We start from the raw sequence: 1,153,433 nt of genomic DNA, 5'->3' as shown, positions 1-1,153,433 counted from the left end.
TGCAACGTCTGCGAGATGGGTTGCGGAATCGGGAATGTGTGAGGACACAGTGGAAAGTGTGAAAGCCATTCAGGAAGAAGCAACTGAAGAGGAAAAGATTGCATGGAAAGAGAAGACAGGTAAGTTGGACTCGAGTGGATGTTGGATTGACTTGTCGGAGCATCAGCGTTGGATGTTGCCTGATGCGTATGTGCTTGCAGTGGTAACAATGGCGCACGGAGCAGCGCACATTAGTTCTAAAGGGATTTGTAAGATGTTGGCCCCAGTCTGGAAAAATGATGGAATCAGTAAGTGTGCAGAGAGAGTGGTGAGAAACTGTATGATATGCCTGATGCATAACCCTGGTAAGGGAACCCCCACACCCGCTGGACATTTCGCTCCTCCTTCTTGCCCCTTTGAAGTGATTCAGTTGGATTTTATCCACATGGACCGATGTAATAATCTTAAATATGTCCTAGTGGTAGTCTGTGCTTTTTCGAGATGGATTGAAGCATATCCACTGAAGGATAACACTGCCCTGTCCACTGCTAAAATCCTCCTAATGGAATATTTCCCCATATATGGTATGCCGCGGATTGTATGGTCAGATAACGGAAGTGAGTTCGTAGGGAAAGTTATGCAGAGTGTGTGTGCCGGCTTGAAGATCAAGCAAAAATTTCACAGTGCAAACCATCCTCAGTCAGCAGGTTTAGTTGAAGGATACAATGGTACCCTTAAACTAAAACTCACTAAGATCCAAGCTTCCACGGGTTTGTCCTGGCCAGATGCACTACCGCTGGCCTTGTTATCCACTAGAGCGACTGTTCACTCTCGAGTAGGGCTTAGCCCATATGAGATTGTGTTCGGTCGCCCTGCAAATGTCTGGGGGGTACCGAGACCTCGAGAGTTCAAGCAGTTAGAGTATCCAATGTTAATTGATTACCTTTTTGACTTGACTGCTAAATTGAGTCTCATTCACCAACAGGTTTTCGATGCATTGCCAAAGCCTCCGGAAAGTCCAGGTCACCAGCTGAAACCCAGTGACTACATCGTCATCAGAAACTTCGGACGGACTAGGAATCTCCAACCGAAGTTTGTGGGCCCCTTCCAAGTACTGTTGGCGACGAGGACTGCTGTACGTGTGGCTGGCCGGAAGAATTGGGTTCACGCTACTCATACTAAGCGTGTACCCCTTCCACTCCCTTATGACAACTGGGTTAGACAAGGAATTGGTGCTTCTGATACAGAACCTGTTCCTAGATATGTTCCTTTCAGTGATGCAGAACTAACTACTGATTCACCGAACTCTGGGTTTCCCCTTGAAGCTGCTTCTTTGATCACTGACCAGAACACTGCATCGAACGAACATTTGTCATCTGCGAATTCGAACATTGTTGCCCCTGATGGAAACAGACTATTCCCGGATCAAACGACGCCAGGAAAATTGAGATACAACCTGCGTTCTCATACTAAGGACAAATAAAGCAGGAAACTGCCTTTTTTTCATATTTGATCCATTACGTTGCCTCCAGCCAGGAAGTTTGCTGAATATTTTGTATTTCCATGTGTATTTCTGTTGTTTCTATTACCTTGCCGTCTGGGTCGCCGTAGGGTCGTGGCTTTGTGCCTAGTTGAATCTGCGGGGGCCAGACACAAGGTCGGTCTTTCTGTTAGTTCTGGGAACTCCCAGGGCTGATAGAGGCATTTTCAACTACGTACATATCATCAGTGGTCGCGAGCGGTTGTAGAAGATGGAGCTTCCTGGGCTGCACCGAGAGAATGTAATTTATGTTCGCAGAAATAGATTATACAAAATTCTACATAACAAATGTTTTCTGATGCAATGTGCAATTACGTTTTTGATTATTTTAATAACATTGGTGGGTGGAATTGTCTTTGGTATCCATTTAATCTTTGCACCTATCACGACTACAGTACCTCCCCATGTTCTCGTTTCTCCTACTGTTGCTTCTTTTCATTCCTTTCACCCGTTTCCTGAACATGAGCAAGCTCGACGCTCAGAATTCATAAATAACACTTTTGTACAGCTCTTGCATCAACACCAACTGGTAGTTAACACAACGGACTGCTGGGTGTGCGGTTTAATACCACACACTATGGATAAAGGCATTCCCTACCTGGTCTTGCCTTTTAGCTATAATGGATCATGTTGGGCCTTCCAGACTGTATTTGTCTATGCCCTCGAAACCTATCCCCCGTGTCCTCCACGTTCCACCAAGTATAACTCCGCTAATAAAGCCTTGCTAAAGGGAATAACTGACATGATTAAAGACGTCAATAACTCCCCATTCGTCCCTAAAGATGAACTACGAGTTTATTTGAGTTGGAATACAACGGAGTATAGCATTAGTTTGGGTGAAAATAAACGTAAGAGCTCCACTCCAGTTTGGGTCGTACCTCACCGAGGTCAATTTTGCTTGCAAGGTAATGGGAGAAATCCAAGAGCTCGGCTAGGGAAGAGTGATTGTGTTGAAACTTACGTGTATCCATCGAACTCTTCCCCTGCCTTCCTCACTGCTAAGGGTACCTACTTTATCTGTTGAGACAGAGCATATACATGGTTGCCTGCTGACTTTTCAGGTTCATGCTATATTGCTCGACTGTTGCCTCCGACATACACAGCTGCCTCAAATTATCACAAAACCAGAGTAGTAAGAGGTGTTTTCAGCAAGGAAGACACCGCTGGTCAGGAAGCCGGAGACTTCTTCAAAGGTTTCCTTCCGTTCTGGGGGCCTATGGCCAATAGTAGAAATCTACGTCAGCTAACACGGGTAGTTGAATCTACTATTACAGAAACTGCTGGTGCCCTTAGTAACTTAACAGCTGAGCTCCAGGCGGATCGTCTCATGACATTACAGAATCGTATGGTTCTTGATGTAATACTTGCAGATCGAGGTGGGGTATGCAGAATGATCCAATCGAGTTGCTGTGTTTATATCCCTAATAATGCTCCGACAGTGTACGAAGCGATCTCTAAGCTACACAAGATCTCCAACTCTATCCATGTAGACAAGGGAAATTGGTCGTTAATGGAATGGCTCGGGACTCTATTATCAGCGTGGGGATGGAAGGTTCTGATGGTCATTGGTATTGTCTTAGTGTTCCTATTCTCGTGCTGTCTTGTTATCCAGTGTGGCCCTGCCTTGTGTAGCCTCTGTGCTGCAACTTGTTTAAGGAAACCGCCTGTGTTGGGAGACAAGGTGCGAGAAAGAATAATGCTACAACAAAATATCACTGACCTGATGAACATAGAGATAGACTCTGACATAGAGTGAGTAATTGCCTATGTTAGGGCAAAAGGAGGGTCTGAGGTTCCGTGACGATTCGAACCCGTGTTTTCGACATCGTCGTAAACCTATAATTTCGGTACCAATGAACCGTAAATGATCCATATAGTATATCCTGGTGTTTTCGCTATGCTACGAGCAAGAGCACTCCTGTTATGAGCACATTTCCGGTACACCGATGGCATCCATTTTACATTATGGCATCCATCTTGTATTCTTGCCCTCACATAGTCAATGAACAAACAGTGACCTTTGATCAATTCATTTCACTCAAAGGACACGTAGGTTTTAGTCGGCGATTCACCTTGTTGATGACACGTACACCTTAAGTCAGAAACGCTGTGGCCGCATGACTCGGCAGAAGCTGCATCCTCTGCCTGAGGTCAGTCCTGCTATACTGGTTCTTGTGTTCGTTGGCCTGATCATGATTAGGCGGCCGAAGTCGGTAGCCTTGCCCATTTACGACCCACAAACATCTCTTATCCTGTTTTTCTATCATCTACACCTGGCTCTGCTCCTTTCCTTCTGGGCCTTTATTAGGGGGAGGTAACGAAATTTACGATGAGGCGGTCCGGCTCCTGAATGAGAAGATGACTTGGGATTATGATCGAACAGTGGGAACCCCTCATTCGTAATGTTTAAACATCAGAAATTTGTTGACGATTCCTGTTTGACGCCAAATATTTATTGTTTAGGATACAAAGTTTAAGAAATGCATTAGCATGTGAAGAATGTTGCCTACAGCTAAAAATCATGTATTTAAGGAGCAACCCACTTAGTGCAAATCGAACAGGCTCCTAGAATCTGCCCGTGTGTGGTTTCTGTGACTTCTGTATCCCTGCAGTAATAAACCTTTGGTCTTTGACGCCACCATCGAGAAGCCCGTGTTTCTGTTTATTTGTGCACCGAGATAGGTAGAACTCAGGGGTCTTCGGGTGTTGTCCCTGACACCTCTGGACCTTAATAAAGTCCAGAACTCCACCAGGAAGGTTCCTGACTTTAGGACAGGTCCTCACACAGCCACACAGTACCTCCGTAAGCAAGCAGCTGCACGTGACCGTGCAGTGCAGCCACCGATATTCACCCTTTCACAGGGAACAAAGCCACCTCAAATAAATGAGCAGGCAGGCAACAACAGGAGAGACTCTTCTTCATCAATCGGACCACAAGCCCTGCTCTCCACGTCTCTCGCAGCAGAGGTCGCCTCGCTGTGGGGTGTTCAACAGCCAGCACACAATCAAATAGCAGGGGAAGGGTGCCTCCGCAAGGCGCTTCCCCTGCAGTAAGTGTAGTCACAGACTACCTTGGGGCTGGGTGGAACACCAGGGCTTTGCTGGAAAATGTGTCAGAGCTCATAGCACTCTCCACACACCGGCTCTAGGGACAAGTAGATCAGTGGCAGCTCTCACAGCAGGCTGCTCTTTTGGCCTCTCCTGAAACAGCAGAACACTTCACATCTGGGGATTAGCTCCCAGGCTTCTACATGAACCGGTATGGTGGACCAACCACCTGGAGAACAACTGGGGCCACAAGAGAAGAGAATGAGCAGCAGGCTAGCACATAAGAGTCCTTGTAGCCAGTGGCAGTCCTTCTGACAGCACAAGAAAGGTACAAGTCAGCACAACAAGCGAGTATGTCCAATGGCGGTTCCTCCTGGCAGCTTAACAGTTCCTTCTGGCAATTTGCAGTATGTAGAACTAGCAGCGCCTGGTTCTAAGTCCACGCAGTGTCTAACATCATGGGGTCAGAGCCACTATACTTATATTCCAAATGTCTTTCATCTGGAGGCAACTTCAAACAACTTCAGAAGTGCAAAACACCCCCATTCAGTCCCCAGCCCTGGTTCCAGGCACACTACAGGGGAACGGAGACAACATTGTCAAAGGCAAGCACACCGTAATTCAGGTGCGGGTGGCAACTCCTCCTACCACCCTAGCACAGGAAGACTCATCAGGATATTCGGGGCACACCTCAGTTCCCTCTGTCACTCTCTAGAGTGAATGCACAAAACAGGCCCATGTCAGTCTAAACCAGACATTGACTGGAGTCAGACTCATTGGTGGCTGGCCTGGATCGGGGGTGGCGGGGTGGGGTGGGGGAAGGAGTAAATAAAAAGAAAATTTCACTTACTTCCACTCCGCATCTCTCCTCCTCGCCCCTTCGCTCCATCCGAAACAGGAAGCAACCAGGCTCCCCTTAGTTAATCACAACTCTGCAATGCAGCGTTGTGACTGGTCTGAGAACCGCGGTTTGGTGCTCAGATGGGGACCCAGAGCCTGGGCCTATTCTCCACCCAGGCTGTAATGCAAACAAACATTCATGCACACTTACAGAGTTTCAACCACACCTCCCCCTGCTCCTCTGTCAGCCGGACCTGCCTGCAATGCTGCCGCAGCATCAACAAATGAAATGATAATTACATTGAGTTATTATCATTTTATTTCTCCTTTATTTTGACTGCTAAAAAGGAGTGGGGTGACTCTACTCCGCCTTATGAGGGGGCACCACTGGTCAGGCTGCAAAGCACAAAGATTCCTAAGCACACAGAAATGCCCACTTCAAAAAAGTGGATTTTTAAAAATAGTAATTAAAAATTTGCTTTCACCAATTAGCAGGATTATCACCAGTATTCCAAACATACCAAACATGGCTACACTACTCTTCTAGATTAGAAATGACTGCTGGAAAACATATCAGGGAATCCCCGATGCAAACCTATGAGAGGAGCAGCCTCACAGCAGTGAGACACCAAATAGGCTGTTTGTCACTACCAGGACATGCCATACACAGAGGCACATGTCCTACCTTTTATCTAAACAGCATCCGGCCCATTGGGCCACCTAGGGCCTTACTTAGGAGTGGCCAATATTTGGTAAAAGGGGAGTTTCAAACTTGGCAAGCACCTTAAATGCCAGGTCACTGTGGCAGTAAACTGTGCACATAGGCTCTGCAGTGGCAAAGGCCTGAGACGGGTTTGCAAGGCTACTTTTGAGGGTGGCGCAAGCAGCGCTGCAGGCCCACTAGTAGTACCACTGTAGAAGGGACTTACAGGTGAATTACATTTGCCAAACAGATGTATACCAATCTTACCAACTTTACAGGAGTGAGCATATGCACTTTAGCACTGATCAGCAGTGGTAAAGAGCCCAGAAACAAAAAACCAAACAAAACAGATCAGAATAAAATAGAGGAGGAAGGCAAAAGGTTTGGGGATAACCCTGCAAAAAGGGCAAGATCCAACACCTGCGATGAAAAATGCACAACAAAGAAAGGCTTCGCGCCTACAATGTTACAGCAGCTTTTTAGCACTAGCAGCATACAAAGAAGATACTCAGGAAGGACTCCTACAGGGAGGTGACACCTCAGTGCAGACTTACAATTTGGAAAAGAATCCCACAGAAGATATTGATTTACTTGCATTAATTCAACCAACCCAGACATGTTGGGGGAAAAACTCGTATTTGCTATCTGTTATAGGTTTTTCATGCCTGCCTTCCCCTGTAAAACACCCTTAACAACCTTGAAAGATTTCAACTTCCTAAAAGTGCTGTTTGTAGAATTACACTGTCATAAAACTGCATGAGTGCTCAATGTTATCACCAAAACATGTGACAACACTGCACTAGTGCTCAATGGTATTGCCAAGATATGTTACATGAGCACTGCCATCAATTGTCTATGAGTCTGTTGGCGCTAACTGGCTGAGATTGAAGGGCAACAATGCGTCAAGCGTGCTTGCGTTACGTCGAAAGACACTCCAACTGCAGACTGCTTGGTGCCACCCAGAGAATAAAACGTCACCCACCTGACGCACCCAGGCCTAGTTTTTCTCATTTTAAAAATCAGTTTAGTGAAGCCAGTGTTCTTAGAAGGAGGCCATGAGGCAAGAGTAAATATTACCGTGGGATTACATCTCGTTTAGAAACGTGATGCTCTCTTTGCACTGTACAGTCCAGACGAAACCAAGAGATGACCTGGGCGATCTGGAGCCGCAGGCACACAGCACACACATCTCAGTCAGGTGTGGCACTGTGGTCAGAGTGGAGGGGGCAGCAAATGCAAACTAAATAACCAGAGGAGGTTTCTTACTCCCGGCGGAGAGCACGTAGGTGCTCGAGGCCATAGTGTAGGGTACTGATGAAAGGGAAAGCCTCTCCTGGCCTCCTTTCTTTCAAATGCATTTGATATGATGCAGCATCAGTCTTGCACATGCTGGCCATGTTAAGTAAAGGGAAAACCATCTTCATCTAATAAGACTGCCATACAAGCCACCAGTCATCACGTTTCAAACTGGAAGACATTTAGGCATGCACACACACACACACCCTCATACGTGAATATGAAGACAGCAAGTACTTTCAGTGGAAGTACACTAATATTGCCCGATTAATTGTGGTACTCCTGAGTCCCAAATTGTGGGTGGAGCGCTGTCAAGCCAGCCCATAAAAAGCACCAAGTATTACAGCCCCAAAGAGGACAGAGGTTGAGGAAGAGTGCAAGATGTCTATTGGGTGCAAATGGGAAACTCCAGTCATGATCTGGTAGGTGAATCAGACCAGGATCTAAGTATCTCAAGCCCCATATATTTCAAATCCTGATGCACCACAAGTGCCCCGGACCTTCACACATTACTCCGCCACCAAAAGATAAAAATATGCGGTGTTATGGAAAAACAATAAAGAAGAGGGTGAGGACAACCAGCTTACCAATGGGTTCAGACGTAAAAACAGTCAGAGATGTGGTATCGGGAAACATCCTTTACAATGCAACTTTTACCACGCAGTGCTATTACAACGCAGGTTTTACAACAAAAACCATTACAACGCCTTGCGCTGGGGGGCGCTCTAGGATAGGGAATAGATTTAATTTACTATCCAACACCTTCCCTAGTGTCCACGGGGACTGGAGTTGGAATAGTAAATTAAACTATTCACTATCCAGCACCCTAAAGTGCTATGCGTTGTAATGGTATGCGTAGTAAAACCTGCATTGTAACAGCATGCGTGGTAAAAGTATTCGTTGTAACGTCATACAACCGTGGTATCATACCAGGAAGGCACCTGAACTTCAGTCTGAACCAAGGATGATGTCAACACCAACAAGCATAGCTACATTGGTCCAGTGACCACATTCCCCAAGCCTTAGCTAGCGGTCGAAGCTCCAATGGGGAACCCAACTACCCAGGAGAAGAATCAGAGACCCCTGCCACTATGTCCACACCCATCACTGCACCTCCATCCAGCACCTGTTAGTGACTCACTGCACGACACATGCATCATGTCCCTCAGAGTAGCACAACTGGGAGCACGAAACAGGAAGCACTGGGATGGAGGCATTTTAAGCTGACACTGCTCCAGCACCTGCTTCCCCGTTGTCTCCTTTGGGTTGCTAAGAAGGATTTTTAAAATTTCAATTATAGAAAAACAAACTTGTTTCCCCCAAACAAAAGGCATACATTTGTCAATAATGTGCATGTTTTGTCCTGAAATTAAAGTTTTTACTTTTTGCTAATTATATATTTTGTGACCAAGCGTCAGTTTGTATTTTTCATCAAATATTCACATGTACTACTGACACACTTGAAGAGATTTTGCCTCACATGCCCTTATGTCACCATCTCATGCTAAGGATGCCCACAATATGGAAAGAATTACCGCTATTAAATCAGTACCCCCATTATTCAAGATACAGGATTTTTTTTTTTGTAGTTGCCCACAATGTTACTAAAATATCTGTTGTGTTGCCCGGCTTAATATTACCATGTTGGACATTTTCATGCCATATATTTCCTCATTTAGAAAGAAACAAGACTTACCCTCATCATGCTAGGGCCAGAATTATATTAATGGATCCCCACTATCAGATCATCATTTTGCATTGCTCACCAATTTACTTTTTTGCAAAAGTACAAGAAAGATGTTTACTTTGATTTGCTATACACTGTTAATAGGATGAGTTAAAATATTTCATATTTGCAGATTCAGCTAATATCCAAACTTTAGAAGTGCTTCTCAATGATCAAATAAGCTGGCATCTTATTGTCCCAGGGAAATATAGGACACAGAAGGGGAATCTTTTTAAAGAGGCAGCTGACCAGTTTAGATGGACTTTGGTAAGGCTCTTCCTCTAAAACTAGTGAATGAGCCTGTCTCCCATGGCTGTCTTTGCCTTACCACCCCAGAAGATGTCTCTGGCAGTCTGGGAGCTTCAGGAATGGTCAAGATAAAGGTATCCAGTGTCATTAGTACTTAAAAAGTTATTTCAACCTACAGAGAACAAATATAAGATGGCAAGTATAACTGGTTAATATGTAAACTCCGAATTCCCCATTTGTCATTCTCTACACTTTCTTCCAGAAAAGTCAAAGCTTCAGAGGGACCTCATTCAGAATATATCTCTCCAAGTGGAGCACTGTTTGGTTGCCACTCCAGTTTGTGCTTTACTGAAAGATTTTGAGGCCCTAAAAAGTGACTAAATCTGAACATAGAGAGGAACTGGGAGGGAGATGGCAAGGTGGCCCCAGTGAGGGGAGGACCATTAATTTCATGTCTGACATGTTCAGTACATTTGGGGACAATATCAAAGGCTTTCATGGAAACTTGAATGTGGCAGATCTGGACTTGTTGAGCCATGCTCTGCCTTGCCCTGTCTGGTTGCCTAGAAGCTTACAAAAAGAGAATGTGAGGGTAGCAGTGGGCAAAGGCAGGCAAGTCACCTAATAGCACAATCTCACTGGCTACAGATTTCAAGTTGTTCCTGTGAGAAAGTGCCCTCTTTCTGCATGGTTGCCCCCATGTTCTGCTGAATTGCCGATGTACGTTGACTGAGTGGGCCCGGGCTCCTGCTACTCAGGTACCCAGGGCCTATGTTCTTTCCCAAAAACTGCATTGAAGCCTAAACCCAATTGGCATCTCTGGCCACAGGTCATTCCCTTGTAAATGGTACCACAGGTACCCAGGGCACCGTGACCAGAGAAGGCCTCTAAGGGCTGCGCATGATTATTATTGTGCCACCCTTAGAGGTCCTGAACCACTACCCTCACACTCTGCCTTTGCAGACTGCGTGTTTTGGTGCAGAACAAAGTGAATGCTCGATATGGCCCACATCTCTGTGTGCCATGCCTACAACCCGCTGCCCTGCCATAGGTCAGTCACCCCTCTAGCTGGGTGCACTATACCAGAGGCGAGGGTACAGGTGTATGAGCCCTGTACCTCTACAGTGTCTAAGTCCATTCTTAGACATTGTAAGTGCAGTGTTGCCATTAAGAGTATATGGTGCTCGGTGTTTGTCATTGCAAACTCCACAGCACCATAATGGCTACACTGAAAACTGAGAAGTTTTGTATCAAACTTCTCAGCACATTAAACCCACACTGATGCTAGTGTGGGATTGAATGAAAAAGGCACACAGAGGGCATCTTAGAGAGGACCCCTGAATACTAACTTACCACTAGATAATGGATTATGTGGCAAATGCAGTGGATTCATAATTATGCAGAAAATGTCATGGTCTCAGATTCAAATAACTCCAGTGACCCTGCTCATATTAAATGACAGATGTAATGCAATCAGAACAAAGACGATTACCCAGTCAGAGTTATTTCTTGAAATTAAATAACTCTTTAATACACACCTTCACATTATATAGCAGTAAAAATTGTACAAAATGTTGTTGGTCTGGTGCTTCTAGGAGTACAAAATATAGCGGCTGTAATGCTGGAATTCATCTCAGCCACTAGTAGTTACCCTGGTCCCACTACAGCCCATTGATTTTTTTCCCCCACCATACCACCACAGAAAGGATCCATCCATGTGTTAAACCGGTCTTCGACCTTCTCCAGTAGGATCAGTCCAGGCTGAACTGACACATCTGGCCCCTCTGAACAGGGACACAAGCAACCCAGATCAGTTTCACCCTATTTGGGTCTTGTCAGTATGGTGCAACTTGGATCCAGTGGTACAGTGAGGGCGGAATCCATATCTGGGTGTACCTGTCGCACAAAGGGTGTCAAATTTAGGAAAACAAAACACTGATGTATGGAATGCTAGAATTAATCTCAGCACCTGGTAAGTACATTGAGCACTCGTATATTTACCACCACGCCACCTAAGACAGGAACTAGCCATAGGATATCAGTTTTGGCCATTCTCCAATAGGAACAGTCCAACCTAAACTGCTAATCCCACTCCCCTCTGGACAGGAAAACAAGCAACCACAGACTGGTATCATCTTGGTTGGGGCTCGTTATTGCACTAAGGAATATAAAAAAAAATTGTTAAAAGGTTGACTTAATGTTGGATACTGGTAATTATTCTGGAGTGCATTTCAGTCCATCGTTCATTTTCACAACATGCCATCACAGACAGGAACCAGCCATCTGCAAATCGATCTTTAGCCTGCCCCATGGTAGTGGCTGCCGCAAAAGAAAAGTGGGGGGAGAAGGGAAATAATAATAATAATGTAAAAAATGTATCTGTCGCCAGCGGACGCCTCTGAGATTCTCTGCTCCCGGCAGTCACTGCAAAAACACAGGCTCCCCGTCCAATCAAGACGCTGCTCTAATACTAAACCTAGCATGACAGCAGCACCAGTATTGGTCTTAGGCGCCTGGGCTGCTACTCAGACAGTGCATGGGAGTCTGTGCTGTTTCTCCAACCTGGTTGTGCAACACAGCTAGGTTGGAGAAATAGAAGTGAGTATGTCGGTTTGGCCAGACTGAGACGGCCGGTCACACTGACATGCGCACTTTACAGTGCCCATGAACACTCCTCCCCCTGATGGCCGGGACCCACTCTACACTGGCATCGGCTCAGTCAGTCAAGAAAAATAAAATGATATTATTGTTTTATTATTATTTTATTTTTCTGTGCCTGACTTTGACCAGTGGGGCCCGCTCCTCCACCGAACTGACAATGCAGGTCCCCTCTGAAAGGGAACTATGAGCTACGACAGACTGGTTTTGCCCTATTTGGGACTCATCAGTAGAGAGCAGCTTAGCTCCAGAGAGCAGAGGTCCCACATCTAGGCATACCTGTCACACTTGGGGTGTCACACGAGAAATACTAATTAGTGATGAGTCAAAAACATGAAATAATCTCAGTCACTGGTATTTTCTCCGGCCTGTATATTGATCCATCATTTTTTTGTCCACTATGCCACCTCAGACAGGAACCAGCCACGTGAAGATCCGTCTTGACCCTGCTCTAATAGGAACAGTCTAGCCCCAACTGCCAGGCCAGGTCCTCTGTGAACCACCACTCCTGAGGCGGAAGCCGGGAGTTTTACTGCTTAGCTATTTTCTTAAAAATTTACACTTGAGAGTCACGCTATTTGTGTTGTGTTTTTAAACTCACCAGCTTCTCTGTTGCTCAGATAGGGCAGAGACCCTGACGCTGACATACTGCGCTGCGGATTTTATTGCAGCCGCGGCCCTCCTGTAAATCCCAACAGCTGCCGCCATCACCGGCGTGCACAGAGGCCACGCCCCCTTCGAGGCCACGCCCCCTTCTCTACTATAACTGGCGCTGAGTGCGAGCGTCCAGTTAGAACCACCACTTCTGAGGCGAAAGCCGGGAGTTTTACTGCTTAGCTATTTTCTTAAAAATTTACACTTGAGAGTCACGCTATTAGTGTTGTGTTTTTAAACACACCAGCTTCTCTGTTGCTCAGATAGGGCAGAGACCCTGACGCTGACATACCGCGCTGCGGATTTTATCGCAGCCGCGGCCCTCCTGTAAATCCCAACAGCTGCCGCCATCACCGGCGTGCACAGAGGCCACGCCCCCCTTCTCTACTATAACTGGCGCTGAGTGCGAGCGTCCAGTTAGAACCACCACTCCTGAGGCGGAAGCCGGGAGTTTTACTGCTTAGCTATTTTCTTAAAAATGTACACTTGAGAGTCACGCTATTTGTGTTGTGTTTTTAAACTCACCAGCTTCTCTGTTGCTCAGATAGGGCAGAGACCCTGACGCTGACATACCGCGCTGCGGATTTTATCGCAGCCGCGGCCCTCCTGTAAATCCCAACAGCTGCCGCCATCACCGGCGTGCACAGAGGCCACGCCCCCCTTCTCTACTATAACTGGCGCTGAGTGCGAGCGTCCAGTTAGAACCACCACTCCTGAGGCGGAAGCCGGGAGTTTTACTGCTTAGCTATTTTCTTAAAAATGTACACTTGAGAGTCACGCTATTTGTGTTGTGTTTTTAAACTCACCAGCTTCTCTGTTGCTCAGATAGGGCAGAGACCCTGACGCTGACATACCGCGCTGCGGATTTTATCGCAGCCGCGGCCCTCCTGTAAATCCCAACAGCTGCCGCCATCACCGGCGTGAAAAGAGGCCACGCCCCCTCGAGGCCACGCCCCCCTTCTCTACTATAACTGGCGCTGAGTGCGAGCGTCCAGTTAGAACCACCACTCCTGAGGCGAAAGCCGGGAGTTTTACTGTTTAGCTATTTTCTTAAAAATTTACACTTGAGAGTCACGCTATTTGTGTTGTGTTTTTAAACTCACCAGCTTCTCTGTTGCTCAGATAGGGCAGAGACCCTGACGCTGACATACCGCGCTGCGGATTTTATCGCAGCCGCAGCCCTCCCGTAAATCCCAACAGCTGCCGCCATCACCGGCATGCACAGAGGCCACGCTCCCTCGAGGCCACGCCCCCCTTCTCTACTATAACTGGCGCTGAGTGCGAGCGTCCAGTTAGAACCACCACTCCTGAGGCGGAAGCCGGGAGTTTTACTGCTTAGCTATTTTCTTAAAAATTTACACTTGAGAGTCACGCTATTTGTGTTGTGTTTTTAAACTCACCAGCTTCTCTGTTGCTCAGATAGGGCAGAGACCCTGACGCTGACATACCGCGCTGCGGATTTTATCGCAGCCGCGGCCCTCCTGTAAATCCCAACAGCTGCCGCCATCACCGGCGTGCACAGAGGCCACGCCCCCCTTCTCTACTATAACTGGCGCTGAGTGCGAGCAAACAGTTAGAACCACCACTCCTGAGGCGGAAGCCGAGAGTTTTACTGCTTAGCTATTTTCTTAAAAATGTACACTTGAGAGCCACGCTATTTGTGTTGTGTTTTTAAACTCACCAGCTTCTCTGTTGCTCAGATAGGGCAGAGACCCTGACGCTGGCAGCCGCGGCCCTCCTGTAAATCCCAACAGCTGCCTCCATCACCGGCGTGCACAGAGGCCACGCCCCCTCGAGGCCACGCCCCCTTTACCTCCCCATCTCCCATAAATTATGTGTATGTGGAGGAAGCGCAGCGGACGAGCGCAGCGGGCACGACGATTGCGCGCCGAAGGCGCGCTTAAGGCAAGCTTGTCTGCGCTCGTCCGCGCCGAGACCAGGCCTAGGGCTTCCCCCCCTTACATCTCAAGCCGCAAAGCCCAGGCATTACAGTGCCGAAACCCTCCTTGGACTAAGGCCCCATCGAAAGGAGTGCAGCCAGCATCTGCTTCACGCAGAAAAAATCCCACAAACGTGCCCTACCTGCAAATCTACCCTTAAACCCAAGCCGGCCCCAGACCAGTCTCACGAATACCGCATGTTTATGCTAAACTGTAGATCCCTACCTAAACATAGGGAGGTATTTGCACTACTAATGGAAGAACGTATGCCAGACATTGTCTTCCTGACGGAAACTTGGCTTGCCACAGATTCGGACCCTGCCCTGGTCACAGCCCTTCCGCCAGGCTTCCAAATTACTCGTCAGGACCGTCCTGAGGGTAGAGGAGGAGGCTTAGCAATTATCTATAAAGATCAGTTTCTCTGCCGAATTGTCCCGGAAACTATCCCTGATTGCGAGAGCTTAGCCTTTAGTCTCGAACTCTCCCCTAACAACTGCTTCTCAGGTACTTTGATTTACCGCCCCCCAGGTCCCCCCAAGCAATTCCACAACCATCTTGCTTCGATTGTGGCTGAAGGAGTTAGTATCTCCTCTAACTTCACCCTGCTAGGTGATCTTAACTTTCACTTTGACTCTGTAGCAGATCACACGGCAACCACACTTACAGACGACTTAGCAGCTCTGCAACTAATTCAATTTGTCAATTCTCCTACCCACGTTAAGGGTCATTTGCTGGACCCAGTATTCAGCAACTGTGTAGATCTGGCAACTAGTCTACCAATCCCCCTCCAGTGGACTGACCATCTATTAGTTCCCTTTACCTGGACCACATCTAGGCCCTTAACCATCAGTCCCATAGTAAGAATAGCCAGACCCTGGTCTCGCCTACCAGTCGAAAAATGGACCACCAAACTGGCTGCAGCCTACCGCTCTACAATGAGGACCCCTGCCTAGCAAACCAGACATACAAAGAATGGATCACTCAATCACTCGATCACTCCCTCCCAAAAAGAAAAACCACAGTGAAAAGTTCTCACAAATCTGCTCCCTGGTATTCAGAGGCCCTTAGGGAAAAGAAACGCCAGTGTAGGAAAGCCGAAAGAAAATAAAACTCAATACCGAAATTTAATCAAAGAGTATAAAGAAGAAATCAAAGTCACCCAAGCAGCACACTTCTCTAAAAAAATCATTTCAGCCAAATCAAAACCCAGAGAAATTTTCCAGATAGTGAAAAAATCTTACAAAGCTGCCACCTAGCCTGCTTGAGACCAAATCCACAGAACACTGTAACAAGATGGCAGATTTCTTCCACCAAAAAATCAATAAAATCTATGAATCCTTCCCCCCCCTGGCCACCGCCCTCCCAGCCCGGACCAACACAACTCTGACACACCCTTCATCTCAGCCTCTTCCCACACTGGACCACTTTCCCCCTCTCAATCTTGCGTCCCTGGAATCTGTGGCTCGGAAAGTCAAATCTGGTTCCCCTGATGACCCAGCCCCGCCAGACATTGTTATGTCAGCATCCCAGGTCACTCTGCCCATCATAATGGACCTCCTGAACTCTTCTATCACCGCCGGCACGGTCCCGCCTGAATGGAAACGGGCCATGGTCCGAGCCCTGCTAAAGAAACCCAGCTTGGACCCCACAGACTTTAGCAACTACCGGCCAATCTCTCTACTCCCCTGGCTGAGTAAAATCTTAGAGAGATACATTAACGGCCAACTGGTCGCTTACCTAGAAAACAACCAACTGTTGGACCCCACTCAGACAGGCTTCAGACCCAAGCATGGAACTGAAACCGCACTTCTCATGGTCACCGAGGAATCCAGAAACATCTTGGACCAAGGAGGATCAGTGGCAGTGATCCTCCTTGACCTCAGTGCGGCCTTTGACACGGTCAGCCATGACATCTTGCTGAATCGTCTGACTAATATTGGCATCAAACACAAAGCATGGCTATGGTTCAAGTCCTTCTTGAAGGACAGATCCTTTGGGGTTTTCGACGGCGAGTCAACGTCCTCTAGCAGACCACTAAGATGCGGGGTCCCACAAGGCTCCTCATTAAGCCCTGCGCTCTTCAACATTTATATGAGGCCACTGGCTGAGGTTGTCTGTCCGTTTGGAGTTAAGATCATTTCCTACGCTGACAACACCCAGCTGGTGGTCTCGTTGGCGCAGGAAGCCAATATGCCAATGGTAGGAGGGCTCAGAAAATGTCTAGAGGAGGTAAAGAGCTGGATGTCCTCCTCATCACTCAAAATGAACGGGGACAAGACAGAGCTGATGCTTCTAGGCCCTGCTGATCCTAGTTCCTTCAATGCTCTATGGCCACCCTGTCTGGGCAACCCCCCGGCACCCAAGGATAACATCAAGAGCCTCGGGGTGTGGCTGGACAGATCCCTATCATTTGGCATTCAAGCTACCAAACTCTCGGCTACCTGCTTTGGCCTTCTTAGGATGCTAAAGAAAGTTCTTCATCTTTTACCTATGGAAGCTAAGCAGGTAGCCATCCAGGGTTTGATCCAGTCCCGCCTGGATTTCAACAACGTCCTCTACCTTGCGGCTCCAGATTATACACTGCGGAGACTTCAAACAGTGCAGAACTGTGCAGCACGCACACTACTTCAGCTCCCTCGTCGACAATCTGTGAGAGCTGGCTTGATCAGCCTACACTGGCTCCCAAAACGCCAAAGAATCCACTTCAAAGCCATGTGTATCGCCCACCAGGCTTTTTGGGACACAGGTCCTCTGATCACCCGTAACCTAGTCTCCCACTACCATCCAAGCAGAATTCTTCGCTCAAACCAAGCCTTCATGGCCACAGCACCCAGAATAAAAAAGGCCAGATCAGGCGGTAGGACCTTCACCCATAATGCTTCCAGGACGTGGAACGCCTTACCCCTTCATCTGAGAGCCAACCCCAATCTCTCCTCATTCCGGAAACAGCTCAAAACATTCCTCTTCAACTCCCCACAGTAACTCTCTGCCAGTACTCCTGCTTCCGCAAATCTCCACTGCTGGTTCCTAGGGCTTGGACGCCCCCGGGCAGCAATCGCGCTCTACAAATCCACATACAATACAATACTACAATACAGTTCACAAGCTACCCCAGGCCAATTTCACACTGTTTGAGGTTTGTCAGTAGGGTGTAACTTGGCTCTAGTCATACTTAGGGAGTCACACAGGAATATAAAAAAGTAATGGGTGCAATGCTTTGATTTATTTTAGTTACCAGTAATTACTCTTGGCTGCATTTCAGTCTATCATTCGTATGCCTACTGTGCCACCTCAGGCATGAAACAGCCATATGCAAATCAGGCTTGACCTGCTCCTGTAGGAACAGACCAGCCCGATAGGTGAGGAACACAGCAACCCAGACCAACTTTGCCCTATTTGGGTCTTGTCAGTAGAGTGCACTTGTCTCCAGTGGCACAGTGAGCACCAGACTCACATCTGGGCATAATCATCAAAATTAGGGCATCACACGGAGGAATACAAGAACTTCATGGGAGAAATGCTTTAATTAATCTCAGCGACTAGTAATTACGCCCGTCATATTTTGTTTACTTCACTGCTCTGTGATTTTCGAGCACACCTTGGCTCTTGGGGGTGAGGAGGAGACCTGGGTCAATGAAAAGTTGCATCTCGATCCCCAGGGCTTTAAGTGGCCCGGGTCTTGCCGGTGCTCAGCACCATCATTTCTGAAAAGCAGGTGCTGAGACAAGTCCCTACTGGGGTCTATATTTTTGACCTCATCCTCAGGATGAAAAAAATAAATCTTACCACTGCATTTGATGTAACCTCAAAGAGACTCCTTATAGTTCTTTCAGTGTCTCATCATTTCAAAACTGAAACATTTTCAACATTCTATACAACGAAGTCATAGTTGTTGCTTATTTATCTTATGCAACTAACAACCATTGACAAAGCCAATCTTTCTAGCTTTTTGTAGGTGTAATGTTACTTGCTGTATGATATATCTGCATTTATTGACAGAGGTAGCAAAATACCAGTCAGGTGGCACACTGAGCTACGCATAGATTTTCAGCTTAGGTGCTTTTAAGCCACGCCCTTAATTACATTAGTCACGCTCCTTTGAGTGACCCCCCAGTTTTTTCATCCCACTTAAAGCCCTGTCGGGCCCCATTAATAGTAATGATTTGATTTGATTTGATTTGAGGATTTATAAAGCGCAACGAATGCCCATGGGCGTCTTGGCGCTGAGTGAAGTACGGGACCGAACTGCTAAACAATTGGTATATTAGCCAAAGGTGAAGAGCCATGTCTTTATCTCCTTCCGGAAGGAGAGCAGCGATGGACTCTTTTTTATTTTGTTTGGGAGCAGATTCCATGCCTTAGCTGCATACAGCAGGAAGCTTCTCCCCCCCACCTGACCTGTCTGAATCTTGGGACCTGGATCAGATTTAGATTGCTCGATCTCAATGACCTAGATGGCTGATAACTTTTCAGGTGTGTTTTTAGGAACTGCGAGCATATCCCATGGAGGGCTTTGTAGGCCAGGCACAAGGATTTGAATTTTATTCTATTTTTGATAGGGAGCCAATGCAGAGATCTCAATCTGGCATGGGATCAGAGGTTCACAGCCCCCAGAGCATCTTTAATGCATGAAGGACAGCTAGACCTGTCTCTACCCCCAAGTCAAGTGGCTGGTGACTGGCCAGGTGAACAAAGGGACATGCAGGCAGGCCTTGAAGTACTTCCATGAGCTCAGCATTTCAGCACAAAACCAGCCAGGTACTGGATCAGTGTCCACGAGAACATAAGGGCACATAGGGGAGCATTCTAGTCTTCGATGACCTCAGCATCTCAGCAAGAAGGCCAGCCAGGCGCTGGATCAGTATATGGCCCAGCTGGAGACCGTAAAGTGGGGTTCGGGGGCATACTCCAAGAACCGTGTTCATTGTGTTTGTGTACTAGTACAACATAGTGGGTAGGAGACAGCAGATGAAGATGAGGTGCTTTCTTACAATTATGTGTGAGTCCAAGTATTGAATTAGTAGAGGGTGCTGCAGATCTGGCTTAAAATGCATTTTGCAGTGCTGCATGTGAGTCTCAGTACTGGAATAACAGGAGGTACTGCAGTTCAGGTTTACCGTACACTGTATGTGTGTGAATGTATGTGTGTGTGTGGTGTTCCATTGCCAGATAGTGGGCCGGGAGGGATATACCATTCATATGTAAGGTACTTTGGCAGAGTGGCATGTAGGTCTCAGCATTGAATAGAAGGGAAGGTCAGGGTTGGACTGGGACAGAATGTAGGCCAGGCATCAAAATAAAGTGGATCCAATTTGTGAATTAGATAGCTAAGTAAGTGGAGAATATTTGTAAAATGAGGCACTTTTGTACTTGTAAACACATGCTGCATAAGTGTTTTGGAAGGTATGAAAGATTGCATGAATTTTTGATTGCTGAAGACAATGTTTGTGTATCAAAAAAATCAACACCTAGAAATGACCCAGCAGACCATACAACAGGCTACAGGCTACAACCAGGTGCCTGTGCCTGTGCGTTGGTTCACATGGTAGTTTGTGTGGTTATGTGTGGTTAGGGGAGGTTGAAGGCCATGAAGAGGTGCATGGGAAGAAGTATGTGTGCATCCACTTTTAAAAATAATCCACTGCCATTATTCAGGAGCCTACTTTCAAGAGGAACATGGTGGAAATGTTAATGTAGGAAACAAATCAGTTTGATTAGAAAATTCCTAGATTAGGTATTCCCACAACTATATTTGAAATTTCTGTTGGCATTCAAGCAGAGAGGCGCATGCCTGAAAGAGCAACCAGGAACCTCCATGCCAACCACCCATCTTAAACAAAAAGGCGATTATGTTTCAGAAAAATTTCTATTTCAAACAAATCTCCTCAGCACTCTCTCTTGTTAATTGTGCTGATTGAGCCGCCATTTAGAGTCTGGCTGACCCTGGTGTCTAATGCCTATCTGACATCTCAAGTGCCCTCCAGTAACTACTGCTTTCTCCATTGAACCAGTATCTTCAGAGCAGCGCTTGAAATGGAATATAAATGTGCTGGTACTCCCCATTCGAGAGCACCTGTTAGCAACTGAGAAGTACAAGTACTCTCATTATAAGAATTGCATCTCTGCTGAGAAGCGCAGGTACTCTCTACCTGCCCATATAAGGCACAGCTTCACTGTCATTTTAAATGTAGATGTCTCTGATTACATCAGAAATTGTATTTTGTAGATACTTTTTCTTCCTTGTAATTTTGTTTACACCTTAACCTGAAGTACACACATGTAAAACGCGTTGACACCCTTTTGGGTTAAACAGTGCTATATGAAAAACTATAACTAAATGATTACTGCAAGGGCAGCCTGGCCAAGGCAACTGCTACAGATAATACAAATCCTTTACTTGAAGTCAACCCTACATTACTACAACAAATTAAACCTAAACAATCACAGAAGCGGCTAGAAAGCGGCTGAGAGAGATCGTTCAAAACTATTGTCAAGGTGCATTTCCACTTAGAAACAATACCTTTCTGTTGCTTTTTACTGGGGGAGTACAGTTCACATAGTTATGTGTGTTAAACTGGGTTAGTGCTGCAACAGATCTTTCACGTTGAAGTCTGAGCACTGCTACATGCCAGCACGCCAAGGGCATCCATTAAGGGGGCCAAGGGTCTGTTCAACGACCCCAAGCTTCCCGCCAAAAAATTAATGATTTCTTCCTTTGTTCAGAGTCTTTAAGGGGATATGGTAATGCCAGTGATCAAACAAAAAAATAATTGTAAGTAATAACAAACAGGGTAAACACTGGATTAGTCATGGTTCATGTTGAAGCAAGTGCACATGTGCTGTGCAGCAAAGGGCACAACAGTTATAGCACAATGTGTGTGAAAGCACCACAAACAGAAATTTCCAGAAACAAAGGGGATATTTTCAAGCCCCATTCATCACCGGAGAGTCACTTTTTTGACGCTCCGGTGGCGGATTGTCATTTCCTATATTTGCAGGGTGGCGCTAAGCTACTTACCATATTAACCTTGTAAATATGCCCCTTTCCGCAGCAGTCCTCTGCCGCAAAGGGGCGTGCAATGGGTCCATTGCTTTTTGACACTGCCCCAGATTAACAAGGCTGAGGCAGCGCCAAAAACAGCACCATTATAATGCCATTGATTATCAGGCATTAGAATGGCGATACAAGGAGAAATCTCCTCGTTTTTTGCTCTTTGAGTCGGATAGCACAGGCCTCCCCAGCATGGGGGGCTGAGCTGCAGAGGACCCCATCAGCACTGTAATAAGGCCTGAGAGCTCCAGATTAAGTGCAGAGGGGCACCGTGTACCTAGCACGGGGACCCCCTCAACTTTTGTTACGCCACTGAAAGCAACAGGGCGTCCGATGTCGAAACAGTATCCTGCACCCAGCCGCCCTAGTGCAGCTGAGGGTGCACCTTTGGTGCTAATTTGTTTCCCCATTTGCCCTGAGCTAAAGGCCAGGAGCTTTGCTCCCATAGCCAAGTGGCCTGCTAGTCAGCAGCCACCAACCGGAGGCCCCCAGTCCCCCATTGGATAACATTGAACCTCAGCAATCTGCACCCGGCCGCCCTAGTGCCGCTGAGGGTGTAACAAGAGTGCATCCTCGACCCTGGGGGACCCTTAAGTCTACCCCAGAACCTCAACTCCCTCTACCAAATACTTACTGCAAAACCGATAACACTATTTTCCTCCATAGGATAACAGTGGACTGTTTTTCTGTGAAAAGTTTGTGTGTGGAGTTTGAGAAACTAAAGAAATTCTTTAAAATTGCATATTCTAACAAAAACGATTTTACTTACCTGTTTTCAGGAAATTTCCCAGGGTAGTATCTAGGTATACTACTCTGTGTAAGCCTAGTAATCTCAAAAGTTACTTACCTGGCTATTTTACTAAAAAGCCCATTCAAGTCTATGTACTGCATTTACTAAGTATTGCATTTCTCTGCATCCAAACTGTAAATCAAATCAAAGTGCATATATGATTATCATTCAAACTGTATTTCAATGGCGTTACTACTGTAAAGTACTTATTGCTTACCTGTGCCAAGATTGCTTGGTTCTAGAAAATAAAATAACTAAAATAATATTTTTATACAAAAACAATTGGTGTAAAGTTTAGACTTTGAATGTGTGAATTCATTTGCTGACTGAGCGTGTAAAACAAATGCTTAACACTGTCCTCTGATACTGCCTTACTGCTCGACCACACTACCACAAATAGAGAGTAAGGTTCTATCTAACTTTACCTCTGCCTACCTTTGGGGTTCCACTGGACTCTGTGCACACTATACCTCACGTTGGTATAGTATATATAGAGCCAGCTTCCGACAGGTCCTAATCAGAACTTTAGGCACCAAAACTCAGGTTATCAGAAATCTCCAGGGGCCATATTACAGAATATGGTGTGCTCTATTTATTTGCGCAGGGCTCACATTTCAAAAGTTGCACCCTGCACCAACAAGGAGAGTGCACCGTATTATATTGAATACACTGCCTCCAGGGCAGCAGCAAAGTTGTGCTTTCAAGGGAAATACGGAGTGGATTCAAAGCAGCCGCTACATGTTTCACTGTGCTGGAGGCAATAAACCTGCACTTTAAAGGGGGATCAGTGATCCCCTTGCAGGCGGGTGCAGAGAATGACTGCACCTCCCTGCAAGGGGATGTCTCAGGGTCCCTAGGACCCCTTTTCCCCGCCTCCATAGGACTTATATCAGGGGGTGCACTAAGGTGGCGCAAGGTCAGTGTGCCTCCGATCAGCTTCTTTGCCTCTGCGTCCACATCTATAATATGGTGCAGGTACAGATGCGAAGTGATTCCCTCATTTGCATGGGGCCATGACCCCAAGTAAATGAGGGAACACCCTCTGGTGATAGCGCTGGCATTAAATGTGCAGAAGTGCTATCTATATTACAGAAAGGGTCACACAAGCGTTTGCGGAACTTTCTGTAATACCAAAGTGCCCGGGGGAATGCAAAGTGGGAGCACTGTTGTGCCCCCGGGGCACATTCTGTAATGCAGTCCCAAAACTGATAGTTATTAAACTAAACTTCACTGAAATTGTTATGATGATCTTTTCCCCTGGATGGATAGCACAACCTAAACCAGCGAGTTATCTCAGGCTTCCTAATGGAATACCAGATCGGAATGAACTCCAACATTAAATATAGTGAAATAGGCACAAGTCATTTTTACAACACACTTGGGGCCCTATTTCAGATGGGGCGCACTTTCTGTGTTTGTGCCACAGCACCCCATAAAACAGGTGCGCTGGGCGCAAACAATGAAAGGGAGCGTTATTACATTCAATGTGCCATCCCACTCAACCACGAAGTTATGCTGCCCTGGGGACAGTGCATTCAAGTGAAAAATGAAGCAGTTTGAGGCAACCTGCCTGTACTTTTAAGAGGGAAGAGAGATCGACTTGCAGGCGGGTGCAGTGAGTGACTGCACCGGCCTGCAAGGAGCTGCCTGTGGGCTTGATAGAATTCTCTTTCCACCCTCCAGAGGGCTGCCATCAGGGGGTGCACTGTCAGTGCACAACCTGACTGCTTCTTTGCCTATGCACTTGCTTCTATAAAACAGCACAATATATGCACCAGCACTATCTGTATTACAGAAAGGGCTGCACAAGTGTCTGCTGCCCTTTCTCTAATACCAAATGCCCCTGCAGTGTGCAAAGTGGGCACACATTTCCGATGTGCCCCCGGGGGCACTTTCCATATACAGCCCCTGGAGCGGCATGTATAGTGGGTCACGCCAGCTACTTGATGATCGTAAACATAGGCTTACCTAATACACTATCTCTTATGTGAATTGTGATAGGCTGCCTTTGCCTCAATGCTGGTCTTCCAAGGACTCTTTTACAGGTATCTAAGTATCAATGGCAGGGTTTCAGGTTCGACCTTCGAGGCTTGCTGCAGTCTGATTTTGTATTTTTTTTACTTCTGCAGCACTAAATCACCTGAACACCACAAGCCACTATAATATTTAAGATCTGTCTGTGTCGTTATATATCTTGGTGGTGCGTTTGAAGGAAAGGAAAGGCAACTGAGATGAACTTCTCTACAACTTTGCCAATGGATCGCCATAGAGTGCTTAAAAATGTCCAAAATTCAAAGAAACAAGCCAAGATTATTGGCTTCTAAAGAGTAACTTGTCAAATATGCATAACTCATTTAGCACCTTGGGAAATAAATGGTAAACATTACAGTTGAGTTTGTTTTTTGAAGGCACAAATGTATTGGATAAAATCTCAAATAATAACAGGCCCAGCCAATGTGATCTAGAATATTTTAAACCCCAGCACCACAACGCCATCCCCATGTTCACATTTTTATGGGGAATTTCCTTCGGAATGGCACTCTAAAAATGGATGAATTGGGTCACATATATCTTGCCTGCTACCCAGATATTCAGGTTTAATTTGTATTTAAGTTATACGAAAGATTTTAACGTTATCACAAAAACAGGTGCAGGATACCAAGTCAATTTATTTCCATTCCATTGTTTGGCTGTAACCTGCAAGCATTTCTTTTATGTGAGTTTAATATTGAAAAAATCTCAATGATTGTGGTTTTGATTAATATTTTGAGAAAAGAAAACGGAGTACTTATTAAAACTGTGTCTAGTCATGCCATGTTAAACTGAGAAAAGACTTCGGACCTCCCACATGTGTGGAAAGTGTGACACTAGTATTGTTTCCCTTTTTAAGCACAGTTCAATAAACATACCTTTACCAGCAATGTTATTATGTTTTTGTGTTTTCCTATAATTAGTTGCATTTGTAATGGTTTCAATAAACTATGCAAAAAACATAAAAATGAATCTCATACTCACATTTGCACAGTCATAATCTGGTGCAAGTGTCCCCAGACGTACGTTTTCTTGTGTCGGTTGATTGACCGGGAGTTTTTCATTGATGGTTATGGTTCTTTGTTTTACCTTTTTCAGCTTTTTGTTCTCATGAGTGGAAAACTGAAGGATGCCAAAAGTAACATTTTGTTGAGTGTTCGTTCTGACATGATAAACATCAACATTTCTACCTATGGTTTTTTGCCTGCATTTTAGGAAATAAGTGCCCGATGTACGACCGTTTGCGCATGCAAAAACAGCATGGGCCATGTACAAAATCTATTTAGCGAGTAGCAATTTATTTGCAACTCGCTAAATAGGTTTTGCGACTTGCTATTAAGAAGAGGCATTCCCTTCCTAATAGCGAGCGAAAGCCCATGTATGAATGTTTTGCGTCCGCAATTGCGGGCGCAAAACACCCGCAAATTACTACCCTCTTTAAGAGAGTGTTAATGCACTCGCAAAAGGGAAGGTGTCCCCACGGGAGCCCTTCCCCTTTGCAAATGCAGGGGAAAATATTTTTTGAGGGCAGGGAGTGGTCCCAGGGATCACAACCTGCCCTTAATAAATGACACAAAAACGTTTTTTTTTTGTTTTTTAAAATGCAGCCCGTTTTCCTTTAAGGAAAACGGGCTGCATTAAAAAACCTGCTTATTTAAAAGCAGTCCCAGACATGGTGGTCTGCTGAGTGCAGCAGGCCACCATACCTGGGAGGGCCTGCCATTCCCAATGGGGTCGCAAATTGCGAGAGGCTCATTAATATTCAATTTGTGACCCCATTGGGAATCGCAAACAGTGTGATGCACACTGTGGTACAGCCAAAATAGCCCCCAGAAGTGTGTCAGGTTCACTTTCCCGTGTGGCGCGCTTGTAGCCTCCCTCCACACAATCAGCACAAGCTGCGGTGCACCGGGGGGGAAAAAGCGGCGATTTTAAAGGTGCGTAAGTTACAGTGATTAATTCCCCAACACACTGTCTCACATGTGAATTAGGTATTTAAAAACATCCACTGCATAGATCGTAGTCATCCACACAGTGCCCCTAACTCGAAATTTAAAAAGCTGTTGCTCTGCTGAATAGTAAGTCATTCATTCAAAGTACATCCACAGAGCAGTTGGTTTGTGTACCTCTGCGTGTAGCCAATTCTCACATCGCTGTTCTTTAGAAGCCTCCATATAGAGTGCTCGGTCCGGTCCTAGCCCGAAAGACTAAACCGTCACCTCGCCCAAAGATGGCCTCCAAAGATGTGCCCCCGGAATTGTGTCAGGTTCACTTTCCCGTGTGGCGGGCTTGTAACCTCCCTCCACACAATCAGCACAAGCTGCGGTGGACCGGGGAGAAAAAGCGGCGATTTTAAAGGTGCGTAAGTTACAGTGATTAATTCCCCAACGCACTGTCTCACATGTGAATTAGGTATTTAAAAACATCCACTGCATAGATCGTAGTCATCCACACAGTGCCCCTAACTAGAAATTTAAAAAGCTGTTGCTCTGCTGAATAGTCAGTCATTCATTCAAAGTACATACACAGAGCAGTTGGTTCGTGTACCTCTGCGTGTAGCCAATTCTCGCAGCGCAGTTGTTTAGAAGCCTCTATATAGAGTGCTCCGTCCGATCCTAGCCCGAAAGACTAGACCGTCACCTCGCCCAAAGATGGCCTCCAAAGATGTGCCCCCAGAAGTGTGTCAGGTTCACTTTCCCGTGTGCCGCGCTTGTAGCCTCCCTCCACACAATCAGCACAAGCTGCGTTGGACCGGGGAGAAAAAGCAGCGATTTTAAAGGTGCGTACGTTACAGTGATTAATTCCCCAACACACTGTCTCACATGTGAATTAGGTATTTAAAAACATCCACTGCATAGATTGTAGTCATCCACACAGTGCCCCTAACTAGAAATTTAAAAAGCTGTTTCTCTGCTGAATAGTCAGTCATTCATTCAAAGTAACTCCGGTAATGCCTCTTGAATCATCGGAGGGAGCACAAATTGGGAGCACCAAAATGGCGGCCGCTGAGGTCTCAGCTGTGCACTCTTTCCGGCCTCGCTAGCTCGAACGTTTGGAGACAAACTGTGGCCAATTCACAATGGTAATCTAAGACAAAAGTCTAACTTTATGACTTTTGGTATTGACAGAGATCATTTACGACTCGCATTTTTACATCCGCAGTCGGGCCGGAATCTGCGCACAGGGGTCGTACTCTCTGGCTTGAGCCGTATTCTCCAGCTCGGGCCGTACTCTCCGGCTCAAGGCGCACTCTCCACCTAGAGCTGGATGAAGTGTAATCAATGGACCAGAATACAATTTTAATAAAAGGAAACATTAGGAACGTGTGATAAATGGTAGAAGAGGTCATGAAAAACTTTTCTGGGATATGATGTAGTGTCTGGCCACAACCTTTTCCCTGCCCAAACAGTTTTTCATGCCCTCCTGTACCATTTATCACACCTTCCTAATGTTCCCTTTTGTAAAAGTTGCATTCTGGCCCATTGATTACAATTTATCTGGCTCGAGCTGGAGAGTACTTCCTGAGCCGGAACGTAAGGCCCAGCAGGAGAGTACGGCCCACACCGGTGAGTAAGGCCAAGGTGCGGAGATTCCTGCACGACTACGGACGTAAAGATACAATTCATAAATGATATGTGTAGACTGCTCCGTAGCCACTGAGGGTGTTTGACCAGAGCCTGGCCGCTCAGCAAACTAAAGACTTGCAGGGGGAGCATCCAGGGAGCAGCATATCAAGCCCTAAGCACTCGGATGCCCTCTCCCTTGCTAATGGCTTCCCTATTGGCTCCCACGGGTGAATGAAGATTACAGGCCCTAACGCCATGCAGGCCCAGCTCCATGAGGCACAGCCAGCATGCAACAAAGAATTCGATACCTGTCTGACTCTGGGGTGGCCGGCACTGCCAGCAGACTGTGCCCTCAGGAAAACTGGTGAGCCCAGGCCTACCCTGCTGAGCCCGCATGCACTGAAGGTGGCCTGGGCCCCTTATGGCTATTTGGACTTAAACTTGCTACCCATTTCCCCGGCAGACACTTCCAGGCTAGTGGGCCCAAGGTGTTTTCCTTGGCAGAGACCTATCCTGATTTGTCCCCTGAAGGCAAACAGGGGCTACCTGTCATAATAAGGCTCAGGGTTGGCAAACAGCTTTACTTATCACAGTGCTCCTTCTCTCCAGCAGCTTCCATCGCCCCACGCAGGGGCAGGGCATTCACCCTGGTGATCAACTAGATCTATTACAAGGTGCAACCTGCCCATAACTCTGCTGCACACTGACATCTTCAAAAGGCAAACGGGACCAATAGGTCAGGGAAATGCTCACCTGCACCACCCCTGTCCCGGCAAAAGACTCAGGACCAAGTTCTCAACCTGCTACTCATTCTGAATCAGAGAGACCACTGAATGCAGATCAAGCCCCAATGACTTGGAATTTCCTGGCCTCTCTCATTGGCTCCCTGAAGACAGACCTCCAAGCTCTCAAAAATGACCTCTCACTCAACATGCGGAAATGTGTTGAGGCCTGTCCTCACTCGAAGAACGTTTTTCTACACTGGTGGACAACGAGACCTTGAAGGGAGAAGCGGTAGAGATAGTACAACAAGAAAAATTAGACCTGCATGAACAACATGACGATTTCAGGGCCTAAAGGATCTTGAGAACGGGTTCCTTCATAACAATATTTGTCTCAGGGTCATCTTGTCAGGGGAGGAAGGCTCCGATATAAGAGAATACACCCAGACACTTTTTCGCGCCATTCTAGAGTGGGAAGACAGCGCTGAGCTGCGCCTCGACAGGGTCCAGTGGGTCAGCCGGACTGGGAGCTTAGGGGCACATGCATCAATGTAGCCTTTTGCGATTCCTTGATTGCGATTATTAAGGAATCGCAATTAAGGAATTGCAAAAGCTTATGCATGTAGGAATCGCTATAAAATTAGTCGATTCCCAAACATTCCAAATTGCGAGTCTCAATTAAGGAATGAATAGGAAATTGCATGCGCAATTTGCGAGTACCCAATAGGTACTCGAAAATTGCGCATGCAATTTCAAGTCTGCAAGGGTGTCAAAAGGATACCCTGTTGAACCCCTGAAATCAATCTGTGCAGAAATGTTGTGTACACACATGCCCTAAGGGTAAGTGTGTGTGTAAACTTCAAAGTACCATCAAGTACAAATTGATGGTAATTTGCGACCCCTATTAGCGAAATCGCTATTTGCGATTCCATCATGCATTGCATTTAAGGAATTGCAATTTGCGAATCCTTAAAAGCAATTGCAATTTAAGAAATTGTAATAAAATGCGATTTCTTAAATTGCCAGAGCCTTACACTGCGATACATCGCAGAAGCACTTTTTGCAGGCGCAAACGGACGATTTTTGCAAATCGTACCGTTTGCACTCGCAAAAAAGGTTGATGCATGTGCCTGTTAGTCTCAAAGTCATCAGACATCCTAAGTTGTGTCCACATCTCTCAGATAAAGGAAGAATTCTGAGAGCATTCAGAATGAAACAACCCATCAGTTTCAGCAGTCACACCATAAGCCTCGTCCAGGATGATAAATAAAGAAGAGGGTGAGAGCACCAAGCTTATCGATGCTATCAGAGGTAAAAACTATCAGAGATGGGGTATCATACCAGGAAGGCACCTGAACTTCAGTCTGTATAAAGGATGATGCGAACACCAACAAGCATAGATACATCGGTCCAGTGACCTCATTCCCCAAACCTTAGCTAGCGGTCAAAGCTCTAATGGAGATCCCAACTACCCAGGAGAAAAATCAGAGACCCCTGCCACTATGTCCTCACCCATCAAAGCAACTCCATCCAGCACCTGTTGATGACTTACTGCACAACACATTCCCTCAGAGTAGCACAACTGGGAGCACTAAACAGGAAGCACTGGGGTAGATCCATTTTAAGCTGACACCGCTCCAGCACCTGCCTCCCCGTTGTCTCCTCTGGGTGACTAAGAAGGATTTTTTAAATTTCAATTATAGAAAACAAACGAATTTCCCCCAAACAAAAGGCATATATTTGTCATTAATGTGCATATTTTTGTCTTGAAAAAGAAGTTCTTACTTTCTACTAATTATATATTTCGTGACCAAGTGTCAGTTTGTATTTTTCATCAAATATTTACATGTACTACTGACACACTTGAAGAGATTTTGCCTCACATGCCCTTATGTCACCATCTCATGCTACGGATGCCCACAATATGGAAAGAATTACTGTTACTAAATCAGTAACCCAATTATACAAGATACGGGAATTTTTATTTTATAGTTGCCCACAATATTACCAACATTACTGTTGTGTTGCCCGGTATAATATTACCATGTGGGACATTTTCATGCCATATATTTCCTCATTTAGAAAGAAACAAGACTTACCCTTGTCATACTAGGGCCAGAATTATATTAATGGTGGCATCAATGATTAATGGATCCCCACAATCAGATCATCATTTTGCATTGTTCACCAATTTACTTTTTTGCAAAAGTACAAGAAAGATGTTTACTTTGGTTTGCTTTACACATTTAATAGGATGAGTTAGACTGTCTCATATTTGCAGATTCAGCTAATATCCAAACTTTAGAAGTGCTTCTCAATTAGTGAAGTAGTGTGGCTCACTGGTTAGAGGCGGCAGACCCGAGAGCAGAGGACGGCCCGGGACCAGGGTTCTATTCCCGACGCGGCAGGTTTCTGGACCAGGGTCAGCGGACTCGATAATTCTCTCGCCTCGGTGCCCACTTTGATCAGCGATCACACTCGGCAACTCTGGGCATTAGCTTGCCTCATCTTCACTAACGGCCCCACCAGACCGCCGGGGATGCCTGGTCTCACCTTGGAGATACCCACTAAGGGACCATCTCTCAGGGAAGCCAGGAAGGGTTTCGCAGCGGTCGAAGCGCGGAGATACTCCTCCGGGAGTCGATCCTAGCGCTATATAAACCTGCAATTAATTAATTAATTAATTATCAAATAAGCTGGCATCTTATTGTCCCAGGGAAATATAGGACACAGAAGGGAATCTTTTTAAAGAGCCAGCTGACCAGTTAAAATTGAACTTTGGTAAGTCTCTTCCTCCACAATAAGTGAGTGGGCCTTTCTCCCACTGCTGTCTGTGCCCTAGCACCCTACAAGATGTCTCTGGCAGACTGGAAGCTTCAAGAATGGCCAAGAAAAAGGTATTCATTGTCATTAGTACTTAAAACGTTATTTCAACCTACAGAGGACAAATATAAGATGGCAAGTATACCTGGTAAATATGTAAACTCAGAATTCCTGATTTGCGATTCTCTACACTTTCTTCCCGAAAAGTCAAAGCTTCAGAGGGACCTCATTCAGAATATATCTCTCCCAGTGGAGCACTGTTTGGTTGCCACTCCAGTTTGTGCTCTACTTGAAGATTTTGAGGCCCTAAAAAGTGACTAAATCTGAATATACAGAGGAACAGGAGATGGCAAGGTAGCCCCAGTGAGGAGAGGGCTATGAATTTCATGTCTGACATGTTCAGTACGTTTGGTGACAAAATCAAAGGCTTTTGTGGATTCTTGAATGTGACAGATCTGGCATTGTTGAACCATGCTCTGCCTTGTCCTGCCTGGTTGCCTTGGGGCTTAAAATAGAGAATGTGAGGGTAGCAGCGGGCAAAGGCAGGCAAGACACCTAATAGCACAATCTGACTGGCTACAGATTTCAAGTTGTTCCTGTGAGAAAGTACCCTCTTTCTGATTGGCTCCCCCCACTTTTTGCTGAATTACTGATGTACTTTGACTGAGTGTGCCCGGGTCTCCTGCTAATCAGGTACCCAGGGCCTATGTTCTTTCCCTAGAACTGCTTTGAAGCCTAAACCCAGGTGGCATCTCTGGCCACAGGTCAGTATGTGGTAAATGGTACCACCGGTACCCAGGGCACTGTGACCAGAGAAGGCCTCCAAGGGCTGCAGCACTTATTGTGCCACCCTTAGCGGTCCTGTACCACTACCCTCACACACTGCATTTGCAGGCTGCGTGTTTTGGTGCAGAACAAAGTGAAGACTCGACATGGCCCACATATCTGTGTGCCATGCCTACAACCCACTGCCTTGCTATAGGTCAGTCATCCCTCTAGGTTGGTGCACTATACCAGTGGTGAGGGTACAGGTGCATGGTCCCTGTACCACTACAGTGTCTAAGCCCATTCTTAGACATTGTAAGTGCAGTGCTGCTGTTAAGAGTATATGGTGCTAGGAGCTTGTCATTACAAACTCCACAGCACCATAATGGCTACACTGAAACCTGAGAAGTTTGGTATCAAACTTCTCAGCACATTAAACCCACAATTATGCTAGTGTGGGATTTAATGAAAAATGCACACAGATGGCATCTTAAAGATGCCCCCTGAAAACTAACCTACCATTAGTGTCCAAGCTGAGTGGCTGCTTTTAGCTGCCACCACAAGACATGTTTCTGGTCCCTTGGGTCGAGAAACTGCTGCTCTCTGGGGCCTGAAACAATGCACATCCTGGGACGAGGTGGCAAGCCTCCTCCCCCAGGATAGGCAGGGTTCACGAAGGGGAAGCTTTAAAGGCCTTTTTGAGCTTCCTCAGGCCACTTGCTGCTTTCAGCAACTGATCCCCACTGGTTCTGACCCACACCTTGGGCGGGAAAACTGCTAGGAAAAAACAAGTGAGGAAGATATGTTTGCCCACCTCTGCCAACTCCACCCCTCAGTTGGGGGAGGCAAGATGAAGCACAACTCTAAGTCTGCTCCATCTTGAAGATGAGGGGGACTCAGCCAACCAGGGAGGGGCTCATGCCCCCCTCCCACTGGAGGGTGGCATAATAGGGGGTGTACCCACCCCTGGAAAGGGATCCATTCGTCCCTGCCTTTTACCTACCTGTAACGCCCCTAAATCTAGTTTTTTGGGGCACCCCTGAACCTTGCTTCCTCAGACAAGAACTTGCAACGAGAACAGAAGAAGAAGGACTGAACACCCGTGCCGAAGCTAACAAGAGGAAGACACCCACTGAATTGGCCCCAGCCCTACCGGCCTGTCTCCACCTCGAACCTGCTCCTGCAAACTTTTGGTGTGTCGTGCAGCCAGCAACCACGAAAACCCCGGAGTACCTGCCTGCCTTCAAGCACAAAGACTGTCTCCAGTGAACACCGGATTTGTTTACATGCAACCTCTGGCACCCCCCAACCCCAGACACCGCAAATCTGCCCCACTCTGCACCCGCAGTCCACGGCTCGAGCTCGAGTGGGCAACCACCATGAGGAGGTAACCCCGGCGATCCTGACCCGAGATCCATCAACCCCTGACCTGCCTCAAGCCTTCAGCCGATGCCTGCGGTCTAAATCCAGAAGGCCCCCCTAACCGCGTCAAGGAGCTGTAAGAAGATCCGATCCCAAAAGAAACCCCTGCACCCAACGCCCCACTGCCTTGTGTGCCCAAACCAATGGTGCCTAACCAACCCCTAACTTACCAACTTACCACTCCAAGTGGTGGTCGCACCCAGAAGACCTTCATCTCCCTGCCTGCAGTGCTTTTGAAAACCGGAGGCAGGGGCATAAGACAGGCCCCGTAACCCCCGCAGTGCGGGAGGGTCGAAGAGCGGCAGGGGGCCATCTCAACACAGTATTCAGGACTGCAGGCTACAACCAGCCAGAAAACTGTCCTGAAGGCTAGTCTGATCCAGTGCAGCTCTGGTTCGAGCCAAACCCTAAGGGAGGAGGCATGTGTGTGGGTGCCTGTGCCTGTGTGTTGGTTCACATGGTAGTTTGTGTGGTTGTGTGGGGTTAGGGGAGGTGGAAGGTCATGAAGAGGTGCATGGGAAGAAGTATGTGGGCATCCACTTTTAAAAATAATCCGCTGCCATTATTCAGGAGCCTACTTTCAAGAGGAACATGGTGGAAATGTTAATCTAGGAAACAAATCAGTTTGATTAGAAAATTCCCAGATTAGGTATTCCCCCAACTATATTTGAAATTTCTGTTGGCATTCAAGCAGAGAGGCGCATGCCTGAACGAGCAACCAGGAACCTCCACGCCAACCACCCATCTTAAACAAAAAGGCGATTATGTTTCAGAAAAATTTCTATTTCAAACAAATCTCCTCAGCACTCTCTCTTGTTAATTGTGCTGATTGAGCCGCCATTTAGAGTCTGGCTGACCCTGGTGTCTAATGCCTATCTGACATCTCAAGTGCCCTCCAGTAAATACTGCTTTCTCCATTGAACCAGTATCTTCAGAGCAGCGCTTGAAATGGAATATAAATGTGCTGGTACTCCCCATTCGAGAGCACCTGTTAGCAACTGAGAAGTACAAGTACTCTCATTATAAGAATTGCATCTCTGCTGAGAAGTGCAGGTACTCTCTACCTGCCCTTTTAAATGTAGATAGCTCTGATTACATCAGAAATTGTATTTTGTAGATACGTTTTCTTCCTTGTAATTTTGTTTACACCTTAACCTGAAGTACACACATGTAAAACGCGTTGACACCCTTTGGGGTTAAACAGTGCTATATGAAAAACTATAACTAAATGATTACTGCAAGGGCAGCCTGGCCAAGACAACTGCTACAGATAATACAAATCCTTTACTTGAAGTCAACCCTACATTACTACAGCAAATTAAACCTAAAAAAATCACAGAAGCGGCTAGAAAGCGGCTGAGATAGATTGTTCAAAACTATTGTCAAGGCGCATTTCCACTTAGAAACAATACCTTTCTGTTGCTTTTTACTGGGGGAGTACAGTTCACAAAGTTATGTGTGTTAAACTGGGTTAGTGTTGCAACAGATCTTTCACGTTGCAGTCTAAGCACTGCTGCATGCCAGCACGCCAAGGGCGTCCATTGAGGTGGCCAAGGGCCTGTTCAACGACCCCTGGGTTCCCTCCAAAAAATTCAAGATTTCCTCCTCTGTTCAGAGTCTATAAGTGGAGATGGTGATGCCAGTGATCAAACAAAAAAATTAAATTTGTAAGTAATACCAAAGAGGGTAAACACTGGATTAGTCATGGTTCATGTCGAAGCAAGTGCACATGTGCTGAGCAGCAAAGGGTACAACAGTTATAGAACAATGTGTCTGAAAGCACAACAAACACTATGTTCCAGAAACAAAGGGGCATATTTACAAGCCGCATTTGTCACCTGAGACTCACTTTATGATGCTCAGGTGGCTTATCGCCATTTCCTATATTTGCAAGGTGGCGCTAAGCCACTCACAGTGTAAACCTTGTAAATATGCCCCCTTTCTGCTGCAGTCCTCTGCGGCAAAGGGGCGTGCAATGGGTTCATTGCTTTTTGTCACTGCCCCAGATTAACACGGCTGAGGCAGTACAAAAGACAGCACTATTCTAACGCCATGGATTATCAGGCATTAGAATGGCGATACAAGGAGAAATCACCTCGTTTTTTGCTCTTTGAGTGGGGTAACACAGGCCCCTGCAGTGTGGGTGGGCTGAGCTGCAGAGGGCCCCATCAGCACTGTAATAAGGCCTGAGAGCTATAGATTGAGTGCAGATGGGTCCCATGTACCTTGCTGGGGGGCCCTCTAAACTTTCGTTATGCCACTGACCGAAGGTTCTCTATTTAAAACAACAGGGCATCCGACGTCAAAACAGCACCCTGCACCCGGCCGCCCTAGTGCCGCTGAGGGTGCACCTTCAGTGCTAATTTGTTTCCCCATTTACCCTGAGCTAAAAGCCAGGAGCTTTGCTTCCATAGGCAAGTGGCCTGCTAGTCATCAGCCACCAACCGGAGGCCCCCAGTCCCCTATTGGATAACATTGGGCCTCAGCATTCTGCACCCGGCCGACCTAGTTACACCGAGGGTGTAACAAGAGTGCACCCTCGACCCTTGGGGACCCCTGAGTCTACCCCCAGAACCTCGACTCCCACTCCCAAATACTTACCTCAAAACCGATAACACTATTTTCCTCCATAGGATAACATTGACTGTTTTTTCTGTGAAAAGATTGTGTTTGGTGTTTGAGAACCTAAAGAAATTCTTTAACATTGCATAATCTAACAAAAACGATTTTACTTACCTGTTTTCAGGAAATTTCCCAGAGTAGTATCTAGGTATACTGGTATACTCCTCTGTGTAAGCCTAGTAATGTCAAAAGTTACTTACCTGGCTATTTTACTAAAACGCCTATTCAAGTCTATGTACTGCATTTACTAAGTATTGCATTTCTCTGCATCCAAACTGTAAATCAAATCAAAGTGCATATACAATTATTATTCAAACTGTATTTCAATTGCGTTACTACTGTAAAGTACTTATTGCTTACCTGTGCCAGGATTGCTTGGTTCTAGAAAATAAAATAACTAAAATAATATTTTTATACAAAAACAATTGGTTTGAAGTTTAGTCTTTGAGTGTGTGAATTCATTTGCTGACTGAGCGTGTAAAACAAATGCTTAACACTGTCCTCTGATACTGTCTTACTGCTCGACCATACTACCACAAATAGAGAGTAAGGTTCTATCTAACTTTACCTCTGCCTACCTTTGGGGTTCCACTGGACTCTGTGCACACTATACTTCACTTTGGTATAGTATATACAGAGCCAGCTTCCTAGAGCCAGCTTCCTACAGTTCCCAATCAGAACTTTAGGCGCCCAAACTCAGATTATCAGAAATCTCCGGGGGTCATATTACAGAACGTGGTGTGCTCTATTTGTTCGCACAGGGCTCACCTTTCAAAAGTGGCCCCTTGCACCAACAAGGAGAGTGCACCATATTATATTGAATGCACTGCCTCCAGGGCAGCTGCAAAGTTGAGTTTTCAAGGGAAATACAGAGTGGTTTTAAAGCAGAAGCTACATGTTTCACTGTGCTGGAGGCAATAAACCTGCACTTTAAAGGGGGATCAGAGATCCCCTTGCAGGCGGCAGGTGCAGAGAGGGACTGCACCCACCTGTAAGGGATGACTCAGGGTCCCTAGGGTCCCTTTTCCCCGCCTCCGTAGGGCTCATATCAGGGGATGCACTAAGGTGGCGCAGGGTCAGTGTGCCTCTGCGTCCACATCTATAATATGGTGCAGGCACAGAGGCGAAGTGATTCCCTCATTTGCATGGGGCCACGGGGCAAGTAAATGAGGGAACACCCTCTGGTGATAGCGCTGGCATTATCTGTGCAGAAGTGCTATATATATTACAGAAAGGGTCACACAAGCGTCTGCGGACCTTTCTGTAATACCAAGTGCCCCCGCAGCGTGCAAAGTGGGCACACATTTCCATTGTGCCCCCGGGGCACATTCCATAATACAGCCCCTGGAGTGGCATGTATAGTGGGTCATGTCAGCTATTTGATGATCGTAAAGATAAGCTTATCTAATACACTATCTCTTATGTGAATTGTGTTATGCTGCCTTTGCCTCAATGCTGGTCTTCTAAAGACTCTTTACAGGTATCTAAGTATCAATGGCAGGGTTTCAGGTTCGACCTTCGAGGCTTGCTGCAGTATGATTTCATTTATTTTACTTCTGTAGCACTAAATCACCTGAACGCCACAAGCCACTATAACATTTAAGATATGTCTGTGGTGCTTTTGAAGGAAAGGAAAGTCAACAGAGATGAACTTCTCTACAAGTTTGCCAATGGATCGGTGCATTCTAAAGAGTAACTTGTCAAATATGCATAACTCATTTAGCACCTTGAGAAATAAATGGTAAACATTACAGTTGAGTTTGTTTTTGAAAGCACAAATGTATTGGGTAAAATCACAAATTACAACATGCACAGCCAAGGTAATCTAGAATATGTTAAACCCCAGCACCACAAAGCCCTCCCTTTGTTCACATTTTAGTGGGGAATTTCCTTCGGAATGACACTCTAAAAATGGATGAATTGGGTCACACATATCTTGCTTAGTACCCAGAAATTAAGGTTTAATTTTTACTCAAGTTCTACAAGAGATTTTAACATTATCACACAAACAGGTGCAGGATGCCAAGTCAATTTATTTCCATTGCATAGTTTGGCTGTAACCAGAAAAAATTTCTTTTACATGAATTTATTATTGAAAAAATCTCAATGATTGTGATTTTGATTAATAATTTGAAAAAACAAAACGTAGGACTTATTAAAACTGTGTCTAGTCATGCAATATTAAACTGAGAAAACACAATTCAGACCACCCTCAGGTGTGGTAAGTGTGACACTAGTATTGTTTCCCTTTTTAAGCTAAGTTCAAACATACCTTTACCAGCAATTTTATTATGTTTTTGTGTTTTCCCATAATTGGTTGGATTTGTAATGCTTTCAATAAACTATGCAAAAAACATAAAAATGGATCTCATACTCACATTTGCACCGTCACATCCTGCAGGATTCCCCAGGCGTATTTTTTCCTGTATTGTTATTTTCTTCCCAGCCATCGGTTGATTAATCGGGAGGTATTCTTTGATAGTTATGATTATCTGCTTCACATTTTTCAGCTTTTGCTTCTCATGAGTAGATGACTGAAGGATGCAAAAAGTAAAATTTTGTTGATTGTTCGTTCTGACATGATAAACATTTCTACCTATGCTTTTTGCCTGCATGTTAGGTAAATAAGGGCCAGATGTACGACCGTTTTTGCATGCGCAAACAGGTTGGCGAACCCGTTTACGCATGCAAAAACAGCATGGGCCATGTACAATGCCTATTTAGCGAGTCGCAATTTATTTGCAACTCGCTGAATAGGTTTTGCGACTCGCTATACGGAAGAGGCATTCCCATCCTAATAGCGAGCGCAAGCCCATGTATGAATGTTTTGCGGCCGCAATTGCGGCCGCAAAACACTCACAAATTACCACCCTCTTTAAGAGGGTGGTAATGCACTTGCAAAAGGGATGGTGTCCCCAGAGGAGCCATTCCCCTTTGCAAATGCAGGGGAAAATATTTTTTAAGGGCAGGCAGTGGTCCCAGGGACCACTACCTGCCCTTAAAAAATTCAACAAAAACCTTTACATTTTTTTTTTTAATGCATCGCGTTTTCCTTTAAGGAAAACAGGCAGCATTAAAAAATAACTGCTTTATTTAACAGCGGTCCCAGACATGGTGGTCTGCTGAGCCTAGCAGGCTACCATACCTGGGAGGGCCTGCCATTCCCAATGGGGTCGCAAATTGTGAGAGGCTCATTAATATTCATGAACCGCTCAATTTGCAATCCCATTGGGAATCGCAAACAGTGTGATGCACACTGTGGTACATCCAAAATAGCGCCTCACAAATTGTCGCAAAATATTCGCAATTTGTGAGGCCCTAATTTGCGCGTCGTACATCTGGACCTAAGTCTCTAATATCATCTAGACAGATATGAGGATTGTGCCTAAAATATCTGTGCCAAAGCATAGGGAATTCTTTTTTTTTTTTTACATTTTTGGAAGACCTTTATTTATAACGGTTGTACAAAGAGCCCAACAAAAAGCCCGAAGGCTTGGCAATACAGTACATAGCAATGCGTCAGTGCACAGAGGATTAGTTACAGGTTTACTGAGGTCAAATTTTAAATTTTGTTCGTAAGGATAAGTGGCAGCAGGACAGTTTAAATCAGAGCATTGATTCCAGCATCAAAGGATCAGGAGAAATAAGCACACGTTTCGTTTGTCACATCATGACTATCCTCATAGAAGGAAGCATCTGAATAAACAGTAGTACACACCGCTTAAACTTCAATAGACAAAGGGTCAGTCCACTATTTAGCTCATAGGAAGAAAGAAGAAAGAATAGAAGGCCCATAGAACAAAAAGAAATAAACAAAAGCCCCTCCAATCCCCCACCCTGCACCCCTGCAGCTGGCTACGGCCTACCCCCCCTAGCAGTGTGCCTGTCGCCCCAAAAAAAGGAGTCCCGAAGTATAGAAGAGAAGAAAAAGGTCCTAATCTATAACTACAATGGAAGTAGTAGGAAGCGGAGGGGAGCCCCCACCAGTCCCTCGGCATCTCCCTCCCGCAGTTTCAATAACAGCACAGGGTGTAAAGTCCAGAAACAAAAACCATTACTAGCAAACAAGTTTCAAAGCACAAATTCGGCATACTGCACAATCAAGGAAATCCGCACATCGCACATCCATCCCGGTCAGCAACAAAGAAACCATCAGTCTGTAGTAGGCAGCGTTCATCCCTGTCCCGTCCTATCTTGTCTGCCACTGCACACCAAAGTGTCCCAAGCGGGCATGACCAGCAACCCAAAAGCGTCGATGTGATTCAACTGGACCTCGGCCATATCTTTTTCACGCCGATCCAGGACCAAAAGCACATCTTCCGCGTGGCATACAGCGGAGCTGGGCCAGGGAGGAAAGTCTCAATGTCCAACAACAGCTGGGGCGGCCCCCGGGGAAAGGGGAGCATAACTTGGGGCGAGCACTCCAGACGCGATTCCAATCCAAAGACCGCACGTCGTCCTGGGCATGCAATATCCTTAGCAAGGGACGTCACGGGGCTATGGGTCTCAAACCCATCGGTGTCGCATAGGGCCGCCATTTTGTTATAGACGGGCATAGGATGAGGCATGCCACTGTGTACCTGCTGCCCAGCTATTCTCGATCGCCCCAGTGCAGACACGATCTCATCCACCTTGCTGGTCAGGATTCGGTCAGAGTGCTCCATGGTGCTTCGAAGGGCAACAATAGCTGACATAAGACCGCCATAGTACCGGTCACTTCCGTGCCCCCCCTCTATCATGCCTCCCTGCTCCATACGTCCACGAGCCCTTTGTAGCTCAGTCTCCTCGCGGCTGCTGTCCGTCATGCACGTTGTGTTCACTGGCAGGGACACACTGATTCGGGCCAGGTTACACACAGAGGGGCATCAGAATCCCGTGTACCGCGTTAGTGGCCGACAATATCAATATGGTGCGGTAAGCAGCCATCAATGAATAAGCAGCCCTGCTTGATGTAAAAATAAGCAGAAATTCGGGAGCCGATCGCGGGACAATGCGCAAGCAGTTTCTCTACAGCAAACAATCAATACTCCAGCGATCGTGCAATTCGCCTCAAGCAAATCTTCAGGCACGCCTTGGATTTGTACCCTTAGTCCAGTATGATGTGTGATTCGAAAACGGCCGTTTCTCGCCAGAGATGATCCGACCGGCCCTTCGCAGCCACGGTCACCCGTTGTTGTTCACTTTGCGGCCGGCCTGGATATCTACTCGAGGCCCCGGTCACAGGACTGCTGCGGGCCGCAAACTGTAGCTGGACGTTTCGCCCACTTGCGAGTAGGCGTGAGCCTCAGGGTTTCTCCGTGGGTCGTCGGAAGGTTTCATTTTCTCAACATGCCGTTTCAGTGCAGGATCGCAGGCAGGATATGTGCGTAGGGGGAGATGATCTTCGGAGCCGAGGGACTAGGTGACCGTCCCGGTCGCCATCTTGGCTCCTCCCCCCAGCATAGGGAATTCTTTACAAATTCTGTCTACCTCTTCAAAGATCAATACACATCTTCCTTGATATATTTAGAAGATCACTGAAGCACCCTCTGCAGTTCCAAGAGTGATTGTGCCCGCATAACCCAAAGTTTTGTTTTCCTTTTAAAAGTAATCGTCAGTTTGCAGAACAATCTTCAGTAATCTGGAAGCAACTTCCTGGTCATATTGGCCTGGTGATATTTAAACTACCAAACCAGGGCCACTATTTCTAGTGACATCTTTGGATCATCAGTGTCTGGAGACCCCATTAGGTGTAAGCGCATTGTAAGTCAATCAGTCTCATGTCTCTAATATCATCTAGACAGATGTGAGGATTGTGGCATAAATATCTGTTCCAAAGCATAAAGAATGATTTACAACTCTGTTGCACCTCATCAAAGTTCAATGCACATCTTTCTTGACACCGTGGGTCTGAAATCAGGACAAATGGCTGTGAGGTTGGTAATGTGTTTAGAGTGTGGTAGATTCATCTCAGAAATGTGATGACTGCTACTCTGGAGTGTTGGATGTTCAGATCATGGTATACACATCTCTGATGAGATGTAAGTACCATGCTTAAAGAGACATCAGTTGAAGATGTAGCGATATATCCCAAGAGCCAGTCAGATATGTCATAAAAAATGCAACATTCTACAATGCTTATGGATAGGGATTGTTAGTGCTGAAGGGCTGGGTAAAGATAACTGTATTTCCTCTTCACTGTCTGCTCCCATTCATTCAAATTCACAGGCATAGAAGGAACTCTTGTCATGTTGTTCTAAATATTATCAAAGCACTTTCTGTCTCTTCAGAGACGTATATAAGACTTATTTGCAATGTGATAGTAGCTAATGCTGTGGCATAGAACAAAATAAGAAAGGTCTGTTAAAAAAAATATATCTCTCCCGTCTAATTGTGATATAACGTTTGTGCTCAGGTGTCATCAATTTTGAACTATGGTCAGCTTTGTCACCCATTTTAAGTGGTACATTTGTGTCTGTCTCTCTCAGAGTATTTAACATTTGAAACAAAAGAAATAACGCCATAAGGGCTAGTATAACTGTAATATAACTTTTGTGCTGAGGATTTCATCATACTTAAAGTATGATCAGCTTCAGGACCCATTTTAGTGGTTCATTTGCATCTTTCTCTTTCAGAGGCTGCAACATTTAAAACATTATAAATAAAGCCATATTCATATCTCATATTCCAATTTAACATGGGCCAATTTGTACAATGGATACATGATGAGGAAATAAGGCACTAAATAGGCTAGGCGATCTATTTACAACTAATACTTTATGGATGTAAAAATGTATCTACTCGAAAGATCTGCCAGTTTTGGTGACCTTCAAACAGATTTCAAATTTGAGAATCATTTTGAAATCAAACATTAGAAATTGAGAATTATACATTCAGCCACTCACCATTACAGATAAAATGTATTTGTAACGAATGTTCAAGAGGTTATAAAACCAAGTCATGTTTTTGTGTAAATAACATGATACCAATATCTCACCAAATGAGATGGCTGCTCTTGGGCCACATTGATCACAGTAATGTTTAAAAAAGGTATTTTGAAGTGGGTGGCCATGATGGTGGTGGAGTAGGATGTGGATCCCTATCACTCCGCTGTTCATCTCGCTGCATCAGTGCCAATAGGGGCCCCTGGCCGGCATCACCCAGCAATCCAGCCAGCCGATTCCGCTATTGTGACATCCTGATGACCTGGAGGGTGAATTTGCTTCCTAGCGCCGGTAATGCCTCTTTAATCATCAGAGCGAGCAGAAACCAGGAGCACCAAAATGGCGGCCGCTGAGGTCTCTGCTGTGTACTTCACTCTCTCTGGCCTTCCTTCCTTAAAACTTTGGCTGATTCACAATGGTAATCTGAGACAAAAGTCTAACTTTATAACTTTTGGTATTCACAGAGATCATTTACGAGTCGAATCTTTACATCTGCAGTCGGGCCAGAATCTGCACACATGGGTCGTACTCTCTGGCTCAGAGCGTATTCCCCGGCTTGGGCTGTACTCTCCGGCTTAGGTAGCACTCTCCGGCTCAGGCCGCACTCTCCACCTACAGCTGGCTTAAGTGTAATCAATGGGCCAGAATGCAATGTTTTGAAAAGGAAACATTAGGAACGTGTGATAAATGGTAGAGGAGGTCATGAAAAACTGTTTGAGCAGGGAAAAGGGTGTGTCCACACACTACATCATCTCCCAGAAAAGTTTGCTCCTTTGCATTATGGTACAATTTGCACTCCCCTCAGTGTTGACTGTAGTGTTAACATTACAGTCAACACTAAGGGCACACCCCTTAGTGCTGACTGTAGTGTTGACACTACAGACAACACTTAGGGGAATGCAAATTGTGCCCTGCATGTACCATGATGCAAAGGAGAAAAATGTTCTGGGATATAATGTAGTGTCTGGCCACACCATCTTCCCTGCCCAAACTGATTTTCATGAACTCTTCTACCATTTATCACACGTTCTTAATGTTTCCATTTGTAAAAATTAAATTCTGACCCATTGATTACACTTCATCCGGCTCGAGCCGGAGAGTACAGCCTGAGCCAGAGAGTAAGGCCCGAGTATGAGAGTACGGCCCAAGCCGCAGAGTATAGCCCAGGTGTGGAGAGTACGGTTCGGGTACGGAGATTCCGGCTCGACTGTGGACGTAAAGATACGAATCATAAATGATATCTGTGAACTACTCCGGAGCCACTGGGGGTATTTGACCAGGGCCTGGGCCGCTCGGCAAACTAAAGACTTGCAGGGGTAGCAGCCGCGGAGCGGCATATCATGCCCTCAGCACTCGGAGGCCCCTTCCCTCGCTAACGGCTGCCCTATTGGCTCCCACGGGTGAATGAAGCTTACAGGCCCTAACGCAATGCAGGCCCAGCTCCAGGAGGCTCGTGCCAGCATGGAACAAAGAGTTTGATACCTACCTGACCCTGTGGTGGATGATGCTACCAGCAGACTGCACCTCCAGAGAAACTGATGAACCCTCATTGGTTTGTAAAGCAAAACTCCTTCTCTGCGCTTGACATCCACTTACCGGGTCTACTTCAGGACTGTGACTGTACCCTACTGCGCCCGAACCCACTAAAGGTGGCCCGGCCCCCTTTGACTGGGTGTGGGTGTTTGATTGATTCAGATGCTCCGTCCATCACCACCCCCTTTTGTACCGCTTTTGGCCACCATAAGTGTGGCAGGGTATGCTCAGACGTGAGTCCCTTGCTCACTTTGCCACTGGATTCAAGCAAGCCGGGCTGAAGACGGCTGGAATGCCAGAAAACGGTCCTCGGAAGCTTGTTTACGGTCCAGGGAAGACATGGCTTGGCAGTTCAGGCTAGACTGTTCCCATGAGGCACAGGGTCAGACAGATTTGCATATAGCCATGTCTGAAACTGGGGTGGCAGAGTGGGCTAAAGAACGGTGATGGATTAAACCCAGATCTTTTGACTGGGTGTGAGTGTTTGATTGATTCAGATGCTCCGTCCATCACCACCCCCTTTTGTACCGCACTTGGACTTTCCTGGTCTCTCTCATTGGCTCCCTGAAGACAGACCTCCAAGCCCTCAAAAATTACGTCTCACACGACATGCAGGAAATGTGTCAAGACCTGCCCTCACTCGAAGAATGTTTTCCTACACTACACTATACTACTCTACACTGGAGGATAACAAGACTTTGAAGGGAGAAGAGGTAGAGATAGTACAACAAGAAATAATAGACGTGCATGAACAACATGACGATTTCAGGGCCTAGAGGATCTTTAGAACAGGTTCCTTCATAACAACATTTGTCTCAGGGGCCTCTTGTCGTGGGAGGAGGGCTCCGATATAAGAGAATACACCCGGGCACTCTTTCGCTCCATTCTACAGTGGGAAGACAGCACTGAACTGCGCCTCGACTGGGTCCAGTGGGTCAGCCGGCATAAGAGCTCACCCTCAAAGTCATCAGACATTCTACCTTATGTTCAAATCTTTAGATAAAGGATGACGTTCTGAAAGCCACCAGAATGAAACAACCCATCAGTTTCAGAGGTCACACCACAAGCCTAGTCCAGGATGTCTCCCTCCGTACCCCTCCATCGCTGTATGGAGTTTAAGGCTGTGACTGATTTCTTATGCTCTAAAAAAGGTGTCCTATGGATGTGGGTACTCCTTCATACTATTCTCCCACTGGGAGGGTCAGCTCCATCAGCTGCGATCATTGAAAGAGGTCCGGTGGATCCTGGGCCACCCAGTTGACAGCATGGCCCCCGCTACTATGGATTTGCCCCATGTCTCGCACACGTGACCATCAGCATGGCAGAAGATAGGGCAGCTCAGGCGGCTCCCACTCCCTGGCCCTGAGGAGCAGGCGCAAGAGTGTCGGGATTGCCTAGATAAACTAGCCACCGGCAAGGGGAGCAAATCCACCTGGTAATGCCCCTCACTCATTACTCTTTGCCTGCTATGATATCTATCTGGCATTTTTACATCATTGAAGGCGGCCTTGGGTGGTGTGGAGGCATCCACTATCTCAGAGACCCATTCCTAGTTTTTCCACTCCCGGCATAGTCGACTATGTGGAAAGCCATTATTAATAGAGTTTTTTTATTTGTTGTTTTAATTATTATTTTATTTTTCTATAACTGTTTCTGGGGTCATGATTCCTTCACCCTTCATGGCTGGACTAAGAGACTTTGGGGTTGGGTCTTGAGCCAGAACATCCCCCTGGGCACCCACTCTGCATGCTTTTACCACCTCTCCTGCTGGCAGCCTAATCATATCACTCCCCTGATATATGTCTTGGAACTTAAAATCATGAGCCTGACTTTCGGAAGCTTAGTAACCCTGTTAAACAGATAACAATTCTCTCCCTTCTTGAGCACTCTGGCAGTGATATATTCCTTCTCTAAAAAAAGCAATTACTGCCCAAAGACGTACATTGCATGCAATCCAGCTGGCTCCCAGGCCAGCCCTGGTCTTACAACTCCTCAAAGTGAGGAGGGGTAGCTATTTTATTTTCCACAAGGTTTAGGGGAGACATAGTCTATAAAGTGACTGAGAATAAGGGACACGTCCTGGCATACTGACTTCGAGTTGGCACCTTCCATTTTACCCTTGCAAACATATATGCACTCAATGACCTGCAAGAATCCATTCTCATTAACGCCCTCTTTCCCATACTTCAGATCCCTATACTGGTTGAAGGAGACTTTAATCTGGTCCTGGATAATAACTTCGACATTCTGGCCAACATTCCGACCAAACAGGGACTTTCTCACCGCTTGGTATCCATTGGTTAACGGACTGTGTCCTAGGTGATATCTGGCACACGAAACACCCTAATACGAGGGACTAAACTCATTATTCAACAGTGCATTATTTATTTATTTATTTTAAAGGTTTTATATAGCGCTGGCTAGACCTGGAGGTATCAGAGCGCTTTACATGAGCATCAGATCATAGTTACAGGTTACATCGTTACAAAGGTTACACAGTTATAAGAACATGGCAACATAGTCACTTGTAAGGTCGAGATAAAACAATAAGCACAAATGCGTAAGGGGAAAAGCAGGCAAGGGGAAAGATTCAGGGGAGGGGGTAGGAGCTGGGGAAGTAGTCAAGCAATGAAGGCACGAAAGAGAAGGGGAGGGTGAAGGACACAGCATGGAAAGAGGAGGGGAAGGTCGATGGGGACACAAACCAGTAGACGAGTCAAAGCAACGTCCAAAGTCCAGTAAGATGTGATCCCAGTGGAAGTGGTATCACTTCTCTATCTCTGTTGCGGGAGGCTCCCTTTATGCAGTGGACTCCCTCAGAGGGGTCTCTGAGACTCCAAGGTCTACATACTGGATCCTTCCCCAAAAAGGGGAGAGGGAGTGCTTTGGCAAGGGGTGCCATACCATACCTCAGCTGTGAGTGGCTCCCTTGTCGCAGTGGACTCTCTCAGCGGATTTGCTGAGACTCCAGAGTATAAATATTGGATCTTTCCCCAACAAGGGTAGAAGACATAAGCATAAAACGTACACCCTTATTGATTACCTCCTAGCGACCTCAGCCCTCTGGACATTGGTGACACCTTCATAGCTCCCTGATCGCTCTTTGAAACAAGCACCTTTGACTCTCAATGTACGTATTTATTATCACACAGGCAAACTCCTCGTGCTGGAGCCTTAGGGAATCCCTGCTTCAGTTAACCTCAATCATTACAGCCATACACAAGATTATCCTAGACTATCTACAGACCAATGATACAGACCAGGTCACACTAGCTTCTCTCTGGAAAGCATTGAAATTAGTAGTCCGAGGGGAATTCAATGCCATATCCTCTTCTGAAAATCAAACCCAGATAGAGAAACAGCAGATCTCCTTAAGTTGAAAGTTCTAGAGCTTGAGGCAATACACAAATGTATTGTGGCCCCAACGGTCTGTAGAGAGGTGGAACTAATGTGTTCGCTCCTGAAAGGATTAGATTTAGACACCGCAGAGTATGCCATATTTCGTCTGAAATGTTAGCACTATCTTGGCAGCATTCACTGCGGATGACTGTTAGCACTTTGCCTGCGGGCCAAGACTCATTCTGTGTCCATCTAACTCATCTGGCCCACCAGACTACATAGGTGTATTCAGAACAACAGATTGCAGATGCATTCCACAAGTTTAATAAAACTCTCTATACACAAACAGCAGGAGCTCCCGCTGATCCCTTGAATTACCTCACAGTCTATCAATCAAACCCTCTCCCGTCTCAGACAGATGACTCCCTGGACAAGCCTATACTCATTGAAGAGATAGTCTTGGTCATAGCTCTCCTCAGCTCAGGAAGTCCCTGGAGCCAGATGGCTTCCCCTCAAAATGTAACAAATATTTTTGCCAAGAATTAGCCCGAGGTCTCACTCGATTCTTTAGCTCCTTTGCCTCTACAAACTTCCTTACAAATTCCTTGCTAGAAGCCTCAATTCCGGTTATTCCCAAACCGGGCAAAGATCCGGTGCTTTACGGGTTGAAGCCAAATTATTTACAAGCAAACTAGCCAACCGCTTCAATCCTCTCATGTCAGGATAGATCTCCCCAGAGCAGGCTGGCTTTATACCAGCGCTCCAATGCGGAGACAACATTAGACAGATCTATCACCTGCTTGACAAAGTGTCGAGAACACCAAAGGAAGCCCTTCTCCTCCCAATCAAGGGAGAGAAAGCATTCAATATGGTCCAATTGGCCCCACCTCTTCAGGACTCTGACTCTGGAGCTATTTGGCTTTGGATATAAGTTCTTTAGATAGATTGAAAGCCTCTCCAGCTCCCCTAGGGCAGCGGTGCATGTCAATGGACTCTTATCGCAGCCTTTTCCTGTCCGCCGTGTAACGCAACAGGGCTGCCCCTCTCCCTACTCCTCTTTGCCCTGTATATGGAGCGCCTCACCCAACATATATGAGCACACCCAGATATCACTGGTATCCAGTTTGGGGGAGAACAGCACCTCTTAAGCCTTTATGCTGACAACATGATCTTGGCAATCTCAAATCCACACATATCTCTCTCAGCCTTGGTCATGGAACTTCAGACTTTTGGAACCCTCTCTGGCTTCAAATTTAACAGGCAAAAATCAAAAAATTTGAATCCTTCTGTCTCACATCCAACTGAAAATTTCTTATGTGCGCATTTTCCATTTGACTGGGCCTCTGACTCTATCCCCTACCTTGGGATCAAACTAGCGAATGGTATTCCCAAAACCATTTTATTCAATTACAACATGTTAGCCAAACAAATCCAGTCAAATATACACAACTGGTAACGCCTCTGACTCTCTTGGCTATAAAGCCATTAAAATGACCACATTAGCACGCATTCTTTACCATTTCCAAGCGCTACTGCTGACCCCGCCAAACATGCTCTTCGTTCAATGCAAGTTAATATCAATAGGTTTGTTTGGGGGTGGAACCTCGCCTTCACAAGCATCTTATACATCGTCCAACACACGGGGTGGCCTCGCAATGCCCTCCTTACTGTGGCATTATCAGGCCTCACAGCTTCGCATCTTAGTAGAATGGAGCAGGCCACTCGACAAAAAGCATTAGTGCTTCATTGGTCAGTCAGTGGTGGAATACTATTTCTGGAAAGAACCTTGGCTACCTTGAAGGCATAGGGTTTGGGACTCTACTCTTCTCCAGTCATACGTTCTATCTTCTGAGTATGGGATGCAGTGGTGTCCAAAGCAGGGTTAACATCCTCTCCTTTCCCAATGACACCTATCCTCAATAATCCATATTTCACTGCGGACCTTCAACCCGATCAGTTCTGACATTGACACGACGGCAGCTGTAAGTGTATTGGCTGCATGTTTGACCCTCAAGGGAAAATTCCCTTTGACCAATTAAAAAAAGATAATGGCCTGGAAGAAGCGGACCGTATCCAATATCTTCAGGGGCAACATTGTGTGATGCAGCCTTCCGTATGCCTCCATGCAGAGAGACCATTGACTCCTTTTGAGAAATGGTTAGTACTTATGAAAAATGACAGGCGACTCATCACTGAGTTTTATGTCATCCTTAGTCAAGGGTAGACTACCACTCGCTCTGCAGGACAGAGGAGGTGAAAAGAGGAAATTGGTGGAACACTATCTGATACCGAATGGACTAACATTTTTCATAGTGTCCGCCACACTGCGCACAACATGTCCAGTACAGAAACAGCATACAAAATTGTGTCCTACTGGCATTTGACCCCAGCACAAATAGGCTCCTGGAACTCTGAGTGCTCTAAGAAATGCTGGAGGGGCTGTAGGAGGAGGGGTTCTCTGCTCAACCTTCCTTGGCACTACCCCAGAATTACTCGCTTTTGGAACCAGGTACTAGATGACATTTAGGGTGCGTTTGAGACCTCTATCCCTAGGTTTCCAGCATACTCGATCCTTGGGCTACTCAATCCACTGACGTTTCCACTCCACTCGCATTGAGGGAAGCATATGGCATTAACTTTAGGTATGGCACATCAGGCGATCCTTGCTCTATGGGGAACTGACAGGAGCCCTCAATATACAACTTGGTTACACAAACTCTGATTCATCCTGGGCATGGTGGAAAAGTTGTCATTAACAGTGGACCAGAGACCAGATGACTATGCTATAGAGTGGGCTCCCTTCATACGCCTTTTGTCTACTGAATTCAATGAACTGACATGCCCAACCTACCTGAAATGACTTCTGCTGCTGCCTACTTCTGACCACCGTTGACTACTACCTCGACCTAAACTCCCAGAGATGCCAACCCAAACCCCTGTTGACTTTCGACACAACATAATCCCACCACTGACAACTAAACTACACTTTATGAAGGCATAGGGTGGTAGGGGGTTTGGTCTTGAGGTTTATCATGTTTTTTATGGTTATTGCTTCAGTAGTGCTGCCGGCCCCAGGGTTGTAGGCAAGACACCGTGGATATATTTCTATCTCGCCTTTGCATGCTGTCGCCCCCCTGAGATTTAGGCGCTTTGCTGTGTTACAACTTTAATGCGGCATCAACAAAAATAATTGATACATAAAAAAGGCCTTTTAAATGCTCACATGTGCAGTTCTGCAGAAACCGCAAGAAATGGGACCTGTACAAAGCAGTTATGGTAGCTATGTTATAGGTCAATTAGACATTAAACCTAAAGAAGTAATGTTTCTGACGGATACTTCTCACTGCAGATTCCTCACTTTGTGAATCTCTCCGGTAGCCAGACTGGATCTGCAAAACATTTCTGCAATAGTTCCTGCATGGTATGTTATGTTATGTTATGTTATGGGTTCTTTTATAGCGCATGACTCACCCAGGGGCATCCAAGGGCTTTACCAGTGGAAATCCCGCACACATAGACAGAAAAGGGGTTACAACATGGCCAAGTTAAAATAAAAATGTTTTGAATTGTTTCCTGAAAAGCATATAAGTGCTAGATTGTCGCAGAGCCATCGGAAGAGAGTTCCAGTATTTGGGGGCAATGTATGAAAAGGCTCTGCCGCCTGTACGGGTTAGCCGAATACGCGGAATCTTCAGGAGGGCTAGATCATTAGATCTTAGGTTACGTTCATGTGTTTGTTTAGAAAGTTTATGATAAAGATATAACTGTCTGAGCAGAGGAAGGGAAGGGGATCCAGACGGTGCATTCAGAACCATTCTGGCGGCGGTGTTCTGTATAACCTGTAGTTTTGCGAGTGTGGTGGTGCCTATTTCCGCCAACAAGGCATTGCCATAGTCCAACCTGCTCACTACCATGGTCTGTACAACAGTTCGGCGATGTTCTAGTGGAAGATAGGGAATAATTCTCCGTAATAGGCGTAGGTTATAGTAGCATGTCCCTGCTATGTTTTTAACATTATCTTTCATATTGAGCAAGGCATCCAACTGGATTCCCAGGCTTTTCACTGAGTGGGACCGCGTAGGCGCTTCTCCCAATTGGGGGGGGCACCATTCCGGCGTCCAGAAATGGACGTTGAGGTTCTGTAATTCTCGAGACTGACTCCATTTTATATTGTGCCACCATTTTGTGTTGCCCTCACGTAGGCCTGTGAAGGTAGCCTGGCGAACAAAGTAGCTTGGCCTTCTTAGTTCATGTATACATTAACTAAGGTTTCTTTTTGAATCTGAAATGAACTGTAAGAAACTGACCTCTTCACCTGAAACTGACCTCGCAAAGCCAATTTCCCTGATCGATCTTTGTCTGAGATTGCCAATCAATGTTCAGGAAATTGTTAACTTTTAGTTTCCTTGCACATGCCTTATCTTAATCATCATCTGTTACTGTTTCTTTTTATGTTTCTTCATTACATGGGTTATGCTTTCAATTATAGGTTTGTCCGGCTTTTGGAGGTTGAATTTGGGACATTCTTAATGATTAACTTTTGGGTTGGGATACTGTACATGTAATCATGCCATGCCCTGCGGTGCCATCTAAATCAGATTAACCTTTGTGAACTATGTAATTAAAATGTTTTGCCGATATCCTGCTAAAACCCCAAAAGCTACTCACCTGCTGACACCCTCCAGATTTTCCATTTGTTTAGGAATGTAATTGGTACAACTCCCTTACATGCCTGGGGCAGGATATAAAGTATATAAGACGTGAAGTAAGACCATTCTAGCAGACTGCCTCATTCAGTTGCTAAGGCTTCTGTGTGACGTAGTCTCACTCATTTGAGTTTAATAAAAATGTTTTTTTATATTTTCAGCTTCTGTGTCAAATTCTTTATTATTGGTTTCAATGGATTAAGTATCAGTGAGACCCCTGAGAAGGAGTTCAGATTTCTTCAACGTCCTTCCCTAAGAGCATAATCTCTCTTTTCCCGGGGTTGAGTTGTAGACACTGCTCTTTCATCCAATTTGCAATCGCTAGCATACCACCCGAGAAACAGAGTTTCTCGTCCATGATGTTTTTCCCTATGGGAAATAGTAGCTGCGTGTCATCGGCATACAAGACTATTTCGAAGCCGAAGGATTGAACAATCTTCGCCAAGGGGGCTACATACATATTAAAAAGGATAGGGCTCAGACAGCAGCCCTGAGGTACCCCCTTGTCCAGCAGGAATTTATGTTTTTGAGACAAATGATCCAAGTGAGGTAGTCTGCCAGCCATCTGTCCATTAAAAAATTTGTCAGTCACTGGAAGGCTTTACCCCCGATGTCACATTCAGTCAGTCTCTCCGCTAGCCGTTGATGGGATATCGTATCGAACGCTGCGGAGAGATCTAAGAGGATCAAGATCGAAGATCCCCCGGCATTGAGGGTGCACCTCAGTGAGTCAGTAACAACCAGAATTGCTGTTTCTGTACTGAAACCAGTACGAAATCCTGATTGGGAGGGATCCAGTATGTCACTGGATTCCAAGTATTGACTGAGCTGGGTGTTTTTTGTGGATTCTAATAGTTTCCCTAGTAGAGGTAGCAGGGATTTTGGCCTATAGTTGTTCAACTCCTGAGGGTCTGTGGATGGTTTTTTCAGAATGGGACGGACAGAGGCCTCTTTCCAGGCAGTTGGAATAAGGCCGTTAGAAATAGAGGTATTAAAGATGCTGGTAGATGGTGCCATTAATCTCTGTTGCAAATTCTTTCACTCCAGATGCATTGACACAGACTCGAAAATAGGGGCCACCCCTACTGTACTGATGTCAGATTGTCATTATTGCACCCTTCCACTCAGATCCAGCAGTTTTCTACATTTCTTGTCATAGCTTTAAACAATTTTTCAAGAGCATGCAAGGAGTGTCTCCCCCCTAAGATGACATATTTAAATTATGCTGTACCTCATAGAAGCAGGAATTCTGAGGCCAATTATAGGCATCAGGATCATGAACACCTACCTTAAGTAGGAACATTTAAAGATCCTGAAGTTGACTTTGTTATTTTTTTACCTTGTAGTCATAGGTTTGAATGATGTCCTTATACTTGCAGAATGTGTACTTCCACCTGGTGATTCTACAGTCTTGTGGGGAGTACTTCTGCTTTGTGGTGGAGTCAGTACAGAACCAATTAACAGTCCCGCACTTCAACTTTATCTTTGCCCTCCAGTGTTCACAAAGGCCACATTGGTTGTTGTGACCCATGTTCACAATTTGGGAATATAAGAATTCTCATACCTCAACAGCTGGCTGCTGAATGCAAGCTCACCTCAGCTATTTTTAGACCATGTTAAGCAATGATATTGTTGCAGTCCTTCCTGAGAATCTCCATCAGAAAGCTAAATTCCCATGTTAGACCCTTCCAGATTATTATTTTTATAGGGGCATTTTTGGACAAAGTAGAGTGAAATACATATACATCATTGTAATAAGGCCGGGACAATCAGACTTTTGAGCCCAATGTTTTGTAGCAGCTTTGATAGATCTGAGACTTCTGGGGCTCCTTGCTACATACATTCTGCTGATTCCAAATGTCTGTTAAAATATACAGATGCTCCAGTTATAAGATGTATCATTAAAGGGCACAACAATAGAGTGCCTTTTGAACAACATCTGAAATTTTTAACAAAGTGACTCAGGGCCTACAGACGATTATCTTAGAAGATAATCTGTTGTGCAAAAGGCCATTCCTCCTGCTATATCTGGAGCTCACATTTGTGACAAATGCATCATTGCTGGGCTACTGAGGTCACGTTGACAAGGTAGAAATCACAGAACTTGGTTTGCGGTGAAGCAGTTCAATCATATCAGGCTTCTGGAGCTGTCGGCCACTCAACTAGCACTAAATGCCACTCTGCCCTCAATTGGACAATGTGATCCAGGCACTGATGGATAACACAATTGCCGTCTGGCACTGTAACAAGGAATGTGGTGTGGGGTCTGGTGCTCTGACAGTAGTGACTATTCAAGAGATTTCTCTAACAGTCAATCATCAGGTAAGATTCCTCAACATCTGGGCAGACATGCTCAGCAACCATCATCTTGCCAATCATGAATGGCAGCTAGACTCGGAGGTGGTTGGAAATATCTTCTCACAGTGGGCACCACATTATTAGATCTTTGTATTACTTCTGACAATTTCTACTGTCCCATCTTTGGCATTCTGGATTTTCTTCCATGAAGTACCCTCAGAGACATGTTTTGCCTCTGGTGGGACTCCAGGCTATTCTACACTATCCCACCTTTGCCATTCATACTGAGCTCATTCTGATTGCACTTCATATTTAAGTGGGGTATTTCCAAATGAGTAGCACTCTAAAAAAAGTTGATTTGGGTCACCTACATCCTGCTTCTGCCCACATATACAGGTTTTGTTTTTACTTAGGCTCTATCTGAGATTTGAGAGCTTTTAAACAAACAGGTGAAATGATGCCAAGTCGATTTGCTTCCATCCCATCGTTTGGCTGCAAATCAGCAAACATATATTTTTTCGTAAGTGTAGCTTGAATATTTTGATTCATTTGATTTTTCTCATACTCTTGGATTAATTTTGCACACCCAAGAGATTATGAGTAAAAAATGCCTTGTGGGTACTGTATGTGTCCCAACTGTATGTGGTGCATGCCCTGCAGTAGTGACTATGTGACCGATAGAAACTGAACGGAAGTTACATCAATAGATATCTCACTTGACTTTTCTGCACAAGAGCATACATTAACTATAATTATCAGGCAGAACCATTTACGTGGGAGGGCTGTATCTCCAAGCTTTTGAAGGCTGGTGCGGCCACTCAAGAACCATCTGCCTACCGTCCTCTCACAATGCTAAATATGGATATGAAGGTTCTTTTTAAGGTTTTGGTGCTTAGGCTGCACCTGGTGGTTTCTCATATAGTCCATGAGGTTCAGTGCAGTTTTATCCTGGGATGTTTTGCCATGAACATGAGACGGCTGATGCATGTCCTACATGAGGTGGAGGGCAGAGGAAGTGGTGGTTGTATTTATTGATATTGCCTAGGCATTCATTACCATGGATTAGAATCATCTCATGAGAGTGTTGGAGGAAATGGGCTTTGGTGTGCAATTTCAGTCATGGATGCGACTGATGTATACTGCACTAATGTCCAGGGTAAAGGTAGGTCACTTCTCCTCTGACTCATGGGTGGTGGGTAGGGGCAAGTGTCAGGGCTGTCCCCTGTCACCTTTCATTATTGCCGTAGTGCTAGAGCCTCGGGCGATCCAAATTTGGCAGATGGTGTCAGACTTGGGGATCCAAGTAGGGGACGATAATAATTTGGTGTCTAATTATGCAGATGACACTCTCTTCAATCTTACAGACCCTCTGGAATTCCTACCCCTTCTCTTACACTATTTAGATGCTAACGGGTATTAAAATCAACCATAGCAAATCGCTCTTGTTCCTGCTGGGTGCGCTGGTTGCATGGGAACCAGAGTCCCTTCCCACCCTGTCCCTAAGATGGGAGACTGACTGGTTCTGTTACATCACAGGTCTTCAAACTGTGGGGCGCGACCCCCAGGGGGGCCCTGGAGTGATGCCAAGGGAGTCGCGCCTTCACAGTCACACTTTTGAAGAGGCCCAAAGACTTCAGCCCCCCTCCTCCCTCGTGTGTCTCTCAGCCCGGCTGCTGCAGCAGTGAAACTCGAGCTGCTGGCGGCTCGGCTGGGCAGTGCCTGGAGTCATCTCCTGCGGGCTGAGTTTTTCACAGGTCTTTAAAGACCATTTGCATATTTACATGTCTTTGTAAACTTGTTACAGAGGCTTAGTTTTTTCCTGGTTTCAGTACCCCCTGGAGCCCCACTCTGCCTGTTCCTTACATTTGAATTTTTTGCAATTACTGTTGTACTGTGAGAATGCATTTAATGAAAAGGAATATAAAGTAGGATTGCCAAAATAAAAATGCCTGCCTGTTTTGTTTAAAGAGCCTGGAAAGACCTCCCCTTGACACTAAATAGACTTTTAAACACAAAAGTATGTATGCATTCCTTATGTGACTTTTCTGTCTTTTTTCTCTTCATCAGTCATGGATCATTGAGGCAGCCCTAGAACACAATTAAAAGTGCTTTCTATTTATATTTGCTGTTCGAAGTATGCACAGATAAATGCTGAAAATACAGCTTTAGGTGACTGCTTATTTTTGTACCAACTGTGCCATCAAAATAATCTGGTGGCAACCCTAACCATAGGACTGTAAGTTTGTTGCAGGATAAGCACATTATTTATTTCCTCCACCCTCGATCCCCGATTAATGCCGCAATAGTTTAACTTAGATCTTAAACCCTACACCGCCGTCAATAACATGATGAGTTACTTCAAGTGTCTGGAATGCTCCCTGAATTTAGTCATCTCGCTCCTCATTCTCGCCCTTCACTTTCATGCTCACCCTGCACTCACACTGATCACCATGCACTCACACCATTCATCCACTCACCCTGCACTCACAGTGATCACTCTGCACTCACAATGCACTTGCGCTGTTCACCCTATACCTTTCCCTGCAGTCACATGAGTACACTACTCATCCTGCACTCATGTGACACTTCACTCACCTGTTCCCCTCACTGCTCAATATGCAACTTACTCAAACAAGCCCATCAGTAATCATACATTCATTCGTCCCATTCTGAACTTGCATTCGCACCCAAATTCATAAATTCATAGGCAAATTGTTTAATTACATTTTTTAATATGGTCTGTTTTAAATGCTCATTTTAAAACCTATAGATCCATTTTCTGATAGCAGAAAGTTACAGTTTATTTTAAATGTACTGAAAAGTATTATTTTTTATTGTATGTATGCTTTTTAAGATATTGTTATATGTCGAAATAAAGCCTTTTTGACTTGACTTGACTTGATAAATTCATACGCCACCTCACTCACCCTGCACACTTCTCTTACCCTACTCTCGCACTGTTGCATCGCTCACCGTGCACTCACATGGGCACTCTTGGCACCTACACAGTGTGCAGAGAGTTAATCTGCCTGCTACAAAGAACGTGTACTATGCAGATCACAGAACTGAGTGCGAGTAAACTATGAGTAGCGCTATAACAAAGTTAAATGTTTGTCAGAAAGGTGCTATAGAGAGATGAGGTGCATTGTTGGTGAGTGGCAGTGAAGGAATTCATGGAGAGGAGGAAACAGGGGTGGGGCACCAAAAAAGACTGTTGCACCATGTGCAACCAGTGTTGGGACCAGCCCTGGCTGGGAGTGTTAGTCCTCTCCGAATTTCTGGACTAGTGACTCCCCTGCTTCTGGCTATATTATTATTTACATTTGTAGTGCGCTACTGTTACCAAAAGATATCCTGGGGCTAATAGCTATCTGCTGCCTGTAGGCAAATGAGAAACACACAGAAGGAGAACCAGACAAATGGGGTAACCTACAGAGCATAGAGAAAGGTTTTTATATCTTCCTAAAGGATAATAGATTCTTGGTGCAGCAAAGCAAAGGAGGGTGTAAGTTCCATAACTGCGCGGCCTGCACCAAAACAGCGAGACAGACAACTCATGCCTTCTTGAATTAGGGAACAATAAGCAGAGTGGCACAGGCCGACAGGAGCATACGGGTTTGACCCGTATGCTTGGTGAGGAAAAATGAGAGGATGAGAGAGGACAGCAAGGGAGTGAGAGAATTCCATTGAGGAGGTCAGGGATGAGGAGAAATGTGAATTGCCGCAGAGAAGTGTGGACACACAAGAAGTGAATGTGAGCCAAAGGTGAGGGCTTCTGCAGGACCGGACTGGGAATCAAAACGGGCCCTGGCAAAGAGCTCGGCCGGCCCCCCCTGGGAGCGGCCGAGCTGTTTACCAGGGCAGGTTTCGGCCGATTTTGCAACAGGAGCCGATTTTGCAGCTATGTTGCTAAAACGGCCCTGAAACAAAAATGGCCCCCACCATAGCGGCCCACCGGGGAAATGCCCGGTGCCCGCTACGGCCAGTCTGGCCCTGGGCTTCTGCTAGAACAAAGGGGAGATTTGAAAGTTGAATAGGGGGACTGGAGAGGTGTAAGTTACAAATAGACAAAAATTTGAATGCAGAGACGAGGTGAATGAGAAGTGCTGAGGGGCACGGAAGGTGACGGGACCAGAGAAGCCATGAGATAAATGCGAGAGACGGTTAGAAATGAGGGCAGTGAAAAGAGAGAATTGCAAAAGGTGAAGTGAGAGGTTGAATGGGGAGAGTCAGAAGTTGTAAAAAGGGGTGAAAGAAAATGGCCTGCAAAGTGAGAGAGGGATCCGGGGTTAGGAGAGGAGAGAGGGATGGAAGGGAGGGGGTGAGAGGAAAGCTGCATGGGTAAACTGCTCAACTCTGCACAAAACCGCCAGGTTTTTAAGGGACCCCGGCTTCTCCTGACCAGGGCCAGGTGAGCTAATGTGGCAGCACATATTCCTGCGGAGTGGAAGGCCCTTCTCAAAGGTTGACTAAAAATCTTTCAGATGTTAATTGCTGTATTTTGGCTATGAACGGGTACTGATGGGGTGAAACCTTTCCTCAGTGTTACTGTGTGTAAAAAATGTCAAAATAATGAAGCAATGCTATCCCAAAATACACAGCATCACATAACATCACTTACATTTTCTTCCCACACTATTTAGTCAAGCCTGTCGTGTAATTTGGTCCTCACCTGCCTCATAATTCTAGTAGCCCTGCCTACAGGTTAAGAAATTTTGTCAGGAGTGGGTCCCAACGCCTCAAAATGTTGACAGGGGGGTCTCGGCATCCAAAAGTTTGAAGACCTCTGTGTTACATGGAGAACATCGTGGTGCACACCTCCCAACAACAAGGGTGTTATAATATTGATAGGATCACCAAGGGTTTGAGGTCATCGGTCCAATTTTGGAATACCCTCCCTTTGTCCCTAATGGTTCAAATGGTGGTGGCCAAGTTGGTTTGTTTACTGCGGTTCCTGTATACTTCTCAATACTTGTTTAATACCATTCTCCAGGCGACCTTTCAGGGATTGCATTCTCTTCTTACTACATGGATATGGGCCGGTTGCAAAAGCAGGTTAGGACGTGACTTTATTTGTTTTTGTCCACATTGAAGGGTGGGTTGGTGGTCCCCAACCTGGTGTTATGTTACCTGGCCTACCGGTTACAGCATGCTGCCCATTGGTTGTCGGATGGTGAAAACTGGGAGAAATGTCTATTAGTGGGTGAGACACATGCTCTTACTGTGCCGCAATTATTGTCATTGGGGTGCAATGCATTTCTGGTATCGTACCTAATTAGGCATATGATGTCCCTTTAAGAGTGGGCTGTCAAGGTAGTGCTTGGTTGGGCCCCTTTTGTGCAGGAGTTTGATTTTTGGATTTAGCAGCATTTGGTACATTTACTCAATCGGTGAAGGCCACCTATTTGATGGAGGGGTGCTTGTGAGACTCTTAGTGACCTGTATCCATATGAGGAATTTATAATTTTTGAGGTGGCACAAGAGGCCTCTGAATTGGGCAATGGGCAATTCTTAATGCACTCCAACAAAGCTGCCATAATTCGGCAAATATGGCCCACGTTCCCTGCTGCTCCATTCACCTCAGTACTATTTCCAGGGTTATTGGAAATAGGGGGGGAGCGTCATCTGGTTTTGCACTTAATTAGAGCCATGATAGGTGACATATCCTAAGCCCTGTTATCTGTGAGATATCAGTGGGGACTGAGCAGCGAGACCTCCGAAGGCCACCAGGCAGCAGGCCTGCACATTGCATGTAGCATTGTTGCCAGTGATGGGGCTAAGGAGAAGCGACAAGAGGTCTGAGAGCAGGTAAGGGTGGCAACTACAAAGGGGTGAGGAAAATATGGGAGTCGGCCTGATTCTGGGATGGAGCAGCTTGCGAAGAGGAGGTGGGGCCAGCACTACAGAGTCATGGAGCGCCTCGGGGGGAAAGGGAAATGCTGGCCCTGAGCTAGATGACGATATCCAGGCTTTGCTGGAAAGGGCACCTATACTCGTGGCCAAGCCAGGAAAGGAATGTATCAGCGAGCACATTATGGAACATTTGGAGGATAGGCCTCCAAAACAGAACAAAGCACAAGCAGGCCCAGGAGGGTAAATCACACAAGGCCTTCTGAGGCCCCAAGACCCAGCGGGAAGGGGCTTGCAGCCGGAACGGCAGCCCCCTCCAGAATGGTTGGGATTGGGGCTGCAAAGAGGGCTCAGATGTAAGGAGCAACAATTGGCCAGAAAGGGGCCAGGACCAAAACAGCAAGGACTGTGCAGTCTGGACACAGAGGGAGTGTGGCACCATCAGCCAGAACAACGGGCAAGGAGGACGTCACTTGGAGGACCCCAGCGGGGACAGCAGTGATGACCCACAGGAGGCGCCTGTAGCCAACACAGCAGCACCCAAAGAGTCAGAGGGTGCAGCAGACTACAACTCGGCAGAATGGACTGGTGAGCAACATGTGGAAAGTGAAGAGATGAGGTTGCAAGCAAGAGCGAGCAAACAGCCACATGGTCTTGGGTGGGGGTAATCAGGGGGCTTTGGCAATTATGGCACTCAAGTGGGCGTCACAGACTCCACCGCTCAGGGTCAGTGGGGGCCCACCCACCCTTTGAATGTAGCCAAATAGGTACATGTGCAATAAGCGGCTATCAAGTGGAGGCATTGGGACAATCACCCTTCCAGCAACAAGTACAACCCCGTCACCATTTATGCCACGGTGGGTATGGTCAGGGCCAAGTACCCAATTTAACCCAGGCTATCCCCCAATGAGTTGGCCGGACATGAACCCCCGGCAGAGCAGGGGGTCTAGGGGAGGGGAAACAGTCCAACGACATCTAGTAACGGGACTCCAGCTACAGGCAGCAAAGGGAGCAAAAGAGCCGACCAAGCATCCTAATGGAACCCAGGAGCTGCTGGGGAAACTGATCCGACCGAGGCCGGGCCAGAAGGTCTGGTAGTGGCAAGCCTGCTAGTGGGCACATTCATCCATCCCCAGGGGACCCTCTCACCACAGCCCGGGTTACAGGGCGAGCCAACCTTATCCCCCTCACAGTGAAAGAATGGAATTGACACAAACAATATATTTGCATTTTTTTCTCCATTAGAGGTGAGCAAAGCAGGATTGGATGTGACCACAAATGACAAAAAGGAGGAGGATAGGAAGTATAGGTGCAGGCCCAGGTTGGAAAGATCCACAGAGTTGGCTGTGGACATATAGAACCATTGCATATGTATTTATAGAAAGGTTCCCACAGAGTGCAATGGCGCTGTTTCTGCATGAACAAAAGGCACACGAGGCCCAGCAGGAGTACCATGAAAAAGTCTGGCATTGCTAATTCAAGGGCTTTCGGGAAAAGATCCCTATTTGGACAATCATAGAATGGGACAACCAGGACATTGAAGGATTTACAACAATTATGGTAGTAGCCAGGGAAGGGGTGAAGCCACAAGATCATAATTTTTGTCCCTCATGCAGGGCATTAAAGCAGAAGGGCACCCAGGGGTCAAGCCTGGAAATGGCTGCACCACGTCATGCTGGAAATATGACAAAGATTAGTGTAAATGGGGACACGTTTGCAGATTTAAGCATATCTGTGGCAATATGCAATATGCCTGTGCCTCTGACACTAAAAAACACCAAAAATCTGATTACCTTTCGCAAGGCCTCAGGAAAGGCACCAGGACCAGACGGCGTCCCAGTGGACATTTTAAAGTCAAACATTGCCTTATGGGCACCACTCTTAACCAATGTTTTAACCCCTTCCATGCTCATGACGAGCTCAGCTCGTCATGAGGCACAGTTGAGCTGTGCTGATGACGAGCTGAGCTTGTCATGAATACATGAGAATTCCGATTTCCAGCACAGGGGAAAAATAAATTAATAAGTTGCAATCGCTATAGGTTTATCCACATATGATCAGATGCAATTGTTATTCCCATATTTAAAAAGGGAGATAGAGATGATCCAAGCTGCTACCGCCCAATTTTCTTATTGGACGCCCCAATGAAAGTTGCTGGGAGAGTTATTATAGATAAATTACAAATTTGGGCAGAAGACACTTGCATCTTATCAAATTTTCAATACAGGTTTCGAGCTGGTTGGCGCACAATAGAGCAGGGACTGAACTAAGCATTAATTATAGGTAAATATTCATTAGCCAAGGAGGCCAACCTTTTCTTGACATTTGTTGATTTAAGTGCAGCCTTCGATTGCGTAAAGCATGACAAATTATGGAGTATCCTCACAGACATGAATGTGGACCCTCCCTTACTGTCCTTTATTAAGGAGTTGTAGAGGGAGGCTCTCAAAACCTTGCTGTTTAACAACTAGCTCAGTATTGTCACTTACTTGTGCCACACACTCCATTGTCTGGTGTTTTCCTTACCATGGTCCACCCTCTGGAAGTCAGCGCCTAGACACCCATGGGTAGTATTTGGCTTTAAAAATCCTAATTTAATATCATTTCAACTGCAGTGGCAATCACCCAGCAGTCAACTGCAAATAGGCAAGGGGAGCAGGGGACAACAAGGACAGCAGCAACAGGAAGTAGAAAAGGGTGAACAGATTTGTCTATTGGGAGGGTGGAGCAGGCATCCGCAGGAGCCTTGCCCACCCCTATTAAAGTCAGGCGTTTTGTTTAGTTACTCAACAGTTACCCAAAAATCAGAGACAGGCAACTGTTGGTGGACAGTTTCAGAAAAGGTTTCCTCATACCTTAGCGCGGGCCCCAAGGCCACCGCCTGAGTTAGAATCCGAAATCAGTGTCGGACAATCAAGACGTGGCCTGGCAGCAGGTGGCGAAAGAACTCTAGCTTGAGAGAGGAGCAGGTTGTTACGCAGATCCCCCGCTGGAGAATTTCATAGTGTCCCCACTGAGTGTACTGCCAAAGATGGACGAGGTAAAATACCACCTAATTCATCATTTGTCAAACCCACCAAGTGAATCCATAACTGATTGGTGGAAGAAGGACAGCTGCTCAGTATCTTATGCCTCCCTGGATGAGGCAGTTGATTTGATTAAGTGGGTAGGAAAAGGGGCTTTGCTAACCAAGACAGACATTTAATTTGCTTTTCGCCTACTGCTAGTGCAGCAACACAGCTATCATATACTTGGTTTCCAACTGGACAAGACCTATTATTATGACAAATGCTTAACCATGGGGTGTGCTAATTCTCATGCTTATTTTGAGTTCTTCAGCTGTTTCCTGGAATGGGAGGTGAGGACACGTTACCCTGCGGGCCACATACACTACCTAGACTACTTCTTGTTTATTGGCCAACCAGAGATCAGGGAATGCACAGACCTGCCTCGCCATTTTGAGGAACTGGCGAAGAAGCTCTGGTACCCCTTGGCTGGGGAAAAGGGAGAGGGCCCTGTCACCTGGCTATATTTCCTGGGTATTGAATTAGACACTGTAGAAGGGATATACAGGCTCCATAGCGATAATGTAGCTAAGCTGCAAAAAATAATAAGGCAGCTGCTCACTAAAAGGAAGGCAATGGTGTGCGAGATACACCAGCTGCTATGCAAGATTAACTTAGTAAACAGAGTGATCCCGGCGAGACGACCTTTCATCAGGCGGCTAGCCTGGTTGACCAAAGGTATTACAATAGGTTGCGCCTCACAAAAGGGGTAAAAGAGGACCTAGAAAAGTGGGCAACATTTCTGGCCAGCTTCAATGGGACACTCATGTGGAGGGAATCCTAGGATGCTTGTTTCCAGTCCAAGAAGGACCTGGCTTGGAAGTTCGGGCTGGACTGTTCCATTGGGTGCAGGGTCAAGACTGATTTGCATATGGCTGGGTCCAAACTGGAATGGAATGGTGAGCAAAAAAACAATAGATTTAGGCCTAGATCTCAGTACTGGGGGAATTTTGGACATTGTTCTGCATTCTGTCCATCAATTGTTCTTTTTGGATGTATCACCCCGAGTGGGACGGGTATGCCCAGACGTGGGTCCATGCTCTCCATGCCACTGGAGTCAAGCTATCTTGGCTGATGAGGGCTGAAAGCCTGAAACCAGTCCTAGGCTGCTTGTTTCCAGTCCAGGGAGGACCTGGCTTGGCAGTTTGGGCTGTACAGTTCCCATTGGGTGCAGGGTCAAGACTGATTTGCATATGGCTGGGTCCAAACTGGAATGGCATGGTGAGCAAAAGATCTATGGATTTAGGCCCAGATCTCTGTACTGGGGGGAATGTAGGACATTGTTCTGCATTCTGTCCATCAATTGTTCTTTTTGCTGGGTGACATCAGGGCAGCTGGAGCTCTTCACTGATGTCACCAGCTTTGGGGCAATCCTAGGTGACCCCTACATGGTAGCCCGACACCTGGCACGCCACAGGAATCACCAGGAACATTGCACTCTTGGCGTTCTTTCCAATCATAGTGGCTTTTTCAGATGAGAGGACAAACTACCAGACAGACATAACCACACTATGGTCTGACAACCATGCAGCGGTAAAGGCAATAATTCTAGGAACAGCTCGGTGCTCATCAGTAGTGCAAAAAATGTGACAGGTAGTCGGCTGTCAATTGAGGGTCAACATAGCAGTAGGGCCAGACACATCCCAGGTGATGTGAATTCGGTGGCTGACGCGATCTCTTGTTTTCAGTGGGAAAGATTCAGAGAACTGGCACTGCACGAAGAGCAGAACATGATGCTGGTACCCGCGCAACTCAGGAACACCGTGGACCCAACCTAGCAATGCTGGTGGACAAAAGGCAGCGAAGAGATACCTTCAGTGCTGGGAAGTCTTCCAAAGTGTAACTAACACAGTGGGCCAGGGCAGTTTCACCTCCAAAGAGGTGGCAGGTTTCATACATTGAGCGTTCTAGGGCATGAGAAGCAAGTCATGGGCGCAGGCTCACCTCAGGGTGGGTTCTCACTATGCCAAATTGGCTACAGGGAAGGACCCAGCTGGTTCATTCTACTGCAGGACAGCGATGAAGGGTTGGGGGATGTTGCAGCCTAGGCACAGGAACTGGAGGCGACCCATTGCCTTCACAGTATATTTTTTTGTTTGTTTGTTTTGCATGGATTATTTGCAATATTGTCTGCTTTGTATTACTAGGCGATAACTAGGAATACGCTGTTCGCGCTTAGGGAATATACATCAATTTGCAAATGAACAAATATTGACAACTCTGTGCTTCAAGAAGTTGTATGAGGCCATAATATAACGTGATGAGATTAGATATTGACTGAGGATGATGTTTTAAAATATTGGATTCAATTAGATGGTATATTATTTTGTATACACTCTTAAACTGAGCGTTATTTTTTTAAAATATATATTGAGGACCTATTTAATATAATAAAGAGAGACATTTTTACATCAAACATTATTCAATGTATAGATAGCAGACTGGTTGATAAATTTATGTGATTTTCCTTATAAAAAGACTAATATATAGATGTGTGGACACAAGTGAGTTTCACAAGAGGGATCCATTATTGTTTTCATGAATATTGAACCATGACCCTTGTGTTAGAAGAATACCTCTCATATAATTGTGGAATTTCACAAAATCTGTACATATGTTCCAATATGCTTAATATGTTCGGAGGTAAAGCGAATTCTTTGGAAATGTACACATAGACATAGTATTAAATGGGTAGCATTTCCACAGGAGTTAAAGATAAGTGTGACCCTTTACTGTAAGAAGAGTATTAAAGAAAGCACACCCTACAAGTGATACTCTCAGACCAATAGATCCAAAGACAGAAACCATTTGAAATATATCCCAATAAGAGGCAGTTTTTGTTCCTTGGTTACTTGTTCCACTCATTGTAGTTGGGACTGTCAGTTGTTTTCTAAGATACTGTGCTTTAAATTCTGTGGAACAGAGAAAGATCAAACTACTGTTTTCATAATTTTCTGGCTTCACATTTCCAAAATTGTCTTTACCCTGTAACTGGAATTTATTTGAATGAATTACACCTAATATAAACTCATTCTTCAAATGTCCATACAAAATGAACTTGCATTCCCACAAATTATTGTGTATTGTATCTTGCTGTCAAGATTACCGATTTCAAGTAAATCGGCTGCCACTGTATTTCATCACTCTAGGAAAGATAAATATTTTGAAAGATGTGCTGATTTTACCAATATTAAGAATTTAACATGAGACTCCAGTACACAGGAATAAGTTTGTTTCTCTTTAAATACATCTTGTAAAAGCATACTTAGAGAAAAATAACATGTTTTTAGTAAAACAAAGAAAGATTTATAATAGACACCATCATAAATCTTCTAATAAAGTTAGAAGACATCTTGAAACTTTGGAAGCACAACCAAGACTTCTACGTGAACATATACAATTGGGCAAACGCATTGCTATAAGTGGCTTACAAAGGTGGGGCCATACTAGCTTACGGAAGACTTTTTATCTAGGCAATTTATGAACTAAACTGATGTGGTTGTGGCATGATTTAGGTTTAGTGAAACCCAATGCTAAATAGTAATCTACCACGAGCCAAAAGGTATCAAGGTAATATACAAGAATTTCGATTTCAAAGGCCCTGATTGCAAGTGGGCAGAAACATTATAAAGCAAGTGCAAACTCCTTTTTACACAGGGATTAGGATTGTGACCTCCTCTGAATTTACAACACCCATTAATTAGATGGTATGTGTATGTGTCAGACCCTGTGCTTCATGCGCTGTAACTTGGGGTGAATTATGCCCTTCAGAGTGCATTTGATATTTAGTATTGAATCTGCTTTTATTGTGGAGCAACAGCAGTGATACAATCGCTAAGTGCCTACAACCCTGTGCGCCGGCGTGGTGCGCAATAGATATAACAAAATACTACGTCATGCGTGTCTTTTAAAAAAAAAGAAAGAAGAATTATGAATAAAGGAACCATACCATGACCTGCTTCTTCGATTCTTGAGAATTTATCTCCTTATATATTTCTTATACTGTTAAATGGAGTGCTGGACCACTACTTTTTGAATTAGGGATGGGAACTATGACTCGAGTCAAGGATAAGTATGCGCACAAGCTGGATAGAGAGAGACTAATCCCTGGGACAGAGGACCACTATGGTCCGTAGGCTCTGACATATGCTCCATATTAAAACAGTAAACAGAAGAATGACAAAACCCAAGGAAACCCCGCAAAAATCCTGAACCCCCCTCCACCCCTTCCCCTGGGTGAGCGTTGATATAAGGAGATGCACGTGCGACAGCCCCTGAGTTATAGTGCTGAAGGAGGTCCCCTGCACAGCAAGAAGGGACAGCAACGGGCAGGACAATGTCTTATGTGGTGAGTGCAGCAGTGTCGGGCACCAACCTCAAAAGGCGGAGATTTTGTGGGCATGTCAACTCACGAAATTCCACAGAGAGGATAGTTAGGAAAGGCGCCCAAACTTTAGGATAGCCCTTGTCCTTCCCGACCGCTACCATGGAGAGCCTTTCCATCGCTAACAAATTCCACAGTTGATGGAGCCAATGTGGGTAGTCATGGACTTTATCGGTTTTCCACTGTGCTTAGAGCACTCTGTGCGCAGCATTCAATACTAATGCCATCTCCAGTCCCCTAAGCGAGCGCAAGGGGAAAGTAAGCGCATTGGGAAGGCCTAGGAGAGTATACGTGGGAAGGTGGGGGAAGGAAGTGTTGAAAGCTGAGTCAATGTCATCCAAGATGCTTTCCCAGTATCGGGTAAGTTTGGGGCAATGCCAAAGTAGGTGAACCAGTGACCCGGGACTCCCACCCCCACGCCAGCAGACACCCATGCATTGAGACTGCCACTTAGCAAGCTGTTCAGGGGTATAGTAACTGTAAGTAGCAATCTTATAAGCTGTCTCTGTGTGACTAGAGGAGTATGTTGTGTGGTGTGCACGGTAAAAAACCTCCTCCCATTCCTTGTCCGACAATGAGCGCCCCAGCTCCACCTCCGAACACTTCTAGCCAGCCGTGCGCGCCCTCGGGGTGCGGTGTTAAGGAAGGAGTAGAGATCAGAGATAAGGCTCTTATCATCTATCTTAGTTAGTAACCACTTCTCAAAATCTCGGGAGTGTAAGTAAATGTCCGAGACTGGTGGATTGAAATCCCTCTGCAGTTCCTTGAAGGGAATGAGATCCTTAATGTTGTGTAAGTGGCCTATGCGCTTATAACCTTCCGTTACCCAATGTGTCGCCGCTTTACTGCTCATCCCTGGTGGAAAAGCAGGGTTTGAAAATAGCGGATTTAGGGAAGAGGGAAAGTGGTCAAGTCTGTTCCCCTTGTGACCCTGTCCCACACTAGCATCGTGGATCGTGTGACCGGAGAGGAATAAAGCCCCCAGGTGCGAGCTGACCTCGGCAGCCAGGCGCCACACCAGATATGGTGACCAGCCACGGTTTGGTCCATGAAGCCCCAGTATTTCTCTGTCAAGGGACGGTTCCATTCGATGATATAGTGGATGAGGGATGCAAAGTAGTATCGGGTAATTTTGGGGAGAGCTAAGCCTCCATGTTTCTTTGCCCTGTAGAGTTGGGAGCGTGACAGTCGCGGAGAAATCGGGCTCCAAACAAAGCTCTCACTCGCCTTCTGTATTTGACAGCGGGGGTACCAATGGCAGAGTCTGGAATAGGAAGAGCGAGGGTGTAAGAACATTCATTTTGATTGCGGCTAACCTGCCGAACCACGTCAGGGGCAAGCAAAGCCAATGTTGAAGGTCCGCGTGGATGTGGGAGAGCAGGTTTGAGTAATTCACCTCCGCCGTTTTCAACAAACTCTTGTAGAGAGTCAGGCCTAGGCAGGGAAGACCTTCAGCCACCCACTCAAAAGGAAAACGAGTCCGGAGGGCCGCTGCCCTGTGATGGCTGGCAGTGACGTTGAGGACCTGGGACTTTTGCGTGTTCATTTTAAAGCCTGAGAAACGACTGAACGTCTGCAGATCCTGCATGATAGCTGGCAGGGTGGTTAGGGGATGAGCAATCGAAAAAAATAATGTCATCTGCATACAGGCTGATGAGATGGTGATCCTGACCGAAAGGAATACCCTGCGCAAGAGCGTTGTCCCGGAGGCGCTGGGCCAGAGGCTCCATATATAACGCAAAGAGAAAGCGGAGAGGGGGTACCCCTGCCTCATCCCCGCCCTACCTCAAAGTACTCTGAAAGCGTACCATTGACCCGCACTGCGGCTTGCGGGACATTGTAAATACTCATTATCCAACTTCCGAATCTAGGCCCCAGTCCGAAACGTTCCAGAGCGGCAAAGAGATACGGCCAATGCCCGGTATAGAAGGCCTTTTCCGCGTCGATCGCCAGCAAAAGGGCCTCCTCTTTAGATCGTTGGACCTTATCGATCAGGTGACAAAGGCGCTTAGTATTGTCTCCGCATTGCCGCCCCGGAATAAAGCCGGACTGGTCCGGATCGACCAAGCCAGGAATATGGGGGTTTAGTCGGTGTGCTAAGATACTAGAGAACAGCTTGGCATCGACATTCAATAATGAAATCGGCAGGTAAGAGCTGCATGATTCCGGGTCTTTGCCCGGCTTGTGAAAGAGTTTCCGCGGCTGGACAGAGTCCGCATATTGTTTTTCTTTACACTTTTGAGACATCTGATGTAACCTTGCTGTTGACCGCGCCGGAGCGCTACAAACACTCACGTCTGCCGTTTTTCTTCCATAAGCGCTGGAGCGCTAAAGTATTTAGTACCTTGGACATAATCGCGCTGGAGCGCTACCTCTAATTTTTTTTTTGCTGCTTCGTTTTCATCGCGCATTTGCGCCACAAGGTATTTGGAAATATCCTTGGTATTACTGACTCGAGCTTCAACACATTAGGAGCTATAGGGGGATCAGAAGGACAGGCCGCCCCCCACTCAATACACTCTAAATCAACTAAAGGACTGTCCCTCAGTGGATACACCAAAAACTACAATTCCAACATTAGAGGGGTATCATAACTTTATCAAAAACTCCCTCAAAGATATTCTAGTCGCCATGTTGTGGTGTATATTAATTAAAATACAATCAAATAGCCTACCATCACAGACCCACCCATAGACAAGAAAAAAGTATGGCTGGAAGTTATCCTGGTAAGTGAATCTTGGCTTACTCTTCAAAGAATAAATGCACTCAGTTAAACGCATCGTGATATAGCCTTATGAAAGGTAGCATATCCTAATAGGTATTCTTGCTTCTTTTCTTCTCCAGTTGGGGATTCTGAAGAAACGCTGTCATGATTGAAATTTCATTTTCCCTGCTGGAGTGATTCTCCTTCTCCCTATCTCCCTAAGGTAAGTGGTCTTGAGAGAACGGTATTCAAAGGTTACTCTCAGTACTTGCTTCGGAGAGGGAGGAGGACTTATTCTTCGCTCCCGTGGAATCCTGCCCTAACAGATTGGTGGTTATTCTGTACGGGGGACAGTGTGATAAAGTTCTCCCCCTCTTGAGTTTTACCCCCTGCATATTGGCATACTACACTTGCCCGCTGGACATTTGGAAATGAGGATTTTAGTGCATAAGTATGAATGTCTCAGTGTTGAGCCCAATTGATATGGGCCTAACTTTTATTATTTTACATTTATTGAGCTCAATAAATACCAAATTCTCGGGGTTCTGGATTTTATAGGGTGCAAACACTATCTCACCCTTCACCAGGCATTTGTAAGCTGTGCCTTCATGTTAATACAAGGGACAGCCAGAGAGTACCATCACAATATTCAGGGCTGAGCATCATGAAGTCACACAAAGAGGCACTGATCACTATCATGTATGTGTGATCAAGTCCTAAGTACACAATATCATTCTATTAATATTTTGCTAGTAGACATACAGCAAAATGCTGTTTATACAAACAAATACTATACAAACCTGGTTCTCCATCATGTTGAACTCCTGGTCAACACTGCTACCTGGTTCCCAGTAAGGATATTTGGGTTTCCGAGTTGCATTTTCAAGAGAAGCCAATACCTGCACAATGAAAAATAGGTAAGCTGATGATTTTCAGACATGTCTTACTATACTGAGGTGCTAACACTGGCCTATTTATATCATTCATATATTAGGAAACATACAAACAAACTACAAAAAATCATGCTTTTAGAGAGTTTTCTCTTGAGATAAGGTAGGTGTTGTCAAAGTTTTGTATGATAGCAGCAGCTTCAACAAGGGTAAAGAGATATATCACTTAATTTCATTGCAGAGGAAAGCATATATACCAAGGTTCAGATATCCCCATAAGAAAACAAGGATTTAACAATGATATTCTGCTTTATGCAGACCTAGGGGAGGTGATGATTTTCTCAATATTTTACATGCACAGTGTGTGGTGTGTTCTTTGCATTCTGCAAATGTGGGTGCTTTGCATCCAATGCAGATTATACGCCAACATTGTCTTGAGCGTTAGTCATTACCAACATATCTTAATCAATGTATCTTACAAAAGATGAGGAGCACAAGGAAGGAGAGGAGATAGACAAGGGGGAGAGTTCTTGTTGCATTGGTGAATATCGACCTCAGGTAAAGATCTGACCATCTCCTGAAAGTCTTTCTCAGAAACTGTATGAGACTGGGATCTTGGGCCATTATTTCTTTCTCCATGAAGATATCTCTCCCCAGAGGAAGACGGAGAAGTATATTATTTCCTCTGCAAGGGCTTCCCCGTGCTTGTCACACAAAAGGAATCAAACAGTTTGAAGGATAGCAGGAGGAATAAGCACATATGTTACCTGGATTCTAGAACCTGGAAAGACCACAAAGATGCCAGGGCACAATAAAGAAACTTAACAAAATACATAATTGTACTTCAAGAGAAAACTTATTTATATCCATAATCCAAAAAATCTCATTCCATCAAATACAAATGTTTTCTTTTTTATATATGTGTAATTATTGGAAGATATAAAAATAAAACCTGTCAGGCAAAGCCTTTGATGCCTACAATATGCCCCCTTCCTTTTTTTCAAAGTTTAAATAGAGATCACTTCCTTTATCTCTGTAATGTTCCAAAACTAAAGGCCAAAAAGAGGAAAGGAGAGAATGGAAAAAATCTCTCCTCCAGTAATGTAAATAATCAAGGGTGGGATCCCGTGAGTTTTATTTAGAAGCACAGATGCCCTGACCAACACGATCTGCAATACCCACTTTAAGGAAAATGTAATCTACCACTGCCCCCCTGCATCACACAAAATCGCTAAAGCAGGTACAGTAACACCTGCTTTCATCATCATTTTACTTTATTCGGTTATTTGTACAAAACACCATCAAAGTATAGAAAAGATAAAAACACAAATATATACAATTAAAATAGTATTAAACTATTTGGAACACAAGTACAGATGACATCCCTAAACAGGATAAAACAGCGTATAAAAATCATTCTAGAAAGTCAAGCTAAAGAAGAGAGTGCTATACAGTCTTCCTATCATTTAAAATACTGCACCATGTATACCAACTTGATTTTTAAGATACATGTTCAACATAGGTAGAAAAAGAATTAAAGATGACTTTTGTTACTATAATAAAAACTTTTTACGGATCAGCCAGAAGGATAATAGAAAACGACTAAGGGCAAAAACTATTGGCCCTGATGTATCAGATTTTAAGAATGCATCTGATGCTGCTAGCTTCCAGATTGAGACATAGTGGTCTAATCCTTTTCCGGCGCAACTGTCTATACTTTGTACAAAAAACAAAATGTGTTCCTCAGATTCGTGAGCTTCTCTGCAAGCAGGACAAAAATCTAAAAGAAGGCCAGTCGCCTCTTTCCCCGGAAATTTCAGTAGCAGGTTACCATATCTAAATCTAATATACAAGCTGTTGGCAAGAGGGGGTGAAATCAAATCAAGGAAGGGTTCAAACAGAAAACTTGATTTAACATTTAAAAAGTTAGATGTTAACTGTACACTTCTTTGGTTATTGGTATATAGCCCCCCTACTACACTCCAGTACGTAGATTTGAGGGTCAGAATATCGTGTTTGATGGCCTTCTCTGGGAGCTCCCACAAGACCGTCAGGTTCAGTAGTTTACACCATTTGGTAATATGTCTGAACCACGGTAGTTGTTTTGCCCCATTTAGTGCTAGGACCTCCCGTAAGGAATTACGGTACTCAATTAGTTGCGGGGTGATCCAAAGGCGCAGCCAGTAGGTTAATGGTCTCAGAGAGGTTAAATCACCTGCTTTCAATATTTACGGGTCCACTACACCATAAGTGAGGGAAACAAGCAAAACAAAAAAAAAGATTTAAATCCTGCTTGGGCCTCTTTGCACTGCAGGAGGAAAACGGAAACACGAATATCCAAAATACAGATCCCCTGCAGGACCCTTGAACCTTGGAAACAACAATAAAAAAGAAAATCAAAACTTAACAACTTTGTGGGCCTCATCTTCCAGCCCTGCAACACAGTGAAGGGCCTCTGTACCCTCTTAGCCATCCACAAAAGGGAAAAGAAACACATACTGTGCCACAGCAGTTCCCCGCACTAGCTCTAAGGATGACAAAGGGAACAGAAACAGAGCAGGAAGAAGTTTCACGAGGGATGGGATTTTGGGAGGCACTAATGGGTTTATTAGTGAAAATGAAAGGCAAGTTAGGCAAAGGGTCGTTTGATTAAGTAAATGGGTACATTTATAGTGCTTGCTATATCAGACCACCCTGTCTCTCTTCGACTTTTCTACATTGAATCAGGGTAACCTGCGGGGCAGAACAACTGAGAGTGTAGCCCCTTACAAGTATTAGTGCAAGGTATACTCAATTACTGTTACATATGTTGTCAACATGATAACTTACAAAGATGTTCAAGAATAATCCTTACTTTTTCTGTAGGACTCCATAAAGTTACTAGCTTTTACATTATGGTATTGTGTTTGTATTGAAGAAGACAGGTTAGTGGCCAACTGCAGAGCTTGGATCAGATGCTGATGGGGAATAGGTTTAAGATTCTAACAAGAATGGATGACAGCGATTGACAAAGGAATCATTGATTATGATTGTGGGATGTAGGGACTTTGTATGTCCACCCCATAGTCTTCCAAAGATAATAGCTGTCTCTGATGAGTTAGTCGGTGAAGGAATCTCAGCGACTAATCAAAGTATCCAAAAACCATTTTCCCCGTATTATAGGATTGGTTGTGATCAACTAACCTGACTGCTATGTTGTTGATAGTCCCATCTTGCATTTTAATGGCCTGTATTATATGGTTGATAGTTTTGCAAGACATGGTAGGTTTTATTCCAACACAGCCACTTTGGGCTCATTGGTTCATGGTTCACTTTTTAATTGTGAACTTCTGGGGGAAATTATGTTTAGCCTAGTGAGTGCCTCGTTGTGCAGTTCCAGGAGTGTTGCCACAGGTGCAGAGTCTCACTCTTTTGGTTTCTACGAGTCCTATTTGCCAGACTTAGGTCTCCTTGTCATCTTTGATGCAGATTGGTTCAGAACTAAGTTTCTGGTGTCAGAGGTGGCCCTTAAGTCCTAGATTCTGTTCCTGAGGTGACCACATGTGGGTGCGTAGGTCACGTTTTCTACCACTTTTAAAATTAGCAGACTCAACTATACAGGTAAGTCCTCCCTAGAAGTGTGAATGGTCTTCTGGGGGTGTACCCCTCCTGAGGACCTAATTGTCCCACCTGCCTGGGTGCAAAAGTGCGTGGGAGAAGGGGAAGGGCTTTTTATTCCTTTGGGAGGTAGCCTGGTTGCATTTCAAAGGCAGTACAGTCTTTGAAGCTCACCCCTTGATGTGCCACTTCACTAGCCTGTCGGGGAGGGAGTCGTGACCTCCTTCCTGTCCGGGCCATTATTCATGACTCCTAGGAGGATTGGTAGGAGGTCACAATCCTGTCTTGGCTGTCAGCCAGAACACAGGAAACCATGTGGGCAACCTCCTAGGTAGCCACACGGGTGCATGGCACATCATCATTGACACAATATTTGTGTCAGGGGTGTACAGGATTCCAAAACAACATATTTAGGTGGTAAAATAATGGAGCTGCCAACCTTGGGCTTGCCCGGATGCCAGCCCATGTTATCCTGTGGACCATCCAGCACGTATAGTGTCCTTTAATGGGAAAGGCTTATATGTGGGGGCGTATAAGCTTACACTTACATGTCCATACCTTTAATATAATGTACCCTGCCTCTTGGGCTTTAGAAGACCTTCCTTAGGTATGACTGGAATATATGAAATATATTGCATTAACTTTGCCACACATGGGCAGGGAAAAGTTGTGTTTGGGCAGTTTATACTGCTCCTGGAGTATGCAATGGCAGGACTGTTGTTAGTAGTTTACTTGGATTACTCAGGGTGACACAAACAGTGTTTCAGGCCCTGGTGACCCCTTTAGCCCCTATGACCTGGGTACTACTGGTACCATTTACTAGGACTTATAGGGCAGTTGAAGTCCTTTGCCAATTGGGGCTACCAATTAACACATAGCAGTTTTAGGGAGAAAGCACTGGATCTCTGGCATGGGCTGCAGGCTCCAGTGCACTTTCAGAGTCATAACGATCAGCATTGGAGTAAAACGTAGGGAGGTGACCATACGAAGAAGGCACTCCCTCCAAGAAGCAAGTTGTACACTACAGAAGTAGCACAGGCCTCTGAGCAACAGACTTCCCCTTAAAAATTTAATTCGATATTTTCTCTTACAGAGGGATGCTGATTAGTCTTCCTGAAACTGTCATTTGATGGATGGCAGTGGGGGAGGGCAAGTTTGTATTTCCTGTTGTTTGTGTGAGAAGGATCTTTTTGGAGAAAAGCATCCTTTTGTCTCACTGTCAGGTGTAGCTGTTCATAGATAGGTGCAGACTACTCACACCCTTTGTGCCTAGGTTGTGGGTGCTCCAGCCTGCAGCTGTCCCTACTGTGAAGAGCATCACTCAAGACAAAGGCTAAGTTTCAGAGACATTCTGAGAAAGACACATGAAAGGAGAACTAACCCAAAACACTTCTACAAGTTTAGACTGGAAACCACTTCCCCTGTCTGCCATCCCTGTGGGAGCTTCTGACCCACTTGTTGTTCTAGTTCTAAGTTATCTCGGAACAAGAAGGGGGTGCTCCAAAGAGTACCCAGTGAACTACAGTGCAACCAGAGATGGTATCTGAGTGACAGTTAGCATCTCAGAGATAAGGGAAAAGCATACGGAATCATGACTGAGCAGATGGAGCCAACCCTGCTGGAAGAGCTGACTGTTGGTGTGGACCGAAGTATATGAGCATTGTGTTGTGGTCCATCCATCAAAGACTTGAAAACCTATGTGGCTGGAGTTCTGTTGCCTGGGAACTAGTCCCTGAACTCCTTAGAGGAAATGTATCACCTTCCAAGCTCGCTCAAGCGGTCTCACCTGCTGTCCGCGTTGTTGCAGCTGTGAAACCTGCCAAATGTGCCCACTCATTCTGCTCCACTGATTTCAGGGTGGTGCAACTGTGCCGCCATCTCCCCAAGCAGTGCCTGCTGAATCAGAAGAGGAAGCCTGTGGTCCCTACCCCACGGTACTCCACCAACCAGCCTAGGAAGGTAGCCTGACACTGATCAAAGATGTACCAAACCAAATACGCCACTTCGAATTAAGATGTTTGAGAAACACAGTTATGAAGCATTCGCTAGTTGCTATAGTGTGAGAGCCCTACACGTTCAACCAGACACAACTGCCATGCCCTAAAGCACCTCAAAGCTGTTATGTCACCACATGACCCCCATGCAAGTAGAAGAGTATTGCAAGATTGGTTCATCCTGGAAGAGGCCCATCATCAGAAGCCAATCACTCCTTCCATTGTCTTCAGGATCCTACCAATTGGCTGTGCCTGCTCAGTCTGAGCTGGTCTGCTGCAAGATCCGACTGCAGCCCAGCACAACTCAGTGATCCAAACAGGAAGCAGAGGCCAACAGCAGCCCTCCACAGCCAGGAGAAGTGGGTGAGAAACTATTTGATTGTCCCAGGTCAAGAAAGAGACTATATGCTAATAGAGGGGGAGAGCTGCACTTGCATTAATACCTCTGCCACTCTGCTGTAGTCTACCAGTGAAGGGGAGGAGGATAGAGTGCATAGAGGAGGCACCCTTGAGATATATTGGATTCATACTTTTACAACAGGCATGCGGAACATTGTGTAGCTATATGCATTTTTTTTGTTTTACTATATATTAAAGTACTTTTATTTTCAAAAGCAGAATCACAGCACCGGAAAATCAAGTTTCAGTGCTCCTGGGTGCACTGGTGAATTCTGAGCCTGTTATACACCCCATGCCAACCTCCCTGAGCAGCCTGTGTTTGGTTGTGAATGCTACCAGTGTCAAGTGCTGACAGGGTTGGCCCAGTTTTGCAGAGCCGTAGCTAGCTGAAGAGACTTCAAATACATCGGTCTTTCTTCATCTACTGACAATAAAAATACCTACTCACACAGCAATTCTTGAGGGGGTTTCCAAAACTGATTTTTTGTCCAATATAAACACAGCAGGAGTGTTAGACCTTTCAGCCTCAGGGTGTTCTACCCCCAAACGTTTGCCTTATTTCCTCCATTTTTGCTGATCTCATTTTTGCTGGCCTTAGGACTCTGTGCACTTTACCATTGCTAACATTGCTAACGTGCATGTGCACCTTCCTTAAAACATGGCTTATACACAATTGACATATTTAATTTACTTGTATGTCCCTACTAAAGTGGCACCACATGTACCCAGGGCCTGTAAATTAAATGCTACTAGTGGGACTGCAGCACTGATTGTGCCACCCACTTAGGTAGTCCTTTAACCTTTTAAGTGTGGCTGTCAGATAATGGCCAATGTCCACAATACCTCCCCAGTGCAGGTGTCGACCATTGGGTTGGCTATACACCAGAGGAGTCCTTTCTGTTTTTTTTCATCTGTCTACTCAAGGTGAATTTCCTAAGCAGCATGATTGTTTTTTTTTTTTTACAATGACGATAGGCGTGAGGGGCGCGCTGAGGCCATTGCAGTAAAAGGGAAAGTAAAACGAGCCAGCGAACTCCTTTTACTTTCACTGAATCAGTACTTGATGAGCTATCTCAGACCCCGAGCACTGATTGTAATTGCAGGGAAATCGTTGGAAAGGGGAGAATCTCTTTTTTCCAATGGTACCTCTGCCCTATGGATCACTGCTTGGGGATCGCCACAGGAGAGAAATCCCTAAGCAAAGATTCACCCACTAGGCACCAGGGATAGGGTGAGAGGCCCCTTGGGCAAGGGGTTGTGCTCCCCTTTTGCCAAATATTTTATTTCAGTCTTTCAGCACTCTGGATGGCAAATTGGAGCAATTACCCCCGATCTGCACCCGGGAGTCAGAAAGCCCCCTTAGTCACACGGTAATTTAAGTATAAAGAAATAAAGGAGTGGGAGCTGCCCAGCATGGGCATGGATATGCCCCTACCCCAAATAAATGGGGATCTGGCTTTCTGGTCTCACTGAGGGTAATTACCCCTGATTTGCCTCCTTGGGGTGCAGAAAGCCCATTAGGTGCCAGGTAATAAAAACAAATAGAGAGGTGATGAGATGGATGAAGGGACCATTGCCCACATTGGCGGAATGGAAATTAGATATGGTCTACTGTTTCACACAAACAGAAGCCTATAATGAACTCATGCCCATAAAATGCACACCTAAGGATATAGAGGGCCCTTATCGAGCATACTTAATAGAATTGGCGGCTAATGATGACACCGTCGCTGACACTCGCACAGGTGTGGGTTAAACCAACACTAGATAAACTACTGTGTGCCAAGGATCTTCCACTTTCAAGTATGTTCCTAAAGGTTTTTTCTTTTTTTGATAACAACAATGATGTTTTGAAATTTGAGAATATGTTATGCATCAAGTATGATATGATTTTGCACTGCTAAGGGACTGTTGTAATAATACTAGCAGTATAGAACTATATGGATGAGAAGTTGTGAATTATCTACACATGACACAATAACAACGTGATGTATGTGTATGGAATGTCCTCCAATTGGGTTTGTTGTAAGTGTTTATATATATGAAAAACTAAAAATAAAGTTGAAAAAAACACAATAAAATAGAGGTGGGGGCTGCCAACCATGAACATCACCCTGCCCCCACCCCAACAAATACATGGGGTAACAGACTTTCTACCCCTTTTGGGGTGCAGACTCCTGATCTGCCCCCCGCCCCCCCACCCCGGCGAAGGCTAAAAGCCCACTAGGTACCATGGTTATTTAATTATATATAAATAAAGGAGTGTGGGATTAAGCATGGGTGAATTTTGCGGATCTCGCGTTCGCGAATTTTGCGGATTTGCGGATTCGCAATCCGCAAAATCCGCGAATTCCCGCGAATTTGCGGATTTTTTTTTTTTTTGTGTTCGCCCGTGTTTCTGCCAGTTCGCGAGGGTTTTTACAATTTCGCAATTTGCGAACTTACCTGTCGGGTCGCAAGTTTTGCGAACTTGTTGTTTCTACATGTCCAGCCTGTTTGGGACACTCTTCTTCATCACTGCCACTCTCTGTCACCACTGTCACTCTCTGACTACTCATGCCACCCTCTGGCCCACCCATGCCACCCTCTGTTTCATCACCACACCCTCTGGTTGTCCAGTGTACATTATTTTCGGCAAAGCAAAGCACACCTTCCCTGCCTCAAGTGACCTGAATTAATTTGGGGCTGATTAATGTGTCACAGAATATTTTTTTAGCTGGCACCTGCTTCCTTAGTGCGCCCTGATTAGTGATCTTTTGCACTTGCTAAGTGCTTTCATTGTTGCAAAATTAGTTACAACACCTGCCCTGCCCCAACTGACAATAATGAATTAGGGGCTAATTAATGTGTCACTGAAAGAATTTAAAGTTCCAGCCTGGCACCTGCTTGTCTGCTCCTTTAGCTGTAAATCAGGACCTTTGTGGCATACAGTTAAGGTCAGAGCAGGGTCACACAATAGTTGCAAGCAGGCAACCGAATTCTGGAGGGCCCCCTCAGGAAGCACTACAAAGAATCGTTACAAATCATGAGGTTGACCTTTTGCACCTGCTCATTGCTTTTGCTTTTGCTGAAATCGTTTTTCGTTTTTTTCGCGCTATTCGCGGGGCGCGGCATCGTGCGAAACCGACCGCGGAAGCCGCCAATTCGTGCGAATGAGCATTTTATTTTTTTGCGGCTTGTTGTTTCGCGAGTTTTTTTGCAGTATTCGCGAGCCGCTTGCAGCGCAACACGCGAATTTACCCCAAGGTCGAGTACGGGCGCGGCCATTTTGTTTGCGTGACGTATTTCCGTTTCCGCCCGCTATGTATAATCTCGCGCAGTAAGCGCATTGCGAGTAGAGGGTCGCACGAGATCGCGCGGGAAATCTAGAGGTTCGCACGAGATCGCGAGGAAAATCTCGCGCGAACTTACTTTTGCGCTCGTGAACGGGCGCCGGCCATCTTGTTTTTCATTCATTTCCTGTGTCTGGGCATGGTGTTTAATCCTCTTGGTATCTTTGCCATCCTTTGCTTGTTTTCAGTTTTTTTTTTACGATTTTGCTTCTTATCTATCCCTCTCTTTTCCTAGCTGTATATTTTTGTCTTTTCTGCTATTTTTCTTTACTTTTAAACTACTTTTTTAAACTCTTTTCTTTTCTTCTTCCCTATCCTATTCTTTCTTAATTTTCTACTTCTTCCTACCTTACCTGCCCAGACCATGGTCAAGCCAGGCGCCGTGAAGCTGCCCAGGCACTTGAGGGCCGCAGCGGCGGCGGGGAGTAGTGCTGGACCCAGTGGCAGGACAGCATGCGGGAGATTGAGGGGGGAGCAGGTGACGCGACGGGAGATCTTCAGCCCGGAGGAAGTGGGCGCGCTGGTCTACTTCGTCCAGCGCCGCCTGCCCAGGACCATCGCGGGAGGCGGCAGGATCGCGGCCGGCGGGTACAACATGCGGGAGCGCCGGAAGCGGTGGGAGAAGGTGTGCTGGGCCATATCCCACCTCTACGGGGTCCAGCGCACCTACAGCCAGGTCACCCATCGCTGGACGGACCTCCTGGACCGCGAGCGCGACCTGCTGGACCAGCTCGGCTTGGAGATCCCCGGGCTTGGTGAGTAGTAGTAGCCATTTAATCACTCACTACTATGATGTTTTCTCCTGCTCTGTGTTGTTGTATTGCAAATATTTGTTTTTTACATGGAGCAAGCCAATAATGCCGCTGATGACGATTACATTGTAGTTAAATTATATTTCAAAATCTTCTGTGCATTTCAGGTGCACTGCTCTCCTTCTCAGTGGCGTTGCTACTATGCTTATTTGTTTTCTATTTCGTGGTCTCATTGGCCTGAGTAACTATTATGTATGAGTGTACTTTACAGAACTGCGTAATGCTAGACACTAGGGGGCAGATTACATTTACAAGCCCCTTGCGCCACGTTTACGTTGCCTTGCGTGACGCAACAGCGGCGTAAACGTGCCGCATCCCTGCGAGTCATTTACAGCATGACGCATCTAGGGAGATGCGTCATGTTATAAAGCCATGGGCCTGCACCACAATGGGTGCGTTCCTAGTACGCAGGGTGGGCGCCGCGGTCCAGCGGCTGTGCGCCTCGCAAAATTGCCTGCGTGAAATGTACAAGATTTAACGCAGGCACTTCTGCGACGCTGCTACGTCAATTCAATTCCTTATGTCTGCTCGAAGCAGGCGAAAGGACTGACACAGCATGTTAAGTATTGGGTGGCCCTGAGCATTACTGGAGTTGCATTGCGTTGGCGACGTGACTCCAGCGATGCGCCGCTCTTACGTGACGAGATGCCTCACGCAAGTGCCTACCCTTGCGCCAGGGCGCGTCGCATTGTAAATGAGGCACATCTGCCGTGTCGCAAGGGTAGTTTTGCGTGACGCATTTGATCTGGCGCATCTCTGGAGATGCGCCAGAACGCGTAAGTAAGTATGCCCCTAAGGGGCAGAATTGCAATTACCGTCGCATCCCTGCAAAGTAGCAGGGATGCGCCATTAATTGTGCGGCCCGCTACCACCACCAAACATGGTGCGCCGTATTTGCAATGCGGCGCACCATGGGCCCAAAACGTCACCGAAGCTTTACTGCTGGAGTTGCGTCGCAACGATGGCGCAGCTCCATCAATGCTCTGGGGTACCCTATCTCCCCAATGCTGGGTCAAGCCGTACGTCTGCTTCAAGCAGGTGCAGGGTTTGTGTGACGCATCATTGTCCTAAAGGTGACTGATTGATATTTTGTAGATTTCCCTCAGCCACTATTAGGATGTGTTCCAGCGCAGGAATGCCCTCCCTTGCGCCGGAACGCCCCCTGATGGCGCAGGGCTTTATAACGGGATGCATCTCCCAAATGCGTCACGTTGTTATAATATTATACGCCGCACCATGGCGCCCTTTTTTGTTTAGCTGCTGCGTCACAAAAGTCACGCAAGAACGGCGCAAAAGAGCCGCAAGGGCTTAAATCTGCCCCTTCCTTTGTAACCCTGACAATAAGAAAAATAGTGGCGGTGGATTGATAGTTTGACTATTTAAATGACTGGTAATGTAGCAGGCAACTGTTAGTGTTGTCACTGATCTGACTGAAATCACAATGGAGTTTGTCTGTCACTTTGCGTCTTGCCTGCGGACTGCTGCCTGCCAGTCCTAGGTGAACGTTTCAGTACTTTGTTTAGTGAGTTACGTGACTTTCGAAGTCACAGGTCCGCAAATAAATGAAAAGTAACCATAATCAATATAATTTCGCAGAAATATTTTGTTATTGTTCTTTTGAAATGTTTGATTTGGTTGACATTGACAAGCAACAATCATCCATGTTTTCTGTTCTTTCTTTCATGTTGTACGTCAGCTCCCCCCAGGGGCGAGAGGAGGACACAGGAGCAGCAGGCGGCGGATGCTGTTCATCAACAGGGCCAGGATCGGGCAGGCGAGGGCTCCTCTGCTGGCCCCAGTAAGTTTTCATTTTAGACTAGTACCTATTTTTCCTAGCGTTCCTCATTTGACTTTTTTCAAAATTGTCTTTGCTCTTCTTGTAGACTGTATCTAAATTCTTATCCTGCCTCTACTATGACTCCCTGTGGTATTACTAGATTATTCTTATTAGTCTGTCTGTGTAGCTAACTAAGATTGCACGGTTGGCGAAACTCCCATGATTCTAGTCAGCAATAGCTCTATCAACTTAGTGCAGTCCTCTGGGATTGTCCATAATGTCTTTGGAAGTGTTCTATCTGGACTCATGCTTGCAAAAATTGCAAAACCTTTCGCTCAGTCACTCTAGTCTGGACCAAAAAACACAGATTGTATTTAAGTTTAAAAGCTTTATTAAAAGTAAACACATTTATTAAAATGAAGTCATAATAAAACTAAACGTTTAACTGATAATGGAAAAGTGGTTAGTGCTGACGATTAATTGAAGACATTTCTTGTGGTCGAGCCGAGCTCTCACCTGGTTTCAACTTGATCTTGTTGTTAGAAGTCCATCTTCTGTCTGTGTGGAGAAAAATGGTGCGTGTTAAAAAAACAGCCTTCATCACTTGTGCCAAAAAGTGCAGCTAGACAACCTTCCCTGGAAAAAGGGACATTTTTTTTAACTTTAACGTAGACAGTCACAAATTACATTGTTTTCACATGTCTTCATTCCTAGACCAAATACTAGTGACTAGTGAGTGCTTTATTCTAACATTCTTAAATGTACTTTGTAGGTGGAACATCTGGTGGCGGGGCCAGTGTGGAGGTGGTGGTGCTCGACACGGAGGCGGAGGGCGATTCTTCAGGGGAGGAGGCGGCGGCGGCAGCTGTGAGAGTTGAGACGGTGGTGGTGGCGGCCAGAGGTAAGCTCTTATATATTCCTTACTTATTGAGATTGAAGACTAGCTGGGAAGGCAAGAATATGAGATGCATGGCTGGGTGAATGATGAAGCAATGATGGGTGGAAGGACAACAGCCTGGGTGGGTGACACAGAAACTGTATGTGTCCATATACCTGGATCATGCTACTATCTGACTCTTAGATAGCATATGTGTATCTAGAGCAGGGGTACTCCTAGTACGGCCCGCGGGCCGGTGGTGGCCCGGCAAGCCTTCGTTGGCGGTGCGCAGACCTTGCAGACAATCACTGCTCCCCCGGCCCCCACAGATCAGAGGCTTTTTTGTATTTCACCTGTTAGCGCCCCTGCATCTCCACTCTGACAATCACTGCTCCCCCGGCCCCCACAGAGCAGAGTGGAGATGCAAGGCCACAAAGAGGTGAAATAGAACAAAGCCTCTGCTCTGTGGGGCCGGGCAAGCAGTGATTGTCAGGGTGGAGAAGCAGGGGCGCTAAAACAAACAAAGCCTCAATAATATGTTAATGGTGTTTTAAAGACCTGTTAAGTACTTTGGTGTTGTTGTCTGTGTGTGCGCGTTGAGGAAGCGGTCTCAACCCGGGCTGAAGGCTGACACAGATAGACACACACACAGTGAGATGACAGAGGGGGAGGGAGAGGGAGGGCAGGAGGGAGAGAGAGATGGAGGGAGGGCAGGAGGGAGAGCAGGAGGGAGAGAGATGTATGTAAATGCTGGGTCTGGTGGCTCAGTGGATGAGGGCATCTGCTGCAGGGACCTGTGTGCAACCTCATGGTCACAAGTTATCGTTTTGCTTTAGCCCAGCCCCCTCTGACTCCGCCCCCACCAGTGCGGCCCTCGGCCCCAAACTACACTGTAAATGTAGCCCCTGAGAGAAAGTTTGTGAGTACCCATGATCTAGAGAGAGTAGACGGTCAGTGGATGAACTAAGTGTAACTTTGAAGAGCATGTAACACTGCACCCGCACGTCCGTTCCAGTGTAGGAAAGGCAAGGAAAAGAACTTTTAATTTTGTCCAAATACTACCATAAATAGTAGCAGTAGTTTGTATTGCAAGCACTGCATAGATCCGGTTATTATGGTGGCCACTCCCTACCTCTCTTAATAAGTTTAGTAGTACTCAGTCATTCATGTGTGGATGTATCACTGGTCACTCAATAAAAAGCAAAGCACCTAAAGTCATCCCATATATAAGCAAAAACATCCCATGTGAAGTGATAGATAATCAGATTATTTATCTTCTTCAATTTTCCATTTCTAGTACTCATTTCCACTGTAGGGTGAAAGTTAAATTAATTAAGCAGTAGCCCTTGAGTTGTAACAGAGTATTCTCAGTGCCACCCGTAATAGAAAAGTAAGAGATTCACCACCTGCATGTACTGGACGGGTACAGTAACGCAACGGCAACGCAAGTCTAGGTCACTCCTCATGGCGTGCGTCTCTTTTTCTCGGGTGCAAGTTTACCGCGCTGGCATTATGCCGGCTTGCAGAAAATAACGTACCAATTTTCCAAAACAAGAGATAAGAAGAAGAATAAGACTGGTGTACTTTCATAGTCGACTCCAATGGAAGTCCACAGTGCTCGTAGAATTTGTTCCTTAAACTCCCACTAATGTTAGAGCAAGGATGAAGAAGTGTGAGGTTAGATAGATGCTGGCCTCAATAGTTATGTAATGCGCTTGCAAGTTGCTAGTTGTACTGCAACACAAATTTCTGCTGAATGATTGAGTTAATCTAAAAGAGCATTGGTTACAGACTATGTCTTTCTTTCTTCATATAGGTTCTCCTTCCAAACGGACAAGGAGGAAGGAGCTGGCTAGAGCGGCCCGGCAACGGAGGATCGAGGCCACTGTTGCGGAATATCGGCGGCTGGTGGCCCTGGAGGACGTGGAAAGTGTGCAGTCGACAACTACAACAACGTCGTCTGCATCGGCCTCCGTGGCCCCACGGGCTGCCACCCAGCACAGTGGTCCACCCAGACTGAGCCGGGCTGCCAAAGGCAAACGCCACCACCGAGCAGCAAGGCCAACAGCTGCCTCTCACAGGCATTGCACCTGCAAGGCAGTGAAGGCACGCCTGCGCCGCACCCCCCTGATGGTGTCCCGCCTTCAGCAGGAGCTCGCCTTGCTCCGCGAGGAGCATGATGCCCTGGCCCAAAAAGTTAACAGCATCCACCCATAGTGTCCCTTGCCCCTTTTTTAGAGACTTTTGGGGGGTGGGAATTGGGAGTTGGGTTTTTGGGGACTTTTGAAGGACAATCGTTGGGGTTAGGGAGGGTCTTGCGGGAGATTATTTTGTTAGGGATATAAATATACTTTTTCAAACTTTATCTGAGCATACCTGTTTTTTACTGCTTGCCTGGTGGGTGGGGGTTTAACGTTGACTGTTTTCCTGAAAGTTTAGTTCCATTTTCTTCCTTTAAGTGTAAATGCCCAAATGTTTTCAACACTAAGTGCCTCTCACAGACTCAGTGAAGTGAATCCAAGAGTCCTAGGACTTTAGTAGTACTACCTTCAGTCTCTCGTCTCTCGTACTAATACTCCATTATACCCCCAAACCACCAAACGCTTATCTTACCTGTAATTTGTGTTTGAAAGTAGGGCTAGACCCAGGGCTGGCTCCATGGGAAACACCGAATAACGTTGGCAATCTTGGTCGGATAAAATTTCCTCATAGCGGTGGTACTATTGTTGTGACACAGTGGCAGTTGCATGCCTATGAAAAAAAAGAAAATGAAATCTGGTTTGTCCTCCTGAGCAATTCAACGGTACAACTGAGAATATAGCATGTGACAGAAGTACAGTAGAGCAGTGCCACATTGTAGCCTAACAAATGGTAAAGTATAACTACTAATTCGGTTGAAGTTCTTTCACATTAGCAATGGTTCTTTGTCAAGCAGAGTAAGAATATATCATCGACAACTGTGGAAAGAAAGAATGCGACAGTACAGGGCCTGTGTGGAATTATTGATAACGATATTCAACATAAGGTCTCTGTAGCCAGATACCCGAGAGCCTTGCTGGTCACTATAAATCCATTCACAACAACACTCAATGGGGTTGGTCTGGAAGGTGTCAGGTTTACTCCCCGTGATCCAGTCGATGCAAATATGGTTCCACCTCCAAATGTCACCAACACCCAGAAGTGTAAACACAGGGTGTTCGAGGCATTAGGCGGGGGAGAAAAATAACAAACTAAAATAAAAAATGTGGGATGGGTAAAGGTAGGGTCAGCAGGGAAAGGATACCTGTAACAGAAGACAAGACAGGCATCAGTGAAGTGCTGTCCTAACATACAAGGGTACTCTCATATAGTCTCACTAAATAGTCTGCAAGTCTCCCGCCTACTCATGGGAAATGTAGTTTCATAGTACGGTAGGCGCTTAGGGGCTGCGTAACCTGACAGAAGGTATAGTAGATAGAAAAGGAGAAATTGCTTTTTTTCTAGGTGTCCCCTCACTCACCAGGGTTGCCCCTTGGTGACATGCTTCATCATTGGGGCCATCCCAGTCCTCTACGGCCTGGGGCGTGCTGCGACTTGCGAATTACGTAGGAGCACTTACAAATGACTATGTGTGGTGCAGATGTGATAGTGGAGTGGACTAAGTGATGTGTTAAGGGATCAATGTAGAAGCAGAGAGAGAGCCAAGAAATGCAGTCACAGTCAGAGAAAAAGGCAAGGGATACTGTATCTATGTGGTTGTAGTGGTCCTGTTGTAAGTGGTAAGTAAGTTGCCCGCAGAAAAAAAATCCTCCTATTAGCGGCACTCCTCCATTGCAGCCGACGCTTCGTCCATCGATGTTGGTCACCAGAAGACACCCTGTCCACTGCCTGCCTGATGCTGAATTGTGGCTCGCTACTGTGAAGCCTGACTCCATCCTTTTTTCCCCATTGCAGAGACTGAAACCCGGCCTGTAATTATTCAACGAAAAACAGGAAGTGATATAATATTACAACACCACTGATAAATAAATATAAGGTATGTAGGCTGTGGAGTGCAAAAAGTCACAATTTGTTTTTCAACAGTACAATGTTTTTGAAAGTGCGTACTCTGAGTCACCTTTTGAAGGATAAATAAGTATGGGCAAATTAATGTAGCGGATCTTGCCCCTCAAGCTAGGTGTACTGTAAACTGTGTTTTAGAACAAAATTAGATCTTCCTAGCAGTGCTCCCACCCAGACCCTTACTAAAGCCAGTCGCAAAAATGTAGAAGACCCCCAATCAAATCTCAAAAAACGAGGCCTAGCAGAAAACTGGTGACAAAACTTACTTTGAAAGTAAAAGTAGGCCGAAGTACCCTAATTACCCATTACCCACCGTGGATTGCATTCAAACCACTTGCAAGCAACCAAGCAAAAGTAGCCATAGCCAGCATCGCTCCAAGACTCGAAATCCCCCCCACTCAAACACATGCAATAGAAATACTGCTAACCCTAACGAACCCTAAGTTAAGAATAGTGGCAAAGGCTTTCTTTAACTATGCCAAATCCCCCCTTTCCCACCATGGATTTTCTTCAAATGACTTGCAACCAAAATTACACATTCTCACGAGTGCTCTAAGACCCCAGAACTCAGTTTGAAAAATCTAGAACACCCCGAAACACATGCAATCCTGCTGCTAGGGCTAACCCTAACGAACCCTAAGTTACAAAAAGTGCCAAAACTAAAGGCTTTTCCGCGCGGATTTTGTCCCAACCACTTCTACCCGGTATTAGACCTTCCCAGGAATGCCCCAAGACCCGGCAACCCACCCGCCAAGAAGCGTAACACCCCCAAACAGGCCAAAAGCAAAATCTCATACTTGCAATATTTCTGGGCCTTCGGTCCAAACGCGCTGCGTAGCTAGGCCATAAGTCGGGGTTGGCACGACGGATTTCCTGAAAAGCAAATGCAATCAAGATTAGAGTGTCCCAGCAGTGCTCCCAGACCACGAAACTCACCCACAAACACCAGGAAGCCCCCCAAACAGGCCCCCGAAAACGCTACATAGAGCAAAATGTCAGAAATAGCCCAAAAAAAAATCGGCCTGGATTTTGTCCCAACCACTTCTACCCGGTATTAGACCTTCCCAGGAATGCCCCAAGACCCGGCAACCCACCCGCCAAGAAGCATAACACCCCCAAACAGGCCAAAAGCAAAATCTCATACTTGCAATATTTCTGGGCCTTCGGTCCAAACGCGCTGCGTAGCTAGGCCATAAGTCGGGGTTGGCACGACGGATTTCCTGAAAAGCAAATGCAATCAAGATTAGAGTGTCCCAGCAGTGCTCCCAGACCACGAAACTCACCCGCAAACAGACGGAACCCCCCCTAAGAGCACCTCAAAGGCAAGCAAGTCATCAAAAACACAAAAAAAATTCCGCCTGGGATTTGGTCCAAAACACTTTTATCCGGTATTAGAGCTTCCCAGCAATGGCCCCAGAGCCGTCAACCCAGGAGAAAACGAGTAGAAGACCCCCAAACAGCCAAAGAGCAAAAGTACAAAAATGGGGACTTAGTCAATTTTTCACAAATTTCCCAAATCACTCCGCGCGCGCTCTGCAGCTAGGCCCTAAGTCCCCTCTGCCACCATGGATTTGCTTCAAACCTCTTGCAAAGTAAAGTATATATAGCCAGCAGTGCTCCCAGACCACGAAACTCACCCACAAACACCAGGAAGCCCCCCAAACAGGCCCCCGAAAACGCTACATAGAGCAAAATGTCAGAAATAGCCAAAAATAAATCGGCCTGGATTTTGTCCCAACCACTTCTACCCGGTATTAGACCTTCCCAGGAATGCCCCAAGACCCGGCAACCCACCCGCCAAGAAGCGTAACACCCCCAAACAGGCCAAAAGCAAAATCTCATACTTGCAATATTTCTGGGCCTTCGGTCCAAACGCGCTGCGTAGCTAGGCCATAAGTCGGGGTTGGCACGACGGATTTCCTGAAAAGCAAATGCAATCAAGATTAGAGTGTCCCAGCAGTGCTCCCAGACCACGAAACTCACCCACAAACACCAGGAAGCCCCCCAAACAGGCCCCCGAAAACGCTACATAGAGCAAAATGTCAGAAATAGCCCAAAAAAAAATCGGCCTGGATTTTGTCCCAACCACTTCTACCCGGTATTAGACCTTCCCAGGAATGCCCCAAGACCCGGCAACCCACCCGCCAAGAAGCATAACACCCCCAAACAGGCCAAAAGCAAAATCTCATACTTGCAATATTTCTGGGCCTTCGGTCCAAACGCGCTGCGTAGCTAGGCCATAAGTCGGGGTTGGCACGACGGATTTCCTGAAAAGCAAATGCAATCAAGATTAGAGTGTCCCAGCAGTGCTCCCAGACCACGAAACTCACCCGCAAACAGACGGAACTCCCCCTAAGAGCACCTCAAAGGCAAGCAAGTCATCAAAAACACAAAAAAAATTCCGCCTGGGATTTGGTCCAAAACACTTTTATCCGGTATTAGAGCTTCCCAGCAATGGCCCCAGAGCCGTCAACCCAGGAGAAAACGAGTAGAAGACCCCCAAACAGCCAAAGAGCAAAAGTACAAAAATGGGGACAGTCAATTTTTCACAAATTTCCCAAATCACTCCGCGCGCGCTCTGCAGCTAGGCCCTAAGTCCCCTCTGCCACCATGGATTTGCTTCAAACCTCTTGCAAAGTAAAGTATATATAGCCAGCAGTGCTCCCAGACCACGAAACTCACCCACAAACACCAGGAAGCCCCCCAAACAGGCCCCCGAAAACGCTACATAGAGCAAAATGTCAGAAATAGCCAAAAAAAAAAATCGGCCTGAATTTTGTCCCAACCACTTCTACCCGGTATTAGACCTTCCCAGGAATGCCCCAAGACCCGGCAACCCACCCGCCAAGAAGCGTAACACCCCCAAACAGGCCAAAAGCAAAATCTCATACTTGCAATATTTCTGGGCCTTCGGTCCAAACGCGCTGCGTAGCTAGGCCATAAGTCGGGGTTGGCACGACGGATTTCCTGAAAAGCAAATGCAATCAAGATTAGAGTGTCCCAGCAGTGCTCCCAGACCACGAAACTCACCCACAAACACCAGGAAGCCCCCCAAACAGGCCCCCGAAAACGCTACATAGAGCAAAATGTCAGAAATAGCCCAAAAAAAAATCGGCCTGGATTTTGTCCCAACCACTTCTACCCGGTATTAGACCTTCCCAGGAATGCCCCAAGACCCGGCAACCCACCCACCAAGAAGCATAACACCCCCAAACAGGCCAAAAGCAAAATCTCATACTTGCAATATTTCTGGGCCTTCGGTCCAAACGCGCTGCGTAGCTAGGCCATAAGTCGGGGTTGGCACGACGGATTTCCTGAAAAGCAAATGCAATCAAGATTAGAGTGTCCCAGCAGTGCTCCCAGACCACGAAACTCACCCACAAACACCAGGAAGCCTCCCAAACAGGCCCCCGAAAACGCTACATAGAGCAAAATGTCAGAAATAGCCCCAAAAAAAAATCGGCCTGGATTTTGTCCCAACCACTTCTACCCGGTATTAGACCTTCCCAGGAATGCCCCAAGACCCGTCAACCCACCCGCCAAGAAGCATAACACCCCCAAACAGGCCAAAAGCAAAATCTCATACTTGCAATATTTCTGGGCCTTCGGTCCAAACGCGCTGCGTAGCTAGGCCATAAGTCGGGGTTGGCACGACGGATTTCCTGAAAAGCAAATGCAATCAAGATTAGAGTGTCCCAGCAATGCTCTCAGACCACGAAACTCACCCACAAACAGACGGAACCCCCCCTAAGAGCACCTCAAAGGCAAGCAAGTCATCAAAAACACAAAAAAATTTCCGCCTCGGATTTGGTCCAAACCACTTTTAGTGCTTCCCAGCAATGGCCCCAGACCCGTCAACTCACCTGCAAAGAGGTAGAACAACACCCCCACAAGTGCTGAGTCTTTCTTCATTGGGCGTAAACCAGCCCTCTGCTTTGATGGAAATAGGAGTCTGGAGGAGGAGGATAGAGGAGCATGTTCTTCTGAACTTGTGAACCTGAGGAATGCAGACTGCGGCACCTTCAAATAAATTAGCAAACAAGTGAAGACAGTTCTGCTGATGGGCTTGTTTTTGTGATTATCTGATTAAAGTTTGAATTATATTAACTGTGCACAACAAAGAAAGACAGACACACAGGAATAAAAGTGAATAAGGATGAAAAAGAAAGTTATTGATTCGTTGTCTCATTTTCAGGGCTCGAAGTCGGTATCACGGTCCAGGAATAAGAATAAGGCTTCGTCATCATACTCTGCGAATTCAGCCAGGGTGAGGTCAGTGCCACCTGACAGAGTAGAAATTCCCTCATCTATGTTGCTGGCCACCTCCTCTTCATCCGGCACGCTCTCTCGTACTCTTATATCTGGTGGTATGAGGTGCTGATTCATCTTGATCATTGTTAACCTCTCCACATTTTTGGGCGAGAGGCGGCTCCGTTTGGGAGTTACAATCCCACCAGCCGCACTGAAAACCCGTTCAGAAGACACACTTGCGAGTGGGCAAGACAAGTAGTTTAAAGCCAGGTTGGTGAGCTGTGGCCACAATTCTTTTTTCCCATGCCAATACGCCAATGGGTCAGAATTAACATAGACCTCTGTGGAGTCATTCAGATAGTCCTTCACCATCGACTCAAGGTCCTCCTCCAAGGTTCCTCCACTTTGCGTAGCTCTTGCTGTGCCTCTGACCTTTTGAGAACCAAACCCACGCAGAGCTAGCCAATCCTCTTCAGCCTCCAATGTTTCTGTTGTCTTTCGTGCAGATGATCCGGTTGCCGGTGTCTTTAACGGCTGAGAGGTCACTTGTGCCACAGCCACAGGTGCAGAAGTGGATTGTTTTGACTGGGGATGGCCTGCTGATGTACTGCCATTTCCTTCAATTTCCAGCCGTTCTGTTTCAAACTTCTTGGCTGACAAGGCTAGCCAACGTTTGTACTTTGTAACATCTTCATCACCAAAAGGAAAGAATGCTCTGCCTGCCAGCGCCTTTTTGTAGCGTGGATCCAGAATAGTAGCACAAATGTAATGCTGTTCTGAGTGGATCTTTTTAAGACGTTCATCACCTTGTAGGAGCTCTAATAATTGCTCAGCCAGAAGCAAAGAGTCTTTCTTTTTGTCATCTTTTCCAAACACAGAACACACCTCCTTCAGTTGGTCCTCCAGCATGTACAACAATGGGATAGCTTTTCCCAAATTAGAGTCCTCCTTGCTGACTGCACGCGTGAAGACCTCAAAAGGACGAAGCATGCGTGTTAGGCTTTCAACTATGTTCCATTGCGGCCCACCCATCCTCAGCTCCTCTATACCCTCTTTCAAGAAATATTGATCGAGTTGCGTATACTGCTCATACAGACGCTCAAGCATGTAGAAGGTTGAGTTCCAACGTGTTACCACCTCCTGGATGAGTGCTTTCACTGGCATTTGACATTGATATAGCATGCTCCTCAGCTGCTTCCGGGCCTTAAAAGAATGCCTGAAATGCTTGCAAATTTTTCGGCAGTTCTCCAATACACTGTACGCTGCACTGCGTTTATTACCCAAGAATTTTTGGACAACCAGGTTTATACAGTGCGCCAAACACGGCACTCTGAAATAGTAACCGTCCCTCATGGCCTTAACTATATTGGAGCCATTGTCCGTGGAAACATAACCAACCTTGCGTTTTAGTGGGGACAGACAGTTAAGGACCTTTGTGTTAAAGACATCCAAAATGTTTTCTGCTGTGTGACGTTTCTCCAAACCAAACATGGCTAGTGTTGCATGTTTCCGAGCACCTTTAAAAACAATGTTAGTGTCAACACCTGAGTTTAGCTTTGCTTTAGCCCCTGAAAAAGAGACCCAGTGTGCAGTGATGCACATGTAATCAGCGCCTGCGCCACTGGTCCACATGTCTGTTGTCAGATGTATAGTGTGAACAGCACTCTTCTGCAAAGCTGCCCCAATCACCTTCAGAACATCTTCATGTAGTGCTGGAACCGCAACTCGGGCAAAATAGAACCGGCTAGGAACCTTCCATTTAGGGCAGAGCGCTGTCACTAATTCTAGAAAACCAACCCCTTCTACAAAAGAAAAAGGGAGAAGGTCCAGAGCTAGCATTTTAGCCAGCTTAGTGTTATACAGACGGGTCATTGGGTGGTTGCATTCATATTGCGCTTCTGTAAACAACATCTTTTTAATGTTGCCCTGGACCAATGATTTACGGGATGATGATGATCTCTTCGACCCAGTTACGCTCGCTGATGAACTTTTCCGCATTGATGTCTCACTCTCTCCCACACTCTTAGTGTGGCTCCCATGGGGTGTGCTGCTGACATGGGAACTGGGTGTAAGTGAAGTGTTTGAATCGTCTTCTTCTACCTCCTCGTCATCAGCAGATGACAAATCAACGTTTTCATTACGTGCAATTCCGGCTTTCTTGACCGCCTCTAGGTGCGGAAACCATTGGACAGCGTGCCTTCTCTCAAGATGAACTCTCTGGCCTCCGGTACCATAGTTAGAACCAAGCTTACCACGACTAAATCGAAGCTTACAAAGGCTACAAATGGCTACGTTTTCCTTTTTTGGGCAAACACTAAAGAAGTCCCAAACTGGAGACTTGAAATGTCTTCGGGGGCCGGAGGAGGCGGCGATACTGGTGGTGGTGGTCCTGCTGCTAATGACAGATGAAGTGGAGGATGTGGATTGCCGAACTTCAGTACGTTTTGCACTTTCACCACCACGAATTGAGGTCGAGGACGAGGTGGGTACCTTCTTGCGAAGAAATATGGAAGCGGTAGGTTTTGGTGTACTACTTAACTCCAAATCTAATGATTCCATTTCCATTGCCTCCTCGCCGACATCATCATCACGCTCAGCAGCTTCTCGGGATAGGGTCAAAATGTCTCTTTGCTGCATGCCCGGTGGGGCTGCAGTGACCTTTGTGATGACTGGCTCGTCGTCATCGTGAGAGGCTTCATCACCAGCAGTATCTGTCACTTCTTGTTGAGCCTCATCACACTCCATAGGTTTGAGTTTTTGGACGACCTTCCTTTTACGCTTAGGTACCGGTGTCAGATCATGGTGTGCCTCACTGTCAGACCGCAGTTGTGGTTCCCAAGACAGATCACTTACATCAGAACGAGGTGGGCTTGAAGAAGATGTAGACACCCCCCTTGTTCTTTTCCTTGCTAGGGATGTGGAAGACAATGAATGATCATCAGGAGGAGTGGCTTCCAATGATACCTCAGCTTCATTGTCGATTTCCAAATGTGCCCCTACTTCGGGAGGAACAACTATTGTGGGCACTTGTGAACCTCCATGCACCTTTGCTTGCGCATCTCCTTTTGCTGCCTCTCCTTCCACATGTACTTGGGCGTGTACTTGCACATGGTGTTGTTGTTGCGGCTGTGGTTGTTCAACACTTGTCAGATGAGTTACAACAACCTGTGTTGATTCAGGGACATTGCTGCTACTTTCTTGCGATGAGCCAACATCACTGGTCGATGGTGATTGGAGAAGTACACTGACTGCCTCTGAAGCACTCAAGGGCTTTGACTTAAGTTGGCGTGGTGGTGGAGGCACTGAACCCAATGGAGCAGGGGTGCTGCTCTCAGCTTGGTCCCCAGCAGATCCTGCTGCTGCAGGCGTACTTTTTTTTTTGCTCCCAAAAAAAGTGGCGGGTGGCACACCAGCCTCCTTGGTAACTTGCTTCTTCTGCTCCTTACTAGCAACTTTCTTGCTAGAGGAGCTACGGAGAACTTTCTTTGGGGGCGGGGCCATCTTCTTCAGAGCAGGTCAGACAGCAGGCCGCAGTTGCACGAATTGTAGAGTTGTCTGAGGCCAGACGTGACGTCGCGTGACGTTATGCTGCACACACACACCGCTGCAGGACTTCTTCCTGGCACTGGTGGTTCTCTTGAGTCTTGTGCACCTAAAAAAAATGGAAGACAGAGGAACATCAGTTCAGTTATAGAGCACAAAAAAATCGAAAAATACTGCAAAATCAGCACAATCCCAATCCATCCATGCCCTCCATAATGTTTAAATTCAAGACAACCCACAGAAAGACTAGGCCCATGCAAGACTCACTACCCCTGGGCATAAATAAAGGTTGAAAAGTAGGCAAAATGGTTGGAGGCCTAACAACAAAGCCTGCATTCAAAATGGCCACTTGCCTGCCAGCACATGGCCAGTGCCTGTAGCTGCACTCAAAATGGCCACCAGCCACATGGCATGTCCCTCCCCATGAACACACCCAAAAATCGAAAAACACTGCAAAATCAGCACAATCCCATTCAATCCATGGCCTCCATGATGTTTAAATTCAAGACAACCCACAGAAATACTAGGCCCATGCAAGACTCACTACCCCTGGGCATAAATAAAGGTTGAATAGTAGGCAAAATGGTTGGAGGCCTAACAACAAAGCCTGCATTCAAAATGGCCACTTGCCTGCCAGCACATGGCCAGTGCCTGTAGCTGCACTCAAAATGGCCACCAGCCACATGGCATGTCCCTCCCCATGAACACCCCCAAAAATCGAAAAACACTGCAAAATCAGCACAATCCCATTCCATCCATGGCCTCCATGATGTTTAAATTCAAGACAGCCCACAGAAAGACTAGGCCCATGCTAGACTCAAATACCCCTGGTGAAAAGGCCACAAGTACAGGCCCAAAAATCGAAAAACACTGCAAAATCAGCACAATCCCATTCCATCCATGGCCTCCATGATGTTTAAATTCAAGACAGCCCACAGAAAGACTAGGCCCATGCTAGACTCAAATACCCCTGGTGAAAAGGCCACAAGTACAGGCCCAAAAATCGAAAAACACTGCAAAATCAGCACAATCCCATTCAATCCATGGCCTCCATGATGTTTAAATTCAAGACAACCCACAGAAATACTAGGCCCATGCAAGACTCACTACCCCTGGGCATAAATAAAGGTTGAAAAGTAGGCAAAATGGTTGGAGGCCTAACAACAAAGCCTGCATTCAAAATGGCCACTTGCCTGCCAGCACATGGCCAGTGCCTGTAGCTGCACTCAAAATGGCCACCAGCCACATGGCATGTCCCTCCCCATGAACACACCCAAAAATCGAAAAACACTGCAAAATCAGCACAATCCCATTCAATCCATGGCCTCCATGATGTTTAAATTCAAGACAACCCACAGAAAGACTAGGCCCATGCAAGACTCACTACCCCTGGGCATAAATAAAGGTTGAAAAGTAGGCAAAATGGTTGGAGGCCTAACAACAAAGCCTGCATTCAAAATGGCCACTTGCCTGCCAGCACATGGCCAGTGCCTGTAGCTGCACTCAAAATGGCCACCAGCCACATGGCATGTCCCTCCCCATGAACACCCCCAAAAATCGAAAAACACTGCAAAATCAGCACAATCCCATTCCATCCATGGCCTCCATGATGTTTAAATTCAAGACAGCCCACAGAAAGACTAGGCCCATGCTAGACTCAAATACCCCTGGTGAAAAGGCCACAAGTACAGGCCCAAAAATCGAAAAACACTCCAAATAAGCACAATCCCATTCAATCCATGGCCTCCATGATGTTTAAATTCAAGACAACCCACAGAAATACTAGGCCCATGCAAGACTCACTACCCCTGGGCATAAATAAAGGTTGAAAAGTAGGCAAAATGGTTGGAGGCCTAACAACAAAGCCTGCATTCAAAATGGCCACTTGCCTGCCAGCACATGGCCAGTGCCTGTAGCTGCACTCAAAATGGCCACCAGCCACATGGCATGTCCCTCCCCATGAACACACCCAAAAATCGAAAAACACTGCAAAATCAGCACAATCCCATTCAATCCATGGCCTCCATGATGTTTAAATTCAAGACAACCCACAGAAATACTAGGCCCATGCAAGTCTCACTACCCCTGGGCATAAATAAAGGTTGAAAAGTAGGCAAAATGGTTGGAGGCCTAACAACAAAGCCTGCATTCAAAATGGCCACTTGCCTGCCAGCACATGGCCAGTGCCTGTAGCTGCACTCAAAATGGCCACCAGCCACATGGCATGTCCCTCCCCATGAACACACCCAAAAATCGAAAAACACTGCAAAATCAGCACAATCCCATTCAATCCATGGCCTCCATGATGTTTAAATTCAAGACAACCCACAGAAAGACTAGGCCCATGCAAGACTCACTACCCCTGGGCATAAATAAAGGTTGAAAAGTAGGCAAAATGGTTGGAGGCCTAACAACAAAGCCTGCATTCAAAATGGCCTCTTGCCTGCCAGCACATGGCCAGTGCCTGTAGCTGCACTCAAAATGGCCACCAGCCACATGGCATGTCCCTCCCCATGAACACCCCCAAAAATCGAAAAACACTGCAAAATCAGCACAATCCCATTCCATCCATGGCCTCCATGATGTTTAAATTCAAGACAGCCCACAGAAAGACTAGGCCCATGCTAGACTCAAATACCCCTGGTGAAAAGGCCACAAGTACAGGCCCAAAAATCGAAAAACACTGCAAAATCAGCACAATCCCATTCCATCCATGGCCTCCATGATGTTTAAATTCAAGACAGCCCACAGAAAGACTAGGCCCATGCTAGACTCAAATACCCCTGGTGAAAAGGCCACAAGTACAGGCCCAAAAATCGAAAAACACTGCAAAATCAGCACAATCCCATTCAATCCATGGCCTCCATGATGTTTAAATTCAAGACAACCCACAGATATACTAGGCCCATGCAAGACTCACTACCCCTGGGCATAAATAAAGGTTGAAAAGTAGGCAAAATGGTTGGAGGCCTAACAACAAAGCCTGCATTCAAAATGGCCACTTGCCTGCCAGCACATGGCCAGTGCCTGTAGCTGCACTCAAAATGGCCACCAGCCACATGGCATGTCCCTCCCCATGAACACACCCAAAAATCGAAAAACACTGCAAAATCAGCACAATCCCATTCAATCCATGGCCTCCATGATGTTTAAATTCAAGACAACCCACCGAAATACTAGGCCCATGCAAGACTCACTACCCCTGGGCATAAATAAAGGTTGAAAAGTAGGCAAAATGGTTGGAGGCCTAACAACAAAGCCTGCATTCAAAATGGCCACTTGCCTGCCAGCACATGGCCAGTGCCTGTAGCTGCACTCAAAATGGCCACCAGCCACATGGCATGTCCCTCCCCATGAACACCCCCAAAAATCGAAAAACACTGCAAAATCAGCACAATCCCATTCCATCCATGGCCTCCATGATGTTTAAATTCAAGACAGCCCACAGAAAGACTAGGCCCATGCTAGACTCAAATACCCCTGGTGAAAAGGCCACAAGTACAGGCCCAAAAATCGAAAAACACTGCAAAATCAGCACAATCCCATTCCATCCATGGCCTCCATGATGTTTAAATTCAAGACAGCCCACAGAAAGACTAGGCCCATGCACCACTCACTACCCCTGGTCAAGGCCCCAACAACAGGTCAAAAATCGAAAAACACAAAATTTTACAAAAAAAAATAATCGAAAAACACAGAAAAATCAGCACAATCCCAATTCATCTATGGCCTCCATGATGTTTAAGTTCAAGACAACCCACAGAAAGAATCAGTCCACCCACCACTGAGTACCCCTGGGCAAAAGGCCCCAAAACAGCCCAAAAATCGAAAATCCCAAAATTTTAGTTGCAGCAACTGTAATGCCCCAAACAAACTTACTTGTAAAATTTCTAATCCAACAGTGATCCAAAGAAAGTCAAAAAGGCCTCAAATCCAAAGATCCAGCAGCATCCACAAAAAGTAATCCTTCCAGGTCCACATCCAAATGAAAAGTGACCAGGAGATGGACAAAGCACTGGGAGGAGCCTGCTGAACAGGAACAGGAAGTTGAAGACTATGGGGCACTTCCTTCCTCCCACCCCCCTGCCCCCCTCCCCAAAATGGACTCCTCGCTAAAAAAGTGCAGGCAAATGTCAAACTAAGGAGTTATTCACATAAAAATCATCATTTCTAGAAGGTTTATGCTGCTTGCTGGTGGATTTCTTGTGCAGAATTGCAAATTTATATTTTCGCTCGCCGCATCTCAAATCTCGCAATTGCGAAGTACCGCGAGACGTGATCTCGCCGTACTCGCGTTGACAAACTATCGCTGGCAAGCCGCGATGACGTAATCGCGCTCGCCAATTCCCGCGGGATCACACAGCAAGATCCAAAATGGCGCAGCACTCGCAAACTATCGAAAAAAACAACTCGGCAAACGATGATAAACGCCGCGCGCCGCAAAAATTGTATCACCAACGCCGCGCGCCGCCAAAAAAATCCGCTGCGTGCGAATTTGCGGATTTTGCGGGAAATCCGCAAATCTCGCGGATTGCGGATTTCCCGAAAATCCGCAAAATCCGCGAGCGGAACGGATTTTCCGCCCACGTTTGTGTGGGATGCCCAGATGGTCATGCCCCCACTCCAAAAGAATGGGGAAACTGATTTTCTGCCCATGGGGTAATTACCCCTGATGCCCAGTGGAAGCCATGGAATGTATTTATTTTTTTAATACTGGGGCGGGAGCTGCCCAGCATGGGCCTGGCTATGCCCCCTCCCAGAGTAAATAGAGCAACAGTGTTTGCCCCTGAATTGCAGATGGGGGTAATTACATCTGTTCTGCAGAAAGCCCACTAGACTCCTGGGCAAGTTTTTTTTAAATAAAATATTGGAGTGGGGACCTCCCCCCACGGACATTGCTATGCTCAAACCCCAATTAAAGGAGGCAATAGTCTTTCTGCCTGCCAGGGAAAAATTGGGGTAATTACCCCCGGTTTGCATCTCCCATGGTGGCAGAACCTCACAGTGTGGCAGCAATATATATTTTTATTGAAACAATGGGGTAAGTCTTGCCCATCCTAACATCAGGCCCCAATGTCACCCCTAAAACCTCAACAGTCTTTCTGTTCCCCTGTGGACTAAAGCATCCCATCCCAATGTTAAGCAAGAGGACATTTGCTTCTTTTGGGTGTTGTTTTACAAATGGGCCAGGAAAGTGTAGCTAACTCCCAATATCATCCCACTTACAATGGTGAAAGCCTGCACTTTTTGGGCTTGGGTAGGCTGCCACCTAGAAAAACCTACCAGACCCAGACAGGGCATCTGGAGTACTCCAGGATGATATGCTGCACAAGCATCCTGTACCATTTTCCTATCCACAATGCCCTGCATATCTCAAACATTGACTAAAAAATAAATATTACTCACATTTCGATGAGGAAAACTTCTGGAATAAGTGGGGAATAACACATTTCCTACCACAAAGCATTCCCCCAAGTCTCCCAATAAAAATGATATCTCTTTTCTCTGGGTGGACCAAGAGACCTTGACACAAAAGGCTCTACAGTGCTACGTGGAAATATCAACAGTAGGGTTAGCTGTGAGATTTGGAGCAGTGCTTGTCTGCATCCTTTGGACTCATACCAACTACAGAGCAACTACAGACATTTCTGAAAATTAGACAGCTTGGGGATTCCAGGGTGGTATGTCTTGCATGAATCCCAGGAGGTTCTCTTACCCAAAATGCCCTGTAAACTTCAAATTTTGCTTGAAATCAATCATTTTCCTTACATTTCTGTGATGGAAACTATAGGAAACTGCAGGAATCCCGAAAATTCTTACCACCCCGCACTTCTGCACTTCTACCATTAAATAAGCTACCCCACTGGGGGGGTTGGGCCTAGTGCCCATGACAGGATGGAATCAAACCAAGGTCAATAGGAGTCCCCATGCAAGGGTTCCCTTTGACTTTGGTTTGATCGGCTGCTGTCGCGGGCACTAGGCTCACCCACCTAAGTGGCGCAGCGTATTTATCGGCACAAGTGGGATAATGCTGGGTGGTAGGAATTTTGTGGATTCCTGTCGATTTTGGAGGTTTCCATCAAAGAAATATGAGGAAAATGCATCCTGTCAGGCAAAGTGTGAGGTCTGCATGGCATTGTGGGTACAAAAAGCTCATGGGATCCACAAAAGGCACATCACCCTGGACTCCTCTAGTTGTCTAGTTTTCAAAATGGGCAGGTTTGCTGGGTTTCCTTAGGTGCCGTCTGAGTTAGGGCCCAAAATCCACAGCTACCCACTTTGAAATGAACAGGTCAGTTTTGAGTGGAAAAATGTGATGCATCAATGTTGCGCTTTGGGGCGTTTCCTCTTGCAGGCACTAGGCCTACCCACACAAGTCAGGTACCATTTTTATCAGAAGATTTAGGGGAATGCTAGGCGGAAGGAAGTGTATACCTCCCCACAGATCCAAGAACTTTCCATCATAGAAACGTGAGAACTGTTTGTTTTTTTCGTCAAAATTTGAGATTTGCAAAGGATTCTGGGCGAAACCAGATGTTGAGAGCTATGAAAGACACCACATCCTGGATTTTCCTATGTGTCTAGTTTTAAAAAATGTACAGGTTTGCTAGGTTTCCTTAGGTGCCGGCTGATCTAGGGCCCACCATCCACAGCTGCCCACTTTACAAATAAATGGGTCACTTTTAAATGGAAAAATATGACATGTCCAAGTTGGGTTTTGGGCCGTTTCCTGTCACAGGCACTAGGCCTACCTGAACAAATGAGGGACCATTTTAATCCGAAAACATGTGGGAGCATAGAATAGTAGGATATTTTTGATTACCAATTGGATTTTGCTGCATTTGTGCCTTCCAAATGTAAGCCAATGTGTAAATATATATACCCACAAATTCAGAGATGTACATACAACCACTGCTTTTAAACCCCCTATCTTGTGCCAAATTCAGAAATACATAGGTTACCTTGATACCTATTGTTCACTCTACATATTTCACCATATGAATTGGTCTATACTCAGTAGATAATGAAAAACCATTTTACGGTGCAGCTCAGTTGTTGGCTCTGGGTATCTTGATTCTTGGAAAACCTCCAAACCCTATATATCCTCACAACAAAAAAGGTTGAGTGAACGTAAAGGTAAATTGCTTTTGTAAATCTACCATCATGACAAAAAGTTACAGATTTTTTCCACCTCCTTTAAATATTTATTTATTTCAACAGTTCGTTTCTTGAGGGATCTACATATATGACCGATTGCTGAATTTGGAATTTTGCCTACATTTCATTTACACTGGTTTCAACCACAAACTGAAAGTAGATTTATAGCACTAACAATAGGCAAAATATGCTACCTCTGAAAAATTCTATAACTGTGGTAAATAAATGAGGTTTTTAAATTTAGTTCTGCATTCTCCTTAAAGCTGGGAAGATGGTGACTTTAGCACAAGAAACCGTTAGTTAATGCCAGTTTTATTAAAAAAACAGACACTTTTATCCAGAGCACTTTTTTCCTATTTTAAAAAAAAACCTCAAAATGTAGTTATATTTTGCTTATTTTCTCTGTGCTCTCCGGGCAAATCGACAAACGCTGGATACCATTAGTGTCCACAGAATGTTCGAAAAATAGCCCACAAATTTGGTGTGGATTTCTTGTGTGGAAAAAAAATGATGGAGGCATGAGCAGGAACTACCCCAAATAGCCAAAAAAGGACTCAGTACAGGGGGAGAAGGGAAGTCTCAGCAGTTAAGGGGTTAAATATGTCTCAGGCCTGCCAATACAGTGTGTGTGCAGCTTAAATTACCATTTCAACCTGGCCAAATAAACCTTTTTCCAGGCTCCAACCTCGCTTTTTAATGCATATTAGTCACCCCTGGGGTAGGACCTAAACAGCCCAGACAGCAGGGTGGGGTGTATTTAAAAAGTAGAACATGAAATTTTGAGTTTTATATGTGTTGTAGAGAAAACCCCTTAAATTAGTTTTTCACTACTCCAAAGACCACCTCTCCGATAGACTAACCTTGGAGTTACCTTATTACATTTAATAAGCCTTAATTTCCAAATGAGAGCAGGTGAACACTTCATGTTTGGTGTCTTTTCGAATTATAGAGAAAATACTAACTTTTGATGAGGTCGGATTTTAAATTATAATTTTGAAAATTCACCTTTTAGAAATTTCTATACAAAACAGTGATGCATTGAATGCTTGAAATAATCTCAGCCACTGGCAATTACTAGGGGTCACATTCCGATCCATTTTTATTTTGCACACCATGCCACCTCGGTTTGGACCCAGCTACATGCAAATCAGTCTTGACCCTACTCCAATAGGAATAGTCCAAACCAGGTCCTTACTGAAAGTTAATCTATCAATCAAGGGTTAGTAAAGTGCAACCCCTCATCCATTGCGGTCCAAAGGCCTTAGGGGGAGGTGGGGTGCACATCCATCTAAGTGCTGGGGTCATTTAAAAAGCGGGGTTTGAGGTCCTTCCTGAACTGGGGTAGAGTGGGAGATAGTATGAGGTGGAGGGGCAGGTTGTTCCAAGACTTGACAGCAAGGAAGGAGAAGGACTTTCTTCCGGTTCTGGTCTTGCGGATCCGTGGGACGGTGGCCAGTGTGAGCTGGGCTGAGTGGAGGTGTCTTTTGGGTGCATGGAAGGAGAGGCAGCTGTTCAGGTATGCTGGTCCGGCGTTGTAGAGGGTCTTGTAAGCATGGGGGAGGAGTTTGAAGGTTATTCTTCTGTCTGCCAGGAGCCAGTGGAGTTCGTTGAGGTGTTGAGTGATGTGGCTGTGCCGGGGAAGATCAAGGGCCAGTATGGCTGCGGCGTTCTGGACATTCTGGAGTCTGCAGAGGTTTTTCTGGGTAACGCCAGTGTAGAGTGAGTTGCCGTAGTCAAGTTTGCTGCTGATGAGCATGTGAGTGACGGTCTTTCTGGATTTGGAGGGGATCCTTCTGAGGGTCTTTCGCAGCAGGTGGAGGGTATTGAAACAGGCAGAGGGTACTGAGTTGATCTTGTGGTCCATAGTAAGTTATGTGTCTAGTATGACGTTTTATGAGTGGTCCGTCAGTGTGGGGGGAGTTCAAAGCGCAGAGGGCCACCAGGTATCGTTCCATGCAGAGGGGGTGGATCCCAGGATGAGGACTTCTGCCTTGTATGAGTTGAACTTAAGGCAGCTGTTCTTCATCCAGATGATGATGGGTTTCATCTGTTCTTGGAAGTTTTGCCTGGTAACATTGGGTGCATTGATGAGGTAGAGGATCAGGCGTGTGTCGTCAGCGCAGGAGACAGTGTTGAGTCTGTCTTTCCTGACAATGCTTGTGACGGGGGCCATGTAGACTTTGAAGAAGGTGGAACTGAGAGAGGAGCCCTGGGGCACTCCGGAGCTGGTCTCTGTCGGTTTGCGAGAGGTATGGCGAAAGTCTGATTGATTGTGTTCTACCTGTGAGGAAGTATTGGATCCAGTAGAGGGCCTTGTCGCAGATGCTGGCTTTGTGGAGTCTAGTGGTTAAGGTGCGGTAGGAGATGGTGTTGAATGCTGCAGAGAGGTCCAGGAGGATGAGGGTCGCGGTTTCTCCCTGGTCAAGGAGGGAGCAGATGTCGTCGGTGGCAGCAAGGAGGTCAGTCTCAGTGCTGTGATTGCTTTGGAAACTGGAGCAGTAGATGTCCAGGATGTTGTTTGTTTCTATGAACTCAGTAGCTGGTTGTTGACAGATTTTTCAATTACTTTGGCTGTGAAGTGGAGCATGAAGATGGGCCTGAAGTTCTTAATGTATGTTGGGTCCAGGGGTTTCTTCAGGTGTGGGTTGATTTTGGCGTGTTTCCAGTCATTGGGGGAGTAGGCGGTCTTGAGGGAGCAATTGATGGTTCAGCATAGCTCAAGTGTGATGGTGGGGATGGCACTGTGGAAGATCCTGTGCAGGTAGGGGTCCAATGGTGCTCCGGAGTGGATGCTTTTCATGGTCTTTAGGGTGTTGTCTGAGGTGAGTGAGGTCCAACTGAGTTGGGTCTGTTGCGGGTGTTGGTTAAGGAAGTTGCAGGTGTGGTGGGGCAGTCCTGGTTGTTGAAGTTGCCATAGATGGGCTTGATTTTGTGGTGGAAGAAGGTGCAGAGTCTGTTGCAGAGGTCTTGGGAGGGTGGGACGTCTGGTGTTTCGATGTTGGGTTTGGCAAATTCTTTGGTGAAGGTGAAGAGGTCTTTGCTGTTGTGTGCGTTATTCTTTCTTGGAGGGCCTTGTTCCTTGTGTTTATGATGAGGTGGTGGTGTGCAGTGGTGGCTGCTTTGAAGGCGGTGTGGGCGTACAAGGTTTTGTGGTTCCTCCATGTCTTTTCGAGTTGTCTGCAGGAGCGTCTGGATCCTTGGAGGGCAGGCGTGAACCAGCTTGTTTGCTTGATGTGTTTGACGGTGGCTTTTTTGAGGGGGGCCGCAGTTTGTGATCCATTGGTGAAGGTTGCATGCTGCGTTGTTGATGTTGGAGGTTAATGGTGGTGAGGTGCTGTTGAGGGCGATGGTAAGCTAGTCCTGGGTGACCTTGTTCCATCTTCTGCAGGAGAAATAGTGGGTGTGCTTGGGTGCAGTTGGTTTATTGAAGGAGAAGTGGAAACACTGGTGGTCCGTCCGGAGAAGTTCCATGGTGTGGCTGTAGGAGATGCTGTTTCCTCTGGTGAAGACGAGGTTGAGTGTGTGCTCTGCTGTGTGCATTGCAAACAAAACAGGTGATGGACAGAATGTGAATCAATGTCACACATTCACCCCAGTCCAAAGATCTGGGCCCAAATCCATCGTTTTTTTGCACTCCACACCACCCTGGGTTAGACAATGACGATCTGCAAATCAGCTCTGACCCTGTGCCCCATGGGAACAGTCCAGTCCGAACTACAAAAGGGTCAGAGCTGATTTGCATATCGCCATTGTCTAACCCAGGGTGGTGTGGAGTGCAAAAAAACGATGGATTTGGGCCCAGATCTTTTGACTGGGGTGAATGTGTGACATTGATCCACATTCGGTCCATCACCTGTTTTGTTTGCAATTGCAGCCATAAGTGCGCTGGGGATGCCCAGACGTGGGTCCCAGGCACTCCACACCACTGGAGTCAAGCTAGCCGGGCTGATGAGAGGTGTTACCTCGAAACCGGTCCAGTCCTCGGATGCTTGATTCCGTTCTGGGAAGGACATGGCTTTTGTAGTTCGGACTGGACTGTTCCCATGGGGCACAGGGTCAGAGCTGATTTGCATATCGCCATTGTCTAACCCATTGTCTAACCCAGGGTGGTGTGGAGTGCAAAAAAACGATGGATTTGGGCCCAGATCTTTTGACTGGGGTGAATGTGTGACATTGATCCACATTCGGTCCATCACCTGTTTTGTTTGCAATTGCCGCCATAAGTGCGCTGGGGATGCCCAGACGTGGGTCCCAGGCACTCCACACCACTGGAGTCAAGCTAGCCGGGCTGATGAGAGGTGTTACCTCGAAACCGGTCCAGTCCTCGGATGCTTGATTCCGTTCTGGGAAGGACATGGCTTTTGTAGTTCGGACTGGACTGTTCCCATGGGGCACAGGGTCAGAGCTGATTTGCATATCGCCATTGTCTAACCCAGGGTGGTGTGGAGTGCAAAAAAATAATGGATTTGGGCCCAGATCTTTTGACTGGGGTGAATGTGTGACATTGATCCACATTCGGTCCATCACCTGTTTTGTTTGCAATTGCCGCCATAAGTGCGCTGGGGATGCCCAGACGTGGGTCCCAGGCACTCCACAAAATTGGAGTCAAGCTAGCCGGGCTGATGAGAGGTGTTACCTCGAAACCGGTCCGGTCCTCGGATGCTTGATTCCGTTCTGGGAAGGACATGGCTTTTGTAGATCGGACTGGACTATTCCCATGGGGCACAGGGTCAGAGCTGATTTGCATATCGCCATTGTCTAACCCAGGGTGGTGTGGAGTGCAAAAAAACAATGGATTTGGGCCCAGATCTTTTGACTGGGGTGAAAGTGTGACATTGATCCACATTCGGTCCATCACCTGTTTTGTTTGCAATTGCGGCCATAAGTGCGCTGGGGATGCCCAGACGTGGGTCCCAGGCACTCCACACCACTGGAGTCAAGCTAGCCGGGCTGATGAGAGGTGTTACCTCGAAACCGGTCCGGTCCTCGGATGCTTGATTCCGTTCTGGGAAGGACATGGCTTTTGTAGTTCGGACTGGACTGTTCCCATGGGGCACAGGGTCAGAGCTGATTTGCATATCGCCATTGTCTAACCCAGGGTGGTGTGGAGTGCAAAAAAACGATGGATTTGGGCCCAGATCTTTTGACTGGGGTGAATGTGTGACATTGATCCACATTCGGTCCATCACCTGTTTTGTTTGCAATTGCCGCCATAAGTGCGCTGGGGATGCCCAGACGTGGGTCCCAGGCACTCCACACCACTGGAGTCAAGCTAGCCGGGCTGATGAGAGGTGTTACCTCGAAACCGGTCCAGTCCTCGGATGCTTGATTCCGTTCTGGGAAGGACATGGCTTTTGTAGTTCGGACTGGACTGTTCCCATGGGGCACAGGGTCAGAGCTGATTTGCATATCGCCATTGTCTAACCCAGGGTGGTGTGGAGTGCAAAAAAACGATGGATTTGGGCCCAGATCTTTTGACTGGGGTGAATGTGTGACATTGATCCACATTCGGTCCATCACCTGTTTTGTTTGCAATTGCCGCCATAAGTGCGCTGGGGATGCCCAGACGTGGGTCCCAGGCACTCCACACCATTGGAGTCAAGCTAGCCGGGCTGATGAGAGGTGTTACCTCGAAACCGGTCCGGTCCTCGGATGCTTGATTCCGTTCTGGGAAGGACATGGCTTTTGTAGTTCGGACTGGACTGTTCCCATGGGGCACAGGGTCAGAGCTGATTTGCATATCGCCATTGTCTAACCCAGGGTGGTGTGGAGTGCAAAAAAACGATGGATTTGGGCCCAGATCTTTTGACTGGGGTGAATGTGTGACATTGATCCACATTCGGTCCATCACCTGTTTTGTTTGCAATTGCCGCCATAAGTGCGCTGGGGATGCCCAGACGTGGGTCCCAGGCACTCCACACCACTGGAGTCAAGCTAGCCGGGCTGATGAGAGGTGTTACCTCGAAACCGGTCCGGTCCTCGGATGCTTGATTCCGTTCTGGGAAGGACATGGCTTTTGTAGTTCGGACTGGACTGTTCCCATGGGGCACAGGGTCAGAGCTGATTTGCATATCGCCATTGTCTAACCCAGGGTGGTGTGGAGTGCAAAAAAACGATGGATTTGGGCCCAGATCTTTTGACTGGGGTGAATGTGTGACATTGATCCACATTCGGTCCATCACCTGTTTTGTTTGCAATTGCTGCCATAAGTGCGCTGGGGATGCCCAGACGTGGGTCCCAGGCACTCCACACCACTGGAGTCAAGCTAGCCGGGCTGATGAGAGGTGTTACCTCGAAACCGGTCCGGTCCTCGGATGCTTGATTCCGTTCTGGGAAGGACATGGCTTTTGTAGTTCGGACTGGACTGTTCCCATGGGGCACAGGGTCAGAGCTGATTTGCATATCGCCATTGTCTAACCCAGGGTGGTGTGGAGTGCAAAAAAACAATGGATTTGAGCCCAGATCTTTTGACTGGGGTGAATGTGTGACATTGATCCACATTCGGCCCATCACCTGTTTTGTTTGCAATTGCCGCCATAAGTGCGCTGGGGATGCCCAGACGTGGGTCCCAGGCACTCCACACCACTGGAGTCAAGCTAGCCGGGCTGATGAGAGGTGTTACCTCGAAACCGGTCCGGTCCTCGGATGCTTGATTCCGTTCTGGGAAGGACATGGCTTTTGTAGTTCGGACTGGACTGTTCCCATGGGGCACAGGGTCAGAGCTGATTTGCATATCGCCATTGTCTAACTCAGGGTGGTGTGGAGTGCAAAAAAACGATGGATTTGGGCCCAGATCTTTTGACTGGGGTGAATTTGTGACATTGATCCACATTCGGTCTATCACCTGTTTTGTTTGCAATTGCCGCCATAAGTGCGCTGGGGATGCCCAGACGTGGGTCCCAGGCACTCCACACCACTGGAGTCAAGCTAGCCGGGCTGATGAGAGGTGTTACCTCGAAACCGGTCCGGTCCTCGGATGCTTGATTCCGTTCTGGGAAGGACATGGCTTTTGTAGTTCGGACTGGACTGTTCCCATGGGGCACAGGGTCAGAGCTGATTTGCATATCGCCATTGTCTAACACAGGGTGGTGTGGAGTGCAAAGAAATGATGGATTTGGGCCCAGATCTTTTGACTGGGGTGAATGTGTGACATTGATCCACATTCGGTCCATCACCTGTTTTGTTTGCAATTGCCGCCATAAGTGCGCTGGGGATGCCCAGACGTGGGTCCCAGGCACTCCACACCACTGGAGTCAAGCTAGCCGGGCTGATGAGAGGTGTTACCTCGAAACCGGTCCGGTCCTCGGATGCTTGATTCCGTTCTGGGAAGGACATGGCTTTTGTAGTTCGGACTGGACTGTTCCCATGGGGCACAGGGTCAGAGCTGATTTGCATATCGCCATTGTCTAACCCAGGGTGGTGTGGAGTGCAAAAAAACGATGGATTTGGGCCCAGATCTTTTGACTGGGGTGAATGTGTGACATTGATCCACATTCGGTCCATCACCTGTTTTGTTTGCAATTGCCGCCATAAGTGTGCATTGCGGCAGAAAATAGTTGTTTCAGTCCTACGTTGGCAACGTTCTTTAGGAGGGAGGAGGTGTTTGGATGGCTGTGGTTGTCCAGGTGGAAGTTGAGGTCTCCAAATAGGATGTAGTCTGTGGATGTGAGGGCCTGGGGTGTGATGAGGTTGATGATGGTGTTGGTGGCCCAGGTGGTCTGTAGATGAGGGTGCCACAGAGGGTGGCTTTTGGGTTGGTTTGGATCTGGAAGTGGAGGTGCTCCATGTGGGTTGTGAGGTAGTCTGGGTGGTTGGTCAGGTAGAGGGTGCTTTTGTGGACAACGGCAATGCCTCCTCCTGGCTGGTTGGGGAGGTCCTTGTGGATGATCTTGTAGCCATCATGGATAGCGATGGTGATGTCTGGTGCTGAGATGGCGTTCATCCAGGTTTCCGTAAGGAAGGTGATGTCGGGTGAGGTGGCGTTGAAGAAGTCCCAGACCTCTGTGGCATGTTTGTTTGGGGTTCGTAGGTTGAGGAGGATGCAGTTTAGAGGTTTGGGTGTAGTGAGGGTAGGTTGGTTGGGTAATAGAGTTGGGGTACGGTGGTGGATGAAGGTGCAGCTGCAGTAAAGGCAGGAGAGAGGGCCATGGGTGATTCCTGCATCAAAAGCTGGCAGTTGTTGTGTCTGGGTTTGAGATTGTGGAGGCTGCTTGAGTCGTAGAGGAGGCAGTTCAGGAAGCCAGGCTTCCTGGAGCTAGGCGCGGTCGCGTGCGGACAGGCACAGATGGGCATGCCTTTGGCATGCCTGTAGCGGGCCACACAGCGGCCACCATTAAATAGGGGGTGGGGGAGGGCAAGTCAACTGGGAAGTGGGAAGCAGGGAGTTGGAATGGTGCAAAAAAGGGGGGAGGAACAGCAGAGGCCGCAGCAGCAGGAAAAGGCCAAAGGAGCATCTGGGGAAAAGAAAAGGGGCACAGAAAAAGGAAACAGGAAAAACAGGCAAAAAGAGAAAAAAGGCACAGGGATTGAGAAAAGGCAAAAGGAAAACAAGCATTGGCATAGCCAATAGGTCTCACATTTGGGACCTTATAAGTGTTTAGACATGCAACAGTTAGTGTTGTTACACCAAGGATATTCTGCTGCATAACTAAATACTTATAGGTCCAAAAAGCGAGACCTATTGGCTATGCCAATGCTTGTTTGTTTTTTGTTGCTGTTTTGTTTAAGTTGCCAGATCCTCAATAGCTGGACATGGTTTTTGTTAACAGTTCTTTGCATCAAATGAACTTGTTTTCATTGCTCTGAATGTTGGTTCCATTCTGGTTGTAGGAAGCAGTCATTCCTGGGGGTGTGGGGGCTGCCTATCTGTGCGCGTGTGCCAAACTTTGCAAATGAGAAAACGCCTGGTGCAGGCGCAATTTACAAGTGTGGATGAGTGAGCCCCAGGCAGCATGACTCACTCACACAGGAGTTCATGAACTGTACCTCCATACTCACTCAGCATGGTTTAAGGAAACTCAACCCACTCCCTCCCAGGCATCAAACACATATTTACCAAGAAACTGTGAGAAGAGCCTGCTTGCTGCAGTGATGGCTGGTGGTGTGTGTGCCTGGTGAAAGCTGCACTGACAGTTGGTGGTGTGTGTGCCTGGTGAAAGTGTGCGCTGACAGCTGGTGGCGTGTGTGCCTGATGGAAGTGTGCACTGATGGCTGGTGATGTGTGTGTCTAGTGAAAGCGTGCACTGACGGCTGGTAGTGTGTATGCCAGGTGAAAGCGTGCACTGACGGCTGGTGGTGTGTGTTTGCCTGGTGAAAGCGTGCACTGACGGCTGATGGTGTGTGTGCCTAGTGGAAGCGTGCACTGAAGGCTTGTGGTGTGTGTGCCTGGTGGAAGCGTACACTGAAGGCTGATTGTGTGTGTGCCTGGTGGAAGCGTGCACTGACGGCTGGTGGTGGCTGACGCCCTTGTTAATTCCCATAGAAGCCCATGTTAACATCAGAGCATGGGCTTCTATGGGAATTAACAGGGAGTATTATCAAGCCCATTATCGCCGTTTTATCAGCAGTTTCCTGCTGATAAAACTGCAATAATTTTAACACCGGTCCTTGATAATATTCCCCTATATTTTATGTAGATAGCTTAGTGGATTATTTCTTTTGTCACAGAGCTCCTTTTGTTACGTTCAGTTCATAAGTTGTGATCTTTATATAGCACAGTTACCTATGAACTGTTTTCAAAGAGTTGCACACATAATGCCCTTTAAAAGCCCCCCGACATTTGAGAACCGTTCCTAAGATACCTGCGCTCACGAGCTACAACACCCCCTTAGGAAACGAATGCAGTTAAAATAACCCTAAATTTAGACAGCAGATTCTAGGGACACAGTTAATATAGAACAGTCACTAGATAGCACAGCCTGGATCTATGCCCTGTAGGAATATTGCCGCTGCCTAAGCTCTCTGTGTAATTCACCCTACATACTTGGATGTTTCCTGTGACATTTAGTACTGCCTTGCCATGCAATTATTAATTGATATCAGAGATGCTCTCTGTAATACAGTTGATGTAAAAGTTATATTGCCTTCCTATCTCCTCCATCCCCCCTCCTCCTCCCGTTTTCTGCTCTTTCACTGTGCTGTACTAATTGAAATGTATGATGTCACGCTCTAAATGACAATAAATAAAATATTTAAAAAAAAGTGTTGCACACAAAATGCATGGTATTGGTTAGAAGGTTATTTGATTCCCAGTCATTTATTATTCTAGTGTTAAGCATAAAGGGTTGGTTTGGCTGCAAATACAGTCTTAATAGGGGACCCAAACCCAACCACTATGATACATTTTAATTCCTAAGTTTGTCCTTCTCCAGATGAAGCACTCTTAAAATATACTGCACATTATGATGGATGAAATATGATTCCTACACCTTGTAAGCCTCACTGTGTTGTGTCATATCCACCCTATGGAGTAATTTACACACATACGATTCATTGTCTCTGCACAGTGGTGTGTGATGTAAAGGCCTCAGACACCCCACACTAGTATGAGTAGTGCTATAGAACAAATGAAATACATGTGAGAGAAGGGACATGGATAGATATGGGGCATTGCTGGAGGGAAGTAGTGAGGGAATCCTTGAAGAAAGAGGTCAAGAAGAAGCGCCAATAAAAACTGTCGCACCAGGCACCACCAGTGTAAAGTCAGCCCACTATTTTTCTATTTCAAACGCAATACCCAATTTCTAGCCATTTGTTTTTTCATGGTCTGTTGCCCATTGTATATGTTTAGTACACGATGGACAGCCATTGCCAATGCCAATTGCCCAGGCTTCTGAATCAAAGTGCCTTTTCTACCACTGATGGGTTTAGACACTCAATAAGTCATCATACAGGCACGCTGTCACTCATCTTTGCACTCATGCATCCATACATCAATCCACTGAATTATTCTTGCATTCACCTTATAACACAACCACAATAAAAACATATAAATTCAGCAGCATATGCAGTATGACTTATAAAAACACATGCCATGTAAACACAGAGGACAATTGATTTAAAAAACAAAACTAAACATGTCACAGGGTGTCCGTATTGCAAAAGTATTGTAAATAGTCGATCATTGTTTTAAGGTTCAAGCCTGGCCGCCAATATAGAACCAATGTGCTGGCTGTCTTGTGAAAGAATGATACATTATAGACAATGACATCCCATAATGGTCCTGGTTTAGAGACAGCGACCATGTGGAATGCAGTGCACTGCCAATGAAATGGGAGGCAAGCAAGCAACCTGTTATGACTGCCTGGAGAACTGTAGTATCCTCCTAAGAAACATTAACATAAAATGAGGAGAAGCAAACATTTACAACGCATGTCTTTACAAGGCAGTTTTTACATTGCAACATCCATTACAACGCATGATTTTAAAACGCATGCCATCACAATGCATTTTTAGAAACTACATTTACAACGGATTCCATTACAAAGCATACCATTAAAACGCACACCATTAAAATGCATAATACTTTTAGGGCACCAGTAGGGTAAGTGTTGGATATTATAGGGGTAAAAATTACTATTCTCACTCCAGTGAGTGCAACAGTAGGTTAAGTGTTGGATAGTGTAGGGGTAAAAATTACTATGCCCACTCCAGTGAATGCAACAGTAGGGTAAGTGTTGGATAGTGTATGGGTACAAATTACTATTCCCCATTACTTACCTTATAATGCCTTGTAATGGCATGTGTTGTAGTGACATGCGTTGTAATGGCATGCGTTACAGTGACATGAGTTGTATTAGCTGCATTGTAATGGCATGCAATGTAAAAGCAGTTGCGTTGTAATGAATGCGTTGTAAATGTAGTGCGTTGTAATGGTTGTTTCCCATTTACACGGCTCACATAATGAGTTCTACATGTTTGCAAGGGATTATGACAACGTAATCTCAAAAATATAAACCTGTGTATAGAGCCAACATAGAGAGGAGCCTTCCATAGTTAAAAAATAAGAAAGTGAAAGATTGAGGGGATTATAGAAAGGTAAAGCAGGCCCTAATTGGGATTCGGAATGGAACAGATAGTCACAGGCTTAGGGGTAAACAAAAGAAGACAAAAGAAGACAAGGAAATTGTCATGCGAGAAGGAGGCAAAGGGAGTGGAAATAGGAAATAGGCCACAGTTACTTACTTTAGGATACGTGCGAAGGATACACAAGTTTAAACACTACAAATAATGACGATTGAAAATGGTTTGTCAACAAAAATTTGTAGGGTTCAGAACAGATTTTTAATGGAAGAACTTTGGGGATTTCAGATATTCGCGATGTAGGCCTACCCTACATCTTTAAAAGAGACCTATGTGATTTAAAAAATATATTTACAGGTAAGTACATTTGCAGAAAATCCCCTGCATAGAAAATTGTTACAGAAAAATCACAGCACATGGAAACCACTACAGATAAAATAACAAAAAATATGTTGCTACAGAGATTCCGATTCCTGTGTTGATGCTGTGAATGTGAAAATATAGAGACGTAGCCACCAGCTACAGCTTCTACTTGAGATGAGGTCAACATTGGCACCGATATAGCGTTTAACATACATTGGCCCCCCCTACAGCGTTTAACACACATGTGCCGACCACTGTCATAAATGAGTTGGCGTTCAATAATTGTAAGAAACATCTGAAAAAGTTCAATATGATGAATAGTGAAAAATACTTGCAAGGAATGCATTTTGGTCTTGCAAATGCATTGGCAGTTTAACGCATTCCAGGAATAGATGTGTTACAAGATGAGTATAAAAGAAATTGATTCACTAATTGTGCACTTTGGGAAATTTAAATTCAGTTGGATGGGAGAGAAAGGAAAGTATCATCAGTGGAAAGTAAAGTATGTAGCGCTTCATATTTCTAAGAAGGAGTCACAACAAAGTAGAACTTGGTAAAAGCTAAGAGAGGTTGTGGATAGTTAAGTCTGACAATGTGGACCCAGGTGGAGGTTGCCGGTTGGAAAAAAGAGAGAATAATTAAGTTGCAGGGTAAATATGAGAAGCTGCAGAATGAGTGTTATATTGAACCACACCACACAGGTTACGATTCACGAAGGCTTCTTTTTTAACACCTTGGCTGCTAAGCAGATCCCCCTTCAGTGCTGAAATTTACAGAATCCCCTTTTACATGACGAGCTCAGCTCGTCATGAGCACAGGAGAGGTGTACCTCATGCATCGAAGGGGTTAAAGGAGCAGCCAGGTACATCAACAACTGCCTCAACCATCTCCACTCCCAGACTGCCCAAACTTCCTCCCAGCTATCTCCCCCTACATTACTTAATACATCATCACATTCCACTCCTCACTAAGATTCTAGGTGTATACATAGACATACCAATGAGCTAATATGAAATATGTTAAAACTGGAAAGTCAAGTGAGGAATGTGGTGAAAAACTGAAGGAATATGGAAGTGGTGGCGGTCGGAGAGGAACTGATGCTGACATGGAAGACTCATGGGCATGCGGCTGGGGTGTCAGCGCTGGGCGAGATAGGTAAAAATGAGGCTCTTCCAAGAACAAACAGGTGCCCATGGAGTAAATCACTCAGAGATTAATTTGAGACAGTGTTGCGGGTAGCAGGACATCCACACTCATTTTGTGTTTTGGCACTCGTTTTGACCCATACCAAGAGAAACAAAGTCAGAAAAAGTAGAAAGAAGGAGGAAGAGAAATCTAGGAAAGCAGTAACAGATGGAGAAAGCAGGGTTGAAAAAGTAATAGCATGAATGAAACAAAGAAAATGAAAATGTAGGGGTGGAAGAAAATAACCAGGAAGTGCAAGGGTGGAAGATGGAGGCAAGAGGTGGAGTCGAGAATAAACAGCCTTGAAGTTCAGCAGTCTCAGCAGAATCCTCAGAAAAGCTGTGTTTATTTTATTTTTACAAATTAAGCACAGGATTCGCAGAGCAGTGTGAGTAGAGCACTTGCTGTATTACATATAGTGTTTCCATGGTGGTGAGAAATAGTGGCATAGCTGTGTATGTGTTTGGACTTTTGTGTTGTGCACGAGTCGGTGTAATGTTCTAGGTTACATCTCCGAGTGATATGTGTGTTTGTAGTGGGACAGGGATATACGAGGTGTCTTGTGGGGTGGATTGTGCAATCTAGTGAGCGAGAATACAGTAAGCAAGAATACACGCTGGAGCAAAGAGAGTTAAATCTGGGAGACAAATAGGAGACAAACTCGTGCAAAGACGTGCACATTTTGCTTCCAAAAATAATTGTAGAACAACTTCATCCTTTGCCTTTGGTCAACCTCAGGGCCCTGTTAGGTGAGCATTTTGCCTCTTTTCAGTAAAGTGAATCTAAATCTATCACTCCTCAGAATTCCAACTTCCTGCTGAGTGAATAATCGGACAGGTGACAAGACTGAGGAGTGAAGTATGACACAAATTGTTATATCATTAATAAATTGGCAGTTATAATAAACATGTATTCTCTGATATCTGATAAAATGGCAATGCTACTAAAAAAAGGTAACTGTGAGACAGTGGTTGATTGGGGCTTCAAATGTGAATTGAAAAATAAAGTGTTTGTAGAGGGTTAGCAACAGGGTTGACAGTGACCTGAAACCTAAATGGTTGTATAGCCGTCATGCTTTTATAATATGTTTAAGGGGTTCTCCTACCTTCCGTCTCTTGCTCTCACGGTTCCAGTGGTATACCAGATGTGCAAAATGTAGCCCGACCACCATGAAATAGAAGCAGCCTTCCTGGAAACCCATGAAGACTTTAACAGTCCCTCAGTGTTTGTTAAACACTGGCTATAACAAAATGTATGATCCACAGTTTGTGAAACACCGAGTATTGCAATAGGCAGACTCAGCTGGCGCCTCTCTAGCTCCAAGCCAAGAAATGACCAGAGATGCCACATTCTAGAGCTCAGAAACGTGATGTCATAATGGCTCTGACTGACTCTGTGATGACGGCACAGTGGCATTGGCCACGTGGGCTGCCATGGTAACCAGGTGTAAGCATCATAGCAACAGCACTCCGAGATCCCTGTGCTCATAAACAAACTTAGTTAACGGTTCATGAGAAAGACTCTGTTTTTTTGCTTTCTATCTAATTGTTTTTCTCAGCAGCTTCGTGTAAGCCCAACATTGTGAGGGTCAGTGGTGTTTGTTTGTGGCTGCTCTCCAGGATGATTATGAAAGTTTTGTGTGTGTGCGTGTGTGAAGAGGGGCACAGGATGAGCTGAAAAAAAAAATAAGGAACATATTAATAACCTCTACCCCTTCGGCTCCGATTCCCCGACTTCGGCTCTCTAGGACAGTTACTTTCTGCAGAGTTTTTTTAAATGGGAGTAGGATCCCCAGCTATTCTGTGCAGTGTCTGAAGATTAGGAAAATCTGACGGATTAATGAAAGCACACAAATCACTCATATTTCCTGAGGAAAGTTTGCTGGGAGAGTGAGTGAACTACAAAACGTCTTTTACGGATCTTTACATTTTATTTGCGGGATCTTTACATTTTATTTGCTATTCCCAAAACACAGAACACTAAGGGCCGTATTTATGAAGGTCTGAGTCACTTTTGCGCAGCAGTTGCGTCACTTATAGTGACGCAGCGGCAGTGTAAATAATGCGTCATGTTGCACCATATTTACGAAGTTACGCATCTCGGCAGATGCGTCACTTTGTAAACCACTGCGCTACATTATATCTACGTCAGGTATAATGTATGTAGGGTGGGCGTTCCCCCGCAAGAAAGGGTCGCAGGAGTGGTGTGGTGAAATCTATGGGATTTTGCTGTGCACTTCTAGGATGCCAAAGTGTCAAAACCTTACGCCTACCTCATAGCAGGTGTAATGGTGACACAGGCCTTTTATAAATGGGGCTTGCACCATGTGAAAAGAACATTGCTGGAGTTGCGTCACGCTTCCAATACAACTCCAGCAATGCGCCACTTTTGCGCCGACAGATACATCAGTAATACTAACGTATCTGTCATTCTTTGCGACATGATGCGTCATACAGTAAATATGACGCATCATTTGTGTCGGAAGAAGTGCGCACAGAAAAGTATTGCATTGCTGCTTTCACGCAGCGATGTGACACTTTTCATAAATGAGGACCTAACGCTAGAGAAACCCGACCATCTTTATCTGGCCTATATGATTCAAAGCAGAGCGGGTGAACATTCTGAGAGTTAATGCAACCAGAATACATGTTTTTGACCAAACTTAAAGTAGGAGTTTCAGGTCAGATACTATGATAGAACCCATGCTTCATCTGCTCAGAATATTACATTGCAGTATCGATAGGGCGTACAGAGGTAAACTGGAAGCTGAATCCTCGCCTCACTGAACTGAATATTCAGGGGCATAGTTTCCACTGGTTCAGCAGGTGTGGTGGCACCAAGCCACAGACGCCAGACGGGTCCTCTGAGTCCTGAAAAGTGCTGTATTTTATAACTCAAACAGCAAAATGGGTGCCTATTTACTTCTTTGCAAAAGAGCACAATGCACTAGCTACGCTACTATGAATACCCCCTATGATAAATGTGGTCTTCTGTAAGTCACCAGTTTGAATGTGGTGAGGCAGAATTATTCTTCTGAGGTCAGTAAATTGAGTATCATAAATTGGGTAACAACCATATCCCTCATTTACAGTTCTAAGAAGTGTGGAATGAAGTGCTGTATAAAAATATATTTAACAATTTACATGACAAGGTTTGTTGGTTGTTTCATATTAAAGAATCACTGTATACCCAATAGAAATTAGATTGGTTACAGGCATTCATGTAACAATAAATAATCGCGGTAAGGCAATGAAAGTTATTTATGAACAAGTAGCATACTACTCCATCCATGGAAATGCATTAGATAGCAGAGTATGTAATTTACATGAGTGTCATTTCAATGTTCTGTGTGTGAGCCAGGGCAGTTCTCTTATCCCGTCTCACACTGTGACTTGGCATAACATTGAAGTGAAAAGGGGGTGAAGTACAGGATTCTTAGGCATCAGAAGCTAGCTCTTGGGTGGATAGATACACTGTGTGTGTGCGTGTGTTTATAATAATATTTACTTGCACAGGCATAGATGCACTACATAAATATACAGCCACTTATATTTGGTATAATCATTACTGTTTTTTTAATATCTGCAGGAAACTAGGATTTTGTTGCAGTTACCCCCCTACTTTTTATCTAATTTTAGGCTACTAGATGCTGATTGTTGACTCTGACAGTTCGCTAAGGCCTGCTAACCAGACCTCAGTGCCAGTGCTCCTTCCCCAAAACAATGTGTTGTCTAATTGCGCTACAATTGGTTAAGGACTTTAGCACTCCTGTAAGTCCCTAGTAAAGTTACCCCAAGTACCTAGGACATGAGTGCTAAAGAGGGTCCCAAAGGGCTGCAGCATATCTTATGCCACCCTAAGGGGCCCACACACAAACTTCCATTGCAAGCTGTGTGACATGGTGCAAACCATGAGTGAAAACATGACATGACACACTCCTGTGCGCCATGCCAAAGTCATTGCATCTAATATATGTAAATCACTCATACAGCAGGCTATTGAGCCCTAAGGCAGCGTGCATTATATTTTATGTGAGGACATATCTGCATGAGCAGATATGCCCCTGTGAAGTCTAGTTCTAATACTAGACTTTACAAGTGAGCTGGGAAGCCATCTTACGGTATCTACTGGGCACTGGTCAAAACAAGTTCCCCATCTACATAATGGCTTCACTGAATGTGATGATGTTTGGTATCAAACGACTCATATTAATAAACCTACACTGATTCCAGTGATGGATTCATTAACACATGCACCCAGAGGGTACCTTAGAGGTACCCCCTGAAACCTACCAGCCATCTAGTATGCTGGCTGACTGGTCCAGTCCAGCCTGCCGTTATAGACGAGTTTCTGACCCCCAAATGTAAGAGTCCATGCTCTCAGGAGGCCAGGAACAATGCCTTCTCTGGAGGGAGGTGTTTTACACCTCCTCTAAGAGAGGTAGTAAATTAGCATTGCAAGGCAGGGTACTTCAGAGAGTTCATGGTCCCGAGCAAGATTCACCAGACTATGTAAACTGGATAAATTCAACCTTCATTACATTAGTCCCCTTAGGACCTCCAATACCTATATGAAAAAACCATCTGCGCCGTAGTTTGCGAAGGTGCTTCGAAAGGAAAAACAAAACTGTAGAAGACAGGAAAGAAAATGGCGGTCGCACAACTGCGCACTTGAGCAGAATGTATATAAACTGTCTATGACCAATTGTAAACAGTTATGATTAGAGAAAAAAACACCTATTATACACAGCAAATCGAGTCCGCAAAATATTCCTCCAAGGAGCTGTTGCAGGTTGTTCTAAACTAACTACACTTTCAGACAGCAAAATAGTTAGCAGTGTCCAAGCCTTCTGTTATTCACTTGTCTAATGTTTTTGGGAGAAAGTGGATAAAATCTATCTGACGACTGATGCAAACAAAAATCCAGCTGCCATTGGAATGATAAGTATTCAGGATGACCTAGAACAGGCGACATTTACATAATTTTCCCCAGTCACCTCAGACCAAGGTGTCAAGCAGATTCATTCCACTAAATTAGGTTTTCCATCAGACCCTTGCCCCCCCCCCCCTTCCCCGTGGTATAGCTGATTCCTGAACTGGGAGCTTCCAACCTTACTAACATCTTTAATTCATCGTTTTTGGTGGGACATTTTCCCTCCCATTGGAAGAAAGTGTCTATTATTCCCCTTCTAAAGAAACCTAATATTGGCTCAGTGGATTCAAACAACTATTGCCTCATTTCTCATTGCCACCTTTTGCAAAAATTCCCTAGAAAGTTATGAACGAACAGCTTTTGCAATTTATCCAACAGAATCATCTTCTGGACCAAACAACACAGTTTGGTTTCAGACCTGGGCATAGCACGATACTGGCTTGATCAAGGCAGAGGAGGAGATAATGGCAGCACTAAACTAGGATAAACTGCAGTCCTTATTCTCCTTGACCTGTTGGCGGCCTTTGATATAGTCTACCACAAGATTCTGATCAAGCTGTTATGAGAGATTGGGATCAAAGGAAATGCACTCACACTGCTGAACTCTTTCTTAGAAGGTAGAAAGCAAGTTGTGGCCCTGGCTCCGTTTGTCTCCAAACCTTTTTCCCTGCCATGCGGGGTCCCACAGGGATCCTCGCTCAGTCCTACGTTGTTTAATGTCTATGTAACAGTGCTGGCGTCATTGATTAAATCCTTCATCTTTACCCTTACCTCCTATGCCAATGAAACACAAATAGTGATGTCATCATTTAACAACGAAAACACCATTGGCATTATATATCGCGATTGCACGCGTGCAATCAGTGAATGGAAGCGCAAACACTGTCTAAAGCTAAACTCAGGAAAGGTTTGTCAATCACACCTCAGTCTGGGCCCCAGCCTGGTGGCCAGAGGAATTGGGACCATGTCCAAATCCTGTGAAAAAGGCAAAGAACTTGGGAGGGGTCTTTGATGATGAACTGAATTTTGAAAATCAGGTCAATACAGTGGTCTAATCCTCATTTCACACCTTAAGGATGATCAAAACAATACTTTCTTTTCTTCCAAAATCTTTTATTAAAGCTTTATTCTTGTCAACCTCAACAATTGTAATAGCCTATATTTAAATATACAAGAACAGTATTCGAATAAACTACAGATTTTACAAAATGCAGCAGCCCGGCAATACATAAGCTACACTGGCTGCCAGTCAGGAATCACATTAAATTTAAGTTTAAGGTTCTCTGTAAGCCTATAAGGCATTGCATGACATCGGCGTATAGTTTCTGAGGCAGGTGTTTGCTTGGTACGAACCTACTAGAAATCTCAGATCCTCTGGGTCCAAGAAAACAGTGGTTCCCAGATTTAAGAGGATGAATTGGGGAGGAAGAAACTTTATTACGGGTGCAGCCAAGATCTGGAATTTTCTTCCACTGCACATTAGGGACTTATCCTCTCTGCTCTCCTCCAGAAAAGAATTGAAAACATGGCTTTTAAATAATGAAGGGTCATTTCTTAGGTTGTTTTCGAGCAAAGCTGGCACCATGAAATCTCCGGGTATACGAGCGCTTTACAAATCGCTTTAACATAACATATCAAGATACAGAAATACATATAATGCATAAATATATATACATGGCTATATACATAAATTCATTTTTAAATATAGACAGAGATGTACATACATACACACTTACATACACATGCTCATTTACATATACCAATCAATCATATCATATTACCTTATTCGGTCATTTGTACAAAACACCATCAAAGTATACAAAAGATAAAAACACAAATATATGTACAATTAAAATAGTATTAAACAGTTTGGAGCACAAGTACAGATGGCATCCCAAAACAGGATAAAACAACGTATAAAAATTCATTCTAAATAGTCAAGCTAAAAAATAGAGTGCTATACACTCTTCCGATCTTTTAGAATACTGGACCATATATACCAATTTGATTTTTAAGATACATGTACAATGTAGGGTGAAAAATAATTAAAAATGACTTTGTTACTATAATAAAAACTTTTTACGGATCAGCCAGAAGGAAAATAGAAAACAACTAAGAGCAAAAACTATTGGCCCCGATGTATCAGATTTTAAGATCCTGACTGCAATCTGGTGCTGCCTATCTCCCAGATTGAGACATAGTGGTCTAATCCATTTCCTGCGCAACTGCCTATACTTTGTACAAAAAAACAAGATGTGTTTTTCAGATTTGTGAGTTTCACGGCAAGCAGGCCAAAGATCTAAAACCAGGCCAGTCGCCTCTTTCCCCAGAAATTTCAGTAGCAGGTTACCATACCTAAATCTAATATACAAGCTCTTGGCAAGAGGGGGTGGAATCAAATCAAGGAAGGGTTCAAACAGAAAACTTGATTTAACATTTAAAAAGTTAGATGTTAACTATCCACTTCTTTGGTTATTGGTATACAGCCCCCTTACTACACTCCAGCACATAGCCTTGAGGGTCATAATGTTGCTTTTGATGGACATTTCTGGGTGCTCCCACAAGACCATCAGGTTCAGTAGTTTACGCCATTTGGCAATATGTCTGAACCGCCGTAGTTGTTTTGCCCCATTTAGTGCTAGGGCCTCCCGTGAGGAATTACGGTAGTCAAATAGTTGTGGGGTGGTCCAAAGGCGCAGCCAATAAGTTAGGGGTCTCAGAGTGGCTAAATCGCCTATTCTTTTTATCCCAAGATCACAAAAGAGTGGGGTGAGTGGTGTTGTGATAGGTAGCGAAATCAGAGCCCTTGCAAAATTGTTCTCGCAAATTGTTAGGTTATTTTCCGAGTTAAATCCCCATATCTCTGCTCCGTATAAGGCACCACTTTGGGTTTTTGTACGATAAATTTCAAGGGCTGGTGCAAGAGGTTGGGTATATGATTGTTTTAGAAATTTTAGTACTGATTTAGATCTTTGACATAGTATCAGGGAACTCTTCCTCAGCTGATATTCCCAGCTAGTTGTCTCATTTAAACCTATGCCCAAGTAATCAAAACTTTTTACCTGCTCCAATGGTTCTTGTAAAATCTTAACCTCTCTTAAACCTCCCCGTACTCCTCCGAACACCATAAATTTAGTTTTAGTGGTGTTCAATTCCAATTTCCTCTTGTTGCAAATGCTCCAAAATGTATCCAGTAGTGCCTGTAGACCCAGGGGAGTTGTAGATATTAATAAAGAATCATCTGCAAAGAGCAGGATGGGGACTTTTGCATCGTTCATCGAATGGGCATCAATATGACAACCCATGAAACAACTAACCATGTCATTGATAAACAGGGAAAACAGTGTGGGGGCGAGAACACACCCTTGATGCACCCCCATTGGATCAGAATCCTCTCTGTCAATTCCCCGTTTTTCCCCCACCTGATCTGGGCATAATTGTCCTTATGCAATCTGGCAATTATGGATACCAGATTTTCCGGAGGCCCCTGTTCAAGCATGGTCTTCCACAATAGATTACGCAAAACCAAATCAAAAGCGTCTCGCAGGTCCACAAATGCTACGTAGAGCCGCTGTTTCCTGAGTAGCACATATTTCCACGCCAACAGGGAAAACCTGAAGGCTTGGTTGCACATGCTAATTTTAGCACGGCAGCCCGCTTGGGCAGGGGACAACACTTATTGGCATCCATCCACTCTTGGAGTTTATCTAAAACATGCCTGGCAAAAATCTTCTGAAGATTATCAATTAGACTGATGGGTCTATAATTGGCGGGGATAGCAGGATCTCCCTTTTTAGGGCTCGCCCCTTTCCTATTCCGCAGGAATAGGAAAAGAGCCCTTATGCAGCCAAAACATACTTAAGGCCAAGGGCTCTCCAGAGGATTTTGGGAAGTGCACGCCTCGTGCACGAGCTTTCCTGAGCCTTCTGCCTATCAGCCTGCCAGTTCTCCGACCCTAATTATTCACTTCACTCACTCTGGCTCTTCAAAGGCTCTGCCCCCTGCCCCCCCGCCTGCACTTCACGGCCGCTTGCCTTCTGTCCCTTAATCTCCCCGTGAGTCCCCCCTCACCTCTCCCACTCCACTGCTTCAGGCCCCCACCATTTGCTCAGGACATTGCTTGTTTCCATTGCTTGTGCACCACTTTGCTGTCACCTCACGAACGGGAAGAGTTCTGAACGTAAAGTGCAATGTGATCCATTGATGGATGACAGTACACACCAGTCTTCAGCTCCAAGTTGTGTCTCGTGATGAACATGTGCTTCGCAAATGCACAGCTTATGTTTTTACAAGTTTGTACGGGACAGATTTGCCCCCGAGCTTTTTTGCAGGAATTGTTGCTGGCACCGAAGTTTTGCTAATTGGGGAAGATGTGCAATTTCACAACACTCCCTTTGTGTTTAAATTGCATTTAAATAGCAATTACACCTGACGAGGCGGCGTCAAGGCGCTTTACGGGAAGTAGCTCGGGACCCGGGAGTAGGTTAGTTTTGCATGCTCACTCCATTCATTCACATCAGTTTCTTTGTGGTACATTTTTGCGACATTATCACTTCACACCACTTTACTGCCCATAAAGCTGCTGTTTGGCACATTGCAGGACTTGCCTTACGTCAGTGGTGGACTGTCACGCTAATAATCCCGTATTTGCTGTGTTCTGGTGTTTTATTCTCAATACAAGATCTCCTTTCATTAACTAACGTCGGAACGACTGGTGCAAGAGGAAGGGAAAAACCTTGAAATGAAACAGTTTTCTGGTTGTGCCTGGAGTAAATAATTATCTCCCACGTTGCAGGACTTTGCAAGAAAGAAGAAACCCCACCCACAGCTGTTATTTGATGTGCTGGGAAGTTTATTGTCTGTTGTAGAGGATCACACGTAGCGCCCAGACCGCCAGATAGCAGGCAGACAGCTGCACCGCTGGGGATTACAAACCACCACCGGAGCAGCGAGCAGCCTTGAAGGACCCTCTGCTTTTTGTTTATCCTTAACCACGCCCACTCAAATCTCGGGCAAAAAATACAGCTTCTTAGCAAAATATGCTGATAATGAATGATACAGAGGTTTACTGTGAGGAACAGAGGATGCATTAACATCATTAAACACGTTTAAAGAATGCTGTTTAACAAATACAAAATTGAAAAAACCTACTGATTATGCACAGTCCACTTTCACTTGTGTCAGCCCCGTCCACAAGCCTGCACTCCCCCTAAACACCACCACAGCTGCTGAATGTAGGAGGTGAAAGAAAAAAACAGACTGATCCCCCCTTGCTTGCCACACACAATTAGGTTGTCCAACCACTTGTCATAAATGTCACTTTGTATGATATGCGTGTATGTATCTACATCTATGTATAGATTTATATATGCAAACATATGTACAAAGTTAGTTGTAAATATGTTGAGCCAATATACTTGTACTTTATAGGTGCCCCCACCAATTTTCTGAGGCCCAATGTTTGCCTCCTCCCACCACCCCCTAAAATTCTCTTTGCATTGTGCCACGCTCTTCCCTCTCCCGAGGGCTCTTTTTTTCTTGTTTAAAAAAAGTGACCTTGTGTGATGCAACTAGTGTTCCTTTAAAGCACTGCAATACCTTCCGATAGAGTTCGCGTTAAATAAAAGTGCGGAAAAAACACCCAAGAAAAATCGAACGCTTTAAAGCAAGTAAGGAACACCTCCATGGGTGAGTCACCCAGCTGGTCTCACAAGGCCTCCATAGGCAGAGCGGATGTTTCTTGCCATCCCCAGACCCCAGCTCTGCTGATTATCCAGCAGCTACCAGGCCTTAAGTGACACCTTGTCCCCCAGAAAACCCTCAGCCCCCTCTCCAATCTCACACCTCACCAAAGAGCCTTTGATCGGCATTGAACTGGCCATGGGGGCGCTACCTCTGGTCATAAAAGACCCAAAGCTTTGAAGTATAGCGCTGCAAACCGCAGCCTGGAACAGGTACTGTCTCCACACAGACAGCGCCTCTCGGACCATAGAGCGCTACAGCTAGCACGTTTCACTCCTGTGACGTCACTAACTTATTTCACCCGACGCACAGGCAGAGTGAGCTGGACTGGGGCAGCTTTATGGAGCGCGAGCTGGACCGGAAGAACACCCGTTACATTCACATTCATTTTATGTTATTATTATTTTTATAGGCAAGGAGAAATAAAGTGATCTGCCCACAATCACAGGATGTTGAGCTGACGCCAGTTCCAAAGTGAACAGCTCTGGCCATAGCACCATATCCTCTCCCACGTTACACTAAGCCCCAACTCCCCTTCAGTATTGGCCTACACATTGTGGACAGGTTCTGAGATTGTCCCATTCCCAGTTACGCCCCAATGTGGGCTGTAGGTAACTGTGCACACAAGACATCCAGTAGTTCCCAGAGTGAGAAGAGCAGGCCAGGAAGGCAGCCCCCTTCCCCTACATTATTCCAGCAATATGGAAGGGAACCAGGTTCCCTCCTCACCCCCCAGCCCCCTCCCCAACATCCCATAAACACTCCAAACAATACCACTCAGTGCCACATAATTACACGCAATACAATTACACTCTACTGAATACAACATACACTCCAAACAATACCACTCAGTGCCACATAATTATATGCGTTACAAAGAGGGGGGTTAAACCCATGCAGTCACGGGGACCTGCGCACTATGTGATACATATAAAAGGGGGTCCCTGTAGGAAAGAAATGTGTATTGTATGTTACATACACTGCAATTATTCAAAAATCAATAAAGCAGAAATTATGTAAGCGAATATCAGATTGGCATATATTATTTAATGACCAATGCTTTGTGATTATCAAGTGCAATACAAAAATCATGTAGATTAAAGGCCCCAAAGGGGGGTAGGCAGGGGAGGGGTAGTGCTCGAGGAAGTGTAGAAGGGTTATGACACAGTATAAAGAGGTAACAATACAAATTGACAACGGTTATCTAAAGATAATCAGAATACAAACGTCCCAAATCAGGACTACAAATTAAAGAACACATGTAAACATTGCAATTCAACGGTCACATCTAATTATTAGAGAATTAAGGGGTGTGCCGGAAGGACAAATTAAAGAGAGAACAGTCGACGTTTCGACCCCTATCTATAGGCCAATTGGAGTCCTTTTACGGGGTCTTCATCAGGACGTCAAATAGGGGAAGGAAGGTGGGGCCATTCTGTATAAAAGAATACAAACACGTATTTAACTACAATTCATAGTGAGGATGAAGATCATCATCCTATCTACAGGTTAGACACAGATAAAATAAATTAAATCTGATTTACCATGGTTGGAGACCCAGAAGGGTTCAATACATGAACAGAGGAACCACACTTGACGTCGTGGTCAATCTGATGGGGTGGACAATTAAACTAAATAGGAGAAACAACAATCCGTGAGAATTGGAGAGATCTTACTTTTTGGTATTCTGCAGTTAACTCAAAAGAGAATGACAACAGTTAACCTAAAAGTGCACCTTATCAACGGTCCTATAGTCCGATACAACATGAAAATTAAAAAAATTTTAACTAAGGAAGACTATATCTGATCTGGGCTACATGGAGAATATTATGATTTAAAATAGTACCTATAGGTCGCTGTGATAAAGACCATCAGATGGTGATGAATATACAATCGGCTTCTATACTTGATATACCTGGTTAATCAAAAAGAGTGGATAATAGTTACCAATTGCGTAGGTAATTAAAATAAATGACCATCAGGTTTAACAGGTAGCAGGTAAGTAAGTACTCACAATTTGCGGTGCGTAATTTCACCGTCATAAATGGGCAGACACTGTACGAAGTGTGGTTCCAAATTAGCAATCAAATCCGGATAGGGTGTTATATTTCAACCTGGTGAACAAGGGATGTTTTAAAGGCCAGGCGTGAATTTATACATTATAATCGATCTCAACTGGAAAAAAAGTCTTACTTGCAAAGATAATTATGCTCGCAAGTTCAAAGCGGCAGTTATGAATACGGCGCCTGTCCGTGAAATCTGGAAAGCCATGTGCAGCGTGGGCACCCTCGAATCGGTTTAGACAAGGCGGTCCGGTTTTTAGTCTCGAAAAAATGAGACTAGTTTACTATTAGAGCGGGACTCGTGAGTTAATAAACTAATGAATTGGAGTCCCAGTCAACTTAAAAAGTACTTACAAACTACGGCACCGGGGCTGCCAGCGACTTGAATCTCGAGCGTGAACTCCGCAGTATGAGCTCCGCGGAGTTTGGGGCGGAGCTAAGCTCCGTATGGGCAAAAATAGAAGAGTTACTTCCAGGAGCCTCTAGGCTTCATCGAATCCGGTACAGGTTGTGGGCAGCTAAGATTTAGGAAACGGCAGAAAAAGGTCTCTTGAAAGCCACTATAATGTGTCAATTGCGACTATAATTGAACAATGACAGCAAAACACGCAAAATAGTGCAGCTCTCGTACAAGAGGCTGAAAACTATTTTCCTCCCACATTGCTGCAACAATTGTTGATTAAGTGATGTACTGACAAAGTTCCATGCGATTCTTATCACAAAAGGTCGTAAATGGAAAAAGCATGTTCTTAATTGATGACATAATTCATAAATACAGTTTGAAGAAAAGTTGAAGGTAAACTATTTGAACGTTATGCAACCTTGACCTAATCAACATATTAGAATCAGTCAACATTAAAACATTATGTTTAGCGAGAGCTCGTGAGATTCTGCAACATGAGAGTGTAACAAGTCTGGCTTGAAGCATTCATCAAAGTTTTGTCCAATGATTTCTGCTAGCCGAGTGCTGCCAATTGAGCTAAGCTACTATCTTGCTCGTTCAAACGATTCTTAATGGAGTCCAGAAGGGACATCCATTTGGACTCTCGTGTGTTTAGTACTGTGGGGAGGTTGCCCCCTCTTCTGCCCAAGGATACTTTCTCAATGACAAACCAACGTAGGTCTGTTACAGTGTGTCCCGCTACCCCCCAGTGTTCAACAAGGGGCGCCCCTGCCACTTTACACCTCAATCTGCTGGAGTGTGAGGAAATTCGAGCTTTGATTTTCTGCTGAGTTTGCCCTACGTATAATTGATTGCATGGGCACCGAATGATGTAAATTACTCCGGTGGAGTTACAATTCGTATAATGTTTTAAATTGTAAGTCCTGCCACCATGGGCAAATGATTTAGTCTGGATAGTAGTGTCGCACGCCGTGCAGGCACCACACCTGTAGTGCCCAATTATAGGGGGTAAGTTCCAAAGAGTTGTCAGGGTAGGTTGGTTTGCTGACTCTAAATAGGAGTGGACCACCATGTCCCTGATGTTTTTGGCTCTCTTGAATGAGTGTAGGGGTAATTCCGTTTGGGCGATCAAATCTGCAACCAAGGGCCAGTTTTGATTGATGATTTTTTTTAAATCATTACTGCGTGTGGAGAAGGTTGTGACGCAGATTATTCGATCAGCCGATGTTCGAGGCATTGTCTCTGGATTAAGAAGGGAGTCTCGTGGGTTGTACCAGGCTCGTTTCCTGGCTCGTCTCACCATCCGTGATGGATATCCTCGTGAGATTAGACGTTCGCTCAGGACTTCGGACTCTCTCAGATAGTTTTCTCTTGTGGAACAGTTCCTCCTGATTCGGAAGAATTGCCCGACCGGCAGATTGTCCTTAAGGCCTCTCGGGTGGTGACTCTGATATTGCAATAATGAATTGCGTTCCGTAGGCTTCCTGAACAGCGTTGTGTGTAAAAGTTCTTCTTCCTCATAGATAGAGATATCTAGAAACGGTATGGTGTTGCTACTGGATTCCATCGTAAACTGGATGTTAGGATTACGGGAGTTAAGCCAAACATGGAATTCTTTAAGTTGGTCTAGATTGCCTTCCCAGATGCAGAGGACGTCGTCGATATATCTGACCCATAATGACAGATTAGCCTTGAAGGGATTTGTTGTTGGAAAAATATGCTCCTGTTCAAAATAATCCATATATATTATAGCCAGATTGGGGGCAAAAGTAGCCCCCATCGCTACTCCCTTGGTCTGCAAGTAGAACCCTTCCTGGAAAATGAAGAAATTGTGCATCATAGCCAACTCCAGTAACTCAATTATGAAGTCCGTGGGGACCTGAGCAGGTGCAGTTCTTTTGTCCAAGGCCTGTTTCATTATTTCCAAAGCGTGTTGTTGGGGAATACTGGTATAAAGCGATACTATATCGCATGTGACTAGCAAGGCCTGTGCTGGATTGAATGGTCTTTCGTCAATCAGGTTGATGACCTGAGTTGTATCTCGTAGATAGGCTCTGGTAGTAAGGGCAATGGGCTTGAGGAAGAAATCCACGTATTGGCAGAGAGGCTCTAGCAGTGATCCACAACCGGACACTATGGGGCATCCAGGGGTGGTATTAAGGTTCTTGTGCACCTTTGGCAAGGTATAGATGGTAGCCAGTCTTGGAAATTTTTGATTTAGAAAATCAAATTCCTGTTTACTCAAAAAACCTGCATCTAGGCCTTTTTGTGTAACTCTCAAAATAGTATTGGCCAGATCACGTGAGGGATCGCTGGGTAAAAGCCGATAGCTAATCCCATCTGATAGTTGTCTCAGAATTTCTGCCTTGTAGTCTGAGAGGTCCTGCACAACAATTGCACCGCCTTTATCCGCGGGTTTAATAACTATGTTTTTGTTGTTACGTAGGGTTGTCAAAGCCGTCCTCTCCGTTTTGCCTAAGTTGAGCTTTGTGAATTTCGGTTGTTGGAGTGAACGATCTATCGAAGAGGTCACTACATCCTCAAAGGCAAGGATCCGATGGTTCATGGCATATGTGGGCGGAAAAAAGGTAGAAGGTACTCTAAGTCCAGTGACTGAGCCTTGCTGTCTAGATATTTGGTTGCGGAAGTAGTATCGCAGTCTGATCTTTCTGAAAAAGCTATAAAGTTCTGTCTTCAGAAGGAACTTGTTGACTGAAGCGGTTGGAACATATGAGAGTCCTCGGCCGAGGACCTTGAGCTCTTCCTCGTGTAAATCGTATGTGGAGATGTTGATCACCGGGCTGGTGGTAGATCCACAGTTACTTGGTGTGATGGATTTGGGTAGAATTTGTCCATTTACCATCTGTATGTGTTCCTGCGGGTAGAGATCTCCCCGTGTACTTCCGGGCGGAAAGTCACCTGCTTCTGTTGCTTGCCTCGACCGCCGTCCCATCCTGTCTGATTCTGATGTTGGCCTCTGGGCTGGCCCCTGGCCCAGTTGTTGCCGCGTCCCCGTGGGGGGCGCCATTGGCCCCAGCCTCCGTCTAAAAAACGAGGTTGGAATTGTGGTGGATACTGTTGATAGCCTTGGTCTTGCGGAGGATAAGGAGGGTAGGGGTATGAGTATGAGGTGCTGGGTCCTGCTTCAGCTTCACTTCCAGAGCTATAAGAGGAGTCGGAAAAGGTTGTAAAATTCCGTCTTCCTCTGTAGCCCCCTCGTCCACGATTAGTGAAGCGTCCCTGATTGTCTTGTTTATAATAATCCGGTTGTAAGTACGGATAGACCAATTTCTTATCAAACAGACGGAGGTCTCTTGCTAATTTTTCCAGTTTTTTTGTTTGGGCTGTGGTATCAAACTCTTTGATTGTGACTTCCAGATTCTCTACCGCCTCCTTGGCTTTGGTCAGGGTGTTGTCTCCCAAAATCTCAGCCTTCAGGTCAGCAATTTCTTTGCTTATGGAAACTACTTGTTCAGCAGCTGTCTCTACTCCCAGCACCATCCAGTGCCGGGAGCAGTTATTGGCCACGTAGCTGAACCCCTCTTTAAACTTGGGTACATCTACGAATATTACTGGCTCGATTTTGATTTGCAAACCCACTGGGATTATATTCTCTTGCAAATATCTAGGTAAAAGATGCCCATGTAGCCGGGTTCGAATGAGTTTCTTTTCGAGTCTTTCCAAACGTGAGATCTTGTCATTTAAGGTAATATCAATTGTAGGAACTGATGTGGAAAGAAAAGTGGTTGAAAGATCTTTTGTCAACTGATTGATGTACTCCTCTGTATAGGAAAGTAATTCAGATTCCACCATGGTATAAATTATTTAAATAAAGAGGGGAACCTCGCAGGTCAGCACCTGCTCAGAAGGCGTTACAAAGAGGGGGGTTACACCCATGCAGTCACGGGGACCTGGGCACTATGTAATACATATAAAAGGGGGTCCCCGTAGGAAAGAAATGTGTATTGTATGTTACATACACTGCAATTATTCAAAAATCAATAAAGCAGAAATTATGTAAGCGAATATCAGATTGGCATATATTATTTAATGACCAATGCTTTGTGGTTATCAAGTGCAATACAAAAATCATGTAGATTAAAGGCCCCAAAGGGGGGGAAGGAAGGGGAGGGGTAGTGCTTGAGGAAGTGTAGAAGGGTTATGACACAGTATAAAGAGGTAACAATACAAATTGACAACGGTTATCTAAAGATAATCAGAATACAAATGTCCCAAATCAGGACTACAAATTAAAGAACACATGTAAACATTGCAATTCAACAGTCACATCTAATTATTAGAGAATTAAGGGGTGTGCCGGAAGGACAAATTAAAGAGAGAACAGTCGACGTTTCGACCCCTATCTATAGGCCAATTGGAGTCCTTTTACGGGGTCTTCATCAGGACGTCAAATAGGGGAAGGAAGGTGGGGCCATTCTGTATAAAAGAATACAAACACGTATTTAACTACAATTCATAGTGAGGATGAAGATCATCATCCTATCTACAGGTTAGACACAGATAAAATAAATTAAATCTGATTTACCATGGTTGGAGACCCAGAAGGGTTCAATACATGAACAGAGGAACCACGCTTGACGTCGTGGTCAATCTGATGGGGTGGACGATTAAACTAAATAGGAGAAACAACAATCCGTGAGAATTGGAGAGATCTTACTTTTTGGTATTCTGCAGTTAACTCAAAAGAGAATGACAACAGTTAACCTAAAAGTGCACCTTATCAACGGTCCTATAGTCCGATACAACATGAAAATTAAAAAAAAATTAACTAAGAAAGACTATATCTGATCTGGGCTACATGGAGAATATTATGATTTAAAATAGTACCTATAGGTCGCTGTGATAAAGACCATCAGATGGTGATGAATATACAATCGGCTTCTATACTTGATATACCTGGTTAATCAAAAAGAGTGGATAATAGTTACCAATTGCGTAGGTAATTAAAATAAATGACCATCAGGTTTAACAGGTAGCAGGTAAGTAAGTACTCACAATTTGCGGTGCGTAATTTCACCGTCATAAATGGGCAGACACTGTACGAAGTGTGGTTCCAAATTAGCAATCAAATCCGGATAGGGTGTTATATTTCAACCTGGTGAACAAGGGATGTTTTAAAGGCCAGGCGTGAATTTATACATTATAATCGATCTCAACTGGAAAAAAAGTCTTACTTGCAAAGATAATTATGCTCGCAAGTTCAAAGCGGCAGTTATGAATACGGCGCCTGTCCGTGAAATCTGGAAAGCCATGTGCAGCGTGGGCACCCTCGAATCGGTTTAGACAAGGCGGTCCGGTTTTTAGTCTACGAAAAAATGAGACTAGTTTACTATTAGAGCGGGACTCGTGAGTTAATAAACTAATGAATTGGAGTCCCAGTCAACTTAAAAAGTACTTACAAACTACGGCACCGGGGCTGCCAGCGACTTGAATCTCGAGCGCGAACTCCGCAGTATGAGCTCCGCGGAGTTTGGGGCGGAGCTAAGCTCCGTATGGGCAAAAATAGAAGAGTTACTTCCAGGAGCCTCTAGGCTTCATCGAATCCGGTACAGGTTGTGAGCAGCTAAGATTTGAGAAATTCACAGTATGTTTAGTATTATGTAATTTTCATTTTTCGAATATCTGTTTAAATGGTCCTTTATCTATTTTTTCTAGTACCTCTGAGGAAGAACTAAAAAGTTCGAAATGCATTGGGTTTTTAACACTGGTTGTTCGACAGGATGTAGAAAGCACATGTCTGTGGAAAAGCTTCGGCAGCATTAGACATTTGAATATGCAAAATGAATACATCCAAGTTTCACCTGGCTGCCTCTGGAGTGATTTACTTTTTAAATACATGAAGTATGAAAATGACGAAAAGCTTATGGATAAAAATGGATTAACAGGATGAAATATGATTAATGGACTCTTCTAGCGAGGAACGTCTCCTCATTGATGCAGTGCAACAGACAGGGACGCAACCCGCGAACCCCACTCTAACCACTTGAAGATGACTGTGCTGGGACAAACACAGCTCTGTTCTGCACGCAAACACCAATTTCAAAAAAAGTTGAATACGAACAAAAAAGAAAGGGAAGTTGTGCGCACGCTATTCTCCTTGTAGTTTAGCAAACAAATCAAGTTACACATATATATACATATGATCCGTGATACCCTTTCTACACACAGTGTTGTTATTCCAGACAAAGCTCCTCTGGAAGGTCCATAGGTGGTATCCTCAACTAATACCTCTTAGCTGAGTTCCAGGAAAATTTGTATTTACAAGCAACAAATGAAAGACCCCAAAAAGGAGTAACTATCCAATGTTCGATAGCTACACAAGATACCCTGCAGTTGGCCGAAAATACCAACCGGGACAAATCCAAGAAACGATCCCAAAAGCAAGAGTACAAACAAAGCAAAGTCTCCACAATATGGTTCTACAGCAAGAGGTGTGTAAGAGACAAGCCGCCGCTGAGTTCGAACCTCTCAGCGTCGCAGCAACCAAAACTCTTACCGCACCCGATTACCAGCACTCCTTGAACAAGAACAGCTTCAGGTCCGGAATCACCGACACCGCTCCCCGGCCGCCATTCGCCCTTTGAACAGTCTCGCGGGAGCGCGATGCGCCGCGAAGGATGCCGGGAGCGGTAGTTCTTTCCTGGAGGATGCCGGGAATTGTAGTTCGCGGTGCTTCCACGATCGTAACAGTACATCCCTCTCTCAACCGCGGGGACCAGGGCCCGGCTTCAAAGGACATCTCTTGTGGAATGCGGACATCAACCTCGGGGCATGTACACCCAGAGCAGGTTCCCATGAGTTCTCTTCAGGCCCGTACGCCTTCCAGGACACCAGATACCACAACTTACTCCTCCTGAATCGGGAGTCCAGGATACGTCGAACCACATACTCCTCCTCGCCCTGAACCAATACAGGTGGAGGACGACACTGGCCCTTCGACAAGGATGGTTTCAGCAAAGAAACGTGAAACACCAGATGTATGCGGAGATGAGAAGGGAGTTTAAGTTTCACTGCCACCGGATTTATCCGTTTCAGCACCCTATAAAGTCCAATGTATCTAGGGTTGAACACACTGTGCTTCCGGAAATGCAAAATCCTGGTAGACAACCACACCTCATCACCTGCACAGTATAGAGGACCTTGCCTCCGGTGTTTGTCCGCCGCAACCTTATATTTGCTTTTCACATTTCGTAGATGCTCCTGAACCTTGACCATCGTCTCCTTAATATGTGCCACTCTATGAACCACCCCCGGAAGCAAGGAGTCAGTTTTTGGATGCACGAAGGGAAGGAAACGAGGATGTCTGCCGTACAAACAGTAGAATGGGGAGGTTTTGGTGGAACCATGTGAGGCATTATTGTAAGCCACCTCCGCCAACCATAAGTAGTCCACCCAATTCTCCTTGTCATTGTCCACATAGCATCTTAGATACTTGTAGCAAATAAAGTTCTTGAATCCAGTAAGTAAATGTAGGTTTGATTTATTGTAGATTAATCCAAGTTAGGTGAACAATTAAATGATTAATAGATGTAATAATAAAAACCCCACCAGGAGCAGTTCTTCTCTCGCTCAGCCTGTCTGCCATCAACTGCCTCTACTCAGAGCAGTCAGGTACCAAACATTCTAGTGTGTCATCAAACATTCTTCTAGATGCAGTGGCTACAGTGCTTAATTTGAGCCGGAGCTTTCCGGTGCTTAGCACCGGCACTTATTTATTAGCACCGGGTCTTGACCTGCGTGTGACTGCATAACGTGTGTCACACAATAAAATGTGTTCACATTCTCACTTTGTGGCTGAGACTTCGTGAAGAGCTGTGCCAGAAATAAATCCATTCCCTGTAGTCAGTGCTGCCGTAGGCAGGTCACTTAATGGGCAGGATTTGGTCATTTGGGGCTGCGTGGGGCAGCGTGTGTAACCTTTTTAAATTGTCACCGCCGCCCGCCTTATGATGTGTTCACACGCATAACGCACAGAAAGTTTAGCGATTTTATTTGAAGCTGCGTGTCTGAGTAAATTAAGCAACAGTTGATTTTCTTGAGCGTGGTGGTTTGCATGGAGGTTACTGTTACAGGATACTAGATTAGAGCTGAGATAGTTTCGTGCTTGTTAGATTCCTCTTCACAACTCTGAAGCAGTGACTTGTATTTTGTTTCTTTGCCCTCTGATTAACACCTTGTGCGCTGAAAGATCGCCTACTTCCCTCAATCCCATCCTTGGTTTTGGCACCACCGTGCATAGGCGCTCGAGTTTAGAGAATGGCAGGCACTTGCCACTTCAGTGAACGTAGCCAGACTGTGGAGTGCTGCAGAATTTTAACTCACATTAATACAACACAGTCCCCAGTGCTATATAAAAAACACACGTTTTTTTCTGGAACAAAACAGCATTCGTTTTGCAGATTATATAAAAAATATGAACTCATGAGTAATAATCTAACTTTGCTTTTGAAGCACGGACATGCTGTTTTGTTAACATTGTGCTTTGAGTAAAAAGGTGGCAGGCTTAAATTCGCCGGATGCAGAAATATTTCAGGCCTCTTGACCTCGCCTTGGGGTCAATGTCAAACTGGTTAGTTTCAACTGTAGCTGGGGCTGTTGAATAATACTGGCGGCTTGCAGTGAGACCAGTGTCCTAGCGCAGTGGTGAGTGTCATGGCAGGGTCCAGATGGATGTCAGCCTATGTGCATAGAACTGCCTTGGAATTCACCTAAAATGGGCTGAGGTGGAGAGAGGAAACTGAAAGCCTCCAGGTTCGCATTCCCAGGTGAATGCGTGTGCAGCCAGCTCTTAAGTGCAAACTCCACAGGGAATCACTGTCACAGTGAGGCCACAGTTTAACTACTGGCCTGAGGCAAAGTAATGGGGTCCCTCTGCCGAATGTGGCGAGGGGCCACCGAGATTCGAGTCCCTCAGTGAGATTCGTCGGATTGGAACAGAACATAATTCGGCCCGGGCACTCACAAAAAAAACGTCCCACATTTCAGGATCATCCGTTTCATTAACCCTTTGCATGCTGATGACGGACCGCTCCGTCATCAGCTGCGGGTGCGCTGTGCTGATGACGGAGCGGTTCCGTCATGGCCCAGCCGCCGCGCCTGCGCGGCGCTGATTTCGCGCCTGCGCGGGCGTTCTAAAGAGCGGGGCGGGTCATGACGGAACCGCTCCGTCACCAGCATAGCTCAACCGCGGCTGGTGACGGAGCGGTTCTGTCACCAGCATGCGGCCGCCGCGCGGCCGCCCCGCCCCTTTAGCGCTGCGGCGGAATAGCCGCCGCAGCGAAGGGGTTAATCACACCAGAGAGTTAGTCTGATTAGAATCTGGCAGGCAATTTTTTTGTTATTGGTTTTATATAGCATGAACTCTGCCCATTGGCACTGGGGCAGTGTGCATAAGCACCAGTAACATTACACAAGATCCACTTTACTTTTTTTTAGGTGAGACAATCTTATTTTAAGGGAGATTACATGATTTGCCTAGAATCACAGGAAGTTGAACTGACGCCGGGACTTGCACATCGTTCTGTCAGCAGCTCTGACTATGAGCGACTTCCAATTTGTTTTCCCCACGGGAAAGGTGGTCTCACAGCGAGGCTTCTGCAAGAGCTCCCTATTCCCACCCCCATCTCTCCCAAACAAGGCCCAAAAGAGGTGACAACACCCGGCTTAAAACAAGAGCCTCATGCCGAAGGTGTTCACTGACGGGGAACTCAGTTGTGCTGCAAGAATGTGCACCATGCAGCAGATCACATCAATGTGCATAGCTCTGAGATTTACTACTTTTGTCACAAAAGATCCTTTTGTTTCTGTACAGTTCACTTGTTACAATAATTATCTAGCTCAGTGAGCTATGAACTGCCATCAAAGAGCTGCATGCAAACAACATGATACAGGTTACAAAGTTATGTTTTTTCAGTCTTTCATTATCGTAATGCTGCTAAAAAGGGTTTGTTTGGGCAAAAGTGAATTCTTATTAGTAAATGTAACCCTAACCACTGTGTTACGTTTTGAATCCCAAGTTTGTGCTTCTCCAGCCCAAGCACTCTTAAAAAATGTTTATACCGGGTAGTGCCCTTGGTCTTATGTTACATTTTCTATACACTGTCTTACACATATATTATTCATTGTCTTTATGTGTGTTTGATGTAAAGTGCTCTCACACCATAATCTGGTATGAGAAGCGCTACAAAACAAATGAAATACATGAGAAAGGGGCTATGGAGAGATGAGGGGCGGGGGACTTCCTATCAAAATATGACTTGAGGAAGGCTCCTATGCTGAAATTCAGATCACATATTACATCTGGCTTTCAGCAGTGCCAGTTGAGGATGTGGGTGGAGCCAATAGAGTGAGTGGGTGGAGCCGGGAAAGTGGGTGTTGGCCTCCGACAAACATTTGAGCACCTGGACTTCATATTTTACAAATTAAGCACTGAGTGGCTAAGCAATGGGGAAATCCAAGAAAGGGAAATGCAGAGCATAAGCAAGATGTAACAATACTGCTTACGGGTTTGGTTCAACCGCTCAGTCTGTTCGTCCGTTTGCGGTTGGAAACTGGTGGAAAGGGCGGACTCTCTATGCAACGAAGAACACCATGTCTTCCAGAACTGAGCAGTGAACTGCGAACCTCTGTCGGAGACAATGACACTCTGCAATCCATGCAACCTCAACACATTGACCATCAGCAGCATTGCCAACTGACCCGCCGAAGGTACCTGTTTACAAGCCACAAAATGCCCCATCTTGGACAGGAAATCGACCACCACCATAATGGCCGTATGACCTCTGTCAGCTGGAAGGCCGACGATGAAGTCTACCGATATCTGATCCCAAGGAATCGTTGGAGTAGGGAGAGGTTACAGCAACCCCTGCGTACGGCCGTGGTCCGATTTCATTCTAGCACATTGAGCACAGGCGGACACCCAGCGCCCCACATCAAGTCTCACCGAGGGCCACCAGAACTGTCTCAATACTCGCTCCAGTGTCTTGGCCACACCAAGATGTCCTGCACTGGGTGATTCATGGCACCAGATGTATACCTGCCTTCTCAGAGCCCGTGTAGGCACCAGCAACCGGTTACGGAACATCGGCAGGCCCCCGTGCATTCTCCATTCCTGATGACAACCAAACTAAGTCTTCCAGACAAAGGAGTTCACTCCCTGCCGAACATCCCTCAAGAAAGTATCTGGCTGTAACACACACACCACTTTCTCTGGAGCCACGATGCTTACCTGAGCCATATCCTCAGTTGGACTGCATATTGACTGGCGAGTGAGAGCGTCCACCTTCCTATTTTCCGCACCCGGGCGGAAGGTTATGATGAAATTGAATCCGGAGAAAAACATCATCCATCGGAGCTGTCTAGGAGACAGATGACGCGCAGCAGACATAAACTGCAAGTTCCGATGGTCGAAATAAACAGTAACCACATGACAGGCACCCATCAGAAAGTGACGCCATTCCAGAAAGGAGTCACGGATGGCCAGCAACTCCTTTTCAGCTATGTGATAGTTTAATTCCACTGGATTCAATTTACGAGACATATACGCCACCGGGTGTAACTGACCCGTATCAGAATTGCGTTGAGACAGGACCGCCCCTATTGCCACCTCTGAGGCGTCCGCCTCCACAATATAAGGCTTGCCTGGGTCAGGATGCGATAACACAGGTGGCTCTTACAAATGCTTCTTTGAGGGACGAAAAAGCGGATTGCGCCTCTTCCGTCCACACAAACCTCTTTCCCTTCTTCAGCAGATGAGTGATAGGCACCACCAACCGGGAGAATTGATTGATGAAACGCCTATAGAAATTGGCGAAGCCCATGAAGCATTGTACTTCCCGCACACTAGTTGGAACAGGCCAGTTCCGTACCGCTGCCACCTTCCTTTCCGCCATTTCTTGACCCTCCGAACTCAGCATTACACCCAAAAATTCCACCACATGAACATGGAAATCGCACTTCCTGATTTTGCAGTATCGATGATTCTCCTGCAAGATAGCAAGCACGCTGGTGACATGTTGGTAATGCAAGTCCTCCGATTCCGAATACACCAGTATGTCGTCTATATAGACGATCACATATCGGTCCAGGATGTCACGGAACACGTCATTCAAAAAGTACTGGAAGGCCGCAGGGGCGTTACAGAGCCCGAAAGGCATTACACTGTACTCAAAAAGTCTGTATCTGGTTTTGAATGTCGTCTTCCATTCATCCCCGCTACGCATGCGGACCAGATGATACGCCCCCTTTAGATCAAGTTTCGTGAAGATCGTAGCCTTTTTCACTTGTTCCAATAACACACTGATCAAGGGCAAAGGGTACCTGTTCTTGATAGTAATGGCGTTTAATGCGCGAAAGTCCACACATGCGCGCAGCTCTCCATTGGCTTTAGGAATGAAAAAGAGAGGCGATGCGGCTGGGGATTTGGATGGGCGTATAAAACCCAAGGCTAACAACTTGTCCAGATATTCCCTAAGATGCAAGTTTTCAGGTTCTGTGAGAGCATATATCCGTCCGCACGGAATAGATGCACCTGAACCCGATCGATTTGGCAGTCGTACTGTCTATGCGGCGGTAACCTCTCCGCTTGTTCCTCATTAAATACCTGGCCAAACGACTGATACGCAGCAGGGAGTTGTACACATTTTTCAGCTGCGGTAGCGATACAGGATCTCCCTAACAAACTCTGAGCAGGTCTCATAGCTCCCTGAAAACAATGAAGCAAACAATACTCAGAATTCATATGCACCTTTCTCGAGTCCCAGTCTATCTTGGGGTTATGTTTCTCCAACCAGGGCAGTCCAAATATGATGCCATATTGAGGAGCCCTGATCACACCAAAGGTAAGCATCTCTGCATGCATGTCCTCCAACCTCACCTCGATCGCTTTGGTTTCATAACTAATAGGACCCATGCTCAGCTTCCTTCCATCCACAGCATACACCTCTTCCGGCATCTCTCTAGGAGCCAGAACTATTCCCAGGCGTTTAGCCTCTTGATAATCTATAAACATGCCCATTGCCCCAGAATCCACCATAGCTGAGGTTTCAATCTCTTTCCCCGCCAACATTAGTACAATGGACATGTATAAATGATTTGTCACATACTGGTCTTTGTTACTCAGTGAAGGGACGTATTGAGGACTCCAAGAAACCCCTTCCTGTTTCCTAGAGTCTACTAGTTTTCCGATGCCTTTTCTGCATCAGCAGCGGCAACTCGGTTTTCCCTGAATCGGTTCGTTTTAGGCTTCACAGGGCATTCCCTTACATAGTGGCCCTTCTTACCACAATATAAGCAAAGGCCCTGTTTACGCCTTGATTCCCATTCGGCTGGTGTCAAGGCTGTTACGAGATCCTTTTTTCCTTGCCTTAATTCTAATAGCTCTCTGTCGGCAGTATAGGAATCGGCCCTCCTGTCGAACACCCTCAAGAATTCCGTTTTTAAAGCTTCCCAATCATGCAACAAAGGATCGTTGCGATTTACTAATGGGACCGCCCACTGTGCAGCATTGCCTGCCAGATAAGAAATCAGGAAAGCCACCTTCGCCTGATTGGTGGGAAACGATCTAGGCTTACAGGAATAGTGCAACGCTATCTGGGTGAGGAACACCTGCACCTTATCCGAATCCCCACAAAACCTTTCGGGTGAAGCCAATGGTACTGATACTGGCATCTCTACCACAACCGATTGAGGTGGAGGTGTACCCCCTACATCAAAGGGATTGCGTTGGACCACATCAACACGTGCCCTCAAATCCGCTGTTTCTAACCGAGAGGCAGCTACCTCTAACTGTAATGCGCCCAGAGCCTCTATCACATCCTCTAAAGTGGTAATACCAGCACAACCCGACCGGGAGGACAAGAATTCGCGGGTCGGTGATTCTGTTGCGAATAGTCCTCAGGATCGGTTTGTTGAAAGGTACCCCCACCTCTAAACCTAGCCAACACCTGGATAGCCTTTATGGCACAGAGTGTTGACAGGATTAAGTGAGGGGAAAATAATAAATATCAAGGAAGGAAAGGATGGGGACAGCAGGGAGGGAGATCTGTAAGACATAAACAGAACACAGGCATAAGACTGAATCCCTATACTGTAAATGATTCAATTCTATAATTGTTGCTATGAGGGTTCATACCTGTAAAAGAAAAGATAAAGCCTTGAGGATGTGTAGAAGCAACGCAGGGTTGGATATGAGGTAACTATAAGGAGATAGAACATACAGGAACATAAATAGTCTAGAAGAACATGTACACAGTGTCTGATACAACCCAACTATTTCTGCTCTATGCACCTACCTAAATATGACTCCACTAAACATCACAGGGGTAGATTGTGACCCACACCTCCTTATCCCCTGTTAATACAAAAGTCAACAAATCAAGTTACACATATATATACATATGATCCGTGATACCCTTTCTACACAGTGTTGTTATTCCAGACAAAGCTCCTCTGGAAGGTCCATAGGTGGTATCCTCAACTAATACCTCTTAGCTGAGTTCCAGGAAAATTCGTATTTACAAGCAACAAATGAAACACGCCAAAAAGGAGTAACTATCCAATGTTCGATAGCTACACAAGATACCCCGCCGTTGGCCGAAAATACCAACCGGGACAAATCCAAGAAACGATCCCAAAAGCAAGAGTACAAACAAAGCAAAGTCTCCACAATATGGTTCTACAGCAAGAGGTGTGTAAGAGACAAGCCGCCGCTGAGTTCGAACCTCTCAGCGTCGCAGCAACCAAAACTCTTACCGCACCCGATTACCAGCACTCCTTGAACAAGAACAGCTTCAGGTCCGGAATCACCGACACCGCTCCCCGGCCGCCATTCGCCCTTTGAACAGTCTCGCGGGAGCGCGATGCGCCGCGAAGGATGCCGGGAGCGGTAGTTCTTTCCCGGAGGATGCCGGGAATTGTAGTTCGCGGTGCTTCCGCGAACGTAACAACAAAACAACACAAGAGCCAGTACTGTAACATCTATTAAACTTCAGTTTCCTACACGCACGATTCGTGTAACTCTGAGAACAATACAGAGGATTAGACGCCGTCTTGACCGAAGGCTTTTGATTGATTCACGGAAATCCTGGCAGTGTTGTGACCAACAACAGCCCCGCAGTGGAACTCGACTAAAACAAATTCCACAAATAACCAGTGTACATCTTCCCTGGCAAGCATTTGACCAACGTCCGGTTTTTCATTCGCAGTTTGCGCTCTCATCCAAGCTATGAGGTCCGGATGAGAACCCCCCGAATTTGTCAGGGGTTCGAAACGCGTAGACCATTTTACAACACCATAAGATCTTGAATTCAAAATAGTGCTTTTGTGAATTCCTAAAAAATAGGTTATTTAATCCAAGGTTTATCTCTATGGTGTTCCTCTTCCTTCTAAAAATTATTTTGTGAAATTTTAAACTGTATATATTATCCTGAGTATGTAAGATGTGTATGAGAGAGTGAGTTTTGAATGTAAAGGTTGATCAACTATGTATGATTGTTTGTTCTTCCAGTAAATGTTTTTTTCATCATTGTCTGTTTTATGAAAATGTCATTGTTATGAATATTGTACCCTGTATTGTTTGTGCTTTCTAAATTGTGTTGAATCTTTGGTGAACTTTAACCAACGAACTCTTTCAAACAACTTTCTGAAAAATGAAAGTGATTGAATCTGTGAACTGTGTCACCATCTCGCACTTAGTTTAATTCTTTGCACGTAGGAAACTGAATTTTAATAGAGGTTACAGTACTGGCTCTTGTGTTGTTTTGTAGTGCTAATGAGGCTTCGCCTTACCGTGGGAAGCCCACACCCAGTGTTGTTTTTTCACATATTTATATGCTACATAATTACAATGCAACATACACTCCAAACAATACCACTCAGTGCCACATAATCACACGCCACACAATTACACTCTACTGAATACAACATACACTCCTCATAATACCAATCAGTGCCACATAATTATATGCTACAAAATTACACGCTACATAATTACACTGCACTCAATGCAACATACACTTCAAACACCACTCAGTGCCACATATTTATATGCTACATATTTATACTGCGCTCAACGGAACATACACTCAAAATACCACTCAGTACCACATAATTACACCCCACATAATTACACTGTACTCAATGCAACATACACTCCAAATATCACTCAGTGCCACATAATTACACACCACATAATTACACTGCGCTCAATGCAACATACTCTCCAAATACAACTGAGTGCCACATAATTACACGCCGCATAATTACACTGTGCTCAATGCAACATACACTCCTATCTATCTATCTATCTATCTATCTATCTATCTATCTATCTATCTATCTATCTATCTATCTATCTATCTATCTATCTATCTCCCTCTATCTACCTATCGCCCTCACTCTATCGCCCTCACTCTATCGCCCTCACTCTATCTCCCTCACTCTATCGCCTTCACTCTATCGCCCTCACTCTATCGCCATCACTCTATCGCCCTCACTCTATCGCCCTCCCTCACTCTATCGCCCTCACTCTATTGCCCTACCTCACTCTATCGCCCTCCCTCACTCTATCGCCCTCCTTCACTCTATCGCCCTCCCTCACTCTATCTATCGCCCTCCCTCACTCTATCGCCCTCACTCTATCGCTCACCCTCACTCTATCTTTCTATAGCCCTCACTCTATCGCTCACCCTCACTCTATCTATCTATAGCCCTCACTATATCTATCTATAGCCCTCACTCTATCTATCTATAGCCCTCACTCTATCTATCGACCTCTATCGCCCTCCCTCTGTCTATCTATAGCCCTCACTCTATCTATCAACCTCTATCGCCCTCCCTCTATCTATCTATAGCCCTCACTCTATCTATCTATAGCCCTCACTCTATCTACCTATAGCCCTCACTCTATCTATCGACCTTTATCGCCCTCACTCTATCTATAGCCCTCACTCTATCGCTCACCCTCACTCTATCTATCTATAGCCCTCACTATATCTATCTATAGCCCTCACTCTATCTATCTATAGCCTCACTCTATCTATCTATAGCCCTCACTCTATCTATCGACCTCTATCGCCCTCCCTCTGTCTATCTATAGCCCTCACTCTATCTATCGACCTCTATCGCCCTCACTCTATCTATCTATAGCCCTCACTCTATCTATCTATCTATAGCCCTCACTCTATCTATCCATAGCCCTCACTCTATCGACCTCTATCGCCCTCACTCTATCTATCGACCTCTATCGCTCTCACTCTATCTATCGACCTCTATCGCCCTCACTCTATCTATTGACCTCTATCGTCCTCACTCTATCTATCGACCTCTATCGCCCTCACTCAATCTATCGACCTCTATCGCCCTCACTCTATCTATCAACCTCTATTGCCCTCACTCTATCTATCTATCGACCTCTATCGCCCTCACTCTACCTATCGACCTCTAGCGCCCTCACTCTATCTATCTGTCGACCTCTATCGCCCTCACTCTATCTATCGACCTCTATCGCCCTCTGTTACATCCTGCACTGTATATCTTTCCTTCTATTACTTCCCCTTTAATGGCATGAGCCTTTCTTCATGGTGTTCTGGTTCTCAGAACTTTCCTAGTGATGCATTCTGCATCTTAATGTCAGTTGTACTTGGACTTGAAGCTGTCTACATGATGCTGTGCTGCTGAATAAATCTACTTAAAACTTTAATCTGTTCCCTGGATTATTACAAATTTTGGCGACGAGGACTCCAGCCATCTACAGCACAGGAGCGGAGTGAACCCTATTTTATCTCTTCTGGAACTATTTTAAGACTTTTATGCTGCTTTTTCCCTCCTTCCGTTGAAGAAAAGTGGAATTTTGGATCTGTGCTCTTTTGGATTTATTTCTCTATTTTCCTCACTTCCTGAGAGCATTTCCCCGTGTTTTTACTGCAATTTTCTTTGTTTTTGGACTTGTGCATCTTTCAAGTCTTCCACTGGCTCAGCGCGTTAGGCTTGTTGCCTGGATACCATTACGCGGAGCTGTGGAATTCCCTCTCAGATGCAAGCATTCTGACTTGTTGCCTAGATACGTAGACGCCGAGCTCAACAAACGGAGCGTCAACAAGTCAACGCTGCCCAGCAACCGAGCTTTGTTTTGAACACGTCATCTCCTGGCAACACGTGTCTATTTCTACGCGTCATCTCATGCAACGCGTTTCTTCACAATACACGCAGCGTGAGTAGCGTCTCACGTAACGCTGCGTGCAACGTGCTGCCATTTTGTTTCTTCTGGGATTTCGTCTCCTAGCAATGCTTGCGCTAGTTCCGACCTTCCGATTTAAAACAAATGAACTACACTTTGCTGGCAATCACTGCTGCATCTTCCGACCTTCCAATTTAAAACAAATAAACTACACTTTGCTGTTTTACCGATTGTGAACGAAGGGACATACTTCTGGCTGACAATTACTGCTGTGTGGTATTTACGTGAAAAAAAAGAATTTTTGCTTATGCCTCCAAATTTTGAGTTAAGCACCAATTGATTAAGGATAAACAACACTTTATTGGTTTACCCTGACAATGATTTATGTCTTTGAGTCGTTACTTAGTTAACAACAATTATCTTCATTCTACAACAACAGACATGGGATCGCCATCAACCTCATATCTAGCCATATACGATTCAAAAAACAATTTGTGCATATATACAGTGCAAGAAAACAATGATAAACATTTAAAGAAAAAACATTCACACTCTGTACATGGACAAAATCAGTCATGAACATAGTAAGAAAAATGGACAATTCACAGAAGAAAATCACAATCGTAGGGAGAGCGAGAGGAAACAGTTTTTTTCTCAAAATTCAACTCTCAACTCGTGGAACAAATTCAATTTGTGTTATTCAGGAAGGAAAACCCATTTTGTGCATCAGTGACATGGACCCTTAATGTCAGAGAAAGTGCTGACGCGTTTCGAATCCTGTTGCATTATTTACAGGATTCTCATCAGGGCGCTGTGATTGTAGTCCATGGGAACTGTTTGTAAAAAGAAAAGGGGATTTTGTTTAATGAATGTGGTCCTCTAGCCAATTGTGATGCTAAACAATACACGCATCAAGGTGCGGCATACCTTTTGTTTTATTGCCACAAATGGCTCCTGTTTGAGTGAAGGATCGTCTATGCCATACGGGTTTGGGCTGCAACAGAGCGAGAATTGAATAAATATTGCATTGTGATCGGTAGGTGCTTACTGAAAACGGGATGCATAGATTTAAAAGTTACCTTCAGTTTAAGCAACCCTTCGGCTGGTGTGCCGGTGTCGGAAATTAAATCTCAATGCTGGCGTGTTTGTCTCTCTGAAAGAAGAGGGATTTAGAAAAGAGTTGGAATTGGTCGCACTAACTCAGCCATACACAGGGGCGGTGGCGCCTCACCGGGGAACTTACTTATGAACGGTTCTGCACGGGCGGGAAGGTCCTCGCCGGTATTGGAAACTGTCTGGTGTCAGATCTGCGGGGCAAGGAGGAGAACGGATATCACTACTCTCGTTTTTTTAAAAAGCGATACATTACAGAAACGAGTTGCGGTGTAAAAGGGTCTTGGTCTTACCATAAATTAGCGCGGAGGACTCCGCTTGTGAATCCTACTTCGAACCGGCACACTCTGTTTGTGGTTGTCCGGAGCAATGCCGGTTTCCTCAAACAAGAAACATGTGATGAACTCTCGTCCAATCAGAGACAAGGTGGTTTCTAGTGCCTTGTGGGAAATGAAGTCAAGGTTCGGATTTATGCCCGATTCATTTCACTGAGAGTGTTTAGGCCCTTATTTACACTGTCAAATTTTAAAATCAGATATGCCTCCTTGCGTAGTAACATAGTTTCAACATCTGGATAGCGTTTGGGATCTATCCAGACCAATGCTGTCCATTTAAAATCATTTTCAGTATGATTATTGTTCAAAAAGTGTTCCACCATTGGTGCGGACATAACTTTTCTCTTTATGCGAGAACGGTGTTGAGTTATTCTGGCATTAATGGGTTGATTTGTTTTCCCAATGTAAACTCTGTTGCATGGACAAACCACTGCATAGACGATATTTCGGGTTTTACAGTTCGTAAAAGCCTCGTGTTTCCACTTGATGCCATGATTAATGAAAGTGTCACCTTCTAATGTTGTGGAACATGACACACAGTTACCACATTTGTGGTGCCCACATAAAGGTTTCAAATTCCACTGAGCTATTAGGTCACTTTTGGGTGGAGGGATGTAACTATCTGCTTTAATGAGTTGTTGTCCAATGCTCGTGTTTTTCCGCATTGCAAAGATGGGTTTTGATAGAAGGTACTCAAGAGATTCCAGTAGATGCCAATTCTTTCGAATGATATTTTTGAACTGGTTTGTGTGTTGACCAAATGTTGTCACACACACCAATTTGTCCAATTCCTTCTTTTGTTTTACCTGCAGAAGTGTATCTCTCGGAGTAAACTTGGCCCTGTTTTTGGAATGTTTGAGCAGTTTTTTGGGGTACCCTCTTTCAGCCATCTCACTGCAAAATCTTGTTGCTTGTGAGTCAAAGTCTTTCAGATCGGTGCAATTGCGTCTGATTCTTAATAGTTGACCGTAAGGTAAATTATCCTTTAAGCTTTGTGGATGTGAGCTGGTGTAATACAGGATTGTATTCTGTCTGTTTTCTTCTTATGCAAAGAGGTTGTCAACTTAGACTCGCTGGTGCCTACTGTGACGTCAAGGAAAGTCATTTCTTTGGGACTGGAGTTCAACGTGAATTTGATATCAGGGTGCCTAGAGTTGAGCCATACATGGAATTGATCCAGTTCCATCTGGCTCCCCTGCCACAGGAGCCAGACGTCATCAATATATCTCAGCCATTGAATGATGTGGTCTGAGAAGGGGTTGCCGCTATAAATTAATCTCTCCTCATATTGTGCCATGTACAGCACCGCCAGCTCCGGCGCATAAGGACAGCCCATGGCTGTCCCCTTGATTTGTATGAAAAAATCAGTCTCGAACTTGAAATAATTGCTCCGCAGAGTAATTTCAGCCAATGCTAGAATGAATGAAGAAGGCACCCGATGGGCTCTTTCTCGTTGTTCTAGATAAAGCTCAATAACCTCAAGTGCCTCGTCCTGCGGTATTTGGGTGTAGAGCGAAGCGACATCCAATGTCACCATCAATTCAGTCAATTCATTGAATGTACGCCCCTCAATTCGGGTGATAAAATCTGTGGTGTCCCTAAGTTGCGATTTCACTTGTGTTATACATGGTTTTAAGAAGAAATCAATGTATTTTGATATGGGTTCTAGCACAGAATCGCATCCGGACACTATGGGTCTCCCTGGTGGTGCCTTATCATTTTTATGAATCTTTGGTAAGAAGTAGAGGATTGGCGTTCTTGGTGACTTTTGGTTTGGGAGTGACACAATAAGCGTCTTCTACAGATTTCTGTCAGCATTAAGTCTTTGCAAGGGTCTTCACTCTTGCGTAGCATGGCAGACAAAGATACGCTGTCCTTCACGGAAAGCCATATCCAAAATCTCATTGAGTCCTCGCCATTCTCTTCTATTACCCTTAGCACCTCAGCCAAACAACAAAATGAGGCAGATAAATTGACTAGGCTTCAGAAGAAGCACATCAGAACCGAGCTTCACGGTTACTTTCTACTTAAACATTTAAAAGCAGGGACTATTCCTTGGGGCCTTCAGGTTAAGAACATTCCTGTCATCTTCACAGAGGATGCAGACTACAAGAAAGGCTTCAGCCAAATCAACACCAAATGCAGTAGAGATCTAATGGTACATACCATAGAGACAGCTCAACGCATTTGTAGCCAGGAAGAGAAGGACATTGAAGATCTAATCAAAACCATCAATGACAGTCAGACTACTAGTGAAGCAAAGGCCCTCCTTGATAAAATCGAAAAGGAAATCGCATCATTCAAAGATTACACTTTGAATATCAAATCAGCTCAATTCGACAAAGACTCTAAAACATTCCGACTGGAACAGGTATATCCTTTTCTTAAAGAAGACTTTTACACTTCGGGGGAGTCGAGAGGGGCCTTAAAAACATTTCAAGGTAGATCTAGAAATAGATTTATAACATTTTCTGACACCACTTCATCCGACTCTTCCTCTGAGTCCAGACAGTCCAATTCCAAAACACGAGGCGCAGGAGGAGGATCGACTCCTTTTTTATCCAGGGGCGGCCAAACACGGACTCGCTTCAAGCAACCATGGCAAATGCGCACTCGCAACAAAAATTACAACAATTAAATTTGTCTACCATAGTAAATCTTTCTGACAAAGAATTATCTAAAGATGAGGAAATGCTTCTAAACCTGGGCCTCAAATTTGTCCCCACCAAGAGAACCGATTTCACAAAACTGAAATTGGAGGCACTTGACTTCTGCCGCAAAGTTAGGCTTAAAACTTACTTCGCTGGCGCTGAATTGACGTCGACACAGGAAATCACTGGACTTAGGGTCAAATCTAGGTTCACTCCTACAATAAACATTCCGAAACAAATCATTGCTTTTGAACAAGCGGTTCTGTCTTCACTCACTAAACTTGAGAAGAAAAGTAGCTTTGTCAAAAACAACATCAGTAAAGGAATTCAAAAAGCAATTGGTGATCTTAAATCTGACACGTCGATTGTTATAAAGCAGGCAGATAAAGGCGGGGCGGTGGTTCTATGGCCCCGTCCCATGTACCTTACTGAAGGTCAACTACATGTGAATAATCGGGAGTGGTACAGACCGTCAAAAGAAGATCCCGTCCTTGCCATTCAGGATAAAATAGCTAAAATCACGCAGACAGGCTTGGATGAAGGCTACTTAGGGTCCAAAGAGTTCGAATTCTTGAACAAAAAGTCACCGAGAACGCCAATCCTCTACTTCTTACCAAAGATTCATAAAAATGATAAGGCACCACCAGGGAGACCCATAGTGTCCGGATGCGATTCTGTGCTAGAACCCATATCAAAATACATTGATTTCTTCTTAAAACCATGTATAACACAAGTGAAATCGCACCTTAGGGACACCACAGATTTTATCACCCGAATTGAGGGGCGTACATTCAATGAATTGACTGAATTGATGGTGACATTGGATGTCGCTTCGCTCTACACCCAAATACCGCAGGACGAGGCACTTGAGGTTATTGAGCTTTATCTAGAACAACGAGAAAGACCCCATCGGGTGCCTTCTTCATTCATTCTAGCATTGGCTGAAATTACTCTGCGGAGCAATTATTTCAAGTTCGAGACTGATTTTTTCATACAAATCAAGGGGACAGCCATGGGCTGTCCTTATGCGCCGGAGCTGGCGGTGCTGTACATGGCACAATATGAGGAGAGATTAATTTATAGCGGCAACCCCTTCTCAGACCACATCATTCAATGGCTGAGATATATTGATGACGTCTGGCTCCTGTGGCAGGGGAGCCAGATGGAACTGGATCAATTCCATGTATGGCTCAACTCTAGGCACCCTGATATCAAATTCACGTTGAACTCCAGTCCCAAAGAAATGACTTTCCTTGACGTCACAGTAGGCACCAGCGAGTCTAAGTTGACAACCTCTTTGCATAAGAAGAAAACAGACAGGAATACAATCCTGCATTACACCAGCTCACATCCACAAAGCTTAAAGGATAATTTACCTTACGGTCAACTATTAAGAATCAGACGCAATTGCACTGATCTGAAAGACTTTGACTCACACGCAACAAGATTTTGCAGTGAGATGGCTGAAAGAGGGTACCCCAAAAAACTGCTCAAACATTCCAAAAACAGGGCCAAGTTTACTCCGAGAGATACACTTCTGCAGGTAAAACAAAAGAAGGAATTGGACAAATTGGTGTGTGTGACAACATTTGGTCAACACACAAACCAATTCAAAAATATCATTCGAAAGAATTGGCATCTACTGGAATCTCTTGAGTACCCTCTTTCAAAACCCATCTTTGCAATGCGGAAAAACACGAGCATTGGACAACAACTCATTAAAGCAGATAGTTACATCCCTCCACCCAAAAGTGACCTAATAGCTCAGTGGAATTTGAAACCTTTATGTGGGCACCACAAATGTGGTAACTGTGTGTCATGTTCCACAACATTAGAAGGTGACACTTTCATTAATCATGGCATCAAGTGGAAACACGAGGCTTTTACGAACTGTAAAACCCGAAATATCGTCTATGCAGTGGTTTGTCCATGCAACAGAGTTTACATTGGGAAAACAAATCAACCCATTAATGCCAGAATAACTCAACACCGTTCTCGCATAAAGAGAAAAGTTATGTCCGCACCAATGGTGGAACACTTTTTGAACAATAATCATACTGAAAATGATTTTAAATGGACAGCATTGGTCTGGATAGATCCCAAACGCTATCCAGATGTTGAAACTATGTTACTACGCAAGGAGGCATATCTGATTTTAAAATTTGACAGTGTAAATAAGGGCCTAAACACTCTCAGTGAAATGAATCGGGCATAAATCCGAACCTTGACTTCATTTCCCACAAGGCACTAGAAACCACCTTGTCTCTGATTGGACGAGAGTTCATCACATGTTTCTTGTTTGAGGAAACCGGCGTTGCTCCGGACAACCACAAACAGAGTGTGCCGGTTCGAAGTAGGATTCACAAGCGGAGTCCTCCGCGCTAATTTATGGTAAGACCAAGACCCTTTTACACCGCAACTCGTTTCTGTAATGTATCGCTTTTTAAAAAAACGAGAGTAGTGATATCCGTTCTCCTCCTTGCCCCGCAGATCTGACACCAGACAGTTTCCAATACCGGCGAGGACCTTCCCGCCCGTGCAGAACCGTTCATAAGTAAGTTCCCCGGTGAGGCGCCACCGCCCCTGTGTATGGCTGAGTTAGTGCGACCAATTCCAACTCTTTTCTAAATCCCTCTTCTTTCAGAGAGACAAACACGCCAGCATTGAGATTTAATTTCCGACACCGGCACACCAGCCGAAGGGTTGCTTAAACTGAAGGTAACTTTTAAATCTATGCATCCCGTTTTCAGTAAGCACCTACCGATCACAATGCAATATTTATTCAATTCTCGCTCTGTTGCAGCCCAAACCCGTATGGCATAGACGATCCTTCACTCAAACAGGAGCCATTTGTGGCAATAAAACAAAAGGTATGCCACACCTTGATGCGTGTATTGTTTAGCATCACAATTGGCTAGAGGACCACATTCATTAAACAAAATCCCCTTTTCTTTTTACAAACAGTTCCCATGGACTACAATCACAGCGCCCTGATGAGAATCCTGTGAATAATGCAACAGGATTCAAAACGCGTCGGCACTTTCTCTGACATTAAGGGTCCATGTCACTGATGCACAAAATGGGTTTTCCTTCCTGAATAACACAAATTGAATTTGTTCCACGAGTTGAGAGTTGAATTTTGAGAAAAAAACTGTTTCCTCTCGCTCTCCCTACGATTGTGATTTTATTCTGTGAATTGTCCATTTTTCTTACTATGTTAATGACTGATTTTGTCCATGTACAGAGTGTGAATGTTTTTTCTTTAAATGTTTATCATTGTTTTCTTGCACTGTATATATGCACAAATTGTTTTTTGAATCGTATATGGCTAGATATGAGGTTGATGGCGATCCCATGTCTGTTGTTGTAGAATGAAGATAATTGTTGTTAACTAAGTAACGACTCAAAGACATAAATCATTGTCAGGGTAAACCAATAAAGTGTTGTTTATCCTTAATCAATTGGTGCTTAACTCAAAATTTGGAGGCATAGGCAAAAATTCTTTTTTTTCACGTCAGTGTGGCCCTGCCTACCCTCTCTCCCATTGGGCCCAGCCACCCCTGTTTGTTGAGTATGTGTGGTATTTACAGCGTTTCCTTCAACAACAATTTATTTTGTTTATTTTGGTACTTTGTTATTATCATTTGCAAGATCTCAACGTCTATTAACTCTGTATTTCCTTACGCTTTCCTTTTGTTTTACAGTGTGTTTTCCATTATATAGTACAATGTTTTCATGATACCATTCTACATATATATTTCAGTACATTCCATAATTTTAATTGTTACTATTACATACTTTTACTGTCATTGAGTTAATTAATATGCAATTTGATCCTCCTGCAAAATTTCTACAAGTTAAGGGTGATCCTCCCTTGCCTTGGGCAAGATGGAAAGAAGAGTTTTTCAATTATATGAAGGCTATTGATGGAGAACGAATGGGTGCAGAGAGAAAAAAAAGTATTTTGTTACATTGTTTGGGCTCAGAAGGGCAAGAAATTTTTAGAACTTTGCCTCTTATTGTGCTACCTTCTGGAAGTGGTGATAATCTTAATGTTTACTCTGAAGCACTTGCTAGGCTAGAAAAAAGATTTAAACCTACTGCTAATATTGCCCTTAATCGTTTCAAATTTTATACTAGGGCACAGAAACAGGATGAATCGTTTGATGATTTTCTCACTGCCTTGAGAGCGTTAACTTTACGCTGTAATTTTGGTACAATGGCCGATGAAATGATACGTGACCAAATTATTGTTCAGGTCAAAAACAAAAAAGTCCAAGATAAATTATGGTGTTTAGGTGACCCTACTCTGGAGGAGAGTATCGCTATTGCTAAGTCTACAGAGATGTCTGAAAAATGGATGAATATTGTAGAGAAACAAAGTACTAATACTAGTAAAAGTAGTGTTGAGGAAGAAGTATGCCTTGTTAAGCCCAAAAATGAAGGAAGAAATTTTACTGCTACACAATTGAGTACAAAGAATGTGTCAAATAGTAATTTCAGGAAACCTGATTTTAACAGCAATTCAGTTTCTTGTTTCAGATGTGGAAACAGATCACATATTGCTTCTTTCCAAGGTTGTCCTGCTCTTAATAGAACCTGTAATATAAGTGGCAAAATGGGACACTTTGGGAATGTATGTAGAGAAAAACGTTTCAATACTCAAGGGCGAGCGGGGCATCCACGTCCCATTTCCAATTTTCCTACTCCTGCAAAAGTTTCTTCTGTTAATGATGCTGAAACCTCTACACAAGAACTCAATAGAGGCTATGTTGTCTCTATCATTCAAACTGGTACTGTTGTTTCAATTAGTAAGAAATCACCTAAGTGTATGTTTAACATTTGGGGAATTGAGGTCGAATTGATGGTGGATTCTGGACCCCTATGGACCATTATTACAAAGCAATATTTTGATGAGAAGTTACAGAATGTATGTGATTTGTCTAAGTTACAACCATCTGATATTCTAGCAGAAAGTTTTAATGGAGGCAATATTTCCATTGAAGGATTTTTGTGTGTTCCTCTAACTTTCAGGGGTAGATTAGCTCACATAAAACTATACATTGCTATCAAGGGTGTAAATGTTCTAGTGTGGCAAGATCAGTGGGAACTTGGCATCAAGTTGAATCCACGAGCCAAGGATCCTATTGAACTTTGTAGTGACCAAGAGATGGTTAACACCATTAGTGATGGGGGAGAGGAAGTCACTTCATTGTGGAGCAGTAAATTTGACAAAGTATTTTGTGATCAACTGGGAAAGTTGAAAGGGTTTGCACACAAAATAGTGCTAAAAGATGGAGCTATTCCGGTTAAGCAGAAATTAAGAGGTGTACCTCTCAATGTCAGGTCTGAGTTAAAAGATATGCTGGATGACTTATTAAAAGATGACATCATCGAACCCATAGAGTCTTCAGAATGGGTTTCGCCCATAGTTCTTGTACGTAAACCGGATCAAAAGTTGAGAGTCTGTATTGATTTGAGGGCTTCTAATTCGAATATTGTCATAGATTGCCATCTGCTCCCAAATATTAATGAACTTGTTTCTTTATTCGATGGTGCGCAGATCTTTTCTACTTTAGATCTTAGGTCAGCGTACCACCAAATAGAGTTGACGGAAGAATCTAAGAAATTCACTGCCTTTATTACTCCCATGGGTCTCTTCCAATACAGGAGAATGCCATTTGGATTGGCTTCAGCTGCTTCTGTATTCCAGCGCGTAATGTTTCAGATATTCAGGGATCTTGATTCTTTCGTTAAGTGTTTTCAAGATGACATTCTGATTTTTTCTAAAAATGTTGTTGAACATTCTGTACATCTTGATGAGGTATGTTCCAGATTGCAAAGCCATGGTCTTACCCTTAAAGCACATAAATGCAATCTTTTTAAGAAGTCAGTAGAGTATTTGGGGCATACCCTTTCAGGGGAGGGTTTGATTCCAAAGAAATCTAATGTTGAGGCAATTCTCAATGCCTCGGCTCCTAATAATAAGGAACAGCTTTTGTCTTTTTCGGGAATGTGCGAGTACTACAGCAAATTTGTTGCTAACTTTGCCACTAAAATGGAGCCTTTAAGGAAGCTGTTGAGGCAGAAGAATGAGTTTGTTTGGACCACAGAGCAAGAAAAGGCTTTTACTGAGATAAAAAAGATATTGTAAATTCACCAACTTTAGGACCTTTTAGGATGGGCAAAGAGTGTATTATCACTACGGATGCGAGTTTATATGGTTTGGGGTGTGTGTTGTCTCAGACAGATGGTGTGTCAGAGTGGAATGTTGCTTTCTCATCTAGGACCTTGAGTGAAACAGAACGCAGGTATGCAGTTATCGAGCGAGAGCTATTGTCATGTGTGTGGGCAATTGAACACTATAGGATCTACATTTGGGGAAGCAAGTTCATATTAAGAACTGATCACAAGCCCCTTGTTCATATTCTATCAGTGGGAGGAGGATGGAACTCGACAGCGAGAATTGCACGGTTAACATCAAGACTACAGGAATATAGTTTCACAGTAGAATATATACCAGGAAAGAAAAATGTCACAGCTGATTGTCTATCACGCCTTCCATGTCTTAGTGTAGTTGATGGTATCTCTGGGTGTAAGGATGTTGATTTTGTTTCTGGATTGCAGGATTTTGTTGGTACTCAGTATCAAGATATTACTGAACAATTTTGGCTCAAGTGTCAGGAGAAGGATGATAGGCTGAATACTTTAAGGAAATATTTGTTGGAAGGTTGGCCCAACAAAGCCAATGTCAGAGAGGATATTGTGCCATTTTTTAATGTTGCTGATGAGTTGTTTTGTGAAGGGAACTTAGTTTTTAAAGGAGACAAGTGTGTCCCACCTGTTGGAGTTCAGGACCTGATACTCAAGTTAGCACACAAGACCCATCCGGGCATTTCTGCTATGAAGCGGCTTATTAGATTGAACTTTTGGTGGCCGGGTTTGGACAGGTTCGTGGATCCTGTGGTTAGAGAATGCAGTGAGTGTTGTGACAAAGATAAAATGTTGAAAGTCTTTGTTCCTCCTCTTAAATCAGTAGTGTGGCCTGAATTTCCGTGGGTAAAAATTGCCTTTGACATTTCTGGTCCGTTCAACATTTTACCTGAGTCTTCTCGTTTTGCTCTGGTGATTATTGATTACCATTCCAAATGGCCAGAGGTAAAGTTTGTATCCAAGGTTACTTCTGAGGTCATTATTATGTTTTTTCAGGAAGTGTTTTCTAGAGAGGGTTGTCCTTCTGTTTTGGTGTCAGACAACGGAGTTCAACTGGTCTCGTCAGAGATGCAGTCATTTTTACAGTCCTGTAATATCAAACATGTCAGAACTTCTCTCTATGAACCGCACGAGAATGGTCAGGTTGAGCGATTCAATCGTGTGTTAAAAAACTTTGTTGTTGATTCCATCAAGGAAAAGGGTAACTGGTTGAATGCTCTCAGAGAGAAACTTTGGAACTACCGCATAACTCCCCACACCACTACTGAAGTTAGTCCATTCAAATTACTTAAGGGAAGAGATCCAGCATCTGTCATCTGTCCTTGGTGGTTCAAGGAGAAGTGTAAGGGTTTTGGTGAAGATACTGTGGATGTTAAGAGTCTTGCGGACAGAGTTTCTTGTAAACAAAAGAAATCGGCTGAATGGTATAACAAGAGGTGGAAAGTAAGAGAGCATGGTTTGGCTGTTGGTGATTGGGTCAAGATTATGAAACCTTCTTTTGTTAGCAAGGGCATGAGCAAGTATGGCAGACCTATTCAGATCAAAAATGTTTTTAATAACTCTGTTATCACGCAAGATGGAAAGGTCTGGAATGTAAGCAAAGTTGCAAAGTGCCCTGTCCAATATGATGTGAATACTCATGATGTGAATACTCATCTTGGTTCTCATAATTGTTACAATTCCGCACCAGGTCTGTGTTCTAGGCTTCCTCCTGACACTATTGCCTCTAGGATCAAGGAGGATTCCCGCATTCGTAAGAAACCCATGTCTTTGCGGGACTATGTATAATATATTGCTTTTGTTGTCTTATGATTTTGTACATATGTTTTATTTCTTGTTTTCTTTTAGGGGGGAGATGTGTTACATCCTGCACTGTATATCTTTCCTTCTATTACTTCCCCTTTAATGGCATGAGCCTTTCTTCATGGTGTTCTGGTTCTCAGAACTTTCCTAGTGATGCATTCTGCATCTTAATGTCAGTTGTACTTGGACTTGAAGCTGTCTACATGATGCTGTGCTGCTGAATAAATCTACTTAAAACTTTAATCTGTTCCCTGGATTATTACACCCTCACTCTATGTATTGACCTCTATCGCCCTCACTCTATCTATCGACCTCTATCGCCCTCACTCTATCTATCTATAGCCCTCACTCTATCTATTGACCTCTATCGCCCTCACTCTATGTCTACTGTACTCACTCTATCGCCCTCACTCTATGTCTATTGTACTCACTCTATCGCCCTCCCTCTATCTATCTATAGCCCTCACTTTATCTATCGACCTCTATCGCCCTTCCTCTATCTATCTATAGCCCTCACTTTATCTATCGACCTCTATCGCCCTCCTCTATCTATCTATAGCCCTCACTCAATCTATCTATAGCCCTCACTCTATCTATCTATAGCCCTCACTCTATCTATCGACCTCTATCGCCCTCACTCTATCTATCTATAGCCCTCACTCTATCTATCGACCTCTATCGCCCTCACTCTATCTATCTATAGCCCTCACTCTATCTATCGACCTCTATCGCCCTCCCTCTATCTATCTATAGCCCTCACTCTATCTATCGACCTCTATCGCCCTCCCTCTATCTATCTATAGCTCTCACTCTATCTATCTACAGCCCTCACTCTATCTATCTATAGCCCTCACTCTATCTATCTATTTATCTCTATCGCCCTCACTCTATCTATCTCTATCGCCCTCACTCTATCTATCTATCTCTATCGCCCTCACTCTATCTATCGACCTCTATCGACCTCACTCTATCTATCGACCTCTATCGCCCTCACTCTATCTATCAACCTCTATCGACCTCACTCTATCTATCTATCTTTCTATCTATCTCCCTCACTCTATCTGTCTATCTATCATCCTCACTCTATCTGTCTATCTATTGCACTCAGTCTATCTGTCTATCTATTGCACTCAGTCTATCTATCGCCATCATTCTATCTATCTATCGATCACCCTCATTCTATCTGTCTATCTATTACCCTCACTCTATCTATCTATCTATCGCCCTCACTCTATCTAACACCCTCCCTCTATCTATCTATCACCCTCCCTCTATCTATCGCCCTCAGTCTATCTGTCTATCTATCACCCTCACTCTCTCTATCTATCTATCTATCACCCTCACTCTATCTATCTATCTATCTATCTATCACCCTCACTCTATCTATCTATTTATCGCCCTCACTCTATCTATTGCCCTCACTCTATCTATCTATCTCTATCGCCCTCACTCTATCTATCGACCTCTATCGCCCTCACTCTATCGACCTCTACTGCCTTCACTCTATCTATCGACCTCTATCTACCTGAAAACACCGCTGACAGATTCAGAAACTGCATCCTCGAAGTAGGCCGCTGGATGGCACAAAGCTGCCTTAAACTAAACTCCTCGAAGACAGAGGTTTTGCTCTTTGGTGCCAGAGACAACTTCTGGTCCCCGAGATGGTGGCCAGACGAAATGGGACCTCTCCCCGTGCCGGTTGACAAAGTGAAAAATCTCGGTATACTGGTGGATACCACCCTGACCTTCAAATCCCAGGTGAACGCTCTCTCTTCCTCTCTCCATTTCACACTCAAAACCATCAGAAAAATCCTTCCGTATCTGGAGAAGAAACAAAGGAAAACGATTGTCACTGGTCTAGTGCTCTCACGCCTAGACTATTGCAACAGCCTGATGCTAAACGCCCAGCAGAGCGTACTCAATAAACTCCAACTTCTGCAAAATGCAGCCGCCCGCCTAATCACTGACACGCCCAAATTTGCCTCGGTATCTCAGGATCTGGTGACGTTACATTGGCTACCTATCCGTAAGAGAATTACTTTCAAGGCACTATGCATGGTCTTCAAAGCCCTTCATGATACGGGCCCTAGGCACTCAAAATCACTTTTCTGCTGGCATAAACCAGCAAGAACCCTGAGGTCAGGACAACTGGCCTGGTCACGGTCCCCAGAACCAAAAGAGCTCGCTGGGGAGGCAGGAGCTTTTCTCTTGGGGCGGCAGAGGCCTGGAACAAACTCCTACTTGCGCTCAGACAAACTCAGGGTCTGATGGCCTTCAGAAGAGGACTCAAAACATGGCTCTTCACTCAGTAAGCACGCTCCATCACACCAATCAATCAATTAGTGACACTTATAGAGCGCGCTACATACCCGTAGGGTCTCAAGGCGCTGGGGGAGGGGGGGTGCCGCTACTGCTCGAACAGCCAGGTCTTCAGCTTCTTCCTGAAGGAGAGGTGGTCTTGGGTCAGGCGCAGGTCGGCCGGGAGGGAGTTCCAGGTCTTGGCGGCCAGGTAGGAGAAGGACCTTCCTCCTGTAGTCGCTCTTCGGATGCGGGGGACGGCGGCGAGGGCGTGGTTGGCTGATCGGAGGTGGCGTTTGGGAGCGTAGAAGTTGATCCGGCTGTTGAGGTAGCTCGGGCCTTGGTCGTGTAGGGCTTTGTGTGCGTGGGTGAGGAGGCGGAAGGTGATTCTTTTGTTGACGGGGAGCCAGTGAAGGTCTCTCAGATGTCCGGAGATGTGGCTGGTTCGTGGGATGTCGAGGATGAGTCTGGCTGAGGCGTTCTGGATCCGCTGGAGTCTCTTCTGGAGCTTGGCGGTGGTACCGGCGTAGAGGGCGTTGCCGTAGTCCAGTCGGCTGGTGACGAGGGCCTGGGTGACGGTCTTCCTGGTCTCGGTGGGGATCCACCAGAAGATCTTCCGTAGCATGCGTAGGATGTTGAAGCATGCCGAGGAGACGTTGTTGACTTGCCTGGTCATGGAGAGGGAGGAGTCCAGGATGAAGCCCAGGTTGCGTGCATGGTCTGTCGGTTTGGGTGCGGTGCCCAGGGCGGGAGGCCACCAGGAGTCGTCCCAGGCGGAGGGTGAAGAGCCCAGGATGAGGACCTCCGTCTTGTCAGAGTTCAGTTTCAGGCGGCTGGTCGTCATCCACTCGGCTACCTCTTTCATCCCTTCGTGTAGGTTGGCTCTGGCGGTGGCGGGGTCGTTGGTCAGGGAGAGGATCAGCTGGGTGTCGTCGGCGTAGGAGATTATGCTGAGGTTGTGTTGGCGTGCGATGGCCGCGAGGGGGCTCATGTAGACGTTGAAGAGGGTGGGGCTCAGAGAGGATCCTTGAGGGACGCCGCAGATGACTTCGGAGGCCTCTGACTTGTACGGTGGTAGGCGGACTCTCTGAGTTCTTCCGTCGAGGAAAGAGATGATCCATTCCAGCGCCTTGTCCTGGATTCCGACGTTGCTGAGGCGCTGTACTAGGGTGCGGTGGCAGACAGTGTTGAATGCCGCGGAGAGGTCTAGGAGGATGAGGGCCGCTGTTTCTCCGTTGTCCATCAGGGCTCGGATGTCATCGGTGGCGGCGATGAGGGCGGTCTCGGTGCTGTGATTGGCTCGGAAGCCGGACTGTGAGGGGTCGAGGGATCCATTCGTCTCGAGGAAGGCGGCCATCTGCTTGTTGACACCAGTCTATCCTTCCAGCGCCAGGACACCTCCGGGTAACAGAGCGCTCTACAAATGTGCCAATTAAATAAATAAATAAATATCGCCCTCACTCTATGTCTATTGTACTCACTCTATCGCCATCACTCTATCTATCTATCTTTCTATCTATCTCCCTCACTCTATCTGTCTATCTATCGTCCTCACTCTATCTGTCTATCTATTGCACTCAGTCTATCTGTCTATCTCTTGCACTCAGTCTATCTATCCCCTTCATTCTATCTATCTATCGATCATCCTCACTCTATCTGTCTATCTATCACCCTCACTCTCTCTATCTATCGCCCTCACTCTATCTATCACCCTCTATCTATCTATCACCCTCCCTCTATCTATCTATCACCCTCCCTCTATCTATCTATCACCCTCCCTCTATCTATCGCCCTCACTCTATCTATCTATCACACTCTATCTATCTAGCGCTTCACCAGAGCATCACTCAGCACCACCACAGCATCACTCAGGGGCACCACAACATCACTATGCGCTACCACAGCATCACTGAATGCAACAGCATCACCCGTCGCCACCACAACATCACTCAGCGCCACCACAGCATCAATCTGTGCAACCATTCAACAACAACTGGTTCAAATATGTTCTCTCAATGTTTCAAGCTTTATTACAAATGTCACAAAAAGATGTTAATATTTCACTTCTGTTCTTGGATTTTCGTCACAATAAAATACACTGAACATAATCTTCACAAAAGTTATTTACAAAAGTTTAAGCTATTACCATTATAAATTACAATAACTTCTACTTAAGTATTAATTATTAAACAAAAATTAAAAGCCATTGTTATTTGTAATATCAATACATCTAAGTCACGTAAATACAACAACACATTGCATTACAAATCCTATAGGTGTCACATTTGCAAAAGTTATAACTATTGGCATTGTAAATGACAAAGCTATTAATTTCGCTATTTTCAAAACCAACACCTAAATAAAAAATGTGTCATTTACAATACCAATACCTCAAACTTTCCTAATGAGAGACCTATTGCATTGCAAATGCTTGTTAAAGATTGTTATTACCTCTGCTCCCTTCCATGTTTCTGGAATATCCCCATCAGCCAATATACTGTTAGACAGAAGATATATGTATGGTCCCCATATCATCGGTTCTGATTTATACAGATCCCCCGGTATCAGGTCGGGTCCTGGGGCTTTGCCTGCTTTTAATTTTCTGATTGCAGACATGGTATCCTCTAAACTAAAAACTAGTGAAGGGTTATTTACGGTCTCGTCAATAACAGTGTTGTCTACGATTAGGGCATCCTGATCAGTGACTGAGTCCGTAATGGACACATCGACGGAATATAGGTGTGAGAAATGTTCCACCCAAACTTTCTGTTGTATGTGTTGATTATTGGAAATTGGGTTTTCCGCATTGCCCTTAGACACAATAAACCAAAACATGTGGCCATCTCTGGCTTGGGCAGCTAAAACCAGATCATTCCAGTTTGTATCAGCATGTTCGCGCTTTGCTTTGCCAAGTGCTAATCTGTAATTATTACGAGCTGAAATTATATCCATTCTAGAACACTCTGTAACTGCTTTTAGTAGTGCCTTTTTGGCCTCCTTACAATCATTGTTAAACTAATTATGGTCCCTTACACTGGCACGTCTTCCAATGTGACTCTGTTTTAAAAAAAACTGATTCTAGGGCCTTAAAAAGTTCTTTGTGTACTAAAGTAACATACGGAGCACCAATTAGATCAAAGCTATTGCTGTGGCCACACAAGTTAACTAAAGAGGCCACTAGGAACTCGTATATCCTAGAATAAAGGCCCTGGTCGGCTTGGATTTTTGGCCAAGTACCTCTTCTACAATTATTAGTTGGGGTTGGCTTAGTCGATTTCAAAATATGGCGATGAACATCCCTATCCAGAGCCTTGCCCTTTATTGTTAAAATCAAAAAGTTATGGTCACTGTCAGCCCTTGATTCAATAATCATGTCCTCCATTAGTGGCCAGATTCTAACATCAATAAAAATATAATCTATTGTGCTTGCATAGACACCCCTTTTAAAGGTAGTCTTCCGTCTTATGTCAGATGGGGTCCTTCCATTGCAAGCACTCAGGTTCCTACCAGCAGTTAGGGAAGCAATCTGTAATGCAACATTTGAGTAGTGTTTGCAATGTTTACCAGCTACCACATCACTCGTCCTCCTCTTCAAGAGAAGCCCTTAATAGAGCGGATGGCTCAAACACAGCGTTAAAATCCTCAGCAACTACAATTTTGGAATTCCCTTGAAAACCCTCTACTAGATCATCTAGTAAGGAGACTACTGTGGATTCGCTATTAGGAGGTTCTGTCCTAGCATAGACATTTAGCACAATCAGGACTAAGCCAGACGGAAATGTAAGCTGATTATCCATAATGTGAAGTGAATTTATTGAAAGTTGCTTTTGTCTTCAGGCTAAAGTATTTTTAACCAAAATTAACAGGCCGCCGCTGGTCCTACCTAACATGTTCGGCGGTAGGGCGTCCACACAGTATGAGGTGTAGCCATTGAAATGCACCTTGTCAACTGCCAAGGTTGCTTGGAAAACATAAATATCAGCATTTCCTAGGCCGATGGACCATTCGGGGTCAAGGAGCTTTGAGTGTATCCCTGCTAAGTTCCACGATAATAAGGTTAGACTATTATTTGTCATATTTTTACCAACAGGGACACCCTTAACAACATCAGCTGCACCACCGGCGGTGTGTACAATTCCGTCCTTGGTAAGTTTCTAGCTCCCTGTCCAGTATAGGAGTTACCATCTAGTGACTCATAAGGTACAACACTGTTAATACTCGGAGAGACTGTAGGTGACACTGCAGAGTGTAGATCGGTGATCTGTACAAACTCCAAGTGTGGGCTACCAATTATAGATTTTGCATTTGAGGCCCCTGTAACTCCCCAGAGCCAATGAACCTCAAATAATCCACACTGAGATTTTGATTGCCTACGGGCAATTTACCATTTACCATGGCCAAATTGTCCAATCTACCACTATCTGATGGGATTAGAGGAATCAGTCAATCGTTCTCATCTAAAGGGTTGAAAATATCAAACTGATTATTGACTGGGATTCTATATCTAACTTGCCTCTGCCCACCCATTAAAGACTCCCCAAAACGTGCCCTTGTCGCACAATGATGCTTATAGAAATATCCAAGGGGCAAGACACTAATCCCTGAATGTGCCAATGACCAATTACCTGCCCTTTCTAAAATTGCATGGGCTAGGTCAGGTGAACTAAAGGAGACTACAACACAGACGCCTTCTAAAGACTTGGAGTTCCCCACCCACCCAACCAACCCGTCTCATGTTTTAAAGTGAGAAAAAGGAGGAAACCTGTCCTCCTGTTTAGCTCAAATAAGGGTTTATTTTTCAAATTAAACCAGTGTTCCAAGGTTCCCGGGGACAGTTTAGGAACGTTGGCTAATATTATCGTATACGGAGTAGCTTCAGGGGCAGATCAAGTACATCATATGCTATGTGTTCTCTTCCTGTTTTTTTAAGTGTACCTAAGTTCCTTTGGGACTGTATTTCTTCAGTACGGGCATGTTTGAGTGTATTAGGGTGAGTTATGTTTGGGATTTTTTGGTGCTGTTCTTGTGTGCTTGGGCTCTTAGTTAAATCTGTCACCCTAGATTGTGGTGCCCCTGTGCTAATGGTTTCTTTGCATTTAGGAGTGGTCGCTGGGATAGCTGTACCCAGGCCTGACCCAACAGTAGTCGAGTCACTTATGGGGCTACTGGTGGGCCCAGTGTGCTGAGCAGGCTTAGGGCAGATAAATCTATCCAGAACTGCAAAGAATGAGTGTACTTAGGATGTGACTGTTTCTGTGTGTCTAAGGAAATGACACTAGTTAATTTGTCGATTTCCTTTTCCAATTTAGACAGCTTCTGTATCAGAGGTTTCAATAAGGCTGATATAACATCGCCCAATTTAGCCCAAAACCCTTCACTGTCAATAGGTAACAGCGAGGGTAAGAGTGATGGAGAAGAGGGAGTGTTAGCCGCGGTCTAACTAGCTGTATCCTCCAACTCATCAACAACTTCTCTTGCTGCACCTCTGCGCCCTCTTTTAGATAGTGGTTATGGTTGTTTGCTAGGACCTGGCCCTTTCCGTTTTTTGGACAGAGATAGACTGCTGCCTCCTTGTATTGATTTAGTTATTTGGCTTCTGGTATGTACTTTAGATCTAACAACCATTTCACTTGTAAATGGGACAACACTCTGTGCAGGGACCTGAAGGGCCGGAATATGGGTTGATGGGGGTGATGGGGGCTTGGCAGCGGGTCCAGGATTGAGGTGGACACCCATGATTGTGCAGCCAGAAATATCAGGTTGTAAATGTGGTGGTTGCGGTTGGGGTTGTTGTGGCTCAAGAGAGAGTCTGCGCTCTGTGAGGGCGATCTCGTGGATGAGGACTGATTCAGCCCTCTGAAGAAAAGCATTGAGTGTGCCTACCACCCCTTGGCCTACTAGTGGTTTCTTCTTAGTTAATTCTTTTTGGGCCATAGTAATATAGGTGATATTACTTTTTCTAATTTTACACACAAAATAATTCTAAGATCGTCCAGTACCTTATATGGCAAGTCTCAATCAGAGTGTTTGTTTCCACTGCAAGGACCAATGTCACGTAATGGATGGATCCTGCCCAGTGCATGAACCAAAAGGTGTGGCCCACACCTGACAGGCTCAGACGGGCCCGCCCTTGGTCCAGGCTTCGTGGAGAGGCAGTGCTTTATGCGCAGTGACCACACCTCCCCCTCACTTGTGGCAGCTGCAGAGTTACTGGTGCACCCTGAGGGCTGTGGTCCTCTCCTAGGGTGATGTGGCATAAGGCAACTTGGGCGGCAGCACGACAGTGTCCTGTACTGCGGACCACCAATAGGGCAACAGGTATGCAAAAAGGATCTCCCAGCAGTAAAATCAGCAAGGGCACAGTCAAGAAGGGACTCCAATCAATCAATAATATCTTTGTTTCGGCATAAAAGACCATTAAAGAGCAATATAAATGCATAAATGCAGATTGTATAAAAGCAAATAAAATACAAGCTTATAATAAAGAGGAAAGAGATCCAACTAGATATATTACAGTAAAACCAGGATAAACTATGTAAAAACGTTTAGTACAAAGCAGCATTAGAGGGACACCTTTTTTTGTCTTAACCTCCACATAAAAATCAGATGCATTTAGACTGCAAAGACAATGGGCTGACTTGTGTGACTTCTGAGTATTCAAAGGGTGATGTTGTAGTTCCTCAGACCCAAATTTTGACAAATTGGCAAAATCCACTTTTTCCTTGGACCGCGATAGGCTGGCCAAAAATAGAATTACATGTTCAACCACTTCAATCTCTCCGTGGCAGAAAGGGCATGATTTGTCAGACTCTGTCTTCCCCGACCTCTATGCAGTGGCAAAAGCGTTTTGGGAGGATTCCCTGATGGAACTTAAAGTACAGGGTTCTGGCATGGAGGGTTTTTACCTCATCCAAAAATGGTTCAAAGCAGTAGACAATTTTGAACTTCAAGAAAGAGGCAGTGAGGGAGCCCACGCTAGAGGTACTTGCAGTGTTTTGTTCCACATATTGCCAATAGGCTCTTTTCAGTGACTGCTTGGAGACCAGTGCAACATCAGTTGGTATTGACCAGAAATTGCCAAAACCAATCTATCTTAACCAATCCCTGACCACCATAAGCCAGGAAATCTTTCTGGACCCCAACTGCCCCATTACTTCTTCCAAGGCTCCTCAGAGAAGTCTTCATCAATACATTAAAGATTTCAGCCCCGCTCCATCATTAACTCCCTTTAATCCATGATCTAGTTGTAAAGGGATAAGGAGTGTGCTTGCTGGGAGTTTGTTCCAGCATCTCAAAAAACAATTTTCCGCTTTTTCAAGGGACCTAGCGTAACAAAAACCCCATGATTCAGAGCCATACAGAAATAAGCTATGGCACATGTATGGTACACATGACTTCCCTCTTAGTTCATTAATATAGCATTGTCATAAGGGATGGTGGGAGTCCATGACTGTTTCATGTTTAAAATATATCACTCCAAAAAAGCCTCTCAATGCAGTGATATGATTTGACGGGCTGATGAAATGTTTCTTCTTGTGAGAAATAAAAGTAGGTCATTTTAAAAGATACCATTTCTGTATTACTTTTGTGTAATTATCTACAACATTTTCAAATCTGTGCAAGGAAGGGGTCATACGCCTAAGCTTGGCTCAAGTCTCAACTTTCCCTGGCCATTGGCTGTGGAAAATATAGCCACCACAGGGGTAGGTACTTTTTGCAAATGGAATGAATTTAAAGTGATGTGTTACGATTCGCCCTTTAAAGAGGAAAGTATATTTTTTATTTAGTGTCACAGTAAAGTAGTTTGGTCATATTCAGACATAAACTAACCTCACAAAATCATTGTCCTGTAAACATTAGTAGAAGGCAAGACAATCTATTTTCTTTAAAAAAATATAGGGTTGTGGGCTAATGAGAAACAGAAGTACGATGACTGATGGTTCAAACAGTGTTTATTGATTAGTAATACACAGGGGATTTGAATTGCCAGTTACTGTTTATAATAGAACTCTCCCTTGTAGAAGGTTCACTATTTGTACAGTCAGTGATTAGTCCAGCTTGTCTTTTGTGTTGTCGTTCCGCTCAATATCACCGGGAGCGAAGTGGAAGAATCCGTGCAGCATTCAAAAAAGAAAGAAAAAAAAAAGACCTTTGTTTAGGAAAATAGTTCGAACAGACCCAATGAGAGTTGGGAAGGGTAGTGAGGGAGTAAAGCACACCACCGTCCATCACCCGTGTACAATAGAAGGGCACTAGGCAGTTTTGTGCTGTTTTATGAGCCTCCCTCCACCCGTCTCCCCGACTTCCCGCCCAGGGGGCCTCTGTTAAACACACTCCCGAGACGGCAATGTACCTGCCAAAGCCACGCTCCTCTGGGAGCGTGGCTCGCTTCTTCGCAGTGCCGGGTCAGGTCCGGCGCCTTCTTGAGTGGTCCTGGTTCCCTCTTTCGGGTCGCGTCCTCAGCTCTGCTCTCGACGTGCGTTGAGGTTTCAATGTCTGTAGCGTGAAGGCTGGCTGGCGGCTCTGGTTTCCTTTCCTGCCGGTTGGCTTGCACAGCCTCTTCCTCCTCTGGCCTTGTTTTCAATCTGGAGGCTTGAACGTCAGGGCCAATAGGGTGTAGAGTTCCGGGAAGTGGGGCAGAGTCAGGATCCTGCAGATTCAGATCTTTAAAGGCCCAGAGGACCTCGGAGGGTGTTTCAGACTGCAAAGAAAGGAGGGGTGAGATATAGCGCAGAAAATCATCACCTTCTTCCTCCCTCATAGCATTGGTAGCTGGCACCTCGTGACACATCCCCACCCCAGAATGTTCCTGCTCGGGGAACATAGGCACACGTGAAAGAAAGTCAGCGATACCGTTTCAAGCCCACTCCGATGGCGCACCTCAAACGAGAACGGTTGTAGGGAGAGAAACCAACGGAGGACCCGAGGATTGTGTCCTTTATTGCGACTCTTTCTTGGTGGAGGGAAAGGGGATATTGATTATTGCCTTGATTTTCTCACTCTGTGGCTCGATAACTCCATTTCCCAGGAGGTATCCAAGATATTTAACTCTTTGGTAGCCAACATAGGATTTTTTTGCATTAATATGGAGGCCCGCATTGTTGAAGGGCCAGGAAAACCTTGCGACAGTCTTGTAGGTGTTACTCACAATTGGGGCTATATATAACTATGTCGTCAAGGTAGGCCGCTGAATACTCCTGATGTTTTGAGAGGACTTTATTTATGAGCCTCTGAAAGGTAGCAGGTGCCCCATGGAGACCGAAGGGGAGGACTGTAAACTCATAGTGACCGGTGGGGGTTGAAAATTATGTCTTCTCCCGGTCTTCTTTCTTTAGGGGCACCTGCCAATACCCCTTTGTGAGGTCCAAGGTGGTGATATATTCTGCATCTCCAAGCCTTTGGATAAGTTTGTGCACTCTCTGTAAAGGATAGGCGTCAAACTTAGATATAGCATTGACAGCTCTGAAATCTATGCAAAAGCGCACAGAGCCGTCAGATTTTGGCACGAGCACTATGGGAGATGACCACTCACTTTGGGAGGGTTGTATCACTCCAATTTTTAACATATTGTCTACCTCTATATCATGGGTACTCACAAACTTTCTCTCGGGGGCCAAATTTAAAGTGTGTTTTGTGTCCGAGGGCCACACCGGTGGGGTGGGGGTGGTCAGTGGGGAAGGGGGCGGGCTAGAGCAAAAAAAACCTGCGACCATGAGGTTGATCACAGGTCCCTGCAGCGGACGCCTTCGTTCACTGAGCCACCAGACCCGGAATACACACATCTCTCTCTCACCCCTCTCTCTCCCTCTCTCTCTCTCTCTCTCTCTCTCTTTCTCCCTCTCCCTCCCCCTCTCTCCCTCTCTCTCTCTGTCTCCTTCTGTCTCACTCACTCTGAATCTCTCACTCCCTCTCTCCATCTCTCCCTCTGTCTCATTCACTCTGACTGCCTCACTCCCTCTGTCTCACTCACCCTGATTGTCTCACTTTCTCTCTCTCTCTCCCTCTCTCTCTGTTTCCCTCTCCCTCTCTCTCTCCCTCTCCCTCACTCTATTTTCCTCTCCCTCACTCTATTTCCCTCTCCCTAACTTGTATTTCCCTCTCTCTCCTTCCCTCTCCCTCCTTCCCTCTCCCTCCTTCCCTCTGTCTCTCTCTTTCTCCTTCCCTCTCCCTCATTCCCTCTGCCTCCCTCTCTCTCCTTCCCTCCCCCTCACTCTGAGCTCTTCCTCTCTCTGAGGTCTCCCTCTCTCCCCTTCCCTCTCCCTCCCTCTGGGGTCTCCCCCCCTCTGTCTCCCTCACTCTGAGGTCTCCCTCTCTGTCCTTCCCTCTCCCTCACTCTGAGGTCCCCCTGTCTCTCGTTCCCTCCCCCTCACTCTGAGGTCTCCCTCTCTCTGAGGTCTCCATCTCTCTGAGATCTCCCTCTCTCTCTCCCTCGCTCTGTCTCCCTCCCTTCCTCTCCCTCCCTCCCTCGCTCTCCCTCCCTCGCTCTCCCTCCCTCCCTCGCTCTCCCTCCCTCGCTCTCCCTCCCTCCCTCGCTCTCCCTCCCTCTCTCTCGCTCTCCCTCCCTCTCTCTCGCTCTCTCTCCCTCTCTCTTGCTCTCCCTTGCTTGCTCTCCCTCCCTCCCTCGCTCTCCCTCCCTCGCTCTCCCTCCTTCGCTCTCCCTCCTTTGCTCTCCCTCCCTCACTCTCCCTTTCTCTTTCTTGCTCTCCCTCGCTTGATCCCCCTCCCTCGCTCTCCCTCCCTCGCTCTCCATCCCTCGCTCTCCATCCCTCGCTCTCCATCCCTCGCTCTCCATCCCTCGCTCCCTCTCTCTCTCGCTCTCCCTTGCTTGCTCTCCCTCCCTCCCTTGCTCTCCTCCCTTGCTCTCCCTCCCTCGCTCTCCCTCCCTCGCTCCCTCTCTCTCGCCCTCCCTCGCTTGCTCTCCCTCCCTCCCTCTCTCTCGCTCTCCCTCGCTTGCTCTCCCTCCCTCCCTCGCTCCCTCTCTTGCTCTCCCTCACTTGCTCTCCCTCCCTCCCTCGCTCTCCTTCCCTTGCTCTCCCTCACTCTCCCTCGCGCTCCCTCCATCGCGCTTCCTCTCCCTCCCTCGCTCTCCTCGCTCCCTCTCTTGCTCTCCCTCCCTGCCTCTCCCTCGCGCTCCATCTCGCTCCCTCCCACGCTCTCCCTCTCCCTCGCACCCTCACTTTCCCTCCCTTGCTCTCCCTCGCTCCCCCTCCCTCGCTAACCCTCGCTCCCTTGCTTGCTCTCCCTCCCTCGCTCTCCCTCCCTCGCTCTCCCTCCCTCCCTTGCTCCCTCGCTTGCTCTCCCTCCCTCCCTCGCGCTCCCTCGCTCTCCCTCCCTTCCTCGCTCTCGCTCTCCCTCTCTCTCGCTCTCCCTGCCTCGCGCTCCCTCTCCATCCCTCGCTTGCTCTCCCTCGCTCTCCTTCCCTCCCTTGCTTGCTCTCCCTCCCTCGCTCTCCCTCCCTCCCTCACTCTCCCTCACTCTCCCTCGCTTGCTCTCCCTCCATCTCCCTCGCTTACTCTCCCTCCCTCACTCTCCCTCCCTCAATCTCTCTCCCTCGCTCACCTTCGCTTGCTCTCCCTCCCTCCCTCACGCTCCCTCCCTCCCTCACTCTCCCTCCCTCTCCCTCGCTTGCCCTCCCTCCCTCGCTCTCCTTCCTCACCCTGCCTGTGTGTGCTCGGGCTGTGACAGCTTGCAGGCGCGCACACACTGCCGCACCCAAGCTCTTCTCAGGTCTTTAAAAGACCATTCATATGTTAATGAGGCTTTGTTCACCTCTCAGAGCCCCTGCAGCCCCACTCTGATTATGGCTGGAATCACCAGGCCCCCACAGAGCAGCAGAGTCTGAGTCACGCTCTGGCTGCAGACATCTTTAAAAAAATAAAAAATGTAACTCGGGTACAATGTCTGCAAGGTCCGCGGGCCGCCAGGGAAGGCTTGCCGGGCCGCCACCGGCCCGCGGGCCGTACTATGAGTACCCCTGCTCTATAATAATAGCAGGCTGTCTGGCCGCTGGTATGCGATAGGGTCTTTGCTTGATGGTTTTACCGGGTGGAGTGGATATGGCATGTTCGATGAGACTGGTTATTCTGGAGTAGTCGGAAAAGAGGGAGGAAAACGGCAGAAGTATCCCATGTAAGGCATTCTTCTGAGGGTCTGTTAATGAGTCATTTATATCCAACTGTCCTAGGGTAGTTTCCTGCTTTTTTGGGGTGTGTGTGTGTTATGTACGTTTTGGGATATTGAACAGAGGCATTTCTTTAAAAGATTAATATGATGCATTTGGTATTTCTTAGGTGTTAACTGTACAAGATAGGTAGTGAGTCCTATTTTTTTTATAATGTGAAAAGGTCCCTTCCACTCTGAGTGGACCTTCGTTATATTAGAGGGTAGCAGAACCAGAACCCAGTCATCTACATTTAGTTGTCTCCACTTCTTCCCCTTATCATAGAAGAACTGTTGTTTTGTTTGAGCCTTTTCAAGGTTGGCGTCAGCAAACTCCCTTAGCTTATTGTATTGCATTGTATTGTAATTGGATTTATATAGCGCTTACTACCCCTGAAGAGGCGTCGAATCGTTTTTTCGGCGAGTAGCACACTACTCCGGTACTCATAGAGGATTAGTGTTGAATTAGTATAGTGAAACATGCAAGTACATTTTAAGTGGTGGATAGGTTAGTCAGTTATTTGGATTTGGAATGATAGCAGAAGTATAGAGGAGGACAAAGGTTTGTATTTATATAGCGCTTGTTGACGCACGCTATTCAGAAAGCCTATAAAGGAATAGTGGTGAATTAATATGGTGAAATATGAAGTAATTTCAGTGGTGGATATTAGTCAGTTACTTGGAGTGAGAAGGATAGCAGAGGGATAAAAGGGGAAGAAAGATTTGCATTCATATAGCACTTGTTACCCCTGATGGGTGTTGAAGCGCTTTTCTGGCGAGTAGCACGTCACTTCAGAACCCATAAAGGATTAGTGTTGAAAATTAGTTTAGTACGAATATGAAGTAATTTAAGTAGTGGATATGTTATTCAGTTATTTGGATAGTATATTAGTATTGTTGAATATGGACTTTGAGAAGTGAACATGTTAGTCTGTTAATTTTGATTGAAAAGGATAGTGGAGGGATAAAAGAGTGAAAGATTTTTTTTTAGGTCTTAGCAATAGGAGGAGGCTTTTGAAAATTATATAAGACAATAATATAAAATTATTATAGGAAGCAGCTTATTCCATACGGTCATTTAACCCCCTGGGGTTATATGAGTCCAATTTCTTCATCCAGTACATCTCGCGTTGCAGTAATTTCTTCCTGCTGTCAACCTCCAAGACCATGAATCTAAGTTGACTGACGTTGTGGTTATTGGCGGCGAAGTGTGCGGCTACCGGTGCCTTCACTGTTTTGTTCCCGATAGTGCTTTTGTGCTCTGTCAAGCGAGTCTTGATTTTTCTTTCTGTTTTTCCGATGTATGGGAGTCCACAGGGGCATTTCAACAGATAAATGAGATTTTTAGTTTTGCAGGTGGCGTTGGTGTGTAGTTTGTTTAACCTGCCTGGGGTTTAAATGACCGTATGGAATACAGCTGCTTCCTATAATATTTTTTTATTAATGTCTTATATAATTTTTCACTATGGTTTGTTTACATTCACAGATGGTCTAGATCTGTGTTATCCTCATGCCATATACATACCCGTTCACAGTTAATTCTCATGTACACACCTCAAAAGCACTTCCAGTTGGTTACACCTTTGCTTTGAGCTTTATTTAGTACTTTTCTCACTGTTTTTTTCCACTGTTGTTGTCCAAATATACCTTTCCCAAGATGGCCGCCACCAGTATCACATCCCATATTGTTTCTATTGAACCCTGATCTGCTTTGGTTACTTCTAACAGGCGTTCATTTGCACAAGTTTATTAATTTCTTCTCACTGTACGCATGTAACACATCGTTTTTTATTTTATACTCGTATAAACGCACCGCGTTTCATTTCGGCAATCTTTCATAAGTATACATATATCCCCTAGTCCGTTGTTGATGAAATTCACTGATCGGAAATTCACGCATGGGCAGCACCTTGTTTAACATCACAATACCATCGCGGGGGAGTTTCTCAACTTCTATCCCGCATTGAAAGCTGGACGCTGTTCATCGGTAAGACTATGCTTACGAACCAGTATGTGACAGTTTAGTTTTATGTTAGTCACTTCCCACGACATTCTTTGGAACAACGACAGCATGATTAACACAGATTACGGCATGGCACATACGCACTTACCCTCTGCAAATGTTTACTTTCGTAGTTGTCTTGTTGAAATCCATGTGTCTACTTCCTTATCACCTTACACATATTCGTTTTACTTTATTCATAGATGTAATGCATTTCCCCTGATGAAATGCTGCGGCACGAAATGCATTGGGATTGAACGCACACAGACCAAAAAATTTAGATATTATCACGCATTCACCAGAATTACATGGATTACGTTTGCGAACATCCTGAAACTGTGATGTAACAGTGAACTGACTGAATTGGATAAAAATTAAAAGACATGAACTGTTGGAACACTCTGATTGATTTATTTGGATTATAGCATTTACACAATTGACTACATCCTTTGAAGACATCTTGTCTCACAAAGGAGTGCTGGTTGGCACCCTGATATGGTTAGCAGTGTCATTGTTTGATCTTTGAATCCAACTCCCCGAGGTCAGAGGAAGCAACCCACCAGCACCCAAACGTTTAAGTATTTTCCACATTACAGAGTTGGAGATACAGAACAACGAGCATAGAAACAGAGTGCCACACACACACATTGGACTTTGACATCTCCATGAACACATATTATGGGTACTTGTTCTTCGGCAACAGAAAGAGTAGAGGAGGGTATCAGGGATTTCCGGATAACGGATTGTCGGCACCCTGAGTCAAGTAGGACTCTTACGAATTTTCCATGTAGTTGGACACTCACGTAAAAACAGGGGCCTGTCTCTTCCGTATACAGAAAGAGCTGTAGGCGAGCCCACAGGTAAGGGAATGCACAGCTAAAGGACAGAATGTCTCACACCACAGTAAACACAAGTTAACTCAAAAAGTAGAAATAAATGCTCTAGGCACTAAAAGTTCATTTGAGATTATCAGTTTTTAGTCACTATTGCACATAACCAATATGTCATTGACAAAAATTACAAAACATTTCTATTAAATGAAAACATCATAGTCTCCTGATGATTCTTCTCATGACACTCAAAACATATCAGCAAAAAACATATAATTCATTGTAAATGTCATTCTCTTTAAAAATCCCAATGCATTTCGGGTTAATTGAAAAAACCCTTCGTCAGGGGAACAGTTGCTTGTATGAGTCGATCTTCAAAAGAAGAGGTGTATCCACAGTAATCTAGAACACAACAATCTGCAGTAAGTGTACTTTTAAAATATGTAGGATTTGCACCCGCGAATGTGTAATATAGAGAGGATGTGGTAGCGCATAGCTGGGGGTATATGGAGAAAAAAACCTGAATATCCCAAGAAGTAAAACGGGGACAGAGTGGATAACAGAAGATTAAACTTGCCTGGGTACTTGGGAAAACATCGTCTATGGAAGAAACAAAATCCCAACTCGAGGGTGAATCATGAAGATAATCTGAAAAATGTAAACTGCCCTAGTAAGAAGCCTGCTGTTTAAGAAGCAATCCGATCGAGTCAAATGAGGAAAAATAAAGAGCTTACCAAAAGGTTTATAATAGCTCTCGTCCGTCAGTGCTCGGGGCGAGCGCTATGCTCAGTCAACGGTGCACTGCGGTCTCCTCGTCCGTCGGTACTCGGGCGAGGAGTGTTGTTAAAATCTAAAATCAAAGCGCGAAAGTTAGAAAACTTTGCGCGTGAGGGTTGCCAGCTACGTAATGAACATCAATACGGTAAAAACCTACCCGTAGTGTAAGGAGATGTAGAAGTTGGTGCATGCCGATGTCTTCCCTGAACGCGAACGCGGAAGTCTGTATGCTATCCCAGAGTGCTCGGTGCACTTAAAGGGAAAGAGACCTTTTAATGTGCGAATAATGACGTGCTTACTAATCCAACTTGGCAAAACAATGCAGTGTCTATTCTCCGCTACATTAATGACATTCTTGTTATATGGAATGGTCAAAGACAGCTACTTGAAGATTCAATCAAAATCCTGAATTCACATAACCCGAGGATTCAATTCACTCATAACATCCAGAGAGACAAGATAAACTTTTTGGATATACAAATTTGCAAGACTACTAAAGGCCTAACGACATCAGTGTACACCAAACCGACAGATGTGAACAGTGCATTACATTTCACAAGTAGTCACCCATTTTCACTCAGAAAACACCTTCCCATCTCCCAATTCATGCATATCAAAAGGATCACTTCGGACGCACAACTATGTAAAACCAACATCCAAGATCAAAAACGTAAATACCTAGCAAGAGGATACCCATTGAGGATACTCAACCAAGCTGAAGAACAAGTTGACCAAAAACCTAGGAAGGACTTATTACAAGCCTCCGCAAAAACATCATCACGCAAAGAAGTATTCGTACTAAAAAATTCCACACAGGCTCCTCTAATAAAAACAATAATCAAAAAACGCTGGGAGATCATTGAGAACGAACCTGATTTTCAAAACATATTTTTGGAACCACCATTATTCGCACACCAAAGATCTAAAAATCTACGGGAAATGTTAAAACCTCAGGAAGAAAAACCCAAAGGAGGTTTTAAGGGAATGATGAAATGTCACAATTGTGGCCAATGCGGCAATGCAATTCAAGGAGATATCTTTACACATCCAAAAACGGGCAAAAAATTAAAACTCAACCACATGTCCAACTGTAACACGGAACAAGTAATATATGCAATAAAATGCCCTTGTGGCCTCGTGCACGTAGGCAGAACCAGCAGAAAAATTAAGACACGCATTATAGAGCACAAAAGCCGTATTAGAAACAAGAATACCACCTCTCCATTGGCAGTACATTGGGACACGGCGGGTCACACTATACCTCAACTACGTTACACCATTCTTGAATGTGTTAAAAAGACCCCTGGTGTAGATATTAACACAGCATTAGCCCGCAGAGAGACTCACTGGATAAAAACCCTATGCACTTTGGCCCCGAATGGGCTTAACGATCATTACGAAATGCTATGTTTTTTGTAATAAACACTGGATGTAACTTTGATATTTTCTATCAACTGTACAGGATTTGCACCCTGTCTTGAGCTTTTAGTGCACACAATTTTTAGGACATGCTTTCTTTCTTCTTCCCTATCCATGTATTCTTCTTTCACTTTATTGGTTTTTCACCACGTTAATTATCACATTCTGTCCCTACACTTTTTATTTTCCAGATGCACTCTTATTATCTACAGCCTTCTCCCTATCAGACGACTCTCCCGCCATTCTCCACATTGCATTGCAGTTTACATCGTGTTCCTCATCGTTTTAACCCTCGGGTCATTTTTCCCATCCCCACGTCATTATTCGCACATTAAAAGGTCTCTTTCCCTTTAAGTGCAACGAGCACTCTGGGAGAGCATACAGACTTTCGCGTTCACGTTCAGGGAACACATCGGCGTGCACCAACTTCTACATCTCCTTACACTACGAGTAGGTTTTTACCGTATTGATGTTCATTATGTAGCTGGCAACCCTCACGCGCAAAGTTTTCTAACTTTCGCGCTTTGATTTTAGATTTTAACAACACTCCTCGCCCGAGTACCGACGGACGAGGAGACCGCAGTGCACCATTGACTGAGCATAGCGCTCGCCCCGAGCACCGACGGATGAGACCTATTATAAACCTTTTGGTAAGCTCTTTATTTTTCCTCATGTGACTCGATCGGATTGCTTCTTAAACAGCAGGCTTCTTACTAGGGCAGTTTACATTTTTCAGATCATCTTCATGATTCACCCTCGAGTTGGGATTTTGTTTCTTCCATAGACGATGTTTTCCAAAGTACCCAGGCAAGTTTAATCTTCTGTTATCCACTCTGTCCCCGTTTTACTTCTTGGGATATTCAGGTCTTTTCTCCATATACCCCCAGCTATGCGCTACCACATCCTCTCTATCTTACACATTCTCGGGTGCAAATCCTACATATTTTAGCAGTACACTTACTGCAGTTTGTTGTGTTCTAGATTACTGTGGATACACCTCTTCTTTTGAAGATCGACTCATACAAGCAACTGTTCCCCTGACGAAGGGTTTTTTCAATTAACCCGAAATGCATTGGGATTTTTAAAGAGAATGACATTTACAATGAATTATATGTTTTTTGCTGATATGTTTTGAGTGTCTTGAGAAGAATCATCAGGAGACTATGATGTTTTCATTTAATAGAAATGTTTTGTAATTTTTGTCAATGACATATTGGTTATGTGCAATAGTGACTAAAAATTGATAATCTCAAATGAACTTTTAGTGCCTAGAGCATTTATTTCTACTTTTTGAGTTAACTTGTGTTTAACTTGGTGTGAGACATTCTGTCCTTTAGCTGTGCATTCCCTTACCTGTGGGCTCGCCTACAGCTCTTTTTGTAGTCATAACAAGGAAACTAGGGTCGTTTTCCTATACAGGGAGTGGCACGCAATTTCTTTACAAACCCTTAATATATACTATATTTTCTCAGGAACCAATTCAAATAACTTCCCCTCTAGGAAGGTGTGCACCTGCACAACCCACTAGAATCTTCCGTATACAGGACAGTGCATGGAATACAGCTCACATCCATTAGTTCTTCAGTTGGCTTTTTGAGGGTACAAAACCGAGCAATAAGGCCCCACTCCCCACAATCATAACATTGTGGTCCCTTGGATATTGCTGTTTCGGGCCGAGAGCGGGGTCGAGGTGCTTCAGGGACAGATTTCTGGGGTCTTGTTTCGGTCTTCTGGGGGGACGTACTCGAACGCTGTTTATGATTGTCCATTAGGGGTCGGGACTGAGCCTGTGCAAAAGTTGTAGCCATGTCTACAGCTTGGCTGGCCGTCAAGTGGAAATGCTATTTGAACCAGCACTGTGTGGGGTATGGAAGCGACTCTAGAAATTGCTCCAAATATATTGATTCCATGATTTCTTCTTTGGAGCGCTACTGTGGTTTGAGCCACTTATCCACAGCGGTTTTTAGTTAAAAGTATAGTGTTTTGGGTTAATCCCCAGACGCCCCTTTTTCTTTCCTAAACCAGACCTGATATGCTTCAGGATCAATACCAAGATGGTCCAAGATTATCTCTTTCACCTCGGCGTATGGGGAGTTCCCTGTAGGGTTGGCCACCTGGTAGGCGGCTTGGGCCTCACCAGTCAACAAAGGAGCCAGAAAGGAAGGCCACTTGGCGGGGGGCCATCCACAAGCATGTGCCGCGCGTTGGAAGTTAGTAAGGAAGACGTCAGGGTCCTCTCCTGGGAGGTATTTCTGTAGAGCGATATGGGGACTGTTTATCTGCCCTCCAGTGCGATTTTGCATCTGGTCAACTGCGACCTTCTGTATGCACTCAACTTGGTGAGACGCAGTTTCTTTGAACATTTCGCGGTCGGCCTGGGGGCAATGTCATCTGCTTCCCGATGGCCCATTCCAACTTCTGCTGTCCTGATATCAGTTGCTGTAAAAGGTTTTCCATACTGTCTATGGAACTATAGTGCCCGCATTCTCCACCATGTGTGGGCTAATGAGAAGCAGGAGTACGATGACTGATGGTTCAATTGGTGTGTATTGATTAGTACTACACAGGGGACTTGAATAGCCAGTCACTGTTTATAATAGAAGTCTCCCTTGTAGACGGTTCACTATTTGTACGGTCTCTTAAAGAACAAGATACTGGTTCCCACTTCCGTCAGTGATTAGTACAGCTTGTCTTTTGTGTTGTCGTCCTGCTCAATATCACCGGGATCGTAACGGAGGAATCCGTGCAGCATTCAAAAAAGAAAGAAAATAAAAATACCTTTGTTTAGGAAAATAGCTTGAACGGACCTAATGAGAGCTGGGCAGGGTAGTGAGGGAGTAAAGCACATCACCGTCCATCACCCGTGTATCATAGAAGGGCACTAGAGAGTTTTTTGCTGTTTTATGAGCCTCCCTCCACCCGTCTCCCCGACTTCCCGCCCGGGGGACCTCTGTTAAACACACTACAGAGACGGGCACGTACCTACTGTAGCCACGCTCCTCCGGGAGCGTGGCTCACTTCTTCTCAGTACCGGGTCAGGTCCGGCGTCTTCTTGAGCGGTCCTGGTTCCCTCTCTTGGGTTGCGTCCTCAGCTCTGCTCTCAACGTGCGTTGAGGTTTCAACGTCTGTAGCGTGAAGGCTGGCTGGCGGCTATGGGTTAATTTCCTGCTGGTCGGCTTGCGCGGCGCCGTCCTCCTCTGACCTCGTTTTCAATCTGGAGACTTGAACATCAGGGCCAATAGGGTATAGAGTTCCGGGAAGGGGGGCGGTGAGCCAGGATCCTGCAGAATCAGAACTTTAAAGGCCCAGAGGACCTCAGAGGGTGTTTCAGACTGCAAAGAAAGGAGGGGTGAAATATAGCGCAGAAAATCATCACCTTCTTCCTCCCTCATAGCATTGGTAGCTGGCACCTCGTGACAAGGATAAATGAAGGTAGAGAAACTTTATTTAATCCTGTTATAAAACAAAACTATTTTGCCCAAGACGTTTAAGTGAAGGCTCAAATTGGACTCGAATTCTCATTGCCGCATTTGACAGATGATTTGTTTTAACTGTGTGCTAGCTGTTCCTAAGTATACAATGTTTTATAGATAAATCTGCTTCTCTGTGCAACAGTAGACAATTTTATATTTGGCCACAGGCCAAGCGTAAATCAGAAAGGATTACACGTGTAGGCTGCACTTAAGGTCAAGGTATTTCAAACTAACTGTCCTAAGACTTGTTATTACCTGAACTAAACATCTCACATCCCTATTTGGTTCCACACAAAGTGCACCCAGAAGGATCATTGTTTGTAGGCTTACTGTAACTTTGTCTTACTCCTGGTGCTTGCTGTGCTGCTCTGCTGACAAGCGCTTACGGCAGGGAGCATGTGCTAGTCGAGTGAAATCATTCAAGGACACTGCTAACTGCTAGCATCAGTCATCCCTCTGTGGCAGTAGTCAATGCTGATACTCTGCCGATGGCTTCACGCTAGGCAGAAGCTGCAGAGACTTTTCTCTTGACTGGACCTGGGGCTCAGGAAAGTGCGTAGATTGCAAGCTGCCTGCAGTGCTGGTTTACGGTGGCTGCAGAGGAGTCTTTTAATGAGGGCTAAGGTCAGTCCTCCCTCCTATTTTCACCAGGCGCAAACCACTGTCTGCCAGGGTGGCCCCAGGAGGACTAAATCATCTTCCAACGCCTAATCTATGCAGCACCATGTCCCACATGGCTAAAAGGTGGCACTTAACACTAGAAGCTTCTGGCACCCAGAATAACAAATTTAAGCTGCCGTCAGCATAGTCTACACACGCTTTGTGGTCATGATAGGCAGGTACGCCTTGCCAGAAATAAGAGGAAAGGCTCCGCCCCTCTGAATCACATGTGGGCCCTGCCGGGTGATGTTCACTCAGGATTGCAACTTGTTTTGTTATTGCCGTGATGCACACTGTGTCAGGCCACGTGGTACCTCTGAAGCGGCAACAGGGCAGAGAGTCTCAGCATGAATGAGTCACATACTGCTCAAGCCAGGCTGACGTCACCCACTTTGCTAAAACGAATAAGAGGCCAAAAAGGCCTAAAAATAAATATAATGACAATGATGGAGTACAAAAGCGGGCATCAGGATACAAGCTATTAGTAGGTTGTTGACGAGCTGCCGGTAGCACGCGATCGACCAGTTGGAGACCAATGGTCTAGATTGGGCAGAGCCACACTGGTTCTGGTGGATACCAATAGAGCCAGAACACAATTCAGATTGCTGAGATGGCTCTGATGGATGGCTGTAAGGGGGTTATAATTCATTGAGCAGGGGTAGATCTGCTGTATGTGTGCAGGGTTCCAACGCACTGTGTGGCCCTGGCTGTTTCTGATCCTGTCAATAGAGTTTGGATGCACCAGGCGGGTGAAGCTACTTCTGATTGGCTGTTAATGGTGTTAAAATGGACAATATGGTCAGGTTAGTGCTTCTCATTGCCCACATGGTGGTAATTTGTGATATTTAGCTATCAATATGGACTTCATTGCTTATTTCTACTGGTGAGAAAGTGTAACTCATTTTGTCACACAGTAGAATGTCGCTCATAAGTATACTAAAACCATGGAAATCTCATGCATAAGCAAACTCAAAACTTGGCCGCTATGCTATAAAATGTGCTTTTTAGGATAGCGTGCAGTCACGAATGATCAGATCAATGAGATCATCTTCTGAGAAGCGGCAGTGATTGCCTGCCTGCCCTCTGTTACTGAGAACTGCACTCACCCAGTCTGGCTCCGGTTAGTGCCCTTCCATTCTTGGTGCTATACAGCAATTTTAACATCTTTTTAGAGTTTCTCGTTGGCCAAATGGGTGTAATTTCTGATATTTATACGTTTTCCTCCTTTCCATTGTTGGATTTTGCTCCCAAGAAAGTGTCACTTATAGTCGTTGAACAGTCACTCATAATTACACTGATTGTATTAAAATGTCACACATAACAATCTGATACATTGGCGGCTAGGTTTCTCATTGTTTATATTGCACTAAAAAATATAAATCCATCAAATGTTCTTAAACCAGTGCGCTGGAAGGAATCCGATTTTCTTTAAAATCTCCAGTCTTTGTACACACATCCAAATTCCATGCTGCTAGAAAAGTTGTCGAAGCGATGATTCACCGAGACTATAAGGACCTGAGGCAGAAAAACAGAAATACCCATATGCGTGTGAATAAACGAAACAGCCCTAATCTTGGAAATACAGCAGCGCCCCGGCAGGTCGAGGACAATTTTGTTCTCCTGTATCATGTATGCCAAACTGTGCCCTGTTAAAAATGGGTAGGTTCTCCTACATACGCATGAAGACCAGTGGGAAGAGAATGAAGGTGCTGTTAGTATAAAGAAATCCATCGAGTTCAGCCGACGGTGCAGCAGGTGGCAACATCCGACCAAAAAGTGACTCCCAAAGCCCCATTTACAGTCACGCCTTTAGACCCAAATGCTTAAGTGGGTGTCATGTAGGGAACCTGATTAAAAGATGACAGGCTTCATAAAATATGATGTACGTCCCTATTTTATTTTATCCATGTAGCACTTAAGTCTACCGAAGAGGGTGGCTGCGTATCCAAAGTAAAGCTCGGTGACTCACACGTGCAAAGAGCCTGGCTTCAGGTGTCTGTCTAGGGCTCATTCTTGGGCAGAGAAGCCCCGAAAGGCTCACCTCACTCTGACAGCCATTGACGCAACAGACTCTTCCTCTTCTCGGCCGCCTGCGAGGCGGTGCGGATAAACAATAGAAAAGGGCGGTTCCAGCCAATCGGGCGGACGCATCCGGATCTACGAGAATCCACAGTGGCCTATCGGGTGAGGTCTTCTATTGTGCACCGTTCAGGCCAGCCGGAGTAGGCGAGGTCATGGGCGGGCCCGGCGGCGGCAGTCCGTGTGAACCACTGTGCGGGGAGTGGCAGGGGGCGGGCGGACGGCGGGAGACGGGGCAGCGCACCTGAGAGCGGACCCGGGCAGTCAGTGGGCACTGGAGACCCTTGGCAGAGGCGGCGGCAGCAGCAACATCCTGCTACCTTCTCTCCCCACTTGGTAGGGGCGAGGATCCCGATGTAAAGCTCGTGTCTGGGATTTCCGACAGCAGGGGGTATCCGCCTGTCAATGGCTCCCCGAGGCAAGAGGCGGTGAGGAGGAGGCTCACTGCTCGGTAGCCGGAGCCATGGACTGCAGCCGGCTGCGGAGCCTCATCAACCGATACGTGAGTACTCGCCGCCGCCCTAAGTAAAGTTCGGGGGTCTGGGTGATGGGAGGCCCGGGTCCGGCTGCAAGTGCCAGCGCAGTGTCCAGAAAAGGGATCAGGCTCTAATACTGGGCACTTCATGTGAGCGGTCTGAGAAATGGTAGTCCCCACCTACTTGTAGACTCTGCATAGTAAAACGTGTTTTTCTACCAGGTGTCCACTTTTCTTCTCTTTTAGCATGCCCATTCTTACTTTTAAGAATGCCCATCTAGGCTCTTTAATGGACTGGCAAAGTCAAGTCGGTCGATCTAAAGTTTCTGAAGAGGTTAGTCCAGATGCCTCATTCCCATCACACTTTAGTGACCCCTGCCCTGAGGCACGCATCCCTTGCCCGCTGCCATTAGCCACGCACCACTTGCTCTTCGCCACACTGTGCCTGCTTGAACTTCTCTGTGCCCACCTTCTACGATATTGATTTACTTGACATCTCACGCTTTCTGGGCAATATAATGTCTCTGTCCCTATTCATAAAATATGAAATATATTTTGCAAGGTGACAAAGTACCTTGTGGATTGACTTATTATTTGTGTCGCGGTGTGGGCGATAACTTCAATGATTCTCATCTAAGTCTACCAGTTCATTGCCCTGCACTACAGAAACGAAACGAGTTTTTGCTTTCGCCGCTGCAGATTGGCCTACTTGTTGCTCATGAAGTTCCAACATGCGCTTTGACCGAGTTAGTAAAGAACGTCTGTACTGAAGGGTGTATTAGCTCCAATTACTCAGCTTTACGGCTCGGCTCGTTAAAGTTCAGAACAAAATACCCTCCAGGCTACGAAGTGCTGTATTTTTTCAGGTCCCCGTCCAATAACGATATATTGAGGTGACTGAAGACAGACGTTCCAGCAACACAATTTTTGCAGATTATTTTGCTGCATGAATTCTGTTCCACTATTTCCAGTACCAAAATCTAAAATGTAATTGAAGCTGAATGAGATTTTGATTAGTCATTACACACAATCTTTCTTATAGTGTAAGTTCTGCAGTTAGTCTGTGAATTGACAATGCTGCCTTTCGAGATGGGAACGTTACTGTCTCTCTGTTTTTCCTGCATGAACCATAAATCGATTTGTACCCTCGCCGTCTGAAATGTAGTTAAAGCCTAGTGACACTTTGATTTGCTTCTATCACCTTTTGTAATTACAATTTGCTTTGACTAATGATGCCTTTCTGGGATGTGTGTCCCTTTTTTGCCCTTATTAACTATATAGTTATTTCATTTTCATTCACTGATAATATGTAGTTTCTCCAGTTAGGGCACTTTATTTGAGAGACTAAATCATTTTGCAGATTTTAATTTTGAATATCCCCGAGTTTTTCAATTTTTTCATGTTGATTTTTGTGTAGCTCAGTTAACAACCTTTGTAGTTTTATGCTGAAGATTTTGCATCCTGCGCTTTTCATACCTCTTGTGAGGCCTGAAGCGATTTGACATGGTAGTGGTATGTGATGGAATCTTCAGCCACACAGGATGGCAGTCTATTTAGCCTCCACTTAGATTAAGGCAGTCACTCGTGCTGTGAAGTCTCATGACTTGCTCTGACGATTCTTCAGAGGATTATCACCGGGACAAATCCTCACATGACTTGCCACAGGAATTTTTCCCTAATGTTTCCAGATATTTTAAGCATGTTCTAAAAAGCTTACAGCGTTTTTGTAATGGGGTTTTATCTCATTCATTTCTTTGTGCAAACATGTGACTGTGGGGGCCATGCTTTAAGAAAGGAGAAAACTGTATTCCAATTTTTATTTAGCAAAATCACAAATATAACCACATATGTATGCCATCCATTCATCATTGAGGATGTCATTCAGCAAATGCCAACATCATTGAGTCTAACGTTGTAATCAGTCATTAACTAGCATCATGGATATTGTGGCTTTGAAAAGTGAAAACACGGATGCAGACTAGGTACTTCTTTTTCTTTGTAATTTCTTCCTGTCCACTGCCCCAATTAATATGTTGGAGTCCCGCAAACTAATATGGGGCTGTCCTTCGAAATGTAATGATGTTTTACCGAGATATACCATTGCTGGATGTTTTCCCGCTCTGCTGAGAAATGCTGTCACTGGCCCATTAAACAAATTGCTGTCTTGTTGAGAAGTGTGCTTAAATTCTGAGTACCTGCATATTGTATTCCCGCTCAGAAGTAGAAGTGGGGCTAGAATTTCAGAGGTTTTTGGTGGGGGATTTCCCCTTAATAGCATATCAACCCTTTCTCACACCTTTAAAATTGATGCTTTTCTCCCCCATGCTTGCAAAATTGTAAAGGGCCACGCTTAACTCATTCCCCCCCCCGAACCATAGGACAATACCTACTGCCAATATTGAAGCCTATCTCTGATGAAATGTGGTCCAACATATGGTCTATAGCTGCTAAGGCGTCAATAAGTACCCAACATTAAGAAAACACTGACAAATTATTACTAGATGGCATTTTACTCCATCCAGACTAAAGATGCTGTTTCGTGGCTCTGACCTGTGTTGCACGTAATTCCATATGTGGTAGTTCTGCGTTTACATTCAGACTGATTGGAAAGCAACACATAATTTAAATCCTTTAAAAAAACATTAATTCTTATTTGAAATACATTCTAGCTCACATCATGTCTATCAGAAGGGTAGATCTTCCACTCATCCACACTCTATTGTTATTGGGCGACCATAGGGCAGTTAGTCTATTCACTCACTACTCTAAGAGGTAAACTAATTACACATCCGGTGCTATTCTCTACCTAGAAACTACAGTTCACTGCATCATTGTCCATACTTAGAACAAAAGTGTGGAACATTGATGCAGGAGAGAAGCCATATCAGCCATGGTAAATAACAAAATGCATAAATAATAAAAATTTACTTGGATACACTTTAAGACACCTATGTAGAGAGACCATATAGGTGTCTGTGGTCCCTTCTTCGCGCCAGATGTTTTACACCTGTATAGACTATATTATATGTTATGTTCCTGTGAAAGTACTAATGATTCTCATGAACTGCAGCTGTCTGGACTCACAAGCATACACACTGCATCGAATGATCTCACAAACTGCTGTTGGTGAGTTAAAAATAATATTGTTTAGACTTTTATGCCGTTTCACCCTCACGTCTTGATGTTCTCCAGCTTTGTGATCGATTTTGTTCCCCTTGGACTCCCTTTTTAAAAACTTACATGCAACCAAATAGATAAAACAAGAACTTGAGACTTGTGAGAACAAGTTGGAGTGAAAGCGCCACAACCGACATGGCAGCATCACTTTCAGAAGGTGTATTTCTGACCCGAAATGGATTAAGGAAAAGAAAAGGGCACCAAGACGGAGCACTTAAAGATACATCTGCATCTCTGAATGTGCTTCACACTGCAATGGAGGGTCTGATTCGACTTGGAGTCTCCTTTAGCAAATCACAGGTATAGGACAAACCAATAACTTCTAGCACATGATACGTTCAAGTGTCCTCCTGCTACTGCAGATGAATCTCTGGGTTATACATAAAGAGCATTAGTTGTTTCACATCTAGACTATTGTTTAATAGTCTGTCATGGTGCCACGAAGAAGATTTCTGTACCTCCATGTGATATACAATCAACCCCCTGAACTTTGTTAAACTTTATGAACTTCAGATCATATCTCACTGGCTCTGAAAGAACTTTGCTGCCTGCCAATGGAACAAAGAATTAAATTAAAGTTGCTTCTCATCTTCTGTACCCCCTTGGGAAAGAAAGCTTTTAAATAACCCAGAAATTACTATGTGCCTCTTCCTCACCCAAACAGTCCCTGCCAAAATAACGGGTCAAGCAACGCTAAACTGTAAACTAAAGTATATATCGAAGGACCCTGGTTACTTGAACTAATTGCCCAGATTAGCGCAGTTGAAAATAAGAATGCAAAACAACATAGTCAAGGAGACTTTTCATTCACAAATACAGTCTTCTGCAGCCTACTTCTGAAGACAAGATCACGTCTCGCTTCTGACGTCAGTGCTTTGCTGGGGTTGCTGGTGCTTGACTATAGAAATTTGGTACTAGTGACCATGCCTTGACTACTGCCTAGTGACAATGATCATGAGACTGACTCCCTCTGATTGTAACACTGTGAAGAGATCTAGTAGAGACAAGTTTAGCACACTGCAAAATAAATGAATAAGTACATAAGGCCACTTTTATGTCTTCTGCTGTGTATTAAGTGGGATTTGTACTGTGTAGCCATGACTGGCAAAAACATGTAGCCACAGAGGGCTGACCAAACAGCACTTTTGCAAGCATATTAGAGTGCAAGTGTCCCTTTTTAGATTGAGCCTGGGCAGCGCATGCGCTGCCCTGCGAGGCATACTGTATTCAGGTAGGGACTTGAAGCTCCTCCCACTCTCCGCCCATATTTTTCATTGGCTTGTGTCATTGTCCACTGTTAACTGTGGCTGTTCATTGGTCAATTGTCTTAGTAGTCCCTCCTTAGTACCGCCTTGTCTTATTTTGTAACCTCCCATGGCGACATTCCATGTTACGTGTGTTGTTACTCGGTAAGCTTTAATTGCAGCCTCCGTGCACTATTTTCTCAAATAGATGCAGGCAGGACACGCGCTCTCCTAACGCTTTTAATTTTTTTTTTTATAGCACAGGCGCGGAACGCATTTGCAAGGGAATAGGTCTGCATTTGCGAGAGTTTAAGCTATTTGGCAGTGTAAATGGCAATGCCTTTTATTTATCTGTTTTAAAATCAATTCATTAAAAAAAGGCATTGTCATTTACAATGCCAATAGCTCAAACTTCTGTTAATGCGAGACATATTGCACTGCAAATGCTTGTTTTGAAATGATGGCGTCACTTACAGGCAGGTGCGTTTTTACACATTGTGAATGGATGCAAGACACACTGCACCAGTAAGGGGCCTACCCTGTAAACAATATCTCTATTGCAGAGGCTTTTTAGAATGGTCTTGTTATTACGTGGTAGTTTTTAATAACCACTGTCAAAGTTGTCCAGTATATTGGTTCTCGTTTCTCATTTCATTGGTTTCACTGCTCTTCCTTTCACTGCGGATACAAAATTGAGTTGGTCTACTGGGTTTCAACCCTGGTGCCTTGTAGTTGCTAACATTTTACTGCAGCAAACATTTTAATAAAAAACTGTTCTTGTATTTCTTGCATCAAACGTTTTATGCTAAAAGACGTAGCTTTCCATTTTCATTTTGGAACTTATAGGCAGGCACTGAATTGGGTTGTTATTTTAAATGACCCATGCCATCAGACCAAGTTTACTTGCGTATAAGGAATGTTAGTGATTATGAAGTATTATGTTGCCAGCTGCAAGCAACATTGCTATCATAGGCATGTTTAACACTCATATGTATAAGATATGTATTACATTGTCAATGAAACATGGGCATTAATAAGGGATATGTTGTGCTCTGAAAAGGAATCTTTTCCCCGGGAGTGTGGAAAACTCCCGGTTTTAATCAAAATAAGTGGATATTTCGCCCCTCTGTATTAAGTCAATGGCAGGTCTCTGTACTGGTGAATATTTATATATTTAAAAAGTTTTTATATAGCGCTGGCTAGACCCGGAGGTATCAGAGGGCTTTACATGAGCATCGGATCATAGTTACAGGTTACATCGTTACAAAGGTTACACAGTTCTTAGAGCATGGCAACATAGTTACTTGTAGGGTCGAGATAAACAATAAGCACAAATATGCAAGGGGAAAAGAAGGCAAGGTGAGAGATTCAGGCGAGGGGGTTGGAGTAGGGGAAGTATACAGATAATGAAGGTGGAAAGAGGAGGGGAGGGTGAGAGACACAGCATGGGGAGAGGAGGGGAAAGGTGACGGGGACACAAACCGGTAGACGAGTCAAGGCAACGTCCAAAGTCCAGTAAACTGTGATCCCAGGGGAAGTGGTATCCCTTCCCTATCTCTATTGCGAGAGGTTCCCTTTACGCAGTGGACTCTCTCAGAGGGGTCTCTGAGACTCCAAGGCCTACATACTGGATTTTTCCCCAAAAAGGGCAGAGGGAGTGCTTTGGCAAAGGGTGCCATACCATACCTCAAGTGTGAGTGGCTCCCTTGGCGCAGTGGACTTACTCAGCGGGTTCGCTGAGACTCCAGAGTATAAATATTGGATCTTTCCACAACAAGTGGAGAAGGAGTGCTTAGGCAAAGAGCACAAAGGACAGGGGTAGGCAAAGTAGCAGGCAAGGGAAGAGATTCACGGGAGCGAGGATAGGAGCTAGGGAAGAGACAATAAGGAGAGATGAAAAGAAGTCTGCATAAAGACCGACTGGGTAGGTGACGACCAAGGCGGGAATCCACGGCCCATCTCCCCTATAGCTAAACTAAGTAGCTCCATCAGGCATCAGACAAAATAGTTCAGTCTCAAAACATTGAGAGAGGAGGGAGGGAGAGACATAAATAGAGGGAGGATGCAGTAGAAGACGACAGGAGAGATGAAAGGAAATGCAACAATGTGGTTCAATATACTAGAAGAAGATCAACAAGTAAACATTAAATTAAACAATCAGCAAAACAATTAGGGGAGGAGAGAAAAGGGAGAGAAAGTAGTGGGGCGTAGGGGAGGAGGGAAAGTGAGGATAAGGGAAGAGAAAACCGTAGAGAGGAAAGGAAGTCTGTCTAAAGACCAACTGGGTAGGTGACGACCAAGGAGGGAATTAACGGCCCATCTCCCCTATAGCTAAACCAGGTAGCTCCATCGGGCATCAGACAAAATGGTTCGGTCTCAATACATTGAGAGAGGAGGGAAGGACAGACATAAATAGAGGGAGGATGGGGGAGGAGACGACAGGAGAGACGAAAGGAAGTGCAACAATGTGGTTCAACAATATACTATAAAAAGAACAACAAGTAAACATTCAATAAAACAGTCAGCAATACATTAGGAGAGGAGAGAGAAAGTAGTGGGGTAGGGGAGGAGAGGAGAGAGAGTGAGGATAAGGAAAGAGACAACCGTAGAGACAAAAGGAAGTCTGTCTAAAGACCGACTGGGTAGGTGACGACCAAGGAGGGAATCCATGGCCCATCTCCCCTATAGCTAAACCAGGTAGCTCCATCGGGCATCAGACAAAATAGATCAGTCTCAAGTAGCGAGGGAAGAGGTTCACAGTAAAACAGGGTGGGGACAAAGGGCAAGGGCATGTGAGGGCAGAGGACAGAAGCTGGAAAGAGTAGGAGCGGAGAGGGGGAGGGTTGGGGGAAGGGGGAGGTGGAAGGTGGAAGGTAAGGTCAGGAGAGACGCGGGTGCTTTAGCCCTAAGTCCGGCTGGGTAGGTGATAGTCAAAGGAGGGAGCCCAAAGTCAAACTCCCCCATAGCTGTGATATCTCTTCTTTTCCTCTGTCGCACCTTTTCAATAAACTCTCCAATAAGAATACTCTTCATCCAATTATTAAAGTTCCGGAGGTAGAAAATGCGACTTTGGCTGCGTTGTTCAAGTCCATACTAGAAGACACACAATAGAAGTGTTGCAGGCTTAAACAGGAGTGCCAGTATTATTTTGGTATATGTATTGCACTTCTACTGAGGGGACCTCTGCAGTCTTCTGAAAGTTGCACAGTCTTAGTGAGAAGTGACAGTACTCTGGTCCGAAAATAAAAATCTGCCAGTACTGGTAGAATAACTGTTCATGCCCATGAATGAACCTGTTAACCAAACTTAGGTAGTCACCGCTGGTAGGTTGATCAGGATGATTTGAACACAAATGGAGAAGTGACAAGCGTTTAAAAATCTAGCGCCAGTTCTAGTTTCTTGAATGTGAGTTCTTTGAACAAGAAGCCGCTACTGGACAAGCTGAACGGATATCAAGTAACGAACAAGTGTGTGTGGACAGCAAATCAGTTTTGTTTCCAGCTACGACGTAGTAGCAAATCAACCTGCTTACAGTTTGTTTTTGGTTGTCCGTGATGTCAATGTTGACAGAAATATCGCCAAGAAATGAGTCATGTTTCTATGGATCTGTGCTGCTAGTGTGTAGCGAGGTGTGTCTCCCAGTGAATATTTCTCTCCCACGCTTCAGGCACGTTTCTTGGATATTTACACATGTAGATGCAGATTTGATAGGCGGTTAATTTCCTAAAAGTGATCCTACCAGAATTTCACCCCCAGCCCCGAAGCAACTTGCTTTTATTAGAAACCTGTTCCCCTGCAGTCTCCACATGTTGTTGAGATGCATATAACGCAGCCGTAATTCAACCTTCCGTTGACAATCTTCTCTGCCCGGGCTCTGTATCGAGCTTTTAATGTACATGTGAATGGGTTCTTGCCCGTACATGTACAGTGTGCAGGAATGATGCATGGCAGTGCTAATGGCATACGGAATGAATCCTTAAGTGGGTCAGCAGAAATAGCTCTCCTTTTCCTTCTTGTAGGCATGCTTGGTGATGCACAGTAGCAGGGTGTTTGCATGCACCTGTTCGGTGGCGTCCCCATTTTCAGCTGCATACTGGCCTTACGTGGGATGATAGAAATTCTGGCAACTCAAGTGTCTTCATTCCCCTACTTATAGAAAGTTGAATTTTTAAATGATTTAATTCAAATGTGCCGTACCTTTCTCTAAAGTAGAGATGCTCAACATAGGTCTCGGAAGGTCAGATTCATGCTAGATTTTCAGTAAACCACTAACACTGTAAAAGTTTAATATATATTTGCTGTATAAACATTTATTTTACATGGATTTCTCAAACTTATGGTTTGGGTCCTTTGCTCCTCAACCTCTGTGGATATAGCAGAATAAAGGTAATGAATGCTCAGTAGTGTCAGCGAGGGAGGGCTTGGTTACATCTAATTCAAGATTTCATCCCAAAATATTTTTAGTGGTTTATGAGGTAATCCATTTTGAAATGTGACGTGGCATTAAGTTTCGGTTATGCTCTTGCTCAGTCCAGTTGGGTTTAGATAACAGGAGATTTGGACTCTCGTTTTGATGTTGTGTATTTGTATTCAGCAGAACCAGATGTATTACAATTTAAAAATGACTTTATAGTTTTCATAAATGTATTGGGGTGTTTTATAAATGTACATGCCTTAATGTCCCACATCCATCCTTATGGACACCAAGGATATATAAAAAGGGGTGGTGGCACCCATCCGTAGCGCTGCCTTACTTGAAGTCTATTGACAAGATCATACCATCCTAGTTCTTACAGTATTTATGTATTTTATTTGTAACGTTTAATATAGCGCGAACTTGATCCCGAAGGATATCAGAGCGCTTCCAAAATAAAATATGTGCCACAGTGAGTGAGTAGTGTAAGCCCACACCTGAAACCATGTTTTTGAGGTGTAGCCTTTTTCATGGCTTCTAGAACAAAAAACTCTTTGGTAGACCGGTAGAAAAATGAGTGGCCATTCCTTGAGCTGTCTGGAATCACTGCTTTGAGCAATATATCCCTGCAGGTTGCACCATTTCCATTAATTTGAAAGTAGGCAAATTGATTTTTTTGGAAAATTGCTATATTTACTACTCAAACAATAGCATGTCTTATCATTCCAGGACTTCTCACACTTTGTAAAGTAAGTAAATCTGTACATGCAATTCTTAATTTAAAAGAGATACAGAGTATGTTCCTCATTGGCAGCAGACTTTAGTAATTTCAGGTAGGCATGTATTTCTTGAAATGACCATTTTGTGAATATCCCGGTTCCCTCCTCTGTGTTGATAACACACACCCTGATCAGATTCACCAAAATGCTTGCTTTTCAGAAATATTTTGTGTTGGCTGGTATGCAAAGTTTGGGGATGGTTGGACGACAAATTCATATTTGATTCTCCACAGTGTGAATCAGTGCAGAGTAGATAAGGTGTCAGAGAACTCTTGGCATTTGTCACAATGATATCAGCCTCCGAGTTTGATTTTCAGTTCCATAGTGTTTCATGCTTCTGAATGTTTATATGGGTCCCTAAAAACGATGGGCAAAGGCCACTGGGATTTACAAGCACTAATGCCTTTAATTTCCAATACAGCTAGCAAAATAAGCATGTGCTAATTTTAATTTTTTAAGATGGTGCAGAAATGTAAAAATAAATAGTGCTTGCTACCATACTTTGACAGGTTTCTGGATTCCTTCTGAAATTAGGTCTAGTAAGCCTTTTTATGGTCACCTCTTAATTAGGTGGCACAGCTCTTTTTTATGTGGACAAATGACTGTAGAGCTGTTTCTTTGTCGTAGAATCATTTCTCAATTCTGTCTGGTCCTGGGTGATGTCTTGGAAGAACTGGTAGCTTTCAACTTTTGAGTGAAGGGTTGGGAATATATACCACTTTGCTCCTTCATGTTGAATTTAGGACCCTATATCAAAATTGTGGCCATTGCGGTAAAATGGCAATGAAATTAACACTTATATGCCACTACCTTGACCTTCATTTTGAACGATATTTGCTTTGCAGCACATTGGCTGTTCTACACATCACCGAATCGCCGTTATCCTCCTCAGCTATGCTCTACACGCCCTAAACTACAGTAACTGTTAGTTCAGGGTGCTTATCATTACCCATCCTCTTAGGAGAATTTGGAGAGAGCCGCATAGGCAGGAATAAGGGACTTGTTGAAGCTGTGGCAAGATTTTGGAATGTGTTTAAAAAGCTACACACTGGATTTTGATGCTTCTGTCATGTATTTCTCTGCAGTTGGCAGTTTCAGGCTGATATATATATTGTACACAACATCCCTTGCACACAAAGGTAGGTCATCGATAAAAGGAACCCAAGGACCGTTGAACAGTACACAGCCACTGAGACTTTGACCAGAATTTGACCCAGCCTTGTCTTTGCTGTCTAGCATCCTAATCAAATGGGCCTCCAGCGGCACAGCCAGAAACCTCAAGCCCTAAATTAGTAGACTTCAGCTCTAGGATTGCTGGGACTTCTGAACCTTGATATCTTTCTAGAGGTGTAGGAGAATTCTGTAAGCACTTTGTGAAATATAAATACAGCGCTGTGATCTAGCATGAGTCACAGAGTGAATATGTGTTAATCTTGACTGTATGCTGTATGTTTTTTTGTTTTGAGTGGTTATGAGAACATTCCATTCCGAGTTTCATAACATGAGTTGTGCGTGTGCCATGAATTATCTAAGCAATGATCTGGCTGTGCATGACTGGGGGCGAGGCTGGTTTGTGAGCTGGTACCATGGAGAAATTCAGATAATTTGATTGTAGACGGTCAACTTCTTGCAACTGACTGCCCACAATGTTGACAATTTAGGAACTATAAAAAAATAGAGCCTGCTAGAGGAATCTTTTCGGTCCGTAAGACAACCTCCCAAATCCGTAAAGCTCAATTCATATAGTGTGAGGTTCTGTGTATGGCACTTGAGGGGAATTTTTAAAAGTCACCGACTACCTGGTCCAAGGAGTGTCTTCTTCGGGATGCTCTAACCTTCACTCACCTAGGTGAGCATGAAACTTTCTATGAAAGACATATGTGGCATTGGTGATATAGTGTTGGATTCTGGATAAGAATGTGAAGTATTTTTGAGTGCTTTTTGTATAATGTTATGTCATTCATGGAGGAGGCTGGTGAAGTTTGTCTCGTTCTCTCTCTTTTTTGGTGGTTGTTTGTGTTTCTTGGTTATGACGGAACATTTCCCTATTTCCTTACAAGGCTGCTGACTCATAGTCTCATTCAAAAAATAAATGGTCCTACTGATTTCTTGGCTTTAACTTTAAAGACTTCCTCTTCACTACAATTCTGACTTATGGGAAGTAATTCTTCTTTGGTATGACTTGGATGGCTACTTTTTCCACACAATATTGAGTTTTTTGCGGTGTCTTTTCTATAAAGTCTGGTGTGTAGTTTATTGTCTTTGATATAAATGATGAGGCCCAGAAATTGGCTTGATTTCTTGAACTATGTGATGTGAGTTTAATGTTATAGTTGTTGGTATTCAATCTCTCGATCTACTCCTTGAGTTTGTCCATTTCTATTTTTTTTAAGTTTCAAAAAACTTTGTTTTAAGCAAGTACTGTTGTATACCGTATGGTGCCTACCACCCTGTTCGGACCGGCAGCATATTTTACGACGGGTATAGCAGTATTACCAATGTATAAGTACACAGCAAGCCGCCTACAACCACTTCAGGCCAGCTGTGTCAAGTTAAACATTGCACCAGAGTTTGCTCATTTCTACTTGCCATATAAGTATGTTATCATTGATGTACCTTACCCAGAATATTTATGGGGAATGTATTGTAAGGAATTCCCCCTTCAGAGCTACTGTCTTTCTTCATGCCCTCTAAAGATGCAGACATTTGGGCAAGCATATTTGGTTTCTATAGCAGTGACTTTTTGTAGTATGCATATTTCTCCGGGTAAGGTGAAAGGGTATTGTAAATATTTAGATCCAGAATGTCTAGCATCAGCATATGACTTGCTTTGTAATGTGTACTTCTGGTCGGTAGTGTTTGCCTAATGGCCTGGATCTTATCTTCATTTCTTATTGAAATTTAAACACTAATGACGTCTCTAGTCTCCAGGATGAAATCAGGTTGTGTATTTGTGGCAGTAAGTATATAATGTTGATCTCCTACCTTGAGTGATTAATAAAGACAGATTTTATTTTTCTTCTACAGTGAGGAGTTCCTGGTCATATTACATGCCCAGTTGTATAAAGTTGTAGTTGTATAATGTGTGGTATCATGTCCATCTTTTTGTTGCATGGCTCATATTAAAATTACCTTTCTGCCTTCTTAATGTATACATTGGCATGGTGGATAACTATGTACCCTTTTTTAACAGATTTTTGTTGTTGTCAGATTAGCGTTCTGCTGTGAGTTTTTTTTTTAATGCCTTTCAGTCTTGATTGGTGATATTTTTGTTGAAGTATTGTTTTCTCTTTTCGGCTTTCTGAAAGGCTTCACGTAGATCTTCAGTGACCGCTGTGTGAAATATCTATTGAATTTTCTCTAGGCAATAAGTAAATGTAGATGTTGGTCAGCAATGACAATTTACCAGCTGTAGATGTCAATATCAAATTCCTGGGCTGGGTTCTATAAGTTCTTCTGCTCTGCAGTATTATCTATATTTGAAAGATTATCCAACAAATGTATGTCTCCTAGGTACCAGATGGACACATTGGTTGTCTTCTTTCCTAAAGACATTTTGATTTGTCTTTGAAGAAAGTGTGTAGTTTCAGCCTGCGAGTTTTGATGAGTATTATGCTCAATAGATTAACAGGGTTTTGTTTTGACTGAGTCGTATTTTCTGAAGTCCTGTCAATATTTTCTGGTATATTCTCTTAGTTTCTTGGTTTTCTTTTGTTTCAGTATTATGTGTTCTTGTGTCTTGTCTAGGTTTCAGAATGTTGCCACTCCATATCTTCCGATTTATTGTAAACAATATAACCGAATCTAGATATTGTGCCTCTTTTGTTTCACTTCTTATTGATTCCATGTCTGACGAAGATGATAAATTGAGTTTTGCATTTTCTGATGGCGTTTTGTTTACTTTATCATATTTCTTAGCAAATGTGTAGACTCATCTATACTCTTCTATAGGTGTAAATCTGAATAAGGCTATTTTCTGTTAATTTAAAGTATTCACAGGTGTCCCATATGGTAAATATGTTCACAATATATAAAACAATAAATACTTGAATAAATTCAAAGAGCTCATCTGTAGTGTACTTTGACCACTCTTATTTTATGGCCTATACAAAAGTTGGCATTTACTGTGTAAAAGGCAGGTTATTTAGTTTTCAAGTTTTATAAGGTAGAACGTTGTTGCTTTTATTTAGGACATCCCTACAACAAACTAAACAATAACTTGCAGTACAATTTCAAATACATTGGAGCTTGTTCTACCTTTATAAAGTTCATGACCCTTTCTAAAACATTTACATTTAAAGAGCGCACATTGAATTAATAAAATGCTTTATTTTATTTACATTGTTATTGTTAAAATATTTCAAGAGCTTGCTGATGAAGGTGGCCACTGTGCAATCTCGTTATTATTCCTATTTCCCAGTAAGAAGTACACGTACATGTTCAGGCCTAAAAGAAGTTATGGCGCTATAGAAAAAGTAAAACATCTGAAGTTGATGCACTGATACAATTAGATGAGTTCAGTCTTCAAGGTTTTGTGGGTACTAAGGTATTCACTTAACAAATGAACCTGGTCAAAGACTCCCAAGGGTAGGCAAACCTTCATGAACACCTTTTTTCCGCAAGAGCAATGTCAGCCTTTTACATTGATAAGTCTCATAATGTATTGTTGGACAGAGAAGCCAAAAGTAAATATTTGACGTGAAACCTATGGAAGTACAGCAGTGCTTTCTTTTTCTAGATTTTCCGTCCTTGTGCTCTTGTCAAAGGAAACAGAATATTATCTTGTGTTAGAAATCCCTTTTCGATATTCTAGAAAAAATTAATTGAGTGCAAAAACCATAAGGTATGAAGAGAATGTATTTTATTGACACAATGAGGATCTGATAAAGGTAATTGTTGTCCTCTGTAGAGGTAAAGTGAATAGTCTAGGTATGGTTGACAGCTGAAGTTGTTCCACCATTTTTGATTACCTTGAAATAGTGTATTGTTAAGAAATGTGTTCATGGAATACAGGCCTATTGGCCACAAAGTGTCACGCATTTTGGGCAAAGAGATCGAGTTCCTTTAGAAAGTGTATCAGATTTGGATTTTGATTAGTCTGTGTCTATTAGTTCTTAAACAGTATTCACTCTTTATTTTTAACTTTTTTTTAATTTTTTAATTTTTATTTTTAATTTTTATTTTTTATTTCTGTAATTTCTACTTAAATACGTCCATCCCTGCTGTAAGGACTCTTAGTGCGCGCTTCAACTACAGTGTGAAAATTGAGTCCTTTATCTCATTTTTCACCACCACGACTTCCAAGTACCAGGTTCTAAACATCTGTACTGTTTTCCCTCCCCTCTCACTACAGTCAAAGCCCACTCCATTAAGTTGCTGGTCGTGAATAACGTTAATTACTGAAATGGCCTCCCACTTTACCCTTTTGCCCCTTGGAGACTATATAATTGGCTCTGCTACATAAACCCTTTCTAATCTTAACAGACTCGCTCTCACCTCTTCTTAACAAGCCCAAGTTGGATGAATGTCGGTAAAAAAATGGACCTGTGCACGTTCTAACTTTGGTCTATAAAGTTATTTTGGAACTTCCCTGCACTCTCATGCACACCTCCAACCATAATCACCTTACAGTTCCTAAATTGTATTGTACCTCATTCCGATTTTGATCATTCAGTCTGCTTTTCTCCTACATTGGATTCAGTTATTAGTGAATCAGGCCAGTTCTTCGGTCCCTGCTTTCAAGACTGCTTTGAAAGTCCATCTCTTCCATGCTGAGAATCGAAACTGCTCACAAGCCACACCATCACGACCATCAAATCACCCACCCTCCTTACTTTGACCGTCATCTCACCCCACTCACTTTCATGTAAATGTACAGTATGCAACATCGTTTGTGCAAGTAATATTTGTGTTCTTTTATACACAACCCGCTATATATCACCAGATTCTCAAAGTATTTTAACTTAGTCTACAACGTTGTCCAAGATCCTGTAATCATAGAATATAGGGTGTTTCTGTTCAAAGCTCTTTTTTAAATAAAATAAAGCCTTAAATGGCTAACCATGATTATTTATATTCTTTTTGTCTTTTATTTTTTTTAGGTGGAATAACCTAAATGAATCTCTTCTTTGTCTTAAATATATCTGGTCTAGTATTACATTAACCCTCATGTATTTCTATCCATAGAACATTTGTGTGCTGTACTTTTATAGTAAATGTAAAGCAACCAACAATCCCTCATAGACTTGTATAATGAGCAGGAGTCAAATGCAAATACTTTTTCTGAATACTGTTGGACCCTGTCCACTTCCATGGGTGTTCATATCATCTTACATCAACCACTGACTGAACTTCTACCTGTCAGCAAGACACTTGTGTGACGCCTCTCTCGCCCTTGCACAGACTCCCGCATTTATCCCAGCGGCAACAGGGGCTGCTCCTTCTCCCACTTTGCTGTCAAGCCATGGAACTACCTGCCCATCCACCCCCAAACAGCACACTCCCTGGCAGACTTCAGAAAGAAGCTCAAGCCCTAGCTTTTTGACAGACACACAGCACCCTCAGTGCCCAGATACCCCTGGGGGGAGACAGTGCTGCGCTCTACAAATGCTGATTTGGATTGATTGATTGATTGATATTGTCCAATAAAATCTGGGTGTACGCCCACATTTCACATTTCCACACTTTTTTTGTGTGCAAGTTTTGTCTTTGAAGAAAATGATTGTTGCCACAAGCCTTACAAAGAGTCACTCCAATCAAAAATAGCAGTGTAGATATTGTGGTGGTGAATAAGTGGTGCTGGTATGGGGAACTTAGTTACTTGCCAATGCTTCAGTACTTTCTAGGTAAAGGGTGGCGAGTGAGGAGGACTGCTGCTGTTAAAATTGCTACTGCAGCTCAGTTGATGTGGTGCCAACGCATGCGGCGCAACCATATATATGACCGGGCAACAACGAGCAGTTGTGCATTGTTTTTTTATTGATGAACATATAAGCCTGATTCAGGCTGTTGGACATGTTACCATTAAAATAGAGATATAGGGGCCTCTCGTAGGGGTGGGGGAATCATATTGCCCCCCGCACGAACCATGTTGATTTTCATGATGGGCAAGAAGATTTAATGTTTATTTTGTCCGACGGACAAGTAGACATTAAATCACATAAATAATATTGGAGCTGTGGGCACCATGAGGCTCACAATCAGTCCAAAATGGGTAATAGAAAGTCAGAGAACCTTTGGAGGCCTCTAATCCAAGTGAGCACCTGAATGCGCTCCCCCCACCCCCGCAATACCATCAAATTACCAGGCACAGGAATTAGCTATGCCCCACCCCCCCTCCTCCCCTTAAAACATGGATTAAGCACTGTCAGCAGCTCAGCATCAAAACCAGTGAGTTAACATTGGCATTTGTCTGCACCTCTCTACCCGCAACCACCGAGGAATGGAGTAGGTGGCTATCACAAGGAATGGCGTAAGTGTCTGCCGCGTCGGAGGGCCACCCGTGCAATGGGCCAAGGGGCCTGATGTACCAGCTGCTGCAGGGGCCGTCCTGCCGCCGTCACTTCTACTAATCTGTGTTTTGTAGAGAGCACCAAGAAAGAGGCGTGCATGAGAAGTGCCAGGGTACAGACCTGGCTGAGGGCTGTCGCAGGGAAGCGGTAAGAATCGGAGGCCAGTGGGGAGGCCTAGGATCGTGACGATGTTCATTCTGAGTCTGCATACTCCTAAGGCATAGGGGTTGACTAGTGTGAGCCTGCGTGGGTGTGTTACATGGGTCTGTGACTATCCCGTAGGCGTATGTGTGCCACCCTTCAGCGTGGGACACTTTGTGTGTCACTTATTTGTTTGTGAACTGTGACTCCAAATGTCCGGTATTTATAGAGCGCGCTATAGACCCATATTAAGCGCTCATTGTTTTCAGGAGACACTGGGGACCTTAGGTCAACTTGTCTCGTCAGGATCACAAATCATCTATAAGGAAATCCACGATTAAACTTTTTTTTTTATGGAAGCGGGGCTCTAGGCAATATTGATTTAAGACTATTGTTAAACTTAGCCTGGTGGTGGACTTGGTGGCACTGCGCAGAAAAAATAGAATGCCTGTGCATTTCCCTTGGTCATGAAATACAGGGAAGCTCAATGACCCAGGAAAGCTGCACATGGAGGAGCAGGAAAACATTGCTTCAAAGCAACGCACTTCCAGCATTCACTTGTAAGACGCTGTGGAGGGGGTTGGGGCAGGAGGGGGGTTTTCATTCCCTGTATTTTCTTGTCTGGTCAGCCGCTTATTTCACTCTGTGTGGCCCTGTGCGCAGAGATCTGCCCCCATCTACAGCGCTGAATGGCCATAAAGGATTTACGACAAGCTCCATGGTGTGCTGCAGCACAAAAGCCAGTTTTCACATGGGCTACACTTCCCAGCTTTCTCTCTGGCACGGAGGCTGTAGTAGCCGGGCCATGCACTGCAGTTTCACTTAAATTGCCTGCCTCCGATAAACTAGTGCATCAGAGAAACTGGCAGGTATCTGGAATGCAGGTGCAGAGGCAGGGCTACTGTATTTATTTCGTGCTGCAGCCGAGTATTGGCCCATCAACCCCAATGCTTCCGCGCCAATTAAAACAAATATGCAGCTGATGCGCACATGGTCAAGGATCTTTTTGCCAGTTCCTAAGGCCTTTGTCTTCCTCTCAACTGAAAAGAAAAATGCTGTGCTCTGACCCTGGATGCCTTCGACCAGGGCCGGCTCTAGGCTCATGGTGGCCCTGGGCAGGGAGCGTAGGTAGGGGGCCCGGATGAGGGGGTCCAGGCGGGGCGGAGCGCGCAGGCCAGTAAAGAGGGGAGGGGGTCAGGGAGTTTAGAAATGGAACAGAGCCAGAGGCCGCCAAATCCCTGCCAGGGGCCACCACGCAAATATGTATCCATCCTCAGAGGATTACTATATTGAGGATATATATTGGCGTGGTGGCCCCTGGGGTTTGGTGGCCCTGTGCAGGTGCACATATTGCACATGCCTAGAGCCGGCCCTGCTTCGACATTAAAATGTAGTAGCTGATTAAGAGCTGTGCTTGTGGTGAGACGGAAAGAGTCATTCTATGGTGTGAGGGAGAACACCAGATACCAGTAAGATGGCACAGCTTGTGAGTGCACCTGCTGCATAAATCTTGTGCTATGCATCTCTTAAGTGTAGGTCGAAGTACCTGCACACTCCATCACTTATCCTTCAAGATGCAGAACATAGCACCTACAGGAATGGCAATACGGGGTGCATGAGCAAGAAAAACAGCTCAGTGAGTTCACATACTTACTGCCACCATAACTGTAATTGCTTAGTTCACCCGTACTTATGGTGCGAGATGAGTTCTGGTTGCAGTAGCACTCAGGCTAAAGGCTCACTATCAGAGTGCGCCTGGCAGCGATTAAGATCTAACTGGTTCCATAATTACTACAGATCTATATTTTAGAAACCTACCCCTACACAGCTCCTAGCTAAACGTGTGAAGAAACAGTAGCATATATTTTTGTCTCATTGTATTTACATTTTAACTGAAATGAAGGGTGGGGGCGACTACTGGAGGGTCTCTGTGCCTGCAACCATCAGAGTAGGTGCTGTGTACATTTCTATATGTTATTGTTATAAATAGGGGTATTTACTTTATTTGCAGTCAGTGCAAGGTGTGCTTTACTATTGTATTTGTCTGAAGTGGTGGGAAGGTTCATGTTGAGAGGAGTTGTAGATTTTCCTTAATTGCTAAGGTATTGAATGCACTATACATGGAGGGAGCTTGTGTATTTGAAGATGTTTACACCTTATGTGACTAGAGCTAGGAAGCAGGGAGAGATGTGCTTGTGACATGTTGGCATTTGTGCAGTGTGTTGGTTCCGTGCCCTGCTTATGGTTTTGGTGTACTTCCTGCTTCCTTCCTCCAACAGCCTTTTCTGGTCCTCAAGGGAAATGCTAGACATGAGGCTGCAGAATAGGTTAGTTGATGGTCACAGAGCACAATGACTCGGAGAGAACATGAAAATGAGTAGTGGCACTTTTGGACGTTTGTTCAGCTGAATAGCTAATATTGGATTTAGACATCCTGGTAGCTGAAGCGTAAATAAACGTAATTCTCAAGATAGCCCCTGACTATCCATCAGGCCAAGAAAGTGTTTCCAACTCTACTGTGATTGAGCCTAGGTGTCCTTGCTAGGTGTGACATTGAATGCTGAGTCCTTCCAATTGCTCACTACCCCTCCAATTTAATAATCCTGATACCTTCACACCCAGATTGACAGTTTCTTCAACTTGGTTCTCCTTCCCTTTGCTGTGAGAATGGAATTAAGTTTGATTTGCAGCTGTGTGTGTGCTACATGTACTACATATCTTTTAGTCTGAGTGAGAAATGTCCACATTTCTCGAAGAGTTGCATCTCTTCATGTCAGTGAACCTTATGCTGCTGCTGCTGCCATTACTGCACTTGTACTGAAACTGCCAGTTTTGTATATGATGATTGTTACACCAGCCAAGGAGCGTAAAAGGGGGAAATTGATTTAACTTCCCCATTAAACATATAGAAACCCAGACAAGAATTGTGGATACTATCTTAGTGAACCACAGTACCTCTGCTAGGTGATTTTGCTGCCACAGGAAGAGTTGATAAGCTCGGACAAGAAGTGCAGTTATTCCCATCCACACATGTTTATCAGAACATCTTGTGAGTATTTTTGAAGCTGGAGAGCTACGAGTTGGCCCTACGAAGGAGAACACCCTTCTGTCCAACAGGTTCATATTCCGACTCAGTCTGTCCCGCAGACAGAGTAAGAAATGTAGTCAATTACCAGTCTGTGACAGGCAGACTGTCTGATAAGTGGGTGCAGAGCACAATGACACATCTTCACACATGCTGTCCAACTAGCCAGTTCATTGTATGTTATATGTTGCACTGATTGCAGTGCAGGCGCTCTCTGTGCAGGCCTATCTTAGGTATTTGTAGAGTAGGTAGGACAAGCAGAATTTACAGGGAGCAAGTAGATTTCTGTAACAATTTTGTCCCTTGGCCAAGTAGAATTTTTAAAGATTTCCACACCCCTGCTCTCGGGAATTTAGGAATGCATTATTTTATTTCTCCCCTGGTCCCCTTTTCTACCCAATTTTCCTGTCTCGCCTGAGCGTTTGTGAATTCAGCAGCAAAGCCAAAACGTGCATCACCTTTGACCTTTGAAGATGTTTAAAGTTAAAAATGTCAGCTGTAGGAGAGAAGGGTAGTTAGTGTGCGTGTCCAAGGAATTTATAATACATTACTAAACATTAAATGAAGTTTGTGTATTAAGAAGTAGCTAACTCCTAAATTCTAGTTGCTACGATATGTTGAGTAAAAGCTGATGACAAATATATTGTTATCCTTCTATTAAGTATTTTCAATTACCTTCCCTGCCGTGATGATTTTGCTATTGTGAAGCGACTGCTTGTTTCTTTCCTAACAGGCTTGTAACTTCACATTGGCTCCCTCTGCTCATCACTTTGTTTATCTTGTCTCGTGTCTGCGGGTATTCGTGGGCCACACACTCTTGTGACATCTCGTCTTCTGTCTTTAATTAGATCGTCCTCGTGCGCAGAGTTAATTGCTTTAGCTGACTGCTGGGCCTTGTTTACATGCCCTTGCCTCTTTCAGTGCGACGCAATATTGAATCTGAGATCTGCAGGTGAAAAATGCTAGGAATGCGGGAGAGTAGATGTGGTGAAGTTGGAATGGCTAGAAGTCTGATCCTTCTTGGCAGGCAGTGTGAGAACAGAACAAAATGAACACCTGCGTCTTGCCGACAACATGGAGTCTCTTCTTTCTTCGCAGGATTTTTAAAATTGTATTTTTAGTCTGGCGTTAGCTAACACCTTTTCGGATTAATAAAGTTATGCATATAATATGCTAATGAGGCAAGACATTTTGATTTTAGCACAATTTAAATTTATAAAGCGCTCCTTGCAAGTAGTCTGTTTACGTCCACCAGACAGGGTCGTTGCGGGTGGGTGCAAGTCCCTCTATGAATTCAAGAAAGCTGTGTGTCTACGGATTAGGAGACCAAAAACGTGCACTCCAGCAAACATTTTCAATTGATTTGATGGCGGCTATGTGTTTGAACCTTGCATTCTTCCTCAGTGCCTGGGTAAGTCCGTAAGGTTGAATCGCGTAGCTGGCATTAAATCTATTGACAACTATCCCCGAAGTTCCAGTTTTCTGTGTCCTCTTCCGTAGACACACTGCTTTCTTATGTGTGTATGTTTTTTTTTACTTGCCTATCAAGGAGTTGAAGCTGCTCTCTTTATCCATTTAGACCACTCAGGCATTGCCTTTTCACATGGAGCACATTCACGCTCAAAGTAGTTTCTAACTGTGCAGGGATTACTTTGGCAAAGTGTGCTTTATGAGACCCAAAAAAGTAGTTTTTCCTTTTTTTAATGTTTTTCTTAACATTGGCAAAGGCACAGCAGCTCCCACAGCAATGTTTTATAAAAACCAAGGCAAAACAAAACGAGCATTGACTAAGCCAAATAATTGGCAACCAAGGCCAGACCGATTGGCTCTGGCAATGCTGGTTTAATACTTTATTGAATGTCTTGTTACATATAGAGTGATATAAAAGTGCTCAATCTAAACATACGTACATCAGCCTAATAACATTTACCAGTCTACAACATGAACCACATCCACAGATTTGAATAAAGTTCTGACCAACAGAGATACTGACTACATTGCAGGATATAAAAATAAACTGATTAAATGTACAACAGAAGGTTGATCTTTAAAAGAGAGGCTACTTTGAAGACTGACACAACCAGATCCCCCAAAGTCCAACACTCTGGAATACTGAATGGCAAATGAAATAACAAGAGAGCAAATGTAGCCTTATAGGAAGTGCTTAATTTGTGCAGACGTCCCATGTGATGGGCACTTTCAATTATATTTTGAAACCCCCATCTTATTTTTCATCATCAGACTTTGACTCAGGATGGAGCCTGGGAATCCTAGATGAGACCACATAAAACCGAGGCAGAACAATTGTCTGACTGTCTGCGATCAGACCGCAGAAACCAGAGCAGACCTCTGACTCTGTGGGCTCCACTTTTCATTCCATAGCCCCAGGTGGGACTCTGGCCACAATTGTGTTCCCAGACATTATTCCCAGCTAATTCCTCCTCTTGCCCGACTTTTTCTTCATAGTCCAACGTACCGCTCCTTCCAAGCAGATGACCAGATCTTCCTCGCATTGCCAGAGTCCATGATTTCAACTTTCTCTCCCTATAAGTAAGAGTCCTGATGACAGGGAAGAAAGACTATTGTTTTATTGATGCACTGCTCCTAAAACTATCTTTTTTTTTACTTTGGGTGGGCTCTTGCACAGTGGGGAGGTAAAATCGTTGTTACTGCTGCATCCGATTTTATTTTTATTGGAACATTTTCGGCAGCCATTTTTGTTCACTACGCGCACTAGTCCTCCGCTGGCCTTCCATAAATGAATTACGCAGTGCGGTAGCGCGGCTGAATAGGTGCCTCATGGGGGAAGACTGTTGCTTTATTGATGCACTGTTCCTAAAACTCTCTTATTTTACTTTTGCTGCCGAATTTTTAACTTGGGTGGCCTCTTGCATAGTGGGAATTCCGTGTTACTGCTGCATATGATTTAATTGGGTCATTTTTAGCCGCCATTTTCATTCACTATGCGCACTAGTCCTCCGGCTGGCCGTCTATAAATGAAGGATGCTGTGTTTAAGGGCTGGTGGTGTGCCAAAGGCAAGCCCATCTCTGCCCAGCCGCATCCAGCTGGGACTAGGGACTATGCCTTTTCTTTCCCTAACAAGGTCTGTTATACTAGCAATCGACTGCTAGCTATTTAAGACCCTTTAGCTAACTCTTGTTTTCATTCCATTGATGCTAATCTGTCTTCACTAAGTTGTGTGCTGTGGCTTTTCTCTTGTAAGAGATTGGTGCATGTTTTTGGTTAATTGTTACTCCTTAGCTTCACACAATATATATATCTTTCCTCTTTTAATTGATTCTACTCTAGATGTACTTTTTCTTACTGAGACATGGCTACCTGATCGCTCCGCTCCTGATGTGGTAAAGCTCTTCCTCCTGGTTATTATATTGCAAGGTTAGATTGGTCAGGGAAAGGAGGGGAGGGTGATAGCTATCCTATACAGAGGTACCTTAAATGGTACATTCTCTCCAATTAAGGCTGCAAATTGCGAAAGTTTCTTTTTCACTTTGACCCTCACGCCAACTTTGACCTTTTCTGGCATCTTAGTGTATAGGCAGCCGGGCTCATAGATTACATTTTTGCAGACTCTTCCTGAAATGGCTGCTGATTTAGCTGTAAATGGAGCAAATTTTACTGTACTTGGGGATTTTAATTTACGTACTGAAGTGTCTAATGATGCTGCGTCTAGGAAGCTGTTATTTGACTTAGCAACTCTGCAACTAAAGCATCTAGTAAAAGGGCCTTCCAATGAAAAAGGCCACACACTAGACTTAGGGCCCGATTAGGAAAGGCTTGGGATGGGATTCGGTTTTGCAGAATCAGATTTGGATTACTTGTTTCCTACCGAATCGTACAGATTTACAACGACCGATTACAATGTCCACAAACCGTTCGGGCATTCTGGATCGGTTCCGAAAGGCATTGGGAAAGTCCCCGTTTTTTAAAGCCGAATGGTACAGCTCTATGGACAGGTTTCCAGACAAGTGATTATGATGACCGATTCGGACAGCCGTTCCGATTTGGTTTGCCCAGGACCAAATGGCTTTTGGAACCGGTCTTTGGGGGCCTGTTGTGTACGCATGTAGCTCATTAGGGTACCCAAGGAAGCCCTCTCCCTAACCATGCACAATGTGGCAGGCACCATGGGGTGCCCGCCACAGGGTGCAAGGCTTTCCTCAACCACCTCTCTTGTCAATGGAAGCCTGTGTTCGCGTTCGCAACACAGGCTCCACTTGAAGTAAATGCGAGTCCGACCGAGCGATGTTGGGAAGCATCGTAATCAGTCGTCGGGACTCAGAAGACCCAATTTGTTTGGAAACCATTCTGGAACAGATTCGTTTGGGAGGCTTTCCTAACAACATCGTAATCGGCCCCTTAGTGTTTAGTAACACTGACCTCCTCGAGGTGCAGGCTCCTGTTCCCTTAACCTGGTTGGAGCACTTTCTGCTCCCACTCATTCTAAAAGTTCCCTTATCTCCCTCAGTTATGCCTTCGAGCACTCGTTTGGAACCTTGTTGGTCTAAGTTAGATGTTGGGTACTGGTCTTTTAGACCTTAAAACCTGACCTAACTGATAGTCACTTCGTCCACTCATTGTTTCAATGAATGGATCATCACTTCTTTGGACTAGGTCCTTCCTGCTAAAAAGTTTAAGGACTCCCAATGGTAAAAAAAAGCCCTTGGCTCAATTTGAACCTTTTGGCTCTGAAAAAAGAATGCAAACAATTCGAAAGATGTGGGCGAAAGGTCTGCGATGAGGCAGGTAAACTGAAGTACTGGAATTTCCATTAGGCATTACCACACCAAAATAAAAACTGATCAATCCGCCTACTTCTCTACGAAAATCGAGCATTCTGCTAATTCTCCTAAAGAGATCTTTCGGATCTTGAAGGATATCACTGATCCTAATTATGTAGGTTCTGCCCTTAGAAGCTTCAGCTGAGCACAGCAATAATTCAGAGTTATTTTTCCAGAGAAAGATCTTAGACATCTACTCTTCTTTCCCTGCAGACCCCATCACTGAGCAGCCTTTAGATAGGGAGCCTCCCTCTGCTCAATTGAAAGGGGCAATACTCTTTTTCTTGCTCTTACGGTAAGCTCACTCTCTGATCTTTTAGCAATAGTAAAATCCGGCTCCCCCTGGATCTTGCCCCTATTCACATCTTACGCCAGGGGTTTGATATAATTTCCCCCATCTTGGTTGATTTGTTGAACCTCTCCCTCTTCAGTGGGGAAGTCCCCTCACAATGGAAACATGCGAACGTGAAGCCGCTTGTAAAGAAAAATAACTATATAAAACAGGACTTGATCCTATTTGACTTAGTAGTTACAGGCCGATCGATCTTCCTTCTACTGGGTCCGGCAAAGCTCTTGGAAAAGCATGTCAATAAACATCTTTCTGTCTTTCTTGGGTCAAATGAAAACCTCCACCCCACACAAATGGGGTTAAGACCACAGAACAGCTTTGCAGAACCGCTTGCAGTTCTGGTGGGTGAAATCTGTAGACTCTGTATTGCTCTTTATGATGGTGATGATGGTGATTCGTCGCTGGTAAAAACATTTTGTTAAAAGGCTTAGACGTCTATGTAAAAAAACAAAAAAAACTCAGATAAACAAACACTGCCCTATTGCTCTCGAATTGTTTTATCTATAATGTCCTCTCTCTCTGTATCCCCCACCCCCTTTGAATAACACACCGATAGACTGCTACAGAAAATCCACAACATTGTTCTAAGAGTCCTTTGTGCTTTATAAGTACATGTTAGTTCCATCCTTGAATACTTAGGGGCAGATTTACAATAACTGGCGCATCCCCAGGGATGCGGCAGTTATTGTGCGCCGCAGCTCCGCCACCCATGGTGCGCCGCATTTACAATGCGGCGCACCATGGGGCAAAAACGGCACAGATGCATGACGCATCTGTGCCGTAAAGGTGACGCATTGCTGGAGTTGCGTCGCAAGCGTGACGCAGCTCCAGCAAGGCTCGTGGGTGCCCTATCTGTCCAATGCTGCGTCAAGCCTTACGCCTGCTTCAAGCAGGAGCAGGGTTTTGACGCAGCATTGGCCTAAAAGTGACTGAGTGAAATCTTGTAGATTTCACTCAGCCACTTTTGCGAGGCGCACCTGCCCCGGAACGCCCACCCTGCGCCGGAACGCCCACATGTGGCGCAGGGCTTTACAATGTGACGCATCTGCCTAGATGCGTCGCGTTGTAAATAGGTCGCAGGGATGCGCCACGTTTACGCCGCCGTTGCGTGACGCAAGTCCAACATAAATCGGCCCCTCCCTATTTTCACCCCAGAATGCACGTCAGAAGTTATGTAGGTTTGTACTGTGTCCTCTACAACAAATCCAGAGTGGGTGTGGTTCCATTTTAGATAAATGGCTCCTCTGTCGCTCCTTTCATGTACTGCTCAATACTTTCTGGAACTATTCATTCTTTTTGTATCCTACTTTCTGGCACGCAGATTGGCTAGCATGAATAAAGGGAGTTGCCGTTGCATGTTAGCTTCTGTATAGAAAATGTACCAATTGCTATTTATTTTGTCAGTGGAAAGGTATATGTAGGTTCCGTGGAAATCCTTTAAAAAAGATTGCAGTTGATAAAGCGAAAAAATATTTTTACAGTAGTTTGGCAGGGCGCAGCTGTGCTTTGTTTGCCTTAATTATTGTGTTCCTTTCTTTTTATATCTAGTTTGTTTGCCTGAATTTTTATTGTGAGCAACAACAAAAACACAGAGATGGGCTTTGGGGAGCTTTCTTCTAGCCGTGTAATTCATATTTTGGGCCGACTCCCATGAGTACTTCCTCTTAACCTTCCTGTAGCCTTTTCAATGGTGCATATGGAGTACAAGTCCGCCCATGTAATGCTTCCATTGCAGTGCATGAACTTTGAAGAGTCCTTTCACCGCAGTCGAACACTATTTATATCATTTAGGCTCGCAGCAAGACATGGCATTAGGTTCACTCGCCAATCATGTACCCCTCTCTCCTAATAGCCCCACCTGGCCGGTGTCTTTGTGAGAGGTTTGCTGAATTTGGACGTCACGATGGCTCTCCTTCCAGAGCATCATGTTAAAGCCGATGACTTGGGTGCAGGGCCGCAGTGATGGAGGCTGGGAGCAGCAGACCACTTCTATCCGGTGCGATTCGAGAAAGCACTGGTCCTCTCCATCATGGCTGCCATGTGTAAACACACTGGGGTAACAGCTGACCCATTCTCAATTCCTGCCCTTCCAGCTGGGCTTGGGAAGTCAGTGTCCGTACCAGGAGGCCACCGCTATGTCTGCAGTGTGTTAATTAATGTTTGCATGCCTTGTATTACACTTTCAGTATATTGCATGCAGAAAGTAGTAGAATAATGAGATCGCCTTATCTGCGGTTTGTATTCAGGTACATGTAGTTTTGTATGTGTAAATCACTGGAAGGCAAACCCCCAAGAAGAGACAACAGTTCTTTGTTGTAGGTACATTTTCTCCTTTATCCACAAATTCTTTATTTCTTTTCCAAAGTCCTCAGTTATTTGTTGTGGGCACATTTTCTCCTTTATCCCCAAATTCTTGATTTATTTTCCCTGGAAAATAAATAAAGATTTTGGGAATAAAGGAGAAAATGTACCTTCAACAAATAAATGTGGACTTTTATTTAGTGCACCTTCCAGTGATTTACTCAAAATATTTTTATCATAAGTGTCGAAAAACCACTAACGTTTTGGTTGCAGTACACCACGCTTTGAAATTGTAGGGAATCGTGAGGAGGTGCGGACCCTGGGCTCCGCTGTTGCAAGTGTTAAGTATACAATACATGTAGTTTTGTGTCTATCACTTGAGAGCAAGCTAAAGCCACGACTGTTGGCTTGGTCAAAGTTCATTTTTTCAGTGTTGAGCCGTTCTCTCTGTCCCAGTTCATTGAATAATTTACATGATGATTGTTATTGGACAGATTGGCATGGCAGGATATACTTCACCCTATACGTCTCTTGAAGTCGCTATAGTTTGACCATTGTAACTATCTCATATGAACTGAGTTGCTTGTTTGCACTTGTATGCATTTTGGTGTTAGTATTTCATTACTCGCAATGATGGTCCATAGTTGCAAAGCCCGGGAGTCTAGAGTTCGTCACAGTTGTGCAAGCTTCCCCATGTTATCCTCTTTCGTGTGCCAGTCACAATTCCAGAGAGTATAGAATACATCAGGCTCGTTCTCATTAAACTATTGGTCTGTCTGCTGACATCACCAGATGTTCTGCATTCTTTAATCGTTACTTTTTTCCATTGAGGTTGGGTTACTTTCCAGTGGGAGGCACTGTTTCTACCGTGCCATCTGACACTCTTCATCAATTAATGTTTTGTGTAATATAATTTCCAGTAAAACCATTTTTGCTCTTTATATTACATTTAATATTTGTGGTTATCCCTTTTCCGTGCTCCACTTATATTTTTATTGCATCATCCCTTAAGCATAGAAAGTGTATTCGTAATCAGCGTCCCTCAAACAAATAATCTCCAAATTAACAGAGTTGTCCCAAAAAAAAGAACAATATCTAGGCACAATTAATAAACAAAAAAAATATATTAATATATATATATCTTTTAATTAAAGCCATGAAATTCCTTATATATTTATATAAATTCATCTTTATTGCAACCGAATTGCATAATTCACACATTGAATCAAATTTACTTCACAGTTTGAAAGATACAGCTTTATACAAAAAACTGTTAAAAACAGCTAACCAAGCAGACCCCTCCTTCATTGTCTAAATTCATTAAACAAACTTGGTAGAGGAAGTTCGAATGAAAGTGGAACATTCTTTTTTTTTCATTGTCTTTTCCACTTTAATGTATAGTTCATTGGACTCTTCTCTTAAAGCCATATCCCTCGTCTTGCACCATCGACTAGGCAATCGTCCATTGCCTGCCATAGTGCCTCTGAGTATACCCAGCTTGCCATACGCCTGCCCTTCTCTGTGCTGTACATCAGCAAACTAACCAGACCTCCCCTTACAAATCATAAACTCTTCTTCTGAGTACCCATTCCTGCAATAGCTAACCCTTTCAAGCCTGTCTACTCATCCCAGGCTCATGAATCACAAATTATCTGTGTAACCCCTCCTTGCAAGTTTGCAATATCTAACCTCCTCTACCCTATGCACTTAACCTATTTCGCCACTTACGTGAACTCAACGTAATCATCATACCTACCTCATACTAACTTAATGCGCAACTAGACACTGGAGGAAACTATTCAGTCCCCTCAGTGCACAAGACTAACCCGATAACATACAAAGTAATAGAATAACTAAAAACCACTGGGTTAAACCAGTAACTTTGGGTTACGGAGTGGCGTGCTACCAGCCATAAAGCACTTCAGCAACTTGTCATGGATAGTAAGTGCTCTATCATTGTTGTTACAATACAATAGAGTGTGCATCCAGAAACCTGTCCTTTGCTGTTTCTGAGGCTTCTGGAGAGAGCACCATCCAGGCCTCTTACCAGACGTAGACGGCCAATAGCATTCCTGCTATGAGGAGATCTCATCTTTACACACACCATGCCTATAACTGTTGGTTTCATGAGCAGTTAGAAGTATCGACGTACAGTAAGTTAGACTAGGCCATTGATAATTAGCCTCTGAGTTGCAGAACTTGCACCATGCAAGTGTGATGACTGCCTGAGTAACAGCAGAGTTTTCATTTACTTCATTGCCTCCTTCAAGGGTTGATTGTATTCCGATGCAAAGGCGAGTTTTCCTTTTTAGGATTTCTATATACATCATGCCATTTGTTAGGAAATCTTTCATGTGTAGGAAGGGATGTTTGTCATGTAATTGCAGTTTTTTGTGCTTCAGCAGTTTGCCATTACCCAGGCAGAACCACTGCACTGGCATTAATTTATTAGTGGGCAGCATTTTGCTACGGCCAAATATGTAATTTGCTTAGCCTAGTAAGAAAGTGGTTTAATAATAGGAAACTGCCTGCCTGTCCCTCTATCTTCCTTACGTCTTCGTATTACTAAAACAAAATCCATGAGAGCCGAGTAATTGATACAATGGTACCGGAGTCACGATCAAAAAGTAAATGATTTGCAGTCCCTGTTAGTACAAAGAGCCTAGTTTTGCAATGAATAAGTAACACAAGTGCAAAAAAAACTCACTCAGCAGTCTGCGTCTGACTTAAACGAGCAACAAGATTGGTCCGACAAGCCTCCTCGCCATCAAATTTGTATTGAAATCGTTAATCCAATAAATTATAAGATGTCCCTCATTTTAAAGTAGTTTAGGGAACCACAGTGTGGTATCTTCATGTCTTTGCCATGCATTCTTTCCTTAGTTATGTCCTCTGCTGCTCAGCCAGAGTGACTGTGATGTAATTAGAATGCTGATGTGTGCCTAGTTGAGTGAATGCGGGTTGGAGTGCGTGGGCTAAGCAGCAAGAATGCTGCTCGCAGTGGGGCTTTCCTGATACCTTCCTGCTTCCTTACTACCATCTTTACCTGCAACCTGAGACTCCTACCTTGTGAATAAATGTTATCCTGTTTCACTTATGCTACTGGCTACCCTGCATCTTCCTTTACCACACTCGGCTTCCGTATAAATCCAGGTGATGAGCGAAGTGTAATACACTTGCTTTCATCCTCTACGATTCAGTTACGAGCCCGCTCCACAGTCTATCACATGGCACCAGCAACTGGCTTCTGGGCAGAAAACCAGTTTCATTAAAACTGAGGGGTGTACTGGGTTACCGTACTTATAGTTGAGCAGGTGGGTTCGCATACACATAGCTGAGCAGAAATGCCATGGTTTGGAGCAAACTGAGGGCCTCTAACTATACTTTCGCTAGGGCCACATCAGGTTGTTATCAGTATGCCAGTTAATAGTCAGATGGTTTAGAATGTGTATTTTCCTCATGGCTGAGCATTAAGCAGCAACTATTAAGTTGTTGGGGAGCTCCAGCAAAGGTAGGAACATTAAAAAATCTAATTTTGGTTTATACAAAAGCAGTTCAGAGAATCGAAAGGCGTCTATGTTAGGGAAATGAATTTTATTAAAAAGGTGAGCAATTTGATCATACAACAAGATGCCGCCATTTTATCCCTTGATGCCACAATGGCATTCGACTCGATCGAATGGCCCTATCTCTTCGAGGTCCTGCTTCGATTTGGCTTCAGGCCCAATTTCATTAGCTGGGTACGCCCCCTATACACAGACCTACAGGGTCAAGTCCGGGTCAACAACCACCCGTCTCGGCAGTTTCGCCTCCACAGGGGAACCCGACAGGGATGCCCCTTGTCTCCGTTATTGTTCGCCCTCACCCTCGAACCCCTGGCCCACTGGGTCCGCACGGACGTCTCCATTAGAGGCCTCCAATGGAATGACAAGATAACTGACAAAATTCCCCTCTATGCCGACGACATCCTGGTTTATGTAGCTTCCCCCCGGTCCTCTATTAATAGTCTATTCCATGTCCTTACTAACTTTGGGAAATACTCGGGCTACTCGATCAATTGGACTAAATCAACATTGTACATGCTATATGGCACCCCGCCCAACTATCCCGGGGGTTTTCCATCACAGTGGCTTCAGATGGATTTAAATACCTTGGTATTTATGTCACGTCGCCAAGGTGTTTCATGATCGCAACCTATTGGGTCCCTTGCGCAGACTACACCGTGACGTTGCCCACTGGCGGTCCCTCCCACTTTCCCTCCCCGGCAAGGCGGCCTTGTTTAAAATGCTGGCGCTCCCGCGTTTCTTGTACGCTCTGCAAAACTGTCCTTTTATGGTCCCGGACTCCTATTTTAGCACTGTGGAGAATGAAATCCGTCTTCTGTTGTTGGATGGTGGGGCAGCCCGAATCTCCCTTCACAAACTCTTCAAAGGCTGGTACGACAGAGGCATTGCCTTACCCAATCTCCGCCTCTACTATTGGGCGTCGCAATTGGTGGCTGTCAATCAATGGATTCATGGTTCGCCCCTAGATCCGGGCTTCCTCCTTGACAGATGTCAGACTGGACGAGAGGGCTACCTGGGGGCCCTCTACAGCAAACCCGCCTGGAATAGGTATGTCGGACCTATGGCGCACACGGTAGCACTATGGCATAGGGCCAACAAGAGTATGGGATGGTCAGACAAACTCACTGAGGCAACACGCTTATGGTCGTCGCAACGCCTGGGTTCCCTCTGCTTCCTTCAGGGATTCGACAGATGGGACACGATAGGGATTTCGACGGTTGGAGACCTTGTTCACAGGGGTAAACTGCTGACATTTGCAGATCTTCAGGCCAAATACTCCCTTGCATTGACAGAATCTTTCGCTATCTACAAATCAAACACGCCATCCTCGCCGCCATCCCAGACCTCACATCCATACCTGAGACTTCCCCCTTAGAGGATAGACTGCTATCAGAACCTCTCCCGGCGATAGCCATTTCCTACACTTACCGCAAACTTTGTAACAATCTCCCCGATCCCTTCCAGTCCTTGCGGAACAAATGGGAGGGAGACCTGGGTCCCCTAGATGATGAGGATTGGAGGGCGGCCCTAATGTCCCCTAGAGAATCGGCTATCTGCCATAGGTTCAGATTAATCCAACTGAAGGTTTTACATAGAGCCTACATGTCCGCTCGTACACTGGCCAAAATTGGTAGACGCCCTGACGCATTGTGTCTGCGGGGCTGCGGCTTACCTGGCACCTTCTATCAAATCTTATGGGAGTGCCCAGAGGTGCAACACTTTTGGGGTGGAACGATCCGTAAAATGAGCCGTTCCCTGGGTAAGCCACTCCTACCGTCGCCAAAAGAATGTGTTCTTAATATATGGGGGGGCCACAGACCTGAATGAACTGGAACTGCAGTGGGCAGCGTTGGGTTTTCTACTAGCTAAACGCTCCATTGCGATGAGGTGGGGCTCCCATGAAAAGCTGGTGGTGGTGGGATGGATGGCTGAGATGGACCGTTGCATGATGGCTGAAAAGACGGTGTACAAAATAAGAGGCTGCCCCAAGAAATGGGACAAGAAGTGGGGACATTGTAACAAGTATCGAGGTGAACTCTGCGAATCTCTGACAATTGAGCTAGCCATGGTCCGAGCTAGTCCCTTAGGACGCATTGTATGCTAATTTATTTTTCTGCTTGATTTGTACCTTGACTCAAATGTATCGTTTTGATTGTGACTGATTCCCTGACTCTGTTTTTCTCTTAAAAAAAACCTTATGTTAAAAAAAAAAGGCGAGCAATTTGTGAGGAGATACAAGGGCCCAGTCAAGAGATTTAAGGAATGGAGACTCAAAACTCTAAAAACTTTAAAAGAAAGTGCTATTGTGTACTTATGGAATGATTAACTTTCATCATGAAAACATTGGAACATTTTACAGCCGGGGTCTCCAACCTTTTCTACAATAAGGAATATGTTCAGTTAGAAATCATCCAGAGCTACTTACTAGTTTTGTAATAGTGATCAGATCAGATTACATTGGTGGCCACCATATGCAAGAGTATAAGCAGCTCCCACATCAGTTCATCAGGCATGGCTGCCAGAAGTAATGTAAAAAAAAGAAGGCGTTGTCAAATGTGGAATGTCTCTACGAAGATAATACGTAACAGCCACAGCTGCAGTGCCCCTTGTACCATGGTAAAAATATTAGTACTAAGTCGCCACAAATCTCCATGAGTTATCATTCAAATATCAGCTTTAATTATATTTCGGCAATTCAAAATTTTCTCTAAACATCAACGTCTGAGTTCTGAAAAGACACATATTTCCGTCTTTGATACACATTTTTCATTATTGCTATGCAAATATTGGTTTAACCAAGGAAAAGCATCTAATTTAGTCATGTTGGCTGCACATAGGAGACACAAGTGTCAACATTGTATTTACATATGGCTGGGTTCAAGCTCAGGTGGCACAGTGGGCATATGAACAATGGGTTGGAGTGCTTTCCCCAGCGATTACCAGCGCTTAGACTTATCCCAAATGGTCCTCCCATCACCTTTTGTGAGTTTGATGAAACGCCTTAAGTGGCATGGTTATGTCCAGACGTGGTCACTTGCTCAATGTGATACTGGAACACAGCGCACCAGACTGGCTAGGCCCAAATCTGTCTTGAGTTGCTTGTGTTCTTGTTCAGGCACAAACTGGTTGGGCAGGTCGGGCTATACTGTTCCTATTGCAACTTGCCGCCATAAGTCAGCGGGACGCCCGCTCTGTGCAACTTGCCGCCACTCTGCCACGCCATCCACCAGGGGCCAGTACTTGCAGCCTCAGAACCCACTGCGTTACCTCCCGAGTGCGCACCGACATCTTCGAACCCGGAGCCGCACGTATTTAAAGGTCAGCCGGCTCCCGCAGCGCGGGACATGCGCGGGCAGCACCCGGGCGAAGCCCGGGCCAAGGGCTGACCCATCTGTACCAGTCAGAGGCCGAAGGAGGCCGGGCAGGACCACTCCATTTTCAACTTCGATCCTGGATGACATATAGATAAACATCGTGCCCAAGAAAAGGTACTGTTTGGTTGGCTGGGGTTTATTCAATAACCTGACCTAACCAATTGACTTTAACTGACTCTGCCAATTTTATTGATCAGTTTATTTTTGGTGTTAGGGGTGGAATAAGTCATGGCAAAATCCAGAGTAGGGCAGGGGGTGGTAGGCACTTTGGATGCCTTCCTAATAAGAGCAGAATCAGCACTTCTACATGAAATAGAGCTAACAGAACGTAGATTGTCCTTGTCTACGGATCCCTCTGCTTTACCGGTACTGACACTTAATAGCCCTGGCATTCTAGGGTTACCTGCAGGCCAGGACGACTACCAATCTCATTCTCAAGGTAGTGGGTTGCTTTTTCAAAACATAATATTAGAGAATGTCACGCCACAAATACCTAAAGAAGTCAGGCCAAAAATGTTAACTAGAGGCAAGTTATTAAAAAATAAGGGGGGGCGGGAGTAAGGCCCCACAGTAAGAAAAAAAAGGGGCAGGTAGTAACTAAACATCCCAAATCGACCGATGTACTACCTAGGTCAGAGAATGATCAGCGTGAGCACGTAGGCAATGATCATAATTTGGAATCTAATAGGTCTATATCGCAAATAGATGTGACCCCCACAATAATTGCACCATCAGTAGAAGGGGGGGCTTTTTTGGGATACATTACAGGCGGTATTAGCACACCTAAATCCTATTCTCCTAAAACTGACTGATATTGGGAACAGGCTACACTCACTTGAGGAGAAAATCAATGTACCCCCTTCACTAGCTCACATGCATAAGTTAACAGAAAATGCGGTTGGGGCTGTTGGGGAGGAAGGACGGATCATGACTCACCTAGTTGAAGGACAGTTACAGGATGGCTTAGAACAAAGGAAGGCCCACCCACATGATAGCCATCTAGCATTACAGATTCAGGATCCCATGCAAAGAGATGGACAGCCCATAAAAAATACATTTTCTGATATGAAAAGGGTAAACCCGGAGCACTCTAAATCAGTCAATTTCTTAAGTCAAGGCCTTAATACAGGTCAGCAGAATGATAATTCAATCATAAGTGATACTGATATTAATCTACACCTCCCTCCACAAGTTGCACCTTACATCATCATCCTAGCTAATGTCCCAGTATCACCCATAGGCGAAAGGGAACATTGGTCCTCATTGAGGAATAGGGCATTACAATTTCTAAACACAAAAACAGGATTGGCTAATAAACTATTATTAGCCGACTTTAAGATGGCCCGTAGGATTAGGTTGGTGGGGGCAATGACCAAAAATCTAGCAGGAGACTGTGTTGTGCTGACCTTTAGATCCCCAGGCTTAGTCAAATCAATACTTGACATGACGACAAATCAAAATCAAACTGGATATATGTATTGCTTTGCCCACTTGAGTAATCTGAATTTACGCACACCACTTACTCACACAGAAACTCCAACACTCCTCTGGAGGTAAAATGAGCTTTATTAATATCGTAGGCAAAGGCAATAAGCCACTGAAGCTAGTAAATTCGTAGGCACTGAGTGAAAGGCAATAAACATTGAATACACCACACTATCTATATATTAATATGAAACTGGGAATACAGGTATATAAACAGTTAATGTACAAAGCACCTCACCAGATGCGTCTGCACTGGAGACTTCAACATCCCTGGCCAACCACCGAAAACACCAAGTCGGGAACCATGTAGAGACTGGGGCACAGGAAGTAATCTCTCCGGGCACCAAAGCTGTCCCACAAGTGCGTCCCCTCTAAGATTGAGTTCCCAAGCTCCACCCCACAGACACCGCTTTTTATAGTTTAAATCAACATGTTCGAGAAGCCTCTAGCAGGCGCTCTTGCCTGTCTATCCACAGGTGCTGGCCCCATCTCTGCATCAGATCTACCCATACAGACCTGGGCAGATTCTGTTTGGGTGTGCTGAGGCAAAAGACATTCCATTCCCTATCTCCGGCCTTGGAGAGGTTTGTACAGCGCATCCTCCCTCTGTCCTAGAGATAGGCATAGAATGCACGAAAACAAGCTGAAGGTACAACATAACCTCACAGGATGCCTCGCACCAGCTTGTACTGGTTTTACATGAAAATCATGTTACTACAGGGCAAGGCAGCACAAAACGGAAGTGCGATGCAACAAAATGGAAGATCAGAGCATTGCATGGAATCAAGGTCAACATGTAATTTAGCATGTGTAAAATGGCAAATGCAGTACAGTATAATCATATTATCTTGGTACTTCTGTTGGGCTTTTTTTATCCTCCACCCAAATCATTAAATCATAATATGGAAGAAGCAAGATATATTTCGATCTACCAGCGCTCTAAGCACTTCGAGACACAACCCTGGGTCAATAGAAACCGATTTGCCCCATTGAGTGATATGGCTGAAATAGATTGACTGCCAACCAATGGGGGTAGGTCGGAGGAAAATATTTTTGAACCTCATAAACCTGGTGTGGGTGCTGTGGTATTTAATGCTAATTTTGGGCAACATTCTTCGAAGTCGATACAAGGGTTTGGTAAACACCCTTTATCCAAGCCACATATGAGTGAGAGTCTGGGAGGACTACGCATAATTACTGCCCTGTTTGTGCAGACTCCGAGTGGCCCTAATGGACAAGCCATGCAAGCACCTTATTCCCAACGAAATTGTCACAAGCTACGCTTACTTTCCTGGAATGTAGCAGGGATTATTTCAAACTAACAGATGAGATCTGGGTCCGGTACATTAAAACATTCAATATTATCGGTACCCAGGAAACATGGAGTAGAACGGACGTTAACATAGATAGATATTTGCCGCTAAATGTCTTAGCAGAACCATCACTGTCAGGGAGGGTAAGGGGGGATTGGTAACTTTGATTTCAGTGGGGTATGAGGCTCTGGTAATCCAAAAGTTAATTGACACCCTGGTACCAACTGATCATGTATTTCAATTTGTTAGATGTAAGTGTACTATTAATCAATTGGTACTATAAAAAAATTTACGAGCGTAGCACGGGGGTCATAAATAATCTACAAGATGAAATTGATAAAATAGCACAAAGATTCTCCCCTTTATGTATTATCTGGGTTGGAGACTTCAACTGTACTTTATGTCAGCAAAGTAGTAACAAAGCGCGTGGGTTGACTGATCTTGATAATTCCCTGCTTGCCCATTTTAAACATACTCCACAGGGGGACACATTAAACTCAATTATTCTTTTCAACGACCTATCCCCGGCGAACAATCTAGTGGACAGTTCGGTGGCATAGTTTCCGACATTTCAGGGCGGGGGCAGAACCAGCACGATTGATTTTATGTGGATTACCAGGAGGTATTCTGATCTCTTGGAAAATTTTCTGGTTGAACCGAACCCTGCCAGTGACCACAATCCTCTAAAAAGCAAGGCTTCGAAAGGGCTGGCTGTGGACTGCCCTATAAAATGTAATTGTAACCAAGGGGTAAGGTTGAAATGGAATACTTGTCATAATGTCAAATTTGAGGAGAAAATAATTAAGTCCAATTTAACTGACTTGATGGCCTATTTAACCTACTTAGCTCCACCGGAATCCATCATAGGGAGTTTTGAAATCATATGTGAAGATGTGGCAAAAAATCTGTTTAAATCCATTAAAAAAATGAATTGCCTCGAATAAAAATGGTTTGATTTGGAGTGCTCAGTGGCAAATAGAGCTTTAAAAACAGCATTAAGTACAGTACCAAGGGACAGGTCCTTGATTAAGGACGCTAGACAGTCTTATAAAAAATACAATAGAGCGTAGAAAAGAAGTGAGACGCCAGGCCTGGGAAGACTTAAAAAAGGCAGGGATGCTAAGAGATTCTAGGTCCTTCTGCGAGGTGATAAATCATCCTCTTTTCACGGATGTAAGCAGGAACATGGAACAAATATAACGGGTTTAGCTTGGGAGTCTAATTTTCGAAGATTTTTAACCCAAACGATATCAGTCCACAGGTCAGGGAGTCAAATATATTTTTGAATCCTGAATCAGCCCGGCAATTAAGTGTATCCTAAACTTTAGATAAAGTGGAGGAGGCCCTTAAAAAGGTTATTGCCTCTAAAGTCCCAGGCCCAGACGGGGTACCTTTGGACCTCTTTAAAAGAAATCCGGCACTCTGGGGCCCTGTACTATTAAATATTTTTAGAGCTGTAATAACGGGCCAGACCCCACAATCTTGGAAGAAAGCTGTGGTAGTGCCGATATTTAGAAAGGGAAATAGAAACGATCCGACCTGTTACAGGCCGATTTCCCTTATAGATAACACATGTAAGGTGATGGGGAGGGTAATTCTGCAACGCCTGGAGTCATGGGCTAACAATGCTGGGCTAATACCAATGTGGGTTTAGGAATGGAATGGGAACCGTCGAGCAGTGCCTCAACTTGTCGATGATCATGGGCAAGTACATGAAGTACAGGGGGCGTCGATCCACCTGGCCTTCATGGACTTGTCCAGTGCCTTTGACACGGTGTGCAAGAGCAAGTTGTGGGCCTTGATGGATGATCTGGGCTTTGAGGAACCACTTGTCACTCCTCTGTAGACTACATGCCTCCACCTTTGTAGTTATCTGTTATGGCTAAGGGGTAGAGAAGACCAAGCACATCGCTTTGACAGAGGGGGTCCGGCAAGGCTGCATTCTAGCCCCGTTTTTATTTTTGGTTTATACAAAGGGGTTGGAGCAGTTTCTGTTAAACAAACACTTGAACTTCCCAAAAATAGCAGGTGCCCACGTACCTTTATTGTCGTATGCTGACGACACGGTCTTGATGGCCTTGACTGCCAATAGCCTTCAAGGATGTTTGGATGCTTTTACTGAATATATGACGTCACTAGACCTGAAGGTGAATTATAAGAAATTCTTTGTCATGGTATGTGGGTCAAAATTAGCAAAAACACGAAAATACACCGTGAATGGCACAGTTATTGAGAAGGTAATTTATTTTTGCTATTTGGGGAATGTTTTTAACTCTAAACTAAACTGGGATCAACCTTTAGTATCCCGGGTGCAACAAACTGAGGGGTTGTTTCGATTACGGTGCAGGAGTGTGGCGATATCAAAAGAGTACCCAGATTCAAATAATTGAGAACACATTTTTGAAGAGACTCTTATTTATACCGTCCAGCTCCCCTACATCATTTTGCCACTTGGAGGTGGGCATGGATTATATTACCGACAGACTACACATGGCACCCCTGCTATTAGGGGGGAAAATTTGGTCCTTAGAGGAACTTAATTTCTCACGACTTATTTTAAAAGATTGCATGAATTTAGATAATGCAATGGCGGTCCTCTGGTTATGCTACGTTAAACAAACTTTTTATAAGATAGGATTAGAAGATTTTTATGATAAGCCTGAGGGTATACCGCCATACATGAAAATGTCCATAAAAGAAGTTTTTCGATCTGAGCTGAGTATATCCTCTAGGCCTACAGATAGGTTGGACCCCCCCTTTTTTAAAACCGCAATAATTTTATTTGTCTTTTAGCTTGCAGGGCAATGCAAGTTTTTTAATGACAAGATTTCGCTTGGGCACACTGCACTTGTAGCTTTCCCAAAACAGGTGGAGAGGTGTGAGAGGCTACCCCTCTGTCCTTGTAATAACACAGCCCAACAAAATACTATGCACCTTATGCTATTTTGCACATTATATAAAGACCCCAGGGCGCGCTTTCTCAAACCAATTTTATACTAAAACTGTTTCCGCTCATATAAAGAGGGTTTCAATTATTTACACTTTTTATTTGTCTTTTAGCTTGCAGGGCAATGCAAGTTTTTTAATGACAAGATTTCGCTTGGGCACACTGCACTTGTGGCTTTTCCAAAACAGGTGGGGAGGTGTGAGAGGCTACCCCTCTGTCCTTGTAATAACACAGCCCAACAAAATACTATGCACCTTATGCTATTTTGCACATTATATAAAGACCTCAGGGCGCGCTTTCTCAAACCAATTTTAAACTAAAACTGTTTCCGCTCATATAAAGAGGGTTTCAATTATTTACACTCCTTAGCAAATGCTTCCATTTGCAGCTCTGTGCTTAGTTTGATAAAAATTGTTTTTATAATAAGGAAACGTATGCAATGTAAAAGTACGCAATTAGGTGTTTGTCTCTGAAGAAATTTGTTATGCTCTTTTGTAAATATTGTCTTATTTTTTGATTGTTTGTTTTCCTTGTGAACTTTTATGATTCATCTGGAATCGAATAAAGGTTTTGACTGACTGGGGATCAAGAAAACTTTGCATGAGGCTGGGTACAAACTGAGGTGGCATAGTGGGTAAAAGAACAACACGTTGGAATGTTCTTCAAGCATTCCTCCAAACTCCTTTTGTGTTTTTGAACCATAATTCCTCCCTGGAGGGCCTTCCCCAATATATTTCTGCTTTTCCTTGATGCACCACTTGAAGGCTACTCTTAGTTTAGCTGCCACTTTTATTGTTTCAACTCCAGCCTACTCTGCATATCACTGTGTGAGATGTGTGGCTTGCAGTTTTGCCATATACATTTAGCACAGTAATTTGCAGATGCAGTAGCTCTTGTTTAGGGATTGCCTCAGGGAGAGCCTTGAAAAAAATGCTGAAATGTCTGTGAGATGTTCATTTTCAGGGCCACTTTTCTGCCGAACAAAGAGATACATAGGGGCCCGCATTGTGCAGATCATTTCTAATTTCTTTATAAAGCTTGCATAAATGTCCTTATGGTTATCATGCAGAGTTAGAGTTACATGAACGTCAGATTATTTCATACTGGCTTTTGCCTACTTAAAGGAGGACACAGTCACTGCTGATTGGTTGGTGAACCCGGATACACATTATTTCCAACTTATTAAAGTAAACTTGGAAGCCGGCGGACACCTCTTTAAACCATTGTAGGATTTGAATTGCTGTGTAAATGGAGGCTTTAGGGCTCATCAGTGTGAAAAGACTACAATCTACAAATAGGTGTTTTGTATGTGTTTAGGCCATCAAAATCTGATCAGTTGGGCTAGAAGCTCGACTGAGAGGGCAAATAGTAATGGAGACAATGTACACCCCTGATATGTGCCACAATAGTTGTGAAAACTTTCTTTTTATTCTCCAAGCATGCCATGTACCCTGGCCAGATACAAATATACTTCTGCATGCATGGGACCATTCTGATCTTCCCCAATACTCACTGCGAAAATGGCCACTTCACATGGTTGATTGCCTTTGTCGCTGAGTCTGTGAGGATTAGTATTGGAATGGATTGCTTGTGAGCTTTTTTGACACACTGAATTTTATTGAATGGCTGTTTTTAATGAAACCCGATGGGTCAGGGTCAACAAAGTAAAGGACGCATCCCTGCAGCCTCAGTAGCGGTCGGCAGTAGGTGTTTCTGTACTCTGTAGGGCGGTGACGTGGGCAGGAGGAGGGGCAGGGTGGGGGAAATAATGTATGGATTACGGAGTTTTACAGGTAAGTAAACATTTCAATAAATAAAACGAATTTCGTTGCGCACACTGCATCACCAAATGTGATGCAGTGTGCGCAACGAAATTCGTTTTATTTATTGAAATGTTTACTTACCTGTAAAACTCCGTAATCCATACATTAATTCCCCCCCCCCCCACCCTGCCCCTCCTCCTGCCCACGTCACTGCCCTACAGAAACACCTACTGCCGACCGCTACTGTCCACCCTGCTGGTCAGTACTTTCATATATATATCTTAAAGTCAACATTAAGCAGTGATATGAGCCTGTAAGACAAGCACTGCTCCTTTTGGGGTCCTTGCTCCGTTACAAATATACCTGCTACCCCCATTGAGCCAGTAGCTCTACCTGACTCTCGAAATGACTTCTAGAGAGAGTACAAGTGGGGGGTCAGCAATCTTCAGAATATTTTATAGAAGACGTGTAAAACCATTAGGGCATGACTCTTTGTTGGATGGAAGGTTTTTAATGATTGATTCTACGTTGTCTACCGAGAACTCACACTCCAGGTCATCTCACATCTGCGGGATGATTGGCAGCTGTACAGACTTCATAAAGTCGGAAATCATGCAGATGTTGGCTACTGTACCGGTCCCTGTAGAATACTTGGAATGCATCCTTTTTTGCTTTTTCTTTTTTAGATAGGTAGTCATTCTACAGGTGTGCATTTGCTTTTCAAGTGGACTTCCTGGAGTGGTGCAGTCTAGCACCCAGTAACCTATCATCTATATTGACTTTTTAATAACATTTTTGTTTTAAACACAAATGCTCTTTATCCATATACCATATTTCTTTAGCTCTTTGCTCCTCTTCTTATTTATTTTGAGTAAGGGATCAATTGGGGCTCTGGTGTACTCTTAACAATGTCACCTTGCCGTGAAGCATTGCCCCACAGATGTCCCAAACAACATTAGGTAGGGTTGTTTCTGGTTGCTTAAGTGCTAAGTATTCCATAATTTGATCTGTTATCTCCTATTCATGTAATTTGTCTTTCGGGATCGTTTGATCAAAGCCCCAGGCAATTTTGGGATCTGTGCAGTTCCTCCTCCGTTAACTGCATTGTGGGCACTGAAATGGCCAAAAGGCCTATCTCAGTTTTAATGGTTTGCGGTAGTCCTGAGCTTGCATTCCTAACCAAATCGATCTTTGTCTATGATCCGTGACCATGTGAGGAACTGCTTTTCCCAAGTGTGTTTCTCACACCAGATGTTTGCCAGTCCCAGCTCTGAGATGCATGACATGGGGGACAGAGACATTTCACTCCTTAGTATCTGTTTAGAGTATGTTTGTCAACCTCAGGATTATTGTCTAGATTGAAATTGAATTCCCCATCTCACATCACTTCTCCATGTTTTGTCACCAATGTCTAGAATTTGAACCAAATAGTGTTCGGTGCATCGGACCCCGCCATGGTAATGTCCAGTGTGATTTTTGGCTAGGATAAAAATATTTCTCCTTCTTTTGTATCAATGACTGCATCTGACCCTTGCCTGGGTCGCAGTCTGTAGAAGGCTAACATGATGCAGCGTACCTTCCTACATCTGGAGGTAGCATAGAATTGTGTGGTGTAGGTTCTCTGTGACATCAACCATGTACAGGATATGGCGTAGCTGCTAGAGTGGTTGACCTCGAAGCTGGGGAACCGGGTTCAAGTCTCAGCAGGGTCGCTCAACATCCTGTGATTCTGGGCAAATCACCCCCCGTGCCTAACAAAAATTGAATGTATTCTTCTGTAACTCTGATACCTTCGGGTCAAATTCATGCTATGTAAAACTCCGGAGAAAAAATGAAAAACAAAAATAATATCTTTCATAAAAAGGTGTGATTCTTGAATAAATGCTATATACGATTGGTGCCTCAAGATCACTATCCATACCCTGTGTCTTTTAATCAGTAAATTTAGACCCGCACATTTCTAACCATTAGGTAATCTCAAATCAATGTTGATTTCTTGCCCTTAGGTCCTGGATAGCCCCTGTTTCCCTGTAGTAGGTGGGTGTGTATTGCCTCTGATGTGTTCGTTGTAACCCTTACCTCTCCAACGATAGCAGCAACTTGAAACCAAAAAACAACCATTTTGAGAATATATAAACAAATGCGCCAGAGAAAACTCCGCAGGTGGCAGCTCTCCCTTCCATCAGCAATTTTACAAATTCTAAGTCAAATTACAGCAAATAAGGTCTTACTATCAACCGCTTTGCACCAGAAGGCAGAACAACTAGGGTGGCGCCCCTCCTACTGAAATGCCAATTGGTAGATGCTTCACCCCTGCCTCCTCTCTTGGGGTTACGGGGCTATCTTCTCCCGTCTTCAGTTTCCTCTCTGCTGACCTGTGTAGTCTCTTTGCCTCAGTGTCGGGTAGTTTTCTAATAATAGACTTGTGACGTATTCCTTGCCTTTCTCTGCTGATCTAATTATGTAGGGCTTGTCATTAATAGTGCCGATTATTGAAAATAGGAAAGCCCACCTGTACCCAATGTGCTTGTTTCTGAGCTCAGCCATTATTTTGGACAAATCCTTCCTCATGCCCAGGGCAGCCTGAGAGATATCTTGGACTAGATGCTTTGTGCATTCTTGTAAGTCTGTGGCTGCGTGCCAGCGCCCTGCCCTGAGGATTTCCTCTGTAGTCTCAAGTGAGCTCAATTTTGCTATTAGGTCCCTTGGTCATTTCCCGTTTACAAAGTAAAGTGACCCCCTCCATGTGCCCGCACAGTGCCAGTTTTCTGGTTGCCAGCCTTGCCAACTACCTGCTTGAAGAGTATTTTGCCAAGTGCTATCGCACTCATTCCATAAATGAATTGGTGGGCATTACATATGCAAATGTTGCTTCTGCCGGACCTATGCTCTTGAGCTTCACATTTTCTTTTCATTTCCTACATTTCCTCTGTTAACACCCAAAAAGTTGTCTGGGTCTTTGGATTGTTATGTTGGGATTGAGTTTTTGCTACTAATTCTACCCTGTCCCCCCCCCCAGAAAGGTCACTCCTGTATAAACCAGCCAGAGAGGTTTGCACTTTGGTTCTGACTACTTGCAGTTTTTTTGTTAGCGTGGTGATCAATTTGTCTTACATGTCTCAGATGCAGGACTGCAGGTCTTATTACGTTTGCGATGGTGGGTGTGTGTTCAGGAATGCGATGTAAGGGGTCATTTTTTTTCAGGTTGGCCACCTCGTAGTCTGGAACTCTGACTGGGGAAGTGAATTCGTTGTGAGACTTTTGATAGACCTTGCTCCTGGTGAGCCAGCATGATTTGAGATCATGCTGGGATGTTGGTGGGTCTTTACTCTTCATGTATCACTGTAGCTTGGAATGAGTTGCTTAAGCGCAGGACTCATTGCCAACTTCAGCATGCCCGACAGAGGTTTGGGTATCTCCTTTCTCCAAATAGCTCAACTCCTATTCTTTCTCTGCTGGCGTACTTACTTGGCAAATGACTATAGATGTTTGCACTAAATTCTCTGTGCGTATTAGTAGGACGGGCCTCTTGCCTTCTCTGCAGGGGATAGCGCATCCAAGGACTCCCAGCACTCTCAAGACTCCCCATCCCCCCTTCCCCCACCACCCTGCCGGAAATGCTTGAACGGACATGTTCAAATAATCCCCGTAGTGCTTTACTAATATACTGTTGCCCCTTTTATGTAGCTAAGTGGGACTGTCAGTCGTCCTCTTAACCTTTTAGTCTGTGGTCAGACCTTCTGCTAGGCACTCCATTTTCCAGTTTGTGTAGCATGCCCCAGCCTCCCTCCACATTTGTTTCAAGCTCTGTACTAACTCTGGTACAGTAATCTTTATTGATTGGTTAAAAAAAAACCATTTACAATTTGTGACATGACAAGAAAAAATTAATAAAAATGAATGTAATAAAAATAATTTAAAACAGTTAATTTAAAATAGCTTGGGATTCAGGGGGCCATTAAGATCTAATAATGTTCTGGTACAGTACTTAAATCTGGATTACTTGTAGACTGATTCGGATATTGTGTGTGTTAACACCACCGGCTGCTATAATGGGGAGACTTTGGGTTGGAGAGTGGCTTCAAGAGATTTTATCGCTTTATGGACAAATTTTGAAAGCCCAATGTTTAGCTTGACGTTGTCAGGGTCGAGAGCGGCCATTATTGCCTGGCGACAAGATCGAACTTCCAACTGGATACATTGGCCACGCAACAGTAACCGTCTGGCTGTAAGCAGTGCAGGGCATGCACAGACGATATGTTCAATTGATTCTGAATGGTAGCCGCACAATCTGCATTTCGTGCAACTACTCGGCCGCCGCCATTCCGGAAGGTTCTTCAGAAAGGGCCATTCTCCCATCCTCAGGGCTAAAAACTTGCGTTTCCAATAAAGTGCGTATGTGCTCGACAAGTAGGGCGGCAGAACACCCACTTTAAGATTGGCAATTACAGCCCAGGCATGTCTCCTCTTTGAAAGGATCGCTCTGTCAGAGTGGAAGGACCACGATCTAACGGATTTTTTGATGGCAGACTTTAGCACGGGAACAGATGGATTTATGGCCCAGAGATCTTTTGCGCCTAATAACTGTAGGCTGTAGTCCAGGAGTTGCCGATGCTTATGGCTGGTCTGTTTATGCTGTATTTCCTGCCAGAGTCGGGCCTCCAAGGAACCCTCCTCGGCACGGCGCAGTCTATGGCACAGTTTGATGAATGCACCTGCCTCCACTCCATGCTGATCTTGGAGACCCAATTCTAGTCTCACTTGGGCTGGCGAGGCAGATTTTGGCAACCCAAAGGCTCTTTTGAAGATTTTTGTTATTAACTTGTTTATTAGTGTACTGGTTGCGCCTTTGGTGATTTCGTGGCCATACGTTAGGGAGTTGATTACTTTGGTTTTCATTACTTTCAGCATGGGTATTAAGCTGGGACCTAGTAGCTGTTTTGCCAGCTTTGCAGCAACCACCTCTAACGACAGAGCTTTGATTTTTAATGCTTCTTTGTGCTTGATAAAGGAGCCTCTTCTATCAAGATAGATGCCCAGGTATTTGTAGCTGTGGGTTGAATCTAACTTTGTTTTGCTGAAATACCACCTTTCTGTTGACCTTTTTTGCTTCCCAAAAGAGATGGTTTTGGTTTTTAATAAGTTGAGCTCTAGATGGTTTCTTGTCGTATAGGGTAGCAGTTCATCCAACAATCTCTGGAGACCCACTTTTGTGTGGCTTAGGAGCACCAGATCGTCGGCATAAAGCAAGTTAGTGATGCGAGTCCCGTCAAGTTGAGGAGGGTGGCAGTTTACACTGTCGAGAACTGGAGAGAGATCAGATATAAACAAGTTGAAGAGAAGTGGGGCCAATACGCACCCTTGTTTGACGCTGGTTTCAGTTTGGATCTTCCTGGAGACATGGCAGCCTTCGCCTAGCTTAATTCTTATCCACGTTTCCGTGTGGAGTTGAATTATTGCCTGAAGAAGGGGCTGCGGAATGCCCCACGATTTTAGTTTCTGCCAGAACAGGCCCCTATGCACACGATCAAAGGCTGCTTTGAAGTCTACAAAGCAGCAGTGCAGCGGGATATGTTGGCAGGTCGCTTTATCCAACAAGACGGTTAGCATTAGCAGATTGGTTGTGGTACCGGTTTTAGCCACAAAGCCCGTCTGGTTGAAAGGAAGCAGTGCAGTTGATTTGGTCCAAGCCTGTAGCTCCTCCAGTAGAATATTTGCGTAGTACTTAGACTCCACATCAAGAAGCGCTACCATTCGGTAATTTTTTGGCTCATTTCTCTTCCCGCCTTTGTAGATTGGATGGATAACTGCGCCTCGCCAGGATTCTGGGACCGTGTTGTTTAAACTGCAGTGGAGAAATAAAGGGGTCAAGTATTCTGACCATAGGCTGATGTCGGATTTAAACATAGCTTGAGGGAGGCCGTTTGGTCCTGGGGCTCCATCGGCTCTGGCTTTCCTTATGCAGCTAGAGATCTTATTTTTTAAGGGAACCAGCGACACCGTGGGCTCCAGTGAAGTATCACACTGTTTCGCTAGTTCCTTGTGTGTCAGATCTTCAGATGGAATAGCTGCGGGGCAAGCCCTCCTCAAATTCTCCAGTCCCGGGAGAGATCTCGTGGAGTTGGCCGGGCCGGCAGAGTCGGTGCAAGCATTGTTTATGTTAGTGACTCTAAAGTGCAGAGATAAAAACTTGCACCAAACTGCTTCGCTGATGTTTGCGCTACCATATCCACTTGCACTTTCTTTACTCCTATTTACAAGAGACCAGAATTGCTTTGGGTTAGGATTTTTACTTTCATGGATAAGCTTCATCCAGAATTGATCCGATGCCACTCGTTTTTCCTTTTGTGTGGCGATTCTGAAGATGGCTTGAGCTTGCTTATAGTTGTTGAAATAGGTTTTGTTGCTGGGGAACTTTCTTGATTGACGGAGTGCTCGATTCCTCTCAGTTCTTAATTTCCTTGTGGCTTTTGAGATGTAGAATTGTGAAATTTGGTTTCTTTGGCCCCTCTTTATTGGGAGTTCCTGGAGAAGGAGGTTTGTAAGAGAGGTCCAACCACTGACCACATGGGTATTTAGAGCTGAAGAATTTTGTAGTAGGGCTCTACTTTTTTCCGTCAGGGATAGAGCCGAGGATTGTGACCACTTTATCCGCTTTAAATCCTCTGTATGACTCCCTGAATGGGGGTGGGGCAGTTCTTGATGATATGGGTTACTAATAGAGAGTGTTATTATTTGTGCCCGGTGGTCGCTCTCTCCTTGTGGAGCAATTTGGTAGTTCTTGATCCTGGGCAGTATTTCTCTGCTCCCTAGGGTAAAATCCAAAAAAGAAAGGGATCTGCCGTCTGACCGGGTCCATGCGGGAAGGATGTCAGATGAGAAGCGCCCATTCAGTATGGTAAATCCTAGGCTGTTAAACTGCATTACCACGTATTCACCTAATTTTGATGATTTATTTCCAACAGGAATTGTCGGCGGTGCAAAATGTGGGGGAGTACTGGGAAAGGCTGATCCTGGGTCATCGGCAAGGTTGCAATAAAGATTAGTGTTGAAATCACCTGATATTATGACTGGTATACTGCCATACTTGCCAATTAGATCACAGATGGAGTTGATCAGGGTGTCCATTTTGAATTTTTTCTTATTGGTGCAAGGGGATATATAAACATTGAGAATGAGCAGCTTGGGGTCCGTGAGTGAACTAACTCTGAAATGTCAAGATTCGAGCAGAGAAGCGCCCGTGCACCAGCCCTCTTTAATTATTGCCTTTGCATCCATTGACCTAGCTCCTTCCATGTCTCTGCAGGTGAGCAAGCACCCTTCCCAGCATCCGCTTGGCACGTAGCACCTCACCGTGGCCTTAACGTCCACACATGGCCCCTGCTTCTTAGTCATCCCTCCACTCTTCCAGTAATTATGATGGCTATGCCTGGTTCCTCTCCTCATGGGGCGGTCAACTCAATCGATGTTACTCTGTGGCTGTAAAGGTCTTGGGGCACCTCCCATCGGGCTCCGGTACATGTGTGCTCAACAATCGGGTACTGATACTTCATATTACACATTGTTGGGGGATTAGTAAAAGAGCTCTCCACTAGAGCGACCACATTATTCCAGCTCCGGCCATGCACCCAAGGCATTTTGTTTGTTTCAAAAATGGAATTACTTGAGGACGTTTTTGATAAACTGGAGTGGTGTGGCTCACTGGTTAGAGGCGGCAGACCCGAGAGCAGAGGACGGCCCGGGACCAGGGTTCAATTCCCGACGCGGCAGGGTCGTGGACCAGGGTCAGCGGACTCGATAATTCTCGCCTCGGTGCCTACTCTAACCAGGGATCACACTGGGCAACTCTGGGCATTAGCTTGCCTCATCTCCACAACGGCCCCCCACATACGCCGGGGATGCCTGGTTTCACCTTGGAGATACCCAATAGGGACCATCTCACATGGAAAGCCAGGACGGGTTCCCCAGCGGTCTACTGCGCAGAGATACTCCTTCGGGAATCGATTCTAGCGCATTCCAAACCCACAATTAATTAATTAATAAACTCACCAGTCATTCTGAAATGTTCCTCCTTCCAAGGCTTGAAGTAGCCATCTTGGATTCCAGGAGGAATAGTATTGGAGTATTTGGAGATTTGAATATCGGTTTTCATAGTTTGACAATCGTGTGCTGCCCCAAACCTATAGTGGAATTAGGTTTCAAACTCCCTAATATAGCCTTTGTTTCGCATTCAGTAAAATAATAAATATTGTATTCGCTTGAAACACTGCATTTCTGCCTTGTGTGCAAGATAGGGAATTCAGAGGTAATTTGCATATCTTTCCCGTGATTGTGGTTTTACTCTAAACAAAAACATTTTTTTTCTGTATTTGCATACAGATTAACATCTCGGCATATGGAATTGAAGCGATAATGGAGAAATATGGCTTATAGCTTCTAGTTTACTCATTTTCAAAGAAATATCGTCTTTACTTTAAAAACGTATGCCTCTAAAATTCTCAAAAAAATGCTGCCTGGCAGCCCCCTTGGAAACTCAAGGTCCACGAGTCTGCACGGCAAGCCACTTTCCCGAAATAGATTTTCTAAGTGTAAATTATGGCACCATTTAGACCTTGTCTCTTTTATGGCAACCAACCTTCTCCAAAGTTTGCCTTGTTCCACCTTTCGTCGTGCTGTATCTGTGCTCACCGAAATAGTCTGTTCTTTACAATGTGATTCATTGTAGCAACAAGCTTTCACGCTGTGCCTATATAATTTTATCACCCCACTAGCAGAATTGACATGGAAAGAATTAATTTAGATACAAAACGTTGCTAAGAGTACCTTTCTGTGAGGGAATCATGCTCTGATTAAAAAAGACAGTCTATGTTCTACTTTAATTAAAATACAAGTTTAAGGAGCCCAGACTTGGATTACTTGCACTAGTTCTGCAAGAATGTCATATTTATAATGTTATAGCCTTTTTAACATCCTTCATAAAAATTATTTGTCCCTCTGTGTTTAATTAAAAGCAAGCAAGCATTGACAAGTCGGGTAGATTTGGCTTGCACGATGAGTTCAGACTATTGTTAATGCATCCTGTAGTGGAACACGTTACACAAACGGTTGCTTCCTGCATGCACCCATCGAACAAAGAATTTAATGTGTTTTTATTCAGTGTACTTTTGAGGTGTAAAATGCCCCCCTTTCCTCATAAACCAAGTGCTCTATAGGAGGCGGAATGATAAACCCAAATGCCAGGGCGTTAGGCTAAGTTATAATACTCCTATGGGGTGAAAACACAACCCATTGTGTGTATATGCACACTAATTGCTAACAATAGGTATTTCAGTCAGCTACGTTGTGCTAGCCTGTGCTAAAAATAGAGACTTTAAAATAAACTCAACTTTTTTCATTTCTGACAAGTACCAACCACACAACCCGAGCCATTTATAATTTGTGGGTTCGATATTTGTTGTTTTCAGATCTCAAACTTGTCTTGCATATTTAAGTCTCTATAGTCCCACATTAGCATTGACTGAAGAATGGAGGTAGCTGTGGTGAGATTGGGGCAAAGATGACCTAGAAAAAGAAAGAACTGCTTCTCATATTGAAACTGCACTTCTCTTCAACTTATCTCATTTTCCAACTTGACCTGATAACCAAAATGATACATGACAATTTGCCATTTTCGAAATGCTGGTATTATAACTTTTTTTAGATGTATATCTCTTTTTTTTTAACCACCAAATTTTGTTTTTGATGTCTTTCCTGCTTCTCCATCCTTCAGTTTACAATGTTAATGAGGAACTATAGCATGGGTATGACCTCCTTGCAAACATACTTAACACAGAATCTTGTGAGTCTGGATCAACTAATTTTATACATTTCTTAACATGTCATGTTTTAGCTTCATATCTGGCTCCAGTCCAAATCCTGCACTCACTCTTAGATTCACTGTACCCTTGGTCAACAGCTGACTGCACCTAAGCTTGCAGTTTTGTATTCCTGTAGCAAGGATATCTAAAGAACTTCTGAAAAGGCTGCCACAGAGATGTGGCTGAAGGATATGTGAATTGTCTGGATGATTTTTCCACAGAGAGAGAACGCTGCTGCCTTTCTGATGATTAGCTGATTGGAATGGCAATCGTATTCTTTATTGTTCTTCCATCGTGTTAGCTGTAGCCCACATTCTTTACTTGTTATCTTTTTTTCTCCGTGTCCGTGGTTCAGCCTCCAGTGTGAAAATTATCGGGAGTTAAGTGAATACACCCACCAGGACCACAGGGTAAATCAGTAGCTATCAAATGGCATTTATTGAAAATTGCCCTAATGTGATGTTGCACCTGCCACATTCCCCACATGCCTCCATCTAATTACACAGGAACCAGATCTTCACTTCCAAGGCCTATCAGAATTTGTCATCATAGCTATCTAGTCCGACGCAGGTTATACGGAAAACCTTTGTTTTCCTCCATCTAATCAAATCACCTCTTTATTCCATATTATTCCAAGTTTTTTTTTATTGGAGCTTCTCCTCAAGGGAGTCTGTGAAGAATGACCTTGAACTAGAGCCACTGCCTGTCTGCTGCAAGGAGCTCATCATTTGCATTGCACTTGTTGCTCAAGACCACCCCCTTTATTTTTAGGTGACTAGCCACTAAAATCTAGAGGCAAGTGAGAACGATTTACCTTCTGCTACTCGTATCACTCCCTCCATGTCAGCTGATGTTTGCTTTGTGAAAGACGGTGCAATATCCTATGACTAAAATAGTTGCTAATTCACTATAGCATTGTAAAATGTGGTACTTTAAAGGCTGTTTCAATCTGTGAGTGCACAATTGCACATCTTACCCCTGTACATCAGCTGCGGTTGATGTATTGTAAAAGTGGTGGATCGTAGAGTACTTAAATTCCAGCAAACAATAATGGGAGGTCTAAGAGCTGGATGCAAAACTTCACTTACTTTAGGGCAATAAAAGACACCCCCTGCATTCCCTTTGTCAAACTAATCTGACTTTTCCTCCGTTTCGTCTGATTACTGCCTTTTTTTCGCTCTGCTCTTGGGCACAGTGTAATGATAACAAATAATTACCAGCATAAATCTCTGTTCCACAGCCAGTTTTTTGGGGACATTTTACTTGCCCCCTGTTCCTTGCATGTGCCAGCAATTCTTATACCAGTCCTCGGATCGTTGCTGCAGCAGCGATACCATTGAAGTATAGCCGTGGGCAAGGGGAGGCAGCTGCTGCGCAGACTTCTGCAAAAAGCTCTGCCTTCACGTTTACCCCCTTCATAGCGTGGGCATGTAGACAGACTGTAGCCAGTTAACCTAACTAATGTAGATGCTGCTCTCATGTTGTTTGTAATAGTCAATCGCATGAAAGCAGCGGCCGGATTGTTTCAGGCAGGCAAACCCAGCGCTCATTAGGAGACTGAGGGCTTGTGTCTGCATTTCCCTCAGCTTCTTGACACTGCTCTGGTTTAAAAGGCCTCCAGTGCGCATGTCTGATCGGGCACCACAAGAGAGCCTTCCAATCCGACATGCACACTTTGAATGTTAGGGCATTATTCATCCCTGCTGTCAATCAGCAGCCATGGACCTGCCCCGCCCTTCAAGATACTAGAGCAAGGTAGCAAGGCATTTTATTTTGTTAAAAGTGAATAATAAGTATAACTTCATTGTATGTGGTAGATCGATGGAGGTGGGATACGCTATTTTGCCTCAAAGGCGGAACTGCCCCTGTCGTACATCATTTTTGTCATTGCATCACAAACAATTCCTGGTCTTGTTTGGGTGCCTTTTTAGTGTACATGGACTTTGTATATAGCAATATCAACCATGTACCATGTGATTTGGTTACTTGTATTTCGTATTAGAGTGTTCCACATTGTAAGTGACTAGCATAAATTGTCATTTTAGATTCTACTCGTTTATCTTAAGGCATTTTTGCTTAACAAGATTCCATTTTAATTGAATATTGATAAGAAATAACTGATACAAGTGGGAAATAACCTTTGCGGTATCATAGGCTTCTGGCGCATGGAAATGGAATGGGGTTTTAAGCAAGGCTGGTCCCCGCCGAGTCGTCCAAATATCATTTCAGGACATGTCACGTTTATTAATTTCACCTTTTGTCTGGCAGAGGCAAGAAAAACCTATGTGAAAGGCATTAACTTCTGATCAGCAGTTTTAGCTGGGCATTAATTCAGCACAGTGTTACAGTGAGGGAAACATTTTGTTGTGTTTATTTCTGAAGGGCATCAAGCAGATTTAAAGCTGCAGAGTTAAATAGCAACAGGTATACATCATGATTAAACTTTTGGAGCTGTTCGCCTTTTGACCAAATAGCGAGGTGTTACAGTTGAAGGTTCCAAATGCACCATGCTGCTGTGTAGGGTGTTGTGAATGTGAGAGTATTGAATCTAGATGGTAAGGTTTTTAACCCACCGAATACATTTTATTTCATGTAAACTAAACCAATCACCGTATTTTATTTACTTTTTCTAACACATCCAATGTGATGATTATGTTACATCTTGTTGACTTAAAACAACCAGTATTTTTAGGTGTTTATTGTTGGACATTATTTAACAGAGATTGAAAGTAAGCAGGCATAAATACATAATCTAATAATCCAGCCCGGTTGGGGCAATGAAGGTCTTTGTCTTGGTTTATCAGTTATGGAGTACAAGAGGATGGAAGACGAAGTGTAGGCCCACAAAGAAAGATTCCAAGTTGAGTATCTAAATTGAGCGTCCATTCTACTGTTTGTCACATGGTTATATATATATTTTGTTTAACTTTAGAATCCTTACTCTGTTTTTGTTGAAATAGTTGTGGACAGTGCAGTGCTTAATTGGTGCACATGCTTGTTGGTAGCGAACACACCCTTTTATTTATTTTGGGGGAACAGGACTTATTTGACCCAGAGAGAGAAAAGCAGAAGTAGGACAAATTGAAGATAGGTATAAGAAAACAGTGTCAAAGAGAAATCCGGGCTGAAAAAGAGCCTGTAAGAGAGAGGTAAAGATACAGGGAAGTGTAGGGTTGGGAAACAAAGAGGCGTGAGGTAGAATGAAGATTAGGCAACCTTTGTATTCCGCAACCTCTCCCAACATTTCGACACGATTTTAGCAGGCTCGTAACCCCCCCTCCCCCCTGATTTTATTTATTTATTTTATTCCAACTTTAGTCCTGGGCAGCTTTTGTTAACTGTTAGTCTGGCTTCTGCCTAAAGTAAAAAATGAAAATGAAAGTGAAAGCATAATGGTCGCCACTTTAATGGAATCCAGGATTTTCTTAAAGAAGGAACATTTTCATTGGCTCTTTAGTGTAGCACTTACTTCACTGCTCCATTCTCTTCCCTATGGTCTCTTGCAGTAACATTGTCCCCATCACCAGACACGGAGCTGCAGCTGAAGGAAAGACAACGCTTTCCCCACTCAGTGTTTTTTGTGTTGGTTCAGGTTGCTGGTGAAAGTTGAGGTGCTCCTCCCCCCCTGAAGCAGTTTGGAATGTCATCAAGGCGCTGGAAGCGTTAAAGTTGTGTTGCAACGCACATGTGGTTCAGTGATCTTTAATGAACAAAGCCACTTCTAAACTGAAAACCTCCGACGGGGCGAGGTAGGACAGTCCTTGAAATCCCGCAGTATTAATTCCTGAAATATTTCTCATATTGTGCTTTCACTATTCCTTTGCATACGTCATCCATGCCACTTACTACCCTAACAGTCCTCAAGGCAAATATGTTACGAAAGAAAGGTGTGTGAAGTTGCAATAATTATTAAGCTGTAGTGCATTTCAATTTGTCTTGAGACACAAAGTGATTATTTATACGCAATTTTTAATCTGTCACCTACATTTTACGTACTGTGACTTTCTAGTGCCACGATGGGCCTCTGCCACTAGTTGCCATTACTCCAGGTTATACCGTATTTCGGTCGGCCTGATAGTGAAGGGACGTTTTCTGTTCCAGTTCAGTCAGAGCTTCAAGGCAGAGTGACACTGGGCGACCCTTTCCTATGGAGCTGCAGTCACCATGGCAACAACTGCAGGTAGCGCGAGGCTCCATTTCCTCCGGCGCGCGCGTCTTTGTGTGTGGTGTGGCTGCATTTAATCCGAGCGCGAGCTCCTTGGAGGCCGCCGCGCCGTCCTGCTCTCTAGAGGGGATCCGAGTTCAACCAATCTCAAACACGACTGCACTGTTCAATATTTCAAAGCAAACACCACAGCGAAAAATTCGACACCCCACCTTTCCTTTCTTCCACGCCACAGATGTATTTTTCTTTTGTTTTAGCTTTCGTAATCGCTTTTAGAAAGTAATTTTCGCACCGTGCGCATCAAAAAACAGGTTTCCTCATTTTTGAAGCATTAGCACCCACGAACGTCATCGGCAGAGTTTCCGCTCTACTACTCTGATTGTGTTTTGGACCATGTTGTAACATACCGAGTCTTTTGCAGTCAACCTGAAGCCGCCACAAACACTTCCTTGAAAGTTTCAGAGTGCAAGTATTTACTTTTAGATGCAGACTTTTATTTCACACTTTGAGCCATTTGCTCTGCTAGAGGTTGTTTACGCTTATTTTTTTAATAAGTTCGTTTCTTTAGTGTCCCTATGTTTTGCACTGTGTGTATGTAGTCTCCGCCTACATGAGGATTCTTGCCAAACCGAAACAAGGCTGATTTTTATCCTGCCGGCACCGGTTAATCCCATGCTAAATTCAAAAGAGGATTTCAACCAACCTATTTAAAGAGCGGCTTACTGATAATTGACTGGGACATAACTGGGATGTGAGCGGGAAAAATCTTCTAAAAAGCTGACCTCCAGTGGCGGTGCCTTAAACGTACCTGGATATAGCATAATTCGTCAGATAAATACCGAGGCCGCATACTTTGGTAGGGGCTTGTTAAAATAGGGATCACTTTCAGCTAAGGCCCATTTTTAACATGGCTACAGGCACGTGTGTGCAGTGAGATGCTGGGACATTTGTTAAGGATTTTGGGGGGCCCGGGTCAAACATATTTTTTTGGGCCTCGTTCAGAACAGCTTTGAAATTTATGATACAATTTCAGCTTTCATGTTCTCTTTGGTCAGGTCACTGACAGTGCACTGGCACACTTGTTCAGATACCAAATGTGTTTACATCTAATAAACAGGGATAGAGACGTGTTTTCAATATTGTAACACAGCAGCAGCACAATAATAATACTGCACATAATCTCTCGGACATCCTCCCTTTTCTCATATGTGAGGTCCTGTTTTGATCCAAAAGAAACTTTTTTTTAAGGATATTGCATTAACCATAATGGCAACATTCCTCTGAAAAATGTCTGTATAGACCCTCACACCACTCACATTAACGATAAATGGAGGAAAACGCTATTTAAAACAATACTGTTTAACTAGTATTCAAGGTCATAAGGGCAAGACTCTGCAGAGCCCACTTTGCCCATGCCTTAAAACGTCTCTGGTGAGATGTTCCATTACCACACCCATTAAGCCCTCTCTGCTCAGACTGTACTGTCTAAAGCCTATTCGCAGTATTGTATGTGGCATCTACGTCTGAGCAGTGAGAATCTGGAATTGTATGCGTCCTTGAAAGGGAGACAATGCCGTCTGACAAAAATCGACGACACGTCTATCTGTCATTTGTAAGTGGCACTCACACCTCTGCTCTTGAGTTGGAGTAAGCTCAGAGGCCATCGTATAAAGGTTTGCCATATTCCAGGTGCATTAGCACAGTGGCTGCAAATATGTGATTTAATAACTGCTTTGACCAGTATTGAAAAATCAAGTAGGATTATTATCATAGTTAGGATTTGCGATCACACATTGTAAAAACAAAGAGTAAGTCCAAGGCATATTCGCAATACCACCAACCAGTCATCTACAGTGTGGCAGAAAGGGGCGCATTGTGGGTCTGCAGTGCCGTATTGTAGCATTTGTATAGTAAGTACTCACTCAGTGTGGAGTATAGAAGGCGCGCAGTGGTGTTGGTCCCGTATAGATTTTTGACTGACCTCCCCGGATGTCCTGTCCTGGCTCTCCGATGTGAGGCACATGGCTCGCACCATCTCTGACCACCCGCCTGTCCAGATCCGTCTTCGCCCTCCCCATTTCCAGAGGCGGGCTTTTATGTGGCGCCTTTCCCCTACAGCTCTCCGAGACACCGTCTTCTGTGCGTACATCCAGACCGCGATCACCACCTATCTGAAAGAGACACGTTAGTGATAGATTCCTTACCTTAGAATATCCCCAGGCGTCAGACTGGATCCGGAATTTTTTTGTGTAGTAGTACCCTTGCGCGTCGGTAGGCGTCATTTGCGACTCCGCGTCCGTCGTGGGCGCCGCGATGACGTCATTAGAGTACTTAGACGCCGCCTCCGTGTGCTGACGTCAGTTCTTCTTTTTTCCGCGCCAGCAGCGCAGATCCTGAAAAAGTGGTACCGTAGTCACTTTTTGACTAACTTTTTTGAGATCTTTTTGATCATTTCTCGAGTCTTCGACTCCGAAGGGTGCCGATAGGGATGCCAGGTTTTAAGCCTTATGGGGACTGCAGCCGACTGAAGTCGGTCACCGACCCTCACTGTCGGTGCCTCCACCTGCTCCGACTGTCGGGCCTTAACCTCGAAGGCTAGGCGGGAGCGGTCCCGCAAGCGGCTCGAGCTCCGGCAGTCGGCCCGCGCCGTGAGAGGTCCCGGTCCGGACGGAGGTCGAGGGACTGGTCGCGGGGGCGGAGCCATCATAGCTCCGGGAATCAACATCACTCCTCCGGGTCGAAGTCGTCGTCAGGTAAGCACAAGAAGTTGAAGAGACGTCATCGCTCTTCTGACTCCCCCCGACGCTCGCACGATGCGGCCGGGGGTTCGGGTGACACCGCCCACGCGGCTCCGTCGGAGTCGCGGGCGTTGCGACCTGCCCCATACTCTCCGGTCCCTGGGCAGCAGGCGACGCCGGAGAAGATCGAGCGTTTCCTCATGGCCATGAGGTCCCTCCTCCGACGTGTTCCGCGGCGCCTTCGGGCCCAGCGGACCCGTCTGGGGGCCCTAGCGGGTTGGGTGCTTCGGCTCGACGCCGCCAGCGCCTTCGGGCCCGGCGCCGCAGGGCCCTACTGGATCCGCTTCTGGATCTGGATCGCTGCCGGTCGACCTGACGACCTCACCGGCACCGGTTCCACAGGTGTCACCTCCAGAACTGTCCTTGGGCGGCGCCGTCCCCAATACCTCCCTCGACCCGGTTCCGGGGGTCAGAGCGGCGCCGCTGGGCGCCGCTCTCGACGCCGCTGGGCGCCGCTCTCGACGCCGCTTGGGGAGTTTTACTTCAATGAACCGGCCCCGCCCTTTGACACCCTGATTTTCAGGAGATGGGTAAAGAGGAGCATTGGGTGGGGTTTGAGGACCCTCTGACACGTGAGTGTCAGTCCCAGGAGGACTGGACAGGTGGACTTGGGGATGCAAGTGGTCTGGACCGCCGGACACTGGTTTTGTCTCCCCTCCCACCCCTGCCGTGGCTACAGAGGAGGGGGCAACCTTCAGTGTGGTGTTGACGTGGGCAGCCAAGGCCTTGGGCCTTGAGCTCCCCGTCGCAGCCGTGAGGACTAACCTCCTCACTGAGGTCCTTAAACCGCAGTGAAGCTCAACAGAGCCTCTGCTGCCGTTTAATGAGGCCTTGACAGACGTTCTTTTGGGCACTTGGTCCAGGCCCGCTACAGGCCAGCCTGTAGATAGGAACGTGGCCAGACGCCACCGCCCGCCCCGGGCGACCCTTGTTTCCTGTCCACCCACCCCACCCCGAGAGCCTGGTCATCCAGGCCTCTAATTCCCAGACCGCATTCCCGTCGGCTCCGCCTGATCGGGAATCCAAGAGGTATGAGAATTATGGAAAGAAAATATTCTCCTCCCTTAGTTTGGGACTGCGGTCTTCCAACACTGCATGCCTCTTGGGCCGTTACACCCACTCCCTGTGGGACACGGTCGCGGACGTGCTGCCACAATGCCCGGCGGAGGTCAAAGCTAAACTCGCCCATGCCCTTGCGGAGGGTCGAGATGCGTCACGTTTCTCCATCTGGTGTGGGCTAGATACCACTGACTCACTGGGCAGAGCGATGGCAACGACGTGGCGATTCGTCGCCACGCCTGGTTGAGGTCCGCCAACTTTTCAACGGATGTCCAGAATACTCTCATGGACATGCCGTTTGATGGCCGTCGCCTCTTTGGCGACAAGGCAGACCATGCGCTTGAGCGCTTTAATGACTCCAGGGCTGCGGCCAAGTTTTGGGCCTCTTGGCCCTGCACCAGAAAACGGGTGCCTTTCGCTCCTTTCGTGCCAAGGAAGGGGCGCCCCCACACTTGCTGCCAGCTACGCACCGCAGACTAACATACGACGCGGTGGCGGCCTTGGAAATCGCCGTGGAGGCGGTCGGGGACAACGGCGAGGTCAGTCCACACCTTCCCCCGCAGCATCCGCCTCAAAACCCTCCTAGTCTGTGCTTTCAGGCCCATGTGACGCCAGTGGGGAGGCTGGGTTCGCCATCACCACTCCCACTGGCGCACTGTCACATTGGACAGGTGGGTGCTGCAAATCGTCCGAAGGGGCTACTCCCTCCCCTTCGAGACGACCCCTCCAGCCATGCCACCGCAGTACCACCGCGTGTCGGGGATCACTTGGCACTTCTCCGAGAGGAAGTTGCGGCCCTCTTGGCCAAGGGGGCCATCAAGCGTGTTTCTGGGCCAGAAGTAGGGTGTGGTTGCTACTCTCACTACTTTCTGGTACCCAAGAAGGGCAAAGGGGGCCTACGCCCTATCTTGGACCTACGGAACGTCAACGGCTTCCTCCGGAAGGAGAAGTTTAATGCTGACACTGGCTCAGGTCTTAGCTGCCCTGGACCCAGGAGACTGGATGGCAGCTTTGGACTTGAAGGGCGCTTATTTCCACATCCCCGTCCTGCCGGCCCACCGGCGCTACCTGCAGTTCACGGTAGGCCACGAGCACTTTCAGTTTACCGTGCTCCCCTTCGGCCTTACCAGCGCCCCACGGGTGTTCACGAAAGTGATGGCGGTGGCCGCGGCTCATCTGAGCAGGTTAGGGGTTTCAGTCTTCCCTTACCTTGACGACTGGTTGTTGAAGGCGGGCTCGCCCCAGACAGTCGTCAGCCACCTCCAGACGACGGCAGACCTCTTGCACCAGCTGGGGTTCTCCATCAATGTGCCGAAGTCACACCTGTGCCCCTCTCAGAAGCTCCTTTTCATCGGAGCGGTTCTCAACTCGGCGCAGTTTCGGATTTACCCCCCGAGCAGCGGGTTCGGGATATTCAAGCTCTGATTTCGATCTTTCAGCTTTTATCCAGAGTCTCGGTCAGGTTGACGCTGCGGCTTCTGGGGCTGATGGCTTCCTGCATCCTTCTGGTGCATCACGCCTGTTGGCGGATGCAGGCTCTACAGTGGGACCTGAAGCTTCAGTGGGCCCAGCATCAGGGCAACCTGTCCGACCATGTCCTGATCTCAGAGGGCACTGCGAGCCAGCTGCAGTGGTGGCTCACGGACCGCAATTGGGTCGGCGGCAGATCCCTCTCCCTTCCCCAACCGGAGCACGTAGTTGTGACAGACGCGTCCCTCCAGGGCTGGGGAGGCCACATGGGAGAGGCGGGGATCAGAGGCCTCTGGTCTCCGGCGGAATCCCGGCTCCATATCAACCTTTTGGAGCTGCGGGCGATTCGTCTTACACTGAAGGCATTCCTCCCCTCTGTCCGAGGGTGTGTAGTGCAGGTGTTCACGGACAAGACCACCGCCATGTGGTACTGCAACAAACAGGGCGGGGTGGGGTCGTGGACCCTATGCTAGGAGGCTCTGCGCCTCTGGCAATGGCTGGAACATCAGGGCGTGACCCTGGTGGTTCAACACCTGGCAGGTTCTCTGAACGCCAAGGCAGACGAACTCAGCCGTCGGTGCATGATGGATCACGAATGGCGTCTGAACTCGGGCGTGGCGCAAGGCATTTTTCAGCAGTGGGGAGAGCCTTGGTTAGATCTATTCGCCACAGAAAAGAACGCGCAATGTCATCAGTTCTGCGCGTTGGAATTTCCAAAGCGGCACTCGCTCGGAGACGCTTTTCGTCGCGAGTGGAGTTGCAGTCTGTTGTACGCCTATCCGCCTATACCACTACTGCCCAGAGTGTTGTAGAAGATCAAACGCGACCGGGCCCAAGTCATCCTTGTGGCTCCTTACTGGGCACGAAGGTACTGGTATCCCGAGCTACTCAGTATGTCAGTCGATTTCCCGGTTCGTCTGCCTCTTCAGGAGGACCTTCTGTTGCAGCAACAGGGGACAGTCCTCCACCCGAACCTGTCCAGTCTCCACCTCCATGCTTGGAGATTGAGCGGCGACAGTTGAGACCATTTGAATTGCCTCCTGAAGTCTGTAATATCATTCTGTCAGCCAGGCTTCCCTCCACAAAGTCGGTATACGCCTGCAGGTGGAACAGATTTGTGGCATGGTGCACAGCAAAGGCTGTGGATCCTCTCTCTGTCCCTCTTTCTGAGGTTCTTCTCTTCCTTCTTTCTCTTGCCCAGCAGGGCTCTGCTCTGGGCACTATCAAGGGCTACCTTTCTGCCCTTTCAGCCTTCCTTAGGCTGCCTGATCAACCATCTTAGTTCAAGTCCCCTATTGTAAATCGTTTTCTGAAAGGCATCACACACACGTTTCCACCTGTTCCCTTCGTGATGCCTCAGTGGGACTTGAACTTGGTTCTTACTTTTCTGATGTGCGCTCCCTTTGAGCCACTTCACAACTGTCCTATCCGCCTTCTTACTCTGAAGACTGCTTTCCTGGTTGCCATCACCTCTGCCAGGAGAGTGAGTGAGCTCCTGGCTCTATCCTCTAAACCTCCTTTCCTTTCTGTCCATCCAGACATGGTTGTGTTGTGGACAAAACCCTCTTTCCTGCCCAAGGTAGTCACAGCCTTCCACATCGGGCAGTCCATCACCTTACCCACCTTCTTTCCACCTCCGCATCCCTCGAAAGAGGAAGAGAGGCTCCATCGTCTGGACCCAAAACGTGCGCTCTCATACTATCTGGTGAAAGAACAACAGGAGTAAAACCCATAAACCACGTCTCATACTATCTGGATCGCACAAGTCAGTTTCGGGTGGATGACCAACTCTTTGTTGGTTACATGGGCGCTAAGAAAGGACGGGCAGTGCACAAACGGACCATCTCTCGGTGGATTGTCTTGTGCATCCAAGCGTGCTACTCTTTGGCTAAAAAGGAACCTCCTGTTGGGCTGAGGGCACATTCCACTCTGGCCACGGCGACTACTACTGCCCTGGGCCGAGGACTCCCCTTGCAGGACATTTGTCAGGCAGCTACGTGGGCCCCGCTGCACACATTCGCAAGACACTACTGCCTGGACAGCCAAGCCTGGGGGATGGCTTCTTTGGCCGTTCCGTCCTCCAGGACTTTCTGGTGTGATTATTGGTTCGCAGACCCACCACCGGGGTTGGTATTCCTGGGGTATCTATTCTAAGGTAAGGAATCTATCACTAACGTGTCTCTTTCAGATGCACAAGTTACTACTTGTGTAACGATATATCTGTAAGAGACATTAGTTAGTGATAGATTCCTTACCGACCCACCCATCCTCCCCGTTCTGCGAACCGATATCTAGGGTTAAGGTCATCCCCGTTCAGGGCCCTAGTTTCAATGGCACCGGTGTTGGTTTTTGAAATGGCTCTGCTTTTTTGGCATGGAAAAGCTGTGTCTTAAGAACTGTCGTCAGCATGCGGAGGCGGCGTCTAAGTACTCCGACGAGGTCATCACAGCACCCACGACGCCGATGACTGACGCGGAGCCGCAGACGATGCCTACCGACGCGCAAGGGTACTGCTACGCAAAATTTTTCCGGATCCAGTCTGACGCCTGGGGATATTCTAAGGTAAGGAATCTATCACTAACTAATGTCTCTTACAGATATATCGTTACACAAGTAGTTACTTGTGCATTTCGATCTTAATGTGGGTTCGGTGAGGTCCGCTTCCACCTTATGGGAAGGGTTCAAGGCCGTCATCCGTGGTGAGTGTATATTTAAGCAAGCAGGCATCTTTCGCTCTATTCGTTCCACTTTGGAGAAGCTCGAGGGGGAAATCAGGGACTTGCAGACCGCCCAGGCTGCAAACCCCAGTCCAGAGACACTGGCAAAACTGCGCCAGAAACACACCGAATTCTCCGACGAGGCTGGTCGTTATTTGTCATTACTGGGCAGGGAGGGCCGAGCGCGTTGTTTTGGTGAGGGGGACCGCCCTGGGCGCACCCTCGCCAACCTTCTTCGCCCATCGCGCGCTGTTTCCTTGGTTTCCGATTAACTTGAAAAGAAGAGACACATAGAAAACACCCCGGGAAGAGAGCAACAAGCTTGGCCGGCTTTCGGTAACAAACGCGAGCGAGTAAAACGAAGAGGCGTTTTGTGTGACAGCTAAGTGCTGTAAAAGGGAGATATTTTTCACCCAAGCACCGGCAGTGCACTAACTAATTCCATTAACTGGATATATTCCGAGCTCAGTGAAAAAGAGAGCTCCTGATACAACTTGAAAATGACTTCCAACCCCAGATGACTCTATAACCCGATGGATTTCGAATAGCCCTAGTCCTGAAGAGGCCAGAATTGATTGGCTGAAACGCGTCGACTGTAAAGAGACAGCAGATATATAAAAACACTTTTGATTAATTTAAATAATTTGTTGAGGGACTGAAAAAACATTGGGTTTAAATAATTTTTACCTATTTGTTTTCCTCACATTAGTCTGTTTGATCTCGATAGGAATGTCCGGTTTATTTTTTCATTGTGACATCCTAGTTTGGAAATGAAGGGCTTCTATTGTATATATGTAAAAACTACTTGTATATACAAATGTGTTTGAATTGAAAACAAGAAATATTTAAAAATCTCTTTATTTGATAAAATAAAAAATCATTCAGTAATATTCTAAGGCGTGGTTGTGGTTCATGACGAGACATGAGATTGTAAAAGGTAAAAATAGATAAAGTGTGGCCATAGTAATATAAATACTAAATAGGGAATACTTTTGCTTTATTCCTTATTTCAATTCAGAATATATACCGAGAACCAAGGTACCAATTTCATATTAATTTAGTCTTCTTTACCCAGGTACCGTTTGGTTTAATGGGTTTCCCCTGTTATTCATAGAGTTTCCTATGTCACGTCATTAAGTGATGGCGGTTCGGACAGGACTACATCCCCGGATGTCATCAAGTCCAGTTTTCCTGACTTTTACTCGCAACTCTACTCCACTGGCACACCCCTGCCATGAGTGGACTTTGACCTATATTTCGACTCCATCGCCTTGGTATGACTTTAAAGACCACCATCGCAAATTTCTTGATGAACCATTCTTCAGAGAAGAAATATTGGCAGCCATCAATAGTCTACCCGGAGACAAGGCCCCTGGTTTAGATGGTCTGCCAGCCTCTTTCTTTAAGACTTTTGCCGGTCTTCTGGAGGCGCATCTCGCTGCAATGTATAGCAACTCGTTTGACTCCGGCTCCTTTCCGCCATCCCTGCGCGAGGCGCTGTTAATCCTCCTTCTTAAACCCGATAAACCTTCTGACCGTCGCAATTCCTACCGTCCCCTGTCTCTTATTTACATCAATAACAACATTTTTGCTAAGTTGATTGCTTCCCATCTTCTCTTACTTATGCCTACCACCGCTCTTCCCGATCAATCGGGTTTCATCCCTGGGAGGGCGACCTCCCACAATCTCCGTACGATTTTATCGGTATTGCATCAAATTAACCCTGACCTACCGGCCGTGGCTGCCTTGCTTGACGCCACCAAGGCGTTTGACACGTTGGAGTAGCCCTTTTTATTCTACATCTTGCCACGCATGGGCTTTAGCGACCACTTCCTGCGCAACGTCAGACTCCTGTATACCAACCCCACAGCGCGTCTCCGCATTAACTGACACATTTCGGACCCTATTGCCATAGCTCATGGCACGGGTCCGGGGTGCCCACTATCGCCCATGCTTTTTGCTATAGCGATGGAGCCCCTGGCAGCCAGGCTGCGGCTGCACCATACTCACAGGGGCCTTGGTTTTTCGTCTCGTGGCTTACTTGTCTCAATGTATGCACATTATGCTCTGTCTGTCACCCCCAAGAGAACTTTAGCCCCCTTGTCCGTGAAATCATTTGGTTTGGTGGGCTGTCGGGCATCCAGATAAACTGGAGCAAGTCTGTCCTTTTCCCCCTGACTGACGCCACGGTGCCCTTTCCCCTTGACTTTCCATTTGTATGGGCCTCTGGTCCAACGCGCTATTTGGGCATTTGGCTCAGCAGAGATCTGTATGAATTGTGGAGATCGAACTTTGGATGCGTGGTGGACTGGCTGGAATCCAAGATCCCATTGTGGAGTAGGCTCCCGCTGTCTTTGGCGGGTCGCATCGCCATCGCCAAAATGGTGGTTCTCCCAAAATTCCTCTATTTGTTTTTAAACATTCCCATCCCCTTACCACGCACTTTTCCCGCAAATTACGCTCTCTAATTATTTCATTAGTCTGGGCAGGTAAACAACCAAGAGTAGCTTACGATATTCTTACTCTCCCCATGTCTGCTGAGGGAATGGGCGTGCCTGACTTTAAGCTGTATGCACTATGCGCTCAGGCTAGTTTCCTAAATTTCTGGATCCACCCTTCTCCCTTCCAGCCTCACGTTGCCGTTGAGAGGGATTTGGCTGCTCCCTGGCCACTGCTCTGTTTGCGCCTGCAGTGCGCCCTCGAACTGAGGTCGACGTGGTCGCAACGCTCAGATGGGCGTGGTCTGGCCTGCGCCGGCTGTCTTGAAATCCCCTTGCTCTCTGCAAAATCCGTGCCCATAACAAACCACCCGGATTTTCCCTCCCTCCAGGCCTCCAGTATGTCCAGGAGTGCAGCTAGCTTGGGTCTTGCGACGGTGGCGGACCTCTTTCCGGAGAACACCTTTTTTACACTTCCTGATGCATCGGGGCCACGGGACACGCTCCTGTTTTAGCATTTTCGTGCCACGTGTCGGGAGTTACACTCAACCTTTCCTCAACCTCCAGCCAATGTGCCCGCTCTGGATCTCATTTATACCTCCCCGTCCCCACAAAAATAAGTTACTAAACTTTATGCTCTTACTCTGGTGTCCCATCACCTCTGATCGTGCTCGGGAGACATGAGTAACTGATCTTGGAGCCGAGATCTCGCCAGCTGACTGGCTTTATTGTTGTAATCAAATGAGGAAACTGTCACAAAATTACCGGCTTCGCTTGATCCATTTTAAGTACCTGCATAGGTTCTACCATACCCCGGTGCAACTCCATAGGCTCAGGCTCATTCCTGGAGACGGCTGCTTGCGCTGTGCTGCTCCTGCTGCGGACTTCACACATCTGGCTTGGCTTTGCCCGAAGGTCTCTGAGTTCTGGAGGGCAGTTTTTCTGCTATTTCTGACATCACTGGCGCTACAGTGCAGCCCGATCCTCGTCTGTGCCTCCTAGGGTTTGTTAAATTCTGCCCTGACGCCTCTCGCCGCTTGATTGCAATGCTGCTGGTCCTTGCTAGGCGTAGGGTGACCATGTGCTGGGGTCGCAAGCCCGCTCCCAAGGTTGAAAGTTAGCTCGAAGATACCTCCCCGGTGCCAGACTCTCCTGTCGGAGTTCTGGGATTTAATGCCTGCTAGGTCCCGTCCTGTTGATATTTGGGGCCCTCTGATTGCCTACCTCCTTTCCCGCTCTCATTCTAGTGGCGCTGCCTCTCCCGCGCTCCCCCCTGGCCCTGAGTCGGCGGTGGCCGCCAGTGTTGGCCAGTGACTGCATCACCCCCCCTGTAGTGGACGCCTCCGCCCCTTCTCTCTGGCCCTTCTATAGCCAATAACGCTTGATCTGTGTTTTTCCCAGTGGGAGGGATCTTGTTGTGTTAGAGCTGTGATAGTCTTTTCATGTTTATCCACTGTGTTGACAATTGACACCAATGTATCATGGAGCGCATGTTCTTCTTTTTTTGTGTATTGCACTGTGCTCTTGCAAGCTGTACTGTGTCTGCCTTGTGTCTGACTTGATCTTTCTCAAAAAAGGTTTTTGAAAAAAAAAGTGTGGAGTATAGAAGCTCTTTTCCACATGAATTGCAAGTTACACTTTGTGAAGAGTGTGTTTGGAAGGATATTGTTTTTGGTATTGAGACTATGTGGGAAGTGTTTTGTGTCACGCGTGATATCCTGTACAGTTCAGTGATCATGGTATGGGGCGCAGCGCCTGACGGTGTGATGGGTAATGCTATGGGAGAAATGAGATACGTACATTATAGTTGTAATAAGGACAAAATCATATAGGCAGCTAAACAGCACCAGCCTAGACATGGGGTCAGCGGAATGCTAAATGAGTATACGCTAAAAAAAGGGGATATTCAGAGAAGGCCCAGTAATGCTTATGGCAATACATGTCTAGCAGAGATGTTGTCAAATGAATAGAAGGATGCCAAATGAATAGAAGGATGCCAAAAGGGCAAGTATAAGAATTGGTGACATGAGCATTAACCATGCACAAGGCAGGAATTCTGCCTTCTGGTGATAGAATGAACGCCATGGATGAGTAAGTAAGGGACCTTTTGCTGGATTGGACTTCGTGCTACTGGGACCTTTGCTCTTGGACTCCTGGTTCCGGGCTGCTGACCTGCTTCTACACTGCTCGCCGGACCCGCTTCGCGGGTCCGGCTTCGCAGGGGAAGCCGCCGGGGAATCTGTGGAGCTGCTGTGTTGACAGAGGAGTGTTGGGGCATCTGCTCAGGGCTGCGAGCGTTCTGCAGGGACTACATCTCCCAGGAGTCCCTGCCTGGCCAATTTAGATCACCTGGCCCGCTCTCCCTGTTAGCCCCGCCCCTTGTGCACAGATCGTGTAAAAGCGACTCCCTGTCTCTCACCTGAGGGACCTTTTGCTGGATTGGACTTCGTGCTACTGGGACCTTTGCTCTTGGACTCCTGGTTCCGGGCTGCTGACCTGCTTCTACACCACTGCTCGCCGGACCCGCTTTGCGGGTCCCGCTTCGCAGGGGAAGCCGCCGGGGAATCTGTGGAGCTGCTGTGTTGACAGAGGAGTTTTGGGGCATCTGCTAAGGGCTGCGAGCGTTCTGCAGGGACTACATCTCCCAGGAGTCCCTGCCTGGCCAATTTAGATCACCTGGCATGCTGTCCCTGTTAGCCCCGCCCCCTGTGCGTCACACTTAACCTATAATAGTGGTGTCTACTTCCGCTGCGCTGGAGCGTCCCGGGAGAAGCCCGGGACAAGGGCGGAACCGTCTGTGGCCATCCGTGGTCGGGCGAGGTAGGGTTGGGCCATTCCCCCTGGTTAATTTTGTATACATTATTGTTGGTGTTAGTATAATTTTGCTATTGTTATAGTATTAATTAAAACTGCAATGCCTCTACGCTCCGGCAAGGAACGTACAGTACAATTGCAGACTGCTAAGGGGGTGGTCTCCGGTCCATTAGACGCATTCATTACTCGAGCTACTGGGATCTTAGAAAAAGAGATAACTATGGCCAAGAAAAGGCTCTCTATTGACCTAGTTAGTGGGAAGCGTTCCTCTCTGGGTAGGTTGGCAATAATACCCAGCCCCGTTGCACAAGCCCCGAGTAGCAGTCTACATTTGGTTACTGCAGAGGTGGTTGTGCACCGCGAGGGGGAAGGGGAGGGCATCCCACCTTCCGTGGGGGAAACTGATTCGTATCTGGATGATACCCAAGATAGCAGGGGAAATGAAATGAAAATGAAAGTGTGCTCTTGGCCAGCAATTCTGAGTCGGACTCACCAGGTGACGAGGACCCGTTGAGAATTGCACCTCGCAAAAGGAAAAGGCGCTTGGGCCACCAGGGGGGGGGGAGCTTACAAGATACCAAAGACTTTTGATCTGGCCCACACTAGTGCCCCAACCCCCAAGGCCCTTCCTACCCTTTGTTTTGCCCTGATACCAATAGATCCATTACGCCCCCCCCCCCCATATCCTCTTTGGTTCCTCTGACCCATGCCCAACCTGTTTTAGTAGCGATGAAAGCTTATTGGTAAAAATGGAGGCCATGATTAAAACTCTTTTACTTCCTGTACTTGAGAGAACAAGGCTGATGACCTCTAAATTGGATGTACTTGAGTCCATTGTAAATACTAATACTGGTTTACTACATAAGTTTACTAGCCCCAAAAATGTCGTGGGGAATCCTTGTTCCTCTACGATCAACACAAAGGGCCAGAAAATTGCATTAACTGGTAAAACCGTAACCTCCATGACCACTGGTTTAGCATTAAATTATCCTGACCCTAAAACAAATAAAGACTTAGTGGCGGGGGGATCCTCTAGGGTTAAGGATTGTACTCCGGTTGTAGGCTCTTTTGTTACAGGTGCCAAAGAAAGCCACCTCCAAATCCAAATCTAATCCCCAACGAACACTGGCGTTACGGCCGCAAGACCGTGCAAAGGGTGCTCATAGTACATCGTCTCAGTCTACCCCAGGGCAGGCAGCTAAAGGGAGCATGAACTCTACCACCCCCTTAGGGAAACCTAACAAGCGGGCTCACCCTCGCACAGACCTACCCCCTGAAGCAACCCGGTACACAATAGTTTTAACTGGTGTAGCACAACTTAGGGAGGGTGCCAACGAATCTTATGGGGACCTTTGTAACAAAGTGGTATTCTGGTTAAACAAAAATCGCCCCCTTCCCCCATCATCCTCGACTGAAATTCTGTTTGTGAGGAGAGTTGAATGGGTGGGTCACGGCAGTAAGGAGTTAGAGGGGGATTGTATTATTATATCTTTTAAAGATCCCTGGGTGGTAGATTTCTTACGTAGGGAAGCAAGGTTTGCAAGATTGGGGGATGTGCAGACCTTAGGTCTTGGCTATTTTTATCCAAGACGATCTGTGAGTTTTCCCCGATACATCTACCCTCAAGATTGCCAGTCAGGAGGCACCAAGTTGATAGAACACCCTACCTCCCACAGTACCCATTATTGTTTAACCGCTTTGAGCCCCTCTCTGGCCTGGAGGCCATTGATTGACTCTACCCGGTTACAGGGAATGAAAAGGTTATGAGGAATCGGGTGAGCGAGGCAGACGGAGCTGGTTTGGAGATGCCTCGGGGGGTTGTTGGGAAAGAGAGAATGGAGGTGCTGGATTCAGGGGAGAGTTCTGAAATACCCACAGGGGGTGTGATAGAAGGTGCTGGTGGGGTGGGGTTTGAGCAGGGGGACACTAGCAAGGTGGTAATGGCTCGAGATGCGACTAGGGTGGAGAGTCATCAAGTGAGCTTAGCTGCACCCATGGCAGTGGACCGGAGTGGGCCACGTACCATAACAACAATACATGAAACACTCAAATTAGCCTCTTGGAATGTGGCAGGGATTAAGGGGCGGATGGATTCTGAGGATTGGTTAGAATACATTGATACATTTGATGTGTTATTATTTCAAGAAACCTGGGCACCGGATCCAATTCATAGGGCCGGGTTTTTACATTTTTACAGACCAGCTATAAGGGGCAGCAAGGGCCGGGCATCAGGAGGGCTAGTGACATGGGTTAAGCAGGCAATAGGATATCATCCAACTGAAATACTTGCGGATCACCCAGACCTCTTGGGTATTAAATTAAGCAAGGACGGCTACCAGGATCTCATAGTCATTAATATCTATGCACGAGGCCAACCGGGTGGCCGCTGCCCTAGCATTGTAGACTTTGTGGACACATATCTTGAAGGGATAGGGAGAGACAAGATACTTGTTCTAGCTGGGGATCTCAACTGTACCTTTGAGCCCCTTTATGCTGTAGGGGATAATTGGGGGTTAGCAGAGGATGTGGTTTGGAAGATCCCAGAACTGTCGGTTGATAAAATCACAAAAGGGACTGAGGCAGCTCTACATTGGATTGGCTTGTGCCTGAATTGGGGGCTAAGAGCTACAAATGGCCGTACTGCCTCAGATCAGGGAGGCAATTCCACCTTTGATAATGGGCTAAGGAAAAGCCGTATAGATTATATCTTATTGAAGATGGAATATTGGCAACTTCTGATAGATATGGAGGTAGTACCCCGCCCTGAAAGCGATCATAATCCACTGTCACTTAGCCTGAGACTTCCGGGTGCAATGGGAAGGATTCCACCAGTTGTTCACTCGACAGGGGACACTATCCTGACCAACGATAGAAGAAGGCTTAAATGGACAAGGATTGTGGGGGATGAGACTATTCTGGATAGCATTACGAATGTGGTTTCCAAGACTGCTAACGACATTTCGACCCTTGTCACCACTAGTGGTGATATTGATAATATTTGTGAGCTTCATGAACAATGCTTCGCCCAGCTTAAGGTCCTTCTAACGCTGCCGCCAACCAAAGGCACCCCAAAGGTGCATGCCTCCCGGCAGAAATGGTATAACAAGCACTGCAGGGAGGCCCACAGCAGATTAGTGAAAGCAGTCAAGTCCAGGATTTTGAGTGACAAGAGTGGGAAGATAATTATTGGTCTGACCTTCTGGACGCCTGCACTTCCAATAACCAGATTAAGTTCTGGGAAATTGTAAAGTGGGGCAGAAACGCCGACTCCGAAACACCTACTAACCATGTATCCGCAGAAGCCTGGGTGGAGTTCTACTCCGGTCAATTCAAGGATTTGAATTTAGAATCCACTACAGGCTTACCCAGGTTACAAACTATGTTTGTCCATACAGAAGAGCTGACTTTTACAGAACAGGAGACCGAGATTGCACGTGGCCTGACGCAGGGGGGGAAAGCACCGGGGATGGATCTCATCCCAGCTGATCTATATAAAAACAATCCCCAACTTTGGGTTCCCTACATAACCAGGATCGCAAATTCTATTGCTAAGGGGACCAGGATCCCCGTGTCATGGAAGGGGGCTGAGATTCTCCCAATTTTTAAAAAAGGTGATCGCTCGAACCCAGGGAATTACCGTCCAATTAGCCTTATAGACTCATTCCAAAAGGTCATAGCAAGGATGGTCCTTGCAAGAGTTCAGGGCTGGATGGAGCTAGAGGGTATTTTGTCCCCAATGCAGGCCGGCTTCAGATCTGGTACAAGTACCATCGATCAGGTTTTCAGATTTTGTCTGATCTACTGGAAGGTGGTGCTGCTGGGCGGTGGAACTATCTATATATCGATCTGAAGTCGGCCTTCGACTTGGTGCCAAGGGCCAAACTTTGGTCCGTTCTTAGAGATCTGGGATTGCCAATAGAATTATTAGATTTGATTGTCAGATTACACGAGGGCAATTTTGCAAGGGTTAGGTGGGGAGGCCAAGGACAGGTGACGGACTGCTTCCCCGTAACACAGGGCGTACGTCAGGGGTGCGTATTGGCGCCCACGCTCTTTCTATTGTTCATCGATCAAGTGGTTACGTTTTTTGCTAGTACCCCCACTGATGCACACACTCTGGTGGGGACCAGGTTTCCTATGCTCATCTTCGCTGATGACACATTACTCCTCTCTAAGACCCGTAGCGGTTTACAGTCAGCACTGGACCGCTTTGAGGAGTTCTGTCGCATCAATGATCTTAAGATTAATGTGAGCAAAACGAAATTTATGGTGCTCACTAAGAGTCATCCCCTAAGGAGTGCAGTGACTATGAATGGAGAGAGTTTGGAACAAGTCGATGTTATGACCTATTTGGGAGTAACCTTGGACTATCGTCTCCGTTGGAAAGCGCAGGTGGACACATTACATTTAAAATTTGCGCGTCTCACGGGTTGTCTCCTACAAGAGCAAAAAAGGTCCCTTACTAAACGAGTTAAACCTGCAATTCGGATCTATACCACCAAGGTTAACGCTGCAATTTTGTATGGGGCAGATCTTTGGGGACATATGGACCTCTCTACCCTGGTGAAAACGCAGTGCAAGTTAATGTGAAAACTTGTAGGTCTACCCCAATCCTCTCCATCTAAACCACTTTGTCTGGATATGGGTTGTAACCCAATAAACAAAATGGCAAGGTCAGACTGGTGGCTTTTTGGAGACGTATTTGGACCTCTCCTGACCTTAGCCTTTTTGCTAATGAGCTTGCAGAAGTAAGATCAATTTGAGGGTCCGGTGGTATTCCATGGCTGCGTGCAGTAAAATCGATCCTGGTTGAAATGGGCCTTGAACAGTTGTGGGTTTCCCCGGGATCTAATATTTTTCCATCAAAACAGGAGTACAAGGCACTTTATTGGGCCTCTGTTCGTCAAGCTTTGGTCACTGCTTCTGGCTCCGCTAGTTTAACAGGAAAGTTCCTGACTCACAAGTTGGATCCCTTCCTAGAGAACTATTGGGACATTATCACTAGGCCACTTGACAAGAAACTTTACCACCAGTTTCGTGTGGGATCCTTGCCCTTGAATTCGTTCACTAAAAACTGGTCTAATGGAGTGAGTGAATATTGCCCTTGGTGCCCGGGACACAAGGAGAGTGTGGGTCATCTTCTATTTGCCTGTTCGATTTATCAAGCGCCTCGAAGTAAATGGATAAAACCCCTTTGCCAGCAACTTAAATACAAAGGGTGTGCTGAGGCTATTTGGGCACTTAGAACTAACACCTCTGATGTGATTGTTGTGAGCGTAGCCAAATTCTTGGGGTGGGCATGGGTGATCAGAACGAGAAGTAAGCAGAAATGATTAAGATTCTGTCTCTTCTTTTAATTCCAACGTTTTTAATTCTAACCTTTTAATTTTTAGGTCAGATTTGTCTTTGTATTGTCAGGCTGTAATTTTAAAATAATGTTATATTCTATATGTATGAATTTAATGAAATTCGAATTTGTATACAGTAATTTAAACTATAATTGTGTTTGCTGTAATACCAACTCTTTATAATAATCTGTATGTCCAAAACTTCACGTTTAAAAAAAAAAATGTCTTTTATGATTTTATTATCGAAATAAAGACTTTAAAACCTGAACTTGGAGTAAGTAAGTGGAAGTGCAATTCAGGCAGTCAACTTGAGTAGAAACTACACATATATTTGAAAGGTTCCGAATCCACCAATTCCAGCTAGGCCGTAGGAAGGCAATATTTTGACCAGGGGTTCATGTATCAAGCCCCTCTCTAGCTCCTGAAGGCTCATCAAATCAGAAACCCTATTTCAAAGTCTTTAAATCACTCCCTGCGTAAGCCTTGTAATTCTCAGCTTTTCTTTATTGGTAACAAAAAGAAAAAGATTGAGAACTTGCAAGACATGAGCACTCTTGTAACACATGTTGTTCAACATGGATATGACTTGCCTACGTGGCTAATGATGAATTTGATTTGTTTACTTGGGATACATTGGATGAGCATTTGGGTTTGACGGTTGACCACATTATTGCAATAATACTGAAGCCGAATGAGTAGCAGGTCCTGCACACATACACATATAAAATAGAGTGTGAATATACTTCAGCCCCAGACAGATTTCAAGTTCTACTTAATCCTTCGGTCCACAATCTCTTCCTGGAAAAAGCAAGAAGCTTAGAAACATGCAGACAACACTGATCATGTTTAACCAGAAATGAAGAACAATGTCATTATACCTATGAAGGCCCTAGATTGATCAGTAAGGAGAAGGGCTTGTAGATCTGCTCCCCTATCTCAGTGATACTGAATGGGAAATCGGTGAAATTGCAGATTAATTATCAAGAAGTATTTTGTTAGTCTTAAGTAGGAAAGATTAAACAGTAAATTAAAGTGGAAAACTGTCAACAAAAGGGAGTTAAAAGCAATAAAAAGTTTTAAAAAATGCTGGAGGTTTAAAGATGGTGTTTATATATAAATTGGCAAACATTTCTTTAAACTGTCCCACCACGAAAATAGATAAAACAGAAATCATGACACACAAAAGCATTGGTTGGCCGACCAACACTGGCACTGAAATGGAATACTTTTAAGCAGATGCTGACATGTAGGCAATCAAAATGCTATTAAACACATTGAAGCGAGTCAATGGCTGAATTGGACTGAAGCAAAATGTGAAAGATAGCTGAAAGACAGCCAAACAGACAGTTGAAAAACGACCGACTGAATCATGAGAGTGAGAAAGAGAGATAAAGAGAGAGAGAAAACGAAAAAAAAGAACCGCAGCTCTAATATTTTTCAAGTATATTACTTTGATCAGTGCAACAACGCTGCCCAACGCATCTCGGAGCTCTCCTCTCCTTCATCATGGTTCAGTTCACATTCAGCTTCCTCCAACTTTTAACACCATGTGTCATTCCTAGTGCTTAGCAGATATAGAAAACAGACTATCAGAGGTTCCACCACAAAATCGGCTTTCGGTTTTACATCATTATAACATCCAGTGATCGCCATGACGCGTAAGCAGGCAAAAATACTTCATATAACTTACTTACGTAAAACATTTCAAAAGAAAAAAGATTTATATTGATTGTAGTTTCCACATTTTTTAAACAATATTACATATCCTTACATTTTAACTAGAAAGATATTACTTTTAAGAAAACATCAGTGCCTTTGGATGTTTTCACATTCTAATTCCAATTGAATAATACTGTTACCATGAATGCATTTAATTTTATATATCTCTATATTCTCTGTACATATGGGTATTAGGATGTTATCTCAATACTAATTCTGGATGCTGTTACTCTAAGTGCATTCTTAGTATTCTCTGTACAATTTTTCCCACGTGGGCATATTAGACTTTTTAATTAGAATATACTAAACAATTAAACTTAACTACCACAAATGATAAACTTTACTCTAAAACAAAATCCTGCTCGCGTCATCCGGCGGAAAGAATCAATTGCGCCCCCCCACCCCCTGCTAGGTATAATTAGCTATCTTGCATCCAGTCCTCTTCTTGTAGTTTCCGATACATCTGCAATAAACATTGTGACAAAACCAGTAAAAAAAAACACAACTTTTTCGTAATTAAAATTTAAACATCCTCTATTTATTGTACCAGAGAGGTCTCTTACTTAGAAACATCATTCTAATACACCTATTTCTGTATTTCATTATTTTAACCCAAATTCACTGCTAATTCTTCCTCAAGATTAAGCCCTGAGGGATGTAAGGTATTATATCTGATAATCAATTTGGATTCCAATCGTCTTAGCTCTTGTACTCTGTTGCCTCCTCTCTCTCTTATCGGAATCCTATCCAATACACAGAATGATAACAGATTTGTATTCTGATTGTGTTATGATTTAAAGTGTCATGCGATTGGATACTGTTTGTCCTCTTTGTTTATCACCCTCAGTCATTCTAGCACTCTTTTCATCGCTTTATGGATAGTACTTCCAATGTAGTATTTGTTACATGGACAGCTTAATTCATAAACCACATGATCCTGAATTACCGTGATAAACAGGGCATCTAACCTGCTGTGTGGGGGCTGTATATTTCTTCCCTGGAGCTGTGGATCGCAGTGGATAGGCCATGAGGGTCCGAAGCCCAGGCAAAGTGTGTCCAATGCAATGCTTGGTCAGGCCACACACCCTTTGTGATTTTTTTTTTTTTACACTTCCTGTACTATTGTAACATGTGGTCCCACACTGTCTTTCATGCCTATATATCCTCATCATTCTCCTCAAATACCAGGAACAGTTGGCTGTGGTTTTCATTAACAATATTCTAAAACGTTCTCAAGAATGGGTACATTCATCTAAAGGCGGACACCACTATGCCAGTGCCTCTATTATGCAACAGATAATCACAATTGTGTCACCAATTCCCATAATATTTCAAGGATGGACTCCATTATATATGAATAGTCAGAACAGTGTCCAGAATGGCCACCATAGTTTTAGTATGAGCCTCTCTTGTACCAGCTAAATCCAGATTGTTGTCACTGATGACCATTATTACACTAGGGAAAACCATAAAGTTGTCACGAATGTACCCAATAAGTGTGGGGGCTCCTATTTAATAGGAAATGCAAATAATACAAGAACACCTACATTATGTATGCTATTGGCCACTGCATTATCGGAGGTAGCTCTAGCGCTTTTAGGAGCCCTCTATATATGTTGAACATGGGCCTCTATTATAACAAGGATAGCATAAAGGGAGTTAGGAAAGTCTACGACTTGATATCTATCTATCTATCTATCTATCTATCTATCTATCTATCATATATATCATATTGTAGACTTTTCTTACCACCTTCTTGCTATATATATATATATATATATATATGTCCAAAGCTTCCTTTCACAGTTAGAAAAAGATGAGGGGACCCAGCAGGGCTTCACTGGATTCTTCTATGGTGTACGGCATGACGCGTTTCGGCGGTAGCCTCATCAGATGCCTCCGTTGTTGTACTCCCAAGGTTGTCTTTTCTTGTTTTATTCGTTATGCCCCTACTCTGAAGTAGTGAGGGGCTCACCTGTACCGCATCTCGTACCTGAGCGCTCCTCCCAGTTCATGGTTAAGGACTGCATGCTCCAGCATATGTATATATATGTATCAATCCTTAGGAATGCTCACAGTATGCCAAGGCAGGGCCCCTTGAGTGCTTAGCATAGTCCTATTATTATTAAGAATGCCCAGTGTGTCAGTAATGCCCAGTATCGTTCTAGGAATAAGCAGAATCCCTTCAAGAATAAAAACAATTTGCTATTGGCAGTACTTATTTTGACAGGGATACCAAAGTTGTCATAATGTCTAAATACGTCAAGGATTGGCCTCTAATATACCAGAGCCAGCATGAATCCGACCAGGAATAGAATACCCACTGCTGTTGTAGATCTCTCTTTCATGCTCTCCTGACACCGGGCACAAGGATTGATTGTGCAAGCGGCTCCTCCAATTTACTTGATTTAAAATTCATAGCTCTGCATAGACTGCCTGTCTAGCCTTCTAAATCTTCTTTTATACTATTGGATTTGACGACACTAAAGCTTTCTGATGATATTTATACTTTTTTGTTCGCGTCAAAACATGTCAGCGGTAAATGTTGGAGGCATGATGTGTGCTGCAGAAATAGGTACACCCAGAAGTCCCTTCTGGATTTGCAAGTGGGGTGATGTGCACAACAGCTTTCTCAGTGGTGTAAGGCTGTGTTTTACTATGACACAAAGTCACATTCCTTTACAGTACAATTTAAGATGTGTTCCTTTCTGCAGGTTTATAGACACAGACCGCATGCTACGCAAAAGATCTCCCTGCTGTATTCCTAAAACACTGCATGAAAAAAATAACCTTGATTTAACCCCTTGCATGCTTGTGACGTCCGGGAGCCGTCACGCGTCACGGTGGGCATGTGCGGAGGACGGCCCCTGGCCGCCCGAATCCTGCTTCTGGCCGTCCGAATCCTGCTCAGTAATAAAAACTCCTGCACAGCGCGAAAATTTGCCGCACACGCAAGGGGTTAAACTTTAAATTGTTTTCCTTCCATATTTATTTTGAATGCCCCTCTCCCCTCCTTCCCTTCTATTTTCTGCGTGTCTCCTGTATGTATGTGTATATATATATATATATATATATATATATATATATATTTATAGACTACTAAATTGCATGCATAGCCAAATCTCTCTTTCTTTGAAACCATATTCCTGCAACCTAACAATATCTAATCATTCTATCAAGCTTCTCACATAATCACCTCTAATGATCATATTCAAGTCATTACTGTACAGCAAAGAAGCGGCTAGGGTGGTCGACCTCGAAGCTGGGAAACCGGTTTCGAGTCTCGCAGGAAGGCTCAGCATCCTGTGATTCTTGGCAAAATCACTTAATCTCCCCATGCCTAACAAACAAAAAATGAATGTGTTTGTCTGTAAATCACCTGGTGCTCATGTAAAGCGCTCTGATACCTTTGGGTTTAGTTCACGTTATATAAAACTCCCCAAACAAACCATTAATCAAAATATTCAATGCATTTACTCTGGGTTTTTTTAAGAGCACAAGATTAATTCCAATAATCAGTGGATTGAATACAAACGTTGGGCTCCTGAGTAGTGTGCTATTTGCTGTAAAGCGCTTCAATGCCTCGCCAAGGCTACTAAGCGCTATACAAATGCAATTCCAATACAGTTCAATACTGTTCATATGCCTAGTACCTCAAGAACGTATATGCTTTCCAGAGCGAGATCTGCTCCCTCAACTCATATGAATTTACAATTTTTTTTTTGCCAAAATGAACCAGGATGGGTTGGTTATTCAGTTGCACGTAAGCGCCTTCCCACATAAGCACACAATGGCTGAAACCCTTTGATACATTAGGCTTGTTACTCTTTGATACATCAGGCTCGTTGTTCGAGCCCCAACCTTGCTAATTGACGACACGGTGTGGCTGAATTGCTTTCTCGTCCTTATCCGACACTACGGTCTACCAAAAAAAGAAGCACTTGGAAGCAGGCTTAGCCACCCGTATTGTCCAGTATATAAATGCCTGTAAAACGCTGGGACTGTGTTGTTGTTGCCTTCACATTTCCCAGCCCACGAGAGTAATATTTCTTCAGAGGTATGTTGACTTTAAGTGCTGCCTAGGGAGGCACAGAATTTGAGGGTACTGGGAACGGCTGTCATCATTTTCTGTTTTTTTTGTAATGTGTTTATTTTCCAACTCTATTGAACATTTAGCCTGAACCTCTGTCTTGTAGTAACAGTGCAGGAGCCACCGAATGATTAATTAATGGGCCTGTGGCAGACTCGTTGTCTCGGCAGAAGTAAAGGGAGGAAAATTGGCTTTTATTTCAATTATGTAGGAAATAATGTACACAACAGCATTGTTTGGCTTCGCTGTTCTGTTTATGACCGGAGGATGACAAGACTAATGCCACCAGCGTAGTTTAAAGTGCATTTTCTGCTGTCTGATGCGTAAAATGATCTATATACAAATGTAGATTTTTTTTCAAACAAGCACAGTAACCAGAATCTTAATGACTGTGTGCGATGATGGGAAGAGCGAATGGGCATGTACTGCGGGCCCAGCGAAACAGTCACTTACCTGCCACCCACAGACGAAATTTCTGTTACTTCTGCGTAATCATGTTTAATTTTGCATTACGCTTGTAGCGCAAAAGTTCCTAAATTCTTTATTATACTATGTCGTGTAATTTATACTGTGTTGCCGGAAACAAATTTAGGACCTGATAAGAATGCCAACAATCAGAAATGTTGGCAGTGCTTGTTTTTTTTGTTTTGTTTGTTTTTTGCCACTTCTTTGGCAAGGATGCATTTTGTGTTATAATACAGCGTCAAACGGCTGTTTTGCCTTTCACGTAATTATGCTTAATTTCACGTAATTTTCACAAATGTTGGGCATACCTTTGGTAATGCAAATTTAGCACACAATGCTAATCGGAGGTGGAGATTTTTCTGTGGATTGAACAAATTCCTGCAAATTTCTTATTTGTCTAACAGATATCGACATTCTGCAAATTTTCTGCAAGTTTAAAAATGTTGCAAATTACCTGCAGAATATAATTTCCAGGCAGAGAAAATGCTTGTTGAAATGTCAGGAAAGCAGAACGAATTGGGTTGAGGCACATTCACAGTGGAAGGAGGTTTTGCCATAAAGTAGCAACACAGTAGCACTGACAGAGTCTTAATAGCGTCTTGATAGCGGTTGCAGGCTGTGTTGAGCAGCGAGCACCCTTAGTGGTGTAACAAAGTTGCAATGGGCCCTATTTCAAGCAAGTAGAAAAAAATACCAACTCTAAGGTTGGGTAGCATAATTAGGATGCAGTGGGCCCATATTAACCCTCAGCCCCACTGACACCGAAAAGGTTACTCTAAAGATTGCTGCGCCGTTGGGCACATAGATAATAAGTATTTGGAAGATAGCCATCCAACCCATCTCATTGAGTTGCGTATTGACTTCTGTCCCTAGTATCTGAATGCAGCAAAGGTTTGTGCGTTGAGTATACAACCATGCAAAGGAGGGATATTTGGAAAACGGTATGTGATGGTGCAGATACCCTAGAATCAGACCCCAGAAAGGCACCAGCGCGATGTCTGTGAAGGGAGATCAGGCCTTGACATCAGGAGTCGCACATTCTAGCTAAGGATAGATGTTACGAGGGGAAAATCACCGCCATTCTTCAACAAACGTATTTTTATAACATTCAATAATATTGAAAATAAACTTACTGAGTGCAGTTTGACAAGCCCTTTTAACTTATTTTTAGTATTGGTCTAAAAAAATATGGCTACGATTTTGCATCATCTGGTAAGCAGAATTTATTGTTTTCACCCTCTGAATTGGTAATTATTTTCTGCCATTTTCCACATATTGTTCCGCTGATGTAGACTGCAGCTAGTCATAAGAGCGCAGCTGCATGCAATCAGGTTGCGGCCTCCCCTGTTTTCCCCTACTCTTTGGGAAGTGCTTCAGAGCTGATGAGCTTAAATGACTTAGCTGTGTTATCAACAAATTCATTGTTTTGTTGTCCTTTAATGCTATGTGGCAAAAGTGACCTTAGATCCCCGCAAAGCGTATGTGCTATGGGTGCCCGAAAGGTGTCAGACAGGGACGGTGTTATGGAATGAGTTTCTAGGCTACTGCCTATGGAGCCACCAGTATGCTCACCAGATTACTTTTAAAACCTATTTTATGCAGACTCATTGTCAATCAAGAGTGGGTGACGTGGCATTGTGTTGGTTTCCAAACAGTCCTATCAATGGCCAGTAACAGGAACAAACATCACTTGTTTTTGATTTCAGATTCCTGGAATCTCCTCTTCCGAGCAGTCAAATCTTGCAGTCTTTGTGGGTGCTATGTGAAGCCCACCAGCAGTGCTTAATTTGAGCCAGTGGTTTCTTGTGTTCAGTACCTGCTATTGTTTTCAAAGGTTATCTTCTCTAGTTGGTTGAGGTCCAGAACTCAAAATGAAATGAAAGATGTTACTCACTGGATGAATCACTTGGTATATTACGGCAGTGTTTTACTACCTGAAAGCGACGGGGAGGACCACTTTCCATGGTTGCATTAGGCGTATGTCACCCATGCTATGCCACAGGATTGTCTGATATAGAGCATTTCCTCTAAAGTGTGGGATAGCTCAGAGAGTTACGGTTTTGCTGCTACAATTTGTATGTAGACTGTGTGTCAAAGGCTGGAGTTCTAGCACATCTGAATCACGTTTCATTTTTCCTAAAATGTAGACAATAAAAAGTATGGCCTCCAGTTACATTATCATCTGAGGCTGCGTACATAATGCAAGAATAACTGGTGCACTGCAAGTATACATTGACCAGCACAGAAACAACCCAGGCATTCAGAAGTGGCAGGCTTCTGAAGCAATGTGGGCTCCAGCAACTATTCTTTTACAAATTAAGCATTGGCCACAAGTAACTAGTGGCACTGCTTCAGTGTCTGGAACATTACAGGGTGGGGTTCTACCCTCCCATAAGAAGAAAGGGGACTGGATAATATGGCTGGCAGAGGTGTCAACTCTGACAAGCCTTGTTTGATGTGGTTTGGGTACCATGCAAATTATAAGGCCCATTATAAGCAGATCAGTAATTCTCTCTGCCGCTCCTAGCACTTAGCCCTCAGCCGATATACAAGAATCAGCAGTTTGTTTCTGCATCAATGTCTTGTGTGATATTTCTACTCGGCACGGTACCCGCTTTAACTTTCAACAGGCACAGTATTAGGATAAAAACTCCGGACCTGCGGTGGTCAAATGGGAGCCATAGTCTCGATGGAGCCAATAACTGCGATTGTATCTGGGAGGAGGGTAAGATGTTACTCTTTGCCACAGTGCAGGAGGAGTGCGATCTAGCTGATAATCCAAGACTTAGATTCTTACAGGCCGGGCATGCCTTAGCTAGATACATGGATCTTCTGCAGAATGTAGAAGAGGGATCCCCACTAAAATGTAGGTATTAGCGGCCTGCTACTTAGACAGGCTATTTCACAAATACATAAGACACTTCTGCCTCGTGGGATGGCCCGACATGGGATTATTGAATGATGAGGCCTGAGTTGGAGCCTGCAGACAGCACAGGGAAGTGGTCATTAGGGCATGGCTTTGCTTCGTGTAAATGAAGAACTTACACCAAGCATATTACACTAGGACAAGACAGCAGCAGATGGGAACGATAAAGGAGGCCATGTTTCTCAGGGGCTGTGGTCGAGTCTGGACACTTATGCACACGTTATGGGAATGCCCACAACTACAACCCTTCTGGATTAGTGTGCGCCGGCCGGTGGTGGAGTTCATGGGGGAGGCCATTAATCTCACCTCACTAGTGGCGGTTCTGGGAGACCAAATATTAACAAAATACACACTTGTGTCGCCCTGGTTTTGGCCAGGAGGGACATATTATACCCCTGGGCTCCCAAACTCAACTGAGGGTTACGCAATGGGCGAGAAATATGGACTGGTGCTGCCATGCGGAAGAGACGATTTAAAAAGCACAAGGTTCCCAAGGAAATTTCACAAAAATAAGGGACCCTTGGAAGAATCACAGGGATACCAATGTTGGAGCAACCGGCAAGGGAATACAGTCCGGCGATGATGGCTGCTGCCTGGCAATTCCTGGACTCAATATCTGCAAATAAAACTATGCTTTCATGTTGTTGGGTTGGGTGTTCAGAATTGATGAGCATATATGGTTATGTTACTTTCTGTAATAAGAAAATAATGGGATAAAAAAACACTAAAACGTTTTATAAAAACAATAACTGCCATTGGTGGCCCATTCGGTTTAATAAAGTGCCCACAATGAGGCACTTTATAATGAAACTATTTATAAAAGGTGAGAATATTCATACTGCAATTATTTCTCGGAGTTTGCAGTTCAGTTTTGGAGAACTAGTATTGGTACAGAAAGCAAATGTAGCTCTCATGGGGGATCTATGATTTGCAAATACATGTGGGGTTAAGGGATCTGCTGCAAAGAGCTTTGCATGCCCAATAAACTTCCGGGAATAATAATGGTAAGATAACTCTGGTGGTTTCTGCACTTGCTTGAGAGTTCTGTGTTTTGTCTGGTCACGGTTTGAATTCATAAAGTAGCTTAGGGTTTTACTCTGTCTCCTGCAGAACACATTGTGTAATATGCAGGTGACAGCTTTTTAGTTTCTGCAGATAGGTAACTGAGTTACTGCTTTAGACACCGAGAGCCATTTGTTTTTCGCAGATTATGATTTGCAATCCTTCTGGTGTAGCACGATGAGCTATAAACCAGCATGAAGAGCTGCATGGATTTAAAACTGTATTTTTTTCACTCAATCTATTGTTATAAGGCTGCTAAAAGGGTTTCTTAGGGTGATAATAAAGTGTTATTAGTATGGGCACCACAACCCCCATGCACTGTGTAACTTTTAAAATCCTGACTTTGTGCACTCTTAACCCTTTCCATGCTCATGATGGCTACACGCCGTCATGAGTCACGGGCGGCGTGTGCTCATGACGGCGTGCAGCCATCATCAACTGCCGCTCCTCCCACGTGGCACTAATTCCCCGCCTGTGCGGGCGAATTAGTGAGTGGGCGGGCTCATGACGGCTCCACGCCGTCATGAGCACACGTCGCCCCTGACTCATGACGGCGTGGAGCCGTCATGAGTAAGGGAGCGCCACGTCCACCCTCTAGCCCCGCCCGCGCCGCAGCGAAAAGGTTACCATATAATCTCTACCAGTAAAGATGATGTGCGAGACCTTTACCTTGGAACCCTCATTGACTTATGTAACATCCTGTGCATTGATTTACACACTTGTTTGATTGTCAATGTATAATGTGTGTGATGTAAATTCCCTACATTGGGATGAGAAGCGTTCTAAATTAGTTAAATAAAAAATGGTAAGTGTTCTCTAAATTGTTATTCATGTAAACATTTATACAGACCCATACATGTGCCATTATTACAGTGCATGTATATCTCTTATATTCAGTGTCTGAACACAGTTAAAAGCATGCTTCCAAACTTAATTCCTCTTAAGTACTTGTGAAGTTCTAACAAGCTGCTTGCCTTTGTATTCCCCTCCATTTCATTGGCATCTAGGTGTTAGCCTACAGATTGCTCCCAGCCAGGAGCATACACAAACAATAGAAGGGTTGATGGCCCCCTAAAATGGTTCTTTGTTTTGGGCCCATCTGAACTCTACCGTAACAAAGCCCCCTTGCCACTCCGAACAGAAACTAGACAATGTGCTGAATTGTTTCCTGTGTTGGCAAATCACCAATACAAATTCAGTATATTTCAGTGGGGGCCAGAAGGATCACCGATCCGGCTCAGTAATAGCTCAATCAATCCATGTTTATTGTTATAAATTAATAAAAACCATCACAATATTACCATGTACATTAATTTCATAAAACATATAGCTGCCGGGTCTGGGATCTGGCTGGTTTCCTATTCATTCCAGCACTGTTCAGAGGCTATGCTCTTTAAGTGATATCTTGGTGCATATACATCATTTTTAAACGATACCGAACTCTACACATATCACACGATTTACTTACTTTCAACTTGACGGCACCAGGCCCTTGTCCCAACGCAGTTTGGGTGAGGAAAGCCATTTTTGTGCAATACACGCCAAGCACTTGCTTCAGTTTTATTTTCACTTGATGTAAATGTTGGTCCTTAGATGAAGGTGGCATGGTGAGGGAAATGGAGTCTGGACTACTCCACACTAGTGCAAGCACCCACACGGCACCCAGCATTCTGCTACTACAGGGTGGTGGACAATAGGATAGTTAGAGCCCATGAACTAACACTCCTTGGCCTTTATGGCGAAAATGCTAACAAGAAACTGACTAGTTGTTCCTCTGCTGGTCATTTAGTGATGTGGACATCTGTTCAGCATGAAATGAATTTGGGCTCAACCTATTTATTCCTCACGGAGCGCTGCAGAAGCTTCAGGATACGTATTTTTCGGTTTCATCTAGTGCTCCAAGGCGCTACAATGGACGGGGTGTGATTTTAGACTTTAGGATTTCTCAAGTAACACCATGTGCTTCGATGTTGTTAATAAGGACAAACTGGCGTTAGTGTGAAATGGCTGTTAATGCAGTGGCGTTGCTTGCTACAAGGGATCTACAGCTCGCCAGAATAGGTGACACTTGTTCCACTGCCGCTTAAGATTGTATTTGAGTGGTGAAACACTCTGTAGATTTAACCAAACTTGTTTTGCCCTCTTACTTACTACTGATTACCTTTTGGTATGCCCCCTTTTCTTCTCTTTTTTTGGCTGTAAAATTTGTTCACGGTTGAGGAGTAGTGCAGAGTGGACCGCCTTAACCAGATTTCCAGATTCTGGTTGCCATTTGGAAGTGGAGTGCTTTGTTAACAAGTTAGATTTGAATTCTGCGCTTTATGCTATGATATGAAACTCTGGTTGAGTTTATTTGGTGGCTGTGCTGTAGCTTGCAGGTAATTTGGGAAAAGGATATGGTGTTACAGCCAGATTGACCGACTTTGGAACTGGGGGACCAAACTCAAGGCCTGGAGTCAGCTCAGTGTCCTGTGATTTTAAGGAAACCACTTAAACTCCATGGGCCTCATTTATGAGGCCGTGCGCAACTTTTACGCTGCCGGTGCGTCACTTTTTGTGACGCACCAGCAGCGTAAAAAATGTGCCTTGTTGCACCATATTTACAAAGTGAATTATCTAGGTAGATGTGTCACTTTGTAAACCCCTGCGCTACAATATACCTACGCCAGGTATAATGTATGCAGGGGGGGGCGTTCTGACGCAAGACAGGGTCATAGAATGACACAGTGAAATCTATAAGCCACTTCTAGGACACAAATGCGTCAATTTCCTACGCCTGCCTCACAGCAGGCGTAAGACTGACGCAGGTCCTTTCACATGGGGCTTGCCCCATGTGAAAGGACACATTGCTGGAGTTGCATCACTTTTATGACACATTCCAGCAATGCTTCACTTTTGCGCCATACAGATACGTCAGAAATATTGGCGTATCTGTAACTCCTTGCGCCATGATGCGTCATACTGTAAATATGACGCATCATTGGTCTCGCAAGGAGGGCGCAGTGAAAAGTGATGCATCGCTGTTTTCACGCAGCGATGCGTCACTTTTCATAAATGAGGCCCCATGTGCCTCACAAAAATGAACCTGGCCTTGTGTAATGTAAGGTGCTTATGTAAAGAACTCCAGTGCCCTTGGGCTGAGTTCGGACTATATAAAACTGCAAAAATAAAATGAAGTAAGTCGCATTGCTTCCCTGCAATTGCCATTGTTCTGAGGAGCGAATGTTGCGGATAGGGTGGTTCTTGTTTGTACTAGCCTGCACTCCATAGCCTTGGGTGTTTTGCGTAGCAGGGCTCTCTTGAGACAGTGTTCACACGTGGGAGTAGTCTGATTAAGCACAGGTTGGATGATCTAAGGGACTTTGTTCAGTCATAACAATACATGTTTTGAGCCTAGGAGTTGAAACCTGCTCGGTCGTCAACATGCAGCCTTTGAAGATGGGCAGACTTTTACCTTGCACCTTCGCCTATTGAGCAAACCTTGAAAACTGCTTTTTTGGGGATTGAAAAACGCCAGATTTTTGTCAAATTGGCTCTGTGCTGCTTCATGCTCGTGTGATGTCTGTCCGGCCGAGTTAACTTCCTCATTCTGTACCCAGAGGATACCTATTCCCTGCTTCAGCTGCTGGTTACTGTGCGTGCCGACTGTAAGAATTGTATTCGCCCGATTTTTCCTGGCTCATGACTTGAAGCAAAGCCTAGAGTCCAAGGCGGGAGGATGTAAATCTGGCAGGAGAATCTATTGCCTCTCTTCTCCACCCTGGAGGGTTCACATCTGATGGTAATGGCTTGCAGATGGTCTAACATCCTCTCCTGGTCTCTCTCGTTCTTCACTCGCAATAACCCCAGGTGGCAGATCGGTGACCGTGCATGGAGAGGCAGTCATGCAGTGGTCTCTTCCTTTCGCCTTCAGCCCCCAAAAAGAAGTGTCCTTTCAGTCCCCGAAATGTTCCCTCCCCCCTGTTTAAACCATCTCATGGGAATCATTGGGTTCACCCAGATTCATAGTTGCTTCACTCTGCGACTTCAGCCTCCGATTTTAAGTGAGGGCTATAAAATGACGCATAAACTACGCATCTTTTCCTGCCCTTATTATGGATTCCTTTTCTCTGTAGCTCCTGGGTGTCATAGAAGCTTCCCAGTGTTCCCATATTCACCAAAAAGCAACAAAAAAGCAGTGTTAATCCTAAACAAAAGTCTGGGAAGTCATATTTGTGTTGGGAAAAAATACAGAATTTGGATTTATTTATGTGATTCAAGTAATTCGAATAGCTGGCAAGCTATTGTATGAAAGGCTGCACCTCTGTTGATATGACTTACTTTACCTGTATAGCGGTTAATTTGTAGTTGTTTGCCCAAGTCCAGCTCCAACTGAGTGATATGCGCTTATTTGTGGCGTGAGTGCCCCTGATCAGGGTTATAAAGGAACATTGATTACACTTGATTCCTAACGTTTCATTGATATGTGCTTGCAGCGCCTGTTTCATAATACATTCAGTCAGGCTCGCCTAAATAAGTGATCTCTTTTTGTAATGGGAGAACTATTTTTTTTTTACCTACGAATCCTTGCTCGAACTTTAAGTATTCAATAAAGTGATGGATGAAATGCTTGAATTATTCTCATCCACTGGTATGCCAGATGTGGGTCCCATGCACCCTTTGGCACTGGAACCAAGCTCTATACCCGACTGACAAGCCCTAATATATACGTGTGAAACCAATCCTGGGTGGCTTGTGTTTCGGTTTGGGGAGTACCTGGCCTGGCAATTTGGACTGGACTATCTCTGTTGAAGCAAGGTCAAGACTGATCTACATATGGCTGGGTCCAAACTGAGGTGAGCAAAATAATGATGGATTGAGATGCGGCCCGAGTAGTTACCAGTGGCTGAGATTATAAATCAAGCATTCCGTCCATCACTTTTTTGTATACTGCGGTACTGTAACTAACGCAGCATATTTGACTACCTCCCCCCTACCCCCAGGGTAGGCAACAGATTTAGATCAGTGCGTGACCAGGGCAGGCCTTGAGTGGCAGATTTTACATTTCATTTCCATAGTTGTGTCTTGTTGAGCACAGTCTGGATGGTTTTGTCACTTGAGAACAACATAAGGAGGCGTTCAGAAATAATCCTCCTACACCATTGAGGTATGAGTCTGTTAGGGTTTGACTTTTGCTTCCCCGAACCTGAGCTAGATGTATATAGTTAGTTATCCCTGGTCTGGCTAAGTACATCTTGTGTGTAAATTAGCTTCGAGGTGGAGTTAGCTAACCTGCTTGATCCATTGGAGCACACCAGAGGATCCAAAATATTGAGCAAGCGTATGGAGCCCTGAATTTTTATTTTGCTTGTTTGTGACAAGAATTGAGTACAATGATGTTCAGTTTTAAGGGGAATATTTGCCAGGCTGCCATTTTCCTTCCGTGACTTGAAATAAAATGATTTCAGAACCTACTCCCCAGTTAAACAAGTAGCAAGTTGTAGTATTTTAGGTTGCGTTTATGAAGTCACAGTAACTTGCAACCAATTATACGTGGGTAGGTAAGCACTACACATGGACAGTGTAATTATGTGACATCTACTAATGTAGTTAGGTTGCATTGATTGAGGGGGGCTGTTTCTCATTGGTTATGGGGAAGATCTTGTTCCTATAAGTTTGCTCTACCGTGCTGTGCTTAAGAGTTAGAAGCATGCTAATGGCATTGTCCATAAGTATTTTCGTGTCTGAACGGATGTGTTCATCAGCACTGACCGTTTGGGAAGGGAAACGAGCTTTGTTTTTCTATGTTTAGCACAACAGTCTGCCTCTGGACTCTTGATAATGTATTGAAAGATATGTTTTATGCATGTTAAGACATTTTGGCATCTGTGAGACCTTTGAGGGACTCATGATGCCTACGCCTTTGGCAATGATTGTGTGTTGTGGACACAAGCATGTACATCGTAGGTATTGGGAATATATGCAGTGTGTTGCAGAGGTATTCTTTTATAATATTAATCATAAATTTCTACAATAGTGCTGGCCGCCTGTGCATTTGTTTGGTCACTGACAATTGCATAGGTTCTGGGCATTGTATGAAGGCCAAACATTTTGTACTGATGACTGGTTTTGCATATTGTTGCAGGTGTAACAACATTAAAACAATCCTGTTTATTTTTAATATAAAATAGTTATTTTGAGGTTCATATTTTAGGAAGTGAGTGGAAACATGTGCACAGCTGTTATAAGGGGGTCTCTAACTGTGTCCAGGGCAGCAAGTCCTGGTAACTCGCAGATAGGATTGCGAGATATAAATGAATTTGTATTTTCCTGAAGAAGATAGTTTTGAGCCCGTGATCAGTAAAAAAAAGAAATATGAAAGGGCCCAGATTATTTGGAGCCCCTTTGCCTCTTCTTGGTTCTATCTCATGCGTCTTTCGTCCACCAACCTACACTTCCGGTCTCTTTATCGCACTCTTGCAGATTATTTTTCATCTGTGCTTTCTCACTTTCCCACTGTTTTCCTACCTTTATTTTCTTCCTTCTTTTATCTCATTTTACCTTTTACTTTTGCGTTTTGGGTAAAGTCGAAAAATTAACAAGTCCCGCCCTCCAAAATGAGCTTGTCCTTACAGGAAGACAGAGGAGGGAGGAAGTTGGTTTTACATCCTAATGTACTTTTTTGGATTCACTGCTTTTCTGAAGCAATTACTGCATGCACTCCCAGCAGTGAGTTGTAGGGGGATAATTTACAATAAATGCAACTTGATCATTGTGCTACAAAGGGAATTTTTGCAATGGGGTAGAATTTCAGCCTGACTGCAAGGACGTGCCCATATTCCTGCACTCATATTGCTATATGGAGGTGATAATGTATTTACCCACTTAAAGAAAAAATTGAGACTCGGGTCCCCTAGAGTTTTAATACTACAACTGCTTGTAGTTACTAGGGTCATTCGGGGCAGAAAATAGGCCGTGGTCCAAAATAAAAGTGCCCCCATTAACGAATCCGATAGCTGAAAAAGTGGCTCACATTTGCAAATCAGGACAGGTTTAAAAATGTATGTAAAACCCGTACTGGTGTTTTGCAAGGTGTGGGAGATTGCAAGCTTTTGATCTTTCAGCACACAATATTTGTGATAATATCAGGGAAATCAAAAAAAACGTTATAATGTGTTATTTAACTCACTGGGACTTTGTTGTTGTATTTACATTAGAATTCATGTTAATTTAATGGTCTATTTTTAAAAAGAAATAAACTGAATGTATATTGAATGTTTGTACTTTTATGGTGATGTTTAATCATCGAATAAAGAATCCAATGACTCAATACTGTTAGTTCATCAAACCAGTTTCCAGTCATATGGCCACAAGCCAACTTCTGTGAACGAAGATTTCAATCTAGAGGCATTATCACATATTTAAGGTCATCTCGCAACTTCATCACAATACAAGATACTATGGGAAGGGAATGTTAAATGCCAAAAGCTCTATAAAGACTTCTCAAAAACCACTTAGCTAGTATAGGAGTTTAACGTGTGCTTTGGAGGAATTTGGAGAAGTTTCGAGCTCAGAAGTGTGATTCATGTAGCGTCGATTCAGCCTTTGAATCTGCCAACATGAATAAAAAAAACACCACTGATTGAGTGATGTGTAGGTGCGAGTGTTCATTGCTGTTGGTAGCATCAGTTGTTTTCTGGCTTTTTTCTTGCTCAGTGTATCTGGAATTATTGAGTTTGTCCTGTCTAAGTGGCCCCGACCCCAGGAGCTGCCTATACACCAACTGTAGTGTTCCCCTAAAGACCCATGCTGCTGGGATAGTTTGTAGCTGGTTCAGAGTGATGAGGCAAGGTCTGTAGACTGCTACCAGGTGTTCCCTCTGACATCCTTCCACTACTAAGGACTTGTTAATACCCTCTCAATCAGTGTGTGAGTTCCTGCGACTTGGGTGCGTGACTGCCTCGAATTCTGTGCCTGCAAGCTGCTTTTTACCCAAGGATGGGGTAAACACTGAGGCTCTGCCCAAAACCCTGCTGCTCTTCTCTGCCTGGAATTAAACCTCTATGATTGCACGTGACTCAGTCATCTCACCAGGATCAGAGAATGAATCATGGCACCCGTCCACAAAAGATTCATCCTTGTGAAATAGTATATTGTACTTGTTGTTATTCCCCTAGTGCATTTGAGCAGCCCCAAAAAGCTGTTTGCCACTTCCTGATGAGCGCATTCGCCTGTTCAAACAACTGCATTCTTATGTGTCTTGCGAAATTGTGGACTCACCCTCACTCCCTCAAGCCGTGTGACTTGAGCATGGTCTATCATATGTCTCTGGACTGGGTGGAGTAAGAGTGTCTTTGAGCTGCACTTAATCCCTGAGCTTGCTCGAATGTGCAGTTCTGCAGCAGTCAGTCGGTCCTTAAACGCCTGTGTAGTTTGACCGCAAGAAGCCCTTTTCATATGGCTTGAATCAACATTTATGCTATGCTTTGGAGATCGGTGCTGACCCTCTTCATCCTCAAGAGAGGAGTCGTACACCCTGTGCTAATGTTGCCAAGTGGGGCTGGAGATACTCCCTCCCTTGCTCTGTGTACTCTTACATTGGAAGTTTTTATGTGTGACCAACCGTTTGTAAGGTGGAGCTTTATAACGTTATGTGGGCACCCTTAGTCGGACAGTTGAATCTTCCAGTATCCCATCAATTCCAAGTACTTGAAATTATTGACACATTTTAAGACATCTGTCCAATAAGCTATGGTACCATGGCAGTAATCTAAAATTTCAACTGCATCAAATAACACAGAGAGTCCACCTCCCCCTGTTTCGCTCCAAGGCCACCGAAGTCATCTGCGGCGTCCCGCAAGGATCATCACTCAGCCCCACCCTCTTCAACGTCTACATGAGACCTCTCGCAGCCATCGCACGCCAACACAACCTCAACATCATCTCCTACGTCGACGACACCCATCTGATCCTCTCCCTCACCAGAGACCCCGACATCGCCAGAATCAGCCTCCACGAAGGGATGAAAGACGTCGCCGAGTGGATGAAGAACAGCCGCTTGAAACTGAACTCAGACAAGACGGAAGTCCTCATCCTTGGGCCATCACCCACCGCCTGGGACGACTCCTGGTGGCCCCCAGCCCTGGGCACCGCCCCCAAGCCGACGGACCATGCACGCAACCTGGGCTTCATCCTGGACTCCTCCCTTTCGATGACCAGACAAGTCAACGCCGTCTCCTCCTCATGCTTTCATACCCTCCGCATACTCCGCAAGATCTTCTGATGGATCCCGATCGAAACCAGGAAGACGGTCACCCAGGCCCTCGTCACCAGCCTGCTAGACTACGGAAACACCCTCTACGCCGGAACCACTGCCAAGCTGCAGAAAAGACTACAACTCATCCAGAACGCCTCTGCCCGACTCATCCTAGACATCCCTCGATGCAGCCACATCTCCGGCCACCTGAGGAGCCTGCACTGGCTCCCCGTCAACAAGAGGATCACGTTCAGGCTCCTCACCCATGCACACAAGTCTCTCCACAACCTGGGCCCCAAGTACCTCAACGACCGCCTGTCCTTCCACACGCCCACCCGCCAGCTACGATCCGCTAGCCTCGCCCTCACCGCCGTACCACGCATCCGAAGAGCCACCGCCGGAGGCAGATCCTTCTCCTACCTGGCGGCCAAGACATGGAACTCCCTCCCCATCCACCTTCGGCTGACCCAGGACCACCTCGCCTTCAGGAGAAAACTCAAGACCTGGCTGTTCGAGCAGTAGCGCCCCCCCACCCCCCTCCCCCAAGCGCCTTGAGACCCTTCCGGGTGAGTAGCGCGCTATACAAGTGTTATGATTGATTGATTGATTGATAAGAACCATGATAGCTAGAATTTTAGTTCAGCTTTAACTCAACTTTAACATTGGTTTCACTTGGTTCAGATTTAGATTTATTTTCAAAAGCCTTGCCATACAAAGTTAAGGCTAAGAGGATTTTAACACGATAGGTCCGCATGCATGCCCTTTGACTTTTACATATGTTACGTATTCTGTCTAGAGAGTACCCTTGCACCTCCTCCTAGACTTCAACGTTATTATATTTCAGCACACGAGAAGCTGGCGCTAACCGTGGTGCTTAAATCATATACACTCAGCAGTGGGTATCTGTGACAAGTGTACCACCATGCCAACCAACAGAACAGTACCCATAGCGGTCTGCTAAGCTCAGAACCTTGTGCTTAAGCATATTTTGCTCAACATTTTTGAAAAGTTAAGGTAGGGTCTTAAACTTACCAACATTCTTCATAATGTTGGTTAGAGTTATTTCTTTTCAATAAATAACCAGGCCCGCTTATAAGTATTTATTGTTAATAAAGTTTGTGTCGTACTGCAATTGACGATCTGCCTTATCCTTCACATCAACCTCTATGAGCGATGCTTGACAATGCAACAGAGCCACCACGAAAGTTTGGAGTACTGATCTTCTGGGTGAGCTCAAAGCACCCTACAGAGTGGTGGTCAGTAGGCAACAGCTGTAGTGTTAACTTTTGATACGTAAGGTGAATTTATATAGTGCTGCTTGTCACCCGTGAGCATTTCCAGGCGTTGAATTGTTAGGCCGTCCTATTTCTAGGTCGACCTTGCAAGTTTTAGGATCTGACTAATTGTGATACGTATTTTCATGTTTTCATTCCCTGAGACTTTCGTGAGCTAACACTCTAAAAAAATATCTTTTTAAAATAAAAATAAAAAGGCTTTGCGATAGACTTGCCACTCAGTGCTCCCTCTGATGCCACAATCCTTTTTTCGTTAACTACAGAGCGCTGATGCTGTTTGAGACATGCACTAGACGAAGAAGATGTATGCATTTTTAAAAAAAAATACCTTTTTTGAGAATGACCTTGAAAGTTGAACTGCATGTTCAGAAGTCCTAAAACAAGTCCTATTTGGGCATCAGAGATCTCCTTAGTGGGAGTACTAGGGCTGCGAGCTAACTGCGATCACTCATTCAAAATTGCTGCATTATCGTGATTGTGAATATTGTTTTTAGGCATTTTAAAATTTCTGTGCTTGACTTTTCTTGGGGGTTTTTAATTCTACTATTTTAAAGGGGAATTTAGACCAGGCACACTAACACCCCTCCTCACGCTACAAACCTCTTTTCTCTGCCTCGCCTAGCCGCTTTGTTTTCGCGGTAGGCGGCGGCCGCCGCCATCTTTGGTGTGGGCTGGGGCTGCGCTCTAGTCGCGCCGGCCTCCCGCCCTCCCAGACTACTTAGCTGGGTGTTTTCTGACGCTTGCTGCCTTTCAGAGCTCTCCCTAGTGGGAGTACTAGGGCTGCGAGCTAACTGCGATCACTCATTCAAAATTGCTGCATTATCGTGATTGTGAATATTGTTTTTAGGCATTTTAAAATTTCTGTGCTTGACTTTTCTTGGGGGTTTTTAATTCTACTATTTTAAAGGGGAATTTAGACCAGGCACACTAACACCCCTCCTCACGCTACAAACTTCTTTTCTCTGCCTCGCCTAGCCGCTTTGTTTTCGCGGTAGGCGGCGGCCGCCGCCATCTTTGGTGTGGGCTGGGGCTGCGCTTTAGTCGCGCCGGCCTCCCACCCTCCTCACGCCCTATAAAATCAGTACCATGTCCAGACGGCGCAGCGGGCTGGCACAGCGGGCGCGCGCCGAAGCCACGCCAAAGCCAAGCCCGTCTGCGCCCGTCCGCGACCAGACTCGGCAAAGGGCCACCCCCCCTGGTCCTCGACTGTGTTACTCATCCCAGCAACTAAAACTGTTGAACTCAGGTAATTTACATCAAGGCTGCAATATGGTACCTCTTACCACTGCAGTGGGCGTCACCCCCCCCCCCTTGCCCTGGGTGTAGCTACCAACTTCCACAACCTCATCTGTCAGCTCATTTAGCCCTTAATCACACCCTGTCTCACGATTTGGGCAACACCTCTTTCCTTGGCTGTCGAGCAGCGCTTATTAATACGCGCTCTCTTCCATGCCACAGCCTCCAGATCAGCGAGTTCCTCCTCGCCCATGACCTGGATTTACTTTTTGCCACTGAAACCTGGGAAGACGCCGGATCAGGACCGGATTTTTGCACTGCAACCCCAGAAGGCTATAGTGTAGCTAGACATGATAGACTCATAGGAAGAGGTGGCGGACTCGCCATTATTTATAAGAATAAATATCGTACCACCTTCGAGCCCATAAACTCCGTCAACTGTGAAGCAGCAATCTTTGCTATCAACATTAATCAGAAACAAGCCCTTAAAGGAATTTTGTTATATCGACCTCCCGGCCCCCGAAGCCCCTTTCTCTCTACTCTTTCGGACTTCGACGACCATATTATAAGTTCTGCTAAATATATGATACTGGGAGATTTTAACTTCCATTTGGAAGAGCAGGATAATTATGAAACCAGTCAACTTATTGCCGATCTCTCAACTTTGGGACTTCATCAATTGGTCAAGGAAATCACACACCAGGCGGGGACATACACTAGATGGTCTGTTCACCAATAATCCCGATATTTTGGTATTGGATACTCTTCCCATCACGTGGTCAGATCATAGGGCTATTATCTTTGGGATACATATCCAGATTACAAACCCCCCCAACCCCCCCTCCCCCAACCCCCAGGCCACGAACCAGGACTGGGACTCGTGCCTGGAAGAATGCGGATATCCCTCAGATGCTAGATCTCTTGGCTTCTTCCTGCCCCAAGGGAGGAGGCAATCCTGCTTTATTAGCTTCCGACTTCCAAGATTGGATTCGGAATGCCGCTGATCAAGTGGCCCCGGAGAAGTTCATGAGACCTAATAGAACGTCTCAGTCGGTGGCCTGGTATACTGAAGATCTCAGACTCCATCGGCAACACTGCAGGAACCTGGAAAGGCGTTGGAGGAAAGTTTACTGCCCCATAGCCAAGCAAACCTATAAAGATGCCCTTATAATATATAAAAAGGCGATCATCGCTCGAAAAACTGTCTTTTTCTCGGCCCAAATAGAGAATGCCAAAAACTCTGCTAGAGAGCTGTTCTCTGTTGTCACCACTTTGTCCACTCCCTCCACGGGCCCCGGGGTTGAACCCTCACAGACTTTTTGTAATGATCTATCCACCTTTTTTACTACCAAGGTGGCAGACATATACTCATCTTTCGAAGGGGACACAAGGACTAGACTTAGAGTTTACATTGAGGAAGAAGTAACTTCTGATCATGATCATGATCGCCTTCTCTGTTTTGCTCCCATCACGCAAGACCATATTAGCAGACTCATTTCCACCATTAAGTCTGGTTCCCCCTTGGACCCTTGTCCTCCATCTGTGATGGCAAATCTTACAGAAGTGATCTCACGGCCACTCATGGAAATCTGCAATACTGCATTTCAGACCGGTCAATATCCTAGGTCATGGAAGAAGGCTGTGATTAAACCTCTTTTGAAAAAACCCTCCTTGGATCCTACAGCTGTGGCCAGCTATAGACCCATTGCGTGTCTCCCCTTTCCTGCCAAAATATGCTAATCTCTGATGAATAAGCAACTCTCAGAGTTCGTCGATACTCACCAACTTCTCGACGAAACGCAGTTTGGTTTCAGGAAAGGGCATGGAACGGAGACCGCCTTAATAAAGGCCTCAGACGAGATCAGAGCTATTATGGATCAGGGAGGTGCGGCCGTCCTGATCCTTCTGGACTTGTCTGCAGCCTTTGACACGGTCGACCATGCTATTTTGGTCGACCGTGTCACAGCCCTGGGGATAAACGGTATGGCCAGGGATCTTATCTCATCTTTCCTGGAAAACCGCACCCAGACAGTGAGGCTGGGTGATTTCTACTCCCCTATCTCTGCACTCCCTTGTGGAGTCCCACAGGGCTCCTCGCTAAGTCCCACGTTATTTAACATCTACGTAGCGGACTTAGCGAGGGTAATAAAGGCCCATGGGGTACGGCTTAAATCTTACGCAGATGATACCCAGCTGGTTCTGGCAATCCATAGAGACGGCCCAGTGGTGGCAGCCAACTTCCAAAAAGCCATGCTCGTGGTCAGTACTTGGATGGCCTCTAACTGTCTGAGGCTTAACTCGGACAAGACCGAGATCATGACCTTCGGCAGGCTTTCCCCGGAATGGTCTACTATCTGGCCCGGAATGGTCTACAATCTGGTGGCCTGCCCAGCTGGGCCCTCCTCCTGTCCCGGTAGAAAAGGCCAGAAACCTGGGAGTTATTTTTGACAGTAAACTATCATTTGGCCTTCACGTCAACAAGGTTGTGTCATCAGCATTCTTTATCTTTAAAAAAATCAAGAAGTTACTGCCTTACCTCCCTATTTCAGCTGGGAAGACTTTGGTCTCCACTTTAGTATTCTCAAAAATAGACTACGGGAACGCCCTCTTCTTAAACACTCAGAAGCGCGTCTTAACGAAGCTACAGTCTATTCAGAATGCGGCTGCAAGGATTCTTCTTGATATCCCCCGCCGCCAGCCTACTACTCCCGCCATTCGTCACCTTCACTGGCTGAGAGTAGAGAGCCAAATTAAATTTAAGTGCCCTCTGTATTGCCTATAAGGCAGTGCATGGCGTCGGACCCAGGTTTCTCACAGAAGCCTTTCAGCTGTATACCCCCAAGAGGCAACTTAGATCTGCTAATACCTGTCTCCTTTCAGTACCGCGCACGAGAACTGCCACCTGGGGAGATAGGCGCTTTCTGGTGGCTACTCCGAAACTTTGGAATCTGTTGCCACTGGCGATTAAAACTGCCCCATACCTGATGAGTTTCCGCAGGTTTCAGTTTCCGTGGTTGTTTAACCAGTAAATTGATGTCTGACAACCAGTAAATTGATGCCTGATCTCTATTAGCTCTTCATGCGCCGAGACACCCCAGGGTATTCGTATGCGCAATAAAAATCTCGAAAATAAATAAATAAATAAATCATTTTATTGCTGTAGATGATGAGAACCTTGATTGTTATCTTTTCTTTCATCCTTTGAAACTTCGTACAAAGTGTTTACACTGAGCTGCATGCATCAACTGGTAGGGGAATGGGGAAAAAGATTTTTATCACTCCATTGTTTTCTGCCAGATTGAGTCTTCTCAAGAGAGAGAGAGAGACGAGAGAGAGAGAGAGACGAGAGAGAGAATTCTATTACAAATGAGATTTTGACTGGGATTAATGCACAAAAACAGCAAAGAATAATGTGTTATTTGCACATATGAGTCAATGAAATATTGGTAATTGGATTTACAACACTTGCTATCTCTCTCATTTGTATATCGTGCGAGTAAACAAAACTGGGTAGATCAACTGAGAAGGCAGACTTAGTGCCCCCACAGTGGACGCTAATGCACCGGGCACTACATACTCTGTGCCAGACTATGGGTTGTTCTAGCCCTCCCGTATGCACCTTCGGTGCAATAGATGTTGCTTGCTGATGAGTGGAAACTTTATTGCTAGAATGCCTCGTCCTCCATTCCATTGATATGAAACTATAAGGCAAGTCTTTTACATGTTTGAAGCTCAGACCCTTCTTGCCTTGCCAGTGCCAAATCTGAGAGTGATTTCTTGAAGCTGTTTTTAATGATCTTAGTATTCTTCCTCATGTTTCACCTTTTGCTCATAAAAAAAGATCTCCCAGCCTATGTGAACTGGTGCTTTTATCAGATTTTTTTTGCCGGTAGATTAGTTGCTGGATATTTCCATGTATAAAACACATATATCTAGTTCCCTCAGCAGTAACTGTAGTTCGTACATTCTGCAGTTAGACAGTTTTGTGGCTGCTCCGTTTTAAGTAGTGCTTCCGCATATGCATATTTGATGGGAAACACCGAGTTTCCTATAACATTTAACAGATTAATTATATTATTATCAGCCTTCGTAACAACGGAAGAGTGGTAGCCTTAATTAAAAATTGTAATATTCCTCACGTTAACCCATATTGTTTTGGGAAGTGGTATTCCGTTATACGATTGCTTCAGCAGATCTAAATTTACTGAAGCCTCAGTTTGCATTTAACTTTGCCAGCAGAATTAAATTAAGGTGAAATAAATGACATCCTCTAGCGTACTTCTTGCCCCTTGTGAACAGATTTTAAATATTTTCTTATTCACAGTCGTGGATTGCTGGTTTGAGCCAAGTAAGTCTGTGTCTTTCTCATCCGTACTCTTGCGATTACCTTACTTCTTGACCTTGGGAAAGTATTTTACCTCTTTGTGATTCATTTCGTCTACTAAGAGCTGGAAAACGAAGTAGTTTCATTAATGACAGATGACTGTGCAATGGGGCAGGACCTACACTGATGGCTTGCTGTCCGGTGTAGTTGCCGTATGTACAAGTCTTAGGCTTTTTTTAAAAACTTTTATTACAACAGAAAGCATGCTGTTCCCAACACCTAACGGTAACATTATTTTATTGAAAAGAATAGTAGGAAGGTTGCGCTTTTAAGGTCTGGCTAGAAGGAGCATTTCAGCAATCGGACCAGTTGTGCTCGTGTCCGGGAGTGCCAATTCAAACCATATTTTAAGATGTGCACTGTCTAAGTAAATGCCACCCTGGATATCCTGAAACTCTGGCATGGATCCTCTCCACTTAACTCCCTCTCCCGATCTTAAGTTGGATACCCTTGATGATAAATCTATAATGAAAAGACTCCTGGTAAAGGTATGGCAGAAACAACAGGAAGTTCCAATAGTCAACATTTGACAAAACAGCAAGTGTACGGATACAGCACTCCTTCTGGTCCAACTCTGACCACTCAACCACTTGTTGCAACTAAACTACTTATTATGAAAAATAGTAATCTGTTAGCTAGGTTTGACGACACGCATCCGGAAGATGGTGCTGGAAATGAGTTACTGGCAAAGCAGGACTATTAAACTGTTAAAGTTAAAAAAAAAACCAAAAAATTCTAGCATTAAATGTGATTTTTTTCATTTCTCATTTTGTGTTGATCATACACAAATTGTAATTTCATGATAAAGTGTATTAAAGTACACAAGTGCTGTATTCATTCCCTGTTGCCTGGCAGGGCTATTCTAGTCTACAATAGTGTCCTGTTTAGTGAATGTTCACAACCTTTATTTTGTTGAGGTCCTTGTAATTTCTATTTGAAATCTTTATGGCATACCAGATTTCAGAATTTATTTCAGTACACATTCGTGAATGCACTTTTCATATCCTCTATAGCTCTACCATTCCAGTCTAGTCTAATTAGTTTTCCTCGGCTGAATGCACAAAGCCATGTCCTTATCTCATAAGGTCAGTGAAGTTCCTGGTCTGTTTATCTGATTAGTTGATTTGGCAATTGGAATCCAGATTTTACAAAAGTCCAATTTAGTTTTTTTTTAATGTTAAAGTGTAAGATTATTTAAATTTGAGATAAATTACTTTGTTGCATAGTTCCTCAATAGATTTAAGAACGATTAATTATTTGTTCTCCCATAGTAAAACAACTGATGAAAATACATCTGTTTATTTGCATTGATGGTGGAGTAAGTTCATTAAAACAAGCATTGGAAATGCAATAGGTCTCGCATTAGAAAAGTTGGAGCTATTGGTTTTGTAAATGACAATTTTTTTTTATGTGTTGGTCTTGAAAATAGCAAAATTAATAGCTTTTTCATTTACAATGCCAATACTTTTAACTTTTTCAAATGGGACACCTATAGCATTTGTAATGCAACATGTTTTGTATTTACGTGACTTAGATGTATTGATATTACAAATAACAATGGCTTTTAATTTTTATAAATAATTAATACTTAAATAAAAGTGATTGTAATTTATAATGGCAATAGCTTAAACTTTTGTAAATAACTTTTGTGAAGATTATGTTCAGTGTATTTTATTGTGACGAAAATCCAAGAACAGAAGTGAAATATTAACAGCTTTTTGTGACATTTGTAATAAAGCTTGAAACATTGAGAGAACACATTTGAACCAGTTGTTGTTGAATGGTTGCACAGATTGATGCTGTGATGGCGCGAAGTGAAGTTATGGTGGCGACGAGTGATGCTGTGGCGTTCAGTGATGCTGTGGTAACGCATAGTGATGTCGTGGTGGCCGTGAGTGATGCTGTGGAGGCCCTGAGTGATGCTGTGGAGGCCCTGAGTGATGCTGTGGAGGCCCTGAGTGATGCTGTGGAGGCCCTGAGTGATGCTGTGGAGGCCCTGAGTGATGCTGTGGAGGCCCTGAGTGATGCTGTGGAGGCCTGAGTGGTGCTGTGGAGGCCCTGAGTGGTGCTGTGGAGGCCCTGAGTGGTGCTGTGGAGGCCCTGAGTGGTGCTGTGGAGGCCCTGAGTGGTGCTGTAGTGTTCCAGAGTGATGCTGTGGTGTTCCAGAGTGATGCTGTAGTGTTCCAGAGTGATGCTGTAGTGTTCCAGAATGATGCTGTGGAGGTGCTGAGTGATATTTTTTTCACTGCTAAAATGCGCACAGGTATTTTAAGGTTTATAGTGCATGGAAGTCTGTTGGTAGCTGTATTAGAAACTGCATTTAATTTCATTACCGCTTTCTGGTTGGGGCACCCCTGTCACGAGAAAACACAATCTCTGCACTATTGTGTTACATTACTGCAGTTGAGTTGTGATGTCGACACGCCTGCATCAGGAGGTATACGTGTGAAGAGCAGCTCCACGAATAGAAACCAATCCGAGCCTTTAAAGGTTAAAGGGATATGTAGCTTTCCCTGTCTTCTGGGATTCCTTCACTGAACATTGTCATTTTCTGTGAATTTAAGGGTACAGTTATTCTAGTGTCTCGTTAGCGCATTGCAGGAGTTCGGTAGAGAGGGCAGGAAGGAATCTATCTGCATACACCCACACATTGTAAATCACAAAGCTAATTCTGAAGTAGAATTTGGCCTAATGGCCAGAGCTGCTGACTTTGGACTTGAACAACCAGGTTCCATTCCGGGCTTTAGCTCAACAACCGGTGATTCTAGGCAAATTACTTCATCTCCCTGCGCTTTAAAACAGAAATTTAATATAATCTGGTGCTCATGCAAAGCACTTTAAGTACCCTGGGCTACATTTGCACTATAAAAATTAAATACATCCGATGTTTTGTTTTTGGTACCCCTGACATTGCTCGTCTACTCGTAGTCTAAAACCCGCAGAAGTAACAGGAAGTATACTGGGCTGTTGCAACACTGTTTCCACACTGTTCCTGCTGCTGACTTAATGCCCCTATGTAAAGGCCTTCAGGATAGCTGAGTTTAATATTTACTGATGAAACATTCAGTGATCTCCAAGTCATGAGTTTGAAACTTGGCAAGGCTGGCTCTGACTTTCACCCTTCTGAGGTCGGTAGATTAAAATATCAGTCAACATATATGCGATGTCAAGATACATAATTATACATAAATAATAATTATTAATTGCAATTTGACCACAATCAATCATTGGTACTGTTCATTAAGGTTGACAAATTATTTAAGCAAGGATACATATATAGTTGTTGCAATAGTATTGTCCCAGGTGAATGGTTTATATAGTACACGAATATTGACAGCAACATTTAGTGCAATGAACGTAGACACCAAGAGAAACCAGGAGACACTTCCAGGGTGCAACTGGAATCCACTGGGATTTTACCCACAGCAGTTCAACATTTTCCTAAAACCCATATGCCATCAAATATATGAGGTGCAAACCACCAGCGAATGATCCATTGTGGAACTGTGCATGGAAAGCTCACAGCTTGGAATTATGCAGGGCCAGCTCACCTGTCATCCTTCCGCGATTGATAAAATGTTAAATTGGATGTCAAAAACACCCAGTCAGAGCCTAAAAATGTTTCAATTGGTATCCCCTCTTTTTAAAACCAGTGGCGTAGGCACTGCAGTCTAAGTGGCAAAAACAGCTCAAGATTGTGCCTCTACTGGAAAGTGGGCGACATTTTGTTGAAATATATTTTCTTTCTCTGAGTTGGACCTACTGAATTACTACCGACTTGAAAAAAGGTTTACAGTTGTTTCGGGAAGTCAAACCTCACAGTTATACAAACTCCTCAGGCAGCATATGCACTTGTAGGCGGATTAAAATAGACCGCGAGTTAAGTCCAAAATGACATGCGTGAATGGGCGGCTAAATCATCGAATATATATATATATAACCATAGGTATAACCAAGAAAAATGGGACCAACGACGCATGTTCGATACATCAAGCACTGCAAACACTGTGCCAACTTTTCTTCCTAGACTGTAACGCCGAACTGGTTTAATGTGCGTTTCTATTTTATAGTGTAACTCCTGAACCATTAATCTCTCTTCTTTGGAGCTATATTTGGCTTCTCAACAGCCGTCCTCGAGCAGCAATTAATCATTTTTTATCCCCAAAACATCAGGCAGGATAAAGGCACAGGTTACCCGGGGACCCTTTTTAAGGCCATGAGGGTTCATTGTTATGTTTCAATGAGATGTTCCTTATTTAGGCAAGCGAGTTATTTCAGCAGGTGAGGGCACCTGTTGTGAACTTTATATAAAGACTGCCCACAAAACTGACTAAATAAGCAATAGATTGAAATGAGCTGGGATAACCTTTTGACAAAAATGTAATTACACCTAAAAATCACAAAGTATTTCAAACAAAAATCGCAAACTTTTTTGTTAAAAATGTGGACAATTAATGCACATGAGATGTGTATCCAAGAATAACAGATTACAGAGAAACCACATGGGGTGCTTCATGGCGTGTGGAACAGTTTTTCCTCCAGTTCATGAATGTGCCAGTGCCTGGTGTGATAGGGAGATGCACAGAGCTTCAGGAAATACACTTCCAACTATGCAAGTGATGAAGATATAAGTACTAGACCAGAGGAGCTCACTTTTACTAAAACACTTTGAGTTACTGCTATAGGAAGGTAGTTGCAGTTTATTTTTAGTTAATATTTGTTTGCACAAAGAATCTTTCCAAGAACACTGGTCTGTTCTTCAATTACTAGAGTTTCCCTATCCTCTAAGGGGGTACTTCCTAGGACTTCGTCCAAGCACTTACTAGCAAGAGCATTAAACAATCATTTAACGCCGTTAATTGACTCCACTCTAAAGAAAGGTATAAGCGAGCATGTGTCCAATGAGAACACAATGGAGGCATCTGAAGTTCAGCCAGCAGCGCCGAGGATGCTAAGCTGTAAGGTTAGTAAACAGGAACCATTATCTGTTAACAGTACTGACTCATCTGTGTATGCAAGCAAGCAATACAGAGCATACAACGACTATAATGACGTGCTGGTTTTGGTTATGTAAAGAAGACGGACGAATCCCTACACAAAAACTATACCCATATGCAGCCCCACTTCCGATGACTGCCGAGCAAAGATACTACTTCCGGCTGAACTAACCGCAAAACACTGAAGATACCCAAGTAGGTTACATGTCCAGAGTGGCCATAACAGGAAACATACAGCTACCATACTGCATCTACCGCCACAATCTTCCATCAACAGTCCGCCATGGAACTCCGCCGCAAACACAAGCAGCATACTGAACCCATATGCAAGCTCTGGCAAAGGCAATGGGTCTCTCCTTTGGGACCGCTTGCCTTTGTCAATGGTTTTTAGCCAACTGTACAGCATCCACGATGCAGTGCAGCATGGCCCAAAATAAAAGTAAAATATAAAGGTGTTGTTGATGCCAGTAATATATATATATTTTTTTACAGATTTGAATCGGTAAATTAAAAGAAATATTTGAGTAGCACAAAAGCGTTTTTCCGAAGTGAGGATAGGGGAGCAACACAGAGGGTTTGTTGGAAGGGAAATAATGCAGAAGACGGGTACAAAATAGAGTGCATGGGTTTAGATGAGTGGCAATAGCCGAGAGAGTATGAAGGCATGGGTTGGGAGCAAGCAACACAGAGGATGGGGTGAAGAGGAAAAGCAATGGGTGAGAAAGAAACATGAAGTGGTTGGAGGAGAAGCACACAATGAGAAAGCAAAGGGGGAAATGCACAGGTGCAAGCATACCCAGAAGAGGGTGGGGGGAGCGCACGGGTGATAGAAAACGCAACACGGAGTGCAGGGTTGGACAAAAGCACACAAGGAGACAGCTAAAAATCACATGCAGTCCCAAGGAGTTCTTAGCCCAAAAGAAAACAACTCTGCTTGAAGAGCAAGTAGTGCAAGCATAGAAGCAAATCAATTAAACAAGTAAATAAATAAAAGCCTTAGGAACAGCTGGTAATCCCGTTATCTTGTCCCTTCAGTATTTCCGCTGCCGCCATCAAAAATGAAACGCCAGTACTGGCGTGTAGACGCCATGGCCATAGAAAGGGCTGCACCGATTGTAAAAAAGTTTGGATTAACATATAATTATTTGCAAAATAAGGTAAAAAAAAGGTGTGCAGGTTATCTACAATTGAAAAGGGGGAGCAAACGGAAACACGAGAAGAGAAATGCAAACAAACCAAAGTAGATGCATAAAAGGAGACACGGCCGGCGGCCGTGAAACTGAAAGTACGGCCGGCCGGCCGTGAATAATTAGGGGATGAGCGCATGCTGAGAAGCTGCCTTTGATGTGGTAATGCGAGGCAGGCAGGCAGGCGGCTGGTGGCATTGTGCACGCGCTTTTTAGGGCTTGCGCTTGCGCAATGACCTAAAAAGCACATGCACTCGAAGAAATCGCCAGTGGAATCGTGCTTGGTAAACGCTGTTTAAGCCCCTATAGAGCTTCGCCAGCTGTGCTCATGCGCACAGCAGGCGAGCCCTAAAAAATTGGAATTCCAGTACAGTGGTTTTTTTTGTGCAGTACAAAACATGAATATACTTCAGGACATTTTGGCAAAGACATTAATAAAGCATCCTGATGTGATATGGTGTAGTTTTAAAGATACAATGGCCTCCATGGGCGGTACCAGTTGCTTTACATACCTAATATAGATTCAGTTTTTGTATATTTATGAATAGGTCGTCATCCATTACAAAGATTCACAGTTGAATTCATATATAGTTAGAAGTTTACCTGTTTGTTTGTTTCCTTGCTTGGTTGAGGGGGCATGACTTTACAGGTCTCTGTATAACTCTAAGCTTTGATGGGCTACGAAGCAAGAAGGTGTATATCTCTAAATAGGCATTGCAGAGGGTGGGATCTTTGACCCATTCGCTAACTATAGGGATTTGCCATATTAGTGTGACTCTACTTATGGCTAGCAGCAGGGCAATTGCTCTGAAGATCCTGCGGACTTGAAGACTAATTTAACATATCCTAGTCCGACTTCCAGTGGGCCATTGTCCACTCCACACTCATCATCTTTGCCAACTATTTCCAACCAGTAACCTCTAATGGGCAGGCATTCACAAGCCAGATGAATAAAGCCTGCATTCAGGATCCTACCTCTCCTGTACTCCGTGCAAACCTCTAATACCATGTTTCTAACGCCCAGATGCATCAAAGTACTTTTTTGCGATTCCTAATTTACGAAAATTACTGAATCGCAAATTAGGAATCGCAAAATGGTATGCATCATTTTTCTCGCATTTTTTTTGCGATTCGGTAAAAATCGCAATTTTTACCAAATCGCATAAAAAATGCGATTTTCAAATTGCGAATTCGCAATTCCCATTCATTCCTAACGGCTGAAATGCCCATAGGAATGAATGGGAATTGCGAATTCGCAATTTGAAAATCGCAATTCAACAAAGCATTTCAAGGGTGGAGAAGGGGGTCCAAATGACCCCCCCTGCACCCATGAAAAGCACTTTTACCTATAAGTTACATACACACATGTCCTAAGGATATGTGTGTCTGTAACATAACAGTTTAAAAAATGCATTTTTGTGCATTTTTAAACAATTTTGCAAATTACCACGAGGTTCAACCTTGTGGTAATTTGCACTTGCAATTAGTAAATTCGCAAATTTTAAAAAAATGATGCATTACATTTAAGGAATCGCAAAATTGCGATTCCTTAAATGCAATCGCATTTTAGAAAATCGCAAAATTAGCGATTTTCTACAAAAACAAATGATGCATCTCAAAAGCATTTTTGGAATCGCAAACTTTGAATAGTGCTTTTTAAAATTCACTTTCCCCTGCACCACACGCCATAATACTGACTGTAGGACCCGTTTCCCTGCATCTGTTCGTTGGGACACTTCTGGTCGGCCAGCATGCAGAGCGGTTAGCGCTCTAGTGTCCAACTTCCTGTGGCTATTTAGGCGGAACAGGGGCTGCAACGCTTCGCGGAAAGGAGACAGTGGCAGTGTCCCTGACCCGCTTTGCGACCTGACCTGGGCAGTGTAAGCTAACGCGCTGTTTTAAAAATAACGTTCTTTTAAATTGTTCTGAATTGTGTACTTTGAATAGTGCTTTTTAAAATTCACTTTCCCCTGCACCACACGCCATAATACTGACTGTAGGACCCGTTTCCCTGCATCTGTTCGTTGGGACACTTCCGGTCAGCCAGCATGCAGAGCGGTTAGCGCTCTAGTGTCCAACTTCCTTGGCTATTTAGCCCTCACAACATCTTGAGCGCGCAGCGGTCGCGCGCAGCCCCGCCGAAGACCCGCCGAAGACCCGCCAAAGAGCTGCCCGTCTGCGCCCGTCCGCGCTAAGGTAGCGCTAGGCGCCAGGCACTCTGCTCCTCACTCTGGCATTAAGGCGGTAAGATGTGTTACTCCAAATCTGAGCTGCTGAGCCTTCAGCATTCCTCATGCTCCTGCGCCAGACGCAACCCTGCACATATACGCCACCCCCTTGTTACTCCCTCCCAACTGTGATCTACTTCTAAAGGTAAATCCAAAGCCCCCCTTGTCCATACTTTCAGGCTAGGTCACCTTAACGTTAGATCTATGTACAAACATCATTCTGAAATTCATGATCTTCTAATTGACCACTCTCTTGATGCCCTGTTCATGACTGAGACGTGGCTCCTTGACGAGATGGACTCGGTATGCAACCTGGTAACACCCACAGGCTATTCTATCTACACTGTGAACAGGGGCACGAGAGGGGGCGGGCTAGCGCTCATAATTAAATCCCACTTTGAGTGCCAACTCGATAAAGTAGACATTAGAGGCAGCGAAAGCGCTCGCTTCTCGATCAAAGTCAATCCCCAGTTCTGTGCTACTGGCCTTCTGGTCTATAGACCTCCTGGTGCTGACGTTCCCTTCACTAACTCCCTTTTACAATACCTGAACACTAATGTTATTAACTCTGCCAACTTTACGATTATAGGCGATCTTAATTTACATCTCGACAAGAATACGGAGTCTAAAGCGGCAACTTTTTTAGCGGATCTTGCGGCTTTCGAACTCAATCAACTTGTCAGTGGCCCTACCCATAGAGCACGACACCTCCTTGACCCCATTTTTTCCAACATCACCGGCGGGTCCTCTGACACACCTATTCCCATGACTTGGACTGACCACTACTTAGTGATGTTAACTATCCCCTGCAACTCGAGCCCTGTAGTAGCACCCACTCCTTCAGTCCAGAAACGGCCATGGAGAAAACTCCGCCTTGAAGACCTGCATGATATCCTGGTACTAAAGCCCCTACTCCTGAGTGAGGACCTGGATGCAGGATATGATCAGTTCTGCCTCTGGATTACCCAGGCACTCGACACCCTTATCCCTGTCAGATGGACCAAGGCCCGCACCCACACGGCGAGTCCATGGTATAACTCAGAACTTGCTACCTTGAAAAAGGAATGTAAGAAGGCAGAGAGATGCTGGAGAAAAAATTACGATGCCAACCTTAAACAAGAGTATGTTCTGCTCCAAAAAACCTACCACCGTAAGGTCTGCAGAACAAGAGCGGCATATTATGCCAGTGAAATCAACAATAGCTCTAATACCTCAAAATCGGTATTTAAAATTCTGAAAGACCTCACTGCAAAAAAATCTGTCAACACCATCACTACCTCGCCCGACCTCTGCAACAACATGGCCAATTTCTTCACAGATAAAATCAAGAAGATATACGACACCTTCCCCAAAGGCCCACAGTCACCGGTCACCTTTGATCCTACCAGGCCTTCCCTCACTTCCCTTCCTACACTTGACCGTGAGAATTTCTCTAAAATCTGTAGAAAGATTAAATCCGGATCTCCGGCAGACCCCTTAAAGCCGGACCTCTTCTGTGAAGCTCACGATCTCATCACAGATCACGTCCGTGACATCATCAATCGGTCACTTTCCACCGCCAGTGTTCCTTCCAAATGGAAGCAGGCGTGGGTGTCCCCCATTCTAAAAAAACCCACTTTAGATCCCTCACTCCCGGAGAACTTCAGGCCGATCTCCTTGCTCCCTTGGCCTGCCAAAGTGGCCGAAGCACACGTCAACAACATCTTGTCCAATTTCCTCCTCACCAATAACATTCTGGATGACTCCCAACACGGGTTTAGAGCTGGTCACAGCACCGAGACAGCCCTGCTCAGTGTTTCTGAAGACCTCCGTTCCATTCTTGACGCCGGTGGAACTGCAGCACTGGTCCTATTGGACCTCAGTGCTGCCTTCGATACGGTGTCACATGAGGTCCTCTTGACGAGATTGGAGGAAATTGGAGTCACAGGGGCAGCCTTGGGGTGGTTCAGAGACTTCCTGTCTAACAGGTCCTTCAGAGTCTCCACCCCCCCTTACATCTCGAAGGAGCATAGCATTGGACAGGGAGTGCCCCAGGGCTCGTCCCTTAGCCCTACCCTGTTCAATGTCTATGTTCGCCCGTTAGCGGAGGTGGCTAGAAGGAATGGAATGGCTTTGGTATCATATGCAGATGATACCCAGTTGGTGGTGGCTCTGAATAACAACAGTGGTCTGGAAGCCCATCACTTTAAACAGACACTTATTGACATCACCAACTGGATGACGGCGAATTTTCTCCAGTTAAACGCCGGAAAAACCGAGATTCTCCTCCTAGGAAAAAATACCGCATCCTGGGGAGATAACTGGTGGCCTGACATCCTGGGTCCACCCCCCAAGCCAAAAGACTGTGTTAAAAATCTGGGTGTCTGGGTCGACTCGGCTCTAAAGTATACCATCCATACCAAGAAAGTGGCTGCCACGTGCTTCGGCATTTTACGCAACATCAGGCCCGTTCTGAAGTTTTTTGACTGCCGCACCCGCCAGCTCATTGTCCAGGCGACGATTCTTTCTAGACTGGACTATGCCAGTTCTCTCCTTTTGGGAGCGAATCTGGCTGAAACCACCAGACTGCAGAGAGTCCAGAATGCGGCTGCCAGGGCTTTGGTCGGCCTCCCTCGCCATTCTTCAGTCTCAGGAACCTTAAGAAAACTGCATTGGCTCCCGATGGTAAAAAGGATCCAGTTCAAGGCTCTATGTCTAGCCTTCAAAATCCTCAAAACCGCCTCTCCCCCTTTGCTGAGTCCCCTTTTGTCTAAGTACACCCCTAGAAGATCGCTCCGCTCAGAGGGACAACATCTAGCGATCATTCCCCGTACTAGACTTGCCAGAGTTGGTGGCCGATCCTTCAGCTTCCTCGCTGCCAAGCTATGGAACAGTTTGCCTGAAACTATACGGGGGATGCAAGACCTCTTAGCCTTTAGAAAGGCCATCAAAACCCATCTTTTCCAATAATCTGTCTTCTCTGTGCACCTTCACTCTGCATCTGGTCTGCTCGCAGCGCCGGGACGCCCCTTGGCTGGGGCAGCCGTGCGCTATACAAATTTCCATAACATTAACATTAACAAACGGCCGATTTTAAGGAATCGCACCGTTTGCGACTCCAAAAATGCTTGATGCATCTGGGCATTAGTCCCACTAGGTATAGTAGCTTCTGTGTAAGAACTTGTAGTGTATCAATCTCAGTCTACAATTCAGAGATAGGATCTGCTGACGGAATAACCTTTCTGCGTCTGTCAATTCCTACCCTAGGACTCCCTCCCACCTGTCACATAGGCATCTGCAACGTTCCTGTGTTTTGTCTAATACTGTATTGTACATGCGTGTTTTAGGTGTGTATGTGAGGTAGTTGAGGTCAGCATGGTAGCAGTTGCCATTCTGCAAGTTTGTCTGGAAATTTTGGGTCCCCATCTACTGTTGTTTTCCGCAGCCCATGATACAGGAATAAGTCTACAGGGGATGCATGATGCTCTGTCTTTATAACTCTTTAGTGTAATATATGTGGGTTTTTCACATATATTACTGATTTTGTATATTTGCCTGGGTTGTACTACTGAATGTCGCCACCAACAAGATTGTGGTATAAGAATATTGAGGACAAAGTATTGAAAGTAAAGTACATATAGGGAATTATATATTTACTACATCTACGTACCTTGAAGACATATGTACTCCGTAGATGCATATAGGGGGAGCTAAGTATAGAAAAACTAGATTTACCTTTTATATTTTTTTGATGTTTGGTCCTTGATATTCTGCCCCACCGATATTGTGGGTTCAAAATTCAGGGGGCATACCATTTGCTTGCTGTGTAATTGCCGCTTTGGGTTCTGATGTGAGTGGGATAAATGGTTTGCTTTTTCAACTGAAGGAGTGATGAGTATATTTTGTCTGTTGCAAAGATATCTATTAGTCTGCACAGCCCAAACTATTCAGTAAGTTATACACAAATGTGTCCTCATAATTACCAAATGTGTTTATAGATCCGGATTTTGACAGTACAATTTCAAACAGACCTACTGCCACCAAAATGCTTAGTTGGCATTTGAGTCTTACCCCTTTCAACTATTGACTTTCTTCAAGCCAATAGCCTCTTTCAGCCACTGACTTGAGACTTTGTTAATCATGTTTTGGTTCAGTGAGTAAACAATTCTCGCCTAATTTAATTGGTTGCTTCTTTGTATCCTTCTGTCTCTTCTCAAGTGCTTCCATTGAGCTACATGATGGACTATTGTACAAATGTACCCCTCGCTGTTCACTCCTGTTGGCTTCCTCCTTGTGTGTCTTGCTTTGATTTGCTAAGACTAGCACATTAATCCCAGACTTTGCTTTGCCACTGTTTGTTTAATTTGCACCTAACCGCTTCCACCCATATTTTTCATCTTATTTTTAGTTGGACTTCCATCATCTTTACACATCGGAATAATACATGCCTCATAGTCCTAGTCTGTGCCCTTACACAATCTACACGAAACTGCTTAACTTGAGCTGGTCCTTTGGTTGCCTGTGGTGGTCACTGGGACTCATTTTTGGGGACTAGCTCTTATTTCTGCATGAGCTCAAGAGAGGGAAAAGTACACAAACCGAAAGGACGGAGTAAAAGATGAAAAAGATGTCACAAAGGGATAAAGCAGGAACCTGCAAGAGAGAGATAACGGGCAGGGAGTATCTGGTAGTGAATTAAACAGGCATGAGTTTGATTTAGCACGAGGCAGCCTTTTTATTGGCGTGCCCACATTTAATTGCACCAGCTTTCCTCCGAGTAGAGCCCTGGACACCAGCACTCATTCTTTTACAAATTAAGCACTGGTAAATAAAGTTCTTTTATGCATGAGGCTACCCAGGCACCCTCAGTTTATTAAGTTGAGGGTGTCTTAAGCAAAAGGGCAAACAGCAAATGCGCTGGATTGAGGGCAGACCTTCTGCCGGTGGCCTATTCAGGTCTGAATACTACCATTAACCCAACATCCACTGTTTTCCCTACCAGATGCTCAGTGATCCAGCACCTATCTCAGTACCAAGTCACAGTCTTTATCATCAACGTAATCTCCCATCATTTGCTTTATAGAGCCTTAATAGACACCAATTGTTGTAAGAAAGTGTAATATAATTTCTGATATTCCTGGAAGGACGGCACATTGCCATGTAGAATCTTCATACATTACTCCTGGCAATCTAGAGTTTGTGGCATTAATGATATAATCTACTGGTTAGAGGCTTTTTACTTCCTTGCCAAAGCAGCATTCCACCAATCACCTTTTTTTCTCCATTTGGCGCCCTAAGTGCGCCGGATATGCCCAGACCTGGGTCTCGTTCTCAATGTGTCATTAGAACCAAGCTGTGTCTGGCTGAAGAGCCCTAATGAGAACGAAACCGGTCCTGGGTTGCTTGTGTTCCGGTTCAGGGAGGACCTGGCCTGGCAGTTCCGGCTGGAATAATCCCATTAGGAGCAGGGCCAAGACAGATTTGCATATGGCTGTGTTCAAACGGAGGTGGCATGATGGGTGAAAAACAATGGATTGGGATGCTGCCCAGAGCAGTTGCCAGTGTCTGAGATTAATTCAAGCATTCCATCCATCCCCTTGTTTTTGCAAAGCAGCAGGGAAGCTACAGCTCAGCTCTAATAGCTCAATGGGTTTAAGTCTAAGTAACTTCAGCCTAGAGCGCCAAAAACAAGCCTCTATTGTTATTTTTTTTATTGTATTCTTTTTAATAAATAGTGTGTTAACTCCAGGCAAATGGATACAAAAATTCAAAAGTAAGAAAATAAATACATTCTTCACAGCCTGGCATATGCCTTTGTCTTCTATTTTTCAGTACATTAATACCCTGACATTCTCGTAGCATTACAATGTACACGTTGTAAACCATGTAAATAATAACCATTTTGCCTATACAGTAATAAAGTGGATCTATAGGACTTTTATAAAAACAAGTGCTCTGACTCTCGAGCAATGAAGTTATTTGCCAATATGTACTTTACATAACCATAAACTTGTACAAGCAAAACACTTTTTTAGTTGTTTTTTTTAATGTTTCGTTTTTGTAAAGTTAGGTAAACATAGATGTGTCATTAGAGCTTCAATCAATAGTCTTTCAGGAATCATGCAAAAAGATACATAAATTTACAATTTTTGTCATTGTAAATTACGTTATTCCTGAGGGTGTCTGTCATCTAGGACATATTTAGAATTGAAGGCCCAACAGCTAATTATATAAGGTGTGGGAGTTTGTTCCCTATGTTAACAGCAATATTTCAAAAGTATCATATCTAATCAAATTAAGTAACAAATACTAAGAAAACGTTTTAACGGTAAGAGCACCCCAGGGTCTCAGTAAGGATAGTTAAGTATATATCTGCCTGTCATGCTGACAGGTGTATGAATTGATTCAGGATAATCTAGTGTTACTGGCAGGGGAACATGGAGTTGAACGCTCGGGGTGGTTGGACTTCCTCCTTGGCTTGGTCATAATTGAGCATATATATTCCTTGCGCAAATATAAGATTCCCCCTTAGACCGCTCATAGTTGAACAGGGGTGGTATGTATGCTAGGAGAATGGGTTATGTATGAGCTTCCGATAGAACCATCCTTTTTAGGTTTTGCCTGGCGAAAGCTGCGCTCTGCGCAGCTTTTTCGCGCAGGCGAAAACCTAATGAGTATAGTATGGGGCTTGGAATCCGCCCCCGTCTTCCATTGGATAGCTCCATAAATGGAGGCTAGCCATTGGAAGACACGTTTGTCCGTCAATGAAGGACCAGTTTCGGGGGCGTTCCCGAGAATTTTTGGCTTTTGGCTACGTCACGCTACGTCAGCCGAAAGCCAATTCTCGGGAACTCCCCTGAATCTGGTCCGGCATTGAGCCGGTACCCGCCTTCCTGCTCGCGTGGGCGTGGTCGCCTTTCCCGCCCCCTCTCCCGCTCCTCTTCCATGCCGACCACTGCCGCCGGAAGAAGTCCAGGTGAGTGCTTTGTTTTTTTGTTGCCTTATGTCCGTGTGTGTCTGTTCCCGCCCCCCTCCGCTGTCAGTGTGTGGCCGTTCCCGCCCCCCTCCCGCTCTCCGTGCCTTTCCGCCCCCCCTCCGTTGCATTGTAAATGCTTGTTTTCACTCGCTCTTGGTCCAAGAGTGATAATGAAAAAGAAACCTCCGTCCCCAAAATGGCATCACCGGCACAAACTTAGCACTCAGGGCAAAGACAATACACCCTATGCTGCACCAACCATCGGACAGCTTGTTTACTTACGCCGCTAAAGTAGCATCTCGCTCCGTTTATTTATTTTTACTTTATTTCAGGGCCCAGACCCACTTTAGGGCACATCGCTCCGTTTATTTATTTCTACTTTATTTCAGAGCGTACCGCCCGCTTTAGGTACACCGCGCTACGTTTATTTATTTATTTTTTACTTTAACTCGAAGCACGGTGCCGGCTTCAGGGACACCGCGCTCTTTCTTTTTACAATGCGACACCTATAGCATTGTAAATGCTTGTTTTCAATACATTGACACATGGCGGCCGCGCATCCTATTGTGCGCAGCTCGCCAACTCGCTTCTGTTTTTTCACATTGAATCATGGTGGCTGGCAGCCATGCGGCTTATTGTGTGCAGCTCTCCAACTCGATGTTACATCAAGGCGGCTGCACGTCTTGAGAGGAGAAGGAATGTTCAGATCCAGTCCCTGCTGTGACTCCTTACTCTGGACCAACTGCTGCCGCTCACAGTGCCACATCGCTGTGTTTTCCACCACTTTCCGCCCACAATCAGGCACACACGAACACACAAACATCCCTCGCTCTGACTAGTCCTTTGGTATCTCTAGCACTGCCCTCGCAACATCTGGTCCCGGGAATCATGGACAGAGTAGGGGGGTTTAGAACTCCCTGTAGTTTCAACACCTTGCCGACCCCCCTCCACCACATCACCCTTTTGGAACAAAAACAAAGTATGTTATTGAGGGGTTAAAGGTAAAACTACGATTCAGCACTGCAATGTCATTTGCGGGTCAAAGGGCATGTAAGGTCATCTGTTATGACTTGAACTTGGTCAGTCAAAATAAATGCCAATCACTGGGTCTGTGCTTTCAAGGGGTGTTTAACACAGGTCCAGGAAGGCTAGGTCCTGCATATTTTTTTCCGGATAACCGCTGCCTTTGTAAATAGTTTTCATTTAGATTATTTCTATTTAATTACGTAAATATATCTAATGTGGACATCCTGTGCATCCTGCAGGAGTCTGGCTGCCTTGCACCTAGGTCGACCCTCGCAGGTTTACTTCCAATAAACTACATACTGAATACGCGCTGCTGAAGGCTCAATGCCATTGCGTCCAACAACACTCCAATCATTCACATCACTGTAGGCACACTGATATACTGGGAGGAAGAGTGTCAGAACCGTACCGAAAACGTCATTCCAAACAGCACTACAAGGCCATAGGAAATTGTGGATGTGCACTACACAGATGGAGCTTACTCCAGCGCTTTAAACCAGTGTCTACTCACAGATACAGAGTACATGTATTTTTTTAATTTTAAGGGAAAAGTCCCTGTACTTCTCTGTGCAGGGGTGCACATACAGGTACTTAAGGATAGTGACTAGCGAGTACCTGCACTTTTGTATTCCAAGCACCTCATAATTCTTAACGATCGTCCACATACCAGGAAAAACATAATTGTATTCAGTTTCCAGTTGAGATCTGAAAAGTGCTGGTGAGAGATGTCTGTCACGGTGATCAGATGTGCCACCTTTTTCCCTTTTCAACCCCTCCCCAACCCTTCTCAATCCAAAAAAGCATTTGCAATTCAATAGGTCTCACATTTAGGCGACTTTCAGCTATTGACATTGCAAATAACAATGCCTTTTATTTTTGTTTTCGTTTTTAAAACATAAATAAAAGGCATTGTCATTTACAATGCCAATAGCTTAAACTCGCGTAAATGCGAGACCTATTGCATTGCAAATGCTTGTTTTTTTAGGTCAATGTCTGTTAGTCAGAGTACATTTCACCCAATCATAGTCTTACAAAACACACTGCTCTGGGTAATGTGAGCCACAGGGAAACCAATCGTGAGGCGAGGGACCGCGTGTGATCTTCGGCAGCCCGTCACTCACTCTTCCCTTTCACCACACTCTCCTTCTCTCACTGCCTCTCTCTTCTGCTCATACTCTCATCCCGTCACTCACTCTTCCCTTTCACCACACTCTCCTTCTCTCACTGCCTCTCTCTTCTGCTCATACTCTCATCCCGTCACTCACTCTTCCCTTTCACCACACTCTCCTTCTCTCACTGCCTCTCTCTCTTCTGCTCATACTCTCATCCCGTCACTCACTCTTCCCTTTCACCACACTCTCCTTCTCTCACTGCCTCTCTTTCTTCTGCTCATACTCTCATCCCGTCACTCACTCTTCCCTTTCACCACACTCTCCTTCTCTCACTGCCTCTCTCTTCTGCTCATACTCTCATCCCGTCACTCACTCTTCCCTTTCACCACACTCTCCTTCTCTCACTGCCTCTCTCTCTTCTGCTCATACTCTCATCCCGTCACTCACTCTTCCCTTTCACCACACTCTCCTTCTCTCACTGCCTCTCTTTCTTCTGCTCATACTCTCATCCCGTCACTCACTCTCCCTTCAACACACTGTTAACTCTCTCCAATGCACCACTCTCTCTCACCCTAATTTGTTTTTCCTTCTTGGCTCTATCTCTATTCATTATCCCTCCCAGACTCCTCCTGATTCTATAGAGCACTTTTCAAAATGTTTTGTAACCATCGTGCATTTGCGTGAGATTACGCTATTGGCATTGTAAATGACAATGCCATTAATTTATCTGTTTTTAAAACCAACACATAAATAAAACATTTGTCATTGACAATGCCAATAGCCCTAACTTTGTCAAAGGCAAAACCATTGCATTGTAAATGCTTGTTCCTCAAGTCCTGTGCTTCCAATTCCCGCAATACCTCAGACCAAAGGTCCGCTATAGGGCGGCGTCTCACACCTTTGTTATCTTCTTCCATGAGTGCTCTCTCTTCGGCCCGTGCCCAGTCCGAAACCTCTTTTTCCCAATTTGAGCTTTTTGGGCCTATGGAGGATTTCTCTTTTAGCGCTATTCGTCGCTTTTTTATTCTTAAGCTTTTATTACAAACACAAAGTGAGAACCGTTGGCTTTGTCTGTGCTTATGTTGTGTTTTTTCTTCTTCTTAAAGGTGCATATCACTTTTAATTCCGTGATGCCCTTTTTTTTCGGTGTGGGAAACGTGTCCCGCTGGCTGCACACTCCGATTTATGTCGGCTTGAAAACGTGCGAGTGTGCAAGTCTTAAATCAAGGCGGTGTGGCAGTTCTCTTAATTAAAAGGACCGCTAAATATATCTCTCATGAAGGCAGGCGGAATGAATTCTCCACATAAGTGCAGTTTAAATGCTGGCTGCACGCGGGCATGGCTGGAAACCACAGACTGCCTCAGACCGGTCTGCAGATTGAAAGCAAGCACAGGACAGTCTGAGAAAGCAGGACAGTGGCTTTGCAGTCTGCCCTGCTCGAGGCTCTTCTCCCATTAACGGTAAATCGAAAGCTACTTAGCTGCCGCCCTCCTTCCTTACAGGAAAGAGGTTGCAGCGCTCTCATTTGCATACCCTCGTGAGTCCGACCGAGGTCCCTGGGGGACCAGAAAGAGCGGCTTGCGCAGGCAGGGCATGAGTCAGCCCATGCACTTCATGCAGACCGTTTACAGAAGAGGGGATATATTCTGTTTCCGGTTAGAATATGACGTCATATTCCTTCGCGCGCCAACTTGTGGAGAGTTTGACTAGCAGTAATATTGTCACGGTGGTACTTCATGCTGCCCCTCGGCATATCCGCCAAGGTTTCAGATTGCTTATATGTGACATTTTCATAATTTCAGTGTGACATTTAACGACTATGAGTGACACTTTCTTGCGATGAGAGGGAAACAAATATCCGAAATTACACACATATGAGCAACTAGAAACTCTAAGAACATCTTAAAACTGCTGCAAAGTACCAGAAATTGAAGGACACTAACCTAGTGCCATATATAGAGGTGCTGCCTGGAGGCAATGCGTTGCTGCAGCCAGGCCCCAAGTTCAGGGGTTTTGGCGGATGGGGAGGTGTGAGAAGGCTACCGTTGGGGGTGCTGCCTGGAGGCAATGCGTGCGTCGCTGCAGCCAGGCCCCAGGTTCAGGGGGTTTTGAGGAAAGCAGAGAGCTGTGAGAAAGCTTCATTCTTCCAAGGCTTGGTTTCACTCATTCCTTGTTGGCGTCCCTCCCCCCACCCCTTTGTGACAGATAGGACCCTCCATTATGAGATTCATTGATGTTGTTGATCAGTGGGTAGTAACACAACTGAGCTTAGAGCTGTGAGGTGAGTGTGGCACGGCCGCAGCCTGAGACTGGTTTGTCCCTGCAGTAAGTGGTGCACATGTATCAAGAGCATGAGATTTTGTTATAGAATGAAAAGAATAAGTTCCTGAAGCAGAAAGTAGAATACCCTGCACATGTCATTTCAAAAGACAACAAGTATTCACCTTGTTTGGTTACAGCTATTGGTGCTGTTACACAACCAAAGCACTAAGTGTCTTGAAATCATTTGTGGGTTTGTGAGAATTGTATTTACTGTTATATGGCTAAAGCAGCACACATGGATTTTTTTTTAAAAAATGACAAAAAAGTTAATTTTGACTGGAATCAGAAATGTCAAGACACATTTCAATGAGTCAGAGGCCAAATGGTTGATGCTAAAACACTGTCAAGCAACTCCGTTGAAAGCTTATTGATCCTAACGAGTGTGAAGCATATACATAGTTTGTTTGGATTAAGACCACATACTGTGTGCAGAAGTACTCACCCTGCAAGTATCGATTATTCCCCACATTCTCACTCCTGCAACACCCTTTAACACTGCTCCCACATGTACAATAATTTAGCCTCCACCCCAATCCTCTTGACTTTGTACCCTAACCGCTTGGAGTCTCTAAATAATATCAATCCGCCTCAGGCTCTGACTTAAGAGCACGGTGAGCAGACTCGAGCTGTAACAGGCTCAGAATGATGATGCTCCAAATTTAAATATACATTAGAGGGGATTATTAAATATAACAGGCTCTGTGAATGTTCCTGTGTTACCAGCATCTTTGCTAACCATCTTCCTCCTCACTTCTTTGTCTCGTCTACTGTTCTTATATGTAAGAAAACAAAAAGTGTTAGTTGGAATGTTTAATTTATCTACGATAGAGGTAAGTATTCAGGATTGCGTTCCGGTCCATATGTTTTTTTGCCAAACATACTACTGCAGGCATTAACCAGCTATAGCAAATCAGCCTTGGTCCTGTGCTCTGTCTGCCACAATACTCAAGCTGCACCTCACCTATGTAGGTGAAAACTAGTCATGGACTGCTTGTTTTTCCGTGTGGATTTGGCCTCTCTTTTCAGGATGACTTTTGTTGTTGGAGTATGACCGAGATTGATTTACATATGGCTGGTCTCTTTTGAAAGTGTACTGGTGGGCGAAAAAGGAGGACTGGAATTCGGCCACAAACAATTACCAGCGGCTGAGATTAATTCAAGTTTTTCTTCCATCATTTTGTCATTTGTTACTGTAAATGCCTTAATTGTGACTAGCATGCCCAGTAGTGGGTCTCGCACTCACTGTGTCACAGGACTAAAGTTGTTCCTCACTGATGTATATGGTATGCATCTATATGGAATTTCTGTTTTGTAAACCGAGCAAAAAGGCAGCAGAGCACTCTACAGGGTCATAGAACTACATAAAGTCAATGAGTGATAGGAGAAGTACCTGAGTGATAGGAGAGATAGCTGGATTGCGGACACTTGGGTCCTAAGTAGATGAGGCTTGGTGGTTGGGGCCTATGACTGATGAGGCCTAGGTCGACCGTAACTGGTATGAGGTTACTTGCCTACTCTCTGGAGGTGACCTGTCTGGCATTTCGTGTTGGACTGTTCCTTTCGGAGCAGGACCAAGACTGATTTGCATGTGGCAGGTCTCTGCCCAGAATGAGATAGTGTGCGAAAAAGAGGGCATGGAATGCAGGCCGAGTGATCGCCAGTGGTTGAGATGAATTCAAGCATTCATTCCACCACATTGTTTGTTGCCATTTCCGTCTAAGGTACTCTGAAGTTGACTACAAATAGCCAGTGGAGTAAATAAATCACCAATAAATAAATGTTTTAATTCATAGGATAGCATCAGTTAAGCGGAACATTCTTGTGTACAGAAGTCCTCAACTTCCTCGAGTGGAGTTCTTCTCTTAGGCCAGTCTATGAAAATATCCAATTTTTAGTGTCGCATTGGCATATGTGTTGGCTTCAAACATGCACATTAACACATCCGGTATATGTGTATATGAACACAGAGACAGGAAACTCTAGCATTTATGAAAACACATTGGCATCGGCTGTGAACCAGGATGGACACACTCTGTGGTTCCAGCCTTTAGTTCCGGCAGTGAGTTTCGGTTGAGTTTGCTTAAAGTTCACACTGCTTCCTTCCCAGCCTTTTGTTGATGTTCTTATGTCATCTGTACATTTAATAAATAGGCTTTCTACATCATATCTGCTGACCTTGGTAATCATTGCAAGCAATACACTGCCGAGAAAGATGGGATTGAAACCTGTCGCAAAGTTAACCGTACAGGAGTGAAGTCTAAAACCAGTATAGGCACTGGAAATGGGGGTGCAGGGGGTGCTACAGCACCCCCCAAAAAATAATGAATCTGGAATTTAGAAGGTGAATGACCAATAAAGATGCCTTTAAAATTTGTGTTTATCTAGGTACATTAGCTGTGCATTCAAAGACCACGGTCAAATGTCAAGTTATGTCTTCTGACAAATTACTGCTTATTCAGAAACTGGTGTTTACTTTTGTTTCTCTGGCTGCAAAGTGAAGGGATTTTTGATTGTGACCCAGGTGACCATCTTGCTTGGGTACAAGAAATAAAGGGAAAAGCTGTCCATTTTTTTTTAACACCCTACGATTGGAAAAGAACAAATGAAGTACAATTTTTGTAATCTTTAAGTGTGATGGAAACAAAGATTTTAATAGGGTCAAAACAATTCACGACACTTTTGGTGATGCGCATATTATAAATAGTAGCTGTAACTGGATTTCCACATATTATCGTATGTGCATTATATAGTTATGAGTAAACTGTGTGTCTATGCAGATTTAGTTAACATTTCAGCCGAAAATGTGCTGTCTGTTAATGACTTTGCGCTACCACACCAATGCTCCAAATTGTCCCACCAGCTGCATACCACACCCTTACCACTCTGCTGAATGGGGGTGGAATAGTTGCTATATATGTTAGGTTTCATCTGCACAGTGCTTGCACTGTGATTGAGAAATCTATTATTTTTAATATAAACATAAAAGGGACTTGTATCCTGCCTCCTCTCTTTCCTGGCTTCTCATTGGTTTCTGTGTGTGCCACTTACCTTTCCTCCTTTTCGATTGGCTGTAGCCTATTTTCCTGCATTTACCAATGCTTGCTCCTCTTCTGCTTCTCTTATCAGTTTCCTGCTGTCTAAATACTGTTAACATCCGCTTTGGTGGAACTATATTTTCTTAAGGATTTTCCTTTTACTATTGCAGCATATTCATATAACAGTGTATCACCCAGAGAGCTTAAGTGATTTTCAAAGAATCACAGGATGTTGCGCGGACCCACGGAGGCTTGACCCGAGATCCCCAGCTCTGGAGTCAGTAACTCTGGCTGCTGCGCCACATCCTCTCCACTCCCGTGTTATCTGCCAGGGAGCTCTTTCCTTCTCCCAGCCGATGGCTGATGAAAACAGCTCTTTATTCATTACATATGCAAAACCGATGCATTACCAATGCTTGTTTTTTGAGTGATGCCTGGGCTTTTCACAATCCACATGACTTCAGTGATATTACATAGATTTTAGCACCCCCACTCTGAAAATTGGCCCAGCACCACTGACTATGGAAGTCTTGAGCTTGGAGAGCAAACTTAAGCTTCATAATAAAGCGCTCCATGTCAATATTGACTGAGGAGTGGTACTGTTGTATGAAAGAGCCTCTCCCCTTTCCAGTGACGCATATCTCAGGGTTGTGACCAAAAAGACACATAGCAAACACTGCACTTTCCCTTCATTCTGCCTCCTGGATTACTCGTGTGGCTGAAGTAGATTGCCGTGATTAGACCATGAGATCCATTAGTAAAGAAGGGTCAGAATGTAAAAATATCCTCACCGCTATCCGTACCCAAAGGCAGAGTAATGTAATTACATATCTTCTCAATCCATAGATACATAATGCCAAGCAGTTGGGACCTTGTTATGCTGGAGGGACAAAATGCATGTCATCTTTCCCCTGGATAAGAACATGCCCTCTTTCCATTGGAGTAGATCTTGCATCACTGTAATTACAAATGCCATTAGGGAGTCAGTGACTGCGATGGATATTTTACTTAATGAAAGAGCAATTGATGCAAAAAAAATAAACTAGTAAAGAAAAAGCTGAGGCCAGAAGGAAAGAGAAGGGGGGGGAAGAAGTTGGACCCCAAAATGCATTTTTAGGAAACATGCTTGGAGCGAGTGTATCAATAAAGTTATGAGGATATAATAGATTAGTTAAAATGTTACTTTAGTTGCCATTGTTGGGTGGCGGAGTCTGGGTTATTCTTTCTTTTTCATAGTTGAGTTTATTTTGAGCTCCTTTTGTCAGGCAGTTTGCACTTGTGGTCCAACCCAATGCAGTGCAGGCCAAAGCACATTTAAGCTAGTAATTCGCTAATACTATGTCGTCCACTCTGATCTTGTTAAATTATGCAACAACAAAGGTGAAATTTGTTATAGAAGTATAAGAGGAAAAGAAGATAGATTGGCAGATAACCAAAGCTATAGGGTGGGGCACACATTTATTCATTATACTGATAAAAATAGCTGGCTACTAACAAAATGCATTGGTCCTAGAGATCAGAAGTTATAGTGCTGGCAAGGCAGACCATGGTTTACAACCTTACGCGTACGTAAAATTAGCCTAATAAATAAAATGTAAAATGTAAATTGATACTTGTATAGCGCACTACTCACCCGCAAGGGTCTCAAGGCACTTGTACGAATACCGCTGTGGAACCCATCCTGGCTTTCCCTGTGAGGCGTCCACTCCTGGGCACCCCCAAGATGGAGGCCAGGCATCCTTAGCGTTGTGGGGGCCGTTGGGGAGATTAAGCAAGCTATTGCCCAGAGTTGCAGAGTGGGACTCCATGATTGGAATAGGCACCGAGGCAAGAATGATCAGGTCCGTGGAATTTTGAGCCCAAGACCCGCCGAGGCGGGGAATTGAACCCTGGTCCCGGGCTAGACCTCTGCATCAGGGTCTGCCGGTCTAATCATTGAGCCACACTTTTCCAAATAAACGTCTGATATTTACACCACTTAGAAGAGGCAGGAGTGTGGTGTGTAACGCTATTCAAAGACAAATTATTATTATTGGGTATTATTAATAGTAATAGTAGTAGAACTAAGCGTTGGGTCAAAACATTGTGTACACAAAATAGGGACTCGTGTAAAAAGTAGCCAAAATAAGACAACATTTCCAAAGCAACACATTTATAAACCTAGGGATTCAGGGGAAGCTGGAGCGGAGTTCGAGAGCAACAGGAGTTCAGTTCATGAGCACCCCAAGCCACTAGAACGGTATTCTGCTGCCTGCTTACAGGGGGCTCCCATTGGTGACTGACTGTCTGGTTATCTCTGGTTGGGTAAGAACGGCTTGGGCGGATCATACATTGTCATCCTGCTCGTGGTAGCGTCCATTACATAGTGACCTGCAACTTTCATCTCTCTGTATGCCCTCAAGAAATCTACATTTCCCCAACACGGATTCCGCTTGTCCGTGTACCAGGCCATTTTGCATTTCAATTATACTCCAGTATAAAAAAATCCACAATAAATTAATCATTATTGTTCACATCTTATGGTATTCTTCGTATTTGAGCTCGGCTGGTAGTGTAATACAGGATTGAACATGTAAGTAGTTCTACATTTCTTGGTTGTACCTGTTCCTTTTGGTGAGCAGGGTTACTTAACTCAATTTTACAGTGAATATGCATTGTTACATCCATTCTGTTTCCGGATTAAACGTGTTTTGTTGTACCTCTTTCAAAATTGTTGCGCTGTTTCCTAGATTTTTTTCTTAATCTTCACTGTTCACACCTGTCACCACTGTTAATATCGCCGCCTGTAAAATATTGCACCGGGGTAGATCGCAAAGGGGTTCATACTTTATATTTCTGAGGGACTCGGAATGGCTTAAATTGGAGCCTTGGACCGAACCACATAAGTGTGCCTTTTTGCATTGATGGGAACCCTAACGTAAAACCTCGAACGTTTTCTATTTTGTATGACGTTTCTAAAAAATATTAAACACTTTAGTAATTATAGTTCAGTTGTATGCCCAATAAGTAACCTTTATAGTTGATTCAAAAGCATGGATATTTGCTTCAATATTCTGCTTGCGTATCCTGTTTTGCACACTGTAGAAGAGCCAAAAAACCTCCAGGGAATGGTTCCTACTACGCACTTCCGTGCGGGTATAATTTAATTCAGAAAATATCTCACTGGTGACATTGAGTACTGCGACAATCCTGCTCTTCCGTTTCCGGGTACTCGGAGTACCAAACCCGTTACACACACCGAATGACTCCCAGGGATATGTGTTTCTATTATTTACACATGCCGTGCGCTTTGCTGCACCTGCTGTCTTAAAATGACATTAGAGTAACGCTTTACTATCTGACTGTGTGTTTGTTGACATACCGGTGTTTCTGTATTAGCTGAAATATGTGTTTTTACAAGCTGTTGAGTGATTTGAATTGCGATAGTTGAAAATGTTATCTATTTGATTTGTACATCGCTTGCTTAATACGGGGGTTGTGATTTATCTTGTCACTCGTATAAAAAGGTCAGAAGCAGTACAGCCGTGCTACCACCCCCTATCCAGGGCCACTGGAATTAATTGATTCTGCTGCTTTAGGCCCCCCCTTGTTATTAATCATTCTCTTCACTTAATACATAATTCACCCGCAGCTTCATAATTTACAGATTTCAACGGCAGAAATTCGTTTCTAGATCATATGAATCAAAAGATACAAAGAAAGTACCACGCTGTTGGGCCTTTCAAAAGGTCGAATGATCAATTTTCAGGTGTCTATTGCTTTATTCAAGTTTTAAACTAGTTATGAGGAAGTAACATTTTTGCCAAGACAGTGTAAGTGTGTGTTAAAATGACCAACTAATACTTCCACACGCAGGGGCGTAGCTTGGTCGGTAAGATTAGGAGGGGGTGAGTGCCAGGTTTTCCAACAACCATGCTGGCATATCATATTAAAATACATTTTAAGAGAAGCAGTGCAGAAGCTGGGTTTAAGAGACTGTAGAAAGGAAACGGCGTGCAGGTTGTAAGGAGTACTTTAAAAAATAAGTTGTAAAGTAACCAGCATTTTTTTAAGACATTCAAAACAGACGTGTGTGTTTTTTATGTTTGTTTGTGTGTTTTTGTCTGTGTAAGAAAAAATTCCAGGTATAATATCCGACAGATTCCTCACCATACCCGACTGAAAACACCTCTACCCAACTATTTTTTATAGAATAGAGTTATTCGAGGGTTGTAACACCCCAAACACCCGCCCGCCTGAAGCTATGTCCCTATCCACACGATTTGAAGAATTAAGCCACATATGTCTTTTCTAGCCCCACTATTTAATCAACTGTACAACGTAACTTGATCCTCATTTCCAGTGGCAATGCTCAAGCCAGGCAGTGTGAGACCGAAGTTGTCTCCTTTGACTAGTGAACATCGCACAAATATTGTTTGAAAGACAGCAGATGACAAATATTTTGTTACGTTTCTGCTTTCCTCCTCCTTTCCTCAAATGTATCCAAGGGTTACATTTAATTAGCACTTTCTTCTATTAAAGTGCAGTGTCTCTTGTTACCTCAGTGTCCCGCCCTAACATTTCTGCAGTATATAAAGAGAAAAGAAGAGCTCATAGATTATCAAGATAAACTTTTTTTAAATAAAGCTATACTTTGTGTTCCATTAGTGTTTGTGGTTGCCACCTCACTGTAGCAATAAAACACTGTCCCTGTGGATGAATCTCAGTATTTGAAATGTAAGCCATTAATAGTTGCAATTAGATCCTAACTTCATCGTAGTGGGGTATTGGCATTCTCTTTTTTTGTTCTACGTGAAACTGTAGATCGATCTTGTGTGCCCCAAAAATAACAAGAAAAAGAACACCCCTCCACCTTTGCTCAAACCCCACTTGCATATTTTTCTTATCAGTACAATAGCATTGACTTCGGTTCTGAATTCAGCGAGCCACCTTGCCGGACACTACCGGTCAAAGTAGACTATAACTAATAGAACTGAGTTCCACTACTTTTACTGGTACTTTAAAGCATTGGCAACGCAAATAGGACTATGCAATTTTAATTTATTTTTATTTTTTTCAATTCAAAAAGTCTTTATTGCGAATATTCATCTTAAAAAGACAGAAAATTAATGAAATACAAAATACAGCTATGGACAGTCATGAATACACCTTAAAATTGTCGTTGCAAATTGCAGCTAAAATATAAATATCTGTATTAAGATAAAGTTCATTAAAACAATTACATTTATCGTACGCATAAGACTTTACATAAATCTACAAAACAGTGGCTAGAAAATCCTTAAAAATCAAATTTGTAACATGCCAAGCCTAGGAGTGTCGTGGCTAGCTATTAGGGCCTCCATTTTTTTCCCGAAAGGCCCATGACCAGCTCAGAAACCTAACTACCCCTATAACCACGGTGTCATTGCAGCTAGTTTTCAGTAGCCTTTTAGCAATTAACGCAGAACTAGTTCCCAGGGATCTGAATAGGGGTTTGAGCCACATGCTCCGCGGTTGTTGGTAGGCAGGGCAAACATATAATAGGTGGTCAATGTCTTCTAAGCAATCCGGGCAGAAAAAGCATTTATCACCAGTATCAGGTTTCCATTTACATGTAAACTTCCTAAGCGGAGGTGTCTCAACTTGGAACTGGTGGTAAAGCTTACGATCTCTAGGTTTCGCTATTAGATCCCAATAACCTTCCAGACATGGTTCATCCTTAAATTCCCAGAAAACACTAGTCGGGGATTGGCTAGTCAAAGAGGAGAATCTCCTGATTTTAATATGATTCCAATAAGCTGCTCTGTAGATTGCTTTTGGTGGGAATTCGGCAGACGCTGAACTGTCCCACATGTCCCTCATCCCAATATCAATGAGCATAGCTTTGATGCTGGATAGCCATGGAATCTTATTCGAACAAACCAGTCCCCTTACTTCAGTGAATCCCCTTGCAAATAAGTGTAATTCTTGGGTTGTCCAAAGCTTTCTCCAGAAAACCAGCATCCTATACCGTGCAATGTCCTCAATTGCATGGCATCCAAGGTCTAAAAGTAGGGGGGTGCGGGGAGTTGATTTGGGAAGGCCCACAATTGGCTAGTGCTAGGTGGGTTAAGTTACTAGATCCCCAGATCTCAGCGCCGTATAAAATTGCGGGAATAATTTTCGTGGTATATATTTTGACTGCAGGGGCTATAGGTTTAGTTTGTGACAGCCTATGTTCCTTTATCAGTGCACCAGCAAGCTGTGAGTGTTTTAACGCAAGTAACTTCACCTGTGGAGTCCAGCTCAATTTTTCGCCAAAGGTGACACCTAGATAAGTAAAGACATTGGTCTGCTCCAAGAGCTTCCCGCTCATGAAAACTCTTGAAGTAACAGACCTGGCCCCTTGGAGAACCATAAATGTAGTCTTCTCCACGTTGACCACTAGATCATGGTCGCAGCAGAACTCCTCAAAGCGGGACAGTGCCAGCTGGAGCCCCTGTCTCATTTTAGATAAAATCAAGGTGTCATTTGCGAACATGAGCAGTGGCACCCTTTGACCGGCTAGCATGGGCGCGTCCGTAGAGAAATTATCAAAGTACCGCACCATCCCATTTATGAATAGTGAAAATAGGGTGGGGGCCAGCACACACCCTTGGCGAACGCCCTTCCCAACTTTAAATTTCTCTGTGACCTCACCCGGTTTCCCCCATCGGACCTGGGCATAGTTGGAATAATGAAGTCTAACCAAAAAGGCAAATAGTTCCTTGGGCATCCCTAATCCTAGGAGAACATCCCACAATTTCGATCTCATGACTAGGTCAAACGCGGATTTTAAATCCACGAAAGCAGCGAAAATCATTCCTCTACCCAAGAGGACTTCCTTCCAGTACAGCAGGACGAATCGGAAGACTTGATCAAGGGTTCCCACGTGAGCCCGAAACCCTGCCTGTAGTGGGGATAAGATGTTCTCTTCAACCATCTAGTTCTGGATCCTACCCAGTAGCACTTGTGCTATGATTTTTTGTAGCGCATCGATGAGGCTAATGGGTCTATAGTTGGTCAGAGCGGAACGATCACCCTTCTTAATAATTGGGATAATTTCCGCTCTGGACCAAGATGTAGGGATAGGGGCTCCCCCCGCTAATGAGTTAATTAGATTCGTAATGTATGGAATCCAAAGGTCAGAGTCCTGCTTAAATAGGTCACCTGGAATACAATCAGGCCCGGGCGCCTTACCACATGGGATCATCTTTAGAACTGCCTCGACCTCTTTGGTACTAAATAACAAGGGGTATCTATATTAATGTGCAGGGCAGGGGCTTCACTTTCCGTGCCCTGCTGAAATTGGGCTACAAAAAATGCGACCGAGTGCTGTGGGTCCACATTGTTATTTGGAACGATCGACCTCTGCCCATTCCCCCATTTTATTAGGTCCCAAAACTGAGTCATATTCCTGCCTTTACAATATTCCTGCCTTTACAAGGACTATGCAATATCGTTTGGCTTTGTCATTGTTTTTTAGATTAGACCTATTGGCTTAGCTAGTGCTTGTTTTTGTTACTTGCACATCTCCTAGTTTAGTGTGGGAATATCCAGTCTCCTGGTATGGCGCTGTCTGCCTGAGCTGGTTAGTGTTTTGGGCACAAATAAAGATGTGCCATTTGGTGCCATTTGGTGTGTTCTTGTAGGTGATGCAGCTGGTCATGAAAAGTAATTTGGTCGAGTGGGGAGAAACAGTGTAATTTCTTCTGTTGCGGGGAGTTGTGGTTGAATTTCCTCGATAAGCCATACTAGAAAGATAGTGTTTCACGCGCCTGGTTTAGTAAAGGAATTTGTTTTTATTTCAGCTGAGTTTGCTGCTCTGTGAAAGCTATTACATACTGGTTTTTAATGGCAGCCCTGTTCTTTCTTGCTGGAGTTGGCATTTCTATAGGAGGTGCTGAAGCAACAATGTATGCACTTAGAAGGAAAGATGCTCCTTTGACAATACTGTCGCCTAAAACAATTACAGTGCTGGCTTCTATTGCTTAAGTTACAATCGAGCGCTAAAGCTCTTTCTGCGGCATTGTCTCAATTTAAATTCAAAACCATTTCCCTGGGTGCTTTGCTGCAGTCGGTCTGTCGGAAACTGATTTTAGTTAAATCCTGTTATTTGCTCTCCGTTTTCCTCTTCATTTGCAATCCACCCTACTGAGCCTCATCTTTATTGTTATTATGTCATGTTTTCTAGTTCGTTCCGGTGGGAGTTTCTGTAGCAAGTTCAGTGTATGTTTGCCTATAAGCACACTCCTTTCATTGTGTCTGTAAACGTGAATTATTTATTCCTCGATTGTGAGCTTACTATTCAGCCGACCGGGGAGCCTTACTTGTGGTGAAACGGAGTGCTTTCTGATTGAATATATTGTCTGACCTCATTTCATGTTCTCTAATCTTGGATTTGTCATATTTACAGTTAAAGTATACAATCAAAAAAATAGTATCAAAGTCGCTCTGGAGTGGTCTTGCTCAGCAAAGAATTTCAGACTCTTAAAAAGTCACCGGGCCAGCCACATTATTGTAATGTTTTTGGGTCCGATGCTTGTGTGACAAAGTCAACAAATGGCAACAACGTACCTTAATGTCTCCGTCAAGCCTTGTTTTAGAATCCTACTTTTTTTTTTAATTAAGTGCTTTGATCTTCGAAAGATCACGTTGAAGCATGCTATTCTGGAATCGCCATTATGCATGCAATACTATCCATAAATCATGATTTTTTGTCTGATCTTGCCTCTTCAAAGGTATGCTTCCTTCTCACTATGCCCGTAGATCTACCAGGATATTGCTACAAGGATTAAAAATATCATGGGATATTGCACCATTTGTGGGACACAATTGTATTCTTCTACCGTTTGGAGCATTACATTTTATTCAGGTTCGTTTGTAATGTTTTATTTTCAGCCTTAAACATATATTTTCTACTCCAGCTGCAAGGATTGTACTGTGAAATAGTCATGTTTAAGATGGTATTGTATTTTTTTTAATACAACCATTTGTGATAAGATTTTGATCTGAAGCCTTGACCAAGTCGAGCACAACGGTATCTGGCTCAGCCCTGAACCACAGCAGCAAATCCACGGCAGTCCTTAGTCTCCCCCACCTAAATAAGCCAACACTTGTCATTCTGCAGCCTCCTCTCCAGGCAGCCCCTGCTGCCTCCCCCCCAGTAGCAATACACCCCAGGCAGCAGACACACCCCAGTAACAAAAGTCTTGACTCCGGACCCAATGTCCTGCCTAATCCTCAATCCCATCATGTTTCATAACCCTTTGTCCTACCACACCCCAGCTCTTAAGTAAAGCGTTACACCTAGTTTTTCTGCCTCCTTCTCATCACCAAACATGGCCCAATTACTGCATGTTATACCAACCCAACCTCCAGAAATTCCAATATCTATTTTGTGGATATCAAAATCCTGATAAGCTAGCTTTATGTCCGATCACTAAGCAACACGCCCTTATAGGCATCTATCTATCTGTTCTATCTCTAAACAGATACAGCCTGCATTCACCCCACCCTTCCTCCACACAACATTGCCTCAGGTCAGAGGCCGTATTACACAAAATACCCCAGGAGTGCAACAGGCGTTTGTGCCAGTAACGTCTGCTACTGGACCCGAGTGGTGGGTGGACAAAAAAAACAAAAAAACCTGTTACCTTTCACGGCTGGCTATCCCCTGCCTATCCTCCGTTCTCATCATCTTCCTTCTTCCTGCAGTCCCGGCCGGCAACAGGAAGCGCTTGGGCTCCAAGTCTCCCCTGAGCCAATCACAATGCTGTAATGCAGCGTTGTGATTGGTCTGAGCGCCTTGGTTTGGCACTCAGACAGGGAGTGGGAGGCTTTGCATGTTCCTCACCAGGCTGAGTAAAGGAAGCCTGGTGGGGAAGATGCAAAGTTCGCAGGACTGTTTTGGGCCCGCAAAGCAGTCATGCGCACTTAGAGAGTGCAAACCACTCCTCTCCCTGCTCTGGCCAGCCTTGCCCGAGAGCCACTGACTGCAATTGGAAAACTCAAATGATAATACTGATACGTTATCATTTTAGTTTTCCTTTTGTTCAGTGGTGAGGCTCTCCTCCACCTTGGCGGAGGAGCCCCCACTGGTTTGCCCCCACTTTGCGCGCCCCCGGGGCACTTTGGTATTGCAGAAGGGGCACAGATGCTTGTAAGGCCCCTTCTGTAATACTGAAAGCGCTGGCACACATACAGTGCCAGCGCTTTCTCAAGAGGGCATTCCCTCATTTGCATGGGTGTGTGACCCCATGCAAAATGGGGAATCCCTTAGCCTCTGCTGCCACGCCATATTATGGACGCAGGGCATAGGCGAAGAAGCTGACAGAGGGTGCACTGACACTGCGCCACGTCAGTGCGCCCCATAATAGTAGCCCTCTGGAGGGTGTAAAGGTGGTCCTATGGACCCACAGACAGTCCCTTGTAGGAGGGTGCAGTCGCTCACTCGACCATGCCTGCAAGGGGATCTTTAATCCCCTTTAAACGTGTAGGTGGGTTGGCTCCCTGCACAGTGAAACTCGGGTTTGCTGCTTCAAAGCTGCTCCAATGTTTACCTGAATGTGCTGCCCCCAGGGTTACGCGGGTATGCGACTTCCCAAGGGGCACGCATTCTATGTAATAGGGCACACTTTCCCTGTTTGCACCTTGTTACCCTGTTTTAAGGTGCGTCGGGCGCAAACAGGGAAAGTGCGTCTTATGCATAATTGGGCCCCAAGTGTCCTTCCATAACCAGCACAATATTGTGGGGTTTTACTTTTGTGTTCAATATATATTATTAAGTTTTGCAACCAGAGATAGACAGTGGTGAAAGAAAGAAATATACAGCGAGAGAGACAGGTTACATTGAGGGGGAGAGGAAAAGACTGTGCATAAGTTGATTCATTATACAATTATGCAATTGATATAGATCACCTCTTTACATGTGAATAAATACAGATACAATTAGGCATAAATATTACAGTGAATGGGTAATATCTGAACAGCAAGGGTACATACATTAATTTTCGTAAAGAGACTTTACATTTTTGAATGAGTTGTACATGCGCGATACACATACATATAACATTTTTTGGGTGCGACTGATCAAAAGATGCAACCTGATTAATAAACCTGGATGTCTACGAAACTGAGGATCTTATCCTTATTTAGATAATTATGCCGCTTGAAACAGATTGCACACAATGTGTTTATACGGTGTTATAGTTCTAGAAGGAATCCAGTGTATATATAATATGCCCACAGGTGTGAATAAAAAGTGATTGTCTCACATGAATGAGGGAAGATGGCGGTAAGGATGACTTTGGGGATTAGTATAATACTGGCAGAAGTGTGTTTTATCGGTTGTGAAAGGAGCTTGCCGAAGGAGAGGTGACTTCCTTTGAGGAGAATTCATGGATGCTTGTGGATAAAGGCTCTTGCGTCTAGCGCGTTCCATATTGAACAACGGGAGGGGGTTAGCTGAAGTGCAAAGTTATCAGCTCCTCTGAGAAAAGTTTAACCACTCTTGACAAATAGAGAAGGAGATCGCTTTAAAGTTTTTCCAGTAGTTTAGTATTAGCTTGCATGCCTGAGCATGAGTGAGCATTAGATCTAGTAAAAAACAGTTGTTGTCCTTCTTGAGTTGGGGGGGTCTAAAGGGCCCAGAATAATGTATGAGAACTCTTTTGTGGGAAGAATATTTAGGTTATGTTTGATGCAGTCTAAAACTTGATTCCAGAAGTCTTGGAGGAGGGGGCATTCGAATAACATGTGTGGTAGGGAGCCTTCTTGTTTATAACGTTGCTGAGAAATAGTACCTCCCAGATCATAGATTATATTTGAATGTGGGAGCTGCAAAATTCTCCCTCTTTTGGTTTAACCAATGAACAGTCCTTAATGGGGTTTGCTCTTCGGTGAAACTAGTGTTTCCCGGGTCATGCTTTAAGTATAGAACCCACCTGGTTTAGCCAAATTAATACTCTTGAGCCAGGTTCTTAACTTGTGATAGAATCTTTTTCTATTTTGAGATTTCAATTCTTATTTTTTCATTAAGGTAGAACAGTAACATACATATATATTTACATGTGACTTGGAAATTTAAAAAGCAGAAAAATCAAATGAAAGTTAATGAAACGAAGTGACAATACATTTTACACATAGACATTTTACGTACAGTGAGACTTAATTTCACACAATCTACACAACCGACATGAAGTTTCATATCTTGTACACTTTATTTTATACCCAAGTGTCCAACTAGAATTTGATGTTGGGACCTATTGTCCTTGTGTCCTCATATGTTTTTTTGTGATGGATTGAGGTCCTGTAGAGGTCAGAGCTATGCTAGATTCTTTTATTGTCTAAACAACCATAGTTATGCTTTAGTTTATGGTGCCCTCTGTGCTCTGATCACTCGTACGTGCTGGCTTTTGGCCACGGTTTGTAATATGCCAACACGTTTCTACCTTCTTGATTGGACCTAGGGCTGATTTAAATGGAAGGTCTTCCTCAGGGCAGTGTGTGTTCTTTGAAGGACACTGTGGAAATATTAAGGGACAAAGTTGGTTATGGCATTTGTCCTTCGTTCTTGTTTCTAAATGGATACTGTTACCGTCCTTTTTACCATGTACAAGCTCTGAAGACAAGAAGTGTTTTAGCCCCTCCCAAAGTATAGCAAGCTGAGTTGGCCTAACTGGAATTCAAACTCCGGATTTGCAGATCACATACACCACACACGTACCTGCTCTGTGGTAAAGCTGGGGGTATGTGATACCAGGGACCACTCAGCAGCAATCTCTCTGTTTTTGGCTGGGAACCCTGGATACTCCACGAGAAAAAGACCAGAATGCCTGGTATAAGGCTCTCTATATATCTTTGAGGAAAATATAGAAGACGCAAATCCTGCTGCCATCTATCATTTAAGCATTTCCCTCAGTCGAACAGTAAAACGTTGAGCCGGCCTTTTCCATCTTATAAGAGTTTTTTAAAGAATGAGTGGAGTAAAACATTTATGTTTATTCTTACCCCCCTTTACATTTTGTTTTGTCAGCAGCTTTTAGCTGTGTGAAGCTGAAGTGCAAAAACTGAGCAAGAGCAATTTCTGCTTAATTAGCAAGAGGTGGAAACGTAAAAACTACTGCAAAAAATATTTTGCTCCAGGTTTGTCTTTTCATCGAGCACATGTTTGAGGCCTAGTTAACCCTGAGCACACTTACCTATAAAAGCTGTGTTGGAGGCAAATATGTCGTTTTGGTCATTAAAAGGAAGTCCCTTTACTTTAATGTCTCAATACTTATAACAATCCGACATAATTCTTGTTCATGTGCAGGCATAGTAGCAAGAATATTTATTTTCTCCGAGGACATTTATGTGAGTAGCCCCGAGACATTTGTCTGACAAATATTTAGAATATATTTTCTTTTAATAAACATTGTGGCTGGAGAGGCAGCGCCTTTCCGCATAACATCTCCTGAAGAGTTCTGTGTGGACTCCATGCCACTTGCACACTGCCGCACACTTCATAAGCTAAAGGAGTGTGGGCAGAGAGAGGCAGCAGAGATATTTGGCCTGCTGATTAATTTGAAGACTTCAGCAACGCGAGACCTGCCTCTGGGTCTCAGCTTCTTTATTTGACCTAATTTTTGATCCTGGGTATATCCCTTTGTCTCCCTTAACCATTGTGTACAGTGGGTAAATGCATACAAGGAGTGTGTACAAAAGCTTAATTTCGTTGTACCTTATATATAAGAAAAATCATTAAGGGTGAGATATCCGTTAGTGATGCAGTAAACTAAGAAAAAAAACCTTGTGGAAGAAGTAAGGCCGTTGGACGCATTAGCCATTGGGTTGCGGTTGTCCTGCTGCGTAAGTGGATGGTTTTGTTTTGATGGTCTAATGTGTACATTTGTTTTTTGTTTGTAAGAGCGTAACAGGGAATCTAATATCTGCATGTTCTTCCTCCCAGCACAGATGGTCGGATTGCTGTAGAATTCTTTTTTTCTTGAAGAGTTTTTGCAATGAATCATGTCTTATTTTTGACTGTTACTCGTTACTCCTGCTGCAAAATGATTTGCCATATAATGAATTGAAAAAGTGGAGTTTAAAGATTTTACCAAGTCAGTGTCTGTAGAGAGTGACCGTTTTACAGCACATTTCAGTGACCTTGGCCAACATGCTGTACAGCTGGTGTATGGGAATGGAAGTATCCGGCTTCATGGCGTTTTTGCCACAGATTAACCTGGACGGCCAGTATAAAGCATTGGCCAATTTCACCGCCATTTCTCGCAGTAGTAAATTGCTCTCCCATTATGACCTTCTGCACCACACGCCCGTGCAGATCATTATCCAAAATAGAAGCACGGTTTGCTGGGGTATCCGCTCTTAGCTTCAGTGAGTCCCCAATGGAGCTTATCTTCTCAGGGGCAACTGTAAAGGGGATGTATGTTTTCTTTATGTTTTCTCTTGCATACTACGGTTGGTGGCTTTCCTTTTTAGTTCTCGGCTACACAGTGCATGTGCTGTCTCGCAGAGACGTGTTGTGCGCCATCTGGGGGCTTACAGGCTGCCCATCTCCTACCATGGCTTTGTGGCCAAAGCCTTGCTGTGGGGTTGGCTGCATACAGGAAGTTGTAATATTTTTTTAAGAGCAACTGGTATGTCCTGAAATGCAGCTCAGAGTTTGCACTTTCCCTCTTTACTTTCGGTAATCAACAAAGCCATTTAGTTTCCGCAGCTGCTCTTCAGTGAAGGTATTGTTTTACCTTCTCATACATTATCGTGTGACTGGCCAGCACATGCCAGCACAAGTTTCACATTCCACATGCCTGAGTTATCAAGAAAGGATTTGCAACACAAGCCGAAACCTAGACACGTCACCGTTGCCAGCGCTCGGTCAGGGCCATCGCCCGCTTCACGGGCTTCCTTTTATTAATCGAAAGTCGGGGTTAAAAAATGAAAAATGTGTTGACGCACAAATTCTTTAATCATGGCATCTGTACTTTGAAGTAGCATATCTGTTCTCTGTTGATACAAACAGGAGAGTCTATTGGTAAAATGATAAAATGTTCCAGGAACGGTTCGCTGTGGGGGTCTACAACCTTTTATGTTCAGTGGAAAGCATCCTGAGCTACTAATATTAGTGTGGTACTAGTGACAACGTCAGACAGCATGACATTAGTGCCCCCCCCCCCCCCCCCGCAAGATTACCAGCAGCGATCACCTCAGGGAATCATGAAGGGTTGCCAGCAATGACGTAAAAAGGCTTGCTCAATTTAGAATGTCTCTACATGGGTAATACATGACAGCTATTGCTGAAATGATCTTGGCACTCAGTATCGGCTTTAAATATAGTTTTTGGAAAATTGTTTTTTTGAGTTCTGCAAATACACACATTTTCATCTTGATTGCACATTTTCTTTTATTTTGAGAAAGGAGTGCAGTAACTCCGAAACACATCGGGATTTGTGTTGCCAACTTTCAATAAACACGTTGGTTTATAGTGGCCACGGCACTGGTGTCTTCTTCTTGTTTTATGAAAACGACTCGATTACCGGAGTAGTGTGGATATATCCCCTGCTCCCAAAGGAAAACCGCACGCACACGAGGCAGCAGGATTAAGGCTTCTTTAATGCATTGGCCCTCCCTCGAACCAGCAACCTGGAGAGACTCGTTTCGGCAGTAGCAAAAGCCTTGATCAATCTGGTGAGCGCCATTTTCCTCATACTATTTATTGTGTCACATTTATAAACATCATAAAAATACCTCTTTTTTCAAACATCAACTAGTGCAAAAATATACATTGCATTTTGTGTGCATAAATCAATTAATACCTTAAAGTACGAAAATTGCTTTGCACCAAAACATGAAGTACAAATTAACTTATTTCATCTTTAAAAACACCTTCAATAAATCTTCTTTAGAAATTAGCGCAAACCACTTCGGGTAGCATTGACCTATAACATGATCTGCTTGTACTGCCAACATTATGAAGATGGCAATAAGCCTTAACTGTTTCCTTACTTTGGTTTGTGATCGCATATGCTGAACATCATAATTAGGGCTCCCGGTTTTCCGTTTTTACGGATTTGTACATATAAATACAGACGGAAATCTATATTTCCTTTGTCTGTATTTATATGTAGAAACGGCAAAATACTAGTAAATTTTGCTGCGCTGCCGTCGGGTATTTTGCTACCAATGTTCCAAATAAACAATGCTGCTGTCCCGTGTAAAAGCTCTTTACGTTTCTGTGTTTAAGCCTCTAAACACAGGGGGGTCCTGTAAACACTGCCCGCAGTCTAGTAAGAAGGGGTGAAGGGGAGAAAAAACAACAACGCCTCGTTATCTAGTGAATGGTCTTTTTAAAGACCTGTTAAGTACTCAGGTGCGGCTGGCAGTCAATCACACTCTGTCGTGCTGAAGCAAATATGCTCAGCTTGAGCAGAAACATTCCTCCCACCAAATAACACGGCTTCCTCTGTGCCACAGACACCCTCGCCGATCTGAAATGTACCCGTGTGTAGTGTCATGCACATCCTTCTTGGGGGGAGAGGTACGCATGCCGAGGTGTCACACACCATCCTTTGGCGCTGGAGCAAGAAACTGAGCTGGCGCTTGGCATCACAAGACACATGCTTTATTACATATTCGGGCGTTATTGTATAGGCTGCATACGGTGGATTCCATCCTGTGAGGAGATGAACCTGTGACCAAAGATTACATTGTAGTCTCAGCAGCAGACACGCAGCCTTCTGAGCTACTTCAACACAAACTCAAATGGATACTGATAAAGAACAGTAAGTCCATGTTAACATCAGCGGTTTGATGAGCTCCTACGCCGTCCTCGGGACTCTGATGCGTCGCATCTCGGGGCCTTGAAGGCTCTGTGCTCTGAATGGCGAATGCCAAAGAGGAGTACGGAGTGCAGGGTGGCCATTGCTCCCACTGAGGTCCCTGGAGATCTCTCAACAGCTCCCCGCTGGTCCGTGTGTTAGATTTGCTGACAGATGCTGGCAGGACTGGGCAACCGCTTTGCTGTCATATATAGGGGCCCTGGGCACCCCTTTCAGAGAATGAATGCCATGAGAAGACCTTCTATCCTGAGGGGTCTGTCTGCCTCTGATGTCCTGGAGATTTCCTGGAAGACCACCCACTGCCCTTGCCCTGACAGCGGGTTATCACACTTTTAACAAAGGGCATTCGGACACAATAGAGCTGCGCAAGATCAGACGGGAGAAACCGACTAATCCACACTGCGACCAGGAAGCTGTCTGTCTGGGAGGAGGGTGCTTAGTACACAACCCTCTGGGCTCCTGCTCTTGGAATGCACATCTGGTGATGGCCCCCACCGCCACATCTGCATTTACAGTCTCCAGGGTCATTAACATATTTGCACTTTTTTTTAACAAAATTGTCTAACGAAAAGACTTTGGATATTTCTCGAACGGGAATCTGCAGGTGAAGTGAGGGATCTGCACAGCCCAGGGGGAGCAGTGAAACACCTCAGCCCGCAGGGTAGAGTCTTCCATGTTACAGACCGCGAGCATCCCATTTAATCTGAACACTAGGAGGTAGCTTATTCACAGGTTCAAGCACTGGTGGTTTCTGTTCGGCCTTTCATCCTTCAGAGGCCACATGAAAGGTTTGGTCCGTTGTTATTGGAGTCTTAAATGGCACACTATTGCCCTGGGGTCTGCTGGCGCAACTGTCCTGTAAGCAACTGGGACCTATATGCAATAGAACTAAACCTGAAAGGTTTTTCAGAGAATTATGAAACCATAGGTGGTGTGATGTGTTCTAAGCTCTGCGGGAAGGCAGCCTTTAGTAACCAAACTTGGGTCCAATTCTCAAAATCACGCCTGTTTTGGAAAAAAAATCTAACGCACCTTGCATGCTATCCTACAAAGTCACTGGGCTAGTTGAGAAGTGATGTATTAAAAAAAATGATTTGCAAAGCTAATCCGCCTGAGTTTAATATGGGAATGCACGCATTAGCATAAGAACAAAACTACAGTAGCAAACTAGTACGAGCATACACGCCTGGAGTTGTAAAGGCGAGAGAGGAATAGTCCACTGTGCTCAGCCTTGGAGTGATTGTATATTGACGGCTGTGCTTTTACCCCAGATCTAAACATGCATTGGCAAAGCCAATAGGTTGGGATTGGTCTTTGAGTCCGGACTACAAAATTTAAAAGGCCCACTGCAGCGAAAATAAGTGGAAAACAATGATGTCCTGTATCTGTGGAATTAAGAATGTAAAATATGATACTTTAGTGTGCTTCTGAGATGTGAAGTGGTCTCTTCTGCATTTCTAAGCATGCACTCTATAAGAGGCACTAGCATCAGTTGACAGAAATACTGCTCGGGTCAAAGCAGCTGTCCAATCTGTGTATATATATTTTTTACTGGGTAACAATAGGTATAGTACATCTGAGTCGTCAAGCCAGACCTAACGGGTTATTACACCAACTTAACAGAACAAGCATTTGCAATGCAATAGGTCGCACATTATTAAAGTTTGAGCTATTGGTGCTGCATTATTTAACAATGCCAATAGCTCAAACTTTAATAATGCAAGACCTATTGCATTGCAAATACTTGTTTATTTTGGGCTGAAACTCTCGGTAGGCCGCTGCGGAAAGGAGGTGTATTTATCTCAGGAAATGTACCCGATTTTGGTGGAAAATCTATCAGTAAATGTCGCAAATCGTCAGTTTTCATGTGAAACGCACATGGACTTTGAACAGAAGCTCCGGCGTTGGGCCCGAAAGTGTCAACTGTCACTGGAAATTCACCTTGATTTCAGAGCGAACCCCAATCGAATGACTGGAATCCCTCCCCTACCCAACACACCACTCACCCACCTCCCTAGACTGGTAAGGGTTGCAGTGAATCTGTTGTCACGTGAAATGCACCTTCATTTGGGGTGATCCCCCACTGCACACCAGTTGGGTAAGTGACGCAGCGAGAATGTTACCACGTACATGGCCATGCGCTGATGTCTGTAGCTCCCACAATGTATAATCTTAAAGGCTGCCCTGAGGCACTATTCACATGTGTGCTACAAATTTCACATAATTGACTGCAAATCCGGTTGAGGTTGCAGCAGGGCTGGCTGTTCCTTTCATCCTTCTGAGGACGTTTTAACTCAGCACCATTGTTGAGTTGGATTAGTAAATGTGCCTGCTTGATTTTGCATGTAACAAAGCTGATCATAGTCGTAAACATGTCTCATAATTTCACTGAAACCTTGGCAGCTATAGGTTAGTCCACTCTGCGTCCAGTAAAAACAATTGGGCTCACTTAAAGCCCTGTTAGCGCTAACGTTTAGTATGGGGCTCACTCTGTCACAACCGGTATTTATGTCCTACAGCCTCCTTCCTGTGTCAATTTAAATAAATGTGGAAAAATACTAGCTGTTGCGTGGTCTTTGCTTGTCACAAAAATAAATGTGGATAAATACAGATAAAATGCCCAAAAAATAAATATGGATAAATACAGACGGAAACGACAAAAAAATAAATACCATAAAACCGGGAGCCCTAATCATAATTGTATCACAACTCAGTCTAATGAGTGAGATAATCTCCAGATTTGAAACAAATTAAATAAATTGAATAGCCATGCAGGGTTTTCCAAAGCTTGATAGTACTGCGCACACCACATGTATACAATTATCACCATCAGTGTGTTTCAAATACCACACAACTGTTCAAAAGTCACGGGGGACTATTGGCCCCATAATGCCACAGTGGAGCATCACCATTATTCCAAAACCAAGTATGGCATGAGACGATCATGATTAAAAAATAAATAATAACGTGCTGTTCTGTTGACATTGCAAAGCTGAGAATATCAAGCAAAATCCAATGTCATTATTTCTATATTGTTCTCGGGTTGCAAAATAAAACAACTTTCAATCAAAATCAGTTCAGCATAATATGCGCTCACTTAGCAGGTCCAAGGCATCCACGTCCTGATCTCTGTTTGGGTATCCTACTGTGGAAATCTCCAGCTTCTTGAACGGCCCAATGTGAACCAACTCACGGGGTCGGGGGAGATCCTCACCTCAAACGCACAACAATCCTCACCAATGAAGTGAATGTTTGTATGATGCCCAGTCACCAGACCTCCCTAGGCCTACTGAGTGAAGTATTTGTAGGCATGGAGAAACACTGTTCCCACGCTGAAAATCAACAGACTTCCCCGCGTTGAGTGTACGTCTCCCAAATTGGCCAATATATATGTTCAGTTCGATAACTTTATTTCGGCCTCAGAGGACCATAAAAGCTCATAAAATGCATACGGTACAAATATTAAGACAATAAATATGACTAGCTTTTAAAAAACCTTCAAATTACAATATGATCAAATACAGAATAAAACATAATTAAACTATGTTCCATTAGCGGACTAACATTTAATTGCGGCAGGAATACATACTAGGCACTTATCAAATTCCTATGCCGATGCCACATCGCATTCAGGAAGCGCGACACAGCAAATACGATGGGGGGGTGGGTGTCATATTTGAGAACTCTCATTGCGCTAGAGCACTGGCGAAACCCCAGATTGCGACAAATAGGGAGTAGCCAGTACTTTCGTGCATCCCGATACCCTGGGCAGAAGAAAAAAACATGTATGTCGTTTTCCTGGGGATGTCCACAAGCTGGACAATCTTTCTGATTACTTTTGTCCCATTTACTGGAGAAAACTTTAAGGGGCAGAGTGCCCAATCTGAATTGCATATAGAGTTTTCTTGCTAGTGCGGGAAAAACCACGTCTAAAAATTCTTTGCGCCAATATTTTGCCTTAACCTCAAGGAACTCCCTGGTCAGTCTTCCCACCCCAGAGTTCACCTGAAGGGTGGCTAGGTTGTGGTTCTTATAGTGGCGGGTCAACTCGGCCTTGGTAACCTCCAGACAAGCAACGTCCGGATTCTCCCAGAGTTCAGGGAAGCCTAGCCTACTACATATGTGCTTTATATGGGACAGACACCTAATATTCTTGTCTCTCAAGGCATCCCATATGTCCTTAAATTCATTTCTGTAGGACACAAGTTCCGGGACAGACCATAATCTTTTCCAGAATATTAAAGGGCGTGATGACATGACCTCTTCAATGGAAAGCAACCCTAGGTCCAAACGCAGTGGGACGTGTGGGGTACTTGCAGGGAGTCCCATTATGTTCCTTATAAATGTATGTTCAACCTTCGCCAAACTAGGGGAATTATGATGTCCCCAAAGTTCGGCCCCATAAAGGGCAGCTGCCCTAGCCTGTACACTATATATTTCTACGACTGGGACTGCCGGTTTGAACTCCGACTCGCGGTGGAGCTTCTGCATCCCTCCCACCACTCTTGTTAATTTAAGCCTGGCTTTAGCCAACTGAGGATCCCATTGAAAGTGTTCACCCAGGTTAATGCCCAGATATTCAAAGGTTTTTACTCTCTCTAGGGGAGTTCCTCCCAACAGCGGGTTCGGGCGTGTCTGTCTTGTGGGATCGAACATCATGTACTTGGTTTTATTTAAGTTTATCTCCAGGCCCCGCAAGACACAAAAGGCCGCGAAGCCATCCAGGGTGCGCTGGATGCCTGTCGAAGTCTTGGACAACAACAAGGTGTCGTCTGCGAACATCAGAGCGGGCACCCGCCCCGCAACTAGCCTTGGTGCGTCTATGTCTCCGATCCCAAGCAGGTGGTCCACCAGGCCATTAATGTACAGACAGAACAGGGTAGGCGCCAGTACACAGCCCTGACGGACCCCCTGCCCAACCGGAAAGCGGGACGACAGTTCACCCTGCCTACCCCACCTCACCTGAGCAAAATTACCAATATGGAGCCTCACTAGGACATTAAGGAGATAACCTGGTAAGCTCAACTCCTGTAGAACCTTCCAGAGTTTATTTCTAGGCAATAGGTCGAACGCTGACCTCAGTTCTACAAAGATCATGTAGAGACTGCCACCCTCTACAGTCACTGTTTTCCAGAATAGGACCTGGAGTCTAAATAACTGGTCCACAGTTGATGTTCCCTGCCTGAAGCCAGCCTGGAAGGTAGACAAAACCTCGTATTCCTCCATCCAAGACTGTATCCTGCCCAGGATAATGCGTCCCATCAGTTTTTGGGTGACATCTATGAGGCTAATTGGCCTATAATTTGATGGTTTCAGGGGGCACCCTTTTTTGTATATGGGGACCATTTCGACACCCCGCCATGAATCCGGCGGATCCATGCCTTTTAAGATGCCATTGAGTAAAACACAAAGATAGGGTACCCATATACTCTGCTCTGAACGGAACAGGTCTCCCGGTAGCTTATCCAAACCGGGGGCTTTGTTCGGTGACAAGTTCAGAATGGCAGACTCAACCTCAGCTAGTGTAATCTCCCAGGCCCCCTCCAGTCGATACTCATATGTATATATCTCTGAAAAAGGCAGTTGGACTGCCGAAACTCGTCTTTCCTGTGTTCTTGCACCTGGGGAAACCTGATCCAATAAACAGGTTAATTTCCCCTGACTTTGAGTGCCGGTTTTCATTCTCCTAACAAAGTTTGGAGCAAATTTAATAAACTAGCGCTAGTAGCAGCACTGTTTTCTGAGCACTACCAGCAATAAGGCAGCATTCCCCATATGTTTTTGATATATATTATTTTTAACCAATCAAAAGCTTCGCTTTAGTAGGCTGGGCTGCACACAGGAGAGCTACTTCCAGGTAGCTGAAGAGCTACTAGTAGCTCCCGAGCTACTTGTTGGAGAAGCTGCAGTAAGGGATGCATTAAATCCCATCTGTTTTGTTGCACTATACCACACCCAGAGACCTTTTATCTGGTGAGTAGTGCTCTGTAAAAATGTTATATAAATATATAAAGGTACAGAGTAGTAAAAAAGTGCCTGGAAGATGCAGCCTGGACAGCTGAAGGATGGAAGATAGTGGTCCTGCTGCTTGCAAATCTTGACGTTTTGAGTATCTATCCATGCGGGTCCAATTAAAAGCTTTTGGAGTAAGAGTCAATTGAAGTTGGTGGAGAAAAAGCATTGTAAGGGTGAAGAAGGTTTTCAGGGTTGATCCCATTAAAGTCTATACGGAGGGAGGAGGCATTTTGTTTTGAACGTCAGGAGTCCAAGGAGTGGGTGATGTCCTTCCATCAAGGATGACTTGAGAGGTATGTACTTGTGGTTCACAACAGCATCCTGGGACGATTTAATCTGATTTTCATGTGTGTGCAGGAACCTAGCCCAAAATCGGAGACATTATCAGGGGCAATGGGACCTTTTTAAACTCCTATATAATTTCCTTCTTCGGGCTCGTTATGATACTGGAACTTACACACAGTAATGGATTTTAACTGTGAACTCACCAGCAGTATTTTACTCTAGTGAGTTCTGATGCCCTAAACATGTTGACCAGTCGCTTCCACATGACTTGTTGGTGAGGGATTATTTCTGCTCACTTTCTTTCGCAAATTGCATTTATTTTCAAAACGCATGTGGGTGTCCCCACGTCCGTCCTCTTTATGTGGAGAAGCGTGGCTCAATGGTTAGAGCGGCAGACCCTGATGCAGAGGTCTGGCCCGGGACCAGAGTTAAATTCCCGCCTCGGCGGCTCTTGGACTCAATCTCCCCGGACCTGATAATTCTCGCCTCGGTGCCTAGTCTAATCATGGGTCCCACTCTGTGACTCTGGGCAATAGCTTGCTTAATCTCCACAACGGCCCCAGCAGCGCTGTGGATGCCTGGCTTCACCTTGGGGGTGCCCAGGAGTGGACATCTCACAGGAAAGCCAGGAAGGGTTCCACAGCGGTATGAATACAGCGCTACGAGACCTCTGGGAAGGCGCTATATAAATACAAAAACATTTACATTTTATATATAGCCCTGCTTTGATTGCAATACCATTTTCTCGCCCTGCATCCTCATTTAATATTTCTACCCACCACTACCCTAGTTCTTGTTCTTATGCGCCCCTCCCCCAGCTCGTGAAATTTTCATGATGGCCGATGAGCAACCTTATCATAATGTGGTTGTGAAACTTTGCAGTAGCTTGTATTTGCAGTATCTTAATTACTTCATGTTCAGGGAACACTGTTCCATGTGTGTCAGTATTAGGAAGCACGAAAGAGGAATATTTAGAAAAATAAAAGAGGGGGAATTTGTTTTCCTCATTGACATACATTGACATGGAGGTATTTTTAGGTGGGAGAAAAGTAAGACTATTTTGGCTTTAAAAATTGGGTTCTCCAGTCTGAATAGTGTGTGTTCACATGTCAGCTATATGATACATGTTGTATGAGAGCAGAGACCATTGGACTATTCTGGCTTCAGATAGTGTTTGCGTTGCTCTTAGTCTGATAATCCAAAGCCAAATGAAGGCTAGGACTGAAAGAGAGTGATGTAAAGCAGTACAAATGCTATTGTCACAGACCGGGTCTTTAAAATGCACAAAATGATCATCTTAAAGAAAACAAGTTCTATGTTTTAAGTTTCACAAAAGGATCTGTTTACGAAGTCCATCGGCGAGCAGCTCATACAGTCCAGGTTCTTGCTCTGCATTTTGGAACTAGCAGTCCTGTTCATACTATCATAAATTCAAGACTACCAGCCCCAGAATGCCAAGGGATTGAATTGGATTGGATACTCTATCATGGCCATGCGAACATTGAGAGCTCTTAATCGTTTTAGAGTTCTCTTCAGGACCCAAAGGCTGTGAAGAAAAAACAAAAACGCTGTTTCAACCTTTGGCGTTTGATCTAACTGCTCCTCATCTCACTGCCTCCTCATATCACCCTTACCTTTCTTAACTTGAAGCCTTGTAATCATCCGACGCGGGACACTGTCAAAAAAATGGGTATAGCATCAAGTAACTGAATAAACCACCAACTACACCAATAGGACAGGATTTTCTCCCACCAAATACAAGCAAGCATTACTTACATCTATATCTTTGACAATCGTCTTATCCAGACTTCAAGAACTTCAAAATCGGGGACCTGAAGAGTAAATCAGCACTCATAAGCAAACATTCTTAATGGAAGCGCGGCGAATGAAATGGAATTGCTTTTAAACTTACTCTTGTTTCCATGATTTTTTTACACCAGTCCTTTGTGCTGACTTCAATGTATGCGTAAGTTTTGAGGGGCAGCCTATAGTGAAAAGCAAGGAAGATTTACAATAACTGGCGCATCCCCAGGGATGCGCCAGTTATTGTGCGCCGCAGCTCCGCCACCCATGGTGCGCCGCATTTACAATGCGGCGCACCATGGGGCAAAAACGGCACAGATGCGTGACGCATCTGTGCCGTAAAGGTGGCGCATTGCTGGAGTTGCGTCGCAATCGCGACACAGCTCCAGCAAGGCTCGGGGGTGCCCTATCTGTCCAATGCTGTGTCAAGCCTTACGCCTGCTTCAAGCAGGCGCAGGGTTTTGACGCAGCATTGGCCTAAAAGTGACTGAGTGAAATCTTGTAGATTTCACTCAGCCACTTTTGCGAGGCGCACCTGCCCCGGAACGCCCACCCTGCGCCGGAACGCCCACATGTGGCGCAGGGCTTTACAACGTGACGCATCTGCCTAGATGCGTCACGTTGTAAATGGGTCGCAGGGATGCGCCACGTTTACGCCGCCGTTGCGTGACGCAACGGCGGCGCAAGTCCGACATAAATCTGCCCCAATGTGTTTAGCGTTCGCCGCTCTTAAATAATGGTCCGTGAGAGTAATCGGGAATGTGGCCGGTAGGGAATAGGCGTAACAAACCTCTATGTGCTCAGCTCAAGCCGCATGAATCGGCGTGTCCGTAGGTTGCAATCTCTAAGGACGTGCGCTCGACAGGGTTTATTTACGGCGTCTTCCTGGTCCTGAGGATCACTGGATTTGTAGTCTTAAACACAAGGGACCAGGAACTGCAGCAGAGGTGCGCAAGGTGACCAGCAGCGCCATGTACGTGTTTTGCTTTATCTAATTTTATCATTAACACCCCAGCCAAGCGTTCACCTCCAAACCCTGCACCCCCTCCACCTGGTATTTATCTGTGTTGGCCGCCACTGTGTGCCACTGCATTTATTCACTGTGTGCGTGTCCATATAGTGTCTCTCCCTTTCCCTCTGCCTCTCCATCTCTCTCTCCCAGGTTCATATGTTTTAATATGACAGTAAGTCCGTTCTGGATAACCTATTTGGCACAAACAGGCTGCTTTATAAAATGCCTTACGGGGTTAAGACACCTGCTGAGGAGAGCTTTGTATATACCCTATTATACCCCGCACTTTCCTGGGTATAATAATAGTATGGTAACTCTGATGGTTAAAGCACTTGCTGGAGAGATCTATGTGCCACCTAGTCACAGGTATGACTAATCATAAGCTGCAAAGCACAACGTAAAACATACAGGTCACTGATTTGTAGTTTACTTAGAGACCTCAGTGTGTATTGCTTATGTCACAGAGATTCTTGTGTTAACAACAGATCATTAATTGCAACCCTTGTAACATAGCCCAGCATTCAGGAGCTGCATGCAAATGGCATGACCTTATTGTTTCTCAATCTTTCGTTATTTTAAGTTTGCTAAAAAGGGTTTGCTAGGGTAGTGATAAATACCCAATTGTAGAGACAACCCCAGTCACTACGTTCTATAGACTCCACACGTTTTAAATCCTGACTTTGTTTTTCGGCAGAACATATCTTCTTAACATATGTAATGGCTACTAGTATACTTGATGAGTAATTCCTGCACCTTGTAACTCAAATCATCGTATGTAGCATTTACTATATATTGACTTTAACACTTGTATAATTCATTGCATTGGTATAATATCTGTATGAAGTAAAGCGCTTTGACACACTACATTGGGGTGAGTAGCGCTATGATATAAATGAAAGAAAACAAAATTCGTAAATGCTATGCAAATGGTTATTAGTGCAGTTACTCATACATACAGGTACATGGGGCATTCTTAATATGCTTGTATATTTCTTACAAACGTGGGCTGAAAAAAGTGAAAAACCTGCCTTCATATCATAGTTTTTCTGAAGTACATGTGAAGTCATGAAGTGACCATAAGCTGAGCGTCTTTGGTGTTAAGCTCCGATTGGTTTCCAGCCTGGGTGAACACAGGGAATGCTGCTAATGGCCATTAAAGTGAAGCATTGGTGTTCTGCTTGGCTCAAAATAAAAATAAGAATGCTCTGTCACCCCTGCAGGTTGCTGCTCTAAATGAAAAGCAGATAAAGTGTGGTCGCAGCTGAATGTGTCCGACTGTCTGCAAATTACATTGGGACAGATTCAGCATTCAGTAATACCTACAGTATCCGGGGTCCACCTGGACCCCCATCTTTTCCTCCACTGCGCAGGCTCAAGTAGAAAGTCCTTCAAGCGAAATGGAGGTAGGAGTGCCGAGGTTACAGACTTCGGTTTTCCTCCTTCTACACAAACAAGCATTTGCAATTCAATAGGTCTCGCATTTAGGAAACTTTGACCTATTGGTATTGTAAATGACAATTCCTTTTATTATTGCAGGTTTTTTAAACACATAAGTAAAAGGCATTGTCATTTACAATACCAATAGGTCAAAATCTCGCAATTGCGAGACCCATCGCATTGCAAATGCTTTTTTTTGTAAAAGTGCCCTGTGAAAGCGCGCATGACGCGCTGAATGTTGCTGGAACGCGGTTGTTTCTGCAGAAAAAGAAACTCATTAAAGAAAATAGTGCTTACAGAGTAAATAATACAAACCGTGTAACAACCGAAGTAAAAGGGCCAGCCCTCACCGGAAGTTACAAATGAAGACAAGGCGGTACTAAGGAGGGACTAACAAGACTATTTACTAATCAGAAGCCAGTATTTACGAAGGACAATGACACGAGCCAATGACAAATATGAGCGGAGAGTGGGCGTGGCTTCAACTCCATACTCCAAAACAGCATACCTCGCAGAGCAGCGCATGTGCTGCCCAGGCTGACCTAAAAACACCATAAAGCTAATCACGATTAATCGGCTCCAGCTCACTGCCTGTAATATCCGAAATCTTGTTCTATATAATATATAAAACTACCGCTGTAAATAACATTCTCTTCCTCCTAGACACGAGAGTCCTAATGAAATCTGTTCTATGAGAGGGGATCTATGCATTCATTTGCATGAGAATACCTTCGAAGCTGTACACAAATTCAAAGAAAAACCGAAAGAAAGCTTGGGTAACTATTGAAAAAGTAAAGGCGTGGCTAGAAGGTATTGTGCACCCTCCTGGAGAGGACTTTTTATCCTCGGGCTACATTGGCAAATTATGCATTGCTTTAACTTCACACACACACACTGGGAGCTCGTCTGGATTTCCACTAAGTGCTCTATAGTAAATTTTGCATTTTCTCTTATACGAGTATTTGTGGTACAGGACTTTACATAATAACCACTATGCCCTCTAAAGGTTAGCATTTCCGGATGATATTTAAAATATCCGAATTATTTCGAACTTTTGCTGACAAGGTCGTTTTCAAAGCGACTTTGCCCTAGATTACATTTTTTATTAGAAAGTGGAGTCATTCGTCATTGAAAACCTCTGAACTCACATGCTGTTTTCCATTAGTCCAGTTCACAAATGCTGAACTCAGTCGGTTGGGCGAAAAGTATATACTAAACTGAATGCGTGTGAGGCAAGAGGAATATTCTGGAAGCCTTTTGTAACTGACAAACTGACTGCATTTCTGTAAGCATGCACTACCCGACTGGGTCTCTAGGTCTCGACTCCCTGATGTGCAGATGGTGATAGGATGCTGTGCCTTGATTTGAAAAGCAATACCTTATTTAATGTTGTATATTTGTAGTATGGCAGAGTGTATTCTTCCTATTTAGTCACGTCTCTTTTCCATTATTGGTATGTGATTGGCATTGCAGTTTATTGGTATGTGATTGGCGTTCCAGTTTATTGGTATGTGATTGGCGTTCCAGTTTGTAGCACGAGTGGAATCTGATTGTTACTGTTGAAAATGCAGATTTTTCTGTATGCCTCGACTATGTACGCATGCATATGTCATATCTGGCATACCCTCATTCCTCTGCCTATGCGCTCTCCCACCTGTTCACGTTTGTTCGATCTAATGGTGTGGGGTTGAAACCTGCCTCTCGCATGCTCAAAGTTATTTAAGCCAGTCTTTGCCCCTGTTGCTTGGGTGCTTTTGTGCCTATTAGTTTGCAGTTTTCACTTCCATATTCTTTTCCTTCAGATTGGGTAGTTCATGCCAAAGCGCTTTGGCTTTTAGTCATGGGAGTCATCCCATCAGCCGTTCATAGCAGCTGATCTCCTTAACCACTGTCTTTTGTGCTCAGAGAATAGTCACCCAGTGTGCATCTGATCTGAGCTCTCTGTAATTTCATTGACACTATGTCCCAAGGGCAGAGCCTAACTTTCAAGAAGAGTAAGGGGGCACTGCTTCTGAGCGAGTCAATGGATTTCATAATAAGGAAAAATGCTAGGAGATAATCACATGGCCGCATAGGTGTGGCAACAAACACCCTTACTTCTGTGTAGAGCGTGAGCAATCGCTCTTCCTCCAGGAATCCTCCTGTTCCTCTAGTGCTCTGTAAGTGGTACGAGTAGCTTCGGGGAAGGTGAACTTTCTTGGCTGAAAGACAGTTCTTTATTCAAGCTGGAGCCAGTAATAGCCTCCTACAGGAGTGGCTGAAGTGCCTGAAAGTAGAGTATGCTTGTGGATCGAAATCCAATTCTCTTGAGACTACATTGCACCAAGGACTAAAGCCCACCTCCTCCTTTGTGTGTGAGAGCCCTAAGCCGCCTTAGTACCAAAGGGTCAAGCCAGTCTGTCCTTCTTTGCATTGTGCTCCGGGTCGTTACACTGAGAAGTAGAGTCTCATCTCCTTACTTGGGTGCTGGTCTAGGTCACAGGTCTCCTTCTACTGTGGTGTCTCTAGAGACTTGCACTGTAGACTGATCCTCATGAGGGAGGTCTCTGATGCAGTCCAGGACTGACAACGGCCGATCTACTGATGACACAGCTGTCAATTGTATTCATCCCGGTGTATACACTGTGGAGGTGACCAATGAGTAGGGCATCACACACTAATCAAATGATGAGCCTCTGACCAGGAAGAAGGCCTTTACTAGTACTCTGAAACACCCAGATTAGACCTGAAGAAGACTGTAGCACAAAAAGAGGTGGAAGCAACATCTTCTGACCTGGGATACTAACAGCGCATTTCAGCGCACAGCAATGTTGGACGCAGCAGAGTTTTTTAATTGGACCCCGTTTTTCTATTTATTTGAATATTTCACTTGTATTCTACCCTGTTTTTAAATCCTAGCCTTGTCCCTCACTTGCATGATAATTGTCAACTCACCGCTCTTTGGCGGGTCCCTGGATTCCCCGGCTCCTCCGGACTTTGGCCGCCATATTGGGGGTAGTTTTCCTGGACGCCGGGCGGCGCCAGATTGTGCGAGCAGACCAGCTGTCAGAAGGACACGCTGGCCTGCATATAAGGAGGGCATTCTAGGCGGGCTCCCTCTCTAAGCAACATCTTCTGACCTGGGATACTAACAGCGCATTTCAGCGCACAGCAGTGTTGGACGCAGCAGCGTTTTTTAATTGGACCCCGTTTTTCTATTTAATTTAATATTTCGCTTGTATTCTACCCTGTTTTTAAATCCTAGCCTTGTCCCTCACTTGCATGATAATTGTCAACTCACCGCTCTTTGGCGGGTCCCTGGATTCCCCGGCTCCTCCAGACTTCGGCCGCCATATTGGGGGTAGTTTTCCTGGACGCCGGGCGGCGCCAGATTGTGCGAGCAGACCAGCTGTCACAAGGACACGCTGGCCTGCATATAAAGCGACCCTTCTACGCGCAGCATTTGCGCGCAGCGTTTCGCCGTAGTGATGCCGTAGTCACGCCAGAGTCCAGCCCGTCTGCGCCCGTCAGCGTCCCGGAGGTGAACGGAGCGGCGGACGGGGCTGTATCATCGCGATTATCTATTCCTGCTGCTACTATGGTATGTTATACGTCGCTCGAGCTTCGGTCTCTGCAAAAGGTCTCCTGTGCTTGTCACAAAGTTTTTCCCGGCCGATACAGGGGTAAGGGACGATGTCCTGGTTGTTGTTGGTTTCCAGGCAATGCCCCGGCCACTATACCAAATAGGGAGGTGGACAGTGTGAAGCATCTCCGCCTGCTTTTAAATACTAGATCAGTGCGCAGACACGCTCAGGATATCTATGATCTCCTGGCCACTGAAAAGCCGTTATGTCTGATGTTGACAGAGACATGGTTAGGGGATTAGTCTAATCCCGACATAGCTACAGCAATTCCCCCAGAATACAATATCTTCAGGCAAGGTAGATCGGAGGGGAGGGGCGGGGGTGTGGCACTTGTAGTGAATAAACTCGTCGCATGATCCATTATTCCCATGGATGCCATCACAGGATCTGAATCCCTTGCTTTCTCTATAGCATTGGCGCCTCATCAATCTCTTAAAGGGCTTTTAATTTACAGGCCCCCTGGACCGGCTGGATCCTTCTTTGACGAGCTCCAGTCGGCAATTTCGGCGCTGGTTCTGAGAGCTGAGCACTGTGTATTGGCCGGGGATTTTAATTTCCACATGGATGAGGGATTGGACCCTGGCACGATCAAATTGATTGATGTCACGGCCCCCCTAGGTCTTGCCCCCTACCTCTCTGGACCAACGCATGAAAAGGGTCATACTTTGGATCAGGTCTTTTCCACGTTCCCCATGGAGGTGCTGGCACTTTTGCCGGTGCTTTGGTCAGATCATAGGCTGGCCAAGTTTAATGTACTGGGCACAAAAAAACCATCGAGCACTGATCCTAGGCAGCAGGGACGAGCCTCTAGGGCGAATCACCGAGTGACTCCTGAAATGTTAGCTCAGGCATCTCTTGATCATCCCTGCCCTCTTACGGGCGACTTGGAGAGGGATTTAGAGTCCCTGTAGGCGTAGGCGTGGTTAACGGATAGGCTGAATGATCTAGCCCCTGAGATGGCCCACCGATTAATATCTAAGCGGGTCTCGGCCCCCTGGTTTACTAAAGCACTGTCGGCTTCTCGACGGCAGTGCAAGGTGGCTGAAAGGTCTTGGCGGTCACAGTATGATCCCGCGGCCAGGCTTGTCTATAGGATAGCGGTTAAAGCCTACCATCGGGATATCCTCCTTGAAATAAAAGGCTATTTGGCAAGGAGGATAGAGGCTGCCTCTAACTCCTGCAAGGAGATTTTCACGATCGTTAGGGAATTTACGGCCCCACGATCTAATTCGACCCAGGCCGCTCCTTCTGAGTCGTGGGTTTCTGCCCTTGCCAACTTTTTCACCAGCAAGATTAAACTGATCCAGCCTCTCTTCCCTTGAGGGTGGTTGAAGTACCTCCCCGTTTTGAGGACGGGTCAGTTCCGTTGGCCCCTTTGGGTCCAGTCCTGGCAGATTTTCCGCCAATTTCAGTTTTCTCGTCATTAGCACTTATGGCCAACCTTAAATCTGGGTCGCCTCTTGACCCATGCCCGGCCAAATTCCTGGCGAAAATGGCTGAAGTTGTAAATCCGTTGGCGAACCCACTTTTGAATCTCTCCTTGAGTCGGGGGGTTGTCCCCCAGGCTTGGAAGCAGGCAATGGTTATTCACCTTCTCAAGAAGCCTGGCCTAGACCCTGAGGCTTTGGCCAACTACAGGCCTATCTCTCTTCTCCCTGCGCTGGTTAAGATCTTGGAGAAGCATGTGCACATCGTGCTTTCCAATTTTTGGGAATCTCACAATTTGCTGCACCCCACTGAATCTGGCTTCCGCCCCAATTTAAGCACCGAGACGGCGCTTTTGGAGGTGTCCGAAGCCATTAAAGAGGCACTGGACTCGGGGGCAAAGCTATGCTCGTAATGCTTGACTTGTCGGCGGCCTTTGACACCGTCCCCCATGAGGGTCTCCTCGCCAGACTTCATGAGATCGGTCTGAGGGGGACGGTGCTCAGCTGGTTTAGATCATTCTTGGCTGGCCGTCGACAAACGGTCTGGGTCTCACCCAGCTCTGCCGTGATGCCGCCTTTGGGAGTCGGAGTCCCGCAGGGCTCTGTGTTGAGCCCGACTCGTTTCAACATCTTTATGACCCCTCTGGCGGAGTCTTTTGGGCCCAGATCGTATCCTATGCCGACGATACCCAGCTCCTCTTTACGTGCAGGAAAGGAGAAGATTTTGATGGAGAGAGTATCCGTGAGTGCCTTGGGGCTGTCTTTAAATGGTTCCAGCTTAACAGCCTCAAGTGCACCTCAGATAAATCTGAGGTACTCTTCTTCGGCTGTCCATCTGACCCAGACTGGAAGGAATGGTGGCCTGTTAATATGTTTCCGCCAGGGTGCTCGTTCCAGCTAGCAAAGAATTTGGGGATCAAGATTGATAATGGTCTGACGTTAAGATCTCAGATCCTTGGTCTTACGGGAACATGTTTTGGCCTCCTCAGGATGCTCCGTAAGTTCCTTACTCTGCTTTCAGAAGATCATAGGAAGACGACGGTGCAGGCCTTAATTGGTTCAAGACTGGACTACTCCAACGTCCTATATCTTGGCCTGCCGGAAAATATCTCCTGCAACGGTTGCAGGTGGTCCAGAACTCGGCCGCACGGGCCATTTTTGGGCTATATAGGCGAGCCAGAGCCTCCGGTCTCTTGCAGTCACTCCATTGGCTGCCTATCCGGAAGCGGATAGTTTTTACGGCCTTGACCTTGGCCCACAAGGCTCTCCCCGCCTCGCGAGCAAAATATCTCCAAGGAGGCTTGCCTTTTACCATCCGGATCCTGCAATCCGTGTATAAAAGCCCAACTGTAATTCCATTACAGTTGAGTTTGGACATCTCTAGTACGAGTAATAAAGAAATTATGTGGCTGATTAATTGTAAAAAATGATTACCTGTGTGTTGTGGTGTCACAATGTGTTCCATTTTTTAAAATGTAATTTACATTACGCAGATTCTAAAAGATGTCTGCGAAAAATGTTAACTGCTCTTTGGTGTGTTTAATGTCACAGCAGTGATTCTGCTATTATTCTTCATGTTTGTAATGAGCATGAAAGAGAAAATACTGAAGTTGTTTGTGGAAAGACTGAGTGTGTGCAGCATGAATTATAAGGAATAAAATACCCCCTGCTGTACATTAATGGTATGTTACAATGCACCTCGGAGTTCAGTGAACTTACAAAGGAACTCCGCCTTGATCCACTGTATGGTCCGGAAACTTCTCTGTAACTTACAGTATTGTTATAATGAACGGCAAGGTGTACGCTATCCCATTTTTTTTTATACATTAAAAAAAATAAGGCTCTTTCGGCGCTGTCGAAATATCAACGGTGGGACAGGCCACTACAGGTGCAAAAAATAAGCAATTTGATGTGATCGATCGCATTTCCTTAGTGATCAAAACTTACACCAAGCCCGAGGAGGGTGACTTGCACGCTCATTCGGCAGTGAAATTATCCATACGGAAGGCAGAAATTAATTATGTTTAGTTTCAGAACTTTTCATAAAATGCAGCCAGTGCAGCGCTTTGAGTGAAAGGTCTTTTCACTAGCAGAGACCCCTGCTTTTGCATTAAAAAAAGGTATTACTCTTGAACAGGATCGCGTAGCCTTCCTGTGGGCATGAACAGAAAATGTATTTTTTTGTTAAGTTTGTATCGAAATGCTAAGAATAGAAGACAGTTTAATCTCAATGTAGGAAGGGATGGGTATTTTTGTAATACAAGGATCATTTCACCGCAGTAATTGGACCTGTCAGGTTTGCCCTGGGATGTAATGGATGAATTAACAAGCTTTCTGCTAAAGCCAGTGAGCCCTTCTGGGAAGAGGAAATGCTTATCAGGGCTATTTTACTTTTGCTCAATTGAAAAGAAACCAATAGCTCTTGCTCTGTTTAACACAGTAAGTGATGAATTCACTTTCAATCTCCGCAGCTTCAATAGTTCAGGTTGATTGGATTGCATGATACTCAGTGTCACATTAAAAGTATATAGAAAGAGTAACACTTCTCCTAACCCTACCCTGGGACACCTTTAATTTCTACCTTTTATAAGCTGTCAGGACTCGGGGTCTAATGAGTCTGTTTAGAAAACAATCCTAGATTGACTTTGGGCCATATTTGAATCTTAGCGGATGGGATACTCTTGTCACTAGAGTGACGGGTATCCCGTCCACCCTATTACAGGGGCATTATGTCCTATGGCACTTGTAATATCCCATCCGCCAAGATCTAGATCGGGCCCTATGAGTCAAAAACAGAAAGACTTCGAGCCTGTAACTTTCATTCACGTAAAATTTTAATGAATTCTTGTCCTTCTCAAGTGGCGGTGCTCAGTTCCAGGACAGGACAGTGTAATTAGATTCAATTTACATTTTTTTTAATTTTAGTTTAATAAATTGTATGAAGGATAAATCATAGAATAAACAAAGCATAACTATGTCGATCTGGTAAAAGGCAGGAAAAACATGATTTGAAAAATAGTAATAAAATGCAAAAGCACAATGTGAAAATGAAAGGCTAGCCTATAAGATATGAAAATATATAAAAGAAGTATTAAACAAATATGGAAAAAAAGGAAGGAAAAGAAATTCAGTAAAAGCATTTTGTTTTTCTAAAGATGATTTGGAGATTACTTGATTGTTCATGCTTCTTTCATTACGATTCTTAAACACATACATTCCTTGTGAGTTCATGTAGAAAAACTTTCATTGACTGAAAATGTAGACTATCTTGCTTGTTGAGACTGTTTTAAAGAATGAAGCCTTGAAGAAACCACTACAGAGATGTAACAATTTAGTTGAAAAGACAAGAACCATATATTTGTAGGTATTGGGAAGTTAAGCTCACTGAATACGCTGTTGTTCCTTAACCCCCCCCCCCCCCCCCCCCCCAAAAAAAAAACCCTCCTCTAACAAAATTGGAACTATAAACGTTCTCCTTTAACTTAGAAATGTTTCCTTGTTCACTGTATGATAGGTCAGCCTCACAGAACATAAATGACTTCTTGTAGACATAGGTGGAAGCATTGCCTCTAACCAGGAGTAAATACCTCCACCCTCCTGCGATGTGGGTTATAAAGCAGCAGGGAGGTGGCGGTGATACAAGCACTGTCATGGTAATGTCCCTCTTTATCTTGGCGGCAGTGAAACCTCAACAATCCTTGAATTGCGTATGTATTCAATATCAGCAGGTGCATCCTTGTGAATTCCCCAGGACACTGCCTTACCAGGGACATAGGTAGCACTAAGGAACACCTTCCCCGGGTTGCAAAGATACCCCCTAACACTGCTGACCCTGCTCACATGTGCAGTACAAAATAGGAATCAAAGTTTGTGCCATACAAATTCCCTATTTGTACCACAGTACTATCCAGCAATCTACTTTTGTTTCACTCATGCACTTACTACAGACAATCTCTTTTGCACTCTACATGGTTGCAGTGTCGGCAAGGCAATCCCCAGGATTCTCGTTTAGTCAGGAAGGAGGTGTGCACATACGCCAGGGAAGGTCATTCTCAGGGAAACCAATGTGTTGCAGTAAAGTGGAGACAGCAACGCCTTTCACTCTCAGTGACTATGCGAATCTGTAGGGAATCCAGGCTTATTCCCTAAGAGTGAGCTACAGGGGTTCCAAAAGCCATACAAGTACCATTGTTCTGCTCTGCTCTGCTCTTCTAGGTATGCCAAAATGGAGTGGAAATGCCAATGCCTGATCCTAATAGGTTAGTGGTTTGGTGATCCAGGTGCAAGAATAGGGCCACCCGGTTGGCAATGTCCCAAAGCCTGCGACCACCCTAGGTATTGTTTCTGGGTGGCAGTACCTTGGTGAAGGAGGCTACTGCCACCCTCCACCAAGGTTTAAATTGAGCACATAATGGTATACCTACTATAATTCCTCAGATAAGTCTACTGCATTGAGGTGTGCTTTGCTCTTTTGGTTGCAGGATGTTCCAGTGAGCTAAACGCTTGCTGCTGTCATCTGCTGTGCCCTCCTGGTCATGGTTTAGAATCCTGGTAAAGCTTTTCAGCCTTTCAATCTTCTCAGTTCAGTAAAATTAGTACAATTAAATTGGGTTCTAATAGTACCTCTTACATACCAGCTTAGAGATTGCAGAACTGCGGTTTTAATCCCTACATAAATCACTGTATTGTTCCATTTATTTTATGTGTGATGACTTGCATTATAGCCTGAGGCAGTTGGCTATTTATCTTTGATGTAGGCTTGCACCTCTATTGGGCTCTCTGGAACCTTACCCTTTTGAAATCTAAGGCAAGTTTTCAAGTTAGTAAGAGATTTTCCCACAGCTTTTCTGTTCTGTTGGATGGAATTGCCTGCTACCTTTGATATATTTTATAACAAGAGAGGTGCCAAACCTTTTTTGGAAGCATGGGTAATAAACTATATTGAAAAAAAAATATGAATAAATCCTCTAAACAAGAGAAAGTCTGGTCTAAATACATTTTTTACCAGACTATTGGTTAATCCACCATGGCAAATATAGAAATAGGCACAAGAAAGGTGTTTAACCTGCAATTAATGTATTCATTGCGTAGTTTTTTGTTGCAGAATATTTGCAGTTAAGCATTCAGATAGTGTAGAAGAAGATCCAGTTCTCACATTTGGGTGAAAGAGCGTGCAGTAGCAAGTGTGTGATAAAAAAATTGTCTTTTAAAATGTTTTTATATAGACCAGTCTTTCTGTTTATTTGATTTATTATTCATAGTGAACCCCGGGAAACATCATTTTCAAAGAAGGCTTCTACTAACTTGTATTCGTGGTAAAATCATATATTCAGGTCAGTCGAGTTTTTGCAACCATTTTGAAACAGTGATACGAGTTACTGAATGCAACGCATCTGAACTGTCTCACGAAGTACAAAAATGAACTAAAAAGTAAATATAATCAAGTGTGAGGATACCGTTGTGCTAGACGTGGCAGAGATCTATGGCAAAACCATCGTAGTGCTTAAGTCTGGGGTGCCATACGTAAAACCCCTTGCTAAGTATGGAGCCAGTGAAATAATAATACTAAGGGAAAAGAACAGTCAAACCCGGAAGAAAACAAACAGGTCAGTATATAAAACAGTAACGTTCTTGTGCTGTCCTCGAGTCAGTAAATTGCACAATGGAAAACCGTATCCGTGATTTATTCGCACCCTGCTCGGCTGTGAATCACAGACATGTCGATTTACTGTGTAATGAACTTCACGGCCTCCTGTGACGGGCCAGGAGGTGGGCGAGGGGAAGAGAGGAAAGTCTTAATGCGCTGTAACCGAACTCGCACAGCATCCAAGCATATGGCTGTTTACAGATGCACAAATCAGTACCCTTATTGGAATTACTTATTTAGCATCCATTTTTTTCCAGTTGTCCCATTGTACCCTGCCGTTCGTCGTTTAATGCAGCTTCTGAATGAACCTTTTTTTGTCTTTGTCTAAAATAGTTTTTATCAAAATTGCAGATCATCGTGTGCTTACACCCCGACTTAGTTGCTATCCGACTGCATGGAAACAAGCATCGGCAAAGCCAATAGCTCTAGTCCACAAAATCCTGTTGTTCTGCCAATGCTTTTCCTCCTTCTCCTCCTCCATCCCCATTGCCTCACCACATGCGCAAGCAGATGCAGCACCCAGCTTGTAAGGATTTTTCTTAAAGCAAAAGAAGAAAAACACCGCAGCCATCTTTCTTTATTATTTTTTTACCGTTAAAAAAAAATTATTACAAGATGATTGCCTTGCAAGTGCACTCAAAGATGGATGACCAATAAAAAAAAAAAAGAATGTGCATGATGCTGCAAAAGTTAGGCCAAACAATCAATGTAGTACCAGTGGGCAGCTGGTGGGCTCACCCAAAAATTGAGGCAAATCGGTAAATGCATATGGCTGGAAGCAGTATGCAGCTGGCAGGCTCTCGTGTCTTCTCAAAGTCCCAGTCAGTGGTGTAATGAATTGGAGGCCCACCACGGGTGAAAGGCAGGCAGACCGCATTTTCACAGATTTCTCTCAAGCACAGTGCACCCAAACTGCTGCTTGATATAGGTTGAATTGCATGTTCCCTGGTATACCAGCCTTGTTTATTACTCTCAACATCCCCACCCACCTCTGCAGCTGTCAGATCTGAAACTGATTGGACACTGAAACCAAACTTTGCTTAAAGGAGACACTGGCTAAATACCTAGCTGGTGTGCAGGCCCGGTTGACCTTGAAACTTCAACACCACATTTCCTTGTGTCCCAAACTACCTACACAGTGCACATACCCAAAGTACCTTTTGTGTGTCCAGGTGCCAGGATAAAGGATTGAAAGGGCATGGGCTAACATTTTCATCCACACTCACAGGCAACTCCGCTAGCTCCTCCCGGCTGCGGAGGCCAGGAATTGAAATGAGGCAAATATTAGTCTATATTTTACACCACTTATAACTATAAAAGGTGAGGTGACTGATCTAATGACAGATCAGGGTTTGAATGGGTACAGGAAGCAACATTTTCGACCTCACTGAATAGTTGCCCCTCCAGGGACACAAAGAATCAAAAAGGCATGAAGATTACACTTCCCCACTCCTATAGCAATATGCAACATGGAAGAACCTAAGATGTTATTGTCCTAGCACTCTTCACTGCCAAAAGTCACTGCCATACGCACTAAGTCAGAGGCCTTCAGTGTCGCACAAAACATAATTTTTGTTTGTAACTCTTTCCACTTTCTTTGGACCTCTCCAGGAACTATGCATCATATTTTCTTCTGGAGTTTTAGATAGCGCAAACTTGACCAGAAGGTATTCGGTATCAGAGCGCTTTACATGAGCACCAGTTGTGTTACATAAGGACATATTCATTTTTGGTAGGCACAGGGAGAATAAATGATTTGCCCAGAATCACAGGATGTTTAGCATTGTTGCCGAGGCTACAACCTGGTTCTCCAGATTTGAGGTTGACCGCCCTAGCAGTTAGGCCACATCCTCTCCCCTTACGGCAGGCCATGGTAAAGGAAGTGAAGGTCACAATCTGGAAACAGTCAAAATTAACCACAGTCAATGGGATCATAGAGAAAGTGGCCGAAATACCATGGTGCTTAGCCTCAAAGGTAACAGGTATTGTAAAAGACAGGGGTTCACGAATATATGATTTTACCACGAATACAAGTTCCACGCATGGCAATACCACGCAAATTTTAGTTCGCAAGTGGCTTTACCACGCTGGAATTTGCAACGAAGGATTATACCACGCATTTTAACGTCCTTTAAACACAAATGATAAATAATATTTTCTTACCTGACACCTTCCTGTCTTTCACCAGCAGCCCGTACTTCCATCCACCATCGAAACAAGCGTCAAAACACGTCTGCCAAAATTAAAAAAGGACTGCTATTTTGACGTAACGGCACGTCTTTGGGGGAGGCACTTTCCTTTTACCTCAGTGCTACTGAAGTGCGTTTTTTATTTTATTTAATTAACCCGCTCCTTTGTTTATTTTTGGGGGGGAGACCCCCCCAGGCCCCCCCAGCCGACCCCCGCCAACCCCCCCCAATCCCACGCTGAACGACTGGAAGGAATTCCACGCCTCCCCTCTAGCCAGAACGTATATTCGTGGTAAAGACTGTCGTTGACGGCATACGCGTGGAAAAGACGTTTGCGAGGTAAGTGCCTCGTAGTAAACGTCACGCGTAGAAAAGCCTTCGTTGAAAATGATGTTTCCCGACTGACCTAACCTCTCCCGAATACACCCACTGAGTCTACGTTCTGTTTTACGACTCTCTAGCTGTATATTCGAGCCAGCAAATGAAATGTTGTGTAGAAAACCTACAATTTATTAGGTATGTGCACAATGCGTCATGAGTTCGTGGCCCAAGAGGGGAACACCACATTTGCTTACCTATGGTTTTAACTTTTTTTCGACAACCAAAACATGAACATCCGGAAGAACTGAGGGAGTTTATTCACAGTGAAAGTTAGAGAAGATTTTTGAAAGGAGTGTTAACACGAGGCATCCCTTTTCATTTTGTGCTTAGAATATATATTTTTTATCTCCGGGGAATACGTCTGATGCAGGCAGCTACTTTTCACCAGCCTGTTTTGTGGTCAACACTAATAGATTCACACGATCAAGGGTAATGAAAGTGACTTGCTGTCTGGTAAACAACTTAAATGTGACACACCCTGTGGTTAATTTCCTGCCAAAAAAAAACATTTAAGAGGGTTTTATTTTCTAGCTAGTTAGGAAAATTGACTGTAATGCATTTTTTAATCTTTGGTGTGTGTTTTGTGCTATTTTTGTTTGTTTCAGTTAATTCTCAGTCACATCATTTGTGTAGGTCTCGGCTATAGACGGTGCTCATGCGCTGTCTCGACCTGAGACCGAGTTGTGGGCTTCAACCCGTCCATAAGCTTCTGATTTGCTTGTTAATTTCTTCTGTCTCTAGATTTCCATTGTTTATTTGTGATCCACTAGTCTGGTGTGCCAATTGCAACTTTTTTCCACCTAGATATTGTAGTCGAAGAGGTAAATCTTTAATTGGGTAATTATCAAGGTTCTTGATGCAACATGTTCTGCTACATGGTTTCTTGACCCACTTGGTCAGGGTCCAAGGGGGTGTCTGCAGAGACCTCTGTGATGAGTTCTGCTGGTGAGCTCAGATCAGTCAACTGCATGCCACAACCAATTTAATGATCTTGAAAACGGAGACACTCTCCACTCATTTGAACTTTGGTTACAAAAGGAAAATAGGGTCACTTCAATAGCAGTTTGAGAACCCTTGTTATTTTCGTGGTGGCAGAGCAGCTGACTCCGGAGCTCATGGATCGATTGCGGCTGCAGCTCAGCTCACCATCTTGGGACCCTGAGCAATAGTTCACTTAATCTCCACTACAGCCTCCAAGCGCCTGGATAACATTAGGGGTGATAAGTTTGCGCTTTACAAATGTAGAACTGTAATGTAAAATTATAGACAAATGGATTTTAAGATAGTCCATGGAAAGCTCGAAAGTACTCCGACTATATCCTCATTGGTGGAATCGTAAAATATGTATGTGTTTAAGTTTATTAAATGGAATCCATGGAAATCAAATGAGGTTACAATATTTTAGGTTTGGATTGCTCCATATCGGTTGCTATCATACTATTCTTGGCTTGGTGAAAGTGGCCATTGCAATTGTCGTAGATTATGCGAAATGAACGTTTAATCTTTAAAGTACATTTTTTGGCTAGTAGATTATAGGATATACGGAGACGATACATTAAACACGTTCTTATTGAGCATGTTGTTCTTCACATGGCAACAGCATTGGAGGAATTCAAGAACAGTCGGCAAACCGGATTTGCAGTATGCTTGATGTTTGCAAGCCATAAAATTGAATAGTGGATTTGCTGACATATAGCAACTAAACTTTGCTAAATTTTTGTTCTAGTGCTGAACAGTTGTCATTGGTATGGATTGTTATATGTAATTGGTATTGGTTGTATCCCATCTGATTTTGTTGTTTAATAATTTATTATTGATGATACGTTAACAAAAGTTTGTACAGATGGTTTTAGGTAATAGGAATTGATTTAATTATATTTTATTATATCAGTGACTGTCATAATTTTAGAATCACACAAAGAAACGAAAACAGAATTTTACTATTTCTTTTTTAAATTTCTTTGGTGCTTATTAGTTTATGTGTCCATGGTTTCCCTATCTTATTCTCTTGTGTACCATTCTCTGATAATTGCCCGGGACATTGTTAGAATCACCTGTCTTTTGACTGGTGATAATCGCTGAGGATGTGGCTATTTATTAGGAATTGATGTAAGTTACTAATGCACTGATGCTGAAGCCAACGTCTCATCATCTCTGCCACTAGCCTCTTCTATCACCAGTCATAGAGGGCCCCAAAGCGACTAGTTCTATACCGGCAATTGACATATTTGCCTTCTTCATAGCGCATAAGTTCCCCAGAAATTCGTCTTCCCTTCAGTTATCCCTATCTCAATTGCCCTGAGTAACATAAATGCATTAGTTGTAGCTGGGGTGCATAGAATAAACAAGCATTTGCAATGCAATAGGTCTCGCATTAATAACGTTTGAGCTATTGGCATTGCTAAATAATGCAACACCAATAGCTCAAACTTTAATAATGCTAGACCTATTGCATTGCAAATGCTTGATATTAATAGTTGTAGTATTGCTGTTGCTACGGGGGTGTTCCTGTTAGCAGTGGTAGTACTGATTTTGCTGTGATGGTACAGTTATTTCCAGGTTAGTTTTTCTGTAGCTGTGGGCGTTGGTGTTCTCAGTAGTAGTACCATTGTTGTTGTTACTCTCTTTGCCTCCCTATCCGGTGTACTGTTGCCACACCCCTACCAGAGCCATCCTGCCTGTACTCTCACTCCCACACTGGAAGTACAGTTCCGCATGGACCACTGGGGCCGCAATTAAAGTACCTTCTTCAGTGATAAGAGGGAGTTTCTTTGTGTCCGTGTGGGTGTGGGGTGGGGGTACAGATGTAACCCCGCGCAGATTGGCCACAAAAATAGCGAAAAGACACAACCTGAGTGCCAGTTCAGCTATGTCTGCAGTGCAGAAGTTGTCTTATTTACAAAGACATTGTCCCGCCTTTTCCCAATCGCATGCCGTCTAAAAAAAAAAAAAGCACGCGTAAGCCAATGCCAGACGGGGAAAGCAAAACCACACGCAGGAGCGTGTGGGTAGCTTTCTAAACCCCGTACAAGAGGTCTTTCGCTGCACGGGCAGTGCTGCGCACTGCAACGCTAGGCACGTAACCTAAAAAAGGGGCGAGAGTAATTTGTGTGTGTATGCATACTAACACCATTGGAAAATGAATCAAAATGTATTAGTCTCGCCTTCCAGTATCACCAATACGTCCTGCTTGTTTTAATTGTGTTTGAAATTCATTCTAATCCCACTATATGGACCTAGCCGTAGGCATACAATCTATGTAATCACAACCTACAGTTTTATTTAATGGTCTCAGAAAGCATGGAAGAGTGTTTTTGAATATTTTATTTAAAAATAAGGAAAACAATGAAATTAAATTAATTTCGTATTCTTTTCTACAATAGAAGTTGAGTTGAGGCCAAAACGCTGCTGTAGGTACTTCAACAATTAATTTACCCACCACACTTATTATTATGGCTTTAACTTATTTTACATAACATGTTTTTCACCTCCACTCGACTCCCTAATTAAACACTAATGCAAAACAATCATCTATTAAATACATTTCCAAATAAAAATGTGTTTGATGCTCCCAACAAATATTAATTGTGCTTATTTATTTCGCAGTTTGTAACTGCTTTTGCTGTGGGGTGAATCAATAATCACACAATTTTGAGTGTTACTGAATCTTACTTGGAAATTTAAGCAACCTGTGACGTTATCTGCCTTTGGCAAATTTTGTGTGTGCAGCTTGGCGTGTTTGAACAACAGTGTAATGTTGTTGCCTAAGGCAACTTTTAATTTTGCATGCGTCATGTTGAAAATAATAAACTTTAATTCTGAATGGTTAGCAGAAACGTATTGACTAATCGTAGTTATCTGAAATTCAAATCAGTTGTCGTTTCTGTATGCAACTGTTCTCTGAATCGACATTTCGGGGAAACAAATTAGCTAAAAAAAATCTCAAAACCCGCAGTGGCACCAATACAGGAAATATGCCAAAAGGTTTTAATGTAACTTGCGACTCTGCTTGTGCTTTTGATCTCTGTGCACAGTGTCAGCTGTGTGAATTTGCGGTCCCAATATGGCAGGTTTGTCTGGGGATTTTTTGTATCTGCCTCTCTTATTGAGACACCTTATTTGATTTCTGCCTCTTATCTTCCCCTCAGAAAAGAGACAGAGGCACCATACGTGGCCCTGTGCTTTCAAAACCGTCCTCCGAAGGGCTCCAGCCCACTGGTGAAATGCCCGGTGGAATAATAGGCCTGTCTGGACCAGAGAACATTTATTGAAGGGTGGAGGTCACTAGACTTTGGTTCTAGTAATTTATTAAGTTACTCGACCTGTATATTGGCAATAAGTTGAGTTTTGAAATCTTGCTTTGAAGTCAAGAGCCACATGTATTTAAAGACTTTATTTTACCAGAGTTGTCAACAAATTTACAAATCATAAAAAAGTACAAGGTTTTCAATGAAAACAATAACCGTTACATTGTTCCTCCCGTACATGATGCCATAAAAACATTCTGATCATCACATCATATGTCTTCCTCTTTAACAAAGCTGAAATTACTTAGTCACATACTTATATCGGATAATATGAACACATGTGTTAATCTGCCCCAAAAGCCTCTATGCCCAAGATTGTCAGCATCCTCTCTTGCCACATTTGAGTATTGTCCCCTCACCTTTTCATCATTTCTAGTATTTTTGAGATGACTCTCCTCTGTCGGTGCCCACTGCAACACATCCCTCACCCATGCATCAATACTGGGTACTTGGTACCCACCCAACCTTTTGGCCTCAGATCATTTTGCTAACAGCGGCTCCAACTGTAGAATTCCATAGAGCATTTTCTCTTGGAATTTGATCATTCCTAATAAACATTCCCTAGGAGATGGATCCAGTAATAAACATTCCCTAGGAGATGAATCCAGCCGGACCTCCTGTGTTTTATGGAAGCGCTCCTGGACTAATTTCCAACAACCATAGACCCCTGACAGGTCCATGCTAAGTTCTGAAAGGCAGAAATGCCGCCCCTTGGTCCCACACCTAGGGCACTGCACCAACCTACTGGAGTACTTTAAAGCCAGGTTCTTTACATTAGAATCCAATTAACTCTGCCCTTTACACGTCTGAAAAAGTACTTTACATGTACTCCTTGCACAGACCTTACTTTTCAAAGTTAAATTATTGCAGGTATAGAGACATGGAGCCATCCAGCACCCCTTGGCAAATTCAAATTATCCATATTGCAAATAAAAACTCATAAGTGTGTTTTGTTAGCGTGCCAGTTCACCCCTGCTTTACTGGAGAGTTACTTCATTATAACTTTTAAATGCACAAACCCTGGGGAAAACTCGACAATGCCAATTCTGATTTATGCGATTTACATCCACCGAGCTTAACTTACATTAACTTCGCATTGGCGTGGTTTGACGCAGGCAATGCATTCGAATCTGTAGAGTGGCCTTTATACTTCCTCAAATCAGAAAATATGGGTTACAGGTGTTATTTTTTTGTTAGGGGGCACAGTTGATACATTATGCACCACTAACCACAATCCGAGTTAATGGTACCCTCTCAAAGATTTTTTTATACACATAGGAACCAAGCAGGGATGCCCACTCTCCGCAGTCGTGCTTGCCCTTATCATAGAATGCCTGGCTGAATGGATGCTCAAAACTGCCCTGATCGGAGGTTGGAAATTGAGTGACAAATGGTATGAGCATCATTATCTGTATGCAGATGGTGTGCTGCTATACATAGCTGACCCGGGCACCTCACTACACAGTCTGGCATTGATATCTGATATCTATGAGAGATACTCAGAATTTCGTATTGAGTGGTCAAAACCTTTACCCCTTAGCATATGGACTTCGTCATCAAGACTTCCTTTGCCTTTTGGAAAGGAGCACGAATATGTAAATACTTGGGAATTTGAATATCGAAGGATCACGTTAACATTTTATGCAGGTAACTTGTACCTCTTGCTACATGAATTTAGCAAAGACTTTTCACATAGAAGAGGCCTCACCATTCGCTGAAGCGCGTGGCACAGCTACGTTCACATAAACCCAGAAGAAACGGCCATCACCTAACATGGGAGCACATATGGAGGAGGTAAAGAGCTTCAGAACACTACGCATCTGTGTCAAATTTTTCTGCATGTATTACAAAACACACCATATGAGATATCTGGCAGGATCTTGAAAAAAACTGCACAACTTGATAAGAGCACTATTTTGAAAAACAGCACTTAAGAGAAATATTTTTGAGGGTGTAATAGCGCTTCCCAAGATTACACAATACTTCAAAGCTGCAAAACTCATAATAGTGACTAAATGGACATTCACCCCTAAAGATGAACCAGGGTTCCAAACTGATTGCACGCTGTATATAGAAAAGAATACACTCATGTAGTGTACAGGCCTACTCTAGCTAAAGGACTAACACTGGCCTCATATTCTTTGTTAAAGACTTGAACGAAGTTCAGCTAAGAAAGTGGCAGCCTAGAACACCCACATGGGTAGGGTCCAGATTTAAGAGGTTGGGTGAGTTTGGGTGGCCTGAAGGGTGTCAAGATTTGGGATGGCACAGACATACTTGTAAACAGTTGCCCTAAGTCAGTCCTGGGGGAATATTTAAAATGTCATGCCAGTCTCCTCCGGTTCCCTCCATGCAATACAGAGATGTTCTTTATGCTTATAGCTAGATTTTGATCCCAATAACAAGATAATTTAAACATCAATATAGAGTGGTGATTTACCATTCTAAATATCCACAGGATTCAAATTGCTTTAATACATTTTCTGTGAGCCACAATTGATTGTACCAATATACGAATAAGTAATTTCAATATTATTACAATTATTTATTGGCCAGAATCTTTTTCATTCATGTAATTTGTTACAAACAGTGCAAAAAACAAAAAATCACTTTAATATGAATCAGTAAGAATTTGAAGAATGTGGCATCTCTGCCATGCGATGAAAAGTCTCTGAAAATCTTTCTCCATTTTAAGAATGCTAGGTACCTGCTCTGTCGACCTTTACGGATAATATATTTATTTATAGTAACTAAGAACACAAAGCCATTAAAAAAATGGCTTAACTTACAATAAACATAAGCCAACTTTATTTGTGTTTTTAAGTTAGACCTCATCATCCTGCGATTCAAGAAACCAGGCAAAGCATTGACACTTTCCTTAAGAATGATCACAAAAGCATGCACTTGCGTCATTCATTCGGGTGGGAAGGGGTGTAACGTACACCATTCATAAGATACACTAGTTGCACAAATGAAAGAAAGACAATTGAAAAATGTTCTATAACCTCTAAATATTTTCCCCCAGCAGCCCCCCCCTCGCTTCCCACTTCCTTTGTGCAAATTTGGTTGACTGAATATCCTTCACACGTGGTCACTCGCATTTACTCCATCAGCTTTCACTTTTAAGTTGGAGCAGGCATGTTTTACAAACCTTTTGTGATTTTCCTTAATGTTAAAAGCCTGGAATGTGCCCAGTTGTTTGTGTCAAACAGAAGATCTACCCTGCTGTCACATAATCATCATCTCAGACATTACCTCTCATAAATAGTGGGTGTGTGTATTTGAAGAGCTTCACCTTGATAGATCACTTCAATTACTTTGCCTAATTTGTTCATGACAAATCAGTTTAAGTAAAGTTTTGCCGTGCGTATATTTAAGATAAGTATTCTTGCATTGTTGGCGCCAATGTGAGGTGTTTCATGATGTGACATACACTTAGATTAATTTCTTAGACATAGAATTAATTTTTTCAAGTGGTCTGGGAATGTATGTGAAGGGACATAGTTGTTTTGGACCAGGTGTCCATGCTCGTCTGCTGTTGTATATGTTGATGCATATGTATCCTTCGATTCTTACTATCATAAATTCTATGAAAGTTGATGTGGCATGTTTACTGAGCGTAGTAAGTCTGATCCCAGACTTTTATTGCTTTTTCCAGTGTATTTTATGGATTTGTAATGGCATAACTCGTGCAATCATGTATCATTCCCAAGATGTTTCACACATTCATACAAGACTTTGAGAATTGCAAAAAATGGGAGCAAGGGTAAGATAAGGTCTTTTTGAGAGTAAGAGACTTGCAAGTCATCTTTTTTTATTTCGAAAATCGTCTCTACAGTGATTTAGATGTTCAATGTATTCTCTTTCTATCTTGAATTTGAGTTGTTTGACTCCCAACAACTGTGAGGTATTTGTTTTTAAAATGCATTTGAAGACTACAAAAGCATTGGAAAATGTATAATAAAACAGCGACCAATTTGACATGACCCCAGAAGAAGTAACACGTATGTTCGAAAATGCATACATGACAACTGTAATGTTTGTCAATTTCTAATGATCATAATTAAAGTCAGTTTTTGTTATTGTAAAAATGTAACAAGACTACATGTAGGAAAATGAGTCTGGATGTTTTAGTTTACTTTTTTATATGTTAGTTTTGATTACTGCATTTAAGGATTGACAAGAGAATAACGTGTTTACATTGTTTACTAATTGTTTGACATCTTTAATTTATGCTCTTGGGAACTCACTGAAACCGATTTGTTCGACTTTGTGTCTTGTGCGGATCTTCAGAATGTTAACCATCACTGTGGTTTACATTTTTTATCTTTTGTATACTTGTGTTTTTATACAGGTTTTCGTTCTTGAAGAATGTATTCATACTCATGCAGAAAATGTCATACATAAAGAAATGTTGTTTTGTTTAGGTACAGTAGAAATCGTTCTTCATGTCGATTTTCATATCTTGCTTCCAGTATTCATAAATTATCATATATAATTGTTCTATTCTATTATTCTATTAAAATATTTATACCGCGCACTATCACCATCGGTTTCTTGGCGCTCCTTGATAAAAATAGCATTGATCCAGGGAGGGGATTAGTCATATGCCGCTTGAAAAAGCAGCGTTTTTAGGAGAGTGCGAAAACTGTCGTACTTTGGACAGAGACGGAGAGAGAGGGGTAGGGAGTTCCAGGTGGCGGGAGCCAGGGCAGAGAAACTCAGGCCACCGTGCCTTTTTCTTTTAATTCTGGGGACCTCAAGGAGATTTAAAGACGCTGAGCGAAGAGCTCTGGCAGGAATGTGACGGGACAAGGCCGATGAGATGAACCTGGGAGCTGCGTCCTCGAGGGCCTTAAAGGTGGTACATGCCAGTTTGAAGGTGCAGCGTTTGGAAACAGGGAGCCAATGCAGACTACGGAGGAGGGGGGTGACGTGCTGGTGTTTGGGCTGGCAGAAAATCAGGCGGGCAGCCTTATTCTGCACCAACTGAAGTCGGTGAAGGTGACATGCAGGGATTCCTGCGTACAAAATGTTGGCGTAGTCAAGCCTGGAGGTGATGAGCGCAATGACAACCTGGGTCAGGGCTTCTTTGTTAAGAAACCTGCTGATCTTGCGGATGCGCCTGAGATGGAAGAAACAGGCAGAAGTGACCGCGTTGATGTGAGGTCTCATTGATAGATCTTGGGAGATGATCACCCCCAGGCTTTTGACTGAGCTCACAGGAGTGGGTGCAGTCCCCAGAGATGTAGGCCAGAAGGAGGCATTCCATGGGTGATTGGGGCCACCCACCAGGACGAGCTCGGTCTTGGTGGGGTTCAACTTTAAGTGGCTGTGATACATCCACTCCGCAATGGTTAGCATGGTGGACTGGAAGTTGGTGCGGGAGGAGGGGAGGGAGTCTACAGGGAAAATTAACTGCAGATCGTCGGCATAATTATAAATTGTGACCGGGAAGTTACGGAGGGTGGCTAAAAGTGGTTGGAGATATAAATTAAAGAGGAGAGGGGATAGTGCCGAACCTTGTGGGACACCGCAGTGAAGGGGGGTGTAGGGTGCGGAAAAAGTGGAGAGGTGGACGGACTGTGAGCGCTGGTGAAGGAAGGATCTGAGCCAGTCAAGGGCCACTCCCTGGATGCCGGCGTTATGGACACGGTCGATCAAGATGGTGTGATCGACCGTGTCGAATGCCGCTGAGAGATCCAGTAGGACAAGGGCTTGAGAGATGTTTTTGTCGGCTCCTTTCCTGAGGGTGTCCATGACTGCCACTATGACCGCCTCGGTGGAATGGAGGGGTCTGAATCCTGCTTGTTGAGGATCTAGAAAAGATGATTGCTCTATGAAAGAGCTCAGGCAGCGGGTCACGTAAGTTTCCAGGATCTTACCTAAGTAAGGGAGGAGAGAGATGGGTCTGTAGTTGCTGAGTATTGTAGGGTCTGCATTGGGTTTCTTCAAAATTGGTAAAACGGCAGCTTGCTTGAAGGAAGATGGGACCACTCCGGTAGCGAGAGAGTTGTTGAGTAATGCTAGCGGTGTGCCCGGGCAAGCAAGAAGGGCTCCTTTAAGAACCTGCGGGGGGCAGCAATCATTGGGGGATCCCGAGCTGACTTTATGAAGAAGTGATAAACTCTTGTAGAGATATCGGTGGGAATTCAGTCAAGATGCTAGTGTTTGGGGGGGGCAGAGGAGGAGGCGTAGGAGATGCCGGGGTAGGGATATTATGTTTTATTGTTGTGATTTTTTCTATGAAATAAGAATTGAGTGAGTCGCAAAGGATTTGTGTCGGCTGAGGTTGGGGGGTGACTCGGTCTGGAAGGGAGAGCTCATTTACAATTGAAAAGATGTCTTTCGTTTTGTTATTCGAGTTCAGAATTTTTTGTGAAAAGTAGGCCGTCTTGGCTTCCAAAATAGATTGTTTGTAGGTTTTTAAGGTCTCAATGTATACGAGTTTAAGCTGAGGGTCGTAGTGGCGACGCCAACGGCGTTCTGTTTGCCGCAGGGCGAGTTTGTCTGCTTTGAGTTGGTCCGTATACCAACGTTGAGCGTCATGGGGGCGCATTGCTTTGATTGTTTTCAGGGGGGCAGCTTTGTCGCTGGCCTGGCGTAACCATTCATCGAGTTTCTCAGCCTGATTCTCTACTGAGGATAGCAGCGAGGGTGCAGTGGATGCCAGTGAAGCATGGAAGTCAGGAAGATTAGCCCTTTTCCAATTGCGAGCCATCTTGTTCTTAGTACGGGTGGGAAGACACGAAGTGTGTAGATGAAGGTGAAAGGAGATGAAGTAGTGGTCGGACCAGGAGCATGGAAGGACTGAGGGGGGTGAGATGTCGAGGTTAGATGTCCAGACTTGGTCAAGTGTATGACCTTTCAGATGGGTGGGGGTGTGAATAAGTTGGGAGAGGTTCATGCCTTTGAGAAGTTCAGTGAATTCCACTGATAAATGGCTTTCGTGGACATCGGCTGGCCAGTAATTGAAGTCACCGATTACCATGATATTAGCGTGGTTGATAGTCAGTTGAGCGATAGCGTCGCTGAAGAGTTTGGGGAAGAGAGGCATAGGATCAGGGGGTCTATAGACGATAACACAGACAAAAGATGATTTAGAGGAGGTGAATTGAAGTGCCAAGTGTTCTGTTTTTGGAATAGGGGTCATCGTGATCTCGGAGAAGGTGTGTTTAGAGCGAATGATAGCCGCCACTCCGCCACCGGTCTTCCCAACAGGCCGGTTGGCGTGCATGATATAGTATCCCATTGGGATTGCAGCAAGAATATCGGGGGCAGAGTCTTCAGTAATCCAAGTTTCTGCTAAGAGAAGGATATCGATAGAGCTTTGATGCAGTAGTTGAAAGATTTCAAGCTGATGTCGAATGAGGGAACGGGTGTTAAGGTAATAGATCGATAGGGAGGTGGTGGTCTGGGGTGCAGGGGGGATTGGGTCGTGAAGATCGCCCAGTGGCGGGAAGTCAGATGGGACGAGAATGCCACATGTCAGGGCCGCTTTAGCGGCACGGGCGGGAATGGGACCAGCGTGATTCAGACTCATTAGGTCGGCAGGGGAATATGAGTAAAAATCGGCATTACGACAGGGCCCTGGGCCTGGTCGGCCGCGGACGGGCGCAGACGGGCTTGACTTGTGCGCGACTTCGGCGCGAAGTCGGCGCTCCCGCTGCGCTCGTCCGCTGCGCTTCCTCCATGCCGTCATTAAATACTGAAGGGGAGGGAGCACTAGACCGCTAACCTGCAAGGATTCTGTGCAGGGCGGAAGTGATGTCACTGCCAGGAAGTGCCGCGCCTCGACCTGACCCTCCGCGCAAACGGCACAAGCCGGGGCGGAACGGGGCCACTAGGGAGTTAAGAGGCAGGTAAGAGTGCCTTACAATAGCTCAAGAAGCAATGTGCAATGTGAAAAGAATAAATTGTCGACGTGCTATTAAAATCGGCAAATGTAACAACAGTGAAAATCACATTACAGTTTTTTAAAAAGTTTGACCAGCGTGCTGGTAAATCAGCAGCGAAATTTAAAAGTTCAGAGCAGGAACACAGCACAGCCTACTACCGCAGCCTAGATCGCCGCGTTTTATCAATGAGGCTAGGAGCTATAGACAGGTTTTAAATAGACGGAAGGCTCGGCAGCACTAGACCGCTAACCTGCAAGGATTCTGTGCAGGGCGGAAGTGATGTCACTGCCAGGAAGTGCCGCGCCTCGACCTGACCCTCCGCGCAAACGGCACAAGCCGGGGCGGAACGGGGCCACGAGGGAGTTAAGAGGCAGGTAAGAGTGCCTTACAATAGCTCAAGAAGCAATGTGCAATGTGAAAAGAATAAATTGTCGACGTGCTATTAAAATCAGCAAATGTAACAACAGTGAAAATCACATTACAGTTTTTAAAAAAGTTTGACCAGCGTGCTGGTAAATCAGCAGCGAAATTTAAAAGTTCAGAGCAGGAACACAGCACAGCCTACTACCGCAGCCTAGATCGCCGCGTTTTATCAATTAAGATGGGAGAGGACTGCAGTGCCAATATCACAGAGCTCTATTACACATCCTTTTTAGGAGGTTCATAATAGTTCTGATTTTGTTGCTCAGTTAGCAGGTTTAAAGTATTTAGAAGATTTTAAATAACCCCCTTCCATACAATATAGGGTGGATTGTGCTTTTAGGGGCAGAGTTACTACAAAGTAACGCAGCACGGTGCAGCAAGTCATTTTGCTGCACCGTCCTGCGTTAGTTTGGAAAGCACAGAGATGCAACATATTTACAAGAATATGTCGCATCTCTGTGCTTCCCCTGAGCTGGCGCACAAACTGCAGCCATGCGCCGGCGCAGGCACCTTTGCACCATGGTGCAAGGATGCCTGCGTCGTGGGGAGATTGTTTTTGTGCAGGAAGGGATACCTTCCTGCACAAAAACAATCACAAGAGGCTTTTTCCTCTTTCAATGCGTGCTGGAGGCTGGTGGAAAATAATTCTCGCTATTTATAAAGATCGAACAGAAGCGCTGCTGGGGCACAACCCAACATCAGTTCTGACAGATGAAATTCAACAGGCCTTCTTCCTGTTAATTAACATTTCTCTTGATATACAAGTCTGTAAACTGATTAAGAATGGGTGCAAACCTATAGTGAACATTTGTAGGTCGAGCCTCAATCGTCCTGTTGTATCCTCTTCTATGGGCTCTGGCACACCCACCAGTTGCCATTTGTTTTTTTTGTGGCATGTAGAAATGCTGGCTTTTTATTGGTGCATTTTTGTAAATGTCCCTCATTTATGTGCTTAGCTCTCTTTCCATCGATTTCACTCAGAGTATATTTTGGTTGTCCATCATACTGTACAGCTTGTAATGACTCCTGGCTCTCCCATTGGGGTCCTTCTGTTACATGACATTGTGAAAACATATCAGCGCAGGTGTTCGTCGATGTGCATTTCCCCCCCATGGCACTGTTGTTTATGGGTGGAATTTGCGCTATGTAAAACTGCAACAACAAAACATTTCATTAGATCTACACTTTCATGTTTTTGCTGGGTTAAAATGGGCCCTGCTGCTGGCCAAGGATTCTTGCTGTTAACATCCCGGCTAAGGAGCTAGAAGGGCTGTGACCTGCGCAACTGTTCGGTAGGGACCTAAAGGGTGCAGAGGTCATTGTGTGCAAGATTGGGACAGTTATGCAATGTGTAATATGTCCGGTAACACTCAGGACAGCTGCACGTTTTAAAAGGGTCCTCTTGTGATGCTACAGCCAACTCAAGAGCACATTCACAGTCGTGGCACGGGGCGAAGCTGTTTGAGTCGGTGAGGTGGGTGTGTAAAAGGTGGGCTCTGGGACTGGACAAGAGACAAAGCATGTGCTGCAGATGTAAACAACTACCGTTACCCCAGTGAACCACTCTTGCAAAGTGCCCTGCTCTTACCTTGAGCTCAGCTCCCTCAGAGATTGCAGGTTCCATGTTATGCAGCAAGTCGGCCTGGGCCCTCAAGTCCAATAAAAATTTGAGGTGCGTGAAGAGCAGCCGGTGTCTGGGACAGGGATAATAGTGCAGGCGGTCCTCAGCCTGCAGCTCGGCGGCAGTTCCGCAGTCTTGAACCTGCAGCAGGCAGCTCACAGTTCAGCCAATCTGCAGTGCTCTCTTTGCATTTCGAGTGGTGCCGGGTTCCGACCCCGAGCTTCATACTAGGGCAACTGAGTCACACAGTGGTTCAGAAGGTAGTCAGTGGTGAGGGGGCGATGGTAGGGCAACGTGCCCATGACCGGACAAGCTTTGCGGAGCAATAGCAAGTTCATGGCCTACACCGTGTATAGAAGATCAGCTGTGCATCGTGCAGCTTCCTGGGCCGGCGTTAACGAACCGTCAAAGCCGTTGCTCAGCTTGTAGAGAGAGCATGTAGAGAGCATAGTCAGAAATAAAAACAAATACAATTATAAAACAGATTCAGAACAGGCACAGGTGTATTTCGATTACAGAGCAGAGGACATCAGCATATGTGAGAACGTTGCAGAATTTTCGGAAGTAGACTGGAACAGTCCAAAGGCACACAGGAGAAAAACAATAAAGGAGCTGGCAGTGAAACCAACACTACAGTTGGAAAGGTCTTTGATGCTTGTACAGAAAAGTGAGCAGTCAGGCCACAATCTCTCCAGGGGGATAATGCAGAGTAGGTGACATGCACGAGAGCAGATGGAGGGCTATGCAGGCTGTCACTAGCTGTTAACCAATAGCCACACAAATAATAAGGACTTTATCATCTACACAATTACAATGTACTACACGGTTGCACAATTTATCCAAATAATATTTTCCAAACTGAACGGAAAGTGACATACAAAAAACTTCCTGGCTATAGCATTTGTCAATCGTTTTTTTCTCCAGGAAGGCGGATAACAAACTGCAGATTTTGTTGCCCTTGTGTTATTTTTAATGCTCTTACGCAAGGCTGCTGCAGGAAGTACACCCCCATGCAGGGTAGATTCATTGTATTGGATTATGCACATTTTGTAATTGCTTTCTATGGGTGAACTATCCGGGAGTGCACCTGACTTGTTCATGGCGGTAAGTGTGCTGCCACCAGGAAGACCAACTTGAATTTGTCAGAATTGTGTATGTAATTGCGAAAGGATTACAAGGCAGATCAAGAGCAAATCCGACTCATCAGAGGATGCGCGACTCATCAGTGGAGGATTCACACAGATTAAAATCCCATGACCTGGAGACCATCCTCACAGAGAGCTGAGGGGCTGTAAACAGATTAGTTAAAGCATGAGGAAGGCTTCTACTTGTTTTACCGAAAAATGTGTGCCATATGCTAGATGGTCTGTCTTATGTCTATTTGCGTTGTGTAGAATGTAAAGGCACCGTAGCATCCCAGTGACCACTCTTTCTGAAAGCATTTCTGTTTTTTGTACTGTATCTACAGGGTGCACTGCTTGTTTATCCCTGCAGACAAGATATGGATATCAGCCCCTCAGTCACTGACTGTACACCAGTGGGCAGTTCCAACGGAGACTGCACTTTACCGTTGTCACAACCACTAGTTCTCATAAATAGCCAGGTTTTTCTCTTTTCCAAAGCCCTGAAGTAGCAGTATATAAACATAAGACTTGCGCAGAAGCAACTATTCTAATAAAAATAAAGCTGAAATCAACAGTAGAAAGACTCGTTACCAATAGATTCGAAGAAGCCATGCGTTTGTTGCTTTTTAAAAACAAGTCACTCTTTTTGTCACAGTCGTTTCCTAGGATGGGGAAGCATCCTTTCGATAAAAACACCTGGTTTCCCCCTCCCCAAATTTTCTTTCGATTCTGACGGGGTTCTGCTCATGATTTGAGAGCCTTTTCATTTCTGCCACCACCAGCAATAAACTTTTGTTTTTTAATAATTGGTAAGAATCTAAGCAACAAACATGTTTGTGATTTTCTGTTACACCGCCAACTGTAAAAGGACAGAATCGGACTTGCAGTTTTTTGTTTTTTTTTAGGAATTTGTATTTCTGGAATTTTCCTACATACAATCTTACTTCTGATTGTAAGAAAATCTGTCACTTTGGTGGAATGTAGCTTTTACAAAAACAGGGTTGGATACATGGGTATTCTCAAGGGAGGTCGGGTTTGTATTTGGGAATGGGGTGAACCACCTCTGTCGTACCTTTGTGGATATTCACAAATATTCTGAATGACTCTTCAAGCTGAGTCTGCTCTCCTTCATCCTTGTGAAACTATGCTCGCTTAAGTGTGAAAGTTATGGGTGAATCTTTCCAATATGCACACAGATTTTTCTGGGATACAGGGGACGGGCTGTCTTCCCACGAAAACTCATTTTCCATATGGAGAAAGAAGCTAAGGTGCCCCTTAGTAGTGTGAAGCATATACCTGGAAATCTGTGAGTTTAATAGATTTCATGCACAATAAAAGGGATTTTTGCAACCCGTAAAGATTAATCAATTCTAGGTAAATCTTAGGTATTATCCTATATCTCTTTAAATTACAGATTTTGTTTTGCTTACAGGTGCCATAAATAAGGCTTGGAAGAAAGAAGCTTCACCCGGTTTGGGCATTTAAAGATTTCGCCATGTAATTCTAATTAAACATAAACTTCTCTCCTTGACATCTATTTTGCTATTTTGCAAGTCATATATGTTTCAAGAATGGGATCAGTTGAATATGCCCTGTAGGACAACCGTGTAGTATATGGTGTTATCTATGGATTTATATGGTTCCTGGAAATACTGCGCGATCTACAGCCTCATTTTCAGTAAATCTCTGCTCCTCTGTCGCTTAAACTGGACTGTTGAGCCGGGTCTGGTGGCTCAGTGGGCTAACGCGTCCACTGCAGGGGCCTGTGTTTGACCTCATGGCCACAGGTTCAAATCCCGGCAGGTCCACTCATCCATCTGAGGTCGATAAAATGAGTACCATTGAGTTAGGTGACAATAAGCATCTGTTATTCAGCGCCAAGGTACCTCTGGGTGAACGTGCACTTTACAAACACATATGTTATGTTATGAGGCGTCCCCTAACTTAGATAGACAGTGTCCGTTTGTTAAAGCAGCAAGCTTTAGGAAAGTAATATTACACACATAAGTAAGTGGACATCCTCAACCTATAAATGCAGTCTGTATCTTCTAGAGACACTCAAGGCCAGAGGAAAAGCACAGCCTTGTAGTAAGTGAATGACAACGATCGAGTGGGGCAGAGACTAGGACAAATAATATAAGCTCAATATATATCTAAATCCCACTTGGCTAATATCCCTTCCTGTCTTTCTCTGGCACCCTGGTCGTTCAAACTATGTAGCATTTGCAGAAACATCTGAATCATTTCTCTGTCTGCGAAGAACTCCGTCTGAGTAAGCCATGTTATTATCACGTGTGTTGGATAGTTGCACTCTCATGATCTTCTGTGGCTAATCCTGTACATTTCTGAACCTTTCTTTGTGCTTTTAACAAGCTTCAAGCAGCTTCCTACATTCAGTCTTTATGTGAATTGTGAACTAGGCAGCTGCTACTTTTATGTCTCTCCCAAGCTATTTATCTTAATTTTTATGTGATACTTCTTCACCCGTCTTCCTTTAATTTATCTATCTCTTTGCTCAGTATTTCAAATAGCTCCTTCTTTCATTCTCTGCGGGTTTCACAGAGAATATCTGTTTCCACCTGTCCATAATTTTTCAGTCTGTCTTCCACATTCTCTGTAAATCTGGCCTGATTACTTTACCTGCGATTTTTATTACTCAAAGTTCAAGTCTTTTTCATGACATTGATTACTTTGGGCCAGATGTAGGTAGGCTTTTACCGGGTGGTAACGGCCGAATTCGGCCGTTACCACCCGGTAAAAGCAATTTGACATGTAGGTCCCTGTAATTTACAGACTCGGTAAAATTTACCGATAGGTAAATTTACCGAGTATGTAAAATACCGAGTCGGTAACATTATGGCTACCGGTAAATTGGTATGTAGGTGGGACTCTTCTGAGTCCCACAAGCAGTACAAAATCGGTATTTTACCATCAAATAATACTTGATGGTAAAATACTGTTTCAGGTGTGCATGCACATGTGTGCATGCACACCTATGCCATATGACAGGCAGACCTGCCCTTAGGGCAGGTATGCCTGCCACATGGCACCCGAGCCTCTTTTGGGGGTGCCAGAGGGTGTCAAAGTGACACCCCCTGCACCCTTGTGGCTATCGGTATTTACCGATGTGGTAAATACCGACCGGTAAATGCCCGTTCATTCCTATGGGCTTCAAAGCCCATAGGAATGCATGGGCATCAACTGGTCGGTATTTACCGCATCGGAAATTACCGACTGTTTCCGATTCGGTAATTGCACATCTGCAATTACCTACATCTCGGTATTTTTATTTTCCGACCTCTGAAATACCGAGTCGGTATGACTCGGTATTTAAGAGGTCGGAAAATAAAAATTACCTACATCTGGCCCTTAGTGAGGTGAGCTCTCAACTAACCCAAAGATAGGGATAGACATCCCAGTTTTTTTTATAGGCGGCAGTGTGAATCTTGAACCGGATCTTTGGGGAAAAGGGGACAATCCTTTATTAAGAGAGAATTATTAGGAACAGTGAAATTTAACAGGAGGTTATGTCATTACTGCTTTCTTTTTCTTCCTTGTTCATGCTTTCCATGGCATATTGAGGATTATTATTATTAAAGTTTGTAAAGCGCACGGCTACCTCCAATGGAAGTGTCCCGGCGCTAGCATCACATCCTTCCTTTTTTTTTGTTTAATAAGTTTATTAAATTTTAAGAAGTATAAGAAATAATTAAATACAATATATTAATACAATCAATTAAAATTGATACATAAGTGAAATATAAGAGGCCCATAGGGGTTATGTCAGTGAACCAAAATATCAGTGAATGGTATCACTATTATGAATTGAAGAAGTAGAAAGAAGAAAGAGAGTAGAAAGGAAGACAGCCAGAAGAAGGAAAAAGAGAAGAATAAAAGAAGTACAAGGGGGAAAGGAAAGAGGTGGACGTGGGGAAAAGGAAGGGAAGGATCCACTGCAGTACTACAAAAACACACCACACAAATAAGAAACAGCAATCAATTACAAGACACAAAAGGATACTGGTCAACCAATCCCTTTGAAGCCAAATCCATATATGTGTCCGGAGCTTTCCAAACATTACTAGAGATAGTAGGGGTAAGATGAGCCACATCAACTGAAATGTGTGTACTTCGTAAAAAAGAAACCCATGCCCACCATGTATGATATGATACGGAAGAAAAAGACTTCCATTCCATAAGGATTACCTTAACAGCAACTGTCAATAAAAGATCCAATAATTGCAAATCTAAAGTATCCAATGGCAAAGGCACTCGGGAAGCTAATGGGCCCAACAGAACCATGGGAAAGGAAAGCTGGAAATCAATATGAAAAATCAATACGAGATGTTTATTTATGAGATCCCAGAAGGGTTGTAAAAGAGAACAGGTAAAAAACATATGTGGATAATCACCAGTAGCCAGACCACAGCTCCAACAGAGATCATCATCTTTCAAATTTAGCGAATGCAAACGCACAGGAGTCCAATGGAGAAGGTTGATAGAGAAAAATTTGGATTGGGTTAAAGAGGGGGCAATCTTATCACGGAGCGAAAACTTTCCAATCAACTGCCAGGTTTCCGGAAAAATATGCTCAGTAAGCTCCTTATCAAAATGATGTAACCATTTTTGTTGGGTAACGGTATGTGAGCCAGAGGAAGTAGAAGACAAAAATGTATAGATTTTTGAAGCCACATGACCAGATCTAAGCCACAAGGAAAATAACATCATACTGGGAGAATTGGGCTCCAGGCGTAATTTAGCAAGAGCTACTTTAATTTTTAGAAAAGTATAGAAATCCAAATTGGAGAGCGAGAACTGTTGAGCTAAGGAGGAGAAGGGCAACGGATCATTATTGGAGTCATATAGATGACGAACTAACAACACTCCTTTAGCAGTCCAGTAAGGGATCAACGCGGGATCAATAACAAATTTTATTCTAGGATTACGCCACAAAGAAAACCACCTTGATTTATGAATCGGGGTAGCTACTTTCTTATCCACAGACCTAACAGCTGCAAAAGTATCCAAGATAATTGAGCGGGAAAACGGAATAGATAATGTGGATGTGGTTAAAAAGGAAGAAGTTGGTAAGGGAAATGAGAGATATTGCTCAATTAATATCCAGGAAGGTATGTGAACAGGAATCGACGAAAACCATAAAGCACCATGGGAAGCTAAAAAAGCCACCTGATATCTCTCCCAATCATGAAAATTACAACCACCATCTCATAAGGTTTTCTCAAGGACTTATATGCAATTCTAGCCCTCTTGTCGCTCCAAAGAAACTTAGAAGTAATGGAGTCAATCTCACGAAAAAAGGAAGAGGACAATTTCACAGGCAGCATAGAAGAGACAAAGTTAATGATAGGAGTAATCATCATTTTTAGAGTTTGGATACGACCCCACCAAGAAATAGGTTTAGGGGACCAAGTATCTAAAATTTGACGAACTTTGAGTACAGTTTGCGCCTCATTATATGCCACCGTATCATAGAGAGTACCACAGAACCAGATCCCTAGGTATTTGAGATGTTTAGATTGCCACTTAAAGCCAGCGTCACCCATATGCGCTGGGAAACAATACGCATTCAGGGGGAACATCTCAGTCTTGTCCCTGTAAGAGTATAACCAGAGACGTTAGAAAAAAGAGCAATAATATCTGTAAGCGCGGGAATAGCTGATACAATATCATCCGAAACAATAAGAACATCGTCCGCATAAGCCGCTGTTTTTATGCAGTGCGAACCAAAAGTAAACCCCTTGATATCTGGTTGGTGATCAATTAATCTAAGAAGGGGATAAATAGTTAATTAAAGCAAAAGCGGGGATAAGGGACAGCCTTGACGAGTACCTTGACGAAGACTAAAAAACTCAGAGGTAGTCCCATTGACTCGGATATTCGCTCTAGGTTGGGCATATAAGGACATAACCATATCCTTCCTAAGGGAAAAAGAGACCAGATTGGACCGTTGGCTCTAGGGCAGGCCGAATAGCCAGGTTTTTAATGCTTTCCTGAACACGGATTCCGTGTCGATTTTTCTCAGATGGTTAGGCATGGACTTCCATAAGGTAGCGGTTTTCACCGAGAAAGCACGGCCACCGATCCTTGCCTTAGCAAAACGGGTAATAATCAAAATATTCTGACCATTAGATCTGAGTGACCTGGATTGACTATATTTCAGAAGTCTCCGCTTCAGAGATTGAGGACCGGTCCCTCTAACTGCTCTATGAGCAAGGACCAGAGCTTTGAACTCCACTCTTCTCTTTACCGGGAGCCAGTGTAGACTGAGCAGGTGGGGGGGTAATATGATGTTGTGGTGGCACATTCCTAATCAACCAGGCTGCTGCGTTTTGGATAAGCTGTAGTCTCTTAATCAAGTACTCCGGAAGACCAGTGTAGAGGCTTTTGACATAGTCAAGTTGAGAAGTGACTAATGCATGCACTACTGACTTCCTGCAATCCATGGGCAGGAAGTGAAGGAATCTACGCAGGGCCTTCAGTTTCCAGAAGCACCAAGACGAGACCTGAGCAATTTGTGCCTTGCCAGTAAGTTGGGAGTCAAACTTCAACCCTAAGTTCCTGGCAGAAGGAACTGGTAGCGGAGGTGGATTTAACTCAGTTGGCCACCACGGCGCTGATCGGGGTGTAGTAGGTTGATTAAAAAATAAGACCCCCGTCTTATCAGTGTTTAATTTTAGGCAGCTGTCCGTCATCCTTGATGAGATGTTTAAAAGACACTGTCTAAAATTGGCAAAAGCTGTCTCGTCTTCCAAGCACAGCCTGTTTACCACTAAACAAACCCTTGAGCTGGGAGCTATCTTACCAAAAGAACTTACTGTTGACTATAGACATAGCGACCAACCAACCTTAGTTGGCAGACCTTCCTGAATTTCTTGATAGATGTTCAGAAGTTGGGCATCTTGGGTGAACAAAGAGGGTAGTTTTTACCCTACCAGTCTTCAAAACAAAATTAAGTGGACAATAAAAGCATTGGTACAACTCTGTCTCTTTGACATAGCACATCTGCAGAATGGTGCATTCAGATTGTCTATCTTGCTGCATACATTCCTGGCTATTACGCACATCTCGTCAATATTGTTCCATTGTGAGGAATCAACTGTTAGTCAGGAGAGTGGGTCCTATGCCAGTGTATGTAGTGTTAGCCAGTGGGAGAAGATGTAGTGTCCAAAAACTAGACCTAGAACAGAAGAAATACCCCCTCAACAATACTACTTGAATATCACCTGTCACAGGGCACAACACAGTGCCAACCGTTGGTTCATATCCCAACCTGTCGGGCTAACAGAAGATCCTATACTCCAATGTGGGAAAAGTTACCACTAGTGTGCACATTGTGTATGACTGACATTCCTATTATCATTTATGAGTCGTAAAAAAACTAAGAACGGTCAGATTGCCAGTTGTTTTTTTTTCTCACTGTAATAAGACATGTTTGCATGATTTATTTTTGTGTTTTTATATAGTGTGAACTTTACTTGAAGGTGTCAGAGCGCTTTACAATAGACCAGTTGCATTACATATGGACTTCAGAGTACATGAATAACATAAAAGACACAAACAGATAAACACTAAACTCACATAAGAATGGCAGTAAGTAGAACAATCTACTACAGCTCTAGTGGTTGGAGTTAAATATATACAAGTTGCAAATTCACTCCAGATTCAATTTTAAGAAGCGATTAGGTTTGGACAGTTATATATTACATATTTACAGAGCTTGATCTTCTTGCCGTCCTTCAGCCAGGCCTTCAGTGCTGTTGCACTCATGGGCCGTGATCTTGGGCCCGGAGGGAACCCCAAGTTGGTGATGGCCGTAGGGGTAGAAGGCCGGGTGGAGGTGGGTTGGGGCGGCATGCAGGATCCCGGGGCTGATGTTGAGCTCATGCTGAGCTCCAGCTGTGGGAAAGGGGAGGACACTCAGGGCAGGTGGATCCGTGCCACGAAGTCAAGTGACCCGCCGGGCTCAAGCACCCACAGGGCCACTAGTTGCATTCAATAGTCCATGGGTAAATTAGCTGCATACTTCGCTTTTTTGTGGTCTGTGCTTGGTTGTGAAATTGAAGTGTTTGCACAGTTCTCTGCTCACATTGCATTGTGCCATTTCTTTTTTGTTTTACTGCACCAACAGTCATGCCGCAGAATGTTGCCTTTGTCAAATAAATGTTCTGCATGAATGCATTTATATTTATGCGCAAGGATGTTTTCTTTGAGTGTTTGCCCACTTATGTGTTTAACTGTTGAGACTGAGACCTGTGTTGCTAACAGAGTGTAAGAAGTGAAAACAGTAACTGCTCTTTAAAGCAGTTTTTGGCCTTATACATTCTTGTACAAATAATCGAATGCCCGAGCCTCACAGGCTCTTATGAGACGTACTTAGGAAAAGTTCGGTACGTCTACGTCTTGCTGATGGGCAAGTGAGAGTTTTTAAGAGGGTTAACTTGAATTCAGAGCAAGCAAAAAGTATTTGGGGAATGTACCAACTGAATTACGTTAAACCAACAGAAGGTTATGGTGGGTGAATGCTTACAAACTCATCAGCGGCTGACAGTCACTTGTGCCACAATGTCCATTCTTTTGTTCCAACCCGGTTTCTCTAGATAAGCAGCAATCCTATGAGCATAAACCTTAGTCGTGTTCCCAAACGAACACTCCATTCCGAATTGCCAGGCCAGGTGCCCTCTGAAATGGAACTCGAGGAAACCCAAAGTGGTTTCAGCCTTGTGGGACCACTTGAGTGGGGTGCAGCCCTGGATTCTGTAGCACAGTGGGGACAGTACAGGGCCCACATCTGGGCATATCCCCTGTACGAGGCACCTAGGGACGGGCGAAATTCTTTCCACACCTTCGTTTTCCAGGTTGATAAATAAATTAAACCTAGTCGAAATGGTCTGCAAAACGAGAATTTCTTGTTCTTGGCCTTGAGGAATGCAAGGAATGAGAAATTCTCGTGCCACCCGCAGTGTCAGGTGCTAGCCATTACAATCCACGGTAAATGTATTAAGTGAATTGCATGGGCGAGTCCATGACTGTGCTAGTGGGGGGGATTCGGATAGCTAGGGGCCGTCCTGCGCACAGTTGCGCGTGATGGCTCCCGTCTGTCACAAGCATGGAAGAGGTTAAGGCTTACCTGTTGGGAGAAGTTGCTTTGAAATGCTTTACCGTCAGGGGTCCCTGCAATACATTTGCCTTAATGTAGTTGGCATTAAGGTAAATACATTGGCCAGCCTAAGCAGCCGTGCTGTTTGTGTTTGTACCCATGCATAGAGCAGTGGATCCGCCCTCAATGTACTCGGCAGTCAGAAAAACAACAGGAAAAAAGTCTGTTTTTTTCCCACTCAGGAATTTCACCACCTCTACTCACCTTTACTCATGAAAACAGAAGGTGATGGGGTAATGCTTGTTAACGTCTAGGCCACTGGCAGTCGCTCTGGCTGCATTCCGGTTCATTGTTTTGTTTTGGCGACGGTGCCTCTCCAAATAGTCAACATCAATATGCACATCTTCGTCCTTCTTTAATAAAAGTACTCCAGCCCAAAGTGCCAGGTCAGGTCTCATCTTAACAGGAAACACAAGCAACCTCAGATCGGTTTCTGACTTGCTGGGCATTAGACCCATGTCTGACTATAATCCGCTCTGTTCCCGTACCTGGGTCCTCCATGTAACTGACAGTTAACAATGACTACGGTAGTATTTGTTTGGGTGGGTCTTGGCCTGAAGTGCATTGTCCACATCTTCCTTCAAATAACTCTCCACAAGCTGAGGACCTAGTCTATGTTCCAACTCAATATGTTATGCCTTGTGCACAACGCAGACTCAAGGACTATTTTCCTCCTTTCTGGCCAGTCTGATGGCGCCAAACCAGCCAGCCAGGGGCCAAAGTTGAACAGCAGACATGGACGCTCCCGGTGAGGTACAATTGTCATATAGGGAGATCCCATCATCCTAAAGGTTATTCCATATAGAACACGCTTCCTTGAACCCTTCCAGATGATTAAAGCTTTCAAACCATTAGAAATTCCTTGGGGGAAGATTCACTGGCTGTCTCTTTTGATGCTGAAAAAGCGCTTTATGGGAAGGAATGGAAGTACCTATTCTGTGTCCGAGACCAATTTGGACTGGGTCAGAAGTTTATATCTACAGTTCAATATATATATTCTGCATGCCATTGAAGATGATAAACCCTGGGGTATTCCTAGCCCATCACAAATTGACAAAGTGATGCACAAGGCAAGAATGCCCCTTTTCCTCTCGCTTATTTCTCCAGGCCAAAAAGCCCTTAGCAATTGCTCTCCTCTCATCTGATTTAAAGGCATACTATCCTGAAAAGTGCCTGTACAAACTTTCCTCTATGCATACAATATTCTTATGACTATCACTGAACTTCTTACATCACTACGTACACTGACTCTTCACCGTTTTCAGGCTACAAAATACATTTGGGGAAATGTGAAGCAATGACTACGTCCTGCTTTAGCACCAGAGGCTCCATCAGCGACTTCCCATTGAAATAGCAAAAGACAATATCCTACCACTTTGACCAAGAATGTGGCTCGAAGCCAAGATGATGTTCCTCTTCACCCCATTCCCTTTCTCACTTATTTCCTCCAGTGCTCCAGTGGGGTTTCTCCCTGCCTGGGTTGAGCAGATTAGTGGCTAATGCTCCAATCTGCCCTTCGAGAGGGGAAGAAAAACTGTTTCGGGCCCAAGGAATTAGGGAGCCACCTATTGCCAGAAAGACACTGACCACATCCCAATTTTTTTGTCAACTTATTTTTGTCCTGGTGATCGCAAGGGCTTTCTGATGCCATAGTTTGGCAGATTGGGATGTTTACTCCTATCTGCCCTTTCAGAAGATTGAGGGTGGGTGGCGGAGTGGCGTTGTAAAAAGCCCACCAGAACACTAACTAATGAAAAGTGAGAAACTGAATGCGGTGCATGGTGTGTCTGTTCTGCACTGGGATACACTCCAGATCCCTGGGCGACGGAAGTACCTTCGGCCCCCTTTGTGTTGTGGTTTGGGGGTTCACCACCAGTCTTCCTGCTACAAGGATGAGCCCCCGGTAATGCACATATTAAGGCTAAACCCCCAATTGCTGTTTCCAGGGCAGGGCAGACTCAAAATATCGTTTTTTGGGAAGGGAGCTATTGGCCCTCCCAGGAGACTGCTTCACCCCCAATCCCCCAATTCCCCAATGTCATCCCTGGTGGCTAGTGGCTGGATTCCCGCTCAAAACCCACCCCCTTGTGGTGAATCCTGAGTATCCACTATCGAGAGGCACCATTGGAAAAGAGAGATGCTCTTCTTTCCAGCAGTGCCTCTCCTATTGTAATTAGTGCATTGGGATTGAAGTTTGCTATGTCCCTCAGCACCAAACACACTAAAAACAGCCAGAGTCTGCTGATTTCATTTTCATTTTGTGTTGTCAGCATGCATGGAATGCAGTTCATCACTGAAACTGGGAAAATAACTAGTATAACACGCATTTACAATGCAACCGGCTCGCCTTTGCAACAATTAGAGCTATTGGCATTGTAAATGACAACATCTTTATTTATGTGTTGGTTTTGAAAACAGATAAATAAATGGCATTTTAATCTGTCGCAAATGCGAGACCTATTGCATTTGCACGCACACACACACACAGAGCCACACACAGAGCCACACACAGAGCCACACACACAGCCACACACACAGCCACACACACACACGCACACACAGAGCCACACACACATACAGAGCCACACACACATACAGAGCCACACACACACATGCAGAACCACACACACACACACAGAGCCACGCACACATACAGAGCCACACACACACACAGACACACACACACAGCCACACACACACACACACACACACAGCCACACACACACACACACACACACACACACACACACACACACATACAGAGCCACACACACACACATACAGAGCCACACACACACACACACACACACACAGACACACACACACACACACAGAGCCACACACACACAGAGCCACACACACACAGAGAGCCGCACACATAGAGAGCCACACACACACGAACCACACACACACACACACACAAGAGCCACACACACACACAAGAGCCACACTCGCACACAATCACAGAGCCACACACACACACACACACACACACACACACAAACACAGAGCCACACACACACACAGCATCTATTTTTCGTAGCACAGTAAATCTTTCAAACATCCCTCAGGAATGGCCTGCAATAAAACAAAACATGACCAAGCGACAGCTGAATATGCTTTTTTTCAAGGGCCATCTCCTTTGGGACAAACACAGGGTGGAGCTGTGGACGGTATCGAGTTTTGTTGTTTATTTGTGTAACACTCTGTGCTACTCAGAGGGCGCCTACGAGAGCTCAGGAAATGGGGAGTGATGTAAAGAGAGACCCGATATTGAGAAGGCGGTAAGTGAGTGGAGATCTGTCCCCAAAACGCTAGCATTTCACTGGACCCAGCAGTGCAAATCCCTCTTTCATTGTGAAGTTGTTTTGAAACAGGACGGCTTTCATTTTTATTGTTAGGGGGGGTTATATAGCGCAAAATAGACCTGAAGGTATCAGTCAGGGCGCTTTACACGAGCACCAGTTGCGTTACAGAGGGACACATTATTTTTTTTGTGTTAGGCACTGGCAGATTATGTTATGTTATGTTATGTTATGTTATAATGCGTTTATATAGCGCACGGCTACTCGAAAAGAGTGTCCCGGCGCTTTCCACATGCAGCTCCGAGTAGAATAACACAACAGAGCATAAACAAAACCAAAAAAAAAGAGGAAAACAGAAAAGGCCTAAAGGTTAAAAAGCCAGGTCTTCAGGCTCTTCCTGAACTGGAGCAGATTGGCGGTGCTGCGTAGCGTCAGCGGAAGCGAATTTCACAGCTGGGGAGCCTTACAGCTGAAAGAGCGCCCCCCAGCGCGGGCCTTCCTCACACACGGAACCACAGCAATAAAAAGGGATTCAGACCGCAGGGAGCGGGCTGGACGATAGAAGGCCAATCTCCGCTGCAGATATCCGGCACCTGAGCCAAACAATGCTTTGTGCATCAGCGTCAGGGATTTGAACATGATCCGCTTCCGGATAGGCAGTCAATGGAACGTCTGTAGCAACCCGGAGGCTCGAGCTCGCCTGTGCAGGCCGAAAATTGCCCAGAATCACAAGATGTTGCACGTCCCTGCCGAGACTCGAACTCGGCTCCAGAGCTGCAAGGACTTTCATTATGAACCAGATAAATAGCTTTGTTTTTGTACATTGCCCTATTTAACTGGGTCAGGGAATACTCCCAGTGTGTTTGATTCTAGAATCTAGATGGATGTGGCCACAAGGCAAACACGCATCCATGTGCACATCCAGCCCCATACATGCAAAGGAAGCCCCTCGCGTGTCAGGCCGCCTAGGATGCAAGCACATGTCTGTATGGGCGCCGTGGGAGTGCGGCTCGGAGAGTGGCACATGCGTGCACGTGTACAGCCGGGACTCTTGCCGCACGCTCTTTGCTCGTGGTGGAATGCCAAAAACAAGCAGAAATGTGAACCAAGGGCAACAGCACGTCTAATGGGATGCAAAAAACAAACTCCCTGGCAGGAATAGCCCCAGAGCAGCGGAAAGGCCTGGGCCTGAGGCGGCGGCGAGAAGAGGCAGGTGACCCTGGCTCCCTAGTCTGTCAGTACACGTACAGCCGCTTTCCGAGTAGTTTAGGACTAATTTGATTAGTACACGTAAAATGTAAATCAATAAACATATTACAAAACTAAATTATAAAGGGATTATAAAAGAATGGTATGGGTGATCTTAATTCGCGTGTGACTCTCTTGCTCACGTATATATATGCCGACATCTTGAACAGGGTATACCGCGTTATACATTTTGCCGCTACCACGCAATGCTAGCAGGAACATTGTTTGGGTATTAACTCCTCGGCCGTCAAACGGCATTGGTGCCCCAGCCCCTTCAATAACCTAGAGTCTGGAACAGGCCCTCTTTGGAGCGGGAGCTGGGAGAGTGCGGAGCAAACAGACGCTGGAATATCTGCTGTGTTTACATCCAAGGGTAGCCGCTGTGGCCACGTTCAGACCAGGAAAGAGACGTGCAAACTTCCTCCTGATACGACACCTGTTCTACCACAAGATCTTTCAGCCTCCGGCTCATAATCACTGTGGCGAGGGAAGGGGGGGGGGCGCGCAGGCGAGAAGACGGAAGGGGGGACGGCGAAGAGAGGGAAAGCGCTGCCTTTAATCTATTAGCCCTGTCCCTTTCAGACTGGGCGCCCGGACTTCCTTCTGGCATAAAAGGCTTCCTTATCTTCTTTTATGGGGCCATCTGGACGTCACTAGGACCTCTTCTCCAATGGCTGGCCGCCGTTTAGGAGGCCAGCCAATGGAGAAGAGGGGCGGGGCTTAACCTCACTAGTGATGTTCTCTCTATATCATTAAATCTCACCAGCAAGACTGCACAAGCGCAGCCATCACAGACTGAGACCTAAAAAGGAAATTTCTCTTGTGCAAGCACCTTAGGGATTTCCTCTCTTTGGTAGGTGGATGTGCTGTTCTTGCCCTCTGCCCTGGAGAGGCACTATTGAGGCTGTGAGCATCATGCCAACCATACTAAAGAGGTTAATTTCTCCTTATACTAACTATTCCTGAGGGACCTGAAAACATCATAAATCAAACCTATCCTCAAGAAGCAAGGAAATTGACCGGTCTGGCCGGGCAAATTACAGACCAATATCCAACGAGGAATTCTTAGGTAAACTTATCCAAAAGACTGCTTTCTCTCAGATTTGTGCCTTTTTTGAATAATAAAAGATGTTCTGAGACAGACCAGCAGAATTTCGATCCAGAAGTGGCATAGAATCTGTCTTGTTTGCCATCAGGGATTAAATGAAAACATTGCTGATTCTAATAGAACTGCTACTCTCTACAATCCTCAATGCTTTTTTTACCTAATACCACCACCCCCCAATACTTTAATAACCTCTTTCGTATAGCACATAACTGTCATCACAGGGCTTTAACCATCTATGAAATATTAAGTTATGCTCCTGTGATCTCCTCCGTGGCGTCTGCTGCTTCGGACAGAGCGTCCCCAACCCCCGCCCTATTGCCGAGACTCGGTATGGCTCGGGCATGTACTGCATGGGGGATGTATTCCAGGATGATAATCATTCCATTTGACTTATTAGTTGAGCAATAAAGAATCCAAGCGGGCCAATTTCTGACATAAAAAACCTTATGGTGGCTTCTACGATGGTTTGGGACATAGCTCATGCAAGCCATTCCAAACCGATTCCATCTCCCCTCGAACACTTACGAGCTAAATTGGAAGCTAATGTGAGACGCATCATTGCACAAAAGGAATGGGACACAATCATTTCTCACCACTCCAAGAGATCATGAAATGTCAGATTTCAATTCATTAATTTTTACAATCCTACATAGGGCTTACTTGACCCAGGCACACCTAGGGAAAATCTAGATATGACAAACACTACGTGGCATCGCTGTCAGGCTCTAAACACATGTTTTCGAGACTGCCTCATCGCTACCACCGTCTGGCTTAGAATAACTTGTGTGCTTACACTTGGCACAGGCCGCCATGACTTGCAGAGCCGGCAAAGTTGTTTCCTGGGTTTCTGCACATGTTCCAAAGCTGGGAAAGTTAACAGTCAGTTCTTGGACCTGGCTTTTCTCTACGCACGACATACCCTCATCATGCCCTGAAAGGCCTCTTCTCCTCCAGGATTCACTTACTGGCATGCCTCAGTAACACGGAGGGCTACACTGGAATCTGTCTCCTTGTTGAGAGAGGATGTTAGGAGCCTTCTCAAACAACCCATAGCACCAGAGTGGGATGAGGTCTTATCCAAGTTTAGGGAACAACGAAAAGATGTCTCAGTGCAATCGTGAGGGGTCTTCCATATTGTCCATCTTCACTAGTTATTAGTGTGATTACGTAAGATTTGAACATTATGCAGCCCAGCCACACTACTTCATCAGGACGCTTATAAACACGTATGCTCGAGGAGCCCTTACACTATTTACCTCAGTCGAGCCACGTTAATGCCTCCTCAGTTACTTCAATGTCAGTCTTACATCTCATTGATTTCTAAATTTCACAGTTAGATAAAGCATAATTTTGGACCTCAGACTAGGCTTGAAGTTGAATTTATTATTTCTGTTTCTTTGTTCATCAGTGACTTTTCAGGTAAATGTTGATTTTTTCCTCATTTACTACTATGTAAACCTGTGATACACTGAAACACTAACTTTATCCTGATACAATATGCAATGCCAAGAATATATTATCATTGATTACTTCAATGTAAACGGAACAAAAATACTTTTAAAAACTGCAGTTGCTGCCCCACTCTTACCAGATGTTGATCCATGGCACAGCCCTTATTCAGACTAAGTCCTACCTCACCGACAGAGCCCAAATTGTAAAACTTCCCCCAGTCTGCTCATCTTATTTCGCTGTTTACATAGGTGTTCCCAAAGGTTCAGCAATTGTCTCTTTACTCTCCAGTCAGTACCTGTCCCTGCTCTTGGGTGTCTTCCATATTTTTCAAATGTACCTGTTGAGAAATATATTAATGTTCAGATCACATTAAAAGTGGAAGGACCATGGAACCGTGACACCTTCTGCCCACTTAGAATGTCTCGTGGCAGTAGGCCATCACATGCTACAGAGCCTTTTGAAATGTAGTACCAAAACAGAGCTCCTTACCTGTGGATGATCTCAAAACTCCATCCATAACCCCGCAAGGCTCCAAACCCCTCGACTGAAGTGAACACATGGTCATAATCATGACCTCCAACCTCTCCCACTAACCTTGACCTATCTTGTAGGATGTAGAGCCCAGGAAAGTAGTAAAGAGATGGCTGTTCCACAGAGCATGACTTCAAGAGCCTTCAAGTTAAAAGGTGTTTGTATTTTTATCTATAGTCTGTGACCCTAACCCACACTCTTTTCTCATCCCATTTAATGCGTAAGATACTGCACCAAGTTAAGGCCACACCTTCAAGTCTCACACGTAACACCAAAAGCTCTATTTAAGTGATAACATATAATAACACTGATATACATAGACCTTCGCACCCCTGGGGCCTACATTATTCCTTTAGCTATGTTATAGTGTTATTACACGCTTTGTATGAAGGATGTTTAGGAACGGGAATTGATAAAGAAACTACTACAACTTTTATGCAACTGTTTATTTTTGACAGCACAGTCACATTGGTGCAACACGAAATTCATTTTAAGTGAAGGATTAAACGGCATCTTCCCACTGAACTTTTTTGTTGTTTTAACAATTTACCTTTCATTTCACTTACCTACAAGTCCATTGGAGACCACTTTAGAGCACCGGTATTTAGATTTGCCAAACGACATTATAGTAAAGCAGGTCGAATCTTTGCCCTCGGGTGCACATCATTTGGGATTAGCAAGACGCCATACCGAGTCGTTTTATTACCCGGCGGCTCATTGCGAATGAATCCACCTGCACTCTGCACACGGTATTTCTCATTTATGAAGATTTGTGATTTAATTACGGCCGATCCGAAAACAATAACGTGAAGCTAAAATGGCGCCGTCATTGGCAAAACAATCGTGTTCATTTCAGGGTGCAATGAATTTTGAGCTGCATGTAGAGCAATTTAATGGCTCGTTGGCCGATTTCAAATTGAATTATTTATATTAACTAAGCAAATTGTGCATTACCATGGCACCGCGATCCATTAGGACAGAAACCGGACACTTTAACATTTTGCTTAAACTCGTGTAATAAACATTTTGTTCGTAGCTCATTTCCCCCCTGGTAATAGTTTTGAAACTGAACACCAGGGACATGGTTGACTCTTGGGTATTGAGGGCTGAAGTGACTGTTCCACTACTGTAACCAGATTCGGAAACCAACAAGCATTTGCAAAGCCAATAGGGTGAACTTCAATGGGTTAACATGTAGTGTTAGCACAATAAAGCAAGATGCACAAGATGGAGCCTGCATGAAAGGACAGAGACCATAGTAGTTGTAAAGTAGTCCCTCATGCAGTTCAATGCAAAACCTGGATGAAGGAAGACTTAATGATACACTTAGGCAGACAACATCATTAGGTGAAAGATGAACACTCCACTGTGCTGGGCCAAGATGTGTTCAGCCAATGGCACATAGAGGTTGGCTGAGGAAAGCCAGCGGTTCGATAGCGTGAACCCAGAGCCTACTCTGCTTTTATTGCTAGAAATAGGTCTGTATCTAGCTAAGGCTCCTTTTGCTTCAGACACCTGCACCCAGCTAGGACACACCCTGGACCATAATAATGCTTGGATTAAGGTGTATTTATGTACATTGGCGAACTGGGAGAGTAGCAAAGAACATCCATGCAGTCCCAATCAGTGTGTGCGGGAGGTGATGGTGTTGGTGAACTCATGAAAAGATCCACCTTAGAGTATTTATGTGAACTGGCCACGGCCTAGGTTTGAACATGAGTATAGTTGCCTGACCTGGATACTGGCTTGTTCTAGCTCCATTCCAGCACTATCTGAAGAACCCATAATAATTATAAAATGCGTTTAACATTGCTCTGACAATTTTGAAAAAAAAATACTATAAATATAAAATGGAGGAAAATGGAGTGAACGATCCTAAACTTTAACCTTAACCTAATGCTACATCAAACCCCAAAGTGTGTCCTCTAATCGTAGACTACAATTCGTAGTTCTGCAATAACATAAACATTTTTCCAATATTTAATCAATTAAATAAAAAAAAAATAAAGCTGTCATTGTGGCTTTTATTTAATTAACTATTTTTAAAATTTTCACATGACATTGTGTTTTGAGTGAACTATACCATTGTGAATTTAGACAGTCTGCTCTGGTTCCTTATCCTTAATCACGATGGAGCCATTTTGTTTTGCTTTATGAATTAGTTGAACGCATTTTACACTCCATCAAAGCCTGCTGTGCAGGCTTTGATAAATTTAACATGCCTTCACTTTTCCTAGTAACTCTAAGATGGGGTGCAGGGTAGAAAACCTTTTATATCTAGAGCATCAGTGGTGGTTCTCAGTGATGTCTTTTGGTAGCATGATCAGATTTGTGCTGGTTTTCTGGCACTCACAAACATAAACGTGAAGGGCTGCTGCAAGTGAACATGATTTTACAGAATGCAGGAAAGGCCACACTTGGGCTACTCTGACTGTGGCCTCGTGACAAAAAAATTTCAGTGTGGAATGAAAAATTTCCTAGCTATCGTAACAGAAAGTTTAAATTCTATTAAGGACTCAGAGGCGAGGATTATGCTATTCTTTCTTCGCTTTATTGACTTGCAGCCATTTAAAGAGAACAATAAATAACTACCATTCCCATGAGACCTTGGGAATGACAAAAAACGTAAACAATAGAGTCTCCACAGACAGACTGTCCAATTCATCTCCACCAATCATGGGGCTTCAATCAATTCATAGTCCTCTGTCATCATCCATGACTCCTCTTTTGTCGTTCAACATCAGCCAGCATGGACGCTTCATGAATTTTGCTTATTGGAATCCCCTCCTGAAAGCAAACAACATAGTATAGGCGACATCAATGGCTAAGGATTAGCCCTGCAAGGGAGAAAACAGCATAGAAACACATTTAAAAGAAACTCCTCTACAATCAATGTGAACATAAGTGAACAAAAGAGTCTACTTACTCCAATATGAGGGTGGGAAAGGGACAAGTGAAGTTGTACCGTGGGTGGGATAATCCTTGCCTCCAAGTCCTTAATAGAATTGCAACTTTCCGTTACGATAGCTAGGAAATTTTTCAATCTATGTCAGGACCGTAAGCGAGGATTATGCTAGTTTGAAGCTTACTCACCACCAAGTGAACCATCTGAATTAGAGGTTTGAAGTAAAACCGCTTAAAGGTAGAGTCCGAAGATCAGTCTGCTGCATTAAGAATGTCTTCCAGACGGGCTCCCAAGGTAAAGGCTTTAGAGGCCATTGCCCTGCTGGTAGAATGTGCCCTGAAGGCACGTAGGTCTATGCCTGCTTCCTGCATAACTCACCTCACCCATCGGGCAATTGTGGGGGAAGAAACAGCTATATGAGGTTTCTTTATAGCAATGAGCAGCTGACGCTCTCCTGGAGGGCGGAACTCTTCCGACATCCCTCATAGGCTTTAAGGCAAGAGACTACCCACAGCTTTGGGGAATCTGGGAAGGCTTGGTATGAAATGGTTTGCGTCCCACACTTAGTGCGCCTATGGATTGGGAAGGTAACCCTTGTAGGTGAAAATATCCTACCGGAAATGTCCAGGGCCCTGACATCTGAAACCCGTCTGCAGGAGATCAGGCAAAGGAGCATTGCCAATTTCACAGAGAGTTCCTTTCTAGAAAGGAACCTGTTCGGTTGCCAGGACAGGAACAGATTCAAAACTTGGTTTACCTCCCAGAGGGCCTAAAATCGGGGCTCCAGAGGTAAAGAAAGGCGTATTCCTCTGAGGAGGCAACAGACAAGGGGGTGCTTCCCCACTGGGGACCCATCCACCATGGTGTGACCCGCTGAAATAGCCAAATGGAATGTGTTAATGGATCTGTAGGCCAAACCTTCCTCAGCCAATGCAGCCAAATAATTTAGGATAGATGTCACATCTGCTGCCACGGGATCAAGACCCCCTCGCACACCAAAGGTACCATCTTCTCCAGGTGGAGCGATAGCGTTTGACAGTACTGTCGCCCCAGGGATTGGACATGAATTTCTCAGCTGCTCCCAAAAGGCCTGGGACCGCCCATCGTCCTCTGTTGCGCCACACCATCAGGGCAAGAGAGCCTTGCACAATGAGCGGGTGAGGATCCTTGTCCAATTGAGGAGGAGCGCTGGAAAGTGGGAGAGAGGGATTGGAGAATCCCAAGAAAGTTCCAGAAGAACTGGAAACTAAACTTGCGACCTCCCTCCAAAACTGGGTACCCATCGCCACTTTCGCCCCCTGGTGTCGTACTTGGGCTGAGGCCCTCGTTATCATGGCAAACGGGGAAAGGCAGAGCCTAATTCTTCCAGCCAGTCCTGCAGGAACACATCCGTCCTCTAACCAGGGGGTCCGGTCTCCTGCTGAAGAACCTGGGAAGTTGGTGGTCCAAGCGGGAGCAAAGACGACGACTGAGAAGGGACCCCATCTGCGATGGAGATCCACAAACACTCCAGCAGTCCAGCATTGGATCGCAAACGAGCCCGCTAGTAGCTCCAGACAGTTTATATGTAATCGTTGTTCTAGTGGAGACCACACACCTCCCGTGGTGAACTCTCCACATCTCTCTACCCAGCCTGATCTGCTGGCATCTGATTTTATACCAATGTCTGGCGCGGAACCGAAATTGCTCTCCCGTTCCAAGCCTCCATGTTGGCGAGCTACCAATTGAGTTCTTTCCTGGCCTCCGCAGAGAGATTCACTTTCTGTGAGTAGGAGGGGCCTCTGCGCAGATGTGTGGCCTTGAGGCGCTGCAGGGACCGGTAATGCAGCGGTCCTGGAAAGATGGCTTGGATCGAGGAGGAAAGGAGTCCGACTATGTGGGCCAGCTGTCTGAGGGAGATTTGCGGTTTCGTGAGTGCCCTCCGAATTTCGTGGTGGATCTTTGTCATCTTCCGGGACGGGAGACTGGGAAGACTCTTCACAGTAGATCAAGAAACCCAGAAAAACGACCTTCTGGGCTGGAACCAGGGTGGATTTGGTTTTGATGACGACAAACCTCAAGCTCTGAAGGAGGTTGACCGTGTTTTGGAGTTGGTGTGTGAGTACCCAGGGGCACTGGGCAATCTGCAAAATGTCGGCGAAGTACACAATGAGCCTCATGCCCGATGCCCTCAGGCGTTCCACTACCAGCCGGAGGACCTTGGTGAAGCATCATGGTGCTGAGGATAGGCTGAACGGCAGAGTGGTGAATTCGTAGGTTCTGTTCCTCCAGAATCACAGGAGAAACCTCCTGTGAGGAGGGAATATGAGAATCGAGAGGTAGGCGTCCTTGAGGTCCAGGCGCGCCATCCAGTTGTGAGGTCTGAGGATGTCTCGAAGAAGGTGAATTTCCTCCATCTTGAAGTGGCGATAGACCAGCCACTCGTTGAATTCGCGAAGGTTGATAACCGGCTGCTGGCCCTCATCCGTCTTATCCACTAGGAAAAGGTTGTTGATAAAACCTCTGGGATGGGGCAGGGTATCTGCAGTCACTCCCATGTCCAGGAGGGACTGAACCTCCTGATCGACTAGGGCGGCGTCTGCCAATGAGAAGCAGATGGTCCGCAGAGTAACGGGTTGTGAGGGTTCCCCGTAGAATTGTATTCGGAATCCCTGCACTGTTTGCAGGACCCAGGTGTCCCCTGGAATGGAAGTCCAAACCTCGAAAAAAGCACCAGATGGCCCCATACTTTTAGTAGGAAGAACACTCACTGGAAGTGTTGGAGGTGCCACCGCCCCTGGCTCCTCTGTGCTTGCCGGCCCTTCCTCTGGTTGGGTGATAGTTCTCAAATCTGGCCTGATCTTGATACTGGCCCTAGTTGGAGCCTTGTCCCCTGTACTGGTTTGGGCGGCTGGAGGAGCTGCTCCTTCCTCGTCCGGCCCCATGGAAAACCCGGGGGGGTGGACACCCTTTTAAACGAGGACTGGACCTTGTCCAGGGACGTAAAGGTGTTAATAAACTTCCCCAGCTCTTTAATAAAGGGCTCTCTAAAGAGGCCGCCTTGTGCGATCGGACCCGCCTCTGAATCCGCTAGGTCCCTGAGTTTGGTGTGTACTTTAATGAGCAGGGACCTGCGCCGCCCCGTTGACAGGGCGCCTTTTACATAGCCTAGAAAAGACCACTATGCGTTGCACCCAGAAGGATAGGGTTTCGGGGGAGATGAGGGATTCCTGAGGATTTGGCCTCCTCTCCCATATCAAGGATATTTGTTAGCAGACCTAGAGTATTCAGAAGCTTGTCTTGGCAAGCCTGCCATGATCTATCAATCCCCTTTTTAGGGACTTTGACACATTTTAGCAGGAACGTGGCCATATGGGGGGTCAATGTCTGGTGTTAAGGCCACCTTGCCCTCCAAAGATGGGTGTGGACATTCTGCCCGAAGGCTGTTGCTGGCATCCTTCTCCAGGGGTCTGCGGATACGACTCGCCAAATATTGGGCAACCTTGTCCGAGGGAGCCCAGTCAGAAGACCTCGGTTGAAGTAGGTCGTCCGGGTCTAGCATATCAGCGCAAAGACCCTGGTCACCCTGGGTGGGTGGTGGGGCAAGAGGAGCGCCAGTGGCAAGACGGGCCAGCATAGTCATCAGTATCCCTGTGATCACAATCCCCTGGATCGGTGGGGGGCCCTGGCGGAGACTTACTGGACAGAAATGCCTGTTTGAGGTGGGCAAAAGCATCAGCGTCCACCTCCGTGTTGCGGGCACGCTTGGCCAGTGGGGGCTGTTGGTCAGTGGGGGGATCATTAGGAGGGTTAATAGCCGGCAGGCTTGGCTCGGCTCTGGCCAGTTTCTCACATGCCTGTGTGATTTGGCGAGACAGACTACTCTCTAGGGGGGCCATAGCTTTAGAGACCGCCCTATGGATGGATGCATCTACTGCATCATAAAAGTAGTCATCCCACTGTAGCGCTGAGAGGGGGTCCTCCTCCCCTTGGTCTTCTAGGTAGGGATCTATAGCGCTAGAAGCAGCAGAGACCCAAACACCAGGTAAGGCGTTAAGTATAGATTATGATAGGAGGTGTCAAATATGTGTGGCTGGGTGCCAGCCTCTACTTAAGGCTCGCAATTAGGTGGGCTGAAAGTCTGTGACCCTGCAGCCCTGTTGTGAGTAAATATGAGGGCAGCCTGCTTGGAGAGGGTCCCAGCAGGGCTTATCCGAGCCTGCAATACAGAATCCGCTTGGAGGAAAGCTAAAAAACCTAAATTACAGCCCCCCAGGGCGTATGGGCTCAAAACTTACCTAATGACAGCAATACAGACCCGTAAACCAGGCGTAACAGCAAGCAGGCGGACAAGGCTCCCCGTGGCGCTGCGCCTCCGATTCTGGAATGCGCAGTATTCGGAGTTCGCGTGCCCCGGGTTGAAGGCGCCAACAGGCGCCTTCTGGCGGCCAGAGGAGCACACCGCCGAGCCAGCACCGTGAATACACGGCCGCGAGGGAGCTCCGTCGTTCCCATGGTCGTAGCAGGTGACTCGACGAACAATTCCCTGAGGAAACAAGCACAATCGATCGGAAAACCAAAAAGAACGCTGACTAGCTGTGTCAGCGCGGGTCGCGCACCGGTGAGGGCCTCACGGTGCACGCATCTGCTCTGTAAGTTCACAGAATACAGTAGAACCTGCAATACAATCAGCGCATAAAGGCAAAACGAATTACTATTGTTCAGTTGATAAAAGGGCCATAAGAAACCACATTAGAATATCACATAGAAACATTAGAGAAACACAATCAGAGAGGTAAAGAACCACACTTATCTGGCTGTGAGCAGCGAAGAAAGAGGGGGAATGAATGATGACAGAGGACTATGAGCTGATTGAAGCCCCATGATTGGTGGAAATGAATTGGACAGTCTATCTGTGGAGACTCTATTGTTTAACGTTGTTGTCATTCCCAAGGTCTCATGGGAATGATAGTTTTTTAGGTCTCGCTATTCGATGCGCATGCGCATCGAGCTTGCGAGACTATGGGGGCTTAACCAGTCTTTAACTAACTTGCAAGGAATCGTGGCGATTCCTTGCAGTGCCCGTGACTTTTAAGCTCAATGCGCATGCGCATTGAGCTTAAAAGCGCGTGCACATCAGTTCCCTCAGCCGCACTCCAGGCCCCTGCTGCTTTCACACCCTCTCCCCGCTCTGCCCCCTCCCCTGCCCGCTGTGTCGCATTTCTCCTCCCCCCTCCCCTTATCTGCCTTCCCTCCATCTTGTTTTTTTTTTTTACCCGCTCCGCCCCCTCCCCTGCCCGCCGTGTCGCATTTCTTTTCTCCTCTTTGCTCCTCCAGCAGTTCTCTGTCACCTTTCCTTCTCTCTTCCCTTGTTAAATATATAGCCCAACCTCTTTATCTTGGTGCTTCACTTTACTAATGATGCTTCAATCTAAGCACTTTAAATTATAAAATTATATTTTCTAATTTCATGACAGTCATCTTTGACGCCACTTTGCTGGTTTGTATCCATAGGCATGGAAATCCCAAGTGTTATCAAACACATATTTATTATCTGGGAATATTAACCCTCTCCCCGCTCCGCCCCCTCCCCTGCCCGCCGTGTCGATGGACTTTAAAGAGTAATCTGTGGCGAAACACGTGTTAGTTGCTTGATCATTGCTTATTATAACTTTATTCAGATTCTCACATGGGACACTGTTTCTGCAACCTTGTTATCAGAGAAGACGCATACAAATAACATGTTTATATTACTGCCTTGACACAAAGTTTACTACTCGTTGCTCCAGTTCATACTTACTTAATTGAACAGGGAATCCATCTGCTCGCACCCATTAGCCCTATTTTACTTCTTCGTCGTCTCCTGCCCATGTTTATCCTACTTGCTTTCATTTTCCAGAGTACCTACTCATCCCTATTTGATTTCACACAATTTTTCGAGTGCCTACTTGTCTCTATTACACACACTTCCATTGCTCTCAAACACCCCTTCTTTCATCTTACTGTGTTACTCCAACCACTTTCCCTTTCTCTTTTTGTGCCCCTTTTATTACCTTTTTCTAACGCCATGCAGACTTTCCTACCTTTTTCTTCTCCTGGCCCCCCATGTTTTCCTTCTGAATACTCTGCTTGTCTCGGGATTAGATCCGTCTCTTCTCACGTGGAAACTAAAGGCCCCCAAACTGTAGCTGCCCTGTCCAACGCCTGTCGCAATCGACTGAGCCAAGGAAACCGACGAAGGACTGGCGGCAGCAGTTTCATACATGCTGGAGCACCCACAGCCGGATGCCCAATATAAAATCATTACCACCATTCTTTTTCAAACTAACACATTGTTAGTAAGTTTATATGTATGTGCTAGCCAAAATACAATGATTATCTTGCCCAAAGTGGAGTGAAAAAAGTATAATTTGAAGTCAATGCGGCGGCCATCTTGGTCATTTCACATAAGCAACCATAGCAGCTTATTTTGTATTTATAAAGTTTAAGACAAAGTAATTTGTTAATAGGAGCAAACGGCACTGGATTTGATAACGATATGGTTAAAAAATGCACGACGTTAGTTTTTAGAAGAGCCACCGGTAGTACTGTAAAGTGTTTGAAAATTTGACCTAAATACTTCATCATGCGAAATTCGAGTCTACAAGTCGCAGTAGGAAAAGCGTTGCCTGTTCATTTCACACGTTACACTCTTCTAACATCCACCACCACCACCACACCCACCACCACTACATCCACCACCATATCCACTACCACCACCACCCCATCCACCACTACCACCACCACCGCATCCACCACCACATCCACCGCATACACCACCACATCCACCATCACCACCACATCCACCATCACCACCACATCCACCATCACATCCACCATCACATCCACATCCACCACCACATCCACCACCACATCCACCATCACCTCCACATCCACCATGACATCCACCGCCACATCCACCACCACATCCACCACCATCATATCCACCACCACCACATCCACCACCACTTCCACCACCACCGCATCCACCACCACCACTTCCACCACCACCGCATCCACCACCACCACATCCACGCGGTACATCCACCACAACCACCACCCCATCCACCACCACCACCACCACCACCGCATCCACCATCACCACATCCACCGCATCCACCACCACCGCATCCACCACCACATCCACCATCACCAACACATCCACCACCAACACATCCACCACCACCACCACCACCACACCCACCACCACTACATCCACCACCACATCCACCACAACCACCACCCCATCCACCACCACCACCGCATCCACCACCACCACCACACCCACCACCACTACATCCACCACCACATCCACTACAACCACCACCCCATCCACCACCACCACCGAATCCAACACCACCGCATCCATCACCACCACCGCATCCACCACCACCACTCCCACCACCACTACATCCACCACCACATCCACCACAACCACAACCCCATCCACCACCACCACCACATCCACCACCACATCCACCATCACCTCCACATCCACCATGACATCCACCGCCACATGCACCACAACATTCACCACATCCACCACCATCACATCCACCACCGCCACATCCACCACCACCACATCCACCACCACCACCACCACCACATCCACCACCACTTCCACCCCCACCGCATTCACCACCACCGCATCCACCACCACCCCATCCACCACCACCACCGCATCCACCACCACCACCACATCCACCGCATCCATCACTACCGCATCCACCACCACATCCACCATCACCACCACATCCACCATCATATCCACCACCACCACCACCACATCCACCATCACCTCCACATCCACCACCACATCCACCACCACCACATCCACCACCACCGCATCCACCACCACCACCACCACATCCACCACCACCACCACCACCACTACATCCACCACCACATCCAATACAACCACCACCCCATCCACCACTACCACCACTACCGCATCCACCACCACCTCCGCATCCACCGCATCCACCACCACATCCACCATCACCACCACGTCCACCATCACATCCACCACCACCACTACCACATCCACCATGACATCCACCATGACATCCACCACCACCACATCCACCACCACCACATCCACCACCACCACATCCACCACCACCACATCCACCACCACCACATCCACCACCACCACATCCACCACATCCACCACCACCACATCCACCACATCCACCACCACATCCACCACCGCCACATCCACCCCCACCACCGCCACATCCACCACCACCACCACCACCACATCCACCACCACCACCACATCCACCACCACCACCACATCCACCACCACCACCACCACCGCATCCACCACCACCGCATCCACCACCACCACATCCACCACCACTTCCACCACCATCGTATCCACCACCACCACATCCACCACATCCACCGCATCCACCACATCCACCGCATCCACCACCACATCCACCCACCACTTCCACCGCATCCACCACTTCCACTTCATCCACCACTTCCACGGCATCCACCACCACCACTTCCACCACCACATCCACCACCTCATCCACCACCGCATCCACCACCACCACATCCACCACATCCACCATACCCACCACCATCACTTCCACCACCACATCCACCACCACTTTCACCACATCCACCACCACTTTCACCACATCTACCACCACTTTCACCACATCCACAACCACCACCACATCACCACATCCACCATCACCACCACCACATCCACCACCACATCCACCACCACCATATCCCCCAGATCCACCACCACCACATCTATATGTGTGTGGCTCTGTGTGTGTTTAGGTGCAAATGCAATGTTCTTGGATTTTCGTCACAATAAAATACACTGAACATAATCTTCACAAAAGTTATTTACAAACGTTTAAGCTATTGCCATTATAAATTACAATAACTTTTATTTAAGTATTCATTATTTACAAAATTAAAAGCCATTGTTATTTGTAATATCAATACATCTAATCACGTAAATACAACACACATTGCATTACAAATGCTATAGGTGTCACATTTGCGAAAGTTAAAACTATTGACATTGTAACTGACAAAGCTAATAATTTTGCTACTTTCAAAACCAACACATAAATAAAAAAAGTGTCATTTACAATACCAATAGCTCAAACTTTCCTAATGCGAGACCTATTGCATTTCCAATGCTTGTTTATTGTTATCTTTAAATGGCTGCTATTCGATAAAGTGAATGCATAAAGTAAAATGCCATTGGAACATACTAAAAGAAAACTATTTCCACTATGTCAGTTACGGAAGGATACACCCCTCCAATCAAAGATCGGGGTGGAACTAAAATGCTGCAGTGGTGTAACGGACACATGTGTAGGGAGGAAATCCATCAAATCCGGAGCAGGGAATTGGAATAGACCTGAAATCATCCAGCCATCAGTAAGGGGCCGACCCAAAGCCCACTCTAAAGTATATGTTAAAGTACTGGTTATGGTGCGGTCTGTGAAAGACAGCTGAGGCAAAATGATAATAAAATTAAACGCTGGTTGTCATACCATACGCTCTCGAGCTTCTCAAACAGTGAGACTCAAAAAGGGAAGCAAATGACTTTGGATGGGAGAAAGCTAAAGTGTTGCATGAAGTGCACACGAGAACTAGCTGAATTCTCAGGAGAGTTAATTGATGTTTATTAAAAAGAATGTTGTTTTAGAGATTTATGTACCGCAAACTAGACCCGAAGATATTGGGTATCGGAGCGCTTTACACGAGCACCAGTTTAGTTACAGATGGACACATTCATATTTAGGTCTCGCCTGAGGCATTAAGGGCTTTTGAGCTCTGAACAGACGCTCGTGCGTGTGCTTTTTTTTTCCTGCTCCCGCAATTGGATTGTGCATGTGTCTTTTAAAAAAAAAACACAGCACGCAATTGGTGCAAGGTGGGTGATTGTCCCGCCTTGTTTGTTGGATGGCCTAGGGTCCTCGGGCACAAGCTTCAACCCCGTCTGTCTCCAATTATCACGTTGGTGGTAATTGGAAACAGATGGTGCTCGCGTCTTTTAGGTCGAGCCGAGCGCACGCGCACCACTCCAGCTGCAGCTGCTTTCACTTTTGCCACCACTTGTTTAGTTTGCACAGAACAATTGTGAGGGGGCGCGGCAAGCCCAGATTGCTTCCTGCACACTTTTTGCTTGTCAGCTGATTGTATTTTAACAACTTTAATTTTTTCTTAGAAATTTTAATGCTTTTCTTCTGCAGCTTCCAGTGGAGTTGCAATATTTGGTTGTCATACAAAGTGCCCCGTATGAACCGTAATCCCCAGCCCACAAATACCACAAAGTAATCGAGAGCAATCGAGCAAGACAATAACGTCGTAGGCCAAACCCTTTGAACTCAGTGACCTTTCACAACTCAGCAATTCATTGTGACAAAATATTGCCAAACATTTTCCCCTTTCAGAAATTATTTTCCTCGCAGACATGATTTTGCCCATGGGTTTAATGGAACTTGAAGGGGTCAGGTCCCCTGCAATGCAAGACCCCCCTCCGGACTCAATAGAGAGCTCTGAGACCAGGGTACTTTGTCGAGGGAGACCCAGTGTTACTTACGCCAGTGAATTTGCCCCCAAAATTCACTTATCAGGAACACCTTTTAACAACTGCAGTCCCGCGCGCGTACAAGAGCAGTGGCCGACAGCTACAGCAAAGAAAGACCCGAGGCGAGCCCGAGGGAGGCAGGAGGCTCGTGCGCCACAGCGGGAAGCCGCCCTCTCCTCAGGACCACGCAAACAGGAAGGGGATCCCGCCCTCCCACCGCCGGGTCACCATGTCTCAGCCCAACAGCCGAAGGAAAGATAACCACAAACTAGTAAGTCTAGTAAGTCTTTACGATCCAACATACATATTAAATGAATGCTCTAAAATTGAAATCATACAGACCAGGAATGTACAGCCGGAAATGTCTTAGTATTTTCATTTAAGGGCAATATCTGGTAAATGACCGTTTTTATTTTATTTGATACTTCTTGTATTGTATCGTAATTGCTTTTATATAGCGCTTTCTACCCCTGAGGAGGCGTGGTAGCACTTTGCTCCGGGTACCACGCCGCACTAGAGCCCAAAGTCAGTGGTATTGGTTATTTTTGGATTATGGGCTCCGTTTTGAGCTCGGCCATTTGGGGAAACCATTACTCGTGTTAGAGTAACTTAATAGGGGCTAGCTGGTGTCACTAGTAGGAGCCGTGTGCATTCATGCAGGTGGTAGATGGGATTAGTAGATGGACAAGATGAGATCAGGTATTGTTAGATTGTAGGAGTATGTTTTGTCAGTCAGTGAGCAGGCTTTATTCGGTTGAAACAAAGCAACCATAAAAGCACAGTACAAAGTCAAAATACTTTAAATACAGTAAATAAAAGAAACAACACCAATAAAAAATAATTGCATTTAAACATCATACGTAATTCATTAAATATAAAAGAGAAGCACTCCTCAATTCTCTTAGTAAAAACAGTCTACTCCTACCAGCTTAATGGTACTAAAAAAATGCCTCCACTTGTAGTAACAAGATTAAAAACAAATAGGCTTCAGAATGTGCAAAAGAGCAATGTGCATAGATGCTTACTTTAGTATAGACGCTTACTTTAGTATAGACCATCCCCGGGTTTAGGTTTATCATTATTAGCAAACCATTCAGAAATCACTTTAACAAGTCAGTGCATCATATCTATACCAGAGAATGGGTATATTGTAGCTACTAAATACAGGGCCTCTGCTGACCATACAGTGGTTCTTTTCTACATTTGATCTTACAGGTTGCAGATATGTGGTTCTGGGGTAAAAGTCGCAGAGTTCCCAAGTTACTATGGGCCCGTCTCCCACTTGTGGTTGCCAACTTTGCAGATAAGGGACGACCTGGGTTTCCCTAAAGTTTATTATAACCAGATCTCCGGTTATATTCTTCGGGAGGGATCCTAACCACCCCACCCTTCTGACATTTAAGATTTTTACATCAATGTTAGGTGGAAGGGGTCTATTTTTGGTTAGCCAGAAAGATACCTTATTTACCAGTTGGGAATGTCCTTCGATTTTGCCGTTAGTGAGTTCAGGCACGCCTGAGAGGATGCACACGAATGGTGCGGCCTCCGGCGGTAGGTCTATTTGGTTAATCTTTCTTTGCGCATTGCCATAGTCGAAAGATATCCCCTCTGTGAGCGTGGATTCTTTGGTCAGCCCTACACTAATGGCGGCGCTCTGGACTATTGGGGGGGTTTAATGGTACATGCTGAGTATTTGATGTTAATAATGTTTTTGGGGCAACTGAGTGAATTTGTGCAGTATTACTTTGTGCAGAGGTATTGGGGGTGTCAGTCGCGACTAGGGACTCTACCTGCTTATATCCTGCCATTCTTTTTATAAGTATCGCATTTGCCTTGGTTGTTTCCTCTATACTTGCGACCTTTTCCCCTATTACCTTGATTCTTTTTGCCAGCGGGGATATTAAGGATTTGATCAGAAGTTCGATCTGAACCAGTAGGTCAGATGACGTAGTGGATACAGGGGTTTCCAGAATTGGACATACCTTAGATGTTTTTGGGGTGTTGCTAATGACCGAAGGGGGACTTAAATGTAATTTTTGTTTTTTTGCTAGTCTTCCCCTTTGTTTAGCACCTTTGCGCTTTCTATCAGCAAAAGGGGCCTGAAGGTTCGCTTTCGATTGAGTATTATCTTTAGCTGATAGTGAGGGGGGTTACCCAGATGGCTTACATTTAGTTGGGATGGTGTACTAGGCTGGGGACTTGTGCCTCTTATTACACATATAGGAGCACCGGTTTGCTCGTTTCCCTCTTCAACATTAGTATATGTAGTTTTGCAGATCTGATTTAATTCCTCCAGTAATGTAAAATTTTGAATTTGGTCTGCTGCCACCAGAGGAGATTGAATTCTAGATGTAGTTTCTATGGAAAGGCTTTGTTCTGCTCTCTCTATTTCGCGTTCAATTGCCGATGTTACCCTAGTTAAATAATTGTCCAATGTCCCCTTCCGTGGCCCTCCCTGATAGATAATATTTTTTGGGACCCCTTTATCAGTCATAATGTGGCTTGCTTTTATGTGAGTGGCAGTGTAAGTATAACAACAAGAGACACCTATGCTGGTCGGGCCACGAAACTTAATAACCAAATAGTAGTCCTTTAGAGTGAGCCGAAGTGTAGATAAAGGCAGTCCCTGTTGTGGGTTAAATCAGTTTACCTCCTTTTCCAGCAAAAGACAGGCGAGAGTCAAGTGGGGTGGCCCTGCCCAGCCTCCTCTGGCCTCTGAGGGCCACAGATGGCCCGCCCTTGGCCCGGGCTTAGCCCGGCGTCGCCCGTGCGCGTCCCACGATGCGGAAGGGGCTCTGTCCTTTTCAGCGCCTTCCAAGCGCGTCAGTGGGTGGGAAGAGGCGGACCAAACAGGCAAAGGGTTGTGGGGGCTGTAGTCCCCCCGCTCGGCGGCCGCGTGGTGTTCCGGTCGCGGCGGCGGGGGGGACCAACAGCCTGTGGGGATGCAAGCGCTGACTGCGCTATGGCCAGCGAAATCCCACAGTCCCCGGTGAGTTCTGATTCAGGATGGTCGCCCGCTCCCCAGATGGGGCTCTGACCTTTTCAGCGCCTTCCGGGCGCGTCAGTGGGCGGGAAGGGGCGGAGCAAACAGGCAGAGGGTTGTGGGGGCTGTAGTCCCCCCGCTCGGCGGCCGCGTGGTGTTCCGGTCGCGGCGGCGGGGGGGACCAACAGCCAGTGGGGATGCAAGCGCCAACTGCGCTATGGCCAGCGAAATCCCTGAGTCCCCGGTGAGTTCTGATTCAGGATGGTCTCCCGCTCCCCAGATGGGGCTCTGACCTTTTCAGCGCCTTCCGGGCGCGTCAGTGGGCGGGAAGGGGCGGAGCAAACAGGCAAAGGGTTGTGGGGGCTGTAGTCCCCCCGCTCGGCGGCCGCGTGGTGTTCCGGTCGCGGCGGCGGGAGGACCAACAGCAGGTGGGGATGCAAGCGCCAACTGCGCTATGGCCAGCGAAATCCCAGAGTCCCCGGTGAGTTCTGATTCAGGAGTATGTTTGTATTTCGTGCACTGCTGACCATTACCCAAATGCACAGAGGTTGGTGGCTTAGTGTATGTGCCATGGGAGGTTGTCCTCCAGGAAAGGGCCACTGTCTGCTATGTAATAAAGTTTTTGAGAGTCCGATGCTGGTGTTGCTGAATGCCACTATTGCTGTATACTAAGGCTGTCCAGTCTTCATTCCACCTCCCGCCTCTTTCTTCTTGATCCTATACTTCCTGTCTCTTTTATCTTAGTTTTGTAGATTCTTTTCTTTCTCTACCCCCTTTCCGCCTTTCTGTTTCTTGCTGTAGGTCAAAGTCTGTTGGTGGAAATTAAGTCCTGGTTACAAAATCAGTGCCTGTTCCAACCACCTGCAACCACTGGGACACTGGCCAGGTTCAGCCACTGAGTAAGACCGCCCTCCTCAGATCCTACTTTGTTTTAGAGTAGTGCGTCAGCTGGTACCCAAGCCAGAAATGTCACAATTGTCAAATGTGAGCATGTTACTTGGTGTGGAAAGTTGAACCGAACATAAATGTAAGTGGTGGAAGCCGACTCATAACCACTGCCGCCACTTCCCTTAACCGCCCAGAAAACTCAGTTCCGCACACCTCACAGAAACCCCCCGGATTCGCCGCACCGGAGTAATATCTTTCATCCATCTCACCCGCCAAAGTCTGGAACACCCTCCCACTACAACTCCACACAACACTGTCACTCTCCATCTGCAAGAAGGGACTCAAGAACTGGCTTTTCGAATGAGACAGGCAGCAAGCGCCTGGATACACTTGCGGGTGACAAGTAGCACTATACAAATACCTCTTGATTGAAAAGGAAAATGAAGTCCCATCAATGGAAATTTTGGCTAGACCTGCGTCAGGCTCTAGGCGTAGCATAAGCTGTTTTGGCACGGAGCATCTTCCACTGCCTAGCCCAGGGATGTCTAACAATGAGCAGCAATGACCAAATCAGTGCAGATTTACTAGATACCTCTGCTATATTTAGTTACAATGAATCAAGATGGGAACCATTTCCTTAGTCAGTTGATTTCAATGCTTAATTTGAGCAGGTGGTTTCCGGTGCTCAGTACCAGCACTTAATCACGAACACCGGTGCTTTGCACAAGCACCAGTTCAAGACACATTCACAATCATTTATGAGGCATGGGGAGATCACAGGATTTTGAGCCGACCCGAGGCTCGAACCTGGTTGCCCAGCTCTGCAGTCTGCAGCTCTGGTCATTAAGCCACATCCACGCTCCTCTTTCAGGGTTGACAGTTGGTTCTGGCGGCGCTAACAGGAGAGCTAGGGCTCTTGTCAGGGGGCAAGCTGCATCCTGACAAGAGCCCCAGCACTTTTTTTTTTTTTTTTACCAATTAACCACTGGTTGATATAATTAAAAGCTGATGGATCTGTCAACTATGGACCCACATTAGATGCCACTGGCTGCAGCTTTCTATATCCTCATCAGAAAAAAAAAAAGCTTTAGGAAGCACAACTAAGAGAAGAGCTTTGGCTCCACTCACATATTGATGACAACATTCGATACGGGAGAAATTGTTTAGTCCACTTACAAAGTAGCTCCATTCCTTCAGCTATCGGGTTGTGTATCGTCGCATGTTGCTCTGGCACCTCTGACACCCGCAAGGGTCATGTTCGCACTATATAAAACTTTTTACATGAATAAATTAAATAAACCTGTGAACGAGGACAGAGATCTGCTGGTTATTGCAGCACAGGCCAGTAATGTTTTTTCTCTTTATGAAGGTGATATGGTGTGTTAGAGGTGGTTATGTTTGTCAAAATAAAAGGCATCTATAAAAAACATTCCTTGGAAATAGAGTAAGAAGGAGCACATTTCATCCAGGTTTGTTAGACTGCACTCAATGCAACATACACTCCAAAGACCACTAAATGCCACATAATTACGCACAACATAATTAAACACTACTAAATACAACATACACTCCACACAATACCATTCAATGTCACATAACTATATGATACACAAATACACTGCATGCAATGCAACATACACTCCAAATAATACCACTAAGTGCCTCATAGTTACACGCCACATGCAAGTATAAAAAAAGTAATTGTATTTTTATTAATAAGGTTTTTCAGTTGTATATAATGTCATCTTCGTTTCTATAAAGGTAAGAAAAATGCTTAACACTTTGTATTATAACTTTTCAACATAATGCACAGCAGCCACATTGCTCTACAACATAGCCAAACATTCTGCCTAAACACATAAGGTACCAAAGGCGAGACCCATTGGCTATGAGAATGCTTGTTTTGTCAGGCACAGGAAATCAAGTGATTTGCCCAGAATCACAGGATATTGAACGTCGATGCAGAGACTCGAACCCAGTTCCCCAGTTTCTAGGTTGACTGCTCTAGCTGTAAGGCTACACCCTCTCCCTTTTAATGCCTTCAGTACTCACACTCTAGCCTCTCTTTGCCTTAAGTAGTTTACTCCATGGGTGTGGTGCCCGGATATTGTGAACTACAGGACTCACTTTTAATTAAACCTTCTTTAGTCAAATAAGCCACAAATCACTCCGTACCACAAAATGAAAAGAAGTTGCTGTGAGTAATTGCAAGAGTAAGTTTTAATAGAAGCAGCGCCTCCAGTGAATGCCAGGTCCACAAGTGTATTTTAAAACATAAGAAATACCCATGAATGGTCAGTTTCTGAAAGACGGGATACCAAGTTCAGAAATCTTCATCTGTAGAATCAGTGTTCTATTTGGAATAGATTTCAAATTTTTACGAGCTTCGCAAAGAATCCTAGAAAAATCTATGGAGTAGCTTTCCAAAAGTACAAAATGTACTCGTGAAAATTGCACATGAGGAAGTGATGCAGAAAAGTACATTTGCAGTAAAAAATGTACTTGCTTTTCTAAAGTAAAAATGTTTTTATGGTGCGACAAGACTTGCAAATTGTTTGTCCATGCCCATAGCCTTATAAATGTGTCCTTGTTTGCTGCAGTTTTCAAGGCCACACCTTCTGGAACACCCAAACACCCGCCCCAGACAATATAATAGTAATAATAATTTGTTTTATGTATGTGTGTATGTGTCTGTGTGTGTGTGTGTGTGTGTGTGTGTGTATATATAGTTATATATGGTTTCCTATTGCACTTATACGGTTTTAAACACTGCAAATAGAAATAACAGATGCTACTATTTACTATTACCCAGTTTAACAGTTCTCAATTTACTGACCTCAAAAGTAGAAGTCTGAGTAGGCCATGCCAGAACTTGAAACGATCCAGTGATGTAAGGTCACCACATATCTCAGAAGCGAGTGGCAGTGTTTACCTGACTATACGATCATGCAAGGTCCACCATACTGACAACATCTCTTTTTTTCCCTACGTGCGTTATAGGACTAAATACTTGTCTGTCCTGATTCTAAAAATTAGGATATGAAATGTGCTCTCACAGATCACTGTTTTTGTGCAGGTGCGCAAAAACATCTGTACATTGGGTCCAAAATGCATAATAAGCAAATCATTCACGCTAGTTGATCAATCCAAGTCCCATTTCGTATGTGTGGATGAAACATCAGCAGAGTCTTTGTCTCACTGAACTTGTAGAGTCTTCGCTGATTGATTAGGAGTTCTCTAGTCCGGATGCCGGCCACATCGGCTTGGTTTAAAGTGATTATCTGTTCACTTGAAATGATGCAATATTTAAATGAGCATTCTTTGTCGTTACATGGAAAGCTGTTTGGGCAGTGACAGCGTCTTAGCTGAGATGAAACTAATATGGTCCCCTTTAAATAAAATAGATGGATTTGTTTTTATTTTTGCATCATCAAATTGGAATCGTAGCATGATCTGTACGCACAGCAGTGCACTATACATCCTGCGTGCTACGGCCTCCTAGTAATTAAGCCTCTTCTCATCACTTTCCTAATAGCCCCGGGGTCAATATGTTAAATGTAGTAATAAATCAGTGTGCCAAAGCGGAAAAAGCACCCGTCTTCATAAAAGATTGTTGTAAGACTTAATAGAGTATTTCGAAAACTTGCCTAGATGCTGCCTACTCTGTAATCTACAATGACTTGTATTGGGATACTTTTCACCTATGCCTTTCTGAAACTGTAGCTGATACAAAATCCATTTTCTTTGTTTTAGTGAGACGGCAAGGCAACTAATTCAAGGAAGGACAATGTGCCTCATTGCAATGGTGGTCAGGTGAGCTTCTGACCATCCGCCGCGGGGATTGAGATTGCCCGACAAGTAGTCAACAGTCCCACCCTCCATATTTTGATTCTGGGCCGCAGTAGAAAAAAGGCATGTTTTCAAACATCCTTGCACGCATGTTTGTGGGGGCGGGGGGGGGGGGGGATTACCACATTTGCCCCCTGGCCACTTAGCAGTGGGCCTTGAGGGATGGGGACACTGCTTGGGGCCCTCCAAGTCTTTTACAGCCTTTTTATAGCTGTGGGACCATCATGAAAAGGATGTGGCAAATGGACATCCTAACCCCTATGGCAGTGCCCGCATAGGCACAGTCTCTATTGTAGGTATTAGTGTCCGACTGCCACCCAGACAGTCTCATTGGGCATGTCTGAGGCGGCGGTCTGTCCACCAGACCGCTGCGCTCGAACAGTTTGCATCGTAATGCGGTGCTAGGACCATTGGACCGATATCCCACCAACATCAGAATGAGGTCCAGTGTTATCAGAACTCATGTGACAATAAGTGAATGTTGCACAAATACCTTTGTCTTTAGTTTTATCATTGAAACCTTTATATGTGCATTACATTGTACATATAAAAAGAGCTAACCAAATTGTTTTGGCTATTTAACACTTTTTCCGTTGTAAACAATAAAAAGAATGTGCATAAAATAACCATGTATTGTAAACATCGGTCAATAATTCATGAATATTACGAAGTTATTTATGCCAACATCACTGTCCATTTATAATGCCGATGTTAAACAAACAGCATGAACACACACGTTGCCCGCCTCCCACTTTTTATCAATAATTATTTCAGAGACAAAACCAAAAAGATAGTTTTTAGTTTGTCTGGTTATATTTATTTGTACCCTTCCAATTTTGCATTTCTTTTTCTGAACTTTTTTTTCAAATTTTACGAATGGAAAAGACACATATATACATTCAATACTATTTACAATACATACACATCATACAATACATAATTCTTGAAAAGAGAAAACAATGTACACAACTCTGACTGAAAAAACAATATGACATAAACAACCTACATACACAACAAATACTGCATCTCAATATAAAAATTAATGAATAACAATCAATATTCAAAAAGAATAGCCTTCAGACAAAGTCAAAAAGAAGGAGATTATTGCACCAAAAGGTGTCCAAATTTTTTGTATCCATCCTACGCTGGTTTACTTAATCAATAGGAATTTTTTCTTTCCTTAGGTTTTGCCGACGTGTTTCAAATCCAAGCAAGCAAGTTCTTGGATTCTCATCAGGGCTCTGTGACTTATCTGTTATAGGTGTAAACAACAATAAAGTTTTGTTTATTGGTGCATTTCACCCTCTCTTATTCTCAAACACATTTCTCACACTATGAGGTTCTGCATATCTACCTGCGTAATTCGGGGTGGTTGAATAATCTTTATGATTGGAATCTGTCCACTGGCTGCTTGATAGTATCAAATAGTCCTATAAACAAAGAGTTTGTTATTCTCAGCAAGCCTAACAATTATCTGTAGTTTTGTTTGGCTAAACGAGGGGTCCACTTGGGCTGGGAATGGTCATACCTTATAATGGAGGTGGATGTCACGATGTAATCAAGGCAGATTATATTGCACAAATTCTTTCTTAGTTCCTTTGACGATTTTTTGACATCTCATATCACGGGCTGGCGGTTGAAAAATAATAATAGGGGAAAGATTTAGTTTAAATCAAGCCTATTGGTCTTTTGCGCTCCATGTACGCGACAAGTACCTGTTCATTTCAGCGGCATCGCTGTTCATGATGTAACCGGCTTGCTCTGGGAACGACTCCGACATCAAGACACGTTTTGACTCTTGTCCTAAAGCGTGAACAAACTACTGTGAGGGATCTACATCAGCATAATTATCGAATAATTCGCGGTAACGAAGGGGAAATTTGAAAAGACGCTAGTTGTTTTCTTTCACCGCCAGCATTCTCACTCTCGGTTGTATCCACAATGGCGGCCATCTTGGAATTTTCCAATATGTAATGCAAAGTGGTCGAAGGAATTCTGGTACTTGTGGTTCCTATACTAAGCATATATATCACTGGGAACTCGCCTGCATATCTTGCTATACTATAGGTCTGTCATAGTTACCAAATATATACACATCGTTCTTATGTCAGAGCGCTTGGGTCTTAATAATCTATCAGAGATCACTAGAATATAGTATTCTTGTTAACTGAGATTTTTTGTATATATCTTAGCAATAAACAAAGTGTCCCGTTTGAGTGTGGCGAACAGAATGAGGACCCAAAACGCTCTGACATAAGAACAATGTGTATATATTTGGTAACTATGACAGACCTATAGTATAGGTCTATAGTATAGTATAGGTCAACTCCTCTCACTCGAGCAGAGTGGTCGCTCCCAGTGTCCCCTGCCGGCACCTGGTATTGTTGGACCTGCATTCCCTTTTGAATCACTTGCGAATATTAGAAATTGCCCGCGTTTAGCCTGCTGCTCGCCGCTATTGCTGCATTTCATTTTAGTCAGCTGTGTAACTGAATAGGCCCGCGTTTAGCCTGCTGCTCGCCGCTATTGCTGCATTTCATTTTAGTCAGCTGTGTAACTGAATAGGCCCGCGTTTAGCCTGCTGCTCGCCGCTATTGCTGCATTTCATTTTAGTCAGCTGTGTACCTGAATTGGCCCGCGTTTAGCCTGCTGCTCGCCGCTATTGCTGCATTTCATTTTAGTCAGCTGTGTACCTGAATTGGCCCGCGTTTAGCCTGCTGCTCGCCGCTATTGCTGCATTTCATTTTAGTCAGCTGTGTACCTGAATTGGCCAGCGTTTAGCCTGCTGCTCGCCGCTATTGCTGCATTTCATTTTAGTCAGCTGTGTAACTGAATTGGCCCGCATTTAGCCTGCTGCTCGCCGCTATTGCTGCATTTGCTTCTTGTTCAGTTTGCATATTGGTCGGTTTGCGCGTCTGCTCTCCCCCCTCCGCCTCCATTTTGTTTATTTGTTGTTTTCGACCTCGTGGACCCGCCCCGCCTCCCAGCTGAGACGCCCTCGCCCCTCCCCCCATCCATTTATGGCCAATGCCCCCACGCGCAGCGTCCACGCGCTACGGACACGCCGAAGGTGTGCCAAAGGTAAGCCCGTCTACGCCCGTCCGCGCCTGGACCGCGCCCAGCGCCAGTCCCCCTGCCCCTCGCGCTGCCCAGCCCCCCCGCATTACCTACGATGCCGCCACCCTCCTAGCCCTTAACCCCGGTCGCGCCCCCAACTGCGTCCAAGCCGCTCCTGGACGCATCCATGGACCGTTCTCCTGCAAATTTAGCGGCACCAACAACATCTCCGCTACGACCACAACACAGATCCCCTACCCCAACCACCTAAAATGCATCCTTCTCAACACCCGCTCGGTCCACAGGCACGCCATTGACCTTTGGAACCTACTAGACACCATCTCTCCTGACGTCGCCTTCCTAACGGAAACATGGATGAACGCTTCCTCCGCCCCTGACATCGCCATCGCTATCCCTGATGACTATAAGATCACACGCAAGGACCGCACCGACCATACAGGAGGAGGAATCGCTATCGCCCATAAGAAATCAATCCGCATCTCAACCAGCTCTGACGCCAACCTCGCTAACTCCGAACATCTTCACTTCCAGATCCACATCGACCCCAAGACCACACTCAGAGGCACCCTCCTCTACAGACCACCAGGACCACGCGCAAAATTCAGTGAAGACATCACGGACTTCATCACCCCACACGCGCTCCCCTCCAAAGACTACATCCTTCTGGGAGACCTCAACTTCCACCTTGAAAAGATCAACGACCGCAACACCGCCACCCTCTTGGACAACCTCGCCAACCTCGGACTTAAACAACTGGTCACTTCCCCCACCCACATCGCAGGTCACACACTCGACCCCATCTTCACATCCAGCAACCATGTCTCCTTTAGCCACACTACGGATCTCCTCTGGACTGACCACAGCTGCGTTCACTTCACCTACAACAAGCCGAAACCCATCATCCACCTCCAACCAACTCTACAAAGAAACTGGAACAAAATCACCACAGAGCAGATCTCCACATCGCTCCTTCAAACCTCCCCAGCCCTCTCTTCTAACGCCAACGAAGCCGCCTCCAACCTCACCCTTTGGTTATCCAACACCGCCGACACCTTAGCACCACTGAAAAAACGTCAACACAAACTTGGCATCAAGAAGGCCTCATGGTTCAACGATGACCTCAAGAAGTCCAAGAAACTGTGCCGCTCCCTTGAAAAGGCCTGGAAAAAAGACCCATCCACCAGCAACAAGGACGCCTTCAAAAGCGCCATCCGTACTCACCACCAACTGATCCGAAAAGCCAAGAAAACAGCTTTCAAGGATCGACTTGACAACAACGCCCACAACAGCAAGGAACTTTTCAACATCGTCAAGGAATTTTCCAACCCCTCGGCCAACTCCAACGACATCACCCCCTCTCAAACCCTCTGCGATTCCCTAGCCTCTTTTTTCCACAACAAGATTGCTGACATCCACAACAGCTTTGACAACCAACCCGGAAGCCAACCCACCCCACCACCAGCTGACCATCTTCCCCCCGTTAACACCCTTAACGCCTGGAACCCAATCTCCACTGAGGACACCATCCGCCTGATGAATTCCATCCACTCTGGATCCCCCACAGACCCATGCCCTCACCACATCTTCAACAAAGCAGACTCCGTCATAGCTCCGCACCTCCGAGACGTCATCAACTGCTCCTTCAACTCCGCTACCTTCCCAGAAGACTGGAAACACGCTGAACTCACCGCCCTTCTGAAAAAACCTACAGCAGACCCCACCGAACTCAAAAACTACCGCCCCATCTCGCTTCTTCCATTCCCGGCCAAAGTCATCGAGAAAGCTGTCAACAACCAGCTCGCCACCTTCCTCGAAGCCAACAAATCACTCGACCCCTCACAATCTGGCTTCCGAGCCAAACACAGCACTGAGACCGCCCTCATCGCAGCAACAGACGACATTCGAACTCTACTGGACAATGGAGACACAGTCGCCCTCATCCTCCTCGACCTCTCTGCAGCCTTCGACACAGTCTGCCACAGCACCCTTTTACAACGCCTCAGAAACATCGGAATCCAAGAAAAGGCACTGGAATGGATCACCTCGTTCCTCACCGGAAGAACCCAGAGAGTCCGCCTCCCACCATTCAAGTCCGAGGCCTCTGAAATCATCTGCGGCGTACCACAAGGATCCTCACTCAGTCCCACCCTCTTCAACGTATACATGAGCCCCCTCGCGGCCATCGCCCGCCAACACAACCTCAACATCATCTCTTACGCGGATGACACTCAACTGATCCTATCTCTCACCAAGGACCCCAGCACCGCCAAAACTAACCTACACGAAGGTATGAAAGAAGTCGCCGAATGGATGAAACAAAGCCGTCTGAAACTGAACTCAGACAAAACAGAAGTCCTCATCTTAGGTAAATCCCCCTCTGCATGGGACGACTCCTGGTGGCCGGAAGCCCTCGGAAATGCACCCATCCCGACAGACCACGCACGGAACCTTGGCGTCATCCTGGATTCTTCACTCTCAATGAACAGACAAATCAGCGCCGTATCCTCTTCCTGCTTTAACATTCTTCGCATGCTCAGAAAAACATTTCGCTGGATCCCCTCCGAAACAAGGAAAACAGTCACCCACGCTCTAGTCACGAGCCGACTGGACTACGGAAACACCCTCTACGCAGGTACCACCGCTAAACTCCAGAAGAAACTACAACGAATCCAAAACGCCTCAGCCAGGCTCATATTAGACATCCCACGCAACGAACACATCTCTGGTCACCTTAAAGACCTCCACTGGCTACCCGTCAATAAGAGGATTACTTTCCGACTGCTTACCCACGCACACAAATCACTCTACGACATCGGACCAGATTGCCTCAACTCTCGACTGTTCTTCTACACCCCCTCCCGCCAACTTCGCTCTTCCAGCCAAGCCTTCGCCACTGTACCTCGCATCAACAAGACCACCATGGGAGGCAGATCCTTCTCATACCTGGCTGCCAAAACATGGAACTCACTCCCCGCTTACCTTCGCCTCACCCAGAATCACCCAGCGTTCAGAAAGCAGCTTAAAACGTGGATATTTGACAAATAATCCTCCTCCCCTTCCTAAGCGCCTTGAAACCCTCTGGGTATGTAGTGCGCTATATAAATGTTATGACTTGACTTGACTTGACATATGTAGGCGAGTTCCCAGTGATATATATGCTTAGTATAGGAACCACAAGTACCAGAATTTCTTCGACCACTTTGCATTACATATTGGAAAATTCCAAGATGGCCGCCATTGTGGATCCAATCGAGAGTGAGACTGCTGGCGGTGAAAGAAAACAGGTAGCGTCTTTTTAAATTTCCCCTTCGTTCCCGTGAATTATTCGATAATTATGCTGATGTAGATCCCTCACGGTAGTTTGTTCACGCTTTAGGACAAGAGTCAAAACGTGTCTTGAGGTCGGAGTCGTTCCCGGAGCAAGCCTGTTACATCATGAACAGCGATGCCGCTGAAATGGACAGGTACTTGTCGCGTACATGGGGCGCAAAAGACCAATAGGCTTGATTTAAACTAAATCTTTCCCCTATTATTACTTTTCAACCGCCAGCCCGTGATATGAGATGTCAAAAAATCGTCAAAGGAACTAAGAAAGAATACGTGCGATATAATCTGCCTTGATTACATCGTGACATCCACCTCCATTATAAGGTATGACCATTCCCAGTCCAAGAGGACCCCTCGTTTAGCCCAACAAAACTACAAATAATTGTTAAGCTTGCTGAGAATAACAAACTCTTTGTTTATAGGTCTATTTTATACTACCAAGCAGCCAGTGGACAGATTCCAATCATAAAGATTATTCAACCACCCCGAATTACGCAGGTAGATATGCAGAACCTCATAGTGTGAGAAATGTGTTTGAGAATAAGAGAGGGCGAAATGCACCAATAAACAAAACTTTATTGTTGTTTACACCTATTACAGATAAGTCACAGAGCCCTGATGAGAATACAAGAACTTGCTTGCTTGGATTTGAAACGCTTCGGCAAAACCTAAGAAAAGAAAAAATTCCTATTGATTAAGTAAACCAGCGTAGGCTGGATACAAAAAATGTGGACACCTTTTGGTGCAATAATCTCCTTCTTTTTGACTTTGTCTGAAGGCTATTCTTTTTGAATATTGATTGCTATTCATTAATTTTTATATTGAGATGCAGTATTTGTTGTGTATGTAGGTTGTTTATGTCATATTGTTTTTTTCAGTCAGAGTTGTGTACATCGTTTTCTCTTTTCAAGAATTATGTATTGTATGATGTATATGTATTGTAAATAGTATTGAATGTATATATGTGTCTTTTCCATTCTTAAAATTTGAAAAAAAAGTTCATAAAAAGAAATGCAAAATTGGAAGGGTACAAATAAATATACCCAGACAAACTAAAAACTATCTTTTTGGTTTTGTCTCTGAAATAATTATTTATAAAAAGTGGGAGGCCGGCAACGTTTGTGTTCATGCTGGTTAAAAAGGGTCCAGCCCACTCCCTGTAGGACCTAACTCCTTATTCGTATATAGATGTTAAACAAACCGCATTTGCAGAAGTTGTCTAGAAATATCTGTCACGCCAGCCTCATAAAATACAAAAACATAAAAATCCATTCATCTACATTTATATATGCATACATTGAGGGGGCTTTGTGTCAGCCGTCTACACTTATTAGTTTATTGGCTGTCATTCACATTTTGCTTCCCCCTACAAATGAATACAGCATGGGGCAATGGGTTAGCCGAATTCTGCCATTGTCTCTCTTGTACTGTGAGTGAGAGCATTATGCCTGATCACATGTGCACACTCACCTAAAAAGAATTGTGCTTCTGTGTCGGCTGTGGGCCTATAATTTACTTTGCCAATGTTTTTTTCTTTCTATTTATTATTTTTCATATTTTAGTCATCATTGTCTGTTTAAACTATGCCTTTAGGTTACAGCAATATAAAGCCAATTCAACGTGTTATTTGCATAAATAACAATGCCATTTTAATGTGATATTCATTGAAACGAAGAAAGGGTTTCTATACCTAATCCAAGCCCATCATCCTGCTAGGAAGCACCCATAATGTTAAAATTATGTGATGGTTATTTATTTATTTTTCTAATGTTTTTTTTTTTAATTGTAAGCAAATGGCGACTAAGTCTAGGTTGTGACGTGTTTTTATTTTATTTTATTTTTTGTGGTATCTTCTTGCATTCAAAAAACTGGTATTTTAAATGCGATCATCGAACCAGCTTGCACAACCAGACCTTTTTACTTTGGCAATGATTGTTTTTTTTATCTGCTCCATGTCCAAGCATAGACTGGTTTATTTTTGCCAAAAATATGCTCTTAATTTCTACAAGTGGCATTCACACATACAATTTCAGGTAGAGACTTTGGTCACTTTTTTACAGTTTTCCCATTTGCGTTATTTGAGGCACAGTGCCGTTTGTCCCAACCCCATCTTTATGGACACCAAATCAGGTTTGTATTTTAATGTTTAGATTAGGGCCACTGATAGGTTGATTATTAATAGTTGTTAGAAAGTTTAGTGAGTGGCATTCAGTTTTTTTTTACCTTCTTAATAATTGTTTTTCACAGGATAAAAGCTTGGCAGTTCCAAAGTCTCATTCTGATGTGTTACAAAGAGAGGTGGTGCAGTGCTTATTTCTTAATGTCTGTTCAGAAATCCAGAAATTTGGTGTGTCAGTGATATATGGAGTGAAGCCGTCAGGCTTAAATGCTGCGAGACACCCATAAACTTGTTGCTTACTGTCGCTGGCAGGAAGTACAGATGTTGCTTTGAGGGGTTTGGTTTTAAGGTAGGCCTTAGTCATCCAGGCTTGAATAATGGTTCAGCTTCCTTCTGACTACCAACATTGTGTCCCGAGTAGGCTTTAGTTAGAACAGAGTATTACCCTCAGTCTGATGGATCTTGACACTATTCCGTTTTACAGGGGCTTCATATAAAAGTGTATCTTTGCTAGTGACAAGATAGAACCATGTGTGGCGCCTTGTCTCACACCTGGAGGAGTTCACCTGGTTGAGCTGAAATTTGATGAGCATTAAACATTAATCTTTATGCTGATATGGGAAGCTTAGCTCTGCCTGCTGCTGCTTTAGTCAGTGCTGTGGGACAGAGGTGCAGCTTGAGGTGGTGTCTGTTTTCACTGTCAATATTACTACAGTGTAACTGAGGCAGAAGAAGGACACTTCCGTCAGAAGTTCTGAGATGGTTTGCGGACACCAAGCACACACACTTCTCTGAAAGAGGTTGGACCTTGCATTTTATTGCTGCTGCTTGTTCAGTGTACTCAGACAGTGCAGGCCTTTTTTGACAGTTTCTTATAGGAAACACCCTTTCCCCAAACCTTGCTGTCTTTAATGATGGGGCACTGTGATAACATTTCTCATCAGCAATATGAAATTGCAGCAGATAGCAACATCCTTTTCTTCTGAAGGTGCGGAGATTATATGTGGCATCCCATATGTTATAAACCTGGTATCTGCACGGCTAGAAATGTTAAGATCCCGAATTGAGCTCAGGAAAACAGTCTTTGTGACATTAGAATACTCTGTGAAGAGCCCACAGACATCAATGACATTCAGATATATCCCACTGCAGTACCTGTACAACATGGGGGCATGTTTAAAAGGAATTGTCTGTTGTGCGTTTTAGGATTTTTTTGTAGTAATGCGTGTTACTTGCAAGACACTGTAAACATGACTGCATATAATATTGGGAAACCACGTAATAGATGTGGGGCCTAGAAAAGCAGATATGCGTTCAATTTGTGCGCTTTCAGTTTACAAACCCCTTGTAGTCTGACACCGTTTATACTAACAAGGCACAGATGGAAACCTTTCCTTGTAGAGACCAGTCTTGGAAGAAAGAAGAGAAATGTAGCATTAGCTTCTGTATACTGCTGCAATAAGGCATTGCTTATTGTACATGTTTGTAGCAAAGCAGGAGACGAGCACTAGTAACCTCTCCTCAGTCCATATGACATCATTTGTGACACATGTATATACATGTGATACAGGTGCAGGGACAATACAGCCATTTTAGTTATACGGCTTACAACAGTCAACACTTAGGGTAGAAACAGGTTAGAGAAATATGATTTGGGCCTATCTGAGATTTACCTTAATCTGCATAATAGATGCTGAGTTATATAATTATGATTACTCTACTACACATGATTTGTACAAAAATATTCCAAATTAATCATATGATAGTGAAATGCCATTCATTGTGTGTGCGTACTGATTTGTGGTTTCATGGGCGGGGCTCCATTTTTATCATCATCTGCAGATAGGAGGAGTCAGACAAACCTGTCTGAGAATCTTTTAGCATTCCCTGTCAGGCAGAGCATAACTTGCTAGAGATAGAGTGTAAGAAACACCTGCCAGTTCCCCTTTTCTCCCAAAAGGGTACTCTTCCTTTGCTACTAAGCAAATCGATTGGGCGTTACCTCAATAATATGCTCTGAGCACAACAACGCCGACAATTTATGCAGACCCACCAGTTTAAAAGGCAGCTGTTGCACCCCATACTCCTGCATCATAGAGAGGCTTGTTCTTACTGGAAGCAGAGGAGACTGGACTCAATAGTTACTTCATTCCACGTCAGTGCAAATATCTCCTGCATTATCAGAGCAACTTTAAAAATAAGTATGTTATTGATAAAATGAATACTATTCGAAATTGAATATTCCAGAGAGATACACCTGCGGCTATTAAATGTGTAGAATAGTAACTGTTTACAGAAGGTTATTATCTTCTACCACTCCCTTAACCAAGACACCCTGAAAACGGGAATATTTCTAAATTCTGCTGTGATATCTTCCAGAGGGAATATTCTCCCAGCCATTATGACCTCTGTGAAGATTTAGAAACCAGTCCATCACCAGACCAGAGAATCAATATTTTTAATTTGTTCGATAATCTCTCGATTATTTCAGAGTGGTTGTCTTTGTGCCAGGGCAAAATGTCCTTAGCTTAGTAATCATGCTCTACATAGTACACAGCACCAGTAATATTTTATGAGTCAATGGTTTTAAACAAAAATTCGTTCACCTTCCATCACCTTTTTCAGAATATAATTGTTGTAATGAATTTTCAGACACTGGTAGAGAAGCAACTTCAATTAATGCGCAGCTGTGACAGAATATTAGTTCTCAAATCGAGGTCTCCGTTACCAGTGCTTGAAATTGAACAATTGAAGTGCAGGTACTCTGTGCTAGAGTACCTGCTTGTTTCTGAGAAGTACCGTTACTCTACAATTAAAAGTATTACATTTCTCTTGAGAAGTGCCGGTACTCTTGTCCTCAAAATAAAAAAGTGCCTGTACTCCGTACCAGCCAGTACCAGGCCCATTTAAAGCACTGTCTGTTACTCATGGTATGTGACATTATAGTGAAATATGAGCCTATGCTGCTGCTGCTCTTCTGGTAAAAAATAATTATATTATCATAGTTATGGCAAATAAAGTTTTTGCTGTTTCCGAGATTTCATAATTACGTTTTATATCCCCTGGTGCGATTTCATTGCAGCCAGTGATGATGAATTGGCGCTCGCGGTAAAGGACATTGTGGTATCCCAAGTCCCTGTAGCAGTATTCTTCTTACAATGTTGTTATGATGGCACTAGAAATATTGCCGCGGTGGTGCGGTAAATCCAGCGTGATAAAAAAAAAAAACTGTCAGCTGTGTATTTCTATACATCCAGTCTAAGAATTTGACAGAAGAAGATGATAGTCCGGTTTAGTCCATACACCTCCTTTGATTTCAGTACACCCGCCCAAGGGTCCACTAATGCAGGTTGTTACAGCTGACTATAAATGGATGGTAGGATTTTCAAAGCTAGTCTTGGATACCATGCAGTTTAGCATGCCGATAGGTGGAGTCGAAGGGAAAGCCAAAGACTGAGCTCCCATGCAGATGCTGAAACGCACATCCACATTTAACTTAATTCATCCATTGTTTAGACACATTACAAAACAGTCAATCAATTATTCTTACTGCCATTATGCTATATTATGCAGATTGGTAGAGTGCACTATCACCCAGGAGGGTATCCTGGTGCTGAGCAGCTGTGAATCTAGCCATTCCTAGTCCTAGTGAGGCTACTCGAAAATTCAACTCCTTGCGGAATTTGTCAGCTTCTTGCAGAGTTCAAAAAGTGAGCTGGAGGCTCTTATATGTAGCGGCAGATCCTTCCATGCTTTGGGAGTGATGTAGGAGAAGGCTTGACCACCAGATCTGGTTTTCCGTATGCGTCGGCTAATGGAAATGTTCACATTTTAGAACTTCTAAGTATCTGTTATTTTTTTGTTAATTTATAACATGGTTTTGTATTTCTAAAATTTAGATTGTATTTTTTTCATCTTTTTAGAATTCCTATTTCTGTACTAAATACATACTTGTGTCTGGAAGCTCTCTAGCATTGCTGCTGCAGTACATGAAACGTCCAGAAATTTTATGTTTCCTTTTTTATTAGGTCTCGCCTGGAAATCGCATCCGAAGGATGCGTCCAGGCTGGAGACTTAAAGCTGTCTGACACGGGGGAATGAAGGACAAGAAACTGTGACGAGCTTATCCTTGGCTGGATTCAGCTGCGTGCACGCGCACCAACATTCACGCATGCGCACATCACAGCCACACGCATACACAGCACTCACGCATGCGCACATACACACGCATACACAGGCACACCCCCGTCGCTGCCGCCGCACCTACACGCATACACAGAGACCCCTCCACACACACCAGCCCCTCTCCTCCCGGCTCCACTCACCGGTGTCTGGCGGGCGCTCCCCGGGTCTCCAGGCTCCTTCCCTTCCTCCGCAGCTGCAGGCTCTCCCCACATCACGGAGGCCCGCTGCTGGACAGAAGGCTTCTCTGTGGCCGGGCGGTGGTAGCGCTCGGCGGGGCTCTCTCTCCACATGGGAGCCCCGCCTCCTCAGTGCGCCCGCTTCGCCCGGCGGGTCTTCACCCGGTCCCCCATCTCGGGACCGGGACTTTAAGGGAAACAGTATCCAGGGCTCCTTCCTAGTCACGGGAGCCCCGGGGCCGCAATGCTCACGCCACTTCCTGCTGCCGGCTCCTCTTCCTGGTTGCACGTCAGGTCCCGGGCCAGCAGCCAATCAGAGCGCGGCCCGGGAATGATGTCACAGAGGTGTCCCGCAGTACCGCCCCCGGCCTGCCTGACCCGCGCTTTTGCCTTCGTAAGATTCAATGACAAACGTGATGCGATGGACGGAGCCGTACTGGATGGGCGCGAACTTCGGGTGCAGATGGCTCGTTATGGAAGGCCACCAGACTCACACCATAGCCGCAGGGGACCACCACCCCGAAGATATGGAGGCAGTGGAGGAAGTTATGGACGCCGGAGTCGCAGTCCCAGGAGGCGTCGTCGGTCGAGATCCCGCAGTCGGAGTCGCTCCAGATCCCGCAGCAGGAGCCGCTACAGCCGATCCAAGTCAAGATCCCGCACACTATCAAGGTCTCGTTCCACATCGAAGTCCCGCTCCGTCCGAAGATGCACGTAGGCCACTGGTATGAATCTCAGCATAGCCGATTCAACCATTCCCCCTTGTGAGGTTGGTAAAAGTAGTATCATTCAGTTGAAAAGTAATCACAGTGTAATTGTGAGAGAAAAGTATACTTGCACTCTGTAAGAATGATCAGGTCATCAAAATGTTAAGTAGCGTTCTATTTCCTGAGGAGGGTATTGGGGAGGTTTGTGTTGCTGAAGAGTTTCTACTTTTGCGATTGTTGGTTTGCGTTTGTCCCCTTCTGTGAGTGCAGAGTGACAGTGAGTGCAGAGTGCGTGCAGAGTGACAGTAAGTGCAGAGTGCGTGCAGAGTGACAGTGAGTGCAGAGTGCGTGCAGAGTGACAGTGAGTGCAGAGTGAGTGCAGAGTGAGTGCAGAGTGACAGTGAGTGCGGAGTGACAGTGAGTGCGGAGTGACAGTGAGTGCAGAGTGACAGTGAGTGCAGAGTGAGTGCAGAGTGACAGTGAGTGCAGAGTGACAGTGAGTGCAGAGTGACAGTGAATGCAGAGTGCGTGCAGAGTGACAGTGAGTGCAGAGTGCGTGCAGAGTGACAGTGAGTGCAGAGTGAATGCAGAGTGACAGTGAGTGCGGAGTGACAGTGAGTGCAGAGTGACAGTGAGTGCAGAGTGACAGTGAGTGCAGAGTGACAGTGAGTGCAGAGTGAGTGCAGAGTGACAGTGAGTGCAGAGTGACAGTGAGTGCAGAGTGACAGTGAGTGCAGAGTGACAGTGAGTGCAGAGTGACAGTGAGTGCAGAGTGACAGTGAGTGCAGAGTGACAGTGAGTGCAGAGTGACAGTGTATGCAGAGTGCGTGCAGAGTGACAGTGAGTGCAGAATGCGTGCAGAGTGACAGTGAGTGCAGAGTGAGTGCAGAGTGCAGAGTGACAGTGAGTGCAGTGAGTGCAGAGTGACAGTGAGTGCAGAGTGACAGTGAGTGCAGAGTGACAGTGAGTGCAGAGTGACAGTGAGTGCAGAGTGCGTGCAGAGTGACAGTGAGTGCAGAGTGACAGTGAGTGCAGAGTGCGTGCAGAGTGACAGTGAGTGCAGAGTGACAGTAAGTGCAGAGTGCGTGCAGAGTGACAGTGAGTGCAGTGACAGTGAGTGCAGAGTGACAGTGAGTGCAGAGTGACAGTGAGTGCAGAGTGACAGTGAGTGCAGAGTTACAGTGAGTGCAGAGTGACAGTGAGTGCAGAGTGAGTGCAGAGTGACAGTGAGTGCAGAGTGACAGTGAGTGCAGAGTGACAGTGAGTGCAGAGTGACAGTGAGTGCAGAGTGACAGTGAATGCAGAGTGACAGTGAATGCAGAGTGCGTGCAGAGTGACAGTGAGTGCAGAGTGCGTGCAGAGTGACAGTGAGTGCAGGGTGAGTGCAGAGTGACAGTGAGTGCAGAGTGACAGTGAGTGCAGGGTGAGTGCAGAGTGACAGTGAGTGCAGAGTGACAGTGAGTGCAGAGTGACAGTGAGTGCAGAGTGACAGTGAGTGCAGAGTGACAGTGAGTGCGGAGTGACAGTGAGTGCGGAGTGCGGAGTGACAGTGAGTGCAGAGTGACAGTGAGTGCAGAGTGAGTGCAGAGTGACAGTGAGTGCAGAGTGACAGTGAGTGCAGAGTGACAGTGAATGCAGAGTGCGTGCAGAGTGACAGTGAGTGCAGAGTGCGTGCAGAGTGACAGTGAGTGCAGAGTGCGTGCAGAGTGACAGTGAGTGCAGAGTGCGTGCAGAGTGACAGTGCGTGCAGAGTGACAGTGTGCAGAGTGACAGTGAGTACAGACACTCAGCACCACCACATTATCACTCAGAACCACCACAGCACCACTCAGCACCACCACAGCATCACTCAGCATCACTCCGCACCACCACAGCACCACCACAGCACCACCACAGCACCACCACAGCACCACCATAGCACCACTCAGCACCACCACAGCATCACTCAGCATCACCACAGCCCCATTCAGCACCACCACAGCATCACTCAGCACCACCACAGCACAAATATGTTCTCTCAATGTTTCAAGCTTTATTACAAATGTCACAAAAAGATGTTAATATTTCACTTCTGTTCTTGGATTTCGTTACAATAAAATACACTGAACATAATCTTCACAAAAGTTATTTACAAAAGTTTAAGCTATTGCCATTATAAATTACAATCACTTTTATTAAGTATTAAAAAAAATGAAAAGCCATTGTTATTTGTAATATCAATACATCTAAGTCACGTAAATACAAATGTTGCATTACAAATGCTATAGGTGTCACATTTGCGAAAGTTATAACTATTGGCATTGTAAATGACAAAGCTATTAATTTAGCTATTTTCAAAACAAACACATAAATGAACATTTGGTGAATTACCATTAAAATATTTGACTTTTTTACTAAGATATTATTGTACTCTTTTATGCAAACAAAATTTGTATACTGCATAAATAACTATAAAACATATTTTATATGTAGCTTTTTATGTAAAAAAAAAACTATAGCACAAAGCAAAAAACAATTGCCATTTACAATGCTAATAGCTCAAACTTAAATAATGCGAGACCTATTGCATTGCAAATGCTTGTTGTTTTTCCTTGCAACTAAGCCTTGGGAATCTCAGAGGAAAAATATGTTTCGGTCATAAAAATGTGCCCAGTTGTACCATCATATTCCAGTCTCTATCTAGGGATTCCATCTAAGAATAAAGAAATAATTTGAAGCTGTGGTTCTATAAATTTACCCTTGGAAAAAACCCATCTATCTTTAATATGTCTACGAAAAACATCAGTGTGTTCCAATCTGCTTGTTGTGTTTCTACCAATAAATACTACACTCAATGATGTTCATCATTTGTACACAAATTCACCCTTTTTGGGGCTCATCAGTGCAAAGCAGCCATAATCTTTAATCTACAAAATATCCAATCCCAAAGTGATTCAGATATCTAATTACGTCATGCTATCGTTACTATTTTTTATATATATGCCATTCAAGTTTGTGTTTACAGTGTTACTGTTGCACCCGTAATGTGCTCATAGGTTGGCTACTTGCCCTCCTGGCAATGAGAATCCTCACGACATGTAGGTCTTCTGAGATGGTATTGCCAAAAGAGAATCTGAAACCATGCCTTTGCTTATTCCTTATATTAGATTTATGCTCGGTCCGAGCATAAATCTAATATAAGGAATAAGCACCTAAAATCCACTGTAGCTCAGCATTTCTTGGAAGCTGGTCATGGCATCAGCCAGCTAAGATATTGCGTGTTGGAAACTGTGAAACAACAAGAGGGCAAAGACAATCATCAGGAATTATTAAAAAGAGAAAATTATTGGATTTTCACCTTAAGCAGCATGAAACCATTCGGCCTAAATGACCGAGTGGAATATTTATGTTATCTTTGAAGAGCTGGGGCCCCAGCCAATGACTCCTTACCTGCGCAGAGTGGTTTTTTCATTTTACCATTTAAAGCTTGTAATTCATGTTTAATTATATTAGTTTGTTCACATTGCCTGATATTATTATACTACATGTTAGTTTTAGTATCATTATTCATTGTGATCTTTAGTGTACCACTGGTTTTCATTCACCATGCTTTTTCACTATCCTTAAACATCCCACTTTTTTAACGCGCTCCCTACCCGTTTTCACCCCTGCATTTTACTTTGAACACAGTCCCTACTAGGTCGCGCCCTCATGCAACCTTTTCTGAATATTTATTTCCGGGTCACAGACCTTTGCCGAACCCAGCTACAGCCTTTACCATCACAGACGCACATTTGCACTTTCGCGGTAAGCGTTTCCCTTAGCCACTGAATTTGTAAGACACTAAGGTGTTTGATTAATGTCAAGCTTAGGAGTTTCACATGCTAAATTCTCGCTTTTATTTGTATATAATTCACAGCACTCCGTCCACTTTAGTTAAGCAGCTGAAATGCACAAGTTATTTTCCTACCAGCACGAGTCAGCAACATAACGCACATGTTTTTTCACCTTGCACTTTAGACTTTATTATTTTAACATTAATCTTTTTCTTTCACGTTATATCACCCTTTATTGTGACAAACCAGTTTTTTAACCACTCACACTGCATGAACTCGCTGTTGTATAATTATTTAGCATCTATTAGGCAGCCTATGAACTATTTTTTACATGATGTAAAATATAAGCATTTCTTCGTTTTTAGAAATATATCCCCAGATGAAGGCATAATGGAAATGCCGAAATGCATTGGGATGGTATGAGTGCAAAATGTTAATGGAACAGGAACAGCAGCAAACGCTTGTGAACATAACAAGCTATGAATACATGTGAATAAAACATTCAGACTACAACTTTTGGAGTAGAGTCATAATCTTTTTGTGAAACCTTGATTCAAGGACATTTCTGGATCCTAGAGGACATCTCTCAGTGTTGAGAGTGCAGCCCTTATTTTAAAATCAACATTTCCTCTGATTGGTCTTACAATTTTGAACCCATATAAGGTAATGTTTTTGAGGACTGCAAGGGTCAATATCTTGAACAAGCAGAGGACGAGTGAATGAGAATTTCAATTCAATTCCCCTAGTATCAAATGAAAAAGCAAAACGCCTGCCCAAAGTGAACAAATAATTGGTAGATCTTCCTATGACTATATGGACATTTTTCTCATAAACCAACAAGTCCTTGCAGGAGAGTTCTGGGATTAATGTCCTGCAATGCTTACTAATTCTCGTCCTTCCTGACCTTGCTCCCCCATCGCCCATAGGCCTCCCAGCTTCCACCCGGGAAACATCATTAACAACGAAGGCATTACCACGCGTAATGTTTACAACGAGGCACTTACCACGTAAACGTCTTTTCAACGCGTATGCCTACAACGATAGTCTTTACCACGAAAAAAAAACCCCGTAGGATTAAAAAGGGGGGGTCTCCCCCCCCCTAAAAAAACAATCCCGCCGTGCCATAGAAATCAGCGTCGAAAGAGAGGAAGAGGAATAAACTTCCGCTTCCTCTTTAGGACGTAACAACGACGTGGAAAAGATGATGAGGGGAAAACGAATTCCGTGGTAACGCATGCGTGGAAAAGGCATGCGTTGCAACGGAATTCGTGGTAACGACATATAACCCTTCCACCCACAACCTTGCTGTGCCTTCCATAGTAGCTGCCTTACAGTTTTCAAGAAGGAAAACATTTTTCTTGGACGAGGGCTGGTCCAAACAATAATGCTGACCTTAGCTTCCTCTTCTAGTGTTTCATTTAAAAGAGAACCCAATAATGTGACAGTTTCAAGTGTTTCTTTGGATTCCTGTCAAGCAAAATGTATTGCCTAAAAGAGAACGCTTGTCAGTGTCATGTCTTCCTCGTACCAAATAGCAGCTCCGTTTTCGTTTCTTTACAGGATTTGACAGTATTGAAGCTATTCTCCAGACTGAAAGTATAAAAGTGATCAAAGTGTTTGAACGAATCTGACCTCTGGTAATTACACTAGGCGCACCCCATTTCATCTTTTGATATTTAGATCAATTGTGGGGTGTGTGTGTGTGTGTCAGTCTATATGTATGTATTTATGTGTAAAATGTAGCTAGATAAATAGATCAATAGACAGATAAATAAATGGATAGATAGAGATATATAGATATAGACCTATAGATCTAGATCGATATAGTATTGGCCCTATTCCAAAGTTGAAAGTCTGCCTGAGCTGCCAGTGCACTGCCCCTCTAAACAGGAACTCAACACCAGCATGATTTTAACTATGTGACTTGTGAAGAACAATGACATTGCAAAACCTCACACTTGATGGAAAAGTAAAGCTGGGCGTCTGCATAGCTCTGGAAACCCATGTCACGTTGAAGAAATAAACCACGAAAGGGTCTGACAGAAATCATTTACAATAGACAAGAAAATACGAACAAGTGCGAAATTCTCCGCAATAACTTGTATAGTATATCTGATGGAACAGCTCCCAGATAATTTGAATCCAAGGGTCCCTTGTTTTCTTGATTAAGCTGATGATTAGTGTGTTTTTCTACTGATGATACTTTGTTTCGGGTGGAAAAGAGCATTAATGCTTAGTTTGTGATGGAGGTACAACCCGGTTCTTTTTTTTTTTTTTTTTTTTTTTGAAAATCTTTATTGACATGAAGGCATATGATGCATACACATTATTACAATCAAACTTTAGTCCTGTATTTCTATATTTACGTATCTGTAGACCAATATATTCATTACGTATTCTAATTTGTGATTAAATCTACCCCAACTACAACGTGTGTATTTGTTCCCGTATGTCCATACAGCAGTCTTCGGAGTAGATTGAAAGGCCTTTCGCTGTGTGCTGTACATCGTTTAACCCCCATAACATAAAGTCTAAAATACCAAACATGAGTCATCACTCTCAGGTATGCATTTCATGTTCATCGCTACCCACCAGCCATCCCCCATGCCCCTTGAAGTACCTTTCAGTAAAGTTGTCACAAAACGATACTCCACTTGGTCCAGTGAAGTAGCCACCCCTCACCCAGCCCCTTACTCATCCTCCCCTTCGGAGTCCAGGTCTTCTCCTTCCGGCAACGGTTCACATATTTCTCCCCTATAGACATTCCAAGCCGCCCACACCTTGTTCCATTTGCGGGGGCAAGCCCGAAGCACATACACCGCCCTTTCCGTAACCATCAGTATGTCCATATTTTTAGCCCATCTATTCGCTGTAGGCAGTTCTGGAGCCCCCCACTTCTGCGCAATATCTCGCTTAGCCACTGTCATGGCCAGTGTAGCCCAAATCAGTCCATATCTATCTAGGTCGTTGGGGTCCCAGATGTTCAACAGGCATTTACGAGGCTCAAGTAAAATGGAGATCTTAAGTGTTTGTGAGACCGTACGCACAATTTGCTTCCAGAATTCTTGTACCTGTGGGCAGTCCCATAGTGTATGAAACATTGTCCCCTCCTCCCCGCAACCCCTCAAGCAAAAAGGGATGAGGTGCCCTATGTATTTTGTGAAGCAGTGTCCTAGTGTAGTAGATGCGGTGTAAAATTTTGAGTTGCACTAGTCTGAACTTTGCCAAAATGCCCACCTCTCTCGGGGAGGCTAGTGCCTCGTTCCATTCCGATTCATCTGTCTCACCTATCTCCCCCACCCATTTTTCTTTAAGTTTCATTGTAGGGTCCTCCAGGTTGTTGATCAGTTTTTTGTATGTGAGGGAAGTCGCGCTTTGTTGCATAAAGTCCGTCAGTAGTCTATCCTCTAGTGGTGAGGACTCTGGTATGTCAGTGCCCGCTGGGATCGCCCGGAGTAGTGCGTGTCGAATTTGCACGTACCTAAACGTTTCAGTGGGGCTTAGGCCATACTGCTGCTGGAGCTGTGGAAACGCAATCACCGTGCCCTTGTCCCATAGGTCCCCCACTGTGGAGATCCCTATGCAGTCCCATTGCGTAAATCCTTTACAGGATCTAAGGTTCCCCAGTGACTTTGTGTCCCACAGCGGTGTCAGTTTGGTGATCTTTCCTTTCCAGCCCAGTCGTGGTTGTGCTATGTGCCACAGGGCCGCCGTGTGTTGTGTTGGACCCACCAGTTTTTTAAGTTGCGATTTATTATATAATACTGAGAGCATGCAGTCCGTGGTTCTTTGTTTTGAATGGAGTGAGATGCAGCCATTTCTCATTGGCAAAGATTCTTGGTGTTTCTGGTGAGTTATATGCTCTTAATCTAATGTCCAATCACATTTTTCGTTTTTTGAATACTCTACTGCAGAGATTTAGCTATTGGTTACACCCTTATTGTATACATTTTAGGTCAAGGGACCGTAGGCTTGGTCGTAGGCCAAGCCGGAAGTCCGGAGATTTATTGTTACTTAGAGTGGCTGCTTTATCCCGCCTCTCTTTTCGTCTCTCCTACATTGGCTGGCTTCCTAAATGGAGGCCAGCCATTGGAGGAGAGATGCGTCACTCCGATTTAGCCCCGTCTTTTTCGGATTTGGGGGCGTAGGTTTTGCTGTTCTTTAGACAGTGACGTAGTCTGTCACTCCAAACCACGCCCCCAAATCCGAAAATTTTCAGAAGCTTTTGGCCGCCATTGTTGCCTGTCCACTGCCGAGTCTTCAAGTGCAGAGAGCCTCCTCCTCGAGTCGCCCACGAGCCTGAAGGCAGCACCGCAGTGAAGGTGAGCCGTTTTCCTGCCTACCCCGGCCGTTGCAAACAGCGCTTGAGCCCGCGAGCCTGAAGGCAGCACGCGCAGAGCGCTCCTCGTGCTCCACCCCCCCCCCCATTGTCGGCGCCACACTCCAGCCGCCTCGCGCTGCTTTCCTCCCTCCTAATCCTCTGGTTGGGCTCTGATCGGCAGTTGTGAGTGTGGGGGGTGCCCCCCAAGAGCTGCTATGAGGCTAAAATTAAATGCGCAGGTGAGCGCCGTTCAGGTCCGCGCCGTGCGAAGCTACGTGAGCTCCGAGGCCCGCACGGCACAGCGTCTGGGGAGGCAGCTGCGCGTCACGGGGATCAGCCAGGCAGGCACTCTGCGGCTCAATCATTCACCTCGGGCCGCCGCATGGTAGGCTAGCAGTCCCTGGCACCACTCGCACGGCCACAGGAACTCAGCCGTCTCCGAGCGAGACCCCCGCCCAGGGTGGAGCCACCAGAGTCGTTGTGGAGAGAGCCCCGAGCTTGATCTCCGCAAAAGCTCCACTGGGCCGCCACTAGACAGGGAAGAGGGTGTCGGTGTGGCCCGGGCTGGCACGACTGAAGCTTACAATTCTATTTTTACTGATGTGCAATGGTTCGATGTTGGAGAAATGACACTGGTATTCGTGGCCCAAGCAGCGCAGCACAAGGGGGGGGGGCGGTATCCTCGCCGATGGAAGACGTGCCTTCATCCTGGAGCAGGTATGGACTCCCTACTTGTATGCAGCTGAGGTTCCGTGACGGATCCGTGACGACTTGAACCCGTGTTTTCAAGTTTGTCGGAAATACATAAAAATGGTATCAGTGAACCGCAAATGATCCATTTAGTATATCCTAGTGTTTTCGCTACGCTACGAGTAAGAGCACTCCTTCCACTGACACATTTCTGATCTACCCATGGCATCCATCTTAGATCGTGGCCGCCATTTTGTGTTTCCTTGCCCTCACATATGCAATAGCCTCTGATCACTTCATTCACTCCACTTTGATTAAGGACACGTAGCCTTAGCCGGAGATTCACCTCTTACGTGACACGTGCACCTTAAACCAGATCACGCTGTAGCTGCATGACTCGACAAAGGCTGCCTCCTCTGCCCGAGGCCAGCCCACCTGAACTGGTTTTCCTGTCCATTGTACCTGATCATGATTAGGCGACCGAAGCCGGTAGCCTTGCCCATTTACAACCCACAAACATCTCTTATCCCGCTTTTCTATCTTCTGCACCTGGCTCTGCTCCTTTCCTTCTGGGCCTTTATTAGGGGGAGGTAACGAACTTTACGATGAGGCGGTCCGGCTCTTGAATGCAATATTGACAAGGGATTGTGATGGACTGGTGGGAACCCCTCTTCGTGATGTTTGGTATCAGATATTATCGACAGTTCCTGTGTAACGCCAAATATTTATTGTTTAGAGACACAAAAGGTTTGGGAATGTACCGACATGTGAAATATTTGCCTGGAGCACAATTTTTAGTATATAAGGAGCAACCCACTTTGTACAAATCGAACAGTCTCCTGAATTCTGCCCGTGTGTAGATTCTGTGACTTCTGTGTCCCTGCAGTAATAAACCTTTGGTCTTTGACGCCACCATCGAGAAGCCCGTGTTTCTGTTCATTTGTGCACCAAGGCAGGTGGAACTCCGGGGTCTTCGGGTGTTGTACCCTGACACCTCTGGACGGAACCAAAAAGTCCAGAACTCCAATTGGCGCCCAACGTGGGGCGACGTCATTCGGTACCGGTCCAAAAGCCTGAAGAGTTCGAGAAGCTTCGTGTGAAGATTCCTGAGGGAGGCGCCCGACTTCATCGATCCCGGCATATCGCAAAAGTGGCCCTGACGTTCTCTTCCACGAGGGTTCCCGTTCAGGACGGCTGCAGTGGGCCGTTGCCTTGACCGTCGCCCTGTCTTGGACCCGAAGTGGTGCAGTCCTTAGTACGGCGAAACGTGACGGGTTTCTCCTTGGTGACGTCTTCAGTGCCTCAGTTAAGTATTTAGTGATAGCTAGCTGGTTACTTTTGTGAGGATTGTTAAAAATCCTTGATCGGTTCTTGGTTTGGTTTGGTTTGGTAAGATTATCTTTGGTTGTTCTAGTTACGATAGTCTATTTGGTTTAGTTTTGGGTATCGATACATCAGTTCGTTTTGGTAGGCCTAAGTTCTTGGTTCGAGTGCACATATTTGTTCCGTGTTTGTCTGTTTTGTGTTCCGGACTGAAAATGGTAAGTCGGAAAATGTTGTCTTGTTTTAGTTGCAACAGTGACTCACAATTAGAGGACTCTTGTCTGGTTCCTCCGATTGGGACTCCCCTATATGATTTATACTGTAAGTATGGTGTGGGTCCTATAACTTATAATGAGATATGGGTCCGTTATTGTAAGAAGGATGGTGTCCTTAGTTGGCCACTGCATGGTAGTTTTGAACAAGAGATTCTCGACAACTTAGAAGCGAAATTGTTTAGGAAGAAAGCCCGGCCGGCAATGTTTGACTCTTTTCGTTATTGGCGGAAAGAATCCAAACAGAGAGAAATGAAAAGGTTGAAGAAAGAGCAAAAAGAACTAGAAGAGTTAACTCTAGAGCAAGCGACTAAACAGTTGCAGGCTAACGAGTGTGAGAAGGCTATAGATGTAGCCATTAGAGAGCATAATTTGGCGATTGACAAGTGCTATCCTGCCTTGCCATCGAAAATGGCTAAGATACTGGAGGATTCCGAAAACGATCCTCTGTTGTCTTATCTGTTACGTTCGCCTCCACCGTATGCACAAGGTGCTACGGCTCCACTCATCCCGAATGTTCAATTGCCGGTTGCTGGACAACCTGGTGCTCCTGTTCCTGTTCCTCAGAATCAAGTTCCTATACTTCCTGTGGTGAATGTAAATGTTCCTACAGCTCCTCCTCTTCCCGCACTGCCAGCTCCTATACCTACCACTGTAACTACTGGTCCTCAAACTATTTTCCTCGATACTCCTACTGTTTCGTCATCTATTCCTACCTCTACTGCATTCTCTATGTCTGCGAGTGTACTAACTCCACTTTCTGTTCGTCGAAGAATCACTGATTCTGTTACTAATATGCTGTCTCCTATATATAAAACCTTGATTAAGACTCCTACTCCTGACTCTGTTCAGAGACGGAGTCAGCTTCCAAGTACTGAAGAACGGGGAGTTTTAGACTCCACGGCTCTCAGATGGATTACGAAAGTTAGAAGATATAATACGAGAGATGTGTTAGAGACATTTATGCAATGGGGAGAGCCAACACAGCGATACGTCTTTGACGAGATGTGCTCGTTGTTACGTGAGGAAATAGAAGAAGACGATGTCGAATCAGATTTGGAAGATTTAATTAAAGTTCAAAAAGAGTTTGCTGCTGGAATGATAGTGGGTGAGAATATAAAGGAAGCGATGGAACTTATTTTGAGTTTTAGAAATGACCCATCTCTTCGTTCGCCGAGAGATTTAGAAAGAGGTAAAGTGAAGCTAAGTCGCCAATATCCAATGAGGGAGGTTCCTCCAATTTGGCGCGAAGCTGTGCAAGCTGATCAAAACGCTGGTATTGTAGCTGCTCCAGCACAGTTCCAAAGAGTATGGATACATATTCCATGGAAGCGAGCAGAAGTGTTAGCAGTGAAACAGGCCTTGCCAGATCCACGTAAGAATCCAGCCGGATATTACAAGGAATTGACACAGACAGTTGAGGCCTGTATAATGAACTTAGCCGACATTGATATGTTGTTTGGTAATGTAGTTCCGCAACCAGTGTGGGCTAAAATTCGTAGAGAGGATCATCAGGCTGCTTTAGGTGGTGATTGGGCAGCTATCACTGCAGCAGACGCTCAACAAATAGGTGGTGCGAAACCCGAACCTTTGATTGCTAATCTGCCAGGTAGAATAATAGATTTAATGAAGACTCTGATGCCAGCATTGCGTGTTAATTGGGATAAATTATCTGCATGCAAGCAGAAGAAAGACGAAAGTGTCTCCGATTTCTTCACGAGGTTCGAAGAGACTTTTGTAGACCATAGTGGTCAGGATATGAGCACTGAAGGAGGACAGAGATTGTTTGTCGATAAATTTGTGCATAATTTGTTACCTGAATTATGCAATAAATTGAAAGACTCAGAAAGTGCGTGGGCTGTATCTACGACAGCGCAAATACTTGCGACTGCACAGTACTACGAAAATAGGGATAAAGAGGAAAAGGAGAAATCAGAGAAGAAAACGAAAGATTTAAAAACTAAAGTTCTTTTGCAGCAGGCGTATCCGCCTCGTGCGAATCAGACTAATACGCAGCAAAACTCATATCAAAGGACAGATTATAGTACATCAAGGCCTCAATATCAGTGGAATCAGTGCGCGTACTGTAAGAAAGAGGGTCACTATAAAAATGAATGTCCGATCTTAGCGCAAAATAATAATGCAGCAGCTCAGAGAGGTCGTGGTGGTTATGCGCAGAATTCTAGAGGTCGAGGACGAGGTGCTATGCCTCCGCAAACGAATGATCGTCCTTCTAATCACTTTGATCAACGAAATGTACAGTCAGCTCAACAGAATAGGTCTCAGCAATATCTTGTTGAGGATTATTGTGAAGTTGAAGAGGGATTTCAACAAAATGGGTACTAGGACAGCCATGGACAGAGAGAGGGAGTAGTATCAGTTCCAGTGGATCAGAGTGGGCCTTATGTCGCAGTAGCAACATCAGGTGTAGTCGAACCGTTTCTGTTGGATACTGGTGCCGCAAAAAGTTCTATCATGCATGCGAAACTCCCTGGCGCACCTTTGTCTGGCTCAACAAATGTTTCCGTAGGTTTTTCAGGCGCCCCTGTGTACAACCCGATATCTGGTCCTTTGTCTATTTCTGTTGGACCGTGTCACTTGAAAGCACCCCTGATTTTGACGACAGGTTGTAATGAAAATCTGCTTGGTTTAGATTTGTTAAAACGACTATATGCGACATTGTACTGTTCTCCGGAAGGAGTACAGCTTACTTTGGGCAAAAATATCACCTCTCCGATGTACTTGTCAATGGACGCACTCCCGCCGGAGCTACGTTCACTCCCTGATTCTCTTTGGGCGACTGGTCCAAATGATGTAGGTCTACTAGAGATTCCACCGTATGTAGTGACTTTGAAAGCGAATGTAAAATTTCCAAGAATTCCTCAATATAAAATATCGAGTGAAGGTGAGCGTGCACTCTTATTGATTGTGCAAGATTTGATTAAGAAAGGTGTGGTTGAAGAAACGCGAGGAAATGTCTGTAACAGTCCTGTATTACCGATCTTGAAACGAACTGATCCTACAAAGCCTCCAGTTTATAGGTTTGTCATAGACCTTAGAGAAGTTAATAAGATTGTAATTCCGCAATTTCCTGTAGTGCCAGACATTACTGCCTTGTTAACATTGATTCCTGCTACAGCTACATGGTTCTCGGTCATCGACTTGAAGAATGCATTTTTCAGCATTCCGATAGCTGAAGAAAGTAGGGATATTTTCGGCTTCTGTTTAGGAGGTCGCAGTTTCAGATTTAAACGCGCTCCACAAGGCTACTGTGAAAGTCCATCTATTTACAGTCAAGCTTTAAAAAGTCAGCTAGATTCTTTTGTCCTTCCTCCAGGCTCTGCCCTAGTACAGTACGTAGACGATCTTTTAGTGGCTGCCGATGACAAGGAGACTTGCAAAGCAGCTACAATTTCACTATTGCATCATTTGTCTAATTTGAATCATAAGGTGTCACCTTCCAAAATGCAATATTGCTGCCAAGAAGTAACCTACCTAGGTCACCTCTTATCAAAGGAGGGAAGGAAGTTGACCCCAGAAAGAATAAAAGCAATTACGCAGATGAGTGTTCCACGCACACAGAGGGAAGTACGTGCCTTTCTAGGTATTACCTCTTACTGTAGGCAGTGGATCCCAAATTTTTCTCTTTTAGCGAAACCATTGGTAGCTTTGACTGGGAAAAATGTTCCGAGTCCGGTGCCATGGTCTGATGAATGTCAAGAGAGTTTTATTGAGTTACGAAAAGCACTGTGTTCAGCTCCTGTATTGGGTACACCTGATTATAGCAAGCCATTCACGCTCTACGTTCACGAAAGAGAAGGTTGCGCGTTGAGTGTTCTGACACAGAAGTTTGGTGACAAACAACGCCCTTGTGCGTATTTCTCATCAACACTAGATCCGGTAGCTAGAGCATTGCCTAGTTGTTTGAGGGCTACAGCGGCAGCTGCAGCTTCCATTCGACAATCTGCTGGTTTGGTGATGAACAATATGCTAGTGGTCATGGTTCCTCATGCAGTGGATACACTCATGAACCGAACGAAGACACAACACCTTACTAGTGCGAGATTATCTGGTTACGAGCTGACGTTATTAGCAAGTCATATTCAGATCAAAAGATGCAATGTATTGAATCCAGCAACATTGTTGCCGACTGATCAAGAGTCGAGTGATTCTGAGCCACATGACTGTTATTTCAAAACGGAGGAAGAGACAAAAGGTCGCACCGACTTGAGGGATACTCCCCTATCCGACCCGGATGGTACGCTGTATGTGGACGGGTCATGTTTTAAATTGGAGAATGGTGATGTGACTGCTGCCTACGCGGTAACGACTTTGAAGACGATTGTGGAGACTGCAAGAGTGAGTCAGAATTCTGCCCAAGCTGCAGAATTAATAGCTCTTACGAGAGCGTGTGTTTTAGCTGAGGGAAAGAGAGTGAATGTGTTTACAGATAGTCAGTACGCATTTGGCGTGGCCCATAGTTTTGGCCGGTTGTGGAGAGAAAGGGGTTTCATTACGTCCCATGGGACTAAGATTCAACATGGTCAGCTAGTTAACGACTTGTTAGAATCTCTAACCTTACCGACTGAAGTTGCGATTGTGAAGTGCAGTGCTCATAAAGCAATCACGGATGATGTTGGTCGGGGAAATGCCTTTGCTGATGAAACCGCTAAACAGACAGCTAGAGACATGATGAGTAGAATGTATGTTGCTACGTCTGCAAGATGGATTGCTGAGTCTGGAATGTGTGAGGACACTATGGAAAGTGTGAAAGAGATTCAGAAAGAAGCGACTGAGGAAGAGAAACGCGTATGGAGAGAAAGTACGGGCAAATTGGACTCGAATGGATGTTGGATCGATTTGACAGAACAGCAGCGTTGGATGTTGCCTGATGCGTATGTGCTTGCAGTAGTGACGATGGCGCATGGAGTGGCGCACATAAGTTCTAAAGGGATATGTAAGATGTTAGCTCCGGTCTGGAAGAATGAGGGAATCAGTAAATGTGCAGAGAGAGTGGTGAAAAATTGTATGGTGTGCTTGATGCATAATCCTGGCAAGGGAACTCCAACTCCAGCTGGTCATTTTGCTCCTCCTTCCTGTCCCTTTGAAGTAATACAGTTAGACTTCATTCACATGGAACGCTGTAATAATTTAAAATACGTCCTGGTGGTAGTTTGTGCTTTTTCCAGGTGGATAGAAGCATACCCACTAAAGGACAACACCGCTCTATCAACTGCCAAAATTCTTCTCAAAGAATTTTTCCCTAGGTATGGAATGCCACGGATTGTATGGTCAGATAACGGAAGTGAGTTTATAGGGAAAGTTATGCAGAGTGTGTGTGCTGGTCTAGGATTGAAACAAAAATTTCACAGTGCGAACCATCCCCAGTCTGCTGGTTTAGTCGAGGGTTACAATGGCACCCTCAAGCTTAAAATAGCCAAAATACAAGCATCCACAGGTTTGACTTGGCCAGACGCACTTCCTTTGGCCTTGTTATCAACGAGAGCAACAGTGCATTCTAGAATAGGGCTTTCTCCATATGAGATTGTGTTTGGCCGCCCGGCAAATGTCTGGGGTGTGCCAAGGCCTAAACAATTCTGTTCCATTGAATATCCTATGTTGATAGACTACCTTTATGACTTGACTGCTAAATTAAGTCTTATTCATCAACAGGTTTTTGATGCTTTGCCAAAGCCTCCGGAGAGTCCAGGGCATCAACTGAAACCGGGTGACTTCATTGTGGTCCGGAACTTCGCGAGGACAAAGAATCTTCAGCCTCGCTACATCGGCCCCTTCCAAATCCTGCTGGCAACGAGGACAGCTGTACGTGTTGCTGGCCGGAAGAACTGGATCCACGCTTCTCACGTAAAACGTGTTCCACTGCCGCTGCCCTACGACGACTGGGTGAAGAAGGGAATTGGTGCCTCCGAATCTGAAATAACTCCGAAATTTGTCCCTTTCAGCGATGCCGATTTGATTATTGACACTTTGAAACGTGACTCTCCTCCTGAAAAGACTGCTTTGAACATTGAACATTTGTCTCCAGCATCAAAAGAAACTTTGCCATCTGCGAACTTAAACTCTGCAACAGCTGCTAGTGATACACTATTTTCCGATCAAACAGTACCAGCGAAGAAGAGATACAACCTTAGAAGCCATAAAACGAACTAATAAAGCAGGCAACTGCATATTGTGATTTTGATATTTATATACATTGGACTTTTGCTTTTCAGCCAGGAAGTTTGCTATTGTTTATTGTTTTTAATAAATTGCCTTGCCGTCTGGGTAGCCGTAGGGTCGTGGCTGTGTGCCTAGTTTGAATTTGCAGGGGTCTGACACAAGGTCGATCTTTCTGTTAGTTTTGGGAACTCCCAGGGCTGACAGAGGCATTTTCATCTACGTACACATCATCAGTGGTCGCGAGCGGATTGTAGAAGATGGAACTTCCTGCGCTGCAACGAGAAAATGTGATTTACGTTCGCAGAAACAGACTAAATAGAATTCTTCACAGAAGATGTTTCTTGATGCAATGTGCCATTACATTTTTGATTGTTTTAGCAACATTGGTGGGTGGAATTGTCTTTAGCATAAATTTGATTTTTGTACCAGTTTCTACAGTACCTCCCCTTGATCCTGTTACTTCTACTGTTTCTTCTATACACTCTTTTCACTCATTTCCAGAACATGAACAAGCTCGACGCTCAGAATTCATTAATAATACTTTTGTACAGCTCTTGCACCAACACCAACTGGTAGTTAACACTACAGACTGCTGGGTGTGTGGCTTGATACCTCACACTATGGATAAAGGTATTCCCTATTTGGTTTTGCCTTACAGCTATAATGGATCATTTCAGGCCTTCCAAACCATCTTTGCTTATGCCCTTGAAACCTATCCTCCACGTCCACCACGTTCCACTAAATATAACTCTGCCAACAAAGCCTTAGTCCAGGGAATTATTGACATGGTCAAGGACGTCAATAATACTCCATCTTACCCTAGAGACGAATTGCGAGTATATTTAAATTGGAATACTTCAGAGTATCGCCTTAGTTTAGGAGAAAGCAAGCGTAAAAGCTCAACTCCAATCTGGGTCGTACCTCACCGAGGTCAGGTCTGTCTGCAAGGTAATGGGAGAAATCCGAGAGCTCAGCTAGGGAGGAGTGAGTGCGTAGAGACTTATGTGTTTCCGGCTAACTCCTCCCCTGCCTTCCTCACTGCTAGGGGTACCTACTTCATTTGTCGAGACAGAGCTTATACATGGTTGCCTGCCGACTTCTCAGGATCATGTTATATTGCTCGATTGTTGCCTCCGACATACACTGCTTCACCGGATTATCACAGAACAAGAGTAGCTAGAGGTGTTTTCAGTAAAGAAGATACCGCTGGTCAGGAAGCTGGAGACTTCTTCAAAGGCTTCCTTCCGTTTTGGGGGCCTATGGCCAATAGTAGAAACATACGTCAGCTAACACGGGTAGTTGAATCTACTATTACCGAAACTGCTGGTGCCCTTAGCAATCTGACAGCTGAGCTTTAGGCGGATAGGCTCATGACATTGCAGAACCGTATGGTTCTAGATGTTATACTTGCAGATCGAGGTGGGGTATGCAGAATGATCCAATCGAGCTGCTGTGTCTTTATTCCTAATAATGCTCCAACAGTTTACGAGGCGATCTCTAAGTTGCACAAGATTTCGGACTCCATACATGTAGACAAGGGAAATTGGTCCTTCATGGAGTGGGTTTGGACTCTGATCTCAGCGTGGGGATGGAAGGTTCTAATGGTCATTGGTGTCATCTTAGTATTCCTATTCTCATGTTGTCTGATTATCCAGTGTGGTCCTGCTCTGTGTAGTCTTTGTGCTACAACTTGTCTCAGAAAACCACCTGCGTTTGGAGAAAAGACACGAGAAAGGATGATGATACAACAGCATGTCACTGACCTGATGAACATAGAACTAGATTCAGACATAGATTGAGTAATTGCCTATGTAAGGGCAAAAGGAGGGTCTGAGGTTCCGTGACGGTTCCGTGACGACTTGAACCCGTGTTTTCAAGTTTGTCGGAAATACATAAAAATGGTATCAGTGAACCGCAAATGATCCATTTAGTATATCCTAGTGTTTTCGCTACGCTACGAGTAAGAGCACTCCTTCCACTGACACATTTCTGATCTACCCATGGCATCCATCTTAGATCGTGGCCGCCATTTTGTGTTTCCTTGCCCTCACATATGCAATAGCCTCTGATCACTTCATTCACTCCACTTTGATTAAGGACACGTAGCCTTAGCCGGAGATTCACCTCTTACGTGACACGTGCACCTTAAACCAGATCACGCTGTAGCTGCATGACTCGACAAAGGCTGCCTCCTCTGCCCGAGGCCAGCCCACCTGAACTGGTTTTCCTGTCCATTGTACCTGATCATGATTAGGCGACCGAAGCCGGTAGCCTTGCCCATTTACAACCCACAAACATCTCTTATCCCGCTTTTCTATCTTCTGCACCTGGCTCTGCTCCTTTCCTTCTGGGCCTTTATTAGGGGGAGGTAACGAACTTTACGATGAGGCGGTCCGGCTCTTGAATGCAATATTGACAAGGGATTGTGATGGACTGGTGGGAACCCCTCTTCGTGATGTTTGGTATCAGATATTATCGACAGTTCCTGTGTAACGCCAAATATTTATTGTTTAGAGACACAAAAGGTTTGGGAATGTACCGACATGTGAAATATTTGCCTGGAGCACAATTTTTAGTATATAAGGAGCAACCCACTTTGTACAAATCGAACAGTCTCCTGAATTCTGCCCGTGTGTAGATTCTGTGACTTCTGTGTCCCTGCAGTAATAAACCTTTGGTCTTTGACGCCACCATCGAGAAGCCCGTGTTTCTGTTCATTTGTGCACCAAGGCAGGTGGAACTCCGGGGTCTTCGGGTGTTGTACCCTGACACCTCTGGACGGAACCAAAAAGTCCAGAACTCCACAGCGATGTCGGAGGTCCCCCAATACACTACAGGCTACATACTGTACAGGCAGGCGTAGGGGATCAGTCCAGGCGGTGAATTCAGACCTCTGGTGTTGGGCCCGAGTCCGGGGGCTCAAGTTGATGCGCCACCTGGCCCCAGGTCCTCCTCACGCCCTCTTCCTCTCAGCCCCCCCTCCCCCCACAGTGTTAACCTTGCATCACCACGAACCGTCTGCCCACCGACACTCCTTCCCTGCATTTCTCCACCTTTACATCCTCACCGTGTGCAGCCCCCCCGACCTCACATCTCCCACTCTTCCTTCACCCACCCTGTCACACCTCCCAGCCTCGCGTCGCCCCCTCCCTCACAGTCGTATCCCTCACCTGTCACGGGCCTACACGCTCTCACCATCCACTCACTTCCTTCCCATCGTACCTCTCACCCCTGCATCACCTTGCCCCCTGCTTCACCCCACCCTTACACCCTCTGCCCCACCCCACCCTCATTTCACCACCCTCGCAGTGTCACTCTGCATCATCCCTGCCCCCCTTTCTTCATCCCCCCTGTGTCTCACCCCGCCCTCACACCCTGCATACCTCCTCCCCCCCCCGCAGACTCCCAGGGCCTGACCCCATTCATGCTGAAAGCTGGCAGTGTTTGCTGCATCTCGTGATTAACCCGTTTGTGCCCTCGCCCTGCCTGTCGGTGCTGCTGGGAGCTATGCCTGCCCTCCTCCGGAGCAGACTCCGCACTCTGTCTTAAACATCTGCCCTTTGCGACTGCCCTTGTACTCTGCACCACTGCCCTGCCCCTACCTATGGGGGGCAGGAGCCCCCAACGCCAGAGGAGCCCGCTGGGGGGCACTGAGCAGTGCATCTCAACCCCCCAATGCAAGGTAGAGCTATTGGCATTGCTTATGTTTAAAAAAAAAATGAAAAATTTTCATAAGCAATGCCAATAGCTCTACCTTTAATAATGCCGAAACCATTGCATTGTAAATGTTTGTTACCTGATGGTCTTCGCCTTGCTTGGAACCAAACAATAGTGAATGTGGGTATGAAAATAGGTGTTCATTTGGAGTGAGTGTGCTTGAATAGGGGAAAACTGTGAAAGCATACTTGTTTGTGTTTTATGCTATGCTGAAAAATTTTGCTTTTATTTGTGTTGGTAACAAAGCTGAAAAATAAAACTGTAATAACGTTTTTTTATTACCGTTTTATTTTTTCCAGCAACTGACCTGTCCTGAACTGAGTGACAGGATGGGGTGGGGTCTGTGCAGCCAATGCCCAGTGGCTGCAGCAGAGAGCTGGGTGCTTTAAAATGCGCATGTCTAGCCGGATATGCGCATTTTAAACTACTCTACAGCTAGGTTAAAGAAAGCTCAGGCCTCCAGTGCTCTTAGGAACACCGAGAGTGCCTGCACTATCCAATTCTTACACTGCTCCCATGTTGTGAGAGCAGTGCGAGGATTGGTTAGAGTAGTTTACTGCAGGGTCCCTAGAAGACCACAGGAGTTATAAACTTTATTTTTGACTTTTTTCAACAAACAATGCAGAAGACATTGTTACGTAGAAGTGTGCACAATACTTGATATTCCAAGGTCAACATTTAGTTAGGTGTACTATTACAAGTGACAATGAGGGATAATAAAAAAGCATTACCGTGTGCCTACTAGGTTAGAATTAGATTTATTCAAAAATAACTTGGATAGTAATTTGAGTTACAAATGTTTATGAGTGAGGAAGATGAACTTGATGTGAGAAGGTGGCAAACATGAATAGCAAGAGACAGGGCTATAGCATAACCCTGCCCTTTTATGAGCAATCAATAATCCATTATTCCTTGACCCACCCTAGATCAATATATTTAACTATTAGTCCTTATTCCTACTTCTGTAGAAGGCACCCCAGGTCTTTTCATATTCAGATATTTTATTGTTCACTTTGTAAAGGATTCTTTCAATGTAGACTATCCTAGCCAGCACTATGATCCATTTTTAATTTGTTGATAAGGTGACTTACTGCCAATGTCCAAAAATTTAGATATTGCCAGTCACCAGTGACGACGTTAGCCATCTATTGGATTGAGAAGTCAATCCCAGGATGTTCACGACATCCTGTATTAGGGCTAAATGGATGGATGAAATAAGATGGGCAGAGTATACACTCAATAGTTCTGACCACGCAACTTGCCAGTACTGTCACAACATGTTGCAGTGTCACAAGACGACCGGTATATCACAAAGCGGTGCATTGCACCTCCAGCAACTATTATTGGGTAACAGGCCAGCCTTCTGCAGACTTTGCAGCATTCGTAACATAGGTATAATCATTTGAAATACAAATACTTCATGCTAATCTTCTGCACCATCTTTCAGGGGGCTCCACTCTATCTCATAATAACCTTTGTTTCGAATATTTCACTTGCGCAACCTGGTAGTAGGTTCTGTGGGTGCAGAGCAAAGTGCCTTGCACTAAAACATTATAAATCTCCGATACCAACCCCTTCTCTGTCCGAAAATATTCAAGTATTAGGGTGAGGAACTAAGAAGCTCTAGAGCTGTTGGTCTTGGTTGACTTAAAAGGCAGCTGCGTATCTGCCTGTATCACCAATACTGCAAGGCCAAATTCTCTGTAGAAGTTCTAAAATATTTTGTATCCCCCCTATAATCAGGGTCCGAATTCCGTTTGCTCCCTCTCCTCCCCTAATGGGTGTATTATTGATCTGCAGCCCACTGTTCCCCCACGGGGGGCTCCTAACAGTTTGGATCGGCATCTATAATTTTTGACTTGGGATTCATGGAGACATTTGGCAAAAGGTTGAACAGGAATCAAGTCCTTAGACATACACCATATTACACGTTTGACTGTTCTGTAAATTAATTGCATGCTAATCTCAATATTTCAAATTGCAAGATACCACCTATATTTTTAGGACGAGCCTGGGCAACACATTAACTGCTCTGCGAGGCATGCTGTATTTGAGAATGGACTTGAAGCTCCGCCCATATTTTTTATTCAGTTGTGTCATTGTCTGTGTCATTGTCCTTTGAAAATGCTGGCTTCTGATTCGTTAATAGGCTTGTTAGTACCTCCTTAGAACCACCTTGTCTTGATTTGTAACCTGAAAAAACACACTATATATACCTACAGTCTTCCACATGTGTATGTGATGTAATGTTGAAAAGCCCTAGTTTATCTCTCAACTCTCAAGGTGTTGTAACACCAGGGAAGGCATCCCTTAAGGATAAGACCCCTCACTCACCCGAAGGTGACATGCTTCATCATATGGGTCCTTCTTACCAGTGGGGAAAACCTAGTCACCACTGGGAGCTACTACTTCAGGGTTTTAAAGAAGGAGCTCAGAGATGTTTTTTGGAGTCTGATGGTAATCCCATATGTGTGCTGTTGTAGGTTGAGTGAGGTATGTTGCAGCGCTGTGTGAAAAAAAGGGGGGTGTGGATTAAAACTGTCTAGATAGATCACCAATAACCTTTATTCCTGTGTACTACCTGACAGGGTTAAAATGCAACAGCACAGTGGTATGGATATACACCACTGTTAGTGATAGGTCGACATGTTTCAGCCTCTTGATCTATTCTTAGTATCAGCGGCTTTCTTCAGGACCAGATATTTATACAATGCTGCTGCAATTAGTGTATAGAACATAAAAAAAATAAGTAAATTGGTAATACACCACCAGTACTCCTGCGCAATACTATTGCTGTGTCAGGTCATACTCTGGATATCCACAATTGTTGAATAGTCCAGCCTCACCTCTACCTGTCAGGTTGCTCAGTAGGGAGGCCCCGCACTGTCCGTCGGTACCTCTTCGTGGAGTAGAGCTAACCCCGGGAGATTTGTAACCTCCCATGAGGACTAGCCGGGTTACTTCTGTTGGTACATGGTATGTCTTATTTAGTCTGTAAGCACAATTTTCTTTAACGAGTTTCACCTACTGCAGGCACCACATGCTCTCCTGCCACATTCAGCGCGCCAATCACGTTTTTACTTTCCAAGCAGCCCGGGACAATGGCACCGCTACTTTGAAATGAAATTGGTCTTGCATTTACAAGAGTTTGAGCTACTGGCATTGTAAATGACAATGCCTTTTGTTTGTGTTGGTTTTCAAAACAGATAAATAAAAGGCATCATCATTTACAATGCCAATAGATTAAACTCTTTCAAATGCAAGACTTATTGCATTGTAAATCCTTGTTTCCGACAGTGGTTGTATCAACATCTGGAAGGACAGTCATTGTTTGTGGTTAAGAGTATGCGCTGTTACTACCAAGTGGAAAATGAGAACGTGCTCACTACGTTGTGTACTAATAATAGAAATTGATTACTGTTTAATTATGTTAGCTTTATCGTAGAGTAAACGTGCCTTGGGAATCTAACAATTACATTTGGTGCACTTGTTTGTTTATGCACTACACTCTGTGTTCAGGATTAATTATCATGGTGTCAGAAATCCTGTCTGCGTACCAGCCCCCGGGCTTCAAATACTTTGCTTCTTGTTGGATTCTTGGTCTCTCTGGAGCAGTATATTCTGTCATTATACTCAACGTGAAATGCTGCACCTTGTGCTATGAAAACACCTGATATATATATATAGATATAGATATAGATAGATGGATGTATATATATATATATATTTTTATTGAGCAGAAATAACCAACATGTAACAGTTGTAAAAAAAGGAGAAATGCCGGCTAAAAAGACAAAATAGAGATGTAAATTAGCTGGAAAAAACAACCTTATGGTGACAAAGTGCATGATTCTGATCAACAGAATGAGTACACAAATCCAAATTGAAAAACGAATCTGGTTTCTGAAGCAATATTAACATTGCAAGGTCCTTCTAAAACCCGTCTTGGTTGTCAAAATCAAAAAGTGCAAAGGTGCATAGAGAAAACATTGTTAGTGACCACATGGAAATTAATAGCAGCTCATCATGTCTTTGTAGCAGCTGTAAACCTGCGAGTAATTATGTGCAGTGCTCAAAATCCTTGGCATATCCATTAATCAATTAATCCCCTCTTGGAGATTAAGAGTAGCTTCAATTCATTTATAACAACAAAAAATGAAACTTGTGTCATGGTCTGATTCATTAGCAGCGAGACGAATAAAAGTCCAACAGAGGAAAAACAAATGCACCCTTCTGTCTTGATTGGAATTCAATTAGATCATCATATATAAAAGAAAAGACAAGAATAAAACCGGAGAGAGTGCCAATGGATGTTACTGTATCCATTAGTCCATAAATTCCCCCATAGAAGCTAACTGTAGCGCATTGTTATCATTCATAACATTAATAAACCTTTAAAAAATCACTTGAAAAATCACAGATAAAACGTGTAAAGCTTCATTCGTTTACAATAGCAATGAGACTTGAAAAAATGCCCGTGAAATTACAACTTACCATACACGGTAGGTCGATGAAAAGTCTACTATGCGAAGACAAATATCTGTTAATATGTTTTAGCAGAAAGACAAGATAGAAAAAAAGGAGAAGAAAGTGTCAGTGCATTGCCCTTTATATTGATGTAATAACTAAAAGATACTGGATCCATGAGATAGCAGCATGAAGCCTGTTGACCAGAAAGTGCAAACATCGGAAATTATATACATTGAGATATAACTTTATATAAAATACTGAGATTATCTTATTAATAATAGTCTTATCCTAGATGTTTTCGTGGAGCCATAATTGATGCCAAATGGCTATAAACCCCTTGACCTTACCGACTCGTTCCGCATATGCTTCTTCGCCCTTAATATTTTTTTCACACCAGCCCTGTAAGGTTGGCACCTGCCGTGTTCTCCAGTTTTGAAGAATTGATGAACAGGCTATCGTTAGTAATATTGAGATAAGGTACTGCCCATGCTGAGTTATTCTACAGCTCTCTTTAGAGACACCAAATGGCACTAAGATCGCCTCAGGTTCTACCTTGGTCTGAACACCTTTACTAATAACTGCAAATATCTCCTCCCAAAACGGAGAAAGTTTTGGGCATGCGTAGAATACGTGAAGCCAACTACCCATACCTTGCAGTTGACAGAGAAAGCATTGATCCGGAACCAACAAAAATATTTTATGGGGGGCTTGAGGAGTACAACATCAACCGACACAAAATGGACATTGTTTTAACATTGTTTTAAAGTTTGTCGCTCTCAAAGATTTGTGGCTGAGCTCTGCAGTAAGCTTCCTATCGCCTTCAGATACCTGCATTGCGTTTTCTCAAAAATGTTTCCATGAAATCTGTGATTAATTCCTGGGCCAGTTGGTTGCGAAACAACCTAAACCAATTTCCAATACATGTGAGCTTACTCTTAACAAGGGTACGCATAAAAAAGTGGACTTCTTGACTTGCTTCCTGAATATTAGTGGCTATGAAATGAGTTATCTGCCCAAAGCTTAAAAAGAAAAAAAACACAACTTCCACTGTGTCCCCTACGGCGAGATGAGTTCCTCTCATTTTATGTGGCTGTCCCTTATTACACAGTCACCTAACTCCTTGAATCCCTTAGAATTCCATAATCTTATCACTGCTATAGATAAATTCAGTCCAAAATAATTGCTATCCTGTAACTTCAGGTAGCTATACCCAGCTGGAACCTGATGTGATCTATACAGGGCTCTAATCCGACTACCTACTGCTGGAGTGCATTATATCTGTTTTTCTTTAGCAATTTTGCAGTTTTAATAAAGGCCCAACTTGGGTGGTAGGGAGGCTGCCCGTGTTACACCCCCCCCCCTATACCCGAAAAGAAATGCCCAAAGAATACCATGGTACTGCACCCTGCTACACTTAGGACCCACAAACGGTGAGAATCTGCACCCCTTACATGTACTGTTTTAACCACTAAATTACTCAATTGTGCTAAGAGAGAGTAACAAAAGATAGAGAAGAAAAACACGCCCGAATTCCTGAGCCTCTAGTACATTAGTAAAGAGATCAATCAATGTAATCAATCAATCAATCAGCAAGAGATGAAACTGTCCTTTCTCTAGCACCTTCAGTTTAGACTGTTGCACAATAGATGTCCGGGCGCCCCGAGTTCGGAATAATCGTGTCATCCTTGTAAACTTCCGCCGCTGCTGCTGACATGTCTGAGAAAAGGCTGAACTGGGGTATTTCTGGGATGGAGTAGTCAGTAACATTCACCAAGATGGTGCATGGGTGACCTGATGCATTACATCACTCGTGAGCTGCTAAACTACATCTTTGATGAAATCAGTGATGACATCACTAATAATCACTGATAATACCATAGTGATAGTGATATACATAGTCATATACATCATAGAGTTACTGAGTGACTGAGCACGTTGAAAGTTACAGGGCGCCCCGTTTACAAATCATTAAGACTTGAATTGCAAGTGCTACTCCATTTTAAGTGTCACAGGCTGAGCACATTTTATTTAGGTTTCAGAGGTATGTTTTCAAAGTCAGTTTTTGCTCAAACCAAAGCCTGTTTAAAAAAAATCTGTGCGAAAAACAAAAGCTTATTTGATGATCGATTATCCACCAGTGCCCACTTTAAATATTTGTAATATGTTAGTACAGACAAAGTCTATGTAACAGGGATGTTTAGAAGTAGTGGGTGTGTATTTTGAGGCAGGAGAGTAGTGACCCCCCCGAAGGAATATTGAATCAATCAATCAATCAATCATAGGCATTTATAGAGCGCTCTACTTACCCGGAGGGTCTCAAGGCGCTAGGGGGGGGGGGGGTGCTGCTGCTACCCGAACAGCCAGGTCTTGAGCTTCTTCCTGAAGGCGAGGTGGTCTTGGGTCAGGCGCAGGTCGGGAGGGAGGGAGTTCCAGGTCTTGGCGGCCAGGTAGGAGAAGGACCTTCCTCCTGTTGTCGTTCTTCGGATGCGGGGGACGGCGGCGAGGGCGTGACTGGCTGATCGGAGGTGTCGTTTGGGAGCGTAGAAGTTGATGCGGTTGTTGAGGTAGCTCGGGCCTTGGTCGTGAAGAGCTTTGTGTGCGTGGGTAAGGAGACGGAAGGTGATTCTCTTGTTGACCGGGAGCCAGTGCAGGTCTTTTAGGTGCCCGGAGATGTGGCTGTGTCGTGGGATGTCGAGGATGAGTCTGGCTGAGGCGTTCTGGATCCGTTGGAGTCTCTTCTGGAGCTTGGCGGTGGTTCCGGCGTAGAGGGCGTTGCCGTAGTCCAGACGGCTGGTGACGAGTGCCTGGGTGACAGTCTTCCTGGTCTCGGTGGGGATCCACCGGAAGATCTTCCGTAGCATGCGCAGGGTGTTGAAGCATGACGAGGAGACGGCGTTGACTTGCTTGGTCATGGAGAGGGAGGAGTCCAGGATGAAGCCCAGGTTGCGTGCGTGGTCTGTCGGTTTGGGTGCGGTGCCCAGGGCGGGGGGCCACCAGGAGTCGTCCCAGGCGGAGGGCGAGGATCCCAGGATGAGGACTTCTGTCTTGTCCGAGTTCAGCTTCAGGCGGCTGGTCGACATCCACTCGGCTACCTCTTTCATCCCTTCGTGCAGGTTGGCTCTGGCGGCGGCGGGGTCGCTGGTCAGGGAGAGGATCAGCTGGGTGTCGTCGGCGTAGGAGATTATGTTGAGGTTGTGTTGGTGTGCGATGGCCGCGAGGGGGCTCATGTAGACGTTGAAGAGGGTTGGGCTCAGCGAGGATCCTTGAGGGACGCCGCAGATGACTTTGGTGGCCTCTGACTTGTACGGTGGTAGACGGACTCTCTGTGTTCTTCCGTCGAGGAAGGAGATGATCCATTCCAGCGCCTTCTCCTGGATTCCGACGTTGCTGAGGCGCTGCACTAGGGTGCGGTGGCAGACGGTGTCGAAGGCCGCGGAGAGGTCTAGTAGGATGAGGGCCGCTGTTTCTCCGTTGTCCATCAGGGTTCGGATGTCATTGGTGGCAGCGATGAGGGCGGTCTCGGTGCTGTGGTTGGCTCGGAAGCCAGACTGTGAGGGGTCGAGGGATCCGTTCGTCTCGAGGAAGGCGGCCAGCTGCTTGTTGACGGTCTTCTCGATGACTTTGGCTGGGAACGGGAGCAGCGAGATGGGGCGGTAATTCTTGAGTTCGGTGGGGTCCGCTGTTGGTTTCTTGAGTAGAGCGCTGAGTTCGGCATGCTTCCAGCTCTCAGGGAAGGTGGCGGTGGTGAAGGAGGTGTTGATGATGTCCTGCAGGTGGGGTGCGATGACGGCGTCGGCCTTGTTGAAGACGTGGTGAGGGCAGGGGTCGGTCGGAGATCCGGAGTGGATGGAGTTCATCATGCGGACGGTTTCTTCGGTGCAGATCGGAGTCCAGGCGCGGAGGGTGGTGGTGGGGGGCGGTGGTTCGGTCGAGTTGGACGTGGCGTTCGTCGGTTGGGTGTTAAAGCTGTTGTGTATGTCCGCGATCTTGTTGTGGAAGTAGGAGGCGAGGGAGTTGCAGAGTTCTTGCGATGGGGTGATGTCGTTGTTTCCGGCGTTGGGGTTGGAGAGTTCTTTCACGATGTTGAATGGAATGAAGGGTAGAAGGAAGGGTGTATGAATGAGTGGGTTGATGAATGAGTGGGTGAAAGGATAAGTGAATGAATACGTGGATAGATATGAATAAGTGGATAGATGGGTGAAACGTTGGCAGAGTAAGGGGATGTATGGATAGGTGGATGGGCAGGTGAAAGGATGGCAGGGTAAAGGGATGTATGAATGGATGGATGGACAGGTGAAAGGATGGATGGATGAGTGGGTGACCGCATGAGTGAGTGAAAGGATGAGTGAATGGATATGTGGATTGGTGGATGATAGGTGAAATGGTGGCAGAGTAAGGGGATGGATGGACAAGTGGATGGACAGGTAAAAGGATGGTGGAGTAAAGGGATGGATGGATGGATGAGCGAGTGAATGGATAGGTGGATGGGCAGGTGAAAGGAAGGCAGAGTGAGGGGATGAATGGATAAGTGGACAGACAGGTTAAAGGATGGATGAGTTGGTGAAAGGATGAGTGAATGGAAAGGTGGATAGACAGGTGAAAGGATTGCAGAGTAAAGGGATCGATGGATATGTGGATGGACTGGTGAAAGGATGGATGAGTGGGTGAAAGGATGACTGACTGGAGACAGAGTGGCTGGATGAGTCCGTGGATGGCAGAAAGAATTGATGGGTGTATGGCTGAATGGATGGTTGAATGATGGGTGCATGGGATGGTAGAGTGGAGGGATAGATGCATGCCAGAGTGGAGGGATGGGTGGCAGAGTGGATTGATGGATGGATTGCAGAATGGAAGGATGGAACAGGGAACAATTGAATTATTGATAAAGGAATGAATAGTTGACAGAATGTAATGCTGAAATAGTGGATAGAGGTGGTGGATAGGAGGGCGAAGTGATGAAGAGATAGATGCTTGAATGGAAGGAACAAGGGAACTCTTTTAAGGAGTTAAGGGCTCATCTGCTTCGTTGGTGCCCTCAGAGCATTAGTTTAAAGTGTGGGGGTATCTTAACTTTCAGGCTACTCCCTTGTTTTGAGGCATTTACGATTGTTGAATAATGTAGAATTAAGGGATGTCACACTTAAAGGTGGCTTATCTCACACTGGGGTTGTAAGCAAGGCTCTAAGTTGTAAGTCATTATGCTCATCTCAGGAACGTTTGTCCTGTCAGTGGCAAATTCATACCTGTCAACCACTTTACTTAAAATTGTGGGTCATGCGAGAGTAATGCATTTAAGGTGATTTGAAAATTGGCCACACATGTAGCGTGTTGAATTACTTCAAGTCTACAAACCCATAGAACACTGTCACAAGGACTGGATGATGTAATCAGTTGTGTAATTTGAGATGTCATAAGTGATGTTATCTAAAATGTCATGAGTGAATTAATATGTAAGGTTGTAAGCACTGCATAGTGGGGGTGCAAGTTCTAGTTAGCTAAAACTGCAACTTATGAATTTTAGGGTGTTTCTTGTTTTTTAAATGGTAGTTTAACATCACTTTAACTTTTGATTATTTATTCCAGTGAATTCAGTTTTTTTAAATCATATTTGTCCAATGCCCCTACTGTGCACCTGTTAAACTACGACTCTGGCCAGGTACTGCGCCCAACATTCCACAGGAGCCCAAACCATATTTCCATTTTTTTTTCTGTAAATTCTTTTTCCGGGTACCTCGGTACCCACTGCTCAAGTCTCCCACCCATTTTGCTGCTACAACCCAGAGGATACTTGCATCGTATCACTGCACCATGGGGGTGAAGATTGAACTACCTCTTTTAGCTCACAGGAGGGCCGCACTGGATACCACAAGAGTATGTGGACATTCGGTTAAACAGTTTCTACCAAAACTTTTTTTGTGGGTCCTCCAGGTCTCTGTCCACTTATGCCCTATTTCAAAAACTTTTTCATAACACGTGAGGCGAGTCCTTGAGTCTTGCAATGGTGACCGCTACATTTTCTTCCAAGTTGCGTGCAGTCAGTCAGATCACTTGGTATTGCGGGATCGAGACAGCATCCATGGTACCGAAATGACTGACTGTAGAAAGATCTCCCCAAGCTAATCAGGGGGCCCTATTTTCTAACATTTCTGTACCAGGGGACTATCCTGATATTCTTAACTTTTTAACCCACCTAAGTACCTATTTGAAATCTAATTTTGCAAAAGGCTGAAAGTGTTTACACCAAATCACAAAATGAAAACTTTGAGTAAAGTTTAAAATTTCTGCCAAATTGGGTGTATTTCCGTTCAGTTATTTTTTCTGTAACAGAGAGCAAAGTTTTGTATGGGAAATCAACATTTTGGGGACCCCTCCCCGTTTTCTTGGACCCACTTGATGGCTCATTGCAAATATTTCCATGAAGAAGCTGAGTGTTTTTTTTTGTGGAAAGTTATGTAAATCTGATGAAAGTGGCCAACGTTATTAGTCAAACAAAAAGCGCACTTTCTATCGAAACACTGCCTTAACAATAACTGCACAGTAGTGACTGACCCAGTGTAATGTATAAATATGTTGTCAAAAAAGACAAAAGAGCCCTGAGGCACTCGCAAGTAACAGCTTTATGCGAGGAAGTAAAATTTGCTAGTTTACCAGCCTGCATGAATTTGGTTAATACCGAGGACAGGCTCTATAAATCCATTCCTCTGGCTCTGGTCTCCAGTAATCTGTGCATAAACACCGTGATACACTAATGAAGGTCGCAGATAGATCCAGTAAGATCGAAGCAATTTTGAGCCATCACAGTTCAACAACATTTGACAGGCTAGAGCAGTCTCTGTAACATATTCTGCTCTAAATTCAGTTTGAGCACGATCCAGTAAATTGATGGTACGGATGAAGGAGGTAATAATAGAATCAGAAATATGAAAACAACATGACAAGGGTCTAAAGGTGATCCCACCTTTACTGAATGGATCAACTTGAACAGACAGACTCTTAAAGTAGGTGAGACCTGCTTTTTTTTCAAACTGGAGGAATACATTCCTTTAACTTCTAGAGAATAGCCGCCATCCTGTCATGCTACATACAGTGACTTACATTGTCACTTATGAATAATAAAGCTGTTAGAGTAGCAGGAAGCTGAATCAGAATCCAAATACAGTATGAGAGTGCTGCAAGTGATAAGTAGCAGAAGTACGCATATAGTCTTGTCCTACAATACAGGTGTAATTAATCATTTATTCTTTGCATTTCAGTTTGTTGTTGTTGAATCATTACTTGTTAGACTGATATTTTATGTTCAGCATAAAAAGAAAGTACAAGTTAATATTCTTAAGTGAAAGGTACCAATGTTTATAGATATGTTGTTTTTTTAAACTCTGTGTGCTTCTCTTATGTATTATCTGAAAAAGTCAACTGAAAGACCCAACAGGTGTTGAAAGTCGAGCAAATTACTCCTTCTTGGAAACACTTTGAGCTGTTTTCAAGGCTAAAGGTGTGCAGTTGCAGAAAGTCGTAACATAGCTGGTAACAGTGGCTGTTGCCTTTATATATTACATGTGTATCACAGATCCACATCCCAAACTATTTTGGTATTGTGTCAAGAGGTGAAAGGCAAATAAAATAGTGAATCCACATGATGTATATATCATAGAGAGAGACATAACTATACTGTTGGAATGAGTAATAGTTTCTACAGTGTACTCCCAAGAGAAGCTCCCATCACCACCCTCAGCCCTAAAATCTGTCTTCCATATGTGCACCTTAGCCATGCATAGCTTGGTATACTTCAGTGTGATGCCCTAAGTGCAACGGGTATGTGGCCATCACACTTGACTAAAGAGACCCAATCGGGGCAAAACTGATCTTGGGTTGCTTGATCTCCAGTTCAGAAAGGACCTGGCTCAGCAGTTCGGGCAGGATTGTTCTGATTGGAGCAGGGTCAAGACTGATTTGTATGTGTCTGGATCCAAACTGAGGTGGCATGGTGGGCAAAATAACAATAATCTGCGATGCTGCCGCGAGACATTTCCAGTGACTGAAATGAATTCAAACATTCCTACCATAACCTTTTTCTATACTTAAATACATTGCTTGGTGACACTAGATTTAAGACGAGAACACAAGGTTAACTTAGAGCCACTTATTAGCTAACAACAACTGTATTAGCCACGTATCATGTTATGGTAATATTTAATGAGGTACCAGCGTACTTATTTATAGAATCTTGCTCAGAGGCAAACTATTAAAAGCATGTGATGTAGGCTTTGACGAGTATGCTGCTTTAATTGACAATCATAGCTATGTGAAAGGAATTTTTAGCCACAAAGCATTTTCAGTTAGACCTTCATACAATGACTCATTAGTACACACCATGTGGAGGGGAGACATATCCGAACTCACACTAATAAGTTAATTCTATACCATGTTTAAAAAAAAAGTTTTATAGTGATGTCTCAAAGAAACCTGGTGTTAAATGCCATTTAGCTGTGGTGTTTCTTAGGAAGTGGGTGTAAAGATTATCCACAAACCTTTTAAAAAGTGGGTGTAAAGATTATCCACAAACCTTTTAGTTACCAGTTTTGCAGAAGACTAGCTTCACAGCAGAATGTACATTGCATTTACCAGGGTCATTTAATGATTCCCTTCTTTTGCCAAGATTCGGATTAAACAACCTGTTTCCTTAAAATCTGATTCACGTTGCATTAGTTTGGTGTCAAACTGTCCTTCTCCCATCTAGTGGAAATTAGTTGTGACCAAGGGACAGCAGAGCAAAAAGACAATATTTTTACATTTCAGTTCTTATTTTATAGTAAAGCTTTTGTAAGTTTATCGCTGGTACTTGACAGCTTTTACAGACTCCATTAGATGAAGTAGCTGGTACATTGTGGCACCCTCACAGTTCTGTTATTAAATTGCTTAAAACTAGGTTAGCCTCTAATAACGTTTTGTTTTCTCAACTACAGTGTGCTGGGGAAGAAGATTGGGTAGACAATCGCACAATTTACATTGGACATCGAGAACCCCCTCCTGGCACAGATGCATATATTCTGCAAAGATATCCTGACAACAGAATAGTCTCTGCAAAGGTAAGATTACTTCCTTAAAATTGTGACTTGTCCAGTCTTAACTGTATGAATTTCAAAACTAAAAAAAACCTTTGAGCTTCTTCGTATTGTTGTGTGGTTCCTACAAATCTATATAGGATCTGCACGTTTAGACAACATAAACTTAGGGATTTTTGTCCAGACTGATTCCATACACCCCCTGAGGATATGGTAGTCTGTAGACCAACTAGCTCATAGTGCCACTATGAGCCCCTCTTAGCAAGGAGCGAATAGTCTCTGGCAATTATCGAACAGGGCAACCCTGAACACTCAGGGATTGTGGAAACAGTGCAGTAATTTTCGCTCAGTCACTGGTGCTCACTTGATCTCAGAGAAATATAAAGAATAAACAGTGGGGACGTTTTCAATAAATATTTATTGAACCAGTGTCATTCTAGTATAAAATATATGTGCTGCAAAAACCATGAGTCAGAAACAGATATATACGGTTATAAACACCAGCATAATAAAGAAAAGGTAGAATTCTACAATAGTGCTTGAACAATGAATATAGAATGTCCAGCCAAATACTCCCTTTTCTAAAAAGTAGTATTCATACACACACACACACAAAACGAAATAAGTACACATTAAATAATAACACACTCTTCTCAGTCTACATGAGCCCCCTCGCGGCCATCGCACGCCAACACAACCTCAACATAATCTCCTACGCCGACGACACCCAGCTGATCCTCTCCCTGACCAACGACCCCGCCGCCGCCAGAGCCAATCTGCACGAAGGGATGAAAGAGGTAGCCGAGTGGATGACGACCAGCCGCCTGAAACTGAACTCAGACAAGACGGAGGTCCTCATCCTGGGCTCTTCGCCCTCCGCCTGGGACGACTCCTGGTGGCCTCCCGCCCTGGGCACCGCACCCAAACCGACAGACCACGCACGCAACCTGGGCTTCATCCTGGACTCCTCCCTCTCCATGACCAGGCAAGTCAACAACGTCTCCTCGGCGTGCTTCAACATCCTACGCATGCTACGGAAGATCTTCTGGTGGATCCCCACCGAGACCAGGAAGACCGTCACCCAGGCCCTCGTCACCAGTCGACTGGACTACGGCAACGCCCTCTACGCCGGTACCACCGCCAAGCTCCAGAAGAGACTCCAGCGGATACAGAACGCCTCAGCCAGACTCATCCTCGACATCCCACGAACCAGCCACATCTCCGGACATCTGAGAGACCTGCATTGGCTCCCCGTCAACAAAAGAATCACCTTCCGCCTCCTCACCCACGCAGACAAAGCCCTACACGACCAAGTCCCGAGCTACCTCAACAACCGAATCAACTTCTACGCTCCCAAACGCCACCTCCGCTCCGCCAACCACGCCCTCGCCGCCGTCCCCCGCATCCGAAGAGCGACAACAGGAGGAAGGTCCTTCTCCTACCTGGCCGCCAAGACCTGGAACTCCCTCCCGACCGACCTGCGCCTGACCCAAGACCACCTCTCCTTCAGGAAGAAGTTGAAGACCTGGCTGTTCGAGCAGTAACGGCACCCCCCTCCCCCTAGCGCCTTGAGACCCTACGGGTAAGTAGTGCGCTCTATAAATGTCTCTGATTGATTGATTGATTGATTGGTTCTTAAGGTCTGTATTACGAGCACGGTCTCCACGGGCACCAGCATCACACTCCTCTAGCTATGGACAATGTTAGTTCACATTTACTTAATGCAACATCCCAGCTAGGCCGGCTAGAGAATACGGGTCTTAGAAGTCCCACAATGGCTATTCAAAGTTAAGTGCCCTCAGTGCCTCAGTTAGTGCAGGTTTCCTCCCCCAAGGGCTCGGTGACTTGAGGTGCAGTCTTACCCGCTCCTGCTTGAGACGAGACGGAAGGCACAGGAGAGTTCGGCCGTCCTGGATTAAGTAAATTTAGGCTAGTGCTGATGATGAGTTGTAGTCTTGTAGTGGCCGGCACAGGTTCTGAACCTTCTGAACCTCCACAGTGTTTCCTCTGTTGTTATGGTAAGTACTGTGTGTCTCTGATGGCAGACCAATGTACTGCATGAGTTCCGATAACTCAGTAGCCTCTCCCAACTCCCAGTGGCACACAACTTACAGGCAACAACCCTCAACTTCTTCCGGGGCTCTCACTCAGCATACAGGATGATGGCCCTCAAGATTCCCAGTGGAACGTTTCAGGCATACATGGGTTGTGATCCTCATCCTTAAGGTGGAATTCCTCTTTGGGTCACTGTGCTGGACAGGGCAACATCCCTATCTTCACCACAGTGCTTCACTAGTGTGACTGCCATTAAAATTTCCTGCGGCCCCCGCCTGGCATATAGGTGTCATGAACAATACACATGGGCAGATGGCCCGTTTCCTGCAGCAACATGTACCTGAATCTCACACACTACTTTAGGGATTAATTTAACAGGATCCACTGGACCTCGCTCCCTCCAAGTAATCTCTCCAGTTCCTCACAGGTTCCTCTGATCTTATGTCAGGCAGAAGCTGGTGCTCCACACTTCAGGGCACGTGGTCTTGATTCTCCTTGGTGATGTCCCCTCACCTAGCAGATAGACATTCAGATCCTCAGTTCCAAGTCCTGATCCAAACAGGCAGGACTTGTGCTGAGCTTCTCCATGCTGATGTACAGTTTCAGTTTGACAATTTGGGAGTCTCAAGCTCCAATTTTTATAATCCATTTCCAGACCTAAATGTGATTCAGTGTTTGTGTTGAAGTTTGTGATCTGGGGGTTGCTCACTTATAAGTGCCTATTCCTCTGTTGTGTTCTTCATCTGGTTAGCAGATTGTCACAACTGGAGTGTCTACACATCTGTCTCACCCAGCTTTCAGGAATGCAGCAATCAACATATTTGACCATGGGATTTTTCTACCTGCAAATACTCCTCCAGCAGTCTCTGGGTCACCCAAAATTGAGATACTTCCATGTATTGCGCCCTTTAAGAGCACACATACATTCCCCTGCATGGCCAGTTACATGCTGTCTCTTATGCACTGTACCACTTCACAGGCACACACACATCCTCACGAGCACATTCAGCCATGTGTGGTAACTGACACTGCATAAAACCCAATGCAGACCAAGTATGAGTTAACATACAGCAGCATAACTTTACGATAGTGGTCCAGAAGTGTCCACTCCAGTGACTTGGGTAAAAAGGCATGTTCGCTCTACTGATCACTAATATTGAAAATACTGTATGATGCCATTGCCACTCTTTAATGCTTAACTCCAGGTGAGGCAGTAGCCTTCCACCACTCGAGGGTAGTGATTTGAGTGGCCTTCCTAGTCTAGTCAAGACTGCAATCCATGAGACAGGCCTAGACCATGGCACACATGGATGATCTATGTTCGCCCATGACCTAAAATTATTACCAAGCATCCAGATATCATGCAGCTGGGGCAGTCACGACAGTGGTACATGTGCATTACCATGCAAGGGACTTTACTGTGGCAACACTGATGGAGTGGCTTCTTCTTCCAGAAGTAGTCCAGGACATCATTGCCTGGTGGGGGCACTCCTCAGGTGAACTTTTTCCGCTCTGTGAAAGATGCTAAACGCCTGCAGTTCTGTGACTTTCAGTATCTGTTGAGGGGAGCTTTAGAGGATGCATTTCAGCGGAGGTGAAACTTACAGCTTCATTCTGCATTTTCCCCATACATTTAATTCTTCGAGTTCTGAGGAAGATTTGCCAAGACCGGGCCCAACCCATTCTCTTTGCCTTGAATTGGCCAAGACGTGTAGCGTGTACAGACCTTTGGCACTTCTCCATATGTCTGCCTGTCAAGCTACCATTAGGACTGAAACTCCTCTCCCAGTCTGGGAGAATGGTTCTGCACGCCAATCTTTAAAATGTCCATGTTCACGCCTGGAGATTAAGCAGGGATATTTGAATTCCTTTCTACTGCCACCAGAGGTGGTAGACATCATAGTGTCTGCATGTTGCCCCTCCTCTAAGTCTGCTTACTCTGGAAGATGTGCTGACTTCCTTCCTTGGTTTGCAAACAATGTAGACCCCTTACTGGATAAGTCGTCTGAGGTCTTGACGTTTGTACTTCCCTTACCCAGCTGGGACTGTCCAGGGCTATTTGGCTCCATTGTTGGCATTACTCTGTCTTCCCTCCCGCTTTCCTTGTTCAAGTCCCAAAATTGTGATGCGTTTTCTGAAAGGGTTAACAAATATGTATGCTCCAACACACATCAACATGATGCCAGTGCCCCTTACCAGCAACGTGAAAGCTTTGAAGTTTCTGCATCCAACCTGGCACCTGGGGTTATTCTACAGGTGAGGCATTTGCAGGTTGAGTGTCCAACAGAAAGTTTGTAACCACAGGTAAGTAACTTTATCAACCTATGTACCCCAGGTTTTTCAATCTATGCATTGTATGACCTGATTGCTAGTTACAGTTTTCTAATCATTTTGATAGAAATATTTTTCAGAGTTGTTCTTGCAGATTTCACAATTAAAATGTTTTAATCAAACTAAATTCATGGTCAAGGTGAAATGTGGATCAAAAATTAACAAGACCAAAGTTGCTTGCCATGTTATATCAGTTTAGAGAGGCTCTTTGTGAAGTAAAGTTGGTTTCTAATTAAAAAAAACCTCTTACTTTAACATGCATATGTATTGATTGCATAACTGACGTTATTAAAAATATTATTAAGTGCACAAGGCTTGAAGGAGTACAGTTTGCCTGAAAGCTTGGTCTCTGGCATACACATCTACAATTACTTTCTATTCGTCATATGTTCTCACTTCATATCATTTATTTGAGGCAATTTTTAAAGCTCAAACATACCATCAAGAGCATTCTCTTCGTGCTGCAGAATGCTGCATCTAGGCCGTTGTATAACAGGAATTTAATTTGAAAAAAATCTAGATTTTCAGCGAGCTGATGAATTCCGAGGAGATTCACTGCGGATTCCCAAATGGGAGTTTCTTCTACAAATGCACGTCTTGAAAACAGAAGGCTCTACCAACTCATTTGGAGAGATTAACTGATGAATTTTCAAAATTAGCTATATTCTGTAATTTTATATTAAGCGTTGGTGCGTATATTTAGAAATGTTTTACTAAAAATGTGGGATCTGTTACACATGGTGCAGTCTAATTTAAGAAGGAGTAGTTTGTGCACAGGGAGCCAATTAAGTTGGTACGGATATTCCAAAGTACCTTTTTTCAGGTTCAATGCACATCTGATTGAAGCGTTTTGGATTATTTGGAGGCTGTGGATCTTCTCAGGGAGTCCAAATCAGATTGCCATAGTCTATCCATGACTTTTTGAACGCAGTGAAGACAATAATTCTATGAGGGGATAAAATGGGGAAAATACAACAGAGAGCCTGTAAATGATGGAAGCAGGTCTTTGTAATAGTTGAGATTGACTTCCTAGGCTTAATTCAGTATCTAGTATCTAGTATCATGTCTAGATTTCTATCATTAGAGGTAAGGCTGGGCACTCTCGCATTGAGGGGCCTTCATTTGCAAGTCTCAATGATTGTCTTCATTTTGTACAGGTACAATTTTAGATTCAGTATGTTTAAGGACATTTGTATTTATCCTGATACTATAATAGCTTCTAAAGGTAGAGCTAGCCCAGTAACTTAATTGCCTTTATTGTCCTTTAATTTTAAAATCAGGCATGCATAGTCTGCATTAAGATACATTGATGCAAAAATGAGGCAGAAGGCTTCAGATAATGGTTGAAGAATAGTAGGAACGGGGCTGACTCCTTAGGTTAGAAGCTTCACATCATGTTTTCCTTGCTACCGGGTAAGTATGAACTTAACTGATCACTTTGAAAAGTGAAAGAAATTGGGTGCTTGCCTAAATTAATGTAGATCATGAGTAAACCATTTTTTTGATTTTTTTGCAGGTGTCATGGACTTAGATGGAATGGCAGAAATTAAGTTAGATTCCTTCAAGTACATTTTTGTTGGGTGGATTAAATTGATTACAAGCTATTGGGGTATGACTTTATAGTTCCTGGTCTGGAATGGAGCACCTGGGAACCATTGAAAGCTATTGACTGATTTTTTTCTCACCTTCTCAATGGGTTCTTTGAATGGTTTCCTCAGGTGCAGTCTTTCCACCACTCAAGTTTCCTTGGAAGTGGTACTGGATGTTAAGCTTATAGCAAGTGTGTACGAATGAGAGCTGACATGAAGACAGTACTTCACTTTGCCACACACTGCATCATTGACATGTGTGCGTTCAAATAGTGCCGGGTCTAAAACTAGAATTCTTCTTAGTAGGATCCTAAAAAATGTTAAAATATTTCAACCACTTTGTAATGGAGTACAAAGTTCCAGGTTCAACTTACCAATGGTTTATGAATTATAAAGATCTGGAACAGCGGATTGTTAGTATCACAAAAGGCTGCAATTTTAGCAAATTATTTTTATGTCTTTAACATTTACTGTGTGAGCCGTTTTACTCCCTACTGCATTCACAGTTGACAAATTTGAGTAGGGTAATAGTTGCCACGAAAGTCTGCTTAAAGTGTATCAAATGGTTTACCAAAGATCCGAAAATATCCTCTTAAAAGATTAGAGGTGAAGGATTGATTAAGCATCAAGTTCCCTGCAAAACATATTTCATGCCTGATCCAAAATCTACAAATAGTTTATATACCTTTCTCATAGCATCCAGATTCAGGATAACAATCGGTAGTGTAAGAAGGCCTTTTATTGATTTGCATCTTGCACCTACACCTTCGAATAGTGCATTCCTAGATCTGTGACCAGTACAACAAAACACTCTGAACTGGATTATTGAGGCTCTTCTGGGGTGCTTAAATTTTGTTTTTATTGCACTGCATATTGTTCAACCTGCTGCTAGGTGCTCCCAGTTTTAGCAAGTTATGGTAAGTAAGCTTTGAGGGGTGGCGAGGGTTGATGTTGCAGTCATGTGTCCAGGGTCATCCAATTCCGGACATTTAACCCAGCACTAGGAGGCAAGTTTTGGGGTTCCACTTTCAAGTCAATTACAGAGCCATTAGTCTATACTCCATTACAGAGTACTGAAGTGCCAAATTTCATAAGAAAACGAAGACCTTTCTCAATTAATAAATGCTCTGTTTTGAAAGGTCCACTGATCTAGAAGTTCCATTTGCAAAGTTTGAATACCTGCAGGTTAAAGTGTTTCACAAGCTCAAATAAAAAGCAAAAACAACATTTCCTTATTTTGCTAAAAAAAAAATAATAATTAAAAGTGTTCTTCTGGCACTGCGTACAACCTAGGAACACTTATGCACAAATGTGTGAATATTTCCCTCTCCTAACATGAGCTAGTGAAGAAAACTGCTGAAAAATAATGTCCATTTCGCAATCTGGAAACATGGAAACGTTTTTCATCTCACAGCCTGGATCAGCAGCTGTAGGCTCCGCCCAGCATTGGTGGATCCCTCTCATTGACTCTGGTTGGATGCAGATATAAATGTGTCTAGCTTAGTCCTACCGGGGGCAGACCTGTGAGGTTTTCAGGATAATGATTATGTCCATGAGTTTAGCTTACATCACTGTAAATAAGTTCATTCTGTGTGGTTATTGTGGTAATCTGGCGTTGTTTTGGCCCTCTTGGAATATGTTTCAATAAAGGAAATGCTCAGTGGCCACCCCAGAATATTGTGAAAGTCATGTACTGATGGACCTGATTTGATCTGGCCCCTGACATTAATGTACACATCTATTAGTAATCTTTTTGAATAACAAATTACTTTGGTGGACAACATTGTGACAAACTTGTTTTTTTGTTTGCTTTCTTACAATTAGGAATTTTCTTTGCAGATTGTGGGAAATGATTGTGCAACCACACACCTCTTTGATGAGTCCCTTTCAGTTTGCATTCATTGCATGACCCTTAACTGTTACAGTTTTGCCTGCAAACTCTGCTCGCCTTGTAACTTGACAACGAACGTTTGCACCTTTCTCTTCCAATGTTATAGACTATAGTAAGTGGCTCTAGTTTTTGGCGCAGCTCGGGTAGGTTGTTCATATAAGTGAAACTGAGCCAGCAGGAAGGCAGCCAGTGCTTAATTTGAACTAGTGCCTGCCGGTGAGCTTATTTTGGGGGATCAGCACTTATTTTTCCTCATCAGAATTTTACAGAGAACAAGGGAGGGAAAAACAACAAAGGGGAAAGTAGACGGAAAAGAAAGACTGGAAAACCGTCACAAACTAAGAAAGCAGGACCCTACGCAAGTTATAAAAAAAATGACCAAGGAGTGTCTGTAAACGGATTAAAGTGCTATTCGGTGGATTCAATACCATAGCCTTGGTATTCATCGCACTGACCTTTGATAGTGCTGGCCGTGGGCTTCTCAGCAGAGTTGTGGGTGCCAGCACTTGTTCCTTTACAAATGAACCACTGAAGGCAGCCAATGAACTAATTACGTCAATGTTGCTATACTATTTTTTAACTGACGGTCACGTCCAACCACTTTCATCTGATTATCAAGAGTGGACATTCATTGGTATTAGGAGTCATAGAATTATTTGATGAAGACGAGTAAGTGCCTAGTTCTTATTCTGGTTGTAACATTCTTTGAATCTGCAATTTACCAGTCTGTGAAACAAGTTGGGCTTTAACAAAAATGCACAGTTGGTTGGAGTGGCAGGCAGTATTGATAGTCCTTGGCTAGTAATAAAGAATTGCATTCTAGGGAAATTGCAAGCTAAGGTTTGGTTGACATCTTCATGTTTACCTGTCAAACAGTGAGTATGAGTGGAGTGGATTTATTGACTGAAAAGGATCGACTTTAAGTATTTTCTGAGATTTTAGTTAGAGGGCAGTGATTCAGTTGGACTTGCCTCAACATGTGCTGCTCAGTTAAGCCAGCAGCCATTTTCTACACAAATAACTTCAGTGTTATAAGAGGCTCCTACCAACCATGAAGGTCAATTTTCATCTGTTGAATCTGAGGGGGACACTAGTAACTCATACCTTCCGTGATGCTTTTCTTAGATTTCTTTTTTTATAAAGAACATTGTTCTTTATGGATGAGAGAGCTTGGCTGGAACTTTTTGACCCAGTTCATTACTGGAGTGATTTATCCTGTCTCGTATACAGATTAGAGATTTAGTCTCATCATGGGACTGTCTGCTAGATTTAATCCACAGTGGCATTGCTCTCATTAATTGCAGTTAATTTATTGGCAGAATAAATTCAGACGAGTGCCTATCTTTAGCTTCAGAAATATATAAAATGAGTGCCTATCTTTAGCTGCAGTAATATATATTTTTAAAAACGACACAGTTGAAAACATGGTGCATTTAATGTTTGTGTATTATTTATTTACGTAGAGGGTAGCACTCCCTCAAACATAACCCCCAGCCCAACTTACCTCGTTGTCTCCGTCCTTAGTGCAGGTCCTACTTTCGGTTCCTCTCCCCGGCTGCCAGAAGCTAGAACGCTGACTGACTTAACAGCGCTGTTAAGCCATATGCGTGGTTTAGGCAAGCATGTTTAGCTTGCGTTGGAAGGGATTGTGTGCTTTAAGCTGCCTTATAAATTCGGTTTCCCTTATTTGACAGCAAGTCTCGGCTAGCAGCCGTATGATAGCGCAAAGGTGAATGGGAAATGGGCGCATGTACAGTAGGGCTGAGAAGGCTTGGCTGGTGGGGATAGTCGAGAATAAACTGGCAGGAACTTTTATGAAAGATAGTGTAACATTGAGTTAAAAGTGGCACAAGTCAAGTTGTATTTATCCATGAATGGACAGCCGTCAGACTCCATAAATGAGCATTGTTACTTTTGAGCTGCTCAGGTTTCTTGTTTCAGAAAAACAGAACAGTTTTGTATTTTCTTTTGAACGTATATCCAGCGCGAACGTAGCCAAAAAAAGGACAGACTGGACCCCTTTGGCATTTTTTCTCGTGAGAGCTGCTCACTCACTGATCTTATTAGCAGGGCTCTAAGTGGGCCGGGTCTCACCGGTGCTGAGCCCCCGGCAGTTTTTAAAGGAGGCCTCGAAACAGGTCTCTATCGGGCTCTGTTTTGTGCCCTGGCACAGGCGGTCCGTTTTTTAGGTCTTGCCTAGCGACGCAGCGCATGCGCTGCTCACCTTGGCGAGACCTATTGTTGTCGGTTTGGTGGGCGAAGGGGGACATGACATGTGCACGCGTACGGACAGGAGATGTGCACTCCGTACACGTGCTCCTCCGTACACGTGCTCCTGTCCCCGCGTTGGCAGCGTTTCAACACAGTGCGCATATGGCGCGCTTTCAATTTCCCTCCCTCCCCCGTCGACTCCTGATCATATCAGAAGCTCCTGGGGACCATGCACGGCCTCAGCAGTAATGCACGCCATGGATGTGCACGCGTACGGAGGCTGTCCAAAAAGTTCTGGTGCTTCCAGCGAATTCATGAGTTTGTTTAATCCAGCGTCGTTCCTGAAAGCCTTTTCCACTGCCTCTTGCAATTAGTATCCCTTCCTGGGCTTTCCCTGGATGTGGCGTTTTTTTCTGCGAGCTGCCAAGGCCTGGACATTGTGCAGAATAGTTTTTGTCGGTGGGAGCAGAAGAGCTCATCAGCACCCGAACCTTCGTAAGCTTCCACACGCACCTACCAGAGCTCAGGGAGTGGGCAGAAATGCAGCCAAGTCCTGGACCGGCACGAGAGGCAGCGGTCGTGGGGCAAGCAGGGTATCGATCTCGACCCAGGACAACAGTTGCAACCACTGGTGGTCAACACTGTTCAGCTGCGCTGTCTGTGTCTGTACTGCTGTCTGTCAAGCGTCACATTTCTCTCACACCGTCCCTTAACTTGTCGAGATGAATGCTGGAAAGAGGTGAGCAATGCTCCTAGGTGGAAATGTTACTGAACATGGCGAGAACCGTCCTTGATACACAACAGAGGCATGTTGAGAGGGCGCCATTGTTTAAAGTTCAAGGGTGTGTTTAATTTGAATCAGTAACAGCATGAAGCACTTTATAAGTATGCTGAGGTTTTCTTATCTCAATTCAATCTTTTCAGTTTTTTTTAATTTTATTCCTTTCTCTTCTATTTTTAATATTTACTCTTTTATTCTTGTGTGTTTAGTTGTTTTATTTGAGTTTATTAAGACACTGCACTCTGCCTATTTAATTATTTTACTGAATTTATACATCACTTTTATCCAAAGCGTGAATAACATGAAAAGGTGGAGCACAGCACAAAACAAGAGACTTTAAGGACATGAACAACAAGCATTTTGCAATCCAATAGGTCTCGCATTTACGCAAGTTTGAGCTTTTGGCATTGTAAAGGACAATGTCTTATTTATGTTTTGGTTTGTGAAATAAAATAAAAGGCATTGTCATTTGCAATGCTAATAGCATAAACTCTCGCAAATGCGAGACCTATTGCATTGCAAATGCTTGTTTCCGACTGCAGTGACAGCAGGCACATCGATGTGCGCATGCTCACACTGCTTACTTCTCACTAGTGGAGACGTTACGGCATGACAGCATGCCAGGTGAGCATTGTAGGGGAAGGGAAATCCTTTAAAGAGACTCTTTTCTCTATGGATTTCCCTTCTCGTTTTGAAACTCTGGAGCAGCAACATTGTCGTGGTGTCACCAGGTCTTTAAGTGGAAGTTTTTTCAATATTATATACACGCCATAGTTGCTGCTTATTTATCTTATGTAACTAACAACCATTGACAAAGCCAATATGTCCTGACTTGTTGTATGTATGATGTTACTTGTTGTATCATTTATCTGGATGCACTGACAGAAACAGCAAAATACAAGTCGGGAGATACTCTATGCTGAGCACAGACTTTTAGCTTACGTGTTTTTTAACCACACCCTTAATTACATTTGTCACGCCCCTTTGAGCCCTCTTTCCCCCCTCTTAGTTTTTTCATCCCACTTAAAGCCCTGCTTATTAGTCATCATTGCGAAATAAAAGTTAGGGATTTCCTCTTTGATAATGACTTTGTCATAATGAATGACGTTTTAGAATTGCCTTGTATTTGTGACTTGAAGAAGTGTGCAGATGGCTGGGGCCTTCAAGGTACCTACATTCTAAACAAAGTTTTGGGCCAGCTGAATAGTTACTGGCCTAGTGATAATCAAGCTAGAGCCCTATGTTTAATAGAAGGGGGTTCCCCAGGGTATTTTTTTTTATAGTGGGCAGGAAAAAAGGGGGAATCAATACATATAAAATAGAACAAGATTAACCCTGCCACACGGATATAAGGGGTCCTATTACAGGATACAATCAATAAACAAATGGGGTGAACCTGAAAACCAGAGCCATAGACTTCACCATTCCTTTTTTTAGTACATGATATTTTTATTTTTTTCTTAAAAAATGATTTGTCTTTTCACAGTGAGGTTTTTAATTAGAAATACTGTTGATACATAGTTCATATTAAAATGATTACATCTAGGGGAAAGACACATTTCATCCAAGATAAAGGGGACATTAAATACAGTACACAGAAAAGGTTCCTCACAATCCCAAACACTCAAAAAAAAATTGTTATATATACATCATCACTCAAAATACTCATTCACTTCCTCATTCATTCAGATTCACTCACAAACAAGTACAACCGTGCCTGCAACAACAGATGTAAAATAGTTGCATGGGTTAAAGTTGTAGCACTACATAGTGGAAGGCAACTTCTGGGTCCCTATAAAACCTTTTCCCATTGGTTTTGTCCGCTCCTTCCACTAACCCATGCAACTATTTCACATCTGTTGTTGCAGGCACGGTTGTACTTGTTTGTGAGTGAATCTGAATGAATGAGGAAGTGAATGAGTATTTTGAGTGATGATGTATATATTCAAATTTTTTTTTGAGTGTTTGGGATTGTGAGGAACCTTTTCTGTGTACTGTATTTAATTTCCCCTTTATCTTGGATGAAATGTGTCTTTCCCCTAGATGTAATCATTTTAATATGAACTATGTATCAACAGTATTTCTAATGAAAAACCTCACTGTAAAAAGACAAATCATTTTTTAAGAAAAAAATAAAAATACCATGTACTAAAAAAATGGAATGGTGAAGTTTATGGCTCTGGTTTTCATGTTCACCCCATTTGTTTATTGATTGGATCCTGTAATAGGACCCCTTATATCCGTGTGGCAGGGTTAATCTTGTTCTATTTTATACAAGCTAGAGCCCTATTCAGAAGTGAGTACAGATCTTAGATTATATCATGTATGATTTTTAGACATGTTTATTACTCGAATGTGTGTATTCATATGGTCTGAGCAACAGCGAGAAGGAGAGACTATGTAAACAATATAAAACAACCACTGGCAAAGCCAATAAAACCTTCTGGAATTCTGAGTTTTGGCTAAGAGATGAAATCAATGGCTGCAGTAAATAAGTAATCTGAAAAAACATTGCTTTCTTGAATATAATTCATCCCGGGGCGTTTAAAAAAGGTAACTTTATTTACATGGCAATAGTCCCTCATGCACTACAGTACATGCATTCCAGAAGTTGCCTGATTCGCCAAACAGCCAATAGAAGGAGGGGCTAGGAGATATACACCCTTTGGAGGACTTAAAATCCCACTGTAGGTATATTTTATAGAAATGGGAGCAATAGGCTTTGCGATAACTTCACTGTCGAGCCAGATGTAAAAAATAATAACATTTGGCATGTATGAGCAATTTTGTAAATCAACAAAAAGTTTAGTGATGTATGATGAACTAGTGGGGGAAATCATACTGATTGGGAAGAAAATTGCAAAAATTAGGGATGGTGAGGGAGGGAAATCATGCTTACCCGGATTACTTATGGAAAGAAAAATCTACCTTCTGTCAAGAGATCCTAGGTATGGAGAGGCGGCCTAGATCACCAATGTGAAAATAACAAAATTCTTGGAGCTGTAAAATTTGGTCAAAAGGTCAGCACTTCATACTTGCTGTAACAGAAGCCTCCTTGTAGATTTTCAGGTAACTGGAATCTTTGTGATAGCTCAGAGGATTTGGTGCCCTCTGCATCGTTCAATTTGGATCTTTAAACACAGGTAGACCTGATATTATTTTTTGTAATAATAATAGGTGTTATTAGAACTTGTGTCAGTGGTACTCATTTTATCTAACAAACAAGAATGGCTACGTTTTCCCAGTGCAAAGTCAACCATGTGACTTGCAGGTCAAAGGGGTAACTCCAACAGGTACATTATTAAGTGCCTTAACTCTGAGCTCTCTTACTAGAGGGTAGTAGGGGGTACTTATTCATTTATTCATTTATCCTGAGGCCATGATTGGAAACACATTTAGGGGGAGTACAGTCAGTGAGAGGTGAATGATGGCGCTACAAATACGAACAAATATAACACACAGTATATTTAATATTTGCATATTAGTACTTAATCAGTCATAGTTTCATTGTGGTGGGACTAAGAAGGAGGTAATGAGAGTCAGGGCGGCTACATGGGGGAGTGCGGAAATGGAAGTGTGTGGGTTATTTGCTGTTATGAACGCAAGGTGAAAGAAGTGACTTTTTAGAGTAGTATTAAATGCTGGGTGGATGGTGATTGCCCACAGGTCATTGGCAGTGATGGGGGGGGGGCATTCGAGGTTAAAGAACTAAAAACTGGATGAGATGTATGTGGTGTAGCAGAAAAATACATGTTGGTGAGCCATGACAAAAACATGGATGGAATATAATTATAGGTAATGACCTTCGGTTTGTAGTGTGCCCTTTTTTGTGCATTTGTCACCTGGCATGATATTGGTATTGGGAGCGTGCTGTCAGTCTGGGGAAGCTACAGAGGCTTTGCATAGCAAAGTTAATCATTTTGTTTAGGCAAGTGAATCCATATAGGCTGAATAGAAGGGATTAAAATGAACTAAAAAATGTAAATGTTTGTTGTAAAATTAATTAAAAATATACAATACATAGAGCATTAAAATTAACAATTAGAGTACAGAATCTAAACCGTCTTATTTTGATTGATGTAACTCATCTGCTTTATTAAAAATGTAACCTCCAAATCCTTCATCGTGGCCTAAAAGAACAGAAATGTAAGAAACATACCGGCAAGCCTTAATTGGTCATAGATATAAAACTATGATTTTTTTTTCTTTAAAACCGTTTTTATTGCAGGAAAAGATACATTTCACTTATGTACTATATTACAATCCCGCGGGCATCGCCTCGCTCGATTTTCGGCAATGGTAGGATATACACAGCCATTTAGCCCACAACCCGGGGATCGGGCGGCGTCAATCAGCGGGTCAACCTGCTTGCCTTCGTGCGGATACGTTTGCTGTTTCAGTCGGAGTAACCAAACCTGCTTTTAACATTTTCGCCCAACACCCCTCTAATTACCCCCCCCCCTCTAATCCCTCCCTTCCTGCCCAACTACCCACCAATCCCAATTGAGCCCTCCCCCCTGAGTGTTCGACCCTGCGCCTAAGCCCTGCCTCAAAGTTCCGATTTGTGTGCTATCAGGAGTAGTAGCGTCGTGTTGGGAATGTGCATCTAGTTAGCGATTAGGTACCACTACACTTGACTCAGAGAGGCTGTCCTCATCTTCTAGCGCGCGCTGTCCCTGAGTGCCTGTACTAGCATCTCCCATTCCATGGCCGCTTCCAGCGCTTTGTCGTCTGACCTGCGGCGGGCCAACTGGTATCTGAGCGTGCTCTCACTCGCAGCCCATTTAAGCATTTTGTTAGTTCACCTTCGCAGCGTCGGGCACCGTTTCGCCTTCCAGTTCCTCGTTAGTTCCCTCTTAGCTAAGATCAGACCCATATCCACAAACTTGCTAGAAATCTTGTTCTTGGGCGTATGCGGGAACCAATGTAATAAGCCCACGGACTTGGAGATTTGTAATTCCCGGTCAGTAACCGTATTCAGGGTCTCAATAACCTCCCTTCAGTAGTCCTGCAAGTGTGCGCAGTCCCAAAGCATATGGCCCAGGTCCGCCCCCACTGTGTTGCACCTGGGGCAAGCCGCATTCGCCACTCCAAAGTACTTTTCAATCCTCCTGGGTGTGAGATAGGCCCTATGCAATACATAGAAGTGGATCAGCTGAAAACGGGCGTTCCTTGTGCTCTTTCTCGCTCGCCGCACTATCTGCGCCCATGTGGTATCGGGGATCTCAGTCCCCAGCTCCAGCTCCCAAGTCTCCTTCAGCGAGGTTAGGGGTTGCAGCGTTTCGCGTAACATTCACGAATAGAGACACGTCACCGCCTTGTACGTACCGGCCTCCATCATCCTGTATTGACAAGCCATCGATGTCGGGGGCTCTTGAGTCCCCTCCTCCCAGTGTGCCTGCATCGCGCGTGTTATAGCTGCGTGCATTAAAAAATCCCCCTTCGGAAGGTCAAAGCGGTCCTGCAGCGTTTGATAGGGGATCAGTTCCCCGTCCTCATACAGGTCTCCCAGTATCTGCAGTCCAGCGTCTTCCCATCCCTGTAGCCTCGACAAATCGCCCCCATGTGGGAGCGCCGTTACCATACCGAGGGGTGTCTCAGGCGCGTACATACGTCGCACCCCTGCCCATTTCTGCGCTCGGTTCCAGCAGAGTCTGTACGTTTGCTCTTCCAGCGACAGATCCCTAAGGAACAATTTTTGTTGTAAGGTGATAAAGGCTAGCACATGGCGGGGGGTGCCCGCCTCTCTGTCCTCCTCCGGTCCACGGTACGCACACGCCACTTCCTGCGTAAAGGTCTGCAGCTGCGCAGCCAAGTAGTATAGCTCAAAGTCAGGGACCACCATGCCCCCCTCATCCTTCGGCCGGAGCAGCGTTGTTAGAGCAATTCTGCGCCTGCCCGTTCCCCAAAGGAAGGAGATCAATAAAGATCGCAGCTGACGGAAGACCGACCTCGGTATCCACACAGGTAGCACGCGAAAATAATAGAGGAGGCGCGGCAGGACTATCATTTTAATCAGGGATATGCGTCCCGTGACCGATAGCGGGAGAGTGGACCAGAAGGTCATATTGCCAGGTAGCGCCCGTATACAGCGACCCATGTTGCCCTCCAGCAGGTCCGCAGCCTTGTGGTAGATATAGACTCCCAGATACTTCAGGCAGTCCGGCGCCCAGGCCAGCTGTGTACGGATGATAGGTTCCTGTTCACCGTGGCGTAGCGGGAATAGGCACGACTTAGGCCAATTCACCCGCATCCCAGACAATCTGCCAAAGGTCACCAGTAGCCGTTCCGCCCCCTCCAGAGCCTCCCTCGGGTTTTCTAGATATAGCAGGAGATCGTCTGCATATAGCGAGACAAGGTGTGGTTGTCCCCGATAAGTCAAGCCCGCGAAGGAGAGCCCTTTCCTGACTTCCGCCGCAAAGGGCTCGATCGCTAAAGCGTACAGCAAGGGAGATAGGGAACATCCCTGTCTGGTGCCGCGGTTGACCGGGTACGGGTCAGACACAAGGGAACCCACCCTCACTCGCGCAACCGTCGAGGCATATAGGACTTTCATCCAACCTATGTACCCGTCCCCAAGGCCGAAGTGTTGCATAACCTTGTAAAGGTACTCCCACTCCAGGCTGTCAAATGCCTTTTCTATGTTGATCGACAAGACCATCGGCGTGTGCATGGCGGGCCACTGTTCCCCCAATAGGCGAATCAATCTACGTATATTAGCAGTCGTATTTCTCGCTGGAATGAAGCCAGACTGGTCACTGTGGACCAACCTCGTCACGTGCTGCAGTAGCCTGGTCGCCAGGATGGTACTCAGGATTTTGTAGTCCACAGTCAACATGGACAGTGGCCTGTAGGAGGCTGGATGTTTGCTCTCTCTGCCTGGCTTCAGGAGCGGAATCATGAGCGCCTCGCACATGGAAGCGGGCAGCCCCCCTCGAGCCTTAGCTTCGTTATACACCGCCTGAAGCCTCGGGGCAAGTAAATCAATATACCTGCTGTGAAATTCGACCGGAAGCCCATCCAGGCCCGGGGTTTTATTTATGGCCATTTTCTTCACCGCGCTTCTAATCTCGCCCAGTTCTATACCCCTGCCCAGCGCTTCCGCCTGTTCTAGTTCCAAGCGCGGCAGCTGCAGTCCCTCCAAGAAAGCGGTTATCTCCATCTCCCGTCCTTCGAGCGCGCTCTCGTAGAGCATCTCGTAGTACGAGCGAAAGCGCTCCAAGATCTCCGCTTGGGTGTGGCGGACCTGGCCGTCCTCCCCCTCAACTGCTAAAATAGGGTGGCTTCGTCTTGTAGGGTTGGCCAACCAGGCCAGCAGTGTCCCCGCTTTGTCTCCCTCCGCGTGCGCCCTCACTGAGTAAGATTTATAATCGAAACAGCGAAGCCGTTCCATCTCCACAGCCACAGCTTCCTTGGCGGCGCTCACCGTCTCTTGTAACTCCGGGCGGTTGAGGCGCTCCTTCTCGGCGGCGCGCAAGGTTGTTTCTGCTCTGTCTAAATCGTCTAGCAAAGATTTACGAGCCCTGTGTACTTTCCTATACAATGGCCCCTGACAACTGTCTTAAAAGCATCCCACTTGTACGCTCTAATCAATGCCGTGCCCTTATTCTCCTCGAAGTAACTTGTGATCCGGTCCCCCAGCGCCTCCCTGAACAACAAGTCATCCAGCATATCCGGCCTCAGTTGCCATGTCGAGACCCGCGAAGTCTCAGTCATCCAATTGAGGGTCAGTAGTAGGGGATTGTGGTCAGAGATAGTGCGTGCAAGGTATTCCGAATTGGATACCGTCGGTAGCACCTGTGAGGAGCACAAGAAAGTGTCCAGACGGACATGGAGGTCATGCAACCCCGAGTAAAAGGAATAATCCCGCACCGTTGGGTGGTGCACCCGCCAGACGTCCTGGAGTTCCCAACTCTCCTGCCATTGCACTCTGCGCTTCGCCAGCCGGTGCATAGGAGACGTCCCCAGCGGGGGATGAGATCTATCCAGGTCCACATCGGCCACTGAGTCGAAATCCCCTCCCATTATGATGGGGCCGGCTAAATACCCTGCCAAAGCGCCAGATAGTTTGGTGAAAAACCACGCCTGGTCTATGTTAGGCGCATACACACTGCAGAGCGATATGTCCTTGCCTTTCAGTTTCCCTTCCACTGCCACAAACCTGCCCTCCGGATCTATGATGTGCTTATTGGCTTGAAAAGGAGTCCCCGCTCGTATCCAAATCAGTAACCCTCTAGCGAATGCGGAGTATGTAGTGTGAAACAATTGTCCCCTCCACCTTCTCTGTTGCGCTATACCCTCTTGTTTTGTCAGATGCGTTTCCTGCAGCAGCGCTATCTGCACCCCTCTCCGAACCAAGTATGCATATATTTGATGCCTCCGTGCCATCGTGTGCAGACCCCTCACATTCCAGGTTAAACACTTCACTTGCCCATTATTTGCCATAATCATCCATTGCGCTGCAAAGTCCAGTAATGGCGTTCAGCCTGGCACACAGGGTCACACCTCCCCCCCCCCCAATCCCAACTCAACAACCCCCCCCCCCACCCTCCTTGCCTCGAGCACCCCCAGCTAATCCAAGCGCCCTCCCCCCCAGAACAGGACCCAGCCTAGCAAGCGCAGCTCCCATCCAAACTTGTTGAAGACCTAGCTTCCTACTCCCAACAACCCGGCTATCCCGCAGTCGACACTACGGTGGCCTTATGGGCCCGAAGGGTGTTGCTCTGCTCCGAAGGTGATCAACCTAGTCCCAGTATTTCCAGCCCAAGATCCCCCCCCCTGCAAGTCCAGCGTTCCATCCCTTTCTCAGTATTTGTCGCCAGTCGCCAGCAAAGGCACCCCCCAGGCACCTTACCATCCCGACGTGGGGCATCTACAGTCTCATTCGTCCATAAGGCCTCCCGACGTCTGTGGTGTGACGTCCGGGCCCTTACCACTGTTCAAGCCCGATTGTTCTGCTTCTGACCCAGTTACGAGGCCCTCCGCCTCCGAACTGTCGCACGATCTGGATCTCGTAGTCCCCGACAGCTCCATGACCGCTTGCAGCGCGGCCTTTCTCTTGCCTTCAGTCTGTGATTCCATTGGTTTCTTGGCTCTCTGTCTGCGCTTTCGGATTCTCTGCGATTTTCTGGTCGGCTGCTGGGTTCGTTCGCCCCGTCGGTGCCAGCTTTGTACGTGTCCCACCACGCCCAGGCGTCAGCCGAGTTGAGGAAGAATAATGCCTTATCGTCCACCACCACCCTGAGTTTGGCCGGAAACAGAAGTGAGTACGCTAGACCCTCAGCTCGAAGTTCTTTTTTGAGTGACAAGAACGAGGCCCGTAGTTTCTGCGTCTCGTACGTGTAATCGGGGAAAAGCGTCACCCTGCTATTGTCCACCTGGAAAGGACCCACATCCCGTGCCCATTGTAAGAACCAGTCCCGGTCCTTGTAGTGCAGCAATTTTATCACCACCGGGCGGGGCGACTGGCCCGGTTTAGGAGGACGAGCCGGGACCCTGTAAGAAGGGAGAGAGGCCCTCTGGTGCCACCTCCGTCTTCAGCCATTGCTCGAGGTATCCCACCATATCGTCCCCTTCTGTCTGTTCCGGAAGGCCCACTAGGCGCACGTTGTTGCACCTGTTACGATTTTCGGCATCTTCCGCCCTCCTTTCCAAGGCCTGGATGCGGTCTAGTGTGTCTCCCAGTCTCCCCTCCATAGACCTATGTTCGGGCAGTATCTCTTTGATGGTATTTTCGGCAGCCTTGACCCTATCCTTCAGTTTGTCATGGTCGGCTCGCAGTAGTCCCAGGCCTGTCGCCACTTGGGCAATGTCTTGTAGCGCCTCCTTGGTGGCTTGTATGGCTTCCAGGATGCACGTTTGCAGCTGCTGCAAGTCCGTTGGGGATTGTGGTGGGCTTTCCCCGCTCCCGAACTCGCAGCCTCCTCCACTTTGCCCCCAGGTTTCCCCATTGCTTCCATTGGAGAAAAGCGGGACGGGGGGAAGAGACGACGGAACTCTCTTCGGCCACTCAGTGGAGAACGTCTCCAATATTCAATGTCCGAAATCGGCAGGGAGCTCCGCCGCCCGTGTAGCGTGGCAGCCCAAACTCAAGCCAGCTCTGTCCCCAGGCCACCAGGCCTCTCAGGGAGAATGGATTTAATTCGCCAGTGCGGCCTCCGTTAACTCCGACGAAGTTATCCGGTCTTCCGGACCCGGTCCCCTCTCGCTGGTGTCGCTCCGGCTATCAGGCCCACACCTCGGCCCTCCGTTGGGTGACAACTCAGGGGGGTCGCTTCACGCCTCTTCGCCGTGGGGACCTGGGCCTCTCTCAGGGTGCGGTCGGATGCGCGCCCAGTGCGCCTCTGATCCAGGATGATCTAGCCACCCGAACTGCTGTTAGGCGCTGTGCCCTCCGCGGCCTCTCGGTGCCAGGGCAGCCGCCATCTTACGCTCCTCAGTCTTTGTTCGTAAGACCCTCGACCCCCCCAGGTTGTAGGTTCGGCGAGCTCCCCTTCACTCAGCACAGTGGAATAAACAAGCGGGCCCGGGCAGCAACTCCTTCGTCTCGGGCCGTCCTCCCCAGAACGTCACTAAGGGGACTGTGCCTTCAGGGTTTTCGAGAGCCAGCTCCGGGCGCCATCTTGTTCCATCGCCCCTTCAGCGCTTCTTCGCATTTCTCACGAGCCGATGAGCGCCGTGGGCACCCCGATTCCGTCACCTGGGGGTTCTTTGCTGTTCAGGTGTCCTTAAGTGGTCGAATGATGCTCTTCAGGGTGGATTTCGTGCAGTTTTTCAGGATAAAAGCGGGGATCGGGAGCGGAGCTCCAGGCTCACGCCGCCAGTCCGCTCGGCATCCAAGCCACGCCTCGATATAAAACTATGATAATAAAAGTTTATAATTTAACTTAAAATCAGACCAGTGGTCATTTTGCTGGTATGGGCCAGGCTCTTTAGCCTTTTGGCGTGACCGGGCAGTGTCTATGAATTTAACAAGGCATCTGGTTATTTTGATATTCTCTCTGCTCAGTACATATTTCAGGGCATCTTTAACAGAACAACCCCCTTTATAGGACTCGGCCTGCGAAAGACTGTGCACATGCGCAGTCGAGCTGGCGAGATTTAATGAGGTAGGGAGCGTTTCACTAGCGAGGTTAAGCCCCGCCCCTCTTCTCCATTGGCTGGCGTCCTAAACGGTGGCCAGCCATTGGAGAAGAGGTCCTAGTGACGTTCTTCTTTCTCTTTTAGCCCCGTCCTTTTCAGACTGGGCTCCTTGACTTACTGCTGCGGTAAAAGGTTTCTTATCTTCCTTATGGGGCCATCGGTTTCGCCCCATAAAGAAGATAAGGAACCTTTTACAGCAGCAGTCAGTCAGCAGACAAAGAGAAAATGATGACATAACGGCCAGGGCTTGTTACTCACAGCATTATGCTCTAACTTTCAAGACCCACCCACCCTTTGCACTGCAGCCCTTTCACCACGCAAAGCTTCCCATTTGGCAGGTCCTATTCACTTCCCTTAAACTTTTACTGCCCCCATTTTCACTTGGAGTGCACCTCCTCCCTCACCTTCAGCACGCAGTCATGCCCCTCGCTCCGGATGTGGAACATGCCCTCCTCCTCCTCGGGGCTGAGGCCGAAGCTTGCGTCGGAGATGTCGATGCTGCCAAGCCCTTGATCTTGCGGCCCCTTGTGGTAGGTAAGGCGGCAGCATCGCGGGTGGAAAACGAAGCAACGGCTCCGGAAGCCTCGGAGGGGCCCCTTCCCACACAGAAGGGACAGGGGGCCGCACAGAGGTGCGGGCCCGGGCAGAGCTGGGGCTGCCTCCTCAGGGGCCACACCAGCCGCCGCCTCACCCTCCTGTGCTACGGGCATCTCTGGCGGGCCACAGTCCTCTCTCGCCACATGACTCTGGCGCCCCGATCACTTCACACATAACTCTTCTCTCTTTCTTATACACAGGTACGTAGACACACATTTTCTCTCTCTTACAACGTGCACACTTTCACAACTCGCGCACACACACATTTACTCTTCCTCAAACGCAGTCACATACTCATTCTCTCTAGTACAGTCCACTCTGTTACTCTCTTAAGAGTTCTTTACATGCATAAAGGCAAGCGGGCACCCCGTAAACCACAAACATCCTAGCACACATGTACCAGACGGGCTGGCACAAACCGTATAGTTCTCCACCGCGTCACCTGTCCTGGGCAGGTGCTGTTAAGAAATAAATAGCCACCAGCAGTTGAGACGTTGACGATATCTATAAATTTGTCCGCAATACGCCAAATTGGCAGAGGCAGTTTCCTAGAAATGAGAGGCTTGAGGTCCATCGATGCAATAAAAACAATGATTTGGGACTACAAAACAGAGGCTTGTGGGTAGCCGTGATCGGAAGTGTCGTGTCCCAGCAAGGGATGCCGGGAATGCGAGCAGTATCTGTGTGCATGTGGAGGAATGAACGACCAAAAGAAAAGCAGCATGACAGACAAAGGTGGCCCGCGGTAGTGACACCTCCCGGAGAGACCTTGCCTTGGCGAGAGTGAGCCTGTGGTCCATCCCAGTAATACTTATGTGGAGGCCTTCCCATGTGGGGTGAAAAACGAGGAAGGTGGTTTGGAGAGTGACAGCCCTCTGAGTTGAGTAGTTTGGCTACCTGAAGAGTGACAACCCGGGAAATAATTTACCATCGGAGTTGAGAGTGTCAGCGCCTGAGAGTTAGCCCGCCTCCACGTGGATTTAGAGCTTTGTAGTGGGAAGGGGGCTGAGGCCCCCCTGACGTGAGAAGCTTAGAGAGGGACCTGGGGAGTGACATTTCGCCCCCCAGAGACACGTTCCCTTGAGCGGTGAACCCAAGTGTTTCTGCAGAGTGATCCCCACTTCCCCCAACAGCTGTGCCATGGACGTGGGGCTTGGAGATCTTCAAACTTTTTTTCGGGTCCACACCCCAGCCCATCCCGAAATGTTTTAAGTCTGTGGCCCCTCAAACTTTATGATAGATAGTGGCTGTAGGCCATGACTGTTTGGAGTAGACTGAGATAGCAAGTGGCTGTGGGCCATGACTGGTTGGACTAGGCTGAGCGTATTAAATCATTGGAAGAGGGGGCACTTAAGCAAATGAGGTGTCAGCGCCTCCACGGTGCCCCTGATGCTTCTTCACAAGTAACTTTTTAACTACATTGGCTCTTGGGATTATGCTCTGTGGCTGTGTGTGTGTGACTCTGTGTGTGTGTGTGGCTCTGTGTGTGTGTGTGTGTGTTGCTCGCTGTGTGTGTGTGGCTCGCTGTGTGTGTGTGTGGCTCGCTGTGTGTGTGTGGCTCGCAGTGTGTGTGTGGCTCGCAGTGTGTGTGTGGCTCGCAGTGTGTGTGTGGCTCGCAGTGTGTGTGTGGCTCGCAGTGTGTGTAGCTCGCAGTGTGTGTGTCTCGCAGTGTTTGTGGTTCGCAGTGTGTGTGGCTCGCAGTGTGTGGCTCGCAGTGTGTGTGTGGCTCGCAGTGTGTGTGTGTGTGTGGCTCGCAGTGTGTGTGGGTGTGGCTCACAGTGTGTGTGTGGCTCGCAGTGTGTGTGTGTGGCGCCGTGTGTGTGTGTGTGTGGCTCTCTGTGTGTGTGGCTCTGTGTGTGGGTGTGGCTTTCTGTGTGTGGGTGTGGCTCTGTGTGTGTGGGTGTGGCTCTGTGTGTGTGGGTGTGGCTCTGTGTGTGGCTCTGGGTGTGGCTCTGGGTGGGACTCTGTGTGTGTGTGGCTCTGTGTGTGTGTGTGACTCTGTGTGTGTGTGGCTCGCAGTGTGTGTGTGTGGCTCGCAGTGTGTGTGTGTGGCTCGCAGTGTGTGTGTGTGGCTCGAAGTGTGTGTGTGTGTGTGGCTCAAAGTGTGTGTGTGTGTGCGGCTCGAAGTGTGTGTGTGTGTGGCTCTCTGTGTGTGTGTGTGTGTGTGTGTGTATGTGTGTGTGTGTGTGTGTGTGTGTGGCTCTCTGTGTGTGGGTGTGGCTCTGTGTGTGTCTGGTTGTGGCTCTGTGTGTGTCTGGTTGTTGCTCTGTGTGTGTGGGTGTGGCTCTGTTTGTGGCTCTGGGTGGGACTCTGTGTGTGGCTGTGTGTGTGGGTGTGGCTCTGTGTGTGGGTGTGGCTCTGTGTTTGTGTAGGGCTCTGTGTGTGTGGGGCTCTGTGTGTGTGGGGCTCTGTGTGTGTGGGGCTCTGTGTGGGTCTGTGTGTTTGTGTGTGGCATTTGCAAGAGATTAAGCTATTGGCATTGTAAATGACAATGCCATTTAGTTATTTGTTTTTAAAACCAACACATAAATAAAAATGTTGTCATTTACAATGCCAATAGCTCTAACTTTTGCAAAGGCGAGACGGTTGCATTATAAATGCTTGTTAAATGAAAAGCAGTCTTTGCCATCTACAGCGTTGGGCAAGTGCAAACAGTGTATATCAGTGATTCAGTTTTGTAGTTGCACAAACGTCCGCGTTTTGAGTAGTCCTTGTATGTTGAACACTGTTGCTTGAACTACATTAGAGGGATCCATAAAAAGCAGATGCAGATAAAAGGTCTCCCTGCTTGGCCAAAGGACAAGAAAGGTAGTTCATCAGTTTCTTGCCAGAGAGGCTCTCTGCTGTGTAGTCAGCATTTCTCCTTGACTCAAGCTCTCAATATTGCATGCAACAGAAATAATTTTTGACTGCTTTTTTTTCTTTCCAGCCTGTCTGAATTTAGATTGAGAGATTTTTAATTCTCATAGGTCTTTTAGATGCAAAGTGCAAAAAATGTTTTGGGGGGATAGGTCGAAGGTAATAATCTCGTTTGGTGCACTAAATTATGTGGTATATTCACAAGATCTTGTGAGCGTGTGATAACTACCGCAAGAGTAGCGCAACGCAACTTTATCGCAGCCTATCACAGGAAAATAACCCTGTGTCAACGTGGAATTCACAATGCAGCAGTAGCATGCGATAGATCGTCTTCCCCCCAACCTCAGGCATGACCCCTCAGAAAGCCTTTTCAGGAAACTCCTGAAGACTTGGATTTATTCTCAGTCTGACTCATCGGTCCTCGCAGCTATCTGATCCTTGCTCCCCACAGTTGATCTTCTGTGTGCTCAGCGCCAAGATGCTCCCTCCGGAGCGAAAGTAGCGCTTTACAAATGCTAATAAATATCAAATATCAAATAGATGCCAGATAACGCTGCAAATGTCAGCGTGAAAATCAACGACACACCGCAAATATGCGATATGCGAACGCAAAAAGCATGCGATGAAGCCAACCGTGGTATAAAAAGTAGCAAAAACCAGCCACAGGCCTGCAAATCCCACACATCTGGCGGGACAATGCACCATAAAAACCACAGAAAAAATACACCAGAAGCAAGCCCAAGCACTTAGCAACATGAATGCACCCTCACTCAGCGCAGAGGCCAACTTGAACCCCACAACCCCCACAGATTACCAGCAAGGAACAATGGGGTCGGGGAAGGCCAAGGAGAAGAGGGAGAGGAAGACTGGGTGCAGACTGCAGGAAAACAAGACCAGCGTCACTGAGGTGACAGAACACTACCAGCAACTGACCCACTAGCAGACCACCTGGAATGCAGTTGGAGGACTGAGGAGGCCAATCCAGGAGGCCAAAAGGCGCTGGCATGACATGACTACCTAAACCAGGCACCAACCTGCTGCCAACAGGAAGGCAAAAGACACACAATTGATGGACGGAATGAAGAACAATTCAAAACATTCACCCCCAGTCAAGAGATCTGGGTTAAATCCATCATTCTTTTGCTCACCATGCCTCCCCAGTTTAGGCCTGGCCATATACAAATCAGTCTTGACCCTGTGCCTCATGGGAACAGTACAGCCCGAACTGCCAAGCCAGGTCCTCCCTGGACTGGAAACAAGCATCCCAGGACCGGTTTCACCCCTCTTTAGCCAAGATAGCTTGATTCCAGTGGCAAAGTGAGCCCAGGACCCACTTCTGGGCACACCTGGCACACTTAGGGCGAGAAAACAAAAGACACACAATTGATGGACGGAATGAAGAACAAATCAAAACATTCACCCCGTCAAGTGATCTGGGTTAAATCCATTATTCTTTTGCTCACCATGCCACCCCAGTTTAGACCTCGCCATGTGCAAATCAGTCTTGACCCTGTGCCTCATGGGAACAGTCCAGCCCGAACTGCCAAGCCAGGTCCTCCCAGAACCGGAAACAAGCATCCTAGGACCGTTTTCAGGGTTGTACCCCTCTTTAGCCAGGATAGCTTAATTCCAGTGGCACAGTGAACCTGGGACTCACGTCTGGGCATGCCCGGCGCAGTTAGGCAGAGAAAGCAAATGACACACAATTGATGGACGGAATGCAGAACAAATCAAGGCACTCACCCCCTGTCAAGCGATCTGGGTTAAATCCATCATTCTTTTGCTCACCATGCCACCCCAGTTTAGGCCTGGCCATATGCAAATCAGTCTTGACCCTGTGCCTCATGGGAACAGTACAGCCCGAACTGCCAAGCCAGGTTCTTTGGACAATGGATACCAGTGCAAAGGAAACAGAAAACACATGCATAACAGAGTTGGTGAGCAACATGGAGTGAGCTGGAAAAAGTCCAGAGGACAGCCAACATGCAAACAGAAGTATCCGTGAGTTACAGTGGTCTGGGGACGCATTTGGACTCGAAGGCGGCGTACAGCGCAAGGCCACAGAGAAATGGCGTTGATGACCCCAAGGCCTACGCTTCAGGGGCCATCCAATGTCACCGGAGACGGGGTCCCAGACCGGACCAGAACAGAGTCAGTGGCCCCGGATGCACTGCGGTCGGAACAGGCACCCAGCCACGGGATGGTGACTCACGGTGCAGTCAGATGGGTCATGCGACCTGAGTGGGTCACCATCAATGTCTGAGGTGTATGGTGCAGAGGGTTGCGGGGGACAGTGGAAGGTGTCCTTCAAGGCATGACGCTGAAAGGTTTGATTTTATCCAAAAGTAGCGAATGAAGGATGGAATGCGTCAGCCTCGTTGCCACCGCCAATTCGGAATCAGCTACATGAGGATGAAAACTGCCCCCTAGTCCATAGACTCAGACGCAACCAAAGTGCGACCAGAAAGTGTCCATGAATGTTGGGGAACAGACTTAGTGGCATCGGGGCTGAGAGGGAATGCAGTCTGCGATGATGCGGTACACTGATGTGAACTCCGCCATTGCTAAATCATGACTCTGTGATCTACTGGACCACAGTGTAGGCCGGAGGCAGCGGTCAGCAGTGGCCCACAGTCACCTGTCGTTGGCTCGCGATGCACAGCGCTAGTGACACCAGGGCAGTTGTCGGTAGTGTAGGAACACCTCTGTAACAATGATCCTTTTCTCTCCCCCAAGATGCCAGGCGTCATCCTCTTAAGCCTCTGCTTATGTGCAGTGTAATCTGCCTTTGCATACTCGATGTTCAGTTCCAAATCTGTGACCTACTCGAGCACAGCTTAGGTCGAGAGCAGTGCAGGCTGGAGGCAGTGATCAGCACGGGCCATTCACTGAGTGTCGCCGGAATAGGTTGGTGGCCCGACCGGCCTGTGTAGTTCAGGTTCAGTGGCACCACGTGCTCGGTCACCGCTTTGACCCAGCTTTCGTCCGGCCTGAGCCGCATTTTTTCTTACTCCTCTCTGTGCAACCACTGGTGTCGCAGGCTGGCATTGAACCGGGTTTGTGGCAGCACGTGTCGCCGGCTGGCGTTGAACAGGGTTTGTGACAGCACGTGTCGCCGTCTGGCGTTGAACAGGGTTAGTGGCACCACATGTCCCAAGATGCCCATATGGAACTATGCCTCCCTGATCGGGGGGGGGGGGGGTCTGGTGCTCTGGCCGCTGGCCTGGATTTGGGGTCACTGCCATTCAGGAGCCAGGACACAGTTTCACACATAGGACCTACTGGGGCACAGGGTACGCCGGTGGAATATGTAAATTAGCAAGGAGTAATGTTGGCCAGCGTCGGGGGGGGGAGGGGGGGGGGACAGCGATAGTCTGAGTGGCTGGCAGGTTCGTGGGCCTCTGGCTTGGAGCTTACACATGCACGTGGTGGGCCCTCCTTGACACATGCCGGTGTCGGGGGGAACGTCGTTTACAACGCGGTGTTTACAACGCGGTGTTTACACCGCACGACCTTTTCCCCGCAGCTGTTACAACGCAAGTCGTAACTACGAGTTGCGCTGGATGGCGCTGTGGGATAAGGAATGTTTTAATTTTATAGTCCAACACCTTCCCTACTGTTACGGGGACTGGTGTTGGAATATAAAATTAAAAAATTCCGAAATCCGCGCCCTCCAACGCAAGTCGTTGTAATGACTTGCGTTGTAAAACCTGCGATGTCAAGTACCGCGATCTAAAAGATCGCGTTGTACTGACATACATCCCGGTGTCGGCTGGTGATCAGTGTGTCCTGGCTGCGCAGGGTCGGGCCTGACGGGTTTGTGGGCCGGGGTACGGCTGGCGCACAAGATCGCAGGCAACTCCGCTAACGTGGACGCCATCGGCCTCTTGGCGAAGTGGGAGGCGCTGCCCTGGCAGAGACCTTGGCCTCTCCGAAAGAGGACCACTCCCAGGCCAGCGTGGTTTTTATTCACACCCCTATGCTGGCCTGGCGTACGCCGCCCTATCCCACTCTGCTCATGCTTACAGTGGGGACGTAACAGGCAACATTTCTGCAAGTACCCCCACTATCTGGGCTAACATGGTTGCGTCCACTGTCCACTCCACTCCATACACCTGAGGTGTATGTTGTAGTGGATATGGGTGTGTTCTGCATACTGCTATCTGTCCAGCACATCGCCACCACTCTTGGCATTGTGTACTTTCCCAATCATGGTTCTACTGCATCCTTCACACATGCCTGGTTGCCATCTCTCCTCACATTCGGCTATTGTGTGGCTGAGGTGCCATGCCGTTGATTGGTCATGTTCACGGTGTGAAAATTACTGGATGATGGAAATGCAGTCGTGTAGTCCTAATGGTCTCAATGAACGCAGTGAATATGCGTGTTATCTATAAACTGTACATACAAATAATGTCATTCAGACTCTGTTCTGCCGAACAGTTTTGGTTGCCCAAATAACTTTTGTTGTATGTTTTTTGTGCCATTTGTAAATTCACACAATACATCATTCACATAGACATTGATCATAACATGCCCCATAGCGTGTTTACAACTTCAGAATTGAGATTGTTTATTTTAATCCACAATATATTATTGTGGCTCATACTCATTCAACATGGCCGCCACCATACACCTGTCTTACAATAGTCGTTTTTTAATAGTATACAGCTTGACGTCACGTCACGAAAACAAACGAACGCTTGAGTCTCAATAAAGTACGAGCAACTCGAAAGCAACCTGAACACGCCGTTCTGAATCTTCCCGTAGCCGTCGGAACACTAACATTCAAGTGAGTGTATTTGCAACGCGTGTATCTATACAGGTGCAGTAAACCGCGAGTAGCCTTAGATTTAAAAATCGGACGCAACAAGGCTTGTAGGGTCGGCACACTATGTCCATTAAGACCTTAACTTTTATTTTTTTCCATTTAGATTTTAGAGAGCTTCCTGTTATGAATTCATCCACAACTCGCTTGTGAGTATACAGATCTTTAACAAGCACTAATTCTTTATAAGTCAGTTCTACACGGTCTTCAAAAACACTTGTTCCACAGCATGCGACACCGAGCACTTTCAGCATGAACAAAGGGCACGTTTTCATTTTCATTTCCATTGGTTTAATTCATACAATGTACTGTTTGTTTTGATGACAGTTTTGCAAATTATAAACAGTGCATAATGTTTTCGTTGTAGAATTGCTCCCTGATGAAGAGCGAATATCGCTCGAAATGCATTGGAGATTCATGAATATGCATATGATGTAACAATGTAAAAGAAAGAAAAATTGAAATGAAAACAATTTCAAAATAAAGACATGAATGGATTCTAGGAAACACTTTGGGCTTGGATTCATTTAATGTTTTAACCTCAACTGAGGCTTAAAAGGGAGTGCCCTACAGGGGAATGCAAGCAAAATTTTGGCCGCACAAATACTAATAGACATGTTCACGGCTTGCCCATTTTTCCATTGTAAGTTGTTCTATCGTGTCTGGTGGGTGGGCATGTTGTTGTGCATGTTGGTTGTGATTTTGTGATGTGTGCATTGCCAGAGTTCTGGATTGCATGGTTGTGAAGTTGAGGTGAGTGGGGTGTTAATTTGGAACTTGCCAAGGGGCTTTGCATTTTCCTTGGTGCCATCCTGGGAACGCTGGTTGCTGATGGACTGTCGGAGGGTGAAAGGATCATTCACACCCGCTGTGTATTTGGAGGTGACATTGGTGAAGGTCCCACGGTGTTCTGATGTTGCCTGCACTTTGAAGTGTGAAGTGTGCTTCCTGTTGCGCTGATTGTGTGCTGTGTCATCATTGTGTTGGACGTATGGGGACTGGGGTGATGGTGATGTCCAGGACAGGTGTGGTGGACATGGATGTGGCTGGCTGTGAGACTCAGCTGACTCTGGCAGGTGTTGGTTGGGGTGTGCCAGGGGCCAACAGGTGTAGCACAGCCAGAAGCTTGCTGTGTTGATGCCGTAGGCCTGTTAGGCGATGATGGTCAGGATGCGTAGGATGGTTGTCCCTTTCAGCCTGTAGTGGACAGTGACATTGTCAGATTTTGGGCCTGTGAGGCAGGTGCGTTTCCTGGGGGGCCACTGTCTTGGTCTGCGCTGCCTCTGTGGTGGTCCGGGGATGGGCCCTCTTGGGTGTCCGGGCTGCATGATGAGTGGCTCCATGGCATCTGTTGCCCTTCCGATGACGCCCTGGGCTGGACTCCCTTTTGTGGCGCAGGCTGCCGTCCGACAGGTCAGAGCAGGTGTTAATCTTCTGCTGCTAACGCGCCTTATTGCATGTTTTGTGTTCTTATCACAGATCTGGCTGGTCGTTGTGAATGTTGAGGTGTCGTGTTGTTGCTGCTTTTTGCATAGGAACGCCTGCTCTGCATCTCAATAGCAATAGTTGCGGGGGTCCTCAGTGGCGATGTTTTTACGGCTGCTATCGCGGGAAAACTGGTGCTGTGAGCTGTTAGCATCAGTTTGTGAATTGGGTGGTAAATTTATCACGACTTTGGCTGCTATAAAGTGCCGTTAATTCGGCGATAGCTCCTTGTGAATATGCCCCTATGTCTCTTAACATGCAGTAACGAGTAACAGTTTCTCAAAAATATGGATACTAATTTCTGCTGTGGTTGCAGTAAATACAATTACAGCTTTATTCTTGATTGCTAAGTGGAATTAGGAAGTTAGAATAGATGCCTAAGCAGAATGCACTGTGAGCTGTCTAACCAGCTGCTTAACTTCCCTGGGATAGCCACCAGCCTGTAAGTAGTAGGCAGAGGAAATGTTGCATTTAGTACCTTAAGTATTGGCTTAATCGTTGGTGCCTCTAGGTTGTTGTGTAGCTGACGTAGGGCATATGAGAGTTAGGCAAATTTAATTTTCAGGTAGGACCAGTGTTCGTTGGCTGATCTTTTAGCAGCGATCCATATCCCTAAGTAAAAAATATGTTGAAAGCTTCTCGATGGTGGTGAGGCCGACTTTCTAGCTTTTCATGTCACACAGTTTGTCACTGAATACTGAAACGGCTGACTTGCCAGTGTTGACTGCTAACTTATTATCTTTATTGAATTTATCAAGAGAGTCTAAGGAGTTCTGGATACCCGAGGCTGTTCTCAGGGAAGTAGTTGAGTGTCATTCACCACACTACCTTTATTTTTCCTTTTAACTGCGAACGCAGCTTGACTTCTGACAACGACTGTGACCTGCGCCCAATCAACAAGATTGGCAATGTAATATAATCTGATGCATACGGTTATAGGCTAAGCTGAAAGGGAAGAGGAGTGTATAACATGATATTTCTGATGTTTTTATAATAATGTGAGATTTTAGATGTATTTTTAATGTATTTGTGAAAATGTTTAAGGGTCTTTGGTACAAATAAGCCTGAATATTACTTGAACCAGATTGGCAAGATGAACAAAGATTGCTGCAAGAAGTCGAACAGTCCTAAACGGGCAAATGGCACACTCCTATCAGTCAATATTTCCTCTTCCACCTAAACAATGATAATTTAGTTGCAGAAAGCAAACAAAGAACCTTGGACAAAGTTAATTCCGACCACACAGCTATAGTTTTCAGCCTTGTACTAATAATGGGATTACAATTAGTCAAACTCTCAACAAAATTAAAGTTACAGAAAAGTTTGAGCAGGAAGCTTTTTGCTGTAATAAGCTGAATATAGAACCCGAAATCCACGTTGAAGCAGATTATCTGACACCACGTGGTGCACCTCTTACACTGAGTCAAAGCTTGCATTGTAGTCCGCCCTCTTGTGCCATACTCCCATCAGTGCAAGGCCCTTTAACACGTTTAGAATAGTCTAACACAAAAATAAAGGTGAGCATTACACCAAAGACCAGTGAATTCATAATTAATAAAGAAAATCTTTCTCAAGATATTGATACCGACTTCAGTATTCCTGCCTCACATATTTTTAATTCATTCCCATATCTTCCCTCTCAACTCACAATTCACCTTGCGAGCCAACTTCGGTGTCCATGAATAGAACTTAATCCACACTCTGCCACACTCTGGAAACAACCATTTCAATTCTAAATTGGCAGTCTGACAAAATGGAAGTCCAAGTTGAGCTTCTCCAGACAACCCGCTTCAAGGATGCTTCGACGGGTGCTGTGTCACGGCGTCAGGCAGGGCGGTGGAGTCCTTAGAAGATACCGGGGTAGATTCAGGCCTTGTCCAGGCGGAGCATCGGCGGCGGGGAAGCACTGTTGAGTCCTAGCTTGGCTGTAGTAATTGGAGACACTCAGTGGGGCACCGCCACGGTTGTGTGCGGTGAGTAGGGACTGGAATTATGCGATGACCGCCACGTTCGTGTGCAGTTCGTCAACGCACACGGACGTGGTGGTCATCGCGCATCTCCTAAGGGTTCCACCGCCCTGCCTGACGCCGCGACACAGTGTACGTCGAAGCATCCTTGAAGCGGGCACCCACGCCCCCTAAGCACTGCGATTATTTGACAACCCTGTCCTGATGATGATCCAGAGTCATTGGATCGAAACGCCGTCGACCCTTCAGCGCAACTAAAGGTGCAGCCTTTATGGTTCCAACGAAATCATTCTCAATTCTTTTGTCAACCATACATTTATGTCTAGAACCACCCCAATCACTGTACATTATTGCTCGCTTTTCGCCCCGTTCCTTTTCGCTGTTCACCAATTGTCACTTGCGTCGCCACTTTCTGTGTCACTTTCATATTCAAGCACCAAGGTCAATTCGGGTTGTTCACGCATTTTAGCTTACAGTGCTGTTATAACTGTATGTTGTTTTTTATGTAATTATCCCCTTGTTCTCAAATATATGATGCTGTATGCACATTCTAAAAATCTACCAAGAGTCTCCTGGTTTGTCCTCTTGTGTAAAGCTTTTGACTTGCATACCTAACCGCCCTCCTTAACTACACCAGTTGAGATATTGTTGTTTGTTTCACGGTTAACCTGTGGGGCACATTGTGTGTATTCGCCCTTTCAATTCCATTGCCGCCTTAAAGATTAATAAGGCATGTCCCATAGAGGTGGGTGAGTCATCAGATTAACAGAGAGAGGTGAGCCAGAGCCTTAGCCAAGAGTCTGGCTCGGATCTTAGCCCATGCATGAGCCGAGCCATCAAAATATTTGCTATGAAAATCATACATCAAACATCACGCAAAATATGATAAAGTCTCATCATAATTCAAAAAAGTGTATTTCTTTAGCATGTGGAAGCTTTCACATTAATAGGGCACATTATAGCTCTACATGAAAAATACTTATTAAAAGTGATAGTTTTGTACAACTGGTATTCAGAACTCACTTAGTTGAAAGTGTTTTTATATGTGATAATGAAGAAAAGAGTTTTGGTGAAAAAAAATATTTGCCTAAGATCACACAATGTAAGCAGGGAAGCTGCAAGTTATTCGAGTTTTCTAGTTTCTCTTTGTGCAATCAGCCAGTACATGGGTATCTATTTTTTTTCCTCATGTTCAGGCTTCATTTTTAACTCTTAGTGCATTTTTCTGTCGTTTTTAAATATAGTGCAAACTCGAGCTCACGGCTGAGCACTGTACAGGAGCACCAATTACATTACACAACGTCATATGCATTGCTTATAGGCATGGGGAGATTAAGTGATTTGCCCAGATTCACAGTATATTGAGCTGACACCTAGATTCCAACCTGGTTCCCAAGTTCTACAGTCGGCAGCTCTGACCGTAACACCACATCCTGGGTAGAGGGAGGGACACAAGCAGAAGCCACATGAAAGCTCGCCTTGTTATGGGATCTGAATCAGAGCCAGACTTCAGGCTCCAGCCTAGCTCGCGCTTTCACTGGCTCGCCCAGATCTAGTGTGCCAATGCCTGTGACATGTACTTCCTATTGAGAAAGGCATTCTTAGATTTGATGATAGATAAGACGATACCTAACAAAGCCACAAACCATAATTGCTCTGAATATTTGCATAGTGATATTTACACTCCAAAGGGAGAGTCTAGTAGCCAAATTCGGCCTAGTTCAAATGGCTTGAGGAGTGATCTTATAGGCCTGCAGGATCCTGATGAACGTGATCAGTATTTCTTAACTTGCAAGCAAAATAGTGCACATTCCTAAGGAGGCAGATTAACTGCACTCCCTTGCCCCTACAAATTATATCGCTGTTTTGTCACTATCAAAATTAAAATAACGAAACGACCCTAAGGAACATATTATTTTCCCCCAAAACATCAGAAAAAAGTCATGGAACACACCTCTTTTTAGGGCAAAAAACACTAATCGAAAATGATGGATTACTTTATAGAAGACTGTAGTCCACAGAATCCTGCCACACAGATCTTACACCAGCTCGATTGCCATCTCCCCAACCTTTTATGTCTTCGGATAGGAGCTCTTTCTTAAAGACTGCAGTGGTTACCCCTTGGTTGAACATAGTTTGTCTGTGTGGCCCGTGACTCAGGGGCCTTCATAATCATGGTACAATCTTGATAAACTGGGAACTGGGAGGGAGTGTTTTTTGCCTAAATGGTACAGTAAGCAGGGCTTTAAGTGGGATGAAAAAACTGGGGGGGGCTGGGGGGTGCTCTCAAAGGGGCGTGGCCAGTGTAAATAGGGGTTTGGCTTTAAAACACATGCTAAAAATCTGTGGTTAGAAAAGTGTGACACAAGAAGGGTACAAAGTTCCCCAGAGTGGGATAGGGAGAAAGTGTGAAACTAGCGTGGAAGCAAAGACAGAAAAGTGTACCACCCCAATTGTATTTTACTGTTTGTGTCATTGCATCCAGATATGCGATACAACAAGTAACATCATACCTACAACAAGTAAGGACTATTGGCTTTGTCAATCGTTATTAGTTGCATAAGATAAAGAAGCGTCAACTATGGCTTGTTACATATAATATTGAAAAAGCTTCCATTTAAAGCCCTGGTGACCCTACCGCAATGTTACTGCTCTTGCGTTTGAAGTAATAGAAGGGAAATCCAGAGCGAAAATGACTCTTTAAAGGATTTCCCTTCCCCCACAACACTCACCTGGCATGACCTCATGCCGTAACTTCTCCACTTGTGAGAAGCGAGCAGTGTGGGCAACGCATATCGATGTGCCTGTTGTCTCGAAACGGGTCTCTATCGGGCTGTTTTGCGCCCTGGCACTTTTTTCCGGACTGCAGTGACAGCAAACTGCTGTCACTGCAGTCGGGAAAAAAACCAGACCTCCTGTGCCAGGGCTCAAAACAGAGCCCGATAGAGACCCGTTTCGAGGCCCCCTTTAAAAAACTGCCGGTGCTCAGACCCCTTGAGACCGTTCCCACTTAAAGCCCTGACAGTAAGTAATCTGCTCTTGGTGGACTAACTGCAAAGAAGGGCCCGAGTATAGCTTTGAGTTGGCACCAAGAGACCTACCTGGTGATTGTGCGCTCTATAAATAACCAATAACATAACATAACATAACATAACAAGGTGAATAAATCAGTTTTCCTAAAGTCAGTCTTTCCAGTTAACTGCTGGGCAGTTTTGGTGCTGTACACTCGTGTTTCAATCTCTTTGTTCCTGAGGGCAATGCCATCAATTTACAGCACTTGCACACTGGTGTTGCCTGTTCCCTGGAAACAAGCTTGATACATCTGAATGTCCTAGGTTTCGAAACTTGAATCAACCATCACACGAGCAATGTTCATAATTTCATTGAGGTTTGAAAATTACGCGTGGAGATCAAAAAGGCCGATATGACCTGACTATGTAATTCAGAATTACATAGTCATAATAAAACGTGTTTTGGGGTAAACCTAGTATTCATCTTTTTTCATCCAATTCGAAAGGATGAAAGGCTGAGTTATCCTTGTGTCCTACGTGTTATATGCCTACAGCAGACAAAATATCAATATGAGCTACCTACCATCCTATGGTAAGGAGAAGGCCATTCGTATTGCTTATTAATATTGTGCACCCCACAAAGATAATTGTTATTTTACACTCCGAGTAATAGGTTTCCACGGATGTGTGCAATTTGTGTAATCTTGATTTGTGGAATTATGCTAAGTGGAAGGGAAAGGGTGCAAAATAAATTACGCGTAATTATGGAAAATGTAAATCCGTCATGCAGCGTGATATGTTAAAGTCAAAGACATTGCTGTGAGTAATAGCCACTTGCGTTCTGCTTATCTGCATCTATCCTGTGCTATAATTTTGCCACGAACGGAAGTATCAGTTTTTAGGTCTCGGCTAAAAGACGCGCGTAAGCGCGTCTCCGCCGAGATCTTATGTCAGGGACGATGCTTCCCAGGAGACAGGGTCTGTCGCGCGCTTTGCCTCTCTGGAGGCGATTTCCGCTGGCCACGCGCTCGCGAACGCGCTCAGCTGCTGTCTCCTGGGAAGCAGCTACACCACACGCGCTGTCTTCAGTCACTGCAGAGTAGTGAGTGCAGAGTAGTGAGTGCAGAGTGCAGAGTAGTGAGTGCAGAGTGCAGAGTAGTGAGTGCAGAGTAGTGAGTGCAGAGTAGTGAGTGCAGAGTAGTGAGTGCAGAGTAGTGAGTGCAGAGTGCAGAGTAGTGAGTGCAGAGTGCAGAGTAGTGAGTGCAGAGTGCAGAGTAGTGAGTGCAGAGTGCAAAGTAGTGAGTGCAGAGTAGTGAGTGCAGAGTGCAGAGTAGTGAGTGCAGAGTAGTGAGTGCAGAGTAGTGAGTGCAGAGTAGTGAGTGCAGAGTAGTGAGTGCAGAGTAGTGAGTGCAGAGTAGTGAGTGTGCAGAGTAGTGAGTGCAGAGTAGTGAGTGTGCAGAGTAGTGAGTGTGCAGAGTAGTGAGTGCAGAGTAGTGAGTGTGCAGAGTAGTGAGTGTGCAGAGCAGTGAGTGCAGGTGCAGAGTGGTGTGTATTGGCAATGTAAATGACAATGCCATTTATTTATGATTTAAAAAAAAAAAAGAAATGTCATGAGCAATGCCAATTGCTCTACCTTTAATGATGCCGAGACCATTGCATTGCAAATGCTTGTTCCAAGATGTTGCTGTACTATGACATTTAACTCTGGGCGTCTTCCACTTCATTATCCCTTTGAGCTTGTCTGTAGTTATCTAGTGCAGTCTTACAACGCAAAGCCCAATGCGAACGCGGGGTTTCAACAGGTTAACATGTCTGTTGGTTCTGAGGGCGGTACACGTGACGCACTTGTTTTGTGCCTCGATAAATTATCGAGGGATAGAGCCACTCGAATGAGATTGGAGGCGATGGCGTCTTACGAACGAAAGCCATCGCTCACGGAGGTTGCTACACAATTCTACCCTTGGGCTGCTGGCTCACTCAGGCACAGGACTTTATCTTGCCAGCTGGGCACAACGACTGGTGTTAATGGCTCCCTCGGGTGAGCTGGGTATTTATAAATCCGTACAGCGTTGCATTCGTCACGTTGAAGTAAATTCTCGACAGGTTTATGCATTGTCATGCATTACTTGCAGATGGATGTATCCATCCTTCAGAAACAACAGTGCAGTCTGGCGTGCATCCCCCGCCGCTCAAGGGGGTGAAGTTGGCAAGCACTGTTTTCTGCTCAAGCCTTCTGTAAATGGAGTGATTTGTCCAGGGTGCTGGGAAGAGGCAATTAAACAAGTGCCCGGATCACTGTAAACCAATTACTAGGCAGCCAAAACAAAATAAACACTCTGGGCATTCTTAGGCAGCGATTAAGCCTCTCACCCACTGATCAAAGCGTAACAAATAATGAAGTGTAAATGACTGTGCTGTCTCTTCCAGATAAAGTGTTGTTTTTCGAGAAGAAGGAATGACAATTAGACTCTTGAGCTCATAGACCTATTTAGTCAACCGTTTTGCAGGGCCCTTTAGTGCTCTACCTGCTGTTCCTGTCTATTGTTTAGACAAAGGCCTAGCTCCCCTGGCCCTGGACTAGGGCCAGGAGAGCATTGGGAACAGGGAAAATGGCTCAGGGTCTCAGGGCAGTTGGCGCCTACCGGCCTGCTGCAACTGAAAGATGAGGCAAGGTGTTGCGTAAATACAGAGATGTAATTGGCCAGTGCCCTTTGAAACAGCCAAACAGGCCAGGGCTTCACACTTCAAGAAGAGGGCGCACAGCCCCTGCTGCAGAGAAGGCAGTAATTCTAAGATGATGTCAGACCAGCGCTGCGGAGCAAGAAGCCTAGTTGGGGAAGGGTTTGCGAAGCTCCAAGTGGAACTGGAGCAGCACAGAAAAGCATCTACGCAAGAAGGGAGCGTCGGGCTGCCGGCAGTCAGAGGAGCGCAGGAGTGGTGGCCATCTAGAGCAGCTTGAGAGCCTTGGCGGAGTGGAGAACCAGATAGAGGCTGACGTCTGGTGAGGAGGGACTTGGGGCTAAAAGACTAGGACGAACCACACCTACACCACGCCCTCCCCCATCAACAAGTGAGCGCCAGGGCCCGGAGGAATTAGGAGGTTGGCCGGGCTTTGAGAGGAGATGGCGGGTAAAGGCAAAGAGCGACTCGCACCCCGTGCTCCCCTTATCGCAAGCGATTGAGCGCTGGGGGCTTAGAAAGCAGCCCAACTTGCTTAACAAGCAGTATGGAGCACCAAATTAAGTGTGGAGTGCTGTAAGCGAGTCTCTGGGAAAGTAGAACGGTTCACAGGGCAAATGACTTCTTTTCTTATTCTCTGACAGAAGCACAGTGATGGAATCCCAGACCGTGGGGGTGAGAAAAGCCAGCCATAGAAAAACAAGTGGTGGGATAAAAGTAGTCATCTGTGAAGGTAGTGAGGGCAGGTTAGAAGCAAGAGTGCCTCTTCAACTGAACTAGTTCTCAGATGGATCTAGCAAGACTCACTAAGGCAAAGTGGAGCAAAACAGCAGACCCGAAGCCAGGATGGATGGGCTACACAGCCAAGAGGACATGCAGATACGGAAACAGCTGGCACATACAGTTGCTGCAAATTATGGCTGCAAATGGTTTTTTAGGTCGAGCGTAGGCAGCGTAGATGCTCCGTCTGGGAGACATGTGGTATTCACTCTATGGGCTTCAGGCACGGCATAACTTTTTAATTCTTTCCTCTACTGTCCTTTGTGAATCTGCCTTTTGATTGGTGTAATGACTTACTGCTAGTCCGTCCTTTTGCACTTGTGTAACCTCCCATACTGACTGCGCTGACGTGCTCTTACTCTTCATATTATTTATGGTACTTTCAGAGCACTCTTAATTTTGTTGACCTGCCTCTGCTTGTGTGGTGAGATGTGTTAGTGTTTACTTCATGCGCCGGCATGTTTTATTTCTTCGAGACATGTGGTATTCACTCTAAGGGCTTTAAGCACTGCCCATCTTTTTCATTGGTTCCTCTTACTGTCCTTCGTAAATTCCGGCTTTTGATTGGTGAATGGCTTACTAGTCCCTCATTTTGCACTTTTGTAATCTCCCATACGGACTGCCCCTGTTACATGTGCTTTTACTCTTCATGTTATATACAATACTTTCGGAGTACTTTTTTTTTTGTTGGCCTGCCTCTGCCTGTGTAGTGAGAAGTGTACATGTTTACTACATGCACCGGCTTGTTTTGTTTATGACTACAACGGGCTTATGCTTGTATTTCTGCTCCTCGTTTTGCGCACCCATTTTTTATCCACTGCTCCTCCTCTACTGCCGCCCATGTTTCATCACTGACCTCAGGGCAACTCGTTTCTCCTTTTCTCTATTGCCCTCAGTAATTTTGCGCACACTGCAGTCCGCTTCCGTCACTACCTTCTCTTGCTTTGAAGCAAACATGCAGTTGCCTGGGGCCAGCAAATTAACTGAACTGCTCTATTTCAGCCTCTTGTCAAGTGCGCGTGCCGATCCTGCTGTTTTGTTAAGTCTCATGTTTGCTTTCAGTCCAGCATCTTCTCGGCATAAACAACAAAGTAAATAGTTTTTTATTTTTATTCAGCACACTTCCACATTTGATCTAAAAAGAAGGCAATGCACTCAAGCCTCCCTGGGCCATATGGGTGTAACTCATCCAGTCCAAATTTGTATTTTTGTATTCCAAATCACTCAGTTTTTAAAGTATTTTTATCCTGGTATTATCAGGGTAGTACTAAACAAACCCAAGCCATCGCAGGCCCTCTGCGACTCTCTGAATACCCACTTTATCGACAAAACAACTACCATCAAAGCTAGCATTCCACAAGACCTCGCAAGGGACCACCACACCCACCTCCGGGAACCCCCACTCTCTGGATTCCTTCACCCCCATCTATACAGAGACCCTGAACAAACTACTAGATAAGGTCCCCTCTGGACCCCTGCCCCCCTCACGTACTGAAAACGGCCTTCATGGCTTTCCCGGATCCAGCCCTTGCCCTCCTAAACCCCTCCTTGGACCAAGGCTTTGTCCCCAATGCCTTCAAGGAAGCCATTGTAGTCCCCCTCCTTAAGAAACCAGGCACAGATCCCCAGATACCAGCAAACTACCGCCCCATCTCTTTACACCCTTACATGGCCAAATTGCTGGAAGCCCACATGGCCAGATGCTTGTCCAATTTCCTGGAACAGACAGGCTTCCTTGACCCTAGCCAAGCCGACTTTCGGCCTTCGCATTCCACGGAAACAGTGATCATAGCAGTACTTGACTCCCTACGCGAAAAAGCGGACACAGGCACGCCCCAGGCCCTGGTGCTGCTTGATCTTTCGGTTTCCTTCGACATGGTCGACCATGACATCCTGGCTGATCGTGTCAACGAGGCAGGCATCCAGGGCCAAGCACTCAGCTGGATAAAATCCTTCCTAAAAAACGCACCCAGGCAGTTCGTACCGGCCTTTTCACCGCCCTCAAACTAAAAATGACATGTGGAATTCCACAGGGCTCGTCCCTCTCCTCCCACCTGTTCAACCTCTACTTCCTCCCAATAATAAGATCCTTGAAAGAAAGAAGAGTCACCGTCTTTAACTACGCTGATTACCTCCAACTCCTGTTCAAGATCGACAACTCTCCCCAGTCAAGCTCGGACTTCCAAGCTACCATGACATTTATTCGCCAATGGATGGATCATAATAATTTAAAGCTGACCCCCAGTAAAACTGAACTGATACTGACGGGCGTTGCACACAGACACTGGGGCCCACATTACTGGCCAAACAACCTAGGCTACCCCCCCCCCCCTCCCAACCCCCCACTCCCACCACATCAGTAAAAAGCGTTGGGGTCACCATTAATAACGACCTTTCCCTTAAAGCGCACATAGGCACCGTGATCTCCACCTGCTTTCTGCAGCTACGAAAAAATAAAGAAGATATGCAGGCTACTATCTCAAACTGCACTAGTCCAGGTCGTAAAAGCCATGGTCCTATCTCGTCTCGACTATGCTAACGCCACGTTCCTGGGACGCCCACTCTGCATCACCAGGTGACTTCAACTGGTACAAAACCAAGCAGCAAAACTAATATTCCAACAACCCAGGTGGCAACATGCTTCCCCTCTCCTCAGGAAACTGCACTGGCTCCCTATCCCCCAGCGCTGTGCTTTTAAAGTTGGCTGCCTGGTGTACAAATCCCTAAACGGTTGCAGCCCCAAATTCATCGACAACCGCATCTCCCATTACACTCCCTCACGCAACCTCCGCTCAGCCCATCTCCACCTCCTCACAGTGCCCACCTTTATGCTGAAGCGTCAAGGGGGATGCAGGTTCGCGACCCTAGCCCCTGGACTATGGAATTCCATCCCCTTGGAAATTAGACTAAGCACAAACCTGCTCAATTTCAGGAAGTCTCTCAAAACATGGTTATTCACACTTGCCTATTAATGATCTGCCTCAGCCTGGCGAACCCCTAGCCTCCTTAGCGCCAAGAAACCAACTGATGAACGAGCGCTCTACAAAACATTGCTAACTTAACATAACTAACATAGTATAAAACCAAGGCTTCAAATTAGACAATGCAGTGAGAAAATCTAGACTGGATGACCAACTCACACATGGACTTCAGGAAACTCTGGAGCTCTGAAACATTGCATCAGCGGTGTTACTATGCTAGAGATGTGCAGCGGGACAAGAGGGGATTTACAGCGCACACCACAATATAGTGTTTTAAGTTTTGAGACACTATGTATTTTATTTATGCACATTTTCATCTTTATTGCCTCTCATTATTATAGTGGTAATTTGACATTATAGCAACCGACAAATGATCTTGGAAATCTTTATTGATTTTCTAATAAACATAAGCAACTGCAGCTTAGTAAAATTGCTTTTAAAACACAAAGTGCGCTGCATCCTGTGATCTAATTATATTTTTCAAAATTATGCTATTTTAAAGATCCTTGAGTAGTCATCTCTTGTAAGTGGCATAACATGCCTCATTCATGTAGCCTTCAAAGGTATCACTTTTTGTAAACATTTGCAAAGCCAATTGCTCTGGCAATACACTTATAAAGTCCCAAAGACGAGACCTTTTGGCTATGCCCATGCTTATTGAAGTAGCTGCTTGGAGAGTTCCCGGGGAGCCAGCAAGTACTTGCAAGTCAGCTACCACTGAGCAGCCCGGGAACCATCAGGATTCACAAACGACAGCAGCGATTGCTAATGGGCAGCTCAAGACGCAGCATTGGGCATCCAGGGCACCCTGCACAGGTGCAACAATTGTGGAACCCAGTAGGGTGTTATACATGGGGCAAGTGGTTGGAATAGGTGAGCCAATAGTGGCAGCAAACACTCAGGGCACAAATCCGCGCCAACAACAGCCACAAAATCAAGGGTCCATGGGATAGATACTCTGGGGGGACTGCCAACAGAAGTTGCAGTTGCCGCAGCAAGCAGGCCAAAGCAGCATGCCACTGCCATGTGGCATGCAAGCAGGAGACAGTTAACATGCCTGCACATAGGCGAACTGGGAAAGCAATACAGTGTGCTCAGCAACAGGCTATGCCTTGTATCGGGCCCTGGGGGCAGTACCAGGTCATGTTATATACCAGTGTCCTAGGTCAGATGCAAAATCTTATGGTGGCTAGGAGTAGCAAGTGCAGGGCACATGGTCCCAACAAGGTAGAGGACGCACCAATTTGGAGCAACCAAGTGGTCAGCTAAGTGCAACCCAGACAGGGCAATTGGGACCAGGCAGCCAAGCACCATTGGGGTAGACCGGGCTTTGCTGGGCAGAATTGATTGGGGAGATCTAGCTAGGAGGCATTGGCATTATGTAGGTGGCACAGCCACACCATGGGGCACACTACACATAGCCTACCATTCCTCAGGGTGGGCCCACAGGTTTCCTCCAATAAAGCATTGTGCAGTAATGGATGGGGAGCAGATGCACCACACAGACGTCACAGGGGCAGCAAGGTCTTTCTGTAGCAAGGCACAACCCACTGCAAGCTGGGCTCTGTAGTGGCTTGCAGCAAGCATGGTTAAACTTGGGCTATCAGATCTCTGCACTTACCCACTTAGGTTGGCTTGGTCTAGGGGCTCTGGATAACCAGTTATGCATCCTTGGACACATGCAAACCCCGCATTTGCTGGCAACCAGCTACAGTATACTTTAGGCCAACTTGTGGAAAACCACTGATGGCATCGAAAGCGACTGATGTACCTAGCATAATTGTGCTATCGATAAAAAGAGAGAATGTATTTCAGAGAATACATTGATATTGCTTGAAGTTCAGAAAGCAGGTTCCGATTTATTGCATCACGACAACAAGAAAGATGAGCATAAGAAAGAAGGGTGTAGGTTCATGAAGGATAGACACATAGAAACCTGTCTGGAGCCTTTCAGGATAATGACATGCGTAATAATAGCGAAATTCATGCAGAAGGAAGTAGCACTACGGCTTTATGAGTCTAGAATTCATGAACCTCACAAGATGTTCTAACCAGAATCTGCAGTATGACCGGGGCTGCAGGCTAAAAATGCAGACGTGGCCTAACCTGAAATGGAATCACATGGACTTAGTGGGGCACACATACAAGATGGTGTCAGCCAGGTAAGGCATAAACAGGAGCTAACAGCAACCTTTGTTCCTCTCCCATTTCCCAACTCCAATGAAGAGTAGACAAGACAGGTACTCAAGCACGGGTAAGTTCAATGCTTCCCGTGGGGAGAAAAGATTACAAAGGTGCACTGGTAATCTGTTGGAAATTAGAAAGAGATGATTTCACAGGGGGAGCAACATCTAAATTTAGATATGTTGTTGCACTTGCACGGGAGGGTCACCGAAGCAGCAAATGTAGAAAATCAAAGCCAGTGGGCAATTATTGATTAAAAAAAACAAAACTGCTAAAAGTAACGAAGACTAGGACATCTGTCCAGCTAGTGAAATATCCTGGGGGAGATACCATCTGAGGGAGATGCCAAAAGAGGGAGCAGAGAGCGAGCAGCTAGCCCCAACACCCATCAAGAAAGGCGTGTTAAGGAGGCTGCTGGGTGAGTATCATAGGGTCTAGGAAGCAGAGGAACTCGTGACAGACTTAGAAGAGGTCTTTCAAATACCATTCGAGGGTCAGGAAGAAGCAAAGAACAGCAAGAATCTGAAGTCAGTAGCAGAGCACTCAGGAGTACTAAGGGAGAACGTTTTGTAAAGAATTAAAGCTTGGCAGGATAGATGGCTCTTTCCGCGAGCAGCTGCTACCCAACCTTATAATATAGTCCTACAGAAAGACCTCCCCAATACAGGCTGATTAGGCATTTCTTTTACCCTCAGGGCAGATCTGTCAATGACTTCAGTCAAGAGAACTGCTCGGTTACTTTTGCACTGTTGGAATAATGCCATCAACATGGTGAGGACAGTCAGCAGAGGTGCATTAATGGCAAAAGCAGACATAGAGTTAGCATTCCTCTCACTACCAGTCAGCCCGGATAGCTTTCACTTGCTTGGTTTCTAGTTTGAAGGGCAATTTTACTATGACAAATGCTTGCTAATGGGTTGCTCTGTTTTATGCACTGACTTCGTAGCGTTAAATGCATTCTTGGAGTGGGCAGTATGTAAGTGACACCTGGAAGGAAGCAAGCTCCACTATCTGGGTGACATTTTGTTTGTGAGTAGCGCTGGTGGTGGTCAGAGCAGTGCCTTGCTGCCCGCCTTTCAAGAGCTTGCCAAATTGCTATGGGTGCTGCAAGCGCTAGGCAAGGCAGTTGATCCCACAATCAGGCTGCCATTGTTTGGACTCCGATCAAAGGGTCTGCAGACTTGTGAAGGAGAAACTAGTAGACATGTGCAAAGTGATTAAAGAAAGATAACCCTGAGAGATGCACAGAAATTACTTGCCAAAATTAATTTTGTGGGGCGTGTGATCTCAGCTTTTAGGACCTTCGCAAAACTAACTTTCAGAGCCACGCAGAAACCCCGCTCCTTGAGGCTGACAGCACATATCAGGGAGTGTCAGTTCATTTGCAGATGCTCTCTCTCTCTTGCTTGCAACTCTGGAGGTTCTGGGAGCTTGCCCTGATTGCCAACTGTCAGATGACACCATTTCTGTTGGAGTTACAGGGGATAGTAGATTAGACTTAAGCACTCTTATTGACAAGAAGTGTGGCTCACTGGTTAGAGGAGGCAGACCTGGAAGCAGAGGTCAGCCCGGGACCAGGGTTCAATTCCCGGTTCGGCGGGGTCTTGAGTCCTAAAAATGTCCATGGACATGACAATTCTCGCTCCGGTGACTACTCGATTCACGGGTTCACACTCTGCGACTCTGGGCAATAGCTTGCTTAATCTCCACAACGGCCCCTCGCGGCGGGATGCCTGGCTTTCACCTTGCGGATACCCTGCCGGGGTTATCTCACAGGGGAATACCAGGACAGGTTCCCTAAGCAAGCGCTTAGAAACCGCTCGGTGATTTGCGCTATATAAATTCCTGTACATTTACATTTACATTTGACAATACGCTAGAGCCCAGGACAGCCACTAATACTTTCCAATATTTAAGCAGACAACGGATGTTGGACAGTTGGGGAGCTCAGATCAAGTGAGAGCAGTAGGGTGGTTCTTTCAATGGGCATTTAACAGCAGAAAGTCAAGTCAAGTCAAGTCAAAAGATTTATATAGCGCGCTACATACCCAGAGGGTCTCAAGGCGCTTGAAGAGGGTGGGGAGTCACTTGTCGAATATCCACGTTTTGAGATGTTTTCTGAATGCTAGGTGGTTCTGAGTAAGGCGATGGTGAGTGGGAAGTGAGTTCCAAGTTTTAGCTGCTAGGTAGGAGAAGGATCTACCTCCCATGGTGGTTTTGTTGATGCGGGGTACAGTGGCAAGGGCTTGGTTGGAGGATCGTAGCTGGCGGGAGGGGGTGTAGAAGGATAGTCGTGTGTTGAGGCATTCGGGTCCGATTTCGTAGAGTGCTTTGTGTGCGTGGGTTAGGAGCCGGAAAGTGATCCTCTTATTGACGGGGAGCCAGTGGAGGTTTTTCAGGTGATCAGAGATGTGTTCTTTACGCGGGATGTCTAATATGAGCCTGGCTGAGGCGTTCTGGATGCGTTGTAGTTTTTTCTGGAGTTTTGCGGTGGTACCGGCGTAGAGGGTGTTTCCGTAGTCCAGTCGGCTCGTGACCAGGGCGTGGGTGACTGTTTTTCTAGTTTCGGTGGGGATCCAGCGAAATGTTTTTTGGAGCATGCGAAGAATGTTGAAGCAAGATGAAGAAACGGCGTTGACTTGTCTGTTCATCGAGAGTGAGGAATCCAGGATGACGCCTAGGTTCCGTGCGTGGTCCGTCGGGATGGGTGCTTTTCCAAGGGCCTCTGGCCACCAAGAGTCGTCCCAGGCGAAGGGGAGGTACCTAAGATGAGGACTTCTGTTTTGTCTGAGTTCAGTTTCAGACGGCTGTGCTTCATCCATTCGGCTACTTCTTTCATTCCTTCGTGTAGGTTGGTTTTGGCCGTGTTAGGGTCTCTGGTGAGCGATAGGATCAGTTGAGTGTTGTCGGCGTAGGAGATGATGTTGAGGTTATGTTGGTGTGCGATGGCCGCGAGGGGGCTCATGTAAACGTTGAAGAGGGTGGGACTGAGTGAGGACCCCTGAGGTACGCCGCAGATGACTTCAGTGGCCTCTGACTTGAATGGTGGAAGGCGGACTCTCTGGGTTCTTCCGGAGAGGAACGAGGTGATCCATTCCAGTGCTTTTCCTTGTATTCCGATGTTTTTGAGGCGCTGTAGAAGGGTGCTATGGCAGACTGTGTCGAAGGCTGCGGAGAGGTCGAGGAGGATGAGGGCGACTGTGTCTCCATTGTCCAGTAGAGTTCGAATGTCGTCTGTTGCTCCGATGAGGGCGGTTTCGGTGCTGTGCTTGGCTCGGAAGCCGGACTGTGAGGAGTCGAGGGATTTGTTGGTTTCGAGGAATGCGGCGAGCTGGTTGTTGACAGCTTTCTCGATGACTTTGGCCGGGAAAGGAAGGAGTGAGATAGGGCGATAGTTTTTGAGTTCGGTGGGGTCAGCTGTGGGTTTCTTCAGGAGGGCGCTGAGTTCGGCATGTTTCCAGCTTTCCGGGAAGGTTGCGGAGTTGAGGGAGCAGTTGATGACGTCTCGGAGGTGCGGTGCAATAATGGAGTCTGCTTTGTTGAAGATGTGGTGAGGGCAAGGGTCTGTGGGGGATCCTGAGTGGATAGAGTTCATCAGACGGATGGTGTCCTCAGTGGAGATTGGCTTCCAGTCATTGAGGATGTTCAGGGGGGGTAGGGGTCCTGCAGGTGATTGGGTGGGTTGGTCCCCGGGTTGGTTGTCGAAGCTGTTGTGGATGTCTGCAATTTTGTTGTGGAAGAATGAGGCTAGGGAGTCGCAGAGGGCTTGAGAGGGGGTGATGTCGTTGGAGTTGGCAGAGGGGTTGGTAAATTCCTTGACGATGTTGAATAATTCCTTGCTGTTGTGGGCGTTGTTGTCTAGACGGTCCTTGAAGGCTGCTTTCTTGGCATTTCGGATTAGTTGGTGGTGTATGCGGGTGGCGTTTTTGAAGGCGTCTTTGGTGCTGGTGGTTGGGTCTTTTTTCCAGGCCTTCTCCAGGGAGCGACAGAGTTTCTTGGATTTCTTAAGATCATCGTTGAACCAGGAGGCCTTCTTGCTGCCTAGTTTGATTTGTCGTTTTTTCAGTGGTGCTAGGATGTCGGCGCTGTTGGATAACCATTGGGTGAGGTTGGTGGCTGCTTGGTCTAGGTTTGAGGAGTGGGCGGGGGGCTTTTGAAGAAGCGATGAGGAGATCTGGTCGATGGTGATTTTGTTCCAGTTTCTTTGCAGAGTGGGTTGGGGGTGGTTGTTGGATGTGTGCTTGTTGTAGGTGAAGTGAACGCAGCTGTGGTCAGTCCAAAGCAGAGCTGTGGTGTGGCTGAAGGAAACATGTTTGCTGGAGGTGAAGATAGGGTCGAGTGTGTGACCTGCGATGTGGGTGGAGGTAGTGACAAGTTGTTTAAGTCCGAGGTTTGCGAGGTTGTCCAAAAGGGTGGTGGTGTTGCGGTCGTTGTTCTTTTCAAGGTGAAAGTTGAGGTCTCCCAAGAGGATGTAGTCCTCGGAGGGGAGCGCGTGTGGTGTGATGAAGTCCGTGATGTCTTCACTAAATTGTGCGCGGGGTCCTGGTGGCCTGTAAAGGAGGGTGCCTCTGAGTGTGGTCTTGGGATTGATGTGGATCTGGAAGTGAAGATGTTCAGAGTTGGCGAGATTGACGTCCGAGCTGGTTGAGATGCGGATGGATTTCTTATGGACGATAGCGATGCCTCCTCCTGTGTGGCCGGTACGGTCCTTGCGAGTGATCTTATAGCCTTTCGGGATGGCAATGGTGATGTCTGGGGCAGAAGAGGCATTCATCCATGTTTCTGTTAGGAAGGCGACGTCCGGAGAGATTGTGTCTAGTAGATTCCAGAGGTCAATGGCGTGTCTGTGGACCGAGCGGGTGTTGAGCAGTATGCATTGTAGGTGGTTGGGATCGGATATCTGTAGTGTGTTCGTAGATGAGGAGTTGTTCTTGGTGCCGTCGAACTTGCAGGAGTTGCAAGGGAAGGGTCCATGGGTGTGTCCAGGAGCGGCTTGGACGCAGATGGGGGAGCGGCCAGGGTTAAGGGCTAGGAGGGTGGTGGCATCGTAAGTAATGCGGGAGGGCTGGGCAGTGCGAGGGCCAGGGGGTATGGCGCTGGGCGCGGTCCAGGCGCGGACGGGCGTAGACGGGCTTACCTTTGGCGCACCTTCGGCGTGTACGTAGCGCGTGGACGCTGCGCGTTGGGACATCTGACATTTAAAGGATGGGGGGGGGGCGGAGCGTGGGAGGGTCAGCAGCTGGGAGGCGGTAGCGGGGAGGAGGGGCGAGCCTGGAAACAACAACACGGAATACAAAATGGAGGTCAAAGGGGAGGCGAGGCAGGGGCAGTAAATAGCCTGAGTCACAGAGAGAGAAATCGGTGTAATGCAGTTGCTGTTAGAAGAGAGCACACACACTCAAATATAACGCAGGGCGGGCGGTGCTACAATTTCAAGCGCTATGAGAGTCGGTCTGATAAATTGCGGAGCCTACGTAATTATAAGTAGCTTCTGAGATGACACTACGCTAATGTAGCTGATCGCAGGCGATACCGTATAGTTCTGTGAGGGCTGCGATGATCACCAGGGCAGGCAGGCAGCAGAAGCAATGGGAGACAGGCAGCAGCAGCAATGGGAGAGGAGCGAGGAGGGAGCAACCGGTCATGGCCCAGAAGCTCCTGGCCTTCAAGGCCCGTTTCGCAAAATTGTAGACCGGCATTGTTGGAAATGGGGGTCTCTAGTTGGCAGGTTGTTACCCTGTCCAAGTAGGGACCCATCTTCCTAGTCAGGATTAGGGGGATACACTTCTGAAATAACCCCTGCTCACCCCCTTGGTAGCTTGGCATGAGCAGTTAGGCTTATCACAAAGGCAGTGTGACGCATTTGCACATAACATACAGTAATACAGTGAAAAGACTACAAAAGAACACCACACCAGTTTTAGAAAAATAACCAACATTTATCTGTGTAAAACAAGACCAAAAGATAAAAATCCAACATAAAATAATCAGAATATGCACTATGCAAGAATAACCTTAGGAATGCAGTTCCTTGAAGTCAGTAGCTCCTTCTGGTGCTATCGCGGTGCTGAAAACGACCAAATCCAACAGTTTTGGTCAACCTCTTTGGTGCGGACCGGCATCGGTGTCAGAAGACATCGGCAGTGTGTTCCGACAGCAGCGGTCATTAAGGCTGCAGTGTGAAGCGGAGCGGTGCGGCGTGCGGTGCCCTCAGATCGTGGTGCAGCCGGTGGCTCGGTGGCGGTCATCCAGCGGCGTTGGTGAGACTAGGACTATGGTGCTAAGCTGGGCAGTGCTCGTCACCGTGCTGACAGTCATGGTGCATGTGGTGATGGGGCTAGCGTCGGTGGGACAAGGCGGTGCTTCATGTAGCTTAAGAGCGGTGCCCCCAGACCATGGTGCGGACCACGGCAACGATGTCAGCGGGCAATGGCGTTGGTGAGACCAGGGTGGCGGAGTGAAGCGTGGTGGTGTGGAGCGCAGTGCTCACAAGTCGCAGTGCAAGCAGTGGTTCGGTGGTGACGGCGGTCGTCGTCATGGGTGAGACCAGGGTTGAAGTGCGGTGTTGCCTTCTTTGGTGCCTTCAGGTTACAGAACCGCCGGCAGTCTTGGTGACAGAGTCGGGTTGCGGTTCCATCTGTGGCAACTGAGACAAACGGTCCAAGAGGAAGGTGAGGTTTTTGCAGTTCCTGAGACTTCTTGCACAAGGAGCAAGCTCTACTTCAAGCCCTTTGAGAAACTGAAACACAGAAGTTGCAGAGAGTTCAGTCCAGTCCTTTGTCTGCCCAACCCTTCTAGGGTTCCCCCTTTATGCTGCCCTTCTTTCGAATAGATGCGCTCTCTGGTACACCTTGATTTTTGAGGCAGAAGTACTTGCTGGGATGAACAAAGGGGCCTTAGATATGAAATGATACTTCTTGAGGAAAGGGAACAGGATTCTATTCCTTTTTACTCATTTGGCCCCAAGAAGGATGGCGGTCCAAGATCATTCTCAACCTTCACTTTTTTAACCTGTTTGGTATCCACAGGATAAGTTCAAGATGTTGTCCCATGGGAAGATCCTGCTTGACTTCGATGCAGGATTGGCTGTCATCCCTTGACCAAACACAAGGTGTTGGAAGGAATGCTTAAAATACTCAGAGCCTCTAGCAATCACTTGGGTCACAACTCGGCCCATAATCTTTCACCCACTCTGCCACTGTAGACAGTGAACAGCCAAATGCAAATCTGTCTTGGTCCTGCACCAAAAGAAAAGTCCAGGCCCCAGGATTCCTATTTCCATATACCAGTTCTCCCTCCCCTGGGTGGTACTTGGGGTTCACCATGGGGTCCCAAGACTATTGGTTAATGGTTCTGCAGGTTGACAAAACAATTGCAACAGTTTTTGTCACCTAAGCGTCGGCAGTTGTGGCGACTTGATTGTGTAGAGCAGAAGCCCATGTATTTTTGTACCTGGATGACTGGCTGCTGAAAGCAGGCTCTTTGGTGCTGGTCAAGGATCATCTTCAGTGCTGTACAACCCGTCTCTATACCTTGTGCTGGATAGGAGTGGTACTGGACATGAACTTCATAAAGACTGATCCTCTTCCTCAGAGGATTTTGAATATTCCAGATATGATTGCAATGTATGACTCCGACACAGACCCCGGTTCTACAGGTCCTGTGCCTGCTGGGTCTGATGGCCTTGTACATCCTGTTGGTGCTTCACACTAGATGACTAATGAGAGCCCTTCTAGTGGTGCTTGGGAAAGAAGTGATACCAACACCGGGGTTAACCTGTCAGCTCAGGTGCAAATCTTCTAGTCCATCCAGATCTGCACTTGTAGATGTATCCCTCCAGTCTGTTTGTGGTTTGTCCCTTCAGTTCTCTGCAAGTGGAGGAGATGCTTAAAGTTCCCTCTCTCTTTAGAGGACAACAAATGGTAACTTCTTTCCCTATGTGATGAAAATGGTCATCTCCAGATTGGGGTGTCCCTGGGTCTATATCTTGGCCACTGCTTGGAACTGGAAGTGTCCTCAGTTTTATGCCATACACTTTCGTCTGAATGGTTACCTGTGGGATGGCTTTAGGTTCAGTTAGTCACGGAGTCTGCCATGTGCATTCCCAGCAATTCTGTTTCTGTCAAAGGTCATGGGAAACACAGCTGATTCGGATCCTCCCAGACTGGGCGAGGAGGACTTGTATGCCGATCTTTTGGCACTCAGCATTTGACCCTTTCTGCTGTCCTGCACAGTGCGGGCCTACACTCGTCCCAGGATGGTCAGGGCCTCTACCCCAGTTCTCAGATGCTGTGGCTGCACGTGCAGAGATTGAATGTCTCAGCTACAGAACTTTGGCTTATGATTTTAAGTTGCAGATGTAATTTTGGTTGCACAGAAACCCACCACAGAAAAGTTGGTTTATTGGTGCAAGGTGGAAGGTCTAAACCCATTGAATTCCTGCCTTTCTGATGTCTTAGGTTTCATCTTCTGCCCAACAGGGTTTAACAGTAGCTAATGTTAAAGATTATTTGACTACTGTATCAGCCTTCGTGAGCCTTCCTGAGCTTCCTTTTTAGGTCGAGCCTTGCGCAGTGCGCATGCGCTGCTCTAGGAATCTGCTTCTTGAAATCACTTCGAGCAAGCTTGTGCTTTAAGCAGTGACATTTCATTAGCCTTTGCGTGTCGCTTTAAAAAATGAAAGCACGCAATTGGCCAAAGGCGGCTTTTTGTCCCACCTTTTTCTTAAAATGGTGACGCCTACGGCCTAGACCTTGCGGTTACGCGCAGTGTGCCATATGTTCAGTGTCAGATTTCAAAGGCTTTTTTTTGCTCTGCTTCGCGTGGCCGCGCTTGCGAAAGCCTCAATTGCTATCTGGGGGTATGCCTTAGAGGCCGATTTGGGGCTCCTTTCTTGAGTATTCTTTATATCCAAAGCACTTCGAAGCTCTGCATATTGTGCAATATTAGTGCATTCCCCATCGAATCGAAAAAACATGTTGCTCCCCGGCATGCTGTTTTCTAGGTTTAGAACCCTTGCACATGCACAGCCTGTTACCCTTCTTCATCCGAGAGACAAGGAGTTATTACACATTTTTTTGTCATCTGTATAAAATATGAATAAAAGCAAAGATTTGCTCATCAACTGTGCAGAGAGCTTTTGATGTCTGCGCTTGAAGTTTTCTCCTCCCCCTTCCCTCTGCTTGCTACCTTCGAGTGGAACCTCCCCTCCTGACTCTGGGACGCGGGCTGTGCTCTCTGAGGCACCCTGACTCTCTCCTGGGATCGCGCTGGGGCCAGAGTGCTACTAGCCTGCATGGAAATCTGGAGATTTCACGGCAGGCCGGTGGCTCCCAGAAGCAAGTAGGGCTGGGGCATGGATAGTTGCGTGACAGAAAATGATGTACGATTGTAACTTAAGCAGTTAAAAAACATTTAATCAATGCACTGTTATGATTTTCCATCCTTTAACTGGTCTGGTTAGTGTGCCATAATTGAATTCAATATCCCATGGTGTTATAGAATTCTCACACAGCCATTGTCTGCCAGAACAGCCAACCAACACATGACATTCCACAAATAAACTTCATTACTGAGAGAGCTGGGGTGGTATATTTGCCAGTTACTTCGTAAAAATGTATAAACAAAGTCTGTTACACACCTAGCACTGTACTCGCCCCCTTTCCTTTCGAAGTGCATGAACTCTTTCCTCCGGTATACCCATGAAATACAAAACAAAGTACGCCCTCCTTGAAGTTATGCATGTGGATTGTTGTTAATACGACCAGCTGGACTTATTCACAGGAAGCCAGAACCGAAACAGTAATGAAATGTGACCAGTACTATCATTAAACAGAACGTTTAAGGACATATTAATGGCATTGTTATCATGCTCAGGGCCCACAGTCTGCACTGCTCCTAGCTAGCCGGGCTGAAGACGACTGGAATGCCACAAACCGGGCCTCGGAAGCTTGTTTCCGGTCCAGGGAAGGCATGGCTTGGCAGTTCGGGCTGGACTGTTCCCATGAGGCACAGGGTCAGACTGATTTGCATATAGCCATGTCTGAACTGGGGTGGCAGAGTGGGCTAAAGAACGGTGATGGATTAAACCCAGATCTTTTGACTGGGTGTGAGTGTTTGATTGGTTCAGATGCTCCTTCCATTACCACCCCCTTTTGTACCGCTTTTGGCCGCCATAAGTGTGGCAGGGTATGCTCAGACGTGAGTCCCTTGCTCACTTTGCCACTGGATTCGAGCAAGCCGGGCTGAACACGGCTGGAATGCCAGAAACCGGTCCTCGGAAGCTTGTTTCCGGTCCAGGGAAGGCATGGCTTGGCAGTTTGGGCTGGATTGTTCCCATGACGCACAGGGTCAGACTGATTTGCATATAGCCATGTCTGAACTGGGGTGGCAGAGTGGGCTAAAGAACGGTGATGGATTAAACCCAGATCTTTTGACTGGGTGTGAGCGTTTGATTGGTTCAGATGCCCCGTCCATTACCACCCCCTTTTGTACCGCTGCTCCTAGCTACAGCATGGCCATTCACCAGTGGCAGATGAAGTAACTATAGATGTTGTAGCACCCAGGATAATGTGCTGCATGGCTAAATACTTATAAGATCCCAAAGGCGAGACCTATTGGTTATGCCAATGCTTGTTCATTTATGTCACCACTAATGTTGTGTTTTCTAAAAGGTTTACTGTATTGGTCTCCTCCTATTTTGTTTATTATTGCTCACTGAGATTTGACTCTTTTGTTAACTATTCTCATTGCTCTTACATTCGTGCTGATGCCAAATTAACTGTTTTAACTCTGAAGACTATTCTTAATGGCATTGACTTCAGTCTGTAGGGTCAGATAACTTCAGGCAGAGACTGTTGTCATAATTTAACTGGACAAGTTCACTCTTCACACCTTCCCATCTCTTCTATTAATGGAAAAGATTCTATATAGGAGCTGGCAGCTGGAACATATTCATGAGGCGAGGAATCTACAGTGAGATTTTTGTGCCCACCAGAGATAGTCACTAAAGGCATGTGACTTTTTTTTTCTTGAACAGAACCTGCCCATGCACCCTCTTCAATGTTGGGGAAAACAGCAAATTAAAATATGCAGTTTCACACTCTGATCAACTTTTGCTATTGCTGACTTTAAATAAGTAAAATGCAGGACTTGTTAAAATATCAACACTAAATAATTTATTCGCTTCGAAAATGTATGTTACATTTTTAATACGTGTGAGCAAATATTAATGCCAAGGCTTCCAAGCAAAAATTTTAATATATCAATGCTGGACATAAAAAGCATGCAGAAAATTTAAAATAGTTACAGAATTACAAAATATTGGCATAAACATTCAGACGCCTCAATATGAATACCATCCTTGTGGGTCTCAACTCTCCCTTTTCTTCACTTCTCAAAGACTTCATATTTAGATTTTTCACTATTTTCCGCGTAAATACTTTAAGCCCCCAAGAGCTTTCAGGTTCTTCATGTTTAAACCGTCAAACTTGAAATATTTTCTTTTCTTCTATCACTTCCTCGCTTTCAGTTTAATGGCGAATCCACTCACGTGCAAGAAAGTATGTCCTCTTTTTCAGCTGTTTTTATTAGGTCTCATCTAGAGACATCTGTAGCCGTCTTATTAGCTTTGTGATATAAAAAAAATCTTAAGCTAGAAATGCATACCTATATGCATAGATTTTATAAATATTTTTGCCAAGTTTTATTTAGTAACCGTACATATCAAATGCTAACCATAAAAAAACTATTTTTGTTGGTTGCTACAGAACATTTCACATTTACACTGCAAGTCTGCATATAATAGAATAGTAGAGAATATTCTTGACAAACTTATGTAGAAACTCCCAGGATATCAGTGTCGAGGATATCCTAAGTAAGCAAACGTGTTTCGGCACCATTCTCTCCCATCTCAATGTGCAGCTCCATCACAATAAGTTAACACAAAAACAAAAAATACAGCGAGAATGCTTTGAAATCTACCTATGGCCACGCCTACAGCATTTGGTTATAGCATTATCTAGGAATGTCTATCTTCATTCTCCAGTGTCAGGGCTAATACAATATTGTCATACCTTTCTATGCTGACATTCTTTATTCCTTTTATTTTTTGCTTGCGTAGTGCAGCACTCTGAGCTTAAGCCCATTTTAATTATTGAGCTATCCGTAAACGCATATTTGGGCATAATAATGCATCTTTTGGCCATCAAAAGTGCCACGTTGAAAACCTAAATACGGCTTTTTGCTTTTCAGACCTGGACATTAATCCCAAAAGGCAACGGTCAGTTTTTATGATTTGTGGTCAGCGATGGTGTAAGACAATGGGTTATTAGTTGGGGAAAATGTGAGTTCGACCCCAATAATGGGTCCCAAAATCCTATCACGTCAAATCCAAGGTTTCAATAGTTTAAAACCTGGAATTAATCTGTGGTAGGCATGGAAGAGAGCAGACAGGTTTGACCTAGGAAAATGGGCAAAGAATTAAGAAAAATGACAGCAAAACAACAAAAAACTAAAAAGGGGAACTAGAGACATGAATTTATAAAGTTTCAAGGGGAAAAAGTGGCATGAAAAAGTAAAGCGCCAATCAAAAATCACTGTTCGTGGTTGACCGAGACCTAGGCGTATTTTCAGGCCTACCGTGATGGAGCACAGATGGGATATAAACAACCGGGTCGTCCCAGTGAAAGTGTTTACCTTCTGACTTAGTCTTTTTTTTTTTTTACTCCAGTGGGGCAAGGTTGAAGACTATCTGCCGAAGTCCTCTGAAAGCTATATAGCCCTCTGAAGCCTTTGGTGTTAGCGGGAAAAGCTTTGGGCGGGAGAAATTCACATTTTGCAGCCGCAAAGTCCTCTTGTCATGCAGATACTATATAGGGCTCGATTCAGATCTCATTCGGAAAGCATACCGAACGACTCGGGTCCAGAATGCTTTCCAGATGACTAGGATTTGTCAAGGACCCCACAAGCCTTACTGTCTGCCTGTAGAGTAGTCTAGCAGGGATGATATGAATAACCTCCACCGTCTCCCACCTGCACCCTAGTCCTACTTTAATTAGTACCAGACTGGGGCGTGGTGAAGCCCGAGGAAAGGAATCCTTGAGAAGTGATGTGCCTGAAGGTGTGGTGAAACGTTAACTGACCCTCCGTGGAGTTTGTTGTCTTTCCTGACCTGTAGCCTAGAAAGATAGCCAACAATGGGTCACTTACTGCCTCAACCAGTATACACACATACACATACATTCGTCAAGAGGATATTAGGGAGAAGAATAACAGTCAACTGAAAGGATGTGTTTGTTCCAGGAATCTCCGGTGGGTGCGCCTACCACCAAGGGACTAGGAAAGAACACACAGTGCACCTGCGCTGGAAACCACTGTCTCAAAATAACAGGGGATTCCTTAAATCAGCAGTTACAGTAACAGGCGCTCCTGCGCTACTGTGAGGATTAAATTAACAATGCGCTCCTGCGCGTGATGTGTGGTAAAAGAAATGGGAGTCGGTGATGCACTCCAGGGCTCACCGTGGTGTGGAACAAATGGAAGGGGCAATGCACTCCGGTGCTCGGCAAGTAGTAAAAGGAAAAGGAAAGCGGCGATGGGCTCCAGCGGTCACCGTGGTGTACGAATAAGAAATGAGCAGTGACGCGCTCCTGCGCTCACCCGCAAAAGGGAAAGGGCGGTGACGCGCTCCAGCGCTCACTGCGAAGTACCAACACGGAAGGAACGGTGACGCGCTCACCGTGGTGTACAAACAAGAGATGAACGGTGATGCGCTCCAGTGCTCACCACAAAGTACAAACAAGGGAGGGATGGTGACCGCTCCGGTGCTCACTGTGTAATGCCACGAGGAAGAGTGAGTGCGTCTGCACTCGACTCTTCAGTGGCAGTAGCAGCGCTTTGGTGCTGACAGGGTCGAGGAGACTGGACAAAGGGGCGAGGGCAAGTCAACAAGGGTTTGAACGCTGGGTACCTGACGTGAACGGCAGTTCCACTGGTACTGGCTCCGGATAACGTCTATATCCGGATCAGAAGCACTTTGTTTGGGCATTGCGGGGTTTTGAAGGTGTCACCCGGCCAACCACACAACACTCACTCCCCACTACGTATGGGGACATGACAGGATTGGGTGGAGGTGTGCAAAAGCTTTTAAACAAATTGTGTGAGATCACCAAAGCCAATAGTCTTTAAATCAAACTAAAAAAAACAGTGGTCTCAATTAGCAAAAAGTCTAACAAATGGGGCCCCTGGTTTTTGAATAACCACAAAATGCCTAGAAGTCTGAATACAAATATTTGGGAGTAATCACCGACTCCAAGAACCTTCACAGCACACAATGATCAAATAAAATCTAAAACCGGTTGAATTGATTTCAGCCTTCATCTCTGTATACAGCCCTGTGGGGACAAATACTAATGATGATGCTGACGGTTCTAAGTGAAAAGTTACTGCCAACCATCTCATATGAGCGCAAACCATTGTGTGGCGGCGAAATAAAATTGTTGGAAACAATGAATGTAAACACCTATAGGCAGATTTTCTGGTCACCACGGATTGCATCTCCAGGGCAAGTTAGATTAGAATTTGTTGTCACTAAGCAAGTCATCTCAAGACATTGGGTCTTTGTGAAAATGTTTTTTAAGTTGAGATCTTCAAGAGAGGGCACATACTATTACCTGCTTCTGGCTGAACTATCCCACATAGTCAGGATATTGACACACAGGGAATATTAACTAGAATGTTTTAACTGCCTATATATAATCAATGTCTGGAATTCATCAGCGTCACTTGGTAAGTTCAAGAAGAGCATGATTAAAAGCATGCAAAAGCAGTCATACATCCAAAATAAGAACATACAGGCGTCAGAGTCACATGCTTGGATCGTTTTAAACTCCTATCGAGCCCCTGCTCATCAGTCGTACTTGGACTGTTGCAATTTAAAGTTCACAAAAAAGACTTGGGTTTTGGTGGCTTCCCTACCTTGGACTTGGCTCCCAAATGGTCTACCAGAGGCAACTATAAAGCATGCAGATGGGCTAAATAAGTGCAGGAAACCATCTTACATGTGCCCCATGGTTCATTCAGAACATAGACATTTACTGTGCCAACGGGGTGTGGGCAGGGGGTGTGGAACTGTAGACAGGCAGTTATCAAATTCTTCAGTGGGAAGAATACCAGGCTATCTACATGCATCACCCATTTTTAGACAGTGGTTGAGAAAACTTTACACCTTATGACCTGATGTTACTGTTTAGTGTTTTAATGACCACAGTGACTTTTAAAATTCATTATAAATTAAATATGGTGTTTTTATTAACCTGTTTCGCTAACCATGAATATCAATTCTGTTTTCTTAATACTGCTATATTCATGCAATTAATTAACTTGTGAATAAAATCACTTTGGAGTGTGAGACATATAAAGTAAACAAGAAAATTCACATCTAAACAGTTATCCCCAGGCTTCTGATAACCACTTGTACCTTTTTTTTCCTTTGGCTTTTAAGATAACAGATTTCATTTAATAGAAATGGCACATTAACGTCCACAAATTATTCATTGAAGGTGGAATTTGATTTTCCCATTTTTGAGCTATACCAAATCCAGCAACAATTATAGTAGTGAGTGCAAACAAAATTAAACACTTCACATGAATTACAGTTAAACTTGTTAAAACATTTAAATTAAAACCAACTTAGCTTTCAGCAGCAGAAGTTAAAATATTGTTATTCGCCCTGTTTTCTTAAATGCAATCCCCCAAGAGTCTCGGCTAGTTCCATACATTTAACAAAAGGGATCTACATGCAGTTATTCTGTAAACACAGGGCAAACAACTGCTTCTTGTTCTTTGTCTGTATATCTTGCCCATCTCTTCTCCCAAATAATCTAACTTATACATAGTTCAGTAATATCCCTCAGTGTACTGAGGATATTTGCTTTTCTCTTAAAAGCATTCATAATCTTTTGGTGAGAGAGTTTCCTAATGTGAAGCTTAAAACATGTATTTGTGAAAATCTATACTGTAAGCTTACGTCCTGGGCAACATGACGAGTGATAAATTACAAAATTGTTAGATTGAAGTAATTTGCTGCCATCTCCATTGTTATCAGTTTGATTACCACTTCCGTCAGCTCTTGATGTATGTTGGAATTAGTATGTAGCATCAGAATATTGCATTATACTGTCTATTTACTTTTAAAGCACCCTGTAAGCACTGGTAACACAACACTTTGTTTTGTGTTTTTTTCAGTATACCTTTTGGAACTTTGTACCAAAGAACTTGTTTGAACAGTTCAGAAGAATAGCAAACTTTTACTTTCTCATCATATTTCTTGTACAGGTAAGTTAGTAAAAATGTTTTTTTTACTTGCCTGATTTTAGTAAAGCTGTGCTGCCTGCATATTAGGTTTACCAACAGTACATTCATTTGTTGTTAGTGTCACCACATGTGCCACCTTTCAAGGACGGTGACAACTTTGGAGAACATTGGGAATATGGGCAATGGAAAGTCTTGTTCTAAGTGCCTTAATAGCAGGAATAAGCTGTACAATTGACCTGAGGGGATTTTGTCCTTCTTTAGCCATCTCTGCCTTGGCCTGTACTACAGCGGTACGATAATCTCATTTTATGACACCTACACCTAATCTCCAATAGTACGCTTCAAGAAACCAGAGGTTCAGAGTATGCCCACCCCAGCACTGGTTCTGAATTTTTAATACTGCAAGTAATCTCACTGCAGTTGAAAGGCTAGCCCGGGTCAAATTGTTCACCTATGTAATTTAACAGCTGGATAGGCTGGCTCCTTGACAATTATAGAATGGTGTACGGTGTACCAGCAGGTATAACATGTTTACTTTCGTAGGTGTTCAGTCACTAAGTTGGAAGCAGCAAGCTCTATAACCCCAATCTGCCAGATCATTGTAACAGCCTACAGAGAGCTATTAAGTTGATTGCACGATATATCAGTACACCATTTTACTCTTTACTTCTTCCAAGCCATCATGTTGTGAGCGGTTGTGCATTGCTGTAGATAATTTGTGAAAAACAGGTTTTCTTTTAGCGGAAGACATCCTAAAATTATGTTGCGTCAGCAAGATCACTATACACGAAGTACTGCTAAGCACACATATTAGTGATGACAGGTTGAACACTGCCTCCTTATCTGAACTGATCAATTGTTTTTAAGCAGAACCTTCCCCCAGTTCAACTCTTTGCTGAATCAGTGAATTTTCATGCATCAGTTTCAAGCCCCCTGATCTAACCCTAGTGAGGGTGGCATCAAGCTCATGTCTGAGGACCCCTCCAGAGCAATCATAAACACCCCTTCCCATCCCATCTCCCATCTCCCCCCTCCCCCAAACAGCCCCACACCAAAAGTAAAGGAACCAAGCAATTCCCATAATGGTGGTGAGACATGAAGTGGCACTCACACCTCCCCCCATGTTCCCCCACACCTGAAGAAAGCATTCTGAACCCCCGTCTACACAAAAATGCACCAGCTAGTCAAGAGCAGCAGTTGACGCCCAGCTAAAACATCCATTTAATCTCTCCCATCTCAGGAAAGCTGCAGTGGAAATGTCATGCAGGTAGTAACAGTCCAGGTATGTGCGCCTCAGACCTGGCTCTGCGACCTCTGCCTCAGCTCCGGCCCCCACCCATCTTCCTCCGTGTCCGCTGCTACTTGCCAACCTTTTACCACCTGTGCCTGTTGTGCCGCAGCTTGGCCCTCTCATCCAGTGGCCCAGACGTCTGGATGATTCCCTGAACAGAAGTTTGATTCTCAGGAGCTTGTTCCGAGGCATCAGGGTGTTCCTTACAGGGTCCCAGAACCTCTTGTGAATGCTCCACCGTGCAGACTACTTGGGTCACAGCCTCCATCCTTGACTACAGTGCAAGGGGGAACATCTATCAGTACCGTATTTGCCACCATCTGAGTTCTGCAGTCACCGGGGCTATCAATCGTCATCTATTGAGGGTAGCCAGGGATACTTCTTGGTACAAATCCATCACTCGATCCCAGAATGGTAATACCGTCCGTCTACCTGGCCTCCCTCATAATAGCGTCCTTGAGGTGAGACGATCTCCGTTTGGCTATAATGTCGCTGGATGCTCCCACCCTATGTCAAGATGACGTTGTCTATAAGATCAGAATGAAAAGGAGCTTTGCATTCCAGGTCCGCACATTTGTCCCATATCGCTCTAATGTGTTCCTCCATCTTTCAGTGTGACTCCTCAAACTTTGTCCACCTCTTTGCTCATGACCATTAGATCGTCCTCATTAGTTGCCCACCTGGTCACCCAGCTGCTGAAGGTCCTTAGTCACCTCAGAGAGACCCGAAACCAGATCTGCTTTCAAGGCCTGCAGTTGTGTTACCAGCATATTGGAGAACTTCTCATGAAGCACCCCCAGGCAGGGAGTCAATTCCTCCTTCGTCAAGGAACTCCCCATGTCACTTTTCTTTGCTGCTATAGCTGCTTGCTGATCCGGCAGGTCAATCTCTCCACTCTGGCTACTCCCTAAGGCGCCTGCCGTTGGTGTTTTAAAAAATCCCCCAGCTGCTTCTGTTTGCCTGGCCCTGATGCAGCAGCCACCCCAGAGCACCTCTCTACTGTGTGCTGTATGGGCCCAGAGTGCCGGCGTCCACTCACGGTTCGGTACAGTAGTTGGTGGCCTCCAACAAACAGGCAAATGTCAACTCCATTGTGTGTCCACTGTCTCCCAGTCCACTGGCCACATCAAAGAAAGATCTGCCTCCACAGCAGGTGAAGGCAATCCCCCAGGGGGCTAGTCTCTTGAGGTTCTCCCCATGTCCAGCTTCAGCGGCCATCTCTAAGAACTCCAAGGCCCGGCCTCCTCATGACTCCGGAGTCTCTTGGGCTGGATGCTGATTCCATCCCTGCTGCGGTCTAGCGTGGTCCTCCAAGCTGTAGCTATGGGGGGCGGTGGGCTCAGCGGGAGATCAGCATTCACCTCAAACGCTACAGTGCGCCTGCTCCTCAGAGATGCACGCTTTCCCTCCCTCCCTGCAAGACCTCCGGCTGCCTATCTACTCGAGGGCTGGCCTCACTTCCATGCTCTGAGGCTGACCAAGAGCCTTAATATAGCTGCTGCCCACACTTCTCAGCACTGCTCGTTGCTCGGTACCTCAAATGCCTCCGCCACCCGCTCCTGCTTCCAGGAATCTCTGGAGATCACTCCATCTGCCCCAAGTAAGGCCCCAAGCTGTGAACTCAACACCATTACATCCACTCGGCTCGGGCTCAGGCCATACACCCTCCACCTGTTGTCTTTTGACACCATTGTGAGACGAGATCAACCTAGCGTCATTGTTTGGTTACGTGGCTTAGGACGTTTCTGGTTGGAAGTGATGCAGGTACCTTAAATGTCTTATCCTTGAAAAGTCTTTGCTTGCTGCAAAGTTAAGCTCTTGTAACCAGGAGATATTTCAGAAAGGAAGAGTAAGAAAAGAGGAAAAGAGAAAGCGCGAGAGAAGTCTGAATTCTAAAGCATGTTATAGACATCGCTAAGAGATTGCTTGAAGCAAGCTATCAACATAAGGCCTTATAAACCATGAATTCTGAAATGGTCACAGCGCCTTCCAAATTTAAATGAACAGTTGAGTAAGTTGGTAAAACAGACAAAAAGGCATAAAAATTCAGTATGGGAAATCAGGTTAAACCTTGCCTAACGAGTCGCTGACACAGAGTCCTTCCTTTCTACCTCCAGTACGTACCGTACTTAGGGCAAGGCCATGCATTTCCTTTGTGCAGTATATATATATTGAACTACCCGTGGCCGTGCTACATGTTCTGTGCCCCGTAGATGGGGCAGAGCACACAGTGCAAACATAATATTATCTGTGGTTAATTCCCAGTATGTACTCTACGTATCAGTCATGCTTTAGCGCAGACTGTATGGCATACCCCATACATGTACACCCATGCAATTTGTGTTATCCTCAGTCATCAAAGGCTGCGCTCTGCATGCAGTACATACAGATTGTGGGCTGGCTAACTTGAAAAGTATATAGTACTGGGGGGTGACCTTGTCATAGTATGAGCAGCAAGTACTGCATGCAGTACGTTGCCTATGCCCTTGCACTGCACAGGGTATAAACTATGCATGACTTTGTACTATGCTGATGATGTACTGCAGAAATGAAACAGTGGCTGTTTCCCAAGATACTACAATTACTTTTTTATGCAACCATATATTCCTCTATAAGTCCTAACACAAAATTGGTCCCCGGTGAACAAAGCACTGTCCAGTTGCCAGAGTTGATTGTCTCATTTTGTAATGTGTTACTCTTTTTCATTGGAGCACTGAGCACATACTATTGTGCACTAAACTAGAATTAAACATCTTAATGTGTTTTTTGTTTATTTTAATCCATATGCCAAATATATCTCATTCCTGATGATGGCCCAATGATTTACCCTGCCAGACTGAAACATCAAATTCTTGCAAGAGGCTTATAAAATTGCTGTTGTGGATCAAACATTAATGTATTGTTGGCCTCATTTCCCCCAACTTTGACCTGCCTCCTATTTAAAAGCTTTTATAGGAAACATACACTATATTTTTTAATAATATTTTGTCTCACTTTGTTTGGTTTTACTCATTTTACACTGGGTACCTTGTTGTTAACCCCACATTTTGTTTGATTTCTTTCATATAATACATGGTTCCACACAAAAAGTAATATTTCCTTGGTGCTCTGTTTCTCTTTACTGATGCACCCATAAATCCGTTTTTTACAACTGACTAGCATGAAAATGATATTCAGATAAGAAATTATTTCAGTTTTAAACTTGTACATCCAGTATGTATTGGTGTTTAGTAAGGAGTGGGAGACTGCATGCATTTGTGTTTACTGCAGGCAATGTTTGTAGTAATATCAGAAACATCTACAGTAAAAACTGGCTACCAGACCATAAAACTGGCCCACGAACAGCCAAAAAACAGTCCATACACTAATGTGTCAGATCCTTCGTTCAAGCACTGCCTGATTGCCCTGTAGGCCAGCCCGACCCTGCCACTAGATTTTGTTTTTTTCACTCCCTATAAAGGAAGACACAAAGGCTGCAGATACGGAGACTGGAATCTTGGTAGCAGTATGCCTGCACCACTTTTACGGCTTGATTCCCCTCCATTGCTTAGAAAAGTACTCTGTGTAGTGTTTAATTTATTCATCAACAAGGATCTTCTCTGTGTGTGTTGTTGATGGCTTTAGTCTTAGGCAAAATGTATCTGCCAAGTACCACTTCAAGCTAGGTATTGATGGTGGCTAGGATAGTCTTCACATCAGTCAAAGAATGCGGCAGAATCCTAAAAAAATACTTTATAAATGTAAAATCTGGCCTTTCTCTAAGAAGACGAACCAGGCATATTATTTTGAAGGCCAGATTAGGGCTATCGATCAATCAATTAGTCAGACTTTGTATAGCGCGGCTTATCATCCCAGGTGTATCCAGGTGCTGAGAATGGTGAGAGTTAGTCAAAGAGCCAGGTCTTGAGTCTCTTCCTAAAGTCGGTGATTGAGGGGAAGGTACAGAGGTGGAGTGGGAGGTTGTTCTAGGATTTGGCAGCGAGGTAGGAAAATGAATAACCTCCACAGCGGCTCTGCCAGATGCGAGGGGCATTTGAGAGGATAGGGAGGCGGATCAGAGTTGTCTGGTCGGCTGGCGGAAGGTCAAGTGGTGGTTGATGTAGGAGGGTCCAGCGTTGTGGAGGGCCTTGTAGGTGTGAGTCAGAAGTTTGAACTGGCATCTCTTGTGGACGGGGAGCCAGTGGAGGCTTCTGAGGTGGGGTGTGGTGATGCTCCGTTTGGGGTGGTTGAGGATGAGTCTGGCTGAGGTGTTCTCTGTGGTCTGTAGTCATTTGAGGAGCTGGGAGGTGGTTCTGGCATAGAGTGCATTTCCATAGTTCAGTCAACTAGTGACGAGGGCCGGAGTCACTCTCTTCCTGGTGCTGGTAGGGATTCACCTGAAAATCGTACGTAGCATGTGGAGGTTGTGGAAGCAGGAAGAGGCTACTGCGTTGACCTAGCGCTTCATGGCGAGGTCTCTGTCCAGGAAGATGCTGAGGTTGCAGGCGTGGTTGGTGGTCGTAGGTGAGGGACCAAGTGCCATGGGCCACCATGTTTGTCCCATGGAGAGGGGTGCTTTCCGAAAATGAGCACTTTTATCTTGTTTATGTTTAGCTTCGGGCAGTTGAATCTCATCCAGTTGGCGATGTTGGTCATAGTGGCATGGAAGTTGAATGTGGTGGTAGAGGTGTCTCCCGTGAGAGAGAGGATGAGTTGGGTGTCTTCGCCTTCTGAGAAGATGTTGAGTCCGCGGGTGCAGACAATGTTGTCCAATGGAGCCGTGTAGGCATCAAAGAGGGTGGGGCTGAGGGAGGAACCTTTGGGCACTCCACAGATATTGCTTTTGGGTTCATGGGTGAAAGTGGTAGGTGGATTTTCTGTGTGCATCCTACGCTTAAACGTTTGAAACGTGTCTCCATTTATATTCCTCTGTATGTAACAGGTTAGATGCTTTATTTTCATTTATCAAGCTGTGTTTTCTCATTGGGAACTTACACAATAGTGCAAGTTTCGCTCAATTGCCATATTCAATTGCCCATTGTGGATAATAGTAACTAGTCATCAATACTTCCTTCAGGCTAGGTCCTTTTTCACGTGCATCCATTTTGTGCCTTTTTTGAAGGACTTCTGCATAGCAGCCCTTGATGTTTGATTATTCTTTGATGTTTGAATTTGACTGTTGTGCTTTTGAGTAACATGTTCCACCCATAACTTGTTCCTTTCCATATTTCTTTTATATGAGTATCAATAGTTATTATTACTCTACAATAATGTGAGTTATTTTCTTATTTCTTTGTCGGCATCTCATTGTCATTTTCCTTTGCTCCCCATAGAATTTTCAGAATGTGTTTCTCTTGCTCCTAAAAATCGTCAATGAACAACAAAGTGAACTTTCAGCTTGCCTACTCTGGGCTTTGTGTGTGTGCGTGCTTGTACGCGATCTCCTGGTTGTAATTGCGAATACCTTCTTCCATTGCAAAGATGTGAGATACTTGTTCTGCATTATAGCGGGCCCTGAAAATTTATTTGAATAACTCAATTCAATTTAAAATAGTCTTTATTCGATATGTTTCAATCATAAAAGACAATTTACAGTTTAAAAAAAGAAATTGTTGTTTTTAGAACCCCACTCCCTGCCCCACAATGAAACAAAATCCACATTGAATTAATTTAGTCCAAAAGTTAAAAAGAAAAATGAATAAATACAACCCTTAAACATCATATTTACATTTTTACATATTAACAGTTAAAAATTATTAAAAAGAAGCAAAATTTAAAACACGAGTATAAAAGCTAATTCATTAGTGCAGGGATACAAAAATACACATGTTACTAATACAGTATGCAGGTCTGATTATTTTTAAAACAATGTATAGACATACCAGATGGGGCGATAACTAACCTAGAATTAATCCAGCCTCATTTTGCGTGCCCGAATTATCCACATCCAGTGGAAAAATTTTGACATGGCTATAACAACGGGCTGTGATGCGTCACTTCTTAAGATCCTAAGTGCCTCATTTGCAGTTCTAAGGCCTAGCTTTACACAGATCGGTTTCAGCCATGATCGCCTTGGGGCACTATATTCGGGGCAGACAAACAAGACGTGACCAATGTTTTCCTTGTGGTCATTGCAAAAGGGGCACCTTGAAGTATGACTCTTATACCATTTCTCAGTTAAAGAGTTTAACGGCAGGGTCCCCACCCTAAATTGGTGGTACCTCTTCCGGTCCCCTGGGACAGTGATCCAGTCCCAGTAAGGCTCTAGGGCCGGTGAGTGTTTAAGATCTAAGAAATCATAAGTAAATGATCGAACAGTACATTTCCCAAAACAATTGGTCTCTATCATACTCCAATATAAATCTCGGAATACCTTTTTGGGTGGAAAAACATTACTTATCGGATCATCCCATAGTTGAGATAGTCCCATCGCCCTATATATAGCTCTTACATCTCTCATCCAGGCTATTTTACAACTTTTATCCTGGGATCTGACATCTAGAAAGCCTTGGGCATACTGGGAGAGTTCTGGGGTTACCCATAACCTTCTCCAGTAGGCAGCTGATCTATACCTTGCCATGTCCTCAAAGCTATAAAATCCCAGATCATAGTTTAAAGGTATCAAGGGGGTTGACATAGGTAAGCCAGTAATGTTGCGGAGAAATTTATTCTGAGCAACCGTTAACTTTGTAAGATTACTGGGCCCCCAAAGTTCTGCCCCATATAGGACAGCCGCTCCTACCTTAGCATTGTAAATTTTTATTGCCGGTTTGATAGGTTTAGAATATGAAGAGTAAAGTTCCTTAGTGAGGGCTCCTGTTAATTGAGCGTGTCTTGTTACTAGCTCATTTGTATGTTCTTTCCAGTCTAGATTATAGGACAAATTAATTCCAAGATACTTAAAGACCTGGGTCTGTTCTAATAGCACCCCGTCCATAGTTACCTTCCCTCTGATATGTCTTCGTTTGTGCAAAACCATAAATTTTGTTTTGCTTGTGTTTATTACAAGATCGTGGTCTCTGCAAAACGTTTCAAAAACGCCTATGGCTCTCTGGAGTCCCTGCTGTGTCTTTGATATCAGCAGGGTATCATCCGCAAACATCAACAGGGGGATTGGTCTTCCTGCCAACTTTGGGGCATCTGTGGATTGATGTTCAAAATACCTAGTCACCCTGTTGATGTATAGCGAAAAGAGCGTTGGAGCTAATACGCATCCTTGACGTACTCCCTTCGCTATAGGGAATTTATCCGTGACACTACCCTGCTGATTCCAGCGAACTTGGGCGTAATTGTTCTCATGCATTCTAACTAGTAAATGAAGAATTTCATTTGGGATACCCTGCTCTTGCAATGTATTCCATAACTTGTGGCGGGGGACTAAATCGAAAGCCGATTTTAGGTCGACGAAAGCAGCAAAAAGCATCCCCCCCCCCCAATTAAAACCACGCGCCAGTATAATAACACAAATCTAAAAACTTGGTCAATGGTACTGGTATGGCTGCGAAAGCCTGCCTGTAGGGGTGACAGTATATCCTGATCGTCTATCCACCCATGGATTCGCTGCAATAGAAGTCTTGCCAGTACTTTCTGAATACATGCGATCAGGCTAATAAGCCTATAATTGCCTGGGTCCGAGCATGCCCCCTTTTTGTAAATCGGGATAATCTCGGCACCCTTCCAGGTCTCAGGAATAGGCGAGCCCTTCGCAATGCCATTGGCAAGCAATTGGATATAAGTAGCCCATAGCTCTTTGTCGTGCAAAAATAAATCTGCAGGGATGGAGTCGGGGCCCGGGGCTCTGGCTTTGGGGATAGTATTCAAGGTTTTTAAAACATCATCTTTGGTGAAGGAAAGGTAGCTTGTTTGATTGTCTGCTTGAACCAAGCTCACCTCTACTTCCCCTTCCTCTACAGCAAACTGGGTCGCAAAGTGGGATACCCATGCTTCAGGTGGAACATTATTCATGGGTTCACCTCTTAACGCCCCCCTTCCCCATTTAACAATGTTCCGGAAAGGTGTCATAGATCTTTCCCCGCTAGCTTTGAGGAGATCCTCCAGTAGTCTTCCTCCCATTCCTTTTTTGCACAAGTTTGAACTTTTTTATAAGTAGCTCGGGCATCCTTTATTTTCTTTTTGTCTCTTGTCTTTACAGCTTCAGACAGTGCCTTATAGGCAACCCTGCAGGTTTTATCGTACCACTGATCTTCCTTTTTTGCTGGCCTACGCTGCTTCTTGGTGACTCTTTTAACAAAAAAAGGTTTTAATTTTTTGAAAAATTCATTGTGGATCTTACTAATTTCAAACACTGAGGAATCCATAGTTGTTACACTCCTTGCTTCACTAATGGCCTCAATTGTTAAGTCCCTCATAGCAGATATGCTTTCCTCATTGGCTGCACAGATTGACCATCTAACTCGTCTATTGTCATTTGAGAGATTTATCTCAACATTTTCCCTCGGTTCATCTTTTTTAGATAGGTCAAACAATTTAAATGTCATGACTAGGGGGTCGTGATCGCTTTCCACCCTTGGCTTAATCCACATGTCTATAACACTGGCCCAGTTCTCTTTATTAACCAGAATATAATCTATGCGACTTTGTGAAGTGCCATTAGAAAATGTGGGGGCACCCTGTTTGTCCGAGCTCGTTCTACCATTGGTAGCCCGTAGCCCTGCCTCAATACACATGACTTTTAATTGTAATGCGGCCTCAGACCATTTTCTGATGGGAACTAAGCAAAGCTGGGGGATATCCCAGGTATGGTCCTCTTCTGTCAGAAGATCCACATCGTACTTGTCTAAAGGTTCAAAACAACAATTAAAATCACCCCCCACAATAACATTAGCATTCAAACAGTATAGCTTTAAGAGGGAATCTAACTGTTCTACAGCCTCAGTGCATTTACCCCCTGGCAAACCCCTTGAGTAGATATTGAATATATACAGGTCCTTACATAGCGGTCGCTGTAGTTTAACCAACAATATATCTGGGCTATTAGTAACCATTTGCAGAGCTGAGTAATCATTATTTTGTTTGACCCAAGTTACCAGGCCACCTTTAGGCCTTCCTCGTAGGCTGGGTGTAGCTTGGACAAAGAAATGTAAGTAGCCTTGGACAGGGTCTGGATGTATCTGCCATGTTTCCTGTAGAAGGATTATGTCCTTAGAATCCAGGAAATGTTGCCAGTCCAGTGAAGGAATTTTACTTTTCAGGCCTGCAATATTACAGGATAAAAGAGTATGTTGTGCAGATACATTGTCATTATTTAGTTCAACATTACTCAGTTGTCTAACCCTATTCTGTTGTTGAGTGAGATCATTTTCTCTTCCATTAATCATATTTGTGGCCACATCAGCCAATACAGTTATATTTGAATCTCGAGTTTCAACATGGTCTGAACCACCAATATTATGATAATCATTGGTTATATTAACATGCCCACCCTGCATATTATTAGCATTTATCAATAAATCAGTAGTATCAGAATCAGATGGGACTATCAATTCCCCTGCTAGTAGGCCACCTGTGGGAATGATTAAATCAGAGTTAGTTCTGCCCAGTCAGTCGCAGTCATTTAGTCCTGATAGGGCTTCGTATCTATTTCTCAAGCCAATACCCCAATCGTTAGGAGGGGGAGGAACCCTAAACCCTCTGTTGCTTCTTACCGTATCCCACATAGGTCCCGGAGTGTTTAAAAAGGTTACATTCTGTTGTTCCCCATAAAAGAATTTTAAAGTAAGAGGAACGACAGACCCAGCTCTTCCTTGCGGAGGGAAGATGTAATTCAAAACATTAGGTAGGACGGCTGCGTGGCGAAAAGTCACTATAACGCAGTCACCTTTAAACCTTTTCGTCCGGTTCCCTATCCAAGCCACCCTTTTCGTGGATTTAATATCACATGCAAGCTGGTCTTTGCCTCCTGGGCCCATTCGCATATTGTTTGTTAACCAGTGCAGTGCTTTGCTCGACAGAGATGCTGGAGATTCCGTTTGTAAATCCGTTGGCGAGGGACATTGGCCAACACCAGTACCACTGGGGAAGCTTCTTCAATGAATTGTAGAGGATCTATTTCCTGGCATGTTACTGGCGGGATACTTATTGTCAATGGTGCTCCGTCAATAGCCGGGGGCTGAATGGTAGGATTTATCACATTTTGAGCTGGACAGACTGCGGTCGTCGGGCCACTGGGTTTTTCGGTGGGATTCTTCACCTTGTTCTCAGCAGCCTTTCCCAACTGTGTCACCAGAGTACTTAGCTTATCCACCTCATCCACTGCCTTGGACTGAAGCACACTCATTTTCTTTAGTTCAGCATTCATTTTATCAATCTTGGCTACTAGGGGCTTGATGATTGTTTTAATTTTTGAGTCAATGATGTCTGTTATTTTTTGCAACAAATCATCCTCATTATAGTTGTTAACCAGTTGACTTTTTTCAGGGGCATCATTTTCTCCTTCTTCTGTAAATTTTGCCTTATTTTTCCTTACGGGTGTAGCTTTTTTCCTCCTATTTGCTGAACGTAAACCTGTCCGTTTTTGTTGGACTTTTCTATCTCTTCTCACAGGTCGGGATTCCTGAACAGGAGATGAGACATCGTCAGTTTCATGGGCCAAGATCTCGTTCTCAGGATCAGAATTAATTTCTATTTCTGGTGGCACTGCATTTGCTTCACTGTCCAATAAAAGACTGTTTTGATCATCAAGATTGTGATCAGAGTGGACTGTTATATCTATCAGATTGGTGGGTACATCCGGAGCTAAGGAAAACGACTGGTGGGGGCTTACGATTGGACTAAGTAACTGTAGGTTGGGTGACTGACTTAGACCCAGTGACTGCCTCCTTTTATCATTTATTTTTGTGACCACTTGAACCATATAGTTATCAATAGTCTTGGTATTAGGGGGGGGCTGTTTTCTAGACATAGTTTTTGTCATACAAGAGGCTACGTTGCAGAGTTCCCCGTTTAATAAAGTGTAGTGCGCGTGAGCCCCTCCTGCTCAGCCCTAATGAACTGTAGTAGAAGATTTCAGATGAATGGACTTACATTTATTCCAAAATGTATAGCATGCATAACAGTCATGTGAGGTAACTCCACAATGCAGCAGATGTAATAATGCGCCTTATTTGAGAGCTTTCTTACTTGTTTTCGGCAGATGGTAAGGGGGGTGGCCCAGTCCAGTCCCGGCCAGTCTAGGACTGTCTAAGACTGTCCCGCCCTTGTCCCGGGCTTCTCCCGGTCGCCTCCCGCGCGCGACTCACGAGGCGAGAGGGGGCGTCTCCCTTTCAGCGCCGCCTGGCGCTCCTGCCGCGTCACGAGCGCGTCACCCCTGGTGCTGCTGGGGGCTGTAGTGCGCTTGTGGTCAGCGCGTTCTCCCGGTTTGGCCGTTTCCCTCACGGCTACACTGCCCGATGGCTCTGCGTGTCCTTTCACTCGGTAAGCCTCTGAAATTGCTGGCTGTGATCCGCGAGGCTCCCGGCGGCGTCTCCCTTTCAGCGCCGCCTGGCGCTCCTGCCGCGTCACAAGTGCGTCACCCCTGGTGCTGCTGGGGGCTGTAGTGCGCTTGTGGTCAGCGCGTTCTCCCGGTTTGGCCGTTTCCCTCACGGCTACACTGCCCGATGGCTCTGCGTGTCCTTTCACTCGGTAAGCCTCTGAAATTGCTGGCTGTGATCCGCGAGGCTCCCGGCGGCGTCTCCCTTTCAGCGCCTCCCGGCGCTCCTGCCGCGTCACGAGCGCGTCACCCCTGGTGCTGCTGGGGGCTGTAGTGCGCTTGTGGTCAGCGCGTTCTCCCGGTTTGGCCGTTTCCCTCACGGCTACACTGCCCGATGGCTCTGCTTGTCCTTACACTCGGTAAGCCTCTGAAATTGCTGGCTGTGATCCGCGAGGCTCCCGGCGGCGTCTCCCTTTCAGTGCCGCCTGGCGCTCCTGCCGCGTCACGAGCGCGTCACCCCTGGTGCTGCTGGGGGCTGTAGTGCGCTTGTGGTCAGCACGTTCTCCCGGTTTGGCCGTTTCCCTCACGGCTACACTGCCCAATGGCTCTGCGTGTCCTTTCACTCGGTAAGCCTCTGAAATTGCTGGCTGTGATCCGCGAGGCTCCCGGCGGCGTCTCCCTTTCAGCGCCGCCTGGCGCTCCTGCCGCGTCACGAGCGCGTCACCCCTGGTGCTGCTGGGGGCTGTAGTGCGCTTGTGGTCAGCGCGTTCTCCCAGTTTGGCCGTTTCCCTCACGGCTACACTGCCCGATGACTCTGCGTGTCCTTTCACTCGGTAAGCCTCTGAAATTGCTGGCTGTGATCTCATGAATAACTATATTAAATCATTTTTTGATATGTAGTGATTCATGCAACAATACTGCCTTGTGTTGTAAAGAACCTGTGGTACCTGTGAAAGGATAAGACGAGTTGCATTGCTTGGATTCAAATTTATGAATTGCTGATCATGACCTGTTTCAGGGGAAAATGTGCTTAAATAATTGAGTTGTAAGAACAGAAGCACACAGCACATTTGTTCTACCTTGTCTCACCTCCTCTTATGTTCTGTCTGTAACACTCATCAGTTTTCCCTGTGTTTAAGTAGGATAATAGTTACCAGGGTCCTGTATTCTGACTTCATTGGCATTGAATCACAATTTTTTAGGCCTTGTCTACAGACAACTTTTAGCTTTCTGTTGCCGAAGACTTATTGTGTTTAGTACCAATTCTTACAGTGGGCTTTGGGTCACCAGTGCTTATCGTTGGTTGGCTTTCTTGTCAGTCTCATTTGCAAACACAAGGAGAGGAAGAAACGCCATTGAACAAGATGCTTTGGTAAAGAATGTGCATTCACTTGTTGCATTATGCCCTTCCTGCAGCGTCGTGCTTTGTGACTGTGCTAGGTGGCGAAGAAAAAGTAAGGAGAGCATAGGCTGGAGTTATTGGTTACGTGTGCTTGCCTCTCTACATAGAGGCATTTCTACTTGGAGATCAGCACTTAACAGATTGGTGCCTCACCACCTATGAACCACAAAGGCATGCAGTATAGAGACAGATTTAAAAGGTACATCATCACCAGATCGTCATTCATACAGTGACGAGTGGATTGGAGTGGAGCGGACCGGACCAATAGGGGAAGTACTCCATATGCCCTTAGTAAATAGTAGATAACTGCTTGTTACAGTCGTATCTTCAGCCTTGTCAGACTGTAGTGAAACAAAACAAATCTACGCACTGTCTGCTGTAGTCTTCTAAATTTCTGTTGCACTCCCTTTGTCCATTTCAGATGTGCACCCGGGTTCCACAAGGTTGTGTGTTGTAAATCTCCATAACAGCTCCATCAGTGACATAAGAGTATCCAGCATCCTATTGATGCTCCTCAAATCTTGTGCAGTATGTGCTATCAATGCTTCTTTAGCCTCATCTAGTAAAAGAAGTTAAATACATAATTTCCCTTTGGAGCGACTCAGTATTATCTCTAAGAACTAGTATGGCTCTATTCACCACAGTCAGTCATACAAATCATGCTCACATCTACATACGCAATAGAAGCGCTCTACTCAAGATGTAAAAGTACTTATGCACAAGTATAATAAGTCAAATAACAAAAAATGGCAGTAAAAAAATCAATGACAACTATGTCCCGTCATAAAAAATACATACAAATCAATAAAACAATGCTAGTAGTTCAATGAATCCAAATACATACGATCTCAAAAAAAACCTGGAAAGGAAAAGGCCGAAAGATTTTGTTTTCTAGATCATTAATTTGCATATAGTGGCGGTTCAGAAGGAGGGACTCGGACAACAGAGCTCGGTAAGTGAGGTTTTATTTTTATAAATGTTTTTTTCTTTCTCTGTGAGTGTCTCTCTCGGGCTAGGGTGGCAGGGTCCAAGGTGTCAGCGAGGGCGCGGAATCTTCGGGGTCTGGTTCGCCTTCTCTCCTCCTCTGGTGATGCCCTTTCTCTCTCCTTTGCCGGATCCCAGCGCCACATGCGGGAGAAGAAAGAGAGGCTTTAGAGACCTGTTCAGTGCGTTTTCGGTTCCCCCTCGGGATCCCAGGGAAGTGTGGACACCAGTGCGTTGTACTTTACAAATACTCCGTGCCGGACAGGTGACGGAAGGTTTGGTGAGGATAGAAGGTAGGGGGGGTTTGTAGGGAGAGATTGGGGGGGGGGGGGGGAGTCGACACGCTTTGTACACTATTCATACAGCGTTTCCACGCCGCCCCAGCCAGCCCGCAACCCGGTCACGCACCTGAGTGAGCCACACTCCTCCGTGGGTGTGGCTGGGCGGTGCTTGGGAACGCTGGCCTCCAGGCACTGCTACTCCCGTTCTCCGCTCCTCCTCGGGGTCTCCGCTCGATCTTCCTCCGTCCTCCACCGTCTCCCGTTGCTCTCCTCTCCTACTCCAGGTGTCGAGACACCTCGATTCTCCCACTTCCTGCTTTTTTACGCCTCCTCCTGTCGGCTCGTCATAGGGGTGTGTGTCTTGTTCCTTTACTGGATTCGCTCGACACAACAGCGCGTCATAGGTGGGAGTGTCTTCTCCTGAAACCTCGGTCCTATTAAAGGTATAGTCCTCCTTTCCGGAGGGTAGTTGATTCCACCACGCTTTGGACTCCGTTTCCCAGGGGTCCTGAAGCGGTGAAAGAGAGGGGGAAATAGGTTTGTCTATTGACCACCAGTCGATCTCAGCAGCGGCCCCCGCCACCCCGCTACAAGTCTCAACAACAACCAGCAGGGTAAAGAGCTGTCCTGTCTTAATGGCTGCTGCCACACAACAAATTTAACAAAACCTCTGCGTTGACGCGTTTCGGTGGTAAAGTGTTAATTAGGCCCCCTTCTTTGGGACAAAAAATATTCTTTTCTCCTCCAGCTTTTCTTGTTGTACAATTTTTCCCCGGTGCCCCAGCACTCAGGTCAGTGTAGTTCCCATATACTTAGGGAAGTTTTTGCCAACATCTTCAGTTTATGGCTTTATTTTATTTCTGATGTTATTCCAACACTACTATAGTTAGATGGATAATCTTTTTTAATTGGATGCCTTCTTCAGTTTTTTTATATATACAGTTTTTGAGGGAGTCGCAGCAATGCTCTACATCAACCGGACCGGACCGCGTCTCAGTTGTCCTGATGTTTTGCGGCAAGCCCACATAGGGATAAAAAGAGGGCAATAAGTACCTCCTCTCGCCTGGTCACCGGAGCACTTTTCGGTTGACTCAGTGGTCCAAGCCGTCCCACATACTCAGGCGTTTCCGTATCATGTTTGAATGAAAAGAATTTCATCTAGTACAAGTCCAGAAACTCTCAGCTCTGCGAAGTACCACGCATCCTGGGTTAGACTAAAACATTTTAGTGCTGGTTTCTGCATCACTGTGCTAAAATGATTTTATCACGCTTTTACAGCTCCTTGACACTTAAAGGGGAGGGCGGTCACGCTGGGAGGGGGGGGGGGTCGCAGGTGTAGGTGGAGTTAATTTAAAAAGAATTATAAAAAAAAATTAAACTCACCTTTCCGCTGGCCGGGTCCTGCATCTCTACTGCTCCTGCTCTCCTGCTTCTGGCAGGAATAGGAAGCAGGCAGCCAGGCTCCCATCCCTAGGCCAATCACAATGATGCAAGCAGTGTTGTGATTGGTCAGGACGCCAGCGGCTAATGGGGAGGCCATCTTCTCCATGCAGAAGGGCAGAGTGCGCATGACTGGTTTGGGCGGCCCCAGGGGGCCGACCAAACAGTCTTTGTGCACTCGGGAGAGGGCAGGTACACCTCCTCCTCCCCTGTCCTGGTTGCAGAGTAGCCCCACCCTCCCGGAAGCAAATATAAAATGGTAATAATTTGAAGTTATTACCATTTTATGTTTCTGCTTCTCAAACTGCAAGAAAGTAGTGGGGCGACGCTCCTCCACCCTAGTTGTGGAGCCGCCCCTGCTAACAGCTCAGGACTTGACCACCCACAACTCTTTTGAGCCTAATCCATGCTGCCTGCTCCTGCAGCCATGTGGCCCTTCAGAGCGGCTTGGAAAACCGGTGCACTGAAACTCAGCCTGGTAGACACACTTTCCAGCAGAGATGCACTTCTTTTGGCACGCTGTAGTCAGGTGAGTCACTAGCTCTTTGCACTGCAGATCACTCATCCCTACAGTATGTGCATTAATCCACTAGGCTACCCTTCGAGTTTATATTGTACTGACCACTAGAGCCATATTTTTTTTAACTATATTTTTTCCAAGGGACAGAATAAGAAGGGTTGTTCCACACAGCAATTGAATGCATGTGTTTAATATAATGCAAGCAGTTTTGTACACACACAGGTGGCAAAAATGACTTGCCATGCTTGCAAAAGGCACCCAGTGGAAAGAGGAACATTGCCAATAATCTGGGCTACAAATCTACAACAAAAGGCCACTAGTCTGTAAAACTTAGTTGTTGCATATTGTATAGTACTGAGCCTCAAATGTTGTGTAAGCAGGCTAAGCTTATGCCTCCACAGCCTCCCTGCACAATTCCTAATTTAATTTTTGTGTGAAACTAGAGACAAATGGATTTGACTCCTGATTGGCGCAGTAGGGAATAGTGACATCTTTATTATAGTGCTACAATGTCCCAGAAAGTGACTGAATGTATTGACAAAGAAATGTTACTCTAACTGTTACACATTTGTCAGGTGAATGTCACTCATAAGTGCACTGAACCATTGAAATGGCACACATAAGCGTTTGAAAACTTGGCAGCTAAGTAGAGTCTACCATAATTATATTGTGTACTTCTAACATGCATTTGTATTAACCCAGATTGGTATTTTCCATCTATCTACCTGAATTAGTATAGCGTGGCTAATCAACTGTGAGGGTGTCTAGGCGCTAAAGTGACAGATGTTTGTTTTTCAACTCAGTGGTACTCATCTTAGCATCCTCAGGAGAATGGAAGGTTGAGTTGACCTAGTGGGATTTGTATTACCGTAGGACAGTTGTTAGCAGGCTACAATGACAAACAGTTGCTGAGCAGTATATCCAGGTAAATAAATATCCTTCACCAATTCCCTGGTCAGGGTAACCACACAAGTGAGGAAAGTAGTCACTGCATGAGTCTCCGGACTAACAATACAAAAACCAGTCCAGCAGGATTTGTTTATGTGGTATTGGGCATTGTATGTCTATTTTGGATGATATTGGTATGTCCCTCTTGTGAAAAGGATGATGGATTGTGAGTAAGGGCGGTTGAAGGATCAACCGTTTGACCAGTGGTTGGAGTGTCTTCATGTTATAATAAAGCTTTTTTTAGCTTTAACATCTAGCATCTTGATCTTTACCTTCCGATCGCACTTCCACATTTGACAACAAGAATGGGATACCTCGTCCCGTGAAGGAACTTCAACACTGCGCATATTTTAACTATGAGGTACTGTTTTGAGATTATCTTGCCTCAATATTATTAAATTCCTCTGGGATCCTTTCTCTTATTAAATTTCATGTGCCACTGCTTCAATTGGGAGGCTTTAACAATTTTCTGTTATGCATGTGAGTTTTCTTACCCTATTTACCGACTTGCCCTGTCTTTCTCGTGCTGCATTCCGCTCTCTAGACAACTGGACAAACACCACTGTGCCAGGGATCTCATTCTAGATTTCTACAAGTCTTGGGCTCGAGGAAGTGCCTTGCCGTACTGTTCCCTTCTTGTTCTCCTTGCAGTGCAAAGACCGCAGTATCTATCGACAGCAAGATCAAATCGTGCTCTGCTCTTTGCTCCAGCCTCTTCGTCTGCTACTTGAGTAAAAGCTTTGTTTCTGCTGAGATTCAACGTCATATCCTTATCTTCATTTATGATCAAGACAAGAAAACTGCCAACATAGGAGTAATTTCTCGGAGTATAGAAAATTTCATTTATGCTACAGAGTACACCTTTGTTCAATGTTAAACGTTATTTACATTAACCTTATTTCTTTCCCGTTTAGCTGGATTCAGATACTGTTTCCTGGTGCCGGTGATATATTTAGTGGTATTTTCATTTTGTTGGGTGGATTTGTTTTATATATCATGCAATGCAATATATCGCTCTACTACTTTTTTCTAGATAACAACAGGGTACCCTCCGCTTCCTTGACCAAAGTGCAAAAAGGTTTTTTTAACAGGGTCTGTGGAACTAATTTATCTCCGGAAAAGAAAACTTCATTATTGATGCATTGCCTTGGTGCTGAGGGGCAGGAAATTGTAGAAACATTACCATATATTCATTCTGAGGAGGCAGGAGAGTGGACTGCGTCTCTAAGTGGATTTGAGAGTACATTGTTAAAATTAGATAAACATTTGTTGCCCAAAATTTTTATTATATTTCAAAGATTCTAGTTTGATGAATGTAAACGGGGTGATGACGAATTGGTTTTAGATTTTGTTACTACTCTCCGTAAGTTGGCAGCCTCATGCAATTTTGGTGATTGTGTTGAAGAACAAATTCGTGATCAGTTCATGCTTGAGAGCAACTGTGTTAAGATTAAACAGGAACTGTGGTCTAAAAGTGATCCAAGTCTTACTGAGGTACTAATGATAGCAAAACAAGTAGAGCATTCAGTGTTCTGTATCAAGGAGTTACAGAAGTACAAATAATCTACTGCGTCTATGTATTCTCAAAATGTTAAGTCTAAAAAATAGAACCAAACTGTGACCAAAGGAAAGTTGGTGTGTTACAGGTGTGTGTCTCCTAATCACTTGGCCAACTCAAAAGATTGTCCAGCCCTACACTTTGTGTGTAACATATGTGGTAAAAAAAAGGACACTTTGCTAAGTGTTGCAAATCTACAGACCAAAACCTAAGTTGAAGATGATTCTAACTTTATTCTGCAAGTAGTCCATGATGTGAATTGTGTTTCAAATGTTGACTGTGAGTATCCATCTGATGTGGTGGAACTAAATGGCATAAGTATATCCACGATGATGGATTCTGGAGCAAAGTTATCACTAGTTTCAGAATATTATTTTTCTACATATTTTCAGGGGAAGGTTGCATTACATGACCCAGATGTCTAGTAAAATGTGATACTATTTTTAGCTGGCCAGACCAAAAGTTGTTGAGAAGTTATCTACATCCAAATGCAGTTCCTCAGTGCAAATTCACAAAGTTGACATCATGAAAGATATATTGATAAAAAAAATCTCAGATGTTTTTGATTCAAACGTTGGTTGTGTTAAAGGGTAAAAACACATGTACGTCTTAAGAAGGATGCATTACATCTCTCTTACAAGGTATGAAACATTCATTTTAGTCTACAAGGGAAAGTGCATTATGAACTTAAAAGGTTACAGGCAGATAGTGATGTTGAAGAGTCTCAGTGGATTGCTTCAGTAGTGGTAGCCACAAAAAGTTCTGGGGACATCAGGCTTTGTGCAGAACTAAGGCAGTTGAATGAGGAAGTTATTGAAGACAAATTTCCCTTACCCAATATTACAGAAATAATCAGTTTATTGTCGAAAGCCAAGTATTTTACTATATTGGACCTATGTTCTGCATATCACCAGGTTAAATTATGTGAAGAATCGAAAAATGTGACTGCCTGTATAACTCCATTTGGAGTTTAGAGGTTTAATAGGAATCTGTTTGTACTATGTTCAGTGTCCTCTGTGTTTCAAAGACTAATGACACAGTTACTTGGTGGCATTAATAGGGTTCAGTTCTTTCTGGACAATGTCCTCATTTTCACTGATACACTAGAGGAACATTTACATAAAGTTAAAGATGTATTGAGTATTTTCCACACAAAAGGGATCACTCTGAAAAGTGAGAAGTGTAAATTCTGTTGTACAGAGCTAACCTACTTAGATCATGTGATATCTGAATTTGGTATGAAATCTAATGATGAGTTAGTGACAGCTCTCCTAAATTGGGTACAACCTAACAAGAAGGAAGAAGTTTAATATTTCTTAGGTATGGCTGAATTTTATGCCAGATGTGTGCTAAATATTGCTAAATGCTCATGTTGCATCAGAGAGTTGCTCCAAAAAGGAACTCAGGTTGAGTGGATGGGCTTTTGTCAGAATGAGTTCAGTGATATTGAATCTGCATTGTTGTCAGCAAAATCACTTTAAGTTTCCATCCAGGCTCACCATGCTGTGTCTCTACTGACCCATTTGATAAGGGTTGGGGTTTTGTCCTGAAGCAAATGCAACATGAAGAGGACGCCACAATAGCTTTTGCCTCCCATGCTCTAAGAGGAGCAGAGATGCTGTATTCTACTGTTGAGAAACAGTCTCTTGCGTTCTTTTGGGCTCTCAGAAAATTCAAGGGGTGTGCGTTTTGTAGTGCAATTGGATCATAAACCATTACAAGAGATTTTTGGAAAGAAGAGTTTGGACTGTGCCTCTTATGATATTGTGGGTTTGCAAGGTTTTCAGTTTATAGTAAAACATATTCCAAGATGTGCGAATAAATTGGCAGACAGTTTATCAAGATTAACTAGTGAAGTTGAAGGGGCAGGAGAAAGTGATGGTGCTTAGTGGGTTGAGGATGAGGTTAAAGTATGTGTGGTGACCGGTGGTTGTGTGTCAGAAAGTGAGTAACTGGAAGGATTAAATGAGGATGTGAAGTTGAAGACTGTGAGAGAAAGTATTGCTTTAGCAAAAGGTTTGTGTTCTTGTGATGACAATTGTATGGTCTAGTCAGCTTTTCACAGGAATTGTCTGTTGACAATGGCATTGTACTGAGAAGTTGCAAATTGATTCCTCCCCTTAGTATTAAGGAGAGTTTGGAAAGTTTGGCAAATGAGGGACATCAAGTAATTAGTAAAACAAAGGAAAGGCTGAGAACACCTTATTGATTAGAGATTGTGATGATTGTAAATTATCTAATATGACCCTTAAAGTTAGAACTCCCCCCATGGTAATAAGAGGGATTCAAAAAGAAGTGTGGGGAGATGTTGATTTAGATATTTTGGGATCAATTAGCTGTGGCTTCACATCCAAGTATGTGTTGGTACTGATGGACACACTTTCCAGATGGTCTGAAGTCATGGTAGCAGCTGGGATTACTTCAGCACAAATTGTGAAGTTTTTGTCTGAAGTGTTTGTTTGCGTGAAGGCAACCCCAAAGCATTTTGACGGTTAATGAGATGAAATTTACATCAAAAGCAATGGGAGAATTTTTAGATTCCAGAGATATTTTACACAAGCAATTTGCATTGTATCACCCAGAAACAAACGGAATGGTTGAAAAATGTAACAGGATACTTAAGGAAGCAATTCAAATAACTAAACAGAGGGAGGTGAGTTGGATTGAGATGTTAAGATGTAGAGTGATAGAGTATAGGTACATGCCTCACTCTACCACTTGAATTAGTCAATTTGTACAATTTAGGACACAGGTTCCCCATACCAAGTTGTCACCTATGGGTGGGAGTGTATGGTAAAGAACTGTCTGATTTGGATGAACAGTTAACAGACGGAATGAGGAAAGAACTTCATATTAAAGAGCAAAGGAAGATGAGATATGATCTATGCAAATCAGTCAAATCCCTTGAGGTTGAGGTGGGGGACGTGGTGAAAATAAAATTACCCAAGAATCTAGGTAATGCTCTATCTCATTTCAGTACACCAATGAAAGTTATCAAAGTGTTCAAAGGAGCGATTAAGATGGAGGATGGCCACATCTGGAATCTTAATTTTGTTGTAAAACTATCTTAATGTATAATATTTAGGTGTTAGATTTTGTTGTTGGGGTTGGGGGTGTGTGGTGCTGGGCATCGTATGTCTATTTTGTTTTTATTATTTTAGTATGTCCTTCATCCCTTCTTAGGTGTATTGGGTCAGCTCATATGTGTTCTTTCTTGGAATGCATCCTGTGAAAGGGATGCTGGATTACGAGTAATGGTTTGTTGGAGGCTTGACTATTTGACCAGTGGCTGGAGTTCTTTCATGTTACAATAAAGCTTAACAACAAAATTAAGATTCCAGGTGGTAGAGTGAGGCATGTACCTATACTCTATCACTAAGTTACTAAAGCTAAGTTGCCATCTCCTGTCTGGATCTTTGCCTTCCGATCAGACTTTCACCGTTTACAATCTTGGATGAATTACATTCCTCGTTGCACACAGAACCTTAGGGCATCTTACAGTTTCTCATATTTAGGTCACTCTGCATGTAACCATTCACCTGATAGAGACATCTAGCGCAGATTCCTTAACTTAGAATAACCCCAGGCGTAAGACTGGATCTGGAATTTTTTTTGCAGCAGCACCTCTACGCGCCGGGGGACGGCGCCACATGACCCCGCCCTGACCCCATCCACGTACGTGATGGCAGCGAGGTCATATAAGTCCCTCCTGGCGCCCTGACGTCAGTTTCCTTCTTTTCCGCGTGCAACGGGGATCCGAAGTAAGCGGTTCTTCTGGCCTGTTTTTAGGCCTTTTTTGACGCTTCACGTCTGGAACAGTGTGCGATGCCTTTGGGCTTTAAAACTTGTACTTCCTGTTTGCGGCAAATGTCCGCGACGGACCCACATCTTATCTGTATGTGGTGTTTGGGGGAACACCACGACTCGACGGACTGCCAACACCTCAAGCCGAAGTCCCGGCTAGAGCATCGGATGAAGCTTCTTTCGGCTCGCCTGTCCCGGTCGGAGTCGTCTCGTCCATGGCCTCCTCATCGCCAGCAGGCCCCTCTGGGTTCCAGTTGCGTCGTCGGTCTCCATCCGGGGCCCGGGCACGTCTTTCGCCCCTTATTGGTAAGTCACGGCGCATGTCGCCGAGGTCCTCGACCTCACTTTCATCTGTTATCGAGGGCACTGGTTCCCAGAACCTTCCGGATGTGCGCCCACGGCAGTCCCCCTTCCCTATCCGCCCTATCCGGGCACGGGCCGACTCGTACCCAGATTGAGGCCTATGCCGCAGCTCTGCAGGCCTCTCTTGGTTCCTCTCCTGTCCCTCGGGCGTCCTCCAGGCCTCCGCTACTTACGGGGTCCCTGACGGACATAAACCCTTGCCCTCCAGGGACGACGGAGATATGGTGTTGTCAGGGTGTGGCCCGGCTGTGTCTCCCTCTACGACCCATAGCACCCCTGTCACACCGCATAGTCCCATGAGGCTCCCTGGGGTCTCGCAGGTGTTTGCTGGTGCTCAAAACCTTGCTTCGATCACACCTCAGCCTTCCGGGCAGGCGACTGAGTGTCCGGATCAGGGGTCGGCGCCGTTCCGGCGCCGTAAACTCGCCTCCCCGGCTCCACTCCGCTTCTTACTTCGGGGTCGGAACTTGTTGTAGTTGAGGCTGAGTTGGTGCCGGTGCGGCGCCTGAGGCTTGCCTCCTCGGCTCTGGCGCCATCTCCTCCTTAAGAAGCGGAGCTTATTGTACTGGTGGTGGAATCGGCGCCGGACGGCGCAGACTTGGTGCCGGATGGAGCCGAGTCAGCACCAGACGAGGCACGATCGGCGCCGACCAATGTCGTTTTGGCGCCGCATCGACGCCGGGTTGTTGACTCTTCTCTGGAAGCTTATGGAGACAGTTTGGCAGCGCCCCCACGTCCGGCGACACCAGATATATCCTTGCCTGTGCCCCCCCTAGAATTTGTGGACCCGGCAGGATCCTCGCTTCCACGCTTCCTTAGGAGCCCCTGGACTTGGCAGGCTCCCTGCCTCCTCAAGAGCCCCATCAGGACCCCCATTCGCCCATGGGGCTCCCTTCTTTTGGGCATTGGTTGCACCCTCAGTGTCTTGGAAGGCTTAGTTTACAGTCCTCACTTACAGATGAGCTGCTGTCCCCTCCACGGAGGGCTACCGAGGCCAGTGCGGCTTTTCTAAGAGTAGTCTCCTTGGCCACTCGTGTTCTGAACATGCAGCCCCTTTCAATTCCCTTGTCTGTGGAACCTCTGCTTGATGTCCTTCACCGTGGGTCAGGGAATGTGGAGCCGCTTCTGCCCTTTGAAGCTTCTTTTTATGATGCCCTTTTGGGCACCTGGGTTCGGCCAGCTTCCCGTGATCTGGTGGCTCGTTCTGTCTTGCACCGCCACCATCTTGCTCCACATGATCAAGTTTTCTTATTTGTCCACCCTGACGTTCAAGGGTTTGTTTTGTAAACTGCCTTCCGTTCCTTGCCTCAGTTAATGCTTCCTCCCTCCCCGGAGTCTAGATGGCTTTAGTTTAGGAGCTGGAACATCTTTGCCTCCACTAGTGCTGCCCTACGGTCACTAAATACAGTGTGTGTCCTGGCTCGGGCTACCTCTGCCCTGTGGGACTCTGCAGAGCCTTGGATACTGCTGTTTCCCTAGGCCGCTATATGGCTGGTTCAGTTGCCTTGTGGCGCCATGCTTGGTTGCGGGATAGCGTCTTCCCGGAGAATATCCGGGAACGACTTGTTGATCTACCCTTTGATGGGGTTTTAATGTTTGATGCCCACGCTGAATCAGCTGTTCAGTGCCTCCTTGCGGGCTTTCACCCTCCCCCTTTAGCCTGTACTTCTCAGTTGGCATCCTTTAGATGCATTAAGCTTTTTGAGCTGGCAGTAAGCCTCCGATCTTTTTTTCGCATGTTCTGGGGTAGTTACCCTTTCATTCGCATCTTTTAGATGCATTCTGTGTTTTGTGCTGGCAGTAAGCCTACTGTGGCAGTGTTCCACAGGTTGTTGTATCTGGCCCTCTGATTGTGGTTTGCCCTAAGAGGTGTTCCCCGTTGTTTTGGGTATGCCGTACTCCAGGTGGGAATAGCTCTGCTTATGTCAAGTGGGCCTTGAGATCCTTTGGGCTCTATGCGTCTCCTGGTGCTGTTATCTTGCCGTTGTATGGTGCTCAATGTTGTGACTTGGCGCTATCTTCTATGGTTTGTCTTCCTTATATGCCTCATTCTCCGCCTTGGGAGGTTTTCATGGTGTTGAGTAAGTTACTCAAAATGAGTAAGTTACTCATTTTGATATTCACAGAAGGCACTTACTCATCAATGAGTAAGTGCCTTCTGCGAATACCAAAATGAGTAAGTGCCTTCTGTGAATACCAAAATGAGTAAGTGTCTGTGAATCGGGACCATCGTTTTAGTGGATAAATTCACACACAGATCTAGAGTTTATTCATTTGAATTCAACTATTTTTTTCAGGGTCTATTATCACAACTTTTGTTCTTCAAATTAAGTTTCAAAGATATGAGACTTGAAAACTTAACAATTTGAAGAATAACAATTGTGATATATCAGATCACAAGAAAAATCTCATGCTAGGCATTTGTTTGGGCTCTACTGATATATGTGAATTTACTGTCAAATGATATGTGGAAGATTTAGCTACATTATATGCATAATTTTCTCCCTGCTATTCCAGAAGATTTTCAACAAATAATTTACATTGTACGGTTTGGAAGCGCAAATAGTAAAGTTCATGTCTCAAGTTGGAGGAATAGGCGTATATCTGTTTGAGTGACTGAACTGTTGAAGATGGGAGCTTTTAGTAATTTGTGACTTTCTTTTCGTTTTAGTTAATTATTGACACTCCAACGAGTCCTGTGACAAGCGGGCTTCCACTTTTTTTTGTGATCACTGTAACCGCAATTAAACAGGTGAGCATCACTTGTAATATGGATTTCATAGAATGTATTGCTTTACTTGCATGGTGTATTCTGTGTGCTGTTTTTCGCATATACATGAAAATACCTTGGTGCTCAAAGTGTTCTTTAGAAGCCTGCGTCTTACAGAGATGGGCACTTAAACCTGTTTTCTTTTGTTTCAGGTATGCATGCATATTTACCAGTGACCAAAATACTATTTCCTTTATTTCCTCTGCACCTAGAATCTTGAAATCCTTCTACTATGGTCCTCCTTTACCTTACAATGTTCATATATGCCTTATCATCTCAAATAAGAACAGAATTAGCTGTTGTGACTATTGTATACAAAGTTTTAGTGCCAATGTTGACACCAGTGTTATCTAAGTATAATGCACACAATCCCCTAAAAAATAGTTTGAGCTACAGCTCAAAAGCATGTCCTGTCATATTTTCAGTGTGGCAACAATATGCGTCTTTTGTCAAGTTAGACATCCTGAGCAGTAGTGGGAGAGTTGTCCATTCGAGGTATTACATGAGAAGACACCTAGGCATCTTCGCTTCCATCAGTCTCTTTGATCCCATTTCTTTTGTATGCTCTCCTCCTGAAGGGTCCAATACAATGCAAGCTCTCCCTGTATTATCACTGCCCCAAAGTTGAATTTGTTCCTACCTTGATGAATCTCAACAGTTGTCCATGTCCATCAAAATATTAAAGTGTAATATATCAATTTGAAGGTGTCTGTGGGGTGAAGTGACATATCAGCACTAGAATAGCTTGTTGCAGACTGTATTTCTTCTTCATACTAACAATTGAGATCCCCCACACTGAAAAAGTGTGAGATACCTAGCATATCTGAACACTCCTTTATAATGAGGATTGTTGGGACACAGTCCAGATTCAGTACAACTACCAGACTTAAAAGTGTCACGGACTGTCCGGGACTATGTCTGGGACACAGTCAGGGATTTGAGCAAGGACTGGTGACTAGGTAGAGAACGTAAGCAGAAAGAAGAGTACAGCACTGCCCAGGATCACGCAGCAAGTCAGACAAGAAAAGGGATCCAAAGGGGAAGCTTGCATAAGTGAACACGATGACTAAGACTCAGAAAGGATGGGCACTCAAAATGCAATTTAGCATTCTGAATAACTACAACCAGGACGGACATGCAAGACCTATATATACACATAACAACATTAACAATAAAGGGAATGTGGGGTAAAGCACCCGACAACTCCACACAGTAAGAGTGAAGCTCAGTAAGTTCCTCACCCACAATTGCTGTTACAGATACTGACTGCAAATACCCACTTATAGGATATACATGCAAAGGCAGGGTCTGTGGAGCTGATACCTATGGTGATGATATAAATGTAACTCAAAGACAATAGTCACAGTAGACAAGAAACCCCACCTAGGTTGTCAGCTGTGACCACTGATCCTGGCGATTAAACAAGAACACGTAAGGCAGTAACAGCAAGGGCGTAGAACTAAATACACAGCCACAATAGACAAGCAGCGTACAATGAGGAATGCTTAACAGAATGAATGAATACCTTTATTTGCGTGGTTACTCAAAACCATTACAATAGAAAAGAAGAACACTACATTTAAAAGAAAACAGTAGGATTAAAATCTAGAGGTCTAAAATCCAAGGTCTAAAAAGTGATAAATCTGTGTACACAGCAATTGTTGAAGGTTTTGCATGCTTCAATTAAACTAGTCCGGTAATAAAAGATGATAGGCAGCCTCCGCACGAGTGCCTGCCTGATTGCTTAGGGGGTAGCGCCCATCAACTTTGTGCAGGTACATTGTACAAATTTGCTAAAAGTAGCCATGTGCTTCACTGTGTCCTGTGTGTAAAGTTGATGGACTGCCTCCTTTGAGGGTGCGAGTACCCAATTGAAGCAAGATCGGCCTGAGATAGATTCTGCGGGCTAAGCGCAGAGCCAGGCAGCAAAATAAGATGTGGACCAAAGACTCACGTTTATATTTACAAAGCCGGCACTCCATGATCACTGGTCTTGCTGACCCGGTAGGGTACAATTCTTTAAGGGGGAGAGGGTGTAGTCTGGATGCTAAGATCCTGTGTAGGGCTTGTCTCCCCACGGCCTGGTATTTGAGGTTGTGTTCTGTATGTGGGCGGCTTTGGGACTCCTCTTGTTGCCAGGGATTCCATGTCCAAGGTACGAGAGCGTAGACGTACTTGTTTTTTTTATTGTGCTTTTGATAGTGGCATACTTAACTATCCTGGGGTCCCAGTTTTCTGTTGCAAGTTGCAAGAAGTCTTTGGTGGAGGCGAGACCGGCTGACCAAAGTTTGCCGTATTCTAAAAAAATACTTTTTATAGCAGCCTTCATTGTGTTCTCCAGTGCCGCCGTTGTTAGGTAGAAGTATTTGCTCAGAGAGGCCATCTCTTCCAGTGTTTGTTGGTTGAGGAAGAATTCCAGCCGAACCAGATTGTTCCTGGTTCAGGCAGGTAGGTGAAATAGCTTTTTGTAAGCTGTGCAGTAGATTATTTCTAGATCCTTTGGGAATTTCCCAGGGAATGCCTGTTGTGCGTAATTAAGAGATGGTATTCATTTTGCCCTCAGAACTCTTTGGATAGCTGTTGTTGTAGGACTATGTAAGGTAGCCTATAGTTTACAGAGAGCGTAGATAATGCTTTTCCCTTTCATTTTGTGGAGGTGGACTCCTGGGCGGCCTGTTTCACTAAACCAAACCCCCAGGTAGTTGTAATGATGTATGCAGTCCAAAGTCAGCTGACCCAGCCTCCATTTTGCCAGTTTTTAGTTCTCGGCTAGCGTAGGCTGCGCACATGTGCCGTCTCGCTGGAGAGATTTTATGTTTTCAGAGTACGTTTCACTAGCGAGGTTAAGCCCCGCCCCTCTTTTCCATTGGCTGGCGTCACCGTTCATGCTAAACGGTGGCCAGCCATTGGAAAGGAGGTATTAGTAATGTACTCTTTTCTCTTTTGAAGCCGTCCCACTGGGACTGGATTCCTTGCCTTACGTGTGTGGTAAAAGGTTTCTTATCTTCTTTATTGGGCGAAACAGATGGCCCCATAAAGAAGATAATAAACCTTTTACCACACATGTAAGTCAGGCCAAGCCCGTCCAAGTGGGACGGCTCTAAAAGAGAAATTTCTTTAATGTTAGTTTAATCGCTGCACCCACGCTTTACTTATAAAATGTTATAAGTAAAGCGCGGGTGCCGCAATTATACAAAAATGAAAGAAATAGAAAAAACATAAATTTCTTTCATTTTAGTATAATCGCTGCACTCGCGCTTTACCTATAACATTTTAAAAGTAAAGCGTGGGTGCCGCGATTATACCAAAATAAAAGAAATAGATGTTTTATCTATTTCCTGCCATCTCCAACTCCATGCAAACAGTGCGCACCACGGGCCACAGAAAGAGGTAATGGAAAGGGAAAAAAGACTAGCCTGCTTTTGGCACAGACGCGGTGTGACTGGGCTTCCTGACCAAGGCCACAAGTATTCTTCCTTTTCTCAACCTCTAAAATGGAGGTACCAGCGTCAGACAGAGGTTTCAGTGAGCCGCCAGAAGGTCATTAACGGCAGCAGAGTATGATGGTGTGGCTGAATATTCTTTAGTTCTTAAAATAAAGCGCTCCCTATTTTGTGCACCCCAGATGGCCCTCAGCGGATATTAACATGTGGGGGCGGTATCTATTCATTTATTCCCCCTTTTATTGAGCTCCCCTAGTCGCCATTGGCTTCTTTGAAGTTGTGGTTGGCCGCTTGTTTCTATCGTGGTACATTAATGTTTAACTGACGCTTCATTTTACCAAATGCACGCGCCTTATCTAGAAATCTCACACTGAGAGCTCCCCGGCCGGATTGTCCTATGTGTCCCAGGCCCTCGAGCTGAGAGGCCTGTCCCAGGGCAGGGCAGTGCCCGGGTGCGTTCCCACAGCAACGAGAGATGCCGCTCCGAGACACCGGCCTCCCGCCTCGAATCCCTGGCAGAGACAGCGGGGTCCGGACGAGGAGAACACGAGAGAGTGCAGGGCGCCCTCCCAGAAGAGACAGAGCATCCCGGGCAGAGAGAGTAAAGACCCTGAGAAGAGATCAGCAGAGACCAAGCCTGTGAGAGGAGAGAGGGCAGAGAGACAGAGTCTCCCGAGGGAAAAGAACACAGTGACAGAGATCCTGGGAGGAGAGGGACAGAGCTCCTGAAAGGACAGAGAGGGGCCTTCCAGTGGAGAGGGAGCAGAGACAGAGCCGATGAGAAAAGAGAGATCAGAGACTCTAGAAGTAGAGAGCGAGCACAGACAGAGACAGTGCCTCCTAGAGGAGAGAGAGAGCAGAGACCGAACCAGAGCCCCTGAGGAGAGAAGGTTCCGGAAGAGATGACTGTTAGATTTGGGGGTCTCTGGTTGGCACAGGTAAGAACTTGTGACAAGCAGGGACCCTCTCCTCTAGTCAGGATGAGGGGATCACCCTTCAGAATAGCCCCTGCTCACCCTCGAGGTAGTGTGGCGCCAGCAGACAAGGCTAATTCCAGGGCGTTGGTTAGTTAAGCATTTATGACCACATACAACAATATACAGACCCACCACAAATGGACACCAGGCGTAGTTATGTAAAAATATGTCTTCTTTATGAAAATATGGCAGTAGATAATTGCAGGCTTAATACAAGACCAATATAACGTTAAATGGGGCCACAGTACTTTGGTATCAAAAGGATTGTCTAAAGTTCTTCAGGAAGGTTTCACTCGCAAGTTCAATTAGCTTTTAAAACAGTTCACAATCTTTAACCCCTTCTGTGCTCATGACGAGCTCAGCTCTTCATGAGGTATACCTCTAGGGTGCTCATGACGAGCTGAGCTCGTCATGACCACAACCATTTACATTGAGTCCCAGCACAGAGGAAGAATCTGCCAAGCAGCCAAGGTGTTAAGGCAAGGCTCAGTTCTGCTTGGCAATGTTTTTCACTGTGGTGCGCTTCGTAGCGCTGCCATACGCCTCGTGTGCTTTGTGCGGTTGAAAAAGGACAGGCCCTCCTGATGCTCACGCGCCTTGCGGTTCGGTGCGTACGGCGCGGACGGTTTTACCCAGGGGTACGAGTCGTAGCACTCCTGTGCGACTCGTATTCCGTGAACGCACAAAGGCTTTCAAAAGGCTACGCGCCTCGCGAACTCTCCCATCCGGGACGCGACGCACAGCACAATGCGCACAAGGAGGTAGTTACGTTTAGCAGGTGGTACGAGTCGCAACGTTGCAGTGCGACCCGTTCTCAGCAATTTGTACTTTAAAAATGCGGGAAAACAAAGGTTGCGGACCCCGAGTCCGATGCGAACTCCTGCTTGAGTTCGAATGGTACAGTACCTTTGTTTAGTGCTTAGATGCTGCGAGCCATGCAGGTTCGAGGCGTACTCCTGTGGTGGATGACTCGTACTTCTTCAGTACGCGTTGGGGGTGAAAACGTACCTTTGGATCAGCTGCGGCGTTGTGTTTTCCGGGCAGGCAGGCGCCGCACAGGGCCTCTTAGTACGGACTGTGAGAGAGGTTCGTCAGGGTGCGGCGCGGCCCTTTAGGATGCAGGAGGGCAGAGTAGGGCGGCCAAGTACGTTTTAAATGTACGGGCCGTCCGGGGCTTTGGAATGCGCTCCGATCCAATTCCGGCGGGAGGGGTGAGGTGCGCACAGCGCGCTCCAGTTGCAGGTGAGGTGACAGGGGAGCGGGCAGCCCGGCACAGCGTAGAGAGAGCGGCTCGAACTCGAGCGGGGCTCTCAGTGGGCAGGGGCGGCCAGGCTCCGGGGTGTTACAGCCCTAGGAGGGGACGAGGGCACCAGAGATCACGGCTCCTGCGATGGAGGAAAACACAACAACTCGGCAGCAGACGGGCAAAGGCAGGATGAGCCCAATGGTCCCGGGGCTCAGGTCAGGGGGCAAGGTCAGGGGGCAAGCTCAGGTCCAAGCCCTTGGAGTTCGATTTCAGAGTACTGCACAAGTTGAAGTAAAAGGCCTTTCTTTAGTCGCTGTCGGGCACAGTTTCTTCTCGGCGAAGACAGGATCTTAAGTTTAGGAGCAGGGCTCCTACTTTTATACACAGTTTCTTTTGTCTTTGCAGGCCAGGGGGCCTGAGCCTGGTTTAGCCCAGTTTTGGAACACTTTGTTGTGGTGACTCTGCTTCTTCTTTCAGGGTGCAGGGCAGAGACATCAGACGCTCAGCAGGAGGTGGAGCCAGCATTGAGGTGGCAGAGCACAGCCCTATTCAGAGTCAAGGGGCACTCCTCCCACCTATCCTGGGGATAATCCCTCTATTCACCACCTGGCAGCCCAGACTGTCCCCTTGGAATTCCCCAGCCCTGTCACTCACAGAAACCAGACAGCAGATACACATCCTAGCAGAGGCGGGCTGAAATGGTCAGGCAAGCAAATGCTAACTTTCTAAAAGTAGCATATGCAAACACAGGATATTAAAATAAACTTTACTAAAAGAAGTATTTTATTATTCTGAGTTCAGGCGTACTAAACTTGACTTTCTACCATGTTACCTGAGCCTGCGGGTATTATAGAGTGTAATAATTCCAGCAGCCCATTCTGGCCTATGAGAACAGGTAGCCTTACAATAGTGAAAAACGTAAATGTCTGTAATTCACTATTAGGACATGCCACACACATCAGGGCTTATACTACCTTATACACCCTGCCCTTGGGCCTACCATAGGGGTGACTCACATGAAGTAAAGGGAAGATTTAGGGACTGGCAAGTAGGTGTACTTGCGCAGTCAGCATGACCGTACCAAACTGCACGCAGGTTCTGCAATGGCAGATCTTAGACACATTTTATGAGGCCGCTTCTGTGGGTGGCACAACCAGTGCTGCAAGCCCACCAGCAGCATTTGTAATTACAAGCCCTGGCACTCCTGGTGCACTTTACTGGGGACTGACAGTAAACCAAATAAGCCAATCATGGAATCCAATCAATGTATACACTTTTCATAGGGAGCACTTGCACTGATTGGCAGTGGCACAGTGCCCTGAGCAGCTAACACCAGCAAAACATCTGAGGCACATCAGCAATAAGTGGAAGGGAGACTCACACCAAGGTGCCAGGTCTAACAATGACCAATCCCTCAGAGGAGAGGGACCACAGGCAGAGGGGACAGAGCTCCTGAGAGTACAGAGCGGGGCCGAGGAGCACAGATAGAAAAGACAGCCCCTGATAGGAAGTAGATAACTGAAAGAGGAGACAGCCCCGAGAACACAAGAGAAGGCAGCAGCGTACCGAGAGGGGACAGAGAGGGGCCGCTCAGTGCGCACCCCCAGAGACAGATCCGAGCCCCTGGGAGGAGGAGGACAGACAGAGACAGAGACCCTGGGAGAAGAGGGCACAGACAGAGCCTCTGGGAGGAGAGAGCGCAGACGGAGGCAGAGCCTCTGAGAGGAGAGAGAGAACAGAGACAGAGCCTCTGAGAGGAGAGAGAGAACTGAGACAGAGCCTCTGAGAGGAGAGAGAACAGAGACAGAGCCTCTGGGAGGAGAAAGAGAACGGAGACAGATCCTCTGGAAGGAGAGAGAGAACAGAGACAGAGCCTCTGGAAGGAGAGAGAGAACAGAGACAGACCCTCTGGGAGGAGAGAGCACAGACAGAAGAGACAGAGCCCCTGAGAGGAGCAGGAGGACAGACATAGCCCCTGGGAGAACAGAGCACAAACAGAGCCTCTGGGAGGAAGATCGAAGACAGAGACAGAGCCCCTAGGAGGAGAGAGCACAGACAGAAGAGACAGAGCCCCTGAGACGAAGCAGAGAACAGAAGGAGGAGACAACCCCAAGAGCACAAGAAGAGGCAGCAGTGCATCAAGAGAGAAATGAGGGGGAGGAGCTTCGCCGGCGATCAAGATGGCCGCGTGAGCTCGGAGCTCCGAAGACCTCCCGATCCTCCGCAATAATCCTGGTGCCTATCCTGTCCCACGATGGTGGGAATCGACTGCTGAGTGGGTCCTGATGCGGCGCCCACTTTCGGAGTGAAAATCGGACATTCCTGGACCCCGTTAGCTCGACGGGCCTCGGTGGCTCCGCCCGTGACACTGGTCTATTGCTGAGGGGTGCAGCGGTGCTCCCATGTGGGCGCTTCCTTGACTACGCCTGGACCCTGCGGTGTGTGACTCCGGTATCTGAACGCACTGATACTCTGCCGGTGTATCGGACCCTGGTACCATCATCGAGTGTGTGGCGCACCTCCCGCTGGACTTCTTGGTCCCTGTTGATCGTCTTGTTGGACGTGCCAACATGGCGGGCGGAGGGGACCTGGACAAGGGCAAGTCCCAACGGGTCACCAAAAAACCGTCCCAGTCCCAATCTACTATCCCAGAGCGCTTCTCCCAGTCGAAAGGCTCGCCGGTTCTGGCAGGCCGTGCTAAAGACCCGACTAGGGATCGATCGCCGGAGGATTCTGAGATAACGCTTCGGGACGTTATGGGTGCCATCACGGGAGTGCAATCTGAAATGCATATTCTCCGAGAAGAACTGTCCAGCAAGGTCGACTCCCTGAAGATTGAGTTGAACCTCATCAGAACTGACCTCGGGAAAACCAACGACCGGGTCAAATCGCTGGACCTCAAGACGGCTAGCCTGATCACCGATGTGTCGGACATACAGACGGAGGTGCGTGACTTGAAGCTGGCGAACGGTATGCTGGCGCGCCGGCTAGACGATTTCGAAGGCCGTGCGCGACGCCAGAACGTCCGCATTACTGGGGTCCCGGAGAAGGCCGAGGAGGACTCGGTGGAACTTTTCGTGGAGGATCTGGTGCTTAAGAACTTGAAGCCCGGAGGCTTGAGTAAGTTCTTCTCAGTGGAGCGGGCTCATAGGATACCGGGGGGACCGCCGAAGTCGGGCACCTTCCCTCGCCCTATTATCGCACGGCTCTTTAACTTTAGGGACAGGGACGCTATCCTGCAGGCGTCGAGGACCGCGGGCCCCCTGCGTTTCCAGAATTCCGAAGTTAACTTCTTTCCGGACTTCACCCAGGCCGTACAGAAAAAACGTCAGAGTTTTACTGGGGTGAAACGGCGATTGAGGGAGATGTGCCTGCGGTACTCCATGCTCTATCCAGCCAAGCTTCGGATTGAGCGTGACCACCGGACTTGGTTTTTTGACTTCCCGGATGAGGTGGGACACTGGCTGGACACCCTTCCCCAGGAGCGACAAGGACCGGCTGACCAGACGGAGGAGGCCACCGGAGGCGCGGAAGCACGGGAGTGATGGTTTTCAGTTTGACTCTCCATTAGCTGGGTGACCGTATGAGACCTCAACTTCAGACATTGCTGCTATTGGTTTTGACTCTTTTTGCCATTAATATGGGGGATGACGGGGGGCGATAGGATGTCTCCTTTCTCCTCTGTAGACTTCTTGTAGATTAGTTAAGGGGCGACAGGCACACTGCTAGTTGGGGTGGATTATAGTCTAATGCAGGGGTGCAGGGTGGGGGGTAGTTGGGGTGTGATTTTTCAACTTTTTTTCTGTTTTTTTTCATTGCTCTGGCTGAGGGTTTCTTGGACTGTTATGTCGTTGTGGTGGGCGCCATTGTGGGGGGTGGGGAGGGGGTGGAGCCTCATTGATGATGGGGGGTAAATCTTTGAACTTGTTGAGTTGGAATGTCAACGGGTTGGGGGACCGCGTTAAGAGGGGTGTTGTTTTGCAGATGCTTAAACGTTATTCGCCTGATGTCATTTTCCTGCAGGAGACCCATCTAGTGGGACACACTTGTAAAGCACTGAGCAGACGTGGATTCAAAATGGTGGCGCACTCGGGGTTCTCTTCGGGATCACGAGGGGTGGGCATCATGGTGCGCATGTCCCTCCCGTTGGAGGTGGAGTCCGTGATTGCGGATGAGAGGGGCAGATATGTGGCTCTGGTGGGTAAATGGGAGGGCCGTACTCTGGTTTTGGTTTCAGTTTACATTCCCCCGGGGTTACAGGAGACTACCTTTAGGGACCTGGCTGCCGCCATTTTGGGTCTCCCCGAGGGCCTGTTGTTGGTGGGTGGGGACTTCAACTCTGTCGTGTCCGGGACCCTTGACCGCTTCCCATCCAGAGACCTGCGTCCTTCCCAATCCTGGTTGCCTGACTTTCTGGGCTCAATGGGGATGGTTGATTGCTGGCGGTTGATGCACCCCTCCCAGCGACAGTACACGTTTCTCTCCGGCGCCCATGGTAGCCTGTCCAGGATAGATTACGTTCTCACCCCGGCTGCCCAGGCGCAGTCCGTGTCCACGGCGCGTCTCCTGGCTAGGGGTATCTCGGACCATTCCCCAGTTTGGGTTTCCTTCGATTTCCAGATCCCCGCGTCCTCGCGAGTTGCTCCCATTAACCCGTGGTATTTCCGTGACCCGAAGTCTAGGTCGCTACTGACCAAAGCAATGGATCGGTACTTTGCCGAAAACACCGGCTCAGTTGACTCAGCTGTCTCCCTCTGGGAGGCTTTCAAGACCGTGCTGCGCGGCGAGGCCATCTCCTTGATTGCGGAGGCCCGCCGCCGGCGGGATGAGGATGTTGTTCGGCTGGAATCCGACCTTGCTGTGTTAAACTCCCAATTGGAGCTAGATCCATCTCCCGACCTGCTTCACACGCTCTCCCTTAAACAGTCCGAACTCCGCGCGACTGCCACGGATGCAGCGAAAGCCCTGAGTAGGGAGCAACAAGGTAGGATATACGACGCGGGGGACAAGGCTGGAAAGCTCTTGGCGTGGCTAGATAGAAGGGAACTCGCGTCTCGAGTGGTCCCAGAGTTGGTAGGAGCGGATGGCGTCACCTTGACCGACCGGGCCGCGATAGTTGGGTCCTTCGCGGACTACTTCGAGGAGGTCTATGCCTCGGCAGACCCTCTTCCGGAGTCTGCGTCGGCCTCATTTTTGGAAGAAATAGAGCTTCCCTGTCTCTCGGACCTCGAGCGAGACGACGTGGATCGGACGTTAACGGTGGACGAGGTGGCCTTGGCCATTAAATCCTTGCGTTCTGGCAAAGCGCCGGGGCCTAACGGCATCCTGGTTGAGCTCTACAAACTTAGGGCTGACTCGCTTGCCGGGCCCTTGTTGAACATGTTCCTTGAGGCCCGTGCTTTGGGAGAACTCCCCCCAGACCAGCGGTTGGCCACCATTGTGGTGATACACAAGGAGGGGAAACCGCGCGATCTTTGCCGGTCGTACCGACCCATCTCCCTTTTGAATGCGGAGCCTAAGTTATTGGCTAAGATACTGGCTAACCGGCTCGTGGGCGTGATCTCGGACTTGGTCCACCCAGACCAGTCCGGCTTCATACCGCACCGGAACACAGCGCTCAATCTGAGACGGCTTCACGCAGTAATGGCACGTGTACACCTGCTCCGTGAGCCTGCCGTTCTCGCCTCTCTCGACGCCACCATGGCTTTTGACTCGTTGGAGTGGAATTACCTGTGGGCTGTCTTGGCCAAGTTTGGGTTTGGGCCCGCCTTCATTGGCTGGGTTCGGCTACTGTATTCTGCACCACTGGCCAACGTGGCGGTTAATGGTCGGCTATCGGCCTCTTTCGCGCTACGTAGAGGCACTAGACAGGGTTGTCCGCTTTCCCCGCTTCTCTTTGCTCTGGCACTTGAGCCACTGGCGGCGTGGATCAGAACGCACCCCGATATTTCTGGCATACCGTGGTCCCCGGGGTTTGAAGACCGGGTGTCGCTTTATGCTGACGACATCCTTTTGTATCTTACTTCTCCCTGTCACTCACTCATAGTGGCTTTCGATCTCCTGGGGACCTTCGGGGCCCACTCGGGCCTGGTAATCAACTGGACCAAGTCCTCGCTGTATGTACTGTCCGGTGATACGCCGCGTCTCCCCCGGGGGTGCTCCATCCAGGTGGCCCAACAGGGCTTCCGGTACTTAGGCATCTACGTGTCGCGGGACTCCCGAGCCCGTTATTCGCACAATCTCCATCCACCGTTAGAGCGGCTCCGCCGGGACGTCGAGGGCTGGCGGAAGTTGCCGATCTCCCTTATGGGCAGGGCCGCCCTTTTTAAAATGATGGCGTTACCTCGCTTCCTGTATGCCCTGCAGAACACCCAGGACCCTGTGCCAGCTAAATACTTTGTGCAACTCGAATCCCTCCAACGAACGTTGCTGTGGGACGGCAGGCCGCGGATTGCGCTGGCCAAGCTGACTATACCGAGTTATGATGGGGGTATTGCGCTGCCTGACGTGCGGCGATATTACTGGGCGTCCCAACTTGCGGCGATTAATCACGGCCTCTATGGACCGGCGGTTGACCCAGGCTATGCTATGGACCGCTGGCTCGTGGGAGACGGGAATTACTACAGAGCGTTATACTCCAGGTCTCTGGATCGGAAGCTTACGGGCCCCACTAAGACTATGGTTCATATCTGGCGTGCAGTTACTAAAACATTGGGCTGGCACAATAGGGTTACCATGGCCACCCCGCTGTTTGACTCAGACGTCCTGGGGAAGTTGTGGCACACGAAGGGCTTCGACAGGTGGGACACCATCGGGATATCCAAGGTTGGGGACATGGTGGCTAGGGGTAGGGTCAAGTCTTTCGATGTGTTGCAATCAGAATACCAATTGGCGGCAACGGAATATTTCCGACATGCTCAGCTTAGCCACGCTCTTTCCCCTCATGTGTCGGGGGCGGAAGCGATCCCTGAATCATCTCCCCTGGAGGATCGGGTGTTGGACGGCCATATGCCGGACAGCGCTATCTCCCTCACCTACAAAAAACTTATCAATGTGCGAGTTGACTTGCTGGTGCGATTGAGAGAGCTTTGGGTGCACGACGGAATTGAGGTGGATGACGAGGAGTGGCAATCGGCGATTTCCTCTCCCAGAGAAGTGGCAATTTCTGCGCGTCTCCGCCTGGTGCAGCTGAAGATATTGCACAGGGTGTATGTCACCGGTCCCAGACTAATACACATGGGGCTGTCAACGGATGGCATGTGCCGTAGGGGATGTGGAATGCTTGGGACCTTCCTACACATTATATGGGAATGCCCTTGTGTAACCCGATATTGGACGCGTGTGCATGCCGTGATGGAGGAAGTGACTGGTGTGACCCTGCCGGCTGAGGCCCGGAGATGTCTCCTTAACATCTGGGGCCCGACTGATTACAGTGTTGCGCAGACCCGATGGGTCACCTTGGGCAACATGGTGGCCAAAAGGGATATCGCCCAGAAATGGGGTGCGCCAGCTCCCCCCTCGCTCACCCTCTGGGAATCGAATATGGACTGGTGCATGCTGCGGGAGAAGACGGTGTATGTGGCCAGGGGTAAGCCTAGAATGTGGATGTCTGTGTGGGGTGCCTGGAACTCCTATAGGGGAGACATCTGCGACCCCCCCGTGGAACTAGATACTGAGACCCTGCCTTCCCCGTAATACCCCCTACCCGGGACTCCGCTTTATATCTCCTGCTGTGCTACCCCCCACGTAATTCACAGTCGTCATTCTTATTGTGCACAACCTTGGGTGTCGAGCCTCCGACCCCCTCCCGCTACAATAGCCCGCTGTACCTGTACTGTTCTCAGCCTCCTTCTCTTTCTCTTCTGCTGCCTATCGTGCTTCCTGCACGTCTCTTCCTTTCTGCCCCTTACGGGCCTTTCTACCTTATGGTTTATTTAATGTTTGAGTTCACTCTTATTTAGAAATTAAACCTGATTGCTCCTGCTGATGGTATTGTACTCGACCGTTCCTGTTGACATCATGCTGCCTGGCCTCCGGGATGTATGGCTAAATAGCGGTGTACTTTTTCCATAAATAAAGGTTTTCCAAAAAAAAAAAAAAAAAGAGAAATGAGGCCCTGAGAAGAGACAGGCCCCCTTTCCAGAAGAACCGACCACCACGACCCCAGCCCCCAGGAAGCTCCTGTGAACCAACCTGTACTAGTTGTTGACAGGCTTTCATCCCCATTGCTTCTTTGATTGATAGGATTGAGAAGGTGGTGTCATCATGTTTCCTAATTAAATGTGAGTAGTCGACAACTGTACAAAATTCTGTCTCTCAAGATTTGAATAGTGATATATACTCATTGTACTGTCAGGTGATCCACAAAATGATATGTTTACATTTTATCAGGATTTCTGGGTAGATGTGTTTAATGGGCGTGTTTATATGACAGGGAATGCATATCAACTGAATTTAGTTTAGGTTTTAAAAAAAATTCATGTGCACCATCACTTTCAAGAATTTGTTTTTGATTGAAGACGTTCCTTCTGCACATCACTGCCTGTTATTTTCAGTGACTTCATATACCGTGCCATCAGCTCTCCACCCGATCACTTCCCTTCCACAATTCCCTCATGCAGCCCATACACACTTCCCCCTTTCCCCATCACCACTTAAAAAGACCCAATAAAAAACATACACAGCCGATTTCCAACTCACATGTTCTGCTGCCCTCCTTCTTGCGTACCTGCCCCATGTTGTACTCCTTCCTTTCTGTCACTATGCTGCCCACTTCGTTGCCCTCCCCCTTGTTATTCCTAGTTTGTTGTTGTTTTTGGACTAGAATGTTCGTTTTTTACCTATTTTAAAATTGGTCTTTGTTTAATTTAAGTTCGGGCTGGACTGTTCCCATGAGGCAATGGGTCAAGACTGATTTGCATATGGCCATGTCTGAACTGGGGTGGCTTGGTGAGCAAAATAACGATGGATTAAACCCAGATCTGTGACTGGGGGTGAATGTTTTGCCATTGTGCAACATTCCGTCCATCATCTTGTGTGTTTTGCTGGTCACCCTATGTGGGAAGGGTATGCCCAGACGTGGGTCCCCTGCTCACTAAGCCACTGGAGTCAAGCTATCCTGGCTGAAGACGCCTGATAGCCAGAAACCGGTCCTAGGATGCTTGATTCCGGTCCAGGGAAGACATGGCTTGGCAGTTTGGGCTCGACTGTTCCCATGAGGCACAGGATCAAGACTGATTTGCATATGGCCATGTCTGAACTGGGGTGGCTTGGTGAGCAAAATAACGATGGATTAAACCCAGATCTGTGACTGGGGGCGAATGTTTTGCCATTGTGCAACATTCCGTCCATCATCTTGTGTGTTTTGCTCCGTTCATTAAACATCATGTATTTCAGTGACATGGAGTTACCTACAAGCAACATCTATCGGCTACCGATATAGGTCATGATCAATCTATGGTCAAAGGTTCTTCCTTCCCTTTTAAGCCGAGCACTCATTTACAAAAAAAGTGTCCCCCCCCCTTGCATCCCTTTTGTGTCATAATCTAGTAAAAAGCTTTAAAATGTTTTCAGTGTGTGACAGGAAGGGCGGGGACTGGAAGTTGTGGGGCTTTATGCTAAGCTGCCCTTTGGATACGTTCCCCTGTTGCAGCATCCTTCTTTTGCCAGGTTTCTTATTAATGCAGTGTCCTCAACAGCAGATGTAGCTAAACGCATTGGAGTGTTTTGCACAAGCACCTATTACATTACACAAGGTCAGATCCTGCGTATCTTTGTTATGTATATATTTATTTATTTACTTATGCTGGAAAGTGCATTGCTAAACACTTATAGGGCCCCAAAGGCCACTGCAAATCAAAACACATAGGTAAAACACATTTTCATTTCCATTGCCAATAGCTCTAACTCTCATAAATGCGAAACCTATTGCATCTAACAAATACAATTCTAACAACATAAAATCACAACATATCACATACATACACTCAATGATACATAGCTATATACAATGCTATTAGCAAAGCAAATGGCTTTAACTTAAACAAAGGCGAGACCTATTGCATTTCCAATGCTTGTTTTTTAGGGTAGTGCTCAAAAATCACGGTGGTGGACTTTGTTGAGTTGGCAACCAGCTTGTTTTTGGCATTGTAAGTTGCAAGGGCTGTGAGTGCTTTTTGTAAGCCAATTTTGGTGTGCTCTAAGAGTACCAGGTCGTCAGCATATTGTATCAGTTGGATCTTGGTACACCCAGTCCTGGGTGTGGCTAGTGTAGCTCCAATCATGGGTTGGCGCATGTCTGCGGTGTATAAATTAAAAAGCATTGGGGCCAGTTGGGCTCCCCCAAGAGTTTTACTCTTCCTACCAAGACACCCTGGTCTCGCCTCTAGTGGTAATGTACTGTGAAGCGGTGGATTGCGGCTTCTTTCGTCCAGAGACGGACCGAACCCCAATTGTAGTGATCCTTAAGTCTCAGCCGCCCCTCAAACTGCTGCTCGGACTACCGTTCCATCTCCCTTATTAACACTGAGCTTAAGATCTTCGCCTCTGTCCTGGCCAACCGCATAAGACCGCACCTGGCCAGTCTGGTCCATCCAAATCAATGCGACTTTATGCCTCTCCGAGGGACCAGACACTGCCTTAGACGCCTTCATCTTGCCCTCGCGAATCGGCACTTGCTGTCCCCCTTTTTATCTCTTCTTCTCGTACATTTTTTGAAGGCTTTCTATTCGGTTGACTGGGGTTACTTGAAGGCGGTGTTGGAAGAGATGGGCTTTGGAATCCCTTTTTGCAACATAGTGAGGATGCTGTACTGTCAGCCCTGGGTGCAGGTCCTCGTCAATGGAGCTCTTTCCTGTCCCTTCCCTATTAGAAAAGGCGCGAGGCAAGGGAGCCCTCTCTCACCACTTCTGTTTGCTTTGGCAGTGGAGCCCCTTGCTTGCCTTATTCAATCAGACCGCTCTCTCACTGGGTGGAAGTGGCCTGGCTTTAAGGAGGACAAGATTGCACTCTATGCGGACAATGTGCTGCTGTTTCTGGCGGACCCTGCTTAATCAGGACACCAATGCCTCCAGGCCTTGGACCTCTTTGAGCGCACTTCAGGCCTCCGGTTAAACCCGACCAAGTCCGTTCTGGTTCCCTTTCACCTGTCACGAGAATGCTTTGATTGGCAGTTGACGATCCCTCTTCTGCGGCAGTCCTTCAAGTACTTGGGGATCTGGGTGGCCCTTCTCCCCGACCTCGCCTGGTCGTTTAACGTCACCCCGCAGGTTAAGCGGGTCCGCGCTGACCTCCTTAAATGGCAAGCGCTACCACTGAACCCTCTGGGCAGAATAACTCTATTTAAAATGATGATTTTACTTCGATTTCTATTCATGCTCCAGAATACACACCTCTCTTTCTCTAGGTCTTGGTTTCGTCAGATGGACAGTTTGGCCACTAAGTTTTTATGGGGAGGGCGGAGGCCCAGGCTGGCCCTGGCCCTGCCCCAATGCCAAATTCCGCCCTTTGGCGGAGGTCTTGGGATAACAAGCCTATATCTTTCTTATTTAGCGACTCGGCTCCTTAGTATGCACGATTGACTTAATGGCGGCTGGTCCGACCCAGCGTACCATCTGGAACTGCACACCCTAGTTTTTTCTACTATCCAGAGGATGCTGTACGGTGACTCTGTTTCCCAAGCTCTCACTGAGGAGTACTCCCGGCCTGGCGGGCCTCCCTTCGCCATACCCGCTGGTCAGGCAAATTGACCCAATATACCCCCTTGTGGTGCGGCACCAGACTCCAGGAGGTTGCTTCTCTTTCGGGATTCCGACCCTGGGATCTCATTGGGATTTCCCTGCTGGGTGATGTTTGGAGTGGGACCCACCTACGCTCTTTCCAGGACTTACAGGCCCGGCACTCCCTCCACTCTTCTCAGTTCTTTAGATATCTGCAGCTACGCCATGCTCTTCACTCCTATATATCAGACTCACTTCCTATAGCCCACCCGAAGCTCAGGTCATGACTGGCAACCTGGGTAAAGGAGGACTCGCCTGTATCTATCGCTCCCTTACAAACAACTCCCCCCCAACTCCCTATCTCAACTCCGGGACAAGTGGAAGGGTTGGCTTAGGGCCCTGGAGGACGCTGATTGGAGAGATGTCTTGATGGCTCCTAAAATAATTGCAGTCACAGCAAGGCTTTGACTAATTCAAATATATTTCCTACACACTGCCTATCTTACACCGCTGCGTCTCCACCGCGTGGGGCTTCGACCTGTTGCTTCCTGCCCCCGCTGTCCTCACCCCCAGGCAGATTTTTATCACATGGTATGGCTATGTCCTGCGATTCAGAGGTACTGGGAATCCGTAACCGAAGAGCTCACTGAGGTCCTCGGATGGAAGGTTCCCCTTGACGCTATACACGTTATCCTGATAATCACCGAGGGGCTGGATGACGCCAGGGCTGAGAAGCTCTTTCTTAATACAGCACTAACAGTGGCCAAGATGGACATTGCAGCTCACTGGCTGAACACTACTGCACCTAAGTTGGCGCTCTGGCGCAGGGGAGTGGACTGGTGTGCCGCGCAGGAACGGCCTCTTTATGTGGCCAGAGGTTGTCCCAAGAAATTTCGTCGAATGTGGGGCAAATGGGTTGGAGTGATAGAGGACTAAAATGGACTGATGCGTTGTCTAGAACGGGAGTGGGTATGCCGATATCGGCCCTATGTACTTCTGCCTTTCTATGCTAATGTGATATGTTTATGTCTCTGCCTTGCCTTCTACAATGTAGTCCTGAATGGTACTGTTTTCTTTCTTGCAACCTAAAATCAATAAAAAATTGGTTATAAAAAAAAACTTTTTCACATGTAATACTGGATCGGTAATGTCTCCTTTTGACATGCTGGAAAGCATACAAGATAGCGCTCTGGGCAGAGCACAAGACCGGATTGGTTTTAAGAAAATAATCCAACTGGAAAAGTTACATACCCTGAAAGAGACCATGGTAAAAGTAGAAAGATTACTGAGAAGTCAGTTGACTGAATTAGAGGTCAGTCAACTGACACTGACCTATAATGAGGAAGCGACTAATTCTGCCATGCATACTACTTACATAAACACAGAAGGCTGTATAAGATTAGCAACAAGTCAGACCAACTTTTGGCCTGGTTAAGTAGAACAGAGTTAGACACCAATGGAAAGAAGAGATGTATTCTAGGAAGGGTGTGTGAATATTTGTAGACTGGGAAAAATAACAGCCCTCTGCTGTCTTCTGCAGCAGAAAGGGAAGACCATGCAGCCTCCGACACAGCCGACATGTTATAGAGGGTATCTATTCCAACACTAAAAGATGAAGAAATGAGGGCTTTAGATGAAGAGTTAATATTAGTGTAAATTGCTGAGACTATACAGCAGCTGCAGAGCAAGAAAGCACCGTGGCATCCTGCTGAACTATTTAAACATATGGCATCACTGCTGGGCCCCCACTTACTCAACATATTTAGAGGCTTGTGCAGTAGGAGAGCTCCTGGGGAATTCAAACACGGCATCATAATATCTGAAAGAGACACGTTAGTGATAGATTCCTTACCTTAGAATATCCTCAGGCGTCCGACTGGATCCGGAAACTTTTGCGTAGCAGTACCCTTGCGCGTCGGTAGGCGTCGTCTGCAGCTCCGCGTCCATCGTCGGCGTCGTGGGCGCCGTGATGATGTCGTTGGAGTACTTAGACGCCGCCTCCGCGTGCTGACGTCAGTTCTTCTTTTTTCCGCGCCAGCCAGCGCAGATCTGGAAAGAGCAGTTCCCTAGTCAATTTTTGACTAAGTTTTGGTGATCTTTTTGATCCATTTCGAAGTCTTCATCGACTCCGACGGTGCCGTAGGGATGCCCAGCTTCAAGCATTGTGTGGATTGCGACCGCACCATGTCGGTTACGGATCCTCACCGCCAGTGCCTGACGTGTTTGGGTGTCGACCACGACGACGAGGCCTGCCCCGACTGTCGGGCCCTTTCGAGGAAGGCCAGGCAGGAGCGGTCCCGCAGGAGGCTCGAACTCCAGCAGTCGGCCCCGCGCCGCGTGAGGTCCCGGTCCCGGTCCCACGGGAGGTCGAGGGACAGGTTGCGGGGACAGGTCGCGGGGACGGAGCCGTCACAGCTCCAGGAGTCGGCACCACTCCTCCGGGTCCAAGTCGTCAGGTAAAAAACACAAGAAGTCGAAGAGGCATCATCGCTCTTCTGACTCCCCCCGACGCTCGCGCGACGCGGCCGGGGGATCGGGTGACACCGCCCACGCAGCTCCTAGGGAGTCGCGGGCGTCGCGTCCGGCCCCATACCCTCCGGTCCCTGGGCTGAACGCGACGCCTGAGGAGATTGAGCGTTTCCTCATGGCCATGAGGTCCCTTTCTCCTCCGACGGGTTCCGCGGCGCCTACGGGCCCAGCGAACCCATCTGGGGGCCCTAGTGGGTCGGGGGCTCCGACCCCGACGCCGTTGGGAGCTTCGGCCCCGACGCCGCCGGCGCCTTCGGGCCCGGCGCCGCAGGGCCCCACGATCCCCACGATCCCCACACCGCCGGTGCCCACGGGCCCGGCGCCGCAGGGCTCAGCGGCTCCGGTGCCGCCAGCGCCTTCGGGCCCGGCGCCACGGGACGCCGATGGGTCTTCCTCGGGCTCTGGACCGTCACCGGTGGACCTTACGACCCCCCCGGCGTCGGTCCGTGTGGTGTCACCTCCAGCGCCGTCCTCGGGCGGCGCCGGCCCCGATGCCTCCTTTGTTACGGTTCCGTTTGGAGATTTTTACTTCTATGAACCGACCTCATGCAATTACAACCCTGAGTCTCAGGAGATGGGTGATGAGGAGGATTGGGAGGGGTCTGAGGACCCTCTGACCAAAGAGTGTCAGTCTGATATGGACTGGACAGGAGACCTTGGGGAAGCCAGTGGCCTGGACACCTCTCCAGACACTGGATTTGTCTCTCCTCCTACCGTGGCTTCGGAGGAGGGGGCTACCTATGGTGTGGTGTTGATGAGGGCTGCCAAGGCCTTGGGCCTTAAGCTCCCCGTCGCGGTCGTGAGGACTAACCTCCTCACAGAGGTCCTTAAGCCGCAGTCATGCTCCATGGAGCCTCTGCTGCCGTTTAATGAGGCCTTGACCGACGTTCTTTTGGGCACCTGATCCAGGCCCGCTACGGGTGCGCCCGTAGATAGGAACGTGGCCAGACGCCACCGCCCGGCTCCGGGCGACCCATGTTTCCTGTCCTCCCACCCCACCCCCGAGAGTCTGGTCATCCAGGCCTCTAATTCCCAGACCGCATTCCCGTCGGCCCCGCCGGACAGGGAATCCAAGAGGTACGAGAATTATGGCAAGAAGATATTCTCATCCCTTAGTTTGGGACTGCGGTCTTCCAACACCGCATGCCTCTTGGGCCGCTACACCCACTCTCTGTGGGAGACGGTGGCGGAAGTGCTGCCAGAGTGTCCGTTGGAGGTACGGGCCAAACTCGGCCAAGCCCTTGTGGAGGGCCGGGACGCAGCCAAGTATTCCATCAGGTGTGGACTGGATACTACTGACTCGCTGGGCAGAGCGATGGCTACGACAGTGGCGGTCAGACGCCACGCCTGGCTGAGATCCGCCAATTTTTCGGCAGACGTTCAGAACACTCTGATGGATATGCCGTTCGATGGCCGTCGCCTCTTTGGCGACAAGGCAGACCACGAGCTTGAACGCTTTAAGGACTCCAGGGCTACGGCCAAGTCCTTGGGCCTCTTGGCCCCGCGCCAGCAAACGGGTGCCTTTCGCTCCTTTCATGGCCAAGGAAGGGGCGTCCCCACACGCGCCGCCAGCCACTCGCCGCAAACTATCGTCCAGCGCGGCAGCGGCCGTGGAAACCGCCGCGGAGGCGGTCGGGGAAACAGGCAGAGTCAGTCCACACCTGCCCCCACGGCATCCACCTCTAAACCCTCCTAGTCCGTGCTTTTCGGCCCATGTGATGCCAGTGGGAGGCAGGGTTCGCCATCACCACTCTCACTGGCGCACTGTCACTTCGGACAGGTGGGTGCTGCAGATCGTCTGGAGGGGCTACTCCCTCCCCTTCGAGACAACTCCTCAAGCCATGCCACCGCAACACCACCGCGTATCGGGGGATCACTTGCGGCTCCTGCAGGAGGAAGTTTCGGCCCTCTTGGCCAAGGGGGCCATCAAGCGCGTTCCTGGGCCAGAAGTAGGACGTGGTTGCTACTCCCACTACTTCCTGGTACCCAAGAAGGGCAAAGGGGGCCTACGCCCTATCTTGGATCTGAGGAACGTCAACGGCTTCCTCCGGAAGGAGAAGTTCAAAATGCTGACTCTGGCTCAGGTCTCAGCTGCCCTAGACCCAGGAGACTGGATGGTAGCGTTGGACTTGCAGGACGCGTATTTCCACATCCCCGTCCTGCCGGCCCACCGGCGTTACCTGCGGTTCACGGTAGGCCACGAGCACTTTCAGTTTACCGTGCTCCCCTTCGGCCTTACCAGCGCCCCACGGGGGTGTTCATGAAGGTGATGGCGGTGGTCGCAGCTCATCTGCGCAGGTTGGGGGTCTCAGTCTTCCCCTACCTCGACGACTGGTTGTTGAAGGCGGGCTCGCCCCAAACAGTCGTCAGCCACCTCCAGACTACGGCGGATCTCCTGCACCTGCTGGGATTTTCCATCAATGTGCCGAAGTCACACCTGTGCCCCTCTCAGAAGCTCCTTTTCATCGGAGTGGTTCTCGACTCGGCGCAGTTTCGGGTTTACCCACTCGAACAGCGGGTTCAGGATATACAGGCTCTGCTTCCGATCTTCCGGCCTTTATCCCGAGTTTCGGTCAGGTTGACGCTGCAGCTTCTGGGGCTGATGGCCTCCTGCATCCTTCTGGTGCATCACGCACGGTGGCGGATGCGGGCTCTGCAGTGGGACCTGAAGTTTCAGTGGGCCCAGCATCAGGGCAACCTGTCCGACCATGTCCTGATCTCGGAGGGCACTGCGAGACAGCTGCAGTGGTGGCTCACGGACCGCGATTGGGTCCACGGCAGATCCCTCTCCCTTCCCCAACCGGAGCACGTAGTTGTGACTGACGCGTCCCTCCAGGGCTGGGGAGGCCACTTGGGAGAGGCGGAGATCAGAGGACTCTGGTCTCCGGCGGAGTCCCGGCTCCATATCAATCTGTTGGAGCTGCGGGCGATTCGTCTGGCACTGAAGGCATTCCTCCCGTCTGTCCGAGGGAGTGTAGTGCAAGTGTTCACGGACAACACCACCGCCATGTGGTACTACAACAAACAGGGCGGAGTGGGGTCGTGGACCCTCTGCCAGGAGGCTCTGAGCCTCTGGCAATGGCTGGAACATCAGGGCGTGACTCTGATGGTTCAACACCTGGCAGGTTCTCTGAACGCCAGGGCGGACGAACTCAGCCGTCGGTGCTCGATGAATCACGAATGGCGTCTGAACTCGGACGTGGCGCAAGGCCTCTTTCTGCGATGGGGAGAGCCTTGGTTAGATCTAGTCACCACCGAAGAGAACGCGCAATGTCATCAGTTCTGCGCGTTGGAATTTCCAAGGCGGCACTCGCTCGGAGACGCTTTTCGTCGCGAGTGGAGCTGCGGTCTGTTGTACGCCTTTCCGCCTATACCACTTCTGCCCAGAGTGCTGAAGAAGATCAAGCTCGACCGGGCACAAGTCATCCTTGTCGCTCCGGACTGGGCACGAAGGTACTGGTATCCCGAGCTACTCAGTATGTCAGTCGATCCCCCGGTTCGTCTGCCTCTTCAGGAGGACCTTCTCTCGCAGCAGCAGGGGACGGTCCTCCACCCGAACCTCTCCAGTCTCCACCTCCATGCTTGGAGATCGAGCAGCGACAGCTGAGGCCATTTGACTTGCCTCCTGAAGTTTGCAACATCATTCTGGCAGCCAGGCGTCCCTCCACAAAGTCGGTATACACCTGCAGGTGGAACAGATTTGTGGCATGGTGCACAGCGAAGGCTGTGGATCCCCTCAATGCCCCTCTTTCTGAGGTTCTCCTCTTTCTTCTCTCTCTTGCCCAGCAGGGCTCTGCTCTGGGCACTGTCAAGGGCTATCTTTCAGCCTTCCTGAGGCTGCCTGACCAACCTTCTTTGTTCAAGTCCCCTATAGTTAATCGATTCCTGAAGGGCATCACTCATACGTTTCCTCCTGTTCCCTTCGTGATGCCTCAGTGGGACTTGAACCTGGTTCTTACGTTTCTGAAGTGCGCTCCCTTTGAGCCACTTCACAACTGTCCTCTTCGCCTTCTTTCTTTGAAGACTGCCTTCCTGGTAGCCATCACCTCTGCCATGAGAGTGAGTGAGCTCCAGGCTCTATCTTGTAAGCCTCCTTTCCTTTCAGTCCATCCGGACAAAGTTGTGTTACGTACAAGGCCCTCCTTCCTACCCAAGGTAGTCACGGCCTTCCACATTGGGCAATCCATCACGTTGCCCACCTTCTTTCCACCTCCGCACCCCTCGAGAGAGAGGAGGAGAGGCTCCACCGTCTGGACCCAAAACGTGCGCTCTCATTTTATCTGAATCGCACACAACAGTTCCGGGTGGATGTTCAACTCTTTGTTGGGTGCGCGGGCGCTAAGAAAGGGAAAGCGGTGCACAAGCGGACCATCTCTCGGTGGATTATCTTGTGTATCCAGGCGTGTTACTCCTTGGCTAAGAAGGAACCCCCTGTTGGGCTGAGGGCTCATTCCACTTGAGCCACGGCCACTACAACTGCCTTGGGCCGAGGTGTGCCCTTGCAGGACATTTGCCAGGCAGCTACGTGGGCCTCGCTGCACACGTTTGCAAGACACTATAGCCTGGACAGTCAAGTCCGGAGGGACGGCTACTTTGGCTGTTCCGTCCTCCAGGACTTTCTGGTGTGATTATTGGTTCGCAGACCCTCCACCACGGGGATGGTATTGCTGGGGTATCTATTCTAAGGTAAGGAATCTATCACTAACGTGTCTCTTTCAGATGCACAAGTTACTACTTGTGTAACGATATATCTGTAAGAGACATTAGTTAGTGATAGATTCCTTACCGACCCACCCATCCTCCCCGTTCTGCGACGACGTCATCACAGCGCCCACGACGCCGACGTCGGACGCGGAGCCGCAGACGACGCCTACCGACACGCAAGGGTACTGCTACGCAAAAGTTTCCGGATCCAGTCTGACGCCTGGGGATATTCTAAGGTAAGGAATCTATCACTAACTAATGTCTCTTACAGATATATCGTTACACAAGTAGTAACTTATGCGATTATACATAGGGAAAATCCAAAAATAAATACTTGTCCTACCACACTATTTCACTTGGTAACACAGAGCTACAACTTCCTGCTAAAATACTTTCAAATAGGTTAATGAAGGTCACTACTAGACTGATTCACCCAGACCAGAGAGGCATTACGCCTCACAGATTCACATGGTTAAACCTCTGCAGGCTCCATGAATGTTGGGAACAGATGAGGCTGAGCAAAGATCTATGGCAATACTTAACCTCGATGTTGAGATGGTATTTAACTCTGGCAGTGGAAGATATCGATCTCTCACCAGGGATGCCTTGGTTTCGGCTCCTCCTTTCGAAATTGAAGGAATTTTCTGAACACAGCCTCTCAAGAAAGGGTCAAATTTTACGGTTTTCTCTCCCCAACTTTTGGATTACACACAAAGCAAGGATTCCTACTCACCCCCCTTATTTTTTTTCATCATTAATTGAACCCCAAGCTTGCTTGTTTAGACCTGCACCTGGAATTGGTGGATTCAAACTGATGGATAGACTAGCAGGTAAAATATCAAAGTATGCTCGTGACCTCTTACTATACTCTAACCAACTTTAGGGAATCCAGCGGGCATTCAGATTGAGTTGCGTAAATCTACTATCTTGAACATACCTTGAGCTCAAGGGAAATACATGCTCGCAATATCAAAATGACTGTAGAGGGTTTTAAATAATTCTGGATAAAGATATTAAGAGTCATGGAGATTTTCCTTCTTGGACCTTTCTGAGTCCAGAGTCAAAGGACTGTTCACGTAAATTGTAGTCAATATAAGATAATGCAGCATCCGGATATCTGGTATTAAAGCTGTACGTTATGTATGCAAACACCCTGATCCAAATGGTCGTGGGGATTGTGGTGCTCTGATGTGCTTGTTATATTTATTTATCATTTTTTATTCGTGTTATAAAAATGAAATAAAAAGTGTTTGAAATGAACAGAATTCTTTGACAGTATTTAATTCCTGTTTTTACCTCCCTTAAATTCCAAATAGTCTAGTTATTTCCAACAATAGTGACTCGCATACCCCTTTGTAAAAGGTTCATCTTGGAGTCCTCAGTAAAAGGACTGTAAATTATTAAACGATTAATTTATTTTTCCCGGTCCGAGGAACAGACTGTAAGGTATCGACATTGTGCTTTTTTCTTGATTTTCCCAACCAAGACAAGTAGGGAAGACATTTTAGAAATAAATGAAATACTGTTGAGATTAATTTCTTTTTTTTTTCTTCAATAATGGTGTTTAGAAATTAACGAAATTGTAACGTTTTTGTTAGCCGCACAGGATAAAGTTGGGTCCCTTCCTGCAGCATAGGCTGGGCATAGGAAATATTCTACTACCTCTTAAATGAAATTACATTGTTAAACCTTCCCAGGATTTTTCTATTGGAGGAATACCTAGTATGAAAGTAGTGGAAAGAGGAGTCAAGTCTGCTATTTGACCTGACTAGGGTTATTCAGGTGGTAGTAGAACTATGCGATCATTAAAAAGCACAGCTCTGTAAAACTGAATACGTTTTTGGGAGGAATGTGGGCGGGGTGATCTTTGCACATTTCCTGGAACCAGAGACATTCTCTGGATGTCTCCACTCTCTGAGCATGCACTGCACTATTACGATTGTTGACAGTGAGGAGGGACCATGACTCATGAGAGTCAAAGCCTCGAGTGGATTGCAATGCTCCTTGCTTTCCTCACCAATGGTTGTTAGGACAGAAAAGTCCTCTGCATTAAAATAGATGTGTACCTCTATCCTGAGTGCCCAACTGTACTGTTGTCTGCATCTCGAATGCTGATTTTTTTGGGTCATCGGCAAACACGAATCATGTGTGTGCGCTAGTGATCGGTAGAAGTGAACAGGTCCTTTTTACCCTGTGTCACTGGAGTAAGGCCTACAGTTCCACTCCGCTTTCTAAAGTTTCACTGCATTGTGCTTAACTCACCCATGGCCTACATCAGGTAGAGTGTTAAATAGTGCAGGAGTAGTGACTGTGCTGGATGTATATGTGGTACAGTACAGAGGTAGAGCAGCAGTGTGTAGTACATGACTGGGTAGTGCATGTACTGAGTGTATGAATGCCTGCAAGGATTACATTACTTGAGAGATGTAGTGCTGTGTAGTAAAAAGCATGTGTTTGGTTTATGTGTGCTTGCGAGAAGTACAAAACTTGAAGGCTGAAGTGTTGTGTTGCACACATGGTTAGGTAATGCGTGCTGGCAGTGTGAGTTTTTGCAAATAGCACACAAGGATACAATACAGAAAAGCTTCTTCCTGTGACTAGAACTAGGGACAAGGATGTGCTAGTCATCCTAATGGGTGAGGACATCACCTAAGGAAACCAAGATCACCTGCCCTGGAGCACTAGCGCCTACCTGCTTGCCAAGACAAGTGTGCCCTGTGAGGAAGACAAGAGCGTTGGAGCGAGCGAGTTCCAGTAGGGAGCCCTACCAAGAGGACTCCCTAAGCCAGGTGTGTGGAAATGGATGTTCACCGATCTGGTTGTTGTCCGTGTACAGGATTGATCTGATGGCCCTCATACGACTGGAGAGGGCCGCCATGACCTGATCGGTGTAGTGAGTGCCATGCAGAAAGAACCAGGCCCACACCGCTTGTTGAGGTGACCCCGTATGTCAGACATGGCTACCATTGATTTTGTTGCCAGAACGTTGAGATTGTGTCTGCTTACGGGGCTCAAAACATGAAGTAAAGGCTGGGCACACCTAGTCTTTAAATTTATGTAACTTAATTACACCGTTCTAGTTATGCGTGCTGCTTAAGTTAGCACAATGTCCATTTTGTGCTTCTCAATAATACTAACAAAAACCAAGCGAAACCACTTGACCTAATGCGCACTGTTGCACTTCCCGCTGGAGTGCTTCTGTTCAATTTATCAACATAAATCTTATCAAATATTGAATAACAGAACCATTATACAATCCAAACAATCATTACATAGTTGTTTTCATTGTTGTTTACTTGTTTCTTTTTCGAAAAGTAAATCACTTTATAACAAATTGTAAATTTCATTGGATTACATTTTTACATTCCCAGTTATGACATTAACATTTTTATGCTTGCTTTCGACGCCCTATGCATTTCGGGCCCCTTGGCCCTTCCTCAGGGCTGTATCTAGAAAAGAACAAAATAATTCGAACTGTTTGTTGAGGTCCTTCAACATTGTAGAGTATGCAGTCAAAGAATCTTTAACAGAATTAATCTATGTGCAACAATTTATTTATATGCCATTCTTTTGGGTAAAATGACTAAAGTGAAGGGGTGAAAAAGGGTTAGAAGTGAAGGGAAGTGGATGACCTTAACCGTTGTGTTTTTAAGTGACTGAAAAAAAGAAAGACTTAAAAAAAGAAAGTAGAAGGAAAACCGTATGCCGTAAATATGCTCTAGGATCCTTAGGAGAAAAGTGTACAACCAGTGTCACACACCTAACCAAATAAATACCCTTACATTTGTGTTACCAACCTCATCTCTGTGTATGTCAAAAATCGATACAAATTCGCTGGGCGCGTTCTTGTAACTGAGCTGTTTCTGAAATACACGGAAAGTACTTCTAAGTTGTCTCTTATCAGTAAAGTTCAATAGATTCTACGGAGGTGTTACAAACCGGTCGTACCTTAGTGTTTACGTGTTAATCTCAGTCTAGCCTGATGAGGTTGCCGTATTCCTTCTAGGAACGCTTAGTCGGCTAGATCCACGTGCTAAAAAATTTCGGAGGACAGAATTCAGTAACCGCTCTGTTGAGAGATATAGACTCTAACATCTAATGGGATGAGGCTTACCTTACACTAATCCGAAAGCTCCGCGTAGCTCCGCTGCAAGACGCCGGAGTTTGTGCTAACTTCTTGGTGATAAGTCACGCATGCGTGTGCGGTGCACTTCATACTAACACTAAAAAACGGACTGTGTCTAGTACTGCGAGGCTCTAGGGTGTGAAGGGCCGCCATTTGTAAGTGAGCCGGCTGGCTTTAAAAGTAGTATGTGACTGCAAAAATATGGATACAGGTTGAGAATAGATAGATAGAATAGCAAGGGGGTGTGTGCTTGTAGTGGTGGTTTACATGAATTAAAAATACATTTACAATACCATGCATAAAAATGCTTTAGAAAGAATAACATGTCGACTTGATTACATCTTCGTATGTTCACTTTGCACATAGAACACAGGTCGCACGCAGGCGACTATAGAGCAATTATTACAGATAACATCCTAAATCAACTCGATCGTTGATCCCTTTCGGATCTTGAAAGTCTTAACTTCCTTATCCAAAATACTTCCCTTTGCAGTAATGATCTAGTCAAATCCTTGCCAGGGGTGGGATTAACTTCCTCGAGCACCTGGAATTTAAGCTGTGCTATTGTGTGCCTGTTATTGGTCCAATGTACTGCTAAACTGCTATTTGGATTGTTGTTACGTATGGTGCTCTTATGTTCTGATATACGTGTTTTTATCTTCCGTTCAGTTTTGCCTATATACAGAAGCCCGCAGGGGCATTTTATGGCATATATTAGATTCATTGAGTTACAGTCTGCATTGTGCCTTGTTTTAATGGTTTCCCCTGTATGGGGATGTTTTACGGTGTCACTCACTATTACATTATTGCACTGTACACAGTTATGACATTTCCTTGTGCCACGATATGTCTCAAGCACACACCCCCTTGCTATTCTATCTATCTATTCTCAACCTTTATCCATATTTTTGCAGTCACATACTACTTTTAAAGCCAGCCCGCCCACTTACAAATGGCGGCCCTACACACACTAGAGCCTCGCAGTACTAGTCACAGTCCGTTTTTTAGTGTTAGTATGAAGTGCACCGCACACGCATGCGTGACTTATCACCAAGAAGTTAGCACGAACTCCGGCGTCTTGCAGCGGAGCTACGCGGAGCTTTCGGATTAGTGTAAGGTAAGCCTCATCCCATTAGATGTTAGAGTCTATATCTCTCAACAGAGCGGTTACTGAATTCTGTCCTCCGCATTTTTTTAGCATGTGGATCTAGCCGACTAAGCGTTCCTAGAAGGAATACGGCAACCTCATCAGGATAGACTGAGATTAACACGTAAACACTAAGGTACGACCGGTTTGTAACACCTCCGTAGAATCTATTGAACTTTACTGATAAGAGACAACTTAGAGGTACTTTCCGTGTATTTCAGAAACAGCTCAGTTACAAGAACGCGCCCAGCGAATTTGTATCGATTTTTGACATACACAGAGATGAGGTTGGTAACACGAATGTAAGGGTATTTATTTGGTTAGGTGTGTGACACTGGTTGTACACTTTTCCCCTAAGGATCCTAGAGCATATTTACGGCATAAGGTTTTCCTTCTTCTTTCTTTTTTTAAGTCTTTCTTTTTTTCAGTCACTTAAAAACACAACAGTTAAGGTCATCCACTTCCCTTCACTTCTAACCCTTTTTCACCCCTTCACTTTAGTCATTTTACCCAAAAGAATGGCATATAAATAAATTGTTGCACATAGATTAATTCTGTTAAAGATTCTTTGACTGCATAATCTACAATGTTGAAGGACCTCAACAAACAGTTCGAATTATTCTGTTCTTTTCTAGATACAGCCCCTGAGGAAGGGCCAAGGGGCCCGAAATGCATAGGGCGTCGAAAGCAAGCATAAAAATGTTAATGTCATAACTGGGAATGTAAAAATGTAATCCAATGAAATTTACAATTGGTTATAAAGTGATTTACTTTTCGAAAAAAGAAACAAGTAAACAACAATGAAAACAACTATGTAATGATTGTTTGGATTGTATAATGGTTCTGTTATTCAATATTTGATAAGATTTATGTTGATAAATTGAACAGAAGCACTCCAGCGGGAAGTGCAACAGTGCGCATTAGGTCAAGTGGTTTCGCTTGGTTTTTGTTAGTATTATTTAGAAGCACAAAATGGACATTGTGCTAACCTAAGCAGCACGCATAACTAGAACGGTGTAATTAAGTTACATAAATTTAAAGACTAGGTGTGCCCAGCCTTTACTTCATTCTTTTAGCATTTGTCCTTAGGGCAGGAGCACCCACATTACAAAATGTCATTTGACGCCATAACAGGGCTAACAGAAAATAGAGCTAACACCTTGACATACACAAACGAACAGGCTACAGAAATATACTCTTTAATCCAAGATATACGCTCCTTCAATGTGCAGGGAAGCAGTCTTCCGCAACAGCTTAAACAATTAGAATTTTTGACAAAGAGACAATTGAACCAGCGATTGCACGCGTCGACTTTAGTGCAATATCACCGCGCTAAAAGGATCCCGAGAGGACTGAGGATGCCCATCAAACCGATGTTATTTAGGTTTCATATGAAAAAGGACTTTATGGACAAATGGTACGCTGTACTAAATAAATGCTCCTTAGATTTGTTACTCCTACTAATTGAAGAACTATCAGTGGTGATTAAAGAAATCACGGAAGAGATTGCTCTGATAGAAACTGATTTAGAAAGTCGGATGGACACTGCAGACTGGGCAAAATTTCTCGAGGATATGAACTCAAGACTAGACGTATACACCAAAGACATACAAGAAGGCAAATTGAGGAAATATAAACGAGACACCATTGATTACAAGCTGAACGAGGTGTATACGTGGGCAGAAGTTTACGCCCAAATGAGAACATACTTCAAGAAAGCAACCAACACTTCATCCCAAGAAAGCGTGACTTCAGAGAGTGAAACCAATGCCAGCAGGGCACCCCCAATCGTACAAACATCAGAAAAGACCACAGGAGCCATAGGAGTGATAAGCATATGAATTCAGCATAAGTGCATATACGAACTGCATTAGTTAGTCATATGATGCTAACTCGCACATCATCACAGGGTAATAAGGGCATCGAAAAGTGAATTCTATCAGACCCTCCTTTTAGCATCATTGGCTAACTATAGCCTCATTTATTTGCAAAAGGTAGTGCCGACATCCATTCTAGGGGCAATACTTTATTTCTTCAGTCTAGAACATCTTCTGCAATAAACATTAACCAACTTGCATCAGCAGGAATTTCAGTAATCATAGAAGTGGCATATTGACCATGTAACTTCTTTTTCGGACGTATATTCGCAGCACACATTGAACAACATGGAGGGAGGCAATATATGCAAAGGCAGCATGACAGAATTACACTCACCACTCCAACCAAACCCATCAATATTTTCCAGCCCCAGGAAGAAAAGGCACCCCAGAGCCACCCTTGGAGAGACCATGTCCCATTATCTTGGTGCAGTTCAGTCGCTAATCTATGCAATTTTTGCACTGCCAAGTTAACAGTCGGGGCGGAGTCAGGGATGTAAACGCAGCAAGAGGTCCCGATGACGCGACAGGCCCCGCCCCTATCAGCTAGTATGACGTCAAGAACCATCCTGTTCTGGATCGTAAATAATCTCATAGCCTGAACCTCAACAGAGATGTTAGTCGTAATGTCAGCCTCAACCAGAACCACCTTTTCCATTACCCTAGAGAGTCGTCTAATAGCTCTACTGTTGAATATAGGACCCCAGAAAGGAAGCAAACCCTTAGAAAAATCAGTCCATTGCTGATACGAGGTATCTGTCTGATCAACGTCCTCTACCTGAAGTTCCCTCCTTTTACGCTGCTCTTGCGGCTGCTCCTGAGGACTGGGGAATCGTCGATGAGTTCTGTGGTAATCAGAGGGAGCCACATACACGGGAGGAATCATATAAGCCAGGTAGCACACCCCACCCCAACCCTCGGGCAACCATAAGTATCCATTTTCACCGCAAACAAAATAGACACTGGGTGGGGCAATCAAAGAGGGGCTAACGGGCAGGCGTATTGAAGCAGTCACATTACAAGAGCTATTTCCAACCTTGATGGGACCCCTTCCTTCTATACAGAAAAATGGAGAAGGACCCACCACAGCCAGGGGTATCAAAGACTTGGAGCTGTCGTTACTCTTAGGGGGATGCCTATAAGACAAAGTGGCGTTCAATTTCATGAAACTATCCCTGAGTCGATCAGTATCATTAGGTGTCAAGAATCGACCCAACATTTTCTCACATGTCTCTATAAAAGTCTGGTCAAAACGTCCGTCAGTATATATTCGTCCAAGGGAAGCTGAAGGCAAAGGGCGTACTCGCATCGTCATTGTCCACCCCCTATTCTGCAGCCGTGGAGTTAGGGAATCTGGCTGTTGGAAATATTTAACAAGACCTAAAAGGGTGTACCATCCCACACAACTATTTATCGGAGTCAAAGGAAGAGCAAGGAATCTCTCTTTTTTATAAGCAGCAGAAGGCAAAAGCCCACAAACCCAGCAATCTGTCATGTTGGTAGTGGCATGTGCATGATGCAAAGTCTTAATAAAAACATTGTCTTTATAACTCTTGCGTATCATTCGTTCACCATAATCGACAGTGATCATTCTGTGTTCTGGAACAGCAGTAGGTGTGGGTGCAAACGTATGAACGGGATAGTATTTATCTAGGAAAAACAGTATTCCAAGAGTCACCAGAAAAGCAATTAAAACAATTATGATAAGTACTATTTTACCCTTTCGGGAAAGGGCCAACCAGGGGGAATCAGGCACACGTCTCGGGGGAGCTGCAAAAGGCTGCTCTTCATCAAGGATGGGCCGCCCAAAGGGATACATTTCTAATAATTGTTCAAAAGTATCAAAAATCCAAAAAAAAAAAATCACACTGTTACTAAAAAAAAAAAAAATAGTCCCAGACAATCCTCAACCGGCCAGAGGGGTTCTTCAACCCTTAAAAAAGGGATCTTCTCCCTGTGTCCTTCAAAGCCTCACAGGCAGGCTTTTACCGTCCATACCTACTCCAACGTCGCTGTTCAATTATTTGAAACAAGGGAAGCACTTAATTCGGGCCCGCGCCACTCTATAGTCTCATAGAACACAATCTTCGGCTAAACACCAGGGCCTTTACAAGTCCATCCCTACCACTAAATCTTCTTTTTCAGAATGTCCACTAAGCCCTTCTTCCAGTATTTAGTCCATCATATTCCAGCACTGTTACTTATTTTCTTCGGGGCCGCAAATTATAGCGAGCGCTCCCTGGCACTTCGGGGTCAGAAAACAAAGCAGGTGTATCAGCGGCAGATGCTGAACTTTCCGATATCTCTTTGCTAGCAACAGAGGGAGTGGTAGAGCTCACAGTATTCTCAATTCCGCTTTGCTCTTCTCCAATCAGTGAAGCATCCGAGAAAGGAACATACCTCGGGATATGTTCACACTCCTGGTCAGCGATGCCATCTTGTACCCATTGATCATAGGGCAACGGGAGCGGGACCCTCTTCACATGAGAGGCATGGGTCCACGCTTTCCTGCCGTCTATCCGAAGCGCTGTGCGTGTAGTGAGGAGCACCTGGCGCGGCTCTGACCACCTCGGTTCCAGACAAGACTTCCGCTGGTATCGTCGCACCACGACCCAATCCCCTGGGTGGATGGTGTGTCCAGGCCCCTCCGGCAACGGCTTCAGAGTGTCTGCTACCTGCTGATGAATAGAACGAAGATCTTTAGTCAAAGCATACAGATAGTCTGTCAACAGAGGGTAAGGAACTTCGGAGAAACATTTAGGTCGGGGCACTCCCCAGATATTGGCCGGGCGGCCAAATACCACCTCGTGCGGGGAGACGCCCATTTTCGCATTTACAGTGACTCTTGTGGAAAGCAAAGCTAAGGGAAGTGCGTCTGGCCAGCGGAGACCTGTACTCTCACATATTTTGGCCATTTTTAACTTGAGTGTGCCGTTAAACCGTTCCACCAGTCCTGCCGCCTGAGGATGCAAGGCTGAGTGGAACTTCTGGGTGATGTGTAGACCTTTGCATATATTTTTCACTAATTCAGCATTAAAGGACGTGCCATTATCACTCCAGATCACCCTAGGTAATCCGAAGCGGGAGAAATACTCCTTTATCAACATTTTTGCAGTAGACATAGCCGTGCAGTCTTTCGTTGGGAACGCCTCCACCCACCTACTGAAAGCACATACGACTACAAGGACGTACTTCAAGTTATTGACTCTTTCCATTTCAATGTAATCCATCTGAATCACCTCAAAAGGGAAAGAGGGGGGTGCAAAATTTCCAGTTGGGACAGGGGTACCCTTTCCAGGATTGTGTCTCAAACACACCATACACTGACGAACCAAATTGGTGGCCATCTTGGAGATATTTTTATTGCTCCACACCGGGTCTAACAATTTGCAAATACCCTTGGCACTCACATGGGCAGGCCCGTGTGCCATCGTCACTACTGGAAGGACATACGCATTCGGTAACATCCATCGTCTCTTGTCTGTCACATCCGTCCAACATTCATCCGCATCCAGTCGTCCCTGCCCATCCTTCCATGCCCTCAATTCCTCATCCGTTGCTTTGCCCTGTATGTTCTTGACACTCTGTACCGTGTCTGCGAACATATGAACATCTGGGACCCATCGTGCTGGCCCTGCCACAAACATTCGTGGTAATTTTTCTCTAGCAGTCTCTTTTGCTGTCTCATCGGCAAAAGCGTTGCCTCGCCCGACATCGTCCACTATTGTCTTGTGTGCGCTACATTTTATCACAGCCAATCTTTTGGGTAAAGTCAGTGCCGTTAGCAGTCGTAATATCAGTGGACCATGTTGGATGCGTTGTCCATGGGAGGTCAAGAATCCCCGTTCTGCCCAAAGTCGCCCATAATTATGAACCACGCCAAAGGCGTATTGGCTATCGGTGTAAATGTTCACATCCAACCCCTCACTCAACTCACATGCTCTCAGTAAGGCAATAATCTCGGCAGCCTGAGCAGAATTGTAAGGTATTCTAGAAGTCTCTACCACCGTCTGTAATGTCGTTATTGCATATGCTGCTGTCGATGTTCCGTCTGGTAATTTAAAACAGGATCCATCGACATACAGTTCCCCGTCTGGTTCTTCCATGGGCCTGTCTGTCAGATCCACCCTCCCCTTTGTCTCTTCCTCAGTCCTATACAGACAGTCATGTATGTCATCATCATTTGTGTCATGTGTGTCAGTATCTGTGGGGATAGGTAACAAGGTGGCGGGGTTCAATGTGGCACACCTTTTAATTGTTACATGGGGTGCAAAAAGAGTCATCTCGTAACCTGTCAGACGAGCGCTTGTTAAATGCTGCGTCTGTGTCCTGTTCAATAAAATGTCCACAGCATGCGGTACCATTACTGTGAGGTCTGATCCCAGCACGAGCCCTGCCGATTGTCTTATAGAGACCGCAGCAGCCGCCGTAGCTCTCAGACAACTCGGCAGCGCTCTTGCCACATTATCTAGTATTGCAGAGAAGTACGCACACGGTCTCTGCTTCCCCCCAAAACACTGAGTTAAGACAGACAACGCGCAACCTTCCGCCTCGTGCACGTAAAGAACAAAAGGCTTCTGGTAATCAGGTGTTCCAAGAACTGGCGCCGAACACAAAGACGTCTTTAGTAACTCAAACGCTTCCTGACATGCGGGGGTCCAGGGTAGGGGTTCGCGCACTTCTTTGGTAGTCAGATACAATAGGGGTTTTGTTAGTAACGCATAGTTAGGTATCCACTGACGACAATACGATGTTATGCCTAGGAACGCGCGCACCTCTCGCTGCGTGTTAGGTATTTGCATGTTAGTGATCGCTTTTATGCGCTCCGGCGTCAATCTCCTCCCCACTTTCGAAAGGAGGTGACCGAGGTAGGTGACCTCCGTTCGACAGTATTGAAATTTCGGAAGGGACACTTTATGCCCCCTTTTCGCCAAATGGTGTAACAATTTTACAGTAGCATCCCGACAACCCTGCTCATCATCCGATGCTATTAGGATATCATCCACGTACTGCAACATTACGTTGCCAGGTGGAAGTTCCAGGTCGTCCAATTGTGCCTTTAGAGCCTGACTGTATATACTAGGACTCTCAGTGTACCCCTGAGGAATTCTCTTGAAGCGGAAGCTTCGGCCAGCCAATGAGAATCCGAAGAGATAACGGCTTTCCTCATGTACTGGAATACTGAAGAAAGCATTTTTCAAATCTAGGACAGAGAAATATTTGGCCGAAGGTGGAATCATAGTCAATATTGTAGTGATGTCCGAGACCACCGGATACTGTGGCTCCACCACTCTGTTTACCTGCCGCAAATCAATCACAAATCTATAAACATCAGGAGTATTATCAGTAGCATCTGGTGACCGTCTTTTAAGTACAGGCAAAATGGGACTGTTACATATATTCGAATCTGTTTCTTCCACTACACCAGACTGTATTAAATCCTGAATTATTTGTAACAAGGCCTTCTCACCCTCCTTAGGTATTCTGTATTGTGGAATTCTGGGCAATTTGGCTCCCACCTTCACTCTTATTGACACCGGGGCAATATCCATTCTCCCCACATCATTATCACTGACAGCCCACAAGCTGTCGGGTATGCCTTGAAACTCAAGTGGCAGCGGGTCGTCTTTTGAAAAGCACTGTAGTGGGCGGGCAACATTGGGGCCTAGAGTAAGGTACACGCCATCCGGAGAACAATAAATGGTGGCATGCAATCTCTTCAATAAATCTAAACCCAGCAAATTTTCTCCACAGTTTGATGTCAATAAAAACGGTGAATCAACAGTAAAGGGACCAATCGTCAACGTGAGAGGTTTAGAGATGGGGCTAATCACCGGAGTTCCTGCGAAACCCACGGATATGTTATTCTTGCCAGACAGAGCCGCCCCTGGGACCCGAGAACGAGCCACTGAACTTTTCATTGCACCCGTATCCACTAGAAATTTCTGTTGAGACCCTAGTAAGTCGGCTTCGACATAAGGTCCCCTCTGATCAACTTCCATAAGTACTGGTCCCATGCTCTGTCCTACGCGGTCCTAGTTGTGGGAGAACCCTGTCAAATCGTCCACCGAGTAATCATCGTTGTAATACTGGCCCCCACTCCTCTGTGACTGTTGTCTATCTGTCCCGTTGTCAAAGTAATTGCCTCCCGGTCTCCCGCCTCCTTCTGATCGCGCAGCCTGTCTCCCAAAATCACCACTGCCCCGTCCTCGTCCTCTTCCTGGACCGGTACCTGACTGAAGCAACGGGCAGTCTCGCCACCAATGCCCTTCCTGCTTACACTTGGCGCACTGGTTCGGTCCCAGCCTTTCCCTACTCTCACCTCTCCCAAAACCACCTCCGCGACTCGACGCCGCACCTCTTCCTCTGCCTCTTGCCACCTGCTGCAACAAAACCCTCGTCTTCAAATCCTTAGCCTTCTTCTCCTGCTTGTCCTTGTTCTCATTTTCCCTGTGCTCGTAATATTGCGCCATACTTAGTATTCCCGAAGGAGAGGACGTCGTCCACGTGCTCTCCGACGCTTGCAGTCTGGCTGATATTTCAGGCAATAAATTTGTGACAAACCTGTTAACAAAGAGTCGTAACCCTCCATCTTGTGACACATCCTGTCCACTAAAATCCATGAACGTTTCCTCAAACCTCGTAAAGAAATCTGAGACTGCCTCATCCTTTTTCTGCTTGCAAGCCGTCAACTTGTCCCAATCTACCTTTTTCGGAGGAATAAGGGAGTGCATATACTTTATTATGCGCCCCGGTAAAGCTAATATTTCAGCCTTCGGCTTCTCCCCTGGCTTACGCTCCTTGTCCCAGTCCTGTAACTCCTGCCATGTACCTCCCAGTTCCTCCCTATGATCCGTGCCTTTCACTTGCCGCCACACATCAACCGGGACCAAAAGCCCGAAAAACAATTCGACATCGGCTAACGTCATCACCGTAGAAGACGCCGCTTCCGTAAGCTCTTTGTAATAGGCGGTCGGATTCTTTCTGGAATCCGGCAGCTGAGCTTTCAATGACAACACTTCACTTCTCTTCCATGGCGTATACACCCACTGCTCCTGGAAATGCGCATCAATTCTGTTCCTTGTAACAGCCCTCGTGACTGGGTCTAACAACTCGGGGACCTCAGGATGAAAAATAGGGTGCACCTCTCGCATTGGGTGGAGACCTGGGAAATGGGGTGTACCGACAGAGGGCAATTCATTCCTGTATTGCAATAGCGCGCGCAGACTACTCATCACTTCCTTCACCCCCGTGTTCGTTCTGTACGCTCCAGCCTGTATATCCCGCAAAACCGCCGGAGCCACACCTCCATATCCCTGCTCCCATAACGGTATCAATACACCAGCCATGTGCCACAAAGCGTGCTGCTGCATCAATGGCTCAAAATCTTTCATGGTGGACCAGATATCTTCAAACGAATAAATATTATTCCTAGCCCATTGGCATGCCTGGTTAGCCACCATACTTTTTTCATCCAAACCAACTGTAGAACGTGTAAGCAGCTTCCGTACCTGCGAAAACAATCCGCTACCTGCGCCGCGACTCGGTGTTAGCATCTCCTGACTGGGGGTGGTACTAGCTGAAACAGTAGGGAGTGCTAAAGAAAATGGTGAGGGGGCAGGTGAAGTGGTCTGGAGTAGAGAAACGAGGGGTGTCGAGGGTAGGGATTGTTGGGGGGCGCTCGCTGAAGGACCTGCACTACTAGGGGCCGAAAGTGGCAAGGAGGGGTACAATGGCTGCGGGCATAAGGGGGAGGGGGTCGGGCATTCAAAATGTCCTCCATCTCATCTGGGTCGTCCTCTCGTACTACGTAACTTTTATTTTCTTTCAACCTACAAAGTCTATCTGCGCGCTCCATGCGTAGTGCATTCTCATTCCCCACCTGTTCCCTCGCTTTCTGCGCCATAGTCTGGGTGGACTTCTTATACTCCTCTTTCTCCTCTCGCATCTTACGTTTCCTGGCCTCTTTCTGCCACACTCGCAAAGAGTCGAACATACTCTGGCGGCTACGCCTAGCAAACAGTTTGTCTTGCAAATAATCCAATTTAGCTTCATCAAAAGAACCCGTCAAAGGCCATTGTAAATCCACATTATCAGCAGTGTACCGATGCCACAAAGTACCAAACAAAATCGGGACCAGTCCATGTTTAACATACATATCAAAACTCGGTGTCCCTTCAGGGGGTGCAGGTTGGCTCTCGGCCAGTCTAGTATCTGAGGGTCGACAACAGCATCCAAAACATCGTAACTTGCTAAAACACGGCATCTTTACTTTATCTTGAATCACAACTCAAGTTCATTCACACACAAACATATAGACGGACATCAGAGAACCACGTACACATATACAATATCTCCAAACACGTGTTACCAAATGGGACAAGGCCCGTCGACCAAGTCCTGGGGAACCTGGACCCTACCGCAGACCGAACAGTACGCTAACTGTTCTGAGGACGGGGAACGGATCCGCCACCCATGCGGCACTATGGATCGCTGCGCACTTTACCGCGGGAAACCCGGATCACACCTCCACTGAATCACCACACTAGGAGTCAGGGTAAGCGCACCAGAGTCTACCCACAATGAGCCACGCTTTCACCACAGTACCATTCGGTCGGATCACTAAAAACAATTATCGCGAAATACGTCCCCAACCCCGTCAAGTCTGTCAGAGCACCAACTCGTACTCTGAGTTCCCCGGAGCACACTAGCCCCAGGAGCACACCGGCTCCTCAAACCATCGGAGACGCTCTAGTCTCCCGGAACACTCCCGTTCTTGCAACAATCACAGGTGGACCACTCACCTTCCGTAGGCGGCACCGACCTCTACCGTTCTCCACCTCCGGCTGCCAGGACCAACACGGTCAGCTTCAAGTTCCGCCTTCTGGACCCCGGCGTAAGATCCGAACCGGGACCTCTCCCGATCAGCAGGGTGGGGCAGCGCTGCGAGAACCAAGCTCGGCATCAAATGGGATCCCGGACCCACCGTGCCGACCAGCGGGTCCCCGGTCTTCTGCTACCCACTTACGGGTGAGAAAGATCCTTATCGCGGGGTCCCTATTCGGGCGCCATCTGATAAGCGTGGCTCAAATCCACTGGAGTGACTTACAGCACTCACCTATAATTACCTTATAGGAAGTCAGCCGGACAGTGGAGAAGTATAAACAAAAGTCTTTATTAGGCCAAACAACACTCATATGAGAGGGCCCTGTCCGACCTCACTCCTAGGAGTGCGAACGAGAGGACTGACTCTCTGCATCACAGCAATACATTATAATGCAATACAGTAAATGGGGTACGCCCCTTGTGGAAAGTTACTGAGCCTCGGACCAGTAGACAATGCTCTCATACAGCAGGCATCTGCACCTGCAAGGGATACATTATTATCTCTGCTCAAGGCCATGGAGCTAGGCTTCGGCGTCTCTGGGCATGAGAACATTACAGATAACGAGAAGTGTTACTTTCGGCCACAGTGAGCCGAGAAACGAAAACTGCTGTCTTAGTATATTTCTGTATTCCTGCGGGAGGGGCATGAGCGAGCAGAGCCCGCAGGCACAGAGAGTTACACAAAATGGTGGCACACAGGCTAAGCTAAGAAACTAATATGGTCACGCATACATTTGAATATAAGAAAATAAGTAAGAATATGAATTCAGCATAAGTGCATATACGAACTGCATTAGTTAGTCATACGATGCTAACTCGCACATCATCACAGGGTAATAAGGGCATCGAAAAGTGAATTCTATCAGGAGAACCCAGTATGGGAGGTGCATCAGGCGGCAAAACGTCTTTTTCTCAACAGGACGGGGATACAAGCCAACCACCAGGAAAATCGAAAGGAAAACCAGGCGAGGCAAAAGAAAAATCAAAACCAAACTTGAGGACCACAAAACAAACATAGTGGTGAACATCTCCACTCAGGCTATAACTAACCAACAAATTAAAGTACTCAACAAAGGTTTTAATTTTGTACCCACTTATCATACCAATCAACTTGAAACTGAAATTGATTTCTTTAAATTTATGAGAGTACTACGCCTGAAATATTTCTTTATGAACATTTCGGATCTTGGAACAACTCACGTAGGAACTGAACTTGAAGAGTTCAAACCTAAATCTTCTTTCATAGCCCCCACATCACACAAGATACTAGACGCTTTTGAAAACCTAGTATTGAATGACATAAAGAAGATTAATACATGGAAGAAGAGAACCATGAACTTTTCTAAACAAGAGAGACAAATTTTGAAAGAACTAGCTGAAGACCCCAACATACGGATTGAGAGAGCTGATAAAGGAGGAGCCATTGTTATTATGGATCAACAGTTCTATGAAACCAGTATCAGGGAGCACATTAATGACACCGAAATCTATTTGAAAGTGGACAAAGATCCCTTTGAAGACCTTAAAATGACCCTCAACCTGTTACTTGATCAAGCTGAAAACATGAAATGGATTTCATCCAAGACCAGACAATTTTTAACCGTGCAGCACCCTAAACAACCAAGCATATACATGCTGCCAAAGATCCATAAAGACCTTCAGAAATCACCTTTTCTTACCATAGTCGCGGGGTGTGGCACCATCTTCGAACCCCTGGGCAAGTACTTGGATCACTTTCTGCAACCCTTTGTACAGACCTGGTATTCGTGCATTAAAGATACAACTCATTTTCTACAAAGACTAGCTACAGTTCAATTCAAAGAAGGTTTGATAATGTGCACTCTGGATGTAAAAGCATTGTACACCTCCATTCCTCACATTGGTGGAATTGAAGCGGTCGAATGGGCTCTTCTAAAACAAGATGACTGAGAGCCGACAAAGTATTCCTTTTGGAACTTTTACACTTCTGTCTTCACCATGGGTATTTTAAATATGAGAATGAGTTCTTTCTACAGAACAAAGGAACATCCATGGGATTTTCCGGAGCACCCGCGTATGCGAACACCTATATGGCGAGATTTGAGGAAGAATTCTTAATTGAAGACCCAGAATGGATGGATAATTTAACCTTGTATTGTCGTTACATCGACGACATCTTTCTAATATGGCATAACAGCAAAGAAATGCTTGAACTAAAAATACTTCAACTTAATACACTGGATGAAAACCTGCAGTTCACTAAGACCATTGAAAATATGAAGATTCCTTTCCTGGATGTTTTAGTGAAAATAGAAGACATGGAAATTCGGACTGAGGTATACCACAAAGTGACAGACAAGAACACAGCTTTGATGTACAACAGTTTTCATCCTAAAAATTTAATTGAAAATTTGCCGTATTCACAGATGCTAAGAGCTAAGAGGATTTGCACGGACACGCAATCATTTGAGCACAACCTGGAAATTATCTTAGATAAATATATAGAAAAAAAATACCCTGAAACACTCCTGGTGAACACTAAACACAAAGTAGCAGAAAAAAACAGGGAATCATTATTAATTTCAACAACCAAACCTGAGAAGAATCGTCAAGTCTTTGTATCTAAATACTCTACCAGTTCCCGAGAAATCAAAAAGAGCATCAATCAGCATTGGGAGTTGCTCAGTAATGAAAGTGATTTTCAAGGACAATTTAAAGAAAGACCCATTTTTGCCTACAAAAGTTCTAAAAACATCAAAGAATTGCTAAAATCGCCAACAAGGAACCCCCAAGAGACTTATCGTGGCACAAGGAAATGTCATAACTGTGTACAGTGCAATAATGTAATAGTGAGTGACACCGTAAAGCATCCCCATACAGGGGAAACCATTAAAACAAGGCACAATGCAGACTGTAACTCAATGACTCTAATATATGCCATAAAATGCCCCTGCGGGCTTCTGTATATAGGCAAAACTGAACGGAAGATAAAAACACGTATATCAGAACATAAGAGCACCATACGCAACAACAATCCAAATAGCAGTTTAGCAGTACATTGGACCAATAACAGGCACACAATAGCACAGCTTAAATTCCAGGTGCTCGAGGTAGTTAATCCCACCCCTGGCAAGGATTTGACTAGATCATTACTGCAAAGGGAAGTATTTTGGATAAGGAAGTTAAGACTCTCAAGATCCGAAAGGGATCAACGATCGAGTTGATTTAGGATGTTATCTGTAATAATTGCTCTATAGTCGCCTGCGTGCGACCTGTGTTCTATGTGCAAAGTGAACATACGAAGATGTAATCAAGTCGACATGTTATTCTTTCTAAAGCATTTTTATGCATGGTATTGTAAATGTATTTTTAATTCATGTAAACCACCACTACAAGCACACACCCCCTTGCTATTCTATCTATCTATTCTCAACCTTTATCCATATTTTTGCAGTCACATACTACTTTTAAAGCCAGCCCGCCCACTTACAAATGGCGGCCCTACACACACTAGAGCCTCGCAGTACTAGTCACAGTCCGTTTTTTAGTGTTAGTATGAAGTGCACCGCACACGCATGCGTGACTTATCACCAACAAGTTAGCACTAACTCCGGCGTCTTGCAGCGGAGCTACGCGGAGCTTTCGGATTAGTGTAAGGTAAGCCTCATCCCATTAGATTTTAGAGTCTATATCTCTCAACAGAGCGGTTACTGAATTCTGTCCTCCGCATTTTTTTAGCACATGGATCTAGCCGACTAAGCGTTCCTAGAAGGAATACGGCAACTTCATCAGGATAGACTGAGATTAACACGTAAACACTAAGGTACGACCGGTTTGTAACACCTCCGTAGAATCTATTGAACTTTACTGATAAGAGACAACTTAGAAGTACTTTCCGTGTATTTCAGAAACAGCTCAGTTACAAGAACGCGCCCAGCGAATTTGTATCGATTTTTGACATACACAGAGATGAGGTTGGTAACACGAATGTAAGGGTATTTATTTGGTTAGGTGTGTGACACTGGTTGTACACTTTTCCCCTAAGGATCCTAGAGCATATTTACGGCATAAGGTTTTCCTTCTTCTTTCTTTTTTTAAGTCTTTCTTTTTTTCAGTCACTTAAAAACACAACGGTTAAGGTCATCCACTTCCCTTCACTTCTAACCCTTTTTCACCCCTTCACTTTAGTCATTTTCATTTCATTTGCTTTATTCGATTTTGATTTAAAAATCATAAAAGCGTACAGTTAAAAACAATCATAAAAACATACATGCATTAGCACCATATCTATAAGTTAAAAACATACACCCAGCCTGTGTGGGTAATTTCCTTCTTAGTTACATGTATTTCAAAAGATTAGTATTCATAGTTCTATCGTTACAAAAAAGAAAAAAGAAATTGTTCCATAATATAAGCAAATTAATAGCGCTTTCCACGCTTGTAACTGTTGTACAGTGGTTCTGGCCTATTGAAAGCGGAAGGGCTACTACCATTCCATACACAGGCCCTTCTACCCATCAGATAGTTGTACCTTGCATTTGGTCTTGAGGGGGAGATGTAATGCGCACTAGGGTAAAAGTCATGTAAGTCCCAGGTGGATATAGGACCGTCTCCTTCTTGGGGCTGCCAAGTTTGTAAGTATGGAACAACGTGTCTGCTCCTAAATTTTACTAACACTAGGTCACCGGGAATATCTTTTGGGGAGGAGCCTAACCAGCCCACCCTTCTTGCACTCAATATTCGACCATCAAGGTCGGGTGGCAGGGGTCTATTATTTGCTAGCCAAAATGTAACCTTGTTAAGTAAGTCTTGCTGTCTTTCGGGTTTACCATATGGGAGTACTGGTACTCCTGCCAGGACAGACACAAATGGGGCAGCCTCCGGGGGTAGGTGTATATGGGGTACCTTTGTAATCTCTGTTCTAGCAAGGTTGTACTGCGTTGATACGGGTTTGGAAGCGACCCTTGGAGCTTTTGAGACTATTGTATCAGAGGCTAGCAACTGAATTTGAGCACTTTTGCTTAATGTAGGAGGCTTAGTCTCTTTAAAGGCAGCAGATAGCTGAGAGCGGTTAGGTGTTTTGATAATTTTGGTGGGTCGGAAGCTATCCTTAATCCTTTCTTCTATTCCCGTCAGCCTATCCCCTAGAGTGTTAATTTTTTCCAACAAAGGTGATAAGAGAGATTTGACCAGTAGTTCAATCTGGGACAGTAAAGCCTGCTGGGAAGGAGGTACTGTCTGGTCAAACTTTGCTGCTGTTTCTGTGGTTAAAGGGGAGTTATTAGAAGACAATGAGGGCAAAGAGGGGCTTAGACACAGTTTTTGTAGCTTTGGGTGGTTCCCATTTTGTTTAATCCCATCGTGCTTCCTTTTAACACAAGAGATCTGTGGGAGTACTGTGCTTTGAGTGTTAACTTTTTTAGGTGAGAGGGGGTGTTCCTGCGGGCAGTCATTAATAGGTAATGTACAGCCACTAATTAAGGTACAGGATGGAACATTGTTTTGTTCGTTTAACGGTTCCAATGGAACGTACCTGGATTTACACAGATTATTTAATTCCTCCCACAGTGCGAGGCATTGTGCAGAGCCAGCTGTTTGCGAAGAAGATTGTATGCTGGGAGTGGTGGGTGTGCTAACAATGGACTGGCGGGAATCATTTTCATCTGTTTCATCAGGAGTAAGCATTGTTGTCCTTTTAAAGTGATAGTCTAGTGTCCCTTTGCACGATCCCCTCTGTGAGGTAGCTTTAGTGGTGACCCCTTTCTGAGTCATATTGTAATTTAGTTATGACTTAGATGTATATAGGGAATACGGCGTAATAACACAGTCTAAGTATTTATACAAGGAAGTTCAGGTCCGTTGATAAGATCAATGGGTGGGTATAGAAAATATAAGTGTATAAAACTATCTACCTCCTCATTGATGCGAGCCAAGGGGGGTGGCCCGTCCCGGCCTCCTCGGCCTCTAGAGGGCCTTAGAGGGCCCGCCCTTGTCCCGGGCTTCGCCCGGGCGCGCGTCCGCGCGCGTTCCGCGCTGCGGATACAACAATCACAGAAATAGGGCCGGTGGGCGTGACTCCGGCACAGGTGTGTTGCAGCACCGGCTCCTGGGAGTTGGAGTCCTGTGCTGGCGTGCTCCTCCTGCCCTCAGTGACGAAAAAAAGAAATGCGCTGATCCCCGGCCCGCTCTCGTCTTCAGAGCCCCTCTGGTCAAACAAACAGCCTCAGCAGACCCTCCACTGCGAAGCGGGACCCGCGCCAGCGGGTTCCGCGAGAGGTAATGAGGGTCCCGTGGGCCGGTGGGCGTGACTCCGGCACAGGTATGTTGCAGCACCGGCTCCTGGGAGTTGGAGTCCTGTGCTGGCGTGCTCCTCCTGCCCTCAGTGACGAAAAAAGAAATGCGCTGATCCCCGGCCCGCTCTCGTCTTCAGAGCCCCTCTGGTCAAACAAACAGCCTCAGCAGACCCTCCACTGCGAAGCGGGACCCGCGCCAGCGAGTTCCGCGAGAGGTAATGAGGGTCCCGTGGGCCGGTGGGCGTGACTCCGGCACAGGTGTGTTGCAGCACCGGCTCCTGGGAGTTGGAGTCCTGTGCTGGCGTGCTCCTCCTGCCCTCAGTGACGAAAAAAAAGAAATGCGCTGATCCCCGGCCCGCTCTCGTCTTCAGAGCCCCTCTGGTCAAACAAACAGCCTCAGCAGACCCTCCACTGCGAAGCGGGACCCGCGCCAGCGGGTTCCGCGAGAGGTAATGAGGGTCCCGTGGGCCGGTGGGCGTGACTCCGGCACAGGTATGTTGCAGCACCGGCTCCTGGGAGTTGGAGTCCTGTGCTGGCGTGCTCCTCCTGCCCTCAGTGACGAAAAAAAGAAATGCGCTGATCCCCGGTCCGCTCTCGTCTTCAGAGCCCCTCTGGTCAAACAAACAGCCTCAGCAGACCCTCCACTGCGAAGCGGGACCCGCGCCAGCGAGTTCCGCGAGAGGTAATGAGGGTCCCGTGGGCCGGTGGGCGTGACTCCGGCACAGGTGTGCTGCAGCACCGGCTCCTGGGAGTTGGAGTCCTGTGCTGGCGTGCTCCTCCTGCCCTCAGTGACGAAAAAAAGAAATGCGCTGATCCCCGGCCCGCTCTCGTCTTCAGAGCCCCTCTGGTCAAACAAACAGCCTCAGCAGACCCTCCACTGCGAAGCGGGACCCCACACTTTAGTCATTTTACCCAAAAGAATGGCATATAAATAAATTGTTGCACATAGATTAATTCTGTTAAAGATTCTTTGACTGCATACTCTTCAATGTTGAAGGACCTCAACAAACAGTTTGAATTATTTTGTTCTTTTCTAGATACAGCCCCTGAGGAAGGGCCAAGGGGCCCGAAATGCATAGGGTGTCGAAAGCAAGCATAAAAATTTTAATGTCATAACTGGGAATGTAAAAATGTAATCCAATGAAATTTACAATTGGTTATAAAGTGATTTACTTTTCGAAAAAGAAACAAGTAAACAACAATGAAAACAACTATGTAATGATTGTTTGGATTGTATAATGGTTCTGTTATTCAATATTTGATAAGATTTATGTTGATAAATTGAACAGAAGCACTCCAGCGGGAAGTGCAACAGTGCGCATTAGGTCAAGTGGTTTCGCTTGGTTTTTGTTAGTCTGCTAACGGGGCTACCTCGTATGCCAGGAAAGGCTGCCATAGTGTGGGCGCTCGCACCAGAAGAGTCAGTGACTAGGCTTAAAAGTACCATTGCAACCCTGTATGTCAGAAGTGGCTGCTGGTACCAAGATAGTCAGAAGTCCAGGCAATTGCTCAGAAAGAAGATTGTGGCTGTGAATTAGTAAGAATAGCCTCCTACTTATTTATGCCCCCGGATCGTGAAAGATGCTGCAGGAGAAATCACACCATTGAGCTCCAGTCAAGAGCTGAAAGATTCAATCCCTTGCTCACTTTGCCACTGGATTCAAGCTAGCCTGGCTGGTGACGTCTGATTAGCCAGAAACCGGTCCCAGGGTGCTTGTTTCCGGTCCTGGGAAGACCTGGCTTGGAAGTTCGGGCTGGACTGTTCCCATGAGGCACAGGGTCAGACTGATTTGCATATGGCCATGTCTGAACTGGGGTGGCGGAGTGAGCTAAAGAATGATGATGGATTAAGCCCAGATCAGTTGACTGGGGGTGAGTGCTTGCATTGTTCAACACTCTGTCCATCATCCCCTTTGGTTTTGCTTAGTTCGTCCTAAGTTGGCAGGGTATGCCCAGACGTGGGTCCCTTGCTCACTTTGCCACTGAATTCAAGCTAACCTGGCTGATGGCGGCTGATTAGCCAGAAACTGGTTCCAGGATGCTTGTTTCCGGTCCAGGGAAGACATGGCTTGGCAGTTCGGGCTGGACTGTTCCCATGAGGCACAGGGTCAGACTAATTTGCATATGGCCATGTATTAACTGGGGTGGCCGAGTGAGCTAAAGAATGATGGATTAAACCCAGAGCAGTTGACTGGCGGTGAGTGCTTGCATTGTTCAACACTCTGTCCATTATCCACTTTGGTTTTGCATAGTGTGTGCGCTCGCACCAGAAGAGTCAGTGACTAGACCTAAAAGTACTGTGGCAACCCTGTATGTCAAAAGGGGCTGCAGGTACCAAGATAGTCCGAAGTCCAGGCCATTGGTCAGAAAGAAGATTGTGGCTGTGAATTAGTAAGAATAGCCTCTTACTTATTTACGCCCCGGGATCGTGAAAGATGCTACAGGAGAAATCACACCATTGAGCTCCAGTCATGTGCTGGAAGATTGAATCCACTACCCTATGTGGGGAAGAACGACTTTCCTTTCCTGGACTCAATCAATCAATCAATCAAAGCATTTATATAGCGCACTACTCACCCGGAGGGTCTCAAGGCGCTAGGGGAGGGGGGGTCCGCTACTGCTCGAACAGCCAGGTCTTGAGTTGCTTCCTGAAGGCAAGGTGGTCCTGGATCAGGCGGAGGTGGGTCCGGAGGGAGTTCCAAGTCTTGGCGGCCAGGTAGGAGAAGGACCTTCCTCCTCTGGTGGCTCTTCGGATGCGAGGGACGGCAGCGAGGGCGTGGCCGGTCGATCGAAGCTGGCGTGTGGGAACGTAGAAGTCGAGGCGGCTGTTGAGGTACCCTGGGCCTTGGTTGTGTAGGGCTTTGTGTGCGTGGGTGAGGAGACGGAAGGTGATTCTCTTGTTGACCGGGAGCCAGTGCAGATCTCTCAGGTGTCCGGAGATGTGGCTGCGACGGGGGATGTCCAGGATGAGTCGTGCTGAGGCGTTCTGAATCCGCTGGAGTCTCTTCTGGAGTTTGGTGGTGGTTCCGGCGTAGAGGGAGTTGCCGTAGTCCAGACGGCTGGTGACGAGGGCCTGGGTGACCGTCTTCCTGGTCTCGGTGGGGATCCACCGGGAGATCTTACGTAGCATGCGCAGGATGTTGAAGCACGACGAGGAGACGGCGTTGACTTGTCTGGTCATGGAGAGGGAGGAGTCCAGGATGAAGCCCAGGTTTCGTGCGTGGTCTGTTGGTTTGGGTGCGCTGCCCAGGGTGGGGGGCCACCAGGAGTCGTCCCAGGCGGAGGGTGCAGATCCCAGGATGAGGACTTCCGTCTTGTCCGAGTTCAGTTTCAGGCGGCTGTTCATCATCCACTTGGCTACGTCTGTCATCCCTTCATGTAGGTTGGCTCTGGTGGTGGCGGGGTCGTTGGTGAGGGAGAGGATCAGCTGGGTGTCGTCGGCGTAGGAGATGATGTTGAGGTTGTGTTGGCGTGCGATGGCTGCGAGGGGACTGCGCTTGCCGGGTCCTGTCCCATGTATCACAAGCAGCTGACTTCACCAAACAGGGTCATGATTTGTGAGCCAGTTGAGAGGCCTCTCACGGCACCCCTGAACTCATACATACTGCAGGAATGGGTAAGACTTCAAAATGGCGTGTGGGCCCGGGATGCTTGCTGCTGAAGGTGCTGCAGTATCTAAGACTCTATTACGTAATTTCTAGAGAGTCAAAGGGGAACTATTGAATACCACCTACTAGTGAGAATTCCCTGGATGCGGCCACCAGTGAATGGGAAATAACCCCCACCACTTTACAAGGAATTAGGTGGGACAAGGATTTTACCTAACAAGCGATAGAGCTCCGACCTCAAGGGGATTATGTTACTGCTTATGAATGTCTACCTATAAATCAAGCATTTGGCTGGAGATAGATTTATTGACTGTACTGTGTGAACTTTGAGTTATGAGACGTGTTCACTCACCTGTATCTGTACTTCCTCCCCTGAGGGAGCATTGACTTCTCGCCACAGCTACCACTGAGTGTCAAGTGCAGAAGGGGTACCTGGGCCAGTTGCTCTAGATCCATAGTAGATCGTACTCCAAAACATCAGAAGAAAAAGACCTCTCCCCCCCACAGTTGGGCCCAGTAGCCCCTGCGAGCCTCATGGCACTCTGAAAGGGGTTGCGGCAATGGTGATAAGTAACATATTACATTCTGTGTATCTGCAAATATGGTTTATGCCAAGGCTTATTTTCATGTGAATTTGTTTAAAAAAACAATAAATAAATAATGAACATGGATGCAAGGAGCTACATGTGTTCAGTAATGTAAAATCATATTATAGAGGCCTCTTTAACATAAGGAGAAGTGTTTCCATGTGTAAAGAGCTGACTTTCAAATGTGATGTTCGCTCTATTGTGGTAATAAACTCAAATGTATTCTCTGCCCTGTAGCAATGGAAGTGTGAATTTTGTTTGTTAGTACAGTTGCTCTAAATACCTTGGGTTTTTTGGCCACATTTATATTCACCTTTCAGTGCAGGGCAAAACTATATACGTGTACGCGCACACACAACATACACACATCCTCCCCATACCCCCACTGAATAAAACATCGTCAAAAACGAGCATTCACCATTTAAATGCAAACACTTTAACAGTCTGCCGTGTTCAAAACACCAGTTTGCAAACTGTCCTAAAGCCAAGGAAAGGGCAAAAAAGAGAACAGCATTATGCAGTAAGCACACATTATGGTGTGTGGCATGTGTTTTGGTAAAGCAAACCAAAGGGGAGGACCATAACTGGCAAACTTCAGTGGTTTGTTGTGTTTGAGCCACAACCGTAACCCAGTTTTTAACTGTTTTTTGTCAGTAAATTTCATTTTTCATTAACTACTTCATTTTCCATTTGCCGGGCACTTCCTTCAGCCTGCATTGAGCAGGCAATCCCTGCAGTCCAGAGCCTTCAGCTGTGTGCAGTCTGGGACAGGGCGCATGCAATGCAACACTGTGCCATCAGCCAGCCCCAGCTCTGCACAGCCAAAGGGGGTTTGGCACAGGACCTAAGCTGCAGGCAGCCCCTATGCCCTACCCCCTGCTGTCAGTTAATCCACATAGTGCTCAGCCTTTGGCTGTGCTCAGCAGGCATTGGCCACAAGTCCTGGTGTTCAGTTGTGGGCGTTGGGTTCAGGACCTTGCCTGGCTTCTACCTCAAAGTGAACAGCCTTCAGTCATGTCCCAGAGGGGTAGGGCACAATGGCATGATCCTTCATTGTAGATAAACACTTAGTAAAGTGTTTGATTTTCTTTTTATGATTAGCATTACATTCTTGAGTCAGAAATAAATCGAGTCATGCAACTCTTATTGCAGAAGTGATTCAAGAGTCAACCACAAAATGGCAGTTGATTCCAGCACCTAAAATGGCTGCTCGTGTTACTATTTAATCTTTGGTTCTCAAGAGTCCCACAATGATTTCTATGTTTTTTCTTGGGCGAGTCCTGAGGTTTTCACGCCTATGAATACCCTTAGCAGTCACTGGAGTCAGGCCATCCAGGGATGGCCCCATGATTGTGCACATGTTTTTTCCACAGCGTGAAACTCGAGTAACAACCGACTCAAGGGTTTCAAGATGGCTAAAAAAAGAATAATTACGAGCCCTAGCCAGTTAATCACTATTCTTAAAAATATCAAAATGCGATTGACAGGATTCACAAATGATGACTCAAGTTAAAATGTCAGAGATATACAAAAGTGCTAACTCTCTAATGCCTGCTTGCAAATGTTTTAAACATTACAGATTTAAAACTACGGTACTAATTTACACCAAACCAATGAAAACACGCTTTTTGAGTGTAATTCTAATGTTGTGCCACGTTTGGTGCAAATCCATTCAGCGGTTTGGGCTGTAGACATGAGCAAATTTTCCAAAGGAAGATAAAATGGAAAAACACTTTTTTCATGCCTTAACGCCTTAACGTTTTTGAAGACTGGTTCGCATATGGCTGAGGCTAAACTGGAATGGCATGGTCTGCAAAGAAAACGATGGATCTAGGCACAGATCTCTGTATTGAAGTGAATGATTGACATTGTTTCAGCATTCTGTCCATCAGTTTTTCTTTTTGCATATGTCGCCCTAAGTGGGAAGGGTATGTCCAGACATGGTTCCTGTGCTCACCATTAGCCGGCTGATGAGGGGTGATACCCTGAAACTGGTTCCAGGATGCTTGTTTCCGAACCAGGGAGAACTGGCCTGGTAGTTCAAGCTGTACTGCTCCCATTGGGCACAGGGTCAAGACTGATTTGCATACGGCTTGTTCTAAACTAGAATAGCATGATGTGCAAAAAAAAAATGGATTTAGGCCCAGATCTCTGTACTGAGAGTGAATGTTAGACATTGTTTCAGCATTCCGTCCATCAATTGTTCTTTTGGCATTTGTCCCCCTAAGTGAGAAGGATATGCCTAGAAGTAGAGTCAGTGCTCACCATGCCACTGGAGTCAATGTAGCCTGGCTGATGAGGGGTGATACCCTGAAACCAGTCTCAGGATGCTGGTTTCCCGTCCATGGAGGATCTGGCCTGGCAGTTCAAGGCTGATTTGCAAACAGCTGTGTCTAAACTGGAATGGCATGGTGTGCAAATAAACAATGTATTTAGGCCCAGATCTCTGTACTGGGGGGTGAATGTTTGACATAGTTTCCTCTTTCCGTCCAGCAGTTGTTCTTTTTGCATTACATTTTTTCCCCAGCACAGAACGTCACAATACTTGGCAAACCTTACCTTAGCTGACTAAGCTAGTGATCGGCCAAGTTTCGTACATCCATGGGGTCAAACGTTATAGGAAAATAAAAAACACTTTTTTCTATGGAAAGTACATCTGAAGCATAACTACACACACATATATAGTAGGGGCAGCTGTGCCTACAAGCAGCAGATTCTGATACTAACACATACATATATTCATGTTCCAGTAAGAAGCTCATAAATAAAGTCTGATTATGCTCTTAAAGAAGAACTTTGCTAGTACTGTGTGACATATAGTTTTTGTCACTGTCATGGAAGTAGTTTGTTAGACCTGACAGCCTTAGGATTGTCTTCCCCCTCAACATTTTGCCTTCCTCCTCCACTTTTTCTGACCTTGTTGTTGCTGGTACTAGGGCTCTGTACACTGCAAACCAGTGCTAAAGTGTATGTGCTCTCTCCCCTAAACATGGTAATATTGGTTCATCCCCAGTTGGCATATTCAATTTACTCATAGGTCCCAAGTAAAGTGCACTACATGTGCCCAAGGCCTGTAAATTAAATGCTACAAATGGACCTGCAGCACGTATTGTGCCACCCACTGAAGTAGCCCTCTAACCGCGGCTCAGACCTGCCATTGCAGAGTCTGTGTGTGCAGTTTACACCGCCATTTCGACCTGGCAAAATAAACCTTTTGTCAGGCCCAAACCTTCCCTTTTTATACATATAAGTCACCCCTGAGGTGGGCCCCAGACAAACCAGAGGGCAGGGTGCCCTGTATTTAAAAGGCTGGACATGGACCTTTAAGCTTTACATGTCATGGTGGTAAGAAACTATTACATTCGTTTTTTACTACGGCAAGGCCTATCTCTCCCATAGGATGGCATTGAGACTACCGTATTACATTTTATAAGTGTAATTCTCAATTGTGAAGAGATTGACTTTTCAAGTTTGGTGACTATGGAATCACAATTTAAAATCCACACTTCTGGTGAAGTCTGATTTTAAATTCCAATTCTGAAAATGGGCATTTTCTTACTATAGTCATTTGGTGCCTGCTGCCCGTCTCTGATCACATGTCTGGGGTGGGTGGCAGTTGGGCTATGTGTATTCCCCCTACACAGGCACACACATGGAGGCTAAGGTGAGACTAGATAGGCCATCCTGGCAGGAAGGGAGGGAGAAGATGGACCCAGCCTCACGTACACCTGCATAAGCTGTATCCTGTCCCCACACAAAGAGCTGCATACCCCCCCTGTAGTGAATCTGGAGTCAGGGCAGGAAGGGAGTACCTCTATGCAATTCAAAGCCATGTCTTTGAAGTCTCCCCCACTTCAAACGCACAACTGGGTATAAGTACTGGACCTCAGACACTACCACTTGAATACATTTCTGGGCCAGTGGACACTCTGCTAGGAAGAACTGATGTGCTACTGAAGGACTGCCACTCTGCTGGTCCGCTGTTTTGCTGGACTCCTGCTTTGCTATGCAGACACGTTGCCCTCCTGCCTGGTGAGAAGGACTGAATCTACATCAATTGTCCCCAAAATCGAAAGGGACTACTAGGGCTAACTGGCTGGCCCCCTGATCTGAAGTCTCAGAGACATAAAAGACTACTACTGCACCTAGACTCTGCATTCTGTGAGTCTGTCCTGCCAAGTTGTGCCACCCCAGTCCAGGACCCTTGGAAGTGGGCATTTATTAAATTAAGGTCTATTTTTCTAACCTGGTGCGGAATCTTTTTGTATGGTGTTTTCACTGTTTTCACTGTTTTACTGTTTGAGGTGTTGTGCAAATACTTTACCCATTGCCTCTAAGTTAAGCCTGACTTCTCCGTGCCAAGCTACCAGAGAATGAGCACAGGTTAATTTAGGGTTTGCCTGCTCCATACCCTGACTTGGAGCGTGGCTGTTGCTTGAGTAGGCTTCATACCTCAGTCAACCAACAAACCAATTTCTAACAGGGTTGATGGATCATTGTTGAAGCAAAACCTCTTCTACTAAAATTGTTAAAGCCTATAGCAAGGATTATAACTAGAGGGTATTTCTATCTGCATTCCACTCCTTCTCCCACAAATTCCAGTCCTTAAAAAAATGTATGTATTGAATAAAGATTCCACTTCTTTCTACTACTGTTATTCCTTTTTCTTTCCCTTGGGCTCAGACAGTGGAGCTGCTTCCACATATGCTTTCGGGAATATTATGTAGCATTTCTAGCCTAACTATTCCAGTGCTAAGGTAAGGTTTAAATAAGACTGTGCTTCAGATTTTGACAGAGTAGATTGTAAAGGATTCTATTGATGCTGAAAAGTTGATACAGATGGAAAGGGTGAAATATTGCTCAGCCCTCTTTGTTTTGCCAGTTTGGCTAAATATACCCTGTTTAATGACAGAAAAGGAAAGCAAATCAAGTCAGGCCAGGGGGGCGTAGGAGTGCCAGTCGTAAGATGGCGCCACTTTCGTGCAATTCTGCAGACCAGGGTTAAATCATCCATGATCCATCTGGCTACGGCACTCAAGTGTCGGATTAAGGCCATACATTCACCTTTCTTCCCTGGGCTTCAAGCGCACGTAAAATTTTACATCAGCGATAGCCAGTAAGGCCAGGTCTGCGGGTGACAGCTCTAAGCTGGTCCACCTTGGTTGACTGCAGCCTCCATGACATCAGGATACCAGGGAGAGTTCTCCAAGACTTGTGAGACGGCATTGAGGCAGCTTTGTGGTGCCGGCCTGGTCGGGCCACTATTGCGCTCCATGGGCTTTGGCTGCTGTCATTGGAGACTGTTGGTGGTGAGCGTAGTCGTGGTTGCATCGTATATAGCTCACTTCCTTTGATGTGAGGAGGCCCTGTGACGAATGGCAGCTATGCTGGGTGCATGGCTGTGGAAGCCACAAGACTATCAAACACCCACCAGATCCTCACCAAATGTTGGCAGCTGGAGGGTAGAAGCCACCAATGTGCATTCAAAGTATGAACAAATGGTGTTCTATTATTAATCAGTGCTGTCCACATCCCTCCTGAAAGACTCTATCACAGGGTGTATTCCTGAATGCAAAATCACTAGAGCTGATTTAGGTCTGCTCAGGCCAATACATGCAAGATGTCTTTCTGGGTCCCAGGTGTGCATGGTTTGGACCTGTGTAGGTTGTATCATGAAAAATACATCCTGTAGGTTGGAATCAAATCTAGACTGTAGCTATTGATACACTTTGGGAAGCACAATACTTTATTCATTCTATTAAGGCTGGACTTCCATGGCTGATCTTGGACTAAGTTGCAAACACAAGGGGGAGAGAGAGAGTCAGTGGATTCAGTCTCCCTGGTCATATGAATAAACAAAGAAGAATCCACTCAGAGTGGTAGTGGTCCCTAAAGTGATGGGGAACACACAGTGTTGTTTAAATGCCCCTCACACACCAACAGGCCCCTTGGTGTCATGCTTCATCATCGGGGCCTTCGCACCCCTCTACGGGATGCGGCGTGCTACGACTCGCGACTACGCAGGAGCACTAAGTAGTGAACTATGTGAGGGGGTGTGTTGCTAAAGAAGTGAGTGAGGTGAGGTGAAAGTGAGTAGTTAAAAAATACCTGGCACGTAGGTGAAAAATAATTTTATTAAATCCTCGGCTGGTATTATTAAAAGAAGTGCAGAGTGGGGTTGTAAAAATACGTGTTAGGGTATTGCAACCACCTCAAGGTGTCAACATGTTTCGGAGCGCGGGGGCTCTTTCTTCAGGACAAGGATAAGCACATATCCTCCCCTTACTCACATGTAAATGTAAAAGTGTATAAAAAGTTTTACAGCAATGTGTAATGTACCTTACAATGTTTATGTATATAGGTAGGTTCAGTTGCGCCCAATTGGCGTTGGATGAAAACCTGCAAAAAGAAAGCACAATAAACACACTGGTCTATAGTACATAAACTAAGAGAAAAGCTGCTTCTCTTGGTGTAAAGGGGTAAACCCAAACTGAGGGTCACAGAACCCTATAAAAATAAAAATGAAAAATATGGACAAACACAGCGACATACAGACATACAGTCACAATGTGGAAATAATCTCTACTCAGGTGGAAAGAGAGAGAAAAAAACAGGTATGAAATGCTTACTTATAGTTCTCAAATTCATAACCTCATGAGCCTATGCGTGTTATTGGGGGATCCTTCCATACTGCTCAGTAAAGCAACCTAAAATACATTGATATGTGGGATTTAGTTTGTTGTAGGTAAAGACTCCCTACAGCACCAGGTGGTACTTGTTACAGCACCCAGGTAGTACTTGTTGTCATGGCCCAACTCACGGTTACTGCAAAAGCTAGTTGCCTGCCTTCCCTCAACGCGGCTCCGATGGTGTGAGCGTTGGAAGCGCCGCTGTCCTTTTTGTACTCTCCTAATTGGTAATTAGTCTGGGAGATTGGATAATGAGGCCCGGGAAATGCCCAAATACGGAGTCTATTTAGATAGAAATCCGGAACTGCGCGCCCGGCTTGCGTTTAGGAGTCGCGCATGCGTGCATCGGTCTGAGCCACAGTTGTGAGTGCGCATGCGCGAAGGCGAGTAAAGCCGCGCATGCGCGAAGCATTGGCATTAATGGGAAGCGCGATGTAGTCGCGCATGTGCACAGCTAGAGCACTGATCAAGAGCGCTATTCAACCATTGTCCCCAGGATTGGAAAGCGCTGTTTAGAAATCATTCCCAAGTTGGGCAGACAATGTAAAAAAGGCATGTTAGACTCAATTAATGTCAAGCATTTCTGGACCCTAGCGGTTATGAGAATAAACAGTAAGCCTAATAGTAGTGTGATCATTTAGGCAATGTAAATAGAGACACATCATAGGGGGCAGCTTGACCCTCACGGAGTATCCGTGATTCTTATAACAGCCCCATTGGTTTTTGCCATCCCATATCTAGTAGAGGTACAGAGATTCTAATAGGTGGCCCGATACAATTCATCTTAGCAGATTCCAAGGAATGGAATCATTGAGGCCGGTAGTATCGGTCCCAAGACGGAACACCCACCGTTGTCCTTTTTACAGAAGACCTGCCTCCGAAGGCAATTGTTCGATCACTGTCCATTGTAACTCATTGACACAGTGTTGATGTTCAATAAAGTGGACTGACATTTTTGTTGTTAGTTTCTTGCACCTAATGTTGCTTTTGTGCTCATTGAGTCTTACTTTCACTGGTCTTGTTGTCATCCCCACATATTCTTTTCCGCATGGACATGTGATCAAATATACAACATTCTTGCTGTTGCAGTTGGTAAATGTACGTTGTTCCCAGTTAGTTCCATTGGAAAAAGTAAGAGTTTGGCTTTTTTTGGTGAGGTGACATTTATTGCAGTTGCCACACGGATGGTGGCCCTGTATCCCCTGCAGTCTTGGCTGTTTATCTTTGATAGGAGGGGGTCTTGTGTGGACAAGCATGTCTCTCAGGGAACAAGCTATAGGGTTGGAGAATATTGAAGGAGGGTGACAGATTACATAGCCTTTGCTTGTAGCTGTTGGATGGTAACTTCTGCAGTGCTGCACATTTACCTAATGAAATGGGTAAATCTGATAATAAGGAGTCCAGGCTCTCCTTTGAATCCTGCAGAACAACAAAAACACTAGATCTGGAGAATGGAGCTAGAACGATACCGCACATCAACACTTCCTCATTGGACACTGAAGTGAGATTGCTCCTTGCAGCAATGCAACAGAGCTTCATGTCAGTTGACGGGAAAATAGACTCCGTAAACCATTTTATTGACTTCATGGCTAGCAAAATCGATAAACATTCAGTTAGGCTAAATGAAGCAGAACAGCGCATCTGTGATGTAGAATGCGACTTGGAGCAAAAGACAGATAAATTATTGAACGTGGAAAAGGTGATGGACGTTATCAAAGCAAAAGCTGAAGATCTTGAAGCGCGAACCCGTTGCAGTAACTTGTGCATTGTTGACATCCCCAAATCAGCAAACACAGGACTAATGGAAATACATTTGAAAAACATACAGCCATTTTTGGTGCAGATGACCTGTCACGCTCATGGTAATGGAGCGGGCACACCATGTGCACTATCCCAGGAAACTCCCAAGAGTACTACTAGCACGTTCCATCATAGCAAAGATTCTAAATTATCGTGACTCGGATTCAGTATTCTGCATTGCATGCAAAAAGCACAATTTCTACTACCAAGGATACAGCATTTTATTTTGTATGGTGTGTCTATGTCAGTGTCAAATCGTGGAGGGTATGAAATCCCAAACAGTGACAAAAACTAGAACTTGCAGATGTTTCCCTGACCAAGTAGTGCTGTGTTAACTGTTTATAAGAAGTTATGTGATCTTGTTAAAACTGCTCTTATAGAGTCCCTAATGGTATGTCATTTTCTAAAGGTAATACGTAGAGCAGTATATAACAGTTATTATATTGACCACATATACATAACAGGTCACCTCCACCTTGGTGGTAGAGCACCACTGACTCTCTGGCTACCTTCCATAGGTAACACCCCTACATCAGTGTTGTGTGGTTTCTATGTTGGCCCTCTCTGGGCTGATTATTTCAGTAGTAGTTATTCATTTTTCATTTTCAATCTTTATTTCGATCGATAAGATCATAAAAGATGTACAAAGCGGTTAAAAAACAGTTTTGATTAATACAAATCCATAAATAAAATAGAAAACTTTACAGTTTGTCTTAAAAGCATTTACCTGCATTGAAATTTACAAGTCAACAGTACATTTGACCTGGAGCGAATCTATGTCAGAATTCATGTAGCGGGTGCGGGTATGCCACATCGCTGTTAAAAATTTCGGGGGCTGGGACCAGGTGCTAGTAAATGATCTGAGAGGGAGAGTACCATATCTCCACTGCAAGAATAGTTTTCTAGTTAGAGCAGGGCTAATACCATCAAATACATGTTCCAAGCAATATGAGTCTTTAAATTGAATGAATAAGTGTGTTAAAGACCCCAGCCGAGGACTCCCTGTTGAGGAGATACATTTTGAATCATAATAATCCTTTGATAGGAGTTTTCGTGAGACCCTGCTGCAGGCGTTTATAGGATCTGACCATAATTCTGGCCTTCCAAGGCTCTCACATGTCCTTTTTAGGGCTCGCCTTTCCTATTCCGCAGGAATAGGAAAAGAGCCCTAATGCAGCCAACCCATACTTCAGGCCAAGCAAGGGCTCCCCAGAGGATTTTGGGAAGTGCACGCCTCGTGCACGAGCTTGCCTGAGCCTTCTGCCTATCAGCCTGCCAGTTCCCCTCCCCTAATTATTCACTTCACTGACTGGCTCTTCAAAGGCTCTGCTACCCGCCCCCCCCCCTCCGCCCCCCCACCCGCCTGCACTTCGCGGCCGCTTGCCTTCTGTCCCTTAATCTCCCAGTGACTCCCCCCTCACCTCTCCCACCCCTTGACTCCCCCCTCACCTCTCCCACCCCTTGACTCCCCCCTCACCTCTCCCACCCCATGACTCCCCCCTCACCTCTCCCACCCCACTGCTTCAGGCCCCCACCATTTGCTCAGGACATCGCTTGTTTTATCTCCCCTCTTCCCCTCTCCGTCCCATTCCTCGCACGTGACACAACAACTATCTGCTTTTCAGCAAGGAGACATCTTTATCTTCAAACCCCCCCACATTCTTCTTCCTCGCCTTCTGCCCTTGCGCTAAGTGGTCTGCGACCCTGCACATTAAAGCTTCTTAGAGCAAGCAGCGTTAGTCCATCACCCGCCTCTGCAACCCTCGCTGGCAAAAACAATATCAGGTAATATTACATTACAAATTAAAAAGAAAATTTACGCACTGGTAGAATGATAACACAGGGCAGCCTTGCAGATAAATGCTATTTTAGTATAAACATATTTCGTTCTAGGCTTTTTACAAGCGTGTGCTGCAGTCTTGTGTGAGTGATTGCGCAACAGAACAGGGTCTCAAATTGCTAGCGTGGTCCTTTCATGTTGCTTCTTAGAGCCGTTTTATTACTTTTGTACCTCTCCTTACACCTACGGATCAACGTCTGTCTGTGATAGAGGTCCCACGCCTGTGACTTTGTGTAGAGGATAGTTTGGTAAATAGCACAGTTGCATTCCACCACCCTTCCGCAAACTATATTGCCTGCTCCCCCGCCCTTGGTGTGATCGCTAGTGCCCCGGAGCAGCTGCAAGCACCGCATTAACAAAAGAATAACACAGTATACAGTACCTAGTACACATGCATTCTGAACAACATTATCACTAATGCCCCGTAGCAGCTACCTCTAATAAGAACGTCCCATATCCCCTAGCCTACAACGCAAGACTACTGGCCCTCTTTCATATTGTCTGTCTATAGCTCTGCATGTTTCCCAGAAGCAGCCCCCATGCTACAAGGGCAGTGGCCCTCTTACTCCAGTAAGTTTTCTAGGCCCTGCATATTAAGGCTTCTTGGAGCAGGCAGCGCCAGTCTCTCACCTGCCTTTGCAACACTCGCTAGAACAAACAATAGCACGTGATACTGCTCTACAAACGAAGAAGAACACTAAAACTCATTAACTCTTGTAGAATAATAATACAGAGCAGTCCTGCACATGAATGCTATTTTTGTGTAAACATTTTTTTTCAATGCTTTATTGCAGCGTGCAATGCAGTCTCGTGTGAGTAATTGTGCAAGGGAACAAAGTCTTGAATTGTTAGCACAGTCCTTTCATGTTGCTTCTTAGCGCTGTTTTTTTTTTTCCGGGACCATTTTCACGCCCACTGATCAACGTCTGTCTGTCATAGAGGTCCCACGCCTGTGACTATGTATTGGGACTGTTTTTTTTATTTACTCACATTGAAGCTTGCCCCGATCTTTGCGTCTCTCCTGCCCCAAGGAGCCAGCCATGCAGCGCAGCACTTTACGTTAATTAGGTGAGAGGTGCATAAACGGGGGAGTAGCACTAGCAGAGAGTTGTAATTCATCTATGCAACTCCATCCCATCACGGCGCGGGCACTCACCGGCTCCTCCCGGCATGCACTGGGACATGGTCAAAACGGTACGTTACACTCACACGCCAGCTTCAAACCCTCTCACAGAGTCCCTCCCAATCCTCCGCATGTTTTTATTTCCCCTCTTCCCCTCTCCGTCCTATTCCTCGCCCGTGACACAACAACTATCTGCTTTTCAGCAAGGAGACATCTTTATCTTCAAACCCCGCCCCCCCCCCCATTCTTCTTCCTCGCCTTCTGCCCTTGCGCCCTCCCTGTCAGCAAACTTCACTCAGCTGTTGTAAGAGAAACGGATCTCAATGGATCCCTTCTTCCCCTTCCTATAATAAGATGCCTCTGGATGGAGCAATATTCCTCCAAGATGGAGGACAGTTGGACTTCATTTTATTTAGCATACCTATGGAGCGTGGACCTGGTGACAGGCTTCGGAGCGCTACGCTACTGCACAGGGGAAAAGATATAAACAGTCACTACAGACAAACACAAGACAAACTTGATAAGCAACACAATACTGGCATTACTACCATTGCTGCTATGACTATACTACTAATAATAATAATCTTTGCACCAATACTAACACACAAAAACCAGCAGCAATATTTACAACCTGTGGCAAAGTAAAAATGCAGGGAGAGAGAAGGTAATTTCAAAACTAGTACAATGCAGAGGCCTTTACTTACTTTCTGGAAACCGTGAACTGGGAGACCCTCACTCTATATATCTGTCTATCTATCTATTGCCCTCACTCTATCTATCGCCCTCACTCTATCTATCGCCCTCTGTCCGTCTGTCTGTCTGTCGCCCTCTCTCTGTTTGTCTATCTATCGCCCTCACTCTGTCTGTCTATCTATCGCCCTCACTCTGTCTGTCTATCTGTGTGTCTATCTATCGCCCTCACTCTGTCTGTCTATGTCTGTCTATCGCCCTCACTCTGTCTGTCTATCTGTCTGTTTATCTATCTCCCTCACTCTGTCTGTCTATCTGTCTGTCTATCTATCGCCCTCACTCTGTCTGTCTATCTGTCTGTCTATCTTTTGGCCTCACTCTGTCTGCCTTTCTGTCTGTCTGTCTGTCGCCCTCACTCTATCACCACAGCATCACTCAGGGGCACCACAGCATCACTATGCGCTACCACAGCATCACTGAACGCCACAGCATCACTCAGCGCTACCACAGCATCAGGCTGTGCAACTATTCAACAACAACTGGTTCAAATATGTTCTCAATGTTTCAAGCTTTATTACAAATGTCACAAAAAGATGGTAATATTTCACTTCTGTTCTTGGATTTTCGTCACAGTAAAATACACTGAACATAATCTTCACAAAAGTAATTTGCAAAAGTTTAAGCTATTGCCATTATAAATTACAATAACTTTTATTTAAGTATTAATTATTTAAAAAAATTAAAAAGCCATTGTTATTTGTAATATCAATACATCTAAGTCACGTAAATACAACACATATTGCATTACAAATGCTGTAGGTGTCACATTTGCGAAAGTTAAAACTATTGGCATTGGAAATGACAAATCTATTAATTTAGCTATTTTCAAAACCAACACATAAATAAAAAATGTGTCATATACTATACCAATAACTCAAACGTTCCTAATGCGAGACCTATTGCATTGCAAATGCTTGTTATATATTTTAGCCAGGAAATGTTCTAGGATCTCTTGTAACTCCATCCTGTAACTCACGAACTTTGGCGCGTGCTCCAGATCCGACACCAGAAAGTTATTGGCTTCAAGCCCAGCTCTTCTGCAATTGGTCTAAGGCCCAGATCTAATCTTAGCAGGAGAAGCGGGGTACTTGGGGGTAAAGTTACCAACTGCCTAATAATTTTTTTTTCCGTAGTCGTCAGGTTTTGGGCGGATTTGTGTCCCCACAGTTCCCCTCCATATATGACTGCCCCCTTCCCCTGCATTTTGTAAATTTGGAGCACTGGGCCAAGGGGTTTATAGGTCGATCTATTTGATATCCTACAGATACCACCCATTATCTGCACCAATTTTATGTTGGCCTTTGTCCTGTGTGTGTCCCAGCAGAGCGGGGGCCGCGAGCCGTATGTAGCCTGCGGGGGAGCAGGGGGCGGGAAGAGACACCAGCTGCGCGGAGTTGGATAAGCGCTGAGAATGCTGGGTCTCGCAGTCCCGGCCCCTGCGGGTGATGTTGCTTCGCCCTTAGTCAGCTTTTCCCCAGAGTCTTCAAAGGCAGTCCGTGGGTGGAGGCAAGGAAACCCAGAAAACAGCTTCCACAGTTAGGACGGCTTATTAGTTGGGGGTTGAAGGGCATATTCATTGGTGTGTTGGGGTTGTTGGTGTGGGGTGTGAATTGGTTCAAGAGGGAAATAAACATATACAGGCCCACACATTATCAAGTAGAAATGCTATTCTCATGTTACACTAGTTGCATCATTACTAATGATGTAGGTGTAGTTCATACACTATTTATATATAGAATAATGTCTAAATAAAAGTAACATTTTCTAAAATGGAACATTTGATGACAGAATAACCCCCATAAAACATGTCAAATTTATGCTTCCCTTACCAGACACGACATTTCAGCTGTGTTTCTGCAAGTAACGCACCTAACCAGACCCACAGAGAAGCAATTGGGGAGTAAGTGGTTGACACACATATATCCTTTGCTATATTCAGCGTACGCCAGTGGGGTGGCAATTTTGAGAAAACAAGATTACAGTTTCATCATATGCGTACAACGGAAAACAGACAGTGATTATATGTCATTTTGTGGGGAATTATTGCTGTCAGTCATATCACACAGATTGAAAAGGATGGGCACAATATTGACAACCTATGATTTTGCCTTTCCCTTTGGTCTTTGGTGACTGCACTGTTCCCAAAAATAATTTTGTGGTTTGGTGACCTCAGTGTAGTGTTGAAGCCTGCCCTAGACAGATGCCGAGTTGTGCCAGGATTGCAGAACCTGTGGCCACTTCCACTAGGAACATCATGGCGATATGATTTGTTGGACCTTTGGAGGCCATGAAATGTGTCACAACGTAAAGGCACGCATATATCCACAGCTCATGACATGTGGGCGAGTTTGGACTATGGGATATCATTGACAGATGTGGGCATAAGGCTACTAGATAGACATCATCTAGATGGCATTCCATTAGACCACCCCTCTGTGCTGCTAACTTTGGATGCTCTGAATGCATTCACAACATGCATGCTTTGGAGACTGATGCAGGACTAATTATTATTATTATTATAGAGGCTTTTGTAACGCGCTCTGCTACTAAATAGTATAGTATCCTGATGAAGTGGTCCGAGACCAGATCAGCCAAGAAATTCAGCAATCTTTTAAAGTAAATATAGGCTTTGTACCGGTGATGAGTACTATGTGGGATTCATTTCAAACCGTGATCCCTGGGGCATGTTGTTCTAAACATAATGGCGTGCTTTGCTTGCTTAGAAACCATATGAGTAGAAAACAAGAAACTTGAGCGGACCTGTCAATCCACTTTAGACTCAGCCTAACTTACTTAGTGAGCAGGTTAGGGGGGAAATCACTTGATATATGAAGTGGCGTTGTGTGAACTGTGGTTCCTAGGCAATTATGCTGAAGCACGTAGCTATGGAGAGGGGTAGCATGCACCTAAATTATGAGCATGTTTTTTGAGGAGGCTCTGGGCCGCCAATGAAGTTACATGTACTCGGGACAGTGAAAGTAGCATCAGCCTAAATTGAGATCAGGCACAGAGAGAGTAGCAGATTACATTCCGTACATGATATTGCTCCGGCCTGGATGGATGACCCCAGGCTTGAATACCTAAGTCGGCCTATCACGGTGGAGGATATAACTATGGTAATTAAAAGCCTACAGTTGGGCAAAGCGCCTCATCTGGATGGCCTACTGACAGCATTTTATACAGAATGTGCCAGTATCCCAGCCCCACGTATGTTACAGCTGTTTAAAGATTCATACACAAATCGTTGACTTCCTCCAACCAAACAAGATGCCTTACTAGTCACTCTGCTAAAAAAAAGGTAAAACCATGAGAGACAGGAGTCATATAGTCCTTTTAGCCCTCATTATTGCTGACTTTAAGATTCTTAAGCAGAACAAGGAACCCCTCGTTCCAGCACCATGCGTGCTGTTCTGTTACAGTAGAAAATGCCCTTTGGATTTGAACAATTTAGCTATGGGTGCCTATGACCAATTGCCATCTGGTTCCTATAGAGTACTAATAATGTAAAGCAACATAGCTGTGTCTGGTGTACAGGAAAGTAGGAGGCACCCCACGGATGCAACCACCTTCAGGCTGTTGGATAACGATCCAACAGCCTGGGCTTTTCATCATGTTCCTGCTCCTATGCACGCAGGGATGTTTATTCGCTCTGTAAAGAGCCCTACAGCAATGAACTATAAGAGCTTTGAGACTTTGTTTCTGACAGCTGCTTGGTGAACCCCAGTTTAAGTTAGTGGTTTAAATATTTTTATGGGGGTCTCAGTGTATGGTGTTTGACAGGTTGAAATATTTTGCGACTGGCTTGCATCTCCGTGTCTAGGTGGATGCCATATTTTCGTACTTTCTACATTTGGCATATATATGCGTCTTACTGCTCAAATAGAATATGAGTGTGCGAACATTGTGGGTCTTTAATTAAGAATCCAAGGACGAACGCCCTTATAGACACACTGACACATACTATAGTGAGCTAGAAAAATGGCTGCTATTTGGGATCTGAAACCCGTTTTCAATGGAATCATGAGCTCTTCTTTTGAACCATACTTAAAAAATGTCTAGACTGATTGGCTCTGAATGTGATGTTCTAGTAGTTATTCCGTCACTTCGAAGAGTCAGTAAACTACTGTCTGGGCTCCAGAAGAGGATTTCATAAAATGCCAAAGAGACATGGTTGTGCTGCATGTACACTTATATTTCTGTGTCAAGGGTTAAGTCGTGTATTCATGGCAATCGGATAGTTGTACTTCCATCCTTTACACTAACATGGAAAGAGGTTTGCATATATTAGGTGTCAGATTATCATTAATGTGTGTGTGTGTGTGTGTGTGTGTGTGTATATTTATTTATATACACATACATACATAAACTGAAAACAACAAAGGTTACAGGAGTGTTTTATTTATTTTCTATTTCTGAGGGTTTTGTAAATGCTTATTCTGAACTATAAAATCCCTGTAACCTTCGTTTTTTTCAGTAAATTTCTATGATTTTTAAAGTAGTAATGATGTTTGCAGAGTGGTGGAGAAAGGAGGAGGGTCTCGGACTAGCTCTCAGGAATTCTGTGTAGGACTTGCAGAAAGTACCAAGAGGGTTTCTTGGCTGCCAAGGTCCCTCGTCATTCAAGAGGGCTTCATTCCTCAACCAGTAGTACGCCAGGAGATCCGTTTTCAGAGCGGTGAAGAAAGGGTATGTGGCCTTCAAATACTTCTTAGCAAGGTCACAGGAATGGTTATTCGCCCTCAAGGACCTTCAGCATCCAAGGGGACTTCAAACCCCTACTAGTAGTACGCCAGGAGACATGTTTGCAGAGTGGTAGAGAAAGGGGGCTGGCCACGACGACCTCTCAGCAGTCCCGCAGTGTGGGACTTACTGAAGGTAACAGGAGGAGTAGTTTGAAATCTTGTCAAACACTCGCACATGCCCACAATTCTCAATTTTAACATAAAAGTCCGAATATCTGTACAGGCCACTAGCTGTCGATGTATGAACAAAATACATTGGGGTCTGAAAAAGTTACATTTAGGGGGCACAAATTGGGCTACAGGTGAAACTGGTGGGGCCACCTACAAAGGGTGATTTTGATAGATTTAGCAATTTATAACAACAGTCAGTGCACTGCAAGCAAAATAGTGCGTAATATGTCAATAGCAAACAGAACAAGTCATCATAACAATCTCTCCAGCCCATAATAGTTCCAACATTTGCCCCAAATTTTCATGTAGGGGTAGCCTTGTGTTGCATAAAAAAGTTCTTCCTGTTTCGTACACCAGTCCATGGCAGAATCCCAAGAAAGGGCTGGTCAGCAGAATTCCCGGCATGTTCCTTTTTGCAATTAAAGTACCTAATCCAACCAGGGATCGAACTCCCTTATAGCCTCTCTAAAAGGTCTAGTGGTGCGATTTGGAGGGAGGGGATCAATGAGTCTCCCGAAAATGCGGGAGAGGGTAGTATTAATAGCGTATCAGTACTTCTTAATCATAGGACACTCCCAGACTACTTGGAAAAAGTCAGCGCTCTTCTCTAAACATGCTATGCATGTATTGAGGGATTCTTTTTGCCTGCCACAGATACTCCGCAAACAGGAAGTTAACATGCAAGTATTTTATTTGGAATACCGGGAGTCTCGAGGTGCGTGCAAGCATTAGCGTGTCATTTAAGCCTCTCTCAAGTCGCTGTCATCCAAGGGCCCCACATATGCTTCCTATTTTGCTTTCGAGAGCACAAAGAGGCATGGAGAGTTAATGAGTAAAGATTTATAAATGCAGGATATCCCCCTTTCCCCATGTGCCCATGAGGATTTTGTCCTCCAAAAGTTCATATTCAAGAATGTCACCCAGAGAGTCCCTACAGGACATCAAGGCATGGTCGAGCTGCAGGAATTTATAGAATTAGGAGTAGTAAAGTTCAAATTCCACCTCAAGCTCCTGGAACAACCTCACCAGACTTCCCTCAATCTTGGAGCACTGATGAGGATCATTTGCTGAAGCCCTCTAACCAGGCCACCTGTCGCAGCCATCGGCCCCTCCAGAGGGGAGTTTCAACAGTAAGTGTCTGGTCCCACCCTGTCCAGTGCAAGGCTGACCTCCAAGGGCACTTGTGAAATCTCCGGGAGAGAGCTAAGGATGTGAGTCCCATACATAATTCTCATCAATTTGTTGTACCTTATAGAGGAAACCTTGGTTTCGAAGGCAGGGTTTAACCATCCAGTTAAACCAATCCTATAAGGCTGCCATCTGGGAGGCCCAGTAAAACATTCGCACATCATCCATGCCTAATCTCCCTTCAAAAGCAGATTGTACACAATTACTGAAAGCAATGCAAGGGGATTGGTTGGACCATATGAAGGACCGTATTTTAGCCTGTGTTTTGCGGAACCAGTTCCGCGGAATCACCAATGGGAAATTCTGGAGACCTTAGAGGAACCTTGTCAGGACCCTTATCTTGAATAGTGCTGTCCAGCCTAGAATATTGAGGAGTAATTTGTCTCACTTGTTAAGATCTTTTTTTTTTCTTTATCAAATCTCTTAATTTGTATATGCCATATACAAACAGAAGTCAATACTACAACATTTAGTAGCATAAAACAAGGTCATCTCCGACCGAGTCCCTCAGTGTGTCACATTGATTTAAGTTAGTACTGCTGTCATTTCCACTTGTTAAGATCTTTACATGAATTTTATACTAGGGCTGTACGGTTGAGGTTGCATGGGAGGCTAGGGAACTGGAATATATGAATTCCAAAGAATAAAAAAATTAGTCTAGGAAACTGGCTCTGCCAGTCCATAGCCTCTCCTCCTCCAGCAAGAGAGACTAGAACAGACTTTGACCAATTTACCTGCCAGAGCCAGAGGCCTGTCAATACAAGTCCAACATGTAGAGGAACAGTAGCCCCATGATTTCTGGGCGCTAGCTAAATGACAGTACGTCTTCTGCATATAATGCAGTGTGGTCTTCCATGCCACCCCCCCACTGAAATCCCCATAGCTGCTCGTCTCCTGTAATCCACATACAACAGGGGTGATAGTGTATATCCCTGAACCCCTGTGGATCGCAAAAGTACGAGAGATTACCTCTTTTATTCTCACCTGCACCCTGAGGTAGGCATACAACTTTCTCAAATAGGATATAAAGTGGTGGCCCAAACCCCAGCCATGTGAGTACCCAATTAGGAAGTCCCAGTTAAGGCAATCAAATGCTTTTTTAAATAAATAAGGATAAGTGGGCAGGGACTGACGAAATGGTGGCGGTACGCCAGGGCGCCATGTACTCTCTGTATAGAGTCCCTTGTACTGTTCTACGATAGGGGTATGAAATTCCATTGGACTGAGTGGATCAGTGTCGATAATACCCTGAGGGGCCTGTTGGCCAACACCTTGGCATAAAGCTTGAGTTCACTATTTATAAGAGAGATTGGGCAGTATGCGGAACAACTCTCAGGGATATCCCAATTTGTGTATACCTGCACTCGTGGCTAGGTCAAAGCCATGAAATAAGCAGACTTCCTCAATTGCTTAGGTATGCATGGACAGTGAAGGCAGCAGGAGAGATTTCAGGATGAAATTTCTGGTAATAATTAATTGGAAACTGAACCAGTCCTTGCGTCTTGTTCATATCTGTGCGAACTTCCACCTGTTCTGCAAGCTTGTGCGGGTGATCAAGGTCTTTCATATCAAGTGCAGGAAGAGTTGGTAAGTGGAGGTCTGCTATCAGGGCCATGGATGATTTCCTGACTGTTCTCTCTTGCTTCGCATACCGGAATTGGTAATATTGGGGGAAAGTTGCTGGGATTGCGACTGCATCAGTGACCCTCTCCCTAGTGAAGTCAATAACTTCCGTAGATGCAAAATTATGGGTCACCAATTAATAGAGTAGTTTGCTGGATTTGCCTCCCTATTTGTATCCTCTTCTAGTGTAGGTAAGCCAACATTATCGCACCTCATTGATGCAGAGTTCTATCAGCGATGCTCTGTGAACCGCTGATTAGTGTTACTCGCAGTTGCCCGCTTCCACCACAGACTGCGCTCAAACATCATGATTCAGGCTTGGCTATTTGCTGCTGTTTCTTTTTTTTCGTGTCTTAAGGTAGATTGTAGCAATCCCCTGCATGTGGTTCTTCCCAGCTTTCCATAAGATACCTTTAAATCCACCAACCTCTCATTTACCTCTAGATACATATGTAGCTCCTGCGACAAAAAGTGAAAAACCTCCTAGTCAACCAGGCATCACTATGTGTTGAGCCGCCAAATTGGACAGCAGCCTGCCCTTTGGGCCCACAGATGAATCATGACTGGTGATTGATCCAAGATCCGGCTGGCAGGATGTGTGTGCCCATTGTGGAGAGTAAGTCTTTAGGAGGCAGTAACAAAAGATTGATACAAGACCTAGTTTTATGAGCCGAGGATGCATGGGTATATTCCAGTATCACTGGATTCTAGACATGCCATGAGTCCGATGCTCATTGACCACTTTGACAGCTGTGTTTCATTCTCCTAATTGGTCCCTGTCGCCCTCAAAGAGTCTAACCTGGGGCACATCACATTGAAATCCCCACCTATGAATCTGGTCCTGTATGGGAGCCTAAGCGCTAGGAATAAAATGGTTTTCAACATACAGCCCGATAGCTGTAGGGGCCCATAGATACTAATCAGATTTTAGACCTGCCAGTCTAATACACTTTTAAGTGCAGTGTATCTTCTCTATGTTTCTGGCTCGAACTGAGAGACCACCATCTGGAGGTTTTTGTGCAGGAAGGTTGCTACTCTTTGAGTGGCCTGCATGATAAACTGTGTTGTACATGTATCTGGCCAGCAACGGACACCTAGATCCCAATAGTTGAATTTCTTGTAGCACCAGGACCAGCACATTGTGTATCGTGAAACCATCAACCACCCCTTTTTTAATATGAAAGTATACAAAAAAGTGCAGACAATCTGTGGAATGGAGCTGAAGTCGGACCACCTCTACAAGCAGAAGATTATTAGTGGCTTTCCCACTTGTATGATGGTCAGGTTTGTACCAGTTCAGGGAAACATGTCTCATTCAGAAATGCATCTGAATAGGTACTTTAGTTTGCATATCTTTGCAATCAAATCAGACTGTGAACACTTAATAGCCTACAGAAGGCTTTGAGTGTAGGTGATTTAACAGGGCGAATGGGCAAATGATTTTGAACTAGACACCTTGCATGTCAGGCTATTAACCCTTAATCCTGGTGTAAACATGATAATGTAAGAAAAGCAGATTATAGAGTTTTTTTGCAGAGATTCAAAACAACACAAGGGTACAAGCTTCACACTTCTGTGTTATACAGAAGAGATTCAAATGCTACTAAATATCAAATACCACAAATAAGGCATTGTTGTTTTAATAGAGAATATCCAGAAGGCAAGCAGTGGTCAAACACAGTCCAAATAAATCGTCTTAATATGAGTGTCCCATCTGTTTCCAGATTTCTTCATGAGATTTCGCCGTAGATTCTCAGGATTCAATTTAAGAGGGAGGTGAATTTATGAATGGCATTCTTCGAGCTAAGTCTCTGCTAGCTCATCGTCATAAACATTTTGATCGCCTTTATACTCTAAGATTTAGCTGTCTTTTTAGCTTAGCACATACACTCAAACCAGAAGCTATAGCTGGCTGATGAGACCTACCATGGGTGGAACCAGACCTGGGTTGCTTGTGTGTCTTTTTAGGGGGCCCTGGCAGTTCGAGCGGAACTGTTCTCACTGGAGCAGGATTAAGACTGATTTGCATATGTCTGAATCCAACCTTAGGTGGAATGGTTTTAAACAACAATGGACTGGGATGCAACCTGTGTTATTACCAGTGGCTGAGATTAATCCAAGCATTCCATCCCTACTTTTTTGTATACTTCTTTGTATAGTTTAGTGTGACGACTCTTCAAATAGGATCATTCAGTCCTTTAGCATTCAATGTCATAACGCTAAAGTCATTAATCACTAGGCCTGTGCTGAAGTCCTAAAAGACTAGAGTGCTCGCAGGACCCATATCCAGCCTCTGACAGACCGCATTCCCCCAAACCCTTCAGGCGAGTATCTGCAAAAAGAAAATTGTTACTGAGATGCACTGTAATTAAAGCTTGCACGTCTGTGAAGACAATAATCACTTGGGCCAAAACCCCAACCTTTAAACCCCCAAATCCCCTCTCCCCACACTACCACCCCAGAAGCATCTGTCTACTCAGAAATTAGTAACAATAAAATAGTCAAAACAAATGAGGTAATGTTAACCTCTCAGGCCCCCCAAGTCGAAATTATTATGCGAGTATTCAGTGTTGCTGGCAAAGTGGAGAAGAAAGACCTGTCTAATTAACACATGTAACCAACTTAGCCTATTCGCCACCCAGTTAAGAAGCTACCCTATGCAATGTCAGTCAGTAGCAGTTGCCACTTGGAGGTACGTCTGGCCCACAGTGCTGAGAGGGATTCAGGACTTGGTCGGACAGGATTTATTTCGGGTTCTCGGATGATCTGCATCTGAGGCTGATGAGTCTGTCAACTCCTTGGGGACCACCGACCTCCTCCAAGAGCCCCTGCACTTGTTCTGTCTTGAGGGTCTGACTAGGTCTGAACAAGAGTCGCTGTGGCCCAGTGGTTCCTGGGATGGGAAAGGGTTGCATCTGAAGGGCTGTTCCGTTGTCCACTCTAAACCACTTCGGGATTATCAAAGGAGAGGGACTTTCGTGGATTTTCTCTTGGCTATCAAACCAGAAGCACATTTCCAAAAAGTGGGATGCCTGGGCTAGTACCCAAGTCCTCTGTATGACTGACCCCAGAGTGCGCTTCAGCAAAAGGATGAAGGCCGATTTCTCCTGGGGGGAGTTGAAAGGTCATAGCAGGACGTCCACCGTCCTAACCATCCAGGCCACATCCCCGCCAGGTGGAAATATTAATGTGTATCGCAAGGTGCAGTGTTTGTTTTTCTCCGTGTCATTCCTGCCACATGGGGAAACAGTCAGAAGCTGTGAAGGTGGGACATAAGAGGGGCCAGGACAAATGGAGCTGGGTCACAGGCGCCATCTGACCCCTCTCTAGAGATGTAACAGGTAAAATCTATTTTCTGATCCAATTTGTAGACCGAAACTGTAAATGTTAATTAATTTGTAGGTCCTCCCTCTGTACTACAGAAAGAGTTTAAACGAAGTGGCCCATAACCTGCAAAGACTCATTTATACACATAGTTATATTACTAGTTTGTTGAACTTCTCAGTGCCCTGAAGAACACTACACAGATAATCCCCTGCTTTGAGAGGGGAATAAAAAGTTGTGTCAAATTGCAAGTTGAAAGATTGAAGGAACAGCAAGAAGGTAGGCTATATTACATGCAAAAGACAGGTCTCTCTTACCTCTCACTCTATATCCGATGCACAGCAGAGTTCTAAAATTCACATTCAATCCTGTGCATTTTGTAAGATTTTGCTACTGCACACTGGAACACAAGTCACTTCATGTTGAAAGCAACGCTTTGGGGGAAGGTGTCATTTAGAATCAGGCTGGGCAAATGTGATTCCAAAGAACTCTGATGTCTGCCCTGTTTTGTCCAAGAGCCTGGACACCATTGAAGTTGAGAAATATTAAAAATATCCATGAATGCTCCTCCAAGCGATGCTTGGCATGAGTGTGAAATGTCTGCTCACTCCAATGTTCAAGGAAAACACAGAGAAAGAGGACCCGCCCACTCCCCAAGAAGTTTAGAAAGTGAGGCCAGCTTAAGGACAAATGTGTGGTGCTTGGTTTCAGACTCTTGTGAGCAGGCTCGTTTGGTGGAAAGTCGCTTGGTCCCAGGGGGGTGATAGACACTGCGATGACCAAGAGTTGATCTACAGAGGCAGCAAGCTAACCAAGTGTAAATGTGAGCTCTTTCCAGGACAGATGGGGGGAAAGAAGGGTAAGAAGGGCTGCACAAAGGCATACATTGGGTTAAACAGATCAAGCACACGTTGGTGAAGCGGGTGGAAATTGAAGTACTCTCCACCAACTAGAGGAGTCGGAAGGACAGAAGAGGAGAGAGGATACGAGCGTTGGGGTGCCAGAATAGAGCAGCAGAGACAAAATGAAAACATAATACCATAGCGAAAAATGAAATAAAAGGAGCTACTGGCCGTATATAAATAGTAATTACCGACCTAGGAGGTAAGGGCCAGAAAAAAAGGAGTACTGGATGGATTAATTGGAAATAACATGTATATGAATATGTGATTCTGTGTTGGCATACAGGGCAAAATGCTATTGGTAGAATTGCATAGCACCCAAGTTGGAGCCATGCATATATGTTTGTATAAGGGGAAATAAAAAAAGAACTAACTTTGTTTCAGAGTAATCTAAGACTGTAATACTGAGCTGGTGATCCTTCGTGGCTGCAGGTTATTGGAAGCAGCAATCCTTTTTAGTGGACTTGTGCTTAGTTTTCATCATCATCAGACTTTGACCCAGAACAAGAGAGAAAAGGGCAAAAAAGCACAAAAGGTATGAAGAAAGTGCCAAAGGGAAAAAGCAAGGATTATAAAGAACCAGCATCCGTACGACAGAGGACAGGTGGTAGGTGAAAGAAAGAAACATGAAAGGGAAGCAAAACGAAGTAGCTGTATGTGGCAGCCCCTTTGGGTCCTTAAGGTAACGTTTGGGCTGCTGCACTTTCTGCACTTGAGATCTATGAGGAACACAGTGCAATCTGTGTGTGTTCCAAAAAAACAAGAAACCTTTTTGTAATGGAAACTGCAACATGAAGTTTATAGTTAAAAATTGAAAGAACCATATTATCGACACGCTGTAATCCTACCTAAACAAAAGTTGAGTTTATATCTTTAAATTATACCAGGAAGAAGGGCATCTTAAAAAAGTGATGCAACATGCAAACATTGAAAACTAGTATTCTTTCCACCTTGTTCAGCACAGTTTTTCTATGGTTTCAATCAGAATAATATAAATAGATTTGTGCATGTAATACTCGTTGGCAAACATTGTTTGATGTTTTGGATGGTCAGATAGTTTTTGTGAGTTTTAGAGGGCACATTGACCAGTAATTAAAAACAAATGAAAGTAATTAAGTAGTCGGTTCTGTGAAGGCTTTTTTAACTTCTGTTTACTGTTTTCTAGGGTTATGAAGACTGGCTACGGCATAAAGCAGACAATGCAATGAACGAATACCCTGTTCATGTTATCCAACATGGCAAGCTAGTTAGAAAGCAAAGCAGGAAGTTACGGGTAAGAAAGTGTTTTTGTTTTGTATCTGATTTTGGAGAGTATGTGCTATCCAGGTTTAAGGTGTTGCCAAAGACACTCATGCACTGTGGCTTGCGAGAGAGATTGTAGACTAGAATGGGCCTCAAGCCTACCCATTGCTTACCATTCATTGGCTTTATTGTCACTCTGATTTGCTGCCCCCTAATTTCCCAGTGCGTTGCAGTTTCACTTCCTCTTCTTTCATATCGAGCATGGACCGAGGACTGCTTCATTTTGATTAGTGTCCTTCTGCTGCTTGAACTGTGATTATGGTACTATTTTTCTTCTTCTTTGTTGTCCATGTTATTTTTTTCCCTTCCACCCTCCATGGTCCGTGTGACTTCTTCCCTCCCACCTCGTTCTCTCTGTTGCTTCTGCCCTCTCACTCCCACTTGTCTGTGTTGCTTCTTCACTCCCACCCTTCCCTTGTCTGTGCTGCTTCTTCCCTCCCCCTCTCCCACCCTCCCCTTCTCCTTGTTGCTTCTTCCCTCCCACCCTCCCCTTCTCCATGTTGCTTCTTCCCTCCCACCCTCCCCTTGTCTTGTCTGGGTTGCTTCTTCCCTCCCACCCTCCCCTTGTCTGGGTTGCTTCTTCCCTCCCACCCTCCCCTTGTCTGGGTTGCTTCTTCCCTCCCACCCTCCCCTTGTCTGGGTTGCTTCTTCTCTCCCACCCTCCCCTTAGATGTGTTGCTTCTTCCCTCCCACCCTCCCCTTGCCCGTGTTGCTTCTTCCCTCCCACCCTCCCCTTGGCCGTGTTGCTTCTTCCCTCTCACCCTCCACTTGGCCGTGTTGCTTCTTCCCTCCCACCCTCCCCTTGTCCGTGTTGCTTCCTCCCTCCACCCTCTCCTTATCTGGGTTGCTTTTTCCCTCCCTCCCACCCTCCCCTTGTCTGGGTTGCTTTTTCCCTCCCTCCCACCCTCCCCTTGTCTGGGTTGCTTTTTCCCTCCCTCCCACCCTCCCCTTGTCTGGGTTGCTTTTTCCCTCCCTCCCACCCTCCCCTTGTCTGGGTTGCTTTTTCCCTCCCTCCCACCCTCCCCTTGTCTGGGTTGCTTTTACCCTCCCTCCCACCCTCCCCTTGTCTGGGTTGCTTTTACCCTCCCTCCCACCCTCCCCTTGTCTGGGTTGCTTTTACCCTCCCTCCCACCCTCCCCTTGTCTGGGTTGCTTTTACCCTCCCTCCCACCCTCCCCTTGTCTGGGTTGCTTTTACCCTCCCTCCCACCCTCCCCTTGTCTGGGTTGCTTTTACCCTCCCTCCCACCCTCCCCTTGTCCGGGTTGCTTTTACCCTCCCTCCCACCCTCCCCTTGTCTGGGTTGCTTTTACCCTCCCTCCCACCCTCCCCCTTGTCTGGGTTGCTTTTACCCTCCCCTTGTCTGGGTTGCTTTTACCCTCCCTCCCACCCTCCCCTTGTCCGGGTTGCTTTTACCCTCCCTCCCACCCTCCCCTTGTCCGGGTTGCTTTTACCCTCCCTCCCACCCTCCCCTTGTCTGGGTTGCTTTTACCCTCCCTCCCACCCTCCCCTTGTCTGGGTTGCTTTTACCTTCCCTCCCACCCTCCCCTTGTCTGGGTTGCTTTTACCTTCCCTCCCACCCTCCCCTTGTCTGGGTTGCTTTTACCCTCCCTCCCACCCTCCCCTTGTCTGGGTTGCTTTTACCCTCCCTCCCACCCTCCCCTTGTCTGGGTTGCTTTTACCCTCCCTCCCACCCTCCCCTTGTCTGGGTTGCTTTTACCCTCCCTCCCACCCTCCCCTTGTCTGGGTTGCTTTTACCCTCCCTCCCACCCTCCCCTTGTCTGGGTTGCTTTTTCCCTCCCACCCTCCCCTTGTCTGGGTTGCTTTTTCCCTCCCACCCTCCCCTTGTCTGGGTTGCTTTTTCCCTCCCACCCTCCCCTTGTCTGGGTTGCTTTTTCCCTCCCACCTTTCCCTTGTCCGGGTTGCTTTTTCCCTCCCACCCTCCCCTTGTCCGGGTAGCTTTTTCCCTCCCACCCTCCCCTTGTCCGGGTTGCTTTTTCCCTCCCACCCTCCCCTTGTCCGGGTTGCTTTTTCCCTCCCACCCTCCCCTTGTCCGGGTTGCTTTTTCCCTCCCACCCTCCCCTTGTCCGGGTTGCTTTTTCCCTCCCACCCTCCCCTTGTCCGGGTTGCTTTTTCCCTCCCACCCTCCCCTTGTCCGGGTTGCTTTTTCCCTCCCACCCTCCCCTTGTCCGGGTTGCTTTTTCCCTCCCACCCTCCCCTTGTCCGGGTGGCTTTTCCCCTCCCACCCTCCCCTTGCCCGGGTGGCTTTTCCCCTCCCACCCTCCCCTTGCCACCCTCCCCCTGCCCGGGTTGCTTTTCCCCTCCCACCCTCCCCTTGCCCCGGTTGCTTTTCCCCTCCCACCCTCCCCTTGCGCCGGTTGCCTTTTCCCTCCCACCCTCCCCTTGCCCCGGTTGCTTTTTCCCTCCCACCCTCCCCTTGCCCCGGTTGCTTTTTCCCTCCCACCCTCCCCTTGCCCCGGTTGCTTTTTCCCTCCCACCCTCCCCTTGCCCCGGTTGCTTTTTCCCTCCCACCCTCCCCTTGCCCGGTTGCTTTTTCTCTCCCACCCTCCCCTTGCCCGGGTTGCTTTTTCCCTCCCACCCTCCCCTTGTCCGGGTTGCTTTTTCCCTCCCACCCTCCCCTTGTCTGGGTTGCTTTTTCCCTCCCACCCTCCCCTTGTCTGGGTTGCTTTTTCCCTCCCACCCTCCCCTTGTCTGGGTTGCTTTTTCCCTCCCACCCTCCCCTTGTCTGGGTTGCTTTTTCCCTCCCGACCTCCCCTTGTCTGGGTTGCTTTTTCCCTCCCACCCTCCCCTTGTCTGGGTTGCTTTTTCCCTCCCACCCTCCCCTTGTCTGGGTTGCTTTTTCCCTCCCACCCCCCCCCTTGTCTGGGTTGCTTTTTCCCCTCCCACCCTCCCCTTGTCCGGGTTGCTTTTTCCCCTCCCACCCTCCCCTTGTCCGGGTTGCTTTTCCCCCTCCCACCCTCCCCTTGTCCGGGTTGCTTTTCCCCTCCCACCCTCCCCTTGTCCGGGTTGCTTTTTCCCCTCCCACCCTCCCCTTGTCCGGGTTGCTTTTTCCCCTCCCACCCTCCCCTTGTCCGGGTTGCTTTTTCCCCTCCCACCCTCCCATTGTCCGGGTTGCCTTTTCCCCTCCCACCCTCCCATTGTCCGGGTTGCCTTTTCCCCTCCCACCCTCCCATTGTCCGGGTTGCCTTTTCCCCTCCCACCCTCCCATTGTCCGGGTTGCTTTTTCCCCTCCCACCCTCCCATTGTCCGGGTTGCTTTTTCCCCTCCCACCCTCCCATTGTCCGGGTTGCTTTTTCCCCTCCCACCCTCCCAGTGTCCGGGTTGCTTTTTCCCCTCCCACCCTCCGGGTTGCTTTTTCCCTCCCACCCTCCCCTTGTCCGGGTTGCTTTTTCCCTCCCTCCCACCCTCCCCCTCCCCTTGTTTTGGTTGATTATTAATTGTCTGTGGGTTGCTTTTTCCCTCCCACCATCCCCTTGTCCAGGTTGCTTCTTCCCTCCCACCCTCCCCTTGCCTGGGTTGCTTTTTTCCTCCCACCCTCTCCTTGCCCGGGTTGCTTCTTCCCTCCTACCCCCCATTGTCAGTGTTATTTCTTCCTGCCCACCCTGTTCTCTCTGTTGCTTTTGCCCTCTCATTCCCCCTTATCCGTGTTGCTTCTTCCCTCCCTCCCACCCGCACCCTGTCTGTGTTAATTCTTCCTTCCCTCCCTACTCTTGTCCGTGTTGTTTTTTCCCTCCCTCCCTCCTCTTGTCCCTGTTGCTTCTTCCCTCCCACCCTCCCCTTGTCCGGGTTGCTTCTTCCCTCCCACCCTCCCCTTGTCCGGGTTGCTTCTTCCCTCCCACCCTCCCCTTGTCCGGGTTGCTTCTTCCCTCCCACCCTCCCCTTGTCCGGGTTGCTTCTTCCCTCCCACCCTCCCCTTGTCCGGGTTGCTTCTTCCCTCCTACCCTCCCCTTGTCCGGGTTGCTTCTTCCCTCCCACCCTCCCCTTGTCAGGGTTGCTTCTTCCCTCCCACTCTCCCCTTGCACAGGTTGCTTCTTCCCTCCCACCCTCCCCTTGCACGGGTTGCTTTTTCCCACCCACCCTCCCCTTGTCCAAGTTGATTCTTCCCACCCACCCTCCCCTTGTCCAAGTTGATTCTTCCCACCCACCCTCCCCTTGTCCAAGTTGATTCTTCCCACCCACCCTCCCCTTGTCCAAGTTGATTCTTCCCACCCACTCTCCCCTTGTCCGAGTTGATTCTTCCCACCCACCCTCCCCTTGTCCGAGTTGATTCTTCCCACCCACCCTCCCCTTGTCCGAGTTGATTCTTCCCACCCACCCTCCCCTTGTCCGAGTTGATTCTTCCCACCCACCCTCCCCTTGTCCGAGTTCATTCTTCCCACCCACCCTCCCCTTGTCCGAGTTCATTCTTCCCACCCACCCTCCCCTTGTCCGAGTTCATTCTTCCCACCCACCCTCCCCTTGTCCGAGTTGATTCTTCCCACCCACCCTCCCCTTGTCCGAGTTGATTCTTCCCACCCACCCTCCCCTTGTCCGAGTTGATTCTTCCCACCCACCCTCCCCTTGTCCGAGTTGATTCTTTCCCCCCACCCTCCCCTTGTCCGAGTTGATTCTTACCTCCCACCCTCCCCTTGTCCGAGTTGATTCTTCCCTCCCACCCTCCCCTTGTCCGAGTTGATTCTTCCCTCCCACCCTCCCCTTGTCCGAGTTGATTCTTCCCTCCCACCCTCCCCTTGTCCGAGTTGATTCTTCCCTCCCACCCTCCCCTTGTCCGAGTTGATTCTTCCCTCCCACCCTCCCCTTGTCCGAGTTGATTCTTCCCTCCCACCCTCCCCTTGTCCGAGTTGATTCTTCCCTCCCACCCCCCCTTGTCTGAGTTGATTCTTCCCTCCCACCCTCCCCTTGTCCGAGTTGATTCTTCCCTCCCACCCTCCCCTTGTCCGAGTTGATTCTTCCCTCCCACCCTCCCCTTGTCCGAGTTGATTCTTCCCTCCCACCCTCCCCTTGTCCGAGTTGATTCTTCCCTCCCACCCTCCCCTTGTCCGAGTTGATTCTTCCCTCCCACCCTCCCCTTGTCCGAGTTGATTCTTCCCTCCCCTTGTCCGAGTTGATTATTCCCTCCCACTCTCCCTTTGTCCGAGTTGATTCTTCCCTCCCACCCTCCCCTTGTCCGAGTTAATTTTTCCCTCCCACCCTCCCCTTGTCCGAGTTGATTCAGCCCTCCCACCCTCTCCTTGTCTGAGTTGATTCTGCCCTCCCACCCTCTCCTTGTCTGAGTTGATTCTGCCCTCCCACCCTCTCCTTGTCTGAGTTGATTCTGCCCTCCCACCCTCCCTTTGTCTGAGTTGATTCTGCCCTCCCACCCTCCCTTTGTCTGAGTTGATTCTGCCCTCCCACCCTCCCTTTGTCTGAGTTGATTCTGCCCTCCCACCCTCCCTTTGTCTGAGTTGCTACTTCCCTCCCACCCTCCCATTGCCCAGGTTGCTTCTTCCCTCCCACCTTGCCCAGGTTGCTTCTTCCCTCCCATCCTCCCCTTGTCCGGGTGGCTTCCTCCCTCCCACCCTCCACTTGTCCGGGTTGCTTCCTCTCTCCCACCCTCCCCTTGTCCGGGTTGCTTCCTCCCTTCCACCTTCCCCTTGTCTGGGTTGCTTCTTCCCTCCCACACTCCCCTTATCCAGCTTGCTTCTTAATTGTCCAGTTTGCTTCCTCCCTCCCACCATCCCCTTGTCCGGGTTGCTTCTTCCCTCCCACCCTCCCCTTGTCCGGGTTGCTTCTTCCCTCCCACCCTTCCCTTGTCCGGGTTGCTTCTTCCCTCCCACCCTCCCCTTGTCCGGGTTGCTTCTTCCCTCCCACCCTCCCCTTGTCCGGGTTGCTTCTTCCCTCCCACCCTCCCCTTGTCCGGGTTGCTTCTTCCCTCCCACCCTCCCCTTGTCCGGGTTGCTTCTTCCCGCCCACCCTCCCCTTGTCCGGGTTGCTTCTTCCCTCCCACCCTCCCCTTGTCCGGGTTGCTTTTTCCCTCCCACCCTCCCCTTGTCCGGGTTGCTTTTTCCCTCCCACCCTCCCCTTGTCCGGGTTGCTTTTTCCCTCCCACCCTCCCCTTGTCCGGGGTGTCTTTTTCCCTCCCACCCTCCCCTTGTCCGGGTTGTTTTTTCCCTCCCACCCTTCTCTTGTCTAGGTTGCTTTTTCCCTCCCACCCTTCCCTTGTCCGGGTCGCTTTTTTCCTCCCACCCTTCCCTTGTCCGGGTTGCTTTTTCCCTCCCACCCTCCACTTGTCCGGGTTGCTTTTTCCCTCCCACCCTCCCCTTGTCCGGGTTGCTTTTTCCCTCCCACCCTCCCCTTGTCCGGGTTGCTTTTTCCCTCCCACCCTCCCCTTGTCCGGGTTGCTTTTTCCCTCCCACCCTCCCCTTGTCCGGGTTGCTTTTTCCCTCCCACCCTCCCCTTGTCCGGGTTGCTTTTTCCCTCCCACCCTCCCCTTGTCCGGGTTGCTTTTTCCCTCCCACCCTCCCCTTGTCCGGGTTGCTTTTTCCCTCCCACCCTCCCCTTGTCCGGGTTGCTTTTTCCCTCCCACCCTCCCCTTGTCCGGGTTGCTTTTTCCCTCCCACCCTCCCCTTGTCCGGGTTGCTTTTTCCCTCCCACCCTCCCCTTGTCCGGGTTGCTTTTTCCCTCCCACCCTCCCTTTGTTTTGGTTGCTTTATCCCTCCCACCCTCCCTTTGTTTTGGTTGCTTTATCCCTCCCACCCTCCCCTTGTCCGGGTTGCTTTTTCCCTCCCACCATCTCCTTGTCCGGATTGCTTCTGCCCTCCCACCCTCCCCTTGTCTAAGTTGATTCTTCCCTCCCACCCTCCCCTTGTCCTGGTTGCTTTTTCCCTCCCTCCCTCCCCTTGTCCTGGTTGCTTTTTCCCTCCCTCCCTCCCCTTGTCCTGGTTGCTTTTTCCCTCCCACCCTCCCCTTGTCCTGGTTGCTTTTTCCCTCCCACCCTCCCCTTGTCCGGGTTGCTTTTTCCCTCCCACCCTCCCCTTGTCCTGGTTGCTTTTTCCCTCCCACCCTCCCTTTGTTTTGGTTGCTTTTTCCCTCCCACCCTCCCTTTGTTTTGGTTGCTTTTTCCCTCCCACCATCTCCTTGTCCGGATTGCTTCTGCCCTCCCACCCTCCCCTTGTCTAAGTTGATTCTTCCCTCCCACCCTCCCCTTGTCTAAGTTGATTCTTCCCTCCCACCCTCCCCTTGTCTAAGTTGATTCTTCCCTCCCACCCTCCCCTTGTCTAAGTTGATTCTTCCCTCCCACCCTACCCTTGTCCGGGTTGCTTCTTCCCTCCCACCCTACCCTACCCCGGGTTGCTTCTTCCCTCCCACCCTTCCACCCTCCCCTTGCCTGGGTTGCTTCTTTCCTCCCACCCTCTCCTTGCCCAGGTTGCTTCTTTCCTCCCACCCTCTCCTTGCCCAGGTTGCTTCTTTCCTCCCACCCTCTCCTTGCCCAGGTTGCTTCTTCCCTCCTACCCCCCATTGTCAGTGTTATTTCTTTCTTCCCACCCTGTTTTCTCTGTTTCTGCTACCCTCTCAGTCCCCCTTATCCGTGTTGCTTCTTCCCTCCCTCCCACCCTCACCCTGTCTGTGTTGCTTCTTTCCTCCCTCCCTCCTTTTGTCCGTGTTTTGCTCCTTCCCTCCCACCCTCCCCTTGTCCTGGTTGCTTCTTCCCTCCCACCCGCCCCACCCTCCCCTTGTCCTGGTTGCTTCTTCCCTCCCACCCTCCCCTTGTCCTGGTTGCTTCTTCCCTCCCACCCTCCCCTTGTCCTGGTTGCTTCTTCCCTCCCACCCTCCCCTTGTCCTGGTTGCTTCTTCCCTCCCACCCTCCCCTTGTCCTGGTTGCTTCTTCCCTCCCACCCTCCCCTTGTCCTGGTTGCTTCTTCCCTCCCACCCTCCTTTTGTCCTGGTTGCTTCTTCCCTCCCACCCTCCCCTTGTCCGGGTTGCTTCTTTCCTCCCACCCTCCCCTTGTCTGGGTTGATTCTTCTCTCCCACCCTCCCCTTGTCCGGGTTGCTTCTTCCTTCCCACCCTCCCCTTGTCCGGGTTGCTTCTTCCCTCCCACCCTCCCCTTGTCCGGGTTGCTTCTTCCCTCCCACCCTCCCCTTGTCCGGGTTGCTTCTTCCCTCCCACCCTCCCCTTGTCCGGGTTGCTTCTTCCCTCCCACCCTCCCCTTGTCCGGGTTGCTTCTTCCCTCCCACCCTCCCCTTGTCCGAGTTGATTCAGCCCTCCCACCCTCTCCTTGTCTGAGTTGATTCTGCCCTCCCACCCCCATTGTCAGTGTAAACTTCTTCCCTCCCACCCCGTTCTCTCTGTTGCTTCTGTCTTCATACTCCCCCTTGTCCGTGTTGCTTCTTCCCTCCCTCCTCTTGTCCGTGTTGCTTCTTCCCTCCCTCCTCTTGTCCGTGTTTATTCTTCCCTCCCACCCTCCCCTCCTTCGGGTTGCTTCTTCCCTCCCACCCTCCCCTTGTCCGGGTTGCTTCTTCCCTCCCACCCTCCCCTTGTCCGGGTTGCTTCTTCCCTCCCACCCTCCCCTTGTCCGGGTTGCTTCTTCCCTCCCACCCTACCCTTGTCCGGGTTGCTTCTTCCCTCCCACACTCCCCTTGTCCGGGTTGCTTCTTCCCTCCCACCCTCCTCTTGTCCGGGTTGTTTCTTAATTATCTGCGTTGCTTTTTCCCTCCCACATCCCCTTGTCCTGGTTGCTTCTTCCCTCCCACTCTCCCCTTGTCCAAGTTGATTCTTCCCTGCCACCCAACACTTGCTCGGCTTGCTTTATCCCTCCCACCCTCCCCTTGCCCGGGTTGATTCTTCCCTGCCACCCTCCCCTTGCCCAGGCTGCTTCTTCCCCCCCTATCCTCCCCTTGCCCAGGTTGCTTCTTCCCTCCCACCCCCCATTGTCAGTGTTACTTGTTCCCTCCCACCCCCCCATTGTAAGTGTTACTTGTTCCCTCCCACCCCTGTTCTCTCTGTTGCTTCTGCCCTCTCACTCCCCCTTGTCGGTGTTGCTTCTTCCCTCTCTCCCTCCTTTTGTCCGTGTTGCTTCTTCCCTCCCACCACCCCCTTGTCCGGGTTGCTTCTTCTCTCCCACCCTCCCCTTGTCCGGGTTGCTTCTTCCCTCCCACCCTCCCCTTGTCCTGGTTGCTTCTTCCCTCCCACCCTCCCCTTGTCCGGGTTGCTTCTTCCCTCCCACCCTCCCCTTGTCCGGGTTGCTTCTTCCCTCCCACCCTCCCCTTGTCCGGGTTGCTTCTGCCCTCCCACCCTCCCCTTGTCCGGGTTGCTTCTTCCCTCCCATCCTCCCCTTGTCCGGGTTGCTTCTTCCCTCCCACCCTCCCCTTGTCCAGGTTGCTTCTTCCCTCCCACCTTCCCCTTGTCCAGCTTGCTTGTTTCCTCGCACTCTCCCCTTGTCCGTGTTGCTTCTTCCCTCCCACCCGCCCCTTGCATGGGTTGCTTGTTCCCTCCCACCCTCCCCGTGCCCCGGTTGCTTCTTCCCTCCCACCATCCTCATGCCCGGGTTGGTTCTTTCCTCCCACCCGCCCCTTGCCTGTGTTTCTTCTTCATTGCCTAGGGTTCTTCTTCACTCCCACCCGCCCCTTGCCTGGGGTTCTTCTTAATGCTCAGGGTACTTCTTCACTCCCAACCTCCCCTTATCTGTGTTTCTTCTCACCTCCCACCCTCCCCTTTCCTGCATTGCTTCTTACCTCTGACCCTCCCGTTGCCTGTGTTGCTTCTTACCTCCCGTTGCCTGTGTTGCTTCTTGCCTCCCGTTGCCTGCACCCTCCCACCCTCCCATGGCTTGCGTTGCCTGTTTCTTCCCACCCCCCCTTCTGTTGTCCATGTTGCCCCCCCCCACCCCTTTGTTCTTCAGGTGTGCCACTCCCACAACACTGTAATAAGTACAATAGAGGCCATAGCAGGCATGTTGGCAAAAGGAGGGGTGCAAGAAAGGTGTCTCAGAACACCCAGACGCGTATTCCCTCTGACTCGCTTAGAGAGCACATTTTAGTCCATCATCTCAGACTACACTTCCCCCTCTTCTCCTCGTACCATTGCAGCATGTGGCTTGACCTTTCATATTTACTGGCTCTTTTGTCCCCACCTTTTCTGCACCAATGTGGAAGTAAAATTACCCCTTTTATCCTAAAAATAATAGTCTTAGAAGTATAATAGATGCAGATGCAAACATCTATACAAACGTAATACTCCATTACTTGAAATAATGTCTAGATAATAATGATTTGGTGTCTGTCAAGCAAGATGGCTTTAAAGAGGGCACTCCATGATTGACATTTGTTTTAGCATCTGGTCAATGAGCCAGAAAGCAATGGAAACACAAGGACACTTATTTTGTTGCTTCATTGATTTCGGCTCAACCTTCGAACTAGATAAACAAGAGATTATTTGAGGAAAATTAAGAAGCATGAATATACCTAGAAACCTAATAGCCTTGTTGTAAGAATTACATGAAGGAACCTGGGCCAAGGTAGAATTAGACAGAAAGGGAGAATTATTCTGCAAAATTCCAAAAGCAAGTGGGCTATCGCAGGGATGCGTACTAGCGCCAACTCTGCAGGTATTGTACCTCACTGACCTTACTGCGAGCCTTCAGTGAAGATGGGACGGAGACATATTCTGTGTTTGCATGGTGCAGATGACTTAGTTATTCTGGACATTACACAAGTGGAACTTCAAAGGCAATTATACATTTTTTATTAAATATTGTGAGGCGCATAACTTAGCAGTTAATATAGAGAAAATGTAAATCTTGATAACAGGGAAAAATTAACATTTTTACATGGTTGATTAGGGCAATGGTATCTAGACACTTTAAAAACTCCGGCTCGGGCTAAAGAAATTTAAGAGGGATTTTGATGGCCCTTCCATAGAACCTGTGCTTACACTATATTTAATGCTATGGTACCTACACAAATGATATATGGAACAAAGATCTTATGCCTGTGTTCAAGGCATGAATTGGAGAAATTTAAAAATAAATGCTGCAACAATCTCTTTTAGGTTTTACTCTTATGTGCCATGGTGCATGCTATTAGAGTAGAAGCAAAGCTAATCTCTTGGAACTGAATTGTGACTCATCCTCTGACTGGTAATGCGCATTTGGCATTGGCTCCATTGTTGCATTGTTCCTTCCGCTGTCTGGTGTGGATGTGGCACATCAGTGCCTCATGATGTCCCACCTTGGGGCCTTCCGGTGCTTCCACCCTTGTTGGCAGAAAATTATTGCATTCTCTGTAGTCTTTTCAGCTTTGTCCCCGTTCCATCAGCTCCGTGCCCACGTTTTCTTCTATTTTCTTTAGGCTCTCGGCTCCAATTCCTCAGTTGCCCTCTTCAAAAATATGCAGGCCATTATGGAAAGGACCTCTTTCCAGTACTGTCCAGAGTGCTACTCTAAGTACTTGTGGCAAGATCACCATCTGGTCTGTAATCTCTGCTTGTTGCCTGATCATGATGAGACCACCTGCCCTGCTGCCTCACTTTTCGGTTCCAGAAGACCTACTAGTACTGATGTGATTGATGCTTCGCTTGATGCTAGGTGGTGCTGCAGCAACATGAGAACCTCCCCCAACATCTTCGGGGAGGATGCTGAAGGGGAAACGGATGCCTCCACCTCCACCGATCAGTCAGCATCCTTCAGGCCGGGGTTGATCTCCATCTGGCACAGATGCCAATCACCCACCCCTGCCAGGCCAGTGCCTAAAAATATGGACCATGTGAATTGTATTCTACCACCAAAAACAACCAGTTGACCCCCCTCCTCACGGTGGTCATATGTCCATCCCACTACCAGCCCAACAGCCTTCCGCACCACCACTGCATCATTGCTTTGGTAAGAAACTGCACAAGGCTTTGGAGGCGACTCCGATCACGGCTCTGAAACATCTCCTTAAGACCCAGCCTTTCTCTGCACCAACGGCGCCCTCAACACCTTTCAACTCCTCGGCACCAGAGCAGGCGAGCTGTATGAAGCTGAAGCACCATTCGACGTCTGAAACAGCTTCAAACCTGAAACAGGTTTTAGCACCCACTCGACCATCCAATGCACATTTTTTAGCAGACTTAAGGATCTTGACACCCTTATTCTACAGCGCCTCCAGAAGGACCTGGACAGTAGGCAGAAGAGACTATTCATCCATCTGTAAATGGGCAAGATTTGTGGCAAACCACTACAGAAGGATCAGGACATTCTTGTTTGCAAAAGGGAGCTTACCTTTGACCACCACCAAATCCCAAGCTGAAGAATCATTGAGACAGGAGCACTAGCTGTATACACTCTCATTCCTCCATTCCTTCTCTTCGATCTTGTCCTCTGAAAATTCCTCCTCCTCCACCCAAGGTACCTACCTCTCTACCTAATGCTCCACTTCCATCACAGGCCACATCCTCCATCCTTGCCAGAGGGGTCCCCAAATTCCTCCTGTAGGAAGGGTAGTCCTCTAGATCGTACAGACCAGTGTGATACCCCATATAACCCGGAGCCCAAGTGGGACCTCCGGGATGATTATGGTGTTTCCTCCACAGGTGACAACAGCCGTGACCTCTACCCAGCCAAGCCATTCCCTCTGGATGATACCACCTCATATCATGAGGTCATCCACAGGGCGGCACCTTGACACCTTTCACAAGATGGACTTACCCACCCTTGAGGAGGATGACATCTTTGCTCTCACACACTCAGCAGTCAACACAGTACCTAACAATTCTCAAGGATATGTTGAAATTTACTGAGGATGTCTTTAAAGACCCTGTTAAGGGCAGAGTAATAATTCCCATGGTTGATAAAAAGTATAAGGCCTTCCCTTTGGACTCTCCTTACATGCTTCCACCAGAGTCAGCTCTTGTAAACACACAAGTGCACAGGGTACGGAGGATGCTCCGCCGCCTGACAAAGTAAAAAGTGGGTGTGCACTCAATCTGCAACCCATTGGTGCATCGCCAACTTGGTTTTCCTACTCTCTAGGTACGACTAGGTACGACCGAGTGCAGTGGGATGAGATGGGATACCTGATCCAACACCTCCCAGAGTAATGCAGGCAAAGGGTTCAGGAGCTCGTAGTGGAGGGCCAAATCATCTCCAATACGACCATAAGTTGTGCTCTAGACTCGGCCGAAACCGCCTAGGGGTATTATCGCTAGCATTCTCATCTGCCGACATGCCTGCCTCCGTGTCTCTGCCTTTAAGCCAGAAGTTCAACATACCCTCTGATGGGGAAGACGTTTTCGAGCCCCAAGTTGATCAGATGCTAGAGAGGATCAAGAATGCCACGGTTAAGGCAATGATGGCCTCTCCTGTCCCCATCGCCCTGTGGGTCCTTTAGTTGGTCACAGTTCTGTGGGGGTGCTAAAGCAACCTACTTAGAGGCTTCCACCTCGTATCACCGGCAACAGAAATAGCAGCAAGCCTCCCGGGGTTTTTCAGAGGTGCCTACAGGGAAAATAACCAGAAGAGCAGAGGCGGTTCGGCAAAGGGAGCTTCCCCACCAAGCCATGACTCCCTCTCTCTTCCTCTAACCACATTACGCCTGTTGGGGGATGCTTGCAGCAGTTCCTCGCACAGTGACAAAACATAACCTCAGACAAGTGTGTTCTGTCCATTATGCAATAGGACTACTGCCTGGAACTCACTGCTCCACCACCAAACATCATCCCCCGGAAACACTTTCTCTCTGCTGAACACCAGCGCCTCCTCCAGGAGCAAGTGGATGTGCTAAAACTCAAAGGGGCAATGGAGCCCTGTGCCGCCACACCTAAGTGGCAAAGGGGTGTACTTACTGTACTTTCTCATTCCTTAGAAAGATTCAACAAAGGTATCCTGTCATAGCACCTCCAAGTGGCCACTCTCCAGGACGTCATTCCTCTCTTCAACAAGTTGACTTTTTGACTGACCTCGACTTGAAAAACACCTATTTCCAAACCCCATTCCACCCTGATCACCGTTGATACCTCATGTTTGTGGTAAGTGCACAGCACTTTCAATTCAAGGTTCTGCCTTCATGGTAACTACAGCTCCCATAGTATTTACCAAATGCCTTGCAGTTGTAGCTGCTTATCTCTGGAGGAGTGGCGTCCATGTTTTCCTGTACCACGATGACTGGCTCATTAAGAGCACAAGCAGCCTACAGTGCTTGCCCAAACTCAAATCACCCAAGATATTCTCTACGGTCGTAGTTTTGCCATCATGAGCAAGCCCACCTCCTACTGCTTCTGATACAGACCTTTTTAGGGACAATTCTGTATTTGTTCACTGGGAAGAGTTTTCTCAGCTCCTCACGAGTCCAAGCTTTTCAGCTTCTGCTGCCTCTTTTTCAGCCCGATTCCCAAATAAAAGTCAGGATGGTAATGTTCCTCCTCGGCACGATGGCTTCATTCATCACCATCGTTCCCCATGCTCTATTACACTTGCTTCCGCTTCAAAAGTGCCTGGTGCCACAATGGTCACAAGCGGGGAGGGTCTCAAGGATGATCTAGTGTTGATTTGGGCCATCACCCATTGCACTCTGCAGTGGTGGAATACAACCAACCTTTTGCAGTGCAGGCCTTTTCTAGACCTGGTTTCCCAAGTGACCATCACCACAGATGCATCTCTTACGTGAAGAGGGGCACATTTACAAGGCATGTGGATGCCCCTTCAGCAGACCTTCTACATCAGTTATCTGGAATTGCTGGCAGTCCAACTGGCACTCAAAGCTTTCTTCTGCCACGTACTCCACAGAACAGTCCCAGTCAAAACAGACAGCATGACTGCCATGTGTCAGCTTCAGAAACAAGGGGGCCCGCATTTTCCCCATCTCTCACCGTTAGCACAGACCATTTGGCGTTCCACCACAAGGTTAATCTGTTAGCGGAGTACCTTCCGGAAGCAGACAATAACTTTACAGGTCTACTCAGCAGGATGCTGCAACGAGTCCTCAAGTGAGAACTCCTCCCCCAAGGCCTGCTCCCATACTTCAAGTTTTGGGAGTTCCCCATCACGCATCATAGAGCTGTTAGCAACTGCTGAAAACGGCAAATGCCCAAGCTTCATCTCCAGGTTTCAGCATCCACTATTGATGAACTGGTCAGAGGATATTTCCCTACATTTTCTGCTTCTCACACTTCTTCTATATGGTGTCCAGAGGCAATAGCAGACATCCTTCACCCTCATCCTAGTGGCTCCCACTTGGGCCAGACATCCTTGGTTTACAACCCTTCTAGAGTTGTCTGTAGTTCCTCACAGGAAGCTTCTCAACCACCTGGATTTTCTCCCTCAACACGAGGGCCCAGTCAGACACCCCAGCCCCAAGCAGCTCAACTTAGTGATGTGGCTCCTGAGGGCCTAGAGTTTGGCTACCTCAGTCTCCCCACTGAATGTATGTCCATCCTCAAAGAGACTAGCCGTCTCACTATTTGAGCCTGCTGTGCGGCAAACTGGAAGAAGTTTATCCATTACTTCCTACCAAAACACATTGATTGAGTCAAGCCATCAGTGCAAGACACAGTCTGCTAACCGCTTTACTTGCAATGCTCAGGCCTGGCCAACTCTTCAATTTATTTACATTTGGCTGAGGTGGCAGTATACCTAAAGACACAGGAACACTCTTCATCAACCCAAGTCCGAGCAATTAAGGCCTTTATAGAGGGGACGTAAGAGGGTTATCCCCTTAAGTTACCCACAGCCCCATCCTGGAACCTCACAGCAGTCTAAAGGGAACTCCTTTTGAGTCCCTTCACTTGTGCCCTCTCCAGTTTCTGTCCTGGAAGGTAGCGTTTCTAGTCATAATCACTTCCCTTAGGCACGTGAGTGAGATCCAAGCCCTCTGACAAAGTAGTACTTAGAACTAACCCAAAGTTTGTTACCAGGGTGTTCACCCCTTTCCACCTTCACTTCACAATTGAACCCCTGGTGTTCTTACCAAACCCAGACTCAGTAGTAGAGAGAGCCCTTCAGACCGAAGAGGGTCCTCATGGACTACAATGACAAGACAAAATCATTTTGTAAAATGAAACGGGTATTTGTCACACTATGCTACACAAAGGCAGTGCCATTTCAAAAGTAAAGATTGGTCACTGGCTAGTCAAGTGCTTTCAGACCTGCTACACCAAAGCCAAAAGACCACTCCCTGCTCCCCGAGGCTGCAGTCCAGACGTAAGAAGCCAGCTTTTGTGGCCTGTCTGGGTAATATCCAAATAGCCGATATGTGTAAGGTAGCTTACCTGCTTTACACCATTCACATTCACCAAACACTACTGTGTGAACATACAAACACGTCAGAAAAGCTCAAATGAGCCTGGCTGTATTATGAACGCTTTTTAAATCTACTGACTATCCACCACTTATGGGAACACTGCTTTACAGTCTATTCAGAGTATGTATATCTACAGCTACACATGCCAGGAACGGAAAATGTTACCCTCTAAGTATCTGTTTGTGGCATGTTGTACTGTTGATTCACATGCGCTCACCCACATCCCCGGAAGCCTTTGGTTGTTGCAGATGCTTTCCTTTACATTTCTTTTCAACATTCATTTGGATGATCATCTTCTGTCACTTCTGTGTTCCATCTCCATCTTTACCCGCTGTGCGAGAAAACAATCTAATAATGGAGCTGATGCCCGTGTGCATCACCAGTCATAGGAGGAGTCACCATACGATGTGATTGAAAGACTTCTTTGAAGAAAAACAGATTGTACACATTTGAGCTCAACAATAGATGGCAGGAGTAAGCAGAGCATGTGAATGTACAGCACTGCGTGCCTCAAGCGGATGCTTGTAAAGTAAGTAACATTTTTCTTTCTTACATACACACGTGCTTGCCCTGACCTGCCCTCGTTTTTTCTTTAAGAAAAGCAAAATTGCTGTTGTGGTATGAGGGAGTTTGAGGCGCAGTAGAATCTTGATGCAAGGTCCTTGTTTACCTATAGTGTGCTGGAAGAGACAGAGCAAAAGGTATTACAGTAGTTGTGGACTAAGTAAGGAGTCAAAGATTTAGAAAATTACTGAAGTACAACACTTCAACATGGGTCCTAAATAATAAATACATTAGCATACTAGTCAAATCAAAATGACAAGTTTGAATACGTTATAGCAGGAATAAATTAAATGTCCACTCTAATAAACATGACTGAAACTCACTGTTTAAATATATCGTAATTGATTCTTGTGTGGATGACATCTTTTTTCCCGACATTACATCAGTTCTTATTTTAGACCCGACTTGAACACTTTTAATACACCCTTTTAGGAACTTGGTGTTATTTGAAGGCCTCACTCACCAGGCAGCTTTGAGCTGTCTGTTTGTAAAATACCTCTTCTCCAGTATTGAATCTTTCATAGATTCACATGCTTGAATCATCCATATTGTTGAGTTGGGAGTCTCACAGTAATCATAGTAAACAAAACAAACATCAACCGATCAAGAAACGGCTTCGAGAACACCCTTCCCCGCCAGGTCTAACATTCCTTAGATTTCTCAGCAGAAGTGTGAAAGAAATATAGTAGAGGTATTTTTATGACATGAGTCCAAATTGGGGAAGAGAGCGGGCCGCATGTTAATCTGTGAAAGATATCAATACTGGAGAACTACAGCTTACAAGTAACTGGTTTTTCTTTAGTATTGAACCTTTTCATAGAATCCCATTCTTGAATCAGTATAGATCACATTTGTCATAATATGTTGGAAAAGAACTTCATGGTGGGAACAAGATGTCTAGATAAACAGTAAAAATGGCTTGTGTCATTATGAAAGATGTCTGAGAACTACCTGTCCCTTTGAAGCATCATTTCTTACTGTTGAATCCTGACGATAATGATGGCTAAATGTGTGTCTGTACTTTCATGTAGCTGTTCTGGAGATGTCGAACAAGGGGACACAAGCAAAGAGGGCAGTCAAAATGTCCATACCATACTTCTTGTGAAATATACATTAACTTTTCCCTCTAAAGGATATCTCGCTTTTTGATGGCAAAAGTACTATGGCCTCAGAGAATGAGTGTGCAACATTGCATGGATAGTAAGTGACCCTTTATATGTAGACCATAAGATACTAAAAAATGATCAGATTTTCTGAATGTCTTGCGTTGTTTTAGTATAAATCCCAATGCATCATCTTACATGTAGACTAGCAAGTACTATCTCTGCTGCATCAGTAGCGGATTGAAAAAACGCATTGCAAACTATTGGTTAGTTAAGCTTGAATTTCACTCACTTGTCGAATGTATGATGTTACTACGCATACATTTACAACGCATTTCTTCACAACACAGTTTTTACATCGCCACATCCTTTACAACGCATTCTTTTCCATCGCATGCCATTATATCGCATTTTCAGAAACTACCTTTACGACACATTTCACTGCTTCGCATTATACCTTTACAACGCATACCATTACAATCCATACCATTACATCGCATTTAAGGTAAGTGTTGGATAGTATAGGGGTAAAAATTACTATTCTAACTCCAGTGAGTGCAACAGTAGGGTAAGTGTTGGATAGCGTAGCAGTAAAAATTACTATTCTAACTCCAGTGAATGCAACAGTAGGGTGTGTGTTGGATAGTGTAAGTGGAGAAGTGTGGCTCAATGATTAGAGCGGCAGACCCTGATGCAGAGGTCTAGCCCGGGACCAGGGTTCAATTCCCCGCCTCGGCGGGTCTTGGGCTCAAAATTCCACGGACCTGATAATTCTCGCCTCGGTGCCTATTCCAATCATGGAGTCCCACTCTGCAACTCTGGGCAATAGCTTGCTTAATCTCCACAACGGCCCCCACAACGCTAAGGATGCCTGGCCTCCACCTTGGGGGTGCCCAGGAGTGGACGCCTCACAGGGAAAGCCAGGATGGGTTCCACAGCGGTATTCGTACAAGCACCTTGAGACCCTTGCGTGGAGTAGTGCGCTATACAAGTATCAATTTACATTTACATTTTAAGGGTACTGTGCGTTGTAATGGTATGCGTTGTAATGACTTGCAATGTAATGGTTGCGTTGTAAAGACATGCTTTGTAGTGACATGCGATGTAATGGCTGTGTTGTAATGCCATGCGATGTAAAGGATGTTGCGATGTAATGACTGCTATGTAAAGGAAGTGCGATGTAATGACTGTGTTGTAAAGGTTGTTTCCCAGCTTGAATACACTCTTTGTTAATTGAGAAAGAACCATATTTGGCTACCATGAAACTGGCGGCCTTTTCACTAGTGAATAAACTCAATAGACCCTTGAGGAATCCTTTAGCAAGTCTCCTAGCCTCCAATATTAAACAAGCATTTGCATAGCCAATGGGACCTTATAAGTATTTAGCCATGAAACACATTATCCTGGGTATTACAACATCTACTTTTCTTTCAAGTGGAAACTTTGGCACTAATAGGCACATTATAGCACTTAATTGAGAAGTATTCATTTAAAGTGTTATTTTTTTACAGCTGGTAGTCTGAACTCACAAATCTAGAAGTGCTTTCATACACGATAATGAAGAAAAAAAAAAGAGTTTTAGTGAAATAAATAATTTGCCTGATAACACAGTTTAAGTGAGGAAGCCATGTTGTACCCAGGTTTTTTGGTTTCACTTTGTTCAAATCAACCAATAAATGGGTATCAATGTGTCTTTCTTTACGCTAAGGTTTATTTTTATCTTAGTGCTCTTTTCAAACTATAGAGCAAACTGGACTGTGAGGATATTGGAGCACTTTACATGAGCACCTGTTCCATTACACAAGGTCACATGCAATTGTTTATTGGGATGTGGAGATTAAGGGCCATATGTAGGTAATCACTATTTACTGATTCTCAAATACCTAATTTTACCGATTCGGTATTTAAAAATCGGTAAATAGTATGTAGGTAAAAATTCTGTAATTTTTACCGAATCGGTAATATTCAGTATTACCGATTCAGTATTTACCAATTCTGTAATTCCCATTCATTCCTAAGGGCCTGGAGGCCCATAGGAATGAATGGGAAGCCATTCACTATTACCGATTCGGTAAATACCGAATCGGTAATAGGGGGGACATATTCAAGGGTGGCAGGGTGTCACATTGACTAAGGGCATGTATGTGCCACATTGCACATTTAAAAAAGCACAAAATTGCTTTTTAAAGGTTTTTGATATTTACCACCAACTTGTAGTTGGTGCTAAATAACGAATCCTTAAATGAAAAATGCACTCACTTGAGTGCTCCCTACATAGGATATAAGGATTCGGTAATTTACCGATTCGATATTTTAAGGATTCGGTAATTTACCGACTCCTTAAATTACCGAATCAGTAAATTACCGAATCCTTATATCCTGCCACCTACATCTCAAATCCCTAAATACTGGTCGAGAACGGTGAAATTTACCGAATTTCACCGTTACCGACCGGTATTACACCACCTACATATGGCCCCTAGTGATTTGCCCTGAACCACAGGATGTTGAACAAATGCTGAGACTCAAACATGGTTCTCCACTTAACAGCTCTGACTGTAATGCCACATCCTGAGTAGAGCAAGGCAGGCAGAAGCCAAATGAAACCTCAGCTTCTTATGGGCTTGAGGTTTCAACAGGAATGTTAAGAAATGTTTCTAGGGATTGGATAGTAAGATGCAAGTCCCCTTAAACAGTACTGAGGGGTAGGAAAGTGGGGCAGACTTTGCCCGACATGCGACTTGCAATGCCCAAAAGCTTGGGGCAATGACCTTTGCTATTGAGAGTAACCTCAACTCTGACACCGGCAAGGCCTTAGAATATACGACTACGGTCGACTGACCCGACTCCTCATGGATGCATGATGTGGACAATCGAGTAGGAGAGGCTGAGTGGAATGCCTGCCCCCCTTTTGGGGGGGGGGGGAGGGGAGTTATATATTGCTCGAACAAGACCCAAGACATCAGGTATCTGAGCGCTTTACATGTGCACCAGGTTCATTACAGATGAACACATTCATTTTTGTTAGGCACAGGGAGATCAAGTCATTTGCCCAGAATCACAGGATGTTGAGCGTCGTTGCCGAGACTTGAACCCGGTTCCCCAGCTTCGGATTCGACTGCTCTAGCCGTAAGGCTACATCCTTTCCACTAGTGACCCCAGACTAACCTTCAGAACAGAAGGCAAAACGTTAGTACATTTCCTGCTGCCACTTTCATGACCCCCTTGGAAGGGCCAGATTTAGAGGCACATTGAACGTAAGGCCAATTTCTTGGTTATGTAAGCGTTTGCAAGTCCCATTGTATTATCCACAGGGCTCAGTGCTTAAAATAGAAATATAGAAGTACAGGTACTCACTATTCAAAATACCTGTTTGCTCCTGAAACCTGCTGGTACTCTCCTAGTAAACGTATTGCAGCAGTGGTAAGAAGTGCAGGTACTCTCCCTTTCAAATTCATTTAAGAAGTGCAGGTACTCCGAACCGAACAGTACCTGCCCACTTAAAGCGCTGGCAGTGCTGTAAGATGAAGCTTCTGGGCGCTTTTTTGATATGTGAACTATTAACTAAATGGGTCATAAACTTGGGTTGTTTCTTTTTTTTTGTTATTGAATTCTTCTGTTTAAACATACCACATAGTGTGCACACGTCCCACGATCTGAATAGCTCACACTTGCAGTAAGCACATTATCAGGAGAGAGAAAGTAAATAATACTGATGAGTGGGGGACCTCGAAATGGAGAAAGTGGAACGGAGGTTACATATGAGAGATTCTCCAGTATTGGGGTGTCTTTCATAGATTCACATGCTTGAATATTCCCCGTCGTCGGAGTGGGAGTCCCACGGTAAATAAAATAGCAATAAATACTAAATATATAATAATATATAATAAATATATATAAACATAGTAAGGAAAAACCCAAAAAATGCATACAAGAAGCATAGGGTACCTAACCAAAAAGTTCTCCATAGGAATGCATGGGAATATAACGGTTGCAATGCAGCCTATCCTTGTCATTATGTTAGTCCAAACTGCAGCCAATCAGGCGCCAGCAGCCCTCTAGAACCTTCTCCTCAGAGCTCAAGCCCTCAGATTTTCTACCGCACGTCGTGTGTAAGGGAGTCTCCCTGAGCTCTGCTCAGTTTTCTTCTCTTCAAGTGTTTCCAGTTTCTACACAATGTCTTCAAGTAAGAAGTCTCTCTTCAGAGCTTGTTCCTCCTGTGGAGAGCTGAGATTATTTCATGACTACCCACACAGTAAGTGTATTTACTGCCTTTACCCGGACCATGAAGTGGGAACCTGTAAGCTCTGTAGAAAATTCTCAGAGAAAACTCTTAAGGACAGAGAAGGCCGCTTACTAGTTTGGCTTCAAAGGCTGAAGGACAAAGACAATATACTTTCTGATGCTGAAAGTCTTGTGTCAGGCCGTTCTAAAGCAGCTTCTAAGCGTGGTAGTGTGCAGGAGGTGCCTTCCCCATTTCTTAAAAAGAGGAAACTATCCCTCGCTTTGACCCCTGCGGTGTCTTCACCATTACCTACCACGTCTGGGCCCACGAGACATAGCTCTCAGGCTCCTTCTGCTTCAAATTCCAGTTTTTCTGTGAAGAAAACGGATTTTCCGTCGACGACGGTAGTTTCAGCTCCGTCGACGAGAATGGCTGTCTCTGGAACAAAATCGACGACGACAGTCATGACGACGCTGGCCTCTGGATCGTCGTCGGCTTCGGCGTCGACGTCTTTGTCGTCGATGAGAGTGGTTCTCAGTTCTAAGACTGTTTCTTCTTTAATTCCAATTTCATCTTCGTCGACGAAGAGAGTTCACTCGTCGACGACCCGGTCGTCGTCGACGAAAGGATCGAAGACTCTGGGTTCGTCTACGCCCTCGACGACGAGCGTACCGTCGACGTCTGTCCCGTCGACGAGAGGACCTGTTCCATCTGTCCCGTCGACGACCGCTCCGTCGACGACCGCTCCGTCGACGACGGCTCCGTCGACGACGGCTCCGTCGACGACGGCTCCGTCGACGAAGACCTTGAAAGTGAAGGTTCCGTCGACGACGGCGACGACGACGATGCCCATGAAGATTACTCCGTCGACGGTCTTCTCGTCGGCGACGGCATCCAAGACAGTTCCCTCGCAGAAGACGACTGATGTCATGCCGTCGACGCGTACGCAGGACACAGTTTCCACGTCAGCCTCTTCATTTGCTTCAATGCCTTTATTGCCTCTACAGTCCAACAAATCTGTCCAGTTCGGGACTTTTACAGAAGGAGAAATGATTAATCCTCCATCTCCTTTGTTTGCTACTGATTCAGATCAAGAGTCTGATGACCAAGCTCAAAGTCTTTCGGACTTGAACATAAAGTGCCAAGACTTCAGTAACGATGAAGAGGATCAGTATGGCCAACATCAAGCAACTCACCCTCAAGTACCAGCTGCGATGTTGCCTATATCTATGATATCGAACCTCCAAAGTATGTTGGAAGATTACAATCGACGATTCCCACCATCTCCACAGGTTACCGCTGTCCCATCGGTGTTGAACCCAGTTACGGAGCCGGCACTGGCTCCTCCACAACCGGCGCCGCCTGTTACTGTTCACAGGAGTACATCAGTTCGAGTTCACACAACCATTTATCCAGATGATGATGATGACGAGAATCCTCCAGAGCGTGAGGATGGAGAAGTTTCTGATGTGGATGAGGATGGTGAAGAACATTTAGCGGAGTGGGATGACTATCGTGCTCAGACACCATCCCCTTCTCAGGTGCCGCCAGGGGATTCTCCTCCAGTGGATATTGCAGGCTTCCACCAATTAATGGACAGGGCGGCGCAATGGTTCAAATTACCACGAGCCCACAGAGAGGAAGATTGCTTCCTATATGATTTCAAGAACCAACCATTAAAACAGATACACACAGTCCCGATTATAGACTTCATCTGGACTGAAGGGGTCAAATTAATGAAAACGCCTAACTCTTTACCAGCACAACTGCCGAGGTTGGAAAAGAAATATAAGGCGCCGGTGGGATCTCCAGCATGCCTTACAGGTCAACCTAAGCCCGATTCTGTCGTCACGCAGGCAGCTCAAAGAGGTTCGAAGAATCCAGCGTCTACAATCACCGCTCCTCCAGACCGAGAGGGCCGTCGCCTAGATGCTATTGGGCGTAAATTTTCCTCCATGTCCTCTACAACGGTTCGAGTAGCTAACGCTATGGCTATCTTAGGTCGTTATGACCGTCAGGCTTGGGCTGATATGTCCGCCTATGTGGCGTTACTCCCGGATGCTTCCAAGGCAGAAGCACAGAAAATTCTGCAAGAAGGAGAAAGAACTGCAGAGGAACTCATTGATTGTGCAGTGGATGTGGCCTGCACTGGTTTTCGCCAACTCGCTGGAGCGGCCGTCCTGCGTCGACAAGGTTGGTTACGCTCAACTTCGTTTCGACAGGAAGTTCAGACAAGAATCCTGGATATGCCATATGACGGCGAGTCATTATTTGGAGCGCATATTGATGAAGCGCTACAATCCATAAAAAAGGACACGGACACTGCACGTGCTTTGGGTACCCTTCAATTTAAGAAGCAGCCCTTTCGGGGTGCTCGAGGACGTGGCACTACATCCACTTTTCGTGGAGGAAGCAGTCAATATCGGTCCTTTAACCAAGGTAACCAACGTTTCACCGGTAACCGTCAACAGTCTTCCCGTCAGCAACCTGCCAGAAATTACAGAGGAAAGTCCACTTTCAGGGGACAATCCAACAAACGTCAATGACTTGTCTGTCGAACGGAGAATTGGAGGTCAAATCTCTCTGTTTGGTTCTCAATGGTCCTCCATTACTACGGACCGTTGGGTACTCGACATTCTGAAAAGAGGCCATGCATTGGAATTTGTCGAGGTACCTCCTCCAACGCCACCTTCCGGACCACCACCTCCGCACCTCAAGGAACTATTTCATCAAGTTCGCCTTCTCATTCAAAAAGGTGCGGTGGAAGTAGTACCAAAGTCTCAGAGAGGGAAGGGGTTTTATTCCCGTTTTTTCCTTATCGTCAAGAAAAACGGAGAATGGAGACCCATATTGGACTTGAGAGCACTCAATCACTATCTCAAGGATCAGACCTTCCGTATGCTAACGCTTATAGAAATCTTGCGTTTACTCTCTGTCGGAGATTTCATGACGACCATCGATCTCCGAGACGCCTACTTCCATGTCCCAATACTCGCAGGTCATCGAAAGTTCCTGCGCTTCAAGGTGAGGCACCTTCATTTCCAATTCAAGGTCCTTCCATTTGGCCTCCGGTCGGCCCCCCGAGTCTTTACAAAGATGTTGGCTCCGGTCATGGCCTTTCTTCGTCTCCAAGGCATCCAGATATTCCCATATCTCGACGACTGCCTCCTGAAATCGCAATCCCGCTCACAACTCCAACACCATACTTCCATTTGTCAGACAGTATTCCGTTCCTTGGGTCTGTCCATCAATCTGGAGAAATCTCAATTGCAGCCAACAACTTGCAAGGATTTCCTAGGAGCAACGCTCGACACCAAGCTAGCAAAGGCGTTTGTCTCCCGGGAACGTCAGCAAAGGATTCTCCGATTAGTTTCGCTACTTCTGGCAAAGAGGTGCGCTTCAGTCCATTTGTTGAAGTCCTTTCTAGGGATGGCTTCGTCGTGCATCGCTCTTGTCCCTCATTGCCGACTACGAGCGCGACCTATCCAACAGGCTCTGGACAAACAGTGGCGTCAAGTCACCGGTTCCTTCAACGATCAGGTTACCATCACCGTCCCCATGAAGAAAGCGCTCAGATGGTGGGCACAACCACATCAGCTAGCGGCAGGCACGTCCTTTCTGTTCAACACCCCGGATCTAACTTTAACGACGGATGCATCCCTGGAGGGTTGGGGAGCTCACCTCCAAGACCTTTCCGTCAAGGGGAAATGGACTTTGCATCAAAAGACCTGGCACATCAACAAATTGGAGCTCATGGCTATCTTTTTGGCCCTGAAATCATTTCAACCAGTGCTGCAAGGGGAGTCGGTTCTCATACAGACGGACAACACAACCTGCATGCATTACATAAACAAGCAGGGCGGAACAAAGTCTCCGGTGTTATCCCGCCTGGCAGAGGCGATTTGGGCCTGGTCCATCAATCATCAGATCACAATCACCGCAGTTCATCTTCCGGGGTTGTCCAACCTTCTGGCGGATTCCCTAAGCAGATCCAGATCATCCAACCACGAGTGGGAACTCCACCAGCCAACACTCGATATGGTCTTTCGTCGTTGGGGATTCCCGGAAATCGACCTCTTTGCAGCTCCAGAGAACCGCAAATGCCCCGCTTACGCAAGCTGGCATCCCCACAAAGGATCCCAAGGCAATGCCCTGTTGATGGATTGGTCGAATCTCTTCGCCTACGCCTTTCCTCCGATCCCTCTAGTGCCACGAGTACTTTGGAAGATTCGGAGAGAACCCTGCCACATCCTTCTGATTGCTCCCAGGTGGCCACGACAGGCGTGGTTCTCGGAGCTGCTACTCCTGTCTCAATGCAAACCCATTCTTCTTCATCCTCGAATGGATCTTCTTTCCATGAACAGGGGTCAAATCTACCATCCAGACCCCTCTTCTCTGAGCTTATCAGCCTGGAACCTGAACACTGTGAATTTGCACATCTAACCATCCCTCAGGAGTGTTGTAACATCCTTGCTCAGGCCAGGGCTCCATCAACTATAAAGACCTATAAGTTGAAATGGAAACGCTTTTGCCACTGGTGTGCAGACGCCGGAGTACATCCTTTGCGTGCCACGCCCGCTGAGCTCCTCCCTTTCTTTTTCCAACTGGCTCAGTCGGGTTTGTCACATGCTACTTTAAGAGTTTTTCTGGCGGCAATATCACGCTTCCGCCATGATGGCTCCGCCTCCCTATGTTCATCCAGGTAAATACGTCAATTTTTCAAGGGACTTCTTCGGACTTTTCCACCAGTTCGGCGTCCCCCTCCAGAGTGGCGCCTCAACATTGTCCTATCACAATTAATGACTGCACCTTTTGAACCAATCCATAAAGCAGACCTCAAGTATGTCACCTGGAAGGTCGCGCTTTTACTTGCTTTGACGTCTTCACGTCGAGTGAGTGATATGCATGCATTCACGATCAAACCACCATTTCTACAGTTTAAACCGGATTCTGTGCTTTTACGCACTAACCCTACTTTTCTTCCAAAAGTGCCTTCAGACTTCCATATTAATGAGCCTGTTATACTGAAGTCTTTCTTTGCCAACCCGCAATCTCCTGCGGAACAACGCTTGCACTCTTTGGACATTAGAAGATGTTTAAAGTTTTACATCAGCAGAACTGCCCAGTTCCGAAAGTCGGATCAGCTCTTTGTGGCCTATGGCCGCTTTCAAAAAGGGCGGCCAGTCACCAAACCTACGGTAGCCCGCTGGGTGGCTTCGGCGATTGCTTTCTGCCATCAGAAAGTGGGAAAGCCTTTACAGACTGCAGTACGGGCCCACTCTACCAGATCTATGGCCTCTTCGACTGCACTCTTTGCCGGAGTTCCATTGCATCAGATTTGCAGAGCAGCCACGTGGTCCAGCAGGCACACGTTCACAAAGCACTACAATCTGGGTGCCATGGCTGAAGGAGATACCGCAGTGGGACAAGCTGTGCTCCGTAATCTTTTTCAATAAAGTGAGCCTCTATTCTACCCTCCTCCTACTAGTTTCCAGTTTTATGCATGTCTTCTCTATGTACACATATAGTTGTATAACTTCTATGACATGGGTCATTACACCCGTTGATTCCAACCTTTTGTTTATACATTGCATTCTGGAAACTTTGTGTTGGGATACGGACTGCTAACTATTCTATATTCAAGCATGTGAATCTATGAAAGACACCCCAATACTGGAGAAGAACAATTGTTACTTACCTGTAAACAGGTGGTTCTCCAGTATTGGTGTCTTTCATAGATTCACATGCGACCCTCCCATCCTCCCCTCAGAGGCTCTCTTCTCCTCATAGACTCTGTGGTCACTCTTGTGCTACGAAAATCTGAGGGCTTGAGCTCTGAGGAGAAGGTTCTAGAGGGCTGCTGGCGCCTGATTGGCTGCAGTTTGGACTAACATAATGACAAGGATAGGCTGCATTGCAACTGTTATATTCCCATGCATTCCTATGGAGAACTTTTTGGTTAGGTACCCTATGCTTCTTGTATGCATTTTTTGGGTTTTTCCTTACTATGTTTATATATATTTATTATATATTATTATATATTTAGTATTTATTGCTATTTTATTTACCGTGGGACTCCCACTCCGACGACGGGGAATATTCAAGCATGTGAATCTATGAAAGACACCAATACTGGAGAACCACCTGTTTACAGGTAAGTAACAATTGTTCTTATTAAGGAGGAGTGAGAATGTGTTAAGGAGGGAAAAAGGAAAAGATGCATAATAAAGGGGAATGACATAAAGGGGAAGCAAGGAGTTAACAAAAATATTTAAAGAGAGTTAAAACTTCATACAGAATAAACAGATTTTTAGAGGAAGGTCGACAGCCTGAGAAGGAAAGCAACAACGTGTATGGGAAAGAGAGATAAAAAGAAGAAAGGAAAAGGACATCAGAAGGCAAATATGGGTGGTTGGGGTAAGTAATAAGACAAAAGTGAGAAGGTCACAGAAACCACAGAAGGGTTATGAATGAGTTAAGAGGAAATCGAAGTGCAAATGAAAGGAGAGACTTAAGGAAAAAACTCAAGGACAAAATATAACTTGGGAGGAAACAAATTTAGAAAATAGAGGTAGTGCGGACTTGACCTCAATTATCAGATTGGTGCTGGAAAAAAAAGTCCACTGAATCGCCATAAAAAGAGCCCTAACCCTATATTTCCCAAGTGTAGTTTCGAAGCAGTAGTTAGCTTCCGCTTTTACTATGGCCATCCTCATTTTTAGGTCTCACCTACGCAGCGCGAAAGCGCTGCATTAGAGTGACCTCTTGAAATCGCTCTGGGCTTTTGTGGAAACTCGTGCATGTTCTGCGCTGATTACAATCAGCCCACGTGCATGTGCAGCGTTTATCTTACGGGAGCGAGCAGCGGCGCCATCTGTTTGCAAGTATTGCGGCTGCCGCTGCTCGCTCCCGCAAGGTAAACACTGTACATGCCCTCAGCAGGTGGTGGTCAGCGCTGGTCGTGCTGGTTTTCCCTTGTAGTGCGCACGCGCGCGTGCACACCACTCGCAGTTAGTTTTCTAGTGCTTGTCTGCTAAAGCTAATGGGAGCTCAGCGCTCAGCAGTGCACATGGTTAAATGGCTTTAGGGGTCAGCAGAGGTCGATATGGAACAGAGGGCCCCCTTCCTCTGATAAACAACCATGCAATGCCATTTAAAAACGATACAGCTAACTTCAGACCGCTGTCGTTCATACATACTGTCCTGTGGTGGTTTCATTTTGAAGCATTACATTGGCACGCCTCCAACATGCAAAATGTGTGAAGGATGTCCTCCGTTATGGTTGTGCATTGAAAGTGTGGCTCAACACGAGCTTTCTATTGAAATTCACACCATTGCCACTGTGCCACATTGTGATGTAAAAAGGTGAATGTGCCTAGGAGGCGTGAGTTTCTGCCTGCCCCCTGGTGCTCCTAATGCTGTGAATTATTATCGCGGGGTAACTGCAGACAGCCTGCAAATGTTTACTTTTAATTTCTCTCAGCACTTCCTCTGTAAGCACTATCTCCAAGAGGCATTTCAGGCAGGCTGAGCGAAATCCCAGCAGCCCCGTCTCCTCGCCTGCTGAGCTTGTGCGTCCCCACCCAGTCCTCCTCCCCGGAGAGGTGCTGCCTGGCTCAGGTCTGAGCTTCCACTCTAGCTGCCACCGCCACCTCCTGCACTTTTCAGTGTTATTGTGGGAGAGTTGTGCAAGGCCGACTGGACTTTGGGCACAGTGGAGCCGCGCGCTTGCAGTGCGTGAGGCGTTTGTGCACTTGCTCCGGAACTCCAGCCTCTTCTGTCCGTCCCTACTGGTGCGGGGGAGCCGCCTCACCCTCAGAACTCAGCAGCACGGAACATGCAAACCCGCCACTGTTGACGAATCCGTGCCACCCACCCCGAGGGCACGCACAGCTGCCAGCATGTTTGAAGGTACGATATACACTGTTTTACATTTCCTAGTTTCTACAGCATAGTCTTGTAAATAGTTTGTTTTGTAAAATTCAAAGCAGAGTTTAGTTTAATAACTTTATACGATCTTCTTGATCCTCTCGTATAAACACATGGTATTTTTTTATTTCATTGATACGCTCTTAAACGTTATGGTGAAAGTAATAGGTCACCTAGTTATGCTTTTTCTCCTTATTTTGGTATCTGTATTTTATGTTCTTAATTAAAGCCTTCATGTAACAGAATGCTAACATGATGAGGCAGCTCAAAGCCCGCTTCCGCGCCTCTCTCTCACTTTGGTGCCGATTTAAGTACTGTTTGTGTAGTGAGCACCTCTCCGCCCGGCCCGCATGGTTTGGTTTACCCAGCTGTTCTAGCAAATAGATGTTTCACCAGTTAAAATAAACTGCATCAGAGGCAAGTAACCGCAGTCCTGTGAGTTGGAAGCCCTGCCTGGGACTTGTACCCTCGTGACATTCCCCCTCGTGGCAGGTGTATTGCTTCAAACCAACTTTCACACAGTGGAGGGCGGGCAGCTCCCCCACTCCCTCCCTTACTCCCCTCAGTGCCCAGCCCAGTGACGCAGCTGCAGGTGCCCTGTTTATTAATTTGAATTATATATGACCTGGACGTGCATTGGTGCAAATGAAAGTCAAACTTGCAATGTCAGAACCGGTTATGTACCCGCATTACTTTGGTTCCAACTTATGTGCAGTAAGCACTGTTAATTTCGCTCAGGCCACGGCCATTCGTAAATCTTAAAAGACGCATTACTGGTGGTTAAGCTATGATTTTTAAGGTAGTGCCGTAGCGGTGTCATTGTAACGCAGTATAACTTGTGCTCATCTGCAACATTTTATCATTTGAAATTATTTCTATAGCAGATTATATTTTTGTGGTGTGGTTTGAAGATGATCATGAAAGAGGCAACCTGGAACAATTCACAAAAAATATATTTATAAATTGAAAAATGACTACTTTGTAAGTTTACTATGCATAGAAATATATGTGCATCACTGCCTAGAAAAAAGTGTATTTGTTATATATGAATTTGTATAGCGCAGTTTTGCCAGTTTATTTCCGATTTATCAACTAGCTTGCACTTTGAAATGAAATAGTCCGTGCTATATAAAATCCCACAGTAAATAAGCATTGGCATAGCCAATAGGGCTCGCTTTTGGGACCTTATAAGTATTTAGTTATGCAGCACAATATCCTTGGAGCAAAAACATCAACTATTGCATTGCTAAACACTTAAAAGGTCCCAAAGGCGAGACCTATTGGCTATGCCAATGCTTGTTGGGTCTTGACACACACCAGGTCCAGAAACTGCAGAAGGCTCAAAATGCAGGCAGCCGCCTCACTCATCTTTTGGCTTTAAAAAAAATCTATATGTGACATCCAAACTAAAGGCCTGCACTGTCCCCAATAAAAATAGTAACAGAGTTCAATGGAAATTGCTTTATCTACAAATGCCTGGAAGGATCTGCCGTCATACACACAAAGGAACGCCAACCATCCTTCCCCTTCTGCTTTGCAGAAAAGAAAAAAAACTTGCTACGTGTAGATTCAGAGGAAAAGCAGAGGAGATGGATGAATTTCGAAGGTGGCACCTTGCCTTTGGAACAACTGGTGCTCAGTTAGTCACAACGCTCCATCTCTTATGAACTTGGTGTTTGATGGCTATTCTTTTGTAGCCGAGGCTGCACAAGAGCAACTACTTTTGTTACGCCTCTTATTCTGTGTTTTTAAAGGAAGAACCAGCATTGTAAGTAAGGGAGCCAGAGGCTCTGTGAACCTACCAATGCAGCAATATAGTGTAAATAACAACAAAACACGACAAAAGACAACATTTTATAAACTTTACATGAGGTAAAGTCGCTAGGATACCGTGATTGCATGCTGTAGTAAGAGGTAAATTCATATTGTAATAAATGGAGGCGGATGCTTTTTAAGAAGGAAATGGTAATAAAGTATACAAACAAGCACTGCCATATTACTATTTTTTTTTGCTTTGTATACATACCAGTAATTAGGCTTGTATCCAGTGCTAACTTGTAAAAGTTGCCAGCAAGTAAGATAAGCATCACTGCATTAAACCGCATGTGTTTGAAATGTAAAACATTTGTCTTGATTTGAAATGCATGGTAACGACTTTGCTTTATACCAAAGAAAAGAATAACCCTGCACCAACTGCGTCAGTATTAAACCTAAGCGGATGTGTTTTTTTTTTAAAGAGATAGCAGTTGCATTATAGTTAATTTTAAATTTAGAATACCATGATTGCATGCTGTTTGAAAATGAGCCGCTGATTTGAAGAAAAATAATAAAACATCAAAGTATACAAATAATGACCGCTATTGCTTTTCAGTTGGCCTAACGGCTAGGGCAGTCAACCTTGAATCCTGGGAACTGGGTTAAAGTCGCAGTAACGACACTGAACATCCTGTGATTCTGGCGAATCAATTAATCTCCCTGTGCCTAACAAAAAAATTAATGTGTCCTCATGTAACGCAACTGGTGCTTTGTAAAGCGCTTGATACCCAATAACTTCGGGTCAAGTTCGTGCTATATAAAACTCTTTTAAAATGTATTTTTTATTTAAACGCTCATGAAAAAAAGAAACAGCAGCGTAATATTATGTGCAAGTGTGCTTTCCACAGAGAAATTAGTTTGTTATATTTCTATACATTTGTGAAAATGAAAAATCCTTTTGCAGAATAATACTGTAATAAAGGAAGCTGTATGGCTGGTAGAAATTAACCGTTTGCCGGGTATGCGCTGACTCTGTAGTTTTTTTTTTTACAAACAATATTAAAAGAAGCTTATGATGAGGTTTACCAAGAAGCTAGTGGAAAAAAAGCAACACTAACAAAGTGTAAAAACACAACCGTTGGCGTGTGTTTACAATAAAAACCGACATTGAAACAAAAAGAGACGAGGATCGGGGAACAAACCGGTACAGCAACGGATTGTAAATATAAAGGAAACACGCCAAATGAAAACATTTCGTAAAGCTTACTTCGAGTGAGGCCCCATAGGATACAGTGAATGCACACTGTTTCACAAGGAGATGGTGGTTTTTGAAAAAGCATCTAAGTATATGAACAGGAGCGCAACAGTATTTCAACATCAACGTAATATCATGCGCTCGTGTGTTTTCAAAAACAAAAGAGATATTTGTTACAGTTTAGATCAATTTAATGTTAGTAAAGTAAAAAAACCCTTTGCTGATTGCGCACTGTAATGAAAGGTGGCGAATGCTTGATTTACCTAAACCATTTTCTAATTTCATATGGAATCTGTAGTTTTATTTACAAACAATATTAAAACACGCTCACGACGAGTGCTACAAGGAGGCTAGTGAGAAAAGCCAACACCAACATAGTGCAAAAGCACAAACGTTTGTGGTGCTGTTTTAAAACCTGTTCCGTTTTAAAATAAAGAAACTGTTTCAAACCAAAATAAATACCTACATTAAAAAAACATGCAGGGAAGTCTGACTTTCATTGCGCACAAATTCACAAAATAAAACACGTTGTTTCCACCCAAAAATATCTGAAACACACAAACATCTCTTCAATTTCAGACCCAAGCCAGGAGGAGCTGCAAACAAAATATACGCATACGTGCAACATGAACAGGGTAAAAAGAAAATAGTTCCAAAACAAACACTTCAACAAACCAGTGGAAACTTATCAGTAGTTAGGCGCTGTGCTTTTGGTGTTAACAAACATCAAAAAGTAGGAGCTAAGAAGACAGGTTTGCCACTAAAAAGGAAGACGTTTTACACAATAATCAAAGTTACCAATAAAAAGCCAATAGGCGGGCTGAAAGCCCAAATACTGATTACAGCATGTCTCGGAGAGAGTGCGCCTGTGCTGCCTAGGCTTGACCTAAAAACTACAGTGTACAGATAGGCAATGGGACTCATACCAAACAATTACAGTGGGCTTAGATCCCTCCCATTGCTTACCATTGGCTGACCTGCCTAACACACTCATTTGCTTGCTCTTTATTTGATTGTTGTTTTCCTGTGAACGTATTTATTGCTCCAGCAGAGCATAGTTTCTTTATTATCCCTGTGTTCTTCCACTGCTCACATTTAGGGATCTAATTCTTTAATTTCATTGAACTCTCCATGAGAATGCATGTATTTTCTTTCTCCACCCTCTCTTGTGTGCTCCCTTCCACCCTTCAAATACCCACCCCCCATAACTCACCCTTCAAATGTCCCCCACCTACCCCTATTTTGCTCCCCCACCCCTCATTGTCCTTTCAATAAAATATTTTCATTTTTTGTGAGGGCCCGGCAGCTGCTATTTACTGTCAGGCTCCAATGTGATATAGAAAGTGCTTTCAAGGGCCTGTTGCTCCCTCACCCCCCCCCCCCCCCTCACCCCACCACTCACTGTTGCTTCTTTGCTCAATCTCTCCTCCGTAGCTCTCACTTAACCTCTCCCTTAACTATTTCATTTTTTGGTAGGCCCAGCAGCTGCCATTTGTGCCATTTGCGCAAGCATATATCATCACACATGTTCGCACCTAAGGATTTTTTTATTCCTTTTTTTTGCTGATGCTGCACAGCATTGGCCCAACACATTGACAAAGCCAGTAGGTCAACATGGTGAGACCTATTAGCTTTGGTAGTTGACCTATTTGCTTTGCCAATGCTTGTTTTCATATTAAAATCAAAGCTGACTCTCCAAAATGGCTGTGAAATTGCGTGCAAGGGCAACCACTATAGTTTGTCCTTCCTTCATGCTTAGGAAGAGGAGTGCAAGATCAATTCAAAATCTCAGGGTTGGTAGACATGCAGTTAAGAATAATAAATCTGCTGTTACCTAAATATACTTTCTGTCACAGTGTTGTGGTAGGTTATATTCTGGACACAATATTTTTTTAGGTCGATATTTGAAAGTCAGCATTCTGGTAGTACACTCTGTCATCAGCCACTGTTCCCAGAAGATGTTCCAAAGTAGATAAGTCGGATCCTGCCTGCTCCCGTTCACGTGTGTCACTGAAGTCTCCCTCAGACCTGGTTTCACCTCACTATGATAGACCAAGGTAGTCACCCAGGGAAATACGAGCATCTCTGTCTTGGGTTCCACAGGCAGTGACCAACTGGCCACTGTCACTCCCGTGACTAGTTCCTCATACCTCACTTTTTACGTTGCTAAATTAATACCTTCCACCGACCTTAACGTTTGTGAGCTCCTGAATGCTGCAAAGTCTGACGCTGCTGGCTGTAAATATGAGCAAAAAATAAGTTCTTTAACAGAGCTCTTTTCATCCAGGAGCGTGATCCATCTTGCAATTTATGCAAGTTGTCAATATTATTCCAATTCTGTATCAAAGCGCTGAATAAATAACTGGATGCGGGGAGCCAATTGAAGCAGCCAGGCCATTAGGGCTACCCCCGCGGCCTCCCAACAGTGGACGAGGTCCCAGGGACCAATGTAGGCCTGGGGAGGAGAGCTATGTTCCCCTCTCCCCCTTCATATGCTGGTTGAGCCCTGGGACATTGGGTCCCTGGGGCCAGTATTGGTATGAGGAGGTGGAATGCGTACCACCCTTTCCCTTTATATACTGGCCGGGACCCGAAAGATGGTGTCCTCGGAGCAAATATTGGCCCAGGGAGAGGGTTGTCTGCCCCATCATGGAATGACCATGCCCTGGAAGATGGCGTCCCCCGGGCCGAAATCTGCCCGGGGAGGGGGGCCAAGTGCCCCGTCTCCTTTCACAGTAAGGTCGGGCCCCGGGAGATGGGGTCCCCGGACTGATATGCAGCCCGAGACATGGGGGTAACGTGCCCCCTCTTAAATATGGCAAGGGCAAGGTGGTCCCCATGGCCAGAAATCGGCCTGGGGAGTTGGGCTGCGTGCCCCCTCCCCATTTACAATAAAGCTGGGCCTTTTGAGATGGGGGCCAAAATACAGCTGGGGAGCTTTTCTGAAGGGGGGCTGTGTGCCCCCTCCCAGTTTGGCTGCCTTAGAGGCTTGGTCACAGAGCACTGGCCGCAGGCCAAGCCCTGCGGTCAACCCCCTGCTGCACACGGCTAAAATGTGTGTGTGATGTGGGTTGGCTGCATGCAACGGGTTGGTCCGGAGGCCTGTGGCCAAACCTCCGCTGTTTTAAAAAATTCACTTAGAAAACAAAAGGTTACAGGGACTTTATAGTTTGGTTCACAATTTACACACACACAACGTTATCAATTCAGCAGTTATAGTTTGAGTTATCTCAAGAAACTATAACTCGTGCCCTAAGGTAACTATAACTTGGGCACTCGCCATGTATTGCTAATTACCCCACATATTGCATCACTCGTGACATCTTCTGTGACATCATTGATAATATCAGTGCAGTATTTGCTGTAACTTTATTGATAAGAAAACTGTACATGGCGGGGAGCGTGTTTTAGTGAATTTCTATGGTTTTATAATTTCTATTTGCTAAATGTAACGTCCCTGTAAACTTTTTTTATTTCAGTGAAAATATATTGGTGAATTGTACGCTGATCTTCATTAATCTAACCCCTCTTTAACCAAAACCCTTAACTTTGTTTCCCATACACCTTCTTGTCTTTACCATTTTATGGAGGGTGTACCTCTCCAAGTCTCCTTCTGTGCCACCCTGCTTATCCTTCTTACACCATGCTTTACTAGTTCCCAGCTGTCATTCTGTCCCAAATCATGTGCCTAACTGAACGTTAACCCCTTCACCTACCTGAATCCTAACATTGACCCGTACTCTAATCCTAGCCATAACTTCTCCCCTTACTCAATCCCCGAATGCATGCATTTTTCTACTTTTTTCAGTTTGAAAACCTTTCTTTTGTGCATCAAGTTTTTTTGTCACTCTGCCTTTTAAAAGTGTTTTTTTCTGACACAGACTTGTTTCATATGACCATCAACTTATTTTTTGTTGCTAACTTCTAATGGTATTGGCCTTCATTGAGGTGGAGTAATATGAACCCCAATTCTGCATTCAAAAAGATGGATGTTACTAGCATTCACCCACCAACTTTTCTTCCGATTCAGAAATTATATTGAAAACCAAGCATTGTTGTGACTAAAGTGTGTAAGTGTATAAAAGTAATCCATGATGATGCAGTGTTTGGTTGAAGATGTGTGGGGTCCCATGCTGAATGCATACTTCTCTAACCCAGTGAACACGACCAAATAAATGTTATTGTTTGATTAGCACCTCTCTGTTGAATATGCATCGTTTGTCCAGGCCCTGGAGTAAAAAAAATATTTTGGGTTTTTGAATTACTTTCTTGAAGGTTGGTGATGTTGTGATGGTCAAAGAAGATGAAACCTTTCCCTGCGATTTAATTCTTATATCATCAAGCAGAATGGACGGGACATGTTTTGTTACAACAGCCAGCCTGGACGGTGAATCTAGCCACAAGGTAATCTATATTGTTAATATTTCTAACAGACACAAGGAAGTGTCCTTCAGTGCGACAGAAAATGAACGCTCTTGTGATGATCTATTTAATGCTTTCAGTGCACTTATTTGAGGCACCAGGCAATTGAAATGTGGTTACTGTTCCACATGTACAGTGAACACTGTAGATTAAGAGACTTTGTGTCCACCTAGTCGAAATTCCTCTCAATCAATTTTATTTACCATGAATATGAAAATACCAGGCAGTTTGCCAGTGGAACATAATGAATAACCCACGTCAGATTGTGTTTGCCTTACATAGGGAATGGCTAGATTTCAGTGTCCATTTTCCTTTGCTTGACCCAATGAAAATGAATTATGCTGTTGGTTCCTTATTGCATCGTTTAGGTTCTCCCTTCCATCAACTTATCTCTGAGAGCTTACCTGGTGCAAGTGTATTGTTTACATTTTCATGGGTGATTTAACATAAAGTGTTTTGATTTGTATTGATTTTGTGTAATCTCTTAGATTTCTAGTGGAAAAACTTCTTCGTATGCAATTCGCATTTATAGGTTTCTAGGGTATCGTGGTTGCAATAACATCCTATTTTTACCTATTTTCAACATCCTGCCCTCTTATGTACTGCTTTATTTATTTATTTTGTTAAATACAGGGAGTGAGCTCTGCATCCGCTAAAGGTGCCCAGTCAGAGCCTTTGGGTTCAAGAACCCAGGTTCAGGCTCTAGGACGTGAAATGAACTTTTCAGGGTTATATCAGACTTCTGACTCCACACCTTTTTTTTTGTTTAAATCTTTTTTTTGAATTTTTGAAAAGCAAACACATGACAATAGGACATGAGAATAGTTCGAGGGGCCTCCCGTCCTTCAAATTGTCTATCCCACCCTCCCGCCGGAGGGCGACTCTCACCATTGCGTAATAGAATGTGTCCATGAAGGTGAGTGAGGGCCCAGAATTGACGTGCAATGTCGTGAAACAATCCCATCAACATCCAACATACCCTTCTCCCCCAACCCTCCTCCCCCTTTCCCTCCCGTGTCCCTCCCCCCCGGTGTGGTAAGCAGTCATCAGCTAAACGTTCTAAGGCATGCATAAATTGTGAGGTTCAGAGTGAGGTCTCTTTGGTCCTTCCTAAAGTCGTCTGGTAGACGGAACATTCTGAGGTATTTTGGGCATGTGATTTTAGTAAATTCGTCTGACAGGAGAGAGACCAGGGGCTGCCAAGTGCCCAGGAATGTGTCTCGTGTCTGAGTGAGGGAGGCTTGTATCTTTTCCATACCCATGACGTACCAAAGCCTGTGAAGCCACCCCGTGTGTGTGGGTTTCCTCTGGGTGCCCCATAATGACAGGATATGTTGAGTGGCAGCCCCCATGGCCAACCCCATCTGCCTCCCCCTGAGCGATTTGAGAGGGAACGTGATGGCGTTGGGGAGACTGAGAAGTGTATATGCTGGAAATCGGGGGATCTCCGTCTCAAAGTGTTCATCGATATTCCGTAAACACCTGCTCACAGTACTCCCGTACTTCCGCACACTCCCACAGTATATGGGTAAGTGTCCCTGTGTGGGCACATCCCCTCCAACATGTCTGGTCCCTACGCGGGTTGCTCTGATGCAGCCGTGCTGGTGTAAGATGCCAGTAGTATGCTATTTTCATCGCAGATTCTCTGCTGGCTACGTTCCGGGCAGTGTGATGGGCTCTGAAGTATATGTCTTGCCATTCTTTGTCTGTGAGGGAGCGCTCCAATTCACGTTCCCATCGCTTTTGACCCGCTGACCGCGAGGTGGGAGGAGGTGGGCTGAGCATCTTGTAAATATCAATAATCGCCTGTTTATCCGTCGTTTTCGTGTGAAGCCATTTCTCGTAAGTCGTGAGATGTCTGCTCACGTGGGGCAGCACCTCTCTCGTCGTAAGCCAATGCCTGATCTGAAAGTATTGAAAGCGACGGATCTGAGGGAGCGTATAATAATCTTGTAGGGTGTGCATTTGTAGGAAGCCCTCGGGATCAAAGAGGTCACCGGCCGCTTTGCATTCCGACGCCCGCCATTGCGGAAATGACCCGGGGATCATTCCCGGTGGGAAGGCCGGGTTATCAAACAGGGGCGTCATCTGGGACGGAAAGGTGGTGAGGCCACACGGGACCGCCACTTTGTCCCACACCTGCATCACTGTTCTCGTGATGGGTGATCTTTTAAGATATGATGGCCTGTCGGTGCGTTTCAGGAATGGAACTTTCCATAAGGACATCTGGCCCATAACTCGGTCCTGAAATAACCATCTTTTCTCCGATTCGGGTCGGCTCCATTCCAATAGGTATCGGAGCTGCGTCGCCTGGAAGTAACGAAGTAGATCAGGGACCCCCAGGCCGCCCTCTGACGTTGCACGTGTGTTCAGGTCTCTGCGAAGTCGCGGTCGTTTGCCGGCCCAAACAAATTGTCTGATGCTATCTTGCAGTTTCTTAAGCACGCCCAGTGGGGGAGTCACCGGGATGGTCTGGAACAAGTATAAGACTTTCGGCAAGAGAGTCATTTTGACTGCCGCCACTCTTCCCAGCCAGGAGAGTGGCTGCCGGCGCCACCTTGCCAGGTGGCTTTGCAAGTCAGCAAGCAGAGTCGTATAATTTTGTTCAACTGTTTGGGTCATGCTCGGTGTCAGGGAGATGCCTAGGTAAAGCAGCGACATCCGGGACGAAAGGCCCCATATTGCCGCTGGTTTTTTGCAGTCGCGTGGGCGTTCCGCCCCAGTGGCAAGATCAACGATTTCTCGATGTTCATCCTAAAACCCGATAGTTTCCTGAAGTCCTCCATCTCTGTGAGGAAGGCCGGCACTGATGTCGAGGGGTCCACCAGAGCAGAGAGGACGTCGTCCGCGTAAAGACTTATGGTCTGTGGTTCTCCTCCAAACTGAACCCCGACAATGGCCTGGTTATCTCGTACCTTTTGCGCGAGCGGCTCGATGTATAGCGCAAACAGTAGGGGTGAAAGTGGAAACCCCTGTCTGGTGCCCCTCTGGATAGAAAATGGCCGTGAGCGTACCCCGTTGAGATTTATCGTGGCTTGCGGGGCTGCGTAGCAACTGGCAAACCCACGTGCGGAACCGGTCGCCCATCCCGAACCGTGCCAGGACTGCATCGAGGTACCCCCAATCCACCCTGTCGAACGCCTTTTTGGCATCCACTGACAGGAGGACTGCATCGGAGTCATTGAAGTGGGCTTTGTCAATGACGTGGAGCAGGCGCTTGGTGTTGTCCGCGCATTGCCTGTTTGGGATGAATCCCGCCTGGTCTGGTTCGATGATGCCAGGCAAGCATGGGCCCAATCGTGCCGCCAGCACGCCAGTGAATAGTTTCAGGCCCAGGTTGAGTAGCGAGATGGGTCTGTAAGCCTTACATTGAGACGGGTCCTTGCCCGGCTTGGGAAGGACCACAATGTCAGCCTCTAGCATGTCCTGGGGAATAGAGCCCCTGCCCTGGAAGGAGTTAAATAACCTGGTCAATACTGGCGCTAGTATGGGGCAGAAAGCTTTATAAAAACCCGCCGAAAAGCCATCGGGCCGGGGCTTTTAACTGCTTGAGGCGTGCGATCGCGGAGATAACTTCGTTTGTCTTAATGGGTGCGTCGAGAGAATCCCGAGTGGCTTCATCGAGAGGCGTGATTGCCGTCCCGTTGAGATAGGTTTCGGCGGTCGTTTGCCCGGTAGGCGGTTCCGCCGCGTACAGGGAGGCATAGAACGCCCGGAACTCCTCTGCGATCTGGTCGTCCTCCTGAGTGATGTGCCCCTCTCGGGTTTGAATGGAGGAGACTTTCGCGCGCAGGATCTTGACTTTGAGGCTGCTCGCAAGCAAGCGCCCTGTTTTATTGCCGCCTACGTATTACTTGTAGCCCAATCGAAGGGGCGCGTATTCTGCTCTGTCTAAGTCTAAACTTGTGAGTTGGGCCCTAACTGCCTTGAGTTGGCGCCAGAGGCTGGGGTCCCCGGTTCGACTATGAGCCTGTTCTAGTTCAAGCGCTTGGCTGGACAGGGATTGCCGTTTGTCCCTCCTCTCTTTGGCTTCCGCGGCGGCTACAGCGATTTGGTCGCCAATCACCACCGCCTTAAGCGCTCCCCATGCCGCGGAGATCTTCCTCGGGCGCCGGGCTCACTCAGCCGCCATTACGCCGCTTCGCGCTGATGAAGGCCTCAGCCGGACCACCTCCTCACCCAACGGCTGCGTCACTCGGATCGGCGAATAGATAGCGCCGGGATAGGTGCTGCCCCTCTGGTTTGGTGTCCGTGGGATTTTTAGGGGTATTGCCCGCTAGTAAAGGGGCGATCTGGGGTTTAGGGCTGGGGAGCCTCGTAAGACACGTCCAGTCAGGCCGCCATCTTAGCCACGCCCCGACTCCACACCTTTTGAATTCACCCAGGTGCCAGACTGAATCCGAATATGTTTCCTACAACAGATCTTGCGTGCTGATAGTTGGCACACTTGGACTCAGTGGCAGCCTTGTCCCATCTCTGGAACTGACAATGCAGAGTTGTACATAGGCACCATCTCTGCGTGCTGATTTCCGTTCCTTTGTTTGCACACCTTTTGACGCTGGTCAGTAGCACCACTCTTATACATTTTGTTTGTGTTCACCAACTCTTGAAAACCTACTAACGATAGTGTGCAGAGGAACATTTTCCCTTCTGAAGCCTAGAAGCATTAAACCATGGCGTACCTTCAGAAAACTGATGTCAGTCCAGATCCGTCAAAGTCTGCCTTTGGAGCTTAGGTTCAAAGCATGATTCAAATCAAAGATATGTGCTCCCTACTGCTGTCAGGGAGCAGAAAGCAATGTCATACACCACGAAACACAAGAAGCACGGTTGTTAAGATTCAAAGTCCCGTGACGATTCCAGTCCAGTTCTTGGTCTTGGTCCCAGTCCTCTGGTAAGTCCAAGAGAAGTCAGAAAAGTAAGCCTGGACTTAAGCACAGAATATCTAAATGGGAGTCCACTCTTCCTCGCCGCTACCACTCCATGGAGAGGTTGCGCAGTCATCGTTTTAAGGATCTGACTTCATCATCAAACTCTCATCACTTTCCGTGGTTAGTATTGATGGGCCCCAAATTTCCTGGAGCCTAAATTTCCTGGGCCATTTCCGACTGTAGAGACCTTCAGAGAGGTTTAGTAGCTTTTTGGGGGGGATACTTCTACATCACAATGTAGTACCATTGATCTGCTATGCCCTCCAGTTGGACTTATGCCAGCGGGACCCTCCTCAGCGCTAACTGAACCGGCAAATTTGTGCCAGGCCTCTTGCTGGCGCCAAGCCACAAAATCACATCTTTGCTGAAGGCCACTCTGGTTCCAGACAGTTCATTGGTAGCCTTGGGCCCAGAGATGACTTTTCAACATACAACCCCACTGCTAGTTTCGATTGTATCTGAAACAGAGTAGAGCGATGCCCCAGCCCTAAGTCTTAAAAGAGAACCCTAGCTTTTTCCCCATTATCACAGATGGCTGGAGGCTATTTTTGGATCCGATTCTGATGCTGGACAGAACAGTCAGCATTTTCTTCAGGATGAATGCGACGATGAGGAGGCTGACTGTTTGGTCCTCTCTCCCTACACTGGTCTAAACTTAAACTTACAGAATGCTTGGGTCCTTGACACCTCTCCTGAAGCTGAGTTGGACTCACTATTAGGCCCCCTCCCAAAGAGATTGCCTCTTTCGGGGTGGAAGTTCAGAGAGCCACAGGGGTGCTAGAGTGCCAGATGCCTACTGAGGAGACCAAAGCAAAGGTGCTCGCAAGCAGTGGGCAACAAGGTCTTCGGACCCATTGCTGCTTTTCAGTGAGGCTTTTTTGATGGCTGCCTAGTATAAACAGATTTCTGGGGGTTTTGGTCACATTGCACATATTTAACTTTAAGCTTAAGCCTGCAGCAAGGTTGCTGCACTCGATACCCCCCAGGCAACCAACACCCACTGCACACAGCATTTGGCCATGCACTGCAGTAGTTGGCTGCATGGCCTAGCCTAATGCACGCTATGCACCCAACTTGCCATAGACACCCAACACCCTCTACACATTTAACACCCAGCCTGGAAGACAGGCAGTTCTCGTCTTCATTAATGTTTTTTTGATGCGGGCGGGGCTCCTTTTTTTAATGTGTTTATTGGGTTTTACATTACATACAATAATTGCAACCAGTAATACCTTCCAAAGTGACATGTCTGCTGGTCATGCACTATGAGCATACCGTCATGCAGCAAACCGTAGATTGGTACTTGGACATTGTGCTTAAATCAACAATAATCGTGAAAGACAGAGGCAAAGGTACTGGCATACCGATATCAAATAACAGAGGTGGTGGGCAAGGACACGGGTGCCTGCCATCTTGCACTGGAACCGAAGGCACACCGTTGCCGATCTTCATTGAAGCATCGCTAAAGCCCAACCACCGCTCACAAACCTCCAGGATAACGGAGGAAGTGATTGATCCTTGGTTTTCTGCCTTAATGTAAGGCTGGCTTTTAGAAGTAGTTGCTCCGCTCAACTACAACCTTAACTCCTTAAGTGGACAACAACTCAAAGTGCGCATAACCTGCCTGGACAAAGGAATATACCCACTCCAAGGAGCCGTGCAACATTTTTTACCCACACAATCACGAGGTTAAATTGTGCGGCATTGCGGTCTGTACCAGGCAATTTCATCTGTGTAGTCCTGATGATGATCCCTCTATCTAATGAGCTTGGGTTCGAAATGTTGTCGACAATTTAAAATATTGCCACTATGGTCCAATGTGCATAATTAATGTGGTTACTATTGTGGTTAGCTTGCTTTATTCTCTGATCAGTACAAGCTACCGTAGATCCAGTTTTGCCTGTAACTTGTTTTGTGTATTGTTTATTTGCTCCCTGTCCTTTGTATCTGGTGCAGGATTGCGTACCGCTGTATTGTTTTCTTGTATCATTTGTTATTCCTAATACATTGCATATTAAAAATTCTCTGTCCGGCTGGACATTGAATATATATAGTACCCATTAAGGTCTATATCTCATTTGTCTTTTAGATTTTCCCTCTAAGGAACATTGTTCAATAAAGTAACAGGTGCCTGAGTAGCATGATCCTGTGACTGAAGCAATGAGAGCAGTGGCGTGTGGCACAGATGCACTGATGGTATGATCTAGAGAGCGAGCAATGAGGACAGGGAAAGAAGAGCACAGAATGCACCCGGGTACCATGCTCCTGTGAGTGAGAAAAGAGGGCAGTGTAGGCAGCAAAAAAGGGACGAATGTTCCTAGGCATCAGGGTCTAGTGACCGACCAACAAGGGCCATGCATGGGGGTACAGGTGACTGAGTAGGTTACCTCACAACAATCAGTGGTGGCAGTGGAGAGGGCACAGGTAAACTGGGTGCTTCGATCTACTTCAACCTCATCTGCTTGGGGACACGTGCACATTTTGTATGGACCAGGGAAGAGGTTTAATTGGTTCCTGGCTATATATTCATCCCCATACAAATACTTTTTAGGTTTTTGACACATTCCATTTGCCATCTTGTGACGGCTAGGTTTTTTGCTGCAGATTTGTTTTCCGGGGAACCAAAACTGTAGTCAAGTTTGACATGACTTCTAGACAGGTCAGATTGGCAATAGTTTCACCTTATCTGATTGCCTGCCCTTCCACTAATTAAGATTTGTACCTGTGTTAAATCAAACTGGCCTTGGAGAGCATCTAATTCGAATGTCTGAAATACTAGGCGTCTTACTGCTTAACATTCCCACAAGGCAGAAGGTTATAAGGTGCCCTGTGCAGACAAAGGTGCGATTTTCATCTCAATGGAAATCAAGAGTAGAAATGATATGATTAATTTCTTGCCTGTTGATTACTAAAATAAAATTATGTGAAGTTAGTGTTATTTGTTGATCGTTTTTTTGTACTAGGATTTTCTCATTATGCAAATAGTGTGCCAGCCTTGGGCAGTTTCGTTTTTAGAGTCAAAAATGGGTGCATTCAGACGAACCTTTTTCTTCATTCCAGACACATTATGCCATCCAGGATACGAAAGCCTTCCGTACCGAACAAGACATTGACACCCTTCATGCTACCATAGAGTGTGAACAGCCTCAGCCTGATCTGTATAAGTAAGCACATTCTTATTGGCATTCACAATATCTTTTAAACATGTTTTAATTCTAAAATGGTAAGTTCACATTCCTTTTTTAAAAAAAATACCTTAATTTGATTGCACAAGTAAGTTGCATTGCTAGGTGGTAGGGAGGGCAAGCGGTGACACTTTAAGGCAGGATTCTTACACCTGAGGAGCTAAGTTTGAAGTTGCATCATTCTGCTTCGTCCATAGATTTTTCCTATGCTTGGTAATTTGTGTTAAGGGTAAGACATCCCAAAAGAAGGTTGACTCTTATGTCCTTAACACCTTTTAAGCAAAAATGTCCTCATCTTTGTAAAGAGCACTTCGGAAACATAAGGTAAAAGTATTAAAAAAGAAAATAAGTTGTTTGACAAATATGAAAATTGGTGCAAAAAATGAAAAAGCAACTAGTGAATGTTGAGTCTTCTTTAAATGTTTAATATCCAGAGAGACTGCTGACCTTTTCAGTCTGGTGAGGGCAGATTTTAGAGTGTGATATAATGAGATTCAACTATGTTAGCTTCTGAAGATGATCTTCTATACTCACTTATTACAAAACCTTGTGTCAGAACTCCTTTCAGAGGGCCATGGGGCATGCAGGAAGGAGTTACTGGGCCCAACCGTGGAGGTTGGGCCCAGTAACCTCCAGTACTCCTGATGTCCCAAGGCCCAACCTACTATGGATCATGAGCAACTGGGCCAAGTACCCATTCTGCACTTGACTCTCAGTGGTAACTGAGGACGACCAGTCCGTGGCTCCATCGAGGGTGGGAAGTGTAGATACAGGTGAGTTAACGCGACTCATAACTCAAAGTGCACACAGTACTGTCAAAAAGTCAATGTCCATGCAAATACTTGAAATACTTGCTTTTATTAGAAAAATAACTATTTAATGTTTAACTCTATGCATTCAAAGGAATAATGACATTCATAAGCAATAATAGAGTACCTTTGAGGTTGGGGCTCTTTGTTTGTTATGCAAAATCCCTGTCCCCCCCTTTTCCTTGTATGTGGTTGCGTTTATTTCCTGTTGACTGCTTTACGCATCCATTGAATGCTCACTAGTAGGCTGTACTTAAGAGTTCCCCTTTTGACCATTTAGGAAGTAATCAAAAGTGGAACCTCCTCTGCTTACAGGGTCATAACAACAAGGCATTGTGGGCTGGCGCTTTTCCCATGGCACTCACTACACAGCTTAGGTTGCGGCAGGCCTCTCCTGGCATACGAGGGTCGCTGGATCAATCATCCACAGAGGCAACAACCTGTTGGTGCACAGCCATTTCCTCATACCACGCTCAGGGAGTCCTCACAGTAGGGCTCCCTACTGGACCTCGCTCCCTCCAACGCTCTCCTCTTCCTCATGGGGCACACTTGTCTAGGGTAAAACAGTTTCCCTTGGTCAAATGTCTAAAGAATTGAAGCCCAAATATTAATTCTGGACACAGAACTCAATTCGATACGAACATAAACATGAACAACACTATATGTAAAAAGGTAGACAATAATTTTATTAAAACAATGTTTTCATAGTTCTAAAAAACACATACACAAAGCTTAAAATAGAGTTTCTCACTCTTTACGTAACTCATTTAGACATTCTCAAATGATGCTCCTACAGTACAAACACAATTTATATAGACATAAATGTTGAAAAAATGTATAAAAGAAACGCCTATAAGCATACTCTAATTCATACAGTGTAAAATAAAAAGGGAGGGGGAGAGAAGAAAAGACACAGACATTCACAGTTTGTCATATGATAGTGCACATTATATCCCTCTATGTTACTCAAACCCAGACTTGTCTTTCTTTCAATGTTCGTGGGGTGAGTTGGGTTATTAAATTGTGCAAAAAATAGGCGTTGACGCGTTTCGATGGACTCATAGGATGTGGGCCATCTTTTTCAAGACACAAAATTATACTTCTCTCCTGTTTGGGCACTGGGTGGTTGCCTATACCTGGAGACCCTTATAACATGGTCCTTGTTAACTGCATTCTGATAGATTCTTTGTCAGACGGTGTTTGCATCGCAGTTATTGTTTGGAATTAGATCTGCTCTCTTTGCAGTTCCTCAGTATCATTAAAACACACCTTCAGTCTGTGTGGAGAACGGGGTAGATAGCAATCTGTCTCCTTTATTGGCCGCGTTGGCTGGTTTGAGTATTTCGCCTGCTCTCACACCTCGTCATAAGCTATTGTATCTATCATTCGCGTTGTAGCCCGTTCTTTATGGATTCAGAGTCCCAGGGTCGGGTGTCTGAGAATGGTGCACGCGCTGCGATCTTAAAAATCGGTTGTCCCACGTCCCCAGTCTTTTTAAATTCTGAATCCCGGGATCGGGTGCCTGGAACTGGTGCAGGCGCTGCAATCTAATACGGTCGATTATCCCGGCGTCCCTTGATTTACGGAAATCTGGATAGCGCACCCGACCTCATACGTCTGTCGTCTGTCCTCCTCGATACCTCTCTGGGAGTGTTGGCACACTGGTCTAGGCAAGCGGGCTGGTGCTGGTGGTCTCGTTTACAGGGCAGGTGATTTTGGTTTTACTGGGTGATGTCCCCTCACCCAGCAGGGAGGATAGTAGGCATTTACCTCCAGTCCTAGTCACAGGCAGAAGTCTTGCAGAGTGTCCCTTTCTCACACAGCCCGTCTGGCGGCTTGATAGATAGTTTGGAGTCTCAACCTTCCCTTCTTATAGTCTATTTCTAGACACCAAATATAATTTAGGGTCTGAGTCTTTGAAGTTTTATGTTGGGGTTCTGCTTCTTTTGAGGTTTAGACTTTTCTTTCTCTTCCTTTCTCTTGAGAGGCTGTCTCTCACAGCAGGAAAAACTCTGAAGTGGATTATTCCGCAACACAGGCCATGGGAGTGACTAGAGCTCGCACCCAGATGTCAGTCACAGTGATATTTGCATTAGAAGGTTATTCCTGTGCTCCCATCACCACCCTTTATGATTCCCTTGCCAGCCCCATCTCTTTTCTGAGATGTGTCCAGGCTCCTTCCTTGTGATCTATCACTGAACCAAAGAGCAGCCTTTTGAACTGTAAAGGGTGAGTCTCTTTCTCCCTTCCTCCAGGGTGTGCCCATCCCAACTCACAAGAATGCAGCAATGCTCCAATCTGCCTGGGGGATTCCTCTACTCCTCATGTTTTCACCAGGCTGGGCTTCCCAAAACGAAACCCAGGGTCCTCTATGTAATTTACCATTGCAAGAACATCTGCACTCTCTATGTACATTCACACCACACGTACAGTCCAGTACTGTTAACTCCATGCATAGTGCCACTGCAGACACACATACATTCAGCTCACAAAATCAGTCTGTGTGCAGTGTTCAGTACTGTAGCCTTTCTGTATTGTACCAGGGTTTTCTATTTATAAACACACTGCCATCACACACACTCAACATGTGCGTACTGCATAGCACTTCACCCTTCACGCATACATCCAGCACCTGCTTTTATTTGTGCATGCACTGCACAGCACTACTTTTCTTTGTATTCCTCGCAGGCAGGCATACATTCACTCAGTGCATGCATTAACCCTTCAGGTACTACACTGTACTACTTACCTTTATACTGTACCCTTGCCAGGCACACATACATCCAGCACAGCGTAACTACTCCTGCACTGTGCAGCAATGTACATCTACCTGATGTAGGCCAAGGGCGAGTTAAGGACATAGCAGTGGAATTTTGAAAAGGTGAGTGAGACTGTAGGCTTTACAACAGTGGTACGGGGTAAATAGGACCTGTTCACTCCTACAATCACTACACTGTATTCTGACACCACCGTGCCCGTGCTTCTTAACTCTTGATAAAGGCAGCAGCCTTTCACCACTAGGAGCGTAGCTCTTTGGCTGCCCCTTCCGGTCTAACAAGACTGCAATCCGGGAGACGGGCGTATGTCATGGCGCACGCGTATGATCCATGTTTGCCTATGACAAAAAAATCAACATTAGGGATCCAGACATCAGTACAGTTCGGCACTCGGGACAGGGGAGCACTTCCATTAACATGTGTAGGACTTTTCCGTCCCAACCAGGGCCGCACCAGCCGTAGCGGGCACCGGGCAATACCCGGGTGCGCCGCATGGGTGGGGACCTGTTTTGGGTCCTTGGGGGCCGTTTTTGTTACAGGCCGTTTTTGAAGCATAGCTGCAAAATCGTCCCTGTAACAAAATCGGCAGAAAACCGGCCCTGGCAAAGAGCTCGGCGGCACCCCAACCCCCCAAGGGGGGATGGGGTGGGGGCAGAGCACTTTGCCAGGGCCGGTTTTGGTTCCCAGTCCGGCCCTGGTCCCAACTTCTTGCCTATGTCTATATTGCTTGAATGATTTACAAAGATATTTGATGACAGGCTTAAACAAAAACTGACAATATGAAGAATATGATCAAAAGTGAACTTCGAGAGAGATGTGGCATAATGCTGCTTCTAGTACCATGGTAGGTCTGATCAGTGGGTTCGTAGTGTTGCTTAAATAAATCTTGTGTTCTCAGTGGGCCCATGGTTTTGGCCGAATATGGTTGGAATGCTTAGTAAACCAGTGGAACTGCTCAAATACACCAGAACTGCTTATTCTGGCAGGTTCCAGGGTTTTGAAGGTTACAGATAACCCTTAGGTTACAGACATAAGCATGGGGTCTTTCCACATTCCGCACGTACAAATATTTGGCCATGCAGCTTTAAAATGGCCTATTGTAAGAATGTATTGCATGCTATGCATTTTTCTGCTTCTTCACAGTGCATTTTAGGAACTGATATGATCTGATTTGCATAATAAAGCAAGGCAAAGATGGCTGCTGTGAAAAATAATAGAAAAAAAAGTATTCAGATTTGACAGTTATAACAAAGCTAAATATGCAGCCCTGCTTAGACACTAGAGAAACCATTATCAAAAATGGGGTGACCCAAAGAGTCAAAAGACCTGGGTTTTCAACAATATTCAAATACAATGGTCTTCAACCAATATTTTCACAAAAATCGATTAAATCAAAACATACTAAAGAAGTCCTCAAATTATGGGATATGTCTCACAGATCAACCCTGTACAATCAATGTATTAATTCATATGGAACAAAGGAAAGCAACAGCAATCATTACAAATTCAGGAGCAATTTTAATTCATTGCATACATCACTATCTCTATATAAGAGAATATATAGGTTGCCCAAAGCGAGCGTGCATAAGATAAAGAATGTAAGGTGCTTAGTAAAAGAGAGAGAAATAGAGAAACATACAAATATATTTACAAATTTATATGCAAGATCCGTCAGTTGCCACAATATAATATTGTTTGTGTAACCTGGTCTGTGCTATAAGTTCTATACACAATTTTCATTAAATGGAGACATTGCTTCCAAAATTATATTGCACCAGAAAAATGTGTAACACAATCCAGGTAATCAAAAAAGAGCGTCGACGTTTCGACTCGTCTTAGAGCCTAGAGGTAAGTTGGACCGTGGCCATGCGAGTCTTCATCAGGACTAAAACATTGGGCAACCAAGGGAGTAGTGTGAGCCCTGAAATGAAGTAAATATATACATCAGGCTGTTGCAATAGACTTGCGACCAATAGTAGTGTCGCAATCAACTCGGGCAAGGACAAATTTGGCTTACCCAGTAGAAATGGAGAACCAAGAGGAATTCTTCACTCGGAGTTCCAAGGTAACTGAGTGATACCTAAAAACATAATAGGGTGGTCAATTGACTCACTCTCTATTGAATCATAAATGATGCTTTGCTTTAACGAAATCTGGACTTGTCATTACCTTTGTCCAGGGGACGAAGATGTGGAACTATGTTATCTTCATGTGGCAGGCTTACAGTCTCTGCATAGACAATTTCAATGTTTGACAGCTTATCCTATAATCAAATAGAGGACGTTTTAGTGATGGCATTAGTCCTCCAATTGCACAAAGAACTGTCATCACACAATATATGGGCTTTAAGTGACCCCTATTTCCATTAAAAACTGGGAACTGTGTCCCAGCATCTAAAAATTATATATACACAGGCATATCCCTTACCCGATTGGTTCGCAGTGAGGTAGTCGTAATTGGCTCTGCCCAAACAATTTGTAAAATTGGAATCGATCCGCTGTTGAGGTTAGAAAGGAATTCGAGTCAGTCCATGTTTTTACTGGGCTGTAACACCCTACACCTCTATCCACAAGTGCCCCGGGACTCACCAAACTCCTTTGTGTCTGTTCCCCAAGGATAGGCGTTCAGCAGCACCCGATGAATAGCCTTTAAATTACCAAAGAATGCATTTGCGTTCTTAAACTATAATAATATAATCGAGCTGCCCTGATTGGGCGATAGATGGTGGAAGACCCATCGAGTCCGCTTTCTATATCTATGCAGACGGACACCAGCACGGCGTGGAAGCATCGGGTGCTGCTGAACGCCTATCATTGGGGAACAGACACGAAGGAGTTTGGTGAGTCCCGGGGCACTTGTGGATAGAGGTTTAGGGAGTTACAGCCCGGTAAAAACATGGACTGACTCGAATTCCTTTCTAACCTCAACAGCGGATCGATTCCAGTTTTACAAATTGTTTGGGCAGAGCCAATTACGACTACCTCACCACGAACCAATCGGGTAAGGGATATGCCCGTATATATATAATTTTTAGATGCTGGGACACAGTTCCCAGTTTTTAATGGAAATAGGGTCACTTAAAGCCCATATATTGTGTAATGACAGTTATTTGTGCAATTGGAGGACTAATGCCATCACTAAAGCGTCCTCTATTTGATTATAGGATAAGCTGTCAAACATTGAAATTGTCTATGCAGAGACTGTAAGCCTGCCACATGAAGATAACATAGTTCCACATCTTCGTCCCCTGGACAAAGGTAATGACAAGTCCAGATTTCCTTAAAGCAAAGCATCATTTATGATTCAATAGAGAGTGAGTCAATTGACCACCCTATTATGTTTTTAGGTATCACTCAGTTACCTTGGGACTCCGAGTGAAGAATTCCACTTGGTTCTCCATTTCTACTTGGTAAGCCAAATTTGTCCTTGCCCGAGTTGATTGCGACACTACTATTGGTCGCAAGTCTATTGCAACAGCCTGATGTATATTTTATTTATTTATTTATTTAAAGTTTTCTATAGCGCGAACAAGACCCTTAGGTATCAGAGCGCTTTACATTATGTGAGGTAGTTATAGACAAGAGTTTGTAAAATCGTTCAATGTAAAGAGGTAGGTACATACAAAAGCAATAGATAGACATTATACATTAGACGTCATATAGTAAGTATATACATGGTATGTCATATTCCGATGTTTACATTAATACTTATATTTGTAATATATAATAGATAGTATATATGTTTGAATATGGCTGAAATGAGTGGTCTAGAATCAATGATTCCCAAATGCTTATTGTTTGTGTAGCTTTTGTTTTCACTCCTTTATCAAGTGTTCTTTTGACCTCGGTCCGACCTATGGAAGGAACTTATTTATTAGGAAGCTTTTCGTTTCCCTCTTGAAGGATGTAGTGTCTGTAATTTTTCTTATGCTTGGCGGAAGTGAATTCCAGATCCTTGGTGCTGCTCCTGAGAATGCTCTGTTGTACGATTTCTTCTTCTTGAAGATGGCTGGTCTCAGTAGCAGCTCCTTTGCACTCCTGGCCGGTCTGCTTCCTCCGGAGATATTAATTTTTTGATCCAGATACTTAGGTGTGTCGTGGTGTAGCGCTTTGTGGGTTATGCATGCCATTTTTAGCTGGATTCTGGCTTCGTAAGGTAGCCAGTTTAATGCTTTCAGGTGTGGTGATATGTGGTCAAATTTTCTCGATCCTGTTATCAGTCTTGCAGCTGCATTGAGACATGCCTTTAGTGGTGCTGTTGAAATTTTTGGGAGCCCTGCTAGCGTTGTACATCCATATTCAATCCTTGAAATGACAAGTGATTGTACTGCCATTTTGAGATCCGTCGTGGATATGAATGGTTTCATTTTTCTGATGTAGTTCAGGTGATAGCGTGCGCTTTTTGCCATAGCTTTGATGTGGCCTTTCATGTTTAGGTTCTCATCAAGTGTGATTCCTAATGATTTTGCAGATCCAACAAGTGTAGGGGTGCAGTTTAATGCTGTGATCATATTGCACCATTCTTTCCCTTCTGTGTGTTTATTTGGTGGTGTGATTAATAGAAATTCTGTTTTTTGTGCGTTAAGCTTCAAATGATTGTCTGCTAGCCATTGTAACGATATTTTTAAGGCTTCATTCATTCTCTTGACGTCCTCCATGGATGTTATCTTGATGTAAATCTGCGTATCATCCGCATACATGTGGTAGGATATCTTTGAATTTCGAAGGATTTCTGTGAGAGGTTCAATGTATAGGTTAAATAGTGATGGAGATAGCGTAGAGCCTTGCGGTACTCCAATTGAATTAGGACTTGATGTTGAGAGTGACTGATTGACCAGGAATCTTTGTGTTCTATTCTGAAGGAAAGATTCAAACCATTTTAGCACATTTCCTGCCAATCCCATCCTGTTATGAAGCCTGTTCAAAAATTTTTCATGATTTACCGTATCAAATGCTGATGATAGGTCTAGGACAGTGTTCTTCAATCTGTGGGGCGCGCCCCCCTGGGGGGGCGCAACACCTTCCCAGGGGGGGCGCGGACTCCACTTCAATCTCACCTTTGTTCCCCCGTGTCCCTCCGTCCCTGCAAGTCTTCTTGGAGGATTTTGGTATGTGGAAGGGGATCAATGGGGCATGACAAGCCCGTTCTTTTGTCTTATTAACTCTCCCAGAAGGGGGTTAATTCACCGAGCTGAAATGCTTCAGCTGCAGTGGGAGGCGAGAAGTCTCCTCTGCTGAAACTGAAAGCAAACAAACAGACATGCTTTCAGTTTTAGCAGAGACCCCTCGCCTCCCACTGCAGCTGAAGCATTTCAGCTCCATGAATTAACCCCCTCCTGGGAGAGTTAGCTCTTCCCAGGACGACACAGTTTCCAGAGTTCGAGTCTCGGCAAAGAAGCTGCACATCCTGTGATTCTGGGCAAATCACTTAATCTTCCCGTGCCTAACAAAACAACACATGAGGGAACGCAGCAATATCATTAAAAAAATTAAGCTTTAGTTCTTGCTAGATTTGGGAAGTGCGGAAATTGAGGTGTTAGTTTGACGAAGGCATCCAGGACGGTTTACAAAAATGAAAGCAAAGCACTGGTGCGATTCCTGCTATCTGGCCATAAATACTCTGAAAAGACCCAGATGGCAACACATGAAGTGCCGCCATTAGTTTCGCATGTGTAATGTGCACATCAGGATTGCGTTTCTGCTATGGAAATTTTTCTACATAAATAAAATTAATTTCCACCATGCTTGCTCATGATTGCAGGAGGTCAACTAAAATGCACCCAGAGGAGGACTAGGCGTGGAACCTGGAACTTTGATTTTTGTACGATTCTGTGTGCACACTTTTAGGACTTATGTTTCGGCAAAAATGCAGAAATCTTGACAAATTGTATATGTAATTCCTCAATCCGTATATTTATGTATTTTGTGTAATGGGGGGCCTATAGAATATTTTCTGTCTTTGAAAAACATCTAAGGTACTACGTACTATGTCTGTTAAAGGCCTACGTTATTGTCAAGGTACTTTCCTTCTGAGGCATCTATGACAATGTCTATAAGAGATAGCCCTCTAGTTAAGCAACGTGGCTTGTTACAAGTTACTGCCTCTCTCATTATTTCCTTTGGTCCATGTTTCATGGAGGAGAAACCATTCACTGCTACCAAGAGTAGATGAGCGTGACCACTACTACCTATAGTAGGTAAGTGTGCCCACTGCTACTTAGAGTAGATGAGCATGCCCACTTCTACATTGAGTAGATGGGTGTGTCCACCTCTACCTAGAGAAGATGAGTATGTCCACTTCTATCTAGAGTAGATGAGTATGTCCATTGCTACATAGAGAAGATCAATGTTTCCACCTTTACCTAGAGTAGATGGGTATGTTCACTGTTCCCTAGAGTAGGTGGGTAGAACCACTGATACCTAGGGAAGATGTAGATAAGTGTGGCTACTGCTACCTCCTAGAGTAGATAACTGTGGCCACTGCTACCTAGAAAAGATGTGAGTTTCCACCTCTACCTAGAGTAGATTAGTATGTCCACTTCTAACTAGAGTAGATGAGTATGCCCACTTCTAACTAGAGTAAATGGGTGTGTCGACCTCCGCCTAGAGTAGATGAGTGTCTCTGCTTCCACCTAGAGCAGATGAGTGTGTGCACTGCTACCTAGAATAGATTTGCACACATTTTATCTTGGAAAGTGGTGTTTTGAGCTGTGTAATGAGCCTCTGTCATTTCACCACACCCACTAACTCACTAACCTGCAGTTTACTAAACACTCTTATTGTATTGAATGTTATTAGCTGAATATGCCCGGAATGTGCGCGTGGCGGTCGAGTCCAAAAATTTCTGTCAGGTGGTGGGGGGGCCCAACATCTAAAAACATTCAGCTGGGAGGGCTCAACCTACAAAAGTTTGAAGACCTCTGGTCTAGGAGGATAAGAAGACATGTCTGATTAAGGTCTAACGCCTGTATTGCATCATCGACAATATGTAGGATCGCTGTCTCTGTGCTATGTCCTGTTCTGAATCCTGACTGACAATCGTCTAGTAGTGAGAAGTTCGTGATGTGTTGTCTTAATTGGTTTTGAACACATTTTTCAATTAGTTTGGCAAGAATAGGGATGTTGGTCACAGGGCGAAAGTTATTTGGATCTGCTGGGTCCGCTGTGGGTTTTTTGATGATGGGAACCACTTGCCCCGTTTTTAGGCAATCAGGCAGGGTTCCTTGGGATAGGGAGGCGTTTATTATTTTCGTCCATATGGGAATCACAATATGATTTATTTCTTTGATGCACTTTGATGGGAGTGGATCGTTATAGTGGTTGTTGGGTTTTATGTCCGATAGTGTTTTGGCGATGGTGTTTTGGTCCAGTATCTCGAAGTTATCCCAATGCGCCATGTTTTTTGTGTTATGGGTGATTTCCGAGGTGATAATAACTGTTTGCGGTGTACGGTTGTCTGTATTATCAATATTGTCAGCTTCATTTTTCCTAAGCTCTCTTTCCAGAGTATTAGCCTTGTTAGTAAAGAAAGATGCGAACTCTTCACAACTTAGTTGAGTTTTTGTCGTTTCTTGGGCAGTTTTGGCCACTTTATTAGATTGCTGTTTTAAAATCTCGAATAGTTTCGGCGGCCTATTTTTGGCATTATCTAGTTCCGATCTAATAAATTCCTTTTTTGAGTTTAGGATCTTTTTATTGTACCCGCTCCGGATTCTCCTATGGGTATTCAGTTCGTGCGTTGATGGGTGTTGTCTCCATTTTCTTTCCGCCTGTCTGAGCTTCCGCCTTTCTTCATTCAATGTTCCACTAAACCATGGATTTTTGATCTTCTCTGTTGTTCTTTTCAGCTTTAATGGCATCGTGGTATTGACTATGTTTGATACTGTTGTAGTATAATGATTCGTAAGATCCTCTACTTTCAGCATCTTGTTTGGTGGGTTTAGGTTCTTCTCACAGCTTTCTCTTACTAATTTCATATTCAGCTCTTTGGTATCTCGCATCCATTTCTTGTGTCTGGTAGGTTGACTGGTTCTGGTATTCTTCATAGTGTTTATCAGGAAGGTTATGACATGGTGATCTGACCAGTCGCATGGCTCAATTGCTGTTATTGAGGTATTGTTCCTCTTTGAAATTATCCAGTCTAACGTGGCTCCCTTCTCGTGTGTCGGTTGTGTGCATGCTTGGTTAAGGTTTAGCTTCGCTAGAAGATCTTTAAGAGCATTGACCTGTTTGTCATCACTATCGTTCCAGTGTAAATTAAAGTCTCCTAGAACAATGTTGTTAGCTTCGGGATTGAAGTTGGTAGTGAGGATTTCCATTAGCTGATCTATGAAGGATGTATTATTGCCTGGAGGGTGGTAGATCGCATGCAGGTTGCATCTTTGATTCTCTGCTGATCTAATTTTGAGATTTAGGTGTTCGCAATATCCGAGTGGATCTGTTAGTTCTTGGATGACCTCTAACTCCGATCTATAGATGCATGCTATCCCACCACCTTTCTTTTTTTTTGGTCTATCCAGTCTCACTATATTGTACTGCGGGGGTACAAGTAGGTCCATACAAAGTGATGATGATTCCGTTAGCCACGTTTCTGTCAGGATTGTTACATCAATTTCCTTGTTCATGATGAGGTCAGCTATATCTGATGCATGTTTTTTTGCGGACCGGCAATTGAGAAGTAGGCGTTTCAAAGGTTTCCCTGATTTCCTTACTTCAGTGTTCTGTGTGTCATCGATTAGTTGGATTTGCTGTAAGTTGTTAAGATTAGTTCTCCTTTCACTTATCCTTACTGTTCTATTCACATCAATCTGAACTGTTTTAATATCTTCCCCTCTTTTAAGGTCAGAGGTTTCATAGACCTTTAGTAAGGAAATCGTTTCTTCCTCCGATAGTTCTTTAAGGAATCTCTTACGTCGGTTTTGCCTGTATGGAGATGGCATTGCCCTCATGTTTTCCTTTCTTTGAGTGTTGATAATCGCATCTCGGAGTTGATCGATTTTGGTGTGAGAGCTTGCCGTGAGTTCCAGCATCTTTTTCATTGCTTGAACTGTGTTTAGAATATTGACTACTTGGATTTGAAGTTCTTTGATTTCTCTCATCGTTCGGGATGAGTTATTAGTCTCGTGTGTTCTCTTCCTTCTTTGACCTTGTTTTGCTTTTCCGAGTTTACCTTTTTTTCTCCTCACCTGACCCTTCTTCATGTCATTATCTCTGTTGTCGGCTCTGCATCTGTTCGAATCATCCTCTTTGCTTGGTGTTCTCCCAACCATGTTCTTGGGGTATCTTCTTTATGCTTTTCTAGAAGATCTTTGTTTAGTGTTGGAGTGTGGTGAGTGAGTCGTGCTGTCTTCCATGTCAGTAGTTGCAGTGGTTTCCTTGTCGCCATTTTCCGTGTTGAGGGGTGTTCGCTCTTCCTTCTCCGTTTGTTCCTGGCTGTATATATTTACTTCATTTCAGGGCTCACACTACTCCCTTGGTTGCCCAATGTTTTAGTCCTGATGAAGACTCGCATGGCCACGGTCCAACTTACCTCTAGGCTCTAAGACGAGTCGAAACGTCGACGCTCTTTTTTGATTACCTGGATTGTGTTACACATTTTTCTGGTGCAATATAATTTTGGAAGCAATGTCTCCATATAATGAAAATTGTGTATAGAACTTATAGCACAGACCATGTTACACAAACAATATTATATTGTGTCAACTGACGGATCTTGCATATAAATTTGTAAATATATTTGTATGTTTCTCTATTTCTCTCTCTTTTACTAAGCACCTTACATTCTTTATCTTATGCACGCTCGCTTTGGGCAACCTATATATTCTCTTATATAGAGATAGTGATGTATGCAATGAATTACAATTGCTCCTGAATTTGTAATGATTGCTGTTGCTTTCCTTTGTTCCATATGAATTAATACATTGATTGTACAGGGTTGATCTGTGAGACATATCCCATAATTTGAGGACTTCTTTAGTATGTTTTGATTTAATCGATTTTTGTGAAAATATTGGTTGAAAACCATTGTATTTGAATATTATTATTATTATTATTATTATTTATTTTTATAAAGCGCATAGTCACCCGGAAGTATCCCAGCGCTGAGGAACCTAAGAGACATGACTGAGGACTGAGTTAACGGGAGGAGCATAAGGGCTAGGGGAAAAGATGTGTTTTTAATCGTTTCCTGAAACGGAGGTAGTGGGGTTCCAGACGAAGATCTCGTGGGAGGGAGTTCCAAAGACGGGCCGCATGAACCGCGAACCGTCTTCCTCCTGATCGTGCTTTCCTAAACCTTGGGGCATTGATAAGGTTTTCTGCATTAGAGCGAAGGGTTCTTGTGGCTATGTAAGGGGTAATGAAGTTTCGGAGAATTGGAGGGCCTTGGTTATTCAGGGTTTTGTGCACCAAACACAGGGCTTTAAATTTAATTCTCTCCCTTATGGGGAGCCAATGCAGGAGTTTGAGGGCAGGCTTGGCCGAAGATCTGGCCGGGGTGTTGGTAATGATCCGAGCAGCGGTGTTCTGGATCCTCTGCAATTTAGTCAATGTTGCTTCCGGTGCACCCAAATAGATCGCATTACTATAGTCCAGTCTAGATATAATAAGACCCTGGACTAAAAGTTTTTGCGATTTCGGAGGAAGAAGGGGCAGGACTTTCCTCAAGGATTTAAGCAGACCGAAACAGGTCCCTACGACCTTTTTTGCTTGTGGGGCGAAGGAGAGCTCCGAGTCGATCCAGACACCCAAGCTTTTTACCTCTGTCTTTGGGTCTGGGGGGGGACCTAGACATGTTGGCCACATGTCCAACGGAAATGAGGTTCCTTTTGGGCCGAGAACAAGGACCTCGGTTTTTGCCCCGTTTAATTTTAGCGCTGATGTATTCATCCAGTGATGGACCTGCGTGAGGCAGTTAAGGAGATCGGCTTTCTGTTGTTGAGGGTGGGACAACGACACCACTAATTGGGTGTCATCAGCGTAGTTGATGACACTCACTCCGAAAGGGGTAATGACTTCCTCCAATGTGGACATATATATGTTAAATAATGTAGGGCTCAGGGAGGAGCCCTGAGGCACACCACATTGGAGGGGCATTTCGGAGGAGCGGGCGTCTTTCTCCCAGATCTGATAGGATCGTTGTGTCAAGAAGGATGAGAGCCAGGATATGGCTGTGCCTTCTAGACCAACTTTTGCCAGCCTTTCGATGAGGAGCTGGTGGTCCACGGTGTCGAACGCTGCACTAAGGTCGAGGAGGATCACTGCCACTGATCCTCCACCATCTAGCAGCGTTCTGGCTTCCTCTACCGCCGCCAGGAGGGCGATGTCCGTGCCCTGTCCTGGTCGAAAGCCCGTCTGGGAGTTTTTTAGCTTGTTGTTGGCTTCTAAATACTCTGAGAGTTTCTTATTGATGAGTTTTTCCGCAATTTTGCTTACTCCTGGGAGTAAGGAAATGGGCCGATAATTTGCCAGGTTATCAGGGTCCAGAGTGGGTTTCTTTAATAAGGCCTTTACCACTGCCTTCTTCCAACTCTGGGGCACAACTCCCTGTTGAAGTGACGTATTAATCAACTGGGTGAGGGCGGGGATGATGGAAGGGGCTACCTCTTTAAGCATCCGAAGAGGAGCAGGGTCTCTAGGGGAGCCACTTTTCATAGAGTTAAGCGTTGTTTGCACTTCATCTGAGGTGACCTGGCCCCATGTGGATAGGCCGGTGAGAGAAGTCGAATGAGGAGAAACGGTTTCTTCCCTCGGGTACAAGGGGGGAATTGAATCCAGGATTAATTGTATTTTGTCCTGAAAAAAGTTAGCCAGTTGTTGGCATCTCTCTTGATCGGCTATAGGGTCAGAGGGGGGTCCATGATCTTGTACTGGTGGTTTTGAAAGTTCTTTCAGGATAGCGAATGATTCCTTCCCGGAGCCACCTGCTCTCTCTATTCTCTCCTGGAAGAACACGCTTTTGGTAATCCGGATAGCGGTTTTATAATTGAGAAGAGAAATGGAGTAGATTTTTTTATTCGCTCCTGTTTTCTCACGTCTCCATGAACGTTCGGTCTTTTTACATTCTTGCCGTAAGATTTTAAGTTCCGGAGTGTACCACGGAGCAGGGGATATCTTTTTTGGTTGCTTGAAAGTGGTGATTTTTGGAAGCAGAGTGTCCAGAGACGACGTAATCCAGTCACTGAATTGTTTATCTGCCAAATTTGGGTCCGAGGAAAGCTTAGGAGTGGACTCGGTCAGAGAACGGGCCCAAATATCCAGTGGCAATTTATGCCATTGGCGATCAGTAACCTGGGTTTTAGGCATAGAGTAATTAGACCTGGGGGTTTCCCAGAAAAAGGGGACGAGGAAATGGTCAGTCCATGGAAGGGTCACCGGAGGCTCGGTGGTCATCGTTGGAATATTGGAGAAGATAGGATCCAATAAATGGCCCTTCTCGTGGGTGGGCTCGTTGTTCATCAGACCTACCTCTAAGGCTGTGAGGTCATGTCTAATGTCCGCGGCCACACGATCCGTTGGGTCAAGGAAGTGGAAATTGAGATCACCTAATAACAGGAAGTTGGAAGTGGAGGAGGCTAGTTGAGAGATGGCTTCAACTAAGGAGTTGGGGAAATTGCCTGGGGCCCCCGGGGGGCGATAGGTCAAAAGTCCCGCTACAGTGAGGGCTGGAGTGATTTGAATGGAAAACTGGCCGCACTCACAATCTTCAATGTCAGCGTTCGTCATCCTGCAAACGTATCGTTGCCTGTGGATTATGGCTATCCCGCCTCCCCTCCCTTTAGGTCTATTTAACGTTTGGCAGAGATAGCCTGTGGGGAGAGCTGCGACAACATCCGGATCAGTGCAATCCGAGAGCCATGTCTCTGTGAGGAACATTAGGTCGTAGTCGTGGTCCTGGATTAGGAGGTTTATTTCGGTGGCGTGTTTCGGGAGGGAACGGCAGTTGAGGAGCCCGGCTTTCAGGGCCGGTGTAATGCTTTTGGGGGGAGGGACCGGATTGCAGTATGGACAGGTCAGAAAGATTTTACCTTCTGTAACCGTGTGGTGGCAGGGCAGGGTGGTTTTAGGACGCAGGGCTCGTAATGTGTCAGCTGTATACACCACTCGCTCCTGAAGGATGCCTGGCAGAGTAACGGGGCCAAGGGCCGTCCGGGTCCGGACGGGCCCAGACGGGCTTGCCTTTGGCGCGCCTTCGGCGCGCTGACGGCGCGCCCGCTGCGCCCGTCCGCTGCGCGTCCGGTGATTGCACATTGTTTTAAAGGGTTAAGGAGGGGGGTGGGCGTGGCCTCAGGTGGGCGTGGCCTTGCTTCCTCGCCGTAAATGGCGGCGGGAAATTGTTTGTCAGGGGTTTGCTCGTTGCAGCGAAGGAGTCGCTGTTTCAGCGTGTCTCTAGCCCGCTAAGCCTGTTTGCCGGGTGAGTGCGCTTTTTAAAGGGTACAATTTTAACGTGACACAGAATATAGACAATCGAGAAGGCAAGACATTTTATATTCATGGAAACTAATGTATAGTGTATTTATCAGCAAGAATATTCTCTGATCTGATTTGGGAAGAAAGGCAAATATGGCATGGGAAGAGTTGAGCCAAGCTTACAGCAGAGTACAAAGTTCCCCAGGGAGCGTGTAACAGTGTGGAGCAAGGAGTTGGTATTGTAAATACCGTGGCTGCAAAGGAAGGGTTCCCTAGTCGGAACTTAGAGAGCCTCACACACCCAAAGTAATAGGCGTGAAACACACCCTTACTGGAGGGTGTCCGGTGTCATCATCGGCTCACTGCCCCTCGTCAGACCGGCGCTGCAATGTCTGACGGAGTCCCCAAAGGTACTCTTTTGACGGGGTTCTTTTGTTCCTTGCCGATGGGGGGTGTGGGTGAGGATGAAGAAAGGTGTAGTCAGTGCAATAGTGAGTGAAAGTAATAAAAAAGGTAATCAGTCCACTTCCAACTTTAATAACGTGGCTGATTCCTTAGTTAAAAGGGGTGGGAGGGGAGTTTAGAGACCGTAAAGGTATACAGAACAATAACTCTACCCCCTAGTGTGGTCAACATGTTTCTCGCCAAAAGGCGATTCGTCAGGACCTCAAAAAAAGTACTACACAAAAACAAATGTGGACTCAATGCTCAATCTCTATGAAGAAAGCAAATACAACCTCGCTGGGTCGGAGGACAAGAGGGCCAAGGGGTCCTGCTCTATTTAGGCGACCCTAAAGGGATTAAGAAAGGGCCTCGCAGCATGCTCCCGTGAGGCCAGCGTTATAAGGTTGGATGCACCTTAACGGAGACACTGGAACGGCGGAACACCTACCCCTCACGCTCGCTGCACCTGGTCAGGGTGAGCCAAGACACTTGGACACTTGGACACTTGGAGCCCATACGAGCCGGCCTTGGCAGTGTATAAAACAGAGCACATTATAAAAGGATAAATACTTGTGAAATACTGACATGTGAGCATTCATCAATAAGTCCAAGGTAAATAAGCAAGCTAAACCTACTACATTGGATTGGGAACGTGTTGCCTTCGTTTCACTGGCTAAGAAGGTATTCATCAATTTGTTCTATACTGGTTGAGTCTTGCACAGATCCGGCGGCTGACACCCTCCAAAAACGCTTTTAAATGAAAATATGAGGAAAACTGGCAATGAAAATGAATTGTTTATAGTGGGATGCTTTGCAGTGCAGACAGCAGCTATTGATTAGTCCCACTCAGGGTTGCACTCAGAATGCCATATCAAATCAGTAAGTAGCCTTCCAGCAAAGACATACCAGGACTTCAGAGGAAGATCTGGTTGGTCTGCTTTCAAGTTGTTCTGAAATCCGATTTTGGAATGGTTCTGTTGTGTGCAAGTGTCCTATCGCTCCCTGTGCCCCCGCCACCCATTTATATGGTTCACCACCATTTTTATATAGTGGCCTGCCCTTCAGATTGATTGGATTATTTATTACCAAGTATTGTTTAGCACCTACAGGTGTGCAGCGTCCATATTGGATGTTTGAAGCTATTTAAAATTAACGTTATCATAGAGATATAATCCTGAGCTCCAACTCCAATAGACTCTACTAACAAAATGGTGGTTGCGCTTATCCATGTTACCTAAATAGGGACCTTCAATAGCCTTTTTTCAACTTGACCTCATATAAGTGTTTTTTGAAAGATTTCTAAATTTCAGAATGCCTATAATTGTATTTTCGATTACCTGATTTCAAAAAATTGTAATCCGACCTAATGTTTGCATTCCCATTTTTTTTGTTTGATCTGTTTATTGTCATTTTGTTTTTTCTATTACAGAGATATTCAATATAACAGTAATTTCTGCCAGGTGCACGGTACAATTATCCATAGTTATATACATCCATAACAATTCCCACGATTGATACCATATATTGAATCTACATTTCTTTGTGTTTCCGTTAAATTCGCAATGACTTTTGCTCTTTTCAAATTTTACCAAGGGGTCATAACATTTCCCCAGAAGCATTTTTATAAATCAATATGTACATTATATTAACAACTTAAACTTTCGCAGGTTACCACAAAGCTCCAGAGCTAACCCCATTAACTATCAATCTGTGAACACATATTCATGTATTTTATACCTGCCTGGTCAGAACCGTGTCATTTTCAATTGAATTGGTATCAGCTTCCCCGCAGGTTTTCCAGCTGTACCGCGAACGCCACCTCTCTCTAAGTTTGTCAAGCCTCCTAATGTTTGCATTCCTATCACCTTTAAAATGGAAGATATAGATATCTTGGGATCGCAACATGTCAGGATGTCCTACAGCACTGGTAATAAAAGGCCATGAACTAAATGAGATTCTTATGGTGATAATTAATTGTTTTATAAAATATATTTTCAGCGGCTGCACCCGCTTTCTGCTTCTTAGAATACATTAATACGGGCTGTACTTTCCATATTCAGATTAGCTCACCTGGTCTGATACTATGAAGACCTCAATGAGAGAAATGGAGGATCTTATGACTTTGCCTCCCATACATTTGAAATTAAATTCCTGCAACGGCAAACATGGCTGCAAAGAGTTTAGAATAGAGGGGATTGTCATGTTCTCCTTACAAATATTAAGCTTTCCAGCTGATTGAAAATATTATGCATGAGCACTTAACATAAGCAGAAATTCATATTCTCGTAGGAAAGATACTGGAAAGATACTTTGGAAAATACCAGTAACCACACTCAAATCTGCATCTAAGGATAGCTGAATAAAGCACCAGAGAACAATCTGGTCCCTTGTCTGGAATATTGAAATAGAACCACAGTGACATCCGAAGACATACCAATAACCTGTTGTTTGATTTTAAGTCACTATATGTCCTTTTAAATATATGGTTGGTTATGGTCACTTCACTGGGGTCGCAATTGTCACTGTTTTCCTTTCTTTTTTTTTTAAACTACTAAATCACTCCTTTTTGTGCATTGTATTTAAAATATAAATATGTCCTTAACTAATGAATAAATGTATTACTCATTTTGGCTAAATTGAGTATAAAACTACTATATCCCTTCGGCTACTTTCTTCTCAGAACAAATAACCACAATTTATTGTAATTGATTTATGGCATTCTGCCTTATTGTTGATCTTTAACCTTTTTTTTGCTTTGTCTAAACCAACACTAAGTAAAAACCTGTGATAACAAAGCATACTCTTGAAAATGTGTTCCAGGTGAACAGTTGTTGCTAGTTAATAGTCAATACTGAGTTCACATGGACCTATGGGTCGCTCTTGTTCCTTTGAAATATTACTGTAGCACAGCATGGTTTTTATTTTTAAAAATGGAACTTGTCACGGACGGGACTTAAATTGAGGCCAACAATAGGTGCCTAGTGAGAGGATTCAATAAGGAAATGTAACTCCGAACCATCTCAGAATAACTCTATTCTTTCTGTACTTACCTATCCTTTTTATGTTGCTTTTTGCAACATGTTTAATGCGTCGTCATGTAGCCAAGTCACAAACAGTGAATGCATCAGCGAGACACTACTGATGGACAACTTCAAGGCTCTAGAATGCGTTTTGCCACTGCTGTGCAGTGCACAGCTGTCACTCGCGTTTGAGCCCACCACACCATATTGAACATATATTCCAAAGCAGCAGTGTAGGAATTTGTGATTTAATTTTTCAATGGCATCTTTTAACATAGTGCACAGCAAATGCATAAAGCCATCCTCTGGGTCTCCTCTGAAAGGTTTGACTACTGCCGAGTACCCTCTGCTATTACCATCCTGCCCACATATTTCCAGTTTGGCGCATGCCACCAACAGATCGCTTTTTGGTACCTGCACCAGTGGGATTTAGACACAAAGGTTCCTTTGGAAATCCATCTGTTTCTTTAGGCAAGGGAGAGAGTCCTGCTTCCCAATGTTCATTGTCAAGCATTCCAGAGCAGCCGGCGACATTCCCTAATACTCACTGTGTTCTATGGATGCATCATGCTCTGGGGGTATCGCCTACCCAGGGGGCTACCCGGGCTAAACCCGAGGGCAACTCTTGTGTAGGTGTAACTACATTTTGGATTACAACAGATTTTAGAAACTGCAGTCATTTTCGCTGTTGGCAGGACAATACCCAGTGAGCACTTTTTGGAGATGTTAGTTTGCTGGAGTCATCTTTGAACTACATGGCCATTAGATTAGTATAACATTCTGATCTTTTGCAGGTATTCTAGAATGTATATTTTTGCAGCATTTCGGAAAAGTGCGAAGAAATACCAACTTATTATTCTTTTGTGATATTGCTTGATACAGGGCTTTGGGCAGTAGAACATTTAGATTATTGTGGAGAACGTTCCCTTTCCACTGAAAATAGATTTCTCTAGTCTTACCAGATGTGTCATAAGCACTCAGTTTCTGTAGTTGATTCTCTACTCAATACACTAGACACGTTTGCATTTGCTATGCACAGATGTCAGTATTGTGTTGTTGCTTTTTATCACTTCATAATGACAAAAATGGTTAATAGCTGAAATAATACAAAATTCACTCTTCAATAGTCACTTCTGCTGTTATTCCCTGCACTGCTTGTGTGAGATCCCTTTATGATCCGAGAGACTTTGGTGTTGAAATCCTTCCTACACGTATAATACTAGCTCTTTGCAGGTTATGGTGCACTTTTAGCTCTGTATTTTTGCCTATTCTCATCATGTGGTGTATGAACGGGCACACCTTAATTGCTTCAGCTTCATTGACTCTTAAGCAGAGAGAGCTGTATCTCTAGTGCAGGTGTCTCTAATGAGTAGCTTCTCAGCTACCATAGCGCTCCAGCTACCTATGAGTACCTCTCCTGTGTGCAGCCCAGCTTACGACTATCAAAGTTAATGCTTGGTTGATTTATTATATGTATACCAAAATTAAAAAGCTTGTATTCAAGACGTGAATGTGTGTATTTTCACAACTCATTAGCTGATGTCTGTAGAAAAATAGTTGAATTTTCAAAATGTGGGTAAAGCTATTATTTGAGTTGGAGAGATGTATTACTCATATTTATAGCTTGGTGCCAGAGGGATTGCAGCTATGGCTAGTGTGTACCACCCATGTAATATTTCAGTTAGTTCAAATTATCAAAGCCTTTGTGGCAGTATTGCTGTTAACCCTTCCTAATGCACCCAAGTGATAATTACTGTCACTCTTGGACAGGAAGTTCACTTTCACATCACTAATGTTAATAGCTCGGAATGATTTTCGTTGAACATAAGCAGCTCTTGTTACAGAAAATGTTGCAGACCCGTGCACTAGTGACTCCAGTTAACTTGATGTCACTGATCCTTTATTTGCCTTCATTTTCTTTGAACGATAACACCCGTTACAGAGTAATCTAAGGTGAACGCCGTTGTTTAGCTTTTTTCCAGCATGTTTTGAAATCCCCTGTGACCCTTCCCTCTTCACAGGTTATTGTAAAGGTTTTCCTGTATAATTTATGTATAACATGATCATAATGTATATAAAAGATGCCATGAAGAGTGCAAGTTTCGTTTTGTTATGATATGTCATTCCAGTTGCTTGGGGAGAAATGAATGCTAAACTGGAGCCACGTCAAAGTGTTGTAGGGAAAGAGAAGTAGGAAACAAAGTGCATGAGAAAGAGCAAAAAAGAAAGGAAAGTTGTGAAAAGAAAGCAGAGGTTTGTGAATCAGGAAGAGAGAAATAGTCATGTGGTGTAGACACCTTTAGTGTGCTGAGGGAGAACGGAAGACATAAACCGGAAACAAAAATAAGGGAAGGCAATCACTGAAGACAAAGTAGCTCTTCCTGAGTTTGAAGGCTGAGAAGCAGCGATATCAGAGTGGAAGACCCCGTGACCATTCCTCCTTTGCCTCGTTCCTCCTTACTCCATCCAACTTCTCGTTCATCCAGTTTTCCCTCTGTATGCTCCCTGTAACCCCACGCCACCATCTTGTGTTTCCTTTACCAACCCCAGTATTTCCTTCTTACGCCATCTTATGAATATTGCGGGGACTGGATTTTGCTTTTGTGTCATAGAAATGAATGGCGTGCTCCATTTAAGGCTCCCTTTCCCTCAGTTGCTATGTCAAATGAAGGACAGATTTTTGTATTTATTTTATTTTACAGAGTTTTATATAGTGCGAACTTGACCCGAATCGGGTATCAGAGCTCTTTACATAGCACCAGTTGCATTACAAGAGAACACATTCATTTTTTTGTTAGGCACAGGGATCTTAAGTGATTTGCCCAGATTCACAGGATGCTCAGCGTCATTCATGAGACTCGAACCCAGTTCCCCAGATTGGAGGGCGACCGCCCTAGCCATTAGGCCAACTCCTCTCCCCCTCGCCCTAGCCGTTAGGTGGCAAAAGAAACTTCGTTGTAGTTCTTCCTTTCTTGCTATGGCAAAGAAACTAACAAAATCTAATAAAACTCCCTTACTTTATGGCCTTTGTTTGAAATGGAGCTAAAAGCAAAACAGTGGTCACAGCCTTGATTGGTTCCAGACTAGACTACTGCACCACCCTTCTGACCAGTGCAAGCCAACGTAGTCTAAAAAAAATTGCAGACTTCCCAAAATGCTGCTGCTAAAGTTTTGCTTGGGCTCCCTCGTCTTGCCTCAGCGTTCAAGGCTGTCGCAGAACTACACTGGTGCCTATTGACAAGCGCATCCAGTTCAAAGCCTTGTGCATCACATTGTGCATCACATTCAAGGCAATACACGGAAAAGGCCCACGACAACTATCACAACTCCTTAAACCCCACATCCCAGGCAGATCACTAAGATCTGCTAATAGTGGCAATCTCCCCACCCCCAAGAGCTTAAGGGCAAAATAGGGAGACAAAAGCTTCTCCCATGCCACCACTAAACTCTGGAACTCCTTGCCCACATCCCTAAAAAACTAACACAACCTGCTACAGTTCAGGAAGCGCTTAAAGACTGGCTGTACCAGAAATATTTATCTGGGAATAACTGCCTTCTAGTGTTTTTAGTGGCTAGATACCTCTGGGTCATGTTGCGCTTTAGAAAGTCTTCATTTCATTCATTTCATCATAGGCGAGGGAGCCTTCTATGCTGTTCGCCTTTTGTTTCCTGTCTGGTTTTAATGTGCTAACATCGCATATATTAGCACATTAAACATTTAGTTAGCGAATCCCAGTTAAAAGTTACGCAAACACGGAGTATAATACCATCTCCCTATATGAAGAGGTGGACGGCTGTTTGGCTGTGCCACCAGTACTTCCAACCACACATCGGAACCAGACCTATACTGGAGTACTACAAGCAGAGGGCAGTCATAGTTCTCATCACTGTTAGAGTTGAGCATGGTAATGTTAGACTGGCTCTATGTTTATAGTTTTGTGGAGGTATATTTGGAGCTGTGGTAATAAATATAGTTTAAAAAAGGAAGAAAGATGTGATGGAGGAGACGAAGAAGAGGGCCTGGTAGTAATATATTGGCATAATATTCGTTTTTAGGTCTTGTGTGGCGTAGGGAGATTTAATGACTCTGAGTAGCGAGGGTTAACCCCACCCCTCTTCTCCAATGGCTGGCCTCCTAAACGGACGCCCGCCATTGGAGAAGAGGTCTCAGTGACGTCATTCTGTCGCTCTAAGCCCTGTCTTTTTCGGATTGGGGGGCGTGTTTTTTAGGTTTTTTCTACCCTCTTCTCCATTGGCTAGAACAGTCAAAAACACGCCCCTCAGTCTGAAAAGGACGGGGCTTAGAGACAAAAGGCTGTCTCATGGCAAGCGCTTGTTGGATGTGCGCAGTTGTTACTCAACAAAGGAAGCTTGTTAAGGAAAGGTGAGGAGTACTATTAGTTTAGTCACTTATTAGTATGTTTCCTTTAAGAAGAATGAATAGCCCGTGAACAGAGTGAAAGGCACGTGTGGAGTGTTTACTAGTTCTGCGTATATAAGTAATGGAATGGGTGGGGGTCAGAGGTGAAGCTGCTCACGGTCCGCGGGGCTGCATACTCCCTTGTATGAAGAGGTCTCAGTAAAGCCCTCTTTCGCAAAGCACTTAAGACCTGGCTCTTTCAGGAAGCTTACCAATAACCCGCTCCAACTCCTCTTCTGAACAAACAGTTTACCATCTTAAGCGCCTTGATGCCTTTGGGTTTAGTTGCGCTCTACAAATTTATTTTCATTCATTCATTCAAGCCTTGTTTGGGTTCTCTCTACGTGTACGTTCATACAACAGTGTGTTATCAGATGAAAGAAGATTCTTGACGCGTGGGAATGAGGCCGGACGTAGAAAAGGCGGGACCCTGCCCGTGCAGCTACCCCACCCTGTCAGCCCCACCACCCCCCTCCCCGGGGTCATGTGTGACATTCCGCGAGCGGCTTCAGCATTCCAAGCTGAGCAGAGTCTGTGCATACAGAGGACTGTAGGTAACTGGTTACTTTTAAGAAGTGCTAACAATGTCCCCGAGAGCAGGCTGGCTTATTTACAAGAGGGAGGCGGGTCAGAACCAGTCAACAGAACAGGGCCCTAAACAGAAGCCTAGCGGCAGGGGCGGCCAGGCGGGGGCTGTGCACACTGACACACTGATGAGGGTTGAGGCGAGGGTCGGGCCGGAAGCTGCGGGTAACTGAAGTCCGACTGATAGCAGGACCGGGCGCGTGCCTCGAGGCTGGGTGGGCTTCTGTGGTTAGCCTGAGGGGTCTCCCCGCGCACGAACTGATGAAGTTAAACACCACAAACAACAACTAGAGAGTGTAAAGTGCACGGATTAAAATAAATGAAAGCGGAACGCAGCTCACCGAAGCCCGGCTTTGTTTATCCACATTGCGTGAGTCCTGGCAGCAGGGGTGGGTGGGGTGAAATTGGGACGACCATTTTGTGTAGATCTAATGGATTTTAAATACAGGACCCAAACTTTCAAAAGTCACGGGTCTGGCGTGGCTGGATTGCACCGTCCTTTGGATACTGTTCTGTAAACATGTTTTCCAGACAAGCAAAGTCGTTTTTAGGTTTTGCCTCGCCAAAAAGATGCGCTCTGCGCATCTTTTTTGCGCAGGCAAAAACCTAATGAGTACTGTGTGTGGGTTTGGGTCGGCCCTCGTCATTCATTGGCTGGCTCCATAAATGGAGCCTAGCCATTGGATGAGGGGCCTGTCCGTCAATGCCGGACCAGACACGGGGGCGTTCCCGAGATTCTTTGGCTTTTGCCGACGTCACGCGACGTCAGGCGAAAGCCGGGAACGCCCCCGAATCTGTTCCGGCATTGCCGGCACTTCTGCGTCTCTCCTCCCCCGTTTCCCGCCCCGTGTTACACGAACAAACTGTGTTTTCTTGGACATGTCACTTTACCACCATTTGACCCAATTCCATAAACAACCGGAATTGGAACGCTTAGAAACGATTAGAAATGCGCTCAGACGTTTTGTAATATTTTACAATGTATGTTGATTACCTTTAATTAATTTGCAGCTCGTCCTACAATGAAAGTTAAGCACTAGGTACACACAAGAGTCCTTTAAAATAGGCAAGATCCAAATATCTCTATTATTGTACTTTTAAAAGGCGCCCTCCCTGCCCCCGGCGAACAGCAGGGTAAGTTCTGTGAAGTGTAGAAATACTCACATCCTGTCTTGTTCACGAGCTCCTCGACCTCCACGGGCAGGGTGTGGGAGGCGCCCATCTCAGTCCGAAGCCCCTGGGAGGGCAGTCCAAGGTCCTGGAGTTCAGGTGGGCAGGGAGGGGCAGACCGAGGACAGGATGCCGGCAGTCCGAGGGTGGCAGCCGGCGCAGCCCAAGAGCGCTCCCTTCGGTCCTCCCGCTCTGCGCTCGCTTCAAGCAGCCCAGGACTCCAGGAAGCCCCAGCGCTCATTATAAGAGATGCGGCGCCCGCTGTCTCCTGGGTCCAAGAGCCGGTCGTGTTGGAGCTCGTCCAAACAAGCCTGCTCTTGCGACACTGCACTGGTGCAGCTCCCAGCTATGCCACCTGAGCCGTGCCCTCCCCTCAGTCAGCCCGGGGTAGGCCCGCATGGAATTCCACCTGAGCAATTTCGAATGGCCTCTGTAGGGGTACCTGGACACAACTCTACTTTCATCTATATGTACCTTTCATTACCAATAGCCGACCATTTTGGGACTTTGCTTGAGAATCCCTATAGTCCTTGGGGAACACAAAGTAATTATGCCTTTGTTACTTACATACATATATATACATCTCCAAATGTTCAATTCATGCACTTGCTTTTTAGGTTTTGCCTCGCGAAAAAGATGCGCTCTGCGCATATTTTTTGCGCAGGCAAAAACCTAATGAGTACTGTGTGTGGGTTTGGGTCGGCCCTCGTCATTCATTGGCTGGCTCCATAAATGGAGCCTAGCCATTGGACGAGGGGCCTGTCCGTCAATGCCGGACCAGACACGGGGGCGTTCCCGAGATTCTTTGGCTTTTGCCGACGTCACGCGACGTCAGCCGAAAGCCGGGAACGCCCCCGAATCCGGTCCGGCATTGAAGGCACCCGGAAGAAGTCCAGGTGAGTGCTTGCTTTAATTTCCCGCTGTTCCCACCCCCTCTCCTGCTCGCAGTGTCTCCCGTCCCCGTTCCCGCCCCCCTCCCGCTGGTGACCGTGCTTTCCTCTAGGCTCTGGGCCCGCCCCCTGTTCTCGTGCTTCTCCCGATTTGGAAATCCGCAGTGTTTACCCTGCGCGTCAGCTGGGCTCCCTCCCCTCTGCTGACGTCTGTGCCGGGCTATTTTTTTTTCCGTAGCTACCAGGACGCCGCTCGCTCTGCAAAGCAGAGAGGCCCCTGGAGTTTGCCTTTCCAGTCGTTAATTCACAAAAGAAAATAGGTCCTGGCCGTTCTGACCACTGCCGGTAATGGACGAGCAAACGCTGCCCGGAACCGTCGCTTTCCCTCCGTGGTCTCCCTTCACGGAAGCGGAGGTGCTGACGGCAGCGTGCAGCCGGGTACACGCAGTCACTGTTACCTGCGGCGCTGAGTCAAGGGCCCCGCTGGGAAAGTGCGTAGCACAAACACGGCCAAGGAAAGCACACAAGCCAGTACCGGGCCCTGTACTATAAATAGCTCCTGTGACGCGCGTTCTTGTTCCCAGTCTATTGTGCCCGGAGCGTGATTTTAAAAAGGGAAACGGTTGGTGCAGGTCTACTGTCAGCTATCCAAAGCGCTTGTGCGGTCTGGCAGCTCACCAAGCGCTATTCTGACACCTGGTCCCGCATACGTTTTTGGTGAAAGCTCAAAAGATGGAACTAGGATGCATTTATTTATTTGAGGTGTGGTGGATTATGTTAAAAAAAAAAGGTCAAGAGCTTTGCCAACAGCTCAAACTTTAACAAAGGCAAAACCATTGCATTGTAAATGCTTGTTAGGTTTTGCCTCGCGAAAAAGATGCGCTCTGCGCATCTTTTTTGCGCAGGCAAAAACCTAATGAGTACTGTGTGTGGGTTTGGGTCGGCCCTCGTCATTCATTGGCTGGCTCCATAAATGGAGCCTAGCCATTGGACGAGGGGCCTGTCCGTCAATGCCGGACCAGACACGGGGGCGTTCCCGAGATTCTTTGGCTTTTGCCGACGTCACGCGACGCCGGGAACGCCCCCGAATCTGTCCCGGCATTGAGCCGGCACCCTTTCCTGCTTGCGTGAGTGCTTTGCCGTCCGTGTCCCCTCCCGCCCCCCGTGTCCCCTCCCGCCCCCCCTCCCGCCGTCCGTGTCCTCTCCCGCCGTCCGTTTTGTAACATGTTGTGTTTTCAATTTGAGAAAACACAGTCCTCGGTGTTCCGTTTCCTCCCCCCCCATTGCTCACAGTGACTCAGCAGAGCCTGCCTGACAAAGGCGACGCTAATGACAAACGCTCGCTCTCCTCCCCCGCCATCTTACTACAGGGCCGCTCCCTCCCCTGCCTGAGCTCGCATCTCCCCGGCAGCATGAAATGCGCAGATCCGGTTGGCTGGCAGCCGGCCTCTGCTGGCCAATCAGCGCTCCGCCACCCGGATCACAGGGTGACAACAGTGTTCCCACCGGTGCGTGCCTGGGCCTTTCACCCCTTGCGGCCTTTGATTGGTCAGCCTTTCAGGCAGACTGTGCTTCTCTTCCGTGTTTGGGGAAGCAACGAGACACCCAACAGACCCCTGCATTGTTCTCTAACATCTAATATTCACTGTTCGTGCGGGGCTCATCCGAAGTCTCCCACAGCAAGGCCTGTGCAGTCTCCATGACAGCATTTAGCCCGGCCGGCCAATCCTAGCGCGGCCGGCCGGCCGGAAGTGCCCGCCCCCCCGCCGCCCGGGGGAAGAAGGAAGACGGCGGCCCAGAAGCAGTATGGCAGCCCACGCGGGGCTCCCGTGGCCTGCCTGGAGGGAGCCCCGGAAGAAGCGGAGGACGTTGCCGGTCTCCCATGCCGAAGAGGGAGACCGGAGAAGTGCCCAAGACATTGCCGCCGTCGACGTTGCCGGTCTCCCATGCCGAAGAGGGAGACCGGAGAAGTGCCGCCGTCGCAAGGTGCAGGTGAGTCGATTTGTTTTTTTATTTGGGGCTAGGGGAGGCTCCCTCCCGCTACCCGTGGCAGCAGTGGGTGTGGGGGGCACGCAGGAGTGTTGAGGTACGCCCCTGTGGGTGTGGTGAGGTGCCGCTCTCCTGGGTGGGGAGGGAAGTCTGACTCTCTTATGTCCCTGGGGGCTCGGCTCTAGCCGGGCATAGACAGGAGATGCTGACGGTTTTCAGACCCTCTGCCCCATCGGGCACACTGCATGGTGGTGGTGGTTGGGGGACTGCAGAGCGCTCACTACCGGCAGCCGCAGAGGTGTGGAGAGTCCCGTGTTGTGTGTGTCCCCCTGTTTCTCGTGATCCCACAGACAGTCCCGCGCTGTTTACGTGCCCGCCGCTTTCCGTGCCTTCCCTCCTCGTCCCGCTCTGCTGCTGATGAATTAAAAGTGAGTATTTCCAAAGAGAAAATGTATTTAGCGTGAGAGAATATCAATCAATTTCAAACGTCAAAGAGAGTCGTTTTCATCAGTTTCCACATTCTTAGTACTAGGTCTGGTGGTGATTTGATCCTGTGATTTCCTGGAGTGAGCATGCGTGACTTGCCTTGGAGCAGTAGATGTATTTTAATTGCGCGTTATGTAATATGTAAGTGGGGTTGGAGTGGCTGCGAGTGGCCTGCTTGTGCCTCTGTGTGCCCCTGTTGCCTGCTTGTGCCTCTGTGTGCCCCTGTTGCCTGCTTGTGCCTCCGTCTGCCCCTGTTGCCTGCTTGTGCCTCCGTCTGCCCCTGTTGCCTGCTTGTGCTGTGTTGGTGTGTGTGGAGGGCTCTGTGTGGCTGTGTGTGTAGGAAGCTTTGTGTGGCTGTGTGTGTGGAGGGCTCTGTGTGGCTGTGTGTGTGGGGGGCTCTGTGTGGCTGTGTGTGTGGGGGGCTCTGTGTGGCTGTGTGTGCGGGGCTCTGTGTGGGGGTGTGTGTGGGGCGGCTCTGTGTGTGAGAGAGAGAGATTTGTTTAAATACCAGGATAATTGCCGGCAGCAGCACCCTTGCCGTGTAATGCCTTGTACTACATCTGTGTTAGCAGTCGCCTCAGGCTGTTGTTTTTTTTTTATGCAGGGGACGGGATTTGATCATGCCCATTACGCCGTATTGCTTTTCAAAGGCAACTGTTGCAGAGCCAAGTGGGCTGTTGAAAATTGTGTTTTCTCCACCTGCCCCTGTTGCCTGCTTGTGCCTCCGTTTTCGTGCCCCTGTTGCCTGCTTGTGCCCCTGTTGCCCGCTTGTGCCTCCTTGTGCCCCTGTTGCCCGCTTGTGCCTCTGTGTGCCCCTGTTGTCTGCTTGTGCCTCTGTGTGCCCCTGTTGCCTGCTTGTGCCTCTGTGGGCCCCTGTTGCCTGCTTGTGCCTCTGTGGGCCCCTGTTGCCTGCTTGTGCCTCTGTGTGCCCCTGTTGCCTGCTTGTGCCTCTGTGTGCCCCTGTTGCCTGCTTGTGCCTCCGTCTGCCCCTGTTGCCTGCTTGTGCCTCTGTCTGCCCCTGTTGCCTGCTTGTGCTGTGTTGGTGTGTGTGGAGGGCTCTGTGTGGCTGTGTGTGTAGGAAGCTTTGTGTGGCTGTGTGTGTGGAGGGCTCTGTGTGGCTGTGTGTGTGGGGGGCTCTGTGTGGCTGTGTGTGTGGGGGGCTGTGTGTGCGGGGCTCTGTGTGGGGGGGTGTGTTGGGCGGCTCTGGGTGTGTTTGTGTGTGTCATTTGCGATAGATAAAGCTAGTGGCATTGTAAATGACAATGCCATTTATTTATGTTAAAAAAACATAAATAAAAATAATGTCAAGAGCAATGCCAATAGCTCTAACTTTAACAAAGGCAAAACCATTGCATTGTAAATGCTTGTTGAGTTTAATTGCCCCCGGCTGGTGAAATAATGTTGGCCTGTATGCAGCCAAACTTTCAAAGATTCGGGGGAAAGCACTGAAAAATATGCTTTACAAACAAGCTTTTCTTTTCAAGGTGAACACTGGGCACAGAAGCACCACCCTCCCTTCTCTAATCAGTGGGAACGAGCTCTAGCTAACGCCCTCGGATCTGGGCAGACTAGGAGACTAGCCCCCCCACTCTCAGCTGCCAAGTTTATTTATTTATTTATGCATTTTTATCCAAATGTGTCATAGCGCTTCACAGTAGGACCAGTTATGTTACATGAGGAAAATGTTACAAATGTACATGTTACAGAAAGAAGAGGTATAATAAACATAGATGGCAGTCACTCAAAAACACACTGGGATGACACTTGTACAGGCATAGAATACAACATTTACAATAGTTAAAGAACTTCCTTAAGGGATGTGTGCCACCATGGCACTGCTCTCGACATAAATTGAGTTGCCAGGACAGCCCATACCCTCCGCTGCCCAACATGTCTCATATTCTTTTCAACACCCAGCTGCCGTTTCTAGCAAAAATCCTGGAACAACATGTTCTTACACATCTTTCTAGCCACCTTGAAAACAACTAACTGCTAGAACGGAATCAGGCGGGGTTCAGGGCACATCATAGTACAGAGCTGGTGATGATGTCCATTCTCGAAGATCTGAAATGTAGAGCAGACAAAAAGACCCCGGGCGCCTTGGTGCTGTTAGACCTCTCCACGGCATTTGACACGGTGAACCATAGTCAATTGCTGTCGCGGTTGGGGGATTTCGGCATCCAGGGAACTGCGCACGCCTGGCTAACGTCCTTTCTACAAGATCGATCACAGAGTGTGCAACTGGCAGACCTGGTCTCAGCATCAAAAAGTAACACACAAAATTAGCACAGGTTCAGAGATGAAGATCTTCCTATAAGGTTCGCATTGGAAGTCTTGCAGGGGATTATTGGAAGCCCTCACTCACCACCCTGGGTGGTGACATGCTTCATCATCGGGCCCACCAGGAGAAGCCAAATGCTTCCCTGGTGTGCTACAATGCCAGGTTACTGCGGAGCAGGTTTTTGTGACAGTGATGTGAAAAGGATATGTGAAGTTAAAATTGTCAGAAGCTGTACCAGAATTATTTTTTTATTCAACGGTCAGCCTGACAAGGTTAAAATATGTGTGGGGAAATGTGCCAATTAATGTATTGGTTATTTCCACTCAAGGTGGGGTCGACATGTTTCAGCCCTTATGTGTATAGTTACTGGGCTTTCTTCAGGACCATGTATTTTGTGTACCTCGGCGGTGTGGGAGCGCTAAGGTCCACCCTACCAGAGGGCGTGAAAGTTAAAATTCAATGTGTAAAAATGGTGCAAAAAAGTTAACAAAACATCAAGTAATGGGGATTACCTCTGTTTAAGAGTAACCTGTATAGTCTGGAATAAGCAAAGACATACAAACACAAAAGACAAACAAATAGTTAGAGGAATCTCAACATTATAGTTGTCTGGAAGAATTACTCTCTGGACGTGCTATGGCTAGTCAAAAAGACGTGACCGTTTGTGCCATACATGCTATTTTAAGATCATGAAATGATGCTTTTAGCATGCGAAATGGTAAGAATAATAGTCCAATAAACTATCCGACTGTGGTAGTAACTATAGTGAATTTACGATCAATTGGCCAGACGGTAGAGGCCCGTGGGAGTGTGTATACCTTAAAGGTATTGGTTACCAGGTAGCCACTGTTTACAAAGTAACAAGATATTCTCACTTGTACAGTGTGGGATCCACGCCCCATAGGTCTCGGGAGGTGGGTGGGGCGACAATGGCACACCCTACACAAGGATAGAGATGCAGTGAAATAATGAGTAGAAAGGTAAAGAGAACCAATTACTTAGCTCAATTATAGAGGATAGAGGTTGTTCGTTCTTACGCCCGCAACGCCCTGCACCCGCTCGGTACCTAGCGTCTCCTGCTACCGGACCTCGTGAATGGTCTCGCGTAAGCAGAGAAACGCTAAAGAAGGATACCGGCCGGTGCATGGGTGTGGTCGGAGCGCCAGCAACCAATCCTGTGCTGAAGCCAGGTTGAGGCTTGGATTGTGAGCCAATCGCGTTAGCGTGGGCCAGAAAGAGGTCTGGAACGCAAGCGCGCTGTAGAGGGGAGACTCTTTGCCAAATCAGATTGTTATGGCAAAATTGGAAATAGAGACATGTATGGTAAACAATTCTCGCGAAGCAATGTACATCGTGAAAAATAATGAGATTAAAAATTAAAATTATTGTAGAGAAATTATTTGGTAGAGAAATTATTCATATTAGAGTAGGGAGACGTGTGACTTTACAAAAGACAGTACAGAACAATAAGGATTTCAAATTTTGTAGGACTATGTTAGTTTCAGGTATGGTATCTTGGCAATTGCAGGTATCCTGAAGGGAGTGGGATAGATCACCAGCTGGTAATCAAGTGCTCATGTGTTACAGATACTAGACACTAACGTCTTAATACAGAGGACCATGTAATCTGGTCATTAAGACCTGTTAGGTGGGATCCTAATCTATAAACCCAACGTTGTTCCTTTTCAAAGAGAACACTAGCAGTGTTCTTGGTGGTAGTGACTTTTTCAATGACGGTCCAATGTAGATCGTTGGGTGAGTGATTTTCCTGTAGGAAATGCTCACTCATTTTGGTAGCTGTGTTGCGACATCTAATGTTGCTACGATGTTCGCAAATACGTGTTTTAACCTTACGGGTGGTCATGCCCATGTATCTTTTTGAGATAGGACATGTGATAAGGTAGATCACGTTATTAGAATTACAATTGCTGTGTGTCCTTTGTTCCCATGTTTTTCCAGGTTCCAATGAAAGTTGTTTAGAGGGTGTTGTCAAATGACACACGCTGCAGTTTGCACATGGATAGTGTCCGGTTACAGGGGGTAGACCCCAGGCATCTGTGATCGATCTTTCAATTGGTGTATTGGACACTCTGGAGTCAGGTCTTGTGTGCCCTAGGGAGTCTTTGAGACTCCTGCCTTTCTTAAAAGAAAACAGTGGTTTCTCCCACGACCTTTTATTGCTGTTAATGATGCTCCAGTGTTTATTCACCGATTTTTTCATGGCATCCGATAAACTGCTGTAAGTTGTAACACATGTGAGGGGTATGCTGGTTGGTTCTCTTGTGATTTCTTCCAGTAATGCTTCACGTGGTTGACTTCTAGCTCTTTGATTGCCTTTGTTGAGAATTTTGGTAGGGTATCCTCTTGATTTCAGTTTTACAGTAAGTTTGTTTGCTTGTGTTTTGTAGTCACTAGTGTCACTGCAATTACGCCGAATCCTCAGGTACTGGCCATAGGGAAGGTTTTCCCTGAGAGGCCTAGGGTGAAAGCTGGAGAACTCTAGCAGGTTGTTTTTTGCTGTGGGTTTGTAATGCGTTCGGGTTTTGAGATTAGTTCCTCTCACCATAATGACTAGATCTAGGAATACTACTTCTTGTTTGTCAAAGCAGTTGGTGAGAATATCTTGTTACTTTGTAAACAGTGGCTACCTGGTAACCAATACCTTTAAGGTATACAAACTCCCACGGGCCTCTACCGTCTGGCCAATTGATCGTAAATTCACTATAGTTACTACCACAGTCTGATAGTTTATCGGACTAATTTTCTTGCCATTTCGCATGCTAAAAGCATCATTTCATGATCTTAAAATAGCATGTATGGCACAAACGGTCACGTCTTTTTGACTAGCCATAGCACGTCCAGAGAGTAATTCTTCCAGACAACTACAATGTTGAGATTCCTCTAACTATTTGTTTGTCTTTTGTGTTTGTATGTCTTTGCTTATTCCAGGCTATACAGGTTACTCTTAAACAGAGGTAATCCCCATTACTTGATGGTTTGTTCACTTTTTTGCACCATTTTTACACATTGAATTTTAACTTTGACGTCCTCTGGTAGGGTGGACCTTAGCGCGCCCACACCGCCGAGGTACACAAAATACATGGTCCTGAAGAAAGCCCAGTAACTATACACATAAGGGCTGAAACATGTCGACCCCACCTTGAGTGGAAATAACCAATACATTAATTGGCACATTTCTCCACACATATTTTAACCTTGTCAGGCTGACCGTTGAATACATTTTTTTTCTGGTACAGCTTCTGACAATTTTAACTTCACATATCCTTTTCACATCACTGTCACAAAAACCTGCTCCGCAGTAACCTGGCGTTGTAGCACACCAGGGAAGCATTCGGCTTCTCCTGGTGGGCCCGATGATGAAGCATGTCACCACCCAGGGTGTGGTGAGTGAGGGCTTCCAATAATCCCCTGCAAGACTTCCAATGCGAACCTTATAGGAAGATCTTCATCTCTGAACCGGTGCTAATTTTGTGTGTTATTTTTTGACACGCTCTTGTTGTTTACCTAGAATTGCCTGGGGGACTGAGGGTGTCCCGTCTTCCCTCTCTCTCTTGTTGTTACTACTGGTCTCAGCATCAGCAGTTATTTTGTGTGGAGTGCCGCAAGGATCGGCACTCTCACCTCTCCTTTTTAATGTGTATCTGCAGCCACTGATTTCGGCATTAAACCAGATGGAATGCCAAATTTATAATTATGCAGATGACACCCAGAATGTCATTCAAATTGAGGATTCACCCGGTGCACATGCTAGACTGCAGAACATCTTGAAATACACGGTCAACTGGATGTCAGCTAATTCTTTAAAAATAAACCCAGATAAAACAGAGGTGCTGCCAATTACTATCTCTGGTAGCCCTTGGAACGATCTATTCTGGCCGAAGGAATTAGGGACGTTTCCAGAACCGGCAGTAGCTGTGAAAAGTTTGGGTATCCACATAGATGGCAAACTGCCTATGATGAAACAAGTATCTTCAGTCGTCGGAACGTGTGTAGGCCTTTTGAGACAACTCCGGAAAATCGCTCAACTTCTGTCTCCAGCAACTCTGAGGCGCGCCGTATCAGCCATGATTTTGTTGCGCTTAGACTATGGTAACTCACTGTACGCTGGTCTTTCCCGGCACCAGTTGACTAGGCTACAAACAGTCGTGAATGATGCAGCCAGATTGGTCTTTAAAAAACCGAGGAGGACACATGTAACTCCTTTATTGCGTATGCTACCCTGGCTGCAAACGCGCCAAACTACATCAAAGCGCGTTTGGTTTCATATATCCCCAGTAGGGCCCTCCGTTCAACCGATGCCACTCTTCTGTTCCGCCCACGCTTTAGACTAGCTACCATGGGCGGGCGTGCTTTTTCAAATGCGATCCCAGTGGCCTGGAACAACTTGCCAATACATCTGCGCAAGGAACCAAGCCTCCTGCCTTTCAGGAAGATGCTCAAAACTGTGCTCTTCCGGGAGGCATGGGGCTCGTTTTAAGGTTGCTTTGCCCTGTGAATATTCTGTGTGTACCTCTGGACAAGCGCTTAGAGACCCCCAGGTGATAACGCGCTCCATAAATCTAAATAAATAAATTAAATAAAACACATGTAATTTTTATTTTAACACAGGCTAGTCTTTTCAGTATAAGCCATGATGTGGTAAACATAACACAAACACCTAGTGAGCCCATAACCTGACCAACTATTACACTGGTAAAAAATGTATCACAGGAGACCAGAAGCTAAGGACAGGGCCACATCCACCACCACCACATCTACCACCACCACATCCACCACCACCACCACCACATCCACCACCACCACATCCACCACCACCACATCCAACACCACCACATCCAACACCACCACATCCAACACCACCACATCCACCACCACATCCACCACCACCACATCCACCACCACCACATCCACCACCACCACATCCAGCACCACCATATCCACCACCACCACATCCACCACATCATCCACCACATCATCCACCACATCATCCACCACCACATCCACCACATCCACCACCACCACAACCACATCCACCACCACACCCACCACCACCACATCCACATCCACCACCACCACATCCACCACCACATCCACAACCACCACATCCACCACTACCACCACCTCTTCCACCACATCCACACCCACCACTACCACGTCCACCAACACACCCACCACTACCACCACATCCACCACCACCACCACATCCACCACCACCACATCCACCACCACATCCCCAACACCACATCCACCACAACCTCATCAACCACCACATCCACCACCACCACATCCACCACATCCACCACATCTATGTGTGTGTGTGGCTCTGTGTGTGTGGCTGTGTGTGTGTGGCTGTGTGTGTGTGGCTCTGTATGTGTGTGTGTGTGTGGGTGCAAATGCAATAGGTCTCGCATTTGCGAGAGATTAATCTATTGGCATTGTAAATGACAATGCCATTTATTTATCTGTTTTCAAAACCAACACATAAATTAAAATGTTGTCATTTACAATGCCAATAGCTCTAACTTTTGCAAAGGCGAGACCGTTGCATTGTAAATGCTTGTTATTCGTACATTTGGAGTTAAGTTAGTTGAGAGAGATTTGCAACAAAACCAATCCTAGGCAGCAGCTGAAGCCCACATTAACTTATTGCAGCCCATATGACTAAGTGTCAGGCCTTCCTTTAGGTTTTATGAAACGATTTGGTGAGACTGTAGTTCTGTGCAGATTGTGGCTTTGTAGAAATGGATTTTCATGAAGGCTGTGACCGTTTACTCAAATTGATAAAAACACTGTTTATTACCACTAAACTAAAATACATGTTTTTGAAATGTATTTGCTTTGCAGGTTTGTTGGCAGAATCAACATTTACAAGGAGCGAGATGAGACTGCTGCAAGGTAAGAGATTCTTTTTGATTTAAAAAAATGTTGGTTTCATGTGCTCCTTTTTGGCACACGTGTATTTGTTTCACTTTGTTTTTATTAACGTTTTCAATAAAGGTAGCTACAGGAAGTCAGGATACCCGTTGTTAAGTCCATGTGCATGTGTTCACGTTACCAAGTCTCTCTGAGGTTCAGGAGAGGCATATCTCCCGAGGTAGAAATAGGAGTTTAGCTTATCTATTAGATCCCCAAAATGGGAAGAAGGTTGTCCCATGCGACGATGGCAACTGAAACGCTATGCCCAAAATGGAGGGCACACTGAACTAGATTAACCTGAGAATCTAAGGACAAAATGACAAACGTTTGGGGAACAACCCATTTAGTGAACTAAAACTGTGTACATTTTGGATCGTACCTGTGTTGTAAGACCTACCAAACCTGAGTGTTTCCCATTATATTGTAAAAAGTCGGGTGTGCAAGAAATGTCCGATTTTCTAATTGTTTATGCTTCTTGTTATCTTTAATTCCACAACTTAACCTTTTGACAAATAAACGTCTGGTTTGCTCTTTCTCACCTGCCAGGCCTTTAGGATCTGAAAATCTGCTGCTCAGAGGTGCTACGTTAAAGAACACAGAGAGAATATTTGGTAAATATAATATTTTAATGAATCATAAAGACATGGGTGGGTCAGGGCGGGCAAACGGGCGAATGGAAAGGGACAGATCACGTTGCCAGACGTTTCCTTTGTTCGTGTCTTTTGTTATAGTTTGGATCCGGGCCCACTGCCATTGGCAGCTCCAAGATAAGACTATCAGTATTGACTTGTTGCTAACCTCACATCAACATAATGACTGCTGCCCGCCGCGATAAAGTGTGCGCGAGAGGCCTTTATTGGCGCGATAAAGGAATAAGAACAAAATAGAGAGAAGATAAGACAGCTGTGACGTTTATCATGCTTACCATAGCAGAGGCTGTGCTCCAGCCAGTCGAGGCTAAATTATTGGACGGTGTGGGTGGGTAATATTTCTCGTGGCGTTGTCCTGGCTGCTGCATGACGTGGATGTGGGTGTCATTCCATAAAGGATTTCCTGTTGAGATGAAAGCGTTTATCTCTGGGTATAGGCTGTGACAAGTAACAGTGGCACATTGCAAACCAATTATACTCTTTTTCGGGCCCAGTGTATGATACTTTGAGGCTACAAACCCTTTCATTCCAATAAAACAGGATTTACGACCGACCCCAAATTAGTGGTTTGAAATGTAGCAAACCCTTTTTACAAGTTGAAGAAAAAAATCTGACTCACAAAAGTAGATCTACAACCTTTTCCAAATCACAGTCAGGTGGTGGCTTGCAAATGACGTGCCATTCTTATTGTGAGTCGCAGTGAAATGTATAAATGCTTTGTGACCACATTTGCAGCTGCTGCAGACCGTTTATCAGTTACAGAGCTTTGTGTTGAGGGGTGGACACATGACTGATTCGCAAATATCTCTTTGGGAGTCATGTGAGGTAACGTTGGGGAGGACAACTGCATGCTACGCTGATGTCTTTTCTGCTGGAAAAAATATATATAGCACCTGTCCCTGTCGGGCACACAAACTCTCTAAAAAAAAATATATAGATAGATAGATAGATAGATAGATAGATAGATAGATAGATAGATAGATAGATAGATAGATAGATAGATAGATAGAATGTGGACACAGGGTAATACGCTTTCTGCCGTTTGCAGGCCTTAGTCTCAGTACGTGCACCCATTCATAGAGGTTCGCAAACTGCAGCCTATCTCCTTAATATTCGCAAGGCAGGAGTTTTAACATATCTTTTTAGTGATGCAACTTATTAGTACTTTAATTTCAGTACAATTTTAAGAAAGTTAGCAAACCTGTTGGCATGCAATTTGCACGCCCTGGTTTGTGAACTTCTCTTAGCACCCTAACTTCATGATCAGGGAGAGGGGAGGGAGAGCAAGGTGGGATGGCGCATCAGCTTGTTCCTTTTTTTTCCTTGTTGCATTTATTACCTTGCCCACTTTGCTGTGCCACTGGCTTTAGATGTCTTGGATGATGTATTTGTAAAATTGCTTTTTTTAAAAAAACTTTACATTGTTTTTCTCGTAGGTGTGGCTACATACACTGGCATGGAAACCAAGATGGCATTAAATTACCAGTCAAAATCACAGAAGCGATCCGCTGTTGAAAAGTAAAGTTTATCTTGTTTTTTTCTCTGTGGGGCCTTAAAATATATGCCATGAATTTATTTTAGCTGCTTATAATTTAACAAGCATTTGCAATGCAATAGGTTTCGCATTTGCGAGAGTTAGAGCTCTTGGTGTTGTAAATGGTAATGTCTTTTACCTGTGTGTTTTTGTTTGGAGTGTTGTAATTGTCTGTGGTGTGGAGTGGAAATGTGTGGGTTGGATTGAAATTGTTAGTTGTGGAATTGTGTGGGGTGGTATTGTGCGGTGTGTAGTGTATTTATGTTGTTGATTTATGTGGCATGGTGAATAGATAGGGGTGAGAGGTGTAGAGAATAGATAGACAAGAAGACAGAGCGGGATAGGTAGTTTGTGCACAAAGTGGTGAATGAACACTAGACAGAGGAGCAGAAAGAGTGTGTGGGAAAGAGAGGAAGAAGGGGAGAACAGGCTGCAGACATATAAAGAGGGAGTGTGTATATATGCAGAAAACACCCCAGGAGGAGGAGGAGAGCGTGCGATTGGGGGACGAAAACCTTGAAAAGGCACAGGGAAGATATTGTGCTCGAAGACCTTAACTGAACCACATGAGAGGGGCGGGCAGAGTGCGTGAGCGAGTGATAGAGAGTGGTGAGAGATGGCATGAGAGAAAGAGTGAGAGAGGGACATGTGGAAGGGGCACCGGGGGAGGCGAAAGTTGAGCTTGTGCACAGCCCGAGGAGGTTCAGGAAGGCATTGTGTATCAGCAGGATGTATACAAAGAAGATAGAGAATGAGGGAGGGGGCAGTGGGATTGCGGGATGAGAGGGGGTTTTGGGAGTGTGAGGGAGAGAAGAGGGCAGTGGGTGAGTTGTGGAGAGATGATAGGTTTGGTGGAAGTGCGAGGGAGAGATGGGTTGTATTGAATTGTTTTAGTGGATTTTGTGTGGTATGGAATTGTGTGGTGTGGAATTGTGGTATTATGTGGCATGGTGCGCTGTAGAATTATGTGGAGAGTAATTAAATAGCATTAAGTGTAATGGAATGATGTATAGTTAGATTGTGAGTTATGGAGTTAATTATGTGGGATGGTATTGTGTGTTGAGTTTTGACATGTTGTGGAGTTGAATTATGTAGTGTGCTGTGAAATTCTGTGGCAACATGTGGAAAACTGTGTTGCGGATTGGAGGTATACGGTGTGTACGGGGTGAAGTCTGTGCTGTTGTCTATACATAGGAATTTGTGCTGGAGGATGTATAGCGAGTACAAATGCTACACTAGGTCTTAATGGCTTACTTTCGTGCCATCGTGCACAGCTAAATACCACGCAGAACATCAATAATTATTGAGAGGACAAAGAAGCCTTCAAATGGGATTACTCAACTTCCAAAAAATGTATACTAGAATCAAGAAATGTGTTTCCAAAGAGTGGCATAGATGGTCACCTCATCCGCTCTACAAATGTAGGTGTAAGCAGTGCTCACCCTCTGTCCCGTTGGCACATAATGTGGGTAGAGGCAGGATAGTGCAAAATTAGACACACATCCGGTGTAATGCAAATAAGGGCCGAGGGACCCTTGCTGACACACCCAGTGCTTGTAAGTATATCAGCACTGTGCACCCACCTACATTTATGCCACTGTTGTGGCTGCATGTATACTCCCAACCAGTGCAGTGTTGAGATGGCGTACACTCAGGCACCTACTTAGTATGAACAGAACTTAGTCAGTACACTCTGACTGACATACGCCTGCTGTTCGTAATTTATTTGACTGTCTACACACCCCTACTGTGAGCAAATCTTCTGGCTCTGTTCACACCCTCTCAGACACACACCCAGTGTGTGCATGTTGCATAGACACACAGTGTGTACAGAACTAGAGAGGTGTTAACTGTTAACTCACTAACACAAATCTAGTTTGTGCCAGTGTCTGGACTGTATGCACTCTTGCGTTTTCAAACCCAGTGCATGCAGGTATTCTGAATGGGTGCAAATCAAGCACCCAGTGTGCCCCGCAATGACAGGTACACACACCTGGTGTTATACACAGTTATATACACATTATTCACAGAGGGATAGAGAGGTGTTAACTCACAAGCACAAACTGATTTGTGCCGTGACTCTATGCACCATCATGTTCGCACGCCCACTGTATGCGGGGTGCCGCTCGAGTCAGAAAGCCTGTCCATTGTGAAGCCAAGCTCGCTACAGGAGTAGCTGGGAGCCAACGCGCTAGTGGGGCAATTCATCAGCTGAACCCGGCCGCAGTGGAGGTGAGAGGCGCGGCGAGCGGGACTGCGAGGACCAGCATTCCTTACATCACCGCCAGCTGGTTCCTCTTCCCGCCGCGCCGCGCCCCCTCCCAGTGCCACGCCCCCCTGCCTGGAAAACGCTCATTACCTCTCGCGGCCCCCGCTCCCCGGGTGCCGCTCGAGTCAGAAAGCCTGTCCATTGTTAAGCCAAGCTCGCTACAGGAGTAGCTGGGAGCCAACGCGCTAGTGGGGCAATTCATCAGCTGAACCCGGCCGCAGTGGAGGTGAGAGGCGCGGCGAGCGGGACTGCGAGGACCAGCATTCCTTACATCACCGCCAGCTGGTTCCTCTTCCCGCCGCGCCGCGCCCCCTCCCAGTGCCACGCCCCCCTGCCTGGAAAACGCTCATTACCTCTCGCGGCCCCCGCTCCGCAGGTGCCGCTCGAGTCAGAAAGCCTGTCCATTGTTAAGCCAAGCTCGCTACAGGAGTAGCTGGGAGCCAACGCGCTAGTGGGGCAATTCATCAGCTGAACCCGGCCGCAGTGTAGGTGAGAGGCGCGGCGAGTGGGACTGCGAGGACCAGCATTCCTTACATCACCGCCAGCTGGTTCCTCTTCCCGCCGCGCCGCGCCCCCTCCCAGTGCCACGCCCCCCTGCTATACTTAGGAGCACTTGGGTACGCGCATCGCGGGACGCGCGCGGGGCGATCCCCGGGGCGAAGACCGGGCAAAGAGCGGGCCGTTCTAGGCCGTTAGAGGCCGGCAGAGACCGGACCGGGCCACCCCTCTGACGCTCCCTGCCCCTTAGCCCCTCTCCACATACTCCATAATGGCGACTAGAACTTCACGGAGTAAGTCCGCCCAACAAGGTCTAAGTACTTTGGAAAAATTCTTCCCAAAGGCGAGTATCCAAGCTAGCAAATGTCAGTCAGTCACAGAAGCGCACCTCGAGATGGGTCCGGAAAGCGTGTTTCTGGATCAGGGGGATACTTTTTCAACAGATGCTAGCACACCCATTCCACTGGATGCCACCCATATGTCATTAATGGACAGTATTGATCAGACCATTGAGTCGGTCCTTCAGCAGTTAAGAACTCCTCTAACGCAGAGGGATAGGAACTCCTCCCGGGCATCTGGGATCTCTGACCATCCTGCCATTCCGGAAATTATGGGAATAGACTTGCAAGAAGCAGGCCAGGCCGCCCTGCTCACAGAGCCTGCAGGCAGTGGAGTGGAACAGCCTCCAAAAAGGAAAAGGTCCAGGAAACCAAAGAAGGCAAAGAGGGCCAAAGTTGATACAATAGAGCCAAATCAGGTTGATAGTACAGACATTTCCGCCTCCCCTGATCTCATTTTGTCAGGGTCTAGGTCGGATCACATGGGCTCTCCAGCTCCCGCTGCCCTACCATTGCACTCGGGCCCATTTATCTTTGGCGGGGCAACTTCTAATAGCACTGACACAATAATCAATTCACTCACAGCCATCATGAAGAATTTGCTAATTCCCATCTCAGCCAAATTGGACGCCATAGAGATTAGACTGAAGGCCTTGGAAAACAGTCACATAAGGAAAAGTCCTGGGTCAGCCACAGATGCGATAAATGCTCCTGCAGCCCCACGGGTTCCATCTGGGAATAGACCGTTGTCCTCTGCACCGTCCCAGGGCTCCAATACGGTACTGCTGAGCACAGACGGTGCGTCTGTTCCCCAGACGCACCCTTTGCCACCTTCAGCACCTAGGCCTCCTGTCCCGGCCCCCAGGAGATCTAAGCAACCTCCTGCACCACAACCAGGGGGAGTAGTGAACTCTACCAATGGCCCCACTGATGGTATCACTCCCCCTCTTGACAGGCGCAGGGTGGTCAATCTGCCCCCAGAAGCAGTCCCATACACGGCAATTATGGTGGGAGTACCTGAGTTAACTGGTGATATGAGGGAGCCTCAAGACTCTTTACGCAATAAGGTGATAAGCTGGCTTAGTATTAATAGGCCGCTGCCCCCTAACCTGAAAGGCGAGGTCTTGATGGTTAGGAGGATCCCATGGATTGGCCTTACTCCAAAGAATAGGGCAGGGGATTGTATCATTATAAGTTTCAAAAGCCCCCACGTTGCCAACTACATCTGCAACTGGCTTGTAAGGCCTGACAAGTCCAATAATGAATTAGTACCCCTTTCACACTTCTACCCAAATGTTAGCAATACAGAGGTAGGGGGGGAGAAGGGGTGGACCAGAGTAGGCTTTGCTGTAGATGGCTCACGTTACAGACCAAGGCACTACTTACCACCTGCCCAGGCCAATTTTATACATCATAATAGATTTTCCTGTCTAGATCAGGTCGACTGACCACAAACCGGGGAGACTTCTCTTAGCCCTGGGAAGATGGTGGATGAGGTGCAAAGTCGGGTGGGAGTGAGTACAGCCCCTGTAACTGAACATGGTCCGCAGGATACCGCTAAAGATCGAACGCTTATCACGGGTGATAGTCTGGGTCAACAGGGGCCTCCACCTAACATCGGGACTGACCATATCCTGCAACCCGGGGTGGCGGAGTTGGCTGGCCCATCCGCCATCGCGGTTTGCATTACTGCTTTGCCAGACACTCACCCATCCACAGTCATTGCGCAACCTCCTACTGGAGGTCAAGGTTCTCTACCACCAGATCAGGGTTTGAGAATCGTCTCCTGGAATGTGGCATGAATTGCAAATAAGGAAGGCACACCGGAGTGGGATCATCTAGTAGGTAGCAGTGACATCCTCCTTTTTCAGGAAACATGGGCGAGGGACACCCAAACTAGGAGAGGGTTTGAAATATTCGAAATCCCTGCCAAATGGAGTGGGAGGGGGAGGCCGTCAGGTGGCTTAGCAATCTGGATTGCGAGTCACACTGGGTGCCAGGCGGAACAGGTGCATACGTTCTCGCAGGACATTCAGTGTGTTCGGCTCACATGGCCTGGCAAACCACCATGGGCTATTGTTAATGTCTACTCGCGACCAGTTGCCGCGCCAAATGAATCACCGACCCTAAACGCTCTGTCCTCCTTCCTGGGTCAACTCCCGGGAGATTTCAAGGTGGTGCTTGGAGGAGACTTCAATTGCCACTTTGAACCTCTGGAAGGCCTACTGGAGGGTGCCCTCACGGCCGAGGATGACTACTGGGGGGTCCCACCCTCGTCTTCCCCTCACCCCAAAGCCTGGTCCCCCCTAGCAATACAACTTATGTCCCTTACCCTGAACTACACACTGAGGGCTTGTAATGGTTGTACCCCTTCCGATACCCCCTCAGTGTGTACTTTCAATAGAAGGGGCCATGAGTCGAGGCTAGATTATATCATGTTAGATATTACACTTTGGCCCAAAGTCCTCGACTTTAGGGTAATAAATTGGTCAGATAGTGACCACAATGCCCTTTGCTTAAACATCCAGTGGCCCCTGCATCTAGCGGGCACATCCGTAGAAAATGGAGGGGGAGACACGGGGGAATTGCTCCTTACAACTAACAGGCGCCGGGTTAAGTGGGGAAAGCTTGTGAGTTCAGAAGAGGCCATCAATAAGCTATACGAGTTGGCACTCCCAAGGTTCAGGAGGTGGACGTACTTCTAAATGTACCAAGAACCTCAGAATATAATGAGAAACTGGGTAACATACATCAGGATCTAGTGAGGGATTTGGCTGAGGTATTTCACCCGGTGGTGCCAATCCGAAAGAAAAAGACCCATGTTCCCACCTGGTATACCTCCTCTTGTAGGGCAGCAAAATCTGAGCTTATTGCTGCAATAAAAGAGGGGTCAAATAAGGCCAAGGTACGTGACCTTAGGAAACATTATAAAGCAGTGATGGCGACTGCTAGGACCGAGTGGGACTGGAACCACTGGCAGGATCTTCATGATGCCCTAAAAGTCAGGGACTCCCGGAAATTCTGGGCCCTTGTAAATAATGGGATAGGGGAACTTAAAAAAGCAGTTGAACCCAACATTGCCCCCGAGGTTTGGGAGGCCCACTTTGGGGCACTTTACCAAGATACTAACTCCTGCCCTGATACAGCCCTGTTAGCGCCCTTAGGCCCACAGGACCCTGACATGGGACTATCCCTGGGGGAAGTGGAGACAGCCCTGAAGCATTTATCATTGGGGAAGGCGCCAGGTCTGGATAGGTTACCCGGGGATCTGTTCAGGCATCACCCGGACATCTGGGGTCCATACCTTCTCATCCTTTTCAATGCCATTCTAGGAGGTATGGCAATCCCCGGGTCGTGGCTGGGGGCAGAGATTGTTCCGATCCACAAGAAGGGATCCACTCTGCTCCCCGCCAACTACAGGCCTATTAGCCTAATAGATGTACCCCAAAAGCTTTTTGCGCGCCTTATCCTTAACCATCTCCTGGACTGGGTGGAGGACAATGACATCATGAGCCCCCTCCAGGCTGGCTTCAGAAAGAACACGTCGACCATGGACCAGATCTTCCGCCTTCTTCTTCTATATTGGAAGACGGTAACGTTAGAGGGAGGAAGACTGTACATGGTCTTCGTGGATCTGAGGTCAGCCTTTGATCTAGTCCCTAGAGGGAAACTATGGGAGGTTCTGCAAAAGCTAGGAGTACCCCCCCACCTCCTTAGTATTATCATCAGGTTGCATGAGAACAACTATGCACAAGTGAGGTGTGGGAGGGATGGTAAGCTCTCGGGCAAATTCCCGGTCCGTCGAGGAGTCAGACAGGGCTGTGTCCTGGCGCCGACCCTGTTCTGTCTTTTCATTAACAGAGTCATTCAACACCTTGACACTGTTAAGGACAATGATGCCCCGCTTTTGGCAGGCAGGAGGGTCCCAGCAATTATGTTTTCTGACGATACCCTCCTGCTTTCCAAATCCCCCATGGGGATTCAGAGGATTGTGAATGGTTTTGGCCTTTTCTGTCGTCAACATGGGCTGGAGGTGAACACGGAAAAAACTAAGTTCATGATCTTCAACCCCCCTACCAAAACTAGACCCAATCCTAAACTGGGGGAAGTTAGTCTTGAGAGGGTCTCGACCTTTATATATCTGGGGGTAACACTACAAGAAAACTTAGCATGGGACTGCCAGATAGCGAGATCCAGGCTGAAACTATCCCAGCTATCGGGCGCACTCCTGAAGGTGGCTAATAAGTCCACCTTTAAGCCTGTAAGCCCGGCCCTGGAAACATACAGATCCCAAGCGAAGGCAGCAGCCATGTATGGTAGTGAGTTGTGGGGACACAAAGCAGGGAAGGTTCTGGCAGCTGTGGAAAATAGTTTTTTGAGACGCTTACTTGCTCTCCCGCAAGGTACGCCACTCCTCCCCTTAAGACTAGACTTGGGCTTTCCCTCCATTGCTGAAGATCTCCTGTCGAAACCCGTGAAGTTTTGACACCGGATATGGACCACAGAGGAACTGTATCATTACAGACAGGACCTTATTCATGTATTGAGGCTGAATGCTAGCAGCAAAATTCCCTGGCTGGCTTTTATCAAGTCGGAACTGTTTAGTTTGAACTTGCCAGACTTATGGGATGATCCAGCTCAGGGCTGCCAAAGGATTACGCGCAAAACTCTCGCCCAGCTCTATAAAAACAAAAATCTTGCCGACATGGATAATGCTCATAATAGTGGCACCTTGACGGGACGTTTTATGGAATCCAAAAATTCTTATGTTTTTGAACCTTTTATGGATTTTATTTTTCCTCTTTTGGCGAGGAAACTGTTCCTGCAATGGAGGTTTGGTACACTCCCCACCAAAGTATTCACTCATAAATGGTCCACAGGGGGTGACAAACTTTGCCCCTGCTGTAAAACTCAGGATGAAGATGACCTACACATAATGTTTGTTTGCCACGCTTACCAGAGTCCCAGGAAGCGCTGGATAGCACCGTTGTGTCGGAACCTGGGCTTCAGGAAATACTTACAGGCATACAGGGTCATGAAAACTAACACCCTGGGCCATATTGTCTTTGCTGTTTCAAAATTCCTAATGGCAGCATGGATAATAAGGAAGAAAATGTCCCCCTGAACTGGTACTACCATGTATTTCCTACCCCATGCGGGCCCAGTAGAACTTTTTATATGTAAATATTGTGTTAAATATATGTACTGTATTTTATTGCATCTTTTATTATTATTATTATTATTGCATTTCTTATATAGCGCCAGAATCGACCCCCGAAGGGGTATCTCCGGGCTTGCCTTGGGAACCCGTCCTGGTTTTTCCCTGTGAGATAGCCCCTACAGGGCATCCCCAAGGTGAAAGCCAGGCATCCCGCCACAGGGGGGCCGTTGTGGAGATTAAGCAAGCTTAATGCCCAGAGTTGCATAGTGTGAACCCATGATTAGGTCAGGCACCGAAGCGAGAATTATCGAGTCCGTGGACATTTGAGCTCAACACCCTGCCGCGTCGGGAATCGAACCCTGGTACCGGGTCTGACCTCTGCTTCAAGGTCTGCCTGCTCTAACCAGTGAGCCACACTTTTTATGGCCTATGTGGCCGAAATAAAGAATTTTTGGAATTGGAATTGGTTATCGTGACTGTGTAAATCAAACACCCACTGTGCACTGGCAATGGCAGATACACCCACAGTGCCAGCATGGTTCCTGCTAGTGTAAACACTTGGGGCAGTGGCAAAGCATTGCTAGCCACACAGAAATTCTACACACTAAGCAGTCAGAGAAAGCTGCCTCTCCGAAAACTTTGTAAATCAGTGTACTTGCATAATAATTTGCATATAGCTTGCATTTATAATTACACTGAACACGCTCATTATTGCAGCCAAGAGAGTGGGCAGGATGCAGGGCTTCTGATCAGAGTGCCTCTGTGACAAGTCTGCGCAGCTGAGAGAAGGGGGGCCCAGAGGTTAGGCAAATGTGTGTTTTATTTCGGGGGCGAATGGAGCGCGACTAAAACTGCAATGTCACCGTACTCTGACACCCGCATAAAACAACTGTGTATATTTAAGAACGCAGACAATTTTCATCAAGAGGATATTGTCCTGCATTCTGTGTGCACAGACATCGTATGCACACTCACAGATTACCAGACACTAACGCAGACAACAAAACGAAATAAACTCAACAGCACCAAAGAACTGGCATACATACGCATGTAATCACATTTAGGAACAGTCCCACTGCGTATTGAAGGGTTACTTCCCCAGCGCCAAGCCTAGCTGTTTTATAGAGTAAGCAAGCCCCCAATACACTGAGATAACTGTGAATACATAACCATAGTGCGGATAGAGTGTTGTAAAGCAAGTATCAAACGCCACTTGCACTATACAACACAAGCAGCATCACACATTACATGAACTTTTAATGCAGTGTTCTTCACAGGTATGTTGGCACTGGGTGTCTTGTTTAGTGATACCCAACTCCATGGTATTCAATTTATCGACTTCAGAAGGATAACATACTGAGTGAAACCACCAAAATCCTAATCTGTGACCATACGGTTTAGCACAGATAACTAAAATGGATGCACTAATCCAGTGAGCAGCGAGACTGATCATTAGATACTCATCTCACAGTGTACACCCAGAAGCTGTCTGCAGCATAACAAACATACATATGTGCTAACCGGCACACACACATATATTGTAAGTGTACGCATTTAATTTAGCTAGCGCTGGCTGTCATAGCGGTTTTTTACCCCACACCCTCTGTCTCTATTGCCCCCCATAACCCTCCCTCTGTATTGCCGTTACCCCCCACCCCCGATAAAAGCAAGTTCTATGACCCAGCAAGCGCTGGCTGCCTCATACTGTTTTTTTTTTTTACTTTGCTCATGTTTTTTGCCATGTTGTACAGCAGTTGGTGAAAATGTAAAAACAAGCATTTGCAATGCAATAGGTCTCGCATTAGGAAAGTGTGAGCTATTGGTATTGTAAATGACAACTTTTTTTAATGTGTTGGCTTTGAAAATATATAAATTAATAGCATTGTTATTCACAAAGCCAATAGCTTACACTTTCCTAATGCGAGTCCTATTGGCTATGGCAATGCTTTTTGGTAGTGATGATGTGGTTGGGCTGAGTGATGTGGTGGTGTCCCCGAGTGATGTGGTGGTGTCCCCGAGTGGTGTGGTGGTGTTCCCAAGTGATGTGGTGGTGTCCCAGAGGGATGTGGTGGTGTCCCCGAGTGATGTGGTGGTGTCCCCGAGTGATGTGGTGGTGTGCCCGAGTGATGTGGTGGTGTCCCGAGTGATGTGGTGGTGTCCCCGAGTGATGTGGTGGTGGTGTCCCCGAGTGATGTGGTGGTGTCCCCGAGTGATGTGGTGGTGTCCCCGAGTGATGTGGTGGTGTTCCCGAGTGATGTGGTGGTGTTCCCGAGTGATGTGGTAGTGTTCCCGAGTGATGTGGTGGTGTCCCCGAGTGATGTGGTGGTGTCCCCGAGTGATGTGGTGGTGCCCCTGAGTGATATGGACATATTGCCAAAGCCGACAGTTCTCGTAGGCACAATCTAATGGCTGTACCAATGGTTCCTTAAACCATGCTGCAGGACAGTTGCGCTGCTGTACCACATATCTAAACACTGACAAAGCCAAAAGCTCTAGTCTCATAGGCGAGACCTATTGGCTTTGCCAGTGATTGTTTAAAAAAATAAAATCGGAAATGCAAAGATGGAGCAGCAGGTGGCAACTAAAATATGAGTAAAATTAATAAAGGACTGACAAGTGCTTTCATTCAAGGATGGTAATTCAAGAGCAGAGTTCAGGGCGGGGAGGGCCAGTTTACCTCAGTTCAAGGTAAATGTCCTCCCTCCCTCCACAGACTGACACCAGAAGCATATCCATCGCATTTATTTCCACACTGAAATGTGTTTGACCATAATCTCATAGTCGCAAAGCCAGTAAATTAGTCACTGTGTTATTAATACAAAAAGAGAAGTTATTGCTGTTTATAATTATATTTATCAGAGCTTTTAGCTCACTTCTTGCGAAATGTTCATCAACAATTTTGCCAAGTCACGCCGTCGGAAAATGAGACCAGTCAGAAAACCCTTCCACCGACAGGCTTGCACCTGTTACACTTTGAGTGTTTTTTTTAACCACTTCTTCCCCAGTGTCGTGCAGGATGTCTGAGCCTCGCGTGACGTACATCTCTGATCTATGTTGGGACAGAATGGGTTCTTGAGGCGGCAGTCACGCGAGACAGGAATCGCTGGAATGTTTGCGCCATCTGCTGCGGTGGAGAGCGAGCCCGAGCACACAGCAGTAAATGTTTTTGACTAGGCAGTACTGCCCGCATTGCCTTTAACCAAGGCTTTCCGCTTTAGCTGTGTTTATGCAACTCATAAAATAAAGCAATAATAAGCATTTACAATGCAATAGGTCCGATTGCACTGCAAATGCGTAAGTTTAAAACTGAGGTTGCGCCGCTTGAAGGACACTGCGCTTTTTTTTTTTTTTAACTTTAACACTGAGCGCAGTGTCCCTGAAGTGGACGCTGCGAAAGACGCGCAAAAATATAAATCAGTAAAGTGAGTGCGGTGTCCCTAGCGGGCCCCATGCTCGTTAAAGAGAGAAATAAACAATTTAGAGGGCATAGCGCTGCAGTATCGCGCATCGTGGACGACTGACAAAAAGAAAGTGCCTATCAAGTAATAGAAGGACACAGCCGAACGCCGCAAGCAAACGATCTAGTCCAGATGGGCGGGCCTAAAGGAGATGGGCAGTCACCAAATAGCCTCACTTTCAATCGGAGGGCAGCGTTTACCATAAAGGATGACGCGCGCCAATCAAAAGCATGGGCGGAGCTTCCACTCCACTTCTGAAATCAACTCAGCGACAATCGACCTTGCAGAGCGAGCAGCTCATGCGCTGCAACGCTAGGGGAGACCTAAAAATGACTAAGCATGTATGATTTTTTTAATCACAAACTGGTTACTTTGCAAAAGTTAGAATTTTCGTTAAAAGGAGAGTACTCCGCTGTTGGATGCCTGAGAATTAGTTCACAGTATGTCCTGGCTAGGTTGAGTATCTTTGTACTTAAAATACATGTGTGAGAAAAGCAGTTTATCATATTGGGTGGTTGTGATACTTCACCTTTAAATAAACTCACTACCTGTAATGGGTCCAGACAGATTCATTTGAAAAACCTTAGGTCAACCCTGGATAGCTGTGGCTCAGAGCAGCCAGGCTTGAAAAGGAACAAGTGTAAAGCATCAAGAAGTACCAAAACAGCTGAATAACACAGAAACAAGACTCTGTAGAACTCCGACATCATTTTATAAACATAGGTTGTGTTTTTTTCTTTAAAATGACACCTCAACAACAAAAATGTACTGGAGAGTTCCTGACATATTTATTTTTAATGGAAACATAAATCATTGCTTTTTCATTGAATGCAATAAATTATTGTAATGGTCCGCGCTCGTGATCAAACTTTGGAAAGCTTTGATAACTTTCTAAACTACTATTTTGGCCAGCGAACTCCGACAGGGAGCAAGTTACACGGACAAAAGTGGCTTGGTTGAACAGTTACCTTGCATGCAAATTAGTGTCTAGTCTCGTTCCAGACCTTGTGGGCAAACTGCCCTAGACTTTGAGGGAGTGGTCCTCATACAAGGGATACCTTACAGGATGCTGAAGGTTGCGGATCCAATGACGAGAGTCTTTCTGGGGCTACTGCTTAATCCACAGTGGAGCGACTTTGGCCACTGGGGTTGATGTCTCTCGAAGTCCGGTTGAAGTCCTGCTAAAAACCAGTTGCTACCGGTCTCTGGTTACAGCGAAACCAGCCATTCCCTTTAACTGGGGATTAACTTCCAATTAGGGTGAACACATTGCACTCCAACGGCTCTCCCGGGTCCAGCAGACTCTGGTATAACCTTTGAGGGTTATGACTCAGTCTTCCAGGCTGCATTTCGGTGGTCAGACGTTTTTTAGCTACCAACTCTCCAAGGCAGGCTACTTCAGCGATTGTGACCCAGTAGTCTGCCAACAGACTCTTGGAGTTACCATTTCTGTCTGAGACTCAGGGCTGTCTTTTCCTTGAGCAGAGCACAACACGCACAGTCCTTGCTTTGCTAGCCCAAGGAGCAACAAGTGCAGTCCAGTCTTAGTGCAGCCTCTTTTTAGTGGTTGCAGGGAACCGCTGGGAAGTCTTTCTACAGCTCACTCTTCAGAACAGATGTCGGGTCTGGGTGCCACTTTTATACCCAGTTAGTGCCTTTGGGTATGTGGCAACTACTAGCCAATGGGATACTAGGTCCCCTCATGCCTAGTGATGACTTCCTGTGAATTGTGGCATCTAGCTATCACAGAATATGGGACCAAGATGGCAGACACCTTCTCTTGGTGTGTGGAGCTCCCTATCCCACCCCAGAGGTGTGGCTACTTGGGGGCAAAACACCCACATAATAACACGGTTTGACAATGGCTCTCCCTGTCTAACCTTGATGCCAGCCTATATGCAAGAACAAATAAGCAGCCCCTTATATGTATCCACCATTTACCTTTCAAAGTTGACTTGCGCTTTAAAGCTAGCTTTTGTACCTCACACCCTGTTTGGCCTTCCTGCCAGCAAAAAAGGCACACTTCTCCCAACAGTCCTTTTGTGTTTCTTCTTGAGAGCTGTTCCCACCTCTCCCCAGGAGAGTAGAAGGCTGTCTCGTGGCCAGCAACCATTAACGGTCAGTGGAAAGTATTGGGCGGGCAAGTGGCTTTTTAATAAAGTTGCCACTTGTGCAAACTTACATTAAATTCAATTGAGCATACCTTGAAGTATCATTATTAGTAGTCTAATTCATAAGTTAGCACTGCTGAGATGTCAGCATGTAACTCTATATTTTCCAGTGGGGCTACTATAGCCTTTCCGCAGTAAAAACAACATGCAGGGTTTTTACTGTCAGGACATTTAAAGTTAAGATCTACATGTCCATCTTTTTAATATTATGCACCCTTCTCTAGGGCTCAGTAGGCCTGCCTTAGGGTTGGCTTAGAAGTAGCACTTCCAGTTTTTACAAATGTTTACAAATTAATATGGACAGAAAACAATTTATTTGCCTGTCTGTATTTATTTTTAAATACAGAAAAATATGGAAAATAGGTCTTTGTATGATTTTTTTTTCTATTGTCAATCACGAGTGCCAGGTTAGTAGGTGCACAGATTGAGAGGTAGGGGAGACGAAAAAAGACAACAGATATCCAAATGAAGCTTAATTAAGTGCAGATCTACAGTTATTTATGCTATTCTACAGTGCAGGTGTAATGCTATTGTACTGCATACTGCTGAAACGTTTTGGACATTTAAATGTGAGAATATATTTATCAATTACATGTGGAAAAAAGCCCATTGCAACTTCATGTATACAGAAAACACAAAATAACAAGCATTAGCATAGCCAATATGTCTCGCTTTTGGGACCTTATAAGTATTTAGTTATGCAGCACAATATCCTTGGTGCAACAACATTAACTGTTGCATGGTTAAACACTTATAAGGCCCCAAAGGCAAGACCTATTGGCTATGCCATTGCCTTTTTTTTTTAAGGACAAGCAGTGCTATCAGGCTCCGGCTGCCACTTAGAGGTAGAGAGAGAGAGGTGTGTATAGAGAGAGAGAGATGTAGAGAGAGAGAGGTGTAGAGAGCGAGAGAGAGAGAGAGAAAGAGAGAGATGTAGAGAGAGAGAGAGAGAGAGAGAGGTGTGTAGAGAGTGAGAGGTATGTAAAGAGAGGTGTGTAGAGAGAGGGGTAGAGAGAGGTGTAGAGAGAGAGAGAGGTAGAGAGAGAGAGGTATGTAGAGAGAGGTGTGTAGAGAGAGGGGTAGAGAGAGGTGTAGAGAGAGAGAGAGGTAGAGAGAGAGAGAGAGAGCGAGGTAGAGAGAGAGAGGTTTAGAGAGAGAGGTAGAGAGAGGTAGAGAGAGAGGTAGAGCGGTAGAGCCCAGGCAGGTTGCTTCTCTGGACGAGAAGGGGGAAAATAGTTTGAGAGCACCCTACAATGTTAAATGCTTGATCCCGAAACTACTAGTACTCAAACAACCTTCCATATACTAATAAAAGACTCAAAGGAGGCAAACCGTTTTCAGTGACCTGCGGCCAGGGTAATGTAGCACAGTTAACTAAGTAGCAAGGTGAAACTCCTGATGAATAATTGTACTAACATTATTCTGAATGGCTAACAGACCTCCAAAAGCTCAAAACAAAGAAAAAGACCTTTTCTGGTACAGCACAGGCAAGCATGAAGGAAACCTGTTGTGGGTACCCAAGGAGAATGATGATAACCTCTACTAGGACAACTCTACACTTCCAAAGAGTGGCTTCAAGTCCTAGCTACAAGAACCTGTGAGAATTGAGTTAGAAAGCGTAAGGGAAAGCATTAATGAGACTATACTGTTCATCAAAAACGTATTGACCAAATTGGTACAAGAGTTGTTGAACTAAAGACTGACATACACGGCGGCTCCCCAAGGACACACAGAACTCGCAGTTAGACTTCAAACACTGATGACAGATGGATAACCTCAAACCAAAATGTGACGATGTAGAGAATAGGACACCCAGACAATATGAGAAGTAGATATCTAGCTGAAGCAGATATCACAGCCATCATTGTCTATGTCTGTTCCACATTTGGACAAATATGCAAATGAACGAAGGCGAGAATATCAGCACTGACAGCCACTTTGTGGGTCAAAAGACTACTGCTACTGCCACCAAACCAAGGGACATAGTGGTGAGACTTTCCACATTCCACCAAAAGCGACAATTCTCAGAGAGGTATCTAAATCTTTGTTGGATCAACACGATGTATAGGGAGGAATCAGACTTTGAGGCCATCCTTGACCATGACTGCCATCAAACCCCATGCTTGTTCCGCCTATGATCCATAAAGAAAGTTGGCCTTATGCTCCTTAATGGCAGTGGAGTGCGTGTGACTGTATTGCTCCCACAACTTCGATATGTACTTCGGCCCAATGCACAACATGCAGACATTGTGAGGATCCAATAAGGACATATGTCCTCTGCAGGGCACATAGGGTTTGAATTCTGATTTCTTTAAGGGGGTCACATTCCTAAGCACTGTACAAAAGAAAGATTGTCTGTTCGAAATGAAATCACAAACAGCAGCTCCAAATCTACATCCAAGAGCACATGAAAAATGGGAACTGACTTCAGTGTGCCAGGTTACTGCTAAATGGTTTTTGTCACATCCCAAATGTACCACTTCCAGCACTTCTACAAATGGTACCGAGCCAACAACCAGCGCATGAATGCTAAGAAGCTTCCTAAGCCAGTCTGGCTCCTGGGATTATTCAAAAGGTTAGGAATCTGGAGACAGATGTATCAATCATCAATATGCTTTATTAAGAAAGGAACTGTAGTTGCTTTTGCTCATACTTTAATGCTATAGTTAACTCAGTAACCTACTTGATGGTTGTAAGTTGCCATGGCTCTGTAAAATACTGAAGAATACTATGTTAGTAACAGGATCTGGCTGTCACTAAACTCCTTACCACTGGACTGGCAGGCTGTGACTTAGAAGTAAAGCATGTGTTACCCACATTTTACTTTGACAATAAGGCTCAGCCCAAATGACAATACCAGGCAGCAATCAGTAATCAAAAAGCACAGTTAGAGACTGAAAACGGTAATAAAACTAAATAACTGAACATAATCCTTGGGTGCACTAACAGTGGTTTTAGTGCTGGACAAAAGGGATTAGACTCAAGGTAGGTCCCTGGTAGTCTATGCCTGGGGTAGGATCAAAAGTTGGGATTGATACCCAAGTTACTAGCTTTAAACACAGTGGGAGTGTCTGAAACCAGATAGCATTAATGCTGAAACAGACAAAGGATTTTAACTGACTTTGGTCTTGAGGTTTACTGATCCCACACTGACCAAATTCATGCCTGGCCTTTTAAACTGGCGAGAGTGGCATTTCTACCTGGAAAGTGGGAGAAAAGACAGCCAGGGTGAAAGGAGATATGACTGCCTACTTCTCCCATTGTTTATATTTAGTCTCGTACAAAAATGTACCTTTTTCATAACAATTGGCATCACATTAAGGAGACCAGAAATTCTCCCGATGAAGTCCTACACATCACCTCACTTCTGAAGTCCAAACAAAAGGTCAACAGCGTGACCTTTGCTTCAACAAATCTTGCACAGGGGCTTCATGCTGACAGAACTAACATCACCCATCACTGCTGTGCATCCACAGTCAAACCAGCAGAGTCCAGAAATAAGCCAAATTTAATGAGTGGGAGTCGAGGATGAGTCAGCACCATGAAGAGGCATCACAAAGCACTAGGTGACAGCCAACGGTAAGAAATCTTGATTTCCAAAAATATACCAAATTACTTTAGGATTAGGGCCTAATTAAAATCAGGAGCAAAGTTTAAAGATTGGCAGCTTGTGATGGTCATGTTCTGCTCGGGCATCATCATATCTCCTCCCTTTTGAGGCTGAATTTTGAAACCAGAATCCATCCCTGTCTACAAAGTGAAAGTCTTGATGGACTGCCCCACATGAAATATTACGACCCCGGCTAGCCACATGTGACCAGAAAAAATAAAACAAGAGCCTGTCTGATGCAGTTACACATTAGCGCCTTCCATGTGGGCTACAGTGACATCCTGGGTATCGGTTGGACAAGCCCAATACGTAGTGCAGTCTTGAAATGCAGCAGTGGCACCAAAGCGCGCTAAGAAAGGGAAGAGCCGTAATGAGTAGGGTCACTGCACCCCATACATGAGGGGTGAAATCTGGCCACGTTTGTGAAGGTGGGAAAGGGAGCACGAAGACAGCAAGGCAACATGAAAGCAGATGACTCCACTTAAGTGGATCAGACACTGTAACAAGCCCCTAGGTACTCGCAAAAACCTCCAGAAGGAAGTAAAAAAACTAAAACTGTGAAGTACAAGTAGGAGTGACTAGGTAAAAAACTTCAACAATGCATGTAGTAAAGTGTGAAAAAATAGTACAGAAAAGAAGAACACACGTGAGCATTTGGGGTTAAAACAATGTTTATGAACTACTGCTGTCCTCTTGTAGCCATTGGGTTAAGCAACTGTTATTGCTGCGACAGAGTCAATTACCACAATACAATTCAGACAGAAAAACTGAAAAACTGACAGCCTGCCTGCAGAGAGTGCCCAACTATGTTGGCCTCTTTTAAAGAAGTTAACGGAACTTGTAACAACCCTTTCATGAGACAAGGAACTCTTTTGAACAGGAACGGTTCGTGTGGTGTGTGTCGACTCCGCTAATCGGCCTACATGGGCATTGGCAATGAGACAAAGAGTTTCTCAGTACTAAGTAAGTGCCATGCCTCAATCCTGACCTACAGCTGCAATATAAATCAGATTGACTTCATGCGTAGTTTTATGGATAGTTTTTTTGTCAGCCAACGCAACAAGAAGGGGTGATTAGCTCCTGAGCATACTACGTCTGCAATCGATTGTGCATGACATTTACCTCTAATGAGTAGAATAGTCAAGAGGGTAAAAGGCGAGCTTGTAGTAATTCTAAAATTTACTGGAACATACAGGGGTTGCTGAATAGATCTAATGAGAGTGACTCAATGGGGACTCTCAAAGCACCCTTACACTTTGAAACCAAGATGCTTTTAAGTATTTGATGGAACATGCACAGTGGATTACCAGTGCCTGTTTATTCTAAAGCCTCCTAATACACGCAACCAGACTTTTTATTTGGAATTTATGTAAACTGTAGGACAGATGAGACAGACAGGCCAACATTAGCCGTAACAAATGTTCAGTCCTGTTCAGCACAGCTCCATGTAAATTTCTGCTTTTGGCCTGTTGCCAGTTTTTCATATTTGCCGCAGCATAATCCTTGGTTAGTGTGGAAATCGGGGGTCCCTAGACATACACACAGGGGCACTAGTAAACACCTCCAATTTTTTTTTAATCAATTGCCAAGCACTGGTGAAGATGAAAAGCTGAAGAGTTTATGCTTTGGTGGAGGGCTCTCTTCGAGGTGCCCCAAATCTTCGATTGCTCACAGCAATCGCCTGTCACTGGAATAGGATGCAGGCGCAGTACATACTTTCAAGGCACACGTCTCCGTGACTTGCACTCTGATGGCTGAACCCCATTTGAAAGATTGGCTTTGAGGGCCCAGGCGTTCCCTCTCTGTCCAGGAAAAAAACACATTACTGTTTCTAAAGCATTTCAGACGCTTTGATGACCCAATATTAACATGCAGCTCACGCATGCTTCAAGGTGGCTTCAAAATACATCGCGCTCGCTGCCAGAAGAATAGCAATCGCAAGAGGAGGCCCAGAACAACGTTCACTAACAAGCATTGGCCGCGCGGCCGTAAAAGCAAAAGTGATCGCGATCTCGGGGATGCGCTCTGTGGTGGAGGAGGGGCAGAGCGAGGCGCGCTGTAAGGGTCCCGCAGGAAAGCCAGATGGCGGCTGCGCACCTGCTTGTGTGCGGAACCGCAAGTTTGAGGCCAGCAAAGCGAGTGGTAGCACTTTGAAAAGCCAACTCACTAAATGTCTCACCAGAGCAGCGAATGCGCTGGCTCAGGCGAGACTTAAAAATTGGATAAATACAGAAGAAAAGGGGGAAAAATAAATATGGATAAATACAGATGGAAATGTCAAAAAAATGAATACCATAAAACCTGGAGCCCTTCTTAGAAGTATTAAAAAGGAAGATTTGGGCTTGGCTATTGTGAGAAGTTGGCCTGGTATATAATGCTCACTAATTCTAGTGATCTCTTTGTACCATGCCAAGCAACCCTTATGATGATTGGTTGTAATTCAACCTTGTAGACCAGTTATCCTAGTGGTAACGTGGACAAAGCAGTCTTAGGCTAAACTCTGAAAGGCATGTGAAGCCAGCTGTATTACCATACACAACCCCCTTGAATACCAAACGAAAGGACACCACACAGATATATATTGAAAATATATATTGATTTATTAACTATAAAATCCCCTGGACTCTTTATGAGCACAGAAGCACAAGCGTTAAATCACAAGACAGTTTAAAATACACAAAAGTTGCACAATATGGATGAGCCCTAGGGGCCACCTAAACCATATACTAAGAAAGTGGTATAAGAGATACCAATCGGAAAGGAAACAGGCCTAGGGCCTTGGGAATCGCTGGAGCTATTCGAGACTAGCAGTGACTAAGTCGGGAAAGGCCCGCGGGACTCGGGTGCAGTGTTTAAAGTGCACGCACTCACCAATGCAAAGTCTATGGTGCGTAAAAAGTACAAAGTTAGTTAGTTCGGAACCTTCCGAGTGACCTAGAAAGCTGAAACTTGAGACACAGGCCCTTGAGATGTGTACCAGTGTAGGAACACCGGCGGAGCTGAGTTACCTCACCCACAGGAAGCGGGTGCACAGGGTCGAAGTAGTGTCGGGTTTCGTCACGCTGGTCGATGGTGCTTGGAGCTGAAGATGCTGCAGGCGGCTCGATGTGAAGAGTTCCGGTGGATCCAAGGGTGGATCTGTAGATGTGAAGACCTGAAAGCAGAGGGGACAATGTTCAAAGTCACTAGCCAGTGACTACCGTGGAACCAGATTGGAACCAGGCTATGTCGGGTGCAAACAGGCGTTGAGGTGTAGCTTCTCTCTGCAGCCACGTGGACACCGGGGGTCGAGGACGTCCAGGAGTCGGTCACGAGCTGTCCCACGCAGGCTTCTCGCCCGCAGTGTAGTTCGTCGGTTTCGTCGCCAAGATGGCCGCTGACCACGTGGCTAGTGGCCGGGATGGCGCGTCGAGTGGCACAATGCAAAAGGGCCCCACGCAGATCGTGGAGATGCTGGAGGGCTCTTCTTCGGTGCAAGGGCTGCTCGGTGGTGGGGGTTCTCAGTCCCCAAAGCACAATGTCGAGGATGCCTCGGTTGCTGCACAGTCAGCTTTTCGAGTGTCTTCCAAGAGGTCCGGTCCCACGTCACTCGGTGCCTCCACGGGTCCCTTCTTTGCAGGGACTGTGGATCGGGCTGTGAGAGGTCTGGGAGTCTGGGTCTGGTCAGGCTCTGGGCTCGGGCTCCGGCGGGAGGCGGCGGCAAAGCAGACGTCGAGTTGCTGGTTGGTGCCTGTGTTCACAGGGTGGCCACTCCGAGGCCACAAGGGAGATTCTCTTCAGTCTTCTGTGCAGCAGAATGTCGAAGTCCAGTCTTCTTCTTCGTGTAAAGTTGATTCAGGATGATCTGCTGTGCAATGGCAATGCTCCCACTCTTATTCCCAATCTGAGGGGTGGATCACCTACTAGGTCCCTCCTCTGGGAGGAACCAGGAAGGGGGGCGGTTACACCCCCTTTCCTTTGTCCAGTTCCTCGCCAGGCCTGGGTCTGGAAAGTCCCAGGACCGGTTTGGACTGGCTTATGCACGGGGACACCTTGTGTGCCCCGGGCATGTCTGATTCTATTCAGCCCTGTCCTACCCAATACACAAAACCCTGTCTGGGGTGGTGCTCGCACCTCCCAAGGCAGGAAACCCTTTGTCCAAGCCTCCCTCGCTGGAAGGACTCCCAGCAGCAGGAGGTCAGACTCGTGTCTGTGGTGGCAGCATCCATTTTGTGATGCTGAGGCTCTGGTTAACTTTAACCAGGGTTAAGGCTACACACATGTCGTGTCCCTCTAGAAGGGTGGAATGCTATCCCGTCGACAGAACTGTCGATGGGATAGTATTCCAATTCGTATGACACCTTACTCGACATGTTTTGATAATGCCAAACCAAAGATAGCATTTAACCGCGAGGATTATAATGCACTTAAGAGTATATGGTATGGCAATATCCCGGAACAGCTTAGGGATTGCTTCCCGACAGCTGCAGACAGGCTCAGCTCATGCTAGAGCACCATCTCACATATTTCCAAGCACTCTGCCTCCAGGATTGAAGAGGCCTTCCATAGGAGTGGCTGATAGGAACATATGTGTCCAGTTTAAGGTTAGATATAGGGATACTATATCTAAGTAAGAGGTGATTACACCAACTTACCCCAGCTGAGTGATCAGCCAGTTGTGTCAAATATGGAGGCCAGGCCAGGGGTGGCACAATACATGCTGCAGCCCCTGGTAGGCCTTGGAAACACCTATGCCCTGGGTACCTAGGGTACACTGTTACAGGGGCCAATAAGGTGAACCAGTTCCAATTCGTAATGCACCTAAAGTGCATTGGCAGTAATTTAGAGAGAGAATAGCAGGCTGTGGGTCTGATTAGCTGGCCCACAGCCACATTAAGTCATAAACCAGTGAAGCAAAAAGCAAAAATTTGGGGTGATCATAGGATAGCAGACCCTACTCTCCTACAGCTATTACTTTAAATGGCAAAGTCGAGTTAGCAGTTTGAATCTGCTCTGTCAGCCAGAGTGGTGGGTTGAGAGTCATACTTAGCTTTGTCACACTCGGGGTGCAAAATAAGTGCTGCAGTCCACGAGAGACACTTTAACTTCCAGGCCCTGGGTACCCCTGGTACCAAACTAGGGAATTAAAAGTAAGTTAACTTAGGTTGACTCTGGGTGAACCAGTCTGACGTATACCTTTTAAAGGTCAGAGCACTGCCACCGAGGTCTGTTTATCAAACCTCAGTGCACTTTCAAAGTTGAAAAACCAGCAGCCTCAGTCCAAAAACGAAGGGGTGATCATGCAAAAAGAGGCATTTCCTTACAACATTCTAAATGCTTTATGACATGCTTAGTTTACTTTCAGCTGAATCAAGTTGCTTCTCGACTTGGTCATACACGTAAAGCTCAGGTTTCTCAAGAACATGCATGATTAGCTTGTCCAGACCAGGTTTTTAGTTCCGTCTTTAGCTTTAGCTGTTTCACCAAATATTGTTTTTCTGAAAATTTCATGCATGATCAACGTGTATAAAGAGGCTTTTAGTAATTCGACTTCACCCATTGGCCTGTTAAATTGTTGCATTTTGCTTCTGCCCACCACTTCATATAGCGCAGGGAAGTGACTCAGCCCACTATTCTCATTATATCCCTTCACTTTGAGTGTCTGCACAAAGCCTGTGCACAGTATTCATCTCCTTCTAAAAACGTTTCCCATAATCCAGTCAGAAATCTGGTGATGTGTTTTTTTTTATTTTTTTTTTTAACATTTATTTTACTGGCTCTTTATTTTTCCTGGTCTTAAGATCTTCAGTTAGATGGCAAATAAACTTTCTGTCTCCCTTTTTAGCTTGTTATAAAGTGGTTAAGTGGCACTGTGGTATTATAGCTGCTTGCAATTTAAGTGCTTGGTTTGGTGGTGAAATATAACCTGTCTACTTCATTGATAAATACTAATAATAATATTAAAATGCATGGCACAACTGAAAGGCCTTTTTTAAAAAAAAAGAAAAAATCACGATTAAAGGAAAATATTAGTGAATGTTTAAAAAAAATGTATTGGAAGCAAGTGGTTGCAATATTTAGGTGGCTGCTTGTTTTTCTTTTTTTCTGTTTATTTTTGTGGCATGTGCTTGCAATAAAAAAGAAAAAATTATTGCCCTGCTTGCTAAGGCCAGACTTAGGGGCCGATTAGGATGGTGGACGGATGCATGACCGCTGGGCTGGAGGCGGCAGAAAATGCACCTCATCGTCCGCCAGCAGCGGGCCTTCCGTCCGCCATATTAGGAAGGGGAACTGGGCACATTTACCGTCCGCTGCGTAAAAACGTGAACCGCCGCGGGAACACACCAGACACCACGGTGGACGGAGCCAATCCAGGCTCCCCGCCGTGCGGAATTACGACCGGACCGTCCGCAATATTACGATGTCGCAAACAAACCAGAACACCGCAGCGGAAACACCTCCATCTCATTGATGGCGGAAGCACCACAACGGAGAGGGAAAACATTGACACGAGACCCACCACACGGACCCGACTGCCGTGGACCCAGCCCTAGTGGGTGTGGACCCTTGCCTGTCAGGTTTTCCACCATGGGGGTGTGTTTTTGATGTGGGTTATTGGGGGAGGGTTGTGTTCATGGTAGGTTTGGGTCCTGATTTGCTGGATTGCATGGTACCCTACGGCCGCCATTTTTTTGCGGTGTGACCGCCGCGGTGGATTAGCTTTGGCCCTTCCGCTGATACTTACATTTGTCGATGATATTTTCTGCTACGGTCGTGGAGGGTGATTCTTTACGTTGCCCTGGCGGTGTTATCCTAATCGTGCGGCCCGTCACTCCGCTGCACTGTCGGCATTACTGTTTCTAAAGCATTTCAGACGCTTTGATGACCCAATATTAACATGCAGCTCACGCATGCTTCAAGGTGACTTCAAAATACATCGCGCTCGCTGCCAGAAGAATAGCAATCGCAAGAGGAGGCCCAGAACAACGTTCACTAACAAGCATTGGCCGCGCGGCTGTAAAAGCAAAAGTGATCGCGATCTCGGGGATGCGCTCTGTGGTGGAGGAGGGGCAGAGCGAGGCGCGCTGTAAGGGTCCCGCAGGAAAGCCAGATGGCGGCTGCGCACCTGCTTGTGTGCGGAACCGCAAGTTTGAGGCCAGCAAAGCGAGTGGTAGCACTTTGAAAAGCCAACTCACTAAATGTCTCACCAGAGCAGCGAATGCGCTTGATCAGGCAAGACCTAAAAATTGGATAAATACAGAAGAAAAGGGGGAAAAATAAATATGGATAAATACAGATGGAAATGTCAAAAAAATGAATACCATAAAACCTGGAGCCCTTCTTAGAAGTATTAAAAAGGAAGATTTGGGCTTGGCTATTGTGAGAAGTTGGCCTGGTATATAATGCTCACTAATTCTAGTGATCACTTTGTACCATGCCAAGCAACCCTTATGATGATTGGTTGTAATTCAACCTTGTAGACCAGTAATCCTAGTGGTAACGTGGACAAAGCAGTCTTAGGCTAAACTCTGAAAGGCATGTGAAGCCAGCTGTATTACCATACACAACCCCCTTGAATACCAAACGAAAGGACACCACACAGATATATATTGAAAATATATAGTGATTTATTAACTATAAAATCCCCTGGACTCTTTATGAGCACAGAAGCACAAGCGTTAAATCACAAGACAGTTTAAAATACACAAAAGTTGCACAATATGGACGAGCCCTAGGGGCCACCTAAACCATATACTAAGAAAGTGGTATAAGAGATACCAATCGGAAAGGAAACAGGCCTAGGGCTTTGGGAATCGCTGGAGCTATTCGAGACTAGCAGTGACTAAGTCGGGAAAGGCCCGCGGGACTCGGGTGCAGTGTTTAAAGTGCACGCACTCACCAATGCAAAGTCTATGGTGCGTAAAAAGTACAAAGTTAGTTAGTTCGGAACCTTCCGAGTGACCTAGAAAGCTGAAACTTGAGACACAGGCCCTTGAGATGTGTACCAGAAATCTGGTGATGTGTTTTTTTTTATTTTTTTTTTTAACATTTATTTTACTGGCTCTTTATTTTTCCTGGTCTTAAGATCTTCAGTTAGATGGCAAATAAACTTTCTGTCTCCCTTTTTAGCTTGTTATAAAGTGGTTAAGTGGCACTGTGGTATTATAGCTGCTTGCAATTTAAGTGCTTGGTTTGGTGGTGAAATATAACCTGTCTACTTCATTGATAAATACTAATAATAATATTAAAATGCATGGCACAACTGAAAGGCCTTTTTTAAAAAAAAAGAAAAAATCACGATTAAAGGAAAATATGAGTGAATGTTTAAAAAAAATGTATTGGAAGCAAGTGGTTGCAATATTTAGGTGGCTGCTTGTTTTTCTTTTTTTCTGTTTATTTTTGTGGCATGTGCTTGCAATAAAAAAGAAAAAATTATTGCCCTGCTTGCTAAGGCCAGACTTAGGGGCCGATTAGGATGGTGGACGGATGCATGACCGCTGGGCTGGAGGCGGCAGAAAATGCACCTCATCGTCCGCCAGCAGCGGGCCTTCCGTCCGCCATATTAGGAAGGGGAACTGGGCACATTTACCGTCCGCTGCGTAAAAACGTGAACCGCCGCGGGAACACACCAGACACCACGGTGGACGGAGCCAATCCAGGCTCCCCGCCGTGCGGAATTACGACCGGACCGTCCGCAATATTACGATGTCGCAAACAAACCAGAACACCGCAGCGGAAACACCTCCATCTCATTGATGGCGGAAGCACCACAACGGAGAGGGAAAACATTGACACGAGACCCACCACACGGACCCGACTGCCGTGGACCCAGCCCTAGTGGGTGTGGACCCTTGCCTGTCAGGTTTTCCACCATGGGGGTGTGTTTTTGATGTGGGTTATTGGGGGAGGGTTGTGTTCATGGTAGGTTTGGGTCCTGATTTGCTGGATTGCATGGTACCCTACGGCCGCCATTTTTTTGCGGTGTGACCGCCGCGGTGGATTAGCTTTGGCCCTTCCGCTGATACTTACATTTGTCGATGATATTTTCTGCTACGGTCGTGGAGGGTGATTCTTTACGTTGCCCTGGCGGTGTTATCCTAATCGTGCGGCCCGTCACTCCGCTGCACTGTCGGCATTACTGTTTCTAAAGCATTTCAGACGCTTTGATGACCCAATATTAACATGCAGCTCACGCATGCTTCAAGGTGACTTCAAAATACATCGCGCTCGCTGCCAGAAGAATAGCAATCGCAAGAGGAGGCCCAGAACAACGTTCACTAACAAGCATTGGCCGCGCGGCTGTAAAAGCAAAAGTGATCGCGATCTCGGGGATGCGCTCTGTGGTGGAGGAGGGGCAGAGCGAGGCGCGCTGTAAGGGTCCCGCAGGAAAGCCAGATGGCGGCTGCGCACCTGCTTGTGTGCGGAACCGCAAGTTTGAGGCCAGCAAAGCGAGTGGTAGCACTTTGAAAAGCCAACTCACTAAATGTCTCACCAGAGCAGCGAATGCGCTTGATCAGGCAAGACCTAAAAATTGGATAAATACAGAAGAAAAGGGGGAAAAATAAATATGGATAAATACAGATGGAAATGTCAAAAAAATGAATACCATAAAACCTGGAGCCCTTCTTAGAAGTATTAAAAAGGAAGATTTGGGCTTGGCTATTGTGAGAAGTTGGCCTGGTATATAATGCTCACTAATTCTAGTGATCACTTTGTACCATGCCAAGCAACCCTTATGATGATTGGTTGTAATTCAACCTTGTAGACCAGTAATCCTAGTGGTAACGTGGACAAAGCAGTCTTAGGCTAAACTCTGAAAGGCATGTGAAGCCAGCTGTATTACCATACACAACCCCCTTGAATACCAAACGAAAGGACACCACACAGATATATATTGAAAATATATAGTGATTTATTAACTATAAAATCCCCTGGACTCTTTATGAGCACAGAAGCACAAGCGTTAAATCACAAGACAGTTTAAAATACACAAAAGTTGCACAATATGGACGAGCCCTAGGGGCCACCTAAACCATATACTAAGAAAGTGGTATAAGAGATACCAATCGGAAAGGAAACAGGCCTAGGGCTTTGGGAATCGCTGGAGCTATTCGAGACTAGCAGTGACTAAGTCGGGAAAGGCCCGCGGGACTCGGGTGCAGTGTTTAAAGTGCACGCACTCACCAATGCAAAGTCTATGGTGCGTAAAAAGTACAAAGTTAGTTAGTTCGGAACCTTCCGAGTGACCTAGAAAGCTGAAACTTGAGACACAGGCCCTTGAGATGTGTACCAGTGTAGGAACACCGGCGGAGCTGAGTTACCTCACCCACAGGAAGCGGGTGCACAGGGTCGAAGTAGTGTCGGGTTTCGTCACGCTGGTCGATGGTGCTTGGAGCTGAAGATGCTGCAGGCGGCTCGATGTGAAGAGTTCCGGTGGATCCAAGGGTGGATCTGTAGATGTGAAGACCTGAAAGCAGAGGGGACAATGTTCAAAGTCACTAGCCAGTGACTACCGTGGAACCAGATTGGAACCAGGCTATGTTGGGTGCAAACAGGCGTTGAGGTGTAGCTTCTCTCTGCAGCCACGTGGACACCGGGGGTCGAGGACGTCCAGGAGTCGGTCACGAGCTGTCCCACGCAGGCTTCTCGCTGTTGGCGGTGTCGGCAACTTGATCGGAGAAAACAGGCCTTGGCTAATGCAAGCCACGCAGGAGTCGAAAAAGGCTTAACACTCGGACCAGCAAGGTCAGAGCGAGGGCTCCTTTTCACAGGAGCTTGGGCAAGTCTGGAGCAACCAGACCCGCAGTGTAGTTTGTCGGTTTCGTCGCCAAGATGGCCGCTGACCACGTGGCTAGTGGCCGGGATGGCGCGTCGAGTGGCACAATGCAAAAGGGCCCCACGCAGATCGTGGAGATGCTGGAGGGCTCTTCTTCGGTGCAAGGGCTGCTCGGTGGTGGGGGTTCTCAGTCCCCAAAGCACAACGTCGAGGATGCCTCGGTTGCTGCACAGTCAGCTTTTCGAGTGTCTTCCAAGAGGTCCGGTCCCACGTCACTCGGTGCCTCCACGGGTCCCTTCTTTGCAGGGACTGTGGATCGGGCTGTGAGAGGTCTGGGAGTCTGGGTCTGGTCAGACTCTGGGCTCGGGCTCCGGCGGGAGGCGGCGGCAAAGCAGACGTCGAGTTGCTGGTTGGTGCCTGTGTTCACAGGGTGGCCACTCCGAGGCCACAAGGGAGATTCTCTTCAGTCTTCTGTGCAGCAGAATGTCGATGTCCAGTCTTCTTCTTCGTGTAAAGTTGATTCAGGATGATCTGCTGTGCAATGGCAATGCTCCCACTCTTATTCCCAATCTGAGGGGTGGATCACCTACTAGGTCCCTCCTCTGGGAGGAACCAGGAAGGGGGGCGGTTACACCCCCTTTCCTTTGTCCAGTTCCTCGCCAGGCCTGGGTCTGGAAAGTCCCAGGACCCGTTTGGACTGGCTTATGCACGGGGACACCTTGTGTGCCCCGGGCATGTCTGATTCTATTCAGCCCTGTCCTACCCAATAAACAAAACCCTGTCTGGGGTGGTGCTTGCACCTCCCAAGGCAGGAAACCCTTTGTCCAAGCCTCCCTCGCTGGAAGGACTCCCAGCAGCAGGAGGTCAGACTCGTGTCTGTGGTGGCAGCATCCATTTTGTGATGCTGAGGCTCTGGTTAACTTTAACCAGGGTTAAGGCTACACACATGTCGTGTCCCTCTAGAAGGGTGGAATGCTATCCCGTCGACAGAACTGTCGAGGGGATAGTATTCCAATTCGTATGACACCTTACTCGACATGTTTTGATAATGCCAAACCAAAGATAGCATTTAACCGCGAGGATTATAATGCACTTAAGAGTATATGGTATGGCAATATCCCGGAACAGCTTAGGGATTGCTTCCCGACAGCTGCAGACAGGCTCAGCTCATGCTAGAGCACCATCTCACATATTTCCAAGCACTCTGCCTCCAGGATTGAAGAGGCCTTCCATAGGAGTGGCTGATAGGAACATATGTGTCCAGTTTAAGGTTAGATATAGGGATACTATATCTAAGTTAGAGGTGATTACACCAACTTACCCCAGCTGAGTGATCAGCCAGTTGTGTCAAATATGGAGGCCAGGCCAGGGGTGGCACAATACATGCTGCAGCCCCTGGTAGGCCTTGGAAACACCTATGCCCTGGGTACCTAGGGTACACTGTTACAGGGGCCAATAAGGTGAACCAGTTCCAATTCGTAATGCACCTAAAGTGCATTGGCAGTAATTTAGAGAGAGAATAGCAGGCTGTGGGTCTGATTAGCTGGCCCACAGCCACATTAAGTCATAAACCAGTGAAGCAAAAAGCAAACATTTGGGGTGATCATAGGATAGCAGACCCTACTCTCCTACAGCTATTACTTTAAATGGCAAAGTCGAGTTAGCAGTTTGAATCTGCTCTGTCAGCCAGAGTGGTGGGTTGGGAGTCATACTTAGCTTTGTCACACTCGGGGTGCAAAATAAGTGCTGCAGTCCACGAGAGACACTTTAACTTCCAGGCCCTGGGTACCCCTGGTACCAAACTAGGGAATTAAAAGTAAGTTAACTTAGGTTGACTCTGGGTGAACCAGTCTGACGTATACCTTTTAAAGGTCAGAGCACTGCCACCGAGGTCTGTTTAGCAAACCTCAGTGCACTTTCAAAGTTGAAAAACCAGCAGCCTCAGTCCAAAAACGAAGGGGTGATCATGCAAAAAGAGGCATTTCCTTACAACATTCTAAATGCTTTATGACATGCTTAGTTTACTTTCAGCTGAATCAAGTTGCTTCTCGACTTGGTCATACACGTAAAGCTCAGGTTTCTCAAGAACATGCATGATTAGCTTGTCCAGACCAGGTTTTTAGTTCCGTCTTTAGCTTTAGCTGTTTCACCAAATATTGTTTTTCTGAAAATTTCATGCATGATCAACGTGTATAAAGAGGCTTTTAGTAATTCGACTTCACCCATTGGCCTGTTAAATTGTTGCATTTTGCTTCTGCCCACCACTTCATATAGCACAGGGAAGTGACTCAGCCCACTATTCTCATTATATCCCTTCACTTTGAGTGTCTGCACAAAGTCTGTGCACAGTATTCATCTCCTTCTAAAAACGTTTCCCATAATCCAGTCAGAAATCTGGTGATGTGTTTTTTTTTTTTTTTTTTTTAACATTTATTTTACTGGCTCTTTATTTTTCCTGGTCTTAAGATCTTCAGTTAGATGGCAAATAAACTTTCTGTCTCCCTTTTTAGCTTGTTATAAAGTGGTTAAGTGGCACTGTGGTATTATAGCTGCTTGCAATTTAAGTGCTTGGTTTGGTGGTGAAATATAACCTGTCTACTTCATTGATAAATACTAATAATAATATTAAAATGCATGGCACAACTGAAAGGCCTTTTTAAAAAAAAAAGAAAAAATCACGATTAAAGGAAAATATGAGTGGATGTTTAAAAAAAATGTATTGGAAGCAAGTGGTTGCAATATTTAGGTGGCTGCTTGTTTTTCTTTTTTTCTGTTTATTTTTGTGGCATGTGCTTGCAATAAAAAAGAAAAAATTATTGCCCTGCTTGCTAAGGCCAGACTTAGGGGCCGTTTGGATGGTGGACGGATGCATGACCGCTGGGCTGGAGGCGGCAGAAAATGCACCTCATCGTCCGCCAGCAGCTGGCCTTCCGTCCGCCATATTAGGAAGGGGAACTGGGCACATTTACCGTCCGCTGCGTAAAAACGTGAACCGCCGCGGGAACACACCAGACACCACGGCGGACGGAGCCAATCCAGGCTCCCCGCCGTGCGGAATTACGACCGGACCGTCCACAATATTACGATGTCGCAAACAAACCAGAACACCGCAGCGGAAACACCTCCATCTCATTGATGGCGGAAGCACCACAACGGAGAGGGAAAACATTGACACGAGACCCACCACACGGACCCGACTGCCATGGACCCAGCCCTAGTGGGTGTGGACCCTTGCCTGTCAGGTTTTCCACCATGGGGGTGTGTTTTTGATGTGGGTTATTGGGGGAGGGTTGTGTTCATGGTAGGTTTGGGTCCTGATTTGCTGGATTGCATGGTACCCTACGGCCGCCATTTTTTTTGCGGTTTGACCGCCGCGGTGGATTAGCTTTGGCCCTTCCGCTGATACTTACATTTGTCGATGATATTTTCTGCTACGGTCGTGGAGGGTGATTCTTTACGTTGCCCTGGCGGTGTTATCCTAATCGTGCGGCCCGTCACTCCGCTGCACTGTCGGCTGTTGGGCCTGTTACTGCGGCCACTCTGTCCGCGGCGGTCCGTTTTTCTATGGTTCCGTTCGCCGTCTTTGGAGACATCCGTCCGCCACGGTCAGGTTTTGCTGGAGGGAAATCCTAATAGCACCGCCGGTTTCCCCACGGTGCGGTCCGAAAGTCATTTCCTGCGAGACTGGCTTTCCGGACGCTTTCCGTCCGCCATCCTAATCGGCCCCTATGTTTTTTTCCAAAGCGTGTTTTGCTTCCATTCTGAAAAATTAAAGTCTTGATTTCACAGTGGTATAATCAGTAGCATCTGCTACCCCAGGGTGAGCGCCAACTCCAAGAGCACCCTTGTCTTCTCTGGGAGCTACGCTATTACGCACAGTCCAGTTCTGAAAGGAGGCAGGCTGTAATGCCAATACTAGTAACATCTGAGGGTGTTGCTGATGTTTGTGTAATAGGTAACTGGATATGGTTCTGGGTGAGTTTTTGAAAGCTTAGTTCTGGACACAGGACATAGTGAGACACTCATGTTCTAGTAACCTACGTTAGTAATTAGATTATGTCTCATCCATTTTGAGTTTGCTTGTAGGGTTATGACAAGGTTGCAGTTTCACTAGAGATCAGTGTTTTACAGAAGCTTCTTTTATGGATGACTAAATTGTTATATATTGAAACAGCTCTGCCCTCAGTGAGAATAACCCCTGCCTTTCAGTGTTTTTTTCAGTAATTTATACTCTGGATGATCATTCCTAACACCCTACTAATCAGTGAGACTGCAGCTTATTTGGGCAATCATAGAAAATACAGGATGTTTAAAAGATTGTTTTCTCAAGTGATTAATTATTCTTTGGTGTTTACAGCAGCAAATGGAGTAGGAATCATTGTAGCTGAAGGCCTATTCCTGCTTAATAAAAATTACTGTGTCCTTGGGAGCAGGCAGTTTTCTCTTGAAGAAGGTTTAGATCTAAGGTAGGTTGACTCTCTTGCCTACTTAAGCAGGTACATTAGTTTCATCTCAATGTAAAGGATTAACAGAATAGAATCTCAGGCATGTCACATGTGCCCAGAAATCCAGTGAGAATAGCAAATTCATCAACTAGGAGTGATGAATGGCTTACTCGGTTACCTCCAAGTCACTATACTCAGCCACATTGCAATGGCCACTCAGCAATAGCAAAATGTGGTTAATCGAGATTCCTACAACCCTAAAGATCTAGTACCTGGACTGTGACAGAATGTTAGCCTCCTAAGTGTCCTCGACTCTCTGGAAGCTTGATCAAGCAGTCAAGGCTTTGCTCAAAGAGGGTGGCGAGAAGCTCAATCAAGTTACTGTAGAGAATTAGCATCTTTTGTGTTGTGTTCCCCCAGATTTGTGCCCTGTCATTTTTTGGTGGCTGTAGAATTGTGAATTTTAACCCTGCTAACTAGTTGTGACATGCCTGTGTGCCCTTTTTAACATGATTGAATTGGCATATTCCTGATTGGTGTATTTAACTTGCCTTTAAGTCCCTAGTATACGGTAGAAAGTGTACCCAGGGCCTAGAAGTTAAATACTACTGGTGGACTGTAGCACCTATTCTGCTTCAACTAAAGTGGCAGTGAAAACATGGCTTCACACCTACTACTGTAGCCTGACTGGAGCAGTATAAAAACTGCAGTTCGACTTGTCACAATAAAACCTGCTTACAGCTGTAAACCTTCCTTTTAAATATTAATAAGTCATCCCTAAGCAGGCCTTGTAGCCAACAAGACGGGACGCATGGCACCCAAAATCTATTTTTATTGTAGGAAAGCAGGCAGATCCATTTAAAAACACAGGCAAGCAATATTAAATATCAGGTCTATTATTTCACGATAGGGACCCACTAGAAACATGATTCACTGACTCTTTTATTATTTATTAAACATCGTCCAATAAGATCATAAAAGATATACACACATCACAATCAAAAGAAAAATAAACATAACATCTTTAAAATTGGTCTTTGGGATATAAATCAGGTTATCTAAAATCAATTACCATATAAAATTTAAGAGAGCATGTTAAGAATCGACGTCCAGTTTGTGGAAGCGTGAACGTGCGTGCCACATTGCCGTTAAGTACTTAGCCATTGCAAACACTATCTGTGGGGATAAATCAGTTTTTCGAATTCTGCAGGCGGGTAAAAAGTTTCTAAATCCCAAGTTTTTGAGGAGGGGAATAAGCCAATATTTCCTGATTTTTTGGCTCACAGAAAAGTACCACATGTAAGTAATTTTCTTGGGGGTGCGCGCATGCCGGACAGCGCTCCGTGGTCGGGGGTGAAGACCACGAACTTGTGAATGACCTTAGAGGTAGGGTGCCATGCCTCCATTGCAAAAAGAGTTTCCTAGCGAGAGCTGAGCTCATACCATCCAAAACACTTATAGTCTTTGTTTTGGATGAATGAGTTTGTCATAGAGCCCACCCGCGTCTGATTCACGGCAGTAGTTAGCTTTAGGTTGTAGTAAGCCTTTGATAGTTCTTTCCGTGAAATCTTGATGCTTGCTTTTGCCGGGTCAGTCCAAAGTTCCGGTAAACCAAGGGTCTCAAATGATCTTTTTATATAGGTTAGCCATGGAATAGAACTAGCGTTTGGTATGTTTAAAAACTCCTGAAGCTCCGTCCTGTATTTGATGAGATCAATGCTGCTCCAGAGTCATCGCCAGAAGGTTAATGGCTTGAGTCCCAATGCATCTGCCAACGGTCTGATATCCAGATCGAATCTCAAAGGGAGAAGCGGCGTACTTGCGGGGAGAGCAACCATCTGCCTGATAAATTTGTTTTCCGTGGTCATCAGTTTTTGAGCAGTGGTGTGACCCCACAGTTTGCCCCCGTATGTGACTGCCCCCCGGGCCTGTGCTTTGTAAATTTGGATGATTGACCCAGTGGACGGTATATAGAGTTCTTGACCAACCTTGAAATTAAACACAAAACAATGTTGAAGTCAGCTTTTTGATAAATGTTACGGAAACTTCATTTTGGGAAATTATCTTTTTCCTTCTTGAGACTTCTAGAAGCTAATTTACATGAGCAATCCACGTATCACCCAGCTGATGATTAGCCCTAAATGAGGTGTTAACACTGCACCAGAGTAAAGACAAAAGCCTGGGTGTGGTGAGGTGTTTTTGTTACTCTGACAGGACCTTAATTTACTTCAGATGGGCCTCCCTTTTCACAGGCAGGTGTCAGATGACACCTGGGTAGGCCCCTTCCTTTGCCATCCCAGTCAGGAATTCCCATAACACAGTGGGGGAGAGCTGCCACCAAACTTGGTTTGGAGTGACCCCATTGGAGGCCTGATCATTACCCTAGCCACACCTATGTGGAGTACACAGACTTTGCTCAAGGGAAGAAGAGTTTCACTATTTTGGGATTTAGCAGTGATGGGGCCATCTTGGATTGTTTGCAGTGGGTAGGGTTACTCCTGGAAACGTTTACCCTGTTGGCAGAGGAGAGGCCAGCAGTCACCCCCCTCTCACAAGCTAGTGCCAGTAATAAATGTGGCATCCCCTTGCAGCGTCTTCAGAACATTAGTGGATCTGAGGAAGATCAAAAGATGACAGACCTTCTTTCTGTGATTTGAGAAGGACTGGACCTGCTCCCTCCTGTGCCTAGGAGAAAGAAGTGGACTTCAAGGGCCACAAGGTGGACATTCTGTTCAAGCTACAGACATACACAAATCTACAAAGTGCCTTTTTCTGCAACTTCCAAGCTGACCACTTACAACTGGACCTGCCCCAACCCCTGCTTGTTTCCTATGCTGGAGTGAGTCCTGGCTCCCAAGTGCTGTTCTTGAAGCCCTGGAACTTCTCCTATCACCCCTGGAATTCTTAAGCTTTTTCAATTGCAAACTTCTGGAGGAGTGGGGCTATTCTGCCAAGCTCTTCTGCTGGGCTGAAGATTTAGCGTTCTCCTGCTCAGAGCTTCTCCGCAGTAAAAAATACAATTCAGCTGGACCTCACAGAGCAGGTATCCGACCTTGTAGAGCCCTCTCCGCCCTCTCAGCCTTGTCCTGATCAAGGATTCTGAGCTTCGAACAGTGACAAAGTGCCAACAAAGAAATCTTTACCTGAGTGAGGAATTCAAATTTGTCCAGCTTTGAGCTTTTCGTGCCAAAACCAGTTGTTTCAACTTGACCAGGTCCAGTGGCTATCCAGGCTCTTTGAGCCCTCTTCAGCTACAGCCTGCTGGTTTGCCCTGTTGAAGAACTTTGATTTCCATTTTTAAGACTAAGCAGCAAGGTAAAAACTCACACCATGTTGAACCTGGTTTCTGTATCCGACCCATGCTTCATTGTGGTTGGCTCAAATCTGGCTGAACTTTGAACATTATTTACCTACCCACAAAGTGAAGTAACTTGAATGGCCCGAAGGGAGCCCTTCCAAATGCTATTTTGTGCTTGGGAACCGAAAAAAATCACATAATTAACCTGTGATTAACCCTCTGGTAGCTCCACTTGCAGTCATCTGGTCACCCTAGACCAGGGGAAAGTGACAAGTTTAGGCTGACCGCATGGAGTGCAGGCTGGACCCTGAGACCAGGTTAGTCCCACTGAAAAGTTACCTCTTAAGTCCGGACCAAAGAGCTCCATTCGCGTTGGGGGAGGCCACCTGGCGAAGATTTATAGCGCGAAGAGCAGGTCATGGATGGTCGTTACTATAGTGCGATGATCCGGTCGTCACTGGAGCTTTGCATTGGCGGTTGTTGCAGGCTTCCGTTGATGTAGAGCAAAGTGTTGGTCAGGCGTGGCTAGTCATTGCTGGTAGTCACTGTCTGCACAAAGAGCAGGTCGTACCGGAGCTTTGTATTTGCAGAGTTTCGCCATGAATGAGCCTGTTCATGGTTGCAAAGAGCCCAACTTCAGGATTTTCACAATTTCTTCTTGGAGCAGCTAAGGGTCCAGGATTTTGGGGCAACCCTTGGAGATTAGAACTTAATCCAACAGAGATCAGCAGGGCTCAGGCAGTTCCAGGCAAGTCAAGTTTGAGCTGGTCAGCTGAGCAAGTGTAGGGAAGAATCTGTAGCTGATTGTGTCCCTATTGCTCACACAGGCAGTCAGTTAACTGACCCTTGGAGTTACTCTGGGTAGCTTAGAATCAAGGCAAGCAGGACCAGTCTTCCTTCTTCAGACAGCAAATCAGTCCTTCAATTAGCAGGACAGTCATCTGGCAGTGAGACAGTACTTTTGATTATTCAACAGTTCCATGGGTGATCTGATAAGTGACTCTGGAAGTCCAATAGTTATGGTGCCAGCCTTTGTGTAGGGGATTCCCTGACCTACCCTCAATACTGGTTCTGGAAAGTTGTTCCCTTTTCCCCTGTCAAGGCTCCAGACTGTCAATGGTGTCTAAAGGCAGGGTAGGCCTAGTGTCAGGTTCCTTTATGTGTACTGTAGGGGCAAACCCCTTTGTAGTATAAATGGGGCTGGATATAGCCCCTTCCAGTCATCCTGCCAGGATGCCCCATCCTGTCCACATCTTAGCCTCTTGTGTCACACTGTCTGGAAGCAATGCACAAACCCCATTAGCGTTGACATTTACAGTTATGTATTGTATTGTAATGTAATTGCATTTATATAGCGCTTACTACCCCTGACGAGGTTTCAAAGCCTTTTTTCGGCGAGTAGCGCGCTACTCCGGGACCCATAGAGGATTAGTGTTGAATTAGTATAGTGAAGCATGCAAGTAAATTGTAAGTGGTGGATAGGTTAGTCAGTTATTTGGATTTGGAATGATAGCAGAAGGATAGAGAAGGAAAAAAGGTTTGTATTTATATAGCGCTTGTTACCCCTGATGGGGTGTTGAAGCATGCTACTCCGGAAACCCATAAAGTATTAGTGGTGAATTAGTATGGTAAATTATGAAAGTAATCTCAGTGGTGGATATTAGTCAGTTATTTGGAGTGAGAAGGATAGCGGAAGGATCAAAGGGGAAGAAAGGTTTGCATTCATATAGCACTTGTTACCCCTGACGCCACTCGATAACCCATAAAGGATTAGTGGTGAATTAGTATAGTTGAATATGGAATTTAAGAAGTGAACATGTTAGTCTGTTAATTTTGATTGAAAAGGATAGTGGAGGGATAAAAGTGTGAGGCATTTTTTTGGGGGGGTGGGAATTTCTAAATTAGAAGAAAGTGATAAATATATAGATCCATAAGTACCTTAAGTTTGTGGATGTGGATGGTTTGGGCTGGCTATTGCCAAATGGGAAAATGGGCAGCATTTCTGGCCCTGGCCAGTCTCGAACAGGCTCAATCAGGCAGCAGCCCTTGTCCTCTCCGCCCTTAACAGGCTCAAACAGGCAGCAGCCCTTGTCCTCTCTGCCCTTAGCCTCGACGCCCGGGCTGAGATCACCTAACCCTGGCCTTTTATAGCCCTAGTAATCAGGTGACCCCTTCAGCCAATGGGAACCCTAGCCCATACCCCTAACAATATCCAATCACAACACTAGCCCTAAAAATCTAGAACCAATAGGAGACCAGGACCTTACAGCCAATCTTAGCCTTAGCCTTAGTCCAAGCACCCAATCAGTTCAAAAACCCTGATCTCAACGTCCAATAGAGGCCCTAGCCCTACCAGTAGTCCCAACCCAAGTGCAAGCAACCAATGGTACAGGAAGCCCTAGTCCCTACTTCCCATAGAAAGCCTAACCCTACTCATAGTCCCACAACTCGTCCAGCAACCAATCACACCAGAAGCCCTAATCACTGCTTCCAATTAAAGGTCTAACCCTAGCCCTAGTCCCACCCTACTCCCAACAACCAATAACATAGGAAGCCCAAGTCCCTACTTTCAATAGAAATCCTAACCCTAGCCCTAGTCCCAACCCTACATTGATTGAATCACAGACCCAGAAACCAATCAGAACCCTCAAATACCCAACCAATGAGGACACTAACCCTAATCCAATAAAAACACCAGATACAACAACCAATCAGTGTACACATGTACCAACCACTAGCAGACCATATAAGGTCCTGGCGACCTCAGACAAGGTTTGCTGGTCAGGGAGTTGGAAGCTGCTTCTCCTGTTCAGAATCTCCTAGGAGACAGACAGGCTCAATACACACTTTGGACTTCTGCAGGTAAAGGCCTCATAACTTGAAATCTAACAATACTGTTTGAATAAAACTTTACTCCCTCTCCTGGCCAAAAAACGAAGTGCTAAGTCCCTAGTAAACACAGTTTAAACAGCTCACAGAAGCACTCTCTGATGTAGAAAATCCCTGTTGCTAGGGTGGGGGGCTAGTTTCACTGGCTTGTGAACACAAAATGGTGGCTGGGGTGCACTGTTTTAAAATGCAGGTCTTAGCACAGAGCAGAGGAGAAATTTGGAGGGAAAACTGAATTGTCAACAGGAATGAGAGGGATAAAGTACAGAGTTTGGACTGCAAATCCCACATTTCAACACGTTAAATGGAAGCAATCATGGGCAGGGAAAACCACAAGTTTAAAACGCAAACCAGGTGATAAAATATGCAATCAAAGACAGTAATCACAGAAAGGGAAAATCGTTTCTTTAACAACTTTTGTTTTGGGGAAGAGACAGCACTAGTCTGTCTCCTTAACACTTCCTGGACTCTGCTCACTGCAATCTTGTGCACAGGAAGGGTGCAACTCACAAGGTGAAGGAAAATGATTTGGGGTGCACCCAGCAAAGCCTTAAGGGGCCGGGGCAAGTGTGAGGGGAGGACTCAGAGTTGCCTGGTAACTGAAGAGCCAATAGTCTGCTGGCCTGGGGGTGGGGGCTGGGGAGCTGCTTCTCCTGTTCCGAATCTCCTAGGAAACAGACAGGCTCAATCCACACTTTGGACTTCTGCAGGTAAAGGCCTCACGAACTTGAAATCTAACAATACTGTTTGAATAAAACTTTACTCCCTCTCCTGGCCAAAAAACGAAGTGCACAGTCCCTAGTAAACACAGTTTACACAGCTCACAGAAGCACCCTCTGATGTAGAATATCCCTGTTGGGGGGGGGGGGGCGCTGAAGGGGGGGGGCTGGTGTCACTGGCTTGTGAACACAAAATGGTGGACACTGTCAAAAGTTGGTTGGGTCAAGAAAATGTTAACTTTCTAAAAGTGGGTGATTCAGAATTATGGCTTAAAATCCAGCTTTACCATTAAACAGGATTACACTACAGGCTGCAGTGGCAGGCCTGATGCTTGCTTTAAAAAGGCAACTTTAGTGGTTGGCACAATGAGTGATACTGGCCCCTAGTAGCACTTACTTTACAGGCTCTGGGTATATGTAATACCATTTGCTAAACGTAACTTAAAAGTACCAATCGAGTATATGCCAATTGCACCATGTTTTAGAGAAAGAGTACAAGCACTTTATCACTGGTTATCAGGGACAATGTGCAGAGTCTCAGGTCAATATAACTGGTTTAGCAACTGATGGCTAAAATCAGTATGTTAACCTGCAAAAAGGGCCAGGTCCAACAATGTGTATTATTGGATGATGGTGAAAGCTTTTCAATGGCGAATATAAATTTATATAATTACCACGTACGACCACTATGCTGCATCTAATTATTCTGCAGCATTCTTTTGTACTTACACGATTGTGTTTGCTTTCTCCAGTACTCCATTTTGACCTTAACTGTGCTTCAGTCCTTTAAATCCGCAGCCAAAGCCTACATGTTGTATTTGGAAATTCGTTTTTATACTACAAATTAAAGGGAAGATCTACACCAGTGTTTTAAAGCCTAACACCACAAAAATACCAAACACCACATTAACTTGTCTTTAGGTTGCAGTATACTAACATCAATATAACTGTTGGGTAATATGTCATTTCCTGTCTGGACCAAGCTTATCGTAGTCATAAAAGCTCCTCCAATTGGGATTAGATGTTTGTGGAAGCAAAAAAAAATTCTTTATTAAAATGTGATCATAGACATGGTGGTCTGCTAAGCCCACAGTTACAGTGATAACATCCAATCAAAGTGAGTTGCAATTCGCGTAGCTGCCAAGGTTTCAGATTGCTATGTGTGACTTTTCATAATTTTAGTGTAATTATGAGTGATATTTCAACGACTGCAAGTGACACTTTCTCACAAGCAAAATCAAGCAATGAAGGCGAAGGCAATAGGTAAATATCAGAAATTACACCCATTTGAGCAACAAGAAACTCTCAGAAGATCTTAAAGCTGCAAAACAACTGAAGTGGAGGTGCACTGACCTGTTGTCCTGTGACAAAAACAGTAACTCATTGAGCTCATCCACATAAAATACTGCGATATGCTGGTGGTGTTCTGAGCTGTTTTGTGGTGAATCAAACCTGCGACTAGACAAAACTCTGATGTCTCTCCAGCAGGAACATTAATCATCCGAGTTATCCCTTACATTTTTATTATTGCCTGGAAATTGCACATTAGTAGCATGTGCTTTTAAACCCACATGTTTCGAAGCACAGCACCCCAACCCAGCTCATCTCCACATCGTGCTGAACCATAAGTAACTAAAGGATGTCTGTGACAAAGGCAATAACCCGCGGAACTATCCTCATAATCCAATTCTGTGAAATGCATGGTACACATTCTTTGCAGCAGGTGCATGAACCCTCTGCACTACTTCATGGTAAGTCCAAACTGCCACTAAACAAAAGCGGGAACATTCATTATCAGAGTTTTCTTTGACTTACCAACTCGTTCATCCCATTAGACTTATAAAAAAATGTAATTGTTGATAGGGTTCTATCGAAGATAGACTACTGTAATGCTCTCTGTTTGGGAGCACCTAAGCCTTTGCAGTCGAAGCTTCAGTCTTTGCAGAATGCGGCAGCCCGCTTACTACTAAAAATTCCAAAATGTAGTTTCATATTAAAGAGCATTAGGGATCTACCTGGCTGCCTGTCCAGGCTAGGGTAACATTTAAGGCCTTATGTATTGTACATAAGGCTCTCCATGGTTCTGGCCCTTCTATATTTCAGAAGTCCCTTAGGTGGCATGTCCCTCGACATGACCTAAGATCATCCGCCACCCGGTTGGTGTTTATCCCCAGGGTAAAAAAGGCAAAATGGCGAGGGCAGAGCATTTTTAAATTTGGCATGTAAGCTGTGGAATTCCATGCCTTTCTCCCTGATGTCTTAAATAAGCAGGCTGGATTTTAGAAAATCCCTGAAGACCTGGCTGTTTGCTTCCAGTGTCTAAAGTGTGTGTCTCTCTCTCTATTTACATTTACATTTCAGTGATGGCATTGATCAACGCTAAGACGCCTTGGCTTTAACGCGCTTTAGAAAAATATTTCTTACTTACTTACTATTCAGTCAGTGCTTGGAAAAGTAATGCCTGCTTTGTGCTGCTGCTGCCACTGCAGCAGTCTGTGGACTCAACACATTTGGAGCTGCTGTCCATTTCTGATGGAGATAAGAGTTAGAGTTGCCAACCGGAGTGAGGGCAGGTTGGCTCCAGGATGATGCTCCTCCCTGTCTGCAGTACTGTAGAATGTCTGGTGAGAGCTCATGTCTTGGCACGCTGGCAAGTTCAGAGCAGTACAAAAGGGGGTGGTGATGGACGGAGCATCTGAACCAATCAAACACTCACACCCAGTCAACAGATCTGGGTTTAATCCATCACCTTTGGTTTTTCTAAGTTCAGAGCAGGCCTGGCCATGCAATGTGCCTTTTAAAGGCACATTAATCTCTCACCTCCATTTCCATCCCTTGTCCCCCCACACACACAGAAACAGGACAACAAGTGTCGAAGAGGACACAACTTGAGATGTTCACTGTCATTCCGGTGGGCAGGGCCTGACAGAGATAATTCCTTCCCGGGTAACCAGGTCGGGAGTAATTATATTAAAATATTATACTTGAGCCAACTGTACCCTTATGTCTAGCTGGAAGACAGCTGGCTACTTGCAGCCAAAGAGGACGGGGGAAAACCGTATTCATCAAAATGCATATTCCTTGAGGTGCAAGGTTCCAGGGGCTGCGGAGGTCAGGAGACTTAAAAACATCCTGATCCTGCCAGACATCGAACCTGCAACCTCCTCCATAGTTGGTCTGAGATGACTTCACCTGAGATCATAAGGGGCTGATCCCATTCATAGTGTAGTGTGGGCCCATTGCTCGGCAAGGCCAAGGGAACAAAGCTGCAAGCCACCGTCTGTTATCTCAGCCTCAGCCCAATTAGCACCTGCCTTTTAGTTGCCCGAAAATAACAGAGCAAACATGCTGCCGGTCCACCTGATCCATATAAACAGAAAGTGCCAGGTGACAGTGTGGTAGGCGCCTATTAGGATGCAAGACTAATCCTAATCACCAATGGATTGATCACTAACTATGGGCCTGGGCAGCGTGCTACTTGCCGTAAAATGCTTTAATGCCCCCCCAGGGGTAGAAAGTGCTATATAAATGCAATCTCAATTCAATAAATGAATTATAGTAATTTCTCAGCATTTAAAGTGTTGTGCTATGCTTTAAAGGTACCATTAGGTCCCCAGTAACAGGTCAGTAGCTTCTGGCCTTCCTTGATGACAAGTGCCCTGGGGTTGCCTCACCTCTTCTCTGAGTGATTCCAGCATTACCAATTACAACCTGCTGAGAGCAGGTGGTGAGAAGTAACCAACATTTTTTATCAAGTACATCAAAACGAATTTGTGATTTGAGATAATTTGCTTTCCCAATGTGTATTTTCATGTTGCATTTAGCCCTTATTTTTGCTTATATAAATGTTTTCCACTATAAGCCAGGCTTCCATTTAATTCCAGGAGTGACTATTTCACGGTCATACAAAATTAAACGTGCACGTTTCCCCATATAAGTAGTATTTCTATCAACATTTCCAATTCGCTCATGAATCTGACCTATAAAAGTAATGTTACAGATGTTTGCTAAGAAATGCTATGTTTTCTGAATGTCGATCTCTTTTTTTTATGAGATAATCGGCGGCCGCATTCCCAATGGTTTAGCTGCCAGTGGGGTGGGGTCAGGTCTGGTCGCGGGATCATCATAATGGATATTAACCACCTCTGTGTGAGCAGTGGCAGGCTGCTCTTGTTGTGTACCATTTTAGGACCCTATTGTAATTTTCCAGATTCATGCCCTCATATAGGTATAAAACACCATATCCTTATATAGGCATAGAAATCATAACCATATTTGGCCTTAGCTTATGCAGTGTAAATTCGGCAGGGATACTTCCACTAGTTCCGAAAATCTACAATGATTTCTTGGAAAACTCTGTTTCAGCAACCAGGGACTTCCCTTGCTCGAGAACTGACTTGCCCAAGAACTCATGGAGTTTTCAAAGTACTGAGACTCTTTTATGATGTTATTATGTCCACCTTTACGTCAAACTCTGCAACTTCAAGGTATAAATATGCCCACACTTGCCTTAGCAAACACACAGTGGTTTGGAGCAGTTCGACTATCTACTTGCCCGACGCATCCCGCTACTGCAAGATCCGAAGGAAGCCGACCCTCCAGCAGACGCATTGAGAGAGACGCTGTCTTTTCTCCTGCCGAGAAATCCAGCTCCAGTGTTTCCAAACTACCCTTGCGGGTTGCTGGGAAATCGAGTCCTGAGTCTGACCTTCATTCCAAATCAAGGTACGGAGCTGATTAGACCCTAAGAGAAATCTTGGACAGATTCTTGGCAAAAGAATACTACATTTATGCTACACCTCACTTACTTCTTCCCTCGTACTAAGCTTAGGTTAGGTACATCGGGGTAGGCGTATTTTAGAAGCGCCAGTTGAGTACTTTTAGCCTCTGTAATTTATGTATGTATTTAGCTTTGGTTTAGGAACCATACAATGCTCTTACAGTATTATTTGATTCTACTCTTTGTACTCTATGCATTATATTTTGCAACCAGTCTTACGATTGTAGCAGATAATTTCTTATGCTTGAGAAAGAAGACTGTTCAATAAAACCTTTTATTGAAAACGCCTGTCTATCTATTTCTCTGCACCTCTGGTGAAACAAAGCATGCACGATTGACTGAGTGAAATATCTATCTATTGTTTCCACGACTCTGAAGATCAGTTTATTCTTGGGGAAGCAAAGTTGTCCTGTTTATGCGGTTGTCAGAAACTAATCCCTTCTTGATTATTTGAGAAGGTTTCTAGTGACCTCTGAGCTAGCTGGCACTCACAATTAAGTCTAATATATTCGATAGAGACCTAGTCGACTTCAGTCCTACGTCTAATCTATAGGATATATCATTCCAATGCGCAGAGCCTATTGGGAATATAGGAACTACACTACATGGCACCCAACGTTTGGTAAGGCACTAATTTAAAGCTAGATACTAGAGTAACTCAGTCGTGCTTTTCACAGAGACCCCTTTTTTCCCGTAAAATACTCCAATAGACGTCTGGAGTGGGATAAAGGATATAAAAATCCGCCATAACTGAGTAGGGCGAAAAATTCTATGTATTAGCTTTGGTTTTGTTCAACGTTGAAAGATACTGTGTTCCAAAATATTGTGCACCTTATCTTTATTTCCTTGAAAGTTGCTCTGCAAGACTTTCAACAAAATGTTGAATAGTGACTCTGAGAACGGTGGAGCTGCAGGAACTGCAACCCGACCAGGTTTTGACACCACAGGGTTTAATGAAACTGACGTGAATGCCATAATCATCCCGGAAAATGTAAGGAAAGCCATAGCCATAAATCTTATAGAAAATGGCCTATCACCAAGAGGTGGTAGGGTAATATTTGTAATAGAGGCACATGAATATCGGCAGACAGAGGTATTCTATTCATGGATTATCTTTCCACAAGCAAATCCAACAACACATGTGTTCCACTTCTACAAGATGGAGGAACCTCCAGCGGAATACGCTCCTTTCGAGGACGTTGAAATTCCACTAACTTACCAAGAGCATCAGCTCTGGTTTAAAGGCGTCCTACAACATCAAAATCACATTACCAGGCTCGGTCCACTAGTTAGACCAGGAGCAACATGGCCGGTACTAGCCAGCTATACACCACATCCTGCCATTGAACAAATGGCAGGTCTAGAACTGTTAGCTCAGCTAAAACAATTAATAAAAATACATAGGCATTTGGTACAATATGTCATGCAGACTCTAAAAGTCCAACCTGCTATAAGAATTCCACAGCACACCCCTCATCATGGGAACACAAACAAAATCACACCACAGACTATACAGTCAGTCATTTGTAAGTTGCCCGCAAAAAGGTAACAAATTCCATTCTGGTTAGTCCAGAAAATTACTCAAATAGAGACAGTATTTCCCGATAGTATACCTCATGAGAAACACAGGATTCTAACAATCTGTTTACCAATGGGGATAGCACCACACGTGGAGGACTGTGGCACTTGGGGTACAGTCTTTGCTTCAATCTACACAAAAAGACATGGTGTCCCGTCTATGGCAGTAATATCAGACGTGAGACAGATTCAAAATGAATACGGACCAGAACCGGCCTTGTATCTTGATATGAAATTACTGAAAGATTTCAAACAGGTCTCAGCTATTTTATTAGCTAACATTAAAGGTGATGCAGCATCCTTGGCTTTTGCTGAGCAACCGTATTAACGTGCCAGAATTATTGAAAAATCCTATGAAGAATTAGGAAGAGATAGTTTGGGGGGAAAACCTGTAAAGCCCGAACTAACAGAAAATCCTGAAAAGGTTTTATCAAAAATAATCTAACTACTACTAAAAAGAAATGGGATAATAGTAGACAGTCACTTCCTAAAGAGAAGCTTTTTCAGTCCAGAGGAAGATCTCCTCAAAAGGAGCACTCTGAAAAGAGGTATATCCTCAGAAATAGGGATAGTTTGAGAAAACCTGATAGATATCAAGATACTGATACACGTTCCTCTCGTACCTTTCAGACTTCCTCGCAGAAATCAGAAAGAAGAGGACGATCAGAACACAAGGAAGAACACATGAAGTCCAAAGACGATCAACACGTTCCAAAAAATAAGAAAACTCAATTCTCCAAAAAGAAGGTAGCAAGTATTAAAATCAGACATGCTGAGGATCTTGATGGGACTACTCAAGAACGGGGAGTGGCCCCAGACAATGCTGGACTGCGCAGCAGAGGTCACCATAGCTCGCAGGATCCTGAAAGATCATCTGGAGACAGTCGATCTGAATGAATGCATTCAAGTTGAAACTGTGGATACCAGGGTTAGTGTACCCCATAAGTTATACGAAGTAACACTCTGGATAGAGGGGGACATAACTAGGAAAATAAAAGCACTCTTTTGGGAAAAACTATCAAAGGGTTATGACATCCTTCTGGCTGAACAAGACTGGCCACCAGAATTTGTCAGGGAGTGCCCACATGGCGAAGAAATCATTATGCCAGCCTTCTCCAATCATATTCCTATTCATAAAAAATACACCTATGCCAGAAAATGGGCTGTGGCCTAGGCTCCAGCAGTATATAAATTTCATGTGGGATGGGATGAGAACTCTGCTCACCATAAAATCCAGTTAAAAAATCAACCTACTGCTCAGAGGCCGTATCCAATTAAGCAGGAAGCTAAAAAACAAGTCGGGGAGATCTTAGATGAACTTGAATACCAGGGGGTGATTGAAACATGCACCTCGTCAATGAACAATCCTTTGTTTCCTGTCTCCAAACCAGACGAAACATATCATCTAGTTTTGGATTACAGACATTTAAACTCTTGTTGCAAAACTTTTTCAGTACAAAATGCACACAGTGCAGCACTGATGAATAACATTGTGCGCAAGAAATATAAAACCACATTAGATATTTCAAACAGTTTCTTCTGTCAAAATATCGCACCACAAAGCAGGTATATGACCGCTTTCTCAATAATGGGGACACAGCGTCAATTTTGCCATCTCCCCCAAGGATTCAAGAATAGTCCAGGGTTATTTTCAGCTAGAGTAACAGAGTTACTACAAATGTATGATGATGTGGCATTATCTTATGTCAATGACATCTATCTTACAGACAATGGCTTGGATGTGCACTTGAAAAGAGTGAACACCATAATACTTGGGTTCGCTTCTGAATGCTACAAGTTCAATTTAAAAAAATCAAGAATTGCCCACCTCAATGTCCTATTCTTGGGATACAAACTTTCAAGGGAAGGCAAAAGCCTAGCAGCCAACTTTTTCAAAAAATGTGCGCAGCTCCAACCTCCAAAAACGCTGAAAAACTTAGTCAGTTCTAGGATTCCTGAATTTCGGAAGAACTTACTTTCTAAACTACGCAGAAAGGGTTAAACCTCTCTACGAATTAATCAAACCTGATTTCAAACAAACTAATTGGACACAAAAACACACAGAAATTTTGCGTTCAGTGCAAACAGACATGTTAGCAACAAAACATTTACAAACACGCGACAATGTACGCTACCTTGTAATCCGAATCATCCCAGGGAGATGCGGATTCACATACCTAACCTTTAATGAAGGTGAAAAGGTACCGATTGCATACAAATCACACTTGTACACACAAGCTGAAATGAAATTCACTTCTATAGAAAAAAGTCTGACAGTGGTTCAAACTGCATGAGCAAAAGAGAGAGCCCTCGCACAGGGTAAGCGCATAAAAGTCGTTACTCCTGTACCTGCCTTGGAGGCAGTGACAAAAGCCAGCATTCCAAATGCAAAAGCTTTACATCCAAGATGGATACAATGGGTTATTTCTCTTGCTGCGACAGACGTTGAATACGTTTTTGATCCCTACTTGAAGTCACTAGAATTTCTTCAATACGAACAAGAATGTCCTCTGCCTACTGAGATTCTGCCTCTAGAACAATACGGATGTATAATATATACAGAAGGATCAGCACAGCCCGCAATTGGGGGAAAAAAAGCTTATAGTGCAGCGTGCGCGATTGTTAAAGGTCGCTGGCACGATGGTAAATTCAGACCTATGGTCACAAAAACTCAATCACTAGGAGACTGTACAGCTCAGCGAGCTGAATTCCAAGCTTTCAAGATGGCGCTTGAAAATAACGATCGTGAATTCCCCACACTCCTAGTGTGCGATTCGTATTACTGCGTCCAGTCTTACAATGAATATCGGCAGAACTGGGTTCAAAATGGTTTTAAAGACGCAAAAGGTAGCACAATCAAGCATAAAATGCTTTAGGAACAAGTAGTTATTTTGCAGAAAGAACTACAAAAGACTCACATGATCCATACACTGAGTCATCAGCGTGATGGTGTTCACGTTGAAGGGAATTCATTGGCTGATGAAGCCACGAAGGCAGCTGTGCAAACGGCTTCTGTAGCTGCAATCACTCGTTCAAAAACAAAAATAGACGGCGAAACATTGCTAGCTGTCAATGCCACAAGCAAAGGCAGCGGAGCTGCATTACCTCTAAACTACCCACTTAAATATACATACTTTTTTATTTATTCAATCTTTATTTTTTATTTATTTTTGTTTTTGTTTTTATACATACATAATTGAGGAAAAATGTGTTCCTTTTGCTCGAATCCCTGGAGTGGGGGATAGGGTAATTCCAAACAGGAACTGGAGAGGTGCTCTGACTCACGAAGCACATATGAGAGAGGGTCTGATACATCAAGGGATCTCAAAATCTCTACTAAAATTAAAAGAGATGTACTGGTGGCCAGGGATGAGCGCCCACATTTACGATTTTGAGATTAATTGCGATGTCTGTTACAGAAATCACAGCTTAGTGCGCCGCCAGATACCGGACTACAGTGTAGCCAGCCCAGTACAGACACCATTTTTAGACAGCATTAGACTTTCTACACGCAGACGTCACTATGGACGAATGGAATCCCACAAATATTAGGACAAGATTCAATTGGATGTGGCCTCAGTGCTCGGCTGACACCCGAACTGTTATAAAATATTTGTGAGTCTTTATCAGCACATACTCAATCTGCACGCTACATTCTGAACAGGGTCCTGCATTTAGCTCAAGGGCTTGCAAGGAGCCCATGGCCAGCTTGGGCGTTGCATTGCGGTTTTTGAGTCCATTCCATCCTGAGGGAAATTCGGTTGTTGAGAGAAAAAAACGTGACATAAAGCAATCTATAACAGCTGGGGTATTAGGTTTGGGTGATGGGTGGGTCAAACATCTAATAAGTGTCCAATGTAGTCTGAATAACCTGCCAAGAAATTCTCTGGGTGGAATCACTCCATATGAAATCCTTTTTGGTACTAGAATGTTGGTTGAAGACCTCGATCGTCATACTTCAGTGGTGGAACAAAAACCCTTTGACATCAAAGATCGTTTGGCTGTTTTACAGGACTTAAATGAAACAAGAAGAAGTCTAAGCAACCCAGCGAAAAGCCAACAACCACTGAAGAAAAAACACCTGTCCCAGCAAGACCGGTCTGGGTTCCAAAGATTGGGGATCTAGTCAGAGAAAAAATAGCGGACAAGAAGGAATTTGGGCCTTCTTACAGAAAACCAGTACCTGTACTAGCAGTCCACGGATCAAGAACAGTGTTACTGCCGCCCCTTGCTGTAAGAAAGGAGAACTGATCTGTATCAATTGACCTGGTAAAACCACACCAGGGGGCCGATAATAAGTAGTAGGCCCAGTGGACTCCCAAGATGTAGCAGACAACCAAATCTTGCTACTACCCAAGAGGTTCAAACTGAAAGACTCATCACCTTTGAAGATTCTGCAGTTAGAAAAGAAGGACTATGCAATAAAGCCATGGAACTTGTGCCTCTTGAAACCCAAATAACAGTTTGTCAACAAACTCCGGTCTACAATGATGTAGCATCTTGCTATACTAACATGTCAAGGGAACAAGCAATTTCAAATAATCGGGATGCAATACCAACTATTGACAGAACTGCCTCTGGCTATTTCATCAACTTCGATACCTTTTCTGAGGATCCCAGTGAACCTGAAACAGCACAGACAAGCAAAACTTTCAAGGAACAATTAACGGAACTTGGTCAAGAGCTTTCAAATACATATCTGGTTTTACTATGGGTTGAATTGTGGATTGGATTAGGTGTATTTTATCTCCTACTATGGCTCATTCTCGTTTTAAGTTTGGGAAGGCTGATAGATGGCAAACACATTAAAATGGACACAGCAAGTAAGAACATTAACTTGCTCCTGAAACCACACAAATCATCTCATTGTGAACAACGAGACCTGTCATCAGTAAACATCCCAGCGGTTCCTCTACTTGGTGGAATAGCATGGGATAGAACTGATTATGACATTTATGGCCCTGTCGAGCTGCTGAAAATTCCACACCAATTTAAGGGTTTCCTTGAGTGATTTTGTTTCACCTAGTACATTTTCTGATGATTGGGACTTTGAAACTGTTAATAACATGATGGCAGATTTAGAAATGTCAGAGAAATTTGCAAAACATGAATACTTAGAAGGTTCATCAAATTATGAAGAAATGTATTATTTTGGTTACCATTATTTGCACAAATCTGCAAACCCTAGAAATGTTTTAAGTTATAATCAATGGGAACATTGTCCAACGCCACCGAAGGGTAGCTCTAAAACATTCTATAGAAAATGTCCATACTTTTCAGGGTTCAATATCACAAATCCAGAAACATTTTACTTTAGAAATGTTAATAAGACAGGCATGAAAAGTATGACTAATACTAAACAGATCTATTCTGCTGCCTTTTATGCTCAGTTGTCCACATTAGGGTTTGACTTTTGGAAAGACAACATTGAGACAAAAACTGTCTGGGGCACAAAAGACTGGCAGGTGCAAGGACTAGAAGCCTTATTTAGAGCCTGCATCATCCCAGAACAAATAATGATCTTAAATGAAACTGTTCAACAGACATCTTGTCTTGGCCTGGCTAAGATAAAAGATTTAAACAAACCGTCCATACCTAAACCCACACCTGACAGTAATTTAACTTCAGATGAGGAGGTAGACGTAAATTATATTCTTCTACAAAACAGAGCTAATCCTGATTGGAAAAAATGGTTAATCTGGACCACAGACACGAATAACTGTCAAGATTGATTCCTGAACAAGACACAAGGGTTTACAGTAACTAGGCCCGATCCAAGATACTTCCAGAGTCAACATCCAGGGATAATAACGACTTACAGTGTAGGATAACTGTGCCTTGAATGGTTACAAAAATCTACACTTCCGGAGATAAAACAACACTTAACTTTACTTAAAGATGGTGTTGATTTGCGAGAATTCTTACTTGGTCCTCACAAACCATGCCAAAAACTTTTCATATACGCCGGTATATACGCTGCTTACAATGAAGCATGGAAATTCACGCAAATGGAAACAGCTGAAAAAATACGAGAAATTGATCTTATTCATTTGGAGAAAACACTCTCTGTAGTTGACAATGGGTTAACAACTCTGTCGTCCAGAATTTATTCTTTGGACAGCATTGTATCCTCTGCCATAGACATAATTACTATTACTGAATCACAGCGCCGGGAAACCCTTTGTTGGGTTGCTGTTGCGCTATATAAGCTAAATAAATAAATAAATAAAATAATGGAACAGGACTTGCTAATGTTACAACATGGCCAGTCTCAATTACGTTCTATAATGCTGTTAGGCTGGACGTTACAAAACCTTTGTTCTAGCTATGTGCCTTGGCGTCTAATCAACACTACTTCATTGTTTTCTGTATTTAACCTTACAGATAAACAAATCTGTTCGGCACAGAGGGGAGCAGACTATATGGTGCTGAGCATAGAAAAACTGGAGAGATTACCATTGACCGTTTCTGAGAAGCCATCAGTTGAATTGATAATACATGGCACCATCACGATACCAGTGACGATTTTCCAGATTCAATTTTGCTTAAAACATATACCAGCAGGCCTGTATGAAAGGTTGGGTAAAGGATACATAAAGTCGACCTGGGATTTACCATACACACACAAATGTTGGACTGGGGAGAAGGAGGTATTTCTTAGTGGAAAAAACTGTAAATCCACATTGAGCGGTACACTTCTGTGTCAAGGCATTAATTTACATGGAGCCTGTGAGGGTTCTTCAAACAACTTATCATGCCACCTGCAGGGTTCCCCGACAGCGGTGATAGATCCAGTATTTTGGCAATATTTTGGCAGCTTTCCAATGAAAGCTACATAATGCTCAATGATCACAGCTGTTGTGGAATTATGCCAGGGACAGCCTATCTGGTTAGTGTGTCAGCCAGGGTCACTTGTTGTATGCAAGTATTGTTGCCATTCTTTCACAAAAAACTGTGCCACTGACCTCGTCCAGAGAGACGTATGATCTGCAAGTTGCAAGGACTTCTGCAGAGATGCATGCATTATCAACAAACTGCCCAATACATTTTGCAGAAATGTTAGGTCGTATCTTAAACATGTCTGATACCAGTGGTATTGTACATGTATTTAAGGCGATTTTTTCGGGACTGTTAGCACTGTTTGAATCAGTCCTAGGCATTTTTCCAAACTTCGTGCACTCTGTGTTCGGCGGCCTGCCTCTCATCTTGGGACTCGTAGCAGGGATACTATTTTTGTTCCTTCTTCTCCGATATGGCAAGTCCAGTCACCAACGATACCCAGATTACCATGGAAAATGCTCTTCTGGCGGTGCAGTATCGTGAACGCATAACACAGATCCTTGGCTCGGCTCGTTTGAGAGATCTGAATACCACATGGTTCCTGTCATTTGGACCAATCTGGCAAGATTGCATCTTACCTGTTCTACGATGCCTGCTTTGTGGAGAGGAATGTGTGTTAGATATCTGTCTAACACTACCATCGGCAATGCCAACGGATGTTGACTCATTACTGGGTCCGGTAACTACTCATGTGTTGTTTTGCCCCAAACGGCTACCAATCCTGATGACGGCATTCATTGAGTTCTCACCGGCAAATCCAGCTGAAGGTGAGATATGCGGACCAACAGGCACACAGGTACAATCTGCTATGAACATTGCTAACGCGGCTGACGCTAACGGCGATGTTTCACATTGTGTACAATTGATCTTCTTAATGAAGTGGTTCAACTTTCATCTACTGTGGTAGAGCCATTTCATACATGTAATTTTCGTGATTCATTCGGTTAGCATTGCTAATATCATATCATATGCTTACAATGAAATCATTGCTTTTAAAATGCGTACTGTACAAATGCTCATTTTTTCGTGTGCAACCATTTCAAATGCATTTTATATGAATTTCTGGGGGTTGTAAACACATGCTCTAGATTATCTGTTTTAGTGCTTGATCTTAGATGAACATGATAACGTGGAGTGGGTGTTGTGTACCATTTTAGGACCCTATTGTAATTTTCCTGATTCATGCCCTTATATAGGTATAAAACACCATATCCTTATATAGGCATAGAAACCATAACCATATATGGCCTTAGCTCATGCAGTCCAAAAACGGCAGGGATACTTCCACTAGTTCCGAAAATCTACAACGATTTCTTGGAAAACTCTGCTTCAGCAGCCAGGGACTTCCCCTTGCTCGAGAACTGACATGTCCAAGAACTCATGGAGTTTTCAAAGAACTGAGATTCTTTTATGACGTTATTATGTCCACCTTTGCATCAAACTCGGTAACTTCAAGGTATAAATATGCCCACACTTGCCTTAGCAAACACACGGTGGTTTGGAGTAGTTCAAGTTCTACTTGCCCGACGCATCCTGCTACAGCAAGTGCCGAAGGAAGCTGACCCTCCAGCAGACGCAATGAGAGAGATGCTGTCTTTTCTCCTGCCGAGAAATCCAGCTCCAGTGTTTCCAGGCTACCCTTGCGGGTTGCTGGGAAATTGAGTCCTGAGCCTGACCTTCTTCATTCCAAATCAAGGTACGGAGCTGATTAGACCCTAAGAGAAATCTTGGACAGATTCTTGGCAAAAGAATACTACATTTATGCTACTCCTCACTTCTTCCCTCGTACTAAGCTTAGGTTAGGTTCATCGGGGTAGGCGTATTTTAGAAGCACCAGTTGAGTACTTTTAACCTCTGTTATTTATGTATATATTTAGCTATGGTTTAGGAACCATACAATGCTCTTACAGTATTATTTTATTGTACTTTTTTACTGTATGCATTATATTTTGCAACCAGTCTTACGATCGTTGCAGTTCATTTCTTATGCTTGAGAAAGAAGACTGTTCAATAAAACCTTTTATTGAAAACGCCCGTCTATCTATTTCTCTGCATTACTGGTGAAACGAAGCATGCACGATTGACTGAGGGAAATATCTATCTATTGTTTCCACAACTCTCAAGATCAGTTTATTCTTGGGGAAACAAAGTTGTCATGTTTATGCGGTTGTCAGAAACTAATCCCTTCTTGTTTATTTGAGAAAGTTTCTAGTGACCTCTGAGCTAGCTGGCACTCACAATTAAGTCAAATATATTCGAAAGAGACCTAGTCGACCTCAGTCCTACGTCTAATCTATAGAATATATTATTCCAATGGGCAGAGCCTTTTGGGAATATAAGAACTACACTACACTCTGCCATTGCCAAACTTCATGAACTAAACTAAACTGTCTGCCGCCCGCTCACGCCTATTAAAGTGTGTATGACAAAACTATTCATTCTTTCCTGACCTGGCTGACATGCTCGTCAGTAGCCATTGGGCACTGACTCTGTGACGTCAGTGAATATATCCAGTAATCCCACACTGGTTTCGGGAGAATCAAGGTTATTATGTTGTTACATTTGTAGCAGAGTAGGTGCTAGAACTGCGAGCAGCAGAGCCAGCCCCCAAGCCTACCAAGAGCAGCGCGGACAGTTCCCTGCCACACTTCAGTCAGTGTGGTACATTAGCAGCACTCCAGCTTGACAGCTGAAGGGCTATGATGCATTAGTTTACATTTCAGTGCGGTAATGCGGACCACCACACTGAAATGCGTTAGTCTAACGCTTGATGCGTAGTACTTGGCAGGACTGAATTTTTGATACAGCTCATGAATATCAATGAATTAGGTAAAAGTGCGACTCACTATGCTTTGACTTTTAGTGAACCAATCTAGAAGTGCATAGGTCAGTTTGCAAAATTCGGTTCCCTTCACAAAAAGTCGGTGCACAATGTGTGACTACTTTTTGCAAGTGGAAATTTGATACATTGTGCTCAATGTTCTTTATTTCTTGTAGAAATTTGATGTATATAAATATTGTTTTTGCATACCCATGATCTCTTTCAAGGTTAAGCCTGGAGCTTGTGTAATGGATGAAAATGAATACGAAGTATAGTCTAAAGAGCCTTTTTGCAAATAGAGCTTGAGTGATATGTCAGGAAGCAAATAGAAGCCTTTCTTCTGGGCCATCCAGTCCACTGCAAATTAAGTGAAAAAGATACAGGCCAGTCTCACAATATACAAGAATGCGCATATTTGGCTTTTAAAGTTGTTTGTCAGCAGTGCAATGCTGTAATTGAATAATCAAAACCCCTTGGTTATTCTAAAGGTGTAATCTGATTTTCTGCTGAACTTGAAAATGTTTCATATTTTAAGTTAAGGCGTCACAGTTGTCTTACTGATGAACCATAAAACAGTCAAGATGTTCAGTGATCTTTAACGTTTTAGATTGAAAGAATTTGACTTTACAAGAGCACTTTTCTGTTTGATTCTAAACATGAACTTCACGTTGGTATAAAGGCATTGACAAATACTATTGTGAGGAGAATTGTTACATTGATTTCTCATGTGCTTAAGTTTGTATGGAGCATGAATCTTGTAGGCAGTATCTCGAGCTTCACCGATCATTGAAAATCTGTATAACCTCTTCTGCTTAATCTTGTCGCTTTTCAGTGACATCCCTTTCAGATTTGGTACTTGGTTTTCTTAGGAAGATCTTTATTTTATTTAAATTATTTAATTTGAGGCTTTTATAACTCACTCATATAACTAAAAGGCACTACAGACTGCGGGTACATCAAAGAGAAGAACGAACAATATTTGGCCTGGAAAGTGATTCGGGAGCAAACGCCTTCCAGGAAAGCCAGTAAGGGGTTTGAAGTCATTCATGGTTCAAAATTCTTAGTGGAAGATGAAGGTCTTCAGTTCCTTTTTAAAATGTTGGATGTTGATAACATTGTGGAAATGCAACATTTTAACTGGGATGGATCCTATAATTCTCCAGTATTAGGGGTGTCTTTCATAGATTCACATGCCTGAATCATTCCCCGTCGTCGGAGTGGGAGTCCCACGGTACATAAAAATAGCAATAGTATGCCATAATTATACAGTAAATACCATTAGAGTAAACCAGGAAGTAAAGTAGCCAAGCTAAAGTAGGAAAAAAACGTCCACATCTATGACTATCATAGTCATTTTGTATAGTCCAAACTATAGCCAATCAGGCGCCAGCACCCACCAGAATGTTCTCCCCAGAGGCTCAGGCTCTCAGATTTTCTACCGCACGTCGTGTGAAGGGAGTCTCCCTGAGCTCTGCTCAGTTTCTTTGGGAATATCTCTTCTTTCTGGTCAAAATGTCTTCAAAGAAGTCTCTGTTCAGAGCCTGCGAATCCTGTGGTAAGCTCCGGCTTTTTAAAGAGGATCCTCATGAGAAATGTATATATTGTCTCTACCCAGATCATCTAGTCAAAGACTGTAAGATCTGCAGGAAGTTTCCTCCAAAGACCCTCAAAGATAGAGAAGGTCGATTGCTTTTGTGGCTACAAAGGCTAAAGGATTCTGATAAGGCTATGTCAGATGTGGACAGTATTGCCTCGGGTTCCACTTCAGTATCTAGGAAGAGGCCTGCGTCTGAACATCAACCATCTTCTGAGGCTAAGGTTGCTAAGAAAAATCAACCTACAAAGGGTTCTGACAAACCTTCATGTTCAAGGGCTGCCTCTTCAGGCAGGGGCTCGGAGAGTTCTTCTCATAAAAAGCCCGTCAAGAATTTGCCTCAAAAAAGTGTCCAGAGTTCTTCTCAGGACTCGTTTTTTCAGACGCCTTCCACCGTCAGCTCGTCGACGAAGACCTCCGCCGCTGCTTCATCCACGTCGACGATGACCTTCTCATCTCCTAAATCGTCAATGATTATGACGACGGCGGCGTCTTCCCCAACTATGGTCTACGTTACGGTAAGGCCTATCTCGTCGACGACGGCCGTTGGCGATTCCTCGTCGACATAGAATCTGAAAGCCTTGCCGTCATCGAGAAGATCGGCAACGACACTATCGTCGACGGCGCTGTCACCGACGAAGGTCATTCCGACGACGACTAGCGTCCCGACGACGAAGGCCTCCACGTCGACGGTTAAAATCCCGTTGACGAAGATCAATCCGCCGACGACGGCCGCCCAGTCGTCGACGATCATACCGTCGACGAAGAACATACCGTCGACGAAGAGCATACCGTCGACGGAGATGAAACTGTCGACGAAAGGCGTACCGTCGACGAAGAGCGCACCGTCGACGAAGAGCGCACCGTCGACGAAGGGTGTACCGTCGACGAGGGACGTACCGTCGACGAAGGGCGTATCGTCGGTGAAAGGAGTACCGTCCACGAAGGGCGTACCGTCATCGAAGGATGTACCGTCGACGAAATCCACCCTGTTGACGACAATTTCAAAGGCATCTATAATACCGGCCACTGACACATCGGAAAACGCGCCTTTGACGCCGCAGTTTTCATCCTGTACCGCGTTACAAGTATGGTCTCCGTCTACGGTTTTCGTTACACCAAAACCGACGACACAAGTTCCTGACCGTCTTTTGGACTCGGATAGTGAGGAAGAAACAGATCAGAGGTTTGGAGTGGCTACAAGTCCTTCTGAATTGAATATCCAGTTGAAGGAGGATGAGCAGGAGGAAGATCATCCAGCGGGGCAGATGCCGTCCCAGGTGGATTCCGTGCCACTCACTCAAGTGCCTATGGCTTTACTGTCCAATCTCGAATACATGTTGGACGATTACTACAGGAGGTTTCCACCTTCAGAACCAGCGGGCTCAGAGCCGACTACTCCTAATACTGAAGTTCCGACTCCAAATTTACAGCCAGTACTTCCTACATCGCCTGCTTCACAGGTACAGGCGGAAGGAGCCGAACCTTTGTCTTCTGAGGAGGAGGAACAAAGGGAGGAAGGTGAAGTTCAAGATGAGTCGGAGTGGGATGAATATCAGGAGCACACACCTTCCCCTTCGCGCCAAGCAGTTTCGATTTCTCCACCGGTGGACGTGGTTGGCTTCCATCTCTTGATGGAACGCGCCACTAAACGTTTTCATATAGATATGGAACATAAAGAGCAGGATTGTTTTCTTTATGACTTTAAAGACCAACCAAAGAGACAGATTAAGTCAATTCCCATTATTGATTTCATCTGGCAGGAGGGAATTAAGGTCATGGCAACACCAGCATCCATTCCTCCAGTCCTACCACGCTTGGAAAAGAAGTACAGGGCACCAGACAAATCTCCAGCATGCCTTATAGGACAGCCTAAACTGGACTCTGTAATAATTCAAGCGGCACAGAAGAGGGCTAGAAATCCTTCATCCCAGCTGACGGCCCCTCCTGACAGGGATGGCAAACGCTTGGATTCTATAGGAAAACGCGTCTCTACAATGGCGGCTACGACAGTTCGAGCGGCAAATTCATTGGCCATATTAGGAAGATATGACCGGCAAATGTGGTCTGATATCGCACCATATTTTGATCTTCTACCTGAACCTTCAAAGTCTGAGGCGCTCAAGATCCTTCATGAAGGCCAAAGAATCTCGGAGGAGATTATTGACTCAGCTGTGGATGTGGCCTCAACAGGCTTTCGGCAGCTGGCAGGAGCTGCAGTTCTTCGCCGGCCGGGTTGGCTGCGATCTACTTCTTTTAGGCAAGAAGTACAACATAAAGTACTGGATTTACCATATGATGGTGAATATCTGTTTGGACCTCAGGTAGAAGAAGCCTTGCAAACTATAAAGAAGGATTCTGAAACTGCGAAATCCTTAGTGTCTTTTCAATTTCGAAAGCCGCCCTTTCGAGGAGCGAGAGGACGGGGAGTGTCCTCTACCAGAGGTGGATATGGCCAGCAATCCTCTTACAGGCAAAATAACCAAAGGTACCAGACTCAACGCTATCAGTCTTACAACCAAAGAAAGCCTTCCTATCCCCAAAACAAGGGTAGAGCAAATTACCGTGGGAAAGATAAAAGACAATGAAATTTTTCACCTGCCGCCACCGCTGCCCTATTCAAAAGAAAAAATTGGAGGGCGAATATCCAAATTTTACTCAAGTTGGCAGTCAATAACGTCAGACAAATGGGTCCTAGACATAGTGTCCAGGGGTCATGCCCTAGAATTCGAGAGTTTTCCCCCAAACGTTTCTCCAAAAGGACCCCCCCCCAGCTCACCTGAAGGAATTATTTGCTCAAATCAGAATAATGATGCAGAAGGGAGCGATCGAGAGCGTGCCTCAAAAGATGAAGGGAATGGGGTTTTACTCAAGATTCTTTCTGATAAAGAAAAAGAATGGAGAGTGGCGCCCGATTCTAGACCTTCGCGCTCTGAACAAATACTTGAAAAAACTGACATTCAGAATGTTATCGCTCCAGGAAATATTGCATCTTTTGGCAGCAGGAGATCACATGGTCACTTTAGATCTCCAAGATGCGTATTTCCATATTCCAATTCTACCTCGTCACAGAAAGTTCCTGCGCTTCAGGGTGGCTGGCAGGGATTACCAATTCAAGGTTCTTCCTTTTGGACTACGATTGGCGCCAAGAGTTTTCACCAAGGTTCTGGCTCCGGTAGCGGCACATCTCCGGCTACAGGGAATCCAAATATTCCCATACTTGGACGACTGCCTTATAAAGGCCAGTTCTCGAGTAGTCGTTCATTCGCATCTGCAACAGTGTCTACACCTGTTCAAATCCCTAGGCCTCTCCATCAACCACGAAAAATCCAAACTGCAACCGTCACAAAGACAAGCCTTCCTGGGAGCAACTTTGGACACTCAGAGACTTCGGGCCTTTGTCTCGGAGGAAAGGCAACTCAGGATAAAGGACATGGCACAGAAACTGTTGTCAAAAAAGTCAGTTTCTGTTCGGATATTCAAATCCTTTCTGGGGATGGTTTCTTCTTGCATCCCATTGCTACCGAACTGTCGCCTCAGAAAGAGGCCCCTACAAGAAGAACTGACCCAGCAATGGCTACAGGTCACAGGAACGTTCGAGGATATGATCAGGATCACACCGACAATGCAAAACTCTTTAAGATGGTGGATGCAAAAACGACATCTTCAGAGGGGGTGTGCGTTTCTCCAAGAACCACCAAGCCTCACCATCACGACAGATGCCTCTCTCGAGGGTTGGGGAGCGCACCTTCAAGGCCTCACTATCAGTGGCAAGTGGACTGCCCTGCAACAGCGTTGGCACATAAACCGCTTGGAGCTGAGAGCCATTTTCCTGGCGCTCAAGGCGTTTCATGCAGTCATTCAAGGTTCCAATGTGTTGATAAAGACGGACAACACAACAAGCATGCACTACGTCAACAAGCAAGGGGGAACTCGATCTCTCCTCCTCTCCCAGGAAGCCCAGGAGTTGTGGACGTGGGCTTTGGAACACGATGTACATCTTCAAGCGGTGCACGTTCCAGGTATAGAGAATGTCTTGGCAGACACACTCAGCAGAACGAAGGTCTCCACTCACGAGTGGGAGCTTCACCAACAGACGGTGGAGCGCATCTTTCGACTGTGGGGTCGCCCAGACATAGATCTATTTGCTACGAAAACCAACAGCAAATGCAAGCTCTTTGCAAGCTGGCATCCCCAAAAGGACTCTCAAGGGAATGCGTTTTCTCTGGACTGGTCCCTAAGTTATGCGTACGCATTTCCACCAATCCCTCTTGTACCCAGAGTTCTGAGGAAAGTGAAAAAGGAACCGTGCAGACTAATCCTAATTGCACCCAGATGGCCACGCCAATATTGGTTCACGGAACTCCTCCTACTATCAGAGTGCAAACCAATTCAATTAGATCCAATCCCGAACCTACTCAGTATGCAGGACGGTCAGGTCTGTCACCCAGATCCAGCTTCTCTGAAATTAGCAGCCTGGCGCCTGAATACCGGGAGTTCGCCCACTTGAACATCCCAGAAGAATGCAAAGAGGTACTGGCCAAGGCGAGGGCACCGTCCACAATAAGGACTTAGTTTAAAATGGAGACGTTTCTGCATTTGGTGTCAGGCAAACGGGCTTCACCCGTTTTCAGCAACACCGGAAGAGATTCTACCGTTCTTCCTACATTTGGCAAAATTAGGTCTCTCTCACGCAACTTTAAAGGTGTTCCTGGCAGCGATATCCAGATATCGGCAAGACGGTACTACCTCCTTGTACTCGACTAGGATTGTACAACAATTCTTCAAGGGACTCTTTAGGATGTTTCCTCCAATACGCCGACCTCCACCAATGTGGCATCTCAATGTGGTCTTGGCACAACTTATGCGTCATCCTTTCGAACCCATTCACAAGGCTGACCTCAAATATCTCTCGTGGAAAGTGGCATTGTTACTGGCATTGACATCCGCCAGAAGAGTCAGTGACCTCCAGGCCTTTACAATTCAACAGCCTTTTCTACAATTTACAAGCGACTCTGTGGTGCTCCGCACTAATCCAAAGTACATTCCCAAGGTACCCTTGGAATTCCACCTCAATGAACCTATAATTCTAAAAACATACTTTCCTAATCCGCAATCACAAGCAGAAAAAGCATTGCATACCTTGGATGTCAAGAGATGTCTTAAATTCTATCTGCAGAGAACATCCGCCTTGCACTCTTCCAATCAGCTGTTCATCACTTATGGGACTATTCGTAAGGGGCAGGCAGTCTCTAAACAGACAATTGCAAGATGGATTTCGTCTGCCATTGCATTTTGCCATACGCAAGCGGGACGACCGCTGCAAACAGCTCCTAGAGCTCATTCCACAAGAGCAATATCCTCATCAACGGCTTTGTTTGCTGGAGTTCCAATTCAGCAAATTTGCAGAGCGGCTACTTGGGCTAGTCGCCATACATTTACAAAGCATTACTGTCTGGAGACAGCCAGTGAAGCAGATACGTCTGTGGGCCGAGCAGTCCTGCGGAACCTTTTCAAATAAGGTGAGCCTCTGTTTCCCACCTCCTTTTTTACTGTCAGGCTCTGTTTATGCTATGTTTGTTACATTTGCTTGCAGATCTGTATTCTACTATACGTAAACAATATGTGTATATTCTATAATACTGTTTTATGTACTATTCACTGGCAAGCTGGACAAACATGCTTATCTGCCTGACAAGGATGTACTGCTAGCTACTCTGATTCAGGCATGTGAATCTATGAAAGACACCCCTAATACTGGAGAAGAACAATAGTTACTTACCTGTAATCTGTGGTTCTCCAGTATTGGTGTCTTTCATAGATTCACATGCAACCCGCCCACCTCCCCTCAGAGGCTCTGTTGGGCTATTTTGGGTTACCTTCACTCCTTGCGAGAAAATCTGAGAGCCTGAGCCTCTGGGGAGAACATTCTGGTGGGTGCTGGCGCCTGATTGGCTATAGTTTGGACTATACAAAATGACTATGATAGTCATAGATGTGGAAGTTTTTTTCCTACTGTAGCTTGGCTACTTTACTTCCTGGTTTACTCTAATGGTATTTACTGTATAATTATGGCATACTATTGCTATTTTTATGTACCGTGGGACTCCCACTCCGACGACGGGGAATGATTCAGGCATGTGAATCTATGAAAGACACCAATACTGGAGAACCACAGATTACAGGTAAGTAACTATTGTTCTTCCTTTGCAGTAGTCCGTGGAGTAGAGAGTTACTGGAGTGAGAAGAGTGATAAACACTTTTTTGTTTGAAGGAATGGAGTACCCTATGTGGGTGACAGGGGTGAAAGAACACTTCTTGGTTACAGAGTTAATCTAAGATGTGAAAGATAGTTAAATAATGAATACTTTCTGACTTGTCTGTTTGATTCCTTGTTCTGCTGATCCGTCAGCTTTTCAATTTTTTTTCTTTGTAATGCATCAAACAGGTTGGGAAGGAGGGGACGGCAGGGTGAAAGCATGCTTTCTTGTGATTTATCTGCTTAGTCCTTAGTCTCCCTGCGTGACAACCTGTCATCACTAACACAGTTCATCATTTCTTGATATGGACTAAAGTAGGTGGGGCTGATGTGTAACAGTGTCGCTCATGTGAATGTGTGACTGCCATGTGAAATGTATAACTGAAATGTATAAAAATGTTAGTTTTCATCCGTATCTGCTTATGTGCAGGGGACCTTTCAATTCTTTCAAGAGCATGGACGGAGTGCCTGGTTTTATAGTAAACACACATAAGGTGATGGGAAGATGCTTGCAATACGTTTAACCACTGACTATCGCTTGTGGTAGCATTTCAGTCCATCATTCATTTGCCCACCATGCCACCTCAGATTAGACCCAGCCATATGCAAAACTGTCTCGACCCAGCTCCAATATGAATAGTCCAGCCTAAATTGCCAAGCCAGGTCCTCTCTGAACCGAAACACATGGAACCAAGGACCAGCCTTGTCCTGATTTGGGCTCTTCAGCCAGGTGTAGCTTTATTATTTATTTATTTATTACTGGCATTTATAGAGCGCAACCAAATACCCTTGGGTGTCTCGGCGCTAGACTGCAGTAATGTCTCTCCTTAGAAGTAGGAACAGCGGGCTGAGTGAATGTGTTACTGGTCAAATAACCACGTTTTCCATTTTTTCCTAAACTGTAGGAGTGAGGAGCTGGATTTAACGTCGTAGGGTAAGATGTTCCAGATCTTGGAAGCTGCGACATGGAAGCGACGGTCGCCCCAAGTGACTGTCTTACTACGTGGGGTGATTAGTTGATTCAGTCCTAAGGAGCGGAGTGCTCTGACTGGTTTGTACGGTTTTAATTGCTCTTTCAGGAAACGAGGCCCCTGATCCTGCATTACCTTGTAGACTATACACATGGCTTTAAACTTTATCCTATTTTGGATCGATAGCCAGTGATAGGATCTCAGAATGTCCGGGATGGGAGCGAATTTGGGCGTTTTGGATAGCAGGCGTGCGGCCGCATTTTGTACCGTCTGAAGCTTTTTTGTGACTCTTTTTTGAGCGTTCAGAAAGAGGCCGTTGCAATAGTCCAGAGTAGTAAGGACCAGTGATGTGACCAGGGTCTTAGCGGCCGTGTCAGGTAGAAAAGGCAGGATTTTCCTGATCATCCTGAGTTTAAAATGGGCTGTAGAAGCTACCTTATTGGCATGAGCCATGAAGTTGAGCTGGTCATCAAACATGACTCCCAAATTTCTGACCTTAGAGGTAGGACAAGGTGGAGTGCCAAAAGTTGATGGCCACCAAGTTGTCGGCCAGGATGGTGAAAGGTTACCGAAGATGACTACCTCCGTTTTATCGGAGTTTAGCTTCAAGCAGTTACCTGCCATCCACTCACCTATGGCAGACATGCCGGATTGGAACCGTTCGGCTACCTCCTGACCGTCGCCCTTAATGGCCAACACCAGCTGCGTGTCGTCAGCGTAAGAGGTTAGGCTCATCCCATGTGCTTTGATGACACTAGCAAGGTCCGACACATAAATGTTAAAAAGTGTCGGACTTAGGGATGAGCCTTGAGGAACCCCACAAGGTAGCGACCGACTGGCAGATTGAAAAGGGCCCAGTGTGATAGCCTGGGTTCTGTTAGCCAGAACGGAGGCCAGCAAATTTCTCGCAGTGGACTGGATACCCATTTTTTCGACACGGTTGACTAAGGTCTTATGGTCAACCGTGTCGAATGCTGCGGAAAGATCTAAGAGTACCAACAGGGCTGTCCCTCCTTGGTCTCGGATAGCTCTTATATCATCCGCTGCTTTAATAAGAGCGGTTTCCGTCCCGTGGTATTTACGGAACCCAAACTGGGTATCATCGAGCAGATTATATTTCTCTATATAATCTGACAGCTGTTGGTTCATAGCTTTCTCCGTAATTTTCGCTAAAAATGGGAGACTTGCTATAGGTCGATAGTTTTTCAGCTCTTGTCTGTCGAGATTGGCTTTTTTTAGTAAGGGCTTGATCAGAGTGTTTTTCAAGGAATCCGGATAGGATCCGGAGCACAAGATGGTATTGCAGACTAGGGTAAGGGTGGGAATGATAGTGTCTGAAACCATAGTCAACACTGACGTAGGGCAAGGGTCCAAGGCTGAACCTGATTTAACTGATTTCAGTAAGATCTTAGTTTGATCAGTAGTTAAAGGATTAAAACTTGTCAGAGAATTGCTCAGGACAGACAGAGGAGGATGGGTGGGGATGGGGGATGGTTCTGAGGTAAAAGCTTGATATATGTCATTTACCTTCGCAAAGAAAAACTCTGACAATGCATCGCATAATGATTGCGAGGGGGGAGGTGTTAAATCAGGTGTGTTACCCGATAATGTTTTAGCAATATTGTATAACTGTTTGCTAGAGTTTTTGGCTTGTTCTATGTGTTTGGAGAAAAAGAACTTTTTTGCTGCCGTTATCATGGATTTATACGTGGCTAGAGCATCTTTGTATTTGTCCTTACTTTCACTGTCATAAGCTCGTCGCCAGTGCCTTTCCCTATTCCTTGTTAGTTGTTTTTGTGTTTTTAGCTCTTTTGTGTACCATTGGGCAGTCGGGGTACTCCTGTTTCTCGAAAGAGACTTAGTAGGTACTAGTTGCGAGGTGGCCACACTCAGCCATTCATGGAATTGGTGTGTAGCAACACTGGGGTCATTGGATAAATCCGGTCTGAGTTTGTTTAATAGCGTGTTTAAGCTATCATAGTTTAAATCCTTCCATGCTTTGAAAGGGCCTGGCTTAAGGTGAGGGGTCTTTTTGCTCAGTTGTTCTTTAATGGTCATGTTGATGAAAATGGCCGAGTGGTCTGTCCAGGTCATGGGAAGAGTGTCGTTGACATATAGGTCTTCAATGTTTGTGAATATGCCATCAAGCGTATGTCCTGCTTGATGGGTTGGGGTGTTAACCAATTGCCTGAGGCCGATTAATTCTAGGTCTGATATAAGGGAAATAGAGTCCTTGTCATGGTTTTGTTCAAGATAGAAATTAAAATCGCCCATGATGGTGGTGGAGTCGTCTGTGGCTATGGATTCAGTTATAATCCCCAGATTGGCTAGGAACGCTGCTCTGGACCCAGGGGGTCGATATAGGAGTACTCCCTTAAAACTGAAGGAAGGGGTGAATTTTATAATGAAATGCATGGCTTCACATGCCATGGCTGGAATGGGGGAGGTGCGGATTTCAAATTGATCTCTGATTATAATGGCTAATCCTCCACCTCTGTTTTTCACCCTGTCCTGCCTGTGGACAGTATATCCTTGTGGAACTGCCGTAACCAGGTCCGGGGCAGAAGCATCATCAGTCCATGTTTCTGTTACATACAGTACATCTAAATTATAATCAATAATAAGGTCGGCGATCTCTTGGCAGTGTTTAGGCAAGGATCGAGCGTTGATAAGGGCCATATTAATATGCTTCGCCTTGGTGTGCTTGGTGGACTTAGTGGCAGTGGTACTGTCAGTAAAGGAGATAATGGCATTACAGTGGGGACATTTTAAGTCAATACCTGTGGGCATATGTGCCAGGTCGATGAAAGAGCAGCAGGAGGTGGTCATTGGGCGGAGCCACAGCAAGGAGCTCCAATGATATTGTAAGGGCCGGGCAGGGGTCGTGGCCCTAGGCCCGGTCCCGGCGCGGACGGGCGCAGACGGGCTTGCCTCTGGCGCGCATCCGGCGCGCCGTCGGCGCGCCCGCTGCGCTCGTCCGCTGCGCGGACGGAGAGCCCTCTTCTTATATCCGGTGTGAGGAGGGTGGGAAGCGTCCTGCATCTGCAGCGCCACCCCTCCCTCACCCAAGATGGCCGAACCCTTCTCTCCAGGCGCCCGGAATACAATGCACTCTGGGAGTCGGTTCGAGTGGCCAGGGACCTGGGATAGTTTTGAGTGAACAACTCTGTAAATTCGATAATTTTTAAAATATCAGCAACGTGTGCAGCACGTATTTAAAAACACTGTAGTAACACTATAAAAATACAAGTATTAAGAAATGCGAGGTGCAGGAGAGGAATTAAATCACAGCGCCCCGGCTTCCGCCTCAGGGGAAAGACATCGGTATAGTCAGCGAGCAGCGCTGTTTACCGGTTTAAGTAGCAGGGAGGGCGGGAAGCGTCCTGCATCTGCAGCGCCACCCCTCCCTCACCCAAGATGGCCGAACCCTTCTCTCCAGGCGCCCGGGATACAATGCGCTCTGGGAGTCGGTTCGAGTGGCCAGGGACCTGGGATAGTTTTGAGTGAACAACTCTGTAAATTCGATAATTTTTAAAATATCAGCAACGTGTGCAGCACGTATTTAAAAACACTGTAGTAACACTATAAAAATACAAGTATTAAGAAATGCGAGGTGCAGGAGAGGAATTAAATCACAGCGCCCCCGGCTTCCGCCTCAGGGGAAAGACATCGGTATAGTCAGCGAGCAGCGCTGTTTACCGGTTTAAGTAGCAGGGAGGGCGGGAAGCGTCCTGCATCTGCAGCGCCACCCCTCCCTCACCCAAGATGGCCGAACCCTTCTCTCCAGGCGCCCGGAATACAATGCGCTCTGGGAGTCGGTTCGAGTGGCCAGGGACCTGGGATAGTTTTGAGTGAACAACTCTGTAAATTCGATAATTTTTAAAATATCAGCAACGTGTGCAGCACGTATTTAAAAACACTGTAGTAACACTATAAAAATACAAGTATTAAGAAATGCGAGGTGCAGGAGAGGAATTAAATCACAGCGCCCCCAGATTCCGCCTCAGGGGAAAGACATCGGTATAGTCAGCGAGCAGCGCTGTTTACCGGTTTAAGTAGCAGGGAGGGCGGGAAGCGTCCTGCATCTGCAGCGCCACCCCTCCCTCACCCAAGATGGCCGAACCCTTCTCTCCAGGCGCCCGGGATACAATGCGCTCTGGGAGTCGGTTCGAGTGGCCAGGGACCTGGGATAGTTTTGAGTGAACAACTCTGTAAATTCGATAATTTTTAAAATATCAGCAACGTGTGCAGCACGTATTTAAAAACACTGTAGTAACACTATAAAAATACAAGTATTAAGAAATGCGAGGTGCAGGAGAGGAATTAAATCACAGCGCCCCCGGCTTCCGCCTCAGGGGAAAGACATCGGTATAGTCAGCGAGCAGCGCTGTTTACCGGTTTAAGTAGCAGGGAGGGCGGGAAGCGTCCTGCATCTGCAGCGCCACCCCTCCCTCACCCAAGATGGCCGAACCCTTCTCTCCAGGCGCCCGGGATACAATGCGCTCTGGGAGTCGGTTCGAGTGGCCAGGGTCCTGGGATAGTTTTGAGTGAACAACTCTGTAAATTCGATAATTTTTAAAATATCAGCAACGTGTGCAGCACGTATTTAAAAACACTGTAGTAACACTATAAAAATACAAGTATTAAGAAATGCGAGGTGCAGGAGAGGAATTAAATCACAGAGCCCCCGGCTTCCGCCTCAGGGGAAAGACATCGGTATAGTCAGCGAGCAGCGCTGTTTACCGGTTTAAGTAGCAGGGAGGGCGGGAAGCGTCCTGCATCTGCAGCGCCACCCCTCCCTCACCCAAGATGGCCGAACCCTTCTCTCCAGGCACCCGGGATACAATGCGCTCTGTTCCAGTGGCATAGTGAGCAAGGGACCCATATCTAGCTATACCCTTGGCCATTTAGGGTGGTACATCAAACACACAAAAGGTGATGAGAGAATGCTTGCAATACATCTTATCACTATCAATCACTCTGGGTAGCATTCCTGCCGATCATTCATTTATCCACCATGCCATCTCAGATAAGACCCAGCCATATGCAAATCAGACTTGACCCTGCTCCAATAGGAACAGTCCAGCTTTAACTGCCAAGCCAGGTCCCCTCCAAACAGGACCCCAAGCAACCCAGTACCGGTTTTGCCCTGATTGGGGCACTTCTGTCAGGTGTAGCTTAATTCTAGTGCTACAGTAAACAAGGAACCCGCGTCTGGGCACACCAATGGCCACCTAGGGTAGTACATCAAACTCCCGAAAGGGTGAAACTGGTCCTAAGTTGCTTGTGTTCATGTTCAGGAAAGGCATGGTAGTTTGGTCTGGACTGTTCCCATAAGTAGCAGGGTCAAGACTGATTTGCATATGGCTAGGTGCAACCTGAGGTGAGATGGTGGGCAAAAATCAATGGATTTGTATGTGACCCGAGCAGCTGCCAGCGGCTGTGATTAATTTGATGTGACCCGAGCAGCTGCCAGCGGCTGTGATTAATTTGAGCGTTCAATCCATCACCTTGTTGTTTTTGGAGTTGTAGGAAAGCATTTTTTAATATCTGTTGTCTGCAATTTTGACTCCTTCCATATTTTAATAGGACTCCTTGTCCACAGCCTTGAATTCTAGACCGGTCCTAAACTTTCAAACCTGGACCATTTTGTCTTTCACTGCTTACTACCCCTGCCGTGACATATCAGAAAGAGAATCGAAGCACAGAAATTAGTTTAGACTAAGTGGGTGGTAAATTAATTGCCGTGGATTAATGCGTTTTAAATCATGAACCACAAAGGGTAAAACAACATATTTGTAAAGAAACGCAGATTATGTAAACATATCTTGATCTTCTTTTTCACTGCTTTTGCCGAGACGTTTGCCATTTATGTTGCAACTTTGTATTTTTGTATTTCAACATTGTTTTGCTTTAGATTGATTTTTCATCTAGTTTCTCATAGCATATTATTTATTCCCGCCTCTGTCATGGACAAAGTCGTTACAGTGTTCAGGTAATATTCATTAACTTCCTTCTGCTTCTTAGAGTTCGGGCATTATTTCAGGGCTCTAGCATTTTCTCCTTTACGCATTCCTGGTATTTATTGACCAACAAGAACACTATGATGCCATTATGTCTGTTGGCAAGAAAGAATGTGACCTTGGCAAGTGAAGTGTACCACTCCCTCCAGCAAACCCACAGTGGCTGTACTCTAATGCTTCCGAAGGACTTTTACTTTAACCTTCCAAAATGTAGGGCTTCACTTTATTCTTTTGGATGCCTGAATATCCATGTGGCGTCTAATATTGGGTTTCCACACCAAATCAGTTAATACAAATTATATTTACAATGAAATTAGACTCCGCTAAACCAGATGATCATACATATATTTCTGTATCAGAATTATCTATAATTAATTGCATTTAAATATTTGGAGAGAGTTGAGTTGTACTTCAAATAAACAGATTTGAGTAATTTGACATTTTTCGAAACAAAATTAGAATTTTAATGACTAGGTAAACTTGCATAGTGTACAAAGTGGCCAGTAAACCGAAGTAACGAAAATGGTCTATGAACCAGAACCTTATTTTGAACAAGTCTAACAACACAACTACCTGCACGATGTATGCACGTTCTAATCATAGCCCACCTTGCAGTGTGTATTTGGCGTGCAGACAATGTGGTTGCAACTGTGTTAATGCTCCTTTCCGTGCTAATTCACAAATTATTGATCAGGACTATAAACTAAATGAGAAATACAAAATATAGTAATCACAAAGCCATATAGTAAAAAAAAGAGCAGACTTTGGAATGATGCACCTGTTTAGTTGAAATAAAAGTGACAGTCTTAAAAAATAAATAAATGCACATAGTTTTAATTTGTAGTTGTAGGCCAACAGTGCAAACCTTAAGTTGACAAACACTTTATGTGTACCAACAGTGTGCTTTTAAATATTCTTATAGTTTCGCTCTAAGATTCCATCACAATAAATTTATAAGGCCTTTTGGGAAAATAGGGAAGAAAATGCCTCAGCAGGGGAGGCATTCGACGGGATAATAAATTGTAAGTTATTCAAAGAACCAACTTTTTGAGATTATTAAAGTAACTATGCTCACTTTGTAGATGTTGTTGGTTGAATATAGAGACAGCAAAGGACTGTGCTCTTTAAACTTGTCTTACATTGATTCTTTCAAGCATGCAACTCCGTCATGTGTCCTAAAATCATAAAGAGTTGTATGCAGGACATGAATTTTAAGGAATCAAAGCAAAATGGCAAACAAATTAGCAAGTATTACTTGGACTATGGGTATGTAGAGGGCGGAAAGAATCATGCTAGAAGTGATGACAAATGTGAATGTTTTATATGCAGAATCGGTGGGCTGATTTAAATAATCCACCTATTCGGAAGCGGAGAAACAACCTCAGTACACAGTTCAAATACATTTTTAAAAAGAGAGGGAACCTCAAGGTTGTATGCCACTGAGAGACACACAATTTTTAAGAGTAAAGTAATTCAAGTAAAAATGATATCAAAGAATTTAAGAATTACGTCACAAAATATTGCAAAAACTATTTTTTGAAAACCAATCTTTTTCATTACATATTTATGTTGTGTAATGCAAATTTAACTGGAGGGGAATCTAAGATGTTACTTGTGTTTATAAGAGTTTATGTTCGCTTTGTAGATGTTAGAGAAATGGATTTCACTTAAAGCTCCGGATAAATCTTGAAAGCAGCTGGTAAAAATCCCCAGGTGTAGTCCCTGATCCAACTCTGAAATCCCTGCAATATAATAGAAGGGCACATTGCTTGTAATATTGGCAAGGTACGCAAATCCACTCCAACAAATTGAGGCTATCCTTAATACTTTTAGGGTTTTTAGTTTGTTTTCTTTTATAGTGAGCTTTTGTTCACATCTCTGTCTCAGAAACATGCGTTTTAACTACTTCAACATCCAATGTAGGTAATTTTCTGAGCGATTATCTTAAACTGAGTGTTAAACCGATGAGTATTTCTGTGAAGTGGTGTTTTCACACTTCCTTTGCAGTTTATGCACTGAAATGATGTTACTCATGTTGCAGCTAGTATGGGAATTCACAACATTGGCATGATTTTCTTTGCAAGTACCAGTGGTGACGACTTTACAAAGCTAAGGCACTGTACTGAGTAATGGTGCTGTGTGGTAGGCAAATGTGTTTGTAGAAACACTGGTTCACATGGAAATGAATCTTTTTTTTTAAGTTTCACCAGCCGGGAAACAGAAGTGGTGTATGCAGAAAAACAAATGTTAGCAGACATTTAATGAAACAGGGTCACTGACACACATTTATAGAAACAGATACTATTTTATTACTTAAAATATATTTAATTTTTTTATAGTCAACAAAGAAATGTATAGTGCTCATGCTTTTCAGTAAAGGGAAGGTGCAGTGGCGTGTATAGGACGAAATAACAAACAGTGCATCACTTATAAAAAGAATAAGACTTATCTTGATCTTTTTTTTTTTACAATTAAAAAGGAGTCTCTTTTGGTCTAGTGTCGGCGACATTTCAACCTCCTTTATTCTGAGGTCATCATCAGGACAGAGCAAGAGCGCTATAAGTCTTTTGTATTGGGGCCGAGAGCGATAGTAAATATTCAGCTGTGGCCGATAATTGTGGAGCCCATATGCAGACGGTCCTGAATGCGGCTTGCATCAGACCGAGACAGGGAAAGACAGCCCATGTCCTCACGGCTAGCCGGCGTGAGGCGGAAACATCAGTTACTGGAAGTGACTGTAATTAAGGGATAAGGGGGTACCGCAGGCTTCTCAGCAGTACGTGGATTTCAAAGAAGAGGAAGCACATGGGGCAGATTCTGCATTAATATGAGAGTCACTTGTATAAATTGCAAACAAAAGAAGTCAATTGACATGACAGCGATACCAAACGAATTCCTGCCCGCCTGGATGTTCAGGGGTGTAGTGGCAACGCACGCACTCTCTCGGGAGCCGGCGTCAGTAGGCAAAGACACAATTTTTCCCACATAATAGGAACCTCTACCGGCTCTGCAAATGTTTTACATCAGCAGTGTGTAAAAATTCTGATAGGTATTGTGATGTTAAGTTTTTTTAATGCTTTTGTGTTTTATTCATTGGCTTCCAATTTCTATACACTAAACATTACAGCTGAGTTTTAACAAGGTGAATGGATACCTTTTTAAAGTAGCTTTCTAAATTGTAAAGATGTAATTTAACTCTTCACCCAAACTCATTCCTTGTAGGTAACGCTCCAAAATATAGGAAAGGCATTTGTGAATTTCCGCAGTGTCATTTAATATTCCTTGCAGTGAATAAAATTGCACACGTGTCCATTTTTGTTGTGAATACATCAAGCCATCTTCATGATACGGAGAGTGAATAAAAGTGGCTTAGAAAGAATACACTAAAATTGAAAATCTGAAATGAAGGTTTTGTCAATGAAAATATCTTATTTTTTTTCCAAACAAACTTTATTGATTTTGTATTCGTACATGCCCATGCGCCTCTACATTCACTTTAAATTTCATAACACATTTAGGATTACAGCAGGTGATTAAGGCCACTGTGGGGACCTACATAAAAGCAAATGATGCAGATGAGTTGCCACAATTAGCATTCGTAAACTGTGATAATACAACAAGAAACGTTCCCCCTCACCCCGTGCCTCCCCCCCACCCACTTGGCTCGCCCTATTCCTGTTTAGGAGGCCACAGACAATACAATCCTCATCTGATATCGTCTCTCGATCTAGTAGCCGCAAGGCCGTGTTTGCGCAATCATAGACAGGGTCAGGTTTGTTTTATGATGTTTGCTCCTGAAAGGCACCCAGGGAAATCAGTTGGTCTGTATAGTATCATTTTATCAGAAGGTCAGTAGCCTGAAAGGCTTCCAACAGCGTATCCCACTCCATTGAGATCAGTATTTTCCTCAAACCTCTATATTCCACCCTACCTATTGCTGCACTCTCCGCCTTCCCCCAGTGGGTAACCTCCTCATGCCAGTGTATTATAACAGGTAGCTTAGCCAATTTTCATCTTATATGATGGCATGCTTTCAATAAGTAAGGCTAAGTCTGCAAATCTTGCTTGCACTTTCCGATTTTTAGATCATCGGTATAATCCCACCATACAGGGTTCTACTGTGTACCAACTTGTACTCCCAATCAACATTTCAATTATGCGTGTAACCTGTATCCAAAAGCTAGATAGGGATGGGCATGTCCAGAGCATATGTATTAGACTGGCCTCTGGGGAGTGGCATCTTGGGCAACCTCTTTGTGTCTCGTGAAACATTTTGTTCAATCAATGGGGGCTGAGGTAGGCCCTATGGACGATCATATGCTGTATAAGTTTAAATTTAGCGTTGCGTGATACTTTTTTGAGGTGCTCCAATATGGATTTTCACTCCTTGTCCAAGAGTTCCCTTCCTAGATCATTTTCCCATTTCTCCTTCAATCGGGAAAGTGGTGTTGTGGCATGTGTTCGGATACCTAAATAGAGCCACCGAATTAGGTGGGGGTTGTTGCCCATTAAATGTAGAGAGTGGGCGAGCTCGTGTGTGGGGGGTTCGTTGTTAGATGAGGCCCAATATTTCTTGATGAATCTAGTGATATTTGCGTGAGGTAAAAATAGGGACCCGGGCACAACCTGCTTATGAGTAAAATCATTGTCACTTTAGAGTGCTCCACCTGCGAATAGCGCCCCCGTGGTTGTCACTCCCTCTCCTATCCATTTTTGTGTGCGGCGTTGTGTGACTAAGTCAATTAAAATATCTTAAACTGTTTTTCAAAAAGGCATAGTCATCTGTGTATGGGTTGTTTGTGTTTGTTCCCAGCAAGGGATACAAACAGTACTCTGTGACAAAAGTAGCCTAAAGAATCAAAGACCGATTTACGTTTTTAGATCTTGCCTACAGAAAGCGTTCGATGTTTGTTGTTGAAGACTTAATGTAAACAGTCCAAACAGGCTTTGGTTCAGCACCATAGCAGTGATTAAATGAATTTTTTCGTCTATCTTATTTCCCTGCTTTGACAACTTTCTTTCATATTCTTGTGTTTTTATCACCAAGAGTATTTTGTTCTCACAGTGTTCTGATTGGATGGCATGCATCCTTCCACTGTTGATATCAAACCTTGCAATGTATGGCATACATCCTTCCACTGTTGATATCAAACCTTGCAGTCTATTGGAGGTACTTTTTTTTTCTTTCTTCTCCACCACACCCTGTCTTAATTAAAAATCTCCCCAGCACCCGCTTTCTTTCCCAGCTTCCTCACACTGAGTATCATCTGCCATGGATGCAAATATTTTCAAACGGGCCCTAACTATTACAGGGTGGTTGCCAGTAGCGGCTGCTACCGGATTCCGGTGGTGCGGCGGGAAGTGGGGGCGACGGGAGATGACGACAAAGAAAAAATTAAGAGAACACTTACCTGAAATGGCCGGCTGCCGCCTTTCTTCTGTTCTCTGTCTTCTTCCTCCCTGCAGTCCTGGCCAGCAGCAGGAAGCACCCGGCTCTCAGTTCCCCTGAGCCTATCACAACGCTGCAATGCAACGTTGTGATTGGTCTGAACGCCGTTGCTTGGCACTCAGATGGGCAATGAAGATGCAAAGTGCACAGGACCGTTTTGCCTGCCTGAGAGGGCCAGTCAAGCAGTCATGCCCACTTAAGGAGTGCAAAGCACTACTCTCCGTTGCTGTGCACAACCCGTCCGCCTGACAGCCACTGACTGCAAAGGAAAACTAAAATGATAATAAGCATACATATCTGTTTAAACAAATTGAAACGCTTGCTGCTGTAAACTTAGAGGTCTTGGTGGACATGTCTGTTCTGCAGTGATACCTCTTAGGCTATCCAGTATTGTAGATTGGTACAGTCCATGTGTTTTGACCACCTGAAACTGAAAAATGTGAAGGATTTGTGTCAATCACAAATCCCCGACTCAGAAGAGCATGAAACTAGTGTCCTCTTGGAAGAGAGAATGTTGTTTCAGCAGACCGGCAAACCTGAGATTTAACCCCTTCGAAGCTAATGACGAGCTGGGCTCGTCATGGCGCTTACCTGCCGTGCGCGGATGACAAGGCCAGCTCGTCATGAATAATGGCATCATGCATATCTCAGCGCAGGACGGGAAAACGCCTAGCAGCCATGTGGTTAAAAAAACGATTTATTTGCTCCTAATGTATTCCTCTCTCTCTCTCTCTCTCTCTCTCTCTCTCTCTCTCTCTCTCTCTCTCTCTCTCTCTCTCTCTCTCTCTCTCTCTCTCTCTCTCTCTCTCTCTCTCTCTCTCTCTCTCTCTCTCTCTCTCTCTCTCTCTCTCCTCTCTCTCTCTCTCTCTCTCTCTCTCTCTCTCTCTCTCTCTCTCTCTCTCTCATTCATATATATATATATATATATATATATATATATATATATATATATATATTGTAAAATAGTTGAGGGGCACAGTTAGCTGGACATCCATGTTGGAACACCATGTAATCAGGGTCAAGAATGAGAGTCCTACTGATACCTTTTGGCCCTTTTGCCTTTGGGAAATTGAGTTTGAGGAAGTGAGTTTTTGGCACACTGAGTATGCTTGGTTGGACACAGTGCATCTCTTGTGCAACTCCGTGGCATTAAAAATGCATTTGTGTGCTAGGTAATTTTGCTGCGATTATTACCAGCAAGCAATTTCTTCACTCCTCATTTTTCAAATGTCAACACATCTATTGGGCTTGCTGAGAGAGTAGTTGGTGGTAAAATGGCAGCTTTCTATTCTTTAGATCTATTGTAAAAATTCATAATATTACTTGAAGAGCCAGAAATCCAGTGTAAGGCGATGCCTCTCACCACAGTTAGATCTTGGGTAAAAACAGAATTAGAGGAAACATTAACCACATGGCTGCTGCGGGGATTTTTGCCCTGTGCTGGATATGGATATTTTACATTATCCATGACGAGCTCAGCTCGTCATCAGCACACGACACCCGTGGGTGATGACGAGCTGAGCTCGTCATCAGCAGGGAAAGGGTTAATGTGATTAGTTGCCACTACTTTTCCTGACAATCTCGTTCTAAAGTTAATACCTTTGTATGCAGCTATCTACTGCCAGAGTTCCACCTTTGGAATCTTCCAATGTGACAGTGAAAGTCACAACAAAAACAAGCATTGGCAAATCAGATAGGTCTGGATTTAATGTGACAACACATACAAGCACAAACTTTTCACACAAAAGGTGGGCGTTTTGACTTTTCTAAGGCTTATTTTAAATTACTAGACTAAGTGTGCCTCCAACAGATGTTCAGAGTGATAGTGTGTGTGAGTAATTTACAGAATGAGTGTGTTATTGGGTTCTTGGGCCCGGAGGAGTATCCAAGTGTGTTTGTGATGGAAGCACTCCACTGGATGGGGAAGGATATACCCAGCTAGCAAGTAGCATGCGGCACAAAATACTTATCTGGACTGAGCCAAGATGTGATTCAGAAAGTCTCAAGCCAGTGCCTGAAAGAAATTGACTCAGAGCCAGTGGGACTCACCCAAAGCCCTTTCAATGTAAAACTGTAAGCCATTGGCCACAGAAAGTTGCACTCTAACTCCATACCTATGTAAAGGGCTTATACTCGTTGCTAGTTATAATGATTGGAATATAAGTCATTTACATTCATTTGGAAGACTTCTAGAAGGCTTCAGGATAAATTGCCTGCACCTGTTGTTCACTTTTAACTGTCACATTGGGTGTTCCTAGTCTACTTCTCTGTAGACTTTGGGTCATTTCGCTAAACACTTTATACTTGGCACCAGTCTCTTCAAAACTGATTTCAAACTTGCTCTCATCTACTCTTTTATTATCTGTTTTTTGGGGGGAATTTTGTAAAATAATCTATGAAAAATGAGTATTTGAGACAAGTTGCGTCTATAAATTAGTGTGTCACACTGAAGTATATAAAAAAAGGGATGGGTGGAATATTTGAATTAATCTCAGCCACTGGTAATCTTTGGTGGCTGCATAATAGTTGTTCGTTACTTTGCACGCTATGAAGGTTGGACCCATGCATATACAAATCAGTCTTTACCCTGCTCCAGTGTGAACAGTCCCACCTGAACTGTTAGGCCAGGTCCTCCCTGAACCAGTCTTGAGAAAAGCTCCAGCCCCTCAGATTTTTTACCGCACCTCATGCTAGGGAGTCTCCACTGAGCTCTGCTTAGTTTCTACATCCTACAACTACTCCAAGATCTTTATCAACCGTTGTTTTTTTCTTCTTCATAGAAGATTTTGCACTTATAGCCCCTTGAACTTTAATTTTGAATTCCTTTTCTCCTGACTTTACTCTGTCAGATAAGGAACAGAAAAGTTTCTTCAGAGCTTGTGCTACCTGCTATAAAAAAAGGCTTCATGCTGATGATCCTCACAAGGACTGCATCTATTGCCTTTACCCCAACCACAAGGCTAAAGATTGCAAGGTATGTCTCACTTTTTCCACCAAGACATTGCCAGACAATGAGGGCTGCCTCCTAATTTGGTTTTAAAAGCCAAAGTCAAGAAAAGACCCACTTTCCAGTAAGGACAGTGATGAGCTTCTTCTTCTTCTACTAGAAGGTCACATGAAAGGGAGAAATCACCTCACTCCCACTCCTCAAGTGAACAACCTAAAAAAGCCTTCAAAAAGACCACAAATGGGTCTTACAGGCGCACCTCTTCAAAATCTCCTGACAAAGAGCATAAGCTTGGAACCTACTTCCACGTCAAGATCAAAAACCTCTAACGGACCCTCCCACTCCCCCCCTTCGCAGCCAAAGTTGCAGAGAAAACAGTCAACAGGGAACTGACTTGATTCAGCGAAGAGAATGCCGTCCTCGACCCGTCCCAATCCTGTTTCTGAAGAAGCCACAGCATCAAGACCGCCCTACTCGCCGTCACTGACGACATCCGCACCCTCCTGGACCAAGGCCACTTCGCAGCCCTCATCCCACTCAACCTTATCAGCGGCCTTCAAAACCGTCTCCCACCGCACACTAGTTGTCAGACTACATGACGCTGGCATTCAAGGAATAGCCCTGGACTGGTTCCGATCATTCCTCACCGGAAGAAGCTACAGTATCAGACTACCACTCTTCCTCTCCGATCCTACAAAAATCACCTCTGGAGTCCCACAGGGGTCATCACTAAGCCCCACCCTCTTCAACATCTACATGGCCCCTCTCGCAGACATCGTCCAACAACATGGCCTCAACATCGTATCCTATGCCGACGACACCCAGCTAATCCTCTCCCTCACCAAAGACTCCACCCCCGCCAAGCTCAACTTCCAGAAAGGAATGCAAGACGTCGGAGTCTGGATGACCAACAGCTGCCTGAAGCTCAACGCTGACAAGACAGAAGTCCTCGTAACCACCCCATCAGCATGGGATAGCAGCTGGTGGCTGACCGCCCTCGGGAGCCCACCTACCCCCTGAGACCATGCCAAAAACCTCGGCTTCGTACTTGACTCATCACTCACCATGAACCGACAGGTCAGCGCCGTCACCTCCAGCTGCTTCAAAACACTCAGCATCCCCCCGCAAGACTTTCAAATGGATCCCCTCTGAGTCAAGGAGGACAGTCACCCACGCACTCATCACCAGCCGACTATGGAAACGCACTCTACACCAGCATCAACAAGTCCCTACTCTGCACACTCCAGACAATACAGAAACACCGCCGCCTGACTCGTCCTCTGCGTCCCCCGGAACGAACACATCAGCCAACACCTACCTAGACTCCACTGGCTCCCCGTCAAAAAAAGAGTCACCTTCAAAATCCTCACTCACGCCTACAAATGCCTACACAACAACAGACCCAAATACCTCAACTACAGAATAAACTTCCACGTACCCAAAAGATACCTCCGATCTTCCAACCTAGCACTGGCCGAAACCGCACACATTCATTGAGCCATAGCAGGCGAAAGATCCTTCTCTCACATTGCAGCCAAGACCTTCAGGAAGACCCTCAAGACCTGGCTCTTCGGCTAAACAGTTCTGCGCCCCCCCCCTCCCACAGTGCATTGAGACCCTCATGGGTGAGTAGCGTGCTTACAATTCCCCTGATTGATTGGGGAGGGTCATCATCTAACACTGCCACTTACCCGCGGGGGCTGCTGCTGCTGGATTCTCGTGTTTTGCTTGCAGACTGCGGGGGATTGCTTTGCTCCGTGTTGGGCTCCGCGCAGCCAGTTCCCTGCATTTGGACCGGTCGCTCCCCGCCGCCGTTAGCCTCCTGACATCTGGCGCGGCCGCTGAGTGGGGGGGACTACAGGTCCCAGCAGCACTTGCGGCAGGAAGCCGCCGATGCCCTGTCCGCGCCCGGTGGCGCTCATAACCAGCGGGGGCCCTTGACAGAGCGGTGGGTCATCATCTAATGCTGCCACTTACCCGCGGGGGCCGCTGCTGCAGGATTCTCGATTTTGCTGGCAGACTGCGGGGGATTGCTTTGCTCCGGGTTGGGCTCCGCGCAGCCAGTTCCCTGCATTTGGACCGGTCTCTCCCCGCCGCCGTTAGCCTCATCTAACGCTGCCACTCACGCGCGTGAGCTTCGCCGGGCTAAGACTGGGCAAAGGGTGGGCCCTCTTAGGCCCTCAGAGGACATCAGAGGTCGGGCGGGCCACCTCTCTAAGATGTGTCATAAGAGGTGAGCCTGGGAAAAACTCTCATGGGGAAACGTAACACCAATTCTACAATGCTTGCTTCTGTAGACCCTTCTGCCTCGCACCCTTCCTTTGATAGCTTATTGGAGAACGCCCTTAATATGGTCACCAATGAAATTGCTAATGCCGAAAGGAGGATGTCATTGGGCTGTAGTACCAGTCACCTGCAGACATCACAAGTAAACCCTATTAACACTCTACCGCTGTCATCCAGCAATTATTATCTTGAAGCCTGCTGCTGAGGCTACCCCGCTGGAAGTGTTGCCTGGGGGCAGCAGCCCAGTTGTAATTATTGACTCCCAGCTTGACCCCGCTGCATAGATCGTTATCCCCTCTCTGTCCCCAAGCAACAAGACTGTCGACGGAAAAAGGAAAAGGGGCCCCTTGAAACTTACAGAAAATAAGAGGAAGCAACCTACCCGTAATAAGAACCAACCAACCCCCCAGAGTATGTGGACCAGAGGGAAGCATCAACAATCTGGGGGTAATACAGCTAATATAGAAAGCTTGCAATTTGTAGAGGTGGCCGCTCCCCCAACCACCTCTACTGAAGTCCATAACTCGGTGGGTACACAGACTGAGTTTTTAACTGAAAGTATCATTCAATCGAAGCCCAACGGGAACTTTATTGAGACAATTGTTGATACTATTTTTAAACAATTGGAAAGTCAATTGATCAAACAATTTAATACTGTTTTTAAAAGACTTGATAAACTAGAAAACCTTGTAAAAAAAGGAAGAAGTAAAAAGGAAAGGGGTGATTAGCCTTGATCAAATGAGGGGTGACCGTCTTATAAAAGATCTAGAGTCTGCTAGTAAGGCTATCTGCTAGTAAGGCTATCTTGTGTGGTGGACCTATTATCAGTCGCAGCTCAACATCTAAGGGTGGGCCTAAAACTACCAGTAGCACACCAACACCCAACATTACATCTAGTTGTGATACTGTAGAGCAAATTCAATCTGCCTCAAAAGCTAAGCCCACTCCCCCCCCCCTAGCTGCTGACCCCTCTCATACTACTACAGTTAGTAACATACGGAAGGAGGGCCCTACCACTACCACTACTACTGCGATACCTGTGGCCTCTAGTAGCAGTAATGGCGGCAAGGGACAACCGGCTGTCACAGACCCATAGAACATCAGGAACCTGCCCTCCATCTACCTCCTGACGCCTGCCCATACGTTTTAGTATTGGCAGGCGCGCCACCACTTAGGGATGGACAAGGTGAGTCCTGGGTCCAGTTGCACAATAAGGGCATTGACTGGCTGACAAAACATAAGGGGGTAGGCCATGACATCTCAAACAAAATTTTGTCTGCCCGTCGAGTAAGCTGGGTTGGCCCCCTATGTAAAAATTTTGATGGGGACTGTATTGTTGTCAATTTTAGGCATCCTGGTACTGCTAAATTTATACTCAACAATAACAATATTTATCCGGGCCCATCTACTGTTGTTACTCCTCTACGCTTGAGCTATTTCTATAGGCCCCCACCAAGACCATTTCGCCCAGCCCCACCGCCTTTTTACTTTATAATAGATATACTGCATTAGCTGAAATAGGTAGCCTGGACTGACCATCAGTTGTTTTAACCGACACTGTAGTCAGTGGTCACACCAATATGCATGTTACTGCAGGGAATCCGTTAATCTGTCCTATTGCAATATTGCCTAATTCACCCAGTAGGCCCCGGGCGACATCTGACTTCTCAATAGGTGCACAGGGTCACATTTCCTCCATATCCTCTGACGAACTTTCTATTTTGAGTTGGAATATTGCAGGCCTCAACGCGAAAATGAAAATTAAGGCCTGGACTGATTGGGTATCTAAGTTTGATATCCTAATGATGCAGGAAACTTGGTGTACGAGTTCTCTGCTTCATGAAGGATACAGTTGCCATAACTTAATTGTACCCTCCCCGCCTATGGGTCGCCCCAGTGGGGGTTTATCTATTTGGGTTAAAATTACTGCTGCAGCCAAAATCGAACCACTGCAGACAAACAACAAAAATTTCATGGCGTTGAGATATACTGGTAGGATAAAGGGATGTTTTATTAACTTCTACAATAACGACTTCACAACTCATCCTAACACCAACTTTCTAAGACTGTTCATTGACGAAGTTGTGGATGGCCAAAAATATGGTAGGTTTGATGGCATTTGCCTAGGAGGTGATTTTAATGCGCATATCCACCCCAGAATTCCACCCTGCAAAAGAGGAGAGAAATTATTAAATCTGCTAGCTACACGTGATCTAGTTAATGCAATGGAGAACATAGTCACTGGCGTGGAGAATGTACCTGTTCCTACCTACATTGGGCTTGGGAGTTCAACCACCATTGACAATGTATTCTTTTCTCCTCTTCTTGGGGATCTTTTATTAAAATCAGAGGTTGTTAAAACTATATATAGTGACCATTACCCAATTTTAATTTGTCTTAAATCCATCAAAAAACATGGGAAGACACAGTAAATTGGGGCAAGAAACTTAACGGCATCAGCAGACAGGCTAAGGGTGGCTTGGAAGGGGATAGACAACCAGGGCGTTTTATCTCGAGTTATCAAAAAACACCCTACATTAGCCCCGGTTTGCCTATCAACTGACAGCCCTGGGTCTGATATTGTTAAATCATTTTGTGAACTTTGTAAGGCCATAAAAAAGGAAATTTATAAACCTGTCCCAGCCCATAATAATAGTAACCCAATGTGGTTCGACACCTCATGCTCCAAAGCTAATCGGGAACTTAGGGCCGCTCTTACAGCTGAACCGCGTGATCTGGCCCTGGTAAGGACTCTGAGATCTAGATATAAATACACCTTAAGAATCCGATCTGAAGAGTTACTAAAAGACCACTGGGACTCCCTTGTTCGCACAGCAGCTTTAAGAGACGTAGCCGGGTTTTGGAGGGCGGTCAAAGACCTGAGATCATTGGGCTCTAACATCACCCCTATAAATTGTAACATGACAGGGGATGTGTGGGTTGACCATTTTTCTAAGATCTATGATGCCTCTGGCTACCCCACAGAAACTGTCTTTTCAGCCAGGCCCTTGAATATCACGCTGTTGGAAGTGGAGGATGCTATTACTGAAAGTGCTGGGAACAAAGCCCCCGGACCCGATGGCTTATCCATCGACCAAATTAAATCTGAACCTGATTTTTGGGCACCATTGCTATGCAATGTTTTTAATAATTTATCTCATACCTCTGTCCGGGTAACATGGTCTAGTAGCACCATCGTGCTAATCTTTAAAAAAGGTGACAGACTTGACCCTGGGTGTTACCGCCCCATATCTTTAATTGACAATACGCGAAAAGTTCTAGGCAGGGTCCTTTTTAATAGAATCAGAACCTGGGCGCAAGAAAACCCCATTTTACACTCGTGCCAGTTCGGTTTCAGAAGTAAAGTGGGTACGGTGGAGCAATGTCTGAACCTAAACCTGCTTATGGCCAAATAAAAAATCCCCTTTATATTTCTGGTTTAGGGATTTAAGTTCTGCTTTTGATTTTGTAAATCGTTCCCGTTTATGGTCAGTCCTGTTGAATTATGGTTTAGATGAATCTTTAGTTTATTTTTTGGCCCATCTCCATAGCAATTTGAAAGCCCGCGTTCGCATTAACAATGACGGTGAAGTTTCCAATGATATTTTAATTGGCAGGGGGGTCAGACAGGGTTGTGTCTTGGCCCCCCTGCTTTTTATCTTGTATATAAATGAATTGAGTAATTCTTTGAGCAATCTCACTAATGATGTCCCACAAGTAAATGGTAAACCCATCCCCGCACTTCTCTACGCGGATGATGCGGTCCTTATGGGTCGCACACCCAATGCAATGCGTATTTTAATTTCTGGCTTTGTCACATATATGGCAGATTTGGGCCTATGTACCAATTTTAAGAAATCATTTATAATGACATGCGGCCCAAAAAATTATAAAATAACTCAGATTCTGTCAGGGGACAATATTTTAAAAAGCACTTGCACTTTTCCCTACCTTGGCTTGTTGTTCTCCAATACCGATCTTGGCAGCCTCATGTTACCCAGGGAAGGAACAAACTGAGTAAAGCCATAAACTCTTTAACCTCCCTCCGCCAACCCATCCAGGCAGATGTGATCACATCATTGTTAAATCTATAGGACACAATGTTTACCCGTAGGAACCTATGGTGCTGAGGTGTGGGGTTATTCGAATTGTACTCAACTACAGATCGAAGAAAATAGATTCGGTCGGAAGGTTTTGGGGGGGGGGTTATCACAGCCCCAACTTATGTGTGTCACACGGAATTACACCTCCATTATATAGAGGATTTTATAAGATCCAGACCTGCGCTTTTCTGGATAAAAATCTGGAGGAATTCCGCTGCCTCTTTGTCCCATCATTTCAGACTGCTTAAAATGTGAGAGGGCCAATTTTATACCATGGTTTAAGGCTGTGGAAAAAAGTCTATTAAGCGTGGGGCAGGGGCATCTCTTTACCTCCCCCCAACTAATTGATTACACGCACAAGAATCTAATGAAAAGGGCCTTGTATGATTTTTATCATAAAGAGAGGGAAAGGTGTGACTTGGCAAAGCCATCTACAATAAGGTATACTTCCCTTATGGAGCCATGTGATAAACCGCATGCCCTGCCTCAGAGCTATCTCCGCATAAAGTTAGGCAGGTGGAACAGGAGCTTGCTATTTCGGTTCAGGGATGGAAGCATTATAAATCTACTTTGCTTCTTGTTAGGCTTCAATAAACACGTGGAAAATCTAAGCTGTCCCTGTAACCTTGGTGGAAAACAAAACTTGCTCCATTTGACCTTTTTCTGTGGTTTTTATAGAATGCACACTAAGCACTTTTTAATACCGTACTGTAGAAAAAATGCTCTGATGGATTTTAAATTAGCTTTTAAAGATTTATTGATGTTAAAGACGGACGAGGCAACTTTTAGAGTGAGTTGCTTTCTCGAAGCTGCTGTCCGGTCCCGTGCCTCTCTGCTCATTGACTGAGAAAATTTGCTCTATGAACTCTTTTGCACATTGTACATTTTGCACTAGTGGTTGCCTTGTTGCACATGATAAAGCTATTCATTGCTATGAATTTGTAACTTTGCAGGCTGTTATTTGTTTCTCTTTTATAACTGTGCTATTAACTCATTGAATGAGTAACTTGCATCATGCTTCTTTGCACATTGTACATTTTGCACTAGCGGTTGTCTTTTTGCTTATGATAAAGCTATTTATTGTAATGAATTTGTAACTCTGCAGTATGTTAACTGTCTATATTTTATCTTTTATGACTGTGTTATTACTTTTGTTGTGTTTGACATGTACTTTTATGGATGTTCTACTATCCGAATAAAGATCTTTTGACTTTGACTTGATTGAAGGAGAGTAAATAGCGTTATTCTGGGGACAGCAAGCCTCAGGTGAGGCATGCTTTAAAAAAGCTTTCATCTATACCCTTAATGGATTAATTGACGAGAAAACACTTACCGTTGACGAAATCCCCAGTCGACGAAGAAATCCTAATCGTCGCCTGTTGCCATCGACCAGCCATCCGTGTCGGATTCCGAGGGGGCTTCGTTGACGACTACCATTCAACTGTCGACACTGCAGCATGTTGACACCATCATCATCAATGGCTACGGTAATGGCTATTCTTCTGCCAACGACACTGACAATGACGACTTCCACGTCGTTCCATCCTTTGACGACCACCATTGTTTTGTCTGTATTGGGCACTTCTCCGTCGGTGGCTGCGTCGACGACGCCATCGACAATCCTGTTGATGAGGGAAAATTCTGCAAAAACAGAGAACATGACAGAGAAAGACACCTGACATCAGAGCACACCTCTCCCAGTAAGGTGACACCATTGGTTCCTTCACACCTACTAGAAGAGCAGGACTCGGATGAGAATGGTCCATTCGGATATGCGCACAGTCCACCAGAGTTACATGTGAAGTCTCAGGAAGATGACTAAAAAGAGGAATGTGAGGATCAACATTATTATGCTCCTCAAGAGCAGTATCACAAGCAGTACCAGGAGGAGATTGTTTGCATGCCACCTTCATTGCTTTTGGACTTACAATTCATGTTGTCGGACTGTAAGTAAATGTTTCCAACAGCGTCTATTCCCACTGAGCAACCTTCAATACCAGCTCCACCACTGTCTATTCCTCCATCCAGTCTGCAGCGAGATCCAACTTTATAGGCTACCTCTTGTCACCATTCACCTCAGCCTGCTCGCCAATGAGACCCTGTGACTACTAATAATGACCATGAAGAGGGAGAACTCAGAGACCCGCACCAGGAGTGGGATGACTATCTCATACCCACACCATCAGTCACTAATTCCAGTTGATTCTCCTCCGGAGGATATTGGTGGATCCCATAACTTACTTGAGCATGCGACCAAACGCTTTGACTTGCCAATGGCCTACTCTCAAACAGAATGTTTCAATTATGACTTCAATGATCCTTTCCGTAAGTCTGTATGTGCAGTGCCCATTATCAGTTGTATATGGGAGGAGGGTCGCAAGGTCATGAAAGCTCCCGCGGTTACAGAAGAAATCTAAAGCCCAAAACGATGATTCTGCGTGTCTTCTAGGCCAACTAAAGCCTGATTCTGTCATAGAACCCATTGGCTCGCAATAACAGCGCCTTTGGATAGACGCCTCGACAATGCAGGGAAGTGGTTCTCTTCTATGTCAGTACTCATGGTGAGGACAGTCATTGCTCTCGCAGTTTTGGGTTGTTATGATCGCCAGATTGGGTGCGACCTAGCGCCATATTTGGATCAACTCCTGGAGGAGAATACATCGGAGGCCAAAGTTATCCTCCAGGAAAGGCAGCAGACCTCCCCTGAGGTTATTGACTGTGCTATGGAAATTTCTACCATGGCTTTTAGGTCACTGCCAGGTGCAGCCGTCTTTCACCTACATGGCTGGGTCAGAGCTACATCCTTCCGACCAGAGGTCCAGGACAAAATTCTTCACCTCTCTTTTGATGGAGAGGCCCTTTTCAGAAAACATGTTGATGAGGCACTTCAGACTATCAAGACGGACACAGACACTGCCAAGTCATTGAGGACGCTTCAGTACCGGAAGGTACGCTTTAAGGGATCTCGAGGAAATGGTCTTCCATCGTATAGGGGAGGATAACATCAATATCGAAATCACTCTTACACCTCCTCCTCTCAGCCCTACCGTCCTCCGTATGCTCAGCGTCTGCCACCACCAGCAGTGTACAACAGATCTATCCCAAGAGGTAGAGCAGGGCGACAGGGAAAGGATTTGGCTCAATGCCAATGACAACCTTTAGGCTTTGGCTATATCTCTTTCTTCACTTGTCAATTTAGGGGGTAAAATATCTTCACATCACCACCACTGGCACAAAATAACAACGGACCAATGGGCCCTCCACCTTATTCAATTTGGCAGTACTCTAGAATTTCTTCAGGCTCAACCCTATACTCCACCTGGACCAGCGGTTGTGAAACATCTATGCCTCCTGTATTTAGAGATCCTTACTATGCTGGAGAAAGGAGCAATAGAACCTGTTCCTCTATCACAGAGAGAAAAGGGGTTCTACTCCTGCTCCTCTTTGGTCCGCAAAAAGTTCAAACATTGGCGACCTATTCTCGACTTGAGGGAGCTCAATACATACCTCAAGAAGCAGTCCTTCTGCATGCTCACTTTGCAAGAGATTCTGTTGCTCTGTTTACCCTCGACCTACAAAATGCAAACTTCCATATCCCCATCCATCCTGCTCAAAGAAAGTATCTGTGATTTGCTATAGTCAAGAGCCGTTATCAATTCAGAGTCCTACCGTTTGACCGAAAGTCTGCACTGAGAATATTCACAAAATGCTTCGCCCCGGTAGCAGCTTTCCTAAGAAAACAACATCAAGTGTCCCCCTATTTAGACTACTGGCTGATCAAGGCGCCATCCATCTCTGCTGCGGGATCTGCTGATCAGCGGCCGAGGGCAACAACATCAGCACCTCTACATCAAATTATTGGAACTCAGAGCAGTGCATCTGACCTGACATGCGTTCCTACCAAAGGTAAAGGACTCAGCAGTTCTTTTCTGGATGTACAACACAACCACAATGCATTACATCAACAAATAGGGCAGCATGAGATCTCGTCTTTTCTCTCAAAAAGCTCATTGAGTCTGGGAATGGACAATTCCCAACAGAGTAGGATCAGACAATTCTCAACTGAAATCTTTCACCAGTGGGGCAAGCCAAGCCTCAATCTTTTTGCAACCCCAGAGAACAAAAAAATGGCAGTTCTTTGCAATTTGGCATCACCATGGGACGCCAACTGAAAGCATGTCCCATTACCCTGCACCACTCCACATCCTTCATCCTGGTGGCCTTTACTTTTATGTTGTAGGAGCTTGCTTTGCCTGGTACTTTATTCTGTTGTGCACTCAGAAATGTGTCAGTTTATCTTTTCAGCTTGAGCCATCTCAGTTTGTGTTTCTTCAAGAAAGGGTTAAAACAAGTGCTGTTGCTAGACTGGCAGTTTAGGGGTTTGGATTCTGGGGAGATGACCATGGTAGCCTGTTTGTACTTTCTGGGCCTGATTCACAAAGATATTGCTATGAGTAGGTGTGTCTTACTTTTACCTTACTTTGGTATTACTCCTAAATTCAAGCAGTAAGCTAGAGGTACTCTAAGAATAAGGCACAGTAAAATATTTAACAACTCAAGGCTGCTGTGTCTTTCAGCGTAGTTCAGCATTATGTGTTCAGAATATTGTAGAGGTTTGGGATGAGACACTAAAATGATTACCGTAATTTGTCTCATTGTATTGATGTACTGTCAGTCAAATCTCAATCTTATGTGATATGGTCTTGCACTTTCCTAATTTTATGCCTGTCCTAACATGCTTCATGTTATTGTTTTCCTTAATTTCAATATGAGTTATGCCAGCTATTACAAATTCGGAGTATATGGCCCAATTAACATCCTGTTATGGCATTCATGTATATTTTCAGTATTCAAATGTTTGCTTAGTACTGCTAATTGAGTTATTTTCAAGTTGCTATAAATTGTACTCTTGAAAGTTTTTTTCTATTTATGGTCCTTGACGTATAATATGGTTTTATATTTCGCATATCAGTCTACATATGTGTTAATACAATTGTTTCTCTTCCCACTAGGTCAATGAATGCATTTCTCATTGTTTACCTCTGCATCCTGATCAGCAAAGCTCTAATAGATACATTACTAAAATATGTCTGGCAGAGTGCATCTACTCGTGATGAGCCATGGTATAACCAGAAAACGGAATCTGAGAGACAAAGAAACCTGGTAAAGACTACCATTCATGAGGTTGTGGGTTGGCATGTTACCCTGGGCGCACCCCAAACATTAAGTACAATTAAACAGCATTGTTATATATGCTATTAATTGTCTGAATAGTGAGGTATAAAAGCTACAGATGTAAATAAGTCATATACTTAGTTACTGATGAATCAACTTCGCAATAACAGTAATCTACTACTAGTTCTCCATTTTGTTAATGTTCTACAACTGTTTTCGCTAATGATGGCAGATGGTAACAGTTTGTCAATGGAGAAAAGTTAGACTGTTTGGAGGAAAAGTCAGTTACCTCCATTTTTTTCTGACCCTATCCCCTCACCCCGTGGTCTGATGGGAACTTAACCCAATACCTAGGCCCACCATTTACTGTGTGCAATTACAGGAGCCGGAAAACCCAAACCCCAGAAATTAATTGCATCCTCTTCCTCGGTAGCAGAATCAAACACAAACTTATTTTCAGATACTATTGCCATCCTCCAATCCTTCAGCAGAGGTGCAGAACATAAGAGTTCTTTTGGACATTGACCTTGTCCCTATATGCCCAATCTGTAAATGTGTCCTGAACCTGTGCTTGTTGATCTCTTTTTTTCCATTCATCATTAGTTAACCCAGTCATTCAGTCTTGTCTTGACAACACTAATTAAATCTACCAGACATAGTCTTAAGCTGACTAAGTTGATGCAACTTTCTCAGAATGCTGCAGTACGAGTCCCAAATAAAATGCCAGGAAATCACGTATGTCACAAGTACTGTGATCTATATGCTGGCTTTCCATTCAAACTCATGTAACTTTTAAGAGTAACAATTTTCCATAAAGCCCGACACCTCGGATCACCCTCTTTTATGGACTATTAGTTTTCCTTCTGTCAAATGTCCCACTCCCTCAGATTTGTTCCATTATTTTTGCTAGCCACCACTAGGACCAGAATGATCACTTATAGAGACCATGCTGTTTCTACACAAGCCGCTAAACTGTGGAACTCTCTCTTGTTGCGTGAACTGAGTCATCAGCTCAGCTCTACAAGGTTTGTTTTCACACCAACGAGTGACATAAGTGAACTTAGTACAATGCACCAACACTTGAATATGAAAGACCGCTTGTTATAGCCCCGTAGAACCCAACCCAATGCATAGTTTAAGTGGCGTCAATGGGTTTTGGATTATTAACAGTCCCTTAACGGGAATCCAGGATGCTGTGGTAGTTGGAAACAGAACTATGGCGTTCTTCTCAATACCAGATACACAAACTGCACTAAGGAAAAGTCACTTTAACTGAAAAGCTTGTAAATTATTTTAACAGACTTGCCCTGTTGCTTAGAACATCTAATACAACCACATAGAATATAATTAAAACAGCACAAATGCATGTTGCAAACAGTGAGAATAAAGTGAACATTTCAACAATAGTTAAAATTTCATCTAAAGTCCAAACACCTTAAAACCTACTTTTATGCGCTACGCTAGGATAGCATGGAGTAGTATAACTTGCATCTAGAGCCTTTTTTGGGAGGATCAGCGCACTGCATACCTGTTTAGAGCAAAGCGTTGTAGTTGTCAAAAGTCAGGGAGGTTGTGTTCCCTGCAAAAGGTACACACACAAGTTGCATCAGCTCCTCCTGCACTTGGGCTTGATGTCAGCTTTTTACACCCCTACCTTTCCCCCAGAGGATAAACTCGGTTGGCAGATCCCTACACTAAACTCCAAGAAGTTTGTTTTAGTCCTGGCTAAGCTGTTCCACAGTTCCCTGCTGAAATGCATATATTTCCCCTACTCCAACCTGGGTGTTTATCTCAAAATTAAACTACTGAATAAGAACTCTCAAGGATTAGAATGATATTGCCAGTTAAAAGTATTCTATCAAGACAAGGTGCATAAACCCCACCTACTCTCTTTTAAAACATTCAGGCAAGGCATACTGGTGTAAAAATTGATAACTTGCATGCATTTTAACACTTTTCTTGTGCTTGCAAGGGTTTTGCGTCTCTTGTTATTTAAAATTGCACAAAATACAGAATTTCTGTTTAATGTATTATCTTTATGTATCACCAGAATCCTGATCTAAAATTCATTTACTCATATATACATGATTCAGATTAAGTAAATATATTTGTGTAATCATATGGCGAGGACATTTTTGCAGTGGTTGTTTTAGCATCCCAGTAATGGAGGACATGCTCCTGATTATAAATATTGATTAGGTATTTTGTGTCATAAAAAGGGACCTTTTCCCTGAAGTTACAAATCCTTTATTATTGAACTAAAGATTGAGTATTCGCGATTGGCCTCAATAAGTAGGAGAAAACCCTTTCCTACTGGAGCATAAGAATGGCTAGAGGATTAGAGATCAAATCAGACTTACTTGTATCCTTAATCTTGCTGTGCATAGAGACTCATAGGTCCAGTTTATATTTTAAACATAATGTTTTATTAAAATAAAAAACAGTTGCTGGTTGGATATGTTGAACCAGGTTTTAGGAGAAAAACAACAGCCAGCACGTGTTTCGCACTCTTCACAGTGTACAGGCCTTGGACTTTCTCAAGATGGCGAAATAAATAAATATTGACCACACACAATTTGATTTTGCTGAGAGCACTAAGAATCTTACTCGTACTAAACAGGGGTTACCATCCTAGTGACCCACAATACCGCTTCGATAATACTGATTTATTTTGACGTCTTGAAGAAGCCTGTGGCCTGCGCGCTGTGAAGGGACAAAGTGTGTTTGCTGTTGTGTTTCTCCTGAAGCCTGGTTCAATGCATGACCCAGCAATTCTTATTTATTTTAATCAAGCAGTATGTTCAAAATATAAACTGGACCTATGAGTTTCTATGCGGAGCAAGACTAAGGATACAAGGACTAAGGAGTTAATCCTCCAGCAATAATGATTAGATAAGTAACATCTCACTGAGACAGTGTACGGTCCAGCCTCAGTTATAGATTTGTATAAAGGGTTTCCTGTGTATTATCAGAAATAGGTTCCTGTTATAAAGACACATCCATTTTAGAATTGTTGTCTGGATACCCACTGCACGGTGTAGATTGTTAGTGGGAGGGCACAATGTGAAGAAGTCCTTTGAGACAGTTGATGTGATTAATGTAACTCTTGCAAACCTATATCTACCCTAAAAGGAAAGACGTTAATTCTAGTATGTTTGTGCTTAATAAACTCTCAATTGTCAACTAACTGGTAATTTGCAGCGCAGAATGGTCAGAACTATCTGTCTCTTATCCCCTTGTGTCTCTCACTGCAAGAATTCATGCTTGAAAGAAAAGCAAAAAAAAGTGGTGTTTGACAGTTACAATCTCTTAACTCAACATGTTTGTTTTTTGCAGTTTCTGAGAGCATTCACAGACTTCCTTGCCTTCATGGTTCTTTTCAACTACATCATTCCAGTGTCCATGTATGTTACTGTTGAGATGCAGAAATTCCTAGGTTCCTACTTCTTGACTTGGGATGAAGAAATGTTTGATGAAGCAACAGGAGAAGGGCCACTAGTAAATACATCTGACCTCAACGAAGAGCTAGGACAGGTAATTTTCTTATTATGTTGTGGCTGTTCAGTACAATTGACAGTATGTGACTGTAGGTTCTTGACATTGTATGGAGAGATAAAGGTGCTTTTATAATTTCATTATGGGCAGATTAATAATCCTGTTAATAGTTTGATGGAAAGGTCTATAACAGGGTTCTCTAACCTTGGATGTATGTCGTTACTACGCATGCTTTTACAACACATGCCTTTACCATGCAACTTTTACAACACAAGTCGTTACAACGACTTGCGTTGGGGGGCGCTGGATAGTGAATAGTTTAATTTACTATTCCAACTCCAGTTCCCGTGGATAGTAGGGACGGTTTTGGATCGTAAATTAAACCATTCCCCATCCTACAGCGCCCCCCAGCGCAAGTCGTTGTAACGACTTGCGTTGTAAAAGTTGCGTGGTAAAGGTAGTGCTTGGTAAAAGTTGCGTTGTAAACGCTGTTCCCCCTAACCTTTCTATAGTGAGGTCTACTTCTGCTGAAGTAAAGTTCTGCCGTGTAACTAGCATATTTTATCACTGTAAGATGCTGATGTTACTCCAGTATTGGAACTTTCATAGAATCACATGCTTTAATCTTTCCCCGTCGTCGAGACAGTAGTCCCAAGTATATATAAAAGAGCTATGCAAAGCCATTACAAACTAGAAACCAGGCCATGGCCCATTCCAGTTTTCTAACATATCCACCTATTTTTGTAAAAAAGATCAAATAAAATCAACAACCAATCACATTAGCCTCACCCTCTAGAACAGAGGTCTTCAAACGTATTTGCTCCGAGCCCCCCCTAAGCAAAATGTTTTAAGATCGGTCCCCCCTCCAAATCTTTATGGAAAGGATTGGGGGTGTGGAAGGGACATGGCTGCGTGCTGGACTTATGAGATGATTTCAGGAGTACTTTTTCCATAGCACATAAACCGCACAAATATGAGACTTATAAAACAGCAAATGCTTCAAACAAAAACAAGTAGTATTCCAAATACCCTGTAATTGGGGTGATGTGAGCCCCTCACACTCCTGGACCCCAATGCAACTACACCTGCTGCACTACTGATAACTGCAGTCCTGAGTAGCAGGCTATTTCCTATGCATCTCTTACCTCTTCCCCACAATGACAGACCAGCACCTCAGTCCTAAGGAAAGAAACAAAAATAGGCTCCTATGCCCATTTTTTTAAAGGTACACATTCATCATTGTGATGTAGTGGGCCTCTGAATCCCCTGGGCTCCAGTCCTGCTGCATCTGCTTCCAGCAGTGGCCACTTATACACCTGGCAGAAGTACCTGCTGTACAATTTTTTAAGAAGTTGTATTATTTCAATCAGGGCATCCTTTTGCAGCAGCCTAGCTTAGGATATGTAAATACTATTTTAAAATAATGACTTACATATTCACAGTGCTCTCTGCCGTAGGCTGGGACCTTATAGCACTATAAAGAGGGCCACTAGAATTATGCGGCAGGAGAAGGCCAAATTATGCAGCAGGGTTGACTACATTATGCAGCAAACAAAGACAAATTATGATGCATAATGCTGCATATTTTGTGATAGCATTGCTACATTATTTTATAGTTTTTTATACTTGTTAACACTGTCCTGGCATATATTGCCCCTCATAAGTACCAGTTTAACCCCCACATATAGAAATAAGTAACACAAAGGTAACCAGTCAACCTTTACAAAGGGCCTTCCACTGTGGTGATAACGTGTTGCTGCAATTTTTTTAAACTTTTGAACCGTTTGAGCTCGGAACAATTTTTTTGTTAATATCTACAAATTATGCAGCAATAGATTATGAATTATGTGGCAAATGCAGGATATCGATTACTATGAGCAAAAAGCCAAAACTGCAAAATTTGATAATTCCAGTGGCCCTAACTGTAAATACAAAGGTCACTATTCCTCTGCACCAATTAGGGTTCAATTATATGTCGCTCAGCTATAACACACACAGACATCTAGAGTGATGGTAGTCACTAACTGAGGTTTCATAACCTAAAAGAGCGCATTTATCACCAGTTAGTTTAACTTGCAATTATTTTTCAATTAAGTTATTACTGCGTTTACATGACTGTCAAAACACAAAACTCGTACTTTTTACTTTTTTTAGCAACCTTTTTGACCCACTCCACTCTGATCACAGTTCTCACTTCAAGGGCCTGGAGTAAATGAAGACAGACTGCAAATGCTGCAAATATACGTCACGCACTTCCAGGCCATCCTCATTTACATGTACTTGCAGAGGCATTTCCGTGCCCCTCGTAACCCACCCATGCCTCCAAGGGGGGCGGGCCCACAGTTTGAAGACTTCTGCAAAGGACAACATTCAAATATTCTGTGTGATTTAACAATATGTCCATGTACATTTGACACCAATGACCATAAAACAATGATGGATTATGCAAATGTTAAAGTTTGTGCATCGCCTAAATTGTTCATTTTGTCACCACACAAGGATCCTTAGCAGGAAGTTTAACGGGCAAATAATAACGCAAGTTTTCTTTTCTTGCAGAAATAGTGATTGTGGGAGACTCAGATAAAGAATTCAAGTTAAACTTGAAAATACCCATAGAGCCTCCCAAATTGTACGCAATTTTAAAAGCAAAAGCAAAATAATGAAATGTGAAAATGAAGAAAAATAAGAACCTTGTATTGTATAGCATTTGGTAAGCACATGTATGTGGCAAATATATTAGACACTTACATGACTGTCAAAACACTTTTGTTTAGCAGCCTCTTTGACCCCCGCCCCCACAGAACTCTAATCTCAATTTTTCAATTCAAATTCTCAGTTTTCAGGCCATCCTCATTTACATGTCATTGCCGAGGCATTTGCTCCCCCCTGGCAACCCATCCACGCCCCCCAGGGGGATGCGCCCCACAGTTTGAAGACCTCTGCTCTAGAACCCTCCTGAGAGAACCTCAGACATCAGGTTTTCTACCGCATGTTGTGCCAGGGAGTCTCCACTGAGCTTTGCTAAGTGTTTTCCTTGTTACATTAATCTTGAGAGCTTTTCAGCTGTTTTTCTTCAATAACTTCTTCAACTTCGAATTCAACATGACTGATAAAGAGAAGTAAGGCCTTTTTAGGGCTTGTGCCACCTGCTATAAAAAGAGGCTTTACATGGATGACCCTCACAAGGACTTCATCTATTGCCTGTATCCATATCATAAGGCCAAAGATTGCAAGGTAGGCCGTACTTTTCATCTCACCAAAACCTTGAGAGACCGTGAGTGACGTCTCCTGACTTGGCTCCAGAAGCTAAAGTCCAGGAGAGAACCAGTCCCCAGTGACGATAGTGATGAGGCCTCATCAGCTTCGTCCTCAAGTAGATCTATGAAAAGGGGGAGATCTGACCCCCCTTCTTCAGAAGAACGTCCTGGGAAAGCCTCTAAAATGACCTCTCATGGGTCTGACAGGCTAAGTCCAAGCAAATCTTATCACCGAGGTGCAAAGGAGAGGGAAGGACTGATTGCAAGAGAGACTACAGTGAGGAAATCGAGCTCTGTGCCTCCATCTTCTCCTCCTGAGGGAAGGAAAGCCTTCAACAAGCCCTCCTCTGTTCCTTCTGAGGGAAAACAGGCTAAAAATGACCCACCGTCGACAAGAATGACGACAACCGTGGTGACAATGGCAACTACAGCGACGACGGGAACGGCGTTGACAGTAATGACTATGGTATCAGCGACGGCACCGACGATGGCAACGTCTGCATCATAGACGACCTCGTCGACGAGTGAAACAAATTTGGGGGGAGATTATCAGGAAGGGGTCACACAACTACTGGGCTCACTTCCCCTAGTAAGGTGGCACCTCTGCTACCTATTCACCTCCTCAAGGAGGAAGATTCAGAGGAAGAAAGTCCTTTTGGGTACGCATATAGCCCTTCAGATTTGCATGTTAAGTGCCAGGATCTGGATTCGGAAGACTGATCTGGTGAAGAACAGGAATAGGATCCTCCCCAGGACTATCATAGAGGTTATCAGGAGGAGATAGTTTGCATGCCATCCTCCTTGATTTCAGACTTACAATTCATGCTCTCCGATTTTAAAAGGAGATTTCCGACACCATCTTCGGCTCAGAAACAGGTATCAGTTCCTGCTGGTCTACCTGCAGGGCCTTCCACCCCTCGGCTGCCACCGCCACCACTGCAATTGATAGTGGATCCACCACCGGCTGCTCCCCTTATCCAGGGTGATACCTCTGATGACGACCTGGGAGAGACAGATCTCCCGGACCCACATAGGGAATGGGATGATTATATTATTCCTACTCCGGCTTCCCCTTCACCGGTTCCAGTCGATTCTCCACCAGGGGACATAGGAGGTTTCCGCAATCTGCTAGAAAGGGCTGCCTATTCCTTCTGTGCAGGCCGAAGGCTTCTTATACGACTTTAAGGAGCCCTTTAAAAAGTCGGTATTGACAATACCCATTGTCAGTCATGTATGGGAAGAGGGACTGAAAGTCATGAAGACCTCGGCCACGGTGTTCCCGGTGCTTCCTCGTGACCTCGTTTGGAGAAAAAATATAAAGCCCCGGAGGATAGCCCAGCTTGCCTTGTGAGTCAGCCAAAACCGGGCTCCGTTATATCACAGGCAGCACAGAGGAAGTAAAAAAATCCAGCAGCTCCTCTAGCCACGCCTCCGGTTAAAGAAGGCAGACGCTTGGACAATGCTGGCAAAAGATTTTCATCTATGTCAAGCCTGCTCGTCAAAGCATCTAACGCTTCAGCCATTTTTGGGAGCTACGACCGCCAAATGTGGTGTGACCTCTCTCCCTCTTAGACCAACTGCCTAAAGCAGCAAGGCGGAAGCAAAAAAGATCCTCCAGGAAGGAGAGAGGGCCTCATGTGAGGTTATTGATTGCGCAATGGATATTGGGACGACTGCGTTCCGTTCCCTGACTGGAGCAGCGGTCCTTCGTATAAACGTGGACAACTAAGAAGATTTACTAGCCACAGGTTTGGATTTGCATGCTAACTTGTAGCTGGAAATTGATGAATGTATTGTGATGTGTGTATGAGATTGGTTGGTATGTTTTGATTGCATGTGAGATTTGTATGACTGTGAATTTGGTATGGGGACATTTTTGTAGCACTTTGTAGTTTTGTAAATATTTATTGTGTCATTTATTCTTGACTTGTCGACTGAATAGAGGTAATACAATGCCTCTTTGAATTCTTATGATTGTAAAAAAGGAAATTATGATGGTTTGATTATTTATGAAATATTTTTGTAAAATGGAAAAAAAAGACATAAAAGAAACAAAACAATACATTTTTACTATGAGAAAATAAAAGTATACACTTTTTATAAGATTAATTTTTCCTTCTGCATTATTGAGGGATAGACCTATAGAGCCAATTGTGGCCGAAGTGAATCAGTGAGTGGTCGAGTGGGAGGTCCATATATTTCCAGGCAACAGTCCTTCGTCGCCAGCGATGGCTTTGAGCAACCTCGTTTAGACCTGAGGTTCAAAACGAAATTTTGGACGCTCTTTGGTAAGCACATTGATGATGCGCTCCAAGACATCAAGAAAGACACAGACACAGCGAGGTCTTTAGGGACGCTTCAAAACCGCAAGGTCCCTTTTCGGGGAGCAAGGTGCAGAGGTCTTCTCTCATACAGAGGAGATTGCCAGCAATATTGGTACTCCTCGTATACACCTGCCTCACAGTCTTACAGTACCCAATACAGTCGGCACCAGGGTCAGTCAACAACATATACAAAGTCGGCACCCAGAGGAAGAGCAGGACGTCAGGGGAAGGATTTCTCTAGGCGTCAATAGCGGCTTGCTGGCTCTGACTACTGTTCCTCGCCCTCATCAAACACCTGTGGGGGCAGGATCTCCCTAGACTTCCAAAATAGGCAACGAATAACATCGGATTGTTGCGTTCTCAATATAATCCAATTCAGCCACATGTTGGAGTTTGTTCATCCTCCTCCAACCAAACCCCCTCACTCCAGCATAGAAAAACATCTTCGTCTCCTACGCCTAGAAGTCCCACGAATGCTGCAGAAAGGAGCTATAGAACCAGCCCCTTTCTCCCAAAAAGGAGAGTCAGTCAGTCAAATTATCTTTATTCGGCTTATTAAAAACCATACAAAGAAGTAAACGGTAAAATACATTTCATACAGAATTAAAATAATATACATGATACAGATATCTGACAGCAATTATAAAATTTGTAATAAACAGTTTAAGAAGAAAAATATGCTTAACATTTATAATTAATAATTAATCCTGGCAGGCGGCTTTTGCCCTTGAGGCAGCTACCAAAAATTTAGCAACGCAGTAAGTAATGTAAGGGTTAGGTAGTAATTGTAAATAGAGTAAAGCCGGCCTCACCTGTGTGAAGCCGGCCTCCTTGAGGATTGGCAACAGGAATTTTTTCCTAGACTCTATATATAAATCACAAAACATGACGAAGTGCATTGTGTCCTGCACTGAGAACTGGTCACAGCTGCAGGGCGGAGCTGATTCTGGTTTCTGCCAATTATTAAAAGAACCTAAATAATAATGCAACAAATTAAATCTAAATTTTGTTAAAAGGAACCTGTGAAAAGGAAGTGTAACATAGCCAAGATAAGGTTCAAGTGAAGGTGAAGTAAGCAGCAAGCAATGATCCCTCACTGCCGGCTTTGCTAATTCACTCTCTTCGCGGCACATCTCCATCCTTCCTATAAAGGACTTTTTGACCGAATCAAGGTCTTGAATCCTAATGGACTCCGGAGACGAAAAAAGCTCCGGGCGACCTATGTCGGAAAAAGCTTTTGCTAGGTAGGCCAGCCATGGGATTTTGTTAAATCTATCAAGGGACAGGACGTCGGTCAAGACCTTGTGGTTTAATGGGAGTTCTTCATTCATCCATATTTTTAACCATAGAATCAGAGGGGCCATGCGCAATTTATCCGAGAGAAACTGAAGGCCAACTTCTTTGTGTATGGAGTACGTTGGGGTGGACTGAGGTACAGAGAGCAGGGCTTTGATGAAACCATTCTCTGCTCTCTGGATCGGCTCCACGTTTGCGTAACCCCACAGTGCGGAGCCATATAGTGCAATGGCCACGGATTTACTATTGTAGATTTTTAAAATGGCTTCCATAGGCCTGGCTCCTAGCCTAGCAGCAAAACTCAGGATTGCTGAGGATGATCGGGTAACGGCCAATCTCTTAGCTCTGACCTGTGGTCCCCAGGTCCCTTTCTGGTCGAACAGAATGCCTAAATAGGGAAATGTGGATACCCTGGTGACCAGGTCCCCCCCAAAAAGGAGAGGATTTTTACTCCTGGTTCTTTCTAGTTAGAAAGACTGTCAAAGTGGCGCCCTATTCTAGATCTGAGGGAGCTCAATACCTATTTCATCAAACAGTTGTTCCGAATTATCTCCTTTCAGGACATACTTCGACTTTTAAATTCAGGAGATTTCATTGCCACTTTGGACCTGGAGGACGTATATTTTCCTGTTCCCATCCATCCATCGCACAGGAAGTTTCTTCGCTTCACAATAGCCAAGAGCCACTTTCAATTCAAGGTCCTCCCTTTCGGCCTCAGGTCGGCACCAAGGATCTTTACCAGGTAGGTCGCTCCCTCTCCGCACAGCACCGCCTGTGTCTCCATGCCCAAGCTGCCGCTGCTGAGGAAGTTCGAGGCCCTCCACCACCCGCAGGCTACCACCTGCTCCTCATCCTTGGTGGCCAGTGATAGGCCGTAGGTAGGTTTGTTCATCCTCCGCTTTATTGCTTTTATTGTATTGCCTGTATTTTCATTGTTGTGTCTGTGACTGCTGTTGTCTGTATTTCCCCGCTGCCTGTACGTGGTCCGTGCCCCGTTTTCTTACCTCTGTTCCTATCGCTGTCCCCTTGATCTCTCTGCCCGTTCTGCCTTCTGTTCTTAGCTGTCCCTGTATTTCTGTATTCTGTATTTTGCCTTTGTGCCACTTGTTTCTCTGGTATTTCTGTGCCCTTTTTGCCTTCTGTGCCACTCGCTTTTCCCTCGTTTTTTGTGCCCTTCTGCCTTCTTTTCCACTCGTTTTTTGGGCCCTTCTGCCTCCTGTTCCACTCGTTTTTTGTGCCCTTCTGCCCTCTGTGCCACTCGTTTTTCCCTCTTTTTTGTGCCCCTTTTGCCTTCTGTTTTACAGTTTTTTGTAGCCTCCTGTTCTGTGTTCCACTCGTTTTGTGTGCCCTTCTGCCCTCTGTTCCACTCGTTTTTTGTGCCCTTCTGCCCTCTGTGCCCTTCGTTTTTCCCTCGTTTTTTGTGCCCTTCTGCCTTTTGTTCCACTCGTTTTTTGTGCCCTTCTGCCCTCTGTGCCACTCGTTTTTTCCTCGTTTTTTTTGCCTCTTTTGCCTTCTGTTCCACTCGTTTTTTGTGCCCTTCTGCCCTCTGTTCCACTCATTTTTGTGCCCTTCTGCCCTTCTGCCCTCTGTGCCACTCATTTTTCCCTCGTTTCTGTGCCCCTTTTTCCTTCTGTTACCTTTGTTGTCCCTCACCGCCCTCGCCGCTGCGTGCCCGCCCCACTGACTGCCCACTCGCTGCTCCTCCCTCCTACCTCCCCATATATGGCGGCCGCTGCGCAGTGAGGAGAGGGAGCCTTGACCCTACCAGGAAGGTCGCTCCCCCTCCGCGCAGCACCGTCTGTGTCTCCATGCCCCAGCTCCACTGCCGCTGCTGAGGAAGTTCGAGGCCCTTCACCACCCGCAGGCTACCACCTGCGCCCCATCCCTGGTGGCCAGTGGTAGGCCGTAGGTAGGTTTGTTCATCCTCCGCTTTATTGCTTTTATTGTATTGCCTGTATTTTCATTGTTGTGTCTGTGACTGCTGGTGTCTGTCTTCTCCATCTGCCTGTACGTGGTCCGTGCCCCTTTTTCTTCCCTCTGTTCCCCTCGCTCTCTGTGCCTGGGCTTTCCTTCTGTACCCTCGCTGCCCCCGTGTCCCTGCCCGGTTTTCCCTTCTGTTCCCCTCGCTGCCCCCGCGCTTCTCTGCCCGGTCTGCCTTCTGTTCTTAGCTGCCCCTGTATTGCTGTATTCTGTATTTTGCCTCTGTGCCACTTGTTTTTCCGGTATTTCTGTGCCCTTTTTGCCTTCTGTGCCACTTGCTTTTCCCTAATTTTTGTGCCCCTTTTGCCTTCTGTTCCACTCGTTTTTTGTGCCCGTCTGCCTTCTGTGCCACTCGGTTCCCCTCATTTTTGTGCTTCTTTTGCCTTCTTTTCCATCGTTTTTTGTGCCCTTCTGCCCTCTGTTCCACTAATTTTTTGTTCCATTCTGCCCTCTGTGCCACTCGTTTTCCCCTTGTTTTTTGTGCCCATCTGCTTTCTTTTCCACTCGTTTTGTGCCCTTCTGCCCTCTGTTCCACTCGTTTTCCCCTCGTTTTTGTGCCCCTTTTGCCTTCTGTTCCACTCGTTTTTTGTGCCCGTCTGCCTTCTGTTCCACTCGTGTTTTGTGCCCTTCTGCCTTCTGTTACACTCGTTTTTTTGTGCCCTTCTGCTCTCTGTTCCACTCGTTTTTTTGTGCCCTTCTGCGCCACTGTTTCCCCTTGTTTTTGTGCACCTTTTGCCTTCTGTTCCACTCGATTATTGTGCCCTTCTGCCCTCTGTGCCACTTGTTTTTCCCTCGTTTCTGTGCCCCTTTTTCCTTCTATTACCTTTGTTGTCCCTCACCGCCCTCGCTGCTGCGTACCCTGCGGCCCCGCCACCCTGACTGCCCACTGTCCCTTCGCTGCCCCCACCTCACAGCTACTCCTCCCTCTCACCTCCCAATAAATGAGGGCCGTGGCGCGGACGGGTGCAGCGGCATCCCCGCTTGCGCGCCGGTCCATGCCTAGACCGCGCCCAGGGCCAGAACCCTGGCCCCCGCACCCGCCAGGACGACCGCCACCACTACGACGCCAGCACTCTGCACACTCGCAACTCCGGACGAAGCCACACCTGCTTCAAGGCCGCCCTGAAACGCACACACGGCCCCTTCACCTGCCGGACCTGCAGCTACACCAGCCTCTGAGCTGACAAACCACCCGCCAAGAAAGACCTCAACCACCTCCGATGCATACTACTGAACACCCGCTAGGCACGCAAGCATGCCATCGAGCTCTGGGACCTGCTCGACACAACATCCCCGGACTGCGCCTTCCTGACAGAGACCTGGTTTAACGACTCCTCCGCATCTGACATCGCCATAGCCATCCCAGACGGCTACAAGATCACCCGCAGAGACCGCACCAACAGAGTCGGAGGAGGAATCTCCATTGTCCACAAGAACAGCAACAGGGTCTTGACTAGCACCGACGACGCGCTCAGCACCGCCGAACACATGCATTTTCATATCCACACAGACCCTAACTCCACCCTCAGAGGCACCCTCGTCTACCGACCCCCCTTGCCCCGATCCCAGTTCAGCGACTCCATCGCCGACTTGATCAGCACGCACGTCCTGACCTCCACCAACTACATCTTCCTCGGAGACCTGGACTTTCACCTTGAGAACAACAACAACAACAACTCCACAACCCTGATTGATAACCTCGGACTGAAGCAACTCGCCACAACGCCCACCCACTCCGCTGGCCACACGCTCGACCCCGTCTTCTCCCCAAGCCTGCACGTCTCCGTCAACCACACCACCGAACTCCTCGGAACCGACCACCGCTGCATCCACTTCGCTTTCCAGAAACCCACCACACACCACCGCACCCAACAGATCCCCCGCTGCTGCTGGAGCAAAATCACTGAAGACCAACTACTGCAAACCTCGCTCTCAGCCCACCCACCGAACCCTCCAACACCAACGACGCTGCCCACAGCCTCAGACGCTGGATTGAGGACTGCTCCAACACCCTCTCCCCTCTGAAGAAACCCCCCACAGAGACACCAGCAAGAGGGCCAGCTGGTTCACAGCAGAACTCCTAGCCTCCAAGGAAGCCTGCTAGAAACTAGAGAAGAAATGGCACAGTGAACAAACACCGGGCAGCCACGCAGCACAGAAGGACGCCATCCGCAACCACCACCACCTCATCAGGGAGGCCAAGAGGACCTCCTTCAAAGACCGCCTCGACACAACGCACACAATAGCAAGGAGCTCTTCTACATCGTGAAGGAACTCTCCAATCCCAGCTCCAACACCAATGACATCCCGCCGTTGCAAGCTCTGTGCGACTCCCTCGCCACCTTCTTCCGCCGCAAGATAGCAGACATCCACAACAGCTTTAACACCCAGACAGCCCCAATAGACCACGACCCCCTGCTAGCCTGGGCCAGCGTGAGCATCGATGACACCATCAAGACCATGCGCACAATCCACTCCGGCTATCCGTCAGACCCATTCCCGCACCATGTCTTCAACAGAGCAATCAGCTCCATCGCACCCCACCTGCGCAACGTCATCAATCTCTCCCTCAAGACCGGGTCCTTCCTAGAGATCTGGAAACACGCCAAGATCAACCCCTACTCAAAAACCTAAGGCAGACATCAAGAACTTCCGGCCAATCTCTCTGCTTCCATCCCCGGCCAAGGTCATTGAGAAAACAGTCAACAGACAGCTAACCTGATACCTCGAAGAATCCTGGACCCTTTCTAGTCAGGGTTCCGCAGCAACCACAGCCCCGAGACTGCCCTCATCGCAGCCACCGAGGACATCAGGACCCTGTGACGAGACTGCAGCTCTCATCCTCCTAGACCTCTCTGCCGCCTTTGACATCGTCTGCCACCGCACACTACGCGCACGCCTCCACGCTGCTGGGATCTGAGACAAGGCTCTGGATTGGACCACCTCCTTCCTCTCGAGCAGAACCCAGAGCATCTGCCTCCCCATTCCGTTACAAAGCCTCCGAGATCATCTGTGGCGTAACCCATGGATTCTCCCTCAGCCCTATGCTGTTCAACATTTACATTGCCCCGCTCGCACACGTAACCCGACAGCACGACCTCAACATAATCTCCTACGCCGACAACACTCAGCTGATCCTCTCCCTCACCAAGGACCCCATCACCGCCAAAGCCAACCTCCACGAAGGAATGAAGGCTGTCGCCGACTGGATGAAGACCAACCGTCTGAAGCTGAACTCTGACAAGGAGGTCCTCATCCTCGGCTCCAAAGCCTTCAGCCTGGGACGACTCCTCATGGCCGCCGGCACTGGGGGCAGCCCCGACACCCACCGACCAATCACGCAACCTGGGAATCATCCTCTACTCAATGCTCTCAATGACCAAGCAAGTCAACGCCATCTCCTCCTCCTGCTTCAACACCCTCCGCATGCTCCGCAAGATCTACAGATGGATCCCAACAGATTCAAGAAAGACAGTCACCCAGGTCCTCGTCAGCAGCAGACTCTACTACGGAAACGCCCTCTACGCGGAAGCCCCGACCAAGCTCATCAAACTGCTACAACACATCCAAAACGCCTCAGCACGACTGATCCTCGACGTACCACGTCATGGCCACATCACCCCTCACCTGAGAAACCTGCACTGGTTCCCCGTCAGCAAGAGGATATCCTTCAAGCGCCTCACCCAAGCACACAAGGCACTCCCCAAGGCCGGCCCTGCCTACCTCAACAGACGGCTCTCCTTCTACATCCTCAACCGCCAGCTACGCTCTGCCAACCTCTCACTCGCCACCGTTCCGCGCATCCGAAGAACAACCACCGGTGGGAGATCCTTTTCCCACCTCGCCTCCAAGACATGGAACACACTCCCACTGAGCCTAGGACAGACCCAAGAACTGCTGACCTTCAGGAGGATACTCAAGACCTGGCTGTTCGATCAGTAGTGCCCCCTCCAGCACCTTGAGACCCTCGCGGGTATGTAGTGAGCTTTACAAATGATTGATTGATTGATTGATCTTTACGAAGATGCTAGCTCCAGTAGCAGCGTTCTTGAGAAAACAGCGGCGCCAGGTTTTCCCCTACCTGGACGACTGGTTACTAAAGGCTCCTATCAAGGCGGCAAACAAGAGGTCGGTGGCAGCCTGTACAGCACTGTTCCAGAGTCTGGGTCTTACCCTGAACAGAGAAAAGTCGAATTTGTGCCCGTCCAAAAACGCAAAATTCCTGGGAGCCATACTTGACACGTCTCGAAACGAGGCATTTCCTTCACTGGAAAGACAAACCAAACTGATGTCGATGGCCCATCTACTTCTAAAAAGGTCACTTTCAGTTTGCCTCTACAAGTTCCTTCTGGGATCCATTTCGTCCTGCATTCCTCTAATCCCTCACTGCAGGCTTCGTATGCGTCCTCTTCAGGAGCAACTGGACTTACAGTGGCATCAAGTGGAAGGATAATTTCTAGGACATGATCAAGCTCACTGTGCCAATGAAAGACGCCGCTTCATGGTGGATTCACAAAGAGAACATTTCACAAGGTCTCTCCTCCATGGTCATCCCAGCTCCTCAGATGATTACAACAGATGCATCTCTGGAGGGCTGGGGAGCGGTCTTGCAGGACCTCCAAATAAGTGGTTGATGGCTGCACCATTATCGTTTTCTGCACATCAGTTTGCTGGAATTCAGAGCGATTTTCCTGGCCTTGGAAGCTTTTCTCCCAAAAATAAAAGATTTGATGGTTCTAATGAGAACAGACAATACTACGGCCAAGCATTATATCAACAAGCAGGGCGGCACAAGTCTTGGTATGCTGTCGGCGGAAGCTCAGGCTGTCTGGGAATGGGCGATTTTACATGGGATCTCGCTGAAGGCGGAACATCTCCCAGGAACTCTCAACGAGACAGCGGACACACTAATCAGACTAAAGTCAGTCAGCCACGATTCGGAGCTGGACCAGAAGACACTTGTGTACATTTTCCATCTATGGGGCAGACCGTCCATAGATCTCTTTGCTACTCCAGAGAACAAGAAATGCCGGTTCTTCACAAGCTGGTATCACCATCCGGGATCCTCTGGGAATGCGTTTTCCATGGCATGGTCAGGCGCCTTTGTTTACGCTTTCCCCCCATTCCCCTGATCCTGAGGCTTCTCAGGAAGCTGAAAACGAAACCCTGTGAAATGATCCTAATAGAACTGTCCTGGCCTCACCAGTACTGGTACACGGAGCTCCTTCTCCTATCCTTGGAGCAACCGGTTCCCTTGAATTCTATTCCATCCTTACTGACGATGTCCCAGGGCCAAGTACTGCATTCGGATCCCCGATTTCTGCAATTATCAGCGTGATTTCTGAGCCCAGAGAATTTCTCAACTTAAAGCTCTCCACAAAATGTAGAGAAATCCTTTCTCAGGCTCGTGCTCAAAGTACTAACAAAACCTACAGGATGAAGTGGAAGAGGTTTTGTCTCTGGTGCTGAGAATCGTGAGTGCACCCTTTCTTTTCTTCGGCACATGAAATCCTACCTTATATCCTTTCCTTGGCTAAGGCTGGCCTGGCTCACTCATCTATTAAAGTTCATCTTGTCTCCATCTCTCGCTTCAGAAGGACATCTGCAGGCCCTTCGCTCTGGTCATCAAGAATTATTAAGCAATTCATGAAAGGACTTTTTCGGCCCTTCCCGCTGGTGAAGCCTCCTCCACCGCTGTGGCACCTTAATGTAGTCTTGACTCAGCTCATTAAACATCCCTTCGAGCCGATACATAAAGCGGACCTAAAATTCTTGTTGTGGAAGTTGGCCCTTCTCCTTGCTTTGACATTAGCAAGAACAGTTAGTACTTTGAACTTTAGCTTTATTCGATTTTTTAGGTATAAAATCATAAAAGCACATTGCAAAAAATATACACAATTACATTTCAAATCATATCACGGTAAATAACGTTACAGCTAAAAATCTTTAAGAAAAATCAGGTACCAAATCAACAGTGTATCAAGTAAGAGTCTAGGTATTAAAAACCCCTCAACCCGGAGCCGTTTTGGTCCAGCCAAAAATTGGCCTCTTCGATGTTCTTGTATGCGGATAAAGTGATTCTCTGGGATAAAAGTCAGATAATCCCCAGGTATGTATAGGACCATCTCCTATCTGTGGTTTCCAGGTCTGGAGGTAAGGGACGACATTACTGTTTATAAACTTTATCAGAACCAGGTCACCGGATCTCTCTTTTCGGAGCGGACCCAACCATCCCACCCTTCTAACACATTGTATACTACCATCAATGTCAGGGGGTAGGGGTCTATTTTTTGTTAGCCAAAATAGGGCCTTATTTCTCAGCTCCTGTTCACTTTCAGTTTTTCCCTTTGTGAGTTCGGGGACCCCAGAAAGGACACCCACGAACGGGGCAGCTTCTGGTGGTAGGTGGATATGATTTGTTCCTCTTTGTATGTTCCTTATCTTGGAGGGTGACCCTTTAGGTGGCGTGGTTACTTTGTTCTGTCCCGTCTTAAAGGAACAGCTGTTTGCTGTTTTTATTTTGGTGGAAACTTTCTCGGTAGCTTGGGTTAGTGTGCCTGGTGATGCCCGATGGAGTTGAAGAACACTACTTTGTGGAGTTGTCAGAGGCTTTACAATATCGCGTAAAGGCTGTGGTTGGTTGGGGTCGGCCTTGTTTTTTTAGGAGTATCGAGTTTGTCCTAGTCATTTCCTCTATTGCCGCAATCCTGTCCCCAAGATCGTTCATTCTTTCTATTAAAGGATGTATTGCGGCATTAAACATAGTCTGTATCTGGGCCAAGAGGGTTGGTGAAGTTGGGGGTGCAGGCAATTTATTTTCCTTGGCTTGGGAGTCTGTTTGTTTTTCGGCTGGTCGTTTTCTTTCACCTGAAAAGTCCTGGGAGAACATTATAGGGTTCGTACTGCCTATTTCAGGTGGGCAGGGGGAAGTAACCAGGAGATTTCCATAGGGTGGGGATGATGTACTGGGATGGGGGCTTGTGATGGCAGAGGGGCAAAAGGAGGCATTAATATGCTCCGATGTCGACTTAACGGCCGCAAACTTAGTTTTGCATAAACTGTTAAGTTCCTCCAGAAATGATAGGTTTGGTGATGCGACAACAGGCGGTGTTGTTTTGATTAAATAATGAACCATCGTCCCCTTTGCCAAGTCCCTAGTCACAGTGGGAATCTTCGGGGCCCCCTTACGAGACGTGTTGTAAGTAGCAGTAGGCACCTACGAGGAGTGAGAGTGGTTTGGCACGAGATGTCTTACCTATTATCAGTGCACGGCCAGGGGGGATGGCCTGTCCCGGCCTCTTCTGTCCGATGAGGGCCGTAGAGGGCCCGCCCTTTGCCCGGGCTTAGCCCGGCGCTCCCGCGCGCGACTCGCATTGCGAGAGGTTCTCCTGCCTTTTGCCGGCGCCTCCGGGCGCTCCGCTGACGTCACCTGACCGCCGGGGCACCTGGGGGATGTAGTCCTTGCCCTCGCGGCGGTCAGGGTGCTGGCGCTAATGTGGCGCAAGAGTCTCTTCGGCCGTTCCCCTCACGGCACTTGGTGAGTGTGGCTGGACCTCCCCGGGCGATCTCCTCCCTGTTGTCCGCTCCCCTGCAGCGCTCGGCTCTCCTGCCTTTTGCCGGCGCCTCCGGGCGCTCCGCTGACGTCACCTGACCGCCGGGGCACCTGGGGGATGTAGTCCTTGCCCTCGCGGCGGTCAGGGTGCTGGCGCTAATGTGGCGCAAGAGTCTCTTCGGCCGTTCCCCTCACGGCACTTGGTGAGTGTTGCTGGACCTCCCCGGGCGATCTCCTCCCTGTTGTCCGCTCCCCTGCAGCGCTCGCCACCAGCGCTCGGCTCTCCTGCCTTTTGCCGGCGCCTCCGGGCGCTCCGCTGACGTCACCTGACCGCCGGGGCACCTGGGGGATGTAGTCCTTGCCCTCGTGGCGGTCAGGGTGCTGGCGCTAATGTGGCGCAAGAGTCTCTTCGGCCGTTCCCCTCACGGCACTTGGTGAGTGTTGCTGGACCTCCCCGGGCGATCTCCTCCCTGTTGTCCGCTCCCCTGCAGCGCTCGTCACCAGCGCTCGGCTCTCCTGCCTTTTGCCGGCACCTCCGGGCGCTCCGCTGACGTCACCTGACCGCCGGGGCACCTGGGGGATGTAGTCCTTGCCCTCGCGGCGGTCAGGGTGCTGGCGCTAATGTGGCGCAAGAGTCTCTTCGGCCGTTCCCCTCACGGCACTTGGTGAATGTTGCTGGACCTCCCCGGGCGATCTCCTCCCTGTTGTCCGCTCCCCTCCAGAACAGTTAGTAAATTGTAGGCTTTCACTATCCAGGAGCCTTTTCTTCAGTTTAAGAATAAGACAGTAGTTCTTCGTACCAACCGTAAGTTCATCCCGGAGTTTCCTTCGGATTTTCACTTAACTGAACCTGTGGTCCTGGAGACTTTTTTCCCTCAACCTAAGACTCCGGCTGAGATATCACTTCACTCACTTGACATTCAGTGTTGCCTAAAATTCTATCTCCAAAGAACTAACAATTTCAGGAAGTCACCTCAGCTCTTTGTGGCTTACAGTGCTCCTCAAAAAGGGTTTCCCCTTTCCAAACAGGGGATTGCACATTGGATTTCCAGCTCTATCCAATATTGTCATCAGTTAGCTGGATAGCCCCTCCAGGGGAAGGTCCGTTCTCATTCCACGAGGGCAATCTCTTCTTTTGCAGCCCTCTTTGCTGGGGTGCCTATCCGGGACATCTGCAGGGCAGCGACCTGGAAAAGTATCCATACCTTCACCAGACATCACAGCTTGGATTCTTCGACAGGCAGCGACACTGCAGTGGGACAAGCAGTCCTGAGTAACCTGTTTCAGTAAGCGGTGAGCTTTCACTCTCATCCCCCCCCCCCTTCCTTTTCCTTCATAAGTTCCTCGCACATTCTTTGATACTGTGTATTGCTTTTGACTATTTGGTATGCATGCTTAAATATATTACTTGCATATCACGTTGATGATAATTTTGTTTCCCTACTACTTCTTTAAATTTTGGAGTGTTAGAGTGTATAGTCTTCAATTTAAAAAAGAAAAAGTGGGAGAAGTCTGAATTGCCGAGAGGTGTATTCTTTCTTTTTCCCTAATCTGTTTGGGCATTGTTAATAATTGTTCAAGATAACAAAATCAAAAAATGTGCTCATGACTGCTAGCTACTCTGATTCAAGCATTTGAATCTTTGAAAGTTCCAATACCGGAGTAAGAAAACAGATTACTTACCTGTAACTTTAGTTCTGCAGTATTGGAAACTTTCATAGAATCACATGCGACCCACCCCCCACCCCTGGGATAGCTCGACCTTCGGTATCTTTTTGGTTATCCTGTGGCACTATGGCTACGAAAATCTGAATGTCTGAGTTCTCTCAGGAGTTTTCTAGAGGGTGAGGCTAATCTGTTTGGTTGATGATTTTATTTGGTCTCTTTTACAAAAAGAGATGGATATGTTAAAACACTGGATTGAGCCCAGGCCTGGTTTCTAGTTTGTAATGGCTTTGCATTGCTTTTTTATAAATACTGGGGACTCCCATCTTGACGACGGGAATGATTCAAGCATGTGAATCTATGAAAGTTTCCAATACTGGAGAACTAAAGTTACAGGTAAGTAACTTGTTTTCATATGTATTAACTTTAACCTTTGACCACTAAAGCACAATTATCAATAGTAACCACTCAAACATTCCTGGTGAAGTTACCAGCAGAAATGCTAGGAAAATGTTTATCAATATTAAATGCTCCACCTGAGTACTCAAGTAACATTCAAATCTCCACATGCCGTGTGGCACAAAGGACATAACCACAGAATGAAGTCTCCACAACTCAAAATGCATTATAATTTGGCTAACAACTTTAAATGTGTTTTAGAATTGCAATATTTTGCCTTCACCAGCATATTAATTTTTGAAACTACACATTTTTCTACCAAATACAACTTTCCACTTTTGGCAAACAAATTTTATTTTCCAGAAGAAAAACTTTTTTTCTGAAAAAACATAACTTTTGCCTTTAAAAAATGTAATCGGTTTTTCACTTTTAGAAAATACAAAGTCCTTTGTCATTTTTATTGAGTACCACCATGTAAAAAAGCCTCTCACAGACAGATTCAGCTGCAAATACCCAGATATTACCATCATAGGCCATGGATGCTTCCCATAACACTGAGAATACCTGTGTTATGCTAACAATGGGCAGCATTATACCAGGGCTACCACTGTGCCAAGGCTAGATGCCCACCATATATTAGTTTCTGCCATTATTATGGGAGAAGTGGTTGCCATTCTGTAACGGATGGCTAAAAGCAGTCCAGTCATGCTCCAATTATGTCAATGTTGTCAGCAGGTAAGGTACAACTACCAAAATGCCCCAAATGTTCAAGGATGAAAATCATTATGGCTTTGGCACAATTATGCCATGAACTGACACACTTGCACAAGAGATAAGGCTCTTATGTTGGGTAATAGCATACATGTTTGGCAGTCCTTGACACTAGGTGAACCTTCAAGGAATCAACACTGTTTATTAGCGAAGGACACAATATAAGACAGACACATCCACATATAAATGAATGCAGATGCTTCTACTGTTCTCTGCCTGGATGCACACTCTTCTCCTCTGCTATTGGTTAGTCATGCTCCCAACTAACAAATTTTCACCCTAGTTCCTGCATTCACACACTTTGGTGGGTCAGCACTGGGTACTGCTGCCACTATCCTTTCATGTCACATGTTTCACACTTAGTGCGATTGATAGAGCAGGTCGTGTAACATCGCCAGTGTCCTTGTTAGATTTAAAGTTGATAGAGATGACCAGAGATCCCTCCAACCCTTGGAACTCTAACTTTTGGCCCCCCCTCCTAGGCAATCCTCCCCCGTCTCGCGGAATCTGTAAAGAGTTTAGGGGTTATCATCTGCAAAGATCTGTCTATAAAGCCTCAGATTGGCGCAGTGGTATCTTCTTGCTTTTTCCATCTTCGTAGAATCCGAAAGCACTCTAGATTCTTAACTACTGAGGCCTTAACCCATGTCCTTCTGGCCTTGGTCATTTCCCGCATTGACTCTGCCAACTCACTTTATGTTGGCATCCCTTCCTATCGGCTCCGTCGCCTGCAATTGGTACAAAACCAGGCAGCTAGGCTAATTTTTCACCAACCTAGACACCATCATGTTCGTCCCTTGATGAAGAGCCTCCACTGGCTCCCGGTGGCCAAACGCTGCAAATTTAAATTGACTGTACCATTTTCAAAGCCTTGGCGGGTCTTGGACCAGCTTTCATCTCCTCTACCGCTACCTTCCCTCTCGTGACCTCCGTTCCTCTCCTTTGTCCCTGCTCACTACCCCCACCTTTAAACGAAAGAAACACGGTGGTCTCAGATTCTCTTTCCTTGCGCCTCATTTTTGGAACTCCCTCCCCTTGGAATTCAGATTAGTAACAGCCTATACCCACTTTAGATCTCTTCTGAAGACCCTGTTGTTCTCTCAGGCATATGAGTAAGGTTCTGCCCATCATACATCTGCTGCCCCCCGTTCACAGCGCCATGAAACCGTTTGGTGAAAGTGCGCTCTATAAATAACTTTAACATAACATAACACAACAGATGGTTAATGTGGCGTACCCCATAGGCCAACACAGTGCGTGTTTGAGTGTTATCACGCAGCCCTGTCCTTGGTTTGGCTGGCTGAAACCCTTAAGAGTATTGAAACAAGCACTGTTGCCTTCTTTAATCTGCACAGGCTCTCTGAGACTGGCTTGGCCTCTGAGAGTTACTTTGAAGGTGCTGGTGAGCTACCAGTAGCTCCCGAGCCACTCGTTGGAGACCCCAGCTCTAGAGTTTATTATAAGAAGAAACGCTTTCTTTGTGGGTTATTAACCTTAGTTTCAATGAATGTGTGTTTGTATTTCTTAAGCACACAGCTTTAGCTTTCCAACTCCTACCTTCTCAGTGTGTGAGTGAATTAATAGATTTAGTTCCCACATATTTCTTCATCTGCTGCTCCTCCCTCCCAATCAAATTAATGAAAAATGTTTATTAACGTATTTTTTATATTAAGGGAATATATATTCTGGAGTACAAGAAAGGATTTTCATCATGACAGAAGAATTCAAAAACGTACCAGCACTAAAGATAAAATATAGCAAATATGTATTTTATGTTTTTTGTAACACTTAAAACTCTGCAGTGGCCGAAACGAGCTTTATCCTCTTTTGATAAATGCTCAACTGTTAATTCAAGTATGCTCAGACTTGCTTTGATTGCTTCTCTTGAGCAGCACCGTTGACACAAAATCATTGGCTCCTCTAAGATGTGGATCGTTTTTGGAATGTTTTACGTGCTGAATAAGGCAGTTGATCTTTCACCAATTAATGTGCCTCAATGTTTAATTTCCTTCCTTTTTTTGCGAAGAGGACTGTGTTTAATGACACCATCACAACTCATGAAAATAATCAAAGAACATCCTATTTAAATTCACCTGAGTACTTTTCTCAATATACAGAATATCCTGCATTTGCAACTAGAATTCATTTGGGCTCATCACTCCTATTGAAAACAACATTTGAAGAATTGTAATTTATTTCTTATGTGAAGTATTGCAGACAATAATATTCCCAAAACGAAATTAAGGGAGACAAATTTAAATAGTGGGTCCTATTAAAGAAGTTTAAAAAAAGCAGTACAGAGATAGCTTGGTGAAGAAGTAATCCAAACAGCTGATTTAAATACCCCAGAATAGGGGGAAATGAGGGACTGCTTTTTCACTAGCAATTGGAAAACCTCAAGTATTGGCCCTCTTTTTTCCGCACCAGCAAACACCACTGTAGCGGGAAACATCATGAACCAGATTCCAGCATCATAAAACTTCACCAAAGACAGCTGAGAGCTCAAAATCTGTTTGCGTTCTAAAATTCAAAAGCACTCTGCCAATCATTAAGCACATAAAGCCAAGGATACCTCTCTGTCTGGACCAGATGGTTGCTTCTAAGCAAACTAAAATAGTGATGCTGAAATCAAACGCTCTTTTGGTTTTTGACTCCACTCAGTTTTCAATATAAAGTTTGACTTTGCAGTTATTAGTACTTGCGCACATAATTTTTTTAGGAGTTAGGTAGGTCAGTGTCTCCAGTGTCACAACTTCCTACATGTAAGTTGGGTTTCTATCAGAAGCACACAGTGGCATCACGCAAAATGATGGGGCCCCCCGCAGAATGTGACGAAGGGCCCTTGAGTCCCCCATATCTCACATATATTCATTGGCCTTGGGATGGATGGGTGCCACTTGAAGGTTTGGGGCCCCTTAAAGGGTTTGGGGTTCCCTTGTTTTGCAAGGGCTAAAGAGGCCTGGGTTACGCCCCTGGATGCATTCTAACACTAGATGTGACTGGTTTCCCACCAAATGTTTAAGCCCACTAAATAGGGTGAGTTTTCCACCACATGTATACCAGTACTAAATTGAAAGGACCTTCTTAGACTGTTTTCCCACTTGCTTTGTTTCATTTTTATTTTTGTCTTAAGCAGTCATTTTGTTTGTCTCTCATATCCCGCAGCTTTAACCAGACTTGGTATACTTAATCAAGAGTAAAAGTTAATTGAAAGATATAACTTAATCACATTACATGGGATCTTAAATTTTAACATATTTGTGTTCAATTTTAAACATTCTAAGATGCATGTGTGTCCACAAACTGGAAACTAAAAGCTAATCTCCTATTGAGGCTACTAGGAGCAGAATACTGGTTATGTCTTTGATTGCTTGAACAGTGTCCTAGTAGACCTGTTTTGGACACTGCTACCCTATATACAAAAACACTCCTTCTTAACCACAGCTTTCCCTTCAGATGGCTGTTTCCCACTTACTTAAGCACTTTATTTCTGCCGGGACTGAGTAGCACCTATAAAGTCACTTGTATGTCTGTTTGTTATTTTGTACACATCAGTAATTCCCCTTTCTTCTATATTTACATAGAATTCTTAAAATATGAAATGTACGTTACACCTGGCTAATTTTAGTGCTCACCTTTCAAATGTTCTGCTGAAATAGTCACGTCTGGTGAACAAGTGGGCAAAATAAAATTTTAAGTAACTATAATGGGTCCTTTATAGTGCAAGGTTGGACGAAAATAGTGGAAGAGTGAACATAATGACCTTATATAAAAGAGGATAAGTGAACTACAATGCAAATCTTGGAAGGGAAGAATGGACATTTAGTTACAAAGCGATAGTAAACATCTTTAAAAAAAGATTCTCTTCCTTTTCCTAAACAAGATGATTTAAGTAGATTTTTATTGGAATGTTTTCAGTAGTGCCTAATAACTCTGCAGCAATGTTTCTTTAAAGTGATTAACTCCTTCAGCATTAATGGTAAGTAAGAAGGTTTAAGCCAATATCGTTTTCTTTAATGTCCTCAGTGTCCATGTCATCATCAATGTGATTGCATATGGATGGTGTCTGGAGTTTTTTAATGTGGGGTGCCCTAAGTGCGATGGACACGTACAAATGTGGGTCCTGTGTCATGGTGCCATTGGATTCAAGCTTTTATATCTGAAAGTGACATCTAGCTGCAGATTGCTTAACTTAAAATTCTCCCAAGGTGCCAAACTGAATCCAGAAAAAACATAGAGGATGCCAAAAAACTGCAGGGAATCCGCTTCTCCAGATCTGCATTGTAGCGCGGAAAAAAGGAAACTGATGTTGGTGCGTCGGGAAAGGGCTTATAGCGACTCCATCAAGGTCAACATTCGGTGGACGACGTTGCCAAGGAGTCACACGACTCCCTCAACCGTCGCGCAGAGGTTCTGCTGGAAACATTGTTAGGGATCCAGTCTGGCACACACCTGGGGGGTCGGGGGGGGGTGATTCTAAGGTAAGGAATCTGTGGCTAGACTATGTCTCTACTAAATAAGGCATTTCCGAAGGTAGATAACTGAACACTGATAGACCTAAACAGCCAAAATGGATCTGGCACAGCAGTCTGGGCAAGACTGTTCCTATTAGACCAGGAGTGAGTCTAATTTGCATGTGGACAATCTCTGTCTGCAGTGGTATAGTGGGCAAAATAACATATACTGTAATACAGACCACATAATTACCCATGAGTGAGATTATTGCACGCATTTCACCAAATACTTTTTTGTTTGAAACACCCTGGGTGCAACAGGTATACCCAGACTGGGGTCCTGTGCTCACTGTGACTCTGGATTGAAGCTGCACCTTACAGATAAGGTGCAAACTGGTGTCAGTTGGCAATTTGATATGAGTTGGCAAAATGGGCTGTACTGCTTTTCTTGAAGGGGGACCAAATTTATTTTGCATATAGTTGGTCTGTGCCAGGAGTGGCATAGTGTGAAACAAATGATGCACTAGAAAGTGCTCCTGAATAGTTACCAATTAATTCAAGCATTACACCTATTACTTTTTAAATAGAGCTCCCATGGAGCCTTTCCTCAAAGCCAAGCTCCTTATCATCTATTATCTCACTGTGAATGTTAAGGACAGTAACGCTGTTGAGACCATAATCACGAGAACCCTCTTTGTCGATGGCAAGAACGACCTGCTCCTTGACAGGAGCCTCCAGCAGAGGATGACTGCAGTGTTGGGGGAGGTATGTTTGCAAGTCTAGCTTTTAGCACCTTGAGGGACCAGCTGGCAAATGGAAATGAACAGGAGGTGAAGGACTCTCAATCCTTTCATAGTTAAGGTTTCCCTCAGAAAGCCTGCTCTCTAAGTGAAAGATGAATCTAGGCTTTTGAAAAAAATAATTATCGGTCTAATTTATTGTCGAGTTGTGTGAAACATGGCATCAGTGGCGTAACGAACCTTGAGGGGGACCCCCTGCAGGGTACGTGAAGGGGTTCCCCTCTGGACTCAATCTAGAGCTCCCCAGCAGAAGTGCGGTGCTGACTGGGTCCCCTGGAGGGTGAGGGCCCCCCCACACCACAGGGGCTGCATGGGCCTGTTACTGCCCGGTATGGCATGCTTGATCCATGCTCAGAACTAAGACTTTCATGGTTCTTGAGATCAGGTTCAGATTAAGATGTATTATTTGGACCAGGGGTAAGGATTCTATCACTCTGCCCTTAGATAAAGAAATGAACCCATATGGTCGTATATATTTCTTGGTGCTAGAGGGGGAAAAAGATCACATATCACAATTAGGAAATTCATGAACAGGTTAATGCAATATATAGAATGTCAGAGGGATATTAATCAGAGCAAGGTTTCTGTGATCAAAAAGGGCACATTTTTAACAGAGAATTTGAATTTTGTTACATGGGATGGAAGCAAGGTTTCAGAACAGCGTGCCTGCAACTCATACCCTACATTCCTTGTCCCTGTGAAGAGGTTACAAATCTAACACTTTTCCTGTGTAGATAACGTTTTAATTATTTACATAAATGCTAAGAACAGGGAAGAAGCTGAAGTTTCACAGGTTTTGTTTGTAGAGCTTTCTTTATTGTCTTTTTTATATACACCATCATATACCTCATAGCATAAATGCTAAGAACAGGGAAGAAGCTGAAGTTTCACAGGTTTTTTGGTAGAGCTTTCTTTATTGTCTTTTTATATACACCATCATATACCTCAGTACAGAACATTAGCATTGATAGTATGGTAAAATATGGTACTTCATTATAAAGCAGTCTCATAATCAGCATCGCTTTTCTGTATTAGTCATCTTGCTTTCTGTAATGCACATGTTGTCTAGTGTGCCTTTTCACCTCCTTATGTATATTTAAACACTCGCCCCCCATGAACATTTACAAACAACAGGTTTTGAACTTCTCCTGTTCTGGTCTACATTATACTAAGTGTGGCGTATAGATCTGTAGCCTTTGTGGCCGGTCTAGGGGAGATGATCATTTACAGTCATCATTCCAGTATGGGGGTTGGCGCTTTGTTTAGCCTCAGGGCGTGCTGTCAGTATATGTGACGCTGGGGCTTACTCTTGCTATCCTAGTTCACTATCACCATACCGACCCGTAAGCAGAAGTTTCACAGATGATTGACTCACCATCCAGTCGGTTAAAGAGTCTGAGATGGCTGTCAAGGATGGTATTAACATCTACTTTTTAAATGAGAGGAAAAAGGCCAAAGGAGTGCGTTTCTAGCCTGACATATTTTGAATATAATGTTCATGAGTGAAGGATATCCCTACTGAAAAAACCCAATTCAGGTAAATAATTTATTTTTTCCCATTGTAAGTTTATAGGTTTGATAGTACCCACCTCGCCAACAGCATCTCCACCCCTGTTTATGTGCCAAATCCCTTTGGCATTATTGTTGTGTAATGTAATATGTGATGTTTCTATTTACATATTGGGGTGAAACAGAACTGAATTCAGGAATAGAAGAAATGCATCACCTGCATTTTTGTTATTTTCATGGTTCATGGCTGCTGATACCCAATAGCAAAGGCCAAGTAATGGAATGCAACCTTTTTAAATTCTACCTGTGTTTTCTTTGTATTGAAAGGGGAAGTGAGGTGATAGAAGCAATGCTGTAATTAAAATAAAATTGAAGAAAAAAACTTCAAGGTCAACTAATCATTCTGTCAGTCAATCGATATACTTCTATCAGAGTTTAAACCAAATCATACAACTCACAAAAAAACGACATCACAATTATACAATAAAGCATACAAAGAATAAAAATATTGACATGAAATTGCATAAAAACATCAAGAACCGAATCGAGCTGATCTATAAACCCCCATATTAAACATTGACACATTATATCAAATTACAAAAGAAGCTAAAAGTTGTAAATGTAGAAAAGCAGGCTGAGTCTCATATAAATCCAGCAATAAAAAGAGAGATTTTAAGAACTTGAGCCGAAGAGATTTATAAAAAAGACATGTCAAAACAATGTGCAAAGTGTCACATTTAGAAAGAAGATCAGAAGTACATATAGGTGGATCAGAATACTTGGACCAAGTTCCCTTGGAATAGAGTAGCTGTTGGAACACATTCAATCTGAAAAAAGTCAAAAGATGACGCAGATAAATTGGCATTTCAAAAAGAAGATAAGGCTCTATCCCGGGTACTGTTTTGACCATAACACATTTTCGGTAAAGAGTCTTGACTAGTGCTAAAGATTTCCTTTCCGTTGTCGTTCTATGAAGAAAGGACTCTTTTAACCGTACAACATGTTTTTTGTTGATGCTTAAATGATAAAATATATGTATCTCAGGCCTCCCTAGAACCTTCACATTCTCTCTGATGTATACCATCCAGGTAATAATATACATGTTGTCCAATATCATACAGTAAAATGTCCATTCCTTCAGCTAAAAAAACAAATTTTTTTTTATTTCTAACAGATAAAATACTTATAAAACAATCACATCCTTTGCGGTATACTCTTTTGGAATTCTGTGTCATCGCATAGGACTCTGCCTAGATCCCTCTCCTCATCGCTGTTGCATAATTCATTGGTGGCTTCATACATCCCAACAGTATATGGTTCAAGAAACATTTATGTTAGCACTTTATCTGCATGTTCTGCATATTATTTCTAGCATAGCTTCTCTGTGTTTCAACTGATGCCTTGCCCTTCATATTGTGTTTTTTTTTGCTATTCATTTTGACAGGTGGAGTATGTTTTTACAGACAAAACTGGAACATTAACAGAAAACAATATGGAATTTATTGAATGTTGCATTGAAGGACACATCTATGTACCCCATGTCATCTGCAATGGTCAAATCCTTCACGATTGTGCAGGCATTGATATGATTGATTCCTCACCTGGAGCTGGTTCAAAAGTAGGAATCTAATTTTGTCTGTCTGTAATTATTTGTAAAATATCCAACAGTTCAATGTTTGTATTTTAAAGGAAAAGCACATGAACGTGTTTTCAGGCAATGTTTAATTTTCTCAAAATAACCTCTCTGATATTGTTGCTTTTGGGCATTTTTATTGTTTATTCTAGAAATATGCTGCCAGTTGATTAGTATCTGTTTTTCTTGAATGTGCCATTGTTGATAATCCAGTGTTAAGTTGTAGAAGCATCTAATTATTCCCTTGATACCCACAATCAAAATCCGTCTGTAATAACACGTTAGTCTTACTGCACTCGTTCATAATTGTGTTGTTTCAACTTGGGTGCCTCATTGTAAGGCAAATTTAGTATGTATCTTTGGTTCCCCAGAACATTCCATCCAATCACTTTCACTCCTGGATTAATGAAAACTTGATTTTTTTGCCCACAAGTTTTAAATGTTTCCTACATTTTCAGTATTTCTCAAACAATCTTAAATACATTAGCCTAGACCTACAAATATTGTGACATTTTGGAGATCTTACTCCCTTTTTTCATTTAAGTTCTTCAAGAAGACCGCTATTTCCAATTTGTGACTTCTACGAAGACTACCAAAGTTTAGCTTAAATGTGTGGTGTGTTTATTTCTCATCGTTTTGGGTAGGCTTTTCCAACATTTTGCTATCAACATGAAACAAGCATTTGCACTGCAATAGACCTCGCATTTGCGAGAGTTTGAGCTATTGGCATTGCAAATGGCAATGCCTTTTATTTATGTGTTGGTTTTTTAAAACCGATAAATAAAGGCTTTGTCATTTATAATGTGAGACCTATTGCATTGTAAATGCTTGTTCGTAAAAGCGCAGCATGGGCCACTTTTACAAAAAAAATGCATTTTGTTTGTCGAGTTGACAAACAAATTTTTTTTTGTAAAAGCCCCCCATGCTGTGCTTTCACTATAATGGTGGCCACACCCCTTTCTTTAGCCGCAACTCGTCTAAAGAAAGTGGCTTAGCCGCAATTTAAGTGAAAGCGCTGTATGGGGCACTTTTACAAAAAAAAGCATTTGTCTCTCAACCTGACAAACAAATGTTTTTTTGGGGGAAAAGCGCCCCATTCCGCGCTATCACTTTAATAGCGGCTGCACACCTTGCTTTAGACAAGCTGCATCTAAAAAAAGGGGGGCGAGCGCCTTTAAAATGAAATCACGGAATGGGGCGCCTTAAAACCAAAAAGCTAATACATAGGGAGAAAAACAAAACGTGCAGTTGCGTTCGGCTCCACAAACAACAAACCAAAGGCACAGCCGCCATTACATCAGCTGAGGTGTGCTGTGCTATGAAAAACAAAAAGTAAAACGTTGCGAGGGAGCAGGAGAAAGCCCTTTACCAAAATAGTGCTCGGAGGCTGTAATTAAAGCCTACCGAGTAACAGCACATGCAACAGGGGAGACAGATGAGACAGGGCAGTACTAAGGAGGGACTACTAAGCCTATTGACCAATAAAAAGCCCCAGTTTACAAAGGACAGTTACAGGAGTTAATTAAAAAGAGGGGCGGAAACTGGGCCGAGCTGAACACAGCATGTCTCGAAGAGGCAGCGCAAGCGCTGCCTAGACAAGACCTAAAAAGAATCGCCCCAGGTCAGATTTTTCTGAAATTTTGAGTACGTGAGAGGCTGTTATATGCCTAGTGTAAGGTTAGAAAAAGAATGCCTGAAATTTCTCTTGGGAAAAAAAACCTCTGGTATCATCTATTTATAGCCCGGTGAAGCAGACAAATCAATTTTTGACTGCATCAAGAGTCAATGTTAGGACGTGAAAATCTCTAAAATTGAATATTATGATACTTGGGAGTACCTCATATACACAGGGTAGGAGTAGCAATCATAACCATTACCAGAGTTGCAACTCATTAAGAACAGCTCGGATGTAGAAACATTAGTTTTTCTCAAGGTTTTTAGGTGAAAATATCATTTAATATTGGTTTAAGGAAGCTATCTGTATCCAGTTTTGGACACAGCGTTCATACTTGTTTCACAAGAGCAACATAGGTTTCAATCGCCTCAGGCCAAAAAATGGTGGCACACAATGTCATCTAGGTGCCTATAATCAGTTTCAGAGTGTTCATTTGAAAAGTCTTGCCCATCCAAGTAGCAGTTGTCATCAGGATGCCCACTGATTAGGGGGGAGATTGAAAAATATTTATGTATCATTTTCATAGTTAAACATAAGAGGCGAGGGAAACCAAAGGCTTTGGCATGCTACAAAAAAAGAATAAGGAGAGAATTTATTACATTAATAAGGCCTGCAGCATTCAAGTCTGGAAAAAATGGTTCCGGTTTAGTGCAGTTCTGTTACTCAGTTTTTATCTTACTAAAACCTCTTAAGGAGCAGAGTGGTCAACTGTGTTAAAAGCAAAAGAAGGCTCAACTTGCAGTGTATGGCTATTGATTAAGAACCATGATTTCCATGATGGTGGCTGGATATGACAAAATGGAAACAGGATGGTATTTGAAAACTCAGCTGTCTGGCTTTTCAGTAATCGTATCTACTTCTCTCTAAGCACTCTAATTTTTTACATGGTACCGTAATTGACCTAATTATGTTTTTTAGAAACAAACAACCTCTGACTACTTCTGACTGGGGTGAGTTGACACAATCACTGACACCCATTTGGTTAAACTATATATTTAAATATCCTGTTTGGCTGTGTGCAGTGCGCACTTTACTCACAGAGTGACTTGTGTGTTTGCACTCATTTTTTTTACACACTTGTTTGTTCATCATTGTGATTATTCTATTTTAAAATGTATGTACTAAATCTGTAGACTCGTAATCCAATCTACCACATGTTTAATACCGTAAGGCTTCTTTTTTCACATTATGTATTTTTCTTGGTATATTCGATTTGTGTTCCTACTTTGGCAGAGAGTGGCAGGTTCTGACGAATGCCATCACAACTCTTAGGGTAACTCAAGACAGAAACATGCCAATCATTCTCCGCATTAATCCCTGCTTTGTTTTGTTTACATTACCTCTGGAGACAAGAATACAACTTGGGGTCTACCAGGCAATAATTGTAATTCTATCCTGCTCACCAGTATCCCCTCTGCTCTTTGCACAAAAATCAAGCACTCCCACTAAAATCCATAGGAGACGCTCTGGCATCATCCATCTCCAAGTGCACCCCTCTTTTATGGAATTGTAGCCCACATTTTAATCTTCCAGGGGTATCAGTTTGAAGGGGAGCCCTATGATGAAGCATGACACCAATTGGGTGAGTGGGGGCTTTTATTCTACAAAAATGATTTTCCTTTCTTTGTAGACACACCACAACAACCATTTTCATACCTGGAGTATCTTTTATGAGTTTTTGGAGGCACAGCTTAATTTGTTGAAGAATAAGTGGCGGTGCCCAAAGCTTTGCTCAGAAGCCTGCGGCCGGCACCAATGCTCCAAATACTTAGGCTACATACTCATGAATCCACCTCAGGCTTCTTTCATCAACTTACAGACACTCCCTGCCCCTTGCTTGATCTCACTCCTTCAGGTTTCTTCTTTCTCCCTTTGCTACAGATTTCCATCTTTCTCATTCTTTCTCCTTTGTACATTTTCCCTCTCTTGATCTCTGGAAATGTTGGATGAGTAAAAATAAGTGGCAGTCCCCAAAAATAAGTGCAGGCGGCCCCCTCTGGCCCCAAACATAAGTTGTGGTGCCTCCCAACCCCCACCCAGTAACCACAGACTCAAAATAAGCACTGTTGGGAGGTTATACTTATGCATTACAAATAAATCTTTGTATTGATGACCGAGAACCTGCTGGTCAGACCATACGTAAAGGTATTGCGCTGCTACGCAGCATATAGTCATATGTAATCTGGAGCGTGAATGCTAAAGGCAGATACAACCAGGTTTTCAAAAAGCAGTTATTGATAATCACAAAGTGCAAGATAACATTACAATTAGAAAGTGGTGAATACAAAGAGCGTGCAAAAAGGCACCTAAGAATAAAACAGTTATTTACTCACCAGAGTCTGAGTGAAGAGAGCCGATACGACTGCAGCTCAAGGTGCTGCAGCCCAGGCCAAGCACAGGGGTTGTGATTACGACACTGGTGAGTCTTGCCAAGTACACTGAAGGTCCGTCAAGGTGGTTGGAACAGGAACATAGCAGTGGGTAACAATCAGACAGGTCGCAGATAGCTTTGAAAAGTCAAATGTTGTTTTTTCAATGAAGGCAAAGACTGAGGCTGTTTTTCCAAAAGTCCACAAGGATGATCCAGAGACCAGCACATCTAAAGGCCTTAGAGATGGGTCACACAAACGGGTTCAAGATGAACAGCAAAGGGAGCAGGAGAGAGCTTCACCCTCAATGACGCCCACTCCCAGAAATGGCTACAATGCTGCCGCTTTCCTGAAACTACCACTACTGTTCGGTACTGCCAAAAGCAAAATATTAGCGATAAATGAATTGCTTGGATAGAGGCATTTGATGATTTCATTGATGCATTTGAAGAGACTGATAAAAAAAAAGATTATCCAGTACCTCAAAAATGTTGCTGGTGTTGGTGTAAAAGAAGTCATAAAGAAAATGCTTTAAACCGATGAAGTCACTTGTCCTCAGATTAAAGAAGTGTTGAATCTCAAGTATAATCCAATGCCATATGTGGATTACGAAAGATACATCTTCAACCAGGAACGCCAGAAAGCTAGTGAAGCCATTGATGAATTTGTGGAGAGACTCCATACACTCATCAGATATTGTAAGTTCAGTGAATGTAATGATGAAGAAGCTATGCATCTGAGAGTTATTGATGGATGCTTGTCAGATTCATCAGACGACGAATGCTGGCGTGAGTGTTAATGTTCGGCTCTCAGACTGATTTGTAAAGGCTGTGGTAAGGAGAACCATTTTGTGACAGTTTGCAAAGCGAAGGAAAAAGTAAGCGCATCATGGCGTGAAGACAAAATGGCTGCCATAAAATTTCAGAAGCAACTTTCAGCACACACCCACAAAGCCAAGCGAAGACATCAGTAGAGACAAATCGACACTGAACAAAGTCGATCATCATCTAAATCATCAGTTCTTCTATACCAGTATCAAGTGAAAGTGAAGAAAATGAATGTGCCATGTCAATGTTTACCTCAGAAAAGCGTGCTTATGTTGTTTTGAAGAAAAATGTCAGTCATAGAAGTATTGACATGCCAGAGCACCAAAGTCATTCAACCATTGTCCGAAGATTACACTGAAATTAAATGGCTGTTTGATACCTTTCATTATCGACAGTGGTGCATAAATAAATATTTTGCTTGTGGAGAAATACAATCAATTATCTCCATTACTGCAATTTATGTCATTGAAAAACCAAAGTGTATACATGGGCTGCATTGACACTCTTAAAAAGTCAAGCTTTCTTTGTAGCGACATTGAAACACAAGAAAACGAAGATATAAGCACCCATCCATGTGCTTCAACTCGCAGCGTCCAGTGCCTCTCTACTCAGGTTCAGCACAGCCGCTGGTATGGGACTGATTTCTGTAAATTGCAACATAAATGCTCACTACAAAATAGTAAGTCAGTTCTCTCCGTTATTTCATGGTTTGGAAAAACTTAAGACCCTGAAAGGGAAGCTGCATATTAATGAGGACATCCATTCTGTTTCTCAAAGACCTAGACAAATTGCTTTTCATTTGCAAGAAGCTATTGAGAAAGAACTTGAATTGTTACTTAAACATGATATTATTGAGCGTTCCACTGGTCCAACGCCATGGGTTTCTCCCATAGAAGTAGTGCCCAAAAAGCAAAGTGAAGGAGCTGTATTCATATGTGTTGACATGCGTCAAGCTAACAAGGCAATTGAACCAGAACGACATCCAGGTCCATACGTTGCTGGCATGATAACACAATTAAATGCTGCAAAGTTCTTCTCTTGTCTTGATTTAAATATAGGTTATTATCAGAACTTGAAGAAGATTGCAACTACATCATATAAACTTTTCTACACATGTTGGTCTTTTTCGATACAAAAGACTATGTTTTGGTGTGCTATCCGCTGCAGAACTGTTTCAAGACGTCATTCGACAACTCATACAGCCTGTCATGAATGCGTTCAACTACGGTGATGACATATTGGTTTTTGAAGCTACACAAAAAGACAATGATAAATCTCTTACACAAGTATGTAGTTTACTTCCCGAAGCAGGTTTGACTTTGAATGCAACCAAATGTGAGTTCCATAAGACACAGCTAAAATTCTTTGGCCCTATCTTTTCTGATGGAGGTATGACACCAGATCCTGCTATAGTACAAGCGCTATCAAATGCTGATCCCCGGCAAGATGTTTCCATTATGTGTTTTTTTCTTGGCTTGGCCAATTAACTGTTCAAGATACATACAAGACTTTGCCACTGTAGGTACTCCGTTGAGAGACTGGACACGAAAGAATGTTTCCTTTCATTTGTCACTTGAATATGAGAAAAGTTTCAAGATAATTGAACAAGCCGTTGAGAATGCTACTGAAATGGCATATTTAAATCTGAAGCATCATACAACAATTGCTGTTGATGCCAGCCCAGTGAGGTTAGGCTCTATCCTGGCACAGCACAGTGTGCTCGAAGGCATATTGTGGCATATGCAAGTAGAGGTTTGTTCGAAACAGAACGTCCTTACTCACAACCTTAGAAAGAAAGCTTAGTTGTGGTATGGGCTTCTGAACCTTTCTATGTATTCCTGTACAGAAAACCTTTTACAATGGTAACTGATCATCCGGCTTTACAGACTGTATTTGGAAATTCAAAGGCCAAAATGCTTCCTAGTATTGAATGATGGGGAATATGGCTACAAGACTATGATTATTCCATTGTGCATCGTCCAGGGAAGGATCAGAACCCTGCTGACTACTTTTCCAGAGTGCCTCTACAAGGTCACGGTGCTCCATCCAAGAAGGTTGAGGTCTATATCAACTTCATTGTAAAATCAAACACACCAGCAGCCATTTTGTTACCCCAGATTATCACTGCCAGGGGCCATGATAGTGGCATGTTAGAGCTGAAGGTTATAATTACACATCAGTCTTGGAACCAACACACGCGACCGCTCACCATTGATGGTGAATATCAAAAGTACAAAAATGTCAAGGATGAACTGTTCATTACTCTGGAATGAGCTATATTATGAGGGGTGAGAATCCTGATTCTTTATAGTGTGAGACATAAAATAATTGAGGTAGCCCATGAAGGGCACCATGGAATTATAGGCCCAAAATTGGCGCTACAAACCAAAGTTTGGTTTCCTTACCTTGATCACAGGGTTGAAAAAGAATTAAAGGCCTGTCATTTATGCAACTGCCATGCTACAAAAGCTATTCATCACACCCTGAACATATCAGAACTCTCAAAGCATGCTTGGGAGAGAATAGCCATTGATTTTTTTCAGTCCACTTGATATTGGACATTATTTATTGGTAATTATGGATGAATACTCAGGATTTCCACTAATTGAAGATTTTTCATGCACAAATCAAGAATGAGTCATTGAAAGACTAGATGGCATCTGTGTGACATGTGGTGTTCCAATCATAGTGAAGTCTGATAATGACCCGCCTTTAGTCGAGAGTCCTGAGATATCTTGAAGCATTTGAAAATAAAGCATCAAAAGAGCACACCTTCATGGCCATAAGCCAATGGCCTTGTTGAGCGTTTTCTGAGTACTCTAAAGAAAGTAGTGCAGCATGCCACTTTTTAGAAACTCAATTTTAAAACTGTATTGAATGCCACCTTGAGAGCTTTTCGTTCAACACTCCCCTCGACCACAGGTGAAATTCCTGCAACTTTGATGTTCAGGAGAGCAATGAATACCAAGTTACCTCAGCAGAGCAATCAGAGAAAGAAAGATGAGACAACAGCTCATGAGGAGGGCTTGGTTAACAAACAAAAGATGAAAATGTGTGCTGACAAAAGACGGCATGCAAAGAACATCATCTTTTACAGAGGAGATCAAGTATATCTTTCTACTAAGGGATGCATGGTGACTACCCAGGGACCTGGGAAGTCTGTTATGTGAAACTCTTCTCATTTCAGGCACTTGCCCAATTGTTCATCTTCTCTACTAGTTGAAAGAGAGATTGGGTCTAAAACATCAGTAACTGCTGTCGCTTCTACACTATTGAGGCAGATCCTAAACATCAGTGATGACACCTCCCAGTTTACCAGAACAAGATCAGGTTGAACATTCAAAATGGCAAGAAGATTGATGAGATTGGAATGTGCATGTCTATCTGTTAGACCTGGCACCTTGGCGTGAGTCTCCCTTCCACTTTTTGCTGGTGTACCTCCGATGTTTTGCTGGTTTTCCGATACTCAGGGCACTGCGCCACGGCTGACCCGTGCCGCAGTGCAAGTGCTCCCTACTGTAAATTGTACATGTGATTGATGTCCATGATTGGTTCATTGGATTTACTGTTAGTCCCTAGTAAAGTGCACTAGGAGTGCCAGGGCTTGTAGATGCCAATACTGCTGGTGGGCCTGCAGCGCTGGTTGCGCCACCCACCGAAGCAGCCGTAAGATGTGTCTGGGGTCCGCCATTGCAGACCCCACGTGCAGTCACGTACTGTCACGCTGGCTGGGCAAGTGCACCCACTTGCCAGCCGCCAAACCTTCCCTTAACTTCATGTTAGTCACCCCTATGGTAGGCCCGAGGGCAGGGTGCATTGTAAGTGTAAGGTAGGACAAGCCCTGATGTGCGTGGCATGTCCTAGTAGTGAATTACAACTAAATTCGTATTTCACTATTGTAAGGCTACCTGCTTCCTTTAGGCCAGAACGAGCGGCTGGAATTATTACACCCTATAATCCCAGCCGGCTCAGGGAGCACGGTAGAGAGTCGTGTTTAGTATGCCTGAACTCAGAATAATAAAATATTTCTTTTAGTAAAGTTTATTTTAATATCCTGTGTTTGCAAATGCTACTTTTAGAAAGTTAGCATTTGCTTGCTTAACCATTTCAGCCCGCCTCTGCTGGTATGTGTATCTGACTGTCTGGGATGTGTGAGTGACAGGGCTGGGGGATGACAGGTGGTGAATGCGCAGATTACACCTTAGTGGGAGGTAGGAGTGGCTCTTGACTCTGAATCTTGCTGTGCTCTGCCACCACAATGCTGGCTCCACCCTCCTGGGGAGCGACTGATGACTCAGCCGACACCTGGCCCAGGAAGGGCGAAGCCCCATCAACAAGGTACTTCTGGCTGCCCCTGTCCACACAATGGTGGCTCCACCTCCTGTGGGGCGTCTGATGCCCCTGCCCCTCACACTGAAAGCAGAAGCCGGAGTACACCCACCAGAGTACTCAAGGACTGAAAGTGGCTATGCGAAGGCCCCCCTGACCTGCGAGAACAAAAGAAATGCAGTATAAAAGAAGGAGCCCTGCTCCTTGTAAATTAGATCCTGTTTGTGCTACAGAAGGAACTCTGCCCGACGAGAAGGACCGGGAAGGACAAGGAAGAGTGCTGACTCTTGCCTGTGTCTGGTGCCTTGCTGCCGAAGGAGAGGAAAAGGAAAGACTACAAGAGACTTTTGCTTTGTGAAACTTTGTGCCAAACTCTGCTGAAGAGATCTCCAAGGGCTTGCTGCTGAACTTGCCCCCTGACCAGCGCCCCAGGACCAGTGGGCGCTACATCCTGAAGAAAGCGACTGTGTGTGCTGCTTATCGCTGCAGTACTGACAGAAGGGTCTGGGAGTGCTGGGCAAGCCTGCCACACTCCCCGTATCCAAGGCATCGACATCCCCCCAAGCACCGTGACCGGGGCCCACAGCAACAGCGAGAGCAACGTGAGGTCCAGCCGCCGCTGGCCCAAACACCGTGACTGCATCTGCACTGGGAGCCCGAGAGCAAAGTAAAGGAGGACCCGTCCGGTCCAAGCTCCCGGATTGACTGCGTCAAGCCACCTGCGAAGACGGACAGCTGCCTATGATAAACCCCCCTCTGGTCGGTATCCTGCCCGACAGCTCAGCTGTGAGCGCACAGCTGCAACCGGCACTTGGCTGGGTACGTCCTGCACTTGGGGACCGTACTGCCACTTGCCGCCACCACACAGCCGCCGACTCCAAGATCGGAGCGAGCGTCGAAGGAAGGACCCTGCCGCCACAGAACACCGCCGCCCCGGATGACTCGTGACCTGCCCGGCTGAGAGCCGCAGCGAACAGCGACCCCGGAAAAGCAACGCGACGTGGGACAGCTCCCCTGGAAGCCGACCGCTCCAAAAGAATCGAAAGGTACTGTGTTGTATCCTCACGGTGCGAGCGTCCTGCAATCCGAGCTCGCACCGTGCCATCTACTCCCAACACGAGCCTACTCTGAAATCGAGGCTCGCACGGCGCCCGGCCCCCGGGGCCCGCGTGGAGAGCGCATTGAGGCGCTACGAGACACTGAACCTTGTCGAACCTGGGCAGAAGGCCCAACAGACTGCGTATTGCTAAAAGAGAACTGTGGCAACCTGAACTCAAGTAACCTGGAACCGATATTGAAAGTTTGATAACTGTATTTACAAGCCTGCTTGAAGTCTATATAAAGATATATATTTTTACAAATACAGTTTGGTGTCATTGTGTGGTGGGTTGGTTGTGAGGGTGTGATATTGCAAATGTTTAACCCTATGTGCCCCAAAGATTAGCCTAAGACTGCTTAAGCCACACTACCTAGAGGGTAAGCAGAGGTTGTCTGGAAGGTAACCCTCAGCCCTGACGAGGAAGAGAGAGTCCCTAGTGCTAGTGCTACACTGCGCCAACTAGAGACTCCCCCTTCCTACATTGGACGCAGCGGTGAGGATTTTCGAATTTACATTTGCAGTGTCTATACCTTAACTTCTGACCATTGCACGGTGATTACAGTCCAGTTACTTAGCCAAAGGTTTTATTGTAATTTTGACGAGAGAAGATCCCTAGCGAAGAAGCCATGCCGGGCGCGAAGAGCCTGGATGGAGCGGAGTCCACGACCTCTGAGATGTTGGAGGTGGAGTGGGACGCCACAAAGCTGGATACGTACTCCAGAACGGAACTGAAGTTTTTTTGCAAGAAACTCAAGGTTCCACACACCGGTTGCAAGAACAAGCCACAGCTCTACAAGGCCCTGAAAGCCTGGATAGAGTCCAGAAAGGCCCCGGAGGATCAAGATGCCCTCGCAGAGCAGGAGGCAACTGAGGAGCAGAATGCACCTGTAGATCTGGTGGATCTCGAAAGGCAAGACAGCATGCACAGCTTTGGTAAACGCCTGTCGCCAGAGGAGCTGGCGGACAGGAAGGAAACGAGGGATCACGAAAGGAAGCTGGCAGAATTGAAAATCCAACTGGAGCTCGAAACCAAAAGAATGGCGAAAGCACCAAATGGATTATGAGTTGAAAATGAGGGAGATGAGTCTAAAGGAGAGAAACTTGGATCAGCCTCCCTCTGGTGGCAGCACAACGCCAGTGCAGGTAGAGTCAAGAGTGCACATCCCTAAAGATGTAGTTAAAGAGTTCTTTAAGGGGGATGACATAGGACAATGGTTTAGGGCATACGAGGTAGCCATGTCCTCCCACCGGGTCCCTGACAAGGATTGGGGAGCAGGGTTGCGGGGAAGGTTCCTTAGCGAAGGGCGGGACACCCTGCTAGATTTGCCCGTTGAAAACCAGAAATCCTATTCCCACATGAAAGAAGCTTTAATGAACAGGTACGGGCTTACCCCTGAAATATATAGACAGAAGTTTAGGGGATGTACTAAGCGGCCTGGGAATACGTATGTGGAGTATGTGACTTATTTTTGCAGAGCACTGGATGGTTGGGTGAAGGGTAGCAAAGTGAATGATTTTCAAGGTCTCTTTGATTTAATTGCATGGGAGCACTTGTCTGATCACTGTTTTCCTGAGTTACGCCAACACCTGATCGATAGCAAGCTGTCCAACCCGAGGAAGCTTGCTGAGGAGGCGGACCGCTGGCTCAGCACCAGGGTCCACAAGGGTCCAGTGGGAGACTCCACCAAGAGTGGGCAGGGTCCCCAGCAGAAGAGTGGGGGGGGACAAGGGAAAACAGAAAGGGTTCCAAAAAGGCCCCCAAAGTAATCCCCAAGGGAACCAGCAGCAAGGTTCTCAGCCTCCCCCACCCCCAAAGCAGAATGGGGACCCGACAGGTAAACCTGTTCCAAAGGGGCCCTTCAATTGTTTCAAATGTGGTGAGCCGGGGCACATATCCAGTGACCCCAAGTGTCGCCTGTCTGGAAAACCCGCACCCACTGGTGCTCCGCCCCGTCAAGTGACTAGTGTTCACTTAGGAGAAGAAGTGATGGTCCCGGGGGGTGGAGATCCCGTTCACATGACCCTAGTCTCACTAGGAGACAGTGAGATGATCCCTACGAACTACCTGCCCTCGAACACTAAGAAATATGGGCAGGTGGTGATCATCAATGGTAAGGAAGCTGAGGCTCTTAGAGATACAGGAGCCAGTGTGACTGCAGTGAGGCAGCACCTGGTGTCTCAAGAGCAGGTTGTACCCCATGCCTACTGTAGGGTTATCAACGCTGATAATTCAGAGAGTCAGTGTCCGATGGCTCAAGTTCCCTTCGAGTGGGGGGGGTCTCTGGTACTCTGCAGGTCTGTGTGAGGAAAACCATGCCTGTTGACTGTTTGCTAGGGAATGACTTGGAGCACTCCCTTTGGGAAAAGGTGAAGAAGACGACTCACCTGAGGATGGTGGGTCTGCCTGACTGGGCGTGCGTGACCACCCGGTCGATGGCAGCCAGTAGGGGTGATCAAGAGGTCCTGGGGCCTGAAGGAGAGGCCCAGGAACCGGCCTTAGGGAGAAGGTGCAGGGGGCGCGGGAAACCGGCCCCTGAAGTTCCCACGGTCCAGGAGGAGGCAGACCTTGAGGGGGATGCCCTGGAGCCTACAGGGGAACAGATTGCCGAACTGGGGGACCTGCCTGAGCTGACCCATTGGCAGCAAGAAGGAGGACCCTCCAGGGAGGAATTCTGCAAGGAGCAGAAAGAATGCCCTTCTCTCGTGGGTATGCGGCAGCAGACTGCAGACCAGGCCAATGGTGTTCAGGCCAAGACACATTACGTGTACTGGGAGAACGACCTCCTGTATTCAGAGCCTAAGGCTGCTGAACCTGGGTCAGCCCGTGTGCTGGTGGTACCCCAGAAGTTCAGAGCCTTCCTACTGGGTCTGGCTCACGATGTGCCGTTAGCAGGACATTTGGGGATGGACAAGACCTATGACAGGCTTGTCACCCACTTTTACTGGCCCCAAATGCACAAGAGCTCAGATGCTCATTGTAGAACCTGTCCGACTTGCCAGGCAAGTGGGAAGAGCGGAGGGAAGAACAAGACTCCCCTCCAACCCTTCCCTGTGGTCGGTACGCCATTCCAGCGAGTGGGTATTGACATCGTTGGGCCTCTGGACCCCAAGACAGCCATGGGCAACAGGTTCATCCTGGTCTTGGTGGATCATGCCACCCGGTACCCTGAAGCCATTCCTCTGAGGACAGTGACGGCCCCCGTGGTGGGACGAGCACTGATGGGAATTTTCTCACGAGTAGGATTCCCTCTAGAGGTGGTGAGCGACAGGGGGACCAACTTCATACCCAAGTATATGAAGTCCCTTTGGCAAGAGTGTGGCGTAACGTACAAATTCACCACACCTTACCATCCCCAAGGAAACGGGTTGGTTGAAAGATTCAACCGAACCCTGAAGGGCATGATCATGGGCCTGGAAGGTCCAATGAGGCGTAAGTGGGACGTCCTCTTACCATGCCTGCTCTTTGCATATCGCGAGGTACCCCAGAAGTCCCTAGGGTTCAGCCCCTTTGAACTGCTGTACGGTCACCCCGTGAGAGGACCACTGAGTTTGGTAAAGGAAGGCTGGGAGCAATCTCCCAGGAAACCTCCCCAGAATGTATATAGCTACATGCTGGCCTTCAGAAACCAAACCAGGCGCTTCAGACAACTTGCCGAGGCAAATCTAGAAGCAAGCCAGGAGGAAATGAAGCGGTGGTACGACCAGAATGCCACTCTGGTCGAGCTTCAGCCTGGACAAGAGGTGTATGTCCTGGCCCCAGTGGAGCCCTGTGCCCTTCAGGATAAGTGGACAGGTCCATTTGAGGTTGTGGAGCGCAAGAGCCCAGTGACATACTTGGTGGACATGAAGACGCCCAGGAACCCTTTGAGGGTCCTACATGTCAACCGCCTCAAGCCCCACTTAAGACGGTCCGAAGTGGGCATGTTGTTGGCAACTGATGATGGAATGGAGGAGGAGTCGGAGCCTCTTCCTGACCTCTTAGTGGCCTGTGAGAAAGATGGGTCAGTGGATGGAGTTAACCTCTCACCCACCCTGACCCCCGAACAACAGGAAGATTGCCGCCCGTTGCTGGGGCAGTTTCCAGATCTGTTCTCCCTGGTTCCGAGTGTCACAGATTGGTGCGTCCATGATGTGGACACTGGAGACAGCTTACCTGTGAAGCATAAGGCTTACAGAGTGACTGACAGGGTCAGGGCCTGCATTAAGGAGGAGGTCTCCAAGATGCTTGCCCTTGGGGTGGTTGAGTCTTCCAGCAGTCCTTGGTCCAGCCCCGTGGTCTTGGTCCCGAAGGCTGCTGCGCCGGGAGCCACACCCGAACTCCAGTTCTGTGTGGACTACAGAGGACTCAATTCAGTCACGAAGACTGACGCGCACCCCATCCCCAGAGCTGATTAGCTCATTGATCGGCTAGGGGCTGCCCGGTTCCTCAGCACGTTTGATTTAACGTCTGGGTACTGGCAGATCGCCTTGACCGATGGGGCAAAGGAGAGGTCCGCATTCTCTACACCAGATGGGCATTTCCAGTTCCGGGTTATGCCATTTGGAATGAAGAATGTCCCTGCCACCTTTCAGAGATTGGTCAACCAGGTGTTGGCTGGGCTGGATGAGTTCAGTGCCGCCTACCTGGATGACATCGCGGTGTTCAGTGGCACCTGGCCAGAACACCTGCGACACCTCTGGGAAGTGTTGATGGCCCTGCGCAGAGCAGGCCTCACAATCAAGGCAAGCAAGTGCCAGAGTGGGCAGGGTTCCGTGGTGTACTTAGGACACCAAGTGGGGAGTGGCGAGGTAGCACCCTTGCAACCCAAAATCGAAACCATCCTGGCTTGGGAACCCCCCAAGACCCAGACTGCAGTGAGAGCCTTCCTGGGGCTCACTGGGTATTACAGGAGGTTTGTCAAGGGCTACGGCACGATCGTGACCCCCTTGACAGAGCTGACTTCGAAGAAGCAGCCCAGGAATGTGATTTGGACTGACACCTGTCAGAAGGCTTTTGACACCCTGAAGACTGCCATGTGCACGGCGCCCGTGCTCCTGGCTCCTGATTTCTCCAAGGAATTCATAGTGCAAACAGACGCTTCAGAGCATGGTGTAGGGGCTGTTCTTTCACAGATGACTGAGGAGGGCTTTGACCAACCCGTAGCCTTCATAAGTAGGAGGTTACTTCCACGGGAAAGTAGGTGGAGTGCAATAGAGCGTGAAGCATTTGCTGTGGTCTGGGCGCTGAAGAAGCTAAAACCCTACTTGTTTGGGTCTCACTTCCGAGTTCAGACGGACCACAGGCCCCTCAGATGGTTGATGCAAATGAGGGGTGAGAACCCGAAACTGTTGAGGTGGTCCATTTCTTTACAGAGTATGGACTTTACGGTGGAACACCGCCCTGGCACCGATCACGCCAACGCTGACGGTCTGTCCAGATTTTTCCGCCTTAGTGATGTGGAACTCCCTGGGGATGGGTAGTTCCCCCCACATTTCAGCTGGAGGGGACACATGTTAGACCTGGCACCTTGGCGTGAGTCTCCCTTCCACTTTTTGCTGGTGTACCTCCGATGTTTTGCTGGTTTTCCGATACTCAGGGCACTGCGCCACGGCTGACCCGTGCCGCAGTGCAAGTGCTCCCTACTGTAAATTGTACATGTGATTGATGTCCATGATTGGTTCATTGGATTTACTGTTAGTCCCTAGTAAAGTGCACTAGGAGTGCCAGGGCTTGTAGATGCCAATACTGCTGGTGGGCCTGCAGCGCTGGTTGCGCCACCCACCGAAGCAGCCGTAAGATGTGTCTGGGATCCGCCATTGCAGACCCCGCGTGCAGTCACGTACTGTCACGCTGGCTGGGCAAATGCACCCACTTGCCAGCCGCCAAACCTTCCCTTAACTTCATGTTAGTCACCCCTATGGTAGGCCCGAGGGCAGGGTGCATTGTAAGTTTAAGGTAGGACAAGCCCTGATGTGCGTGGTATGTCCTAGTAGTGAATTACAACTAAATTCGTATTTCACTATTGTAAGGCTACCTGCTTCCTTTAGGCCAGAACGAGCGGCTGGAATTATTACACCCTATAATCCCAGCCGGCTCAGGGAGCACGGTAGAGAGTCGTGTTTAGTATGCCTGAACTCAGAATAATAAAATATTTCTTTTAGTAAAGTTTATTTTAATATCCTGTGTTTGCAAATGCTACTTTTAGAAAGTTAGCATTTGCTTGCTTAACCATTTCAGCCCGCCTCTGCTGGTATGTGTATCTGACTGTCTGGGATGTGTGAGTGACAGGGCTGGGGGATGACAGGTGGTGAATGCGCAGATTACACCTTAGTGGGAGGTAGGAGTGGCTCTTGACTCTGAATCTTGCTGTGCTCTGCCACCACAATGCTGGCTCCACCCTCCTGGGGAGCGACTGATGACTCAGCCGACACCTGGCCCAGGAAGGGCGAAGCCCCATCAACAAGGTACTTCTGGCTGCCCCTGTCCACACAATGGTGGCTCCACCTCCTGTGGGGCGTCTGATGCGCCTGCCCCTCACACTGAAAGCAGAAGCCGGAGTACACCCACCAGAGTACTCAAGGACTGAAAGTGGCTATGCGAAGGCCCCCCTGACCTGCGAGAACAAAAGAAATGCAGTATAAAAGAAGGAGCCCTGCTCCTTGTAAATTAGATCCTGTTTGTGCTACAGAAGGAACTCTGCCCGACGAGAAGGACCGGGAAGGACAAGGAAGAGTGCTGACTCTTGCCTGTGTCTGGTGCCTTGCTGCCGAAGGAGAGGAAAAGGAAAGACTACAAGAGACTTTTGCTTTGTGAAACTTTGTGCCAAACTCTGCTGAAGAGATCTCCAAGGGCTTGCTGCTGAACTTGCCCCCTGACCAGCGCCCCAGGACCAGTGGGCGCTACATCCTGAAGAAAGCGACTGTGTGTGCTGCTTATCGCTGCAGTACTGACAGAAGGGTCTGGGAGTGCTGGGCAAGCCTGCCACACTCCCCGTATCCAAGGCATCGACATCCCCCCAAGCACCGTGACCGGGGCCCACAGCAACAGCGAGAGCAACGTGAGGTCCAGCCGCCGCTGGCCCGAACACCGTGACTGCACCTGCACTGGGAGCCCGAGAGCAAAGTAAAGGAGGACCCGTCCGGTCCAAGCTCCCGGATTGACTGCGTCAAGCCACCTGCGAAGACGGACAGCTGCCTATGATAAACCCCCCTCTGGTCGGTATCCTGCCCGACAGCTCAGCTGTGAGCGCACAGCTGCAACCGGCACTTGGCTGGGTACGTCCTGCACTTGGGGACCGTACTGCCACTTGCCGCCACCACACAGCCGCCGACTCCAAGATCGGAGCGAACGCCGAAGGAAGGACCCTGCCGCCACAGAACACCGCCGCCCCGGATGACCCGTGACCTGCCCGGCTGAGAGCCGCAGCGAACAGCGACCCCGGAAAAGCAACGCGACGTGGGACAGCTCCCCTGGAAGCCGACCGCTCCAAAAGAATCGAAAGGTACTGTGTTGTATCCTCACGGTGCGAGCGTCCTGCAATCCGAGCTCGCACCGCGCCATCTACTCCCAACACGAGCCTACTCTGAAATCGAGGCTCGCACGGCGCCCGGCCCCCGGGGCCCGCGTGGAGAGCGCATTGAGGCGCTACGAGACACTGAACATTGTCGAACCTGGGCAGAAGGCCCAACAGACTGCGTATTGCTAAAAGAGAACTGTGGCAACCTGAACTCAAGTAACCTGGAACCGATATTGAAAGTTTGATAACTGTATTTACAAGCCTGCTTGAAGTCTATATAAAGATATATATTTTTACAAATACAGTTTGGTGTCATTGTGTGGTGGGTTGGTTGTGAGGGTGTGATATTGCAAATGTTTAACCCTATGTGCCCCAAAGATTAGCCTAAGACTGCTTAAGCCACACTACCTAGAGGGTAAGCAGAGGTTGTCTGGAAGGTAACCCTCAGCCCTGACGAGGAAGAGAGAGTCCCTGCTTGTCGCTAGTGCTACACTGCGCCAACTAGAGACTCCCCCTTCCTACACTATCTATATAAATATTTTGTAATCATTTTTTTTATTTAACAGAGGGGGAGATGTAGTGTCTTACGAATTAGAAATGATGGACTCTTTTGGATCCAGATGGACTCCGTAAAACCGTGACGTAAGCGCTAGAGTGGAGGAATGCATTAAAGGCTGGTTTAGAATGGTGGGTCCGCAGTTACACTCAGAAGAATAAAGATGGGTATTACTAAGCTTTGTATGTGGATTAGTGCTTTGCGGGTATCCAGGCTGGGGAGAAGGCTAAAGGTGGAATCCCCTTTTTATAGATCAGAGGCAAAATAGACACCTGCTAGGAAAAGGGAACAATCTGGGCTTCGTATGCCCAAATATACTTCTTGTCTGCCAAGCTGCACAAAATTCCAGATAGGCTTTAAAGAAATTATTTGGGAGATCGTTAGGACAAGCAGTGCCTTGAGATTTAGATGCCTTGATGATTTTACAGAGTGCGCTTCTTTCTAGAGGGGCCTAAGCAAGAGTTGAGGCATCCAAAATTTCCCTGCTGCACACATTATCCATGTACAAAGATTTGTTTGGAGAGACCCAAGCTTATTATGCGGATGAATTACACACATCCTATTGAGAATTGTGGTCGAAAATTAAGCTCAAAACATTTTGAGGCTGCAAGACATACAGATTTCTGTTAGCCATTATTGATGCATACAGCTCCTCCCAGTTTCCCATACCTTAGGTTTATCATTTTTCTTTAGAAACTTAACCCTTTCTAGCTAGGAAAAAATAAAGGATAAAGTACTGCACTTTCTTACCTTTCTATTCAAAAGCCTTTTTCGCTTACTTTAGTTTTTTATTGAACTAACACTTTTGTATACACTGAACTGATTTTCTAGTGTTTTGGGAAGTGGTACAGTGCTCAAATATAGATTTAATTATTTGTACCAGAACAAAATCTCCTTTTGATGGATTGTTTCCCTTCAATAAAACCTAGCAGCAGAGCTTGAAGCTCGTGTGTACCCATCCGTTTCGTAAACTCTCTCAAACTGATTTGATCCAACAAATACCCTTCGAATGCTAGCAGCCATTAGGTTTGCCTACTTACCTGTGTTTCTTATGTTTTGCTAAATTATGGCAAAAGAGTGTCTGTTAGGCTGCAGCATTGTCACTCTCTGTCCGTATAATGACTTCAAAAGAGGTAAAGAGTCTAAAGTTCCCGGGTGAAGCTAAAGTGAAATCAATTACTGCATTTCAGTAATTTGAAAAACGAGTGTCTTTCTTAGAGGAATCAGGGAAGTCTACCATTCTCAATGATTGTAACTGGCAGGATGTAAAAATATTAATAACTTGGCCGCTTGTGCATCACTTTGAAGAGGTTAATTACATCAAGGATGCCCTAATACGGGGCGTGGTTTAACGCGCTGCAAGATGGCCACTTGCTAAGCACTCTCTGCCGGCCGAGACACAATCTTATAAAAATTCGCACATATGGAGGGCCATCAAGGAGTGTAAATTGACCCTGGGCTCTGCCGACAAGGCCGCACTTCAGACGGGCTGTCAACCCCGGCTGCAGTACGCGTCTGCGACAAACTGGGCACCCCGGACAATAGCGGCCTACTCAGTGTGCTGGACACCACATACCTGCTTCTCAGCAGCTGGACAGAGGGCTGTTTCCGGAACCCTGATGCTTATTCCTTGTGAGTTGGCAACGAGTGGGGGGACAGCTCCTGTTCCTCCGGGAAGGCACAGGCTGGGACCCAGTAGACACGTGAGAGCCGAGCCGCCATTTTATCATCAGGCAGCTTTGTGCATGCAGACCAGGCAGCTCAGCCGGAGGACTTGCAGCGACACGGAGCCTCACTCAGACTGCAAGGTGTACGCTAGACCCCCTCTGCGACTTCTTACTCTGGCGAGCTCCGTGTTTGACGACGAGGGTGGTTCCCGTGTGAGAGTAGAGCTGCCATTTTAACATCAGGCGGGTGTGCAGGCCAGGCATCTGACGAAGGATTCGCAGCCATATGAAGCCTCACTCAGACCGCGAGGTGAGCGCTGGACTCCATCTGTGACACCTCACTCTGGCATGCTCTTTGTTTAAAGACGACTGTGGCACCCGCAGGCCTTCATGTGGCGGGTCCAGTCTGGAGAGTATACGGCCCAGTGGAGCTACTCCAGGCAGAGTTGTGAGATGTGCCCTGTGCTTCGTGCGAGTTGAAAAAGTCTAGCAAACCGGGCAAGAGGTGAGAGGATCCATATACAAGCACGACTGACGATTGGGGCTAGTGCCGCTGTCTGTTGGCAGAATCGGATGAGACTCCGTAAGTGTTTGGCGAACTGTAACGCATAGGTTCGCAAACACAATTATAGTACTGGGGCGCTATCGACCCAACTGGCGAAATAGAGGCGTCCGAGCCAAGGGAGTGGGGCACCGTGATAGAGCCACGCACTGAGGCGGCAACGACTAGTGCCTCTCAAGTGGCAGTGCACCTCAGAAGTTTGACACCACAGGCAAACAGGACGCCAAACAGCTGAAACTGATGTTTGAAAATAGAAGGAATACTAGGCTAATGGAGTCAGACCCGGAGGGAGGTTCAGATCGGCCACCTAACACGCAATCAGAGGATCAGAGTGAAGACTTACACACACTAATGCTGGAAATGCAGTCAAGCCTCCGTACCATAGACACAAAGCTGGATTTACACACGAGACAGGCCTGGATCTGCTTGAAAACCGTGGTTCGGACTACCACGAGTTTCAAGTTGAAACTAAGGAGTAGCTTCTGCATATGGACAAAGTGCTTCGTCTGATCAGGACAAGGAATGAGAATTTAGAGGCCAGTTCTCGCCAAAACAATCTGAGGATAACCAGGATTCCAGAGACGACTGCCATTTCCAAAATGGAGGCTTACATTGATGATCTACTGCGAGAGTTCTTTGGCCCTGATTTGTCCGTATTGTTCGTGGTCAAGAGAGCACACCGTGCATCCGGCCCCAAGCCCCCAGTAGGAGCTACACCCAGGCCTATCCTGGCTCGATCTTCAATGATTAGGATTGTGATCTCATTTTGGGACTTGCAATGAGAGCTTGGGAGCATCACCCATAAAGGATCATTCTACCCTGATTTCACCCCAGCAGTGCAGGCGACCCCCGTGAGTTTCTGCCTGTCAAGCGCATACTACTGCAGGCCAAGATCCGCGACTCCTTGCTCTATCCTGCTAAGCTCAAGGTGACACACAAGGGCATGGCTTATCATTTCACTGACGCCAAATCTTCACTCAAGTTCGCCAAACACGTGGGGAGGAAGAAGAATATGCACAGTTTGTCTGCTGGAAACACATCTGAAGCCAGACTAAGTGATAATGACTAATTAGTGTTTCTACAATTATATATCTGTAACTGAGATTTGATTTGTTTGGTGTTTAGCCCGGGGTGAGCCATTGTTCTGACGTGGGGAGGGGTATTGCACCTGAACTGCGGTTGCGGTGGGTTTGGCGGTCTCTAAACCGCGTTTTAAAGTTCTGGCTCTCCGTCACCTTCTTGGCCACCCCGCCTCTGGCAGGGTAGTATTCCGGCAACACCACACACCCCCGGGGAGAGCTCCCGGTCGTAGTCTTTGATTTACACTGCGTAACAACCTGTTGCTGTTGATGTTAAGGGGGGGTTCTACACAACCCGTTTGGGGGGGTTGGAGTTAGTGGGGGGAGGGGGGAAATGTAATGTTATGTTCTTAGCCAGTGTAATGCCACATAGCCAGAAACCCCACTTGGGGTCATTGCAGACTACACTCGCATTGTCTACTGGGTGTAACGGAGCGGAAGCCATAGCAAAAAAAACAACATCTCTCATTGTACTGGTATTGGGAGGTTGAAGCTAACGGAAGCTCAATACAAGGCATCGCACCTGTAAACAATAGTTGTGGTATGACAAACCTAAACTTTTTAACCTGGAACATACGTAGTCTTAACGATCACTGAAAGACCAGACTAGTCCCCTCCTACTTATTAAGGCATGATATCAATGTCTGCCTCTTGCAGGAGACACACTTGAACAGCACGCCCCTCACTAGACGACTAAAGCACAGGCACTGGAGTCATATTTTCTCTTCCATATATTCAAACTACTTCCAAGGTGTGGCGGTGCTTGTGCTGCAGGGCCTGGACTGGAAGGAGTGTGAGTCTCGCCTTGATCCAAAGGGCAGATATGCTATACTGCTTGGGGAAGTTGGTGGAGTCAGGGTTACAATTGCTGCAGTCTATGGGCCTAATACGGACACCACAGAATTCTTCCAAAACATATGGGCATAAATTAAATCTACTGGCTGTGACACTATAATCTAGGGAGGGGACTTCAATGTGGTGCTTGATGATGCAATGTACAGGAAAGATTTGTCCCGCTTCCTTCATCCTAACGCCAGCACCGCATTGACTGCCAATCTACCAGATGGCAATTTAACTGACATATGGCGAAGTGCAAGCAACACACTATGGTGGGCACATGTATTTCCGAGCACCACAGGGCCTGATCCAGGTTAGATTACTGGCTTTTATCACGCAATGTGGTGGCATGGACATGCAAGATATCTCACCTTCTCAGATCCTTGTCGGACCATGCTCCTTGCCTACTCCGCCTTAATTTGCTGAATTCACCTAGCAGAATGTTTAGCTGGCGGCTTTCTCCCAATGCTTTATTGGATGAGGCATTCAAGGAGGAAATACGGGGGACATAGTAGACTACTTTACTCTGAATACTGACTCAGTTTCAACCCAGGCCTCTTTATGGGAGGCCTTTAAGATTGTCATCAGGGGCAAATGTATTGCACGCCAAGCAGGGGTACTGAAGTCAATCAGAGGTACACTAGCCTCCTTCGAGGCACTCATCAAGGAGCTCGAAACAGTGTTCGAGGCATGTGGGCTGCTGAATTCATATCTGTGCATAGATCGCCGCCTAGTGTTGGGTCCGGATGATTGCACATTGTTGTCCTGGAAGAGTCTTCGAAGTATCACAAGATAGGTGGCTCCTCCTTCGGACTACAGTGCGCATGGGCATCCTCTCCATCCTCCGATTGTTTTTTTCTGCCATTGGGTTCGGATGTCTTTCCTACACTCCAAGTTCGGAATTAACTAACTCTTCTCTAAAGGCCAAAAGGCCTTCGGTTCCGTCGGTATTGCTTAGCGCTCGGTACCGATACACTTTACAAACATCTATTGCACTCTGGTCGTCGAATCGGGCCGTGAGGCCTTCTCCACACCACGTGGACCGACCGTCGATGGAACGAAGTCCATTTAAATACTGTCCGCAGTGCAACTCAAAGTTCCCACACACAGATAAGCATCCCGTGTGCAACAAATGCCTATCTCCGGATCACAAGGAAGATAGTTGCCTAGCTTGTGGCCAGTTCCGGTCGAAAAAGACTATCCGGAATCGACGGGCAGCGAGGCAATAAATGCAGAGGTCGGCGCCAGAGCCCGACAACATCTTCGACGATGAGGAAGAACTAGCTAGTGCCGAATAATCGGATCAAGACGAAGAACAATACTCGGAGCACGACTCCGAAAACTACTTCGAAGAGGACGAACAAATCGTCGATCTCGAGGAATACAATCAGGACATCGTAGCTGTTGAAGACAACTCCGATGACGACGAGGGGCAAACCGTGAGAACACGCCCCATATAGACACTACACCAATATCAAAGACTCAGGTCGAGGCATCGCCAGTGGGCCTTAGCCAAGATCAACATTTTTGTTCTACAGCCCCGCCGTACTGCCCGGCTAAGAACATATTCGAAAAGTTCTCTGAGACACGCCATAAGACACTGGTTCCATTAAAACCGAAACTCATTGACAACACCGTCTTAGGACCAAATGTCGTCGATCCAAAAGTAATTAAGCCAAAGGTCCTCAAGCCGAAGGCTGTTGCCCCAGCACAACCTTCTAAGCCAAAGACCGTCGAGTCGACATCGAAGACAAAACCTGTCGAGTCGAGCTCAAAGCCAAAAACCGTCGAGTCCACCTCACAGCCCAAAATACGTCGATTCGACGCCAAAGCAAAAGTACGTCGAATCAACCTTTAAACCAAAGCACGTCGAATCTAGCAAACAAGCCTCAAGTATCGACAAAGGGAAAAAATCTGTCGACCAAAGTAAAAGGCCAACGCCCAAAACTAACGTCGAACCGAAAGTGAAACCTACTGTGGACAAAGACAAATCGGTCGAGCTGAAAACCCTCGAATTGAAGAAAGGCATCGAGCCAAAGCCACATACGCCTAAAACACCTAAAGAGACTGTCGAGCCGACCAAAACGCTTGGTCCAAAAAAGGTGGTGAAGCCAGCCAAAGACATCCAGCCGACAAAAAGTGTCGAAAAACATCAAAACCCGATCCAACCACCTAAAGCGGTCGAACCCGCTAAACCTACAGACCCAAAATCTTGCAAACCAAAGGCTACGGCACCGAAAGCAAAGACTGTGGAGGAAGAGCATATTCACCCAGACCCCTCCACAGAGGACCAGTCAAAGCTGTATATTGACCCAGCAACTGGCAAAGTGACTGTCTACACAAAGAAGAAAAGGCCTCTGCCCATAGCAGACTTTCCTAGAATACCACTAAAAAAAACGTGACTGTGCTACCTCTCCTATCCTTTTTGAACCTGTCAGTCCAGCCATGCCTACAACCCCATATGCCCCCACATCACCTGATTACAACCCAGATGAAGATCAGGATGCAGATGTGGGGTTTGGTTATCCACAAAACCCAACTGGAGACCCCAACCTACAACCATGGGGTGCAGGAGGAGAACCAGACAATGAAGGGGCTCTGCCCATTACAGAACCTGCACTTTACCCAACTAAGCCATCACCCACAGAAGATACTGTGGCCTTTAATTCTTTACTTTCTAGAGCAGCTGCCTATCATAATGTAGATATGCACTCTGATGCTATTGAGGAAGATTTTCTCTTTGATACACTAACAACATCTGAGAGACATGTAAAGACACTCCCCATGTTGAAAGGCGTCTTAAAACACGCACATGACATTTTTAAGGACACCGCTAGGGCACGGGTCATAAACCCTAGAATTGAAAAGAAATATAGGGCTGCACCTATAGATCCTACATACATCAAGGGTCAGCTACCCCTAGACTCCCTAGTGGTATCCAACGCACGTAAACGGGCTAATTCCCAAACTACCGGAGAGGCTGCTCCTCCGGACAAAGAGTCAAAGATCTTTGAGGCATCAGGCAAAAGAGTAGCTGCCCAAGCAGCAAACTCATGGAGAATTGCCAATACACATGCCTTGCTGGCCAGATATGACAGGGCACACTACGACAGCTTAGAAGAAATTCTCCAACACTTACCTGATCCTTACAAACAACAGGCAGATGAACTTATACAGGAGGGAAAGCTCATCACCAATGCCTCAATTAAATGTGCCCTAGACGCGGCAGATACAGCGGCCAGATCTATCAATACAATCGTGCTGCTAAGGCAACACGCATGGCTCCGCATATCAGGCTTTAAGAATGAAGTTCAATCCACAATTCTTAATTAGCCCATCAACCTAGATTTTTTATTTGGTCCAGCAGTTGACTCAATTCTGGACAAAATGAAAAAGGATGCAGAAACAGCAAAGTCCATGGGAGCTCTCCAGTCCCAACAACATCGGGGCTCCTTTCGTCGCTCCAATTATAGAGGAGGAGTGCGAAGTAATACATCACGGCAATCCTCCAGCTACAAAACTAACACGCAATCCACATACAGCAAAAACACTAACAGGGGTGGATACAGAGGTAATAACACCAAAGGAAGGGGTCGTGGAGGAAATGCAAATAGATCCTCCACTAACACCAAACAGTGACTTCTTGGCACTACCCCCAGACCATATAACACCGGTCGGGGGAAGACAACAACAATTTCTGCCAATCTGGTTAAATATCACAACAGACAAGTGGGTCAGGCAAATTATCCAACATGGCTATTGCCTGGAACTCACCTCAACCCCACCCAACATACCACCCGTGCACCGTCCAATGTCACAGGAACATATAACACTACTGCAGCAAGAGGTCATCAGTATGCTGCAAAAGGGGGCCAAACCAGTCCCACAACAACATCAGGGAACAGGATTATACTCCCTATACTTCCTAATTCCCAAGAAGGACGGGTCTCGCAGACCAATATTGGACCTCAGGCCCCTCAACCTGTACATTTTGTCGGAGGATTTTCATATGCTCACTCTCCAGCAAGTCTTACCATTGCTTCGCAAGGGAGACTTCCTAGCAACTCTGGACCTCAAAGACGCATACTTTCATATACCAATACACCCTGCTCACAGAAAGTATTAGGTTCACCATACAAGGACAGCACTACCAGTTCAAAGTACTACCATTTGGTGTCACAACTGCTCCACGCGTCTTCACCAAATGTCTAGCTACAGTGGCAGCACATCTCAGAAGGCAACACATCCATGTGTACCCATATCTGGACGATTGGCTAATACACGTGCCATCGGCCCAGCATTGTGCCAACCACATGTCAAAAACCATCCATCTCCTGCACAGTTTAGGCTTCTCGCTGAACTACCTAAAATCACATCTGCAACCCTCCCATGTACAACAATACCTGGGAGCAACTATAAATACGCTGGCAGCAACAGCGTATCCCAACGCAGCACGAATCAACAGCATGCTATTATTGATCCAAAAATTCAGGCCCCAACACTCAGTACCAGCTCGAGTGTTTATGCAACTAATAGGCATGATGGCCTCGTGCATATTCATAGTCCCTCATGCCAGACTACACATGCGTCCTCTCCAAGAGTGCCTAGCAAGGCATTGGAACCAGGCTCAAGGGCAATTACAGGACCTAGTGTTAGTGACCAGTCGGGCATACAACTGTCTGCATTGGTGGAATCCACAAAACCTTTGCAAAGGACGACTGTTCCAAGAACCTGTCCCACAAATAGTGTTAACTGAGGACACATCCCTACTAGGATGGGGAGCACATGTCCTACACTACACAGTGTAGGGACTCTGGACTGTACAACAAAAGAAGATGCACATCAACCTTCTAGAGCTGATGGCTATCTTTCTAGCTCTGAAAGCATTCAAGACACACTTATGCAATTCAGAAACAGGGAGGAACACACTCACCACAGCTGTCGCACCTAGCTCAAGCAATGTGGAAGTGGGCCATTCAAAGGAACATGTTTCTTATGGCAGAGCACCTCCCAGGCAAGGACAATCAAGTAGCCGACCTGCTCAGCAGGCACAGTCAACAGATGCACGAATGGGAGATTCACCCCAAAGTGCTCCAACCATTCTTCCCGAAGTGGGGACACCCGGAAATAGATCTGTTTGCCACAAGCGAAAACGCAAAATGCCAGTACTTTGCCGCCAGGTTCCCACATCCACAGTCGCAAGGCAATGCGATATGGATGAATTGGTCAGGCAAATTTGCGTACGCTTTTCCCCCAGCTCCATTAATACCGCTAGTGGCACGCAAACTACGCCAACATTCGCTGACGCTAATCCTAGTTGCTCCCACATGGGCGAGGCAACCATGGTACACAACATTCCTAGAACTGTCAGTGGTGCCTCATCAAAAACTGAGACTCCCACCCAATCTTCTAACTCAGAGCCATGGAGAAATCCAACATCCAGAACCGCAACAGCTGAACCTGGCGATCTGGCTCCTGAAATCCTGAAATCCTAGGGTTTGGATACCTAAACTTGCCTCCAGACTGTATTAACATTATCAAGGAGGCAAGAAAACCCACTACCAGGGCATGTTATGCAGCTAAGTGGAAACGTTTCGTCATTTACTGCAGAAACAATTACATAAACCCACTTGATGCTTCTACTCAAAACATCATTTGCTATCTCTTGCACCTATAACGCTGCAATTTAGCCTATTCATCCATCAGGATACATTTAGCTGCATTAGCAGCATATCTTCAAAACAGGCAACACCTTTCACTATTTAGGGTGCCAGCAATTAAAGCATTTATGGAAGGACTCAAACGCGTCATTCCTCCAAGACACCCACCTTCACCAGTCTGGAATCTAAACACTGTTTTAACCAGACTTATGGGTCCACCTTTTGAACCACTACACTCATGCGAAATACAATTTCTTACTTGGAAGGTGGCTTCCTTATTGCCATTACTTTGCTTCGAAGAGTTAGCGAGCTCCAAGCCCTAACTATTCAAGAGCCATTCATCCAAATACATGCAAATAGAGTAGTTCTCAGAACAAACCCTAAATTCATGCCAAAGGTGGCATCCCATTTCCACATAAATCAAACCATCGAACTGCCAGTGTTCTTTCAAAATCCACAGACAGTAGCTGAAAGGGCCTTGCATACTCTAGATGTCAAAAGAGCTCTGCTATACTATATAGACAGAACTAAGGCATTTCGAAAAACAAAACAGTTGTTTGTTGCTTTCTCACCGCAACACAAAGGCAACCCTATTTCAAAATCAGGTATAGCCAGATGGATCGTTAAGTGCATTCAGATATGTTACTTAAAGGCAAAATGCGACTTAACAGTCCCCCCTAGGGCGCATTCCACACGCAAGCTAGGGGCATCCATGGCTTTCCTGGGTAATATTCCTTTACACGAAATTTGTAAAGCAGCCACATGGACAACAACACATACATTTACTAAACACTATTGTGTAGATGTACATTCAAAACGGCAAGCTGCTGTAGGTCAGGCTGTTCTCAAAACTCTTTTTCAGACTGCTGCAGCTAACACAGGTAGCCACCGCTAAGGGAGATACTGCTATACATTCTATGCACAGATATGAATTCAGCAGCCCACATGCCTCGAACGAAATATGCTACTTACCAGTATGCATCTGTTCTTGGCATGTAGGGCTGCTGACATTCATATCGCCCACCCACCTCCCCGGTGCCTGTCGCAGCTGCAGCATTCACTCTTTGCATGGACATCTCTTACTGTACTATACTCCATCTCTACCACAATGGCGAAAACAATCTGAGGATGGAGAGGATGCCCATGCGCACTGTAGTCCGAAGGAGGAGCCACCTATCTCGTGATACTTAGAAGACTCTTCCAGGACAACAATGTGCAATCATCCGGACCCAACACTAGGCAGCGATCTATGCACAGATATGAATGTCAGCAGCCCTACATGCCAAGAACAGATGCATGCTGGTAAGTAGCATATTCCTTTACACCACTGACAACCCCACCCTCATCGCCCAATTGAAAGAAAAGCTGCTGGAATTTGAGGAAGAGGCGCAGCGGGAAGTGAAGTTTATGGGCATATACACACAGGCCAGAAGGTACAGGGGGGGAGATAGGCCAGGGAGAACCCTTGCGAATATGCTTTGGGTTTATCACTCCGCTGCGTATGTCACAGAGATCCAGGGTGATAACCCGCCCATGCTCAGAGGATCTCAAGAAAGTTTGGATCAATTTATTCAATTATATGCCAACCTATACACGGCCACGCATGGTTCAGTTTCAGAGGGCCTTCAACCCTTCCTGGACTCCCTAGAACTACTTTGGCTGGGACGGGGGCTCAGAGAATATTTGGATGTTCCTTTTTCGGTCAAAGACATCACTCAGGTGATTCGTGGTCTTCCCCTGGATAAGGCAACCGGCTCTGATGGCTTAACCACTGTGTTTTACAAAACATACGCTGAGGAACTGGCCCGCACCTGATCGCTGTCTATGAAGAGGCTGTGTTGACATGGTTTTTGGCCCTAGTGGGCAGTAGTATAGACTTTAATCTTGCTCACATCTAGGATATGTATTCCTAGCTTATGTTGGCCCTTTTAAGCCCTTTTTCCAGACCTAGAAGAGGATAGCTGCTTAATATGATGATAGATCCCTTATTTTTGACTCTAATCTGTCTATTGCCTATTGGCTTTGACATTCTTGCTTATAGTAGATGGTTTATGTAGGTACTCTGACAGAGCTAAGGGGTATTTCATCCTTTTCAGGCCTACAGGCCTAGAACTAGAGGGACTCCATCTTGATGGAGCTGAGAGGCTTTTTAGAGTAAAGGTAAGGTTTATAGTTAAAGCTGTTGTTCGCTTGGAGAGAACCGGCTCAGGCTGGCCCTTATCGAAGGAATGTATTTTTCTCCACTCCGAAGACACAACTTCAGGCTGGCCAGCTGGGAACGTGTCCTTGGTACGGGGAGGTACAAGAATTTGGTGGGCGGCAGGTTACTGGCCGTAACTTTCCATGAAAGGACAAGCTTCCATATTAGCGAGCTACAGGAGAGGAGGAGTGTTCATTCCAGCTTGTGTTCAGTTCAGCTTGGAGCTCAGTTCAGCTTGGAGCTCAGTTCAGCTTGGAGAGAGAGAACAGGATGTCTGCTGGAGCTGCAGAATAGAGTGCAGTTCTTGAATGGAGAAAGAAGGCAGACGATTGCTGAGGATGAGGAGAGAGAGCAGTGCAGAGAGCATCAAAGAAGGCTGTCAGCTGGGGCAATTGAACCAGAGGCGTGGTGATGTGGTGAAGGAGGGAGAGACAGAGAGAGCCCTAATCGCACCAGAGGCAGAGAGAAATCTTCCTTCTAATAGGTGAGGTAGTCTGAACTAATCACGCTTACATCTTAATCTTATCTTTATTCCCTAGGCTTTTGTATTGCTAATCCTTTTCCTTGCAGCGGTGTGTTAAAAGTTCCTGTTACCCCGCAGATAAATTGTATGTCTAATCCTTTTCTTTCAGCGGTGTGTTAAAGTTACTGCTAGTTATAGAGACCCCATAGTTTTGTGTATGTGTACTTTATTATTGTTACAATAAACTTCCATTTAATTAATGAACTAGTGTGTATGAGTGTGTTTATGATAAAGCTAGCCTGTCTTCAGAAGGGAGTAGGAGCGCTTAAATCAAGGAATAACTCAATCACATAGTGTGTATATCTTTGTCCCCATACAGTGAGGGTAATCCCCTTTCCTAGTCAGGTATTACTGTTTGAACAGATGCTACCCCTGATCAGGTAAGTAATAGTGAATAATTAGGGAGATAGGAGACCTGCAACTAAGGGACAAAGTTAGTACACCCTCCCATAATCCTGTAAACAGCGTCTTCTGTTCCAAAGCATAGGTAACCTTTTTCTCCTAGTCAGATGTTCCGGTAAGTCTGAATAAATAGGGAGAACAGGGAGCCCTTGAGCTAGGGAATTGTTGACACTAAGTAATTCGGCTATCCCATAATATTATTGTAGTAGCAAGCCCTTAGTGAATAGGGAGAGAGACTTCCCAACATAAAACTGAAGGTGTTCATAGGAAAGTGGTCGTCATTGGTAAGTGGCGTTAGTGAGAGCACTGATTATAGTCAGTGTGTATACCCACAGGATTGTGGCTTGTGTAAATGAGAGCACCGGAGGGATACGGTGCGGAGGCTTGCCAGATTGTAAGCCGTGTGTAAGTGAGAGCACCCAAGATGGAGGGGTGTGTAGGTCTGCTGGATTGCAGACCGGGTATAAATGAGAGCTCTGGGACTGCAGACCCATGTGTGTAATGAGAACATCAGGTAGGATACTGGTGTGTAAATGGTAGATAATCAGAACTGCCCCAGGGTAGATTAGTCTGGACCCATGTGGTCGCGAGACTATAAGGTATGAGTGTGGTGTAGGGCATGGATGTCCTTAGTAATCAGTGAGTATTCTTAGTATCCCTATAGATTTAGTGGTGTTTCTGATAATATGAGCTTGTATATTGCGAGTTCCCCATCCTCAGGTAGGTACCCAGGTGCCTGGATAGATGGTCCTGAGGAGGGATGTGGTTACGTTTTGGCTGGGTTAGAGGGGCCCCTAGGGGCGGATCCCATCTAAGCAGAAAATCTGGCCATTACAGAGGCCCAAACCTCAGGTATCCTGCCGCCCTCGATGCGTGAAGCCATTATTATTACATTGCTAAAGCCAGGGAAACCTAATGATGAAATTGATTCATACAGACCACTTTCGCTCATCAGTGTGGAAGTAAAGATTTTGGCAAAACTGGTTGCAAACAGACTAAGACTACAGCCCTTGCTTCCTCTCATAGCCCACGCAAGCCAATCTGAATTTATTCCGGGGAGGTCTACGTCCCACAACCTTTGCACCTTCTTTACTGTATTACACAACCTAGATCCTCACATGCAAGCAATTGTGGCGTTCCTTGACGCCATGAAAGCATTTGATCCGATGGAGTGGACATACTTATTTACCGTCATGGAAAGAATGGGGTTTAGCTCTCATACGCCTGCTCTATACAAAGCCATCTGCCACAATCCGTGTGAATAGTATGTTGTCAGGCCCCGTCTGTATATCGAGGGGTACAAGGCAGGGGTGCCCACTTTCTCCCCAGCTCTTCGCTATTGCGATGGAGCCATTGGCGGCACGGATCTGGCAGCACCATGCCGCCAGGGGCCTAGGGTTTAGCACCAGGGGCCCTCTGATCGCGCTGTGCGCGGATGATATTACCCTTTACATTAACGACCCAGAGGTGAACTCTGCCCCTATCCTACATGAACTAATAAAGTTCGGAAGCCTATCTGGCATTCCAATAAACTGGGCAAAGTCCACTATAGCTTTACTTACAGATGCCACCACACCAATCCCCATTGATTATCCTCTCAAATGGGCCAATAGCCTGGTGAAATACCTTGGCATTTGGCTTAGCAGGAACATGCAGGATATCTGGAACATGAACTATGGGCGCACTATCACATGGCTGGAGGAAAAGGTTAGTGCATGCACCGAGCTCCCCCTCTTCCTGGCAGGGAGAATCGCAGTGGCGAAGATGGTGGTCCTGCCGAAATTTTTATATTTATTTGTAAACATTCTGATTCACTCAGGCCTTTTTTAGCTCAATTCGCTCGTTATTAATATCAATGGTTTTGGCGGGTCGACAGGCGCGGGTCCAATGGGAACCTCTGTCTCAGGTTGGGCTGGGACCCCCCAGAACTCCAGTTGTAAGCATTTTGTGCCCAAGCTCAGTTTCTACATTTTTGGGTACATCCCACCCCGTTCCAACCGCAAACGGCTGTGGGATTGGAAGTTGCAGCGCCGGTTCCCCTCCAGGTAGCCAAATATCAGACATACAGACGGCCGAGAGATGGTATTGACACAGTCGAGACCCTGAGGTGGGTGTGGGACAGACTCCGGGATAGGGCCCACTTAAAAACTTCATATGCCCCATCCATTCCCCTGGCACACAATCCTGTGATACCTACAATGACGTAGGGCGCCAGCAGATCCATAGCAAAAAAGATGGGCTTACACACCTTAGCAGACTTATACCCGGAGGACGAATTTAGGGCTCCTCCAGACCCCACAGAGGAGGACGTTGTGACCTTTTTAAAGCTGTTCTTATACTATAAACTTAGACCCTCCGCCAGGGCCGGACTGGGAATAGAAACCGGCCCTGGCAAACTGCTCAGCCCCCACCCCCCTCCCCAGCTGCCGAGCAGTGTGCGAGGGCCGGTTTTGCCGATTTTGTTACAGGGGGCAAATATTGCCGACCCCGGGAAACAAAAACGGCCCCCAGGGCCCCAAAACTGGCCCCCGCCCTAGCGGCCTACCGGGGAAACGCCCGGTGCCCGCTATGGCCAGTCTGGCCCTGCCCTCCGCCCACATTGTTGGCCCTCGAAAATGTTCTCAAGACAGCCTCTCCTCTAAGGCTCATAACGCCCCTTTACAGTAGTATGCAGGCCACCACCCCTCTTTTAAAACCTAAAGCTTTTCAGTCCTGGAACTCAGAATTACACACTCAGATAGCAGAGGACCAGTGGGCCTTCTGTTGCAGTCAACTCACGTTACTATCTCCCAACTACAAACTGCGCCTAATCCATTTTAAATACATACACTGTTTTTACGGTACTCCCTCCCAGCTAGACCGCATTCAGGATGTAACTTTTAGTCACACTCAGCTAACAACATTCTGGGAACTAATACCGTCAGCATCTGGGCCGAAAGACATATGGGACCCGTTCCTGGACTGGGCACACTCACGGCATGATGGGTGTTGGGGTTTTCCAGGAATCGACCAGTACTTTGTAGGAATGGGCAAACATGCCTCGCCGCTTGTCTCAGTTTGGGGTAGGAGTTGAATTAGACCCACACTAACCTCCTAGTATCAAATTCCCTGATTATGTCCCGGATAGCCTGTTGGTTCCTTATCCAGGAGTTGCCTGATTCTTACCCCGTTTCTTCCGCCCTACTGCTGTGCACTCCGTGCTGTTTTATAAAAAATGCTGTATTCATTTGTCTAATACGTTTTGCAGTTCACTCATGTATAATCTGTGACATTGCCACGGGCAACTGGCTGTGTTGTTTTGTACTTGTTGTTGGTTTTGAAATGCCAATACGTTTTTTTAAAAGGATGCCCTAATAAGAAATTGCATGTACAAATAAAGCTTCATCTGACAAGTTCAGTGTCAAATTAAAGATTAACATCACCTGTTAATAAAAATGTACACATTCGTTTCACCATCTAAAAACCTACTCAGAGAATACATCCCTTTAGCACATTGCTCTGCTTAAACGTAACCTCAGTTTGTAAGTAAATATAAACCTAATAGCATCAGCTGTGCTGTCTTACTTGAGCAAACTTTAAGCACAACAGAATCACAGCTAACTCCAGATTCATATCTCAGAACGATTTTCCCCACATAAAAGTATGTCAGTAGAACAACCTTTGGTTCTGAATCAGACACATGCTTTCAGAACACAATATATGTTTTGAGAAGCCCCATCATACATTTTTGGTTCAGATGAAGCAGTGACAGGGTCTCAATAAGTCTTATAAAACTGATTTTTATCTCACATTTTTATTGCTTTGTTGGTTTTAGGCATCTTTGAGCTCATAGTAAATATTACTTTGCTTTCTTTACTAGGAGAGGGAAGAGCTTTTTTTCCGAGCTCTCAGTCTTTGTCACACAGTCCAAGTCAAGGAGGATGACTCTGTGGATGGGTTGAAGAAGACCACTCAACAGTACATTTCCTCCTCGCCTGATGAAGTTGCTTTGGTGGAGGGCATACAGAGGTACAGCATAGCACTACACTGCTAATATTATAAAGAGAAAGTATTTATTCGCAGAGAGTCAATAAATGGTTTGCTTGGAATTTAGCAATTCCCTCTGTGAATGTTTGCATTATTGAAAGTTTCATGACAAGATATAGATTATTACGAAGTTAAAAAAACAAATCGTAATTTTATGTGGTGCAGTGTGCGATCTTAAATCCCATGAAGCAAAGATGACGCTGAATGTGAATGATAGTACTTTAGATAAAGTATCCATTTATTCCAAATCCGCTTGCAGAAACAGTTGAATGGCTTATACTTTAAACTAGACATACTACGAAGACCTTCAATAATAGAAGCACATTTGTATACATTCATGTCATTTTTAGATTTTATGTAGCACAGACTTTACCTGTGGCTGACGGAGGGCTAAACAACAATCTTACATTACCAACAGAGTTAATAAAAAAATACCAATCATGACAACAAAACAAATGAAATCTTTCTTAAGAAATTGGTGGTCAACTCTCCTCGAAAAGCTAGAAGTGTAGGTGTACATCTGAATATCAGGTTAGAAAATCCCCATGTCTGGGGCCAGCTATTTAGAAAGTCTGGTTGGAAGTACTTACCTTCCTGGCCTGGTTACGATATGCATAGGATTCCCTGGAGGTGTTTTGAGAAATGCCTGGAAGTCAGTAGTTTAGAGGTAAGACTTGAGGTTTATTGTATGTCGTTAGTCTTGTAAGCCAGACAAGCCAGCTTGAACAGGATGCTTGCCTCAGTGAAAGGCCAGTGCAGGGATTTGAGTGTGGGTGTGATACAATGGTATTTTCCGGTTCGAGTGACAAGCCTAGCAACTAAGGGCAGTACTGCTCTCAGTGGAACAAAAGCTCATTTAGGTTGTCTGAATAGCAGTGCATTCACCCCACCAATGCAAATAGTATTAACATTTCGAAGCGTATTTTGTGCATCAGTATACTAATGTACCCATTAAAGAAAAATGCAAACTAGGATAATGTTATATACTTTTGGTGTAAATTTCAAGTTAGGAAAAGTTTGGCGGGGTTATCACTGTATTATACAGTAAAATCTTTAAAACGATAAGGCAGTTCATTACTTCGTTAGCCATCCTTATCTCTAGCTAGAATTCCTCAAGTTTGTATTGTTTTACTGCTAATTAGGGATGAGTTTGTCCCTTACTATTAAGGAAGATAGCTAATTGAAATCTGATGAGCAGTTAAACAGATGCACGATCTGGCCAATCTTAATGCTATCCAGTGGCCTTGCCATGTATGGTAGCTTAACTGCACTGCTTCCGCCACCGCAAACAGCAACAACAATCTACTGTGGCCAGCAGCCTTAACCGTGCTGCACATTCAGTGGATCCGAGGGTCGGAACACCCACTGTGACTTCCAAAAATAGTTTCTACTCACTGAAATGTCAGCGCTTTATGCTGTTGTGCCCTTTGAATGCTAGAGTTTGAGGATGTGCATGCAGTAAGCAACAAGATGGCCGCCATCCCCAACTGGTTCAAGCGCTGATGTCGGGCCTTAGCGAATCCACAAGCTACAAGTAAGATTTTTACCCCACCAAAGCCTACTACTGCCTTGCATGACCTTAAAATGGCAGCCATACATGAGGCGCACTCAAACTCATAAGAGTTCTCCACAGATTGAACACTCCTGGTCGTCAGCCTGAGGCAGACACAGATCACTAACAAATCTCACACACTGATCCCTCCAATTATCTGCAGTTTGCTATAGTCACAGTGACATGTAAGATCTAGGCAACAAAAGGTCGGTGTTAATAAGCAAGTGTACCACCAAAATTAATATTGGAAAAGTGAAAGTGCAGCAGCGAAGCATACCCTAATGTAAAGCTCTGTTCTTGTGAAAAAACTTTTTTATTTTATTCAGTTCTTGTGAAAAAACTTGGCATTCTCTAACTCTCACTGGGCTCCCCAGCATCTGATGACCCAGTTGATCCTAGACTCACACCCAAAGTAGCCCAACCCACTGAGCGCCTCTGACCAGAAATCTGCTGGTCCCTGCTCCCTTGGCTCGGACTACTTTCCTAGGGATCCTTACGACCCCCTTTGTATCTGATTATTCCAGGCTGAGAGTAGTCCCATCTTCATAACGTGTGCGTCTGCCCCACATGCTTTGTGCCCTGCACATACCTGTGCTCTGGGTCTTTATTAATCCTTTGGTGTGATACTGCATAAACTAGTTCACTCAACGCACCTTCCTCATGTTTGGGCTCGCAGAGGTGGCTTACTACCATGTCCAATTAATCAAAAGAAAAAAGGACACTTGTAACAGATCTAAACCAGTGGTTCGAAATTGGAACGCCCTCAAAAACTCAATGTTTTATCGGAAACAGCGGTATATATGTTTCATCCGCCCCACATTGATGTTGTGGCAGTTATCATCGAGCGTTCCAATATGTGTTTGGTGCCAGCCTCATCCAGAGGCCCTCTGGTATAGAGTGCAGTGTCCAGTGTAATATGGGTTACCCACACCTAATAATGAAAAAACGTTTCAAGAGTTCATGAGAAAATATTTTTTTTTTAAAGAAAAGGTCACCGTTGTGTTTTAGTGTGAGGTGAGATTCAATTGGCTTAAAATAATAGGATACTATAACAAGATCGAGTTACTGGATCTTTCTAGTATTTCAATGGATTCGTCGACATGTTTCAGCTCCCTTTCGTCAGGACTTACATACATATAGGTATTTCACTTACACGATTCGTGAAGTCAATTTTGAGTGTGTCTATTTGGTCTTTAGTAACAGGAATTCACTCCCCACAATCTGTAATATAATCAAGAGAGTCATACAACAGTACACAGAATTGTTCAACTGATGTAAAGTTTATTGGTGCGGGGTGTCATCAGGGAGGAAAATTAACCTCATTGCACAGCATCAGCTACTTATTAGTGCTGGTATATTTACTTTGAAAGGCTAAGGAGGGTGGTTGGGTGTGGGATAAAGTCATGGGTTAAGTCTGTGTGTATAATTCTTTAATACTGTATAGAAAATAAAGAAACGGCCCTCTGTTTTTAACATGATATTGCTGATTCTCATATTGCCACATTGGATGTCGTACATATTGTGCTATGCCATTATTAATCGTTATGGTGGTGTTAGTTTAAGATGTGATAATAGCCCTCTGATTTCTAATATATATCAGTTCACATCAGAAAAAAGATTGTTTCTGCAAACTGGCAAACTAATCGTTTACATATGTCTGTGTTCTCATTCCGACTAAAACTCTAAACCATTCTGCCAGGCGAAGTGGGCAGGAAGGGGTTTTACCTGAAAATAGCCTCAAAGTTAATTGTTTACATGGAGGTTGGTACTACTAAGGGTACCTGTAATAATGCGGCAAGATAAATAATCTTACCTGTATTGTAAGAGTGCAAGTCTTCAGCGGGGGGTCGCTTAGTAGCGCGCAGAGCTGTAGACAAGGGGTGGGGAGTTAGGAACAACATTATTGCTTCTTACCGGTGTGGAGAGAAAAGATCGAACTCGCCATTACCCGCGTGGTGCGTCCTTCGTCAACTTGTGCTGACTCTGCCCCCGGAAGTGGAAGCTTGCGTGTTGAGCTTGTATTTAAAGGGGCTGTAACGTTACTAGAGCGTTTTTTTAATAAATAACTTTGTGTCATTGTTTTGGCTAAATGCAAACAGTAGACTTATGTGATATTTATAAACTTTAACATCATAAAGTTGTAACTGACAGAAAAGGAGTAGGATTTCTATTAAGAGGAGCACCTGGGCTTATTCAAACAGTAGGCTTATATGATGTTTTGAGATTTTAAACATTCTTAATTTATAACGGGTTTTTGTTGACCGGAGATAACGGGCACGCAGTTTGTACGAACCTGCTCATTATGTCATTGGAATCAGTAATGAGGGAAAAAGGCTCATAAAGAGTAAAAATCTGTTTCTGTAAACAATTATGGTAGTGTGGATCATAAACAGTTCCAAAATACAGTGGAATAGGTGTTATTCATCTGAATGGCTATTTATACAAGTGAACTGATTTTAGATCCTCATTGGTCCGATCGTTATTTGGCAAATTGATGCCAAGGAACATTATCATTGAGACCCTGTTGGTAAGTTTTGAGTCGGTTCACCCACCTCTGTTCCTTCTCATAGAGTATTTTTTCAGAGTTCTGTGATTTATCTGTTAACGTTTCTAACACTGTCCAGTGTAGATCGTCACAAGAGTGGTTTCTTTCAATGAAGTGAGCACATAGTTTCGTAGTGTTCTTCTGCAGTCTTATGTTGCTTCTATGTTCTCCAATTCTTGTTTTGACTTTTCGACAGGTCATCCCAATATATTTCTTCATGCACGGACAGCTTATCATGTAAATAACATGGGTAAAGTTACAATTGGTGTGCTGTCTCTGTGTCCATAACAGGGTTTCTGATAGTTGTAATTTTTTGGAAGCTTTTGTTGTTTTACATGCTACACAATTTCCGCAGGGGTAATGTCCTGTTATAGGTGTCATTGATACATCTCTCGTTTCTGGTGGTAGAATCTTTTTTCTGGGCCGTGTATGTACTAACACATCTTTTAGATTTTTTGTTCTCCTATTGGCAAACCTTGGTTTCGGCCAGTCAAATCTCCCAGTATTGAGTATATGCCAATTTTTATTTACCAGTTTTTGTACTTCGTAGGTCGAGGGGCAAAATGTGGTCACACAGGTAGTTAAGTTTGGTATTTGTTCTTTTGGGTGGATTTGTAGTAAACTGTCTCTTGGTTGGTTGCTTGCTCTTTTTTGCATTTGGAGATGGTTTTCTGTGTATAATCCCTGTTTTTCAGCTTTTCGCTTAGTTCCTGGGTCTGTATTTTATAGTCCTCATTCTTACTGCAGTTTCTTTTCAACCGTAAAAATTGGCTATATGGGAGGTTATCTCTTAATGGTTTAGGATGGTAGCTTTTGTAAGACAACAAGCTATTTTTAGCAGTAGGCTTGGTATAAGTTTTGGTTTGCAAGATGTTATTCTCTGAGAATATTGTGAGATCCAGAAAATCCAGTTGAGTGTTCTTGGCAGTGTAGGTAAATTTTAACCAGGGATTGAGTCTATTCAACCAGTCCATGAAGAGTGTAAGGTCTTGTTCTGTATTCTAAATTAGGAGAATGTCGTCAATGTATCTCTTCCAGTATAAAATACTGGAAGAGAAAGGATTTGTTTCATTCAGGACGTGTTGACTCTCAAAATGGCTTACATACAATCCTGCTACCGATGGTGCGAATGCACTCCCCATGGAAGTTCCATGGATTTGGAGATACAGGTCTCCATTGTATTCGAAAAAAATTTCTTTGAGTGCTAATTTGCAACATTCAAGGATAAAATGTCTTGGGGTATTGTGTTGCCAGTCCTCCATGTATAGGACGTCTTCAAGCATCTGTATAGTTTCGTCCTGGGGTAGGCTGGTACACAGCGATTCAACTAAGCATGGGCGAATTTTGCGAATTCGCGATCCGCGAATTTGCGGATTTGCGAATTCGCGATCCGCAACATTTTTTACGTGTTCGCAGAGTTTTTTGCGTGTTCGCGGGGCTTTTTGCATCTTTGCGAGCCGCTTGCATAGCGAAGTTACCCATGCAGTCGTTTATGGGAGAGGGAGAGAGAGATAGATAGATAGATAGATAGATAGATAGATAGATAGATAGATAGATAGATAGATAGATAGATAGATAGATAGATAGAAAGAGAGGGAAAGAGAGAGGGAGAGAGAGAACGAGAGAAAGAAAGAGGCCGGATCTCTGAAGGGCCAGATTCCTGAGTTGCCCTTACAGAACATACAGCTTTTTATTTTTAGCAAAATGCATATGAAAATTGTGCTGTAAAGGTCTCTTTTAGTTTAACCCCTCCTGACAACTCAAAATGGGTGTATTTGCCATCCTCTCCCTTCTTCCTGTTTTTTATATCTGTAAGTGCTTCCTGATGAGGTTTAATTCCTTGGACAGGTGCCTCATTGCTTACTTGTAACTATTCTCTGACCCTGCTTCAAGGGTCAGAGCAGGGTCAGAGAATAGTTGCAAGTAGGCAACGAGGCGCCAGGAAGCAATTAGCAGCAGGTGTCCAAGTTGAAGTTAATTTGTTTGTAACCCTTTTGTAAAAGGTAACAAAGAAATTAGGTTAAACTTTTGCACCTGCTGCTGTAACCCTTACTTGGCTGAAAATTCGTCCCCGCTGATTCGCGGATTTTACCGCAATTTCGCGAGATTCGCGGATCGCGAAATCGCGGAAAATCCGCAAATTCGCCCGCGAAACTGATTTTACGCCCACTCTTAGAATTAACGTCTAAGCCGACAAGGAGCATAGAGGTAGGGTCAACATATATGTTTGAGATCTTTATCAATAGATCACGTGTATCTTTGAGATACGTTGGTGTTTTTTGTACCAGAGGTTTAAGGTACTCATCTGAGAACTTTGACAGGGGTTCTAAAATTGAACCGATGCCGAAAACTATTGGTCGTCCAGGCAGGGGGGGGGATCTGTTTTTGTGGGTTTTCGGAAGTGAATAAAAATATGGGATCTTTGGTTCTTTTGCTTGTAAGAAATCTGCTTCTTTTTTTGAAATTCACATATTTATTTCTGCTTCATAAACCATTATAGCTATGGTGTTCAAAAGTCTCTCTGTTGGATCTGTTGTGATCTTCTCATAAAATTTTGTGTCTGACAAGAGGGCGAGACATTGTTGATTGTAACCTTCCTTGCTTAGAATTACAATCCCTCCCCCCTTGTCCACTGGTTTGATTACTATTTTATCGTTTGATTGTAGGTCCTCTGGTGTCAAACGTTCTTTTTTGCTTATGTTTTGAAAGGTTTTCTTCTCATTGGTTTCCATGGTATCTACTCCTTTTAACAGTGCTTGTTCAAAAGTTTGTAGTTCTGGGGGGACACTGCCTGTTGGGGGGTTAAACGGCGACTTCCTTCTGCAAGACGTATCACCTTCTTGTAGTGAAGTTGTGGTATTTGTGAAAAAGGCCTTTAGTTTTAGTACTCTGCAGAATTCTGCTAATTCACACTTTAGTTTGAATGTGTCCAGTGGTGGGGTTGGTACATACCCCAAACCTCTATTTAGGACCTTAATTTGATCTTCAGAGAGTTCAGTATCTGACAGGTTAATTATCAATGATTGTTCTTGCTGGTTGAGGGTTGTGCTGCTGACATGCTCCTTGTCAGTATGTTCCTCTGTTGATCTTGCCAGGTTAGAGACTTTTTCTGTCGCGAGGTTGGTTCTGGCCTCTGGATAAAAAAGCCTGTTCCTGTTGTTGGCGGTTTTGTTGACCTGTCATTTGTTGGTTTACTATCTGTGGCATTTGTTGCATTCCTTGGCTAAATGGATCCATCCATCCTCCATATTGTGGGATGAATGGTTGGTAAAATGGTCCATTGAAGTTCGGATAATACGGTCGTTGCCATCTGTTACCTCTCCTAGGGCGTTGATATCGGTAGTTGTTCCGGCCTCTTCTAGGGGTGTAATCTTCTGAACTGCTGATGGAGTTGTTAGAGGAATTGTTCCCAGTTGACTCATTATCCGAACTAGGATCTGGGAAGGAATAGTCTTCCTTTGTGTACGGATGCATCCGTTCTTGGCTGAACTTCTTTAGGTCTTTTGCCAATTTTTGTAATTTGCTTTGCATCAAAAATTCTTGAGTCTCTTCCATCTCTTTTGTTATCTCTTCTAGTTTCTTTTTATAAACTAGTGGGTTAATGCCTTTCTTGAGTTCGTTCTCACAGGTTTGGATCTCAACTAGAAGAGCTTCAAAGAGTCTCTTAGCTGTTTTGATGATAAGTACAAGATAATCTAGCGTACACTTCCAGGAAATGGAGGACCAATCTTTGCGGAACACAAGGTCATGTAGAAAGATTCTGGGGGCATTGTTTACCCATAAGCCTCTTGGTGCTATTTTTGATCTCAAATATTCCGTCATGATGATGCCATGAATAGCAGTTCTTATTTGATCTCTTTTTTTCTCAGTTAGAGTATCCCAACTGTCTTCTGCAGTCTTATGTTGCTTCTATGTTCTCCAATTCTTGTTTTGACTTTTCGACAGGTCATCCCAATATATTTCTTCATGCACGGACAGCTTATCATGTAAATAACATGGGTAGAGTTACAATTGGTGTGCTGTCTCTGTGTCCATAACAGGGTTTCTGATAGTTGTAATGTTTTGGAAGCTTTTGTTGTTTTACATGCTACACAATTTCCGCAGGGGTAATGTCCTGTTATAGGTGTCATTGATAAATCTCTTGTTGAAAGAAACAAACCAGTAACTCGATCTTGTTATAGTATGCTATTATTTTAAGCCAATTGAATCTCACCTCACAATAAAACACAACGGTGACCTTCTCTTTTTTAAATATTTTCTCATTAACTCTTGAAACGTTTTTTCATTATTAGGTGTGGGTAACCCATATATCTCTGGACACTGCACTCTATACCAGAGGGCCTCTGGATGAGGCTGGCACCAAACACATATTGGAACGCTCGATGATAACTGCCACAACATCAATGTGGGGCGGATGAAACATATATACCGCTGTTTCCGGTAAAACATTGAGTTTTTGAGGACGTTCCAATTTCTAACCACTGGTTTAGATCTGTTACAAGTGTCCTTTTTTCTTTTGATTAATTTAACATTTATCGTGGGGAAATAAATTGGACACATTAACTTTCCTCCTCCCTACCAGTTGATTAACTATCACTACCATGTCCTCCAACCACTTCTGTCATCGACTACAACAGAGCTGAGTCCTGGTACCACTGACCCTAATATCCATATTGTGCAAATCTGGTGTGCACCTTGTACCGTCTCCCTGCTGGAAAAACTATGGCAGATAAAGAGTCCAAACCTAACAACAAGTGCACCAAGGCGGCACCACCACTCCCTAACTCATCCATTTAAGGGAAGACTGAAATAAACAATACCATGTACATGATTCTTAAAAAACTAGCAGACATACACAACCTCTAAATCCACCAAAATTAACACTGATATAATGTAGCAGAAACTTTGTGCTATCAGGTCTTACATCAACACTGCTAATGCCATAACAAAGGAGGCCGAGACACGAATCAGCTCTCTGGAAGACAAAAGTGTCCTTTCAACTAGAGACATCCTCACATTCCTGACACCCATATTTTGGGAATGCGGTGTCCCCAGGACCCCACCAGTTCCCCCCTTTTACATAGCACACTATATAAGTCCGGGGGCCCATTAATCCAGTTTATTTGCCAATGTCGGGCGCAATCAGGTGGTTGTCGAGGAGCTTCTCTCCGCTGCCACGTGGGCTCTGGGGCATCTGCAACGTCCAGGAGCGGGTCACGAGCTGTCCCATGCAGGCTCTCACCGTCGGCGCTGTCTGCTTCAAGATCGGAGCAAACAACACTTGGCAAGAGCAATCCACTCGGACCAGGAGGGTCAGAGTGGGTGCTCCTTTTCAGAGGAGTGGGTGCAAGTCTGGAGCAACCAGAATCACAAGTCGTATTTTGGTGTTCGGCGGCACAGGCGCCACAAGCCAGCTGGCAAGTGACCCGGCCAACGCGTTGAGCCAAAGTAAGCAGAAGGGCCCCACGCAGCACTCGTCGAGTGTAGAGTGGTGAGCTTCGGTGCAAAAGTGGCTCAGGGTTGGGCCTTCTCAGACCCCGGTGTACAGCTTCGAGGGTCACTCGTGGGCTGCACAGTCAGCGTCTCGTGGTCTTTTCAAGATGGCGTGCCCCACGCTTCCGGTCGCCTCCACGGGTCTTAGCTCTGCAGGGACTGTGGATCGTGCTGTAAGAAGGCAGGCAAGCTTGATCTCGTCGATCTCTGTCGCTCAAGTTCCGGCGGGAACTGCAACAAAGCAGACGTTGAGGTGCTGGATGGTGCCTGTTTGCACAGGGTGGTCACTCCTTGACTACAAGGGAGATTCTTCAGTCTTCTACGTTGAGTAGGATGTCGAAGGGTCCAGAGTTTCGTTTCAAATGTTTCATCAGGATAATCTGAGTGCGTTGGCACTACTCCCATTCTTATACCAATCTAGGGGGCTGGATTACCTGCTAGGTCCCCCCCTATGGGTGGGACCCAGGAAGGGGGTGGATACACCCCTTTCCTTTGATCCAGGCCTCGCTGGGACTGGGGCTGGGATGCCCCAGAACCAGTTTGGCCGGATTATGCAAGGGGCATCCTTGTGCTCCCCAGGCAGTGTCTGGTTTCTTTCAAACCTCCCTGCTACAATCCACTATCTCCTGTCTGGGGTGGTGTAACACCTCCCTGCAACAGGAAAGCCTTTGTCCAGGCCTCCTCTGTTGAGTTTCGGTCAGCAGCAGGAGGTCAGACTTGTGTCTTTGGCAGAAGCATCCATTTTGTGGATCTGAAGCTCTTTTAAAAATCAACCGCGTTTCAGTAAAGTAACATGTCTTCTCCCTCTAGAGGGGTGGAATGCTCTCCCCGTCGACAGAACTGTCGAGGGGATAGTATTCCAAATCGTATGACACCTTACACAACATGTTTTGATAAAGCCAAACCAAAGTTGCTATATAACCGCAAGGATTATAATGCACTTAATAGTATATGGTATGGCATTATCCCGGAACAGCTTAGGGAGTTGTTCCCGACAGCTGCAGACAGGCTCAGCTCATGCTAGGAGTGGCTCACAGGTTTATATGTGTCCAGATATAGGTTTAGATATAGGTATACTATATTTAAGCAAGGAGTGATTACACCCACTTGCTCCAGCTGAGTGATCAGCCAGTTGTGTCAATTTAAGAACCAGCCAGGGGTGGCAAAAGCTGTGCTTCAGCCCCTGGTAGGCCTTGGTGGCACCTATACCCTGAGCACCTATAGTGCATGGTACAGGGGCTGAGAAGGAGTCCAGTTCCAATTGGGTTATGTACCTATAGTACATGTATGTGAATTTAGAGAGAGAACAGCAGGCTGGGGGTCTGATTAGCAGGCCCACAGCCTCAGTAAGTCGAAAACCAGTGAAGCAAAAAGCAAAAATTGGGGTGACCATAGGATAGCAGACCCTACTCTCCTACGGTCTCTCTAAACCTGAGTGGTTTTAACCACCCAATCAAACGTAAGAAAATTGAAAAATACATTTACAAACTCAAAGTTGCTGTGATTCTAATACACGAAACAAAAGTCACCGATAAGGAAATGACATAGTTTGGGAAAACCTGGCTTAGCGACGTTCTCTGCGCCCCTGCCAACAATAAAAAGGGAGGAGTGGTTTCTCTACTCACTAAAATCATCAGGATTATCTACCGACACTCACATAACAGACGATAAAGGAAGATGGATCCTGTTAAAATACTCCAAAAACCCCAGCTCTTTACATGTCCTCAACATATACGGCCCAAGCACTGATGGCCCAGAGTTCTGCGACTTCCTATCACTTCATTTAAGCCAAGTCCCTCCTGATTGCCTCATTATTTTGGGAGGAGACATTAAGCTTACCATCGACAGGCAATCGAGTTCCCTACTTCATCCCTCTAGGTAACACAAATTCCTTCTCAAATTCTGCTCTAGGTTCAGCCTCATTGACTTCTGGAGATTACAACATTCCAACATTAGGGACTTTGCCTTTTTCTCCAACCCACACAAATGCTGCTCCAGGATTGACTGCCTGCTGATATCAAGGGCCATATACACCTAATAGACCAGACAGCCACCCTATCAAGACTAGTTTCTGACCATTCTGCTGTTACCCAATCTCTCACTGGCACCAATGCAGGAACGCCTTGTAAAATGTGGAGATTCAATGACAAATCAATTAGAGACTCTGCCTTAAGAGACATTATTGAAAACGCCATATTGAACTATGTTAAAGAAAATTCGGTCCCAGATACTTCTCCGGACACTCACTGGGATGCCCTCAAAGCTACTGTTAGGGGTACTTTAATCGAACTACAAACTAAACTAAACAAACCCCATAAGGACCTTCAGAATTTGGAAAGAGTTTAAATCCCTGGAGGCTGCTTATATCTCAAACCCAGATACCCAAATTCTCTCCACTCTCACCAATAAAAATTATGAATACAATAGAATTTTGAGTGAGAGGGCTAGGGTCTGGATCAATAAATATAAAAGCCTAAAACTGTGTGAGGCAAACATTGTTGGTAAAATTCTGTCCTCATATTTGAAACACAAGGAGAATCACCGGGGTATTAAATCCCTCAAAGATAAAACAAATATCACTCATGAATCCTGAAAAAAATCCTAGACATCCTCAGAGGCTTTGATCTATTCCTATACAATGAAAACTCACCCCCCCCCCCGGTGTAGGACTGTATGGCTTACATAAAACATTATTAACTTATATCACTGACCAAGATAAGCTGACTCTTAGCTCACCAATAACGATGGAGGAGATCGCTGTGGCTATAAAATCCCTCAAACCTCATAAGGCCCCGGGCCCGATGGGTCTACAGCTAACTTTTACAAAACATTTGCTTTCATCCTTAGTCCCACATTGCTGGTCCAAATCCGCCACTATTTAGAATCAGGCGCCATTAGAGGCACGGCCAGCGAGGTCACTATAGTGGAAATCCTCAAAGAGGGCAAGGACCCAACTCTGGTAAAATAGTTCAGGCCAATTTCATTAATTAATCTAGATGCGAAAATCTATACCAATATTCTCTGTAAGAGACTCTGACCCATACTTCCACACCTAATCAACTACACACAGATGTGGTTCATGACGAATAAACTATCTAATGACAATACTCTCCTTCTATGCCACGTCATTGGGAGAGCTAAAACAGCGAATTCTGACACCGTTGTGGTCATCCTAGTTGCTGAAAAAGCATTTGATAGGGTCTCTTGGACGTTCCTCCAGGAGAACCTACTGAAGTATAATCTAGATGAGGCCTTCACCATGATGGTCATAGCCCTGTACAGTGGCCCCTCTGCCAAGGAGAGATCAGGCGGCCTATTGTCCTGTGCCTTTAGAATTTGGAAAGTGACACTAAACAAGGTCGCACCCTACCCCCCTCCCTTTTCATTCTGACACTAGAGCCCCTAGTCCAGCTAACCCCTCCATATCCAGTATTTCTTTTAGCGAAATCACGGTGAAGGTAGCTGCCCACACCGACTATATTTTAATTATGACCGAAGACGCAGCCCAGTTGATCCCCTCCTTGCTGCCGACCATAGAAGACTATGCCCGGGTTACTGATTACAAACTCAGGAAGGGCAAGGCCTAAATCATTGGTCTGAATAATCTGTGCACTAGCGACCTTTTCAAAACCACAGGACTGTACTGGCAACACCACTTTATACACTATTTGGGCCTAGAATTCTATTAAAGTCACTCCATCATAACGAAAACTTAACACTTGAGATCCTCCTGGATGGATGGAAACCCGTATTCCTTACCTCGTGGGGTCGCAGTGAGACCATCACCTTGATAGTTAATTACCTCATAAGTATATTACCTTTATTATTAGGCAATGAATTCCATAATAAGCTAGACAAGCTGTTGACAGAGTTTATTTGGCAGAATAAATACCCTAGAATCTCCATCAGAAAACTACAGCTACCTCTACAGCTAGCAGGAGTTAACTTAGCAGATTCCAAAAATTACCAAACTGCATTGTTTGCCAGACAATGCCCCCTTTAGTTCTCCCAACACATGGACTATACCCCCACATGGCTACTAATTGAAAAGGATATCTTTGGAGATATGCACCCCATATTGCTGCTAACTATTAAGACAAAGTCCCCCTCGTCGGGCAAATATATCTACAATAATATGAAAAGAATCTTCCTGATGATTGATAAACTTTTAGAGATCCCAGTGGCCCATTCTGACATGACCTTTTTCTGGCACAACCCTAAAGTCAGAATCCATTGGGAAACCATATTTTGGGGCTCATGGGCATCGAAAGGCATTCATTTTCTAAAGCAATTGGGCTTCCAACAAGCGCCTCTTTCCTTCAGAGAACTTCAACGACAATATAATTTTCTTGACATAGACTTCTACGACTTCATCAAACTCAAAGTCAGTCTGTTCAAACTTAAGTTTCCTGAAAGAGATCCCTCTCTTTTCAAGACCATACTCTCTTTCAAACTCTCTTTCAATAAGATCGGTCATCAATTCTTCAAGTTTTACCACCTTTTAAAGCTAAAATCTTCATCCCTTACTGTGAAGCATCAGATGAAATGTAAATTGTAATGTAAATTAGTACTTGTATAGCGCACTACTCACCCGCAAGGGTCTCAAGGCGCTTGTATGAATACCGCTGTGGAACCCATCCTGGCTTTCCCTGTGAGGCGTCCACTCCTGGGCACCCCCAAGGTGGAGCCCAGGCATCCTTAGCGTTGTGGGGGCCGTTGTGGAGATTAAGCAAGCTATTGCCCAGAGTTGCAGAGTGGGACACCATGATTGGAATAGGCACCGAGGCGAGAATTATCAGGTCCGTGGAAATTTTGAGCCCAAGATTTCCACGGACCTGAGACTGTCTCTCCAGACATCTTGTACCTAATCTGGAAATCAGTTGTAACCTATAAAGTCACCCCTTCTCTCTCCTAAACGAAGTAATGACTCCTGCTTAGGACATTCTGGACCCCTGCAGGACTTCACAAGCTGGCTCATAGGGAGAACTCAACATGCTGGACCTTTAATAAAGACAATGGTAACCTCCCCCACCTACATTTTTACTGTAGCACAATCTTGCACTTCTGGGATCGCATATTCTTTTTTAGCCACACTCTTTTTGGGGTCCAGCTGAAAAAGGACTGTCTTTCACTAATACAGGGATTCCTAGATCCACAACACAAGTTGTATAGTGATAGACTTCTGGAAAACATGTTATTATCTGTTGCCTGTAAGTCTGTTCTTGCTAATTGGAAGAACACGGCTGCTACCTCGTTCTGATCCTGGCTGAATTGGGTTACTTACTTAAGGGGGTCCGACAACATCGCTCTTCAAAACTCCCACTGGAAATCACAGAACACCTATGTTTGGAAGACACTCAACAACTATTTTACCACTTGCAAACACCCATAAGTACCCTAACATGTTGTAACCTGACATGTTAGCCACTACTTATACTGAAACCCGTAGATATATATAGCCAGATTTTCAACTTCTTAAAAATGTGAGTTAATAGTATGCGCTATGTGAAATGTATACTCCAAAAATATTAACTCTACAGAATATGTAATTGCACCATTTATTTCACTAGGTCTGTTACTATGCCTTGCTTTTACTTCTTGTATGATTTACCTCTTTCGTTCCCGTATAGCTCTCAGTCTTTCAACTAATCTTGCACACGAGATTTGTTCACTGTACTTGCATACTTTGTCATGTATTTACATCACTGTTTTCTTTTGTTCCTTTTGCAAAAAAACAAAAACAAAACCTTTCAAATCAAAAAAGAAACTGAGACCTGATTTACTAAGGAATCATTTCAGTTTATTGCTGACTGCCAGCAGTCACAAGAATCATGTTACTAAATATAATGTTTAACAAGTGATTATCTTGCAAGGCAATTGTTGTTAAATCATCAGTTTGCCCTCCACATAGTGACATGCATTCTTGTGGTATATCTCTCTCCTTCATGTAGCAATTGGGTATGATAATGACTTAATTCTAAAAGACTTAAACTTTCAATGTGGTTATGCTTTCTACATATCTGTGATTTAGTGCAAAACTACACTGCCGCTAACTTGAGTCTGTTTTACTGGGTGTCCGCATGGAGATGACCACTTATCAGAATATTTTTTTTCCAATAATATCAGAAGTTATTTCTAACTTCCATATCCCAGTCTTATAGTTTTATTACAGAGTACTTACATTCTTGCTGATGTTTCCTAAATATATGCATCTCAAACCACCTATAATGAAACCTGTCTTTTGAAGGTGGAAATACTTCTCTTCTGCGTGTGAAAATCTGTTGGATGATTTGTATGTTAGAAGAACGATAATGCTGAGGAATAACGTTTCCTCCTCAGCGACTTGTCTGAACAGCCATGTGTTCCCCTCAGCGACTTATCAGAGAGATTTTCTTCTGGCCTATCTTTGCTTATTCCTCTTATTATGGCATTGTGAAATAACCTATCTTTAAACGTATTCCCCTAAGGATTTCAAATGTACCACATGCACATGAAAAGAAATGGAGGTATGGATTTCTTCTAGATGCTAAGATTATTCTCTCCAACTCAATGTTTACATTTAAGTGAAACGTAGCTGCAATTGTCAACTTCTTGCAGATGCAGGCATGACTTGGAAAAATGTTGTTGAGATAATGGTTACACTATAGTAGTCCTCATTACTATCCCTGATGGTTCCTCCCTTGTAGCATCTATATAGCAACTGTTTTTCACAGTTCATATTTAGAATGTTCTCTCTCCCTCTATTTGGCAATTTAAATGCCTTTATTGGGTGATCTTCATCAAAAGCTTGGCCATTTTGAACCTTTGAACAGGTGAGAGAGTTATTGCCTAAGTGTAAACTTTCTGGCAGTCTCTGGTTCCCTACCCACCTTTATTTTCAAATGGATCTTAAATGAGACGATGAAAGGATCCATATTTCTTTAAATATTGGCTTAGTTCCCTAACGGCGAGTGTACTTTCCACTTCACTGAAACATGCTAAAGATACCCTCTGATTTAAAAAAATATTTATATATATTAAAAAATGACGCATTATTCAGTAGGATCGTTCATCTTTAGTTTAATCTCATTTAATGCCAGGATATTGAAAGACGCAGTACCTGATTAATTCCAGTAGTTTGAATAGTCCAGTCCTCAGAGAGGAAGTGCTTTGAGAAACAGTTGGTTGACCTTCGCCTTTAACCTGATGATGGCGGTGTTGTGGACCTCAGTGTATTAGTTTTGTCAGCTTCCTTTGACACTGCAAATCATGTTATCCTTTTGACAAGAGTAGAAGCAATAGGGATCACATATTCATCCATTGCTTTGTGTTGATCATTTCTGTCACACCATTCTGCATTGGTGTCTGTTTTACCATTCTTGTCCTTTCCTCAGCCATCTGGTGTCGCCATGGGTTTCTGCACTCTTGCCACATTTTTAATGTGTACATTTTGCCACTCTTGCCTTCCTTTGTTCATGTGCTGTAAATTGTTACAACTATGAAAATAACACCTAACCCCCGCTGAAGCTATTCAGGCTTAACTATATGGTACCAGCCAACTTTACCAGCTGCACGAACGACACCTGTGTGAAAAAAAAGGATGTGAAACTACACTATTGTAAAATAGTGAACAAAATCCTTGATCCATATGCGTGAGTCTGTACAAATGTTTTTGCACTCATACTTGGACCTTTGGTGCTAAGGAAAATGTAGGAATTATTCTCCCAGTTGGACAAGTTCTGTCTATTTTACTCACTTTACCCTGATGGCTTATAAAGACTCATCTCTTCTGTAATTCCTCAAATATATCTATACATATCTTGACTTAAACAATTCAGTGACTACCACGCAGGAAGTGCTAACATCAAAACTCTACTATGGAAATGGCACACTATTGTGTCCCCCTAAATATGTTCTTGCAAGTTTTTAATGGGTATATTTGGCGACTGCCTGGATTCTCTTGCCTCACCCCTGGCGTTTTTCAGCTTCAAGGCTCTTCACAAGTAGCCACTCCCATATAGATTATTATTTAATGTTCTCTGAAATGCACGCTGAACGGTGTGTGCACTAGGCTCCTTGTTCTTGATAAATGTCAGTGCTAGTCCCTATGGAGTCGCTGTACTCCTCATTAACGATTTACAAAAGGGGGTGGTGATGAACAGAGTGTCTGAATTGAGCAGACCACTCTTACCCAGTCCAAAGATCAGGGCTTGATCCATCACCGTTATTTATCTCACTGCCCCATCCCAGCTCAGAACCTGGCTATATGCAAATCAGTCTGTCCCTGGCCCAGTGCATCATGGGAACAGGGCAGACTAAACTACCAAGCCAATTCTTTACCAGAAAGGAGACAAGCTACCGGGGACCGGTTTCTGGCATTTCAGCCTCTTCGGCCCGGCTTGCTTGAATCCTGATGGAGCAGTGAGAAAGGGACTCATGTCTGAGTATACCCTGCCACACCTATAGTGGCCAAAATCGATTTACAAAAGGGGGTGGTGATGAACAGAGTGTCTGAATTGAGCAGACCACTCTTACCCAGTCCAAAGATCAGGGCTTGATCCATCACCGTTATTTATCTCACTGCCCCATCCCAGCTCAGAACCTGGCTATATGCAAATCAGTCTGTCCCTGGCCCAGTGCATCATGGGAACAGGGCAGACTAAACTACCAAGCCAATTCTTTACCAGAAAGGAGACAAGCTACCGGGGACCGGTTTCTGGCATTTCAGCCTCTTCGGCCCGGCTTGCTTGAATCCTGATGGAGCAGTGAGAAAGGGACTCATGTCTGAGTATACCCTGCCACACCTATAGTGGCCAAAATCGATTTACAAAAGGGGGTGGTGATGAACAGAGTGTCTGAATTGAGCAGACCACTCTTACCCAGTCCAAAGATCAGGGCTTGATCCATCACCGTTATTTATCTCACTGCCCCATCCCAGCTCAGAACCTGGCTATATGCAAATCAGTCTGTCCCTGGCCCAGTGCATCATGGGAACAGGGCAGACTAAACTACCAAGCCAATTCTTTACCAGAAAGGAGACAAGCTACCGGGGACCGGTTTCTGGCATTTCAGCCTCTTCGGCCCGGCTTGCTTGAATCCTGATGGAGCAGTGAGAAAGGGACTCATGTCTGAGTATACCCTGCCACACCTATAGTGGCCAAAATCGATTTACAAAAGGGGGTGGTGATGAACAGAGTGTCTGAATTCTCAGATGTGAGACCCTTGCTCATTGCACCATCAGGATTCAAGCAAACCGGGCCGAAGACGGCTGTAATGCCAGAAACCGGTCCCCGGGAGCTTGTTTCCTTCCCAGTGTAAGAATTGGCTTTTGTAGTTTGGTTTGCCCTGTTCCCATCATGCACTGGGACAGGAACAGACTAATTTGCATACAGCCAGGTTCTGAAACTGGGATGGTGCAGTGAGCTAAAAAACGGTGTTGGATCTAGCCCTGATCTCTTGACTGGGTGAGAGCTTTCTGCTTAATTCAGAGACTCTGTCCCTCACCACCCCTTGTTGTAAATAGTACTCCTCATTAGCTCTTCTTCTTCTAAAGATCCATATCATTTAGTGAAGCTGCCAAGAAGGGCAACTGTTTTTCTGTGTAGGTGGCACAACTGTGTAATACACTTGCTCTACTGGATACTCTCGACTGTACCATTTAACTTTTAAGGAAGCTGCTAAAAATCATCTTTTATATTGCCTCAATCGAACTTCCGCAACTCACTTGTACGCACTTGGTCTCTCTGGTTTATCGTCAAGGTAGCCCTTTGGGTGAAGGCACACTCTGTAAATTCCTATATTATTGTTACTGGTACATAATTACAGCACATGTTCTCCTTGTGCTTATATTGATAACATGTCTTGCTTTTTTTTAACCCCCCCTCCCCCAGTTGCATAAGTGAAATAACATTGGACAAGCTTTGGTTCAGTCTGCAGAGCAGACAGAAGCCCGGTTTTGGATAGTCGCGAAGGATCCATGAAGCATTGCTGCCCAGTGTTAGTCATCATGAGGTCTGTAGATATTTTCATCCTGAAGATAAGCTCATCGTCGTCCGTCCTATCATCGGGCCCTCTTTCTTTTGGTCCCTGAGTTTGGCCTCTCTCCTTCTTCTAGCTGTGTTGCAAGCTTAGGTTTCCTTTCTGCTCAGACCAGTACCATCTCCACTGTGTTTCTGCACACTGGTTCTTTTGTATCCAGACACTGCTCAAGCTCACTTTTCCTCTTCCTCTTTAAAACAGCAAAACGGTTCATCGGTTACTAATTCTTCTTCGTATATGCCAACTCACTCTACTTAGGCGTCTTTCTGTCCTTGATCTCTTGTTGATAAGTTATGGGAAAGGCTGCTGTCCCACTGATTCTTGGTCTGCATTGCTTCATCTCTGCCCCTCTCGCCTTGTGGATTTGCACTAGCTTCCCATTTCAAAGCGTTGCCTTTTCAAAGACCGAGGGTATCTGCCAAAAAGTCTTCCTTAAAATGAGCCCTATCCTTGCAGCATCAACACTCTGTTTTTAGCTGTCATGCCAGTTGTGCTCTGCATCTGCTGGTCTTCTGTGTCATCCCTATATCCTAAAAAGTCTGATTGGCGTGCATTCCTTTTCATGTTTAACTTCAGATCAATGGAACTCACTGATTTTTTCCTTTTATCTTCAAACTCATCATCTCTATACTGTTGCATAGAACTAAAAAATGGTCTTTTCCCCCTTGACCGATAATTCCTTTTAGAATCCGGTCCAGTCTCAGCATCAGGCCTCTCTTTCAGGATAATAGCACTGCTTGTAAATTACCTTTTTCAGATTCATGTGGAGCTAAATCTGTCTTACTTCCAAACAAAATACTGCACATTGCTGAGACACACTGATGCTCACTCGGGTAACACGCAGTCCAAATGCCATATGGCTCGTCGCCTGAAGTAAACATGGCCGCGGTGCATTACCTCACATTGTGATCATTGGAGGTGACTGGAAAGCGTTGTGGATCTGACAGGGTTTGTTGCAGTTAAAAGCATGATTGGTCGCTAGAAGTGGGACGTTTCGAACGTTGACTGGCCATTTACAGCAAACCGTAGCTTAGTAAAAAAACAAAATGTGAATCTTGTAAATTATTCGTTGGCAACTAGACTACCAATGAGGAAATCATAATCAATGTTTTATTCATGTCCACCTTCTGCAATGGAAAGCCACTTCTGGTGGTTAAAAATGTTTCATTTATATGTATACTGTATCCTGCATCCTTCGTTTTAAACACAGTCGTCTTGTTTTTGTCAGGTTGAGGTTCTTGTTTTCTGAGACTTGCTTTTGCTCTTGCAGATTGGGTTTTACATTCCTGAGGTTCAGAGACAATTTCATGGAAATTTCAAACCGGGATAATAACATCGAGAAGTAAGTATTTTCCCCTCAGAAGATTTACCAATGTTGCTGTTTAAATTTGTGCAGGAAATACATTATCTGACCTATCCAAGCATTGAGCAGTATATCATGTGGCACAGAAATATTTTATTTGAATGGTAAGCTGCACACATGAGTTTATAGAGACCCAGTGCTCATGGTTGATTTGTTATTCTTGATTAATAAAAAAAAATATTAATAAAAATACTCCCTTTTATTAACTACAATAGTTTCCCCCTGCAATTTACTCTGTACACCCACTGTAATATTTGCATTAAACATATGTATTAACATTTTTACCTGGCTTTTCACTTTAAACGCTCATATCGTCTCAATTAATAACTAGCTTGTTGTTTATGCTTCACAGTACCCTTTGGTCAGAGTGTTTTTTGTAGGTCAAAATGTTGATGGGGCATGGAAACCTCTGCTAAGGCTACTAATGCGACCTGTCGAACCATACTGACCGTGTTGTAATTTTTTCAGAGGGACTCCCTCCCGACCGTTCACTCTTCCTCATCATCAGCAGTCCTATTGCCATCAATAACAAATTCCCCTGTTCACAAGGACATCCGAGCTGACCCAATTCTTCATACACTTCCTGCCCAAAGCTAATCTCCAACTCCTCTTTGTTAGCCCCTTTCCTCTTGAAATGCCCCATACTCTCACCCCACATCCCACTAGGAGTTCCAGCTTCATCCAAAGTATTTAATTTTTTGTAATCGTTTTTACAAAGGGGAACTCAAAAGAGGTCACACAGGATCTGGTGGCCAAAAGTTATGCCAGCGCGCTCGCTTCTCCGTTGATCAGTCATGTAGTAAGAATGTCTGTATTCAGGAGATCAGTGCTCAGCAAATGAGGGGGAGCAGCCACGCAAAACCTCCTCGCGATGGACCAAAAGGTCCCCAAATTAAAACATAGAATGCACTAAAAAAACATTCAGATCAAGAGTTGATATCCTTTGTTCAGTTATGTTTCACATGTTTCGGTCTGTTATTAGCTATGTTCCTCTGCTGAATCAGCTCCCACAGTTTCTATTCAGAGTACAGCATGTGTCTGGATAATATATATTACACTGAGATACATATGAAATACTTTATTCTAGCCCTAACATAGTCAGAGTTTACACCGATATGGCGAAACACGTGTTGGCTGAATCCAGGCCGAAGCATGTGAAACCGAAGTGAATAAAGATCACAGAAGTATGTGTCAGCATGCTGAACAACAGACTGGGTGAGCAAGTAACCAATGAAAGCAAAACGGCAAAAAGATGATGACAAAGGTTTAAGCAAGTCACAGTATGGTGCCCAGAGGAAAGAAGCCAGAGAACAAAAGAAGACCACAGCTGCTAAATGTTGTGGACAAGTGATAGAGCAGAAGAAAGAAGGCGGTAGAGGGTTAAGGTGATCATGCATAATGGAGAAATATAATGGAGAGGGTTTAGGAAGTAGCAGAGGCGCAACTAGAGACAAATTTCGGGGGCGGGGGGGCTGGGCTAAGAAAAAATTTCGGTCGGGGGGGCTGAATCTTTATTCAATAGTCAGAGTGGAGCTGCAGGGACTCTTAGAACGGGTGAAACAACAGCAAGGCTTCATTAACATGCAAATGGTCTTTTAAAGACCCGTGAAGTGCTCGGGTGCGGCTGTGTGTGTGCCCGGGAAGCTGTCTCATCCCGGGCTGCCACACACGACGGGGGGTGGTGGGGGGGGGGACGGGTGCTGAAGCCCTTTGAGTCCAATGGGTGTTGTGCGCCTGGGAAGTAGGAAGGAATAAAGCAACAAACCTGATGTGGAGTAGCAAGAGGTAGAAAGAAGCCATGGGTCACATGAAGAGTCGAGCAGGGGTGGCCTTAGGAATGTGCAAGCTGTACACGTGCACAGGGCCACCAAACCCCAGGGGCCGCCACACCAATATATATCCTTAATATAATAATCCTCTGAGGATGGATACATATTTGCGTGGCGCCCCCTGGCAGGGATTTGGCGGCCTCCGGCTCTGTTCCACTTCCAAACACCCTGACCGCCCCTCTTCTCTAGCCTCCGTGCCTGCGTTCCTCCTGGTTCCGGATTGGCTTCTTTTTTTCCCTACCCACTACTGGCCCGCTGGTACCTTGCTGAGCTCTGGGGGGCTCCGCCCCGACCCCCTCTTCCGGGACCCCCTACCTACGCTCCCTGCCCAGGGCTGCCATGAGCCTAGAGCCGCCCCTGTGTCGAGGTAGCGCTATATGCCCACTAGACAGCCAACTGGTTTCTTCCTAGTAAGGGGCAGATTGCAGTGTTTTGATGTATTACAATACCATTTATATATCGCTTTTTTGTTCTTTAAGGGGCTCCAAGTGCTTTCGAAGTGGACGAAGTTATACATTGGGACTTGGTTGATGTGTTACCAGTGAGTGACGTGAAGTGCTGTTTGTCAGATTCGGAAGTGAGAAGGGTGCTGGTGCTGGCTTGGATGGGGGGAAGATGACTCATTGTTCCATAATAAATAAACTCATACATCCCTGTGGTGCACCGTACCTCTCTCTCGCGCTCTCTTCATTAATTTGCCCTCTCTTTACCCTTTATAAATTGGTTGAAATCCCATATAGGTTTGTGCAAAGGCTTTTCATTGTGGTGTTCCACAAATAACTTCATGCGCAGGTTTTATATTCTTCACGACTTTGATTACAAAAATGTTCCGCAGTGTGATAAGATTAGTGTTAATGTTTGTGGAGAAGTGTGGCTCAAATGGTTAGAGCGGCAGACCCTGATGCAGAGGTCTGGCCCGGGACCAGGGTTCAATTGGGCTTAATTTCCTCGGACCTGATAATTCTCGCCTCGGTGCCTATTCTAATCATGGGTCCCACTCTGCAACTCTAAGCAATAGCTTGCTTAATCTCCACAACGGCCCCAAAAGCGCTGGGATGCCTGGTTTCACCCTGGGGGTGCCTAGGAGTGGACACTCACAGGGAAAACCAGGAAGGGTTCCTAAGCGGTATATTTACAGCGCCGGGACACTACCTCTGGGAAGTAGCTGTGCGCTCTATAAATGCCGGTACATGTACATTTACAAATAGGCCCCGGTAAAATATTCTTAATGCTAGTGTAATCTTGCGTAATTGCCGGCATTTTATGTTATGCATGATATGCCAAGAGCCGGAAATTGTGCCGTTTTGTATAATTGTTTGCCCTATTGCGGGTGCACTTGAACAACGTAAATAAACAAACCCTTTAGCGGCTGCTGTTGTCACGTGTGCTTTAGTGCCTTTTCTTGAGCACAAAATGCGTCCTTTCGTCTATTTTGGACACACGGACGCATTTCATGCTAAAAAATAGTCCTAAATGCCGAATTTGCAGTTCGCTTAATTTTCCCGCATTTTTCTGCAATTACGCAGAATTAAATTTCGCAAATTTCACTGACCCTTGCTGTTAAAGCTCGACACTGTTCGAGCTGCATTACCCTCACAGTGTGGTTTCTGCTTGCAAGTACTGTTCCATTTGAAGTCGAAGGCTGCCAAGGATTTCAAATGGGCGCCTGTCAGAAGTCGGTGAGTGATGGACGCGGCCTTTTAAGCCCAGGAGCACGCTGTAGAGCTCTCATCTTGTGCTGTTGACGACGAGGAGAACACGTCTCCCGCTGTATCGTCTGCGCCTTGGCAGACAGCAGGTGGGCCCTGCTGACTGCAGATTCGATAACCCTCTGCCTTGCATTGGAGCTCACAAGGTGGCTAATGGGAATCCTGTCAGCGCCATGACAAGGCCAGTTAGATACCAGGCGTGCAGGCAGGAGCTCACGGTGTGCTTCGTTGACCCAATATTCATGCACAACGTGGCACAGATTCCAGACTAGATGCGGGCAGAAATGTGTGTGCGTTTTATTTAAAGTCCTAGAATTCAAGAATGCATTGGATGTGAGCAAAGATTAACTGCAGCGGCTTTTTGTTGTAAAGGTGTGCGTCATAAACTTGCATCAAGACACTTGTTTGGGCAAGGAAATATTATTTTTTTCCTGATATCTCTATTTTTAAGTTGCAAGGTACAAATCGAATATGGACAATATAACCTTTTCAGTATCCTCAACCTTCTTAAACTAATGAACATAAAACTAGTCTGAGCCTGGAAAAAGGAGCAATTGGAAAGCTTTGCAGCCCACAAGGACACGAGGCTACCCAGCTGAAGTGGGACAGAGACGTGGGGGAGGGTTTTTCCATGGTAAAGGAAGGGGGGACAGGGAGGTAGACTCACAGAAGTCAAATTTTTTTGGGGGGAGGGGGGATACACATTTGCCAGTGTGTGACAGAAGGAAGAGAAATGTCTGAGGCATGACCTCATATACTTGCATTAATAATTCTATAAAGTAAGGACATGAGAGGCTATGAGTATTGGAAGAGACATTCAGGACAAGCATACGCGTAGGGCTAAGGTCCTCCTAGTCTCAGTCCACTGGGAAGTGACAGTCACATTTAGAACTCAATACCCAAACAATGATCACCGAAGTCTACAATATCGAAACACAAAGCAAGAATATTGTTATGCATTCATAAAAGAGGTCCCAAACACATTCAGACCTTGACATTTGGTTTTGAACTCGGTCAGTAATGTACGCATTAGAAGCGAGTCGCATCTTTTTGGACAGCCTTTCACCATATGTTAAAACATTGTACTTTCTGCTGTGTCAAAAACTATAAACATTGGTACCCCCTAGAGAGGCAACAGCACTCCTGCACTATTTCAGCATGGAGCCCTTCACATCTGGCACCTCATGCAAGAAGGCCAGTTTGCTGAGGGTTGGAATTCTCACCCACCAAGTGTGACCATTTTAGGCCCCACTGCAGATCAGAATGGTGTCAGATCCACACAGATCCGGAAATATGCATCTGATCACATGTAGGTCATGTTATTGTTATTTAACCTTCTTACAAAGCTTTCCGGAACCAAGGTGTTAGAGGCCTTTTGTGTACCTCCTCTCGACATCACAGGACACCATAGAAAAACAAAGACATATTGAACCTAAAGATACCAGTGGGTGATAACATTTAAAGGCAGTATTTAACAACGGTGACATAGTTGTCATTTTTACATCATATAATATAAATGAAGCGATAAAGCACAAGAACACCAGCCAGGATGTGTTAGACTGTTATGAATCCATACCCAACAATGGTAATTACGTTTACTGGATAGCACTGAGTTGAAGAGATAAGCAGCAAAGGAAACCGGTGTCCTGGTGCCAACCTGGGACACCCTATTTTTCTAAACTATATTTATTGGCAAGGAAAGGTCCCCCCACGAGCCTTTAAAGCTGCAGAGACCCAATGCCATGAGGCAATTCTTTTTTTATTATGAAGTGGGCCTTTGGCCCTCCTCCATGAGACTTTACGAGAAAGTGGGAATGTGCAACTGTAAAGAACAGGGATGATGTAACAGAAACAGACGACACCACTCTCTAAAAATCTAACTAAGCCCCTCACACCACTGAAACCTGGTGCAACTGCTAGCGCTGTACTGATGATGAATGTATTACCCAAGTAAAGCCAAAATATAGCCAATAGACCTAGCTTCTACCTGAAAATGCAAATTAGGCCTATTGGCTTTGCTAATGCTACTTAATAGTTTAGTATTTGATTCCTAATTAAAGACCCAGTAAAAAAGTGATGGTTAATTGTTTGAGTTAATCTCAGCCACTGGTTATTACTCCAGGCCACAATCCAGTTCCATTGTTTTTTTGCTCACGATGCCACCTCAAAGGGGAACCAGCTATGTGCAAATAAGAATGAATCCTGCACATATGAGAACATTCCAGCCAGAACTTACAGCCCCCCCCCCCTGTGAAACCAATGGAAGGAGGTGCAGCCTGAGAAATTACCACTGTCTGAGAGTAATTCTAGCATTCCACCCATCACTGTTTTGTTTTCCTCAGTGCGATGTTAAGGTATGTCACAGACTGCACCTAACCAGGCCAACGCCGGTCTGGAGTTACTTTTGTTCCTAACTAGAGGGGGGCCTAGCAATTAGGGCTGGACTGATCCTATTTGAGCAGTAGCGCAAGTCATTAGCATTTGGCTGGTTGCTAACCGAGATGGCATTGCAGGCAATAGAACCATGGACTGAAATGTGACCCCTAGAAGTTCCCCATGGCTGAAATGAATTCAAGCAATTCCACCTGTACGTTTTTTATTTCCCTTGTGAAAGCCTGGTCACAACCCTGCAGGGCTCATGCTTATCAGCCACATGTGTGTATTAGTCATGTGTAACGCAATGTGCTGAAGGATCTTGAAATGAGGATCAAGAAAGGTTCATTCTTGAGTTACTTTAAAAACTACAGTTTATCTAACCATTACTACTTTCAATTGCAAATAGTTATAATCAGTAAAATTGAGATGAATGATTAAAATATGCCAATTCATTCGTTTCTGATAAATGATTTGAATGTATTTTTTATTTAAAAGCGTAGTGTTTTAAAAAAAACATGGTAACAAAACAAAAGAACAGAAAAACAAGCCTTATTGTTTCCCCGTTAAAACCCTTAATTATTTAATAGATAGGCGTTACAAGTGGTGTCCTTGTTCAGAATACTTTGATATGGTGGTATTTGTATGCAGAACATTCTCACCCCATCTCAGCAAGGCGTGCATGCCGTGGCCAAAGGGAAGAGTCAGAATCCCAGCGTTTGAAGGGCAATTCAGGATGGTCAGTCCTATGTCGACACACTAACTGTTCTTAACTGCTGTGATTATCATTGTTCCTAACCTTTGAGACCCTTATTATGCTAATACCCATGCCTAGCTGGATTGATTGGTTTTGTGATTGGTCCTTTCTGTGTCTGTAGATATGGTTGGTGCAGTCATCCATGAGCGAGAGGACACAAGGCAAGAGGCATGTTTATAATTGCAACATAGGCAGCACTGTCATACACATCCTGGTGTCATCCTAGTGGGTGGTTTAGGAAGACAGTGGTACAGAGTGAATGGCTGGCAGAGAGCATGCCCTTCTTTGTTGAATTATGGCACGCTGTAGAGAGCAGCCTCCTGCGCTGTGTCGAGGTCTGTTAACATTTACAATAAAATCACTTCAAGATAATTCCTTTCCAAAGTCCTCTACAGCATCATCTTTGTTGGTGGTTTAGTAAGACAGCAGAAAGCATGCCCCTCTTTGAGTCATTGTGGTCTTCAGAGACCTCATTCTATCCCACACCCACTACAGGCGCTGACCTAGAAGACGCCCCAGCAGCCCCTCTTTCTCTCCGATTTTAGCATCATCTGAAGCAAGACGCTTGAAGAGCATACCCAATTCAAGCCCTCCTATCAACTTGCTGATCTAATCTTGGATGACCATTCAATTCCCCCTTCTGCTGTGATAGAGCGCGCAGGTCACCCCGGTCACTAGATTACCAAATTTCCACGCACTGGGCCCTGGCGTGCATATGATGACAGTGTTTTGCATGAACCGGGTGAAACCTTTCCACGCTACTATGAGTAATTCGGGGGGTGACTCTCACACCACTTACTATTCATGTACCTGACTTACCACAGGCACATTACTCCTGATGGATCAGGAGCTAGCAGTGGACAGGCAACAAGATTCCTAAAAAGGAGTAGAACTTTTATACTCTTAGTACATTTATCCACACTTTATACTGTATAATGACCACAGACACCTGATGGGTTTTCAAAGTTTTATATAAGAATTTTTTAGAATGAATATGCCAGGATCATGAGGCAGATACAAATCAGTACATCAATGATTAGAATTAAAGCCACAATGTAACTATGGATTAGGGCAAGTACCATTAGAGTAATTGGGAACACTACAGGGTATGAGCATTGGGAGACAAGCTATTCAGCACAAGCTTAAACTAGGGCAAGGGACGTGAGAAGGACCTAACATGTGCACTTAAACTAGACTGTTATGCTATTCTTACTAAGTTTCACTGCAAACATACTAAAGGGGAGGGAAAATGGAACACACTAAAATAATATGACAGTTTAATAATATCCTACAGGTAGGGAGAGAAGTGGAACATCACTAATAAACCATTGCATATAAATCACTTTAAAGGTGATAGGGCAATATCACAGGCAAGAGTGCTTTATTAAGAAAAAGAAAGGTAAGAGTATAGTCAGACGGACACCCACATGAAATATTTACCTAGGACGGGAGTGAAGACTAACCCTGGCCACGGGTCAGTTGGGACAAGATCGGGGACAGGACCCTCAAGGATTCAGGAATACCAGAAGGTGAGCAGGTACAGCTCACGGACAGTCAGGACAGGATACCCCTCAGGATTTGGGTCAGGACTGGGCTCACCAAAGGGCACGACCAACCCCTGCAGCTTCGGATGCAACGCCTGCGTTACCCCCTCTCTGCACAGAATCCGCCAGTAACCCCGATTGGGTTTTCGAATCTCCCAGCAAAGTGCTTCGCCAGCACTTAGGACTATTTCCACCCCTTGGAGTTTGTGGAAAGTGTGGACAGAGTGCTCTGCAGCGCTCTGTATCAATCACCTATAGAGTTCGTAGGGTCAGTGACAGGTCTGCTACTCGGACAAGTCGGACAATTTCTCTAAGCTAAACTAAGCTAGTTATACAGTTTTGGGACCCCTAGACCACCCACAAATGTTGCAAGTGACAAAGTCCCAAATTATGATTGGTCAGGAGAGGTGGTTATGTCATGGTTACCACCTATAATTCTGTGTTCCCACAATGAATATTTAATTTTTCATACCCGCCCCTTGCATTCACGTTCCCAGGCATAGGAATATGGAAAACAATGAGAGTGTACAGAATATAGAAACATTGTAGCAAGATTCTGGTAGAAAGCAGCATCTTCTCCCATGACCTAGGTAGGTTCCCAGGCGCATCTTGCTTCGGTAGCCAGCTGGCTGAGTTCTGCTTCTGCGCAGTTGGGTTCTTCCCTCATCACGTGTGCGGGGAGTTTACAGGCTTCAAAATGGACTCAATCCCCCGACCCAGGCCCATGGATGCGTAATACATGAAAAGTAAGCGAAAACAGATTAGTAACACAGAAAAAATGAATACACTGTATACCAGGCAATGCTTCACTGCACCCCTTACTTTATAATATCTATAGCATTAAAGTTAGTGCGAAAACAGACAGATATGCAAAAGCAGCAGGAGCTGGCAGAGTGCATGGTTAAATACAAGCGGCCATGTTTAGCGACAATGCGCATGAGCACCAATATCCCTCCAAAATGCGAGTGCGTCACATCACATGGGTATGACCGACGCATGCGCAGACTGGATTTTCTGCGAAGCGGCCATTCAGTAGTGCAAGCTTGTTATTATGGAAAAACACATAGGCAAGCCTCCTAGGGACACCCGCGTGTTGGGGAAAAAGGCGAAATAAATTACGGACAGGTTGAATTAATATTATTACAAGTTAGGCGAGGTTCTTGAGTAAGAGCAAGTCGCTTTACGTGCGAATCCTTGCTCCATCAGCTGAACCTGCTAAACACTACCCGGAATTAGCAAAACTATACAGAAAATCACTAAAACCATGAGCCTCTTCATTACTCATGCACGCCTGTTTGTGTTCGAAACTTTACATTTGGTCCAGAAAGACCATGGAATCCAGTAAAGCAGTTACGTAATGCTTGCCCCTCTTCTACACTGTCATATGGAAGTGTGTGCATTTACCTTGGTATTCTCTGCTTTTGTTATGACTTGCAGTCTATTGGCTAGGTTCAGGTTATAGACATACATCCCACGTTCACTCATACATACGTGATCCTCACAAAATGAGAATATGAGGAAACTTTCATTAATGCCATGACTGTCTAAATATTTCTCTCTCTAAAGGCCCGCCCGGTGCTTAAAATAGCTGCCTACCTTGGATCTGTTCTTCCATCAGAACGGGTCACACTGTTCTTACTGGCAACGTTTGGCTTCACTGTTATGCTTTATTTGCTGCTTTCGTGGTAAAGCCTATGAGATGTGATCCAGGATCTGATGCACAGTGAAGTACATTTGTTTTCATTATGCTCAATCCTGTTGCTACCACATACCCGTGGCATGGCCACTTGTGTAGCTAGTAGGTAATGATAAGGAGTGGAATATGCAGCACACATTTGAGGTACATAGTTGTTTCAGTTGTCAATATAAACTGATGATTTTAATGATGAAATATGACATGAATCTAGATATGTAGTATGTTAGTAATCAAATGTACTTGTTAAATGCTGCAGGTAGGTCATGTATTGTAACCTAAAGAGTGGGTGGGGCCGCGTCGGCCGTTGAACGTTCGCAGCACCAGCCAGGTAGTGCTCCGAACGTTCAGCAGCCGACGGCAGCAGCTATGAGGTTAAAAACTAAAGCTAAAATACCCTCTGTTTAACCATACTAAATTCGTCCAGTATGCAAATATAATGTGCAAAGACGCCAAGTGCAAAAAATAAAATTAAAGAGCAATCGATCTCCTAGTTAATAAAGCCATACATAGGTAGCATGCAAGGGAAAAGCATACATAAGGTTTAGGGAGAATTTGTAAAAAGACATAGCTGGGCGACATTGATCAAAGTTATATTTCTACAAAAGAGGACACATATACTTTTAACGTTCATACATATAAAATGTACAAAAAATATAAAATGCAAATTTGATTGAGGGGAGGTAGCATTCAATGAACAGAGTGGCAGTTAATTAATTGAGTACACACCCGCCAGAAAACCCAGCATGCACGGGATATTATTTAACCTGAATCTCACCAGTACATATCGATGCCGGATATTTGTTACAAAGGACAGATATGAATTTACTCTATCAGGAATAGCAGGAAGCCCCGGGTATATGGCTACCGTGGTTTTGACACAATTTTGTATATATCTTTTATTTTTCCCGTGCAAACTATGGCAGGATTTTATTTCAGCTTTGGAAATGGACTGACATGCCAGTAGATCACTATAAAGGGATTCAAGGCCCAATAGTGACAATGTTTCTTTAACATATTGAAGCCATAGTAGCTTATGGGCCTGCTCAAGGTTTAAACAATCCCTAATGATACTTTGGGTCAATCCCACGTGTCCCTCCACCAAATAGAACGCCATAATAAAACTGGGGCAAGGGATATCAAGCCAGATATATATTTGACCTTTAGTCCTTTATGTATGTTAAATTTGAATAGCTTTTGGGGAGGGATAACACTTTCTTATAAAACCCATCTTCTAGCCATTGTAATGCATCCACCTTCGTTATTCCCCAGATGCCTGCCTCATATGTAGCTGATTCAATGGTTTTGGCTGAATATATCTTTTTAATTGGTTCCAGGGGCTTACAGCCAGATTCATCAAGCTGAAATCGGCTCGCAAAGGGCCAGACTCTGAGAATCTGGCCCTTTGCAAGTGCTATTTTTGCATTTGGGATTCATCATCCCAAATGCAAAAATCGCAATTGGAGAAATTGCTAAATTGCGAAAAATCGCATTTAAGGAATCTCAACTAGAGATTCCTTAAATGCTATTCATGAACCTTTTTAAAATTGCGAATTCGCAATATGGAGCCGCTATTTATCGCGAAGTGTAACTTCGTGGTAAATAGCGAAAACGTAGAAAAATGCACTTTAGTTCATTTTTCTAAGTTGTATGTTACACACACACATGTCCTTTGGACATGTGTGTGTGCAACACCAGTGTACATTTGCATTTCAGGGGTGCTACAGGGTGTCCTTTGGACACCCTGTCACCCTTGAATTCGCTTCCTTATTTGCGATTCGCTAATTGCTAATCGCAAATAAGGAATGACTCCCCATTCATTCCTTTGGGCCTTTAGACCCATAGGAATGAATGGGAAAGCCATTCCTTATTTGCAATTAGCAATTACCGAATCGCAAATAAGGAAGCAGTAGAAATCGCAAAAAACATTGTGATTTCTACATGCATCCTGTTTTGCGAGTCTTTAATAGCGATTCCTTAAAAATCGCTATTAAGGACTCGCAAAAAGGCACTTTGATGAATCTGGGGGTTTGGAGTTCTGGACTTTTTGGTTCCGTCCAGAGGTGTCAGGGAACAACACCCAAAGACCCCGGAGTTCCACCTGCCTTGGTGCGCAAATGAACAGAAACACGGGCTTCTCGATGGTGGCGTCAAAGACCAAAGGTTTATTACTGCAGGGACACAGAAGTCACAGAAACTGCACATGGGCAGTGTCTAGGAGCCTGTTCGATTTGTACAAAGAGGGTTGCTCCTTATATACTAAATTTTTAGCTGGGGGCGAATTCTTTACATGTAATACATTCTCGAAACCTTTGTGTCTAAAACAATAAATATTTGGCGTTACACAGTAACCATCGATAATATCTGATGCCAAACATTACGAAGAGGGGTTCCCACTAGTTCATCACAATCCCTTGTCAATATTGCATTCAAGAGCCGGACCGCCTCATCGTAAATTTCGTTACCTCCCCCTAATAAAGATTCAGAAAGAAAGGAACGGAGCCAGGTGTGGAAGATAGAAAAGTGGGATAAGGGATGTTTGTGGGTTGTAAATGGGCAAGGCTACCGGCTTCGGCCGCCTAATCATGATCGGGACAATGGACACGAGAACCAGTTCAGTTGGGCTGGCCTCGGGCAGAGGAGGCAGCCTTTGTCGAGTCATGTAGCTACAGCGTGATCTGGTTTAAGGTGCACGTGTCATGAAAGAGGTGAATCTCCGGCTAAGGCTACGTGTCCTTAATCGAAATGAAGTGATCAGAGGTTATTGCGTATGTGAGGGCAAGAAACACAAAATGGCTGCCATGATAGAAGATGGATGCCGTGGGTAGATCAGAAATGTGTTCATAACAGGAGTACTCTTGCTCGTAGCATAGCGAAAACATCAGGATATGCTAAATGGATCATTTGCGGTTCGCTGATACCAATATTATGTATTTCCGACAACATTGAAAACACGGGTTCAAATCGTCACGGAACCTCAGCCCTCCTTTTGCCCTTACATAGGCAATTACTCAGTCTATGTCAGAATCTAGTTCTATGCTCATCAGGTCAGTGACATGTTGTTGTATCATCATCCTTTCTCGTGCCTTTTCTCCAAACGCAGGTGGTTTCCTAAAACAGGTTGCAGCACAAAGGCTACACAGGGCTGGACCACACTGGATAATCAGGCAGCATGAGAAGAGGAATACTAAGATGACACCAATGACCATTAGAACCTTCCATCCCCATGCTGAGATCAGAGTCCAAAACCATTCCATGAAGGACCAGTTTCCCTTGTCTACATGAATAGAGTCTGAAATCTTGTGTAGCTTAGAGATCGCCTCGTAGACTGTTGGAGCATTATTAGGAATAAAGACACAGCAGCTCGATTGGATCATTCTGCATACCCCACCTCGATCTGCAAGTATAACATCTAGAACCATACGGTTCTGCAACGTCATGAGTCTATCCGCCTGAAGCTCAGCTGTCAAATTGCTAAGGGCACCAGCAGTTTCGGTAATAGTAGATTCAACTACCCGTGTTAGCTGACGTATGTTTCTTCTATTGGCCATAGGCCCCCAGAACGGAAGGAAGCCTTTGAAGAAGTCTCCAGCTTCCTGACCAGCGGTATCTTCCTTGCTGAAGACACCTCTCGCTACTCTGGTCCTGTGGTAGTCAGATGAAGCAGTGTATGTTGGAGGCAACAATCGAGCAATATAACATGAACCTGAAAAGTCAGCAGGTAACCATGTATATGCTCGGTCTCGACAGGTGAAGTAGGTACCCCTAGCAGTAAGGAAGGCAGGGGAAGAGTTAGCCGGAAACACATAAGTCTCTACGCACTCACTCTCCCTAGCTGAGCTCTCGGATTTCTCCCATTACCTTGCAAACAGACCTGACCTCGGTGAGGTACGACCCAGATTGGAGTTGAGCTTTTACGCTTGCTTTCTCCCAAACTAAGGCGATATTCTGAAGAATTCCAACTTAAATATACTCGCAATTCGTCTCTAGGGTATGATGGAGTATTATTGACGTCCTTGATCATGTCAATAATTCCCTGGGCTAAGGCTTTGTTGGCAGAGTTATATTTAGTGGAACGTGGTGGACGCGGAGGATAGGTTTCAAGGGCATAAGCAAAGATGGTTTGAAGGGCCTGAAATGATCCATTGTGGCTGAAAGGCAAAACCAGATAGGGAATGCCTTTATCCATAGTGTGGGGTATCAAGCCACACACCCAGCAGTCTGTAGTGTTAACTACCAGTTGGTGTTGGTGCAAGAGCTGTATAAAAGTGTTGTTAATGAATTCTGAGCGTCGAGCTTGCTCATGTTCAGGAAACGAGTGTATAGAGGAAACAGTAGAAGTAACAGGATTAAGGGGAGGTACTGTAGTTACTGGCACAAAAATCAAACTTATACCGAAAACGATTCCACCCACCAACGTTATCAAAACAATTAACAATGTAATGGCACATTGCATCAAAAAGCATTTGCTGTGAAGAATTCTGTAAAGTCTGTTTCTGCGAACATAAATCACATTTTCTCGTTGCAGCGCAGGAAGCTCCATCTTCTACAATCCGCTCGCGACCACTGATGATGTGTACGTAGATGAAAATGCCTCTATCAGCCCTGGGAGTTCCCAGAACCAACAGAAAGATCGACCTTGTGTCAGACCCCCGCAGATTCAACTAGGCACACAGCCACGACCCTACGGCTACCCAGACGGCAAGGCAATTTTAAAAACAATAGAACAATAGCAAACTTCCTGGCTGAAGGCAAAAGTTCAATATTTCAAAATATCACAATAGGCAGTTGCCTGCTTTATTTGTCCATTTTACGAGGTCGTAAATTGTATCTTTGCTTAGCAGGTACTGTTTGATCGGCAAATAGCGTATCACTGGTAGCTGTTGCAGTGTTCAGGTTCGCAGGTGATAAAGGTTTTTCTGATGCAGGGGACAAATGTTCAGAGTTCAAAGGAGTCTTTTCAGGAGGAGAGTCAGATTTCGGAGTGTCAGTAATCAATTTGGCATCGCTGAAAGGGATGAACTTTGGTGTGCGTTCAAATTCGGAGGCACCAATTCCCTTCTTCACCCAGTCGTCGTAAGGAAGTGGCAAAGGTACACGCTTAACATGAGATGCGTGCACCCAATGCTTGCGACCAGCTACACGAACTGCTGTTCTCGTTGCAAGCAGGACCTGGAAAGGGCCGATGTATCTGGGCTGAAGATTCTTCGTCCTCGCGAAGTTCCGGATTACAATTTGGTCGCCGGGTTTCAGCTGATGCCCTGGACTCTCCGGAGGCTTTGGCAATGTATCGAAAACCTGTTGGTGAATAAGACTCAATTTAGCAGTCAAGTCGTAAAGATAGTCGATCAACATAGGATATTCTAGAGAACAAAACTCTTTAGGTCTCGGCACACCCCAAATATTTGCCGGGCGGCCAAAAACGATCTCATACGGGCTAAGCCCTACTCTAGAATGTACAGTTGCTCTCGTTGATAATAAAGCCAAAGGAAGTGCGTCTGGCCAGGACAAACCTGTGGAGGCTTGAATTTTGGCTAGTTTTAGTTTGAGGGTGCCATTGTAACCCTCAACTAAACCAGCAGACTGGGGATGGTTTGCACTGTGAAACTTCTGTTTTATGTTCAGACCGGCACACACACACTCTGCATAACTTTCCCTATGAACTCACTTCCGTTATCTGACCATACAATCCGTGGCATACCATATCTAGGGAAATATTCTTTGAGAAGAATTTTGGCAGTTGATAGGGCAGTATTGTCCTTTAGTGGGTATGCTTCGATCCATCTGGAAAAAGCACAAACTACCACCAGGACATATTTCAGATTATTACAGCGATCCATGTGAATGAAGTCTAACTGAATCACTTCAAAGGGGCAGGAAGGAGGAGCGAAGTGACCAGCAGGAGTTGGAGTTCCCTTGCCGGGATTATGCATCAGGCATACCATACAATTTTTCACCACTCTCTCTGCACACTTATTGATCCCATCATTCTTCCAGACTGGAGCCAACATCTTACAGATCCCTTTAGAACTTATATGCGCTACTCCATGCGCCATCGTCACCACTGCAAGCACATACGCATCAGGCAACATCCAACGCTGTTGTTCTGTCAAATCAATCCAACACCCATTCGAATCCAACTTGCCCGTACTCTCTCTCCATACACGTTTTTCCTCTTCAGTTGCCTCTTTCTGAATCTCTTTCACACTTTCCATTGTATCCTCACACATTCCAGATTCAGCAATCCACCTTGCGGACGTAGCAACATACATTTTACTCATCATGTCTCTAGCTGTCTGTTTAGCGGTCTCATCAGCAAAAGCATTCCCACGACCAACATCATCCGTGATTGCTTTATGAGCACTGCACTTCACAATCGCAACTTCAGTCGGCAAGGTTAGAGATTCCAACAGATCGTTAACTAGCTGACCATGTTGAATCTTAGTCCCATGGGACGTAATGAAACCTCTTTCTTTCCACAACCGGCCAAAACTATGGGCCACGCCAAATGCGTACTGACTATCTGTGAACACATTCACTCTCTTTCCCTTAGCTAAAACACACGCTCTGGTTAAAGCTATTAATTCTGCAGCTTGGGCAGAATTCTGACTCACTCTTGCAGTCTCCACAATCGTCTTCAAAGTCGTTACTGCGTAAGCAGCAGTCACATCACCATTCTCCAATTTAAAACATGACCCATCCACATACAACGTGCCATCTGGATCTGATAATGGAGTGTCCTTTAAGTCAATACGTCCTTTTGTCTCTTCCTCCGTTCTAAAACAACAATCATGTGGCTCGGAATTACTCGACTCTTGATTAGCCGGCAACAGCGTTGCTGGATTCAATACATTACATCTTTTGATCTGAATATGACTCGCTAGTAATGTCAGCTCGTAACCAGATAATCTCGCACTGGTAAGGTGTTGTGTCTTGGTTCGGTTCATGAGTGTATCCACCGCATGAGGAACCATGACCACTAGCATGTTGTTCATCACCAAACCAGCAGATTGTCGAATGGAAGCCGCAGCTGCCGCTGTAGCTCTCAAACAACTAGGTAACGCTCTAGCTACCGGATCCAATGTTGATGAGAAATACGCACAGGGGCGTTGTTTATCACCAAACTTCTGTGTCAGAACACTCAACGCGCAACCTTCTCTCTCGTGAACGTAGAGCGTGAATGGCTTACTGTAATCAGGTGTACCCAATACAGGAGCTGAACACAATGCTTTTTGTAACTCAGAAAAACTCTCTTGACATTCATCAGACCATGGTACCGGACTCGGAACATTTTTCCCAGTCAAAGCTACCAATGGTTTCGCTAAAAGAGAAAAATTTGGGATCCACTGCCTACAGTAAGAGGTAATACCTAGAAAGGCACGTACTTCTCTCTGTGTGCGGGGAACACTCATCTGCGTAATTGCTTTTATTCTCTCTGGGGTCAACTTCCTTCCCTCCTTTGACAAGAGATGACCTAGGTAGGTCACTTCTTGGCAGCAGTATTGCATTTTTGAAGGTGATACCTTGTGATTCAAATTAGACAGATGATGCAATAACGAAACCGTAGCTGCTTTGCAAGTTTCCTTGTCATCGGCAGCCACTAGAAGATCATCTACATACTGCACTAGAACAGAACCTGGAGGAAGGACAAAGGAATCTAACTGACTTTTTAATGCTTGACTGTAAATAGATGGGCTCTCACAGTAGCCCTGTGGAGCGCGTTTAAATCTGAAACTGCGACCTCCTAGACAGAAGCCAAAAATATCTCTGCTTTCTTCGGCTATCGGAATGCTAAAAAAAGCATTCTTCAAGTCGATGACTGAAAACCAAGTAGCTGTAGCAGGAATCAATGTTAACAAGGCAGTAATGTCTGGAACCACAGGAAACTGCGGGACCACAATCTTATTGACTTCTCTGAGGTCGATGACAAACCTATACACTGGAGGCTTTGTAGGATCAGTTCGTTTCAAAATCGGTAGTACAGGACTATTACAAACATTTCCTCTAGTTTCTTCAACCACACCTTTCTTAATTAAATCTTGCACAATCAATAAAAGTGCACGCTCACCTTCACTAGATATTTTGTATTGAGGAATTCTTGGAAACTTCACATTTGCTTTCAAAGTTACTACATATGGTGGTATTTCTAAAAGGCCTACATCATTAGGACCAGTCGCCCAAAGAGAATCAGGGAGTGAACGCAGCTCTGGCGGGAGTGCATCCATTGACAAGTACATCGGAGAGGTGATTCTTTTACCCAGTGTAAGCTGTACCCCTTCCGGAGAACAGTACAATGTCGCATATAGTCGTTTTAACAAGTCTAAACCAAGCAGATTTTCATTACAACCCGTCGTCAAAATCAGGGGTGCTTTCAATTGACATGGTCCAACAGAAATAGACAAAGGGCCAGATATGGGGTTGTAAACAGGGGCGCCTGAAAAACCTACGGAAACATTTGTTGAGCCAGACAAAGGTGCGCCAGGGAATTTCGCATGAATGATAGAACTTTTTGCGGCACCAGTATCCAACAGAAACGGTTCGACTACACCTGATGTTGCTACTGCGACATAAGGCCCACTCTGATCCACTGGAACTGATACTACTCCCTCTCTCTGTCCATGGCTGTCCTAGTACCCATTTTGCTGAAATCCCTCATCCGCTTCACAATAGTCTTCAACAAGATATTGTTGAGATCTATTTTGCTGGGCTGACTGTCCATTTTGCTGATCAAAGTGATTGGAAGGACGATCATTCGTCTGTGGAGGCATAGCACCTCGCCCTCGACCTCTAGAATTCTGCACAAAACTACCACGACCTCTCTGAGCCGCTGCTGCATTATTTTGCGCTAAGATCGGACACTCATTCTTGTAGTGACCCTCTTTCTTACAGTACGCACACTGGTTCCACTGATATTGAGGCCTCGGGGAACTATAATCTGTTATTTGATACGAACCTTGCTGCGTGTTAGTCTGATTCATGCGAGGCGGATACGCCTGTTGCAAAAGAACTTTAGTTTTTAAATCTTTCGTTTTCTTGTCTGATTTCTCTTTTTCCTCTTTATCCCTATTTTCATAATACTGTGCAGTTGCAAGTATGTGCGCAGTTGTAGAAACAGCCCACGCACTCTCTGAATCCTTTAATTTATTGCATAACTCAGGTAACAAGTTATGCACGAATTTATCGACAAACAGTCTCTGTCCTCCTTCTGTGCTCATATCTTGACCACTATGATCTACAAAAGTCTCTTCGAACCTCGTGAAGAAGTCGGAGACACTTTCGTCTTTCTTCTGCCTGCATGCGGATAACTTGTCCCAATTAACACGCAATGCGGGAGTCTTCATTAAGTCTATTATCCTACCTGGAAGATTAGCAATTAGGGGTTCGGGTTTTGCACCACCTGTTTGCTGACCATCCGCTGCAATAATAGCTGCCCAATCACCACCTAGGGCAACTGGATGATTCTCTCTACGAATTTTAGCCCAAATTGGTTGCGGAACTACATTACCAAATAACATATCAATGTCCGCTAAGTTCATTATGCAAGCCTCAACTGTCTGTGTTAATTCCTTATAGTATCCAGCAGGATTCTTACGCGGGTCTGGCAAGGCCTGTTTCACTGCTAGCACTTCGGCTTGCTTCCACGGAATGTGTATCCATACTCTCTGGAATTGCGCCGGAGCGGCTACAACACCATTAAGAGCATCAGCTTGCACAGCTTCGCGCCAAATCGGAGGAACCTCCCTCATTGGATATTGGCGACTCAGCTTCGTCTTACCTTTCTCTAAATCTCTTGGTGAACGAAGAGATGGATCATTTCTAAAACTTAAGATCAGTTCCATCGCTTCTTCTATATTTTCACCTACTATCATACCTGCAGTAAACTCTTTCTGAACCTTAATTAAGTCTTCTAAATTCGATTCAACATCATCTTCTTCTATATCTTCACGTAACAGCGAGCACATCTCATCAAAGACATACCGTTGCGTTGGTTCCTTCCACTGCATAAATGTATCTAGCACGTCTCTCGTACTATATCTCCTACTCTTCGAAATCCATCTGAGAGCCGTGGAATCTAAAATTCCCCGTTCCTCAGTGCTTGGATGCTGGCTGCGTCTCTGAACAGAGTCAGAAGTAGGAGTCTTAATTAGAGTTTTATAGAAAGGAGACAGAATGTTAGAAACAGAATCAGTGATTCTTCGACGAACAGAAAGCGGAGTCAACACACTCGCAGACGTAGAGAACACAGTAGAAGTAGGAACAGATAGTGGAACAGTAGAAGTATCGAGAAAAATAGTTTGTGGAGCAGTAGGTGTAAGCGAGACAGATACAGGTATAGAAGTCGGCAACCCAGGAGGAGGAGGAGCCGTAGGAACATTCACATTAACCACAGGAGGTACAGGAACTTGATTCTGAGGGGCAGGAGCAGGAATACCAGGTTGTCCAGCAACCGGCAATTGAACATTCGGTAAAGGTGGAGCCGTAGCACCTTGTGCATACGGTGGAGGTGACCGTAACAGATAAGACAACAGAGGATCGTTTTCGGGGTCCTCTAGTATCTTAGCTGTTTTCGATGGCAAGGCAGGATAGCACTTGTCGATCGCTAAATTATGCTCTCTAATGGCCACCTCTATGGCCTTCTCACACTCGTTATCTTGCAGCTGCTTAGCCGCTTGCTCCAGAGTCAACTCTTCTTGCTCTTTCTGTTCTTTCTTTAACCTCTTAATTTCTCTCTGTTTAGATTCTTTTCGCCAGTAACGGAAAGAATCAAACATTGCCGGCCGGGCTTTCTTCCTAAACAATTTCGCTTCTAAATTATCAAGAATTTCGGGTTCAAAACTACCATGCAGTGGCCAACTAAGGACACCATCTTTCTCAGTGTAGCGGACCCACACCTCATTATAAGATATAGGACCCACACCATGTTTACAGTACAAGTCATATAAGGGAGTCCCAATCGGAGGAACCAGGCATGAGTCCTCCAATCGTGAGTCACTGTTGCAACCAAAGCACGACAACATACAATTTCTCCGACTTACCATTTTTCAGTCCGGAACACAAAACAAACAAAACACAAAACAGATATGTGCACCTGAACCAAGAACTTTTAGGCCTACCAAAACGAACTGATGTATCGATACCCAAACTGAACCAAATAGATTATCGTAACCAGAACAACCAATGATAATCTTACGAAACCAAACCAAACCAAGAACCAAAAAGGATTTTAACAACCGTCACGAAGTAACCAACTAGCAACCACTAAATACTTAACTGAGGCACTGAAGACGTCACCAAGGAGAAACCCGTCACGTTTCGCTGTACTAAGGACTGCACCTCGGGTCCAAGACAGGGCGACGGTCAAGGCAACGGCCCACTGCAGCCGTCCTGAACGGGAACCCTCGTGGAAGAGAACTTCGGGCCACTTTTGCGATATGCCGGGATCGATGAAGTGGGGCGCCTCCCTCAGGAATCTTCACACGAAGCTTCTCGAACTCTTCAGGCTTTTGGACCGGTACCGAATGACGTCGCCCCACGTTGGGCGCCAATTGGAGTTCTGGACTTTTTGGTTCCGTCCAGAGGTGTCAGGGAACAACACCCAAAGACCCCGGAGTTCCACCTGCCTTGGTGCGCAAATGAACAGAAACACGGGCTTCTCGATGGTGGCGTCAAAGACCAAAGGTTTATTACTGCAGGGACACAGAAGTCACAGAAACTGCGCATGGGCAGTGTCTAGGAGCCTGTTCGATTTGTACAAAGAGGGTTGCTCCTTATATACTAAATTTTTAGCTGGGGGCGAATTCTTTACATGTAATACATTCTCGAAACCTTTGTGTCTAAAACAATAAATATTTGGCGTTACACAGTAACCATCGATAATATCTGATGCCAAACATTACGAAAAGGGGTTCCCACTAGTTCATCACAATCCCTTGTCAATATTGCATTCAAGAGCCGGACCGCCTCATCGTAAATTTCGTTACCTCCCCCTAATAAAGATTCAGAAAGAAAGGAACGGAGCCAGGTGTGGAAGATAGAAAAGTGGGATAAGGGATGTTTGTGGGTTGTAAATGGGCAAGGCTACCGGCTTCGGCCGCCTAATCATGATCGGGACAATGGACACGAGAACCAGTTCAGTTGGGCTGGCCTCGGGCAGAGGAGGCAGCCTTTGTCGAGTCATGTAGCTACAGCGTGATCTGGTTTAAGGTGCACGTGTCATGAAAGAGGTGAATCTCCGGCTAAGGCTACGTGTCCTTAATCGAAATGAAGTGATCAGAGGTTATTGCGTATGTGAGGGCAAGAAACACAAAATGGCTGCCATGATAGAAGATGGATGCCGTGGGTAGATCAGAAATGTGTTCATAACAGGAGTACTCTTGCTCGTAGCATAGCGAAAACATCAGGATATGCTAAATGGATCATTTGCGGTTCGCTGATACCAATATTATGTATTTCCGACAACATTGAAAACACGGGTTCAAATCGTCACGGAACCTCAGGTTAGTACCCAATTTTTTCGTAAAAGAGAATATGGCCATGTTGCTCTTTTCTAATGCATTACATCTATTCATTATCATAATCGACCATGTTCAAGAACTATTGAACAAAACCCCCAAATATAAAAAAGTCTATGTGATTTCGATCCTACGAGTAGCAATGTAGAAGGAGGATAATCTTTTTGGTCGTTTCCCCGTAATTCAAATGTCGCTTTTAGCTTTGTTAAGCCGCAGGTCCAACAACGCCATAGAGGACACATAATTAATAATGAGCCTTTGTAACGGTAAACCGGTCCTGGCAATCAGTATGGCGTCGTCTGCATATAGCAATATGGGTGTACATTTTTTATTTACCATGGTGACATCAGTTACAGATTGCTCCCCAGCCAGATCATACACCGTTAGTATACAGTAAGAACAAAAAGGGGACCAGGACAACCCCTGCCTGACACCCCTGAGGATGGGAAATTACCTGGTACATTCCCCTTGGTTACCATATCTGACACACGCAGAGGATTGGAATTATAGTTGGCGTATAAAAAATATGATCTTTTCATCCATACCCATGTTCTTCATGATACTCCATAACTTACTATGGGAGACACAGTCGAACGCCGCTGAGAGATCCACATATCCAAAGTCTTCATCCCTTTTTAAAACCATATTGAGCCAGTATTGATATATTTTTATCGGTAGCCCAGTCCTCTAGTCTGTTTAGTAACAGATGTCCCATTAATTTGACTGTTCCATCCAATAGTGAGATGGCCCTATAGTTTTTCGGCAATAGTTTGTCCCCTATCTTATATATTGGCACAATAATTGTCTTTTTCCACGAGACTGGGGGACCCACTGCCTATAGTTTTTGGTCAGTGATTTGTCCTTTACGTATATATTGGTACAATAATTGTCTTTTTCCATTTTTCCATGAGACTGGGGTACCCGCTACCGTGATTGCATTAAAAATATTTGTGGTTAAGAGGGATCCAAAGGTCAGGGTTTTCAAAGAAGAAATCAATTGGGCCCCGTCAGGGCCGGGGGCTTTAGTACTGCTACATTGCAACAGACCACATTTAACATCTGCCATAGAGAAAATAATAGGGGTGTATGGGTCAATGGTCAAGACATCAGCAGTTAGTCTTTCCCTTTCGGAGGCTAACCCAATTTTTATTTTTTTAAATGAACAACCCAGGCATCCTCCCCCACATGAGCATCTAGAGATGGCCCTGTATGTTGCTTCAGAAATGATGTATTCATTATGGCCCAGAATTCCTTTGAATTTTTTTAGTATGACACATGTTGGAAGTTATCCCAAGCATCCTCCTTCAGAGCTTTAAGTCTACACCTCCTACGGAGCTTATATTGGGAATGGAGGTAAGCGATCAATACATTCTCTCTTGGCTTTTCCTTTAAAGCCACATATAGTTTACTGAGTGCCTTGGTGTAACTAGCATCAAACCATCGAGGAACCGAGGCGTGATGCTTCCTCTTAGAAGTCTGTAAGTTGCTATCCACTGCACTCAGTAATGAAACAAATGCCTGGACTATCGCTGACGGTTCACTGTGAGAATCTAGACAGGTCCATATTTCCTGCTGTGTGTCCCCAACTATTTTAGGTATAAATACAGTTTTATTTATCTTAGCCTATTTAAGGCTATACCATTCCTTCTTGCTATCATTGGCGCTGGAATTCTCCTATCGAATGATTTAAAGCAGCCTTTCCACGATATTTGGAAAGTGATCGTAGCATGGTCACTAACGTCTGTTACAAGGGTTTCTATCTGTTTAAAAAATATGTTTTAGGGCAACGTGACCAACAGGTAATCTATGGTAGTACCGTGAATTGTATCTTTAAAAGTTTTAACCAAGGTACCCATAGACTCAACAATAGGATTAAGCATAACCAGGTTTCGTGTGATCAAAAGCCTATTTAGTTTGTTGCTATATAAGGTGTGTGAAAAATGTAATGGTACCATGCCTTCTTCATCAGTCAATTCACTTGGGGTGTTGCTAACCTACTACAACTATGAGCATTAAAATCGCCCAGCCAGACTACCTTCAAGGGGTTATGATGGATCTTTATAGCCTTATCAATTGCAAATTCTAGTGACTCGACTACCTGAGACATGTTACCCTCAAAGTTATTATTATAAAAGTTAATTAGCAACATATCCTCTGCTCCAGGCCCACTGCAAACTATGAGATGGTAATAGGAGGACTCCTCATCAATCCTGAAACTTTTTACACATACTGTATTTCTAACTAAGGTCAATAATCCCCCTCGTGCTTGCCCTGATCTTGAAGGGGTTGCTAAAGTTTGAACTGAACATAAGCCATCAATGTGGGCCGCCTCAGTTTCCCACATTTCTTGCAGGCATACTAGATCATATTGTTGAATGATCCTAAACCAATCTTCATTATCCCGCTTAGATCTGATGCCAGCGATACTCCAATTTACTGATTTAATCAGATCATTACTCTGATTTATTGGTAAGATAGCTGGAATAGAGACCAACTCCTGCTGGGCCTCACTGTGCTGTATGGTCTGGCCCGATTTACAAACCACCTGTCAATGGCTCGCATCAATCCCTTCCAACGCAGCACATTTATTGGCCAAGAACCCCAATGGTAAAGCATAAATCAGTGTTGATGCTAGAGGGTGGGTAGGGAGTATATCCAGGCAATGTTTCACAAGGTGTGGGTTGTTAAAATTGATTACAATACAATTCCCCCAGATTGTCTTAGAGGAGTTACCCACCCAATGGACTCTTCTAGCCATGATAATCTGGCTTTCTAAGTTGGAGCATTCGTAAGCATCAACATACTTTAACATCCAATGTAAAGATATATTCATCAATTGGTGTGTGGAGCATTTTGCAATTGCGGAGTGTTTGCTAAAAAGATCAGGTATGGGCAAGCAGCCGAGAGGAGGGTTAAATTGGGCCTATTCTGTAATGAGTAACCTTTGCGCCCCTCTCCACGCATATCCTGCCTAACTTTAGATGTAACGGTAGCACTAGGTGTGTATGTAGCCAGTCTGGATTGAGGGTCAGTGGTACTGAGGTGGTTGGCCTAATCATTTGTGATAACATTCCCTTGACCAGTGCACATGTAAATTACACCATGTGAAAACGAATTTGTTGCATTACTCAAAGCAAGGGGCTGTGTCCACAGTTGCATGTGAGTACTACTGTACCCTCCTCTCACAAATGACTCCCTGTCCTCCTGAATGTGTGGACGCTCAGTCCTAGCCGCAGGTTGAGGGATGGCAACAAAAGAATCTTTAAATTTGTTAGACAGCATGACCTCTGGTGTCTTAGGAGGCCTTATTTGTGTACTAAACATCTGCCTGTTAAGTAGATCGAAACTAGCTTCAATTCAGTTCATTAGAGGTTGCAATAGGCGTGAGATAGTTTGCGCCAGAGTTATAAAGGTTCTCACAGGGTCAGTAGATGAAATCATTAAGGGGCGGTCATTCCCAACAGCAGTGTTCCATTTACTGAGTCTCTGGAGCCTCCCACCCCTCTTTGTTTTCACTGGAGGCTCATCAGGTGACTCCTGATTACCACTGCAGCTTGCCAAAGGTTGGCAGTCCAATACTGGGTCACTAATAAAAGCTGAGGGGTTAGCAACAACTCTGCTCAAGATGTCGTCCAATGCTGGGTGTAATAGAGAATGTGTTAAGCTCACCTCTCCGCCTTCTTTCTGCCATCTCAATTTCCTTCAATAGGACATCAGCAGCTTTCAGGAGGAAAGAGTCCAAAGTGTTAACAGCCTCTGACCCATGTTCACATAATTTGGACTTTCGTTTCCCCATAGTAGCAACTACACCCTTATAAATCCAGATAAAAATTCAGAAAAGCCCAGGTTAGAGGGGGGCCCACCCCAGCCTCCTCCGGGCTTTGATGGGCGTGGACGGGCCCGCCCTTGGCCTGGGATTCACCTGGGCACATCCCAGCACGTGTCCCTCGCCGCAGGATTGCTGGCGCTCTGTGAGCATGTGAAGAGGCGCAGGGGCTCACAGGACACCGAATACCCCCGGGAGAATCTGGCCGACCCTGCAGGAGTCCACAGCAGCAGGTGGAGAAAGAAGTGCCTGAGAGTTACCCTGCTCCGGGCACCGCTGGCGCTCTATGAGCACCTGAAGAGGCGCAGGGCCTCTAGGTACACAAGTCCCCCCGTGAGAATCTGTCCATCCCTGCAGGAGTCTACAACAGCAGTTGGAGAACGAAGTGCTGTCGAGTTACCCCGCTCTGGGGACCGCTGGTGCTCTATGAGTGTGTAAAAAGTATACAGGGGCTCACGGGACACCGAGTCTCCCCGTGAGAATCTGGCCAGCCCTACAGCAGTCCACAGCAGCAGACATTAAGTCATTGGAATGTAGAATGATGGGTCATGGTTAAGCCAGCACTAAAATCTACTCTAGAAAGAATCGCACATTTTCTACCCCACTCAGTAATTTTGCATAATTGTTTTAAACACTGACAAAGCAGACACAATCCCAAATGGCATACAAACAAATTGAAATGCTCTTTCTGGCATCATAAATGAGGTAAAGTGCCTCAATTCCGGATGCTACAATATCTGGTGATATGCACTTGATAAGTCAAGTGTTGAATACACTTTTCCCCCTTTAACTCCGGCCAACAACTCATTGATGTTAGGAATAGGATGGCGGTCCACCCTTATATTTTCATTTAAATCTCTAAAGTTCACACACATCCTAATACTTCATTAGATTTATTGGTGATCACAATCGGATTTAACCAATCCAATGCCTCAATATGTGCGATCACTCCCAATTCTAATAATCTCGTCAACTCTTCTTTCAATGCATGTTTCCATACCACAGGCACATTTCCTACTTTGTGAACATCTGCAACAGCTCCTTCCTTCAGCACAATTCTGTGTGAAAACCTTCTTAAACAAGCCAGCTTATTCTCAAGCAATTTTGGAAATTCACTCTTCTCCATTTTAGCATCTCCATGGGCTACCAATAGCAATTGTTCCACAGTGTTAGGATCTAATAAGATATTCAAAGCTTTAGTCCCTCCAACCTTGGAGACATCGCCCTTTTTTTACGGCATAGATGAAGCATGTGATTTCTCTGTGTTTAAAAGAGAACTTGGTTTTGAAACATCCAATAATAGGCAATTTGTTTTCTTCATACTCCACTAACTCAACCTAGGTTGTGGATAGCTATTCTTTCCTCAGGCTTTCTCAAGTTTCTTAATCAGTGAGCGTACATGAACATGAATATGCCCACATTTGCATCAGAACCCCATTGATTGACACATTACATTTAGGAGTACTATATTTTTTATCATCCAACATATTCACTTTGTCTCCACATTTCCACCAATACGAACTCTTCATTATGAGCAATTTTTGTGATATCATCCAGTATTAGCACTTCAATGTCATTGTCAGATGAACATTCTTCAACTCCACTTGGGTTACCGTATACACAATTCACACTACTTTTACCCTGAAATTTCCTGTGATTACACACCCTTGGAAAATGCCCAATTCTGTTGCATGTAAAACATTTGGCCTTGATTACAAGACAAATACTCGAAAATGTCATATGCTCCTCTTCCTAACATGCTCTGTTTTCTCCTTCACAGTTTTTTCCTCCTTTAACCTCCCCTTTTCTGTACTTCTCTTTATTTGTTACTTGTACTGTTGCCTTGTCACCTACTTTTTTCTCTAACTCTTTCTCATAACGTGATGCATCTTCTATGCGTTTAGCAACTGCAATGGCTTTCTCAAAAGAGGGATCTTTGAAGCTTAATAACTTTTCTTGTACCCTCATATTTCTTGACCGATTGATTACCTGATCTCTTATCTCCTCATGAAGGTCACAAAATGACACATGACAGCTAATGTACGCAATGCGCTTACACATTAGTCTATTGATTCACTTGATGCTTTCACTTGTGAAAACAGTTTGTGATACTCCACCACCACACTGACTTTCTTCCCAAAATGCACTTCTAATGCTATCTTAGCAATACTGTGTACATCATCCTCTTCATCCTTCTCATCTGACTGGCCTTTCTTTTCTGTCAGCATTTCCACATGGTATAGTCTTCAATACGTTCCTCCCCTCTACTCCCGCAATATGTTTTAACAAAGCCAACTTTCTCTTGGCTAAAAAAATGGTTCCCCTAAAGCTTCTAAATAGATCTTGAACGCTTCTTGCCATCTTCCCATGGCAAACTTGGATCCCCTGGGGCATTAAGGAAAACAGGCAGAGCTGCAATGGCCTGCATGGTTTAACACACACCCACAACACAAAGAGTTTTACACAACAAATTAAAACAATAAGCGTAGGCACCGCTATCTAAGATCAGGGAAACATAACAAACTAATATAATACATGTGTCACCATAGCCCACAACTTGCCAAAGAATGGTAGAAGAAACAGGTCTTTCAGCAGTATCAGCAGTCTAGTTTTTCCCCCAAGTAGGCTTCCCAGATTACATGCTTAGCTGTTAACTTCAATTGGCTATGCAGGTCACAATGAGACAATTTTTCCTCCCAGCCCTCAAAGCGATCAGACACTCCTCTTAGCAGCACCTGACGGACTGGTAAAATCCAATTAATGTTACTTGTTTTTTTTCCCTTAAGTTCTCCTTCCTGTCCATACGCCTTTCCTGACACGGCACCCACAACTCAGCACACCCGAATTGCAGCCCTTGACACGCTTAGCTCAAAACAGTGTGTGTCTCCACCCTGCAGCCAGACGTGCTCCACGCGGGAATGTATGCGTAACCACAGCCCCTCAAAACGTGTGGTCGTTAGAAAGACCACGCGCGAAACACGCTCCACTTTGCCTGCTGCACTCCGTACTGCTGCCTCAGTGACTGTTGCCACACAACGGATGCACTCCTTGCTCATGCTGTGCTTCACTCGTTCTGTCACATGATCTCCTCGCTTGTGCCACGCCGCTCTTGTGCCTGCAGATGCACTCTTCCCTCACAGCGGAATGGCCTAAATTCCTTTTATTTACATGCACAACATCTCCACGCTTCTCCTACTTGCTGACATAGCTCAATCCACATGATCCAGTCGTTGACTCCAGGTGCACAAACTCCTTCACTCATGTTGGACGTCTCCACTACGAGTTCAGCTGTCTGCCCACACAATGTTTATCAGGGTTGGTCCTTGTAGGGGTACTTCCCATCCTCGTCAAAATTGAAAAGAACATACTTCCATAAAATGATTCTTTCCCTATGTATTTTCTTCAAGAATATGAGTGCGACCAACCCTGGCAAAACCGGATCAGCAACTGCCAGTGCTGGCTTAACCAAGACACATCGTTCTAATTGCCACATCCCAGTGACATAATGTTTCCAGGTTACAATACATGACCTACCCAATGCATTTAACAAGTACATTTGCTTACTAACATGCAACATATCTCAATGAGTAAATGTGAGTATATGGATACTGTTATGTGTATAATTTTTATTTGAACATACTATATTAACAGTTTTATCTTATGCATCACTGTTACTTCAGTAACATGAGTACGCTGTAGTAATATTCAAAATAACAAATTGAGAACCTTGTTAAAAAATGCACATATCTTTTCATGTTTTCCAGGTTTGAACTATTAGAAGTTTTGAGTTTCGATTCCGTAAGAAGGAGAATGAGTGTAATTGTGAGATCAGCTACAGGTACGATTATCACATTCTGCATTTTAGTAGCACTATTTTACGGATCACTTTTTGGTATTTTGGTATTATTAGGGTATGGAATGTTTTATATTATGCTCATTTGGACAGTGTACTGCAAAATGTCACATCCCCTGCCATCTGTGCTTTTGTGTTCCTTGCTGCCATTGCTTTCCCGATATTCTTCTCTCTCCTTTAAGTGTGATAAGCTATCACTCAGCAAGGCACAGGTGTGGACACAGGAGTTCCACAAAGCAATGTAGCCTTGTTCCACACCCGAACATGAAATGCATGCAGTGTCGAGGCTGCCCACATTTCTGAATCCAAATGTGTTTTTCATTGCAGTTGGAAGTAATAATGCCACTAGCCTCTCCCCCACCATCCAATACGCGTCATCAGTTAGCTTTAGAGATGGAAAGATCCAATGCCAGGGTGAACCTTATAGCAATAGCAGTGGAGTCACAAATGGTATATTCCCTCAAAGTGGCTTCTGGCATAAGCAGGGGAAAGATGTTGCTGGGAAAGACGTTCAAGCCCTGATTATTAGTGGCCCGGGGGGTTTCTGTGGCGAGGGGGCAGTTGAGATACCCCTCTAGACCATTACAAATGGGCCTGTGTATCCTCACGGGCTGTCTGCGAAGGGCAGCGGCTGCGGGCAGGAGCGCCGCTTGGTCCTTGCCAACAGGGAAAGTTTGCCACACTCACCTCAGCATCCTTGGGAAACAGCGTTGACAACGCTGCCATTACATCGCGTTCCTTTTAGAAACGCGGTCCTTATAACGACCTTGTTGTTAGAACACAGTACCTTTACATCACAAGTCATCTGATCGACTTGCTGTAAGGTGCACTTTAACCTAAGGAATAGTATAATTTACTATTCCAACACCTTCCCTACTGTTGCGCACACTGGAGTTGGAATGGTAAATTATACTATTCCTAAGTCCAGCGGGCCCCCTACAGCAGTTCAATCTAAAGGTATCGCAATGTAAAGGTATCGCATTCTAACAACACGTCGTTGCAACAAAGGTGTTGTAATAGAACGCGATGTAATAGCATTCGTAGTGACATACTATATTTGCATTCTTACCGCCTCCCCAATCACTGCACTTGCCACCCTCCCTGCCCAGATCCTCCTGCCAGCCTCCAAAGTACCAGTTACAGCTTCAGACCTTAGCCAGTGCCTGGGACTGACGTTTAGCAAAGCAATCCCACCACCCCTCTTTGCCCAAGACTAGAAATTGTCCTGGCCAAGTGCCGCGGGCCAAAGAAATACACTTAGGGTAAACAGCAAAGTGTCCCGGCGTCAGAGTGCCTCTTCACACCGCCCCACCTGACGCCAAGCACCAAAGCTGCATGAGTCTCACGGGTGCCAGCAAACACCCCACAACAACCATCACTTAAATCAATAACTGGTACAAGAAGAGCAGCTGCTAAAGATTTCAGGTCATTTGGAATACCAGTAGAGAGTTTGCAGAATTTTGGAAACATTTTTGAAAAAATGAATATTTGTTTTAAGCAGATGTAATCTAATGTGGGCATTTGCTACATGTAAGTGAGATTGTTTTGAAAGGACAGCGTTTTTCAGACCCATATGTTTTTTGCTTGTTTGAGTATCAAAAATGGATGCAGTGCTGATCCTAATTGCTTTTTTTGTCATTTTCCATTAGCCCACAGTTAACAATCCAGCCTTTCTGAAATTATTTGAACCAGTCCTTCTTATGCCCCTTAGGCAATATTTTTCGCCCTTGGAATGAACTATTGGTCAGATTCTTGTTCTGTGTTGCAAAATATTTATTTGAAGGACTTCTCTGTGACCAACCCTACACCCACACTTATCTCAAGTTCGAGTTCTGCCCTTGAAGAATGACTGAGCACACAAGACTCTGTGCCCCAGATGAATTTGTACGTTTCTGAACTTGGTTTGAATTATGTTTTTTATTTGGACTTTTATTTTTATTTTGTCCTTTTCTATTATCCTCTGCAGATAAACCAGTCTTCTGCCTTCCTTTTTTTCTGGTGGTACAAATTAGATTTTATTACCTTGTGTGTGGAAAAATTAGCGGCTCATTGCTAAATAAAAACGGAAAATTGAATTATGGTAATTTAGGGAAATGTGAACGTAATCATCCTGAAAACTATTGTTATGAAAAAATGTCTGTAATCTTTGGTTCACGATTCGGTCGAATTTATTTAATTGGTTTGCCGTTCAGTTTAAAATGACTAACCGGCATTAGATTGGAATAAATTCCCCATTCTCCTTTTGCAGGTGATATTTTCCTCTTCTGCAAAGGTGCAGACTCCTCCATCTTTCCCAGAGTCAGAGAGGGCAAAGTGGATCAAATCCGATCAAGGGTTGAGCGTAATGCCGTGGTAAGATTAAGAATGCATCATTATTTATCTTTACTCCTATTGTCTTCTACAGAGCCTACTACTAACTTCTACAGAGCCACAAATTTGCTCTGTTGATATGGTGTACCCATAATATAGAAATGTTTGCTGTTAAGTGGTTATAGTTTGACGTGGTCAAAGATGTACCTAAACTGATCCCCAAATTGGAATGATCTATACATTTTAAATATTGGTATTGGAAAGTGTCTTTCAGCGCTCCTGATTGGGTAATACTTGGCGTGAAAACAGCTAGTTAACACTCACCTGGCTTCGTATTCAGAGTTGAAAAGAGGATTCTGTATACAGTTATTGAAAATCATGAACTGGCCATATAAACTCAATTTGGGAAATATTTCAGAAGTAAAGTTTTTCTTTGAAACTTTATTTTGTTTTCAGGAGAGTGGGATGCATCATACAATTCGATAGGCAACTATAACACGTGAAACAACTGTATTTGTCCATCTGAAATTTACAACTTTAGGGCACACTCACCACAAAGTATTCTGCACCCCTATTTAGTGTGTTCCTGAAGTGCTTCCACCATGTTGTTAGATTGCCTCTTTCCACTTATATATCGTCTAGGGCTTGATGAGATCACCTGTGTAAAGGATATATGCACATAGATTTTTTTCTCTCATTATGATTAGGCATGAAATAGCTGCTGTTCCCTTTGCGTATCATTGATAACTGGTTTCCAGATATACACACGAATTTTTCTGTCATTGACTATGGGATAAGTTAGTTATTCCATGAACATTAGCCCCCTGATCGCCAGAGTTAGTTGGTCATCGTTGGTGCATTTACCTTTTCCCATGAGCCTATCATTGGATTAGTGGCTATTGTAGAATGTTCAAACCAGTTTCCTCCCTTTATGGGTCATGTTTATCATGCTAGTGTTCCCCCAGTCCCAGACGTAGGAAGTCTGAAGAGGTGGGAAATGGTTGCCCAAAATATCCCAGAGTACTCTGAGCTTCCTTCTCCTCGACTAGATAAGCATTGTCTCTCTCCGTCTCCTCCATATTTTACGATCATCTGTTGAGAAAATGGTATACATAAGCTTCAAACATTATCTCGTACAGTACCCCTGATGCATAACATTATAGTGGAATCCCATATTTTGTATGTATCGATGCCTTTTGCTCAGTTCCACCCTACACACTGGTGAACAAAACATTTGCTGATTTACTCGGCTTGATTTTGCTTTTGGGCTTGCAAGTGGGTTTTTAGGCTTTTATTTACCAAAACAATAACTTGTCTACAGGTCTTGCCTTGGGATAGGGTTAGCTGTCTGACCCGCGCTGTTGTCAACATACAACACATAACATAGACACATATATACATGTACAAGAATGGCTTTTGATGATCCCTTTACACCCACTGGCTGTTGTGGCATAGATGGCTTTAAGCATTGACTAAAATGAGTGTCCATCGGTGTTGGTATCAGCCCATGACATTTCGCAGATGTGAACATTCACAAAGTAGTGCCTCTTGTCACGGGTCTTTCATTTGACACTCGCTGTTCTTTTACCTCCATCCAGGCCGTTCCTTTCAAGCGGGACTGGCTTTCCTTTATTCAGTACTCTTTCCTCTGCTGGGCTGAGTTTTTCCTGCTGCCCCTGGCAGACCCCTGCATGCAGCTTTTTTATCTGACGGGCCACTCCTTCCAGGTGTGTCAGATATGTTCCTTGATTCAGTTCTTATTCACCTCACACGGCTGCTTTTCTCTGTGCATGCCAGTGCCTAATTTGAGTCAATGGTTGCAGGTGAGGCCCACCAAGACCTCATTTTGGGGACCCCAGCACTTACTTTCCTTATCAAACTTTCAATAAGTGCATGAGAGAGAAAAACAGAAACGCAAAATGAAGGTAAGAAGGAGGAAGAGAAAGACTGAAAAACAGTGACAAAGAAAGAAAGCTGGTAAGAAAAAGAACTTGAAAGAGTAAGATAACTGGGTAAGGAGTGTCAGGGTGTCCATGCATGCAGCTCTAGCCGAATCCTTTCCTCCCACCAGGTTGCTCCTTTCATGTGCACTTGGCGGTATCCTTTGGTTACATTTACAGCCAGTGAGCAGGACAGGGGTGCACTGGAGATTCTCTTTACGCTGGAAGGTGGGGGCAAAGAGATTGAGCATGACTGTAAAATGCACTGGTTGGCCTGCAGTAGTGTTTGATAAAGAGAAGTTGTCTTTGTGGTCCTAGAATGCCCTTTTGAGATCTGAGGCCGTGCTTAATTTGTGGAAGCACTTTTTCATAACACCAGCACAAATTTATGAGAGGCCACCACATGGTTACGCTATTTTTTTGTTTTAAAGACCATGGGCAAAGTTTGTCGAAATCCAATATACGATTAAAAAGTAATAACACTGTGGTGCTCATGCTCTTCTTGCAGCTTTAGGCCGCCTAATATAGTCCAAACTGTCATACTTGCAGGACTGCTGTGGTAAGTGGGTGTTGTTGATACTGGTGTTTGCCAGTGCTCTCTTTGACCGTAGGTTGGGCAAGCTTTAGTGGACTTCTGAGAAATATCTTGGTTCCTGGAGCACTTCTTCTTTTACAAACAAAGCACTGGATGGAGCTTTCTGCATGAGCAATAGATGTCTCATGTGGAATCATAACTGTCAGCTTACATGACCGTTTGAAAATTGAAAGGTAATAAGATTATCACTGTATTACATTGAATAGTTTATTGTAAATTAATTTTGTGGTACATGTCCAGCAGCACGAGCACCTTCTACAGTAGTGAAAATTTCATGGGGGATCAGACGAGATAGATTAACAGTATCGGCTCTTCTGCTAAGGTGGAGGAGCGTCGCCTCACTGCTGTGCAGTAGTGAAATAAAGGAAAAATAAAATGATACTAACTCGAGGTTATTAGTATTTTATTTTGTCCTGCAGCATCTCTGCAGGGCGGGGCAGGGCTACTCTTATAGAGGATCAGGGGCAGCTGCGAGCCGACTTTGCAAGTTTGCATGAATGTTTGGCCTACCGTCTGGGGCCGGCCAAACATTCATGCGCACTTACCATGTTCTACACCCAGACTGGAGAACATGCCCAGGCTCCCATTCCTGGCTGAGTGCCGAATCGTGGCACTCAGACCAATAACAACGCTGCTTTGCAGTGTTGTGATTGGCTTAGGGAAACCTGGGTGCTTGCCAATCACAGCAATGCATTGCAGCGTTGTGATTGGCTTAGGGAGCCTGGGTGTGCTTCCTGTTCTGTTCCGGTGGTGCTTAGCGACGAGGAACAGAGAGGCGGAGGAGAGACACAGCGGTACGATAAGTTTCGTTTTTTTAATTAGTTTTAAAGTTATTTTCATTCTCCTCACCCCACTGCCCCCTGCCCCTCCAACCCCGATCAGTGTCAGCCGCAAATAGATCAACCCGACTTCTTTCTCTCCAATGGCTCCCCTTGGGACAGATTTCTAACACCTTCTCAACCACAGTGAACAAACTGACGTGCTGCTTGGTAGCACTGTAAACAACAGTTGTAGTATGATATGTTGATCTCTCTCTGTACCTACTACAAGTTCAAGTTCAAAAGACCTTTATTCGATTTCCATACCTACTGTACCTACTTATTTTATTAACTTTGAAAGGAGGCGAGTCTGTTATATATATATATATATACCTGCAGCAGATTGAAAAGGGTGGTCTGATGTGGCTCATGTTTTTCCTATTCTGTTCTGGAAAGTATTGGCAGTTATAACTGCTTTAGAAAAAAGGATGCAGCAGAACTACTTGTGTCCTGAACAGCAGCAGACCAGCCACAAAGAGTTGTCATATGCAGACATTTCCATCACAGAGGCATAGTGGAACTTGTCTTTGCTTACTAAATCGAAAAAAAGAAAGATAAGTACATTTTATCATACAGTGCTTACTCATTACCCAACAACCTGGTCTCTGAAAAAGCACCCAACAACCTTTTGCAAATTGGATCTCCTTATAGCCTATTCTAGGGTTTGAAGCAGTCAAGTCAAGTTTATTTTGCATAGTTAATAAAAACCATTGCGTTACAATTTTAAAAACACCATATCTGGTACTTTTAATTGTCAAAAGTGATTAAAATTCATTCAAACAAAAAAGAAATGAGTTTATAATCCTCCCAAAATGGCAACTATATAAAGACGATCCCAATGCGCTCAACTAAAGTATCAGACAGAACCCTTTAAACACTTTTTCCTACCATAAATTCAGTTGCTGAGGAATCCCTCTGTTTGGATGTAATGATTCTAGGAATATAAGATCTTGCATGCCCCAACTGCTCCTGAGCACTTTACCTGTGTTTTACTATGGCCAGATTTATCTTTATGTGGGCCCCTTGTTTAAAACAAGAAAGTGCAATTCACCAGTGCAGGTAAGTAGATCTTAGACCAAATTGTAAGATGCGAGATTCATGTACAGAAGAGATCAATAAAGGTAACCTAACCTTGTCCCATCATTTTCCCTCAAATTAAAAACATTGCATTACTGTTTTAAAAAGTCTATGGGCCAGATGTAGGTAAATTCAATTTAGCAAGTCCTTAACAGCGATTTTTACTGGATCGCTATTAAGGACTCGCTAAATTGAATGTAGGTAGGAATCGCTAAAATATTAGCGATTACTTAAAATTTCTTAATAACGAATCGCAAATTGAGATTCGTTAATAAGGAATACCTACCCATTCATTCCTAGGAGGCCCATAGGAATGAATGCAAAGCTTTTCACTATGTGCGATTCGGTATTAAAGAATCGCAAATAGCGGGAGCTATTTCAAGGGTTCCAGGTTGTCGAAAGGACACCTTGTTGCACCCCTGAAATGTTCATGTGTGCACATGTGGCGCACATACATGCCCAAAGGGCATGAATGTGTGCCACATGGCACTTTATAAAAAGCAAAAAAGTGCTTTTTCACAGGAAATCGCTAATTACCACCAACTTGATGTTGGTGGTAATTAGCGACTCCTTAAGCCTAAAGTGCACTTTCTTACGTGCTACCTACATTGCATTTAAGGAATCGCAATTAGCGATTCCTTAAATGTAAGAGCAAAATAAGGAATCGCAAATTTTGCGATTCCTTAAATGCAAGAGCAAAATAAGGAATCGCAAAGTTTGCGATTCCTTATTTTGCTAGTAGGTTTAAACTCACCTACATTGCTCTCAGCCAAATACCGGTCGGTACCGCAGAAATTCTGCGAATTTCTGCGCTACCGCTCTGTATTTAGCCACCTACATCTGGCCCTATGTCTGGTACAGTCAATTGTAAAAAATGATTAAAATTCGTTTATAGAACATCAATCTAAAAATCCCCTCAAGAAGGCAATTATAAAAAGACATTCTCAGCAAACTCATCTAGAATGTGAGTCCAAATACTTTTAAAATCTTTGGTGTCAGTTGCTAAGGGATCCCGCTGTTTGGGTGTAATAAATCAAGGAATATGAGAACTCGCTAGCCCTGATTGCTCCTAGGCACTTTCCCTGTATTTTACTATGGCCAGATTTAACTTTATGGGCCCTTTGTTTAAACAGAGAAGTGTAATTGCTAATACAGGTAAGTACAGGTTATCACCCCTTTGACCAATTTGTAAAGTGTGAGTATCGAGCGCAAAGGAGATCTGTAAACGTAACCTGACCTTGTCCCGTTGATATTCCCACAAAAAAGGTTTTTTGGACAATTTGAAAGTCAACCTCTCGAGGAGGGGGTTATAAATTACATGTATATCCCTGAAACCAGTGCTATAAAATGCATTAGGCATGTGCAAAAGAGTTCTAATTGGGGTACCCTGACCATTCCCCTCAATACGTTTTTGGGCGGTTTCACAAGTTGACCTCTTGAAGCGGGGCTGACGAATAGCTGGTAAGTTGTAAGATAAGCGATCTTGGAGATTATACTATCTATTTCCTTCGTCTTTCAGTGGTCCCGTTATTTTAAGAGTTGTCTTAAAATGTTTACTCCCTTGCATGCTGGGGTAATTGAGCTGCCACTTAGCCAGGTTATTACTGCTTGCCATCAGGAACAAATTTGCAGCTTCATGAAAGTTGGTTTCTTTTGGCTAAGGGGAGCGGCCATAGGCATAATATGTGCATTAGCGACTCTTGAGGTTTTCACATAAACTGCAGCTTTGATTTGTAACAGCTTTGTCAATGATGGAAGGAGATCTTTAGTATCTGTGATCCCTAATCGGTGTAACATAAATTGCTGTTTCGTAACATGGGAGAAGTGCGGAAATAGATATTCCTGAGGACTCAACTTTTATATGAGTTAATCATTGTCCACGTTTGTGTTCTTACTGCGAGGGCATGTTGAGATATTTGCTGATCTTTTCCTATACTGATGGCCCACAATTCCTGAACACCTAACTCCTCGATGGCTTGGCTTAGATATTCTCCTCAAGAACCTTTTTGGTTGCTGCACTGTTGCTCCTCGATTTCAAGCCAGCATACATTGTTAATGGAGCCAATTTTTGAGGAGTACAATCTCCTGCACATTTTGGCGAAAGTAAGTTTAATTGATGTTTAATTGATATTTTTAAGCCAAACTCTAGTTGAACATGCGCTAGTAAAACTCATTTGGTATTGAAAACACTGATTTATAGACCCTCGTTTGGATCATGTTGAATATGAATATTTCCCCTCCGTGCTTGATTTTCGTGCCATAGGCCACTGTTGGCATTAACAGTGCTGACATTATAGTTAACAAATGGCTAAAAGACAATCAGTTCAATATATTTTATATTATATTATAGTACAAGGGGGATGTCCATTGGTTGCATCATAGTCTGAACACACTTCGCCTTTATTATTGGAGGACATCCCAACTTAAATGTGTTACAGTGTTTTACGTGGTGGCGCCACACTATTTTGGCAATATTGCCTGGCACGGGACTACTGATTAGAGGGACACTGTGTGTTTACTACGTCATCTCAATCAAACGCTAATGGACTCGTCGAGTGGATACTGAACGGATGGTTTGACCAGCTAGACACTACTGCAAGATTACCATTCATTTTCTGCCTTGAAAAAGTCTCAGAAAGAAACGAAACATGTGTCGGCGGTGTGAGCTGAGAAGTCGTATTTATTTATGAACTTTTAATAAAGAATTTGAAGAACATTCCTTGGCTTGGATCTCTGAATCCGTTGAAACTTACAGTAAAGGGACATCGTTCTAACTTGACTTCGAAACCCATGTCACATGGGGTGGGATTTGTTTGTTCTCCAATGGAGATCTAGGACTAGCTAGAGTTGACGGTGTGATTAACATTATTTGGTGTGCTGATTCGGCCTGTTTCCTTTTTTGGTTAATGACTGTGCTTTTGCATGAAGGGCTGCCACATAATGCTTGAACGTCATATGGCACTCCAAGCTAATGCCTAAATATTTATATGTGGTTGCCACCTCAACCTTCTTGCCTTCTATAAACCATGTGAATGTCTTAAATTAGGTAGCGATCAGACACACTACTTTTGTTTTATTTAGGTTTAGCTCTAACCCTTGAATATCCAGGTAGTTTTTTAGAGCGTTTTGGCTTCGTTGCAGGACTATTGGGGTCTGACTCAGCAGCACAATGTCATCCGCATGAAGCTGTCTATAAATTATCCAGTATAATACTACTGGTGATTTCATATTTCTTAGTGTTGCAGATTTTGAGAGGTGGCTCAACTGACAAACCTGGTTTTTGAGGCTTCGTTTGGTTGAAAAATTAAGACGAAGGTCAGGCTTCACAGAGTTATGACATGATCTCTTTGATCAATAGCCTGCAATGTAAACACTAAACCATGTCTACCTACAAATAAGGGCTAGAATACACTTCAAAACTTGCATTGCTTCCTGCTCAGAAGCATAGAAACATTATTTGGCCCATCATAAATTCAAAATTCGAAGTATCCGGAATCAAAGTGGAAAAAGTACTCGAAATGACTACCCAGTCTACATGGTACAATACAGTACAATACGTAGAGTTGGTTTTAGGTAAGCATATTGCTTATTACAGGTTTGCATTCTGGACTATCTCATTTCTTTGCTTCTTAATTTATGGCTTTCCTTCCTCTTCTTGTTTGTCCCTCCCCTGGAGTTTGTTTAACACTGTTTCTGTTTGTTAAGGCTGACTTGACTGCACTGCTGTTTGCAACACTTACTGTTAAGTCTTTGAAAGATAGGTAAAGATGGATTTGGCTCCACCTAGAAGAATCAGAAGACTAAATGATCTCTCATATCATCTTAATGGTTGTTTGGTGCATCACTTGGTTTCCTATTGGGTGCTTCGATTGCGGTGCATTGGGGATTCTTCTCCACCTCAAAAGTACACTGAATCAGCACACATTAAATTCTTTCTCTCATAGATGTATACTGAAAGCAATGCTCTGTTTGTTATGTTTATAACTTCGGTAGGCTTTTTCTTTAATGTTCAGTCCAGCCTCAAAATACACGCCTGACCTATTAGCTTTATAAATGATTGTGCATGTCTCGCCTGCAGACATCTTTTAGCTAATTGCTTTTGAAGACCTATTGTGTACAATAGATTAGAGTGGACTTAGTGTCACCCCATTGAATCTATTTAGTTGCTTTTCTTGACAATCTAATGTCTTTGTTTTTTATTTGATGGCGTCCTTTCCTCATCTTGCGTTTGTCCCTCTCCTGGAGCATGGCTGTTTTACAGCGTTTCTGACTTGATCAGTTGTAGCCTTCTACTTCTCACAATCTTGAAAGTACTTTTTTTTTCTTTCACGATTCTGTGGAAGTCTGTATGATTTTTTCTTGTCTCTCTTGTGTGATTGCTTTGTTGAACATTTTTTAACCCTCCTACCCCCACTTTCTGCAATTTGACCCGGGCGGTTCCTATTGGAGAAGGACCAAGACTGATTTGCACATGCCTGAATCCTGTCTGAGGTGGCATGGTGGGGAAAACAATGAACTGGGATTGAGCAGTTCATAATTTCCAGTAGCTGAGATTAAATCAAGCATTCCACTCATCACTTTTTTTGCATTCCTCAGTTTGGCACCCTACGTGGAATGGGTAGACCCAGACATGGGTTCAGTGCTCATTGTGCCACTGGAACCAAGCTGCACCCTACTGATGAGGCCCAAGTAGGCTGAAACCGATTTGGGGATGCCTGCAGCGTCGGATTAGTAACACGGGCACTCGGGCAATGCCCGAGGGGCCGGTGTCCAGTTCCAGCAGTGGGCTGCTTTTTTTTTAGAAGTCTGGGGGGGCGGTTTCTTTCAGCGCGTTGTTCCGATGCCACCATCAGCCCAGTGGGTGCCTGAGTGGCCTCAATGACCTCCCTTTTATTAAAGGGCAGAGGTGTCGCTCCCTTTCTCTCGCTGGGACCGGCCCATTTACATATGCATATTGAGCGGGGCAGGGGGCTGGAGCAAAAGTGGCCTCACTTGTATTTAGGTGTGTTTCACCAGTGCAAGCTGATCCAAGCATTTTTTAGCGCCCGTTCCCCCCCCCCCCCCCCCCCCCCCCCCCCCCGGGCCTCTTTTTCTTTTTTTTTTACAAAAGTTCGCCGGAGCAGCGTTTTGAAAAGGCAATATGCAAATGTGGGCCACTTTTTTTTAATCTTGCCCGGGCCGATTTTTAATCCCAATCCAACCCTGGATGCTTGTGATTTGGCTTCAGAGGGAGCTTGGCTTGGCAGTTTGGCTGGACTGTTCCTATTAAAATGTAGTCTTAATTTTAGCAGGTGAAGCTGAAAAAAGATCAATGGACTGGGATGCGGCCCGAATAATTAACAGTGGTTGAGAATAATTCAAGCATTCTACTCGTCACTTTTTATGTATTCCTCAGTGCAGACCACCCATACTTCTTCATTTGCTCTTCCAACCCCGTCTCTGTTTTTTATTTTTTCCTTTTTTTTTTATCCTATCGGGGCCCAGCAGCTGCACACTGCGGATGTGCCACTTATGTTCTCGTTTGTTGCTCTCTGCACCTCAACCAACCAAGTCATGATTTTGAATGTGATATTTCTGTAAAGGCTCTGCAGCTGTTTACTTCTACTGGGCTGTTCAATTGTTTCTTTTCACTCTCCCACGTGCTATTTATATATTTTAATTTACAGTTCTGAAATGACAATTGGCCAAGTTGGCACTATAATTTAAACAAGCATTGGCATAGCCAATAGGTATTGCCTTTGGGACCTTATAAGTGTTTAGCTCTGCAACAGTTGATATTGTTGCACCAAGGATATTCTACTGGCTAACTAAACACTTATAAGGTCCCAAAGGCGAGACCTATTGGCTGTGCCATTTAATTAGGTATCAGTAACTCCTGTTATGTAAAGCGCCTTGACAAGGCTGTCCCGCGAGTGCTAAGAAGAGCTATGCTAGGAGCGGCAGTTTGCAGAAAACACCTTCGTACTCGCACACATATTTCGATGTTTGCTCTTTAGAACTGTGCTCAGGGTGCGTACTCACAATATTTGAGTGGCCTCCTACAGGAAGGAAAGCGAACTCGGCACCTAGAGGATTAGGAGCGGCAGGGCTGAGGTTGAGGCTTCTTAACCCGTTTTATTTTTGCACATTTTCTACGACGCTTTATTCAGCCTCATAAACTGAAAAGAGGTGGAATTAGTAATCTTATGTCGAGCAGACTTGGTGTTCAAAGAGACTAATGAGTATTAACGAAGGGTTCTTTAGACATTGTAGTACTGGAGAACGAAATTAAGGACAGTATCAACTTTTGTCAAAATTTAAAACCTGCGACCGGAGTGCCACACGTTCAAACTAGTGAGTGTGCTTCGGCACAATGCGTATAAGTACACCTTGACTTCCAGTGATTCAAATTCAAATTCAAAGATAGCTTTATTCGGTATTTTGACAAAAAACCATAAAAGCAGACATAAATGCAAAATACAATCCAGTGATATTTAACGGCAAGGTCAAACATAATAATCACAATTAGAATGTAGCTTTGGTTGCTACTGCTCTTTTCACTGCCTGCTGCAGGTCAGAGTCTGGATGAGCCATCGGGTTTATTTGCGTAGCCATAAAATGTGCAAGTATGCCTCAACTAGCGCACGAAACCGAGTAGCATTTTCCTTTTTGAATTTCAGAACACTGGAGCCATCTAGTGTTCACTTGAAGAATTACACTGTTCCGCGCTCAAATATACATGTCAATACAACATCTCTTACATACATAATGAGGAATGGAAAAAAAGTACTTTAGCTTTTGCGAATGCACCGTACTTAAGTTGATCACACAATGGAAGTCTAAGGGGAAATATATCTTGGTCATAACGTAAATATAAATGTACTGTTACAATAAATCATTGAACACCGATGCGACATTCAAACTCAGGGCAATGTTTCACATCTATAACACAGACGAAGCACGGAAACTGGTTTTCCGGGAAAAATAATTTTGTGAAATAAGACAGCCAGTGCTACGACTGAAGAGACAACATTTATTTTTCAAATGAGTGATGTTTATGTGCATACAAAAGGATACATGTTCTGCAGTTTGGCGTTTTCCCCAAGAAAGTTTAATTAAGACCAGCAGGTTTAAACAATTCTCTTGTATTTTGACAGTGTTTAGGTCCAATTGAAGGCGTGCGACAGTGAAAAGCAGAGGTTAATGGAGATGAGCTGGTGAAAAGAAGTACTTGCTTTGCAATTTAAAAAAGCTTTGAGTTCCAAACCTAACTGGGGACGCACCTTCTTATCAAAAGAGAACTTGCACTTTACAATAAAGCTATCAGGAAAGCAAAGAAAGAATATTTCTCACGGAGGATAACAGAAAGCAAAAATTCATCGAAAGAACTATTTAAAATAGTCAAAGAGCTATGTAGCCCTGCCAGTCTCTCACTGGATCTTATTCCCTCGCAATAAGGCTGTAACAAAATTAATGAATACTTCTGCGAAAAAATTGATATGATCTATGCCTCCTTTTCCAACACTGAATTGAAACAACTACAACCCTGTGTATCATCCCTAGCTCAGGCTAGCTGTCCTAGATTCGGCCCATTCTCAGAGGAGGAGGTGGGCAATGCTATGTTGGAAGTAAAATCAGGCTCTCCATTGGACCCATGCCCGCACCATATTTACTCACAGTTAACACCAATAATTTGCCCGGTTGTAACCAAAGTTTTTAATCTCTTTTTGAATTCTGATGAATTCCCGAAGACTTGGAAAAGCGCCATAGTCACTCCCTTCCTAAAAAAAAGCAGGGTCTGATATTAAAAATCCGGCAAACTACCGGCCTATTTCTCAATTACCATATTTGTCTAAAGTGATGGAGAAATTAGTCAACAGGCAGCTTTCCAATTTCTTAGAAACCAACGATTTATTGGATATTTCCCAAACAGGGTTCCGGGGTAATAACTGCACAGAGACAACATTGTTGGCAGTGATGGACAACATTAGAACCAAGGTAGATCAGGGAAAAACAGTTGCCCTGATTTTATTGGACCTCTCGGCGGCATTTGATACCATTCCACACTACCGACTCCTGGAAATCCTTGCAGCCAAGGGAATCCGGGAAAATGCATTATGGTGGCTGTAGTCCTTTCTGCAAGACAGAACACAGTCAGTACGGATGGGTGATTTTGTTTCCCCTCCCCGGAATATCAAGTATGGGGTCCCACAAGGGACCTCATTGAGTCCAACCCCATTTAATGTGTTTGTCTCATCACTAGCTGAAATAGGGAGAAAGTGGGGTGTCGAGATCTGTTCTTATGCAGACGACACCCAGCTGATGATTACATTCGATGAAGAAGATGACCCTAAGGACAGGTTATTGAACTGTTTATCTCAACTAGCCAACTGGATGCACAACCATTGCCTTAAGCTAAACGCAGATAAATCTGAAGTACTGTTGTTTGGTAACATACACAGATATGGGACAGCAGCTGGTGGCCCACAACTCTGTGCCCCCAGCCCAGCAACAACGGACAAAAAATCTAGGTGTGACTTTAGATTATACCTTGAGCATGAAAACTCATGTATCTACAATCTGTGGCAAAGGCTTTGCGCTACTTAAGATGCTCCGGCGAGTTTTCCCATGGATCCCTATTGAGTGTAAAAAGATACTGGTCCAGTCCTTATTAATGAGCAGGCTGGATTATGGAAACTCTCTGTTCGTGGGAATGGCTGACTATCTTTTTTCCAAACTACAAGTCGTACAGAACGCTGCGGCGAAGACAATCTGTAATAAAAAAAAGTACCACCCAGCCAAAAGCTGCCTGCGCGAGCTCCATTGGCTACCAATGAGGCAGAGAGCCACTTTTAAGCTACTGTGCATAATGCATAGAGCACTGCACAAGACGGGTCCTCGTATCCTAAAAAAGAAATCAGATTTTATACTCCTTCCAGGAACTTGCGCTCCCGTACGGCAGCTAGAGCAAGAAATACTCGTGTGAAAACAGCCAGGATGGGTGGACGGGCGTTCTCCCACATGGCGGCAAACAGCTGGAATGAGTTGCCTATGGAACTTAGATTAACAGACTGTTACTTGTCCTTTAGGAAGCAATTAAAAACATTTCTTTTCCCTAAATCTGATTAAATTATAATTACGACCCTGTTATCAGTCAACCACTCACTACTGTCATGATAGCGCAGTGATATCCTATTTAGGATGGTTGTTTGCTCTTTATAAGCACCATTGACATTGACATTGACAAAGCGCCAAGGAAACCTGACACAAAACAGATGGCCCGACACAAAACAGATGTCCCCTGCGTGACGCTGCTGGCTCCCGAGAGCAAAACGCTCTGGGAGTAAACCTTTGTAAAGAAGCTGGGACATCTACATGCCTTTGGCCAATTGCGTACTAAAGCCAGACGCAAAGGCCAATAGCGCGTGAGCACAACATGCACGGGCTTTGAAGAAAGCTGAAGTGATTCCAAGAGGTTGATTTCCTATGCGGCGCATGCACGCTCCCATAGGCTCAACCTCAAAAGCAACTGGTGTGTCTCAGCACACATCCGTGACCATCTTGCAATGGCTTTTCTATATTAGAACACCCACTCGAGGCCAGTGCAGTACCAGCATTGGTAAAGCCAGTAGCTCACTCTTTGGAAAGCGCGATCTATTGGCTTTGTCAGTGCTTGTTTATATAGAACCAACTGCCACCAGTTTTTGTATTTCCAAGCGATAACAGGTGTGGTTCCGATGGACATTTTATACCTGAACATCCCTCACCTGTAGACCAAACCTAGGTGTCATACTGGATTCAGACATTTTAAAGCGACAAGGTTGCCAAAAGGGGGAGCTGAATTCGGATGTCGAGTAACACCACCAAGGCCATAAAGGGCCTGCCCTGGCCTACTGACATCAGTTCCTTTTTTTCAATACATTAAACGTGGACCCGGAGCTTCACCTGTGGAAAATCTTTACCTAATAAAATTGAATACACAGTACCAAAAGATGTCCCCGCACCTAAGAAGCCTGGGTTCAAACCCTGCAGGGATTGTAAGGGACACACATCCATTACAGATCCCCATGCCATCTGTTTGTGGTGTTTGGTATCTGACCACAACACTACGTCATGTTCCTCATACATTAGTATGAACCCAAAGGCCATTAAGGAGAGCGAGACCAAATTGTTTATGGCCCAGGGAAAGAATGACGGGTATCACCATAAACGATCTCATTGCTCCTGTTATCCATCGACATCATCTGGTAAGATGAGGCAAAAACATAAGAAGAAGGACCAGAAGCAGTGTCAAGGTAGGTCACCTAATCAGTCTCCATCTACAACAGGATCCTTGGAGCCGGAACTCTTCCTTATCTCGATTGGACTCTACAGACTTGGGAGCCTGAGTGATGGGCACTACCATCTCAGTGCAATGCCATGCTTTGCGCCAGACCTCAACTTTCTCTTCAGACGTCCAATCTAATTTTATGGATCTTCCATTTGATGGCTCTGGACTCTTCGGGAACAAGACCAATTTTGTGCTGAAGAGATTTTAGACCTGCAAGGATATCACCAGATCCATAGGTCTGCTGCCTCCATCTGCAAAAGATTACAGATCGTTTCGTGACTTTTAAGGCTTTGAAAGAGTTTTTCTTTTTGTCCATGCCAGTACCCACTGGCACTCCTGCAACAACAGCAGCATCATAACCGTGAAAGAGGGAAAGGCCGGGATCTACCCTGCAGCCTTCCTCCCTTTCTTTCTCCTCCTCCTCTCCTGCACCCCAAGGAAAGCAGACCTATTTCACTTCCTCAACCCCAAACAGAGCCACAGAGCCTGTGGGAGGAAGGGTGTCACATTTTCCGCTCGCCTGGAAGAACATCACTTTGGACCAGTGGGTGTTACAAATTGTAGAAAACATTTACTCCCTCTCCTTCCTCCAGGTTCTTTCTCCCATCCCTCCTCCTCCCTCCTCTCAGCCTTCTGACCATTTGGCCATTCTGCAGCAGAAGGTGGCGGCTCTCCTTCTCAAAGGACCAGTGGAGGTAGTGTCAGTGATCGAAAAGGACCAAGGGTGTTAATCATGTTACTTTCTGATGCCTTAAAAGGACAGCTGTCTGCATCCCATCGGGATCTCAGGAGCCGGAACTTTTTGTCTCAAAATGGAAAACCCTAGCCTAAATTTTACTAGCGTTGGAGCTTGGAGACTGGATGGTGTCCCAAGACCTGCAGGATGCGTACTTCCACTTCCTATTCTGCGGTCTTATTGGAAGTACTTGCGATTTGTGGTGGGTTCTATGCACTCTAAATATCAAAAGGTGGAGAGAAAAGCACAGGAAAGAAGCTGTCCAACTCAGCTTCCCAACAGAGTATCAACAGACTTCGAAAGGAGTGGGAAAAAACAGTATCACATCAAGGGGTCTCTCATGTTATCCCCATTGGCGTAACTGACATAATCATCGGGTTTTTCCTCCACCACTAGGGTGTCTCAAACACCAGAGACAGTGTGGGATCTGTGACCTAGATTCTGTGTTTTAAAATTAACTTCTGTCCTAAAGATAGTGGAATTTATTAAAAGAAGGGAGAGGGGCTAGTATTTAAAGAAAAGAAAATGTGTATGGGGAAGAGCTAGATAATGTAGGAAGGTGGATATCTGACTATGGTTACCCCCAAACATTTTGCCTGGTGTTTAGCTGGTTTTTGACTTAGTTGGCCTGGGATCCTGCTATTCAGGGACCCAGGCTGATTGCTCTCTCCTTAAAATGGACTCCATGTACCTTAGGTGCATAACACAATTGGAAATGGTTCACCTTATGAGCACCTATAGTAGTGTACCCTAGGTACCCAGGGCATAGGTGTATCCAAGGCCTACCAGGGGCTGCAGCATGTATTGTGCCACCCCTGGCCTGGCCTCCATATTTGACACAACTGGCTGATCACTCAGCTGGGGTAAGTTGGTGTAATCACCTCTTACTTAGGTACAGTATGTCTGTGCCTAACCCTAAACTGGACACATATGTTCCTATCAGCCACTCCTATGGAAAGCCTCATCAATCCTGGAGGCAGAGTGCTTGGAAATATGTGAGATGGTGCTCTAGCATGAGCTGAGCCTGTCTGCAGCTGTCGGGAACCACTCCCTAAGCTGTTCCGGGATATTGCCATACCATATACTCTTAAGTGCATTATGATCCTCGCGGTTAAATGCTATCTTTGGTTTGGCTTTATCAAAACATGTCGAGTAAGGTGTCATACGAAATGGAATACTATCCCCTCGCCAGTTCTGGCGACGGGGATAGCATTCCACCCTTCTAGAGGGACACGACATGTGTGTAGCCTTAACCCCGGTTAAAGTTAAACAGAGCCTCAGCATCACAAAATGGATGCTGCCACCACAGACACATGTCTGACCTCCTGCTGCTGGGAGTCCTTCCAGCGAGGAGGGCCTGGACAAAGGGTTTCCTGCCTGGGGAGGTGCGAGCACCACCCCAGACAGGGTTTTGTGTATTGGGTAGGACAGGGCTGAATAGATTGAGACATGCCTGGGGCACACAAGGTGTCCCTGTGCATAAGCCAGCCCAAACCGGTTCTGGGGCTTTCCAGCCCCAGTCCTGGCGAGGAGCTGGACAAAGGAGAGGGGGTGTAACCACCCCCCTTCCTGGTCCCACCCATAGGGGAGGGACCTAGCAGGAGATCCACCCCTCAGATTGGAATAAGAGTGGGAGCAGTGCCATTGCACAGCAGATCATCCTGAAATCAACTTTAAACAAGAAGAAGACTGGACTTCGACATTCTGCTGCACAGAAGACTGAAGAGAATCTCCCTTGTGGCCTAGGAGGGGCCACCCTGTGAACACAGGCTTCACCCAGCACCTCGACGTCTGGTTTGCCGCCGCCTCCCGCCGGAGCCCGAGTGCAGAGCCTGACAAGACCCAGCTTCCCAGACTTCTCCCAGCCCGATCCACAGTCCCTGCAAAGAAGGGACCCGTGGAGGCACCGAGAGACGTGGGAGCGGACATCTTGAAAGACACCCGAGACGCTGACTGCGCAGCACCCGAGGCACCCTCGACTCTGTGCTTTGGGGTTTAAGAAGCCCTACAACCGAGCAGCATTTGCACCAAAGATCAGCCCTCCAGCTTCTCCACGATCTGCGTGGGGCCCTTTTGCTTTGTGCCACTCGACTCGCCATCCCGGCCGCTTGTCACGTGATCAGCGGCCATCTTGGCGACGAAACCTACGATTTACACTATGGGTCTGATTGCTCCAGACCTGCCCTCTCTCCTGTAGAAAGGAGTACCCACTCTGACCTTGCTGGTCCGAGTAATAAGCCTTTTTCACTTTCCCCGTGGCTTGCGTTAGCCAAGGCTTGTTTGCTTCAATCGAGTTGCCGACACCGCCATCAGCTAGAGCCTTCGAGGGACAGCTCGTGATCGACTCTTGGACGTCCTTGACCTCTTCGTGTCCACGTGGCTGCAGAGAGAAGCAACACCTCATCACCTGTTTGCACCCGACTTTGCCTGGTTCCAATCTGGTTCCACGGTGGTCACTGGTCAGTGACTTTGAACATTGTCCCCTCTGCTTTCAGGTCTTCACCACTTCAGATCCACCCTTGGATCCACCGGACACTTCTCCTTCACATCGCCTGCAGCATCTTCAGCTTCAAGCGCCAAGAACCTGCGTGTCAAAACCCGACGCCACTTCGACCCTGTGCACCCACTTCCTGTGGGTGAGGTAACATTGCAACGCTGGTGTCCCTACACTGGTACACACCTCTAGGGTCTGTGTCTTAAGTTTTGTTCCTCTAGGTTCAGCGGAAGTGCCCTTAAACTAACTTTGTGTACTTTTTACGCACCATAGACTTTGTATTGGAAAGTGCGTGCACTTTGAACACTGCACCCGAGTCCCGTGGGCCTTTCCCGACTTAATCATTGCTAGTCTCGAATAGCTCCAGCGATTCCCAAGGCCCTAGGCCTGTTCCCTTTCCTACTGGTATCTCTTATACCACTTTCTTAGTATATGGTTTAGGTGGCCCCTAGGGCTCATCCATATTGTGCAACTTTTGTGTATTTTAAACTGTCTTGTGATTTAACGCTTGTGCTTCTGTGCTCATAAAGAGTCCAGGGGATTTTATAGTTAATAAATCAATATATATTTTCAATATATATCTGTGTGGTGTCCCTTTCATTTGGTATTCAAGGGGGTTGTGTATGGTATAACAGCTGGCTTCACATGCCTTTCAGAGTTTAGCCTAAGACTGCTTTGTCCACGTTACCACTAGGATAACTGGTCTACAAGGTTGAATTACAACCATCATCATAAGGGTTGCTTGGCATGGTACAAAGTGATCACTAAGAATTAGTGAGCATTATATACCAGGCCAACTTCTCACAGATATTCCCCACATATACATAAGCATATGGTCAACTACTTGCCCCTGTCAAGGTCAGTGGCTTTCGTGAGGGCCGTAAGGTTTCTTGAATTCCTTTCGTAGGTCAGAAGGGACACGATCCCTTGGTCAAATGCGTCCGTCATGTTCTCTCAGAGGAGATGTAGAAAAATGCAATGTCCACCAGAGAAACAAAAAGAAACAGTAAAGTACAGACATAATCCGTTTTATTGGTCTAAATATAATGTTCATCTGCTACCCTGTAGCTTTGAGACCCGGATGTTGTGCCACTCATTCAATGCATATCAAACAGATTATACCCACTGTGCATGTATAGAATAATATGCAGTGAGGACATCAGTAGGTTTAAAATTAGAAGACCTCTTGTGGACAGAGAGAAGCTCAGCAAAACCGGTTTGTCCCTATTAGAAACATTCATGTGGTTGGTTAATCTTGCTATGGGGTATTGCCCCCCCAAAAAAAGAACGTATACAATTCTAGTTTGCCGTTAGTAAGATGCCCATAGTGGAGACGTTGTAAGGCCCGGGATCTTTATAAATGTAATTTAAAAATTACAAAGCCCCGTAAAAAAGCATTATCAGACAGCCGTAAACATCCATTCTAACCTGTTCAGTCTATGTCTATGTACTGTTTCTTGTTGAGCGCATATATCGTCTCATAGCGCTTTGGCGAGAATCAGGAACAGACAGAAGAAGATATCTGGGAGTAAGAGAGGTTAAAATAGCCAGGCCTTAAGGGACTTACGAACATTTTTTTGCTCTGATGCATGATTCTCAGCAGCAGCTTGATAAATCAGTAATAATACTGTATATGAACTAGGCAGGTCTAAGTAAGCACCCCTTGTTCATTTTACTTGGCAAATATTGCTAACCGTTGTTGTGTCCTGAGCCGATGTGGCTCAAAAACGATAAATACCCGCAATTCATTTATGAGGTCCCATAGGTGCTGGGGGAGGCGGAAAAGTTACGCTCCTAAAGAAAGAGTTACTATTACGAGACCGTAAACATAAGAGTGCACAATACACGAGCAATCGCGCTAGACGGGCACATGGAATCTCTATTAGAGATTCCTTAAATGCTAATCATGAAACATTTAAAAATTGCGAATTCGCAATTTAGGACCGCTATTTACCACGAAGTCAAACCTCGTGGTAAATTCATTTTTCTAAGTTGCATGTTACACACACACGTCCTTTGTGTGTGCACAACATCAGTGTAAAATAACATTTTAGGGGTGCTACAGGGTGTCCTTTGGACACCCCTCACCCTTGAAATCGCATCCTTATTTGCAATTAGCAAATTGCTAAGGAAGCTGTAGGAATCACAATTTATTTTGCGATTCCTACATGAATCCCGTTTTGCAAGTCCTTAATAGCGATTCCTTAATAATCGCTATTAAGGACTCGCAAAACGGGACAATGATGAATCTGGCTGTTTGATTGATGTGCATCTGTGCTAATGTACCTTTGTTTAGAGCAAAACAACACCTGTTGCCAATAGTCGAGGGTTGAACCAATCAGTGCTGTGACACTAGTGAGAAAACTTTTAGAGGAAAGGTAGTCCTAAGTTTAGCAGCTGAAACTTAAAAAAAGAATAAGAGAAGGCTTTGACTTTAGGTACCAGGAGTATGATAGTCTGACTTAAACCCCAATTGCGCACAACCTGAAATGGCATTGGACAAGACCTCTTATTGGTTTGGGCAAAAAAGCATGCCTCTCCCAAATTATAAACCTATGACTTTGCTACCTTCACTTATGTGTTGTGTGTTTAATTTAGGCCGGGTAGATTCCATCCAGGTACCGAGGTCTTTCACATAATCAAAATGCAAAATCTGTCAGGGGTTTCTGAGCGAGCACCCTCCTGCAAAATTAACTGGGGTATCATCAGCGTACATATGAAAAAAAGCTATGGGATTACATTACTCTTTCCAGAGGTTCCATGTAGCTGTTAGGCTAGCTGGGTGTCATAGAAGAGGGAGCTGGAACCCACATTATACCTGCACATTCCCTAGGTGAAAAGGGAACATATTTCTTGAGTACACCCTCTTAACCTATTGTCGGCCTTCTCCAAGTCCACAGGAGCGAAGATGAAAGTTCCACACACTTCTAGTCAATAACACTTGGAGACCTATGGCCAGTGCTCACAAGTAATTATGAACCCAAAAGTGTGGGGAATAAATCAAAGAGTGACCATCACTCTTCCCCAGTTGACGTTGCTGCGGTATTCTGTAGTGAACAGGACAAGATGAGATGCACTGTATGAAAGAATAAGGAGTAATCCTATATTGTGCTGTACACTGTTCATAGAAACACCCAGAAACATTGATGCATTCAGAGACTTTTGCATTTCACTTACCCAAGTATGACGAGTGGTGCCCTTTAATATTCTTCACTGGACCATATCCTTTAGAATCCGTCTCAGGAGTCATTGAGTCAAATAGGGAAACTAAACGGGGCTATGACTGGAAGACATATAGAAAGACCACCTTCACTCAGAATAGTAACAGGGGGGAAAGAGATCTATTAATGAAGGACTGGTAAAAGGTGGCTAAGGTGAGCAAACAAGTTCTGGGTAGGGCTACAATTGAATTGCGAAGTCCGGCTCTGGGGGGAAGGATAACGGAACAACCACAACCTAAAGAACCGAAAAATAAAGAATGAAATCGGGAGAAGAAGCGTGTTGTCCGGCTCTGGGGGAAGGTGAGCGGAACAACCACGTACTCGGAGTTCAAAAATAGAGAATGCGGGAGGTGAGGCGCGTTGTCCGGCTCCGGGGGAAGGTGAGCGGAACAACAACTTTCTCTCACCGGCAGACAGCACAGGAGGAGCCAACGGGGAGGTACTAATCTCTGCCGAACACCGTGTAGGGGACAAGAGGGTTCTGATACGGCTTGCCGAATAGAGACAAACACGAACCGCGGGTATTAAATGCCAAAAAACCCGGGTAGAAGGCTTTCACAGGAACCAAGCACCAAAACGAGCAGGAACACTGAATGCCAAGAATCAGGAACAGGAAGTGAAGGGAGGGGCTAGGTCACGACTGGGGAAGCAGTAAGCCAAGCGAGGCAGTCCTGTAGAGACGGCCTCTTACTCGCTTTAGGAAATGTCATAAAATTCCCATTATGGAAACGGGAGTGAATACAAGATCTCGATGCATCAAGGTTTTCTCTAATCAGACCCTACGTCCTTTTCCTAACACCTATGCAATGTAGGACCACATTGCAGAAACCCAGGCGCGCAACACCCATTGGGCTCATGGGGCTTCAGCCCCCCCCGTCCTGTGTGTCAGCCCGGGCTGACACAGCTTCGCGGGCTGGGGCTGGCGAGCATCTAATTGCCGCCGCACCCGAGTAGTTAACAGGTCTTTAGAAGACCATTTACTTGTAAATTAGGCTTTTGAGAAGAAAAAAAACGAAGCAGACCTGCTTACATATTGCAGCTCTCTTACAATTAGGAAATGACGTGGGTTAGAAAAGTGCACTTGTACATTTGGTGAGCTAAACGCACAGTGAAGATTTCCTCCTTAATTAAGCAGCACATCTTGGTAAACATTTGATGGCGCTTTGGTTTCACTATAGTAGAAGGGCTGGCATCGTTTCCTTCGGTAACTGTTTTGTCTTTGGGGCATTTTAATTGAAAGACGCTGGGGATAGGACCATAGATATAAGGTGTAAATAAATGACAGTGTAATCTGTGCTTTACCTGCAAAACCATCACATGAGCGCAGGAATGTATAAGTTGAAATCTTGGTGGCTGTACTGGATGAGGCAAAGCCTTTGCATTCATATTATATGGGAAGTGTTTGGAGTCTTAACCGTGACATAATATTGGGTGTAAGAATAGCTCTTGTTTGCAGTCAGGGTGCTTCCACGTGGGAATTATGGAATGCATTTTCTGTATTTATTTTTCAATTTACTGCAGCATGAACCAGGCCCTGTTAGGCATCAGAGCTCTACTACCATTTACACAAGATGACATCATTGTGTCTTGGGGCCCTGTTTCTTGCCGTTGTTGTGCCCAGGCAGTTAAGTGTTCCAAAATAAAACTGCAACATCAAGGCCACTATTAGGTGTCTGGATACAGAACGTCACAGGCAGGAGTGGGTGAATTACCACCAGCATCACCAGAAGTGACACAGCATATCCGAGGAGTGTCTGTAGCAGTAAGACATTATTCACTGAGATGATAGGGGTCCATTTCCTGTACCTCAGTCGTGCACATCCAGTTCACGAGGAGTGGACACGGTAGCACTGGATAGTAACATTTCTGAGTCTTCCACGCAGTGCTCAAACATTTTGCACTCTGACAACACGGATGGAATTCTCCTCTGTAGCACACACTGCATATAAAGTCACATCTCGGCCATTCTTATTTGTATAATAAAAATACTTAAGAAAACATTGGCTGAGAGAAGCGACGTATTGATCTGTTAAAGGTTTTCTAGTGCCCCCTGATGAGTTCGGCCTGGCTCGCTGACTGGTCGCTGTGATGTATTCACAAGGCCCCTTGGCAGCAGAAGGAGCCTCGTATGCCACCTGAACATAATATAAGGACATTGGCATTGAAAGAGATCTCTCCCTGTAGGAGAAATTGACAAGTTAGCAGGGCTCATACTTTGCCCTGCTTCTTCTCCCTATTGCTACGACTATCTACAGCACTCCAATGCCTTACTAAATAAATGCACAAAACAGAAGAGCTTTAAAATGAACTAAACAAGGATTTCATGATATGATGTTCTCCTTTCTCATAAGGGGTCAGGTCAATCCATATTGTGATTGAATGTGGTATCTCTCGCTGCTTGAATCCTGCCTACCTTTCAGGCCACTTCTCACACATGCACTTCTACAAAGGGGACTCTTTGTGCGGGTCTTATGTGGGTCCGTAACACCAAAATATGTGTTTTTAGTGCCTTCTTAAAGCAAGTCAAGTTGGACGGATATCTCAGCAATTCTCAGAGAGAGTCCAGATCTTACTGACCAAGTTGATTGGCACTGTCACTCTCCTCAGAGCATCGCAGCACTTCTTACTGAAGTAGCTGTGAGCGCTTTATATATGGTCTCAATCAATCAATCAGATAGATGGGCCTGGGGCAGAAAAAGCTCTGAAGCCTTAATTTTAAAGTTGACTTGTGGGACTTTCAAAAACAATTTATCTTGAGTTCTTAGGTTTTTTATGTTACAGTAGAGTGAGATTCTGCTGGATAGATAGAGGAGGACCAAGTACATATATTCATCCTACAGCAGTGTATACATGTATACATCCAGCAGTCAAGTTTGAATAGGATTCCATCTTATAACTGGTAACCAGTGAAGGGATTTAAAGCTGCTACTGTACCATGATCGCTTCTACCCAACGCTGAGACAGGTGAGACATTCTGGGCCATCTGCAATCGATTGAGCCGTGAAGCTGGAGGGCCATTGTAGATGCAGTTATATTAATGCAGTCTCAAGTTAATAACAGCCCCACAACTTCAAGGCAGAAGAGAGTGAGTGCGTGACGTGTCTCACCTTTGCTTGTTGGTGGCAGCAACTCTTAATTACAAGCCCTTGCTTACCTAGAGGCATGATCTGCGTCACATTTTGGCCTTAGATACTGTCTCTGTCTTTTGCACTCTGACTGTTTGGAGAAGTTGCGAGGAGGGTGGCTCTCTCCTTGGTTCCAATTAGGATTATAAATGTCTGGAGATAGATGGAGTTCACAAAGAATTCACAGCTTTAATGTTCCTTAGTACTAATATACTACATATTTAGGTGATTTTATTACATGGAATGCAGTAGTATACGAACCCATATTTCACAGGGATTGCCATTGAATATATATGTCATCATCAAAATGATATCCCCCAAACCACTGCGGAGCTTTACATTGTGAAGAATATTGAGAGTATGTGGCTTGGAGGACCACATTATGCAGCAAGGTAATCTAATTTGTGCCTAAAAAATTCCAATTTAGGTGGCACATTATATATATATATTTTAATTTTTAGAGTTTTATATAGTACAAACTAGACCCGAGACATCGAGTCGCAGAGCGCTTTACATGAGCACCAGTTTTGTTACAGATGTACACATTCATTTTTGTTAGGCACTGGGAGATTAAGTGATTTGCCCGAATCACAGGATATTGAGCATCGTTGCTGAGACTTGAACCCGGTTCCCCAGGTCCAAGGTCCACTACTCTAGCCTTAAGGCTACATCAACATTAGCTAGAAGCAACATTCTTTGTTAATTCTAAAGAATAGGTAGTAAAATGATGACAACTGTGGTAAATCTATAATTATGTGGTAAACCCTGCAGCCATTGTATCACATAAATCCGAAGTCCCTCACCATTGCCCACTGTTATATCAAGAATTTATTCATGCAAGTATATAAAACCTAAACATTTTAAACAGGGTTTTCAAGCTAACTACCCAACACAAAGATGTAATATGAAACTACATAACACTAATGTGTAATATGTAGCCATCTCTGGGCTCTCTCCAGGCGTGCAACGCCCATTGGTCTGAAAGGGCTTCAGCCCCTCCCCCCTGTCGTGTGTGTCAGCCCCGCTGAGACAGCGTCCCGGGCACAAACACAGCCACACCCGAGTACTTCACAGGTCTTTAAAAGACCATTTGCTTGTTAATGAGGCTTTGTTGTTTTTTTACCCCTTTTTAGAGAGCCCCTGCATCTCCACTCTGCATACGGCTGGAAGAATTAGACCCACCTGAAATTTTTTCTTAGCCCCCCCCGAAATTTGTCTCTAGTTGCGCCTCTGCAGAAACCAAATCTTCGGGTTCCAGTGTACTCACACAATGACTTGGGAGGACATACCCTAGCCCCTTTGTATGTGTATGATGTAATTGACCCCATATCTCTAAATGAGGATATATTCCATGTTCATTTAATAAGTATGCACTGAAAAGAACTATAGGAAAGTTAACATGAAAAAGGCAGTAACAAAAGGAAATAATACCACTCTTAAAAACGTTACTGTATATAATTAAACACCACACCTTTCATATTGTTTGTACTGGTCACAGAAAGTACTCTTCACTAAAGTGTAAATAGAAATTGAAAGAAAATAATTAAACGACAGAAAAATAAACAGTGATTTATTTGGAGGAATTTATTTCAGACCCTCCACATCATATTTAGACTGTTTATTTAATGTTATTTAATGCTGAACTGAAACATTCAGTACAAAAGGGGGTGGTGATGGACGGAGCATCTGAATCAATCAAACACTCACACCCAGTCAAAAGATCTGGGTTTAATCCATCACCGTTCTTTAGCCCACTCTGCCACCCCAGTTCAGACATGGCTATATGCAAATCAGTCTGACCCTGTGCCTCATGGGAACAGTCCAGCCCGAACTGCCAAGCCATGTCTTCCCTGGACCGGAAACAAGCTTCCGAGGACCGGTTTCTGAACTGGGGTGGCAGAGTGGGCTAAAGAACGGTGATGGATTAAACCCAGATCTTTTGACTGGGTGTGAGTGTTTGTTTGGTTCAGATGCTCCGTCCATCACCACCCCCTTTTGTACCGCTTTTGGCCGCCATAAGTGTGGCTGGGTATGCTCAGACGTGAGTCCCTTGCTCACTTTGCCACTGGATTCAAGCAAGCCGGGCTGAAGACGGCTGGAATGCCAGAAACCGGCCCTCGGAAGCTTGTTTCCGGTCCAGGGAAGGCATGGCTTGGCAGTTCGGGCTGGACTGTTCCCATGAGGCACAGGGTCAGACTGATTTGCATATAGCCATGTCTGAACTGGGGTGGCAGAGTGGGCTAAAGAACGGTGATGGATTAAACCCAGATCTTTTGACTGGGTGTGAGTGTTTGATTGGTTCAGATGCTCCGTCCATCACCACCCCCTTTTGGACCAAACCGAAACATTCAGCCCTGAATTTTGCACATTAAAACGCATGCCAACTTATTGTCGAAATCAGTTCGAATTGAATGTATTTGTGTTGACAGAAGACGGAAATAAGGCTCAAGGGCATGCCATATCTTCTGAATAAAAAAATAAAAATAAAATAGAACCAGCAAAGATAAAGTGTAGAATTGTAGTTCATTCATTAGTTATAAATATAATGAAAATATACCGTTCGGCTTAGTAGGTAGTATAGGATGGGGAAGTGTGTGCATGTATCCTCCTTTCAACACAGATGGATGCAATTAGTGACTTTTAAAAGAACATAGAATGATCTGCTTTAATTATGATTATGTGTAAACTGAGCCTTTGAATAGTGTTAACACAGTTCCATATGTCTAGACTTTGTTGAATGTCAGGTACATGTGCATTGCAAATGACCTTTAGATATGAAAACTGTTACTTTTCACTTTAGGAAGGGCTGAGAACTTTGTGTGTTGCATATAAGAAATTCACGCCGGAAGAATACGAAAAGGCGTCCAAAATTCTGCAGACAGCAAAATTGTCGCTCCAGGAACGGGAGAAGAAATTGGCCGAGGCCTATGAACAAGTAGAGCAGGACCTTATTTTACTTGGTGCTACCGCTGTTGAAGACAGGTGAAGTATTTTATTCATTATATTTGGAGCAGATATCCTGGCAGTTGTGACTAGATGCAGTATGGTATACCTTTGCTAAGCCAGGTGTGTCGGTGGTCTGGATTCCTTTAGATTGAATTTAAAAACCCCTTACTCATTCCAGGAAGTGGACATTTCAGCATCTTTCAGAAAAATGTCTGCAAATAACTTAGTCATAAATGGCAGTAGGACGTCCTGTAATAATTTGTATATTTCTATCGGCATTCCATCTGGTCGTGCTGCTTTGCCCAACATCCGCGCCCTGATTGAGTTCTAAACCTCCATAGATGTTATATCACTATTTAGTACAGTACTGCTACAGTCACTAATACTAGGGGGAAAGTCCTGGTCTAGGCATGCCTTGACCTCCTCCTCGGTAACCACAATCTCTTCCTGATATAACTCCCCAAAATATTTATAGAAAGCTTCCTCAATTTCCTCGCATCTTGTAAGAAGTCTACCTGAATGTTCACAACTTGCTCCATCTTGGATTTCCAGGCTAGCAGTTTCCTACAGCACTGTCTATACTCAAAAAGTGTGATTTTGCTCACCTTCCACCTCTTTTTTAGCTTATCTACCACTACTTCTTCAAGTTCTATTTTTAAGGCATGAAGAGAAGCTTGTAGAGTTGCTTTCTCACTTTTATCCACAGTGCATACCAACTCCTGTTCTCGAGCCTCAATTCGGTTTTCTACTTTAATTTCATGTTTTTATTTATTCATGTAATGAGTCATTTTGGCTTAAATTTTTTAATATAGGCACACCAGCTCTAACCAGAGGACGTTTTACTTGTTATTATTCTTACACTTGTAATGCCTATAGCCTATATTTGCAAAACGAGAATTAAATTGAACACGGAATACCAGGCTTGTCAATGCCAAACCAATTAGCTTTGCCAATGCTTGTTTACATTTACAATCCTCCTTCTACACACATTTTGTATAAGCTTTGATATTCAAACCTCCTTGATTTCACTAACCACAGTCTTGATTCTTATTTCCCAAAACGGTTGTCAGATTGCAGGAAAAAGCTGCTGACACGATTGAAGCTCTTCAGAAGGCTGGCATGAAAGTTTGGGTCCTGACAGGAGACAAAATGGAGACTGCTGCCGCCACGTGCTATGCCTGCAAACTTTTTAGAAGAAGCACACAACTCCTTGAGCTGACAACAAAGAAATTAGAAGAGCAAAGTTTGCATGACGTTCTCTTTGAGCTAAGGAAAACTGTCCTGAGGCACAGTGACAGCTTGCCCAGGGACAACTTCTCAGGGTATGTATATCATTTTAAGCTTCCAATATGAGAAAATGATAGCAGGTGTTCCTCAAATGTAGAAAAAGTGGGGTTAATGTAGAGAGCTTGCATGCATAGTGCATCCAGCCACTTATGGTATTTTGAGCACTAGATTGTACCTAGAAACATAAAATAGGGTGTTATAAAAAGGAGAGGATTTGACAAAAAATCACCTTTTCACTTGGCTCCTAAAATCTTATCATAGGCCCTTTTAATGACGGGTATAAACAGTGCCTTGACAGTCTCTGCTTTCATACCCTGCTTGTGGGTGAAAGTGTTATGGGGAGTACCACGCCTTTCACTCTCCTTTATCCTCCTGTGCATGCAGCCAAAACGATGTCCAGGAGAAACGCACTGGCTCTCAGTATCATGGTGAACCTTATCAGTAATGTTGGTACTGGCAGCTGTCCCACACCATGGGTTCCGGGTCGCATACTTATTTTGGTGTTAGGAACCTATGAGTGGGTATGCCCCCAAAAAGAAAGAGAGAGAAAGGGATGTTGACATCTACAAAGAGAATCGTGTGGTTGAATTGGCACTGCAGTAGGTGCTGGGAAAGCTAAGAGTTCAATGGTACCACTGGCGGCAGAAAGGGTGAGCGACAAAGGAACTTCTGGCTCATTAGTTGCAGCAGTTGTTAGGCACATTTCAGTCCTACCAAAACCAGTACAACAATTTTCCAGACCTGCAGATTGAGTACTGAGACTAGTCATCCTAATAAAGTAAGCTGTGAGCTTATTTCTTTTCTGGCCAATGAAGTTCCTTCTGCTATTTGGATTTAGAGAAGCTTGGGAGTTAGGGACCCCGCTGAATAAGTCAGACATTAAGGGCGCCTACTGGGCTTGGATTGACAGCCAGGAAAACAGTAATCACAGCCTAGGTAGACTGACTGATGAGTTTCATTTGCATAAACAGGTTCCCGGCTTAGAGCCCTATCTAGATTTCATACTGAAACCCAGGGATAGGGCCCTCTATATACAGTTTAGATTGGGTATGCTTACTGTTTGTGAACACACCAATAAATGGAAGCCTCCCCATCAAACTCATCCAACTTGCCCACACTGTGAAGGAGTGGTTGAAAGCATCCCGCACTTTATGTTCGCATGCCCTGCATACACCAAACCGAGAATAAGATGGCTAAAACCTATTTGTTGGCAAATAGGAACCAGGAACCACCGCGAAGCACTTAGAAAAATGCAAGCGGACACTAATACAACTCTGGCTTGCGGTGTGGCCAAATATCTTAGCTGGGCATGGGTAATTAGATTAAAAGCATTGTGTCGTGATTGACGATTTTTGAAATTGTGTTCTTATTCCTCTTCAAAGCTGTGACAGTTTAATGCGCTTTTAACCTTGATTCGTGTAATTTTTTATTAAGATATTATTTCTTGTTGGTATGTTCATGTAAAATAGATTTTTGTCTAGGGTGGGGGATGCTGTTTATATATCATTAAATAGCTAGAACAAGTATAGTAAGATTTTTGTAGAGCAACTCGCATCCCCCAAATGAGTTCATAAGATTTTTAATTTGGTATTTTTGCTTAATTTCATAATCTGTATTATTATTTTTATTACCCTATTTGTAAAATGCTTTTATGATATATTTTTTATCGAAATAAAGATTTGACTGACTGACTGGTATGTTTTGCTGAAATTTTTTGAAAATGTAACACAAAGAAGAGGTAGTGCATGGAAAACTGTAGCAGATGCTTACTTTCCACTGGCAGGTATATTTGCCCTGCTGCTGCACATGTTGTATGTGAGCTGGTGTGCTGCTAGCTATGGTTTTCTTGTGCTGTATGTTAATTAAGTTTAGTGGTATGTTTGGATGAGTTGCAGGTCGAATTTTGATCATCCAGGGGTGGGTGTAGTGCAGAGTACAAGCAGGGAGCAGCTCAGTGTGGAAATTTAGGGAATCCGCGCAGGGTCGACGGACGAACAGAACAAGGTGCAGTGTGGGGAGCAATGCCAAGTGCAAGGAAGTATGTAATGTACAGTGCAAGGGGATAGTGAAAGGTGCACTGGGATGAGCATCTCAGTGTGCAGCAGGTGAGCATTGTGGAAGAGGTGTGGCGCAGCAGCCAGGGTGCCTGACTCCGGACTATGGGGTTCACGGTTCGATCCCCAGTGCCGGCGGAAGGTTAGCCCAGCACCATGTGACTCCGGACAAAAGCTCGCTTAATCTTCCCGAAGGCCCCCAGCGCCGGGACACCACTTCGGAGGTAGCTGTGCACTTTACAAATACTGGTATTTCTTTTTTCATTTCAACAGAACACGGTGTATAGGAAGCAATCCAAATGTATTACCTACCTACTCCTTAATAATATATACATCCACGCTTGCCTTACAGACAGCTAACTTTAGCATTATAGGAGATCTCAATTTACATCTGGAACGTCTTGACTCTCAGGAGAGTACCAGCTTTCTGGGAGACATGGATGCCTGTCAACTAACTCAGCTAGTGGAGGGCCCGTCACATCTCGCAGGCCACCTACTGGACCCAGTATTTTCCAATATTCGGTCACTCAAAGTTCATGCTCCCCTTCCCCTAACTTGGACGGATCATTTTCTTATTTATATGTGTCTTGGTCTAGTCGGTGCCCACCGGCTGAATCCTCTCCCACCCTCTTTGAAATGCCCTTGGCACAAACTGGATGCACCCAGCTTTGGGTATAGCCTAAAATTACCCTGTCCATACTGGCCCACTGATCTAGAAGAAGCAGATAGAGCCTTCAGGGGGTGGATTAACAACTCACTTGACCATTGCATCCCCAAGAGATTGACCCGGCCAAGCCCGTTCCTTCGCACACTTGGTATAATGAGAACTTAGCGTTGGAAAAAAACTCTGTAAAACTCTGGAACGCACCTGGAGGCGCACCTATGACCCCATAGCTAAAAAGATCTATAGACAGGCGATTAAAGTATACCATAAACCTGTACAAAAGTTGAAAGCCGCATTTTACACTAATTTGATTACATTAAGTCCTAACCCTTCTAAAACGATTTTTTCTCTTATAAGTGACATGACAAAATCTCCGGCTGGGACTAACAACATAATATCTTCTTACCTGCAATGTGAATCTCTGGCACGTTATTTCATCAACAAAGTTGAGTGTATCTACAACTCACTCGATGTCAGAAGGGCTGCTTTTAAACCACGGCCGCCTAACTGCGCACTTGACCTTCCCTACTCTCTACAAGCTCTTCCATCTATGTCCTTTAAAGACCTAGAAACCCTGGCTGCGAAGGTGGTCAGGTTCCCCTGACGACCCTGTAAAATCGGACACCTATTGGAAATTCCAGGACTGCATTCTGCTTGAGGGTTGGGAATTGATCAATAGATCGCTCCGGTCATCAGTAATCCCTAAATCTTGGAAACACGCCAAGGCTGTTCCTTTACTGAAAAAACCTTCACTGGATGCATCTTTGCCGGAGAACTTCCAGCCTATTTCTTTGCTTCCCTACTTGGCCAAGGTGATGGAATCCCATGTTAACCTCACCTTGACCAAGTATCTGGAAGTTAATGGGGTCCTGGACAGGTCACAAAATGGATTCCGGCCTAAGCATAGTAAGGAATCCGCCCTGCTGGCAATCACAGAGCAACTGGGGGCATCGCAGGACATGGGCCACACCTCAGCATTGATTTTGCACGATCTAAGTGCGACCTTTGACACGGTCTCCCATGAGATTTTGCTCCATTGACTCGGGGAGATCGGGGTCAGTGGTGGGGCCTTGGCCTGGTTTGCGTCTTTTCTATCTGATCGCTCCTTTCAGATCCACACCCCTCCGTATTTGTCCGGCACTCACTCCCTTAATTGTGGTGTCCCACAAGGTTCTGCTCTGAGTCCCACGTTGTTCAACATGTACGTCCAGCCCCTTGCCCTTCTGGCCAAAGGCTGGAAGATTAATATGATATCATACGCGGGCGACACCCATCTGATATTCACTTTCACTAATAACTCAGTGCATGACCTACTAAAATTTCGTGAGGTTGTCCTGGCCATCTCCGATTCGATGGCTGACAACTATCTGCAACTTAATTCCTCAAAAACGGAGGTGCTCTTGGTTGGTCGTGACTCCCATAAATGGGACTATCAATGGTGGCCTGCGGCACTGGGCCCTCCACCCAACCAAAAGGGGTAGTTAAGAATCTGGGGGTCCTGATGGACAATTCCCTTTCTTTAGAGCTCCATGCTAAAAAGGTGGCAGGCACCTGCTTTGGCCTCTTAAGCGAACTTAAGCCCATTTTGGGGTTCTTTGAGGCTCCCACCCGACAAGTGATTATTCAATCAGTGGTTTTGTCACATCTTGACTATTGTAACGGGCTGCTAGTGGGTGTTAATAAAACTGTCATTTTCGCTGCACCACCAGAAAAAAGACTAAGCTGCTTGTTTGCAGTGATAGAAAGGTTGGACTGTGGCATGTATTTTTTTTTTTTGACTTGTAGAGCGCAAACAATTGCCCGAAGGCTACACAGTGCTGATTGCGATTAGGAAGGTGGAGAGGCAGAAGAAAGATTTCTGGCTCAAACACATCCGTTCAAGAGGTTTTAGGGCTTTATGACACAGAACGCGAGCTTAAAGATTGGAGCTGGATTGAGAGTGAGAATTCCAAAGCTTGGATGCCACCACCGAAAAGGCTCTGCGTCTCAATCTCGATTTTCAATACTTGGAAACAGTTAAAAGATTTCTGCCTGAGAATCCCAACTGTCTGGGGGGAGTACATTGTGCAAATATGATTTGAAGCTCACCAGACCCGATTTTATGGAGAGCCATGTGAATGAAACAAATAGCCTTAAAAATAATTTGTTTGTTCACAGGTAGCCAATGAAGCTTCCAAATCCCAACTGAGACTGATTGGAATTTGGGAACATCAAGAATCAGTCTAGCTGCCGCATTATGGACCAGCTGCAGTTTGGCTAGAACAGTCTTCTTGATATTCAGTTAAAGTGCATTGCAGTAATCCAACCTGGATGTAATCATTGCCAAGGCCACTTACTTGCGCTCCGGGAAGAGAATATAAGGAAGCACTTTCCTGAGAGTCCTAATAATCCAAAAACAGCTCAAAACTGTCTGGTTGATCTGCAGGTTGAAAGATACATTTTTGTCGACCAAAACTCCAAGGTTCTTAGGGAAGTATCTTGGAGTGGGTAAAGCACCTAGGCTATCTGGCTACTAGTATGTCCATATCAATGTTTGAATACAAAAGATCAAGACCTTCGTCGTGTCTCCATTAGGTCTTAATTAGTTTTCTCCATTCATATGGCCACAGCCTGCATATAGTTTTTGAAATTGGCAGCAATTGCCTCTGTGTCCTTGGCGATAGACACAATATTTTGCAAGTGGAATGTGCTCTGGGGGTATTATCAAAGTTATTTTTGCTTTGGCATAGGACAGGGCTTGAAGCCCAAAGGACCTCATTAGTTTTGCCAGAAGGAAGATCCATTGACTGCCAGTAATTCAGTACTGTATAGCACAACAGAGCATGCTTATGTGGGATAGGATGTCTGAACCAATTGAATAGCTCCCGGCAGCTCATCAAGAGGAGAGAGAAGCTTATCCCAGAAAGGCTATGTTTTTTCTAACTGCTCCTCAGTGAAAACTAAACATGGAATTATTTAAATGTGTGAGACTTAATTGTGAGGTGCATGCACTGGTTTTAACATTAAAAGTTAGTTTGAAGTGTTAATTGGCAGAATTAGTGGGGCGAACTTTTTTTCCTGAGCATCTTCCTGACTTCTGATTCTGAGCATTCCGACACCAACTCGAAAGACATCTGAGCCTTGTAATGGTAAAACAAGTATTTGATAATCAGTTATTTTCACTGTTTTAATTTATGTGGCTTGAGATCTTATCTAACTAATGAAACAGTTCAGAAATCCAGGAAATAGCCCAAAGTGCACCTGTTTGAGAAAATGTTAAGGAGCTAGAGCCCTAGGGTTCACTCTTACTATGCAAACCCCTGACCTATTGGAAAATGGCACAAAATTATTCTAACGCACAAGCGCTGTACACCCCAAACATTCCACTATGTGGCCTTCCTACCCCCACAAGCACAATAACTTGCCCGCAGGCTAGCTCCCTGGGACCAGGCCGGGGTGACGCCAGTCAGTTCGCTGATTGCGGATGGGGTCCTTATGTCCCATGCTGCCGACTTTGTACAAACTCATGGATTGTCCGACTCACTGTTCTTGACCCATGCTAGTATTCTCCGTTATGTACGCAAACATTGGGCGGCAGATAACACAGAACCCATTACTTATGACTTACTCCGGGCACTGCATACAATGGGGCATGGGAGCCACCTAAAATGTTTGCTCTACCAGGGTCTGAGGGAACACCTAATGGTATTGCTCACTCCCCTGAAAGTCAAATGGGAAACTGACCTTTCTAGGGAACTTCACAGACCAGGAATGGTCCTGTATTTTGGAAAAGCCCCAAAAAGATTCCCGTAATACACAAATCAAGTTTATTCAATTTCCAATATTTCACAGGGCATATTTAACTCACGTAATGTTTCTAGCAGCAACCTCAGAGAGCCCGCGTTGTCGGACGCCAAATGCGTAAATAATACACATGCTTTGGTCTTGCCCTTCTCTGACTGGATACTGGTCTTGCCCTTCTCTGACTGGATACTGGGGAAGGGCCTCAAAGGCACTATCAGTGCTGACAGGCTTGCACCACTGGGCCACACTGCAATACTGCATACTGGGGCTATTGCCATTGCCCAAAACTGCTAAGGTGTTGCAGCGCTTTACAGGCATCTCTCTGCTGCTGGCCAGGTGATTACTTGCCAATCTCCTTCAATTGAAACGTACTACTTGAAAAGTTTTACGCACAGGTGCCAGATGCCTGAGTAGCGGGAAGCGGGATACATACCTGGTCATTGCCCTTGAGGGGTTCATGGTGCAAACTCAGAGGTGTGGGCCTGCATAGCTAGTGCCTTGTGGATCCATTCCTAGCACCTAATGCTTGTTTAGTAGTGTGACCCGAATACCCTCACTGGGCTATTCTTTCTTCCCTAGTATTAACCCTTTCGATGCTGATGACGAGCTCAGCTCGTCATCACCCACGGGTGTCGTGTGCTGATGACGAGCTGAGCTCGTCATGGTGCCAGCAAAAGTGCAAAATCCAGTACAGGGGGGGAAAATGGCCAGCAGTCATGTGGTTAAAGCACCCCTCTATAAGTGTTCACAGGGTGAGCCGGACACATATAATCAAATACCTCTGGGACACACAAGACTCTACACACACCTTACCAATTGTAACTCTGCCTACAATATGACCACCCAATGTTATCGGGGGCGTTTGGGAATTGTTTAACTTCTATTTTGTTGCTACACTTTTGCGGTCTTGTTATCCATGCTGTTGAAACGCACATGGTGCGCTTCTCATACATTGTATTGTATTGTATTGTAATTGCATTTATATAGCGCTTACTACCCCTGACGAGCCGTCGAATCGCTTTTTTGGCTGGTAGCACGCTACTCCGGGACCCACAGAGGATTAGTGTTGAATTAGTATAGTGAAACATGCAAGTACATTTTAAGTGGTGTATAGGTTAGTCAGTTATTTGGATTTGGAATGATAGCAGAAGGATAGAGTAGGACAAAGGTTTGTATTTATTTATCCCTCGCTTGTTGACGCATGCTATTCAGGCAGTCTATAAAGGATTAGTGGTGAATTAATATGGTGAATTATGAGGTAATTTCAGTGGTGGATATTAGTCTGTTACTTGGAGTTAGAAGGATAGCGAATGGATAAAAGGGGAAGAAAGATTTGCATTCATATAGCACTTGTTACCCCTGATGGGTGTTGAAGCGCCTTTTTTGGCGAGTAGCACGCCACTCCAGAACCCATAAAGGATTAGTGTTGAAAATTAGTATAGTATAAATATGAAGTAATTTGAGTAGTAGATATGTTATTCAGTTATTTGGGCAGTATATTAGTATAGTTGAATATGGAATTTGAGAAGTGAACATGTTAGTCTGTTAATTTTGATACAAAAGGGATAGTGGAGGGATAAAAGAGTGAAGGATTTAAATGTTTTTTTTTTTTTAAGTCAACTGATGGAAGGATCATTATATATTTGTTAATGATAAAAGGTGGACTGTTAGGTGTAATTACAGCAGGGAGAGTGTGTCTGAGTGGGATGTAGTTATTTATGGTGTTGATCGGCGTTGTGTTAGTAATGAGTGTATTGGTTAGTGGTATAGGATAGAGTTGTGTACTGTTTGTGGGTTATGGTGGATATGTGTGGTAGTTGGGATAGTAGGGTGTGTAGATGTGGTTTGGTAGGGTTGGTGGTGCATGCTGGTACATTAATCTGTACATAGTGTTGTGCGTGGTGTATATTTGGTGTTGCTCTGTTTGTGGTTGTGGATGGTGTGGGCTGGGTATTGTTAAATGAGAAAAAGGGCAGCATTTCTGGCCCTAGTCCCGACCAGTCTCGAACAGGCCCAAACAGGCAACTACCCTTGTCCTCTCCACCCTTCACAGGCCCAAACAGGCAACTACCCTTGTCCTCTCCACCCTTTAGAGGCCCAAACAGGCAACTACCCTTGTCCTCTCCACCCTTAGCCTCGACGCCCGGGCTGAGACGCCCTAAGCCTGGCCTTTTTTGTAGCCGTAGTAATCAGGTGACCCCGTCAGCCAATGGGAACCCTAGCCCTAACACTATCCAATCACAACACTAGCCCCTAACATCAAGAAACAATAGGAGACCAGGACCTTGCAGCCAATCTTAAACCTAGTCCAAGCACCCAATCAGTTCAAAAACCCTGATCTCTACGTCTAATAAAGGCCTTAGACCTACCACTAGTCACAACCCAAGTCCAAGCAGCCAATGATACAGGTAGCCCTTGTCCCTACTTCCAATAGAAAGCCTAACCCCACAACTGGTTCAACAACCAATCACACCAGATGCCCTAAAATATCTACTTCCAATTAAAGGTCTAACCCTAGCCCTAGTCCCACCCTACTCCCAACAACCAATAACATAGGAAGCCCTAGTCCCTACTTCCAATAGAAATCCGAACCCTAGCCCTAGTCCCAACCCTGCAATGATTGAATCACAGACCGAGAAGGGCAGTGGGGCTGGCCTCACTGGGTTGTGAACACAAAATGGTGGCTGGGGGTGCACTGTTTGAGCACACAGGCCTAAGCACAGAGCAAAGGAGAAATTTGGAGGGAAAACAGAATTGTCACCAAGGAATGAGAGGGACAAACTACAGAGGTTGGACTGTAAATCTCACAATTCAACACACTAAATGAAGGCAATCATGGGCAGAGAAAACCACACATTTAAAACACAACACAGGTGATAAAATATGCAATTACAGGCAGGCTAAAACTACAATTTTTAACTGTAACAACCACAGGCATAGACAGTAAACACAGAAAGTGAAATTCGTTTTTTAAACAACTTTTTGTCTTGGGAAGAGAAAGCACTAGTCCGTCTCCTTACCACTTCCTGGACTCTGCTCACTGCAATCTGGGGCACATGTGGGCTGCAACTCACAAGATGGAGGAGAATGATTTGGGGTGCACCCAGCAAGGCCTTCAGGGGCCTGGGCAGGTGTGAGAGGAGGGCTCAGACTTGCCTGGTAGCTGAATAGCCAATGGTCTGCTGGTATATAAATGTATCACTTTATTCTGCATTACAGCACTGATGAGTGTTTGTTGTATCTTATGTCAATTGAAAATTGAATAAAATCTGCTCTAAAAATAAAAAGAGCTAGAGCTCTATTTTACCTCACTTTCATTTCAGCCTTTGAACTTCGCACCAATCCTCCAACTCCCTTTGAGCAGCATTTTTAAGCAGCCTTAGAGTTGCAGAGGCATTAACAGATGACAATTTAATTGAACCTTTTTAGTATGTAACATAAGGCATTTAGATAATCAGTGTAATGGATAAGTAATTAGTCCTAACATCCCATTGCCGGAGTTCTTTAAGATTGAGACCACAAACCACCAAGATTGTAGCAGACATGTTTTACTCTGTTCACTCCAGAAAATTCTTAGACTCTTATCAGAGCACCAGCATCAAGTAATTCACCAAGAATTTGAGCAAACCTAGAGGGGCAAATATTGCTATAAAATAATTCTGTGGGCTTGCTGTTAGGGTTGGTCGGATTCACAGACCCTCTGTAGCATGTGTTCAGCATTGTGTTCCCTTTTAACCAGAATTGCATGTTTTTAGATATCCCCTAATAGAGCTTGTGCCCTCTCCTATAATTTGGAGACGATCCCTAAGGAACTGAAAAGGACGTCTCTCACGTGAATCCCCGCTTGGATTACTGATTGTGACGTGACCACGCCTTCTTTAACCAGCCTTCGCTCTTCGTAGAAGCTGCCGGAGCCTTGTTTCCTGGTTTCCTTCCTGCTTGAGTTTCTGATATTGTTCCTTGGCCATTCGTTTGGTGGATAGATCCTTGGTATCTTGCTGTCTACCTTTTTTTCCCCGGATTCCCTCACCCTCCCTCGAGGGGCGGGGTGTCTTGTCCCCGCTATCCTGCACTTCCGCATTCCGCCTTCCCCTGATTTTTCCTCTATCACCTGGTATTGTCTACATCGTGTCCATGAGTAAAGTCTTTGTGTGTGTCTGTCCTGTGAAGTGCTCGCTCCGCTCCGTCTTCAGTTTAAGAGTCGGACGGCACTCCATTGTGTCTTCTGTAAGTCCGTGTCATTCTGGCCATTTGAGAGCCTCGTACCACTCTGTCTTCAGTTTAGGGGTCGGACGGGGCTTCTCATTTGTGCGCGTATTTGGTGTACACCCGTTCCGCTCTGTCTTAAGGTTATGAGTCGGACGAGATGTGTGTATTCTGTTCCATTTTGTCTTTAGCTCCATAAGTGGGGCAGAGTTTTTCATCTGTGTTTCTTGTATCCCCGGTCTGCTCCGTCTTTAGTTTAAGAACAGGACTGGGTGGCCTCTTTGGCTAGTTCATGTTCTTACCGTGCTGAGTTCTGTGCATAGCCGGTAAGACTTCCCCTGGTTGTGAGTGTGTCTTTCACTTGTGTTGCTATTAGCCGGGTGTCACTCCGTTCCTACCTGGCTCATTGCCTCTCTGGAGTAATCCTGGTGTCTCTTCACTCAAGATCAGACGCTCACTATCCTGGGGTAAGTGAAGCTTCATGTTGAACATATGTATGTGAGTTTTGGAGGTTATACTTGAAGTTTAAACGCACTGTATATTTGTTACAGCTTTCTCTGATTTCAAGACTACAGCTACAATCATCCAGCTGGGGGAGAGTTGGTACACTCCTTGAATTATTCCCCCCACACTTTTTGGGAGCAGTCGGCATTGAGTGTGTTTAATCCACTCTTGTCATTGCTGTTTGGAAGTGTGGGGGACTTTCATCTTCGCTTCTGTGGAATTTGCCTCCTCCCCTTTGGGGAACCCTGACACTTGCAGTGTGACAGACTAAAACTTTCTCAGAGTCACTCGCCCTTAAAGCTACCAGTATAAATTGAGTTTCCAAAGGTTAGGCTGTAGTCATGCTTATTCGATCTCTGGGTTTACTTCAATATCATAAAGTCTTGTAATCCTTTGGATTCTCATCCATTGAAGCGAAAGCTAGAGATTAATGGCCCTGTTTCTGGTTCCCATTAAGGGCTGGGTTGCCCTTTATCTGGGATTGTGAGAAATTGCTATTCATGTTATCTTAAAAATTACTAGTACATCCACAAGCTTCTATACTGTACCCTCAGCAGTGCATACAGCTTAGATCAGCCTTAAATGGTTTACACAGTGGCATGATCCTTCTTGCACATTATGATCAGGTTCATCGCCTATTAAAGGATTTCAGTAACCATTGTGAGTAGTTGCCACATGAAGCATTTATTTTGCCTGTAAAACAGCAACAGTGTAAATCAAAAACAGTCTCTACAAGTGGATTGAGCACAGAACATCCTTATTTGATCTGTCAAATACTTTACTGTTAGTACATTAGAGCCTGTTTTAATCTTTTAAAAAAAACTGCGTACCACTATTTAACTGAATTTAAGCCATCCATGTTTGAGGCAGCTGATACGCAAACAGGCGCTCAAGTGCTTTGCATGTAAACTTAATGCTTTGAACAAACTGAAGGCCGACTATTGTATGCAATTCTAAATTGCCTAAGTGACAACATAAAAATATGTTCTAGGTATGCGTGGCTGTAGATACACATGCTTTGCACACTCCTGCCATCTAGTTTTGGGTCTGGATGTGTGCACGTTTTTCTTCGAAAAAGTCTTTTGAGTCACGAGGAAAGTGACATCTCCACTTGGCGATAATGCGCATGGGCATCAACTTAAATTGTTAGATTGTTTTCTTCTGCTGTCAGGTACGGACGTGTATTTCTGCACTGCGGTTCGAGACCATTTCGGATTCCTTTCAGTTTGTAATTCACCCTTACCCTTGTCGATATTGTTATCGAACGCGTTCCCATCTTTGCATTTCTCAATCTGGAAAACTATCTCCTGTTGAATTGATGTGCTCCAACCGCGGCATTCAGGCCGCGCCCTTCCGGGCCTCTTTTTCCATCTCTTTGGCTTCGCCTTAGAATGCCCTGTTAATGGAATGGGCTCCATTCCGTTTCTGCCCGAGGTGCCACACTAAGGACTCACGGACCGACCTACATCAGGTCTGCAACCTGTGCTTGTTTCCCGATCACAAAGAAGAAGACTGCGAGGCCTGCTGATCGTTTCGGTCAAAGAAAGCCTTATGGGACCAAAGGGCCCATCGCAGGGAGATGCAGCATCAAGAGGTCGATAAAACACCGGACATCTTTGGTCAGCAGGATGTCGAGGAGGAACTTCATGAGGCTTCTGCGGTCGAGGAAGAGGCTTTTTTCTTAGAAGACTCCAGCTCCAATTTCGACTTTCAGATCGACCTCCAGATGCAGGATCTTCCACTGGGTCAGCGTACTGCGAGTACTGCCTCCCCCTTCCTACCAAACCAGCGCCTCCTGATGACAGCACCTCATATCAGAAACTTATCAGCATGGCTGCAGGCTACCATTAGGTTCCCCTCCATAAAAGCCTATTGAAGAAGATTTCCTCTTTGAAACCCTATCCAGTACTCATAGGGCTACCCGATACTTCCCTATGTTAAAGGCATCCTGCGTCACCCTGATGACATCTTTAAAGACCCTGCTCGAAGGTAGCTCCAGGGGAGTCTGCTTTTCTGTCCACCCATCCTTCGTCGGAAAGCTTGATGGTCCAGGCTTTGTGCTCTTAAAGGCTTGTCTGCAGGTTCCTTCCCATCTACGCATGCAGATAGGGAGTCAAAGTGCATGGAGCAATCGGCAAAGAAGGTGTTCTCGTCAGGAAGTAGGGCTCTTAAGTCGACAAATGCCACATGCCTTATGGGTCGCTACATCCATTCTCTCATCCACTCAGCCAGGGAGGTTGTCCCTAAGTTGCCCGAGGAGGTACAAAGGCATTTCTCAGAGTTGTTGTCTAATGCCCAAGCTGCTGCCAGCCAAGTGATACAATCTGGTCTAGACATGGCCGATTCGGTAGTCAGGGGGATGGGATCTTCTGTAGCTACTAGGAGGCATGCATGGTTGCGTGGTACGGGTTTCTCGCCTAATGTCCAGGATACTTTGCTGGATTTGCCTTTTGATGGATCTCGCCTGTTTGGAGCTAAAGCGCAGTGTTATCGCTCCAGCTTATTGATTATTTTGACTGCAAAAATGATGGGGAGAATATTGCTGGAACTCTTACAGACATGGACTAGTGAACACAACATGCTCTCGGAGCTTCAATTTGGTTTCCGTCCTGCCCTGAGCACAGTTAAGCAGTCTCTCAACCTGTACCTTTTAATAAGCAAATATGCTGTGTCCAAAAAGGAGAAGCTCTACCTGACATTTATAGACCCGAGCTCTGCTTTTGACTCCGTAAACAGAACCAGATCAGGGCTCAAAAAATCCATTCGCCAGCTCGCATTTGCGGGCCAGATTTAATTCAGGGTGAGCTATTTTTAGGTCCTACTCACCCTTTCTGACGAGTAGGAAAATAAACTGACTTTTGACCTCTGTCTCTGAAAGCAGAGGAAATGTGACAAAATAGCAAGATTTAAAGGCATCTTTACTACTCACAAAGTAAATGAGCAATAAAAATGCCTTTACATTTTGTTGACTTGTCACATTTGCTTGCTTTCACAGACAGAGGACAAGTGCATTTCAGTTAGGTCGAGCAGATTTTGTAGGTTACTAGACCTACAGGTCTAGTAAAAATTAAATGATTTTTCTAGCCCACAGATTGTGGAGCATTATGTCTGATATGGGGATAGACCAGTATATTATCAAGTTCCTGAGGGAACTTCATATTGAAGTCACTGCCAGTATGAGATTTGGCCCATGTGGGGGCGGGTGGGGAGGCGGGAGAAGACAACAGCAGCTTTTAATCTAGTCAGTGGAGTACTTCAGGGCTGCGTCTTGGTCCCTTTGCTCTTTTCCTTATACATAAACGGCCTGCAGGAATTACTTTTGGAGCTTGGGGCAGATTGCTCCTGTATAGGAGATCGCAGCGTTCCTACTTTAATTTACGTTTCCATTACAGTCCTAATATGCAGGACTGCCATTGGTCTGCAGCGCCTGCTGGACCATTTCTGTAAAGTTATGACGAACCTGGACCCGAGGGTTGATTAGGCCAAAACACGTTATGGTCTATGGTGCCAGGAAGAAGAAAAACACTGTATTTACAGTTAACAACAATAAAGTCAATATTCTTCCCATTTTTTTTTTACCTAGACATTCCTTTTGATAGGCACCTTACCTGGGGCCCACTGAAGACCAGTAGAGTTGCTGCTTTCTCTAAAGCTGTGGAGGCCATCCTCAATTTTGCCAGTGAACTAGGTCAGAAGCCCATTAGAGAACTCACTGCCATTTATAAAGCTAAATGCTGTGCAGTTGCCGCCTATGGGGCAGAGATGTGGGCATTAGTGATCAGGAGGGACTGGAAAGTGTTGAGTATGGTGTTATTAAAAGGCTGTTAGCAGTCCCTAAAAGCTCCAGCTCCTTCATGTACCACTCTGAAGTCGGGATAGGATACATAAATGATATTATCAAAATGAAACTTTTCCTTCTGTGGCTCTGATTCTGGACAAGGAGTCAAACTTCCTTTAACCAGGCCGTGCTTGCCAACGGGCTGACACTCGTCCAATGCTTAAATATTCATTGGATAAGGTATATTTGCAACACTTGCCTTGGCCTGGGCCGGGAAGATCTCTTCAGCTCCCCAGCAGTTTAAATGCAAGCTTCCTAAGCTCCTTGAAGAATAATTTTTAGCAGGGTGTTTGGACTATCGAATGCGGAGGGAGGTTGATAAGCCAACTATTCAGGCATATGAGGAGTTGCACACATATTGGTCCTGAACCGTACTTAACATGGGTATGAAGCCAGTTTTTTAGGTTTCCACAAATAAGATTCACACTGAGCACAGTGCATTTTTAGCTGCTTTCCCCTTCAGAGTTCTTATTTCACGAACCTATCCATTTGCACCTATGATGATGGGTCTGCACAAAACACATTACATTTTAAGTTCTTTTGTAAAAATGTATCCGACCCTGAGGAAATGTTATTTTTTACCTGTATTAAAACAGGTCAACATACGTTGCAGTAGAGCTGCTTTGACGTATTTGCAAACACTTCTTCCCACTGTGAGAATCTGTTTTTTAATTCCTATTTTTATTCAACGTGCCATAAAGAAGAGGGCAACTGTAGTCAGGTAACAAGTTTTAACCTTTTCAATCTTTATTTTTTTCTGCCTGTTTATATGGCTTTTTATATTGATGATCTATACTGTTGGTCAAACCAAACTTTTTGACTGACTGTTGTATGTATTAATGTCTTATGTATTTTTATGGTCTAACTAGACCAAATAAAGTTATTCTGGCAGACTGAGCAGACCTATGTTATTATATTGAATACACAGGCTGCATACAGAGTTTGTAACTTGTGATACACTTATTGTGTATTTGTATCAAGCACCATTTTTTCACTCCACTATCACTTATGCACTTGGAAATCGTTTTTCATTTCCTTTTTTAAAAAATTATTTTTGGCATACATTATTTTACCTATGAGCCGTTGTTTAACTATTAAATTAGAGACCTCTGTTTTTGGGAAACTTTGCTAATTTCCCCAGGTCCCTATGGATCCTAGAGTTACCCTTGTGTTATAAAACATAGACTGCATGATAATTGCACGCACTTTGAGATATAACATAGTCCTTATCATTCCAATAAAAGCACTACCTGGAAGGCGGAAAGATACTCCAAATAGCAAATAGTATGAGATGAGACTGTATTACGCTCGTGGGTGGAGCCAAGGCCCCCATCTATATATTTTAAAGAATCTGTAATAGTATGTGCAGTAAACAACTGAGCCAGACCTCAAAAATGTTATTTATTATTTAACTATTTTTTAGCTAGTATAGAATTATTTATTGATGGTTATGTGCTTGACCACTTTGGGCCTGATTTAGATGTTGGCGGTTGGACCACCAGCCGTGGGCCGTCACGGTGTGCCAGGACAGGGGGGATCTGGATGAAGGTGAGTAGCCTGTATACCGAAAAATGTGAGTGTTCACCCCTTTTTTATCCCTTTTCGCTGAGGTATTCCCATTGGAATTCCCTTCAAAATAAGCCCGAACCAAATCCAGACAGCGGGAATTTTGCGGCAGCCCACCCTGCTGAAAAGGTGGGGAGCGAAGTCCTGGCAGAGTTGGCGGTACCGCAGCGGTCTTCTCGTCCATTGAATCCCAGGATCTAAATCTGCAAAAAAAAAACCTCTGTCGCTTTCTCGCCAAAATCTAAATCAGGTCCTCAGTGTTTCAAATTTTACCACCCAGTGTGGCCAGTAGTTAGTGTTTCTAATTGTTAGGAGTTAGTGTTCAGAATTAAAACTATTTTAATGCTCCTACATTGGTTTAGTACTGCTGAAAATTTTCCTGGAGATTTTTGTGATATGCCAATTATATGAAGGTATTTATTTTACTGTGTATTTCTTGTATATTTGTTGCCATTGTCTTTTACTTTTGTACAGTGCTGTGGTGTCTCAAATTTAGGTTTTGATAAGCTGGAGAAATAAATATCTCTGGAAATTTTGTTGGTTTCCCTGCTTTTTGTTGTGGTGTTTGAGAGGTGGGCATGTTGGTCCAGTATTTTCATACATGCCAAAAACATTACAGAGACTAAGAAGCTTCTTGGAACCATACTGATTTGAATGGGGCAGATTCTCAGTTTGGCATACTGGTTACTAGATTAGTTTTAAGATTAAATAATTTGATTTACCCTTCAGTTTTGCCTGCTCTGAGCGAGCTGTGACCTAGCTCACAGCTAGCTCAGAGCAGGCATATTCTGAGTTCGGTTCTTATGGTTTTCTAGTTTTAAAAATATGTTTCAATGTTTGTTACTGAATGTCTGAAGGGCTTTGAAAGGTGACTTTTGCATAATTGGGTCAACTTTCCTATTGAGTGCTGTTAGCTAAGTCTTACATGGAATCCTCGTATCATTCAAGCCAAAGAGACTTTGATGCAGGTCCTTAAAACAAGTATTTAAATATTTTAATGTAATACTACCTATGTGGTGTGCTTATTTTTGAATAGAGGTAAAAGACATCCTAACTTTATGTGCAGTCAAGACGTTTAAGACCGCAAGGCTGGTTCTTGGCAAAAGTGAGTCTAACACTGATGTTTCAGTTGACATATTAATCACTGTGGCAATTTGTGCTGCACCAATAAAGGGCTGAACCGGGCTCATCTCAAATGCTCAAGGCATAGTTTATCAGTCATTATACCAATTCACAGCCTCCTCTCCTTCAGTAGTCTCCTATGATTTGTGCGTGTATTTGACTGCATATCTTCTGTAACTCTCTACCATGGCAATTAGAAGTATAGTGATACGAAAGGTTGGTGTTCTTAGTTGAGATCATTGTCCATTAAAGCCACTACTGTATGTTCTACTTTTGTAGTGGATATAGCTGGTAGGACTCTTGTTTCTGGTCACTGAAGGAGATAAAGACATCAGTGATATTTGGGAAGCTGCACTGTTGAGATACAGGGCAACCAAGACACATTCCCACACTCTCCTCACTGTGGTATCAACATAAGGCTATAATTCTGTGTTGTCTCACGATGATCTAGGGTAAAAGAAGGACTTTAACTCAATAAGACAGAAAGAGGTGAAGTTGGAGAATATTTCTGTCTTCAGACTTTTCACACCGGGGAAAGAGAATTGAAGTGGTTGCATTTGCTTACAAATTTTAGGTTACAGTTTTCCAAAAAGAGTCATATATCTGATAGAAACTTAACCAACATGATTCTGCCTGTGCCTTCCTTCCAGGTGATATTGTTAAACTTACGCAGATGTGGCGTATACATGTTCTTTAGGAGTGCATTATTTCTCCTGAAGCTTGTCAAAATATTTAATGACTACTCGATTTTAAAGCGGGGGGAGAAGGAGGGGGGCAAGACTCTCCGTAAGAACACCAGCATGTGGATAGCTGGTATGGCCTTGACCTCTTAGAACTGGGATAACTTTCTTGTATAACTTTGTTATTTAGGTGTACTCCTAAGAGAATTTAACATTAGATGGTTACTGCAGAAGCTTATATTGTCGCCCTTTCTTTTGTGGAATATGTGTTGCTTAGACATATCCTCAATTAATTATTTGTAAATATTTCTGTACCCTTCAGGTTCTCAACTGATATGCACGACTACGGTTTAATCATTGATGGTGCATCATTGTCCTTGATTATGAAGTCGAGAGAAGGTGGTAGTTCCAGCAACTACAGAGAATGGTTCCTGGAGATATGCAGAAACTGCAGTGCGGTGCTCTGCTGTCGAATGGCGCCCCTTCAAAAAGCACAGGTTTGTATTTTTGTCATTCTTGCATATCAGAATAAATATAAAAGATGAGTTAAATAAAATGGATTGTGGTCGTGATATTGCCTTAAAGGCAAATATTTTCCCCATCACCATTTGGTGGTGGGTGATGACCTTTCAAACTTATAAGACATACATTGAACAAGTCCGTTCAGGTGAGTTTATTTGAATTCCTCCTTTTCTGGCAAACCGTGTGTAGAAAAAAATTGTTTGATTTTCATTTTAGTCTACCTAAAAAATTATTTAAGGCATCATAGGTTCTACTGGCAGTTCACATAGATAGCGTATGGAATTGTACATTGCATCCTGTTATTTTTCAAAGGAGATATTACATTTGCCTTCGCTTCTACTTTTCATTCAGAGTTTTTCATGACACAGAGAATGTCCTTGCAAGGTGCAGATCTCATATTCTGAGGCCATAAACATAATAGTTATCCCACATTTTAGACATATCTTAAAGGCTCTGACAGTAGAGTTGTCATGCTACAGAGACTAGCAAAGTTTATACAGCCAACATAGGTCTATAAAGTAAATCAATCTTATAAGCTTATACATCAGACAGGAGTAGTAAATACAATGTCATAAAAATGTGTTTGAATAGAGATAAGTAAATGCCTTCCAGTGGGTCATAAAATATTATCAAGTGCACCCTGGAATTGAGGACATTGGGTCTGCATTCAGAACCTCATTACAAGTCAGGCAGAGTGGCATTACCTCCTTAAGTTCCGCTCCACCTGGTTCCAAGAGGGTCGGTTTTTCCACATCTGTTTTTACCAATTGTGGAAGAACCAGACCCAAATTTACCTTAATTCACTTGATAAAGTCATATGAGCCTTTGGCTGCAGCCAAGAATCATCCCTTGTTTTTCTTTCTGGTGGAAGCTCACAGTCCCCCCCCCCCACCAAAAACACCTTTGCTTTCTCTTCACTAATCCCACCCATGCGACCATTACAACTGGAAAAATTGGTACCATATTGTAATTCCCCTTTCTATGGGGGTTAACTTGTAATTGCACAAATATGGTGTGGGTTTAATGCACAGAAATGGTAAAATTGCGCCACCAGACTACAGCGAACTTCCTGCACTTGCTGAGGTTCTCTATCAACATGCCAAAGGCACACCTGACTCCCACTCAGATGCTCCCTTTCATCGGAGCTGTTTGGACATGGTGCAGTTATGGGCTTATCCTCCTGAACGGCGAGTCCAGGATATTCAGGCTATCATATGTAGGTTTCAGCCTCTATCCTGAGTTTCAGTGACCCTGACTCTGAAGCTGCTGGGCCTCGTGCCTCCTTCATCCTGCTTGTGACTCATGCCTGACGGCATATGCAGGCTCTGCAGTGGGACCTGAAGTTCCAGTGGGAACAGCATCAAGGGAATCTCTCTGCCGTGGTTCAGATCTTGGAGGATCCTGCAAATGATCTGGAGTGGTGGTTAATGAACTGCAGTTTGGTCAGCCGCTGACCCCTCTCCAACCAGATCTGACAGTAGTGACAGATACATCACTCCTGGGATGGGGCGGCCATCTGGGAGAGGTAGTGAGTAGAGGATTCTGGTCTCCGGTGAAATCTGGACTCCACATCAATGCCAGCCGGATTGCTCAGACCTAGATTATTAGAGCTCCTAGTGATCCGGCTGGCATTAAAAGCCTTTCTACCATCCAGCAAGGGAAATCTAGTGCACAACACCACTGCCATGTGGTACTGCAACAGGCGCAGCGGGGTGTGGTCGTGGACTCTTTTTGTCAAAATGCCCTACACCTTTGGACCTGGATGAAACAGTTTAGCATTTCCGTGGTGGTTCAACACCTTGTGGGCTGTCTGAACACCAAGACAAATGAACTCAGCCGAAAATGCCAAGTGGATCACAAATGGAATCTCCATCTGGAGGTGGTCCAAGGTCTCTTTCATCAGTGGGGAGAGTCTTGGTTAGATCTGCTGGCCACCGCAGTGAACGTGCAATGTCAGCAGTTTGGCACGCTAGAATTTCCATGGCGGCTCTTATTCTGAGACGCTTTTGATCTCAAATGAAGCTCAGGCCTCCTGCACGCCTTTCTGCCCATACTACTCCTGCCCAGAGTTCTCAAGAAGATTAGGAACAACCAGGCCTAAGTCATCCTTTTGGCTCCGGACTTGGCTCGGAGACTTTAGTATCCTGAGCTATTAAGCATGGCAGCCTATCAGGCTGCCCCTTCAGTAGGATCTTCAGTTGCAGCAGTGGGGGAGGGTCCTCCACCCGAAACTGTCAACGCTCCGCCTTCATGCATGGAGATTAAGCGGTGACAGTTGACAGCTTTCGACCTTCTGCCCGAAGTCTGCAATGTCATCTTGGTAGCCAGGCATCCCTCCACCAAGTTGGTATACCGTTGCTGTTAAGGCAAGTTTGTGGCATGGTGTGCAGAAAAACAGGTTTATCCTCTTACTACCCCCCTTTCCCATGTCTTTCTGTTTATTCTTTCTCTGGCCCAGAAGGGATCCGCTTTGGGCACTTTAAAGGGCTATATTTCTGCCATCCCAGCCTTTGTGCGGTTGCCAGATCAGCCATCTCTATTCAAATCCCCATGTGTAAATAGGTTTTTGAACATTCTCCAACACGTTTCCGCCTTCACCCTTTATCATACCTCAATGGGACATAAATTTAGTACTCACCTTTCTCATGTGAGCTCCCTTCGAGCCACTACACAACTGTCCTATCAGGCTCCTTACAATCAAAAGGACCTTTCTGGTGGCCATAGCATCTGCCCAGAGGGTCAGTGAACTCCAAGCTCTGTCATCTAAGTCTCCGTATCTCAACATCTTCCCAAACCTGCTGGTCCTTCTCACCAGAGCTTCCTTTTCCTAAAGGTGGTAACTCCCTTTAATGCTGGCCAGTCCATCTCCCTGCCTACCTTTTTCGCTCCGCGGCATCAATCTAAAGAAGAGGAGCGACTCCATGACTGGACCCAAATATAATTCTACCTTTACTGCACAAAAGAGTTCCGGGTGGATGACTAGCTCTTCAATGGGGTATGTTGTATCCAAGAAAGGGAAGGCAGTGTAGAAATGGATCTTCTCCTAATGGATTGTGCTCTGCATTAAGATCTGCTATGCATTGGCCAAGAAGCAACACCCCATAAGGTTGGCATGCTCATTCCACCTGAGCAAAGGCTGGTTCCACTGCGTTAGCACGCGAGTCCCGGTCCTGCACATCTGCCAGGCAGCAACGTGGGCTTCTCTACACATGTTCACAAAACACTACTGCCTGGACAGTTAGGTCCATCGGGACGGGAAGTTTGCCTATTCGCTCCTGTAGGCCATTTTGGTATAAAATTGTTTTGCAGACCCACCTCCGGGAATTTATTGCTTTGGTATCTATTCTAAGGTAAGGAATCTGCTGCTAGAAGCCTCTGTCAGATGAACAAGGTATTTTCCTTCAGTAACACGTTATCTGGTAGAGAATCTATCTAGCTACAGATTCCTTACAGCTCCACCCATCTTACCCGCTCTGTCAACTGATTTCAAGGGACAGGGCTCTTCCCCTTTCAGGCCCTAGTTTTCTATACCAGTGGTCAGTGTTCTTCATGGTCCATACTCCTGGTGTTGAAAGTTGCGAAATAAACTGATGTCAGTGGCCTGGGGTGGTAACTATACAGGCACTGTGCAAGTCACTTCCGGCTTGAACGACACCACGCGGAGCGAACAATGCCACCTATAGGCACCCATGGGTACTGCTCACGAAAAATTTCCATATCCAGTCTGTCGCCTGGGGATCATTCTAAGGTATGGAATCTGCAGCTCAATGGTATCTACCCAATAAGCCATTACCGGAAGTAAGTAACTTGTTCAACAGGGCCTTAGAGTCCCTAACTCAGAATGACTTACCACTATATTTCTACTTTAGATATTAAATAACTCCATGTTGTCTCTAAGTTCATTTTTGATCAAATAAATGATTTTTCTTCAAATATTACCATGCCGTTTTGCCCTTAAAGTATATGGGGCAAATAAAGCCTGTTATTTTCTGAAAACATGCTAATTTCAGAGGTGAATACCAGCTTACAATTGCCATTAAATGTTCTAGTTGGGGAGCCCCATACACAAGCTTGTCCTTTTCATCAACCACTCATCAGCCAAACTTTATTCAGTTCATGCTAAACAAACGATAAAAGCATCACATTGAAACGTGTTAAAATTCTATAAAATCATCCATTTCACTGTATAACTCCAATTGATAAAAACTCATAGAAATGCAGAAAAGCAAAAAAAATCCTTAGATATATCTAATACAACACCTATCAAACCACGTTAAAAGTGAGAAGCTCCAGATCACGTGGTAAAAACATGGGACACTTAGGCTAATTTGTTTAAATGCCCAAATCACTCAATGAGTCTCTAATGCGGAGCACTTTGGAAAATAACATAACAACCCTGTGATATACTGTCACATCGCTTAAATCATACAAATGCTTAGAAGCCTCATGATGGTTAATAAACCTTTCAGTTAAAAAATAAAGGGTTTGAGATAAAAATGTCCTTGAAATGAACGTGCAAAAAAGTGTGATGTGCTGAGTTGACTGCTTGTCACAGGGGCATTACTGAATAATGGTTCCCACCATGCTTTCCTTGGGAATGCAGTTTTCCAATGAAAGATGAGAAGGCAATAGCATTTTAAAAGATACCTATGATATGTATTGTAAATTAACATAAGGCTCAATTTACAGCCATGCTGATCATTCAAGGCAGGATAACGACCCTCTGACACTTTTTGGAGATCTGACTGGGCTCTTTTCTCTCGATAGGCCTGAATTTACTACTACATTAGCTCCCTTTTAGATTAGCCAGTGATGTCTTCCCGGTATACCCAGAGTTCCTGGTTTCTCTGCCCCAGGGCCAGCAACAACTGTTTTAAATGCTGTATCCAAGGGAATTTAGTAGCCTGGTCTAGGCCTATACAGTCTGTAATGATTGATCTGGTGGGAAGGGGCTCTAATTTAGACCATAAGGATCACCATAATAAGAGTGATTTGCTTTCAAAGGTATCAGATAGAAAGTCGGCTCCCAGTTTCCAATGGACATTAGATTCCGGGGTTGAGTGGTGTACACTTAACAATCTCCTAAATAAACTGTTTTTGTGTGTTTGCAAAATCCCATTGTCCCCCATGACCCAGACCCCCACATCGTATGTCACAGCAGAAATAGTTTTGGCATTATAATGAGTTAACAGCTCCACAGTTGGTTTAGTGCCTAGCTTGAAGGCGAAACTGATCAGGCCTTCATTGTTTCTTATCATAATAGATGCGCAGGTTTCCCGATGGCACTTCTAATCCAATTTGGAGGATATGTGTAAGGTATTAATTTTCTAATTTTCTCCCTTGCTCATCACAGCTCATAGAGTAGGTTTATGCTATGGTGATTTCCATACTGCTCCTTTCCATAAAATCTGAAACAGAGTTGATTAGGGCCTGCAAGCTATTTGGAGTAAGCGCCAATACAACTACGGTATCTACATGCAACAGTATTGGTATTTGCAGCATCCTAATCCTAGGGGTGTCAGCACCAACCGCCTGGAGCGTTTCTTCCACTCCATTAATATATAGGGAGAAGACGAAGGGTGCCAATATACACCCCTGCTTGACCCCTCTCCCTATACCAAAAGATGGAGTTAATTCACCCTTTGTTTCACAGCAGACCTGGACTGTTGGATTACTAGACATATGAGTCAAGAGGGAGATGAACCCCCATGGTTGTCAACAGTTTGTCTATATCCTCCCACAGTCTGCTGTGATTGACTAAATTTAATGCAGAGTTCTGGTTAATGAATCATATGTGTAGTGATCCTTCTTTGGACAAAATGTATTTAACCATTAAAAGGTTCAGGTTGAGCGATTGCTCAACTGTCTCCAAGCCTTTCATAAACTGATATTAAGCATTAGAAATATTTTTATTTTCGTCTGCCTACTGTTCTAGTTACTCTAGCAAGACTCTCCTCAGCAAGTTAGCAGAGGATAGAGTAAAGCGATAGGGTGATAACATTTAGGATCATTCCTTGATCCCATCTTGAAGAGGGATATAATGAGAGAGGTAGTCCAGGATGGGGGTACATTACCAGCTCCTGTCGCGTTGAGGAACTTTGTCAGAAGCCAGGCCCATAATTCAGGTTCTGACATATAAGTTTTCATTGGAACCCCATTGGGTCCAGGAGCCTTCCTCTTGGGACTTTTAATTAATGCCCTTGCCACCTCATCCAGCACTCACATTTACTACGGTAACAGATTGTACCTTAGGTGTGTCTATGTATCATATCACAATACAGGGATTTCCACCACATCGGGGTTAGCAGAAGATGTCAGGAAGGCCTAGTTTTTTTCCATTTAGGCCATGTAAAGTTTTGTGAGCAGCGAAAATTGTAGATTAGATAACCACTAAAATGTGCGACATGCCCACTTTTATGCATGTGTTGTCTACCATTATGCCAGGGTTGGCCACTCTACAACTATGTATCAATATATAGTCATCTCTATCTCATAACATACCAGGTGTATTTGTATATCGCACGATTACCCGAAGGTGTCCTGGCGCTGAATAACAGATGTTTATTGTTACCCAACTCATTTTATCGATCTCAAATGGATGAAAGGCTGAGTGGACCCCCCGGGATTTGAACCTGTGACCAAGAGGTCGAACACAGGCCCCTGGAGTGGCTGCTTTAGTACACTGAGCCACTAGACCCGGCTTCATCCACATTCTCAAAATCTCATGCGCATATGTTTGCGTGTCTACGCAGACAATAGCTTCAGCACGTGTACATATCAGCACATAAACACACCGACACATGCACTTAGACCAACACATGTATTCACATGCAGGCACAAAATACAAGCACACTCAACCATCTAGAAGACACAATACTCATGAGACACAATACTCATGATTAAAACTTGTGCATGTACACACACTCAATTCTTCAATCTTTCAACCCCTATCTTGTTGACATCCAGGACATTGTGGAGCCACTCAGATCAATCCTTAAGGAACTATCCTTTAACACTTATAGAGCCTGCTTGTCAGTGCGACTAACCAGGCTGATAGTCCTAGCACATCTGATCTCAGGGTATTAGCTTGGTTATTGGAGGTTGTTGCTTTAAAAAGTAGTGGTGTTCTTCCCTTGCACCCTAATGGGAAGAACATTGCTGTTGCCAAAATATTTGCAGAACTTAAAAGGGTGGTTATTATTATTACTTTAGTACAATGAGAAACTGCTGATTAGTGGTGCCTAACTTTGCACAACTGGCTGCTGCATATCATTTGTAAGGTAAACTAAGGCCCAGGAACTGAGGCCAACATTTTCCAAAGATAACCCAGTTTAGTCCAATGGGATGTGTGGGATTTAACCCTTTTCTGGATCCACTTGACCATATCTACTTTATGTGTGTGATCTTTATTGACCATAACCACCCCGTGACCACGATCATTGTCTCTCCTCATCATTTCAGGAGGCTCCATCAAGTGCAGTGTGTATGTACAGACCATTGGGCCTTCCTTGAAACAGGCTAGCAAGTAGATGTTCCCAGTGTTTGTTCAGCTCGTACACCAATCATGATCACAGCCACAAGCAGATGCAGACCACATTTCACAACCCAGTTCACCAGATGCACACCCTTGTTGCAAGTTGACATGATCTGAGTTTCCAGAACCCCTACACCAAAGCTGCTTTATTTCCTGTACAGTAAAAGACATACATTGCCACTGATATGTGAAATATATTATAATAAAAAGGAAGTATGTCTATTTTTACTGCCTGTTGCCTTGCTTTTTTCGACAGCCATATTTGCTAGTCAGCACACAGTAATGGTCAATTATATTGCAGTAACAGTGCTACTGTAATACTTATTCTTGCTGTTGTTTTCACTCCTACGACCACCCATACCTGTAAAAAATGTGTGTTAGCTTTAAAACTCCGCCTTCAAGCGTATCCTCTTCTCATGTAAAAATGCCATGCTGTGAAAAATATATGATTTGATTTGAGACTGGCAGATTCATCAGCACAAAGCAGTGTGAGGTGAAAGCCAGTGATTCTTCCAACTCCTGTAAACAGGGATTAGGGTCTAAGATTTTCTTTATAAAAAAATTAAGTGGCCATCCAACTCATTTCGAAATTGACTGGCATAGTCGACCTGAAGGTACAGTGAGAGAAGAAGAATGCAGCAAGCACGTGATATGTGTTATGCTAGTTGTACTTAGGGAGTATAGGTCTGATTGCCTTCTAAGGAGCGTTCCAGAACATAGGGCCGCATTAGGATCGCGGACGGACTTGCGTCCGTCCACGACCCCAGAGCAGGAGGGAACCTCCGCATGGCATGAGGAGTTCCCTCCTGTGCAATTAGGATGAGACCGCCACCCTGGCGGTCACATCCTCTATTTTTAACATTGCGGCGGGTGCGGCTTCAAGCTGCACCCGCGGCAATGTTAAAAATGCAGTCATAGCATTTGCATGCAGAAGGAGTCAGGCACCGCGTGGTGCCTGCCGCTTTCTGCATACAAATGCAGGGGGGTACCATAGGTACCCCCCATGTGCACCCCCCACCCCCCATTCACCTAGGGGGCCCGCAACGGGCCCCCGCAGTGAAGTTCCGTATGCTTTTCCACGGCGGAAAACCCGCTGCGGAAAAGCATAATTGTCAGCCCATCCTAATATGGCGGACGGTGTCTGCGAGACACTGTCACCATATTAGAGCTTTTCCGCCGAGGTTGTAAGACGACCGCGGCGGAAAAGCTGCGGACGGAAACCAGGACCCACCAGCCATCCTAATGTGGCGGTGGGTCTTTGGTCAGTCCGCTGCGGTTTTTCTGCATCCTCTGGCCCGGCGGTGGCCTCCGCCGACCCGAGGATGCGGAAAAACCGCAATCATAATGAGGCCCATAATGTGGGCCTTCTTAGCATCACATATCCAGGTAGGGCCTGGATATCATAGCTCGCATCTGTCTGTAGCGCTGGGACGCCTCAGGGTAAACCTCGTGCTTTATAAATCTTCTTTTCATTTCATTTCATTCATTCAAGTGAAATGTTGCAAGATCGTTGATTTGGCTTTCATGCATTCTTGAGCCTGCAGCTGACATTGAATGGTGACAATCACATCGCCATCAGATGAATGGTTGGGTTGGCAGTTCTCTCTCCCTGCCATTGTAGAGGGCTTCAGTTCCTCACATAGAATGTTTATAATCTGGATTTAAAAGGAAAAAATACTAATTTCTGTTGAAGTTACGTCTGAAGTTCAGACACCCCTCAGGAGAATGTGTAGTGAATATGACTGGAGAATTACAACACCCCCAGATTTTCTAGGCATGTCCCTTGAGGTTTTGAAAGACCCCAAAGATTTGGAACTCTATGCAAATATTAGGCGTAAATCCATAATGCACTGATTTTTCAAATTTTTGGTGAATTGGACATAAAATCAAGCTTATAGGACCTCTTAATATATGCATGAACCGTATTGATGATTGTGATTGCCTGGGTGCCAAATAAGTCTACTATCTAGTAGTCACAAAAGAGGCTTTCCTAAATCTTCTCCGATTCTTTCCAACAATACGCAGCTGTGCAATATGGAACTACAGATCACTCAAACATGCAGAAATATTGAAAGTTTGCACAAATGTATGCACTTGTGCTCAGTGAATACTGCATGAACATACTGTAGTTCCATCCCAAAATAATAATTCTTGTATGATGTGTTTGCTTCTATTCGGAAAAATTTAGTGAATAAGAAAGTAGCCACTCATTTGAGACATATTGTTTTTTTAAATGTACATGCTTCTTTCAATAGTTTAGTCCGTGATTGTCCAGTGATTCAACTAACACACCAGTGGCTTTGAGTGCTCTGTGATCTCATCCGCTTCCATTCAGAAAAGTCCCTCAATTTTGGGGGCAAATTTGGCTCATCGCTACAGCATAATGTGTTGATTAATTTATGATCGTATGAATCATAATTTTTTCCAGATTGTAAAATTGATCAAAACGTCCAAGGAGCGGCCAATTACCTTGGCAATCGGCGATGGCGCAAATGATGTCAGCATGATTCTAGAAGCACACGTTGGCATTGGTAAGCTAAATTGTATTTTTACTTAGTTTTAAAGAAAAAATCCAATCTAGTGGTAAAAAAGTAAAAGAATGCAGTCCTGAGTCATTCCAAAGACCTTGCTAAATTTAGTTGTTCATAGCTAGCATCGGCTCTGAGTCTAGTTTGTGAGTATATTACGGAAGTGATCCTTTCCTACTTACCTCATTAGCCAAGGGTTGGCCCTTTCATAAGTATTCAAGAACTTGAGAGCTGTGATATAGTTTAAAGGGGCATGGTCTTGATTGACTGCTATATACGTACTTCAAGGGTCCTTCTGAAAACATGGTATCCGTTCCTAGATGAGCAACGTAGACCGTATTACCTCCCCAGAAGTTTAGATAGCATGATAAACCAGCTAATATTGTTAGCTAACGTTTTCCATAAATTTTTTGTAGGTGTCATTGGAAAAGAAGGTCGCCAAGCCGCAAGAAACAGTGATTATGCAATTCCTAAATTTAAGCATTTGAAAAAGATGCTTCTTGTTCATGGACATTTTTATTATGTTAGAATATCGGAGCTTGTGCAATATTTCTTTTATAAGGTAGGAAACTCAAGTACATTAATTGTTTACAATATCATGACTTACCAATGACACACTATTACATTGGTGAATTGACTTGATTTTATGATTTTTTTCTTTCAGAACGTCTGCTTCATTTTCCCTCAGTTTTTATACCAGTTCTTCTGTGGATTTTCACAGCAGGTTAGTGAGATACAGTTATTTCTCATAATTCCCTCTAATTTAGCGATATGTAATCAATGTGACACACAAGTATTGAAGACATTATTTCAGGCAGAACCTCTGCTGCAGTAAAGTGTTGCAATGTAAAATGAATTAAAAGAATCATAGCCAACAAAGAATGCTTTCTTCCCATCTATTAAAGCCTAGATATCCATAATTTTCCTCTCATGGTTTCTGTTTTGGTTTGTGTTGCCCTGTTCTCAGGCATTTACTAGGATCCCACATAGGAAGGAGCAAATACCATGTTCTTTGCCTTGAGTTTTTCAGGTTGAAAGCGCACTCCTAAAAGTAGAAGCCCAACTTGGTTATTTAGGGCCCGATGTAGGTACCAAATACCGGTCGGAAACGGCCGATTACGGCCGTTTCCGACCGGGGTTTGGCCTACTGAAATGTAGGGGACCTTTTTTTGTCCGATTCGGTATTTTACCGATTCGGTAAAATTACCGAATCGCAAAAATACCGAATCGGTAATTTTACCGATTTTTTTTAAATTTGGGATGTAGGTGGGACTACTTTCAGTCCCACAGGCCCTTCAGATTCGGTATTTTAACACCCAATCCAATTGGGTGTTAAAATACCGAATCCAGGTGTGCATGCACATGTGTGCATGCACACCTATCCCATGTGACAGACAGACATGCCCTTAGGGCATGTCTGTGTGCCACATGGCTCACATGCCTTTTTTTGGGGTGCTGGAGGGTGTCATAGTGACACCCCCTGCACCCTTGCACAAATCGGTAATTACTGAATCGGTAATTACCGATTCGGTAATGCCCATTTGTTTCCTATGGGCTTCAAGGCCCATAGGAAGCAATGGGGGATACCGAATCGGTATTTACAGAATCGGTAAATACCGAATCTTACAGATTCTGTATTTACCGAATCTGAAATACCTACATCTCCCCCCCCCCTCTAATTTACCACTTCATAAATACCGATTCGGTATGATTCGGTATTTATGAAGTGGTAAATGTAGATTTACCTACATCGGGCCCAAAGAAGGAAAAATAGAGGCTTAAAATATTACTTGGAGATTGTGTATCTTCTCCCTCTTGAGAATGACCACTTTTGTCATTACACAAACTACTTACACACTTCAATTCCCCAGGACAGGACCCTTTGGATTAATACTTTTAAATATAGTTTCACACCAACAGGCAAGACCTAGTGCACCAATATTTACTCACTTATTCTTTTTTCAAATATTTGTTTAAAAAATATCTTCTCAAAGAAATAATAGAAACTGGCATGTAATTCGAAACCGCAGTAGAAAGGATTTAGCCTTTTCTGCATTTTTATGGGCATTTGCGTTTGTACCATCGCACAATGCTCCTCCCAACAAGAGAAATCTCCAGCTGTTTTTTTAAGGCTGTGATAGAATGACTTAGTAGCACTCTGGTACTTAAACAACATAATTTGTTTCCTCAAATTTTATTTCATTGTCTACTAGAGTTGCTTGCTTTTTTAACATGGGGTTCTTAAGATTATGTGGCGACTGTGATATCAGCTAGCATGTAATACTTGAGCTTTGGCATGCAGATATTGTCAGAAGGTTAAACCACCGCACTTGAAAAACACTAGGTCGGCCTTTTAATCAAACTAGTGAAAGAGCATAGACCTAATTATCCAGTATTAGGGGTGTCTTTCATAGATTCACATGCCTGAATCATTCCCCGTCGTCGAGACGGGAGCCTCCGGTACATAGAAAAGTAATGTCCTATAGACATACATAGAGAAAAATAGGCCTAAGGGCCTCACCTTAGTAGCCTATCCTTGTCCTTATGTAAAAAGGACCAAACTCTTAGAGCCAGCCAATCAGCTATCACCTCCCTCTAGAACCTTCCTGACAGGAGCCTCAGTCTCTCAGATTTTCTACCGCACGTTGTGCTAGGGAGTCTCCAGCCTGAGTTCTCCTCAGGATCTCTTCAAAACCAAATTGTTCACTTTTAAAAGTGAGTTATTTCTTCAAAATCTCGAACAGGATTACTTCAAGCCACTTATCACTGCAGTAAGTGATTTATTTCTTCAAAATTCTGGCATGTCTGAATCCCAGAAGAAAGCCCTTTTCAGTGCCTGCTCTTCATGTGGGAAGAAAAGGCTACATGTTGAAGACAAGCATGACCTATGCTTATATTGCCTTTATCCTGACCACATACCTAAAGACTGTAAGATATGTAGGTCTTTCCCTAACAAAACCTTGAGGGACAGAGAAGGTCGCCTGCTCATCTGGCTGGACAGGCTTAAAAAGAGGGAAAATGTGGAATCCTCAGAGGGAAGCTTTTCAATGACCTCTGAAGTCTCCCTGAAGAGGCCAAGGGTGGCGTCCCCTGGCCCCTCAGACGCTCCTCCTATGAAGGCACAAAAGAAGTCTTCAGAGGCAAGATCGACAAAATCTTCAGTGTCTGTAAAGGATTCTCAGGCTTTTAAGAAGCCTACGCAGTCGTCCAGCAAACTTGCGACATCCTCCTCGGCGCAAAAAAGAGTTGTGGTGCCAGTTTACGTCTCCACAGCGACGACGACTGTGTCGACGACGACAGCATCGTCGGTTTTCTCATCGACGACGACCACTCCTTCATCGTCGTCAGCAGGTAAACCTATTCCATCTATAATACTGCTGAAGCCGTCGTCGACGTCCAAAACCTCGTCGACGACGAAGATTGCCCCGTCGACGACGACATCGTCGATGAAGAGCCCCCCGTCGACGGGAGTGTTGACGACAAAGACGTCGATGACGAAGACGTCGACGACCAAATCACCATCGACGAGGAATGAATCGTCGACGAGCGCATCGTCGATGAGCGCATCGTCGACGAAGAAGATATCGTCTACAGAGGCACCGTCGACGAAGGTCATGCCGTCGACGAGGGTACCATCGACGGGGGAATCGTCGTCGGCATTGGTCATTACTGAGCCGTGGAAGAAATCCAAGCTGATAGAAACGTCATCTTTGACCCTACCACCGTCGACAACACCAGAGACGACGGCAGGGGCTCCTGCAAAAGGTTCTGTGTCTGGCAAACTGACCAAGAAGCAGATTACACCAGAAACAACGTCACCAAGTAAGGTGCAAAGTCATTTGCCTACGGACATTCTCCAGAGTGAGGAATATGAAGAAGAACTCCTGGATCAGGCTACTTCCCTTTCAGACCTTCACGTGAAATGTCAGAGCACGGACGAAGAACAGGATGAGATGAGCTACCAGGAACACTCTTTCCAAGCTCATGTTCGCACAGAGGTCACCCCGATGGTATGCCTTCCCGTTTCAATTGTAAATGACCTTAAATACCTTATCCAGGACTACAAACAGCGTTTCCCGGAAACACCGGCAACTGAGACAGGGGCCCGATGCCTGCTACAAATACACCAGTGGCAGCCCCAAAACAGACACGGCCAACTACTCAGGTCCCCCATGAGAAAGTGCCACCTCAGGTGATGGACGAGGAGGCTGAAGAAATGGAAGAGGGGGAAGTCCAAGAAAACCAGACGGATCTCGAAGAGGAGGAAGAGTATGTGGCATCTTCCCCAGCTTCACCCAAACCGCGCCAGGCAGATTCACCGCCAGTGGACATTGGCGGTTTCCATAGAATAGTGGAAAGAGCAGTGAAGCGATTTCATATGGTGATGGAATCAGCTGAGACCGAGTGCTTCTTATATGACTTCAAGGAGCAAACAAAGAAGACAACGAAGTCTATCCCAATAATAGATTTTCTCTGGAACCAGGGAAAGAAACTGATGCTGACGCCGGCCTCTGTACCTGCAGTTGTTCCACGCCTGGATAAAAAATACAAGGCTCCAACCACAGCGCCAGCTTGTGAAGTACCTAAAAATCCTCATACTCCTTCTCAGGGGTCTTACCAATAAGTAGTCCATCCAAAAGCAGCAAATAAATCAACAGAGAATCTGAAATATGAAAAGACATCTTTATTACAATTAATTTTGAGGCTACGTCGCCCAGTCACACCTAAAGCAACTGGATGAGGCAGTCTGCCTGAATGGTCTCCGCACAGACCTTTTATACTGTTTATCATGCCCTAGGCAAACATTCTTTGTTTTACAGTAGATAATTCACATATTTCCAACACAAAGAAAAAGCAAAGTCATGATAACAAGTCCATATTTCAGTTTGTCCAGTTTATAATTAACTATCCGGCAAGGTCCAGTGTTTCCATCAGATATCGACGGACCCCTAATAAAAACTGGCACCTCCTCCTTGTAAAACAGATCATAAAGAAAGAAAAAGAGACAGGTGTGTGTAAGATTAGACATGGTTTGTGTGTGATGAAAGGCTTATGGTATGTTGTGCCTTGATACTAATCTCGCTTGGCCACTGGGAAAGGAACTGCCTGAACAGGTTTGGCTTGAGGCAGTGGAGTCAGCTCGCCCAGGTCACAGAGGAGTCAGGAAAGGTGTACGTGTCCTTTCAGCTCAAATTCGGCCTTGGTCAATTGACTATGTAAGGGCAAACCACAAGATGGATGCCGCTCACAAAATGGAACCCGAGGGTTCGAGAGAGGAAGTATGATTTAGGGGTGTTCGCGTCACTTAATCGTGACGCAAATGCACAATTATAATGTCCTAATCATTACCGGTCTGCCAATACCAAATTCGTCATGGTATGATGATATTTTCTGACACAAGTGTTGGGCTTCGGTACCACATTACAGCAGGGTCCATAATTTTCAGAACCACAGACCCTCCTTTTGCCCTTATATAGGCAATAACTCATGCTAATCTGGGTCCAAATCTGTATTCATCAAATCATTGAGATGCTGCTGTAGCATCATCCTGTTGCTTAGTTCATCTCTTGATACAGGCTTCCTTACACATGATGTAGCACAGAGGCCACATATTGCAGGAGCGCACTGCACACACAGGCAGAACATGAACAGAATGGCTAAGATCATTCCAACGAGTATCAGAGTTTTCCATCCCCAGGCAGATATCAGTTCCCAGAACCACTCCAGAAGCTTGTAACTCATCTCTAGGAATCGTTCTGTACGAGTCAATTGGTCTGCTCATATTTGCAATTCCTTCTACCAATGCTTTATTGCTTGAGTCACTTTTCGTTGAACGTAGGGAATATGGTTCAATGGCAAATATAAACATAGTCTGAAAAAAGCCCACAAAGAGCCATTGTGGCTAAATGGCAGGACAAAATACGCGGTACCCTTATCTGCCGAGTGTGGCATAGGTCCACACACCCAACAATTTGTTGTGTTCATTACAGACTGGTGCTGGTGTAGGAGCTGAACGAATTAGTTATTTACAAATTCTAACCTTCTGGCAGACTCGTGTTCAGGTAGGGGGTGAAAGGAGTGTGGGGAAACAGTAGGAGGAGGTGTGGGCTGAGTGTCGTGTGCAAATGAAACTTGAAAGGTGAATAAAGCATAGCCTATTAAAAATATCATTATACTACACAACATAAAAATGCATATTATTAAAAAAAACATTTTGGCCATCACAGTGCATATTCTTGTTTCAAAGTTCGCTGATTTGGCAGGTCTCTCTATCTAGGGAAACTCCATCCTCTAAGTTGCTGCCCGCGGTGGGAGATTGATTCTGCTAAAGAGTGCTTCTGTTCAGTCCAGGGTAACTCCCTTAGACCAACCAGAACTGTCGACCTAACAGTCTCCAGCTGCACTCCAAAGACTGTGGCAACCGCGACCCTAGCAGCAGAACCGGATGGCATTTCGAAAATCAAAAATGAGCAAGTATCCTAGATGAGAGAGCTGCACAAGAAAATAAAAAGAAAATATTATTTGTCCATAGTCATAGTTCTTGGCCTACAAATCCGCTTCCATGGTTTTCTTTGTTGGGCCTCTTCAATTCAGGCCTTTTCATGAAAAAAGTACTGTTTAGTTGGAGTGCCCTCCTGGCAAAACACCCACAGCTCACTCGAAAGTCTCAATGTCTCAAAACAATGCACCAGTGTCTCTTCTTTGTGGCAGACACTACAAATGATGTGCCTTTCATTGATCAAGGGCACAACGCATCTCATGCAGATCCAAGCACTACTGAGAAACAACCCAGCAAGATCAGCAGCACTTTCAGACTCCAACACTCATCATTTAGTGTCAGAGGACGCTCAAGCTGCTCTCTCATGGGCACTAGAATGTAGTGCCTTCTTCCAAACGTGGATCCTTGGGTGCACTGCCTTTCCGCTGGAGCAAAGCAAGAGGTGTGGGTGTGGCCAAAACTCGGGCCAAGGGCTCAAGGGACTGTACACTGACAGAGGTTTCCAGCACATAACAGGTACAAAGCCCAAACGAACAAACTCTCATTCTGTCGCAAACAAAGAACTAGCTCCTCCTTTTTTTTCTGTAACACTTTCGTTGAAGCAAATGCCTTGCTTGGGAGGTACCACTGATGTCGTGCTGATGATTGCTGTCCAGCCTCGTGGCTTCCTTGTTGCAGGAATTTGTAGAGCCAAGAAATCTGTCATTCATCTGTAGCGGTCACTGATGGGGAGTGGGCTTAGTCTTGATCACAGGTCTGCAGGGTATCACTCTTCCTTTGACCCTGGAAGATCCAGCAGAACCTAGTGATGTAAGAAAGGTAACACAATTGTTAGTTTCCCTCAAATCAAGCACAAAAACAGTTCATGGGTTTTAACAAGGGGACTGCAAGCAGGTGGCCTGCAATCTGCAAGGGAGTGGCCATACGCCATAGGAATCTAAATGGATGTCCTCACACAGTGGCATTGTCTAATGGGGTAAATACATATTTTCCTCAATTATTAAGCCTAGGTGTTCCTAAATTCCTTATCTTAGAACATCTCAAATAGAGAAACGACATAATACAGATTATCAAGGACATGAAGAAAAAGTCCCTTTAAAAAAATGTGCATCAGGTGCACTATGCAATACAAAGGCAAATGATCAAATGTGCAGACAAAGGACAAGCACTAGAAAGTCCTGGTATCTGCATGATTAGAACACATCTGATCCCACCAAAAATTAAAGCGGCAGGAACAAAAGAGAACTGAAAAATTAAAAATAGACATTGAAAATTCGTCATGTTTAAAAGGTAAACGTAAGGTATCTCCTATTGAGATGGAAAACTTGTCTTACTATAATATTGGGTCAGTTAACCAGCCTATCACTACCCTGACAGTCTGATAAAACATTTTACATAACATGGGGGGGGTCCCTGATACATCACTACAGTCTAGAAGTGTGCACATAAACAATACACCCATAATAAAATGGGCTGACTGGTGAAAGGAATATGGAGAAGGGGAAATTGAACTAGGACAAAATCCCTAAATAACTAAGCATATCCCTAAATGACTAAGCAAAATCCCTAATACCTAAGCATAATGCGACATTGGTCAGGGGAGAAGCAACAAAAGAAAAATCTATAGGAAGAACAAGAGTTTGCTTAGGTGCCTCAGGCATGTGACACAGCACCAAGAGTACGGGGAATACACAAAAGACCAAAGTTACACAAATTCTAATTCTACCTCTGGCAACTACACCATATACGGTAATCCTAATTAATGTTCCTGTTCTCTCTTCAGGGAGAGAAAGAAATGAAACCTGGTTTCCTTTCAAGGGACAAAGCCATATGCTATTTGGGAAACAAAACATGATTAAGTAATGCAATATAGAAATTAGGTCACCTTGAGTCACAGATCTATAATTCCATCCTTAGGTCCAATCAAGGATACATAACAATTTAGGGCTGCCTATTCCTTTAAGGGAATGTGCAGTAAGTGACTAACATCAAGTGATACACTTTGAACCTGTATATCTTTTTAGTTTTCTTCAATATCATTATAGCCAGATTTAGGCATGCACTGGTAAAAGTGCTGCCTGTCTTCCTCACAGTATGAAAACCATATCTGTGAAATTTATCATTATACCAAATTCGTCCAACTATTGTGCAACGATACGTATCGTCATACGGACCCCTTCACAACACTGGAGAACTTGTAATAGTAACAACATAAAACAAAACATACACAAAAATAAAAAAAATGCACATGTCAAGTCATCACATATACTCGCTGTATATCAAGCACAAAAGGGCAGCACAGACAAAACAACAGCATGTGGATAAGCGGTGACACACAGCGCCATGGAAACCTGCAGCCCAAAATGCAATATTTGGGCCTGTCTAAAGTTTGTCAGGTCTAAACTCCATACTCTCCTTTTGACAGTGAGCACAGCGTAGTTGGAATCTACTGTCAAATATAACTTCACTGTCTCTCTTCTAACATACAGGTCCAATTAAAATATTTCATGACGGGGCCAAATAACCAAACGAAAACATGAACATTTTTTCCTTTCAAAGAAATTACGCAAACACATCTCTTTTCAATTAACCAAACTCATGTGTCTTGTCCGCTTTAAATCACCTAGAACAATCCATGAATAATCTGTTGGCAGAAGCAGAAAAAATACACAACACACAAAAAAACATTGTAACATACACAAAAATAAAGTTACATTACTTAACTGTTACTCTCTTGTCAGTTCACCTCACAACATCAAGCCATCTTATTTTTACCGTTCTAAAAGGAAATGGTTATACTGACACTCCATATTAATTTGGTACCTATAATGTGCACTGAAAAAAAAAATAATACCTAATGAGCAAATCTTTTTTTTACGTAGGCCTGTAGCCTATAGCCTTCAACATTTGAAAAAGGGCTGCATCTTATTTCCTATCTAAGACTTAATGCAACACTTCATTTTCTGTAAAATAAACGCAGCTAGCAAATATTATTTTCCTTAGCGTGGAGACACAAATGTATCAGTTCTACAGAGCATGTAACACGATTTTTGGTATTTCCAAAGAAACCCTTTTTATTTTCCCTTTTAAATTAAGGTCTTTCATTTTATGATGTTCTCACGGAGAAACCAGAAACCAGAAACCCCACCTCTAGAGGCCCGTTCACCAAGTCATTCTGCATTCCTCAGAGGCAAAGTCCTAATTAAGAGGTCGCAAATGTCAACATGACAGCCTTCTTCATTGTTTACAGAGAAACTAACAGATAACATCTCAGCAGCGCTGAGCCAGCCTCTGCAATCTCTCAGCCTGCAGCTCCTGCCACACTGACGCTGTCAAAAGCCAGAAAGCTTCTAACCTGCAATAATTCACTCTATTTTGAAAAATAATTTCTCTTTTATTTAGGCGCCAAAATTATCTCTATACCCAGATCATTAAACTACATTAACTGTCAATGTTTCTCAAAACCTAAAGACACACAGACCAGTGTTTTAGAGTAAATGCTTGTTGCAATCCTATGGTACACACTTCATCAGTCTTAAATAAACAAACTTTCCGTAGGCCTAGCTGAAGCTAGAACCTTCAACCCTGATATTAAAACAAACCTGTATACTGGTACATTAACCCACTGAATCATAAGAGGGCACAACCCTGCAAGTATATATCAAAACCTAAATGCATGCATTTGCTTAAGCCTGAGACACTTTAAAAAGTACTCTAAATGAAAGCAAAATGCAGTTTAAACAGTGATTTTACTCAAAATCGACTTTCACATTTTGAGCATTAAAAATGAATATCCCACAATTTTCTTGTATAATATGCATTGCTAGAATGTCTATTACATAACCCATGAGTCAGGCATTTGAAAATAATAACTTATACTTTATAAAAATGAGCTTGCTTGCGCCTATGGCAAGGGGAAATTATACACACGAATACTTGTCATTTTAGTGATGCAACGTAACTTAAATCAAACTTTAATGCTAGGAGGTCATAGCATGAGTGTTAAGCTTTATAAATATTAAAACACGATTTTTGGAGCACTTATTTTTAATAATTATTTCTTCATAATTAATAATTTTAGTCTTCTAAAAACCCAATTATCCCCTTTTTTGTGATTGTTGTACATATAAGAGTCCGTTGCATCCCTTGCCTATTATTTAGATGCATTAACTCACAAACCTAAGCGCATATGCCTAACTTAAAACGCGTCACAATTCCTGCGTCACATTTTTGCGCCACTTTTACTTAAAAGGACTGTTATGCAAACTCCCACCCGTGTTTAACTAGTGCTGGCTAAATGAACATTCCTATCAAATGTTCTGCAGCTGAAAGGTTTGCCTGTGAACATCTAATACAGTGCATCTAAGGAAAAACGCTGTAAATTTATTTATTTTTGCAAAAATAGGTAATTTCGTTTTTGTTTGGGGCCTTATTTATATCTATTGAATGTGACCCACACACACACATTGAACTCATTTCAGACATAGACAGAAGTGTTGAAACATTCAGGGCACACAATACAGCGCTTTCATAAATTGTGCGAACGCTATGTACGTACCGAAGTTACACTAATGAGAAAAACCACATAAACATTTAAACACACATTTAAACCCACTAATCAACACTCAAGACGAAAACAGGACAGTCCAGACTGTACTTAAACCAAGTAGCTGTAAGTCATATTTACAAGAAACATTTCTCAATAGTGTCCCAAAAGACTATAAACAGCCCAACAGCACTAGCTGTATGTGCAGGAAAACAAAAATACCCTCAATTCACTAGCTTTAGCTGGCAGAACACCAAAAATCGTTCTGCATATAAAAGTGCACAGAGCAAAGGATCCTTGTTTTGTATCATGTCATATTTTAATTCCCTGGGGATACAAAATCACCAAGGAAGAAATATGTTTTGTAAACCTAACCTATTTAACCGGCTAATCCAAACGTATACAAAATTGGCCAACACAAATCTTCAAATTTGCTAAGATCAGGCATCTTATAGCTCACTAATCTAGCTCCAAACTTCAAGGGGCTATCTCTATCGATACACTTGTAAATATGCAAAACCCTTGATTATTGAAAATTGCAATCCTCAAATACAAACCAAGCAAAAACAAAGGACTGGGAGCGACCCACTTATACTTCAACTAAAGCAGATGGCATTACCTGCCTACACAAATTGCAATTCGCATATACAAACCTATATAAATCTATCAAAGCTATACCAAACAAATAGGTTCCAAATTCTAACTGCCAAGTTCTAACTGCACTTACAGTCTCTTCTTTTTCTTTTCTTTTTTTTTAAACTTACGCCAAAAGATTCCTCAGTCATGAGTGACATCTTTTGGAGATTTCAAGTCAGAAAAATCAAAAATATACTGGGCCGCAAAGGCAGAGAATCCCCCAGAACCTCCGTGCACAGAGTACCTCTTTTAGTAGATTTCTGTCTTGCCTTCCCCAGTAGATTTCTGTCCTCTGACAAGATTACTCCTCCAGATAGTCACTTCTTGAAGAGGCCCACAGTTGGTTGCGCCATTTGAAGTACCTAAAAATCCTCATACTCCTTCTAAGGGGTCTTACCAATAAGTAGTCCATCCAAAAGCAGCAAATAAATCAACAGGGAATCTGAAATATGAAAGACATCTTTATTACAATTAATTGTGAGGCTACGTCGCCCAGTCACACCTAAAGCAACTGGATGAGGCAGTCTGCCTGAATGGTCTCCGCACAGACCTTTTATACTGTTTATCATGCCCTAGGCAAACATTCTTTGTTTTACAGTAGATAATTCACATATTTCCAACACAAAGAAAAAGCAAAGTCATGATGACAAGTCCATATTTCAGTTTGTCCAGTTTATAATTAACTATCCGGCAAGGTCCAGTGTTTCCATCAGATATCGACGGACCCCTAATAAAAACGGGCACCTCCTCCTTGTAAAACAGATCATAAAGAAAGAAACAGAGACAGGTGTGTGTAAGATTAGACATGGTTTGTGTGTGATGAAAGGCTTATGGTATGTTGTGCCTTGATACTAATCTCGCTTGGCCACTGGGAAAGGAACTGCCTTAACAGGTTTGGCTTGAGGCAGTGGAGTCAGCTCGCCCAGGTCACAGAGGAGTCAGGAAAGGTGTACGTGTCCTTTCAGCTCAAATTCGGCCTTGGTCAATTGACTATGTAAGGGCAAACCACAAGATGGATGCCGCTCACAAAATGGAACCCGAGGGTTCGATAGAGGAAGTATGATTTAGGGGTGTTCGCGTCACTTAATCGTGACGCAAATTCACAATTATAATGTCCTAATCATTACCGGTCTGCCAATACCAAATTCGTCATGGTATGATGATATTTTCTGACACGAGTGTTGGGCTTCGGTACCACATTACAGCAGGGTCCATAATTTTCAGAACCACACTTGCCTTAATGGGCACCCGAAACCGGATTCGGTCGTAACCCAGGCGGCCCAAAAGAATTCTCGCAACCCTTCCTCTCCTCTGTCAGCCCCACCGGACAAGGAAGGCAGGAAGTTGGACACAATCGGTAAAAGGTTTACAACGACATCGGCCATGACCATCAAGGTGGCCAACTCCATAGCCCTGTTGGGGCGTTATAACCGCCAGCTTTGGGAAGATATAGTCCCATATATAGCGGAACTGCCAGACACAGTTCAGGAGGAGGTCAAGGCACTGCTTACGGAGGGTCAAACCTCGGCAGCTGAGATCATTGATTGTGCCATAGATGTAGCCATGACGGGCTTTCGAAAACTAGCTGGGGCAGCAGTCCTGCGCCGTCAGGGATGGCTTAAGGCAACATCATTCAGACAAGAGGTGCAGACAAAGGTGCTGGGCATGCCCTTCGACGGCCAACACCTTTTCGGGGACAAGATTGACGAGGCGCTCCAAGCGATCAAGAAAGACACTGATACTGCTAGAGCACTTGGTACTTTGCAGGCAAGGAACCAGTCCTTTCGAGGCAACAAATCCAGGGGCCAGTCCTCCTACAGGGGATCCTATCAAAATAGGTCCTCGTATTCCTACCAGAATAAATCCCAGTACCAACAGAAGCAGCAACAAGGTCGTCAGACTTCTTATGGGAGATCAAACTTCAGGGGCAAAAACCAGAAGAAGAGCACTGGCGGACGCCAGTGACCAATTACTACAGCCAGTCCAGCAACTATATCCCTCATTAAAGATTGGAGGAAAATTGACCCATTTCCTAGACAATTGGCATCTCATCACCACAGATCGGTGGGTACTCCAATTAATAAGATTCGGCCATTCCCTGGAATTCACCACCATCCCACCTGCAACCCCTCCCCGCAGGCTTCTGCACAAACATCTACGCCTGCTGCTCCAGGAAATATCTGCGATGTTGAAGAAAGGAGCGATCGAGCGAGTTCCATCATCTCAAAGAGGGAAAGGATTCTATTCCCGCTTCTTTCTTATACGCAAGAAGGAGAAAAAGTGGAGGCCCATACTAGACCTCAGGGCACTCAACTCTTTCCTGAAGAGTCAGTCGTTCAGGATGGTGATGATCCAAGAAATACTAGGCATACTGGAAAAAGGAGATTTTATGACATCTTTGGATCTCCAGGATGCCTACTACCACATCCCGATACTCAAGGGGCACAGAAAATTCCTGAGATTCGAGGTGGCAGGACAGCACTACCAATTCAAAGTCCTACCGTTTGGCCTCAAATCCGCACCGCGGATTTTCACCAAGTGCCTTTCACCTGTGGCAGCTTTCCTGCGTCAAATGGGTCACCAAGTCTTCCCCTACCTCGACGACTGGCTGGTAAAGGCACCTTCAGCTGCAGGCGCGACCGAATCCTCCAACGCCTGCACCAATCTCTTTCAGCAGCTAGGATTGACTCTCAATCACGAGAAATCCTGCATGACCCCAACAAGAAACATCACCTTCCTCGGGGCGACCTTGAACACGGAATGCGCAAGGGCATTTCCTTCAAAGGAAAGGAAAAACAAAATAATATCTCTGGCCACGGCTGTGGCATCAAAGAAGTCCCTAAGAGTTCGAACCTACAAATCACTCCTAGGAATGATGTCTTCTTGTATACTCCTCATCCCTCACTGCAGACTCAGGATGCGCCCATTGCAAGAAGCCCTCACGAACCAATGGACACAGTGTACAGGTTCTTTCGAAGACATTGTGAAGATAACACCACAAATATCCAAGAGCCTGGAATGGTGGAGAAATCACAAGAATTTGTCTATAGGACTGCCATTCCTACTTCCAGCAGCACCTCTGGTGATCACCACGGATGCATCCCTGGAAGGCTGGGGAGATGTCCTCCAGGACCTCCAAATAAACGGCAAATGGACAAATCAGGAGAAGCAACTCCATATCAATCTTCTGGAACTGAGGGCTGTGTATCTGGCACTACAAGCCTTTTTACCACGCATCCAGAACTCCCAGGTGCTCGTCAGCTCGGACAACACCACGACGATGCACTATCTCAACAAACAGGGAGGAACGCGTTCGCTCACTCTATCACGCGAATCGCAAAAGGTCTGGAACTGGCTTGTACTCCATGGGATCACGCTCGGGCGGATTATGTCCCGGGCAAGGACAACACCATTGCGGACGCCCTAAGCAGACAGAAATCCCTCTCCCACGAATGGGAGCTCGACAAGAGTACGCTGGATCACATATTCTCAGAATGGGGAGTCCCAGGAATCGACCTGTTTGCCACCAAGGAGAACGCCAAATGCCCAAACTACGCAAGCTGGCGTCCCCAACCAAGGTCACTCGGAAATGCTTTTTCCATTGGTTGGTTCAGCGTATTTGCGTACGCTTTTCCACCATTTCCGATGATTCCCAGGGTTCTCAGGAAGATGAAGGCGGAGCCTTGTACCCTGATCCTAATTGCCCCGTTCTGGCCGAGGCAGCACTGGTTCTCGGATCTTCATCGCCTCTCCATCAGGACATCGATTCGTCTGAAACAGCACCCGAACCTGCTGACAATGTCCAACGGGCAGGTGCAACACCCGAACCTGCAATCGCTCAGGTTATCGGCCTGGCTCCTGAGCAAAGAGAGTTCTGTCATCTAAACATCCCGCAGGAATGCAGGGACGTGCTGGCAAAAGCAAGAGCGGACAGTACCAAAAAAACGATCTCTCTAAAATGGAAACGATTCTGCATATGGTGTTTAGAGAAAGGCCATAGACCACTCCATATCACACCCGAACAGATATTGCCATATCTACTGCACTTGGCACAGTCGGGATTGGCGCACGCATCCATAAAGGTGCATTTGGCGGCCATTTCACGATTCACCAGGACTTACAAGGGACCGTCTCTTTGGTCCAATAGACTTATCAAGCAGTTCCTAAAGGGACTATATAGATCCTTCCCAAGACCTAGAAGGGTCCCACCGACATGGCACCTCAATTTAGTCCTCAACCAACTCATGAAGCACCCTTTTGAGCCCATTCATTGAGCATCCATCAAGTACATCTCATGGAAGACAGTTCTGCTGCTCGCTCTAACATCTGCCAGGAGAGTCAGCGAGCTACAGGCTCTATCCATTCAGGAACCCTTCATGCAGTTCAAACAGGACAGGGTGGTGCTGAGGACAAATCCCAAGTTCATACCGAAAGTGCCTTCAGACTTTCACCTTAATGAACCGATGGTTCTACGTTCCTTCTTTGCAAACCCTACCACCTCAGCAGAAAGGACGCTACACTCCTTGGACCTCAAAAGGTGTCTAAAGTTTTACATAGACAAGACAAAGAGCTTCAGGAAGTCATCACAGCTATTTGTGGCCTACAGTAGGCCAAGGATGGGTATGCCTCTAACGAAACAGAGCATCTCAAGGTGGATCTCCTCAGCGATAGCATTCTGCCATGACAGGGCCGGACGGCCTTTGAGTGCTAATGTTAAAGCGCATTCCACCAGAGCGATGTCCACATCAGCAGCGCTGTTCGCTGGAGTGCCGATTTTGGACATATGTAAAGTGGCGACGTGGAAGTCACCGCACACCTTCTCCAGACACTACTGCCTGGATGCTGAACTTATGAAGGATGCAGCAGTGGGCCAGGCGGTGCTTCGCCATCTATTCCAGTGAGGTGAGCCTTCCAACATCCCGCCATCCTGGTATGCACATCTCTTGCCGTTATGATATATTGATGTATGCTAATGTTTCAAAGTCGCATGGTAATATGTGTATTATCTAAAATGACTATATAGCATGATTACATCAGAAATGTGCATAATGTATTGCTGACTACTCTGATTCAGGCATGTGAATCTATGAAAGACACCCCTAATACTGGATAAGAAACGCGTTACTTACCTGTAACAGCAGTATCCAGTATTGGTGTCTTTCATAGATTCACATGCAACCCTCCCGCCTCCCCTGGAAGGACTCGCGTTTCTCTCTAACTGTATTACGCCTACCTAGCTTGGTGCGTACGAAAATCTGAGAGACTGAGGCTCCTGTCAGGAAGGTTATAGAGGGAGGTGATAGCTGATTGGCTGGCTCTAAGAGTTTGGTCCTTTTTACATAAGGACAAGGATAGGCTACTAAGGTGAGGCCCTTAAGCCTATTTTTCTCTATGTATGTCTATAGGACATTACTTTTCTATGTACCGGAGGCTCCCGTCTCGACGACGGGAATGATTCAGGCATGTGAATCTATGAAAGACACCAATACTGGATAACTGCTGTTACAGGTAAGTAACGCGTTTCATCATCTGCATACTCCAGATAATCTACAGCCTTGCTCAGGAGGACTCTTCATCCCAAACAACAGTTTTTTTTATTTTCTCCCAGAAGTATTTTGGGTGTACAATTTATAGTGTTATTCTTGTATGCAGGTAAAGTAGCTTGATGGCCATTTATTTATTTATTTATTTATTTATTTATTTATTTATTTGCGGGTTTGTATAGCGCTTGAATCGACTCCATGAGGAGTATCTCTGCGCTTAGGAGCCAAGGACATGAGAGAACAGAGTGATTAGTGATGAGATCTAGATCTGATTACAGAACAGCAGGGTTTTAAGTTGTTTTCTGAATTTTAAATGCTCTGAGCATTGTCTGAGGGACAAGGGGAGTTTGTTCTATAGTAAGGGTCCCGTAATGGATAAAGCTTTACCACCATGTCCTGCCTTCCTGGCACTGGGTACCACCAGAAGACGTTAGTCGCTGGATCTGAGAGAGTGAGTGGGAATATATGGGGTAAATTTCTTTATCAGGTATTCGGGCCCATGTCCGTTGAGGCATTTCTGTACTAGACAGCATATTATAAACTTTGTTCTCTGCCGGATTGAGAGCCAATGCAGTTGGTCCAGAAGAGGTTGAGATGCTGTTCTAGGGGGAGCATTTAGGATTAGGCGTGCGCTGTGTTCTGGATAACTTGTAGTTTATCCAATACACCCTTGTTAGCAGAAAGTAGTAGGCCATTGCAATAGTCGATTCGACTTAACACTAGTGCCTGTACCAGAGTTTTCCGGAACGAGTCTGGGAGCAGGGGAAAAACTTTGCGCAACAAGCTGATGGTATGGAAACAGGAGCTTATAACAAGGTTGCTGTGTTGCTTTAGTGATAATTCTTGATCTAGTTTTATCCCTAGATTTTTGACAACCTGTTTGGGTTCTGGAGCTGTTCCTAGGTCTTGTGGCCACCAGTCTGGGGACCATAGCATTTTGGCCTCCCCGAATCACATCACTTCTGTTTTATTAACATTACATTGGAGGCAGTTGGTGGACATCCATTGTGCTATAGCCTTCATGCCAGATGAAAAGGAGCTGATTACTTCAGTGGAGAGAGTTTTGAAAGGGAAGAGGAGTTGTGTGTCATCCGCATAGGACACAGGAATTAAGCCATATGTGCGCATCACTCTAGCCACGTAGATGTTAAAAAGGGTTGGGCTCAGACAGGAGCCCTGTGGCACCCCTTTTGAAATCTCCACCTCCTCTGAACGGTAGGCACCCATGGTGACACTCTGGGTGCGATTAGTTAAAAAGCTCTTTAGCCAGGCAAGGGCTTTGTTCTTTATGCCAATGTTAGCCAACCGGTCAATAAAGAGGGTGTGTGACATGGTGTTGAACGCTGCCAACAGGTCTAATAGTACCAGGATGACGGCATAGCCTTTATCCTGGTACATGTGCAGATCGTCCGTGACAGATAAAAGGGTGGACTCAGTACTATTCTTTGGCCTGAACCCAGATTGTGAGTAGTCCAGGCCGCCAGCAAGTTCAATATATTTGGACAGATGATGGTTAGCATGTTTTTCTATCAATTTCCCTAAGAATGGCAGTAGGGAAATGGGCCTAAGGTTGGTGAGTTCAGTCCAAGGTGTGGCAGTATTTTTCCTAATTGGTCTGACCAAGGCTCGTTTCCAATTCTTGGAGACGTCACCTGTAGTAAGTGGCATATTCACGAGTCTCTGAATTGCGGGGCATAGTTCTTCAGTTAGAATGGGCATAATTCTAGTTGGAATTGTATCATCTGGGCTTCCACTCTTGATCTGTGTGGATAGCGATGATACCTCCTCCATAGTAATGAGGGGGAAACAGTCAAGGGTATGTGTAATCTGACCTGGTTCATTTAGAGGAAGTGACGAAATCGCACCATATGCCTTGTTGGAGTTGGGTGCCGCTCGTCAAGGAGTGTGATCCTGTGTTGCCTGCTGCCCGTTTGGAGCCCCGCTGGACTTTGGGATCTGTGAGGGGGAGAGTTGCTGCCAAAGGAGATCGGGACTGCGAGGTCCGGCAGGCTGTGCGTGATCCATCGAGCACACCTGCCGCCTCTTCCCGTGACTCCGCCCTCTGCCCTGTGTGCCTCTTAACTCCTTGCGGCCCCCGCTTCGCGGGAGCCGCTCGTCAAGGAGTGTGATCCTGTGTTGCCTGCTGCCCGTTTGGAGCCCCGCTGGACTTTGGGATCTGTGAGGGGGAGAGTTGCTGCCAAAGGAGATCGGGACTGCGAGGTCCGGCAGGCTGTGCGTGATCCATCGAGCACACCTGCCGCCTCTTCCCGTGACTCCGCCCTCTCATTGTACAGAGCGTATTTGATCTGGCGTAATTACGCGGTAGCGGGACGCGTGTGCGGGACATATCCCGGGACAAAGCCCGGACTAAGGGCGGACCCTCTGAGACCCTCCGAGAACCGAGGAGACCGGACTGGGCATACCTTCTTGTTTACAGGTACTGTCTGTTCTTCTATTTAATCTTCGTATCACCATCGTCATTTGCTATACCAACCAATCCCTGTTATTTACACATGGCAACTGTTAACGTTGAGCAGCATGTGCAGGACAAACAGGGTTTGCTGCCCAATGGGACTTTGGACAGTTATTTCTCCAAATCATCGCCTGATATTGCTAGGGAGATTGTGCTGGCGGAGCGGCGGGCAGACCGCCGACGCTCAGTGGAAAGTATGAAGAATGGGTCCGCTTTACCATCTTTATCTCCCGTGATTGGACCCCCTGCCAATGCTACTGGGATATTAGTCAACGAGTCGATCCCTTCACTAGATGGTATACTCCCGGATGTACATACGGCTGTTCATTCATCTGAAGCCGCATCTAGAGCGGATACGGTCGACCTGTCCGTAACATCTACTGGAAGTAGCTTATCGATACTAAAGGGAGACGCTTTGTCACAATTGCATGCAGCCCGCATTAAGGCTAAAAAATTACCACCTACGGGGAAAACTTATGGCCCCCCGCCGAACAAAAAACGACGGAAAAGGAGGGATCCGTTGCAACCCAAATTGAGCTGTTCTGACTTTGGCAAAAAATTGTCCACAGCTGCCAAGAATCCATGTGTTGTTCAGTCCGACTCTGAGGGGATCCATATCATTTCCGCATCCCCAGCCCGACTGAATACATCTGTAGATAAAGAGGACAATATGGATACTAGTGCGAGAGACGATGTTCACATTGAGAACAAGGGTCCTGTGTCCCTACTTGATATTGAGAATCTGATTAGATCATACTCTGCATCTATTTTGGAGAGGTTAATGGAGGTGGAGTGTAGATTGTCAAAAATTGAGAATGCATTGCCCAAAAAAGATCTTGTAGGCCATAAAGGTGTTAACAACGCAGACAGTCAGGCATTTAATTGTGCACCACAAGTTTTGTTATCTACTGTTCGATCTCCGCCTCCTACTTCCCCTTATGTTGTTCCTACCCCCTCCTCAATTCTATCTGCACCAAAATCCCTGGGGAATACAGTATCAGCTATTGTTCATCACCATGTTGCCTCTAGACCATCTCAAGCAAAAACTGGTGATCAACTGCTGGGTACTGTTGCTAGTAACACCTGTGTTAATACATCCAAAAGTACTGGCAATACAACTAATTTAGCTTTGACAGACTTAACAAGGGAGGTGAGAGAAACTAAACGCACCTGGGGGAAACCAAAAAGGGTTCCGTTGCCTGAACTTCCACCGGAGGCATTACCCTATGTGGTAGTCCTAACAGGTGTGCCGGCCCTTGAACAAAATAAGAGGGAGGGTTTTTTCCAACTAAAAAACAAGATAACGCACTGGTTGAGAACACATAGGCCTATTGCAAATTATATCTACGGGGAAATAGTTCATGTTCGACGCCTCGAATGGTTGGCGGGCAGAACAAAAGACATCGAAGGTGACGTAGTGGTTGTCAATTTCAGGGATCCAAATGCTGTCCACTATATATTGAACTGGCAGATGGGCAGCTCTAATACCACTATAATCCCAAGACCTTTAACGTATTTTTATCCAAGGCCAGTGGTGTTTCCATCTCAGTTTCCCCTTTTTACAGGGTTCAAGCCAAACTCAGCCACTTAATTATTCAATTGTACAGAATGTTGGGAGCAGTCAATATGCTCAGCACCCCCCGATCCATCAGAGTATGAGAAATATGTATTGTGCCCCTTGCCCTGTAACAGTCCCAGACCCCTTGGGATGGAACTTTGTCCCAGTTAGACATCAAAACTTTCATAACTTTCAAGACAGAAGGATGGATCATCTGAAACCCTTCACACCACTTGAAACGTCAAATCGTTTTGATGTCTTCAGTGGCCTTGATAGTTGCGATTGAAGTTTTCTGAGTGGGGGGGATGAGGGAAGGGACATAAGGAACCACACTGATATAGGAGTTGTAACTGAGTGTAACCTATTGCCAACTGTTGTATCTCGACCTCTGGGAAAAAATGTAATATGCAACGACAACATTCCTGAAGAACAGGTAGAACCAACCCGTACTTTAAGACACTCATCTTCTGAGGGAATAGCTTCGGGAATCCAACAAGTGACATATATTGGTGATGAGATGCCAAGGGTTAATACTGTTATGTCTTCTGTATTGGGGACTTCGGTTAAGCTTGTCAGTTGGAATGTAGCTGGGGTTGCCAGCAATTTGAGGGATCCTGACTGGGCTGCATTTATGGAATCCTTTGATTTTTGCTTACTTCAGGAAACATGGGCAGTTGACACTCCCCATAGGGTGGGCTACAAGACTTTTGGTATTGGAGCAATCCCATCTAGGAGTGGTAGGCCGTCTGGGGGTCTCCTGATCTGGGCAAAAATCAATCTAAGGGTTGACATCGAGGTGATAGACACAAATTCCGCAGATATCCTAGCACTAAAAATAATAACCTCCAATGGGAATAAATCATTCCTAATAAATATCTATAATAGGCCAGCCCCGTCATCAAAGGAATCCCGACTGTTCTTAAGTTGGATTGCTTTCTGAGAGGGTTGGATCTTGGGGAGGATCTCGTCATCTTGGCTGGGGATCTGAATTGTAACTATGAACCTGTGTTGGGCATAAGTGAGATTTTTTGAGGAGGAAGATCAGGCAAATAAAATCCCCCTCCTCGGGAGCAACAAATCGGTGAAATGTTCCATTCTGGCTCTCCAACTGATCAAATTATGTACGGAGCATCACCTTAGGGCCTGTAACGGTCGGTTACCGTCTGACACCTTAAAAAAACCAACCTTTAGTAGGAATACATATAGGAGCAACTTGGATTTTGCGATAGTTTCTATCCCTCTTTGGTCGTATCTCATAGATCTTGAAATAATGGAGAGGGCAGAAAGTGATCACTTTCCATTAAATTTGTCACTAAACGCTGCATTATTTAGCGATCCTTCTTCACCACTCTCCTTGGAGGAGGGTGTTGGGGATGGTAATGATATTCATATCAGTAACAACAGGAGATCGCTAAAATGGCCATTTATTTTGGATCATGGTGATATCCTGAGCGAAATATACTCACTTTTCGTTGGGACTTTTGCTACATATCTGAGTCTAACTCCCGAGGAGGAAGCAAAAACCCCTTTTTTGACCACACACCAGGAGTTTTTCCAAAAATTAAAATTACTGGTAACTAAAATGCTTAAAAAACCCCAGCAGAAAACTCAGAATCTGTCTCACAGTAAGCCTTGGTATGACAGATCCTGTAGAGAGTCCAAGAGGGAATTGTTAATTGCTATTAAATCCAAGTCGCAATTGGATGTTAAAAAAGCTAGAAGTAACTATAAAACTGCCCAAAGGACATCGAAAATTGCGTGGGAGGAAGAAAAGTGGGCGGCATTACTGATAGCTGCAAAATCACACGACACTGTAGTTTTCTGGAAGTTGATAGCAAATGGGAATAAGGTAGGAAGGGTGGTCAAAGACACTTTTCTAGACGAGCAAACCTGGGTAACCCATTTTACCAATTTGTATAGGAAATATGACGACCCTTATACAGCATCCACTGCAGCAAGTCCCGAAATTCCAGTAGATCCGCTTGTTTTTACCTTGGGGGAAACTGAGTTGGCCATAAGCCAAGTAAAAACTGGGAAAGCCCCAGGTTTGGATAAAATCCCCGGGGATCTTTACAAGCATGACTTGAAAACATGGGCACCATATATCAATTACCTATGCAACAAACTATCTCACAGCTTAGAATTTCCTGAAAGCTGGAAAGGAGCTGAAATTGTTTTAATATATAAAAAAGGAGACAGGAAGGATCCCTGTAATTATCGCCCAATAAGCTTAATGGACATCCTTCAGAAAATTTACTCACACCATATTTTAGTACGAGTGAGTAACTGGTTGGATGAAAATTCATTTTTGTCTAAATTTCAAGCCGGGTTCAGAACTAAAGTCAGCACTATAGATCAGTGCTTTAGATTCTGCTGCCTCTATTGGAAGTATGTAAAGATAAAGAAGGCCCACTTATATGTTGCCTTTGTTGATTTAAGGGCAGCATTCGATTTGGTCCCACGTGATCTTCTGTGGAAGACGCTGAGTGCAGCGGGTATGCCAAACAATATAGTAGCTCAAATTATAAAATTACATGATGGGAACTTTGCGAGAATTAGATGGGGACAAAATGGCGAATTATCACGGAAAATCCCAATTGAACGCGGAGTTCGCCAAGGATGTGTTTTGGCCCCCACGCTCTTTTCTATTTTCGTGAACGATATTCCCTCATACTTAGAAAGATGCAAAAATGATGCACCTAAATTGAATGGCGAAAGAGTAGCATCTCTATTGTTTGCTGACGATACTATTCTGATATCCCAAACAAAAAATGGCTTGCAGACTTTACTGAATACTTTTAATGATTACTGTAGTCAAAAGGGGCTAGAGATTAACGTAAAGAAAACGAAATACATGGCCCTTAATCCAACCAAACCTGACAAGGGTTGTCTAACCTTAAAAGGGACAAAGTTGGAATCAGTGTCTCACTTTTCTTATTTAGGGGTGACGCTAGATTGCAACTTTAACTGGAAAGCACAATTGGAAAAAAGCAAATTGTTATTTGCTCAGAACGTTAAACCAATACTCAGAGAGCAAAGCTTAAGCACCAGTAAAGCGGTGCGTCCAGTTATGGAACTTTTTAAATTTAAGGTTCAATCATCAGTGCTATATGGCGCTGAATTGTGGGGGCCAGGGTCCATGGAGACCTTTAGTATCCACGATAACAACTTTATGCGAAGCTTGGTAAGGGTTCCGAGAGGAACCCCATTAGTACCTCTGCAATTGGACCTCGATTTTAAAAGAACAGATCATCAAGTTCTTATTAGACCGCTTATGCTCTAGGTAAGATTGTGGCACGTTTCTGAGCTTCAAGCTTACAGAGAAGGGCTGATAGAGATCATGGCGTTGGATAGTAACAAAATAATCCCTTGGCTTACACATGTTAGGACTTGGCTTAATCTCATAGGCCTGAAACATTTTTGGGTGCATCCCGAGCTGTTACCATCTAATCCCAAACTAGTCCTGAAAAAAGCTTTTTGGCCCTATGTAGCAAATATGACTGCAAACATCAATACCAGTGGCTCATTAGTCTCAAAATTCTTAAGTTTTAAGGACGAACCCTTATATGAGTCCTTTATGGACGAAATAGAGCCCCCACTTGCCAAAACACTATTTCTAAAGTTTAGATATGGAAATCTTTTATTAAAATCAACTTTGGCTCGCTGGGCAAGGAACCGTGATCCATCGGCCGAGGTATTGGACGAAGCTTGCTCACTTTGTGAAAACAACCAAATAGAGAATGAGCAGCACATTCTTTTCTTCTGTCCTATCTACGCCCATGAAAGAAAAAGATGGATTAAACCGATATGCCTTCTATTAGGCTTGAGGTCCTGCCATCAGGCTCTGAGAATTTTGACTACTAACACTTCACAACAGATAATATTCAGTGTCAGTAGATTTCTACTTTCTATTTGCTACCGTAGGAAAAAAATGGGCCATCAGCTGTGAATCGAATTTTTTTATAATTTTGGTCTTGATTTATGGAACTGAATTTGTTCATATTAGCACTTATAGCACTACACAATTGAATTTGCTTATAGAACTACTGAGGTGTCCTCCAGTCTCATATGATTTTTATTGTCATGCTCCAAGTATTTACCAATATGTGTTGCATAGTTATATAGAATGTATTTTATTCTTTTAGTGATTGTCATTTATTTCTACTAAATTGTAATGTTTAAACTGTTCTTTTATGGCGTAATGCCGAAATAAAGATTTGAAATGAAATGAGTTGGTTATTTTCTCGAATATTATGTCAATTTTCTTGGTAAAGAACTGGGAGATATCATCACATAACTGTTGTGATGAGGATTCAGAGCTTTCACATGCCGAAGGTTTTATGAAAGTTGGTAGGATTTGGTACAAAACCCTAGGGGAGTTTCCTGCAGCAGTGATTTGGGATGTGATGTGCGTTTTACGTGCTGTACGGATGGCTTCATGATAAATAGATAGAGAGCTCCAATAACGGTTCTTGTCGTCCAGTTGGTGGGACGATCTCCATCTTTTTTCCAATTTTCTAGCAGCTTGTTTTAGCGTTCTCAGCTCTTCTGAGAACCAAACTTCTTGTTTGTGAGCTGGTCGGGATTTAAACAGTTTTTCAGGGGCTACGTGATCTATGGCTGTTCTGGTTGCTCTTTCAAATTTCTTGAGGGCGGTTTCAACGTTCTCCGAGGAAGTGATGAAGGGTTCCACAAATCTCTCTTTAAATGAGATTTTGTTGATTTTGTGCCATTGTCTGCGTTTGTTGGGCAGGGAGATGGGGCCTGGGGGGGTAGGTTTAAAATGGGAGATGTGGAACTCAATAATAAAGTGATCTGTCCACTTAACTTGCGTAGGGGGCAGGCAGAGGACCGAAGGGGAATTGGACAGGACCAAATCTAAGGTGTGGCCTGCTTGGTGGGTTGGCCCGTTATTTCTTTGTATTAACCCCAGTAGTGACAGGTCAGTCAGTAAGGACTGTGCCTCTCCACAGTCTTGTAATTTGCTGTGCACATTAAAATCACCTACTAATAAAAAGTCACTGTCGTTATTTACAAATGGGGCAAGTATTTCAATCAGTGTATTAGAGAAGTTAGTGCATGGTCCAGGAGGGCGGTACACCAACGCTCCCAGTCGACTTTCCTTGGGAGAAGGTGTTATTTTGAAGATCAGTAATTCTAAATCAGGAGTGCTAAGTTCTTCTAAGATGTTGATGCCAATTTCTTGTTTATAGACAATTGCCATTCCTCCACCTGTTTTTATGGGGCGATCTAATCTGATTATCTTGTAGCCCATCAGGATACTTAAAGTAATGGCTGGGGTCGAGTGGGGTTTTAGCCATGTTTCAGTTAAAAAGCATAAGTCGGGTTCTCTGGAAGAGATTAGATCCCATACCTCTGCTGTGTGCTTGGAGAGTGATCTAATATTACAGAGGAGATTCTTGTATTTCATACAAGCCTCACTGGCATCAATGTTGACAGGGGTGAGCAGGTGTTGATTTGTGTAGGTAGTAGGGCTAATGTTCTCCTTAAGGATGTTAAACTGAGTGTGACAATGACAGCAGGAGAACGGACCCTCTACATAAACGTCTTCCCCGCTTATGCATCCCTGTAACGGTTTATTCTGCAGTTTTAGGAGTACCTGTGAAGGGTAGGTTATCCGCCTAGTATAGGGCAGAACCAGGTTAGCAGATGTAGCCCCCATGGCCTCTGGCCTCGTCCGGTTGCGGACGGGCTGGTCTTTGGCTCGTCTTTGGCACGTACTTAGGCGCCCCCCTGCGTGCAACCGCTGCGCGCTAGTGCTGACGAGTGGCTAAATAGCCCTTTGTGCTTAAAGGCTAGGGCGCTAACCGTTCGACTCAACAGTCAGGAAGTGCCTGGGCTTGTCTCTCTGGCTCTTACCTGTCCCGCCCTCCGCTCAACGGTATTGGATACCGAGTCGGACCGGGGCGGGCAGGCTGCAACACTGAGCAGAGACTTCCTAAAACGAGCCTAAATGCCCCTGGCAGCTCCGAAAATGATCGTGAATGCACAGAGGGTGAGGGTGAGTGTATTAAAATTATTAGTCAACTTTAACACATAAGTGAAATTAAAAATTCGTAGTCAATTTTTAAAAGCGTGACATAGAGTTTTCAGAAGAGATCCTCAAAGCCAGCAGAGTATTCTGCTCTGCAAATATTTACCTGGCGCCAAGCAGGGTCGGGAGACACTGCCACTGTCTGCCTTTACCGCGTTCCGCCTTGCCTCCTCGCAGCCTAAATAGCCCTTTGTGCTTTTACTTGTCATATCTGTGTTACATACCTGTCACAGGCTTGAATTGTGACGGGAACGATTTTTTTGCATGAACCCACAAACAATTGACTGAGGCTTTCCGATCCCCACTGTCGGTTCCAATTCCAACCAGATGAATTTGTATCAGCTGGTCTGAATTGAAACCGGCCGGTCATTCCGGCTGGATTCAGACGGGCTCAAGGAGCCTGTCATTCAGTCAGAACCGGCTCGTAATCCCAAAGGGCTGGCCTTTCCACCCTTGGGATTACAATGCACTGTTTCCTGCATGTTTGACATGGAAACCATGTTGGAAAGCATGTTTGGGGGCCCCAGCAGGACCCCTTTGTGTGTGCAGCCTCCGTTTGGGGGCCAAGGGGGCACCTATGGTGCCCCTCTGCTAATCCCTGCATCCCGTGGTGCCTCCCACAGGGTGCAGGGATAAACTAGCACCTCCCATTTCCCTATGAAAGCATGTATTACGGCCGGTTTACGGCTGGAATGCAGACTCTCATAGGGAAATGTAGGAATGCGACCGAACAGTGCTCGGTCGAGGGAAACAGCGTTTTTTTTACATCGCATGCTGTAGGGGGTGCGCTAAACTAAGAAATAGTATAGTTTACTTTTCCAACACCTTCCCTACTGTTGCACACGCTGGAGTTGGAATAGTGAATTAGATTATTCCTAAATGCAGTGCGCCCTCTACAGCAAGGTGTAGAAACGACTTGCGATGTAATGGTTTGCGTTATAACAACTCAGACGTTGTAACAACCGCGTTGTAATCGCATGCGCTGTAACAGCATATTCCTCGGTCGTATCAGAATAAGGAGGTCGGGACCACCGACGTCCGGAGCTCGGTCGGTCCCAAACCGAGACGGGGTCAGGCGGATTTAAGTCTACCTGACATCGTAATTAGGCCCTATATTGTTACGGGTAGGGTATGTACGTACGTAAGCCTATATCCGGAAAGTTTTTGTCAGCAGTAACCCTGCGCATCGGAAGGTGGCATCGTGCGGGTCCGCGTCCGTTGCTGGTGTCGTAGGCGCTGAGATAACATCACGGAGACTACTTAGGCGCCACCCATGCGTGCTGACGTGCTGACGTCAGTTCTTTCTTTTTCCGCGCCAGCAAGCGTAGATCCAGTTAGAGCACGTACCCTGGTCACTTTTTGACTATACTTTTGAGACTGTCTCCTCTTTTTTGAGTCTTTGACTCCTGGTGCCACGTAGCGATGCCTGGGTTTAAATTCTGCGGGGCCTGTCGCCGTACAATGTCGGTGGCCGACCCACATGGCGTCTGTCTCTACTGTCTGGAGCGCGCACATGACTCCTGATCCTGTTCCGACTGCGTGGCCATGGCTCCGAAGGCCTTACGGGAGCGGTCCGGTAAGCTGTTGGAGGCCCGACATTCATCTCTGCGCCGTTCGAGGTCCAGGGGTCGATCGAGAGCCCGATCGCGGAGCCATCATCATCGCTCCTTGGGGTCGGAGTCTTCACACTCTGAATCGGGTAAGAGATGTCATAAGAAGAAGTCGAAGAAGCATTTCAGTCTCCGGACACGGGCTAGGGGGCCGGGGGTACCACTCCCGCAACTCCTTTGGAGCCTGTGAGTACCGCGGCCTACCCACCTTATCTGGGTCTGTCGGCGGCTCCTGCCCAGGTGCAAGATTTTCTTGCTGGCATAGACCGCCTCTTCAGGCCTCGGGCTCTCGCCGGCTCGCCTTTGGGCCCCGCGCTCCCAGTTGAGAACCCTCCCTTGCCCCTGGCTCCGCAGGCGGCTCCGACCCTGGCGCCGCAGGGACATCGCCGGCGGCTCCGGGGCTGCAGTGGGTTCCGTTCTTTCCGCCACCACCTTTGCCCGGTTTTCTGGACAATTTTGCCCCTAGTTGGGACCCTAATTGGGACAAAGAGCCGAACCGGTGCCATCTGGCACCATTCTCGGCGCCGCTCGACAATTTTTATTCCCCTGTCCTTCCCCCACCTCCGCAGCCTGTTCCACAGGCAGTGGAAGAAGGGGACGACTGGAAGGGTCAGAGGACCCTCTCGCACGGCAGTGCGTTTCGGAACAGGAATGGACGGAAGAGCTAGAGGATAACGGTGGCCTTGACCTCTCCTCTGACCCTGGTTTTCTTTCTCCTCTTGCTGTGGCTATGGAGGAGGGATCTACATACAATGTGGTGCTCCGTAGAGCAGCTGAGGCCCTTGACCTTGACCTGCATACAGTGACCCTCAATACTAATCTCCTCACCGGCAGCAAGCTCTTTGGAGCCCCTGCTGCCTTTCAATGAGGCCCTAACCGACGTCTTGACGGGCACTTGGTCTAGACCAGCCATGGGGGTCACCGTGAATAAGAACGTAGCCAGGCGTCATCGCCCTGCCCAGGGTGACCCTGCTTTTCTGTCCACCCACCCAACCCCGGAGAGCCTGGTCATCCAGGCCTCCACCTCCCAAAGCGCATTCCCTACCGCTCCGCCGGATAAGGAATCCAAGAAGCTGGCAGCCTAGGGCTGCGGTCGGTGAACACTGCATGCCTCTTAGGTCGCTATTCCCCCGCTGTGTGGGACACGGTTGCACAGGTGCTGCCTCAGTGTCCGGAGGAGGTTCGGACGGTGCTTTCCCAAGCTGTTGCTGAGGGAAAAGATGCAGCAAAGTTTGCCATCAAGTGTGGACTGGACACCGCAGACTCACTGGGTAGGGCGATTTCCACAACAGTGGCCCTCCATCGCCACGCCTGGTTGCGGTCCACTGGTTTTTCAGGGAATGTACAAAGTTCTCTTATGGACATGCCCTTTTATGGCACTCGCATGTTTGGCGATAAGGTGCGTTGGAGCGTTTTAAGGACCCCCAGGCTAAGGCCAAGTCCTTAGGTCTCTCCACCACGCGCCCGGCCACGTCCTTTTCGTGGCCACGGAAGGGGCCCCCGACAAGTTGGTTCAGCCAGAAGCATGTGCAGAACGTGATTCCCACCAAGGCGGGACATGGTGCCAGCGTGCGGGTCAGTCCACCTCCGGTCCTGCAGCGTTCTCCTCAATGCCTTCCTAGTCCGAGCTTTGTGGCACACCCCACGCCGGACAGGTGGGTGCTGCAAAACGTTCGAAGGGGCTACTCCCTCCCCTTCGAGACTTCCCCTCCGGCCATGCCACCTCAGTTCCACCGCATGTTGGGGGACCATTTTGCTCATCTCCAGCAGGAAGTCACGGCCCTCTTGGCCAAGGGGGCCATTGAGCACGTTCCTGGGTGTTCCTGGGCCAGAAGTAGGACGTGGTTGTTATTCCCACTACTTTCTGGTCCCCAAGAAGGAGAAAGGGGGCCTGCATCTCATCTTGGACCTCAGGAACATCAACCGCTTCCTCCGGAAGGAGAAGTTCAAAATGTTGATTCTGGCTCAGGTCTTGGCTGCCCTCGACCCTGGAGACTGGATGGTAGCGTTAGACTTGCAGGACGAATATTTTCATATCCCTGTCCTGCCGGCCCATCGGCGTTACCGACGGTTCAAGGTAGGCCTAGAGCACTTTCTGTTTGTCATGCTCCCCTTCGGCCTTACAAGTGCCCCTCGGGTGTTCGCGAAAGTGATAGCAGTAGTCACAGTTCATCTGTGCAGATCAGGGGTTCCAGTCTTACCCTATCTCTACGACTGGTTGTTGAAGGCGGGCTCGCCCCAGGTAGTCATCTCCCACCTCCAGACAATAGCGGTCCTCCTCCATTTGCTGGGGTTCTCCATTGACGTGCCGAAGTCGCACCTGAGTCCCTTTCAGAAGCTCCCCTTCATTGGACCGGTTCTGGATTCAACGCAGTTTCGGGGTTAGTGGGTACAGCATCAGGGCCACCTGTCCGATCACGTACAGATCTCGGAGGGCACTGCGGACAATTTCGGTGGTGGCTCACGAATCGCGATTAGGTCAATGGCAGATCACTCTCCCATACCCAACCGGAGCACACAGTGGTGACGGATGTGTCCCTCCTGGGATGGGGCGGCCATATGGGAGAGGTGGGGATCAGGGGCCTCTGGTCTCCGGCGGAGTCCCGGCTCCATATCAACCTTTTGGAGCTTCAGGAGATCCGACTTGCACTGAAAGCATTCCTTCCCTCTGTCCTGGGAAGTGTAGTGCAGGTGTTCACGGACAAAACCACCGACATTTGGTACTGCAACAAACAGGGCCGGGTAGGGTTGTGCACCCTATGTCAGGAGGCTCTCCTCCTGTGGACATGGCTGGAACATTAAGGCATTACCTTGGTGGTTCAACACCTGGCAAGTTCTCTGAACACCAGGATGGACAAACTCAGCAGCCGGTGCATGATTGATCACGAATGTCGTCTGAACTCGGTCTTGGCGCAAGGTCTCTTTCTGCAGTGGGGAGGGCCTTGGTTAGATCTATTTGTCAAGAGAACGCGCGTTGGAATTTCCAAGGCGGCACTCACTCTGCGACGCTTTTCATCACGAGTGGAGCTGTGGTCTGTTGTTCGCCTTTCCGCCTATACCACTTCTGCCCCGAGTGCTGAAGAAGATTTGGCGCGACCGGGCATAAGTCATCCTTTTGGCTCTGGATTGGGCACAAAGATACTGGTATCCCAAGCTACTCAGCATGGCGATCAATCCCCCGATCCGACTGCCTCTTCGGGAGGATCTTCTTTCGCCGCAGCAGGGGACTGTCCTCCACCCGAACCTGTCCAGCCTCCAACTCCATGCGTGGAGATTGAGCGGCGACAGTTGCCAGCTTTCGACCTTCCTGCCGAAGTCCGTGATATTATTCTGGCAGCCAGGGATCCCTCCACTAAGACGTTATACGCCTGCAGATGGAACACATTTTTGGCATGGTGCACAGCAAAGGCTGTGGATCCCCTTTCTGCCCCTCTTTCCGAGGTCCTTCTGTTCCTTCTCTCTTTGGCCCAGCAGGGCTCTGCTCTGGGCACTATCAAGGGCTATCTCTCGGCCATTTCCGCCTTTCTACGGCTTCCAGATCCGCCTTCTCTTTTTAAGTCCCAGGTTGTTAATCGCTTCCTGAAAGGCATTACACACACGTTTGTTCCCGTGCCTTTCATAATGCCTCAATGGAACTTAAATCTTGTCTTGACCTATCTGATGTGCGCTCCCTTTGAGCCACTTCATAACTGTCCCTTACTTCTTCTCACTCTAAAGACGGCTTTCCTGGTAGTTATCACCGCTGCCAGAAGAGTGAGTGAGCTCCAGGCTCTTTCTTCTAAACCTCCTTTTCTCTCTGTTTAACCGGACAAAGTAGTTTTAAGTACTCGTCCTTCTTTCTTGTCAAAGGTTGTCACGCCCTTTACCATCGGGCAGACCATCACTTTGCCCACCTTCTTTCCGCCTCTGCATCCTTTAAAAGAGGAAGAGAGGCTCCACCGGCTGGACCCAAAACGTGCGCTTTCATTCTACCTGAAGCGCACACAACAGTTCCGGGTGGATGACCAACTTTTTGATGGCTACGGGGGAGCCAAAAAAAGGTTGGGCTGTGCACAAACGGACCATCTCTCAGTGGGTCGTTCTGTGCATTAAAGCATGTTACTGCTTTGGGACGCGGCGTTCCCTTGCAGGACATCTGTCAGGCAGCTACGTGGGCCTCGCTGCACACGTTTACCAAGCATTATTGCCTTGACAGTCAAGTCTGGAGAGACGGCTTCTTTGGCCGTTCTATTTTCTGTGACTTTCTGTTATGATCTTGTTCGCAGACCCACCACCGGGGTTTGTATTGCTGGGGTATCTATTCTAAGGTAAGGAATCTATCACTAACGTGTCTCTTTTAGATGCAGAAGTTACTACTTGTGTGTCGATATATCTGTAAGAGGCATTAGTTAGTGATAGATTCCTTACCGCCCCACTAATGCTCCCCATTCTGCGAACTGATTTCTAGGGTAAGGTAATTCCTTTCAGTGCCCTAGTTTCATGGCACCAGTGGTCAGTTTCTTGCATGGCTCTGCGTTCCTGGCGCGGAAAGTTGTGTACAGAACTGATGTCAGCGCGCATGGGTGGGGCCTAAGTAGTCTCCGTGACGTCATCTTGGCGCCTACGACGCAAGCAATGGACTCAGAGCCGCATCATGCCACCTTCCAACGTGCAGAGGTACTGCTGACGAAAACTTTCCGGATTCAGTCTGACGCCTGGGGATATTCTAAGGCAAGGAATCTATCACTAACTAATTTCTCTTACAGATATATCGTTTCACAAGTAGTAACTTATGCGTCAGGTTCTTGGGTTGTGCTCTACAGTGTGGGCCGTGAGGGAGTATCTGCAACAGGCGGACGCTCTAGCTTGATACGCCTGCTAGCTGGTGTGGCTAGTGTGACAGAAGTTGGTTGGGTATGGGGGGGCCTCCGCTGGTTCTACTCGCATGGTTTGCTGGCTGAACTGGAACAGGACGTGCGCCCATCCCATGGATATGTGGTGCTTGCGTGTTCCCTTCGCTTCCTCCTCTCAATCACATCTTCTTCCACAGAGCCGCACTTTGACGGCTCCCACCCAAGCCTCCACTGGGGGCCTTCCGGGAGTCCTCCAGTGCATAGCTAAGGCTCGCTTTGCCAGAAGTAATAGAAGGGATGCAAAGTGCTGCTGTACTTTATCAGTTTTTCGTCTGCGAAACACCCCTAGCGCACATGCCTCCCATATTGGTGGTTGCTCCGAGTGTGTCATGGATGTAATGCCAGTATTGCTGCACTGTAGGGCATCTCCGGAACATGTGTTGGAAGTCGCTGCAGGGGTTTGGCATCTGGGGCATAGAAACTGCATGTCTGGGTAATAACGTTGTAAGCGATTGGTTGTTAAGTATGCCCTGTGTAATAGTTGTACGTAACTGACGTAAGTATAGCTTACACCACTGTAGCTTTCAGAGGTCATCAGTGATGTAATATGCACATTCATAAGCAGTGCATTATAGCAGTGCAAGTTATGCTTTTTCTTGCGGAAGTCCCACGGCAACAGACCTCACTGTTTTTATAAACTTAATTTCCCTCCAATGACTAAACAGACCCACATCAAATTAGAAGAAAACACATTTTCTGGGTGAAGGTCTAGCTTTTAGCCAAATTTGGTGTAACTGTGTTCTGCTGTTTATTTTTTGTCATTGTCTAATTTTCCCTATGAAAATTGAATGGAGAAAAAAAGTGTTTTGGGACCTCGTGTTTTTAGCGTCCCCACCTTGAAAGATCACCCTGAAACATTCCGGGATGCTGCTGAGGTGGATTCACTTTTCTTTTAAAAAAGTTTTTGAAGTTTTGTCAGACGGAGCCTAAGTAATTACTAAAATAGAATACTCCCTTCTTATGCAAACTGGCATCATGTATAACTATATATGTATGCATTACAGAGTGAAACTCACCAATGTGTAGTTATAGTCTTGAATGGCCTCAGTTTCCTGCTTTTCTTGAACGAATCCTCTTATTTGACATCCTAACTAATCATTTCCCTTTATGTTATTTTTGACTTTTCAAATGAGCTCTATGATAAATGCCTCGATACTGTTGGTGGGTGGTGAGCACAATATAAAGATGTTAAAGACATACCTGTCAAACGTATGTTTGCCGTGTGGTCTCACTAATGTCAGTTTTACACCTCCTTCCATTATTTTTCATGCTTTAGTTATCATTCTACCTGTTAACCTGTTAACCTGTTAGTTCCTACGTTCTCCCTCTTATCTTTACACTGACCACCTTTTTGCATTCTCTCTCTAGTCCTTCAATTTAGTAACTGGAAGGTCAAAATGCAATTCTGCTCATTTAAGATAAACAAATTACAGTAGAGGTTGTTTGTCTTTCAGATCATTTTAAAGCACAGACCGTATGTACTTGTAGTACACTTCTGTGGCTCAATGAAAATCTTGTTTTGTAATCTCCAAACTCACAAAGTTGATTTTTCTAGCGCTGCTTAGTATAATCAGATAGTTTGCGTGTAGGGTTTTACCATTAAATGCACTAGAATGGGTATGTGATGCAATTTCATTTCTCTGCTTTTATGCACAGTTTGGTCAAATTATTCAGTGCAAAAATAGAGTTGTTTTGTATCATTTACTATTCTACTGAAACGAAATGGTGTATCACAATACCTCTTTGTTCCCCTCTCTCTCTCTCTCTCTCTCTCTCTCTCCAGCCTTTATATGATACAGCATATCTTACGTTGTACAACATCAGTTTCACGTCCCTCCCCATCCTGTTGTACAGCCTTATTGAGCAACATGTCAGTATGGACATCCTCAAGAGAGACCCTTCTCTGTACAGGTAATAGCATTTAAATTGCTTCAAAATACACATTTAATTCATTGTTGGTCAACTTGTCATTTTCAATGCATTGTCATTTACAGAGCACATGTTTTCCACAAGGGTGACCAGCAGTGCTGTCATCTTTGGAAAGCATATAGGTGTGTGCATGCATGTTGACCATGTGGTGCTGATATGTGGAAACTGTTTGTGGCCAGCTCGGCGCAGCGTCGTGCAGGAGCAGTCCACTGTATCTGGAGACACTAATTGATCACACTTTATTGTAACCTAGTAATGCTTTACAGCACACTTATTCTTAAGGACATAAAGGAATCTACTTAGGTGAAAGTGCAGGGTGCACTGCCAGGATCAAGCCATCTTAGAGTGATTCTACATTATTTAAGAAGAAATAGTGACTTGAAGTTCTGCTCTCTTCTCTTAGCAGACACATTAGCATACATGATGGTCTCAAGATATATTCTTGTTTGTGCAAAAGAATTGTTCACTGTCTGTCACAAACCTTTTCAAAAGGTATTCAATTTTTCACACTGCATGTATGTGCAGATGAACCTGAAACGGGTTTTGGATGAATTTTGTCTTCAAAAAACGAGAAAAGAATTCAGGAAAAGTATTAAAAAGTAAAGGTTTCTCTTCAGATGGGTGTATAACCTTCCTTACAACACCGGCTCTAAGATGGTTTGAAGCTGACATTTTCAAAACTGCCCACAAGCTTGAGAAAGACTACATCTATGTACATAGCAAGCAAGATCTTGCAAGCGCAACCTTTTGTCTTTTAATACCAGCTACAAATACAATCAGAAATCAAAATAACTAGACAATTTGTAAAAATTGACTAGGGACGGGTCAAATGAAAACTTTGCCCGCAACGTCTGGAATCTTTGCCTTTGGGGGAAGTCCCTCTGCTTGACCCAAGACCAGGTTTAGAATCTCCAACCCTGGTTCTCTGCTGTCCTGTGAGCTGCCAAAGAGGTACAGGCTGCTGAGCAAGCAGCATTGTTCCTGCTGTTACTCTCGGGTTCCCTTGGCCTTGCATGACAGTGGTGAAACACAGAAGCCCCCACCCTGCAGCCTCATGCAGCCCATTCCCTGGTGCTGGAAGTCCAATCCATTAGAGTGGGACCGCTGACAGAAAACCCAATCCAGTGGATCAATGCCTAGACCTCAAACTATTATTAGTCAAATATACCACTGTGTGATGTATCCCAGTGTAGCATTTGTGGACCTTTATAGTGCCTTCAACAAGGTCATCCGGTCCAAGCTGTGGCTTTCTTTTTTTATCCGATATGGATCTCGTCCCAGCATTTGTTAATTTTCTCCTTGATTTTCAGTGTAATCATACTGCTGTGGTAAGATTCAGCCCCATTCGGGAGTTATCCAACTCGTTCACTTTAGAAAGAGGTGTTTATCAAAGCATTTGCGACTCGCAAATTAGAATGTATAACAGTTTCTCGGGCACTGTTTACGGTTCCTAATGGGGTCGCAAATTGCAAACATCATGAATATTAATGAGGCAGGCACAATTTGCGACCCCATTAGGTATGGCTAGTACTCCTAGGGATGGTGGCCTGCTGGGGTCAGCAGACTACCATGTCTGGGACTACTTTTAAATAAGGCAGTCTTTTTTTTTTAAATGCAGCCCGTTTTCCTTAAAGGGAAACAGGATACATTTAAAAAAGCAAAATTAAACTTTTTAGTTTCATATTTTTTAAGGGCAGGCAGTGGTCCCTGAGACCACTGACTCCTCTTGAAAAATATTTTCTCACTTACTCACAAAGTTGAAAGGGTACCCTGGGGACCCCTTCCGGTTTGTGAGGGGCTTACCACCTACTTGAAGTAGGTGGTAAACTGTGAGTGTTTTGCGGCCGCAAAACACTTGTACATGGCATGGGGACTCGCTATATGGTAAGGGACGCCCCTTCTTAATAGCAGGAGTCGCAAATGCTATTTTGCGAGTCAGTGACACTAGCAATCGTCCTGTAAGAGAAGAAAACCCTTCAGAAAACACAGTAGAGCTGAAAAATCTGAGCAAATGCAAACAAACAGCAACCCTGGACTTCTGATGAACTGACCAGAAAGGCCAAAAAATAGTCTGACAAATTGTCATCCTGACTGAGTCTAGTGTCTCCTGAGGCACTGCTTGCTGAGAAAAAGGCTTTAATTTCTTTTTGAACCAAAGTACTGACCATTATCACGCCGTTCACAGCATGACCAGTTGCAATTCATGTAAAGAAACCACCATTGACGACTATACCGTCTGCACTACTGGTCATTAAACTATCTTTAACTGGAACTCTGTAGTTGACAACACCTGACCTTCTTCAATCAATGAAGTCCTAAATGACAAATGTCAACAGCAACCAATTGGCTAGTCTAGCCAATTTAAGTGAAACACCAGTCAAGGTATCCATTGCCACACTGATTCCCCTGAAGCCACAGGTTAAGTCTTCAAGCAAGGTTTCACTGTTTCACATGTTTTGAGGGCCCTTTTAGGATGGCTATCAGTTCTCCATGTCAAATGCCAGTATGACTTTGACTGGGTATACCAGTATGGACATTGGAAACTTCAGAAACATCAGTCTGGCAGATATATGATAGAGACATCTTGTCACAGATTCATTACCTTTACATATTCTCCAGGCCTCAGACTTGATGCAGAAGTTTTCAAGAAGTACCCTTGCATGTGGGTAGGTGGCATCGTTTAGCTTTGCATTGGTGTTGTCCACTCCGGAAGTTAAGTGCTATCCCTCAGTCACTTTTTGACAGTTTTTTTCTCTACTTTTTGTCAAAACTTTTTTGAGAATTTTATTCTCTGGCTGTGACAAGAGTGTTCCCTAAGAAACCTATGGGCTTTCCAGCCATGTTGGACCTGTCACAGGCAGATGTCCGGTCCGCTCATCGCCTCCCTGACTTTCCGAGAGCTGGAGCGACACCCACCCAACTAAAATAGTTCTGTGAGGCCATGCACCTCATATTGGGGTAGCCCATCCCCTGTGGAGCGCTTTTGGACCCCCAAATGGATTCCTACTGACAGGTTTGCCCTCGCCACTTGTCGGGGCCCTTTTATCTTGTGCTGATCTGGAGCGGTGCTGTCTGTGAGCCCACAACCTTCCTCGGTGGCTGCTCAGTACTGATGTTCTTGATTCTGCCGATGACCCACAGTGGTGCCAGCCTAATTGTCATTCCCGACTCCGACACAGAGCCGTATGGGTAGTGACCAACGCTGGCTCCGGTGTTGTCCGGGACTTTGCTTTACGATTTGAAGCCAGTGCCTTTTTCATTCAACAGGCCTGGAAAGGGAGACAAATGGGAGGAGTATGAGGACCCTTATGGATACCAGCATCCCCTAGATGACAGAGGACAACTGGTATGAGGAACTGGAGGATGCCAGTCGGTTAAACACCCAAGCACCTTACTAGCTTGGTCTCTCCCCCTACAGTGGCTACAGAGGATGGTGCCTCATTCGCAGTGGTGGTGCGAAGGGCAGCTGAGGTCTTGGACCGTCAGTTGCCCACAGGGGCAGTTAAGATGAACATATTAACAGAGGTGCTTCTGCCGGGAGTTGCCCCCTCTGAACCATAACTCCCAGTTAATTAAGCTTTTACCGATGTTCCCCTTGGGTCCTCATGCAAGACCTGCACTTAGGCTCCTGTGCACAATAAGTTGCCCGACATCATCGCCGGCTCCAGTTTCCTCACCAAGCATACCACCCTGGAGAGTTTGGTTGTCCAAGCCTCCACTTCCAGAGTCAACCCTGGCTTGTTCCCTACCACTCTAAGAGGTGGAATACCTTAGGTAAGAGGATGTTCTCTTCCAACAGCCTAGTACTGCGGTCGTGAACCGCACATGCCTCTTGTCGATACACCCGTATGGTCTGGGACTCAATTGCACAAGTGCTGCCTATGGTCTGAGGAGGCCCAAGCCATATGGTCTTAGGCAATTGCAGACGGCAGAGACACAGTGAGGTTCTTTGTCAGATGTGGACTAGATCCTACCGACTCACTGGGCAAAGCAAGTTCATCATTGTTGGCCCTTTTTTGAGGATGTCCAAGCTTTGCTCATGGACATGCCCTTTGATGTCTTTCACCTTTTGGGTGCAAAGGCAGACCCTGCGCTGGAGCACTTTGAGAATAGCAGAGCTAAGGCCAGGACTTCAGGCCAATCCATGGCCCCTCACCAAACCCAGTCCATCTTCTGCCTCTTATGTGGCTACGGAAGGAGCTCACAGTTGTGTTCCTTCCCACCTAGCCACCACAGCCAACAAACTTCCAAGACTTTTTGTGGCAGAGGGTACGGTTCCCACAAACCATGTGGGGCCACTAGACAGAGGTGGGCCCAGTCCACCGCCACCGCCACCCCGATCAGATGCAGCCTCCAAACCCCTTTAGTGTTCCCTCATACCCACATGGAAAACCAGTGGTGGACAGAATACGCCTTCACCCGCACCACTGGCATTTGATGACATCTGACAACTGGTATTTACAGATAGCCCAAAGAGGCTACTCCATCCCCTTTCTAGACACCCTTCTACCCAACCGGCTGACAGAGGATCTTCTCTCCTTGCTCTGTCAGGAAGTGTTGGCTCTCTAGACCAAGGGATCTATCAAGAAGGTACCGGCATGGGAAGTAGGTCGTCATTGCTATTCCCACTACTTTCTGGTTCCCAAGAAGGACCGAGTCCTACGTCCTATTCTATACCTGCACCTTCTCAACTTCTTCTTGAAAAAGGAGGAGTTCAAAATGCTCACATTAGCTCAAGTCCTGTCTACATTGGAGACTGGATGGTAGCATTGGACTTGCAGGGCGCATATTTCCACATTCCCGTCCTGACTGTCCACAGGTGTTACCTGCAGTTTACAGGGGGCCAAGAGCACTTCCAGTTTGCAGAGCTCCCTTTCGACCTCACCAGTGCCCCTAGCGTGTTCACGAAAGTGATGCAATAGTTGCAGTACATCTGAGGTTCCAGTCTTCCTCTACATCAATGATTGTCTGTTGAAGGCGGGCTAGCCCCAGGCATTCACCCCCTCCTCCAAACTATAGCAGACATCCTGCATTGGCTGGAGTTCATTATAAACGTGCCATAGTCACACCTGATGCTCCCTTTCATTGGAGCCATTCTGGACACAGCGCAGTTTCGGGCCTATCCTTCTGAATGATGAGTCTGGGATGTTTGGGCTATGATACCAATGTTTCAGCCTCTATCCTGTTGGGCCTAATGGTTTTCTGCATCTTGATACTTACTTATAACAGTTGGCATATGCAGGCTCTGCAGTGGGACCTAAATTTCCAGTGTGCACAGAATCAGGGCATGCTCTTCAACATGGTCAAGTCTCGGAGGGAACTGTAAAAGACCTGCAGTGGCAGCTCACCTTGATTGGGTCAGCAGCAGACCGCTCTCCCTTCCCCAGCCGCAGTTGACTTCAGTGATAGATGCATCAATCCTGGGCTGGGGCGGCCATCGGAGTGGTGGAGATTATAGGACTGGTCTGCAGTGGAGTCTGGACTCTCCACAATCCTGTTGGAGCTTAAGGCGATCCGATTGGCATTGAAATCCTTTTTTCCCCTCAGTCAGGGGAAGTCTAGTGCAGGTGTTTATGAACAAAACCACTGGCATATGGTACTACAAAAACAGGGAGGGAGTGATTGTGGACCCTTTGTCAAGTGGCCCTGCATCACTGGCCATGGGTGGAACGTCATGGCATTTCCCTAGTGGTTCTACACCTGGCGGACTCTCTGAACATCAGAGTGGACACCCTCAGCCGAAGATGCTTAAAAGATCCCCAATGGCGTCTCCACCCGGAGGTGGTGCAAGGTCTCTTTCAGCAGTGGGGAGAGCCTTGGTTAGATCTGCTAACCACGGTGAGAACATGCAGTGTGAGCAGTTCTGAACATTTGAGTTTCCAAGGCGGCTGTCGTTCTGAGACTCTTTTTGTCTTGTTTGGAGCTTTGGGCCTTCTGTACACCTTTCTGCCAATACCACTTCTGCCCGGAGCTCTCAAAAAGGTCAGGAACGACCAGGCCCAAGTCCTCATTGTGGCTCTGGACTGGGCTTGGAGAGTCTGGCATCCCAAGCTGCTGAGCATGTAAATCGGTCCCCGGATCAGGCTGTCCTTTTGGTAGGATCTCCTAACTCCTTTCTGTGGCTGCCAGATCAGCCCCCTTCTTCAAGTCCACTATTCTAAATAGCTTCCTTAAAGGTCTGCAGGACATGTTTCCTCCAGCTCTCTTTATTATGTCTCAGTGACACATAACGTGGTTCTTACCTTTCTAAAATGTGCTCCCTCTCGGCCACTTCATACCTGCCCTCTTAGGCTCCTCGCCATCAAGACAAGGGATTCAAAATGCGTAGACCATCGGTTCTGCCAAACAGTTTTTTGCCAATTAGTTTTGGTTAAGTTACACCTAATCATTGTGAAGATTCCATTAGTTGATCAGTTTGTCTAAATTTTGTGTAGGGTGTATATAAGAAAAATTAAGGGTGTAAATAGTTTGGTTTGGCCGTCCAGGTGCCCCCTCAAGTGGTCTATTTAGTTCCCCTTGTGTTTGCACCCAGTAGGTTGAATGTGTCGGATATGATATTGAATGAGTGAGCTTGTGAGAGTGAATGAATGTTTGTCAATCCAATTGGATTTTTCACCAGTCCTTGTGTCCATATTTATCCCCATTGCGTGTTCTTTTGGTTTTAATGCAGTGAATTTATGTGATTAAAATAATTGTATATTTGAATAAAAAGCTACTTATGAGCTTTCAGAGGCATTGTCTTGTGGTCTATGCATCTATGGAGAAACAGTTTTGAATAATGAATCAGTATTAGCACTTCTTTTTGTTGTTTACCTCACCATCAAGACAGCATTTCTGGTGGTAATTACATCTGCCCAGAGGGTCAGGGAACTGCAGGCGCTGTTATCTCATCCTCTGTACATTTCTTTTTTCCCAGTCAAACTGGTCCTTCGGACTCGAGCATCCTTCTTGCCGAAGGTAGTCATCCAGTTCCACGTAGGCTGTCCATCACTTTTATGCTCTGCCTCATCACTTCTAAGGAAGAGAACAGAAATGAATCATCTCCTGATGGATTGCTCACTGCATTAAGATCTGCTACGCACTGGCCAAGAAGCAATCCCCCAAAGGGTTTGCTTGCTCATTCCACCAAAGCAGAGGCTTGGTCTACTGCATTAGCACATGGAGTTCGGGTACTGGACATCTGCCAGGCGGCAACAAGGGGCTCACTGCACATGTTCACCAAACACTACTGCCTGAACAGTTGTCGGGATGGGCACTTTGCCCGTTCGGTCCTGTAGGATGTTTTGGTCTAAATCCGGTTCACAGACCTTCCTCTGGAAAGTTATTACTTGGGTAACTATTCTAAGGTAAGGATTTTGTTACTAGAATTCTCTATCAGACGAACAGTTTACTTACTTTCGGTAACGTCTTATCTGGTAGAGACTCTATCTAGTCAGATTCCTTACTGACCCACCCATCCTCTCCACTCTGCGACCTGATTTCTAGGTACATGGCTATTCCCTTGTCTGGGTCCTAGTTCCACACTTTAGTAGTAAATGTTCTTAGTGGTTCTGGGCAACTGGAGTGGAAAGATGAGAAAAGAGATTGACAGTATCTCGCTGGGGTGGTGCCTGTATAAGCACTGCGCACTTCACTTCAAGCGCAGACTATGCTGAGGATGCCACGCTGAGCCAAACAATGCCACCTACCTGCACACAGGGTTACTGCCTATGAAAATTTCCAGATCCAGACTGACGCTTGGGGATAATTCTAAGGCAAGAAAACTCCGGCTAGATAGTCTAAACCAAATATGCCATTAACGAAGGTAAGAAACTTCTTCCTCAATACTGCTGCATGCTGGAGTTTCCAAGGCGAGTTTTGCTTGGAGTTGCTTTTTGTTTTGTCTGGAGTTCTGGCCTCCTGTATGCCTTTCTGCTGAAACCACTACTGCCCAGAGTTTTTAAGAAGATCAGCAATGGCTGTGCCCAAATCATTCTTGTGACTCTTGATTGGGCATGGAGAGTCAGGTTTCCCATGATATTGAGCATGAGCATCTATGCTCATGTCAGGCTGCCACTTCAGTAGCATCTTCTGTCGTAGCAACAGGTCATGGTCCCACAGCCGAACATGCACACCCTCCACCTTTATGCGTGGCGATTGAGCAGTGACAGTTGACATCTTTCAACCTTCCTCCTGAAGTCTGTGATATTATTCTCGCCACTTGGGGTCCCTCGACCAAGACTGTATGCTCCTGCTGCTGTGACAAATTTGTGGCATGGTGTGCATCCAAGTCCATCGACCCGCTCTCAGCACCCCTTTCTGAGGTTTTACTATTTGTTCTCTCTTTGGCCCAGCATGGCTCTACTCTGGGCAGAGTTAAAGGCTCCTTATCAGCCACTTTGGCATGTTGGCAGCTACCAGATTAACCTTCTTTGTTCAAGTCACCTGTTGTGACTATGTTCCTTATCGGTCTCCAACACATGTTTCCTCCCAGGCTATTCATCATGCCAAAATGGGGCTTCAACTTAGTTCAGAATTTTCTGATGTGCATAACTGCCCACTGTGGTTGCTAACCATAAAGACAGCTTTCCTAGTGGTCATAATATCAGTTGGGAGTGTTAGCGAACTGCAGGCAGCTTGTGTGCACCCTCCTTATACCACCATTTACACAGGCAAGCTGGTCCTTCAAACACATGCCTCCTTCCTTCCAAAGATAGTTACATCCTTTCATGTAGACCAAAATATCACCTTGCCTACCTTCTTTGCTCCGCCTCAGCGTAATAAAGAAGAGGGGAGACTCCACTGCCAGTACCCAAAAAGAGTGTTGTCGTTCTACCTTGATCGTACCAATGAGTTCCGGGTGGATGATCAACTCTCCGTAAGATATGTTGGAACTAAGAAGGGGAAGGGCATGCAGAAACGGATCATCTCATGATGGAGAGTCCTCTGCATGAAGATCTGTTACGCATTGGCCGAAAAGCAACCCCCTAGGGACTTGCATGCTCATTCTGCCAGAGCCGTGGCTGTGACCACTGCGTTGGCTCTCAGAGTCCCTGTCCTCGACATCTATCAGGCAGCTATGTGAGCATCTTTACATACATTTACAAAACACTACTGCCTGGAAAGTCAGGCCTGTCATGATGGGTACTTTTCTCGTTTGGTCCTGCAGGACTTTTGGTCTAATTAGTTTTGCAGACCCACCTTCGGGGAGGCATTGCTTGGGGATCCATCTATTCTAAGGTACCAAATCTGCGGCTAGAAGTCTCCATCAGGTGAACTAGTTACTTAACTTCACTAACGCCTTATCTTATAGAGACTCTATGTAGTCGCAGATTCCTTACCGGCCATCCCATCCTCCCTGCTTTGCGTACTGATTACATTGTGAGGGTCACCTTTATAAGGGCCTTTGAAATTCACACCAGTTGTCAGTGTTCCACGTGGTTCGGCCTTCCTCGTGTGGAAAGTCGCAAAAAGAAAATGACATCAGTTTGCTGGGGTGGCACCAATATGGGTACTGCGCACATCACATCAGGCGTGGACAACGCCGAAGACGTGATTCCGAACAACGCCATGTAATGGTCATGGATATCTCTTGAAAATTTCATTAGCCAGTCTGACCTTGAAGAATATTCTACGGTAAGGAACCTGTGGCTTCATAAAGTCTCTACCAGATAAGAGGTTACCAAAGGTAAGTAACATGTTCATTAAGATGACAATGGTGGTGACAAATCACACTGGAGGTATGGTCGTCCTCATTACGACTGGTCATATGATGAGCTCTACAATCTCACCATTGAATTAATCAGATGTCAGACTTTTGTGCCAGGTTTCCAAAACTCCTGTCACCACCCCACCTCCATCTCAGCCACATTCTCCTGCTAAGTGACCAAGATCAGGGACAGTGTCCTTGCAAAGAACCTCAACCTCCAGCTGAATCTATTCTATTGCCACCACCAGATCCTCTGCAAAATAAAAATACATCGGATGTGACAATCATGGTGCATCCTTTGCCGCCGCAGTCCATGCAGATAACAGCAGTGGGGCCGGTAAGGGGGGATTTCGAGGGACGATACAGAGGGAAAATTAAATCATTAATCAATTTTCCCTCTGCATCGTCCCTCGAAATCCCCTTACCCGGCGCCACCACTGTTACCTGCATGGACAACTGCTGATCCTTTGGATCAGTCTGATGAGCCTTTAAAACCTGTTCAACCCCATGTGGATTCTTTGCCAGAGGGCATTGCTTTTTACCATTCTCTGGTAGAGAGAGCCTCCAAAAGGTTTCAGTTACCTGGGACATTTACAGAAATGAACTGTTTACTATACGATTGCAAGAATGCACCTAAGAAATCTTTCAAACTAATACCCAGTATTGACTTTATTTGACAAGAAGAAGTAACTAAAATGCAAGCTACTGCATCTGTCCAGCAAGGTCTTTTGTCTTGATAAAAAATATCAGGCGCCAGATAATACTTTAGCTTGTCTGACTGGTCACCCTCAAGCTGACTCTGTAGTGAAGAAGGCAGCACAACAAAGGTTACACTGCCCCACTTCTCCCTGCTCTCCTCTCCTGACAGGGAAGGAAAAAAAATTAAAAAATTGGAAAGTGGGTGTCCACGCTAGTAGCGACTTCCATGAAGGCTGCTAGTGATTAGGCCATTGTGATAGAAAGATGTGGACAGAAGTGGTGCTGTATTCAGATCTTCCTCCAGAAGATATAAAGGAGGCAATGAAAGGCATCCTAAGAGAGGGGGGGAAGCACCAGTGGCTCTGAGAGACAGAGGGCTGGATTTAGTAACTCCAGGTTTCGTGCATTAAGCAGGAGCTACTGCTCTAAGATGTCCAGGTCAGCTACGGTCAGCAGCTTTCCGACCTGAGCTACATCACTGCATAGTTGATATGCCCTCTACGTTAGAGCACCTGTTAGAACGCCATGTTGCTGAAGCTCTACATACAATAACATCGGACACTGCCTGATCTCTGGGTATTCTGCATCAGAGATTTTGGCTCCTTTTCAGGATGCAAGAGGCAGGGGTATAACAACATTTAAAGGTGGTTTTCATCTGCCAAGGTCCCCATCGTACCAACATAACAGTTACCTAATTTTCGCCAGCCATATTTCCAACCGCAGTAACAAAGACTGGCCACATCCTCTTCCTATGGCAAACAATACTCCCATAAGGAAGGCAGAGGTCAATTTAAACAGGGCTTATCACGAAAGCACTGACAAGACTCGGGCACGGCTACTCCCAATAGTTTGTCCCCTCTATTTAGTTTAGTGGAATGAAGGATTTTGGCTTTCTATTGTTACTGGGAACAGATGGGTCTTAAATGTGGTCCGGTATGGTCATACACTTGACTTCCTGAGAAGGCTTTCACCTACCCCCACTTCAGAAAACCTCTCATCATCATTACAAGGAGAGATTTTTCCTATGATTACCAAAGAAACAACAGAATCTCTCCCCAAATTCCAGCTAATTAAAAGGCTTATAATCCCGATTTTATTTAAATGGAGAGAGTTGGAAGAATGGCGACCCATTTTGCACCTCCGACAGCTTAACATACACTGCACAAACCACATACAATCTTTCAGAATGATCATCGGGATGGCGAATGCATAACACCATTGAGCTTGCAGCGCGCTTCTACTTTTCATATACCAATAAATGCCAACCATTTAGTTTCCAGTTGACACCCAGGATCTTTTCAAAGTGGAAGGTTCCTGTAGCGTTTTTTTTTTGTTTTTTTTTCTTTTATAGGAAAAAGGTCAATTTTTTTTTATATCTAGACGATAGGCTGTTAACGCATGACCTCACAAAAAGCAAAATCTTCGACAAAAGTATGCCAGTATCTTGATTCGATCTCTGGGTCTCATGTGCAACATGTCAAAGTCTCTGTTGATGCCTATCAGGCACATTTGGTTTCTATGTACAATCCTATATACATCAATAGGGAAAACGTATCCATCAGAGGATAAAGTTCGGAAGTTGCACTACCCCATATCACAATTTCAACGATTGAAAAGCACAGCAGTTCACTGCTTCATGTCCCTTTCAGGGATATGATGTCTTTGTCCTACTTACTGGTTTCTTACTACACCCTGTGTACTTTGCAAAAGGTGCTGGATACAAAATGGCCTCAGGTGTCTGGATCTTTCAAGTATCAAATCCAAATCAAGAGCAGAATTAAAGACGCTCTTCAATGGTGGAATGTGCAATCCAATTAAGCCAGCAGGGTTGCCCTTTTGGCTGAACGTATCCTTGACAATGGTGAAAGTTATGACAATTATAACAGTAAACTCATTTTTAAAAGGATGAGGAGCTCATTTGTGAGACCTGTAAGCCAGAAAACATTAGTCCAAGATTAAAAAAACGACTTCATATGAATGTTCTGGACTCAAAGTAGCCAGATGAGGCCTTCAGTATTTCTTTTAAAGTTGAGCAACCCTTTAGTTCTTAGGAGGTCAGACAATATTACAGCCATGATCTATGTAAACAACAATGCAGAACCGAGTTACTAGCTCTCTCAGAAGAGTCTCAAGATTAATGGAACTGGGCCATGAGTCACAGCCTCTCACTATCAGCGAGCATGTTCCAGGAGCAGACAAAAACATGGGCAAACGCAGTCAGCAGAACAGCAAATGTAACTCACTAATAGAAATTGAACCAAGATCTAAAGAACATAAACTTTCATGGGTGGGGACATTGGGCACTGGATTTATTTGAACAGCCTCAGAACAAGAAATGCTGCTTCTTTTTTAGCAAGTAGTGTCGCACAGGGTCAACGTGTTTTCCATTACCTGGTTAAGGATATTTGCTTATGTCTTTTTGGCTTTTCCCCTCATTCCACAGGTAATCAGAAAGATGAAGAAAAAAATGTGCCTAGTGATCCTAGTGGCACAGGTGTGCCATCTCCTGTATTGGTTTACAGATCTCCCTCTACCAGAAGACCCATGCAATCATCTGGGCAACAAGCACGATCTGCTTTCCAAAGAGGAAGGCCAGGTTTTTAATCACAATTTGGGATATCTCAATTTGACAGCATTACTTCTGATTATAAGAAATTCTCTCATCTAGATTTCTAATCAGAATGTAGAGCAATCCTGCATCAAGCCAAATGCCTTTCAGTAATTTAAATTTAACTAGACAAAAGAAAGAGATTCTAATTCTGGTGCTGCGTCAAATGTTTTCATCTTTCACCCTCAGAATCACATAGTACGTCCTTATTACATTTGGCCGAATCTGGCTTTAAACATTCTTCCATAAAAGTACACCTGGCAGCCTTATCAAGGATTCAGCGCGCTTCAGACTATTCTGACTTGCTAGCTTCTAGATTCATCAAGCAAAGGCTTTTTAGAGCATTCTGCCAAAAAGGTGCCCATCCTCAATATGGGAGCTGAACATAGTACTTGCTCTGCTCGTGAAGCTACCATTTGAGCACATAAATAGAGCAGATATTAAGCATATTACATGGAAGACAGTATTTCTTTGGGCCCTAACATCAGCCTGGGCAGTAAGTGAGATAAAAACATTCACTATAAAATAAGCATATTTAAGCTTCCACAAAGAGGGGCTATTTCAAGGACAAATCTAAAAATCTATGTCAAAGGTATCATCTGTTTTTCCTTTAAACAAACCTTTTGTACTTGAGTCTTAGAGTCTGGCATACATTTACTTTGTTGCATATTTGATAGATATCCCTTTCACCTTAATACAAGTGCATTATATGATAATGCTCTACTAATAAGGAGTATTGGATATCTATCCTGTTTTTGATAGAGTGCTTATCATCCATACTCTAAATTCGTCATTTGCTAAGAGAAGTATTTAGTCACTATATTCAAAGGTGTTTGAAATTTTACCTTGACATAACTAAATCTTTAAGGAAATCAGACCAATATTTCATAGCCGTTGCCCATCTTCAAAGAAGAAAGTCAATTTCTAGAAAAAGAATCACAAGTCTGATAGCTTGGGTATTTATGGGCAGGTCTCTACTGAAGACTTCTGTGTCTGCTTCATACCTGCCAACTTGAACAAAAATCTCACCGTGTGAGGAGAGGGTGGGTCCTTAGAAGGACGGGGCCTTGTGCCGAGAACTACCAAAGAGGCACTTTTGCCCGCTCCCCAGCCCCCTTCTCCAAAAACTAAACAAAAAAGCTTGCTAAGGCTGGGACGGATATCCTAGGGTGTTTTCACATCCCTTATTGGGCGTCGGCAGTTCAAAGACTCCGAAAACGAGCTGGAAATCCACTATGACAGTAGTTTCCAGCTCAATTTCCCTGCCACCGTATAATATCGGCTCCTCATCATGCGACCGTGTGATGGGAGCCGATATCGTGTGTCACACTGTCACACCGTGTGAGTTGTCTGGTCTGCTGCTTACTCCACAAGGAGTGTAGGTTCAGCTGTGGGACTGTATTCTGGTAAGCGCTTTGTGTTATTTGTTGGTCGGCAACATGGAAGAGGTGCCACACTTTTGTGAAGCACTTCTGTCTGGATGTGGAAGGGTTCAGCGGCTCAGCTTTGGACAAAGCAGTTTTCTGTAATGTATTTTGTTAAAGTAAGTGTTGTTCCCCTTTCATCAACGGAATTAATCAATGTTTTACCTGTCAACGTTTTGTAGTGTATATTGCCCACTGATTGCTATTCTGATTCAAGCAGGTGAACGATACCACGCTGAAGAAGATAAGTTATTTACCTGTAACTGCAGTTTTGTTTCATTGATTAGGATGTGACAATTCCTTCTGCCCGGTCAGAGGTTTTCAGTTTTATCTTTTCACGATTGTGCTACTGAATATCTGAGGTATGGTGGCCTCTGGAATCGAGGAGTTCAGTGTGCTTGCACCTCATTGACTGGACTTTGGGTCCTTTCGAATGAGGGGAAGAGGCTACTGCAGTGGAGGTTTTCCTCTGCGTTTCTGTGTAAATGTGAACTTATTGCTATTGTAATTATACTGTGGAACACCTGACTCCACAACGTGAAATGATCAAAGCCAGTAAATCTCTGAAGGATACTAAGGTTGGAGAATTTAAGTTAAAGGGAAGTACTTTTTGCTCACAATAGATGACAGTAACATTTTTGTCTGCCCAGCACTGTGCTTTTAGATCCTCATGAGTGGAATATCTATTTATTTTACAGAGATATTGCCAAGAATGCACTTCTCCGCTGGCGGTTGTTCATTTATTGGACATTCCTTGGACTGTTTGACGCAGTGGTATTTTTCTTTGGTGCATATTTCTTGTTTGACAGTGTAACGATAACCAGCAATGGACAGGTGAGTGGTCAATCTGCTGTACATTTGCTGTTGTATTCCTATAGTAAATGAGATAATTTGGGGCGCTGCTACCTACTAATGAAATCAAAAGTGTGGTGCGAAACTCATGTAAAAGAAAGATGTGTTTTCTTGAGTTTGCCACACCAGACACAGGGCTGTTTGTTTTTGTTACTTTCTACTTTTCGTATTAAAAATAAAGAGTGCTGAAACTTTTTGGAAAAATATTTAACATTTTTATTGTATTGATTCCCTTTCTTTTTAGTTATCTTTAAAAAATATTCAGAGGATAAAACAATATCGGTCTTTAACCTAACTTCAGCATTCCGTGTCCCTGCCTGGTTACACTCTGATGTTCCCACTGGCTGCACCCTTTTTGTTGTTCCTTATTCCTGACAGTTTTATTCTGTGTTTAATCCCCTCTCCTCTCTGGCAGTTTATTACTTAATAGACATAAAGGAGGGGGTTTGGGGGTTTATTGGTGTCTGGCACCCTAGAAACAACTGCCTGAGTTTCAGCTAAGCAACTGTGTTTCTACAGTTGCCCTCCCAAGAGTGGTGCCCAAATAGTGGTTCTAAGAGTTAAATTGACTGCTTTAAGGCCATTGATTTCAATTAAGTTGTAAAAGCTATTTTCTTTCAAAGTTTAGAGTTTTCAAAACAAGTATTCAGTGTGTACATCTAACATAGCTTCAATATACCAAATTGTGTTTTTTAGGGAATGTATTTAAGACACAACTCTTCAGCAGGGTTAGTGCGTTTATCACGTTGGTACATTTTTAATCTGATTCTTATGTTTTGTGTTCTCTTAAGAATTCTCTCCCATAGACAAACCCCATTTTGTAATTTCATCATCATCATTTGACTCTATTCAGTTTGTTTAAAACCATCAAAGTATATACACAGACATTAATACTTATTTAGTAAGAAAATTAAATGAACGGTAAAACGTTGATTAAGATTGGAAGAATAACATGAATATACTGATCCATAAATAAAATACATAATACAATTTGAACAATACATTTAAGATGCATTAACTAAAAACCATACTAGCCACACAGTTATAAAAGCAACATTACAATAGCCAAAAATCCACTATACTTTGATACGCCACAGTTTAGTGACTATTCACATTGTAATGCAAACAGTTTGTATCACTACTAGTTTGAGCTCTCATGTTCCTAAGGCTGTAGCCTGAATAGCCCAGCACCATCTCAAGTATTTGGCTACTGCGCAAACTATAGCTTCTCTAGTTTTTGTGTTCAGTAGCCTAAGTGAGGTATAGTGCCACCAGCTTCCCGTCAACCTACATATGGGAAAAAAAAATTTCTTTCTTGGCCGGATGTAACCTGGACAGAAAAAGAAGAGATATGCTAGGGTCTCTTCCATACCATAGCAAACAGGGCAAGGGTCACCAACAAGAGACTGAGGCTGCCACTTTACAGTGAACAACAAAATAGGCAATATACCATATTGTAATTAGAGAAACAAAGATCTATCCTGTGGGGTCAACAGGAAATCAAGAAAGGGCTCAAAGGCACAATGCGGTTTAGTAAGCAGAATAGCATCTATCAAGGAGCCATGATTGTGACTTTTAAAGTTCCATTTCAGTAACCCATTTCCAATATGCTTCTTTCAGCACCTCTCTGGATAGTGGTGGAGAGTCAAAACCTCAATATTTTCCCTGACCAAGGGCTGTCAGTGTATCCTTGATGAAAGTCACCCATTTGATAATGTGAGATTTATCCAGGGTGACTATTTCTCTGAATGACAAATATTACTCGATTGGGACAGGTGTATGCTCTAGTCTCCACCAAAGAAAGAGGGCCCTCAGTTTAACAATTTGAGACACCGGTTGCAGCCCTGAGTCATGGAATAGTGGGACAAGGGGGTTATTTATTTTCAGATTTACCAATGTATACATGAATTGATTTTCTGCTCTGCTAAGATCATTTACGCTAGAACATCCCAAATCTCTGCCCCATATAAAACACTGGCCTCCGCCTTAGCCCTATATACTTTTAGGACAGGTGACATCCTTTTGACATTTGCAGCTTTAAAAGGTCTGAGGATGGCCGCCGCATGATGGGTCAAACTCAGCTTACTTTTCCTCGTCTGCTGTGCCCAAGACATATTCTTTGTTAATATGGTACCCAAGTAATTAAACTCAGATACTCTTTTTAGAAGTGTACCTTGCAGAAAGATAGAACGAGTAAATTATTTATGTGGGTTTACAGCCATAAACTTTGGTTTGCCAAAGTATATCACCAGACCTCTTTTTTTTTTTTTAAACAAGTCCCCAAATCTATCTACCACCCTCTGTAATACTCGCAGGGTCTTTGAAATTACTTTCAGCTGAACCTTTCTCATGAGTGGCTTTGGAAGTTTAGAGGGGTAACATACAAACCTATATGTTCTACATAGACCTTTTATGTCAAAATTATGAAGTTAATGTAGGTACATGACAAACGTTCTTTTACAGAGCTGTTCCTTTTGTGCAATGTAGTCCCTTTTACAGATGTGAAATATTAATGGGATAAGATAAATCATGTTAGTGGTATGAGAAGGAGGGATATGAAAAGCAATACCCATTGTTTATAAGACAGCAGTTAGTACCAAAATGCTCCATTTGGGTTTTGCTCCAGAGATCCATATCCCGAAAGGTTTCCATAGCAGCCATGTGTAAGGATCATGTCTTTGTAATAATAACCAAGAGCTCTTACATAGTTCATTGAATGGGCCAGCATGGAAGACTGCCTTAGACTGAGGTTTCCAAACTATTCTTTATTTTTCCAATTTGTTGTCCTATATATTTAAAGTGTTCCCAGGCTGTGAAAATAGTTTTGAACTGTAATTTATTCCGCTACTCAATGTTTTCACGGTAGTTGCCTCTATTTTCTTAGATAAGCACACATGGGAAGAGATTACTGGCTTAAAAATATGTTTGCTGGAGGAGCCAAGATGGCCGACAGGACGGACGTGTAGGCTCCCAGCTCCGCGAGCCTCCTACTCCCGCACCGGTATCCTGTTATCCATCCTGAGTGATTTTTGCGGTGACACGATGGAATGAACGCACTGATTGCACCCGCGTTCCTCCGAGGTCTCTATCTGCCGTGTGGAGGGAGATATCGACGCGCAAGCCGTCCGCCATTGTACCCCCTGGACCCTGCTCTGATCGCTGCCCGGGACGCTGCTGCACCGGAGAGACGTCCTGTGGAGGCGTCGCTGCTCACGGCAGACCTACTGCCTACGGAGGGAGACGGTGGGGTCGCTTTCGGACCCTGGGGCACTCCGGATATGGATGCGGTGACATGATCCCTTCCCCCTTCGTGTCTCTTGCTGTGCGGCTGGAGGGCTGAACTGGGTCCGGCTGGCGGAGCCACCTATGCCGGCAACTGCCTCGCGGACCAGTGGCGAAGGGGCGCTCATAGTGTGCCGTCCGGCTTTGTGAGCCGCTTTCTGTCGGCGCCCCTGCCTGAAGCTTCCTGACACCTGGGTCGCCCTTCTCTCCCCAGTGTTGCCTCATTGACGAAGCGAAGATGGCGCCGGTCTCTAGGGACGGGGAGAGGAGTGCTTCCTTGTCCCCTGGATGTGCTGTCCCGCCTGTCCTTCCCCACCCGGATGGACCGGAGATGTCGACCCAAACATTGTCACGCATGGGACTGCAGCGGGCCCCAACTTGTGGGGATATTCTGGCGGCTATCGCGGATTTCAGGTCGATATGTCGACAAAATGCTCGTGATCTGTGTCGGAAGGTTGACGGGGCGACGCTGGCTCTGAGGCACCTGAGGCATTCTGATTCCCTGCTGCCTACAACTACCCTCGAACTGGATACTATGTCTAAGCAGGCGCCTGTAATGAAGCTGGGGATCCCGGGATACAGTATTGCGGTTTTGTCCGCCGACGTGACTGCGGATACAATGTCTCTCTCCATTCCGCGTTCCGAGATTCTGCCTCCGCCATCGATGTTGCTGCATTGTCTGCTGACTCCCCAGTTACCAGACTTCCTTGCTGGTTTTTACTCTGGAGCCTCACCCTTTCACCAGTCGAGTGTACTTTCTCCTGTAAGTGCTGAGATGCTAGTCCTGTTTGACATTCACTTCATTGGTAACTGGGGGCGTTCACCTTATACTCTCCTGCTGCTTCTTCCTCGGAGACGGCCATCTTGTCCCTTTGTTCTGCTCTCGACATGTTTTCAGCAGTGGCCACTTCTGGGAGGATTTCAACGCTCGGGCCAGGGTTGATGGGTCTTTGTGTTGATTTTGCTTGCCTGGCTGTCGTAGACCTGGTCTTGAACACTATTTTGGACCTTCTGAATGCGCTCTGTGTGATGGTTTCCCCTGCATAGGTTTGTAACTGATGGGGCAGTCGCTGACTCATGTTTAAGGTATGGGGGGTTGATGTGCGGGCGGCCCTGGGGTAAGTGCAGATGGGGAGGTTCCCACTATGTTCTATTGCTTACCTGGTTGTATCCTGATATGCGATGAGGGGCTGCATTGTTGCTATCATTCCTCCTTTCGGGCTGCAGTTGGTGTGGTCTCTTGCTGGTCGTGGCTGTCAGGGTGGCGATTCGTTGTGGGCTGGGAGTCTGGGTTTAAGTGTTTCTGGCCCTCTTCCGGGCTTATGTTCACTGCTGTGTGGGGGAATGTGTGGACCGCCCGCAGAGTACACATTGAATCTTCCAGCTGGCTGGGAACTATTGGATAGCGCTTAGCTTCCGCTCTCGACGCCTCCTTAGTGTTGCTGCATTATGGTTCACGGCACGGTCGGAGCCTCAATTACTATCCTGATACCTAGCGAGCCACCGGCTCTGTTAATTTTTGGGGTGTCTGACTTGCCGATAATGACTACTGGGACTGGGGGTTGCCTGTAACGGGTGGCGTCCATTTTCACTCTTTGTCTTCCATTGTTCGAGGCGGCCATTTTGGTTGCCTGCTGCCCCCGGCTTAACACTGTGGCACCTCCGATGGTTTCTTTCTTTTACGGCCGCAGTACTAATGTCCTCTTGCTAGTCTTCGTTGTTAGGATCTTGGTCCTGGGCGACACGGGGGTCTGGAGGTGGGCTATTTGTTTATACCTGTTGCGAGGTCTTTTAATTCTGAGGGCCCGTCTGGGATACTAACCACTGCCATGCTCGCTAGCTTAGCGAGCTTGATAATTGTTGGCTCCTCCCCACCTTTTTCATTATTGGGGGGTTATAGACTAGGTTGCACACTTGTCTTCCTCCCTATATGTCAAATGAGACGTTTTTTCCTTTATGCCTTTCTTCCGATCTTGGCCTTTAATTTCTCTTTCTTTCTCTCTCTTTTCTCTTTTCTTGCTATATTTCGGGTTTATGGGGCGACAGACACTCTGCTGGGGGGGGGGCAGGCCATAGCCTCTGCATGTGTGTAGGGTGGGGGGGTATGTTTTAGTTTCGTTAATTTCTATGGTACCTATTTATGACCTTTTTATAATTTTTTCTTTTCTTGTTCTGGGTCTGTAATGAGGGTTCTAAGGAGCGGGTAGCGCTGTGGGTGGTATGCAGAAGCGGACTGATGCTCCTGTTGTTTGGAATTGTGCCGCCTAACTGTTGGGTGTTTCATTATTGCCATGTTTATTGCTGCCTGTATGTACTGTAAGCGGACTGTATGGACTCAGTTCTCCTTGACTTAATTTTATTGATTTATGTTTAAAAAACTTTTAAAATTAACCTTCACTGCTCCTTCTCCTTGGCGGCATGATTCAATATTGTGTAACTGCTGTTACTTGTTGCTACACTGCCTGATACCGCTGGGGGGGTCTAAATTGCTTGCTCTCGTGCTCAACTGTTTTGTGGCCGGCCTGACGGTTGTAGGCCCGTATTTGTCCTTTTTTTCATGCACAATAAAGGTTTTCAAAAATTTAAAAAAAAAAAAAAAAAAATATGTTTGCTTGGTTTATTAAGTATGGAAACAATGCAATGGATTCAGGAGCACTGCTCCAGGGTAAAGTGGACTATAGGGACAGCAGGAGCATTGATGAGGTGTGCTGCTATTGATACAAGTTGAAGATTTATTTTAAACCCTGCACTCCCCAATGTATGGCTATTTTTATTTGACCAACACTTTCACTCAAGTGTTTTGCTACATGCTTAACTTTTCTTTCCTAACACCCACACTTGTGCCCAAAAATGCACTTATGCAAAATTGGCAAGTAGTTCTGATCAGTTTGTACAATCAGATGTTTTTACATCATTTTTACATCTTCTCCTAGGGATATGCTCTAGCGTAGCAAACATCGCCCACAATTTCGCTGCGGACCCCTGGGCACTTTTATAGTGCATACTCCTGGCTTCCAAGAAAGGGTCACCCATCTTCTTCAGAGACCCAGATTCTTTAGTAGCATACAGTTTCAAGCACGGTGGTGCATAGTGTATCTTTATATGTTTCATTCAGTTCTTAGGAACTCCTTGTGAATATTGAGCAATGCCTATATTCATATACCTTTTCAGGACTAAAATTATATATTTCGAAAATCATTCAAGAGTAGATAAAAATATAGGACAATGCTCTGTGTTGTAATGCAGATTTGTTGTAATGGCTTTGCTTTTTATCAAATCTTTCACTTAATCAGAACACTTAAGAATTTTCAATATAATATTTAAAATATGTCAGATCATATTATAAAATCATGTAATAGATGTATTTATTACAATGTTTTCTCTTTATTAAACAAAGCAATGCGTCCAGGATCAATGAAAATGATCATTTATATCTCAGGATCGCTGGATTTTTTATTCCAGTTTGGTTATTTCATCTTGCTTAAACTCTGTAAAGAGTATCCTCGGACACCATATCATAAGGAGCTTTGAGATGTCCCAGTGAATCATTGATGCTGTTTTGTATATATTTTGTGCTAGTTTTCTGAATGTAGGGGAATTTATTAATGTGTTATCGTACTTCTAATCTTAATATAATCCCTAGCCATACTATAAAGGAGGTGGGGTCTGGGATTCTCCAGTATTGGGTTGTCTTTCATAGATTCACATGCCTGAATCATTCCCCGTCATCGGAGTGGGAGTCCCACAGTACATAAAAAAGCAATAATATGCCTATAAGAAGCCAAAACCTTGGTAATAACCATCCAGGAAGTAAAGTAGCCCTAAGCTACAGTGAAAAAAACTTCCACACTTATGACCATCCTAGTCATGTGGTATAGACCAAACTGCAGCCAATTAGGCGACAGCACCCACCAGAATGTTCTCGCTAGAGGCTCAGGCTCTCAGATTTTCTACCGCATGTCGTGTGAAGGAAGTCTCCCTGAGCCCTGCTCAGTACTTCACAACATTTGCTGTTTTTTTCCTAAATAAAGATGTCATCTTCTAAATCCCTCTTCAGACCTTATGAATCTTGTGGGAAGCTTAGGCTTTTTAAGGAAGATCCCCACAAGAAATGTATTTATTGCCTGTATCCAGACCATGAGGTAAAGGAATGTTATCTCTGCAGGACCTTTCCTCAGAAGACCCTCAGAGACAGGGAAGGTTGCCTTCCACTGTGCCTGCAGAAGATCAAGGACCAGGATAACCCCCTTTCTGAGGTAGGAAGTATAGCCTCGGGTCAACTATGTCCTCTAGAAATAGGAAAGCTGAGGTAGAGGTATCTTCTCCTGGGGCAAAGGTGTAGAGAAAAGCCCATTCCTCCAAGGATTCTGGCGTGCCTTCTACTTCTACCTCAAAAAAGGCATCTCCACCTACTGAATCTGGACCTTGTACGCCCCCGAGAAAGTCTGGAAAGTCTTTATCTTCCAAAAGACTGTCACAAAAAATTTTACCTCAAAAAATGACTTCGTCGACGGCAGCGTAGACGACGGCTTCTCTGTCGACGATTATTATCGTCGACGCATCTTCAACGTTGACGGTTACCTTCTCATCGCCGAAGCCTAAGATGGTGATGTCTTCAGCTTCTTCCCCGTCGACGCTGGTCTCAGTGTCGGTTCGACCAATCTCTTCGACGAAGATAATGCCATCGACCGTCGAAGCCCCATCATCGACGAGAGTTATGAAGGTCCTGTCGACGAGCGCATCGTCGTCGAAGCACACCTCGACGGCGCGACGGGATGACTTTCGTCAACGGATTCCTCGTCGACGAAGATCACCTGGCCGTCGACGACCTCATCGTCGATGAAGATTACATCGACGTTGACGGACGCATCGTCGACAAAGACTACCTTGTCGTCGAAGACATCGTCGGCGATGATTGCCTCGTCGACGAAAGTTACTGTCCCGTCGACGACCACTGTCTTTACTCCTTCTCCGTTGACGGTTGTACCGTCAACGCCTCCTCTCTCAAAGAGCTACAAGTTTGGTCTGCTGCGCCGGCTGCAGTCTCCTTAGCTTCGCCGTCTACAACAGCTTCCTTATTGGAAAGACGGGGCTCCTCCTTGGCAGTTCTTTCCCCGTTGAAGTTGCCTGAGCAACTATTAGACTCTGAGGAGGATGAAGAACAATCTGATGAGGATGAGCGGTTTCGCGCAGCTAGGAGTCCATCTGAGCTGCTTATAAAGTATCAGGATGAGGATCAAGAAGAAGAAGAACAGTTCCTTGTGCCTACAAGTCGGGCTCCTACCTCGGTACCTACGGCACACATGCCGTTAGATCTCCTCAACAACTTACAATATATGTTGAACGACTACTATCGCCGGTTTCCACCATCTGAATCGGGTGAATCACACCTTTCGACGCCTATGCCTCAAGCCTCTACGGCAGCGTTTAGACCTCCAAGGCAATCTTCTCCGTTGCCAGCATCAGAAATGCGATCTACAGTCCCTCCTTCGCCAATACCATCCCACCATGCACAGGAGGATGCCACTTCTGAAAAAGACAGGGAAGAAGGAGAAGTGGATGATAACTCTGTGCTGTCGGAGTGGGACGAATATCAAACACAAACCCCTTCTCCGACTGGCCACCTGCTGCGGACTCTCCGCCCGTAGATATCGGAGGATTCCATCTCATCATTGAAAGAGCAACAAAAAGATTTCTAATTTCCATGGAAACAAAACAGGATGACTGTTTCCTGTATGATTTTAAAGATCAACCTAAACAAGTGAAGACAATTCCAATAATAGAGAGGGTCTAAAGATAATGTCAACACCAAATTCTCTCCCTGCAGTTTTGCCTCCCGTAGATAAAAAATATAAGGCACCTCTCACTTCGCCAGCATGCCTTATAGGACAGTCAAAAACGGATTCAGTCGTCACGCAAGCGGCTCAGAGACGAGCCAGAAATCCATCTTCACAGGTTACCGCTCCACCGGACTGGGACTGCAGACGCCTGGACTCTATTGGCAAGAAAGTTTCAACTATAGCTGCAACTACTGTCCGTGCTGCAAACTCCCTAGCGATATTAGGGAGATACGATAGGCAGATGTGGTCGGATATATCACCATATATCGAAAAGCTTCCGGAACCTGAAAGATCTGAAGCCAGGAAAATATTGCATGAAGGGGAGTGTACCTTTGCAGAGATGATTGATGCAGCAGTAGATGTGGCAGGTACTGGTTTCAGGCAATTGGCGGGTGCAGCAGTGCTGAGAAGGCAAGGTTGGCTGAAATCAACATCCTTCCGCCAAGAGGTTCAGGCTAAAATCATAGATATGCCTTATGACGGGGAGTTTCTCTTTGGCCAGCATGTAGATGAAGCATTGCAAACCATAAAGAAGGACACTTTCTTGGGAGCTACATTAGACACTCAGCTCACTCAGGCTTTCGTTTCAAAAGAAAGGCAGCTCAAAATCTACAAGATGGCTCGCCTACTACTACAAAAAGAGTGTGTTTCCTTTCGGATGTTCAAATCTTTCCTAGGGATGATCTGCTCCTGCATCCCTCGGATACCCAACTGTCGTCTCAGAATGAGACCCTTACAAGAGGAGCTCAGTCTCCAATGGGTGCAGGTTTCGGGGTCGTTCGATGACATGATCAACATAACTCCTCGTATGAGGGACGTCTTTCAATGTTGGATGCAAAGGAACAATTTGCAAAAGGGATGTGCATTCCTGACGGAAGTGCCAAGGTTTACCATCACCACAGATGCTTCGCTCGAAGGATGGGGCGCTCACCTTCAGGGAATGACAGTAAACGGAAAATGGAGTGTGCAACAGAGTAAGTGGCAGATACATCTGCTAGAGCTGCGAGCCATTTTTCTAGCCCTGAAGTCTTTTCTGACAGTCATCAAGGGATCCACGTTTCTGATTTGCACAGACAATACAACAAGTATGCATTACTTAAACAAACAAGGGGGTACGAGGTCGGCCCTACTATCTCAGTAAGCACAGTAGATTTGGAATTGGGCCCTGGATCACAAGATCAATCTGTCAGCGGTTTACGTTCCAGGGATCTCCAATGTGCTAGCAGACTCCCTCAGCCGGTCTGCAATATCCAATCACGAGTGGAAGATCCATCAACCGACTCTGGACCGAGTCTTTCGAGAGTGAGGTCACCCCGAACTGGATTTGTTTGCAACGAATCAGAACCGCAAATGCCTACACTTTGCAAGCTGGATTCCCCACAAGAACTTGTGCGGGGATGCGCTTTAGATGAACTGGACTCCGATATATGCATACGCCTTTCCTCTAATTCCGTTGGTTCCCAGAGTCATCCGGAAGATGGAGAGACAATATTGGTTCACCGAGCTTCTCCTCCTCTCAGAGTGCAATCCCATTCAGTTGCCACCAATACCGAATCTCCTGACCATACAGGAAGGTCAAATTTGCCATCCCGATCCAGCTTCCTTGAAATTAGCAGCTTGACTCCTCAACACATTGAATTCGGCCTGCGGATTGTCAAGAGGTTCTAGCCAATGCTAGAGCGCCGGCCACGATTAAGACTTACAAACTCAAATAGAAAAGGTTCTGTGCCTGGTGTCACTCTACCAATCTACATCCGATCCATGCTAAACCAGAACAGATCTTGCCATTCTTTCTTCATTTGCCTAGATCGGGTTTATCTCATTCCACTCTAAAGGTATTTTTGGCAGCCATTTCAAGATTCCGTCAGGATGGCTCTACTTCTCTTTATTCAGCAAGAATAATTCAGCAATTTTTTAAAGGATTATTCCGAATGTTTCCTCCTGTTCGACGTCCACCTCCATCCTGGTACTTAAATGTGGTGCTCGCTCAGCTCATGCGTCACCCCTTTGAACCTATTCAAAAAGTAGATCTCAAGTTCCTTTCATGGAAGGTTTCTGTACTTTTAGCACTGACGTCAGTAAGGAGAGTCTGCGACATCCAGGCGTTCACGATCAAGTCTCCTTTCTTACAATTCACTTCAAATTCAGTGGTACTGCGTACCAATCCAAGTTGCATGCCTAACGTTCCCTCTGACTTTCATCTTAATGAGCCGGTGATTCTAAAGACATTCTTTCCAAATCCGCAAACAGCGGCAGAAAAGGCCTTGCATTCCCTAGACATCAGGAGATGTCTCAAGTTCTATCTCCAACAAACTGCTACAATACGGAAAAAAGATCAATTATTTGTAGTATATGGAAGGCTACGTCAGGGATACACTGTATCCAAACAGACTATAGCCCGGTGGGTGTCCTCAGCGATTAGCCTGTGTCATCAGCAAGCGGGAAGACCACTACAGTCTTTGCCAAGGGCACATTCTACAAGAGCGGTCTCCTCTTCTACCGCTCTCTTCGCTAGTGTGCATCGCCATCAGATTTGCAGAGCGGCAACTTGGGCCAGCAGGCATACCTTCACCAAACATTACTGTTTGGATGCTGCAAGTGATGCAGATACTTCAGTGGGACGAGCAGTTCTTCGCAATCTTTTCTAATAAAGTGAGTCTCTGTTCTCCCACCTCCTCTATGCTCTTTTTAGACGCTTATTCTTACATGTTATTCTCTTTTGCAAAGCATGCATGTATACTGTGATACAAGGAGTGTCTAATGAGCATGATGATTGGTACTACTATCTACTCTGATTCAGGCATGTGAATCTATGAAAGACACCCCAATACTGGAAAAGAACAATAGTTACTTACCTGTAATCTGTGGTTCTCCAGTATTGGTGTCTTTCATAGATTCGCATGCACCCGCCCACCTCCCCTCAGAGGCTCCTTCAGGCGATTATGTTGGTTTCACTCCTGTGCGAGAAAATCTGAGAGCCTGAGCATCTGTGGAGAACATTCTGGTGGGTGCTGTCACCTGATTGGCTGCAGTTTGGTATATACAAAATGATTAGGATGGTCATGAGTGTGGAAGTTTTTTACACTGTAGCTTAGGGCTTCTTTACTTCCTGGTTGGTTATTACCAAGGTTTTGGCTTCTTATAGGCATATTATTGCTTTTTTATGTACCGTGGGACTCCCACTCCGACGACGGGGAATGATTCAGGCATGTGAATCTATGAAAGACACCAATACTGGAGAACCACAGATTACAGGTAAGTAACTATTGTTCTTACTAGACTTGTTGAGTGCAGTGGAACAACTCCCCAAGGCTGAGAAGGTATATTCTTCTTGAATTTGAAGCATGAAAGATGCTTCCTTTACATATACAAAAGACTGCCAGGGGCTGATCCTGCTTTAAAGTCAAATTTAATTTCTCAACTTGAGCAAGAACAGCCCTTGAATGAGGATATTTCCTGGGAGAGGGTCTTCTGAATTATGAACAGGAGTCTGAGAACCCTAGTGGAGATGCTGTACCTAGAGGTGGCCTTACTTTGTATAATTTTGCGTATTGTAATTACGTAAAATTACTACAGAATGCCGGAGAATTATGTGTAATTACGAGCAATGCATTTCACACTCCAAAAAATTCCCAAGCTGTCCATTTGGATAAAAATTCAATTTAAAAATGTGATTTCGATTTGATTTTTAGTTGTACACGTTCAAATTACTATCTCTTATGTTCGAGTTTGTAACTGTTCACTTTAAAAATGATCCTAATGGTTGGCTCGGGTAAAAAATCTACCTGAAATGTTTTTTGACTACCAACGTTGAAGGACTGCTGCTCACATTCAAACACTGCTGTTCTTCGAATTTGTATTTTCGTGCTCAAAAATTGCTCGAAAAGTCCACACAGATTAAAAATAATGTATCAGAAATCCCCTCACATTCAAAAATTACCCAAACGATACATCTCACGTTAAAGTTTCTGCCCGAAATCACGCTATGTGGCCTAATGGCATAGTAGCTGTACTTTTGCATACGTTTTGATACTTCAAATGACCAAAAACACTCCAATTACTGTGGCGCAATTACAATTTTGCTCAGGCCTTGCTGTTTCCCCCACTTCAGGGAGATATAGACAAGCAGAGGATGTCCATTTCTGCATTCACATGCCTCTGAGAAGTCAGTTGTCATGTAAATGGATACTGGTAGCATACTTATACAAATAAGAAGCTACACATTTCACACTCCAGGTCACTTTGACCAGTGGGGGACAAGTTTGCTTTCTTTGGAACCAGCTATTGCCTACTAAATAGTACAGAATATAGGTGTGCAATTTGAAGGATCGACTATTGCCTCTGAAGTATGAGGACCCCTACAAATTTGGGCACTCCTTAATAAATGCACCATACGTTTTCTGGGAGCTCTGAGCAAAGGTTCTGATTGCCCTTTTTGATGCCAAAGTGTTAGAAATGTGTCTTGGGAACTTAGCAGAAATCCATTCTGCCCGCTTACTCCTACCAGTTGTACTGTACTACCTGTACGTTATAAAAGTGACTAAAATTAGCTTGACCTGTTTTACAAGACTCTTGATCCAAATCGAGTTCATAAATCCATTTCAGACTGTGGCCTCAAGCTGTGGATATTGATAGGGGGCTAGTTCTAGTGCATCCAATTATATTCATTATTGTTTCACAACAGTGACACCTCATGGTAATTCAGCATATAATTTCGAGGGAAAAGGTATGCATGTGGTGTGCCATGATGCTGATCATGGTACCATCCCAATCACTGAGTCTCTTACCAGTGTTGGACTTCCAGAATTATAGCTCAAAACCCTCTGTTTCCTATGAAATTACTCCGAATGGTGTGTGAACTGTAAAATGTTTTTCACAGGAAGATATATATAAGTTGCAAGCAATTTGATTTGATCTAACCAAATGTCAGCCTCTTTTCTCTCCCTCCTCCCCCTGTTCATGGGACTCTTGCCTCATGAGGGTCACGCATCGGCTTTGACAGCTGATTGTCATCCTTGGGCAGGCTCTCCTTCAAATTGCTGCACATGCCGCTCCAATTCATCTCCTTTTGGTACCAATTCCTTTGGCACCACTTCCCTTATTGGTTCCTGCTTGTGTTCCAGTCCTTAAGGCTGGTGCTACGAATCCCGGGGACAAACCATTTCCAGCTGACTTCCCAATCACCTCTGCACAGGTTGCCAATTCCAGGGCACTGGCTTGCACATGGATGCCAGTAGCAGTAAGCAAAAGAATGCCCACCTAGTGAAGAGATACTTTCCAGTTCTGGCCAACACTGTTCAGGTGCCGTCCATTTCTGCACTGGCTTCCTCACAGGAACACAGGACATCAATACCACATTGGAAGCTTCTGATTCCCCACCAACGTCTTTCCTCCACATGGAGCCCCAAGCGGTCAAACACTTGCCAGAGCGTTAGAAGAAACCGTTTTCAGAGTTTTTGTTTCCAAGTCAGGTGATAACAGAGGGCTACTAACAATAACAGCATCTTGATTTCTGAGAGCTAATGGTGAGGTGGTGGCGGTGTTGGTGGCAAAGTCACTGAAGGCATCACATGTTCAGAGTACTATGTAAAGGAAGCGTACCAACACGGTGGTCTGTTACGCAGCAATGCGCACACCAGGGCATGCCATGCAACTCTGTGCTACCTTTGAGGAAGAACATAGGTGTGCCATCAGTAGTGACTGAGGCAGCAGAGCAAAAACTGATGTCACGTGACTTTTTTTAACATTGCTATATTGTTCATGAATAGTTACCCCTTCTGTTCAGGTCAGTAAGTTGCAGTCCTTCTTGAAACTGGAAAGCGAGCGCATGGTCATTGTACTGAACAATTGGAAGGAAATGTACGCCGAGGAATGTACAGATGGTAACCATATATAAAGTGACCTCACTCAGTTTGGCGCACCGATTCAGGTGTGCTGTGCTGCTTTAAACTTTAACTTGGAGTAGTACTGCTACATGGGTTCGAAGGTCACCTCACTGAATTTGCTTTTTTTGATAATGTATGGCCACACAGCTCACTTTCTTTCCTCAAATTCTGCTAACCAGACTTTACACAGCTTCATATCAAAGGTAGGTTCCGCAATCCCAAATTAGGTTGTAGCAACTTGAAATGTTGCGATGATTGGTTACGGCAAAGGTCAGCCGCTGCATTACTTCTTAACGTTCTTGACATTTTGTTTTATGTATTTCTGGTTTATTTTAATTCTACTTTGAGTTTGCTAATATATTTATAGGCATTTTGCATATAATTTATCCATCAACATTGTTTATTTGGGTTCTACTTTTTTGTATTTTGCTTCACTTTTGTTTCCTTTTGCTCCTTGCTTCTCCTCCTACCCACAGCTAATGACAGCCAACACGTACATGGTAAGACTGCAGCGGTTGTGTCATGCCGTGCCCTGTCCCTTTCTTGTACAAATAAAATCACACTTGACCAATATTTTGGGTGTGATTTCATGTGGTAGCTCCCTCCTTTTCTTCATTTTTATTTAATAGAATGACTGTAGAATTGTTTCAGTTTGCTGCAACATTCCCTTTAAATAAATTGGGATGGGTGAATAGCCTTTCCGATGGTGTGTATTTTGCCCTTTCTGTTTTCCCCACCCTGTGTGAAGTCCACTTGCCTGTTTTCCAAGGTTTTACAATGTTTAATCAGTCGTGATAGTTTGTATGTATGTAGTGTTTTCTCAATAGCAAATTGTGTATTGTTTTCTTCCTCTGGCATTATCATTTGCTGCACAGCTCAATTTATTTGTACAGAACGCAGTCTTTCATTGTACAGTGCATTGGATTCTGTCAGCTGTTATGGGGTTAAAAATAGAAAGTAGAATGTGTGCAGTAACTGAGCATGTAAAATGGTGACTCACATGTAAAAAAAAAATTATCCGAAATTCAGAAACTGATTCTTTTGCATTTTGGGTAAAAAAAATGTGGGGCATTTAACTAAATTCCCATTTTTTCAGTTCATTGCCCATTAACATGTTCATTGTTTTGTGATTGTGTTAAAGTTCGCATTTCTCAAGAATCCAATATGCGTACTTAACTGAAAATGTGAACTAACCCTCAGCTCCTTGCACACTACAAAGGTTTCCATGCTTGTGATACTTCTAGTTTAAATGTGAACTAAATACAAAATGGCTGCCTCAGTGGAATCTGCTCACGGCTGGACTGAGAACCTAATGCAGCCCTAGCAATTTTGTGGACCAGCACTGGTGAGGGTGGGGGTGTAAATGCCCACGTGTGCACTGCTGCTTTTGTTACTGAGGGCTTATATTGCAGTGCTGCTGCAAAACTGCCCCCCAGTAATAAAACCAGTCCCGCTGCTGAAACACCAGCCCGCATCCTTCCAGGCTACTGGTAAAACGCCCAGTTCCTGCTATGGCGAGTCCAGCCCTGAATCTGATGTCAATAGAAATGTTCAAGAGGCCGTCCGACACCTGCAGTGACAACACACCAACCAGTAGCGTAGCTAGACCTTTGGTGGCCCCTGCTGTTACCGCCCGTTGCGGCCGTATGAAAGAGCGCAGAGTGCTGGTCATTCCGCCCCCGCGACTGCCACAGATAAGAGGTGGATGGGGGGGGTCCGCTTCCGCCAAAACTCGTGCCCCCGCCCCCCCCCCCCCCCCACTTGCTACGCCACTGAGACAAACACTTGTGTGTAACCCATCTTTTAGTTAGTCAAGATCCTGCATCTACTTTTACCCTGGAACTTTTTGTTTTTTTGTTCGGCTATATGAGGTACATCATGGCAGTCTCTTTCACTGTTGTAAGGGGGGGAAACAAAGTGATCCACGAATGGAGCAGGATCAGGAAACAACAGATATATGGCCAGTATCTCAGAAGTTTATCCAACTGTGAAAACAATATTTTATGTTGCATAGCATGAATCAATTTTGTTGCGTATCTCACATAGACCCATTTCTATAGTTTGGGTAGCAGGTAGTGCTTTATAATTTTCCCACTACTTGTATTATAAACTGTGTTCATAAACAGAGTTTGTAGCAGGGTGGCATTACTTATGAAACCTTGACGATGATATCTTGTTAATCAATGGGATCATTTACTCGTCCAAGAAGATGTTGGACCGTTGTGTGTTATCTCTATAGACTTCGGAGGAAAATACAATGTAGCTAATTATATAAGTAGGTTTTATAGGTTGGTAGTCACTTTGATTGGGTCGAGGAGAAGTGGGGTCCTGTGGTCGATGTGGTTTGCAGGTATTTAGGCAGGATCACTCTGCAGGTAAACGCAAATCACAGAAGGGTGCGGCAAGTGACAGAAACATGGGCCCAGAACAAAGCACTACCCATTGACAGATAGTGAGACTGGAGGGAACAGTGTCAGTACATTCCTGAAGTGGGATGGCACATTGAAGGTGTGTTAGACATGCTTATGTAATGACTAAGATACTGAGGGGAAACACATCCAGAGAAGGGTGACAAGTGATGTGTTGCGTTCTCCTTTGTGCATACCTTCCTCACGACTGCAGTGCACGCCAAGTTCACTGTATCCGGTTTCCGTTTCCGTTTTTCGATCCATGACTGTGCCCAGATCACAGTGAACCATTAGTGTGACCATTATCCGAAGCCTTAAAAACCCGAGGCAGACTGCCCGTGTGAGTAATTTGTAGGAAACTTCATTACGTAGTGTTATTGTCAATTACCACTCGCATAGCATAAGATCTGTCATTAGTATCATGAGTGAAAAAAGAATGCATCTGGTAGAGAATTAAGTAAAAATAGTATTACTAGGAACTGCTTTTTTAATCCAGAGAATTCAAAGCTACACTGTTTCTGAACTATTTAAAGTTCATCAGATATTACACAAGCAGCGATGCATGGAAGGTGTGGCAAAGACTCCAGAACATAACAATCACAGGTATTCACGTATCGCTGCTGAACTCAATCCTGTGAAATGTTTCTGTTGTTAGAATTGTCCTGCAAGAAAAAAACTTTAGCTGGAGAGGGCACCAAATCAAGAACAGTACCTGAGTAAATTAACACTTTACTCTTTAAGAATCATCTGCCTTCTTGTGATTTTTCTGTAGAATGTCTTAGTTTTGACCAAAGCTTACCGTTTCTGTTTAATTGACCTTTTAAATTGTTTTTTGTGGAACCAAGCACCTTAAATTAAGTGATATCTCTTATTTTCTATTGGGAGTTTGTATTTTTCAGGCTTGTTTTAAGACTGATTGCTTCTAGTAGATCCATCTGTTGATCCGTCTGCTCTCTGTTAAACCAATGGTTTTTCTGCATCTTTACCTCGATATGACCTCATTGTAGGGGTTTCTCTGTGTGCCAGAACCACATTATATATTTGCAAATGACAAGTGTATTCCAGTTCCTGCCAGGATACATTTTAGCATTAACCTATCTGAAAAGTTTAGGTGTCAATGTATTACTTGACAGAAGCATGGAGAGCTGTAGAAGTGGTCAGTGGCAATGTGAAGCAGTAACTTCTCACAATCAGTTGCTTTTTCGGTCTTACCTGCAGACAGCCTTTTCGTGGGCTGTTTGTGAAAAACCTGTTGTGGACTATAAAAAAACATTACAGTGAGCTTAGAGCCAGCGTATTGCTTACCATTGTTTGGCATTTTTGTCACTCTCATTTCCTCGCTTCTTATTTGATAGCTTTGTGTTTGGCTCTCCTTTGGAGTGTAACTTGTTTACCATCCTTTTGATTAGATGACTGTATCTTTCCACTGCTCACATTCCGAGAACTACTTCTTTATGTAGCACTGCATGAGAAGCATATTTTCTTGATCTCTCCTCTGTGCACTATTTCCTCATCCCCAGTTACTCTCCACTCCCCTATGCATGCTCCGTGTTGCGCTCTTCTCCCCACACCTCCAGTTTATCCGTTGTTTCGCAGATTTGAGTATTTGTTTGCCTTTTTTCCCCTACCCACCAACCTCAGTCTCCACCATTGCTCCCCCGCCCTCTTCTTTTTTCTCCTCTTCACACCCAGATTAGTTTTGCCAGTCCTGTGAACCTTCAGTAAACAAAATGTGCTGATAATGCACAGCATTGATAAAAACATTGGGAAAGCCAATTTACAGTAGACCATTTAATATTAAACCTATGAAATTATCTTTGGAATTGAAGGACTGAGCAAGAGATATGAAGGCCTACGAGACATGTCTCTGCTTGAAAAGAAACTTAACCTCAAATTAAGAAAGTCACGATTTCGAGATCCCCTGGCAATCTGATAGCCATTTAATTATTTTATAAATTTTAAAATGACCACCATAAATATTTTAGCATTTCCATGTATCAGCATTTGGATGAAATGGCGGAGTTTCTCATGATTTTCGTGTAACTGAAAAAACACAAAAGCATTATAAAATGTATTGAAAATATACAACTGAAATAACTCGTTGTGAATATTTTTTATTGTCAACTGGTTTCAGCTCTTGCGAGCTGCTTCTCCACTCTGGCAGTTATATTCTCTTTTTTTTGTTTGTTTTTAAGTTCATCATTCAAAAATGACACCCTTTTTATTCCGCTAAGCAAGTAGGCTATCTGCTCTCACCTGTGGCGACTGCTATGTACCTAGGGTGGTGAGACGGGGGAAGTAAAAAATATATAACGTGAAACACTTATCTTGAGGTGCGACATGATGCCTTCCTCTGCCGTTCATCTCCCATCCATCCAGGCAGATTCCAACACGGGACCAGGAAACTGCACTAACCAGTAGCGGCTAGCAGGAACCGGGGAATCCAGGGGAGGTTTAAAATACTAACACTTTTTTTTAAACACTTACCTTCGAAACGGCTGCCGTCTCTCCGTCGCGTTGCCGCTTTTCGGACTGAACCAGAAGCACCCAGGCTCCCCATAGTCAATCACAACTCTTCAATGCAGCATTGTGATTGGTCTGAGCGCCTGATTCGGCACTCAGACAGGGTCAGGGAGCCTGTGCATGTGCCTCACCAGGCTGTGCATTACAGTCTGGTGGGGAAGATGCAAAGTGTGCTTGACTGTTTGTCCGTTCCAAGACAGCCAGCCAAGCAGTCATGTACACTAGGAGTGGGCAAACCACTCCTCCCCTTGTGACCCCAGCCCTACCCTAACCCAGCCCTGTAGCAAAGAAAAACAAGATGATAATAACGAGGTTATCATTTCATTTATTTATTTTCTTTGCAAGCAGAGGGGCAATGCTCCTCTGCCTTAGCAGAGGATCCGTCCCTGCCACTAACCAATCCTGTTGCTGCTCTCACAGCATGAGAACAGCACCATCATTGGTTGGAGCGGCCTCTCTCAGCACTCCTAATGTCGCTGGAGGCCTGCACTTTCTCTAGCCCAGGTGTCTAAGACAGCTAGGTTAGAGAACTTTAAAATGTGCATGGCTGACTGTCGCAAGGCCGGCCTCACAAACTTGCGCATTTTAAAGCGCACAGCTTCCTGCTGCTGCCACTTGGCAGGGCAGCACTGGCTCGCCACATCCTGTCACTCAGTTCAAGACGGGTCGGTTGCTCAAACATAAAACTGTAATAAATAAACATTATTACCATTTTATTTTTCAGCTCGGCCTGTGGGGCGACACTCCTCCGCTCAAACAGAGAAGCCACCCCTGGCTCTTACAAACAATAACAAGTTTGTTCCCTCAAAAAGAAAATGAGGGCAACTCCTACTATTAAAAAAAAAAAAAAAAAAAAGCTACCAAAGAAATAAAGACACACTCCCGATTGTGTGAATGATAGCCAAAAGTGAACGAAGGTGCGAAGTATCACTGTTAAGTAATAATACATCTTGCTGTCTTACAAGAAGATGAAATAGAAGCTTTCCCAAGTACTGGACCAGGTGACATTGGGCAACATAAATTCCGCATTTTTTGCACCCAAGCGACATCTATTACAATAGACCCATGCGATCTATTCTTACGGTGCTAGAGACCCAAAGAGACAATTCACATTAGTTTCTGAGGCTTAGACTGAATGCAATAACAATAGTCCATATTTGTGCACCCAGGACTATCACATCTTATCTTGTAAACAAAATATAACAATTTATGTTTTGTCATTTAATTGGTGCAGCTTATTAATTCACAGCATGGTGACAGCAGTACTACCTGCAGCAGTGAACCCTGTTATCAATTGAGATACTTATATCCGGTGTAGGAAAGTGTGGAAAACAAATTTTATTTGGTAACTTATACAGAGTTTCACAAGCACCAAAGTTATCATTTTATTGAATGCCTAAGACTTTATAGAGACTAGAAATCAGTGACTACATCTATCTTTCAACCATGGGATTATAATTTTCTAAAGCTCGTAGGAAATATTGCTAGAATTCCAAGCACATCCAATGATAGTTTAGAAGCAAAATATTCTTAAGTGCCCAAGTCCAGTGCCTTTAACCTGGGTTATCAAAAATGGAAGTGGACATTTCCTCTTTAGGATTTAGCACAGATGGCCAAAATTGAATTTCGTATTTTTTTACACCGTTCATTACACAGACATTTACATTGAAAATAGTTGTTGCCTGACAATATGCCCTATTTAGTTCTCACCTGTTTTCGAACACATATCGTGGACAATATCAATATTTAAAGTAGTCTTTGGTTAACCCCATTGCTCCCCATCATTTAGCTTTGTCATTCTCATGTGCTTGTTTCTTATTTAACGGCATTCCTTCCTTTTCTTGTATTCGTCCCTCCCTCGGGCCATAGCTTCTGTACCATCACAATTTTAAATGGGTAATTCGCATCGTTCCACTGCTCACATTCAGGGAACTACTTTTTTTCTTTTGCCTTTAGCACTCTTTGAGAATAGATGTGATTTCTTATCCTCTTCCCCTTTTTATGCTTTTTCTGACAAAGACAATGGGTCTGCGTTGGCAGCCGAAAGGTGAGGCCAATTAGCTTTACCAATGCCTCCTTTAATTAAAAGGTGTCAGTTGAAGGGTCTATGTTAGTTGGTCCGTTTAGTTGATAGCAAAACTCATAATTTAAATCATCCTTTAAGCAAGCATGACTTTTTTCCCAATTTAAAATGTACGGCTGTGTTCATTGTACTGAGTATGAAATAAGCTCTTTCAAAGGCTATCCCTCTGATATTTCCCAATGAGATCTAGGGGTTTATTACGATGTTGGACTGCATCGTGTCAGAATGGAAACCGACTGACTAGTAGTTAGCTGTTCCATCCAACACATTAGGATGCAAACGCCAATGAGGCAGTCGGAAACATCAATTTTTCCATTGCTGCTTGTGCTTCAGTTGGAAAAGGGCTGCTGCACAAGCCGCATTGGAAAAAGTGTTTTAAACATCCATGCACCGTGTGTCAGGCACTATGTGTTGGCTGGCACGCGGGTTATGGGTGTTTGGTGCCTCCCAGGCCTCATAGTGGAGGCTGCAGAGGGACGGGGGACAGTTAGGGGTCCCCAAAGTCCGTTTCTGGCAGCCTTTCAATGGCAGTCAGACCGCCATTGACAGGCTGTCTGAAAGCGACACCATAATCCCGTAGGGAATTGCCTTCCGACCAACGGTCGGACAGGCTCAGAACTGTCATTCGGTCCCTCCACTCTTCTTCCAACCACCGCACAGCTTAATGCAGCTGTAGGACTGCAACAGCAGATGTCGGTTGGATCGCATTCCATGGCCTGTCGATTGCGATCTGACCAACATCGTAATGAGGCCCTTATTTTGTTTTTTCTCTCTTCTGAATATAGTAATGGGACACCCAGAGAGAGAATAAGGGAGCTCCAATCCAGAGGCACAGTGATCTTTTAGTAGTACATTTACAGCCTTCGAGTGGTGCCCTTAAATGTTTCCACTGAGCAGCAATTCTCGCAGAGAGAAATAGTTTACGAACCACCAAGCAATTTCCACACGCTAACCAACAAAAACACTGTGCAGGAACATTCCTGAGGTATAGAAAGGGCAGTGGAGTGTCATCCTCCATATACCTGCGTAGAGAGAGGGCCTTTCATTCATGCTTTCCTTTGGTGCACCCCAAGGGGCTCTGCAACAAGCCCACCCTGCCCCGTTCCCAGCATTCCCCGATAACTTTGTTCGAAATTAGACCTGCAAAAGGACTGATGTTCTAGGCAGTGTTTTGTCTTACACCTCCTGCATATTAATACAAAATGATATCTCATTGCTGGTGGTGAAAGAGAGCAGACCTCATTTGACTGGGGTAAGTCATCCTTCAAAAAGAGATCCACCTAGGCAGAGAAAAATGTAGTGGAGTGTTCCACTGGCACAGTTTATCACTGGTGTACAGTGCTCAATTCATAAAAGAACAATGTGTTGCAGCCCAAAATGTTGCTCTGACGTCTGTGACCGGTGCTGTCGAAGGGCAGGGTGCCAATACGAACACTCTTTAGTCTTGATTCCATCTCCTGCCATTTTAATCCACCACCAGACACTCCCTTCCTCCTTATTTCACTTTTAGATTCTTTTTCGTCCCTCCTCTGTCTCTTTATCACAGGTGTTCTATCATTCTCTTCCTACTTCTTCCCCCTTTTGTGTTTTTAGGTATTGCCTAGGCCAGTGCTTGTGCTGTCTCTTCGAGAAAGGAAATAGGCATGAGGCTCCAACCACTTCCCGCCCATCTTTTTAATTTGCGCCTGTCTCTGTCTTTGGTAAATGGTGGCTTTTCATTGGTCAATAGGCTTAGGAGTCCCTCTTTAGTACTGCTGTTTCTCTTCTTTTTAACCTCCCATGAGGACACCCCTGTTGCAGGTGTTTTTACTCTGTATGTTTTAATTACAGCCTCGGAGTACTATTTTCTTAAATAGCTTTGTCCTGCCTGAGGGGCATGCTTTCCAGCAAAGCTTTTTTTCATTTATCCAGTGTGTTGGCTGGAAAAATGGCGGCCCCGCATTCTTTGGTTCGTTGCATTGCCGAAGTGACCGCATGCCTTTTTTTCTCTTTATTTACTTTGATTACAATCGCGGCACCCGGGCTTCAGCTTTAAACATCTTAAGCTAAAGAGCAGGTTCCACAATTGTTTTAAAGTAAAGAAATAGACAAAAAAAAGTTTCTCTTTTTCTTTACTTTTGAACCTTTAACGGCACCCGCGCTTTAGCTTAAGATGTTTAAAGCTAAAGCGTGGGTACTGCCATTGTAATAAAAGTAAATAAATTGAAAAAAAAGCGTGCAGCCACCATTTCTTTTTATTTGTTTATTTCTGTAGCAATGGTGACAACCGCGCTTTAGCTTTAAACATCTTAAGCTAAAGCGCTGGTGCCGCTTTCTATTCCTTTACTTTTGAAGCAATTGCGGCACCTGTGCATTAGCTTAAGATGTTTAAAGCTAAAGTGCGAGTGTTGCGTTTTATTTGAAATGCAATAGCTCTCACATTTCTGAAAGTTTGAGCTATTGGCTTTGCATTATTATTAGCAATGCCAATAGCTCAAACTTTCAGCAATGCGAGACCTATTGCATTCCTAATGCTTGTTCTCAATCTTGCTCCAGATCAAAGTCTGCTGTGGAAAAACGAGTGTCGGTCCCCAAAAAATCAGTGCCGAAGGGTACCATCTGCAACCACTGGCTCAAATTAATCACAGCTGACGTAGCACTGTGCTGCTAACCACTGACTTTTAAAGATGACCAGTGGAATCAGGGACCTGATATTAAGAAGAGAAGATAGACAATTCCAGTGACAGTTAATTTCCATGATGTAAAAGTGGGATGATGACACATTTTAGGGGACTTACCATTGCCTACCTCTGGCACTAGAAATGCCACCAATAGAGCCTAAAGATTTTCCTTTATTGTACTGTGGTTCGGGTCATTTTATTGAGCATGCGTAGGAATCCGCATTCCCAACATAAATAGATTTTTATTTGTATCTCAAAGTTTCTCTTTGGAACAAGATTGTTTCAGAATGGGGCTCCATTTATAGGTTTCGCATAGGCAGCGCATGCTGTCTCTACGAGGCATCAAGTAATCAATATTACTAATCAATCAATCAATCAAACAAGCTTTTTTCGATTTTAGGTAGTAAAATCATAGAAGCATGTACATATAAAACAGTTCATCTAAAATAAATCTATATACATCGGTCTACTCATCACAATAATAGTTTCAAACATTACTTCTCATCATGTTGATCAAGCTAACAAACACCCTGTCCGCAAAATTCGAAGGTTATTTACTTTCCTTTTTTTCGTCACATTCTTTAGAAACCCTGCCATAGAACTAATACAATAAAAGCTATCCAACATCTGCAAATAGAGGAAGGCAGGCCGACATTGTCTCCATTTTCGCTCGAAAGTTACTGAGAGATCAACAAAGGCCAAATAAAACTGCTCAGATTTTGCTTTAGAATATTTGCTAATTAATACACTTAAATTTAAAATCTGCTAGTTTTTACCTAAACCTGACCTAAAACCATATTGGACATCGCTTAGGATATCACATTCTTCGGTCCATCCCTGAAGACGGTCTAAAATGATCCTGCCTGCCAACTTCAACAAAGAATCCAACAAAGAAATCGGACGGTAGCAGGCAGGGTCATTGCGGTCTCCCTTTTTAAAAATAGGAACAATAATTGACTCAAACCAGGTTTTAATAAATCCTTTCTCGCAACATCCACTTAATACTCTTGTTAAAATGGGACCCCAGATCTCCAAGTTTGTTTTATAGAGATCTATAGGTATCCCATCGGGACCAGACGCCTTCCCACCTTTACTCGCTTTTAATGCTGTGTTGACAACCTGTAACGAGATATCAAGTATAATGGGGGCGAAGGGTTGTTCCATATTCCGGGGCTCTAACCTCACTGGAGTATCCTCATTAGATTTCTGAATTGCATACACACTGGGAAAGTTATTGACTCAGGTCTGTTCGTCAATCGCAATCTCAATGGTTGGTGCGTCCATAGAACTTACAAGAAAGGGAGCATTTACCGCCGCCCAGAACTTGCCACTGCCCCTAGATTCTGCTGCCTCAATTAAATCATTCCAGGCTGCATCCTTCAACTCTTTGATCCTCTGATTCCTGGCTTCTCTATACATTTTCCTATAAGCTATGATCACAGTCAAGTCTCTTCCCTGACACCGTAAGGCTGTCTTTACATTTTTAAGACTGAGTGTACATTTCTTGTCAAACCACCCTTTCTTGTTGGTTTGCCGACTTCTAGGTTTTTTAGACTAAATGTCTTTAGTGATCTCTGTAATACTATTAAAAGCAGTTAAAACTTTGTCGTGCGACGGGCTGTCACTTAGACAAATTAAAATAGGATCTAACGCCTTAGTGATTATTTCAGTACTTAACTTCTCCGGGTTCAACGGACAGCATACCCGTTCTTCCTGCCCAGAGCGATATCTTATAGCCATACTAACTTATCTCCGTTTCTATTCAGCATCCCACTAGGGACTGTTATCTTCACGCTCTGGGCCAAATGATCGCTCATCTCAATAGGGTGGATTTCATATCCTCTCACTAAGCCTGCAAAACGATTTGGAATTATAATAAAATCTATTGTCGTATTAGCTCCTCTCCCTACAAAGGTATAACCAAAATCCACGGCAGGTGTACACATACGGTTTGAGAAGCCCAGATCATACCTAAACATGGCTTCATTCAGGAGTTCACCCTTAAGAGAATGTTGAAAGTGCGATAGTTGGTCATCACCTTCCAGGGTTAATCCACAGTTCTCAGATCCCACCACGTGACACAGATAGGTCCCCTCCCCAGATAGGTATGATTTACAAGTTGGTCTCTGGACCTGGGTAAGAAATATCTTTGCTCAGCTTCTCTACTAAAGCTCCCAGATAGGTCAATTCAATATTATTATAAAAGTTAATCAATTTCAAGGCGTAGTTTTGCTCCAGCTGCAATAAGACGCTCTGAAAAATATTTTTGAGCTGACCAACTTACTCCTGTGTATGGCTAATAGATTAGATATGTACACACTTCGCCCTCCTTCAGGCCTACCATTGGTTGATTGAATGGCAGGAGTATGGAAAGTCTTGTACCCGTTTATATGGATACTATCAATCGTCCAGGTCTCTTGGAGACACAGGACACCAAAGTTCTTAACAAAAGTATTACTAGTCAAACTCCACCCATTGCGTAGCCTTGTTTTAAATTGCTTTGCTTCATGCTCTGTCAGTGGTTTTAAGCTATGGCGCCCGTCGCTGTCCCTCCCCCACCAAATGCAGTATGTCTAATAACATTTTATATATTTATGAAGTGCGCTGCTTTGACTTCAAGCGCACACGCGCTGTTTTAAACAATTGCTTTCCGTTCCATTATCAGCCGCCTTCCACCCTCCGAACACAAACACAGCAGAAGCAGCGCTCCGGTGGTCCGCCCATTCTCCAAGAAGGGGTCCCAGTAAGAAATGACTAATTACCACAAATTAAATAATAATAGTAGCACACTTAATGAGTCTACAATGTTTTATTCACAATGTAGACAAAACCAGGATATAGTATCCAGCATTACTCATTTTGAAAGGTTGAATAGTGCCCCTGGGAGTAAGGGCGAAGTGATATGGTGAGGATTGTGCAGGTAGGGAGTAGTGACAATAAAATCAGACAAAAATCGGACACATTTATAAATCAATTGAAATGTACAGACGATCATGAATCCAAATGTATCGCTTAAACAAACACATGCCCCACGTAGTACATTATATGTAACAATTTCAAGTGGGGGGCTGGAACATAGAGGACAGTTGTCGACGTTTCGACCCACAGATGGTGCAGGAATTAGTGGAGCCCTTGCGGCGGGGTCTTCATCAGGACAGGTAGGGGACTAGCAACCTAATTAATCGGTGCTCATCTTCATTTATCATTGTAGAAAACCTCTGTGTGAAGAACATGAATTCATCTTAATTGTAACCACTAGCGTTAAGGCGGGAATCGAAAACAGGCCCGGGGACGCTGGGCACTGAAAATCCGACGAGTTATCAGGGAGGTCGGTTTGAATTACGGTCGTCCCCAAGTAGTAGCGAGGCGCTGTGAGTAAATCGGGAGTCACCCGCGGGTTATGAGTCCAACCGGCGTGTTCAGTGCAGGTCCTGCACTGAACACGCCGGTTGGACTCATAACCCGCGGGTGACTCCCGATTTACTCACAGCGCCTCGCTACTACTTGGGGACGACCGTAATTCAAACCGACCTCCCTGATAACTCGTCGGATTTTCAGTGCCCAGCGTCCCCGGGCCTGTTTTCGATTCCCGCCTTAACGCTAGTGGTTACAATTAAGATGAATTCATGTTCTTCACACAGAGGTTTTCTACAATGATAAATGAAGATGAGCACCGATTAATTAGGTTGCTAGTCCCCTACCTGTCCTGATGAAGACCCCGCCGCAAGGGCTCCACTAATTCCTGCACCATCTGTGGGTCGAAACGTCGACAACTGTCCTCTATGTTCCAGCCCCCCACTTGAAATTGTTACATATAATGTACTACGTGGGGCATGTGTTTGTTTAAGCGATACATTTGGATTCATGATCGTCTGTACATTTCAATTGATTTATAAATGTGTCCGATTTTTGTCTGATTTTATTGTCACTACTCCCTACCTGCACAATCCTCACCATATCACTTCGCCCTTACTCCCAGGGGCACTATTCAACCTTTCAAAATGAGTAATGCTGGATACTATATCCTGGTTTTGTCTACATTGTGAATAAAACATTGTAGACTCATTAAGTGTACTACTATTATTATTTAATTTGTGGTAATTAGTCATTTCTCACTGGGACCCCTTCCCTCTCAGTACCAATATGACCCAGGTCCCAGTGACTACTCTTGGGTAAACCCCCTCTTTGATACCCCACATTCTCAAAGAAGGCCTCCACCATCTCCCTGCTCAGGTCGGGAGGAGCCCGCCACGGTGTACTGCACATTGGCAGACACAAATGTCAGACATTGGCAATCTGAAACTTGACCTTACCAATGCTTGTTATCTTCGCTCCGGAACCACTCACGTATCCTTAGATGCTCCTCCTCGAGCTGTAAACCCCAAATGTTTGTCACTGTCAGTGGACATCAAAGACGGACGAGTGTACGTTCCTTTCTGCGAGAAATAAATCTAAACATATTTGCCTGTAATCAGAGTCCAGCCCCCTTTGCAGAACCAGCTACCCCGGGCCTGGGCCTCGCCTTCCCAAATGAAGCATATGTTTGCCCACACCCCAGGGCCTGTGCAGCTGGCTCACCCCTGCAGGGCAGGCCTGGCATGTGAAGGGGCTGGCTGGCACAGGATCAAAGCCCAGAATGCTCTGTGCCAACCCTGCGTGGCATCCCCCAGCACGAGGGGCTTCTACGGCCTTTGTGTAGGGTGGTCGCACCCACCGAGCAGGGCACATGGCTTATGAAAGGGATTATGCGTGTGTAGGAATGTGTGTGCCAGCCTCTTACTTGCTTTTATATATGAGTTTCACATTGACGCGTCGCCTTACAGCCATGGATACCACATATGGCACTACTGCTTACACAGTGGGCAGCGCCAGTGGTAAACTTTGGCACACCGACTCCGAGACTAATAGAATATCAACCCTACTGTGACACTGATGAAGACATAAACAAAAAGAACACTTGTTTTGATAACCGGCCTGATTTCACAATAGTTCAAGGCGCCCCTCGCGTTCAATAATTTGAACCCATTCATATCTAAGAATTAGAACATTTCACAAACACAGTAAAATAATAAATAGAAAGATACAATAGCTTTACTTATAGTGGTATCAACATTAAACCCTTCTTATATTGATTATATCAATAATAAATATTGCAGTCCTATAATAATTATATTGGCGTTATTATTTTTCTTGTTATTATTACTGTTGTCTTTTTTTGTTAGATGTCTCATGTCGTTGGCATGCTACTCTATATTTTCAGCTAATAGGAAAATCCTTTTTTCCCGACGTTCTCTCTCTCCACTTATTATCTTTCATTCTCTTTGCCTACCTCAGCTTCTTCTTCAATGACGACTTTTCTTCTTATTTCTTGCCGTCCCACTGCGCTGTCTCTCTCTCCTTGTCTCTGTCTCTCTCTCTCCCTCCCTATTTTTCTCTCTTTCCCCCTCCCTCTCTTTCTCTCTTTCCCCCTCCCTCTCTTTCTCTTTCTCTCTCCCCCTCTCTCTCTCTTCCACTCTCTTTCTCTCCCTCTCTTTCTTTCTTTCCCTCTCTCTACCCCTCTCTCTCCCTCTGCTTTCCCTCTCTGTTTCTCTCTCGCCCTCGCTCTCTTTCTGTCCCTCTCTCTCTCTCCCCCCTCTACCCTTCTCTTTCTCTCTCTCTCTCTCTTTCCTCCACTCTCTCCCTCTCTCTTTCCTTCACTCTCTCCCTCTTTCTCTCTCCCCACCTCTCTCCCTTTCTCTCTCCCCACCCCTCCCACTCTTTCTTTCTCTCTTCCTCGCTCTCTTTCTCTCTCTTTCTCTGTCTCCCCCTCGCTTCTTCCATGATGACGTTTCTCCATCTTTCTTGCCATCCCACTACGCTTTCTCTCTCCTACTCCCTCTATCTTTCTTTCACTCTCTCTCTTTCTCTCCCTTTCTCTCTTTTTTCTTTCTCTGTCCCTCCTTCTCTCTCCCTCTCTCTCCCTCTCTCTTTCTCTCCCTCTCTCTTTCTCTCCCTCTCTCTTTCTCTCCCTCTCTCGCCCCTTCTTTCCCTCTCTCTCTCTCATTCTCTGTTTCTCTTTCTCTCTCTCCCACTCTCGATTTCTTTCCCCTCTCTCTTTCCCTCTCTCTCTCTTCCTTTCTCCCCCTCTCTCTTTCTCGCTCTCTTTCTTTCTTTGTCTCTCTCTCCCCCTCTCTCTCTCTCCCTTCCTTTTCTCTCCCTCTCTCTCGTTTTCTGTCCCTCTCTCTCTCTCCCCCTCTCTCTTTCTCCCCTCTCTCTTTATTTCGCTCTTTCCCTCTCTCTCACACATACACACTCTTTTTCCCCAGATCCATATATTTGTTACCACATCTTAAACTTAAGGTGGTGCGATAGGTGGCACTGCCTGTTTGTGATTGCTCCCTGATGGAAAAAATGAAAAAATTTAAAAATATTCAGTCTCTAATTTGTATTCATGGCTACAAAACCAATGCTTGATTTCCAAAATGTGTTAAACCATACATTGCTAAGAACCTTCCTCAAATATGCTTTTCACACAGCATAAAGTGAATATAAACTGCTTTCTTAGCGCCACAAAACATATTTTTTTAGGTCTCGCCTAGGCAGCATTAGGGTTAGCAATGCTCAATTAGAAAACATTTACGGTTGTGGTTGAAGCAAAATCAGCTAATAATTATGAGGATGTTGGATCACCCGCATGTGTCAGATTAGCTCAGTTAATAGAAAAAACAGAACATGAGCAGATAGATAAACTGGTGGAATATTTTTTGGTTATAAATGAAACGTCGACAGATAAGGCAAGGATGAAAATGCATGTGCCAATGACTGGTAACAACAAGCATTTGCAATGCAATAGGTCTCACATTCACGCGAGTTTAAGCTATTGGCATTGTAAATGACAATGTGTTTTATTTATATTTCAAAAACCAAAACATAAATATAAGGCCTTGTTATTTACAATGGCAATAGCTCAAGCTCGGGTAAATGCGAGACCTGTTGCATTGCAAATGCTTGTCCTGTTTACCACGAGATCCAGTGAGATCCATCTCCCATGTTTTTGCAGTCATGGGACTGTTGGCCGCACAGAAAGGCATGTGCCTGGAAATGCAGTGCGTGTTAGTTGTAGTTGCGTTGCCTCTCTTGTGGGGAGGGAAAGTTGCACTCCTCAGTGGTCAGCTCCAGAGGTAACAGACAGATCAGTGGTCGGTGGACCAGCTTTAAGAATGCCCAGAAATATTCGCTTGTATCCCTATACTAGTCTCGAGGCTTCGCAGGTCACTTGGTCTTCGAGTATGCCTTTTATGTGTTTCCTATCTAGTTAGCTGGCTGACATCACCTACCCCACCCTCCTGTATGAAGAAACATTGCACTTAAAATCTTTCTGTAAATACATTATGCTTGGCTCGCGGACATTGCCAAGACAACATGGCCCACTTATCCGGCTGTCCCGCAAGCTACAGGTACGCTAGACATAATATTGACCTATGGTGCATGTCAACATTTAATAACGCACCTCTACAGGTCTATGAGACAGGACTCGACTGGCCCATCGCCTAAAGCGAGGGCCGCGTGGGATGCGGACCTTGGAACCCCACTGACGGATAGCGAATGGGCAAATATAGCAGGGCTCACCCGTACAGTGTCAGGTAATGCACTGTTCAATTTGATCCATTTTAATTTCCTTCATATGGCCTATGTAACCACAAAAACGTTACATAGAATAAACCCCCATAGACTGTCGAGTGCCCACAGGGTGAAGCACACTGAGCAGACTTAATACACATGGCGTCAGGGCCGGACTGGCCGTAGCGGGCAAAGGGCGTTTCCCCGGTGGGCCGCCATGGTGGGGGCCACCATGGTGGGGGCCGCTTTTGGGCCCCTGATGGCCGTTTATGTTACCAGGGGCAGGCAATATCAGCCCCCTGTAACAAAATCGGCCAAAACCGGCCCTAGCAAACAGCTCGGCCGCACACCCCTGACCTTATTGACCTGATTATTGAGCCAAATTAAAAGGCCAATGAAAAGAAAGTTGGCTTATAGATTTACACAAGTGTTCCTGGTTCTCGCACCATGAAGGGCGGCCATCACTTGGATGGGACAGCGTTCCCCCACGATAGATTGTTGGCGTTGAGATGTTTTGGAAAGGTCAATGGCTGAAGAGGTGCAAATGAAAATGATGAACAGGGAGGGGGGGGGGGTGATCAGCTAACGGGTGACGTGAGTGTTCGGAGATAACTTAGAAGTGCTGAACTCAGACACGTCGGAAGCGCATACTACAGACGCTAGAGCGGATGAGAGCGATGGTGACTGAGATGGGGCAATATGGAGGACAATTTATGGAATTAGAATACAGTACAATAGCGGGGGGGGGGGGGGGGCAATGAGTAAGCGAGACCTCTCCTGGTCGAAAACTAGAAATATTGATTCCTGTAGAAAATGACGCTCTTGTAAGATCCACCTGATAAACGCTATTCCATCACTGTACAATGTGTCCAATTGTTCTGTGAAAATAAAAAAATAATGTTTGGGGAAAACAAATCTTTCTGTAAGCGAACCAGGCAGTAGAACCCCTCCTTTTCACGTCTTGGTGTTTGCTTTCAGTCTTAGGAACATGAAGATAGCTCGATATACGTCGTTCACTTGGGGTTTCTTTCTTCCAAGAAGGCATCTCTTAGCAAAAAAACTGAGAACTGCAGTGGTTAGCAGTGCAAAACAAGTTTTCTTTGTTCTGGTATAAAAATATGAAAAAAACTTGACATGAAATGTAGGTTAAAAAGCCCAGGTTTTCAACACTTGCGAGCCTTCGTCTTAAGTAACTGGGCACATGAATCATCCTAAAGGACACTTGAATTCGTAATTACCAATCATGAATTATTTGAATGTACAGGCATTATTTATTTCTACAAATATTTTTAGCAGCTACTAATGTAATGCCTTAAAGATAAATAATACATACTTACTAATGACATATTAATTGACTCTGTGATACAAAAAACACAATTATTAGCTTGCCAGTTTAGTTAGGCCAATGACATGTATTCACAGAAGCATTTCCACCTTGGTGGTTATAAAACATTGGACCACTAGATGGCAGCCCAGCATATGTAATAAAGGTATGTTTGTTTTACGTGATTCGTGGAGCAATGCCTCCTAGTGCCCCCATTCTTCGTGTATGTATTTATTTATTTACTGATCCAATCGCCTAATTCTTGTTCTGTGAATCCCTTTGCTTGCTCACACAGCCATTTCTATGCGTGTCCACATTTTAAATACTTGTCCAGTGTTGGAGCTACACTCCAGCAGCTGTTTCTCGGCCGGATCCCTACGGAAAGATACTGAATTTGACCTGGTGTCATTTTCAGACCCCAAGACATAATTCAGCAGCCCCTGCAAATAGCCTTCAATCTGCAAGCATGACCTGAAACAAAGGGCTGATTTTAAGGACGTTCAGCCCATCTTGTCAGTAATAATTAAGTGGAGGTCCATAGAAGTGAAAATATTAAGAACCACAGCTCTAGATAGTGCACCCCAACACCCTGTCTAGGACACTGCAACACTCTTTGCCGTGATATCAGATGATCTATATCGCATGATGCATGAGGGTCCATCTGACAGGACGAAAAGAGGCCGCAGTTGCTTTCAGTAGCGTAACAGACGGCCTGGGTTCTGCAAACCTGATATTTGTTTCTTAAAGGCTATTCTTTTATTTGAAAGGTGCACCAGTTATTGATGGTTTGATGCTGCTCGTTGGCACATTCAAGAGGCGGCTACCAAGCGCAAAATCTAATCGAATTGATTAGATGTGTTAACATTACCTCTTCATTATTTCATTATTTCTAGCTGACGTTTTTTCAGCTGACTCATTTCTCCCTTTGGCCTGGCCATCGAAACTAGCATTTTCTTTGCATATTAGCTGTCTCGGTGCAAATACATTACCTGAATAGTTCTGCAAATATGACCTTCCGGTTAGTTCAATGTGAGAGGTTGGTTCTTTACCAAAAAAATCAGTCAGTGCGGAGTTAATCGCTGGCTCCATTATAATGTAGATTTTTATATTTGTAATACTCAAAGTTAATTCATTGACATTTCTGTAACATATTGCTTGCTGTGTGAGACTTTACACCCAGGTGCCCGGCAGGTGTTGGGGTGATTAGTCAAATTCTCGCATAGTGAGTTTATGAAAGACATACTAAAGAAACCGTCAATCTGTCCCTATAAACCTACAGACTCGCTTTGGACTTTTACTGCCGCTTCAAACAAATATGTGGTCATCATATTTCACGCAAACCTTCAGAGGCAGATAGGGGAGGGCAGGTGTTCAGATCTGTATGTTTCTGAGTTTGGACAAAATGTGTGTTTGGAGGGGGTCGTACTTAGAGTTACGTTTTTTCAGATGTTGTGTGCTATGTTGTGCTGTCTGCTCCGAAGCACATACAATACGTTGCACAGGATCAAGTCTCACATTTGTTTTCAGAGATTTCTTCTCGCCTGCAGTAAATAATGATAGTTGTGCTTTCTCTCACGCAGATGATGGGCAACTGGACATTTGGCACACTGGTGTTTACGGTACTGGTGTTTACAGTTACACTAAAGGTAAAACACTGCATTTATTTTGTTTTCGTATTCATTCAGTAAATGTGTTATCATTACAGCTCTTACAATAAGTTGGTCGGGTTTCAGGTTAGCAAGGACCTAGTTGTGCAGTAACTGCCATCACAACTGGCAGACTTTTGTTCACACAGATCTTGAATACAGATTGTGGGGTAAGTTCTGGTTGCTGCACACTTTACACTGTTTGTGTAGAAACCTGAATTCCGAGATTTGCATTAAACACCCTACCCATGCAGTATTTCCCCGAATACATTTCCGCTAATTTTACCTCCAGAAATACACTGATGGAAAACATACAGTAAGTTCGGATACATGCGGAATTCTATGTGCAAAACACTTACATTTGCATGTAATTCCTCATTTTCCTGAGAAAAACACGAGATTGGAATGATCTACCATGCCTGGTTCTTTCACACCCCTCAGGGTTGGTTAGTATCATCCCTTTCATTATCAGCGCCGCAGTGACAGTGCTGGTAATGGAACATTAAAAAGGCCAGAATCAAAAATGTGCTAGCATTTGCGCTAAGAATTTTAAATTCTATTAAGGACACGGAGGCGAGGATTATGCTATCTCTTTCTTTACTGTATTAAACACAGCAGCCAATAAAAACATTCAATTAGTTTTAACAAACTACATTGCTCATGAGTCTTTGCAGTGGTCACGCCTCCTTGGCCCTCCATAAGAGCCCTGAGTTCAAACCCATCATCCTCTTTCTTTGCTCGAACTGCAACAGTCCATATATCAACAAATAACTGTAGAACATCCTCCAACATTGAAGTTAATACAGAGCCAAGCTCCACCCGTAGTCTTCAATTGGAAGAACGTCTATTAAGACTTCTTGTCTGCCCCTAGAAAATAATAAAAAACCTGTAACATCCGTGTGTCACAAATCATCCTCATTGTACAAACGGGTGGGTAATATGAACAACAGTCTTGTACATAGCCAGGTGGTATAATCCTCGCCTCTTTAATAGAATTGAAGATTCTTGGGCCGAATGCCAGAAAATTTTGATTCTATTTAGAGGACCGGAGACTTCGGATTATGCTAGTTTAACACTTCATTAAATAACACGGATGTAATATCTCCCACTGGCTTCTAATAAAATTGCTTAAAAGTGGATTCCGCAGACCAATCGGCACAATGCATAATAATATCCTGAATACTAGATCCTAGCATATAAGACTTGGATGCCATGGCACCCCGCACTGAATGTGCCCCAAATTTCTGAATGTCAATACCAGCCTCTTTCATAATGTAACATAGCCATCTGGCAATAGTTGCCGCTGACACCGCCTTAAAAGGTTTCTGTACTGCTCTCAATATCCTAGTACATTCCTCGTATTCTTTTAAACAATGCACAACACATAGTATCTCATTGCTGGGAAAATCATTATATGAAATATGTCTAGATAGAGTTTTAGTACGACCTGAGATAGTAAAAGAAACTCCTTCCAGAGTAAATACTTTACCTGTAACTTCCAATGCTCGAACATCGGATGACCGCCTGCATGCAGAAAGACATAGAAGCATTGCCAGCTTGGCAAACAACTGTTTCCGGGATAGAAGATTATTCATCTGCCAGTTATTAAACAAGGAAATAACAATGGAGGCATCCCGTAAGCCACAGTATTTAGATTTAGGCGGATTCGCCACCCGTATACCCTTCCGAAGCTTACATATCAATGGATTTATTTATTTTATTTATTTATTGAGCTTGTAGAGCGCGACAGCTACCCAAAAGGGTTTCCCGGCGCTAAAAGAGGCAGTGAGCTGGAAAGGCCAGAAGAAAAACTAACAAGCTGAGGGATTATTGGTTTAACAGCCAGGTCTTTATAGCTCTGCGGAAACGAGCATAACTGGTCTCTGAACGAATAGTGAAAGGGAGAGAATTCCAAAGTCTAGGACCCAAAAAGGAAAAAGATCTGCCGCCCATTCTTGCAAATTTATATTTGGGCACGCAGAAAAAGCCTTGTGATGAGGAACGGAGGCAGCATGCAGGTGTGTAGGTTTTAACCAGAGATTGTAAATAACTGGGTGCGTTACCTATTTTAATTTTGTGCATGTAGCTCAAGGTTTAAAATGTAACTCGGCTCTCTACTTTAAGCCAGTGAAGGCCGCGTAGGCGTCCCGTGATGTGATCCGTTCGGTGACTGCCGCAAAGCAAGTGCGCAGCAGCATTTTGAACTAGTTGGAGACGTCTCATGACTGCCTTGTTTGTCTCTAAGTAAAGTACATTTCCGTAATCCAACCGAGAGATTATCAGGGCATTTATTACGGACTTCTGGGTGTCAGGTGGCAGCATCCAGAAGATTTTCTTCAGCCAACGCAAAATGGTGAAGCAGATGGCTGCCACTTTGTTTACCTGGCACTGCATTGTAAAGCCATTATCCACGATCACTCCCAGATTGCGCACGTGTTCAGATGGAGATGGAAGGGGGCCCATCTCTGACGGCCAGTGCTTTGAACTCCAGAGGTCTTGTTTTTGATCAAGAACCAAGACTTCGGTCTTCCCTCCATTCAGTTTGAGTAAATTGAGGTTCATCCAATTGGATATTTCCTTAAAGCCCGACTGAAGGAGGGAGGAGGAGGCCTGGTCGGATTGAAATAGGGAAAAAACAATCTGAGAGTCATCAGCATAGGTAAACAGAGTTAGCCCTATATCTTCTGCGATATGGGCCAGAGGTGTAACATATAGATTAAAAAGGAGAGGGCTAAGGATCGAGCCCTGGGGAACTCCATAAGGGGACGCGTGGATTTTAGAGGTGGCCGTGTTAAAAAAAATCTGAAAAGTCCGGTCAGTCAAAAAAGATGTTAGCCAGTCAAGGGCCTGGCTACCGATGCCCATAGAGGCAAGTGCTCTGAGGAGTTTGTTACGAGAGATGGTGTCAAACGCTGCACTGAGGTCAAGTAGGATCAGTGCAGCAGTATCTCCTCTGTCTAAAAGATGCTGAAGATTCTCAGTGACCCCAAGAAGAGTAGTTTCGGTGGAAAACCCGGTGCGAAAGCCAGATTGGGAGAAATGAAGTATGTCATTAGTCACAATGAATTGAGCTAGATGGAAGTGGATATGTCTCTCCAAGACTTTGGAGAAGGCTGGCAGCAAAGAAATAGGGCGAAAATTTGAGAGAAATTTTGGGTCATCAGTGGGCTTTTTCAACAGGGGATTCACATTGGCATGTTTCCAACAAGATGGGACTATGGCATTTTTTAATGAAAGATTAAGAGTTTCACAGATCGTGGAGAGCTGTGGGGAGTCCAATAATCTGAGTTTGGGGATGGGTAGAGGGTCTGCAGGTGAGCCAGATTTTACTTTGCTCAGAATCTCACGGAGTGTTTCTGGATTGAGGGCAGGCCATGAAAGTAAAGGAGCATAGGTAGGGGTTGGGGGGGTGACTTCTGGCCGGCAGTGGTGGAGAGCTACTACAGCCCTGGTCCGATATATCTTGATGGATATTATCTTTTTTCGTATTGAAAAACTGTGCTAGTTCTTCACATTGGTTGCTATTAAGGGGTGGGAGTTTGGCTGTAGTATGAGAGCCCGCAAAATCTTTAACAAGACCAAAGAGTGTTTTAGATTTGTTGGATGCTTCTGTAATGGCCTTAGCGACATAGCTGGGCCCTGGTCAGGGGAAACATCCTAAACCACGATTCTTTAACAACGACTCACCTGAACTACAAGGGGAGTGATGTAAATAAATAATTTACTCTTAATTTCTATGCAGGTAAGTACTTAATCAATAATAACTCAATCGGAAATGAAAGGAAACAGAGTCCGTGGTGTTAGAGTTCTTAGGGGTTTTATTCCTTAAAAAGGAATGGTCGGCCAAGTTATCATGTTCTGAACACCACACAGGGTGTCAGAAGGGATAGAGCGCGCTGCATTTTATTAACAGTACATAGCTTATATACTTATTTTGCATCATTGGAAACAGTATAGAAGGCGTAACAGCAGAGAGAAGACAAGATAACAATTTACACGTGGTACATGTGCGTAATCAAGAGGCGTGAACTAGGAGTGTGTTCTAGAAACGTCACAGGTAGGTGTCACCAAAGGGGTGGCACTAACAGAAAATGTTGCAATGTCAGCAGAAATCGGAAACTTGGATGCGCGCGCAGCTGCATGACGTGTGCATGACATGGAGTCGGAGGGTGCTGGGGACTTGACATTTGAACTGACGGAAAAGAGACAGAAGTCTGGCATGTCAGATCAACTTGTGCTTCTATCATATCTGATATCTGATGTTTAGGAACGAAGCTATCTGGGCGGAAAGGTCTCTGGGGCAGAAGCTATTCTATACTTGCTGTGGATGCGTGTATAAGCGCCTGGGTGTCTGTATGAGAAGCGTGGGGCCTTTCAGGGGAGCATGGCAACAGAAGCTATGAATTACTTGAATTAGTTGCATAGAGACAGGTCGGCCCTTTGGCCCTGTAGCTGAGGAAGGATGTTTACTGGAGCTAGCAGGCAGGAATGTATTTTCGGGGAGGAAAACAGATAACTCGAAGGTTATAGTCAATCTTGGCAGGCAGCAGGCTGAGCCGAGCGCGAGGGGCCGCGCTGGAAGTAAGTCAGAGTTCACGAGTACAGGGGTTGCCTGGGCAGAGATTTCTCGGAGTCAGAAGCCAGAAAAGAGGTTCGGTGGCAGAGATTCAGGGCCTACTTCAGCCAGAGCTGAAAAACGTAGGAGTGTACTACAAAAAGACGTTGGCATAGCATACTTAGGAACGGACCATTCAACCCATTCATGGTGGGTCTGAAAGAGGACATGTTAACGTTGGACGCAAATGTATTTGCGTCTTCATAGCTGGCACAGGAGGGAAGTTACATGCACTTTAACTCGTACATGGAGACGGTGGGGTACTCGCTAGGGAACACAACTTGACCATAAAATTTATATTTCCTCATTCCCTCCTTGTTCCCTACGGACCCTTCATGATATATCGATCATCATAAATCGATCAGTTTGTTCTTGTAACATTATTCGTTCATCTTTCTTTCTTTGACGATTTGAGAGACAGCTGGAATGTTCAATGCAGGAAGTGGCACACAGTCCACATATTGCCGGTCCACATTGTAGACACAGGCAGCAACTGAATACTATGACTAGGCCAATGCCTAGGAAGGATAGGATCTTCCATCCCCAAGCTGTTAACGTTGTCCAGAACCAACCAGACCAAGTCCAGGTGCCTGGATTCTGATGTATCTGATTTGCAATTTTATGTAGACGGGTAATAGCTTGATAGACAGATGGTGCATTTTGTGGGATGAAAACGCAGCAACTTGACCCGATGACCTTACAGGCTCCACCTCTATCTGCCAAGATGACGTCAATAACAAGACGATTTTGAAGGACAACAACCCGCATAGCAGATTGCTCCTCTGTTAAGTTACCTAAGGCGGAGGCAGTTTCATGTACTACTGCTTCAAGTGTTCTAGTTAATCTACGTATTAATTTACTGTTTTGGACAGGTCCTAGAAAGAAAAAGAATCCTTTATTGAAATCAGTGTACTGTTCCCATGCCGTTTCTGTGTAGTCGACAAGTGGGATATCTCTTCTGGATCTATTCTTGACTAGATTCGTATTTCTATGGTAATCAGGGGGAGCTAGAAAAACAGGTGGCAGAAGGAATGCAATATAACAGGTACCATCCCAGTCTGGAGGCAAACGTATGTATGCGGTATGACCACAAACAAAATAAGAGTGACTGATAGCTTTGAAGGACGATTTACCCTGATCACTGAATTCGACCACAGTAGTGCTATGACCTAAGTGTATGGAACCATTCTTTCTGATACATAATTCACCTTTGACTGGTAATACTGACATAGCAGGTAATACTGGTGCTGCTTCGGATTCAACAGTTAGAATCATGAGGCTAATTGTGTAGTTACCTAACCCATATACTTCATTTTCTAGATCAGTTCCTATTCGAGTGGGGAGTCCCTCCTTGTCAGGGTAACAGACATCTAACAGAACTGAGTTCAAGTTTCCCCAAACCCAGCCTCCATCGAAAACAGCAATATCGGGGTCTAAGGAATTAATTATTTTAAACCATGCACCACAGGAGCCATTGTGAGTGAACGGGTACGGAAAGAGGGGCAGAGCTCCCTTGTAATTCTGGTAGGGAGGGAGTCGGCCACATATCCAGCAGTCTGTAGCATTATTTGTCTGATGGGAGTGGTGTAACATACTAATGAATGTGTTGTTACGCAGCGCAAGTCTGTAAGAGAGTTCATGTGCAGGTAATTCACTAAAAGTGTGTTCAGCAGAGACATTGTAAGCAGATTGTTCACGCCTGAAAATAGGCCAATAGATGGGTAGCAGAATGCTGGCAATAATAATTAGAACACTTAGGAAAAACATTATTAACAACGTCACTATACAGTGACTACGCAGGGATTTACAGTATGTACGTTTCTTTGCTTCTCTCTCTCTCTCTCTATCTCGATCTAGGGGATACATGTCAGAAACTATTTAACCGATTCACCTAGGGGAGGACTTAAACAATTAAACTGTCTGACTTGCTAGATCGGAGTTTCATACGATATTGTTCTTGGGGAGTCTTTTCTCGTTCGGTAACGGTAAAGTCACTTTGTTTTATACAGTCTTTGGTGGGGGTGGACGAGTCAGAGTCCTGTTTTAGTTCGTTTTTTAGTTCATTGCAAAGCTTGATGTGACTCGTGTGGACCCACCCCTTTCTCCCCTCTATCTTCACGGCGGTCCTCGTGGTGAGAAGAACGGTCTTCGGGGACTTCCAGCGGGGCTCCAGCGGACTTTTCCGGTCGAAATTCCGGACGAGTACCAGATCCCCAGGACGGACCTCGTGCGGCTTTACATCAGTGTTGTCAGGGAAAGCTGCGGCAACCTGTGAACGACATGATTGGAGTGCAGACATCAAGGAGGCAAGGTAATCTGTCAACATATTGCAATCAACATCAGTGATTTTCTTCGGAATGGGCGTCCCCCACATATTCGGTGGTCTGCCAAAAACCACTTCGTACGGGGATAGCCCTGATCTCGAGTGGGCGACCATTCTCATGTAGAATAGTGCCACGGGCAGGGCGACTATCCAGTCGACCCCTTTTTCCTGACAGATCTTTGCAAGACGTAATTTTAGTGTCTGATTATGCCTTTCTACAAGGCCTGCTGCTTCGGGATGTCGGACACAATGGAACTTCCACTGGTATCCTAGCAGTAGAGAGACTTCTTTCATTAATGCAGATGAGAATGGCTGACCGTTATCTGAGTATACGACGCGAGGCAAGCCGTATCGTGGGAAGAATTCACGAACCAGCTGCTTGGCAGTGGTCGGAGCAGTGTAATCTGATACTGGGTATGCTTCGGTCCAGCGGGACAGAGCACAGACAACTACGAGAACATATTTAAAACCTCGACAGCGGTCCATCTGGATATAATCCATCTGGAGGACTTCAAAAGGGTGATCGGGAGGATGAAATCCACCTTGCTCTACAGGGACGCTTTTACCTGGATTGAACTGACAACAGATCATGCAAGTACGCACTTTCTGTTTTGCTGCTGCTCGTAAGTGTTTGTTGTGCCAGAGATTCTGTAAACTGTCTAACATCGCTTTCTCTCCTAGATGTGCCGGGCTATGTGCTGTATTTATCATGACTTGAACCATAGAGTCAGGGAGAAACCATATAGATTTTTCCTTCGTTATCCAACCTTGGTCTGTCTGAATCCCTCCTAGTTCAGTCCATTTCTTTATTTCATCTGGAGTAGCATGTGTCTGAATGTCAATTACGTCTAGGGCGGGATCTCTAACTGTCATACACTTTGTCGGTACTATTGTCTTTGTCACATCAGTAATCTGGGTGTGAGTCAGTGCTGTATGTTTTGCTGTCTGGTCTGCCAGGTCGTTACCCTGGGACACAGAATCTGTAACTTTAGTATGTGCTTTACACTTCATGACTGATATGCCCGAAGGCAAATGTATTGCTTCTAACAGTGCTTGGATGAGGGGACCGTGTTGAATCTTGGCCCCATGAGAGGTCAGGAAACCTCGTTCTTGCCAGAGGACTCCGAAGTCGTGTACAACTCCGAATGCGTAACGTGAATCTGTGTATATGTTAACATTTCTGTTTTTAGCTAGAATACAAGCTCGGGTCAGAGCGATGAGCTCTGCTGCTTGAGCAGACAGTGTGTCAATACGATGTGCTTCTTCAACTTCAGTTTCAGTGGTCACGGCATACGCGGCCACTAATTCTCCTGTACTTGTTCTCATGCATGAACCGTCCACATAAAGTGTCAGGTCTGGATTTGTCAATGGAACATCTGTTAAATCTCGTCTAGGCTTTGTTACTGCATTAATGATTTCTATACAATCATGTGGGGCTGGATCTGTCATAACTGTTGGTAACAGTGTTGCGGGGTTCAGGATACTGCAGCGTCTGATTTCTATGTGTGGCTGGAATAGTGTTAATTCATAACCTGTCAGTCGTGCTATAGTCAAGTGTTGAGTCTGGGTTCTGTTTAACAAAACCTCTACAGAATGTGGTACTTGAACTGTTAACTGATGACCTAAAACAATTGAATCACTCTGTCGGATTGCTAATGCTGTTGCTGCTACTGACTTCAAGCACGCAGGGAGTGCCTGGGCTACTGAATCCAATGTACTTGAAAAATAAGCGCAAGGCTTATGTGAACCTGCTTGATCTTGGGTGAGGACAGACAACGCTGTACCATCACGTTCTGTAACGAAAAGTGTAAACGGTTTGCTGTAACATGGTGTCGCTAAAACTGGTGCTTGACATAAGGCTTTCTTTAATTCTTCAAAAGCTTGTGTGTGTTCCTGAGTCCAAGGGAGGACAGTCGAAGTTGCTGCCTCCTGTGTCGTTAACTGAATGAGTGGTTTAGCTAGAAATGCATACTGGGGAATCCATTGTCTGCAGTACGAGGTGAGGCCTATGAAGGCCCGCACTTCCTTTTGTGTCTGGGGTTGCGGCATATTTACAATTAACTGAATGCGATCGGGAGTGAGCTGTCTCCCCACTTTGGACAGCAAGTGACCCAAGTACACAACTTGCTGAACACAGAATTGTAGCTTCGAAGGGGACACCTTGTGCCCCTTGTCGGCCAGAAAATGTAAAACTGTCAATGATGCTTTTTCACATTCGGGCTCACTTCGTGCGGTGATCAGCAGATCATCGACGTATTGCAGTAAAGCGGTGTTAACTGGCATTTGAATACAATCTAGTTGTCTTTTCAGTGCTTGACTATAGATGCTGGGGCTTTCTGTGAATCCTTGAGGTGCGCGCGAAAATTTGAAACTGCGTCCATTTAAACTGAATCCGAAGAGATATTGGCTCTCTGGATCAATAGGCACGCTGAAGAAGGCGTTCTTGAGATCAATTACAGTAAAGAACGTTGCTTCTGAATCAATGGCAGTCAATAGGGATGAGATATCGGGGACCACAGGATACTGTGGAATAATGCATTTATTTAATTCTCGAAGATCAATCACCAGCCGATATACTGGCGGTGCATTGGGATCTGTACGTTTAAGAATCAGAATGATGGGTGAATTACAGATATTGGAGTCGGTCTCGACGACCACTCCTTGGGCAATGAGCTCGTCAATGATTTTCAGTAAAGCCACTACAGCATCGGGTGGTAACTTGTATTGTCTGATTCGGGGTAATACAACACCTGTTTTGAGTGTAACACGGTATGGTGTGATATGCATGCAGCCTACATCAGTTGGGCCTTTTGCCCACAAGTAATCTGGTACATTTTTCAATCTGACATCGAATTCTCGCAAAACATAATGACCCTTGAAATCCCGCAGAAAGAGTCTAACCCCCTCCGGGGAACAGCATATTATAGCTCCTAGAGCCTTCAATGTTTTAATTCCTAACAGATTTTCTGGACATGATTTCGTGAGTAACAGGTCTGTAACACGTGATAATGGACCCACAGCCAGGGGAACTGGTTCTGATACCTCATTTACAATAGGCTGTCCTGAAAAACCCAAGGAAACATTCTGTGAGCCTGAGAGGGGTGCCCCTGGAACTTCATCATGACTTATTGTAGTGCGACTTGCCCCTGTGTCAATTAAAAACTTTCTGTCTTTTCCCAATACTTGACTGTGTACATAAGGACCTTCTTGATCTACAGGAATCTCAATAAGAGGCAAGCCACCTTCCCTCTCTAGGCTGTTTCATGTATATCGTGAATATTCGGGGTAAGCGGACTGGGCATATTGGTACATCTGCTGTGAAACTTGCTGAGTTGCAGCAATGGGCTGTGGCTGTGGTACTGCTACGGTCTGTGCTGGAGTCGAGGAAACATGCATAGGCTGTGTACTCTGTGTATTCTGTGAAGACTGATGCTGGTTATGGTCTTGTCTAGGCGGATGCGGTCTTTCCTTAGTTTTACCTGTCGCTATGTTATGTTTCAGGACTGGGCATTCGTGTACGTAGTGACCTGGCTGCTTGCAATAGTTACATGTCCCTTTAACGGGAGCTGCAGTGTGACTGGTCTGGGTCGTACCTTTTCTGTGACCGTCGGATGGGACCGTCTGAGCTACTAACATTTTCATCTTTGTGTCTTTCATGCGTTTTTGTTCCTGATCTTGTTCTTCTCTGATTCTGTTCTGATGATATTGTAACATTTGTAACATCTGTGATGGCGTATTTGCTTGCCATGTACTCTCAACCTTGTATACACGGTTTTTAACTAATGGTAGGGAATTCTCTACTAACTTTGATACAAAAAGATGCGGGTACGACTCGCTACTTGGCTGGAGGCCACTATTAATAATAAAACATTTCTCGAATCTTGAATAGAAGTCACTAGTATCTTCATCATGTTTCTGTTTACAGGACGAGATGGCGTCCCAATCTTCCTTTCTAGTCGTCAATAATCTGGGCAGGACCTGTACTATCAAACCTGGTAATGCTTTAGTTTTGTCCCCAAGGCCTAACCCTGGGACCCGTTTCTTTTCTTCGTCCTCTATTTCTGCCCAGGCAATCTTTGTGTCTCCCACCTCCCATTCCTTTTCCTTTAATTTCTCAAATATACCTGTAGGCAATAATACCTTCAACATTTTCATGATATCATCATACGTGTAATCCCCCATTAGTAACATGTCTTTAAGCTCTCTATGAAAACCTGCAGGGTCTTTATCATGGCATGGTACTAGTTTCTTCATTTCTAACAGTTCTAATTTAGTCAGAGGCGTGTGTACATACACGCGTTTCAAAGTTTTATCCTCACCCATAACAGGGTGCACTTCTCGTAAGGGGTTCTGACTTTCAATACCACCCCCGCATTGCATGTGGTACATTTTCCTTTCTGGAGGTGGGGCGGGAACATATTCAGAGCTTACAAAGGTATCATATCTATGTCGCTGTTCTAGAATTATTTGAATTAATTTGGTACTTAAGCCTCTCCATCTATCCATCAGTAGTGCTTCTAGTGTTTCGTGTAAGGGACCTGGATCAGAATAATGTTTCCTGTATTTGATAAGAAGGTGCTGAATCATGTATACACCTGCTAATTTCTGTTCGTCGGGGGAGAGGTTCAGAAATGTCTGCCACTGTGTCATCATTATATAGGTCTGCATTTTCGGCCCATGATACAGCTGATCGGGCTAGTTCTTGTTCATCCATAGAATTGAGTACATGGTACCCAACTCGATCTCGAAGCCGTTTATCAGTTTCCTGGAACTGATGCTCAGCAGAATTCGGATTTGTCAAGGCAGAAAAGAAAACTCTCTTGCTCTCTGGACGGATGCCTTTCCTAAGGTAAGTACCCTTACCTACATATGCTATGGTGCCCATATTTCTTTCGGATTCTTCCTGTTCTTCTTCCTCCTCGGAGGAAACCTTTTCTTTCTCTTTCTGGTGTGCTGCTATCACTGCTTTCCTGATCTTCTTGTACATAGAGGCTATGCAATTCTGTCTGTCATGTTTTCCTTCAGCTATATTTTGACCCCACTTGTTCAATGCATCTAATTCACTCTGATCTGTTCCAGGCCTGTCTCGTTCTCTTATTAGACAATTTATGAAAAATCGTAGTATCAGTGCTTGCATGTCAACTTTCTGTTTCTCCATGGCATCCTTAATACTGTCAGGGTCCTTTCCTGTCTGAACAAACTCATATATTCTATCTAGACGCTCCTTCATTCCTACATAACATAGCAAGTTATCAGTAGCAGATCTTAACCGTAATGATGCCAATATCATTAAATCGTCTTTTCCGGGTACTGGATCATATCTGCAAACTGACATGTTTTCTTTTAATGTGTCAAGGCGGGATGAATTAGAGGAGTGGGGAGACCTGTACGTGAGAGGACTCTGCATACCTCTGAGATTGAATCTGTGAGTCGGTGGCGGGGTCTGAGGACCCGCGGTCGCACCTCCTGAAGCGGAAGCTTGTGCATTACCTCCCTGTGGAGTCTGTATCTGAACTTGAATTTGTCGTTTAGGTGGATCAGGCAAACGTGGTTTCGGTAGGTCAGTTTTGAGTACGGGAAGCGGCGGGGCTGGCGGGACAGGAGAAGTCTGTTGTGGTACTGGCGAGGCATGATCTGGGGGCGGGGTGCCACCCCCGTCCCTGTCAGTAGGCAGGGCACGAACAGGCAGATTGGTGTAAGCTGGGGCTACATCTTCTAGGTAGGAATTTAGGAATATGTCTTTAGTAGTCTTATGCATTACTTTAGTAGGAACTAATGGCGACGGCAAATTTTTCGGTATTTCTGAAATGGCGTCAGGTGTACCCTCGGCCAAAAGATACATGCTGTTTACTTGGCTATTTCGGATGCAATCTATTTGTTCTGATTTTACTCGAATTCCTTCAATAACTAGTTCGTTTTCTCGGGCCTTTTCTGATTCTTTAAGTCTGTCTTCTCTACGAAGTGTTCTTTCAGCACGTTTATGTGATTCCTTACGCCAAAATTCTATGGCGTCTTTCTGAGATTGTCTGGCTTTCTTTTTCCGTAATGCCTCTTCTACCTTTATGATGCACTCGGCATCCCATGTTCCATTAACTGGCCATCGGTATCTTTCCTCTAGGTGCTTTGTATAATCGGTCCATAACTCTAGATACAATATGGCGTCTATGCCATGTTTATTATACATAAAATTACCTGGAGTGTCCCTAGGGGGGATCGGAATTTCTTCCTCTAACATCCCTTTCCTAGTTCCTATCTGCTTTAACTTGTTGAAAAACGGCATTGTGCCTACTTGATACTGAAATGCTCGATCCTTGATACTTAATTCTGAATGTAACTAGTTATACAAGAAAACACAATAATGCACAAGAAAAACAGTCACATTCATACCACAACATTAATCACAAAAAACGTTTAAAACATAGATGACTACCCCACTATACTGGATGTACTGCTCAACAGTACAGATACACTGGTGTAACAGTGCAGAATTTCAGAATACTAGATATACTGCTAAACAGTACAGATACACTGCCTAAAAACAGTGCAGACCGGACTTGTGTACCCAAACCCGTCTAGATACGACCCAGCAATGGTACTCACCGGGAAGCACGGAAACAGAAGGCCTCGGAAAACACGACTGGACTCGACTCGAAACTTCGGAAAACTTCGGGAAACTTCGGAAAATTTCGGAAAACTTCGGAAACCTGGTGGGCCTCTTGACACCTCGGACCTTGCTTCTTTCGGCTAGGCTCTGGTCGGGATCCTCCGCACTCCTCACCGCCTCGTCTGGGCACTGATCGCAGTCTTCGTCACCTCCGTGGGTCAGAGGGAGATGCAGGAAATCCTGCCGATACGCGTATGTTCCGGCTAACTGACGGCAGGGGACATAGGTTGCAACGCACCTACCGGCGCGTGAGGTGGGGGAGGGGTCCCTATTCGGGCGCCAAAATGATGTAAATAAATAATTTACTCTTAATTTCTATGCAGGTAAGTACTTAATCAATAATAACTCAATCGGAAATGAAAGGAAACAGAGTCCGTGGTGTTAGAGTTCTTAGGGGTTTTATTCCTTAAAAAGGAATGGTCGGCCAAGTTATCATGTTCTGAACACCACACAGGGTGTCAGAAGGGATAGAGCGCGCTGCATTTTATTAACAGTACATAGCTTATATACTTATTTTGCATCATTGGAAACAGTATAGAAGGCGTAACAGCAGAGAGAAGACAAGATAACAATTTACACGTGGTACATGTGCGTAATCAAGAGGCGTGAACTAGGAGTGTGTTCTAGAAACGTCACAGGTAGGTGTCACCAAAGGGGTGGCACTAACAGAAAATGTTGCAATGTCAGCAGAAATCGGAAACTTGGATGCGCGCGCAGCTGCATGACGTGTGCATGACATGGAGTCGGAGGGTGCTGGGGACTTGACATTTGAACTGACGGAAAAGAGACAGAAGTCTGGCATGTCAGATCAACTTGTGCTTCTATCATATCTGATATCTGATGTTTAGGAACGAAGCTATCTGGGCGGAAAGGTCTCTGGGGCAGAAGCTATTCTATACTTGCTGTGGATGCGTGTATAAGCGCCTGGGTGTCTGTATGAGAAGCGTGGGGCATGGGGCCTTTCAGGGGAGCATGGCAACAGAAGCTATGAATTACTTGAATTAGTTGCATAGAGACAGGTCGGCCCTTTGGCCCTGTAGCTGAGGAAGGATGTTTACTGGAGCTAGCAGGCAGGAATGTATTTTCGGGGAGGAAAACAGATAACTCGAAGGTTATAGTCAATCTTGGCAGGCAGCAGGCTGAGCCGAGCGCGAGGGGCCGCGCTGGAAGTAAGTCAGAGTTCACGAGTACAGGGGTTGCCTGGGCAGAGATTTCTCGGAGTCAGAAGCCAGAAAAGAGGTTCGGTGGCAGAGATTCAGGGCCTACTTCAGCCAGAGCTGAAAAACGTAGGAGTGTACTACAAAAAGACGTTGGCATAGCATACTTAGGAACGGACCATTCAACCCATTCATGGTGGGTCTGAAAGAGGACATGTTAACGTTGGACGCAAATGTATTTGCGTCTTCATAGCTGGCACAGGAGGGAAGTTACATGCACTTTAACTCGTACATGGAGACGGTGGGGTACTCGCTAGGGAACACAACTTGACCATAAAATTTATATTTCCTCAGGAGAACAACGAAGACTGCTCAACAACGAAAGCCGGAACCACAACGTCCGCAACCACGACTTGCCGGCCACGTCACTTCTCTCCGCTGTCTTCCGCCTACCATCCCCTCAAAGCTCAATACGATTGGGCTTTGTTGGAGTGATACGTCACTCAACACTGCCCAATCACAAAATATCTCCCACGAAAGGAAAAGAAAACAAAAAAAAGATTTGCATTGTTTCGAATGAACCCAAACTGGCGTCATAGCTAGGACAATTCTTAAAAAGATTATTTTAATTAATTCATAAAATTAATATTAAAAGTATAATCTTAAAAATGCGTTGTAAAAAAAATGAAATAAATATGACGAAAAAAATATCAAATCAAGCAAAACAAAGGGGGGTGTGGGGGGATTTCCCCCCCACAAAAAAAGACTAATTAAAGAAAATTTGTTGTAAAGGAAGTCGTACTTAAAGAAGTAGTTGTAACGATTAGATCATTGTAAAAACTTTCGTGGAAAAGGAGTTCGGGGTTCAGGCAGTCGTGCTTGAGGCAGTAGTTATTGAGTCATACAACCCCTGGTCAGGGCACAGGCCTTATGATAAAGTTTCAGTTCTCTTTTATAAGCAGCACCTGTTGTAAGGGAATAATCCTTTCTCCAGATACATTCTAATTTTTTGCATTTGGACTTTTCTGCTTTAAGCTGGTCGTTAAACTAAAGTGCGGGTGAATTATGTGTTTTCAGTTTTTTGTGGGAAAGGGGAAGGCAGAAGTTGATAGCCTCGGAGAGCCAGGTGTTTGTCTTAGTAGATGCAACTTCCACATCGTCCAACTTGGTCAAATCGGTAGGACGATGTGTGTCTAAGGCATTCTTGAGGGAGGCGATATCTAGCTTTTTCCAGTCTCTTTTGCTGGCAATTGATGGCACGCTGGGATGTAATAAGACATTAGTGAGAGTAAAATTAAATTTGATTAAAAAATGATCCGACCAGTGAAAGGGTAGTGCAGGAGAACAGTATAAGTGGGCAAGGTTAAAGAGTATAGGGTCAAGAAGGTGACCGCATCTCTGCGTGGATCCACCGTTATGCAATGTAATATTCATAGCCGCAAGATCAGCGGTTACATTTTTACCTACAATATTTTTATGGTCTACTAGAGGTATAATAATGTCTCCTACAATTAAAAAATTGCCTGAGTTCACAAGAATAGAGGCCACATAGTCTGATAATTGGGACGTCCAAGTGTTTACAGGGCCAGGGGGGCGATAGACCAATAGTCCTGTGAGGGTGAACTTAGGGTGGAGAGCAAGTTTGAAAAGCGCTGCCTCACAATTACTCATAGTGATGGATTCGAGCATGCATTGGAAGTTGTTCTTGAAAATTATTGCGATGCCCCCCCTCGCCCCCCCCCACAGTTTTGATGGGTCTGTCGACCCTAACAATGGCATAGTTGGAAGGCAAAGCTTCAGCGATGTCCGAGCCGGAACTGTCGTGAAGCCATGTCTCAGTAATGAATAAGGCGTCAGGTAGCTCGTCAACAAGGAGATTGAAGATCTCTCTTTTATGTTTGGGTAGTGACCGACAGTTAAGGCTAAGAAACGTGAAAATGGACTATGGGGAAGGTAGACTGCAAGGTGCAAGGCGTTGACACAACTGAGGAGCATCAAGGGAAAATGTGCAGTGGGAGCAAAACCGAGGGTCTTGTGCCTCCATATCAAAAATGCTACAGACCTGATTCTCAATGGGTCTGATCTCATGGAGTTTTGCTGCGGAATAGGTAAGATGCCTCGTGGATTTTTGAGCAGAGGGTATGGCCCCTGGCACCGGACGGGCGCAGACGGGCTTGCCTTTGGTCACGTCAGCCCGATTTTTATGGTGCTGGGGGGGGGAGACTAGAGCGCTCACTTTGGCTCACTCAAGATGGCGGCCTTCCGGGTGAGCGTCTAGTCGTGTTTCCCTCCCTATCTAGGGCTTCGCGAAAGGAAAAAAGTGCACCTAAGGTTCCCCGTTAATAAAGCCTCTAAAAACAGCCTGCAGGTGAGCCCGATTGCATACCAACAGGTTTCCCATCCACTTGACTATGTCCCGCCGATATGGCCGATCTAAAATTATTTACCGACCAGTATGCCAAACCCTCGGCAGCTTTGTCAGAAAGGAAATTTACAACATGGGATAGGCCTGCCCCCACGGCATCCAGGTGCCATTCCAGGCACCAACCCACCAGCCCTTCCAGGCTGAAGAGTATTGTTTTCTAGTGGACGGGACCTAAGCCTGCTTGATGAATGCTGAAGCAGTTTCTGAAACCCCTGGCATCTCCCACTGTTGCCGGAAAGCCGCTATGCCATCAGGGGCAGCCTCCCCTCTAAGATCAACAGATACTGTTCCCCGTGAGGTCCCAGGAGTAGGGACATTACCACAGCAGCATCCTGGGAAGGTCTCAGCTCATCTCCAGCAACCCCGGGAACCATGGCTGCGACCTCCACAGGGGCATCACCAGAATCACTTCCGCCTGTTGCTTGAAAATGTTTGACATAACCCTGGGTATTAAGAGGAACGGCGGGAGCGCATAATTCAATGCTCCCAACCAGTTGAGCAGGAATGTGCCCGTCGCTTTCGCCGCTGGGTGTGGCCTCCAACAGAAGAATTTGGGAATCTGACGGGTCAACCTTAACGCAAACAAGTTTGTCTGACATGGACCCCAAAGATTCTGTAACCACTGGAACACTCTTGGATTCAGCTTCCAATCGCTGTAATTCCTGAGGTGTCTTGAATTCCAGTCCGCCACTAGATTGGACTGACCCTGGATGTATTCCTCTATCACTGAGATCTGTCGATTCAGGCAATAATGCCAAAAATCCTTGGCAATCTCTACTAGAAGAGACTATCTCGTTCCCCCGAACTTGTTTATATATCTCACCGCTGAGATGTTGTCCATCCGTAGAAGGATGCAACACAAAACCTGCTTGGGGGATAGAGTGCAAATCGTGAAGGACCCTGTCAGAAGCTCTAGACAATTTATGTGTAATGACAATTCTTGGGGCGACCATCGACCGCCTGTGGAGATATCTCTGCAGCTCACCCCTCAACCCCACAGGTAGCGTCGGATTCGATTATATTTTCTGGCTGGGAGCCGAAAATGGCTCTTCCGTTCCACGTGGCCCAGCCACCACTGCATCTCTTCTCTCACCTCTTGGGTCAACGGAACCAAGTCTGTGTAAGAGAGGCCTTTCTGTAAATGTTGGATTTTCAGTCTCTGCAATGCTCTGCAGTGGTCCCAGGAAGATCGCCTGAATGGACGACGCTAATAGGCCCACTATTCTTGCAGTAACTCAGAGAGACACCTGCTGCTTGCTGAGAAGTGACATAATCTTTTTCCTGAGATCCTTCAGCTTCGATTTGGGGAGACTCAATTGTGCCGACTGGGAGTCTATCACAAACCCCAGAAAGTCCTTAACCTGCGCCGGAATCAATGCAGATTTGGCGTGATTGATCACAAAACCCAGACTATGCAATAGGGACATTGTCATTTGAAGATGTTGAGCTACCAACTCCGGGCTGTGCGCCATGATTAGGATGTCGTCCAGATAAATAATCATGCGCACCCCCTGCTCCCGCAGGTGGCCCACAACCGGCTTCATTACCTTGGTGAAGCACCAAGGAGCCAAGGAAAAGCCGGAAAGGAAGGACCGAATACTCGTACCACCGACCTTACCATTGAAATTGCAGGAAACGGCGGTGTGCAGGAAAAATCGGAATGGACAGGTATGCATCTTTGAGATCTAACCTGACCATCCAGTCCCCATGTTTCTGTAGATCCACCAGAAGGGGGATCGCTTCCATTTTGAAATGTTGATAAATGAGGTACTGATTGAACTACCTCAAATTCAAAACTAGTCTATGTCCGCCACCTTTCTTTTGGACTAGAAAGACATTACTGCAAAAGCCGCGAGGCCTGCCGTCGCAAGGCGTAATCGCGTGTTTCTGCAGCAATTCTGCTATTTCGGAGTCTATAAAATTGCACTGTAGTTGGGAAAAAGGGAGAGGTTTGGGTAAACTGCCCTGACGTGGCGTGCTGTAGAACTCCAGATGGAAACCCTGAACCGTCTGAACTACCCATGCATCTTGCGTTATGATACGCCAATTGTGAACAAAGGACTGAGTCCGACCCCCCAATGGAAGTAGAGATACATCTGATACGCTTACCTGAGGAATTCTGTGCCTGGAAACCGCCTCTGTTTCCACCGCCGTGGAAAAGCCCTCTGTTGAAACGTCTACGAGTGGGGTAGAAGGTGCCCCCTCTTGTTGAGTCCCATTCTCCTCGTCCACGAACATAGTCACCTCTGGGGGACCTTGGGTGTATCCACGGCCTGACGAGCGTCTCCTGCCTCGTCCAGCCCTGTTAAAAAGGCCTTGATGGAAAACTTGCTTAATACCTGACTGTGCCTTATCCAGGGAGATGAATGTCCCCACATATTTTGAAACATCCTTTACGAAGCGGTCCACGAAGAGATTACCTTCGGCTAGGGGCCCTGGTTCCGCCGCAGCAAGATCCATAAGGTTGGTGTCCTTTGACATCAGCAAGGACTTGCGCCTTTTGGTGTATATGGCGCAATTTGCATTGCCTAAAAGGCAAATGGCCCTCTGGGTCCAACCTGCTAATATGTCCGGGTCAATTGGGGTTGGCGCCTCCTTGGCCACCAATGCCATTTCTAGAATTTTCGCCAGCGGACCCACAACATCAAGAAGTTTATCTTGACACCCACGGCAGGCGCGGTTGATCCGCTTCTTGGGATCCTTAGCAAATTTCTTTAGAAAAGTGAGAAGACTAACGTCTATTTCTGGGGTCTCTGCCAAATTATCCAGAACCTCAGGCCGAGGACATTCGGACCTGAGGCGATTACGAACCTCCTTGTCAAAACCTTTGCGAAGGTTCTCATGAAGATATTCAGTGACTTCCGGTGCCGGAGACCAATCGAAGGATCTGGGGTGCACGATGTCACTAGGGATGAAGGTGAACTGGGTGTTGGGCGCACTTTCAGGGACGACAGGAGCCGCCGTCTTTGCTTTCTTCATCCGAAGTCGTAGTGTCCGTATCGGTATTGGTTGTATCGGTATTGGGGTAAACTTTTTGTTTACTCTTTGCTTTGCCGCCAACAGAATATCCATGTTCTCCCGAGGGAGGGGGAGGTAGATCGCTTAAAGCGCTGGCATGCGGCCATTAACTTCCCTGCGATTCGCCTGTAGTTGGTGGAGTGGTTTTCCTTTTTTCTTTGGTGAAACTATGCCTTTTTGCAAAGCTCTCTAGCTGCTTAGTGATGGGTTTAAGCGCAGCAGCTAGAGCTTGTTGCACAGTGTTAGGAACTGTGCTCTCAATAGCCTTATTGACTGACGATTGGACGGAAGCGTCCAAGACCTCCACAATAGTATCCTCAAGTACAGTCTCTTGCTGACCTTCATAATACACCTCCTCTGTGCCATCTTCATATGTCACTCAGTCATCCATTATATTCCAACGACTGTGGTGTACTAATCAGATAAAACACTATAAAACCCTCCGCATAAAATAATTCTAGTATCAATAAGGAGTAAGGGGCGGGGGGCAGCCCCGTAGCACACAACCACTGATGGCTAAAGTTAGTACAATGCACCTTCAGCAAAGCTGTAATCAACTGTTCTTGCAACCCCAATGAGGTGTCTGAGCCAAAGAACTTTCCAGGAGCGTGTGCTCATTCCAAAAGGCAGATATTAACCCTTTCGATGCTGATGACGAGCTCAGCTCGTCATGATGCACAGTTGAGCTGTGCTGATGACGAGCTGAGCTCGTCATAAATAAAGTAAAACAGCAATTTCCAGCACACAGCGGGAAAACGCCTAGCAGCCAAGGTGTTAATTGCAGCCCACTCAGGCATCACCTCCACCAACTATTTCTCCTAAGAAAAACGGGGCTCTAATGACTCTTGGCATGAGCCCGACGTGCGCAGCCCAACGTGAGCCCAAAACCAGCCCAATGGGATCGTTTGAGCTGTGAACGCCCGCCGTGAACCACCCGGCTCAAGCGTCCCGTTCGGCAATTAGGGGAGCCAGAGCGCTTCAGCGCTGATCACGCGGCCAAAGGATAAACGGCTCAGGAGACTGCGGTACGCGGTCCGGTACTCAGGGCAATAGAGCGCTTGACAAAGGCCACAAAGCAGGACCCAGCAACGCTGGAAATTTCAGGACAAAGTCCCGTCACTACGCGCACTAAGCCCTGTAAACAAATAAAACTTCCCCAAGCTGAAAGGTAGAATATCGGGCAAGATAAAACCGCAAACAAGGCAGCGGGTAAGATTAACAAAAGGTATTACACAACCATAAAGTCTAAGTCAAGCAAAAAAAAGCATATACTGTTCATTAAATCCACTAAACATTTAACATATGTGGAGCAATAGATGGGCACTTATCTCTTCCTGTGAGCAGCAAAGAAAGAGGATGATGGGATTGGACTTAGGGCTCTTATTGAGGGCCAAGGAGGCGTTACCATTGCAAAGACTAATGGGCAATGTAGTTTGTTAAAACTAATTGAAGATTTTTATTGGCTGCTGTGTTTAAAACTGTAAAGAAAGGGATAGCATAATCTGAAGCCTCCGGTCCTGTAATAGAATCCGAAGTCCTCTCCCTTCTGAGCAGCCCCAGGTTTGGTGATCCGTCTCTGCTCTGACACTGGAAGACGTGCTCCCTCACAGCCTGCACCCGAGGGCTGCTTCTAGATTAGAATTGGACTGAGGCATGAGTCTTCTGTAACTGGACTGAGGCATGAGTCTTCTGAAACTGGACTGAGGCATAACTTCTGTAACTGGACTGAGGCATGAGTCTTCCTGATATGGGGGGTGGATGTTGCTTTTACTTGGCTGAAGAGACGTCTGACGATCTGCTGGAGTACATGCATGCAGGAGGTCCCCAAAATAAATAAAATGGCGGTTGTTTTCCTCTGTTTATCCAGGTTTTTTCATTTCTGTCAAATTTTTCCCAAGACCTAGGTTATTGTTCAATATTGTTTTAGCATCCATTTCTTTCCATAATCAGGTGCGTGAGTGTAAAGAAAGTCATTTTTATTATCTCTCTGATTTTAGAATTGAGTATACATGTATTTGTATAACTATTTGAGTATAATTAAATGTAGCTCCTTTATTATGCAACTATAGGACTAACCTAAGCATATGCAGATGTATGCTTATGCAGATACAGAAGAGAGTGCAGATATGGGCTGCCTTAGCTTGAAATCACTTGCTCAACGGTCCACTTATGAGAAATGTCCTAGTTTTTGTCTTGCTACTCTTGGTGACTTGAACCTAACTTCTTTCAAATAACAGCCATTGTCCTGATCGCCTCGTTTACCTGATCCTTTGCAACATGGCTGATAAACAGTGTGACTTGTCCAGCATCAAATATGCAAAAGTCGTCTCCTCCAATTTCAGGAATCTAAGCATTAGATATGCAGATGTCTTCACAGTAGAATTCTCCGCTAACACCATGTAATTCTCGGGAAAATAGCTGATTCCAGGTTCTTGAAAATGATTTGACCCATGCTCTGAATGTAGCTACACCCCTCTGTATTGCAATTCAACGTCTCAAAACGCTACGACTAACAAATGGTTCAGCAATGACTTATCTTTCAGTGGCGGCTGGCACAGATATAAGGTGGTGAGGCGGAGGGTGTGAGGGCAGGAGGACTGGGGTACAGAAAATAAAAATAAGACATCTCCTCATGTGTTTTGTTTCTCTTCCTTCGTATCTTCGCGTCACCCCTCCGCTGGGTCGGAACAGAAAGCACCCAGGCTCCCCCGCCCAATCACTCTGCTGCAATCCCATGGTTCGGCACTCAGCCAGGAAATTGGAACCTGGGCATGTTCTCCCCCGAGGCTGTAATGCAGCCTGGATGGAGAACATGCAAAATGCGCATAACTGTATGGTCAGCCCAAGAGGACTGGCCAAACAGTCTTTGCGCACTTACAGAGTGTCCACCACTCCTCCCGCCTGCTCTGAGAGCAGAGCAGACCTTCCCTGAAACGGCGCTGTAGGAGGAACAAATAAAATGATAATAACGAGTTATTCTAATTTTATTCTAATTGTATTCTTCCTTTACGTACACTGCTGAAAGCAGTGGGGCGACGCTCCTCTGTATGAAATTCAAATCCATCTGTGACTGCAAATCCTTTTTTATAACCACGGCTAAAAGTTCAGCACACACAGAACCACATACCCCACTCCTAAGTGTGATTATCACGGCCAGTAATTCCAATGAACTGTTCCTCAACTTGAGAGAGTTCATTCTCCTGAACCTAACTTCACCTTCACCACAACTCTGGGAAGGCTGAGTGCAGGACTTTCAGTCAAGAACTGAACCCTCAGAGCCAGCACTGTAATACTCCTTGAACATCCTAATTTCCCTCGCTACTCTCCGGTTTCACAGTTGTCCCCGTATAATACATGGTTGAGTCCGTGTAGTCCTCCAGCACACTAGTGGCTAGTTATGACATCTGGAGCTGAAGAGCAACTAAGGTTAACCTGTTGATTATTGTGCTCGCTTAACCTAACTAGTTCATATTTTTCTCGGCCATAGTGGAAGTCTGCAGCAATGTCAGTGTGGAATCTGAAGAAGGTGGTGCACAACCAGAATGAGGTGGTTTATTAACAAGACATTCTCAGGGCCTCCAAGTGACTTCCAGAAATAACTCAAATAGCAGAACTCTTGCATAACAGCTACAAAACTATGCAAGTTACAAAGGGACTTTCTTCAGAGTGCAGAACATTGGAAAAGAGGGTAAATAAAATTGTGTTGCGCGTACACATACACTAGTCAACATACATATACGTTTTCAGACACAGACTACATAACAACGCTCACAAACTCTTTTCAGCAAACCGGAAGAAAAATAATGACAGGAAACACTCACTTTGCCAACTTCATTAAAAATGCAACATACGTGGAGTGTATATTACGCTATTTACACCTCAATGTGATCTCTACTGGACGAATCTTGACCCAGAGCCATGGCCCTCAGAATGGCAACTCAGCAATTTTAGTATCTTTGGCCACTACACTGACACTAATGACGTTTGTCATTTTAATTATGTGCTTACTGTATTTCGATCTTCCTTTATATACCAATGAGGACACCGGATTATCATTCAAACATTCTAAAAAATTTAATGAGGAACCAACTTCCTGTTGAAATCCAAAGCAATTTGTGAACGCACTTGTTTTCCCCCGTACCCTTTCACCAGTTATGGATTTCACAATATTGACCTCCTTTTCCTCTGTCTTATTTTGCTTTAACCATAAAGGGACAATTTTTGAACCAGGAATGCTTCCCTTCCACCGCTAAAAAACACTCATTCCAGTGACTGAATGCAGAATGAACCCTTTCTTCCATATTTTTTCCCCAAGAACGTCAAACCATGAGATCATACCTCCAGAGTAACTTACATGTACTCTTTTAGGACACCCATCAAAATACTCTACATGCTCTCACATTTGGGATCATACAAGATTGATGATATATGGGTAATGTTATATTCCCATAAAAAGGCATTCCAAATTAACTCGACAAGTCCATCAATCAATTAATAATCAGAATTTGTGAAGCGCACTACTCACCCGTGAGGGTCTCAAGGCGCTGGGTGTGGGGAGGGGGGGGACAAGCAGATCCATCTCATCCGAAGAACCAGGTCTGGATTTAGCTGCGATGTAGGAATAGGCTCGCCCTCCCGCTTTGGCTCTGCGGATGCGTGGGATTTCAGCCAGGGCAAAATCGGCGGAGCGGAGGCTACTCTTGGATGTGTAGAAGGAGATTCTTTCGTTGAGGTGTTGGGGTCTGGTGTTGTGGAGGGATTTGTAGGCGTGAGTGAGGAGCTTTAAGGTCACTCTCTTTTTGACAGGGAGCCAGTGGAGTTCTCGTAGGTTCTGGGTGATGTGGTGTTGTCGTGAGACGCCGAGGACAAGTCTGGCTGCTTCGTCCTGGATGATCTGGATTTTGAGGAGAAGATATTTGTTTATTCCAGCGTAGGGTGCATTTCAGTAGTCCAGACTGCTGGTTATGTGTGTGTGGGTGACGGTCTCTCTGAATTCGGGGGAGATCCATTTGAAGGTCTTTCGGAGGATGCAGAGGGTGTTGAAGCACGTGGAAGATACATCATTGATCTTTCGGTTCATTGTAAGAGAGGAGTGAAGTATGATGCCAAGATTGGGGGCGTGGTCTGTGGGTGTGGAAGGGTTGTCGAGGGCGGTGGGCCACCAGGTGTTGTCCCATGTGGAAGGGGTGAATCTGAGGACATTTTCTCTGAGTTGACCTTTTAGGCAGCTGCTGCTCACTCAGGAGGCAACATCTTTCATTCCTTCCTGGAAGCTGTGTCTGGTGATGTTGGGTTCTTTGGTGAGTGAGAGGATGAGCTGGGTGTTGTCTGTGTAGGATACTATGCTGAGTCCGTGTCTACTGACGATGATGGCGAGAGGAACGATGTAGACGTTGAAGAGGGTGGGCCTGAGTGAGGATCCTTGGGGTACTCCGCAGCTGATCCCTGTGGGTTCGGAGAGGAAGCTCAGGAGTACGATTCATTGGGTTCGGCCGGTGAGGAAGGAGCGGATCCAGTCTCCCATCTCCAACCCTGTACCCGAGCATCCACATCTTATGAGCCTACCTGTAGCTAAGTGAAGAGAAGCAGGGACAATTGGTGACCTTGTATGGTCCTGCTGTTGATAGGAAATCGGCTGAAGATCATGCCATTGATTTGCATTCAAGCAGAAGGCTCAGAGTATAGGACCTCAGGTCAGGTCTTTGGGCTAATTTTCATCCCTCTCCCACCCCTCCTGAACTCATTTTTAGGAATATGTGAAGTTGTACACCAGGTCTAGTACTTAGACAGCCACCCCGGATCCTTTTGTCCATGTGAATAGATTCGAACCGTTAAGGGGCCTAGCTGATATTATTGACATCTTCAGCGGATCCCAACGGAAGTTGAATTCAAAGAGACAGGGGATATTTATTCTATGCTTGTTGACTCTCAAGCAGGGACTACAGATATAGTCAGGGGGTAAATCAATGGCCAGTGCCACAAGGTGCACTGTAGGTTAAGCATTGATTAAAGAAATCCAGATAGCATTTGTTCATTCTGATCCCTGTTTTATCATGGAATATAGCGGGCATCAATTCAAAGCTGAGTAATGATGATTGGGTAGCATTTGTTTCTAGATATGAGTTAATCTGCTTTCAGGAGTCAATGTTCTGATTTGTTACCTTTGCCTCAAATTGTAAAGCGCTCTGATATCCTTCGGGATCAGGTTTGCGCTAAATAAATAAATAAATAAGGGCAGTTCCATGAATGCCGGCATTGTGGAGTCTAAGACACACAATTATAGCAAGAAGTGTGCAATGGAGACGGTGTTGAAGGCTGCTGAGAGGTCTAGTATGATGAGGGCAGCCATGTGGCCTTGGTCAAGGATGGTGCGGATGTCGTCCTTGGCGGCTAGGAGGGCGGTCATACTGGTTTCATCAGGTTTCAGGTCCATCATACTGGTTTCCTAGAAAACTTCCTTATAAAATACTTCCATCAACATTCCTCGCCCACCTAAGAAATTATGCCCGCCACAAAATTAAATACAAGCCTCTTAGATGATAATCTGGGCCCACCAAAACGGCACCTCATGACAGGGCATTAAAAGGTCCATAAATGTAAAAGCAACTACATGCCAGTTATGTTTAGGCTTTTGTACTGGTACTATCAGCACTGGTTAATCCTTTTAGCATTTCTAGCACACCATTTTCACACTGCCATCTATATATTATAACATTGGAATGTTGAGTGCTTCATTTAAAACAATGAGTGCTCCAGGCTTTCGAAGCCTGGAGCATCACCATTCCATAGTTCAACAAAGGCCTCATGGAACCCAAGGGGATTTCAACCCTCTCGGGCTCTGTGAGGCCTTTGTTTTACAAATTAGAACATTCTGCCCTCTAGGGGCGGAATGTTCTTAGAGCCCACCATAGCGGTGTCTACCAGCCATTAAAGGCCAGCCGCCTTCGGCTCGGGCCTTTAATAGCTGGTAGAGCCTGCTACAGTGGGCTCTAAATCTATATTATCCTCTGAATCCATTCCTGGCAACCACATAGTAACCACTACATAGAAGACATGCAATTATGTGTGTGATGTAAGGATAAAACAAGGGTAATCCGGATGTGCCAATCAAGGAGCAAGGGTCGCGGAATCAAATTGCAAAAAACAGTGGTTCACACTGGACTCTTTAAAGCAATTCTGTTTAAAGTAGATAGACCTAAAAGGTACAGTGTATATTGTAATTGGTCCCACAATAAGACGACATGTTCTCCAGCACAGAAATTACTTTGTTATAGCAATATTACTTTTATTTAAATCTATTTCAAAGTAGATTGAAGTGCTGAAATAAAGATCACACAGTTTGGTAAACGTGCAACGCTGAAGTTTGTATACAATAAAAGCAATATTACTCTAGACTCAGTTATTTCAGAGAAAACACAAGAGGGTCTAGTTATTTAAAACGTCAATTACGTTGCAGTCTCATTAGGAGTAGGAGGTCTTCATCAGGATGGAAAAGCAGCCAGAGCACTTCTAATAGATGAGACAATATGTTTCCTGGCAGTAAATGCATTTGCATAGTCCCAAGGAACCCAAACCTGCTACTGAGTTGTTATAGAGAGTCAAGTAAACTAAATGAATAGGCCATCATCTGGATACAATCACAGTGAAAGCATGTGAATCATTCATGAGAACACATTAATACTTACAGAATAGTATTTACGCTTGAGTACGAACAGCAAGCAAGCGTAATTGGATCCCATCCAGAATAAGGGTGTCTGTAAACCATGGGGCACTATTCAGCCGAGGAAGTCATTGTGAGAAGTTGGCCTGGTATATAATGCTCACTAATTCTAGTGATCACTTAGTACCATGCCAAGCAACCCTTATGATGATTGGTTGTAATTCAACCTTGTAGACCAGTTATCCTAGTGGTAACGTGGACAAAGCAGTCTTAGGCTAAACTCTGAAAGGCATGTGAAGCCAGCTGTATTACCATACACAACCCCCTTGAATACCAAATGAAAGGACACCACACAGATATATATTGAAAATATATATTGATTTATTAACTAAAAGTATCCCCTGGACTCTTTATGAGCACCGAAGCACAAGCGTTAAACACAAGACAGTTTAAAATACACAAAAGTTGCACAATATGGATGAGCCCTAGGGGCCACCTAAACCATATACTAAGAAAGTGGTATAAGAGATACCAAACGGAAAGGGAACAGGCCTAGGGCCCTGGGAATCGCTGGAGCTATTCGAGACTAGCAGTGACTAAGTCGGGAAAGGCCCGCGGGACTCGGGTGCAGTGTTCAAAGTGCACGCACTTTCCAATATAAAGTCTATGGTGCGTAAAAAGTACAAAGTTAGATAGTTTGGAACCTTCCGAGTGACCTAGAACGCTGAAACTTAAGACACAGGCCCTTGAGATGTGTACCAGTGTAGGAACACTGGCGGAGCTGAGTTACCTCACCCACAGGAAGCGGGTGCACAGGGTCGAAGTAGTGTCGGGTTTCGTCACGCTGGTCGATGGTGTTTGAAGCTGAAGATGCTGCAGGCGACTCGATGTGAAGGGTTCCGGTGGATCCAAGGGTGGATCTGAAGATGTGAAGACCTGAAAGCAGAGGGGACAATGTTCAAAGTCACTAGCCAGTGACTACCGTGGAACCAGATTGGAACCAGGCGATGTCGGGTGCAAACAGGCGTTGTCGTGTAGCTTCTCTCTGCAGCCACGTGGACACCGGGGGTCGAGGACGTCCAGGAGTCGGTCACGAGCTGTCCCACGTAGGCTTCTCGCTGTTGGCGGTGTCGGCAACTTGATCGGAGCAAACAGGCCTTGGCTAATGCAAGCCACGCAGAAGATGAAAGATGCTTGTTACTCGGACCAGCAAGGTCGGAGCAGGGGCTCCTTTTTACAGGAGCGAGGGCAAGTCTGGAGCAACCAGACCCGCAGTGTAGTTCGTCGGTTTCGTCGCCAAGATGGCCGCTGGCCGCGTGGCTAGTGGCCGGGATGGCGCGTCAAGTGGCACAATGCAAAAGGGCCCCACGCAGATCGTGGAGATGCTGGGGGGCTGATCTTCGGTGCAAGGGCTGCTCGGTGATGGGGGTTCTCAGTCCCCAAAGCACAACGTCGAGGATGCCTCAGATGCTGCGCAGTCAGCTTTTCGAGTGTCTTCCAAGATGTCCGGTCCCACGTCACTCGGTGCCTCCACAGGTCCCTTCTTTGCAGGGACTGTGGATCGGGCTGTGAGAGGTCTGGGAGTCTGGGTCTTGTCAGGCTCTGGGCTCGGGCTCCGGCGGGAGGCGGCAGCAAAGCAGACGTCGAGTTGCTGGTTGGTGCCTGTGTTCACAGAGTGGCCACTCCTAGGCCACAAGGGATATTCTCTTCAGTCTTCTGAGCAGCAGAATGTCGAAGTCCAGTCTTCTTCTTTGTGTAAAGTTGATTCAGGATGATCCACTGTTCAATGGCACTGCTCCCACTCTTATTCCCAATCTGAGGGGTGGATCACCTACTAGGTCCCTCTTCTGGGAGGAACCAGGAAGCGGGGCGGTTACACCCCCTTTCCTTTGTCCAGCTCCTCGCCAGGCCTGGGTCTGGAAAGTCCCAGGACCGGTTTGGACTGGCTTATGCACGGGGACACCTTGTGTGCCCCGGGCATGTCTCAATCTATTCAGCCCTGTCCTACCCAATACACAAAACCTTGTCTGGGGTGGTGCTCGCACCTCCCAAGGCAGGAAACCCTTTGTCCAGGCCACCATCTGCCGAGTTTCGGTCAGCAGCAGGAGGCCAGACTCGTGTCTGTGGTGGCAGCATCCATTTTGTGATGCTGAGGCTCTGGTTAACTTTAACCGGGGTTAAGGCTACACACATGTCGTGTCCCTCTAGAAGGGTGGAATGCTATCCCCGTTGACAGAACTGTCGAGGGGATAGTATTCCAATTCGTATGACACCTTACTCAACATGTTTTGATAAAGCCAAACCAAAGATAGCATATAACCGCGAGGATTATAATGCACTTAAGAGTATATGGTATGGCAATATCCCGGAACAGCTTAGGGAGTGGTTCCCGACAGCTTGCAGACAGGCTCAGCTCATGCTAGAGCACCATCTCACATATTTCCACGCACTCTGCCTCCAGGATTGATGAGGCCTTCCATAGGAGTGGCTGATAGGAACATATGTGTCCAGTTTAGGGTTAGATATAGGGATACTATATCTAAGTAAGAGGCGATTACGCCAACTTACCCCAGCTGAGTGATCAGCCAGTTGTGTCAAATATGGAGGCCAGGCCAGGGGTGGCACAATATATGCTGCAGCCCCTGGTAGGCCTTGGATGCACCTATGCCCTGGGTACCTATGGTACACTATTACAGGGGCCAACAAGGTGAACCAGTTCCAATTCGTAATGCACCTAGAGTGCATTGGCAGTAATTTAGAGAGAGAACAGCAGGCTGTGGGTCTGATTAGCAGGCCCACAGCCACATTAAGTCATAAACCAGTGAAGCAAAAAGCAAAAATTTGGGGTGACCATAGGATAGCAGACCCTACTCTCCTACAGTCAGAAACACATTTGCTTCTACTGGAGGGGATTGTGATGCCTTAGAGGGGGTGCCTGTATAAATCAAACCCATTGGCGCAGACTAATCCTCATGAAGGGAAGCCCATGAGTGTGGAAGTGTTACTCAGTCAGTACAAGTGTATTCTCACCCGTGATTCACATGCTTTCACCCTGTTTGTATCTTGTGGAGAGTGTATTAATTTAGTTCTTTGCCTTTTTATAGCAACCCAGTGTTTTTATTTGGTTTCTGGGCACTACTCACCTTTGTATAACCTCATGGGACATATTACCCCATCCTATGTAAGTGCTCTGATTGCATGTATTTGCCCTGATGAAAATCTCATATTCATAAACACGTTGTATAGCTGTTGTGGCAGGTGGTCCTGCAGCGGTCTGATAGCGGCTGCTGGTATGCTTATAGAAGAGCCTAAAATACAGACCGCCGCCCTCAGCGCGCTGACTGCACCTTCCTGCCTGGTGTGGCATACATGCCACACCATGCCGAAAATGGGAATACAAATCCAGGGGGCCACTACATCTCCCATCCCCCCAGGCCCAGGTGCAGCAGGAGTTGCCTCTCGGCCAGCCTTTTCATGACAGGCTCCCCGCCATGAAATGGGAAGTGGACAGGCAACTTATAATATGCTTGGCGGTGCCACAGCGGCCCCACCTGTATATTTCTGCCCCTGTCAGCACTGTGTCCGCCGCATGGGAACCTTGTTCCCAGCGGTCTTGTGGCGGTCCTACCGCCACACTCAAAATACTGTGGGCAGACCCGCAGTGTGGTGGTGGTCAGACCACCTGCACGAGTACGGCGGTCCACAGGAAAGCCGTACTCGTAATCAGGCCATTAATGACTAGTGGATCCTAATGCACTGCCTGAGGTGTTCAATAGGTATCCATCATGCAGTACTAATGGTTCACTTGCTTTCTCTCCTAGGTTGCATTTTATCAATTGCACGTTTCAGACTAGGTACTGGCTCATGTACACGAGGGACGATTCCCATGGATATCAAAATGAAAATGAAAAGCACAGGATGTATTCCCTTGGTCATTACTTTCAGCGCTCAATGCATTGCATGTTGAAGGAGAATTATTTAACGTTGGAGGAGGTTTTCTGAAAGTTGACTCTACAGTCCAATATGCTGCATTATTAACATGTAAATAACCTGTTTGACTGATAGTGGAACCTTGTGATTTTCCATTTCAGCTTGCACTGGATACACACTACTGGACTTGGATAAACCACTTTGTGATTTGGGGATCACTGCTGTTCTACATATTTTTTTCTCTACTCTGGGGAGGAATTATCTGGTAAGATTGTTTAAGCATGTTCTCTATGGTGGGAATTTTTAGAGTGCTCATTTTTCCGATGCTTCTTTACACTAACGTTCTGCTGGATCATTGTAAAGTGAGCTTCCATTTTGCAATTGGCTCTTTTCCTTTAGTTAAGGGCACTTCCCATCCTTCGGAAATCGAGAAAATGTTGGAAAGGTGGAACATCCTTATAGGAAGATTAAACCATCCCTAATTTGTAAAATATTATTTCTATAAGAAACTAGAGATGTCTCACTGGAGCAGGCAGCTGCAACTATATACCCTAGTTCACCTTTGCCGTGTTCTGTGCTGGCAATAACATCATCCTTGCCATTGCGGTTTTCGCAAAATATGGCCACATGCCTTACTAATATACAGTCAAAGGCATCTTCTAATAAGAAAAGTGGGTGAGGATGTCAGTGCCTTCTCATCAACCCATATACTACAACCCATATACCCTAATACTTCTCACTTTCTGGTGGTTAAACAGTGTTCTTTTTTTGCTGCTGTATAGTCAGAGTAAGATGGGCATGTCTATAGTCCACAGTCCTACTATCCTCTACATAGCATCCCAGTTGTATCCTTAAAGCTTTCCCCAGGCTGCTTCTGTTCAGACCATACCTAACATCCCTTCACCCATACCAGTAGATTGGAACAAGCAGACTGCCTATTTATTGGAGCACTCATAGCAGATCTCACCCTTTGTGGACAGTTAGTCTGCTGCTCAGACCACCCGGGGTCCCATTGTCGTCCTTTTCTTAGAGGATTTTTGAAACCAAATTGCTTCTTTTTCCATTAACAGAATTACTGCATTTGGGAGAACTGTTTTGGCAACGGATAAATTAGGGGCCTTCCGAAGCGCATCAACACATTTGACCTCTGTCCCGATTCAGCCCTTTCTGTCTGTACACCTCTGTTTCACAATTGCTTTGACACACGAAATGTGCATCACAGCACTGAAACCCAATGATGCCCATATAGAGATCAGATTTCTTACCCAATAGCAGGTTTCTTACCCAATAGCAGTTCAAAACAGCCGATATCTTTTTTTGGCGAATCTATGACAATTTGACTAGTGCCCCTTTACGGTAATTCTCATAATGGCAGATATCAATACAGCCTTTGACACAGTAAGCCACCTAACCCTTTGAGCAGGGTTCTCAAAACTCGGTCCTGGAAGGCTGTATCCATGCCACATCTTTAAGATAACTACATTTATATAAATGTGGGTAAGCTAAAAATCTGGCATGGACCTGGCCCTCCAGGACTGACTTTGGAGAACCCAGCTTTTGAGTCACCTGGTTCTGGATTTTTTTGTTTTGCTTTTCTCATAAGCCTCTTCTTTAATTGGAGACTTTTAAACTGGGGCTGTTAGCTGAAAATCCAGGAGTGGGTGACATTGACCCTGATGACAAGGGTCGTGTTCCAGCTAAGAAGAACCTAACATTGTAAACCAGGTGTTTGTGCTTTGCTTTGAGCAGTAGGTGCACAGTGAGTAGGGGGATTAAGTTAATCTTTATGGTTTTCCTTCCCCTTTTTACGCCTCCTAATTTGGATAATGACATGACTGTAGAATGAATCGCCTACCCCTGATATCGACCTCCAGAAAAGTCAGGACTTTTACTTTGGATGTCAAACCTATGTCCCTTGCCTGAGTGTTCATTTCTGTCTTGTGGTCTCTTCTCTCTAGGCCTTTCCTCAACTATCAGAGCATGTACTATGTCTTCATGCAAATGTTGTCTAGTGGTCCTGCCTGGCTGGGCATCATTCTCCTAATTATCATCAGCCTTCTTCCAGATGTGCTGAAGAAAGTCCTCTGTAGACAGTTATGTCCCACGTCAACAGAAAAAATTCAGGTAAAGTCCACGTTCCTGCCTCCAAATTATTTTTATATGTTAAAACCAAGACTCCTGTTTTTCAGATTTGTCCGCTTGGAGGAAGTCAAAGATGACGTGAAATGCTACTGAATATACTGACTGCCTGTAATGTTTAATTAATTTTAATAAGAAAGCTGTTGATCTAAGCGATAAAACTAATTTTTTTTTTTCCAAGGAACATGGTCCACTACAGCAGTTATCTGGTAAAGATGTCATGCTCTGCAGCATGGAGTTCTGGTAAAGCGAAAGTATAAACGTTGCTGACACAAAATCTTTCTACATCGCAGTTATTGATTCGGGGTCATTCACTTGGTAAAATCAAGATAACATTGCCCTCAAGGAGCCATCCTTTTTTTTGTTTAAAAAACCTACGAAGCAAAGGTGGCCGGATGGGACTGATTGCTCCTCTGACATTCCACTAGGTTGCTCCTTTCATAGAACAAAGGGGTAAGAGAGTGGTCCTTTCAGAATATAGGTTATATATAATGAATATTCTGATATGATCATTTTTTTCTCTGATCACTTAGAGCAGGGATCGCAAAGTAAGAAATTATGTTTTAGAAAATTGACGATTGGGCCTTGTGCGCCAGACCACATTCTACCCTCCCCAGACCTTCTTCACACAGACTGTCTGCCACACATCTTACTGCTCTGAAGTGACCGAAAGGCATTGTACAACAATTGTGCATACATGTTTTTTTACATTTCAGAGGTAAAAGCAAAAAAAGTATTCATGTGGCAGTAAAACTGGAATCCTGGATGGGGCATTAAAATGCAATCCTGTTGAACTATTTGAGATAGATAAAAACAAAATAGCCAGTCTCAGTGCCAGTATTTTAGGCAGGGGGCAGTGGTGGACTCTGCACATTTACATATGTACATACACTCACAAGTGCACACATAGGCATGCAGATGTGTGCAAGCAACGCACATAGCAGTGACAGCATTCAACGCTGTGTTTTTTAACTGCCTTTTTCTGGCTAACTTCTCCATGTGTTCTGCACAGGCTACACCTCTTTGTCGCAGTAATCTGAACCCATTGACAGTCTATTTGTCTTAAGTACCACTGAACTTCAACTGTGTATGGTTTGTAGGTCTCAACTATTATATTCCGCAAGGAATAAATAGACGAGAGTATTGTGGGCAAACCAAGCTCTGAAACCAGCGGATTTCGGACAGTTTGTGTGGCTTACTGAAGCGGAAAGCGCGTCCACATCAAAGCCATCAACCTCCCTCCCACAGGCATCCGAAGCTTCCCCCAGCGTGCGCTCGGCCTCAGGCATTTCTCCTCGACCCTAATTATTCACCCCTGCTGTTGCTGCCCACGGCCGGCCGTACTTTCACTTTCACGGCCGCCAGGCCGTGTCTAGCATTTCTCCTCCCCCACAGCAGGCTCTGCACGTTTACACTATCTGCAGGTCCCCTTCGGCAGGGTGCACAACAGACAATCCCCCTTATTTTTACACTTACCACACACAAAAAGACTTTCACGTCGGCGTTAACTTATTCCTCATCAAAATAAGTTACCTAGAAATAAATAATACTGCTGTCAAATTTGTTCCTCAGTTCCAAAGTCAGCATTAAGTCCACATCCTCTCCAAGAAACTCGATTTTTTACTACACATTTTAAATTCGCATACATTCCCTTCCGGATACAACTTAATTGGGCCCCAATGCCTTCACTGTGCTCCTATACAATCAGCAGCCTTTAGAGGGTTCAGCCCCTCATCAAACGGACAACGCTGCTACCTACATAATCAAAATATCTATGGGCAATTAAACTGAAAAGTCGCTGGAGTGCTTACTATTCGCACTTCTCCAGTGCTAGTGTTATGGTCTCGCACCACACCAACTTTTCTTTAGTTCGAACGATGAAGCGACAGCCGCCGGTCCAGACAAGTATAAATAAGGATCTCACAGATTTTAGGGCTAGTTTTTTTTTTGCATGCAACTGGCATAGCGCTCAATTGGCCATAAGACCGACATCTCCGCGCTTTTGTTTGTCCGCCCCCCACCCCTATCCGACTTGTTTCATTTCGCTAATGCTTGTTTTTAAAAAAATGCTCAACTGACATAGATGCAGCTACGGGCTTCCGTCAGTGCGGTGTCCTCCCCCACCATTACCTCATGTGCTATTGCGTTTTCCATCCACTACTTATATCTTGTTGATCTGGAGTCAAAGCACTCCTGTCTCGGTCCATCAGGCGGTTCAATAGGGACCTTTGCTGACAAAACAAGCAACCACCAAGAGACATCACTGACGGGGCGGGGTGAGCTCGTTAACCTGCAGACTGCGGAGATGCGCGCTGCCTTTCTTATGCAGCGTTTCTGTAATCTGTGATCTGTTTAGGATGGACTAGGATGAATACAGTATTCTATGCGAGTTCTCTCAGGCAAATGGCCCTCGCCCTCGCCCAGCACAGAGCGTGCATCGCTTGTCTGTTTTTATGGCGTGTTCCTTCTTTGATCTTTCCCCTTCCTTATTTTCCTCTTATCCCTTTGCATTTCCCTTTTGTTTGTTTCCCATTCTCCTTTTGCTCTAATTTCTTCTCCATTCCTTCTTTCATCTTTACCGATTTTGCTTTTATCTTTGGTGCCAATCCTGTGTATCAGTTGCGTAGAAAATCGCTATTTCTTGTTATTACCGCCCCCCCTACGCCCCCCATCAATTCGCAGCCCGATCAGTGCTCCCTTCACACCTCGCCATAGCCTTCTGCCCCAAAACGCTTGTATTGATCATCAAGGGTTCAAACTGTGTGATCCTGGACACATTGCCCACCCCTCCTTTGTCCCCGTTCTCTGGAAAAGGTGGGAGCGCTTAGAAGCAAGCTGTATACCCGTGTTAAGTGGCATATATGGAACTGGGCTGTTACATTGGCAGCTGCGGCTAGCGCCCCCCCTCCAACACCCCCACAGCACCCCCCATCCCAGATGTAAGTCTCCCGCGCCCAGTATTGGCTACTTTACATGTCTCTGCCTGTGAGTTCACTCCGTAGGGACCCAGGCTTACTTAGCCGGCATCTCAGGGCAAGGAAGGATGTGCGCTGCCACGTTGCCACCCACTACCCCCCCCCTCTCATATAACACGTGTAAATACTTGCCTGCGGATGGCCCTATCTTTGCCTTCCTATTTGCATACGGTGCGCTTGCAAGGACATTTCATACTCCCACAATTTAAATCATCCCTCAAGGTAGAGCTTTGTGAGTTTATCAGAAGGCTGGGAAAGGGTACCAGAATGCTACAATAGAAGTCAGACAACTCAGTGGGTCGAGTGCCTGCTACAGAGATCTGAGTAACCTGCAGGGGTAAGATTCGAATATAGACAGGGCCAACTTAGACTTTCATCCTTTGGAAGTTGATGATATAAGAGTTGTTAGATTTTACAATGGAAAAAAACCTTTGTTAGCAGGACTGCAACAATGGCAAGTTGTGCGGCAGCAGTGGCTCTATGAACGCACACTTTGTTGCTGTTACAACCACAGAAAGACTGCGGGAGTTCTCGCAGAGTGAACGCCGACTTCGCCATGTTTAACTCTGTATTTCGCAGCACATTTCACTGTTGTAACCCATGTGTGCAGCAACAGGACTATGAGCCTCTGGTGCTCAGTGCCACAAAGGCTGCAGCTCAGTAACTTGCTACAGTACAGAAATACAAGCTTGTGAGCACGATGCTGCGGTCCAGTCCTAGATATTCTTACCAGCCTGCCAGTCCTCTTCAGACTGCAGCTCCTTTCCTCCCCCACTGGAGATCTAATGTAAGTATCGCGCCTGCCGCCGTCCATGGACTTCCGGCCGCGCTTGCCTTCACCCCTGCCCTCTAGCCCCACTGGCAAACCTGTTAATTACCCTTTACACAAACAAATCTGACCCCCCTGGCCAACCAAACGCCTGAGTAATTCATCACACCACTGACAAAACTCAAAACTGCCCATTGTTATAGCGCTCACCGCCCTCTTGGCGCTTGAATAATGCACGTCATTCACGCCCACTGGTATGTGCCTTGCAGTGATCTCAGAAGGAGGCTTGCACCCATTTAAATAGTTGTTCGTGTTCCATTGACCCCCCACTTCATTTCCCCCTCCCCATTAGCCACCCTTTCCATCTCCTCCGCTCTCTCCTTCATTGCTTTACCACCCTGATTGTTTGCCCCTTCCACCTCCTCCTGCTGCCCTGCGATACTGTCATAATAGCTCCTAAATACTGCTCCTCTCCTCTTATCTCCTCTCTCCTTCTCCCTCTCCTCCTCCTCCCTTACCCCTCCCCTTCCTCCTCCATCTTCTTCTGCCTCTTCTTTTCTACCCCACTGCTATCATGCCCTCTCCACTCCTGCCCCACGTCTGCTCCACTTCTGCTCTTCACTGTCCTCTCCCCTGGTAAACTGCCCCTAAGATCCCTCCCCATCTGCCCCAATGTTGCTGTGCTCTTCTCTTGACTTGCTCCCCTGTTCTCCCCCCCCTGTCCTGCTCCACTGATGCACTGCTCCCTCCTCTCCTTCTGCCTGATTATTTGCTCTCTCACTCTCTCACTAACTCACTCTCTCACTAACTAACTTACGTCCACCACCACTACATCCACCACCTCCACCACCACCACCACGTCCACCACCACCACGTCCACCGCCACCACGTCCACCGCCACCACATCCACCACCATGTCCACCTTCACGTCTACCACCACCACGTCCACCACCACGTCCACATCCACCACCACCATTTTCACCACCACCATGTCCACCACCACCACCATGTCCACCAACACGGCCACCACCATGTCCCCCACGAGGCCACTACCATGTCCACCACAACCGCCAGTCTACCTCCACCACCACCACCACGTCTACCACCACCACGTCCACCACCAAGTCCACCACGTCCACCACCACCATGTCCACCACCACAACATCCACCACGTCCACCACCACCATGTCATCCGCCACCATGTCCACCACCATCATGTCCACCACCACCATGTCCACCACCACCACGTCCACCACCACCACGTCCACCACCACCACGTCCACCACCACCACCACATCCACCATCACCGCCTCCACCACCATGCGTCCACTACCTCCACTACCACCACCACCATGTCCACCACCAACACCAGCACACCCACCAACTCCACCACCACCACCTCCACCACCACGTTCACCACCACCACATCCACCACCACGTCCACCTCCACCACCATGTCCACCTCCACCACCATGTCCACCACCACCATGTCCACCACCACCACGTCCACCACATCCACCATCACGTCCACCACCACCACGTCCACCATCACTACCACGTCCACCACCACCGCGTCCACCACCACCACCGCGTCCACCACCACCACCGGGTCCACCACCACCACTGCGTCCACCACCACCACCACCACCGCGTCCACCAACACCACCACCATGTTCACCACCACCACCACCATGTCCACCACCAACACCATGTCCACCACCACGTCCACCACCACCACCACTCTATCTATCTATTGCCCTCACTCTATCTATCTATCTATCTATCTATCTATCTATCTATCTCCCTCAGTCTATCTATTGCCCTCAGCCTATCTATCGCCCCTCACTCTATCTATCTATCGGCCCTCACTTGTATCTATCTATCTCCCTCACTCTATCTATCTATCTATCTATCTATCTATCTATCTATCTATCTATCTATCTATCTATCTATCTATATATCTATCTATCTATCTATCGTCATCACTCTATCTATCTATCGCCCTCACTCTATCTGTCTATCTATATATCGCCCTCACTCTATTTATCTATCTATCGCCCTCACTCTATCTATCGCCCTCACTCTACTTAGCTATCGCCCTCACTCTACTTATCTATCGCCCTCACTCTATCTATCTATCGCACTCACTCTATCTATCGAAATACCACAGCATCAATCAGCACTACCACAGCATCACTCAGGGGAACCACAACATCAATATGCGCTACCACAGCATCACTGAACGCCACAGCATCACTCGTCGCCACAACAACATCACTCAGCGCCACCACAGCATCAATCTGTGCAACCATTCAACAACTGGTTCAAATATGTTCTCTCAATGTTTCAAGCTTTATTGCAAATGTCACAAAACGATGTTAATATTTCACTTCGATTCTTGTATTTTCGTCACAATAAAATACACTGAACATAATCTTCACAAAATGTATTTACAAAAGTTTAAGCTATTGCCATTATAAATTACAATAGCTTTTATTTAAGTATTAATTATTCAAAAAAGCCATTGTTATTTGTAATATCAATACATCTAAGTCACGTAAATACAACATATATTGCATTACAAATGCTATACGTGTCACATTTGCGAAAGTTACATCTATTGGCATTGCAAATGACAAAGCTATTAATTTTGCTATTTTCAAAACCAACACATGAATACAAAATGTGTCATTTACAATACCAATAGCTCAAACCTTCCTAAAGCTAGACCTATTGCATTGCAAATGCTTGTTAATGAGGTGCAGGACCTCTCAATGGCTGTGGGGCGCTGACATGCTGTGCTCTGCTGAAGATCTATGGGGTGCTTCTTCAGCTCTTCTCTCTATACCTGAACATGATGATCAGCCCTCCAAATCTACACAGCTCTTGTTGTTAGGCCTTCAGGCAATCTCAGTGTGTATTTCCCCCAGCTTCTTGGGAGCAGACCGTCAGCGTGAGGTTGCAGGAAGGTACTGCAAGCCGCCACTCCAAGCCATTATACCCTTTCCCTGTATTTTTTGCAGTGTTAATCAGGTTTTGGCAGTAAACCTAATCGTAGATGAGCACTAAGCATCTCCACTCTGACTTAAACCATGCCTATTTATTAGGATCTCCGTTTGTGCATAGATTCTTTAACTGGGAGAGAGCCTGACTTTCTCCCTCATCCGGAGTTCATTTCCGGCCCTCTCCAGTCCATGATCTGGACACAAACCATAGGCCCCTTGAATGTGGAAGTTATCTACCCCTTACTCTGATAGAGGTGCTAACTACCCTTTCAATCAGCACTATCAGGACATAAAGAATTACCGCCATCACGTATAGTTGTGTCCATGGCTTCTTTCTTCTAGAGCTAGGCAGCCATAGTTCTTATGGGGCAGATAAATGGCACCTATGGGTGGCCTTGCCTTTCTGCCCAGGTTGAGGTTGCCTGTGGTGCTTCTCAACTCCTGCTGGATCAAACATACTTTATAATCTAAAGTTACAACCACTTTCTGACCTGAACACGTGCGATTAGTCGCAGGTCAAAGAATGGTGGCAGGTACATTTCTTAGATCCTGCTACGATGTTCCTTTTTTGGCTAATAAAGGATGAGTGCCCTACATCAGAATTTTTTGATTGGACATGTAAACTACTATAATTGCACTGGTGTGGATTGTGGAAATATGGACCCACGCAGCAAAGTCACACATATGTATGCTGTCAAAATAAAGACCATGCAAACATATCTAACTACAAAAAATTCGACCTGCACCTAATCTCAGCATGGTGCAACTGGACCCAAATATGTTCGGACTGAAACTAAAATAATAAATTATCCCACTCTTTAAAATAGATTGGAACTGGGTATATTTGGGTTTATGAATTCTTGTCAAAAAGCACGTTTTTTAGATTCTTTTTTTAATGGTTTGTTTTTTCTTAAGTGTACATTTTTGCTTTTTTACATTACAAGTCTGTGTTTTTGAAGTCTACATTTTCATATGCAACCAACATTGATCACTATATGACTTGGGAATTCACATTCAATATTCAAGCTTTGCATTACGCTGAAGATCCCGTGACCCAACACGTCACACTAGCAAGGGCTGGTGCAAAGGTTCAAGGCAAAGTTTGTGATAACGCAAACTGCTTTACTTGTGCGTTTGCCTCTTGCCTTTGGCCAACTTGTGAGAGCTGCTGCCACTTTGTGTTGTCACCAAATTACCTTGTTATGGCAATGCTTAAACAAGTGCTGCATAGGCTTTACTGTAGATGCATGTTTCTCTTCATGGCTTGACCCTACCACTCTTGAGCTTGCTTGAAACAATTTCATGGCCATGTCACCACTGTAGGCTTTGCATTCTTTCCTTTACATGATAACTGACTGGATTGACTCTGGGGAGCTCTTTATCTAACTTTTATGATGCCCCCCTGGTGAGATCCATTGTTCCTCATAATAACAGCAAGTTCCTACAATGACTTTGAGGGGTTTTGGAGATAAGGCCCAGGGCAGCAGTTTCAAGTGAAGTCCTGTTTTCTAAAGAAGTCGTAGTAACTGGCAAGAAGGATGACCCTACCATGGTAGAACCATCTTCCACATACTTGAGCGATGTGGTGCACTTGTGCTTGTCTACATGAGAGAGCGTAACCTACCAGAAAGCAAAATACTAAGTTTGTGTTGCATCCTCTGGTATCTGTTGCCTTGTCGAGGTGAGTTCCGTTTGTTTCAGTACAGGAAAAGGGCACTTGTATTTCTAAATCTGGCACAAAGATGGATGAGACCTAGAAAAAGAATATTTGCCATGGTCATAGTGCAACATTGGAGCTGTACACTGAAGCTCTTGATTTCTTAGTTTGTTGCAATCCCAAACTCTCCTTCCTGCAGCAAGCCTATGTTGCATTCTTCTCACTTGAGTACTCCCAAAACACCTGTGTCAAAATGACAGTTGGGTTATGTCCTCCCTCAGCTTCAATTATCTAGTTTAGTTTCATTGACTCACTCAAAAAAGATTTGCCAAAACTGGAGTCAGGCCATGCTGACAGCCCTTTGTTCATGATGTTTGGATCAGCGATATCCTCTGGGAGGCCCTCTGATCCATTTTTCAAAAGGATCCTTCAGAGTGCATTGCAGAATGTTGACAAGAAATAAACAAGACTGTGCATGTTCGTGTAGGGTTCTCAGTTGTGAGCATTCAATCTGCTGTATCTTCCTTAACGAGAAACCGTCACAGTCAACCGTCAGATCTGCATCCTGGATGATATAGCAGATTGAATGCTCACAACTGAGAATCATTTTTGGAGAGGTAACTGAGAAACCCTGTTTGAGACGGTATCAGGATTCAGACAACAAACTTTTTCTGTGGCCATTATTTCCTATAAAATACTGCATTTACTGAACATCGATTGTTCTTGTCCACAAACGGAAGTCGACAATATAAATTGTGTTGGTCTTCTGGATTTCTTTAAGTATACTTTAGGGGTCAACTATTTTATACACTATAGTCCTGAAGATGGTCTCATCGACGAAAGCCTAGAGACCGAAACATCGACTTTTACACTTCTTTCTGGATAAATATTTTATGATAGAGAAAAAGTGTATACAACTGTAACAGTGAAGGATATAATAACTGTATTTTTACCTCTCGTTACATTGTTTGTTTAATTTTCTAATACTCTACATGAACTTTAAAAGATAAAAGGTATCTCTTTTTTATATGCACCCGTGTTTCCGCGTATTTCTTGTTGTGATTTGGTCATAGGTTCTTATTATTTACAAGGAACCAATAGTTTTTTATAAATATGTCTACATCTCACAAAAAAGTTTTGAAAAGAAATCAATTAGCAAGCGAATGAATTACTCTTGCATTCAATAATACATAAAAACAATATAACTGAGTATTGTAAACAAATCCCTTGAAGGCACCTTTACCCGTTCATTTGACTTTGCCCAAGCCGTCAAGGGTAGATTGGGTTTCCCATTATATCTAACTGACTTCCTCTAAGGCATGACTGTTGTACATTTGACCATTTCTGATGGATACGTCTAACTACATAGTCCTCACCTTTTCAAATACCTCCAGGCGCCAGTTAGATCTGGAGAATTTTCTCATTAATATATTCGCGCCACAGTAGGTAGCATCATACTGTTCCACATCGACTCCCTTCCTCTCCAGAAATTACACCGAAGCCACATATAACCACCACCTCTAAGTGATAGTGTCCTTTCCTTTCTTTCAACGCCTTTGGATGCAGATCTGGGGCTCTCTACCTTGGCATAGGTCACTTAGAACATTTAAGCCTATTTCTTTTGCTACAATGTGCAAGGGAATATGTTCACTTTGCAGCTCACTGGTTTTAAACCCTGCCAGTACAGTCACAAATAGTTGTCCATGACAGGTTCTCGCTGGGTTTGTCTCTGATTCCTGGCCTAATTGCACAACTCAAAATCATGAGGGGACTTGGACAGGATGAACCCCAAAGCAACCACAAAGTCAAGCTCTACATCACCAAACATGTCGGAAGTCGCATAAGGGCCAGTCAAAGTCGAGGACACGTACTCAGTTCTGAGGTCATTTGTGAGAGAGGTCTGTTTCCCACTCGAAGTCATCAGGTAAGTCTAATTCATAGTGAAAACATAAGAAGTCAAAACAGAATGCTCCTTCATCCCGCCACTTTCGTCAAGAGAAGGTAGTGTGGATGTCAGGGTTCTCTCGGTACTGATTCCAGTCAACTTCTACAGAACCAATCCCCCCATTCGCCCTGATCCACCTGAGTGTCCAGGTTCATCAGCCACACTGCAACAGGTTGAGTGCTTTGAGGAGGCCTTGTTGCCTATTTTCAGCACCCTTCTGGCTCTCTTGAGTGGGTCTCAGAGCACCAATGATTCAAAAAGGCCTCGAGTCATGTTACAGCTGGCAAATCCATCCCTGACACAGTCTGTAACTCTTGACCCCACTGTGTGGTTCGCCCTGACTACGTGGCTGACACCTAACCTGATTTCTCACCCATTCCTGAGAACCTCACTGATTCCCCATTGATGCTGGAGAAAGAACAAATTGTCCTTTTGGACTCTGAAGCAAATCCACCTAGACTCAAATCTCTCCTTGTTCGTCCTCAAGCAAAATCAGTTCTACCTCAGTCTGACTCAGATGGACACTACCTTTGCCCAGCAAGATTTTGCCCACAGTTCCTGAGGAATTTTGTGCCAATTTAGCACAAATTACAAAAGGCGGACAGGACACTGTGAAGTATGTCATTCAATCTAGTCTGGGCAGGGCGGTTGGTTCCAATGTAGTGCTTCACTGTTAAGTATCCATACTATCTACAGGCTTTTTCAGTGACGTCCAGGCGTCACTAATGTACATGCCATTTGATTGTGCAAGTCCCTTCAGGTGCAAAGCAGATTCGGCCATGGGTTGCTTCAAAGAAAGCAAAGCCGCAGCAAACTCTCTTGGCTTTTCAGCAGCCATGCAGCACTATTCCCCATAGTTTCATCCTTTTCAGGGTTTAGCAAAGGCAATGTTCAGGCGTGCTTCTGCAACAACAGACCCTCCAATGTTTTCAAGGTCAGGATTGGGGGGCTCTTGCTAAGAACGTCCATGCCCTCTGGGGCAACATACTACTCAGGGGGCTAATCGGAGGAATCCAGCATCAGAAATAGGGACTGGATGCCAAAAAAGGATGGAAGGCCGTCCTATTTTAGATCTTTGCCCTCTAAACTTCTTTCTGAAAAAGGACAAGTTCAAGATGCTCACCCATACCCAAGTTCTATCTACCATGTATCCAGGCGATTGGATGCTGGCGTTGAACTTGCAGGATGTCTACTTTCACATCTATGTCCTGCAGTCTTCCAGACATTACCAGTGTTCTGTGCTCCCTTTCTGCCTCACCAGTATCCCTCAGGTATTCACAAAAGTTATGGTGGTGGTTGCTGCATATCTTCAGAGTTATTGGTGACTTCCAATCTTCTCATACCTTGGACACTTACTGCTGAAGGTAGGCTCGCCTCAGTCCATCCTAGACAACCTCCAGATGATGCCGAACTTCCTCAGATCTTTGGGGTTCTCAACCAGCATGCTGAAGTCACAGCTGACTCCTTCACAGAGGCTCCCATGCATTGGCCATTCTTGATAGAGTGCAGTTTTGAGCCATCCCTCCACCTCAATGATTCCAGGACATTTGAACTATGATCCAGATATTTCAGCCTTTTGCCTGGGTCTCATTGAGAGTGGCTCTGAAACTTCTTAGCCTCTTGGCCCCCTGCTTCCTGCACATGGTGGCTCTGCAGTATGGGACCTGAAGTTCCAGCGTGCTCAGCACCTGAGGAATCTGTTGCATTCCATCTGGCTGATGAAGGAGACAGCAAAAGATCTGCAGTAATGGCTGCTAGACTGCGTGGCACCCATTCTTCTTATTTTGCAGAGCTGACGGTAGTGATAAATGCATAGTTGCTTGGATGAGGGATCATCTGGGAGTGGTGGAGGTCAGTGGACTCTGGCCCCCGCAGAAACCGGCCTCTACTTCAACTTGTTGGTGTTGCTGGCGATTCTTTTGGCCCTGAAAGCTTGCTTTCTTTTCATCATAGGGAGTGACTGGAGCAGGACCTCATGGATAACTCCACCGCCATGTGGTAGTGCAACCAACAGGGCGGAGTTGGGGTGTGGGACCTGTGCAAGGAAGCTCTTTGCCTCTAGAAGTGGCAAAATCATCAGGGCATTTCCCTGGTTGTTCACCACCTGGCAGGATCTTTAAACATCAGGGCCAACTGTCGTTGCCTAGTGGTTCACAAATAGCAATTCCACTCGGTGGTAGTGCAGGGTGTCTTCCGGCAATGGGAAGAACTCTGGCTCAGTCTTTTTCCCACTGGGCAGAACCTGCGGTGTCCAAACCTTTGCACATTTATGTTCCCATGGCAATTCTCCCTCGGAGATGCCTTTTGGCCTAAGGTGGAGCTCAGGACTTCTGTATGCCTTCCTGCCTTTACCTCTCCTGCCCAAAGTTCTAAAGAAGGTGGGAAACTACTGGACCCAAGTCATCTTTTTGGCACCTGATTGGACTAGAAAAGTATGTTACCTAAACCTCTGTCCATGAGCATCTGTTCTGGCTGCTGCTTCAGGAGGATCTTCTGTCCCAACAGGAAGTCTGAGTCTTGAATCCGGGCTTACACAACCTACAACAACATGAATGGAGATTGAACGACGACAGTTGACTGGCTTCGACCTCCCTCTGAGTTAGTGGATGTAATTTTGGTCACTAGGCACCACTGCCTAAACTATTTATGCTGCGAGAAATTTGTCACTTTGTCTGCAACTCTGCAGTACACCCACTACAAGGTCAATTGTCATATGTAACTTGCTGGGGCTATTGTTAAAGGTTATTTTTTTGGCCATCTCGGCCTTTCTATGGCTACCTGACAATCATCATTGCTCAGATTACCTGTTGTGATGCTCTTTTTGAAAGGGTTGACTCACAGGTTCCCCCCCAAATCATTTGTGAAACCTTAACTTGGTCTACACATTTTTGATTTACACTCCCATTTGAGCAAATGCATAGCTCTGTCTTCTGCATCTTTTGATTCTGAAAACTGCTTTCCTTCTAGCGATATCGCCAGCCCATCATGTGAGTGAGTTACAAGCACTGTCCATCCAGCAACCATACAATAAATTTTTTCCGGAGGAACTGGTGCTTCGGATTAGGGCGGCTTTTATGCCCAACATTGTGAGACCTTTTAATGTCTGACAAGCCATCACATTTCCAGCATTCTTTGCTCTTCCTCATCCCTTGATAGAGGCAGAAAGACTCCATTGTTTGTTTCTTAAAACAGCCTTGATTTTTTTATATCGATCGCACCAATGACTATCTGGTGGACGATTAGCTGTTTGTGGGATTCGCAGGAGTAAAGAAGTGTAAAGCAGTGCTGAAATGAACTATTTCAAGGTGGATAGTCTGCATAAACATTTGTTATGTACTGGACACAGCCCAGCCTCCAGAGTAATTGAAGGCTCATTCCACCAGGACCAGGATTGCGTCCACCGCTTTAGTACATGGAGTGCCTGTCTTAGAAATCTTTCAGGCTGCAATGTGGGCGTTACGTCCTACTTTAACAAAACCCTTTTGCTTTGTTAGCCAGGATCAGCAGTAGATGTAGTCTGCCAGTTCAGTCCTGCAGAAGTTTTGGTCTGAGCCATTCCAGAGACCCACCACTTTGAGAGGTAGTTCTTTGGTATTTGTTCATAAGGGGAAACCTATGTGTGACACATCTTGCACAAGCAGGAGGCGTAGAAGGGATACCACAGAGGATTTCAATTATTGATTGAACTTTGACCCACAGACAAATTATTATTAGAGTTTATGATAGCCTAGCAATAGTGCGGGTGGTATGTAGAATAACTCATGCTGAATGTTTCCAACTAACCCAGCAATTGAGATGTTTAGATCTGGGTAATGCCACAAAGACACTGTGGAGTATGTTTTGTTCCACAAATTGGCCTGATCAAGGAGATAATTGGCCTGATCAAGGAGATAATGTATTGGGTCTGTTATTGCCTAGGTGTAAATAAATCCGGTCAGATTGTCCCAGCCAAGCCAAAAGGTAGTGTGTTCCAGAAATGCGCCAACCGGAGGCTTTTGCAGTTGGTGTCCTGGGCCCCCGTACTACAGACCCCCAAACTGTTACCCAAGTTCCATTTTCAGCACTTGATGTTTAGGTTAGGCAGGCAGAACAGTTTAAAGCTTACTCAGGGAGGTGTGGTGGGCTTGAAACTCAGAACTTAGTAAAGCAACAATAACACTCTCTAAAACAATGTTCAGCCACTGTTTTTACTTTTGAAAATTAAAAGTATTTTAGTAAGTGAAAAACCAAATAATATGCAGAATATTTCAAGTATGTAGAGAATGGAAGGTGGAAAGCTAATGTGAACACCCCGTCAAGGGCCCTGCAGACCACAGGAGGTGCAAACTAAAGAAAGGTTGCAATCATCAAAATTACCTCATAGATTTATGTCTAGACACTGTTGGTGTGAGGCGCCATTAACTGTTTGTCTGCTTACAGATCATAACCCCTAGAATCAAAATATCCTTAGAGGTGCCTAAAGCAAATCATGCAGTATGTAATTATAAAATGTGGGATTGCTTGCTTTGTCACATGCTGTTCACCATACATTCAACAATGAGGAAATAGAAGTTCAAATATTAATAAAACTGTAAGATGTTTCCATAGTTATGAATATTTTCTGCCTTTCATTGTTCCGTAGCGCAGAGATACCCCTTTCAAGAAATAAAGATGTAATGAGTGATGTAATATGGAGGGTAATTAGCAGTGCATGAGGAGGGCGTGATTTTGAGTTACCTAGGGGAATGAGTTATAGTTATTTGAGATAACTATAACGGGTCAATTTCAGTAGTTTTTAGAGTTTAAAACTGAACATTTCACCTAACTATAACGTTATATTAACCTTTGGGTTTTCAGTGAATTTTCAAGATTTTTTTTAACATAAAGTAATATTTAATTACCATACATTAATCGAACCACCTGCCTTGCATGCCCTCCAGCCTTGCTTAGTGGGGGGTTAGCGCAGGCCGTTCGGTCGTGAATGGCAAGGTGTTGGCCACAAGGCATGGCTGTGACCAGTCTCCCTAATACAGCCAACAGCACGCTGTGCGCGGCCATTGGCTGTCTGCAATGGAGGCTGACCCACAGCCCCCTAGAGACAGCCAAACCCATCATCGCACACGGCCAAAGGCAACAAGGCCTGGCTCTGAGGATCACACTGCTTTTTGTTATTTTTTTATTTTAAAGAGGGGGGGGTTGCATGGCCACCCTCCTCAAACCTATTTTGGCCAAGTGGCCCCTCTCCCCAAGCCGCCTTGGGCCCAAGGCACCCCATCCCCCAAGGCCACTATTAAAACTAAAGGGATGGGGCTGTGCGGCCCGCCTCCCCGAACCGTGTAAGGCCCTGGAGACCCATTCCTCCAGGGCCACTAATTAAAATAAAGGAGAGGGGCCTGCTGCCCTCCTCCATGGGCTGTTTTTGTTCGAGGGGACCCCACCACCCCAGTCCCAAGTGCATTTTTTGGGGGGGGGGCACTTGGCCATGAGGGGAGCACCAAGGCCCCTGCGACCCCAGCAGGCTTCCCTCATCAAGCGAGAGCCGGCATTGCTCTGGCCCGCACGGACCTGCTAAAAATGCTGCTCTCTGCAGGCGTGAGCAGTCTTTTAATCTGCTTCCAGCACCACTTCACTGCGGGCTGGCAACAGATGAACAGTCTGCTCCCAGCAGGCTCAAGTATTTTTCAAGCTTCTACCCGCTTGGAGGGGACTTGGTGTTTGCTCTAACTTGGCTCAAGATTTGAAATTGCTCCCACCAAGCAAGAAAAAAACACAGGTTTGGTGCGAGCAGGGAAACCACTATGTACTGAGGTTGGGCTTCCCAGTACATTGCCTGAGCCAGGCCTGGGTGATGAGGTGCCCATAGCCATTAAAAGCTCAGGGAGGGTGGGGGGCACACCTCCCCCTCCCCTTTGCAGATGTGACCAGGCCCTAAGTTTGGGGTCCTCTGGGCTGAAATTTGCCAGAGGAGGGGAACTGCATGGCCCCTCCCCTTTTCATATTTGGCCGGTCCGAGGTGATGAGATCCATTGTGCCAAAATTGGCCCAAACCTCTGTTGAAAAATGGTTAAACTTAAGGGGATAGGGTCCCCTGGGCCGAAATTGGCCCGAGGAGGGGGCTATGTGCCCCTTCCTCCTTAACAATGCAACTTGGCCCCAGTGGATGGTGTCCCTGGTGCCGAAAACGGTAATTGGAAGGGGGACGTGTGCCCCCCCCTCTCCCTTTACTACACTGCCGGGCCCTGATAAATGGGGCCCCAGAGGCCAAAACCGTCTTGGGGAGGTGGTCACATCCCTCAAAATATAAATATTTGTTCCTCCCAGGTCCTGGAACACCATGTGGGTATTTTTAAAACAAGCGCAGGAGACCGTGCATGTTTGTTTTAGGTAAATGTTGCCACAGATTCTCAGCAAATTTGCAGCAATATTAAAAAAAATGAAAAATACTCTTTTTGCCCCAGGCAGGATCCCACCCCTAGGCCTAGGGGGTCAGGATATTCTTTCCCAGCCCCCTTGTGTGTTTTATTAAAGTTTTTTTAGGACTCTGGACAAAGTCTCAAGTCTTGAGATGGCTGCCACCACTTCCTGGTTGAGATGATGGCACCAAATCAGATCTCAGTTTGACATCTGTTAGATCTGCAGAGGATATACAAAGTGTTTGAGCATTAGTTTCTCAAAGACTACTGAACGGATTTACACCAAAACACAAAAGCACTCTTTCTAGATTTAGCTTTCTGCTAAATTTGGTGTAAATCCGTTGAGTTGTTTATTCTGTAGCTGTGTCTAAAGATCCAGTACGAATATGAATGGGGAAAATGTGTTTTAGGACACCCTCCCCCCCCTTTTTTTTATCTCTGTCCCCACTTGACTGATCACCCCGAAACTTTCCATGTGCAAACTAGGCAAAAAATAGCACTTTTTTGGACAGTTTTGTGGAGATTCATCAAACTGTGCCAGTTATTAGCAACACAAAAAGTGCATTTCCTATGAAAACACAACACAATCTTAAGTGTATCTCTCCAGTGGGGGCCACCACAAGGATATATATATATATATATCTATGTTCGCCTCTGTGTATATCTATAGTTAGGTTAGAGTTTCCATAGAAATAGCATTTTTGTTTTGCTAATAACTGTTCCACGTTTTGACGAGGGCCCATAAAATGTTCCCCCAAAAACGTTCATTCACCTCACCTTAGCAGAACGGATTTACACCAAATTTGGCAATAGGTTTGAACTTTACTCAGAAAGCGTGCTTTTTGTTATTTAGTGTAAATGTGTTCAGACATTTTCAAGAAATTCACACTTAAAGAGGCTCGTGGGGTGGTCATGAAGGGGTCAAAAAAATTGGTATATCTAGGCAGATGGTCCTGAGGTACCTTAAGTTAGAAAAATAAAAAGAATAATCTGATTGGTCAAGGGACTTTTTTCCCTTTAGCTGTCATTGATCTGATTGAATGGTCGCAACCCAAAGGAAAATACTGCGGCTGCTAGTCCAGGATTCAGGGATCAGTTCCATGTCCTGAGTTTAGAAAGAAAAAATTAAGTATAAGCGGTCAGGGTATGGATACCATGCTGCCTGGCACATTTTTAGGTCGAGCCTAGAGCGGCAAATGCGCTGATTGCTCGACTTTTAGTATGGGCAAAAAAAAAGTACTACCTACCAGAGTTTTGCTGGCCTGAAACTTGAGTGCACGTGCCTGCACGCGTGCAGCTGACATCTGTCTCCTCCGTCACAGGTCATTAAGTTGCTTTCCCCCTCAGCCTCCGTCCGATCACTTTAACTTTCACTTTCGTGGCTTGGCTTGTTTAGATAGTTGAAAAGATCCGCTTGGTTTCCAAACTAATGTTTTTATTTATATGTATGCTAAAAACAGTGCAACACTACACATAGCCTTCAGCTTTCGCCCTCCTGTGCACCAGCAGGAGTGCAAGATAGAACATGCTCTACTTTTTGAGTCCGAGAAAGGAAAACAAACCCTGTTAAAGGAATTATCAGCAGTGGATGAAAAGAAGCCTCTGACATTTGACACCCTGTCTTTGAAAAACACTATATGTTGCATGACAAAGTGCAACGTCCTCTATTGTTCATTTTCAAAGTGATTTCCTTTGTGGTTATCTTGGGGTGCTGCAGCACCCCCGCACCCATGGTCCTGCTCCGAGGGACTTCTTTAAAGAGGGAGCTGTGTTTTAAGCTGTGCCCTCTTGAAAATGGCTGCTTGGCATGCCAGCCCCTGCAGTCACCTACAAAGAAGACATTCTCGCTACTGCCTGCGTCTGATGAGGACATCTGTATGCTCTGTGGAACACATGCACAATGTTCAGACAGTAAATATGAAGGACATTTCTTGAGTTTTATGCCTCTAACATGCTGTCAGCTGCTTGATTAACACTGGATGGAAGCCTTGTTCTCGCCCAGTCAAGCTGTAATGTGAATTAGGAATGTCAGTGAATTCTCTGCCAAGCCGCCTCCAGGTGAACAAAGGGGTCATGATAGGATGAAGTGAGTACATCCGTGGTGTCCAGCATTGGTCTAAGAGGACTGTATCTATCCCAGTTTTTTTTAAAAACCTGTAACTAAGTTACCTTCAGATTCATTGCATTTACATTTATTGTATGTGAAAATTCAGAAAATATGGTGTGGATCGTGCCATCCTGGACTAACGTTTGACCTCCTAGGATACGTGACTATTGCGCTTCGTGCGCCTTTAATTCACAAGCATCGGGGCAAAATTCACAAAAAATATCAAATTAGAGAAACAGAAAAATCTCTATTTAGAGAGTAAGCCTGGTTCATTCTTTGACTGCCGAAGGCATCCTTTTCAAATGGCAATCGGCACAGCCACCCTGGCCGCATAGCAGATCATGTTCTTGTCCTGGTTTGTGACGAAGGATGCATGAGCATAATGCTTTCCTCTATATCTACGGACTACCCGTTGACTATTACAACAGGTGAAAGTTGTTGTTTTTTGTTCACCATTCTGTATATGTGATTTAGCTATGCAAAGACTTGAACGTTGCTTTTACATCTTTGGTTTGAAGGATGTTGGCTTCCAAAATAAGCTTGAACTTCTTCCTTTCTGGTGGTATCTGAAGACCAACATATGGATAACATTCCTTTTCTTTTACAGCCAGAATATTCTCCCTTAGGATATCATTTTAAAGAATAATTTCCCCAGGAAGTAACACCTGGAACCGAGGTTCAAGCAGGAATGTTCTTCAAATAGTTCATATAAGCAAATTTCTAGAAGTGCCCCATGCTATTTCATTCTTTGTACACACAACCACACACACAACCACACACACAACTACACACACAACCACAACCACACACACACAACCACACACACAACCACACACACACAGCCACAACCACACACACAACCACACACAACCACACACAACCACACACACAACCACACACACAACCACACACACAACCACACTCACAACCACACACAGAACCAGACACGACCAACCACACACGACCACACACACGACCACACACACAACCACACACACACAACCACAGCCACACAACCAACCACACACACAACCACACACACATACACCAACCCACAACCACACTCACACAACCACACAAACACACACACACACAACCACACTCACACAACCACACACACAACCACACACACACACACACACACAACCACACACACACACACACACACAACCACACACACACAAAACCACACACACAACCACACACACAACCACACACACAACCACACACACAACCACACACACAACCACACATACAACCACACACAGAACCACACGCGACCAACTACACACAACCACTCACACAACCACACATACACCAACCCACAACCACACACAACCACACACACAACCACACACAACCACACACACAACCACAACCACAAGCACACACAACCACAACCACAAGCACACACAACCACACACACAACCACACACAACCACACACACATTAAAACACACAACCACACACATAAACACACACATAAACAAATACAACCACACACACACATAAATACACCCACACACACCCAACCACACACAACCACAACCACACACACAACCACACACATACACACAACCACAAACATACACACAACCACACTCACAACGACACACGACCACACACACGACCACACACACAACCACACACACAACCACACACAACCAAACACACACAACCACACACACACAACCACACACACATCCACCACACATCCACCACACATCCACCACACATCCACCACACATCCACCACACATCCACCACACACACAACCACACACACACACAACCACACACACACACAACCACACACACACACAACCACACACACAACCACACACACAACCACACACACACAACCACACACAACCATACACCCGCACACACACAACCACACACACACAAACACAACCACACACACGCAACCACACACACGCAACCACACACACAACCACACACACAACCACACTTACAAGCACACACAACCACACATACAACCACACCACACACACAACCACACACACAATCACAACCACAAATACACACACAATCACAACCACACACACAACCACACATACAACCACACCACACACACAACCACACACACACACAATCACAACCACACGTACAACCACACACACACAACCACAGCGTCAGTGCACACTTTCACCAGGCAAGGCACCATCAGTCGTCAGTGCACACTTTCACTGGGCACAAACACCACCAGCCATCAGGGCACGCTTTCACCGGGCACAAACACCACCAGCCGTGAGTGCATGCTTCCACCAGGCACACACCACCAGACGTAAGGGCACGCTTTCACCAGGCACACACACACCATCAGCCGTCAGTGCACGCTTTCACCAGGCGCACGCACACACACACACACACACACACACCACCAGCCGTCAGTGCACGCTTTCACCAGGCACACACCACCAGCCGTCAGTGCATGCTTTCACCAGGCACACACACCACCAGCCGTCAGTGCACGCTTCCACCAGGCACACACAGCAACAGCCATCTGTGCTCAATTTCTACAGGCACACAAACCACCAGCCATCAATGCACACATCAATTGTTAACGCATCCACAATTAACATTGTAGCAATCGCAGTATGGCGCACTTTACTTTTAAACATATTCATCTAAAGCGCACCATTGCTACAAAAATAAATACACATTTTTTTGGCCTACAATTTATAGACTTTTGTTGCAATTGGTGTTTCAATATTTAGCAATGCCAATAGCTGAAACTTAATTAATGCGAGACCTATTGCATTACAAATGCTCGTTTTTTTTAGTACAGCAGTACTATAGACCCAATATGGCACTCTCATGAGGTACAGTAGTACTCTTATGGGACCCAGTGCTTCCTTCATGTGAGGTGTCATGGTACTCTCATGGAACCCAGCACGGCCCTTCCATAAGGGACTGTGGTTGCCCTGCAGTGATCGTTGAGGTGGCAGAAAATAATGGTATCATGGTAGTCTGCAGTACTCTGAAAAAAGAAATATGGCAAACATGTTGGATGGGGGCCCGTGATAGATTGGCCACCTACACCCGCTTTATCTCTCTGCGCTGTGTTGGGTGCAGGGCATGGCATCAGTGCAGCCTCTCGACCAACCCACCCTGTGCGCAGCCAAAGACCATGTGGGGGATGGGGGCAGGTTGGCCTGCTGCGGGGTGTTGCGCACAGGGCCTTAGAAATTCACTTAAAGAAAAAAAGATTAATGTGATGTTATAGTTACATAAGGTAATCTTACTTTATGTTATAAAAACCTTAACAATTCACAGAAAAAAAACAAAGGTTAAAATGACATTATAGTTGGGTACGGGAATAAGAATTTAACTTATGTTAAAAATCCCTAGAAATTCCCTGAAGAAAACACAGATTAAAGTGATGTTATAGTTAGGTGGTGAAATAAGGTAAAAAACACAAAAACACTGAAATTCACTGGCTACAGTTTACGGATTCAAGTCTTACTTGCACCCCGCCATGCCCTGTTGATGACCTCAATAGTACATCACTCATAACATGTAAAATGACCTTTGATGATATTGGCATGAATTAGGCAATCATAAGCGTATCCATGTAATTAGTTTATGTACCTCTAACATTAAAGTCTGATTAAAGGTCCTTTTTAATGCATGTCTTGTAAACTGGGTAATACTCCCAAATGTTCACTTCACTACCTAATGGTTTTCAGTATTCTGATTTTCTGCTTGTACATCATTCACTTGAATTCTGCACCTAGGACCAGCATATCTCACTTTATATACTTCACTATATGCAATCCCCTCTCAACTCACATTTCTGTTGGGTCAAACTGGACCGCTCAGGGAGGTCACTTTACTATTAATGTCATACACATTGTGATGTATGAGCATATACATTTTTACAATGTTTCATTTAAAGTCTAGAAAAAACAGGTTTTTAAATATACCCGCGATCAGGAGTGCCACTGGTTTTACAAACTTGGGCATATATTTTCCCTGATTGGTAAGAAGATCGGACGAAGCTGACGGTGTGGATCGTATCCTCACTTTCCCAATGTTGGCACCAGATTCAGTACTAGGGCCCTGTAAAATGTGAAGATTTCTGCCACTCCACTATTAAATCGACAGTATTGAAGAAAATTCCTCTAGGCTAGTGCCTTTTGTACTGTTGCAATGAAAGAGTATGCCACTCTATCCATGCACTGAATAGGAAGAAGCCGTTCATTATTTTAACATTTGATATAGGCTCTTTAATAGTCAGCAGCAAAGAACATGTTTACCAATGACTGAACACCAATAAGAGGCTAGCAATAGCTGTAAAGGACCCTCTGCAAACAGGATCTATGTCTTTAAGTTGCTTCTTTAATCTCCCACTTTTAGTGACATATGGTGAATCTACTCTCATCCCTCTAGAACAAAGGTTTGATCTATTGCTTTGCAGAGTCCTGTTCATGTAAGACAATGTTATGGACAGCAACATGGAGAACTTCACATACTTTCTGGATTTAACATTCCAAGGCACACGCTCAGTTTGAACTATTTACTTTAATTCTAGAAATATTAAGTTCTGACTTTTTATATGATTTACAAAAGATAAGGATCTAAAAAGTACTGAAGATGAAAGCGTTACTTGACTCTCTTGGTCCAAATTTCCTACTTTTCTTTAGTCATTCACATTACAAGCATTCTCCACCAGACCCAAAACTGCTGATGTTATGAGGTCACTTTAACTGGTTTGCTCCAATCTTACAACAAATGGGTTTGGTTCCAAAGGTGTGCAAATAAAGAACAGCCTGCACTCATACAGGATAAAGGTTATATCTTAGTCTTCTCACTTTGAAATTCTTAAAGTATTCTGTTTGGATTCTGGTTGTCTTGTGTCTGCCTCAGAGTTCGTCCAAGTTGGAAAATGTAACTAGCTTATAAGTACTGAAGCAACTATGATATGTTTTCTTTCTTGTATATTTAGAAATTAAGAACCCCACGTGTATCTACTTCACAAAGCAGAAACACTTTATTGGGGAAAGATTAACGGACCGCTAGGTCCAGTTCAGCATATATCTGCCCAGTTTAACAAACAAATTATGTATATCCTCAGTCAGTTATTTCACCAACATACAATGGTCCCTTATTGTAAGTGCTAAAAGGCTGGACTGTAGTTCTGACCTTGAGTTTGTGTAGAATGTGCAAAATGACCCATCTCTACAAATCCACTTGTCAGCACACATCTGTAAGACTCACACTTGGGCATTACATGTTAATTAGTATGGGCTTTGTGGCATATGTGATATACTCTCTGATTCATAGCTGAATCTTGCAAAATCTGATCCCACAATGTAGGGTCTGCCTGCCTCCAGTCATAAAGGAATGATGTCATTCATCACCTACTTTTAGCAATCGTGATGTAAATGGTTGGATCCTTCAACTTATCAATCATGCATAGAGTATTTTTTTGAGCAGCACACCATTGCTTTCCTTGGTAGTAATTGAGATTGTGAAAGAGCAGTATGATTGCTGACAAACCTTTGGAACAGTCCCTCCCCCTGATGTACACCACACAGAGTATTCACGATTCTCAGTTTCTTTTTTGTTAGCAGTCCATCCTTGGGAGGGTCATGAGATGTCTTCTCTAGTAGAGTGCTTCATATCTGCTAATAGATTTTATATTCCTACTTTTAACAAGAAACTTAAATACTCTAACTGCTAGACTGCCTAATCTAATACATTAAAAAACACTGACTACAATAACCAGGCATCCTTCTCCTTCACACTTTACACTGAGTATGTCCGGTTTGTGGGGATTCGAATGATACCTTGCAAATTCATTCAGCAGTTGAACTACTAATACATCTTCACCATTTTAGTAATGTACAAATATCGAGACTGTACCCAGACTTTCAGCTTCTCAGTCAATTTTCATCATCAGCCTGTTAATGTCTATTACGAAAGCATTTTATGATGAATTTTCAGCATTCATTCTTACTGATTACGTCTTCATGCGATAGATCAGGGGTTTCTAACCTTTCCTATAGTGAGAGCTACTTCTTAACATTGAAAACTATTGTTAGCTACTGTCTCATATACGTATTTGATATTTATACAGAGGCCAGATAACCGAAACTCTGCTCCCAGAGTACCTCATTCACGGAGCATGCAGTTTAAATGGCACAGGAGATGTATCGCAAAACGTTTGCATTTGAAATCTCTGATTATTTCTGATTATTTGATCTCTGACCTTTTGATCTTGAAATATCAAAAAGGAGAAAGAGCGGGAGAGGGAGAGAGACAAAAAGAGACAGAACGTAAAAGAAAAAAGAGGAGGAGGGAAAGAGACAGAAAAGAATGTAGAATGAGGGAAAATGAAAGAGAGAACAATTAAAATAAGAAAGAAGCATAGAAAGAAAGCAAACAAAATAAAAGAGAAAACATTAGGTAAAGTAAAAATATAAACAGAAAGGAGCAAAAGAACAGCGAAATAGCAAGATAAAATTAACAAAAAACAAAAAAGTGAAACATTGACAGAAATAAATGAAAGGAGAGGAGGAATTGAAAGAATTATAAAGGAAGCAGTAGAAAGGGAAATAAGAAAGGGAACGACATAAAGAAAAAGAAAGAAGGCAAGAAAAAGACAATGAGAAAAGGACAGAGAAACAAAGGGAAAGAGTAGAAGAAATAAAAAATGCAGAAAGAAACATAACAAAATAGTGACATGGAGTAAATTACAGTATTGGGAAAGAAAGGAGAAAAAGAAAGAAAGTACAATAAATATTTGCAAGAAATAGAGAAGGATGGAAAGAACAACACCGAAAGAAAGGCAGGAAATAAGAGAAAAATGCAGTGGAAGATGGAAATGGATACAGAAAGAAATAGGACAAAAGAAAGGAAGCAAAGAAATAAAGAGAGTGGAGGAAGAAAAAAATAAATGGTGAAAGGGGAAAGACAAAGTGGAGTTAGAAAGAAAAAATTAAGGAAATCATTATTTACATAGAGAAAGAAAGGGGAAGAAAGAATTAAAGACAAGAAAGAAGCATAGAAAAAGAGGAAAAGTGAAGAAAATGAAAGAGGAAAAGTGAAGAAAATGAAAGAGGAAAAGAAGAAAAATGAGGAAAAACAAAGAGGAAAAGGAGAAAGGCAGAAGTAGAGTAAAATGCAGATAAGATAAACGAAAAACTGAAAAAAGAATGCGCAACAAAGTAGCGAAAGAAAAAGGTAGGGAAAGAAACTAAAAACGTAAAAAGAAAGGAAAATCAAGGAAGAGGGGATAAAAATTATTTGAGAAAGGAAAGAAAGACAAAGAAATAAGGAAGGAGCAGCAAGAAAGAAAAAGAAATAATCAAATAATGTTTCAGACCTGGGTACATTATACTACACAGCCAGCTTTTGAGGGTCCTCGCAGAAAAGGACAAACTGTCTTATAAGGTGGGCAGCTGTATATTCCCAGGCTTACCAACAGGCAATTATCATGTGCCAGCTCCTAAGTGGAAACCTGTGAACTACTGGTAGCTCCCAGTTGACCTGTTGGAGACACCTGCGCTAGATGATTGTGGGTGCTTCTCGACTTTATTCTACCAGTTAGTGGTGTTAGTCTCCCATCATTTATTTCATGTATTAAACAGTTTGCTGAGGTGACCTCTCACTGATAGAATTCGCTACTTATGGACCCGTTATAATTCTTTTTTTATAAGATTGTATCAGGCCACAGGCACAGTATTTTCATTAAGAAGAGAAGATATTGTACAAGTCAGAAGTCCCTTTAGCAAATTGTTTAAAACATGAAAGACAAAAAGAGTTTAAGAAGATGGCTCTATAACAGGCTTCTCCAATTAGTACCTCATGAGCTACTGATAGCCCCCCAGCTGCTTGTAAGTAGCTCTCCTATGTGCAGTTCCGCCTACTAAATGAAAAGGACATTGCCCCTAAGGTTGTTATGTACTACCCATGTAAAGGCATTGGAAATTGACAAACATTTTTTTTTACATTACTGCTGAGACTCATGCCGCATGAGCAGAGGTGATCACTGCTAGTATCTTGCCCAGTGCGGAAACTAATGTAATCATGTCTGATGTGGTCACCATTACAAAACTAATAATATTAGTAGTTCAGTGTTATTTTTATTGAACATAAGTGGCCCTTACTATAGAAAAGGTTGGAAACCCCTGCTATATACTGATAGAAGAGGCAGGACTTGCGATAAGTTGCCTTAGTGTATTGCTTAATTTATGAGAGCCTGAATGAGCTCTGAAATGACAGAAAACAGGATATGCACATATGTACTAAAAATAAAGAACATTGTAGTAAAGGTTCCAACTTGTTAAGACTAATTAAGTTAGAAAGCTGCCAAAATAAAGAAGAGGTTTGCCCACTGTTATCTGTTGCATGAATAAGTAATCCATGACAATAATTGTTAATAAACTTCAAGGCACAGCCTTTGTATTTGAGACTGTCATAATAACACATTGGTATTTAACAGTTGTCATAATAGAGAACATGCTGATGAAGGCAAAAATTGACAGAGAAGCCATACTTTGCAAACAGGGTCAATATTTGCACAAGTGAAAAGAACACGTTTTTAATTATCTCTATATGTTATGATAAGTCTTGGTTCATGAGAGTAGAGGATCAATTTTAAAAGACAAAAAAGTGGCCACATTACTTAAATATAGGGCTCCAAATGTACGTAGAGTACATAGAGTGCTAAGTAGAAATATTTTTGTAGGAACGGCAAATTTGTATATGAGGAGTTTATAGAGCTTAGTTGCTCTTCTTTATCAGGCTAACTCCAGTGCTGCTTTTAGACTGATTAGCCAATCAGAAAATACTCTACTTAGCGACAATTAGTTTTCAGTAAGTGTGGGTTTCACTGGTATAAATCTGTGCTTTTTCTGTACTGTGTTTGCATGCTTCTCACCTTCCAACTTTATTTATATGTGTGTGATGGGGTTGAGATATGAAATCTTTGTTACTTTGAATCGCTTTTACAATCAATCTAGCTTTGGCCTGGGCTAAGTATAATATTAAATATTTAAAGAATGTCCAGTCATCTTACATAGTGACGATAAAACATTTTATTGAGCTGAACTAAAGTAGCCTTTGGCATTATGTCTTTCTTGAGCAAAAGCACCCGGTGAAATGAGCCCACATGATAATTCTCTGAAGCTTTCTAAGAGTTCATTAGAAAAGCATTTATTTCTAATCAAAAGCTACGTTTGTAGCTGGTTCATAATTGTTCATTCTGTTCTATGAATATTAGTTCAAATCATTTGGGTAGAATTTTACTTTAGTTAAAATAATGTTTTTTAATTTCCCTCACCCTTAAGGTTAACCTTAACTAATCCTTAAGCTTTCTTTGACCCTTAATCCATCCATGCCTAACTCTAACTACAAACCTTTCTGTAACCCTATCCCTAATCTGATCCCTTACCCTAAATCTATATTTCACTCATACCTCAAACTTGTAATTTTTTACCCACCGCAACCTCAGTAACAAAAGCGCACTGTAACCCTAACCTTACTCTCAACTTTCTCCCTAATCTTAACTCTCAGCTACTCTTACCCTAACTCCTTCTCAAATTTATATCTCTTCTCACTGTTTACTTCTTCCTAATTGTTTTTTTAAACAATTTTCTTAGATCTACATGTAAACTGAACCTAATAATTTTAACAAGTCTCCTTTTACCAATGAGGTATAACACCATTAAAAGATGTTACATTAGTAAATCGTTTCATCCTGGTCACCATGGCACAAATACTCAGTAATTAAAAAGGTTTAATCATACAATAAGGTTTTTTTTGTCAAGCAAAAAGGAAATTCTTGACACAAGTACTCAAATGCTGTGAAAATGTTAATCTCATGACTACTCAGAGGGCCTAGCTTTTGCTTTGGAAGGCTTGTGACTTGGTTCTAGGGACATCTTATGATGGTCCAAAGCATAGAGTTCAATGAAGGTGGTGCAAACCCCCCTGGAGAAGTTACATTGTAGCCCCAAACTCCTCGACTACATTTCTTGACGGCATCTCACAATGAAGTCTGCAAGAGCATGCCGTGGCGAGATTGAATTGGGTAGGGTCGACATTTGTTGTTAATTCTTCACCATTAGTGCTTTCCATATGCAATGCAGTTTGTTTACTTGCTGCACCCATGTAGTGCTAGCATGTGGGGCAGAAGGTGGGCTACTGCAAAACTCGGGCATTGGACAGTGTGAGAAACTACAAACTAGAAAAGATGTATTGGATCAAAAAACAAACAAATAAATTAGACTTGGTGGAGATTGCTTTTTCTGTACGATTAGAATATGTATAGGCTGGAATGAGGTATCTTAGAGGGCTTTCCATATGGAACATTTTTGACTGCACTGTTATGCTTTAGAGTGTCTGTTATTTAACCCATTCTATCCCTTGTGTTTCTCTCTTCCTTCTCCCTATTTCCTTTTTCCTCGCTTTGCCTAAATAACTGTTCCTTTGATTAAAAAATAATGATGCACGTGGGTACCTCCTTCAACCTTCTGGGGAAACCACAGACTAAACAGCCGTGCCTTTCTGTCGAACAGTCCACCATCTTTATGCTCTCTCAAACCTCCGGCAATATCCCTTTCTAATGGAATACAAGGTGAAACACTTTTTCTTCTAATCGTTTGCATGGTGGGATATTTCCATTTTCACCCGAGCCACCCAGCATGAACCAGTGGTGTAAACCGTGTGGGCTCTGATTTCACCAGTGACCTTGTCTTATCCTTTCATCTGTAATTCCTGACCATACATATTCTCTGGTAGAAATGTATTCATGTGATGGGAATGTTGCAGGCATTTTTCCATCCAGTCTATAGTCGGGCGATTCCAGTGTTGACGGTCTATGCCAGTGTCCAAATGTTTGTAGAGTGTATGTCAAAAATGCCCTGTCAATATTTTTCACTAAAAATGTAAGTTTAACTTATATTTTTTTCTCATCTCTTATAAATGACATTTTCAGTTGTTAATGTTGGTGATAACCGTTTCCTTATTTGTGGTTTTTGATACATGCAGTAGGACAAAGTGCCAAATAATATGCATGTGTGCCTAGAAAATGGCTGATGTGCATGCGGAATGCTGGGGAAGTAAAATAGGAAATATTTGTTTTCTGAAAACTGAGGAGAGTAAAGGGAGGAAACTCTAAAACATTATTCTATACAAGTATGAGCTCTACGAGTTCAATTAAGTAATTTCTTTCTAGAACCAAGGCCCACGCAGAAGCTGTGAGATGCACTGTGCTGTTTGGCAGTAATATAATGTCAGTTACAACACTTAATTTGTTCAGTCAGAGAATAGGGCGCCCATTTTTGTGATTCTTGCATTTGGAATCAAATATATACTTATATGCTCTTTTTAACATTCTTTTTAATTTATTTTTTTGAGCTGTCGCTTAAAAATGTGTTTTGAAAATATACTTTAATTTGTTGTGTTGGAACTCTGGCCTTTGTTTATTCTGATTTCCTTTTCTAATCCATAACTGGTTGAAAGTTTGTTTGTAGCACTGCAGCCCACTAAACCTTCTAACGTGTTCTACTGTAACAGTGTTTATCATGTCTGGAGTGTCCATCATTAGTCTCACAGATATTTGTAGTAACATACAGTAGGTGAGAGAGCATTCAGTCATGTAGTCTAAATGACCTGCTTTGTTGCTTTCTTTTTGTAGATTCCATTTTGTAGCTGAATAGCGATTGCATGCTCACTCTATACATGTCACTTATGCTACTCCCATATGACTAAATATTTTGAAGCTGGCTTGTTCTGCTTTATGTGATTACTTTGGTTAGAGTAACAAACCAGTGCAATACATGGAGTGCAGTTTCACATATTAATGTTATGCATGACACCCAATAACATTGTGTAATGTTTACTCTAACCTTTTCAGTTGGGCTGCAAAAGCTTTGGAGGAACCATCTTCGTATAAAGCTCCTTTCTTTTGGGAAAGCTACAGCACATATTGTTCTTATACCTGTATTATAGGATACCATATTTTTTCTGAGGCTGTGAACAGTCCAAAAAGCGGTCCTTGTTTATTATTTTTTTCACTGACCGCAATGTTTTTCCAAATCAAACTATACATCCTGCTCAATATTGGCATGTTCCATATTAGTAAATTCCTTTGTTTTGTTTTAAGACACCAATTTTAAAACATTTATAAAAGTCTAGTAAGTTTGGTGTAATATTTTCGCACTCATTTCAGACTGTTTCTACATTTTTAAAATTGCTCATATTGTAGAGTTAGTCATTAGTGGCGCCTTTCTCCTATCCACCAGACTTTTTAAGTTCTAGCTCTGTCAAACAAGGGCAGTTTTACTATGCCCCTCATAGAAGTTCTTGTTTGCTTCTCGAGCCTTTCCTGCAATTACCACTTCTTTAGACCCTTTACCACAGTCTGCATGTTAACAGCTCCTTCACCCTCCATAGTAAGTACGGCTTTTCCCTCTCCTGAGTCTTTTTGCCCACCATACTGCAAGGGCTACAATGAACGATGGGAGAGCTGTGACCGGTAGCTCAGAGGCTGTTCCAAGTTTTAGGCAAGAGTGCAAATGGTGGCCATTCAGTGGCCTTTCCCCTTCTACGGTTAGCAATGCTCAATGTTTTTCCTCATCCTTGCAGAAGATTATGAAAAGCACAGCTGCTTATAATGAAGTGTCTGGCAGTGACGGGCCACTTCTCGAAGAATCTCTTACGCGGGCTGAGGCAAATTAGATCAATCCTAGGTAATCGTATTGCACATATGGCCCATTCAAAATCCTTGTTTGCTGTGCTGTGGAATTTTGAACCTTTGTCAGTTTTTCCTCCAAAGTTTTTGCTGTGCTTTATTAGTTTTCATAGCCAAAACTAAATGAGACATCACATCAATGTGCATTCAATCATATTTTTGTGTTTCAGGTAAGTTGATTTTCTGAAACAAATCGGTGTATTTGTATCCAATTCCTAACAAAGATTTAATCTAAAGAAAATGTGATGATGGATGCTAGTTCATGAGCCCAATTAGCTACACAACTGGATCAAGTTAGGGCTAGAAAAGCCCGAAAGAGCATTGAAACTGGCAGACAGGCATTGTAGTTCATTCAGTTATTTATTACTTAATCAGTGGGCTAGAGCGGGATAATACATAACTAATCGTTGGGCTGTTTAATTTGCCAAAAGCACCAGTTGTCATTATGTACAGTGAGAGAAAAGTGGATCCAAAAGCTAAAATCAGATTCCAGTTGTCAGTATGGCATCATGTTTCCTGAACTACGTGATAAAAGCTCTATTGGCAACTCACTTTAGAGATCTATATAAAAAGTAAAATCCACAGGGTAGATTCTCAACTGGTCACACAATGCCATTCATCTCCTCAAGGTTTATTAAAAATACCTTTATGTTGGGTGATAGACCACATTATAGCCCTATTCTGAATGGAGGCCACTACGTATTTTCAAATTGTGTTCTCTGCAGCTCTAGCTTGTAGAGTTCACAGTTGAGTTACTGTTTGTGCTGTAGACAGCACAATTATTTTACAAAAATGGTAACATTACTTCCTTCACATATGCACAGACACAGAACAAGATAATATAGACCCTGTTATTTGCAGCATGGCTAAATGGCAAAACTGACAGCTTTCAGCATCCTCTGGAACTCTATTTGACTGTGCATTCACAATGACACTAAAATCAAATCAATGCGTAAACAGTTGAACGTCCACCTCCTTGAAAATTTGGTGTTTAAAAACATTCTCAAGGAGTGGAACACGATAAACAGCTGGCAGCACATCAACAATAAATAATTATAAATAGGCACTTGTCCATAATGGGTTTCTTTTCCAAAGAAGGATACCAAATAGCATCTAATGGACACCAAGGGCAAAGCTCAGATTCTATATGATGTTACTTGGAAAAGCCAAAATGGAAAGCTCAATGTTATTGACAACAGCCCTTTCAGAATTGTTTGTTACATATAGGCCCCAAACCCTTCTCCCCTGCACAGCTGATTAATGGATCATCTGCTCAATGGAAAAAGAATCACAGGAAAGTTGAATTGTTTCCCTAACTGTACCTTAGACATAACCTTTACCCAGTATCCTATATCGCCCAGCCATGACCACCATCTTGGTCACTGCCCTCCCAATCACCAAATACCCTGGCACGCTGCCATTCTAGTTGATATCCTCTCCCCTCCCTAATACAGAGAATATACCAGGAGTCCTAGGGCCCTACTACACCATTTTTGAAAACACCCTCCCCAACCTAATATTAAAAAATAATCCAATAACTGACATCCTGCCAGTCCCCAACACCACCCTTGGTTTCTCCTTCCCCCAGGCATTTTAATATGCAATATAAATATATAAATCTGTTCTGGCATCTGCCCACCTCCTCGTCATTGCAGAGAGATGCAGTGCTGAGAGTGGCTCTTTAGGGACTCCTTATCAGCGAGTCCTGGAATACCCAGTCAGTGCTTATCAGCACTGACTTTGGATAGCAGCGCTTGACTTTCCTTCCTGGACCCCTCACTCGGATCTGCTAAGACCTAAAAAAAAGACAGGAAAGCCTCTGAACTGTCATTTGCCGTTCAACTGCCTTTCTTGGATTCATGGAAACCCTGGGGAAAGAGCAGATCCACCTCTTCCAGAACACAGGTTTTCAAGACTGGGTTCTGACTACTCTGACATCAGAGTATTGACAAACTAGGTTTCAAACCCCATGCTCAAAATCGTGGCTTCTAATAGAAACCACATATCGCACATTATTTCACAATAATTACTTTACTCTAAAGTGGCTACGAATGTGCAGTGCGTTTAAAACCCATTCTAACTTTGGTTGCATGTAGTCTTCACTGCTTATGTTATGCCTTTTTGCTGTATAAGTAAACTAATTCAAACATATTTTGCTTGTTTGAATTTCCAAATATGTGAAGAACTCACAAAATTCATCTGTCTTGGAGTTGCCTGTGGGCTGCCTTAACTCTGCACTTTACTCTGCAGACAATAATGATTTTCATATTATTGCAGTTGTGAATCATAGAAGAAAGATTTTAGTTAGGAAAGTATACAATCAATCCTTATTAAGAGCAGGTAACTCTAGAAGAGTATATTCTTATAGAGTATTAGTTCTAGGCATGGGTCAGCACCAAACATCTATTGTTTTAAAAAAATCAGCACATTTTCAAACGCTTCCATTTAATTGTGTGCCATGCTTTTACATTTTGTGATGTAACTCTTTTCACATAAACAACTAATGACTCTCCTAGGAATTGTGTTGATGTATTTTAAGTGCTATACATGTATTTCTTGTAAAGCAATGTAACAGTCTTAAAGCAGCAATGCCAGATACCCAAGCCTTTTTTAAAACACATTTTGTGTGCATTATGACAATTTCCTTTCCTATGCATTTCAAAATGAATTATAATTTTGGATGACAAAATTGCTGATGCTAACATTTTATAGTCGAACGTCTTCCTGGGCATGCTAACCCTGTGAATATTGAATGTTTGCTTTGCAAGTTTAGAGGTGTACATTAGTTGTTAAGCTCATTTTAGCGAACATAGGCTTTTGGTACTGGCATTTCAGTATTGAGACAAATTGATTAATAAAAGTTCCTTGAAGTAGTCCATGTAGGTTTTAATATGCAAAGACTAGATGGAAAAATTAATAACTGAGTGGTGTCTTAGGGATTGACACTCTTTCACAGAGCCGGAACGGTTGAGTGCCCATGCTTAAAGCAATGCTTTTTATTCATGAAGCTCTTGGTCTAATTGGGTTATATTGTAATACAATACAAATGTACCACAATTCACAGTGTTGTGCATGATAACACATTATTATTTGATATAACCGGGTGTTCTACCATTTGGCTTACTATCGTTGTAATTCAATATTGTTAGTATTTTTAATTTGATTCATTTTACAGATTTATAGCCAACCTTCTAATACATTTTTAATAAGACCGTTCCACTAACTTCACAAGATGACAGCCACTCAAGTATATGGCACATTCGTAACAATGCATGCAACATAGTCCTCATTCAATATTTAAGTTAAATCCACCATAATATTTCTAATTCAAAGTGACCCCATTATTTCATATGTATTATAGAAAGTCCTAGCACCAAAGTTCATGTACTTGTGGAGAAGGGCTGTATGTAATTTCACCTAAACATATTTCATTGAATTTTAATTTCACTGAAAGCCATTCCAGTGAACATGACAGATTTCACTCTAGTTTGCATTTGAAAAAATTATGGAACGATAGGATATGTGAAACTGTTGCTAAGGGAGTAGTTAGACAGGAAATGTCTTCTTTACTCTGAGCTAACCAGGAGTGTGCTCTTGTTTCTGGGATGATGTTTTTTTTACATCAACTCCACACATAGAATACAACCAGTAGCTGTCCATCTTTGAGGCAATTTGCATTTTGGGCCAGTGAGATTAATCGATAGGCATCCGGTATAGACCTACTCTTGCGAATTGTAGCGGAATACCACGGTCAGAGCACTGCATTGCATAGGTGAACAAAGCACTTCTCTATTTTATCAGCTTTTATCAACTCTGGTGTATTGTTACAAGTGTGCTATTCTCACATAGCACCATAAGCCAAATGGTACAACACAAAAATAGCAAATGGTACAACACAAAAATAGTAAGCGTGATTAAATTACCTTACAGGAATTGGTAGAGTGTGTATATATAGTGGTATTGATAGCTGTTATAATGTGTTCTTATTGTTGTCCTACTGACAGGATGCTTCAAGGCGGTCTCCAAACCACTTTTCAGAGTTCACACCTCTTGCACCTCTGCAGAGCCCCGGCTACCGGAGCAGTGACCACCGCAGTACCGCTGCCAGCAGGCCCAGTTCTCGTTCCAGAAAAGTGATGATTACTCATTGGGGTACTGGCGATTATTTAAAACTCCCGTCCCTCTTTGGCTTCTCAAACAAACGCTGCCCATCCAGTGAGGACACTTCCTACAGCGGGTCGGGCTTGGAGACAACCTTATGACAGATCACCAATTAAAGCCTTTTAAAGAACTGTTCTCTGTTGTTTCCCACAGGCACAAAATAAATGAGTTGTGTGGCAAGTTGTGCTTGCTTCATGGTATTTGATGTAGCGTTGAGGCAGACAACCTCCGGAGCCAAGCTTACTAAGACATCGAAGCTCATCGGACTCTTTTCTGATGTATCTGCTGAAGCATAGACCAAACGGCACAGTCTGGAACTGTGTCAGTAACTGCTTCCTTCTAGAACATTTCAGTGCTGTGTCAAGGTGTATGTGTGTACATGTCGCAGTTGTTCACCTTAATGTCTAGAATGACCTGCTCTACTCCTTTTTCGTTTCCAGCCAGCAACAATAACCTCAGACATCCCCAGTGACTAATACTGAAAGCACATTAATCGATTGCTGCTTCTGGTTTCCATAATGTTGTTTTCTCCCTTCTCTGTCTGGATCCACCAGTCATTTGTGTGCATATATTTTTCAGAAACACTTCCAACATTTATTTCCCTTTTACCAGGCCAAACCTGGAGTTGTCGGTGTGTCTTCAAATCCATTGCCACCCCTTCACCTATGGTAAAAGAGAGCGAGTCAGTCCATACTGTATGTGGGAGCCTTGTGGAGTCAAACTGGCTGTCAAATTGGTCCACTGTGAATATCGCCAGCAGCAGTACCACCAATGGGCATTAAACGTTAAGATTCATCATAACGCGTCCTTGTGAATTTATTATACAATTGATGGCTAGCTAGCGTGTTTACATGTTACATGTTTTTTTTTATTGAGAGTTCATAGAAAATAGGTAAACATTACATGTCAGTTTTCGCATCAGAATTAAAAAAGTGCAGTGTACAATATACAATATTAGGAAGGCTGACAGTATACCATAATAATGCAAATACGAATTTGAATTCTAAGAGAAGATATTCTTTTAAAGTGCAATGTGCTTAGTGCAATATATTGATAATAGAAGAGACTAACAATACCATCCAAAAAATATGTATATAAAAAGAGAAAGAAGTTAAAAATCAATGACTAGCATTCAAACACACTCCAGTATTTATCGTATTTTCTAAGGGCCCCTGATCTCAATGCATATTTTTTTTCCCTTCCCCGATTCCTAAATATTTTTGCCTTCCATGCATTAAAAGTTGGTACTTTATCCATTTTCCAAAATTGCAGAATAAGTGATTTTTCTACCAGTGAAACTATGAACAAGGACTCATCATAGGGAGTAGAGCTTGTGTAGCAGGGTTTCCGTTCTCTCACAGAACTGTGCACAGAGATCTAGAACCTCGGTGAATTAGGGTGACCCAAAACCCACCTTAGTTTCCAAAATCCCCTTACCGAACTAGCTACAGTGTCTCATTGGTCATAACAAACTCCCAATGACTTAGACAAACCAGAACATGAACTTGGGTTACCTCGGGTATCGTGGAACACATGAACACTCTTTCGCTCTATAATCATTTCAAACCACAACGGGGAGTAAAGAACACACGTGCAAGTTTGAAATATTTATTTTTCAATGCAAGGTTCTCAAACGCAGTATCTTATATAATACCAACACACATATTATAAAAATCAGAGTTATCAGCATAGTCACTAATCCATAGTAAGCGAACAGTGATAGCATATTATAATGCAAAAATCAATAGATGTATCACCTATATTTCGCGCACCCTATCTAGCATACTATATTATATCTAAGAAGGTCTCATTTGGGTTTAGCAGAGCGGGCCCATACCTCTAAATGTCAGTAGGAGAAGATCACATCATCAGCTACCAGCTCTCTGCATGCGAAGCACCATCAAGTGTGTTTTTGCATTCTCAGTAACTCTATCTTAAACCCGCGTAGAGCCCAATGTTGGCAGCAACTTTATTTGTGTTATGTCTAATGTGGTGCGAGGATCTGGCCTCCCAGCAACCTTGTGTTAGGTTATTCTTAGAGGCTTTAGCTCTCAGTGTGCAGACAGTGTACCAAATGTGCCAAGCACGACTGATATCAGAGCAATAACATATCATTCTCAAATAAATCACATCTTTCGTCTAGGTTGAAAGCTACAATAATAATTATGTGTTGTGTGCAAACTGAAGCCGAAGGAAAATATGTTCTTTAAACATTTAATAAACTCATGCGAACTTAACACAATATATAGAAAAGCAGTAACTATATGACACTTGGAGAACAGCCAAAGACTGAAATTAATTCATTAAATGTAATTGTGACATTGATTATATTTCTGAGATATTTTCTTATGTCTTTCCAGAAGTCCTGTATTTTGGTACATTCCCAAATTATGTGTTTCCAGGTACCCTTTTCTTCGCAGCGAAAACACTTATCCTCAACTTGAGGATATATATTGTGGAGAAACAAGGGTGTTCTATAGATTAACCATTTACTGAAGAATTGCATTCGCTTAAAATTAGCACCTCGGAAAATGGACTTATTTGTTAACTTTATCCTATGTTAATTTATTAATCTCAATATCTTCTCTCTTTCTCCACCTGTCTCTAGCCTTATATAATGCGACTGAGTTATCTTCATTGAGATTTTCTAATCTTCCTCTGCATCGCACTATTTAGCGCTTCAGTTAAATGTATTTTATCAAATAAATTACCTATATCTAACTCTCTTAGTTCGGCATGGAGGCTAATAAAGGACCATTTCAGGATTGTATTTGAATGCTGAATCTCCCTTTCGATTTCCTCCCAAGATTTCCATCTATTCCCTAGTATAATATCCTCCATTTTTTTCAAAGCCGTTATCCTTCTAGAGTCTCAGAATGTTTTTATCCAGGGTACCCATCTCTCCTATATTTAAATTCATTAAACTAGTTGAACTATTTGTTCTAAAAATGTCATAGTATTTCAGGAGCTGGGTTTTTTGCTTAAATAGCCACTGTATAGACTTATAACGTATCTTCTTTGGGTATTTCGTGATTCTTACTGGGTCATTGATTTTGAGTTCAATCAACATCTTCCTCATAAAAAAATTATCTGCTTCGTGATCTTCTGTGAAAAAAAACCTAAAACTATGATGTGCAAAGGTAGCATAATAATAATCTCTAATGTTTGGAAGAGACTACCCTCCCTATATGGTCGGGAAGTTCAAAGTGCTAAGTGCTAATCTCCGAGTCTTATTTGCCGATAAAAAGGAAGAAAACATGGCATCCACTTTCTTAAAAAATGAAACCTTAATTGCACAAGGAGCTGCACTAAAAAGGAAGTTAAAAAGTGGTAGGATAGACATGCGAATTAGGGCAGTACGACCCATTATTGATAAAGGCAATTGGTTCCAGCGATCTAATTGTGAGCCAACCCTTTTTAATAGAGGTATATAATTTAGCGGGTAAAGATCTTCCAGGTTTTCTGAAATAAAAATTCCCAAATATCTCTTAGGGAGAGTATTATATATCTGCCTAAATTCTATTAATAAAGTGTCTACTGTGCAATTACATAAAATGATTTCCGTTTGATCTGTATTTATCTTCTAGCCTCCCAGTTTTTGGAAATCGGAGAAGATTTTTAAAATTTCCACTTGACTGGTAGGCTTTGGGTTTAAAAAAAGAACAATGTCATCGGCATAAAGTTTTATATTCGTCATTCCGACTACTGGTACTGTGCCGGCTATTTTCCCTCTAATTGCGATCGCCAGGGGCTCAATAAATAAGGCAAATAAAATTGGAGATAGGGGGCAGTCCCATGACACGAGGTCGAAAGCCTTTTCGGCATCTAAAAGCCAAATCTGTGCTTCCACTTTATTAACGTTAAAAAAAATCCAATGCTTCCAATAAAAATTTTGTATTGGTGTGGAGGTGTCTTCCTGCTATAAAACCGCACTGGTCTGGTCTGACAAGTAATCCTACTATTTTATTCAGCCGGTTCGCCAGGAGTTTTGGAAAAATGTTGTAGTCTGTATTTAAAAGACTTATTGGCCTATATGAGTTCATATTTTTCTTATCTTTTCCTTTTTTCAAAATACTGACTACAACTGCAGTGTGGAAGGATTCCGGCAGTGGCCCTCCTTGTAATAGATAATTAGCTAGTAACAGGAACTGTTTACGAAGGGTACCATCAAATTTTTTTAAAAATTCCGCAAGAACACCATCCTCATCAGTGGCTGATTACCACATCTAATTCTGCCTTTGTGAACTCCTCAACTAAAACATTTTTATATTCGTTTCCTAATTTGGGAATTTGAAGTGCCCCTAAAAACTCAAAAACGGTTTCACTAGTGATAGACTCCCTCATAGTGTTTTAGGAACATCTCTCCTATATATGCAGTAGTCTTTGCATGCACTTTGGTAACAGGATCAAAAAGGTGATCTATCCTATTGGGGACTTGGTTTTCTTTAGCGTGCCACGCTAGGAGTCTACCTGTATTTTCACTCTCTTCATAGAGCTTCTGTGCGTAAAGACTACTAGTTGTGTCACCTAAATCGTAGTAAAATTCCCTCATTTTTTTTTGCTTCTGCTACCTTTTGCCCAGAAACTTGAGATCTGACTCTGTAATGCTCTTGATTTGCGTGCACAAGATTTGTCTGTAAATTAATTTTCTCCTCTCTTTTTGCCCTCTGTTTAGGTATTTCTTTGGAGATAATTATTCCCCTCAATGTGGCCTTAAACGCGTCCCAGATCACATTGATTGGAGCAGACCCTCTATTCAGATAAAAAAATTCCTCTATCTCCTCCTCAATGTCTGTACAGCATTGTGGTTCTGCAAGTAAAATACCATCTTCTAGGTCCCTCTTTTTCCTGGTTTCCTATCATCATTTCCATTTTAAGTAGTGCATGGTCTGAAAATGCGTTAGGTAGATGTTCGTAGTTGTGAACTTCTAGACCATGAGATGTTAAAAAGAAGTCCAGCCTAGATGCTGAGTTGTATTTTGCAGAATGGCAAGAGTATTCGCGTTTAGATGGATTTTGGGAACGCCAGCAATCAAAGATATCCAGATCTGTTTTGCAACTTTGTAAAGCAATGGCTACTTGGGGCCTATTTTGGCGTCGATCTTTTTTGGACTAATCAATTGTAGGATTTTGTAGACAATTAAAATCACCCCCCATATTATTTGCCCTGGTATGCCCGTTAATGCTTGTTTAAGGTGCAAAATTGGGAGTGGGTCATCTATAACTGGTGCATATATTGTAACTAATTTTGTGTTTACCTGATTTAATTTACCATACACAAATGCCCATCTACCGCTATGGTCTGTGTGTGACCCTTCCACTGGGAACCCTACATGTTTCCCTACTAGAATGCTTACCCCCCTCTGCGCCAGTCCAGCTACTGACGAAACTCTATAACCTGCCCAGACCTTTAGAATTTTATCGTAGTCGGCCAGGGCTCTGTGATGAATTTCTTGTATAAATATAACATCTGGACAGAGATTTTTTAACCAACATTCTATAGCATTTTTTTTACGAACATTATTCAAACCATTTGCATTAAAAGATGAAAAGTTCAGCTTATTTCTCAATGTTCAAACTTTCATGCAATCTGAATATTCCTGCAGAGCAGACATTGTAAGAGAAATTTGTTTAAACCAATCTTGTGTGGATATATAGGGTAGGCAGCTATCGATGTGCAAAATACGCAAACACTGAGGCAGAAAACGAACACGAGCAATGTGTGCAAAGTTAATGCTAAAAATACAGAGATCATAGGGTTCAGACAACCTCCTTTGTGCAAAATACGCAAACCTCCACTCCAAGGAAGAGAAAGCAGCAAAAATTGTGCAAAGTCAGCATTTAAAGTGCAAGTAGCATGGAACTTGATCATTTCGCAAAGTGCAACATATGCAAGCCTGAGCTCTAAAAGGGGAGGCAACAGAATGTATAAAAACATCATTGTATAAGATTATTTTGAGGAATATAACTTACTTTAACCAGAAATTGTGCAAAGTCAGCATTTAAAGTGCAAGTAGCATGGAACTTGAACATTTCGAAAGTGCAACATGAGCAAACCTAAGCTATAAAAAGGGAAGCAACAGAATGTGCAAAAACATCAATAGTATAGAATTATTTTGGGGAATATAATTTCCTTTTCCCAGAGATTTATAAATGTGCAAACTCAGCAACCATGTGCAAATTACATTGGCTTCCAATATCTGGCGGAGGCAGGGTGCCTTAAAGTGCAAAAGTGTTCTGATTAGGACATTTAATAAGACCTCCAACATAAATTACAAGTGCCTTCAAGTGCAGAAAAAGTGGCTCAACGTGTAGAGAGCTGGTGCTAATAACTTCTCCCATAGCATGGCTGTACAGCCAACTGACCATATAACTTCCTACAATATGAACTCTCTTTTTTCCCCCTGCTACACCCCCTTCACCAACCCCCCTCCCTGAACCCCCTAGAGGGGACTGAGACCCCCAGTGACCCGCTTTCGTCCCCATCTGTTTTCTTTTCTTTGTGGATGCCATTTTATTGCATCCATGTGCGCTTCCTGCGTCATCTTGCGGCCGCCCCTTTCAATCGCAAAGTCTATACATGGGATCTTCAAATTTCCAGAAATTTCTACTAAATTTTAATTATCTCAAACCTGGCTATGCAGAGAGACCCTCCATGAATGACTAAGCTTCTTGTATATATGTAAATATAAAAAATGTCCCTTTGGCTAGCACCTTTAACTTGGACTGCTGGACAATCATTGCTTGAGCGCCCTTAGCCTTAAAAGAGTAAATCAACTTAACAAAATCCCTACGTCTGTGAGCAGAAGCCGCTGACATATCGGAAAAGATCCGAAAGTTTTTTGCTTCGTCGGCATTAAAAGTTCTTCTTGAAAATGCCGTATTCAAGATTTTCTCTTTAACCCTATAATCCGAGAAATTCAATAGTATGGTACGCGGATATTTTAGGTTATTGGGCTTATGTGCCGGGACTCTATACGCTCTTGTGATAGTTAGGTCACCTTGCAACTCCGGTATAGTCTTTTTTTAAAGTGACTCCGACCATTTTACCACATCAGTACCTTCCAGGCCTTCGGAAATGCCCACTAGTCGTAGGTTGGACCGCCTGTTATAATTTTCTAAGTCCTGCAGTTTTGCCTCCATTTGAGATTTATTTTTATTTGCTGCATGAAGGTCTTTCTGCATAGCAGTTAAAGTGTCTTCCAGGGTTGAAACCCGAACTTCTGCCTCCGAGACCCTTCTGGGGAGATTTCCGAAGTGTTCCTCCATCTTCGTAAGCCTACTATGAAGTTGTGATATCCCATGCGCTTGGGAGATTTTAAGGTCCATTATTTTCTGAAGGATAGTTAACAATATCTCCTCTACCGAGTTCTCTTTTGATGCTTTAGGGAGGATACAAAAAACATCTTCTTGGATCTTTTGTGGGCTTGAGCTTGAACCTGCCAGGTCTATTGGGGATGGAATGGTTAGTGAAGAAAGAGTATTCGCGGGCGGTTGGGGGTGGGGTTGAGGTGTAGCCTGAGTCAAGGGAGCCTGGAGCTGTGGTGCCTGTGTTAGGGTAGTCCGGGGAGCCAAATTGGCACTGCCACTGCCACTGCCTCTGCCACTGCCAATGGTGGTGTTGCTTTTATCACATCCCCTTCTTCTCTGTACTCTTCTCGCTCCCTTGCTCTCTTCGACTCCTCCCGATTCGGGGTGCTCGTGAATCGCCCCTGCTGGACCAGCGGTTTAGAGAAAAGAGGGTATTGCTTAGAGCTTGGTTGAATCTCTGTCCCTCTATTCATGCTCTTACCAATTTTGTCCGTATTGTCCGCCTTGTCCTCCCCATTCCCCTCACTCTTGTCTTCAACAGCCAACAAACTCAATTCTGCCGATAAATCAGATGTCTCCGCATCTTCATCTTCTTTTCCCAAGTCTTCATCCTCCTCCACAGATTTAATTGAGGTAGTGTATTTGTTTTGTCTATTTTTTCCCGCTGCTTCCATAGCTTTAATTTTTAAGGCGTTTGTTGTGCCTTTCTTCTGTCTTTTTTTCCCCTTTAGACACAAGTGCAGATACGGCCACCATCGGTGATGTGCCAGACTTTAAGAGCTCTCTTACCATATCTGCTTTAGCTTGTTTGCCCCTAGCTCTTGCTGCCATCTTCGTAATTCAATAAGTAGTAGGAGGTACGGCAGAGAGGCAACAAGGCAGGGGGAGAGAGCAAGCTGTGATGGCCCCGCTCGGCTGTGCTGTGAACACAGACGGGAAAAAGACAGTAGAGATGTGGATCCACAAAAGCGAAAGCGAACGTATACTCCCAGCACAGCTCAGAGAATCAACCGCTTACGCTGAGCTCCGCTGTGTTGTTGGCTTGTTTGCTTCAGGCCCTCAGCGTGCAGGGAAGACCGTCGCTGGCTCAGACCGGACCCCCCAAAAAGTGCAGATGGGCAGTTGAGAGTTGTTTGCTAGTCAGCTTTTTAGATTCCAAACAAGGAACAGCCACAGGCGTTTTTTTTTCTTCTTTTTAGCTCTCTCCGCCGCTCAGCCCGCTGCCCAGGGACCGCAATGCATACTGGGACTGCAGGGCATGCTGGAATCGGTAGTCCCTTATAGGATGTTAAGTATTTACTAGTAGATACCTCTTAGGCGTCCCCAGTATTATAAAGACAAAGTCGGCCCCAGTGCTGCATAGGCTAAAAGCTGCACTGTGATTATTAAAATCTTTGAGGTCTTTTAAATCTTTTAAGTCTTGCGCTTCAAAACCTTTGGGAACCTATCGACAGTCAAAGGGAAATCAAGCCAGATCGAGGGCAGATCTCAGCAGCAGCGTTCAGCAGCAGCGTTCATTCGAGCGGGTTGCCTCACCTTCAGTTTTCACCGCATTACGAACATTCAAGCGGCAACATGCAGATAGCAGGGAGCGCCCAATAGCGTTTTTGTCTCCGGTATCAGCACCTGAAACGGTCGGCTCACCTCGGGTGCTTCTTTGGCGTTTTTTAAGGTCTTTCAGGCTTTCAGGTTTTTCAGGGACTCAATGCACATATAAGCCTTCGCAGTTTCCTGCATTCAAACGGGGCGGAAGAGCAGCGAACAGGAGCATCTAGCGGCATCCAAGGGCGGGGCGGGGCGCAGTGAAACAGGAAGCGCTCTGACGACATGCGTGGGTTCACGTCAGCCACATCATTCCTGTTTACATGTTACATGTGTGAAGAGTGATGGGTGCAAAAGAATGAGCAACTAGACAGGTATGGAATGCTGCTCTTAGCATTCGACAGGAAATCACTAGTCATAACCCTGCTGCCCTCATATGTGTAATGAAGACAGAAAAAGATACAGATCTAGTGGCAGAATTGCACAATTCGCAAGAAAACCTGTGATTGGTCTCGGCTGCACTGCATACAAATTGTGTGATCCTCCGAAAATATTTTATTTCACCTCTTCATTATCACATATGACGGCCCCTTGAAATACGTGCCTTCGGGGTGTACACTGCACAAAAATATCTTGTGTTTGATTTATTTGACTATAATGTTGTTCCTTATATATTAGAATCTAGGCCATGTTTAGAGCATACTTGACAAATGATTTGCCTCTTAGATAACTTATAGCACTGTTAACAGGGCTGGCGGGGCAAAAAAAAATTCAAGTCGATTTTTCCGCACCTTTAGAATAGTCCCCTGATGCCAGACTGAATTCTGAAGTTCTTTCAGCGTAGCCCCTCTAGCCGATAGGTTGTATCGTGGAGCTCTACATCAACTAACTTCCACCATTGTAGAGATAGTTGGAGCCGCATATAAGCACCGCTCAAGGAGGATGATGTCATTTCTTTTCCTTCCACACCTTCCTATGTGGATACGGACCTAGGTTCTAACTCCTTCTTGTCAGGTGGTGTGTTTTTCCTCAAAACTTTTTTCCAGTGTGCAAGGAACATGTCTCCTCCTAAAACTACAGGGTTCATACCTTGTAGGGTCTTTTGCAAGTAGATTTCTGTTAAAGATTCCAATGGAATATGATTCATGTGTTTTGTTTCAGGGCGCAATCCGATCCATGGCTTTGATCAGAATCAGATCCACAAAGTGGATCGGATTCTGATCAAAGCAACCAGCTTTTGGTGATGAGGGGAGTGAATTCCCCACTCACCCGATTCAACACTGGATGGGAGTGGGTTCTCCCCCTTGCCCTTGAAGAACAGATACAGACTCATTTGCTTTAGTCATCAGGTGTGGAGCTAAAGTCCTGGACTTACACTTGCCGTTGGTGGAGGCGAAAACCATTGATATCACTGAAGTCTTGTAGCCTAGGCAAACCTTGTCCAAGCCCTTGCTTCCATTCAAAGAAGACCTCACTGTATCTCTCATGGATACTGGGGCTAAACATTGCTCCTATCCACCTATTAATAGAAAGGCAGCACTACACCACATACACCAGACCCTGCTTTTTTGCTGCAGGTTCCTGCTACGGAGAGCTTGGTAGTTGAGGCATCTTCTAGCAGGCTTAATCCCACCTCATTCCCTACAACCTTCCAGAATGAGAGTGGAAGAAATTGAGGCATCAGAAAATAGAACTTCTTCTCCGCTCTCCTTGTCCTTCAGTCAGTCAGCGCCAGTTGCTTGCTGGGTAGGTACTCCCACACATTATGGGACATATTCTCTGAGATTTTGCAGGCAGTCCCTGAGAAATGTCATGCAAACCTAGCACAATCTATTCAGGACGGCCAGGAAACTGCCAAATACATAATAATATTGGGACTGGACACTACTGACTGCTTAGACAGAGCAGTTAAGATTAATGTAGTGCTCCGGTGCCTCTCATAGATGAGAGCCATGGGCTTCTTGGGTGATGTTCAGGTGTCAAGTCAGGAATATGCCTTTTGATGGGTCTCGCCTTTTGGTGAGAAGGCTGTTTCTTCACTAGAGCACCTCAAAGAAAGCAACCGTTTTGCCTCTTTTGAGGCTTCTCCAGAGGTTTTACTTGCAGGCAATGACAGGGCCCAACACCCCAGCAACAGGCACCCTAGCCCCATCAGGCTTGGGGGACGTTGTTAAAGTATACAGGCACTACGAACCTCTGAGTCTCCTAGCCCTCTGACAGCAGCCTCCAAAGTCACTTTAGTTTGCCATAGTGACACACAATCTCCCTGTGTGAGGCGCAATCAGTCATTTTTTCCAGGGGTGGTAGACCATAAAATCCAACAGGTGGGTCCTGCAGATAGTTCAATGGGGCAAAGCCCAGCTATTTCTTTCAGACCTGCTGTATCTCCCACCCACGTCCGAGCAGTGGGTGTTCCAAAAAGGCTCTCAAATCTGAGACTCATTCCACCTAGAGTAAAGCACAAGACTTTATTTATGCCTTCCCACCCCTACCTCTCCTGCCATGAGTTCTGAAGCAGATCAAGTAGAACTGGGCCCAAGTCATCCCAATAGTCCCTGATTGTGCCAGGAAAGTGTGGTGTCCGGAACTTATGTTCATGAGCATCTCTCCTCTGATAAGGCTGCCGTTTTGGTCGCTTTTTCTGTCAAAGGTTGGGCCTTGCACCCAGGTCTACGTAATCTAACCTCCATGTGTGGAGATTGAGCAGCGCAGTTGGCTGCATTCAATCTCCCTTCTAAGGTTGTGGATGTCATGCCGGTAGCCAGGCATCCTTCGACAAAGTATATTTACACTGGAAACGGGAACAAGTTTGTTGCTGTTGTGGCACCCGTAGTTTGGACTTGTTGCATGCCAACTTGTTGTATGTATTGTTTTTTTGTCTTTGGCCCAACATGGTCTTGCAGTGGGCACTTTTGGAGGTTTTTTGTCCACGCTTTCGGCCTTTTGTGTTCACTGGACCAGCTGTCCTTTTTCAATTCACTTATTATGATGACATATCTTAAAGGCTTTCTATGTTTTCTCCTAAACCCTTTATGATGCCACAGTGGGACTTTAATTTGGTCCTTAATCATGTGCAGCCCCTTTCAGCAGAAGAACAGCTGCCCTCTCACCTCCTGACCCAGAAGACTGTCTCTTCAAGATAACTTGAGCTTGTCACACAAGGCACTTTAGGCTGTTTCCGTCCAACTGCCCTACACTACCTTCTTTCTGGACAAATTGATGCTGAGGGCTAGAGGGGTTTCTGATGGATACATCTGCTTGTGGATTCCTCACCTTTTGAATTACCCCCACATGCAGCATTCCACAGAAACTTTTATTCTCAGCTCTCCCATATTGATGAGGACGTCACAATCAAACGGCTCCTCACACGACTTTGCGTGACTTCATCGGAGCCATAAGAAGACCTAGTCGGCATGCTGACGTCAGTTCCCTTTTTTCAGCGCTGTTGATGTGTAACGTTTTTCCCACTGCTCTCCACTTCTGGGAGTTTCTTTGTTGCAAGTCATCGTGACTTTGTATCATCGAGTATGGCTACTCAAAGAAAATTTGGTTTCACGCCATGCAGGGAATGTGGGGTCAGATGTCTATCACTGACCCCCATAAAGACTGTTTATGGTTTCTCTCGCCGGACTAAGACGTCGAAGAGTGTTCTTCGTGCAGGGGCATGAATCTCAAAGTTCGGAAAGAGAAGGAGGCCAAAGTATTCATGGCCAAGGCGAAAAATCAAAAAAAAGTGTCGCAGAAGGTCGAGATCTCATTCCAAGTTGCGGACTCCGTATATTGCAAGGTCTCAAAGAGGGTCACAGAGACTATTAGAAGAGGAAGAATAACAGGAAGAGCATGGAGAGGCTGAGGAAGTGGAGATTGTGGATCCTGATCAGAATTTTGAAGGTTTGCACGAGGGTAGTTGCCTGGATACCTCTCCTGAATGAGAGCTCTCATCTCCAAAAGGTCTCCTGATGCCAGAGGGGACCACTATCACACTGTGATCAGGAAGGCAGCGGATCTGCTGGAATTGCCCCTTCCCACAGCGGAAATAAAATCTAATGTCTTGACAGAGATGCTCCATTCTCCTTTATCTCAGAGCCTTTACTCCCTTTTAATAAGGCTTTGACAGAGCTAACTCTTGATGTCTGGCAGAAGCCAATATCTGCTTCATCGGTGTCCAAGACTGTGGCAAGGAGGTACAAGGTGGCTCCGAGGGATCCTAATGTTCCAGCCGCGTGCAGAGACAAATCCTCCTGATACTGGGTCCACGACCCTATACCGCCCTGTTTGTTGCGATACCACATGGCATTGGTGTTGTCTTTGAACACCTGAACTAGCTCCCCCTTGATGGAAGGTAGAAAGGCTTAAAATCCCAATTGGATCGCTCTCAGTTCCAACAGGTTGATATGAAGCTGAATCTTTTGATCTCCATCTCTCCCAGATGGCTGACCCCATCCCAGAAATGACGCATCTGTCACCTCTGTTAGCTCTGGGTGGGAAAGAGAGAGGTGTGCCACTGACCCAGTTGTGGTCAGTACTGACCCAGTTGTGGTCAGCGAGCCACCACTGCAGAGCTTTTGCATTTCCCCCGAGATCTAGAACAAGTTGGAGGGATTCCTAACGCTATACCCACTGGGTCACTATAATATTAAGACTCTTAGGATGGTCTTCTCTTTTATTCCGGTTGAACTGCGTCATGTGGTGGTCATCGCTTTAGTTTTGTCTAGACTTGACTATTGCAATGCCCTTTATTTGAATATCAAGTCCTCCACATTGGATAAGCTACAAGTGATTCAAAACGTGACTGCATGCATTATTCTTGATATCCTTAAGTGTGTGTTTGTCAGAGAGGGTATCAAGGCACTGCATTGGTTCCCTGTTAGGAAGCACATCTTCTATAAGGCTATCTGCTTATTCTTCCAAGCCCTCCATCATAAAGGGTCTAACCCAGTGGTTCCCAAACTGGGGTCTGCGGACCCCCAGGGGTCCGTGACCCATTCCCGGGGGTCCTTAGGCAGCAGTTTTAAAAGCACAGGAAAGTTTATTGTATAATTAGCAGCTTTCTAGCAACAATAAAAGTGTCAAGATAATGCCAGTGATTAATGTACCTGCTGTAGAGAGATGAGAGTATTGTCCAGTGGCAGCTTTGACATAACTAATGTTGGGAGATGGAGTCTGCTATAGCAGGGGTGATGGATTTGTCCCTGGGGGAAGCAAGGGTGCCTCCTCCGTCCGCCGTCCCAGACCCCCTCCATGAGTATCGACTGGTGGGGGCCTCTGGCGTGGGACAGTGGTTGGATCACCAGGATGTCCAGGACGTGTATCACCCTGTGATGTCAGAGACCATCACCCTGAAGGAGGTAGAGTCTGCAATAGCAAGGCTCCCCCCCAATAAAGCCCCCGGCCTTGATAAATTGCCTGGGGACCTATTTTCCCCAACCTAACATATGGGCACCATACCTGGTTATCTTGTTTAATGCAGTCCTCATGGGGTTTGATCCACCAGACACCTGGCTGGGAGCTGAGATCATCCCCATTTACTAGAAAGGCTGTCCGTTAACCCCTTCAAATTATAGGCCCATTAGCCTTATAGATACAACACACAAACTAATGGGTAGGATCATACTGGACAGGATCCTAGGGTGGATAGAGGCAAATGAAATATTGACTACACTTCAGGCCGGGTTTAGATCAGGCATCTCAACCTTGGATCAAATATTTTGCCTCCAGGTCCTGTTGTAGATGACTCTAGGACTCTAGTAAATATTCCCGATTTCATGCCCTTATGTGGTTATTTCAAATCATATCCTTATATAGGCATAAGAATCATACCCATATTAAGACATAGCCAATGCAGTCCAAATACGGCAAGGCTACTCCCATAGACTCCTAGAAAGCACAACGCGTTCTTAAACAAACCAGGCCTCCAGCAGCCCGGGAATTCCCCCTGCTTCTGTATTGATTTGTCCTAGAACTCCTGAAAGAACTGCGAGTTCTTAGTGACGTCTTATGTCCAACCTTACGTCAAACTCAGCACCTTCCAGGTATAAATATACCAGCATCTGCCTTAAGCAACACACAGTGGTTTGGAGCAGATCGGCTATCTACTTGCCCGACCCCCTGCTGATGCGAGTGCCGAAGGAAGCCGACCCTCCCTGCTGACGCACTGAGAGAGACGCTGTCTTTTCTCCTGCCGAGAAATCCAGCTCCAGTGTTTCTCTGCCACCCTTGCGGGTTGCTGGAAGATCGAGTCCTGAGAAAGAGATACAAGACCTCCTTCATTCTATAACCAAGGTACGGAGCTGATTAGACCCTTAGAGAATTCTTGATTCAGATTCTTGGCAAAAATGATTACTCATCTACTCCTTCCCTGTACTAGGCTTCGGTTAGGTACACTGGGGTAGGCGTATCTTAGAAACACCAGTTGAGTACGTTTAGTCATTATTTTATCATTGTATGTATTTTATCTATTTTAAGTATCTTATGGCTTAGAAACCATGTAAATGCTTTTACAGTTTTATTTCATAATACTAATTTTACTGTACACACTTTACTTTATGACAAGTATTGCAATTGTGGCAATTCACTTCTCTTGCATAAGAAAGAAGACTGCTCAATAAATAACCTTTTTATTGAAAACACCTGTCTCTCTATTTCTCTGCACTCTTGGTGAAACTTAGCGTGTAAATGTAAATTGATACTTGTATAGCGCACTACTCACCCGCAAGGGTCTCAAGGCGCTTGTACGAATACCGCTGTGGAACCCATCCTGGCTTTCCCTGTGAGGCGTCCACTCCTGGGCACCCCCAAGGTGGAGGCCAGGCATCCTTAGCGTTGTGGGGGGCGTTGTGGAGATTAAGCAAGCTATTGCCCAGAGTTGCAGAGTGGGACTCCATGATTGGAATAGGCACCGAGGCGAGAATTATCAGGTCCATGGAATTTTGAGCCCAAAACCCGCCGAGGCGGGGAATTGAACCCTGGTCACAGGTTAGACCTCTGCATTAGGGTCTGCCACTCTAACCATTGAGCCACACTTCTCCACGATTAACTGAGTGAAATAGCTATCTATTGTTTCCGCGACTCTGGAGATATACTCCTTACTCCTTATTCTGGGGGAGCAAAGTTGTCATGTTTATGCAGTTGTCAGAAACTAATCCCTTCTTGTCTATTCAAGAGAGTTAGCACCTTCTTGTTTACTCAAGAAAGTTTCTAGTGACCTCTGAGCTAGCTGGCATTTCATAATTAGGTCTAAGATATTCAATAGAGACCTAGTCGACCTCAGTCCTACGTCTACACTGTCGTTTATGTTATTCCAATGCGTAGAGCCTATTGGGAATATAGGAACTACACTACATGGCGCCCAACGTTTGGTAAGGCGATAATTTAACGCTAGATAATAAAGTAACGCTAGATAATAAAGTAACTCAGTCGTGCTTTTCACACAGACCCCTTTTTCCTGTAAAAACTCCAATAGACGTCTGGAGTGGGTAAAAAGGTTAATATCCGCCAGAACTTAGTAGGAAGAGATACCTATGTAAAAGTTTTTGGTTTAGTCAACGTTGAAGGATACAGTGTTCCAGAATATTGTGCACCTAATCTTTGTTTCCTTGAAACTTGCTCTGAAAACTCTCAGTCAGCAAAATGACGGAGAATGACGACGAAAGGGATAGAGCTATAATAGCAACTGAACTATTAGCAGAAGACACAAGCCTTCAGCAAAACAACCCGAATGCAATAATCAAGAATGTAAGAAAGAGTGTAACTTACAAACTAATAAATAGTGGTGTATTATCGATAGGTGGTACAGTCATATTTGTGGTAGAGGCACATGAATATCGGCAGACAGAGGTATTCTATTCATGGATAAATGTTCCTGCAGCAAATGCAGTAACACGAGTTCCACTACTACAAAGCAGAGGAACCTCCAGCGGAATACGTTCCTTTCGAGGACGTTGAAATTCCACTAACTTACCAGGAGCATGAGCTCTGGTTCAATGGCGCCCTAAAACATCAAAATCACATTACCAGGCTCGGTCCACTAGGTAGACCAGGAGCCACATGGCCGGTTCTAGCCAGCTATACACCACATCCTGACATTGAAGAAATGTCAGGCAGAGAACTGTTAGTTCAGCTAAAACAACGAATTAAAATACATAGAAAATTGGTACAATATGTCATGCGGACTTTAACAGTCCAACCAGTAATAAAAATTCCACAGCACACCCCTCACCAGGGGAACACTAATAAAATTACACCACAGACTATACAATCAGTCATTGGCAAATTACCCAAAAAACGGGAACAAATTCTGTTCTGGTTAGCTCAAAAAATTACTCAAATAGAGGCAGTATTTCCTGATACTACCCCTCACGAAAAACACAGAATTCTGACAATCTGCCTACCAATGGGGATTGCACCACATGTGGAAGACTGTGACACTTGGGGAAAAGTCTTTGCTTCAAACTACACAAAAACACATGGTGTTCCGTCTATGGCGGTTATACCAGATGTACTAAGACAGATTCAAAATGAATACGGTCCAGAGCCTGCTTTAAATCTAGGTATGAAATTACTGAAAGACTTTAAGCAAGTCTCGTCTATAGTACTAGCCAAAATAAAAGGAGAAGCAGCATCTGTGGCAATCCGCCAAAAATTAAAAGAAACAGATATAGCAGAACAACCTTTTGAACTTGCCAGAATAATTGAAAAATCCTATGAAGAATTAGGTAGAGACAGTTTGGGTGGTAAACCACAATTAACAGAAAATCCTGAAAAAACTTTCATTAAAAATAATTGAATAACTCAAAAGAAGAAGTGGGAGGGTAATAAGCAAACCACTCCCAGAGAAAAACAGTTTCAGACCAGAGGAAGGTCTCCCCAATAGAGAGATCTCCATAACGGGGGGGCAAGTCTCCACAATGGGAGCCCTCTGAAAAAAGATATAACCTTAGAAATAGGGAAAATTTGAGAAAACCTGACAGATATCAAGATATTGATACACGCCCCTCTCAATCTTTTCAGACTTCCTCACAGAAATCAGAAAGAAGAGGACAGTCAGAACATAAAGAGAGCGTCAAGTCCATAGACAAAGAACCTGCTCATCAAAGTAAAAAATTACAGTTTCCCAAAAAGAAGGTAGCCAGGATTAAAGTAAAACATGCCGAGGATTCTGAGGAAACAACTCAAGAACAGAGAATAGGCTCAGACAATGCTAGACAGCGCAGCAGAAGTGACCATAGCTCGCAAGATCCTGATGAATCTTCTGGAGACAGTGGACATGAATAAATACATTCAAGTGGAAACTGCAGATACCAGAGTTAGCGTGTCCCATAAATTATATGAAATAACATTACGTGTAGAGGGGGACAAAACTAGGAAAATAAGAGGTCTCTTCTGGGAGAACCTATCTAAAGGTTATGATAACCTTCTAGCAGAAAAGGCTGGCCACCAGAGTTTGTCAGGGAGTGCCCACATGGCGAAGAAATGATTAAGCCTGCCTTCTCAAATCACACTCCAATTCATTAAAAAAATACACATATGCTAGAAAATGGGCAGTGGCCCAAGCCCCTGCATTATATAAAAATCATGTAGGATGGGATGAGGATTCTCCTCACCATAAAATCCAGATAAAACATCAACCTACTGCACAAAGGCAAGAAGCTAAAAAATAAGTCAGGGAGATCTTGAATCAACTTGAGTACCAGGGTGTGATTGAAACATGCACCTCACAAATGAACAATCCTTTGTTTTCTGTCTCCAAACCAGACAATTCATATTGTCTAGTATTGGACTACAGACACTTAAACTCCTCTTGCAAAACATTTGCAGTACAAAACTCACACAGTGCAGCACTAATGAATAATATCATTAGTAAAAAATACAAGACGACATTAGATATTTCAAATGGTTTCTTCTGTCAAAATATAACACCAGAAAGCAGGTATTTGACCGCTTTCTCCAGTATGGGGACGCAAAAGCAATTTTGTCGTCTCCCACAGGGATTCAAGAATAGCCAGGGTTATTTTCAGCCAGGGTAACAGAATTACTACAAATGTATGATGATGAAGCATTATCTTATGTGGGCGATATCTATCTAACAGACGATGACCTTTGAGACACACTTGAAAAGAGTGAACACCATCATACTGGGGTTCGCATCTGAAGGGTACAAATTTAACTTTAAAAAGTCACGAATTGCCCAACTCACGGTCCTATTTTTAGGATATGAGTTATCAAGTGAAGGCAAAAGCCTAGCAGAAAACTTCTTAGAGAAGTGTGCAGTACTCCAAGCTCCAAAAACGCTGAAAAACTTACAATCAATTCTAGGTTTCCTGAATTTCAGAAGAACTTACATTCTAAATTATGCAGAGAGGGTTAAACCGCTCTACGAACTAATAAAACCTGATTTCAAAGCAATTAATTGGACTCAGAAACACACAGAAATTTTACGATCATTACAAACAGACATGTTAACGAAAACAAAACTGCAAACACTCGCGAACGAACTCATCCTTGTAATCAGGGTCATCCCAGGAAGATGGGGATTTACATACCTAACCTCTAATGAGGGAGAAACGGTACCAATAGCTTACAAATCACACTTGTACACACAAGCTGAAATGAAATTCAGTACCACTGAAAAGATTCTAACTGCGGTACAAACTGCTGTAGCAAAAGAAAGAGCCCTGGCACAAGGTAAACGCATAATAATCGTTACACCGGTACCTGCCCTAGAAGCAGTAACAAGAGCAAGCATTCCGAATGCCAAAGCCTTACATCCGAGATGGGTACAATGGGTTCATTCTCTTGCTGCATCAGATGTTGTATACGAATTTGATCCTAACTTAAAAACGGAAGAATTTCTCCAATACGAATACGAATGTCCTCTGCCAACTGAAATTCTACCTCTGGAACAGTACACCTGTGTAATCTACACAGACAGATTTGCACAACACTACGTTGTGGATAAAAAGGTTTACAATGCGGCATGTGCGATTGTAAAAGGTCGCTGGCGCATAGGAAAATTTAGACCGTTAATCACTAAAACTGAATCGCCCAGAAATTGTACAGCTCAGCGAGCTGAACTACAGGCTTTTAAGATGGTGCTTGAAAATGCAGATCGCGAATTCCCCACACCAATAGTGTGCGATTCGCATTACTGCGTCAAATCTTACAGTAATTCCATGCAGACCTGGATTGAAAATGGTTACAAAGATGAGACAAGTCGCACAATAAAATATAAAAAACTATGGGAACAGGTCGTTCTTTTACAGAAAGAACTACAAAAGACTCAAGTGATACATACGCAGTTTTCAACGTGATGGCGTTCACGTTGCAGGGAATTCATTGGCTAAGAAAGCTACAGCGGCAGCTGGTCAACCGGCTTCCGTAGCTACAAAAAAGCGTTCTAAAAAACAAATAGATGGAGAAACGCTACAGGCAGTAAAAGCCTCAATGGAAGGCAACTATGCAGCGTTACCTCTAAATTATCCACTCGGAAATACATACATAATTGATGCGAACTCCGTTCCTTTTGCTCAAATCCCTGGAGTGAGGGATAGCGTAATTCCAAACACGAACCGGAGGGCTTACTTGATTCAAGAAGCACACATGGGAATGGGTCTGAGGCACCAAGAGGTCCTGAAATCTCCTGGTGGCCGGGAATGAGCGTGCAAGTTTATAACTTTGCAATGGATTGTCATGACTGCAATAGAGATCGCAGTTATGAACCGGACCAAATATCTGATTCTAGCACAGTAAGACCAGCCCAGACACCTCTATTAGACAGCATTAGACTATCTACACGCAGGCGTCAAACTAGACAAATGCGATCCCATAAATATTAAGACAAGATTCATTTGGATGTGGCCCCAGCGCTCGGCTGACGCCAGAACTGTTATAAAAGATTTGAGAGTCTTTATCGACACATACGCAATTGGCATGCTACATTCTGACCAGGGTCCTGCGTTTAGCTCCTGAGCGTACAAGGAGGCCATGACCAGCTTGGGCATTGCATTGCGGTACTCTAGTCCATTCCATCCTGAGGGAAATGCGGTAGTGGAGAGAAAAAACCGTGACATAAAGCAATCTATAACAGCGAGGGTATTAGGTTCGGGTGATGGGTGGGTCAAACATCTAATAAGTGTCCAACGTAGTCTTAATAATCTGCCAAGAAATTCTCTGGGTGGAATCACTCCGTATGAACTTTTGTTTGGTACAAGAATGATAATCGAAGATCTCGATTGTCAGACTTCAGTGGTGGAACAAAAAAGCTTTTTATATCAAAGATCGTTTGGCTGTTTTACAGGACTTGAATGAAACAAGAAGTCTAAGTAACACAAAGGTAAAGCCAATGGCCACTGAAGAAAAACCACCTGTCTCAGCAAGACCTGTCTGGATTCCAAAGATTGGGGATCTGGTCAGAGAAAAAATTGCGGTATAGAAGGAATTTGGGCCATCTTACAGAAAAGCAGTACCTGTCTTGGGAATCAACGGAACAAGATCAGTAGTACTACCGCCCCTTGCTGGTAAAAAGGAGAACAGAGTTGTATCAATCGACCTGGTATAACCACAACCATGTGGCCAATAATAAGTAGTAGGCCCAGTGGACTCCCAAGAAGTAGCAGAAGACCAAACCTTGCTACAATCCAAGAGGTTTAAACTGAGAGACTAATCACATTTGATAAACCTCCAGTGAATAAAAAAGGAATATGCAACAAAGCCATGGAACTTGTGCCTCTTGAAACCCAAATTGCAACAGTTCGTCAAGAAACACCTGTCTACAATGATGTAGCCTCTGACTATACTAACATGACAAAGGAAGAAGCAACTACAAAGATCAATAACAATCCTGATGCCATTCAAACAATTGACAGATCTGCATCTGGCTACTTCATCAATTTCGATGACTTTTCTGATGATCCAAGTGAACATGAAGATAAGCCAGCAAACAAAACTTTCAAAGACAAAATTACAGAACTCTTTCATCAACTTGGGGAAACATATCTGATTTCACCGTGGATTGAATTGTGGATTGTGTTAGGTGTACTTTTCCTCCTGCTCTGGCTCATTTTGGATCTAAGCTTGGGAAGAATGATTGATGGAAAATACAGTACAATGTACACAGCAAGTCAGAACATCAACTTTGTTCTAAAACCTCACAGATCCTCTCACATTGAAAAAAGAGAACTATCATCAGTGAACATCACAGCCATTCCTATACCTGGTGGTGTAGCATGGGACGCTACTGATTACGACATCTATGGCCTGGTTGAACTCTTGAAGTATCCACATCAGTTCAAGATTTCTTTAAGTGACTTTGTATCACCTAGTACTTTCTCTGATGAATGGGACTTTGAAAATATTAACAATATGATGTCAGATTTAGAAATGTCAGCAAAATATACAGAACATGATTATTTACAAGGTTCATCAAATTACGAAGAAATGTATTGCTTTAATCACTAAGGGCATCACTATTTGCATAAATAGGCTAATCCTAGAAATATTTTTATGTATAATCAATGGGACCATTGTCCAACTCCGCCAAAAGGCAGCTCAAAAATATTTTATGAGAAATTCCCATACTTTTCAGGGTTTAATATCACTGATCCAGAAACGTTTTATTTTAAAATTATGAATAAGACAGGAATGAAAAACATGTTGACAAATACTAAATTGATTTATTCTGAAAATTTTTATGAAAAATGTCTACGTTTGGTTTGGAATTTTGGAAAAACAACATTGAGACAAAAACTGTCTTGGGTACAAAAGACTGGCAGGTACAAGGTTTAGAATCATTATTCAGAGCCTGCATGATCCCAGAACAAATAATGTTCCTGAATGACACCATTCAACAAACGACCTGTCTTGACCTAGCCAGGATAAAAGACTTAAACAAACCGTCTATACCAAAACCCATACCTGATAGTAATAGCACTACAGAAGTGGAGATAGACGTATCCCATATTTTAAAACATAACAGAACACTTCCTAATTGGAACAAATGGTTGATCTGGCCCACAGACACTAATAACTGTCAAGATAGATTCCTGGACAAAATACAGGGGTTCAAACAGAATAGGCCAGACCCAAGATATTCCCAGAGACAACATTCAGGGATAATAAAAACCTATAGTGTAGGAAAACTATGCCTCGAATGGCTACAGAAATCCACACTACCTGAAATTAATCAACATTTGACTTTACTTAAAGAAGGTGCTGACTTACGAGATTTCTTCCTGGGACCTCGCAAACAGCGTCAAAACGTTTCATATACGCCGGTATATACGCAGCTTACAATGAAACTTGGAAAGTAACGCAAATTGAAACTGCAGAAAAAATACGAGAAATTGATCGTATTAATTTGGAAAAATCACTGTCTGTAGTAGACCATGGATTAACGACTCTGTCCTCCAGAATTTATTCATTGGACAGCATTGTATCATCTGCTATTGATATAATAGAACAGGATATGCTAATGTTACAACATGGCCAGTCCCAATTACATTCTATTGTACAGTTAGGCTGGACGTTACAAAATCTGCGTTCAGGGTACGTGCCATGGCGTCTGATAAACACAATGTCATTATTTTCTATCTTTAACCTTACTGATAAACAAATCTCTTTGGCACAAAGAGGGGCAGACTATACGGTGCTGAGCATTGAAAAACTAGAAAGATTTCCATTGACAGTCTCCGAAAAACCTGTCATTGAGTGGATAATACATGGCACCATTACAATTCCGATAACTACTTTACAGTTTCAATATTGCCAAAAGTATATACCAGCAGGCCTGTATGAAAGGTTGGGTAAAGGGTACATCAAGTCAACCTGGAATTTACCTTACACACATAGATGTTGGAGTGGGGGCAAGAAAGAGATATTCCTTAGTGGTAACAACTGTAAAAATTCACTAAGCGGTACACTTCTGTGTCAAGGCCTGCGAAGGTTCATCAAATAACCTTTCATGCCACCTGCACGGCACCCTGCTACACAGATAGAGACTTTTTTCAGACAGCTTTCCAACAGCAGCTACGTTATAATAAGTGACCACAGCTGTTGTGGCATGGTGCCAGGAACGGCCTATCTTGTGAGCATTACTTCCAGGGTCACTTGTTGTATGAAAGTATTGTATCCAAACAACAAGCCAGACATGGGGGCAGTAATAGGGCCTTCTTTGAATATCTCTTCTATTCGAATTGATACTTTAAGCAGAATGAAGACTATTCTTTTACAAACAACTGTGCCTTTAACCTCGTCTAGAGAAACGTATGATCTGCAAGTTGCAAGGACAGCAGCAGAAATACATGCATCATTATCAACAAATTGCCCCGTACATTTCGTAGAAATGTTAAGCCAAATCTTAAACATGTCTGATACCAGTGGCATCGCACATGTATTTAAGACAATTTTTTCGGGACTGTGAGCACCCTTTGAAGCAGTCCTGAGCATCTTCCCGAATTTCGTGCACTCTGTGTTCGGCGGCCTGCCTCTCATCTTGGGACTCGTAGCAGGAATCTTAATTTTGTTCCTTCTGCTCCGATATGGCAAGTCAAGTCACAGACAAAACTGAGGCTACAATGGAAGACACGATCCTAGCAATGCAATACCGAGAGCGGATTACTAAAGTCCTCGGCTTGGCTCGGCTAAGAGATCTGAATACTACCTGTTTTCTTTCATTCAGACCAATCTGGAAAGATTGCATCTTACCTGTTCTAGGATGCCTGCTTTGCGGAGAAGAATGCGTGTTAGACGTCTGTCTCACACTTCCATCAGCAGTACCCTTGGATATCGATACTTTGCTTGGTTCAGTAACGGCTCATACAACGTGTTGTCCCCAGCTGCTACCCATTCTGATGACGGCATTCGTTGAGACCTCACCATTATGATTAGGTGGCGGTGAGGTACGAGATGAAAGCAGAACACACAGGTACAACCTTCTGTAAACATTGCTGATCCAGATAACGCTGACGGTAATGCATCTCACATATGCACTATTTCCACTTTTTCGGAAATGGCCCAACTTTCACCTACTGTTGTAGACAAATTTTTGCCAGCCTATCTGAATTAATGTTCTCTCCTAACAACGAGAATAACTGTTGAAAAAGCAAGCACACGGCGGTCCCTGAAATCTGAATTCGGCCTTCAGTTTTGGTAAAGAGAACCTGAAAAACTTTGGAACTATTTTTTTTCTTCCCAGAAAGCGAAATTGATTTTTTCCAGTTCCCAAAATATTTACCTTTTTGGCAAATGATACTCTGCTTAAAGTAGAACTATTCTTAGAGAACAAGATTTCTATTATTAGAAACTCTAGAGACAATATTTTTACTTAGTCTCTAGCACATGTACAGTCTTGTATAACTATGTGATGAAATGGTCTCGACCTTCTCTTCCGTATTAAGAGCCATTTCATAAATGTAAATTTTGTGATTCATTCAGTCAACATTTGAATTGTACAATATATGCATTATCTGAATGACACCACTGCTTACAAAAAAACGACAGTATAATACTCATTTTTCGTGTATATACCATTTCAAATGCATTTTATGTATTTTGGGGTAGGATGGAAAACCCATGCTTAGATATGCTTAAACATTGCTTAGTATTTAGTAATGATGGACATTATATGTGGAGTGGGTGTTGTAGATGATTCTAGGACTCTAGTAAATATTCCCAATTTCATGCCCTTATGTGGTTATATCAAATCATACCTTAGATAGGCATAAGAATCATACCTATATTAAGACATAGCCAATGCAGTCCAAATACGGCAAGGCTACTCCAATAGACTCATAGAAAGCACAACGCGTTCTTAAACAAACCAAGCCTCCAGCAGCCCGGGAATTCCCCCTGCTTCTGTATTGATTTGTCCTAGAACTCCTGGAGTCCTGAAAGAACTGTGAGTTCTTAGTGACGTCTTATGTCCAACCTTACGTCAAACTCAGCACCTGCCTTAAGCAACACACAGTGGTTTGGAGCAGATCGGCTATCTACTTGCCCGACG

General features: G+C 45.1%; 1 protein-coding gene and 1 long non-coding RNA gene across 4 annotated transcripts; one reads left to right on the top strand and one right to left on the bottom strand.

Annotated features, from left to right (window-relative positions):
• Nucleotides 1-186,794: 186,794 nt before the first annotated feature.
• ATP11A (ATPase phospholipid transporting 11A) lies at nt 186,795-1,128,382 on the top strand. Of its 3 annotated transcripts, none has more exons than XM_086934337.1 (30): nt 186,806-187,117; nt 452,689-452,811; nt 514,404-514,493; nt 541,142-541,222; nt 617,677-617,784; nt 655,190-655,318; nt 663,328-663,431; nt 701,595-701,645; nt 702,213-702,277; nt 703,753-703,834; nt 794,126-794,276; nt 797,625-797,822; nt 825,235-825,408; nt 860,564-860,712; nt 881,608-881,679; nt 911,708-911,781; nt 914,045-914,148; nt 941,222-941,403; nt 942,438-942,689; nt 961,394-961,568; nt 971,556-971,658; nt 972,072-972,217; nt 972,320-972,379; nt 1,007,251-1,007,378; nt 1,022,514-1,022,649; nt 1,057,852-1,057,917; nt 1,089,871-1,089,974; nt 1,091,668-1,091,833; nt 1,123,318-1,123,421; nt 1,127,428-1,128,382. In XM_086934337.1, exons 1-29 carry the CDS (start codon nt 187,079-187,081, stop codon nt 1,123,408-1,123,410), a joined length of 3,405 nt encoding a protein of 1,134 aa, XP_086790463.1. In that variant the 5' UTR covers nt 186,806-187,078; the 3' UTR covers nt 1,123,411-1,123,421; nt 1,127,428-1,128,382. The 3 variants fall into 3 exon arrangements, with proteins under 3 accessions (XP_086790462.1, XP_086790463.1, XP_086790464.1); XM_086934338.1 differs by lacking the exon at nt 1,123,318-1,123,421 and adding an exon at nt 1,121,217-1,121,305; XM_086934336.1 differs by lacking the exon at nt 1,123,318-1,123,421 and having other exon boundaries at nt 186,795-187,117.
• LOC147697261 (uncharacterized) lies at nt 232,427-237,839 on the bottom strand. Its single transcript, XR_015299151.1, has 3 exons — nt 237,385-237,839; nt 236,546-237,022; nt 232,427-233,157 (listed from the first exon to the last, which is right to left on the bottom strand). It is a non-coding gene; the product is annotated as an uncharacterized LOC147697261 (long non-coding RNA).
• Nucleotides 1,128,383-1,153,433: the final 25,051 nt, after the last annotated feature.

This window comes from Lissotriton vulgaris, chromosome 8 (assembly GCF_964263255.1).
Source record: "Lissotriton vulgaris chromosome 8, aLisVul1.2, whole genome shotgun sequence".
Taxonomy (NCBI): domain Eukaryota; kingdom Metazoa; phylum Chordata; class Amphibia; order Caudata; family Salamandridae; genus Lissotriton; species Lissotriton vulgaris.
The sequence above is the reverse complement of the archived record's forward strand: the minus strand, read 5'-3'. Positions and strand labels throughout refer to the sequence as shown.

What these genes read in the sequence shown, in the direction of transcription:
- ATP11A (XM_086934336.1), top strand. Translation starts at nt 187,079, where the DNA reads ATGGACTGCAGCCGGCTGCGGAGCCTCATCAACCGATAC. An exon ending in TCATCATATTTCTTGTACAG is followed by an intron (nt 514,494 to 541,141) that starts GTAAGTTAGTAA and finishes TTTTCGTTTTAG; the next exon opens with TTAATTATTGACACTCCAAC. An exon ending in CGCCCCTTCAAAAAGCACAG is followed by an intron (nt 961,569 to 971,555) that starts GTTTGTATTTTT and finishes AATTTTTTCCAG; the next exon opens with ATTGTAAAATTGATCAAAAC.